The sequence below is a fragment of the Pan paniscus genome, chromosome 10 (genome assembly GCF_029289425.2).
Source record: "Pan paniscus chromosome 10, NHGRI_mPanPan1-v2.0_pri, whole genome shotgun sequence".
Lineage (NCBI taxonomy): Eukaryota > Metazoa > Chordata > Mammalia > Primates > Hominidae > Pan > Pan paniscus.
Window position 1 is genome coordinate 23,441,720 of NC_073259.2, and position 1,127,709 is coordinate 24,569,428.

Consider the following 1,127,709-nt stretch of genomic DNA (forward strand, 5'->3'; position numbering starts at 1 on the left):
ATGTATAACTACATACGTTATGACTATAGAATGGATGACTCAAATTACAGAACATTCTAGAAAAGGCAAAATTATGGCGGAAGTAAAAACATTTGTGAATCCCATGGATTGGAGGGGAGAGAGGGATGAAAAGGCAAAGTACAAAGGATGTTTAAGACAGTAAAACTACTATGTGATGCTACAATGTTGGATAAATGTCATTATGTATTTATCCAAACACAAAGAATGTATAATAATAAGAATGAACTGATTGTAAACTGTGGACTTTGGGATAATAAAGTGTAAAATCTAGGTTCATCAACTGTAAAATATATACCACTGTGCTGTGTGATGCCAATAGTGTGGGAGGTTTTGCATATGTGGTGACGGGGTATATAGGAACCCTAGGTACATTCCTCTCAATTTTGCTGTGAAACTAAAATTGCTCTAAAAAGTGAATGTATTACTTTTAAAATATCAATAAAATGTGTAAACTGCCCCAGTGTGTGTGTGGTGGGGGGATAGAGATAGGTTCCTTAATGAGCATGGAGTTTTCTTTTGGGGTGATTAAACTATTTTGAAACTAGACAGAGGTGGTGATTGTACAACATTCTGAATGCAGTAAATATCACTGAATTGCATCAATTTTACCTTGATAAATAAATAAATGCAAAAAGGTTACTATGAAGTATATACAAAGCAATAGCAAAGTTTATACAAAATAGTAGCAAATTTTACACAGATTTAGGGCTTGATCCAGCTAAAATTTAACTGCTTTACACATACTAAATCTATTAATCAGAACATGCCTATAAAGTAGGGACTATCTTTTTCTGTGTTTTGATGAAAAAGAAGATGAAATAATTTCCCAAGACCACAAAGCTAGTAAAGTCACTGAGCTGAGGACTGGTGCTGATCTACCTTCATCAGTATGGTGTAATACCACTTCTCGAGAAAGAAACAGACTGAAGTTGATTTCCAAAGATGTTTTATACTGAAAGAATTCCTATTTCAGGTTCAGTCTATGTGATTCCTAATTATAAGTCATGTTTATTAAGGCAGCTTAACTTAGTTTCTGTTGCTTGCAGCCAAATGACCCTACTTATAGTACAAATGGCCAGTATAGAGAGAAGACTCTGGAACTAAGTAGTAGCCTAATGCTCAGAACAGAAGCCTGAGCAGGGTCAGATTATCAGGAAAGAAAAGCTGATGCTGAGTATAAATATGAGAGGCTAGAGAGACATGGAATCTGGGCACAGCCAGTTGGTCAGAGTCAATTATTTCTGTTATGAAAAGGAAAAATTAGTAGTGGCTTGAAATCAAATTCAACCTGATAGTGGAATTAAAATCTCAAAATTCTAGATGGAATTCTTGCCAGCTAAATAGCCACTGAAAACTAGATTAAATGAACTTTGCCTTCAATTTAATGAGCAAAAGTAATCATATTGTTGACACTGGAATTTTACTGCTTTGGCTATGCTATTTTTTGTAGTATTATTAGTTACAGGTTCATGATCTGTCAACATTTTAAAAATGTAAAGTTTTGGAGTTAAAATAGTTTGAGTCCCAATTTGTCAGTAGCTGAACCATTTGGACATGTCACTGAGCAGCAGTTTCTTCATATATGGAGAGAAAAATACTTTCCTTGACACATGTAGAGAATAACAAAATGAATAATGTGTAAATTAACTACTCCAATACCTCATTGGTGATTCTAAGTGGTTTATTATCATGTTATTATAATATTTATGATTATCATTTCATATGTAAAGTATCCAAGCATACAGAAAAATTTCTGAAATATAACAGTAAAATCAAGTTCCAATTTTTTCATATATAATTATTTTATATAAGGTTGCTTCCTCATGGAAACCTTCACAATGGTAGAGTTTACAGGATCTCTGAATTTTAGCAATAAGGTGCTTCTCTACATTCTCAAATTTAATTTAAATATTCAAAGTTTATTGAGGCCTAGACTTATCTCTTTATTAATATCTAAAACATAATCCTGTTAATCATATACAAACTCAAAAGTTTGTATCATAATCATATACAAACTCAAAAGTTTGTATCATAATCACATACAAACTCAAAAGTTTGTATCATAATCATATACAAACTCAAAAGTTTGTATCATAATCATATACAAACTCAAAAGAAGTTTTCTGGCTCAAGAAGCAAAGCAAAAACATACAAAATATGGTTTTCAAACCTCTTTTGTCACTAGTTATAAAAGTCTGTCTCTGTATCTGTGTGTCTGGGTGTGCTATGTTGTGTGTATTATATGTGTATGAATGTGCTCTAAATGGTACTTCTGTGATATTAACATATAATCTAAACATCTTTTAATTAATGTAGATATTCTGTGTCATTTCCATCTGTTCACTTTTAAACCTATGTATGTTTTGTTGAATTATGTTTTACATGGCATATATCTGTTTTACTTTTTTATTTAATCTGACCATCATGACCTTTTAACTGTAGTGAGTGTTTAGATAATTTAAGATGTAATGTAATTATTCATATGGTTAAGTATATAGCACCTTATTCTTCACTGTCTATTTTTCTTATCTCTTATTTGTTCCCCTTTTCTTATTTTTCTGCCTTTGGATGAATTTGTACTTTTTATAATGCCAGTTTAGTTCCTTTGCTGTTTCGCTGTCTAACCAGTTAGTTTTGGAATTATAGGGCATACCTTTAACACAGTCTACCTTGAGGTGCTATAGTACTAAAAACATAGTTTAAGAACCTTACATCAGTGGACTGCCATTTATCTTCTCCTGACCTTTATGACACTGTTGTTATGTATTTTAGTTTTGCATGTGTTATTAACCCAACAATACATTTCTATTATTTTTATTTAGGCCATCACTTTCCTTTTAAAGAAACTTAAATGATTAAACAGTCACGTATTTAGCCATATAGGTATTTCCAAAGCTCTTTACTCTTTTGTAGACGTCCAGATTTCCAGCTGGTACCATTTTCTCTGATTGAGAGCTTTTCTTTAACATTTATCAGAGTACAGGTCTATTAGTGATGAAATCTCTCAGCTCTTTTATGTCTGAGAAAGGCTTTATTGTACCACTTTGTAAAATTTATATTTCCTGTATATAGAGTTCTAGGTTGGTAGAAGTTTTTTTTCTTTCAGTAATTTAATGATGTTAGTACACCCCCTCTTCTTGCTTATACTGTTTTCAACAAGAAATCTTCTGTCATCTTTATCTTTGTTTGCTATATATAACATGATTTTTTTCATCAGGCTGTTTTTCAGATTTTCTTTTTATCACTCATTTTGAGTAACTTGATTATATTCCTTGATGTAGTTTCCTTCATATTTCTTTTGCGTAGAGCTTATTGAAATTTCTGAAAAATCTGAATTTACATATTTTATAAAATGTGGAATTCTGCAACTATTATTTCTCAATTTTTTTTTTGCTTTTCCTGTTTTTGCCTCTCCTTTATGGATCTTCATTACACAGACATTAGGCTGCATGAAGTTGTATACAGTTCATTTATGGTTTTGTATTTTTTTCCATTATTTTTCTCTAAGTGTTTTATTTTTGGAAATTTTATTGCTATGTCTTCAATTTCAATAAATTTTTCCTTTTCAATGTCAAATCTGCTGTTAATTTCATTCAAGTTATTTGTCATCTTAAAATTTTTATTTGTTTCTCTTTTGTATGTCTTCTATATCTCTTCATAAACATTTTGACATAATTATTTTTATCCTTTTCTACTAAATCTAACATCTAGATCAGTCCTCAGTTTTGACTAATTGATTTTTTCCTCATTATGAGTTATTATTGTCCTGAATCTTTGCATGACTGATCATCTTTAATCAGATGTCAAACATTACAGATTTTCACCTTGCTAGGTACTGAATACTATTTTTTTCTATAAATATTATTGAGCATTATCCTGAGATGCACGTAAGTTACTTTGAAACAGTTTGATCATTTTGTGCCTTGCTTTTCTTTTTTGTCTGTGATTTTCTATTTATTAGAATCTCACTAAAAGGTACTGAAGTGAATTTTACAAAAATAAAAATTCAAATATATTTTATCTTCCCATTCCGGTAAAATGTTTTATCTCGAAGCTAGTTATCTCTAAAATGTTATGTATTTCTATTACATCTGGAATTAACATAAGTAGTTAAATGCAAAAGTAGAAAAAATGAAAAACATTAATTTTTTTCTTCTGCAAAAACGTAACATGAATGATGATTGCTCTAGCTACCTCAAGTTTTATAATAATCCAAATATTTCTATATTGCACATCACAAATACTACCATCATTTGAAATATTTTGTAATACATGTAATCTCTTTGCCAAAAGGTTAAGAAAATCACCTCACACATAATTATCAGGACCTATTTACGGCCAACTGAACATAATTATTGAAATCACAAGAACACAGATTTGAGAGGAACCCCAACAGGTTATCTAGTTCATAGTCTAATTTCTTCAAGGCCATACTTTATTTATTGATTGATTTATTTTTAGATTTACTTCTTTCCAATATGTATGCCTTTAATTTGTTGTTCTGATTTCATTGGCTAGAGCTTCCAGCATAATATGGACCAAAAGGGGAAAGTGCGGGCCATCCTTGCCTTCTTCTTTTAAATATATATTTTTTGTATTTCAATAGCTTTTGGGGAACTAGCGGTTTTTGGTTACCTGGATAAACTGTGTAGTGGTGATTCTGAGATTTGAGTTTACCCATCACCCAAGTGTCATGTGTTGTTCCAAATAGGTTTTTTTTTCTCTCTCTCTCACCTGCTTTCCACCCTCTCCAGTTCTGCATCTTCAATGTCTATTATAGCACTTTGAATGCCTCTGCATATCCATAGCTTAGCTCTCACATATAAGTGAGAACATATAATATTTTGTTTTCTATTCCTGAGTTATCTCACTTAGATAATGTGTGCCTTGCTTTTCTAAGGTTTGCTTGAACAAACCTTAAACACTGACAGAGCAGAGTTTAGCTTAAGGTGAACTATTTACCACGATGAAGGCAAGCCTTATCTCAGCACTCTGCTTAAAGCCCTGTGAATTATGAGATTTTCTAGTCTGGCTAGTGGGAACATGCACTATTCCTGGCCCCATAAAAGCATCGTGTATTCTCTCTCTAGTACTTTCATGTTTCTGTCCCTGCCTGTGCATAGTTTTCTCACATACATGCATTGATCTCTGTTGAATACCCCTGAAGATCTCTAAGAATATTTTGTGCAGCTCCAGCCTCTACTGTTCTTTGTCTTGTGAACTCTGGATGCTTTCATGTCCTGGGACTTTAACCCCATTGCCTCAATGCTGGGAGCCACATTAGGCTCTGTCTTCATTCACACTTTCCATGTACTGTGGCCTGGAATCTGTCTCTCTCAAGGCATTCAGTTGGGGAAATTGTGAGGTTCTTCTCACTTATTTCCCATTTCCCAGTAAGCATTGTCCTTCATTGTTATTTTGTGTTTCAGACAAGGTAGTAAATCTGGTCCCTGACACTCTATTTTGGGTAGAAGTGGAAGTCTTGTACATATATCAGTGAGTTTTTTTTTTCAATCTTTATTTTGAAATAATACATTCGCAGGAAGTTGCAAATAAATGTACAGGGACATTCAGTGTACCCTTCACCCAGCTTTCCACAGTGTTAACATCCTGCATAACTGTACAATACAAAACAAAAAAATTAGCAAGGATGCAATCCACAGAGTTTATTCACATTTCACCAGTTATATATGTATTCCTGTGTGTGTGTGTGTGTGTGTGTGTGTAGCTCTATGCAATTTTATCACATGTGTATCTTGAAATAAGCACCATATGGCCAGGCGCGGTGGCTCACGCCTATAATCCCAGCACTTTGGGCGGCAGAGACGGGTGCATCATCTGAGGTCAGGAGTTCAAGACCAACCTGGCCAACATAGTGAAATCCCGTCTCTAGTAAAAACACAAAAATTATCTGGGTGTGGTGGTGCACGTCTATAGTCCAGCTACTCAGGAGGCTGAGGCTGAAGAATCGTTTGAACCCAGGAGGTGGAGGTTGCAGTGAGCCAAGATCTCACCACTGCACTCCAGCCTGGGCAACGGAGTGAGACTCCGTGTCAAAAAATAAAAAATAAAAAATAAAGCACCATCACAGTCAAGATATTTTACTGTACTATCACCAGAAGACTCCACCATGCTTTTTTAGTTGAAACCACCCCTCCTCCATCCTTAACCCTTCAAATGCTCAATCTATACTCGATCTTTACAGGTATGTTATTTTGCAAATGTTACATAAATGTAATATGGGTATATGTCTATGTCCATTGAGATTGGCTTTTTCATACAGCATAATTTTCTTGAGATTCATCCAAGTTGTGACTATTAATCGTTTGTTCCTTTTTATTATTGAAAGGTATTTTACAGTATGGATGTACTACATTTTACTTAACCGTTCACCCAGCGAAGAATGTTTAGCAGTTATCTGGTTTGAGTTATCATACTAAAGCTATAATGAATATTCACATACAAGTTTCTGCATGAAAATAAGTCTTTATTTCTCTAGAATAAATGTGCAAATGGGAAACTGCTGGATCACATGGTAAATACATTTTTAGTTTCAAAAGGAACTGCCAAAGTATTTTCTAGAGTTCTTCTAAAATTTTTTATTCCCATAAGCAATGTGTGAGTGATTCCATTTCTCTGCATTCTTGTCAGCATTTGGTCTTATCACCATTTTTTATTTTAGTCATCTGGTACGTATGTAGTAATTTCTCATTGTGATTTTAATTTTGCTTTGACAAATGGCAAATGAAGAACATATCTTCAAATATTTATTTTCCACCTGAATAACCTCTTCAATGTAATATCTATGTATGTCTTTTGCCCATTGTCAAATTAAAATATTAGGATTTTTTAATGTTGACTTTTGAAAATTCTTTACATATTATAGATAAAAGTTGTTTGTCAGATATATGATTTGAAAATATTTTCTTCCCATGTGTAATTTGCTTTTATCCTTTTAACAGGATCTTTTGCAAAGTAAAAGTTTTTAATTTTGTTGAGGTCTAACATCAATATTTCCTTTTATGAATTGTGCTTTTGGTGTCATCTAGGAATTCTATGACCAGTCACAGGTCTCAAAGATTTTCTCTTTCTTCTGCTGCAAATTTTATATTTGTTCTTTTTACATTTAATTCCATGATTCATTTTGAATTAATTCTTATATGAGGTGTGAGGCTTACATTGAGATTCATTTGTGTTTGTTTCGTTTTTACTATACATGCCCACTTATTCCAGCACAATTTATTGAAAAGTCTCTTTTCTTTTATTGAATTGTTTATGCACCTTCGTAAAAAATCACTTGACTGTATATTTGTGGTTACCTTCTGTGTTTTCTGTTAGATTCTATTGATGTATGTGTCTCTCCCTCTGCCAATATCACATTATCTTGATTACCATACCTACGTAGTAAACCTTAACTTCAGAGAGTGATTCTTCCCACTTTATTCTTCTTTTAAAAATTGTTTTAGCCATTCTAGAGCCTCTCTTTTAATATAAATGTATAATAAACTTGTCTATTTCTCCGAGATAACTTGCTAAGATTTTGATAGAAACTGCATTGAGCCTATAGAACAATATAGGAAAATTAACATCTTTACTATGTTCAGTCTTCCAATCTCTAAATATATCAATTATCATTCCAAGCACCTTTTTCCAAAGGCAGAAATTTATTTTATACTATAAAAATAAAACAAATTTCAGAGATCTAGTTAATACTCATAAGAGCATTTATATTTGTTCTCTTAAAGAGATTAAAATTCTAAACATGCTAGGCTATTTCTGTATAAATAAATATATTCACTTTTAGCTCAATGGCTTTATAATTTTGTGTCTTTTTTTACCTTAGTAATAAATAGTGTTCAAACTGAAATTTTCTTTGAAGGTAATTTTTAGGGTTTTTTTTTTTAATAGCAATTTGCTATGAGCAAGGTACTGCGGGAAGTTATACAGAATATCTCTTCATAATATGTCATCATATTATTATACCTAGCTCTGTCTTGATTGCTCTACTAAAATTTAGATATATCTTCAGTATAATGTAATTACACAGTTAATATAAATAGAACTGCTAATCTTAACATACTATAGCAGACATGGTAATGTTTCACATTGTTCAAATACATTTTTAAAAGCTCTTTTATAAAACATGAACAAAGCACTTTAGAAAGGAAATGTGGCATATTTCTGAATATGTCTTAAATTGCCTAAGTGAAAATTAGCAGGTATTGTATATTTTCTTGAAATACATAGAGAAATTTAATGGAATGTGAAAAAAGGCAAGCAGAAATTGAATAAGATCAGTAAAATAGATGGATCATATGGTTAGCTCTTAATATTCTTAAGGAGAAGGTTTGGATAACAACTATGTCATTGTCACTAAACTTTTTCTTACACAGGCTTATAATATTAAGTATATTGAAATTTAATGTGATAAATGAACAACCTGTCCAAATGTTTTTGACTAAAAAATGTAATATTATTCATCATACTTTTTGAAAGCCCAATATTTTTAATATAATTCCAAGAAAATAATGTGAACCTTTCCCTGTGAGCTACATTTAACATCTATCACTTTTTATTTTAAAGTTAAATTATTTACAACTAAAATACAGACAAAAATATTGTTCCTTTCGTTATCCTAGGCTGTTATTTTTTTCTCTAAAAAATGGGAAAATAATCTATGGGGCTAGAAAATAGCTATATTTATAGAGATAGGTATAAATATATTTCTAATTCAAAGGAGCAGCTTCTATTTATGTAGAATAATTACACAAAATAAGTGTGTTGATTATCTCTCTTCTTGGGCTTTTATAATTAAAAATGAGCTTACAAATCTGATATACTTGATACATCAAAAATCTGATGTATTTGGTACTATAATAAGGGACTCTTTTTCTATTCCCTCAATGGTTACCCTAGGATCTCTATGTTATGTTATTTTTTGTAAATCTTATTTAAATAAACATTCATACTGAACGTATGCTGGACCCTGCCATCTCACCGTCACTGGTGTACAAGCATGTAAACCAATCCTGCTGCTTTGTTGACAGTGTGCATGTGTAAGTGTGGATCTCACAGCCACTGCACTGATGAAGCACTATTGCTGGAATCCATCATTAGAGTATTGTTGCTAGCAGACTAGGAACACTTTGCTACCTCATGGATAGCAGGTGTATACATTTGAGGAGTCAGAGAACAAAGTAATGGGCCTATGGGCCTAGTCCCAGTCCTGCAGAGTAAGAGGATGCAGCCCAGGAGTGCTGAGCTGAGCCTTGCCCCCTTGAAATTATCCAGAAACAAAACCAGTTAACTAAAGTCAACTTATACCACAGTTAAACTGTTGGAGGCATCAAAGAATTAAGAACAACAAATCCCATCCAAAGAACAGCACCTTCAAAAATTGAAGGAACATTAGCCCACACAGATGAGAAAGGGCGAGTGCAAGAACTCTGGCAACTCCGAAAGCCAGAGTTCTTATCTCCAAACAACCACAAAGCACTCCAGCAATGGTTCTTAACCCAGCTGAAATGGCAGACACAGAATTCAGAATTTGGATGGCAACAAAGATAATCAAGATTCAGAACAAAGTTGAAACCCAATCCTAAGACTCTAAGGGATCCAATAAAATGACACAAAAACTGAAAGGCAAAATCACCAATTTAAGAAAGAACCAAACTGATCTTCTAGAGCTGAACAATTCACTACATAAACTTCATAATAAAATCAGAAGTATTAACAGCAGAATACACCAACCTGAGGAAAGAATCTCAGAGCTCAAAGACTGGTTTCTTGAATCAACTTAGACAAAAATACAGAATAAAAAAGAATGAACAAAATCCCTGAGAAATGTGGGATTATATACAGAAACCATAACTATGACTCATTGGTATTTCTGAAAGAGAGAGAGAAAGATCAAACAAAGTGGAAAACATATTCAAGAATATTGTTCAAGAAAATTTTCCCAACCTTAATAGAGAGGTCAACATTCAAATTCAGGAAATTCAGACAACCCCTTTGAGATACAATATAAGATGACTATCTCCAAGACATAAAGTCATCAGTGTCTCAAAGGTCAACATGAAAGAAAAAATATTAAAGGCAGCTAGACAGAAGAGGCAGATGACTTGCAAAGGGAACCCTATCAAGCTTATGGAGGACCTTTCAGCTGAAACCCTACAACAAGAAGATAATGGAGGCCTATATTCAGCATTCTTACAGAAAACAAATTTCAACCAAGAAGTTCATATTCAGCAAAACTAAGCTATACAGGTGGAGAAGAAATAAAATATTTTTCAGAAAAGCAAATGTAAAGGGAATTTGTTACCACCAGACCTCCTTATAAGAGAACCTTAAGGGAATACTAGACATGGAAATGAAAGACTGTTACCAGCCACCACAAAAACGCAATTAGGTATGAAGACCATTGACACTATAAAACAACTATATGATCAAGTTTATATAACAACAAGCTAACAGTATGATGACAGGATCAAATCTAGATGTTTCAATATCAACCTTGAATTAAAATGGTCTAAATACCCTGCTTAAAATGCATGGAGTGGCAAGTTGAATAAAGAAGTATGGCAGGGCACAATGGCTCATGCCTGTAATCCCAGCACTTAGGGAGGCCAACATGGTTGGATCACCTGAGCTCAGGAGTTTGAGACCAGCCTGGCCATGATGGTGAAACCCTGTCTCTATGAAAAATACAAAAATTAACCAGGCATGGTGGTGCACACCTGTAGTCCCAGCTACTCAGGGGGCTGAGGCATGAGAATCGCTTGAACGTGGGAGGTGGAGGTTGCAGTGAACTAAGATAGTGACACTTCATCCAGGCTGGATGAAAGAGTGAAACTCTGTCTCCAAAAAAAATTTAAAAATTAAAAATAAAATAAATAAATAAAATAAAAAAGAAGGGAGACCCAACTGTGTGCTGTCTTTAAGAGACCCACCTCACATGAAATGGCATCCATAGGCTCAAAGTAAAGATATAGAGAAAAGTCTACCAAGACAAAGGAAAGCAAAATAGACCTGGTGTTGCTACTCTTATTGCAGACAATACAGACTTTACACCAGCTACGATAAAAAAAGAACATTACATAATGAAAAGGATTCGTTCAACAAGAAGAATTAACTGTCCTAAATATATATGCACCCAATGCTAGAGCACTCAAATTCATAAAACAAGCTCTTGCAGACCTATGAAGAGACTTATATAATCACCCAATAATAATGGGAGACTTCACACCCCACTGAGAGTATGAGACAGACTATTGAGGCAAAAAACTAACAAAGATATTCAGGACCTAAAACTTGATGCTTGACCAAATGAAACTAACAGACATCTACAGAACACTCCATACAACAGGATATACATTCTTCTCATCTGTGCAAGGCACATAATCTAACATTGACCACATGCTCAGCCATAAAATAATTCACAACAAATTTTAAAAACTAAAATCATACCAACTATTCTCTAGGACCACAGCACAATAAAAACAGAAATCAATAGTAAGAAGAGTTCTCAAAACCATATAATTACATGGAAATTAAACAACTGACTCCAGAATAACTTTTGGGTAAACAATAAAATTAAGGCAGAAATAAAGAAATTTTTTGAAACGAATGAAAACTAATGAATAGATAAAACATCAAAATCTCTGGGACACAGCTAATGCAATGTTAATAGGAAAGTTTATAGCACTAAACACCCACATCAAAAAGTTAGAAAGAACTCAAATTAATAACATAACATTATACCTAGAGGAACTAGACAATAAGATCCAACCAACCCAAAAGCTAGTAGAATAAAAGGAATAACCAAAATCAGAGCTGAACTGAACTGAAAACGAGAGAAAATCCAAATAAACAGAATCAGAAATGACAAAATGAAGATAAACAATGACCCCAGAGAAATACAAAAATCCCTTAGAGACTTTTACCTTGATGCACCCCTCTATGCATAGAAACTAGAAAATCTAGAAAAAAAATGGATAAATTCCTATAAACATCAACTTCCCTGGATTGAACCAGGAAGAAATTAAAACACTGAACAGACCAATAGTGAGTTCCAAAACTGAATAAGTAATAAAATTCTACTAACCAGAAAAAGTCCTGGACCAGATGGATTAACAGACAATTGCTATCAGACAAATGAAGAAGAGCTAGGACCAGTCCCATTGAGATTACTTCAAACAACTGAAAAAGAGAGATTCCTTCCTAATTCTATATATGAGATCAGCATCATCCTGAAACCCATACCTGGCATAAAAACAATGAAAAGAAAATAAAACCTCAGGCCAATATTCCTGCTGAACGCAGATGCAAAAATCTTCAACAAAATACTAACAAACCAAATCCAGAGGCACATCAAAGAGCTATTACATCAAGGTCAAGTAGACTTTATTCCTGGAATGCAAGATTGGCCCAACATACTTAAATCAATAATGTAATTCATTACATAAACAGAACTAAAACAAAATTACCTTATCATTTCAATAGATTCAGAAAAGGCTTTCAATGAAATTTAACATACTTTCATGGTAAAAATCCTCAAAAATATAGGCATCAGAGAAACATACCTCAAAATAATAAGAGCCATCTGTGACAAACTTACAGCCAACAGCATACTGAATGAGCAAAAGCTGGAAGCATTTCCCCTGAGAACCAGAATAAAACATGAATGCTCACTATCATTACTCCTATTTAACATAGTACTGGAAGTCCTAGCTAGAGTAATTAGATAAGATAAAGAAATAAAAGGCATTCAAATAGAAAGAGATGAAGTCAAACTGTCTCACTTGACAGATGATATAATACCATATCTAGAAAACCACAAAATCTCAGCCCAAAAGCTCCTAGAACAGATAAACAACTTCAATAAAGAGTCAGGACACAAAACCAAAGTACAAAATTAACATTTCTATACACCGATATTATCCAGGCTGAGAGCCAAATAAAAAAATGCAATCCCATTCAGAATAGCCACAAAAAGAATAAAATACCTAGGAATACAGCTAAGCAGGGATATGAAAGATATCTACAATGATAATTTAAAAACACCGCTGAAAGAAGTCAGAGATGATACAAAGAAATGGAAAAACATTTGATGTTCATGGATAGGAAAAATCAGTATTGTTAAAATTTCCATACAGCCCAAAGAAATTTACACATTCAATGTCATTCCTATCAACCACCAATAACATTTTTCACAGAATTAGAAAAAGAACTATTCTAAAATTCAAATGGAACCAAAAAAGAGCACACATAGCCAAAAAAATCCTAAGCCAAAAAATTAAAAAATAAAATAAAATAAAATAATAAAAAACAAAGCTGAAGGTATCACACTACCTGACTTCAAACTATACTATTAGGCTACAATATCCAAAACAGCATGGTACAGGTATAAAAACAGATCTGTAGACCAATGGAACAGACTAGATAACCCAGAAATAAATCCACACACCCACAACCATTTGATATTTGAGAAAGTCCACAAAAATAAGCGATGGAGAAAGAATCCACTATTCAATAAATAGCGCTGAGATAACTGGCTAACCACATGCAGAAGACTGAAACTGAACTCATTCCTTTCATCATATACAAAACTAACTCAAGATAAAGTCTTAAATATAAAATCTGGAAGTATAAAAACCACAGAAGAAAACCTAGGAAGTATGATTCTAAATATAGGCCCTGGAAAGATTTCATGATGAAGACACTGAAATCCACTACAACAAAAACAAAAATTGACAAGTGGGACCTAATTAAACTAAAGAGCTTCTACACAGCAAAATAAGCCATCAACAGACTAAACAGCCTACAGAATGGGAGAAAATATTTGCAAAGGATGTATCTGACAATGATCTAACTTCCAGAATCAATAAGGAACTTAAACAAATCAACGAGCAAAAAAAAAAAAACTTCATTAAAAAATGGTCAAAGACATTAACAGACAATTCTCAAAAGAAGACATACATGTGACCAACAAGCATATGACAACATGCTCAACATCACTAATCATTAGAGAAATGCAAACAAAAATCACAATGAGATACCATCTCACACCAGTCAGATTGCTATCATTAAAAAGTAAAAAAAAACAGATGATGGCAAGGTTGTGAATAAGGAAGAGAATGCTTATACACTGCTGGTGAAAGTGTAGAATAGTTTAGTAACTGTGGAAAGCAGTTTAGAGGTTTCTCCAAGATCTAAAACAGAAATACCACTCAACTGAATAATTCCATTACTGGATATATATCCAAAGGAATATAAATCGTTCTGCTATAAAGACACATGCACACATACATTCATTGCAGCACTATTAACAACAGCAAAAATATGAACAACATGGACACTCATCAATAGTGGACTGGATGCAGAAAATGTGAGACATACAGACCATGGAATACTACGCAGACATAAAAAATAATGACATCATGTTCTTTGCAGCAACATGATAGAGGCAGAGACCATTATCTTAAGTGAATTAATGTGGAAAAGAAAGCCAAATACCACATGTTCTCACTTATAAGTGGGAGCTAATCATTGATTACATGTGGACAAAAAGAAGGGAACAATAGATACTGGGGCCTACTTGAGGGTGCAGGGTGGGAGGAACATGATAATTAGAAAACTACCTATCAAGTACTATGCTCATTGCCTTGGTGATGAAATAATCTGCACAACAAATGCCCACAGTGCACAATTTACCCATGTAACTGACCTGCACATTCACCCACTGAACCTAAAATAAAAGTTGGAAAGAAGAAAATAAAGTAAAATAAAAATTTAAAACAATCACTAGAAATCAGTGATATCAGCAAAACATATAACAGGCAACTTACACATGGACCCATGGTAGAAGCAGTATTTGGACTTTTTTACATAATATTTTAAATCGAATTATTTAAAAAATAGAAAAAAGGTGTAGGTATGAGTGTTCCCCTAGATGAATTATCAGTAATGAAATTATAATGATCACCCAAACAAAAAACAAATATTATAAAACCTCAGAGACTTCTCTTTCTGCTTTCCATCTTGCAGCCCGAGTATAAGTACTCTCCTCACAATGGCCTATAATGCATGTAATACATGTGCCCTTTTTGTGTCAGGTTTCACTTAATATTATGTTTGTCAAATTCATTCAAGTCATTGTGCCTTAACATGGTTTATTTTTACTATGGTAACAATAATAATATTCATTTCATTAAATGAATAGATCTCAATTTATTTTCACATTCTAGTATATTTGAGCATTGAAATTATTTCCTGGTTTCTACTATTAAAATAACACTACTATGAGAAATCTTGTGAAAGATTTTTTTGCATATAGAGATTGTTCAAATCATATTAAATACAATAACAGGTATCCTTCCTTTCAATTAGGCATCATGAAGTATATCCATGGCACTCTATGGGGAAAAAAGTGTCAAAGCTAGGGAAAACAAAGCTAGTAGAGAGAATGTAATGAAAGTTAGAAGAGTACACAGTTGAAAATGTCATTGTTCTTGTAGAAAATACTGTGAAAGCCATAAAGCCTAAAGCAATACATTTCTGATGGAGAAAACTATGTCTAGATGTTGTGAATGATGACACAGGATACATGACAGAGCCAGTCAAGCAAATCATACAAATAATTGTGAATGTGGCAGAAAGTTAGGGGGTGAAGGATTTCAAAATATGGATCTAAGAGAAATTCAAGAACTAATAGATGCCACACCAGAGGAAGTAACAAAAGATGATTTGATGAAGATGTATGCTTCCAAACAGGTGCCAGACTATGAGGAAGAAGATGCAGAAAGAGCAGTGCCAGAAACCAAATAGACATTAACCAATCTGACAGAAGGCTTTCAATTTTTCAAGATTGCTTTTGACATTTTTATGACCAGCATTATTCTATATGAGCATTGAAACTAAAGCAAACAATGGGAAAAGGATTGGTACCATATAGAAACCCTTTTAGAGAGATGAAAAAGCAAAAAATTCAGACAGAAATTATGATGTGTTTCCCTAAAGTTATACCAAGTGTGCCTGCCTTTTCTGCCACTCCTGACACAGCAAGGTCAATCCCCTTTGACTTTCAACTCCCTCTGAATTTCCTTCTTCTCAGGTTATTTAATGTAAAGATGAAGATGAAGAACTTTATGATCACCCACTTCTACTTAATGAATAATAAATATATTTTATCTTCAATATGATTTCCTGAACAACATTCCCTTTTCTGTAACTTGCCTTATGGTAAAAATACAGCATACAGGCCGGGTACAGTAGCTCACACCTGTAATCCCAGCACTTCGGGAAGCCAAGACAAGCAGACAACCTGAGGTCAGGAGTTTGAGACCATCCTGGCCAACATGATGAAACCCCATCTCTACTAAAAATACAAAAAAAAAAAAAAAAATTAGCGAGGGTTGGAGCCAAGACAGCTGAATAGGAACAGATCCAGTCTACAGCTCCCAGCATGAGCGATGCAGAAGATGGGTGATTTCTGCATTTCCAACTGAGGTACCAGGTTCATCTCACTGGGGAGTGACAGACAGTGGGTGCAGGACAGTGGGTGCAGCGCACCAAGCATGAGCAGAAGCAGGGTGAGGCATCGCCTCACCTGGGAAGTGCAAGGGGTCAAGGAATTCTCTTTCTTAGTCAAAGAAAGGGGTGACAGACAGCACCTGGAAAATCAGGTCACTCCCACCCTAATACTGCATTTTTCCAATGGTCTTAGCCAACAGCGCACCAGGAGATTATATCCCGTGCATGGCTCAGAGGGTCCTATGTCCACAGAGCCTCACTCATTGCTAGCACAGCAGTCTGAGATCAATCTGAAAGGCAGCAGCGAGGCTGGGGGAGGGGCACCCACCATTGCCCCACGGCTTGAGTAGGTAAACAAAGCAGCCAGGAAGCTCGAACTGGGTGGAGCCCACCACAGCTCAAGGAGGCCTGCCTGCCTCTGTAGACTCCATCTCTGGGGGCAGGGCATAGACAAACAAAGGGCAGGAGAATCCTCTGCAGACTTAAATGTTCCTGTCTGACAGCTTTGAAGAGAGTAGTGGCTCTCCCAGCACGCAGCTGGAGATCTGACAACAGACAGACTGCCTCCTCAAGTGGGTTCCTGACCCCCGAGTAGCCTAACTGGGAGGCACCCTCCAGTAGGGGAAGACTGACACCTCACATATCTGGGTACTCCTCTGAGACAGAACTTCCAGAGGAACGATCAGGCAGCAACATCTGCTGTTCTGCAGCCACTGCTGCTGATACCCAGGCAAACAGGGTCTGGAGTGGACCTCCAGCAAACTCCAACAGACCTGCAGCTGAGGGTCCTGATTGTTAGAAGGAAAACTAACAAATAGAAAGGACATCCACACCAAAACCCCATCTGTACGTCACCATCATCAAAGACCAAAGGTAGATAAAACCACAAAGATGTGGGAAAAACAGAGCAGAAAAACTGGAAACTCTAAAATTCAGAGCACCTCTCCTCCTCCAAAGGAAAGCAGCTCCCCACCAGCAACGGAACAAAGCTGGATGGAGAATGACTTTGACGAGATGAGAGAAGAAGGTTTCAGATGATCAAACTTCTAAGAGCTAAAGGAGGAAGTTCGAACCCATGGCAAAGAAGTTAAAAACCATGAAAAAAAAATTAGATGAATGGCTAACTAGAATAACCAATGCAGAGAAGTCCTTAAAGGACCTGATGGAGCTGAAAACCAAGGCATGAGAACTGCGAGACAAATGCATAAGCCTCAGTAGCCGATTCAATCAACTGAAAGAAAGGGTATCAGTGATGGAAGATGAAATGAATGAAATGAAGTGAGAAGAGAAGTTTACAGAAAAAAGAATAAAAGGAAATGAATAAAGCCTCCAAGAAATATGGGACTATGTGAAAAGACCAAATCTACGTCTGATTGGTGTACCTGAAAGTGACAGGGAGAATGGAGCAAAGTTGGAAAACACTCTGCAGGATATTATCCAGGAGAACTTCCCCAATCTAGCAAGGCAGGCCAACATTCAAATTCAGGAAATACAGAGAATGTCACAAAGATACTCCTCGAGAAGAGAAACTCCAAGACACATAATTGTCAGATTCACCAAAGCTGAAATGAAGGAAAAAATGTTAAGGGCAGTCAGAGAGAAAGTTCAGGTTACCCACAAAGGGAAGCCCATCAGAATAACAGCTGATTTCTAGGCAGAAACTCTACAAGCCAGAAGGGAGTGAGGGCCAATATTCAACATTCTTAAAGAAATGAGTTTTCAACCCGGAATTTCATATCCAGCCAAACTAAGCTTCATAAGTGAAGGAGAAATAAAATCCTTTACAGACAAGCAAATGCTGAGAGATTTTGTCACCAGCAGGCCTGCCCTAAAAGAGCTCCTGAAGGAAGCGCTAAACATGGAAAGGAACAACCATTACCAGCCACTGCAAAAACATACCAAATTGCAAAGACCTCGAGGCTAGGAAGAAACTGCATCAACTAATGAGCAAAATAACCAGCTAACATCATAATGACAGGATCAAATTCACATATAACAATATTAACTTTAAATGTAAATGGGCTAAATGCTCCAATTAAAAGACACAGACTGGCAAATTGAATAAAGAGTCAAGACCCATCAGTGTGCTGTATTCAGGAAACCCATCTCATGTGCAGAGACACACATAGGCTCAAAATAAAGGGATGGAGGAAGATCTACCAAGCAAATGGAAAACAAAAAAAGGCAGGGGTTGCAATCCTAGTCTCTGATAAAACAGACTTTAAACCAACAAAGATCAAAAGAGACAAAGAAGGCCATTACAGAATGGTAAAGGGATCAATTCAACAAGAAGAGCTAACTATCCTAAATATATATGCACCCAAAACACGAGCACTCAGATTCATAAAGCAAGTCCTTAGATACCTACAAAGAGACTTATGCTCCCAAACAATAATAATGGGAGACTTTAACACCCCACTGTCAACATTAGACAGATCAACGAGACAGAAAGTTAACAAGGATATCCAGGAATTGAACTCAGCTCTGCACCAAGTGGACTTAATAGACATCTACAGAACTCTCCACCCCAAATCAACAGAATATACATTCTTTTCAGCACCACACCACACCTATTCCAAAACTGACCACATAGTTGGAAGTAAAGCACTCCTCAGCAAATGTAAAAGAACAGAAATTATAACAAACTATCTCTCAGACCACAGTGCAATCAAACTAGAACTCAGGATTAAGAAACTCATTCAAAACAGCTCAAATACATGGAAATTTAACAACCTGCTCCTGAATGACTACTGGGTACATAACGAAATGAAAGCAGAAATAAAGATGTTCTTTGAAACCAATGAGAACAAAGACACAACATACCAGAATCTCTGGGACACATTCAAAGCAGTATGTAGAGGGAAATTTATAGCACTAAATGCCCACAAGGGAAAGCAGGAGAGATCTAAAATTGACACCATAACATCACAATTAAAAGAACTAGAGAAGCAAGAGCAAACACATTCAAAACCTAGCAGAAGGCAAGAAAGAACTAAGATCAGAGCAGAACTGAAGGAAATAGAGACACAAAAAACCCTTCAAAAAATCAATGAATCCAGGACCTGGTTTTTTGAAAAGATCAACAAAATTGATAGACTGCTAGCAAGACTAATAAAGAATAAAAAAAGAGAGGAGAATCAAATAGATGCAATAAAAAATGATAAAGGGGATATCACCACCAATCCCACAGAAATACAAACTACCATCAGAGAATACTACAAACACCTCTACACAAATAAACTGGAAGAAATGGGTAAATTGCTCAACACATACACCCTCCCAAGACTAAACCAGGAAGAAGTTGCATCTCTGAATAGACCAGTAACAGGCTCTGAAATTGAGGCAATAATTAATAGCTTACCAACCCAAAAAAGCCCAGGACCAGATGGATTCACAGCCGAATTCCATCAGAGGTACAAGGAGGAGCTGGTACCATTCCTTCTGAAACTATTCCAATCAATAGAAAAAGAGGGATTCCTCTCTAACTCATTTTATGAGGCCAGCGTCATCCTGATACCAAAGCCTGGCAGAGACACACACACAAAAAAAGAATTTTAGACCAATATCCCTAATGAACATCGATGCAAAAATCTCCAATAAAATACTGGCAAACCGATTCCAGCAGCACATCAAAAAACTTATCCACCATGATCAAGTGGGCTTCATCCCTGGGATGCAAGGCTGGTTCAACATATGCAAATCAATAAATGTAATCCAGCATATAAACAGAACCAAAGACAAAAACCACATGATTATCTCAATAGATCCAGAAAAGTCCTTTGAAAAAATTCAACAATGCTTCATGCTAAAAATTCTCAATAAATTAGGTATTATGGGACGTATCTCAAAATAATAAGAGCTATCTATGACAAACCCACAGCCAATATCATACTGAATGGGCAAAAACTGGAAGCATTCCCTTTGAAAACTGGCACAACACAGGGATGCCCTCTCTCACCACTCCTATTCAACATAGTGTTGGAAGTTCTGGCCAGGCAATCAGGCAAGAGAAGGAAATAAAGGGTATTCAGTTAGGAAAAGAGGAAGTCAAATTGTCCCTGTTTGCAGATGACATGATTGTATATCTAGAAAACCCCATCATCTCAGCCCAAAATCTCCTTAAGCTGATAGGCAACTTCAGGAAAGTCTCACGATACAAAATCAATGTGCAAAAATCACAAGCATTCTTATACACCAATAACAGACAAACAGAGAGCCAAATCATGAGTGAACTCCCATTCACAATTGCTTCAAAGAGAATAAAACACCTAGGAATCCAACTTACAAGGGATGTGAAGGACCTCTTCAAGGAGAACTACAAACCACTGCTCAATGAAATAAAAGAAGATACAAACAAATGGAAGAACATTCCATGCTCATGGGTAGGAAGAATCAATATCATGAAAATGGCCATACTGCCCAAGGTAATTTATAGATTCAATGTCATCCCCATCAAGCTACCAATGATTTTCTTCCCAGAATTGGAAAAACTACTCTAAAGTTCATACGGAACCAAAAAAGAGCCCGCATTGCCAAGTCAATCCTAAGCCAAAAGAACAAAGCTGGAGGCATCACGCTACCTGACTTCAAACTATACTACAAGGCTACAGTAACCAAAACAGCATGGTACTGGTACCAAAAGAGAAATATACACCAATGGAACAGAACAGAGGCCTCAGAAATAATGTCACATATCTACAACCATCTGATCTTTGACAAACCTGACAAAAACAAGAAATGGGGAAAGGATTCCATATTTAATAAATGGTGCTGGGAAAACTGGCTAGCCATATGTAGAAAGCTGAAACTGGATCCCTTCCTTACACCTTATACAAAAATTAATTCAAGATGGATTAAAGACGTAAATGTTAGACCTAAAACCGTAAAAACCCTAGAAGAAAACCTAGGCAATACCATTCAGGACATAGGCATGGGCAAGGACTTCATGTCTAAAACACCAAAAGCAATGGCAACAAAAGCCAAAATTGACAAATGGGATCCAATTAAACTAAAGAGCTTCTGCACAGCAAAAGAAACTACCATCAGAGTGAACAGGCAACCTACAGAATGGGAAAAAGTTTTTGCAATCTACTCATCTGACAAAGGGCTAATATCCAGAATCTACAATGAACTCAAACAAATTTACAAGAAAAAAACAAACAACCCCATCAAAAAGTGGGCGAGGGACATGAACAGACACTTCTCAAGAGAAGACACTTATGCAGCCAAAAAACACATGAAAAAATGCTCATCATCACTGGCCATCAGAGAAATGCAAATCAAATCCACAATGGGATACCATCTCACACCAGTTAGAATGGCGATCATTAAAAAGTCAGGAAACAACAGGTGCTGGAGAGGATGTGGAGAAATAGGAACACTTTTACACTGTTGGTGGGACTGTAAACTAGTTCAACTATTGTGGAAGTCAGTGTGGCTATTCCTCAGGGATCTAGAACTAGAAATACCATTTGACCCAGCCATCCCATTACTGGGTATATACCCAAAGGATTATAAATCATGCTGCTATAAACACACATGCACACATATGTTCTTTGCTGCACTATTCACAATAGCAAAGACTTGGAACCAAGCCAAATGTCCAAAAATGATAGACTGGATTAAGAAAATGTGGCACATATACACCATGGAATCCTATGCAGCCATAAAAAAGGATGATTTCATGTCCTTTGTAGGACATGGATGAAGCTGGAAACCATCATTCTCAGCAAGCTATCGCAAGGACAAAAAACCAAACACTGCATGTTCTCACTCATAGTTGGGAATTGAACAGCGAGAGCACATGAACACAGAAAGGAGAACATCTCACACCAGGGCCTGTTGTGGGGTGGGGGGAGGGGGGAGGGATAGCATTAGGAGATATACCTAATGGTAAATGAGGAGTTGATGGGTGCAGCACACCAACATGGCACATGAATACATATGTAATTAACCTGCATGTTGTGCACATGTACCCTAAAACTTAAAATATAATTTTAAAATAATTAGCCAAGTGTGGTGGTGCATGTCTCTAATCCCAACTACTCAGGAGGCTGAGGCAGGAGAATTGCTTGAATCCAGGAGGCAGAGTTTGCAGTGAGGCAAGATCACACCACTGCACTCCAGCCTGGGCAGCAGAGCAAGCCTCTGTCTCAAAAAAAAAAAAAAAAAAAAAAAAAAATATATATATATATATATATATATATATACTATATATATATACACACACTATATATATATATACACACTATATATATATATACACACACTATATATATATACACACTATATATATACACTATATATATAGTGTATAATACATATAATATACAAAACATGTGTTAATGATACAGTGTATAACACATATATAGAACATGTTAATTGACTATGTTATTAGTAAGGCTTTCAGTTAACGGTATTCTATTAATACTTAAGTTTTTGTGGAGTCAAAAGTTATATGCAGATTTTCAACTGTGAGGGGGTCAGCAGTTCTAACCACCTCATTATGTTATTCAGACGTCAACTCTGTGTGTGTGTGTGTGTGTGTGTGTGTGTGTGTGTGTGTGTGTGTGTGTGTGTGTGTTCAATTGTCCTTTGGCTTTTATCACACCTGTGGAAATGTCATTTGTCAGTTTTCAGTTTTATTGTTGCTGCTTTGAAGTAAATGTTACCTTTTTTCTTTGTCTACTTTTACTTATTTTTTGTCTTTAATTTTTGGTGGCTTTAGCAAAATATACCGAGATGTAGTTTTTATTTGTATCGAGTCTTTCAATACTGTTTGAATATGTTTTAACTAATTTTTCCATGTGTCCCAATACTAACTGATTCGGTAACAATTTTGTCCCCACTTTTTATGTCCTCTACTTTGTGGCTCCATTAACATTAAGTCTCTTTCTGAGTCAGATTATTTTTTCTAACACTTTTCAATTTTTTTCTATGTTCCTAATTCTTTTTCCTAGGCATATGCTCAAATATTTTCCATTATCATATCATTTAGTTTGGTAAGTCTATCTTCTACTCTAATCTGATTTTAAAGTCTTTTAGTAAGATACATATATTTTTAAGACATAGATATATCTCCTATTATTTGGATTTGATTATTTGTGTAGGCTTCAGTTATCTGGTGAACTTATTTTTTCATTTATTGCTGCAACTCTCTTGAACCAATTTACCATCATTATTGTAATTTTTTTTTTACATAACACAAATATTTGTGCTATGTAGAGATATATTTATATTTTTTGTTTTCCTCTTGGTTTTTGTCCCAATTGTCCTCTTTTTGCCATGCATTTTAATTTCTTATTGAGTTATTGACATTGTGTTTCTAAAATATTGTAGAGAATCATATGATATTTTCACATATGATTTTCTGTCTGGAGAATAATCATTCTTAATTTCACTGTACATAAAGAGTGGTGGTTGATCATTTTAATCCAATCAGAGATTGTAATAAATCAAAGCTCTACTGTAATTCTATTAAGGTCAATATACCATATTTGTAGTGCTTTTAAGCTTTTCATTTTGTTTTTGTTATTTTTATTTAATATGGGAACATATAGTTTTCATATTTATGTGGCACATGTGAAATTTTGATACAAACATCAATGTGTACTAAACAATTCAGGGTAAAAGTGAAACAAGCCAGGCACATAAAGACAAATATCACATATTTTCACTCACGTAGGAATGAAATTTTTTTACAGTTCTTTGATTTTCTCTCTCTTTTCTCAGTAACCTTTTCTGGTCTTTGTAATAGAGTTTTAGCCTTCTCCATATGCCTATGTTTAGCAAATGCCCCCAAGTTATAAATGGTATGGAAACCATTTTTTGTCTATGATATTTTATGATTTTTTATATTATTTTACTCCAGTACCTCTCTACTTCCTTCAGTTTGTCCCTATATTTTTTCTATATTTTATGTATTTTATTGTATTGTATGCATTTTATGTTTTATACCAGATGGGAACGCTGGTTTGCTGCTAACTACCATATCCCAATCATGACTTAAAGTCTTCATTATAGAAATTATAAACACACATATAAGTTCAGAGTATACAAACTGAATTATTTTCTTTAATTGTCTTTAGAAAAAGGCATATTCTTTCCTAGCATTTTAGTTTGGTCCTGAATTTTTACCTCTTCATTTAAAACAATATTGTTATTGTTTTATACTGCCACTATTTGTCTAGATTCAACCATATTCACAGCACTTTTGATACATTACTATTGCATCTTGGACTTTTCTTCTGGGATCATGTTTATTTTCCTTATATGTATATTCTTTGGACAATAAACATTAATCAGAGTTAATCAAGTAAGTCTCTTGTAATTGCCTTAGTTTCCAGGTGCTACTCCGTTTCCATTTTGAAATCTAAATGAAAAATAATTCTTAAAAATAGTAATGAATGTAAGGTCCCAAAGATAGTTTTAGAACAAAGAAAAACTCATATTCAAAATTACATATAGCACTATTTGTTTACGCCCTTTGTCTGAAAGCTTTGGTATTATTTTGCAACACTGAGACTCAAATAAGTTAAAAGTCTGGTTTCTTTTCATCTTTTTGTAAAACAAAGGCTAATGATTCTGTTCATTAAAGTGCTGCCTAATCTATATTATTAAAGTGTAGATTACTATGGAACCTATAATAAACATAAAGAAATTGATAGTGACTTGAATCACTGGCTTGTTAATTGTAAAGCTTTTACCATGAAAAGCAATAATTTTACAAACACATTTCACTAGTTATGAAGTTTTATAAAAAGTAGTTGAATGGTTCCTATGCTATCTAGTGCCAGATGTAAAACATCATTGTTCTTACGGTGAAACTGTGATATTCAGATGTTGATAACTTGTAACCAGGTAATATTTGAAACTCACAATGTTTAACTTTTTCTTTCACGTTTTATATATTTCAATATTCTATTAACCAACAAGAATATATGAAAGAAGCTTTGTGATTAATAGAAACAAGTATTCAAATACTATCATCTCCTACAGAAAAAATTTACTTAAAAATTATAGATCAATTCTCCTGGCTTAAACATTTGAGAATCCCCTTTAATATAGAATAAATTTGATATTTTACTATTTTATATGAAGCTCCAATTTTAAATGCTCTCAGGATAAGAAATTCATTGACAAAACTTATTCCTTTAGTGTGAACTTTTTTAGGCATTTTCAGGAAAATACGTTCTAAAGAAAAGTAATTGAGCAGGTAAAGGACATTTATTGACTCGTTTTTGTTTTCTAGACAGTACACTTAGTGCTTTTTATATGCTATCTGATTTAATGTCTCTAATTCTATAAGATATACATTGTTCTTTTCATCTTCAGATGTAACAACTGCAAAAAAACAAAAGGTTAGTAACTAGCCACAAATCTCACAGCTAGTAGGTGCTGAAGCTTTAATTTGAAAAACAGGTGTCTCCAAATATTTTTCTCCTGAGTAGACATCATAAGTAAAGGTAACAGGGAAAAATGGGAGATAGAATATTTGGAAGTACAAAAGAATGAGTGCCTAAAAACACCCTCATTATCTTCATAAACTTCTGGGAGGCAGCCTTATAGATCCCAGAAATCCAATTAGCCTTTATTTTTTCACATGTTTTGCTTCTGCTTTATGTATGGTTCACTTTACTGCTGGGAAATACATATTAAGAGAAAGTGAGAGGTGACAGCATGTAGGGGTAGGGGAATTTGGCCCAACTTGGATACATGTCCCCTTCTCCCTCTCTGATTTAAAGCAAATCAAGGCAGACCTGGGGAAGTTTTCAGATGATCCTGATAGGTACATAGATGTCCTACAGGGTCTAGGGCAAACCTTTGACCTCGCTTGGAGAGATGTCATGCTACTGTTAGATCAAACCCTCGCCTTTAAAGAAAAGAATGTGGCTTTAGCTGCAGCCTGAGAGTTTGGCAATACCTGGTATCTTAGTCAAGTAAATGATAGAATGACAGCCAAAGAAAGGGACAAATTCCCTACTGGTCAGCAAGCCATCCCCAGTATGGATCCCCACTGGGACCTTGACTCAGATCATGGGGACTGGAGTCATAAACATCTGTTAACCTGTGCTCTAGAAGGACTAAGGAGAATTAGAAAAAAGCCCATGAATTATTCAATGATGTCCACCATAACTAAGGGAAAGGAAGAAAATCCTTCTGCCTTCCTCGACTGGCTATGGGAGGCCTTAAGAAAATATACTCCCTTGTCACCTGAATCACTCGAGGGTCAATTGATTCTAAAAGATAAGTTTATTACCCAATCAGCTGCAGATATCAGGAGAAAGCTCCAAAAGCAAGCCCTGGGCCCTGAACAAAATCTAGAGGCATTATTAAACCTGGCAACCTTGGTGTTCTATAACAGGGACCAAGAGGAACAGGACCAAAAGGAAAAGCAAGATCAGAGAAAGGCTGCAGCCTTAGTCATGGCCCTCAGACAATCAAACCTCAGTGGTTCAGAGAGGACAGAAAATGGAGCAGGCCAATCACCTGGTAGGGCTTGTTATCAGTGTGGTTTACTAGGACACTTTAAAAAAGATTGTCCAATGAGAAACAAGCTGCCCCCTCGTCCATGTCCACTATGCTGAGGCAATCACTGGAAGATGCACTGCCCCAGAAGATGAAGTTTCCCTGGGTCAGAAGCCCCGAACCAGATGATCCAACAACAAGACTGAGGGTGCCCAGGGCAAGTGCCAGCTCATGTAATCACCCTCACTGAGCCCCAGGTATGTTTATTGAGGGCCAGGAAATTGACTTCCTCCTGGATGCTGGTGTGGCCTTCTCAGTGTTAATCTCCTGTCCTGGACAACTGTCCTCAAGGTCCATTACCATCCGAGGAATCCTGGGACAGCCTGTAACCAGGTATTTCTCCTACCTCCTCAGTTGTAATTGGGAGACTTTGCTCTTTTCACGTGCCTTTCTTGTTATGCCTGAAAGTCCCACACCCTTATTAGGGAGGGATATATTAGCCAAGGCTGGAGCTACTATCTACATGAATATGGGGAACAAGTTACCCATTTGTTGTCCCCTACTTGAGGAGGGAACCAACCCTGAAGTCTAGGAATTGGAAGGACAATTTGGAAGGGCAAAAAATGCCCACCCATTCCAAATCAGGTTAAAAGATCCCACCACTTTTCCTTATCAAAGGCAATATCCCTTAAGCCCTGAAGCTCACAAAGGATTACAGAATATTGTTAAACATTTAACAGCTCAAGGCTTAGTAAGGAAATGCAGCAGTCCCTACAATACCCCAATTCTAGGAGTACAAAAACCAAACGGTCAGTGGAGACTAGTGCAATATCTTAGACTAATCAGCGAGGCAGTAATTCCTCTATATCCAGTTGTACCCAACCCCTATACCCTGCTCTCTCATATACCAGAGGAAGCAGAATGGTTCATGGTTCTGGACCTCAAGGATGCCTTCTTCTGTATTCCCCTGCACTCTGGCTCCCAGTTCCTCTTTGCCTTTGAGGATCCCACAGACCTCACATCCCAACTTACGTGGATGGTCTTGCCCCAAGGGTTTAGGTATAGCCCTCATCTATTTGGTCAGGCACTGGCCCAAGATCTAGGCCACTTCTCAAGTCCGGGCACTCTGGTCCTTCAATATGTGGATGATTTACTTTTGGCTACCAGTTCGGAAGCCTCATGCCAGCAGGCTACTCTAGATCTCTTGAACTTTCTAGCTAATCAAGGGTACAAGGTGTATAGGTTGAAGGCCCAGCTTTGCCTACAGCAGGTCAAATATCTAGGCCTAATCTTAGCCAGAGGGACCAGGGCCCTCAGCAAGGAATGAATACAGCCTATACTGGCTTATCTTCACCCTAAGACATTAAAACAGTTGAGGGGGTTCCTTGGAATTGCCGGCTTTTGCCAACTATGGATCCCCGGATACAGCAAGATACCCAGGCCCCTCTAAACTCTAATTAAGGAAATCCAGAAGGCAAATACTCATCTAGTAGAATGGGAACCAGAGGCAGAAACAGCCTTCAAAACCTTAAAGCAGGCCCTAGTACATCCTCCAGCTTTAAGTCTTCCCACAGGACAAAACTTCTGTTTATACATGAGAGAGAGAGCCGGGATAGCTCTTGGAGTCCTTACTTAGATTCGTGGGACAACCCCACAACCAGTGGCATACCTAAGTAAGGAAACTGATGTAATAGCAAAAGGCTGGCCTCACTGTTTAAGGGTAGTTGCAGCAGTGGCCATCTTAGTGTCAGAGGCTATCAAAATAATACAAGGAAAGGATGTCACTGACTGGACTACTCATGATGTAAATGGCATACTAGGTGCCAAAGGAAGTTTATGGCTGTCAGACAACTGCCTACTTAGATACCAGGCACTACTCCTTAAGGGACTGGTGCTTCAAATATGCACATGCATGTCCCTTAAACCTGTCAATTTTTTCCCAGAGGATGTGGAACCAATCGAGCATGACTGCCAACAAATTATAGTCCAGACTTATGCCACCCGAGATGATCCCTTAGAAGCCCCTTAACTAATCCTGACCTTAACCTATATACCAATGGAAGTTCATTTGTGGAGAATGGGATACGAAGGGCAGGTTATGCCATAGTTAGTGATATAACCATACTTCAAAGTAAGCCTCTTCCCCCAGGGACCAGTGCCCAGTTAGCAGAACTAGTGGCACTTACCTGAGCCTTAGAACTGGGAAAGTGAAAAAGAATAAATGGGTATACAGATAGCAAGTATGCTTATCTAATCCTACATGCCCATGCTGCAATATGGAAAGAGAGGGAGTTCCTAACCTCTAGAAGAACCCCTATTAAATACCACAAGGAAATTATAGAGTTATTGCACGCAGTGCAAAAACCCAAGGAAGTGGCAGTCTTACACAGCCAAAGCCATCAGAAAGCTGAAGAGAGAAGGCAGAAGGAAACCGTCAGGCAGATGCTGAGGCCAAGGTTGCTGCCAGGTGGAACACCCTGTTAGAAATACCTACAGAAGGACTCTTGGTATGGAACAACCCCCTCCAAGAGATTAAGACCCAGTATTCCCTGACTGAAACAGAATGGGGACTTTCACGGGGGCATAGTTTTCTCCCTTAGGGATGGTTGGTGACAGAAGAAGGAAAGGTACTTATACCCGAAGCCAGCCAGTGGAAAATACTTAAAACCCTCCACCAAACTTTTCATATGGGTATTGAAAACACTAATCAAATGGCCAAATCCCTATTTATGGGGCCAAATCTCCTCTGGACCATCCGACAGGTAGTCAAAGCCTGTGAGGTGTGCCAAAAGAATAATCCCTTGATTCATCATAAGGCCCCTTTGGGGGAACAAAGAATAGGTCACTATCCCGGAGAGGACTCGCAGTTAGACTACATCCATATGCCTAAGTCAAAGGGATTTCAATACTTGTTGTCTGTGTTGATACGTTTACAAATCGGATAGAAGCTTTTCCCTGCAAGACAGAGAAGGCTCAGGAAGTGATTAAAGTCCTAATTCATGAAATAATTCCTAGATTTGGGCTTCCCCAAAGCTTACAGAGTGATAGTGGTCCGGCTTTTAAAGCCACGATAACTCTGGGAATCTCCAGGGCCCTAGGGATACAATATCACCTTCACTGCTCCTGGAGGCCACAATCCTCAGGGAAGGTCGAGAAGGCAAATGAAACACTCAAGAGGCACTTAAGGAAACTAACACAAGAAACTCACCGCCCATGGCCTACTCTTTTGCCCATGGCCCTGTTGAGAATCCGAAATTCTCCCCACAAAATAGGGCTCAGTCCATATGAAATGCTGTATGGACGACCTTTTCTCACAAATGACCTCCTACTTGATCAGGAAATGGCCAACTTGGTCAAAGATATAACATCTTTGGCAAAATATCAACAAAACCTTAAAAACCTACCTGAAGGATATCACAGAGGAAAGGGAACAGAGTTGTTTCAACCAGGAGATCTAGTGTGGTCAAATGTCTCCCCTCTACCTCCCCATCTATGGACTCTTTGTGGGAAGGACCATACTCGGTAATCCTCTCTACTCCCACTGCAGTTAAGCTGGCAAGAGTGGAATCTTGGATTCACCACACCAGAGTTAAACTTTGGACATCCCCTGAGGAACCTGCGGGATCATCAGCCCAGGAGTCCCAAGATCAGCCAGACCAGCCTCAATACACCTGCAAACCATTGGAGGACTTGCACCTCCTATTTTGGAAGGAAACATTCCAGACTAAAAAGGCTCCTACCACTGATCCTGAGGAAAGACCCCTTCCTCCTTAAAAAAGATAAATGAACACAGCATACTAACCATACTCTTTGTGATAGGACTATATACTCTAGCTCCTGCCAGAACGATAATCCTAATCACATCAACCTTCTATCTTCCTTCCTTTTGACAGTAATTTACTCCTACCTCTAACTCAGACTAGATAAAATAATCTCGTTTTCCAGAGCACCCTCTTTACCTTCCTATTTGGTCTTTGCCTCTGTATCCCTCCTGCTTTCTTGGATACCTCATACCATCACCCCTCCCCTTTCACTAGCTCCTAATTACCTCTACAAGACTCTCAACTTAACTCACACTCTGTTAAACCAGTCCAATCCTTCCCTGGCAAATGACTGTTGGCTGTGTATCTCTCTATCAACCTCTGCCTAAGTTGCCACTCCCATTCCCGCAAAAAACTGGGTCTTTACCAACTTGACCTACCACCCTCATTATGAAGGAAAAGACCCTTTCCAACTTCTAAATATACAGTCATTAGCCGACTTCCCCATATCTGATAGGACCAAGAACATCCTAACAGGACGTGCAACCCAACTTTTACGTTCTTACATTTCCAACCTCACCTATTACACAAGCAATGAAAAGCCCATACACAGCCCTGTAACCACGAATACTATCTTAACTTTCCAAGCCCCTTTATGCATCCAATGCAACCTGTTATCAGGCCTGTCTCTGGGGCACCTACCACCGCATCAGTGTAATTACACCCTACAACTTCAAGCCCCAACTGATCATAGTAACTTTTGAGTCACCCGAACAGCTCCATTCAGATGGCTTGTCCGCTTCTCAGGGCCCCCCAGAATCATCACCTCCTCCCTGCTTAACAAACAGTCCAGGTTTTGTAATGGCAAACATACACCCTGCATGACCATTCGCCCCTGGACTCCCTGCAGTGGCGCCCCCACCACTAGTGAATGCCTTCTCATCCTCTCTTTTAATCACTCTCTCGAATGATTCCTAGTGGATACAAAACGTTTTTTTCTCCAATGGGAAAATAGAACACAGGAAGCCACTCAGTTTGCTCCCAACACTCCTTTCCAGCCGCTCACTGGAGCTACCTTGGCAAGTACTCTAGGAGTATGGGAAAATGAAAACAAAAACTCACACACTTTTTTAACATACTTAACCAGTTCTGTCTACCCAGCCAAGGCATATTCTTCTTATGTGGAATGTCGACCTATATCTGCCTCCCCACTAACTGGACAGACACCTGCACCTTAGTCTTTCTAAGTCCCAACATTAACATTGCCCCAGGAAATCAGACCTTATCAGTACCCCTCAAAGCTCAATTCCATCAGCGCAGAGCCATACAACTAATACCCCTACTTATAGGGTTAGGAATGGCTACTGCTACAGGAACCGGAATAGCCGGTTTATCTACTTCATTATCCTACTACCACACATTCTCAAAGGATTTCTTAGACAGTTTGCAAGAAATAATGAAATCTATTCTTACTTCATAATCCCAAATAGATTCTTTGGCAGCAGTGACTCTCCAAAACCGCCAAAGCCTAGACCTCCTCACTGCTGAGAAAGGAGGACTCTGCACCTTCTTAGGGGAGGAGTGTTGTTTTTACACTAACCAGTTGGGGATAGTACGAGATGCCACCCGGCATTTACAGGAAAAAGCTTCTGAAATCAGACAATGCCTTTCAAATTCTTATACCAACCTCTGGAGTTGGGCAACATGGCTTCTCCCCTTCCTAGGTCCCATGGCAGCCAGCTGCTACTCACTTTTGGGCCCCTTATTTTTATCCTTCTTGTCAAATTTGTTTCCTCTAGAATCGAGGCCATCAAGCTACAGATGGTCTTACAAATGGAACCCCAAATGAGTTCAACTAACAACTTCTACCGAGGACCCCTGGACGAACCCACTGGCACTTCCCCTGGCCTAAAGAGTTCCCCTCCGGAGAACACTACAACCACAGGGCCCCTTCTTTGCCCCTATCCAGCAGGAAGTAGCTAGAGCAGTCATCAGCCAAATTCCCAACAGCAGTTGGGGTGTCCTGTTTAGAGGGGGGATTGAGAGGTGACAGCATGCTGGCAGCCCTCACAGCCCTCACTCGCTCTTGGCACCTCCTCAGCCTTAGCGCCCACTCTGACCGCAATTGAGGAGCCCTTCAGCCTGCTGCTGCACTGTGGGAGCCCCTTTCTGGGCTGGCCAAGGCTGAAGCCGGCTCCCTCAGCTTGCGGGGAGGTGTGGAGGGAGAGGTGCGGGCGGGAACTGGGGCTGCACATGGCACTTGCAGGCCAGCATGAGTTCCGGGTGGGTGTGGGCTTGGCAGGCCTCGCACTCGGAGTGGCCAGTTGGCCCCGCCGGCCCCAGGCAGTGAGGGGCTTAGCACATGGGCCAGCAGCTGCTGTGCTCAATTTCTCACCGGGCCTTAGCTGCCTTCCCACAGGGCAGGGCTCGGGACCTGCAGCCCACCATGCCTGAGCCTCCCCCGCCCCTGTGGGCTCCTATGTGGCCTGAGCCTCCCCAACGAGCGCCGCCCCCTGCTCCATGGCGCCCAGTCCCATCGACCACCCAAGGGCTGAGGAGTGCAGGCACACAGCGTGGAACTGGCAGGCAGCTCCACCTGCGGCCCTGGTGCAGGATCCACCAGGTGAAGCCAGCTGGGCTCCTGAGTCTGGTGGGGACTTGGAGAACCTTTATGTCTAGCTAAGGGATTGTAAATACACCAATCGGCACTCTGTATCTAGCTCAAGGTTGGTAAACACACCAATCAGCACCCTGTGTCTAGCTCAGGGTTTGTGAATGCACCAATCGACACTCTGTATCTAGCTACTCTGGTGGGGACTTGGAGAACCGTTGTGTCGACACTCTGTATCTAGCTAATCTAGTTGGGACGTGGAGAACTTTTGTGTCTAGCTCAGGGATTGTAAACGCACCAATCAGCACCCTGTCAAAACAGACCAATCAGCTCTCTGTAAAATGGACCAATCGGCTCTCTGTAAAATGGAATCAGCAGGATGTGGCTCTGGCCAGATAAGAGAATAAAAGCAGGCTGCCCGAGCCAGCAGTGGCAACCCTCTTGGGTACCCTTCCATGCTGTGGAAGCTTTGTTCTTTTGCTCTTTGCAATAAATCTTGCTGCTGCTCACTCTTTTGGTCCACACTACCTTTATGAGCTGTAACACTCACTGCGAAGGTCTACAGCTTCACTCCTGAAGCCAGCAAGACCACGAACCCACCAGGAGGAAAAAACTCCAGACGCACCGCCTCAAGAGCTGTAACACTCACTGCCAAAGTCCGCAGCTTCACTCCTGAGCCAGCGAGACCACGAACCCACCAGAAGGAAGAAACTCCGAACACATCCAAACATCAGAAGGAACAAACTCCAGACACGCCGCCTTTAAGAACTGTAACACTCACCGTGAGGGTTCGCAGCTTCATTCTTGAAGTCAGTGAGACCAAGAACCCACCAATTCTGGACACAAAAGGGGTGGAGAGAGAGCTAGAGAGAGAAAGAATGAGAGTGAGGAAGACCACTTTGGGTATAACTGGTGAAGTTCCAGTGACTACAATATACACCACCACTCCAGTTAACAGCAAGAGTTAACTTCAGTCATTTTAGATGATTTGGAATTCTGTCACTAGCTAAGGTCCAATAGGCCATTTAATAAACATTTCAGGCCATGGTAAGGATTATTGACTTTAGGTGTAGAGAAACTGCTGGAGGAATGGCCAGTTTACATTTCACTTCTGTGAAATCTTCCCTGACCTACACAAGGAAAAAAAAAACATAGAGGACAGACCAAAGAAAAGAGAAAAAGGGGATCTAAGTATATAAAAAGGGAAACAAAAGATGAGAAAAGAAAAAAGAGAAGAAAAGCTTTCCCCTAGAGTCACAAGCCTGTATACTTTTATAACACTAATGTGACATGGACCAATACTTAGAAAACTTCTTTTTTTCCTCTCTGCTTTGTAAGGAGGTTTCCACCTAAAACTGCTGAGTTATTTGTGATAACGGTGACGAGCTTGCTTAGTTAGGGAGCAATTAAATTGGTCTACAAAATTATACAAACAGAGAGGAGATAACATTAGCAAGTTGTAATTAGTGTTTAAAAGGAAAAAAACATATTTTTAAATGGAATCAGATAGATCAGTAGACTGGGGGCTTCTGTAATATTTAGGACTTCAGGGGCTCTAGCAAAGGTAAGTGGATTTTAGGGTATTTGGTCCTGAGATGTGTGATGCAATTTATTTTGATACATATTTGAGAAATTTTAGTAAAGATATAAATTGCTTTTCAATGTTCTATAGACTTTAAACTGATGATGCTTGAATGTAACTTGGTGCTGACGCATGTCTCATGACAGCTCATCTGCTATAACAACAGTATAGATGCTGCGTCGGAATGAATTGAAGTGGGTCCACTGATGATGAATCTCTTGAGAACAGATGTCAGATGCAGTGTCACCTATTTTCTCAATTCTTCCTCCCCTATATTATAGGTGCCTCAGTTCCCTCTTGCAGGCTCTGGTATATTCATAGGTATAGCCCCAACTATGACTTCTTTCAACAGGAATTTAAGAGACTCCCAAGGAATTCTTTATACTACGTGAGAGAGCTGCATACCAGCATATAATCTGTTCTCTATCTAGAATTTGCAGTTGCTTATGTAACTCATTACATCTTCCTCCTTGTGCACCTAATGACCTTTATGTCAAAGTATTCTTCTAAGGAACTAGTGAAACTGTTAGTTCCTAGTATGTATGAAACCATAAACTAGAATGCATACAAACAATAGCTGCCACAAAAGTCCTTTTTGCAAGTAGTATATAAGATTTTAATTAAAATATAGTGAATGTATGCATTAAGTGAGTTCTGGGCTCTGTGTTCTATTCTTTAACTTCAAGTTCTCAATTCTTAAAGAAATATACATTGCATTAATAATGAAGCCACTCTCATTTCAAGACAGCAGTTAAATTATTGGCTGATATAGTTTATTTTTTTGGCAACCACACTAGTTGTTCATCTCTTTTATAGTTGTGTTCTGTGGGTAGTTTTATAAAAGCATTTCACTTCACCTGAGTCTTGTAACTTTAATTTTAGCATATAAGTATGAGGTCCAACTTTCAGTTTGAAAGTTGGAAGAAGATTATTCCATAACTAGGAGAAAGAAAAAAAGCTTCACTCTAAATACTTAAGAGAATTATTCTTCACAAGTTGAGACAGCCACACGTATCCAGAGTCTGTTATCTTCATTTGCGACAATGGTGACTACTCTCTCCCATGCACTTCCCAATCTTCTTTCAAGGCACATATATCTTAGAGGGATGGTTCTAGTAGCAGCAGCTAACACATCTGGCATGAGTTCCAGTGACCCAACAGCAGCAAAGAAGAAATCTAGAATGGTTCCTTCTGCCTCATGTATAAATATATCTAAAAGGAAACTATCTTTTTAAAGAGTGTCCCTGAAAATACTCTCATCTCTGTCTACCCACAGGGTGACCCTCTGCTTCACCAGCATAGCAGTTTTACTACCAGGATAAGGAAGAAAGTCTTTCATCAATGTTTAATAATGTACTGTTAAATAGCTTATTCTCGTGCACCAACAGAGCGCCGAGAATTTGACAACCAGAATACCAGCATCCCTCTCTCTTGTATAACTTGTTATGCCATTCAAAACGTACTTTCATTGATTCTCACCTTATGGCCCATAACTCTCTTGAGGTATAAGAAAAAAATTATAAAAATGAGTGGATTACCAAAGGTCAAAAAGTTCTAGAGATCTGCTGTACAAAATTGTGCTTCTAGTTAACAATATTGTATCATACACTTAAAATTTGTTAATATAGATTGCATGTTATGTAGTTTTTAAAATCACAATAAACAAAAATGAGTGGCTTGTACAAAATAATATAATTAGTGACAGTAAAAAAAAATAGAATGGACTACCCTGTTTCCTGGAAATACTTTACTTTTTAATTTATTACTAAAATTATTATATTTTGACTTTTTAGGTTTGGGGTACATGTGAAGGTTTATTACATAGGTAAACGTGTGTTACGGGTTTTGTTGTACATATTATTTCATCACCTAGGTATTAAGCCTAGTACCCAATAGTTATCTTTTCTGCTCCTCTTTTTTTCCTTCATTTATTTTTCCTTCCTTTCTCTTCTCTCACTCTAACTCTCCCTTCCTTCTTTCTTACTTTTTTTTCTGCCTTTCTTACTTCTGTATTTTATTCCTTCCTCTGACTTGAAGTATGGCAGGTATTACTGTACCTTTATTTTTTTCCTCTCTGCTTTGTAAGGAGGTTTCCAGCTAAAAATTAAAGGCATTACTGTACCTGCCATACTTCAAGTCATTAATATATTTTCTCTTTATTCCAAACATTATATTTTAGAAAAAGGAAAACAAGCTACCATTCTACTTTGTCTTTATTCTGCCCTATTTCTTTTTTTATTTTAACATTTTTCTTTCTAAATGTCAATGTTTATCAGTGGAAGAGTCATTACAAAGACCTATTTCTTTGAAGAAAATAACAACAATAAGATTATATAATATTGTATTTAATGCAATATTTAATATCAGATTTTTTAAATATTAATATCACTTTTTAGATATTTTTCTTTTCCTATCAGTTTTATGGAACTAGGAACTACTGTCATTTACATTCTACAGATAAGGGAGCTTAGGCACTAAGATGTTTAGTAACCAGCCCAACATCACAAATTGATACAATTAGGAGTAGCCTAACTTCAGAGTTTGAACTTATTATAACTACTACTTTATGTATAAAATCTATTATTATTATAATTACATTAATAATACATTCACTCCATAAGAAAAAAAAATAAAAATAAAATAAAATACTGATATTTTTTCCCCATTCCAGACCTCTATTTCATTTTCACAGGTAACTATTCTGAGCTTTCTTGTGTGTTCTTCCAAATATTTATCAGGTATACATGTACATTCAAATAAATACACTAACATATGACATTTTAGAAAAAGTTCTATGTTCGGTGTAGCTCTACCTTGTTTTTGTACACATACAAGCATGCTGACTCTGATATCTTTCATTTTTAATTCAATTTATTATTGAGAGCGCTCTATATTAGCATCCGTTTTAAAAGCTTCAAACTATTACTTTATTTCCTAATGTATATTTACATTGTATAAGAAATTTTGGTATAACTTGAAATGTATGTATTTGTGTATATTTTAAAGTTATTGCAGAATAATTACTAAAGGTTATATTATCGGATGAAAGAGTATGTGTGTAAATTTACATGCCCATTAGTACATTTATAATCATTTTTCTGTTTTCTGGCTAACACTGTGTGATATTAAGATTCTTCACACAAAACAAATGCTTAAAATATTTTATGCAATATTTTGGTGCTTAAATGCATCAAAATATTTAAAATGTACCGCTCCAAAAGTAAGAAAGTGTCATGTGGAAAATTACCTTGACACAAAAGTAGCCTCCAAGTAAACTAGCGTGCAAGCTATGCCAACAATTGGGGAGCAAAAAGGTTCACAGATCAAATTGAATGACTTGAATCAATTTAAAGCAGACAGTGTAAAGCAAAGTGAAACAGATAAAATGAATTCAGACTTAGGATATGACGTAATTAGTTGAAAAGACAACACTACACTACTTGATCCCTGGAGTATATAATGTTCATGTTCTCTCTCTGCTATGTAGGCCTCCCCCACTACAGTATGGATACAAGGACAAAAGCTTACATTTGAGTGTATTTTGGGCAGAGGACTCATGGGGCCACAACGGGTGTCACCAAATGTTGACTGAATTAAGACTACATGAATATTGAGTGTCTCATGTATATTTAGTATGTCATGCATATTTAATGCCCCAGGTGTCTCATGTATATTTAGTGCCTCATGAATACTGGGGAGGTATCACTGCATTCTTGCGTCCCTTTCTATATGCACAAATATCTACTTTATCTTTCTAACAAGCACCACAGTATACTCACTTACCTCTGCTTAGCACGTGAGTTATCCTATTCATTTTCCTTTTCCAGGACAGAACTGGATATTCTCAAATATAGAGAATGCACTTGACAGCAAAAAATCCCGTGGCGACTAAATGCAAAAGATGCTGAAAATTGAAGGAAATAATAAATAAGCAAAGGTCCAAGGTACTTTTATACACTGCTGGAGATCATATACACGGAAACACTTTCTTAGAAAGTAACTTGGAAATGGCCGGGAGCGGTGGCTCATGCCTGTAATCCCAGCACTTTGGGAGGCCGAGGCAGGTGGATCACGAGGTCAGGAGATCTAGACGCTAATGCGGTGAAACCCCGTCTCTACTAAAAATACAAAAAAATAGCCGGGCGTGGTGGCGGGGGCCTGTAGTCCCAGCTACTCCGGAAGCTGAGGCAGGAGAATGGCGTGAACCCGGGAGGTGGAGATTGCAGTGAGACAAGATCACGCCACTGCACTCCAGCCCGGGTGAAAGAGAGAGACTCCATCTCAAAAAAAAAAAAAAAGAAAAAAGAAAGTAACTTGGAAATATGTATCAAAGTATTGAAACAATGCATATCATTTGAGATAAAAATTTTTATTCTAGAATTTTAGCTTATATGTAATATTATAAGAAAAAGATGAATAATAACACAAATATATCATTTCTAATAAAACTGAAAAAACAATGTGTGAGTACAGAATGGTAATTCTGTATTAAATATTGAATGTGTTACATTCACTAAAATGAGGCAATTTAAAAGGATTATATTAAAAATATTGATATATTAGCATCAAATTATAATTCTAACTTTAAAATTACGTAAATATAATTTTATAATTTTATTTTGGAAAGAATTTTTCAAAGGATAAAAATGAAAGAGTAATTATATTCATGCTAAATACTAAACATTATAAAAATCAGCAATATATATTAAATAGATAATTAGATAAAAACCTTAAAATTTCTTACTGTCCTCATTCAATAAAAACAACAATTTGTAAACTTACATGAAGATATTAAATGCTTCATGGCAAAAGGATGCAACAATTTCACAAGACTGAGGGGTGGGGGGGTGGGGGGGTGTGTCTTGAAGGAATAATTCAAAAGAGGAATAATTGTCCTATGTATTATTTCTACCTTTTCTTTCAAATTCATTACAAATTGAAAACTTCTAAGTTGCACACTTAAGCTTCTTAAAATATTCCAATGAAATCATAAAAAAATACTCTAGGGAGTGTAAGATTTCTTACCAAAAGTCAACTTGGACTAGACATTAAAGCAAATGTGAACTTTATATTCTTAAAAATTAGAAACACAATGATTGAAACTTTGCTAATAATTCTGATTCAATTTAGTATGCTGTCAAAACAATAGGTCTCATAGGAAAAAAATCAAATAACTTTATGTGCTTAAACATATCTTCACTTAAAACCAATCCATTCAAGCTTCTAAAGCAAATTATTTGCATAAATTTACTTGTAATCAACTGGAATATATGCATAATAGTACAAAAATATCAGTGTTTCTCTTTTTGTACAAAAATGTAACTGAAATTATTTTAATATTACTTTAAAAACTGTAGGAATTTAAACTAACTTACATTTTGATATAATTTTGACTGCTGTAAATTTGAAACATTACAAAAAATCATATATTCTACATTTGTGGAGCTGAGCAAAGATGTGGAAAAAAGACATAATTTTCCTGTAGTTTCTCTAAATTTAGTAATAATTAAATAATTATGTCAGAAAAAATAAACGATGCAATAATCTAAAATGTTATTTTGTGTTATTTTATTTTATTTATTTATTTATTTGAGGCAGGCTCTAGCTCTGTCACTCAGGCTGGAGTACAGTGATGTAATCTTGGTTTTTTGCAGCCTCTGCCTCCCGAGCTCAAGGGATCCTCCCAACTCAGCCTCTTGAGTAGCTGGGACTACAAGCATGGGCCACTGTGCCCTGCTGAATTTTGTATTTTTTTGGGAGATAAAGTCTCACCATGTTGCCCAGGCTGGTCTCAGTCTCCCAGGCTCAAGGGATCCCCCCGTGTAGGCCTCTCAAAGTTCTGGGATTACAAGAGTGAACCACCACACCTGGTCATGTTTTTAATTATTTTAGTTTTTTTAATAAAACATACTAAGTCTATATAGTGTCATGTAAATGGATACAGAAAAACATATTTTTGTAACAGGACTTTGATAGATATTGACAAATTGTTTTAATGTAAAGTTATACGAATATGTACACTCCCAGCAGAATATGAGGATGTCAACCTCACTATCCTGGGGTTTGCACTGAACATTAGCCACCCCTAGAACCTTCTTGATGTTTTTAGAAAATCAATTTAGTTAGGAGAGGATCTGAACAATATTTCTATGTTCATTTTTTTTTGTATTTTCTCATTTTGTCATTTAGTCATTTTCATATAGAGTTGCTGTTTTCATTTTCCTTTATGATTTATGAGACAATTTAAATGTTAGGGATATCATATTTGAACACTTTATATAAAAGAAATATGCTCTGGAACTTCACACATTTTATTTATTTTATGTCAAAAATCAACTATTTAAATTTTTACATTTCTACTCATCTTTATATTACTTTTAATACTTTATACTTTTCCATTTTGTTATTAATACACACAATTACAAAAAAGTAATTTTTTATTATCTCCTGTGCAAAGGTAAACCTGTTATAGTGTATTTTTGAATATTTTGAAATATTTCTAAGGATATAATAAACTGTAAATTAGAAGAATTTCTTACAGGTACATTGTGAGGTGTTTCGATAATTAAAATATATTACACAGTAATTTTCAAATGCTTCTGTAAATACAGTGCCACATTATCCCTTTAGTAAGATACATTCAATTATTAAATATGTCACAGTCAATTTTTAAAAGTCCCCCCAAAATAACATTAACAAATGCTGAGAAAAGCATAGGGCATTTTAATATAAGGACTGTCTTACAAAATGGGCATTTTCTATCACAATGCTAGGGGCTTTCAGGGCCAAATTACAATTTCTGAATCTACTTTATACAAGGTACTATTCTCTACTTGAATTAATTTAAAAATGTATTCCTTTCAATAAATGTTTTTGAGTACTCACTGTGTCCTTACACTGTGCATGTTGATGCGTCCTGCACCATAATTGATTTTAAGATATCATGGAAAAAAACACGTGTCAAAGATTTACTTTTGCACATATTATTTATAGAATTATTGTAAAGCCTAAATCTACAATAGGACAAAACAATTATGAACTGGAGAAATATCTCATGAGTTAAGGGACAGTTATAAAATAGCCTAATGTCATTAACTACTAATAACACAGACAATCAGAAAGGAGAAAGGAGGCTGTATGGCTGGAGTCCACTACAAATGTTTAGGGAAGAATGGGAAAGTAAGTGGAGTTACTAAGCACTGGAGTTACTCTATGAATGAAAGGGATTATTGGTCATGAGAATATTAAAACACCTATATTTTTAAAAATTATATGAGCAGGTTCATTGCAGGGTGCCAAACTGAAATAACGTTTAACCCAAAATTTGAAATAAAGATAATTTAAAAAGTCACTGTCTGAAATATTCACAAAATAAATGACAGTTGGTTACATTAATCATCTGTATAAATCTTCTCAGGCATGTATACTTAAGAGATAATAACTGGCCGGGCACGGTGGCTCACGTCTGTAATCCCAGCACTTTGAGAAGCCTAGGCAGGTGGATCATGTGAGGTCAGGAGTTCGAGACCATCCTGGCCAGCACGGTGAAACCCCATCTCTACTAAAAATACCAAAAAAATTAGCCGGGTGTGGTGGCACCTGCCTGTAGTGCCAGCTACCTTGGAGGCTAAGGCAGGAGAATTTCTTGAACCCGGGATGCAGAGGTTACAGTGTGCCGAGATCATGCTGCTGTACTCCAGCCTGGGCAACAGAGCAAGACTCCATCTCAAAAAATAATAATAATAACTAAGTAGCAGAGGATAATGGGGCTACCTAATCTTCATCACAATTTCTTAGTGCTTCTCTTAAAATTAAGATATTATAATGTCTTCAAGAGTAAATACTTAAAGTTTTCATAACAAGAATATTAAAGAAATTTCTGCTAAAATAACCATTTAACTCCATTTAAAAGCTGTATCCTTGTCTTTGTCTACTTTCTATTGCTTATAATGGAATACCTGAAACTGTGTAATTTATAAAGAAAGGAAAATTGGGGTAATTCTGTGGGTTGATAGTAATGTCCTCTTTGACTTGATCGTGTAGTTGCTTTATAATATCACTGGTTTACGTACTTAAGTTGTTTTTGTAGTGGCTGGTAACAGTCTTTTGTTTCCATGATTAGCACTTCCTTAAAGACCTCTTGTAAGTCAGGTCTGGTACGGAAAACTCCTAGCATTTGCTTATCTGAAAAGGATTTGATTTCTCCTTTGCTTATGCAGCTTAGTTTGGCTGGATATGAAATTCTTAGTTGAAATTTTTTTTCCTTAATAATGCTGGATATAAGTCTCCATTCTCTTCTGGCTTGTAGAGTTTCTCCTGCAAGATCTGCTGTTAGCTTTATAGAGTTCCCTTCATACGTCACCTGCCTCTTCTTTCTAGCTGCTTTTAATATTTTTAAATTTTGTACTGATTTTTTAATTTTGTACATATCATGGGGATGGTAGTCCTGTATAGAATGTCATAGAGATTCTCTGAATTTCCTGAATTTGAATGTCATCCTCTTTAGTGAGGTTGGGGGAATTATTGCGGACAATATAATCAAATATAGTTTCCAAGTTGCTTGCCCTCTCTCCTTCTCAGGGAGGCCAATGAGTCATAGGTTTGGTCTCTTTACATAATCCCATATTTCTCAGAGGTTTTGTTCATTTTTTAAGTTTTTTCTTCCTTATTGTCTGACTGTGTTGATTTGAACAACCAGCCTTTGAGCTCTGGGATTCATTCCTCTGCTTTCTCTATTCTGCTGTTAACACTTCTGATGGTATTTTGTAGTTCTTGTAGTGAGTTGTTCAGTTCTATCAGATCAGTTTGATTCTTTCTTAAAATGGCTATTTTGTCTTTCATATATCATTTTACTGGATTGTTTAGATTGAGTTTCAATTTTCTCCTAAAACTTTATGAACATCATTGCTATTCAGATTCTGAATTTAATGTCATTTCAGCCATTTCTGACTGGTTAAGAACCATTGCTGGGTGGCTAGTGTGATCATTTGGAAGAAAGAAGACACTCAGGATTTTTGAATTGCAGGAATTCTTGCACTGGTTCTTTCTCATTTATGTAGGCTAATATTTCTTTAATCTTTTGAAGTTTCTGTATTTTTGATGGGGCTTTTTACTTTTACAGTCTTTGATGCCCTTGAGGGTATCAAAGTTACCCTCAATAGTATAAGATAGGTTCAGTCAACTGGCTTTGTTTCTGGCACTTTCAGGGGGCCAAGGCTCAGCTCCCCACTCCTAGGCTGTGTGCTATAACCCTGGGGGACTGGGACAAGGCCCATGGCTTTTTCTCTTGCCCCTCAAGATTAAGCACCTGCTGCACTGGAGGGGCCAAGGTATTCCCAGTCCACTGGCAACAACCCTTTGATGGGGAGTGCTAGTAAAAGCCTTTTGTTGGAGTCATGGCAGCAGGATCCATGCTTACCTGCATGTGCCAGCTACACCAGGATATGTGCACACTGGTGGTGGTGACATGGTATAGTGCACATGCTTGCATGTGCTGGCATCTGTAGGGCAGAGACTTTGCCTGGTCCACAGGCATGCATGTGCAAGCATATTCAAATGTTTTGAGGACAGTATGTCAAAGAGATATCTATACTCCCATTTTCATGAAGATTTATTCACCAATTTCTGGAATTAGCTTACCCAGCTCTGAATGGATAAAGAAAATGTGCTATATAAAAACAATGGAATACTACTATTCAGCCTTTAAAAAAAAAAAAAGAAATTTTGTCACTTGTGAATACAGGCATGAACCTGGAGGACATTATGTTAAGTGAAATAAGCCAGGCGTAGAAAAACAAATACTACATGATCTCACTCATATGTGAAATGTAAAAAAAGTCAACCTCATAAACATACAGAGCAGAATATTGTTTCCCAAAGGGTGGTAGGCGGGTGAGGGGAAGATATTGGTCAAAGGACACAGCGCTTTTAACAGAAGGAATAAGGTTGAGATCTAACACACAGCATGTTGAGTATAGTTAAAAACAGTATATTGTATATTTCAAAATTGCTAAGATAGTAAATTTCAAATGTTTGTTATCATCACAAAAATAAGTGTTCATAGTATTAGGTAAGTTAATTAGCTTGATTTAATAATTCCACTTTGTATTCATCTGTCATAACAGCATGTTGTATGCACAAAATATATACAATTATAATTTGACAGTTTACAGCTAATAAAAACGTATTGGGAATGGATAGTAATGTTTCATATTAATGTCTCAACCATAATGAGAAGAAAAAGAAGGAACAGCAGAGAAACCTGAAGAGCACTAAGAGGCAGAAAATGAAAATAATTAAGAGATATTGTCACTACAAATATGTATATGTGTGTGTGTATGTATATATATGTGTATATGTATATATGTATATATGTATATATATGTGTATATGTGTATATATGTATACATATATACATATATACACATATACACACACACACACACATATATATTTTCCAAACAGAGTCACTCTGAGAGTAAAAGGAAAAACTGAGTAACTACAGCAAGGTCATGGGCATAAATGGGTTTTATCCCAGTCTAGTCAGCAGTACATAAGGCTACTATTCTCTGAAGACACTAAGAAATTAAAATTAAAAAGGCAAAGAGAAAACCAACAGAAAATTTTAACATGCAATTTAGTAGCATCTGTAATATTATTGTAATATTGTAACAGGCGTGTGTATGTGTGCGTGCGTGTGTGTAACACGGAACAACCAGCAAGATCTGCGAGTTGCTTGCCATTAGTTCTACCTGTTTTCTTTGTTTCTACCTCACCCTGAATAGTCCAGCCATGCTATTAATTCCAGCGTTTCCCATGAGGTGAGACTAGAGTAGGCTTTCTGGGAAGCACCTTGGAATGCTAGAGAAGTCGGACATCTACCTCCAGTTCTCTTTTCCTACTCTAGAGTGGGCAGAGAATCTACTCTGTCTGTTGCTTTGCCAAATTGAGGGAGGAGCGACATGGTGTAAATGAGGCCGTTCCTCTTACCCTTCTAATGCAGTTTCTATTCGCCTCTGTGTTCCACATGTTGTCTCAGGCTCAGTCCTAATTTTGTGGGTTTTCAAAAAGACATTCTTGCCTGTAGATACTTCCTAGTTGAATTTTCTGTGGGGGAGGGAGGACAGCCTGGGACCTCCTATTTCACCATGTTGCAGATGTCATCCCCAATCCCGAGACTTTGACTTTCATCTATGAGCATCTGTCTCCCTAAATTATTATCTTGTTCAGAGGTGTACCCTGAACTCTGTAATGTTATATTCATCTGCCTACTGGATGTAGCTACATGAAGGTTCCACAGAGGCCTCTTGAACTCAATTTCTCCAACTGAATATAAGATTTTCTTTCCTTCCTAAGCCAATCCTCATATTATATTCATTTATGTCAGTGAAAAGCATGATAATGCACCTTGAATTTCAGGCATCATCTTGGTCCTCCCTATCTCTTTTGCCATGTAATCAATCATAAGTCCTGTCAATTCTACCTTCTATGTAGCTTCCTAGTTTGCTGCTTTATTTATTTATTCATATTGGTCAAAGTAACTCACCAGGCAACACTATAAGCAGCTGAGTCAGAGATGTGGAATTGAATCCCTGTTTTACTGTTTACTAATTATATGAAGCACCTAATTACTCTGAGGTTCAGGTTTTCTGTTTTGTTCATACAGGATAGCAATAGTTCATACCTCACTCATGGGTGAGGTATGATCTGTTACTATACAAAGTGCTTGTAAAGCACTCCTCTTGGCATATGCTTATTCAGCAAATGTTAACTATTCCTTTTACTATTGTTAAGTATTACTAATGCAAACCACTATCATCTTATGACTAAATCACTGCCACCATCTTTTAATAATGATTTTCCTAATTCCATTATTTTATTCACGTAGCCATTCTTTAGATTACAGAAAAAATAATATTTTAAAGACACAAATGTGAGCACATCAGTTCGCTGCCCAATGGCTACTCGAGCATAACTTTCAAATCTCTTCTCACTATGCCTAAGCACTTCTTAATACGTCTCCTGTTTATCATAGTAGCTTTTTCTCGATTCTTTCTTTACCAAAAAGTTGAACTTGAATATACCTAAGAATTGCTAAAAGTATATTAAAACTGATCCGAGAATGCACCCACATATCTTAATTTAATAAACCTAGGTTGGCGATCGGAACTTTATATTTTAAGTTAATTCCAATCTCTCCATAGCCAACACCCAGAAGATTCTGCATAGGGAACATAACTTCAAAACCTTGATTTATGTTGCATTAAATTCACATTTTTTGGCCTCATGTTAATAGTCACTGTTTTTCCAAACCAAAAAAAAGCAGTGGCCTGTTAACTTTCTTTTATCATTATCCAATGCAGAAAAGCAAACTTCAGATATTTATTTGGTCTTTTACATAGGTGTTACTACTGAGGAGATAATTCACTAAGAAGTTGAAAGTTACTTACATTCCTCACTCTGTATTAATACATCACCGCACTAGCATATCAGTTTCTTATTAATTTGATTAGCATGAGTAAAACTTCCCTGAAATATGACTACTACCAGATGTAGTAATAAAACTGAGATAATTAGTATTTACAAATGAAGAGTAGATTCTGAAATAGAATATATCTCATGAAGTATAGCCCAAAAAGAGAACAAAACAAGTCTCTGGCAAGCTGGGCTTATTTTCAGCAACATCTTACATAAAATATAACCATTTCCTCTCCACATCCAGTGGTTTTCTAACTTTTATAATAAAAATGACATTTCTTTTTACTACAATACTCAACCATTTAAGACATAAAGTTAAGAGAATTAATCTTGTTATTTTTATTCCTTTTACAAGAGTAATTCCTTGTGTGCTCTTGAGTTTATTTCTTTTTTTTTTTAATGTTTGTGTTCATTATCCCTCACGTCATAAGTAACTTGATAGCCAGGGGTGTGTATGTGTCTGTATTTATGTATGAGAGAGACAGAGAGAGAGAGAGGGAAAATGTGTGTGTGATTAAAAAAAAAAAACTCTTCTCAGTAAAATCAGTATGATTTTGCTTTTTCCCCCTATATTTGACAGGTATAAACAAGAAGATAAGAATCATGATAGGCTATTGAATAGTTTATCTGTTTGTAGTTTCGCTTCAAATATATGACTCTAAATTCAGAATAGATACATCACTTGGTGTAGTTCAGATAATTGATTCATAAGCCAGCTACATCAGGCAGGTTTTGATGGTATCTTTATAAATAGGCCAGAGCTTTCAAATGCCTGATGGTATCTCTCATGCTGACATGAAAGGCATTTAGAGGTTGGAATATGCTACCAGTACAACTTGTATTCTAGATACAGTGCATGAGACCTATTAACTTTCTATAGTACAAGTAACAAAATATCACTGAAATAAATTGAATGGTATATAAGAAATGATTTGGCCGGGCTTGGTGGCTCACACTTGTAATCTCAGCACTTTGGGAGACCGAGGTGGGCGGCTCACGAGGCCAGGAGATGGAGACCATCCTGGCCAACATGGTGAAACCTCGTCTCTACCAAAAATACAAAAATTAGCTGGGTGTGGTGGCGCGTGCCTGTAATCTCAGCTACTCGAGAGGCTGAGGCACAGGAATCACTTGAACCCAGTAGGCGGAAGCTGCAGTGAGCCGAGGTCTCACCACTGCACTCCAGCCTGGTGACAGAGTGAGGCTTTGTCTCAAAAAAAAAAAAAATGCTTTTATAATTGTATTTTAAAGAAAGAATATGGGGTACTGACTTTTATGTTAGGTGTTTAGAAATGAAGAGACAAGCAATTTTCAGATGCTTAAAACAAAAATGGAATAATAATAAAAAGGAGGATTAGAAAGTCCAGACACATATCCACTGGTATGTATTGCTGAAGATCATTTCTCATCCAAGATAAGATGCAGATCTTATACTGCTAAAGGTGGTTTTCAATTGAGCCTCCCTTTGCAAAGCACATTCACTCAGTCTATGTTCATAATTCCAGATGTGCATGCACACACATCTTTTATTTGTAAAATTAGGTAAAGGATTAGGAACTTACATAGAGAGATATTTATTAAGCAGCTGTGATATACAAGATTCTGGGACAGAAGTAGTATATTAAACAAATTCATTTGGTAATTCTTACTAGGTCCTCTGAATCATTTGACTGTGAATGTTTTTATATTGTTTACAACTACTGAGGCACAGGCACTTTCTAATACACACTATGCCACCATCTTCCCCATCACCTGTTGTCATATACATAAAGAACGTTTTAGCTCGCCTTGAAATATTTCTTTCTAGGTGTTTATCCCTAACTCCACTCTCTACAACAAAAGCATACGCATAATCTCTATATCCTAGAAGATACCTATATCTATTTATTTATTAACTTCTCAGCAAATATTTATTGAGCACCTACTCTATGCTGAGTACTGAGGACATAGTGATGAGCAAGACAGACAATCTCATCCCAAGGCCTTCTAGTTTCTAGTGAAAATGACTGACATACTGCTACAGTTAAGAAATATGATGCTAGGGTGATGTCAGCAAGATGGCAGAATAAAAGGTCCTTATTGTCCCCCGCCCCCAGCCCTCACGGAATGCCAATTTAACAACTATATACAGACCAGAATACTTCTGTGAGAACCACAGAATACAATTAAGAAGTTGCAGCAGCCCAAGAAATCATTGAACAGAGAATGCCTATGTTGAGATGAATAGGAGTAGTAGTTTGATTTTGTCTATGATGCCTCCTCCCCCGAGTCAGCATAGCTCAGTACCAAGAGAGATGCTGTTGTTTCTTCATTTCCTCTCTGAAGAAAGGAGAGCACAAGGAGTATAGCCAATGTCATCAGCCTTTTGGGACACTTCCAGAGAGACCTGTTCTTGTCTTGTCTACCCCAGAATACTGAGGAATTTGTCATAGTTGGAACACCCAAGGGCACCTAAGATGAAGAGGAGGAACAGGTGACTCTCAGCACGCTCTTTGTCTCCAGGAGTTGGCAAAGTCCCCGGCATCTACCCAGCTTCTAGCAGCTGCAGGATTTTCAGCAATCATTAAGATCACCAGCAATTCTCATGGCCTCCAACAGTCAAATGGCTCCCAAGAGCTGGCATGGATTGCAGCTGCTCTGTGCAGATTGCAGCTTTCCACACAGATCACAACTGATAAAAGGCCTGCAGCAAAAGGTGCAGCACCCAGAACCCAGAACAGATTATTGTTGTCTGTGTGGATCACAACAGCTGTGTGGCCCCAGAAACCAGGATGGCACCAGGCACTCTTTGCTGAATAAAGTAGAAGGCATAATTCCTAGGAGAAGGTACAAATCTTGGCAGATGGCACCAATCTTGGCAGATAGTGCAGGTCTGAAAAGCCAGGATGGCTCTGTGGGATTGGGACAAAGAAAACAATTCTGGTACTTTTATTTCACTGTGGAAAGAAAATAGTGGAGCTTGTGCCTAATGTCCCAGCATTCCAACGCACAGTCCTTGGGAAAATGCAAGAGTGGCCCTCAATAACTAGCATGGCTCTGTGGGATGGGTAGAAGGTGCAAAATTTTAAGATTTTTTTCCACAAGAGAAGGAAATGAGTGTAACATACACACATATAAAAAAAACTGAGGCATTCCCAGAATCTGTAGTAAGGCTAATTAGTGAAGGTCTTTCCCTGCCAAAGCCAGCCTGCAAAGACCAGAAGAGGTGGCTGCTTTTTCACATGAGGAGGCATGTAAAGCTACAAGAAACAAGAAAAAACAAGGAAATATAATGCTACCAAATGAACAAAATAAATCTGTAGTAACCCTAAAGAAATGGAAAAATCCAAATTACCTGGAAAAAAATATCAGAATAATTGTCATAATATGTCCAGTGAGCTAAAGAAGAAGACAGACAACTGAACAAAAATCAAGAAAAATATATAAAGGAAAAATTAGAATATCAGCAAAGAGATAGGAACCATAAAAGAGAACCAATAGAAATTCTGAAGCTGAAAATACAATACAAGAACTGCAAAGTCCAATAGAGGCCTTCAAGAGCAGACTCAATGAAGAAAAAAAAAATCAGCAAAATCAAAGACAGGTTATTCAAAATTATCCAGTCAGTGGAACAAATTGAGTGAAGAAAGCCTATGGGACTTATGGCACATCATCAAGTGAACCAATATATTCATTATGGAAGTCTAAGAAGGAGAATAGAAAGCAAAAAGGACAAAGAGCTTATTTCCAGATATATGACTGACATCTTCATAATTCTGGAAAAGGGACATTCAGATTCATAAGCCTCCAAAATTCAAATAAGATAAATTAATGAAGTCTATACTGGGTCATAAGATAACTAAATTGTCAAAAGTCAGAGTCTAAGAGAAAATTTTTAAAGAGCAAGATAAAAACACTTTGTCTGGTGCAAGAGAGTCCACCATAAGACTATCAGGGATTTCTCAAGGAAAAACCTTACAGGATGGAATGGAGCAGGAAAACATTTAGGAAACTGAAAGAAAAAAAAATTGCTAACCCAGAATTCTGTAACTAGAAAAATTGTATTTTAAAAATGAAAGAGAAGTAAAAATCGTTCCTGGTAAATAAAAACTAAAAGAGTTGGTCACGATCAGACCTGCGTTATAAGAAATGATAGTGAATTTTTCGACTTGAAATGAAAGGACCCACTATTAATTTTAGTGTAAAAGTAAAAAAGACATTAAGGATAACCATAACTACAAAAAGTGTTAATGTATGCATAATATAAATAGATTTAAATTGTGACATTGACAACAAGAAGTGTGGGGAGAGGAAATATAAAAATGAAAGGTTTTGTATGTGATTGAAATTATTATCAGTTTAAGATAGACTATTATAACCAAGGGATGTTTTTTGTAAGTCTCACAGTAATAAAACAACAACAACAAAATAGAAGATATAAAGGTCAAAAAGAGAAAAAAATCAAAGAAATGTCTCTACAAAAAAATAATGAAATACAAAGGAAAGAGAGGAAAAAAGGAATAAAAAAACTACACAACAAAATAAAACACCGCTCCAGAGCAACCAGTGAATTGATGAATAAATCAAAATAGAAATCAAATAATATATTGAGAGAAGTGAAAATAAAAACATGACATACTAAAACTTATATAATACAGCAAAACCAGTTATAAGAGGGAAGTTTATTATTATCTACATTAAAAAAGAAGAAATAAAATAAACAACCTAGCTCTAGACATCAAGGAACTAGAAAACAAAGAACAAATTATACTCAACATTAGTGGAAGGATGGAAATAATAAAGGTAAGAGTAGAAGTAAATGAAATAGAGACTATAAAAACAAAATAAAAAATCAACAAAAGTGAAGGCTAATTTTTGAAAAAGATTAAATTAACAAATCTTTAGCTAAGCTAAGAAAAAAAGAGAGAAGACTCAAATAAAATCAGAAATAAAAGAGGAGACATTACACCTGATGCCAAAGAAATAAAAAATCAATCAGAGATTGCTAAGAACAAATATATGCCAACAAATTTGGTAACCTAAATGAAATGGATAAACTCATAGCTACCTACAATTTACTTAAACAAAGCTATGAAGAAATAGAAAATCTGAACAGACCAATAAGAAGTAAGGAGATTGCATTAGTAATTAACAAAATTACAACAAAGAAAAGCCCAGGACCTGTGGCCTCACTGCTGAATTTCCCCAAATATTTGAAGAATAATTAAAAAGAATTATCTTCAAACTCATTCAAAAAATTAAAGTGGTGGGAGCACTTTAAAACTTCACTTTTATTAGGGCAATGTTATCCTGATACCAAAGCCAAACAAGTTCACTTATAAAAAAGTAAAATTACAGTTCAATATTTCTGATGAACATAGGTACCTAAGTCTTTAAAATACTTCTACATCAAATTCAACAGCACTTTAAAAAGATCATATCACAATCAAATGAGATTTATGCCTGGGATGCAAGGATGGTTCAGCTTATGCAAATCAATAAATGTGATACATCACATTAATAGAATGAAGGATAAACATATCATCATCTCAATAGAGGCAGAAAAAGCACTTGACATAATTTAACAATCTTTCATGTTAAATAAATTAGACTCTGAAAGGAATGTACCTGAACACTAAGAAGTCCACTTTTGAAAATCTCACAGCTAATATTATACTCAATGGTGAAAAGTCAAAAGCTTTTTCTGTAAGATAAGAAACAAGACAAGGATGCTCTCTCTCACCAATTATATTCATCATAGTAGTGGAAGTCCTAGTCAGAGCAATTTGGAACAAAGAAAAAAGAAATAAAAGGCATCTAAATTCAAATTAGAAAGAAATAAAATTATTAATGACATGATTGTATACATAAGAATGAGATGATTGTATACATAGGAAAGATGACATGATCGTATACATAGAAAGATATATGATTATAGATGACATGATAGCATACATAAGAAACCCTAAAGACTACACCCACACCAAGACACACAGACACACACACACAAACTGCAAGAACTACTAAATTCAGTAAAGTTGCAAGATACAAAATCAACAGACAAAAGTCAGTACTGTTTCTGTATACTAACAATGAACTACCTGAAACAGAATTTAAGAAACAATTCTATTTGCAATAGCATGAAAAATAACAAAATATTAATAAACTTAACCAAGGAGGTGAAAGTCTTATGCACTAAAAACTACAATACATTGATGGAAGAAATTACAAACACACACAAATAAGTGAAAAGTCTTCCAGTGTTTACTGACTGGAGAATTTAATCTTGTTTAAAAACATCCATACCACTGAAAGTGTTCTGCAGATTGAAGGTTGTTCCCAAAAAAATTCCAATGGCATTTCTTACAGATATAGGAAAAAAAAAATTCTAGGCTGGGTGTGGTGCCTCATGCCTGTAATCCCAGCACTTTAGGGGGCTGAGACAGGCAGATCACTTGAGGTCAGGAGTTCAAGACCAGTCTGGCCAACATGGTGAAACCTCTGTCTCTACTAAAAATACAAAACAGCTGGGTATGATGGAGGGTGCCTGTAATCCCAACTACTTAGGAAGCTGAGACAGGAAAATCGCTTGAGCCTGGGAGGCAGATGTTGCAGTGAGCTGAGATGGTGCCAATGCATTCCAGTCCAGGCCACAGATAGAGATGCTGAATAAAAAGGGGAAAGAGAGAGAGAGAAAAAAAAAAGAAAGAAAGAATTCTAAAATTCATATGGAACAACAAGAGACCCAGAATCACAAAGTGATCATGAGGGAAAAGAACAAAGCTACAGACATCACATTTCCTGATTTCACAATATATTACAAAGCTACACTAATTAAAACAGTGTGGTACTGAAATAAAAGCAGGGATATAGAATAAAAGCAGTGGAAGATAATAGACAGGAGAGAAATAAAACCAGGTATTATACGGTCAACTTCAACAAGGGCACCAAGAATAGACAATAGGGAAAATACAGTTTCTTCAATAAACGGTCATGGAAAAACTGGATATCCACATTAAAATTCACAAAACTGAAGCCCTGTCTTACATTATACACAAAAATTAACTTAAAGTGAATTAATGACAAATGTAAGAATTTATGTAAAATTCCTAGAAGAGGGCATAGGTGATATGATATGCTTTCATTATATTGGTCTTACTAATGGTTTCATGGATATGACATCAAAATCACCAGCAACAAAATAAAAATTGACAAGTAGGACTATATCAATCTAAGAAGTTTCTACACAGCAAAGAAAACATTCAACAGAATGAGAAGGCAACCCACAGAAAAGAAGAAAATATTTGCCAATTATTTATCTGATATGGAGTTAATTTACAAAATACATAAGGAACTCCTACAATTCAATAGCAAATCAAACAAGGAAATAACTTTCTTTAAAATGGACAAAAGACTTGAAAAGATGTGTTTTCAAAGAAGATATTCAAATGACCAACAACTACATGAAAAGGTACTCAACACCATCAATCATCAGGGACATGAAAACCAAACTACATTGAGATATCACCTCCTGCCTGTTAGGAGAGCTATTATTTTTTAAAAGACAACTCTTGGTGAGAATTTGGGCAAAATGAAATGCTTGTACACTCTTGGCTTGAATGTAAAATGGTTCAGTCCCTATGAAGTTTCCTCAAAAATTAAGAATAGAATCACCATATTGTCATGCCACACCACTTCTGGGTATATATCCAAAAAAATTGAAATGTGAATCTCAAAGAGATATCTGCACTCCCATATCAGGGGGACCCACCCCAAGTAATTCAACATGAGTCCTTTTCTATTTTCCCTAAGTGTCCCAGCCAGTCTGAGAAATAAAGGGAAACAGTAAAAAGAAATTTTTAAAGCTGGGTTTCCGGGGGAGACATCACAAGTCAGCAGGTTCCGTGATGCCCCGCAAGCCGCAAAACCAGCAAGTTTTTATTAGTGATTTTCAAAAGGGGAGGGAGTGTACAAATAGGGTGTGGGTCACAGAGATCACATGCTTCACATGGTAATAAAATATTACAAGGCAAATGGAGGCAAGGCGAGATCACAGGTCCGGGGCAAAATTAAAATTGCTAATGAAGTTTCAGGCATGCATTGTCATTGATAACATCTTATCAGGAGACAGGGTTTGAGAGCAGACAACCGGTCTGACCAAAATTTATTAGGCAGGAATTTCCTCGTCCTAATAGGCCTGGGAGCACTACAGAAGACCAGGGCTTATTTCATCCCTTATCTACAACCATAAAAGACAGACGTCCCCAGAGCAGCCATTTTAGGGGTCTCCCCCTAGGAACACATTCTCTTTCTCAGGGATGTTCCTTGCTGAGAAAAAGAATTCAGTGATATTTCTCCTATTTGCTTTTGAAAGAAGAGAAATATGGCTCTGTTCCACGTGGCTCTTAGGCAGTCAGACCTAATGGTTATCTCCCTTGTTCCCTGAACATCACTGTTATCCTGTTCTTTTTTCAAGGTGCACAGATTTCATATTGTTTAAACAATTTGTGCAGTTAACGTAATCATCACAGGGTCCTGAGGTGACATACACCCTCAGCTTATGAAGATGACAGGATTAAGAGATTAAAGACAGGCATAAGAAATCACAAGAATACTGACTGGGGAAGTGATAAGTGTCCGTGAAATCTTCTCAGTTTATGTTGGAGATTGCAGTAAAGACAGGCGTAAGAAATTATTAAAGTATTGATTTGGGGAACTAATAAATGTCCATGAAATCTTCACAATTTATGTTCTTCTGCCATGGCTTCAGCCAGTCCCTCCATTCGGGGTCCCTGACTTCCCACAACACTCCCATATTCATTGGAGCACTATTCAAAATAGCCAAGATACAGAAACAAACCAATCCATCAGCAGACAAATGAGTAAAGAAAATATGGTATGTATACACATTTTAAGACTGAATATCATTCAGTCTTAAAAAAAGAAAATGTTTTTTATTTGTGACAACATGGATGGATCTTGAAGACATTATGCTATGTAAGATAAGTCAGTCACAGAAGGAAAAATATGGCATAATTTCACTTATATGAGGTATCTAAACTAGCCAAACTTATAGAAGGAGAAAAAGGAATGGTGTGACCAGGGGATGGGAGGAGAGGGAAATGGGTTCAGTGGACATCAAGTTACAGTTTAATGAGATGAAAAATCTCTACCATAAAACAAAGTACCTAGAGTTAACAATAAAGTGTGATGTACTTAAAAACATATTAAGAGGGTAGTTCTCATGTTAAGTCTATTTGCATTTTCATTTAAGCTGTTATTTTATGTGCTGATAATTAATTGAAAAACTCTACTACTTTTCTTCTTTTCATGTCATTATCAGTGTGCCCCACTGGGCATGTTTCTATTTCTTCTTCAAAGTTTTCCTTTACAAAGTTTTAATCACTCAAGAAAATTATTTTTTCTGATCTCCTGCAATTTAATCCAACTTTAAGAACCCATCTTAAATTACATATGAAATAATTATATACATATTTCACTAAATTATTTAATGGTAAATTCAATTTCCTAAGATAATTGTAGAAGATAAAATATTGCAAACTGTTTTCAACTGTTTCAATTTTTCTACAATGGAAAGACCAGACCACACAGAAAATAGATACTTTGATAAATATTTATTTATTCACTCTTCTCGCAACAAATGGTTTAAGTACTTTTGTGTGCCAAAAACTATTCTAGAAAAAGAAATATATAGTTAGATAATAATTTTAAAAACCTCTTTCATCATAGATTTTATATCTTTGTGGGGAGAGACAAACAAGAGATCCATAAATATTTTAATAAATAAACTAGATGTCAGGTAGTGATAAGCAAGACATACAACAAATAATGATGAACAGTGATTCTTGAGAAAAGAACAAATGAGCTAAGCCATAAGCATAGCCCAGTTTACTGTCTATAGAAAATCTCCAGACTTTGGCACATGGAGGGGAAATCCAGACACAATTTGGAAGTCTCCCTGAATGAAGGAGATGGAGCTGAGACATGGCTGGTGTTTGTAGAGTAGCGGTGTAAAGAAGAGATAACTGTAATGAAAGAGAATTCTAGAGAACTTCACAGAGTAATCTCAGAGTCCAGTTGAGTACTAATCGGGGCATGGATATGAAGAAACTCTCAGAAGCCAGAAAAAGAGCAACCCGAAAGGATTAGGCAGACCAGTTCTACAGGTTTGGGAATAGTGCCTTTCCCAATAGGAAGAATAGAAAACCTCCTAATTCATTGGGCATCAACTAATGTCATCCCTCAGTAGTGCAGAAAATTAACTCTTAACTAAATGCTATTCTGGACTTGCCTGACAAAGTTAAAAGCAAGAACCAAAATGATCAAACTGATTCTATGTACATAGTTGCTTATTGTTCTGTGGATTTTTTTTTTCAAATATCTTGAACACTTCGCTCCTGACTTCCTTCACATCTTTGCTCACAAGTTATCATGTCAAAAGGCCCTACCTAACTTGTGTTTAAAGCAGCCATACCTCTCTCTCCCACTCCTGCCATGCCTATCCTTCTTGCATGATTAATTTTCCTCTATAATCCCTAGACACTCATCATTTTCTAACATCCTGTGTAATTCACATGTTTTGTTTATCATTGTGTCTTTCCACTAAAATATAAACTTTATGCCAGTATGGAGTTTTACATGTTGTTTACTTCTCTCTCCTCGAATTTTAGAATAAAGCCCTGATCTATAATAGACTGTCAATAAACATTATTGCTTGATTTGATTTTGAAGTATGTGTTCTATGTTTACAAGAGGAAAGATAAAAATGAAAAGAACACACCACACTAATAATATTGAATACCCTGGGAGAGATCATTTGAAGATGATATAAGTTCTGTATTTTTGTCCTTTATAACTTTTATATTATTTTCCAACACTTATTAACAGCATGTATCTCTGTGATAACATTATAATAAAACTATTTATTAAAGATAATAATACAGTGTCTGTGGTATAATATACACTTTCATGTTATTCAATAAGTATACTACTGGCTCCAACCATGTGCCAGACACTGTGCTAAGGTCCCTGAGAGATAGCATTGAACAAAAATCAAAGATACACAGGTTTTTTGGAGGCTGGAGTAATGTAATATGGATATACTCACCGAATAATAATTGCAATATTTTTTATTGTTTATACCCAATACTTTAAATGTTACATTTGTGTTTATTAAAGAAAATGTCAAACTGACTTTCAAATTACCTGGAAGGGGCACAAAGAAGTTTCTGGGATGTTAGAAATGTTCTATTTCATGATTTGTTGACTGTTTTATAGGTTTAGACATTTGTTAAAACTTACAAAAGAATACACTTAAAATATACATATTGTCGTATGTAAGTGATCTTAATGAAAAACACAAAGCTATATATTCTTTCCTCAATTATAACACATGCTATTCTAGAAAATTTAAATGAGGAAATCCATTTTTTAAATAAATAATTAACAAAGCCTGTTAATGAAATTTGGGATTTGATTTAGATTGGAAGATAAAGATTTAAAAGATCTTAATAAATATAAGTTTGGAAGTAATTTTTATAATTCATGTAAGATTCTTGAGCATACAATTCAGCATAATAAACACATTTATAAATAGGAAATAATTGTTAATTATCCTTTGATTACAAAAATATTTCATGATCATGTACAGAAAATTTTGGAAAGCACAGAAAGAAAATCATCTAAAGGCTAATAATCTTTTGGCATATTCCTTTGCAAAGATTTTTCTAGATACATTTATGCATAAATGAAATCACATGGCCTATATTTTTGTATCATGTTTTCATGTTTATAATTATAAATAAAACAGGCATATTCCCATGTTGGAAAAAGCTGAGTGTTGGGAGAGAAACTGAGGCAAGCCTTCCATAATGTCCTCTGGAATGTGTCTAGACTTGCTGGCTCCTTGCTTCTAGCCCTCCTAGGCTCCTATTTCCATTACCTCAAGTAGCAAAACATGTTCCATATAAATGCTAAACCGTCACAGCTGTAAATCATGTGCTTAATGCAACCTGCCCTTTTGACCTCCACATTCTCACCACCTGTTTCTTTGTTGGATTACCAATAGAGCATGGGCTCCCAGAGCTCAGGGCCTTCGCAGCCTCTGTACAATAGTGATGGCCCCCTAATGTCCCACCTTTTTTCTCTCTTTTTCTCAATCCTTTGACTCTGCCCGACTTTGTCACCCCCACGACGTGGTGTTGGGTCTCATCACCCCAACATTCCTGGCTGCCCAATGTGGGGCGACAAAGACCCCAGTGAAGGAACACTAGAGCATGTGAAAGCAGAGGACGCATCGTCAAATGAGATAAGTCAGTCACATAGAGGAAAAATATGACACAATTTCACTTATATGAGGTATCTAAAATAGACAAACTTGGAGAAAAAGGAACCATATTGTCGTGCCACACCACTCCTGGGTATATACCCAAAAAAACTGAAACATGAATCTTGGAAATATCTGCACTCCTAAAAGAAGCTCAGCAGGAAAGCTAAGCACTGGAAGAACCAGGGTAACAATGGGACAAAGTGAAAGCAAACATTCTACTTAACTTAAATTTAAGGCATTTATTATGAAGAGGGGGAGTGAAAGTACTCAAAATTTATCACTCTTTAGTGCAGTAAAGCAGTTTTGTCCATGGTTCCCAGAACAAGGGACTATGGAGTTGGATGAATGGGAGAGAATTGGCAGACATTTTTTTAAAAAGCATATAAAGATGGAGCAAAAATTCCAGTCTGGGTTTGGTCAATGTGGGTGCTAATAAAAGCAGCTCTTGAGCCATTTCCAACAGATGATGAGGCAGATTCAGATGAGGAAGAGGACCAGTGTAAAAAACTACAGATTCTGAATGTGACGAACAGGAAACTCAAAGAAAGGGAAACAAAGTATGTTTTAACTAGCCTGTCGGCTCCACCTGCTGAATTAAGTGAAACCCCACCTCCTCTCTCTCCCCTTAATGGGCAAGAAGATGAATTAGCTACAAAACATACTGCTCCCGTAGTTACGACATTAAAACCTGGAGCAATTGGTGGTGCTATACAAAATTCTATTCAAAAGGCTAGAGCGAAGGAAGACTTTGAAGCATGGCAATTTCCCCTAACTATAATCCAACAGGGAGGACAGCAAACGTCCTTCCGCTGTCTTTCCAAAATCCATCTATAAAGGAGAAAGCGATATACAAGTCGTTGAAGAAAAAAGTTTACCCTATTCCTTTAAAAGCCAGGGTAAATTTCAAGCCTATAATTGATAATTGAAGGTCTTCTCCATGACCCTATAAACACTCCAATACTACCTTGTTAGTGTAAACAATGGCGTAGCCTGAAAGCACTGAGAACACTGACAACCAGTAGCCTTCCTATCAAAAATCCTTAACCCCGTAACCTGCGGATGGCCCAAATGCATTCATCTGTAGCAGCAACTGCTTTGATAATAGAAGTAGAAAAATAACTTTTAGAAGAAACCTCACTGTGAGCACACCTCACTAGTTCAGAGCTATCCTAAGTAAAAAAGCAAAAAGTTAGCTTACTAACTCAAAGTATGAGGCTATTCTGTTAGGAAAAGGTGATTTAACATTAACCACTGAAAATTCCCTTAACCCAGCAGGTTTCCTAATGAGGGATTTAAATCGTAATTACCATGCAAATGTCCACCAGACCTAGGAGGAACTCCCTTCAGGACAGGACAGATGGTTCCTCCCAAGTGATTGAGGGGAAAAACAGAATGGGTATTCAGTAATTGATAGAGAGACTTGTAGAAGCAGAGTTAGAAAAATTGCTTAATAATTGGTCTGCTCAAAAGTGCGAGCTGTTTGCACTCAGCCTAAGCCTTAAAGTACTTACAGAATCAAAAAACTCTATCTCAATCCTGACTCAAATGTTACCTACACCCTCTCTGAAACGTATTTGCATAAGAACTGTTTACGGGAATGCATCTTGATAGGGCAGCTGGGTTGTTATGAAATACTTAGGAACCCAGCGCAGCTCTAGAACTCACCCCTGAGCGCAAAGGCAATGGTAAAGGACACGCTGGTAAAGGACCACTAGAATCCAGCAGCCCAGACCCCTTTCTTTGTGGTCCAGAAATGCAGGAAAACGGGTGCAGGACTGCTACAGCGGTGAGCATAACTAATCCGATAAGCAGAGGTCCATGGGTGGTTACGCACCCTGGAAAGGAATAAGCATTAGGACCCTCGAGGACGCTCTAGGACTAATGCTCATCGGAAAATGACTAGGGGTGCTGGCATCCCTATGTTATTTTCAGATTGGAAACATTCCCCCCAAGGCAAAAACGCCCCTAAGATGTATTCTGGAGAATTCAGCCCTGTCAGAGTGTATGTACCTTTCTCCCTCTCAGACTTGAAGCAAATTAAAATAGACCCAGGCAAATTCTCAGATAACCCTGATGGATATATTGATGTTTTATAAGGGTTAGGACAATCTTTTGATCTGACATGGAGACATATAATGTTACTGCTAGATCAGACACTCCAAATGAAAGAAGTGCCGCCATAACTGCAGCCCAAGAGTTTGGTGATCTCTGGTTTCTCAGTCAGGTCAACGATAGGATGACAACAGAGGAAAGAACAATTCCCCACAGGCCAGCAAGCAATTCCCAGTGTAGACACTCATTGGGATGCGGAATCAGAACCGGGAGATTGGTGCTGCAGACATTTGCTAACTTGCGTGCTAGAAGGACTAAGGAAAACTAGAAAGAAGCCTATAAATTATTCAGTGATGTCCACTATAACACAGGAAAGGAAGAAAATCCTACTGTCTTTCTGGAGAGACAAAGGGAGGCATTGAGGAAGCATACCTCTGTCACTTGCCTCTATTGAAGGCCAACTAATCTTAAAGCTTATCACTGGGTCAGTTGCAGACATTAGAAAAAGCTTCAAAAGTCCACCTTAGGCCCAGAGCAAAACTTAGAAACCCTATTGAACTTGGCAACCTCAGTTTTTTACAATAGAGATCAGGAGGAACAGGCAAAATGGGACAAACAGGGGAAAGAAAAGCCACCGCTTTAGTCATGAACCTCAGGCAAGTGGACTTGGGAGGCTCTGGAAAAGGGAAAGGCTGGGAAAATCGAATACCTAATAGGGCTTAGCTTCCAGTGCGGTCTGCAAGGACAATTTAAAAAAGATTTTCTTAATAGAAATAAGCCACCCCCTTGTCCATGCCCTTCATGTCAAGGGAATCACTGGAAGGCCCACTGCCGCAGGGGGGCAAAGGTCCTCTAAGTCAGAAACCACTAACCAGATGACCCAGCAGCAGGACTGAGGGTGCCCAGGGCAAGTGCCAGCCCATGCCGTCACCCTCCCAGAGCCCCGGGTATGCTTGACCATTGAGGCCAGGAGGTTAACTGTCTCCTGGACACTGGTGCGGGCTCTCAGTCTTACTCTCCTGTCCCGGATAACTGTCCTCCAGATCTGTCACTATCTGAGGGTTCCTGGGACAGGCAGTCACTAGATACTTCTCCCAGCCACTAAGTTGTGACTGGGGAACTTTAGTCTTTTCACATGCCTTTCTAATTATGCCTGAAAGCCCCACTCCTTGGTTAGGGAGAGACATCCTAGCAAAAGCAGGGGCCATTATACACTAGAATTAGGAGAAGGAAAAAGGGTAAATATATATACAGACTCTAAGTATGCTTACCTAGTCCTCCATGCCCACGCAGCAATATGGAGAGAAAGGGAATTCCTAACTTCCGAGGGAACACCTATCAAACATCAGGAAATTCTCCTTACCTCTGAGTCTACTTCCTCCAATTGCTGCCTAAAGCTAATTTTATCGGGAAGAGGATTTGCTTGTGTCTTTTCAGGTGACAATCAGGTGCCTGTGTGGGCGCCCACCACATCTGAAGATCATGAGCCACAGCATCTAGTGGACCCACCTGTACAGTGTGAATTGAAGGTTTGAAAAGCCTCAATTTGCTTTCTCTGTGCCTTCTGTTAATCAGAAAAGGCCGGTTTCTCATTATCAGTGACCTCTCAGCTACAACCACAAAAGTTTTTGCTTCTGTTTCAGTAGTAGATTTACAAACGTGGGGGTGTGAGGGTACGCTTTTGTTTTTGCAGGAGATGAACAAACTGTATGAATGCCCTCAAGATGTGTATCAACCATGGAACGGGAGACTGGAGGGACCCATGGATCCCAACCATGGACCGGGTTCCCCCAGTACGAGCCGTGAGCCAGCTGAATCTGAGTGCGAAGATGGAACGAGGACCGACTGGAGTCACGATGCTTAACAGACCAGTGCTTTCTGACTCAGCTCCTCTCTAACCTGAATAAAGAGACCCTAATAGTTAGGCAGGAATATCATTGCCCCTATTCAGCATGAAGAAGTTACAGAAGATGGACCTTCATCCTTCTGCAACCCCTAGGATTAAGGGTTCTCTTGTAAAGGGAAAGGGGAGGTATGTGGGAAGCATTCAAACCAGAGCGACTCCTGTTTGAATAAGGGCTAAGAAAAATGAAGCTGGGTCACCAACCGGCAATTAAGGGCTGCACAGCCTGCAATCGCCTTGCTAATGATAGCTAGTAATGATAGTAATAATGATAACTTCTCTTTTACAAAAAGAAGGCAGGGGCATGTTGGGAAAAAGCTGAGTGTTGGGAGGGAAACTGAGGCAGCACTTGCATAATGTCCTCGGGAAATGTGTCTAGACTTGCTCCTTGCTTCTAGCCCTCCTAGGCTCCTAGGCTCCTATTTCCATTATCTCAAGTAGCAGAACATGTTACACATAAATGCTAAACCATCACAGCTGTAAATCATGTGCTTAATGCAACCTCCCCTTTTGACCTCCACATTCTCACCACCTGTTTCTTTGTTGCATTACCAATAAATAGTGTGGGCTCCCAGAGCTCGGGGACTTCGCAGCCCTACGTACGCTAGTAATGGCCCCTGGTGTCCCACCTTTTTCTTTCTCTCAATCCAATCCTTTTACTCCACCGGACTTTGTCACCCCCATGACCTGGTGCTGGGTCTGATCACCTCAACACCATAAAATCTCCAAAAACACCTGTAGAAGTGATTTTAATTTTGTATATACTTTTCAGTAGCATTGAAGTATGATGTGGGGACAGCCATTTAGAGCCTGTTATATTTATGACTCTCAGCTAAGAGTCTGAGTCTGTATTCTGGAGAATTCGGCCCTGTCAATAACTGACCTTTGACCTAGATTAACCCTTTCATCTATATTGAGATATGTAAATGATTAAACTATGTAAAATAACACAGCAATATCACCTTTGCAGGGTACTTGTGTGTATTTATATAAAATATATTTAAGTCAGTGCTTTTCTGATTAGCCATAACCTAGATTTCTAGAAGTGTCAGGATCACTGCTGATAGTATCACACATATTATTCTATACATACAACTGAAACAGGAAAAGTGCCCTTGTCCCTCTCACAGGGCGTGAGATAAGGGGAGTGGCTTGCTTCTTCAGTGCCATGCTGCTCAAACCTCTAGGGGGACCCTACAGACAGGCAGGTTGTGGGGCTCCGACACCAGGGCAGCATCTAGGGGAGAATGTTTACGGCTCCTGAAGCCCCAGCAGGCGTGTGTTACCATGTGATCTTTTAGTTTTGCCATCTGTAGGTGGCTTGTGTTAACCAGCTCAACTAGACCCTCTGCCTTATCGCAAGGACAAAGGGCTTTCCATATCCCAGGGTTCTTGCCTTGGTGTGCCTGAAGAATTGGATGACACGTGGGCTTGGAGAATGAGTGCAAAGTTTTTTATTGAATGGTGGAAGTAGCAAATGGATGGGGAGCCAGAAGGGGAGTGGAAGGATATCCCCTGGAATTGGGCCACTCAGCAGCCAGACTCTCCTTGGACCACCCCCATCAAACTTCATGTGGTTTCTCTGGTGGATGGCTTGCTGGGGTCAGCTGGTGCCTGTCAGTGTGCTCTTATGCTAGTGCGTTCCTCTACACGTCCAGTCACTTGCATCTTCTTCCGCTGCTGTGTCCCTCTCAGCGTCCAGCCGCTTGTGTGGTTTTTATAGGTGCAGGATGGGGGTGTGGTAGGCCAGAGTGATCTTGGGAAATGCAACATTTGGGCATGAGGGCAAGTCCCTGTCCTCACCTAAGTCCGTGTGCACAGGCCCGGGGTAGAGCCCTCTCTAGGGACCCGCGCTTCTCCTCACAGCACTTCCCTGACCTGCTTCCGTACCTCAACCAAGCTTATCACTATTTCTTTTACATTATAGCCTTCTAGTTTCTAAACGATTAATTTATTTTGGGGTTTGGATCTTTAAAAACCTTAGCAAAAGTAATTGAGTATATTTTTTTCAGAGCTCTTGGACATCTACACGTATTTTCTTCATTTTTCAAACAGAATTTATCTGTCTTTATAACTAGAGTTTTACAAAAATTTCCCTTGAAACTCTTTAGACTTTTCTTAACTTCTTATATAGTTTGCCAAGAAAATAAAGCCATTTTTGAATTATTTCCATTGTTTTTTAACCTACTTCTTCCGAGAGAATATTATTTTTTGTGTGTGAAACACATTGAATTGTATTTAAGATGTAGAAGTTTGTCTTCCTTCCTCCCAGAATAGAAATTGTTTCTGCTGTGGATTTTTGAGTTCTATATTCCAGAAACATGAAGTATTATAGATTAGATTCTAATATTTACACCTATAATATTTATGTATATCCATGGTATGCTTTTTGTACATGTTTTTCATTAATTTGTCCTTTGTGTTCTTAAAAATCTTCTCAGGTTTTACATCTATATCTTTTACCAATTGGCAGTGTCAGTTCAATTCTTCACTGCCTAAAATGCAAATTTTAAAGTCTGATCTGGACTTTCTATTATATCTTCTATTTTAAAAATTAGGTATGTAATTTCTCATTTTATATTAATATTTATGTTCTTTTTCCTGAGGAATATTTTTGAACCCATTCCTATTTATGCATGTGTGTGTAAAGGATTTGTTTATGTTTCTTGATCTTCTTTAAAGGAAAGATATTCTATGGTCTGGTTTGCTGTCACATGGTACACCTATTTTATCTGTATCTTCATTATTCTTTGAATCATTATTTTTGGAAGGGGATAATGTAGCTCTGTCCAATCTCATACTACAAATCTGTTTGCTGTACCTGTTTCAGCATAATCTCTATGTGTAACCAGAATTGAATTACTTTGTTAGTGTTTTATTGAGGTGGAAGGTGGTTCCCAAATTGACCGTCCTCTCATTAGTGGAAAGAAAAGACACAGATTGTGGGTTTCTTTTTCTTTTTTTACTCAAGTGCTTTACATGCGTGATTATAACAAAAGCTGTTTGAGATCCTGCCCCAACATTTCCAACAACTGAATCTACATTTCCTGTGTTTGCCTTTAGTCATGAGCACTACACAGGCTAAGATAATTTGCCACTCCCACTTCTTGTATTCCTTTAGCCATGAATGTTTGAAGAAAGATAGAGTTGCTAGTGGTGGGTCCTGAGTGATAGAAGAGTTTTAAAAACTATACTCATGTAGGGGAAGGACATCTGGCCAGTTTTCTGGTTGTGCAAAGCTTGTGTGCAAGCTGGGACTTAAGAATAAGTTAAAATATTGTAGCTACCTGTTACCAGATGAATTATGCATTTTCAGTTTGAAGGTGGCACAAACATAGGCTATGATTTTATTTATCATTTTAATTCTCAACAGTAAAACATTGAATTTCTGTTAACATGATTTCTGTTACATGAACTTTCATTCCAATTGTAAATTGTCATTATTCAAATTAAAAACTAGAATTTTAACAGAAAATTATAAAATGGTGGATTCCATTCTCATAACTAGTCACTGTCTCAATTAAGCCCCTGTGATTAAAAAAATACTACTATGTATACAATATTGATTTTTAGTGGATATCAGTTACTAGTGGATGTGTAAATATAAAATAAATTTATTGAAGCCATTTTTATGCTTTCCTTACAGAAGAAATTCTATTTATTTGAAGATATTCAATGAGAGCATCATTGATCAAAGATCACTACTATTTTTTTAAATCATTTTTTGTCAACACAGTTTTGTGAAGGTTCTCTAGTAGGGGACTGACACAGAAGTGTTACTCAAAGAAAAATAATAATAAAGTAATATACACAATTACGGCTCTATACCTGACAGTTTACAATATTGAATAACACAAACTATTGTATTTATGTTTTAAAATGAAAAATGTAGAAGTTATTTTTTCAAAAATAATTTTCTCATTTTTAGTAGTTTCTTAGTTACATGCTATTCACTGTTATAAGATGCCCAAAGAGTTGAAAATACCCTTGAGTTATTTTCTTTCCCATCTCCACATCTCCACATGCATTCACACAGCTATCAGAAAAGGAAGCCCACAGTCATCTTAAATTCCACCTCACTGCACTATAGTCCTCACTTTCAGGAATATTTTTCTTAAAATAATCTGAATTTCACAAGTCACAATTTAAGCCCATTTTATGCAGTCTATAGTGAATATACATCTATTTTTGAAGATGGTTTTATCAAATTGTTTTTCCTTTTGACACAAAATCCTCCATTTATAAACCTTTATTCACGTTTACTTTTCTAACATTTCATACATGACTACTAATTCTTCTCGCAATTCTGATGTTTGCTGAGAACAATAGGAAAATTACCTCATGATATTTCAATTATATTCCTCTTTCTTCTAAACTATTCACTCACGTTTCCGTCATGCCCACTCAAGTAATTATCATGCTAAATTACTGAGCTCCTACTCATTTTTTTGTAATTTCAAATCAATTGCTATAATATTTGTATATATCCACTTATTCCTCATTTTATAATTGCACTTTTTTCTTTCTGTCCTAAAGGAACCCATCTGGGAATTTACCTTTTTCCAAGTTTATGATTTTGAATGTAACATTTCTCACATCTGATCATCCTTCTTTCTTCTATTTTCCTATCTCTGTTCTTTCTCTGCCTTTAATTCACTTCATATTTTGTATTCTTTCTGAGAGATTAAGTTCATATAAAGAACCACTATTTTACCTAAGAATATGTGTACACACGTTTCTGTCTTAGTCTGCAAACAAATGTGTTTAACTGTAGTAATGTTTATTTAAAAATTACTTCATTAATAATGATCTAATTCCATAATGCTATACTATTTTTAAGCAGGTTAATGAGCTATTTATTGTGGAAAACAAACTTTGCATGACATACAGACTTATTTCACTGAAGGCCTCAAAATCTTCTGATCAAATCAAACAACTGGTTTTTCATTACAGTTATAGTTACTGTTTGAGTTAATTAAACATACTACCCATGACTCAATCAAAAAAAGTTAACCTTCAAACATGTTTTTATATAGAAATACCTCTAAGTTTTATGAACTTAAATATTATATTACCTTGAAATTTACAGTTGAAAAAGCATGTATCAGCTTGATTTTACATATGTGTTTTTACAAGTTTTCATGTGTCTAGTTGTTAAATGCTCATGTTGAGTCCCATAAAACAGTCTAAAAATCATACAGGCAACTCATGGTTATACTTTCTTTCATGTAATGTCAAGTGATTCCATCACTCACATTTTTCTTAATTCATTATGCCTTAGCTGCTCCAGGACCACTAAAATGTTGGTCAAGTTTTACATTGACACTGATACTTTATAGTCTGCAAATTTCCTTCTTAATTTATATTTCCATTATTAAACATAAACTTGTGTTACATCTATATCCAAAAGGAAGAAAAATAATGTTTGGTGGTTTATATATTTGAAAATTATGATGAAGTTTTTTCTTTTCTTATGAAATAATATCTTGTCACTATAGACTATATTTCAAATTTATGGTGTGCCTTTATTTCTTTGGGAATTTAAAATACTTTAAATAATTTTTGGGCTTTGCCTGATTCCCCAGAATTGTAGAGTATGACTGATAACTGCCTTTAGAATCCTTAATAGCTAAATTACAATTATTATGCAAAGCCCTACAATAGACAGTTATATGGATTGTTAAATGACTTTGCCTTTTTTGCAAACTATAATCATTTTCCTTTATTAGCTGAAGGATTTTATAATTTAAGGAAGATGAGAAACCTATAAGTCACGCTTTCAAATAAGGAACATGGATATTGCAAACATTAAATTCCCCCATAAAAATGTTAAGGCATCATTAAACTAGGTTCAGATTAATACAATTCAGTCAACTCTAGACAGATATCTCCCATAATAAGCTGAAACAATACCTAGTGATCTAAGATGTAAAACATTTTACTACAGCCAATTTATAAACCTATAAAACATACAGGTATCATTCAACCTCTTTATTAATAGTGCATGCCTTGTATTAAATCAAAACCATTTTAAAGACCCCTCCCCTTTGGCATTCCCTTCCTCAGCTGTTGCCCCTCATTATATGTCATCTCACTGAAGCTTATCCAAAATGAATGACAGCATCTTTCTTACTAGAAGCAGCATAGGCAATTCCCAGCCTAGTGATACAGCTTGGCTAGCTCTGAGATTTACAGACACACTTGCTGTCCTCAAACTACAACATTCTATTGCTTAGTGTTGATGTATTTGTTTCTCTGTAGGTATATGTGGTTTTTGCTCACTTTAGAAAAATGCAACTTATTATTTTTAAGGTTTTTCAAGTTGTTTTACAAGTGAATTATATTCACAAGAAAACTGATATTGGGACAATATCATGTTCTAAACAATTTTGAATCTGGTTGGAGAATTCCTTTTAACACCTCGTTTTTCCCTAGTAAGAAAGCCAAATATTTCATATTGGCTGAGTTGCTGAGGGTTTTAATGAATTATTTTTTCTGGTTATCTATTGCCATGCGACAATTCCAAAATAAAAACAATATTTACTATGCTCACAAATCTGTAGTTGGGGTAGAGTTCTGTGGAAGTCACCTATCTCTGTTTCACTTGCCATCAGCTGGAGTAGCCCAAAGGTTGTAGGCTGGCATCACCCAAAGATTTGCTTGTATATCTATCTGGTGCTTGTGTGGTCATTAACTCTATGTGCTGTCTCCAGCCTGGCACCTTCCAGGTAGCTGGATTCATACATGTTGACTCATAGCTTCCAAAGCAGAGTCACATGGGAGAGAGAAACAGACGGGAGCTATCTCCTTTTCTAACCTGGCTTCATAAGTCATACACGTTACTTCTGCCTCAATCTGTTTGTTAAGACGAGTCCGTAAAACTGATCCACATCAAGAGCAAGGGAATTGGAACAATTTTTTGATGGGAGAAGTATCAAAAAATGTGTTTATGTGTTTTTAAATTGTCACATTATCAAAGGTGGAATTAATCTAATAATTTCAAATATCACTCTGAAAAAATAATTAGCTGTTCGTTTCTAAAATTACTGCATCAAAAAAATCTTAATATAAATTCTTGTTCTTGTTACTACATTCCATATATTCCTTATGACAAGGTGTGTCATCCAAGGTCAATTTTCTAAAACATCAGTGTCTAATTAAAAATTTTAAACATATGGAAATATAAGTGGTATCTTTGACAGAAAAATTTTGATCTCTGACTTATCACAGGTACATATGCCTGAATTAAACTATTAAAAATTACCATTTAACATTAGAGTTCTTACATTTAACATAGATAAATATGTTATTTTTAAGGCTAAATTGTCCCCAAATCTTTCTTTAACTGGAAAAATGATTCTAAGGAATGAAAACCAAATCTCTAAAAATGAGATGATCCAGAAGAAAAACAAAACAAACAAAAACCATATTCAAGTATAACTACTTATACTTATAAATAGATATGTATATATAGCCAATATTAAAACTATCAAAGATTAATACAATTTTTATAAACAGTTGACAGTAAGAGTGTATCATTAAATTTGCTAAGATAACTTTGTACAATAGAAGTTTATTTTTCACTCACATAGCTATCTAATATAAATGTTCCTAGTTGATGGGAAGCTGTCCTCACTTAAACATGATATATTAGTGCCAGCCAGAAGAAGACTGTGTGTCATTACAGTCTTACAGAGATGACCATGAAGTTTATTAACAGAAAGAAATTATCTCAGTTGGCAGAATTTCAGGAAGTACACTTTGTTGTCTACAAAAGACTAGGAAAGCAAAATATATCACTATTTCATTAAATTATATATGATATTTGTGGCTCACCATTGAAAACATTTGTATGTATCCTTCCTCATTTACCCTTTTCAATAATTTAATAAACTAGACTAAAAAAGACCTTAGTAACATTTTTAAAAGTTCACCACTTTAAAAATGTAGGGTAAGAAAAGTAGCATGTAATACACTATTTCTAGGCAGTGATTAATAGTTTTTCCAGTTGGTCAGAAGTATGTAAAAGGTTAAGCTGGAATACCCATGACAATAAGTTTTAAAGGAAAAGTATGTGAAAGGATAACTCTCAGAGGAATCATAAAATACACAGATCTTTGTGTATCATGTTAATGCCCAGCAGAGATATAACTTTACAACCAGCTAGACAGGATGACTTGGCCACCAGATATCCACCTGACTCTTTTTACTGGCCATCTCTCCTTATGTAACTGACCCACGATAACAGTGGCCATGGTGGCAGAGATGGTAGCAATGCATGGGTCTACAATATGGACTTTTCCTCAATGTGGCTGATTGAGGACATCACTTCTAAGTATCCAACCAGTCAGTTTCCGAAGTAAAACCTCCACCCTGGGCGTGGCACCATTTCTTAGGTTGCTGGGAGAGTAGATAACAAGCTGCAGGTTAAATGCTAGCATCCAGATTTTGCTGTTCCAGGATCCTATGATCTGCATTGATATGGGGCAGCACGGTTCAGTGGTAGCACCCACTGATGTAAAACAACGGAGTGGATCTACTGTTAACTCTGACCCATAGAGCAGAGTCACCACTAAGCTTCTCAGAGCTGTCTGTGCCTACTCATCAGTGCATCCCTACTTCCTGAGTAAAGGAAGTTCCCCTGAATTCTCCCAGGGATCATAGTCAAACACTGGGTTCTTGGGACTAGTTAAATATATTAACCCTAAACTCCTCCTTCACGTCCTTATAAACATTCTAAACCAATTTTGTACACTACCACATTAATTTCTGTTTTCCCACTACTTTTACGTTAGTTATATTCTCAAGGTCAGACTTCTAGGGAACAGCAAATCTATTTAGACCAGCTGTAGGTGTCACTCTTACAATGTTGCATTGTGACTCATGGTGAATGATCTCATGTCAGTAAATTTTCTCCTATCGAGCTTAATATTCTGTTTCACCCCTCTCCAAGGCCACTCTAACACTCTCTATTAAAGATCTTCATCACATTGGTCCCCAGGGTCTTGACAATACTTATTAACCAAGTGTGTACATGTGGCATTGCTTGTTGTTGTAATTTCCTGTGCCTGAGACCTAACTTTGTCAGCAATTTGGCCAAAATTAAGCCTTGGGTCTCAACTTGAAACACATCTTGCGTCAAAGGTCCACAGGGGCTGTGGGAGTGTACGAGGTCTACAAGGTGGATGCTTGTCTTTGGAAAGAAACAGTAATTAGAGTAACCTGAGAAGAACCAAAATGTTTGTACCTAATCCACAAATACTTATTTCAGGGCAACAAAGCCTTTAAGGTTATAAATTCCCCGATAAGTTTTTACTTCTTTCCATCCTATGATGTATGAGTTTCTAAATCTTTTGATCTAAAAAGGACCTTAGCTCTATAAAATATCTGTGATAATGATCCTTGCTAACATAGCGTGATACATGGAAATGGGGAAGAGTAGACTTTTTCATCATCAGATCAACTACAGAATATATATACTCTTGGGGAAGGAATTTGCTTAGGGGCCTAAGTTATATGCATAATATTATGTAAGCTACTGAATTATTGTAAAGACATGATTAAAATAAATGCATGCAATTCTATTAAATAAATCAAGAACTTTCATAGATTGATAAACTAAGCTCTGTGACCTATTAACTGTATGAATATAAATACCCATTTCATTCCAAATAACTATATAAAATAAAGGTAAACCACAAACTATGGCATGGTCATTTAATAAATTCACATAAACAGAGTTTATTTGGCAAGGCAAACTGGGATCGCTGTCCGCCAGCAGGTTAGGGTGAGTGCAATGTTGTACAATAAATGAAAGGTTCTGTGTGAAGGAGAGTGAGCAGGATACAACAACCAAAAAGGCAAACTACATATTTGAAAACACAGCTGTGGTTCATACTCAATCATTTCATATCTCCAAGAGAATTCTTTTAACCAAAAAAAAAATTGCATACAAAGGTTAGTTTAATTATAATGTGAATGTTTGAAACTCTCTGATATAACCAATCTCCCAGGATTACCTGTCTACTAAACGGATTTCCTTCTCTTTCCAAATACATTATTGATCAATTTGGCCATTGATTTAGATCCACTAGGACGTCTCTTTTCTTTGAGTTTGAAGTTTATCAGGATGTCCTTGATAATTCTGATAAACATCATTTCCACCTCCAGAGACTGCTCTGCTGCAGACAGTTCACAGAATTGGCATCGGTTTTCCAGTGCCAGCTTTTGCCCTTCTTCCCAGCCAACCTCTCGCACATGACAAAGATCTCGTTTGTTGCCAACCAAAAACACTGCTGATTCCACAGCTCTGAAATAGAGATACACAGTTTTTAGCAAGATTGTTTTAACAACTCTTTTTTTAAAAAAAAAAAAAACAGATTTATAACCAAAGGATTATAAATCAAAAAAGAAAAAATATTGTGTGTATGTTACTTATGGTCATGTGTGTATACAGTTACACATAGCCCCAATTACTTAAAATCATTTTAGATAAAATGTAGTAAATGGCACAGAAGCAACAAGGCTCTTAAAGCACAGGAACTGAAGTAACATGGACCTATTATTGAATTCTGGTGCTGTCTACTAACCAAGTATGATTGTTATCTTTTCCACTTTCAGTTTCTTTTAATGTAAAAATGAGGTACATATTCATCACGGAATACTATGTAGCCATAAAAAAAGAATGAGAGTGGCTGGGTGCGGTGGCTCACGCCTGTAATCTCAGCACTTTGAGAGGCCAAGGCGGGCAGATCATGAGGTCAGGAGATCGAGACCATCCTGGCTGACACGGTGAAACTTCATCTCTACTAAAAGTACAAAAAAATAGCCTGGCGTGGTTGCACGCACTTGTAGTCCCAGCTACTCAGGAGGCTGAGGCAGGAGAATCACTTGAATCCAGGAGTCAGAGGTTGCAGTGAGCCGAGATTGTGCCACTGCACTCCAGCCTGGGTAACAGAGCAAGACTTTGTCTCAACCAAAAAAAAAAAAAAAGAATGAGAGCATGCCCTTTGCGGGGACATGGATGGAGCTGGAGGCCATTATCTTTAGTAAACTGACGCAAGAACAGAAAACCAAATACTGCATGTTCTCACTCTTAAGTGAGACCTAAATGATGAGAACATATGGACACATAGAGGGGAACAACACACAATGGTGCCTATTGGAAGGTCGAGGGTGGGAGGAGGAAAAGGATCAGGAAAAATTAACTAACGGGTTCTAGGCTTCATACCTGGGTGATGAAATAATCTGTACAACAAACCTCCATGACACAAGTTTACTTGTGTAAAAAACCTGCACATCTACCCCGAACCTAAATTCAAAGTTTTAAAAATGGTAAAATAATCCTCCTCACACAGAATTCTCACAGAGGTTAAAGCTCATGGAGATTGTATACATTAAATGATGTATATAAAAATACCTAACACAGGCCCAGGCAATGAAAGATGCTTACTAAGTATTGTTTTTCATGTTCCTTATCAATTGCAAGGGAAGAGCTAGTAAATGTCTCTTTACTTATACAGTTACTATAATTGAACAGTCAATTTAGATAACATTTTCATAAGCAAAAATATTATTCAATATTTATTGCTGTTTTTGCTCTGCTAATATCCATTATAGCATGCTCTAGAGAAAACTGTATAATCTCATGGACTTGTCCAAGTCTCCTGTTTAAGAAATATGTCTTTGTTAAGATAAAATGTCTCTGAAAATATCAATATGTCTTCCTTGGTTATAAAGAAACAATACAAAAATAGAGTTTGAGTTGAAGAATATATTAAAATCACTAGGCTTTAAATGGCATAGAACACTGCAAAGATATCTACTATAAGGAAAAAAATGGGTGCACACAGTCAGTCTTCAACTCTTATTGGCCCTGATTCCACTAAAAGTTGGTTTCATTCAAATGACAATGTGTGGTGAACTTTTAAAAATGTTACTAAGGTCTTTTTTTAGTCTAGTTTATAAAATTATTGAAAAGGGTAAATGAGGAAGGATATATACATGTGTTTTCAAGGGTGGGACACAAATATCAGTATAATTTAATGAAATAGTGATATATTTTGCTTTCCTAGTCTTTTTACAGATTGAGAGCTGAGAATATTCAAAGAATTATCTAGTCAATAAACTAGAAATATTTCCTGAAAAATGTCCAATACAAATGTTTATACTTTCAATATGTTTTTAAGTGTTCTTGAGTGATTACTCTGATTTGAAGAAATGTCAGAATTTTTTAGTCCTGTCCCTTACCTACACCATGATGCTTAAATATAAGATATTTAATGATTGAAACAATGGAGTTCTAAAATATCAGTAATATTATAGGAAGTAAGAGCTATGAGGCACCTTAGTAAAATCACATCTGTTTCTCCTATCCTGCTTCCACCAGTTAAATAATTAGAAAAATGAGCTCTAGAGATTAAAGTGGCTTACTTAAGGCAAATCAAAGGAAAGCAAGAATGTACATCATCTAACTCCAGGGAAATACACTTTATCAATTATTATCCATGATTTCTTTATAGTGGGCATTGAAAATAGTTATTAAAAGTACACATACCAATTCTCAGTAATAATATTGTGCTTTTTTTACTTACCAGATTAGAATACTATTTAGATTCTAAGGGCAAAACTGGTTAAAAGCACAAAGACTCTTTTACAATCAGCACGTTGAGCAAAAATAAATACTTTCAATGGAAAAGGCCAAAATAACAGAAAAATAGGGAAAACTAAAATGGAAAACTCAGATGCTTAAACTTTGATCTACTAATGAAACAGTAGCTTAAGGTACAATCATGTCTTCCTTCATAGTTCCTTGTGTCAAGACAATTAAGAAAAAGGAATTGTTGATCAGCCCTTTAGGAGGTAAAATGGAGAAAAATGTATTCTCATATTTAGAATTTGTAAACAGTTTGATTACTCAGTCTATTTTACTTTGATAGATTGAACAACTCAGTGACTAGGAATTGGATTTCATGGGGTGCCAAACATAATAAATCTGAATTTATTTAGTATCCTTAACATTTTTGTGAGAATGGAAAGAAAAGGTTGGAAAGATAACTATCTTACATACAAAGGACCATTATTTTGCAAGTGAGTGTCATGTTAACAATAGAAGCTGTCTTGTAAAATAGCCATTTACTCAGGGCAAGTAACTGTTTATGTCAGCCAGGATATAAAGCACTCTCATCTTATTCTTTTTACTACGTGTGTAACTCCTGTGGAATAGGAAGGTGAATTGTTCAGGGCTGTTAAATTTTGTAATTGGAAGGCTGTATTAAACTCTTCCTAATGATGCTTACAGCTATATGATGATTTACTAAAAAGAAAGGAGAAAGGAATGAAAAATACCTTACCTTTTACAATGACTAGTTTGTGGCTCCCGGATTCTGTAGATCAGTGCTTTTGCAAAAGCAAATGAAGACCTATCACTGATGTCATACACAATAACAAACCCATCTGCCCAGTGAAGCTCACTTGTGAGGGAGAATTTTGCTTTCTGTGTCTGAAAATAAACCAAGTGCATTAAAAGTGGTGGGATCTAATACCTGTGTTTTTACACTTTAAACAGTTAACTAATGGAGACCCACTTCAGCTGGAAGATACATCAATATGTTAAATATTGATATTTTCTAAAATATAGTTCTGTTTCTCTCTTACTGCTTTGTCCTTAATTAAAAGTGATTAAATGTAAAACAGAACTATAATAAAGTTATATCTATCTAATTTTATAACTTTTCTGGAAGAAAACATCTCCACTTTTTCAGAAAATTTGATGAGCTACAATAATTGTCTTTTGAATAATATCTACATATTTGTTGTGAAAATATATCATTTATTTATCTGTTAGTAAATGGAACATCTATTGATTTTTGGTGCTAGATTTAAATCAATAAAAATCAAAAATATTATAAAGGTTTAGCTAAAATATTTAAGATACATTTTGATTTACCTAAAATGATCTGTCTCATACAGTTGTTTTGAAACCCTGAATAAATGGCCACTTTTCTCTTATGTGTATAATCCCATTTTAACTGTTTTCCCATATGAATAGACAAGGAGGTTTGTACTTAAAATCTATTTTATTTATTATGTTCTGTTGACAACTGGTTAGTTATAAGTGCAATTAGTGAAAATAAAAAGTGAATTGATAAGTCACTTATTAACTTCTGACAGTGACACTGTAACCTGATAGAAATATAGAAACAGCCTAATGTTGCAATTTTAAAGATATTTGTGATATGATAATTTTTGACATGAACTTACACACGTGCTAGATGATGGAACGGACAACACTAGAAAATAATCTCTTAAATTTTTGATAATTAAAATGAGAAGAAACCTCGGTTTTAACACCGCAACTTTTCACTTTTTTCACTTACCCCCATATAATCTTCAAATCATGATTGTTAAAAAATCAATCAATCAATAAATCAATAAAAAAGGTGTTTTGTTTTACTTACTTGAGAACAAGGGTCATATATTTCTAGATTTAGTTGTTTCCTTTCCAAACACAAGTGCTTCTTATAGATAGATTCTGCAAAAATATGCATATCCACTGTCAGTATGAAAATACTCCAAACGTGAACTGATAAATTCAACGACTCACATTTTAGTGGAATCGTATTGTGCTCTTTTTATATTGCTGGTGACTGAAAGCATGTATTTGTTGTATTTACTCAGATATGTTCCTTTTTTTTTTTTTTTTTTGAGACACAGTCTGTCTCTGTCACCTGGGCTGGAGTGCAGTGGCGCGATCTCGGCTCACTGCGAGCTCCGCCTCCTGGGTTCACGCCGTTCTCCTGCCTCAGCCTCCCGAGCAGCTGGGACTACAGGGGCTCGCCACCAGGCCTGGCCAATTTTTTTTGTTTTTTGTATTTTTAGTAGGGACGGGATTTCACCGTGTTAGCCAGGATGGTCTCAATCTCCTGACCTCGTAATCCACCTGCCTCGGCCTCCCAAAGTGCTGGGACTACAGGCGTGAGCCACAGCGCCCAGCCAATATGTTTCTTACAAATGAATCTCACCACTATCTATATTCACCTACATACCTTTTTGCTCATATACTTATATTCCATCCTATTACTGTGGATGGAACATCTGTGTTTCCATCTAAAGTAAATCCATTCACTCTCAGCTAGTGATGATTTCCCCTCACCCACTGAAAGACATGGCTTCAGCAATTCTACTTCCCTCTTATATATCATAATTTTTTCCTCTTTACCATACAATTAGCAACATCTTACAAACATGAAAAATTTCTTCTAACTTAAATGTATTATGACTTAATGGTTAATTCTGTATCTTGATTTTATTCGCCTTATTGGTAGCATTAATGTAGTTGATCATTCCTGCCTCCTTAAAGTATTTCCTTTACGTGACCTTCAAGGCAACACTGTCTCCAGTTTTTGTTTTTGTTTTTTAATTCCTTGTTGTTCCGTCTTAATCTTTTTTTGTTCACCTCTCCCCGCCCCCACTGACTTCTCACATTTCAAACATGGATCAAGTTCATAGGTTTCTTCCCTTCTTACATTCCTTTTCAGATCTCTTCTAGTCCCAAGCCTTTACATGCCAATTATTTCTGATGAACCCAACTTATGTCTGAAGCCCAGACCTCATCCCTGAACTCCGGACACAAATAACTTACTAATGAACATCTCCATTTAGATACTTGATAGCTATCTCAACCTTAACACACTTCAAGCTGAACCCCTGATATCCCTGCAAAGGCTGCACCTTCTACAATTTTCCATTTTGTTAAATGGCATATCCATAACTCCAGCTTCTCAGGCAAAAAACCCTAGGATTATCCTTGATTATTTATTTGTCTTATGTCACATATTTATTCTAAAATTCCTTTTTAGTCTACCTTCAAAATATATTTTGAATTTGTCTGTATCTCACCATCTCCATTGCTAACACTCTAGTCTCGACCACCATCATTACTTGCCTAATTTATCACAAAGCCTCCTAAGTCATCTTTCTGTTTCCATCCTTCCTCTAACACCCTTCCTGTTTCTGGTGTATTCTCAACACAGAAGTAAAAGTGAACCTGGTGGCCAGATCACATCACTTATCTGATCAAATTTCTTCAATGACTCCTCATCTCTCAGAGGATTAGGGTTGGCTTCTTAACTCCTACCAGGTTATATTTAATGAAATTTGTTACAGTTTCCTGAAACCTTAAATTATGTTTTCAGCCAGTTTCTTCTAAACTTTATAGGTTTATCCTTGACTCCAAACCACACTATTTCCTTCTAGCCAATTAAAACTATCCACTCTCAAATCTCAAAAACTGCCAGCAAGTGTCATCAATTCTCACATTTTTAGAATTGTATTATTTCCCCTTCTAGTTTTAATATACAAAGTGGAGTCATTTTTGCTAGTTTGCCCTCATAGAGTTAATGAGCTTTTGATCATTTGATTAGCTTTTCAAAAATGCCTCTAGGTCTTTTATTTTTCATCGAGAGGTAACAGCCAGAAATATGTAAACATTTCATTAATTTATACAACTATATTATATCAAAGTTTAAGTTGAGGGCTTTTGTTGTTATTTGGATGGCATATCGTTCTGTGTTTGTTTTATTTTTTAGTTCTGGGACATTTTCTCATGCCCGAGTCCTAACTTGTATGTTATGTTGACCTTTTTGACTGATGTCGTTGCCTTCACAAATGAAACAACAGGAATTTTTCTTTTTATGTTTTCAACTTTCTATAATCAGTTTTCAAGCTCTTGCCCTAAAATGTTCATAATGTCATAGGGACTGAAATACTATGTTGAATTCATGTAGGGAAAAACACAATGTAATATATTAAAGCTATTTTCTGAGATACTCCAATTATGCTACTTCATGATTGAATGCTAAAGATTTTTGTTTCTCATGGAAAAATACACTTGCAATCATAAATTCCTCTTAGTCTAAATAAGTAATAATCAACAAAAACATTCTCCTTTCTCTCAGTTTTTATATTTTCTGTAATCTGCCATTCTTATTTTTTTAAAAAGAAAAAAATTCATCTCCTCATTTCATTTCTTCAATCGGGTAAGATATTAGCACCATTATATTGTTTAATTGGTGAGCCAAAAATATGCTCAAAATTATGGCAAAATTTCTCACTTTTTGTGTTGTACTATTTCCCATATATTATGCTAATTCTAGTCAAAAAACAGAAATTTATAGAAGAGTTCGTGAAATAATCTTAAAATTATATCAAAATGCCCTGGCATGTGTTTTAGAATTTTTCTACATTTATATAAATGACTTAGATAATGATGGGATATTTAATCAAGGCATAATTTTCCTATTATTTTCTTATGGTTTTACAATAAAAATAAACTTTACTCCTTTGTTAGTTGTGGTTTTAGTATTAATTTTCTCTTATTTTTTAAAGAATGTTGAATTTCAAAGTTATTTTATACCTTACAAGAAATATTCAGTTACATCTTCTACAATATTTTGAAGAGAGGATCTTAGTTTTAATGTTTTTCCAGTTCCAGACTTTGAAACCAACTGTCTTACTTAACATCAAATTGGGTGAATTTTGCCATAAAAGAACATTTAATTCAAGTACCTATTTTGGCAGTTCTAATCAGAATATGTGAATAAATAAATTGTTTCATATGCAAAAAAATGGTATAGTCTATCAAAATGCATCTCTGCACTTAAGTGGGATTTAATTACGATGTTAAAAGTTTTAAGGTAAAAATGTCTAGAGTAGTGACTTACCAAAATTAGAAGCATATTCTCCAATGAATCGCTTAGTAAGAAACCTCACTGTAAGGGCTGCAAAGCAAACAATCTAGATTTAGGGCTGTTATATTTTAGGAAACAGCTAATTTGGTTATGTGCATAAGGCTTTAGTTCTTAAATCAAAAATATTCAAGAATTAATAAAGACTTTAAAATTTGACCAAATTCTGTTCTAAATAGTAGTTAACAATATTTCCATGGTACAAACAAATGATTAGAAAGTTAGAAAGGAAGTGATCTTAAAGTGCTTCACATCTAAATCACTATGCAGTTAATTCATTACCACAAAAACATAAGGCCACTTACCTTTTGTAACAGAAACAGATTTCTCATTATATTTGAGATGCAAGAAGTTTGACATCTGTTTATTTTCTCTGTCAAACTCAGTCTGGCTTCAAGGTACTATGTGTAATAGCCACAAAGACACTACCAAGTATTTGCAGTTATTTAAGGATGTAGGGACCTACAAATCCAGGAAATAGAAAAAGAACCTCTGGTATCCATTCATCATGTCACAGCTCCTGGGTTTGGCCAGTTAAGATGCTATGATTCTTTAGGCTCAAGTGGCCCTATTGGTAGCATGTCACCATTATAATGTGACCGAAACCAAAGTAAAACACAGCAAAACAAAAGCATGACTTCCAAAGTTAGAGCACATTATTGTTCAGTTCCAGAACATCCACCAAGCCATGCCCCCACAAAGTTCTTTCATCTTAGTAATGCTACATTTAAAATACAATCCACAAATCTCCACACATCTCCCTACCCCAGTTTCAGAGCAGATGAGTTCTATCAAGGCCATTGTTTGGGAACTAGTGGGTATAAGGCAAGTGTGTTGAAGTGAGAAGTAGGTGGGATAGTGATGTAGAAATTTCCTGTTATTCCTATGAATTGTAAACATCAGTAGAACAATATACAAATTAACATTTCAGATATTTATCTTGCTATGCCTGCCTATATATTCTATAAACATACAGTTACTTACCTATAAAAATGAAAACTCCTAATGAAAGATAATGTGCCTATCATCCCAGTGAGATAATGTTATTATAGATATATTTTCATATATATGATATATATATATCATATATATAAAATACGTGGTTAATGGTTAACATGTCAATGTTTCTCACTCTTTCTACACTCTATGATAACAGAGAAGATGTCACCACTCACCAGATTTGCCTGTTCCTTCACCACCCAAGACAGCAAGCTTCACATCATTCATCTTGCTTTTCTGCTTCTTGGTCAGTCCTATTTTCTGGAACTACACTGCCCTGTGACAAGCTTTTATTTAACTTCCTTTTTATTGCTGCTCTCATTTCTCAACTCCGCCCCATATTCCTGCCAGCCAACAATAACTTTAAAAATGTTTTCCTAGAGTAGTTTTCAACTCAGTTTTCATATAACATTTAAAAAAAAACTGGAGTTACTGTTTAGACACAAAGGCTTATGAAGAAAATATGTATATATTTATAACAGAACCTTAGCTTACAAGTCTCTATTTTTGTGTACCTGGAATCTACCTTCTCTTGGACCTAAAAAAAAGTATAATCTCTTTTCATTTAGAAAATTTTTAGAGGATGAGTAAATATCTCTGTAAATTTACTTTGATTGGATTGGTTTCTTTGTTTTATTAGTATCTGAGCCTATATCTGCTAGGGTTTCTTCTGTGAAAAAAAAGGGAAATCCATTCATTCAATCATAAAAAGAGCACAACTATCTAGGATTTAGAAGTTTAGGTTGGATACCAATGCAAATAAATATCTAGACCATGTTTGTGAATCATATGAGATTCTCAAGAAGCAAAAATGGGCACTACAGAGTTTTAACTTATCCAATGTCTTATTTAATAAGCAATTTCTCCTTTAAAAATGTTTTGTCAATAGAAAACAGCAATATTTCTGGAGAAAAATAAAGCAATCAATGTCATTTGTTAGAAAAATAAATATAAACCTGTCATATTTCCTTCTGTAGTACATTGAAATTAGAAAAGAGAAATGATAAAGGAAAGAAAATTTGGAAGGGGTATTCTGGCATGATTCATTCCTGCTTTATAATAAAGAGATAAATTTAATATGCAAAATGATGAGTTTTTCAAATTTCTTTTTGTCAAATTTCCCTACTACCCCATTACTGTCTTCCTCTTTTATCTCCCAATTTAGATATGTAAAAATTCTACAACAAATACAATAAGTCTACATGTGTGTACTAAATTTTGAGGCCCAAGTGAAAAAGTTTCATTTCCAGACTAAGTTGATCACAGGAGTAATCATTTACATTTTTTTTCTTTTTTATTTTACTTTAAGTTTTAGGGTACATGTGCACAACGTGCAGGTTAGTTACATATGTGTACATGTGCCATGTTGGTGTGCTGCACTCATTAACTCGTCATTTAACATTAGGTATATCTCCTAATGCTAGCCCTCCCCCTCCCCCCACCCCACAACAGGCCCTGGTGTGTGATGTTCCCCTTCCCATGTCCATGTGTTCTCATTGTTCAATTCCCACCTATGAGTGAGAACATGCAGTGTTTGGTTTTTTGTCCTTGCGATAGTTTGCTGAGAATGATGGTTTCCAGCTTCAACCATGTCCCTACAAAGGACATGAACTCATCATTTTTTATGGCTGCATAGTATTCCATGGTATATATGTGCCACATTTTCTTAATCCAGTCTATTGTTGTTGGACATTTGGGCTGGTTCCAAGTCTTTGCTATTGTGAATAGTGCCGCAATACACATACATGTGCATGTGTCTTTATAGCAGCATGATTTATAATCCTTTGGGTATATACCTAGTAATGGGATGGCTGGGTCAAATGGTATTTCTATTTCTAGATCCCTGAGGAATCGCCACACTGACTTCCACAATGGTTGAAGTAGCTTACAGTCCCACCAACAGTCTAAAAGTGTTCCTATTTCTCCACATCCTCTCCAGCACCTGTTGTTTCCTGACTTTTTAATGATCGCCATTCTAACTGGTTTGAGATGGTATCTCATTGTGGATTTGATTTGCATTTCTCTGATGGCCAGTGATGATGAGCATTTTTTCATGTGTGTTCCAGCTGCATAAATGCCTTCTTTTGAGAAGTGTCTGTTCATATCCCTCGCCCACTTTTTGATGGGGTTGTTTGTTTTTTTCTTGTAAATTTGTTTAAGTTCTTTGTAGATTCTGGATATTAGCCCTTTGTCAGATGAGTAGATTGCAAAAATTTTTTCCCACTCTGTAGGTTGCCTGTTCACTCTGATGGTAGTTTCTTTTGCTGTGCAGAAGCTCTTTAGTTTAATTAGATCCCATTTGTCAATTTTGGCTTTTGTTGCCATTGCTTTTGGTGTTTTAGACATGAAGCCCTTGCCCATGCTTATGTCCTGAATGGTATTGCTTAGGTTTCCTTCTAGGGTTTTTATGGTTTTAGGTCTAACATTTAAGTCTTTAATCCATCTTGAATTAATTTTTGTATAAGGTGTAAGGAAGGGATCCAGTTTCAGCTTTCTACATATGGCTAGCCAGTTTTCCCAGCACCATTTATTAAATAGGGAATCCTTTCTCCATTTCTTGTTTTTGTCACATATCCAGCCAAACTAAGCTTCATAAGTGAAGGAGAAATAAAATACTTTACGGATAAGCAAATGCTGAGAGATTTTGTCACCACTAGGCCTGCCCTAAAAGAGCTCCTGAAGGAAGCACTCAACATGGGAAAGAACAACTGGTACCAGCCATTGCAAAAACATACCAAATTGTAAAGACCATTGAGGCTAGGAAGAAACTGCATCAACTAATGAGCAAAATAACCAGCTAACATCATAATGACAGGATCAAATTCACATATAACCATATTAACCTTAAATGTAAATGGACTAAATGCTCCAATTAAAAAGACACAGACTGGCAAATTGGATAAAGAGTCAAGACCCATCAGTGTGCTGTATTCAGGAAACCCACCTCACATGCAGAGACACACATAGGCTCAAAATAAAGGGATGGAGGAAGATCTACCAAGCAAATGGAAAACAAAAAAAGGCAGGGGCTGCAATCCTAGTCTCTGATAAAACAGACTTTAAACCAACAAAGATCAAAAGAGATAAAGAAGGGCATTACATAATGGTAAATGGATCAATTCAACAAGAAGAACTAACTATCCTAAATATATATGCACCCAATACAGGAGCACCCAGATTCATAAAGCAAGTCCTTAGAGACCTACAGAGAGACTTAGACTCCCAAACAATAATAATGGGAGGCTTTAATATCCCACTGTCAACATTAGACAGATCAACGAGACAGAAAGTTAACAAGAATATCCAGGAGTTGAACTCAGCTCTGCACCAAGCAGAACTAATAGACATCTACAGAACCCTGCACCCCAAATCAACAGAATATACATTCTTCTCAGCACCACACCACACCTATTCCAAAATTGACCACATAGTTGGAAGTAAAGCACTCCTCAGCAAATGTAAAAGGACAGAAGTTATAACAAACTGTCTCTCTGACCACAGTGCAATCAAACTAGAACTCAGGATTAAGAAACTCACTCAAAACCGCTCAACTACATGGAACCTGAACAACCTGCTCCTGAATGACTACTGGGTACATAATGAAATGAAGGCAGAAATAAAGATGTTCTTTGAAACCAACGAGAACAAAGACACAACATACCAGAATCTCTGGGACACATTCAAAGCAGTGTGGAGAGGGAAATTTATAGCACTAAATGCTCACAAGAGAAAGCAGGAAAGATCTAAAATGGACACCCTAACATCACAATTAAAAGAACTAGAGAAGCAAGAGCAAACACATTCAAAACCTAGCAGAAGGCAAGAAATAACTAAGATCAGGGCAGAACTGAAGGAGATAGAGACACAAAAAACCCTTCAAAAAATCAATGAATCCAGGAACTGGCTTTTTGAAAAGATCAACAAAATTGATAGACTGCTAGCAAGACCAATAAAGAAGAAAAGAGAGAAGAATCAAATAGATGCAATAAAAAATGATAAAGGGGATATCACCACCGATCCCACAGAAATAGAAACAACCATCAGAGAATACTGTAAACACCTCTATGCAAATAAACTAGAAAATCTAGAAGAAATGGATAAATTCCTCGACACATACACCCTTCCAAGACTAAACCAGGAAGAAGTTGAATCTCTGTATAGACCAATAACAGGCTCTGAAATTGAGGCAATAATTAATAGCCTACCAACCAAAAAAAGTCCAGGACCAAATGGATTCACAGCTGAATTCTACCAGAGGTACAAGGAGGAGCTGGTACCATTCCTTCTGAAACTGTTCCAATCAATAGAAAAAGAGGGAATCCTCCCTAACTCATTTTATGAAGCCAGCATCATCCTGATACCAAAGCCTGGCAAAGACACAACAAAAAAAGAGAATTTTAGACCATTTACTTTTTTAAAAGTGCATTTATTTAACCAACATTTTATAGCAAGTATATTTTAAAACTATGTTAGGTTTAATGACTCACTATTGTTAAATCATGAATTTCCTGCCCTGATAAAGTCTACACTCTACTAAGAGAAAATGGAAACAATTGAAATTACAGTAAATAGAGTTGTTGCTAAAATAGGACCGGGGAAAGCAGAACATGTGGATATAAAGGTCTTCAAAAAGTAGATAAGTCTTTAAACATAGAGAGAAGGAGGAAAAAGTGACTAGTGATTAAGGAGATGTGTCTATTCCAAAAGAAGAAACTGACTCCATAAAGGAAAAGGGACAAGAGAGAGTATGACAGTTTGTGAGATCAGCAAGGTAACTGCTGAACCAAATTGCATTTTTTCTTTATTACAAATTTGAAAGAAATAGATATGATCTCTTTAATTTCTGCAACTGTATAAATAGTAACAAGAATGAATTTTTTAAAAGGAAATTTGCCAGCCGACTTATTATACCATGGAATTAGATGTTTTTTCTCTATTTGGAGAAATGCTATTTTTGTCTTCTTAAGAAACTTCTGCTGTTTTTAGAGGTTGAGTTCCTCACCCTTGCCTTAGGTTTAGAGCCAGTTAAAATTAGGTTGAGCTCCTCTCAACCTAAGGCAAGATTTAACTTCATAACATAGAGGATATTGAAAACAACATATAAATTTTTGTTATGTCCTCTTCCTCCGTACTTTCACTTGGATTCCAAAAGAGGCTCTAACAAGAAAGCAGCCTGGCATTGAAATAGAGTGAAGTTGTAAACCTGAACTGAAAGAAAAAAAGCATGTACAAATTTTCTTAAGAACCAGAAGCGCCATTTTTTTTTTGCTTCAGATGATGGGTGTTAAATATTAATATTCTATTAGCCACATTATTATACTACTTAAATTTTTCTTACAGCTCTCTAAGGAAATATTCATTCACATCCAAAATCAAATCATTTTATTTCTTTATTTATGAGGTAGGTCCCGTTACTAACTTATAATATGATAGAAATGTAGGCCTTTTCAGGAAAAGAGAAACAACGAAAAAGAAAGCAAGCAAGCAAGCAAGAGAGAGAGATAAAGAAAAGGAAGGAAGGAAGGAAAGAAGGAAGGAAGGAAGATGGGGGAGCGAGGGAGATAAGAATGCAAAGAATATAACTGAAATCGAATGTACGGTTAATTTTTAATATAAAGGATTCTCTAATGCCTACTGCTGATTATAAAATAAATATTGAAGTCTGAGTTTTTAGTGTATTACTGAATCGTAATACATTGTACCCAATAGGTAATTTTTCATCCCTCACCCCTCTCCTGCCCTCCATCATTTGGGGATCCTGATATCCTCTATTTCACTCTGTATTTCCATGTGTACACATTATTTAGCTCCCACTTATAAGTGAGAACATGCAGTATTTGACTTACTGTTTCTAAATTATTTCACTTAAGATAATGGCCTACAGCTACATGCATGTTACTGCAAAAGACATGATTTCATTCCTTTTTATGGCTTAGTATTCGATGGTGTGTGTGTGTGTGTGTATATATGTGTGTGTGTGTGTATAGTATAGTACTATATACACTATACTCTACATAGTATATATACATTATATATACCATATATGCATAGTATATGTATAGTATACTATATATGGTATACTATATATATACTATACTATACCATATATACTATATATACATATATTTTGTGTATATATATACTATATATACACACTATATACTACATAGTATACCATATACACTATATATACTATATATGATATATATATTATATATACTATATACTGTACATACTATATACTATATACACTATATACTACACATAGTATATATACCATATATGTAGTATATATACACTATATATAGTATATGTTATAAACAGTATATAATATGTGTAGCATATATGTATATATGTAGTAAATATGTACATATATGTAGTATATACGTATACACACATATACATATACGTATATACATGTATACATATACGTATATATACCTATATACATGCATACATATACGTATATATACGTATATACATGTATATACACATGTATACATGTATGCATACATGCGTGTATGCATGTGTGTATACATGTGTGTATGTATCAATGTGTGTTCATGTATGTATACGTGTGTGTATATGTGTGTATGCATACGTGTGTATGCATGTGTGTATGCATACGTGTGTATGCATGTGTGTATGTATACGTGTGTATGCATACGTGTGTATGCATGTGTGTATGCATACCTGTGTGTATGCATGTGTATGTACACGTGTGTATGCATGTGTATGTACACATGTGTGTATGCATGCGTATGTACATATGTGTGTATACATGTATATGTACACGTGTGTATCCATGCATGAGTGCCTGTGTGCATGCATGTATGCACGTATGTATGCACTTATGTACGTATCTATGCACATATGCGTGCATGTATGCACGTATGTATGCATGTATGTGGGCATGTATGTATACATGTATGTGTGTATACATGCATGTATGTATGCATGTGTGTATGTATGCGTGTATGTATACATGTACGTATGCGTGTATGTATGCCTCTATGTATGCATGTGTGTATACATGTATGTATGTATGCATGTGTATGCATGTGTGTATGCATGTGCATGCATGTATGTATGTAGGTGTGTATCCATGTGTTTATACTTGTATGTATGCCTGTATGAATGTATACGTGTATGTATGCATGTATGCATGTATACGTGTATGTATACATGTCTGTATGTATACATGTACGTATACGTGTGCATGCCTGTGTACATGTATGTATACATGTGTGCATGCATGCATGCGTGTGTGCATGCATGTGTGTATGCCTGCATGCATGTATACATGTATGTGTGTGCATGCATGTGTATAGGTGTGTGTATACATGTGTGTATACGTGTGTGTATACATGTGTGCATACGTGTCTGTGTACAGGTATGTATGTGTGCACGTGTGTATGTATACATGTGTGTATATGTGTGTATTTATACGTGTATAAACACATATATACATAGATATATACATATATGTATATGTGCACATATATACATATATGTATATACATAGTATATATACCATATACTATGTATACTATATACCATATACTACATACACTACATATACTATATACTACATATACTATATATCCTATATAGTATATACTATACTATATATCCTATATAGTATATACTATACTATATATCCTATATAGTATATACTATACTATATATCCTATATAGTATATACTATACTATATATCCTATATAGTATATACTATACTATATATCCTATATAGTATATACTATACTATATATCCTATATAGTATATACTATACTATATATCCTATATAGTATATACTATACTATACTACACTGTATACTATATACTATACTATGTATACTATATACTATAAACTATATATACTATATATAGTATACTATATATATACGATATATACTATATACTATATATACTATATACTATATATACTATAATACGTATGTACTACATATACTTTATATGTGTATACTTTATATATACTGTGTACAGTATGTGTATACTTTATATATACTGTGTACAGTATGTGTATACTTTATATATACTGTGTACAGTATGTGTATACTTTATATATACGGTGTACAGTATGTGTATACTATATACTATATATACGGTGTACAGTATGTGTATACTATATACTATATATACTGTGTACAGTATGTGTATACTATATACTATATATGCTGTGTACAGTATGTGTATACTATATACTATATATACTGTGTATAGTATATGTATAATTTATATATACTATGTATAGTATATGTATACTATATACTATATATACTATGTATAGTATATGTATACTGTATACTATATACACTATGTATAGTATATGTATACTGTATACTATATACACTATGTATAGTATATGTATACTGTATACTATATACACTGTGTATAGTATATGTATACTGTATACTATGTACACTGCATAGTATATGTATACTGTATACTATATACACTGTGTATAGTATATGTATACTGTATACTATATACACTGTGTATAGTATATGTATACTGTATACTATATATACTGTGTATAGTATATGTATGCTATATACTATATACACTGTGTATAGTATGTGTATACTATATACTATATATACTGTGTATAGTATATGTATACTACATACACTATGTATAGTATATGTATACGACATACACTATGTATAGTATATGTATACGACATACACTATGTATAGTATATGTATACGACATACACTATGTATAGTATATGTATACGACATACACTATGTATAGTATATGTCGACATACACTATGTATAGTATATGTATACGACATACACTATGTATAGTATATGTATACGACATACACTATGTATAGTATATGTATACGACATACACTATGTATAGTATATGTATACTACATACTATATATACTATGTATAGTATATGTATACATATACTATATACACTATGTATAGTATTTATACTATATACTATATATACTATACTATTTATATGTACACTATATAAAAAGTGTATATATACCATATATAGTGTATATATAGTATATAGAATATATACAGTATAGTATATATAGTATAGTATATATAGCATATATATGATATATAGCATATAGTATATATACTATGTATAGCACATAGTGTATATATATACCATATATAAGGTATATATAGCATATATACCATATATAATTACATATATATGTATATATGTGTACATATATATGTACACATATATGTGTACATATATGTAAATATATATACATATATGGTATATATATGTGGTATTATGGTATATATATGATATATATATGGCATATATATGGGGTATATATGGGGTATATATGGTATGTAGAGATATATGGTATATGTATACCATATATATGTGTGTGTATATATACACACACATATATATACCATAATACATATATATACCCACACATGCAATGTGTATATATAAAATATATGTATATATAAAAATATGTGTATATATAAAATTTTCTATATATAAAATATAGAAAATATGGTGTGTGTGTATATATATGGTGTGTATATAATAATATGTGTGTATATGTACATATACAGCATATTTTCTTTACCCAGTAATCATAATTAAACTGCATTGGTTATGTTAGTCTCATGGGAGTAGTTATCAAAGTATATTTATTTGCATGTTTATTCACAACAAAATGAAAACTTATACACAAATAGATTATTATAAATCTGAATTATTTGTTTCACCTCTAATTATAGTCCAAGTTACTAAAGGAATTCAGCTAGAGGTATCACAAATCCTCCAATATCTCTTCCAGATAAATTATTCACATCTGGACATTTACCTAACCAAATGATGAAGCTATTATAATAATGGCTACTAAAATACAAAAGGTTCTCTTAACCCACAACCCAATATTATTTTGGCGACAATATGTGTTTCATAAAACTAATAATTGCTTATTTCAACAATGTCCTAACAGTTCAACATCAGTTTAAACTATACATGCAACATCAGATTGCCCATGTAGAATACTTTTTTATGTGATTAGTTTTGATGGATTGTTTTTTCATCTGAACATGTGAAACTGATCATTTTGGAACAAGTGTACTTCCCACATTATTTGTTCTGGGAAGAATGTTTTTAGGGTCTATCCTATTCGTGGTATTAGATTTGGCTTACAGCTACTTGGAAGTCCTACTTCAAATGTGATCAATCATATCTGAATACTGAACACCACTCTACTATGAAAACTGCTACTGATCTTTCTTTTCTTTTCTCTCTCCTCCCCTCCCCATCACCCTCTTTTCCTTCCTTCCCCTTTCCTTCTTTCTGTGACTATTTCTATCTCTGTGTCTTTACTCCTCTCTCTCTGTCTCTTCTTTCTTTATCTCTCTCTGTCTTTTTTCTCCTTATCTTCTTTCCCTTTTCCTTTCGTCATTTTATTCTGGGTTCTTTTAGGAGTTTTTCTGTATCAGTGGTATTCTAAAATTTCACAATGTTATTCCGTGTCGCAAGTCGCTTTTTTCATTAATTGTGCCAGTGTTCACTTCGCCTCTTAAATGTGGAGATTCCTGTTTTTCAGTTCTGGGAAATTTTATTGTATTATCCCCTTAATTTATCCAAATCTATCTTCTGTGTTCTGCCTGTCCAAAACTCTTACATCAGTTGAACCTACAAGATTGATTCCCAATGACTCTGACTCTTTCTCTCCTACTGCCCTACTCTATATCTTTAACTTCACCTTTGTGGGATATATATATGTATGGGATATATATATATATATGTATGGGATATATATATATATGTATGGGATATATATATATATAAAATACATGCATATATTTTAATGTATTTTTTATATTTTAATATTTTATATTATACAATATACAAATACAAAATATAAAGTATTTCATACAAATATATAAAAATACATGTATATATCACATATATACATGTATATGTATCAAGTATATATCACATATATACATGTATATGTATCAAGTATATATCACTATATATGTGATATATACTTGTATTTTTACATGTTTTTATATATGTGTATAGCTGTATATACTATATAAGTATATGTGTGTGACATATAGAGATTATGACACATATAACGTATGTGTGATACATATGTATGTATATACTATATATACTATATATGTGATATGTGTATATACATATGTTATATATGTGATGTATGTGTTACGTTTATAATACATATCAATTTAAGAATGTTTTCTTGTGTGCTGCTATTGTATTGAAATACTGTATACGTTAATTTGTTTCGAGAGAAAGTTAATTAATAACATCTGCAGTAAAATTTTGAACTGTACATAATTCCCATCATATTTAAATTCACTTTCACAAACCAGAATTGTTCTGTGTTACACTTCAATATACCATGTATGATTTTTGTGATATAATACATATCTGTGTCTGTGTGTAAATTTCAAGTGAAGAGGATAGAGATGTTTCTATCATTCCCAAGCAACTTAAAAACTGTCATCATTAATAGAATTAACCTACAGAAGTATGTCTTCATAACTCTAAATACTTTTAGAACATGCTTTGAAAGATAATCTTTCATTTAGGTATCATATTCAAAGAAATATCATTTTTGATATGTAATGTTAGTAATTAACTAAAGTACACGGGCCTATTTTTTTGAAAAATAAAATGATGAATACCTCAGCAGGTAATGATTTGGTATTTACTTTACTCTTTTAAATTATTCTTGAGGTGTTTATTGTTCCTTAAGGTTTTCGTTTTCCAATATTTTATAATACCTTTAAAATTATCACTAACAGTAATTACGACTCAGCTATTCATCCTTTTTGCCTTCTGTAAAAATTATGTTAGTCTTTCTGTAGACACTAAGTGATTTTCTTCTAAGCTAATATAGTTTTTCTCAAAAATAGGCTACTATTCTAGTTAGCTCCTTCTTAATCACTTGTGGTTGGTCAATACTACAGAAGTTACTGTGATCTTTAAAAACGCTCTTCCTTCTGTAGTGCAGCTGCTGGAACAGGAAGTTTGAGGGAGCAACACTTCAGTGAGTGCAAGTTCTGCGGAAACATGATTTTTAAAAGGCTGAGCAATGCAAATGTGGTAAGGATATGTTACTCTTATTTTTCTGCTCATTTTATTACTCTAGAAATAAATATTTCAAGATAAACTCGGTATTCAAGCTTATTTCTACAATTACATAGGATAGAATGTATAAAGAAGTTTGATTTTTTGGAAGCCTTTTAAATAGACCTTAATGTATGCAATGGTTCATAAAGAAGATAGGCATATTTCTTGCTCACATAAAATTTTATATAGATGTTTCTGATAAGTGGACATCTCTCTCAAAGTCTTCAGTGTCTGGCTTCTGAACACTATTCATCACAGTGGTAGAAGGGGAAGAGCATGACAAACCATGTGCAGGAGGTTTGGTGGGCTAGCCTGGAAGAGGTTTATTTTGTTCACAAGCTGTTGGTTAGAACTTAACCTTATGGCAATACTAAATGGTAGGGAGGATGAAAAGCGAGGACTGGTTTTATTGGACACGTGGCATTCATTCTTTGTGACAAGAGATAAATGCTCGGTCTTTAAAGCGCATTTAAAGGTTAAAGGTTGCTTGTCTCAAAACCTGTCCACTTCAACTTGACTTGGCCACAGAGCACCCAGATACTTGATCAATCATTATTCTGGGTGGGCCTATGAGGGTGTTTTTGGATAATATAAATGTTTTCATTGTTAGACCTAGTAAAGCATATGGTCCTTCCTCATGTGAGTGGGCCTCATCAAATCAGTTGAAGGGACTGAACTGAACAAAAGGCTGACCACCTCCTGCAAGTAACAGAGAATTTCCTTCTGTGTGGCTTCATTAAGCTGGATCATCAGTCTTTTCATGCCTTCAGACTTGAACTGAAACATTGCCTCTTCTGGTGTCTCAAGCCTGCTGTATTAGTCCACTTTCACATCCTATAAAGAACTACCTAAGACTGGGTAATTTTTAAAAAAAAGACGTTTAATTGACTCAGAGTTCTGCATGGCTGGGGGGGCCTCAGGAAACTTACAATCATGGTGGAAGGAGAAGGGAAAACAAGCATGTCTTATATGGCATTGGAAGAGACAGAGAGAGCAAGGTGAGGGAACCACCACATACTTTTAAATCATTAGAGATTGTGAGAACTCACTCACCCTCACGAGAACAGCATAGGGAAAATCACTCCCATGATCCAATCACCTCTCACCAGGTCTCTCCCTCAATGTATAAGGATTACAATTACAGATGAGATTTGGGTGGGGACACAGAGTCCAACCATAACATTTTGCCACAGCCCCAACAAAATACCACATCCTCCACACATTTAAAAACCAAACATGCCTTAACAACAGTCCCTCAAAGTCTTAACTCAATCGAGCATTAACACAAAATTCCAAGTACAAAATCTCATCTGAGACATGGCAAATCCCTTCTGCCTCTGAGCCTGTAAAATCTAAAGCAAGTTAATTACTTCCACAATACAGTGGGGTACAGGCATTGGGTAAATGCTCTCATTCCACATGGGAGAAATTGGCCAACACAAAAGGGCTACAGGCCCCATGCAAGTCCAAAACCCAGCAGGGTAGTCATTAAATCTTAAAGCTGCAAAATAATGTCTTTTGACACAATGTCTCACATACAGAGCATGCTGATGCAAGAGGTGGGCTCCCAAAGCCTTCAGCAGCTCCATCCCTATGGCTCTGCAGGGTAGAGCCCCTGCAACTGCTTTCACAGGCTGACATTGAGTGCCTGCACCTTTTCCAAGCACGTGATACAAGCTGTTGGTGGATCTTCCATTCTGGGGTCTGGAGGACAGTGGCCCTCTTCTTACAGTGATACTAGGCAGTGCCCCAGTAGAGACTGTGTGGGGGCTCCAACCCCACATTTCTCCTCTGCTTGCTTTAGTACAGGTTTTCCATGAGGGATTTGCCCCTGCAGCAAACTTCTGCCTCGACATCCAGGCATTTCCATATATCCTTTGAAATCTAGGCAGAGGTTCCCAAACCTCAACTATTGTCTTCTGCATATCTGCAGGCCCAACACTATGTGGAATCTCCCAAGGGACTTGCATCCTCTGAAGCCATGGTCCTGAACTGTGCCTTGGCCCCTTTTAATTATGGTGGGAGCTGGGGCAACTGGGACACAGGGCACTATGTCCTGAGGCTGCACAGAGCAGCTGGGTGCTGGGCCTGGCCCAGGAAACTATTTTTTCCCCCTGAGCCTCCAGGCCCGTGATGGGAGGGGCTGCTGTGAAATCTCTAAATGCCCTGGAGACATGTACCTCATTGTCTTGGCCATTAACACTGGGCTCCTCATTACTTATGCAAATGTCTGCAATGGCTTGGGCTTCAATTTCTCCCCAGAAAATGAGTTTTTCTTTTCTACCACATGGACAGGCTGCAAATTTTCCAAATGTTTCTGCTCTGCTTCCCTTTTAAACATAAGTTGCAATTGCAGATCATCTCTTTGTGAACACATATGACTGTACGGTTTCAGAAAAAGCCAGGTCATATCTTGAATGCTTTGCTGCTTAGAAATTTCTTCTGCCAGGCACTCTAAATCAACTTCTCTCAAGTTTGGAATCTCTCTCAAGTCCAAAGTTCCACAGATTTCTAGGACAGGGGCAAAATGCTGCCAGTCTCTTTGCTAAAGCATAGCAAGAGTAACCTTTGCTCCAGTTCCCAATAAGCTCCTCATCTCCATTTGAGACCACCTTAGTCTGAACTTAATTGTCCATATCACTATTAGCATTTTGGTGATTCAACAGATATCTAGGAAGTTCCAAACTTCTCCACATCTTCCTGTCATCTGCTGAGCCCTCCAAACTGTTCCAACCTCTGTCCATTACCCAGTTCCAAAGTCGCTTCCACATTTTAAAGTATTTTTATAGCAGTGCCCTAAACTTCCAGCACCAATTTTCTGTATTAGTCCATTTCCACACTGCTGTAAAGAACTACCTGAGACTGCGTAATTTATAAATAAAAGAGGTTCAATAGACTTACAGTTCCACACGGCTGGGGAGGCCCCAGGAAACTCACAATTATGATGGAAGGAGAAGGGGAAGCAAGGTACGTCTAACATGGTGGTGAGAGAGAGAGAGAGGAGAGAACCACCACATGCTTTTAAACCATTAGAGCTCATAAGAATTCACTCACTCTCATGAGAAGAACATGGAAGAAACCACCCCCATGATCCAATCACCTCCCACCAGGTCCCTTTCTCAACATGTGGGGATTACAATTCCAGATGAGAATTAGGTGGGGACACAGAGCAAAACCACATCACCTGCCCACCTTCATATTGAAACTATACCATTAGCTTTGGTTCTCAGGCCTTCAGAATTGAACTGGAACTACACCATTGGCTTTTCTGGATCTCCAGCTTGCCAACTTCAAACCTTGGGAGTTCCCAGCCTCTATAACTGCATAATCCAACTTCCCATTACAAATCTCTGTAGATACATGGGTAAATAAATGGATATACATACATATATATGTCTCTAGAGTTTACTGGAGAACACTGAGAAATAAAATTTCTAAAGAGATTTCTTTATCACTAATCAAATATTTCAAAATGCAATTTCCTCAAGATTACTCAAATAGTAAATCTAGAAGCCAAATTAATACAAGCCCAGTCTTTCCACTATAACACACTGCCAGCCACCATTTTTGGCTTATCATTTTTATATAAAACATTGATTTTTCCTTCTTTGACATTTTTTATAAAATTATAATCACCTGTGCTTTAGCCGCAAAGACATTATTCTAAAAGGTTTGCAGTATATATTTATATTTGTTTTATTTCTTACCATCTTCTTGACTATTTTTCCAAAAATTGAGCCCTTTAGGGAGCTCTCTATTTATATTCATAAGCATAAAGCTGTGTTTTTTTAGGTTTCCTTCTATTTTTTCTTATTGGAAGTAAAAGCAATTGAATTGTTGGTTTTGCTTTATATGAAGCATTTTCTTCTATAATTTTTACTACTCTAATTTTCTGCAGTAACTCCCTTACATTTCTACCAAATCTACATCACAGACTGTTGTGTCCTGGATTAGTTTGTTATTGCTGCATAATCCCTTAACACAACTGAGTGACTTAAAGTAACACACATTATTATCTCACACTTTCTACAGGCCAAAAGTCCAGGGAGCATAGCTAAAGAGGGTTTTGTGATTCTGAGTTGCAGCCTGGAAGAGCCTTACCAGGCTGCAACCCAAGGGTGAGGTGGGCCTATGATCTTCTCTGAGGACCAACTGGTAAAACAGCCACTTCCCCTCCTTTTGTGATTGTAGGATTCTGACTACTGTTTTCTTGCTGGCTGTTGGCCCGCAGCCTGGTTCAGCTCCTGGAGGATTCCTACAGCTCCTTGCCGCTTGGCCTTGTTCATATGCCCTTGCACAGTGTGACAGCTTACTACTTCAAAGCCAGTAACGAAGGGGAATCTCTCTCATGCATGTTAGCAAGCACAAGAAAGATAGGATGGATAGATGGATGGATAGATAGATAGATAGAGAGATAATTTATATATATAATACATTGAATGTATACATAAATAAAATCTGCCATATACATATGTAAAACACTGTAAACATGCATGTATTGAATATAAATATGGTTGTGTTTGTGTGTATGTGTATTTCACAAAAGTCACATTCCATCACTTTTGCCATATGCCATACTCTAGTGGTTAGAAGCAAGTCATTGGTCCTGTCAGCAGTCCAGGGTTGGAGACTATACAACAGTGTGGCTCACTTGGTGCTATGGTTTGAATGTTTGTTCCCCCTTTAAAACTGATGTTGGAATTTAATTACCAATCTAATAGCATTGGGATGTTGGGACCTTAAGAGGTGATTGGCCGTAAGAGCTCTACCCTCATAAATGGATTATGTCATTATATAAAGGGCTTTTAGGAGTAGGCTCTTAGTCTTGGCCCTTCTGCCTTCCACCATGTGAAGATCTAGTGCTCCATCCCCAAAAGGATGCAGTGTGCAAGGGTTCATTTTGGAAGAAGATAATGGCTTCATCAAACACCAAACTTCGTGGCACCTTAACCTTCGACTTCCCAGCCTGTGAGTTAATAGACTTCTGTTCTTTATAAATTATCCTGGCTCAGGTGTTCTGCTGTTTATGGCAGCACAAAATAAACTAAGATTCTTGGGATCGCTTAAAGGTGTGTATGTTACATGCCTTAACTTTTTATTTGACACTTCTTCTGAACAAGATATATCTTTATTTTGTTCCATTCACAAAAAAAAGTATTATTGATGGTAAAATGATCACATTTTACATTAATAGATAATCATCTGTGGCCATAATTAGTGTTCAATGTGATAGTCTGAGTCAGAAATCTCCCTATAATCTCATTGGCCATTATGTCATAAAATTTTTGCCCTAAAAAAGTGAATTAACAAACCAGCATTTGAAAAAATGAAGTATTTCTATTTGTATTACAGGCATACTTCTGCGATATTGTGGGTTTGGTTCTGGACCATGGCAACAGAGCAAGGCATACCAATTTTTTGGTTTGTCAGTGCATATAAAAGTTACATTTTTACTTTAATTGATTAAGTGTGTCATACAATGACATACAAAAAATATCAATGTGCATACCTTAATTTACAAGTGTTTCATTGCCCAAAAATGCTGACACAAAGATACAAAGTGAGCACCTGCTGTTGGAAAAAAAATGGTGTCAATAGACTTGCTTGATGCCGAGTTCCCACAAACCTTCAATTTGTGAAGAATGCAGTATCTGTGAAGCACAATAAAATAAACACAGTGAAGTAAGGAAAACCTGTATTTCACTGGATAGGGTCAGGAAGCAAGCCACATTGCCCATGAGGTGCTCCAGAGAGTGAGACAACCATATCTTACCTTTCTTGTTCATTCCCACTGGCTAAGTCATTTATTTTGAAACATTAAAATCAGAGATGTCATCATTTCAAAAGTTCAATAAATACATGCTGAACACCTACTATGTGCCAGACACCATCCCAGGGTATTGACAGTAACAAAGGAAAAATGAATAAAATGTACATCCTCTGCCCTTGAGAAGTGTTCATTCTAGGTAGAAAGATTTAATATTTATGTAATAAGTGTAAATTCAGAGGTAAGCATAGGGTGCCAAGGGTTATCAATAAGAGAAACCTTGCTAAATTCTAAAAGAAAACAGCGGTAGGCTAAATAATGGCCTCCAAAGATACCTAACTTGGCACCTATAAATATTGCTTTATATAGATAAAGGCTATTTTTAAATGTCACTAAGTTAAAAGTCTTGAGATGGGAACATCATGGGCTGAATGTTCAAGTCCTCCAAAAATTCATGTGTCAAAGTCCAGACTCCCAATGTGATGATATTTAGAGGTGGAGCTTTTGATAGGTAATTAGGATTAGATTAGCTCACAAGGTGGGACCTTCACATTGGAATCAGTGCCCTGGTAAGTAGAGGAAGACAGATCTGTCTCTCTATGCCATCTTGAGCTCTCACTAAGGAAAGTCCATGTGTGCAGACAGCAAGAAGGTGGCTTTCTACAAGCCAGGAAGAGCACCCTAACAAATCACTGAGTCTGCTGGCACCTTGATGTTGGATTTCCCAGCCTCCAGACTGAGAGAAATAAGTGTCTGCTATTTAAGCCATCCAGTTTATGGTATTTTGTTGTAACAGCCTGAGCTGAGTAAAACAGGAAGATTATATTAGATTGCCAGTGTGAGCCCTAGGTGCAATGAAAAGTGTCCTTACAAAAAAGAGATAGAAGGAGATTTGACACAGAAGAAAAGGCAATATGACCACAGAGGCAGAGATTGAAATTATGTGGCCACATGCCAAGGGACACTGGAGCCACCAGAAGCTGAAAAAGGCAAGAAAAAAATTCTCCCCTGGTGTTGCTGAGGGTGAGACCCCACTGATGCCTTGATTTCAACATAGTAAAACTGAACTCTCATCTCCAGAACTCTAAAAGAATAGATGGGTGTGGTTTTAAGCTGCAAAGTTTGCAGCAACTTGTCACAGGACATAGAAAACTAATACTGAAGGTATTGCAGAGAGAGAGAACAGCTTGGGCAAAATCATGAAGGTAGAAAGCAGTATGGTAAATCCTGGGCACTAAAATGCCTCTGCATTGATTGAGAGCCAAGAATTAGGTAGGAAATCATGGGAATTGGGGCGCATTTACAAGACTAAGGGAAATCATGGTGACCTCATATGGCACGCTATGGACATTATCCTAAAGGACACAATGAGATATCAAGAAATTTTAAGTATGAGAGCAAAAGTTTTTGATTAGATGTTCTACTCTGAAAGTGACATGGAACATGGTTTGGAGGTAGAAAGAGAGGAGACAAAAAGAGGATGAAGAAGGAGAAGCAGGGATACCTCTTAGAAGACTAAGTACCCTCAGAAAGGGTCTTGACAAGCATAACAATGAGAAAAAGGAAAAATTTTGAAGAAATAGCCAATGAAAGTCTGAAAATCTGCAAGATTTGGTGATCGTTTTATGGTAGGCCAATGCTTGCTGACAGTCACACACACAGGCCTCCATAGCACTCCCGTTATACAGGCAAACTTCCATGGCATCTGCCTTAACACTAAGTTAATAATTAAACCTAGGGAAATCAATGCCCAGACACCAAAGACAACAATGAAACACATCTTCGGTAAGACCTTTCCCTGGGCTTCTGCTGAAGCCCAGGGCAAGTCAAGATAAAGGAAAACCTTCGTAAATTCCTTGTCTTGACGAGGTCCTGTCTTGGGTCCACAAAACCTGGGGTGAGTCAAGACAGCCCTTCATTCCTTGTACCAACACCCGTCTTGGATTCAATACATTTGTTGGGGGTCTGAAGCAACTCTCTAGACCCAAACCATAGGTAACATAAGGTAGAATTAATCAACCTGGTATCAGGGGCCTAATAGATTAAGTAGATTTAGGGGACATTTCTTTATCATCCCGATACCAGAGACCTCACGCATTAAGTAGATTTAGAGGACATTTCTGGCCTCTGACATTTCAGTTAAAACAAAATTCATCACCTATAGACATAGGCAAATATGACACCACACATAGGCATATAGTTCAAAACATATAAAAGGACTGGAAAAACTTTAGAATCCTGAGTTGGTCTGATGAATTCTCTCTGACCTTCTCCCTGTACCTGGTTACTGAAATAAACTCTCTTCTTTCCCAGTTGGTCTGTATCTCGTTATTGGGCTACGAGAACATGAAACAGGACCTGATTCAGTCTGGGAAGAGCTTAATTAAATTCTGACTTAAATAATTACGTTGATAGTGATGTCATTAACTGCATTAATTTTTGTTACTTATTTTTACTTCAAGAAATAGTTCAAAGGAAGAGATGTTTCCAGTTTTAGACATGTTAAATTTAAGTTACTGTTGGGGCTGTGAACTTAATCTGTCCAGTAGTGAGTTGGCTGTCCAAGTCTAAAGCTAGCAAGAGAAAAAGCAGAGGTGATGAGGCATACAGTTTGTCTTATCAAAACAAGTTTTGATAAGAGTTAAGTTTGCTTTTATAACAGGGTTATAAATTGATAGTGAAAGAGTTTCTGAAAAACATTTGTTTTGATCTCTGGAAAAAAGGAGAATGCTGTTTATATAGACTTTTCCACATTTGTTTTAAAAACAGTTTCTTAAGTCAAAGCACCTTACATATTTTGTAAACTTTAAAAAATATATCAAATAAAATACTTTTGCTTATTTTAACAACCCTGTAAATAAGAATTATAAATAATATTATTCCTAGTTTATTGGCATGCACACTGAGGCCCAGAGGGCATTTTAAGTAGATAGCCAAGAGAAATATTCTTAGGAAATAGAAGCTAGAATTCCAGCTACAATTTCTCCGACATGTAATCCTACCATGCTGTCCCTTGACATTGAGATATCTTTTCCCAAAGCTAAATGATTCTTGTTCGTAGCATTTGTTCATATTGATTTTTAAAAATCAGCTTATAGTGTTATATAACAAAACTGAAGATGTTACAGAAATCAAATTTTAAAACAAATTACATTCCTATAATACATAGCAGAGAATTTAACATATAGTAGATATTCCATTTGTCATTTATTGATTGTTGGCTATCTTTGAATGCATACAATCAACTTAAGATTAATTCCTGAATTTTAATTTAATAGATGTAAATAGTCACATTGTTATTATAACTTCTATTATAGAGAAATCATTTATCTCTGATAGAATTTAGTTATTTATCTAAGCAAAGACTAGTTCTCTTTCACTTTAATAATTAAATTCTTCCCAAAGGAACTCCTGCTGAGAACAGAAACCTTCCCATGTGAATCCGAAACAGAATTTCCTTTTGCAAATCTGTGCAATCTCATGGTCTTTATTCTTAGACTTGTTTTCATCAATTCGATGAAATCAGAATTTAGCTGTGTTCTTCCATACATGTTGCAAATGAAATTGTATTTTGTTATTGGAATCTTTAAAATAATATTCACCCAAAGTATATTTGATAAAAAAAACTGTTGGCAATTTTCTTCCCAAGGAACAAAGGCTTTTTCCACATTACCAATGCTTGATTGGTTTTCTTCCCTATATGGAAACATTTTTAAAGCCATTTTGCTACTAGGCCTGTTCCTAAGAACTTGGATTCATTCCCACTGTTCCCTGTACACCAGATTGAAAACTGTAATAACGACCATTTGGGGAATTAAATTTGAGCAGTATTTCTCCACTGGATCCTACGCCTGGAAAGTCCAGCTCCTCTGCAAAGACCCATCTTTATACTCAACTCCATCTCAAGCAAGCATATCCTTCAGCCTGGGGTGCCCTATTCCTCTGTAATCATTGATACCAAGTCAGCTTTTATAATACTATAAAATCTGAGTCAGAACAAAATTAATATAGAGAAACAAAATATGTTCAAAGATGTTCAGGAAAAGCATGGATAGAAATAACTCAGTGGGTGATTGGTGGTAATGAAGATGAACAAGCAATTCAGAGAAACATTCATGGAAACTTGTTTGTAGAAATGGAATGAGTTAAAGTATGATGGAAAGTTTTCAGGTCTGGAATAGTAGGACACTAACTGCCTTAGTAACAGGAGCAGGAAAACTGGGAAGGAAAGATAATTTGGGCTTCAATATTATTATATTTGAGAGTAAGATGAGGGCCAGACATCATTAACACAGAGAAGTCAAGCATACAATGAGAAATAATTAATTATTTAATTAATTGAAATGAAGCAAGCAACTCAGCATATTACATTTATCTATAGTTGGTGAATGGAAAGCATTATATGAGATAGCTATTACAGAAAAATGTTGACCTTTCGATTAAACAAACTGCTTTGTACATAAGCCTACATGAAACATTTTAGATTTCATGTCTTTGAAACAGGTTATTGACAGTTAGGTTGTATTACCATATCCAGAGAAACAGAGAATATCATATATTTCCTGTATCCATTCCTGTGGCCCATGTAGTGACCAAAACTCCTCACCTCCAAGGTTAATTAGTAAGGACAGCAATCGATACTAACTGAGGGGTTACAAAGGCACCACGCATTTGGGCTTTGGCTTTTAGGAAAAGAAAGAAACTACCTGAAAAGCACTTGAACCAGGATAGCCTCTATGGAAAGCTATTTTCAAGATCCTAGGTGAATTTGCTTTTGTTAGGGAAAAAAATATATTATGTTGAAACATTGTGTATATAATGAAATAGTCATTGGCTGGAATCTTACTGATATTATTCTTAGTTTCAGGAAAGAGAAAACAAGATCGCCTGTATGTGAATATGAACTAGTCTTTCCTAGATAGTCTCTATAGAGAGATGGACTGTCTTTCATTTTTAGGGGGAAAATGTTTATAACAGAGATCTATCTATAAAGTAAGCTGAAACGAGCAGGGCAAGGATAATTAAATTTATTTTGTAGATGGGAAGCAGAGACAGAGATTAAATAACTGTCTCATCAAAAAATTATACATCAAAAATTGGCAAATCTATGCTTTAAACAAGTCTTGATATTAAAATTACTTTGGGCTTTCCTAGAAAAGTGCAAGCATATTTGGGAAATTTCCAACATTTTAAAATCTGGCATACACCTATTTCAGGTAGTTGCCATATTGTAAATCACTAATCAACAACTCAGACGCATTCAAGTAACAAGCAAATAACATACATGGGTGAAATGGCCAACAATAAGACAAAAGGTGTTCCTGTACGTGGTGGTTAACTGAAGAAGGGATTCCCACCCCACTTAAAGGTAATCAAATACAAAGTTAGAACAGAAGAAATAAGCTAAAACTAACTGAACTTGTGCCCTGCAACAACAATTTTAAAAGCCCTTTATATAAGTGATTACATTTTAGATTTGTGGGAATTTCACAATTTTAACATGGCATAAAACATAACTTAGTTATGTTTTTTAAAAAATTTTAAATGTGCCCAGACATAAAAAATCAAGATTCATGTCATCAAACTACTTGTTGGTTCAAATCCAGGACTGAAAAATCTCACAGAGAAAAACCAAAACAAGAAACCGAATACATTACCAAAAATAAAGTTGAAAATAAATTTAAAAATAAACTAAAAATAAAACAAATGGGAACAAAACAAATATACTTATCCTGAAAGGAACCTGATTGTAGAGCCGTAGCCCTGTGTAATACTTTGTTAGGTAAAAATATGCATGAACTTCTGCAAATGCCATATAATTTAAAACTCAATAATGCTGACAGTAAATTGCTTTTCTAAATTTTCAAAATCAGACATTACCATTATTCATTTTCACAGTCCAACTGACTTGTTTTAAATTTGATCTTATAATACAAATGATTACCATTGCCTCTTACATTTCAGACCTTCCATACAGAATAATTTTCTTCTCCCAAAATCATATACTTTATAAATGCCTGGTGACAATCTGTTGGAAGTAAGCTCTATGCTTATTTTGTCTGGAAGTGTCCTTATTTCTCTCTTGTTCTTGAAAGATTATGTCTTTGGATATATATTGGTTGGCTCATATTTAATCTTTGTCCTCTGAAATGATTATCCCATTTTATTCTGCCTTTCATTATTGCTATTCAGAATCAACTATCAGTCTTTGAAGGTAATCCATGTCTTCTCTCTGGCTTTTCTCCCCTAACATCTATCTTTTAAAATAGATACATAATATTTGTACATATTTGTATGGTACATGTGATATTTTGTCATATGCACAGAATTGTAATGATCAAGTCATGCATTTAGGGGATCCATCACCTTGAGTATTTATCAATTCTATGTGTTGTGAACATTTCAACTCCTCTCTTCTAGCTATTTTGAAATATACCATACATTGTTGTTTATTGTAGTCACCTGACTCTGCTAATGAACATTAAAACTTATTCCTTATATCCAACTGTATGTCTGTATCCATTAACAAACCTCTCTTCATCCTTCCAACCCACCCACAAATCCCTAACAGCCCTTGATATCTATCATCCTACTCTCTATCTCCATGAAACCAATTTTCTAAGTTTCCATATAGGAGTGAAAATTTGCTATCTGTCTCTCTGTGCCTGGCTTATTTCACTTCACGTAATGTCCAGTTCCATCTATGTTGTTGCAAATGATACGATTTCATTCTTTTTACAGCTGAATAATATTCCATTGTGTGTATGTACCACTTTTTTTTTTAGTCATTAATCTGCTGGTGTGGACACAAGTTGATTCCAAATCTTGGCTATTGTTAGAAGTGCTGTAATAATGGTGGGGATGCAGATATCTCTTCGATGTACTGATTTCCCTTCTTTAGATATATAGCCATCAGTGGGATTGCTAGATCATATGGTAGTTCTATTATTATTTTGAGGAACCAGCATATTGTTCTCCATAGTGGCTCTATGAATTTACATTCCCACGGGGTGTTCCGCTTGCTCCATATCCTCACCAGCATTTGATATTGCCTGTCTTTTGGATAAAATTCTGATATAGTCTCATGTTTTCACTCACAACTTATGTCAAGGGGTTCATTAAAGAACTCAGCCTCAAGTAGAAATCATATTTATCCACAAAGGCATTCAGTTTTGGAGTCAATTTGGCAACGTTTCTTTTGCAAAGAAATAAAATTCTAATAGTCACTTGTGTCATTTTTAGTTTTATTTGCTCTTCATCAAAAATATTGCTCTAAAAATCTCTGTATGTGACTGAATTTAAAGTTAAGCAAAGCATTTCCACACTTTAGTGTAGAAAATAATATTGAATAATGTTAGATAAAAAATGTAGAATAATTAATTTTATTTTCTGACTTCTAGTTTGTGGCTATACATTAGTTTAGAAGTGTAATCTTTAAACAGCCTCATTGAAGCTTCATGAAGTCGAAAATCTGGACTCATGAAATTAATTGCTGTTTCCTCCTTCCCTTGTTCATTTTAGCTATGATCCAAATAAACAATTTAAAGCTATCTGTGAAAGGATAATTATGCCAATTAGATTCAGTTGATTGTGTTCTTAAAAAATTAGAGCCCAGAAAATTGTCTTTATATGTTACAATTCCAATCTTTATAATTCAAAACTATAGTAAAAATTTTACTCAAAATGACCTTCAGAATAATTCAGTTTATTTCAAAATATCCTTGTATATAGCAAAAGAAAATTGAGGCTGTAGCAGTGTGTCTTACATGTGTTCCATAATTTTCAGAGTTTGATTTCTGTTCAGTTATCTTGAGTATTTTAACCTCATCTTTATAGGAATAGTGGACTAAAAGTCTACACTTTTTATTAGGAGGCGATCCCTTTAATTCCCCAACCCAGCCTGTTGGGAGAGCCAACAAGCATGGATAAATTCCAGAATGCTTGTTTCAAAGACCCGTTAAAAACACTATTCTTATCCACAACTTACCCTTTCTCTGTCTATTTCAGACAACGACTTGTACTCGCTCCTTCCAGTATCCTGCTCACTTTTAAAAATATACTTTTGCTTCTGACCTTGGCTCTGGTATATATAACTTCTGACCCAATTTTCATCTCCTGGCTCATAGATTGTCTCCATTCAAAGTGTGTTTATATTTGAACTAAATTCCCAGGTCATTCACCTGTCAGCTTTGGCCTTTGGCAAGTAGTTTATGATCTCCCCGATGAGACTTTTGTCAATTCAGACCACCGTGATTAGAACTAAATTATCTCTCAGCTTTAATCTTTAACATTATTTTTAAGACCTCTATTTCATAGATCAATAAGACTTGCAAACCGAATCAAAAATGTTAATGTCATTTCAAGTCAGCAACTTGCCTGTTTTAGAGAAATTATCTGCTCTGTGGAAGGAAAATGTTCTGTCAAATGAGTTTACATAGAATATGATAATAAAGTTGACTTTGTAAATAACAGGTGCAGTCTCTATAGCGCCCTGCATTTGATAAAATGACCACTGAGGTAATAGAAAATTCTACAGTAAATTGTAGTGGTTAACAGATTGAGCTCTGAATTCTCAGTATCCATCAATCGTTACTATATAATTTTGGATAATTGGCTTCACCTTTTTGCATTTCAGTTTTTTATCTATAAAATGGGTATGATAATTGTGACTCTGTCAAGGATCTTATGGAAAAATTATTAACTTATTGTAAAAAGTAAGCACTTAAGTGTCATCTCATTATTATCTCACAATTGCTTTTGAAATTAGAGACTTGATGTTTCTTTAGGCCTCTAGTGTCTTAGGATAAGCTGAGGAGATTATTCCTGCTCTCTTATTCTAGCAAAGGGAAAAAAAAGTGTTGTGTCAAAATATACAGTTACAAACAAACAAATATTCACTTTAGTTTCTAAAACCTAGAATAGGAGAGCAGGAATAGTCTCTTTGCAATAGAGTTACAATCTTGAGCTAACAGTATACCCAGGATAGTTTCCTCTTAGGAGTTCTAATACTTTAGAGCATCTAAATTCCTAGAGAATTTGTCAAAATGAAGGTTTTGGGGCAACACACAAACCCACCAAATAAGAATTTTTGTGGAGGTCTACCCCAAGAAAATGCATTTCAATAAATAACCTAGATAATCTTGAACTAGATGGTGAATGGTTACAACATAACTGGAAAACAAGCTCAAGGTGCTAAAATCAAAGTTCCCAAGTAGAAGAGATGTCTAGGGAGGCCTAATGGGGCTATTCACCTAATCAGCCCAGCATCATCAGAGGTCACTCAACCATTCATACATACTTGCCAGTTTCCAAACAAATGCCTGCCAAAGTATATTTTATGGTCATTGTCCCAGATTTGATGCATTTGATTGATGGAATGGGGTGTTCCTATATTGTACTTTACATGGTGATCATGCCAGTGATAGAAGCATAAACCATGTCCTGCAAAATGGTGAACAATTTTGTATGTTTGGCATGTTTGAGGAACTGAAAATGTATACTATTTACTGTAGTAAATTAAGGAGGATAAGTTGTATGAAATGATGTAAAAATAGACAAGGGGCAGATTATAAAATAACTTATAGGGTAAAACAATCATTTTGAATTTTCTTTTTAGAGCTAAACAAAGCCTTTACAGGTGACTGCCTCTACCACTTAACCAGCAGCATCGACATTATCTGGAAGTATATTAGAATATAGAATTACAGGCCCTATTCCCGACTTAGGGAATCAGTAATTATCTTTAAACAAAATCCCTAGGTTATTCTTATGCACATTAAAGTACAAGATAGGCCCGACGCCAGGTGGCTCACACCTATAATCCCAGCACTTTGGGAGGCCGAGGTTGGCAGATCACCTGAAATCAGGAGTTCAAGACCAGCCTGGCTAACATGGCAAAACCCCATCTCTACTAAAAATACAAAAATTAGTTGGGCGTGGTGGTGCATGCCCGCAGTCCCAGCTACTCAGGAGGCTGAGGCAGGAGAATTGCTTGAACCTGGGAGGCAGAGGTTTCAGTGAGCAGATATCGCGCTGTTGCACTCCAGCCTAGATGACAAGAGCAAAACTCCGTCTCCAAAAAAAAAAAAAAAAAAAGTACAAGATAGTACTACTTTAGTTTATGGAATAGTAGGGAAGAGGCAGAAGAGTTAAGCAAAGACAGTACTAGTTTATACATGAGAAACTAGGGCCACTGACTTGGTCTTCAGTGTTTTAGAGAAACCCTTCTCAAAATTTAATAGGGATCTGTGTGCTACTGCTACTAGTATTGTCCAAAAGGATTCATCACCCTATGCAATAAAAGAGGTGGATAGTTTTCACTAAGACCAAGAATAATATCTCTTGCATCTATGTATTCTCAGTACCTATCCAGGATTTACATGTGAATGTCAATGACTAATATTTTGAGAGAGAAGTAAAGGAAGCGAAGGCAAGTCACTAATTTCAAAGCAACTTTTCATGATAGATCTACAGGATGTGTAACAAAGTGGGATCTCAGAGATTGTCTATTTCAGCCCTTTTAACTAAGAGGTATTTTAAAGGATTCCTCCTGGCAGAGCTTTCCCAATTTATTGTTTTGATCTTAGAAACTTGTCAAACTTTAATCTGGGATATTCTTCTTTTTCCTAAATTACCACTTTGAAATTTTATGTCTTATTAAGTCAATATGTTTTATGGCTGTTGTATTATTTTATCTGAACTACTTTGATTATTGCTCTTTAATATTATAGCACAATATGTACTTTAAGAAATTGTAGGCCAGGCGCAGTGGCTCACACCTGCAATCCCAGCACTTTGGGAGGCCAAGGTGGGTGGATCATGAGGTCAGAAGATTGAGACCATCCTGGCCAACATAGTGAAACCCCGTCTCTACTAAAATTACGAAATTAGCCAGGCATGGTGGCAGGTGCCTGTAATCCCAGCTACTTGGGAGGCTAAGGCAGGAAATCACTTGAACCCGGGAGGCAGAGGGTGCAGTGAGCCGAGATGGCGCCACTGCACTCCAGCCTGGAGACAGAGTGAGACTCCATCTCAAAAAAAAAAAAAAAAAAAAAAAAAAAAATTGGTGTGCCAGTTGGGCACAGTGTCTCACACCTCTAACCCAAGCACTTTGGAAGGCCAAGACAGGAAGATCACTTGAGCCCAGGAGCTCAAGGCTGCAGTGAGCTATGATCATGCCACTGTACTGCTGCTTGGGTGACAGAGAGAGACCCTGTCTATAAGAAATATATATAAAAATAAATAAATAATTTTTAAAATTGTGTTCTATTTTAATAAAAAACTATTCTCCTTTAAATAAAAGCTAATCTTTAACACTGAATAGCTATTATGTATGTGCATATATATGAATAATATATATACACAATTAGTATAAGGAATAGTTAAAAATATCAAAATTTATATATGTAATTAGTAAATAGTTATGTAATTAGTTACAGACTAAGTTAAATAATGATTATAGATTTCATGAAAGTTTTTATTCATAAATAAGTGTTGTAGTCACCCCCACAGGCACGGGATGTACCCTACTCAAATTTTGATTTGGATATTGAAAAGGGTAACCCACACCAATAGGTGATGGAAAGGTTTATTACTCAAATAATGAGGCTTTCTGGGAAGAACAGTGCAGCCTCCTAAGGAGGCCCAAATGCCTTAGATAAGTAGGGAATTGTCACTATCTTAGCTTTTAGTGGGATTAGGGATGGGGCTGGCATGAGGGGTCCAGTGCCCATGTGCCAGGGCCTGTGGGCTTTGAACTTCATGCAGGCACCAGGAAGCACTCTGGCTTTCTCATCAGCTTGCCCAGATGTGAGGTAGAAGGGAAAGAGAGAGGAGTGCAGTTTCAAAGTTATCAGCTGTGATTTTATCTTAAATATGTAGGTGCATTGGCGAAACCTAAGAAAAAAATAATTTGAAGAAATCTGAAAAATATGCATCACATAATTTCAAATAATTAAGCTAACTGCAATAAATGGATAATAAGGCATTTCAATAAATTTTCAATATAGAGGAAGGTATAATCATTTCTTTGTTAGTCCGGATTGTTCATCATTCTTTTTAAATATTGTACACAGTTCAAAATATTTCTTACAGTTACAAGGTTCATAATATAAAACTTTCCAAAAGGCATGTAAATGTTTTATATTAGTGTAAAAAGTGTAATTTATATTTGATTTTCTTAAATTACTTTATATATTTCCACCTTTTAAAAAGCTGCAGCCTTTTAACTAACCTTCTTATTTATAAATTTAACATTTTTACTAAAGCCAAATGATCATGAATCCACAAAAGACTGTATTCTAAATTTCATGAGATTTTATTATCATTAAGAAACAGGTGATTTGACTTTCTAATATTGACGCTGATCTTCTGACATAAAGAAGCTCTAACTGTATTTGCAGAAGTTTATTCTAAAACATCAGCATTTCCACCATAACAAGAGAACAGAGGTTGAAAAGTTCTGAACCTACTCATGACTTTAATGTTTCTACTTTTAGACCAGGACTGACCTTTCTCAGGCACAGGTTTTGAAGGGAACATTCACATGACTTTTGGGACTTTAAAATATTAGAAACTTTCACCCTCAAGTTTATATGATTGATGGCCATACATTTCTTATTTTATAGCCAGGGTGGGATGAAAAGCAATGTTATTTTGACAATTTGGTGGCAAAAACTCTAAAGAATGTTCTTTTCTTAAAATAGTACAGAAGATCTATTATGGGAATATGAGATTGGTTAGTCAAATCCTGGCAACTCGAAATTATTATTTCTATTATATAGTCATTGTGGTGTGTCCTTGCCTGCTAAGACTGTTGAAATTTAAAAATATATTGTTGAAAGAATATTGTGAAGCTGGAGTATGCACGTCCTCTTTAGGTAAAGAGCAAGAATATTTCTGCTGTTGAAATTCAAGTACTCATCAAGCCCAGTTCAAAATTTACTCTGTCCTTCAAATTTACCCAGGTATATCTGATATATTTGATCCCCCATGTATTTAATGATCTCATTGTGTACTATACCAGAATAGCATTTATCACATTATGCCTTGGTTACTGTTTTGAATTTATATAACTTTCTTGACGTTTTTCCTATAATGATTCAGTCTTGGATTGATATGCCCTTTAAAGTAATATACGGCTGGGCACAGTTGTTCCTGCCTGTAATCCCAGCACTTTGGGAGGCCGAGGTGGGTGCATTACTTGAGGTCAGGAGTTCAAGACCCGCCTGACCAACATGGTGAAACTCCGTCTCTACTAAAAATACAAAAATTAACCGGGCATGGTGGCAGGCGTCTGTAATCTCACCTACTCAGGAGGCTGAGGCAGGAGAATTGCTTGAGCCCGGGAGGTGGAAATTGCAGTGAGCCGAGGTTGCAGTGAGCTGAGATCACGCCATCACACTCCAGCCTGAGCAACAGAGCTAGACTCCGTCTCAAAAAACAAAAATAAAATATAAAAATTAAAGTAATATACATTAAAATGAAGTCAGTTTTTATAATATTAAAAGATAGCTGAGAAAGTAATCTCAGGCAGAAGTACATATCTCTGGAAATAAGCATATTTTTTATGAAATCTGTGTTCTATAACATGCTGACTAGAAAGGATCCATGAAGAGGGAACTCTTCATAATGAAGTGAGTAAGACAACCCATCCTGGGAGAGCCTGTCAGACATGATCATATGTGTTCACAGAGTTCATGGCAGCAAGAAGAAAGGCTGTGCATGGTCTCAAAATACTGAACATGTCTCACCAAGGCTGATCTTCCCACTACCATTAAGGTCCCAATTGCAATGACAAGTTATGAGCCCCTAATCTGGCACAATTTCCTGGCAGTACCAGCCATGGTGGCAGGTTGTTTCCATTACCTCCTTGCATTATTACAGAAGCAATCATTTATACTCAGAACAGATTCATATCTCAGTTACAGATTTGCTTTTCCTGTCTGAAACACTTCTGTCAGCACCACCATTCATGACTGACATTCCACACATCATCAGGGAACTCATTTCATGGCAAAGGGATGGTGGGGTCACCTACTGAAGGCTCAGTTATAACATCATCTGGGATGCAACAGCTGTACACTCAGAGCACTCTCTTATAATACGTGATATATGCCTCAAATCAGAGGCCACATGTGTTGTCATCTACTCTAGAGCCATCTAGCCTAGTAACAAACGAAAAGAAAACAGCCTCTCTCATTGATAACAAGTAAACCACTTACACATATCTGGGAACTCAGTCAGTGGATCAGAAGGTTTTAGTTCATAAAAGCTTAATGTTTCCGGTAGGGTACACATGATCCTATTAAATTGAAAGCTGAGACTACTCCTGGCTATTCCGGGCTCCCCGTGCTCCTGATTCTGCAGGCAAAGTGAGAGATCACTGTATTGGCTGGTATGACAGATTCTAATTTCTCAGGGGAAATGGAGTCAGAGTTACTCAATGAAGATAAGGAGAATATACCTGAAACTGAGAAGTCATCACTGACACACCCCGTAGTATACCTCTTCTGAGAGTGCTAGTACACCAGAAATTTGAAAGCGCCAACCTAATAAAGTCAAGACCAGCAAGGATTCAACCTATGTAAATACACAGGTTTCAGTTCACTCATCAGAAAAGGAATCTCATCTAGCTGAGATATTTATAGATGGTAGTTCTCAATCACAAGCACTAAGTACAATTATTTTATTTTTACTCAGTACAAACTTCATTGGCAAAAATGGTAATTTATTGTCAATGGTTTTTAATAGTTTTATTTTATGTATCTTAATGGATATAAGATATTTTACCATCAGATTAAACATAATTACTTATCTAGCCATCTGATTATTTTATTTTTATCTTTATCTCCTTAATTCATTTGAAATTTATTGATACATAGTTTGAGGTATTTCCTATGTATGTATGTATTTATTTATTTTTGAGATGAAGTCTCGCTCTGTTACCCAGGCTGGGGTGCAGTGGCACGATCTCGGCTCACTGCAACCTCCGCCTGCCAGGTTCAAGCAATTCTCCTGCCTCAGCCTCCCGAGTAGCTGGGAGTACAGGCACATGCCACCATATCCATCTAATTTTTGTATTTTTAGTAGAGACGGGGTTTTACCATGCTGGCCAGGCTGGTCTCGATCTCCTGACCTTGTGATCTGCCCTCCTCGGCCTACTAAAGTGCTGGGATTACAGGTGTGAGCCACCGCGCTGGGCCTAGTTGGAGGTATTTCTATAAATTTCTGTCAAAATAATTAATAATCCTACAACTACTGTTGAATGATTTGAATTTTATTTATTTTAATTATATACAATTAATGCTTTCTCAAAGGCTTGAAATATAATTGTTATTATTACCCAACTTTTTTGTGTTTTCAAATTTTCATTGTTTATTTTAGATACAGGGTGTCTTATTTGTTTTACATGTGATAAAAATTATATATATTATTTCAATTACTGGTGATAAAATTTAATATAGAACTCTCTTTTATGAAAAACATATTTTGTCAATTGTTAGGGATGAAAGATGATTTTTTGAGACCATGTGGCAGGAGGTTTATGCTCTGAAGAAATAAGAAAAAAAAAATTAAGGAGAGGGAATTCCTAAAGAAGAGAGTAGTAAAAGAAGGAGAGAGGAAAATGTCAAGTAATAGAGGAAGTCTCACATGAAGGAGAATAACTTGCTTGGTGGCTGAAGGACATTTACGTGGAGTTTTCTTCCTTTTTTAACTCCACAAACATTTACTAAATGTTTATGGCAAAGACATTATTCTGGCTATTGAGTCATAAATCCCTCAAAAGCTTATATTTTAGATGAGAGAAAAATAATAAATACAAAATCAAGTGAATCAATAAGAATTTCAGACACCAATATTTAAAACATAAGACAGAGAATGGATATGGTTGTTGCAAAAAGTGAGGTGAGGTGGGTAATTAAGAAAGACAGTCTAAAATGTTTCCATTGCTGCCCTGTTAAAGCACTCTCTCATTCCCCAACTTTTATATTCTGCTACAAATTCTAATATTTCAAGCAACAGGGATGAGTTACCTGGTTAGGCCCATATTCTTGGGCCTTTTGTCTTACAAAAGAAAAACAAGGACAGGAATTGAGGCTGAAGTAATTATGAGACACAAGTCCTGAAACTGAAAGAAACACAATAAACTGCCAACTAGATAGTAGTAAATAGAAGGATGACCTCAGTTGGCATGATACATACATACACACACATGCACACACTTTGCGTTATTTTAGCTATTCTTATATAAAGATCACACTCTTCATTTAACTAGAATTATGACAGTGATAATAGTTTCCAATTATCTGACATCTTTTGAAGCATTTTTTATTTTTTTCATATTTACCTAATTTGTCATATTTTTAAAAAAACTCTAGGTTTTATTGGAATTTTCTTATACTTTTAGTTACAAAATATTTTGACTGGTTTAGTCAGGACCTACATGTAACTCAAGTAGCCTTGAGTTACTCAGTTGTCTTTAGAGTGACATGTGAAGATTTAGATTTTTATCTTGAAAAGGTAAATAGAGGTTGAGGGGAGCAAGGTTTACACAAAGGAAAAATATGAAGAGCAGGGACTCTATCTACTCATTGATGACCAAGATCTGATGGAAACAGGTCATGAGATAATTAGAGAGACCCAAGCAATGGTCAGAGTTGCTCTGTCATCTCGAAGGGATCACTTGTAGACCATTGCTGTGAAAAAAGCCCACACCATGATCACTGTGAACATCTTACTCCTCTTTGATGATCTAAATAGCTGCAGTTTATAATCACGCAGGGACAGCAACCTTGTCACTACTGTTGGTATTCTCATACAGGAGCTGACAGCTGTAAAAGAAATGATACTCTTAAGTGTCTTTGTAGCATTCAAGAGGCAGAAGTGGATTTGGAAAGGAAAGATGGTTCCTGGAAGATACTGCAAAGTGGCTGTAAACAGAGCAATGTTCTGTGGGTATAGGTGAGGCACTCCTTTGGAAACTCCCAGAAATAATAGGAGGACTCTTAAATATGATCTCATTGTCTGGTAGGCAGTGCTCATTTTGGATGATAATGAGGGACTCTAAGAATGACCATGCCAGCTGGAACAATACAGGCAATCTTAATAATCAATAAGAAAATTGTGATTTTTCCCCCAAGACTATTAAGTTTTTCACAAAACATTAAAAACTTTCTTATTAACAGTTATAAGATTATAAGAAAATAAAAAAATGTTAAACAAATTTTTTTTAGTATACTCTAAAGTAAAACTTTAGAAACATTAGTGTTTGATTTCTTTGTAAAAAAAATACATGTCAAGAGTACTTTGAATAAAGATGGCTTCTTTTGTCACATAAATTACAATACAAGCAAGCATCCTTTCTATGCCTTAGTAAATAGAATTACTCCTTTTAAAATTTGAATCAGCTTCCAACATTTTATTCTGTAGCTTTTATTATCATGAAATATCTCTGAGAGTCCCTCTAATGTAAATTTTTTATCAACAGCAGTTCCTTTGAGACATCTTGCCTCATTCTGTTGGTAAATTTGCCTTTGCTACAAGCGTCTGCCTGCATATCTACACTAACAACAGTATTTTCAACATTCTTGAAAGCAGCCATTTTTTTCTATAACTTCATTTGCATCCTATTTTAGTTTTATTTCCTGCCTTGTCACTTTTCATTTATTTGCTGCACTTTTATCTTTTTGGCCAGTGGCCATTTTCTAGTTACCCACTTTTGTAAATGTCACATAGATTTTTCACTGGGAAATAAGGAGGCAACACAACTGCATACTTTGCTGTCTCAGGGTGAACTGAGTAACAGATACACAGAGACTCATCACTGATAGACTGTCAAAGAAGTGACAACTGGTCAGAGATTGTAATGTGCATCTGTTTTTTAGTAATGTGTGGACCATAAGACTAATAGCAAAGTTTGTGCTTTATGTAATTACCTACAGGTAAGAGAAAATAGTAAGTAAAATATGAATTGTGCTGGGGGATTGGTATTTAACTAAACTGCAGTAACTAAAATGAATGCATATTAGAACCAAGCAAAGCCAGAACTGCCTGCCTATGAGTGTGTTTCTGGGAACATATTTATTTATTTTTATTTTATAGTTTAAATAATTGACCTTTATTTCCCAAACAAAATATTGGTTTTTATGCTCCCTTATTTTCTTCTGCTTTTTGGGAATTTTCCTCAGTTTTCTCTATTTTATGATGAGAATTTTATTTAGAGAATTACATTTTTTGAAAATGTATAAGGTAGACTTTTTTATAATTTCAACTTTTAGATTCAGGGGATGCATGTGCAGATTTGTCCCATTGCTATATTGCATGGTGCTGATATAATTAAATATTGAATCATTCCTTATAGGAAACTTGCAAGTTACTTCATTTATTTAAAATTATAAAAAGCATTTCACTATTAAATTAAAAAGGTATTGTGTTTTTAAAATGAATTCCTAGATAGTTTATAACATGCCGTTACTTTGTGGTGACATATTTCTCTTTCAGCTTTTCTAACTAGTTATTTCTGATATCGGTAAGGATAATATTTTTGTCAATGTACTGAACACAGTACAGTAGAATTAATAGATTTTTTTAAACTTTGTTTTTTTTCTTTTTTTTTTTTTGAGACAGAGTTTTGCCCTTGTTACCCAGGCTGGAGTACAACAGCGTGATCTCGGATCACTGCAACCTCCGCCTCTGGGTTCAAGCAATTCTCCTGTCTCAGCCTCCTGAGTAGCTGGGATTACAGGCATGTGCCACCACGCCTGGCTAATTGTGTATTTTTAGTAGAGACAGGGTTTCTCCATGTTGGTCAGTCTGGTCTCGAACTCCCAACCTCAGGTGATCTGCCTGCCTCAGCCTCCCAAAGTGCTGGGATTACAGGTATGAGCCACCATGCCCAGCCTGTTTCTTATTTATCTCAAAATAAAAAAAATACAAAAATATGTTTTTTCTTTTATTTTTCTATAATTATAACTCATAAGTTATAAAATTATTCAAAATTTATAAATGCATATTTTTTCCTATTTTATTGCATTGGCTATGATCTCTAGAATGATATTTTCATGTTCCAAAATTAACTATAAAATTTAATATTTTATGATTAAGTTGTTAAGTCATGATTTCTAGTTGTGGTAAGAAAAGTTAGTTTTATTATTAATTTTTAAATAATACTATAAAATTAGATAATACAGTATATCAAATGTAGAAACTTTTATCCTTTGACTCATTAATATTATATAATTGTTCGTGTGGATTTTCTAATATGACTTTCTAAGGATACTGCCTTCCCACTCAGGAGAAAGAGTTGCAAGTTGGCTCAAGATGCTTCTATTTGATACGCTCCGTCCCATGTCTATTACAATGGTTTCAGCATGTAGTTGATAGAATTCCTTAATTTATATCACAGATTCAGGATTTCCTTTTTTTCTTTTTTTTGAGACAGAGCCTCTCTCTTGTCACTAGGCTGGAGTGCAGTGGTGCAATCTTGGCCCACTGCAACCTCTGACTCCCTGGTTCAAGCGATTTTCCTGCCTCAGCCTCCCAAGTAGCTGGGATTACAGGCACACATCACCATGCGCAGCTCATTTTTGTATTTTTAGTAGAGATGGGGTTTCACCATGTTGGCCAGGATGGTCTCGATCTCCTGACTTTGTGATCCACCCACCTCAGCCTCCCAAAGTGCTGGGATTACAGGTGTGAGCCACCACACCCAGCCGCTTGTGATTTCCTTTGTGCGTTCAGAATGTAGTCATCAGAATGGAGGAATAGAAGTAAGAAAACTTTTTTTTTCCGTAAGACGGTCACAACATCAGAGATTGGAAGAAAATAATACTAGAAAAAGATAAGAAATGGTCAATACAATTGTTATGGTTTGGCTCTGCGTCCCCACCCAAATCTTATCTTGTAGCTCCCATAATTCCACCTGCTATGAGGAACCCAGTGAGAGATTGTTGAATCATGGGAGCGGGTCTTTCCCATGCTGTTCTAGTGACAGTGAATGGGTCTCATGAGATCTGATGGTTTTAAAAATGGAAGTTTCTCTACACAAGTTCTCTCTCTTTGCTTGCTGCCATCCATGTAAAATGTGACTTGCTCCTCCTTTTCTTCTGCCATGATTGTGGGACTTCCCCAGCCATGTGGAACTGTAAGTCCATTAAACCTCCTTCTTTTGTAAATTGCCCAGTCTTGGGTACATCTTTATTAGCAGTGTGAAAACAGACTAATACAGTAAATTGGTACCAGTAGAGTGGGGTGCTGCTGAAAAGATATCCCAAAATCTGGAGGTGACTTTGGAACTGGGTAACAGGCAAAGATTGGAACAGTTTGGAGAGCTCAGAAAAAGACAGAAAAATGTGGTAAAGTTTGGAACTCCCTGGAGACTTGTTGAATGGCTGTGATCAAAATGCTTATAATGATATGGACAATGAAATCCAGGGTGAAGTGGTCTCGATGGAGATGAGGGACTTGTTGGGAACTGGAGCAAAGGTGACTCTTACTATGTTTTAGCAAAGACAATGGTGGCATTTTGCCCCACCCTAAAGATTTTTGGAACTTTGAACTTGAGAGAGATGATTTAGGGTATCTAGTGGAAGAAATCTGTAAGCAGCAATGCACTGAAGACTTGACTTGGGTGCTGTTAAAGGCATTCAGTTTCAAAAGGGAAACAGAGCATAAAAATTTGGAAAATTTGCAGCCTGACAATGCAATAGAAAAGAAAAACCCATTTTCTAAGGAGAAATTCAGGCCTGCTGCAGATATTTGCATAATTTACAATGAGCCGAAAGTTAATCACCAAGACAATGGGGAAAATGTCTCCAAGGCATGTCAGAGACCTTTGCAGCAGCCCCTCCCATCACAGGCCCTGAGGCCTAGGAGGAAAAAGTGGTTTCATGGGCCAGGCCCAGGGTCCTCCTGCTGTGTGCATCCCAGGGACTTGGTGCCCTGCATCCCAGACACTTCAGCTATGGCTGAAAGGGGCCAACATAGAACTTGGGTTGTGGCTTCAGAGGTGCAAGCCTCAAGCCTTGCCAGCTTCCATGTGGTGTTGAGCCTGTGAATGCATAGAAGTCAATAATTGAGGTTTGGAAACCTCCACCTAGATTTCAGAAAATGTGTAGAAATTCCTGGATGCCCAGGCAGAAGTTTGCTGTAGGGGCAGGGTCCTCATGGAGAACCTCTGCTAGGGCAGTGCAGAAGGGAAGTGTGGGGTCAGAGCCCCAACAAAGAGTCCCTACTGGGGCACTGCCCAGTGGAGCTATGAGAAGCAGTCCACCATCCTCCAGACCACAGTACGGTACATCCACTGACAGCTTGCGCCACGTGCTGCAGACACCTAGCACTAGCACATGAAGGCAGCCAAGAGGGAGGCTGCAACCTGCAAAGCCACAGCAGCAGACCTGCCCAAGACCATGGGAACCCACATCTTGCATCAGTGTGACCTGGATGTGAGACCTGGAGTCAAAGGAGATCATTTTGGAGCTTTAAGATTTGACTGCCCTGCTGCATTTCGGAATTGCCTGGAGCCTGTAGCCTCTTCATTTTGGCCAATTTCTCCCATTTGGAATGACTGCATTTGCCCAATACCTGTAGTCCCAATGTATCTAGGGAGTAACTAACTTGCATTTGATTTTACAAGTTTATAGTCAGAAGGGACTTGACTTGTCTCAGATCAGACTTTGGACTATGGACTTTTAAGTTAATGCTGAAATGAGTTCAGACTTTGGGGGACTGTTGGGATGGCATGATTGGTTTTGAAATGTGAAGATATGAGATTTGGGAGGGGCCAGTGGCAGAATTATATGATTTGGCTCTGTGTCCTCACCCAAATATCACCCTATAGCTCCCATAATTCCCACATCTTGTGAGAGGGACCTGGTGGGAGATGACTGAATCACGGGGGTGGGTCTTGCCTGTGTTGTTCTCGTGTTAGTGAATGGGTCTCATGAGAACTGATGATTTTAAAGATGGGAGTTTCTCTGCACATGTTCTCTCTTTGCCTGCTGCCATCCACATAAGATGGGACTTGCTCCTCCTTGCCTTCTCCCATGATTTTGAGGCCTCTCCAGCCATGTGGAACTATAAGTCCAATCCACCTCTTTTTCTATGTAATTTACCCAGTCCTGGGTATGTCTTAATCAGCAGTGTGAAATGGACTAATACAACAATTATTACCATATGTATTGAAAAAAGTGAACTATCTAGAAATAAGAAACATTGGAATCTAGAAATTTTTGTGATTTATCTTCCTTTCAGCACCTTAAAGTCACACTCATGGACATTTTCAAACTGTCTCTATCAGTAAGTTTCATAGTACATTTTACTTATATGACCAAAATACTTTTACAATCATCATAGAAAGTACATGGAGTATTCTTTTAGATTTCTTTTCTTACAATTTTGGTCACTTTTTCAACTGTTTTACGTGTATATAATTGTAGAATACAAATATTAAGGAAAAAATAAAAAGAGTGAATGCTTGTGTGGCTTTGTGTTTCAAGAGACCAATTACATTTTAAGAACAATAAACACTATTATACATTCTTGTTTTCTATACACTTCCTTCCTCCTTTCATTTGCAGGTTATATCTGAACCAGTTATATGAAAATTTGGTTCCTTTTAAGAAGTTCCATAACCGTAACTACACTATTCTACTAAGAATTTCATTTTAACTACTGACATCACTGAATTAACATGAATTTGGTTTTAAGGAAAACATTTATTTTTTTTTAAATTGGGTCTCTTTAATCACCCATAGCTTCCTCAGTTGGGCTAGTGACTATTATTCTTAATATATTTGCATATTTACATATATTTTGAGGAAATGTTGAAAACAAGTATGCTATGTAAAACAAGTATGCTATGTTGAAAACAAGTATGCATAGGGTCATATGACAGCTTTAAAATGTCATGTCTTAGATATTGCTATTAAAATTCAATTTAAGTCTTCAAGAGAGTTGACTAAATAAAATGAATTAAACCTAATATGGTTTACAGATGGCTTGGCATATAGTAAATGCTCAGTAAGTGGCAGCAATGATAAATAATTTAGAGTGGGAAATAATACTGTAATTCCCCCAGATATATGAGTTCCTGTAATCAGATGCAGTTTACAATTGTGTTCTTGTATTCTAAAAATGTTTGAGACTATTCAAAATGTAAAATCTCTTAGTAGACTTGATAGATGTTAAAAGTCACTATAGAAAGTTAAAAAGTAAAATAAATCATATTCTTAATAATACTGAGAAAACTTTGTGGTATTATCGATTATTCTTTTTCTCTTTCTTGGCTTTCAATGTACTTCTACTCAGGTAAATGTATCCCATCCATCCATTCATTCACCCAACTTTTATTAAGTGATGACAATATGATAGCACTTGGTCTAAATGATATGGGCAGACCTGCCTGAACTTGCCTTTTTTCGGTCAGGAGTGTCCTTCAAAATAATTCAATTCTCTCTTACTCTTCATCCATGCCTCTTCCTTCATTCCTTCTGTACTGCAAAAACTTCGCTAGTGAAGAATAAATATTGATAACCTTATGTATGCCTTCTTTCAGAATATGATCTATAAACTCTGAATTTGCCCAGAGTGGCTAAACTATAAATTGAGATTATATATTTCATAAGTTAATTAAATGATGTTGAAATCTTTCTGATTAAAAGTCAGTACAGGTGAACGTTTTATTTCAACCCAGTACAAACATTTCTCACTTTCTTTTTCCCTTCCTCCAGCTGTACATGTCCCCTGCAAATGTGCCGTTTCTCTTGTTCATTCTATTCATCTTTTATGCCGTTCATTAAAATGTTACATTTTATACCCCGTATTGTTCACACTCTACAAGGTTTTTATCACTTAGATAAAAGCAATCTACTTGATGCACAGCTGGTTTTCAGTATGATCTAATTGCTTTTGTGATATGACTAAGACACCTAATGCCACACAGAGCACTGCGGAGCTTTTTCACATATGTAAATTAAATTACTTTTAGATGAACTTGTTTTATAACATGTGTCTGAAAAGAGTTTCAGTTCATTTAGCCAGATACCTAACATCAAATCCTACTGAGAATGTGACTGCAATGACTACATATTTTTCATTTTATATCTCATATTCCTGATTTATTTGAATTTCTTATCACATATCTCTAATCCATAATATTTTAAAGAATACAAATGTTTTAAATGTTCATACCAAATTTCATACCTTTATCTTTGTGGTTTCTATTTTCCATTCCAATGTACTAATCAAAATTTGTAATCAAAGGAGTTTAAATGAGCTATACTTTTATTTGGCTTGCATAGCTATTTTATCATTATTAATGTACGACATATCATGTAAAGTCCATGAACGTATAATTCTGAAAACTAGCTGTTTGGTTTTAATTTTACATCCCTGCACCATTTTCAAGACATCACATGCTGTCATCTTGCTCTAGATCATGTCTATTTTCACTTTTAAATTTAAAATTTTCAAGTTATACATTTTTATTAAATGCCTGCATGGTTTTTTACATAAGTGAAAATTGTTCAGCTTAACCTAACGAGGTATTTTGGGGTTAAAAAGAGGCACATGGAGTAGCAATAAAATAAAATAATGGCTCTACTAAAATTTTCACATAATTTCCTTCATCTTTCATTTTAGAAATTGAGGTTTTAGTGAAAAAATAAGCATGTTTATTACATCCATGACTTTGTATTATATCTGTCTAATGAAATATCAAGCAGAAACACGGGTTGGATGGGAACTAGTGGGAAAGAGGCATTTTACAGACAAAACGAAATAAAACTACTGAAAAAGCACTTATTTCTAATATTCAAAATTAAGAACCTGGCATTGTTAGTGGAAAAAAAAAACACATTTATAGAAGTGTAAAAACCTTTCTATATAAAACTAGCTTATTTTACCCAAATTTAAATGGACATACAATTCCATCCTATCAGTGCAAGCATATGACATATTTGCTTGTAATTTACAAAAAAGGAGGTAACTATTTATAAGAACTGATTATTGAGGAGCCAAGATGGCCGAATAGGAACAGCTCTGGTATACAGCTCCCAGCGTGAGCGACGCAGAAGATGGGTGATTTCTGCATTTCCATCTGAGGTACCGGGTTCATCTCACTAGGGAGGGCCAGACAGTGGGCGCAGGTCAGTGGGTGCGTGCACCGTGCACGAGCCGAAGCAGGGCGAGGCATTGCCTCACTTGGGAAGCCCAAGGGTCAGGGAGTTCCCTTTCCCAGTCAAAGAAAGGGGTGACGGACACACCTGGAAAATCGGGTCACTCCCACCCGAATATTGCGCTTTTTGGACCAGCTTAAAAAACGGCGCACCATGAGATTATATCCTGCACCTGGCTCCGAGGGGCCTACACCCACGGAGTCTCACTGATTGCTAGCACAGCAGTCTGAGATCAAACTGCAAGGTGGCAGCGAGGCTGGGGGAGGGGCGCCCGCCATTGCCCAGGCTTGCTTAGGTAAACAAAGCAGCAGGGAAGCTCGAACTGGGTGGAGCCCACCACAGCTCAAGGAGGCCTGCCTGCCTCTGTAGGCTCCATCTCTGGGGGCAGGGCACAGACAAACAAAAAGACAGCAGTAACCTCTGCAGACTTAAATGTCCTTGTCTGACAGCTTTGAAGAGAGCAGTGATTCTCCCAGCACGCAGCTGGACATCTGAGAACGGGCAGACTGCCTCCTAAAGTGGGTCCCTGACCCCTGACCCCTGAGCAGCCTAACTGGGAGGCACCCCCCAGCAGGGGCACACTGACACCTCACACAGCAGGGTATTCCAACAGACCTGCAGCTGAGTGTCCTGTCTGTTAGAAGGAAAACTAACAAACAGAAAGGACATCCACACCAAAAACCCATCTGTACATCACCATCATCGAAGACCAAAAGTAGATAAAACCACAAAGATGGGGAAAAAACACAACAGAAAAACTGGAAACTCTAAAACGCAGAGCGCCGCTCCTCCTCCAAAGGAACACAGTTCCTCACCACCAACGGAACAAAGCTGGATGGAGAATGACTTTGATGAGCTGAGAGAAGAAGGCTTCAGACGATCAAATTACTCTGAGCTATGGGAGGACATTCAAACCAAAGGCAAAGAAGTTGAAAACTTTGAAAAAAATTTAGAAGAATGTATAACTAGAATAACTAATACAGAGAAGTGCTTAAAGGAGCTGATGGAGCTGAAAACCAAGGCTCGAGAACTACATGAAGAATGCAGGAGCCTCAGGAGCCGATGCGATCAACTGGAAGAAATGGTATCAGCAATGGAAGATGAAATGAATGAAATGAAGCGAGAAGGGAAGTTTAGAGAAAAAAGAATAAAAAGAAATGAGCAAAGCCTCCAAGAAATATGGGACTATGTGAAAAGACCAAATCTACGTCTGATTGGTGTACCTGAAAGTGATGGGGAGAATGGAACCAAGTTGGAAAACACTCTGCAGGATATTATCCAGGAGAACTTCCCCAATCTAGCAAGGCAGGCCAACGTTCAGATTCAGGAAATACAGAGAACGCCACAAAGATACTCCTCGAGAAGAGCAACTCCAAGACACATAATTGTCAGATTCACCAAAGTTGAAATGAAGGAAAAAATGTTAAGGGCAGCCAGAGAGAAAGGTCGGGTTACCCTCAAAGGGAAGCCCATCAGACTAACAGCGGATCTCTCGGCAGAAACCCTACAAGCCAGAAAAGCGTGGGGGCCAATATTCAACATTCTTAAAGAAAAGAATTTTCAACCCAGAATTTCATATCCAGCCAAACTAAGCTTCATAAGTGAAGGAGAAATAAAATACTTTACAAACAAGCAAATGCTGAGAGATTTTGTCACCAACAGGCCTGCCCTAAAAGAGCTCCTGAAGGAAGCGCTAAACATGGAAAGGAACAACCGGTACCAGCCGCTGCAAAATCATGCCAAAATGTAAAGACCATCGAGACTAGGAAGAAACTGCATCAACTAATGAGCAAAATAACCAGCTAACATCATAATGACAGGATCAAATTCACACATAACAATATTAACTTTAAATAGAAATGGACTAAATGCTCCAATTAAAAGACACAGACTGGCAAATTGGATAAAGAGTCAAGACCCATCAGTGTGCTGTATTCAGGAAACCCATCTCACGTGCAGAGACACACATAGGCTCAAAATAAAAGGATGGAGGAAGATCTACCAAGCAAATGGAAAACAAAAAAAGGCAGGGGTTGCAATCCTAGTCTCTGATAAAACAGACTTTAAACCAATAAAGATCAAAAGAGACAAAGAAGGCCATTACAGAATGGTAAAGGGATCAATTCAACAAGAAGAACTAACTATCCTAAATATATATGCACCCAATACAGGAGCACCCAGATTCATAAAGCAAGTCCTGAGTGACCTACAAAGAGACTTAGACTCCCACACATTAATAATGGGAGACTTTAACACGCACTGTCAACATTAGACAGATCAATGAGACAGAAAGTCAACAAGGATACCCAGGAATTGAACTCAGCTCTGCACCAAGCGGACCTAACAGACGTCTAAAGAACTCTCCACCCCAAATCAACAGAATATACATTTTTTTCAGCACCACACCACACCTATTCCAAAACTGACCACATACTTGGAAGTAAAGCACTCCTCAGCAAATGTAAAAGAACAGAGATTATAACAAACTATCTCTCAGACCACAGTGCAATCAAACTAGAACTCAGGATTAAGAATCTCACTCAAAACTGCTCAACTACATGGAAACTGAACAACCTGCTCCTGAATGACTACTGGATACATAACGAAATGAAGGCAGAAATAAAGATGTTCTTTGAAACCAACAAGAACAAAGACACAACATACCAGAATCTCTGGGACGCATTCAAAGCAGTGTGTAGAGGGAAATTTATAGCACTAAATGCCCACAAGAGAAAGCAGGAAAGATCCAAAATTGACACCCTAACATCACAATTAAAGGAACTAGAAAAGCAAGAACAAACACATTCAAAAGCTAGCAGAAGGCAAGTAATAACTAAAATCAGAGCAGAACTGAAGGAAATAGAGACACAAAAAACCCTTCAAAAAATTAATGAATCCAGGAGCTGGCTTTTTGAAAGGATCAACAAAATTGATAGACCGCTAGCAAGACTAATAAAGAAAAAAAGAGAGAAGAATCAAATAGACACAATAAAAAATGATAAAAGGGATATCACCACCGATCCCACAGAAATACAAACTACCATCAGAGAATACTACAAACACCTCTACGTAAATAAACTAGAAAATCTAGAAGAAATGGATAAATTCCTCGACACATACACTCTCCCAAGACTAAACCAGGAAGAAGTTGAATCTCTGAATAGACCAATAACAGGAGCTGAAACTGTGGCAATAATCAATAGTTTACCAACCAAAAAGAGTCCAGGACGAGATGGATTCACAGCTGAATTCTACCAGAGGTACAAGGAGGAACTGGTACCATTCCTTCTGAAACTATTCCAATCAATAGGAAAAGAGGGAATCCTCCCTAACTCATTTTATGAGGCCAGCATCATTCTGATACCAAAGCCGGGCAGAGACACGCCAAAAAAGCGAATTTTAGACCAATATCCTTGATGAACATTGATGCAAAAATCCTCAATAAAATATTGGCAAAACGAATCCAGCAGCACATCCAAAAGCTTATCCACCATGATCAAGTAGGCTTCATCCCTGGGATGTAAGGCTGGTTCAATATACACAAATCAATAAATGTAATCCAGCATATAAACAGAGCCAAAGACAAAAACCACATGATTATCTCAATAGATGCAGAAAAAGCCTTTGACAAAATTCAACAACCCTTCATGCTAAAAACTCTCAATAAATTAGGTATTGATGGGATGTATTTCAAAATAATAAGAGCTATCTATGACAAACCCACAGCCAATATCATACTGAATGGGCAAAAACTGGAAGCATTCCCTTTGAAAACGGGCACAAGACAGGGATGCCCTCTCTCACCACTCCTATTCAACATAGTGTTGGAAGTTCTGGCCAGGGCAATTAGGCAGGAGAACGAAATAAAGGGTATTCAATTAGAAAAAGAGGAAGTCAAATTGTCCCTGTTTGCAGATGACATGATTGTATATTTAGAAAACCCCATTGTCTCAGCCCAAAATCTCCTTAAGCTGATAAGCAACTTCAGCAAAGTCTCAGGATACAAAATCAATGTACAAAAATCACAAGCATTCTTATACACCAACAACAGACAAACAGAGAGCCAAATCATGAGTGAACTCCCATTCACAATTGCTTCAAAGAGAATAAAATACCTAGGAATCCAACTTACAAGGGATGTGAAGGACCTCTTCAAGGAGAACTACAAACCACTGCTCAAGGAAATAAAAGAGGATACAAACAAATGGAAGAACATTCCATGTTCACGGGCAGGAAGAATCAATATCGTGAAAATGGCCATACTGCCCAAGGTAATTTGCAGATTCAATGCCATCCCCATCAAGCTACCAATGACTTTCTTCACAGAATTGGAAAAAACTACTTTAAAGTTCATATGGAACGAAAAAAGAGCCCGCATCGCCAAGGCAATCCTAAGCCAAAAGAACAAAGCTGGAGGCATCACACTACCTGACTTCAAACTATACTACAAGGCTACAGTAACCAAAACAGCATGGTACTGGTACCAAAACAGAGATATAGATCAATGGAACAGAACAGAGCCCTCAGAAATAACGCCGCATATCTACAACTATCTGATCCTTGACAAACCTGAGAAAAACAAGCAAGGGGGAAAGGATTCCCTATTTAATAAATGGTGCTGGGAAAACTGGCTAGCCATATGTAGAAAGCTGAAACTGGATCCCTTCCTTACACCTTATACAAAAATCAATTCAAGATGGATTAAAGACTTAAACATTAGACCTAAAACCATAAAAACCCTAGAAGAAAACCTAGGCATTACCATTCAGGACATAGGCATGGGCAAGGACTTCATGTCCAAAACACCAAAAGCAATGGCAACAAAAGACAAAATTGACAAATGGGATCTAATTAAACTAAAAAGCTTCTGCACAGCAAAAGAAACTACCATCAGAGTGAACAGGTAACCTACAAAATGGGAAAAAATTTTCACAACCTACTCATCTGACAAAGGGCTAATATCCAGAATCTACAATGAACTCAAACAAATTTACAAGAAAAAAACAACCCCATCAAAAAGTGGGCAAAGGACATGAACAGACAGTTCTCAAAAGAAGACATTTATGCAGCCAAAAAACACATGAAAAAATGCTCATCATCACTGGCCATCAGAGAAATGCAAATCAAAACCACAATGAGATACCATCTCATACCACTTAGAATGGCAATCATTAAAAAGTCAGGAAACAACAGGTGCTGGAGAGGATGTGGAGAAATAGGAACACTTTTACACTGTTGGTGGGACTGTAAACTAGTTCAACCATTGTGGAAGTCAGTGTGGCGATTCCTCAGGGATCTAGAAGTAGAAATACCATTTGACCCAGCCATCCCATTACTGGGTATATACCCAAAGGACTATAAATCATGCTGCTATAAAGACACATGCACACGTATGTTTATTGCGGCATTATTCACAATAGCAAAGACTTGGAACCAACCCAAATGTCCAACAATGATAGACTGGATTAAGAAAATGTGGCACATATACACCATGGAATACTATGCAGCCATAAAAAATGATGAGTTCACGTCCTTTGTAGGGACATGGATGAAATTGGAAATCATCATTCTCAGTAAACTATCGCAAGAACAAAAAACCAAACACCGCATATTCTCACTCATAGGTGGGAATTGAACAATGAGATCACATGGACACAGGAAGGGGAATATCACACTCTGGGGACTGTGGTGGGGCGGGGGGATGGGGGAGGGATAGCATTGGGAGATATACCTAATGCTAGATGGCGAGTTAGTGGGTGCAGCGCACCAGCATGGCACATGTATACATATGTAACTAACCTGCACAATGTGCACATGTACCCTAAAACATAAAGTATAATAAAAAAATAAAATAAAATAAAATAAGAAGAACTGATTATTTTAGCATAAAATCACTTAATAGAAATTTTCAAGTTTTAAAAAGTGTAAAAATGTCTGAACTATGTGTAACAATAGAATTAATTAGATACTAATGAGTATTGGAAGCGATCAGATAGTCTAAGCAACTAAAATGGAACCATAATGACAAAGATGGATCAAGAATATTGGTGAGAAAGATGCACAATCAGAAATTAGATAAGAGCAAACTACCATAGGATTCATGAAGTAGAAGTACCAGATGAAAAAGTTAAATAGGGTATAATCACCATGAAAGAACATAGGATAAATATGTTACATTTATGCATTCTGAATGTAAAGCTATTGGGGCAAAGTTTGGAAATATTTAATAAATATGCAAAATGCAGTCATGATTGAAATAATTCAGTCAACCCATATTCCAAAATATTTGCTTTATTTTAAAAATTATTTGCTGGGCACGGTGGCTGATGCCTTTAATCCCAGCACCTTGGGAGGCCAAGGCGGGCGGATCACCTGAGGTCGGGAGTTCAAGACCAGCCTGACCAACATGGAGAAACCCCATCTCTACTAAAAATACAAAATTAGCGAGGTGTGGTGGTGCCTGCCTGTATTCCCAGCTATTTAGGAAGCTGAGGCAGGAGAATCGCTTGAACGTGGGAGGCAGAGCTTGCGGTAAGCCGAGATCACCCCATTGCACTCCAGCCTGGGCAACAAGAGCAAAACTCCACCTCAAATAAATAAAGAAAGAAAAAAAGAAAAATTATGCACAAGAGATACATGGGAACCAAAAATTATAGAGAACATACATGAGAATAACAATGTTTAAAATAATTCATATAGATATTGATATTAAACCATGTTCTAAAAGTAACCCTTTCTGTGTTGAATACAACATGAGATAACTAAAGTAGTTTAAATTTGCGAGAGTGGCATAAATTTCCCAATGTATATCTAGTGATAATCTATGAAAACAGAGAATATGGGTTAAACAAGATAAAGGTAAGTTCCGTGTAATCATAAAGCAATTAAATTATTCATCTATGTAGATACTCTCACCTCTTCTAAAGTCTCCTTTAGGACCATAAATATAAACATTAGACAGGTAATATTTCTTTTTAAATTATATTTGTACGTGGTAAATATTTTACAAAATATTTTAATCAGACAGCCGAATGTTTAATTGTCCTCTAGATTAGTCCAGCATTGAACATAAAAAGAATTGATGATGATTATGCTGTGCTATATTTCTCAGTTTAGTATTGATATGGTTTGGCTGTGTCCCCACCCAAATCTCACCTTGAATTGTAATAATCCCCATGTGTCAAGGGTGGGGCCGCATGGAAACAACTGAATCACGGGAGAGTTGGTGTTCTCCGATACTATTCTTCTAGTGAATGAGTCTCATGAGATCTGATGGTTTTATAAATGGGCCTTCCCCTGCACAAGCTCTCTTGCCTGCTACCATGTAAGATGTGCCTTTCTTCTCCTTTGCCTTCACCCATGATTGAGGCCTCTCCAGCCATGTGGAACTGTGAGTCCATTAAACTCTTTTTCTTTATAAATGACACAGTCTTGGGTATGTCTTCATTAGCAGTGTGAGAACTGACTAATACATCTATTCCATTAAAAAATAATAATTTTCATGTTTAATATACATAGATATGAGTGGTTTATTTGTCAGTATAAGCAAGAGAATTTTAAAAGATAAGACCAATGACTGAATTATTATCAGACAATATTGCTTCAATTCTGGTATTTAAAGGCAAATAGTATTTTGGTTTATGTATAATACAGTTGTAAGTAAATCCAAAAAGCACTGAATGATGCCCCACTATAAGCACAGAATCTTCTAATATGTAGCAGACTATAAAAGAAACATCTTAGAATTTTAAGGTGTATAAAATCTAGTTGAAGAAGGAACATATGCTATAAAAGAGACCAGAAACTCCATGGCACCATGGCACAGGATCTATAATTGTATTGAGTATGATGATAGAGATGTGTGTATGGGTGTGTGTGTGTGTGTGTGTGTGTGTGTTGGAAAGGTGTCAAGAAACGCTTCCTAGAATTAGTACTTGAAAGGAGTAGCTTTATCAACTGAAGCAGACAGTGAAAACTGTAAAGTTCTCCTGGAAAATGAGGCAACAAAAGTAAGGCATTGGGCTATGAAGTAGCTTGGGATGTCTAGGTTAAAAGCAATTTTGTGCTGTTGAAAAAGAAGAAAAGAGAGTCGGTCAAAATGAATTTGAGAAGGCCGGAAGGATCCAATTCTTTTCAAGTGTGGCAGTGTATGCCATTTGAGGAGTTTAGAATTTAGGAAATGGGAAGGTTATGATAAAGTTCAAACAGAGGATAACATGCTTGCATTTAATTTTTAGCATCACAATTCTGGAATGAGTATGGAAAAGTGGACTTAGCACTTCATTTCCAGTATCTGGCAGACTAAGAATTATCCAAACAACTCTCTCCATTGAAGAAACTATAGTGCCAAATAAAATATAATAAAAAGATAACATTGTTAACAAACAAAAGCAATAATTTTGAAAGAGAAAAATGAGGATATCCTAGAGATAAGCAAATGTTAGTGCCAACTTAAACACTAAGTATACTGTAGTTGCCAAAAAAAATAGAGTCTTGAGTTGTTACCTTGGTAATACCAAAGGACAGATAACAGGATATAAGTGTTTAGCTTTCACTTTTGTATATGATGGAGTAGTTTGAATCTAACTGATTTTCAATTTAATAACAATTACAGAAGCAGAGGGGGGCACATAACTACTTGATGACACTGGGGAGCAATTAGGAAATGGAGTCAGGAAAGAGAGTGACTGTAATGCTTGAAACAAAAGAAACATACAATAGGCTCCACATTGATCCACATTTGTCCTTGAGGCGACCTTCCAGTTTGTTCCATTCTAGTGGCACAAACAGAGATGAGTGGTCTTATTGGTCTGAGGAGACAACAGGTTGGAATTCACAGGTGCCAGAGGACTTGGAAATTAGGGAGAAAAATCCTGAGACAACGGGACCAGAAGCTTGACGTTTGGAGAATACATTAAATATTTGTATTTAACTCATGCCTGAGAATTAGAGGAAAGTTTTCTCTGGAGTCAACAGAGTGATTAAACGTAGTTACAATGGAATCCAGCTGTGCTGTCCAACATCTGCATGTCAGAGGTATTGTTTCCTGTAGTGGACTTTATGGGAGGTTGTCTGGAGGTCATTTAGGAGGTTTTTCTTCCAGAGGAAGTGTCCTCAGCCTACAGAAGAGAATCACTGGAAGTAAGATAGGAAAAGAGCATTCCAGAGGCTATGCATTGCCCTTTAAAACTATAAGAATGTTTCTGACACTAGAGAACCTCCAAAAATCTGAAAATATCTCCACACACAAAAAAGACAGCTTTAAATACCCGTTAAGCCTGGAGAACTCCAATATCCAGTCACAAGGCGATAGAGGCACTTTTTGTTCCGAACTTTTCCACTCTCGCTACAATTCCCTCTCACTCTGCTTGGACTCTGCCATGTAAGAAGTCTCACTATCCTGTGGCCTCTATGCTGGAAAGGAAGCTCCTCAGTTAACTGCCCAAATTTTTAGCCAACAGCCAAGATTAATGGCCAGTCATACAAATGAGTCATCTTGGATATGTATCCAGCATAGTGGGCTCTAAAATACTGCAGCCTCAGCTACCATCTGACTACAGCGACTCAGATACCAAAAACATGAACACTGCAGGCAAGGCTTTTCCAAATGTGTGACCTCTAAAATCATGCACAAAACAAAATAGTTTTTTAATCACTAATTTTTCGAGGAATTTTGTATATATCAATAGTAATTAGAACAAGAAATCTCTGATCATCCGGATTATTCAGGAAATATTTGCTGCCCATTGATGTTAAAGTTAGTCATAAGATTTGCTTTGGCCAAAGAAAAGACGTGAAATGAGCTTGTACGTTGGATTTTACTCTCTTGCATCTCTGACTTTGTAATGAGAAAATAGTTGTGCCCCTTTAGATTGGACCATAGAATTAACACATTAGTAGCAGTAAGGACCCAATTCCAAGCAGACATACAGCCTGAGAAACAGCTACCTACTAGTTGTAAGTCTGCAGACATTAATGATAATTCCTTACTGTTTTATTTCAATGAGATTCTGTGACTGTTAGGCAGGATTTTTGCAACAATAGTTGCCTGGTAACAGAACTTAATCTGAAAACAATATACATGTATTATTTGGAGTGGAGTTGAAAATCAGATGGGGGGAAACTACGGGTCAGTTAAAGTAATGAAGCAGTGATGACATAAAGCTTGTGATCGAGGAAGGTTCCTATAAGAATTGTAGCTACCTGTAAAAACTTACAATTTCTTCTTCGAAACAAAGGAAAGAAAGCAGTGATTCCAGAAAGTGAGACAGCTATGAAAGAGGGCTGGGTTTCTAGGATAAAGGTTATAGACTGTGCATGATCGCAGGAAACTATTGTCACACATTTTAAACTCACCCACAGAAGATTTTACAATTTATGGCAAGTAAAATATACCGGGGACTACAGCTAGTGACCTCATCTACATTCCTCTAGCTATTACATTTTTCTATTGGAAAGGTACATATTGTTGTAGCTCACAGACATGAAGCGTGATCTCATGTGGACTCTCCAACCTCCATTTTATCTTAATTAAGGCAAGAAACTCTATGCTTTCCCTACTTTTGTAAGGTCAGAATATAGGCTGCATAACCATATTCTGTAACAAGCAATTGAACACATTTGTGTTATAATTGTCCAGCACTAGTTTTTAACCTGACCATTAAACAGTCATAACTGTATTATGGGAGGTCTTTGCTACCATTAACAGATTATAATTTTGTTCTTTGAAAGGGTAGCTTGATTTTAAGAGTAGTTGTCCTAAGAGAACTAATTTTTTTTACTTCTTAAACAAGTCTTGGGATTTTCCTATGCTAAGAAATAACAGATCCTCTCTTAAATATGAAAGATGACTTGAACGACCCATTTGTAAATGTTAGTGTTCAACTATAAAATACTTTCATTTGCAAGAGCTCAGACAGCTGCCCCCTGACTAATCAAAACTTAGTTGTAGTACAACTGAATATGCTAATTTTTTATTTTTGCATGTTGATTTTCATAGTAACACTCCATAAATACCGTGTTTTTACTTTAGGGCCTTTTACACTAACAGGGACTACGAGAGGGTTAATTTGGTTTTGTTAAAATAAGTAGACCTTACCTAATAGGACTTACTCCAGTCTAAAATTTTCTATTACCTAATTTCCTTTTAACCTCATTTATAGGCCTAATTATCAGAAAAAATATACACATAAAAAAATTTAGTGCAGCCTAAATTTAGTGCAGCTGCCTTAAATTATATTTGGATCAATATGAAAAAGCCACAAGAGAAAAAAAAAGATGGCCCTATGATGACAATAAAGATGGTTTCAGTGTTTGTTCATATTTATTATTTTGAAAACTTGGGGTCATTTAATTAAGTCACCTTATCTTTTGCCTTAAATTCTTAAAAAGACAGCCATATTAATTCAGCCAAAGAATTACTTTGGAATTTTAAAAGTCTATTGATTTGTTTTCTTCTAAAATCTCTTCAATGAAATCTATCCTTGGAGAATTCTATAAAAAGAGCAAAAGATGTCTTTGCAGTCTTGGCTCTTTCAGACACTTGACAGTTTAATGACTCATTGTACTTATAAATGTCTCTGATTAAGCCCTTTTATTTTTATTCTGTAATTTAATTTATAACAGTACATTTCACACAAAATTTTCTCATCCCTGCTACCTGATTTACCACTAAGTGTCCACTTATGCAGCGGACAGTCTCAAAAACATCAGATATGTTTTCTCTACTTGACCTCTGATAATCTTGCATAATACATCTGTTCTTTCAAATGAACAGTGACGTGATTTTTTTGCATATGATATATTTAATATGGTGTATGAAATCATTTAAGTAAAAATCAAACTTCAGTTGCAGATACAGTGATATTGATAAATATTACTAAAGAATGAAAGTAAATATTAATGGTATCCCTTAAACACAATTTTATTTGGATCTTGTAGAGTGACGTAACATTGACATGGCTGGTTTGTTTACTGGGGCATTAAAGTTTCCCAAAGCTTAGTTTGTTATAGCAGATCAGAAAATGTTCAAATATGATTTTATATAGTATTCTTTTTTTTTTTTTTTTTTTTTTTTTTTTTGAGACGGAGTCTCGCTCTGTCGCCCAGGCTGGAGTGCAGTGGCGCGATCTCGGCTCACTGCAAGCTCCGCCTCCCGGGTTCACGCCATTCTCCTGCCTCAGCCTCCCGAGTAGCTGGGACTACAGGCGCCCGCTACCACGCCCGGCTAATTTTTTGTATTTTTAGTAGAGACGGGGTTTCACCGTGTTAGCCAGGATGGTCTCGATCTCCTGACCTCGTGATCCGCCCGCCTCGGCCTCCCAAAGTGCTGGGATTACAGGCGTGAGCCACCGCGCCCGGCCTATAGTATTCTTTTTACTGAGTGTTCAAATATGACTTTACACTAAAGCACAAGTTGCAATAGATATGAAATTATGACACAAATTGCCAGACCAAAATATAATTTTCCAAAGAATAGCTATGACACTTGGTTCGAAGACCAGTCTGTTCACCTATAGGTGAACCCCCTCACCTATTCTGAGAAAATAAAATAAGCAAAGCAATTTCACAAAGAAGTTTTCTTTGGTGAGGGCTTTTGCTTCACCTTTGAATTGGGTGTATGACTCCTACCTGGAAAATCTAGAGAACAAGGAATGTTTCAGTGGCAGATCCAAGGAATACCATTGCCATGGGATAGTTCTGCACTCTAGGAGTTTTCAGACGTGTCACATAAATGTTTCCCAGGGATGACAGTCTTGCATACTGGGGAGCAGAAGGAAGCTGGAGCTGTGACTCTTGATACCTGGGGGCTGAGGAATGGGTCACAAATCATCAGCCACATCAGGAAACTTCAGGGGAGAGGGACCCAGCAGATGTCCCTCCTGAAGGCCTGGAAGAGTTCTCTTTATATCTGCCAGACCCCAGAAGCTAGAAAGAATCTACAAATGAAGATTACCCCATTACTTTCCCTCTCCTCCCTCCCTCTATGCTGAATGTGATGGAAGACAGAATTGAAGCTAGCTGTGGAGAATCCACCTGAAACAACATATATTATAAGATTCCCACAATTATCATATTAGTACAAATTCATTTTAATCAATGTTAGGGCTCGGACTTAACTGGAGCTTCAAATCAAATGAATAGTAATTTGCTTTTCATAAGATTTTTGATTCAACAGCCATTGACTATTAGCTTTTGAAAAGGAACACTATGTCTCACATGTTTGTTCTTTCCCTGATTATGCCTAACATGAAATTGATTCATCTTTAAATGTTTGGTAACTGATCCACTTGTGGAGGCAAAATGTGGTTTAGAATAATTAAACATTCAAAATGGTAAAAAGTTAACATTTCTAGTTTATATACATGCTACGAGGGAGGTTATTATTTTCTCCAGTATCAGAAAAGGAAATCAATGCTGAGAAACTTTCATTTCCCCAAAACACATTTCTGGCAGAGCTAGAAGTGAACGTTAGCTTGACTGACTTCAAAGGCTACCCCTTTTCCACCACATTGCATCAGCCATAGTGAGCCAAATTAATTAAATTACAACCCTACATATGCACTAATGTAGCGAATTAGAACAAAATCAAGCTGATCATATAACATCCAGCTAGGTCCCCTTACAGTATCTTTGATAAAACACAAAACCAAACACCAGTATCTCTCGGAGCTTACCCATTTGATTGGTTTAAACGAAACTGCGTTTTAATTTGTATGGTTTGTTACAAAACCAAGAAAATTCTGGAACTAATTTGTCTTAAAATATTTATAACAGATAGAATCCATTCATTCACATCTGTATTCACTGATTCATTAAGTATTTGTTAGGTCAGCTATGTGCCTGGCACTGTTCTTTTCTCTAGAATTCAGCTGTGAACAAGATAAAAATTCCTCTTTTCATGTAACTTACATTTTTATGGGAGAGGCAGACAATAATCATAAATAAATGAACAAGCAAATAAGATTTGTAAGTGGAATTCAACTTACTAAATAAAAGCCTTCCATTTAATAGATATTTTCAAAAACAGAATATCATATTTAAATAAGTTTTAAAGCAGCTGTTCATTATATAAGTGTTAAAAGTGTTGATTCATTGGTTTTATATATATTTGATCTTACTGAGAGAAAAGTACTAAAAGATAGTGCCTTTATATTATTCATGGATACTAACTCAATATTCTTAGCAGCAATATCTTCAAAGACCACAAGATGGTGACATTACTCTATACATACAAATCTTTAACTCCAATGTTAAAAACCTTCAGTTTTTCCAAAGCAAAACCTAAAGTTTTTACTATTCTGAAAACAAACATAGGATTTCAAAAGCAACTGTTGCAATCATGTTAAATAGTGATTTTCCTATTTATATTTTTTAAAATCTATGAGCTATTTTAAAACAGCACTATGACTAAGTCAATCAACCAGAGATTTGGCAAGCATTAAGGTTTCACTCTTAAAATTTGCTACCCAAATCATGGTGGCTTGTCTGTTACATTCACACACAAAATTTTTTCTCATCGTGTATTTGCCTCTTTTTTGGACTTCCTTTGGTTGTCCTTGATAACAAATTGTAGAGTGGTTGAGTATATATGAAAATAACAAAATATTTTCACATCAAAAGAGATTATTACATTGATGGTTTCTGTTTATATTAAATAAATTACTTGTTTCAGGACGATATTTATAATTGTCAACAGCTAAGAATTCCAGCTAGCAAAACATTCCAAAATAATTAAATATGTCTCCTCATTACATCGGAAGTGTTCTTTTGTCTATTGACTTGTCTGCATCAACTCCGCGTCCGACTTCACTCCTTACCTTCACCTCTGAATCACAGAAGAATCCTTTTCCAAGATGGTCCTAGGTCAAAATCTGACAATGGGAGGCTCTCAGTTGAGATCTGAGAAGAAAAGACGGAAGGCTTTTTTTCTGATGACAGTTGCAAACAAGGGATATGGCTAAGTAGCAAATGGGAGGTTTGCAGCAATATCCAAAACAATTTCTGTAAATCATGCATCTCAGTGCTTACGGGCACCTGGGATCTGCAGGTTTTCCCAAGATTGTTCAAGGTAATAACATTTTGTATGGGGGTTCTGCAAATTTCACATTTGAGGGTTGTAGGCAGCTGAAAACATGGCCTGCAGTGTAATTTTTATAACCTCTAGCAGCAATTTTTCTGACCTTTACTCCCCAGTCCAGTTCAATGGATGCATAAACCTCTAATTTCCTGTGTTACAGCCAATACTTCTTGGAATACATAAAGTGCATCTGCTTTCTGCATTTAACTCAGACTAATATACCACCATAAATTCCAAAGAAGTAAAATGAGAACAGACCATGTGAAACTGTTCCCATGTTTAAATTACCAAACTTAAGTGCATACGATGACATAACAATTTCAGAAGTATAGTTCTAATAATAATCACAACCAACCCTTCTGTCAAAAACAAGCAAGGGACACAGATCCATAGTGACTGTGAATTCCTGCTGGCAATTCTGCAAGAGAGCTTTTCTTGATGATAAGGAGTGTTCCTTAGACTCTTATGCTTGTTTCCTGGGAGTCGCCTCCCAGTCCTTATTCTTTTGATTTTATTCTCTGGGTATTGTGGTTTTTTTGTTTTGTTTTGTTTTGTTTTTTTCTCCTCAGCTACATCTGAAGAGCAATGCCTCTTGTGAGCAGACATGTAGGAAACTTAGGACATTATACATCTTGAAGAGACACTCTTAATTCGGGCTGGTTGTGCTTGGCAGTATAATCCTCTCAAACATTATTGAACTTTTGTCCATTTTATTCGTCTAAGTGTTGGAAATGTGCCAAGAGAAACACCCACAATTATTTTCATGACAAGGCTCTGTCTAAAGTCATCAGGCTTTCTTGGGTGAGCCAAACTCTTAGTCATTTTGCTTTGAGCTATTTTCCTCAACTGACACATTTACTAGGATCACGTTGATCCATTTAGTGTTTTTAATAAAGGGCATTATGAACACACCTTGAATTGAATTTTGTTTGTAGATTGAAATTTAATCAGCCTTTGTTGCTCAGAGTATTTTTAAATGAATCTTTAACTGATTAGGTATGCAGAGTTGTATCTTTCAATATTGCAAGATTATCTCTAATAAATTGCATTTTCCAATTATTCAATGCTAAAGTATGAAAATACAGCAAACTTTTATATTGTCTGGTATCCATAAACTTTGATATACTGTCTTTCAATTATAATTATCACCTTTAGAGTCTACATACAAAGGTATATTGTTTTTATTATTAAATATATTATTTTGTTTAATACTTACAACTCTGTATTTTTTATTTACTTTTTTGTCTTATTTTACTGGCCAGGACACTCAGTACAATGATGAATGAAAATCATGTAGTCTTCATTTATTCAATATGTTACAGACAAAACTATCAATGTGTCAACATTAGATATGAGACTGGCAATAGGTTTTCACATAAACATTTTATAAAGAAAGTTTCTCTCCACTCATAGTTAAAACAAAAAAAAATTTGATTGCCCAATATAAACCCAACTTTCTCATTTATATATTATGCTTTTAAACATAGTATGATGAGAGTTTTTAAAAATATTTTGTGTAGAATATTTGCATTTCTGTTTTAAAGAAAATGAGCCTATGATGTTTACTTCTTGAAAAGTCATTGTCAGGATATTGTATTAAGGTTTTGCTGCTCTCATTAATGAGTTTAAAAGCTGTCCCTCTTTTTCTACTCTATGAAAGTCTTTAAGTTTGATACATTTTTTTCCTTAAATATTCAGTGCAATTCACTGGAAATGTCTTGAAATTTTTGAATTTGAAGATCTCACATTATGGTTTCATTCTGTAACAGTTTTTAAATCAAGATTTTCCCACCTCTTTTTATTTCTGTTTTGGTTAAGTTCTATATTTAAATAAATGTGCATATTTTATCTAAATTTCCAAATTTATTAACCTATACTTGTTCATACAATTCTCTTTATAAATGAATACTATTTGGTGATGTCTCCTTTTATGCTCTTGATGTTAATTTAAAAATGTTTTCTTTTCTCTCTTTTTCCAGATCTAGTGATCTAGAGGCTTATTAAGTTTTAGTGCTTTTTTCTGAACCAAACTTTGCCTTATTTAATGTTTACTAGTTTGTGTTGTCTATTTCATTAATTTAATTCATTAATAATTTTCTCAATTTATTCACTTACTTCCACTAATTTATTCTCTTACCTTTATTATTTTTCTTCTTTTGTTTTCTTTGATTATATTTTGCTGTTAATTTAGATTACTGATCTTCAGGTTTTCCTCTTTTCAAATATTTCTATTTTAGCTATATATTTCTAAAAGAAAGGAGTCAGAGAAAAAAGAGCTGTCAAAAATTAAGAGTGATGAACTACGTAATAATGCTAAAGAGGTCAAGTAAAATAGTAAGAACTATTCAATGCACTTGATATTAAAAATTAAATTGCTGTGTATTCAGAAATATTTTAATGAGATAACTGATAATTCTATTATTGCTTCATCCATGATTAAATTCATTCCTTTTCTAGCAATCAAACCTTGGCCCTAGATGGAAAATTCCATAAGGTTATCAGTGGCCTCATTCAAAGCAAACCCTTGTCTCGTTAATGTTTGTTATCACCATATTTCTACTTTGTTTGCACTAAATTGTTTCTTCATAGAATTTTGTGGTATAGAAAAGTAAATCAATATAATTTTCTGAGCATGTTGGGAATATTCTCAATAAAGTAACTCTAAATATATTCAGACTTTTTAAGTAAAAAATTTTATTTCTATGAATTAAAAATTCAAAATTATCTGTAATAGTTTATGCATGGGAATATTTATTCACTATGTTAAATCAAATTTCTAAACATATTAGAGCTTAAAAGGCAATAATGTCATATTAACAATTAAAATCTAGATGAATATTCAGGTGATATGTAAAAATTTTATAATGACCTATTGCTATGATCTGAATGTGTCCGCTAAAATTCATATGTTGAAATTTGATTGCCAACGTAATGGCAAATAAGTGAGGCCTTTAGGAGGTAGTTAAATCATGAGGAAAGTGTAATCATAGACGGAATTAAGGATCTTATTTAAAAATGTGAGGAAGTGGGTTTGCTCTCTTTTGCTCTTCTGCCATGCAGTGACAGAATGTTCATCCACTTTTGCCCTTTCCAGCCCTTTCAAACTGTATTTCTTACAGTTTGATATTAAGGGGGAAAAATCTTCATTTTCTTATGTCTTGCACATGTTCACAAGACATGTATAAACATATTTATCCCTTCCTTGTTGATAATAAATGTGAGAAAGCAAGAAAAAAACACCAAAATTCTCACAAATAGAACAAAAAAATGCTAAAACTTACATACTAAAATATTTTACAGCTGCAAAAGAATTTTATGCAAACATTTAACAAGTATTTATTGATGTGCTATTGTGTGCTAGGTATTCTAAGTGCTGAGGACAATTAACAAAACATACACAATTTCTGGATTCTTATAATCTGTGATAGTAAGGGAATATACACTATATGAATAAAATAATTGATCTGTTTATTTTTAAATGATACACAATGTAGAGAAACAAAAAAGAATGAAAAGAAGTACAGACTATTCTTACAATCTATGTTATAGTAAGGGAATATAGACTATATGAAAAAAAGAATAATCTATCTTTTTTTTCTTAATGACACACAAGGTAGAGAAACAGTAAAGAATGAAAGAGGTACAGAGTCGTGGGGCAGAGGTAGTGGAGGTGGCTAAATTAGAGTCCCGTATTAAACCTTCACTTCAATATTGGATCACAGAAACAAATTACATAAAGTTAAATAGTCTAATAATATTTATATAAAAATTTTAGCTTGCAATATTACACATATTTATAGAACATCTATGCAAAGGAAACAGAAATATATCGTAAAAATTTGAAAGCATTTATCAGGTTAGTAAGCACTGGATTCATGAGAGTGGTTACATCTCAGAATAGCAAACTATAGGACTGGGTTTAGTCAAGGAAGCCTTTGACTCTATCTGGGGGTGTTTAACCTCTCCTCAAACAATATTTAAAGAAATGACATAATTATTAGACACTGCTGAGTGAAAGATATTAATATATGAGTGCTTATTACATTGTCCTCTTTTGTTTCAATATTTTGGTTTTATTTTGTTATAAAATCTTTATTACCACCATGATCTAACTAACTGAACTAACCAATCAAGCTTATTTTGTAATATAAACTTTAAAAGAACTAAATTTATGTATTCAGGTTTCTGGATAGGAGTGTGATTAGAAGTTTCTACTTGTTATTATACATTTTAAAGTTTATACAAAAATGTGATTCATTATTTCATTTGCAATCTCAAATTGATTGAACTAATGAGCTTCGAGGGGAGGTAGAGGGAGAACAGATAGTCCCATATGAACAAATCAGAACATTATAAGCATAGTAGCACTAAACACTTGTATAATGCATACCCTGTATGGTGTACTCTTTTCATTTTACTTTTGTTAACCAGTTTAAGTGCCACTATAGCCTGTGAGGTAAATGCTACTCATGTCCCAATTTTACAGGTGAGGTCATCTAGGTAGTAAATGGCAGAGCTGTATATGTAAAGCACTTACTAAAATCCTTGGGAAACATTAATTGCTAAAGAAATGGTCATATTTATTATTGATATTGTCATTGCTGCTGGTACCCAGGTCATGTTTTCTTATCACTGATCTTTTGGTGTTGAGGCCCATTAAGGAAAACAAAGAATAGTCAGGCTTGACAGAATTGTAAAGGAAATATCTTTTTTCTTCACCATAAATTCCTGATAGCTCATAAAATATGTAATTTCATTTGTTTTGATACGTGAAAAGAAAAAAACGTGATCTTCTCTTGATTCTCACTAGTACCTTTCCATATGTCTCAGCTCCTGAACTACTACAGCCCAGCTCTTTTCCAATCCATTTTCCACATTGCCATCAAGTAGCTTTCTATCCCGCAAATTTCATTAAGAGTCCTCTTTTTAAAGCCTTGCAATCGCCTACTGGATAAATGTCAAGCACTTTTTCACAGCACACAAAGGTCTCCATGAATTTATCTCAGACTTTCTCTTCAACTTTATTGTTCATGGATACCCTTTGAAAACTTCTACATCTGACTTATCAAAGTCAGAAGTACATTGCTCAAATTTGAAATGCTATTTCATAACTTCCTGCCTTGGCAAATTTTGTTCTCTCTGCCTGTATGTTATAAACGCATCTTTCTAAACTTAGTTCAAGAGTCTCCCCTGGAAAAATCTCAAAAATAGTTAATTAACTTTCTCCATTGTCACATGCTATATTTTGCATAGAAAAATATTTAGCACTTACAATACTTTTTACTCAAAATTATCGTCTATCTAAAACAATAATTCATAGTCTCCATGTTATGAGAGACTATCACTATCTTTAGGAAAGAGAAAATTTATTCCCATAGGTTTAAAAAATGAAATATTTACTTTTCAAGTAAAAGAATGTCAACTTCTGCCTATATTAGGAGAAACAAAAGAGAACGTTGCAAATAAAAAAAAAATTATTGCTTCATTGGCTCAACACCAGCTATGCACTGGTGATACAAAGATAAATAAGGAAGTCCCTTCCAATATTACACAATACGTAGAATGGCATTGAATTGTAATTGCATGTAACTCATGAAAACGCATGCTGTTTTTTAGGACCTAACATCCATGTAAATTATGACTCCACTATATCTTCAAACAACAATGAAACATTAGGCAGCATGCACTTTCAGTCAAGTTAACTGTATATTATACTCCAAGACACTATCATACATGTAACAGTAATGGATAAATTATAAAAAGTTAAAAATTATAAAGATATCATGTAGTCAAAAAACAAAAGAAGTGCAAGACAAGGGTGGGAACTGAGCTCATTATTTCAAGCCATGCAATTCCTTAAATTATTTCTTATGAAATGAAGCCAGATAAAATTGCCATGTTCTGCTGCTACTGAAAATTATATGAAGATGCAAAGTTTTCTAGTATCACTGTTGGACAGGAAATCAGAATTGTTAATCTAAGATTTCATTCTGCACTAGAATTCCTAAACAACTGAGTGCAGTCAACCAAAAAGCTAAAAGATATGCAGAGTTTACAGAAAGTGAAAAGTCCTACTCCACTGAGCCTGAAATTAAAAATTCCAAAATAAATAATCAAATCTAACAATGAGAATAATGATCCAAAATACTAACACTTGAAAGTTGCTTTCACGCCAGATAAAATGAAAACAACCAAAATGTTTTAAAAGATAAAAACAGGAACAACTATGTTCAGTCTGTAGAAAGCTAAATAAAAGAATCATTAATGAATCAACTCCAAAAGTGAAAAAAGGACAATTAAAAATGATATAAAAAGTGAATAGAGAGAATATCTAAAAAATCAACACATTATCTCTAGAAGAAAAACATTCAATAGAAGAGATGTGAACAAAGTCAAATAATTAATAGAAGACAATGAGGAATTTTCTTGGTGTGCAGTAATGAGAGACAAGTAAATTTTTAAAATATAAAGGAGCAGCTAAGAGACATAAAGAATAAATTGAGAGTCTTCAACTCTAACAGGAATCCAAGAAGCGTGGCCGAATGGTAGGAAATCATTTAAGGAAACAAAAGCTCAGTGAAATACTTGAGTCTTGACAGAAAACTTACATTCATCAGAAATTAAAGATAATCAATTATAAATGTAGATAGAGAAGAAAGTCAGATCGCCGAAAAGAAATTAGAGACAATTAGACTTTCAATATACTTATCAGCAATAAAAAATACTGGAAGACAAAAGTATGATGTTCTTAATGTGCCAAAGAAAAATAACTTTCCACTGAAATTTCTATTTTTGGCCACACTAACATTCAAGAAGACTGATAAAGATATCTTCAGGTATTAAAAAATGAGAAAATTCATAGTCCCCAAATTCACACTGAAAGGCTTATTAAAATATATGCTTGGCCCGGCACGGTGCTTCATGCCTTTAATCCCTGCACTTTGGGAGGCCAAGGCGGGCAGATCACGAGGTCGGGAAATCGAGACCATCCTGGCTAACACAGTGAAGCCTCATCTCTACGAAAAATACAGAAAATCAGCCGGGCATGATGGCACGCACTTGTAGTCCCAGCTACTCAGGAGGCTGATGCAGGAGAATCGCTTGAACCCAGGAGGTGGAGGTTGCAGTGAGCCGAGATCACGCCACTGCACTCTAGCCTGGGTGACAGAGCAAGACTCCAACTCAAAAAAAAAAAAAAAAAAAAAAAAAATATATATATATATATATATATATATATATACTTATACAAGAAGAAAACAGCCAAGATAGATAGAAGGAGTAGTCATATGGATATTATGATGTAAAATGGCAAATTGAATTAGTTATTGATTTATGAAACATAGCATAGCTAATTGGAAACTAAAAAATATAAATGATAAAACTAAGATTGTAATTAGTACTACTGGGAGGGGAATAGTTCAGAGTTAAAGGACTGATGTTTCTTGTCTTTTAAAGATGGGAGAGAATAATGTTGCAAGATTTTAAGTTGTGTTAAAGAACTTAGTTATATATGTATGTTCCCTACTTAAAGCTAAGTATTGTAATAGATAAATACTCTGTCACTTCTAAAACAACAGAAGCATGAGAAAGAGAGTGAGAATACATATTCTGTCCAAACACATTTATAAAACAAAAGAAAGTGAGGAATTTAAACAATAGAACTGGGAAATAAAAAACACAACATAAGTATGTGTGTGTTTGTGTGCATACACACACAACAAATATAAACAAGTGGTATTTATCAATTTAAATAAGAAAATTAAAATAAAACTTCAGACCTAATCTGAATCAAGACAAATGATAAATCTACCTAATCAAGACATATGGTAAATCTACATCTCACTGAAAAAACTGAAAAATAAAATATTCAGCAAAAAATCCAGAAAAATAATTTTTAAAAGAGTCTATGTAATAACATATAACATAGATCAATTTAGAAAACTGACATATTAACTTTAAAATGAGGGCAAATTTAAATTTAATATAAAAATCAGAGAAGTGAATAGACACAGCACATAACAATAAAAAGCATAATTCAAACATTGTAGTGGGCTCACTGGTGCTCACAGGTAGCTGGTGATCCTGTCTTTCTGGACATTGAAATTTGTACTTCTCCCCTCTGCAGTGAGTCACTCCTCTGTGATTAATTCTAATCAATGAAATGTGAGCATGAGAGATATGTGTTCCTTCTGAGCAGAGGCAATGGAAAGCCCATGCATGGTTCTTTAGTCTGGCTCTTTGCCTGCTCTCATAGCTTTAAAAAAAATGAGTCTGGTGTGGTGGCTTATGACTGTAATGCCAGCAATTTAGGAGCCGAAGGCAGGAGGATTACTTGAACCCAGGGGTTCCAGACCAGCCTAGGTAATAGTGAGACTCTGTCTCAACAAAAAATACAAAAATGAGCCAGGAATGGTGGCATGCACCTGTTGTCCTAGCTACTCAGGAGGCTGAGTTGGGAGGATTGCTTTAGTCTGGGAGTTCCAGGCTGCAGTGAGCAGTAATCACACCACTGCACTCCAGCCCGGGTGAAAGAGCAAGATCCTGTCTCAAAAAAAAAAGATAATGTTTACCCAAAATCTTCAAAAGTGAAGACAATAGAAGCATTGCATAGCAATAGATGTGGAATGCAGCTAAATAATTTTTGGTGAAAATTGTAAAATTGCAAATGTGTTTATTAATAAAACAAGACACCCTGAAAAATTATTAAGTAGTCAACACAAGAAGCTTGGAAAAAGAACAAGAGTAAATCTAAACTTAAAAATGAAAGAAAAATATTTAAAGCAAATAGCATAAATTAATTTAAAAGAACAACAGGAAAATTAAAAAAAAATTAAAACCTGATTTTAAACCTTTGGTAAAATAAAGAAAAAAAGATTTATGATATGAATAAGTTACATTACAAACAGAAAAGAAAAAATGTACACATAGTACATATAGAAAGGGGAAAAATTAAGAAAATTTCAAGTAGCAGGGAATTTTAAGTGCTCTCTCCTTTCTTGCTGGACTTGCTTTAGCAGTAAACGGCAGAAATAAATAGAAGAGTGATAAAGAGATATTTTATTAGTTCCTTGTGTGAAATGTGTCTAGGAGTATGCAGTATGACTATTATTGCAATCAGTGTAGCCCTGATTGTTCAGTGTGGATAAGTTCATTCTCATATATGAGTGCATAAAACTATGATGTTTATATACTTATGCGTAAACATTTCTCTCTTATTTGTCTATATATTTGAGAGAATTTTTTATTTCACTTTTTTTATTTTTCTGTATTTTTTGGAGGATGCGTTTTAATTTTATAACACATAAAATAAAATCAAATGGTACATACAAAGAATTTTTATTGAAAATATTTGTATAGGGCCCGGCAGGGTGGCTCATGCCTGTAATCCCAGCACTTTGGAAGGCCAAGGCAGGTACATCACAAGGTCAAGAGATCGAGACCATCCTGGCCAACATGGTGAAACCCCGTCTCTACTAAAAATACAAAAATTAGCCCAGCGTGGTGGCACGTACCTGTAGTCCCAGCTACTCAGGAGGCTGAGGCAGGAGAATTGCTTGAGCCCGGGAGGCAGAGCTTGCAGTGAGCCAAGATTGAACCACTGCACTCCACTCTGGCGACAGAGTGAGACTCCGTCTTAAAACAAACAAACAAAAAAATTGAATACTGCCTCCTACATATCTCACAATATTTAAAGCATGGCCAGATACAAAATACATGGTTTACATAAGTGAAAGTTGATTTCGTTCTAAGATGTATCACAGTTACACTGAATTAAAGATTGAGGGGACATGTGGAGAATCCCTTTTGTCAAAAATTGTATGTTAATGTTAGCATGCTAAGAGATGAGTAGTAAAAGTAGAGTCTAAACTTTAAAACATTCATTTTTCAAAGCTAAATTGGCGCTAAATTCAAAACAGTTTAATATATCATATCTTTCTGCTAACATATGAAAAAACACGCTACTCTGTGGGCAAGCTAGCACTATATAAAGCTTTTCCTCTGTAGTGTTCTACAAGCCCTCTAGTAAACAATAAGCTTAAGAAAGTTCCAGCTTCATGGTAGATGAGTACTATGCAAGCCCCATAATATGCTATAAACTGAATTCGCATCAGAGTTTAAGTAGTTTAACAGCTAGGCTAGATATTTAAGGCACAACATGATGCAATGACAAGTTTCTAGCTTTAGTTATTTATCTGTAACAAGACTGATAACAAGATGATTCAGCCAAGCAAAAGACAATGCAGAAAAAAATGGAACAAAAGAAGGTCAGGATTTCAAACATCAGATATATATACTTATGAATGAACCAATATACTCACATTCAAGTACGTAATGTAGAGGAAAAAAAGGTAGCTATCTAAACATGGGGAGAGTAAACCATGATGACAAAGATGCATAATATCTTTTAATCAATATATAAAATGTTACAGTTGTAAATGTCTTAGTTATTTTCAACTAAATTTAACAAACATTTATTAATAAGGCATTATCTGCCAGGCATTGTGAAAGGTACTGGAGACACATAGATATGGAATTAGACTGAGGGGAGCAGAAAGCTCCTAGTCAAGTAAGGAACATAGGTAAGTGAACAAATAAAATCTGAGGGCATGATAATATCGCAGCTGAAATATGTGCACAGAATTATGCAGAATAAAAACAGATTTACTTTACCTAGGACTCAGGAAGACTTCCTAAATAGATGGTATCTGATCTGTGTTCTGAAGACAGAGGGAAAAGTTTTTGCAAAGACACAGGCAGGTCACAAAGCATGGTGGGGTTAGTGACCTCAGGCAGAGAGGCATTCCACCTGGTAGGTCACAATTGTTCAAGACTCTGTATTAATGTTTTGACCATAACCTTGGGTAAGATATCACCTTATCTGAGGTTTGACCATCTTATCTGTTAAGACAGGATTGCCATGCTTTTAGGATAGTTCTAAGGTTTAGAAATCATGCATGTAAAAGCACATCATAAAACAATAATTAATTTATTAATTATTATAACCATAATTCATTAAGTGATTAATATTTTAAAAACTAAAATTAACACTTTTTAAATTGAATCATATATAATTCCAGTTACAACCCTGTGATTCATATTATTATCCCCATTACAGAGGTGTAAACTGAGTGTGACTGTAGTGTGATTTGCATATAAAACTCTTGAAATTTCTTTGCTCTTAAAAGAAAATCCCAACCCATAATCCAGCCTGCAAAGCCCTCCATGAACTGCTCTGCCTATCTTCCCAGCCCCCTCATTTTTGACACTTCAGCCTTACCTGTGAGTGGCCTTTACACATGAGCTTCTCAGTGTACCAAGCTCTTTCATGTCAGATCATCTCACCTACTGTTTCCTCTGCTTGGAATGGTTGCCTCCTCCTCTTCACTTAGCTAGTCACTTTTACTCTTAATTCCAACTTCATACACACTTTCCTTCACCTTGCAGACCACAACAGATTTATCTATTAAAATAATCTGGGATAAGGTTGGGCGTGGTGGTTCACGCCTGTAATCCCAGCACTTTGGGAGGCCAAGGCAGGTGGATCACCTGAGGTTGGGAGTTCGAGACCAGCCTGACCAATATGGAGAAATCCCATCTCTACTAAAAATATAAAAATTAGCTGAGTATGGTGGCACACGCCTGTAATCACAGCTACTTCGGAGGCTAAGGCAGGAGAATCACTTGACTCTAGGAGATGGAGGTTGCAGTGAGCCAAGGTCAGGCCACTGCACTCCAGCCTGGACAACAAGAGCAAGACTCCATCTCAAAAAAAAAAAAAGAAAAGAAAACAATTTGGGTAATTAATTGTCAAACATTAGCACGATCAGAATCACCTCTGCCATAATTCGATTGGGGTGGAAAATTTTAATCCTATTTTTCACTGTATCTGCAGCATCTAGCACTGTCCTTTGTTCATAGTAGAAGCTCAACAAATATTTGTTAAATAAATGAATAAATGTTTGGAAAGAACACAGCCAGGTCTAACTCCAAAAGCTGCACTCTTAAACCACAAATAATTGATTGCCCAATGCTAGTACTTGGAAGTCATTATTACTGCAATGTTTAAAATTTGCTTATTGGAAATTTAAAATACTTTCTAGAATATCTGATAGATGAAGTTTTTATTGGCAAAAGCGGACAAGAGAAGGAAAAAATGAAGTGAAATAAGGAGAGATCAAGCAATAGAAAAGGTAACTTCATTTAAATCTGATGACAGCAGAAATGATCATTTAAAACAGTGCTACCTAGCAGCAGTTGAGGCTTTCAGAGGAAAAATATGGTTCAGCAATAAATAAGCAAAAGTTAGAAACATTGGCACGTAGAAGCAGGGCAAGTGGCCTCTAAGATAATCAGGGTTCCACAATAAAGACAAATCAATAACAAGAGATACCTGTAATATTTAGTATGTGGAGTGGGAGAAAAAGATGAAGAGGTGGCAGAAATAAGCAACTCAGAGTTTCTTGAGGGAGAGGATATATTATTAGAAAATGAAACTACATCAGGATCTTTTTCAATAAATTAAGTTACAGAGCCTTCTCTGTGCCCATTTATCTCTCTGTACCTAAAGCTATAAATATACAAAAAGTTTGATATTATATCTTAGCCATTCAGAAAATGAACATGGATGTGTGTGTGTGTAAATGTGTGTGTGTGTATACCTGAATTTTTGAAGCACATGTTAAATTATACTATTATATGTTGAACAGGTCAAGAAGCCTGAGGCACGTATTACATATTTTAGAAAAATTTATATTTAAAATTCAAATAAAAACACCCTCAGAAATTTCAATTGGTATTCAAAAGCTCTTGTCATGTATGTGTAAAACTCAGCTCAGCCTACTGTTAAGAGAGGTGATTGTTAATGTTAAGTATCAACTTGAGTGAGACATGGGCTGCCAAGATAATTGGTTAAATGTTCTTGTTGCTGTGTTTGTAAAGGTGTTTCTGGATGAGATTAACATTTGAATAAGCAGACTGAGAAAAGTAAATTACCCTCCCCAGTGTGGGTGGACCTCATTCAATCCATTGGAAGCCTAAATGGAACAAAAGCCATGGTACAGGGGAATTCCCTCTCTGCCTGATTGGTTTTGAAGTGGGGCATGTCTTCTACACTTGGACTGGAATTATACCGTCAACTCTCGTGGGTCTCTAGCTTGCAGACAGCAGATTGTGGGACTTCTCTGCCTTCATGACTGTGTGAGCCAAATCCTAAAATAAATAAAATAAATCTCTTTGTCTAGCTAGCTAGCTAATCCTATTAGCTCTGTTTCTCTGCAGAACCCTGGCAAATAGAGGAGACTCATACTTAATAGCTGTGACTCTCCTGAATTCCAGGTGATCTAGAGAGGGCAAAACCACTCTGTCCTAAGGATATCTAGGGATACTTGAACTTCCAATGCTTACCAACAACTTGGGCCAAGTGAATAAACTTATACTCAAGGTAATGCAAGATACACTCATCCCATTTTTGAAGTCCTCTCCAGTTCGGTCTCCAGATCCTTGTTTCCATTACAGCCAGCATCCTCTAATAAGTTGTGCTATTTTATCAGAAATGGTAGAAAAGCATTGTTTTGATTTTCCCCTCATTATCTATAGAGGCCTTGTCCAGTGATCTTTCAAATGTTACAAAATTTTTAATGTAATAATCTGTAGATTAAGCATTTGCAAATATTTGCGTTATTAGAGTACTCTCCTGCAAGACAAGGGAAGAGAAAGATAGGTCAACCTGGCTAACCATAGACATCTACCTGTCATTCTGGTGAGAAAATTCACCTTACATTCAAATCCAAACTCAAATCCAAATCCAAAGGTCTTTTGTGTAATCCTGGATTTGATATACTGATATTTCGTTATAGATTTCTGTCCCTATGTTTTTAAGGAATATCGGTCTTCAGTATTCTTTTCTCATAATGAAACTACCTTTGCAAAAAATATAACTGAGGAAATTATAACAGTGAAAGAGATCAGACCTAACCGACTCCATCTTTCTTCTAACCTTTAAGCTGTCATTGTTCTTTCCTAGCCATAGGCCAAATTAACCTAGGGAAGGAATTTAGTTTATAGTTTGAGTCTGAAATAAAATTGGTAATAGCGCTTTCCCGAAAAGACCCCCTTCTTGCCTTAGGACCAGTCTGCCTTCTTAAAACTAACAAATTAGCTACAAGATTAGAAATTATGGTTTAGGAATCATACAGCCTCTGGCTGCAAGAGTCTGAACCTCCCCAAATTGCTCCTGGGGATAACATCACTATTGTAAAACCTAAGATCAGTGCTTGAGATATTTTGCAGACCCTGCACTCAGTTGATCAGCTGACATCACTCAGACCAGTAAAACGACTCAACCGTTCTATGATCCCACCCAGAAAGAGAAGACAGCAAGAAAACCTCACTTCAACCCCACTATGATTCTGTCTCCAATCTGACCAATCAGAACTCCCCACTTCCCAAACCCCTACTCACCAAATTATCTTTAAAAATTCCAATCCCCAAATGTTCTGGGAGACTGATTTGTGTAGTAATAAAACTCCGGTCTCCTGCACAGCTGGCTCTATGTGAATTACTGTTTCTCTACTGCAATTCCCTGTCTCGATAAATTGGCTCTGTCTAGGCAGTGGGCAAGGTGAACCCATTGGGTGGTTACAACAATGTTCTTATCTAGTTTTGGTAATTAGGTAAACCTGGCCTTATACAATGAGTTAGAAAGATTCTAATTATCTTCAGTTTATTTAACTCTTTTAAAGAATTCATCAGTGAGACTATCCATGAACGGAGTTTCCTTTGTTCAGTTTTAAACTCAAATTCAATTTCTTTAATCAGTGTAGCATTATTCATTGTATGTTTCTTCTTAAGTGAATTTTAACAGTTTGTGTCTTTTCAAGGAATTGATTTAGTTTAAGCTTTTGAAATTATTGGTATAAAGTTGTTTATAATATTTTCTTATCAATTTGAATGACTGTAATGATTCTTTGTCTTCATTCCTAATAAAATATCTATTTATATGGCTATTTCTGTCAATCTGGCTACAGATTTACCAATTTTATTAATCTTTTTAAAGATGTGGTCAGGCACAGTGGTTCACGCCTGATATCCCAGCACTTTGGGAGGCTGAGGCAGGTGGATCACCTGAGGTCAGGAGTTCGAGACCAGCCTGGCCAACATGGTGAAACCCCGTCTCCACTAAAAATACAAAAATTAGCTGGGTGTGGTGGCACACACCTGTAATCCCAGCTACTCAAGAGGCTAAGGCAGGAGTATCACTTGAACCTAGGAGATGGAGGTTGCAGTGAGCCAAGATCATGCCACTGCACTCCAGCCTAGGTGACACAGCGAGACTCCATCTCAAAAAAAAAAAGGTTTTCTTGCTTCTGCTTACTTCAACTTCAACTTCATTTGCTTTTCTTATTCCAATATCTTAAGATAAAAGTTAGATCATCGATTTGAGTCCTTTCTTCTTTTCTACTAGAAGTATTTTTTGCTATAAATTTTCCCCAAATCACTGCTTTAACAGAATACTATACATTTGTATATTGTATTTTCACTTCAGTTAAAAAATGTGTAATTTCCCTTGTGATATTCTAACAAAGGAGAAAGTTTGTTGACTATTTCCTAAATATAGACAGTTTTCAAGATTTTTTTGTTACTGATTTCCAGTTTAATTTTATCATCGTTCAGGCTCACACTTTGTATAATTTTCATTATTTTAAAATTACTAAGGATTTTTGTAGCTCATTAAATGGTTTAGTTGGAAGTTGAATGTGTATCTGAAAGGAAAGTATATTCTGCTCTTGTTGGGTGGAGTGTCATTTAAATATCAGCTATGCCACCAGTCAGTCCCATGAACCAGACCTGTTCTCACTTCAAAGCTACAAGAGAATAAAGGGAAACAAAAGAAAATTCACTTCTATTTGGGTTACTGCTGAAGATGTTAATACTTCTCCATTTTCGGTCAACTTTTATTTCCCTTCAGAGTTCTTAGGCAGTTATTTTTCTTTTGCTGGTATCGCAACATTCTTTTAAACTGGAAAAAAAATTGAATGAAAGAAAACTAATAGCAGTTTAACAATATTTTGTGAATACTAGTTACAAATCAAGCCCTAATGCAGATTACCTCATTTACTCCACATAAAAAATGGGCAGTTATTCATTTTTATTTATCCCCATTTTACAGATAATGTGGGTTTTAAACAATTAAATAACTTGACCAAACTCCTTCAGTTAACAATAAAAAGAATTCAGGATTGAGCATAGGTTGCTGTCCAGCAATGTGTCTATATTCTTATTGTTAAAGCAAACTGAAATCTGGCCTGAGAAATCCTCTGTATTTCCATGCATGAGTTCCTATAAACAAGCCATAACACATCTTAGTAGACAGGCAGACTGAAACCCTAATGAAGGAGTATGCTTTGGTAACAGCAACTTAGTATCAGCCAACCCTAGCAGACATACTTCAACCATTCACAGGTAGCCGACTGTTTAAATCATTTTCAAATAAGGCAAATGCCAAACTGTAACAAATCCAGCAGTTTCTTTACCTCACGTCTGTTTTCTATGCATTATTATCCTTTTTCTGTCCATAAATTTGCTTCAACTATGCAACATCTATGGAGTCTCTCTCAATCTGCTGTGATTCTGGGGACTGCCCAATTCACAAATTATTTCCTTTTTCTCATTCAGTTAAACTCTGTTGCATTTGATTTCTCTAAACTTTTTCTTCGAACAGATCTGGTGTCACAAGTGGGATCTGAGGCAAAATTCCAGCAACCTCCAGGAATACTAGGTGACCAGAAGAGGTGCCCACAGCACTAGTTGTGCTCACTGCTCCCTCGATTGTAACTGGAGGTCATAGATGAGATTTCTCTAGGATTCTGAACTTCGTTAATTTGTGATCTGAGCGCTGAATTTATCTGAGCAATATTTAGACTGAACTGGGTACAGAATCAAATTACACTTGATAATTAACTGGATGGGATTTAGTTTGAAGCCTTAGGTAGATGCTCTTATTTTTGGTAGTGAATTTGTCTCAATCCAATGAGTCTGGGACCCCAACTTCTGGGACTCCAGCTAATTTTATATATAAAAATTATGGGCCCAGAATGTGTGCATCATTAGGAAAATGGGTTAATCTTATTAGAGAAAACTTAGAATCAAGATAGCCACAATGGAGAACTTTTAATTTGGATAAAATTATTTATTTTGAGGCATATTAAGAAAAGGAGATCAAAAACCCCCACAAAAACTTTGCAATGTGTTCTTTCATTGGTATGCAGAGGCTTCTAAGAGACTAAATGAATCAAAATGTTCTCCTTCAAAAATTCTTTGCAAAAAGCAAATGAACTAACCCCAACTGTTCCTTCTCTTTATCCATCTCTGCCTGCATACTCTGACACCACTAACCTTTTTGCTAAATTACCTTTTCACTCGGAAGATGATGAAAAAAGACAAATTAGAGACCTAACAAAGTAAGGCCTTCTGATCAGCCAGGCCTGTCTGCTGCAACCACTCTCACTCCATGGTCTAAAACTGAGCTTAGAGCCATTGGAAAGTACTTCCCTGATCCAAGAGGAACTTCTCAAAAAATTACTGAGAAATTTAGGATCCTCATAGAAGGTTATAATCCAGGACTCCCTGACCTTTATCAATTTAGTCACTTGATATTGAAGCCTGATAAAGCTTGCAAATGTATTACAGCAGCAAAATGGGACAAACCTGAGGAGGATGTTAAAGACCCATCCAAAACCTTTTTATGAGAAGGAACAAAAAGAGTTAGAAAAAATGCTGAAAACCTCTTAAATTCAATTTCTAAATTTTCCACAAAAAGTTGATCAGTACATCATGAAAACAAAAACAGGATGAGGGACCAGTTTCAGATTACAAATTCTGTAGAAACACTGTTAGAAACACTTGTTTGTGAAACATTCTGGGCTCAAAGCTCAGCAAGGAGTATTTCCTGCAGGAATGGAAATGGCATTAACTGGTCTATTTATAAGTAGATTCCATTTTGAACTTAATAATTTAATTAAAAACCATAAACTGGGATGGGAAGTTATAGATATGACTAAATTAGTGACCTTAACTGAACATTTTGAGAGGACTCTAGAGCCAGAAAAAAAAAAACCCAAAAGGTTAACAAACTTAAATCTCTTTAATTACAACAGTCACAGGGGCCGGGACCAAACAGACCTTCCCATTCTCCTTTTAAATCACAGCCAAGAGGTCCTAGAACAAGAAATTCTTTACTCTAAGATGTCTGCTTTATTTGCAAACAACTAGGACAGCGGAAAAGAGATTGTCCCCCTTTAGTAACCGTCCACCCATAAGCCTCTCTTTAGGCCAAACTGTTTTGCTACTGGAGGGAGCCAAAGAGACCTTTGTTCTGATAACATTGATGCGGCTCCAAGGGATTCTGTGATAAATTGCTCCCCATTACACCCTTAAATAAACATGGAGAAACAGAGGTTAAAATAAATGGGGAGTCATGTAAAGTCATGATGGATACTAGAGCTATTCTATCTACAATAAATCCCACTTTAATAAGCCAACAAATTCCTTGGGGTAGAAAGGTAGATTCCAATATCTGAACTTGGGTCTCTTTTCAGAAAAACACTTCTTTTCACTATGTGAAACCACTCCAGTAAATTTGCTAGGGCAAGACTTACTTTCAAAGCTAAAAGGGCACATAAAATTTTTCTCAGAGGGAGAAAAAATCTTAGAGTTTCCTGAGTCTCCTGAACCAGAATTGTTATGCTGTCTACAGGCAGAAATTGATAAGAACAAAACTTAGGCTTGCAATACCCCTGATCATTCAAAAATACCTGAATCTTCATGGGCCTTTTCTTCAATTGATGTAGGAAGAATTAAAGTGTGGAACCTATAAAAGTCCAAATAGACCATTCTACACTTTTGCTTAAATTTTCACAATATCCACTAAATCCTGAAGCAATTTCAGGGCTCTCACCAATTATAGAAGATTTAATTAAACAAGGACTTATAATTTCATGCACCAGCCCTGGTAACACTCGAATCCTACCAGTTAAAAAGCCAAATGGATGAGGTTGGAGATTTGCTCAGAATTTACGGACAAGCAATAAAATTGTAATACCAAGTTTTTCAGTAGTCCAAAATCCTAATACTCTATCATTTAATGTACCCACTGATTCCAAGTGGCTCACGGCAATAGATCTCTGCTTAGTCTTCTTTAGACTGCTCATTCATAAAGAGCATCACCACTTCTTTGCCTATTAGAAAACATCAGCTGTACCCGTGGACTATAGTGCCACTGGGGTTTACCAAAGCCCCTTCCTATTTTTCGTAGGCATTGCATCAGGACTTAATTATACTACAGTTTCCTCAAAATCCTACTCTCATTCAGGAGGTAGGTGATTTCTTGTTATACTCCCCCAGTAAAGAGCAGAGTGCTCTGAAATTGACTGTTTGCCTTTCATAGCAACTCTCGCATAAAAGTCACAAGGCTTTTATGGAAAAACTTCAGTTTTCAGAGAAAGATCCCACTATTTGGGACAAGACTTGACTGCTAAAGGGATTTCCCTCTCACCTAAGAGGGTAAAAACTATTCAGTTTTCGTCAACCTGCAACCAAAAGACAATTGAGAGGTTTTCTTGGACTTGCAGGATGTTACAGATTCTGAGTTCCAAATTTTTTCTTAATGGTCTCATCATTGTATGAGTCCACTAAAAATGCTGTACCAGAGACTTTATCTTGGGAAGATAGTCATGAGCAGTCTTTTAGCCAAGTGAAATTGACTTTACAACCGCCTTCAGCTTTAGAAATTCCAAATTACACTAAACCTGTTACCTTGCTCATTCATGAACATAACTGTCAGGCATTAGGAGTTCTTAGTGAAGAATATGGGGGAAAACATAGGCCAATTGCATATTATATCCCAGAATTAGATCCAGTGGCTAAGGCATATCCTAGTTGTTTAAAAGCAGTAGCAACAGCAGCCAAGCTGTAAAAGCTTCATCTGATCTGGTTTTAGGAAATGAACATAATTTGCAAAACCTACATGTTGTGGCAAGTCTACTAAATTCCAACAAAGCCCAGCATTTTTCAGTAAGTAGACTAACGTCTTATAAAATACTTCTCCAGTTTCCTAATCTTTGTCTAAAATGCTCAGTACACTTAACCCTCCTACTCTATTACCTCTGCCTAACAATGATGAAGACCACAATTGTGTAATGGTAGTGTCAGAAATAGTTACCTCTCATGTTGACTTATGAGATGCTCCATGGGGTAATATTGAATTAAAATTAAAATATTGGCATGTGTTCTATGCCAAAAACTCAGAAGGAAAATATCAGGCAGGGTGTGTTGTTGCCACTTATAATAAATGAATAGGGAATGGAATTCTTCCTCAATTTAAGTCAACTCAAACTGCAGAGCGTTTTGCCCTCACCCAAGCTTGTCATGTAAGTAAATACAAGTGAGTAAATCTTTATATGGATGGCAGATATGCTTTTGGAGTAATTCACAATTTAGACATAATATGAAAACTATGAGAGTTTCTCACTTTTAGCAGGACTCCCATCACAAATGGACTCCAAGAAGATAAACTCATTTTTGCTATCTTGTTACCATAATAGATCACTGTTACTAACATTGAAGCTGATACCTATAGATCTGAACCTATTTTGGTTCAGGGAATGATTTATCACATTTTTATGCTAAATCTGCTAGTGCTTAAACTGTTTGGATATGCAATCTAAATAAACTCCATAAGATTAATCCAAGCCAACTCCCTTGCGGTGACCTATTTAATAAGCAGTGCAATGTACCTGATTTGAAGAAACAAAATTTGTATCTTAAAAAATGTAAATTTAATGTTAAATGCAGGCTCACAGAGGGCCCAGACAGCCACCTGGTTCTTCCTGAGTTTTTGAAGCTTCTGTTCTTAAAAGTTCTGCATTCCACAACTTATCATTAAACAGACAAAATAATCTAAATTATGAAATAAGTACAGTTGAGGTGATTGTTCCAAAATTGCTAAAATGGTCTATAACAATGTTTGGCTTGTCAAACTCATAATCCTGGAAAAATAATTAAAATTTTAGGTGGTGTATTTCCACTACCTGATGGAACAAAGCACATTTACAGATGGACTTCATTCAGCTGCCACCCTTAGTGAGGTATCAGTAAGTTCTTGTAATCATTTGCATGTTTTCTGATTGAGTAGAGGTCTTCCTGGGTAGGAAAGCCGATGCTATGACAGTAGCTAAGAAATTATTAGAAAATATGTTTCCTTTATGGAGCATCCCTGGAAAAATCTCCAGTGATAGGGAAACTTATTTTACTGGGTAAGTTATAAATCAGTTAAATAAGGTGTTAGTCACTGTCAGTTTTCTGGAAAGGGTTGAAATTAAAAAAAAAATGGCATATTAAAACTGAAATTGGCAAAGTTAATGGAATCAATTGGGTCGCCTTGGTCAAAGTAATACCTTTGGCTTTAATGGCAATCATATCCACTCTCACTGGAAAACATAAATTACCCCTTATGAAATAGACACTGGAAGATGTATACCCCTAATAATAGAACTTCATGCATGTCCTGCTCCCCTAAACTCTGCTGTGACTAAATACTGTAAGGCTTTAACGCATTACGCCGAAGTGTACTTTCACCAGGTAAAGAAGGTATTTGAGATCCACGAACTGAGGGCAATCAAACCTTCCACAGTCTAGAACCTGGAGAATGGGTCTTCTGGAAATGCCATCACAGGAAGGCTGCTCTTGAACCTTGTTGGAAGGGGCCATACCAAGTTCTTCTCACAACCCACACTGCAGTGAAGCTTCAGGACCTTAAATGTTGGATCCACATCTCACACCTCAAAAGCGCCCCTTCAGACTCCTGGAACTGTACGCCTGTTGGAGATTTTAAGGTAAAGCTGACCAGGGAAATCTCTCCATACAAGCAGACAGAATCCAAATCATGAGCTTCTTTCTCAAGATCACAGATCAAAACTTCACTGCAAACATGAAAACTTTATGTGCTTTTTTTTTTTTCTTATTTCTTACTTTCCGTTGCTTTAATCCTTTCCTTTTCCTGCAGAAAAATCCATGGGACCATACGCAATGGATGGCTTTAGCTCAAGATTATGCTCTAATACAAAACCACTAATTGTTGGGTTAGTTAGTTAATGCCAAAAAATCAAGAAACAATTACACTGATGCCAATGCCTCTCAACATTTGCAATGACAATCACCTTGAAACTCCAAAGGAAGAATAAAAAGCTATCCTTGATATTCTAAACATTGCTGCTACTTGCTTTCCTGCATTCACTAAAAATAGCACTCTTATTTTTTAATAAATAATATAGAAAACAAATCCAAATGATGCCTGCAAAAGGTATGTTGTGCTTCCTGGCATTACACACTCAAGATTTGGGAATCATCTATGCGGTTACAATTATTTGCTGGGATTAAATCCAGTTGGGTCTCTTTTTACTAAATGTGGAGATATATACACACACACACACACACACACACACGCACACTAAATGTGGAGATATATATCTCCACATATACATATATATATACACACACACATATGTATATGGTCTCCACATTTATGTGTGTGTTTATATATATTACATATATAGATTCCTCTCTCTATATATACACACACATAAATGTGGAGACATACATGTATAGAGGAATATATATGTATATATAGAGGAATATATAAATGTGTGTGTGTGTGTATATATATATATATATATATATATATATATAATCTCTACATTTAGTGTGCATATACATATGCCCTTACACCCTAACACTTACAGGGTGCCATAGAAAAGCGAATTTCCTACTGGCCCTTGTTCAAGAACTATGCAGATTTATGGGCAAACAAATCTAACTGACTCCTGCTCAAATGCAACTAGGTGACCCTCTTTTCCAGTCTCTGAGGGCCTATATTGGATCTGCAGAAAATCTGCATATTTCATTTTTTACTTCCTCTTTGGTTTGGATCTTACTATTTGACTTGGCTCACTCCTGCTTTCGAATAGCTTTCCCTGAAAATTCTCATAACAGCAAGTCTTATGATCAGAGGCCAAAGCGGCCAATAACCAAAATTATCAGTAGCATGGAAATAGACAAAGATAAGCTAGTTTCCACTGAGGAAAGATTCTAGGGAGGTTTCTGGGGGCTCGCTCTTAGAGTAGTGGGGTACCAGTTGTATGAAATTTAAAGCTAATCCATAAATTGGGAAAAATTGGATTTTCAGTATATTAGTCTGTTCTCATGATGCTAATAAGGACACACCTGTGACTGGGTAATTTATAAAGGAAAGAGGTTTAAAGGGCTCTCAGTTTCACACAGCTGCGGAGGCCTCACAACTGTGGTGGAAGGCAAATGAGGAGCAAAGTCACATCTTAAATGGCAGCAGGCAAGAGTGCATGTGCAGGGAAACTTCTCTTTATAAACCCATCACATTTTATAGTGAGACTTATTCACTGTCACAAGAACGGTTAATAGTGAATGGTAAGGCTTATTCACTGTCACGAGAACAGCATGGGAAAAGTCCGTGATTCAATTACCTCTCACTGATCCCTTCCATGACACATGGGACTTATGGGAGCTACAATTCAAGATGACATTTGGGTGGGGACACAGCCAAACCATATCATTCAGCCACTCAAACCTCCCATAGCTTCAGGTGGGTAGAAGCCATTTTCTGAAAGATATAAAGTAACATATGTGTTCAACAGAAACACTTAAATATCATGCAGCTTTAGATCTTTTTACTCAAGGTAGCAGCCTATGTTTGGCATTTAACAAAACTCAATGTTATACTTCTCTCTCCCCTGATTTTGTTACGACAGAAAACTTAATTATTAATAAAAATGTGGCTGGTACTGCTGTTTCCTTAGACACTGCCAACAAATACATTAAAGAAACCTCCCAAGACAAAAGAACACATGATGTGTTTACAGGAGCAATTAGCATTTGGTTTGCAAACATCCTAAATAATGGATGGCAAGCTTGGGATTTCCAAAGGTTTCTAATCTTTTTATTTTTTCTAGTTAGGTCTCCAGGTTATTATGACTTGTGTTACCAGGGTAACAATGAAAATGGATACCTCTTTAAATCAGACCACGTTACAACCATGGTTCTTAATCTCTATCATACTCCAAATAATGACTGTGACCAATTAGACACTAATGCTGTTGAACTGCCTACATTGCCTGAGCTTTGGTTTGTTTAACATGGTTTGGCTCATTTCATAAGAACTCTTGTTAAGAAATACACCTTTGTATTTTGATGTTATCTTTTTGATAGTCATGATAATTGTCCCTCTTGTGTTCTACAGCCTCTCACGTCTTAAATGTTTTCTGTGCAGCCATCCGTTGAGAGTTAGTTTCACTTTGACTAGGTCAGCAAGAACAGAATGAATCATTCAGCTGATGTGAAGCTGTGACTTGTGAACTCCATGCTGACACCAAAGAAGACTTGTGAACTTCATATTAAGACTACAGAACACTTGTGAATTTCATATTGAGACAAAATAAGTCATTTACAGAGGTGATAGGGAGTAAAGTTATTGCCTAAAGTTTGGCCATTCTCTCTAAATTGAGAGGCTGAGCAAAAGGAGTGGATTGTTAAATGAAACTAAAATCTGGCCTGAGAAAGTATTCTTATTCTTGAGTCCTTATGGATGAACTCTAACCTAATTTAGTAGATAGGCATACTCCTAACTGAGGAGTATGCTTCTATCCCAGCAGCCATACTTTAACCATTCACAGACAGCCAACTGTTCAAACCGTGTTCAAATAAGGCAAATGGTGAGCTATACCCAATCTGGCTGTTTCTGTATATCACTTCCATTTTCAGTACAACACTATTATTTTTCTGTTCATAAATTTGCTCTGACCATGTGGCATCCTTGGAGTCTCTCTGAATCTGCTGTGATTCCGGGGGGCTACCTGATTCTCAAATCTTATTATTATTAGTAGTAGTATTTTGCTTAATTAAGCTGTATTAAATTTAAATTTTAAACTACATTTAACATTGCCAAATTCACAGCCTTTGGAAGGTTACCAGAAATCTTTCACATAACTACTCCTTAACCACTTTCACCTTCATCAGAATATAATTTTAAACAAGCAGATATTCTTGAGCAGATATATTTGAGAACAGCTAAAAAGTTTCCAAAATTATTTCTAAAAACCAGTTTCTTCTTGAAAATAAGTAGCATATTCCAAGTAAAATCTAATCTATCAATAGCAGTTTTAATATCATGTTCCTTCAAAGATACCTCATTAACTTTTTTAATAATTAAATGAGGAAACAGTATGGCAACAGTGAAATTTGTATAACTTTAATGACTCATTAATACAGGCATATACTATCTCTCTAATATGTACTATTTGAATGTAAATACCAATTATATGAATTTGATGTAAATACCAAATTCATATAAATAAAAATCACTGTCATCATTTAAATGTTCTATAAGCATAATTTTATAAAGGAGTTCTCTCTTTATGTAATAGACATGCAGTACCTCAATTCATGTCCCCTACTCTTTATATAGCGATTTTAGTGTTATATTTAAAATAATAGTTTGCACTTATATTGCATCCTAAGGTGCCATATTTTCTTACTGAATAATATATGTTTAAAAGCTTTAATATTTTTCCCAGTCGAGTATTTTCCTAGTTAGTATTATTTTCTAAAACACTGTTTCTCTATGATAAACGCATTATGCCATAATTGAAGAAATCCACTATCAACATACCTCAACTTCTAAAATATGACTCCCACTGTAAAGATGAAACTCCTTTTGTAAAGTAAGCAATAACCTTTTTATATACTTGCGTTGAAAGTTTGAATTTTCTAAGATTTTCCTTATTTCAAGAAAAATATTCTCTTTTTTGTACTCAAATTACTAAAAACATATATTTTAGGCTTTGATTCATATGGGTATCACACTAGATAGTTACTTCTAGCATCTGTTTGTTGTAAAGCTTGGTGTACCCTTAAGGCATACCCTTCATAAACATTGAACATAAAAAACACTGTTATTAAATTGTGCATGGCTGAGAGCAGTGGCTCATGCCTGTAATCCCAGCACTTTGGGAGACCGAGGTGGGTGGATCACCTGAGGTCAGGAGTTCCAGACCAGCCTGGCCAAAGTGGAGAAACCCCATCTCTACTAAAAATACAAAAATTAGCCAGGCATGGTGGCAAGCACCTGTAATCTCAGATACTCGGGAGGCTGAGGCAGGAGAAATGCGTGAACCTGGGAGGCAGAGGTTGCAGTAAGCTGAGATTGTTCCATCCCACTTCAGCCTGGGCAACAGAGTGAGACCCTATCTCAAAAAAAATAAAATAAAATAAAGGGCTGCATGAATAATACAGAAGTCATGAATTTTAATTATTACTGATATCCAGAAAAAACAGGAATATCTCAGCCTTTAAACAAGAACTCCACTTTATTTCTAGAAAATGAAATTGTTAAGTTGTAAATCAGAGCCGTGCCAGGGCACCAAGCAATTCTTGATCTTCAAACAATGCTACGATATTTCAGAAATACTGATTTACATTATATCTCCCCTCCAGAGAATCTTAAGTTTACTTCTGCAAGGCAATGAAAACCTTTTAAATGATATGTTTGGCATTTTCTTATTTTATAAACAGGCAGAATAAGATATGTAGCAGGTCCTGAAATATGCACCTGACCTAGAATATGTGAGTAGATGGATTCATGAACTACCATCAAGCACTATAATTTCACATAGCTTCAGGGCAAAGTATGCTTTTTTAATGATGTTTCCTAATTTAAACAATTTTTTTTTTCTCAAACTGCAAATGTTCCTACTATGCTATTTCAGAACTGGAATCGTACCAGATTCTGTAGGCTGCATGTCTAAAAACGTCACTGAGGTGTGGAAAATATGACTTGTTACAATCATTTTTTATATTGTTAACCTTGCCTGTAATGCTATCTTTCTTCCTATTTCTATCAAAATTGAACTAATTGTTCAATGGTTCAGTTCACTGTGAGAATATAAAGCATATGGGGGGTTCCTAGGGTCAGAATAACCTGAGTTTTGATTACCTTTTGTCTATATGCTTGCAATGGGGAGAGTACAAACTTTGGCATCTTATTTTGCCTCTCAGAGCCTCAGTTTTCTGAGTTGGAGAGTTAAGCCCCTACTCACCATCATGAATATGTGTCTGAAGTCTGCAAAACTCAAAATCTGATTTGCTCAAACTCACACAGCCCCAAATATCTGAATCTACTTTTCCTTTATATTTTCACCTCTTTATCATTGATTTGATACAGGAAAGAAGGGGTCCCTTATAACTTCTCAGAGCAGAGCCAATCAAGAAACAAACTTTTATTTGCTTAATCCATGAATATTTAGGGCCTCTATGTTGCAGTGACTGAAATTAGATTCTTACCAGTATGCTTATATATTACATAAAAATTATACAGCTGAAACAAACCATGAAATAAGCAAGAGGGAAGCTCACCAAATCAGGTTCCTGCATGTATTCTCCCATTTCTCTGTCTCTTCCCTTTACCTGTTCTTATTCTGGCTTGCTACAACCTGACTTATCCCATGTGGCTGGAAACAGTCATGGATGATGCCAGAGTTCCATCCTCAGAGTTTCTTACTCTCTAAACCTCAGGTGACTTTCTGTTAATTGGAGTTAATAAGAATAATAATATTTATTTCACGAAAAGAAGCAGTATGTAGAGTATCTTACTTCTTTGGCCTGGAGAAGCTTTTTTTCTAGCAAAACTGTCACATTAAGATAAATTGAAAAATTTACTATTGACGAAAAAATAATTTTTGTTCTTTGTCATATTCTTTCTCAAAAATAAAATCTGGACATTTTTCTTTGAGATTTTAATAACATTGAGTTAAATTAAATGCTGATCTTTTAAGATGTTACTCTTATAATTGTCATTACTATGTCCTACATTAATACATTAATATTCAATTCACCCTAAAAATTTTGTGTACTTAAGTAGAGGAAAACTAAAATATCTACTACCGGAGAACAGAAAAGGTATGGGTTACTGCTGCAGAAATCACAGTGAGATGTGAAAAGACCTCAACATCTTTGCATACGAAAGCACAGACAACAATATATGTTCATTTTGTCACCAAATTATTTGATGTAATACTAAATTATCAACTTTGGTATTGTCCTTTTGTTCAGGACTAGAATGTATTCATTAGCTTCACTCACATTATAGAAAGACTGAATTACATATTTTAGTGAAATAAAAAATTTCCTTCTATCTGAGTGCTTCAATTCACCATGGCTCTACATAGCTCTGAATACCTACTGAGAAAGTTGAGCTCAAAAGCACAGTCACTTGAAGAAAAGATTTATTCTAAGTGCTAGTAAATATTCAAGAGAGTCTCCTAAATGACTTAGGTGGAACGGAATAGAAAAATGAGAAACTGTAAAAGCCTCTTCAGGCAACCTTGAATACATTAATTTTATGGGTGGAGAATTAGGCTTACAACATATACATATAGATATGGATGTATTTAGATAAGCCATATTCAGAGTTTCTTAATTCAATTCTGTAAACCTCATTTGGCTTCCTATTCCTATAGGTTGGTGCAAGAGTATTTGCAGTTTTGGACCATGAATTTGAAATCATTATATAATAACTAGATTCGAACACATCTTTACTAATCAAAATAGGAACCATTACAGTCAACACATTTTTGCCAACAAGAAATAAGCTTGTTTACTCCTGTAGCATAAAAATCCATGCTTTGGGATTTGATGAACTCTTGAAAAGCATTTTCTGCATCTTGCTGGTTGTGGAAGCATTTTCCCTGCAAAAACCTGTCGAGATGCTTGAAGAAGTGGTAGTCAGTTGGCAAGAGTTCAGTTGAATATAATGGACGAGGCAAAATTTTGTAGCCCAATTCGTTCAACTTTTGAGGCATTGGTTGTGCAATGTGTAGTTGGGTATTGTGGAGAAGAATTGGGCCCTTTCTGTTGACCAATGCTGGCTGCAGTCATTGCAGTTTTTGGTGCATCTCATCAATTTACTGAGCATACGTCCCAGGTGTAATGGTTTCACCTGGATTCAGAAAGCTGTAGTGGATCAGACCAGCAGCAGACCACTGAACAGTGACCATGACCTTTTTTTGGTGCAATTTTGGCTTTGGGGAGTACTTTGTAACTTCTTCTCAGTTCAACCTGAGCTGGTTGTCACTGGTTGTCGTATAAAATTTACTTTTCATTGCACGTCACAATTCAATCGAGAAATAGTTCATTGTTGTTGCAGAGAATAAGAGATGACACTTCAAAACTGCAATTTTTTTATTTTTATTTTTGCTCAGCTCATGAGGCACCCACTTATCGAGATTTTTACATATCCAATTTGCTTCAAATGCTAAAAGACCATAGAATGGTCGATATTGATTTCTTCGGCAACTTCTTCTGTAGTTGTAAGAGGATCAGCTTTGATGAGGAGGAGTGTAGTGGCCAGCCATCAGAAGTTGACTATGACTAATTGAGAGCAATCATCAAAGCTGATCCTCTTACAACTACAGGAGAAGTTACCGAAGAACTCAATGTCTACCATTGTATGGTCTTTTAAATTAAAATCTTAAAGTTATTTTTTATGCTCATTTACTATCTGGGTCATTTCCAATTAAGAAAGGATTGTGGAATTTTTCTTATCCATAAATGCCCATATCTGACAGTTCAAGATTTCTTGCTTTTTAGGGTTTTACAAAAGTTTTAGGTTACTAAGGATGAGAATTTTAGTTGAAATGTAATTCTGTATATAAAATATGCCAGAAAGGGTAATGTTATTAGTGAAAAGAAAAATAATTTTGTCTAATTCAGAAATTATCCAAAAGATAGTTCAAATTACAGATAAAAGGTTATTTATGAAAGAATGTAGTAAGGAACCATTCAGGAGAGAAAGATGTGGAAAAAGTTTACATAATAAAATATTTTTTAAAACCTGATACAGAATTATAGACATTTGGCTAATTAACATTTTCATAGTTAAAGCTCTTAGTTTTAATTAAAGTAAAATAAGAAGTATTGTAAAAAAAATGCATTGGCAATTTGGCAATTTTTAAAAAAATATAGTTAAGGCTCTTATTTGGTTCTGTGAATATTTTTTTTGTTCCCTATGCATTTCTAGCAAGCCATCATTTGTTTCATTTATCTGGAATTCCTAAGCTACCTTTCTGAAGCCCACAGGAATTAATGGAGCACACTAGCCTTTAAACCTTAAACTAACTTTTTGGATTTTAAGCTTCTTGATACTTTAAGTGTGTCAAGTATGCTCTCACAACAGAATTTGAGTCATATTTCTCTCTCTCTCTCTCTCTGCCTACTTTCTCCAACATTTGTAAACTATGGTACATACATTGGTTAATAATCTGTCAGAAACAAAACATTGATTCATTCCTTTTAACCCACATCATGGGATAAAGAGAACATTGCCAGGAGGCCTTCAGTCTTCTAGAATGGCATCATTTGTTAGGTCATTTTTCGATGGTTTAGAGTAAAAGAAGCAATGAATACAAATGTATCCTCCATGATAGTCTCTATAGCAAATTCTACTGTAAAGGCTACAGTTACACAACAAACTTTGAATTCTCTTGTGAAAGTTATGATAGAATTGGCTGAACAGAAGAGTGTCTGTGCAGCTGCTGGCACTTATGGCCTATGGAGAAATACATCAAATGAAGATTATAGAAATTCAGTGGTAGGGGATTAACAAAAAGACTGCTTACTTAAGCGAGTAAACTCTATCTAGCTCATTCTTTGATCTATTTGATTTTAGAAGGTTTGGTTTATGGGGATCTTGGGTAAGGAGCCTACCCTGAACTCTTGCTATTATCCTCCCAACAGTCATAATAATAGTCTCCCTGGTGCTCTATATTCTCTCAAGGCTTTAAATGCTTGCATGCAGCCATCTCTAGAAAGTCAAATGGTCTCTCTTCAAATGGAATGGCAAGAGCTGAAAGAAATGTGTAACCATGAGGACACCATAACCTATAATAAAATGCCAAGACTGGAAACCCAAAATGATGGTAACTGAGAGTGGTGCTAAGGCCCTACGTTTTGGTCACACTCTCACCTACGGAAGAACCTGACCAAAAAGGGGGAATTTTTTTAAAGAAAATCCTGGGAGACCATGGTTTTGGACTAAGCTCATGCCATAGGCCCCAACAGACCAGACCAAACCAAAGCAAACCAAAAATGGAGTTGCTTCTGCTAAGACTTTAAGGAAACACATAAATTCTATAACAGACCAGGTTTTGTTTTTTTCTCCTGCAAATCTTTATAACAAACATTCCTGACAACACAGTGTTAGATATGAGCTCTAAATTTCCCTTCAAAGAATCAATGTGACTATGTTCAATTCTTTGCCTTCTACTTTTAAACTTAACTTCCTGGTAAAGCAACCTTTTTTGATCACCTGCTCCACCCTGACTGATTCTGATTACTGGCTCCACCCTGACTCATTCTGAGCACCTGCTCCACCCTTACCTGCTCCACTCTGACTCCCGCCAAGCCACTCACCCCGTCACTGTCTTTAAATTAGCCAATCAGAATTAGCCTGTGCAGTCTAATCCTAGCCACTAGGGGAATGACATAGCAGCAGGGGCCACATTCCTCAGGGATAAGACCCCTTTCCCCTCCCTTGTCCAAGTGTGCTCACCATTGCTCCACCCGTAAGGGTGTACCTTTCTATAGAAGTACACTGCCTCGCTGAGAATTAAAAAGAAAATTTTATATTTGAGTGCTATTTCTTTTGCAGCATCAAAACTTTCTTTGTAAGAAATTGGGGGCTTGTCCAGGATCACATTCCCTTCTGGGGGTGGTCTCTGGTTCTCTCTTGAGGAGGCATGCCCCACCTCCTTATGGTGGCCTCAGGGGTGAGAAATCAGGACCTACCCAGTGTGAGGAATAACCTGAGCTCTCAGCAACATGAAAAGAAACTGGCCAGCAACCTAGGGTAAAGGATCCTCACATACTGCAGCGATGACTCTGTGCACAGACCAAGGAAAGAGAAGCCACAGGAGCCGGTAAAGTACTTCCTTGGTGGTCAAATTCTGGAGGCCTGAATGTGTGTGTGTGTGAATGATCACAAACAACCCTGCTTGCGGTGTTGTTCGTGTGGACGGTGACAAGTCCTACTGCTGGATGGAGTGAAGGGGTTCTCCCTGTGAGTGGGAAGTGTGCAAAGGACCTTAAGAGACAGAAAGCGGGGAGACAGGGCAACCTTCCAGGACAGGCATGGCAAGACACCCCTGGTTTGAGGGGTTGAGGCTTCCAGGGCAGGTAAGGCAAGACACCCCTGGTTTGAGGGGTTGAGGTTTCCAGGGCAGGTAAGGCAAGACACCCCTGGTTTGAGGGATTGAGACTTCCAGGGAAGGCAAGGCAAGACATCCCTGGTTTGAGGGGTTGAGCCTTCCACTAACTTCAAGGGTTGAACCTCACACAACCCCCTGTTTTCTTTCTTCTCTGGGGAAGAAAGAGTATCTCCACTCCCGCTGGTCCCTCCTCTAGGGGAAGGGGGAGGGGAAGGGGAGGGCAGAACAGCAGCATAAGCAGCTGGCAGAGGCAGGTAAAGATAAGCAGAGAGGAAAGAGAGAGAGAGAAAGAGACAGAGGGACAAAAAGGGAGTCAAGGAGAGAGAGAGAAAGAGAGACGCAGAGAGAGAGGAAGAGACAGAGAGACAAAGAGGGAGTCAAAGAGAAAGAGAGAGACAGAAAGTCAAACAGAGAAAGAGATAGAAGTAGTAAAGAGAAAACAGTGTACCCTATTCCTCTAAAAGCCAGAGTAAATTTAAAACCTATAATTGATAATTGAAGGTCTTCTCCATGACCCTATAACACTCCAATACCACCTTGTTGTCGGTGTAAACAAGGGCATAGCCCCAGAGCACTGAGGCCACTGACAACCCGTAGCCTTCCTAATCAAAAATCCTTAACCCAGTAACCCGCAGATGGCCTGAATACATTCAATCTGTAGCAACGACTGCTTTGCTAACACAAGAAAGTATAAGGCTATTCTGTTAAAAAAAAAAAAAAAAAAAAAAAGATGATCAACATTAACTACTAAAAATTCCCTTAACCCAGCAAGTTTCCTAACAGGGGATCTAAATCTTAATTAACTACTATACAAAGGTCCGGCCAGACATAGGAGGAGCTCCCTTCAGGACAGGACGATAGATGATTCCTCCTGGGTGATTGAGGGAAAAAGACACAATGGGTATTCAGTAATTGATAGGGAAACTCTTCTAGAGGCAGAGTTAGGAAAATTGCCTAATAATTGTTCTGCTGAAACATGCGAGCTGCTTGCACTCAGCCAAGCCTTAAAGTACTTACAGAACCAAGAAGGAACCATCTATACTAATTCTGAGTTAATTTGGACTAAACAAGGTCTTATTAATAGCAAAAGATAATTGAAATCCCAAACTTACAAGGTTTTCAACAAAAGTAAAGTTTGCTAAAAGTTAACAGTGTAACATGTATTACCCTAACTTCTAATCTTGTGGCCTTAGGCAGTCTAGTCCACAGACATGAAGGAAGTTCACTTTGGAGAAGAATGGGGAAGAAGGGGGAGAGGGGAATAATTTATATAAAAGGAATGTTATATGGTAAATTCTTGTCCTAAAATAAATTAACTGGTTGTTTAAAGAAAGGGATGTTTGCAACAAGTCAGAAGGTTGAGGCATGTCGAAGATTGTGAAAGTTGTGAAAAAAAAAGAGTTATAAAAGGGAATTTATGCAAGAAATGTTGTATAATTTAAAAGTAATTTGGCCTCCTGATGGTAAAACTATTGAAGAAACAGTTTATGTGCAAGGTGTGCAAGGAAAGTAAAATATGCTTTTGGAAAAAGGATTATAAGGAGGCATAAGATTGTGGATTTTTACCCACATTAAAACGTTAAAAAATTTTGTTTTAAAGGTTTAAGCAAGCTTTAAAATGTTAATTGTAAAGGAAATTCTGTGTGTAAACATTGGCTAAAGTTAGAGGGGTGTCATCTAGTCTTTCTGTGAACTGGACATTAAAATAAAAGCACAACAGGTTTTTCTTAAAGCACTAACCTGCTCTTTAACAAAAATTATAAAAGATTAAAGAGTCTATAAAAATCTTACCTTATGGTCAGACGTTAAAATTGGATAAATATGTCTACAAGGTTTTATTAAAATTGAATTTAGCATTAGTAACACACTAATAGAAAGGTGAAATTTAGCTTATTTGGTATAAAAATCATACAGGAAGCATTGTCAAATATAAAATGGTGTTTGGCTTTCTTTGCTCTAAAAACTAACAAAAATAAGTGCTAAAGAAAATTTCTCAGTAAGAAGGCACCAAGGACATAAAGTCCACTGCTGATGTCCCCACGTTTAAAACAAAAGATCAATTTCTTAGAAATTACATACTTGGTTTATCTTACACTTTCCTTTCCCTCAAAACTGAAATCCTTTAGCATAGGTACCACCCCTAGAATTTCCGGTAAACCAGCACCAGTCTGAGGATCACGTTCTCATCAAAGGGTGGAAAGAAGGAAAATTCGAGCCAGCCTAGGAAGGACCCTACCTTGTGCTGCTAACCACAGAGACTGCTGTTCGTACAGCAGAAAGGGGATGGACTCATCACACCCGAGTCAAGAAAGTGCTGCCCCTTTCAGATTTGTGGGCCATATTCCCAGGGGAAAACCCTACCAAACTAAAGCTAAGAAAAATTTAACTCTCTTTCATCTATTCTATTACTCTTTCTTCTTTCCTCAGTCTATTGCTGACCATCTAGTTATTAACATAACCAAGTCAATTTTGCCTCAAACTATTGCATTTGATGCTTGCTTTGTTATACCCTGTCGGGACTTGCCAAGTCAAAGACAGCTCTCTACTTCAGAAAAGTACCTCTGTCCCCCTTGACTCTCCTAAGACTGGGCATTAGTGAATTGGGACCATTTAATCTGGGAAGATTTCAATAAAGACCCCAGCATCAACCAGGAGTCTTGCCCCCACCCCAATGTAGAGCTTTTATGCCATAGTTGTTCCAACATTCTATGGACCACTAAAGAGCAAGGATGGACTGCCCCAACCGGTTTTTGTAATTTCCTAAAACCATACATTCATTTTACTAGAGAGACAGCACCACTCCCTCCAACTGTCAGCTAAACCAGTGCAATCCTATACAAGTTATTATCTTGAACCCTCAAAGTTCTTCCCCTTTTCTAGGCCACTTCCCTTCTTTAAGCCGGTTTTATGGTATGGGGGCTGAGGTTTCAGGGACAGACCCTATTGGATTCTTTGAAATGTGTTTATTCGATCCCCCACTGTCTGCACCTTCCTCTAAGCATTCTTCCAAAACCTCTCACAATGGAACAATTGCTCCTCCTCCATCTAATGACAAGACCAAGATAGCTACAGTAGAAGTTAAAGACTTAAAACAAACTTTGACAATTAATACAGGTACCAAGATGCAAATGCCTGGTTGGAATGGATCAAATATTCCGCCTGCAGGTTAAACAAAAGCAATTGTTATGCTTGTGTGCACGGCAGGCCAGAGGCCCAGATTGTCTCCTTTCCACTAGGGTGGTCCTCCGGTCGACCGGGCATGGGCTTCATGGTAGCTCTTTTCCGGGATTCTACAGCCTGGAGTAACAAGTCGTACCAAGCTCTCTCTCTGCTATATCCCAAAGTCTGGCACCCTGCGGGTCAACCCCCAAGGGCCATCCAGCTTCCATCTCCCAACACTAAGTTCAGTTCGTGTCTCTCACAACAGGCAGGAAACTTAGTGTTCCTTGGAGACCTGAAGGGATGCAGTGAGCTTAAGAATTTTAAGAGCTTATCAATCAGTCAGCCCTTGTTCATCCCCGAGTGGATGTGTGGTGGTATTGTGGTGGACCTTTACTGCACACTCTGCCAAATAACTGGAGTGGCCCTTGTGCTTTAGTCCAGTTGGCTATCCCTTTCACCCTGGCATTTCATCAACCAGAGGAAGGAAAAATAAGACATCATAAAGTGAGAGGAGCCCCTTATGGGTCTTTCAACTCTCACGTCTATTTAAACGCAATTGGAGTCCCACAGAGAATACCAGATCAATTTAAAGCCTGAAATCAAATAGCTGCAGAATTTGAGTCAATATTTTGGTGGGTGACAATTAATAAAAATGTAAATTGGATAAACTACATCTACTACAACCAACAGTGATTTATTAACTAAACGAGAGATGCTGTTAAAGGAATAGCTGAGCAATTAGGGGCTACTAGCCAGGTGGTTCATGAAAATAGGATAGCCTTAGACATGTTATTAGCAGAAAGAGGGGCAGTTTGCATCACGATTAAAACTCAATGTTGTACCTTGATCCCAAACAACACCACCCCTGATGGAAGTATAACAAAGGCATTGCAAGGTCTGACTGCTCTGTCCGATGAGTTAGCCAACAACTCAGGGGTAAATGACCCCTTTACAGGATGGCTAGAAAAGTGGTTCGGTAAATGGAAAGGAATAATAGCCTCAATTCTTACTACTCTCACAGCCGTAATGAGTGTACTTATTATTGTCAGGTGCTGTGTCATACCATGCATCCATGGGTTGGTGCAGAGGCTCATAGAAATGGCGCTTATTAAAACCTCCCTCAACTATCCTCCACCTTATCCAGAAAAGCTTCTTCTTTTGGAAAATCAAGCAGAACAACTAAGCCAGGACATGTTAAAGAAGTTTGAAAAGAAAGAGCTGTAAGGAAAATGCAAGAGGAGGGAATTATTAGATATAAGTTCTAAATTCCTCTTCAAAGAATCAACAGGTCAGTATGTTCAATTCTTTGCCTCCCACTTTTAAACTTAACTTCCTTGTAAAGCAATCTTTTTTGATCACCTGCTCCACCCTGACTCATTCTGATTACCGGCTCCGCCCTGACTCATTCTGATCACCTGCTCCACCCTTACCTGCTCCACCCTTAGCTGCTCCACCCTGACTCCCGCCAAACCACTCACCCTGCCACTCTCTTTAAATTAGCCTATTGGAATTAGTTTAGCCTGTGCTGTCTAACCCTAGCCAATAGGGTAACACACAGCAGCAGGGGCCACGTTCATCAGCGATAAGAACCCCTTCCCCTTCCTTGTCCAAGTGTGCACCCACCATTGCTCCATCTGTAAGGGTGCACCCTTCTATAGAAGTACATTGCCTTGCTGAGAATTAAAAAGAAAATTTTATATTCGAGTGCTATTTCTTTTGTGGCACCGAAACTTTATTTATAACAATAGGTATGCATCCCCTGAAGTTTCCATTAAATCTTTTAACCAAATTCATTTCCTCTCTCCTAGAGACCATGAAGCTTCAGATGATCATGCAACAAAGGTTCCAGCTAGTTCCAAGTGAAAGCACCACCCCTGGCCTTCAAGAAGCTACCTTGCCTCCACTAAACAGAGCAGGGTGAGAGTTCTGTGATGCCCAATAGGTTAGCCAGCATGAAGCAGTTACAGAAGAAAGGCCATCAGTCCCACTACCTCCCGTAAAGATTTATAGGGATTACCTCTCTCAGGGGGGAAATTAGAAAGGAAAATAGGGTCTGGAGGCAGGGAATGTAAGGCAGATTCACTCTTTAGCTATGACAGGAAATATCCTCTCCATAGGGCGTACACTAACTAAATGACTTTGTAACTTTACTTAATCCTCTTCATTTACATAGAGTGTACACCAAGTAACCAATGGAATCCTCTAGAGGGTATTTCTGTAATGGAGCCCTTGAACCCCTATGGTTAGACCTGCTCACACACTGTGGAGTGTATTTTCATTTTCAATAACTTCCAGCTTTTGTTGTTTCATTCTTTCTCTGCTTTGTGCATTTTGTCCAATTCTTTGTTCAAGATGCCAAGAACCTAGACACCCTCCACCAGTAACAGTATAACATAACCACATTTATTTAAGAATGTATTTCAATATCAAATGGCAAATTTCATCAACGCAAAAACTGCAATAACTTGCACCAACTCTTAATTGGAGTTAATAGGAAGATATATATGTATCTCTATAGACCAAGGAAACACAAAAGCTACAAGCACTTGATTTTATGCCAGATGATCCAACCTACAATAAAGAAAGATAGTAAAATGAGAAGAAGTAAGATGCATTATAGGAAAAGATGTCTTCGATTTGCACAAGAAGATTTGACTTTTTAAGCCCACCAATGACATTTTATAACTGTAACTGTGGTGCAAGACTCTAAATTAATGTCTTTTATCTGAGTCTTTGATTGCACTTGGATTTTCAGTTTCATCTCCGATATAGAAGAATGGAAGTTGTAACTGATGTCCTTTAAAAAAAGAAGAAAGAAGAAGGAAGAAGGAGGAATGAGGAGGAGGAGGAGAAGAAAGAAGAAGAAGAAAAGAAGAAGAAAGAAGAAAGAAGAAGAAGAAGAAGAGAGAAGAAAGCAGGAAGCCAAGGAAGCTGAAAATCCATTACTTGGATAAAATAGTAAGTTGAGGTTGCAGGGAAAACTTTCACACTAAAATATGGAAGGACAGGTAAATCTAAAGAGACACAGACAAGATCTATGTACATGGAACAGAAGCTGGGATCATACATTGGTAAAATACTTTCATGGTAATTTTTACAAATTGCTAGACACTGAATGTAGAGTGGAAAAACTTCTGGGAGCTACAGTCTTGGGAGACCTACAAACTTGAGTTTCTCACTGTGAAGATCAAAAGAAGGTTTCTGAGCTGGTTCTGTTTGGTGGTGGAGGTGGGGAGGGAGAGGGGCAGGCAATGGGGCGCGGGGGAAGAGAAACCACTGTGAAACATGTCTAGAGCCGTCTCCATATCAAAGGCTTACTCTACAGGAAAAAGACTTGGCCAGAGCCTTACTGCAGAAGGCAGAAAAGCATTCCTCTCACCACTCCTTCCTCTAGCCCTCCTATTTCACCTAAGTTACAGGGAGGTTGGGGGTGGGGGTGTGGAGGGATTAACAGGGGTCAGGGCTTGAAGGGTATACATTGAAAATACTACACATAGGGAAGCAAGTAGGAACAAGGGAAAAGAAAATAGTACCATTGGAAGAATACTTAGAAGGTCACAGCCCAGATACACAGACTCACTAAAACACAGATATATAGCCTGAAGATTATAAAATGCAAAGGGAAAAAAGAATGAACAAAACAGAACATACAAGAAATGTGGGGTGGGACACAATTGCTCATGCCTGTAATCCCAGCACTTTGAGAGGCTGAGAGAGGAGGATCACTTGAGGCCAGGAGTTCAGTAATAGCCTAGACAACATAGCAAGACCACATCTCTACAAAAAATATAAATAAATAAAAAATAAATTAGCTTAGCATGGTGGTGCATGCCTGTAGTCTTAGCTACTCTTGAGGCTGAGGAGGGAGGATCTCTTGAGCTCAAGAGTCCAAGGCTGCAGTAAGCTATGATTGTGCCACTGCACTCCAGCCTGGGTGACAGGGCAAGATCCTGTCCCAAGAAAAACAAAACAAACAAACAAAAAAAACAAGGAAAGAAATGCGGAACTATATAAAAAGTTATAAAATACATCTAATTTAAATACCAGAGGAGAAGAGAAAAAGCCAAAGAAGCCTAGAAAATACTTGAATTCTTATAGTAACAACGGTCAAAAATTTTCAAAAATTTCTGACAGACATTAAACACAAATCCACAAAACTCAGAAAACACAAAACAGGATAAATACTGAACCTAGCCATATCATATTCAAATTGTGTAAAACCAGAGAAAAGGAAAAAATCTTGACAGAATCCAGTGTGCAGGGGGGAGATGAGACAAGTTTCAGATGAGAACTCTTCTGTAATTGTTATAGTTCCTATAAAAGAACCTTATATTGTGCCTCTATAGGCCTCTCATCTGAAACCAGGCAAGTAAGAAGATAATAACATGAAGTATTTAAAATATTGAAAAAAATCTAGAATTCAATAAGCAGTAAAATTACCTTTTAAAATGAAAGAAAAAATAAAGATTTTTTGAAAACAAAATTTGAGGTATTTATCACTAGCAGATGTGCCTTGCAAGAAATGTTCAAAGAAGTTCCTGAGGGAGAAGAAAATAATATAGGTCTGAAATTTGAATCCTCATAAAGAAAGGAAGAGTGTTGGACAAGGAATAAATGAAGACAATATAAAACCTCTTATTTTTCATATTCTTTATTGACCTAAAATATAACCATTTGCTTCAATAGTAGTAATGATGAATTGTATGATTATAAAAATATCACAAAGAGTGGAATGGTGGAATTGGTAATACTCTGGTATAAGGTAGACATGTGAGGCAATATAGTGTTATTTAAAGGTGGACTTATGATAATTTAAAAAGTGTATTGTAAACTCTAGGGAAACCAAGAAAAAATCTTAAGTATAACTGATAGAACTAAAAGGAGAAACAGACAAATTTATTATAGTTGGAGACTTCAAAGTCCCTTTTGTCAGTAATAAGCAGATCAAACAGACAGAAAATCAGTAGATAGATGGAGACAGAGAGAAGGGGGGAGAGAGACAGTGATAATATGCTATAGTGGCTGTACCACTTACTAGCTTTGCTGTAATAGTTATGTGATTTTCTATTGTCTAAAGTTCAGTCTTGCTTTCATAAAATAGGAATCATAGCAGTACCTAATGATGTGTAGGGTCATTTGAGGGTTAAATAAGATATTCTGGGTAAACTACTTACCAAAGTGCTTGACACATAGTAAATTCTCAATGAAATATAACATCAGTATTTATATAAAAGCATTTTATAAATTTAATCATACAAATAAATGTCATTAATAATTGCTAACCTAAAAGCAATTATAACATTTTTCTTCTCTCTTTTCAGCTTTATGACATTAGACTATTGAAGTTGCTCTGCTAGGGCCTTTCCCAAGAAGAATTAAAACACCTGAGAATAAAATAAATAAATCAGACAAAATAGAAATAACTAATACCTAAAATAGCTATTTGTCTTTAAGAACATGAAAGAAAAAATTATTTTGAAATAGATTGGTTTGCTTTAGAGTAATAATATTAGAACATTTCCAAACATAACCTTAAAATGTATATGAATTGCATCTTATCAGGATAATAAATATTATTTAGAATTTAAAGGAAGTATTTTTCACAATAATTTAAAGAGGAATTTCTGTAGGATTTATTCCTTAAACCCAAAATTTAACTGAAGTGTTTTTGAAAAATTTCTTAACACCATAAATTTTAGCCTAATTAAACCTCTCAAGGGGAGGTTTTTCCTCTCAAGGGGAAATACAAATAACACTTCAAGGAAAATGGTATCTCTTCTTAGCTTGGATAGTTATTTTCAGAAGTTTGCTTACCGTATGAAAAGGTAAAACAATGTTATGTGTCAAGCAAATGAACACATTACTCACAGTTAAAACACAATATGTATTATTTAAGCAATTGTAAACTTGTTTCTGTAAAATTTAATGAAGTTTTATTTTAAGATGCCAAAAATATTTAAACTGAATGTTTTTTAATTCTCTGCCTGAAAGTCAGACATACAATAGAAATAATGTAATAAGAGGAAATAAATATCACACTTGAATATTCACTTTGGATTAGTATCTTTCATAAATCTATTTTTAAACTCATAATTAATGAAACTTTCAAAATAAATTTATTCCTTATTTTTGTACTAAGTTGAATAATGTACTCTCACAACATAATATTAACTAAGTAAGTATATTTTGATAAAGACTATAATAATCAAAAAATATATTTTAGTAATGTCTGCAGTGCCTAAAGGTGGTATAAAAAACATTGGTTATTACTGCATCAATATAAGAATTGATAAGTTATATCTATGATCCAGCTGTTAGAAATATATTGATTTAGGTCTTTTTCTCATAAATTCCTAGTAAACGTTCTTAAAAATAGCAAATTCCTTTTAGTCTCTCTAAAATTTGACACTTCAAATTATACATTTGCCTTTCATTTGCTGGCATCATGGTGTATAATTTCTTTTCACTTTCATTTAAAATCCTGACAGCCTCACCAGGATTCTTGCTCAAGATCAGAAATAAAAGGCTTAGAAAATCATTATATTGTCAGAGCCCACACAAAAGGTAAAATGCAGTGAACTTGTTGTGAATGATGGAAATACCAGTGGGATATTTGTCTATGAACCAGAATTCTGAAAATGTATCAAATATGATTTGTCCTTCGAAACCATTTTCTCTTTTGAGAGAAAAACAAACCAAATAAAGAGTTAGATAAGTTTGATCTTCACTAGTAAGTTAAAAGAAACGATTTTTATTATCTTCTATTTGAAGAACTATAATAATACTATTGAATAGTTCTATTTCTGAATAGACTGAAGGCCATGCTTGAAATACATGTTACTTTCCAATGACCAATGCTTTGTTTGCTGGGTGAATGTCCTGATACAAAGTCAAAATAAAATAGAACTTTTAAAACAAATAGAATTTTTAGAGTTCTATATTGGACACACAAAACCATACATATTAACAAGAACATACATACATATTAACAAGAACATAACAAAATAGATAGTAATTTTTTTAGCTTCAAGTGGAATTTTTGAGTAAAAAAGTGCATTTTTAAAATTTACTAGATATTATCAAATTATTTACCAAATTGTACCAGTTATACTATTATCATGGTTTAGAAATACGTTTCTCCATTATTCTACCAAAGCTCAGTGTTAGCAAATATTTTCACGTTTGCCTTTCTAATGAGTGCAAAATAGTATCATTGTTTTATTTTGCATTTTTCAAACGTTCTAAGTAATGATTGAACATTTATTCATAAAAAGTCACTCAGATTTTCTGTTAAATATTTTGCTCGTTTTTCTATTCTGTTGTTGAGTTTCTCATATTAATTATGAAATATTGTGTACTCGTCCTTTGTCAAATATAGTGTTGTAATTATTTTCTCCTACTCTGCAGTTTTTCTATTAAGTTTTATTGTATTCGTCAGGAAAACATTTGTTAATATAGCCAAATTATTACAAATATTATTTTAGGGTTTGAGACTTTAGTCTTACTTAAGGAATGCTTCACTGCCATAGTTATATATTTTCTTTTAAAAATTTTAAACTTTGTTTTTCTCATATCTCTTTTATTCATCAGAAATTACTTTCAATATGTTCTGTATGAGGTAGAATTTTAATATGGTTTTTCCACATGTGAGAGCATTATTTCCTGCACCATTGAATAATACATTCTTTGTTCACTGATTTGCAATGATTCCTAATTCATGGGATTGAAGTTCCATTTGTCCATGAGTCTGTTTCTGTAATTTTCGTGAATTAAATTGTTCCAGTTAACCTTTCCCTGTGCCAGTACCAACCTATGTGAATTGATATAGCTTTGTAGTAGATCTTGATATCAAGAAGCAAATTCCTCCTCGAATTCTGGATATATTTTATTTGCCTCATTCAGTACCATGTTCCAGCTTTCTCCATCGTATTCTATGCTTTTTATACAAGCTAGTATTGGAATCTTACTTGGTAGACTTCATTTTAGAATAGTTTTGAATTTACAGAAAAATTGAGCAGATAGTATACAGTTCCCATGTACCTTTTTCCCTGCTCAGAGTTTCACACATAATTAACATCCTACATTAGTGTGATACGTGTGTTACAATGAATGAATCAATATCAATACATCATTAACTAAATTCATAGTTTACATTAATTTTTTGTTCAGTAAAGCTCTATGGGTCTTGACCAATGCGTAAAGGCATGAGTTCACATTACATTACCATACAGAATAGTTTCAATGTCCTAAAATCCTCTGCTTCATCTATTTATTCCTCCCTATACCTCTATACCACTAGCAACCATTGATCCTTTACTTCTGTATAGTCTTGCCTTTTTCAGAATATCATGTAGCTGGAATCATACAGTAGCCTTTACAGATAGGCTTCTATCATTTAGTAATGTACATTTAAGTTTCATACATTTTTGGTGGCTTGATAATTTCTTTATATAGCTAAAAAAAAATCCATTGTTTTGATGTACCACAGTCTGTTTATCTATTGAAAGTTATTTTGTTTGTTTTAAGTTTGGGACAATTATTAACAAAGGTATTATAAAGACTGTTATGCAAGCTTTGATGTGGATATGTTTTCAACTCAGGTAAATACCTAACAGAATGATTGATGGATCATATGTAAGACTATATTTAGCTTTGTAAGAAACTGCCAAACTCTTTTCTAAAGTGGCTGTATAATTTTGCATTTCCATTGGCAATGAATGAGAATTCTTTTTGCTCAACATTTTTTGCCAGCATTGTATATTTTCAGTCTTGCTTTTTAAATAGATTTTAGCCATTCTAAGGGGTGTTTAGTATTATGGTGTCTCATTGTTATTTTAAATTGCAATTCTCTAATGGCATATGATACTTATGTGCCGTCTCTGTCTGTTAGATATTTTGTCCATTTTCAATTAAGTGGGGTCTTTTATTGTTGAGTTTTAGGAGTTCTTTGTATATTTTGAATATCACTCACTTATCAGCTATGTGTTTGGCAAATATTTTCTTCCAGTCTCTGGTTTATATTTTTATTCTCCTAACAGTGTCTCATGGAGCAGAATTTTTAAATTTTAATAAAGTTCAACTTACCAAATTTTTCTTCTATAGATAATGCTTCTGGTGTTGTATCTAAAAAGTGATTACCAAATTCAAGGTCAATGAATACTGGTCACCAAATTCAACCTAAATTTTTCCCATATTATCCTCTAGAAGTTATATGATGTTGTATTTCACATTTAAGTCTATGATCCATTTTCAGGTAAATTTTGTGAAATGTGTAACATCTGGTCTATTTTCACCATTTTACATCTATTCTAGCACCATTTGGTGAAGAGACAGTCTTTCTTCCCTTGACTTGCCTGTACTCCATCAATGATGAGTTTGCTATATATGTGTACTTTTCTTCCTGGGCTCATAATTCTATTCCATTATCTACCTGTATAGTCTTTCATCAATATCACATTGTACTGATTCCTACTGATAGCTTTATCCTAAATCTTGGGGTAATATTAGTTTTACCACTTTTTTATTGTATTAGCTTTTCTGGATCTATAACATTTTCATATAAACTTTAGAGTCAGTTTGTCAATATCTACACAATAACTTTTTTATATTTTATTGAAAGTATAATGACTCTATAAAATAATGTTGGAAATAACAGGTACTTTAACAATATTGTCTACCTACCCAAAATATGGAATACAGTTCCATTTGTTTTGTTCTTTATAAATTTATTTTGTTAGATTTTTGTTGTTTTTCTCATATATGTCATGCATATCTGGTTAGAATTACACCTAAGTATTTTAATTTTTTGGTGCTAATATAAAGGATATTGTGTTTTTAGTGTCAAATTCTTTTGTTCCCTGCTGGTATATAGGAAAACAATTGACTTTTGTATATTAACCTTGTATCCTATAACCTTGCTATAGTCACTTACTAGTTCCATGAGGTTTGTTGTTGTTGATTCTTTGGCATTTTCTACATAGTATCTGAGAATATAGAAGTTTTATTTCTTCCTTTTCAATTGGTATACATTTTATTTTCTTGTTTTACTGGATTATCTACAATGTTGACTAAGACTGCAGAGAGGGGGTGTCTTGCCTTATTCTAAAGGTGGAAATATTCTTTCCTGCCATTAAGTATGATGTTAACTGTAGACTTTTGTAAATTCTTTTAAAAATCATGGTTATGAAGTTTCTCTCTATTCCTAGTTTACTCAGAATTTTTATCATAAATATGTGTTGGAGTTTATCAAATTCTTTTTCTGCATCTGTTGACATATACGATTTTTCTTCTTTAGCCTGTCGACACGATAAATTCCATTAGTTGATTTTTGAATGTTGAATCTTTTAATACTCATAATACATGCTGCCTTGTCATGTATAATTATTTTTGTACATGTTGGATTTGATCTGCTAATATTTTGTTGAAGATATTTGCACATATGTTCATAAGAGACTGGTCTGTTGTTTTACGTTCTTGTAAAGACACTCTTATTTGGTTTCAGAATTAGGATAATGCTTGCCTCAGAATAATTTAAAAATTATTCCATCTGCTTCTACTTTCTAGAAGAGTTGCCATGAATGGGTATAATTTCTTCTTTAAATGTTTGGTAGAATTCATCAGTGAAAACTTCTGGGCCTGATGCTTTTATATTTATTGAATTTTATTAAAAGTATTCTGCTATAATTTTTGAGATGGCTATATAACTTTTCACATATAGTTTCATATTGACAGATTATCAGGTATTTACCTATTCTTGCATGCCTAATTAAACTCTACATGATTATAACACGTCACACTATTTGCTAGTATTTTTTCATCTAAGTAAGTTAACCTTGTTCTATAGTTATTTTATTAGCTTGCTATCTAGTTCTGATGTTAGTATTACAGAGCTTCATAAAGTTTGCACTCTACCTTTTCAAATTTTTGAAAGTTTATATAGAATAGATCTTATCAGTGCTTTGAAATTTTAGACATTTCACAAGTAAGTAAGACTGTCTGGCTACAGTAACCAAAACAGCATGGTACTGGTAACAAAACAGATATATAGACCAAAGGAACAGAACAGAGACCTCAGAAATAACACCACACATCTACAACCATATGATCTTCGACAAGCCTGACAAAAACAAGCAATGGGGAAAGGATTCCCTATTTAATAAATGGTGCTGGGAAAACTGACTAACCATATGCAGAAAACTGAAACTGGGCTCCTTCCTTACACCTTATATAAAAATTAACTCAAGATGGATTAAAGACTTAAAGGTAAAACCTAGAACCATAAAATCCCTAGAAGAAAACCCAGGCGACACCATTCAGGACATAAGCATGGGCAAAGTCTTAATGATGAAAACACCAAAAGCAATTGCAACAAAAGCCAAAATTGACAAATGTGATCTAATTCAACTAAAGAACTTCCACACAGCAAAAGAAACTATCATCAGAGTGAACAGGCAACCTACAGAATGGGAGAAAGTTTTTGCAATCTATCCATCTGACAAAGGTCTAATATCCAGGATCCACAAGGAACTTAAACAAATTTACAAGAAAAAAACAAACCCATTGAAAAGTGGGCAAAGAATGTGAACAGACACATCTTAAAAGAAGACATTTATGTGGCCAACAAACATAAGAAAAAAGCTCATCATCACTGCTTATTAGAGAAATGCAACTCAAAACCACAATGAGATGCCATCTCATGCCAGTTAGAATGCTGATTATTAAACAGTCAAGAAACAACAGCTGGTGAGGCCGTGGAGAAATAGGAACACTTTTACACTGTTGGGAGTGTAAATTAGTTCAACCATTGTGGAAGACAGTGTGGTGATACCTCCAGGATCTAGAACTAGAAATAACATTTGGCCCAGCAATCCCATTACTGGGTATATACCCAAAGGATTATAAATCATTCTACTATAAACACACATGCACACGTATGTTTATTGCAGCACTATTTACAACAGCAAAGACTTGGAACCAACCCAAATGCCCATCAACAATAGACTGGATAAAGAAAATGTGGCACATATACATCATGAAATACTATGCAGCCATTAAAAAGGAGGAGTTCATGTCATTTGCAGGGACATGGATGAAGCTGGAAACCACCATTCTCTGCTAACTAACACAGCAACAGAAAACCAAATGCTACATGTTCTCACTCATAAGTGGGAGATGAACAATGAGAACACATAGACACAGAGAGGGGAGCCTCACACACCAGGGCCAGTCATGGGGTGGAGGGTAAGGAGAGGGAGAGCATCAGGACAAATACCTAATGCATGCGGGGCTTAAAACCTAGATGATGGGTTGAAAGGTGCAGCAAACCACCTTGGAACATGTATACCTATGTAACAAACCTGCTGGTTCTTCACATGTAACCCAGAACTTAAAGTAAAATAATTCTTTAAAAAGTTAAAAGTTTTAGTGCATTGTGAATTTTAAATCTATTTTTTGAAATAATATTTTATTTTTATATTACTATATGAAATTCTTTGCATAGAATTTCTCAAATTTATTGACATAAACTTTTTCATCATACATAGACACACACACACTCTCTCTCTCTATTGTGTCTTCAATTATTTCTCCTTTTTTGATGTTGATCCACATATTAATGGATCATCCTATAATTTATTGGCCTTTGGGCTAAGATCAAGTATAGCATCTGTTCTCATCAGTTTAATAAATTATTTTTTGTTATTACTTTATTTTCCTAGTCAGCCTTGCTAAAGACTGTTTTATTATACTATCCTTTCTAGAGAATTTATCCTTGGTTTGGATGACACTCAGGTATGGATCGTATATTTGTTTTATTATATTGCATTTTATTAATCTCTGCTCTTATACTTATTATGCCCATTCTTCTATTTTCTTTGGCTAATTTTTGTTCTTTTAAGTTGCCTACATTAGATTCTTAGTTCATGAAATTTTAATTTGTTCTTGTTGAAAACACAAATGTAATTATGGTTAGAAATGTTCCAAAGTTTTGTTATGTGAAATTAATGCACTCATTATCATTTAATTCTTTTGTGTGAGTGTGTGTGTGTGTGTGTGTGTGTGTGTGTGTGTGTGTGTGTGACAGAGTTTCACTCTTGTTGTCCAGGCTGGAGTGCAATGGCAGAATCTCGGCTCACTGCAACATACCCTCCTGGGTTCAAGTGATTCTCCTCCCTCAGCCTCCCGAGTATCTAGGACTACAGGCATCCACCACCACATCCGGCTAATTTTTTATATTTTTAGTACAGTTGGGGTTTCGCCATGTTGGCCAGGCTGGTCTTGAACTCCTGACCTCAAGTGATCTACCCGCAACAGCCTCCCAAACAGCTGGTATTACAGGAATGAACCACCACACCCGGCTCATTTAGTTCTATTTTTCAAAGTATATTTACCTTTTTCCCTCAAAAGCCTGGCCTTTCTTTTTTAGATAATTGTAAAGTTTACAACATATAGTGTTTTCTGGCTATATTTGTTATTGGTTCATGTCTCATTTAGCTGCATTATCTCAAGTAACACTGTCTGTAAAATATTTATTTTTGAAATGTCTAGAAACATCATTGTGAAGTACAAGTTCTTTATTTGTAAATGTGTTATTTGTATATAATATGATATGTTTTCTATATTAGGCTTCAGATATTTACACATTTCTATTATATGAGCATTGCTCAAATCTTTATTTGTATTCTTGTTTTCTTTATCTCTTGTTTTTGTTTTGTTTTGTTTGTTTTTTGAGATGGAGTTTCACTCTTGTTGCCCAAGCTGGAGTGCAATGGTGCCATCTCGTCTCACTGCAACCTCCGTCTCCTGGGTTCAAGCCATTCTTCTGCCTCAGCCTCCTGAGTGGCTGGAATTACAGGTGCCTGACACCATGCCCAACTAATTTTTTGTATTTTTAGTAGAGAAGGGGATTTACCATGTTGGCCAGGCTGGTCTCAAACTCCCAACCTCAGGTGATTCGCCCACCTCGCCCTCCCAAAGTGTTGGGATTACAGGCGTGAGCCACCGCGCCTGGCCTATCTCTTGATTTTTATTAAAAATTTATTAAAATCTCTCCCATGACTCTGAAATTAACAATTTATTAATTTTTTCAGATTTGACTTTTAAATATCAAAAGCATGTAATTAGATATAGTCAAGTTCACAAATGATATATCTTTTTTGTAGATTCTTCATTTGACTACTATGTTGTAATCTTTATCACCAATTTTGTCTTATATTAATATTGCAACATTGGAATTTTTGGCTAATGCTTCCCCATCCTCCCACTACACAGACTCTTTGGATTTTTCTTATCAATTATCTTCTTAAACAGTTTTTTTCTGTAAGAGTCTAAAAGTCAAAATTCACTTAGTGTTTTATTACTCAAAATACATCTTTGTTGTTTCCACTCATGGATGACAGCTTAACTATCATAAAATACTTGGCTGTCTGTTTCCCCAAATGTAGACAATATCGTGTTAAGAGTATTCTGCCATTCACTGTTAATGAGAAGAAAGTTTTCAATCTAATTATCAGTTTTTAATAGATAATGTCATTTCTCTCTGATACATTTTAACATTTTTATTTCACTTTTAGTTTACTATTATACTCTCATTTTTTAAGTATGGTTTCATATTTAATTGATTGGCTTGGTACACAAAGTTTACATTTGATTTGGGGACTTACAATTCCTTCAATTATACAAGATTCTAAATTATCATCCATTTATGTATTCCTTTTTCTTCTTTTGCTCCTTTTTCTTCTTCTGTAATTTCTTATGAAATTACATAATTTTCTTCACTTTACTTTAATTACTTATGTAATTACTTCTTATGTATGGTGTATTTTTACTCAATCCATGTGACTTGCTTTGTTCAATGAAATTTGAGTAAGATTGACAAGTGCCACATTCTAACCAGAAGTATTAAAAGTGATAACATGGTTTTATCGTACTTTTTATAGACATAAGATCAATAGTGTCTTACATATGAGTTAGTCTATCAACTTGGATTGTTGAGGAAGGAAAACACGGACAAACTGACTCTCAATGCACATGTTCTGTGAATGAGAACTCAATGTTTATTATTTTTATTGTGAATATTTCAGTCAGTTTTACTTAGGTGTAAATTAGTTAAATCTGAGTTGTAAACACCAATGAGACAAATATTAAAATTTCTCAATCCATCCTCTTTTAAATCTTCCTCTCTGTATATTTTTATCTTTTTTTCTTTAGAAGAGTTCCTCATTAACTACTAATCTAATTTTTCAGTGAAAGTCTATATAACAAAGTGATGACATACTTCAAAGTATTTAATTAAAGATATTTAATGGGTCAGGCATTTATAGAAACAAGGAAATGTCTAAGGAAATTATTAAGATATGGTGAAACACCCAGTGAAAAGTAATAGCAGGGAGGTCTTACTATCTTAGGCCTGAAGAGACAAGGGAAGGCAATGGTTTATTGGAATCAGCAAGTACTAAAGCTGTGAAAGAAAGAGAAGCCCATCAAAGCTATAAGCCTAGTCACAGAGGAATGCAAGCATTGCCAGACTGTTAGGAGAGAGTGGAAGTACAGACAAAAATGCCCACTCTTTCTGTCCTAATGGCTTTCAATCTACCCCCTAACTTTCCCTGTGTCTGAACCCAAATCCAAGTGAAACTAAAACTCCAGATTATATAATCCACAGAATTAAGCCCTAAAAGCATAGGATATGAAAAAAATGGCAGATAATTGATCTAGATTTGGGAGCATAGGGAAATAAATAGTCAGCACATTTTCCATTTTCTCTTATTGACCAAGTCCAATAAAGAAATTATTACATCTATTAACATTTTCATGTAATTTTCTTTTTTATTAGGTGACATTTTAGGTTATAAGGAACAGAAGCTGAATGTGTGGGATTAGATCATTGTTAAAAGGACAGTGGGTAGATGTCCAATTTTGCTATTACAAAATAATTCATGCTTAAATAACGTTTCTGCCAAAACAATTATAAAAGCAATGCAAAATACATAAAAAACCCGTTCAAATGCATTGTAGATCAGCCAACACAGGCATAATATGCTCCATAATCACTTTTGATTAGAAATTAAGAGTATTTGCCAATTTTAAGTCTAGGACAACAGAAAATGAACATAAAGCCCCGATCCACCTGTGTTGAGGAAACAGAGGTTTGCAATCTAGTATTTCCAAGGGGCTAGAAATGGAGGGAAGGAAACTGCTGAAAACTGAACCCAAAATTTTGCATGAAACTTTTCTTCAGAAAGTTTGAATGCTGAAGATGCCCATAGGAAAGACACACTTCAAAAAAAAAAAAAAAAAAAAAAACAACTATACAAACGAGAAACACCAGAAAGCAGCAGCTGGGATGCCAAAGAGCTGAGCAGAAGTTTTTCTTTACAGCTGTAGAGCTCTGAGAAGACAGAAGTTTGTGTTCATGACCTACCAAGAGACTCTGGTAAAAGCCTAGGCTTTCAGCTGAGGTCTTTGAAGGTTTATATCCTAGAAGCAAAGAAAAGCTGAAGTACACTAGCCGTAACGTAGGCTAAAACCTAATCTTCACAGTAATAATGTCATACTTCAATAACAACTGCATGCTCTTAAAATGTTTTCTTATAAACTGTTGCTTGCAAGGAAGAATAAAGTCAGTAATATCACTGTGGAAAAATCAGACAACACCTTAAGAGAATGATCTAAACTAATTCAGCAGTGAGAGACAGATGGAAAATATGTGCCTCCAGATGTGATATGCTGGGAAAGACATAACATCATCTATGCAGTTTTTCAAGCAAGAACGCATCAAGAAAAAAACAAATCAGGAACTTTTATTAATAAAGGTTGAAAGAGCTGTATTCTTCAACAATATTGTCACAAAAGGCAAAGTAAAATTGTAGAAATGTTCCATAATTTTAAAAGTTCAAATGGCATGAACACTAACTGGTTTCTCACCCTAGACTGCCACTTGTACTAGAGGGAAGACATGACATTATAGAGTGAGCTGACAAAATTAGAGTAGAAAGAGTAGATTAAATACAAGTATTATAAATAATGATAATGTACTGCATTTGGTACCTGAACTTTTAATAGGTAATATAATATCTCTATTCATAGGAAATAGACCCTGGCGTATTTAGGGACAAAGGGCTATAATATACCTCAACTACCTTAAATGGTTCAAAAAATATGTATATATTATAGAGACAGTGTACATGCTTTAAATAATAAAATGAAATAAAATATTAAGTTATACCAAATAGAATACGCAAGTGTTCTTTGAAGCATTTTAATTCTTAAACGTTCTTGTAAGTTTGAAATCACTTCCAAAAGTATTAAAAAAACAAATGATCTAATCTATGACAGCATTAAGAGGAGAGAATCCATAAGATTGATTAGGTGTCAAAAGGCTTTAGATAAAACTCAGCACCCATTCAAGATAAAAAGTGTCGGCATTCTGGGAGTAGAAGGGATATTGCTTGATCTGAAAAACTGTATTTACCAATCTCTGCAGCTTACGTCATATTCACAGGTGAACATACACTTCTCCTCTTAGATTAGGAAAACGACAAGGATGACCACTGCCTCTACTTCTATTGAACTTTTGTTTGTTTGTTTGTTTTTTTTTTGAGACAGAGTTTCGCTCTTGTTGCCCAGGCTGGAATGCAATGGCGCAATCTCAGCTCAACGCAACGTCCCTCCCCAAGGTTCAAGTGATTCTCCTGCCTCAGATTCCCGAGTAGCTGGGATTGCAGGCATGCACCACCATGCCTGGCTAATTTTGTATTTTTATTAGAGATGGGTTTTCTCCGTGTTGGTCAGGCTGGTCTCGGACTCCTGACCTCAGGTGATCTGCACACCTTGACCTCTCAAAGTGCTGGGATTACAGGCATGAGACACCACACCCAGCCTATTTAACATTTTACAACAAATACTAGTTAACAAAAATAAGAAGAATAGCAATTATACATAAAGGTTGGTTAAAAAACCAAACCAAACAACAACAACAACAACAAAAAACGGACCTAGTGCCCAGATCTTGCCTTCAAAGGCAGGGTTCTTTGAAGAAATAATTGATTCTAGATCTGTGGAAGAGAAAAGTGAGGCTGGAACATCTTTTTGCCCAAAAAGGAAGTGCTCAAAGACTAATAGTGTCATGATACACGGAAATAGAAACTGGCTTGAAGTAAATTCCACTCACCAAATTTGGGTAAATTTCAGAACCAAAATGGAAAATGAAATCAATGGATAATAACACAATGAATCAAAACAAATACACATGGATTGACAGTGATACTGAAAAGAAGTGTTGTAACCAAGTGAGTTGAGCGAGTTATAGAGAAATGCCACACTCTGAGATGAATTCAGGAGTCCTGTATTAGCTGGTGACCGAGAGATGGCTAGCGCTCAAAATTCTCTCGGCCCCGAAGAAGGGGCTAGATTTTCTTTTATATTTTGGTTTAGAAAGGGTTGGGGGGTGGGGTCTAGTTAAAACAATCTTACAGAAGCAAAGTAGGCAAAAAGTTAAAAGGATAAGTGGTTACAAGCAAGCAAACAGTTCCAGGTGCAGGGGCTTTGAATCTATCACAAGGTGACAGATGCGGGGCTTTGGGCGTTATCAGCCAGACACAAACGCGGGGGCTTTGGGTGCTATTAATGGGGCAAATTCCTGGGAACTGCGGATATAGCTTGCCACAGAATCTTATCAGTTCATTGCATTCTTGGATGTGCTGGGAGTCAGCTTCCACAAGTGAAGTCCTTGAGGAAGGGGGTGGGTAAGGGGCTGCAAGTGAAGGAGCCAAGATGGAGTCTGTCTGGCTCTCTTAGCTAAAGGAGAGTCAATTCTGTCAGGCCTCTGAGCCCAAGCCAAACCATTGCATCCCCTGTGACTTGCACGAATTCACCCAGATGGCCTGAAATAACTGAAGAATCACAAAAGAAGTGAAAATGCCCTGCCCCACCTTAACTGATCACATTCTACCACAAAAGAAGTGTAAATGGCGGTCCTTGCCTTAACTGATGACATTCCACCATAAAAGAAGTGAAAATGGCCAGTCCTTGCCTTAAGTGATGACATTACCTTGTGAAAGTCCTTTTCTTGCCTCATCCTGGCTCAAAAATCCCCCACACTGAGCACTTTGTGACCCCCACTTCTGCCAGCCACAGAACAAACCCCCTTTGACTGTAATTTTCCTTTACCTACCCAAATCTTATAAAATGGCCCCACCCCTATCTTCCTTGGCTGACTCTCTTTTCGGACCCAGCCTGCCTGCACCCAGATGATTAAAAGCTTTATTGCTCACACAAAGCCTGTTTGGTGGTCTCTTTATACGGACACGCATGAAATTTGATGCCGTGACTCAGATTGGGGGACCTCCCTTGGGAGATCAATCCCCTGTCCTCCTGCTCTTTGCTCCATGAGAAAGGTTCACCTACGACCTCAGGTCCTCAGACTGACCAGCCCAAAAAACATCTCACCAATTTCAAATATGGTAAGCGGCCTTTTTACTCTCTTCTCCAACCTCCCTCAGTATCCCTCAACCTCTTTCTCCATTCAATCTTGGCACCACACTTCAATCTCCCCCTTCACTTAATTTCAATTCCTTTCATTTTCTGGTAGAGAAAAAGGAGACACATTTTATCCATGGACCCAAAACTCCGGCGCCGGCCACGGGCTATGGAAGGCAGCCTTCCCTTGGTGTTTAATCATTGCAGGGACACCTCTCTGATTATTCACCCAGGTTTCAGAGGTATCTTTCTAATCTTCCTTTTCTACAGACCCATCTGACCTCTCCCCTCCTCGCAAGGCTGAGCTAGGTCCCATTTCTTCCTCAGCCTCCCCTCCTCCACCCTATAATCCTTTTATCACCTCCCCTCCTCACACCTGGTCTGACTTACAGTTTCATTCTGTGACTAGCCCTCCCCCACCTGCCTAGCAATTTACTCTTAAAAAGGTGGTTGGAGCTAAAGGCATAGTCAAGGTTAATGCTCCTTTTTCTTTATCCCAAATCAGATAGCATTTAGGCTCTTTTTCATCAAGTATAAAAATCCAGCCCAGTTCATGGCTCGTTTGGCAGCAACCCTGAGACGCTTTACAGCTCTAGACCCTATAAACTCAAAAGGCCATCTTATTCTCAATATACATTTTATTACCCAATCTGCTCCCTACATTAAATAAAACTCCAAAAATTAAATTCCGGCCCTCAAACCCCAAAACAGGACTTAATTAACCTCGCCTTCAAGGTGTACAATAATAGAGGCAGCCAAGTAGCAACATATTTCTGAGTTGCAATTCCTTGCCTCCACTGTGAGACAAACCCCAGCCACATCTCCAGCACACAAGAACTTCCAAACGCCCAAACCGCAGGGGCCACCTTCCCCAGGAGCTTGCTACAAGTGCCAGAAATCTGGCCACCAGGCCCAGGAATTCCCGCAGCCCGGGATTCCTCCTAAGCCATGTCCCATCTGTGTGGGACCCCACTGGAAATCGGACTGTTCAACTCACTTGGCAGCCACTCCCAGAGCCCCTGAAACTCTGGCCCAAGGCTCTCTGACTGACTCCTTCCCAGATCTTCTTGGCTTAGCAGCTGAACACTGATGCTGCCCAATTGCCTCAGAAGCTCGGTAGACCATCAAGGACGCCGAGCTTTACGTAACTCTCACAGTGGAGGGTAAGTCCGTCCTCTCCTTAATCAATACAGAGGCTACCCCCTCCACATTACCTTCTTTTCAAGGGCCTGTTTCCCTTGCCTCCATAACTGTTGTGGGTATTGACAGCTAGGCTTCTAAACCTCTTAAAACTCCCCAACTCTGGTGCCAACTTAGACAATACTCTTTTAAGCACTCCTTTTAGTTATCCCCACCTGCTCAGTTCCCTTATTAGGCCAAGACACTTTAACTAAATTATCTGCTTCCCTGACTATACCTGGATTACAGCTACATCTCATTGCCTCCCTTCATCCCAATCCAAAGCCTCCTTCGCGTCTTCCTCTCATATCCCCCCACCTTAACCCACAAGTATGGGACATCTCTACTCCTTCCCTGGCAACTGATCACATGCCCATTACCATCCCATTAAAACCTAATCACCCTTACCCCACTCAATGCCAATATCCCATTCCACAGCACGCTTTAAAAGGATTAAAGCCTGTTATTACTCGCCTGCTACAGCATGGGCTTCTAAAACCTATAAACTCTCCTTACAATTCCCCCATTTTACCTGTCCAAAAACCAGACAAGTCTTACAGATTAGTTCAGGATCTGCGCCTTATCAACAAAATTGTTTTGCCTATCCACCCTGTGGTGCCCAACCTGTAAACTCTTTTGTCCTCAATACCTTCCTCCATAACTCACTATTGCATTCTTGATCTTAAAGATGCTTTTTTCACTATTCCACTGCACTCTTAGTCCCAGCCTCTCTTTGCTTTCACCTGGACTGACCCTGACACCCATCAGTCCCAGCAGCTTACCTGGGCTGTACTGCCGCAAGGTTTCAGGGACAACCCTCATTACTTCAGCCAAGCTCTTTCTCATGATTTACTTTCTTTCCACTCCTCTGCTTCTCACCTTATTCAATATATTGATGACCTTCTTCTTTGTAGCCCCTCCTTTGAATCTTCTCAAGGAGACACACTTCTGCTCCTTCAGCATTAATTCTCCAAAGGATATCGGGTATCCCCCTCCAAAGCTCAAATTTCTTCTCCATCCGTTACCTACCTCAGCATAATTCTTCATAAAAACACACGTGCTCTCCCTGCCGATCGCGTCCGACTAATCTCTCAAACCTCAACCCCTTCTACAAAACAACAACTCCTTTCCTTCCTGGGCATGGTTGGATACTTTTGCCTTTGGATACCTGGTTTTGCCATCCTAACAAAACCACTATGTAAACTCACAAAAGGAAACCTAGCTGACCCCATAGATCCTAAATCCTTTCCCCACTCCTCCTTCCATTCCTTGAAGACAGCTTTAGAGACTGCCCCCACTCTAGCTCTCCCTGACTCATTCCAACCCTTTTCATTACACACAGCTGAAGTGCAGGGCTGTGCAGTCGGAATTCTTACACAAGGACCGGGATAGCGTCCTGTAGCCTTTTTGTCCAAACAACTTGACCTTAATGTTTTAGGCTGGCCATCATGTCTCTGTGCAGCAGCTGCTGCTGCCCTAATACTTTTAGAGGCCCTCAAAATCACCAACTATGCTCAACTCACTCTCTACAGCTCTCATAATTTCCAAAATCTATTTTCTTCCTCACACCTGACGCATATACTTTCTGCTCCCTGGCTCCTTCAGCTGTACTCACTCATTGTTGAGTCTCCCACAATTACCATTGTTCCTGGCCCAGACTTCAATCCGGCCTCCCACATTATTCCTGATACCACACCTGTCCCCCATGACTGCATCTCTCTGATCCACCTGACGTTCATCCCATTTCCCCACATTTCCTTCTTCCCTGTTTCTCACCCTGATCACACTTGGTTTATTGATGGCAGTTCCACCAGGCCTAATCGCCACTCACCAGCAAAGGCAGGCTATGCTATAATATCTTCCACATCTATCATTGAGGCTACCACTCTGCCCCCCTCCACTACCTCTCAACAAGCCAAACTAGTTGCCTTAACTCAAGCCCTCACTCTTGTAAAAGGACTACGCATCAATATCTATACTGATTCTAAATATGCCTTTCATATTCTGCACCACCATGTGGTCACATGGGCTGAAAGAGGTTTCCTCACTACACAAGCATCCTCCGTCATTAATGCCTCTTTAATAAAAACTCTACTCAAGGCCGCTTTACTTCCAAAGGAAGCTGGTGTCATTCACTGCAAGGGGCATCAAAAGGCATCAGATCCCATTGCTCTAGGCAACGTTTATGCTGATAAGGTGGCTAGACAAGCAGCTAGCTTTCCAATTTCTGTCTCTCACAGCAACACTTATGCTGATAAGGTGGCTAGACAAGCAGCTAGCTCTCCAACTTCTGTCCCTCATGGCCAGTTTTTCTCCTTCACATTGGTCACTCCCACCTACTCCCCCGCTGAAACTTACACCTATCAATCTCTTCCCACACAAGGCAAATGGTTCTTAGACCAAGGAAAATATCTCCTTCCAGCCTCACAGGCCCATTCTATTCTGTCGTCATTTCATAACCTCTTCCATGTAGGTTACAAGTCGCTAGCCCGTCTCTTAGAACCTCTCATTTCCTTTCCATCTTGGAAATCTATCCTCAAGGAGATCACTTCAGGAGATCACTTCTCAGTGTTCCATCTGCTATTCTACTACCCCTCAGGGATTGTTCAGGCCTCCTCCCTTTCCTACACATCAAGCTCGGGGATTTGCCCCTGCCCAGGACTGGCAAATTGACTTTACTCACATGCCTCGAGTCAGAAAACTAAAATATCTCTTAGTCTGGGTAGACACTTTCACTGGATGGGTAGAGGCCTTCCCCACAGGGTCTGAGAAGGCCACCCCAGTCATTTCTTCCCTTCTGTCAGACGTAATTCCTCATTTTGGCCTTCCCACCTCTATACAGTCTGATAACGGACAAGTCTTTACTAGTCAAATCACCGAAGCAGTTTCTCAGGCTCTTGGTATTCAGTGGAACCTTCATATCCCTTACCATTCTCAATCTTCAGGAAAGGTAGAACGGACTAATGGTCTTCTAAAGACACACCTCACCAAGCTCAGCCTCCAACTTAAAAAGGACTGGACAGTACTTTTACCTCTTGCCCTTCTCAGAATTAGAGCCTGTCCTCGAGATGCTACAGGGTACAGTCCATTTGAACATTTATATGGATGCATTTTCTTGCTTGGCCCCAACCTCATCCCAGACACCAGCCCTCTAGGTGACTATCTTCCAGTCCTCCAACAGGCTAGACAGGAAATCCGCCAGGCTGCTAATCTTCTCTTGCCTACTCCAGATCCCCAGCCATATGAAGACACCCTAGCTGGACGATCAGTTCTTGTTAAGAATCTGACCCCTCAAACTCTACAACCTCAATGGACCGGACCCTACTTAGTCATCTATAGTACCCCGACTGCTGTCCGCCTGCAGGATCCTCCCCACTGGGTTCACCGTTGAGAATAAAGCTGTGTCCATTGGACAGCCAGCCTCATCCCTCTTCTTCCTCCTGGAAGTCGCAAGTCCTCTCCCCTACTTCCCTTAAACTCACTCATATTTATGAAGAACAGTAATAACCCTTATGAGCCTAATATATCCCTTCATTCTATTAGGTCTATTCGTCCTTACCCTACTTTTTGCAACAGGGCTTTACGAAGTCACCCCCACCATTTAGGCCGAGCCCCAAAAACTTGTCATCCCTACTATTTTCTCTCTAGTCATACTCCTATTCTCCGTTCTCAACTACTTATAAATGCCCTACTCTTGTTTACACTGCTGGTTTACACTGTTTCTTCAAGCCATCGCAGCTGATATCTCTTGGTGCTATCCCCAAACCACCACTCTTAATTCCCTCTTAGAGTGGGTAGATGATCTTTGCTGGCAGGGCACCCTCCAATACTTCCACCCTGATGAAGTTCTATTCTTTACTTTTATACTCACTCTTATTCTCATTCCCATTCTTATGCCACCCTTTACCTCTCCCCAGCTATCTCCACCACACTATCAACCTTACCCATTCTCTCCTAGCTGCTTCTAATCTCTCCTTAGCAAACAACTTCTGGCTTTGCATTTCCCTTTCTTCCAGCGCCTACACAGCTGTTCCCATCTTACAGGCACTCTGGGCAACATTTCCTGTCTCCTTACACCTCCAAACTTCCTTTAACAGCCCTCACCTTTACCCTCCTGAAGAACTCATTTACTTTCTAGACAGGTCCAGCAAGACTTCCCCAGACATTTCACATCAGCAAGCTGCCGCCCTCCTCCACACTTATTTAAAAAACCTTTCTCCTTATGTTAACTCTACTCTCCCCATATTTGGACCTCTCACAACACAAACTACTATTCCTGTAGCCGCTCCTTTATGTATCTCTCGGAAAAGACCCACTGGAATTCCCCTAGGTAATCTTTCACCTTCTCGATGTTCCTTTACTCTTCATCTCCGAAGCCCAACTACACATATCACTGAAACAATGGGAGCCTTCCAGCTCCATATTACAGACAAGCCCTCTATCAATACTGACAAAATCAAAAACATTAGCAGTAATTATTGCTTAGGAAGACACTTACCCTGTATTTCACTCCATCCTTGGCTACTTTCCCCTTGCTCGTCAGACTCTCCTCCCAGGCCCTCTTCTTGTTTACTTATACCCAGCCCCGAAAATAACAGTGAAAGGTTGTTCGTAGATGCTCAACGTTTTCTCATACATCATGAAAATCAAACCTCCTCCTCTACGCAGTTACCCATCAGTCCCCATTACAACCTCTGATGGCTGCCGCCCTAGCTGGATCCCTAGGAGTCTGGCTACAAGACACCCCTTTTCAGCACTCCTTCTCACCTTTTTTACTTTGCATCTCCAGTTTTGCCTCGCACAAGTTCTCTTCTTCCTCTGTGGATCCTCTACTTACATGTGTCTACCTGGTAATTGGACAGGCACATGCACACTAGTTTTCCTTACCCCCATAATTCAATTTGCAAATGGGACTGAAGAGCTCGCTGTTCCCCTCATGACACCGACACAACAAAAAAGAGTTATTCCACTAATTCACTTGCTGGTCGGTTTAGGACTTTCTGCCTCCACTATTGCTCTCCGTACTGGAATAGCAGGCATTTCAACCTCTGTCACGACCTTCCATAGCCTGTCTAATGACTTCTCTGCTAGCATCACAGACATCCCACAAACTTTATCAGTCCTCCAGGCCCAAGTTGACTGTTTAGCTGCAGTTGTCCTCCAAAACCGCCAAGGCCTTGTCTTACTCACTGCTGAAAAAGGAGGACTCTGTATTTTCTTAAATGAAGAGCGTTGTTTTTACCTAAATCAATCTGGCCTGGTGTATGACAACATAAAAAAACTCAAGGATAGAGCCCCAAAACTTGCCAACCAAGCAAGTAATTACGCTGAACCCCCTTGGGCACTCTCTAATTGGATGTCGTGGGTCCTCCCACTTCTTAGTCTTTTAATACCTATTTTTCTCCTTCTTTTATTTGGATCTTGTATCTTTCGTTTAGTTTCTCATTCATCCAAAACCGTATCCAGGCCATCACCAATCATTCTATACGACAAATGTTTCTTCTAACATCCCCACAATATCACCCCTTACCACAAGATCTCCCTTCAGCTTAATCTCTCCCACTCTAGGTTCCCACGCTGCCCCTAATCCTGCTTGAAGCAGCGCTGAGAAACATCGCCCATTCTCTCTCTCCATACCACCCCCCCAAAAATTTTCACCACCCCAACACTTCAACACTATTTTGTTTCATTTTTCTTATTAATATAAGAAGACAGAAATGTCAGGCCTCTGAGCCCAAGCCAAGCCATCGCATCCCCTGTGACTTGCACCTATACGCCCAGATGGCCTGAAGTAACTGAAGAATCACAAAAGAAGTGAAAATGCCCTGCCCTGCCTTAACTGATGACATTCCACCACAAAAGAAGTGTAAATGGCCGGTCCTTGCCTTAAGTGATGCCATTACCTTGTGAAAGTCCTTTTCCTGGCTCATCCTGGCTCAAAAATCTCCCCCACTGAGCACTTTGCGACCCCCACTCCTGCCTACCAGAGAACAAACCCTCTTTGACTGTAATTTTCCTTTACCTACCCAATCTTATAAAATGACCCCATCCCTATCTCCCTTCGCTCTCTTTTCGGACTCAGCCCGCCTGCACCCAGGTGATTAAAAGCTTTATTGTTCACACAAAGCCTGTTTGGTGGTCTCTTCACACAGACGCGCATGAAAAATTCAGGTTACAACAAGGTAGGGTATCACAGAAGGAGGAAAGGAAAAAAAATTTATGAGGTTGGAGGAAGCATATCCTAAGGAATGATAAAATTAGAAAGTCATTATTTGGCTGGGTGCCGTGGCTCACACCTGTAATCCCAGCACTTTGGGAGGCCGAGGCAGGTGGATCACGAGGTCAGAAGATCGAGACAATCCTGGCTAACACGGTGATACCCGTCTCTACTAAAAATACAGAAAATTAGCCGGGCGTCTGCAGCCCCAGCTTCTCGGGAGGCTGAGGCAGGAGAATGCCGTGAACCTGGGAGGCGGAGCTTGCAGTGAGCCAAGATCGCGCCACTGCACTCCAGCCTGGGCAACAGAGCAAGACTCTGTCTCAAAACAAACAAACGAAAGTCATTATTTTATATCTGCTAATACAGTTTTAATGATTCACACAGGGTAATCAATAGAACTTAAAACCATTGCTGGCGTGTTGGATAAAAAGATATTTACAAGATCTCAGAGTATCACTCACATGTTACTTATTAACTACCAAGGAGACAATGTCCCTATACAATGAAGAGATCTGGGTGTGACTCCTTATCTTGAAAGATACATGCTGAAGTAATTAGAAGTAAAATGTGTTGATGTCTGCAGCATTTATTTGGAGAAAGTGGGAAATGTAGAGCCGGTTGATAGGACATTACTGATTAATAAATGTCTATGATGAGTATTCAGGTGCTCATTTTCCTGTTCATTCAACGTTTTGAGCACCCAAAATTTTTCAAAATAAAAGCCAAATGTTTACAAATTTAAAAAGCAGACCTCTAAAATGATGTATGTTTTTTCTTTGAAAGCTGATTTCTCACTTAAATAAATTTGGGGTGGTCCAAACTAATTATCAAAGCATGAATCTTTTTAAGGATATTATTAATTGAAATTAAAAGCTGTGACAGTAACTGTTGAAAATGAAGTGGCTAGATTATGAGCAAGTTTCTTTTTTCGCAGGGTCTGATCCATATTATTTCAAGTGTTCTGCTCTTTTGATTAGAAACACCAAGGTTTTATTTAATTGTATAAATTATGCCCCTGGCTTTAGAAACTAACAAAATAAATGGGAAAAAATTAATTACAAAATTGTTGGAATCAACCATTGAACAGCAGGATACAAGCATCATAAAATTAGCATTTTCATGTAATCATTTTAGAGACACCTGCTAAGTTCAAATAGATTCTATACACAGATAATACTTTCAAAGTATTTTTACACAAATTCTTAAATTTATATTGAGCCTTGTAACAACATATGGAATCAGTAAAGATTCTAAGAGAGACAATTCTTACCTCTCAACAAGAAATGAGGAGAGCTATGGCTTATTTACTCTGAATCCATATTCACAAAGAAGGTGGTGGATACTTTGAAAAACAGATGTTATTTGCCTTATTTCTCACGTCTGGGAATGCTTCCAAAGCCTAAGTTATCTTAATTTGCTAAAAAAGAACTCATTTAGTGAAGTCTTGTAAGAATATATTTTTTCCTTCTTATCATTCCATTCTCACAAGCATGAAATAAAAGTGCTTTTGTTATACTAAGAAATGTGTGCAGTTTTCTAAATGTATTGTGAGGGTAGGGGTTGAATATTCCTGACAATCTCTCAAATATTCCTCTCCCTATTATGTAACCTACAAAAAGAGATTTATCACTTTTTTGTATTCACAATATCTGGCATTGTATGAGGTTCTTAGTAAACGTGTTATTAAAAATGAATTCTATTCATGAAATACTTTTTCTAATAGACTGTATCTCCTTTCAAGGTCCTTATGAGCAACATTTCTCTCTGATTGAGTCATGATTACTTCAATTTCTCATTCAACAAATATATATTGAAAGTCTATTGCTTTCTTACATTAGCCTGTCAGATCCTACATTACCTTATGGATTTACAAAAATTATTAAGACATGGCCCCTGCCCTGTAGGGGATCTTAAATCTAAAAAGTGGAGAAACATGAAAACAGATCTTGGAAACACAATCTAGGGCAATGGAGGAAATATCAGCAAAGAACCATGGGGCCAAAATAATTGGTAAGAATATGTTTGTCCTCATTTCAAATGTCAAGTTTCTTTTCCTTTGTATAAGAATTTTTTAAGATAAGAGCAGGCAGTCACCTTAAACTTAAACACCTTAAAAGTCACCTTTAAAAAGTCTTAATATTTAGAGATAAACCTATATATATTATCAAAGATAAGAAGTAAAGACTGAGGAAAGTTAATGACAAAATAAGAATCTAGAAAAATGATTACTGCAATTCACCGTTTAATAATCTGTACTTATTTCAATATCCCAAATTTTTTTTGTTTCTGTCAAATATAATCTCTTCATAGGAATTTCTGGTAAAAAGTGTATTTGACACTTTTGAGTTCCTTGAATTCTTGTATTTGCTTGAAACTAAATGTTTATTTATTGCATTGTATCCAGTTATCAAATACTAGTGAGGTCAAGTGTATAGCAGAGGAAAGATGTCTTATCATAAATGCTGTTTAGGACCTCTGAAAATATCAAGTATTTTACTGATCATACAGACCTACCTCTGATATAAGAGGAAGTGTGAATTTCACTTTGACACTTTTTTTTTGAGATGGAGTCTCAGTCTGTTGCCAGGCTAGAGTGCAGTGACGCATCTCGGCTCACTGCAGTCTCTGCATTCCGGGTTCAAGCGATTCTCCTGCCTTAGCCTCCCGAATAGCTGGGACTACAGGCACGTGCCACTACACCTGGCTAATTTTTATATTTTTTTTAGCAGAGACGGGGTTTCACCTTGCTGGCCAGGATGGTCTCGATCTCCTGAACTCGTGATTAGCACACATCGGCCTCCCAAAGTGCTGGGATTACAGGCGTGAGCCACTGTGCCTGGCCTCACTTTGACATTAACAAGGTACTCAGAAAAGTACATTTAAATGCTTGGGTGATAAAGAAATTCTTTGTGGTGAAATCCTGGGTTGCAAGAGAAAGTCTTGTCATTACAAAACATCAAGACTTTAAGAAAAGAAAATCAATCTCTAGGTGTGCTTTTTTTTTTTTTTTGCCTTTCTTTTCTTGTCTTAAGGAATGAGGTATCCATAGCTTGCCTGAGGATAATCCTTCACCTGTGTTTGAGATTCACAACCTGCTATCTCAGGGGTTTTATTCTAATAGTTTCAACTAACAGCCAAATACCAATCATTGCCAAACCTACATCTCTAGCTCTGAATTTTTTTCTGGCACCAAGATCCATGCATTCATGTGTCCTATTTGATATTTCTAATTGTATATTCTAAAGTCACCTAAATTCAACATATTAGTCTGAGGAAGAATTTTTAGTTGCAAGCAACACCGCTGACTCTAGACAATTTAAATGTTCAATAAAATTTTTGAAATGGCTAGGACACCTAAATTGAACCAAAATAGTTAAGAATAGTTACCAAAACTGTGATGTAAAATTATTTCAGTGAAGGAACCTCTACCATCAAAACTGAACAACGCTATTGCAGTAGGAAAATGATTTTGCAGTTTCTACCACTATGACTATTATTATTGTTACTGTTACTATTAATACTACCACTTCTGCTGCTGCTATTCCTACTACTCTTAATAGTAATACTTCTACTACTTGAGAGAAGAAAGAAAAAGAAAGGGATCAATTTCACTGCTGGTTGCTTGAATTTCCAGCTGTAGAATCGAAGTTCCTTGCCAGAAATTATTGGAGCCAACATCACTTCTCTGTTTCCTGAACCATTTGAAAAAAATGGAAAATGTCAATTCCAACACCCACAGTTGAATTCATTATCTTTCCTGCTCTTTTCACTCCATTTCCTATTTTTCTAAATACCATCACCTCCCAGCCACTCAAGCTACAAACTTGAAAACCATCTTTGACTCCTCCCTTTTCCAATCAGTACTAGTTTTATATCTTAACCTTTTTAAGAAAAACATTGTCTAACTTCTTTTTTTAATAAGAAAACCCTGTTACTATTTGAATGTTTCATTTCTGTTATTGTCACAATTTATTAGCTTTCTTCCTGACTCTAGTTATTTTCCAGCAATCCATTCCTTACATGAATAGAATACTCTTTTAAAAATAAAAATATTTCCGGCTGGATGTGGTGGCTCACGCCTGTAATCCCAGCACTTTGGGAGGCCGAGGTGGGCAGATCACAAAGTCAGGAGTTCGAGACCAGCCTGGCCAATATGGTGAAACCTTGTCTCTACTAAAAAAAATACAAAAATTAGCCAGGCATGGTGGCGCACGCGTGTAGTCCCAGCTTCTCAGGAGGCTGAGGCAGGAGAATCACTTGAACTCGGGAGGCGGAGGTTGCAGTGAGCTAAGACCACACCATTGCACTCCAGCCTGGGTGACAAGAGCGAAACTCTGTCTCAAAAAACATAAATTAATTAAATAAGTAAATAAATAAATATATTTCCTAGTCTGTGACAGGCTATAATCCTTAATTATCTCTACTAGCCTTACAGAGAGTAAAATAACTAGGAAGTCTCCATTCAAAACCATTGTCATCTAGCTTCTACTTGTCTCTCAATCCTGTCACTAACCTAGCTCATGCAAATCACCACCAACAACATTATCACTGTCATTATGATCATCATTACCATTATGGCTTATATTAATTCAAAGCATATTGGAGTTCATACAGTTCTATAATCAACATGTTTTTGCACATGCTCTTCCACTGTTCCTTAATGAGTTTTATTCATCTTTCAAGTCTCATTTTAGATTTCTCTTTCTCCAGAAGCCATATGTTAAAGCCAGTTTCCAATCACAAAACTGACTGCATTAGATATCTTTTATTTCCAGAGCAGCAAGCACTTATTTTTATTTTCCTTTCCATCAGTTTCATGTATACAACCCTATGCCACGAGACTGTTAGCTTCTTGAAAGCTTAAACTGTGTCTTGATGACCAAGACTTGTGGCTTAAGTCTAACATTATTTCTTAATGTTAGACTTAATTATATATTTTACTTAATCTAATAAATATTCCCTTGAAATCAAAACATTAAAGATTTCTGTGATCCTCTGGAACATGACAGGAAATAAATCACTGTAAAAGTGATTTGTAAAAAGCTACAGATTTTAAGATAATCACTGAATAAGTTCATTTATGTCCTACAATTCTTATAGTTCTTCCACTTGCCCAGGAAGATTATCAGAGCAAACAATAATGGAGGCTACCCAAAGAACTCAGGTGTGCAACTTGACCTAGGTTTCAGACATGCATAATACTACAACCTTGTTAATTTAAGAAAAATCAACATGTTTCCAATATACTGCTGGGTTTACAGAGACAAGATTTTTACAAACTATTCGATGAGGCCAGGCATGGTGGCTCACGCCTGTAATCCCAGCACTTTGGGAGGCTGAGTCGGGCAGATCACGAGGTCAGGCGATCGAGACCATCCTGGCTAACACGGTGAAACCCTGTCTCTACTAAAAATGCAAAAAATTAGGTGGGCGTGGTGGCAGGCGCCTGTAGTCCCAGCTACTCGGGAGGCTGAGACAGGAGAATGGCGTGAACCCCAGAGGCGGAGCTTGCAGTGAGCCGAGATCGCGCCACAGCACTCCAGCCTGAGTGACAGAGCAAGACTCCATCTCAAAACAACAACAACAAACAACTATTATATGAGCTATAGAATATTAAGATTTTTTAAACATTAAATGAATTATAGAATATCAGTGTTAATCATATTCTGAAATGAGTAGAATTAAGTAAATTCTCTTCCATTATAGTTTAACCAAAATATTATAGAAGTTATGTCGTACAATTTTTGTCTATTTTGTTAAGTTAGTATATTACTAAAAAAACACTCTATTTCAAATCCCTTGGACCCTTTTCTTCTCATCAAATTACTGCAAATACACTCTGAGCTTTATTTCATTTACTAGAGACTTAATAACATTGCTTTACTTCATAATTTTTTAAAATTGTCACAGAAATATTTTACAAATAAATACATTCAACAGATATTTGAATTATCCCTCAAATGTATTTGAACTTTAAACAGTGCAATAAAATAATTCTGAATTAAGACGTAGATAGGTAGTCTGTATTTCATTTGCAACTAGGATAATAATATATTCCTTGTGAAACATAGATAAGATTACCTATGATTTCCTTTCTTGTACAAATTAATTTTGTAGAGTTAATAACTGATTCATTTTTCTCTTGCTCAATTTTCTATAAACCTATCCCTAAATTCTCTAGCTGCCCTATCATATTCAGCATAGACCTATCAAATTTATTTCCCCTGAATATTTAAACTCATTTTGAATAATTATTACTTTTCTTTTCTCCTATTTAAACCTGGAAAAATTACTCGCAACACCTGCTGCATGTTTATAATCCTGAGATTTCTCTTTATGGTTCTCTTGTGTTGAACTGCCTGTTCACTATTTCTTATTTTCTTCTTTCTTTGCTTACTTCTTTACTTATGTATAGTACCCTTGTAAGTATTTGCGTAGGTAGAAGAAAAGTACATATCAAAGTCCTTGAATGTCCACAACTTTATTTTACCACCACATTTGAGTAATCCCTTGTTTGGATCTAGTATTGTAGGTTGATATAAAGAATTTTGAAAACTTTGTCCATCATCTTTTAGTACGTAAATGTTACTTTTTAAAATATACTTACCATTTTAATACTTTCTTAATATAAATTCGTTATATTTTTTAAAGCTTTTATCATGTCCACCATAATCCCTAGTGTTCTAAATATTTATAATTTTTGGGATTAATGTAGGTTTTTCTCTAATTCAGATATTTGCTCACATAAAAAAACATTTAAAACCAGAATCTCAAAGAGCGATGTAAGCAAGATGGTGGAATTGGAGTTTTCTACCATCATCCTCCCACAGCACAGTGATTTTAACAGACACTCACAGATGAGAGTACTTTTGAGGGAGTCCAAGAGTCCAGCAGAGAAGTTCCACCACACCATGGGAGCAAAAATAACCAAGAAGAGACACACTGGGGAGGATAAGAAAAATAATTCACTTTACCCATGTCACCTCACCCCAAGGCATCACAGCTCACTACTGGAGAGAGCACCTCTGTCCAGGATTTTTCTTATAAGAGAAAATGAGAACATAGAGAGTGATTGTCCAGCTGTTCCAGCTGTGTGAAGTACTGCCCAAGAGGCCCACCTCTTTCTAATCACATCCAGAATAGTGAGGGGATCAGCATAGCTGAATGGCTAGGAGAAGCTGGAAGCAAAGAAAAGAGGCAGAGACTAACAATAATAATGGCTTAAAACTCAACAAAGAGCCATGTAGCCTGTTAAATTCTTTGTGGACTCTATCAGGAGTCCTTTCTATGAGTTGCTTGGAACACTTCTCCTGCAGACTCTCCCCACAAGCTGGCCCACAGGTGCCCTTTACACCTTGTGGGCTTCACCCACTCCTTTGAAGTTAAGTTAATATCAGCTTAAAATAGACTGTTATGACTGTAAGATTTCTTATGTAAGCCCCATGGCAATAACAAAACAAAAACTATATTAGATATGCAAAGATAAATGGTAGTGGATCAAAGCATACCATAATAGAAAATCATAAAATCACAAGACAGCATAAGAGGGAAAAAGTAACAAAAGAACAACAAAAGAGACAGAAAACAATTTTAAAATGCCAATGTTAAATGCTTACTTATCAATAATTATTTTAAATGTAAATGAACTAAATTCTCTGATTAAAAGACATAGAGTGGCTGAGTGAAGAAAAAACAAGATCCAAAATATGTTGTTTACAAGAGACTAACTTTAGATTTAAGGACACATATGGGGTTATGTGAGATATGAAAAAAATAACCCTTGTAAATCAAAACCAAAAGAGAGCAAGTTTGGCTACACTTACCTCAAACAAAATAGACTGTAAGTCAAAAACTATAAAAAAAGACAAATAAGGTCATTATATAGTGATAAGATCAATTCATCAAGAGGATATAATAATTGTGAAGATATATATGTGCACCCAACACCATAACACCTAGATATATAAAATAAATATTAACAAATCAGAGGGGGGAATAAATAGCAATATAATGATAGCAGGGGAACTTCAATACCCCCACGTTCAACAATGAAAAGATAACGCCAATAGAAAATCAACAAGGAAATACTGAATTTGAATACATTTTAGACCAAATGGACCTAACAGACATATACAGAACATTCCATCCAACAGAAGCAGAATACATATTCTTATCAAACTTATGCAACATTCTTCCGGATAGATATGTTAGGCCACAAAAAAGTCATAAAACTTAAGAAGTTTGAATATATATCAAATAGCTTTTCTGATCACAATGGTATGAAAATAGAAATCAATAACAGGGAAAATAATTTTTAAAATTCACAAATACGTGGAAATTAAACAACACACTCCTGAATAACCAATGTGTCAGAGAAGTCAAAAGAGGAATCAGAAAATATTTTGAGACAAATGAAAATGAAAATATAACATAGCAAAACTTATGGGATATAGCAAAAGCTATTCTAAAGGGAAAGTATGTAGTGACAAATGTCTATATGCAGAAAAATGAAAAAGCTCTAATAAACTACCTAACTCTATATCTCATAGAACTAGAAAAAGAAAAGCAAAATAGTCCAGGTTAGCAGAAGAAAGAAAATAACAAACATTAGAGCAGGAATAAATGAAAGAGAGGAGACAAGAAAAACAATAGAAAAGACCAAAAAAAAAAAAAAAGTGTTGGATTTTTGAAAAGATAAACAAAATTGATAAATCTTTAACTACACTAAGAAAAAAGTGAGATAACTCTAATAAAATCAAAAATAAGAGAAATTACAACTGATATCACAGAAATGCAAAGGATCATGAGACTACTATTAATAATTAGATACAAAAAATTAGATATGATAGAAAATATGGATAAATCCCTAGACACATACAACCTACCAAGATTTAATCCTGAAGAAGTAGAAAATCTGAATAGACTATTAACAAGTTAAGAGCTTAAATCACTAGTCAACAATCTCCTAAAAAAGAAAAGCCCAGGACAAGATGGTTTCACTCACAAATTCTACTAAATGTTTAAAAAAGAATTAAGACCTGTCCTTCTCAAAATGCTTTCAAAAAATTGGAAGAGGAGGGGACATTTTGAAAACAATTTTAGTAATCCAACGTTACCCTTGTAACAAAGCCAAGAAGGATACTGCAATATAAGAAAATTACAGTCCAATATCCCTAATGAACATAGATGCAAAAACCCTCAACAAAATATTAGCAAATTGAATTCAAAAGCACATCAAAAAGGTCATACATCATGAACAAGTGGGATTCATTCCCGGGATTTAAGGATAGTTCAACATTTGCAAATCGACAAATGTGATACACAGCATTAAGAAAATGAAAGATAAAAACTATAATTCTCTCAAAAGATGAATAAAAAGCATTTCACAAAATTCAACATGATTTCATGATCAAAACTTAACAAATTACAAATTAAAGATATGTATGCTTCAGTGTAATAAAGGCTATATATGACAAGCTCACAGCCAACATTCTACTCAGCAGTGAAAAGCTAAAATCTTTTCCTCTAAGATCCTGAATGTGAAAAGGATGCCTACTCTTTCCACTTCCATTCAACCTAATACTGGAAGTCCTAGATAGAGCAATTAGGCAAAAATAAGAAGTGAAATAAAAGACATCCAAATCAGAAAGAAATAATGTAAGTGGTCCCTGTTTGCAGACATCATTATCTTATATATAGAAAACCATACAGACTCTACCACAAAAACTATTGGAACTAATGAAGAAATTTAGTAAAGTTATATTATAGTATACTAAATCAATGTACAAAATTTAGTTGTGTTTCTATGTAGTAACAACTATACAAAAATAAAATTAAGAAAATGTTATTTACAATAGCACCAACAAGAATGAAGTGCTTATGAATAAGTTTAAACATGGAGGTGAAAGAGTTGTACATTAAAAATTAAAGACATTGATGAAGGAAATTGAAGAAAACACATATAAATAGAAAGATTTCCTATGTTCATGAATTGGAAGAATTAACACTGTTAAAATGCTCATACTGCCCAAAGTTCTTTACAGATTCAGTGTAATTGTATTAAAATTTCAATGGCATTTTTCAAAGAAATAGAAAAAAAATCTAACGTTTGTATGGAACCACCAAAGACCCTGAACAGCTAAGGCAATTCTGACAAATAAGAGCAAAGCTGGATCTTCACATTCCCCAATTTCAAATAATATTACAAAGCTATAGTAATCAACAAAGTATGGTACTGGCATAAAAACAGGCATATAGACCAATGGAACAGATTACAATGCTCAGAAATAAACTCACACATAAGTAGGTAACTATCTTCGATAAAGGCACCAAGAATACCAAATGAGGAATGGATAGTCTCTTTGATAAATAATGTTGGAAAACTATGTCCACAAACAGTTTTGGATCCTTATTTTACATTATACACAGAAAGCAACTCAAATGCAGTAGTTAAGTCTTCCAGAAGACCTAAACATGTGAATTAATACCATAAAACTCCTAGAAGAAAATGTAGTGGAAAATCCATGAAATCGGTCATGGCAATAAATTTTTTGAATATGCCATCAAAAACAAGTCAACAAAAGCAAAAATAAACAAGTGACCTATATCAAGTTACTATTTCATGAAAACAGCAAAGAAAACAAACAACGAAATGCAAAAGTAACTGATGGAATGCAAAAAAATTATAAGCCATATGTCTGATAAGGGATTACATTTCAAATATGTAAAGATTTCATACAACTCAATGACAAAAAAAGCACAATTTAAAAAATGGACAAAAAACCTGAATAGACATTTTTCTAAAGAAGACATATAAATGTCTAACAGGTATATGAAAATGTGCTCAGCATAACCAATCAGAGAAATGCAAATCAAAACCAAAAGTAAAAAAAGTAAAAGATAAATGTTAGCAAGGATGTAAAGAAAAGGGATCACTGTACACTATTGATGAAAAGTAAACTAATATAGTCATTATGGAAAACATTATGGAGGTCTCTTGAAAAAATTAAACATAAAACTACATTATGATACAGCAATCTCACTACTGAGTATATATCCAATGGAACTAAAATCAGGATTTTTCAGAGATATCTGAACTCCCCATGTTCACTGCATCATTATGCACAATAGTCAAGATACGGAAACAACCTAACTGCCCACTGATATGTAAAGCATAAAGAAAATGTGATATATGGACACAATGGAATGCCATTCAGCCCTAAAACAGAAGGAAATCATGCAATTTGCTACAAAATGAATGAACCTGGAGGATGTCGTGTCAGACATATAAAAACAAACATTGCATAATCTCACTTATACCTTAAGTAAAAAAAGAATGTAGAATGCTGATTACCAGGGGCTGGGGTTGGGGAAAATAGAAAGATCTTAGTCAAAGGGTACAAATTTTCAGTTATGTGATTAATAAGTTCGTCACATATGAACTTATATGTATATAAGCATAGTTCATCATGAAATATAATGTGTAACATGTTGACAATGGTTAATAATAATATATCGTATACTTAAAATCTGCTAAGAGAATAAATTTAAGTGTTCTCACCACAAAATGTGGGAGTTGACTATGTAATGTGATAGATATGTTAATTAGCTTGATTGTGGTAATCATTTCACAATTCATACAAAATCATCAAGTTGTACACATAAATAAATACAATTTGTATTTGTCAATTATACCTAAAGCTGGAAGAATTTTTTAAAAAAATATACATACATACCTACATACGTATGTAATTAAATGAATAATAATAAACCAGAAATTCATGTTCCTCTTTTTAGGAATTTGTTCATTATTTTAATTCCTGGATAACATTTTCTTTTCACTGTTTTTGTTATCTTTTTCTAAAGTTGTTAAAACAAGAAATTGATCCTCTATCTTATATTCTCCTCTCTCTGTCTCCCTCTCTCTCCCGTGTGTGTGTGCACGCGCACGCACACGTGCGCACATGTCTCTGTCTCTTTGTCTCTTTTGGTTTTTTTTGTTCTACTTTCTTGGAAGTTATCATTGACATTACCCTTTCAGCTTTCTATTAAATGTTGCATTTCTACTATCACATTTTTATTTTCAAAGCTTTTATTTGATCTTTTCTTTAATCATTTCTTGCCAATATTACTCTGCTTTTCTTTGGGTGATGCAATATGTTCTCTTATTCATCTGATAGTATCAATTGGAGACCTTTTGTCTTTGAAGTTCTTCTACTTTACGTATGTCTCTTCAAAATTTTTTCTTTTCTGAATGTTTGCATTCCAATCTTATGTTTTTGCTTCTTTTCGTGACATTAATGAATTTCCTTCTGAAACTTGTCTGTTTTCATCTTTAAGAGGGATGAAAAGATTGATTGGAGTGTATAAGGAAGTGACATTCCCATCATTGGCCTAATTTAGGATTGGCAGATGGTGAGAGGAATTTTATGGGCCACTCTTCCAAGGCAGGTTGAGGATAGATTGTTTTTCAGGACTAGTCCATTTTTTCAGAGAAGGACACCTCCATTTGCTGTCTAGGAGAGGACAGATAGAAAGGGGTTGACATGCATCCAACTGCCTCTTCTCTGGCAGCAGAAATGTGATTACGGTGTATCCGAGTGCTTGGTGTCTGAGGGTCCAGGAGTATATTCCATTCAATTTCTCCAAAGAAGAAATTTTGTGTCTCTGTGAATTGGGTGAAAGAGGAGCGAAGGGGAGCAAGAGAATGACTGTTGCACAGGACATAAGTGTCCTGGCCCATCTAGGAGAAGTATTCATCAGCTCTGCTCTCATCTTCTATATAGAATTATAATTCTCTGTCAATCTGCTATCACACAAATAACACCTGCTGTTGTAATTATCCCCTCTCTGCTTATACCACATACTTCTTCTCAAAACAATTTCAGAAAAAAAATATTATTCTGAATTCTTCTTTCAACATTTTATCTTTACTTCCTTCACTGATATGCCTTTTCAATAGTCTCCTCTTCTTTTCTATCTAGGTGCAAATAGGTTTCATGACAAATGCCACTCGCAATGGATTGTAATGGCTGTTTGAAGGGCTAGGTAGAGAGGGGTCGTAAGGCCAATTCCAATTTAGTAGAAAACAGTTCTGGGGTTGGTTAGTGATGTTCTCAGAGGTCGAGGGAATGACATGTCTCTCACAAATACCGTGTGTTTGCTGATATTGATCTAAACTGTTCACTCCAGACCACAAACTCTTCTCAATTTAAATTTTTCCTCATTTTTATAGCCCATTTCTGATGTCGATTTAACTAACAACTTTCTTTATTAAAACATGTAAAGACATGACATTGCCTTATCTATAAGATACAATTACATTATCTGTAAAATGTGGGAAAATACCTCCCCTACCTATTCCGTAAGTTATTTGTGAAAATCAAATGAGATAATATGTTAAAAAGAGGCATCTAAATTTCCACCATCATAAATTATTAATACTTTTTGAAGGCAAAGGAAGATAATCATCTTTACTTTTCACAAGGCAGTATCTAGGACAAAGATTTTCATAGAATGGATATACAATAAATGTTTATTGAATGGAATTGTTTTTTATAACTTGCTCTATAAAACCTTCTCTAATATTTTGACCTGGAGTGGGGGAGTGGAGGAAGAGAAAGAGAGAGTATGTTGGAGTGAATATGACTTCACTAGGCTCTAATCAATTAATTATTATTTTGAAAAGTCACACATAATTGATAATGGTTTTTGGAATTTATCTTCTGCATATAATCTCCTATTTCCTTGTTGGAAACGAATTGTGTCTGTCCCTATCTAACAAATTACAGAATAAAATGTGCTACACTGTGGACCTGTGATAAATAATAATTAATATTGATGAATTAACCTGATAAATTATTCCCTAAGTAGCATCCCATAGGACTATGAAATATGACTTGTTCTGAAGTCAAAAGTAAAGGCTGCTAGTCCATTAATCCCTCCTGCAACACATTCACATACAGACACGATTTTTACCCATGTTGGGGTAAAATGATTTTCAGAACCATTAACCTATTTGGCAGCGTTCCACTATGCCATTTGCCAGCATGTATACCTGATTTGTTTTCAAGGTAGGCTTATTCTACCAAGTTTGTAGCATTTCTACCAGCATGCTTACCTTAGGGACTTAACATATAATATTAAAAATGATAAAAACCATTTTCCAACTCAGTGTTTCATTGTAGAGCAGAAAGTCACATGTATATTCAAACTAAATACGACTATATTCCCTGATTCTCTCCAGGTCAATTCTGCTCCACTTTCTGCATTTTCAAGTCACTCATAATGAATCACACTTTATTCATCCATTCATGCAAGAAAGCTCCTAATCATTCTCACATTTTGCTTCTTCTTGACTACCATATTTAGTCAGGTACTGAGCATACTCATTTTTACCTCCCATATGTATTTGGCTCTATTCTCCTCAACCCCACTGTTGCTGACTTCCTTCAGGTCATTATGAATTTTTACAAGACAATAGCCATAAACTCTCAACTGCTCTTTTTCTCCATTTCTTCTCTTCAAATTATTGTTAATGCTGCACCAAATTCATCTTTGAAAAACATAGGTAAAATAGGGTGATGCTCCTACTTAAAAGCCCCTGACAAATGATCACTGCTCAGCATAAAAATGACACATACTTCATAATCTGGCCCTAATCTATTTTAACAACACCCGTATCTCTTTTCCCCTTTCATAAAAACCAATATTCCTGCCATATTAAATATTTCAGCACCTGGGTCTTTTACCCTGTCATTCCTTGGCATGGAGAACTGTCTTCTCTATGTTCACTGTGGAACACATTCTATTAATCCCTCAGAAGCTTCCAACTGGTAGCTGTTGAGCAGACACAGTCTGCAGATGTGACTTGTTTTTTCCAAAAGTACAATCAAAACTAAAATTTTAATGCCTTTAGACACGCTTTTATTCTTCAGTGTCCTTAAATCTTACTATTCCCGAGTACCTATTCTGTCCTGATTCTCACATTCATATTCCCTTTCAAGCTTCAACATGCCTCTGTTTCTTCAATTATATAAAGAGGATAGTGAACAACCACATAATTTGCCTTAGAACAATGTCTGGCACACAGTAAGGCCAGTGGACGTTAGAAATAATGATGGTATAATTGTTGTTACGATTAAACACTTGCCCCCAAATGTATCTTCTTATTGAATAATTTCACATTTTAGGTTGATCAACCTTCTCAGTTTTCTCAGCACTGTCCTAATTATAGCACTGAAAGTCCAGCATGCAGAGATATCCCTCAGTCCCTGGCAAACCAAGAAAGTTGTTCACCCTACTAATATCCTAAACAAGATCAATTATTTTCAGCCTTGGACTCCTTTTGTGCAGTATTCATCCTTCTTTTAATAGATCTTTATACATTTTTTGTATTGCTTATCATTTGCCTGTTTGTTCCAAGATCTAATTATTGACTCTGCGTGTGTGTGTGTGCATCCTCGATTCACAAAGTAACAACTTGTTTTTAGAAAAAAATATAACTAAATGAACTTCGGAAAAGAATTCAAATGTCAAATCATGAGTTGCTGGTCTGGAAAAATACAGATTTATTGAAGGCATATTTACTTTTAATGGGAGGGCTTTGGTCAATAATTTGTTGATAGAATGGAGGAAGCAGAAATTTATCTGGGTATATGTTCCTGCTGTTGATATGGATAAGTAAACCTGGATAGATCTAAGAGCAGCGTAGCTGTTGCTTGAAATTTAGATTCTAGTTCCTAATATCTTCAATTCTCCCTATATATATGAGCCCTACAGAAATTCTTGTTCCCTCTGTATTATATATTAATTTATTTTCTTTACTCTGAAGAAACTGTTTATTTTAACTTTTCAAATGATCTATTCAAATTGTCAGATAATTTTCCATTGCTAATTAAGAAGTGCATTAGTTGTGTGGTTAAAAAGATTACCTGGGAAAATATGTATCTGTATATATTTATAGCTTATAACTGTTAGGGATATGTATTAGTAAATAATAGACTAATCTATAAAACTCAATCTGCCAAAATTTGTAATATTAATGAAATAAAATTATTCTGAAGCTGAGAGACACAATAGTCATCTTTTTCTGCCACACTAGTCGAGGGAGGAAAAAACTTTTCTGTAAGACACAAGCCATAACTTTTTCTGAGGTCAAGAAAACACAGTCAGTAGAGTGAGTTCTAGAGATTGACAATTGGGATATAAATCTGAATTCCAACTTACTAGCTATATAAACTTAAAAAATTTACCTCTCATCTCGGTAGCTCAGTTTACACAGCTGTGAAATAGAAATAATAATATCTACCTATCTAGATTTCTGTGAATTAAATAAAATCTTTTTTTTTTTTTTTTTTTTTTTTGAGACCAAGTCTTGCTCTGTTACCCAGGCTAGAGTGCAGTGGCACAATCTTGGCTCATTGCAACTTCCACCTCTCAGGTTCAAGCAATTCTCCTGCCTCAGCCTCCCGAGTAGCTGGGACTATGCGCCACCACACCCGGCTAATTTTTGTATTTTTAATAGAGATGGGGATTCACCATGTTGGCCAGTCTGGTCTCTAACTCCTGACCTTGTGATCTGCCTGTCTCGGCCTCCCAAAGTGCTGGGATTACAGAAGTGAGCCACCGCACCCGGGCTAAATAAAATATTTCTCATTAAGCATTTAGTACCATAAATATCATGCAGCACCATCTTGATGAGTTACAGTAGTTATTACATTTATTTATTTTGAGTTTGTATTTCCAATGGCTGCAGAGGTGTTTACATCCAAAATGTCACAAAACGTGCAGTGTTTCTTTCCCTCTATCTGTTTCAAACATCTATCATTACATTTATGACTTACATATTTTCAGATCTAACATGAATAACCACTTTAAATTTTAATTAAACTGTTAGCTTTTTCAAATTTTATTAAGTAGAATGAATTAGATACTAAGGAATAGTGGGGATTGAGAACATTGAGGAATACAAGCATGTCTAAGGACATTCAAACTTAGTTTTGATTTTGGTTTTGAACTTGTTCCATCCAAAACAAGATAGACATTTCAAATTTTACTTATTGAAATGGATGGAAATAATAATGGTAATTTTAGTAACATCATTTTTCAGATTAAAATTTATATTTATATTTATAAATGTTGTGGCTTTAGGGTTTTAATAAATTCCGTCTTTAGTTTCTCCCCTACATTTACAACTGACCAGAAGATGTACGCATGACGGAGACAAATGAAGATCAAGATACAGCTTTCTAGACTGATGCATATAGTTTCCATGTATAGCTACAGTGTGCTTAATAATCTCTCATTCCAGAATTAACTTACTCTCCCAAACTGTAGTCCTCATCCTTATACAGACAAAGCCTATCCAAGTCTGGTTATCATATGACAAGAAAAGCAGATCACATTGTCTGTGCAATACCCACAGGACACTGAGTTAATAACTCACTTCTATTCCCTTGGCATGAGAGAGTGAGAAAGTGTAAAAATATGAAGGTGTCCCATCCAGGCTTTTCCCTTTAGAAAGCAGCATGGAAATTCTCTCACTTTTATGCATATATTAGTGGGGGAAAAGCGCCCGTCCCTCATAACCTCTGTGGTATTATTTGAACATCAGATGATTCAAAAAGGATTTGTGCTTTTTTAGTAATACCACTAATGTAAGATTAAAGGAAATTACTAACCCAATCAAATAGCAATATGATCAATTACTAACATTAATTGTTATACTATCCTAATTATGAAACAAAAGACAAGAGGAAGTTAACATAAATGATTTGAGGTTAATATAAATAGTATAAATACTCTGCGCTTTCTATAACCTTAAAGAAAGTTCACACATCTTTTAGATTGTTCAAAAAATAATAGCAGTTAATAGCCCATAATCATATCTTACTATCAGACAAAAATATATAAATTCAAAGCTTGCTCTTTGGGGGGATCTGAAAATGCAGTCTGAAAACTTCTATCATCCCGTCAAAGGGGAAATAGGAAATCAGGGGAAATGGGAGAGAAGAGGGGCTGGTTGTTCTTAAAGACGAATAATGAACACCTGCCTTGTGTGTAGTGTGGGTTTCTCATAAGTGCTGACATAGGAAAACACTCCAGGGATTTGGGGAAATTGGTGATCTAGTAAAATATGGTCTTTAGCTAAAGGTCAGATGAAATTGTACTGGAAACCTTGGGGATACTTTAAAATGGGAGCTAAAGACAGGGGGCTGCTCATTAGAGCTTGTGCTTAAGTACCGGTTTCACTTTATCAGGGAAATTGTTCATTTGTCTGAAAATGTGACCTCTGTCAGTTTGCCAAGCAGGCTAGGCCCGGGGGTGATCTTAGGCTCACGTGAGCTTGCAGAAGTTAACACTACCTAGGGACTACTTTCAAAGGACACTGCCAAGGTTAGCAGACTCAAAATCTGACCTTCCTCCTCTTCCTTTCCATTTATATCTGTTTGTAAAGTTCAAATCGTTCTTTTTATTTCCCCAAAAAAGAAAGCGCTTCAAATGCAATAAAATGATAAAAAGATTCCAAAGGGATGCAGCTATAAAAAGAGAAGGTGAAATAAAAATGTTTCATCTAGGAAAGCTGGTTATTTAGGGAAATATAATTCAGATAGCTAGGTAACAATTACCATATTTCTTAACCTAGATTACATTTAGCCTTAAAATTTTATGGCTACTACCTTTTAAACAGAAGCAAGTATTACTGCTAACGGATTAATGAAGGAGGAGAGAAGCTTTTCAATAGAATGCTTGTTATCCAGAGAAGCTAATAATTAGAAATTCTTCAAACTGCCCAAATATTTGGACCCTCTTATCACATATCACTAAGCTGCAACAGAAAAAAGAATTATGGGCTAGATTAAATGGCATGGATATATAATTATGAAAAAGGCTGAATTTTAAAAATCTGCGTTGAGCACCTATTGCATGCTAAGATTTCTGTTTTTTATTTGATGTCACTATATAAAATTATGCTTTTGAATCTATCTACTTGCTTATTATCAGTTCTTTCCTATTAGTGTGTATGCTTCCAGAGGGAATGGACTTTGTCTTATTAACTGCTGTCTTACTGACATCTAGAGCAGCACCTAGTATGGTACCTGTTTGTACTATTTCTACATAGTACCTATTTATACTAGTTTACTCTTTCTTTAATGAATAAACACACATGACACACATACTAACATATATTATCTCATTCAAGCATGTTAACAACCATGTGAACTAGCTGTTTGAAAAGTAAAAATGTTGATTTTTATACTCATAGTTAATGAATGATAAAAAATGTAACTGTGACTTCTAATTCTATGGCCTTCTCACTATAAATAGAAAACATTTTTATTTGTAATAGAAAAAGCATTTTTATTTATACTGCTAGCATAGAGCCCTCAACAATTTTCTTAGCATAATTAAAATTACTGTGTGTCAAGCACTTTACTGGGAATTTTGCACACATTCGTTTATACATATGTGGGAAAAGTAAGCTTGAACCATTAGAAATGTTTAGTATTCCACTACTTTAAACTTGCATACATAGCAATTTCACATGGTTCCATATAATATTAACTCCATTTTACAGGGGAGTTATTGAATGTTAGAGAAATTAAAGAAATTATACAAGGTCCAATATCAGTGAGCAATAAACTTAAGATCGAAACCAGCACTTAATTGCAAATACCATGTTCTTTCATTTGTTTCTCAAATATGATTTTGGCTGTGAAACCCTAGGGGTGCTACAGTCAGCGCTAAACATGGCATAGTATTTTGGATATTCTCTTTCTTTTAAAATGAGCATGGATTTATATAAAGTAACATGCGAAATGATATGACTACATGTCTATTTAAGACAACAGAAGGCTTCAGAGACATTTCACAACGTATGGGATCACTCTATCAGGAATGCTCTATCAGGAAACTGTAAGAAGCAGAGTACACTCACTCCTGGAGCTTCCTTCCCTACCACCATTTTAGAGCAAATGCCCATGATGAGTTAGCCATTAAGCAACACAATTGTATAACCTACTGGGAACAAGGAAAAAAAAGTTATTTTCTTTGGGAAAAGAAAAAACTACTTGTTATAAATGTCAATATGCAGTGATTTTCTTCAGATAGGGCAGCCAATGTGAAAGTAAACATTAAAATGTTTTCTAATTGTTGAGAAATGGATATAGATGGATGTGGTATATACTTAGGTAATATGTACTATTTTGGGAGATTAAGAAAGATATTTTTTCTGTTTTTAATTGCATTCTATGTGCATTTTTTTCTTTCCCTTTCAAATTGTTTTTAAATGCTAAAAAATATATTTGCTGCATTTCTACTATGTTACACATCATTAAAATGAAAGAGTACTTCTGGAGAACTTTTAGTAATCTAAGAGGTAGTTTTTAATATCTGGTTGTCATTTAGGAATTTATGAAATCTCCAAATACCTTTTGATTTTTCATTTAAACAGTAAATGAAAAAGATTCAGAGATACAAAGTATACAGAAGATACCGAAGAAGACACTGCTACAGAGAAATAGTGCACTGACGCAGGTGTTATTTGTATATGTAATTATCTCAATCGATTTTCAATGAAAAGCGTTTCTTTTCAATTAGAATTCTGAATGACATTGACTCTTTGACCTCTGGGGTTTTTTGTGTTGTTTTGGGTTTTGTTTGTTGTCTTAAATTCTCATTTAATAAGCAAAAGATTATGCTGAAGAAAATTAATTTAGATATAATTATATGTTTAACTGATTCCTCTACTGCTACTCAAATTTCTATTTGCCTCTTTTTTAAGCAGTAAGAAAATGTCTATGCAGAAGTAACTATTCATGCTAGCACTTCATTGGAGTTGTATTAAGAAGTAATAAGGAGGGCAGCAATAGTGTTTGTTTTTAAGTGGATTATAATGTTATATAATGTGAGTGAGGATAACTTCTATAATTCTTAATAGGGATAGGCTGATGAGTTTATTTTTTCTCTTAAGAAGAAAAAAAATTAAAGTCATGATTAGACTAAGATTTGAAAGGAGATAAACAGTACTAAGACCCAGTGCCTTTCACTACCTTGCCATCTGGAGCTAATTGTATTAATTATGGTAATAGTGCCCTCCAGAGGAATTTTGCAGGAATTTGAAAGGCTAAGAAGAAACAGGGAACTAGAAGGCTCTGGATGTGATGAATTTAAATATTAGCTTTAAAAGTAAATTAACATTTTAATCTTATGTAGATATTAATGTATCCTTTTCTTTAAATGTGATGCTAAAAGCTGACACTATATCCATGACTACAAATATCAACAAACACACTTTTTAATATTTTAGGCCACCTGTTAATATTTACATATTATATTCTTAATATAATCTGCAATATCTTATCCATTTAAAAGGATATTTAGCTCGAGAAAACAGTAAAGGACTGAGATTCAAGAATTCAAAACCATGATCTTCTTAATTTTCCTTCTTGGTATTCATTTGGCAAGTTCTTCAGAGTTTAGTGTAAGTAAATTGTAATTTTATATTAGTATCCCAGAAATAAGGTAAAATTGTAAATTGCCATCATCAATTATTAGAAGTAAATTGAAATGGGAAAACCCAAAGCACTAATTATGGATGGCAAGGCAAAATTATTATAGCACCACAAAGCATCAACACGTTAAAAATAGATAATTAGTACAGAAAAAGGAAAATATGAGGCCTCCTTATCTTTGTCATTTTAAATATTTAAACTTTTTTAATTTTAGAGAATGCATAATGACTGTTTCACATGATAATTTATTATTATTATCATCAAAATTGCTTTTGCTATTTTATCATTCTAGGCACTGAGGCAAATTCCGGGAAAAGGGAATTCATATTTAATGATTTGATGGCTTTTTACCACACATGCCAGCATGATTTTCTGCATTTGAAGTCTTGGAGGATAAAGCAGATTAGCAGAAAGCATTTGCCCTCAAGAATTTACTAAAACAACTGTAAAGAGCTGAAATTTTTATCTTCAAATATGATACCAAAGTTTTTCTTAAAGAAGAACCATGTTGGCATGGAAAAATATTTCATTCAGCTGCTTGGTGTAGAGGTGATGGCAAACATGAAAACTGATCATATTTAAGAAGCTCTACATGAAAAAAGGGAGAATTTTTCTATTTCTTGCTCCTTAGAAAGGGAAGAGAGGCTGGGCGCGGTGGCTCACGCCTGTAATCCCAGCACTTTGGGAGGCCGAGGCGGGTGGATTGCTTGAGCTTGGGAGTTCAAAACCAGTCTGGGCAGCATGGTGAAACCCCGTCTCTACTAAAAATACAAAGAAATTAGCCGAGCGTAGTGCCGCGCGCCTGTATTCCCAGCTACTCGGGAGACTGAGGCAGGAGAATCGCTTGAACCTGGGAAGCGGAGGTTGCAGTGGGCCGAGATGGCGCCACTGAACTCCAGCCTGGGGGACAGAGCGAGACTCTGTCTCAAAAAAGGGAAGGGAAAAAAGATATTGGAAACAAAAGGAACAGAAAAGTGGATTATCACTGGTACTACATCAGATGGGGGAGCAGCAGAAATTATCAATGCTGAGGAAGTGCCAAAGAGCCCCCAGAGGTTGCAGCAATGTGAATCCTTCTCCTTCTGATACGAAAATATTATTAAGTAAAGAAATTATTTCTTTAATATTTCAGCGTGCAGATAATATGTAATTTATATAGCAGACACCAGTGGGCACGCTACCCAAGAATAACAAACATTACCATATTTGCCATATTTATTTCATATGTCTCTTTTATGTAAAAAAATATATTTTATATGTCTCTTTTATGTAAAAAAACAAAGAAATATAGTTAGGCTGGCACTTTAGGAGGTCTAGGTGGGAGAACTACTTGAGCCCAGGAGTTCAAGACCAGCCTGGGCAACAAAGCAAGACCCCATCTCTACAAAACACTTGTAAAACTTAGCCGGATGTGGTGGTGCACACATGTAGTCCCAGCAACTCAGGAGGCTGAATGAGGAGGATCACTTAAGCCCGGAAAATTGAGGCTGCAATGAGCTATGATTGTGCCACCACACTCGTTTGGGTGGCAGAGCAAGACCCTATTTCTATTATTATTATTATTATTATTATTATTATTATTATTAGACGGAGTCTTGCTCTGTCACCCAGGCTGGAGTGCAGTGGCGCAATCTCGGCTCACTGCAAGCTCCACCTCCCGGGTTCAAGTCATTCTCCTGCCTCAGTCTCCCTAGTAGCTGGGACTACAGGCGCCCGCCACCAAGCCCGGCCAATTTTTTGTATTTTTAGTGGAGATAGGGTTTCACCGTGTTAGGCAGGATGGTCTCGATCTCCTGACCTCGTGATCCGCCCGCCTCGGCCTCCCAAAGTGCTAGGATTACAGGCGTGAGCCACCGTGCCCAGCCTTGCAAGACCCTATTTCTAAATAAATAATTAAATAAAGTTAAAGCATATTCTCATATTCTTCCCTCATCCTGCTTCCTGAACTCAGTGTGTATATCCCTGTAAATATTTTTTACACTTTGAACATGATTATATCCGTACGTACATATGTGTATGTATATGTAACTCAAATTATTGTGCTTAATGATCAGAATTCATATACTTGTTATACTATGAAGATATTTTACTTTTCACTCAATATTATTTTCTTATTTTTGTATTTTTATATGTAAAGGTCTAGTTCATTAATTTGCAGTTGCTCTTTAGTGCCCAATCTTATGAGTAAGCCGTGATATATTTATCCCTGATATTGGTATACTGTTAGCCATTTATTGCTTTTTAATGTTACAAACAAATTTCAATGAATCCCTCAATATAACCTCAAACATCTTTGAGAAAGTTGCCAAGGCAGTTATCTAAAACATAATTATTTTACTTTTAGATAACTACCTTGGCAATTTTCTTTTCCATATTAATTATCACATCATCAAAGTATAATGACAACTATTCTTTCCAATTATTATCATTTACTTTTTCTCTCGTCATGTTTTATTGGCTGGTACCTTCAGTGCAATGTTGAATAGACATAGTGTTAGTAGTTCTCCTCTTTAATTCATTATGACTGTAATTGTTTTAAATATCTTTGACCAAGAATCATATTTGTTAGGTATTTCTGTTTATATTTTATTGATATTTCTTTCTTTCTAGTTATGTTGGATAATTTTTATTAGGATGGGAATGTTCTCATCCATTCCAAGTTTACTAAGACTTTTTATCTTGAATTAGTGTAAAATTTTAACTTTATAAATATTTACGTATACTGAGATGGTCATACGCTTTTTTTCTTCGAGTGTTAAAATGTAAATAAATCTTAATATGTTTCCAATGGTAAAACATTCTTAGGTTAAAATCAACCTGCTTATGAGACACTACCTGTTTTCTCTTTAAAATACTATATTTAGGATTTTTGTTTTTATGTTCAAAAATAAACTTAAACTATAATTTTCCTTTGTCTTTGTTTGTTTGTTTTGGCAAATCAAGTTATAATAACCTCACAAAATAGTTGGTCAGTTTCCACCATTTTCCACTCTGCATAAGTTTATACGCGATAAAGTATTTGTTCCTTCAATGTTTTGTATAGCTCATAAATGAATTTTTTTAAAAAAACTTCTACTCCATGTTGGAAGTCTTTGATCATGATTTTGTTGATTAAATATTCTATATCCTAATCTTTGTTTTCTTTAGCAGTTTTTAAAGGATTGGGTTAAAAACTTCAAAATTTCAAAATATTATTGAGTATTTTTAAGTGTCTCATTTTAATTACTTTAACTTTTATTCAGTAAATTTTAAGGTTATATTACCAGGTTCATTCAGATTTAGGATAGATATTCCCCTTCTGTCGAAAATTTGCTGTATCTCTAGAATATCTCTATTTGCTAATAATGTTCTTTTTGCTTTCAGTTTATTTTTCTGTCATGTTAATATTAATATCTCAATTTTCTTTTGATAAGTATCACCTGACATACATTTTTATATAAATTCTAAAACATCTGTTTTAGATATGTTCAATATTTAATATTGTTTACATAGCATATAGTATATTTCATTACTGTTTATTTTGTCTCCCATTCTGGAAATTGAGTTTCCTGGGGAAAGAAATTTTTATTTGATTCATTGTTTTACTAAAAGTATCTAGAACAATGCTTGGCATATACTAGGTTCTCAAAAGATACCATGAATAAATTTTTCATAATGTATTTCACAAATTGCATTTAACCAGACACCTTTATATTTTAATTCAAACTCAGGGTCATTTTCTTTTAATTTGGAAGATATTTTATTTGTTATTTATTATCATTACCAAAAATGTGGACTTATTTCTACATGTTATATGTGCAATATTTGCCATAATTTTAACACACTTGGTTATCCATTCTTTGTCTTTCCTCTCCCATTTTACCTGATTTTTCTTTATTTCCTTTCTTCTTTTTTTATTAATATGTAATAATTTACATATTTATGGGGTACATGTGAACATTTGTTACTTGCAAAGAATATATAATGACCAAGTCGGGGCATAGGTATATCCATCACCTTGGGTGTTTATCAGTTTTATGCATTGGTATTTTTTCAACACCTCCCTTCTAGTTACTTTGAAATATGCATAATATTATTGCTAAGGATAGTCACCCTAGTCTGCTATCAAACATTTGAACTCATTTCTTCTATCTAACCATATGTTTGTAACCATAGCCAACCCCACTTCATCCCGCACACACCCCCCAAACTTGACACTTCTGTAATCTATTGTTCTATTCTCTGTCTCCATGAGATCAAGTTCTTTAGCTCCCACGTCAGTGAGAATATGCAGTATATGTCTTTCTGTGCCTGGTTTATTTCTTTTAACATAATGACCTCCACTTCCATACATACTGCTTCAAGTGACATGATTTATTTTTTCTGGCTGTGTAGTATTCCATGGTGTATATCTACCACATTTTCTTTATGGATTCACTGTGGAATCCATGAAGTGATGGAATCAACATACTCATTGATGGACACTTAGAATGACGTCCAAATATTTGCTATCATGAATAGTGATGTAATAAACATGCAAGTGTAGGTATCTCTTTGATATACTTATTTCTTTTCCTTTAGATAGATACCTGGTAGTGGAATTCTTGGGTCATATGGTAGTTCTATTTTAAGTTTTTTGAGAAATTGTCAACTGTTCTCCACAGTGGTTATACTGATTTACATTCCCACCATCAATATATAAGGGTTCCCTTTTTTCTACACCCTTGCCACTATCTGTTGTTTTTGTCTTTTTAATAGTAACCATTCTAACTGAGATGATACCTCGTTGTGGTTTTGATTCACACTATTTTGATGTTAGTGATGTTAAGAATTTTTTTATATACCTGTTGGCCATTGTATGTCTCCTTCTGAGAAACACCTATTCATGTGCTTTGCCACCTTGTTAATGTGATTATTTGTGTTTTTACTGTTGAGATGTTTGAGTTCCTTATATATTCTGGATATTAGTCCCCTGGTGGATGAGTAATTTGAAATTATTTTCTCTCATTTTGTAGGTTGTCTCCTCACTCTGTTGATTGTTCATTTGTTGTGCAGAAAATGTTTCATTTGAGATAGTCTCATTTGTCTATTTTTGTTATTATTGCCTGTACTTTTGAGGTATTAGCCGACCTTATTGGTTGTCTAGACTCATCTCCTAAAGCAATTCACCTATGTTTTATCCTAGTAGTTTTATAGTTTCTGGTCTTACATTTAAGTTTTTTATTCCATCTTGAGTTGACTGTTTATATAATGAGAGATAGGGGTCAATTTTTATTCTTCTCTGTATATGATTATCCAGTTTTTCCAACACCATTTATTGAAGAGACTGACCTTTCCCCAATGTATCTTCTCAGTGGCTTTGTGTAGATAAATTGTTTGTAAAAACATGGAATTATTTCTGGTTTCTCTATTCTGTTCCACTGGTCTATATGTCTGTTTTTACATCAAGACCATGCTGTTTCCCATTACTACAGCTTTATAGCATATTTTGAAGTCAGGTAGCATGATGTCACAACCTTTCTTCTTTTTGCTCAGGATTGCTTTGGCTATTCAGGATCATTTTTAGTTTCATACAAATTTTAAGATAGTCTTTCTGTTTCAGTGAACAGTGACATTGGAATTTTGATAGACATTGCATTGAATCTGCAAATCGCTTTGAGCAGTCATTTTAACAATATTAATTCTGATCCATGAACATGAGGTGAATTTCCATTTGTTTGCGTCCTCTTCAATTTCTTTTATCAGTGTTTTGTAGTTTTCCTTGCACAGATCTTATACCACCGTGGTTAAATTTATTCCTAGGTTTTCTTTTTTCTTTTTTGTAGCTATTGTAAATGGGATTGGCTTCTTGATTTCTTCTGCTGCTAGTTTGTCACTGGTGTATAGAAATGCTACTAATTTTTATATGTTGATTTTGTATCCTGAAACTTTACTGAATCTGTTTATCAGTTCTAACAATTTTCAAGTGAGAATTTCTGTTTTTTTCTAGATATAAGATTATATCATCTGTAAAGAGGGACTGTTTGACTTCCAATTTGGATGCCTTTTCTTTTCTTGCCTAATTGCTCTGGCTTGGACTGATAGTATTATGTTGAATAAGAGCAGTGAGAGCAGGTACTCTTGCCTTGTTCCAATTCTTAGAGAAAAGACTTTCAACTTTCCCTCATTCAGTATGATCTTGCCTGTGGGTTTGTCATCTATGGCCATTATTATTTTAAAGTATGGTTCTTTTATGCCTAGTTTGTTGAGAATTTTTGCTACAACGAGGTATTGAATTTTGTCAGATGCCTTTTTGCGTGTCCATTGAGATAATCATATGCTAATATTATGTATCACATTGATTTATTTTTGTGTGTTGAATGAACCTTTTATCCCTGGGATAAATCTCACTTGATTATGATGTATTATCTTTTGATGTATTATCTTTTGATGTACTGTTGGAATGGTTCTCTAGTATTTTCTTGAGAACGTTTACATCTACGTTTATCGGAAATATTGGCCTATATTTTTCTTTTTTTGCTGTGTTCCTGCCTGGTTTTGTTATCAGGGTAATGCTGGCCTCATGAAATGGGTTGTTTTATAAACTGAATCTGTTTATCAGTTATAAGAATTTTCAAGTGAAAATTTCTGGTTTTTCTAGATATAAGATTTTATTACCTGTAAACAGGGACTATTTGACTTCCAATTTGGATGCCTTTTCTTTTCTTGCCTAAATGCTCTGGCTTGGACTTACAGTACTATGTTGAATAAGAGTGGTCAGAGTGGATACTCTTGTCTTGTTCCATTTCTTAGAGAAAAGGCTTTCAACTTTCCCTCATTCAGTATGAGTATGAGGGTAATGCTGGCCTCATGGAATGAGTTATGGAGAGTTTCTTCCTCTTAAATTTTTTGAAGTAATTAGAGGTAGGTTGGTTTTAGTTCTTCTTTATACATTTGGTGGAATTCCACAGTGAATCCATTCAGTACTTGGCTTTTCTTTCTTGGGAGTCTTTTCATTACTGATTCAATCTAGCCACTTATTATGGGTCTGTTCAGGTGTTCTACTTCTTCCTGATTCAATCTTGTTAAGTTGTACGTGTTCAGAAAATTATTCATTTCCTCTATGCTATCTAGTTTGTTAGCATATAGTTACTCATATAGCTTCTGATGATCTTTTGTATTTCTGTGGTATCAATTATAATGTCTCCTTTTACATTTCTGGTTTTGTTTATTTGGGTCTTCCCTTTTCTTGGTTAATCTAGTTAGTAGTTTATCAATTTTATTTGTTTTTTCAAAGAAACAACTTATTATTTTATTAATCTTTGTATTTTTTAAAGTTTTAATTTTATTTATTTATGCTTATTTATTATTTCTTTCCTTCTGCTAATTTGGGGTTTGGTTTGTTCTTGCTTTTCTAGTTCCTTGAGGTGCCTTGTTAGATTGTTTATTTAAAATCTTTTTTAAATATAGGTATTTATTGCTATAGACTTCCCTCTTAGCCTGCTTTTGCTGGGTCCCACAAGTTATGGTATGTTGTTTTTTCCAGTTTCATTTGCTTCAAAAAAAAAAAATGTTCTCAATGGTCACTTAGGAACATGTCATTTAATTTCTACATATTTGTACAGTTTCCAAAGTACTTCTTGGGACGAATTTCTAGTTTTATACCATTGTAGTCTGAGAAATTACTTGATATAATTTTGATTTTTTAAAACTATGTTGAGGCTTCTTTGTGGCTAAAAAGATGGTCAATCCTGGAGAATGTCCCATGTGTGGATGAGAAGAATGTGTATTTTGCAGCTGTTAGATAAAATGTTCTGTAAATTTCTGTTAGGTCTATTTGGTAAAAGTCCAGTTTAAGTCTAAATGACTCTTTGTTGATTTTCTATCTCTGTCTAATGCTAATAGTGGGTTACAAAGTTCCCCATTTCTATTGTATTGTAGTCTCTTTCTTTACATCTACTATTTACTTTATGATATGGTTTTGCTGTGTCCCCACCCAAATTTCATCTTGAATTGTAGTTCTCATAATCCCCATGTGTCATGAGAGGGACCTGGTGGGAGATAATAGAATCATGGGGGTGGTTTCTTCCATCCTGTTCTTGTGATAGTGAGTTAGTTCTCACAAAAATCTGACAGTTTTATAAGGTGCTTTTCCCCCTTTTGCTCAGCACTTCTCCTTACTGCCGCCATATGAAGAAGGATGTGTTTCTTCCCCATCTGCCGTGATTGTAAGCTTCCTGAGTTCTCCCCAGCCATGCTGAACTGTGAGTCAACCTCTTACCTTTATAAATCACCCAGTCTTGAGTATGTCTTTATTAGAAGTATGAGAATGGACTAATATACTTTATGAGTCTGGATGCTCCAGTATTGGGTGCATATATATTTAGAATTGTTATATTATCTTCCTGGATTGATGTCTTTATCATTATATAATGATATCCTTTGTCTTTTTAGTGATTTTTGCTTTAAAGTCTGTTTTAGCTGATACAAGTTTTATCGCTTTTGGTTTCTGTGTGCATGGGTTATCTTTTTCTACCCCTTAAATTTTGTCTATATGTATCTACAGGTAAAGTACATTCAGGTAGGTAGCATTTAGTTGTTTCAGGTTTTTTAATCCATTCAGCCAGTGTATATCTCTTAAGTTAATAATTTTATTTATTTATGTTGGGGGTTATTATTGATATGTGAGGTTTTATTTCTGTGATGTTATTAATTGTTTTCTGGTTGCTTTGTATCTTATCTATTCATTTCTTTTTATCTTATTGATTGTCCTTATGGTTTGTTGATTTTCTATGGTGGTACCATTTAAGCCTTTTCTCTTCCTCATTTATGTGCTTGCTTTACCAGTAGTTTCATATTTTCATGTGTTTTCATGATGGTAATGGTTGTTCTTTCACTTCCAGATTTAGAACTCCCTTGTAATTCATATCTAGTGGTGGTAAATTTCCTTATCATTTGTTTATTTGGGAAACACTTTATTTCCCCTCATTTATGAAGGATAATTTTGCTGGATACAAAATCCTTGGGTGGCAATTAGCAGGGTTTTCTTCTTCTTCTTATACTTTGAATATATCCTCCCATTCTCTTCTGTCCTATAAGGTTTCTGCTAAGAAGCCTATCGTTAGTCTAATGAGATCTTCTTTATAGATAACTAGATGCTTTTCTTTTGCTGCTTTTAGAATTTTCTATTTGTTGTTAACTTTAGATAGTTTGACTATAATGTGCCATGGAGAAGACTTTCCACACTGTATCTGATTTGGGATGACTGGACCTCCTGTATCTGGATGTCTAAATTTTTTGCTAGACTTGAGAAGTTTTCTTCTATTTTTTAAAAAAGGTTTTCAAACTCGTTTATTCTGTTATCACCTTTGGAAATAGCAATAATTTGTATATTTGGTCACGTTATGGTATCCCATATATCAGAAAGACTGTTCATTCTTCTTATTTTTTCTTTATTTTTGCCTTACTGGGCTATTTCTTTTTCTTTCTTTTTTTTTTTAATTATACTTTAAGTTCTGGGATACATGTGCAGAAGGTGCAGGTTTGTTACATAGGTAAACATGTGCCATGGTGGTTTGCTGCACCCATCAACCCATCATCCACATTAGGTATTTCTCCTAAGGCTATCCCTCCCCTTGCCCCCAAACTCCTAACAGGCCCAGGTGTGTGATGTTCCCCTCCCTGTGTCCATGTGTTCTCATTGTTCAACTCCCACTTATGAGTGAGAACATGAGGTGTTTGGTTTTCTGTTCTGGTGTTAGTTTGCTGAGAATGATGGTTTACAGCTTCATCCATGTCCCTGCAAAGAACATGAACTCATTCTTTTTTATGGCTGCATAGTATTCCACAGTGTATATGTGCTACATTTTCTTTATCTAGTCTATCATTGATGGGCATTTACGTTGGTTCCAAGTCTTTGCTATTGTAAATAGTGCTGAAATAAACATATGTGTGCATGTGTCTTTATAGTAGAATAATTTATAATCTATAATTTGGTTATATACCCAGTAATGGGATTCCTGGGTCAAATGGTATTTCTGTTTCTAGATCCTTGAGGTATCACCACACTGTCTTCCACAATGGTTGAACTAATTTACACTCCCACCAACAGTGTAAAAGCATTCCTATTGCTTCACATTCCCTCCAGCATCTGTTGTTTCCTGACTTTTTAATGATCGCCATTCTAACTGGCGTGAGATGGTATCTCATCATGGTTTTGATTTGAATTTTTCTAATGACCAATGATGATAAGGCTGTTTTTCATATGTTTGTTGGCCACATAAATGTATTCATTTGAGAAGTGTCTGTTCATATCCTTCACCCACTTTTTGATGGGGTCGTTTGTTTTTTTCTTGTAAATTTGTTTAAGATTCCTGTAGATTCTGGATATTAGCCCTTTGTCAGATGGATAGATTGCAAAAATTTACTTCCATTCTGTAGGCTGCCTGTTCATTCTGATGATAGTTTCTTTTGCTGTGCAGAAGCTCTTCAGTTTAATTAGATCTCATTTGTCAATTTTAGTTTTTGTTGCAATTGCTTTTTTTTTTTTTTTGTAATGAAATCTTTGCCCATGCCGTTGTCCTGAATGGTAATGTCTAGGTTTTCTTCTAGGGTTTCTATGGTTTTACGTCATATGTTTAAGTCTTTAATCCATCTTGAGTTAATTTTTGTATATATAGTGTAAGGAAAGGGTCCAGTTTCAGTTGTCTGCCTGTGGCTATCCAGTTTTCTGAACACCATTTATTAAATAGGGAATCCTTTCCCCATTGCTTGTTTTTGTCAGGCTTGTCAAAGATCAGATGGTTGTAGATTTGTGATGTTATTTTGAAGGCCTCTGTTCTGTTCTGTTGGTCTATATATCTGTTTTAGTACCAGTACCATGCTGTTTTGGTTATTGTAGTTTTGTAGTATAGTTTGAAGTCAGGTAGCATGATGGCTCCAGCTTTTTTCTTTTTGCTTAGGATTGTCTTGGCTATATAGGCTCTTTTTTTGTTCCATATGAAATTTAAAGTAGTTTTTTCTAATTCTGTGAAGAAAGTCAATGGTAACTTGATGGGAATAGCATTGAATCTCTAAATTACTTTGGGCAGTATGGCCATTTTCATGATATTGATTGATTCTTCCTATCCATGAGCATGAAATGTTTTTCCTTTTGTTGTGTCCTCTCTTATTTCCTTGAGCAGTAATTTGTAGTTCTCCATGAAGAAGTCCTTCACATCCCTTGTAAGTTGTAGTCCTAGGTATTTTATTCTCTTTGTAGCCATTGTGAATGGGAGTTCACTCATGATTTGACTCTGTGTTTGTCTATTACTGATGTATAGGAATGCTTGTGATTTTTGCACATTGATTTTGTATCCTGAGACTTTGCTGAAGTTGCTTATCAGCTTAAGGAGATTTTGGACTGAGACAATGGGGTTTTCTAAATATACAATCATGTCATCTGCAAGCAGAGACAATATGTCTTCCTCTCTTCCTATTTGAATACCCTTTATTTCTTTCTCTCACCTGATTGCCCTGGCCAGGACTTCCAATACTATGTTAAATAGGAATGGTGAGAGAGGGCATTTTTGTCTTGTGCTGGTTTTCAAAGGGAATGCTTCCAGCTTTTGCACATTCGGTATGATATTGGCTGTGGGTTTGTCATAAATAGCTTTTATTATTTTGAGATACGTTCCATCGATACCTAGTTTATTGAGTGTTTTTAGCATGACGGGGTGTTGAATTTTATCAAAGGCCTTTTCTGCACCTATTGAGATAATCATATGGTTTTTGTCATTGGTTCTGTTTATGTGATGGATTATGTTGATTGATGTGTGTATGTTGAACCAGCCTTGCATTCCAGGGATGAAGCTAACTTGATCATGGTGGATAAGCTTTTTGATGTGCTGCTGGATTTGGTTTGCCAGTATTGTATTGAGGGTTTTTGCATCAATGTTCATCAGGGATATTGGCCTGAAATTTTCTTTTTTTGTTTTGTCTCTGCCAGGTTTTGGTATCAAAATGATGCTGGCCTCATAAAATGAGTCCCTCCTTTTCTATTGATGGGAATAGTTTCAGAAGGAATGGTACCAGCTCCTCTTTGTACCACTGGAAGAATTCGGCAGTGAATCCATCTGGTCCTGGTCTTTTATTTCTTGGTAGGCTATTAATTACTGCCTCAATTTCAGAACTTGTTATTGGTCTATTCAGGGATTCAACTTCTTCTTGGTTTAGTATTGGGAGGGTGTATGTGTCCCGGAATTTATCCATTTCTTTTAGATTTTCTAGTTTATTTGCATAAATGTGCAGTGGTGTAGTTTCTTTATGATTTCTTTAGCTGTAGACAACATCAGTGGGACCTGTGATTTCCTTGGTGGCTTAGGGGAAGCTATGGTGAAGTTTTTCTAGAGACAGAGATGCAAGCTGGGCCAGTCTTCAGACTCTGGTGGAGGTAGTGATGGGCTAGAGCATGCCTCATCTTAGGCCTCAAGGCAGCATATGGCTCACACTGGTGTTAGTGGGACCAGCAGGCTGATTCTTGAGCCTCCAGGTGGTTTGCTCTGATGCCAGTGGTGAGCCAGGTTGGCGAGCAGACTATTGGATGTCTAGGTTGCCAGCATGGTGTGATGGCAGTAGCAGTGGTGAGATAACTCTCTGTGTCCTGGGTGATGCATACTGTTGCTGGCAATGACTGTGGTGCGGGGTCTCCATCCATAGCCCCAGACACTCTCCCACATTCTGCAGCAGTGCTACAGTGCTACCCAGATGTGGGGAGAGACCTCATGCTTCACACATAACTCCGGACATGGAGATCATTCCACCCGTGGGGATGCAGTCACCACTCACAGCCCCAGACAGTCAGTCCTTGGTTTGCCTGCCCCAGTGTCTGATGGCAGCAGAAGCAGCTATGTCTGCAGTGGTGTGTGGAGGGATAAAAGAGGTCCTAATTTCCATGCATGAGCCTGAATGCACAAGTCATTCTGTCTGTGAGAGGGGATCTCATTATTTGCTTGCAAGGCTAAGCACAGAATTTTTGCCACTGGTAGGGTGGAGTAACTTCTTACAACCTCAAATAGGGTGCCCTCAAGCTCTGGAAACATACACTTTGGTTTCCTTTGTCCCAGGGTCTGCCTTTTTGTGTGCACTGCACTGTCCTTTCACCTGGGAGTAGTACTCCCTGTGGGCTAGAGTAATGGGAACCACATAGCATCTTAGGGTCCTGCCAATGCTCTGCTGCTGCAGCCTTCTGGGTGGACACTGGGGTGTGTCAGTGGGAGCTCTCAGGATGCAGAGATATAGGGGCTATGGTTCCCAGGGTAGGAAGCAGTCCTGTGACGACTGTGCTCTCACAATGGAGCCATTTTTTTTAAGTTAAATTATGTTTTTGAAAATTTTCCGAGAACTTCTCTGTTCTCTCCTTGGAAAGTCTTATGAGAAAGATTCTATTTTTAGGTCTCTTAACTGTCCCAGATTTTTTATTCTATTTTTTTTTTTTTTAATAATTCTGTGCTGCCACTCTGGGCAATTCCCTTACAACTACCTTCCAGACTACTAATTCTAGCCTTAGCTGAGTCTAATCTGCTATTTAATCCATTCATTGAGTGCTTATATTTTGTTTCAATTATATTTTTAAATATCAAATATAGCTAATTTTGTTCTTTTTTCAATCTGCTTTTTTCAAATATTTGTATTTCTGCCTCATTTCTGTTTTAAAGCATTTTGTTCTATCTTACATTTTGTCCTTTTGTGGTAATTTTTATGCCTTCCTTTACAGTTTTACAGGTTTTATACACACTAGATTTGTTTTATAGTCTTGACCTAGCTCTATTATGCCAAGTTTTGCTTCTCTTTGTTATAACTGATGATTCATACATGGTACATTTTTCATTGATTTCTGTTATGATCTATTTGTAATTGCAAGTTCCTTTTTAGCAAAATAAAGCTTGTATTTTTTTTCCTATACCAAATATAATACAGCCTGGATTTTAAGAAGGTGGTTCTAGAGTAGTATTACTTATTTCCAAGAGTATCTCTGGATGAGGACAACTTTTTTTTTTTTTTTTTTTTTTAACCTCTGGGACTGGGTGTTTTTGCAGGACAGAGAGAGGTATAGTTACATATAATATCACCTGAGGCACAGGCTTAAGGTCTTGATTTCTCAAAGGGAGACATTTTTTCCTCACCTAAATTTACATCAGGATAAAATTTTTATTTTATTTTCTGCTGCAGCTGGAGGTCACGGTATGTCCAATATTCCTTTATATTTTGAGAAGCCCTTTGTAGCTTCAAGATTTATTGTAGCAGTCTGTTTTAACTCACACCCCTAAAGTGAACACAGAATCAGCTTTTGCTCCTAACCCCAGCTTTTGTCCCCTTTCTGTTTGTGCCACAGGAGGTTTTCTTATCTTTCATAAGAACACAGATGATTCATCCATATTATTCAGTGCTTCCACTTGTTTGTAGGGATAAAAGAAAGGTTTTTGCATCACTTTAAATGGCAATTTTATAGAAAGAGGTTTTGTTTTTAGTTTACTATACTAACAATGCTAGATATAAGTGAATTTTAATGGAAAATGGGGAATGTGCTCAAACACATATGTGGGTGGACATGGTGCAAAATAGTGAAAGCATGGCCAACATCAGGATTTTGAAAGTGGAAATGAACAAGAATATCACCAATATTTACAGACATATTGTAGAATTTTGTATATCCCCATAAGGCATATGATTGAGAGCTCAAGTCAATCTTCATTGCCAAGACTAAGTATAACTCTCTAAAGTAATTAAAAAATGACTCCAAATGATGGTGCTGAATTACTGTGTTATAATAACCTACAAAAGGGAAAATAATGATTCTTATATTGATCTGTGAATGAGAAAAACAAAAGTGCAGAAGTTTAGGAATTCTTTTAAATTATAATCCATAGTTAGCAACAGAATACAGTTAACTTGCAAGTGCTAGTACTACTTTGTAAAGCAATATTTCAATATATTTTAAAAATAGTTAAATTGAATTTTCAGTTAAAGATTGAAAAGCATAGCACTCTAATATAATGTAATCCAATTTCTAATTACTATATTGATATAATATGAGTTACCATATAAATGTGACAAACTCACACTGCACTAACTTTCATGCAACTTCATGCATTTTAAAAAATTATCAGTAATACCCACCATCACATTTTAACAAAAAATATGAGATTCATTAATTAAGCTTAGGTAATGTTACCAGACTGTATTCCTGTGTGGGCTATAGGGTAAATCAATCATTTCATTAGTTCTAATGAGGTGCATGTTTATGCAAACACACACATTAATCTTATAATTTTTGTGGACTTTGTAGATGAGTAAACTGAGATTAAGAGGTTAAAATTTTAAAACACTTACCAAATTACAAAATAATTCTAGCAAAGCCGAGCTACCTAAGTAGGCCTCCTAACTCTAGATAGAAGTTATTTTTACTAGACCAGTAATTCTCAGTGTCCCTATAACTCTAGGGGTCTCAGACATCCTTTGAGAAGGTCCCTGAGGTCAAAACCACTTTCATAAAAATACAAAATGTTATTTGCCTTTTTCAATTTGTTGATATTTGTGCTCATAGTACAAGTGCCATTGTGGGTAAAGCAGCTAGCACCAATCAAGGAAGTGGCTCCAGATTTTTCTAGTAGTTACTGTTTTCCTCAGTGGCGTACAGGAATTTTTTTCTTAAGTCAGTTTCATTAAGAATGAAAGCAGTAAAAATACTTTTTATATGAAACAGTATAATCGTTATCTTTAATAAAATCTCAACCTTTGAATGCATCTTGTTTTAACACACTGTGTAATTACATGGGACTTATACATAAAGTACTTTTGTTACATATCAAAGGATAATGATTGTGTCTAGAAAAAGCTAAGGTTCATTTATTTTAATTGAAAACTGAACTAACTCCCTTTCTCGGTAATGCTGTCCTCTTGAAGAAATGACTAGCAGATACCATGGCTATTGAGACTTGGGTATGAGGTATTTGGTATTCTCAAAAATGAAAGAAAGTAACTTTGTAACTCAAGGAAAACAATTTACTATAATTATTGCCAATAGCAAAATCAAATCCTTGAAGTAAAAATTTGAATTTTGTGAAGCCTGTACCCACCACTCTGAGCTTTATATGTTCCTAATACTTAAAGATTTAGGTCAGCAGTTACATTAACAAATGCGATTTGCTTTTTGATATTGTATAATAAAATGTGTCAACATTTGGAACATTGCATAACTTAGTAAATCAGTATTTTCCAAATAAAATATGCTTGATGTTACAAAATTACAAAATGCATGAGTAAAACATCCATTGCAAGATGAATTTTAATGTAATAGTTTAGGAAAACTTTATCAGTACAGTTAGAGCTTCCATATTGCAACTATCATTTGAAAAACTATCACCTAATGAATTTTGGTGAAATACCAAATAACAATATCCACAATTATCTAAAAATACTTTCTCTTTTCAACTACATGTCTGAGTGATCCTGGATTCAAAACAGTATGTTGCAGCAGACTGAATTCAGAAGCAGATGTCAGAATCCATTTGTCTATTAAGCCAAACACAAACAAGTTTTGCAAAAATGTGAAAAAACTCTTCTCATTATTATTTTTTTAATAACTATTTGTAAAATTAAATATATGATTTATTTTGCCAAGCAATAGTTTATTATTGTTGTTTTAAAATAAAATGTTAAATACGTATTTTAAATATTTCTGAATTTTAATTCCTAATGTGGCAAATCTTAAGTCTTTTCAGAGGTTTTTATCTTTTAGATTATAAAAGATGCCCAAGGCCAAAAAGTTTTGGGAAGGGCTGTATAGACTGAACTCCATGCCTTAAGAGGAAAATGAAGCCAATATATTCTTACAAGAGAAGAGATACACGACAAAGCAACAACATACACCTTTCATTCCAACTCTGCTGAGTCATCGATGGTACTTTTAGATCTTAGGCGGGTAACAGCAACATAAGGTGAGAATTTCAAATAATCAACTTTCTAAGATAAATTTATAAAAGCCCTTTTATAGCATTGATCCCCTATCTTAGTTCTTGGAAGTTAATGAAAGAGGGAAGTTTAAACAACTAAATTAATACTAGTAACAGTTAAGTTGTATGAATTAAGTGTGTCAATAGTAAGTGTTAACGGAAGAGATTGGAAAAACTGATTTTCCCAGTCACTCAAGGTGCTCAAACCGATCATGGGAACATGTAGTTTTATTTGTGTAGCAACTGATAAGATAAAATCAACAGAGACCAAAACTCCTTTCACAGTGTTATAGTGAATCATTAAACACGAAACGAGCCTCTGACCTTGCCCTGTTGGCATTTCTACTGGCCAGAGAAATACAACTTAAAGAAGAACATATAAGGTAAGTAATGTAAATGTTCACTGTACTATGAAATGTATCCTGAAATGAAGTTTCCAACATCAAGATTATTTGATTTATGTAATCAGAAATGCCTGAATAATTATAAAATTATTAATTCATAAAGTTTAAATCCTATAAAGTCTTTCTGTGTGTGTGTGTGTGTGTGTGTGTGTGTATTTTAATTTCAATGATAGTTTTCCTAGATAACAAATTGTTGACAGAATAGAGTAAAGCAAGAATAATTACTACATTTGCAGGTGTTGGGTAAAAATTTTTTCAGATAAAAAAATTTTTAAAGAATAATTACTACAGTAATTAAATTGTTGGTGATCTTGGTTGAAAACTCTTCTGTTAGAGATGGCACCATCCCAGAAAGGTTAAATCATATGTTAAAGGTCAGTATGTGACTTCTACCTGGCCCAAAGTACAATTCAAATTCAAAGAAAACAAGGGGGTAAATTAAAATTAAAAACCCAGATAATTAAAAACATTTTAATCACAATTATCAAGTGCAGTTGAAAAATTATAATTAGTGAGAGTAGACACTAAGCCCTGAAGAAACAAGTGGTAAGAAACTAAAGTGCTTGTTATGGAGCCATCAATTTAGATTTCTTTTTGTCTATTAGTTTATGAAACTGGCTTTCATTTTTAATGCGTACTCCCATTTCCTATAATTCCTCCATTTTCAAATAGAATTTCAAATTCAGAAACTCTAAATGTGACACCCGGCTTCACACTGGATTTGCTACTTTAATAATGTAAATTAGGTTTCTAGAAAATACAACAGAAAAAAAACAGAAAACTTTTTAAAATATTTCAAAGGCACTTATAAACTCTAATGTATTGAACATCCTGAGGATGTTTATGTGCTAGGTATTATAACAGACAAAAGAATACCAAGAAAATTAAGACTGAGTCCCTGCCTTCCAGAGCTTATATTCAGTAAGAGAAGAAGGGAGAATTAAGCACAAGGTACAGTGTGGTAATAACTATGAGAACAGAGGGTATATTACATGAGTATAGCATAAAATAGTGATTAAAAATACATTAGTTGTCAAAATGATCTTGGTAAATTCAAAATGCCGAATCAAGCAAAATAGTTTTATTCACTAAAGAAAATGTCTAGAAGAAAAATATATTTTACCCCAAATTCTATAATCTGTAACAGGATAGAAATCTAACTGCCAGTCAGTAAAGGTAATCAAACAACCATCAGCTAATAGCAGAGCCTAAAATAAAAATAAAAGAATACTAAGATAATTCCAGTATAGTGAGCTCTATTCAAACCATTAGTAGAAAATAAATTATAGAATCTAGTATGTTAGATGGTTTAATAAAGTGGAATACTGGGGGTTCTTGATAAGTTGCTTAAAAGGTATAATAAAACAGCAAATTTAGTAAACAAGAACTTTTTCCGTACTTCTGGTAGAATTCTGAGCTTGTCTCATACCTGCTTTCTGGGTCTCAAAACTACATTTATCCAGGAGATCCAGAAATCCAATCGTTTTCTCTGCATTTTACACTATCTCTAAAAGTGATTTACAAGTAAATTAAAGTGTTAATCAAATCAGGAAAATACTACAATTTCCAGCCATTATTTAATCACGTATGTCTTAGGCACTGCCGCAGTGCTATCAAGCTGCTTCCAAATGTGAAGAGTAACTAAAGGGAAGATCCAGTCTTGTCCTGGGGACACTTATAATATTTTTCTAACAATGAACATTAATTTCAGAAGTAATTCAGAAGCAATGTATGGCAATATGGAGTTAGCATAGATTATACATAATATTGGTGGCATCTTAAAAAGACGAAGGCACAATTTTTGAAAACAAGCTTATTATAAAATATTATTTGTGAAGTCAAAGATCGAGGTTATATTTTCAGCTTTATAATTCTTTTGGGTGGCTCCAAGCAAGTTCTCTGTTCCCTCTTAGTCTCAATGTTTCAACTGTAAAGATGTATTTTTATTCACCCAATCTGTTTCACAGAATTTTTGTGAAGATCAAATGATAAAGCATGTGAACTGAAAAATACTTCAAGAGATTACGTGGGCATCTGTATCTTAGAAGCCTCAATTGGGGAATTATTGTGAGTCAGAAAAAATAGGAAAACTCGTAATAAAAAAATAAACAAGGCATAGTCTATTTTATATAATTCATGTTTGGGAGCATCTCTTACTCAGAAACAACGTTCGATCCTTCATGTTTTAGAACCTCTCATTTCCAGTGAATTCCAATTTTAACTCAGTCAGTGCTGCATTTTACACATTTTGATGTCAGTGTGATATAATTAAACACTGGGAAAAAACCTACTCCGTAGTGAAAGATTTACTTACATCTCAATATTTTATCATAAAATTGTTAGATTTCCTTTGAATATTTTTACAGCATTCTGTTACTTCATTTAAAAAATCTGTATTAAAAATTACCCAAGAGTGATTTGGGAGGGAAAAAAAATCTACTGTATCCTCACAAGCAGAAATAATGTCTTCCATTTTTCAAAGTTCCCATCTAAATTTTTTTAAATTACACATTTTATTAATTATCATTATAATGTACAATTGGATGCACTGCATATTTAACTTACAATTTTTAAGGTTGCTAGTCGTTATACATTCAAATTTAGTGATAACAGAATTTTCCCTTTATCTAATACAGCATTATTTGCTTAACCATCTCTTTGTGGTTTGGTAATAAGATTGCTCAAAAATTTTCACTGTTACAAATCACTCTCATGCTAAAATATTTATTGTAAGTTTTTCCATTTCATTACCATATTTTTTTATTTATAAATTCGCAACTTGAGTTTCTAGAATTAGAGCACCTAAATATTTTATGGACTACCTAGAGCAATGTTACCATTGCCACTAGTCTAATATTGCACAATTTTTTGCAAAACCTCATTAGTATTGGCTTTCATGATTTTAAAATTTTTGGTAGCTTATCAAGAATAAAATATATTGCCCTTTAAAAGAAGTTAAGGTTTTAGCTGAGAAATAAATTTTAATTGCAAAGCTTTAGAAGTATCTTTATCTCAATTTGAGCCCTCCATAAGATTCATTGAGCTTCTCAGAACAGTACCTTGATCATCTTTTGCAAAATCAAACCACAATGGGCAAAACTGAAGGCCAGAGAAAATCCTTAAAAGGACAGTTGGGTGCTTCCAAAACATGATAGCTGGCTGGCCTCTAGGTGGCTTCCCAATGAAGCATAGCTGGTTAAATATACCAAATTTCGGGATCAAAACTTAACTACATTGCAGACTTAGAAAGCTGATATTTTCAGCCCATCACAAGTGAATCCATTTCTCATAAGAAAACACACAGTACTTCTGGCTGCGAATCTGATGTATTATACTGAGTCCAATTTATATATTATAGATTATAATATTGGTGGTGTTTTAAAAGGTAGAAAGCACAATTTTCAAAAACAAGCTTATTATAAAATATTATTTTGCAGTCAAAGATCTGGGTTAGATTCCCGGATTTATAATTCTTTATTGGTGGCTCCAAGCAAGTTCCATTTTCCCCTCTGACTCTCAATTTTTCAGCTGTAAAGAAGATGTATTTTCATTCACCCAATCTGTTCACAGAATTTTTGTGAGGATGAAATGATAAAGCATGTGAACTGAAAAGTACTTTAAGAGATTATGGGGGCATCTGTGTTTCAGAAGCCTCAAATGAGGAAGTATTGTAATTTACCATCAGCAATACGGCAGTCATTCAGACTGGAATTGTCTTGTGGACAGTTCTAGGACAACCTCTCCTCACCAGTAGACTTAGCTGGAGACTCATACTATAACCAAATGTTTGCTTGGCAGATTCTGGTGTATAAGAAGACGAATACTATCATTTAAATATTTAATGGCAAGAGGCTATTATAACAAGAAAAATTTTTGTTTACATTTGAGATAGTCTTATAATTTCCCAAACTATATCTCAATGGTCTCATGAAGGAAAATCATATGTTATATAAAACATAATACGTACTCAAATTCTATAAATTTTTCTCACTGCAAGACTTCTCCCAGATTTTAATATGCCAGTGTTCATTATTGATGTCTAAGAGGAAAGTCTCCTAAGTCCCATTTCCTAAATAGAATTTTTGGAGAAATAGGCAGAACATCTATTAATATCTCTCAGAAATAGAGAACCAGGTTTGGATTATGGAATTATAATACTTAAAATACTCCAGTTTTTTCTCCCAAGATAGATGTGTGGACATCTCTACTTTGACACACCCAACATCTATAGGAAGAGAAAAACAGGACAATTAGAGTCACTGATGAAACAGCTAACGTTATCTGGGGTATGTGCCCTGGTGTTTGTTGTCGCGTGCCAGAGACATTTAGGACACAGACACACACCAAGAGTTTAGGAGTGGAGGTTTAATCTGCAGAAGAGAAAAGAAAGAGAAAGAGAAACAGCTGTCTCTATAGAGAGAGGTGTTTCCTAGCGAAGTGACCCACTGGTGGCCAATGCATAGGATTTTATGGTCTGAGGTTTGAGGAGGTGGTGTCTGATTTACATAGATAGGGCTCACAGATTTGTTCCATCAGGTATGACGTTTACATAGGGCAGGCAAGGGGAAGGCTGGTCACTCCACCCTAATCTTATAATGCAAATGGACTTTCCAGTTGATCAGCACCATCTTGTCTGCTTCTTATTGTACATATGCCTGACAAAAGGAAGGGAAGATGGAGCCGCCATCTTGAACATGTCTAGTCCTTAGTTCCTGCCACATTCACACGTGCAAGCTCCCAGCTTGCTTCTCTGTGTCTGCCCCTCAACTTTACAGGCTGCTCTTTGTTAGAAAATGATTTGAGATTGCTTTTCATTAAAAAGGAAAGCCTTACCGAGGACTCCCATACCCTTACTCTATGCCTAAGTAATTTATTCTTAACTCCTGTACCAGTGAGACTCAAATTATTGAGAATTGTTGAGAAGCAGAAACTAACTACCTGGATTGTAAACCAAGGAAATGGTACCTGAAAACTGCCAACGGTACCTGAGAATGGAGCTGACACAGAGAAAAGCACAGGTGAGACAGGGAGAAAGAAAAACCAATTTCTGGTGATGGTATTAAATTCTGAGCTCAAGCAGTGTCTCAAGTCAACTATACCCTTGAATTTTAAATTTCTATAAACCTAGAAATATGTAAATTCTCTCCCTCTCTTCTCCTTAAACCAATTTGCAACTAAAATATGTTTTACCTATTAACGTGGGCAGTATTTGGATAGAATTCTTCCGGGCGGGCGCGGTGGCTCACGCCTGTAATCCCAGCACTTTGGGAGGCCGAGGCGGGCAGATCACGAGGTCAGGAGATCGAGACCATCCTGGCTAACACGGTGAAACCCCGTCTCTACTAAAAAAAATACAAAAAATTAGCCGAGCGAGGTGGCGGGCGCTGTAGTCCCAGCTACTCGGGAGGCTGAGGCAGGAGAATGGTGTGAACCCGGGGCGGAGCCTGCAGTGAGCCGAGATCGCGCCACTGCACTCCAGCCTGGGTGACACAGCGAGACTCCATCTCAAACAAAACAAAACAAAACAACAACAACAACAATTCTTCAACTTCGTGGCTGATTTTTATACGTTTCTATTACTAACCAATGCTCCTTAAGATCATCATATTTCTTATGTATGTAAAGTCATTTATATATGAACAACACTTTTGGGTATGCCATGCTCTTGTCTTATATGTCTTTGGGGCGATTTATTTTCTCTCTGTTTTTAAATGTATTACTCAACATAAATGTGTTTTATTGGCAATACATAAAACACATAAATGTGTTTTATTTGTAGGTTGTTTTACCCTCTGTACTACTTCCAGGCATGATAACGAATTAAATGAAAAGTTTCCAAACATCTCCATTTATGCATATTTCTCTGACCCAGTAAGGTGCTTTTTTTTGTTATTAGGACTCTAGCGCATATTCTCTTTATCCTAAACACATAAAACAGTATCTGGCACCTAATTGGCTTGAAAGTTGTTGGATTTCTTCTTAGACAATATCATCAATCTGTTATTTTTCTCTTCCTATGGCATTTGCTCTTTTTGGACTGTACGCTGTGCTAGAATATCTGTTATACTTCATTCCCTGCCACCACCCTTACTCAAGAAAAGATGTTTCTAAGGTGACTGATATTTTAAGAAATAAAGTTAATAGAACTGTTAGTGACTAGGATAGCATTATGTTTTTGACCTTTCAAAGGTATTTACCGTTGAATAAAAATGATTACTTTCAGAAGAATGAATATCTAATGGTGGAATTTAATTGAAGATAGTTTGAGACTATAAACTCTATTTCCAACATAAATTATATTGATAAAGTAACTACGTTTTCACTTTTTCTTTAAAATTGGTATTACTTGCTTCTCTTTCTCCCTGACTTCCACTACAAGTATTTTCCTTTTCATCCTACTCATGGTCCTCCTAGGCCCTGGTTAATCCATAAACCATGTTTCATAAATTAAATTGAATAGCACTTTAAAGCAAAATAAACAGCTTCCTGGCTAAGTAAGAAATAGAGCCAAGATCAATTAGTAATATCTATCATGGGCAGGAGCGACTGTTCACTACTAAATAAATTTGCTTCTCCAGATTTAGCCAAACAGTTGTATGATACCATTAATATTATTTGAACAGTATATATCTACATAGTCATTTAGCAACCAGGATTATAAATTAAACAGAAATTAGAAATTGAAAATCTTCTGCTAACTTTTTTCATTAAAAAAGTGAAAACTCAGAAATATATTTCACAAAGCTAAAATTTCAGAAATAAAACTGTCCTTTTTAAACTTTTCTTTACAAACCCATCTTAACTCGAATAAGCTTCCAACTAATAAATACTAATAGTTCCTTTAAAAAAAAAAGCCTTTTAATAATATCACAGTGAAAATAATATTTCCTTGAAGGAGGTAAATGGGGGATGCCCTGTACACAGATCTTAACTCTAACTAATTGTAAGTTTAGCTCACTCAATGTAACCAGAATTAGTCAGAAAAATCTGATTTTCTCCTGTCTCAAGCAAACAAAATGTTAAGTTCACTAGTTTAGAAAATATCGACTGGAACTGCTAACAATTAGCTTGTTCTTATTATGGTGAAAATAGATTTATACATTTTATGTACTATATCTAGGTAATATAAAATGGCACATATTATGGAAGCAGGACAATTTTATTATTTAATTGTACCAACAGAAAAAAAAGTGAAATTGACAGAATTTTATTCCCAGTATAGCGGTCGAAAAACATTTTGTTATTATGAATTTGCCATACATTATTGTCCTTTTTCATACTCCCAAAGGGAAAAAACATATTTGATTGAAAAATAATATATAGTTCTCATAAGGCATGATTTTTCTCATGTCCTAGTTTTTAGCCACAATCACGAGGAGCTTCCTGACATTTAGAGAAGCATTTCATTGCCAGAAGGTGGCGCTGTAGAATAGTTAAAAACGCAGGTTTGCTTTCCCTCAGAAACAAAGCAGATATTCCCTTCATTAACATCCAAGTTAACTGCAATTCTAAGAGTATTCAAATTAAATAAATGCCCTACTGCCCTTTCCTTGCTAACATTTTAAAATCACCATTTTCCTATGTCTGTGACCTAATTGTCTAGGCAAACTAGCAGTACAACAATTTAGAAAGTGCAATATTAAAAACAAAATAAGCAAAAATATTAAGGGATATGTTAGAAAAGTAGGCCAGGGTTACATCAGAAATACCAACTTCTGCTTTAACATTTAATAAAATTTATCTATAAATGCATTTGAATAGCATTTCATGCCATATAATTGTATTATACTCAAAATATACATAAAATCAGAGAATTCATGTGCAAAATCAGATAATTAACTATAGAAATTCATGGATCTTCTAGTGATTATTTAAAATATTTCTGGCATTATTAAAACCTTAGGATTTAATAAGTGTATGGGGAAATTGAAGAAAGAGCAAAGAAATCAGAAAAGAGAGTAGAATTCCTTAATTCTTGAATTTTCTAGAGTTTTTAGAAATCTTTGCCTAGTAAAACATATGTAGCATTATATGTAATAAATTTCGACTACAGTAAATTGATCTGTTTTCTATGCAAAGACAGATGGAGAACATCTGTGATGTTGCCTGAGATTGTGAGTATTTATAGCACATTATTTATGTAAGCAACAAGAACCTATTCAGTGGTCAAATGAAAACTGTTATATTTAGAATGGAAAAGTCCACTTAAAACTGTCAACTTATAGTTTTTGGAAGAATTGGAAATTTTAGTCATAGTCATTTATATACTGGGAGCTTTTTTTTGTCTATTTGAGTCTTGTTGTTTACCAGTTGTTATATCACACAAACTACAAATGCATCTCTAGTAAAACTCTAAGCATGTGATAACAGTAGACAATGACTAGAAATATACTTGAAATTCATCATGTGCAATGTATTTAGTGTAGCCTATAGTATCACAAATACATCAATGTGTCCCACTCTTACTTTTATGAAATTATCTTCACGATGCACCATGGTTTAAAATATCTGTTGAAATGGAAGGCATAGATCCATCACTTAAAATTTGAAGAGTCATACTATTATACTTAATCTGTTTTTCTTGAAATACGTAGCACAAATATTTGGATTCTTAAAAATTAATAATAACCATAGCTTGAGTTTTGTTAAATTAAGGCTTTTCTATCATCTCAATTTACAATGCATTATAGAAATATGCATACCACTGTCATTTTCAGGATTTGGGAGGATGTCTGCAAATTAAGCTAGTAATTTATCTTAAGAAGAAAGGAATGAAGATACCAAAATTACACGTGACACTTTGTAATATTCATGTTTCTACTAACACACCATCTCTGAATGCAATAGACTCTACTCAAGTATTTTTAAATGTGTAAATGACATTTATTCTGTAAATACTTAAATTAGTTTTTTCCAGAAAAGACATATTCAGAAAAGGAACATTCAGTTAAAAAACTACAGGACATAAATTTTTCAAATATTAATGTTAGAAATTAAGCAGATCAAATATTCCGAGTCATATCAATATTTTTACTTCTCAGGCAAATATAGAAAAAGGTTATTACAATTCTCTGAGTATAACAACTTATGTACAGGATATAACCGAAACTATAGAACTAATACGGTGCAAATCCTTGACACAATTTTGCTCAGTAAGCAAGGTTAGTCTCTCACCCTACTGTAATCAAGCCCAATATTATCAAATTGACGCAACAGTATATTCTCTGTCAGACAAATTACTCTTCACCCAAGACCGCATAATCCAACAAATCTATAAAGATGGAAATAATATATGACAATAATGTGGAGGAGAAAAACTAATATCTTTTCCTCACCTATCACAAGGCTCATAGCTAAGTCACCTGTAATAAAAGATTAACAAAATGCATATAAATGTATTGAATAAAAGTTTTGTGTGGTGTTGGAGCCTTCAGAAATGAAAACCCAAAGAAATAGACACTTGTATATTTTTATGCTAAATTCAATGAAGAAGTGGCTAGTCGTGCAGGAATGTAGTTGAAGGACAAAAGGATATGTATAATCTAATGGTAATAAACTTGGGGGAACCAGCAAGGCCTGTTTGTTCAAATTCGACTCTGTGTCCCTGTGTCTTCAGAAACATACACATTTCTTTTCTCTATGTATGAGGAGGGTACCTCTCCAAAGAAAAGTCTTATGACCTAGTTTGAAAGAAAGGCAGAGAATTCTTTTACAACCTGCTTCAGGGGAGAAGGGAAGGAGAAGGTCAGAGAGTAAGTTTCCTGTTTCTGCTCTTTCCTTAAATGCCAAAATGCCATATTTTGGGGTAGCATGCCCTGAAGTCCATTAATATAAATTTGGACAGTGACTGTCTCTGGGAGGAAAGGTAGCACTTGTTTTGGAGACGTATGGGGAAACTTTCCCTGAGATGATGGAAATGTTCCATATCCTGACAAGATTAGACAGGTCTATGCACTTTTCAAAACTCATCAAGCTGTGCTCTTAGATCTATGCGTCTCACTGTGTATAAATTATATCTCAAGAAAAATGATCATATTCAAAGAATAGATTTTTTAAAGAGAACATTTTTAAAAGCTGTGCTACAAAATGTTATGGGAAAGAAGGAAAATTTATCTCCTTGTTGCATCAGCTTTGTCTCCAGTTGGCAAGAAAATGAATAAAGAAATAAATAAGTCGATAAATTAAAAAAACTTATTTGTAACACATATAGTCATGGTAGAAGTAATACAAAACAGATGTGGAAACACAAAAGGCACAGAAGCAGGATCAAGACCTATAGACAGTTGTTAAAAAAAATTGGTGCTTATTATAATCAAGAAGCAAAGGTATGTGAATAAAACACCGATTCCATATTATAGTAGGAGAGTAAAACGTGTGTGTGTATATGTATATATATGCACAGATATTATCATACGAGTCAGAAAGATATAAATACCTCAAGATTTGTTTAAAGACCAATGCAATTGTTAAAGACCAATGCAATTTCAGAAGTACAGGAGAAGCTATTAAAAAGGTCTTATCTAAATAACTGAAACCTTAAAAGGTAAAAATAGGCATAAAGGAAACCAGCACAGTGACCGCCACACTCTGGAGTTGTAGCGCAATGAAATTCTTGAAGGACTATAACTATTTATGTGTTTCCCAAATGTCCACAAAGTAATTCCAGCTTGATCATCACTATCTCTTATGTTCTATATTCTAATTATCTGGCCATTATGGTAACACAAAATGATTAGTGATAAAACTAGCCAATAACCCATCTGGTGGCTTCAACTATTTTTTTTTTTTCATTTTAAGACAGCAATTAGCCAAACCTTATCTTCTGCATCTCATTCCTCAGATTGCATGTTTCAGTTTTTCTCTCACTCCAGCAACCCTAGAAGCCATAAAGCAGTGAGCATTTTCTGAGGCTGCTCCAAAGAGACAAACCTGAGTAAGAAAAAAAAAATGCATCCTAAGAGCCTAGTGCTTAAAGTGGAGAAACATGAGCAGTTTACTTTAATCAACAGATTTGAGAATAGAAGAATATATGTTTTTCTTATTTTATTTTTAAAGAGTTAGAGGAATTTAAAAACCAACCCTCTATTTTTGTGTACTTTGTATTAGTTGTTGAATATTAACTTTACACTCACTTAATGATCTAAGGTAGACTGCTTTCCATTCTTACTGTTTTGTTTTTCTTTTCAGAATGGAACCCTAGACTTTATGAAATCACATTTCCAGTAGTCCATCTATGAGCACTGTTTCTTGGCTCTTTACCAAACCATGTGGAGAGCTGTAGGAATCTCGAAGATGTGAATCTGTTTATTTAAATTAATCTAATGATTAGTAGCATTAATATTCAATAGATGACTTGTTTATTTTCATATTCTCTGCGGACAGTTATTTATAAACATATATTTTATTATAATTTTTTAATATCAAGTTTTTGTAATATTTGTAATATTCTCATTTTGGACCTGCACCTAAAAATAGTCAGTTTGGGCTGGGCGCGGTAGCTCACACCTGTAATCCCAGCACTTTGGGAGGCCAAGGCAGGTGGATCATGAGGTCAAGAGATTGAGACTATCTTGGCAAACATGGTGAAACCCAGTCTGTACTAAAAGTGCAAAAATTAGCTGGGCATGGTGGCATGCGCCTGTAGTTCCAGCTACTCCAGCTACTCGGGAGGCCGAGGCAAGAGAATTGCTTGAACCCGGGAGGCAGAGGTTGGAGTGAGCCAAGATTGCACCATTGAACTCCAGCCTAGGTGACAGGGTGAGACTCTGTCTCAAAATAATAATAATAATAATAATTTCTTAATTTAAAAAATTTAAATTTTCACTTAAAAATTTAAAAAAAGAAAGAGGGCTGGGCTCAGTGGCTCAGGCCGGGTGCAGTGGCTCACCCCTGTAATCCCAGCACTTTGGGAGGCTGAGACGGGCAGATCACCTGAGGCTGGGAGTTTGAGACCAGCCTGACCAACATGGTGAAACCCCGTCTGTACTAAAAGTACAAAATTAGTCGGGCACATGCCTGACCAGCTACTTGGGAGGCTGAAGCAGGAGAATCACTTGAACTCAGGAAGTGCAGATTGCGGTGAGCTGAGATCGCACCGTTGCACTCCAGCCTGGGCAATGAGTGAAACTCCGTCTCAAAAATAAATAAATAAATAAATAAACAAATAAATGGAAGGAAAAAAAAAAGAAATAGTCAGTTTGAGTCTATTCTGATTCTATTTTCTATAAGTAAATTTTTGAGAACAATAATTACTTGAATTGATGGCTACTGTAGGAGTTAATACAGTTTTGATCTAATTCTATAACAAAAGTACCCAAAATGCAGCCATGTAAACAAGACAAAATTTCTCTCACTTGTGTTTTTACTTTCTTTCTTTTATATCTAAGATGACAGTGAGAACCTATAATACAGCTTTGCCATGTTCAGCGCAAGGTTTCCTCACTATCTCCCAACTGGTTGATGGTGTGTGTGTTGAGGGCGAGGGAGCAGACAGGAGAGCGCAAAGATAATTCTTTTAAGAACACAACTAGAATAATCAGGCATCGTTCCTCTCCATATTTCATTGACTGCAACCAGTAAGGTGCCCACATCTAGTTGAAAGAAAGGCTTGAAAAGATGGCCTTTGGCTAGTTAGCCATCATCAGGAAAGAAGACGGTAAAGAATAGTGGGGAACAACTTGCAGTCAATTACCCAAATATCCAGGTATACAAGAAGAGGAAAGCATAGCTGTCATTTTTCAAGGCAATGATCAAATACCACTGGACAAGATTTTTGACCTCTTCTGCTATGGCAGTGAAATAATTTCCATGATTATCGAGGAAGAATTATGTTATCTTGGAGGAATTTATTGTCCCTTATTATGGTTCCTATTTTCACTTCTCTATGAGATTATTTGTCCATTACTGCTATAGTAACCAAAACATTGTTTTGGTGTAATGTAAGTATTCAATAAATGAATTATCTATTCTAAATATGTATCCATTTTATTCTCAGAAGTATTTAATTACCCTGTAATTATTTTGTAAGAAAGAATTAGAAAATATTCTCTCTTTGGAGCTGCGCATATTTTGTGATGTATATGCTGCAAAACCAGTAGTGGGGCATGGGAGATACTTTAAGTCAAACACAGACTGGCTTCTGCAGGTCAATGCAATTCTCTGAAAACCTTAGTCTGCTTTTGATCTAGTTGCTTCCAGTCAGATCCATGGGTAAATTATCATACCCAAAGACCTAACCCAGGCAGTGTTGCTATGCATGCAGACTATCTTCTTTTATTTACTGTTTTCTTTGCTTAGCACATTCTGCTCTCCTTCAGTTTATGGGTGTCTACTTTGAAGCTACCTGAAAATATTAGTTTAGGCAGGAAAGCATCACTCTCAGCCTAACCTTCAAAACTATAAAGAACTTCAATTAACTGAGAGGTTTTAATGTGGGCACTTGAAAAAGTCACAGGCCTATTTACTGCCGGCCCTCCTTTTTTAGAGTCACCTCTAGCCCGAGTACGTATTGTCACAGAACTTTGCACAAGAATCTTCCTCGGCAGTTCACAGAGGTTACGTGTTCTTCTGGCAAGTAATCTCCCTTTTTAAGGACTGCAAATGACAGTTTTATGAAATGCTTTATCATAAAGTAATGAGAATTACTAACTTTCTAGCCTGCAATATCTGTGTTCTCCCCTACTCTCAATCCTTAGACCAAAGCTTCATTTTTTTTATTATGCTAGAGTACACTTCTAGTAACCAAGTCATGTTTCATTTAAGATTAGATGTCATTAAAACATAGAAAGAGACCCTAAAACACAGCATTTTATACTAGATAAAAATTTATGTCTCACTAAATATCAAGTGGTAGGTTGCTTGTTGTTGGCAGGACAACTCCTCCGTTCTCAATATGTCACTTCTGTCTCTGGATTCAGGGAAACAGCTTTTGCCATGCATGACACAACTATCAGAAAGAGGGAAAGGTTCCAGAATATTGCATGCTTTAATCTTTAAGGACAAAGCCTTAAGTACCAAATATGTTCTGTTTAAATTCCATGGTCTAGAGCTTAGACACATGGTCCTACCTCTCAAAAGGGAGGTTGAAAAAGGAAGTCTTAAGTTGGATGGGCATGTGACCAGTTGAAACTCTATTGTGGAAACAGGTTAAGAAAAGATACGGGGTGACAATTCTCGGTTTGATGCAATACTGTTATTCAGAAACAAATCTAAATATTTAAAGCAGGAAAGATTCATTTAACACAGAGAATAAACTACTTTTTGCAATAATGATAGGAAGAGCCACAGTTGTGGGCTCTAGGCTGGAACACAGCACAGGAGAACTGAAACACCCAGGGGCTGAGATCACCACTGGAACTACTGCAGATGAACAATCCACTATAAAAGCAATCTCAAAATTAGAAAGCTGGGAATCAGCTGTCACCACTACTTTTGCCACAGCTGCCTCTCAACACCAAGGGAAGTGAAGAATAGATACTGCAGTATTGCTTTGAAAAACAAGATCTTCCTTGTCAGTACATGAGAGGGAAAGAAAAAAAGAAAAGAAAAGAAAGAAGGAAAGAAAGAGAGAAAGAAAGAAGAAAAAAAGAAAGAAGAGAAAGGAGAGAGGAAGGTGGAAGGAAGGAAGGAGGGAGGGAAGGAAGGAAGAAGGAGGGAGGAAAAAAAGAAGAAAAAGAAAGAAAGAGAAAGAAAGAAAAGAAAGAAGGAGAAAGAAAGAGAAAGGAAAAGAAAGAGAAAGAAAGAAGATAGAAAAAGAAAGAAAGAAAAGAAACAGAAAGAGATAAAGAAATATACTCCTTGCTTGTACCTTTTACCTTGTACAAATACAACTTCTTGGTAGAACCAACTCTCATCCTGACTCTCGGCTGCAAAGGCGTATGGGAAGTGTCATTTTTAGATTTTCAGAATCTAGAGTAAGGCATGTCCACTTGGCAGAGGGTCAAAACATCCACCTCTGCTCCTGCTGAACAATGGGCACCAGAGAAGAGCATATATTATTAAAGCATTATTTTTTCCAAATTAATAATGAAAACGGCAGATGATTGTTCAATCTACTCTTTTATATTGTATATATTTATGGTGTACAACATGATATTTTGACATATACATTGTGGAGTGGCTAAATAAAGCTAATTACTATATACGTTACTTCCCATACCATTTTTTTTGTAGTGAAAACACTTAAAATCTGTCTTACAAATTTTCAAGTATACAATACATTGCTTTAACCATAATAACTATGTTGCACAATGGACCTCTTGAACTTAGTTCTCCTGTCTACCTGAAATTTTGGTATCCTTTCACCAACATCTCCCCAGTCTCCCTCCCACAGCTTCTGGTGACCACCATTTTACTCTCTGCTCCTATTAATTTAACTTTTTTAGATTTCACACATAAGTAAGATTACGTAGTATTTCTTTTTCTATATCTAGCTTATTTTACTCAAGATAATGCCCTCCGGATCATCCATGTTGTTGCAAATGTCAGGATTTCCTTTTTTTTTTTAAGGGCGGGAGAGGATTCTATTATATATATGTACTCATTCTACTTATATAGCAGTAGATGAATCTTTCGTCTATGTTGATTCTTTGATAATGAATATCTCTTAAAATTATTGGTTCAAGTTTAGTACAAAATGTTGAGGCTCAGGTTGTATAAGGCTTAGAAAAATCAATATAAATATTTTGTTTATGCTAGATATTAAATAGTATTTTGGAATGTCTAAAAGCTCTATCTTTATAAAGAATTTCATATTCTATTGATTCATTTTTTTCCCTCTTAAAGTGAATGAATAAGCAATTTACTTTTTAATGGAGCAGCAATGCAGCTAGCACTTAATTTCTAGATAACTTGATCAAAACATTTTCCTTTCTCTGGCAGTTTCCTATATTTGAAATAGAAATATTCAAGTAGCTGCATTATTACCTGTATCTGCCTTCATTTGTTTTTCACCCAGGTAGTAACTAGGTTCGGGTCACTCTATTAAGCAACAGGGTGGGAAGTTGCTCTTGTAATCTTCATGATAGCAGAAACCTTGTCGGTCTTTTTCACCACATTATAACCAGTACTAGGTAGCTGCTAAGTACCCAGTAGATACTCTATCAGAACTTTTGACTTAAAAAGTGAGATCCTGCTTTAAAATGGGTATATACAAATAACATTAAAAAGAGAATGAGATGGAAAATGTGGAGCACGTATGAAATATGCAGGTAGCCAGCTTCGGGGTCTGGGTCACAACTCTTTATATTAAACTTTAAAGACAACTCTGCTAAGTTCTACCTACTGGTAGAGCGAGTGTTGAAAAATCTTTCCCAGGTTTCGAGGAAGACTACAGGCAGATGAGTAAGGACACTTGTGGAACTCATCTTGTAGTGTGTGTTCTGAAAATTGAGGAATTTTGAACAAAGAAATTACATTTGCTTTAGAGTGGGGGGAAATAAGCCTATTTAGAAAAAAATAGAAGGTTATATATAATTTGACATTGATTTCTTAATGTAACAAGCAGGAAAGTTTTAGAAGGCTGTTCACCATGACACTTAAAATTTTGAATCTTACAATAAAATGCATAAACAGAATAACCTAATTAATATTAACACAATAGATAGGAAATCAAATAAACTTGCACTGTAAACATTGATTTTTAAATAAAATTTGCATTTCATTGTTGAAGCTTGATCATTATGTCTTAAATACTTTGCCTAAAAAATGGAGTAGACTACTACCAGGTAAGACAGAAGGCTTTGTGTGTTTAAATTTTAGACATAGGACATAGCCATGAAAAAAGTAAATTTTAGAAGAAGCTTAATTGTTCTCTGGATTTTACTTTTAATTAAAAGTGCTACTAAAATAGGTAAGCGTACATGTTAAGCAAGGAAAGATAAAATATTGAAGAACATATTTTCAAAGGAAACAAAGTACAAGGTACATTTTTGTACCCTTTCTTGTTAATGAATAATGACTATCAAACTGTTCTAACCTTAATCTTTCAGTTTTATCAAGATTAGATTGTTCCTTTTCAACCCTGTCCAGCTCTCATAAGTCCTCCTGAAAAATGTATGAGCCTACTTTAATGTGTGGTAAGAGATTTGTAGATCCAAAATGTTTCAATTTTTGAAGGGACTACTTTTCTTAAATAGTGGCTCATTTTAGGAATTAATTTAAAGAGATTTTTAAGGGTTTAGCATAAATGTATTTGGAAAAAATCACTACATGTAAAGTTATTTTTAAAGTCATCTATCTCCCCAGAGTTCCAAAGCTAAGAATTGCAGCTCAGGTTATTATTAAAATATAAAGGTATGATTGTTTTCCTGTGTGACATCACCCTTCACTTCTAGGTCAAGCTCCCATTTTTCTGTGACCTCTCACACCTTTGTAGCTTTAGAACAGAAGGGGTACAAGGGTCAGGGGATGGTGTTGTACAATTGTGAACCTTCAATACTATAAATATCTTTCCATGAGTAGCCCTGAAAGTGATATAATTCTCAACTTTCTCTTCTCTACCCTTCCATGTAAGAAATCATTCTTACAGAAAACTAATATAAATCTAAAAAGAAGAAAAAAGAAGAGAAAAAAACAGCAACAACAAAAGGATCCTATGACATATTTTGGAAACAAGAATAATCCAATTTATTTTTATTTCCTAAAACTTTCTCCCAGTAAAGCAGGCCTACTTCTGGCAGATCCTATTTTACCTGGATTTAATTATATAATTTCTTGTGTTGTCTCAGAGTCTCCACACATTGTTCAATTTCAAGAGCAGTATACCAAAACAATAAACTACCCACATCTACTTGCTAATCTTATAAATATTGTTTTATTTTGCTGTTTCTTTTCAGATGTTATTAAAAATATTTAAATTGAAATTTACTATGCATCCTAAGGTTAAACTAAAAATTAATATCTTTCTAAATTAGAAAAAAAGAACTTATTAAATTCTAATTAAATAAAGAAAATACCTCGATAGGTGAAACTCACAGAATGGCTAGAATACCTTTTTCAAGGGCTCACCTCTGCTCCTGCAAATTGAGACCACTGGTTTCACCACATCCAACCACCTCCATGTTTAAATGCATAATAACCTTAGCTGTAATTTGAGGGGAAATATGCTCACCTGACACATTTTTTAAAAATATATTTTCGTTTGTATATTGCTGATCAGTATCTTTGGCCCGAATTCTGTTTAGCACAGAGAAGCTAATTTATGGTTGGGTTTTTGGCTTAAATCCTCTATTCATTATGTCAATGCAAACCTTTTTTCTTTTTTTTTTTTCCATATAACCCTTCAGGGTCTGATGAAAAATAGATTTCCAAACATGCCCAACCTGCCAAACAGGAATAAAAGCTTCCAGTGGAAGCATCACGTTCCCTTGAAATAGAAGTGTTTTAGCTTGTGTGAGCGTATTTGACTCTTGAAAAGAAATGAGATCGTGCTTCATTTCAGGAAGATATATGCGTCAGGTAAGAAACTAAAACAAATAAACTTCCTATACTTAACTACATAGCATGATATTTCGATTCAAATATATTATTGAGGCAAAATAGCTCTTTAATTATACTGTGATACAAAAATGGTAGATGAATTTAAAATCAGAGTGAGTTTGTGCCATATTTTGAAACAGAGATATCCAGCGTGTAAATATTCCCCAAAATCTACAACCAGAAGATAGATCTTTCCTGAATAAACTTATTCTTTCTCTCTTTCCCCCCTCCCTCTGCCTCTTTCTTTCTCTCTCTCTCCAGCTAGCTGACACCACAGATTGCATTTGATAACATACCATTTCATCAGAGCCTTGAGCTAATTATTTCATTCATGTCTACTGGTAGATTTTTCTTAGTGTACACTTTTAGTGTCTTGAATCTCGTGCCACTAGCCTGTAGACGGCATCCCCATGTTGGCTCCCAGAGGAAATTCTTGTTAAATGGAAGGTGGAATTTCTTAACATATGGGATCCAAACTAGAAGCAACTCCTGCTAGGGAGAAGCTCTGTTCTATTTCCATTTCCTCCCTCTGTGCTGCGGTCCGTCTCTGCTGTTTGCCTGCCTCTTTATTCGTAGCTCACTGAGGCCAATGTGAACCTATTGTGTGTCCCAGTTGCCCCCTTATGTTCTTGTCTGATGAACAATTCTATTTCTGAAGCTTAGGATTAAAGTTAGAGATAAGATATACCCCATTCTTTCAAACTAATCATAATATATAACTTGTACATAGTGATCACCTTTTTAAATGCATTAGCTAATGTAATTATTGCATCTTAGGAAACAGACTCAGAGAGCGAGGTTAAAGAACACATACCCCTCATGTCATTAATAATGTTATTAAGAGCTTGGATTTTAATCAAGGTTTTCTTATTCCAACTCAAGGGCTCTTTCCATGACATGTTATTTATTCTCCACGCATGTCTATCTGCCATCTGAACCAGATAAAAAGCAAGTTTGTGAATTGAGCATAAGAAAATAGTGAGCATAAGAAAATAGCTAACCATGAGTGAGCTGGCAAAAAAAAAAAAAAAAAAAAAAAAGGACAACTTCTACCTCCTATAGAAAAGGTTCATAGTAGGTGAGTCTTCACTGATTCATTAAATAAGCAAGATCCTGTGATGCCATTGTGAACCCCAAGGCTATGATTTCACTTTTTCTTCTGCCTGAGCTGGAATCACTTTGGTCGTGAGGAAGCCCTCTTCAAGTAAGCAAAACATGGTACAATTCTCTCAGAGCTTAGGAAGAAAACGTGATGAAGTAATCATTTCCAATCTAGAAAAGCATTGTATTGTATTTCTAACTAAATTCTTGCTATTTTCCAAATGTATGATCTGATGAAATGGTATACAGATAATCATAGCAAAATATGATTAAATCGTTTAGGCATAAATCCATTTTAACTGTTATCAGTTCTTAGCAATAGACCTTTTATGACAAAACTCTTGCATTTTAAATTATTATGATTTATTTTTCTGTTGGCTGAAATATTTTCAAGAGTTTTTCAGCTATAAAATAAGAGTGATGTGTATCTTTGAATTTCTTATGCAAAAATATGTATTTTGCTTGGCAACCTTATTTTTTATCTCAAAGTTTTTCTAATTTTATTGTGGTTTTTCACTGTGCAAGTTATTTAAAAATATTTTTTAAGTTTAAAAACATGAGTTCTGTAAGTTATCTTATTTTTACTGATTTTGACTACGTTGGGGACAGAGAAAACAGTCTGTACAATACTGACTTTGAATTATATTAAAATTAGCCAAATATATGATCAATTCTCATAAGCCATCTTGTCCTTATAAAGGTATAAATTCCAATACTGGATACAGTATCTTATATATGTTCATTGAATTAAGCTTGTTAATTGTATATTTTTGACTGATCACTCTACAAATGATGTGAGATTACTATTACTTCCATTATAAATGTGGCTATATCAGTTTCTCCTTGTAGCAGTATAAACTGTTGCCATTTAAATTTCAAATGAATTATTTTTAAGTATAAATCTGTGATACGTGCCTGGTGAATTGGCTCTTTACCTTATAAAGTGTTATTCTTTACCTCCTGAATTACTTTTTCCAATAGGCCTGTTTTGTCTTTTTAATGTAATGACATCAGTTTTTTGTTGTTGTCGATATTATTACAAATTGCCTGTGATACCTTTTTCGTCTTTTAAATTTTAAGCAATACTTATCCTTTAAATTCTGGTATATCTGTAACAAATCTCATTTAGCTTTTTTTCTTAATAAAATGTAACAATCTAGAGATTTTATATGACATAACCAGACAATTCACATTTATGTGTTTCTGATATATACCTTTTCATTTCTTCATCTTAGAGAACATTTATATTTGTGCTTCAGCTGAAGATAGGACAAGGCAATTGTTTGTCTCCAGCTGATTGAAATCAGTGCCACCCTTTTCTCATCTTCTCACTTACGGAACTTCTCCCAACTTGATTGATGTTTGTTGTTTTTGTTGTTGTTTTCATTCTTTGCTTTCTACCGGTAGAAAATACACCCTCTATTATCTGAATATACATTTATTATCTAAAAATTTAACATGCATTCTTCAAAAATCAAAATTTATATCTGTACTTTCTCAATAGAAAATGTTTTTTAAGTTGGATTGCTCAACCCCAACTTATATAGTATTATAGTCTAGTATTTAATTATATCTTACTTATTCTGCTTTCCAGATTAGAAATTGTTATTATTGTTTATATAGTCAACGTTAGTTCAGAATTATCCACATATTTACTATCATGTTCACTCACCTCCCCTTCTGGTATTTTTCAGACCTTCCCTGGGATAATTTTCCTTCTACTCTTAAGCACATTTTTTAAAAATTTCCATTAATGGTAATGTTCTAGAGATAAACAGGTTCTGAGAACACATTTTTATTTTGTTCTGCTTTTCAAAATGCTGTTTTGTTGAGTATTGGCTTATATTCTTCATATTTCCACCCCCCGCCGAGATCACGTTGGCTTCCTCCTTTGTTGTGATATTTTTTGCTTAGGTTCCATTATGATTACTTTCTTGGTATTGTGCATCTTTGAATAGGAGTAATTTTTTTTTTCTGGAGACAGCTACTTTTTGGAATATTGTATGTGAGAACAAAAGAAGAAAATCAGCTGTGTGAGCAGACAGGCTGAATTCTGATCTATTGTTTCTGAATACTTTCTCATCAACACTCAACCTTTTGAGAAAACTCTCTCTGGGCGTGGGGAGAAAAACCATCTACCTGGCTCACAGTGCATAGTGTCTTCTGTAGATTGAGATCAGCATCACCACTCTTTTCTCCTCTGTCTTACCAGACTAATAACCCGCTGTAAAAGCCTGCATGGGGCATCTGAACACTTGCTCACTCAGCAAGCCTTTTCCTCAATGATTTTGAGAATTCTCTTTCTTAGAGTCTTCATGATAACATTCTCCTCTCATAGTACTGAAATAATTTTATAAGCATCAGCTTGATTATTTCATGGTTGTGTGTGTTTCTGTATTTTTGTGTATACATGTGCGTGGCTATTTATTCAAACTCCAAGGAGAAAAACCTTCTCCAGAATAATTAGTGGCAAATTTTTCTTTAATCTGTACTTCTGCCACTTGGGCTCTGGTTAAATCCCCTTCTCAGATATGTCTTTGATACTTGGTTTCTGATGTGAGAAAATTATTTTTCACATTTTAGGTATGTTCATTTATGCTTCATCATTTAAGGAATCATGAATAAATACAAAATTAAATGCAAAACAAATGTTTTTGTATGATTTATTGATAAACAAAAGGATTTAATCTTTAGCAGATGGAAAAGCTAAATATATATGGTATAAATGTAAAGTTAATATTAGTTAATAAATTGAGCTGGTTATAAAATTCCAGAAGTCTCCATTAATTCATCTTAAAACACACACTTTTACCTGATTCATAAATGCCTATATCTATTATAACTTATGTAAAAATTTCAATAAAATGGTCTTGATGCTTTTAGCCTACAGTTTCCTGTTACTAATATTGCCTCTCTTGCTTCATTTTGCATGTCTCTGTGTGTGTGTCTGTGTAGGTGTGTATGTTTGAGTAATATATTTGGTAATACTTTTAACTTTGCTTTAATTTTTTTATGTGTTTCTGTTACAAAAACTATGCAATAGGCTGGGTGTGGTGGCTCAAGCCTGTAATCCCAGCACTTTGGGAGGCTGAGGTGGGCAGATCACCTGAGGTCAGGAGTTTGAGACCAGCCTGGCCAACATGATGAAACCTCATCTCTACTAAAAATATAAAAATTAGGCAGGCATGGTGGCAGGCGCCTGTAATCCCAGCTACTCAGGAGGCTGAGGCAGAAGAATCGCTTGAACCCGGGAGGCAGAGGTTGCAGTGAGCCGAGATCGTGCCATTGCACTCCAGCCTGGGGAACAAGAGCGAGACTTCATCTAAAAAAAAAAAAAAAACAACAACACTACGCAATAGAAAATTTATATTTGCATAATGTTCTTAATCCTATTAACTGCTTATATTTATCATCATTAGATGTCAGTGATCCTACAGGGCCCATTCTGTTTGCTATTCTTAAAACATACTTTTAATTTCCTATATTCCTGCTGAATATAATGTAAATGTTATCACATTTTGATTCCTCTAGTGTTTTGGAAAATACGGATGGTATTTTTCTCCAACTAATAGTTCTATAATACTTAATAACTCTATATATACAAACAAATACATATGAATTTTTAAAAAAGCATTGATAGAAACAAAACAGCATATTTTATCCCCTTTCCTCTTGTAAGACAGAACATTTAACATGCCTTTCAGTTTTAGTTGAAATATAATCTAAGACTCTTCACCTTGCTCATTAATACAGAGTAAATTTTGAAATTATTAAATTATATTTGCAATCATTATTTAGACCTAGTCAATGTTAACTGGTTTTTAAAGAGTTACTATTAGTTCCCTATTACTGAGTTCTTATTTTGATTAAAATTTTGTGGCCTGATGCATGTTACTCATTAGAAGTGCACAAAGGTTTGTGAGCACTTACATATGTTCAAATATGTTTTAGCTGCTCTCACATACAAAAGACAAACTGAATGTTTGGTATAGAACATGTTTACCTTAGAACTATGTAGACATAGTTCCATTATCTTAAGGCAGTTTGTCTTTACAAGTAAACTGTATGTCCAGATAGATTTTTCTTTCTTCTCCTCCTTTTTCTTCCTCCTCTCGCCCTCTCTCCCTCCCTCCCTTCTTCCTCCTCCTCCTCATTCTCTTCTTTTTCTTCATTTTTTTCATGTTGGGTAAATGCTTCATTTTTAAAATATCACAATACACATATATTTTCTGGTTATGTATATATGTACCATATACATATGCAGATGTAATATGCATATTCAGGGTTTTCTTTTTTTGCCATCTTCAATGTTGGTTGTTTCTACTTTTTCTGATTTATTTTTAGGATTTCCATAATACAGTGATAGTTCTCCTTTCTATGAATGTTACAATTGTAGTATCACATCTTATACTTTCTCTCACTTGTTCCTCTTATTCTGTATTCATAGTATTTCTCAATTTTTAATTCAAAATTTAGTTTTCTGATGTATCAATTCTGCTTTAAGGAATATTTTAAATATGTGACTGAATTTTCAGTTTCTTCACATCTCAGTATCTCATTAAGCTCCATTTTATTGGCATCTCTCTCACCCAATTTTTTCTTTTTTTCATTTTGTTTTGCTACTTTTTAATTGTATAGATTATTTAATAGAACACATGATTTCTTAATTTTATAGATCACATATAACTACTGTTTTTATAATAATTACTTCGTTATACATAGCATATATTTTTCAGAAGTAAGATCTTCTTTTATGTCTTGATAAGCATTCACTTTATTTCTTGCAGAATATTTGCACATCTGTATTAACACATTTTTCCCAATTACTCGTCCTTTGAATTCTCTCTGTTGATGACTCATAAATAATGTCTGCAGCTTATCTTGCCTGGTTCCTCTCATTATTGACCTGTTAGAGCATGTTTCTCATATTTTCAACTAAAGGGATGGTAAATATGAACAGACTTCATCTGATTTCTGGTCACTAGCAGTCACTTAATTTCCCTAAATTCTGGACTTCATCTATATTGCTTTCATGTCCAATTGACTATTTTGAGAAGGTATACGTATCTAGGTAATTCTAGCCAATATACAGTTTTTCTTTTGCCAGAAGTGGACTGTTTTTGTACTTTCTCATGGTATTCTTTGTACCCCAAACATTCATCCCCCGTTCCTACATGAGGCAAAACAAATGCACAGTCACCATAGATGCAACATTTTGCATTAACGCAAATTTTAGTCTTAGAAAGCATGTAGAAAGCTAAGTGGCCATGTGGCCCTCGTTGCTACTGAAAGGTGTTGCTGTGCAACAGATCAACCTTTTTAGGGCGGTGGAGGGAAATGATCCGACCCTATATCTCCCAATTCAGCAGTAGCAGGAAAATGAACCATTTCTTTACCATTTTTTCAGGCTGGGATATTTATTCTCCTCCAGATACAAATCAAGTGCCAGCCAGTACGTGTGGATTTTTTCCTTCCATTTCTGTTTAATCTGTTTTGACTTACATATGATAAAAATTTAGTTGACTGAATGGATGTGAGTCTTTGTGGCTGGTAATGCTATACTAAATGAATTTTTTTGTTTGCTTATTCAATTCATAAAATATTTGCTTAATTTTTTGAGTTATGTTACCAGCCAGATATCATTCTACAGCAAGTCAACTGTATTGATGCTAAGAACCTTGATTTTTATTGTTATTATTATTATTATTCTAAGATTAGAGATATCATTAAGGATATTATTTCCCGAAACCACAGTCTATTTGACCAGCTTTTAATTTCATAATTTGTAACCTTTTTCAAGTTTTTACAAAGTTTTCTGAATTTTTCTACCTATCTGTTCTTCCATTCAGCCTTCCCATACTAATTCATTTAACTCTTAGACTACATTGATTTTTAGATGAATTCCCACTGTTGTGCTTCCTATGCAGTGAATCATATGACATAATTCAGATACTTGTTTTAAATAGTGAAAATAAAATGTGACTATTCAAACAGTGCATATTAGCCATATTTTAAAAAATAATTTTATGTGGTATTTATCATTGTGTGTGCTGTTTTCTCAGAAGCATTAAAATTACCAGTGTATTCAACTTACCATTGGTTTTACCTACATTTGCCTTTCAAAAAATTTCTAGATCTTTCTTTAAATAATATTCTTATCAAATATCTCATTCACCATAACAATAACTTTGTCAAAGATTCAGTCAAAACTTAGATTGCTTTCTTTTTTTTTTTAAACGAGTCTCACTCTGTCACTCAGGCTGGAGTGCAGTGGTGCATATCAGTGCTCCAACCTCCACCTCCCGGGTCAAACAATTCTCATGCCTCAGCCTCCCAAGTAGCTGGGATTACAGCCGTGCACCAACACACCTGGCAAATTTTTTTATTTTTAGTAGAGATGGGATTTTGTCGTGTTGGCCAGGCTGATCTTGAACTCCTGGCCTCAAGTCTATCCTCCTGCCTCGGCCTCCCAAAGTGCTGGTATTATAGGCATGAGCCACTGTGCCAGCTGAAACTTAGATTTCTTAAGAAGCTATATCCTCATGCTAACGATTACGTTAATATTAAACATCATTAAGTAGGTATCTGTTCATATTTTTTATATTTTGCATAATTAATTCACCTATATATATATATATATTTTTTTTTTTTGGTGAAGAACATCCACATGTTTCTAGCCACTAGAACAGCAATAGATACATTGGGGTATATGTAGTTTTTCTCCCCTCTCCTGCATCTGGGCAGAGGGCAGTAATGAAACATTATCTCCCCTAGGTTTTCCTCACCCATACAAGTCTTCTCAAACCATGTCCTGTAAAGTGACTACCATGTAAGGAGATTTCATTTAAGAGCTAAAACTATTTACCACTTTGGTTTCAGAACAATATTAGAGTTTTCCAAAGAAGAAACTGTTATGGAATTATTTTTTTCTGCTACTTACTTCCATTCACAGTCAAATACTCATAAAAACAAGGGTAATCTTTTGCATGAGTGGAAAATTTTGCCGCATTACATTGGTAACTAACAATAATGCTTACACAAAATGGAAATAAAGATGACAATACACATTATTTTATTATTATCAGTTAAAATACATAGAATCAGTTAAATAAAATAGACAAAAATTAATGGATTACGGGATACATCCAAATAGTAATTATAAAATGATGTGGCTACTATTTGTCAGACACTGACAATTTACCCTTTTTCTTTTTTTTTTTTCTTTCTTTTTTTTTTTTTTTTTGAGATGGCATCTCTCTCCGTTACCCAGGCTGGAGTGCAGTGGTGAGATCTTAGCTCACTGCAACCTCCATCTCCCGGGTTCAAGCAATTCTCCTGCCTCAGCCTCCCATGTAGCTGGGATTATAGGCGTGAGCCACCACGCCCGGCTAATTTTTGTATTTTTAGTAAAGACAGGGTTTCACCACGTTTGTCAGGCTAGTCTTGAACTCCCGACCTCAGGTGATCCACCCACCTCAGCCTCCCAAAGTGCTGGGATTACAGGTGTGAGCCACTGCGCACAGCCCGACAAGTTTTTCTTATATAATACTTATTAACACTATGGAAGGCAGTTATTAATATCTTTATTTTTATTAATAACAAATTTGAGATGTTAGAAATGTTTACTAATTTACTCAGAGTCATGCAGCTATTAATGAAGAGTGAAGATAAAACTCTCTTGAGCCCATCTTTTTTTTTTTCTCTCATTAACCCCTGTTACCTTTGACTAAATGGTGCTGAAATTCTCCTTTAGTTTTGTAGAGTTATGCTGAACTTAGGGAATAACATTAAATGTGGCCCAAGGACTACTACTGTTTTCCAGGAAAATATGCAGTGTCTTAGTTCCCAAGTGAGGTAAAACTTATCACTTAAACCAGTCCCAATGTTTATTGGACCAGTATTCTATAAAATGTAGGCTAGCTATACAATGATCTATAGTTTTACTCTAATTCTAGACAACTTAAAATAACAGAAAACAGTCTATTGTGGGTACTTTATGGTTAAAAGATATAATGCTTTATAAATATAAATCCTCTTAAGGAATAGTTTCATATTCTAAAAATGTAACTTTGACATGCCTGAAGTTGTTTACTAACATACCAACTCCTTCTATTATTAAAATATATAAATTTTAAAAGGTATTTAAATTAAAACTATAATTTTACGAACTACATCTGAATTGATTAATATTTTTTCTCATAAAAGCAAGAAGAGTGACAGTATCTCAATTTGTAAAATATACAGTGGGACACATTCTTTCACTTGAGATTTAATCTATGCAAGATGTTTTGCTGATTTTTTTAGGCTTCCTTTACCCTCTTTTTGTAAGGAAGACTTGGCTCTCCCTTAGGACTCTGTTCTTTTGTGACATCTAGTGGAAGCTGTTCATAGTCCCATGCCCCACATACCAAGGAACAGGAGACAGGCCCACATTCTTCTATATGGCTGTTGACTACCAGGTCACTCCTTTTCAACACAGTATAAAATTCCACTCCTTAGAGTCCCCAGACATCCTTCGCTACTGCCCCATGTCTCTTCTACTTGCTGACCTCCTCTGACCTTGTTCCTCCACATCTGTTAGAGACTTGCCTGCTAGTTACACTTGGCTCAGCATTTTCATTTCACACTCTAACTCCAGGCTTCCCAGAGAACTTCAAAGCCATTCAATCATGATTTTTCTAAATAAGGTCATTTATTCCTTTTAGTAATAAAATACTCATGTTTTTCCCTAGGCCCATGGCAAACAAAATAAGAGACTACATTTCCAGCCTTCCTGTTGTTATACATTCAGGGCAATGAGATGTGAGCAGAAGTGATATATGCAGTTCTCATCAGGTCCTTAAAAGGAAGCAGCTTGCTTTTCACTTATTTTCCTCTTACCAGGACCGCAAGTGGACAAAGTGAGATGGCAGTGGCTTATTATTTTTCTCCTACCTCTCAGACTATTCTGTACTTTTCTTTTTGGGGTCAATCCATTATATACTGATTGTCTCTTATACTGAGATTTTATTCTCATATTGATATCTCTTCTTAATCTCTTAACCATCTTTAAACAAGACTTATGGAATAAACCATAAGATATGTCACCTCAATTCAAGACCCACATGTAATAACTGCTTATTCGGCATCTTCACGTAGATTTTGTACAAGTCCTTCAGTTTCATACATCCAATGAATCATGCTACCTAATACTCTTTAAATTGATGATATTAGCAACTACACAAAATAAAGGTACAGCTTAATGTGCTATTAGAAATTGAACAAACTTGTAATCACCTCCCATGTCTAGAAATTTCCTAACATCCAGAAAGCCCTGCTTACTCTCCCAAACACAATGCCCTTTGTCTCCCCATGAGTAAACACTCTTCTGATATCACTTCTGTACTTTTCTATATAATTTCTTCAAGCAAGTGTTTATTCCTAAATTGCATGGCTTTATTTTCCCTTATTTTGGGGAGTAGTATTTTTAAGTATTTTTTAATTAATGTATTTCTGCTCCGTTTATTTTTTTCTGGAAATTTACTTGTTAAAGAAACCATATTATTTTTTCTGTACAGATTTCCACCTGATTTAGTTTAACATGTACCTCTGTCCTCTATATTTCCTGGGCCTTGGTAATTAAATCAAGAGGCTTAATCAAATATATTCAAGTCAGAATTTTTGGCAAGACTTCTTCATGGTAGTTTTGAATTCTTTATCAGGAAGCACAAAACACCTGGCTGCCTCTCTTCTTGTGATATTAGCAGTCACCAATGCTTGATGCCTAGTTTTTATAATTCATTAGTTTCTGTAAAATATTGATAATGCAATTTCATCACTTTCTTCATTTATTTATTTCTCTTCTACAAAGAGAAACTTTGCCTCATCTATTACTTAGTTATCCAGTGACAGCTTTATTTTAACAATGACAAAATAAATGCTTGATTGTACACTTTATTAGCCCTGCATTGTACAAAGACAATTAATTCATTGTGCATGAATGTGTGTCATGTGAATTCATGGATATAAACATATTTCATATTAGCTAGTAAGAGCCTCTTTGAGTTAGCTCACAGGTTCTATTGATGTACCCTCATATTCTTTGATATCTTTCTTGTGAACTAGAGTCACAGGACATCCCAGCTCATCGTATACATTATCTGCCCAAACCTGAAATCAACTGGTCCACCAAGCAACCCTGCTTTCTTTTACTAGGTAATGATGTTCCAGTACCACAATCTGAATGTGAGGAATGCTCATTGTACTGAAATGAACATTACTTCTAGGCCTTCCAAGGAATGAAGTTATAAGAAATGACACTCACACACACACACACACACCCATCCATAGACACACACAAACACACACACAGAGATAGAGAGAGAGTGAGAAAGAGAGAGATGCTGGGGATGCTAGAATTACTCATTTTTTAAAATCCAGCATTACACACAAAATATTATGAGGATGAAAATTCTAATACAGTCACTTATATGATTAACAAAAAGAGTTTTCTTAAAAATGCATACATTATTTTCCAGCACCATGTATTAAATAGGGAATCCTTTCCCCATTGCTTGATTTTGTCAGGTTTGTCAACGATCACATAGTTGTAGATATACGGCATTATTTCTGAGGGCTCTGTTCTGTTCCATTGGTCTATATCTCTGTTTTGGTACCAGTACCATGCTGTTTTGGTTACTGTAGTCTTGTAGTATAGTTTGAAGTCAGGTAGCGTGATGCCCCCAGCTTTGTTCTTTTGGCTTAGGATTGACTTGGCAATGCAGGCTCTTTTTTGGTTCCATATGAACTTTAAAGTAGTTTTTTCCAATTCTGTGAAGAAAGTCATTGGTAGCTTGATGGGGATGGCATTGAATCTATAAATTACCTAGGGCAGTTTAATAAATGGTGCTGGGAAAACTGGCTAGCCATATGTAGAAAGCTGAAACTGGATCCCTTCTTTACATCTTATACAAAAATTAATTCAAGATGGATTAAAGACTTACATGTTAGACCTAAAACCATAAAAACCCTAGAAGGAAACCTAGGCAATACCATTCAGGACATAGCTATGGGCAAGGACTCCATGTCTAAAACACCAAAAGCAATGGCAACAAAAGCCAAAATTGAAAAATGGGATCTAATTAAACTAAAGAGCTTCTGCACAGCAAAAGAAACTACCATCAGAGTGAACAGGCAACCTACAGAATGGGAGAAAATTTTTGCAACCTACTCATCTGACAAAGGGCTAATATCCAGAATCTACAATGAACTCAAACAAATTTACAAGAAAAAAAAAACCCCATCAAAAAGTGGGTGAAGGATATGAACAGACACTTCTTGAAAGAAGACACTTACGCAGCCAAAAAACACATGAAAAAAATGCTCATCATCACTGGCCATCAGAGAAATGCAAATCAAAACCACAATGAGATACCACCTCACACCAGTTAGAATGGTGATCATTAAAAAGTCAGGAAACAACAGGAGCTGGAGAGGATGTGGAGAAATAGGAACACTTTTACACTGTTGGTGGGACTGTAAACTAGTTCAACCATTGTGGAAGTCAGTGTGGCGATTCCTCAGGGATCTAGAACTAGAAATACCATTTGACCCAGCCATCCCATTACTGGGTATATACCCAAAGGATTATAAATCATGCTGCTATAAAGACACATGCACATGTATGTTTATTGCGGCACTATTCCCAATAGCAAAGACTTGGAACCAACCCAAATGTCCAACAATGATAGACTGGATTAAGAAAATGTGGCACATATACACCATGGAATACTATGCAACCATAAAAATTGATGAGTTCAGATCCTTTGTAGGGACATGGATGAAGCTGGAAACCATAAATCTCAGCAAACTATTGCAAGGACAAAAAACCAAACACCGCATGTTCTCACTCATAGGTGGGAATTGAACAATGAGAACACATGGACACAGGAAGGGGAACATCACACCCCGGGGACTGTTGTGGGGTGGGGGCAGGGGGGAGGGATAGCATTAGGAGACGCACCTAATGCTAAATGACGAGTTAATGGGTGCAGCACACCAACATGGCACATGTATCCATATGTAACAAACCTGCACTTTGTGCACATGTACCCTAAAACTTAAAGTATAATAATAATAATAAAAAGCCTACGTTATTTTCATGTCCTCCACCTTTTATTAAAGTTGAACTACGTATATGTTGTCAGATCAGATAGCCATATTAAACTGTCTTCAATATGTCCCTCATCTGTCTGAGGTCTCTAAGAAAACATGTTATATATTTAATTCTCACCAACAGGCTTTGTGTTGATATATCTCTGTCATTTTGATTGTCTGAAGCTTATTCTCCAGTATTTATTTTTAAAAGTCCATAAGAACAATATTTTCTGAGTTCCTGAATATTTCCTGAGTTCCGGGGTCATGACAGTTTGAGAAGCTTTAATTTTGAAGTCAGTTTATGTCCTTGGTTTAATTCTCTTTTCTTGAATATCTAAAATATATCACATTATTTGCTTCTGTCACAAGGTGTTGCTGCCAAAAAGTCTGTTGACAATTTTCCTTCCCATAAGGTTGTAAGACTATGTTGGTCTTTTTCACTGCTGTGACTCATGACCTAGTACTTTGTAACAAAGTGCCTTCTCATGTCTTCACCTTTCTTCATTCACTTCATCTTTCTCCTTTTATATTCCACATCTTTTTTATCCTCTTAATTTATTTATTTTTTTTGAGATGGAGTTTCGCTCTTGTTGCCCAGGCCGGAGTGCGGTGACATGATCTCGACTCAGTGCAACCTCTGCCTTCTGGTTTCAAGCAATTCTCCTGTCTCAGCTTCCCACATAGCTGGGATTACAGGCGTCCGCCACCACGCCTGCCTAATTTTTTGTAGTTTTAGTAGAGACAGGGTTTCACCATGTTGGCCAGGCTGGCCTCAAACTCCTGAGCTCGTGATCCACCCGCCTCGGCCTCCCAAAGTGCTGGGATTACAGTCGTGGGCCACCATGCCTGGCCTATCTTCTATTTTTCTTACTCCTGTTTTTCTTCCTTCTTATTTTTGGCCTTGACTTTGCCAAATTGATATCCTCTGTATGGAAATCAATTTAAAGATCTCCTCTTCCTCTTCTCAAATCTGTCAGAAAAACTGTTAACTTCCTTCAAGTTAGCTTAGGAATCTTCTATTCTTGCAATCTTACCCACTCACTTTGACACACTGAAATCTTCTTTTCCTAATGACATTGCTCACAGTTGTAATGTAAAAAAATTTATCTGAGCAGCAAATAAATTATTGAAAATAATTTTCCAGTCCTCTAATTCATTACTAAGAGAACACTCAGTAAAACAATATTTAAACAGAGGAAGGGGATCTGCATATTTGTTGCAGTAGACAAAGAAAACAGCAGCTACATCTTCTGATCAGTAAGTGTTCTCGTTGTCCTGGAATTCTCTTCAGGTTAGATTTGTCTGATAATAATTGAATCATTATTGTTTCTTCCTCAAATGCCACTAGGTTGTACTCATGCAGCCCCCAGCAAGTGTCATATTTCAAAGACTATCAGGATTCAGTCTGTGGGTTTCCTTCACTCTCCACGTCTTTCCCTGAAGCAAGCTTTATTCCCACAAATCATTTACCCCAAAGTTGTTATGTGAAAATAGGAGGCTAACTTTTTATTGTCTTATTTACTCCTGAGACACACTCAGAGGCATTGAATGAATTACTGATTCAACTGCTTTATTATATTTAAGGTTGAAAATTTAACAATGCTTAGGAATCAAAACATTCTTGAAACCAGGTCTCAAGGTCCTGCACAAAATTATCTTTGACATATTGCACATTCTAAACAAAAACATACCCAATATATAAACCTCAAATATGTTCTTCATGAATTTTACTTTTGCTTTTTCCAAGGCAAAATAAGCTTAATAATATTCTATATAAAATCCTATAAATAAAATGGAGCCTGTGTGTATTAAAGTTATTCCTACATTGTACTGTAATATAAATTTTTGTCTATGACCTACTTGAAGGCCAGAGCTGTATTTTATAGTTTTTGTATTCATTTTTGTATTACAAGTGTTTTGTACAGTGCTTGACATATATACTTAAAAACAGCTACTGAATAAACAAATGCGCAAATGAGTAATAGGTGTGTGAATAAATAAATGTATTTATTAAAGTCAATATCTCTCAAAAATGAGAATAAATGATGGCTTTGAATTTTCCATATGCAAGAATCTTTAGGCAGTTTAATGGGAAGTGAAACTTCTATAAGATTAGACGTGAATAAGAAAACATCAATTGTTCGCATAAAAGGGCAGCTAATCAAGACTGTGTAAAGATTAATGTTTTCCCCAAGCACCTCTTGTCTTCACTTAAATAAAAATAGTATCAGAGCTTATGTAAATAGTAAAATGTTTACCTTATCACTCGATTCCAAATTAGAAATGAAAAAAGTGAGATAATGTAAATAATAAAAGATAAATCTATCTATCTATCTATCTATCTAGTTATTATCTTCTCTGAATTTATACACCAAATTGAACTGAGGAAGGTCAGATTTGTGTCTTGCTAAAATATGATTTTCTGTGTGTCTGTCTATGTAATACATACACTTGGCTCAGCAAGTGAGGAGATACTTGGGAATTGGTTGAGCAGATGAAGAGAGACTTGGGAATTTCAGAATATCCTTCCAACTCAGAGCCCTCTCAGTAACCAGGTCAGCCGCCATAGTTACAGACTTCCTTTCCACCTCACTAAAAATACAGATGGTTTAGCTCATTAGACATTGACACATCCTGTCTTGGCACAGTCTCTATCTCCCATGACATTTATATAAATTAAAACACTGGTAAATTGTATATTCCTAAAATTTGTTATCTGAAATAAAGATCATTTTTATTGAGTCCCATAATTTATTTCTTCCACACTCCTCTCATCTTCCTCCTGTAGATATTCTTAGTAATGTGGCCAGGACTTTTTGGATCAAGAACAAACATTCTCAGAAAGGTTCCTTTTTTGTTGTTCTTTTGTAAAATAAACATTTTTGTTCCTATTCTGAACATTGGAGTTGTTTGAATGATATTTACACCTTTATAGATTTAAAAAATAGAAGCAGCTGGCAGGGGCTGTCCTTTTTCTGATAGGTGTCGAAATTTTGTCTGTACTTTCTCTTTGAAGCCAGATAAGTAATTAATCCTCAACAGAAACTGACCTCTTGCAAGTTTAACTGAATACCAGGTTATGAGCAACTGTGGTACACTAAGGAGTTGTCATTAATAATACCAGCTTTCAAATATCACTGTTTGAATTGAGCTGAACTTTCCAACCAATAATAGAGAGCTTTTTTGTGTGCGTGGTCTTCTATACTTATTCTAGTCTCTGATTTTCCAGTTAATTTAGGAAATACCTTTCAGTTCATATATTGTATTTATTTTCTATTGCTGCTGTAACAAATTATCACAAACTTTGTTGCTTAAAGCAATACATTTATTACGTTTCAGTTCTGTAAGTCAGAAGTCCAACATGGGTCCCACTGTACTAAGATCAAGATTTCATCAGGGCTTTATTCCTTTCTGGAGGCTCCAAGGTAGAGATCCCTTGACCATTCCAGCTTCTAGAGACGTCTTATGTTCCTAGCCATGTGGCCCCTTTCTTCATCTTAAAAGCCAGCAAAGTGGATTTAATCCACATATCACAGCAGTCTGATCTCTTCTGCCTCCTTCTCCCATTTTAAGGATCCTTGTGATTACCCTGGGTCCAATCAGATAATCTTTCTATTTTAAGGTCAGCTAATTAGGAAACTTAATTTCATCTGCAGCCTTAAATCCTCTTTGCCAGGTAACTTACTGTGGTCACAGGTTCCAGGGATCAAAACATGGGAATATTTGAGGGGACACAGTTTTGTCTACAAAATACATTTTCTATAGTTCTGCAGTCTTACTTAAATCAGGGACTTTTAGACATGCCTTCTCAAATATGTCACAATTGCTCTTAAACTACATGTGTAGTTCTGTTTCAAAGTCGAAGTGTATGACTTTTAATTATTTTATACACTACTTCATAATGCAAAATGCAAACGTTTATTGGCTGGAACTAAATAATATTTTTATTTGTTTATAAACTAAGAAATATTGTAGCTTCTAGAATATGATGGTAAAAAGAAGATTGAAAATTACTAGAAATTTCTTAAAACAACCAAATTTAATATTAAGAAATGGATCTGGAAGAGGTTGTGTTTTTATTACATTTTCAATATGAAAAGATATTTCTCATTCTCCTTTATCTCATGATAATGAAATTTTTTCAGACAGGCTTCTAACCCATTTCAAGCTTGCTGTGAGAAGTACTTGAAAAATATTGTTATTAATAAAAATTAAAAAGCTTTTAACCCTTTTTAGTGGAGATAGTTCATTTGAGCGAATACTCTGTTCAGGGCCAAAATCCAGGCATGCTGTACATGTTACACTAGTATGTCATGTTCACCCATGGGCCTCCTTTAATCCCTGCTTATAATAAATCTGTGAACGTAAACTCAAACCTTAGATAAGTGAATATATTTTTTTGTTCCTCAGGTCTTTATTTGCTCAGTGGTAGTAATAATATTATATATCTGACAGGTTGAAGTGAGAAATAAACATGTTAAAACATGTAAATATCTACATATCTAAAGCATTAGCACAGAGTAGGTGCTCAAAAAAATGTTAGGTATCATTAACAATAACAAGATCGTCCAGCCTAAAGAAATCTTTAATTGCATTATCAGACCACTGGATACCTTATTTAAAGACCTTCCTGTGGCTCCATAAAATTAAAAAAACTCAAGGTTTTGAAAACATCAAAAATTGTAAAAATCACTTTAATGTAGCTACATTTGCCATAATAAACCACAAGGAGCAAGTCAAGCTAAGAAAGAGTGGAACAGAATATTAAGTTTTGTTGTCAAAATTAAAGTCACACCTGCTGACAAATTCGGAGTTCCATGATAGACAGTTGAAGGAGTACAATTTGCTCCAATGAAACATAGCTTATTCTACAAACATAAAGAGAAAAATTACCATTCCTGAAAAGGGCATTTCAGGTAGATAATGATATAGCTATATGACTCATGAATTCTTATAATATCTTTAAATAATATTTTGAGATTCATTTTCTGGTTAACACTTTATAAACCATTTACATACATCTCTTGAAAATCTTTCCCAAATTTATCAGTTAGTTCAGTTACTTTACTGAATATATAAAGTATAATAAATCTAATTCATTTATTCCTTAGGTGATTATGATTTTCAAAAAAATTTAAATGCCAACATAATAAAAATCAAATTGCATTGCAAAAAAAGATTGATAGAGAAATGTTTGATAGTCATTACCAGAATTATCCTTTAAAAATTGTTTTTGTCTTTACCACATGCACACATAATTGTTAAGAGAATTAATAAATCCATCAAAGTGAAGCAAATACTTCACAATTTCATTTTTCTCCTAACTTAAGTGTGGTTTTAAAAAGTTTATTAAATAATACGGTCAACAAATGAGCATCTACTATGAGTGAAGCAATGGACTAGGCACTGAATTTTAAGTAAGAAAAACCAATAACAAATATGGTCTGATGATCTAATGGAAAAGGGAAATAGTACATATGTAATTACAGGTGTAATTATTAGTCCCAATAAGAAGTGTAAACAGTAGAAAATATACAGTAGTTTTACCTTTCCCGGGCATTCAGAAGGTTTCTTTGAAGAAATAATATTTCAATTAAATCCTGAATGATGAAAAAGAATTAGCAAGGCAAGAAGTAGGATGAGTGTCCAGGATAACACCCTGGGAAAATGTCAGTTATCAAAAATCAAGTCCTTTTGAGGAGCCAGAAGGCCAAGATGATGAAAAGGGAGAGAATGAAACTGAGTAGCATAAGTTGAACCTAGAGAGTGTGCAGTGTCATGGGTCGTTAAGGAACTTCCAAGGCAACTGAGGAATTATAAACGTTATCCTGAGATAATGGGGAACCACTGAAAAACTATAACCAGTGGAGATATTTGGTTAGTGTCTTAAATAAAACATACATAATTGGATTACTGTATAAGGCACAAAAATGAATTGCAGAAAATGGAAAAGGAGTCCCAGAGTCAATACAATATTTCAAGTGAAAATATGAAAGTTTTAAATGAGAATTATGGTAGTGATAGACAGAGAGGGGAAGACAGATTTAAGATATATTTATGTAGTACATCCTACAAGGACTGGTGGATTATTGGATATAGAAGAAGAAAAATGAGGAAGGATTCAAAGGTGAAACTCTGGTTTCTGGTTTGAGCACCTGCGTGAATAATTGGGTCATTTTTTTGCCCCATAGAACACTGGAATAAGAGCAGATTCTTGGGTGAATTATGATTAGTTTTGGACTTTCACTTGGAGACTTAAAAAATATCCAAATGGAGCTATTGAATAAGTAATAAGAAGAGTGGCCAAGGTTAAAATCATTGACAAATGGATGGGTTGGTAATTTAAACCACAGGAGGTATGAAATAATTTACAATAAAAGAATAACAGGGAAGAAAAAAAGCCCTGACAAGGATAAGATGGAAAATGCATAATAGGCAGAAAAAAAAAAAGCCAGTGTTTGAGAAAGAGCAAACACAGAAAGACTCAGAAATTCCAGTGTCATGGAAAGCCAAAGTGAGAAAGCAAGAAATTTTAAGTATGGTGAACGGTATCAAATCCTGTGAAGAGATAAATTCAAAAAGGATGGAAAACTGTCTTTTGAATTTACTAACATAAAGGCAATTGATGAATTTAATGTTAGTAGTTTTAGGGAAGTATAAAAGGCTTTGCAATTATTTCGAGTTTTTTGGGAAAAAAGAAAAAGTTTAGCTAACCATATTAAGGTGATTAGTTGTGGTGGGTAGAAAAGAGTTAAAACTATGTCTATGGATGGGGTAATTGCTGGTCAAGAAGAGACTGTTTAGCTAATAAGAAAGAGACTTTAGCATGCCAACGTGCTTATAGATTTCCCTCTGTACTCAAATGATAAGTGGATATTCAATAGAAAAAGAGAATATTGACTTTGAATAGATTCATGAAACTTTCATTATAATTGACGTGACCTTATTTTTCTATCACAGGAGTTTTGTCAGTCTATCCAAAGTCAATACTCTCCTTTCAGACTTATAATGTTGTAAGCCCTGATAGAGTTTTATAGTACTTAAGGAATTATTTCACTTGCTAAGAAAGCCCACAAAACAGTTAGTTATAGTTATTTATCCTATATCTGTCTTACAAGCTCTTTTCTTTCAAATTAAATATTTTTTCTTTCATTTTATGCTTTTTCTAGGAAAATTTCTATCTTCTTTTGTATTATCAAGGAGATATTTGGAGCAGAGTCAACCCTCTCAGTTACATAAAATAAAAAATGGCATATTCTTGGCAAACGGATCCAAATCCTAATGAATCACATGAAAAGCAGTATGAACACCAAGAATTTCTCGTTGTAAATCAACCCCATTCTTCTAGCCAAGTCAGTCTGGGTTTTGATCAGATAGTAGATGAGATCAGTGGCAAAATTCCACACTACGAGAGTGAAATTGATGAAAACAACTTTTTTGTGCCCACTGCACCAAAATGGGACTCAACAGGGCATTCATTAAATGAAGCACACCAAATATCCTTGAATGAATTCACTTCTAAAAGCCGTGAACTCTCCTGGCATCAAGTTAGGAAAGCACCAGCAATTGGTTTTAGTCCTTCTGTGTTACCAAAACCTCAAAATATGAATAAAGAATGCTCCTGGGGAAGCCCCATAGGAAAACATCATGGTGCTGATGATTCCAGATTCAGTATTTTAGCTCCATCATTCACAAGTTTGGATAAAATTAATCTAGAGAAAGAATTAGAAAATGAAAATTATAACTACCATATAGGATTTGAAAGTAGCATTCCTCCAACAAATTCATCCTTCTCAAGTGACTTCATGCCGAAAGAAGAGAATAAAAGGAGTGGACATGTGAACATTGTGGAACCATCTTTGATGCTTTTGAAAGGCTCTCTTCAACCCGGAATGTGGGAAAGTACATGGCAGAAGAATATAGAGGTAAGTATAATACATGTCAATGTAAAAATATGAATCTGAAAGAATCATTCAATAATGTATTGGGTTAATTTGGTAATGAAGATAACTAACCTTAAATAGGGAAATCTATTCAACTTACTTTTGAAAAAAAATTTTCACAAATGATGTGTTCTTGTATTAATGATTTTTTTTCTGAGAAAAAGGGAAATTTAAAAAAAATATCATCTATAAAGTTCCAGTTCCAGTTTCATCAAAACTATTATAAAATTTTACTTGGTTTTAGTTACGGTACCTTCATTTCATTGATAAAAATAGCAGAGTTGAAGGTTTAACAGATAATATTTTCTGTTTTTTGTTTAATGCACATACACAAACACAAATACGTTTCATTACATTATATTTTGAGTCACATTGTAATGATTTGAAACTTTATATCATTATTGGTAGGAAAAAATGCCCCTTTACCCAAAGTCTCCTAATTTATACGATTGGCAGGCAACTTCTATTGAGATCATTCCAAAGGAAGGAAATTAAGTATTCATTGTGTGACTCATCTTAATGCTTTTATTACTAGCTTTAAAATCATTTTAGTAACCAGAGTTTTTTTCTGTATTTGAAGATTTCTCTACTTATTTCTCTGCTTGAGTCTAGACACAAGTAAAATCAGAAGTAAATAATATTTATTTCTGATTTAAAAAAGAAGAAACATTATTGCAGCTGCAGTTTCCTGGGTGAGGCAGAAGGGTTCTTTATTTATTCAACAACTATTTATCAAATCCTTAAAACATATTGTGATATGCTATCCAGAATGAATGCAAAGAAGAAAAGATATGATACTCGAATTCAGGAATAGCATATTGCTCATGTTTACTTGCAAACAAATAATGGCAACATAGTAAAATAACAGGTGGAGTAAGTGCATAGGAAAAGAAACATCTAATTCTACTTCATTTGAATTCACTTGCAAAAGAGGTAGCACCTCAAAAGATCTAAATTAAAATTCAGTAAATCTTAGGGCTGTCTAGTTCTGATCACAATAGTGTAATAACTACTAAACTTTCCCTACTCCTCAAAACAACTATACAGTTAGATGAAATAAGTGAATCAGGAGATTGAAGGTGTTGAATAGGCAGTATAGAACATAAATCCTTGAGAAAAGCAAGCCCTGTGATCATCTCAGTCTGTGCCTGAGGGTAATTTCATGCTGCTATGCAGGCTGGTGGAGCCCAATTTGAGCAGCAGTATCACTGACTGCGAAGGCAGTGCCTGCAGTTCCAAGTTGCAGAAGCAGCTGTGATTTGACAAGCAGAGTGCTAAAGAAGAGGTAGCTATGAAATGGGTATGGGTCAGAAGTAGAGAGAGGACTTACTGCTTGGCCAAGTATTGGGATGTGCTTGCAAGCCTTAGTAGATAATGTCAGCGTTTGGCTGAGAATTGGAAAGGATTGTGTTAATTACACAGAATTGAAGTTACAACGCAGAAATTTGGGCCAAATTAGAGAAGAGACTGAGCTGAGCGCTTCAGGCATTCAAATGAAGCTACAAAGCCATGTCTTAAGAGTAAAACTCATGCTCTAAAATCAATGCTACATCAACCAAAATAGATGTGGCCTAACAACAACAAAAATTCAGAATAATAAGGCAAATAAGACAAGGATTTTAACTGCCTGCCAATGAAAAAAAAACTTAACGATTCATAGTGTGCCATCTACAAAATTCAACATAAAATAAAAATGCATAGATATGTAAAGAAGCAGGGAATTTTGGCTCTTGCTCAGGAAAATAACTCTACCAGTCAAAAGAGCCTCTGAGATAATCCAGATGTTGGAATTAACAGATGGGGACTTTAAATTGGTTATTAAAAGTATGTTCAAGTAGATAAAGTTAAAGAAGTTCATAATAGCTAGCCCAATGATGATCTCAGCAGGAAATTAGAAACATCAAGAAACAAAGAAACAAAAACAAAGGCCAAGTCCAGTGCTGGAAACAAAATATAGGCAATAAAAAAGTTACTGGATGTGCTTAACAACAGATAGGAAAGAACAGGGGAAAAAATGATAATTTGAAAGCAAAACTGTTGAAATTAGCCAAACTGAAGTACAGAAAACACACGGATCACATAAACATGAGCAGGGATTCAGAGACTTATGAGACAAGAAACATAATATGTGGACAACTGAAATGCTAACAGGAGGAAAGAAAAATAGGGAGCAAAATTAATTTGAAGAAATAATGGTCAGGAAATTATTCAAATTTGATAGAAAATGTCAAATTACAGATCTAACAAGCTCACCACAACCCAAATAGAATAAATGCAAAGACAGCCACATATAGACATTTTATACTCAAACATCTGAAAATTAAAAGAGAAAATTATGGAAGGGGGCAAAAATGTAAGAAAAGATTTCACACAGTGGAACAACAATCTGAATGAAAGAAAACTTGTCACTCAAAACAATGGAAGCCAGAGACAATAGAATGACATTTTTAAATTCTTTAAAAGAAAATAAAACATGCTTCTATATCCACTGAGTATAAGTTTCAAAACCAAAAACAAAATAAAGACATTACCATAAACAAATGCTGAAAGAAATTAGCCAGCTAGCAGGCCATGAGAAATGCCAAATTAAATACTTCCGGTACAAGGAAAATGACACCGGATGGAATCTAGGAAAGAGTAAAGAGTGATAGAAATAGTAAATATGTTGAATAATACAAATGACTACTTTAAATTTTTTGAAAGACAATGTACCAAACAATATAATAGCATGTTATTGTAGGATTTATTGTGTATGTGGATAAAAACTATTTGACAATAATAACATAATGGGTGGAAGGGGATAAATGTTATTTTGCTATTGTAAATTCTTACATGTTAAATGCAATGGTACAGTAGTAGTTCTAAGTAAACTGAGATATATTAAGGGTGTATATTGCAATTCCTAGAGCTAGTACCATGAATTATAAAAAAAAAAATAGAAGAAAATCTAAAAATGCAGCAAAGGCATAAAATAAAATAAACATGTCAGGAGAAACAGAAGAACAGAATAAAATAGAAAAGACAAATAGAAACAAATATAAATAAGACAGTCTTAAATCTAACAATTTCCATAAATATACTAAATGTAAATAGAATAAACATTCCAAACAAAAGGCAGGAATTGACAAATGAGATAAAAAAGGAAGGACTCAATTGCTGTCTACAAGGGACACAAGAAACAAAGGCAGAGATAGATTGAAAGTAAAATAAACAAAAAGACAACATTCAATCAGAAAAAAATGCTTGTATGATGATTAATATCAGAAAAAGTATATTTCAGGGCTGAGTACTATTAGAGAAAAAAGGGATCATTTCGTAATGCTAAAATGGTCAATCAGGAAGAGATAACAAATTTAAATGTGTATGTACCTAATAACAGTTTTAAAAAGCATAAGGCAAAAATGGTTTCTTTAATCCTACATGCACTCACTGACCAAGCTATTCATTCATATATTCCCAAGCTATTCATGCATATATTCCCAATAAATGAAGCATGCATTCACATAATTACTTGTATATGAGCATTAATAGTTTTCTTTACAATACCAAAAAGCTAAAAACAACTCAGAGGTTCATTAATAGGAAGATGACTAAACGAACTGTGGAACAGTTACACAATGGAATACTACTAATCAGCAATAACAATGATAAACCTTTGATATGTGTGATAGCAGAAATAATTTTAAAACATGTGTATCATTACATAGAAGCCACAAACAAAAGAATGCATATACATTATTTATGGTGATATAAATCTAAATAACAGTAGTTACCAAATAGATATGCAGATGGATATAAAAAAGAAATGGGGACATTTTCTAAAATGAAAGAAATGTTCTATCTTGTCATTGGGGTACTGATAGTAGAGTTTTATGCCTTCCACAGAACTCAAATTATATACTTAAGATCTGTGCATTTTTCTATGTGTAAATATTACTTCAATTTTTAAAAATCTAAAAAAAATTAAAAATGAAATCTGAATGAAACTTCAAAACAGGATAAAATTGTAGAATTATTTAATAGTTTCTCTTCTCCAAATTATATTAATTTAGTAGATTTTATTTTAAGTCAATAGGTTGTTCCATTCAGCTAGTGGAAGTACCTCAAAGCAGCAATACGAGTCTGGCCTCTTTTTGCAACAAAGTAAAAAAGTGAGTATTGGTATTTCATTAAACTTTGAAATTTTTGTGCCTGAATACATTTGTGTATTTTGACATCACTGAACTGATTAATTTTGCATATAAAAGTCAAAGTCCTGTAATTTCTGAACACACTAAAAAATAAAATTTTTTGACAAATTAGTTCAACAATCAACTTCTGTTAATGTTTTTGTTGTTTATAGTCAAATAGATGTTTTTCTCTTAAAAATTTGGTTAAAGTTAAATGTTTTATAAATTTGGACATGCACTTGTTTGTTGGCGGTTTGGTTTGCAGTGAATTTTTTTGTTTGTTTAATGACGTAAGTGACTACCTCCTCTGGCTAACCCCCAAATTAACACAAACTTATCCTCCCTACCTGGGACAGTCTCTTTAGAATCATCATAGTTCAATCTTATCTTGAGTGGATTGGCAGAATATTGAATAAATACATGTGTATTAATGCATTGAGAAATGAATTTGATCACTAGCAGATATTCCAAAAAAATCACTGACATTTTGTTAATCTAAAAATGAATTTATGATATAAACATAGATGCCTTCTTTAAGGCAAATTTCTTATTAGCAATTAAAATTTATATAGTTCTACCTCTTCTGTTGCTAGGGTTTCTGAAAGTTTTGAAAAACTAATGCATTCGGTTGGGCGCGGTAGCTCACGCCTGTAATCCCAGCACTTTGGGAGGCCAAGACAGGTAGATCACTGGAGGCCAGGAGTTTGAGACCAGCCTGGCCAAAGTGGTGAGACCCTGTCTCTACTAAAAATATAAAAGAAAAAAAAATTGCTGGGTGTGGTGGCGTGCACCTGTAACACCAGATACTTGGGAGGCTGAGGCAGGACAACTGCTTGAACCCGGGATGCAGAGCTTGCAGTGAGCTGTCACATCATTGTACTCCAGCCTGGGTGACAGAATGAGACTCTGTCTCAAAAAAGAAAAAAAAATAGGCTGGGCATGGTGGCTCACGCCTGTAATCCCAGCACTTTGGGAGGCCGAGGTGGGTGGATCACTTGAGGCCAGGAGTTCGAGACCAGCCTGGCCAACGTGGTGAAACCTCGTCTCTACTAAACATACAAAAATTAGCCAGGCATGTTGGCAGGCGCCTGTAATCCCAGCTACTCGGGAGGCTGAGGCAGGAGTATCACTTGGACCTGGGAGGTGGAGATTGCAGTGAGCTGAGGTCGCGCCACTGCACTCTAGCCTGGGTGACAAGAGGGAAACTCCATCTCAAAAAAAAGAGAAGAAGAAAAACTAATGCATTCATATTTTAATTCTTTAGTTTTAACTCAGTTTTGGCTATTGTTTGAAATATAATAACTATACATTTTTATAAGCTTTCACTTTCTACCAAATGATTATTTGAAATAAAATGTTTGAATCATTTATTTAATCATTCATTTAAAGTCTGTTTCATTGTCTAATAACTAGCTCATGCATGAGAGATACTCAAATTTAAAATAAACAAGTAAACAAAGAAGCAAGGTCCCTGCCTCATAAAACCTATAACCATAAGAAGGATCGAAAGGCTTACACACAAAGATACAAAACAAATCACCTCAAGTTCACGAAAATGTTCAATCTTTAATTAATTTCTGGCTCTAGTTTATGGGGAAAATATTCTAAATAGTACTTAGGATTCCTAAATTAGGGTCTTTAATGTCATCAACATTTATTCTTTCAGGAATAAGCTACTCACTGTGACAATATGATAAGCATAGCTAGAAACTTGCTACTTTAAGTCTAAAATATGGTTAATTTTTATTTTACCTTCTAAGCATGGCAAAGAACTCTCTTCATACTTTAAGATATCACTCTTCTGAATAACTCTACTCACAGACCACATTATTAGCTCCTCCAGCAATTCTCTTTTTTAAAACACAATTTCTTATTCTTAGATGAAATATTTTTGTGGATGCAGTAGTGACATCGAAATACTTTATGTGATGATTTTCCAGTGACTTATAGTGCATTTTCCAAGCTCTTTAATATAATTTTTCTAAATAGTTTATTTCATAATAGTCATGAAAACTAAAACATACACCAAACAATAACTTTAGAGTAGTAAAAAGAAGCCATAAGTTATATTCACACACTCTTTGTTTTCAATAATTTGTTTGTTGGCAAATATTTATAAAGTGATTAAATGTATACATGCATAATTATTTTGTACACAACAGGATATTTACTCAAAAATAAGTATGTTTGAGGACCTACTATGTGGCAAGCACCCTTAATTCAAAAGAAGATCAAATGGAATTTGAGAGCTATTTCAAAAGAGGTTCTCCAAAACTTTGATTTCTCATTGTAACATACTTTAAAGCCACATCTTTCAAAAAAATATGCCATATTCTTGTAACAAATATGGTAACATGCCATAACATATGAAAGAAGTTTCTGGCCCATGGTAGATGCTCAGCAAAGGTTTAGGAGAGAATGAATCATGAATTTGTATTTTAAATTTAATTTCTTAAAATGGTAGAAGCTGAAATCATGGACGCATTGAGGAGTGTCTTATTATATGATAAATGCTAATTAATAAGGCTCCTCAATCCCTAACTGGACTCTAGACCTTTATGGTAGAGTATAACAATGAAGAGTGGCCCATGTCCTTATTCTGAGCAGTGGCTCTCAAACTGCAGTTCCAGAGCAGCAACAGCAGCAGCTTACTTGGGAAATTGTTAGTAGGACAAGTTTGGGGAACCCTCCACAGATCTACTGAATCAGAAACTAAGGGGATGGGATCCAGAACACGAGTGGATACAGATGCATGCCATGCCATTGGGTGAATGTGTATTTACTTACCCATTTGCCAGGCCCCTGATGGAGGAGATGTTTCCATGGAATAAAGCTTTGGTGCTACAAAAATAGCTATTAGGTTTGTTTAACATTAACTGCAGTTTCTGCAAGTTAGGTACAGAACCATGAGGTTTAGATGTCAGCATAGTTAACATTAAAAAAAAAGATTTCATATTCACCCTCAGAAACATTTTAAATATCTACTTGAAAATATCTTCATGTTATATTCTACATGTGGGCATAAAACATTGATCACAGGGAATCAAGCTATGGTAACATATAATGACAATTATACTTTACATGTGTATATTGCTTTATAATCTGTAAATCTTTTACATGTCTTTTCTATTGTAATAGAAAACCTTTGAGGTAGATATTAATATCCACCTCAGTAAACCTTTGAGGTAGCTATTAATATCTTTACTTGTTCAAAAAAACTGGTCAAATAACTTGCCTCTGGCCATAACATTACTAAATGAAAGTGCCAGAATTCAAAGTCAAGGCTTCTGGCTCCAAGGATAAACTGTTTTTGCAATTCTTTGACTCATTTATGTGTAAGTAATTGTTCAGAATATAAGAATTACTTTTAGGCTCCAATATTTGTGTAAAATTCAAGTAGTTGTGTAGTATCCAAAAATTTTAAAGAAAATGGAGAGACAAAAATAGTGTTTACAAACTTGACAAGAACAAGAGAATTTATTTGCCAAAATTTCTAAATCAAAATGAATGACTTGCAGCTTGACAAAATTAAGCATGAAAGAAATCCAAGAGGAAGAACTCTGACATCAAAAGCAATGTAAATGAAGCAAGTAATAATATTCAGCGTGAATCCTCACGTTTCATGTTATGACAATGAATTCTTAATTATTTCAAATGAGATGCTCCTGGGAAAGCCTAAGGAACAGTCCTTTACACTTGTGTTTGGTATAATTGCAATCTCTACCAATCTGGACTAGCTAAATGCACTGCATCACAAATCAATTACTGATTGCTTTCATCTTTTAAGTCTTTTATAGCAAAACACTACATGAAGTTTCTTAAAATTACATTGTGGGCAATATGTTTTAAACTGTGTCTTGCAGGTCTTGTCCTAAGTATTTTTCTTAACATATGTTTTTCAGAATCAGAGAAAGATATCATGCAGCTGATGTTAATTTCAATTCTGGGAAGATCTGGAGCACTACTACAGCATTTCCGTATCAGCTCTTTTCTAAGACCAAGTTTAATATACATATTTTTATTGATAACTCAACACAACCTCTTCATTTTATGCCATGTGGTAAGCAACCTTGCAAATAAGTCTACAAATCCATACAAAGCTGGTATTGGCGACGTAGCCTTGAATTCAAAGTCTGAAGTTATTAAAATATAATATTAGCTACTGTTTTTCTCTGAAGTGAAATAAGAAGAAAACATCAGGGATCCATTTGTTAATACTTAAGGGAGGAAAGCAAAACTATTTTCTTCAAGAAGTATCTTCACATAGCTCACCCGACAATATTTTATCTTCCTGCTATAAAATGCTTAATAGCAAGTATAGCAAGTTTTTAATATATTAAAAAATGAATTTCAAAAGATTCTAGATAAAGATGGTATTAAAGTAAAAATGGCTGCTTCTATCTATTAGGAACAAGTATTTCCTTGAAATATAAATAAATTGTGAGGTAGAATAGGCATTGTTACACAGAATCTCTATTTCCTTAATGAGGAATCTAGTAGCATGGTATAACGTACCTCCATCAGAATTAGCAAACCTACTGATTCAGTCTCTGGGGATGACACCCAGGAATTTATATTTTATCAAATTCGCCTGAGGATTTTTACTTTTCTGAAGTTTTAGAATATCTGTAAAGTTATTTAGTATCTTACTTCATTGTTATAGTCCACTATTTTGCAAAACGGTATTAGCTCTTTAAACATTTAGATTGCTATTAAGTGAGTTTCTACATATAAATAGGAAACTATTTCCTGGCACATAATGATCCATTAAATATTTTCTTTTATTTATTAATTATTGTTATTATTGTGCTTCTTTCTTACTCTATTCAAGGTTCTCAGCTAATGCAGATGACTCCAATCATAGCAGTGTTATATTGGTATATTAGTTAAGACCCTCTTGGTTGGAAATGAAAAGAAACCAATTCCTGCTAGCTTAAGCAAAAAAAAAAATTGTTTTAAAGAATATAGGGGCTGGGCACAGTGGTTCATGCCTGTAATCCCAGCACTTTGGGAGGGCGAGGCAGGCAGATCACCTGAGGTGGGGAGTTCGAGATCAGCCTGACCAACATGGAGAAACCCCGTCTCTACTAAAAATACAAAAAATTAGCCTGGCATGATGGCGCATGCCTGTAATCCCAGCTACTCAGGAGGCTGAGGCAGGAGAATCGCTTGAACCAGGGAGGTGGAGGTTGCAGTGAGCCAAGATCGCACCATTGCACTCCAGCCTGGGCAACAAGAGCAAAACTCCACCTCAAAAAAAAAAAAAAAATATATATATATATATATGGATTTATTATAGAATTCAAGTATATGAATTTCAGCAAACAATTAGGAATATATGAAAAACACAAATAATCAAGCAGCCCAGAATTCCTGTATGCATCTCATTTCATTTCATATAATTGCTTCTCATATTCCTCTCACTCTCTGGTCACTCATTTCCTTTGCTTATCTAAAACAAGTGGGAAGCCAAGCTACTAGTCTAGCTATCTACAGACAGTTCACTATCTCTATGGGATCCAACTCCCAGTTCCTAAAAGCCAGATTCTGATTATTCGGCCAAGATCAATGATGCTGCACCTTGATCCAATCAGAAAGACCACAGGTTGGGTCATGTTGTCTTCAGTTGCTGGCCACTATTAAATAGCATGTTCATGTAAGAGCTTAAAAGGGAGGATTATGATATGTGAATATGAGAAGACAAATGACTTTACCCTATAGCATGTCTACATTTTGAGTTCCAAAGGAAAAGGTGGAGAGAGAGAGTAGATATTCATTAAAGTTTCTATAATATAGCTGTTCAAGCTAGAACCTTGAGTAATTACTACATGGGAAAGGAAGAAGAACCAACGGTGGATTTGGAGTCTGACAGATCTTGTTTAGAGTCTAGAGAACAACCAACTGTGGAGACTTACAGTCATTAAGGGCACAGGCCTTGGAGTAAACAGATATTGTTTAAGTGTGACACTTAACACTAACTGTGTAATCTCTACAAAATTGCATAGCTTCCCTGAAAATCAGTCCATTCATCTTTGAAACTTGGGATATAATACCTATATAATAGGTACAATAATCAAGAAATGACATGTAAAGCACTTAATAGAGTAACTGCTCCGTAAAATACAGCTATTATTAATATTAATACTAACATTATATCCCAGAGTGAATATAACCTGTATAACACTTTTAAATTTACTGGCCACGTTTGTCTATTTTTTTATGATAGCTTCGCACCAGATTCTTGAAGAAAATAAACTGTGCTATTATAAATCCTATTTAACAGATGAAGAAACTAGGTCAAAAAGGTGAAATAACTTGTTTACATAATCAACTAAAAAATGAAAAATCTATATTATTTCCATGTCTCAGTGACAGAACATTGATAAGAACATCTTAATGATCACAGAATTGTCTTAATGTCATGGCATGAATATGAATATTAACTAGTGTAAATGCCCTGAAAATATTTATTGCAGTTAATTCAGAACCTTTTATCTTGCTGATACCCTTAGAAGGAGCAATATGTCTCACTTTGGTTGAAAATGGAAAGAATCAAACACCCCCTGGAACTTTTGCCTGGCTATACCCAAGTTCCTGAGTGTATTTCCCAAGTCCCTAAGAGAAACTGCAGTAGATTTTTATGCAGAACTGCAGTGTACCAAGGGCTTTAACATGAGAAACACAATACCTAGCTTTGTTATATCACATGAAAGCAGAACTGATCAAAGGAATTGCAAACAACATTTTCCCCAAATATCTTTAAATCTAACCAGCCTGATAAGTCAGATGAATCTCAATTTAATTCCCCTTGATGAAGCTAGACAGTTACAATCCTTCATAATGTGTTGGTCATATTTTGTGCTCAAAAACTTTTCCTAGTCAGTATATGATACACTTTTATTGACTTTTATTATTCCTCTTTTTCTTTAGCTAATGATCTTGTCAAAGATCTAATTGCAGAAATTCTGCATTTTTGCACAAATGACCAGCTACTCCCCAAAGATCATATTCTAAGTGTATGTGGCTCTGAAGAATTTTTACAAAAGTAAGTATTTTATGAAATTTTGGTTGTATTATAATCTGTAAATATTAAGTTACCACTTGTTTACGGTTTTGTTTTAAACAGACTTTACACAAACATTATAGTCTTATATAATTAAATCAATTTTACCCCCTTTGCAGTGAATTTGAAATTTTCTAAATCATATTAACAATCTTATTCTTGATTTTATATTATGACTACTTATGAAAACAAATATTTAAATGACCTGTGACTAGGGTGACCAACCATCTCAGTTTGCTTGGAGGTAGCCCTCAGGATGTAGGAATTTCAGTTTTAAAACCAGTAAAGTCTCAAACTAGGACAAGTTGCTCATCCTACCTGTGATAAAGCTTATTAGAACTGATCACAGCTAAGTAAATAAATTCTTTGGTGATAAGTAATTTTTTGGTTAGAATAATACTTGCATGTTGATTAAATACTGATTTTTTTTTAAATCACAGGGGCCTTAAGTATAAGCATTATAACTTACTTTTTATGGAAGAGTAAGTTCTAAACCACCATTTCTTTATTGAGGCAGCTCATTAAAAACAATTGGAAAAGCCTGTCCTCAGTATATCAACTTCAAATACTTATTTGATTAAAAAAAATCATCTTTTAGTTTACCAAAATAACCATTTGCCTGAAATTCCTACAGACCAGTCTTGAACAAATAATACAGCTTTAAGAAAATAAATATTTCTCTGCTGGTATTGCATAGTTATTCTAAACAGTAAAGTATTAAAGACTAAAACATTTAATACAGTAGATTCCTATTTATATATCCCCTTTGCATCTCTACAAGTATCTAAAGATTGAAAACATCTCATGGAAGCAAAAATGTATTTCCTTTGAAATTCTCATTGTCACTGTCATTATTATTCCATCATGAATGTGCTTGAAATTATCTTTTGGGAAGTTTGATAAATTTGATGATATTCTTATTAGTAAATCCAGTTCTTTACTGTGCAGTGTTAACAGTGAATGGCCTTTAAGACTAATTATTTTCCTTTTTGTGGGAAAAATAATATTTCATTATTATTTATTATTTTAATAACAAAATATATTGTATTAAAATAATATTTCAATAACATTTTTATAATTACTATTTTGTAATAAATATACATAATAAACACAATAATAAATATTTATATGAAATTACATATGTTTTGTTGCACTAAGCTCACAGATATTCCCTTTTCCCTTTTTATTTGGACTTATTAACACACTCATTTACTAGTCTGCTACCTTTTCCCAACATACAATTTTGACAGTAAGTCCAATGAGCACAGGAAAGTATTTTAGTAAATTTAACCTTATATTGAATACTCATTAAAACTCATCTTTTGAATGTGTAGTTTTCCAAATGTACATCTGGACTTTTCTTGATGCCAAAACATTAGATCCAAAGAGCAAAACATTGTCAAATATTTGCATTAAGTTTTAGCAGTAGAAAATATCATCCAGAAAGCAATTGTATTAAAGAGACAGAAATTTGGAAAAGTATAATGTGGAGAAAATTTACACACCTTGATTTAATCACTGTTTTAAATAGGTAAATTATTCATAAGTAGATGGCTCAATATTTAACTAATAAATGTACATGTTAATGTTTTCATAGTCATTTAATCATATTAAAATTTATTTAATTGGGTTTTATTAAGATAGGAAAGTTGCCAAATATTAATATATGTTAAATATAGTCATTTATTCCCTAATGGACATTGAAACATTTGTGTATGTCAAGGATTTGCATATTATTTAAGAGTAATAGCCTACTTGTATTGACAGAACTTATTTTAATGTGCAGAATATTTATTACTGTTCTAGCATCTAAAGGAATATATATTAGTCATTCAAATATTACTTTTAGTGTATTCCTGTGTAATTTGTCTAAAAAATATGTCCTTAAAGACTTGGAAATCTGTTCATAAAGTTCTTCTTTATACAGAGAACACAGGTAGCATGTAATAAGTTAACAGTGCAATAAGTAAAAATTTAGACTCTAAAACTTATAGAAGTACACTTCATTTGTAGTATTCGGCTGGGGAAAATGCTAATTTTCTGATAATACTTCAAAATAATGGTCAAATAGATCATGAAACATATGACTACAAACATAGCAGTGTTATAGTGCTATATTAGTTAAGACCCTATATTTCTCGGGGTTAGTGAAGTATTACATAAAATCCTGAAAAAGGGGAAATGTAAATAAATATGACTATGAACCCATATAATGCATATAGAAATTTCAAAATTATTCTGATATTAACACCGTGTTCTCAAACTTTAAAGTGTCACCTGAGGATGTTGTTAGAAAAAGAATTCTGATTTCAGTTCGTATGGGTGAGGCCTGAGGCTGTCCATTTCTAACAAGCATCTGGTGATGCCTATGCTGCCGGTCTACAGTCCACATTTCAAGTAGTGAGATATTAGAAGCCAAGAATGGTAATGACTTAAGAACTTAGACTCTCCAAAAATTATCCTCTTTTCCAGAACAGTTCATGGTATAAAAACTAGATCTAATCAACAAAGTAATAAAGACATTTATACCTTGTACTATTGCAAAATTAAAAAGATGATTTTCCTAGCAAATCAAAATTTCCCTTTTCATATATCAACTATACTATTTTTGCAAGTTATTTAACATTCATTTTAATTTAGTATCAGAAAAGCTTTTCTCTCAATTAAAATATCCCGACTCACTCATTCTTATTCTCACTTTCATTTTCTCTCTCTCTCACTTTCTTACTCTCACTCTCCCTGTCTGATTTTAAATAATACAATATATAATGAACCCAGAGCAAATTAAAGAATCAGAACATGAACTATCAATTTTGTCATACGTTCATGGAAGCTTGATGCAAAATTGTCAGCAATATGAGAAATAATAGAAGAAAAGAAATCATCTGCTTCATTCAAAAAATATTAAAATCTTTCATCATGTTCCTGTTCTTCAACTCCCGGTTTAATTACCATGGAGCAAGGAGTCCTTGATAATCCCATTTTCCATGCTCTTGTCCAATAGCTTGATCCCAGTCAGCTTTTCCAGTGAGCTCAAGGACAAGAATTATATATTTTCTTTCCTATTGAATGTAGCACAGATATGAGATCCTGGAAAATGAAACTATTTCCTAGACCGTCCCTGCATCTCTCTTTTTGACAGGGAGTAACAATTGTACCTTCACCTATACTTGTAACCGTCTCACATGAGTATTTTTCTTCATAAATATATTGATAATATATGAAGTATAATGCTTCTTCATAATTTTTTCTCTTATTACTCTCTAGCCAAATATTTACTAGGAGCGCAGGTTTTTCTGTTTCTCAATCCTAACCAAAAAACCACTCCAGTGATTTTTTTTCTCTACAGCTGTGGTTTCTTTGTGTGATATATTTTCTTATTGATACATTGTAAATATTCATGAGGTACATGTGATATTTGGATATCTACATTGAATGTATAATTATCAAGTCAGGATATTTAGAATATCCACCACCTAGAACATTTGTCATTTCTTTGTAGTAGGGACATTTCAAATCTTCTCTTATAGCTTTTTTGAATATACAATAAATTGTTGTTAACTGTAGTCAAACTACTGTGCTCCCAAACACTGGAACTGATTCATTCTATCTAACTATATGTTTATATGTATTAACCCACCTCTCTTCATCCTCTCCCCATCCCATACCCTTCCCAGGCTCTTATAACTATCATTCTACACTCTAACTCCGTGAGATAACCATTTTTAGTTCCCACATATGAGTAAGAATATAGAATATTTTGGCTTGTTTTACTTAACATAATGGCCTCTAGTTCCATCCATGTTGCTGCAAATGACAGCATTTCATTCTTTTTTAAATAATTGAACAGTATTCCATTGTGTATGTGTACCACATTTTCTTTCTTTCTTCATTCATTGATGAATACTTAGGTTGATTCCGTATCTTGGCTAATGTGAACAGTATTTCAATAAACATGGAGGTGCAGGTATCCCTTTGTTATACTAATTTCCTTTCTTTTCGATAAACACCCATAAGTAGGATTCCTGAATTGCATGGTAGTTCTATTTTTAGTCTTTTGCAAAATCTCCATACTGTTTTCCATAATGGTTATAGTAATTTACCTTCTCACCAACAGTGTATAAGAGCTCCCTTTTCTCTGCATCCTTGCCAGCATTTGTTATTTATTTACTTATTTTTATAACAGCCATTCTAACAAGGGGAAAACAATATCTCATTGTTGTTTTGATTTGCATTGCTCTGATGACTAGTGATTTGAACATTTTTTATATACTTCTTGGCCATTTCTATGTCTTCTTTTGAGAAAGGTCTATTCAGATTGCTTGCCCACTTTTTAATGGGATTATTTGTTTATTTTTAGTTTGTGTGTTTTTTCTTTTTATTTTTTTTGCTGTTGAGTTTCTTTTATATTCTGCATAATAGTCCTTGTTAGATTAACAGTTTGCAAATATTTTCTTCCATTCAACAGATTGTCTCTGTTGATTGTTTTGTTTGCTATGCAGGAGCTTTTTAGTTTAATATAGTCCTATTTGTGTATTTTTGTTTTTGTTGCCTGTGCTTTTGAGGTATTAGCCATAAAAAACTTGCCTACACCAATGTTCTGGAACTTTTATCTTATGCTTTCTTCTAGAAGTTCTATAATTTCCGGATTTAGGTTTAAGTCCTTAATGTACTTTGAGTTGATTTTTATATACAGTGAGAGATAGGAGTCTAGTTTCATTCTTCTGCATATGAATACTTGGATTTATCAGCACCATTTATTGGAGAGGGTGTCTTTCCCCCAAGGTTTGCCCTCAACATCTTTGTCAAAAATCAGTAGGCTATAAATAAATGAATTTATTTTAGGGTTTTTTTTATTCTGTTCCATTAGCCTATGTGTTTGTTTTCATATCAATATCATTTTTCTTTGGTTACGATAACTTTGTAATGTATTTTGAAGGCAAGTACTGTGATGCCTGCAGCTCTGTTCTTTTTGCTCAAGATTGCATTCACTATTTGGGCTTTTTTTTACTTCCATACAAATTTTTGGATTTTTTTTCTATTTCTGTGAAGAATATTATTGGTAATTTGATAAGAATTGCTTTGAATCTGTAGATTGGGTAGTATGGTCAAAACAATGTTAATTCTTCTGATACACGAGCATGGGATGTCTTCCCATTTATTTGTGTCCTATTCAATTTCTTTCACCAGAGATTTGTAGTTTTCCTTGCAGAGGTCTTTTACCCCTTTGGTTAAGTTTACTCCTAGGGTTTTTCAGTGTGTGTGGCAGCTGTTGTAAATGGGATTTCCTTCTTAATTTTTTTCCAGTTAGTTTGTTATGGGTTCATAAAAATGTTATTAATTTTTGTGTGTTGATTTGATATCTTGCAACTTTATTTAATTTGTTTATCAGTTTACAGAGTTTTTTGGTGGAATCTTCAGGTTTTTCTGAATATGAGATCCTGTCATCTGCAAAGAGGGACAACTTGACTTTCTCTTTTCCAATCTGGCTGCTTTTTATTTATATATTTTGCCCAATTGTTGTGTGTAGGACTTCCATTATTATGCTGAATAAGAGTGCTAAAGGTAGGCAACCTTGTCTTGTTCTAGTTCTTAAAGAAAAGACTTTCAGCTTTTCTTCATTCCATTTGATGTTAATGGTGGGTTTGTCATATTATTATGTTGAGGTATGTTATATTTATACCTAGTTTGTTGAGCGTTTTTATTATCAAGAATGTTTAGTTTTATCAGATACATTTTCTGTACCTATTGAGATGAGCATTTGGTTTTTATTCTTCATTCTGTGGTCATGATGTATCATGCATATTGATGTGCATATGTTGGACCATCTTTGCATCCCTACGCTCTTACTTGATCATGGTGTATTACCTTTTTAATGTATAATTGGATTCAGTTTGCCAATATTTTCTTCAGGATGTTTGTGTTGATGTTCATTATCAGGACATTAATCTGTAGTGTTATTTTTTGTGGTGGTTTTGTCTGGTTTTAGTATCAGGGTAATGCTGGTTTTGTAGAATGAATTAGGAAAATAATCCTCCCTCTTCAAATTTTGTGACTAGTTTGAAAATCATTTGTGTTAGTTCTTCTTTATAAGTTTGGTAGAATTCAGCAATAAAGCCATCTCATCCTGAGTTTTTCCTTGCTGACAGACTTTTTATTACTGATTCAGTCTTATTTATTACTCATTATTGGTCTGTTCGGGTTTTCTGTTACAGCCTGAATCAATCTTGATAAGTTGTATGTGTTTATTGGATACATATAAATATGTATGTACTATTTCACATATAAAGAGAATAGTTATATGCTCTTGCTGAATTGATCCCACTGTTATTGGAGACAAACCTTAGTTGTCTCTTTTGTATTGTTTTTCACTTAAGTCTATTTTATCTGATTTAGGTATAGCTACTTCTGCTTACTTTTGGTTTCTGTTTATGCAGAATATCTTTACATCCCTTCACTTTCAGTCTATATATGTCTTTATAGGTGACGTTTCTTGTAGACAGCATATAATTGGGTCATTTTTAAAAATCCATTCAACCAATCTGTATCTTTTAAGTGGGTAATTTAATTTCTTTATATTCAAGGTTATAATTGATAGGTGAGGACTTATTCCTGTCATTTTCTTAATTGTTTTCTAGTTATGTATATTTTTTGTTCCTTTCTTTCTCTCTCATTATTTAGCACTGCCACTTGGTGGTTTTCTGCAGGCGTAATATTTTAGTTCTTTTTCTTTCTCATTTTTGTGACTGCTCTAACAGTAAGTTTTATACTTTCATGTGCTTTCATGATGATAGATATTGTTTTTTCACTTCCAGATGTAGGCTTTCCTTAAGCATTTCTTGTAAGTCTGGTTTAGTGGTGATGAATTCTCTCAGTTTTTGATTTCCAAGGAACAACTTTATATCTCCTTCATTTGGCAAGTATAACTTAGCTGTGTAGAGTATTCTTGGTTGAGAGTGGTTTCTTTTTTTCTTTCTTTGAGCATTTTGAATATATCATCTCATTCTTACATGGCCTGTAAAGTTTCTGCTGATAAATTTGCTGTTAGGCTGATGGTGATTTCCTTCCATGTGACTCAATGCTTTTCCCTTGCTCTTTTTATAATACTCTTTGTCTTTGGCTTTTGACAGTTTGGCTACAATGTGCAATGGAAAAGACCTTTTTGGGTTGAATCTATTTGGGGATTTTTGAACTTCCTATATATAGATTTCTAAATCCCTAGCAAAACTTGGGAAGTTTTTAGCTATTGTTTTATTATATAGGTCTGCTATGCCTTTGCCCATCTCCACTCTTTATGGAACACCCAAAATGTGAATATTTGGTTGCTTTATGGTGTCCCATATGTCACATAGGCTTTCTTTATTTTAAAAATATTGTTTTACTTTTTTTTTTGTCTGACTGGGTTATTTCAAAAGACCTATTATGAAGTTCTGAAATTCTCTCTGCTTGATCTAGTCTATTGTTAAAGCTCTTTGTTATATTTCTTATTTCATTCATTGAATTCTTTTGTTCCAGAATTTTTGTTTGTTCCTTTTTTATTATTTGTGTCTCTTTTTTTACTCTCTTATTTAGATCCTGAATTGTTTTTATGATTTTTTGTGCTGTTTGCTTGTGTTCTCTTGTATCTCACTGAGTTTTTTTCATATCATTATTTTAAAAAGTTATCTCATATATTTTCTTTTCTTTGGAATGAAATTGGTGGCTGGAGAGTTTTGTGTTCTCTTGAAGATGTCATATTTCTTTGCTTTTTATATTTCTTTTGTCTTTACACAAAATATATATGCTATTAGTGTAATAGTCACTTCTTCCAATTTTTTTGGATAGGCTTTCATAGAGGAAGACTTTTTCCTACAGATACATCTATAGTGTGGGTGGGTACAGAACTTCAGCATTCTTTCTAGGCGAATACAGCAGTGATTTCTTGTGATTCCTTTAGCTGTAATCAGCATCAATGATTTCTGTAATTTCCTCAGTGGCTTAAACTACAGTTGTTAGTTCAGGCTGTGGTGAGGCTTTGCTAGGGACAAGGATACTGGGTGAATTAAACCTCAGCTTCCAGTGTGGTAGTGGTGGACAAACCATGGCTGTCTTTGGGCTCCTGGGTAGCCTATGTGGGCACTGGATTTAGCAGGTTCAGGTGAACTGATGCTTGGGCTCCCAGGTGACTTCCTTGGGTGCCAGCAGTGGCAGCAGAGGGCCGAGTGGATAGGCAGGTTTTGGAGCCCCTGGCAGTGCGCCTACAATCAACGATGAAAGTGGCAGAGAAGAAGCAACACTCAGGCTCCCAGGAGGCTCACACTGGTGCTAGCAGTGGCAGTGACAAGGTGGGCAAGCCAATCCCTAAGTCCCCCAGTGGCTTGTGTGAATGGGTTCCAGCAGTGGTGGTGGTGCCATGCAATTCAGGCTTGTCCTCAGGCTCTATGATGGTGTTCACAGGAGTAGAATGTTATGGGTGGGCAGGGCGATCCTCAGGACTCTGGATAAGGTGCTTGGGCACTGATGACAGGCATTTTGGGCCTCTTTTGCAGCTCCCTGATGGTGTTCATGTGCACCAGTAGCAGTAGGCAGAGCAGCTCAGTCCCCAGGTCCCCACCTGGCATGCTTGGGTCCTGGTGGGTCTTTTTTCAGGCCATCTGATGTTTTGCTGGTGTGGTTCAGGCATAGACAGGGTGGCATGATTCCCAGGGACCTGGGCAGTGTAGTTGGGCACTAGAGGTGTAGCACTAGATAGAGCAGAACTGTCCTCAGGGTCCCCAGTGGTACTTAGGAGTACAAGCTGTGATGGGCAGGATGCAGTGATTCCCAGCCCCACGGATATGTTTGAGTGCTATGTGGCAGGCAGGCTAAGTCTTTTGTCAGGCTTCCTGTTGGTGCACATGCATGGCTGGGTGGCAGACGAGGCAGGGTGATTCCCAGCGTCACAGACATTAGGCTTGGGCACGGGGTGGAGGGGTAGTGCAAACCAAAGCAGGGCTGTCCTCAGACCCCCCAGTGGTACACACAGATGCAGTAGGCTGTGGTAGATGGGCCTAACCTATGTGATTTAAGTAATTTCTTTCTTTCTTTCTTTCTTTTTCTTTCCTTCTTTCTTTTCTTTCCTTCTTTCTCTCTCTTTCTTCTTTTTCTTTCTCTTTTCTTTCCTTCTTTCTCTCTTTCTCTCTCCTTCCTTCCTCCTGCCTTCCTTCCCTCCCTCCCTCCTTTCTTTCTTTCTCTTTCCTTTCTTTCCTTTCTCTCTTTCTCTCTCTCTCTCTCTTTCTTTCTTTCTTTCTTTCTGATACAGTCTCACTCTGTCACCTAGGCTGAAGTGCAGTGGCATGATCTGCACCGCAACCTCAGCCTCCCAAGTTATAACCAATTCTCCTGTCTCAGCCTCCAGAGTAGCTGGGATTACAGGCACGCACCACCACGCCTATCTAATTTCGAATTTTTAGTGGAGACAGGTCTTCACCATGTTGGTCAGGTTCACTCCTCATCTCCAGTGATCAACCCACCTTGGCCTCTCAAAGTGCTGGGATTACAGGCATGAGCTGCCACGCCCAGCCTAAGTAATTTCTTATCTCAAAAATCTTACTCTAAGTCTTTCTGTCTAATTTAACTTAAAAATAATTCTTATTAGCTTCTATGTAAAACAATAAAATTTACTGTACTTAAAAGCTTTTGCTGAATAATCATTGCATTGTCAGTAGTAAACCAGAAATGCCTCCTGAGTAAATACTAGTCTTTTTTAAAAATTCTGTTTGGGCCAATTGCTTACAGGATGGTCAAATTTTATATGTTTGATTTAAATGAAACAATTTTTTTATTATTTAATTGACGGTTGTCAAGGAATGTTAGAATTGAGTGCTGAAAACATATTCTTAAAAAAAAGAAATTCTACAGTAATTAAAAATTTTACTTGGAAGTAGTTATATATTTTAAAATCAAATTAAGAAGGTGGTATTTACCTCTTTTTTCATCACCCACATTGATTAGAATGATCTTCCTATCTACTTGAGAGTCTTGTTTTTCTCTCTGGGACTCTCCTAGTAGAGACGATGCATTCCTTTTATTAGAGTACAAAAATAGTTTTACAAAATTAAATCCTTTTAATTAAAATTCTAAAATAATCCTTTTCAAAAAACTTCTATTTTTTAAAAAAGTTCTAACTAATCTCATGACAATTTATATTAATTTGTTCTTTTTTTTTGAGATGGAGTCTTCACTCTGTCACCCAGGCTGGAGTGCAGTGGCACAATCTCGTCTCACTGCAACCTCTGCCTCCTGGATTCAAGCAATTCTCCTGCCTCAGCCTCCTGATTAGCTGGGACAACATGTGTATGCCGCCATGCCCAGCTAATTTTTGTATTTTTAGTAGAGATGAGGTTTCACCATGTTGGCCAGGCTGGTCTCAAATGCCTGACCTCTAGTGATCCACCCGCCCCAGCCTCCCAAAATGCTGGGATTACAGGTGTGAGCTACCTCGCCCGGCCCAATTTATATTAATTTGTTCATTAAACATTTGATTGTAAATTGAAATAGTCTTGTACTCAGAGTAAAAATAAAACTATTAATTACCAGTGAGAAAAAGGCTAAGTCATAATATATACAGTTTTAAGTAATAGATTACATTCATTAGCAGTAAAACTGCATTGTATATATTGCTGGGGAAGAAGAGTCTTTTTTCTTCTCAGTGAAGTTAAGGATTTCACTTAGCAAACCTGAACGAATTGATTACTTCCAGCAAATTTGTTACAGCCTAAGACTTCAAATATTAAAATTCCTTCCAACTTTTAAGACTTACTTTGAGCAAAGAAATAGATAAAGTGCATTTCTCTTTTACATAACTCTACTCCTCCACTTATAAAACCACAGAACTATGTGGGAGGATAGAAAGGAACATATCATAACTTTGAGCTATCTCACACACAGTAAAAAAGTGTGTTCTGTTAATAAATCATTCAATTAGAGTTTCTTGAATGACTTTAATTTCCTTTTTAATCTCCTTCATAGTGCTTCACCTAATATTCTATAATTAACTTTGGTTTACATCTTCAGTAAATAGCTAATGACCACAAAAATAGCACACCATACAACCCTGCATTTGGTCTTAATTCAATAATTCTGTGCTAGAACAAATGTCCTCATATGTAGATCCTCTGTATATACCTTCACTTGAGAGTGAAATCCCAAAGAAAGACCTTGTGCTAAATAAAGTTTGTTTATTATGATTAAAAGCTACTTGTAAAAATGACAGCATATTCCAGCCCCAAGTTTTTTAAAAAGCTGAATTGCACAAGCATCATTAACTAATAAACTTGGTCAAAGGAATCTCGAAGCTGTTGCATGAGTGTTCCAAGAAGACATGGCAAATTACATGTGAAAGTAGGTACATAATTTAATATTATTGTAGATGTATAATACCAAAATGCAGCTGTCACATTATTTTTGTTACCCAAAAGCAGTATTTTTTGAAGCTAAGAATTATTAAATCTTCCCAATTTTGAATTAATAAAAGTTTAAATGACCCAATGCTCTGTTTTTCTTAAAGTGATTAATTAGAGAATTTTTGAATTACATATTACTTCAAATTAGCTGAAATCACCTTAATAAGACAAAACATTACTCATTTATTTTTTATTTGTAAAGTCTGTAGTAGGATGTTTCTCCTCTGGAGATTTTGTGGGAAAAAAACAATAATAAAACCTTAGGATAGAATGAAGTCTGCATATTTGATCTCCTGGTATAATTACTAAATTTTATAAATTTCGCATACCATACCCCCCACAAAAAGAGCTCCTTGGGGCTCAGTATATATTTTTTGTGAAAGAAAGAAAATTACAGTTTCACCATTGTTATCTTTTTTTTTTTTACTGACTTTCTTAGTTACTTCATTTATATAGTTATGTTATTACTTGTCTTTTGTGACTGTGTAACTTAGTAGGGAGAGCATTGCAAACTTGAGAGTTGTTATAAAACTTTTTTCCAGATTAAAAAAAAACTTCTTTGCAGAATGTTCCATTTTTTGAATTTTAGGAAATGCATATGTACTATATGTATGAAGAAAAATAACCATATTTGAGTGAGGAGGCATTAGGGATAGTTGCCTTTTTATAGGCTTGTGGGAAGTCTTAAGAAAAATAGGGCGTTTGAATAGAAAGTTTCAGATCTCCTTGGTCCAAATCCCTCTTGAGTATTAGCTGTTGGTATCAATTTATGTCCCATACAGGATTTTTGTTCAAAAGCTTGACCCTCCTCTACTAACCACCTCATGCCTAAAAGCCCTAGTTTTAGGATTGAACCTATTCTTGTCTCTTCAAGAGTCATAAAGTTTGACTTTTCCTATTCATAGCTCACTTGAAGACAAAATAACAATAACTCAAGAAGCACTGGTTTAGTGAAACAACGTATCACTGATCTTTATCTATGCTGAGTTAGCTCCAAATACCACTTTGAGCACAAAATCCAAGGCTATTTTATTAGTTGAAAGACCAGTTTACTCAAATTAAGGATATGGCAGATTTAACATTGTAGAAATTTTGAAGGGGCACATACCAAATGTGTGTACATGTGCCAAGTGTGCACATACACATAACTATCTGAAAAATACTCTGAACAGTACTATAGTACTAATATTATTTTAATATTTTGTTATATTCACCTTACATTTCTGACTTAGTTATCCCAAAGATTTTAAGTCCAGCTTAGTTACTGAATTTTCTTAAAGAAATACCTTCAGAAGCTGTCAGCAATCCTGGTTTTCAATATTTACAAAATCAAATAGAAATCGTTTATTTTCTATACATGAGTTTAATATTTCACAATACACCTCTGTGACTACGTCTTACATGTAAGAATAAAGAACATTTTAGCTTAATTCAAATTATATAAAACAAGCGTAAGTATTTTTCCAATGAAAGAGCATCGCTTTTAAATGTGGGTTTACAAGGAGCGGCTAGGGCAATGAGAATCAATATTCATAGTTTGAATGTTATTTAGGATGCTTACTTGCTCATAAGACAAATTTGAGTACTTATCACTTTTTGGTGTTAAGGTCATTAATCTCTCTTTATATAAACATATTGCCTCAGAAATACTTTAAAATAACATGAGCTATTTAGGAATAGGAAATAAGGGTAATTATGTGCTAGAATTCAGCCTCTTAGTGTTCATCTTAAATGACAAGTATACTCATAATAGTTCCTAAGATAGTAACTAGCAGATAGATAGAATCAAATATGTGTAGAGAGAATAAATAATTAATATACAGAAAGTTTGATTTCCTAGGATATGGGAAGAAAAAGCCTAAACTTTTTACTGTATCACAGACATTCAGTTCATTTAACAGCTGAAGTTTTATAGATGATTATTAAATAAAACATAGGTAGTGCTCATATCTGGAATGTTACCAGACTGAGAAAAACACCTGGTGTGTACAACTTTAAATGGATCATTCCTGTGCTCATGTTATAAGCATTGTAATTCCCAGTGTGGCCTTTTCTTAGAGCATAACCCTTCTCTCCACACTACCCACCTTATGGTCCGTGCCTTTCATTTCTCTTTCTCTTGGTATGGTAACCTTTCTTCTTACCCTTTTTGATATCTAGAACTCTCAAATAAAAATTCATTTTTTATTGCACTTCCTTATTAAATTCCCACCCTTCTTTCTATTATTTAATGCTTTTTCTCTCTTTTCTTTTTCATTTTCTCTAGATAGCACCATTTAACAAATTTATCATGTAGGCCACATAAGAGTTTTAAATTTTCTACTAGCCACACTAAGAAAATATGCGAAGAAACAGATGGAAATAAATTTTAATACTACAGTTTCTTTAACTCAATATACCTCAAATATTATCATTTTAACGTGTAATCAAAATAAAGAAAATCATTGAGATGTTTCACATTATTTAATATGACAAGTCTTGAAAATCTAGTGTGTATTTTACATTTATAGCATATCTTAATTAAAAGTAGCCTCATTGCAAGTGATTAGTAGCTGCTTGTATTCACTAACCACTATACTAGACAGCATAGCTCTATATCATTAAACACAAACTGATCAAAATTGTGGTCTTGCCACCTATAGTGGTAAAAGGAGTATTTCACAGCTCTTAGAAAGTGTGATGGTTATTAGAAACTCTAATGTCCTTTAAAAACCAGCAGAGATTTAATCTTAACTGACAATTCTAGTACAATATTATATTATGAAAATAATTTGACCTAGAATTCTGGAACTAACAATAAGCCAGCATTCAAGGACAATGTAAAAATAGACATTCTCAGAAACAAAAACATTTTATGTCCATAAATTATCTCTCTAAAAAATTATTTGAAGATGTACTTCAACAAAATAAACAATGAAGCCCTATGGAACATAGATCAATGGTTAACATAATTACTTAAAAAGCTCTAAAATATAGTAAAAAAAAAAAAAAGAAAATAAATTAGTAGAGGCTCCTTTATCTATCTCTGCTTGCTTGACTTGCTGTATTAACACTCTTTATTTCCTTTACAAAACAGAATGATTAAGGCCCAGAATTCATTGTTTGTTCTAGAAGAGTAGTTATCAAACATTTTGGTCTCAGAACCCTTTAAACTCACAAATTGTTGAGTACCCCAAAAAGAATTTGTGTGGACTTTGTCTATCAATATTTACCATGTTGGAAATTATAATTGAGAAATTTTTTTAATATGCATTTATTATTTGAATTAAAAATGATAAACTTATTACATGTAAATACACATAAAATATTTTTATTATAAATACTATATATTGCAAAACAAAAATAATTTGTGAGGAATGTAGCATTGTTATGTGTTTAGAAATCTTTTAAATGTCTGGTTTAATTAAGACCATTGACTGCTCTTCCATTCAGTCTGTTGCACTATGATGATTGAGTGGAAGTATATAAAGAAAATTTGGCCTCACACAAATATGGTTTGCGGAAAAGATGAATATCTTAGTAGTCTTTTCAGATAATTGTGAACATCTTTCTTTGATACTACACCAAAATCAACAAGTAATAGTCTTTTAAAATTTAGATACAATGTGGAATATAAAAATAATCAATAATTTTCACACTAGGCTACTTAGAGTCCATTGGTCTGTCTTGCCCTATTGATAAACCTTTTTTTACCCATGCAAGATTTGAAGCATCATGGATTGTCATTTAGACAAATATGTTCATTGGATTCTGCAGATCTTCCAAATGTTGCCATACTTTACCATAAAATATCAAAAAGTTCATTTTTTAATATTAACATTTTTCTCACCAGAAAAGTCTGTAAGTATTGGTTAGCCAGCAAGCTCATAGTGGAAAATATAAATTTTACAAAATTCTTATTTCTGAAGTTGTTTTCCTTAAAGTGACAAGCTTAGCTTGTTCATTTTTGACTGCCAAACACCTGTCTGAATAACCAGTTTGCCTGTAATTCTCTCATGTAATAAAATTGTTTCATGAAAAAAGTTACTTCTTTATCTTGCCACTCAAGCAATTACAAGAGGGCTTTTCCTGAAGACAACTTCTATATTATAGTATGCAGAAGTGCTTTAACTGTTTTTCCTATATGTTCATATAGAAAATTAAAGACACATGTATTTAAGGATTTAGATTTAACAAAATTAATAATTTTTACCATTTTATCAAGGATGTTTTTAAGTGACACTGATTTTTATTTCCTACAAGTGCGTGTACACCCTGGAAGTGTCTCTTGTAGCTCCAGGGTTTTGTAGAAAACATTTTGATAACACTTCTCTAGCATAATAGTTTACTATAAAGTATATTATGCCCGTGCACTTTTGCTTCTGTAAGTTGAGTTGTAAATGTACCTCGAGTCAGTTGTGTTTATTCCTGAACCTTTTTATGCCAGTTCTATTGTTATTTTATTTAGGTAAGTAAATGAAGTATTTACAGAGTGATGAAGTATGAGTGAAGAAAGAAAGTCAGTGTTTCTATGAAAATGAAGTTAAAATTTTTAGAAGATAATTAATAAAGGAGAGCCGCTAAAATCTATTGTTGCTGAATTCAATGTAGAGGAAACAAGTTAGACTAGAAAAATAATTATAAAAATCTAAAATGATTTTCCATTCAAGTTGTTCTTTGACTCTAAGAATTTGCTCCACATTTAAGAAAGTACAATAGGCAATTAAAGATAATTACTTATAGATTTGTTTTATATCAGAAAGATGACACAAAATTGTTATCAACTGACCCTTCATCCAATAGCAAAGACTTGATGCTAATATCAGAACTTTGGCTAGTGAGAGGCTACGTAGTTACGTTTAGTTTAAAAATAAACTATTTTTAAGATATCTGTCTTCTTTATAATTCCCAACTTTAACTTTTTTAATCAACTAATCTACTACTTTTTATATTTCATCAAGTAAGTGATAAAAGAATCTGGAGCTAATATTTGAAGTGATCTCTACTTGAGCAGTTGTAAGGTTCTAAGAGAGAACTGAATTGAAGTCATATAAAGCTCTAAATTTTATTTCAGAGTGTCTGTCACATAGTAATTAAATTGAGATTGCAATAGAAAAGCTTTATGTTTCCTTTTCTTTAAAAAAGGTGACCACCAGAAAGTAAAAATATGTTTATGAATGTCAAGCCTCTAAAGATAAATAGAGAAAGAAGAGACTCAAAAATGGCTCAAATAAACTCAACAAATGAAAGGAAATAATTCTAAAAGAAACAATATAGTTAATATAAACCAAAAATAATATAGCAGAAGGCATTACTATAACTTGGATAGCTGAGACTTCTCTGATTAAAAGTCAAAGACTCAAAAATGAATTAAAAGGAATTTATAGGCTAGAGACATGACTAAAATAAGATTGTCTCATTCATAACAGAAATACGTGTGTTACCTATTTATTTCAGCCCTCAAAGAAAGTATAATAAGCTCTTGGTAATTGTTTTTCCAGAAAAAGGGAAAGGGAAGAATTTTTCTTATCTCTTTTATTTTGTAGAGTTGAGTAAAATTTGGGTGTATCCCATGAGAATATATTCCTATAATGTAATTTGAAAAAAATCATAGAGGAAAAAGACTCTTTCAACATCTGTTATTACCCCAAATCTGATAATTATGGTGCCAGATTCCACCATATACACACACATACAGACACACACACACACACGAGGACATACACAATGAAGCAAAGGTAAGGAAAGAACTAAGACCTAGTTTTTGAAAGCAGTAAAATTGGCAGATGTAGCAAATAAAAATATAGAATATCCAGTTTTATTTCAAAGTCATAAATATTTTTAGTATATGTTTCATGTAGTATTTTATATGTAGTTATATGAAAGGTGTATATATATATATATATATATATATACACACACACACTCATATACACACACACCTAAACAGTATTAAGGTATTACATCTATGTATCTAACTATATCTATATATCTCTATCTATATAGATAGAGAGACACACACATATATACACCTATATTGTATAAAGGGGTGTGTGTGTGTGTGTGTGTGTGTGCATGAAAATACACAAAGAAACAGGTGAAAATAAATTTTAATACTACAGTATATGTGTACATACATGTATACACACACCTTCAGTGTAAATATGTATCAAATACTACATGAAATATATACTAAAAATATTCACTCGTTGTTTCTCTGTAATTTATAGATACTAGATGTATTAGTCAGGGTTCTCTAGAGAGACAGAACTAATAGGACAGATGTGTATATATAAAGGGGAGTTTATTAAAGAGTATTGACTTACACTGTCACAAGGTGAGATCTCACAATAGGCCATCTGCAAGCTAAAGAGCAAGAAAGCCAGTCCGAGTCCCAAAAACCTCAAAAGTAGGGAAGCCGACAATGTAGCCTTCAGTCTGTGGATGAAAGTCCAAGAGTCCCAAAGCTGAAGAACTTGGAATCTGATGTTTGAGAGCAGGAAGCATCCAGCATGGGAGAAAGATGTAGGCTGCGAGGCTAAGCCAGTCTAGTCCTTCCACGTTTCTCTGCCTGCTTTTATCCTAGCCATGCTGGCAGCTGTTTAGACTGTGCCCATCCAGATTAAGGATGAGTCTGCCTTGCCCAATCCACAGACTCAAATGTTAATCTCATTTGGCAACACACTCACAAACACACCCAGGAACAATGCTTTGCATCCTCCGATCCAATCAAGTTGACACTCAATATTAACCAACACACTAGACATCAAGTATATTAGCTGGCAATTCTAGGAAGAAGTATACACACAGGTGGATAAAATAAAGAAAGTCAGTTTAAGTAAGCACGCAGTAGCCATGCGTGAGGCTGAAGTCATTGCACTGGTGTCCAGAGTGCAGTATCAAGACTTCAACATACAGAGAAAAGGAATCTTTGAAAGCAAGATGGGTCACTATTCTTAAGTCACCTCCCATAGCAGGAACAGGAAAACAGAGCTCTTAGCATGGAAAAAAGAGTTGAGTAGAGGGAGATGAAAGGACAGGAACTTGATTACATGTGATAGATTGTGAGGCTGGCCCTTGAAGCAAACCTTTGGGAAGGAGGAAGGAGAAATCAGTAGTTCCAAGAACAAGTGAAGAAAAGCAGTGGCCATGACTTTTGTCTAGATTGGCTGTGAAAACAACTCAGCGAACAGTGTAAGAGCCCTATGGGTACCCCAGGGACAAGAATCTAGATTAGACTAACAGTTGGGATAGGAATAGGCATTGAACATATGTCATGAACATACTAACATTCACCATTTTGGCTAGCAGATAGGTACTAAGTTTTTTAAGTATTAAAAACAACGTTAAAATAGAAACATTTAAAAAGAATTTACTATATAGTATAGTAAGTTCTATATAATTATTCTACATAATTCTATACATTTTTGTTAATTCATTTTACAGATTAATGGTCTATTTGTCTGGCATTGTTGGCAACAAGCTATGCCAACTATTTACTGAATTTTCCATATAAATAAAATTATCATCTTAAGGATTACAAGTATCTAATATACTTTTTTCCTCCTGAAATCCTTCATGTTTAAGGTCCTTTAAACAATGTGCATTAACATAACTCATCCTTTTCTCAATGACTAAAAGTCACCAGAGATACCAAAATTTAAAGCTGTAAAGGGACTTATATAGTAGAAGCCCTTCATTTCACAGAAGAATCAAATTGTATTTATAAGAAAAATGTTGCAAAATAGTAATTCATTGTGCTCTTCAGTTAATTTGTGCTTGATAAATATTTATAGGCAAAAAAAGAAAGAGAAAGGAAGGAAGACAAAGAAATATAACAGTGCCAGTAGAAATTTCTGAAATAGGTATAAATTTTTTGTTTATTCTGCTTGCTAACCCTTTGATGTAGACATTACTATTCCAACTCTAAAAGAGAAAATATTGGGTTTCAGATAGTTTTAGTTTAATTGGCCTTCCTAAGGTCATCGAGCTAGTAAATCTGTCTCTAAAGCTCATGACATTTTCACCACATCCCAATGCTTTCTTGAGACAAGGTCTCCACACAGACATAATGGCATCAGTTAGACCACCCAGAAGCATGCTGTCATCAGCTTTGAACCCTGAGATGGCTGGGTAAAACTAACTTAGAATATGCAAAGTCTTATTTGTTAAAATTTATTGTGATAATTCTAAAGGTGTCTAATCATTTAATCATTTTCTAACTTATTAATGCACATAAAAATAATTTCATGTTTCATCATTTATATCTATATATCTATATTTCCTGTCATATTATTCATTTATACACAAAAATATATAATGCATATATATTCACACACACACGCGCGTGCACACACGCACACACTCAGCTTTTACCAAACTAAGTTCCAAAAATAAAATGAAGTCAGAGAGGAAAACATGTATTTGGGAATATTTTGGGAGGATATGATTGTGTTCATTTTTTCCTCCTTCAGCGACCACTGTTTGGGGAGCCACAAAATGTTTCAAAAAGATAAATCCGTTATTCAGCTCCACCTGCAGAAAAGTAGGGAAGCTCCAGGAAAGCTATCTCGAAAGGTAAGACTTTCTTAGCATTGGTTTCAATTAGCAAACTGACAGTTTTAAGGACAATATTTCTAATTTTTGAACTATTGCCAACTTGGAATTATATAGCTTAATTAATACATGTTTATTTAAATCTATTCATTGAAACATGATGAAATATCTTATCTAAATATAAATACCTGTTAATGATTTGAACTGATGCAATAACATGAACACATTACTGCAATCTTAGTGTTATGGACTGAATGTTTGTGTCCCTCCCAAAATTCATAAGTTGAGGCCCTGGGTGATAGTATTAGGAAGTGAGGTCTTTGGGAGGTATTTAGGTTTAGATTAAGTCATAAAAGCAGAGCCCTTATGATAAGGTGGTAAGTGCCCTTATAAAAAGGGTTTAGAGCGTTCTCTCTGTCTTTCTCTTTCTCCTTCCCTCTCCCTCTCTTTCTATCACTCTCTCTTTCACTTTCCTCTCACTAGGACACAGCAAGAAGGAAGCTGTCTGCACACAGGAAAAGGGCTCTGACCCTGATTATAAACTTTGCAGCCTATAGAACGAAGAGAAATAAATGTATGTTGTTTAAGCCACCCAGTCTCTGGTATTTTGTTATAGCAGCCCAGGCTGACTAATACACTGAGTATAACAAATCTGTTGGTTTCTTTCAAAAATCATCTGTGAGACACTTATTAAGGTTATCGTATTTATACTTTTCACATATCTTCTTAGAAGTAAATGAAATAGAAAATGTAAAGGAGAATCACTGAAGGCAGAAAAATAACTTGTTTTCTGTGAAGACTGTTTATGTCAACAGAGCTTAAATTAGGACAGATAAACTTTCATAATATATATAATAAAGCTACCTAGAAAAGGATGACTGTGCTTTGACGATACAGTTTCATGCTGTTAGATGCGAATTTTATTCCCTGTGTCATGTTGTGAGTTACTTCCAATTCAAACTGCACAGTATGCAGTGAACTTTGATATTATGGCAGTTTTTATCTGTAGAATCTTCAAATTACTTGCTTTAAGCAAAAGTCCTCTCACCCTGTCATTTATATTAAGTAACAGATTTCCAGTGGATGATTTCTTTTTTTTCTAGTATGAAGTGTTTCATCATAAGAAAATTTCAGGTAGTACATTAGGTTGCAACATATCAATGTGGAACATAACATAATGAGGCCAAAAGACAGTTGTTTAGAAATATCTTTTGGATCTTGTGCTCAACTTAGCTGCTGTTGACAGCTCCAAGGCTATACATCTGAAATCTCCAGGAAAAAAAATGTTATAAAGTGCAACTGACCCTGTCAATATTAAACTTAAGATTCTTCAAATTGCCCTCAATGTTGAGAAAAAAAAGCTGAAATCATCATATTTCATTGGAGCATGGGGGAAGAAGATAAAATGTATGATTCTAATTTGGATGCTGCTAAAATAATAACTTATTGGTAGTAATTAACAAATCACTAACATTTCAGACTCATGTAAATTAAGGTCTGTTTAAAAACTCTTGTAACTCTATTATTCTGATATAGGGCATACATACATATCTGAGACTTTAACATTTCTATCACATTTAATCTTTTCAATAATTCTATAAGGTAAACACTATTAAAAATAAGGAAACTGAATCACAGGGAGGTATCAAGACTTTCCCAAGATTAAAATCATGAAACTGACGAGCAGAGAAGTACAGATTTGAGCACCGTCAGTGGGTCTTCAGAGCCCATGCATTCCTACCAACTTATATGGGAAATATACTCAGAATTTGCAGTATATTCTCAAAGGTTTTGGATGTGTGTTTCAAGGTAATTGGTCAAAAATTCTAGCTTCATGCATCCACGTGTGTGTGTGTGTGTGTGTGTGTGTGTGTGTGTTTGTGTGTAATTTTTTTCCCCAGCAGTATCCATGTAGCTCAAAGTCTGGGGCATGATAGGTGATTAATAACTAACCATATTATATATGGTTATATATTATATTATGATGGTATATATTAGGTGCCAAGTGATGTTCTTAGTGCTTTAAATGAATTAATTGACAGTAGCCCAAGAGCAAAGAAGTAATAAATACAACTATTTTTCTATCTTATAAAAATAAAAGAACTGAAAAGTTAAGAGATTATTTAAATCATCCAAAGTTGCACAGCTAGTAAATAAGGGTGATGAGATCAGAGCAAAACTATGTGGCTACAGATCACACTATATGGTAATGTCAGCAAGCACAGTCACATAGTGCAGCTGACTCCGTCAATATTAAACTTAAGATTCTTCAAATTACCCTCAGTGTTGAGAAAAAAAGGTGAGATAATCATATTGCTGTCATCACCGTTGTTGTCATGTCCAGGGACAAGCATATTGTTATCTCTGGGTGTATAATGTGTAGTTCTCGTCAGAAATGCCTGTTTTTCAATATGTCATTTGAATCACAGTGGGAATTAAGTTACATAGTTCTTTTTGATGCTTCATGGTTCAACTTACAAGCTTATCCATCCTACAGTAAATATCACCAATTCTTGGATAATTCAGCAACTCATAGGCAAAGAGTATAAATGCCTTTTCTCATCCACAACTTTTGCTAATATTGATGCTGTTGTTTAAAATGGATAATACTTGACCCCGAGAGGTGGCGGTTGCAGTGAGCCGAGATCGCGCCACTGCACTCCAGCCTGGGTGACAGAGCGAGACTCTGTCTCAAAATAATAATAATAATAATAAAATAATGGATAATACGCCTGATGGCAAATGTATTTGTATATTTGTATATCCTCCATTTATGCAATAAGTATTTGCTATGTAGCTGCTGTGTATTAGGCCCTACGCTAATGCGTAGAGTAGTGAGCAATAGCAATAAGATCTCAGCCCTCAGGGGTTCAGGGGATGCAACTGACACTGATTTCCAATTAAAAAGCAGGGGTAACTTCCATGCAGAATATGAAAAAGGCATTCCGTATCCCCATCTCTCTAAGTCTTGATTCTTTTTTTTTTTTTTTTTTTTTTTGAGACGGCGTCTCGCTCTGTTGCCCAGGCTGGAGTGCAGTGGCGTGATCTTGGCTCACTGCAACCTCCGCCTCCCGGGTTCAAGTGATTCTCCTGCCTCAGCCTCCTGAGTAGCTGGGATTGCAGGCACGTGACACCATGCCTGGCTAATTTTTGTATTTTTAGTAGAGACGGGTTTCACCATGTTGGTTAGGCTGGTCTCAAACTCCTGACCTCGTGATCCACCTGCCTCAGCCCCACAAAGTGCTGGGATTACAGGCATGAGCCACCGTGCCTCGTCCAAGTCTTGATAGTTTCAGGATTTTTTTTTTCGCATTACATTTCAAAGGGGAAGATATTACATTTTATTAAAACTTTAAGGATTTACTTCCAGGAACTGGGATAAGTACTTTATACAGTATATACAATCTAGTAACAATTGATTAATTTAACAAATAAAACTTGTTACATGCCATTCATAGTACTTGCCTTTTCTAAAATGTAGAGTTCACATCCTAGTTGAGAGACAGGCAATAAACAAATATATATAATTAAGTCTTATGGAGATATGTACTCTGAAAGAAAATATGGCCAGCTCTAAAAGTTGAGAGAACCACCTAATGCAGATGGGTAAGAGGGGCTAGTGATAGTGCTTGTTTTTCTGTCTAAATCCTGGAGCACATAGACCTAGCTCTGATCGTTAGAAACGAGGAATATTAAATTTGTTCATTTGGCCTTCTATAAAAAAGCAAAAATTCTGGTTTCATATTGCTGTATTTCAAATGTTCACTTTTAGGCAAATTGTTAAATTCTCTGTTTAATTTCTTCATCAAAAAATGTGAATAATAACAGTTCTTACTTAATGTGGTTATTATGAGAACTCAACTGAGAAATATAAATGAAGAGCTTAAGTCAGTGCCTGCACTTAGTATGACTACCTAAGCATTAGCTATTGACGTCATAAAATCGGATGTTTCACTGTGTGCTATTTTGGTCCTTTACAATTAAAAATTCTAAAACATTATTAACATTAATTTGCATTAAAACATTTAGAAATTTACTCACTGTGTTGGAAATATTGAGAGAGATGGACATTTGTGTGTTATGTCAAAACAGTATATACACTGCAGTATCATGACTTTTGTTGATATATCAACAATTTTAATATATCACAATTTTTCTTGTAAGCTTTCATACTCATAGAGCAGGATAAATTTTAGTCTTAATTGAAATTTCTATATGTAACAAGAAAGTAAAAATAAACTGGTTTGGTTTTGAGGTAAGCTTTATAAAATTTCCTTTCTAAGATGTATATGATTTATTGATTAACTTAATATAACTGAAACAGTTTATCAACTTGTGTCTCATCTTCATTATCTGAATTGCCCTATTTTACATAAGTAACCCTTGATTTGTATATTTAATTTTATATATACATCATAAGAAGATAGCAAATGTTCTCTCAGTTTTATTTTTTATAATGGTGTCAAAATTCTCTGTGATTTTCAGGATTTCAGCTGTAAGTAAAACATTTATGAACAATTATAATCTTTCTAATAAAACTGTAAAATTGTCTTGATAGTATTCTTTTTTCACATAATACTAGGAATATGACTATCATCATTATATTAAATTTATTGATACCATTGCCTCGCAGTAGATACTTTAGAGCTTTCTAATTGTGCAAAGCTCAATTCATCTTAGATAATATTTTTATTTTAAACGATAATATTACACTGAAATAGTATAATTTAATCCTCATTTCAAGAGAACAAGAAAGTTGTTCTAAAAAAAAAAAAAAAAGCAGGCCAGGAGCAGTGGCTTAGGCCTCTAATCCCAGCACTTTGGGAGGCCGAGGTGGGCAGATCACCTGAGGTCAGAAGTTTGAGACCAGCCTGGACAACATAGTGAAACCCCATCTATACAAAAATAGCCAAACCAGGTGTTGTGTACCTATAATCCCAGCTACTCAGGATGCTGAGGCACAAGAATCGCTTGAACCCGGGAGGTGGAGGTTGTAGTGAGCCGAGATCACACCATGGCACTCCAGCCTGAGCGACAGAGCAAGACTCTGTCTCAAAAATAAATAAATAAATAATAAAAAGCAGGTTGATGATCTTTAGAAATCATCCAAGGTTTCAAAATTTTAAAGCTGCTACCTTGATTAGCTATGAATAACTTAATATTTTTAAATTTGTTTCCCATTTTGTCTATCTCAAATTTGGTCAAAAGTATGCCAACGTTGTAGAATCATAAAATCAAGATTTTCTTATAGCTCAGGGGAACATTCACGAACATTTACAGCAATAGATTTTTGTATGAGAAAAAAAATTTTTAACTTTTTCCTTTTTCCTTAAGGCCAAGGTATGGCCTCAGCTTTAAGGAAAAGTTAAGTGCACACTATCTTTCATGGGCAATTACAGGAATTTTCCTCCAGCTTTTGTTTTTTTCAAGATCTGTTAATAATTGTGACAAAAAAATGTTTCCAATACATGTATCTTACAAAGTTATTTTTCCTCCAGCCTATGAAGGTATTTAAATTAAAAAATTTTTCTAGCAAAAGGTACTATGACTAATACCGAAAATATTTCTGGAAACCAAATAAATTGGTTTTTAAATGAATATGATTGTGCTTCATAGAAAGATGTAACTAAGTATATTCTTTATATTCTTGCTTTGGTTTTAACTTCTGAAAGAAGACAAGTGCCAAATATTACAGTTCAAATCTTACTTTTTTATTTTTACTGTTTTTCACTTTCCTATTTTCCCTCTTCTTTTACTGTACTTTTCATGACTACAGTTTAGCTTTCTCTGTCGCAGAAAAAAATTGTCTTGTCACCATCACACTTTTTATTTTAGCTGTCCCAGTGACTCTATATGTAAATTTCTAGAAAGTAAGACTCACATCTTCGTTTCTCAGTCATTCTACATAGTGTTTCTTTTTCACAGCATGTAGTCAAAATATTGTTTTATAACAGTGACCTTATTCTTTCCACCTAACTTAGCTTCCTTCTTCCTCTTCACAAAACAAACCAATATAAAAATTAATTTACCTTTGACATTGGGCCATATAAAGGTTTTCCTTCTGATGTTTTCTGTCCGAATTTCTAACAGTCAGTTTTAAAAATAGATTGTGTGTGTATTGACACACAAGATTACATACACCCTAGGCATTAAGGGACCCACTCAGATCTCAACCTTAATGCCACCGTGTGGTGAAATAGTGCAATTATGTTGAGACATACTGAATTCTCTGCATACTTGCAAAGGGTTTTCATGAATGCCCTGTTGCAGGAGAGCTGGTCAAGAAGTTAAGGTATGCGTGTGTGTGTGCGTGTGTGTGTCAGCACACACATATGGGCCATAGGCATGATATTTTAAGATAAGTAGTTCATGCTTATGTAGGAAGAAAACAAAATGCCAACTCCTAACATTTATACCTACCAGTAATTGTCATTAATTAGCATAATTTAGTGCTCATGAAATGGAAAACTCTCTTACACTGACATTTTGGCGGCAAGATGTGGTGAAGCTGAAAAATGAAGGAGTTGATTATGTGTCTGCCCGCCCATCTGGCAAAATTTCAGGCCTTACACTGCCATGGCACTCATGGCCTAAACGTGAAAACAAAATGTGCATGTATGTGGGAGAACTGGTGGCAAAAAATTGCCTTCATACTTAGTAGCAGAATTTAATGTTTGACCTTGCTGATGCCACGATGTTTTTCAACTATCTTTCAGGTTTATTCTCAACCAAAGCCAATCTTTCTGTTTTACTTTTGAAAAGGCTTATATAGTTAAGGAGAGCCTTGTAAGGTCTTTCAGACAGAATATAAAAGTGATGAATGAGGGTTATCAAAATAGGTGAATAAAATGGCAGCAGGAAGTTACGGACCTATTTTTATCTGGTACTCATTCCTATTCACTCAATAAATATTAATATATTCTGCTGTCTACAGCATGAAGAGGACCACAGTCAGTTTTATCTGAACCAACTTCTAGAATTTATGCATATTTGGAAAGTATCCAGGTAAGACATTTTATTTTTGTTCCAAGACTACTTTCTGATTGAGTTCTCAAATGTCAAATCTCAGTATTTTTCAGTTGATTGTAAAAACTGTCCATTCACTGGGACTGTGGAAGCTATTGTACTTTTAATAGGCAAATTCTGTTAATAATTATCCATTCTTCAAAGTTATTCAGACATATTTGAAGAGCTGCTAACACTTTCCAGAACATTCTAACATTCATTTAAAAAAATCTCTGCTGCTGTTTATTACATTTTCAAGGACTTGTTTTCCCGATTCATTTTGTGAATTTGGGTTTGCAAATGTCACTTAAGCTCTTTGTAAAACAATTTTAATACTTCGAAGGTAACCATCTCCTACTTGTTTCTGAAACTCCCTGAAAATAAATGGTATATCATAAAGACAGGAGTGTAAATTCAAATTGGAAAACTTGATTGACAACAAATGAACATATCCTACTTCATTCTTATATCTAAATTTATGCATGTATTATTTGGAAGAATAGACTTATTGGGTAGCTAAACTGGGAGTTTGGGTATATCTGCAGTTAAGGTTGTTGTGAGCTGAACCAGCAGAAAATGTAGTGTGGGAGGTACGGGTCATAAATCTCTAAAGTAAAGGCTGATATAACATACCAGCTAAATTTACGATAGCAAAGACATGGGATCAACCCATATGCCCATCAGTGATTGACTGGATAAATAAATGGCACATATACACCATGCAGCCATATAAAGGAATGAGATCATGTCTCTTGCGGGACAGAGATGGAGCTAGAAGCCATTATCCTCAACAAACTAACATAGAAACAGAAAACAAAATACCACACATTCTCACTTATAAGTGGGAGCTGAACAATGAGAACACATGGACACAGGGAGGGGAACAACACACACTGGGGCCCATCAGAGTTGGGGAGGGAGAGCATCAGGATAAATAGCTAATGCATACAGGGCTTAATACCTAGGTGATGGGTTGATAGGTGCAGCAAACCACCATTGTGCACGTTTACCTATGTAACAAACCTGCACATCCTGCACACGTTTCCCAGAACTTAAAATAAAATAAAATTGGCCAGGTGCGGTGGCTCACGCTTGTAATCCCAGCACTTTAGGAGGCCTAGGCGGGCGGATCACAAGGTCAGGAGTTCAAGACCAGCCTGGCCAACACAGTGAAACCCATCTCTATTAAAAATACAAAAATTAGCCGGGCATGGTGGCATGTGCCTGTAGTCTCAGCTACTTGGGAGGCTGAGGCAGGAGAATCACTTGAACCCAGGAGGTGGAGGTTGCAGTAAGCTGAGATCATGCCACTGTACTCCAGCTTGGGTAACAGAGTGAGACCTCATCTCAAAAAATATATATATAATTAATTAATTTAAAAATAATAATAAAATAAAATTAAGTTTAAAAAATAAATAAAAATACGAGCTAAAATTGTTTTTAGTGACTATGTTGGGTAATGATTTTGTGAAGTTATTATATATTTACAACATATATTATCTCATCTAATTCTTTCTAAAACTCTGTGATAGTGTATATTATCCTGTTTCAAAACTAAAGAAACTGAAGTTCTGAGAGGCTAAATAATCCACCTAAGGCCATTCTGGTCATCAGCGGCAGGACTAAAATCAGGTCTGCCTGAAATTTACAAAGGACATTTTCTTTCATTAACTATTGTGTTTCTCCATTGCCCTTCTCTGCCACCCTTCCCCCTAAAAATATCCATCTTCACTCCATAAAATCATAGAATGGCTAGGACTAGAAAGGATTTTAGACATAATCTAATACAAATTTTCGTTTTATAGGTAATTACATGATTCCACTATAGATTTATGTTGTATAACATACAAACAAGGTCTGTAGTTTCCTTTCTCCAAAATAAATCTACCCAGGGGTGGGGGGAACAGAGAGAAAGGGAGAGAAACGCACATACACCTCAAATATGGGAAGTTTTTCAAAAAGCAGGATATCCTTGGGACACAAAGAACTTTGCTGGGTTGGTGGGGGGTTGTTCCACCTTTTAAGTCACTACTACCTGGGGCACAGAGAGGCAAGCCAAGGCTGTGAGAAGAGAGTGAGAGAAGGAGGCTTTCATTCTGTTCTTCTCTTACCCCTGCCATTGCCTGCCCCCTAGCAGACATTTGATGGCCAGTGTGCAGTTGCAGGGGTCCAGAGGGTTAATTCAGGGCAAAGCAAAAGTTCTGCTGTAGCAAGGAGTAGAGGAAACATGTCTGGGACAGCCTAGCTTCAGACTTTACTCCTCCACCCCTCCCTCCAATCCCAGGGCAGTGGATTACAGTCTGGGGTGATGCCATCTCCCAGTGCTATTTTGTCTGTGGTAAGGAAACTAAAAACAGAAGTTCAAACACTTGGCAACCATCACACAAATATTTAATCCCATAGCCATGACTAAAACCAAGTATCTAACTCTGAATCAGTGCTTATTACACTTCCATTATGTTCTGACCCTTCACCCCTTATTTTTCTCAAAGGGTATCTAACACAGAGACATTCTCAGCCTCATAAAGGCCACTGTAGAACTTTACTTTTGGGGATACAATGCTTCCCTGCTTGCCCTCCTCAGAACACCGTATTGGATCACAGAGACATTCTCAGCCTCATAAAGGCCACTGTAGAACTTTACTTTTGGGGATACAATGCTTCCCTGCCTGCCCTCCTCAGAACACCGTATTGGATCATCAAAAAAATCAAGCACTGGATGGCAAGGGCTCTGATTTCAGCCCTTCTCTTTTATGACTCAACTTCCTCTTAGAAGTTGAGCAAATCACTCACCTTCACTACTTCCCAGTGTTTTTTTCTATAAAATAGATACAATATCCAAAAACAAAGTGCTGAAGTGGGTGCATTCTTGGTGGTACTAATAGTTTCAGGTTTTATATAAAACAATGCCACTGGCCGGGCGCGGTGGCTCACGCCTGTAATCCCAGCACTTTGGGAGGCCGAGGTGGGCGGATCACGAGGTCAGGAGATCCAGACCATCCTGGCTAACACGGTGAAACCCCGTCTCTACTAAAAATACAAAACATTAGCCGGGCGTGGTGGCGGGCGCCTGTAGTCCCAGCTACTCGGGAGGCTGAGGCAGGAGAATGACGTGAACCCCGGGGGGCGGAGCCTGCAGTGAGCGGAGATCGCGCCACTGCACTCCAGCCTGGGCGACAGCGACACTCCGTCTCAAAAAAAAAAACAAAAAACAAAAAAAAAAAACACTGCCATTGCCCAAATCTTCAAATCTTTAGTTATTATTTTCCTCCCCTATCACTGACTTTTACATATTCTATGCATTTTGTCTTTGAACTGACAGAGGGACTCCAACTAAAGTGATAATGTAGAAAAATGAGAATGCAGCTACTGTAAAAATAATGGTGTGTTTTTTAATGTTGCGTTTCCGAGTTGTGTGACTTATGTTCAATTTAAGTCAGGAGTTTTCAAGACAAATAAGAAGGTAAAGTCAATAATGTTTGGGAAAATAATTTTTGAACAGCGAAGCTCAGAAGAATTTCTGCTCAAATTGCATGTCTTCTCCCTAAGCATAGATAAAGCTGGAGCAGTAAGAGAAGCTTAGGAAAGAAAAATGCAGAGGTTTGGTGTCAGAGACAACCCCATCTATTATAAATATAAGCCATTAATTCCAAATGCAATTCTCTACAAGATATGCCATACTTAATATTTCTTGATGTTAATATATGCCATTATCTGCTTATGAATCCCTTTGCAACTTACGGTTTGAATTAAGAGTAGTTTTATATAATGATCAGCCTTTGAGAGGTTTGGTTAATTTATCATAAATTCTTTGGAGTTCTAAGACTTTCAAATATGTTTGTAGTCTATCAAGTTATACAAACTTTATAAGGCACCCTTCTGAGATGTTTTTAAAATTATGTCAACAATAATCCTTTTTATACCATGCCTACGATAGTATCATGGGCAAAACAGAATTTGTGATAAATGTTTGTGCTAAAGGTAATATAAGTTTTCCCACCCAATTTTAAACAAAGCTTCTATTTTTTATTTTCCAGACAATGTCTCTTAACACTCATCAGAAAATATGACTTCCACCTGAAATACCTATTGAAAACCCAGGTATTGACTTTTGTTACTTTATCCATCAATTCAGTAAGCGTTTTTAAAGCATCTACTATTTTTCTAAAACTGCAAATTTTGAAGATGACAAAAATGAATAAAACAGAGGATCTACACTTGAAAGGCTTTCATTTCAACCTGGAAAAATAGACAACTAGAAAGGCATATGCAGTAAAGTGCTACAGCTGCTGAGGAAAGACTGTATGTACACAAGATGCATAAGAAAGAATGGTCAGTTTTATCCATTTGAGCTGAATGTTGACAAATGTTCACTGTATGTGTCTCCCAGCCAGAGATGGGCATTGTGAAGTAAGGTGGGGAGTAGAGATAACTTTCGGCAAAGAACCACATGAACAGAGGCACTTTGGGAGGCCGAGGCGTGCAGATCACGAGGTCAAGAGATCGAGACCATCCTGGCCAACATGGTGAAACCCCGTCTCTACTAAAAATACAAAAATTAGCCGGGCGTGGTAGTGGGTGCCTGTAATCCCAGCTACTTGGGAGGCTGAGGCAGGAGAATCGCTTGAACCCGGGAGGTGGAGGTTGCAGTGAGCCAAGATCGGGCCACTGTACTCCAGCCTGGCGACAGAGCAAGACTCAGTCTCAAAAAAAAAAAAAAAAAAAAATAGAGAGAGAGAGAAAAGAGTCAGGAACCAGACTGCTGTGATTAGGAAACTGACATTTGAAATGGCCGCAGTTAGTGTTCAAAGTTAGAGGCTGGAAAAAAAATCCGATGAAAGAAGCAGACAGGGGCCAAATTATGTAGGATCTTATGGACCTTTTATGGCCAATTTTATGATGTTCTACTTTGTCAGCTGATGACATGGAGCCATTAGGCAGAGTAGTAGAATGACTGATGGATGATTAGAAGGACATTTCATTAGCCCAAAGAGATGATGAGGGCATGGACAAACACTCTACTATAGGGATGATATGAGGGGACAGATTCATAAGAAGTGAAAATGTGCAATTTACATGATTTGGTGAAATTCTATGTGCCTAGAATAACTCAAAATTCTGGACTGCTGACTGACTCTGTGGAGACATCAATTCACTATAATAGTGAAGAGAGAAGGTAGCATGGCAGAGGGAATGATGGGTTCATTATAAGGCCACTGAAATTTGGTCACCTATTGGGCACTGAAGTTGCGATCTCCATTAGGCAGATTATTTCTTACAGTTTCTTCTTCCAGGGAAGGTTTAGCCTTCCACAGATAACACATCATATTATTACAGAATATTGTGAGTCAGGGAACATTTTTTAAACAAGTGACTTCTTTCTTTCTGTTAAATAATTGATTCCTGATATAAATAAAAGGGTACATAACTCAGATAATAACTATTTGTAATGTCAATAAACACTAAATATATCTGAAAATAATAAATTCTACTTATTGATGTAGATACTGAAATCATACGTGACTTCCACATAAATATGTAAAGACATGGAGACTACAAATACAAGACTTACGTTTCTCCCTAAAGTGTAATCCTCTCACCCTAATTCTATTTTTTCTGCTCCAGCCTGGTCTGAGTCTGGAAGTTTAAAATGTGGAATGTGAAAAGAATCCACAATTAGCTTGTTTTAAGTCTCATTAAAGTGTTTTGGTTAGTACCTCTAATCAGCCTTGTGAGAGTCATTCCTTCTCATGTAGAATGTGAAACTTACCAGGTTACCAGGATATATTAAGACTTAATTCCTAGAGTATTTTTGTCTCTTTACTATGTGTAGAAATACTTTTGAGGTTATGGTAACCTACTTATGAATGAATTTTAGTTATCTAAATGTCTCAGCGCTGCTCACATATCACAGACATCTTTTTTCACACACAAATTATTAATAATTTATAACAGTTCTTAATTTCCAAATTCAGAAGTTTGATCTTATTACTTATGTATGAAGCCTCCTATATTTCTAGTTTGAAAGAAATGATTGACTATTGTAAATTTTTCTAATATGACTTAAAAGTTGGCAAAATACCAAAGAAATACTGTCTTTCCATTATCACTGGCAAACAGCAATCATCACTCGCAGCTAAATTATTTTATAAATAGGTCACAGTGTATGTGATTTTCCAGATGAACTCAATCCAAAACAATGAGTTCTTTAATGAGATTGTTGCCTATGAAACATCAATAGTAAATATCTTAGAAATGAGGACAGACTATGATATTATCAGTTCACAATTTTGTGCTTTCTATTCATTTGACAAGTACATTAAGTAGCATTTCATCATGTCCAAAACAGTGTCAATTGGAAAAATAATGTTTTTTTCATATTTCCCAAACTTGGATTATTACACATGATTTGAAAAAAAAACAAGCATGCAGCTGAATAAGTCAGACATGAATATTATTGAATAATATGAATATTTTAAAGTACCAAATATTTTCTTTCTTGACAATTATTATTTCAATATATTTTAGATGATAACCATTTTAGGCCAGGCATTCTGGCTATTATGTCAAATGGCTAGTTTTGTATGTAATTTACAAAGAGCTTTTTCACTGGACATTTTTTCCTCTCTTCTATTCCATTAAAACCCTGAACTATAGAGAATATTTTTGAATTCATTCTGTATTCTTAATTTCATAGAAATTGAATAATATGAATTCAATAGGAATTTCAGAAATATTAAGAATGGAAAAAAGAGAATCCTCCCCCCCCCAAGGTATTACTGAATGCTTACTTCATGCAAATTATGAAACTGTTTACTCACTGAAACCAAGAGAAATGGGAGTTCAAACCATACTCTGAAGTTGTCGATGATCTAGTTGGAGAGACAGCATATCCATATAAATAATATACACAATGGTGTCTATACAGAGCAAAGCAGTATAAAACTAAATCGTAGCCTTGGAGAAAGAATCAACTTCTGATTTAAAATCACTTCTTCCTAGTAGTCTCTAATATGTTGTCTCCAAAATTCTTTATCAAAATGCCAGTCAGTATCATGGTAGGAAATCCCTACCATGAATGACAAATTTACACTAGAATCTAGTAATTGTTGAATTTATTGTAAATTAGATGAACCAGGGTTGAGGAAAAATCAATTCATACTTCAAAATGTGGTTTAGCTTCATGAAACATCGATCTGGTCAGAAAATAACTGAGAACCCCTAAGTCCTTCTACCATCTAGCCCATGACTCAGAGGCTATAACAAGTAGATAACCAGGAGAATATGACATCTCTAGTGTTCGGGTTTAAGTAATTCAGTGAGGAGGGCAAAAGAATCTTATTTAACACTTGCTCAAGACCAAAATCTAACTGTATTCATCTAGAGAGAGAAAGAAAATTCCATATATGAGTAGAAAGAAAGAGGACACATAGGGATTTTATATTTAGCTTCTTTTAAACTGAAGCTTTCTTGGTTACAAGCAAATCTATTGTTAGATTTTCAGAAGTTCCAATTTCAAACATAATTTAAGCCTAATGGTAGTCTAAGACAAAATTTAGGAGCAGAGATTCCAAAGTCAGATAAATGTATAAGTCAACCCTCCACCACTATGGAAGTTTTGTATTTGACCTTCCTCAGATTTATATGATTCATCACTAGAGTGAGGATAATAAATATAATATAATGATATTTTAAATAATTAATGAAACAATGGATATAATGGGCTTAGTATAATATAGTGATGGAAGATAAAACATTTTTAAGAAAAGGCGAGTACCCGTGTTACTTTATTGCTATTACTGCTACCGTTTCTATCACTATTATTCAAGTTGAGGATTGTATAGGATCCAGAAGAAAATTTTCACAAAATTGATTTGCATTCAGAATAGAACATAAGAAAAGGTGGGAAATTAGCAAAAAAAGTGTAAGAAAATTGGATAAAATTAAGAGGTAACAAGGAGCAGTTGCAAGGTTGCAAAAGAAGTCAAGGAAATAAAGGCAATAATTATTTATTATTATACAGCACAGGAAAATGAAGCACAATTGCAGAATTGAAACCGACCTTAAAAGAAATAAAGGGCTGATTGTACTAAAAGTCAAAGCTATCATGTATAGAACACTCTCAGACTTGAAGAAGTATAAAAAAATTAAAAGTAGATTATCAAAATAGAAGATAATCACTAGCCAACATAATCTGTGTTGCTAATGAGATGGAGAAAACTAAAGGGTTTTGTGCGAAGGAATAACATGATCTGACATTCTACTAGTGATTTATGTACTAAATTATATAATACATGAAGAACACACAATTAAAGAATAATAATAGAAAAGCCACTCTTATTAATAAATTAAGGAACAAAATATTTTTGGTATCACACACCTGTTTGCCACTTCATGTCTCCTCTCCTCTATGTAAAGGTCCTATTTGATGAAAAGGATTTTGTAGCTTTTCTTTATCATTTCATCATCAAAGTTTGCATCTACTAGCAATATAAGGTGTTGATTTTCTTTCTAAGGTCTCCATGAATGGAATCAAACTATATGCACTTTTTGAGCCCTGTATCTTTCACTCAGTATTATTTGTGAGATTTATCCACCTTTTTCCACGTGGTTGTTATTAGTTCATTTTCATTGTTGTGTAATAATTCCATTAAAAGACTGGACTTCAATTTATCTATCCCACTTGTTGGTGTATATTTGAAATAATATCACGAGGTTTTCTAGAGCACATAGCTAGGGACATAGATTTACAAGGCAACACCAAACACTTTTCTAATGATGTTTTACCCTTTCACAATATATGAGAGCTCCTATTGCTGCATTTTCCCACCAACTTATAGTACAGTCCAAATTATAAGCGTTTGCCAACATTAGGTATATGTAATGCTATCTTTGTATCAACTTTAATTTTTCTGACTCACAAATTCATACTAAACTCATAAATTCGTCTTTACCTTTTTTAAAAATGTAGTATTCAACTGCCCTCTTTTATAACTTACCTGTTCAAACTTTTGCGGATATTTCCACATTTCTGTAGATTTTTCAAATAGATTTATGGGAGTTCTTTATATATTTACCCTTCCTTCAGTTATGTGTATTGTAAATGTCTTCTGCCATTTAGGGGCTTTTCGCTTTAATTATAATGTCTTATTTATTAAGTCACTTTTCCTAAAGTTTAATTTATATAAAATAAAATGCACCCATGTTAAGTGGGTAGTTTGACTAGTTTTCAAAATGTATATAATTAGGTAACAACAACTGGAATGAAGATACAAGATATTTGCATTTCAAGAGAAAATGCCCAACTGCCTCTTTACAGTAAATCTCTCTCATCCCAGATTTCATACACCAAAAATTTATTTGCTCTCAATTTGGTTTTATTTTGCCTTTACTTGACTTTTATATAAATGGAATCTCATATACAATATAAGAGTTCTTGTGGTTCTACATCCTCACCAACACCTGTTATTGTCAGTGTTTTAATTTTAGCCATTCTAGTGACTATGTGGCAATATTTCCTTCAGTTTTTAATTTGTATTTCCTCAATGGCTGATGATGCCGAATTACTTTTCATGGAATTACTGCTCATTTATATATTTTCTGCTGTCAGGTGCCTGTTCAAATCTTTTGTCTATTTTTAAAGTTGAACTATATATCCTCTTGTTATCAAATTGTGAGGGTCCAGAACCTTACCTGGGTATCAATGAAAGGCCAGGGATGAGGAGCAGTAAACTCCCTCCTGCACACGACTAACTGCAATTGTAATCATTCTAATATGTTCCAGAAGAAAGTTCACTGTGAGGTGTAGGACATATGTATTGAAAACTTTGTCTCCCTGTCTGTGACTGGTTGTTGGTTCGTTCGCTTGCTTTTTTATTTCACTTACGTGCCATTCAAAAAGCAGAAGCTTTTAATCTTTGTGAAGTCCAGGTTTATTTTTACTTTACTGTTTATGCTTTCTTATCATATTTAATAAAGATTTGCCTACAGAAGTTTGCATACTATATTTTTCAATACTATTTTTAGTTTTAGCTGTTCTTTAGTTCTATGATCCATTTCAAGTTATAGTTGTAGTTCTAGACTCCCTGTTCTGTTTCATAAATCTATGTCTATCCTAATATCAGTCAACATTACCTTAATTACCATACGTTCATGGAAAGTCTTGGTATCAGGCAACATAAGTTATCCAAAATCATTCTTGTTTAAAAAAATATTTGGCTATTCTAAGTACTTTGCTACAATTGCATTGAATATATAGATTGATGTAAGGAAACTTGGTATTTTAAAAAATTGTATTTTCTAATCCATGAGAGATCAATTTAATCTGATCTATTTCTTCATCTACACAGGTTTCTTAAATCACTCAGCAATGCTTTATAATTTAGCATAGAGATTATGCATAGTTTATTAAAGTTATTAGTTTGTGTTTTTGTCTAATATTTTAAATAATATTTTTATATTATTTTCCAGTTGTTTATTACTAATATGTGGGAGTGGAACTCACTTTCATAGATTGACCTTCTATACTATGTCTTCTTGAAATCACTTTTTATATCTAAGAGTTATTTTTTGGATTCCTTAGGATTTCTACACATACAATCATGTCATCTCTGAAATAATTTTATGTTTTCCTCTTTAGTCTATAGCCCTCTTATTTTTTTACTTGCCTTATAATTTAACACTTACTGAGTCTCTAATAGGATTTTACAAGTAGTCATAAGAACAGAAACCCCACCTTGCTATTTTGAGGGAGAACTTTACAGTCTTTTATCATTAAGTGTAAAGTTATTTGGAGGTTGTGTTATAATATAAAAAGTTAGTTATATTTTACTGGGTTGAAAAAGCTTCCTTCTATAGTTTACTAAGAGCTTATTTCTTGAATGGATTATGAGTTTTGTCAAATGCTTTTTGTGCATATGTACAAATGCACGTATGGTTTTTCTCTTTTATTCTTTTCAAATTTTAAAAATCTTTTTATTACTGGTATAATTACACTTACTAAGAATTTATAATCTGTTTCATGTATTTCTAACTTCAATTAACTAATATTTTGTTAAGGATATTTGCATCTATATTTATGAGGGACATCAGTTTGTGTTTTTATTTTCTTATAATATTGTTAGATTTTGGTATAAGAGTAATGCTGGCCTCATAAAATATTAGATAAGCTATTATTGTCTGAGCTTACAGTGGAGCCTGTGGTACCATGACATTTCCCTCCCTGTGGGATCCTGCTTCATCCTCAGCTTTGACAGCTCCTGCTTGTCTGTGCCAAAGAGACAGTCTCTCTAAACACTGTTGTCACTCTCCCAGTGGTACTCCACCCTTGCTTATTTATTACTCAATGCTAGACCTATTTTGGCAGTGGGGACAAGGAGAGTTCTGTGTTGTAATGAACCAGTCACAGCCTTAGGCAGACTCTGTGTACTTGAGTCTCAGGACTAGGACTCTTGGAGCATTCCTGCCCCTCCTCCACATGGCGGCCAAACTCTGCCTTATATCTGCGTCGTTCACAGTAAACGAGAGTTTATTGCTCCTTGTCCCTGACCTCTAATTGGTATCCAGGTAAGATCTTGGACCCAAGACAACTTTCCTGGCCTTTCCCCAGAAGCAAAGGCCTTTTGCTTCTACCCTTTCTTCAACAGCAAAGGAGCTTCTCATCTATGTCCTACTTCTCCCCCAGAGACAAGACTATTGTGCTTTTTACTTCTCCAGAAGCAAGGGGTTTTTGCCTGGGCTCAGGGAAATGCAGGGTTTGCTGCTCCTCCTCCTGCAGCTTAGTTTTGCTTCTTATGCAAAAAGGATCCACAAAAGTGGACAGAGCGCCGTAACTGTCTCCCAGAAACAGCTGATTACCTACACACCTGAGCCATCGAATATGACTTCAGTTTCCTGCACAGCCTTCAGTATTTTCCCCGAAAAACTGGTAGGCATCCATGGAAAACAGCTTGCAGGAGATTGTAAACTCCCCATGTGTCTTGGGCTTCCTGATATTCCAAACTGACATGCTAGCTCACACCTGGCCTTTAAAAAATCTGTTAAATTTTAGCTAATTTCTTAATATCTTCTTACTCATGGATATGGTGACCACCTCTTTCTCCTGTGCTCTGCCAAAGTTTGAACATTTTGTGTGCCCCATCTCTCTTTGGAGCAGTTTTCACTGTGTAGTTTGGTTTACTTGGTCACTTTGTGACCCTAGATCTCAGCGGGGTTCAGAAAAAGTTATAATTTTGTATATTATCTGGATTTTTCATTCTTGCAGAGAGATCGATGTTCTATATTTTCATTTGTTTGTTTGTTTGTTTGTTTATTATACTTTAAGTTCTGGGATACATGTGCAGAACGTGCAGGTTTGTTACATAGGTATACACGTGCCATGGTGGTTTGCTGCACCCATCAACCCGTCATCTACATTAAGTATTTCTCCTATTTCTCTCCCTCCTCTAACCCCCCACCCACCGACAGGCCCGGTGTGTGATGTTCCCCTGCCTGTGCCCCTGTGTTCCCATTGTTCAACTCCCACTTATGAGTGAGAACATGCGGTGTTAGGTTTTCTGTTCCTGTGTTAGTTTGCTAACTAAGAATGATGGTTTCCAGCTTCATCCATGTCCCTGCAAAGGACATGAACTCATCCTTTTTTATATTTTAAGCCAAGCTGCATTTCAAAGCTGTTTTTAATCTTTAAGGAAAAAATACTTCATATTGGCACTAACTACTGAACCTGGAATGAAAGGCATTCTAAATTCTCCATTTGTCTCCAAACTCATTAATTGAATTTGATAATTTTCACTGTATCTAATATAAATAGAAACTCATGAAAGTTTATATAAAATCTGGAAGATGGTAAGCTGTTACGTGGCTGTTTAAATGCATACTGCTTTGGTCTCCATCACAGCTAAATAGAAGAGGAGAATAATCAACCACTTATGCCGTTTTGTTTGGTTTTCCAGAAAGATGCAGGGGAGACAAGGCTGTTACCCATCTTTTCAAATGTTCAAAACATTTTTCAAGTATGGTTAATTAATTCTAAAGTATTAGCATATGGCTCCTTCAAAGTCCGGGACACATCCAATATTTCCAACGATAAGCTTAGAATATACTACATAAAATAACATCATAGTGCTGTTTTCAGTTTTCATTAATCCAAAGAAATTAGAAAGAATTTAGAAGCAGTTTAGTCTAAACTCCTATGCAATGCAAAAATCTTCTCTAAATATCCCTGATTGATCATATACCTGAATCTGGAGCACCTTTCTACTCAAAAGGCAGCCTACGCAGTTTTTGGACAAATAATTTTAAGAAAAATTTTTCTTATATTGAGTCAAAAGAACCTTTCTAGGTGTGCAACCATTTGTTCTCATTTATCATCTTAGAGCTACTTACAATAAATCTAATCCTCTTTTTACCTGAAAGACCATCAAATACTTGAAATGGTTATAATGTTTTATTTTTCTTCTTTTTTGCCAAGCTAAAATTTTGTAATACCATCAACTACCTTCACGTTGATGTCTATTAAGCTGTAGTCTTCTGGCTTATGTCTCCACACTATGTGCTCCGTCTGTGACCCAAACTTTCTCCTCCGTCATTAAAATATTAAGTGTTCTGAAATATTATGCACCCAGTGTTCAACTTTTTTTCTCTATCTACATTCTCTCTCGGGACAATCATATTCAAATTTTAGTCTATGTATCACCTCTATGAAAATGTTGCCCAAGTCTACCTTTGTTATTTCTTGAAATAGGGTGCTCACCCTACTGCATTTTGTGTCTGCAGGGGATCTCACCTTGCGAATCAGCCATCATAGGGTTTGTAAATTTTAAACTGATATTCCCCTTGTACTCTGGTGTGTGAGTGCATGTGTGTTTGCATGCATTTGTATATGTATGTGTATTTGGGGAGAAACTCTGTAGGTCAGTATAGAAAAGTGTTTCTATACAACGATTGTGCATTTACTTCTGCCTGGGTCCAAAAAAGTCACAATAGCCTAGTGCAATTTTTAACATAAATTCCTACTATGAGTAGTATAAATTAATACCCCAGAGACACACAGAGCACAGACTAGGGTTCAGTTCCTCAGATAATCATTTTTCTTACTCAAGGGCTGAGTAGAGAGAGGCTTCATCAAAAGTGTTTCTGATCAGTAGGCATAGTTTTTCTTCTCCCACTTTTTACAGGTGGCTGCTATCCAATGTCTGAGGACTATTCGAGGATCTTAGCTCCAGTTCTGCCCCTTCCCCCTACCTTCACCAAGTGATTTAGTCCTAAGTTCAGCACTTGTCCCACTGTTAGCAATAAACACCAATCCTACAGCTGAGGATCTACATCTAGTCTGATATTTCCTCCAGGCCATTACAGCATCACTGTTGGAGCTACTGTTCAAGCTTGAAATTCCCTCTAAATGTCTGCAACCCTGAGATTTATCTTGCCTTTCTTAAAATTTGTTTAATGTTTATATGAACACGTGGGGAGTGTGTGTGTGTGTGTATGTGTGTGTGGTGTAGTGTGTCTATATTTTCTCAGTCCAACAGTTGCTAGAGATAGAACTCCCTTGCATTTCCTCTGGGAAGCTCAAAGGCTATGTATCAAAAAATACTCAACGTCACGATTCTACCAGAAATATTTGTCTGTGTTTCTGCCATAATGAATAGCACCCCATATTCTTAGTTTCCAAAATTTGGAAATGAAACTTTGGAATCATCTTAAATCCAAACTTTCTGTTGGTTCTCATATCCAGTTAATCACCAACTCAATTTTACAATTGCAATCTTTTACTTCACATATTCTAGCAATCTCAGTTATGCATGAATATAATGATTATCTTCAGAATGTCAGAATGTGAAGATTAAATGAGATAAGTAGATCACATAAGAAGTACTGCAAGACTGGAGTAATAGATTGAATAAATCAGCTACTAGCTACCTAGTGACCCAAGTCAACCCAGTATTAGTATTTCAATTAGTGATGTTTATGAATTTTCACAAACCCATGTATCACACATATTTACTTAGAACAGATGAATGAAAAAAAAACATAGAACCTAATATGACTTTTCAGTTTTTTATGATTTTCTAATTTTTATTCTATTAGTTATCTCTGCATATACAGTGTTTCATTTCTCTTATAAACTGAAAGATTGGTGTAAATGAATAAAATTAATTAGTTAAACATTAAAATTTAGCCCTCATTATCTGCCAGGCACCATATTTCATATTTTATCTAATTTAATCTTTACAGAAACTTATTTATTGTTCTCACTTCACAGAAGAGGGAGTCTAGGGACATGAAAGTTAAATACTCTGATGATGGCCACAGGTAGAAAGGGGCAGAACCAGGGTGTAAACAAACAGATCTTGACTTCAGAGCTGACAATATTGTCTATGATGTTCTTCTGAATGAATACTGTATTAACAGTATATTAATAGCGAGATTGTTGTCTTTTGGTAATTTCCAATTTGTTTAGTGCTTTCTCAAATCTAGTACCCAAACTAAACTCCAGTTTGGATAATATACATCGAAAATGTGGTGGAACTAACTTTCTAGTTATGGAGAGCATGTGTCTTTTGATTCTATTTAATAGTGAACTGGATCTGGTAGCCACATCACAATATTGACTTACATTGAGTTCACACATAAGTGAAATAAATGATTTTTTTTCCATTTGGATGACTCATAAATTTTTCTTCTCCATGTTATTATTGAGCGGATGTATTTTTTAATCCATGAAAGACTTAAAATAGATCTCAACTAAATTGCATCTTTTTACTTTTAGCTCATTAATAAAATCTGTGGACAATTTTTGGAATCCTCACTTTGTCTTTTATAGTATTAATTAGTTATTCTTCAGGTTTTTGTCACTGGTTTCGGATTTGTAAAATTACATATCAGAGATACTGGCTATTTTTCCACAAAAGAAGCAAAGTATTATCCCATTATATAAAACTTGCATTGTGTCTTTGTACTGACACTTTGTTAAGAAAATACCCTAGAATAAGGAGAATTAAAAATTTTTTATGCTGTGAACACATATCTTTGTGTGAAAATAAAAGGAAAAACTCTGTTCCATCTCTTCTTGAAATAAACTATTGTAATTCTCCATTGGAAGGACGGTGGTGCTGGTGACAAAACTGATGTTTTCTGAAAAACCACAATTGTTAACGATAAAGACAAAGAATATAAAAACATTGTAGAGTGAAACATGCTTCACACAGAATCAATGAAAAGAGAGATTTCTCACTATAGTTAATGGAAAAACATGGAAAAGAATAAGGTCAAAACAGAGAAGATTTTTTAAAATAAATGCTTATTTAAGAACGTGTAAATCTGAGATACAGAACGGCTAATGAAAAGTTCTTAGAATGGTGACCATAAAATCGCTATCTAGCTTAAGGCCAGCCTGCATTGTTGATTTTAAGAATTTGTCATTGCTGTAGGTGTATTGGGCCATTTTTGTGTTGCTATAAAGAAATACCTGAGTCTGAGTAATTTATAAAGAAAAGAGGTTGAATTGGCTCATGGTTCTGCAGACAATACAAGAAGTGTGGTGCCAGCATCTGCTTCTGGTGAGGGCCTCAAGAAGCTTGCAATCATAGCAGAAGGTGAAGGGAAATCAGGTGTCTCACACGGCGAGAGCTGGAGCAGAGGGAGGCGGGATGTGCTGCACAATTTTAAACAACCACATTTTGTGAGAACTCACTGACTACTGCAAGGACAGCACCAAGCCATTCAAGAGGGATCCGCCCCTGTGACCCAACGCCTCCCACCAGGCTTCACTTCCAACATTGGGGCTTATATTTCAACATGAGATTTGGAGAGGACAAACATCCAAACTATATCAGTAGATTACATTTGTCATCAGCGATTTTTTTGAAAAATCAGTCACTTCAAGGATAGTGCAATCAGATGATTATCAAACACCTTAACACCACAACTGGCTGTCCAGAGTTTGTTCCGATTTTCTAGTAAGTTTGCCCAACTATACACTGATTCCAAACAATAGGTGTATTTTGAAACTCTCCTGGGGTCGGCCATCATAACTTTTTTTTCATAGTGTTTTGTGGAAACCACAGACTTTGTCTAAGGCTGAGTTTCCCTGCTTTCCCCACACTTCTTCCTCCCTCTCTTTCTCTCCTTTCCTCTCCCTCTTCCTTACCACTTCCTCTCCTTATACCTCTCGCTCCCATTTCGTTTCAAGTAATGTGAAATTAGAGCTAAGTTAGTAAGTTAGTGTTAAGTCAGTTCTAATTTTGAACACTTGCTCAATGAAAATTAAAGCCCCAGTCACAGGATAACCAGAATCTTGAGAACTTTCTTTTTGTGTGAAAGCAAACAAGCGTATTTTATTCCACTTGCTCCTCATGGTAAAAGAAGAAGTTTGAGGATAAACTAACGTCCCCTCATTTATTTCAACAGATTGTAAGATGTGAATCTTGTTATCTACAGGAAAACGTGGATAATATTATTGAAGAAGTTAAAAAAATATGCAGTGTTCTAGGGTGTGTGGAAACCAAACAAATTACAGATGCAGTAAATGAACTAAGTCTAATTCTTCAGAGAAAAGCAGAGGTAAGTATATTCATTTATTACACAGTAGTTTTAAACCTGAGTTCAATACTTAATTAAGGAGAGTGGAAGACTTTTTACTAACAACTATATTTCTGTGTGTATGTTTGTGTGTATCTGTGTGTGTGTGTGTGTGTGCGCGCGCGTGCGCGCGCATGCAGCCAAACAGTCTATTTCAATTGTTTGGGAGTATTGGCAGCTTGAGTCTATTATGCCAAATAGATCTGATTAAACTATAAGGACATTGATTACACCTTTGAAGTTTGTAACCACCTTATAACTTCAGGTGATACTGAAATCAATCCTACAATCCTATCTAAATGAACGTAATTATATAATATTCACATGTAAGTGTTTGTATAGATTGTTAATGGTTCTCACGTATACGAGTGTATACAGGCATAAGTGTCATGTTTGTATGGATAAGCATATTTATAAAAAAGAAAAAATCAATTTTTGTGGTATTTTTTGCGAATTTTGCAGTGCACACTGCCTCCATGATTTCTGTGTGACTTTCTATGGATCCCACATCATGATTTGGTGGGCTTAAAAAATAGGCATTATGTGATTTTCTTTTGAATTCTCAGAAATCTGATGTACACCTGTAAGTGATTATTTTCCAAGAAAAATATTACGACATCTGGTTACAATAAATTCATTTATCTTATTATTAGTTTAGCAGATGATAAAGCAGAAAGATATGATGATAATAACTAGTATTTGCTAGTCCATTGTAATGTATAAAATAGTTTGACATATGCATCACCTCACTGAATTTAATTTTTATTTTATCTCAATAGATGCTCACAGCAATGTCATAAAGTTGGTATTTTAATGTTCATTTCACTATGAAAACTCAACACTTACAGTGTGTGTGTGTAGAGAGAATTAATAAGTGGCAAAATACAGATTTGAACCTAGGACTCTACACACATTACAGTGTATGTGAAACTTTCTAAGATAGAGTGAATACATAAATTTTCTATCTGCATGGTAAAGAAGAGAGATTCTACTACTTTTGAATATGCCAATCTTGAAATTTTCAAAAGATTGATTTACAATGTAGATAATCATATTACCAAACAGAAATAGTCATGCTTACTGCTTATTGTTTCAAATAGATAAGTGGGTATGAAAATTCAGTAGTTTCTTAATGTTGGGCTTTCTAGGTCATATTTAATCCAAAGTTTTGTGTGATTAGACAGTAAAAAAATGAATATAGAAATTTAAATACGTTCTTTACATGAACAATGACAATGAAGATTTTGATGAGTCACGGAGGTATGCCACAAAAATATTTTAAAGATAAACATTGCTGAAAAGCTAAAATGCAAAGCACTAAAGAAATCAAAATTTAAATAATGTAAACAATAAATCCAGAAATTAAATATCGAAGATAGATTTGTGTTTATTTCCCTAAATTTTTCTTAATAAGGAAACACCTTCTCTTTTACTTTCCAATTATAGAAGGAAATGGAATAACTATGTAGTCTCCAAAACTGTTTTTGTATGTAGCTATTAAGACCTAGTGCCTTTACAAATAACAACAAGGTAAAACAATCTGATTTGATCACATATAATATAATCATATTTTTCTATTCTGCTTCAGAGTGAAAAAAATATACTACAGCAGGGTGTTCAATCTTTTGGCTTCCCTGGGCCATGTTGGAAGAATTGTCTTGGGCCACACATAAAATACACTAACGCTAACAATAGCTGATAGGCTAAAAAAAAAAAAATCTCATAATGTTTTAAGGAAGTTTACATATTTGTGATATTTGTGTTGGGCCACATTCAATGTCATCCTGGGCCACATGTGGTCCACAGGCCGCAGGTGGGACAAGCTTGTATCAGAGTCTTAAAAAGCATTTCATCAGTATGTTTTGAAAACAACTATTTTGATGAGCTTATAAACTTGGCAATTATATGATGCTGAAAAAGGGCTTTCTAATTGGTGATGTTAAGTCAGTATAACAAGGTAGTGAGAATTAACTTTGAACAAGCAGTTATTACTCTTAAATTGTCACATTTTAGAAACATTACAAGCTCCAAGAGCTGATAAAATACATGAGATAAGATAATGCAGATACTAAGATCTACCAGTTTCTATCTAAACATCCTGTGGAAAACTAATTCACTTTTTGGAGTTTTAATTTTCCTCATGTTTAAAACAGAAAAATAAAATAATTTCCTGAGTTCTTGTATGGGAAACAATGTTAATAAAGGGCCCTGATGACAGTGTAGCTTAAATGAGATCATTGCTGTTAATGGAGGTATTAAGGATGGTGCTGGTGCTAGTTCTGGAGAATCTTTCCCACAAGGCCAATATGAAGGCTTTAATTCACACAAGCACCAGGAAGGTTGGCCCTTGTCATCTCATGGCCATCGATTACAGCCAGCCTCCTGACAAATATGAACCATTGCCAGAGGAGGAAACCAGATGTGTGGATGTCGACATGTCTTCCCATCTGTTAAGACTATTTGATTATTCTTCGACTTTTATGTCCAGCTCTTAACGAATTGGCAAACAACTGACCAAACAACGAGGAAAATATAATTTTAGGATGAAGCATTTCAAAGGATGTTAAAGTATTGCTGGTTATAAAAAGTTTTATCTTCAAAACACTCATTTTCTGAAACTCCTTAAGAGAATAAAAATGACAATTTTCAGAAATATCAAACTTACAATATATGAAGCTAAAAGAATTCTTCACAAAGGAATTGGGTATTTCATAGGAAAGCCATAAACAATTATAATACTCAAGAAAAACTCATCTTCACATTTCACTTTCCTTATGTACTAGTATAAACACAAAATTTTGTGTGATATTTCTTTGAAACTTTTAAACTCGTAATGTCTAAATATTTATCCTATATTTTGATAAGACTAAAATGATTTTCATGCATAGAAATTAAAAAAGGAGTTGAAAATAAGGAGTTTTATTTAATATATGTCAATAGACAAAATAGTTCAATATTCCGTAAAAACTGGGTCCTACTTATTTTGAGCAGACTGCTGAAAGCTCATTTATTCTACATCAGTTGCATTTATACTTTTGTTCATCTCTTTTTCCATCCCATTTTAAATGTGAGCCCACCTATGTAAGAATACTGGCACACATAGTAAGTACATTTTACGGAATTTGTGCAGTAACCAGCTACAGTTAACAATGCCAAAGCAGTCTATCCACCCACCATGAACTTAAGATTGAAGAAATGACAAATTCAGGTCTTCTGCCAACAAACTGTGAAATTTAAGAAGCTTTTCTTTTTCTTGGCTGCATTTTTGGTCAACATGCAAAGAACTATTTCCTGCCATACAGGGAAGTCATTAGGTGTTTATTAAATGTAAGTTTTGGCAAGATGAAGAATTATATGACAAACATACTTGTACTCTATTTTATTCTCTGACCCAGCACTGGAAACAATTTGCATCCTTCAAATTATATTCCAGAACTCACATAATTTAATTTCCATTAAATGCTTACATAATAGGCGAACCACGAAGTGAAAATATGGTCTTGCACATCATGGTGTAGGTGGATGTCATGGTGATTTTCTAATACAAGTCTATATTTCTAAATAAATTGAATTTTAGTTAAATCAGGCTAACATTTTTAATCGTCTCACCCACATGGATAGAGTGGGGATCTTATATGTAGTTGTTAAGAGTAGCGACTGATACTATACTCTAATGAAATATTTTGCCTAATAGAAATGCTTCTGAAAAGGTTCATGCAAATGATGCTTTTAATTAAAAAGTTGCATATAAATGTAATGACATTTTAAACATGATCAAAATGTTCTCTCTCTAAAGGAATACTGTAACAATTTTTTTGTTATGGAAAAACAATTATTCTCTAATTTGTTTGTTTGAGAAACCTGGCTTTTAACTAATTGTATTTCCTTAAATGCAAGACTTGAAATTTTATGTTTTTATTTTTACTTTTTTAAATTTTGAGTTTATAAATTTAAAAAATTTTAATGTTAATTAAAATGGATCTTATTAAAAATTGTATTTCCTTTTGGGCTGAAACCATTTTTTAGGATGTCTATAAATCACCTTATACAGTTTTCATGATAGTTTAGTTACAACCAGCAAATCCTAAGCCACCAAAGTAATTCTAGGCTTCTAACAAGGATAAAAATAAATAAATAAGGAAGGCCACCACACTAATGGGCATGAATTTAAAGAATAATGAAAATGAAAACCAAAAAAATAGAATTTCAGATTGTATTTTTTATTTAAGATATGACTCAAGATATTTTATTTTTTCAAGTGTTAGACTATCAGATTTTTAAAAATTCCCTAAGAAGAAAAAAAGAAAGAAAACTATTTAGTGAATCTGTACTGATTTTGTCCACTTCAATTCAGTCTTGTTTTTGGTGCTGTCCAAAGCTTGCTGAATAACTGCTAGGAATAAGAGCTGGACACGGCATACAGAGAGAATTAGAAATGCACTTTTATCAAAAAATCAGTCACTGTTATGTAAGGAGGATTGAGCTTAGACAATCTATTGTGGTAATTTCTTTTTAAAAAAATACATAACCTACGTTGCTTATTACAATATTTAGAAAGTTTTTATTTCATCATACAATTTAAATTCATCCTGTTTAATAAGCAAATTGATATATGATGCCAAGAAATATTTTGTTGTTTTACCATGACAAAGAAATTATAATGTTTAGATTTTGGACATTACTATTTGATTATTTTGTGAATTTGTTGTGCGAATAACAAGTATAATTTTACATTTTTTTCCAGAATTTTTATCAAAGTTCAGAGACTTCAGCAAAAGGTAAAACATACATGTACTCAAGTATTTTGGAATAAAGAAAAAAATAAGTTACAGAATCCAAAATACTTTTTTCAACTTTTTTATGCAAATACTGTGGTAACACACAACACACACACACACACACACGAGCTTTTTGAGGAGAAAGATGCTTTTCTAAAATTCCTTTTATTAATGGAAGTGATTATTCTGCAAGGGAATAAAAATCTGCACTCTCTAAACTTTTAGCCTGATATTTTAAAAATAATGAGAAAAATAAAAAGATCTATAAAAATTATAATACTGAAAATATCTTATAACCACTCCAAGACATTGAAAATTTTACCATTTACTTAATTATATTTTGATGTAAGAAAAATTAGAAAAGTAGTAGATGTCTGTCTGCAAGGTCATCCACTTCAAATTTGAATTCCAGCTCTATTTGAAAGACCAAGCTAATATAACAGGTAGGAGGATTTGGTTCTGGAATAATTAGTGTTTACAGAGGCTTCGAGTCTATAAAATTGCAAGCCACGGGAGGACTTTGCCTCTATAGAAAACAGTAGGTGTGAGATTGCGTGGGACGGAGTAGAGTCTGACTTTTGGAATCAGGCAGAACTGGTTTTGAATTTCAACTCTCCCAACTCAAATCTCAACTGGTTTTGAATCAAAGACTCTGCTTTCAGAGTCTGTGATTCTAGATTAAACTCTTTGATCCTGTTATCCTAATATGCATAAATAATATAATAGGATTTAATGTGCAGGATCTGGTCAGGATCGTTCTTGGTTGTAGATGGTACTTGGCACAGGAATACTCTGAGTATCTGCAAGAAAACTGTCTGCCCCTCGGATGTTCAAATAACCCCTGGATTCAGAAAAATCCACTGGAAAGCAAATGAAAACCTAACCTGCCCTCCACACCCTTAACTGTTTCAGTAAAGAGTCACGTACAAAGGTATATCCTCTCAACTCTAATTCCCACCACTCAAAAGAAGACACTCAATTAAGTTTGAGGAACACCCCCGTCTCACATCAAAAAGGAAAATAGGGTGGCGGAGGGTATAAAGAAACTTGTGCAAGTACAAAAACCCTATTCTAGGTGTTCATAAAACTCCAGAACACCATAGAGGGAGGGAAGGAATGGACACTTCCTGACAGTATTGCTAACAGAATCTAAGTGTGCTAACAGAATCTAAGAATCGTATGTGGAGTGAGCGAGCTGCAGGCGTGTCTGTATGAAAATGATTCTCCCTTTCTATCAGGAATGTTGTAATGAGGTCTCCTCCCCCATATTCCTCAGGGGACTGGAATATGAGATCCCACAAAACTGTACAGAAATGTTCCTGGAGACTTATATTCTATAATAAATCGTGATAGATTTTAATTGAGTCTAAATTGCACATAGATTGTCCTTGCCTCTTTATTTCATGGCACTATAACTCTTTTCCAGAGTAAAATTAGGTGCAATAAACACTTTTCCCACCATATTTCACCACCAAGCCCTGTGTCTTGGGTTCTTAATATGTTTTGATGATGTTATTTGAAATGTAGTCTGCATCCAGAGTTCAGGAAGTAAAACATAATGCATAAGCATACATCTCTATGCAAACTCAAAGTAGCAAATTTTATCCGAGAACCATGTTTCTGCATGAAAAGCAAAAAGTAGAGTTTAAGTAATTAACCAAATGACTAAGTTTCCCCCAAAATATACGCTAAAGCTTAAATTAATAAATCAAATTTATGATTTATTTTAGATGTGTGTTCACTTGCACAATGTTGGGAATTCTTGAAAAGGAGTTTGTGCTTCCTGCTTCAGTATACCAAAAGTACAATTTGGAGATAAAGAAACAAGATGTTTCCATAAATTTATAATGCTCTGCCTCCTGCTGTTCAGCAGAATCTCTGTTGGTTGGCCTCCAGAGTTTGATGAGGCCTCTTTTAAGACTATTTTTACACTGCTTTACTCTTCTGCTTCATTAATTGCTACTGCTGACTTCTCAGAGAATTTTAATTACAGGTTTTTTTTTTTCCTCTGCTTGTCCCCCCCAGACTGTTTCAACAGAGGGCACAATTTAAGAAATATAACAAATAATGAAAATTAATCTACCTTATGTATTTTGTATAAATTTATGAATAACTAAGTGAAAAATAGCATGTGTTAAACAACAAAAATGTTTAATTATAGACAGACGTACTGAGGCACAGACAGGATGTGGGAGGAAGCTCCATGTCAAGCTGGCCCCTTTCCTGAAGCATCCAACTGCCTGTGTGCTGAAATACTGTAGATTATCAAAGGAAATATCTAGCTCTTTGCACTATTTTCATTTCCAAACAACTAGAAACAAAAGGCAATTCATGCTTTTTCAACTTATAAGTTGTTTATTTCTAGAATTTTCTTTTAATTTTTTTTTACTTAAGTTTACTTAAGGTAACTGAAACTGTGGAAAGCGAAAGTACTGTTAAGACTGAACTACTATATAGGGAATTGCATGTTTTAAAAACAACTTATAAAGAATTGCATGTGTTTGAATAAACAACTGTATCGACTAACTTAGCACATGGAATCATCACAGCAGATCTTAAGAACACAATTTCTGATGATGTGCTTACTTGCTCTCGATTTCTACTTAGCTGCCAGAGGAAAACTATTAGCCCCTATACCTAGTAATTTTTCATTTTTCTTCTTTCATGACAAGTCACTTTTAGGAATAACCAGTAGACTCCTTCTAAATAACTAATGGCAAAACTCAAGAAAGTCTTTAATCTTGAAGAGATACAGTAAACATCATAAATCTTTCATTTCAAGCTGGTTTTAAATCCTAGCCTTGTACTATTTTCATTCTCTTTTTAATATCAACACATTGTATATGATTAGTGTTCAGTTAATAGTAAACATGATAGCATCATCAAATTTATTATGATTAATTCTTTAGATGGAATTTGTTTGATGTACTTATAAGCCATCTATATTCCTTGTCTGAAAATTAATTTTAAACAATCACAAATCAGAACAAAAATTATTGCAAATTACAGTTGATCAGAATGTCAAATTAATAATTTTTTAAATTCCAAATTGTGATGAAAAGGCCATGCTTCCAAGATTTCTGCAGCTGAAGATCAGAAAGCTTATTGATATCTAATCTAGCAGCAACTAAACCAGGTTGCATTCAGAGGTACAGATAGTTAATTATCTTCAATTGGTAAAGGGTCACTTTAATTAAAATTATTTAAATTTTATTATATGATATTTCAAAGCTGTAATTGATGGCCTATGATAAATATGGCCCTTCTTAGTGACTTGATCTCTATCTCTTCCTTTCTAGGCTTGATAGAGAAGGTAACAACTGAACTATCCACATCCATCTACCAGCTAATCAATGTCTATTGTAACAGCTTTTATGCAGATTTTCAGCCTGTAAATGTACCTAGATGCATTTCCTATCTAAATCCCGGGCTTCCTTCCCACCTCAGCTTCACAGTGTATGCAGCACACAACATTCCAGAAACCTGGGTGCACAGGTGAGTGGTGGTGAGTTTTTCACAAAAGCGTTCATTTTTACATAGCTTCTAAGTAGAATGCAATTTGTCATGTTCTTATATGCAGGAGCAAAGATTTCATAAAATTTTGGAATTAATCAGCATAGTTTTATCCATATGCTTAAAATCACATTTTAAATGTTTAGATTCAAAATGGATATTTAATTTTCTTTCTTCTTCCATTTCCCATATTTAAATAATTGTCATTGCCAATATATCGTTATGGAAATAGAAAATACTAATTCCATTTAGTGGCTCCTCTAAAATTTTCTTTTTCATGTTTGGGTTTAAATGGCTAATGCTAGTTAAGAAAACATAGTAAGACAAAAACATATGCACATGCAGAGAGATAGAGAGTCTTTAAAAATAGAAAAAAAAAATCACTCTGATCCCCACCAGGTTTCAGTGGTATTTTGCAAGAATTGTACCTTGATAAAATGAGAATTAGCCAAGAATTATTTGCGTTTCAATAGAAATGAATGACAATTATGCATGGAATATCATCAGATTTTAAGCTGACTCTACTATGTAGTATTTTCTTCAATAACATAATTACAGTAATATAGAGATAATTAAAGTTGATAAGATAGTAATTTGGTAATGGATTTATTATACTTACTGCATTTAGCATCTCAAGGAAAAACTGAAACAAATAATTTCAGTAAACATTCAACTTTTGGCCGGGCACAGTGGCTCATGCCTGTAATCCTAGCACTTTGGGAGGCCTAGGCGGGCAAATCACTTCAGGTCAGAGGTTCAAAACCAGCCTGGACAAAATGGTGAAACCCCGTCTCTACTAAAATACAAAAAATTAGCAGGGCATGGTGGTGTGCGCCTGTAATCCCAGCTACTCTGGAGGCTGAGGCAGTAGAATCGCTTGAAACCAGGAAGCAGAGGTTGCAGTGTGCAGTGAACTGAGATCGTGCCACTGCACTCCAGCCTGGGGGACAGAGTGAGACTCTGTCTCAAAAAAAAAGAAAAAAAATCAATTTTTATCTTGATCTGTATTTTTTTAAAAATAAACTGTATAAATATTCAGAGTAAATTAAAGAGGAAATTTTACCTATGTATATAAAAAACACTATCTACACACATATTTGTTTAGAATCCATAAAATAATATTTTTATTTTTTCCTTTTATAATTTTATGAAAAATTTTAAAGGCCTGATGTATAGTAAAATAAATTATTACTCTAATTAATGTTTTCTTTTAATTTTCTAACCATCACTAAATACTCCTTAGTTTGAATTCCCATGGAAAATCCCTATAGCCAGATAAATACAGATAAAGCTATATGTATAGGGCATGCATTTATATATGTGTGTCTATATGTAGAGAGACAAGGATAAATATATATATAAATATATACATATGTTTGTAAATGCAAAATGCAAAATATATACATATGTGTGTAAATATACATATGCATACAAATGTAAAATGCATATGAATATAAAAAAGTGTGCATTTACACGTGTGTGTGTGCGCGTATGAATGATCTAACCAACTCTCCTTTTTCTGTCTCTACATTGTACCTACATGCAGAGTAAAAATAGAGCACTTTCTAATATTGTTATATACAGGTAGATGTGTACATATGTACATATAATTATAAATATAAAATAATGCTTTTCTGCAAACGTTCCTATAATCAATAAATAAATTAGGGCTTTGATGAAGGAAACAAAATCATCCCAGCCATTCATTACTGGAACAAACTATAAAGGGCTGGACACAGGGGAAAACATGAAGCTATTCCTGTCTTAAGGAATCCATGGACCAGTCAAAATTCTTTGGGAAGAGGCTCCAGCAAGATGTCTTACCTCACGACAAATTACATCTTTATTGTAGATTTTCCTAGGGACCAAGTATATAAGTTATCTATTAATACATAACCAATTACCCCAAAACTTAGCAGTTTAGCACAACAAACTTTGATGAGTTCACATTCTGAGGCTCAAGAATCTGGGAAGCAGTTTTGCTGGGTGGATCTGGCTTAAGGCTTCCCATGAGTTGCAGTCAAACTGTTGACTGAGACCACGGTCATCTCAAGCTCACTGGGGCTGAAGAATCCACTTCTAAGGTGGTATTGATGTGGTTATTGAAAGACCTCAGTTCCCCATGGTGTATAGGTGTGGGAGCCTCAATTCCTTGCCACAAAGTTTTCAACAAATGTCCTCAGGCCATAGAGTTGGCTTTTCCCAGAGCAGATGATCCAAGGAATGAGAGAGAGTCCATGAGCAAGGGAACACCAGAGACAGAAGAGACAATCTTTGTAATCTACTCTTGGAAGTGGTATACCACTACTTCTGCCATATTGTACCCTGTGGGAAAGCATGATACAAGGGTTCACATACCAGGAGACAGAATCATTGGGGGCTATCTTGGAGGCAAGACACCTGGGAAGAAACCAGGCCAGAGGTATCTCCAGAAGCATAGGTACTGACAAATTGAGGGGGTAAAATAACAAAGTGACAACTTTCTAGATGGCTTTAGTCAAAAGGACCATAATTAATGTCAGCAAGTGAAACTAATTTGTTAAGGTACAGGACTCTACAATAAAAAATAGTGAAACATTCACTATCAAATCTGAGGATCTGAAACTGAATTATCATCTACTCCACAGATGCCTTCAGGGAATACCCCACTCAAGCTATCAAAGACAAATGAGAATGTATCTTACTTAGAATAATTTGATTAAACAAATTCTTTCCTTGATTCATTACACTGATTAAGAACTCATTCATATTTATCCTAAATTTCTCATTATATAGAATAAAAATTTAATTACTTAACTTTATCCTCTCTATAGATTGCAAGTGCCTTTATGTCACTCAAAGATGAGATAAATTTATCGTTTTGTGTATGTATTTCATGATGCTCATTATCTTAATAATAGCATATTATTAGTTCTCCCCCAAGTCCTCTTACAATGTCCATGTGACCATGCACATTTGTATGTAGGACTATAGTTTTTAAAAACCTCTAGTACCCAAAACATGTCCTGGCATGCAATAGGCACTCGATAAAGATTTGTTAAAAATGTTTGAACAAAATCCCTTGAATAGAGAAATGTGTCATACTTGGTTTGTGAAATTGTTACATGGGTCTCAACAGCAGGAATATGTAGTCCATGTCATGGTTATTACTGAGGGCAAAAATGTAAGCTGAGCTAAAAACTATAAAGAAGCATGACCGTACAGGAAGGTAGACCAGGAGATATTCCAAGGAAGCCAAGAAAATATTACAATAGAGGTGCAAAGCTAAGTGCCTGAGGTCAAGAGGGCCAGCATCAGTGAAAGTGAGTCCAGAGCAATTAGTGGCAGTATAAGAGTGGTTGACTAGACAATTGTTAAAATGATTGTTAGTAATAATTAGTAAGAGTTCAGCAGAATCATACTGTTATATGAGATTATAAAAAAGTCAGTAAACATTATTTTTAAAAAATCCCTTAAGTCACTCATAAAGTATGGTATCATTGTTTGATAAATAGAATGCAAAAATAATTACGCAAAAATGCATAATATGTACAGTAATCCATATTATGTAATAAAGCATATCTATGCAAAAAATGATTTGACAGTACTTTCAATTATGGGATACTGTGTGCACAGGGGCAAGTTGAAATTCTTTCTCATCAAGACGATGCCCTTTTTATGGGGAAGATTCAAATGGCATATAGAGGTTTCTTGTCCCATAACCTTTGCCATTAAAAGGTACATGTGTGCAGTTTATGTCTTCCATTCATGTCACTAAAGTCTAATTTATAAACTTGGCTCATCGTATTAGCACATTAAGGAATGTGTGGGAAACAGGCACAATCTCTCAGTATAAATACTGATGCATATACCAACCAAATATTGGCATAAAGACCAACATAATGGACTCTGAATCAAGAGCATCATTAAATATAAAGTCCTGACATGGTATTGAAATATTCAATTCACCAGAAAGATGCAACAAAGTAATAACATTGACAGAAATCCAAAGAGTTTGATGGGGCCAATATGATAGTGGGGGATACCAGCATTCCTCTCTCAGGAATTAATACATTAATGAGAAATTAGGAAGAATATAGGAGTGAGCATATAATTAATGAGCTTGATCCAATAAATATATATTGTACTTACAGAAGATAATTTGGAAATACAAATTCTTCTCAAGCACATATAGAATATTTATTTTAAGTGACCAAATATTAAATAGTAGGTAAATTTCCAATAACCTATATAATAAAGATCTCATCCACTTTCTGAGATGCAACTTAGAAAACAGTAATAAAAAATAAATGTATTCATAAATTTAAGTATATACTTTTAATTGTATTAATCAAGGAGTTAGAAAACATTATAACTTAAAGGTAATAAAAATATATAATAAACATATGGAATATGGTCAAAGCTATTCTTAAAGTGAAAAATATAGCCTCACATTATAAATAAGACATAAAAGACTAAAAATTAATATAGCAATCATGTCACCATTTCCTCTATGCCATTTTGCTTTGTTTTGTCCAGCTTATAAAAATCAAGGATAATAAAGAGGAAGAAAAATCTTCTACCAGCATTCTGGCAGAAGAACAACAAACAAGTCCTATATCCTCTGATTTATCCTCATCATAGTACTATTAACTGAGCATATTCTATGAGTTTTGCACTGGGAAAAATACTTTACCTGCATTACAGTTGTCCCTTGTTATCTGCAAGGGATTGGTGCCAGGACCCCTGGAGATAACAAATGTCACAGATGCTGAAGCTCCTTACATAAAACGGCATAGTATTTGTACATAGCATATGCACGTCATCCTGTATACTGTAAATCTTCTATAGATTACTTATAATACTTAGTGCAATGTAAACTATGTAAATACACTCATGCATAGCTTATGACTTGGGGAATTATGTTCTGAGAAATGTGTTGTGAGGCATTATTGACAACCACCTACAGTCTTCAAGACAGTAACATACTGTACAGGTTTGTAGCCTTTGAGCAATAGGCTATCCCGTATACCCTAGATGTGTAGTGGGCTTTGCCATCTAGGTTTGTGCAAGTACACTCTGGGATGTTCGCATAACAATAAAATCACCTAATGATGCAATTCTCACAATATATCCCTTTGTTTTATTTTTATTGTCATTTCAAAAATATTTCTGATATGTGGTTGGTTGAATCTGTGGATGCATAACCTAGGGATACAGAGGACCAACTCTGTTTTATTTAATCCTCACACCAGTGACACAAGAGCACTATCATACCCATTTTGCAGATGAAGAAATTACAGTTCTAGAACTAATCTATGACAACTCCAGATGTTGTCTTTCTAAAGTCCCTTCTGTTTACCACAGCAGAAGTGAGTATACTTCAGTGTACTTCATCCTTAACTGGTTACTAGAGTTGATTCTGAAACAGGACAGTTCCCGTGACCCTTCTGCAGGACTCATGAAGGGGTTGGCTTGTTTAGTCAGCCTACAGCTCTCAACCCCTCATGGGAGGGGAGGATATGCAGGTGAGTGGGTGCAGGGGCCAGGACAAGTGCTTCTGGGTGCTGGCAGGAGTAGAACTCTGTGTAGCCCCATGGCAGTGTCTTGGAGGGGTACTCAAAATCCCTGGATCCCCAGAAGGCATCTGTTACAGTGCTCTCTTTGCCATCCGCAGATGACTTAAGTGTTTAACAGCTCAGTGTGACAGTCCTCTGCATCGCGAGCTGTTGTTCGGCATCCAGGAAGAATCAGGTCACATGAACAAATTGAAGATGGTAAATGCGGGAGATTTTATTGCTGATGAAGGTGGCTCTCAGCAGGATGGAGAGCTAGAAAGGGGATGGAGTGGGGAGGTAGTCTTCTTCTGGAGTTCAGCCATTCCTGGCCAAACTCTTCTTTGAGATCCCGCTGTCAAGCCACCCCTCTGAAGTCAAGCTGCATCTTGCCGATGTCAGACTGCTGCTTCTCTTCTTTCCTTCTCTGCCACTCTGCTGCTCTGCCAGTCTGCCACTCCACCACTCAGCTGCTCTGCCACCCCTCTGCCAGTGGACCCTGGGGTTTTTATGGGTATAGGATGGTGGGTGGGACAGGCTAAAAAGCAACATTCAAGTAGGAAAACAGGAATGCATGTTCTCACTTTGGGCCACAGGTCCAAGCTTGAGGGTGGGGCTTCACCAGGCACCCTACCCTTTTCAGCCTGGTATTTTCCTGCCTCCTGTCCATATCACTTCCCCGCTCTGAAGAGGCACATCTTACTGCCATTAAAATATGGAAGATGACCAATCTTAGCTACTTCCTGCTGACAGGGGGCATTGTTTCGGGGAAAACGGCAGTCAGATTCCTCCCTAAAGTCTACCTAAGCGTCCCTAGCAAAAGGGAGCCATTGTCCAAGGCTCCAATTGCCTAACTGTTCAGAGTTTGATGGCCTCTAGGCACATGAGTAAAAAAAAGAGCCCAAGTTTTACAAGGTTAAGTATGCATGGGTCAAACATGTGTATTATACAAGGAAAGAATCTAGTGCCAAAGATTACAGAAATAAGAAATGAAATATGCTAACAACATTGTACCCCAAGCCGTTTCACTTTGGTGAAAGAAATTAAACCTTGTGTAGGAGCCGTTAAACTTCATAAGAGAGATAGCTATTCTTGCCATATCTGTAGCAGTCAACAGGTGCACCTTGAGAATTCTGGGATTTGTAGGCTTGCATGGTGGCCATTAAAGCTTCTGCCTCTTTCTTGTGTCCCCCCATCTCTATTGTAAAAACCGAGTTGGCCACTTTCAGGAGGTCCTGTAAAGTAGTATCTGTTCCCAGGGCCTGTTTCTGCAGCTTCCTCCTTATATCAGGGGCTGCCTGAGTAATAAATTTATCCTTTATGTTTAGTTATCCCTCACCAGAATCAGAAGATAGAGATGTGTGCTTTGCCAAGGCCTCTCAGCCTTTCCGGAAAGGCAGTGGGATTCTCATCAAATCCCTGGTCTTTCATGAATAGCTCAGTATAGTTGAGAGGCTTGGTCCAAGTCCTATATAAATCCTCCATTATGCACACCCGTAAGTGTCTCTTCTTCCGTTCTCCCATCTCATCATTGAGATCCATTCCAGGGTCATCCATTGATACTGCATCTTTCATTTGGATAAAGTTCAGCACCTTCCCTGATGCTATATGTGATACAAAGCTCATAACCAAATCACTCTATCACTTGCAGAGCAGTCTGCTTCTCAGTGTTAGTCAGGGTTTGCTTTAAAAGTAACATAACGTCTTTCTAGGAGAGTTCAAATACTTGGGTTAAATTCTGGAAAGCCTCTCTATATCTGTCAGGGTCATCTGAAAACTTGCCAAGATCTCCCTTAATTTGCCTCAAGTCCTGTAGGTAGAAGGGGACCTGGACCTTACTGGGGCCAAATTCAACAGGCATCTGTTGGAGGGGCAAGAGTGATACTGGGGCTTGTCTAGGGTATTTCTAGGAGGCGGCAAGCTGGAGAGAGGATGGGGAGAACCCGGAGGAGCAGGGCTGAAGGGAGCTGGCTCCCCTGTGGGAGGTGTCTCTGGGGTTTGTTTCTTTAATTCCCTGAGACTGCCCCTTGCAGCCTCTCCTGAGATGGCCAATAGGAGGGATGGATCAATCCTACACTGTTGGCAAAGGTCTGGATTGCCCTGCAAGGTAAAGAAAGCCTGCACATATGGGGTCTCAGACAATTTGTCCTTGCATTTACAGAAAAGTTCCAACTGCCAGATGATATCAAAATGAATGGTTCCCTCCTGAGGCCAAGCCAGTCCTCATAATTTGGCCAAACCTTTGTGCAAAGGGCTAATAGGCATTTTTCCTCCAGATTTGGAGGGTCAAAGCAGTCGCAGTCATTCAGGATGCACTCCAGAAGAGTATAAACTGGTGATGGTGGAGACAGTTGGTTGCCCATTCTGAAAGACAAGGAAATAGGCATCCCTCATTTCCCTTCCTTCTTTCAGCAAAAACTCAGATGTGAGGGAGGGGAAGCAGGCATCGCCCCTTTCTCTTCTGTCTTCTTATTCTCAAGTCCTGGTGACCTTACACAGATGCCACCCACAGGTGCCATTGCAGCCTGCACCCATGAAGCAGGGAGGTCTTAGAGAATAGGAATTGTCCACATTCACTTATGCCATGCCTTCATTCCCCCTACTGTCAGCAACCTTTGAGTTTCCCAGGCCTTATCTGTGCCATGGAGCATGGCCTCCTTCCATGACGTGGAGGCTTAATTAGCAGAAATTGGTCCTGCCCATTTACATTGTGCCTGTTTCCTTGCTTGGATCCCTCAGATCTGGTTTTCCTTCCTAAGGCCTTAACCTGAAGCTTGGAATCAGGTTGGGAACAAAAGGTATTTCAGGGTCCTTTTAAATTAAATCCCAAATGGGCCCTGCCAAATTTGCAGTTATCAGCCAGCAGGGCTCACTCTTCTGTTGCCTCCCTATCGTAAGCAGAGTGCTGAGGTAAGAAAAGAAACCTCTCACTTAGAAAAGAAAAAAGAACAAAAACAGTTTAAAGGGCAAATGGGGGTGGTCCAGGGAAAGAACCTCTTGCTTTCTACGAATAGGTTACTTTAATCATTGTATCTCTCCCCTAGTTCCAACCAGGCTGAACTCCTTGCCAGGGAAGGAGAGTCTATGGGCTTGTGGCAGGAGGGGACGGCATGCAGAGAGCACCGGCCAGCCGGCTGCACGGGGTCCCTGGCCCCAAAGACTACCCTGGGGCCTGGGCAGCATGCACCGCTAACTCCCACCACCCCACTTAGCTGTTGGGCACAGCACATGCATGCTACGGACATGCCCAGGCACCCAAGCCTGGAGGGGAGGGGATGAGAAGGGAACCACCATTCACCTGCCCATCCCATTCACACACCTGTGGCCATTGGGGTTTGGGGTCATACCTCTAAGAACATATGGAAATTGTATTATTCTGAGTTGCATATCTGATGGCTGGACCAAACATACATTCTGCCTAGTATCATTGCTGCTGTTTGTAGTAGAACCCTTAACATTATAAAAGAAGAGCCAGGAGCCATTTCAAACCATGAAAGAAGGAAGGAAAGATATCAAAGGAAAAGTCTGGGGATCTTGGCTGACACCTTGATAGACACTTGGGGAACAGGTCCAGCCTTCCGGCAATACTGAGGAGTGGCCTTGGCAAGAGGCCTTCAGTTTCCCCAGGACTTTATTCCAGTCCCACATGACAACTAAACCTCCAGGAAGGGAAACAGAGCCAACATTCCTTTTACCCAAAAGAAAGAGAGAGATGGCAGGTTGCATCCTATCCCCTGCAAATGGCATAGCTCAGAGGAAAGTCTGAGGACAAGGAGAGATAAATCCACATTTTGCTTACCCTTCTGAAGTATCCTGGGCAAGCCCCCTGATGAAACGGGATAGTTCCCTTGACCCCTTCACAGGATTCATGAAGGGGTTGGCTCATTTACTCAATCCATAGCTCTCAGCCCCTCACAGGAGGGGGAGCACGCTGGTGACTGGGTGTATGGGCCAGGACAAGTGCTTCTGGGTGCTGATAGGAGTAGAACTCCATGTGGCCCCGTGGCAGCATCTGGGGGGTACCTACAATCCCTGGCACCCCAGAGGACATGTGTTACAGTACACTTTTAGCTTTGCCATCCACAGACAGCTTAAGTGTCTAACAGCTCAGTGTGACAGCCCTCTGTATCCTGAGCTCTTGTTTGATGTCCAGGAAGAATTAGGTCACATGAACAAATTGAAGATGGTAAATGTGGGGGATTTCACTGCCAATGAAAGTTGCTCTCAGTGGGATGGAGAGCTGGAAAGGAGACGGAGTGGGAAGGTGGTCTTTTCCTGGAGTTTGGCCGTCCCTGGCCAAAATCTTCTGAAAGGTCCCGCTGTCAAGCCGCCCCTCTGAAGTCAAGCTGCTTCTTGCTGACCTCAAGCTGCTTTTTCTCTTCTTTCTTTCTCTGCTGCCCATCTGTCACTGGAGCCTGGGGTTTTTATGGTTATAGGATGGGGCGGGGGGTGGGCCAAAAAGCAACATTCAAGCGGGAAAACAGGAAGACACGTCCTCACTTTGGGCTTCAGATCCAGGCTTGAGGGTGAGGCTTTGCCAGGCACCCCACCCTTTTCTGTCTAGTATTTCCCTGCCTCCTGTCTGTATCAATACCAAACTCTTTCATTCTAATTATCACATTAAATTGTTAGGCAACAGTACATATAAAAGATCAAGAGATGACAGCTATAAAAACTAAAAAAAGATATCTCACAATGTTAAGAACATTTTATTTTAAAAGACCTGTTTCCTGTTTAGATATGTGGGAAAATTTGCTACTTGCAGAGAATTTCTATTATATACATATATCATAGTTTAAATTAATATTGCTTTTACTTATTAAGATTTTTTACAAGATTTTATAGTTTTGTCAGGAGGTGTGTGTGTGTGTGTGTGTGTGTGTTTAATGTTGGAAAGCTCATCAGATATTGTGTACAAACATGTTTTACATTTAAGTTAAAAATATTCAAACACAGTATGTACTTTCCAGAACTGCTGCGAAATATTAGCACTATTGTTAGTTATCCTATGAGTTCATTAAATGTTTAAAAATCTAATGCACACAAATTCTCATTCAATTTTAAATTGCAAAGTGAATAAGTATTGTTAGAAACTTTGGCTCCAATGCTGAATTTCACATTAGAGGTTTATACAAAAATCTAGTGCTAAATAATTTATGTTTACCAGAACATTAGCATATTGTTTCTTCTTTTTCAATCTTTTAAAAATTGTGGTAAAAATACAGAAAATGAAATCTACCCTACTAAAAAAGTTTAATTGTAAAGTACAGTAATGTTAACTACATGTGCATTGTTGTATGGGAGATCTGTAGACCTTTTTCATCTGGCATGGCTAAAATTCTTCCTCTTCCTTTTCTATCTCCAAGTGCCCGGTAACCAACATTCTAATTTTTGCTTTCAAGAAGTGGTATATTTAGTATTTGTGTTTCTGTGATTGGCTTATTTAATTTAGCATAATGTCCTTAATATTTATCCATGTTGTAGTATGACAGGATTTTCTTCCTTGTCAAGGTTGAATAATATATCATTGTATGTATATACCATGTTTTCTTCATCTATTCACCCACTGGTGAACATTTAGATTCTTTCTACATCATGGCTACTGTGAACAATGTTGAAATAAACATGGGAGTTCAGATAGCGCTTCAAGATCTTAATTCAATTCTTTTGGATAAATACCCAGAAGTAGGATTGCTGGATTATATGGTAGTTCTATTTTTAATATTCTGTATTCCACTTTTTTCTGCTCTCATATTTATTATTTCTTTTCTTCTGCTAACTTTAGGCTGAGTTTATTTACCAAACTAACATTTGCCAGTTCTGCTTACCGGAAGTAGTCCACTAGGCACTTGCATCCCACACTTGGCTTTATGCCAGCAAGCTGGGATGCTTACCCATTTAAAATGTAAGGATAGTTTGAGATCATTTCAACCCCAAGATGTCTAATACTTTATGATCATCACATTGGATCGGGCACCTTAACTCAGCATTTGGTTCATCTCACAGCAGCAGTGCTGACCATCAAAGTATCAAGGAAAACAGGTTAGAAATTTGACTCTCAGGACCCACTTAATTAGAAAGAGACCAAATTCTGAAATGGTGTCATACCTTTCTGTCACTGAAGCAGTGAGGCAAAAAGACAGGAAAAGAACTTAACCCAGTTAAGAAGAATGCCAGGACAAAAGTTAACCAAAAAAAATTCCTATCCTCAGCTGGTCAGCGTCATCAAAATCATCCTGTCCCACAAAATCCTCATCTCTTCCAGGAACCAAAGAAAGAGCTTCAGCCTTGATTCTCATGACTTTATTATAAATTGGTAATGTTTGCAACCACATTGTAAAATGGGGGCTTTGGAAAATTAGACTCATCTGTGTAGTCAAATATACCATACTCTCTGCAGAGTTGATGCTATAAGGTGGAGGAACCTCACCTGAAGCCTTCTCAGGTTCCTCAGGCTCTTCCTCATTCTATAAATGTTGGTACTTGCTGCTGCAGACCAGCTTAACTGCCACTGGTGCCACTAATGCCAACTCCATGGTGCAGCAGGCTACAGGGAAGGGAGGGCGAGTGAGCAAGCTGAACAGGTGAGGAGCTGCAGCCTGGGAGTGCTGAAGGGCTGAAGGCAAAAGGCTGAAGGCAAAGGGCCTCAGGGGGATCTCAATGGCAGCCACTGCACCTGGGCAAGATGCTCTCCTCAAGCTGTACGCACTGCCAATTCTGAGATGTTTTGTAATTGCCCTTTTGATTTCTTCTTTGAACTGTTGGTTTTGCCAGAGTGTGTTGTTTAATTTCCACCTATTTGTGAATTTTCCAGATTTCTTTCTGCTATTGACTTTGAATTTCATTCTCCTGTGGTCAGAAAAGCTACTTGATATTATTTGAGTTTTCTTAAATTTCTTGAGATTTGTTTTGTGACCTAACATGTCATCTAGCCTGGAGGGTGTTTCCTGTTTGCTTCAGAAGAATATGTATTCTGCTCCTGCTGAGTGGAATGTTCTGTATATATCTGTTAGGTCCATTTGGTCTATAGTGTTGTTCTAATCCTCTGTTTACTTACCTTCTGTCTGGTTGTTCTACTTATTAAAAGTGGGTTATTGATGTCTAGTATTATTGTATTGCTGTCTATTTATTCCTTCAGCTCTGTCAATGTTTGCATTATATGTTGGGTGTTCTGATATTGCTTTATATATTGGGTGTTCTGATGTTGGGTAAGGATATATTTAAAATTCTTATATCTTCCTGGTCAATTTACCTTTTTGTCATTATATAATCTCCTTCTCTTTTTCTTGTTATAGTTTTTTACTTAAACTTGATTTTCATGGTGTAAGAATGGCCACCCCTGCTCCCCTTGGTTACTATTTGCATAGAATAGCCATTTTATCCTTTCATTTTTGGCCTATTTGTGTCCTTAAATCTACATTGAGTCTTTTGTAAGTAGCATCTAGTTGGATCTTATATACTTTTTGTCCATTTAGCCATGCTGTTGGTTAAATGGATAATGTCTTTTGATTGGGGAATTTAATCTGTTTACTTTTAAAGTAAATGATAGTAAAGGACTTACTATTGCCATTTTGTCCATTGTTTTCTGTCTTCTATCTTCTTTGTCTTTTCCTCTCTGGCTGTGTATTTTTAGTGTTCGCTGTTATTTTTGTGGGGGAGGTAGTGACTTGCTTTGATTTTTTTCGTAATGATATGTTTTGATTTTTTTTCTTGTTTTTTGTGTTTTTTGTGTATCTTCCATAAGTTTCATTTTGTGTTTACCATGAGTCTTATACAAAATATCTTATATTTATAACAACCTTCTTTAACCTGTTAACTAAAATTCAATCACATACGAAAACTCTGTACTTCTATTTCTCCTCCCACCACACTTTATGTTATTGATGTTACAAATTACATCTTTTTATATTACATATCAATTTATTGTTGTAGCTATTTTTGTACTTTTATCTTTTAAATGCTACACCAGAGTTAAAAGTAATTTATTTAGCACCATTATGGTATTCTGTATTTGTCTATATATTTACCTTTACCGGTGAGTTTTATAGTTTTACATGCTTTTGTGTTTCTCTATAACATTGTTTCATTTCAATTTGAAGGATAGTGTTTAGCATTTCTTACAAAGCAGGTCTTGTAGTGAGGAACTCCCTCAGTTTTTATTCACCTCATAAAGTATTTCTCTTTCATCATTTTTGAAGGATGATTTTATCAAATATGGTATTCTTTAGTGACAGTTTTGTTTTTCTTTCAGCGTATTGAATATATTATTTCTCTCCCTTCTGGCTTACAAAGTTTCTGCTGAAAAATACACTAATAATCTTACGAATTTTCTCTTGTACATGATTAGTCACTTTTTGTAGCTGCTTGTGAAATGGTCTTTTCATCTTTGACCTTTTGTGACTTGATTCTAATATGTCCCTGTGGGGTCTTCTTGGGCTTCTTCATAGTTGGCATCCAGTGGGTTTCCTGAATCTGGATGTTCATTTTCTTCCCCAAATTTAGGAAGTTTTTCACCATTACTTTTTCAAATGAGCTTTCCTCTTTTTTTCTTTTTCTTTTTTTCTCTTTCTGAAAATCCCATAACGATACATTGATATATTGGCCTGCTTGATGGTGCCCATTATTCTCTTTGGCTTTCTTCAGTTCATTGTGGGGTTTTTGTTATTGTTGTTGTTGTTGTTGTTGTTTTCATTTTTGGCTTCTCTGGCTGGATAATTTCAAATAACCTGTCTTCAAGTTCACTGATTATCTCCTCTGCTTTATCAATTCTGCTTCAGAATCTCTGTAGTAAATTTCTCAACTCAGTTATTGTATCCTTTAGCTCTAAAATTTCTATTTGGTTATTTTTATAATATTTTGTATATCTTTGTTGATATTCTCATTTTATTCATCCATAATATTTCATTGAGTATCTTTATGATGGGTATTTTGAATTATTTGTCATGTAATTTATACATCTTTATTTTCTTAGACTTGATTTGTTTTGTTCCTTTGTTTCTTTGGCTAGGTCATGATCCCCTCTTTCTTTGTGTGCCTTATTACCTTGTGTTGAGATATGTGCATTTGCAAAAACAGCTAACTCTCTCAGTCCTTATGATCTGTCTGGCTTCCCACTGAAAAAAAAAAAAAGCTTCAAAAATAAGCCTGGCTAGAGATTCTGGGTGCCTTCCAAACCTTTCATATGAGCACATCTTCACTCTGCTTGTACTTGTAAATTCCCAGTTAGAGGGATTTTGCTGGTTTCTGTCTTGTGGAGCTCATGTTTTCTTGCTTTTTCTGGTGTCTGTCTGTGGTACTGCAGGTTCTCTGGAATTTCTGTGAGGTGATCAGATCTTTTTGTTTTCAGTAGTGTGGATCTAAAGTATGCTGCCTGCCATCAGTGCTTCTAGTTGGATAACACATAAACCAGTCCCTCAGGCAATCTCTTTAAAAGCTGAAGTGTTGGACATATGCTCCTTTCTTCCCCATCACTTTCCCTGACCAGGGAGTGGCTGACAAGGTATATAGGCTTTGTCCACTGTACCATAGGACCTCTGGAACAATAAGAAGCCACCCAACTTTTTTTTTGTTCTCAACAGTCTCCAGGCATCTAGGGTATGCAGGGTCCTGTCAGTGCTCCAAGACAGACAAGACAGAAACTAGTCCTTCTGATAGTAGCCCCAAAACTGGAATGTTGGACACACGAATCAACTCTTTTCCTACCCAAGGAGAAGCCATAAATTGGGTTTTTTTAAAAAAAATCATTCTTTGCTGAGTTGTGGAGAGAAGCAATAGCAAGTACGTGCTAGTAAAAACCATCATCTTTGTTTTCAGTGGCCCCTAAACTGGTGACATTTCCTCTCAGCATTTATATCCAGGAAAGACAAAAGCTAGTTCCTTGGGTAGCCTCAAAGGTGCTAAGTCTAAGTGTTAGATGTACGTCCCCGTGTTCTCTTTCCCTCCTTGGTGGGAAGCCAGAAGTTGAGAGTTTCTTTCTGATCATGCCACACTGTGCCAGGGAAGAGGCTCTGGTAAGTGAGTGCCACAAATTTTTCTACCAACTTTGACATGGCTGGTTTTGAATTCACCTGGGATACAGGAGCCTCTTAACTGGTTTCTGGTTTTCTTTCAAAAGGAATCGGTCAGCATATTTTTCTCTCCATGAATAAAGGAAGGTCTTAGGGCCTCCTATTCCACTGTCTTTTTGACATACTCAGCCTAAATTCTTAAAGCAATTTTTAAAGCATGCTTTATGCAAGCAGTCATCACTTTATCATTTGACTTTTGACTACAAAAATAATTGACCCATATAGAAAGCTAGTTTCTTTAAAGCGCTAAGCATATTGAATTGATGTTGTTTCATTTTAGCTACAAAGCATTTTCTTTTACCTGTTGGCTTACATATGCTGGAAAGAAGCTGTGCCAAGTGAGAAACTACAGAAATATTCCAGTCAAGAAATTATTTTTTTTCTTGGTCAACTGGAATGAAACGTAAGTTTAATCTTTACTGTATCTGGATCATTTATCTAATAAATGTCAGCTTTTTCCCCCTTTTTTAAAAAAGCAAAGGATGTAATTTAAAAAAAATATGCTGCCAGTTGATTTGATTCAGTGGTATGATAAATACGCTAGGGCTAATAGATAACTGACTGTTCAATTCAACAGATTAAAAGTCCATTTAGAAACCTAGACAAGTGTCCAATTCACATTATTGAACTGAGAAAAAGGGAAATTGAAAAAAGAAGAAGACTTATTAATCATTCACACACTGTGCATATCAGGAATATGCTCTCTTTGAGGCAGGAGTGGAGGGAGTCCGGGTATAACAAAGAAAAGACAACCCTCCTGATAACGTGGGTAATCTCCATTTTCTCAATTTTCTCACATAAGCTGAAGTACAAATTTATTTAAACAATCAAGTTTTTTAGACAATAAACATCTATAGATGTGTAAGCTTAATTTGGGGTGACTGGCTCCCACTTCCTTCTTCTGTAAAGATTTGTTAAGTCAAGAAGATAAAGTAACTTCCTAACATTATCACTGTCTTTCTCCACTTTTTTGCTCCCCGCACCCAACTTAAGCCCTCTCTTTACTCAGAACCCCAGGGGGCTCATCAGCCTCATTCACAGCTTTTCCATGGTTACTGCTGCATTTCCTAACTGCTCTGCCAGCTTGCTCTCAGTCATTTCCCTGCAGTCTCTATTGCTTCACTCAGATCAATATTCTTCCCACCTCAAGCAGAAGAAAATTCCCCAGCCTACTTCCCCTCAGCTCTTTCAGATGATCTGGCTTTCTTAGAAGACAGTTTGACTCCAGGTATGATGCTTTTCCATTAATAAATACGTGTCAGAATTTGTAGAAGAGGATGATGTTAGAGAGCACCATCTATTCTACTCTTACCACAATCAATGGAGACTGTGTCCTGAAACATGGCATGTGACCTTCAATTCTTGCATACCTCATGGCCCCTCCCATTCCAAACTAAATCTGCCTTCTTATAGGAGCATGACAATCTCTATCTCCCCTTCTTTGGGTAAGGTTCTTTATTCCTTTGACCAAAGACTTGACATTCAATAATAATATCCCTTTTTCTTTCATAGAATCAACTCTGCTTGTAAAATTTTTCAGTAGCTCTCCAATTCTTATAAGGCAAAGTACAAATCATTTAGCAAAGCACACAAGGCCTTTTGTGGTGTGGCCCCTACCTATCTCTGCATCTTTACCTCTAGAATTAACCCCATTCCCCGTTCTTGCTATCCACCAGTCATTTGCATCTTATCTACTTACCCTAACTATCCCTTGACTGTCCACCAGTCATTCTTTGCATCTGATCTATTTACCCTAACTATGAACTGAGAAGTCAGGCCTCTGCCAGGGATCCTCCATGTGTCAGGAACACAGTATTCCACTCGCCCATCTGGGAAACACATAATTATCTTTCACGATGCATCTTTTACCTCCTGTATAAACCCTTCCTGAATCATTGGGCAAAATTGTCCATCTTTTCTTCCCTTGCTTGGTCTAACCTGTAAATTTCTCTTATAGTACCTACTGTTTGTTTAGATTTCTGTATGCTCCTACCGAATAATACAAAGATTTTTTTTTTAAAAAAAATTTTATTTAGTCGACAGCAGGTAAAGCAGCACCAGACAAAGAGTCCGGTAAGTGTTATTGGGAAAATTAATAAATTTTGTGTAACAAATGACTCCTTTAAAAAGTTATTAACCAAACCAGGTGGCTCACACCTATAATCCCAACACTTCAGGAGGCTAAGGCAGATGGATCACTTGAGGTCAGAAGTTTGAGACCAGCCTGGCCAACATGGTGAAACTTCGTCTCTACTAAAAATATAAAAATTAGCTGGGCATGGTGGCTCACACTTGTAATCCCAGCCACACGGGAGGCTAAGGTAGGAGATTTGCTCGAACCCAGGAGACAGAGGTTGCAGTGAGCCAACATCACTCTACCTTGGGCTACAGAGCAAGTCTAAAACAAACAAACAAACAAACAAACAAACAAAAACATTAATCAGTTCAATCCCTAAAATTTTTCTTCTGATTTAATTAAAAGTAATTTCTGGTTGTTTTAAAACATCAGATTTATTTTCAACTCACACACTTATGCCATCATATAGATAATTCAAGATAAAAATCTAATTCTAAACTCAATTTTAAAGAAAAAATTCTGAATGCTAGTTCTGATACTTACTGATTAACTTGGCCCAGTTCCCACAACCAGAAGGTGTCAAAGCTAGCATTTAGACCCACTGTGACTCCTAAGCTGATGGTTTTACTGTGACTTACATACTTTTCCATACAACATATAAAATCTTGACAAGAGTATTTACATCCCATGAATAGTATTCAAGTTTTAAGTTAAGAAATAAAATAACAACCTCTATTCTACTCCATCCTCCTGCCAGCAGCTACCCCATTTCTTTTCTCTGCTTTGTAGTGAAACCTTCCAAATAACTGTCTATATTCACTTTATTCAGTTTTTTTTTTCTCTGCTCTGTAACATACTCCAATCAGGCTTTCATCACCTCTGCTCCACTGAAATTGTCACCAGTAACCTTCATGGCTGAATCCAATGTTTGTTTCTCAATACTCATCTTACATGACCTATCAGAAGCTTTTGGCACTGTTGATCTCACCCTCCATCTTGAAATTTGCTTTCCATATGGCTGACTCTTACCTCACTGGCCATTTGTTCTCCATGTCCTTCTCTTCTCCCAGACTGATTATGATCTTAGCCCTTAACCCTCTTCTCTGTTGTATATGTCATTATTCCCTCACTTTTATAGTTATATACCTTTAAATACAATTTAAATGCCAACAGCTCCCAAATTTATATCACTAACACAGGCATCAGTCACAAACTCCACACTTAGAGAATCAATATACCCTAAACTAAATTTCTGATCTTACATTTCAAACCACTCCGCCTATGGATGGCCATTCTGGATAATCAATTCTAATTCTGGTTGTTCAGATCAAAATCCTCAGCCTGAATCTCATTTCAGACCCTATGTTCAGAAAATCTTAATGGCTCTCTTTTCAAAACATATCCAGAATATGTTCTCATCACCTTCAATGGTCTAAAAAACCATCATCTCTCCTCTCTATACCACAATAGCTTTATAATGGTCTCCCTACTTCTCTTACACCTTTGTAGTTCTTCTTGCACAACAGCTAAAGTTGTCTCTTTAAAATATCAGTCAAGGCATGTCATTCTTCTGTCTAAAAATCCTGAACTAGCTCCCCATTTCACTCAGTGAAAAGATAAAATACTTGCAATGGTCTATTGTTTAGTGTCTTCATTTTGTTTCAGTATTAATAGGAGAGTTCTAAACAATGTACTTTCAGCCAGGTGCAGTGGCTCACTCCTGTGATCCCAGCACTTTGGGAGGTGGATCATTTGAGGTCAGGAGTTCAAGACCAGCCTGGCCAACATGGCAAAACCCCATCTCTACTAAAAATACAAAAATTTGCCAGGCGTGGTGGCCTGTACCTGTAATCCCAGCTACTCGGGAGGTCAGGGCAGGAGAATTGCTTGAACACTGGAGGAGGTTGCAATGAGCCGAGATTGCACCACTGCACTCCAGCCTGGGCAACAGAGTGAGATTCTGTCTCAAAAAAAATAAATAAATAAAAAATTAAAAGTGTAGCTTTCAAAATCTCTCATTTTTCACTCTCAGAAGCTTACTCTGGTTTTAGCAAAACTATTTCATATACAATAAAACAATTTTAAGAAAAATTGTAGTGATTATTCATTCTTAAATAGTATAGTGAGGCAAACATGTGGTTAAAACTTGAGATCTATACTATACCTGTTCCTTGGTTTAAAAAAAAAAAAAGCAATCTGTTTCCGCTTACTGATGTGTCTCTTATTTTTTTTTCCTTTTTTGTCTGAAAGTTCATTCCTTTGACTTTTAAGTAGCTATACAAAAGTTAAAAAAATTTTCAGTGAAGTTGAGATTATTCTGGCTTTAAAAATTCATAGGTATTAAAGAATGGATAAATAACTCCTTGGGAAGCACTTATTCTTATCCTAAAGGAATTTATTTTTCTTAATAAAAATGACAGAATGGAGATTGGCAGTAACTATCCACTGTAACTTATATAATTTCTTTCATTCTTGTTATAAAAAAAGCTCACTAACAAGTGAAGTTATACATGAAGAAGCCAGACTTAATGGGAAAAAAAAGAACATTCTAGATCATGTGAGAAATAAAGTGAAATTACAGTTTTCATCCTAGCAAAGAAATATGAAAGCTGAATAGAAAGTCAATTATAAGTAAAAGAAAGAACATTAAAGAAATTGCTGTGCATTCCACAGGATCATCAGCATTTTATGTCAAGTTTCAGAGCTTCTTTTAAGCTGAGAAATATGTCCATACTACCTTAAATGAATACGACAAGTGTGAAAGAATTTGAAAGAAAACAAAGAGAGGACGTTTAGTTTTGGATACCAAAATATTTAGGTATCCAATTTAATATTTTAATCTAAAATTTGACAGTCTTTAACAATAGAAGATTCTTCTCACTCTAGTATTTTCTTTATTTTTCTCCATTAAGTCTAGCTAGACTTATGTATTTGTCAGTTCTCACAGTGTCATAAAGATACTATAAGAGACTGGGTAATTTTTTATTTTTATTTTTATTTATTTATTTTTTCTGAGATGGAGTTTCACTCTTGTTGCCCAGGCTAGAGTGCAATGGTGTGATCTCGGCACACTGCAACCTCCACCTCCCGGGTTCAAGCAGTTCTCCTGCCTCAGCCTCCCAAGTAGCTGGGATTACAGGCATGCATGTGCCACCACACCTGGCTAATTTTGTATTTTTAGTAGAGACAGGGTTTCTCCATGTTGGTCAGGCTGGCCTCGAACTCCTGACCTCAGGTGATCTGCCCATCTTGGTGGAAGTGCTGGGATTACAGGCATGAGCCACCACCCCTGGCTGAGACTGGATAATTTATAAAGGAAAGATGTTTACTTGACTCACAGTTACACATGGCTGGGGAGGCCTCAGGAAACTTAAAATCATGGCAGAAGGGATAGGAGAAGCAAGTACCTTCTTCACCAGGTGGCAGGAAAAGAGAGAGAGCAGGAGAAGCTGCCACTTAGAAAACCATCAGATCTCTAAGAACTCACTCACTATCATGAGAACAACATGGGGGAAACCGCTCCTGTGATCCAGTCACCTCCTCCCAGGTGCCTCTCTCAACACCTGGGGATTACAATTCGAGATGAGATTTGGGTGGGGACACCAAGCCAAATCATATCAACTTACATTTCATCTGTCTACAAGGAATGTGTTTTTTACAAACCTGTGTATTAAATGCACAATGGCTGATACAAATTATTGTAATAATAATTGAATAAATGAATATAATGCTGGTATACAACCTACAATTTGCCATATATTGTGTTGTAGAATAGCAGTTCCATTTTGTGAAAAAGGAAAAGTAAGACTTAGAAAGGTTAAATGCATTACTTAGAAAGGTTAAATGCGTCTTAGTCAATAAGGTCATTTTTTGAGCATAGATAGATCCAAATCCAAACTTGGACCCATCCTCTCCGCAGACAGTTTATATATTGGCATCTCACAATTATCATTAACTCAATAACATCATACCCTAAACTATACTAATTATTCCCATCCCAATTTCCTCTTTCTTCTTTATTCCCTATCAGTTAAAAATATCTGTTGTAATCTAGAAACTAGAATTCATCTTTAATTCTTTATTGTCTTATTCCACTGGTATGCCATCAGTCAGGTATTAGTTATGCCTTTTACTTCTAAAATAGCTCTTCTATCTTTCATCCTGTTAGCTGCTCTATAACCACGCTGGATCTGGATTTGATTATCTCAGTGGACACCATGAGTAGGAGAGACAGATGTACTTCCTCAAATTCAATTATGGTCATTGAATTAAATTAACTTCTCCTTATCCCCAAGGCTGGATGCTGTACAGGCACTGAAAAAAAGAAGTCACCAATGTTTGATTTGAAACCCTGGGTAAAAACTGCTCCCTAGGCTCCAGATTAGAAAGCCAACTCCTAGTGTGAGAAGATGCTTCATATTACCTGAGGCCTCAGCTGGGTGAACCTCAGTCCGCACCTTTCAGTTGGACAATAGGCTTTTGTCATCTTCAGTACTCTAATAATCAAACAATTTAACATCAAAGTTCAACTGGGAATGACAAGGCCAGTAGATTCTATGTATTTCCCTCACATCTCATGGCCATCAGGTATCATCCCATAAAGATGCTCAGTCACTCTTCAAGTCTCTTTGCTCTTTATCCTTCCCATTCATCGGTGATTTATCTCCCATGACTCTGGCCCTGTCTGCCAAACTTTGTTCCAGTTTTCTCATTCCTCTTTAGCATTCTTACCTGCTGTAAACATATCTCCCCATCTCAACTCCTAGAAAAAAAATTTCTTTCATCTCCTTGTCTCATAAATAGTTCTTTCCTAAACACCAGGCTTCTCTGAGGCATTATCATACAATGATCATATAATTGACATATGATCATACAATGATCATATAATTGACATATGATCATACAATGATCATATATGAGAACCTGATCATATAATTCTATACAATTGAGATGACTCCAGAAAAGAATGAAAGGTAGATGTCTCCCTGCCCCTATTAGGGATGCCAGATCACAATCTCAACTTTCTGTCAAAAGCCCCTTCTCAAACAATCATGCCACCTACGTATACCCCATCCAGTCTTACAGTAGTATTTATGACCTTCTGGACACTTCCTCACATATATTGATGATTTCAACCCAAACTCGAGTTTTTCTCATCATTAAAAATCCTGTGTCTATCCTTAGCCAATTTTATTTGCTAGTATCTATAATCCATCCAGGATCTGAGCTCGGAGAGTCTTGACCTTATCATATCCAGAGATTGTATATGTGTTACATTTCAGTGACCATCCTCCAAATTCCTAGGACCTCATCATGATCCAGAATGGTCCACATTTAAAATGGCAAAAAACTCTCTACACTTTGGCTGTATCTTTCAAATATTTCTTTTTGACTTTAGGGAAAAGTTCAAATTCTTTTGACTGGCGTGTAGAGCTCTTAAGCATTCTGGCAACCACCTATCTTTCTAATTACATCCTCCACAATTTCCCCTATCAACTTGACTTCATCTTCTGTTCTAGCCACAATGAACCGTTCACCATTTATCAGACACACCTAGTCGTTCATCCATATATGCCCTTGTCTGTGCTTTTTCCTCTTTCTGGAATATTCTTTTCCAAATCTCCATCTCATTATAGCTAACTTAATCTTTCAGAATCATTTTGAGTTATTTCCTGCCTCCTCCAACTCCCTAACACAGTGTCTTTCTAAGTCTGTTTTTCATCTGTGCTTGCAACAGCTTAAGAATAAATGTTCAAGTTATTGTAACTTTTAAAAATATACCTACATGTCAACATTATCAGGAATAATTTTCATCGATTAACAAAATCTCACTATTCTACATATTTCTGTTAAATTTTCATTTTTACAAGATTAAACAAAAAATTTCAAGAGGCAGCCTCAATTCAAATAGTTAAATATCTTTGTCCCAGACCAGTACATTATAAGAACATTTTCATTAAAATATCAGTAAAATTGGGTAGGTAATGCTTCTTCTTTCTTTTATTCTTAGGATCAATTTTCCCCTTGAAATAAAGTCACTTCCAAGGGAATCCATGCTCACTGTAAAACTGTTTGGGATTGCCTGTGCAACCAACAATGCAAATTTACTGGCGTGGACTTGTCTTCCACTGTTTCCAAAAGAGTAAGTGTATCAATTGTGAGTAATAAGCCTATCATTTCAATAAAACATTCCTAGAAGTAAATATTTTGGAGTATATGGCATAATGAGGAAATCAAGACATTTTATTCTAAAATTGACATAGTTCAATACAAATCGTGACTGCTGAAATCAGAACTGAAAAGTGAAATTGTAGTAATGGCTTTCAAAACGGGACTCATGCTGAACTTGTCAGCTGGATCATTTATAATGAAAAGGTATTGGCATGACCAATGTCAATTACTTTTTCTTTTCTGACCAGCTGATTTCTTTGGAATTAGTAATTCAAAATGATTTGGATTAATATTGTCATTTAGAAAGAATGTAAGTCATGGAATTCTGGCTAAAGTAAAATTATACAAGGTAACTGGCTTACTGACCTTTTCTTGTGAAGAAGAAATATTTAGTAATTTTAAGGTGATATTTTCCAGAAAACTAGGTCAATTATAAGTTCAGATATTCTCTCAGAACTAATGACCGTTGCAAAATGAAGTGTTGATTCAACCATAAATCTCGGAAAATATTAATATTCAGAATACTTGATAAAATCAATTACATGATGTTCTATGGTATTCAGGAAAAATATTTTTTAAAAATCAACCATTTTTCACATGGCTAGTCTTGCTTCAGAATCAAATGATAAAATTCAGGACTTTCAAAAAATCAGAACATATATTGTAATGTTAATATTTTTATAAAGCATATTTTTCCCTCTGCTGTTTTAGAAAGATATGGTGATACAAAAATATTTTTTTAATTTATTAATTTTTATTTCCCAGACCTAATCAATATAAAAAATTATTATCAACAACCATAATAGATATTTCAAATCTTCTCTGTTGGATTAATTCTGATGTAAGCTGTGTGTATGTGTGTGTGTGTGTGGGCACGTGTGTGTGTGTGTTGTTCTGTTATTTGTTTTCATGCTTTAGCCCATTTCTATACCATTGTTTCTTGAGGACAGGGAATGTATTTATCTTTATCATATCTATCATCTAATGTAGCACCTCATATAAATAGGCAATCAATACAAGTTTGTTTACTAAATTGAATTGAGGAAAAAAAACAGTCCCTATATAGGAGATAAAGAATGAAATAGGATTTCAAGGTCTATAAGAAACAGTTTATCCCTAAAAGCAATACCTACTGCTGTTAGCAGACATTTCAAAGATATGATTTGTATGCTAAGAACTTTATTTTCTTTCTCACTAGGAGCAGCTATACAAGTGTCTTTCCTTCTCATGAGTGAGTTTCCTTAAAGTTTTACCTGCAGTATTTGTAAGATCTACCATTTTTTGTAGAATATTTCTAGCTAGTCACTGAAAATAAAAAAAGGTTAAGTCCATTTTACTCTCCCATCATGTAACACACTACTTGCACATAACAATCAATAAACACTAAACATATAAGAATTCAGGCATATTTTTGTCTTTAAAACTAATCTTCAAGGCATTTTTCCAGATGGTTACGATAGTAAAAATACCACCTCCATGTTGTTTTGTCATATGTCACTTACCACTGGTAAGCATGTTACAGGCGAGTGGTCACAGAAGATGAGCATTTGTGAGAGATGGCATCTGGGACTGATCCTAGGTGTTATTTTTTAAGGGGATGCGTCAAAATTGTAGACAATGAGACATCAAAAAACACAACTCACTTCAACAATTACACAATAAGGATTTCTAAACATTTTTCAAAAAAACCTGTTTCTCTTGAAAATCAGAAAATCTGCTTTTCTCCTGTGCTAGACAATTTAAGGAAATAAAGATATTTTTAAGAAACCAGAAATATGTCAAATGGGGCAATTGGGAGGCTGCAAAGACTCCACTTTGTTCATTGCTTCAAGTTAGAAAGATTCTAACCCAGTTTATTTGATGCAGATATTTCCAGATCACAGCAAATTGGTGACTGAATTTCATTTCCTTTCAGGGGGTAATCCCTGCTCATAAACATTTGGTATTGAATCTGTCTTTTATTACAGTTCAAATTGCCCATAGCTAGCCACGTGGAACTATAATGAGCGCTTATGTCATTATTTTTTCCAACACATATATCAACTGAAAATATGCAGAATTAAAGGTTTCCTATCGCTTTGTGGTTTCCAGAAGTGGATTTCAGAAGAACCAATGGTGATTAAACTCAGATAAATCAGATAGGGCTGCATCAACAAAGTCTGAAAATAAAAATAAACTTCTACATTTTCAAGCATGCAAACTTGTCTTCAGTTCTATTTTTAAAAGTCTTGGCCGGGCACGGTGGCTCACGCCTGTAATCCCAGCACTTTGGGAGGCCGAGGCGGGCGGATCACAAAGTCAGGAGATTGAGGCCATCCTGGCTAACATGGTGAAACCCCGTCTCTACTAAAAAAAATACAAAAAAATTAGCCGGCCGTGGTGGCAGGTACCTGTAGTCCCAGCTACTCGGGAGGCTGAGGCAGGAGAATGGCGTGAACCCGGGAGGCGGAGCTTGCAGTGAGCCGAAGTGGTGCCACTGCACTCCAGCCTGGGCGACAGAGCGAGACTCCGTCTCAAAAAAAAAAAAAAAAAAAAAAAAAAAAAAAAAAAAAAAAAACCTTGCAAAATCAGGATGTTTTTCATAATTTCAAAAAAGGCCTAAAATAAACCTTAATCTCAAAACAATTAGATTCCTTAGACAATTGCCTGAGTAGCCAATCCTGACTCCACTGTGTCAAGTCATTTCAGATGTACCTTCAAAATCATAACCAAAAAAAAACTGGATGAGAATTTCTTATTGTTTTTCTCTCCTATCCAAAAGACCCTCAGTTAGTCCAAATATGTCATTTACAGATGAAGAACTCTATGATGAAGGAAGATTGAAAAACCGGCAGTTGGTTACCAGGCTACTTAGAATAGAACAAGAACTAGAATGCAGGTCTGAGCTTTAACTACCTTACGCCACCTCCCTTCCTGCTCTTAGGTGCCATGCCTTACTCCATGCACACTCTGTAAACACTTCACTACCCTACAAGAGGGATACAATTTAGATATTGTCTGCTGTAAATCTCATATTGAATTATGGTCCTCAGTGTTGGAGGTGGGACCTGGTGGTAGGTGTTTGGGGTCATGGGAGCAGATCTCATGACTTGGTCCTGTCCTCGAGATAGTGACTAGGTAATCACAAGGTCTGGTTGTTTGGAAGTGTGTGGCACCTCCTCCCACCTGTTATCACCATGTGAGACACCTGCTCCTCCTTTGCCTTCTGCCATGATTGTAAGCTTCTTGAGGCCTCCCCAGAAGCCCGGCAGATGCCAGCACCATGCTTCCTGTAAAGCCTGGAAAACTGTGAGCCAATTAAACTCTTCTCTTTTAAATTGCCCAGTCTCAGGTATTTCCTTACAGCAATGCAAGAATGGCCTAACCCAGAAAGTCGGTACCAGGAGTAGGGTATTGCTATGAAGATATCTGTGGATGTGGCATTAGAACTGGGTAACAGGCAGAGGTTGAAAGTTTGGAGCACTCAGAAGAAGACATGAAAATGAGAGAAAGTTTGGGATTTCTGAGAGACTAGTTAAATAGTTGTGGCCAAAATGCTGATAGTGATATAGACTCTGTAAAGGCTGACAAGGTCTCAGTTGGCAATAAGGAATTTATTGGGAGCCAAAGCAAAGGTCACTCTTGTTATGCCTTAGCAAAGAATTTGGTTGCATTGTGTTCATGCCTTAAGAATCTGTGGAAGTTTGAACTTAAGAATGATGACTTAAGGTATCTGACAAGAGAAATTTCTAAGCAGCAAAGCATCCCAAGAGGTGGCCTGGCTGCTGCTAACAGCCTCATCTCAGATTCAGGAGTGAAGAAATGACTTAAAATTGGAATTTGTACTTAAAAGGGAAGCAGAGTGTAAAAGTTTGGAAAATTTGCTGCCTGGCCATGTGGCAGAGAAAGAAAAAGCATTATCAGGAGAGAAGTTGAAATGGACTTGGAGCAACCACTTCTTAGACATATCTGCATGACTGAAAAAAAGCCAGGTGCTAATAGCCGAGAAAATGTGAAAAAGGTCTCAAAGGCATTTCAGAGAGATTCCAGGCAGCACCTCCCATCACAGGACCTGAGGCCTAGGAGGAAAGAATGGTTTCTGGGGCCAGGCCCAGGGGCTTGCTGTCCTGTGCAGCATCAGGACACTGCTCCCCACATCCAGGTGGCTCTGGCTCCAGCTTCAGACCAAAGGGGCCCAGGTACCACTTGGGCCACCACTTTGTAAGGTGCAAGCTACAATCCTTGGCAGCTTCCACAAGGTGTTAAGCCTGCAAGCACACAGAGTCCAAGAGTGAAGGAAGCTTGTTAACCTCCACCTAGATTTCAGAGAATATTTTGGAAAGCCCGGGTGCCCAGCCATAAGCCTGCTACAGGGGCAGATCCCTCACAGAGAACCTCTAATAGAAAAGTGCAGAGGATAAATATGGGGTTGGATTCCTCACAGAGTCCTTACTGGGGCACTGCATAGTGGAGATGTGGGAAGTGGGCCACCACCCTCTAGATTCTGGAATGGTAGAGCCACCAGCAGCTTACAATCTCAGCATAGAAAAGCCACAAGGGCATAGCTGAGCAAGGTCTTGGGAGCCCACCATTGTATCAGTGTGCTTGGAATGTGGGATTTGGAGTCAAGGGTTATTTTGGAGCATTAAGATTTGATGACTGCCCCGCTGGGTTTCAGACTTCCATGGGACCTGTAACTCCTTTCTTTTGGCCAAATTCTCCCTTTTGGAATAAGAATGTTTACCCAATTTCTGTACCCTCATTTTATCTTGGAAGTAAGTAACTTGTTTTGATTTTATGGGCTCATAGGTGGAAAGAACTGATCCCCAGATGAGACTTTGGACTTGGACTTCAGACATTTTAGTTAATGCTAAAATGAGTTAAGACTTTGGCTGACTATTGAGAAGGCATGATTGTATTTTGCAGTGTGAGAAGGACATGAGATTTGAGGAGCCAGGGGCAGAGTAATATAGTTTGGATGTTGTTTCCTCCAAATCTTGTGCTGAATTGTAGTTTCCAGTGTTGGAGGTAGGACATGGTGGGAGATGTTTGGATCATGGACATGGGTCCTTCTTGGCTTGTGGCTGTCCTTGAGATAGTGAGTGGGTACTTGCAAGATCTGGTTGGTTGGCAGTGTGTGGCACATCTTCAAAGCTTGCTCCTGCTCTCACCATGTGAGACACCTGCTCACCCTTTGCCTTCCACCATGATTGGAAGCTTCCTAAGGCCTCCCAAAAAGCTGAGCAGATGCCAGCACCATGCTTTCTATAAAGCCTGCAGAATAATGAGCCAAGTAAACTTCTTTTCTTAATAAATTATTCAATCTCAGGAATTTCTTTTTAGTGACACAAGAATAGCCTACACAACAGGGTTCCAGCTCAGCCTTGCCCGGGCTCTACTCTTGCACATGAAACCTATTAGACATAATAAAGTCAGCAGCCCAAAGAATTTTATAACATCAGATCCTTTGGTCCTGCCAGCTACAGATTCTTTGGCTCCAGGATGCCAGCAATGGGCACATAGAATATTATGGCTAAAATTGATAATTGCTTTATTTAAACACCTTATCTTGTTGTTTGAGGAAATGGGGCCCAAAGAGGGTAAACCAGCCCATCTGTTCTCCTGGTGTCACAAATTTTGTGTTGGCTTTTCTAGTCAATGAATTTATATGATATATTCAAATTAAAAATATTCTTAAGGATACTCCAGAACAAGTATTTTGAAATACTATGTTTAGCAGCATAGTCCTTCTTCTAATGGCATCATATTAAAAAGTCTCAAAGTGTAAGAATGATTCCATGGATGTGTTGTGTTACGAGAATTTACAAACCCATAGCTCAGCCTAATTGACATCTTCCCATCTTTCTGAAGTTCACCCTCAACTACCAGCAGAACCTCAAAGCTATATGTAAACTCTGAAGACCATTGATTTTGTCCAAAAAGCTCAAAAAAGTTAAGTTAATAAAGGGAAGGTAATAAAGGCAGGCTCCAGATGTCCTGACACAAACTCTGGTGTTCTTTCCATTATATGAAACTCTTTTTTTGTGTCTCCTGCCTTCAAAATGTTTAATTTTAACTAACATAATAAATGTTTTCACAGGAGTAATACTTTAAAAAATGACCAGTGGTCCCCATTTGCCTGGTCTTATATATGGCTTTAAGTTATAAATATTATATATATATATGGCTTTAAGTTAAATATTATATTAGCCATTTTGAGATGGAGTTTCACTCTCGTTGCCCAGGCTGGAGTGCAATGGTGTGATCTCGGCTTACCGCAACCTCCACCTCCCGGGTTTAAGTGATTCTCCTGCCTCAGCCTCCCGAGTAGCTGGGATAACAGGCATGCATCACCATTTGTTGATACATTGCCCCATACACACATCTATGTCAGATGACTTCACTCTGCCACATGTGCCTCAGGGTTAAAGCCATGGTGACTGTTAATACATCCAAGACTCCATCCAAGGACAGTAATTACCATCAAATTCTTGAGTCCCCTCATCCTCTGTCAAGACCAGCTTAGACCACTCAGATTTCTGGAGTAAAGCATAGCCAAGACATAAAAATATGGTAAGGACACAAATATAACACATTCCACAACTTAGGTGTGAATAAATAATGCAACTCATATATCACACTCTTCCTCATGAGTTCCCCCCTGTAACTAATGAGAAGAAATAAAGTTTCATCTATGATAAAGTATTAGTTCAGTAACTTTAAATAGTCCTTTTAGAAATATGCAGTCTCTTTTGGATAAAAAACCTAAGCAATACCATTCAGGACATAGGCATGGGCAAGGACTTCATGTCTAAAACACCAAAAGCAATGGCAACAAAAGCCAAAATTGACAAATGGGATCTAATTAAACTAAAGAGCTTCTGCACAGCAAAAGAAACTACCATCAGAGTGAACAGGCAACCTACAGAATGGGAGAAAATTTTTGCAATCTACTCATCTGACAAAGGGCTAATATCCAGAATCTACAAAGAACTCAAATTTACAAGAAAAAAACAAACAACCCCATCAAAAAGTGGGCAAAGGATATGAACAGACACTTCTCAAAAGGAGGCATTTATGCAGCCAAAACACACATGAAAAAATGCTCATCATTGCTGGCCATCACAGAAATGCAAATCAAAACCACAATGAGACACCATCTCACACCAGTTAGAGTGGCGATCATTAAAAAGGCAGGAAACAACAGGTGCTGGAGAGGATGTGGAGAAATAGGAACACTTTTACACTGTTGGTGGGACTGTAAACTGGTTCAACCATTGTGGAAGACAGTATGGCGATTCCTCAACGATCTAGAACTAGAAATACCATTTGACCCAGCCATCCCATTACTGGGTATATACCCAAAGGATTATAAATCATGATGCTATAAAGACACATGCACACGTATGATTATTGCGGCACTATTCAGAATAGCAAAGACTTGGAACCAACCCAAATGTCCATCAATGATAGACTGGATTAAGAAAATGTGGCACATATACACCATGGAATACTATGCAGCCATAAAAAAGGATGAGTTCATGTCCTTTGTAGGGACATGGATGAAGCTGGAAACCATCATTCTCAGCAAACTATCACAGGCACAAAAAACCAAACACCACATGTTCTCACTCATAGGTGGGAATTGAACAATGAGAACACTTGGACACAGGAAGGGGAACATCACACACTGGGGCCTGTCATGGGGTGGGGGGAGGGGGGAGGGATAGCATTAGCAGATATACCTAATGTAAATGACAAGTTAATGGGTGCAGCACACCAACATGGCACATGTATACATAAGTAACAAGCCTGCACGTTGTGCACAGGTACCTTAGAACTTAAAGTATAATTTTAAAAAATGCTGGGTCACTCAGATAAATTTCTTACACCCTGGCTCTCTTCCTAAGAGGGGGAAAGGATATATAAGAAAAGGAGAAAACAAAATCATAAAAGCAGATCCTTTGCCCTGGTGACTTCTGATATCCAGATGAAAGCCCCTTTTTAAGCTGACGGATGCTTGTTACAGCTGAAGTCTGTAGCTCATGACTGGGGCTCCCCCAGCTTGGCCAGGGTTTCCTGGCAAGCCCTGGGTGACTCAGGCTCTCACAGGCACCATAGACCCTCTTGAGGTTTGCCAACGACTCCCAGTTGGCCCCAGGTTGGATGGTCCTATCACATGCCCTTGTTACAGAAGCCCTTATCCCCACCAGGGAAACTCTGGAAACTCTCCCTCTAGAAAATCTTTAGATATTTCCAGATCCCATCTCACCTACAGAGAAACCAAAGAAGGCCCACAAAAGCTAAACTCACGAGTTCCTCCTGCCTGTTAATCACATGACACCAAGTTTAATGGCCATGCCACAAGCAGTGCAGAACCTCTCAAGAGGTGATTTCCTTCCAGGATCTGAAACAGGGAGTGAGAAGAGGAGCGCCTCTGCCTTCAGCATTATGTTTTGCTCACTGAGCTCACACTTCTCCCCATCTGCTTGCCAAAGCAGAGGAGAGGCAAACTGGGACGCCTATGTCCGCCGTGCTTACTCAGGTCCTTCTTTCTCTGCCTTCTACTTCTCACCCTCCCAAATTCCCAGGAAGTGATGGGCTTTTCTGTCGTCATGTTCTCCTATCCAATATGGCACATCCTCCTCCCTCCTCACCTCTGTTGACTCTGTCCCATGCACAGAAACATTTTCTCTAAATGCTGTGGAGAACAATATGACCTCCAAGTTTGGCGTTGGACATGTTTCTTCCTCCTCTTGCATTCTGCCTAACACTAATCCAAAACTTTTCTCAGGCAGATGGGGATTTGGCCATTTGGGGTGAAGCTCCTATGCTCTGAAAGGCAAAGGGGAAAATTACAATAATAATTTTCTAATCTTTACCTCTATTAAACTAATTCATACCTTATTAATACTGGACCCCTGATATTGTTATACCAAGACAGATTTTCTCTAGGTAAGGGAGGGATGGAACAAAGAAACAAAGAAGACCCAAAATTCATCCTGCTACAAGAATATTCTTGAGTCATATAAAACATCTGCCTATATTTTAATAAAGCACACTATACTCCTCTAGGCAGATATGTGCTGACAATATCTTTAAATAGAGAAAATGATAAAAGAGGCAGTCTTCAGAAAGCTAAAGGTCTAAAGAAAGCTTTATTTGTTGAATTTTTTCCTCATGCTTTGCATAAGATCTGTTAAATGGCAAGATGGAACTGTATATCGCTTTTAGAAAAGCTCACTGGATGCATTAAAGTTCTTTATAAACTTAACTTTAATTTTGTTGACTTTCAGTTTTGCACTTTCAAGTTGGCATATTAAAATCCAACACTGTTTTCTATGATTACTGGAACATTTTACTGATATTCTGACTCATATACCTAGCCAGGTACAACTTCTTTTTTAATTCACATAAGGATCTATGGATTTGGATGTTACTGAAGCTGTTAAAACCATCCACAAACTCTTCCCTGTTTAAAGCCTTTCCTGTATGCACTCTCATTTACTATGGTAATTTACCACCGATTTTTAAACATTTAGAATATGAATAATCTTTCTATTTATGCATAAGGAAGCGTTTCCTCCGTGAAGCCCCACAACTATTTTTATTCTGCAGATCATATGCTATGCTAATTTAAATCTTTTTTTTTTAAATAAATTTAGAACTTGTATCTTTAAAGTTTCCCAGGGGATTTAGTCACTCCATGGAGCAAAATATGTTCTGAATAGTTGACATCTTTATTGATTTAAGGCAGTTGTAACTCCAATAATACAAATCTGAAATTCTTAGTCCCACTTTATAATCACCATTGATGGCAATTAAAAATAAATGCTACCCATTAGAAACCACTGTGGGCAAATAATTTTCTCATGTGCAAAATAAATGTAGGCATTTATGAAAATAGCCAAGCATGTGGTATATTAGAAACGAACTGTTAATCAGTGTCTAGGCTGGTGGACTATCTCATTTCTTTTCTAGCAACTGAATAAAGCCCCTACAAGAGCGGATTATGTTTATATTCCAAAAGAAAACATTTACAGATAATTATAACTTCCCTCATGAAGTGACTCCTGTCTGTGTGTGTGTGTGTTGTCTTTTGCAGGAAATCCATTCTCGGGTCTATGCTGTTCAGCATGACATTACAGAGTGAGCCTCCCATAGAAATGATAGCTCCAGGAGTGTGGGATGTAAGTCAGCCATCCCCGGTGACCCTGCAGGTAAGTGCCAGGCTACAAGATTAAAGTACACATGGCAAGTATTGGTTGATAACTAGTTTGTTGTCAATTATAGAAACAATTTCTTCCAGGATCACACATTTTAATAGTCTTCTCTGCCTCCAGCCTTCTGGGATTTGTGAAACCTCTACTGCTTTTATGTACAGTACTCTCAAAGAACTTTTCTCCCAGCTTATATAATGGCAATTTCAAACCATTCTCCATCCTACAAGGTCATGTTGGAGAACTATGGAGTGTTGCCATTAGTATACTCATTATGGGCATTCATTTTCTTTCTATTGTCTAAAAACAGTCATTGGTATGTATTATTAACTTGGTATCCTACTCACACCTGCCTCTGCTTTGTGTCATATTTCTTTAAAATCTCTTCTGTTATACGTTTCTTAAAATGACTAGCAATTAACTGAGTAGTAGAAAAAAAAACTGCAAAGTAATTATCCTTTTTTTCTTAAAGTCTCTCTACTCTGTGTGATTAGTGATCATAAAAGAAAGGTGGTAAATGACTTCAGCCTTTGGTCCTTACTGCTGACAGCTCCTTATGGGTTCCTGATTGTAGTCTGTCAGGTTGGTTGGAAACGTGAGGCATGCACAGTCTCATACACGGAAATGCATGGAATATGAACTTTTCATCTCTATAGGAAAAATTAGAAAATGCTCTCTGGGCAGCACCCTCTAGAACTGAGTTTTTCAGCTTTACCAGTATTGACATTTTGGACAAGAAAATTCTTTGTTGTGGGGGCTGTTCTGTGTATTTCAGGATGTTTAGCATCATCCCCGGCTTCTTTCCACTAGATGCCTGAGGCACTTTCTCATTCTGAAAATCAAAGAATGTCTCCAGATATTGTCAAATGTGATTTGAGAAAAGGATTTCCTCAGCTGACATCACTGCTCTAGAAGAAGTTAGTAGAGTCTCCAGGCTCTTAAGTTTCCAGGCTTGTGGTGAGGGGTTTGGGACATAGAGTTGAGAAAGATGCGCAGAAAAATATTTAACATGGAAAGGAAAAATTAATGCTACTAAAATATGGCATCACACTCTTGCAGAGGAAGATTCGACCAGATGACACCTAAGGATCCACTTCTAATCTGTGGGCATGTTAAAAAAGAATGCTTATTCAAATTAGATCTTGGCACAATATCATAGACACTCCACACACGATATCTTATCAATTAGCACTTGTTCTGTTTTAAAAGAACAAAAAGATAAATATATCCATGAATAAAGAGGAGAGACTCATCACAAACCCGGTAAACATATTCTACTAATGAAGAAAAACAGCAAAATGCTAGAGGTTCAATTCAATCACATTTGATTCATGTTTTACATATGACTACTATGCTCCAAACATTATGGTAAACACTCTTACAGAAATGAGCGAATATGTAATACTAAGCCAGGAATTCAAGGAATGCAAAATCCAGCTGGAGAGACAGACTTTCGCAACTCACTCTGATGTAATGTGACAGATACTATAGCCATTGTAGGGACACTAACACAGCGAGAATAGCAATGAATATTTCTGAGGGAAAGTAAAGAAATGTAAAAAGTCTGGGGACAGACACCCAGAGGACATGACATTTGAATGCCCTTTCTAGAATGAGTAAATTCTCACTAACGAGTTTAAGTGGGAAGGATTATCCAGTCATAAAGGAATGCACAATGCAAACACACAGATTCAGAAAAGAGTTGGCAGTTTCAAAATATGGCAAGTTAGTTAAGATTAAAGAATAAATTATGTGAGGAACAGTGGTAAAAAGTGGAAAATCATTAGGGCACTAGATTGTGTACCAGGTTTGGACATGATTATCTGGGCAGTAAGTCATAAAAAGTAGTTCCAGCAATGTTGTAGAAAATGCCTTAAAAAAAACAGGAAGATCGGATATGTGAACACTTGTTTTGGTTTGGGTTTGGGTGTTTTTTTTTGAGACAGAGGCTCACTCTGTCACCGAGGCTGGAGTGTAGTGGAATAAACATAGCTCACTGCAGCCTCCACCTTCTGGGATCCAATGATCCTGTCATCTTAGCCTCCCAAGTAGCTGGAACCACAAGTGCATGCCACCTTGCCGTTATTTTTATTATTATTATTTTTTTTTTGTAGAGATGGGAGTCTCACTATGTTGCTCATGCTGGTCTTGAACTCCTGACCTCAAGCAATCCTCCTGCCCCAGCATCCCAACGTGCTGGGATTACAGGCGTGAGCCACTGCACCCAGCCTGGACATTTATTAGAAGAATATTTTAGTGATCTAAGTTAAGGATCATAGGGCCAAAAACTAAGAAAAAACAATTAAGTGGTAGATTTTAGAAACTTTTTTTAAACAGAAAGGGGTGCAACTATATGAAGGAAATATATAGGGAAACAGAGACAGAAACTTGAGTTCCTGAGTTTATAGCAATATCTTCAGTTTTAAAAATGAACACAGAGAAAGGATAGACAGTCTTCAACAGAGTAATATGAAGAACTCAGTTTGAGATACCTTGCATTTTATATAGGCCTGTGGGGTGTGTAAGTGTAGATATAAGTGATCTTTCTTTAAGAAGACAAATGTATTTTCTATCAAACTATTTCCTGACAGGTCCAAACCACCTTAGCTTAATGAAAATTTTCAAGTATGACCATTGTCAGAGTTTTGTGGATATAAATTCATGATTTTAAGGTTCTATGGGGCAGAGAAGAGTGATGGTGGTAGAAGAAGGAGAAGAAAGTCTATCAGATGAGACTATCCTTGATTCTTCTCAGATGAGGTGAATAGTTCCTTTATCAACATAGATTTTAGCAAGTGGAATCTGAAGGAAAACTTCAAATATTCAATAGTGGCACCGATTTCCACGTAAAGATCTGGATCCATAATAGAATTCATCTTAAAAATAAGTGGAAGAGGGGCATATAAATCATTCCACAGTATGCAAAAGTTAAACCATCCCATTTTTACAAAATAATTTCAAATTGTATAGACACATGAAAAGCCTCTCAGCATGATTTTAATTGGTGATGCAATATATAAAATAAGAGTTATTAAGGTAGTAAAGACAAAACCTTTAATAGTATCAGTTTAATTAAATAGTCAGCTAAATTTAGAGCAGAATCTTTCAACCTAAAGATTATGAGATGGTGAAATTACAACCAAGTTCTGCATCCAGTGTTTCGTTAGGGAGTTAGTATGAGTCTCGGGGAAAGACATCTGGCTGAGTTAGAAAATCTGGATTCTAGTCTTCCTTTTACAGAAAACTTTATGACCTTGAACAAGTCACCTAACCTATGTTATCCTCTGCATAATGAAAAGATTATACTAAGCCTACCTGACTTCACTTTTCCGATTGTCCTCATTAGATGGTGGTTACTGCCACACTGCAGCCACTCCAGTATGACAAGGGATGTAATATGACACAGATGTGATCACTTCCAGGCAATACTTTTTTCAGGTCCTATGGTTGATTGATGTGCCGACGGAAGCAGTGGACAGAGTGAAATAGATTTTAGTTCAGAAGTGGAGGCAGATAATACATAAGTTACTGCTTGACTCACTTAGCCTGGGTCTCCCTCAACTTCCTGCCTCTCCCCGAATGCAATCTAGTGGAACAGCTCTGTCACATATTTAAGCACGAAATGCAGAGCTGTTTCATAGAATTAATGCGGTTCTTGTTCTAGTCTATGTTTCTTTATTATTATTATTATTTGGAGATGAATTCTCACTCTGTCGCCCAGGCTGGAGTGCAGTGGCGCGATCTTGGCTCACTGCAACCTCCTCCTCCCAGGCTCAAGCAATTCTCCTGCCTCAGCCTCCCAAGTAGCTGGGATTACAGGTGTGCGCCACCATGCCTAGCTAATTTTTGTATCTTAGTAGATACGGTTTCACCATGATGGCCAGGTTGGTTTCGAACTCCTGATCTCAGGTAATCCACCTATCTCGGACCCCCAAAGTGCTGGGATCTATGTTTCTCTACTTCCTCACCTCCCCGTTTGTATCTACAATCACTGTATTCTGGCTTGCCACCACTCTTAACTGTGGTTAGGTACCTGCTAGTTCCTAGGTGCCAAACCCAGTGATGGTTTTCAGTCCTCATCAGGCTAGCCCTCCCTCTGCTCTTCTTGGCACTGTCTGTCTCTTCCCCATAACTGAACTCCCTCCTCTTCTTCAAAGAGACTGAACTTTCTCCCTCCTCCTTCCACAGAACCAAACCCCCTCCTCCTCTGGCTTTGGTGTTACTGCCCTCGGTTATCTCCTTCCACTGCTCTCTGATCATCCTTTGTCTCCTTCCCAGGCTCTCACCAAAGACAATTCTCAAAGGTTCCAGTCTGCAGCCCGCTGCCGTGCACAGTGGACATATTCTCCCTGGATGCTCTCATTCATTTATTTTCTTTTAAAAAAACAGCTTTCTTGAGATGTAATTCACATACCATACTATCCTCCCATTTAAAGTGTGCGATTCAGTAGTTTTTAGTATTTTCACAGATATGTGCGACTATCACCGCAGTCAATTTCAGATCATTTCCATCACATCAAAAAAGAAATCCCATACCCCTTAGCTCTCACCTCCTATTCCCCCAATCCTAAGCAACCACTAATCTTCTTTCTATCTCTATCAATTTGACTGTTTGGGGCATTTCATTTAAATGGAATCATATAATGTGTGATCTTATTTGTGGCCAGCTTGTGTCACTTAGCATAATATTTTCAAAGTGCATCCAGGTGGTAGCCCCGATTGGGATTCATTCCTTTTTCTATATTACAGATACATTTTTATACAATAATATTACATTATTGTAATATGTACATATGAATATACCATATTTTATTTATTAATTTATCAGTCAATGTACATTTGAATTCTTTCCACTATTTAGCTATTAAGAATATTGCTGTTATGAACATGTATGGACATGTTTTTCTGTGAACATATGTTTTCATCTTTCTTGAATATATACTTAGCCATGGAATTACTGGGTCTCATACATTTCTAAGGTTCTTGTCTCAGTATCTATGTAAGTGCACTTCGGAGTCTGTATCTCTAGTTCAGACTTCTTCACACATCAAGCTTCAGACAAATATAGCCACATACTTGCTGAAACCCCCACCTGGATATTCTATTGGCAGCTTCAAACGAAACATGCCCCAAACGGAGCCTACTTCCTCTCCAAAATTACTTTCACCCTCTGAATTCTTTATGTCTGTTCATGCCCCACATACACCTACCTGATTTTCTTGTCTCCTTCCTTCTTTCTCTCTACTCATATCCGGTCCATACTATATCCTGCCAATTTTTCTTCTATATTTTTATTGTCTATCCTCTCAATTCCTCACCTCATCTGCTGGTTTCCTTGGCTTTAGTTTTGTCATTCTCTAATCCAAAATGTATGCAGTCACAAGCGTGATTCTTCTAAAACTTAAATCTGAACCTGCCAGTTCCCTGCTTAGACTCTTCAATAACTCAGCGCTACCCAGAGGATTAAGGCCAACCTCTGTAGCATGACCCCTGTCCCATCGCTTCTCTTGCCAGTCCCTGTTTGACACTTCAAGCTTCAACAGCTTTGAAAATATTGTCGTTTCTGACATGCACTGTCTTGCTTTCACCTTATGTGAATTTATAAATACTGTTCCCTGTCTATAATGTGCCCTCGCCCCTTCACCCTCCACTGTCCACCCCTCCTCTGACTCTGTGTAAATGAGATTCATCTTTTTCCACCCACGGACCCTCTAGAAATCTCTCCCTTACCCCCTGCACTCTTCTCACGCCAAGCAAAGTTAAGTGCCATTCTTCTATGTTCACGTAATACCCAACAGCATTTTTATCAACACATTTATCACTTCATATTCCTTCCCACTGACTGAGTGATCTCTGATGGCATTGAAGGTATTATATCACAAACATCTAGCACAGTAGTTGGAATAATGTATTTGTTAAATTAATGATATGTATCCATATTTCTGATGACTACAAAAACACTGCCCACACGTATGTCTCAATTAAGCCCTTTGGTCCACTTATCTGAACCTGAATACCAAAATGTTTGGCTCTTCCTTTTATCTAAGCAAGACATCTCCTTAAACCACAGACCTTACTCACTCATTCGAAGTATTTTACTTTTTCTAACATTTTAGTACATGCTTATATTCCATTATCCTCAGCGTTAGGAAGAAGCACCAGTCTTATCATTGATACAAAGTTTTTAGAACACATTGTATTTTTATTTCTAATGTAACGGAGATCCTTTTTTTTTCTCACTCCAAAACCACCATATGGATCCCTCTTTTACAACTCCTTTTTTCCGACTCACCGCAATTGCCACCCAGTTACCAGTTATCTTTCCTTCCTCTGAACTGCAATAGAACTCCTGGTCTAACATACGTATGTCTTTTCTTTTCTTTTCTTTTTTATGAGACAGTGTCTCACTCCATCACCCCAGCTGGAGGGCAGTGGCGTGACCTCAGCTCACTGCAACCTCCACCTCCATGGTTCAAGCGATTCTCTCTTGTGCCTCAGCCTCCCAAGTAGCTGGAATTACAGGTGCATGCCACCATGCCCAGCTTATTTTTGTATTTTTAGTAGACACACGGTTTCACCATGTTGGCCAGGCTGGTCTTGAACTCCTAACCTCAAGTGATCTGTCTGCTTCAGTCTCCCAAAGTCCTGAGATTACAGGCATGAGACACCATGCCCAGCACGTGTGTCTTATAATACCAACCTACACACAGTCCAAGTGGAAGTTCTTTGAATAATCTGACAGAATCATGGGAACCCAAAATTGGCCCAGGGGCACCTTATGGGTATGGTTGTGGGGCATGGACGCTAGGGACATTCACAACAGCTCCCATGAGCAGTGCCAAGTAATGAAGCCATAGTAGAAATCATGGTGGCCAACTGTGAATGACAAAGGATGAGCAGAAGAAGTGAAGCAAGATGGATAAATGGAACACAAGAAGTTGATATCCAAATGTGTAAGGAGCTGTGAATTAGAAGGGAGGATAACCAGGTTTGAATATGTTCCTCTATCCCCCCAAAAAAAACATATTTTTGTTGCTGTTGTTGTTGTTTTTGCTGTTATTAAAATAAGGAGTGTATCCTCAAGGCTTAGCCAGGAATGTGAGAAATAGATGTCATGGCGCATGCAATGTTGACATTTGAATAGATCTCCTGAAGCGTTCCTTTCAAAAGAAATTTGAAGCCGGGTGCGGTGGCTCACGCCTGTAATCCAAGCACTTTGGGAGGCCGAGGCGGGTGGATCACAAGGTCAGGAGATCGAGTCCATCCTGGCTAACATGGTGAAACCCCGTCTCTACTAAAAATACAAAAAAATTAGCTGGGTGTGGTGGTAGGCACCTGTAGTCCCAGCTACTGGGGAGGCTGAGGCAGGAGAATGGCGTGAACCCGGCAGGTGGAGCTTGCAGTGAGCCGAAATGGTGCCACTGCACTCCAGCCTGGGCAACAGAGTGAGACTCCATCTCAAAAAAAAAAAAAAAAAAAAAAGAAATTTGAGACCAAAGCCAGGCTTGGTCAGCCACAGCCATAGAAGGAGAAAGAACAGAGCTGAGTGTTTGTCAGTACTGAAAGCACAACAATGAAGCGCAGCTTTGGGGTGCTATGTATTTATTATTCCCTATTTTAATTGTTAATGTGTGCACCTTTTCTCCTCAATTAAACTTTAAGTTATCAGAAATAATAGATATTACTTATATCTTTCATTATGTATGGTGCTTAAAAGTGTTCTAAAGCAAATGCATTAAAGCATAGTTTTGGGGAAGTTTTCTCTTATAAAAAGTAGAAAAGGCAACTAGGAAAAATTCCAATATTTTCTATAGTAACTCAAGAATCAGTAGCTATTTAGCCTCATAATTCATGAAAAAATGCAATTTGATAAAAGATCTCACGTATCAGAAATAAAAATTGTTTCCTAAGTGAAATATACACAAATAATTTATTATAGGTTTGTACACAGTTCTTTTGTATGCTCATCTACCTTTCTCAGTTTTCTCATCCACCATGCCATTTACTTAGTATCAACATAAAATTATACTAACTCATTAAGAGCTATTTAAAAATATTTGTCCATATAAAGAGTAGCATGTAACTTGCTCGTACTGGATGCCCTTCCCCTCTAAGGTACCAAAGTTCATCTTTCAAGATTAATCTTTGTCAAGAGGCAAACTTTGTTGTAATGTTTCAGTTAAGCTGATCTCGTACTTGTTTATTTTATCATGTTGGAGTAGTAATTGATACATTGTAACACAGACTATATCAAAAACAAAACTTATAACAAACGTTAGAGGTTATAGAATGAAATTACTAAAACTTTTTCAAATAAATAAGCGCTCAAATATATTAAACTGTATTTCAAACTGAAACTCACACCATCTACTTTGTAAGGTTCCTCAATTTTTTCTGAGATTCCAACCTAACATAACTCAGCAGAGAAAAATAATGTCTGTGGGATTTCTAATATTAAAATGAAAAAAACCCAGTATGTGTGATAACCTTAAGCAAACCTATGGAGCCCTAGAATATCCAGCTTATTTACATAGCCTGGAACTGTCTTTTTGTTAACTGTAATTTTATTTACTAATCAGATTCTGAATCACTGAAACATGGTTTAACAGAAAGTAGACTGAGCCAGAAAAAAAAGGAGGCTGGATTCTAGAACTGTCTATAAATCTGAACTACAGAACCAAAGCAGAAATATTCTATTTGATTTTTTACTAACACAACAGTTCTTTACCAAAGAAGAGCTCACTCATGTGTACATAATGATTCTCAGACTTGCAAATTTCATGAACTAGAGATCAATATAGATTAACTCTATTTTTTCAGGCGGGTTACATGAAAAAAGCATAATTACCAATGTTAAATTTCATCATTTCATAAGGAGACATTTTAACACCGAAATGTAAAAAGGATATAATGTCAGCACTAACCAAAAATGTAACATATTAATCTTTATGGAGAGACCATATATTATTATTTCTCTCATTTTCCCTCAGACAACATTACCGGTGACCCATCTATACCATTTGTATACATAATTGGCTAAATAACTTGTATATTTAAGTCCTAAGTCCAACCTCTAATAATTATTTTAGAAATTATTTTAAAATTATAAATAGCACAGAAAAAATAGAATTTATTCTGTTCTTTAGTTTCTATAAATCTAAGATAGGAATATTAAATCAATAATGTATTTTGAGACACCTTCAACACATGGCAAATCATTTTTTTTCTTTCAGATTGATTTTCCAGCTACTGGGTGGGAGTATATGAAACCTGATTCTGAAGAGAATAGAAGTAATCTTGAAGAGCCACTAAAGGAGTGTATAAAACATATTGCCAGACTTTCACAGAAACAGACGCCCCTACTGTAAGTGACCTAGGTCTTGTGAATGAATTTGCCTGCTGTTTATGATTTCCTCAATCATTCTTGAAGCATGATAGCTTCAAAGAGTGAGTGTTCCTTCCTACATAACTCGTTTCATTTCCTGATGTCATGCTTCTTGGATGGTTAATTAATGTTTAGGATGTAAATAAGTAATTTTGTCTGCTTTTAACGATTTATTTCCTGTGGTCTTAAGGAAAAGTAAAAAGTTTGGAAGTTATTCAGTTCAAAATAACAAAGCAGAGAGTGATCATATATACATCAGCACATAGCAGTGATAAACCATCTCTCAACCTTCCTTCCAGGAGGTAGAAAGTTGTTTTAGTCAACAGGGAAAAGCAACATTTAATTAAGGCAGATTTTTAAAAAGAGCAGAAAAGAAATAAGTCTTGTTTTAACAGCACAAATTAGTGACTAAGGAGTACTTTGTAAAATAATAATTCTTTGAATAGAACCAAAATCCCAGGAAGAACTATTAGGGAATTAGTGGCATTTGTAGTTGATACTTGGCAAAATGCATTTCGCAGCTGATCATGCTCATTAATAACAAGCCAAAGGCATCAAACTGAGAAAGTGTCTCTCTCTCTATCTCTATCTCTTTGTGCGTGTATGTGTGTGTGTGTGTGTGAGAGAGAGAGAGAGAGATTAAGATATGTAACATGATAACAGACTTTACTCCAAGAGTGAAAATTAATGTAAAGGTTTTAAACAAGGGAATCATGTGACCAGAAAAATCTTGAGTGATACCTTTGACGACAAGTTGAAGAATGGATTGGAGTGGACGTGACAGTAGAAGCAAGCAGTGCAGCAAGGAGGTGAATGTAACAGTTTAGGCAAGAGGCCATGATGGCTAGAACTAAGACGATAGCAGTGGATATTCATAGAAGTGGCTAGATTTGGGAGACATATTTTGGCAGTTGAGAAGACATAACTTGATGATTAATTAGAATTTTGGAGTAAGTCCCTTAAGAAATTAAAGAATCAAGGTTAAGTCAATAGAGAGTCCAAATCAACTGGGCAGATGGTAGTCATTTTCTGGAGGAGGAATTAGTTTGGGCCCTCCCATACTAGGGCACTGAGTGCGATCAGGAGTTTTCTTTTGAGTAATCTTGCTACTTTCCTACTCTCTAATTTCAATATGTATTACTGTTTTTCTCATTCACTTCAAGCCAGTAACATCAAACTCCTTTTTAAACTTCAAATGTGCTAGTCCTGCTCCCATCTCAAGGCCTTTTTATTTGATATTCCCTCTGACTGAAAAACTGTTTCCTAAGTTCTTCACATTACTAAATTATCTCATCCTTTAGGCTTTCACTTAAATGTCACCTCAAAAAGTCCTTCTTTGGCCACTCTATGTGATGAAGCCTTTTTTCCCTCACTCTCTATCATATTACCTTTTATGTTATCCCACTTAACACAAGCTATTATCCTGCCCACTCATGTGTTTAGCTCTTGTCCCCCTCATTAATTTGCAAGAACTGGAAAAAGCAAGGAACCTATCTTTCTTGTTTATCACTATATTTCTAATGCTATACACTGATAACAATGTGTGTGAATAAATAGATTATAAGGACTGAATTGACCTTGCATAGTTTCTGGTATAAAAAGTTGCCTTAAGAACTGAAGATGACAGAAGATTCTCATAGTCTTCATGACACATATATTGACAATCCATTGTCATACTAGACTATTGTCATCTTAACTAGATGAAGCATCTTTTTCTGTCTTACTTGAAAATGTAAAACCGTGTGTTCAACAAGTGTGCCACAAATAAGAGGCTAGCATATTTACACTTAGAGGTTTTAATATGAAAAAGATGCCTTGAAATTTTAAATATATTCAAGCAAAAAGAGGTCAAAACCAACAAATAATAATCATGGTAACTCCCTTTACATATCAGAAGTTTGTGTTTTTAAATTAACCCTGGTGATTTCTAATTGTTTTATATTTCAGTTTCTATTTAAGCTAATAACACTCATAAAATAAGCAACATTTTCCTCTGTTTCACCCACTCAAATACAATTATTAATGATCAGTATGGTGCAGTTTTATTCTGGACTGTGAAAATAGATGGAGAACAGCCTTCAATGTGGTGAAACTTGTGTTAGAATCAGATTAACCTCAGTTTCCCAGTACCACATTTATCATTTAGTTGGTGACTTAATTATTCCTTCTTTCAAACTGACCAAAAGTAATCAGAGTGAGGAAGTTCAGACTCAATGAAACTCAGTGAAAATATGCCTGTGATATTTGTAAAAAATAAAAATTGATAAAACAATCTTCTTGATGTCAACCAAAAAAATGCTTCCAAATCTAAAGACCCCAGAATGAAATATATAACAATATATGTTCTAAAATAGATTAGTACTTCTACTTCTACCATGAAGAATACCTAGTGCAAGACTAACCCCCATGACTCACAGAATTATGACAAGAGAAAAATAGATATGAAGCAACTGTTTTCATAAATTAAACAGACAGGACTTGAGGTAGCATTGGGATTAAAGTGGCTTTCAGCCTGGAGTCACTTTCTATACCTGGGTCCTCCCACATGACTTGCGAAGGTAGAATACAAGAAGAGAATGCAGCTCCTGCTGAGATATTTTTAAAAAGGCAGAATTTAGAGTTCAGTGATGCTAAGGCAGCTGGCATCTTCAGAGCATCATACTGGAGAGCAGGATGAGAGCTACAGAAATCTGTATTGGAGTCTTCTTAAATATTTGGTTGAGTGCTAAACTACTCAACTTTCCAGGTGGAAACTTTCCAGGGCCTACAAGAGAACTGCTTCAGGGAGATGTAAAATAAATGTGATTTGAGAAGCCACACAATGCTGGGAGACATAGAAATTCTGACCAATAAGAATGGAGAAAGCTCACAGGCTGTCCCTTACATTTAATAAAGAAACCAAAAAGATGCACATTAGGATTAAGTCCACTCTAGCCCTAGATTAAAGACTGTAGTAGACTCAACCTAACAAATCATAAAAACCAGTCTCAAAAAAATTAGGCTGATCTTACAGTAATTGAACTGTCTACTAAAAAAAATGAGATCCGACACCTGAAAAATAGCAGAATGCTGACTCTCAATAATGTACTTTTCTAAATGTCTAGCATATGATCAATAATTGAGAAAACTATTGGAAAATGTCTAGCATACAATCAGTAACTGGGAAAATAATTGGAAAGAATCAGGAAAATATAAACATAGCCTGGGGAGAGGAAGTGGTTAATAGAAACAGATCCAAAGAGTTTTAAATTAGCAAATAATTATTCCAATACAGCTATTATAAAGATATTTATTGATTTTTTAAAAAGATGTATATAAATGAACAAATGAAGAATCTTATTAAAAATGGAAATTTAAGAACTGAAAACACAATACCTAAAATATTTCTTTAAAAAATCAGCAAATGGGCTTAATAGATTGTGAAATGCAAGAAAAAAAGAACGGTGAGCTTGAAGACAGGGCAATAGGAATTATCCCCCATGTTGAGGTACAAAAAGAAAATAAACCTTGAAAATAATGAGAGCGCCTTGTAACCTGAGGGACAATATCAAACAATATGTGTGTATTGGACACACCAAAAAGGAGAAAGATAGTGAGGCAAAAAATAATTAAGGAGATGGCCAAATTTTACAAATTTGATTTAAAAAAATTAACCTACAAATATAAGAAGTAAAAGGCTTAGTAATCCCTAAGCAAATACATACTTTCTCTTTCTTTCTTTTCTTTCTCTTTCTTTCTTCTTTTTCTTTCTTTCTTTCATTTTCTCTTTCCTTCCTTCTTTCCCTCCCTCTTTCATTCCTTCTTTCTTTCTTTCTTTCATTCTTTCTCTCTTTCCCTTCTTTCTTTCTCTCTCTCTCTCACACACACGCACACACAACAAACACCCCCAGGTACCTTATAGAGAAATTGCTGAAAAATAAGATAAATTTAAAAATTTTGAAACATCAGATAAAATAAACAAATTCCATATAGAGAAACAACTATAATATTAATATTATGATGTTCTATATAAAACACTAAATACAGGCCTCTCATCAAAAAAAAAATCAAGACAAAAGGAGGTTGAATACTATGTTTGTGTTAAAGATGAAAACAACTTTTTCAAATTAGAACTCTATACACAGTAAAATTATGTTGCAAAAATTAAGGCCAAATGAAGATATTTTCAACCAAATCCAGCTGAGTTAGTTTAGTATCAGTTCATCCGTACTATACAAAATAGTAAAAGAAGTACATCAAGCTGGAAGAAAATTATACTAGATGGAAACTCAAATTGGTAAGAAGAAATGAAAAATACCCCAAAATATGTAAATAAATAAAAACAGTTTCATTTACACATTTATTAATTTATTTAAAATGTGATTAAAGAAAAATGAATCACAATGTACTCTGGTTTATAATATATAAAAAATAAAATTTATAATAACTTCAATAAGAATGAAAATGGAAAATGGAAGTAAACTGTTCCAAGTTTTTCATATTATATGTAAGGATGCATAATGTTAATTCATGGTTGGCTGTAATATGCTTAAACAAAGGATATTTTTAATCTCTAGGAAAACCACACCCCTTAAATTTTAAGAGTATATTTAAAAACCAAGGAGAAGATAAAAATGAAATGTAACAGGAAAAAAAATCTGAAAGGAAACATAAAAAAGAAAAAAGGGGACCAAGAAATGGTTTGGACAAACAAAGAAAAAAACACCCCATAGAAACTAATAGCAGTACAGTGAGCCTTTGGTATGGTTAGGTAATTATATCAAGAAGACATTAAATGTAAATGCACTAAGAACTCAAATTAAAAAGCAGAAATTGTCAGCCTACATCAAAAAAAGCAATATATAATTTTATTCTGTTTACAGGAACATGTATATAAGCAATTAGATTTTATATATAAGCATTTATATATAAGCAATTAGATTAAACATTTTATATATAAGCAATTAGATTAAAAGTAAAAGAATAATATTTTCCAGGAAAATCATATCACCTTGCTAGATCTAGGAAAAAAAGTGGTAAAGTTCAGCACCCATTCATGATAAAAACTCACAAAACTAGACATAGAATGAAACTTTCTCAACCTTGAAAAGTGATCTATGAAAAGTTTATAGTTAGTATCATGTTAAATCATGCAAGAATGAATGCTTTCTCCTAAGGTTAGAAACAAAGCCACGATGTCTGCTTCAAACATTTCTTTAATGTTGTATTGGAAATCCTAGCCAGCACACAATGTGAAAAAAAATTAAGGTAAAAATTAAAAAGAAAGAAATAAAACTGACTATTTTCACATAGCATGATTATGTAAAGGTCACAGCATTTGAGATCAATGTACAAGATCTAATTGTGTTCCAGTAAAAATATATATAAAATAAATTCTGTTTTGAAATGTTACTTACTGTATCAAAATTTTATTTACTAAAATTTAGTAAATTATTTACTAAAATTTTATTTACAGAAAAGTGCAAAACTTTCCTAAGGAAAATTAAAGAAAATCTAAATAAATGAAAAAATATACTGCATTTATTGATTGAAAGATTCCTATGGTTAAGATGATAATTCTCCCCAAACTCATCTATAAATAAAATATAATCCCCATGAAAATCCCAGCAGGTTTTTGTAGAAATTAAAAAGCTGACTCCAATATTTACGTGGAATGCAAAAGAACCTAGAATAGTCAAAGCAATCATGAAAAAAGAACAAAGTCTCACTTCATAACTTGTATGGATTCACGTACTATAAATTTACAGCAATTAAGATAATGTGATATTGCTTAAGGACAGGCAAATAGATCAATGGAATACAATTCAATGTAGATAGAATAGAGAGCCAGAGACCTATTTGTATGTTCAATTTATTTTTGACAAGGCCACCCATGCAATAAATGAAAAAAGTACTTTCAGCAAGTAAAATACTGCTTTCAGAATACTTCAGAAAAAATCACAAGGATCAACGTTAAGATAGGCAATGTTTTCTTAAACAAATAAAGAAAGTAATAACTATTTAAAAGTTTCTGAATTGGACATTATGAAAATTTAAAACTATTCATGAAAAGACCCCATTAAAGAAATCTATAGGCAAGCCACATTCTGAGAAAAATATGTGCAAAACATTTATATGGCAAAATTTTTGTATCCAGAGTATATAAAGAAATCATGCAAATGAATCTAAACAAACAAAAAAATTGGGAAAATACATGAGCAGAGAGTTCAAACAAAAGATATAAGAAGATAGTATATGAAGAATTGCCTAGACCCCAAGTAAATATAAATTAGAAGCACAATGAGATACCACTATACACCCATTGGAATGGATAACATTGTAAAGACAGACAAAATCAAGAGTTGGCAAGAATGTGGTACAAATGGAACTATCATACTCTGCAGGCAATAGTGTAAAATTTTACAATTACTTCAGAAAACAGTTTCACAATTTCTTGTAAAGATAAATACCTAACATATAACCACGTCCTTCCTCTCATAGATATTTCCTAGGAGAAATGAAAATACATTCATATAAAAACTTGTGCACAAATGATCACAGCACCTTTATTCATAATACCCCCCCAAAAGGAAGCAACCCAAATGTCCATCAAATAGGAGAGTGAATAAGTAAATTATGGCATCGTTATACAAAGGAATAATATTCATTAATTAAAAGGAATTAACTATTGACAAACTCAACCAATATGGATAATTTCAAAAACATTATATGATGGAGTGAAAGAAGCCATAAATAAAAACATATTTACTCTATGATTCCATTTATATGAGGTTCTGAAAGGTTAATATTTATCAAGAGAGAAAAAAATGATACCAGTGCTTGCCTCTGATGACATCAACAAAACTATTTTATATCTTGATAGGAGTGTGGTTGTTATCTGGTATATGCATTTGTAAAAATTTATTGAACTGAAGCTGTGGAATGTCCTTGAATGTGAATTTGCTTTAACAAAAAGAGCTAAAAAAAAGAAAGAAAGCATTGTTCAGTATTGGGGAAAAAAATTTAATCTGAGCAAATATGTTTTAGTAATTTTACTATGGATTTTTTTTCTTCTGTGGGCTTTTCAGAGGAAAAGGTGGTAGCAAAATATAAAAAAAGGAACCTAACCACACCTTCAAAATCACCTATAATCCAGTCTTTTCTTTTTACAGATGAGGAAAACTTTAAAATGAATTATAGAGAAAGATAGACCTTTAAAAGATTTTTTTATGTTTCATTAGCTTTCTTGGGAGTTTCAGCAGATTCAAGCTCAGTGTCACTTTGGAGGAGAGAGTGCGCAAAAGCCATTGTCGTGTGAGGGAAGCTGTCCTCCAATTGAACTGTGGTTCTGAATACTTCTACTGGAGTGTGAGCAAAACATGATAAATTGTCAGCAAGTCAAGGCCCTAGTCCTAGATTTAGATCTTTTATTTCAGACTACTCTCCAGGGGCAAATACTTGAGCATCTAAGAAACTAGCATCACTGACATTTTCAAGCCAAACTTCCCATGAACTCCGAAAATTTAAAGACATAATCCAGGGATGAATTGAGATCTTTGTTTTTGAAGTTAACAACAGCAAAGATTTCTTAACTCTGATAAAACTTGCTTTGAGATGAAGAAATATCATTACTAAAATATGCCATTTTTTCACAGGCCCACTTGGATCTCAGTTAATTTATAAAAAATAAAAAAAATAAGAAAGTAAATGGTTGATTACCTCTGTTCTAAATAGGATGTGTCGCAGGATTCAGAAAAACTTGGTTTTCCCTAGAGGAGAGAGATTTTGCCAACCAAAATGACATATTAAAAAAAAAAACACGAATAAGAGTGAACAAAAATAAATGTGAGTTATCTGAATTGATGTTATTTTTTTCAAAATAATAATACAAAAGAATAAAGTTAGTGGAAAATAAACTGATGAAATAACCTATGAAACTATCCGAAGAAGGTAAAAGACGTTTTTGAAAGTAAACTAAAATAAAATTCAAAGAACTACAGTAAGGTTTTCTACTGCATATTTATAGCAACATTTGTTAGTGCAGCAAACTCCAGTAAATTACAGTTTCCAATCTGGTTTTTCAGACTCTCTGAAGAAAAGAAAAGATATTTATGGTTTTATCGCTTCTACTGCAATAATGAAAACTGCTCCCTTCCTTTAGTCCTGGGTAGTGCCCCTGGATGGGATGAAAGGACTGTTTCAGAAATGCATACCATTTTGAGAAGATGGACATTTTCTCAACCTTTAGAGGCTCTTGGGCTTTTGACTTCCAGGTAAGAATTGCATAACAAGCATGATATTACTGACTGAGAAGAACTTGCTTGAAGAGAACTATAGAACCATATAATTAATTCAATAGCTATTCTGTTTGTTCTCAATTTTGATAGTTATGGATATTAATTTTAGATAAATGTAAGCTATGAATATAAATTTTAAACAAATCTAAGCTATAATCATGTCTGCTGCCCTAAGCTTGTAGTATAATAAATTGTAGAAGTTTCTTAAATGAGGATTCTAGTTCTTACAGAAATAATTTAATTAAGCAGGGAAAAATAAAAATCCCTACTTCTTCTCTCAAACTAAAAATGTCTTTAAAAATTAGGATCACTTTTGTACTATTAAAATATGCAAAGTTTAGCAAAATGCCCTGTGTAAAGTAGTTGTACAATTAATATGATAATGATGATGATAGGAATAAAAGAAAAAAATCTATTCCTTGCATGTCCTTGAGATCTTCACTCAGAATCACATACATGGAGCACCAGGAAAGGGCTAATGATGTCTTCTTGCTAAGGAGAAGCTTGTAGGAACAACTGTGGTAGCTGGCTCTGGTCCAGGAGAAACAAGTCTTCCTTGGCTTTCCTTTTATATTCAAAGCCAAGAAAAGATATTTTAAGTTTGTCCTGATAGCATCAGCTCACTGATGCCATGAAGAAAGTCTGCAATCTCTTGAGCCAGGCAAAAAATTGTGAAACCCCGCTCTATTCTGAATCCATTCTCAAGAACCCAAGAGGAGAAGAAAGGTGGGAAAGGGAGTTACATGAAGAACTTTCTTCATGTAACCTAAACTTACTTTTAAAGATTTATTTACCAATGAGTGTCCTTCAGAAAACTTCTGGGGTGGGTAAAGGGGAGAGTGGGTTTTTCCTATTATTTGTAAGAGTTACTAGCTTCTCAGTCACCCAAGCTCGAAATTTACATACTATTTTTGTACTCCTCACTTTGAAGATTTTATTAGTTTTATGGCTTCTTCCATTAACTGATGTGTGCTCGGATGCCTACCTCTTTCTTTGTATATATAATGGAATATATATATTTATATTTGTTTCTATTTGAGCTTGCAACTTTTTTCTTTTGTAAGCCTTCTTGTGTGGGGTCTTCTCTGACCTTGCCATGTAGAATTGATCACTCCTGGACTAGTACAGTGCTCTGTCACTTTACAGATTGCATTTTATGGTAATGTGTTTATATGCAACAGGTAAAATGTGTATATTTTCACTCACATCTGACTTAGAGCTACTCAAGGCAAAACAGATCATCTCAATGTTTCTGTTTCCTGAAGGCTTAGTATTACCTAGGACGTAGTAATTCCTCAGTATTGAACCAATCACTTTCTAAGATGCATTATTATTATTTTTACAGTAGTTTAACTTTAAATTATAAGCAATTTGAGGATATTATTATTATTATTTATATCCTACTTGACTTTGTACAGTTGCATTAGTTAATAAAATAGTTATGTGGTAATTAACAATTGATTGGTTTCATTGGGATATTCACAATTCATCATGCTAGTGTTTAAAGACCCTTTTGGAAAAAAGGTCTCATTTCCAACATGATCCTACCCCTTTTTCTGGTTTAGATGTAAGAACAGCTAAAATCTGTAAAACTGTTATGCTAAATTCTAGCTGGTTTTTGCTGAAGTTAGACTTGGGCTATTAGCACAATTATTATTTTGTCATTCTTGAGTTGATTAACTAATAGAGAGTTCATTCAAAATGTGACAGTCACAACTGACAGAATAAGAGAAAATAAATATCTGACAAGGAAATTTTATTCAAAACATGTAAAGACTCTTAAAACTCAACAACAGAAAGATAAATAACCCAAGTGTAAAATGGACAAAGGCTCTGCATGGGCATTTCTCCAAAGAAAATACACAAATGCCAAACATTTACATGAAAATATGCTCAATATCATTAGCCATTAAGGAAATAAAAATGAAAATCACCTAACACCTAAGATACCATACTCACTAGGTCTGGCTATAATCAAAAAATACAAAAAGGACAAAAAATAAAAAGTGTTGATGAGGACATGGAGAAATTGGAAACCTCATTTATCTCTGGTGGGAATGCAAAATTGTGTAGCCAATTGGAAAAGAGTGTGACAGTTTCTTAAGTGTCAAACCCAGAGTTACTATATGACCCAACAATCTTACTATGAAGTATATACCCAAGATAAATTTAAAAATATGCCCACTCAAAAACTCATGCACGCATGTTTGTAACAACATTATTCACAATAGCCAAAAAGTAGAAACAATCCAAATATCCACCAACTAATCAATAGATATGTAAAATGTGATCTATCCATACAACATAATATTATTTGATAATAAAAAGGAATGAATACTGATACATGCTACAACATGGACGGACCTTGACAGCATTATGCTAAGTGAAAGAAGCCAGTTACAGAAGACCACATATGGTATGATTCCACTTGTATGAAATGTGCAGAATAGGCAAAGCTCTACAGACAGAAAGTAAATTAGCAGTAACCCAGAGCGAGGGCAAGTTGGGAGAAAATGGAGATTGACTGGTAATGGGTATGAGGTTTCCTTTTGTGGTTATAATTGATATAATTGTTGCACAAATCTGGAAACATGCTAAAAACATTGAATTGTGCACTTTAAATGGGGTGGATTGTATGGTATTTTAGTATCTTGGTAAAGGTGTTTAAAATTTTTGAGAAAATAATTGTGAAGGTAATATCTATGAATCTCTCTAATATCTTTAAACAATAATTTTCTAACAAGATAACTTTCCAAAGTTTAAAGTTCATGGAATATTTTTTAGAAAAATCTTTAATAGAATGAGATTGTAATACTGCTCTGTTTACTCACTTATTAAATAAGAGGATTAGCTGGATGAACTTCAATATCCTCTGATCCCTGATAACTAAGCAGAATTATGCTTCGTGAGTCTTCTTTATCTAAACAGATCTTCAAAATCTGTTTGGCTCATTCAATGTTTTATGTGTCCAGATAAAATTTTTACTTAGTGCCCCTTAGTACTATCTCATATTAACATCCATAACAACCTTATGATGGAAATACTATTATTATTCCTATTTTACATATGAGGAAACTGAGGCCCATAGAGGTTATGTTGCCCCAAGTGCCCTGTAAGTTGAAAACCTGGGAGTCAAATCCAGGCATTCATGAGAGCTTATAATCTGAACCATTCTGTTTAAAGCCTTCCTGCATAAACATGCTAGGCTATTTACATATGAAATATCTTGGCTATCCTAAACAGTTTTTTAAAATTGTAAATAGCAGCACTTAGCTATCTCAGTCATGCTCAGATGTTTCTACTTCACTGTGTAATTTCTTTTTTTCTGAATAATCAGATTTTTAGAGGTTATGGGGACTGATTTTAAAGTAGAAGGTGTTTATTAAACTTCATTCAGGGAACTTAGTAGAATCCTGATTTATTTACACACTGGAAAGTTTCTTATCATGCACCAAATAAGGTCACTGCAAATGTTGGAGTATTTCCATTGTACTCATCCTCTGACTCCCACTCTCAGTTTTACTGAACTATTAAAAAACTTGAGGACAAGCTGTTTCCAGAAATGAACCTTTCAACTCCTCTAAATTAAAAAGCTGACTTTTCTGAGAACAAACAGTATGTGCTTATTAAGTGAGTTGTCAGAGTGAGTACTTGAGAGATCTATATTTTTCCTCCTTTGAACAATCTATTTTTTAAATGGTTTAACCTCTTGACAACTGGTGTGCTCCATTTCCAGCTTGGAGAGTTTTTAATATTGCTATTTACTTAATCTGTCCAAAGGTTCACCATCTCCTTTTAGTTTAATTTTAGCAAGAGACATGATGAAATTTAATTTACCTAGGATGGGCCATATGGTGTTAATATTTCTACTACTGAGTGCCAGCAGAGAGCTCCCTGGGTACTGATAACTTCCATTAGAGAAGGCAGTGCTGTCAGGAAAACAGAGACCAAGGGCTAAGGTCTGTGGTTCCTGGCAGATGGTTGCTATTTTCCTGAACCCTCATTCCCAGGCACAACTATTCAACTGCTAATAACAAGCAAAAATTACCCAAGGAATTAAAAGTCAGTTCAAGGAAAGTATTCATTTAAAAATAGCAACTTTGAATTGGCATCAGAGGATTACATCAGAAGCTTAAATAAAAATTTGACAAGGTATGAGAACTTGCCATCCCACATGATGTAAAATGATTGTTTTGCAAGAAGAAAAGCAATATTTAACAGACAGTGCCTTAGCTTCCAAAATTAGGTTCCTTGGAAAAATATTTCCAAAATATTTTTTTTCTCCAAACCATTGTATTCTTTATTGTATATTTAATTTATACTGATGCCATTGTTTACTAACATTGAAAATAGAAAGAATGGAATATGGCATAGGGAGGCAGTTAAAACTCTCACATTTGACTGAATAATTAAATTATGAATGATGGTGTATCTTTTCCATTTATTTATTGAACAAAAATATGTGTACAGACAAATTGGTAGGCACTGAATCAAAGAGGTAGACGAATAAGCCATAGTGACTGTCTCTAAACAAGGTACAATTTATAGGGAGAGACTCAAGCTAGAGGTTACCAGTCAATGTGCTCTGTACCATCACCAAAATAAGTATTAAGTACTCTACGAGCCCAAAGGAGAGAGAGGAAAATTCTTTCAAGGAAAGTAAGGAAAAGTTCACAAAGAAATTGGATTCTGACTTGAAATATTCATAGGAATTTTCTGAGTGGAGAAGCGGGGAAATGACATTCCAAGAAGGAAGACTAGTGTGTGCATGGTTATACAGGTTCAGAAAATAGTGAGTCATTTTATATAACATTAGAAGAGAATTGTATCAGGAAACAAACTTGAAAATGGTGGTTCAATTTAGATTGTTTTGGGCCTGCTGAGCCAGGTAGGTACTATGAAGTTGTTATGACATACCATGGAATTTTGTTAAGAACAGGAGTCATAAAATCAGATTTGTGTTATATGTGCATAAATCTGGCATCAGTATAAAGAACAGATTGAAAAAAGAAGAAAATGAGAGAAAGAATATTAGATAGATAATAGATACTGAAATAATCCATTTGAAAAATGATCTGGGACTAAACTAAGAAGTCTAAGCAGTAGGAATGCACAAAGCAGATTTGAGAGAAGTTTCAGAGGAAAGTAAAAAAGAGAGAAGAAATAAGGAAGACTTTAAGCTTTCAGACCTGGGAAACTTGATAGATAATTGCATCATTCACCAAGATAAGAGTTTTAGATGAAAGAGCAAATTTACGTAGTGAACGTTGAGAAGTTCTATTCTGGATATGTCACATTTTTAAAAACCCATGAGACACATAGAAGAAGATGCCTGGTATGCAGTTGTGTATACAGGTCTGAATTTTAGCAGAGAAATCAAAACTTGAAAAACAATGTGGGAGTTGTTGGCTTTCAGGCAGTAGTTGAAGCCACGGAAGTAGAGGATGTGTGACAAGTACTGTGTGTAGCTATAGAGAGGAAGTATAGAAAGAGGGCAGAGATGGAACTCTGGAGAACAGCAACATTTTTGTTGTTGTTGTTGTTGTTGTTGTTGTTGTTGAGATGGAGTCTTGCTCTGTCTCCCAGGTTAGAGTGCAGTGGTGCGATCTCGGCTCACAGCAACCTCCGCCTCCCCGGGAGAACAGCAACATTTTAAGGACAGTGCAAAGCAAGAAAAACCAGGAAAATAAACTGAAAAAAAAGTGACCAAAAGGTTGCAGGAGATCCAGAAAAGGGTGGTATCTTAGAACTCTTGAAAAAGATTTTCAAAGGCTTTAAAGAAGTATTAAATAGAATTAGGTCTAAAAACAGATCAATGAATTTGGAAATCAGGTAGTCACTGATGATATCAATGACAGCAGTTTTTTAAACTTAGTTTTAATTGACATAATAATTGTATATATTTATGTGGTACAATATAATCTTTTGATCTATATATACATTGTAGAAAGATTAAATAAAGCTAATTAACAAAGTCATCATCTCACAAACTTATTTTTGTGTTTAGAATGTTAAAAATTTATTTTTAGCAATTTCAAAATATATGATACATTGTTATTAACTCTGGTCTCCATGCAGTGCAATAGATCACAGAAACTTACTCCTCCAAGCTACTGAAACGTTGTACCCTTTGACAACAATCTCCTCTTTTTCCATTTCTCCTCTCCCCAAAGCCTCTGGTAACCACCTTTCCATTCCGTTTTTATGACACTGACTTTTTCAGATTCCACATTTAAGTGAGATTATTAAAATATTTGTGTTTCTGTGCCTGGCTTATTATACTTAGCATAATGTCCTCCAGGTTCATTCGTGCTATCATAAATAACAGAACTTCCTTCTTTTTAAGGATGAACAGTATTACATTGTGTGTACATACCACAGAGTCGTTATCCATTCATCCTTTAATGGACACTAAGGTTGCTTCTATATCTTGGCTATTGTAAATAATGCTTTAATGAACATGGGGGTACAGATATCTCTTTGACATACTAATTTTAATTCATTTGGATATATATCCAGAAATGAGATTACTGGGTCGTATTTTAATAGTGAAGTTAGATTCCATACTTCAAGTTCCTAAAAAGGAATAGGGAGATATAAATGGTGCCTCTTGGAAAAGAATTGATGACAAAGGCAAAAAGATAGCTAAAGTTGGAAGTGGTCAGAAAAAGATGTTTGATGTTTGGGGTTTGTATCCCTTTTTAAATAAAAGAGCTTCCAGCGTGCTTACAAGGTGAAAGGAAGGATATTTGAAGGGAAGATCAGAAAAGAGATGGATAGGTGAAGTAGCAAAGTGGGATGGTACTAACAGCCAACAGCCTGGAACAGAAGTGCAAGCAAGCATTTTATCCAGGGAAAAGAGTGTAACTTCTTCCTCTCAGGTGAGAGGAAGGAAAAATATGAATACAATTATAGATAAGTGTGGATACAGAAGAGAAAAATGTGGAAATTTCAGTATTCCCTATCAAGGAAGAGTGAAGGTGAGAATGAAGAAGGTGGAGTTATATAAACACAAAGATACATATTTTGTCCTTGTACGCTTTTGGAGTTTCTTGAGTTATTTCCAGATTTCACAGTTGATAACATAAGCTTTGAAATCAGACTTATCTGGTTCTACCAGTTATTCCTTGAATGACCTTGGACAAGTTTCTTTAACTTTAAAACAAAGAGTAATATTATATACCTCCTAGGGTTCTTGTCTGGAACAAATAAGGTAAGGTACATATGAGAGCATTCAATAAATGCTACCAAACATTCTTATCATCAATCCTTCAATATAATTACATTTTAAAGAGAATTTTCAGCTTCCAGATTCTTTCATTGCCAAATGTTAAATATAAATAAATTCATGAGAAATATTTAATTTCTATTAAACATAAATGACTTAAACACACTTGTCAAAACTTACATGATAAAGAGTTAGCATCTTAATAATATTTTATAATTGAGGGACATAATTTACAAAGCATTTCACAATATATGACTTGAAATACAGAAAAACCTCCTTAATATTAGTCCCAACATCTATTTCCTCCATTTTACTGATCTCCATTTTACAGATGAAGACATTGAAACCCATTTGTTTATTCATTTATTCAATACGTGTATATTGATGGCCTACTCACCTTAGACACTTTGCTAGGCCCTGAAACTAGCAAAAAGAAACCTGATCTTTATTCATGGTCTTGCAATTTTCTGGAGGTAGATAACAGGCCATTACCAAATTATGAGTGTAAAACAACAGTTGTTATCACAACTCTGAATAAAAGCTACATAATCCTATGATAACACACAACAAAAGAACCAAACCTTTCTTCAAAGGAGAAAAGTCTTCCCTAAGGAAGTTATATTCGAGCTCAAATCTAAAGGATAATTGGGAATGAATTGACAAAAGGGAAAGATTAAGAGAAGGATTTTCCGGGAAGAAAGAACTTAAATATGACTAAGTCTTGAGACAGGAACTGCACATAGGAAACTGGAAGAGAGACAGTGTAGCTGAAGTCCAGGGGAGGAGTATATGATTTAAGATGAACTGACATTTGAAGGTCAAACTAGAAGACCATGTTGAGGACTTCCAAAGCAGGACCAAGTTAGGCAAATTGGCCTTTATGCTAGTAGCAACAGTAAGGCATAAATGATTCTAAGTAACAGAATATTTTGAACAGATTTGCATCTCTTAAGGATCACTCTGGTTTCTGAGTGAAGCATAGATTTGGTGAGGAAAGCAAAAATAAATGAGCTTCCATGAAGTCTTTGCCCATGACTATGTTCTGAATGGTACTGCCTAGGTTTTCTTCTAGGGTTTTTATGGTTTTAGGTCTTATGTTTAAGTCTTTAATCTATGTTGAGTTAATTTTTGTATAAGGTGTAAAGAAGGGATCCAGTTTTAGCTTTCTGGATATGGCTAACCAGTTTTCCCAACACCATTTGTTAAATAGGGAATCCTTTCCCATTGCTTGTTTGTGTCAGGTTTGTCAAAGATCAGATGGTTGTAGATGTCTGGCATTATTTCTGAGGCCTCTGTTCTGTTCCATTGGTCTTTATATCTGTTTTGGTACCAGTACCATGCTGTTTTTATTATGGTAGCCTTGTAGTATAGTTTGAAGTCAGGTAGCATGATGCTTCCAGCTTTGTTCTTTTTGCTTAGGATTGTCTTTAACAAAAGCCAAAACAGACAAATGGGATCTAATTAAACTAAAGAGCTTCTGCACAGCAAAAGAAACTATCATCAGAGTGAACAAGCAACCTACAGAATGGGAGAAAATTTTTGTAATCTATCCATCTGACAAAGGGCTAATATTCAGAATCTACAAAGAACTTAAACAAATTTAAAGAAAAAAGCAAACAACCCCATCAAAAAGTAGGTGAAGGACTTCTCAAAAGAAGACATTTATTCAGCCAACAAACATATGAAAAAAAGCTTATCATCACTTGTCGTTAGAGAAATGCAAATAAAAACCATAATGAGATACCATCTCAGGACTGTTAGAATGGCAATCATTAAAAAGTCAGGAAACAACAGATGCTGGAGAGGATGTGGGGAAATAGGAATGCTTTTATACTGTTGGTGGGAGTGTAAATTAGTTCAACCTTTGTGGAAGACAATGTGGCAATTCCTCAAGGATCTAGAACTAGAAATACCATTTGACCCAGCAGTCATTTACTGGGTATATACCCAAAGGATTATAAAATCATTCTACTATAAAGACACATGCACATGTCTGTTTATTGCAGCACTGTTCACAATAGTAAAGACTTGGAACCAACCCAAAGGCCCATCAATGATAGATTAGATAAAGAAAATGAGGCACATATACACCATGGAATACTATGCAGCCATAAAAAAGGATGAGTTCATGTCCTTTGCAGGGACATGGATGAAGCTGGAAACCATCATTCTCAGCAAACTAACATGAGAACAGAAAACCAAACCCCAACTGTTCTCGCTTGTAAGTGGGGGTTGAATAATGAGAACACATGGACACAGGGAGGGGAACATCACACACCAGGACCTGTTGGGGAGTGTGGGGCTAGGGGAGGGATAGCATTAGGAGAAATACCTAATGTAGATGATGGGTTGATGGACGCAGCAAACCACCATGGCATGTGTATACCTATGTAACAAACCTGCCTGTTCTGAACATGTACCCCAGAACTTAAAGTATAATTTAAAAAATAAAAAATAAAAATAAGCTTCCTGTTAGGAAGCAATGGAAGTAGTTTAGGTGTCAGAGAATGGCAGTCATCCTAGGAAGATGGCAGCAATGATGTAATTAAATGAACAGAATGAGAAAATGGGAGTGAAAATGGCAGAAGTGAATGGAGAGGGTCTGTGAAAAAGAGATGTGTCAAGGATGTATTAGTCTGTTCTCACATTGCTATAAAGAAATGCCTGAGACTGAGTAATCTATAAAGAAAAGGGGTTTGTCTCATGGTTTTGTAGGCTATACAGGAAGCATGGTTGGGGAGGCCTCAGGAAACTTACAACCATGGTGGAAGACAAAGGGGAAGCAGGCACACCTTCACATGGCTGGGCAGGAGGAAGAGATGGGGAGAGGTACCACACACTTTAAACAACTGGATATCATTAGAACTCTATCACTAGAACAGCACTAAAGGGGGAAATCTGCCCCCATGAGTGAATCGCCTCCCACAAGGCCCTACCTCCAGCACACTGGGGATTACAATTCAACATGAGATTTGGGTGGGGACACAAATCCAAACCATATCAAGGCTCAGTTCTATGTTTCTGTCTTATGTAAGTAGGTCATAATAGAAACATTCACTAACATGGGGCACACTAGCTGACTAGCAAATTTTAGAAGAGCCTTATTGTTCAGGCCAGGCATAGTGGCTCACGCCTGTAATCCCAACACTTTGGGAGGCCAAGGTGAGGTTGGCAGATCATCTGAGGTCAGGAGTTTGAGACCAGCCTGGCCAACATGGTGAAACCCTGTTTCTACTGAAAATACAAAAATTAGCCAGGCATGGTGGCACAGGCCTGTAGTCCCAGCTACTCAAGAGGCTGAGGCAGGAGAATCACTTGGACCCAGGAGGTGGAGGTTGCAGTGAGCCAAGATTGCGCTACTGCACTCCAGCATGGGCAACAGAGTGAGACTCCATCTCAGAAAAAAAAAAAAAAAAGATTATTTTTCAGATTAGGATCCGTTGGCTTTGAGGTGTTATGAAATAGTTGCATTTACAGATTTGGTTGTTCAAAAAGTCTAAGCTAGAGACTCCAATTTGTTTTGTAATCATCCACAGAAGGATGTGAATTAAGTGAAAGATATAGATGAATTTGCTCAGAGAGAGGGAACATAAGGTAATAAAAGAACAGTCTCGATGTTTAAACTCAAAATTTCTATCCTTTTCAGTGCATCACGTTACTTTTACATATAATGTGTATGTTTAGTGCATCCAAACATAATATCTACATGGTGCTTTCAGTACACTACTGGCTTTATGACAGTGACTTTTTAAGATTAGCTACATGTAAAATCAACTTGTAATTATATAAGAGGAGCGAAATCAAGAACTGCTTTTTAATTGTAAATAGCAATTTTAATTCACTAATACAATGACCATCTAGTTAATTCCCAATTTCTATATGCAAGTCCATATACTATCCATCAGGAAATATCTCTGTATGGCTTCCATGTCTCCTTGGGTCTGAGATTCATTATTATTCCTGTTATATCATGACTGGGCCAATGTCCCAGTCCAATTAGACAGATTACATTGCTTACTATTAAATATCTTTATTGATCCATTTAGAATGCAATAAAATAAATAATATACCCAAGATAATCTTGTGATTTTTATATAAGCATATATAAAAATATCCAGTCAAAAAAATGAAAAGTCGTTGCTAGGGGTGCTGTAGAAAGCTTAATGGCCTAGTGTTTTGGATATTTGGATGATAGTTTCAGTGACACAAACAAATGGTGTTGGGAAAACTGCTTATACACCGAGTTTGAGTTTTTTCATCTGTATAAGGAGATTAAACTAGGTCTCAAGTTTCTTTGGGTTCTAATATTCTGTAACCATATAAAACTCCTTGAAAGAACATGAATTATTCAGTAGATAGACATTTACAATCATCTTTAAAAATCCTATTCACCACTTTGCTAGAAAAAAAAATTCTTGTCACATCTGATCATTTTTAGTACTAGAAAAATAGCAAAGATATTCATATTGACATTTTTCTTCCAAGCTGATGCTGAGTGTGTCATCAGACTCAAAATCTGTTGGAGAAACAGTTCTGCACTTCTGATGATTTTCTAATTCTAACCTGACATTGGGGCTTTTAGCTGTGAATAGCCTCATGGCATATTCTGCATGAATTCTTGCTGTGTATTCTGAAGTCTGACATTTCCATTACACTTAAATTTGATCTCAGATTTCTTTGCTTTTCAGTTTACTCAAAGTTGCTTTTTTAAAAGGTTGACATTTGTTACATCGCATTTGGCTTTCACCCATCACTTCAAAAGTTCTTTGAGTAAGATATTTTCCCTATATCCTTTTCAAACTAGAAAAGAGGAACAAGTGAAAAAAACAATAAGGGGAGAAAATCTAAAAAAGGAATAGAAGTGGTTTTTTTACTGTCAAATGGAAGAACTTGAAAAATATATTTTTCTGTTGAAATTTTATTTCATGACTCCACCGGCCCTACTGACATTTGCCTAAATCCTCTGGATATTCCTACAGTGCTCTGAGATGAGAGGGACTGTAAATGTTTGAGAAAAGAGAAGAGTAATGACGATTCCCAAGTCTGAATGTTGGTCAGATGACTTCACAGATAATTTCAGCCCAGAGAAAACACAGGCTGAGAAACAGACCACAAGTGCTAATTCCTTAACTTATGGCCACATAACAATGATCCATGCCAAACTGTGCTGTGTACATCAGAGGTTCTAAAAGTGAGGTCTGAAATCCCCCAAATGCTTATAGGGGTGTTACAAGGCTAAAATTATTTCCATAATAATTCTAAGATGCCATTTGCCTTTGTCACACTCATTTGCTCATGACTGTAGAGTGGAGTTTTCCAGGGGCCACATGATTTAAAATAAGGCAACAGATTTAACGTGGAAGCAGTAAGAGAATCCAGCTCTCTTTCATTAAGCCACATGTTAAAGAGACTCGCAAAAATGTAAAACAATATTACTAATCTCACCAAATAGTCTTTGTTTTGGAAATATTCTTTTCAGAAATATATTATTTATGTTAACATAAAATGGGTTTATTAATGTGATTGCAAATGAATTGATAAATATTTCTTAAATGTCCTGAATTTATTTCTAATATAATTATTGATAGATATCATTCACATAAACCAAAACTCTTTGAAGTCTTCAATAATTTTTAAGAATATAAAAATGTCCTGATACCCAGCATTAGAAAAGGCCACTGTTGTACAACAAATCCTAACCATTGGTCACTTATTACCTCCACCTTGAGCTGGAGAGTTACCTAAACACTTGGTGCTCTTTCTTCCCTGCAGGTGTAAGCATTACCATTTCAACTTAATCCTTTGCTTGGCCCTCCATTTTGTGTTTTGCCCTACATTGTTGGCAAGATATAGAGTTGCTATTTCACTGAAGTTCCTTTGAAAATAATCATGAAGTTGCTTTAATTATACCTTTTCCACCTTCTGAGTTTTTAGCCACGTGTCTTTGATTCTTCTTATTAACCCTTACAATCTTAGCCTTCATAGAGTATTTTTTTCTTTGTCTCTCAGTGTCTTCATTGGACAATGGCCCATGTTCAAGTGTAGATAATTTCTTAATGGTTAATGTACAGAGTTATATTTATCTTAGCGATGAGATCTTGTCCTTTAACAGATTCCAGAGACTCAATTGTTAGCTCAACTTGGAGGCCAATTAAATCCTGAAACAGAGAGACAGAGTGATTTGTGTTTCCTCCCTGTTAAGACACACTTGGGAAAATAAATTAAGTAACATAAAGTGCTTAGGTGAACACTTAGAGAATAATGAACTACCTTAAAGAATTGATTATTGTACATGAATTCTTGTCAAGCCTAATTTTAAGAAATATTTTTTTCATAATAAATGGAAATTTCTTTTGCTTTACATGATCTGCTTCCCAAGAAATAATGAAATTTTACTGACCTTTATCTTTTTTATATCTCAAGCCAGATGTCCATTTGTTACATTGTAATAATCCATTTTATGATTGATTATAAGGAAGTTTCTTATAAATGTAATTAAGGTCCTAGTTGACATCAGCCTCATGAATCTCCTAGCAGTACTTTGTTTCTGTCCCATACTCAAAGTGTAATATTCACTTCAATAGTAATTAGTAGTTCCAAGGTTAGCAGAATTGCTAAAGAGTGTCTCCTGGTATGATATGCAGGAATTATCTGTGCATTTTTCAAGCAAATCAAATAAAGCAGGATAACCTGGCTTGTGGAAAATTCAAAATAGGTTGTAGTTTTTCTGTTACATATGACATTTCAGTCTGTAAATATCACACCAAAGTCAGAGAAATAATGGGTAGCCCTCACCTCATTGAGGATCAAGTTACTGAGCATGAAATGCCAACAACTATATCCCAAAAGAGTGTTTAAATAATTTCAGATAATATCACTGAAAAGAAATGCCAGGATTTGTGGAACATATTTGTCCATCGATCTATACCTGAGTTCAGGAGCCCTTTTTGAAAAGGTATCAAGTTAAGCATAAATTCTCCAGAGGTATTCTATGTTAGAAGAAAATTCTAAGTCAACTAAAAAGTAGAATGCTTGCTCTTTCACGCAACAATGTATACTCTTAAAAGGGCATATGATTTGAAGCTTTTTTCTAGTGTTAGTCATGAGTTCGTAATTATTCACATATATTCATTAACTAGTTGGACAAGCTTTACTTTTAAAAAGTATTATTCGTTTTCTTAGCAATTAATAAAACTTTCGTATAGAAAATTTGAAAAACTTTTTAAAACTTAGCTTAAAAAAGAAAATTAAAGTAATCTATGACACCTCCATTCAGATATTTGGTATTAATGTTTTCATCCTTCTCATCTTTTGTTAATCATATTGAGAAACATATACATATTTTAAAAATGGTATTATACTACAAAAAATGGCTCTTAGTATTTTTATTTCATTAAACTTTTTTACTATTTTTAAGGAATGCATATATTCCATCACATAGTTATATCATATTTAATTTAACTATTAATTTTTAGACATTTATATTATTCCCAATTTTGTTTGCATACACATACATATCTTCACACACGTCACTCATCATATTCTTAAAATAAATTCCCAAAAGGTAAATAGATAGATCAAAAAAATAAGCACACTTAAATTTTGTTTTTGTTTTTGTTTTAATACATGTTGACCTATATTGCCAACAAGTATGAAAGAGCCCATGTTGCAGGAACTTCAGCAGTACTGCTGGCATCATTTTTAATGCGGCCAACACTTCCTAAAATAGTCAAATGCAAGCTATGTTCGGACATGCTTTAATGTCAAGTTAGGCCTTAGTCACATCTCAGAATGTCATGTGGTTAGTTTTATAGCTATTTCTCTTTCAGCTTCTTCTTGAACTTCAAGCAATAGTAATAAATAAACAGAGACATCCCTTTCCATTAAAGTGCAAAAAATTATTCCCAGCATTTGCATATATTGATACAAATACACAATTTTCCTTTTTGACTATATAGGTACTGTATTACTAATTTTTTGTTCTCCTGTTTTTGAAAGAAAAATGCAGGCATACCTTACTTTATTGTGCTCTACTTTACTGTAATTCACAGATAGTGTGTTTTTACAACTGAAGATTTGTGGCTTCCCTGAGTCAAGAAAATCTATCGGTGAGGTTTTTCCAGCAGCATGTGCTTACTTTGTGTAACTATGTCCCATTTGGAAATTCTCATAATATTTCAAGTATCATTGTTATTATTATATCTGTTATGGTGATCTGTGATCAGCGATTGCTGATGTTACTATTGCAATTGTTTTGAGGCACCACAAGGTGCACCCACAGTACAGAGTGAACTTAATCCATTAATGTTGTGTGTGTTCTGACTCTTCCACCTGCTGGCTGCTCCCTGTCTCTCTCCCTTTCCTTAGGCCTCCCTGTTCCCCGAGACCCTACAATATTGAAACTAGGCCAGTTAATAACCCTACAATGGCCTCTAAGTAGTCAAGTGAAAGGAAGAGTTATATGTCTTCCACTTTAAATCAAAAGCCTAAAACGATTAAGCATAGTGTGAAAGGCATGTTGAAAGCTGAGATAGGCTAAAAGCTAGGCTTCTTGTGCCAAACAGTTAACCAAATTGTGAATGCAAAGGAAAAGTTCTTGGAGGAAATTAGAAGTGCTATTCCAGTGAAGACAGACTGATAAGAAAGTGAAACAGTCTTATTGCTTCAAGGGACAAAGTCGGAGTGATTTGGATATAAGATCAAATCTCACAACATTCTCTGAAGCCAAAGCCTAATCCAGAGCAAGGCCCTAACTCTCTTCAATTTCATGAAAGTTAAGAGAGATGAGGAAACTGCAGAAGAAAAGTTTGAAGCTAGCAGAGTTGGTTCATAAGGTTTAAGAAAAAAGCTGGGTGGGCGCAGTGGCTCATGCCTGTAATCCTAGCACTTTAGGAGGCCGAGGTGGGTGGATCATGACGTCAGGAGTTCAAGACCAGATGGCCAAGATGGTGAAACCCCGTCTCTACTGAAAATACAAAAATTAGCTGGGTGTGGTGGCGGGCGCCTAAAATCCCAGCTACTCAGGAGGCTGAGGCAGGAGAATCACTTGAATCTGGGTAGCAGAGGTTGCAGTGGGTTGAGATTGCGCCACTGCACTCTAGCCCAGGCAATGGAGCAAGACTCCATCTCAAAAAGAAAAAAGAAAAGAAAAGAAAGAAAGGAAGGAAGGAAAGGAAGGAAGGAAGGAAGGAAGGAAGGAAAGAAAGAAAGAAAGAAAGAAAGAAAGAAAGAAAGAAAGAAAGAAAGAAAGAAAGAAAGCTGTATTTGTAACCTTAAGGTGAACCAGAAAGTGCTGATGTAGAAGCTGCAGCAAGTTATCCATAAGATCCAGCTAAGGTCATTGAAGACTGTGGCTACACTAAGCAACAGATTTTCAATATAGATGAAACAACCTTCTATTGGAAAAAGATGCTATCTAGGATTTTCATAGCTAGGGAAGATAAGTCAATGCTGGGCTTCAAGGCTTCAGAAGACAAGCTGACTCTCTTGTTAGGACTATGCAGCTGGCGATTTTAAATTGAAGCCAATGCTCATTTACTATTTCGAAAATCCTGGGGTGCTTCAGAATTCTGCTAAAACGACTCTGCCTATACTCTATAAATAGAATAACAAAGCCTGGATGACAGCACATCTGTTTACAGCATGGTTTACTGAATATGTTAAGCCCACTGTTGAAACTTACTGCTCAGAAAAAAAGATTCTTTTCAAAATATTACTACTCACTGACAATGCACCCAGTCACTCAAGAGCTCTGATGGCGATGTATAGGGAGGTTAATGTTGTTTTCATGCCTGCTAACAAAACATCCATTCTGAAGCCTTGGATCAAGGAGTCATTTTGACTTTTAAGTCTTATTATTTAAGAAATATGTTTCATAAGGCTACAGCTGCCATAGACAGTGATTCCTTGGATGGATCTGGGTAAATTGGAAACCTTCTGGAAAGGATTCACCACTCTAGATATAATTAAGAACATTGGTGATTCATGGGAAGAGGTCAAAACATCAACATTAACAGGAGTTTCAAGAAGTAGATCCTAATCCTCATAGATGACAGTAAGGGGTTCAGGTCTTCAGTGGAGGAAGGAACTGTAGATGTGGTAGAACTTATAAGTGAACTAGAATTAGAAGTGGTGCCTGAAGATGTGACAGAATTGCTGCAATCTCATGACAAATTTGAAGGGATGAGGAGTTGCTTCTTACGGATGAGCAAAAAAGAGTGGTTTCTTGGGATAGAATTTACTCCTGGTGAAGATGCTGCGAACATTGTTGACATGATAACAAAGGATTTAGAATCCTATATAAACATGATTGAGAAAGCAGTGGCAGGGCTTGAAAGAACTGACTTCAATTTTGAAAGAAGTTCTACTGTTAATAAAATGCTATCAAACAGCATCACATACTACAGAAAAATCTTTCATGAAAAAGAGTCAATCGATTCAAGCTTCATTGTTGCCTTTATTTTAAGAAATTACCACAACCACCCCAACCTTCAGCAACCACCATCCTGATCAGTCCACAGGCATCAACATGGACCGAACACCCTCCACCAGCAAAAAGATTAGAACTTGCTGAAGGCTTAGTTTATTGTTAGCATTTCTTAGCAACAAAGTATTTTTAATAAAAGTTTTTAATTTAATGATTTGTTTGACATAATGCTATTACACATTTAGTAGACTACAGTATGGTATAAGCAGAACTTTTACATACATTAAAAAAAAACAAAAAAAATGTGCGACTGGCTTTATTGTGATATTTACTTTATTGTGGTGGTCTGGAACCAAACCTGCAATATCTCTGAGGTATGCCTGTACATCCCTCTCTTTCACTGCCTTCAGACTTGTTTTTCTCCTATGCTTTTGACGGAGAGAAAAAAAGATCTGGAATTTATATGAGTGGTATTTATAAAATTAAACCTATTGCAACCAGTGGAAACTATCTCAAAACACAGAAGGAAATAAAATTGACTTTATAGTAGTATTTTTGTAATTATTATCGTCATGATCAATGCATTTTTATTCATTGCAACCATATATGAAGTTGCTAAATCCTAGCAATAAAAAAGAAAACATTGAACAATCCTCATCTTCAGTTGAATTAGTCAGTAGTTGAGGAATAAGGACACATATGTAAAAAGATAAATTCTAATACACACTGTCATATCTTAAGTGGGAGTCAACCAGTCAATATCCTTGGCATTCAGAGAAGTGATTACTAAGGACTAACAGAGGCACCTTCAAGGGAATTTGATCTACATTTTGAAGGAGGACTAGAACTTAAAGAACTAAGGGAGGGTTTTCCAGCAGATGTTACAGTGTGCACAAAGGTGAAAATGCACATGCATTTTCAGAGTAGAATATATCAATGAGCCAGACTGGTTCAGTGAATATTAATGGTAGAAGAACAATCTAGAGTGTTTTGCTAGCCTTGAATATTTAGATCGCAGTGTGTACTAAAGGGAGGTTTATTAGATATAGAAAACCATTTAATGTTTTATGACAAATAAAATAGTTTAAGGGATTTGATAAGGTATTACTATTAAAAATGTTAGTACTAGCATGAGGTAATTATGGCCTAGACTAGACAGCAGCAGAAGAAATTAAAAGCAAGCATTAAAGGCTAGAGCCATTAGGATAGAAAAATCAACAGAACTCGGCAACTGATTAGATGTAAAGATAAGAGAATACTAGGAATTCCACAAACTTATTCAACTGCGCTTGGGCTAGGGAATCATAAATAAATGAGCCTGCCCTCAATGATGTATATAATATAGAATTTTATAGAGAAGGGAGTTATCAACTCCACAGGGTGTTAAAATATTGCTGGAACAGCTTCACAGGTAAATTGATGCTTGAGCTTGGAGTTCATGGGTGAATAGAATTCCATCAGATGGGAAAGGTGAAAAAAGTAATAAAGAGGGGCAAAATATTACCTTTAACATTTTAAGTCTATGTAATTGGAGAAAGGTGATAACACAGACTACAGTGAGGAAGGCTGGTAGTAAAGATGTTTAGGTGTAACGACAATGAGTTCAGGTTCAACAGTCTTCTAAGAAATATGTAGAGAGTGCCTACAAATCTGAAGGCATTGGGGACACATCTATGAACAAAACAGACAAAAATTTACTGCTTTTCTGGAGTTTGCATTCTAGTGGAAATAAACACATAGTTAAAGATATAGCATTCACCAAAGAGCATTGTTTTGTTGTGATGTTCCTTTTATACTCCTTTTTTGTCATTTCTATCAATAAGGTAAAATAGTCACACAGGGAAGCATGGGCGACTGATAGCTAACTTAACAAGTCATCACTTAGGCAACAAAACTTACCTAGTAACTATTCCCTCCAAGACTTCAAACTGTCCTCACACTGACCTTGATGTCTACAAGTTTCAGACAAATGGTTTAGTAATTGAGAGCAATAAATTAGAGTCAATCACATTTAGTTAGGAGAATCTAAAGTCTTAATGTACTAAAACAAGCTGAACTGCTTCTAGCTTTGCATTTTAATTGCACTCTTTCTGCCCTCCACCTGTGCATGACGTTATGCTGAGATCTTCCGACCTTTGCAATACTTCACCAAATGTGTCTGGACCGCAGTTCTCAGTAGGTCTCGTTGCTAGAATGTTCAACAGGAGAAAAATACTGGAAATGTACTTGCAGGTCAGAAATAAGAGTTTTGACTGACTAACCTTATAGGTAAAATTCTTGTTGCAATTAAAATGCTCAGTTTAATGAAGAAAAAATATGTAACTTGCTTAGCATTCCATTTGAAGCTGCCATCAAGGACAGTTGAGTTATCTGATACCATTGTTTACTTGACTCATGGCGGCATAGTTCCCATTTAACCCTTCAGTAACCTGATATGCTGAGAAAACACTGACCATTAAAGACTTTACAGTTTTCTAACCTCCTACTGGAAGCCAATCTTTAGAGCCCTCACCTGACTGGTTGAAAAGCATTCAGTTAGTTGTCTACAAAAGTAATTTCTGGTTTGTTTTTATTTGTAAATAAATTACTATAAGCAGTTCCTTCATGTTTTAAATTATGCTTGTTAATTTTTTTCTAAAAAATTGTTTCTTTAAAATTAATTCTTCTTACCAAAGCCCTAGTAATATCTAATCAATATCAAAGCAATATGGAGCCAAAATTATCTCCAAGCACTTCCCAGGAACTTTGAGATAATTGAATCTATTTCTTCGATGGAGCAAGATGACAATTTGAGGAATCCGTTTCAGGATAAATTGTCTTTGGAACAGGACTTCAAATGCTAAATACCTTCACAAATTTATTTAAATAAAAAACATTTATGAAGTGCCTAATGGGTGCTAAATCTTATAACAGGCAAATGCCATCCAAAAATGAATAAGGCACAGTTTCTTTCAATAACTTCACGGTCTAGTAAGATTTAGCTGTATTAAATTATTTTTGTTTATTTATTCTAAAGAACTTTAGATTTCTGGTTTGTGGTAAGATCTGGCTAAGACTGGTTAAAAATATTAGATCCCATTTTTAATCATATAATCAGATTTCCAGTTGGTAATAACTTATTTATCAAATGCTTGGCTAAACAAGAAGCAAAGATTTTCATACTACTTTAGAAAAGATTTTAGATTATCCAAAATCCACATTTTATAGATAAGAAAGCTGGCAGGAATCAGACTTAAAACTACATTTCCAAAGTCTAGTTGAAAGGATTTTCTACTGCAGTCCACACGAGAGTATAGAATATGGAAAAATAAGAATTATTTGGTGCTATTATTACCTTAATCGATTGTGGGATAATTGTTTTACCTTATGCACTGGGGGTAGAATTCATTCTCTGTTCTCCCTGACATGTCTTATGCATTATTCCTTACCATTAACAGCTTAATGGATATATTTACTGTGTATTAGTTTTCCAGATCAAGAAATTCGTAAAGTGGCAGTTCAACAATTAGACAACCTCTTGAATGATGAACTACTGGAATATCTCCCACAGCTAGTTCAGGTAAGAACAGTAGAGTTGCTAAGGAAACCCAGGGTTTTAACTAATTATCTCTAAAAGGTTCCTAATGAATCAACAATAGTCTATCTAGAAGTGACATTGCAATTTGGCCACCCAAGGGACTAAATGATGTCAACATGGGTAATGAAGACATTCTCTAGCTGAAATTGTTACAATTTCAAAATACATTAGTTCCAAAAAGGAAAATTTTTTTAAAATGATTTCATTTATTAATTAGAATATGAAAAAATAGACATGCTCATGATACAAATTTATAAATATGTATATATAAAATGATAAAAATTATGAAATAAATGTTATGTAGAAAATAATCATTTGCTAGGCAGGTTTTCATAATTTATGAGTTTCTTGCACTTCTTTAGAGGCTTATAATATTGATAATAAATTTTATCACAGTAATTTCTAATAGCCAAATTTTGCCACCAAATAGTATATTTTAGTATCATCAAATATCACAATGTTGGAGTAATTTTAGAAAATAATATAAAGTTATCTAGAAATGTAAGCAAAAACTGATTTAGTCTGAATACGATGAAATATAAATAAGTAAATTAAACATGCCACACATGACCATGTAAATAACAGAGTATCTAATAGATATAGAATAGAAGGTAAGTTGTTTTTGATTTTTCCAGGATGACTGTATGCTGACAGCTAAATTGATCTAAACTTGTGGTTTTTATGATTTGTTTTGTTTTTAATCCAGCTTTTTTTTTTTTATCTGAAAGGTCAGGTTGTTACAGCTAGTTTGAATGTCAGTTGCCTCAGGTTTTGAAAAGTGACTGGAAACTGGTAGAAGGAGCCTATATTAATAAACTTTAGTAGAGTATGACTGCACAGAGATTATGAATTTCTCTGAAGTTCTCCTTAAAAAAGAGAGCTGGTTTAGAAATAGCTGTACCAGAGAGTACAATCCAGTCTTTCTTGAAAATAAGGGTTAATCTAACTTACAAGTTTACCGTTCATCTCATGACTCATGGGTAATGGCAACATGCTATTTCGAGCCCAATTCAGGAGAATACGTTTTCACAAAAGTCTGTAGACATTAAACTCATTTGAAAGTCTCTATCTGAGTAAGTACACTTGGCATCAGAAACGTCATTGAGATCCATATTGCCGCAAATCCAAATGTATAAGACGGTGTGCACACAATCTAGAACACAGCAAATACACAGAAGGCAAAATTAAAGTTTCAACTATGTTATGATTAAAAAGGAAAGTTATAAAATGTCCTGAGATGGAAAGAAATAGACAATGTGACTAGAAAATTTAAAAAAAAAACACTGGAAGAATTTCAAAACACTCATTGTCCTTAGACTTCTATACTCTACCTTGAATTTCAAACTTTCCAACACATAAAAAAATCCTAACCTGTTGGTTGTTCTCTGGAATCATGCTATTTTGTTACGTATTATCATGTTAGAATTATGCAGTCTATATTAAAGCTGTAAGAAAGGACCCTAAGGCTGTAACAAAACAGAAGATACAGTTCATAGCTAAGAGTCAAATAAGACCCACACCCAGGGGTTACTGCAAACCACTTCAGATAATATGGTATTCACCAGAAAAATTGTCTACATTCTAGATGGTCAGGCGGGATTTAGGGGGAAATTGTATCAGTGGACAGAGTAAAGCAGGAAGCTTGGAAGCGAGGGGTAACAAACAGATACTGGGTTCAAGAAGAAATAATGGGCAGACATCCAAAAAGGCAAGCATGTAGGTAATTCTGAAACATACCTCCTGCTCATATAATATGCTCACTATTAGGGCATAAATAAAACCCATGACCTAGTCAGTCCAGCAGTAGCAAGTAAATGAGAGGGTGCCATGGCTACAGTTTAAGACAGCACACATTATTGTCCTTCTACAGTCAGACAGCATCAGGAGTTTATGCAAATTTGCTGAACTCATCTTCAACACCCTCACATCTTAGGAATTTATAAACTTTCCCATTCTTGAGGATGGCTAGCATATTGAGGTGTTTCTTCAAGTGTATGTATGACTGGATATTGTACTCATTTTTTCCTGCTGTCTGTACTGTGGTATAAAGCCTGGCTTAGACTCTGAAGCTTTTAGAGAGAGAGAGAGAGAGAGAGAGAGAGAGAGAGTGTGTGTGTGTGTAAGAGAGAGAGACTTAAATGGTTTATCAAACAACTAAAGATATAAGCTTTGTCTCTCAAGCAGGAATGAGCATTTTTATGAGAACCTGGTTTTCATTTTCATATATTCAGATTCCTGGGATGATGATAGCAGCTCAGCTACAGAGTGCTGTCAGTGAAGTCCCTGCAGAGAACAGATGAAGCCCTAAATTAGGTCCCTAAGGATAGTGGGGGCTGCCACTGTTATCTCTGTTTTCTACCCAGTTGAGTATCCTAAAAAACTTAAGAGTTGTTCACAGTGGAGATGAAAGAAAGGATTTGGGACTGAGTTATGGTAGTAACAGTCAGTTTTGAAATTTTAAGCAAAACCTCAAGGCCTGGAGGTTAATAATGATACACCAGTTGATGATTTCTGTTAAGGCTTTGAATGTGCATTAATTTCATCTCCAAATAGGAAAAAATATCTGTGGCTTAATAATATTGTATTTAATAATCCAGAATTTTTTGTGTCAGTATTCTCCCCTGGTACATGGTTGAACTCCACCAACCACCTGCCCTTATTTCTTATCCATATACAAGGAAAGGAAGCAAGACTATACAAATCCAAATGGTGTAATGTATATGTGTTTTGTTATTAGTCATATACCGACTCATAAAATCATCGAATGTGTTATTAGCATTTTGTTAAAATATGCATGCTGTTTTCTCTAGTCTTTTCTCAAGCCTCTGAAGTCCCTCTGTATTCTGCTATAATTTTGTTACTGAGAAGTAAAGTAATTGTGTCTCTTACTTCAGGCTGTCAAGTTTGAATGGAACCTTGAGAGTCCTTTAGTGCAACTTCTACTCCACCGCTCCTTGCAGAGCATCCAGGTTGCCCATCGTCTTTACTGGTAAGATTAACTAAAACAGGCAAGGATGCCTTTTTAATTGCCAACTTCTCTACGGGGCAGCTTTAGAGGAAGCAGAAGATTTCTTTACCTTATAATTGATACAGACCATAAAATTCAGGCAGTTTTGAGTCTTTGTCAATGTCATTTTTATTTAAGAGGATAATTTGTCATCATTTTCAAAATCTACCAGTTGGACAGTTGCTACTGTTAATCAGGAAGTTAAATCCAAACAGAATTTCAAATATGAATGATGCCTTTCTTGTAGCTTTAAATGACAAGTGCAATTTGTATATCTACTCCCTGAAGATTTTAATGTAAAATCTAGTTATGAGACTGAATGTTTTTGGAAGAACATGTGGTATAAAAATACTTTCTGTGCAATATTAGTTATAAACCATAAGATCCAAAGGCTAATGTATACCCATTCTGTTGAAAATTTCTAGAGCACTAAACTTTTCCCAAAGCATAAATTTGAAATATTATTAGAAGAAATAAGACTGACTGATAAGATGCCAGAATTTCTATAGCAACACCTGAGGATATTAGCATTTCAGTTTCCCCATCGTTTCTGCCAGAACTTAGCTTCTGTACATCCACCCCACTATTTCTTCACATACCGAATTAAGATTGTCAAAAGATGCTATTCCTGAGAAGGCTTGTCAGTTGGACGGTTGCTAGTGGAGACTAACGAATGCTAAAGGTGAAGTAGAAGAAGTTCAAGGACCTGGATTAGCTTGTGAATTTCCAGTCATCAGCCCAGGTTGGGTATATGACTAGAGCAGCTGTACCACATTCTCTACAACACCACGATGTATGGAAGGGTATTATACCTACCATTTCCTTTACTTTAAATATCTTTAATGTTGCCATTCTCCAATTCCATATGGCATGTCCAACGTTCAGGGTGTCTATAGTGTGATTGGAAATGGGTCCTGATGAATATGAAGAGATGGAAGAGAAAGATGAGGGGGAGGAGAAAAAATGATAATGATGATGCTGATGATGATTCAGCAGATATGGATGAATCAGAAGAAGATGAGGAGAAAGAGAGAGTAGAGTCTTTGATGTTCCCATTCGTAGATGCCACTGCTCGTGCCTTTTTTAGCAAGCCTTCTGCTGATGGAAGCATTGGGATGATTCTAGTCTGCTAAATAGATTTCTCAATAATGTAAATAACTAAATTATTCTCAGCATATAGCAGGAAAACCAGAATGAAATATTGTTCCAGGCCCTGTGTTCTGTATGACATTACATTAGGAATTGGATTGTTTTGGTTTGTTTTGTGTTTTTGAAGTAAAGAAGGAAATGGGTTGCTTTTTTCCTCTAGCTAAAGGACAGACATTTCTTTTTTTTTTTTTTTTTGAGTCAGAGTCTCACTTTGTCACCAGGCTGGAGTGCAGTGGTGCAATCTCGGCTCACTGCAACCTCCAACTCCCTGGTTCAAGCAATTCTTCTGCCTCAGCCTCCCGAGTAGCTGGGACTACAGGCACACACCACCACGCCTGGCTAATTTTTGTATTTTTGGTAGAGACAGGGTTTCACCATGTTGGCCAGGATTGTCTTCATCTCTTGACCTCATGATCTGCCTGCCTTGGCCTCCCAAAGTGCTGGGATTACAGGTGTGAGACACCAAGCCCAGCTGACATTTCTTCCTTTTAAAATATTTTATACTTAAAAACATAGAGAAATGGAGAGAGAATTGTTTTGAATAAGGATTTAAAGTGTAGCAGAAATACCTACACAAGGGTAGATAGATACCATGTGACTGAATGATTCTGTGAAAAGATTTCCTGAAGTTAAGAGTTATTTATAAATGAAACAAAATTTGTAATTAGGCCAATCTATTTAGTGATTTCTTATATTTTGTACTCACAGAGAACTAATTGGATAAATAACTTGAATGCTAGTGGTTTGTCCTTTCTTACACAATATATCCTTGGATTTAAAGTCTTTATCATCAAGACCTTGACTTTGAATTTTTCATCACTACAACCTTGAATTTAATTTCAAGTCTTCAACATGATGACCTTGAATTTAAAGTCTTCAACACTATGACCTTTATCATATTATTCATAGATGCATCATATTTGAAATGTAGTATGTAAAAGTATTTATGGGTTGTTTATTAACAAAAAAATTCTTTGCAATGTCTCATGTGGTTTAAAATTACTATTTCTGTTTTGTTTCTCCTTTATACACTTGACTATCTAACTTTGTGATAAGTGACATGAATTTTATGTTAGGATTAAGTGTGTTTTCCTGAAACATTGATTTTTTTGTGTGATTATATAATTGAGAGTTAAGAATAAAATCCTTCTAATGTTAAAAACTCACTTATTAAAAACAAATTTTGGTTCCAATCCTGTTTTCAAAAAACGATTTATCCTATTATCACCTACACTTGATTCTATTGAACATAATATTCTTTGCATACTGTTCTTCCTACTTTTCTTTGTATTATTAACCTTGTTGATTCAATTTTAATTTCATAGGACAAAGTTTTAACAATTATAAGTTTCAATGACCTAAGGATAAAATTAGATCTATGTTTTACTCTCCTGAATGTATGACAGGCATCATTTAGTTGCTTTGATTGATAGTTAAGACCACTAAATAACAGGAAAACAGCAAGTCAATATCATTTTGGAGTGTCATATTTTTCTGCTTCAAGAAATGTTACTCATAATGAGATCACTCTTCTCATGAAAATCACTCAAGAAGATGTAGCAAAGAAGATACACAGGAACTTGGTCGGAGACTGTTTGATTTGATGCTTATTTTCATTTTAAATGCCTAATTTAAAAAGCAGAACAATTCCTTTAGCATGTTACTATAATAAAACATAAGATACATTGACTGGCATGAGGCCCTTCCATGAATAGACTCTTATTAAAGCTCTGAATGAAGTCTTATTTTCTTCAGTTTTTCAGAAAGCTACTTTGGGGCAAAGGAAAGTTAAGGGGATACACTTTGTGGTGTTCTGCTCTCATATTAAATGTAGGACTCCATTAAACTCAATGTTTAATTCCCTTAAAACTTTACTGTTTTTTGCATGCATTATTAAAATGCACGCATATTTAAAAAGTAACATAGCCAGATAACAATTTTTATTTTAATATTTGAACAAAAATATAAAAATATATAAAGTATAAAATATATAAAAGACAATGTTTTAGGTGGGCGTGGTGGCTCACGTCTGTAATCCCAGCACTTTGGGAGGCCAAGGCGGGTGGATCACCTGAGGTCAGGAGTCCGAGATCAGCCAGGCCAACACGGTGAAACCCCCATTTCTACTAAAAATACAAAAACTAGCCGGGCCTGGTGGCGGGCGCCTGTAATCTCAGCTACTCAGGAGGCTGAGGCAGGAGAATTGCTGGAACCCGGGACGTTGCAGTGAGCCGAGATCGCGCCATTGCACTCCAGCCTGGGCTGACAACAGCGAGACTCCGTTAAAAAAAAAAAAAGTTTTAAAAATATATTAAAAATATAATAAAATATTAAAGACTTGTTCTAATTGACTAACGATTGTTAAAATACTTGGACCACCTCAGTAAGTTCTTCATTTGCTAAAGTTGTATGAAAAGTGGAGTCATTTGAAAGGCAACAATGGGTGCACACAAAGTGGTAAATCAATGTCATACTTGCAAATTCATGTAAACACAATTACGTCACTGTTTCCAAAAAGGTTGGAAGGGAAGCTTTTTTGTGTATAATTCTCATCCTTTCGGAAAAAAAAATCAAGCCCATTTTTCCTTTCAGTGATTCAAGGAGAAACTAAGAAGGAATAGAAAAGAATATAAATTATAAATGGACTGTTTGTTTTGAGAGCTTTGTTTGTAAGAATATGAAAAAAGAGAAATAAAAACAGGAAGGAGTTTTCTTTAACTTTTAAGTCCAGGGGCACATGTGTAGGTTTGTTACATAGGTAAACGTGTGTCATGGGGATTTATTGTGCAGATTATTTCATCACCCAGGTATTAAGCCTATGACCTATTAGTTATTGTTCCTGATCCTCTAATGGGGGAGATTCAAAAATGCCTACATCCCCTTAAAACAAATAAAAATTAAGAATCAGGCAACATGCACTAAGCATAAAATAATATTAATTATATTTAAAATATATCAGAGTTAAAAAAATAGCTCAAGCCTAGCATCATATTTAGGGAGTGACTGCTTCTGTGCAAAATGTTTGTGTTAAAACTTTAAAGATGCAGCTCGCATCTCACGATTCATGAAAAAAAAATACTCAAAATATCTTTCCTTAAAAAAAAAGTCTTATTTAAAAAAAAAAAACTAGAAACCCATCAGTCATGAGTTTATGAGATTTTTTTTCACGTGGATGAATTACTGCTTCCTCAGATTCACCATATTCAACACTGAACTAAATATCCTGTCTTGCTCACACAGGTCTTGAGGTCTTCCTTGTTTCTCACTAATATGACCAATGATTCACCAAGCCCTATAACTCTATATATCCTCAACAGCGGTCCCTGCTCCACAACTTCCACCTGTCACTATCAGTGATCAGAAAGTTGCCTCACCAGATACTGAGCTATGAATAAGTAAGATTGGAATGAAAACCATCTTGACTACTTGGCATCACTGTGGGTAGCCTTTCTGAGAGGTGAAATTGACTTAGGCTCACGAGAGTCTCTTCCACTGGAAGAGTGAATGTAGGATGAATAGCCCCTATTTTCCAAGGCAAGTGAGTTAACTAGAAGCTTTGTGTTTGAATTTAAAAGCTTTACCTCACAGTTTGCATCCTAAAAGGTGGCTATAAATGGGAACCATAACATTTGGAGCTTATGCCCAGGAGGCCCCTCCCCCATTATGTAACAATTAACTACAAAAGCTTAAATGTAGTGCCCCTTTCCATTTGGAATAGGAAACACTTTAACCACTAGTCAAGTATTGAGTTGAATGGTGGCCCCAAAGAAGATATGTCCACAGCCTAACCTCAGAAACCTGTGATTTGTGAATGTAACCTTATGGAGAAAAAGGATCTTTGACGATAGAATTTAATTAAAGATCTTGAGATTAGTTCCCCCTGGATTATCAGGGTGAGCCCTGAATCCAATGCCAAGTGACCTAAAGAGAGGCAGAAGAGGAGAAGACACACACAGAGAGAAGGTCATGAAAAGTGAGGCATTGATTGCAGCCCCAAGCCAAGGAATGCCTAGAGCTACCATAAGCTGGAAGAGGCAAGGAAGGTTCTCCCCGGAGCCTTGGGAGAGAGCACAGCCCTGCTTACACCCTGATTTTGGACTTCTGGCCTCCAGAACTGTGAGAATACATTTCTGTTATCACTAGTTTGTGTTAACTTGTTACGGCAGCCACAGGAAAATAATATAACAGACTTTATGAAGGCTCTGAGTCGATTGCCTAGGATGTCACATCATCAGGAAGCTTTCCCTGACCCTCTCCCAGCCACCATCTGGGATTAAGTATTGCTTCCACATCATGTCAAACAGCATACTGTTCATGACTCTGCCAGACATCATATCACACTCCCTTGACACCACTGCTGCCCTGTCCCTTCCCCCTCTTAGTCCACAGAGTAGCTCAAGACAGCAATCATGTCACACTCTTCCATGTACCAATCGAGCACAGTATCTGAAACTCAGTAGATACTCAAAAAATGTTTTAAAAATTATGAATCCACAGAAATGTCTGTAAGGCCATCAATATTTTCACACACAGTACTGGAAATTCCATGGTACTCAGGGAATATGAAGTTGGGCACTGTCAAAGGCACTGCTGTGCGCCTCTACCTGGCTGCTGCACCCACTCCCATCTGCTGCAGTGACTGCTAACAAAATACGGCCCCTTCTCTGGAGAATTAGCCTCTGATTCCATAGCCCCCTGGCCTACGAAGTGGGAAAATCTCTAAGATATAATTTACATTCCAGAGCCTCCCCATAAATCAGATCAAGGTTAGACTTGACCCGAGATCTCATCCTTGTTAATTCCTTTCCCTTCCCTATAATTCTGCTCTTACTCCCTCACAAGATTTTTCCTGAAGAGCACTTCTTCAGTAAATCACAAACAGTGAAATTCTGCCTCACGCCCTGTTCTAGAGAACCTGACCTACAATAAGTATTTCTTATGGAAGATAAAAATTTAAATATGTGTTTTTAGAAACTGGAGCATCAGTATGCTATGGGATACATCGTAGGTAGAACAACAGTATTGCAGTCTTTCCCACTCCTCCTACCAAGTCTGATTGAACAAACTCCAAGAGAGAACCAATTGGAATGAAAAACTGTCTGGTAGGAAACCATATTATAACACAGCTCCTTTTATAAGGTGTCACTTAAGGCACCTAATGCAAAAATCTCTTCAAAGTGTTCCTTTCAAAGTATGGGGATAACCTGAGGTGAGGCTCCCATTTGCAAGCTCTATCAATGTAAGGATCTTTTTTCTGCTTTATTCACTGATATATCACAAGTACCTAGAACAGTACTTGGCACTTTATAGACATTCAATAATTTACTATTCAATGTATGAATAGGATTGTTTCCTGGACTCAGCTGTGCATGTGCAGACTTATGTCGATAGGGGGTGGAGGAGAGCTGCTTCAGAGGTCAACTAAGAGCTGGCCTGGCTAAAGCAATTCCAGGAGATTGACCTGATCAGAAACGAGGCAATGGATATCACTAGTGAAACCAAAACTGGAGAAGAGGGAGAATGTGAGCAGAAGTCCAGGACAAACCAAGACAGGAGTTAGGGCCTAAGAACAAGTCGATGGAGCAGCATCTTCTGTACCAGTTGAGAAAACCACGAAATGAATTAAGCCAATGTTGTCTCTGGTACAGGGTATTAAATGACCATATCCTGTGACTTTAATATGCTATCCATAAAACTGAGATCATCCAAAAATATGTCCATTTTTTAAAAAATAATCCTCCCTAAACTCTTTTATCTAAAATTTTGGGGGCAAGTTCTCAAGTCACAGATGACTTTAAATAAAGCAAAAAGATGTGGAAATTTGGCATCATGCGATTCAAAGTCACAGTTTTCTCTCTCACCCGCCTCTCCACAATACGTATCCCCTAATGCCTGAAATTCTCTCATTTGCAAGTCACTCCTTGAGGTTAAGTATTGCTCTCTTCCAGCAGTTCTCTTCTAATATGAAAATATGTATATTCTGAACCTAATGATTATGGGAATTAGTTTATCATTTTTTCATTAATGTGACAAACATAGAGATGATGGACACTGTTGAACGATTAACGATAAAACAAAGGATGATCCTTGCCTTAAAGAAGCTCAAGGGCTAACATTAGCATCCAGGCAGGAGGAAAGAGCCCACTGGCCACGTGGCAGGGACAGAGTAGAGAGAGGGAACTCAACAAATTTTGTCCACTTTACAGTTTTGCCTATGACCTTTTCCAAATAAAAGCAGAGAGGCAAGGCCAGACATCCAGTGAATAAAAAAGTCTGTGTGCTCCCATTCTGTCAGTTTTAAATACTGATAAAGGCTTACAAATGAATACACAAAGGAGGTAAATGCTCTCTCTTTCTGCTTTGATGTCTGGAACACTCCCTGAAGCAAGGGGAAAGAGCTGTACTTCAGGGAGGTCTTGCAGAGCAATAGAGCACACATGATACAGAATCCATAGGGGGCTTTAAAGCCTCAGCCCTTTACCTTTGAGAATCATTATTTTGCAACTAATTTATTTTTTTACCTTTACAATGTAATAAATGATGAATTATTGCTTCATCTTTTGTTAGGGAAAGATATGTCTCACTGACTTTTAATATTGATCTGCTGTAATCATCTTTCCACTTTGTTGTCCTCAGAAATGTATACACAGGATAGAATCCCTACCTTCAACAACTTGCTTAAACCAAAAGTAACTGTTCTCTATCCCAACCAACCTGAAGAAAAAGAGGCAGATAGCGGTAACAAGGTTTCCTTTGTACACAATAATCTGTAAAATCCATTAGCATAGTTTTCCAGTGAAGGCATAATACAGGAACAGTTGTTTTTGTCTGTTTTGTTTCTATTTTATGCAATAGAGATTTTATGTAGTTCCTTTAATAAAAAGATTTTTAAAATACCATACAATCTTTAAATTAATTTGGTGTCATTTAAGCCTTATTACTGCTAATAAATACCTATGAAAATAGAATCTTATACAAACTTCTACCACAAATCAAGTCAAAAGCCAAGAAAAGAGCTCCAGCATCAATGTTTCACTGGTTTAAATCATTTTTCCCTCAAAATCTCCTATTTTGTTAAGAAAAAGTGAAGAGTTATGGAAATGAACATTATGTATATACATAATGAACTCAAATGTTGAAACTTGGACCCACCCAGGCCTTTGGGAACTGAGCTTCCTAATCCACTGTCCAGCAATTTTTCATTATAATGACCACATCCAATTACATCACTGCTTCCTTAGATAGTAATCTGGTTTCCCTATAATAATGTTAGTTCCCCACTGTCATAGTTTATACTAGGGATTTGGGTTAAGTCCCTGAAAAGCAGTATTATAGTGTTTAATTATTTATTGTTTCTCAATCAGACTGACTTTGCTCTAGCCAACAAAAAATATGGTTGGCAAAAAGGCATTCTGTTTAGAAATTATTCTCATCTTCTAATAATATTTGAATTTGGCATCCAAAAGGAATACACTAACAGATATTCATAGAGTTACAGTATTTTGAAGTCAAATGGGACTTGAAGGATCATCTGCTATCCCAGAAGGGATCTCAACATGTTAAGTGATTTTTCCAATGACAATTACCTAAGCTGATTGAAGAATTGAAATTAAAATACGTTTATGATATCTCATGCCCAATTCAGATTTCTTTCTAATTCAACATCTACTTTCAAAAGAGGGTAATTTGAAGAATTCAGGAAATGTTTGTTTTTTCTATCAACAATTAGGAACTCATTCAAGTACTGAAGATGTGACTTTTTTTTTTTAACTTAAGAGCAAAACTGAAATGAAAACCATATTGCAAATTGAGATATTTAAAAGCTCAAAATTGTTGCCCCTAGTTGTTGGCATGACTCACAAGTGCTGTCAGTTGTAAATGTTAATGAGTAGGTATATACAATAAGCCCATTAAAATTGTATCCTTGAAGGAGCTTTGAAGTAGATAGCAGATTGTTTCCAGAATCTTTCTTTATAGTGTCTAATTGATATTTAAAACATTAAATGTGCCCTGGAGTGGTGGCTCATGCCTATGATCCCAGTACTTTGGGAGGCCGAGGAGGGTAGGTCATGAGGTCAGGAGTTTCAGATCAGCCTGCCCAACATGGTGAAACCCCGTTTCTACTAAAAATACAAAAATTAGCTGGGCGTGGTGTCAGGTGCCTGTAATCCTAGCTACTTGGGAGGCTGAGGCAGGAGGCTGAGGCAGGAGAATCACTTGAACCCAGGAGGCGGAGGTTACAGTGAGCCGAGATCACACCATTGCACTCCAGCCTGGGTGAAAGAGCTAGACTCCATCTCAAAATAAATAAATAAATAAAAATAAAACATTAAGTGTGCTCTTTTAGTTTTACTATTAAACCATGAGTGATGATAACAATAACTGAGTAATCTACTTAGTAGACTCACTTTGTACTTATTTTTCAGCACCTATTTCATAAAACCAAGACTTTCTCAGTTTTCTCAAAAACACTGTTCAATTAAGCAACTACCAATTATGCTAATACAATTAAGTCACCCATTTCATCAAGTTAAATGAGTTAGAAAATAAATCCCTCTAGGATGGGAAAGAACATGACAATAATAAAATGTAGGCAAATAAGTGTTTGGTTTCCTTCCAACTAAAAATACACAGTAAGCAGTAGGGTACAGGCCTGAAGGACAGGGAAAAGATCTGGGATGGTGACAGAAAATTGAATGTCATCAGCTCATTGATGGGACTTACCCAGAATCCTTTCATCTTATGGCTCAGTCATTCCCTATCCTCATCCATTGGTGCTGCAGTAACAGAATGTCTGAGAAATAAACAACAGAAATTATTTCTCTAAGTTCTGGAAGCTGAAAAATCCAAGATCAAGATGCTAGCAGGTTTGGTGTCTGGTAAGGGCCCAGTCTCTGCTTCCGAGATTGCACCTTGAACACTGCATCTTCCAGAGGAAAGGACTGTTGTTCCTCATGTTGTAGAAGAGTGAAGAAAAGCAAACTGACTTTTGGGAGACGTTTTTATAAGGGCATGAACCCATTCATGAGTGAATAGATCCTGAACATCTTCCATTAGACCCCCACCTGTCAATACTGTTGCATTGGGGATTAAGTTTCCAGCTTATGAATTTTTAAAGGGAACACATTGAAACCATTACATCCCCTAAATTTGGAACTCTCAAATGTATTCCCTGAACCTGGACCCAAATAAGATAGAATCATAGCATATAATCATAGAATCATAGAAAGAGAATCAAAGCATATAATCATAGAATCATAGCAAGAGAATCATAGCATGATGTTGGAGATGCTTTTAGATGCTAATAGCAGACATCACTTTTGTCTATATTCCGTAGGCCAGAAGTCAGTAATAATGCCCCCACCTAAGTGCAAGGTGGCAAAGGAAAGTGGTCCATGTATGTATATATACAGAAGCAAAATGCAGTTTAATTTGGTAAACCTGTAGCAGTTTCTGCCATACAAGTACAACAGCATAGATTATTCAAGAAACCTCTCCATAAAGTGGTAGAGGAAGAGGGCATGAAAGAAAAGCCAATATCCACCTTTCCACATATTAATTGGCTTTCTTTTCAAAAACCAAAATTAGTCTTAACAGACAAAAAAAGATTACTAGCTAACTACTCCAGTAAGAATCATCATTTTAATAGACATCCTCTAAAAATGTCTTTGACTTTTGTCCAAAAATTTTACAAATGATTCCAAGAGATTTAACCTATGGGTACATTTTGTAACCAGGTTTTTTTTTTCTGGAGGGCTCATTATTAAGATATTTATGTAGCCATGGTATATGACTGGCATCTCAGCTCAAGAAATTCAAAACTGAATTCAATATTCCTACCCTCTACCATTTCAATTCTTTCACCCACCATTCCCAAACTTTTAAAAATACACAATGCCCTAGTTTACAGCCATTACTAAGATATCCAACACAGAAAATCTAGAAGACATTATTCTTACCCAATAATCTTTATTTACTTATTTCTTAAGTCTTGATTCCCTTTTCTCATAAATTTGTCTTTAAGTTGTCCTTTCCTTTCTACTTTATAGCTAGCACCTTTGGTATCATCTACTTGGACTATCACTACCGCTTCCAGGCTGTTTTCCTTCACTTTCATTCTTACCTATCCCCAGTCCATCCATCCTCCACACTGCTCTCAGAATAATCTACACATGTAACAACTTGATCCCAAACTCATAAAGTCAGCTCCAGGTCATGGGTAACCTCCAGCTGGTTAGCATAATTTCTTAATTCCAGTTTCCTCTTTTCTTATGACAGAGTTTAGAATTAGGGTATGAGATCCATGTTAAGAGAGAAAATCCATTCTCTCTTAACATGACTTGGCAATGGAGCTTCACAGTTTCCACTCTGCCTATCTCCCACCTCATCTTGTAAGCCTTTCTACATCCAAATATAATCTTTTTATTATTCTCAAGTAGTTACTCAAATTCTCAAATCTTTCATGCCCTGATGACTTTGCACACAGTTTTCCAACTTCTTGAAATGCAGTTGTTCCCTTGTCTGTCTATATAGAATCCTTTAGGACTCAGCTCAAGATTGTATCCTCTTTGAAGATGTCTCTGACCTTGGCTCCCTTGTACACATCTACAATACAGTTCTTAACATATTTCATACTTTACTTCACCATTTCCCTTCCTTCACTTGAAGATACTTCTTCACTTCAAGATACTTAGAGCTACAAGTAACAAAAAAAATCCCTGATTCAACTGGTTTACAATTATATGAAGAATTAATTATTTTATCTCACATAACAAGAAGCTCTTCAGTAGTGTGGTTCCAAAGTTTATTATTGCAGCAGCTCACTGATGATGTCATAACCTAATTTCTTTCCACCTTTCTGCTGTGCCATCCTCACCATGTTGACTTGTCCTTAGTCTACTTCCACATCATTGTTACAAGAAGATTGACACAATGGGTCTCACATCCATACATGATTCCATGCAGCAAGAGTAAAGGGAATGTCTCTTCCTCAGTTAGAAAATTTTTCCATAAACCCCAAAGCTGAGTTAACTTCTCATATTATTTGCCAGAATTGGGTCCCTTATCATAAACCCATCATATGACCAGATGGCAATCTGATGACTCAGCTTACATGATTGGTTTAGCATATTCAGAATTTATCTCTAAACTGGTCATCTTCCTTTAAGGTTTTTGATATCTGAATAAAAGCAGATTCTTTTTGCAGACATGAAGGGGAGAGTAGATTTGGTATAGACAAACCCTATGTTTCTCTTCTGCACTGTGAGGACAAAACTTAACCATCCATCCTTAACATAGAACATTGCACACAGTACACAATTCATTCAATACCTATTGAATGAATAAAAATAATCACACCACATACATGTGTATTGCCTACAGGTTAATTTACCTTGACTACTATCCTTAGAACAGCAGGTAATCAGAACAAGTCATATTACAAAAGATGTATTTTTCTCTTTTAAAAAAAATGGACTCTCTAGCTCTCTGGAATTGGGTGAAGTTGAGTTAAATGACTTACAGAATAATCTGACGTTCTGAATAAGGGTTTTTGAAACAGTATCAAGTGTTACATTGATCCCGTTCACAGTGTGAGTTGTTTTGTACTGATTTAAAAACGATGTTTATTTTAACCCTGATTGAAAATGTAAGGCTGCATCTAGTAATCTGGCAAAAAAGTGTTTTCTGGGGAAGCCTTGTTAAGCAACCACTTACCATCTTTTAAAATACAATTTTCTGCATTGAGATTCTCTATGAGCATTGGGGAATTACTAAACAGTTTCTGATTTTTTCTGGCTTCTCTATTCTCCACTTCTATTTTGTTTCCCAGGGCTGTGAAGACTCAGAGTTCTCTGTATTTTGTATTAGTTAATGGATAAGGCTTTTATTTTCAGGCTCCATCTTAATTTTTTGTATCTCTGTTCATGAAAAGATTGCTCCTTGAAAATGTTGAATGGGGATTTTTCTTGCTTTTCTTCTAATTCAATTTTATACTTCATTTGTATACAATTAATATTTATAAGAAAACAACAGTTACTTTCTTGTTTCTTGTCTAAAGAACTTCATATGTGTTGCTTTTATTGTAACAAAACCAAGACTTGGATATTTCAATCAAACACTTGTTACATTTAATAACTTAGAATTCTTGTACTTGCTTTGGTATGTATGATTTATTTTGACCAATGAAAAATGAACAGCTTCCACAAATAGTGACTCTTCAGACTTGACAGTCTACCTGATACACTAACCACTCTTGACAGAATGTCAGATAATTGGGTTATCTTGCTTGGGTTTAGTTATCTGAAGTTGTTAAAGGGAAGAACCCTAATGTTTGTGTCACTTTCCTTTTTAAATTGGGCACTAGGCCCATATGTTCCTGAGAGTTCTGTAAATGTCATTAATTTACCAAAATGGTGGAACTTCTGTTTTCTTCCAACTAAAATTTATGATTATTTTTAAAGAGGCTGCTGCTCAATAAAATGTTGACATAAATTGATTGATGATGCTGAAAATTACACAAGACAGTCTAGATAATCAATTACTAGATATTATAGGGACAGCTGCATAAGTAGACTGGTAGACTTCAGTGAACAGAAGCAAGAAACTGCCTAGGAAGCGTATTGAGGAAAGAGAGTTTTATGTTAGTCATTCATTCTTTAATTCAAATATCTATTCTCCCAGTTTTTGTTGACTGCCTGCTATGCACATAATAGATAACGCTTGCGGAGGAAATAGAAAATATAAACAAGTTATAATAAACATGGATTAAGCAATATGTGTTTTTTTAAAGTATTCTAGCTATTTCAGGCAGCTACCAGAAACACTAGAGTCATTTTTCCAACCCTTTTGTCTCAATAAATTAATTTTAAACATTTTATTTAGTGATTTTCAAGTCTTCCTTGACTGGATTGTAAACCTGAATTCAATGTATTTATTAACAATTATTTATTCTTAGACATAATTGTGTCAAGTGTCTACAGACCCCTTTCCAGGATCAAGAAATTTCAAGAACTGAATTGGTGATCAGACGGTGACTTGGATAATCTTCTGGAAAATTTTGCTGTTCTTTCTCTGCTATAAAGAAAGGAATACTAAGGTTTAAGGTTAAACAGTAGACTCCAGTGTGGCTCTGACTGAGAGAGTGTTGCTAAGAATTCGAATCATCTAACTTTTCTGCTTTGACTACTCCTTCTTGTCTTGACAAGATTGTCTTATGGTACACATAGTATAGTTAATGCTAGACACTATGGTAGTCATTTCAAATATTACTTCATTAACTGACAACAATTCTTTAGTCTCCATTTCTCTGAAAAATATTAATACTCAGAGATGCTAGGTATACAGAGCTATAAAGAAGAAGAGCCAACATTTGATCCTGTGCCTCATACATTAGTACCCATCAATCTACTTACATATTATGAAAGCTATAAAAATAACAATAAAAGATAGAATAATGTAATAGAGGGAGAAAAAGATTTGGAGAAAAACATACTTGAAGAAAAATTTCAACTCAGGCCTCTCCTAAGCTGGGTAGCCCTTGAAAAATTATTCGACCTCCCTGATCATCAATTTTATTACCTATACAAGAAATACAGTTGGGCTTAACACAGTTTTTATTAAACATATATATTGCATAATATATATAATACGTATTTATACCTTCAAGAATATGTTTTTGGAGTCATTTAGAAAGGATAAGAAGTATCGCCAAAGTTTCAATTCCCAAGGTTATATCACAGATTACTAATGACATGGAATTTGGATCTCAGATTCCTGACATTTGACTCCTGACTCCTACCATTGCATTGCTCTTCTTGTCTTATCCTAATTGCAAATTTAAAATTTAAGTTTAATAACAGAGTTTGAAATGAGTAAAAGGAGTAGTAGAAAAATCACTGTATAAACAAACCAGTTTATGGACCTGTTGAGAAAAGTTTCTGAAACATGCTAAGTGTCAGAACAAGTTGGAAATATGTGTGTCATTTAGTGTCAGAGAAATTTAACATACAGAGAAATCTAGCAAAAGTCACAGATCGCCAGTTGATACATGTTATTGCATTTCAATAGCCAACACATATTTCACTCACATCCCTCATCTGCCTGCTAGTATAATACAGATCAAGAAAGTACAAGTAAAATTCTTCATCAATTTCTTAGTTCTTTTAAAGCGTTATTTAATGTATTAACCTTATTACATTGACTTTACTATTCACACTGAAATAGAGTTGAGTGTTAGAAACTCCACCTCTGACTTCTTCAAGTTCATCAGACCACTCCATAATTCGACTTGCTTTCCCACCAACTTTCTGAGCCACTCATGTATGTATCTGGGGTAATTTCTTTTAGCACTCTGTGTATATAACAAGTCAGTTGCGAAATGTCTCATGAATCAATACCCTTTCTTTATCTCCACTAAACCTTTAACTCAGTATGACATCATTTCCTTACTGCTAGTGCTATGTTTTTTTACTCTGTCTGCCTCATTCAAGTCTCTATCCATACCACATCATTCTCCATATTGCTTTAAAACTAAACAATGATTTTGCAATGTCTATAGTATAAAGATCAAATTTATTAATCACACACCATGTATAATGAATCACGGGATACGTTTGTAAAATACGTTTATTTTATTATCAACTGGTTCCAAAGCAACCAGTTTGTGTTTCACATATGAAAATATTGTTATCCTCTTTAATTCATAAAGTAGTAGTTAATAGTTTAGGATCTACCTCACTGTACCTGGATGCAAACCTGTTTCTACTATTTATTAGGGGTCTCACTTTAAGCAAGATACTTAATTTTTACAGGACTCATTTTTCTCAGGCACTAAAAATTAGAATAATAATATTTACTTTCAGAAGGTTGTAGTAAGAATTAATGCAGTATGGGGCCACGGTGTTGGATAGCCGTGTGAATTCAACCAGGAGTCATGCAGGCTTATATCTGTAAGAGTTATAAGAGTTATCATCCTGTCCCATAGGAAGAGCTTGTTCACCAAAAAAAAATATTTATTGAGCACCTTCCATGAGTTAAGCCACAATGTAGTCTTCAGGGATATAGCAATGAATAAAAGAGACAAAAAACCCAGTCCTTCCTTATGTAGCTTTTAAGAGAAATAAAATCCATACTTGTAAGGCATTGATAAGTACTAGGCAGAAAAATAAAATAAGTAGGAAACATAAAAAGTACAAGGGTCAGGTAGTTGCAATTTTAAGCTGGGGAAGCAAGAAAAGGCCTTAAAAAGGTGACATTTGAAAAAGACCTCAGTGAAGTAAGAGAGTGAACCGCCTATGTATCTGAAGGAAGAGGATGCCAGGAAGAAGTAATAGCGTGTGCAAAGGCATTAAGGTGTCTATTTGGGGTGTTGGGAGGACAACGATGGGGCTAAGGTGGCTGGGTTAACTTGAATGAGGGGAAGACTAGTAGTAGATGAGGTTACAGGGGGAAAGAGTAGGGGTAAGGGCAGGTTATATAAAAATTCCTAGGCATTATTAGAATATTAGCTTTAATCCAAATGATTAGAGGGCTCTGAGAAGATGAAAGGCACAATTTGGCTTATATTATCAAGAGATCAATTTTGATCTATTAAAGTGTGAAGTAACTATTGAACATTTTCATCTGGGCTAGAACTAAAAATGAGAAAATTATCAACATATACGTAAGGTTTAAAGCCACATTAACAGAGAAGGTCATAGGAGAATGAGTACAAATAGAAAGGAAAAGAAGTCCAAATATTTAGTGGTAACGCCAACATTTTAAAAATCAAAGAGATAAAGTAGAACCAAAAAAGAAAACTGAAGAGAAGCAGTCAGAGATATAAAAGATAAACCAAGTGAGCATGGGATTCTGTAACACTATATAAAGCATCAAAAGAGAGATGTGATCACCTGTGTCAAATGCCACTGGTAGGTCAAGTAAAATTGAGATCTGATTAGCACCATAGAGGTCATTGGAGGTCATCAAAAAAGCCTTTCAATCGAGTAGAGGTAAAACCTGATGGGAATATATTCAAGAGTGAAAAGGAGAGCTATTAAAAACAATTATTTTAGGAGTTTTGCTAGGAAAGGGAAGAGAGAAATGTGGTAATGGTTGAAGAGGGACATGGTCTATGAAAAGAGTTTTGCTTCTTTCCTTTTACAATAGGAAAAATTGCTTTTTAAATATACTGTGGGAAAAATCAAATAGAGAGGGCAACATTGATGAGACGGAAGAAATAATTTCTGGTGCAAAATCCTTGAGTAATGATAGGGTGTGATATCTGTAGCACAGGAAGATTGGTACACGAAGTCCATACATAGTAAGAGGAGAAAATGAAGAGTGGACTGGAACAGGCAGGTGGGTGCATGTGGTGGTAGTTGCCTGTACAGTGAAGGAAGCAAAGTCATCTTCTCATGACTGTGTCTGGGCCTCTTTGTTTTCTGTATGCAACAAACTCAAAATCACTTACAGTAATAGAGAAGTCTAAGATTTCCCAATGAGACAACAAAGGACAAACCAGCAAAGCAGATGATAAAAACAAGATAAAAGTAGGGGTACGATGTGCTATAGACAGAAGTGCATCCTGGAGACTCAAGTGTCAAATGCAGCATTGTGAATCATTCTATTTAAACTTCTGATTTAACTGTTCTTGAAGCTTTGTTTTAATTTCCTACGTCTATCTGTGTATTTTCCTTATTCAAATGAAGATATAAAAATATGAAACTTTAAAAATAAAAGTTTAATTCAGTAGTGAGGCTGAATACTAATTTCTATTAAGGGGATGAAAACATTGACCAATATTAGCAGCATTTATGATCTGTACCATAGTAATATAGGAATATGCAATTAGAATTTAATATACAATATGTTTTTGCATCAATGATATTTAAATGAAAGATATATTGATATGAATAATCACTATAGCTTTTCTCTAACTGACAGTATTAACCCCAAAACTATGAGAAATAACTCTATTAACCTCACCCAGACAATGAATGTACTCACTGAGTGTGGAATACTGTAAAATATGCACTGGACCAATTTCACAAACATGAATATTATTGTCTGTCCTCAAAAAGTTTACATCTTTCTTAGAAGAATAAGAAAAATATAAATAAGCAATCAAATCTGAAAAGAACATTTATAAAGTAATATTGCAATAATGGCATGATAATTACAATAGCCCTCAAGGAAAGAAAAATAAAAATATCTTTCGATTTGGATGAGATTAGTTGAGGTGAATTCTTAGAAGAGGGGTTTTGAAACAGTATTTTGAGGAGATGATAGATAAGAGTAAACTGAAAAGATTCCAAGAACAATCTCATACAAATATAGAGAGGCTAAAAGGAGAGAGGAGTAGCCATATTATGTTTCTAAAACAGGACTCATTGTAAGGATGAATGTGAAAAAGTTCCAAGTTATAACATTATAATTCTTCAGATATTAACAACATTTATAATTGATTAAAATATTTAAGAGTATACTTTTTAAAATGATTAGAAAATCATGCATCTTTTTGTGCATACATTTTTATATAGACTTGAGTTAGATCTGAATCATTCGGTCTACAAGTTCCTCTGTATGGTCAATATCCTACTTTTTTTTTTTTTTTTGAGACAGATTCTCACTCTTGTGGTCCAGGCTGGAGCGCAATGGCGCAATCTCGGCTCACTGCAAACTCCACCTCCCGGGTTCAAGAGATTCTCCTGCCTCAGCCTCCCACGTAGCTGGGATTACAGGCACCCGCCACCATGCCCAGCTAATTTTTTGTATTTTTTAGTAGAGACAGTTTCCCCATTTTGGCCAGTTTGGTCTCGAACTCCTGACCTCAGGTGATCCACCTGCCTTGGCCTCCCAAAGAGCTGGGATTACAGGCATGAGCCAACATGCCCAGCCTAATATCCTACTTTTTACTCCAGAATGATTACCTGGAACCTAAACTGATCTTATAAATTAAGAAATAGAATTAGCATTCAGAAAGCATAAGAGTACCTAATCTGTACATGGTGCTGTCTGTCTGTGTGTGTTTGTGAGTGTATGTATGTGTGTATGTTTATGTATATATAATTTTTCATAAGTAATAAAAAATCAGTATATTTATGTAATTTGAGACTTTCACTCAATGTGATGTGAATGTATTGTACTTTTATTTCATAGGCTATTATGGCTTTAAAGTTTTTTTTCATTTTACAGCACATAGGAAATGAAAAACCACTTCTTTTGTTACATCTTTGTTTACAGGAATTTCTGAAAAGTAAAATGTGTACCCTTTTATTTCTGTAATCACTGAAAAAATCCTTCTATATGTATCAGAAGAAATGTTATTAAAAAGTTAAAATTTTGGTTAAAAAAACAAAGAGAACAACTGAATGGGACCGAATGAACAGAAAATTCTTTCACAGAAAAGTGATACCATGATAATAAGAAAATGGACAATTGCTAAATCAAAATGAGTAACTACTAAAGTCTATCTCTGATCTGTTACCATTCACTAACTTTAATAGTTGTTGTATATGCCATCTCTAATCATTTAGATATTAGAAAGATTCTCTAAAAATTGGATTGCCAAAATATTTATAGAAAGTATCTTAGAGTGTAACGACCCTTCTCCTTGACGCCCAAGAATTATTCACACAGTTGCCACTTCAACATTCCCAATTCATAAAGCATTATATAACTATGCAAATACTCCAGGCCTGACTCATGCTCTCATGTGTATTGAGTGTATTTCATCTGGCAAGAAACAAATATTGGCTTTCTTCTTGTCAATCAGAGAGTGCCAAGGCACTATTCTATTACAAAATAAATATGTAAACAAATCAATGAATATTAAAGTTTCCATTCCAGTAAAATCTATACACCTATTCTCCTCCAAACACACTATAAGCCATCTTCCCTCTATAATGTTATGTTTGGCATTCAGTGCCCTTTCCTGGAATGGCCACCCCTGTCTTTACCTCCTGGGCCTTTAGTAGTCTTATCAGTAGTATGAAGTCTCACTTGAACAACTCCAATCTTGAGAATTTCCAACTCTGCTGAAATCCTGTATCATATTTTGTCTTTATCGATTGTTTGGTATTTATGTTTTTAGTCTCACATGTATGTCTGCATCTTACAAATTCTCACACTTAGCCTAATATATTTAGTAAATACTTACCAGTATTTTTATTGAATTGGAGCTGCAAAATCAGGCAGACCACAAACTTAATGGTGGTTTTGACCTTTCCTTGCTGAATAATCTTAAATTCCCTGAAGTTCAGTTTCCATACTGTAGAATGCGGATAATAGTAATTATATCCTGAATATAACAATTAGTCAATAAATAGTGGTGGTGCTGTTGCTGCTGCTGATGATGACAAATAACAACAATATCAACAATGACTATTTTTTTCTTTCATTCTTTTCCTTCAGTGTGTTTGAACTGATTTGACGTTTTATCTAACATAAACTGGATACTTTTAATTATTCTTTGTATTAAAAATATTTCTGAGTCCCTTTGTTTCAGCCAAACCCAAAGAATCCATTCAGGTTATGTCCTAAGTTTGATATGTTCGTACACATTCTCTATCACAGTGGATGCTTTTGTATAATTTTAGTACAATTATGTTCAATTTTTGTCCTTACCCATAATTAAAACTATATGATACTTGCCAAAAGAGAACACTGCCAAATAATATCAATGAAGCAGAAAAGACCAGAAATATACTTGATTATCTTCAAGAATTTATGGTTTTTCAAAAAATTTTAAATCAGTGGAGGAAAGATCGATTATTTAATGAATGGTGTTTGGATGGCCAGCTGAGGGGAAAAAAATGGATCCAAAGCTAGTACAAGCCAGATATTTAAAAAATTAGAAGAGAGAAACAATGAAAATACCAAAAGAAAAATTCAGAGACTTTTTTATATTAGGAAAATACTTTTTAATAAATAGGTGTTGTATATCATCTTTTCAGTGGTGAAGAATTAATTTCTTTAATTAACACAGAACCCCTACAAACCCATAAAAATGGTTGAAGAATATAAGCAAGTAATTCCATTAAAAATATATACTGTGTATGGTTCTTAAACACAAGAATTGGTATTCAACTTGAATTATAAAATATAATCATATACTGCTTTCACCTATCAGATTGGCAAAAATTAAAAAAAAAAAATTGGTGGCAGCCTACTAGTGAAAATGTGGGGAAACAGAATCGCAAATTGAAGATGGAAGTTCAATTGTTAAAATGTTGTGGAGGTTTGTTTATCAGTTATCTTTTACGTTTTAAAATACATGTATTTTCACAAAGCAATTTTTAAAACTTTAAAAAAATTTTTTTAAACAATTTAAAATTGCTTAAAATTTTAAACAATTTTTTTAAAACAATTTTTAAAACAATTGTTTTTTAAAACAATTTTTAAAACAATTGTTTTTTAAAACAATTTTTAAAACAATTGTTTTTTAAAACAATTTTTAAAACAATTGTTTCTTTAAAACAATTTTTAAAACAATTGTTTTTTAAAACAATTAAAAAAAATTTTTAAATTAGCTTTTAAAAACTAATTACAGATCTACTAAGATATGTGCAAAATGATGCATGTATGATAATATTCATGGTAGTTTGGGTTGTAAAAAAAATGAAAACAAATACTCATCAATGTAGAATTGGTAAAAGGATTTTGTTATACTCATCCAAATAAAATCTTATTTACTTTAGAAAGCACTCTACATGCTAACTGTAAACCATCCCAAGATGTATTATTACATTTCAAAAGCAATATGCAGTCTGTGTGTATAATATTCTACTATTCACGTAAAAGAAATATTTATTTACTTACCTTGAGTGCAATTGCATAGAACATCTCTGAATGGATACAAAAGAAACTAGGTGCAATCTTTTTAACGAGGGGAAAATGGGCACAGAGAGAGGAGGACGGGAGACTTAATTTTCATTGTAGTCTCATTTGCATCTTTCGGATTTTGTAACCTAGATACATTGCCTATTTAAAAGAGTAAGAAAAGTAGATAATTTTTGAAAACCCTATAATTAGCCATGTTTTGAGAGCAACAGCAACAGACTGTATAATCTCCCCATATCTTTTTATATAAACACAGAATTTAGACCCTGCCAATCTGCCACTTAATTATTTTAATCATATGGAAGGGAATGACCTTGAAGATGATCTTGCCAGATGTCTTCTGTTTGCCTCTTAAGACCCACTCCACCATTTCCCTGCCCCTGCCCTGGAGGTTCACCTCCATGGACAACATTCAGAGTCTCTCTTGCCCCTGGCTTTTGGTTGGATAAGCCAATTGGCAGTCTCAGCAGGAGATTACAGGGAAAAAAAGAGAGTTCATGGTATGTATTCTCTGCCTCCCTAACTGTGGGACTCTCCTTCATTTGGCTGTGTCTTCACTGTTCCCTTCATGGCCGCTGACTCATTGCTGAAGTCCCACACCTCAGGCCTCAGTGCTAACAGTATCACTGTCACTGGCCCCAATGTACCACCCATACCGTGTGATTTTTCTCCCTGCAACCTTTTTTAACAGTCCCATTAAACCTTCCTCAAGTTGTTTGAATGGTGCATTTTCTGTTCAGATCCTGTTACAGTGGAGGAAGTAGCTATTGTTGTTGTTGTTTTGCTATAATTAATATAGGAATGATTAAAAGTGAATATTTAATCATTGGCATGAACCATACACAAAAGCATAGTTAGGAGTTTTATATTAACTTCAAGAGAATATGTATGTCAAAATAGAGTCTTTATTCAAAATGAAGGGCACTCTGTTTTGTCTACTTCTGTATATATACAGTCTACTGGTTTCAAAGGCCTTTTTCCTTCACTTTTTTCTTCTTTTAAATTTGATTGCCAGGCATCTCACTATTTAATGCCACACATGCTATAAAATAGAGAGTAGAAAGAGTCCGAAGAAATTCTTTTATTTAGAAGAGATGAAATATATTGATATTTTCTTATAGGTGGTGATCTTATACTTCTGTTTCTTCCCACTGTTCCATGCTACTTCACCTTTGTTCAAAGGTTGAATACAGATATTGAACTAAATATTGTAGTAACTTCCTCATTATTAATATAAGAATAGTCATGTTACCCCTATTTGGTTCGTGTGTTAGATGATCACTTTTTACTCAGGGCCACGTGATATTATGAACCACGAGTGGCAGTTCCACAATATGCAGCAATTGACAGTGGCCCTTTTTGCTTGTGCCCAGTTAGGTAGATTTGTGTTATTCTGAATGGCAGAAACACTACAAGACTTTTTAATAAATAGAAAGTAACCATGACAGATTTTTGTCCAGACAGATGTTCAGTGGTTATCTTGTGACAGAACACTCAAACAAGTTGTCAAACTTAAGAATGATTTTTGCATTTTCTTTTTAAAATAAAAGTTTCAAATTTGCAGCCTTTCTTGTGATGTCTAGTGGGTTGCCACTTGGCATATATCCTATTAACACACAGATACACGCACTTCATGTCAGGTGCCCCTTCAAGATAAAGGTAATTTTTCACGGTAAGGGAAAAGCAAATATTATTTGTTTCGAATATGTTACGAGGGAGTATTCTGAAAATGTTACGTTTGTTTGGATATGTTTTCATAACTACCTGGATTTGTTAATAAAAAATATGTAAAAACATTACCTGAAAAAAATCTTTTATCGTGTACTTTTAAAACTTGGAGACAAAATTTTCTATTCTGTCGTAGAATCTTTCAAATAATGAATTTAAAAGTATAAAGGTGCAACAGCTTCCACTAGTATGAAAGAACAACTGATAGCTATCGAGTAATATTGAAAATGTTAAGCAAAATTGTTAAAAATGTTTGCTTAACTGTTGGATGGTATTATTTACAAGTATTATCATTGAGAATACATCAATAACATTAATGCAGATTATGGGGGATTTCCTCCACTTGGGTCTCTGCATCTTTGTCATGGATTCTTCCCGGCAATGAAGCTAAGGAAATCAAATATTGGAATGAGACCTCAGTAGTGTAAAATGTAAACTAAGGTCCTAAAATGTAACGAAGAATATTCAATAACATAACTCTCACTAAGTAGTATTAATTAATAATAATTGTTAGAGCAAAAAGTGCTTTTTTGATTAAAACATACGATAAAATTATTTTTGAATAGTATTTCCTCTGTCTTATTCTTTTTAATTTGATTTCAGTTTGTGTATGTTTTGTAATGGAATATATTAGTATGAAAGAATATACCTATAATTCATTTCTGTTTGTTTTTATTTTATATGTTTAATATACACACAATGATGTTTTGATGTACATAGTTTAATGGTTACTACTGCCAAGCAAATTAACATATTAATCATCTCACATAGTTACGGTCCATTTTGGGATAAGAACACTTAAAATCTACGTGTTTAAAATGATCAATATACAATACAGTGTTATTAACTATAGTCCTCATGTTGTATGTTAGATCTCTAGACTTATGCATCATATACAACTGCATCTCTGTTCCCTTTACCTACATTGCCCATTTCCTCTCCCTGTCCACATCCCGCAACCACCATGCTATGTATTGGACTTTCTTTTAGATCCCACATAAAAGTAAAATTGTGCAGTATTTTTCTTTCTGTGTCTGGCTTATTTCATGTAATGTCCTTTAAGTTTATCCATGTTGTAGAAAATGGCAAGATTTCCTTTTTTAAGGCTGAATAATATTTTGTATCATTATATATATATAATGAAATATTGTTACAAATTGAAAACATCTTATATTGAAACAAATCATATGTATATATTATACACACACATATATATATAATTGTGGTGGAGATATATCTCCACCACAATTAATTTATCCATCCTCCCCAACCACTGATGGACACTTAAGTTGTTTTTATTTCTTGGCTATTATGAATAAGGCTACAATGAATGTGAGACTGCAGATATCTCTACGAGGGGTTGACTTTATTTATTTCTGGGTTCATACCTAGAAGAGGGATTGCTGGATCATATGGTAGTTCTATTTTTAATTTTTTGAGAAACTTCCATACTGTTTTCCATAATAGTTGTACCAATTTACATTTGCACCAACAGTGTATTGAGTCCTCTTGGTGCCATTGTTTAAAGTTGGTTTGACCATATATGCTTGCATTTATCTCTAGGCTCACTATTCTGTTCCATTGGTCTATGTCTCTGCTTTCATGCCAGTACCATACTGCTTTGATCATTATAGCTTTGTTTGCATATAACTCTTTTTTATTTTTATTATTTATTATTTTTTTTATTTTACTTTAAGTTCTGGGATACATGTGCTGAACATGCAGGTTTGTTACGTAGGTATACATGTGCCATGGTAGTTTGCTGCACCTATCAACACGTCATCTAGGTTTTAAGCTCCACATGCATTAGGTATTTGTCCTAATGCTCTCCCTCCCCTTGCCTTGCACCCCACAACAGGCCCCAATGTGTGATGTTCCCCTCCCTGTGTCCATGTGTTCTCATTGTTCAACTCCCACTTATGAGTGAAGACGTGGTATTTGGTCTTCTGTTCCTGTGTTAGTTTGCTGAGAATGATGGTTTCCAGCTTCGTCCATGTCCCTGCAAAGGACATGAACTCATTCTTTTTTATGGCTGCATAGTATTCTATCGTGTGTATGTATGCCACATTGTCTTTATCCAGTCTATCATTGATGGGCATTTGGGTTGGTTCCAAGTTTTTGCTATTATAAATAGTGCTGCAATAAACATACATGTGCATGTGTCTTTATAGCAGAATGATTTGTATTCCTTTGGGTATATACCCACTAATGGTATTTCTGGTCCTATATCCTTGAGGAATTGCCACACTGTCTTCCATAATGGTTGAACTAATTTACACTCCACCAACAGTGTAAAAGCATTCCTATTTCTCCACATCCTCGACAGCATCTGCTGTTTTCTGACTTTTTAATGATCGCCATTCTGACTGGCATGAGATGGTTTCTCATATGGTTTTGATTTGCATTTCTCTAATAACCAGTGATGAGCTTTTTTTCACGTTTGTTGGCCGCATAAGTGTCTTCTGTTGAGAAGTGTCTGTTCATATCCTTTGCTCACTTTTTGATAGGGTTGTTTTTTATTTTTATTTTTGAGATGGAGTTTTGCTATTATTGCCCGGACTGCAGTGCAATGGCACAATCTCAGCTCACTGCAACCTCCACCTCCTGGGTTCAGGTGATTCTCCTGCCTCAGCATCCCAAGTAGCTGGGATTACAGGCATGTGCCACCACGCCTGGCTAATTTTGTATTTTTAGTAGAGATGAGGTTTCACAATGTTGGCCAGGCTGGTCTCGAACTCCCAACCTCAGGTGATCCACCCGCCTCAGCCTCCCAAAGGGCTGGGATCACAGGTGTGAGCCACCAGTCCTGCCTGTTGTTTGCTTTTTTCTTGTAAATTTGTTTAAGTTCCTTGTAGATTCTGGAATATTAGACCTTCATCAGATGGGTAGATTGCAAAAATGTTCTCTCCTTCTGTACATTTCCTGTTCACTCTGATGATAGTTTCTTTTGCTGTGCAGAATCTTTAGTTTAATTGGATCCAATTTGTCAATGTTGGCTTTTGTTGCAATTGCTTTTGGTGTTTTAGTCATGAAGTCTTTGCTCGTGCCTATGTTCCTGAGTGGTATTGCTTAGGTTTTCTTCTAGGGTTTTTATGGTTTTAGATTTTAAGTCTTTAATCCATCTTGAGTTAATTTTTGTATAAGGTGTAAGGAAGGGGTCCCAGTTTCAGTTTTCTGCATATGGTTAGCCAGTTTTCCCAACACCATTTATTAAATAGGGAATCCTTTCACCATTGCTTGTTTTTGTCAGGTTTGTCAAAGATCAGATGGTTGTAGACGTGTGGTGTTATTTCTGAGGCCACTGTTCTGTTCCATTGGTCTATATATCTGTTTTGATACCAGTACCATGCTCTTTTGGTTACCGTAGCCTTGTAGTATAGTTTGAAGTCAGGTAGCACGATGCCTCCAGCTTTGTTCTTTTTGCTTAGGATTGTCTTGGTTATGCAGGCTCTTTTTTGGTTCCATATGAAATTTAAAATAGTTTTTCTAATTCTGTTAAGAAAGTCAATGGTAGCTTGATGGGAATAACATTGAATCTACAAATTACTTTGTGCAGTATGGCCATTTTCACGATATTGATTTTTCCTATCCATGAGCATGGAATTTCATTCCATTTGTTTGTGTCCTCTCTTATTTCCCTGAGCGGTGGTTTGTAGTTCTCCTTGAAGAGGTCCTTCACATCCCTTGTAAGTTATATTCCTAGGTATTTTATTTTCTTTGTAGCAATTGCGAGTGGGAGTTCACTCATGATTTGGCTCTATGCTTGTCTATTATTGCTGTGTAGGAGTGCTTGCGATTTTTGCAAATTCATTTTGAATCCTGAGACTTTGCTGAAGTTGCTTATCAGCTTAAGAAGTTTTTGGGCTCACACAATGGGGTTTTCTAAATATAATCATGTCATCTGCAAACAGAGACAATTTGACTCCCTCTCTTCCTATTTGAATATTGTTTATTTCTTTCTCTTGCCTGATTGCCCTAGCCAGAACTTCCAATACTATGTTGAATAGGAGTGGTGAGAGAGGGCATCCTTATCTTGTGCTGGTTTTCAAAGGAAATACTTCCAGCTTTTGCCCATTCAGTATGATATTGGCTATGGGTTTGTCATAAATAGCTCTTATTAGTTTATGTTTCATCAATACCTAGTTTATTGAGAGTTTTTAGCATGAAGGGGTGTTGAATTTTATCGAAGGCCTTTTCTGCACCTATTGAGATAATCATGTGGTTTTTTGTCACTGGCTCTGTTTATGTGATGGATTATGTTGATTGATTTGCGAATGTTGAACCAGCCTTGCATCCCAGGGATGAAGCCCACTTGATCGTAGTGGATAAGCTTTTTGATGTGCTGGTTTGCCAGTATTCTACTGAGGATTTTCACATTGACGTTCATCAGGGATATTGGCCTGAAATTTTCTTTTTTTGTTGTGTCTCTGCCAGGTTTTGGTATCAGCATGATGCTGGCCTCATAAAATGAGTTAGGGAGGAGTCCCTCTTTTTCTATTGTTTGGAATAGTTTCAGAAGGAATGGTACCAGCTCCTCTTTGTACCTCTGGTAGAATTCGGCTGTGAATCTGTCTGGTCCTGGGCTTTTTCTGGTTGGTAGGCTATTAATTACTGCCTCAGTTTTAAATTTGTTATTGGTCTATTCAGAAATTCTGCTTCTTCCTGGTTTAGTCTTGGGAGGGTGTATATGTCCAGGAATTTATCCATTTCTTCTAGATTTTCTAGTTTATTTGCATAGAGGTGTTTACAATATTCTCTGGTGGTAGTTTATACTTCTGTGGGATCAGTGGTGATATCCCCTTTATCATTTTTTATTGTGCCTATTTGATTCTTCTATCTTCTTTATTAATCTGGCTAGCTGTCTATTTTATTAATCTTTTTTAAAAAAAAAAAACAGCTTCTAGATTCATTGATTTTTTTGGAGGGTTTCTTGTGTCTCTATCTCCTTCAGTTCTGATCTAATCTTAGTTAATTCTTGTCTTCTGCTAGCTTTTGAATTTGTTTGCTCTTGCTTCTCTAGTTCCTTTGATTTGATATTAAGGTGTCGATTTTAGATCTTTCCCACTTTCTGATGTGGGCATTCAGTGCTACAAATTTCCCTCTAAACACTGCTTTAGCTGTGTCTCAGAGATTCTGGTACATTGTGCCTTTTTCTCATTGGTTTCAAAGAACTTTGTTATTTCTACTTTAATTTCGTTATTTACCCAGGAGTCATTCAGGAGCAGGTTGTTCAGTTTCCATGTAGTTGTCCAGTTTTGATTGAATTTCTTAATCCTGAATTCTATTTTGGTTGCACTGTGGTCCGAGAGACTGTTTGTTATGATTTCCATTATTTTGCATTTGCTGAGGAGTGTTTTACTTCCAATTATGTGGTCTATTTTACAATAAGTCCTATGTGGTGCTCAGAAGAATGTACATTCTGTTCATTTGAGTTGGAGAGTTCTGTAGATGTCTATTAGGTTTGCTTGGTCCAGAGCTGAGCTCAAATCCTGAATATTCTTATTAATTTTCTGTCTCATTTATCTAATATTGACAGTGGGGTGTTAAAGTCTCCCACTATTAGAGTCTAAGAAGTCTCTTTGTAGATCTCTAACAACTTGTTTTATTATTCTGGGTGCTCCTGTATTTGCATATATATTTAGGATAGTTAGCTCTTCTTATTGCATTATTTCCTTTACCATTATGTAATGCTCTTCTTTGTCGTTTTTGACCTTTGTTGGTTTAAAGTCTGTTTATCAGAGACTAGGATTGCAACTCCTGCTTTTTTTTGCTTTTCATTTCCTTGGTAAATATTCCTCCCTCCCTTTATTTTGTATGCATACAACTCTTGAATGAATATAAATATCTGAGAGGTGTTCAACAATTTTTCCTCTTAGGAGTATGTGATGAAAAGTTTTGGTGACCTGTGCTTTTAATAATTGACTTGTAGATCTTGAGGGGAGGGGTTAGGCTTCAGGTTCAACATACAAGTTAAATGGAACACTCATATCTTGAGGTTACTGCCAATACTAAACACATTGTAAAGCACCTCAGGAATTCTTTCACAGGTGTTCTGAATAGTAATTTTTAAACAACAAAAAGAGACCCTCTGTCAGTTTTGTTTTATTCTTTTCAATTAAAAGAGAGAGAGAAAGTAATTTGCTATCAAAAAAAAATGTATGCAAGTGAACACAGCTCAATTAGCTTTTAAACGTGAATTTTAATTAGTGTTCTGACTCACTGCCTAATTTGAATGTTGTCAGTTATCTATGGTTTAGACTATTCCATGCCAAAATTTACTCATTTGTTAGGAAGAGCCAAAAGTTGGCTTAATTCCACCCCTCTGCTTAGCATTTTATTAATGTAAAGCTTCTTGTACTTTTAAGTGCCACATAAATGCCTTTGTACACCTATCTGATACACGTCTTCTTTTCAAAACAGAGTTTTTCTACTAGTTTTTTTTACCAAGTAGAAACTACTCATATTCATTCATCTGCTTCTTTAGTTAATTCAGCAGTTATTTAACGAATGCCTACTATATGTTAAGCTTTGTCCCATGCATTGGAGATACAACAGTAAACAAAATAAAAATCTCAACACCCTGATGGAGTTTACATCCTAGTGGAGGAAACAAATAATAAGCAAGATAAATAAATAAGGGGCATAAAATATTCTCTCATGAGAAATCAAAACAAGGACCTATGTTGGGAGGAGGCAGTGCAATTTTAGATAAAGCACCTGGGGAGGAACTATTTGAAAAGCACTGGAGTAAAGATGTTTGAGGGAATCAGCCATGAAGATATTGGGTGAGGTGCTTTCTCTGCTCAGAAAACAGTGAGTTCAAAGGTATTAGAGTGTGCTTAGCAATGTAGGGAAGTGTGAAAAGCCAGTGTAGTCATGTGAGGTATACACAAGGAAAGGAAACAGATCATGCAGGGTCTTGTGGTCTTTGTAAGGTGGCTGAGTATCTGAATGAGAATGGAATCCATTAGCAGGATCACTTTGCCTGCTGTTTTGAGAATAGAATTAAGGAGACAAGGGCAAAAGCAGAAAAGTCACACATTCCTAAGAGTTATTGCAATAATCAGCTGAGAAATTTTATTGCATTAGCTGAAGGTGGTACCAGATGTAGTCGGATTCTATTCTACTTCTGAATTTTAGAATTCAGAAAATTTTAGAAATTTCTCTTCTTAATTTGAAGATAGAACTGACAGAATTTACTGATGAATTGGATGTGAGATATATTCATCATCTAGTGCTGCATAACTAAGTTTTATTCACTTAAGAAACACATATTTGTTACCTCACTATTTCTGTAGGTCAGGAATTCAGGTACCCCTTAGCTGGGTTCTCTCCTTCAGGGTTTTTCTCTCAAGAGGCTGTTAATCAAGGTGTCAACCTGGGATCTACCCTCATCTCAAGATTCAACTGGAGAAAGATTTGCTTCCAAGCTCACTCAAGTGATTGCTGGCAGCATTTAATTCCTTGCCAGGAGGCCCACTTCATCAAAGCAAACATACAAGAATAGCTAAAGAATATACCAGCAAGACCAAAGTCAGAGCCTTTTACAACCTAATCACAGAAGATCACTATATCAGCTTTGTCATAATCTACTGGCTAGGAAGAAATCGCTAGGTCCAGCCTACGCTTAGGCAAGAGTTTTACACAAAGACATGAACACCAGTAGGTGGGATCATTGGGAGCTACATCAGAAGATGCCTCCCACCTAAGGTATGCCAGGGGGTTGGGAAGGGGAGGGGGGTGGCGGTTGGTGGAGAAGAGTCAAGAATGACTCTCATGTAAATAACATACATAGGATTATTTTACTTGGTAAAGCCTCTTTTGGTGTTTAAAATTTTATTTTCTCCCTTGAATTGCAGAATTTTAATGCTATAAATTTTAAGTTCAAAATCTTTGTCTTAGATCATTTGAGCTGCTATAACAAAAATACCATAAACCAAGTGGCTTATAAATGATTGGAATTTATTTCTATCAGTTCTGAAGGCTACAGAGTCCAAGATCAAGGTACCAGCAGATTCAGTGTCTGGTGAGGACTTGCTTCCTGCTTCACGGACAGCTGTCTTCTCACTGTTTTCTCACATGGCCAAAGGGATACAGGAGCTCTCTGGGATCTCTTTTATAAGGGCACAAATCCCATTCATGAGATCTCCACCTTCATGACCTAATCACATCCCAAAGGCTTCACCGCTTAATATCATCACATTAGTGGTTAGGATTTCAGCATACGAATTTTGGAGGAACACAAACATTCAGTTGATAGCATTCACGCATTCATTATATCCTTTAAAGAAACAAATAGACTGTCTGCCTCCACTCATAATCTGTCAATGACATTTGCCTTATGCCAGTTCTACTTGTTTTCTTTACCATTCTGGAGTTCCCAGAAGTTATTCAGTCCCAGCAATGTTTATTAAGCATTCAAATGTGCCCCTTGTTGCCTTACAGAACAAAGACACAAGTCCTTGTTCTCAAGAAGAGCTCAGCAAAGGCAATTGTTTATCTGTTAGTTTACTGACCTATTTAAAGTTTAGGAATAAATAAAGTTTTTAAAATGTTAAATATTTTGGACAAATGTCCAAGGTCATGAAGCAACATCATTTGTCTGGGGTAAATACCTGAGGTTTGCTGTCTCATGACAAGGAAACTAAGGATGCGGACACACAAGGGAGTTTAAGAGGGGAGGTTTAATAGGTGAGAGAAAAGAGAAAAGCTGTCTTTCCTGGAGTTTAAGAGTGGAGGCTTATTAGTCAAGAGAAAGAGAAAAGCTCTCTCTCCTGCAGAAAGAGAGGGGCTCCCATGTGGGTCTTCCAGTTTCGTGGTGAAATGCAACAGGGGGTTTTATAGATGAGCTTGAGGAGGCGGTGTCTAATTTACATAGGGCACAAGAGATTGGTTGGACCAGGTGTGTCGTTTACATAGTTCAAAAAAGCTAGCTGCCCCAACCTAATCTTTTATTATGCAGATGGGTCCCCTACCTGGCCAGCACTGTGTTACCTGTTCCTTTACTGTACACTTGGTTGACAAAGAAAAGGGAAGATGGAGCCTCTAGGTTGAACATACCTGGCCCCCAGGTAACCTTTTCCTATTGGCACAGTTGTCGGCATTCACCTGTGCAAGCTTCCAGCTTGCTTATCTATGTCTGCAGCTTGATTTTACAAGCTGCTCTTTGTTAGAAAAGAAATAATTTGGGGGCTGCTTTTTGTTAAAAGAGAAGCCTTACCAAGGACTCTCTTACTCTCACCAATGGCTGAAATAATTTCTTTTTAGCTCCTGTATCATTTATACTACTAGTAAATGGCAGAGCTGGATTGACAGTCCATTCTTTTTATATAAAAGTTTTCCATTTTTGAGAACTTTGTAATCTTGAGGGACAAAACCAATGATCTTGAAACCATCAGAAAAAATGGTGACTTTCAAAGCATTGTAATGTGAAATACAAGTACAATGGAAACATAGAAAAAGGAACAATAAGGGTAGACTGGGATAGAGAAACTGGCTGGGAGGAGACAAAACCAAACTGGAGCCATGGATAATGGATAGAAGGAAGATACACAGATTATACTGTATTGTGTAGTTTGTGCATAGGAAATTACTGAATACATATAAATATAAAATTGATGTTCGCAGAGAATAGTTAAGTGCTTTACTTTGATTCTGCAAAGTCATATATTACCCCTCTCTTTCTTTCTGAATTTCCTTTTGGATGGCAATTGAGGAAGTAAGAAATAAATACACATCCAGTGTACTAATAATTTAACAATCACTCTTTAGTATCTTTTGGCCATCAGAAAATTATATTGTCTTGTAAACAACCAAAAATATAGCCCATTCTTAGTGCCACCTGCACTGGCCTCAGTTCCGTGTGAGCCCTTTTCTGCCTGTCCTAACCACATCATTGATTTTGGAATATGTGTGTATGTTCATACCACTCCAAAAATTTCCCTTGGGCTTTGTGTTGCAATTTTCCAGCAAGTACACACTCCCCACTCTCTCTGTCTGTAATCATCTGTGCTGATTCTGAAACTCTTCAATCTCTATAAAATAAGAATGAGGTGCACTGATTTTTTTTTAATGAAAGGCCACATCTTTTATTCTAGACTCTCTTTCAATCAGAATGAATCCAGTGATAGCCATAGTAGAGTAAGCTGCCTATTCTTAGACTTTTTAAAGTCAATGTGAACAAAGATAATATGGACTGTGCATGAATCTAGAGTGGGGGTAATCATTTATAATAACCAAAACCTAATCAGACACTTGGTATTATTTAATTAGAATCTAAATACGTAAATAGGTGACAATAGTTTTTTTTAAGTCAAGATATAGAAAATTCTACATTATCTACTTCTTTTATAACCTTCTTTCTTTAATTAACATTAAAGAAACTAATTAACATTAAAGAAACTAATTAACATTAATTTATTAATGTTAACAATTTATTTTACATCAATGTTCAAAAATGAAATTTAAACTTCTTAAGTTTTATGGACTAATCCTTCCTTTCTTATTTACTACCTTCATCTTATCCACCATAAGCTAGGTTAGTTTTATAGACAGAAAGGAATGAAGAAATGATAGGGATAGGCCAGTTAGGTCTTCCAATTGCTTTTCATTTCCAAAAGTGGATTAAACATTTTAATATATTATGCATTCTAAGGGAAGAAAGAAATGTTAGTGTGAAGCAAGAATTTTCTGGGCATACTGTGTTATTTAGAGCAAAAGATATTCCCATATCCCAAAGAACTTGCTTATATGACAAGTCATGGATTAAAACATGAAGAAAAAGTAGATGGCATGGTTAGTCTTGCTTAGCACCATGCCTAGTAACTTGTAGATGCTCGTTGTATATATCATATGAATGTTGGATGAAGTTTTCAAATAATTCAGTGGCCTAAATGCTAAGTAGAGGTAGTGGGAAGAATTCTAAGATGGCCTCTAGTGACTCTCCTCCTAGCCAGATCCCCTGCCCTACAATGTGGCAAGAAGCTGAATATGATGAGTATCACTCTTGTGATTGTGTTACATCATATGGCAAAGGACAGATATACAGAGTGGGCCCAACTAATCACTAGAGCCCTTGAGCCCTTATAAGCAAAGACTTGCCTCCAGCTGGCAGAAAACAAAGTGAGAGATTCAAAGTGCAAGCAGAATTTAATGCAAGGGGATGCTCTGTGGCTGACTTTGAAGATGGTAAGGGTCATGCAGCAAGCATGACGATAGCTTCTAGTTGCTGAAAGTGGCCCCTGGCTGATAGCCAGTTTAAAAAAAAAAAAAAAAAGGAAGTGGGGAGGGGCTGGACTCTCCTTACAACCACCAGGAACTGAATTCTCCCAACCATCTCAACAAGCGTAGAAGTTGAGTATTTTCCCAGAGCCTTCAGATAAATATAAGTCTGGACAATACTTGGATTTTAGCCTTATGATACCCTGAGCAGAGCACCAGCCACACCATTCCTGGACTTGTGACTTACAGAACTGTGAGCCAATAAGTAGCCATGGTTTTAAGCCACTAATGAAGACTGTCAGCACTCACTCTTATTAAAATCTAAAAGAAGCCCGAGGAAAGAGAGATTTAAGAAGTTTATCACTGGAAATCATAAGTGAAAATTTTTTAAGTGTGTAACTGTTCCTCAGACAACCCCCAAATATTATAATTTACAAATTCATAAATAATTGCATATAGAAGAGCAAGCATTTGGCACAAGTCAGTCCACTCCAAGTTGTTTTAGCCATTTAACCTAAGTCTAAGGCATTTAGAAAAAGTAAAAGAGACTAACCTACATGAAAAACCAGTTAATAAACTAGCCTATGTTAGGAAGCAATTAATTATTTTGGTTGTAAACTTCCCTCACTACAACAGATTTCTCAAATAAATGTTCATGGGAAAGGGTGAAAGATTCTTTCTACTGCTTATACATCAATCCCTGGGAATGTGTAGACAACTTTATATTATGTAGTTGGCATCTTTCCTGTTAGGAACAATTAAATTCAAATTCCACTATTTGGATTATATATTGGAAATACACTAGTTACAGTGAAATTTATATTGAATCTGTTGCATGCTTAACCTATGCCTAAATTGAATGGACACTTTAATGAAACAGACTCAAGATTAACCAAGTCTGTGATGTACAGAGAATCACTGTTATTATACTACATCAAATGCTATACTAAAGCTCTCTGAAACTAAGACTAGAGTCTAGCTCTGTCGTCCAAACTGGAGTGCAGTGGCCCAATCTCGGCTCACTGCAACCTCTGCCTCACGGGGTTCAAGTGATTCTCCTGCCTCAGCCTCCCAAGTAGCTGAGACTACAGGCACCTGCCACCATGTCTGTCTAATTTTTGTATTTTTAGTAGAGACGGGGTTTCACTATGTTGACCAGGCTGGTCTCAAACTCCTGACCTCAAGTAAGATGCCCGCCTCGGCCTCCCAAAGTGCTGGGATTACAGGCGTGAGCCATCGCACCCAGCCCTTCTTTTTTCTTAATTACTTTTTTCTACATGTTATACTTATTAAGGCAGAGTGACATCGTGTTTAAGAATAATGACCCCGGACTGAGGTAAATACAAATTTGAATCTGACACTTAATAACTGTATGATTATGAAAATGTTTCTAAACCTCTCTGAGACTCAGTTACTTAATATGCAAAAAAGTATGTTTAAAAACATTGTTTTGTAGGTTTTAATTAAGACTAATTGTCCAGGTGCGGTGGCTCACTCCTGTAATCTCAGTACTTTGGAAGGCCAAGGAGGACAGATCACGAGGTCAGGAGTTTGAGAACAGCCTGGCCAATATGGTGAAACACAAGCTCTACTAAAAATACAAAAAAATTAGCCAGGTGTGGTGGCACGCGCCTGTAATCCCAGCTACTCAGGAGGCTGAGACAGGAGAGTCGCTTAAACCCGGGAGGCAGAGGTTGCAGTGAGCTGAGATGGCGCCACTGCACTCCAGCCTGGGTGACAGAGCAAGACTCCATCTCAAAGAATAAATAAATAAATAAATAAATATAAATAAAAAGATTAATTGAGATCATATACATATATATATATATATAGCGCTTAGCACACTGCCTAGAATAATTAAATCACTCAGTACATCTTAGCTATTTTTTATTGTTGCTATATGAAAATTAGAAAACGCAGATTAGCATACATATCAAATAAAATATTTGATAGGCCCTGTTGAGAGAGGCAGTAGTATTGCCTAGGGATTAGGCATGCAGATCCTGGACACTGTATTAGGGTAAAATCCCAGATCTCTCACTCATTATTTACATCACCTTACACTTTCTGGGGTCTGCTTTCCTCAGCTGTAAAATGAATGCTAATATTAATACTTACTTTTCTAGTTTACTGTAAGGATCAAATGAGTTAATACATGTAAAATGCTCAAAACAAATTCCGGAACCTAGTTGTGATACAGAAGTGTTAGCCTTTAGTGTACCTCAGTGGTAAATATTCTTCAAAACTGTATGTTTATGTGTATCTATGTATATAATCTGCGTGGTATTTTATATATATAGTGAAAAAGGTGCATTATAGATATTGTGCTATACCTCACTTTATTTAAAAAATACAACCTACCTTCAGCATCTTTCTAAAAAGTAAGTAGCATATTTTCATAATGTCATTTTCGCAACTTACCAGTATTATACAGTTAGTTAACATCATTTATTGACTTATTACATTATAATTTATTATGTTATAGTTAACCAAACCCCTGTTGTTGGATATTCAAACAAAAGTTGGACAAAAATATTGTTTCCAGTATTTTCCTGTGACTGTATATTCCCATTGAGATGAACTTCTTTGTAGTTAAACACTTGCATATGTCCTTAGTTATTTCTTTGGACTATTTACATGGGGTGGAATTGATAGAACAGAGAATACACATGAGAATATTCTACTTACTTTGATCTACATTGCCAAATTGCCTTTTATTAAGGTTGTAAGGATTTACACTTCCGTTAGCAATAAATAAGACCAGCTGTTTCCTGTATCTCCAACAATATCTGTATTCTAACTTGGTTTGTTAATAGTGTCTAATTGTTGAGATAATTGAAATTGGTTGCTCTTTAAAAGAAGCTCCAGAAAGCTAAATAGCCCTTTCCACTATGTGAGGCCACAGCTAAAAGATGCCATCTGTGAACCAGAAGCAGGCCAGACACAGAATCTGCTGGCACCTTGTCCTTGGACTCCACAGACTCCAGAACTGTGAAAAACAAATTTCTGTTGTTTATAAGCTACCCAGTGCATGGTATTTTGTTATAGCAGACTGAGTGAACTAAGGCACTTGCCTCTTCCAGCTTCAAGAGACTGCCCACATTCCTTGGCTCATGTCCTTCCAGCAATGGCATCACTCTGACCTCTGCTTCTGTTGTCACATCTCCTTCTCTTCCCTCTGACCCATCTGCCTCCCTCTTATAAGGATGCTTGTGATGACATTGGGCCCACCCAGGAAAATCTCCCCATCTCAAAATCCTTACTTAGTCACATCTACAAGTCTCCTTTATCGTGTAAGTAACATCGGACAGGTCCAAGAATTAGAATGCAGACATTGTGAGTGGAGGAGTGGGTGCATTATTCAGTTTACCATAGCAAGTTACTTTCATTTCTTCCTTGTGTAGCCTTTACTTTAATCCACAGTATGTTAGCTAATCCTTACAAACAGCTGAAGAAATTTAATTCCAATATTAAAGTACAAAGGGTCTACAAAATATTGGCTATTCACAGATACTACGCAGAATAAAAAACAACCCTTTTATAAAAGATATAGCTAATGCACTTCAGAGCACCATACAAAAAAAAATGTGGTTTTCCCTTAAGGGTATTACATGCACATTATATCTGACATTATGATAAACCAGAGTGAAATCAAGTAAGCAGTCCATTTCTCTCTTATTCCCTTCTGTTTGCATTATCTCGACTATCTTAGTTCAGGCCCTTTTTTGTAGACTATTGACAGAAGGTAACTCAAAAAGCATGGATGACTCCGAAATCTGGGCCAGTGCCCATGGGAAAGCTAAATGAAACAACTGCATTTTTGTTGTTGTTGTTAGGCTGCAAGAGAATCTAAAAGTTAGGGCCAAGTTTAAAAGAGAGGAAGTTTTAAATGTGGACTCGCTGGTTTTATTCCAAGTAATGTCAGTTTTTTGGCAAGTTGAGTTTCTGACTCAGGAATTTCTGCTCGCTGATTAAATTGGCCTCATTTCAACACATAATATTGGCTGCTTCTTAAAGATTAACTTGCTTACCAACAATATAATCTACTCTCTTTATTACTAGTAAAATTACATTATCCAGCATTGCATTCTTTTCAATGGTTTGCAAACAAACATTTTTAAAAAAATAAGTGCTATAATTTATAAAATGCTCTTTTCACATAGCATCATTCTTTGAAAAGAATACTATAGCCTTTATTGGATATACTTAAAAATAGAGTTTTTCTATAAATCATGGGATAATTCAGTAATTAATAAGGATATATTTGATTTTATCTCCATTGTTAATAGTCACTAACATCAGCATTAATTACTGTGATCTGATTCTGACTTCTGTTATTGTTTCAGAGTCATCAGATTTGCTTTAGTTATTCATTGTCATGGTATATCCTACATACCAAAATTTTATAACATATAGAATGGGCTATTTCACTATTTGATTTTCATGCATACTTATAGTAGAGCTTACCAATTTTAGTAACATATCTAATGGAAATTATATAAGGCAGCCAGAAACTAAAGCATTACCTCCCTTTGACAATGAGTAGCTCAGCAGCTGAATAAAATTCTGAAAATATAAATTGTTAGACTCCTCTCTGCCATAAAGAAATCTTTCACCTTTAATGCCTCAATCCAGGTTTTCCCTCCCATAGATAAACACAGCATAAGCAACATGAGGATTCCTGTTAAACATTTACACAAGAGGAATAATACTTCCTAATTAATCACCAGTGGACTGCATCAGCGATTATATGATGGTCATGTTTCTAATGCAGGTGTTCATAATTTGAATGGAATTTAATGAGCACGGGTAGTTTATCTGCATTTATTCTCTGGTGCAAACCAAGGCAATTAAGACAGCTTTGTGTTCATGTAATCACACAGCATAGAATGTAAGAAATGGGAGAGACATCATATGTCTTCATGACCTAGACTCACATTTTACAAATGAGGAAACTGGAGGCCAGAGAGGCTTGAAGAGTCCCTCCTCCAAATCCCTTTGTATTATCCATAAATGAGTTTGTTGATGGCCTTAGAGCTGGTAATAGCCAGATCTATGAAGATCAAACAGGCCCTTCACTCCTCCACTCTGCTCTTTACTTGGTCTCACTTCCTCCCAGATATTCAGTGTCCTTTCCTCTTCTTCACATCCCAGCCTATCAAAGCCCTGATCTCAGATCATTACACTTTGCTGTGTACTAAATTCTATTATTACCTTCCCCAGAATGATTTGTACTAACAAATCATAAATTGTGGATTTGTGGAGTGAAAAATTGTCTGACTTTAGTGAATGAAAGAGATTTGAAAAGGGGCTGCCTCAAGTGTAAAGCTGGCCTCATATGCCTTAAAGTACTGTTATTTTAAAAGTCCAAGATCAACGCTAGCAGATTTAGTGTCTGGTGAGCACCTTTTCCTCATAGATGGTACCTTGTATGTGTCCTCATGTGGTGGAAAGAGAAAACAGGCTCCCTCAAATCTCTTTTATAAGGGCATGAATCCCATTCATGAGTTAGGAGGCCTCATGACCTAATCACTTTCCAAAGTCCCTACTCTTAACACAATTGCATTAAACATTAGGTTTCAGCATATGCATTTGGGGGAAATACAATATTCAGACTGTAGCAATAGGTCTAAATTGTAAATGACAATACAACAAACTGCCATGAATTCACTACCAAGTTTAAGAGACATCAAAATATGAACTTTGACAACTCCTATATGACCTATGTCAATCATATTCATTTAATCTTTCTTGTCAGAAGCAGAAATGACTTTTAATTATTCCAATTCACTTTTTTTGTATGACCTTATCACTAATGCTTACACCCTTACAAAAATATATTATTTAGTTTTATGTGTTTTTAACCCTGCATAAATAGAATTGTATGTGTCTTCTGCAAATTTTGTGTGGGAAAATTATCTTGACATTCACGCATGTTTTTATTTGTAAATTCTAGTTTGTTAGTTTTCACTAGTTTATTGTACTCTGTAGTATAAATGCATCACAATTTATCTCTTCTACTTTGGATGCCATGAATATTTATTGTGAGTACTGATATTTTTGGATTTATTTCTATCATTGTATTTTGTCTTTTCTAATTGCCTTCATTTTCTGTTTCTTTACCCTTTCCTTTGTTATCTTATTTTAAAGGATTTTTTGTTCCATTTCCCCCTTGACTAGTTTGACATTTGTAAACTCTCTAATCTACTAAAGCTGTATTAGAAATTGTAACATCTACACTTAATTTATCAGAATCTAATACTGAAAAATAAGAAACTTTCTTCACCTAGTCATTCATTCAAAGAATTGTTACAGCCCTTTGAATACCTCTGTCAAGAAACATACAAAAACCTTTTGGAAGTTCTTATTGGAACTACACTCTGTGAAAACTTCCTTCTTAATGAATTTAGCGTACTTTATGTGTGTTTCCATCTTAGTGACATTTAGTACAATCCAAACAACTTGTCTCCTACTTTATATGTTATTGGTGTTAGGTATTAGAGTTCTATTTTATTGTATATTTAGCTTTACAATATGTCATTAGTAGCTGTTTATTTAGTAAATATTTATAGGTTTTTGCTTTCTTTGTCCATCATTTCTTCTTGCATTTTAGTCTTTTCATCTAGAATCACTTTCTTTCTACCTGAAAAGGCTTCTTAGTGGAAGGGTGTTGTTGCAAACTCTGGCCCTTTTTATTTTCTAAAACAACTTTAGTTCATATCCATTTTTGAAAGATATGTTTAGTGAATATACAACTCTAGTTGGCTGTTGTTTCCTTTCAGTAATTTGGAGATATTCTATGATCTTTTGACTTCAACTGTTGCTGTTGAGAAATCATTCATCATTCTACTTGTTTCTTTTTAGATATTCTTTTCTTCTGGCCATTTTTAAGACCTCTTTGTGTCTAGATGTGTTTGAATGTCAACTTGTTTTTATTTATTCTGCATGGAAGTTGGGCTTTTGGACTTTGAAGATAAGTGTTTTTCATTAACATTCTAAAGTTCTGAAAATTTCTCAACTTTTATTGCTTGGGATACTGTCTCTTTCATTATTTCCCTTTTCTGCTTCTGGAATCCCATATATTAGATCTACTCGCTCTATTTTACCTGTCTTTTTTATTGTTATTCTACATACTTCTTTTTTTATCTTCCTACACTAGATTCTAGATAATTTTTTAAAAATTTTATTCCTGTTCTCTCCTCAGCTATTTTTAATATTCTACTGTGTGTATATGTGTATTTATGTGCGTGTGTATATTTGCATGTGTGTATATATTATACATAGAACAAGAGATAGTTTTAAATTTATTTTAATTATGTATTTTTATTACTGAAAGTTATTTTTATTATTTGTTATTATAGTGTCTTGCTCTTATTCATCTTTTTTATTCCCCCTTAGTTCTTTAAAAAGTTATTTAAATGTATTAGGTATCACTATTTTCTGTGTATGTCTGATAATTCCAACTGCTCAAGTTTTTATGGATCTAATTCTTTCTTATTTTGTTGCTACCGACTCTGATTTATAGAGCAAACTGGAATAATGTTCTCAACATTATCACATTCTATATTGAAATACTCAAATTTCTGCTTTCAACTCAGAACATCTTCAGACTTTGTATTAAAGTATTGATTTTCAAACTTCCTTATTTGTAGAACCCTTTTTAAAAGGAAGTTTTACACCACACAATAATATATACATTTTAAAGTTAATTTTATTCATATAATTGCTTTACATAAGTTTAAAACATTTGTTACACATTTAATCAGATAAGTCTATTCTAAAGAATATTTTTAGTGAGTGCCTTCAAAAAGCTTAAACATTTGTCAGATGGCATGATGACTAGTTGGATGGATGATTTATTTAGAGAAGCTTGAAAGGTTCAATAAATAGCACATAGGGAAAAAGTCAATAGCAAACCACTTTACTTTAGCACAAACAGGAGAAAGTCCTCTTAAGATGACTCTAAGGTCAGATAATCACCATTACCCTTCTCTAACCTTCATCTGTTGCTAATAACTAATTCAATCACACACAAACAAAGTAATAACATTTGACACAAACAGAATTAATAACTTCTTTTTTCACTTGGAATGTTTCTAATTTAGTAGAACTAATATGAAAATGCAATAGTGCATTTCTTAAAAACAAAACATAATCAACAGGACTCTTAATTTTCAGCTTTAATTGTTATTTTTATTGAGCTCACTTTTGGAATTTACCATTTTTTAGAAGAATAAATTCTAAATAACTTTACTATTGTCATTCATAGTGTATTAGGCTTGAAACGCTCAATGATAGGAAGCCATGCACAAATAATTTGATACTGTTAATGGAACAGCCTCATTAATTCAATCAAACAAGTTAGAACTATCTCAGTTTGCTCAAAGCTGACAAATCAATATTAAATATACAGACACAGCTTCAGAGAATTGATTCTACTCCTCCTACTCTTAGAATCATTCCAGGTATAGGTGTATTATTCTGGAAAGAAACCCAACACACAAAATGTTAACCTCCAAAACCACAAAGCAAGCATGCAAAGGGTAATATTTCTCTTTTCAAATTTTTATCTACAATTGGTTTCCTTGTTGGTACTTGGAATGCTCTCCTCAGCCAGAACATTTAAAAGAGTTTGTTTTACAAAATTTTATTTACAGGTTTTTTTTTTCAGACACTTTTCAACTATGTAAAGCAAAGTAGACCTGAATCAAGAACCAATGTAAGACAAGATTTACCTGACAAGGATCTTGATTAACATTTCACTTTTGATAAATTTGGTCCTTCCCTGGGAATCCACAGAAATATGCTCCTCATGTTAGGTCGTGAGATAGACATTAGCAGCTGGGAAGGGGTAAGAGAAGAGAGCAGAAAAGCCATCTCTAAAACTGCATCTGGCCCACCTAAGTTCAGCTCTGGAACCACCCTAACTCCACCCTAACAGATGGAGTTTTTCGTGGAGTCTGTATCCAGCACATCTTATAGAAAGAGAAACTAGAGCACAAGTGGAAATCCCCCAAAGTAGCACATGCCCAATAACCTAAAGCTCTATCTTGGAATTGACCCTAGGCTCATGATACCATTATTATAATAAAATTTACATGTGGTTTTTGCTCCCCTGAGTGGGCATTTTTTAAAAACAAATTAAAGGTAAAAATATGCACAGTTTAATTTTAGCTACATAACCATAAACTGCCAATCAAATGACATCATCCTGTCACTCAAACACAGCCCAAACCTCAACTGCTCCCCAGAAACCCATAAAAGCACCTCGAGTTTTGTAAAGAGGTGCTGATCTCACTTCACAAAAATAAGTCCGCTCTCCCTCTGAGAGTATATCTCTATGCTTCAATTAACTTTGCTTTAAGCTTGCATTCTGGAGTCAGTCTGCAATTTTTTTGTTTACTCTGGCAAGAACTGAGATTGCTGGTCCAGAGCTCCAACTCTGTTCATCTCCTTGGTTAAAGAATCCATTCCAATGCAGAATTCCCACTGACACAGCACAGGATCAAATGTTCTGGTGGCCACCCTCTTGCAAGGACTTTTCTTTTAACTACTCCTGACATACTCTACTCACCACCTCACAACTGCTAAGTATTCTTCCTTCTTGCCTTCAGCATTCTTGCCTTCGGAATCATCTTCAAATTCATGGACAGATACTTTAAATGCTTAAGAGGATATTCTTGAATATCCTTATATTCTATTATTCAGTTGATCTGACTGACACAGTTTCTTAAACTCAGTTTAAGATCATTATTTATAAAGCTACAGGGAATAACTAGTTACTGTGACTTCTCCCTTTATTGACTCTAAATACCACATTGTGATTCATTGTTGTAGCTCATGATTTTTAAGCAGTAATATTCTGTGATTAAAAAATAATTTCCAGCCATTTATGATTCAAAATTGGTTGCTCAAGGAATGAATTTCATAAAAAATAATGACTGTAAGTGCTTCTGTGAATTACTTTTTTAAAAAAATATTTTAATCCTATCCTTATTGCTGTGAAGAAGAGACTACAGGAAGAAGCATGTGCTTAATGACCAGAAAATGAGTCAAACCATTGATGTGAAACTGAGCAGCTTAATTTTGTTGGTTAATGGTGAGTAACGCACAAAACAAGCCAATGACTAAAATATATCTTAGGGAGAAGAAAAAGACCAACATGATTTTATTCCTCTGAAATTATAACATCATAATCCATCTTCGCAGCAAAATGGTCTCTAGAAATTATTACACACATTCCTTGATCATATACCCAGATTGCTTCAATCAGCTAATTAGACAAAGCCATTGTATAGTATTTTCAATCTTTATTTCCAAATCAGAGTTAAATTTGCTTCCTACGTCAGTGTGACTGGCAGCTCCTCTGTCACCCTCAATCTCTAAACTATTGCTTCTAATTTGGAGTTGCCCGAGAGACCCATTTCTGAAAAGGAGGCTTTTACCTACAAAGCAGTTTATAGCTTCTTTGATTTCAGTGCAACAAAGCTTTCGACTCTGCTTAAAATGGAAATGATTATTTCTTACAGGAAAGAAAGGAGTGAACCCCTGCTGGGGGGAAAATGTTTTCTTGGAAATACTTTTATAAACTTGGTAATTAATGGCAGTAAAATTGCTTATTTAAAACTATGACCTTTTCAAAGACATACTGAATATGCTCAAATTATCCTATACTTGTAATCATTTTTCAAATTGTAGTTGAGGTTTATTTAAACTATTAAATATATTACTCTGACTTTTGTCCTATGGATGCTTATCTTAGCCCCTCTGAATATTTTCTTATAACTAATTTCCCCAAATTTCTTCCACTCCTCAAATTATTCTTTCTCTCTCCCCTCCACTTCTCTTCCCTCCACATTTGGTTTCTCATATTATCTTTTGATATTACATTTTATTTTTCTCCACAAAAGATGAATGTATGCTTAATTCACCTGTGAAGTCTCTCTTTAAAAAAAAAAAAGGCTTATTACACACACTGGTTACTATAATACCAGATATCAGCACCCTCTTATTACCTAGCTATCTTCACTAGTTGTTTAAAGCTTGTCAAGTGTGGTAAAACAAAATGCAGCCACCTGCTACTCTTTTTTTTTTTTTTTTCATTTGGGTTTTATGGCTTTCTGAGACATGGTATTACCAACTTTGTCATAGGCTTTAGAGTCATATCTAAAGTTTACCTGAGAGTTAAAGTTCAGTATACTTTATTTCTTTATCACATTTTGCTATTATATCTCCTCTTTTACTCCACACATCCTTCTGCTTCTGACCACAGTGGGTGGTAGACTGCCAATTTAAGGCATAATATAGTAAACAATTTGGGAGATATTATTTATAATAATAGTATCATGAGTGAAGGTATGTGGCTGGCAAAGAAGCAGTTAAGATTATAACTGATCTAGATCTAGACTAGCATTTGGGTTGAGTTAGTCAAGGCCAACCAGAATATTTTTCAAGGCTGCCCGTTAGCAGAAAAAGTGTTCAAGCCAGGATACCAGTTCAAGGTAGGAAGACGCAGGGTCCAGGGTCTCTAATACTTGGTCAGAGAGCTTTCAAGTAGAGACTTGCTAATAACTTAGAGATGCATATCCCCAACATTTCTTCCATGAAACCACAGCCCCATGCAGTTAGGGCTTAGTGGTCAAATAAATCTGCAAAGGGCTGAATGCTTTGTTCCAACCATAGAAAGTTATGTACTTTAAAATGTGAAGATGCTGAAAACTCCTGTGCTTTAGAACAATTCAATTTTTGTAGCTTTTCTCAAACCTATTTGACCTATTGACTGTCTTTGAAGGAATACTCTTTGGAAACTAGAGCCTAGGATGTATCCTTGCCACCTCGTCTCTCAGCTTCATAACTGGTCCCCAAGTTCTGTAAGCCATACGGTTCATTCCTCAAAAAATCCCTTGCAACTGTTCCTTCCTTCCAGCCATCACCCATGTTCATGTCGGTGGTTCTCAATGTCAACAGAAGGGAGGAAAGATGGAGATAGTTCACATCAACAGGAGAATGTGTAGTTTCAAAAATCAAAATTAAATATTATAATGTTTTATTATAATGTTTTATTTATCATCAAACTAATTTACTTTATTTCAAAGTTACCAAAAGAATTAAAGGGAATGAGATTAATTTTATATATCCAAAGACAGATTCGATTTTAAAAAGTTAAGAAACGTTAACTTAGACCTTTATGATGCCCTAAGCATTGAATCAGACTTACTCTAAACTATTTTTCTTCCCTCCAATGTACCAGAGTCACCCTCAGCAATGCAATTATCTGAAAAGAAACAAATGAAAAAACTTGTACTCATTTTGACAGACTTTCTGGTATGCCATAAAGATGCCAGGGGAAGCAAAGCGATGCTCCAGAAGGACCAATTGCCTTACCTCAGACAAGACAATTACTGCTATGGACCTTAGTCTTCTCATGTACAAAATGGGCACTCGGGATTAGAGGAATCTCAACCTACATGAATTCAACATCTCCTCTCTACTCAAAAAATCTTGAATGTATATATACTGCTCTCCCCGGTGCTACCTATAGAACAAATCTGCCTTTTGGCTTAGGTATTTAAGACCTTCCAAATCTATTACAAATCTATCTTTGTAACCTTTTCACTAATCCTCACCATTAACTTTCTGCTCTTGTCCAATTTTTCAGGCAACTGTTGCCTGAATAATTCTTGCTTGTTCTCATCACAAAGCCTTGGCTTATGACAGTCTTATCTCTGGAAACTTCCTTACTACTTATTTCTTTTCCAACACCTACCCATCCATATCTTATTTTTTTAGGATTCAATTCACAGAGCACATTCCCCTGTGAACTTTCTACAATTATTCTGAACAATGGTAATTTCTTCCTAATTGATTTTCTGTACCAAAAAAATTTATACTATTATTTGATCCTTATAATGTAAGATCTTGTGTATTTAAGTATATTTTATTTCTTCCAATTAAGTTGTGTGAGTGCCTCTGGGGCTAGAAATTTTTATGCTTCAATGGCTTTCTCATAATGCTTAGTAACATGTTACCCATAGTCAATAATCAATATTTATTAAACTTTGGATATTAATTAATAATGAAAGATCTGTAGATTCATAATAGATTCCATTTATATCAAATTAGATACTTAGTAGGCTGTGAGAAATTTGGTTCTATTATTTTAAACTACTACACTGAACTTTCTCAGTCACCTAACTTATCCAAAATGGAAACTAAATTCAATTTCTTTGTATCTTCAAATTTGAAAGGACTTTCTACTTTTCTTGATTCAAAAATATGTTCAAATGTATAAAAACAGGAAAAGAAGAAACAGATTAAGCAGAAATTCAATTAATTCAAGAAGTGATCATAATGATACATTTATAATTCTTTCACTTTTGCTTAACATATCTTTATGTTAAAATCATCACATCTTACAAAGAAAACATCTATAAATATTTTATTAGTATTTTTTGGACTCTGGATTTGTGTCCAAAGACGTTCTTTAACTAGCTGTACTTATCAGCTACCTAAAAGTCCTGTCCCAATCATGTTATATCACATTTTTAACTTGTCTGCTTATTCATTTTTGTATGTTTACTGTCTCCCACTCCCTACTCCCAACTATAATGTAAGCTCTGTGACCACATGAACTCTGGTCATCACGATCACCCTCATGATCAGTAAAGTCTTAGTCACTTCGCTGTATTGTCAGGGTTTGTGTAGGCATTTAGTATTATATACATTCATTGAATAAATAAAATACTTGCCTGAACTAGAGCAAATAATTTTTTCTCTCTTGGCTTCAATTGTTGCCCCTCTAAAAATCGAAAAGTTTATCTATTCCAATATTTTTATTATTATTATTATTATTATTTGGAGACAAAGTCTCACTCTGTCACCCAGGCTGGAGTACAGTGGTGTGATCTTGGCTCACCGCAACTTCCACCTCCTGGGTTCAAGCAATTCTCCCACCTAAGCTTCCCGAGTAGCTGGGATGACAGGCACCCGCCACCACGCCCAGCTAATTTTTGTATTTTTAGTAGAGAGGCGGTTTCACCATGTTGGCCAGGCTGGTCACAAACTCCTGACCTCTGGTAATCCACCCACCTCACCTTCCAAAAGTACTAGGATTACAGGCGTGAGCCGTCGCGCACGGCCTATTTTGATGTTTTTTAAAAATGTGTTTCTCCAAATCACAAGGTTCATTAGAGCTCTCTCAGAGTGTGAAAGGGGAAACCAAAACAAGCAGTGGTCTAGGCTGCCTACTGCCCTTTCAGTAGGGCAAATCGTTTTTTATCCTGGGGGTGCATGTTGAGGAAGGAAGATGGTTCTAAGTAAGATTTTGCTTTTACAATGTTTTAAAGAAACTTCTAAACTAGATTTTTTCCATAGACCTTTCCAGAGTCCAGGTCTGATTTACAGATTATGTTTGTAGGTTTGTTTTTGTTATTGTTGTTGTTTAATTTCACATGCTTGGAAAAACACTGAAAAATAATTATCCTCTCTGATACTGTGCAAACTTTAACCTAGAAGTGATAGCACATGTGTCTTATCAAAAGACAAAATGCCCTGTGTATCTGGACCAGTCTGTAGACCTTTTTATATGGTACTGAAGTCCCCAGTATTGATTTCCAGCTGGTGCTCATGTCTGCTACTTCTTTGCCTGCTTGCTCAGTTCAGATCAAATATTGAAACAACCATCCCAGTGATAAGGATCAAGTAGAAATAATGTATCTAGAGCAGCCATTCAGTACTTGTTGAGAAACTAAGAAAAATGCTCAGCTATCTTTGATGTTAGTAAGAGTAACATTGCAGTAGAGTGCCTGCTGAATTGATTCTATTACTGTTCTTACAGCGGTGACTTGACTTCAATTACTGCTATTGTTGTTATGATTATTATATATTTATTCTAATTTTTATTACAGTAGTTGTTTCACTGATGCTTTTGACAATGACATGAAACTAACTGAAGGTACAGAACTTGAATATCCTTGAAACCAGTTTTGTCTTAAACAGTTGAGAAAGCACTCTGCCATTTTTCTTAATTGTTTTTGGCAAACAGAGCATGTGGGCTAAACAGTATAAAATAAGTAATACTTTTAATTTAGCAGCTATTTTGATGGAGGAAAGTTTAAGTTTTTCATTGGGTCATATTTGGCAAAACATTTTTGGTAAAATGAGCCACACAGCAAAAATATTTATGAAATCTGGAACAATCTGAGCTAGTATTCAAACTGCCTATTTTTGTGAATACCAAGAACAACAACTACTATTATTATTGAGCAGATATTAATATCACATATTCACTAGGTACTGTTCTAAATTATATCATTTAATTATCACAGCAACCTTGTCAATTGAGTATCATTAGGTACTATTGAGATTCAGAGAAGTTAAGTCAGGGGCCAAAAGTCACACAGCCTTTAAATGGTCCAACCATGTTTCCAACTCAGATATAGCCAACTCCTTAGCCTGTTCTTTGCCTATATTTCAAGGCCTTAAAACTGATACTAGAATTTTTTAATTGACACAGGCATTACCAGTACAGAAACAGAACTGGTAATGAGACGTCCTGAAGCAGAATTTACCATGTAAAAACAGGAGACTTTCTCTTGCTGAATTCCCTATTTATACCTTTCCAGAATTCTTGGGAAAGAAAACAAGTGAAATTCATCAAAAATTTACCATCTCATTACTCTATTTTCCCAATTTGTGAAAATAAAAAATCATTACAAAGTAATTAGAAAAGCACTACAATAAGCCAGTTAATTTCTTCTGTTGCTAATTGAAATCAAGAAAACAAGAAAAAAAGTTAAAGCATAAAAATAAGAAGAGTTAAGCATTATTGAGTTTGTCTAACATAAAATACTAACATAGAGGAAAATACTATTTTAGGAACAGTATTATAGAATCCTTCTAAAGATAGAGCATGTAAATATTTGATTCATAATTCAAATAAATGATTTTCAAATTCTGGTTGAGTTAATGCCATTTTCTAAGAAATGTGAACAGTAAATATTTGTCCTTTTTTCCGATCAGAAAAAAAGAAAATTGCTAACCAATTAATTCCAAAGCAATTTCAGTTATCTGCCTTTTAAGCACTATCATCCAACCTCTACTGATGATTTCAGAGACAGAGAAGAGTCTCATTAAGGCAAGGCTCTTAAAACTTTTCTTAAAGTATAATTATGATGGGAGAATCTCATAAGAACACAAGAACCTAATGGTCCGGTGTGAAAAGACTTTTCTAAAGAGGAACAAAAATGAAAATAACAATAAGAATAAAAGCCACCGATAGATTATTACAGGCGAATTTAACTTTGGTAGATATTGCCACCTTTTTTCGTTATTGCTATAATTGCTTATATCTTAAATAAGACTGGGTTTTAGAGTCTGACTTTTTTTGCACCAACATTGTTAGTAGCAGCCAATCTAAACTTCTTACAACAGGCTTTTGAAAATTCTTTAGAGATAAATGCTTGGATTACTTAACTAAATAGAATCTCTCTCTCAATCTCACCCACCACCCCAACACACACACACACACACACACACACACCATTTTTTCTTACATTTGTAATTTTTCCCCCGAGATGAAAAATGTCCAATTCTAAAATGACATGGCTTATCTGATAGAAAAGTACTTTGTGGGATGATTCTTAGCTAAAGTAACTTTACCAACGATGGGGGTTCAACAACTAAGTTCATTTAGTTATGTAATTATTTTTAAACAGTAATAATTCCACCAAATTTTTCCCCATGATCTGAATCCTCAAATCACAATATGATAGAGAAACTCTGGTATTCTCTTGGAGTCTTTCAAAATTCTCAAATATAAATTAAGTTTAATCAGTTTGTAATTAATGTCTACATTAATAAACATATTTTAAGTATATGCATGTATATGTATAATATGCAAACTCTTAGGCAATTAAAGGAAATACCATGTGAAAATGTAATTACTTAGGATTCTATAATTCCCAAGCTATTACTAGGTTAGTTTGGGCTCATATTCCAAAATTTTAATCAATAAGTAAAAGAAATTTTAGGAAGATGGGATTTATTTATTTAGTAGTATTTAATTCATTTATTCAGGAAATATTAACTGCCTACTCTGTCACAAGGAGAAACTGTTGAGCCACAGGGTGTAAAGTTACAGTTCTGTCCCGAAAGAATTTAAAATCTAGTAGGAGAAAGACGTTTGAAAAAAACTAAAACACGATTTTTAAAAAGCAAAAAATAACTGTCAATAAGAACAACGAATAGAGGAAAGTACTTCATCCTTACACGGGTGGATAATGCATACCTGCCCAAGCCTGAAATCCAAGGAAGCTTTTTTTAGAAAATGTGCTAAGTTAAACATTAAAAGATACACAGATGTTGTATAGAAGCATCATTTCAGATACAGAGGACAGGGCAAGGCAAAAGCATTACAGCTTGAGAAAGCTGAAAAGATTCAAGTTACCAAGGGTAGTACTTTATGTTTGGGGTGGAAGAACATGATTGGAAATATGAGATAAGACTTAAAGACCCGAGAGAAACAAATCATGAAGTGCTCTGTTTGTTATACTAAGGATTTTCTATTTTATCCCGGGGAAGGCTAGGTGATTTTAATCCCTAGAATTAGATTTCATTAGACTAAGTAAAAAAGGAAGAGAGGGCGGGAAAAAATTCACAGGTAATGGGAAAACTGAGTACCAGAAATGAAGGCCCCAGTTAAACTCTGTCAGCAATGACAGAAAGAAGAAACTAGATTTGAGAGCTATTTTGAAGGTAAACCTAATAGGACATGGTAGAAAACTTCATGTTGGGGATGAAGGTGAGAGAAGGGCCAAGGATAACAGCCTCATTTTTAGTTAGGGTGATGGAAGTCTAGCCATCCTATTCATGGAGATAAATAATTCAGGTGAAGAAGCAGGTATTGGGGAGAACGATGATGCAATCAGACATGTTAAGGTTAAAATGCCTTAGGAAAATTTAAGTGTGCTATCTTATAAATAGATGAACATGGTCTGGATTGAAAAAAAAAAAGAGTTCTAAGTTGGAAACTGTATCAGTCTGCTAGGGCTTCCTAGAATACCACAGATTGGGTGACTTAAACAACAGAAATTTATTTTCTCACAGTTCTGGAAGCTGGAATTTCAAGATCGAGGTGCCAGCAAGCTTGCTTTCTGGTGAGGCCTCTCTTCCTGGCTTGCAGACAGACACCTTCTCCCTGCGTCCTCACATGGCCTTTCTCTGTGTGCGTGTGCTCTCCTGCTCTCTGCCACTGCTCATAAGGACACCAGCCCTATGGGATTAAGTCCCCAGTCTTATGACTTCATTTAACCTTAATTACCTTCTTAAAGGCCCTGTCTCTACATTCAGTCACCTTGGGAGTTAGGGCTTTGGCATATGAGTTTTGGGAGAGGACATAATTCAAAACAAAAACATAGATGAAATGACAGGACAGACATGATTATCATCATTTTACAAATGGGAAGGCTGAGGTTGGAACTGTTAAATTGCTTGTACAGTTACACAGAGAGCATTTGAAACGAACTGATAGAGTGAACAGGACAATTATACCTGCCTATAAGGTACAACCTGAACAACAATAGCAACAACAGCATAACATAAGTCAACAGAAAATTAGCACAAGGATAGGTAATTACATAACATAAGTCAACAGGAAATTAGCCAGGTAGGTTGTGGAGGCCTCATAGAACAACACCAGTTTCTTACTGAGTTTCCAAAATGAATGGGATTAAATGGTCCCAGCCAACTTTAGGGGACAAGTTCTTTCATGACAATGAACGAGAATGTTGCAGAAATTTTCTCAGGACATCAAACACAACTCCAAATCTTATGGATAATGTCCCAGAGAACCTTTAATACCTTTACAGAATGAACCTCACTGTTTGTGACTCCGAAGAATGAAGGGAGAAGCACCTGCCCCAGCTGTGATTTGAAGCTGAGGTTCCAGGGAAACTAGGTATTTCAAAGCCAGCTTTGCCTTGCACCTATAAACTTGCCTCTCCAGCTGTGTTCAAACACATGAATTGTTCACTGCGCAATATGATGATTATCCAGCTTTCACCAGAGGGCTGTGCAAGAACAAAAGGCTGAGGGGTAAAGGGGAATTTTATTATTAGTTTGCTATTCTTATGAAACATTCATATAGCAAAGGAATTGCCTTGCTGTTAAAAGAAATTTTGTTAAGGAAACTTTATGAAAAAGATGCTTACATTGCCTTTAAAGTAGCTATATGGGTATTTAGAAGAAAAAAGAGAATTTTTTTAAAAAAAGGACTGAGCTGGGCACTCAGTTCAGAACCACATTTTCAAAGAGTAAGGGAAACTGTAGACACCTATTGAACTAACTTAAAATTCCATGAGCATGGATTCCAGCATTAATTATATGTCAAGCAAAATTTATTTTATTACAGCACATGTGCTGATGTTAGAGACTTCCCATTTCTTTTCTGCTACATTTTGAGTTATTTTGAACCCCAGGCCCAGTTAAAATGGGTAGTTCAAGCACATCTGTTGCATGTGCACAGTTCATCAAGATTCTTAGGTTCGCAAATGCAATCAGTGTGTTGCTTTCAATGAGGCCTCTTCTCCCATCTACTCCCCCAATGCCACCCACTGCCATTTGTCTAAATAAACCAAGGAGGCCAGACCCTTTGAAACTGTGATGTTGGTCCCACTTTCTCAAGTGAAGAAGGGGTGGAGGAGAAGTGAGGCAGGTGTATGATTTGCATCATCAGAAGAGATTCCACAATTCTATTATTTTAGTGGGCTGTGTAAGGGAGAGAAAAATATCCCTGTTTATCAATATTTCACACAAAGTTATATTTAAGGCTGGGCATGGTGGCTCATGCCTGTAATCCCAACACTTTGGGAGGCCAAAGCCAGATCGCTTGAGCCCAAGAGTTCCAGACCAGCCTGGGCAACACAAGGAGACCCCACCTCTACAAAAAATTTAAAAATTAGCCAGACGTGGTGGTGCAAGCCTGTGGTCCCAGTTAACTCAGGAGGGTGAGGTGGGAGGTTCAGTGGAGCCTGTGAAGTAAAGGCTACAGTTAGCCATGATCACACCACTGCACTCCAGTCTGGGTAACAGAGTGAGATCCTGTCTCAAAAAAAAAAAAAATATATATATATATATATGTATATATATATATTTTATATATACACACATACATATATACATATACATATATAAAATATATCTATGTGTGTATAAAATACACACACATATATGTATACACACATACATACATATAAAGTACATATACATACATACATATACACACACATACATACATATAAAGTTGGAAGCCTTTGGAAAGAAAGAAGGCAACCTGGAGAACATGAGACTTCAGACTGTTAGGAACCAGGAAGCAAGAGAAAACAATTAAAGGAAAACAGGGCAGGAAGGTGGCAGAAGATAATTCCTAGATTGCATAAGAGTCTCGGGCTAACCCCTCTCGGGCTAAGGGGTTAAGGGCTAACTAACCCCTTAACATGATGTCCATGTTAAGACATCAGGAGGTGGCACAGCATAAGGCTAAAGAGCAAGGGCTGGGGAGTCAGACACACTTGGATCTAAATCCCCAGTCCACTGGGTGGATGACTTTGGGCAATTTACTCCACCTCCATGAATCACAATATCCTCATCTGTGAGAAGGAAGAAATCATATGACCTGGAGCTGAGGTAAGGATTGCCTAACACAGCTATGCAAAATGCTCAGAAACACCTGGCACAGAGTAAATGCTTGATAATTTCATAAAAGAATAAAATTATAGAGCCCCAGAACTGGAAGGCAGCTTACTAAACCTCACCAATGCCAACATTTGACAGAGAAGGAAAGTGAAGAACCAAAGCATGCAGGTTCTTGCCAGAGTTGGTGAAAGTAGAAAACAGTCTTTCAAATCACGTTTCAGTGGATTTTAGAACACAGAACATGGTGCTTTGCAAGGAGCCCTGAGTTGTTGTCCAGAAAGCTGGGCTCTTGTCACAGGTCTTTGGCCAAATTTCTCGATCACTCAGTGTCCTCACCTAACAAATGTAAGGGTGGGAGAAATTTCCTCAAAGTATTGTTCAGCTCCATGCTCTTGTAATATTATCCCACTGAGAATATGAGTATAATTATACTCAGGGAATGTGTTCAGCTGGAGTGGGAAGGACAAGGACTATTTGGAAGCCCAGGACACCACAGAAGAGAGCAGAACAAGGTGGAGTTTTTGACAAAGTAGAAGTGGCTGGAGCCAAGGCTTTCTTGGGGATCAGGAAAGGAGAAAACCAGAATGAGCGAAAAGGGAGGTGGGATACAGGAGGGCCTCATAGATACCTGTGTCTTCCAAAGTGTGCACAGGGCTAAAATTCCACCTGTTTCTTTTGTTTATATAATTAACAAGCATATACGGAGTGTAGTGAGGGAGGGAGAGAGGGGTCACTATAAGCTATTCACAGCAGAGTGCTTAATTTAGAAAAATGATAAATAAAATAACTTACACTAAAGCAGTAAGTGTGTTTTGTAATGTAAACAGGACAGTCCCTTCTCTTAAACCCCATTATTTGATAAATTTAACATGTGAACACGTTACATGTTAACGTGTGAGTAGGCTGGAACATGTGAACATATGTTACATGTTAACATATGAGTAGGCTGGAAGGAGTTTTATGTATTTACATGTAGCCTTGAGGTAGGAGGCAAGACTTAACTCCAGATGTGGGGCTCAGACATTGGACCAAATTGAGGACTAGTTAAAACAAGAATGGGGCAGAAGAAGCTTTCTGTAAGTGTGTGTGCCAAGTCAGTTTGCCATTGCCATGACAACACCCAAATGCTACTGCTCCTTTCCATGGCAGCAACCGAATGACCTGAAAGTGACCATACCATTTCTAAAAATGTCTGCATAATTCACCCCTGAATTTGCGTATAATTAAAAGTGGATATAAATATGACTGCAAAACTGCCTCTGAGCTGCTAGTCTGGGCACACTGCCTATGGGTAGCCCTGCTCTGCAAGGAGAAATACCTCTGCTGCTGCTCTACATTGCTGCTTCAATAAAAGTTGCTAACACCTCTGGTTCACCCTTGAGTTTTTTATTTTTTTATTTTTTTATTTTTTTATTTTTTGAGACAGAGTCTCACTCTGTCTCCAGGCTGGAGTGCAGTGGCGCAATCTCGGCTCACTGCAACCTCTGCTTCCCAGGCTCAAGCAATTCTCCTGCCTCAGCCTCCTGAGTAGCTTGGACTACAGGCACATGCCACCACATCCAGCTAATTTTTTTGTATTTTTAGTAGAGACAGGGTTTCACCATGTTGGCCAGGATGGTCTCGATGTCTTGACCTCGTGATCAGCCCACCTCGGCCTCCCAAAGTGCTAGGATTACAGGCATGAGCCACTGCACCTGGCCTGAATTCTTCCCTGGGTGAAGATCCCTCCCAGATTAATCACCAATTTGGGGGCTCACCTATCCTGCATCAGGCTCCCGGGTTGACCATGTTTTTCTGTGAGATGAATGCAAGGAGCTCTGATTTCTTATTACAGATGCAGGAAACTTCAGGGAAACTTATCTGCTCAACATAGTTTTTTCCCTCCATAGCTACCAGCTGACCCTGAGTGCAACACTGTTGTGTAATAGAACTCTTCATTGTAGGTTGTTTACGCAAACAGATACCATCTATAGCTAATTTTAAGCTTATCATTAAATATGTGACTGACCATAATTGTTAAGGATTTTACTTAAATATCATGACAACTAATTGTGATAGTAAATATATACCTATATACTCATATATATGCAGTGTTAATAACCTATTGCAAAAGAAACAAGTTTTTTTTTTTAATACAATTCATTGCTTAGCCATGCTCATCCACAAATGAAATCAAACAAAATAAGCCCAGATCTGGAAGATTAAGTGGTGGAGAGGGAATAAAGAGAGGCAAAGAGAATGATTTCAGCCTAACTCTCAAGAGTTTTGGGTCAAGGTTCCCCAAAATTCTACTGCCCCAGAATAAGATCCCCCTTATTCTGCATCTTAGGGCTTTTCTCGCCTGCAATGCAATCAGGACATTTCCTGAAGCTGCACATTTCTTTCTGACTCTTAGATTTTTAACTGTCTTGGCTAGTTTTTGTTAAACTGATTGAGCATAGTAGGTCTCAAAACTTTTAACGATTTAAAAAATACTACCTTTTCCCTTTCACATTCCCTAATTAAAACCAGGCTAGATTCTATAGTTTCCTCATATATACTTTTAGACAAGAAAAAACTTCAACCCATCTTGTCCAATTTAAAACTTCATTTTCTTCTCTAATTTGACAGATACCTCACCCACCCCATCCACCCGCCCCCCGCCACCCTCGCACCCCTAGACTCCAATACTAGCCAAGATCTAGCTTAGGAATAGAAGATATGATCTGTTATTTCACTCTTCTTCTCTTTCTCTTTTGGCTGTAACTTTTCTTAGCTAAGAGTGGGAGGAAAAGAGAAAGAGAAAAGTGACCCTCACACTTGATAGGGCAGGAATTGCAATCCCCTCTCTGTGAGCGCAGATTCTCCACCAAGGCCCACTGTGGGTTCACGGTCAAAGCTGGCTACCTTGGGGTTACCATGGGTGAGTTCTTTGGGAAGCCTTGGAGAACCTCCCCATCAGGAGATTTGGCTCTGGCTCAACCTCTACCTATAAAAAGAGTGGAGCACATATAATTACCTTTTATGAGTTTATTTAAACCTTGAGTAACATCCACCCTACAAACCCTTGTTTTGTCAAACTGCAGGGGTGCAAGAATGCAGGTTGCTTCTTTGCCCCCCCTTTTCTCCATCCTGGCCTTGCTTTTTCTTCATGTTCACAGAAGCCTAGGGAAAATCAACATACTCTCTTTCAGAGCAGAAGTCTAAACTGGGGTAACAGTCTCTTATTGCATACACTCAAATCACTATAAATGACTCAGATTGAGTTTCCTTCCCCACTGGACTTTGAAAGGATAAGTGGACATCGTGGACTCACTCTGTTCCTCATTGGGCTAATGACTCATGACTCTCAAACACCCCCACCTGCAAATATGTAGAGGAGATAATGCACATAGCCATTTTATCCATTTCCTAATAACCCTTGAAGAGTTATCTGACCCCCAGTTGGTTTTTCGTTTACTTGTTGTTGTCTTCTTGTTGTCAATTTTTGCAACACTCTTGAAATATAGGATAACTATTATCTCTTTTCTTCAGTCTTAGGTCTTGGTAGCCAACTCCAGAGCAACAAGGGAAAATAACACTCAATATGCTAATACAGATGCTTCCTCATCCAAAGCCATTGGCCCCTTTTCAGCCACTTCAGTCCTCAAATATTACCATTAGGGTAGAGCTGAAGTTTTTAGTTCCTAAGAACAGCCACATGTACCATCTCCTTCACTGCCCTCAGCCATCAGACCCTTTGTTTAGCCCTGTGTTATGTAAACCCTAAAAAAGTTTGCCTTTGCCCTGTTGCACTTAGTACTGTAACATTTTTACTCAGAGAGCGTCTCCTATCAGATACTCAGACACTTGGCTAGACAAAGCAACAGATAGTACATAGGCCTATTCACACTTTTAAGTGAGTCAAGAAGTATGTTAGTAGTAATAAAATAACAATAGAATTTTAGCAGTGGCACAGAATATACATGTCCAAATAAGCTGGATCAAATCATTTTTGGAATACCTTTTGGGACTTTTTATGATCCACGAAAAAAGACATGTTAATTACTTTTATAGTTTTTTTTTATCTGAAATATTATACTCAAATTGACTATTCATCTAATTCACCAGACTTGGCTCCAGATGACTTTGGTTTATTTTCAGTAATTAGATTTGCCCCAAAATATCCTCAGGGATACCCCCCGAGAATGTTTAAAAAAATGTGCTTTCCATTCTAAAGGCAACTCAAACAAACAAGTGGAAAAAGAAAAGAAAAACAAAGAAAGTTGGCATATTCATTAGTTTTTACCATAGCAACAAATAGCCCCACAGTTTCAGTAGCTTATGGCAACAAAGATTTATTTCTCATTCATGTAGGACTCAGGCTGCAGACTTGCTGTCGTCCTGCTTGGTTCCACCTGACTGTGCATCAATGCTCAGCTTGGCTCCACATTGTCTTCTCATTCCAGGACTAAAGGAACAGCCTCCTACTGGGACATGCTGTTCTCCAGGAAGAAAGGAGAGGCAAAATTAAACCAAACCGGAGGCCAAACCAAATCACAATAGCCCATTTAAAGCGTCTCCATGGACATGAGTATAGGTTTCATCCAGTCACATTCTGTTGACCAAAGCAAATCACATGACCAATCTGACAAGGGATAAAGAAGTAAATTCTACCTACAGGAAGGTACTGGAAGTCACATGACAAAGAGTCTAGAGGTATAATCTTCTACAAAGGAGAAAACATGGAGCTGGGAACAATAATGAAATCTACCACACAGTGTGGGAACAGTGGGAATATCATGAATATATAACATTCCAAAGAGATTACTTTGGAAATTATCAGAATGATTAGCCTCATAAATTATGGTAGGGGTATAAACCAAGTCAGTTTCATGCCTTATGGGCTCCTCTCATATATTTAAGTGTTCTAAAAATATATACAACATCTAGGGTATGGATTTAATCATTTTCTGAACTTGTTTCCTTTGTGAATAGTTTTATACTTGAGTTGTTATGAAGTAATTTATTGATAAACACATATTGCAGAATACTGATTGGAATTTGCATTATCTGCAGACTTGCCCCATATAATGCTCTTTATATGCAAAATTCAACAGTTAGTGCTGCTATTTCTGAAAGAGCAAATCAATATTCTAAAAACGGGCTAGTCAGAAAAAACAATTATCTTTGCAAGGATTGTATAACGTATCAAGTTCCTCAGTTGAGGAAAATACTAAATAAATCTCCTAGCCACTTAGAGGTAAAATAAAGTTGCTAACGCTAAATAGGCATGCTTTTGATTTCCTAGCCACACTACTAAAATCTTAAAATTAACAATTATATTTTAGTTATTGAATTGTATTCTTTATTTGTCCCAGAGTTCTAAATACACTTGAAAAAGTCATATTCTGGAATCCACCTGTGCTCACTAAAAATTGGTCTCCTGATCCACGTACCTCAGCCCAAACAAAGTAGCAAAATATACAAGATGAAATGGGAAGGGGAAGCCCTGGAGTGATCTGAAATCACTCATCTCTATTGTGTAGCTCAATTCTTTTCTGTTACTGGATGTTGTTTCCTCTCTTGACCCACAGAAAATACACATGTGAGTAAAATTCTAGGACAGTCCCTGAGATGTGCAATATCCTGCTGTTGAAAACTAAAATTAAGGCCTGGATTGAATGAGTTTATGAGGCAAAGAGGGCTGGGATGATGTGATTACTCTGTTCTGTCCTGCTGGTAGACTGATGGAATATGAACTATCTGTACTTTTCCTGTGGCTCTAGCAAGTCCCTCATCATGTGACCAGAAGCAGCGACATGCATGAAGAAATGTAGAAAAGTTCTAATTTTCAAGAAAAATCTCCATTCTATGCTAGCTGAGGTTGGTGACTATCTCTGTATCTCTGAGTCCACTGTAATTCACTTAACTTAAATACCTCCATGACATCCTATAAAAAATTTGCTCAGTCACCTGGATTATGTTTCTTTCCCTCTTCCTTACCGCCTACCAAACTTAATACTGTCAAAATCTTCTTTAATCATCTAGATTTTATGCATTCATCCTCATTTTAATGTTGTCATAACTTACACTTTATAAAGCATTAAGGCATGTGTACAAAATAATACCAAATTGAATCACAGCTGGATATTGCAGACATTAGGGTAAACAGGTCTCTGGCATTTTAAGATTTACCTCACAGTTTGTGCAAAATCACATTGCCTGCATCTTAAAAGCCCAGTCTTTTAATAGCAAGTCTTACTTGATACTTCTCAGTCCCTTGACCTTAAACTTTTTATTTTTAAACATTTTTGCCATAAGCAATATTGCCTCTCCCAGGTTACGGCATCTTTTGAAAAGGATTTCTGTAAACCTTAAAAGAGAGTGGCCAGCTATCTTCTACAATCTTATAGACAGAGGCAATGGATAAAAACTACAATATTTAGGATTTACTGCTTCCTTATAGAGAAGGTCACTGACACACAACTGAGTAACCTTCCACCCAAAACTTTGTAGTTCAGCCTTTTCCGTAGTTGTTTAAAGTTAAGGGGCATGTTAATTTCTCTTGTCATTTAAAGTGTCTGTGCCTGAAAATACAGGAATAGAATAATTGACCTCTCGTGTTCATCTCCAGCACTCTATGATTTCAATTCTGCAGTGTACAAAAACAAACTCTCTACACATCGAGTAAAAAGCCATGGATCTTGAACCACATCTCACCAGGAGAACATGTAATCTTGGCAGGGATGCAGGGTTTGAATGAGGTATATTCTCCAAGGAAAATAATCACAACAGAATACACTGAGTTTTCTTAGCTTTTATGTTTTTTAGGATATAGTCACATGTTATCTCTGTGACTCTCCCCTGCTCAGTTTTATTTTGAGCAAGGAATCAAACTGAGGTTTTCCTCCTTGAACCAGAGAGAAGCAAATACATTGCTCATGAGTGAACAAGTTCATTTCAATAGAATAAGGAATAAGAGTATTATACGTACAAATTAACTGAACAATTCTGACAGTCCCTATAACCCCAACCCTAAAATATATTATTTCTTTAATTATTTTGGTAAAAAATTGTTGATTTTGTCTGTGTAAATTAACTTTTCTTTCTATCACGTATGTAGCAGTTGGGTAGTCATAGAGTTATATTTATGTACTAGATCAGGTTAAAAATACTTAAAAAAAAACAAGTAGCCCAATATTCAAAGTGTATGAAAGTGCTGACAAACATTGATATTCAATATAGAAATACTCCATCGATCCACTCCCTATTCCGATGAATCCCATGTAGACTATAAAATGGTACATTACCACTGTGCTCAAAGCACTGTGAGAATCTGAGCAGTACACAATTCTGCAAAAAACATCTTCAAGTTTTACAAGTGCATGCCTGCATCTGCAGCTTTGCATTCACATGCATGCAACATGCATTTGCTTAGAGCTTCCAGTTAATTAATTATGTGGTCCATTTATTACTTGTTTGACATTTCAAAATCTCATCATAGGGATGAGTAGGAAAATTTTTCACTGCTACTCTTCTTAAAATGAAAAGAACCAAGTATCAATAGAGGATATTTTACCAGTGATACATCTTTAGTCCCTTGAGGTATTGTGTGTGTGTGTGTGTGTGTGTGTGTGTGTGTGTGTGTGTGTGTGTGTGTTTAAATGCTTTCCAGAAGTAAATAAGAGCTATTATTTCACACAAAATTTGTATTTCCTTTGAGAAAATAAAAGAGGTACTAGAAGACAAGTTGGCTTCTAATAATGACAAAGGAACAGGCCCTTACCTTAAAAAACTGCAAACTCATTCAACTAATTTTTAACTTTAATGTGTAGCAACAGAAAACATTGAATAAAAATAATTTGTTTGTTAGAGTATCTCTAACATAATACACATTGGACAGAGATGCAAAATTAGGCATGCAGAATAAAACACATCTATATATTTAAAAATCCTTTTTTTTAAGTATTTAGTTCTCAGAATTATCTTTTAGTTCCTTGAATGCTAATCATTTTTCAGAGAAGGCAAAAACTAAAGACCAGTTAAGATTAAAAGAATCAATTAGAGAGAAGTTAAGGTGCAAATAAATTAGTCTTTTTAAATTCCATTTCAGTGTTTTAAGGGTATAATAGAAAGTAAAATTGTCAAACATTAGTTGTTGCTCCATTATCTTGCAATGTTTTCTCACTTCGTCGTGATTTATGCTTCCCATGTTCATGATAGGAGCAGACTTCCAGGCAGAGACAGAAGCTGACTTGGGAAGGCTATGAGATGTGGATGAACTAATATTTTTGTGCTAAGCACTTACAAATGCATTGCCTCATTCTGTGTTCTATACAGCTCTATAGCTTTATAGAATTACCTTATTTTAAGATAAATAAATAAAAACTCAGCCTAATTAAGTAATTTGTAAGTTTGAGAGCTGGGATTTGAGTCCAGATATGCCTGAAAACAAAAAACCATGCTCTTGCCTTGACAATACCTTCCTCCAGGTAGTCCAGGGGAGGTGCTCGGAAAAAGACAGCACCTTTTGTGGTTTGTGACAGTGCGGGGATATTATCATTTGAAGGAAACAAGAAAAAGTTAGGCTTGATGTTTGAGTCTCCATATAGTACAGTCACTTATAAAAACTATTTCTAAAGGTATTTCAAAAGCATGTTCTTGAGAAAAGTGTGTGTTACAGAATTAAGAGGACTGAAAGGAGAAAAGATGTGTTATGAATTGAAATGAAGAAAGGCAGATCTCTTATTGATTCTTCACTCTTGGAATCTCATTAACTATCAGATGGAACTTGATGACTGTCAACGAATAAACAACATTTTTCCCATTCTAGGCTGTTAAACTGCCCAAAGCCACCAAATACAGATTAGTTTGAAATGCACTTATTGTTCCGGCTGGACGTGGTTTAAAAAATTAGCTTTACATACAAGAATTTTTTTCTCTCTCTTTCCTTCAGGCTGCTAAAAAATGCAGAAAATGAAGCTTATTTTAAAAGCTGGTATCAGAAGCTACTAGCTGCTCTCCAATTCTGTGCAGGTAAAGCCTTGAATGATGAGTTTTCCAAGGAGCAGAAACTTATCAAAATTCTGGGAGATATTGGGGAAAAAGTCAAGTCTGCCAGTGACCATCAAAGACAGGTTTGTTGAAATATTAATATTCAGGTAGTAATGTTTTTAACTTTGGCTTAAATTAAGTTTTAATTTCATTGTTTGCAAAGCAAATTCCTTGATTACACTTAAACAGAAGATACTTAAATCAATTACTTTAGTCAAGTTTTTTTCCCCACCTACTGTTCTTAAGTTAATGATAATGTCTATCAACCAGGACATGGTTTTTTGACCTAAATAGCCATGTGACACACAGAGAGAACCTGAAAAGAAAAGACCAACCTATAGGCAGTTGGACTAAACAAGCCTGATAAACTAATCGCGTCAATATGGCGGCACAATTCAGACTCATGGAGACGTTTTAGGACACGTTTTTGTTGTTGCTCAGCAAAGGACATTTTTCACGCAACAAATAAGATGAATTAAACGAAATAAATCAATGGCCTTAAGAACAGTAATACTTTTTATACTAAGATCTATGGATACTAGTCAAAATATGTGCCTCTTTCTCAGTGTTTATAATAATGGACCTGGCTATTATTTTTCTTGGAAGAATATTTGCTCTTTTTAATTATCTGCATCACTAGTTCCCTATACTGATATACACCATTAAGTAGTTTCTCTCAAGTTCAACACTCTAGATGCAGGGAGAGAGGGGACATTCTTTCATTGTATTAAGAATATTATTCAATAATAATTAACTACCTACTATAGACTAGGGGTTAAGGATAGAAAGATGACCAAAACATGAGTTTTGTCCTCAAGGGAACTCAGTTTCTCTCCACTTATAATCTAAAATCAACAAGAATTTTCAACAAAATGATATAAAAATAGTAGTAGGCAAAGTGTCCCAGAATTCTTTCTCAGCCCAGGATTTTTCTTGCTGGAACTCACTTCATTTAGTAGAAGTGCCAGAAACTATGCTACTTCACCTTCCTGGGAGAAAATGGAAAATAAAAAAGCAAAAGTTTGGAATTAATTTTTAAATGGGAGATATATAGACTCCAGTACACAGAGGATCCTTAAGGCATATAATAGGATAAGCAATGCCAAAAAAAGTTCTATGATTTTTTAAATGTTACTACAAGTCCATTAATTATTTTGTAATGGTAGACAAAAAGTTGATGGCAAGTTAAATAAATTGATTTAAAATTTACAGAAGTTTGTGTGACAGTTTGGTCTTTATCTCCTATGTTTTAAAATCCCTCACATGTTTAAGATGTACATTATACTTAAATAATTCTGGTGATTTTTTTGATCATTCACTTCAAGTACCAGAGTGATATTGACATTATTCACTCAGGTAAATATATTTATCTTGCCTTGACTGGCTGCTTTTGTGATAACATCTCTTCACATAGGAAAATAGGAAGAGGAAAAGGAAGAGGTGGAAGAGGCATTTATAATTTCTCACAATTTAAGAAATAATAATTTCTCACAATTTAAGTTCCTAATGGCTACTTTTCTACTTAAAAAAAGCACTAATTAAGCATAACTATATAAACTGGGAAGAGACTTTACTTAAATGAAGGGAGCAGAGATTCCTCTCCATGATATCTGCCAGGCAAACCCAAGTATAGATGAGGCAAAGGAGAACAACACACACAGAGGGCTGTAATGCAACTTTTCTCTCTACACCTTGCTCTTCTGGATTCTGGGAGCTGTGGATTCTATTATTTGCCAATAAGCCAGGAGTAAAAGCTAAGAAACTCTTGAGAGCTGAGTGAACATTATTAATATGATATCCTTGTCTTCTGCATTGGGCTCAAAAAGTTTTTTAATTTTCAATTTTAAAATGCACACAAAAAAAATTTCTACCATAGTTACCTCGTGCTAGCAAATAGTAAGTCTTTCTAATTTACTCTAACACTTTTTTGTATCCATTAACTATTCCCCCTGCCCGCTGCTGCACTGACGACCCTTCTCAGCCTCTAGTAACCATCCTCCTACTCTCGGTCTCCATTAGTTCAATTGTTTTAAATTTTAACTGTCACAGATAAGTGAGAACATGTGATATTTGTCTTCCTGTGTCTGGCTTATTTCACGTAACATAATGACCTCCAGTTCCATCCATGTTGTTGCAAATGACAGGATCTCATTCCTTTTTATGGTTGGATAGTACTCCATCGTGCATACGTGAAAGTGGACTAAAAGAAGCTTTGTTTGTTTTGTGATTAATTGTAATTATTTCCTATCTCTTTTGTCATAGGATGCACAATTTAAAGGTGTGGTTTGTGATATCTGAGCTACTATGAGTATAGTGGAGTGTAGGAAAGAGTAAATATCAGAAATATACTCATTGAATGTCCAGTAAACTATTTGTTCCTACATATTATCATTTCTGACAGCATTATGCAATTGGATTTTTGTCGTTGTTGTTACTACTGTACGTAATTTTTTTTTGTAACATGCACTATACTATTGAGTGTAATTTTGAGAGTCACAAACTCAGATTTCAGAAAATTATCAGAAAAGGATCATGTTAATAATTACATAAAGCAGGGTTTGCAAATTGGCGGCCACGCATGTCAAGTCCAACCCTTTTATGTTTTGTTTGAACAGTACAGTGCTTTGTTTGGTTTTTATTTTTAGTTGAATTTGAGGTCCTTTAGAAAGGGCATGCATGCTTTAGTTTCCCATTTCTCCAACATGCCCTATTGTCTTTAGCCCACTGTCTTCTCACGCCTGAATACCTCACCTGCCTGACCCCAAAGTCATCCAAGTGTGTAACCCTGAATTCAAGAATTCATTTAATCAATAGAAGAAAATTATAACCTGAAGGAAAAGTCAAGTTCTTTACATTTTCTTAAATCCTTTTTCTAATGATTTTTCACAGGAGGCACTGAAGAAAGAAATTAGCAGACTAGAAGAGTTCTTTCAAGATGTAAATACTTGTCATCTTCCTCTGAACCCTGCCCTATGTATAAAAGGGATTGATCACGATGTAAGTCAACTTATTCCTCAGATTAATGGAATATTTCTGTTTTGTATAGTTTAGTTCATTGTATATGTTTGAAATGGCAAAAAGAATTCTTAAGTTGACATTGCAATTATTTTAATGAAAAAGTAACTGAATCCATTTACATTGTGTTTTCCCTTTGATACACTAAGACCAGTTGGGATCACATTGGCCTTATCATATGATTTGTTTATTTGGAAACAAACTATCCATCAGTTCAGTGAAAAAAAAAAATAGAGGAACATATTGCTGGGTTAATTTCTTGACTCATTAAAAATGATTGATTTGGTGACCCCATGCCAGGCTGGGTATAATTTCATGGTTTATTTAGACTATGTGCATAACCATACCTAGTACATGAACATTAGTCATTAGCTACAACATTTCTATTTTGATTCGATTTAAAATTTATTGATTCTAATATGTCAGTGTGTCATATAGTTTGTGATTTTACTCACGCCTGGAAAGCCCATCTTGGCATTGTCAGACTCACAACTTCCTAAGCCTTCTCTTCCTAATCCTCTGTTATATGGTACCTCTTCAGTCACACTTCTCTGACTTAGAATCATTCTTTCTCCCTTGTTCCTGATAAGCTTTATTATCTTCCTTCTCAAAAGCCCAAGAGTACAAAGACACTAACAGAGAAAATTATAGATATGTTAGATTTAAAAGTGAAGAGGTTAAGCTATCATGCATGGACTATAAATGTTACCTAACTGAAGTCATAAGACAGTCAAGAAAACAAACCCAATAATTAGGTGAAAAATTAGACCATTATTACTGTGAATGTAAAATGTTTTGCTAAAAACTTGATACCATCATCTTTATCACTTTGCCACAAGTAAGACTCCCTGCAAATTTTTTGATATGCTTCATAAATATATTTTGAAACATAACAAAATAAGGCTTCAAATTCCTTAAACTGAGATATGTCTGTCTGGGCTGAAATCCAAATCATTACTAATTTTCAAAAAATTGCCCAACTTTTTCACCATCAGCAGTATTCTTGTCTAATGCTGCGCATATGTAGGAACTCAGCATTTCAAAGACACTGTACCTTAATGTAGAAAGAACAACAGGGATCACTGAGTCCATGTATTTTTTGTTTGTTTGTTTTTGCTTTTGCTTTATTGGCTGCTTGTTTTAAAGGAGAAGAGTGTTTTTTTTTTTTTTTTTTTCACTTAAAATTACATATAAGTTTGGCATGTGCAGGTGCACCGGCTGGGCCAGGGGTCAGCTGCCCAGGAGTCACCACCCCTAGTGCTGCAGGTGGGACCACACTCCTTCCCTATATAGCACCCTACGGTTAGCAGTACTTTTCCTGCAGAAGCTGTCCCAAGTAGAACCACTGTCTGGTTCCATTTGCTCTGACTAGCTATGCCTGGCACAGGGTTGGGCACCTATGGGTACAACAATGAACAGGACAGACATGGCCAGGTGACACCATCTTGGGAAACATTTGAATCTATCCTCCAGTCCCATTGAACAAAGAAGTGAGAAAGCTTACAGTTGAAATGAGTATGGAAAAGCTCTCTGTTTCAACAGAAACCTTATCAACTACTGGAGAATCCACACTGGGGAGAATCCTTATAAGCATGATGAATGTGGCAAGGCCTTCATTCAAACTAAATGTCTTATTTGACATCAGAGCCTACACACTGAGGGTCATATAAAAAACTTATTTAAATGGAAGCAGTTTGGAGAAACCATCTATGAGAGCTCTTAACTTGTTGACTATGAGAAAATTCATACCTTTTGAATGCAGTGTGACAAGGCATTTGGTCTGAGTAAATGTCTTATTCTGTGTCAGAGAGTTCATACCTGCCAAAAGCCTTATAAATATGATAAGCATGGAAATGTGTAGTCAAAACTCATGCCTCATTATACACCAGAGAATTCACACTGTTAAGAAACCCTACAAATATAATGGGTATGGGAAGATATTCAGTTATAGTGCCAGTCTTGTGGTACATCAGACAACCCATTGTGGGGAGAAATCTTATAAATGCAATGATAGTGTGAAAGCTGTTATATGATTGTATGAGCCATTATAGTTCACAAGTGATTGTGCACCAGAGAGTTCACACTGGAAAGGAGCCCTGTGAATGCAGTGAGCATGGGAAAGCCTTTAATCAGCATTCTATCACTATCGTCAACTATACGGGGGAGAAGCACTCAGGTATGGCTCAATTCATTTCTTAAAGCGTGGCTCTCAAAGGCAAAGAGCAAGGGGCTCAGGTCTGAGCTAAACTGTCTTTATAAGACAAATTCTCAACCTTTGCCTCCCACCCCTACCCGCAAACCATTAATCACAATGAACCATTCCCTATTTCCTTTTAAATCACTAAAGGATGGACCAAGTGGGAGAGTGGGAGGAACTGAATGCAATTCTTCCCCACTACTTAGGGAAAACAAGGACCAGGTATTTCATTTACTTACTGGTTTCTTTTTCAACTAATTTTTAGATCTCTGTCATTAATGTGTGCTTCTCAAGGAGAGAGAGCCTATCTTCCTTTCTTCCAGCTTTTCTATCTTATTATACCATCTCCATAAAATCCTCCTCTAAGACTCTGATTAATTCTTCCATCCATGGGCATTCCAATCTACTTTATAACTATCACTCTAATCTAATATCTTATCATTTGCCTCTTTCTATCTAGAAAACCCTTGCTTCTGTCTATTTGCTAATCTATGTCCCTCAAAATCTTCAAGATCTAGTTAAACTCTGAAAATTTTTTTCTTAAAATGTGGCTTCATTCAATGATGATAAACTATCTTGTGAATTATTTTCAACTTAATATGTGTGTGTGTGGGGGTGTGGGTGTGTGTGTACAACCAAATTTAATAGGCTTTGTGAGGGTAGATGTAGTGTTTCTTTTTTTAGCATATAATGTGCATACTAGTTGTTGAATACATATTTTTGACAATCACTCAAATATATACCTCACATGAAAACCAAGATGTGAAACAATAAAAGCAGAATGTCTCTGGGTGGTAGTTAAAAAGATAGGCTAAGCCTTGCCTTCAGCCTCCCTGAACTTGGGATAACTCAAAGAGATTCCCCACATATTCAATGAGCAGAATTTAAAAACCACTGATCTACACTCATTTCTTGCCTCATACAGAATTTGCTAATTCAATACCATGATATATGGTCATCTGATCCCTAATTAGCTGATTTTGCAACAGAATTTCATTGCTTAACAAGCATCCTCACCCGTAAAACTATAAAATATCTATTTTTGTTTCTAGATAAAACATCTACATTTATCTATAAAATATCTATTTCTTAACTGACCTATCAACACAAATCTAACCCAATTTCTAACTAAACAATCCCTTGCTTACTGAATCAATTCGATTTTTCAAATTGAAAATAGAAAATATCTATTTTCCATCTCTTAAACTTTTGCTTATGATTCAGTAAGCAAGGGTTTGTGTTTAGTTAAGATATTGGGTTAGATTTGTGTTGATAGGTCAGTTAAGAAATAGATATTTTCTCTCAACTTCTAATTTCAGACTTCTTGTAGATAACGTTGTTCAAGCTGATCTTTCAACATGCATTGATGTCATATTTTACTAAGTTGATAAATTGAAAGCATAGAGTCTTTTTCCTTTCTTTATATTGAGTGAAGTCTTCAATGCCATCATGAACTCTCTAATAGCCTAAAGACATACAGCTTTTCAATGCTTAATTGTAAGAAAATAAGAGGAAAACAGGCAACTAGGAAAGTAGAGTGAAAAGTAGTCAACATCACAAAGCTGAAAATGCAAATGGAAGGTGTAATTACTGGAAATGAGAAGACAAAATACGTTGTACTGCTATTTATAAAAACAAGAAAATGTTCATTAACTAAAAGATAATGAAAAATGTAAGGATTTTTCAAGGTACCTGATTAGTGTCAGGCACTGTAAAAGGTATTTTATATCCATTAGTTCCTGAATCTATCACAGAGATGTATGAGGGAGAGGTTACTTTCTCCATTTTACAGCAAATTAGTTATAAAGCTTAGATTTGAACTCAAGTCTTTCTTAACTTTCTATCTATTTTTCCTTAAAGTATTCTGCAAGGTAGAAATAATGGAAAGGAAATAAAGTTTTTAAAATAAAATTTTAACTTTTATCTACTAACCAGCTAGCATAAGACAATATTCATACACTGCTTAGTTCATTTAAACCTTAAACATATCACTACTGTTCACTGAGGAAAAAACATGGTTGAAGATCTGTAATCTGTCAAAAAGCTGGCTTCTTGGTTTCAAAGTAAAGGCTCCAGTTGATAGACTAAATTTTTTAAAATTTGTATGTTTCTGTGTTCCAAAGTATAAAAATTATTCATATGTGTTACATTTGTTCATACAACAAAGTCTGCAAGGGGCTATGATTTTGGGGAAAAGTTTTGCTTTTTGGGGGTTGGGGGTTGATTTATTTTGCTCACTAGTTTTCCCTTTTTCTTTTCCTATAGGCATGTTCATATTTTACATCTAATGCTTTGCCATTGAAGATTACTTTCATCAATGCTAATCCGATGGGCAAAAACATCAGCATTATTTTTAAGGTATGGTAGCGCTCTTAAAACATAAATTGATTCCATACACAGAACTATCGATTTATTACTCACAAAAAGAAATTGTTGTGGCTATTTTCCTCCAGCAACAACACATAGGTTTTTCAGTTATTTTAGAGTCTGCCTTTTTACAGGATTATATATAGTATGTGCCAAACTCCAATTGGCAATAAATCAAACATTACTGGCTCAAAGCCAGGGAGCCTTCAGTGCAAAACCTAAGAGAATATAATTCAGTAAATGAAGTGATATGATTGCTTTTAAGTGGCAGATAAAGTTGAATGTGAGGAAAGTTTTATTTTGGTCTAGATACTAAATTGGGATCAAAATTAACTGGAACTGAAATGACATAAGTTAATTTAACATTAAATTCTTGCCTGCTAGCACTTGTTCATTTTAGTAATTTGAGTTTTTTTTTAAATAAAAAAGTAAATATGGGTCATTTCAGTCTTCATCATTAATCCCATTGGAAAAACAGAGAAAAGGTAGTAACAGGTTTATAAGCACGTAGGAAACAGGGAACAGAGAGGGAGATAAGGGTAAAAAGTAAAAATATGCCCGTCTTCCAGTTTATTTGGCCAATTATTCAGCCAAGCCCATGCAAGAAGATCTCAGAGTGAATCTTTGGTGAATTCTCGCTGTCTATTTTGGAGGATAATGAGTAGTGTGCCCACACTTTTGCTTTGTCATGTCACCTCAAGAGTTAGTGGTCCCACAATGCTGTACTTTTCATGAAGGGGAAAAAAGAAAACACAAAATCTTATCTTGGCAGGATTTTCCATGTATAATTTAGAAAGTGTTTTCAAAACGAAAATTCTTATTTGTTTAAAAGGATAGAACTATCCTTCCCCTTTGGACATATGCAATCTCCTTAACCAATACATGACTATCACCACTTTATCATTTCTTATTATTATCAAAAATCATTTTCTCTGAAAACCTTTTAACTATCTTCAAAATAATTTGAGAAATCACTGATTTAAAGTCTAATCAATCATATGGATGCTATTTATACTCCTAGTCAAGAAGCTCTTGGTATTCTAACTGCATATCGGTGCATAAATTTATGACATACCAAATAATGTTTCACTTAGAAAGAGATCTCTCTTGGCTAAGTTTGAAATTTGAATAAACATTCATCCAGCCTGTCTTTGCCAGACTTTGAATCTGAGAAATCACACGTGGATAATAAATTGAAAATTATTATCAAGGAACAACATTCCAAGCAGCACCTCTAATTTGATGGTTGAAGCTTCTGTAATTATTTAAAGGGAAGTTCTCATTTAAAAATTTTTTTTATCAGAAACACAAGGTAATTTTAGTGCTAACAAAACCATTAAAACCACTCTAAGTCAGGCTAGAAATGTATCCAAGGAGAAAAGTGACATGTACTGTATTTGACTGCTTTTAATGAAATTCAAGGAAAAACCCAGGGTCTATAATTTTGTTTTTAACAGGCTGGAGATGATCTTCGTCAGGATATGCTTGTTCTGCAGATTATTCAAGTGATGGACAATATTTGGCTGCAGGAAGGCTTGGATATGCAAATGATCATTTATAGATGTCTATCCACAGGAAAAGACCAAGGTCAGTATAGATTAGAAAGTGCGCTGGCTCTCATTATTTATTTCACACATTCACTAGTAATAGGCTACGAAACTTTCTCCAGCTTTCGTTTTAAACTACAAGTTTGAAAATCCAAAGAACTATACACATTCTTCTTTTTTTAAAAGAATTATTTTCAAAAATGATAAGCCAACAGAATTTATATAAAGCATAATATGCTTTTAGGTATTAATTAGGACCTTCACATTACAAATGTTAACTGTGATTTTATTTTATGTGTCTTTAAGAGTGAGTTTCATTAATAACTTACTGTTATTTTTCTCATTTTCTAATATAAAGCCTACTCATTTTTAAAAGAATACAATTGTTACTTATTAACACAAAATCTACACATTTTCAAGTGCTGAAAGGAGTTCTGGAAATTCTAAACACATTATAAACCTTAATTTAATTTCTAAAAGACTTTTGAGTAGATAAAATATCAACAGTCAATGTTGGCCACACATGTAAATATTGAACATATGTCAGCATTTCTTTTCCTTTATAAAAGCCAAGAAATCAATATGAAAACATAATTACACTTATGCACATTTTCAGTGAAAGTAATGTCAATAGACCACCCAAATTATTACTAAAACATCAGAGGTAGAATTGCAGTTAATTACAATAATGCCAAATTAAAGAGACAACAGTATCTAAGATATCTTATAAATTTTTTTTACATATAACCATTGCCACTTAGAATTTTATTAAATTAATTGGTATGAATTATAGCAGATACATATGCATAAACAAAGGGATGAAATCATAGAACTGGAGAGGGGATCTAGACCACGTAGTCATTTTTTTTTTTTTTTTAATTTAAGCAGAGCTACAATTTAAACCTGTCATCACAAAAGAACTGTCATGCCATGGATCCTCACTGCCTGAGGTCCCACCAGCAGGCTCAATACCCCAGTCAACACTTGAGATTTTAGATGCTAAGTATGAAAACACCTCCAAATTTACTCGCCACTTAATACCTTACAATGACTGCATTACAGTCATACTAGCCAATTGATTTGATTCTGATAACAGGGCTCCTACTTCCATGCCAAGTGTCCCACTCTAAATACTTTCTAAATCTCTAGTTCCTACAACAGTCATTTATCCTTGCTACCATGAGATTGTTATTCCTTGCATCTTACCCTACTTTTCCTCACGTAAGTGACCTAATGCTTTCCTATCCTAAAATGCTGAAATAGAATAATGCTACATAATCCAAGCTGAGATCTTTGATGTTACATGAATCACCTTTTCTCCAGATATTGAATAAATTACTGATCCCAGTGGAATTTTTAAATTTTATCTCATTTCTATTTATAATCATAGAATGTAACCAAGGCTGAATCTTTTAGTTAATAAAATAATTCAGCAGAAATAACTATAGACTTATCCAAAGTTGCAGATGTCGCAAGACAAAAGTTATTTTTCTTCTCTACCAACAACAACCTTCAATAGCTGTAAGATTTCAGAGGGCATTATACTGACAAAATAATTCTTCAAGAAAAATAGAGATCATTAAAACAAATATCATTTTTAGAAGATTAGGTTGCATTTTTAATCAGGTTCCAAGGCTTACTGAATACCTACTTTTCTCAAGAAATGTCACAACGTGAGATGGGAAATGCATGCTAAAATGAGCTAAACAGAGTTGTGCCCTTGAGGAGAGTAAACTCCAGTTTCCATGAAGTTTCCATGACTTTATCAACATTATTGCTGAGTATCATTCTCATGGTCACTTTGTATGTAATGTCCTAGGAGTTCTGAGAGAAATTTTCAGGGCAAATAAAAATTCTTCAGGATTTATTTTATCATTGGTCCTCCAACTTTGATGAACATAAAAATTACATAGGGGGATGGAAAGAATAGATACAACCTACCCCCAACCCAAGCGCACTAAATCAGACTTCCCCGGAGGTGGAGGAGAGGCTCAAAGGTTGATTGCAAAAAGCTGCTCAGGTGTTTCTTATGCACCCTTGTCTGAAAGACACCGCCTCATACAACACCACCTTGGGTAATTTTATCCCTAAGAGCCTTGCTACTTAAAGTGTGAACCGCAGACCCACAGCACTGACATCACCTGGGAACTTGTTAGAAATGCAGAATCTCAGGCCGCACCCCTGCCATACTCAATTAGAACATTTTAACAAAATCTCCAAACATATTAGTGCGTTTTCACACTGCTATAAATACCTGTGAGAGGTGACAGCGTGCTGGCAGTCCTCACAGCCCTCGCTCGCTCTCGGCGCCTCCTCTGCCTGGGCTCCCACTTTGGCGGCACTTGAGGAGCCCTTCAGCCTGCCGCTGCTGTGTGGGAGCCCCTTTCTGGGCTGGCCAAGGCCGGAGCCGGCTCCCTCAGCTTGGGGGGAGTTATGGAGGGAGAGGCGCGGGCGGGAACCGGGCTGCGCCCAGTGCTTGCCGGCCGGCTGGAGTTCCAGGTGGGCGTGGGCTTGGCGGGCCCCGCACTCGGAGCGGCCGGCCGGCCCTGCCGGCCCGGGCAATGAGGAGCTTAGCACCTTGGCCAGCGGCGGCGGAGGGTGTGCTGGGTCCCCCAGCAGTGCCGGCCCACCAGCGCTGCGCTGGATTTCTCGCCGGGCCTTAGCTGCCTTCCCGCGGGGCAAGGCTCGGGACCTGCAGCCCGCCATGCCAGAGCCTCCCCCCCGCCTCCGTGTGCTCCTGTGCAGCCGGAGCCTCCCCTACGAGCGCGGCCCCCTGCTCCACGGCGCCCAGTCCCATAGACCACCCAACGGCTGAGGAGTGTGGGCGCACGGCGCAGGACTGGCAGGCAGCTCCACCTGCAGCCCCAGTGCGAGATCCACTGGGTGACGCCAGCTGGGCTCCTGAGTCTGGTAGGGACGCGGAGAACCTTTACCTCTACCTCAGGGATTGTAAATGCACCAATCAGCTCCCTGTCAAAACAGACCACTGGGCTCTACCAATCAGCAGGATGTGGGTGGAGCCAGATAAGAGAATAAAAGCAGACTGCTCAAGCCAGCAGTGGCAACCCACTCAGGTCCCCTTCCACACTGTGGAAGCTTTGTTCTCTCACTCTTTGCAATAAATCCTGCTGCTGCTCACTCTTTGGGTCCACACTGCCTTTATGAGCTGTAACACTCACCGCGAAGATCTGTAGCTTCACTCCTGAAACCAGCGGGACCACGAACCCACCGGGAGGAACGAACAACTCCAGACACACCGCCTTAAGAGCTGTAACACTCACCGCGTAGGTCCGCAGCTTCACTCCTGAGCCAGCGAGACCATGAACCCACCAGAAGGAAGAAACTCCGAACACATCCGAACATCAGAAAGAACAAACTCCAGACGCGCCACCTTACGAGCTGTAACACTCACCGCGAGGGTCCGCGGCTTCATTCTTGAAGTCAGTGAGACCAGGAACCCAGCAATTCCGGACACACCTGGACTGGGTAATTAATAAAGGAAAGAGGTTAAATGGCTCACAGTTCCACATGGCTGGGGAGGCCTCAGGAAACTTATATTCATGGCGGAAGGTGAAGCGGAAGCAAGGGCCTTTTTCACAAGGTGGCAGGAAAAAAAGGGGGAGAATGGGGACCTGCTAAACATTAATAAAACCATCAAATCTTGTGAGAACTCACTCACTATCTTGAGAACAGCATTGGGGAAAACTGTCCACATGATCTGATCACCTCCCACCAGGTCCCTCCTTCCACACGTAGGGATTATGGGGATTATAATTTGAGATGAGATTTGACTGGGGACACAGCTAAACCATACAACAGAGTTATTTGTTGCATTAACATTTGAGAAATATTACATTAAAGGACTATAAGAGTGAAACCACACATATTACTCTATGTATACAGAATTATGTTCGAAGAATTTAAATAGTGTATGATATATACTAGCTTAAAATGTATAAAATGTAATTTATGATTTCAATTAATGAGCAGAATTTAGCCACCATGATTACTATAAATTAGGTACAAGGTTTTCTGGATAGTCAGCAATTCAAGGCTTGTGATCAGTGTCTTGGGATTTAGAAAACATTAACTCCCTAGATCAACGTAGTTGGAAAAGCAATTGACATTGCTGCAGCAAAGTATCCAAAAAGGTGGAATCATCTAAGTCCTAATTTTTGGCATGGTCAAAGGTAAGATGGCATTGAAACACTCAGCAACCATGTAGAAAGTGACTTTCTTCAGGAAGTATTAAATAGAGGAACTGGAAAAATGAGGAGGGAAATTTTCAGGATTAAAAAGCATCACCTACTGACATTAAATGTTTTAAATCTGCTATCTCCCTTAACACACATGAGAAAACCTGGGCAACAGCCAAATACTATTAGGAGAGAAGGGAGAAGTGTCATGATACTATGGATATTCCCAGGACCTGTCTCTGGGATGTGAAATTTCCTTCTGATCCACAAATGTAGATGCCCAATGATCACAACAGGACTATCAGATGTTAAGAGAAATTAAGGCTGCAAACTAGCTGTAACTGACCAAATTCAGCACAGATAAGTCTTTTGTTTATCACCACCATAATCTACTTTAATGTTGTTTAATTTGAATGCTTTTTAGGTAGATCATTAAATGGTCAATTTAAAAAACTCAACCATCTCTCTGTTCATATAGTTATATTTGTGTCCCTGGTCTCTCTGGGAATTTGAGTTTGCAGCTCCTGCAATTGTCGAGACTATGGAAATCAGAAACTCTAGACTTTAATTTATTTTAATGACTTTATTTATAATACTGTACTTTGCAGGTTGTTTTGTAGACATTATCCCTGAGAGAGCTTTAGGTACTGGATCTAAATTGCTGTTCTGTACAGTATAAAAATCAGAAGGTTTGCAAATATTTACATTCCAATAACCTTACGAGCACAATAAAAAAAAGCCTTGATGGATATATGGCCAGCAGAGCAAAGTTCCTATTTAAGTTCAATCAATATATGCTCCCTTTAAAAAAATTACTATTGTAGTTTCTCTTTAATGTTGACTGAGAAGGAAGGAGCAGGTGGCTCTCTAGATGTTCACTGCTGAGTTATTCTGTTCACTCCCGGAAATGTAACATTTAACTGTGAAGCTTTTTTTAACCCGAACATTGATTTTTATAATATATGTGCAATGTTTGTTATGGAGAGTGTATTTGGCTCCCTTAAATTGTAAATATATTTGTTATCCAAGCTTAAATGTCCTCCCTTAAACTGTAAATGAGTGCACCAGCCATGTGATAATTAATTCACTACTCAGTGGGGTCTCTGTTCATCATCAAGATTGGCTTGCTACTATAGCTCTAGAAAAAATATTAAAGCTGCTTCTGATTAATCCGATCCAAACACAAGTAGCCTCATTGTTCTCCAGGATTTGGGGAAGAATTAGAAAGAGATGCATCTAGATAAGCCTCCTCCAGAAAAGAAGATTTGAAAAGGAAAGGGGTAATCCAGTAGCGCTGGAAGCTATTGTTGTTATATTTCCTAAGGCTCTCTCATCCTGTGATGAAGGAATTGTCTCTGTAATCTTTTTTTTCTCTACCAGGATTGGTGCAGATGGTACCTGATGCTGTGACCCTAGCAAAGATTCATCGCCATTCTGGACTGATAGGACCATTGAAAGAAAATACAATTAAAAAGTGGTTCAGTCAGCACAACCACTTAAAGGCAAATTATGAAAAGGTTTGTCCTGCTGCAGATCATTTTAAATAATGTACTTAAATAAGAATATGCTCTGGTTCATTAGATGTTCTGAATTGTAGAAAAGTAAATTAAGTGCACTTTGAGTTCTAATTCAATCAGCCCAGTAATAATGACCCAGTTTAAATGATATATTAACTACATAAAAGTTTCTGTATTTTATTTAGTTTCTGGGTGAAATTCCTGGTTATCAATAAAGATTTTTTTTTTTTGCTCAGCTGCCATCCTGACATCAATCTTACACCAGAAACAATAACCCTTGAAATTACCTCATTTAAGTAATCTCCAACTTCTATAAATATCCCTTCTTTTCTTTGCAATACATTTCTTCTGCCATTCCCCACTTTTTCGTCTCCCATTTTCTTAATGGTTTGCAAAATGTAAAATAGAGTTTATGTATGTCATAATTTTACCAAATGTACTGTTTTATTTGACTGCAAACACTTTTTCTCAACGTTTACTTCATTCTGGTATCTGGCTTGCAGTGTACAGTTGTGCAGGTTCTGCCCTGTATTAGGGATCTTGGCTAAGGAGATGAGTGTGGCTAGAACCAGTCCTTGGTCCACTTGCCAAGCTATGATCTAGTACAGCTGGGTCCACCCAGAGGAAGGAGCACCTAAATGCTAATTCATGCAAAAATGCACCATTAGATTTGCTTGGTACTATCCTGTGCACTGAAATCCCCTTATTTTGAGAAATTCCTCAAACCTGGGTAAACTGGGATGATTGGTCACCCTACCTATGATAAAAAGGCCATGATAAAAAAGACCCCAGAGTTCATCTATTCCACACTTCCATAACATTGTGTTGGAGCAAAATACAAGCTTTACAGGCCAAATAATAAATAATTAGATAAAATTACCTTCAAGTCTACTTTTTAGCTGTTCCCAAAATTGTAACTTCAGTTTTGCATTAATCCTGTGGTTACGTTGTTTCCAAATACATCACTATTCACAACCACCATATGAAGGACATATTTTATTATTTTCACTTTCTAAGTGAAGAACATTTGGATTGACAAATTAAGTGACTTGCTTAGGCATGTGGGAAACCTAGAACTAAGGCACCCTAGCATGTAGCCTGGTGACCTAGCCTTCACTACATCAAGGCAGCCCCTCCATGCTAGGAGACCCATAACCTTGTCCCAACCAGTCATTCCTGGTTACACCACCAAGTTGATGAAATGATGTATACCCAGGAGATCATTTTGGACGCAAAGTGTATTTTTGGAAAGAAACATCTGCTCATTAGAGAAACATAAACACAAATTGACTTAATGATAATCTGCTTCCACCCACACAGGCATTCACTGATATATATGTACTATACCAAACAGCTTCACACATCAACTACATTGATGACCTATTTGTAAAAATACACATAAAATGTTACAGATTTCTCAGTATAGCTTTCTCTGTATTCCAAAATTTCAAATATTCAACCATTGATATTTTCAAATTCCTCTGGGGATAGGCAATATTGGGCCGTATTGTTCCTTTTACTTTGAAAAAAAATCATTCAATATTGTATATTTGAGGTATCAAAAAATGACACTAGGAAACCTCTCTAGTGAACCAATGAAAATTAGCTCCATCTGAATGAAGGAGATATTTTCTGCAGTTTCAGTGAAAACATTCATCTATTAGGCTAAAGAACAATTGTTTCATATTCTTCTGTAGCAGATCAAGAATCAGCTGCTTAACTGTACCCTCCTGTCCACTGAGATGTAGAAATTTTTCCTGATTATGTAATTTTGCTTCTTATCATTTACTTTTTATGATTACTTCTGATGCTAATGCATTTGCTCATTTTTTGTTGTTATTTTTGCATGATTGTTTTTCAATGAATTAGGCCTTGAGGAACTTTTTCTACTCCTGTGCTGGCTGGTGTGTGGTAACATTCATCCTGGGAGTATGTGACCGTCACAATGATAATATCATGCTGACAAAGTCGGGCCACATGTTTCATATTGACTTTGGAAAATTCTTAGGTCATGCACAAACATTTGGAGGGATAAAAAGGTCAGTGCACAAATGTTTATTACAGTAATTAAGCAGTGTCCTAAGCAATATGTATAACATGTAATTGCACAGAAACCCTGCTGATGACTTGCTCCCATCTTTCAAATCCCCCAAGGTAATATAAACATGATAATATATCTAATAAGATTGAAGAAAAGTTTTAAAGTAGATTTTTAATGCAACAAATTTGATTTCCTCAAATTGGTAGTAGACTAAACTGGTCTTCCCCCATGAGAAGCAGCTAATCCTGTTTTAGTCTGTCATTTGAAGTAATATTGTTTGTTTCCTTATGAACCTTGAATGGACAATGAGGTATGAATTGACGATCTCGAAACATCTGCTATATTGCTCATAGCAAATCATCACTGGTCTACACATATTAATACTAGCTTACTTCCCACACTGAACTAGCCTTACATCATTCCACAGATATTTAGGGAATACCTACTTTTCAAGGATATAACAGTAAACAAGACAGACACAAACCCTGATCTCTTTCTAGTAGGGGTGGCAGACATTAAACAAGTTTACAAGCTAAGAAATGACTTGAGAAAATGAGAAGTTATTTTAGAAAACTAAGGCAGAGAAATGGAATAGAAAGTAACTGGAGTGGGGATACTATTTTAAAGAGGCATCTCGGAAGACATGACAAAGAGCTGTGTCCGTATGACCACCTCATGGAGATCCATGAGAAGAGAATTCCAGGAAGAAAGAACAGCACATACAATAGCAGTGAGCACAGAAATGAGCATGGCATGTTCCAGTGACAAGAAGACCTGGAGTCTGGAGATGGGATGGAGAGGGGCGGGCAGTAGGAGGTAAGGGTGAAGAGTTTGGTGGAGGCCCAATCAGGTAGGGCACAGAGGGCATAGAGAGTGTGGCTTTTATTTTTTAAGTTCAGAAGAAACTTTTCGATTTTAGTGGTTTTCAAAAGCTTTCTTTGATACCTTGTGTAATGGAGACCAGTGAGGAGACTACTGCAATAAAGTGAGACCAGTAAAGGTAGAAGTAGTAAAAACCGACAGATTCAGAATATATTTTGAAGACAGAGCCACAGGATCTGCTAATTGATTGGACGTTGGCTGTGATTAATGAACTGGAGGAGGGGCACAGAAGGTCAGAGAAGAAAAGAAAACATTCAAGGATGATGCCTAGATTGTTTTATCTTAGCAAATGGCTGAATAATTATATTATTTACTGAAATAAGGAATACCGATAGATGAATAGGTTTTGTTTCATTTTCTTTAAGCCGCAAGTAAGGAAATCAGAAGTTGAACACTAAAAATCTTTAAAAATATATTTTATATGAAGGTAGAAATAGGATCAAACCATTCCAAAGACTAATTAGTCACTTTCGCCTGAGAACAGCCTCTCAATATAAGAAATAATAATATTTCTTACAAGATAATGTGATCGAATTTATACCAGATGGCCATAACCTGGCATTAAAATGCCAACATAAACTACATGATATATACAAATGGATTATTTTACTTTTTGTTACTTTCAATACATTGCTTTCTTTAATAAACAGCCTCGAAAAATTTACCACATATTCATTCACTTCTTTTTCTTTTACTTTTTTTTTTTTTTGAGATGGAGTCTCATTCTGTCGCCCAGGCTAGAGTGCAGTGGCATGATCTTGGCTGACTGCAACCTCTACCTCCTGGGTTCAAGCGATTCTCCTGCCTCAGCCTCCCGAGTAGCTGGGACTACAGCAGTGTGCCACCATGCCTGGCTAATATTTGTATTTTTAGTAGAGATGGGGTTTCGCCATGTTGGCCAGGCTGGTCTCGAACTCCTGGCCTCAGGTGATCTCCTGCCTCGGCCTCCCAAAGTGCGGGGATTAGAGGTGTGAGCCACCGTGCCTGGCCTTCATTCGCTTCTTAAATGTTCACTGGGAATGGTCTGTGTGCCAAGGACTGTGATAAACATTGGAGATACAAAGATAATTAATATGCATTTATCATGAAAGTTAGGGATACTCTTTCAAGTACTGTGAATACAGACACATAAATGATTATTATAAAATGTTATAAGGGCAGAGATAGAGAAATGTACAGACCATGAGAATGTCATAGAGGAGGGATACCTAGCTTATGAGGGACAAATGTCAATTAACATACTTGAGTGTATATAAAATTTATTCATGTAACACTTTTTTCCTGAGCTCTACCTTTTTCTAAAAATTCAAAGATTCAGTTTGGACATCTTTTTTTAAAATTTTGATGTTTTGTACACTGGCAATTTGGAGTACCCTTATTCATTTATTCCACTGGCTTCTGTATTGTTCATGTGAGTGGTTTAAAATGAAAAAAGATATTTCAGCTCTACAGAAAAAGTTCCAGTTGGCAGACATAAAAAAGTAAAGAAAAGATTATTAAAACAGTATGGTAAGTTCATATACCACGGTCTGTAGAGAAGATCAAGCTCCAGTTTAGTTGCTTGTTGATGCTACAGCAGCTACTGCTACTTCTAGAGTTTGGCAGTTTTAAACCTTTCTTAAGCAGCATCATAGGTCAATTAAAAATGTGCCCAGCATACAGCCACACTCATAATCGGTTCTTAATATTTTCTGCTGAATTAAGCAGCCAATAAACCAATCATCAACCATTCAATAATTATTGATAGGATGAATGAAAATGAAGTTGCCACTGTCTTCCTTTGAGAATATTAGTTATTAACCACCAGCTAAGGAGGCCAACTGCAGCTCCATGAGCCATATGGATTATTGTTTCTAAGATTTTACGTCCGCTGGTGGCTCCCATAAGGCTCATCGGCAGTGTCTCCTTGGATTACTTCCTCAATGCTGACACATTTGCCCTAAGTTTGTTTAATGGTAAAACTGAACTATACCTATTACACTATCTTTTGAATTGTAGGAAGCATCTAATATTTCTCCTCCTAAGCTCTTTCAGTTTCTGGAATTCACAGAACGTTGTTTTGTAGGACAGCTAACTTCTTCCATACTAGGTTCATTGTTTGTTCTTATTGTTTTTTAGGTACACAAAAGTCCTTTTACAAGTCTTATAGGTCCTGTAAGTAGGACCTTTGTATTCCCCTAGGATAAATGAACATGCTTATTTGTCCCACATTTATTATGTTATGGACCCCATTTTTAGAGAGAAACCTAGCCCACACCTAGTTTCTGTACACATACTCAGATGTATTAACCCACTTATGCCGGAGGTTGCAAATTTTTTTTGTGAAAAATCAGACCTTAGCGATGACCTTGAGCAGTAGGATATAAATAACTCACACAAGCTTAGCGTTCCAGTAATGGAACACTAGGCATAAATGAGTTTAATAACACCCCCCATAATATACAAAACCAGATTTATAAATCATGCCCTAGGACTGTCATAACATCCCATAGTCTGACAAGATCATAAAATGCTCCAATACCAAAAAACAATAACCCTAGGTCATAGTCTTTAATTAAAATGCTGCACCCACTGGAAGCATAGAGTTTATATGTACAGATACACGTGTTTCTTCTATTGTCTATTTCTTAAAAACATGGAAGGGAAAAGCATTTGTATAACTTTTTATGGTTTACACAATATTATTATTATTATTATTGCTTTTTTATTTTTATTTATTTATTTTTTGAGATGGAGTCTCGCTCTGTCACCGAGGCTGGAGTGCAGTGGCACAATCTCAGCTCACTGAAATCTCCACCTCCCTGGTTCAAGCAATTCCCCTGCCTCAGCCTCCTGAGTAGCTGTAATTACATGCCACCATGCCTGGCTAATTTTTTTGTATTTTAGTAGAGACAGGGTTTCACTCTGTTGGCCAGACTGGTCTCGAACTCCCGACCTCAGGCAATTTGCCTGCCTCGGCCTCTCAAAGTGCTGAGATTACAGGCGTGAGCCACCGCACCCAGTTACAAAATATTGTTAACATATATTAACTAATTCATTGTGTATTAACTAACACAGCAAAGAGGTGATATAAGAAGGATGTTGAGAAAAAACATTTCTCACTGGGCTGCTGCCCTTTATACTCATGCTTACATCACCATTCCAGAGCATCTCACACTAAGCATCTGTGTTACTCTCTTTAGGATATGTTACAGACATTGAGCTCTCCTGGCTCTTAAATTAAATTGAGTCAGCGAAGCCACTCTCTCATTTGGAATCTATGCTCAGGTGTCCCTGAACAATTCCTCTGAATTCAGTTCTCCAGGAATCTGGAAATTCTATTTCGACACTCAGACCAACTCTGAGGCTCCCATAAACTTTCAAACTTCTAAGAGAGAAAAAATAAATCTTAGTTATGATTATGAAGGATTTCACATCCTGCATGTAAACAAATGATCCCTTCTTATTGGCTTTAGCTGTGAGACTAGATAAAGAGAATTTATACCATCAGATTAAATCAAAGAACAACTGAGGTATTACTTAATGATTCTGGGGAAAATTTGGCTTATCTTTATAATGGAAACAATAAGGAATTTCTCCAGCTCTCTGAAACCAGTTGGTTTTTCTTTTGAACTATTGCCTAATTATTATCTTCTTTTTTGGGGGACAGGGTCTCACTCTGTCGCCAAGGCTGGAGTGCAGTGGCACAATCATGGCTCACTGCAGCCTTTACCTCCCTGGACTCAGGCGATCCTCCCACCTCAGCCTCCCAAGTAGCTGGGACCAGAGGCATGCACCACCATACCGAGCTAACTTTTTTATTGTTTTGTAGAGATAGGGTCTCACCATGTTGCCCAGGCTGGTCTTCAACTCCTAGGCTCAAACAATTTGGACCTCGGCCCAAAATGCTGGAATTATAGGCATGTGCCACAGTGCCCGACCTATCTTCATTTTTTAATTTTCTTTCACCGAGATACAAATTAAAGTGGCCAAAAATTGTGCATCCACAATTTTGCACTCAATTCCACTGTAACAATGATTTCTACAGAGTGATTTTTCATTACATAAAAGATTTCACTGTAGTAATAAACTCAAAATTTCAACTGAATAATTTCTTGATAATTACATGCTCTCATAAAGCAGGAGAAATTGAGAAAAACGTTTATTACTGATGTTTGTTGCTCTCCTAGCTTTTTATTTCATACTTTTATTTTTTAGACTAGACTGTGTTTTCATATTCTATATGGCCTTTCGCTTTGCTGATGCTAGCCTTGCATTAAGTGTTTTTTGTAGCTTTCTTTCTAGATAATTTTAAAGGGCAATATGACCAGTGTTTAAGGTCAGGTACACTGGAGACAGACTATGTGTTTTTGTTTTGTTTTTATTTATTTTTATTTTGAAAAAGTTATTATTTATGTTATTTATTATTGACAGATCATAGTTGTTTGCATTTATGGGATACAATGTGATGAAATCAAACTCATTAACACAGCCACCACCTTGTTTACCTATCACTTTTTTATGGTGAGACATTTGAAATTTACTCTATTATTTTTACATTTATAATACATTACTATTGACTGTAGTCAACTGATGGACAATAGATCTAAAAGTCTATTCCTACTGTCTATCTGAAACTTTATACTCTTTGATCAACAGCTCCCATTCCCCCCAACTCCTCACTCCCTAAGACTCTGATAATCACCATTCTACTCCTACAAATTAAACTTTATTAGATTTCACATGTATGTGAGATCATGTGATTTTTTCTGTGGTTGGCTTATTTCACTTAGCATAATGCTCCCTGGATTCATTCATGTTGTCGTAAATGACAGAATTTCCCCTCTTTTAAAACTAAATAGTATTTCATTGTGTGTACATACTACATTTTCTTTATCTCTTCATCCATTGATGGACATTTATTTGTTTCCATATCTTGGCTATTGTGAACAATACTGCAAAGAATATGAGAGTGAAGACATTCTTGCAACATATTGATTTCCATTCTTTTGAAGAAATACCCAGAAGCGAGATTATTCGGTCATACGGTAGTTCTATTTTTAGTTTCTAGAGGAAACTAGATGCTGTTTTCCATAATTGCTGTACTAATTTATGTTCCCACAAACATTGCATAATTTCCCTTTTTTTAAACCCTTAACTTAATCCCCAACACTTAATCTTTCATGTTTTTGATAAATCCATTCTAACAGATGTGAGGTGGTTTCTCAGTGTGGCTTTAATAGCATTTCCTTGATAATTAGTAATGCCTAACAGTTTATGTACTTATTGGCCATTTATATGTCTTCTTTTGAGAAATGTCTATTTAGGTTCTTTGCTTATTTTTTAATCAGTTTATTTGTTTTCTTGCTGTTAAGTTATTTGAGTTTCTTATATATTTTGGATACTAACCCATTATCAGACAAATGGTTTGCAAACATTTTCTCAGATTCTATGGGCCATCTCTTCAGTTTGCTAATTGTTTCCTTTACTGAGTAGAAGTGTTTTAGTTTGATGCCTTCCATTTGTCTATTTTTGCTTTTGTTGCATGTGCTTTTGGGGTCTTATCCAAAAAAAAATTGCTGAGACCAATGTCATGGAGATTTCCCCTTATGTCTTCTTCTAGCAGTTTTATAGTTTCAAGTCTTATATTTAAGTATTTTCTCCATTTTGAGCTATTTTTTGTGGGTGATGTAAGCTAAGTTCTTAATTTTATTCTTCATGTGAATATCCAGTTTATCAAACACAATTTATTGAAAGACTGTCTTCTTTCCATCATGTGTTCTTGGCACCTTTGTCAAAAACAAGTTGACCATAAATGCATGGGTTTATTTCTGGGTTTTCTATCTTGTTCCCGTTTGTTCAATGTATCTATTTTTATGCCAGGACCATGCTGTTTTGATTACAATCACTTTATAATATGTCTTGAAGTTGGGTAGTGTGATTCCTCTGGCTTTGTTCTTTTTGCTCAAGATTGTTTTGGCTGCTTGGGATCTTTTGTGGTTCCGTGATAAGGATTGTTTGACCATTTGTGTGAAAAAAAAATGACATCTGGTTTTTATAGGAATTGCACTGAATCTGTAGATTGCTTTGGGTAATATGGACATTTTAAGAATATTAATTCTTCCAATCCATGAACACAGAAAATCTTTTAAGTTTTTTCAGTTTCTTTCATCCGTGTTTTACAGTGTTCACTATACAAGTCCTTTACTTCCTTGGTTAAATTTGCACCTAAGTATTTGATTTTTTGTTGCCCCCATAAATGGGATTTTCTTAATTTTTTTTCCAGATAGTTCATTATTAGTATATAGAAATGCTACTGATTTTTGTATGTTTGTTTTGTGTCTTGCAACTTTAGTGAATTCCTTTATCAGTTCTAACAGTTCTTTAGTGGAGTCTTCAGGATTTTCTGTATATATCATGTCATCAGCAAATAGAAACAATTTCACTTCTTCCTTTCCTATTAGGATGCCTTCAATTTTCTTTTTGTCTTGCCTAACTGCTCTGGCAACTTCCAGTACTATGCTGAAAAGAAGTGGTAAGAATGGGCATCCTTGTCCTGTCTCTGATCTTAGAGGAAAAGCTTTCAACTTTTCACCATTGAGAATAAAGTTAGCTATGAGTTTGTCATATATGGCCTTTATTGTCCTGAGGTACATATCCTTTATACTTAATCTGTGGAGAGTTTTTATCATGAAGGTATGTTACATTTTGTCACATGATTTTTCTGCATCCAGTGAGATGATGATGTTATTTTTATCCTTCAGTTTGTAAATTTAGTGTATCACATTTATTAATCTGGGTATGTTGAACTATCCTTGGATCCCAGGGTAAATCCCTCTGGACCATGGTGAATGATTCTTTTAATGTGTTCTGGAACTCAGCTTTCTAATAATATTTTCTTGAGTATTTTTCCATCTACGTTAATTAGAAATATTGGCCTGTAATTTTCTTTTCTTGTAGTGTGCTTTTGTGGGTTTGATATCAAGATAATGCTAGTCTTGTAAAATGAGTTTGAAAGAATTTCTTCTATTTCAATTTTGTGGAAGAGTTTGAAAAGAATTGGTATTCTTTTTTTTTTTTTATGTTTGATAGAATTCAGGAGTAAAGCTGTCCAGTTGTGGGCTTTTCTTTGATGAGAGAGTTTTTATTACTGATCCAATCTCCTTACTCATTATTGGGCTATTCAGATTTTCTGCTGCTTTCTGATTCAGTCTTGGTAGATTGTATGTGTCTAGGAATTTATCCAATTCTTCAAGGTTATCCAATTTTTTGGCATATAATTGCTCATCCCATTTTTTAATGATCCTTTCTATTACAGTGGCATCAGTTATAATGTCTCCTCTTTCACTTTTGATTCGTTTATTTGAATAGTCTTTCTTTTTTTCCTAGTTAGTCTAGTAAGCAGTTTGTATCACCATCTTGTAAACAGTTTCTTACAAAATGCAAACCATCTAGTAAACGGTTTGTATTTTGTATTTTGTTTATCTTTTCAAAAAACAACTGTGTGATTTTTTTTCTGTTGTTTTTTAGTACTTATTTCATTAATTTCTGCTCTGGTCTTTGTTATTTCCTTTCATTTGCCAGCTTTGAACTAAGGTAGTTCTTCTGTCTCTAGACTTTTGAGGCGTTATGTTACATTGCTTATTTGTGATTTTTCTTCTGCTTTGACATAGACATTTATTGCTATGAATTTCCCACTTGGAACTGCTTTTGCTGCATGCAATATGCTTTAGTCTGTTTTGTTTTTATTTTTGTCTCCATGTACTTTTTATATTTTCTGTGACCCATTGGTTGTTGATGAGCATGTTGTTTAATTTCCACATATTTGAGTATTTTCCAAATTTCTCCTGTAGTTGATTTCTAGTTTTACAGCATTGTGATCCAAAAATATACTTAATATAATTTCAATCACCTTGAATTTGTTGTTTTCTTTTGTGACCTTACACGATCTATCCTGGAGAATGTTTCATGTGCACCTGAGAAGAATGGGTATCCTACTGCTATTGGATGGAATGTTTTGTATTTGGTCTAAAGTATAATCTATGTCCAATATTTCTTTATTGATTTTATTTCAATCCCTGAACACAGGGTCTTTCTATTGTTTTCTTTGAATTCTTTCTTTAATGCATAATAGCTTTTATCGCAGAGATCTTTTACCTCCTTGGTTAAATTTATTTCTATTTTACTTTTTTGTGACCATTGTAAAAGGAAGTGCCTTTTTGATGTCTTTTTCAGGTAGTTCTCTACTGGCATATAGAATTGCTACTGATCTTGTGTATTGATTTTGTATCCTGCAACTTTATTGAATTTGTTTATTTGTTATGGCAAATTTTTTGTGAAGTCTTTAGTATTTCTATGTAAATGATCATGTCATCTGCAAACACAGATAAATTTGACTTCCTGCTTTCCTATTTGAATGTTCTTTTTTTCTTTCTCTTGCCAAATTGCTCTGAGTAGGACTTCCAACACTATGTTGAATAAAAGTGGTTAAAGTGGGCATCCTTGTCTTCTTGTTCTGGATCTTAGAGGAACAATTTTAACTTTTCCTCATTTTGTATGATGTTAGCTGTGGGTTTGTCATATATTGACTTTATAATGAGTATTTTCCTTTTATACCTAATTTGTTGAGAGTTTTTATCATGAAGGATGTTAAATTTTATAAAATACTTTTTCTATAACTCTTGAAGCAATTATATGATTTGTGTCCTTGATTCTATTATTGTGATGTATCACACCTGTTTATTTGTAGCTGAATCATCCTTGCACCTCTGATATAAATCCCACTTGATCATGGTGACTGGTCTTTTTAATGTGTTGTTGAATTGGTTTGCTAGTAATTTGTTGGGGATTTTTGCATCTATGCTCATCAGACCTGTGGTTTTCTTTTTTTGTTGTGTGCTTCTCTGGTATTGGAACTAGTGTAATGCTGGCCTCATAAGATGAGTTTGGAATGATTCTCCGCTTTTTTCTATTTTTGGAAGAGTTTGGTAAGAATTTGTATTAGTTCTTTTTCAAATAGAATTCAGCAGTAAAACCATCAGACTCTGGGCTTTTCTTTGATGAGAGAGTCTTTATTACTACTTCTGTCTTGTTACGCATGATTAGTTTGTTCAGGTTTTCTATTTCTTCATGATTTAATCTTGGTATATTGTATGTATCCAGTAATTTACCTATTTCTGCTAGATTTTCCAGTTTGTTGGCATATAATTGCCCATAATAGTCTCTTCTGAGCCTTTGTATTTCTATCATATCAGTCGTAATGTCCCTTTTAAAAATCTTTGATTTTACTTGTCTTTGCTCTTTTTTTCTTAGTCTAGCTAAATGTTTGTGAATTTTATTTATTTATTTTTAAAGAACCAACTATCTTCGTCATTGATCTTGTGTATTTGTTTTAATCTCCCATTTATTTCTGTTCTGATCTTTGTTGTTTCTTTCCTTCCACTAATTTGGGGCTTAGTTTGTTCCTGTTTTTCTAGTTCCACGAGGTATAACATTAGGTTGTTTTTTAAACATCTTTCTATTTTGTTGATGTATGCATTTATTGATATAAATTTCCCTCATAGAACTGCTTTTGCTGTATCCCACAGATTCTAGTATGTTGCGTTTCCATTTGAACTTGCCTCAAGGAATTTTTTTAAATTTTCTATTTAAATTTTTCCTTAAAAATTATTTAGTCTTTATACTAAATATATAAATGGCTTGCACATCATAATTATAGTATTACGTTATTCTGACTTTGTCTGTGTACTCACTTTTACCAGTGATTTTAATACATTCAGGTGTTTTCTTATTACATGTTAGCATTCTTTTCATTGAGAATAAAAAAACTCCTTTTAGCATTTCATGTAAGACAGATCCGGTGTAAATGAATTCCCTCAGTTTTTATTTTTCTAGAAAAGTCTTTGTCTCTCCATGATGTTTTAAGAATAGCTTTGCTGAGTACTGTATTATTGACTGATGGTTTGTTTTTTTTTTTCATTCAGCATTTTGAATATGTTATCCTGCTTTCTCCTGCCCTGCAGGGTTTCTGCCGTGAAACCCACTGAAAGCTGGATTGAGTCTCGGCTAAAAATACGTTTCTGTTCTCTCGCTGCTTTCAGCATTCTTTCTTTGTCTTTAATTTTTGATAATTTGATCATAATGTGTCTTGGGGAATTTCTCCTTAGTTTAAAATTTGATTGGTGACCTCTGGGCTTCCTCTACCTGAACAATGTCATAGATTTGGAAAATTTTCAGACATTATATCCTTAAATATGCTTCCAAGGCCTTTTTCTCTCTCCTCCTTTTTGGGAATTATTATTATGTGGCACTTAGTTTGCTTGATGGTGGCCCATAATTCCCATAGGTCTTTTTCACTCTATTTTCTTTTTTCCTTCTCTGATTGGGTAATTTCATATATCTGGTCTTGAAGCTCACTGACTTTTGTGTGAACAAGTCTGTTGTTTATGTTTTCTGATGAGTTTTTCAGTACGGTTATTGTGGTTTTTTTCTTTCTAGGATTCCTATTTGGTTTTTTATTAAATTGTTCCTCTGTCTTTGTCAAATTTTTAATTTTATTTCTGGATGGTTTTCCAAATTTTATTTATATTTTTTAAACATTTTCTTTGTTATTCACTGAATTCCTTTAAGAAGATTATTCTGAACTCTTTATCTGACATTTTATAGAACTGCAATTTTTCTGTGTCCATTACTGGAACTTTGTTGATGTTGTTTTTCTTTTTTCTTTGCTTTGCTTTTCCTTTTTTTTTTTTTTTTTTGACAGTGTCAACTATCCCTAAGTTTTCACAATCCTTGCATATTTTCATTGATGCTCACACATTTGAGAAGTTGGCCATGTCTTCCAGCTTTTGCAGGTGATCTTTGGTGGTTTGGTACTTAACTTTAGAACATAATCATTTGTCTGCTGTTACTTTCCATTCTGGGGAAGACTTATCGTGAGTACCAGAACTAAAATACTGCACAAGACCTAACTTGCTGCCCCGCCATTGTTTCTCAGTCTGGGGAACACTTACAAAGAGCACAAAAACTTAAGCCACAGCAGAAATGAATACAATATTGATTCTTCCTATCCATGAGGATGGGATGTTTTTCCATTTGTTTGTGTCTTCTTTTATTTCCTTGAGCAGTAGTTTGTAGTTTTCCTTGAAGAGGTCCTTCACATCCCTTGTTAACTGTATTCCTAGGTATTTTATTCTCTTTGTAGCAATTGTGAATGGGAGTTCATTCATGATTTGAGTCTTTGTTTGTCTATTGTTGAAGTATAGGAGTGCTTGTGATTTTTGCACATTGATTTTGTATCCTGAGACTTTGCTTAAGTTGCTTATCAGCTTAAGGAGTTTTGGGGCTGAGATGATGGGGTTTTCTAAATATAGAATCATGTTGCCTGCAAACAGAGACAATTTGACTTCCTCTCTTCCTTTTTGAACACCCTCTATTTCTTTTCTTGCCTGATTGCCTGGCCAGAACTTCCAATACTATGTTGAATAGGAGTGGTGAAAGAGGGCTTCCTTATCTTGTGCTGGTTTTCAAAGGGAATGCTTCCAGCTTTTGCCCATTCAGTATGATATTGGGTGTGGGTCTGTCATAAATAGCTCTTATTATTTTGAGATATGTTCCATCAGTACCAAGTTTACTGAGAGTTTTTAACATGAAGGGATGTTGAATTTTATCAAAGGCCTTTTGTGCATCTATTGAGATAACCATGTGGTTTTTGTCATTGATTCTGTTTATGTGACGATGGATTACATTTATTGATTTGCATATATTGAACCAGCCTTGCACCCCGGGGATGAAGCTGACTTGATTGTGGTGGATAAGCTTTTTGATATGCTGCTGGATTCGGTTTGCCAATATTTTATTGAGGATTTTCGCATTGATGTTCATCAGGGATGTTGGCCTGAAGTTTTCTTTTTTTTGTTGTACCTCTGCCAGGTTTTGGCATCAGGATGATGCTGACCTCAGAAAATGAGTTAGGGAGAAGTCCCACCTTCTAAATTGTTTGGAATAGTTTCAGAAGGAATGGTATCAGCTCCTCTTTGTACCACTGTAGAATTCGGCTATGAATCTGTCTGGTCCTGGACTATTTTTGGTTAGTAGGCTATTAATTACTGCCTCAATTTCTGAGCTTGTTCTTGGTATATTCAGGGATTTGACTTCCTCTTGGTTTAATATTGGGAGGGCGTATGTGTCCAGGAATTTATGTGTTTCTTCTAGATTTTCTAGTTTATTTGCGTAGAGGTGTTTATAGTATTCTCTGATGGTAGTTTGTATTTCTGTGGGGTCAGTGTTGATACCCCCTTTATCACTTTTTATTATGTCTATTTGATCCTTCTCTCTTTTCTTCTTTATTATTCTAGATAGATATCTATTTTGTTAATTTTTTCAAAAAACAAGCTTCTGGATTCATTGATGTTTTTGGAGGTTTTTTGTATCTCTATCACCTTCAATTCTGCTTTAATCTTAGTTAATTCTTGTCTTCTAGTTTTTGATTAGTTTGCTCTTGCTTCTCTAGCACTTTTAATTTAATTGTGATGTTAGAGTGCTGATGTGAGATATTTCCAGCTTTCTGATGTGGATATTTAGTGCTATAAATTTCCCTGTTAACACTGCTTTAGCTGTATCCCAGAGATTCTGACACGTTGTCTCTTTGTTCTCATTGGTTTCAAAGAACTTCTTGATTTCTGCCTTAATTTCACTATTTACCCAGGAGTCATTCAGGAGCTGGTTGTTCAATTTCTATGTAATTGTGTGGTTTTGAGTGAGTTTCTTAATACTGAGTTCTAATTTGATTGCACTGTGGTCTGAGAGATTGTGTTATGATTTCAATTCTTTTGCATTTGCTGAGGAGCGTTTTACTTCCAATTATATGGTCAATTTTAGAAGTAAGTGCCATGTGGCACTGAAAATGTATATCCTGTTGATCTGGGGTGGAGAGTTCTGTAGATGTCTGTTAGGTCCACTTGATCCAGAGCTGAGTTCAAGTCCTTAATATCCTTGTTAATTTTCTGTCTCGTTGTATTGACAGTGGGATGTTAAAGTATCCCACTATTATTGTGTGGGAGTCTCAGTCTCTTTGTTGGTCTCTAAGAACTTGTTTTATGAATCTGGGTGCTCCTGTACTGGGTGCATATATAAGAATAGTTAGCTCTTCTTGTTGAATTGATCCGTTTACCATTATGTAATGCCCTTCTTTGTCTTTTTTGATCTTTGTTGGTTTAAAGTCCGTTTTGCCAGAGACTAGGATTGCAACCCCTGCTTTCTTTTGCTTTCCATTTACTTGGGAAGTTTACCTCCAGGCCTTTATTTTGAGCCCATATGTGTCTTTGTATGTGAGATGAGTCTCCTGAATTCAGCACACCGATTGGTCTTGACTCTTTATCCAGTTTGTCAGTGTGTGTCTTTTAGTTGGGACATTTAGCCCATTTACATTTAAGATTAATATTGTTATGTATGAATTTAATCCTGTCATCATGATGCTATCTGGTTATTTTGCACACTAGTTGCTGCAGTTTCTTCACAGTGTCATTAGTCTTTATATTTTGGTGTGTTTTTGCAGTGTCTGGTACCGGTTTTTCCTTTCCATATTTAATGCTTCCTTCAGGAGCTCCTCCAAGGCAGGCCTGGTGGTGATGAAATCCCTCACCTTCTCTCCACTATTATCCTATGACCCTGCCACATCCCCCCCTCCAAGAAACACCCAAGAATGATCAATAAATACTAAAAAAAAAAAAAAAAAAAAAAAAAGAATGTTGAATATTGGCCACCCCTCTCTTGTCTGGAAAGGATATTATTTCTCCTTCACTTATGAAGCTTAGTTTGGCTGCATATGAAATTCTGGGTTGAACATTCTTTTCTTTAAGAATGTTGAATGAAAAAGGGGGAAATGTGGGGAAAAGAAAGAGAGATAAGATTGTTACTGTGTCTGTGTAGAAAGAAGTAAACATAGGAGACTCCATTTTGTTCTGTACTAAGAAAAATTCTTCTGCCTTGGGATGCTGTTAATCTATAACCTTACCCCCAACCCCGTGCTCTCTGTAACATGTGCTGTGTCAACTCAGGGTTAAATGGATTAAGGGTGGTGCAAGATGTGCTTTGTTAAACAGATGCTTGAAGGCAGCGTGCTCCTTAAGAGTCATCACCACTCCCTAATCTCAAGTACCCAAGGACACAAACACTGCGGAAGGCCGCAGGGACCTCTGCCTAGGAAAACCAGGGACCTTTATTCACGTGTTTATCTGCTGACCTTCTCTCCACTATTATCCTGTGACCCTGCCACATCCCCCTCTCCAAGAAACACCCCAGAATGATCAATAAATACTTAAAAAAAAAAAAAAAAAAAGAATGTTGAATATCGGCCACCCCTCTCTTCTGTCTTGTAGGGTTTCTGCTGAGAGGTCTGCTGGTAGTCTGATGGGCTTACCTTTGTAGGTGGCCTGGCATTTCTTTCTGGTTGCCCTTAATATTTTTTCCTTCATTTCAACCGTGGAGAATCTGATGATTATGTGTCTTGGGATTGATCTTCTCAGAGATTGTCTTAGTGGTGTCCTCTGAATTTCCTGAATTTGAATATTGGCCTGTCTTACTAGGTTGGGAAAGTTCTCCAGGATAATATCCTGAAGTGTGTTTTCCAACTTAGTTCCATTCTCTGATTCTCTTTCAGGTACTCCAATCAGTCATAGCTTTGGTCTTTTTACATAGTCCCATATTTCTTGGAGGTTTTGTTCATCCCTTTTCATTCTTTTTCTCTAATCTTGTCTGCCTTCCTTTCAGCAAGATAGTCTTCAAACTCTGATATCCTTTCTTCCATTTGGTCAGCTGAGCTATTGATACTTGTTTATGCTTCACGAAGTTCTTGTGCTGTATTTTTCAGCTCCATTAGGTCATTTATGTTCCTCTCTAAACTGGTTATTCTAGTTAGCACCTCCTGTAACCTTTTATCAAGGTTCTTAGCTTCTTTGCATTGGGTTAGAATATGCTCCTCTAGTTCAGCGTAGCTTGCTATTACCCCCCTTCTGAAGCCTACTTCTGTCAATTTTTCCATCTCATCCTCTGTCCAGTTCTGCACCCTTGCTGGACAGGTGTTGCAGTCAGTTGTAGGAGATGAGGCACTCTGGCCTTTTGGATTTTCAGCGTTTGTTTGCTGATTCTTTCTCATCTTCATGAGACAAACTCACAAATTCTTCGTGAGTTTGTCTAGTTTTGATCTTTGAGTCTGCTGACCCTTGGATGGGGTTTTTGTGGGGACCTTTTTTGTTGATGCTGTTGTTGTTGCATTCTGTTTGTTTGTTTGTTTTTCTTTTAATGGTCAGGTCCCTCTTCTGTAGGGCTGCTGCAGTTTGCTGGGGGTTCACCTCAGGCTCTATTCATCTGGTAACCCCCATGTGTGGAGATGTCACTCGAGAAGGCTGGAGAACAGCAAAGGTGGGTGCCTGTGCCTTCTCCTGGGATTTCTGACCTTGAGGGGCACTGACCTGATGCCATTAGGAATGCTCCTGTATTGGGTGTCTGACAACCTCTGTTGGAGGGTCTCACCCAGTTGGGTGGCGTGGGGAGCAGGACCCGTTTAACGAAGCACTTTGACTGTCCTGTGGTAGAAGGGTTGTGCTTCACTGTGGGGAAAACCCACTCATCTGGGCTGCCCAATTCTTCAGAACTAGCAGGATGAAAGACAAAGTCTGCTGGCCTGCCGAATCTGTGGCTACCCCTCCTCTTAGGGGCTCAGGCCCAGGGAGATCAGAGTTCTGTCCCCGAGCCCCTGGCTGGAGTTGTTGGAGTTCCTGCAGGGAAGCCCTGCCCAGTGAGTAGGAGTGGGTCAGGGTCAGGCATGAAGAGGCACTCTGGCAACAGTCTGCCATAGCTTGTGTGTTGGGCTGTGGGGGATACCTCTTGAGACCAAGCTTTCCAGCCTCCTTGGCTCCAGCCAGGAGGGGTAGGGGGTTAGGAAGGGGAAGTGCAGCCTGCCGCTATAGAGATGGCTGCCACCCATCCCCCGCCCTGGGATCTTAGTTTGTTAGGTAGCTCTGTCCCAGTGTCGACTGCCGCCTCTCCCACAAGGACCTCACGGGGCTTAGACAGCAGGCAACTGCAGCTGTGGTGCTGGCCACCTGTCCTCCCAGGAGCTCAGCAGGCTTAAGCAGATTTTAGCTGAGTGGCTGTTGAGAATCTGTGTGGCTCCATGGTTGGGACCCTAGGCCCCGGTGGTGTGGGATCTTCCAATTCATGGGTTGCACATTTCCATGGAAAAAGCATGGTTTCCCATGCAGGGTAGCATGCTCACTTACTGCCTCCCTTGGCTGTAGGATGGGGGCTGCCCTGCCCTATGTGGCTCTCAGGTGGCCCACTGCACCATACTGCTCTTCCTTCCTCTCTGTGGGTAACGCCAGCTGCCTAGTCAGTTCTAATGACAGAACCTGGATACCTTAATTGCCAGTGCAGGATTCGCACACTGTTATGGTTCTTTTCAATGGAAGCCTCTGATAGCCGCTGCTTCTAGTTGGCCATCTTGGCCCTGACCCTAATTTGTATCTCTTAACAATTTACTTCAGCAGTTGTTTTTAATAGCTTTTTCTTCTAACTCTCTAAAACTGCTTTACACACCACCCTTAGAGTGTTAGAGAATTCTGAGTATGGATATGCATCACTTATACCATTGAGCCTTTTTTTCTCTCTTTCATTTGTTTTTTGTTATTAATTAGCAGACTTTTATTTTAGCTTAAGTAACTCCCATTAGCAATTCCTGTAAAACAGGGCTAGTGGTGATGAACTCCATTAGTTTTTATTTTTTCCCTCATTTCTGAAGGACAACTTTGCCAGGTAAAGTATTCTTGTTGGCAGGTTTTTTTTTTCTTCAGCAATTTGAATATATCATCCTATTATCTCCTGGCTTGCAGGGTCTCTGCTGCAAAACCTGTTTAAAGTCATATTTGTAGTCCATTGAATGTGATGTCTTCTTTATATGTTGTTGCTTTTAGTATTCTTTCCTTACCTTTGATTTTTGATAATTGGAGTGTGATGTTTTGGGGATTTCCTCTTTGAGTTGAATTTAATTGATGACTTCTGAATTTTCTATATCTGAATGTTGTCATCTTTCCTCAGATTTGAGAAATTTTTCATCATTATTTTATTAAATATGCTTTCTAGGCCCTTTTCTCTCTCCTCTCCTTTAGGAACTCCTACTATTTGAAGGTTAGTTCACTTGACAGTGTCTCTTATTTCTCATAAACTTTCTTCATTCTTTTTCATTATGTTTTTCTTTTTGTTTCTCTGATTGATTGGATAATTTCAGATGTCCTGTCTTTGTGCTCACTGTTTTTTTCTTCTGCTTGATCATGTCTACTGTTGAAGGTTTCTAATAACTTTTTCAGTTCAGTTTTTGTATTCTTTATCTCTAGAATTTTTACTTGGGTTTTTGATATTTTTTATATTTCTTTGTAAGATGTATTCTTTTGTTTTCCATATTTCATTTAATTTTCTATCTGAATTTTCTTTTAGTACCTTGAACTGCTTTAAGAGGAGTATTCTGAATATTTTATCAGACATTTCATAGTACTCCATTTCTTCGTGGTCTGTTACTGGCATTTTATTAGTTTCCTTTGGCAGTGTCATATTTCCATGATTTTTTATAATCCTTGTGTCCTTATATTGGTGCCTGCATATGTGAGGACATCATCACTTCTTCCAGTCGTTGTTTGTGTTTTTTGATGGTGATAGAGCTGTACTATTTAGTATAACCTAGAATTCTGGTTGGGCCAGCTGGTAGCAACATTGGTAGGATCACTGCTCTGCAGCTAAAGTTGTGCAGGGCCAAATACTTCATTTATAGGTAATTACTGATCTGTAGGTGCCTCCTAGCATGGGGAAGACAACAAGAGCATTGGGCTCAGTTGGATTACCTGTTCATTTCTAGGATTGGGTAGGGCCAAATGCTCCCTTCATGGGTAACTGCTAATCTGCAGTTGCCTTCAAGTCTGGGAAAGACTTAATGCAAGCAATGAAATTAGTTGAATCACCTCTTCATGGCCAGAGTTGGGCAGGGCCAGATACTCTGTGGATAATCACTGATCTGCAGTTCCTCCCCAGTATGGGGAAAACTTAAATTTGAGTACCAAAACTTAGGGGATTACCTCTCCACTGGTAGGACTGAGCAAGTTCGGATACTCTCTCCATGGGCAATCACTGATCTACAGTTGCCTGTCAACCCTGGGAAGACTTATGAGAGCATCTGGGCTGTGTGGGGAAGCTGCCTAAGGATTGGACCATGAAATATCCATGAACTATGTTTTCTCCATTATAATGTTGTTGCTAGTCTCTCTGGTATGGCACCTCCACTGGTCAGATGAAGAGCAACCCCCACAATCTGTGTGCTGGTGGCTGAGAGCCCCACTCCTATTCTTTTTTTCTAAATGAGCCCAGGTGGTTTAACCCTGTTGGTACTCCCAGCATTTCCTTTGAGACAAGACAGGAGTGAGCCTCCTGCAAAGGGTCCCAGAAAAGTGGGAAGACTGAATGTGTGCCTCCAACTCACATTTGTCTCTGTAGAAACTGCGGGTCCAGGGAAATTATCTGTGGATGATGCTGTGCTAGCTTGAAGGAGGGGTGACACAATCAAAGAGAACCATTTCTTTTACTGTGTAATCATAGCCCTTCTAGATTCTGCAGTCCAAAGGGTGTCTCAGCTTCACTCTCAAGTTTTAAGATATTCAGGGTGGTATTCTTGCCTGTGGATAGTAGCTAATTGAATTTCCGGGTATGGGGTTAGTGAGGCCACAGAAATCTTTGTCACTTTGATGTCACTCTTCCAATGTGTTATTTTAATCCTGTATTAGTATATGTTAATGGTGTGACCTTAAACTAGTGGCTTCTTTGTGCCTGAGTTTTCTTTTTTTTTTTTTCCTTTTGAGCCGGAGTTCCAACCTTGTTGCCCAGGCTGAAGTGCAACATCGCAATCTTGGCTCACTGCAACCTCCGCCTCCTAGGTTCAAATGATTCTCCTGCCTCAGCCTCCCGAGTAGCTGAGATTACAGGTGCCCACCACCACGCCTGGCTAATTTTTTTGTATTTTTAGTAGAGATAGGATTTTGCCATGTTGGCCAGGCTGGTCTCAAACTCCTGATCTCAGGTGATCCACCTGCCTTGGCCTCCCAAAGTGCTAGGATTATAGGCATGAGCCACCCACCCGGCCTGTGCCTCAGTTTTCTTGTTTAAAAAACAGATTTTTTTTGAAGATTAAATGAATGGATATCAGTAAACTTCTTAGAAGAGTGTCCAGCACTAAGTGAGGGCTTTGTAAAAGTTTGTTGCAATTAATGTAAGTGTTCCAAATGAAGTGATGAGAAATTAGTTACATCTCTGGGTAATTGTTTTTTCTTTTATTTAAAATTATCTAAGTTTATTTTTGCTATTTTTAAAAAATCTGTATATTGGGCCAGACCTGATGGCTCATGCCTATAATCCCAGCACTTTGGGAGGCCAAGGCAGGTGGATCACCTGAGGTCAGAAGTTTGAGACCAGCTGGGCCAACATGATAAAACCCCGTCCCTACTAAAAATACAAAAAATTAGCTGGGCATAGTGGCTGGCAACTGTAATCACAGCTACTCGAGAGGCTGAGGCAGGAGAATCGCTTGAACCCGGGAGGCAGAGTTTGCAGTGAACCAAGATTGCACCACTGTTACTCCAACCTGGGCAACAAGAGCGAAACCGCATCTCAAAAAAAAAAAAAAAATCTGTATATTGAAGTTCATAAATTGAACTATTAGTCCTTTTAGTTCTCTGAGTTTGAGGCTTGTTGACTGACAGACTGGATCACACTTTTTGTCAGGTTTAGATTGGGAGGTATTTCATCAAGTCATCCCTAACTTCTAATACAATTTCAGATACAAGCAGAGGTATGCTGAACCTGGCCCATACTGTCTTGCAAGAGCCAATTGTGTGTACTTCTTCTCAATTCTGTATTTAATGACATCACATTGATACCCTAAAATCAGCCATAATGGGACTATTTACACCACATAAAATTGGCAAATGCCACAAATCAGAGCTTTTTTCCTAAGGAAACAAAGTAAGCCAGCTATTAAATATTCATCACTGCATAACAGGACATAAATCCACTTTAAAGACATAGAAAATGATTCCAGAACTCAGCAAAATAAAAATCAACCTCTGTTCTTTTCCTATTGAAATATTTACACCCAGATGATCAAAATATCATATATCAGTCTTATCACAACGTTATTTAAACACTCTATAAGTTTCATCCCAATAGACAACAAATTACCTACTATAATTAATCTCAGCATTTTCATCCCAATACTATTCACAAAAATTCCCTGTGTTTATAATAATTTTGATATTATTTTCAATAGTTAATTACCACTGATTTTTTAAAAGTTAATTTAATTTCTAATTTGAGTATTACAGTATTTATATTCTAAATCTTCCCAATTTAAAACTATCTTTTAACAAAAAAACTCCCTTAACAGATTAAAGGAGTAATTGTGTCTTACTCCAATCATTCTCCTTCAGTACAATATTCACAGTGATCCAAATGATAGGTAATAATAATCTCCTGCATGCTTTAATTACTACCTTAGTTTTCTTTGAAATTAGGTGATTCTCATTGGTCTGTTATTCACAATTGCTTCCTCAGAAACATGGTGGTTTCTTTTTACTCACAGCAGGCCTTTGTATCATCTGAGTTTTCTAGAAAGGAAACATACTTTCCAATATCTCTCCAACTGTGAGTGTTTTAAGGATATCTTTGTAGCCTAAGCACCAAGCGTAGAGCAGAGGTTCAATTTCAGTTGATTGTAGGATCATTCCAAAATGTCATCACATTTACTTTCCTTGACCCGAGAACCTGAGAGGGTACGATTTTTCTAAATATAAATTTATTAAGAACGTGCTATATTCTGTAACCCTAGCTGGAAATTTACCAAGGGTTTTTGTTTGTTGTTTGTTTGTTTTGGTTTTGTTTTGTTTTTTAACCTGATGGTTACTCTTCATGTGAGGATGAAGTCTTCTGCCAGTCACAAAGCCATTCCTAGGCAAACTACACCTCACATTTAAATAGTGCTTTGGATGTTACAAAGCGCTCTCACTTACTCACACGGACCATTTTAAGAAACAAAGTTTGTTTTATCGATCTCATCTTCTCACTATTACTTCTCCCTCTTTGACTTTACCTCATCGTTCTACTGTTTTATTGCATGATTTCTTTTGAATAGCTCCCTTATATCAACCCCTGATTATAAGTAAAAACAGTTTCTCTGATAAGACAAATAAATTTTCTCCAAAGAGAGACTTTGTGGGTTTTCAGATGAAAAGAGTAAAGGATGACTGAGAAGGGAAAAATGTTTGTGAGAGAGATGAAATAAAAGAACAAAGGAAGGATCCACTTACATGGTGTAAGGATTCTGCCCTCTCACACTCAGTAAGCCAATGCCCCATTGTGAACAAAGCAAGCACAAGATGGAAGGCATGAACGCTGATTCCTCAGCTGGTCTAAGGTACAATGTGCTTGCCAATATAAGGATCTCATAGCGTTGACTCTAAATTCAGTTTTAGACTAAATTTGTAAAATAATACAATTGTCTCCTAAACATAAGCTTAGTATAAGAACTTTATGTAGTATCCAACTAAAGAAATAGTGCCCCGCTTCTGTTGCTGGGGGAAACAACTATGGGGTTCAATTTATTAAGAGATAATATGCACATTCAATTCCTCATACATACATTTTGATTATGCACATGGTAACTTTATGGGTTGTTTAAATGTTTTTACAGCTAACTTAGGCTGTTCTTGATTTTCACCTTCAACCTGATTTTAGAAACTAATGTGTATTTAAAATTCAATTTCACCCAAGAGTTATAGCATTGTTAATGTTTTCCTCATATCCAGACTAGACTACTTCTGTTTCAAATAGAAACTGGAATTCCATGCGAAACATAGCTGTGCTCTTTCCTCAGAGCTCTTTCCTCAAAGTGCTCTTTCCTCTAAACTCAACTTCAAAGAAAAAAAAAAGTGGGCAGTTGAAGGATCTAATCAGCCTCTTTTTGTCTCATGAAATTCTGATCTACTATGAATTCAGACACAATATATTATACTTAGGAAAGGAGACTTGATAATTTTGAAGAAATAGTTGTTTTAATCACCCTTAGCAAATAAGAGAGATGCTGTATTTGAGCCTGAGAGGAAGCAGAGTTAGTAACTAAAGTTATTAATCTATTGATGATCAGGGACTTCCAGGGGTCTAATTTAGGACATACATTACATTTACAAGAGACTGAACCAGGACAAAAAATTGTTTTACACTTAAAAGACTAACTAAGGCTGTCCTTAGTTAATAATTGCAGAGAGCTTGGAGATCTCACAGGGTGTTAAATGTTCTTTCTATAATAGTACATGCACTCTCATGTTCTCATCATATTGTACATGTGAGGTTTTCTGTGTTGCTTAATTATCTAATGTTCTATCCTATCCAATGGAGATTCCAAATTTGCCTTCTCAATTAACTCATGGATATTAGACAAGAGACTTGTATTCTTTCTGCTGAACAGCAAAATGTGCTCTCTGAAATGTAGGTCATTTGTGATATCAAGAACAGTATAAGCTTAAACATTCCCCAATGTGCTTTGTAGTCATTATTTCTATTCCCATTCACTATTATGGGAGTCTACAACTTTTAGAAATCTTTAAACAATATACATTAATGTTATTATTATATTTCCTAGGAATAAAAATAGTTGAAATTCAAAGAATTAATACAAATAATGTTAATAATAAAAACAAAATGTGCCTTATTACTAAGTCCCACTAAGTTTTAGTTTGGGGTACAAATGTATTATTCAAACACTCAAGTCTTTCAGTATGGGATTTAAGCTTGCATACTTTTATTTACTGACTTTATCAGTTGCTCAAATAAAATACTGGATAAACTAAACTATAAGAGGAAGAAATATCTATGTTCACAGAGTCCAGCAGACTAATTCTACTATCACGAATTATTGATAAGAGTTCTATCTTTTCATTCCACTTTCCATATCTCCATATCCCCTGCCTCTATCATGAATATCAAACATGTAGCTCTTCTCAAGTTGCTCTGGATTTGGTGCAGCTTGTCACTGGCCTGGCACAATCAAGTGCCCTGTAGCATGGTGCTGCATCATCAAGTGAAGAAGATCAGATTATAAAGGAAATGGTCAAAAATACCCTTTAAAGTCTCATATGTACTTGCTATGCACTAGCTGCATTAATTCTTACAGAAACTCTTTGAGGTAGATACTGTTATTTTCTCTATTTCACAAATGAAGAACTGAGACAGAGAGAAGTCTTAGTTGTTAAAATTTGTTCAAAGTTGTAGGTAGTAAGTAGATGGTAGAATCTTTGGAAGATGCCGTGATATTCCCATTTCTCGATAATCCCAACACAGCCTGTGCTTTTTCCAGCATTGGGATAGATGACTGTTTCTTTAGTTAGCATCTTGCATTTATGACCCTGATGTATATTAAATTCATACCTTTAAAAACTACAATTAAATGTCATGAAAGGTGGTTGCACTGCAAGAGGCATGCAAAAACTAAGTCCAAGTGTGAAAGTATCAGGATCACTTTCTCATCATTGGGCATTTTCTCTTTGAGTGAAAAGGCAGGCAGAATTGCTTACTCTGTTTTAAGTTTTTCTTACTTTTTTAAAAAAAATCTAATACGTACAGTTAAGCTCATGTAAGTTAAACATTTATGATATTTTATTCTAATTTCAGAGCCTACCAGAGTCTATCCTATTGAGATTAGTATGTCCAAAGACCACCCTGAACTGTTGGGAAGCAACCCAGTGGTATTATCTAGATGCATAATTCACATTTGAGGAAACTGCCTCTGTGAATTATTTTGTTTTTAAATAGCTTATGTAGGTAACACTTGAAAATCAAACATCATTCATTTTTTGAGTATGTATGTATTTGTTTAAAGAATAATTCAATAAATAAGAGGCTGATAATTTTAAGGATACAGCTCCTCAGCTATTTCGGAGTTCATTTATTACAATTAGCATCCTTGTCCATTTCTTTAATATTGTGCTTTAAAATATGGCCATTTCCACTGTGAGGGCTGGTGCTATTGGAAAGATTTCAAGAGGAAGTGCAATATGAACAGGATTTTAAAGAAAGGATTGGACTTGAATTTGTGGGAAAGGTGGGGGAAAGACAGCCTAGAGCAGAACATATTATGAACAGAAATGTGGAAGCAGAAGATAACCAAGTGCCACAACCCACCCATCTGTTGTCTCTGTTCTATGCACAGCAGCCAAGGGCTCTAAGACCACATGCCAGAGCAAACATGTCACTAGTTTAAAATGAGGCACCCTCATGTCCCAGCAATGGTACATGTCTGTGGCCATCCCACTATTTCACTCTCTACAACAATTGGCACCCTAACCTCTCAAGCATAAACCTCAGATCACTCCTACCAACTCCCTGCTTTAAGCAGATGACCATACTTACTTTCTTGAGAAAAATAAAATCATCAGAACAGAGTCTACGTTTCTACCCAATAAAAATCTCACACACTCTTCTTCCTTTCTCTTATAATAGAAGACCTGTTTTTCCCTTCTAAAGTCAGTCCTTCCATCTGTGCTTTGAAGCCATTCTCCTCCTACCTTCTGATGAACATTATACTATCAATAATTCATTTTCCTTGAATATTTATCCTTTCCCTCTCAAATAATATTTTTAAATAAGCTTGTCTCTCCAAAGTTTAAATAACCTTGCCTCAAAATCTCCAGGCTTCATGCCATTTTGCTCGCCTTCACAAATTTCCTGGAGGAGTTGTCTATAAACTCTTGATCTCCATTCCTTACCTCTTGTTCAATCCATAACCACATGATCTGGTTTTATTCTTCATTACTTGATAAGATCAACAATGACCTGATATGGCTTGGCTCTGCGTGCCCACCCAAATCTCACGTTGAATTGTAATCCCCACTGTTACGGGAGGGACCTGGAGAGAGGTGATTAGGTCATGGGGGTGGATTTAACCCTTGCTGTTCTTGTGATAGGCAGTGAATTCTCATGAGAACTGGTTGTTTAAAAATGTGTAGCACTTCCCCCTCACCTGCTCCACCACGTGAAGATGGTGCCTGCTTCCCCTCACCTTATGCCATGATTGTAGTTTCTTGAGGCCTCCCCATCCATGCCTCCTGTACAGCTTGTGGAACTGTGAGTCAATTAAACCTCTTTTCTCCATAAATTTCCCAGTCTCAGGTATTTCTTTATAGCAGTGTGAGAATGGAATAATACACCTTTGGGATACTAGACCTAAAAATACTTATTCATCATTTTATTTGATTTACCTGCAAATTTCAACAATGTTAACTATTCCTTCCTCAAAGTATCTTCTTCACATGCCTTATGTAATGTATCATCACCCTCTAGTTTTTCTCCCTTTCTTGATATCTAATTCAAAATTATTTCCTTCTACCAAGTTACCAAAAGATTGATTTCCCAAGATTTGTCTTAGTGCTTTTCTCATCTCACTCTACAGTTTCCATCAAACTGTTATCATCTATATATATTATCTATGTCAAGGTTTCTATCAATATCTATATCCAGATAACTCACAATAAAAAAATATTTTAAATAATACTTTTTATTTTGAGATAATTGAAGATTCACGTGCAGTTGTAATAAATAATACAAAGAGGTTCCATAAATCCTTTACTAGTTTCCTCCAATGGTAACATCTTACAGAATTACAGTACAGTTCCTGCAACCAGGATACTGATATCAATACATTCAAAATACAGAACAATTTCATCCTCCAGGATTCTTCAGGTTGCCCTTTTGTAGCCACATTCACTTCCCTCTCACCTTCTTCCCCACTTCATTCTTTTCCCCTGACAACCACTAATCTGTTCTCAATTCTTATGTTTTTGTCATTTCAAGTATGTTATATAAATAGAACCATGCAGTATGCAATTTTTATTGATTGGCTCTTTTCACACAAAATAATTCTCTGAAGATTAATTCAAGCTGTTGTGTTTTCAAAATTATGTTATTTTATTGACAAATAACATTTCTTAATATGTATGTACCATGTATTGTTTAACCATTCACCCATTGAAGGACATCTTAGTTGTTTGCATTTTCTGGCTATTAAGAATAAAGCTATTGCAAACAATTCATTTGTAAGTCTCTGTGAACATGTATTTCTCTGAGGTAAATGTCCAAAAGTATAATTGCTGGGTTGTATGGTAGTTGTATGTTGTTGTTGTTTTTAAGAAAATGCCAAGTGATTTTCCAGAGTGACTATATCACTTTACATTTTCACCAGCAATGTGTGAGTAATCCAGTTTCTCCACATCTTTGCCAGCGTTTGGTATTGTTTTATTATTTTTTATCTAGCCATTTTGATAGGTGGGTAGTGACATCTCATTGTGGGTTTAAGTTGCATTTTCCTAGTGGTTAATAATGTTGAACATCTTTTTATATGTTTATTTACAATCTGCAAGTCATCTTCTATGAAACATCTCTTTATCTCTTTTGCTCATTTTCTAATTATATTGTTTGATTTTTATGGTTAAATTTTGAGAATTTTTAAAATAGACACTCCAGATACTGGCACTTTGCTGGCTATGTGGTTGGCAAATATTACCTTCTAGTCTATAGTTTGTCTTTTCATCTCCTTATTATTTTTCACAAGACAGACATGTTGAAATTTTAAAATTCTTTGCATAGCCCTAAATATCAAAGATTTTCTCCTTTTTTTCCCCAAAAGTTGTATAACTTTACATTTTATATTTAAGTCTGTGAACCATTGTAAGTTAATTTTTGTATTAGGTATGAGGTTTGGGTCAAGGTTTATATTTTTACATATGGGTGTCTAATTGTTCCAGTATCATCGGTTCAAAAGGCTAACCTGTCTTCACTGAATTACTTTTACAACTTTGTACAAAATCAGTTGGGCATGTATTTGTGTGGGTCTGTTTCTATATTATTTATTCTGGTCCATTAGCCTATGTGTATTCTGCCACCAATACCAATTTTCTTACTGAACTGTCTCTGACAGTACCCTGTGGGGGATTGAAGTGCCACATCACAGTCTGGTAGGAGTGGGAGTCTTGGCTGCCTACCTTGCCCTTGGCTGGTGTAGGGGAGAAGTGGTGTCACAGTGTCTTCCCTGATATTTAACTGGAGTAGAGTGGTTACAATCTAAAAGTTTGCTGGTTTTTTTTTTTTTTTTCAGCTGCCCCTTTAAAGCAGGCTTTTCTTTGGGGCTTTTTGGATTGCCTGCTTTAGCAGCATGTATTTCATGCCTAGAATATATGAGGCAAAAAAGAAAACCCAGAAAACTCACCTCCATGTTGTTACTTGAGTCCTGACATCCCTAGGTAGTCTGTCTTCTTTATGCCTGTCAGAGTCACCTTATGTTTGCTTTGTATATAATTTCCAGAGTTCTTAATATACTCAGTGGGAGGAACACGGAAAAATATGCCTACTTCATCTTCCCAGAATCAGAAGTTTCACTCATAAAATTTTACCTCCAACCTAAATCTTTTCTCCATGGTCCAGAAATGAGTACCCTCATTTTAATCTGCATTTGTATGTCTCAAAGCCACCTCAAATATAACTTAAGCTCACAGCTGAGCTACCTCCAAATGTTGCACTGCAGTCTTCCTGCTACACAAGGGAAAAAGTTAAAGTTCTTCTTGGCACCTCTTCTCCCTCTCATTCTAATTATCATGAAATCCTATTGATTTTTTTTTTCTCTGAAATATGCTTTAAGTCTTCCCACTTCTCTGTTATCTGTATGCCACAACTCTAATCTAAGCTACTATCATATCTGGTCAAAATGTTTTGCAAAAGTCTCTTGTCTGATCTGCTCATGTATACCCTTCCTGCTCCAAACCCTTCTCTGTATTGTTAGTGGAGTAATCTTTTCAAAACACTATTGTTCTTATTTAATAAATTTATATTGCTTTTAGAACATTGATTTTTAAAAATCTTTCACCTCACAAGCCTTGCACAAATCTATTATAGAAGCCCAGTATTTGTCGATAAATAACTACAGTGTATATCTCCCTGATTAGATTCAATTCACCTAACAGAAAGAAATATACCCTAAAACTCTACATATCTTCAGTTCAGTGGTGATCTGCAAATGCTTAATGATAATGATCTTGGTATTCTAATGACTATACAAGGAGATTATATATACAGTATGGCTAGAAGGAAAACATGTGAAAGTAATAAACAGCAAACTATTAATTGTCCTGCTATTTCTTTTTTTTTTTTTTTTCTGAGACAGAGCCTTGCTCTGTCTCCCAGGCTGGAGTGCAGTGGCACAATCTTGGCTCACTGCAACCTCCCCCTCCAGGTTCAAACAATTTTTATGCCTCAGCCTCCCGAGTAGCTGGGATTACAGGTGTGTGCCACTGTGCCTGGATAACTTTTGTATTTTTTGTAGAGATAGGGTTTCACCATGTTGCTCAGACTGGCCTCAAGCTCCTGGCCTCCGATAATCCACCCCGCTCAGCCTCCCAAAGTGCTGGGATTACAGGTGTGAGCCACCATGCCCAGCCTCTTGCTATTTCTTACATCAAGTGAATTTATTTGTTTGCTTAATAATTATTATCCATAATATAAGTGTTCTTACATTTCTAAGTATATATACATTTTTAAACCACCAACTCACTTCTCACCCCTATTGGAAATCTGTAAAATAATCACTCTCTGCATTTAAAACTAATAATAACTTCAGGGAAAAATGGTCATAAGTTAATGAAAATATTAATTTTGATAACAAAAATGACAGAATTGTTACAAATATGTTTGTACTTATGGCCTTCCCAAATAAATGTCAAATTGTTACAAGCTCTTCACTATATGGGCTATGTTTATTTATTGTTGCATTCATCGCATGTAAGAGAATAACATCAAAATATTGTTTCTGATGTTAAGACTATATAAAAGGAAGGTGGACTACTTCCTCTGCTCTTGAAAATCATACGGGTCATTTGGATTAAAAAAAAAAAAGGCTTCTGATTCTGACAAGGTTTGGGTTAATTGGAGAAGACTAATAAGACAAGATTTTTGGTCCTGATATCTAAATCAGTTTTAGAACATCAGGTGAGAAAGAGAGAGATGAAAAAAAAAAACCAGTAGTTACAATATGAGTACAAGGTACAGAAGCAAGAACAGGTGGGACTTTGGTAAGCAAAGGTAAAACCACTAATCTAGAAAAAAAAAGCTAGGATTGTCACAGCAAGAAATATCTATAGTTTATTTATATAGCTATAAATAAGATTTTCAATATATAATTCAAAATATAATCACAGTATAGACCATGAGAGATCAAATTTAGAATATTCCCTTTTGTCACAACCAATTTATACCTCAGATTTATAAGTAATGCTTAAATTTCAGAGATAAACTCCAACACATTAATTCTATAACGTAGGAATAGGTTTACATTTCAGTGGACTGATAAATTTTATCCTAACTGAAATTTCTACATCTTACAAGAATAGATGGGATTTTGTTTCACATGTGAAGTTTCTTTTCATTTATAGACAAGTTTAGGGTAATTCTGAGATTTAAAAAAATTGCTCAGAAGTGAGCCATGAAAATCATATAGAAAAGATACAGAATTTTATTTTGTTGGATCTACTGAAAATTTAGACCATGATAATGTTTAAGCACAACTAAAATTTGTTTCTTTAATATTACTTTATATTTTATTTAATTTTTATATGTTTCTTTTGTGTATTTAACTTTCTGTTATGGTGTTTCTGCATCTGATTTCTAATAGTGGTGACTATGGACAAAAGAAATGTGTTATCTCATGAACTTGAGCATAACTACAGAAACCTTCCAAGAGAAATTAATTTGATCCATCATAATTCTCCTTATTGAAAAGAGAAAAGTATATTCATCATATTAGGAGAAAAAGTTTCAGGAAGTTGTAAAAATTAATACTCTTCTAAAATTATTTCCGAAGTTCTACTTGATATAGTAAACACAGCATAGAGAGTAGGGTGGAAAAACTATTAGAAAACTGTTACATATAAAATTAAGATATTTTTCTGATTATGAAAATCTATGATATTGCTAAAACTCTACAAAATGTTGGCAATAGTGATGAGTGAGTGAGCAATATATAAAAAATGCTATCAACTATCGCAAGGACAAAAAACCAAACACCGCATGTTCTCACTCACAGGTGGGAATTGAACAGTGAGATCACATGGACACAGGAAGGGGAACATCACACACCAGGGCCTGCTGTGGGGTGGGGGAAGGGGGTAGGGATAGCATTAGGAGATATACCTAATGTTAAATGACAAGTTAATGGGTGCAGCACACCAACATGGCACATGTATATATATGTAACAAACCTGCATGTTGTGCACATGTACCCTAAAACTTAAAGTATAATAAAAAAAATGCTATCAAATTCAAAGATCCACTTACGGGTTTATGCAGCAAGAGAGGTTACATGGAGTAACAGAGTAAATTAAATCTTGGAATAAGGATGAGATTTTACTGATAGATTTTTGAAGAGACAAGGAAATTTGGTGATAACAAGGTTCAGCTATGAGAACACTTGGCTGTTTGCAGACAATACTATTTAAAATTTGGTGAGTGCTTACTGCATGCTAGGCTATATTGTAAGCACTTGCACATGCTATGACCCATTTGATTCTCTCAACCATAACAAGAGTCAAGTCCTCTCATCTCCATTTTACAAAGAAGGAGATTAGAGAACGGAGAGAATAAGTCACCCAGAGTCATAGAACTACTATAGTTAAGTGGTGAAGCCATGATTTTAAACCTGGTTAACAGGCCCACACTTTGTGCCTCTGCAAAAGCCTCTCTCTAATGTGAGCAGTTCACAAATGTGCCACCCTCCCTATGTGTCAGGCATTTATGTACATGTACATTTCCTAAGTTAATCCTCACAGCAATTCTAAGAGTTAGGTGGTTTAGAGATGAAGGATTGAGACATAGCAGGTCCAGAATTAGAACCTATGCTATATCTCATGTTTTCAACATCTCTTCTCCCAGCTTGGCTAAAGTCAAGAACTTGTAAAATAATTCATAGAATATAGGTTGGATAAGTCAATGAAGGCCAAATAAAAAAAGATTTTGAACCAAAATTTTAAAATTTAGACCTGATACTTTAGACATAGTCCTCAGTGTATGTATGTGCTCAATAAATTTTGTTGAAGAAATGAATGAATATAAACAGAAGTGAAGGTACTGGTATTCCAGCCTTTCCTCCAGGCATTGTGGTAGCATGGATTACAAAATAAAATTTCTAAATAAAATAATCATAGCCAAAAAACTCGAGTGTTTGTTTTATTTTAAACATTTTGCCTGCAATTAGACCCCCCTGTCCCAAACCTGCCACAAATTGATGAAGTTGTAGCTTTCTGATATAAATATCCACACTACTGAAAGGTCTCATTAACTGTCAGATCAGTGAAATTTTTCACTCCATTGTATTTTTACTAAAATAGCTAAGCATAGCAACAAAAAGAAAACAATTATGTTTTATTATTTAAAACAAAAATAAGAGTTTCCCTCAATAATCCATGACTTTTTAAATTGCTACTTGGTCTAACCTTTCACCAAATTGGTGTCAAATTGGCCTAAGGTATCAAAACTCTGTTCTTATTCAATGAGTGGTAATTCCTCCAACAGGGATGTTTCCAATCCTCTCTCTGCTATTCTCTGTTAGAATTGCTAATACTTCATCTCAGTCCTATCCATATCTTAAATGACATGATAAAAAAACTGAGAAAGGTGGGGGACGTGGGACCATCTTCTCTCTGGTCTTTTGTTTTCTTATTTTTCCATCCTTAGACTACAGTGGTCAGTATTACTTACATAATGATATGGTCTACTCATATCTTCCTTTCTGATCAGCGTTTTTACTGGATCCAGTGTGAAATAAAATATAGCTACCTTTTTTCTCCTTCACTAAGCATATGCCAGTGAATTGGTAACATCTGCTTGCTTCTTAGCTTTTACCAGAAACTTTTTTCCTAAAGGGTCATCATACAAGGAAATTTTTTTTAATGCTATAAGGTCAAACACATCTGTTCAATCATATCAAAATTTAGCAGAAAATGTACTTTTTATAAAGACTCTATAAATATCACCTTCACTATGAATTGGCCTTTATGTTACTTTTAATGAATAATATTCCCCTCCAAATGTAATTTAGAATTAAACATTTCAGACAATATAGTTGACATTGTAAAATATCTTATCCTTTTCTCTCTATTGCAGCATGGTTATTCAAAGCCTACAATTATGCAGTTTCTCAAGCTGCCTCACAATGAAGGAAATTTATCTATTACAGTAGAGTAAAAAAAACAAGAAAATTCAAATGAAAATAAGTCGTTATAAGTGCTGATTTAACCTGACAAACCATTTCTCTTCCTTCGAATGATTGCTACTGTTTTTGGTTTACAGGGACCGAGCTCCTTTCATTTTTACTTCAGAGATGGACTACTTTATTACAGAGGGTGGGAAAAACCCACAGCATTTTCAAGATTTTGTGGAACTTTGCTGTCGTGCTTATAATATTATCAGAAAGCACAGCCAACTGCTCTTGAACCTGCTAGAAATGGTAAGTCCCTTGGGAAAAAAAACAAAAATAATAAGCTTCATTTATGCCTCTGCTTCAGTAGTCTATTTTTACTAATGGCTTGGAGTTCCCCAAGGAGCTATTCAGAAGAGAAAGGAATGAGCAAACTAAGAGTACCATTGTACAGCTTATAAACATATTTCTTAATAATTTAATATGTTCGTTCATAGTTATTGTCTCAAACATTCCTATTCGTATCAATATTGATGCATGTAAGGGTTATCCCACTATATTTTGACTAATGTTCAAGGACAGTAATTTTAAACATAATGCCTTCAGTCATACTAGGCATTAGGATCTTTCAAAAATGCCTTATATATACTATCTCATTTATATATCATGACAACCTAATAATGTAGACCAGACAAGAATTTTCCCTGGCTCTCCATTCCAAACTCCACCTTTGATCACTTGCCAATTTCCCACATTAAGAAACTGAGAGTCAAAAGTGGAAAGTGAGTTGCTAGCAACTCAGCTTTTCGTGGTATGCATTAGGTGTACTGAGTCATGGTCCTGCACACTCTCTTGTGACCAACAGGGGAAAATTTAAGGTTTTATTCCACTGTTCACTTTAAAGAGATGGAGACCAGATATGTACCATGAGGGAAGAAAAATCTGATAGAAATATCTTCTAGGAGAGGGATATAGTGATTCCTCTAGGCACATACGTACACACTAGTGATTGCAGCAAACTATACATGGGAAACATACATTTGGTCTACCAGCATGGGATTTGGAGTCCATGAAAAATAACTGATTTAGAGCTTCCAGATGACAATAATTCTACCAGATGTTGTTAAGGGTACAAACATGGCAGGCAGACCTTTCTGGGTTTCAATCCTAGTTTGGCATTTCACTGGCTACATTCTTCAGGACACGTTAACCCCCAAAAGACTATTTCCTTATCTGTTAAATGAAGATAACAACATCTACCTTGTAGAGTTAATGAATAAATGACCTAATAGTGAATTCTTTGCATGGCCCAGGCATTGTGCTAAGTGCTTTGTGTGTATTAATTGATTTAAAATTCATAACAACCCTAACAGATCATTAACATAAAGCACTTAGCACAGCACTTGCCATTTAGTAGACTTCAATTCATTTATGTTATTATACTAGATCCTTGTTAATTTATAAGGCCACTGTCCAATGTAATATCCTCTAGTCACATGTTTGTTTATATTTAAATTTTTATTAAACAAAATTTAAAATTCCAGTCTTCAATTTCACTGATCACATTTCAAGTACTCAGTAGCCACGATTGGCTAGTGGCATCATATTGGTCAGCACAGATAGGAAACTTCCATCACCACAGAAAAGTTCCATTGGTTAATACAGAACAAATGTTGACTTTGTTGCAAGGAAGATTTGATTTGGATTCTTGTTTTAACTTTCAAACAACATATTCACCTTACTTCTCTCCACTTTGCCTTGAAAGATAAGTATCTCTAAAAATATTATAAACATGTCTTTCATATGCAAAGATATTGGTTTCTTCTTGTGTAAAGTGGCTATATAAAGTTCTACCCATCTCCGAAATCTTCAAGATTACTTTTCAGTAATAGCCAAGGATTCTTATTGGTAAATTTGCATTCTATCTCCCAATTCTATTAGGCCATTTTGCAAGTATGAGATGACTACGGTTTATAATGTGTCTGTACCACAAACACACAAACAAAAAAACCCTACAAGGATTAAGTCTGTGATTCTGACCCCATTTAAATAATAAATATCCAGGTAGTATCAAGTCTATGTCTCCTTGGACTCTAGCAAGCTCTAGCTCATGAATTCATGAGCTCTTTAGTGTTTACCACAGGCTAGAAATTGTAAGGATACATTAACATAAGAGACCCAGAGTCTTAAAATTTTCAAGTTAATGAGGAAGATAAAATTTATTTACATAAAAGACCGAGGTATCCAGCATTTCTAAATGCCTATAATGATATAAATAACTACACATGAGGAATAGTACCCAATTTTAACAATTGCTTTAACCTGCTCCAGATATTTCAAAAATAAACCCAAAACAGAAAAGCACAAATATAAGTTACGCTGTTTCTCAGGTGACACTAAAATTATGCTGATGAAAACTGAGCATGTTAAAATAATGTGAAAGAACAGTTCTTTCAGAAAGTTATCAGTGGGCTTTTTTTCTCTTGTTTAATAAACTTTTCTACATACCTTAACAAAGCATTCAGCATAAGAGTCATGATATGTTAAACAATCACCAAAGAGAATGTATAGTGGTATTTTATTTAAAAGAAGTAACTGTGGTATTTTATTCATAAGTATTAAAATAATTTATCATTAATCACTTGTTGAAAATTTCTGGAATATAGTATATCCAAAAAAACTTCTATGCTCTAATTATTCAGCTCTTTTAGGCTAAGGAAGAAAATTTGGCAGTGGAAGGCACTAATCGAGAGTAAACATATAATCTTAGATTTAGGCTCTCACAGAAATTGAAATAGAGATCAGAAGCAATGTGGACCAATTAAACTAATGAATAAATACATGTAAAACAGCACTGTGTTATTACCTCAGTTTCTGTTCATTTACCTCTCAACTCTCTTCTTCTCAATTGTGTTATCTTATGGGACTGTAGATCATCAAAGCATTTAGTGAAAGTTTCAGGACCACACTTTCTTTGGTATAGCTTCTTATAAAATAAAACCAAGTTTAAATTTGTGAAAGACTATTTTCTACTTATGTACGTAATCTATTCATTAATTCTGTCTCAACCCGACTCTTTTATGTTAAATTCTTTAAAAAGAATTCAGTCTACTTACCATGACCCAGTTACAACTTGAGAAATACTTGACATGGGTCATAAATTCTATCTTGTGCAAATGATCAGTCCCCAGGATTATGGGCCACAAACATTTGGTGGGTCCACTACAGAGTTAATGGCTCATCCTTAGTAAAGAGCAGCATGTCTCCAGATATCCATATTGCTTTTTATTTACTCCTGAGAAAAGCGGGGAAAAAAGTAATCCATGAAATTCCCATCTTGCTTAAAAGTAACATCTGTAGGAGACCCAAGAGTGTTGCCAGCTGAGTTCACGAAAATAAAAGCCTGTGTTTCATCAGCTTTTCTCTCATTAAAAAATCAATATCAGCTATTATGGAAGGCTCCCAGAGAACACAGAGACCATTTGCCCAGTTTAAAATGTTTATCACACACATTATTATATTAGATATTTCCCATCAGAAATCTTCCTAACTTCTCTATGTGATGGGGAAGAGTGTTTGCTTTTCTGAGCATAACTGTTAAAATAGATTTGGACTTAAGAGAACAGAAATAAAGACTTCAAAAATGTTCCTGACTTTTAAAAAGGGATGTGTCTATTCATTACCTGTATCTGTTCACTTCCTGTTCTAGCTTCCCTTTCCCTTGGTATTGCCCCAATTAAAGTTATTACCCATGCAGTCTAGAGTGGGGGGCACCAGAACCGTGTGGCTAGGGGTCAGAGAAGAGACATAGCTAAGTGCACCCGGCTAAGAGGCCATCCTTACTCTGTGATTTGCAGAGTCAACACTCAAAGTCTCCTCTCCAAGGAATAGAACACATTAATAAGGGCAAACTTGGCACATGTTACCTTTAGTCAGATACATGGTGGGGAGAGAACTATTATAGGTTCATCTGCTATGAAGCAGTCTGTACTTGGCAGCTAGTGTGTGACATGTGTGGGTTATGCGTGTGGGTGTTGGCAAGGGAACGAGTAAGTATAGGGTCCACTTTCCAGAGAAATGTTTGATAGAGTTCTAACCAAGCAGGTGTGAATTCAGGGTATCCAGAGAAACTGGAACGCAATTCAGACCTTACGGAAGAAGCCTGTCCTTAGAAAATGGATAGTTATGGTGTGATAAAGAAGAAATCTGCCTCAATGAGCACACAGAAGTCTCCAAACCTCTTAGTACAGAACTAGTAAGATAAAACCTAATCTAGATTCTAGTGGCTATTGGGAATGTGTCTTCCTATGGTTGATTTTGTTAAGTTTACTAGTCAGCATTAAATTTGCTAATTGTAGGTTTTCATTGCCTAATAGCATCAAGTATTTTTTTCTCTCTTATTTTAAACTTTTAATTTAGATTCAGGGGTACATGTGAAGGTTGGTTACATAGGTAAACTTCTGTCACAGGGATTTGATGAACAGATTATTTCATCACCCAGGTATTAAGCCCAGTACCCAATAGTTATCTTTTCTGCTCCTCACCCTCCTCCTACCCTCGCCCCTCAAGTAGATCCCAGTGCCTGTTGTTTCTGTCTTTGTGTTCATGAGTTCTCACCATTTAGCTCCCTCTTATAAGTGAGAATATGCAGTGTATGGTTTTCTGTTCCTGCATTAGTTTGCTAAGGATAATAGCCTCCAGCTCCACCCATGTTCCAGTAAAAGACATGATCTCATTTTTTTGTAAGGCTTCATAGTATTCTATGGTGTATATGTGCCACATTTTCTTAATCCAATCTGTCATTGATGGGCATTTAGGTTGATTCCATGTCTTTGCTATTGTAAATAGTGCTGCAGTGAACATTTGTGTTCATGTGTCTTTACGGTAGAATGATATACCCACAATGAGATTGCTGTGTCCAATGGTAGTTCTGCTTTTAGCTCTTTGAGGAATCACCACACTGCTTTTCACAATGGTTGAACTAATTTATACTCCAACCAACAGTGTGTAAGTGTTCCCTTTTCTCTGCAACCTTGCCAGCATCTGTTATTTTCCGACTTTTTAGTAATAGCCATTCTGACTGGTGTGAGATGGTATCTCATTGTGGTTTTGATTTGCATTTCTCTAGTAATCAGTGACATTGAGCTTTTTTTCATATGCTTGTTGGACACATGTATGCCTTCTTTTGAGAAGTATCTGTTCATGTCCTTTGCCCACTTTTTAATGGGTTTTTTTGTTTTTCCTTGTAAATTTGTTTAAGTTTCTTATAGACGCTGGGTATTAGACCTTTGTCAGATACATAGTTTGCAAATATTTTATCTCGTTCTGTAGGTTGCCCATTTACTCCGTTGATAGTTTCTTTTGCTGTGCAGAAGCTCTTAAGTTTAATTAGATCCCACCTGCCAATTTTTGCTCTCATTGCGATTGCTTTTGGTGTCTTCATCATGAAATCTTTGCCCATTCCTATGTCAAGGATGGTGTTGCCTAGGTTGTCTTCCAGATTTTTATAGCTTTGGGTTTTATATTTAAATCTTTAATCCATCTTGAGTTGATTTTTATATATGGTGTAAGGAAGGAGTCCAGCTTCAATCTTCTGCATATGGCTAGCCAGTTATCCCAACAGCATTTGTTGAATAGGGAGTCCTTTCCACACTGCTTGTTTTTGTCAGCTTAGTAAAAGATCAGATGATCGTAATTGTGCGGCCTTATTTCTGGCCTCTCTATTTTGTTCCATTGGCCTGTGTGCCTATTTTTGTACCACTACCATGCTGTTTTGGTTACCTTAGCCTGAATCATGTATTTTTTTACTCATGCATTCATTATCCCAGACATTTATTAAAATCTAGCTATTTACAAAGCGCCGTGCTGAGCAATGTACACAATTCAACATTAAATACAAATCCAGTTCCTGTTCTCAAAGAACTTAAGATCTAATATGACAAACATACATATGAACAAAACACAGTAAAAGCTAGGAAGCAATAAGTACTATGAAAGAAGTAGAACCAAAATATGATTGTACAAAGAAAGCAGTCATTAAATCTCATGAAGAGGATCAGTGATGCTTCAAGGAGGAAGCTGAGCCTTGAAAAAGAATTTCAGTAGACAAGGAAAGAGAGAAAAGGCAATTCCAGCTGAGAGAAAAATGTATGTGTGGAGGTTTAATGAGCATGGGCATGATGTGTAGTAAATGAAGGTAACCAAGTGTGCCCAGTCTGTGCTATAGATGGAAATCTCTGTAGAAGATGAGGCTGGAGTGATAGGTTACAGTGTGATTATAAAAGACATTTGTGACCAGAATGAGGATTTTAGACTTTAGTACCTAGACACTTGACAAACTAGAAGTTTATATGCTTATAATGAAGAAGTACCATTATCTAGCTGGGATCTTAGGCAGATAACAGAGTTTATGTAATTAAAGAGATAAGGATTGGAGAACAAGATAAAAGTTATTCAAGATATCTAGGCAAATGAAGATGAGGGGCTGAATTAGGACAATGATAATTACAATGAAAAGGGGGATGAATACAAGAGACTGCTGAGGAGTGTTTTTAATAGAATGAAGTAATTGATTATAGGAACCAGGAAAAAGAGAGAATCAAAGAAGATATGAATTTCTTGTTAGTTGGGCAGTGGTGGCAGTGTAAATGAAACAGAAAAAAAAGAAGGAAAAGTTTATGTGAGAAGAGAATTTGCTGTAATTTAGATGTCATGAGTTTAAGATGCTAATAGATCATCCAGGAGGAGAGAGAGTTGACAACTCTCCAGGACTCCCTCATCCATCTCCTTGGTTTCAATTATCATTTATATGCTAATGACAGTCAAATCTGTATTATAGCATGTGCTTTGGACCCTCTCAATATGTCCAATCTATCTCCCAGTTTTCTCAATTCTACTTCCTACATTTATTTAAAATCCAATGACTGATCTTCATTCCTAACCAGTCTCCTAATCTAGCCTCTAAACGGGCCTCATTTTAGTCCATTTTCCATACGTAACCACAATGATCTTTGAAGACACAATTAAATCTCTTACTCTCATGTTAAAACACTTAAAGAGCTTTCTTGGTTTTTTTGTACTTTAGGATAGAGTACAAAATCCTTAATGTTGCCAGAATGTCTTATCCTACTTGCCTTTCATCCCCATCTCTTGCTGCTCACCCATGTAATACTCGGTTCCAGAAAGCCGGCCTGGGTTTCTTTCTGCAGACACATTAAAGACATCTTGCTTTCCTTTGTATGTATTGCTTTCCTATACATGCTGCTTCCTCAGCCTGGGTGGGGATGGTGGGAAAAAAGAATAGTTTTTATACCATTCTTTTTCTCATTTGAACTTCAGCAAGTTAATCACAATTTCACCCATCTTCCAAAACCATATTCTCACTTTACCCTTTGTTTTAAGGATCGATAGTATCATTCTTAACTTCTTATTGTAAGAGGGCCTTTATTCCAGAGCAGCAAATAATTTATCATCTTAGTCATAGAAGTGCTGATAACAGTCTTCATTTTTTTTTTGCAAAGTTCAAATTTAGTTTAGAAAGTTCTATTATTTTCTTAAAAATAAAGTAGTCTAAAGAGATTATAATTCCTTCAGTCTACACTGTAATATAAACAAAATATCTTCCTGATAATTGGCAGGAAAATACCTTATACAATTTATCCTTAATTATTTATTGCCTTAGTAAATACAGTCACCATTTAAGTAGGGAAAATTGTATTCTTATAGTGAGAATCATGGAGTCATAAAAGAACATAGGATTAAGAACCAGAGCAGTGAGTTTTATACTCTATGTTTGCACATCATTTGACCTGGACATATCACTTACAGTTTTGTGGAGATTAAGCTTTTCTTCTCTAAAATGCATATTATTATATAATTTTTGTGTAATATTTTATAATGTATAAACCTCTTTCTTATTTTGTATCTAAAATGAGAAAATGAAGACTCAGAGGTTAAGGAACTTTCTGAAAATCACATAGATTTTAAATGATGGGTCCACAAATTCTCACATGGGGATAATATCATGCTTATTTCACTGGTTTATGATGAGAATAAAACTGAATTATTAATCTACAAGAATTTTCCAATTATAGTGGTTCTTTTGTTATAGTTGTTATTGCTGTTGTCTCTACTACTTAATAGAAGAGATTAAAAACGCATGAACTTATATGCATTCATGTATATAAACTGAAAGACATTGCCATGCATACTTGGGTCTAGATGTCACTGGGTAGAATTAATCAAGTAAGCTTGATTGTATCTGCATTTATTCTGTCTTCTTTTTGCTTTGCTTGTTCTTGTTGTGGTTAAGATGCTATATGCAGGACTGCCTGAGCTAAGTGGAATTCAAGACCTGAAATATGTGTATAATAATCTTCGTCCACAAGACACAGACCTGGAAGCAACAAGTCATTTTACCAAGTAAGATCACCTATGAATGTGTGAGCATGCATGCATGAATGTACGCAGACACATGTTCCACAGTGGAGATGATTTCAGGTTGACCAGTCATTGGTATGAAGCTCTTGTTTCTAGAACAAGCTTGTGTTCCCTTTCCCAAAGAGCAGAAAGGAAGCAATGTGAATGTCTAGCAGAAGGCCTTAGTCAGTGTTTCTGCAGCATGTCATTGTTTGCTAACCAGCCTCTTCATCTAACAGATTGCTCAATAAGAGGTCATTGAAAAGAGCAAGAGCTGACATAAATAAATTGGTTGTTCTACTTGAACTATGTCCAGAAAAACAATTTGGAAAAAGAGATTTATGATGAGATATGTACTCACTACTTTCATATGTAAGACAATACAAATATTGGGATATTTGGTCAAAGACCTGTGACTCTCTTCTACTTTTAATCTATTTTTTATTAAACAAGTCCAGCAAAACACTGATGTATATCAAGGTAAGAATCTGGGCAGAATATGATGAATATCAGACCCCAAATCTGGTCAAAAGGACAGTACATTTTATAAGATCTTTTTGAATTTTTCTTTTTAAATGGATATATAATTCCTGGCAAATTTTAGGTGCTCAATAAATGTTAGCAGTAATTATTTTCCTACAAACAGGAGAGAAAAACTGCATTCTTTCTTTCCTGTAACCCTTAATTGTGGTCTTGAGTCTAATTTTTAATTGTTCTAATATTTTCCACTGAAAATTTATAAACAGAGATTATATTCTTTTAAGTGGAATGTATGCTTTAAAGAAAATCATGATTATAATAAAACCTCTTCCAGGTTTTACTTTTTCTTTCACCCTTCCAGAATATACAGCAAGAAATTGCTTCCCACTCCAATGGTGGCAGTGCGGCTTCATGGGGATGTCGTACACTTGGGGAATTTCACTTGGCTCAGGGATTTCTGTTTCATGAACTTGAATGGGTGTGCTGCCCTTGTTGTTGAAAAGAGGCAATGTGACAGAATCACAAAATATTACAGCTGGAAGAGCCTTTATAGTTTATTTATTCTGACAATAGACATTCAAGTGAGAAAACTGAGATACAGAGAATTGTCTTGCCCACAATTAGTAGAAGTAGCAAGAAACAGTGTCTGGTCCCTCTAGTCCTGGGTTTTTCCAGTACTCAATATTGGAAATTATATGATATGATTATGGAACTCCAGGAAGAGTTGTTGCAAAACAAAACAAAACAAAACAAAACAAACAAACAAAAACCCTGCCTTCTTGCTATCTAGTTCATTAGAGATCCCTTAAGGGAGTCCAGCAGGTTGTCTTAGTCTTGAAAAATGCCCTTTAATAGTACAATGACCTCTGAAAGAAGCATTTGTTTACATCTACTAACAAAATCCCAAGTAATTGATGTTCGACTGTGGCCAAAGACATTAGCTTGAAGACTTGGGGAGGTATTTTAGACCCTTTATTTCAAGGATCAGGAACTCTACAGTTATCTCAACTAATGGGGATGGGTGCCTTGCATGAGAAAACCCAGGGAAAGCCTCAGGAAGAACAGAAGGGCAGCGTCACAGAGTCTGGAAGGTCCTTCAGAACTGAAGGCAGCTCCAGGGACCACATCAGCGGGAACTTACTCCTTCCCCTCTGACTGGTTAACCCGAGTACAAAACTCCATCCCATGCAGGTGGGTTTACATGGTACCAAAAATAGCCTCTTCAGGGTATCCCTTTAGGAGAGGATCTGAGTAGGATTCTTTTCTTTAAAATGGCTGCAGCATGGCAGACACAATGATTGACATGTCAGTGGGGCTGGGTGGGAAGACAAAGGAGGAGCGTGGAGAAAGCTAGGGAAGGTAGAGAAAAGGAATGCAAAGTTGGACTGCAAGGCCTGTGTTCAAGATGTGTCATTGTGTGGGCAGAACAATTATAGTGCTGTAGCTTACTATTAGTCCCTCCTGAAAAAGGAAATGCCATATATGTATTTGGATGAAAAAAGTTCTTTCAGGCCCTGGCCAAAAGAGAAATGTAAATAGGCTTTATTCATCTGCCAGAATTCCATCTCTCCCTATCCCTCTACTTCATGGAACACACTGAGATCTGTAAAGAGCATAATCTTGGATATCAGTGATCTTGCCTACGGTGACCTATCTCCCCTTCCCATTCAAGAGGACATGAACTAATGTGGAAGTAGATCTGAAGCTAGAACCTCATGGCAGTGAGGCGGACCTTGTGATCCTGCCTACATACCTCTGCCAGGCCAATCTTCCCACTTACCAATGTTATGTGGTATGTTCTGTTAATTAAACTTCTTTCTATGACTTTGGAATAAAGAACTTGTTCTCCATTGAAGCCTTAAAAGGCATCAAATTATGGAAACTAGGACACATCATTTCTCAGTTCAATAATTTTCCTTGGTGTGCCATCTCCTGTCTCTCACTTCCTAGGACCTTATAATCTGATTGTCTTTGTCAAGATTTATCCAACTACCTGCCCCCTGTCTCCATTATTCCACATGAATCCTTTTCTGGATAGGCCATTCTCTCCATGTACATTCATTCCTGCATTGTCTGTTTAACTCGCATTGCTAGCCTCACTAGAAACGCTCCAATGGAATCATAAAATTTCTGGAATACAGGAAGATTCTGATCTAACTTTTAATCCCACCCATCCCTTGATATTCTGGACAGCTAGTACCTCATCCATGAAACCTTATCTGATCATTCCAGTACTTCCCAATCTTTTCTTCTATAATTCTCTCGAACATGCCATCTTTTGTGCTGTCCTTAATTTATTATTGAATTACATACTGTCTTGTATATCAGTTTAATTAATATATTGATGAGTTACATCAATTTCTCCCAAGTAAAGCAGGCAATGTATTCCCAATTCTAAGAATATCTGAATATGAAACAAGCCCTATTTAACAGAAAATGCAATTTAAACATCAAATATCAAGTATATAAAAAGCATATAATAATAACTACAACTTAATGCAGTGCTTCTTGTGTGTCAAGCCCTGTTCTAAGTGCTTTTCTTACAGTAATGTATTTAATTGTCATAACAATCCTATGAGGTATTAATATCTTTATCTACATTTTTATACTAGTGAATTGAGACCCCAAGGAAGTTAAATAATTTACCAGAGAACGTTCTCTATGCTCAAAATCACCTCTTCCATATGTGGGCTCTCAGGAATGTGCTGCTTTGTAATTCAGACCACAGTCTTCTCAAGGTTTTTCAGAGCCTGCGTTGGCTGAAGTTGAACAAAGATATATTCTCCAGCCTTTCTCAGGCACTAATCCTTTTATCCGGAATACCTCAAGCATCAGCAGAGAACAGAAGTTCCTTCCTGGAACTGCTATCTCTATGCTACCACCAGGAGTCCCCTGGATATTTGGTTCCAGATCTGCTTTGCTGCCCTGAGAGACCCCTAAAGGGTAACTTGGCAGCTGACTTCCTGGAAGTCACCTTCCTTCCTTTTCCTTTTGTGGCCCATTCCACAATGCCATGAGCCTCTCTCTACTTTTTTTTCTTCTCAGAGAAATATCCCATGAGGCTCACTATCCCCTAACTTCCAAGAGCCCATCTCAGTCATATTTTTTAATCTTAAAGTCTCAATTACATACCTTTATTTTTAGACATGATTTAATGTGCAAGTAGCATATCTGTTCAATTTCTCTGTGTTTCTTGCTCAGCATATATACATCAAGCACTGAGGATCTTTTCTATCACACATCCCATCTAGCACTATGAACAGTCTCTTACAGAGGGGCCAGCAGCCTCCATTAATTGTAACTGTAACTACCATTTAGAAATATTTCCTGAGATCTATCATTTGTATATTATAAATTTCTGAAACAAATTATGTATTATGTTGTTTGGAAATCCTTAAACAATGAATAGAGTGAATTTATGAAAGCAGCCTGGGATAATTAAAAACAACTTTAATGGAACTCTAAATAACAGGATACCCATGACTCAAATAACTGTTAAAAATAATGTAGACTTGTTTACTTTGTGTAAATAATATTGCTATTTTGTGCTGTGTTCTCTGATATCACATGGATTTTAAAACTTAGGGAGACTAAATGCAGACCTCGTTGCACATAATTCACCAAAAAAAAAATGGTTTGTCATAGATCCATCATTGGTGTCTTCGTGCTTCAATGAGTGGCATTAATTCATAGATAGATAATTGATAAAAGTATATTATATACATATAATATGAGCCCCTCTATATTTAAACTCCTTGTTCTTTTTATTTCTTTGTTCTGATAGGCTAGAAGTATTTTATGCCACTGTTTATTGTGATACAACTACTAAGTTACAGACAAAAGTAAGACAAGAAAACCCCTTCTCCCTTCTCCACCAGGCTCACAGATTGGGATCCTGAGCCAAGACCAGGCCATCTGAGACATAACATACGTGGCTACTTTAAGTGCCCTGGTCCTAACTACAATATTAGCACTAAGAGGCTGCCCCTCTTGACCCTATTTGAGACTTGAAGGAAATAAACAGCTTTTTCCTGCCTCTTGGAGAATGTACTCTATTTATGAACAACCCAAGATTTTTCCTCACTCTTGGACATATCCATTCTAGGTCAAGAGCTGATCCTAAGAGTTTCAGGCGATGCTGCATACTGTGTGGAATTAAAAATCCTGTACAATTAATGGTATTTAGAGGGAAAATGGGGAGTAAAATTGGTTTGCTGGCCACAAATGCTTTTCACATCATCATCAACTACTCTCTGTTTCCCTCACTCTCTTCCACTCCCCTTACAGCTGAGTGCTGTTGAATAGAATCAAGAAAGTATCATGACACAGTCCACTGCAAATTGATACTCTCATGTAATATCTCTGCAGAGACCACTGCTAGGCAATAAAGGCAGCCATCCATTAAAATGTTGTCCAAAAGGGTTATTTCAGAAATTTCAATCACTCTCAAACCTCGGGTTAGCTGTCCTCATCAAGAGCTAACCTATTTCACAGACCCGACTGGGATCATTAAGCATAAACTTCCCTGCCTACCTCCCCTCCCACATACAGATAGTGCTTTTCATTCTATCCATTTTCTCCTCCAAGAGAGTGAGAGGACATTTTTCATGTATGCTCAGATATTCCACTTGGCCTGCCATATAGGTTCTCATTTAGTAAGTATATGATCTGCTCGTCAGCTAAAACTGAAGCCAGCTTCAAGCAAAACACAACCCCACACTTCAAAAAACAAAGCCCAAAACAAAACAACAAGACAAATTGTTTGCAATCATGAGCTATTTTGACAGCAAAAGAACCCCGTCTGGTAGCCTTAGATTAAAGGCTCTACATGGAGTCAAACTGTAAGCTAACAAATCCCAGAAACCAATAGGGCTTGGCTAGTTTCTAGTGGAAACACACAGGCCTTCTACGCTGTTTACCTCTGCTTAGCATATTCTATTGTTCCCTGCTCATTGCCCAATATTCCCCAGTGTAAATTCCAGAGAGAGGCAAACTCTTTGACTTAACTAGTTGCCTTTGTCCTTATTGGACAAGTTCCTTCATGTGAAGCCACAGTGGATTTCATTGCCCAGCCGTATTCTTATCATAGGCCACCCTTTCACAGAAAAATAGCCTAGAGCTTCTTCTGTGAACTTTGAGCTGTAAGGGAAGTCTTAGGAGGGGCCATTAGGCAGAATAGGCACAGTGACCATCCAACAGGTACAACTTTGAAGCCGTTGGAAATGTGGATGGCATCCAGAGAGTGCACCTGGCCTCCACATCATAGACACAGGAGCCAGAGTCCCTGCACCACTGAGCATTTGCAGACTCAATTTCAGAAAATCTTTGTTCCCCTCATTCCTCATTTATTTCTCACGGCTAGGGTGTGAGACAAGACTCTTTATGCTCAAATGTCTTAAAACATAGTTCAATGATTTTATATCTTATTTCTCTTCAAAACTGAGAAATAGCACATGAGATGGAAATGCAAATCCTTGTATACTTTTATCATTAAATTTTCTTATTTTTTTTACTGTGATGCAAACTGTGGTTATAATTCCACAAATAAGAGCCAATGTTTTCCTTTCTCTTAGCTTAACAATTGATACCTACAGAAATACACACTACCAAGGGGAGATGGGGACACAGAACCAAGAGAAAATAACAGTCGAGAAGTCCAGCTTTTCCTAAATAAGAAAGCAGATTCAAAGGAAAATGTGAATTAAAACAAGTAGAAATTTCTCCTCTCATTGTGAAAGTCTCCCATTATTTTTAGTTATAATAACAAACCTGCACTAAATTAGCTTTATAAACTATTTTTAACCGCAGATATAACCACTTATAATATCTGTACTTCCTAAGTTGCACGGCCCAGTCACATTCATTATGATGTTTGATAGTGTGCTTGCTGTTCTAAATTTCTGCAGTAGGGGAAATACTGTTTTTGAATTATATGAATTAAACTGAGAATTTGCCTAAATTGCCTAAATTCCAAGTCAGGATACACCTTAGCTATTAAGCTTTGAAAAAAGATATTGTAAACTCTTCAGGAGACTATCAGTCTAAAGGTTAAAAGCATTTGAAAAGTTTAATGTACCCACCAAGAGTACCAAAAATCATTACTGAAAAAAGATGAATAGTCCAGATGGCGCTGTTTCCCAACAGCTGTTTTATGCACAACAGCACTGTGTACCTGTTAATCCCCATTGGTATTTCTGACCCTACGCATTGCATACAATTACTATATACCAGTGATTTAACAAGCAATTAGGCTACAATCGTTTACTATTTTAAAACGTATTTTTCACATTTTAAAGATTTTTATTAGCACCATTTATCACTATTGATTTTTCTTTACTGTTGCATGTTAAGATTTATTTTTTTTGCTTTGCATACAACTTCCTTTTAATATCATTAATAAAATAAAATGGCTTTGGGAGTGGGAAATGAAAACCGGGATATCATTTCACTGGCATATCACTTTATTCATAGTAAGACTAGCCCATCAACCCTTCCCTGGTTCCTTGATTCAGTTTGTTCTGATTTGGTCAATTTCATAAGGCATCTATCTAAAAAGGTAAAATAATGATCCACTCCCAGCCAAGTCCACAGAGCCTAAAACTCTTGTTTGAATGCAGTTTGGTGCCTGTGATGACATTTACGTAAGACTAGCTGAACTTGTAGCATGAATTCTGAAGGCTTGAAACCTCAACTTGGAAAACAACAAAGACCTTTAAGTTTGTTAGTCTTTAAGCCATATCTAAACTGTAAAGCAGGAAAAGGGGATGGGGAGAAGAAAGAAAATAAACACTAAAGATGCTGCTTGGTCTTATCCTTACCTAATATCTCTCTTGTAGGAGTTCAAGAGAGCACCACAAGTCAGTTTCCTTTGAACAATAAATTTATACATTCATTTTCTCTTGTATCCCTCTTTGTATAGTTTGCTACCTTTTAGACTCATATGCATTTATTTCTTTACTCATTGGTAGTACATTTTCTGAAATAATATTTGCTTAATACTATTTAATTTCCAAAGACTTTTCCTACTTTATCTAATTTCATCCTATCAATGATCCTGGGAAATGACATGGCTTAGCAATCAGTTATGTTTTATAAATACAGCAATTGAGTCTCCTGAAGTCATTCAACAATAACTTTCTTGAGATCACTGGCATGAGTCACCAACTACATTTTATAGATGCAACAGTTGAATATCCTAAAATTGTTCAACAATGACTTTCTTGAGATCATGGGTAGACCTAGTGAGTACAGATTAGAACAAGGTTTATTCCTTGCATAATGAGTGCTCTTTCCAGGACACAACTATGCCAAATCATATGGAAAAAAGTTCTGCATATGGAACTCTTAATGTCCTGACTGTCAGATAAATATAAATGTTCTTTAACTTTAGTGTCTTCAGATTAGTTGAAAGACCATCATAAGAAAAACATCTACATGCTTATAGCTATGTTTCTCAAATTGGCATACCATGCTATCAAAGCCCCAAGGATTAATATGACATATCCTTTTTAGTATCTTATGTTGTTTAAAGGATTAGAATATAAACTTTAAAGTTTGGAGTCAAATGTGTACCTACACATTACATACATGTGCAACCAAAATCATCATGTGCTTTTTCCATGTGTGCAATTTTGAATTTTTAAGAATAAAAGTGCATAGAAATGAATTGTTTTATCATGTACCCAGAATACATTAGCAATGATTGTCACTGAGCTCATTTAGGAATAGTAAATTTTTTTGCTTAAACAATATGTGTTTGAATACTTAAGTGCAGTATGAATTTGTAGTAAAATAGGAATTATCCGAAAGCACACTCATAAGCTTAAGTAAAAGAAAGCACTAGTCATATATTTCAGAGATTACAAATTCAATGCCGAACTACTGATTTTCTTTATGCAATAAAAGAAACTATGACAAAGTTTTATTAATTCATTGTTCCCCTTGAGTGATTCAGAGTGACTTGTAAAGCTGGACACTCAGTCAGTAACTTCAATACAAAAAGCAAAGTAATGTGTTTCTTGCACATGCCAGAATACTGCAATGAAATGAAGTTTGAGATTTAGATGAAGAAATTTGTTCATGGGGAGTCAGTCACTTGCAACTCTTCCTGTATTTATATATTATGAACTTACAGTATCAGTGGTAAAATAAAGAATGTTCTCATGCAAATTCCTTCACAGAAGCCTTATGAGAAATATTTTCCTGTGACTATTAAAGAGACGGACCATTGAAACAGTTATTCTATCCAACTGCCAAATATATGAACAATTTAAACTGTAAATTGAAATACGCTGTCATAGAAATCTCCATCAGGTGTTGCCTAAGAACCTTTGTTCAACTGCCAATGGCATCGTAGTCATCTCTCCTCAATGCTTAGTCTGATGTAGCTCATAAAGCAGCGAAAAATGTTTGCCATTTGTAGTCACATATCAACATAAATGTGAATTTATATTTAATTTGAGAAAAAATAATCTGCCTAGATGCTGAACCTGACACAGAAGATCAGAGCTCTGGATTCAACTCAGTTTTCTGAGACTGATAGACTCAATTGCCCATTCACACACACAGTGCTAAGAAACCTGTTAGAAGCAATTGTTTCTGATGATAAGCAATTAAAATATTTATTTTGTATAAAAATTGCATATATTATGAAGTAGAATACAATGTATACACATTTTTTAAGATAGGACCTAAGGCTTAAGAAATTTTATGCTTATTATAAGTCCCTTTAGACTATATTCCTTGGCAGCTAGAGATATGTTACATTTTTTTTACCTAAGGGTTATTTCTATGTAAAAATCAAAGGTTCATTGTCTTAGTACCTTTGATCCACCTGAGAATTCCACAAGTTATTGGCTTATTTTTCTCTGAAAGACAAAATTGAATTATTGTTTGCTTTTTAAAATCCACAGTGAGAGCAAAGACTAAGGAATCATATAAACATGAGTAGAATTCTTCAGCTACTACTTCTTAGTTGATGTCACCTTTGGTATGCATTTAACTTCTCCTGGTCATTTTCTTATCTATTGCTGAAATAATTGGACTGCTCTTCTCTAAGATGAAAAGATTAACATGAAGCATTTAGTGTACTACCTGCCAAGGGATATATACTTCCTCAGGGCAGAAATTTGGTTTCTCTTCTTTACCTCCCAGCACATAGAATAGTGCCTAGCAAGGGAGAGTTAAAAGTGTTTATCAAGACTGCTTGGAGACGTCCCTTAGGAAACTTAAGAGCTAAAATCCTCCCAGCTGCTGCTTTATTCCTGTAATATAAGGATAATCCAAAGCATAATCCTGCTAATGCTGCCATTAAACAAAATAAATCAGGGAGCTATTACTTGGATAAATCAGATCCTCACAAAGGCCTGAAACCGACTACACTCAGAGCCCCAGTCCCAAGTCCAATTACAGTTAACAGCACTGTTTTGTCTGACCCGTTAAGTCTGACACCTGAGAGATAGGAGATGGATTTGAGTGAAAGTCTGCCCCCAAACCATGGGCTGACCATAAAGTCTCACCCTTCATCTTCAGACTTCTTACATCCTAACTGTTGGGCAATGTAAGAATAAGGTATGGGCATAGTTGAGATTTTTGTGAGGGTGAGTTCATCAAAACTTAAAATTTATGATTCACAAAACTTAAAACTGATATCTTCATGAGAAGTGAGTACATGCTGTCACCCTAAAGCTTTTCACTCCAGCAAATAAAATGTGTTCAGTAAATGTTTGTTGGATCAATGTTCAATGAATGAATGGTAGAGTCTCCATAAATCATGATTAATATTATACTCCTACTATTATCCTCATGTCTTTAAAGTGCTGATGAAGAAATAATGTTTTGTACTGCACTGTGCACCTATAAATTCATAAGTGCAAACAACATCTTTAGAAATGGTGAACACTGGGATGAATAATGGGATCAGAGTCATATTTTAACTTTCTTAGCAAGTTTTGGCCTAAATTGATGTATAATAGTGGAAAAATTTGGAATTTATTCAAAAAAGTTTAAGACCAGAACAAGATAAATGGCCTTGAATCTTTATGAAATTGAAGGGAAAATTATTAAACATAATTGAAGTACATTTTTAACATTGAGGACATGGCAGATTAGTTGTAAAGAAGGCATTGCATGATCACTTTGATAGATGCCAACCCAGAAAAGTCATACTGGATTACATTCAACATCCATTCCTCCTGGAAAGTTTTAGTACACTCAGAACAGATCCAAGCTTAGATAAGCATCATACTTTCAAAAGTTAAAAATGATAAGCATTCTTATTAATGGTGGGGAAAAGATAGTATCTTCTATATTGATAATAAAACTCTCTAATTAAACTTTGTTATGAAGGTTTTTTTCAAGTGAATAATACAATAATTAATACAATCCCAGAGAATTAACACACACACACACAAACAAATCAAAATAACAAGAATTTAGTAAAATAAGTGGTTACAAAGTAAACATTTAAGACTCAGTACTTTAAAAACTAAAAAGAAAATATATGATCACCTAAATAGATACAGAAAATGTAGTTAATAAAATGTAGAACCATTCATTTAGGAAAAAAATAGAAATAGAAAAGAATGTCATTAACGTATAGCTAAAAACCTACAGAAAACATTACGCTTAACAGTAAACAATGAAAGTTTTTCCTTTGTAATCAGGAACACACCAAAAATGGTTGCTATCACCACTTCCATTTAATATTGAAGTGGAAATTTCTTAGCAGTGCAGAGTGACAAAAACAGCCACTACCATTATTTGCAGGTTACATGACTGTGTACATACAAATTTTAAAAGAATATGCATATGTTGTTAGAATTAATAAGAGTTAAAGATCTACTCATATATTATCAAATATGAATTAAAAGTTAGTACAAGATAGCATTTATGCCATACAAAATATGCCAAACCAAAGAATAACTCCAACAAAAAATATGCAAGACCAAACTAAATAGAACAATATACCACATTCGTGAACTGAATGTCTTAATACTACAGAGATGTTAATATTCTCCAAATTGATTTCTAATTTACATACAGTACATTCAAAATCCTTACCTATTGGTTTTGTGTGTGGGTGAACTTGATAAGCTAATTCTAAAATATATTTAGGAGGCCAAAGGGCCTAGAATAGTGAAGAGCCCCCTAAAGAAAATGAGGTAAAATAATCGTTCTTCTGGATTTCAAGATGTACTATAAAGTTCCAGCTATTTAGGATAGTGTAATACTGACACACAGATAGACAAAGAGATAAATGCAACAAAATGAGGAGGCCAGAAACAGGCTTGTGTATATACAGACCCTTGGTTTTGGACAAAGTTAAACAGTAAAGAAAAAAATGTCTTTGCAATTTAAAAAATTGTTACATTAAACATTGTTTATCCCTATTTGGAGAAACCATATAGCCATTTAAAAATATGATTTAATGCTATGTTCTGAATTAGAAAGATTGTTCAGTCATTCAACAAATATTTTTGGATCACTTACTATGTACCAGTTACTATTAATTTTTCCCTGTAAAATATATTATTAAGTTAACAAAAACAGATTGCAACATTACATACGATTGTGATTCTTCTCTAACTCTCATCTCAAACAAAGTCAAAGTTCTTATGTAATTGTGCCCTTTAGGTCTTTGATTCCCTTCTTTCTCTACTGACTTTGTGTCAGCCACACTGCTGTCCTCTTGCTGCTCATTAAACACTCTAGTCATTCATCTACCTCTGAGCTTGTGGACTAGCTGTTGCTTCTGCCTATAATGCATTTCATCAGAATTCCCATGGCCTACTTTCATGGCAAGTTAAGGTCTTTGTCAAATCATTCAGCTCATCTTTCAGTGAGATGAGCACTTTTCAGTGGGCATCCTATTTAAAATTGTAAAACTATTATCTACCCCCATACTTCCTCTCCTTATTTCCTATTTTCTTTTATAGTACATATTACTTTATCAAATTCTATATTTTTACTTGATTAATTACCATCAGAATTTTAGATTATACAAACTCTAAAAGGGCGAAAAACTTCCATCTCTTCTGTTCATTGCTAAATCCCATCACCAGAATAGTACCTGGCATACAATAGGAATAAGGACAATGTGTGTGTCTATGTGTCTGCATGTCTGTATGTTTGCATGTCTCTGTGTTTGCACAAATATATAGAGAAAGTTCAAAAAAGAATGATGTCAAACTGCTTACAGTGGTTATTTCTGGGGAGGAGCACTGGCCTCCTGTGGAGAAAAGAAAAAGGGAACCTTTCACATTTTACTTTATATTTTCCTGTGTTGCTTGAATTATATATGCTAAAATGCCAAGTTTTTAAATGTCCCTAAATCTCTTACATCCAACAGGCAAATCAACCAGGATAGCAAAATCCAAAAGCTTGGACAACATTTATGACAAAACTAGGCAACAAGGTATACCCTAAGAACCATACAATAAAAGCAGGTGGAGGCAAACCATTAAATTACAAGATTTGTGTCATACAAGCATTTGGATAGAAGGAAGCTAAGGGAAACCACAGGTACTCTGGCTGACCTGAGAGCAGTACTCCAAAAGAGTCAACAGTTATTTGTTGGAAGCTGAGCAGGCTAATTTGAGAAAAGCAGTTGAAACTGGAAGTACTTTTTGCATACTCTTATTTCACAGGCAAGGGTGAGGGTTCTGTGGCAAATATAAAAAGATTAGGCAATCTATGAATTCTCAACTTTAACTGGGGCTTTCTTCCAAAAAAAAGGTCTCTCTCACACTGAAGAGAAACTGTTGGACATATAATCCAAATTGCGTGGACAAGAGATAATATTAGCAAAGGGAAAATCAAAGTCCAGAAAAAGTTGGAGGGAGGAGATCAAAGGAGAAATATCTCAGAATGTATTGTATGAAATTATATATATATATATATAGAGAGAGAGAGAGAGAGAGAGAGAGGGAGAGAGAGAGACAAAGTTTTGCTCTTGTTGCCTAGGCTGGAATGCAGTGGCCTAGTCTCGGCTCACTGCAACCTCCACCTCCCAGATCCAAGCAATTCTCCTGCCTCAGCCTCACAAGTAGCTGGGATTACAGGCATCTGCCACCATGCCCGGCTAATTTTTTGTATTTTTAGTAGAGATGGGGTTTCACTGGTCTCAAACTCCTGACCTCAGGTGATCCACCAGCCTCGGCCTCCCAAAGTGCTGGGATTACAGGCATGAGCCACCGCACCTGGCCAAAATAATTTTTTTTTAATCACTATGTGACAGCAACAGATAGGAAAGCCCCAGACCGTAAAAAATCCTCTACTCCTTCCTGAAAGTTCAGGAATACTCATTTTATATAAAAATGAACAAGAAAAGTGACCATGGTTGAAAGTCATATAGAATTATAACAAGAAAAAGAGAAATAGGAAGCAAAATAATATCCTTTTAAAAAGTGGGCCAGAAAGACATGCCCACCAAAAAGATAAACTGTATCCTTATATTTAATTGAGATGAAAGAAATTAAGAAAATGATAAATATATGAAGGAACAACATAGACCACAATTAGGAAACCTCAGAAAGGAAGTGATTGAACCCAAGAAAGAATTAGAAATAAAAGAAAACATGATTTTACAAACAATAAGCTAGAAGAGACATGGGAATAAACAAACACAACAAAACACACAATGCCTCAAGAGAGAAGGTAAAAACAGAGAGGACTTTTAAAATAAAAAAGAAATAAAGGCACTGAAGATCCAATGTACATATAATAGTAGTCCCTGAGAAAACGAAAATGAAATAATATATAAAACTATATCAAAACTAAATAGCATATTTAGTATTTTAACAAATACTAAGACTATAAGAAAAAAATTTCAAAAGTGAAAGGATTTGAAATTACATATTGAAAGGGCACTATTCAAAAAAATGACCCAGAAAAATCAATACAGAAGCATGTTTTAGAAAAACTACTGAACTTTGCAGAAAGAGAAACTTCCTTTAAGCATGTAGGCAGGAAGACTAACTCACTTATATGGTAAACAATTTACTATGTCATCAGAGTTTTGAACAGTAATCCTTTATTCCAGAAGAAAATAGCTTTATGGCACTCAAAAAGAAAATGTGAGCTAATTATATTATATCAAGGCAAACTAACTTTCAAGTATAAAGGCCACAGACCAACTGTTGTCAGCTTACAAGAATTCAGAAACTTATTTCCTTGAGCACTTCTTAAAGAATTTACTGGAACATGAGTTTCAGATAATCAAAGTGACTGTAGAGATGTGGGCACAAAGACTGGTAGAGAGTTTAAAATTAAGTGAAGGTTATAAGAGAAACTGAAAAGTGTGTTTAGTATACATACTACATGATAGAGTTCAATTGTACTATACGGTACAGTTCAATTGTACTATACAATTGTAGGTCAATAAAAAATGGAGGTGGGTTTAGACAGGCATACTGGCACATGCCTCTAACCCTAGCTACTCAGGAAGCTGAGGAGGGAGGATCCTTTGAGCCTAGGATTCAGAGGCTGTAGTGAGCTACTATCTCACCACTGTATTCCAGCCTGGGTGACAGAGTAAGACCCTATCTCTGAAAATAAAAAAAGGAAGTAGGGGCTAGGAAGCACAAATTAAAAGTAGAATAAGCATACTGTTTGCTTTATGGTATTAACTGAGATTAAAAGGGTAATATCACAAGTCAGATACTGGAGAAAAGGGAACGAACAGTATTAAAAAAGAAGCTATTAGCTGATTTCAGTATTGCTCTCAATAGAGAATGAATTAAAAATAAAAAAAGAAGAGGTAAAGGAAAATATAGAAATAAATTATTACACCATTAGAATGCAAACTTTCTTAAATACAAAAAAAAAACCTTTAAAAAGGAGAGACAACAAAAATAAAAACACCAAAAACAAAGGAAAACAAATCAAAGAATGAAAAATATTTTATATAAAATACGTGTCTGTTAAATATAGTAAAGTATGCTACCTTTTTTAAAGATAGAAAAACATAAAAATATACAAAAATAAAATTTAAATTAAAAATTAAACAATGAAAGTTGAGCCATAAGTGTTAAAACTGTTTACATATAAGGAAAGGGAAAGAATAGGGTAGAAAGTATGGGAATAGCTACTAGGCTTCTTGGAATTTGTGTTACTTCTGGAATTTTGTAAATATTTTTAATAATTATAAGCTGGAATTAATTTTTTTAAAAATTTCCCCAAATAAACAACAAAATCTTTTTTTGTTGTTGTTGTTTTTGAGACGGAGTCTCGCTCTGTCACCAGGCTGGAGTGCAGCCGCAGGATCTCGGCTCATTGCAAGCTCCGCCTCCTGGGTTCAAGCCATTCTCCTGCCTCAGGCTCCCGAGTAGCTGGGGCTACAGGCACCCGCCACCACGCCCGGCTAATTTTTTTGTATTTTTAGTAGAGACAGGGTTTCACCGTGTTAGCCAGGCTGGTCTCGATCTCCTGACCTCGTGATCCGCCCGCCTCGGCCTTCCAAAGTGCTGGGATTACAGGCGTGAGCCACCGCGGCGGGCCACAACAAAATCTTTTTAAAATGTAGTCATACAATATAGCAACTACAGTTTTATATTTCATCACAAAAGTTTCTTGTATGTTTATTTGCTAACAACTCCAGATGCGAACTTGAAGTTTATACAAATAACGTTTAATTGTTGGGCTCCAAATAAACATACATGTTTCTTGGCTTTTTCCCCTCATACTGACAAACACAAGGAAACAGATCATAAATGAAATGAGTAGATGCAGAGGAGTGTTACTCACTATCTTTTCTTTTACATTTCTCTAGGAAAATAAAGGAAAGTCTGGAGTGTTTCCCTGTTAAATTGAATAACTTGATCCACACACTTGCACAAATGTCAGCCATAAGCCCTGCCAAATCTACTTCACAGACTTTTCCTCAGGAATCCTGTTTGCTGAGTACAACTAGGTCGATTGAAAGAGCAACAATTTTAGGGTTCAGCAAGAAATCCAGTAATGTAAGTTTAAAGTCCGTCATCGTGACTTACGTATCACTTGACTTTATCTCAGACTTCTCTTCACTATGCTACACAGCCTTTCTTATAGCATAATTTTTTACTAAGCAAATGAAAAATAATTTACAATTTAAGCAGAAGTGTCATTAAGAGGATGTTCCAAGGAAAAATCATAACAACAAGAGCTATGAGTAGAGAACCATCAAAGAGAACAATTCCTGCCCTGTGGTAGAGTATAAATCAAGAACTAATTAAAATGTCCACAAGAACAACAAAAATTAGGCAATCTGTTCCTAGCACATACAATTATGATACTCTTAGATATTATTTATAGGTAATTTTGCCTTTACAAAATGCATCTCCTAGCTTTTATGATAATGTTTTGCAGAAAGGTACTTCCTTTGTTTGGTTTACATAAAATCGGGTTTTAGAATGTATCACAGGCTGATATTGCCATCTTTTGATTTCTATCTATTTACTTTCTGCAGCTGTATCTGATCCAGGTGACACACAGCAACAACGAAACAAGCCTGACAGAAAAATCATTTGAGCAGTTTTCAAAACTTCACAGCCAACTTCAGAAGCAGTTTGCATCACTGACTCTCCCAGAGTAAGGCACTGTCCTTTTACATTGTTTTGCCTTCAGTACTTGTCCTTGAGCAAAAAGAAAAATTATGGTTATGGGATTTTCTATTTGTGAGAAACACAGTATTCTGACTCCAATGCCATTGAATCTATCCCAGCAGAGAGTCTGAATTGCTCTCAGAGTGAAGAATCTTTTGTCTCATAAAACAGAACAAGATTTGCAATTTTCTTTTTACTTCCAGTCATTGATTTTGTAGACAGACAATTTCAAAAGCTACTTCGTTTTTCTTCGATTATTGGGAAAATAGTCTCATTTGCCTGTTTTTAATTTAATCCTCTTAGTTATTTTTTATAAAAATACAATTGAAATTGAAATTGCAGAAGAAAATTGGATATGTTTACTTTTTCAACAAATAACTGTAATATAAAGCCTATATATACACATAGGCTTATTAATATACATATTTAATTATATATAATTATATATGCTTATTATATATTTAATTTCAGTACCAGAAAAAATGTAAATGTATTTATATCAATTCATATATTACTAACTCATTTTGTTGCCGTTAATTTTTAACTTTTAAATTAGTAACTTGCATTATCTAAATTGAATTTGTTATTTTGTTCATTTTGAAGCCATCTTGAAAATCATTATTTTCATTTATGTCATAATGGAAAAATGTTAAACATAAGCAAACTAAAAATATCATTAAAATAACTGCTGTTCAAATAACCCTTCAAAAATTCATCACTTAGAAGCAGTCAAATTTTGATCATAGACTTCAGTCTATAAAAAAGGTGTATCTTGATTTTAAAAATGTGAGCTTTCCAGAAATCATGATATTGCATTTAGGTTAATCAGATGTTTTATCTACAGTGAGATTTTTGTTAGGTAAAGTAAATGGTCCTTTTATGATGTAATTGTTTATACTTTACCTGGCATACTTGATACATGTGGATTTTTACTTGGCTTTCAGGATTTAGTTACCTTCCAAAATATAAATATAAGCAAAGTTAGTGCGTAGGGAGATATTGCACAATATTAAAAATTGAGTAGTTCACATTCATGAAAAAAAAACTGTACTGGCATATGTAACAGGGATTTTTGAAATTCAGATGCTTTGAGCATCAGGAAGTCCAGAAATCAAGAGCATACTCAAGAGACTGAGAGGGAGGCAAAGTCATTCTGGAAACTTTTAGAAGTAACATCAAGTTTTAGAATTATCAAAAAATCTGATAGAATAACTGAAAAAAAGAGACACAGGCAAAAAAAAAGCTCAACGTTTGGCTGCAAATACCACATTCAACATCAATGTTTGCCATGATACCCTACTAATTAATAATTGAGAAGAATATGTTAATCTTTGTTTAATGGCTATCCTTTTTCGGTTTCAAAAATGTCTCTGTTCTACGCTGTACCTCACCAATACATATCAGTATAACTTGTAAAACTTTAAAAATTCTAATAATCTATCTCAATTGGCCTCTTTTCAGTTTTCAGCTTTTGTTAGGATTCTGCTTTGCTCATTACTGCTGCCTGGAGGTTCTTACATTGATTTTCAAACTGTGTAAGCAACCTGTGGAGGCAAGGAACATTTTGTCCTATGTTCCCTGAACACTGTTTGCATGCTGACACTCACAAAGGGGCCCAGGCTTACAGTGATGCACATAAATGAAAGATGAAGATTCCCTATGACTTCTAAATTTACTGAGAGAAGCCCTATGAGAGTTATGTAAATGTCATCTGGAAGGCATGATCAGAAAGTCAGAGTCATGAAGAACGAAATTCTAATCAGTTCATACCATCTAACAGTGGACTTCAAATCAGCTATTTGTGTTTCTGGGTAACTTCCAGGGGTACACGACATGAAAATATTCCTTAAAATTAATAATCTTTTTTAGAAAAGTAATATGCTTGGCGAGAGTTGACTTTCTTCTCCCAACCATCCAAAATTTTATTTTGGTACACTGATCAGGCTATAGAAACTTCTGAGGACAAGACAAAAGGGCAAATCAAAATATTGGTGTTGGTATTAAGAAAATGAATTACTCTAATAAGGAAATATCAAATCAAATCTTTGTCAGATGTTTTCTAATCTTTGTTGTGAATGAAATTGAGGGAGGATATGATGATACTGTCAGACAAAAGATCATAAAAAGTAATTTTCAATAACTGCTGTATTTGACATACAACTCAAAGAAGTTTCAATTAAATGACAGTATTATAGAACCATTCCTCAACTTTCATGTACTTATTTATACATAAGATGTTTTAGTGCATATATCTATAAAAATATTAACAAAGTAGCAGAATTGATGTAGACTTCTGTTTTGTTCTATCAACAAGGAAAATTCACACAGACATGTGAATTAATACTTAAAACCAGCCTAATCTCTCATTTATCAAATTCATTTCTCCCAAAAAAACTATGCATATATAGATATATAGAATATAGATCTATCTCTCTACTTACCTATCTATCTATCTTCTATGCTATATGCTCAATCGATTGTATACTGGTACTAATTTTCATGATTAAATTTAGATAAAAATTTTAAAGACTTTTAAGTCTTAGAGTCTGCAAGAGACTTTAAAAAACAAAATGTTCATTGTTAAAATATACAAGCATAGAGTTTTGGACTTTCCTGACATTTCCAACAGTAATCAGTGGGGTGGCATGAAATTATCACATACATCTTTATCTTTGCTGACTGTCCTTTACTATCCTCCATGTTCATTTCCCCTCCAAGCATGGTAGCCAAGCCGTGGTTCATACCAAAGAAGCAGAAGTGTGGATGAGGCAGCAGGATGATTGGAGTCAGAGGAGGCTGCTAGGTAGTTCCTAAAAGGGTATACGTAGACAGCAAGATATGTTACCAAATGCTACCCATTACCAGTCATCCCACCTAATAACTGGTCTTAATGAAGTTCAACCCATCAAGATGAATCATCAGATTGTGCAAAGGAAATTCTGCAAATAGTCAGACTCTTGGGGAAAGTGTTACTATTTTCTAGAAGGCTAAGAGCAGATGGACGCATATGTCACTTGCTAAAATGCTTAATTTAGTTAGTGTAATGGTGTCTCTAGTGAACCCAGAAGACACAATAGAATCTGAACCTTTTGAAAAATTTTGAACCATTAACTTCAGACAGTCTTTTTTTAAGACCCCACATATATTTAAAAGACAAAATGTGTGTTCTGCCATAGATATAGTAAGAAGGGACATATAAATGAATTTAATATGTCAAATTAAATTAAGTTAGTATTAATATTAATGACCATTAATATGGCATGAATGACCACAGCCATATTAATAAAATTCTGAGGATTAATCACGTAGACTATGACTTTTTCAAATGTTTTCATTGGCCCTTCCATCTGATACAGCTGTAACTACATGAACAATCTTAAGATGAAAAGGCCAGTTTTCAAACTAATGAAGATAACCTTTTTTCTCTTAAAACAGGTTTCCTCATTGGTGGCACCTACCTTTTACAAATTCAGATCACAGAAGATTCAGAGATCTAAATCATTACATGGAACAGATATTAAATGGATCACATGAAGTTACAAACGTATGTTATAATTAATTTTTCTATTTTTACATAAAACATCAACTATTTTATATTTTATTCGTGAGTGTGGTGGTTTATGTCTGTAATGCCAGTACTTTGGGAGGTCAAGGTGGGAAGATTGCTTAAAGCCAGGAGTTTAAGTCAATCCTGGGCCACAAAACGAGACCTCATCTCTACAAAAAATTTTTCAAATTATCAAGGCATAGTGACACATGCCTGTAGTCCCAGCTATTCAGGAGGCTGAGGCAGAAGAATCATTTGAGCCCAGGAGTTGGAAGCTGCAGTGAGCTATGATAGTGCCACTGCACTCTAGCCTGGGTGACAGACCCAGATTCTGTCTCTAATAATAATAATATTTTATGATAACATTCTTTGGGTTCATTCATTCAATGAATATGTATGCCTAATTTGTATAAAATACATGAACTGAGAACTGTGGAGCAGCAAAACAAGTATAGAACCTTGACTTCAAATAACTTCAATGAAATAATATGTGATAAATGGACTATCAGTGCCGTGAAGTGCTCTAGAGTTTTAGAGGAGTAAGAATCATTCCCGATGCAATAATAAAGTTTCAAGGAGAAGAGGGCATCTGAGCCGAGCCTTTAACACTGAGTAGGATTAAACAGAGGTGGTCTGGGGAAGTGTCTCAACAATATAAGAAAAATTATGAGTGAGAAAAACCAAAAAGAAATAGTATTCTTAAAATTTAAATATGTTGCTGCTGTGACAAGTTACCACACACCTGGTGGCTTTAAACAGTACATATCAATTTTCTTTCAGTTCTGGAATTTAGAAGTCTGAAAAACAGGTTTTATGGAATTAAAATGAAAATGTTAGTGGGCTGGTTCTGGAATCTTTTCAATTTCTAGAGGCTGCTTGTGTTCCTTGGCTTGTGGCTCTCTTCCAGCGACACAGTGGCACACTTTGACCTCTGAGTGTGTCATCACATCTTCTTTGGCTCAAATTCTGACCCTCCTGCCTCCCTCTCAGAAGGGCTCTTGTGATTACATTGTGTCCATCTGGGCAATTTAGGATAATCTCACCGTCTCAGGATTCCTAATGTAATTTTATCTGCAAAGTCTCTTTTGCCATGTAAGGTAACATATTCAGTTTCCAGGGATTAGGACATGAACATCTTTTGGTAGGGGGTATTATTCTGCCTATCACGGGGATCTAAGAAAATGTGCAAGGACACAGCTCTGATGGATCTCAGCATTCTTGTGAGGTAAGAGTTTGGACGCCAAGCCCAAGTTGTTAGAAGCTAAAACTAAGCCTTAGAGAGCTTGTTAGTCAGGGTTCTCTAGAGAAACTGAACCAACAAAATTGTGTGTGTGTGTGTGTGTCTGTGTGTGTGTGTGTCTGTGTGTGTGTGAGAGAGAAAGAGAGAGAGAAAAGAAGAAATTTGTTTAATTGGCTCACATGATTGTGGAGGTGCAAATCCAAAATCTGTAGGGTGGGCTGGCAGGCCGGAGACCAGAGGATATTATTTACCATCTGAGTCCCAAGACATTCTGCCCAGAGGTCAGTCTTTGTTCTGTTCAGGTATTCAATTGATTGGATGAGGCCTACCCATATTATGAAGAGTAATATGCTTTACTCAAACTCTGCCAATTTCAATATGAATCTCATCCAAAAAAACACTTTCACAGAAACATCCACAATAATGTTTGACCAAATATAGGGGCACTGTGACCCAGCCAAGTTGACAGACAAAATTAACCATCACAAGAGTCGTGAGGAACTAAAAACACTGTGAAGTACAATGCCCCTCACCACTTTGGTAGATCTTGGCCCTCCTTACTAGACTAGCACATTGTTCTTCTTACTATTTTTTTTCACTTTGAAATTGTAAAATGTAAACACACTCAGAAATATCCACAAAAGAAAACTGAACAGTTCAAGGGTAAATTATAAGAACACCCATGTAACCACACAGTAGTTTCAAAACATGTCTGAAAATGCTTTGCCACCCTCCCATCAAGAGGAGGCAGCTTGTGTCCCAACGTCTTGATCCCAAGAGGGCTTCTGTCATTTGCTCATCAAATAGAATATGGTGGAAGTGACCCTTTATGACTTCCAAGATAGGTTAGAAAATGCCACGCACCTTCTAACAATTTCTTTTGGAATGGTCACTGCGGGAGCCTTCAGTTGCCATCTTTCAAGCTGACCTACCCTGAGTCTGCCCGGCAGAGAAACCAAAAAGATCAAATCCGTAGAGAGATATCTAAGGAACAGCAACTGTTCCAGTCCCCAGCTGGGACTCCATCCCCAACCACCAAATGATCACAGTTTCATCAGAGATCCCAAGCAGAACACCCAGCTGAGCCCTCTCAAACACCTGAACTAAGAGATAATAATAGAATGACTGGTTTTAGGCCAACAATGCAGTGATAGCCCATTTCTAAGGTTCATGGATTTTTATTGTTGTATAATATTTTATTATACAAATATATTAGAATTTATCTGTAGATACTTCTCTACATAGACTTTTGGAATGTTTCCAGTTTGGGGCTATTACAAACCATACTGTTATGAACATTCTTTCACATGCATGACTCAGTATCCCCATGTTGTTCCTACACCCAGGAATAGAATTTCCAGATTGTAGGATATACTTATTTCAACCTTATAATGACCAGTTTATTCTCTCATTTGCAATAAATACATTTTCCAATTTTCTATACTTGGTCTTTCTAATCTTTTAAATTTGGGCCATTCTGGTTGGTGTGCGTCTCACTGAACGCTTAGCTTGCATTTTCCTGTTGCTAATGAGCTTGAACACTTTTTGATATGTTTTTTGGTCATTCGGATATCTTCTTTCATGAAGTGCCAGTTCATGTCTCTTTACCATTTTTCTATTGAATTATTTAATATTCATTTATTGATTCATTTCTTGGTTGAAATTGTTAGAAGGTGTATTTCTTCATATATTCTACTCTGTACCTTGTACCTTTGCTCTATCATGTCTTCTGATGAATAGAAATGCTTAATTTTAATGAAGTGAAATGTATCAATATTTTCTTAGTAAAAACATACCCTACCTCAATGTCATAAATGTGTGAATCTTTTGGGGTGATCCATGATCAACGGCTCTTCTCCTTTATTCAGGTTTACAATGTGCCTTTCATGTAATACTTCTTTATCCATAAATAAAATGCACACTTTTCTTTTTTTTTTTGAGACGGAGTTTTGCTCGTCACCCACGCTGGAGTGCAATGGTCTGATCTCGGCTCACCGCAACCTCTGCCTCCCAGGTTCAAGTAATTCTCCCGCCTCAGCCTCCCGAGTAGCTGGGATTACAGGTGCCCACCACCACACCCAGCCTATTTTTGTATTTTTAGTAGAGACGGGGTTTTGCCATGTTAGCCAGGCTGGTCTTGAACTCCTGACCTCAGGTGATCCGCCTGCCTCGGCCTCCCAAAGTGCTGGGATTACAGGCGTGATCCCACTGTGCCCAGCCTGAGATGCACACTTTATTAATACACACACTCAAGCAGCAAGTAGAGAACAAGAGAGAGAGGGCAAGGGACCTGTGGACCAAAGCCTTTATTGCAGTATAGGGCATTATCCAAGCAGGTTTCCCACAGGGAGTTCTAATTAGAGGATTTAGAGTAAGCAGGCGCAGGTTCTATAGAGTTGAATGGTGACTGAAGTTAGTCATTGTAGCATATCTATGCAATGCAAGCAGTGTGTGGGTATGAGTAGAGTGAGTCAAGAAGGTTATATCTATCTGACCCATAGAGAGATGGTCACCAGGAGGTAGTTGTATAAGAAATATCTGGATTGACCACATCAAGGATCTCGAAGGCAGAGAACCGAAAACTGTCAAAGATGACTAAGAGTTTCTTCTAGTATTTGAAAGTGCAACTTATATTCAAAATAAATGCCACGGCAAAGGAAAATTATAGAGATTCACTACAGATGGCCGCTTAACTTTACTTTCAACCTATCTAACTTACACATTTAAAATTCGAATCCCTTCTAGTAAAGGTTTGATTGCACCCCACAAATCTCTCTATACAATATTGTATATACAAAATTGATATACAATACCATATTTTCTTTCTTATTCTTTCAAAATATTTATAAACTTTTCATTGTGATTTCTCTTGTGGCCATGGATTTTTAGGAAATACTTTTTAATTTTTTCAAATATATTTAGCCTCTTTTTCGTTATCTCTAGCTTAAGTATGTCAGAGAACACACCTATAGTTTCAATTTTTTCTAAATTTTGCAATGTTTTATGGTCCTAAATATGGTCAATTTCAGTAAAAATTCCATGCATGCTTTAGAAGAATGCACCCTGTAGTTGTGAGATGCAGTGTTCTACACATGTATATTAGTGCAAATTGTCATCTTGACTGGTTTTTGTTTGTTTGTACCAGTAGACGTTTATAGAAATATTCCACTATATTTATACATCTAACTACTTCTCATTATCTTCCTGTTAATTTTTGCTTTATATATTTTGTGGCTGTTATTAGGATCACTTACATGGAGAATTGTTATATTTTTCCCATTATATTGAAATTTTCACTAAGGGTCACGTGTCTCTCCTATCTCTAACGATGCCTTTTGTCTGAAAAATCTTTCTTCTGTATTACTAATATAGCCAAGCCAGCTTTATTTTGGCTAGTGTCTGCATGATACAACTTTTTCCATTGCTTTACTTTCATCATTTCATATTTTTCCATTTCAATGATCACTCTTATAAGCAACACACAGATGGGTTTTTTTCTAAATCCAGTAACATAATTTTCATCTTTTACTTGTACTGCTTAATTATTTACATTTGCTACTGTCATTGATAAATACATGTGTGCATGTGTCTATGTGTATATGTTATACTCAAGTCTATCACCTAATGCTTTTTCTCTTTTCTTCCATTCTTTTTTTAAATTTAGTATTTATTTTTCCATTTTGTCCTATGTAACCTCAGGAGTTATAAACTCTTTTCCTGTTGGGAATTACCATAGACATTAAACTATGTGTCTTTGACTTATTTAAGTCTAATATAAATTAGAATTTTTATGAATTTCCCAATGATACAAGGTCTTTAGAGCCCTATGCCTATTTAACCCACTTGTGTCTTATATTATTTACAAATAATGTACATCTATATCTGTATCTATAAACTGAAGAAGTAGTTATTATTTTTAATTCATATAATCAACATTTGTTTAGTCTTATTCTTGAGGGATATTTTTGCTGACAATACTATTTTAATAGCAATTATATAAAAAATGTATATTTATATATAAAGTTATATATCATATGGCTTATTGTAATTATATAAAATATATATAAAGTGATATATATAAAGCTATATATAATATATAATAAAGCTTTATATTATTAAATATAAAATTTATATAATAAAGCTTTATATAGGTAGCTATATCCATATATCTGCTGATATATATAAATATAATCTGCTGATATAATAAATATAATCTGCCTATACATATCTGGTTTTTTCTTTTTTGCACTTTTATTATAATCTGCTCAGATGTAATGTTGTTACTTTTATCATGCTTGAGCTTCAGAGGTTCTTGAATTTGTGCTATGATGCCTTTCATCAGTTTTGGAAAGTTTTCAGACATTGTGACTTCAAATATTGCTTGTACCATTTCTTCTCTTTTTCTAGGACTGTAATAACATATATGTTAAACCTTTTCACTATATCCTTTATGCCTCCTACTCCTTACTCTTACTCCTGTATTTTTTAATTATTTTGTTTCTTCATGCCTCATTCTGAGTAGCTTCTTCTGACATAACTTCTGGGTTATTAATTCTCTTTTATCTGTGTTTAATATGTTATTAAACTCATTCTTTGAGTTCTTAATTTCAAACATTATGTTTTTCAGTTTTATGATTTCCATTTTTATGTGAGTTCCCCATTTTTACTGAAAATCTCAGCCTTTTTTATTATATCTGCAAATAGTAAGCGTAGTTATTTTTAAATCTTTCTTAAAACTCCACTATTGAGAATCACTGCATGTATGATTCTAATGTGTAATGTTTCTACTGATTTTCAATCGTGTAGTCTTGTTCACTTGTGAGTTTAGTTCTTTTCTTTTTTATTGTGGCCAGATATTATACTGCAATATCCTTTGTAGAAATAATTTACCACCTAGGTTACTATTATCTTAGTGTGGAAAAGAATTAAATATAGGGACATTAGCAATCTGAGATTGCCAAAATTCAATTGCAGCAATTCAGATTATTCGAAACTGAACTATAGCCTTTGTGAGGGCCTCTTTCTGGTTCATCCTTATTCCTCAGATACAGCCATCTGGGGTCCAGACCCAAGGAGAGGCAGATTCACCAGGAGCCTACCTGGCAGTCCTGGCTTCAATTTCCTTTTCTCCTGTGTCTGCAAAGTGGTCAAAAGTGCTGCTTAACTTCTCAGCCTCTCAACTGCTCCCACTTGTGTGAGTAAACACCCACAACAGAGAAGCAGTGCCAAATCCTGGACCCACATTCCTGAATTTGTGTCTTCCTTCCAGATCCTACCCTGGTAATTATTCACTATCTTGTTGGCTGTCTAACACTTCCCAGCAAAGTTTAAAAAGCAAATGTCTAGCTGTTTCAATTATTCTCATTAGGATATTTGGACAAAATGGCCTAACCTACTATCACCAGAAAATGGAGTCTAAAACTGCAGCCATCACCCAAGCTACCCCTGGTTTTAAGAGATAGCTGCCATTTTGCTTCTCCGTCTCTTTCTTGTGCTCTACTACAGCCATTCTCTCATAGGTTGCTATTGTAGGGTCTCAATCTGTGGTCACTTTCCAGCCCAAAAAGTATTAAAGGATTTCTTATTGGGCTGTTTGCTGCTACCCACCAGTGGCTCTGAGAATAGCCTAGAAAATTGAAGGGAAATGCCAAACCCTAATTCTGTCCCATCTCACATGTGGATCAAAAAAGGCTTTTAAGATCACACAAACACACACACATACTCTATATATGCACAGAACATACAACTTCTGAATGCTAAAAGGAGTTCTAATTTTCTTTACTGTTAGGTTCTCATATCATCATCCTGATATTTCATAGGGAGGCACCAAACTAACAGAATATTCTAGAGTTCTTGGATAGACACAGGATCTTTTAGTGATTTATATGAAACATTATCCTTAAAAGTAAAGAGTACAAGGTCTCTTGGATTTTTTGCGTTTTGATGTAAGAGTGAAGAACAGTTAGAGAATATTTTTAGCTAGTCCTCAGATCTTGATAACTTTAATGTCACCCATGAGAACTCATTTCTAATATTAACGTGACTAGTCAATAAGCCACCATTTTTATAAAGAAAAACTTATCTGTAACATTCAGTTTGCTAGTTACTAAAATGCCTATTATCAAGTTCTGAGTGAATAACAGAAGCACATGTACTGACTGCATCTAGAATGGGCTTCTTGATTAGAATACTAAAAACCCCCTCCTTTTTCCCTCCCCATACCACTGCCCCAATTGTGCATCTTTGATTAGGGCATTAACAGGTCATTCCTAGACTCGACTCTGCAGTCTTGATTAAATGCCAGCAGCACTTGGGTTACACCTTAAGAGACATATATATAATATCATGTTGCACATGCAGACATATTTCAAAGTAAATTACAGGCATTGTAACAGTAGGAAAACAGCTAACCCCGTAACTAGAACTTACTAAAGGGCAAAAGAGCTTTATTTTTTTCTCAGCTGTCAGTTCAACAACATTTCTTTTCCACTGGATCTTGGGAAAGCCTTTAGATGAAATTACATCTCAAGTCATGGTTTAAATTTCTTTTGTTACATGCTATATAATAGATTGAATCAGTACATATAAAAAAAACTTACTGAAATTTAAAAATATATCAATGCATATATACAAAATAGCCTCCTAATTGTAAAATAGACTCACTGATTCAGTATGTTGGCTTATTGCTGTGCCTCCTAGTTCAGTAATATTGTGGTTTAATGATAAATAGATGTACTTAAAGAAGAAAATCCTAGGTCATAGGGGTCCTAAGCACTGTTAGAGAAAACCTGAGCTGTCAATCAGGACTGCAATAGATTGCATATAGTCAGGAGCAAGAAGAGGTGAAACTTTTAGATCCGTTTCAGCAGTTACTAAGAAAACAAGTGGTTCTCAAATTATAGTTCCTATATGGTGCTGGGAACCTCACCTTGAAACTGATATAAGAATGTTAAATATTGGCCCTATCTAGATCTACTAAATCAGAAACTTAAGGGGTGGGACCCAGCAATCTTTGTTTTTAACAAGTCCTCCAGAAGATCTCAATACATGGTAGTATTTGAGAACCATTGTCTCAGACAATAAATATCTTCCCATTTATTTTTCAGTTTAAATATGGTCAGTCATTTGGCCTCCAATATAGCAGGTACTCAAGTATTCTATTATATTATTGAATCTTAGCAAATTTTGATACAAGAACATTGTGCTGCAATATTATTTCAAGGCCGGTAGACTCTCAGCTGGAGATGCTATGTTGTGTCAAGGGCAACTGCCTGAGCACCTAAGGAGGTGTACTCAACTAATTCCAAGTGAGGGAGAGAAGCCATCCCAGATGGTATGGCATTTAAGATGATATTAAAGGGCAAGTAGCAGTTGGTAACTGGAAATCGGGAAAAGTCATGCTAGGCAAAGAGAACTGCAAAAACAAAACATTATGGTTACACGCTTTCTCCTGTTTAGAAACTTAAAGAACAAAATGACTATATTTATCTCTATTTTTACCCCATGTCTAGCACTAATACTCTTACCAATGTTTATTAGTGTTTTTGAATGAGTAAATGAATAACAAAATCATTAGCACATACTAGCCTATAAAACTTCTGCTGCTATTGAAAACCTAAGGGACTGAAAGATTGCATCTGAGAAGTGATTAGCCATGGTCTCTAAACTTGTTTATTCTTATATCTTATCAAGTTTTTATTTAAATAATTGCTCATGGTTCCAAAACATATAACTCATTTAAATATATTTTATACACAAACTACTATACAAATAGTGACACACATTTTAAAACTTGTAGAAAATGAAAAATTTAGAAAAAGAAGCTTGAATGTTATTACAAAATAAACATTCATAGTACTTTTAATATTTTCCTTCACTTCAGCGCATAATCCCACATGAAGGTCATGACAGAGACCTCTGGCGTTGTAGAGAATGATCTTGGGAATCCTCTTCACTGCCAGCTCTGGGGTAGGCTGCACTGGTTGCCTAGTGCCATGCCCAGAAACATTGCCTGGCCATAGGCAGAAAGGATGAATGGTAATAGCACACCAAATCATGACTGTGCCCTCCAGAAAGATCACTCAGATTATGCAAATCACATTTGTAATGTATCTGTTATGAGCAAAGGGAAAGAAATGAACAGTATGTGCTCACTCACTATGAAGATAGAATAGTGTAATAGGGAAACAGAGTATAATAATATTAGTAGTAGGAGGAAACAAAGAAGTAAAATAATTGTTGAAAACATTGTTAACAAAACAATAGGAAAGCAAGATATTGTATACGCATTCTCAATATAAAATTATATAACATGTCTTAATCTATTTGCCTTTCTGTCTCAGTCAATGGAGAATGAATTATGACTAAGGCTTCTGCCCTAGAGAATCAAGGAAACTTAATTCATCACATTGGGTTCCAAGTGATTTTTGCATGTTAAAGAAGCACATAGAATGTTGACATCTTAATGTCCCTCACTGATGCTGACATTCTCTGAAGGTCACGTCTGTTCATTTATACTGTAGTCAAGGGCTGTGGATATGGCAGTAGCTGTAAAGGAAAGTGCTAAGGGAATGGTGGATGGATTATTATCTTTGCATGCTGAGGGCTGTCTTACTGATTATAATAAAGCAGTTTGGAGACAATACCTGTCCAACAACTGCTGAAATTGTCAGGTTTGGGCTATGTAAGCTGAGGCCAATAAGTGCAAAGTAAAAAGGCATCTGATTTCTGGGACTGGTGTGAAGAAGGTGAATATTGGAAGCAGCAGACTCTCAATAGGAAACTCCTAAATGTATCTGCTATGAAATCTCACAGGATGGGTTAAGATAGAAGTATTAGCAGAGGGCTGTCATGAGAGCAGAAGGCAAAGAAGCCAGGCATGCACAGGCAGAGAAGGTTTTTTGTAAAGGTGTACACAGCACAGCACGGCAAGGCTTAATGAATATTGTTGCCCATCATACTCATTGCTGCATGGGGACATAAGACCAAAACCACCAAACATAGCTTTTGCAGTTTTCGTCACATCCACATTTACAAATGTGCTAATTAAAGTACTACCCTAGAGGCCCTGAGGAGAGATGTTTTCGTCTTGTTTTGTGTCTCTTTTAATCTCCATTGGTCAGTATTTACGGAAAGCAAGGCTAAAGAAATTCCAGGCACTACATTGTTTTTATATTGAATTGAATTAAAATCTAATGGGAGAAGGCATTTATATCATCAAACATGAAGTACTGTTGTGAAATCACATAGCCTAAAAATACTCCAAGTGAGAATATTTCAGCCATCTTCTAACACTGGAGTTTCAAGGAGGGGAATCCTGTCTTGTTCCATAACAGTCTCATACTAAAAGAAGCTAAAATTATAGCTATAACAGCTTCTCCCAAGGTATCATCCTGGTAATTAATGTAGTTTATTTTGCATAATGAATATTTAGGGTACCATACCTTCCTGAGATGTACAATCTACATCTCAGTTATTATTTGCCCTTTCTGGACTACAAAATAAACAAAGTAGTGCTATGTTGATAGATGCCAAATCATCAAAAATTAAATGTGGACAGTGAGGAGCCTCGGCATATTAGCTGCCACATTGAAAATCACTGTCTTAGTCATTCAACAAATGTTTATTGATTGCCTACATTTTATACTCTCTGGCCAGGGGTGCCAAAATAGTACCTGGTAACCAATTGTTTTAGAATAAACTGGGAAGGTTTTAAAGGGATTGTTCAGAGCCCCATCCTTAAACATGCTGGTTCTAAAGGTAGAAGGTGATATATTAGGTATCTGTCTTGTATTTCAATAATTCTAGTGATTCAGATGCACGACCAGGTCTGGGAAACTCTACCCCAGAAAGTAGGAAGCTGAATCAGACACAATGCTGCCATAAGAAGCTTACAGTCTGTATCTATATTCTGTCTATGTTGATATGCACCAGTGGCTTCATAAAGTCTTTTATAACTTCATACATTGGGTTTTTTTTTCTCCTATATTCCAAAGGAATTTTATGGGACTTGGGATAATATTCATTATATGAGTTATATTGTGATAGAACAGTAATGATGTCATCAGATGTTGCTCAGCATTAATAAGCAGTGTGATCTGACTAATCACTCATGCTCTCTGTGATGCATAATGTAGTCAGATTTTAATTATCTGCAAGTAAGTTAGTCCTCATGAAAGCATTATGCATCTCCATATGTTTATGGACACTTGCCTAAGTCAGTTTGTTTATATTCAAGAAATAAAAACATAATTTTAAGATTAAATGAAACATTATTGGCCTAAAGATCACATAAATAATTCCAAACCAAATCATGTTATTTTCAGATTTTTAAAATCTTGTATTACCGATACAGCTCCCTTTCTTCATATATATTAACATAGTTATATCTACATAAACATTAGAATTTATGTAGTCTATGTGCCATAAATATTTTTACTATTTTAAGTGATATGAACTTCTTAGATGTTTTCATGCATTCACAAATTCTCTTTTCTCTTGTTAATAAAACAAGAGATTTAACTTGAATCTATACTATTTATGCTGAATACTTCTGTAATAGAATAATCTGCATCTCTGATTCTAGAAAAATTCTCCTAAAATGTTTTTCACATTTTATAGTTGCTAGTCTTATGACAACATAGGAAAAGTAAAGATAATCCTATACGCTTCTACACTAAAACACACCCCAATTTTAGTTATATGATATATTTATTTATAACAATTATAAAATTATTTTATATCATTACATAACTTGTAAAGACTTTAAATTTTTACTGACACTATGTGTAACACTCTTGATTAAGAGCTTTAAGTTGGTTGCACACAAGAAATTAGAGAGATTAAAAATAATGCAACATATATTTTACTCTCATTGAGTTTACAATACTGTAATAAATACAGACATGAATATAAATAATATATGACAGTGAGTGGAAAAATGGAAGAAAAGTAGAAAATGTAGCTTTAACATGAAATCGTACAACCTTAACTTGCTAATATGAAATATTATTATGTGCCCTTCTAGTATAATTCTTAATTATAAGCAGTCTTACTTTTGCCAAGGGAATGAGATAAAGAGACTGCTTTAAAGGCCAGAATTGGTTAAGTTAGATGGGCAAGAGGTCTCTGGGGATTTGTTCTAAAGATACAAGAGCAGCCCAGGTGGAGGGATGCCTATAAATCTCTGAGATCTCTCTGTCTGTTTCTCTGTCTCTCTCTCTCTCTCTCTCTCTCTCCCTCACACATGCACACAACTGACAAAAGAAAATGGACTATCCTAATACCTCTTCTGATGGAGTTGATCAGTTTAGACATCCTCGTTCCATATCCACCTGGCTTGTCTTTTAGCTTCACTCTTTTCCTCAAAATGGATTTAAGCTTTTTTTCTTTCAGTGTTTGTAGTTCATTTAAGTTCATTCTTGTAGTGCTAACAAGAATTCCTTTCCTTCTTAAAATTTTGCTCTGTTTTGGTGGAATTGTGTTGTGGACTAAATAAGATCTTTATAAAGAATAATAGAAACTGCTGGGCGTGGTGGCTTACGCCTGTAATCCCAGCACTTTGGGAGGCCGAGGTGGGTGGATCACGAGGTCAAGAGATCAAGAACATCCTGGCCAACATGGTGAAACCCTGTGTCTACTAAAAATACAAAAATTAGCCAGGCTTGGTGGCACGCGCACCTGTAGTCCCAGCTACTTGGGAGGCTGAGGCAGGAGAATTGCTTGAACCCATGAGGTGGAGGTTGCAGTGAGCCGAGTTCGCGCCACTACACTCCAGCCTGGCAATAGAGCGAGACTCTGTCTCAAAAAAAAAAAAAAAAAAGAGAGAGAGAGAGTAATAGAAACATGTAATAAAAGTAATAGCAAATGATAGCAGTACCTAAATAAATGTGTACCCATATTTGAGGTTAGCTGAGATATTCAAACAGCTGTTGTTTTTAAAAATTTTAAAGCCATATTCACTGTGAGCTTTAGCTCTTCTCAGTACTGTTGTTCATTACCAGAAGTTCCCTAAAATAAGAAATTGATATTACTTAAGGTTTAAGCAGTGTTATTTTTTTAAAGCAGAAATCAAATGTCAAAATAAATCCAAATGGATAAATCCTATCTTAATCGTGAGCATATGTTTCTTGTTCCCTGCTTGCTAAACCCAGATGTTAATTACTACATTTGTGACGACATTGCTCTTTTCTTATTTGGAGCTAGCTGAGATTATGTTGCACGCAGGATAAATGTCATATGTGTACCATCAGTAAAGCCAAGATTACTTTACACAGTCTACTAAAATGTTGATGACATTTTAAACTAGAATTGTAAAGGATTCTTTAAAAGTTCACTATTCTTCATAGTGTCATTCTTCCATGTAACTCTAATATGAATATAGTGGGTTGAACTACATTAAAGACTGGACATTCTGACACACTGCTTTATAAAAAAGGCAATAAAATAAAATTACTGTTCAACTTTGATTTAAAACTCTTATGGAAATTCATTTTTAAATTCACATTTTTAGAGCACTTCATCGTGTTTGAGAGAGATAGATTTAGCTTATTGCTTTAACTCACTAAAGCTAAATCTTGCAGCCAATTCTAGATGTTGGCTGGCCAGTTAATAAATGGGAATGCTTAATGTGCTATTTTTAGAGAATGAAAAAATTGATCTTGCTGTTATATTACATTACCTCTGGCCTTTGCAAGTACTTTAACTCTGTAGTCTTTGATAACAAGAATATGTTCAGATGACATAGGAAAAGCACTTAGGTTTTAAGTAACTTTGAATTGATTAACTCTCTGAAAAAATCAATCATATTAAATTGTAAATGACTTAACATAATTGGCAAACAAAGTATCTGAACTTAAACTATAAACTGATGAAGATTTTAATTTAAAATTATTCAATTGGGTTTCAAATTTGTTCTTTATTGATTGCACTGTTAAATTTAAAAGCACATTATTAGACATTGAAAATCCTATATTAGATAAACATATCTACTCTGACAGTGAAAAAAATACATATATATATATATATACATAAAACCTCATAGAGCATTTCATTTAGCTTAACACATTTAGCTGAGTCACTGATATCAAAGGACAGTAACTTTAGATCCCCTAAGAAAAATCCCAAACGTTTATTTATTTATTCACCAAATATGTAACGCTCTACATAGGAGAAGTGTTCCAAATATCTAACAACTCTTAGTGCACAAGCACTGACCTAGTCAGGATGATTGCCAACCACTAATGTGCCTTTATGGCCTGACAAGCTTGCACTGGCTGAACATTTACTGTGAGGGCAAAAACTTGGGAATGGAGAGTGGGGCAAGAAGGAGTTTGAATCTAAACCCACTACATTTGAGTTGCCCATAAGGCTTCCAGAGATGTCAAGTAGGAAGGTGGATTCATGTATCTCGAGTTTAGGGGGGAAGTTAGGCTGGAAATACTGATAATGCAGTTGTCAGCAAATAATTGATTATCAAAGGCATGAGACAGGATAAGATTACTTAGGGTGAGAGTGTAAATATGAAAAAGAAGCAGTCTGAGGACTAGACTGTGCAGAACCCCAATTTTAAAGCTTGAAGAGATACAGGAGAATCAACAAAGGAGGCTGAGCAGGAGCAACCAGTTGGACACCAGAAGACTGTGGTGCCTGGAATTTCAGAGAAAAGCATATTTCAAAGAAGAAGGGATAATAAGCTGTGTCAAATGCTACTGATGGTCAAAAATTGAGAATTGACCACTGGATTAAGCAAAAATGGATATGATTAGTGAAATGAAGAAAAACAGTTTCAAAGCAGGCTGGACAGGATGGCCAGCTAGAAGCAGCTAGTGTGCACAGCTCTCATGGAGAGAAATAGAAGGGGCAAGGAAATACAGCACCTGCAACTGAAGCATCCGGGCTCACACATTGGGATTCATCAAGAAAACAAGTCAACCCACAGAGAATGGAGAAAAGCAACAACTGCCCACTCAGAAGTGACACAGAAACAGGGGAATCTCCCCAGCCCAGGGAAATGGTAAGTGAGTGAGCAAACCCCAGGAACCACAGTTTTCCCATGGATCTTTGCAACCCTTGGGTCAGGAGATCACCTTGTGAACCCACTCCACCAGGGCCTTCAGTCTGACAGACTGAGCTACGCAGAATCTCGGCAGAGCGGCCACTAAGACACACGTGAAGCACCAGGAGCTTTAGATACCGGGCTTCCCAGCAAAAGTGGCTGCAACTCTGCCAAAGCGAAAGGTTAGACTCCTATACATACACCTAAGAAAGGGGCTGAATCCAGGGGGCTGAGCAGCAATGGTGTGCAGGCTCTGCTTCCACAGAACCTGGCAGGATGAGACCCACTGGCTGAGAATTTCAGTCAGGCAGCATTACACCTCCCTGAGACAGAGCTCCCAAAGGGAGGGGTGGGCTGCCATCTTTGCTGTTTTGCAGCCTTAGCAGTTACTGCCTTCAGTGCAGCCACCCTAAGAAAAAGCAGTCAGACTGCTTTTCTTTTTTATGTGGGACCCTGACCCCTCTTCTCCTCACTGGGCAAGGACCTCCCAGCTGGTATCACCAGCCACTCTCACCAGTGTTTTCTAATTGGCAGTGGTTCCAAGCCTCTCTGGGATGAAGCTCCCACAGAGAGGGACAGGCTGCCATCTTTGCTCTTTCACAGCTTTAGCTGTTGTTGTTTTCAGGCACTAGAGAGTCTGGGGTGACTTTAGGCTGGAGCAGTCCCATGGCACAGCACAGCAGCTCTGTGGAGAAGCAGCCAGACTGCTTTTTTATATGGATTCTGAATCCTATTTCTCTTCACTGGGCAGAATCTCCTGACTGAGGTCTACAACCACCCCTGTCAGTGTGTTCAGGCCAGCAACAAGTCCATACCTCCCTTGGATAGAGACAGAGCTCCCAGAGAGAGGGGCAAGCCACTATATTTGCTGTTTCAAAGCCTTTGCTGTTGCTACCTTCACTGTAGGTGCTGAAAAATCCAAGGTGACTGGGGACTAGAGCAGACCCCCAGCATACTGCAGCCCTACAGAAAAGTGGCCAGACTGTTTGTTACATGGGTCCCCAGCACTGTATCTCCTCAATGAGTGGGTCCTCCTGGCCTGAGTCTCCAGCATCCCTGGTTAGGAATATCGAGACAGTAACAGCTCTGCAAATCCCTGAGACAGAGCTCCCAGTGGGAGGGGTGGGTTGCCACCTCTGCTGTTTTACAGCCCTTTTCCTGCTGTCTCCAGGCTCTAGAGAGTCTGTGGAGATCAGGGGCTGGTCCAGACCCCCAGCACAGAGCACCCACCACACAGAAAAGTGGACATACTGTTTGCCACACAGGTCCTGGTCATCACTTCTTACTAGGCAGGGCTTCCCAACCTGGGACTGCAGCACAACTACCCTTCCCCTGCCTAACCACTTTAATCAGAGGCAGCCCACCAGTTAAAGGAACACCCACATTCAAAGATAAGAAAAAACAAATGCAGGCACTCCAGCAACTCAAATGGCCAGTTATGTCCTCCAAATGACTGCACTAGTTCTCCAACAAGGGTTCTTAACTAGGCTGAGTTGGCTGGAATGACAGAAATAGAATTAAGGATATGGATAGGAACAAAGATCATTGATGCTCAGGAGAACAGCAAAACCAAACCCATAAGAATCACAATAAAATAATACAGGAGCTGACAGATAAAATAGACAGTTTTTTAAATAGACAGTTTTTTTGTTTTTTTGGTTTTTTTTTGAGACAGAGTCTCGCTCTGTCGCCCAGGCTGGAGTTCAGTGGCGTGATCTCGGCTCACCGCAAGGTCCACCTCCCAGGTTCACGCCATTCTCCTGCCCCAGCCTCCTGAATAGCTGGGACTACAGGCACCCGCCGCTGTGCCCAGCTAATTTTTTTTTTGTATTTTTGGTAGAGACAGGGTTTCATTGTGGTCTCGATCTCCTGACCTCATGATCCGCCTGCCTTGGCCTTCCAAAGTGCTGGGATTACAGGCATGAGGCACCATGCCTGGCTAAATAGACAGTATTTTTAAAAACCCTAATAGATCTGATAAAGCAGAAAAACATGCTAAAAGTATTTTACGATACAATTACAAATATTAACAGCAGATTAGACCAAGCTGGGGAAAGAATTTTGGAACTTGAAGACTGGCTCTCTGAAATAAGACAGTCAGACAAAAGTAAAGAGAAAAAGAATGAAAAGAAATGAACAAAACCTCTGAGACATATGGAATCAAGTAAAGAAGCCAAATCTATGAATTATTGACATCTCTGAAGGAATGGGGAGAAAGCAAACAACTTGGAAATATATTTCTGAATATAATCAATTGAAAACTTCCCCAACATTGCTAGAGAGGAAAACAGTAAAACTCAGTAAATATAGAGGACCCCTGCAAGATTCTACAGAAGATAATCATCCCAAGACACATAACTATCAGATTTTCCAAGATTGAAATGAAAGAAAAAATATTAAAAGGAGCTAGAGAGAAAGGGAAGGTCACCTACAAAGGGAACACCATCAGGCTAACAGTGGACCTCTCAGCAGGAAATCTATAAGCCAGAAGAGGCTGGGGGCCTGTATTCAACATACTTAAAGAAAAAAAATCTTCAACCAAGAATTTTATATGAACCAAATTAAGTTTTCTCAGCGAAGGAGAAATAAGATCCTTTTCAAATAAGCAAATGCTGATGGAGTCCGCTACCACCAGACCTGCCTTACAAGAGATCTTGAAAGGAGCACTAAATATAGAAAGGAAGCATTATTATCAGATGATACAGAAACACACTTAAGTACACAGACCAGTGACACTCTAAAGCAAACACACAAACAAGCTGGCATGATAACCAGCTAACAATACAATGACAGGATCAAATCCACATGTAACAAAACTAAACTTGAATGTAAATGGGCTAAATACCATATTTAAAAAGAGTGGTCAACTGGATAGAAAAGCAAGACCCAATGGTATGCTATCTTTAAGAGTCCCATCTCACACACAGTGACACAAATAGACTCAAAATAAAGGGATGGAAGAAAATCTACCAAGCAAATGGAAATCAGAAAAAAAAAAGCAAGAGTTGTAATTCTAATTTCCAACAAAACAGAGTTTAAACCAACAAAGATAAGAAAAGAAAAAAAAAGAGAAGGGCATTACATAATGGTAAAGCATTGACTTCAACAAGAAGACCTAACTATCCTAGACTGTGGTGGGGTGGGGGGAGGAGGGAGGGATAGCATTGGGAGATATACCTAATGCTAGATGACGAGTTAGTGGGTGCAGCGCACCAGCATGGCACATGTATACATATGTAACTAACCTGCACAATGTGCACATGTACCCTAAAACTTAAAGTATAATTAAAAAAAAAAAAAAGAAAAAAAAAAAAAAAAAAAAAGAAGACCTAACTATCCTAAACATATATGCAGCCAACACAGGAACACCCAGATTCATAAAGCAAGTTCTTAGAGACCTACACAGAGATTAGACTCCCGCACAATAATAGTGTGCGACTTCAACACTCCACTGACAGTACTAGACAGATCATTGAGGCAGAAAATTAACAAAGATGTTGAGGACCTGAACTCAACATTGGACCAAATGGATCTAACAGACGTCTTTGGAATTCTCCACCCAAAAACAACAGAACATACATTTTTCTTATTGCCACATGGCACATACTCTAAAATCAATCACACAATTGGACAAATAACAATGCTCAGCAAATTCAAAATAACCAGAATTATACCAAACACTTTCTCAGACCACAGCAAAATAAAAATAGAAATCAAGACTAAAAATATTGCTCAAAACTATGCAATTACATGGAAGTTAAACAACTTACTCCTGAGTGGCTTTGGGGTATACAATGAAATTAAGGCAGAAATCAAGAAGTTCTTTGAAACTAATAAGAACAAAGTTACAACACACCAAAATTTCTGGGACACAGCTAAAGCAGTGTTAAGAGGGACATTTATAGCTCTAAACACCCACATCAAAAAGTTAGAAACATCTCAAATTAACAACCTAACATCACAACTAAAAGAACTAGGGCATCAAGAGCAAACCAACCCCAAAGCTAGCAGAAGAGTAACCAGATAAGAAATGACCAAATAATATGAAATAACCAAAATCAGAGCTTAACTGAAGGAGATCAAGACACAAAAAACCTCAAACAATCAATCAATCTAGGAGTTAATTTTTTGAAAAAATTAGTAAGATAGGCCATTAGCTAGACTAACAAAGAAGAAAAGAGAGAAGATCCAAATAAACACAATTAGAAATGACAAAGGGGACATTACTATTGACCTCACAAAAATACAGACAACCATCAGAGACTTACTTATGAGCACCTCTATGCACACAAACTAGAAAACCTGAAAGGGATGGATAAATTCCTGGACACCATCCCAAGACTGAACCAGGAAGAAATTAATTCCCTAAACAGGCCAATAATGAGCTCTGAAATTGAATCAGTAATAAATAGCCTAGTAACCAAAAAAAGCCCAGGATCAGAAAGATTCATAGCTGAATTCTACCAGATGTTTAAAGAAGAGCTGTAAAATTATTACTGAAACTGTTCCAAAAAATTGAGAAGAGACTTTTCCCCAGTTCATTCCATGAGGCCAGCATCATCCTGATACCAAAGCCTGGCAGAGACACAACAAATAAAGAAAACTTCAGGCCAATATAACATTGATTCAAAGATTCTCAACTAAATATTTGCAAACCAAATCAGAAGCACATAAAAAAGCTAATTCACCACAATGAAGTAGGCTTCATCCCTGGGATGAAAGGTTGGGTCAACATATGCAAATTAATAAATGTAATTCATCACATAAATAGAACTAAACACAAAAACCACATGACTATCCCAATAGATGCAGAAAAGGCATTTGATAAAATTCAACATCCCTTCATTTAAAAAAATCTCAATAAACTAGATACCAAAGGAACCTATCTCAAAATAATAGATGCCATCTATAACAAACCCACAGCCAACATCATACTGAATGGGCAAAAGCTGGAAGCATTCCCCTTGAAAATCCACACAAGATAAGGATGTCTTCCCTCATCACTCCTATTCAACATGGTATTGGAAGTCCTGGCCAGAGCAATCAGGCAAGAGAAATAAATAAAGGGCATCCAAATAGGAAGATAGGAAGTCAAGCCATCTCTGTTTGCAAATGACATGATACTATATCTCAAAAACCCCATTGTCTCAGCCCAAAAGCTCCTTAAGCTAACAGACAACTTCAGCAAAGTTTTGGGATGCAAATCAGCATACAGAAAGGAGTAGCATTCCTATATACCAACAAAGTCAAGCCAACAGCCAAATAAAGAATGAAATCCCTTTCATAATTGCCATAAAAAGAATAAAATACCTAGGAACACAACTAACCAGAGAGGTGAATGATCTCTACGATGAGAATTACGAAACACTGCTCAAAGAAATCAAAGATGACACACAAATGGAAAAACATTCCATGCTCATGGAAAGATTAATATCATTAAAATGGCCATATTGCTCAAAACAATTTACAGAGTCGATGCTATTCCTGTCAAGCTACCAATGACATTCTTCACAGAACTGGAAAATACTATTTTAAAATTCATATGAAACCAAAAACCAACAACAACCACCACCACCAAACAAAAAACAAAACAAAACAAAACAAACACCTGAACAGCCAACCCAATCCTAAGCAAAAAACAAAACTGGAGGCATCATGTTACCCAACTTCAGAACTATACTACAGGGAGACAGTAACTAAAACAGCATGGTACTGATTAAAAAAAAAAAAAGACATATATATCAATAGAACAGAATAACGAGCCCAGAAATAAGGCTGCACACTTATAGCCAACCGTTTTTTGACAAACCTGACAAAAGCAATGGGGAAAGCACTCCCTATTCAATACATGCTGCTGAGATAACTGGCTCACCATATGCAGAAGATTGAAACTGGACCCCTCCTTTATGCCATATACAAAATCCACTCAAGATGGTATAAAGACTTACATATAAAACCCAAAACTATAAAAGCCCTAGAAGACAACCTAAACAATACCACTATGAACACAGGAACAGGCAAAGATTTCATGATGAAGACACCAAAATCAATCACACCAAAAGGAAAAATTGAGAAATGGGACCTGATTAAACTTAAGAGCTTCTGCACAGCAAAAGAAATAATTAACAGAGTAAGCAGAAAACCTACTGAATGAGAGAAAATACTTGCAAACTATGCATCTTACAAAGGTCTAATATGCACATCTATAAGAAACTTAAATTTACAGGAAAAAAAACAACCCCATTAAAATGTGGACAAAGGACATGAACAGACACTTTTCAAAAGAAGACATACATGTAGCCAAGAAGCATAGGAAAAATTACTCATATCACTGATCATTACAGAAATGCAAATCAAAACCAATGAGGTACCATCTTACACCAGTCAGAATAGCTATTATTAAAAAGTCAAAAAATAACAGGTGCTGGAGAGGTTATGGAGAAAAAGGAATGCTTATACACTGTTGGTGGGAGTGTAAATTAGTCCAGCCATTGTGGAAAGCAGTATGGTGATTCCTCAAGAAGCTAGAAAGAGAACTACCACTTGACCTAGCAACCCCATTACTGGATATCTACCCAAAGAAATATAAGTCATTCTATCATAGAGACACATACACGTGTAGGCTTATTGCAACACTATTTACAATAGCAAAGAAATGGAATCAACCTAAATGCCCTCAATGGCAGATTGGATAAAGAAAATATGGTACATATACACCTTGAAATGCTATGCAGTCATAAAAAAGAGCAAGATCATGTCCTCTGCAGGAACATGGATGGAGCTGGAGGCCACTATTCTTAGCAAACTAATGCAGGAACAGAAAACCAAATACCAAATGTTCTCATTTATAAGTGGGAGCTAAATTATGAGAACACATGAACACAAAGACAGGAACAACAGATACTGGAGTCTGCTTGAGGGTGGAGGTTAGGAGGAGAGAGAGGATCAGAAAAAATAACTACAGGGAACCCATATAACAAACCTGCACATGTACCTCTGAGCTTAAAAGTTTTTTTAAAAAAGAAAGAAGATTAAAGTTTTAATCAGGAGATCTATTTATGGATCTATTAATAAATTAGATATGATTTTAAAATTAAAAAAAGGAAAAGAAAAACAGTGTGATGGGAATGTTAGAAACAAAAACTTGATTGGAATTGCTTAAGGGAGAATGTAAAGAAAGGAATTTCCGATAGAAAGCAGAAAGCAATCCTTGCAGGAGCTTTGCTCTAAAGATGAAAGAGTGTGCAGAGAAATGTAGGTCAAGATTTTTCTTTATTAAAATAAATTATAGCATCTTTATGAATTCCAGTGACCTAAGACCAGTAGGCAAGTGTGTTAACAAGAGGTAGAGGGCAGTATAGTCAGTAGACATGCTATTCAAATCAGGGCATTTTTATGAAGGAAGAAAAAATAGAGGTTAGAGGAGCAAGTTAATACAAAGAGGATGCCTACCCCACCTTCTTCTGGGACAACGATTATTAAGAAAATGAGAGGGAACACAGATACCATTTCAGAGACTTAAAGGGGAAGAAGAATGGAGCACTCAGAGAATACAATTTGTTTAGCACATAAGGAATTTTGCCCATGGCATTCTCCAAGGCTAATTGCTGTCTTTTCTTTTTTCCACAATGCTCCATTTTCATCTTTCTTAAAACAAACAGGATTGTAATGCTTTTCTTCTTTACATTGATAAATAGGTCAAACTAGCCTTAAGCTAGAAGAGGAATGTGCTCTAGGTTCCCTATGAAGTTCTCTCTTGTTCTCTCTTGCTCTCTCCTGCCTGTACCCCATCAGCACTCTTCACTTCTATAGTCCGTTTTCAGTGGTTACATAAGTGAGCCTGGACTTGGTAACCACACAGTCCCAGTTTTGTTTGTACTGATTCCAAACAATCATTTATTCTCTCTGGTATACAACTTTCTCATTTATAGTATACAGTAGTTAAATTCAGAGGTTTTTTTTTTTCACCTGGGAAACTACAACCACTTGAGGAATTAAGCAGAAAAGAAACATTCTTCATAATGTGAGAATCTTCTAGATATTTCAGGACACTTAGGATAAGTGACGTTGCCCATTAATTTCTAGTTGTATCCTCCAGTCCTTGACACAACCAAAAGTATGGCCACATACTTTCCAAACACCTCATATTCCAGGGTTGATAGATATAATATGGGTTACCCAGGTAAATTTGAATTTTCCATAAACCATAAAGTTTTTAGTAAAAGTATGTCCAAAATATTGTATGAGTACCCTCTGTTTTTATTACTGTAGCTGGTAACCCTACATATGGGGAACCCTCCTGCATACATCATAGACTATGTGAAAATGGCCCCTTAGAGTTGTGCAGTATCCAACCTACACTACTAAATGTGGCAACACTGCTTAGAGGTCAATACCAGTGGAGAACACCGGCATAGGTTATTAATGAGAGCAAATGTAGCACTGATAATTCTATAAATATTCAGACTATCTATTGGTGCAATGTGCTAAAAAGCTGTGGGATGCATACATATAAGCAAAGTCAAGTCTGAGAAAATTTAAAAGTTGATCATTTTGAGATCCAATAATATTACTTTTTGTACCTTCTTCATCTCTTTTATTGATTTATCCCTCTCTTGACTCTGGATCTTGTTTGTTTATTCCCAGGAGAGAAAATAACCTTGTTACAATAAGAAGTTAGTATTTAGTCATCCACACCCAGAATTATAAATGAGGACTTGAAGGATATGACAGTGTAAACACAAGGGAATAATTAGCTAGTAGTGACATTTCAGACACCAATTGGAAAGATTTCTTTCCTACTATTGAAGTTTAATAACCATTGGATGGTGAGGTCAAAATGTCACCAAAGAAAAGTAATTGACTAGTTGTCAAAAGGCCAAAGAAGGTCAAATTTCCTTAAACAGATTCTGCAGTCTGAGGTTTGATTTTACGCTTTCAAAATAAAAAATCTTGACTCTGTCATCTCCTTGAATATGAGTCCATTTCTTAAAAGTAGACTTCTATTAAACAAGTTCACAAGAGATCAATTCACAGATGAAAATTGGCAACTGACTAATTTACAATGATACATAGAAGAAAACTGGTGACTAATTTACAATGATGCATAAACTGCTATGCAGATAAGAATATCTGCATTTGAAACTGATGTATTCTACATTTGAAGACAGACATCAGTTTGTTTCTGTTAACTAGTATTTATTGAAAGAAACACTGTTTTATTGAAGAGGAGCATAAGGGAATAAGTCACAATCTATGTACTTGTATTTTACTAATATTAACAAGAGTGAAGAAAAGAGAACATGACAAACCCTGGACAAATGGGTGGATAAGGGCAGAAAAGAAAGAGAAAGGAAAATATAGGAAGACAAGGAAGTGGGAGACCATGACACATTTGAGAAAGTAAATATAATTCAGCAAAGGTAAGCATTAAGCACCAGATGAGAAAGGGTGAGAGAAGAACATAGGGAAATGAGCAAGATCCCAGTCAAGACCAGTCTTACAAGCTTTGTTCAGCAGTTGGTCTGTTTCTTAAGAGTAATGCAGAATCACTACAGGTTTTAAGCAGTTAATTATTAGATTTTCATTTTGAAAGATCTGTTGAGCAATTGTATAGAGAATGGATTGGATTAAAGGGTAGCAAGATAAGTATAAAGGGCCCAAGATAAGCATTAAGGCTATAACATAGATGAGAATTGTTGATGTTGGAACTAGATGATATTAGTATACCTGGAAGGAGAAGATGAATAGGTGAGCTATTTAGCAGGTACAATTGACAGGATTTAGCAATTAATTTTATGTATGGGGTGAGGAGAACAGAGAGTCCAAGTAGGTACACTCTATTGTGAGCATGGACATAGGAGAAGCAGCAAATTGAGGTGAAGGAAAGGAAAAACTATTTAGTGGTACACTTTTGTGGTTTGATTTGTGCTTAGAAGAGTCAAGTGAACCAGTAAAAAGATATTTTGAGATAGAAGGCTTAGGTTTAGGAGACAAATCTGGAATAAATGTTTAGATTTATGCATCATTATAGATGTCACCAAAGATCATAATATCACCCAGAAAGGATACATTAGAGTAATAAGAGAGATGGGCCTAGAAGTGAGAAACACTTAAACTTAAATCATAAGCAAAAGGAAAAGGAGTCCACAAAAAAGTCTCAGAAGTGATGGCAAGAGAAAGGGAAGACAGTCACTTGGGACAACATGTAATATAAAAGCAAAGACAAGACAGAATTCACTAAAAATGGAATAGCTATATCATGACAAAGGAAATTCCCATTGGTTTTGAAATATATATGTATGTAGTTTTTAAGAGAGGGCTTGTTAGAGAAGATAATTAGAGCATTTTTCAGAGGACATTTAGTGGCAGAAACCTGAATGTAGTTGATCATAAAGTGAGTAGAAATTGAAGAAGTGGAATCAGTGTGAGTGCAGACAATTCTTCCCATAGGTTTGTTTGCATCAGGGAAGAGAAAAATAACACACAATTTGCAAGGGGCATTAATGACAAAATTCGATTTATGTGTGAGTATATTTTGGGTGGTTTGACTCACCTGTTTGTTAGTTTTTAAAATTGACAGAATTGACCATATTTTATGTTGATGAGGAAAAAAGGAAGAAGAGTGAAGTGGCTAAAATATAGATGGGAATCTTCTACAAGGCTCCTGAGGAGGAACTAATAGAATCCAGGACACAGATAAAGGGTTCAGCATTAGATGGTTTGCCAGGGCTGCCATAACAAACTACTATAAATTGGGTGACTTAAACAACAGAATGTTATTGTTTCACAGTTCTGGAAGCTACAAGTCTGAAATAAAGATGTCTGTAGGGTTGGTTCCTTCTGATGGCTATGAGGAAAGAATCTATTCCAGGTCTTTCTCCTTGGCTTGTAGATGGTCATCTTTTTCCTATGTCTCTTCACCTTGTCTTCCTTCTATGAGTGTGTCCACATTTCCTCTTTATATAAAGACACCAGTCAGTTGGATTAGGGGCCCACTCTACTCAAGTATTACCCCATCCGAACTTAGCTAATTACATCAGCAATGACCTTATTTCCAAATAATATCATGTCCTGGAGTACTGGTTATTAGAACTTTAAGATACGAATTTGGGAGGGGGAAATAATTCAACTATAACAGATGGAAAGACACATTTTTTTTTTCCATTGTAAGAGGATGGAAAGCTGTGTGTCTGTAGATTTTATGGCAGGAAGTTTAGGAATTTCCATCTGCCTTTTATTTTCTTGGAAGTAGAGATAGTCATTAGCAGAGAAGGAGTCAGAGTTGGAAGTTAAAGTCTCCTGGGGAAGAGTAGAAACAGCCATTGGACAGAGTGAGAGAAAAGAACAGGGAGGCTGTCAGGCACCTTTGACAGCTACTATGGCATCAGCCTGTGAAAGGCAGTCCAGGGAAATAACCAATTATTCTTTGGTGCCATTTAGATAATAATGTAAGATCTCATGGAAAAGGCTACTTTGGTCATATAGTAGCTTCCAACAAAATGTATGCCAGTTTTACCAAGGAAAAGCTATTCTCAGACTTCCCAGTTAGCTATTCATTTGGAGATCAGGTTAAATGTCAATTTGTGATTATCACTATTTAAAAGAGAAGCATGCATCTCTGTACATAGTAAAATTATTTATAACTGGAATTTTTATTAAAGTAATATAATCTGTTTTCTCCACTTAACTGTGTTCTAAAGAGAGAGAATACCTTATGCATCTTTCTGTCTTGAAATATCTGCTGATTCTCTCTTTAGAACACAATTAAGTGGAGAAAACAGATTATATTACTTTAATAAAAATTCTAGTTATAAATAATTTTACTATGTACAGAGAAGCATGCTTCTCTTTTAAATTCCTCAGTGCTCTGAGTATAATCAGTACTCAGCGAGTATTCCTAGAATTGAATCTTGAGTAGTAGTGGTTACTCACTAACTGAGCCTCTGTGTCCCAGTCACAGTAATTTTTCTCAGAAAGGCCATCCAAGGATACACCTTGTTTTTGAAAACTGAGATGTGAAATGCATGCATATTTGTAAAATTCAAGAATGTGGACATTTATGATGAGGTCCAAGAGCAGAGCACACTTGAACCTCTTGAAGAAATGGAAAGTAATCTGACCTCCAGTCACACAAAAGTTTAGTTTAACTTAATGGTAAGATGATAGCACTGACTTAATTAACTTTTCTAATATACTTTCTCTCTATTTGTAGAATCTATAACAGGTATCTATTTTAAAACGATATATATGGCAATTTTATGTAATAATGAATAGGAGTAACAAATATAAGAAATAAAGAAATATTATGTTTCATTTTGTTTTTCAGAGTGATTGTGTACTTAGCTTTTTCCTCTCTGAGGCTGTGCAACAAACAGTTGAAGAATCATCACTTGTGTACCTAGGTAAGTAAATGTGTCATTATATTATGTACAGTGATTTTCAAAATAATTGGACAAAAAGATATCACAACTAACTTTTTTCAATTTTTCAATTAAAATCTCTTTTTAAGAGTAAGACTTTAATACTCTTTTCTAACCATTTCCATAGCATAAACTTGAATAATCCAGATTTTGAAAAAATAAAACATGAGGTTGTAGAATTCTAGAGATGTGGGGCTTTGATGAAAGGTTGACTCTATTTTGTCACTAGTCTCTCAAGAAAATTGTTTCTCTGTGTTTCAAGAAATTAAATTGCAGACCACTGTCAAATCTTTTTTATTTTGATTATAATATTATTTCTTTGAAAGGTGTTTTGAAATACATTTGCACACATTAAAAATTTAGGATTATTATTGCAAAAACTAAAATGCTTGAGAACTTTTTTTGTATTTCTTACATCATAGAATATTCAAGATTTGTTTCAGCAGTGATGAGTGACAAAAGATTTGATTCTCAATACATTTAGATTATCGGCTACATATTAAATATAATCTATTATCTTAAAACAACAGAACACATATTTCCTAGCACAATATGCAAATTATTACGACAAGCAAGGATTAGCAGGAAGTTATTTCTTCTTGTGCTAATCAAATTATTTTCTTTTTCATGTTTTTGAATTCTTAATTCTTTTGTCACAGAACATTAGCTGGTTGTAAGCAAGAAGCACAATATTTATTTTAAGCACTATTCCTGGCTGTTAGTTGAAAATAGGTGTATGTTGTTAAATGATTACAGGGTGAAATCATTCGAGTGTATTAAAATGTTGGTTAACCTAGGAAAACATTAAGCAAAAAACTCAGATTTCACCATTTTACTACCTCTGCAAGTTAATTAAGAGGGCAGATTCCAGATGCCTGTGTATCTAGGCACATGACTTAGAAAAATAATAGCAATATTTAACTCTAAATCTGGGAGATACTAATACTCTTTGCCTTTACTCACTAACTAAACATGCCTTGGGAGAACAATTGAGGAATTTAAGGAATTTATCTTTTTCAAATGCCAATTCAATCATCTCTCTTCTCTACTTAAACTTTCTCTTTGGCTTCTGATTGCCCTTAGGCAGGGCCAGCTGTATCCACTTGTGACCTGCACAGTCACACAGGGCAGGGTGCTTAAAAAGTTCTTGCACTTGATTTAATACTCTGCTGCCACTGTCTTGAAATTCTTAATAAATTTTGAAAAAGCATCCCCACATTTTTATTTTGCACTGAGCCCCACCAATTACGTAGCTGGTCTTGCCCTTTGGATAAACATCAAAACTCTCATCATGGGATTCCAGCAGAATTTGGTCTTTGCTATACACTCCTAGAATGTTATTTCTTCAAAACACTCATTGCCATGATAATTCTTGCTTGTGTGTTTATCTGTAGACTAGAAATCCATTGGGGATAATCCATGTCCATATGGCTCACCATTGTATCCCTGGGGTCATGCACAGTGTCTGGCCTACTATAGTTGTTCAATAAATAATTACTGAATAAATGATTGATGACAGAACAACTATGAAGGACACCTTGATATTCTCTATCAAGGTAGCATGGCATTTGTAAAATAATTTTTGATTTTGGTTTTTTCTCTCTTGTCCTTATTAAAATCGTGCTATTCCTCCCAAACTGATTACTTCATGTGTAAATGTCCTGGCACAAGAAATTCAAGGTCTCCCAACCGCTAAAATTATCTTAAAGTTATCACTTGGAATAAAAAAACTACAAATTATTACACTAAATATTATGGATACCAGACTCAACAAAGCAGTAACCAAAAAAGTTGCTGGATTTTATTTTAAGTGTATATTCTTTAACTCTCTAATGACATGATCCTATATATTCTCCCAAAATTAATATAGCCCACATACCAAATAATACCTCCACAAAAAAATAAAATAAAATTATCTACTCACAACTACTACATATCTTTGACACCCAGAAGATAGTTATTTGTCAAGGTACAGAAATAATAATATAGGTAATGGAGTAGAACAGGATCAAACACAGCAATTGTCAGGGTTAAGAGGATGAGTTAATGAGCATGATTAAGCACCATTAATAATTACAAATGATTGCAAACACAAGCTTTCAATCACTGCCTCGTATCACTACCTCCCATTTGAGATGTTAATTTGAAAGAGAACTTGAGGCCATGCCATCTACATGTCAGGGTCTCACTAGTTAATGGTCTAGCTACTTGCTCTGGCAGAGCCCAGATCAATTATCCATGGGTTGAAGTATGGTACTTAGGTTTTCCATTAAAATGTTAATGATGTGAAAGGCCAAGCAGTGTAAGAATAGAACTATTTAAAAATAAATACTTGTGTTAAGTTGTTTCTGAAACATTCAGTTGAAAGCTTTAACATAGTAGCCATTTTGCTATGTTGTATGACCTCATGTTTTTAATTAGAAAAATATTTTAGACTTTTACTTTGATCTGGGAAGAAAAAGATTAAAAAATGATGAGTTAGAGGGCTTTCTCTAATTACCTCATCTCTAACATCTGAGTGTGAAGGATATAACTAAAATCTAAGAAATCAAGCAATAAAAAAATCTATATCTGTGTTAGGGAAACACCAAAACACCGAGAAAAATCGCAACATAGAATATAATTGGGTGGTAGATGAAATACAGTTAGAAAGATTGTGCACACTAATTTCACCTTTATCTTTATTCACTTACGAAACAAGTATTGTCAAAAGAAATAAAAAGTCTAAGGCCATTAAATAAAGGCAGCTGCTAAAACAAAAGTAACAACTTTCTTAGGTATCACAAATACATGAAACTAAAAGCAAATTACTTAGCAAAAGACTTTCTTTAAAAATCATAAAAATAATAATATAAAGCATTAAAACAGACCTAAGAGAAAACTAATCTATTATATTAATAAGTATAAATGGGCTTAACTCATCTATTAAGGAAGTTCTTTTTCAAATTGGAACAAAAATGCAAATCATAACTCTATGTGAAAACACACCTATATTTTATTGAGGATTTTTGCATCAATCACCACTCCTATTCAACATAGTGTTGGAAGTTCTGGCCAGGGCAATTAGGCAGGAGAAGGAAATAAAGGGTATTCATTTAGGAAAAGAGGAAGTCAAATTGTCCCTGTTTGCAGACGACATGATTGTATATCTAGAAAACCCCATTGTCTCAGCCCAAAATCTCCTTAAGCTGATAAGCAACTTCAGCAAAGTCTCAGGATACAAAATCAATGTACAAAAATCACAAGCATTCTTATACACCAACAACAGACAAACAGAGAGCCAAATCATGAGTGAATTCCCATTCACAATTGCTTCAAAGAGAATAAAATACCTAGGAATCCAACTTACAAGGGATGTGAAGGACCTCTTCAAGGAGAACTACAAACCACTGCTCAAGGAAATAAAAGAGGATACAAACAAATGGAAGAACATTCCATGCTCATGGGTAGGAAGAATCAATATCGTGAAAATGGCCATACTGCCCAAGGTAATTTACAGATTCAATGCCATCCCCATCAAGCTACCAATGACTTTCTTCACAGAGTTGGAAAAAAACTACTTTAAAGTTCATATGGAACCAAAAAAGAGCCCGCATTGCCAAGTCAATCCTAAGCCAAAAGAACAAAGCTGGAGGCATCACACTACCTGACTTCAAACTATACTACAAGGCTACAGTAACCAAAACAGCATGGTACTGGTACCAAAACAGAGATATAGATCAATGGAACAGAACAGAGCCCTCAGAAATAACGCCACATATCTACAACTATCTGATCTTTGGCAAACCTGAGAAAAACAAGCAATGGGGAAAGGATTCCCTATTTAATAAATGGTGCTGGGAAAACTGGCTAGCCATATGTAGACAGCTGAAACTGGATCCCTTCCTTACACCTTATACAAAAATCAATTCAAGATGGATTAAAGGCTTAAACATTAGAACTAAAACCATAAAACCCTAGAAGAAAACCTCGGCATTACCATTCAGGACATAGGCATGGGCAAGGACTTCATGTCTAAAACACCAAAAGCAATGGCAACAAAAGCCAAAATTGACAAATGGGATCTAATTAAACTAAAGAGCTTCTGCACAGCAAAAGAAACTACCATCAGAGTGAGCAGGCAACCTACAAAATGGGAGAAAATTTTCGCAACCTACTCATCTGACAAAGGGCTAATATCCAGAATCTACAAAGAACTCAAACAAATTTACAAGAAAAAAACAAACAACCCCATCAAAAAGTGGCAAAGGACATGAACAGACACTCCTCAAAAGAAGACATTTATGCAGCCAAAAAACACATGAGAAAATGCTCACCATCACTGGCCATCAGAGAAATGCAAATCAAAACCACAGTGAGATACCATCTCACACCAGTTAGAATGGCAATCATTAAAAAGTCAGGAAACAACAGGTGCTGGAGAGGATGTGGAGAAATAGGAACACTTTTACACTGTTGGTGGGACTGTAAACTAGTTCAACCACTGTGGAAGTCAGTGTGGCGATTCCTCAGGGATCTAGAACTAGAAATACCATTTGACCCAGCCATCCCATTACTGGGTATATACCCAAAGGACTACAAATCATGCTGCTGTAAAGACACATGCACACGTATGTTTATTGTGGCATTATTCACAATAGCAAAGACTTGGAACCAACCCAAATGTCCAACAATGATAGACTGGATTAAGAAAATGTGGCACATATACACCATGGAATACTATGCAGCCATAAAAAATGAAGAATTCATGTCCTTTGTAGGGACATGGATGAAATTGGAAATCATCATTCTCAGTAAACTATCGCAAGAACAAAAAACCAAACACCACATATTCTCACTCATAGGTGGGAATTGAACAATGAGAACACATGGACACAGGAAGGGGAACATCACACTCTGGGGACTGTTGTGGGGTAGGGGGAGGGAGGAGGGATAGCATTGGGAGATATACCTAATGCTAGATGACGAGTTAGTGGGTGCAGCACACCAGCATGGCACATGTATACATATGCAACTAACCTGCACATTGTGTACATGTACCCTAAAACTTAAAGTATAATAATAATAAATAAATAAATAAATAAATAATAAAAATAAATAAAAATAAAAGAAAACACACCTAAAACAAAGTGATTGTGAAAGGTTGAAAATTAAAATATAGCCATAGGTATATTAGGCAAAGCAAGAAAATTCAATCAGAGGTCACAATCTTGATGAAGAAAAAGAGGAATTTAGACTAAAAAGCATTGAATTAAATAAGAGAATTTTAAAATGAGTACAGTTCTCAATAAAGATAGGCGCAGTTATGACTTCATATCAAATAACATGACAGCAACATATATAAAGAAGAAATTATTGAACACACAAGAAGAAACACATGAAAACACGCTAGTAGTAGGATACTCTAATTCACATCTTGATTTATGAAAGACCAAATGGAAAAACCTAAGTAGATTTATAGGAAAATAAAGTAGTCAATAAGTCAAAACTTTATCCTGAAAAAAAATATATCTTCTCTTCAAATGCCTATGAAAGTTTATAAAATAGATGATATATTTGACTACAGAAAAGTTCAATAAAGTCCAAAAAGTAAAAATAATGTAGTTGAAATTCTTTAATCATTTAATCACTTTAACAAAGTGAAAATTTAATGGAAATTTTCAGAAAACTAGAAGACACTTATGTTTAGGAATTTTAAAAAAATCTTTTGAACAACTGTTGGATCAAATGGATTACAGAAAAATTTGCAAAATTTCTAAAGACTAGCAATAGTGAAATACTACATCTCACAAACCGTGAAAGACAAAACTATGCTCAGAGGAATATTGGAATAAAAGTTACAAACCAAACCAAACAAACAAAAAAAGGATAAAGATAAAAGTAGATTTCAAATAGTTAGAACAAAGAAAACACTGGAACAAATCAGAAGTAAAAAGTAAACAATAAAATAAATGAGTCACTATCTAACCTAATAAAAAATGGGGAGTAATGCAAGTACGCAAATATTAATACAAAAGGAAATGCAAGAATTAACCATAGAAAGATGAAATTAAAGAATAGTAACAGACTACCTGTTCAACTCCATGAAAATAAATTTGTAAATCTGTCTGAAATTGATAATTTTCTAGGAAAAAAAAATTTACTTGGCCCAGAGAAGATGATTCTAAGAAGATTAAGTTTGATCAAATAAATACAATATAATGCTTCAAAATGCAAGCAAAACTTTTACATTTTTCAAAAATACCAAGTTCAGATGATTTCCAGAGGAATTCTACCAAACTCCTTAAAAGCAGACAATTTCATGTTACTTAAACACTTCCAGAGCAGAGAAAAAGAAAGAAAATTTTCCATATGACTTTTATGATGCACATAAAGTATTTACACCAATAGTTTCAAGGATTACAAGGGTGGCAAATAAGAAATCACAGACCAATCTCACTTAAGAATATCAAGGAAAAATTCTAAATAAAATATTAGCCAAAATGATCCATCAGCACACTAAAGGAATATAATTCACCATGACAGAAATGCAAGAACAGTTCAATATTAGTACTATACATAATATATAATACATATTATCATATTGATAGATTTAAGGATAAAAATCACATGGTCACCTCTATACACCCTGAAAAGGCATTTGATAAAATTGAATGACCTTTCTTAACAAAACAACCAATAAAATAAAAATTTTAAAAAAATCCTGTCATTTGTGGTAACTTGGATGGAACTGGAGGACATTATGTTAAGTGAAATAAGCCAGGAACAGCAAGTTCAACACTATATATTTTCACTCATATGTGGAAACTTAAAAACGCTGATCGCAAATAAGTAAAAAGTAGAACAGAGGATACTAGAGGATGAGAAAGGTGGGGGTAAAGGAGAGATGGAGAGAGATTTTTTTAAAGAATACAAAATTACAGCTAGATAGGTGGAATAAGATCTAGGGTTCTATACTACGTAGGATGTAGGATGACTATAGTTAATCATAATATGTTAATGATGACTCTGTAAATTACTTTGGGCAGTATGGCCATTTTAATGATATTGATACTTCTAGTCTGTGGGCATGGAATTTTTTTTCATTCAAATTACCAATGTCATTTTTCACAGAATTTGAAAAAACTATTCTAAAATTCATGTGGTACAATAACAAAAAAAGTCCAAATAGCAAAGCAAAAAGAACAAAGCCAGAAGCATCACATGACCTGACTTTCAACTATACTGGACATTAGAGAGCCGGGCTTAGGGAAATACAGGGGTAGAGGAAGCAGCAGAAAGGCCCTTTGAGCTCGCTGGGTCCCCAAGCAGCCCATTCCTTCCTGGCACCACAGGGATCCATCAGTGGGGTGGCCAGAGGAGGGGGTAAAACTGCACAGGGAGAAAGAATTCTCTAGCTGAACTTTGTAACTATTTGAATGGGGCTAGAAGCCTCCTGGCCAGAACTCAGGGGAGGGCACGAATCCAGCTTGGAGACTTCACAGGTAGGGGAAGAACTAAAGCCCTTTTCTTTTGCAGCTGGGAGGTGGAAAGCTTTGGGCAACTTTTCAAGCCTGACTCGCCCTCCACCTGGAAACAGACTGTTGCAGGGGGGCACGGTGGGAGTGAGACTGGCCATTCAGTTTGTCTGGGAGCTGGGTGAGGCCTGTTACTGCCAGCTTTCCCCCATTTCCCTGACAACATGCATGACTTAGTTAAGGCAGCCATAATCCTCCTAGGCACATAACTCCAGTGACCTGGGACCTCATGCCCACCCCCCACAGCAGTCGCAACAAGACCAGCCCAAGAAGAGTCTGAGGTCAGACACACCTAGCCCCACCCCCACCTGATGGTCCCTCCCTACCCACCCTGGTAGTGGGCGACAAAGGACATATAATTGTGGGAGTTCTAGGACCCCGCCCACTGCTGGTCCCCCTCCACATTACTACAGCTGATGCTTTCCAGAAAGCTCCACCTCCTGACAGGAGGCCATCAGCACAAGAGCATTAAACCACCAAAGCTAAGGACCCCCACAGAGTCTATTGCACCCTCTGCCACCTCACCAAAACAGATGCTGGTATCCATGGCTGAGAGACCCACAGACGGTTCACATCACAGGACTCTGTGCAGACAGCCCCCAGTACCAGCCCAAAGCCAGGTAGGCTCACTGGGTGAATGAACCCAGAAGAGAGACAACAATCACTGCACTTCAGCTCACTGGAAGCCACATCCACAGGAAAAGGGGGAGAGTACTACATCAAGGAACACCCCATGGGACAAAAAAATCTGAACAACATCCTTCAGCCCTTGACTTTCCCTGTGACAGAAACTGCCCAAATGAGAAGGAACCAGAAAACCAACCCTGGTAATATGAAAAAACAAGGCTCATCAACACCCACCAAAAATCACACTAGTTCACCAGCAATGGATCCAAACCAAGAAGAAATCCCTGATTTACCTGAAAAAGAATTCAAGAGGTTAGTTATTAAGCTAATCAGGGAAAGACCAGAGAAAGGCAAAGGCCAATGCAAGAAAATCCAAAATATGTTACAAGAAGTGAAAGGAAAAATATTCAAGGAAACAGATACCTTAAAAAACAATCAAATATTCAGGAAACTTCAGACACACTTTTAGTAATGCAAAATGCTCTGGAAATTCTCAGCAATATAATTGAACAAGTAGAAGAAAGAAACTCAGAGCTTGAAGACAAGGTCTTTGAATTAACCTTGTCTAACAAAGACAAAGAAAAAAGAAAAAGAAAATATGAACAAAGCCTCCAAGAAGTCTGGGATTATGTTAAATGACCAAACCTAAGAATAATCGGTGTTTCTTAGGAAGAAGACATTTCTAAAAGCTTGGAAAACATATCTGGGGGAATAACCAAGCAAAACTTCCCCAGCCTTGCCGGAGTCCTAGACATGCAAATACAAGAAGCATTAAGAACACCTGGGAATTCCTGGCAAAAAGTTCTTCTCCTGAGCACATTGTCATCAGGTTATCCAAATTAAGACAAAGGAAAGAATCTTAAGACCTGTGAGACAGAAGCACCAGTTAACCTATAAAGGAAAAGCTATCAGATTAACAGCAGATTTCTCAGCAAAAACCCTACAAGCTAGAAAGCATTTGGGCCCTATATTCAGCCTCCTAAAACAAAACGATTATCAGCCAAGAGTTTTGCATCCAGCGAAACTAAGCATCATTTATGAAGGAAAGATACAGTCTTTTTCAGACAAACAAATGCTGAGAGAATTCACCATTACCAAATCACTACTACAAGAACTGCTAAAAAGAGCTCCAAATCTTGAAACAAATCCTGGAAACACATCAAAAAGAATCTCTTTAAAGCATAAATCACACAGGACCTATAAAACAAAAATGCAAGTTAAAAAGCTAAAACAAACAAACAAACAAAAAAAAAGGAAAGTACACAGGCAAGAAAGAGCATGATGAATGTAATGGTACCTCACATTTCAATACTAACATTGAAGGTAAATGGCCTAAATGCTCCACTTAAAAGATACAGAACCACAGAATGCATAAGAACTCACCAACCAACTATCTGCTGCCTTCAGGAGACTCACCTAACACATAAGCATTCATATAAACTTAGAGTAAATAGGAAGAAAAAGGCATTTCATGCAAATGTACACCAAAAGCGAGCAGGGTTAGCTATTCTTATATCAGACAAAACAAACTTTAAAGCAACCACAGTTAAAAGAGACAAAGAGGGACAGTATATAATGGTAAAAGGCCTTGTCCAACAGGAAACTATCACAAACCTAAACATATATGCACCTAACACTGGGGCTCCCAAAGTTATAAAACAATTACTAAAAGACCTAAAAAATGAGATAGACAGCAACACAATAACAGTAGGGGACTTCAGTACTCCGCTGACAGCACTAGACAGGTCATCAAGACAGAAAGTCAACTGAGAAACAATGAATTTAAACTATACCTTGGAGCAAATGGACTTAACAGATATATCTAGAACATTTCATCCAGCAACCACAGAATACACATTCCATTCAACAGTGCATGGAACTTTCTCCAAGATAGACCATATGACAGGCCATAAAATGAGCCTCAATAAAGTTAAGAAAATTGAAATTATATCAAACACTCTCTCAGACTACAATGGATTAAAACTGAAAATCAACTCCAAAAGGAACCTTCAAAACCACACAAATACATGGAAATTAAATAACCTGCTCCTGAATGAGTATTGGGTCAAAAATGAAACCAAGATGGAAATTTAAAAAATTCTTTGAACTGAATGACAATAATGACACAACCTATCAAAACCTCTGGGATACAGCTAAGGCTGTGCTAAGAGGAAAGTTCCCAGCCTGCCTACATCAAAAAGTCTGAAAGAACACACACACAATCTAAGGTCACACGTCAAGGAACTAGAGAAACAAGAACAAGCCAAACCCACACCCAGCAGAAGAGAGGAAATAACCAAGATCAGAGCAGAACGAAATGAAATTGAAACAAAAAAAATACAAAAGATGAATGAAACAAAAAGCTGGTTCTTTGGAAATACAGATAAAATTGATAGACCATTAGCAAGATTAACCAAGAAAAGAAAGAAAATCCAAATAACTTCACGGAGAAATGAAACGGGAGATATTACAACAGACACCACTGAAACACAAAAGATCATTCAAGCATACTATGAACACCTTTACACACGTAATGTAGAAAACCTAGAAGACATGGATGAATTCCTGGAAAAATACAACCCTTGTAGCTTAAATCAGGAATAATTAGATACCCTGAACAGACCAATAATAAGCAGTGAGATTAAAATGGTAGTTAATAAATTACTGACCAAAAATCCAGGATCAGATGGATTCACAGCAGAATTCTATGAGACATTCAAAGAAGAATCGGTACCAATCCTTTTGACACTATTCCACAAGATAGAGAAAGAAGGACCTCTCCCTAATTCAATATATGAAGCCAGCATTATGCTAATACCAAAACTAGGACAGGACACAACCAAAAAAGAAAACTACAGACCGATATCCTTGATGAACACAGCCATCCTTAAAATTAAAAATATTTTAACAGCTCTTGGGGTGACTATAAATGGTTAATCTAAGCATAGTTGAATCCCTCAGACTAACTTGAAGCAGGAGACCAAAATATCCTAGCGTCTTCTTGAACATATTAAGCTATTCACAAATGTCCCTCTTGAGTTCATTTAACCTGTTTTTCTTATGTTGTAGCCGCCTTTCTTGACTCTCTACGGCATGGTGCTTATAAACCAGGCATTTATAAACACAGGCTTTGGAGGTCACTTAAACCTGCACCATTTATTGTCTCTATGACCTTGGACCAAGTGCCTGAGTTTCCTCATGTGTAAAATGGAGATAATACAAATTTCATGTATTTGCTATGATGATTGAATGCGTTACTGTACATAAAGCGCTTAGCGTGGCATACAGTCAAAGCTACAGAAATAATAATAAGCCTCTCTACTCCTACTGCTACATTGACTACTGAGTGTCAATTCCTAGTGGTGTGAGTTTTCACTGGGTTCTGAACTCTGGCATGTTTTGATGGATACTTTAGTTACTAATCTCGCACAAGAGGTGGAGGGAGAACTATCATCTTCAGTCAGTTCAAGTGGCAATTGTACTTTTACTATTTAGGCAGTCAATCACAAATTTATGCTTATTTTCTACCTTTGAATTAAAACTTCTCTGATTAAATACATTGGCTGTCTACTTAACAATTCTTCCACTCTTTAATTCAAATATAATGTTCGTTGTGCCTCAAAACGTCATCAGCATTTTTAGCACCTTTATACCAAACATCTTTTTATTATGAAACGCAATTTACTTCAGTCTTACTAAGAACTAACTCTTAGTATCTCTGTGTTAGTCTATATAGTCTCTCCCAGTTATTGTAATCAAGGTATTATAAGTGATTTTTTCTTATATTACCATTGCAATTGTAAAAAACATCCTTTTCAATGTCAGAAATCCATATTGTTAACAATAAAATTAATATCACCTCATACAATGTATAAATACTCAAATAAACATGTAGAAGGCTTTGAAAAGTTATATATTTGAAAATTATACTGATCAGGTATAACTACACTGCTCAGGTATAATTTTCAAATCTTAGAGAAGATTAGAAAGTTAAGATTGACTTTCTGATGACCATTGACAAATTCTTTGTTATTAATAAATTGATCTCTAAATTCCCACAGATAACATACAACCAGAGATTATAAGGGAAATATTAGTAAAACTATAAATTATGTTTAATCCTTGGGCAGTAAACAATAAATTTTTAATTAAAAAAACTGAATTTCTCATTTTAACAATGTTGTGATACAAATCAAAAGACAAATTAAGGTTACTCTTGTTATTAAATAAATGTTTAATGTGCACAGTATGGAGTAAGCATTGGCTTTGCCCCTTGGGGATATAGGGGTAAAAAGTAAGCCCTGAGATAGATTGTAATCCCCTAAACAAATTGAGACATATAAAATAATTACAATGTAACATTTCATGATAAGGGCTGTGCTAGGAGAGTTCAGGGAAAGATGACCACACAAACTATTTTGCGTTTTAATTAAGCTTTGAAGAAAGGTAGAAGTTCAATAGACAAAAATGGTTAACAAAATCATTTTAATTGAAAGGAATAATATGAGAAACTACTAGAAAGAAATAGTAGAGCCTGTTTGTAGAACTAAACATATGAATGAAAGTATAGAATAGCTACAGTAACCAAAATAGCATGGTACTTGTACCAAAACAGAGATATAGACCAATGGAACAGAACAGAGCCCTCAGAAATAATGCCGCTTATCTACAACTATCTGATATTAGACAAACCTGACAAAAACAAGAAATGGGGAAAGGATTCTCTATTTAATAAATGGTGCTGGGAAAACTGGCTAGCCATATGTAGAAAGCTGAAACTGGATCCCTTCCTTATACCTTATACAAAAATTAATTCAAGATGGATTAAAGACTTAAATGTTAGACCTAAAACCATAAAAACCCTAGAAGAAAACCTAGGCAATACCATTCAGGACATAGGCATGGGCAAGGACTTCATGTCTAAAACACCAAAAGCAATGGCAACAAAAGCCAAAATTGGTAAATGGAATCTAATTAAACTAAAGAGCTTCTGCACAGAAAAAGAAACTACCACCAGAGTGAACAGGCAACCTACAGAATGGGAGAAAATTTTTGCAATCTACTCATCTGACAAAGGGCTATTATCCAGAATCTACAATGAACTCAAACAAATTTACAAGAAAAAAACAAACAACCCCATCAACAAGTGGGCGAAGGATATAAATAAGACACTTCTCAAAAGAAGACATTTATGCAGCCAAAAGACACATGAAAAAATGCTCATCATCACTGGCCATCAAAGAAATGCAAATCAAAACCACACTGAGATACCATCTCACACCAGTTAGAATGGCGATCATTAAAAAGTCAGGAAACAACAGGATGTGGAGGATGTGGAGGATGTGGAGAAATAGGAACACTTTTACACTGTTGGTGGGCTATAAACTGGCTCAACCATTGTGGAAGTCAGTGTGGCGATTCCTCAAGGATCTAGAACTAGAAATACCATTAGACCCAGCCATCCCATTACTGGGTATATACCCAAAGGATTATAAATCATGCTGCTATAAAGACACATGCACACGTATGTTTATTGAGGCACTATTCACAATAGCAAAGACTTGGAACCAACCCAAATATCCAACAATGATAGACTGGATTAAGAAAATGTGGCACATATACACCGTGGAATACTATGCAGCCATAAAAAATGATGAGTTCATATCCTTTGTAGGGACATGGATGAAGCTGGAAACCATCATTCTCAGCAAACTATGGCAAGGACAAAAGACCAAACACCGCATGTTCTCACTCATAGGTGGGAATTGAACAATGAGAACACATGGACATGGGAAGGGGAACATCACACACTGGGGCCTGTTGTGGGGTGGGGGGAGGGGGGAGGAATAGCATTAGGAGATATACCTAATGTTAAATGACAAGTTATTGGGTGCAGCACACCAACATGGCACATGTATATATATGTAACAAACCTGCACGTTGTGCACATGTACCCTAAAACTTAAAGTATAATAATAAAAAAAGTATAGAATAAAAGTGGGAAATAAAACAGTAATAAGAAGTTACAATACAAGGCTGAGAAATTTAGACCTTTTTTCATAAGCAATGGAAATCTCTGAAAGGCATTTTCATCAAAAAATAATCTTATGAAAGTTGTCGTCTGAAACTTACATTGGTAATGGTATACAAATAGATTTGGATTCTGTGCAGGGGGTGGGAGGAGTGAATGAATGTCCTAGTAGTTTAGGCAAAACGTTTATATGAGTTTGAATTAGCTGCTATGGGATGAGAAAAAAGAGATTAGTGCAAATTGACCACTTACTATGTGACAACTTTTGAATTTTATCAGTTAATCATCTCAACCACCTATCTCAAAAAGTAACTATTATTTCCATTTTATATAAAGTTGATTAATTTAGTCATGATGACACAGTCATGAATAGTAGTGCTGGGCCTTGAACCCCAGGTTCACTGATTTCTAAAGGCCACACTTTTAATCTCTATGACCTCTAATACTTTAAGCTCATTATAATGAATGCTAAGGAGAAAATCGGAGCCAAAAATGGCACTGAGGTTGTAAGCTTAAGTTGTTGAGAAAATAATGGTATCAATCAAAACAAAATATGAAATATTAGGGGACGAGTTAGTTAAAGATTAGACACAAATCCCATCTCTATCTAATCAACTGCCTCCTGAAGAGCATTAAGATTCTTCAACATTATCTGAAGAATGTTTCTTCTACTTGTTATTTATTGGTCCTGTTTTAGTTTTTAAATATTTGATTGTTCCTGTGCTGAGCTTTTTCCAACTGAACTCACTGAAATTCTATTCTTTTATCAGGTGAGAAGTTTCCAGACAAGAAGCCTAAGGTGCAGTTAGTCATATCCTACAAGGATGTGAAGCTGACCATACTAGTGAAACACATGAAAAACATTGTAAGTTTATTATGTATAATAAGAAACATGTAAGCCTACATCCAGAAATCACTTACCTCCTTTGGGCAATTAGTGTCAACATTAGCTAGAAGAATGGGTATCTCCGCCAAGTTTAAGTAAGAAACAATGAGCCAATTACAATATTTTTGCCTCGGGATGATTGTGATCCTTGGGGTAAAGACTCTAAAATACTTCACAAGGAAAGTCCTAGAATGAACATTAAACTTTATTCAAAATGTCAGGAAAAAGACTAGGGAAAAGGCTCTGAAAAAGCAGGATTAGCTGGAGGATTGAAGGGTAAAAGAAAAAAGGCTGGGTCCCAATGATTTCCAGCTATGTCATCATGCTGAACTTGGGGGAGAATTCACTCCGTCTCTTTGCATCACGCCAGTACCTTCCGTGAAACCAAGAACTCTTAGGGTTCTCCCCCAAACTCCCATTGTACATTGAGCTTATAGCATCATACAGTATCATATTGTGATGTAATTCCTTATGCATATTTCCTTCTCCTCAAAAAATAATAGTGTTTTGAGAATGGAAACCCCATCTTTGTTTCCATTTCCCCATCCCAGAACCTAGAACAAAATCTGTAGTTAGCGTCCAAAGAAAACTAAAAGTTCCACTCTCTATTACATGCCACTTAAGGTTGGGGCAAGTCAGAGGCAATGATGGTAACTGGGCCATATCATTAAGAAAGAGAGGAAGCATTCTGTGTCACAGGATAAGTGACTAATGACCCGAGTTGGGGTGCAGCAAACATAGAAGGAAAACACGAAACCTCACCAACTATTTTAATCTTCCTTGAGCCTAGACAAAATGGGTTATCCACGTGGTATAACTTCCCAGGAGACTATATCAGGTGTGGAGAAAGTCAGTAACACAATTTTTGCTCTCTTCTTTGTGCACATAAATCTCTGAGGATGCATTTGGAAGGATCTAAAAGAGCAAACTCTTCTCCATATGACATGCATCCATAACATATTGAAACAATAAATATTTGTTTGGTGAACAAATAATTCGCATAATTTGAAGAGAATATGTTCATTACAAATTCATTATTAGTCAGACATCCAAGAAGGCGTGTTTGTAAACCTCTGGTGTTCACTATCAGCAATTTTTGTAGTATCTGGGCAAATATTTTAACATTTTCTTGCAAATCTTTTACTAATTAAAACAATTATTTTCCATTGTTTTTCATTAGATAATCATCTTAAATGAGAATAGCAGTTTTTAAAGAAACCCTTACATTGCAAAATGAAGATTCAGTTAGACATTATTTATGGCTATATGCATGTTGATGGACTTTAAGCAACTATATAAACATATATGATAAAACAATACAATATTAAGAAATATTATTAATCAAGTTAACAAAACTTACGTATGTACTTCATATATGAAAATTAGTCTTGAACATAGTCCTCTTAGAAATGATATATTTATTCCACTAATGTTATCATTGCTCAAAACATTTTAGAGCACACCTGATGAAATTGCTTTTAGACTGGGCATGTAAACCACACAGTAAACTTGGTGATATTACTCAATGGTCACTCCTAGTTTTTGATCAGAAGTGATATTAACCAACCTAGTCATCCATTTCATTCACCAGATGAATCACCAAATTACTTTTGACAGTTTTCAAAAATGCATTTTACACTCAGATGAAATTACAGTACCAATGAAGATCTTCAAAATGAATGTCATGCAAGCATGAAGCAGGGATAGGAGGAGTGAATGGGAAAGAGCAAGAGTTTCAGATTGAGATCAAGTTATAGGTAAATAGAAAATGACCAAATGACCCTAAAAAATGTGAAAAAACACTTAGGGCCATGAGAACCTCTACATTACTAACGCTCTCAAAAAGAGTTACTAATGATGTAGTAATACTTGTTTCAGTCTGCCTTCTCAGTTTACTTGCTAGTTCCTCTCTTCTCCCTAATCTCTTAACATTGAAAGATTTTAGTGCCTTAAAATTCAATCCTAGACCTCTCCTTTTTCTACCTCAACCCTCATGGCTTTAAACATTACTTACTTGTTTTTCTTTTCCAAATCTACAATTCCAGCTTGGAAATCTCATCTGAAATCCAGAGTTATATGTACAGCTGACTATCAACAACTCTAGTATAAGTATAATAAGTGTCTCAGACTCAATATGCACCAAAATTCTCATGACTGCCCCTCTAAACCTACATCGTTTGCCACATTTTTTATCTCAGTAAATAGCACCTTCATTCTCTAGTTACTCAGGTTAAAAACCTAGAGTCATTTTGACTCCTCTCCTTCCCCACAAGCTACATCCATATTACCAGTAAATTCTGTCATTCTGCTTTCAAAATAAATCTAGAACACACCAACTTTCTCCTCCACTGCTTCCACTTTTGGTTGAAGTCACCAGCATCTCTTACTTGAATTACTGCTATAGTTTCTTAACAGTTGTCCCTGCTTCTGTCCTTCTTTATAATCACTTTTTAATCTAGCAGCCTGAATGTTCCTTTGAGAATAAAAGTCAGATCCTGTCATTCCTCTCTTCATATCCCTTTGGGGAAGGAGTCTTATATCAGTTGCAATGAAAGCCAAGGTACCTGTTAATGACCTGTGAGACCCTGTCAATCTTCACTTCTTGACCTCTTAACCTCATCTCCAGCCACAGACTCCCTCAGTCACTCCATGCCAGCCTCAGTGCCTTCTTTGCTGTTCCTTGAATATGGCAGGCATGTTGCTGCCCCAGGAACTTTGTATCTGCTACTCCATTTACCTAGAATGTTCTTCCCAAGCTCATGGATCAATATTCTCTGTGGCTCAATCTCACATGTCCCGAATGCTTGTATTTTACTCTCACCTTTTCAGTAAAGTCCTATCTGACTCCCAAATTTAAAACTACAACACTGCTCCTCTTTGTTGTCACTTTTAACCTTTCTTTTCTACTTTCTTTCCTCCCCTGTGCCACTGCTATAACCCAAGGGTATAGAATAGGGCCAAGTATATAGTAGGTACTCAGTAAAGCCTTCGTTAAATAAAAGAATGTCGACTTACTTCTCATGTGAACAACTAAGGACTAGGATGTTTTCATCTTCCAAAAATCATCACAGCAAAGTTATGCATTGCATTTTCCACAGCTTCCTTTAAATGATTATTTTGTTTCTTCTGCTTAAAACAACTTTCTACTATAAATGACATAAAAATCCATCTATAAATTCTCAACATATTTTATTTGCTAATTTCAAGTTTTAGCTAATTGTTATTTGTCGATCCTTTAGTATGTTCACATACCAAAATAATTAGACTAACATTGTGCTGGATTTTATATTAATATTAAAATGAATTATTATGCCTAGAGTTCTGTTATGTTTAATGTTAAGTTTGATGAAAAGTATTGTTTATCTTTCATTAAATCTATGAAGCTTTGCTCCGAGAGTTACTTTCCTCCTGTGAGATCACAAACTAAAATAAAATTGCTAAAATTCTTTCCCTTTCAAAGCATCACAATATGATTCACTCTAGCACACAGAGACTGATGAAGTAGTGCAAGTATTTAAAAGCTTGGCCATGATTTTTTAAAGCACCATTTCAGTTTATATGACAAAGAAACATATAAAAAACAGTTAGATTTGAAATATTTTTAAAAACTCTCTCTAGCACTTTTCCATGTATCCTTCCTTAAAATGCTCTCTTTCATTGATTTCTACAATGTCTCTCCATGCATTTTCTGCTGACTTCATAGATTTTTCTAGTCTATGTAGTTTCTAGGCTGTTCTTTTCTCCCTACTCCAGAATATTTGCATTCCAGAAGGTGCTAAACATAACCAATAGGATGAAACTCTCTTCTGATATTGAACCTACCCACACTTTCTCAGGCTCTTAAAACAAGGAGCAAAAAATGTCAGGAAAGATAGAAGACAACTCAAAGGTGGTACCTTCAATCCTTTCATAAGACAAAAGATGGGAAAAGTAGTTTCTATATGAAAATTAACATGAGAGAGAGAAGTAGAGTCAAACACAAGAACCCCCCCACGCACTAAAACTGTATTACCTTTAATTTTTTTATTTAAACTCTTCTTTTACATTTTTAATGTGTCTGAGTGTAGCCTGGGGGTCCTTGTTTTTAAAATACATATTTCTGGGTACCACTCCTAGTAATTTTGATTCTGTAAGTATAGATTGGGCTATCTGCATGTGCACAATACAGGCATCTCTTGGTCCCATGGATTCCTCTACCATCTCTCTCATTTCTAGACTTTTTCCCTCTCTCCTGCTGCAGAATATGAGCATTCCAGAAGCCTCTCTGGTGCAAATGGTTCATGGACCACTTTGAAAAAATAACCCAAGTGGGTAGTACCCTAATGTCCCAAATGGCACTCTACACACAATGTGGTGAGTTTGGTACTTGGCGCCAAGTAAATTGTGGTGCCTTTGATGTAGAACAAAGACAACACTTGGACTTGGTGAAGATAACAACTGAGGGTTGTGAAAATAAAGCACAGACAATGGCAATGTTTGACATATAAAAACAACATGTTCTGCATATCTTTTTAAAATTAACTTGGCTGAGTCCTCTGATAGTCTTAATTTTTTGTTGTTTTTTAAAATCTAGATTCTTAAAGGAAATTTGTCTTTGTTTCATCCTAGATGCACTTCAATCTAAATAAATGTCAATTTTTAAAATAAAGGATGATTTCCTAATAACAATCGTCTTATCAAATGTGTTTTTCCTTCATTCCGTGAATGAAAATTGTTCTTCCAGAGTTGGCCCATTTTGACATTGATCTACCATTTCAAAGAATAAGATACAAAGCAAAGGATAGTGAAGAGTACCTGTCCAGATCTGGATATTCTACTGTGTTTCATGACTTTTTTTGCCAAAGAAACATTGACCCTCAAAGATGACCTAATATTTTTTAATGAAATAAACCATTAATTGTTCTAAAACCTGTTATCAGTGACCTCTTTCTAACAGCTAACAAACACCTTTAACTAGCCCTTCCTTTTTGAACATTTTGTTACCAGCTTTTTCATGAAACTTCACTGGACATTGGCACCAAGCTAATTGTGTCTGCACATTCTCTAAACCACTTGGACAGCACTATTTCTGAGGCTTCCTTGGCTCTTGTAAATTTAAGATAGATGTATGTGTAGTGGCTTAATAAATGTTGGCTTTACCCTTAGCTCTTAAATGTGAAGATTTTCCAGTATTCAGGGCTTTAACTTTTGAAACTAATTTCCTAAGAAATTTTATCCAGTCTTGAAACTTCAAAGATAATATGAATTACTATTAAATTTATATCTCTACATTCAATCTTTCTCTGACCTTCATTTACATGTTTCCAACTGCCTGATGGGCATTTACAGTCCAATATCTTGCCATCTCTTTAAACTGAACAGTTATACAATATGGCCCTCTGCTTACCACTGAAACCATCTTTCATTCTGAATTACTTATTTCTATAAATTGTTGCACCATCATCAAGTAATTCCTGATCAAAACTTCTCTATAATTACTTTTCTTTTCTTTTCTTTTCTTTTATTATTTCAATGCTTTTTAGGGAACAGGTGCTTTTTGGCTGCATGGAAAAGTTCCCTAGTGGTGATTTCTGAGATTTTGGTGCAATTCGTCACCCAAGCAGTGTACACTGTACCCAATGTGTAGTCTTTTATTTCTCACCCACTTCCCACCCTTCCCCCCAAGTCCCTAAATTTCATTATATCATTATTATTCCTTTGTGTCCTCACAGTATTATTCCTTTGTGTCCTCATAGCTTAGCTCTCACCTATACATGAGAACATAAAATGTTTAGTTTCCCATTCCTGAGTTGCTTCACTTAAAATAATGATCTCCAGCTCCATGCAGGTTTCTGCCAATGCCATTATTTCATTCATTTTTATGGCTGAGTAGTATTCCACGGGGTGTGTGTGTGTGTGTGTGTGTGTGTGTGTGTGTGTGTGTGTATGTATATATATATCACGGTAGTATTACTCAATGGTCACACCTAAATGTGGTATATATATATACCTAAAATATATATATCATTTTTTTTCACTTGTTGGTTGATGGGCATCTAGACTGTTTCCATATTTTTGCAATTGCAAATTGTGCTGCAATAAACATACATGTGCAAGTGTCTTTCATATAATGACTTCTTTTCCTCTGGGTAGGTGCCCAGTAGTGAGATTGCTGGATCAAATGGTAGCTCTACTTTTTTTCTATATTTCAATTCATTCTTTTACTCATATATATAATCATCAACAAATCCTTTTAGTTTCTTTTAGATTACTTTTATTATTCTCAAAATCCTATTCAACAGTCTCCATTGATTCATCTATGGGTTACTTTGATTGGCTGCTATAATATTCCTTTCCTTGTTTTCTTCTCTAATTCTCTCCCGCACAAAACATTCTAAGACTGCATTTTACTATATCAATAAAAAATTTTAACAGAGTCTCTGTAAATTTGAAATTTCTTAGCTTAATACCTTATAGTACTATACAATCTAGCTATAACCTACCTCTAATATTCACCTCTCAACACAAAGTTTGTATTATATCTAGAAGGATCATTCATTGTTCACTAAACACACACCACTCATTCTATCTGACTAGGTCATACATCTATTTACCTTCTATTTACTGTTTTTATCCAATGTAATCTTCTAGGCTTAGGTCAAATTGCTCATCCTCCCTGAAGCTCCTGGGTCACTCCTGCTCCTAGTGACCTTTCTTTTCTTTGGAAACTTTACTATATACACCATCTATTTGATATTCACTGACTTAGCTCTTAAAACTTGGATTATCTTAATTTATCCTGCAGTTTCAATTGTACTGAGAATTCGCTGAGTATAAAAAACTGTGGAAAATATGTTTTGAATACAGTGGTTAGCAAAATATTATGCCCTTAACACACAGTTATTAAATAAGCAAATGTTTGCTTAAGTGTACATCATGTGAAAAATATCCACAATCCAGAAAAGCTTAAGCTATATTTATAAATCAATAGCTTTTATCTGTGAATTCAGCTACCTTTAATACTTGACACTAAACTAAGGATGGTCAAATGTCAAATATTTGATCTTAACATCCGTCTCACTTAAAAATAAAGTGAATTCTTGTTGAAGGCTTTTATTTTTAATGTTCAAAAACCCTGAACACTTTCCTTCTCTCCAGATGACATAGCCATCAATGGATATGTCGCCACATGACTAAAATTTCATTTATTCTCTCTCTGTTCTTTTCTGACAGTCTTGTACCCTAATCTCTGCCCTTTCTCTAAATCTCCCTCAATTTTACATTCTGACCTAAAAAAGTTCTAACCTACAAAAGAAGCAATAAAGAACTTTAAAGATTGATGAACAAGTACATACCTAAAGAGAATAGCAAAAAGCTGAAAATTTTTGTTTTATAAAATTGTTTTAAAAGAGTCATTTCATTAGAACTATATTTTGAATATGCAAAAAATACAAAATGGATTAAATAATTTCCAGAGATTTAAAATTTTTATTTTTATCCAGTAGTTAAAATACTTTTTATTAACAGCAAATATTAAAATGTAAATGCTGGCAGTCACGCAATTCCTGAATTAAAACTCTAATCTAATGCAGATAGGCCTTCATTTTGCCAAAAACATTCAAGTCTTTAATCTCATCCCTTTAGCTTACTGAGTGGCAGAATCTTCTTTCTCCTGCTTTATGCTTCTGTATTCCTTCAGGGGAGATTTTTGCCATCTGAGGAAGCAGTCTACCTGTACTGACCACCTATCTCAGTTATTTGTCCTTATAAAAAATTTGTAAGTGTGCATACAGAGAGATTACCTCAAAAAAAGTGTCACCTATCATTCAACTCATTGGAATCCTGCAAATAAACACGTGATACATTCCTTCCTTGCTGCGTGACTTACATACGAACTATAGACCCTCTGACTTTTCCAGGTTTTTTGTCTTCAGTTTCACTCGCTTTCTATGAATATCATGAAAAGCTTTTTTGCCTATACCATGTATGCCAAGAACTGTCACTTTTATACATGTTTCACCAAAAGAGAGAAAATTTTGTATGCATATTCACAAAATAGTAAACTGAAATTCAGCAAGTTTAAATATTTTTCCAAGATCTCATAACTAAGGGCTGAAATCTAAAGCCTTCACAATTATGAGCCCTTATTTTTGATTCTAGATTGTATTATAGCATTAGCAGTCTATTTTTCTGCTATGTACCTCTAGGCTATACCTGTTCTTGCCAGATACTGCCCAGAAAGACTCTTCAAATGTTTGCCTGGCTCATTAAAAACAGTTTCCAGCCAGAGACCTGAGCATCTTCTTATGTACCCAGGAAATATCCCCAAGGATAGTGGCTACGTTGTACTTGGCAAACCCTCTATAGCGGAGACATTACCTAGCTAAATGAAAGAGGATAAAGAGCAAAAGATATTAGGTGTAATGTGAAACCTCTGACAGGCTGATTATAGTAGGCTATTATGTATGTGCTGAGAATTAAAATTAGCTCTTCCAGTTGTGGCATGTGGCATAAGACCACCACAGCCCATCCCGCCTACTGATTACAACTATAATTTATGAAAATATATAGTTTTAAACTATATAAGACACCTTAAAAATAAACAAAAGGAGGCAAATTGTGAAAGGAAATCAGAACCTGGAGATTTTACCCACATAAGGACGTTTTCTCTACCTTTTTTTTTTCTTTTTAAACTTATGTACCTGTAGAGCTGTGCCCTGAGGGTGGACTCTAGTTGCAGAGAAGCAAGATGGTAGTGGCAGCTTTGACAGCAAAATCTCCAACAGAAACTTTGTGTTTCTGACTGAAAGAACCAAGAAACGTGGCCTGTGTTTGCCAGAGACTATAGGAAAGTCCCCGATAAAAGACAGAAGGGTATGCACTAACTCTGTATATAAATCTACACAATTCTCAGCCTAATCCCTGAGCTGCTATTGAGAAGGACAGAATTATATCAGAACAAAAAAGCCTTTGCAAATTTAACTGAGATTTGAACACCTAAAAACAGAAGTTAGAACAGAATTTATATTCCTAATATAACTAGATTGATTGCCTACTTTAAAATGTCAAGTTTCTCCAGAAGATTAAACAGCACAGAGTTTCCACAACATAACATTAAAAATATCCACAATACAACTCAAATTGCTTATGTAATACCCAGGAAAATATGAACAATCCTCAGTAGAAAAGACAATAGATACACTCTGAAATGATCCAGATTTTGGAGCTGTTGGGCAATATTTTAAAGCAGCTATAATAACTATCCTCCATGAGATAAGAAAAAAACACACTTGAAATTAATGAAATGTTAGAAATTATTGGCAAGAAATAAAAATCACAAAACAAATGTACATTTAAAGACTGAAAAATAAAATACCTAAAATGATAAATCTTGCTGGATGGACTCAAGAGAAGAATGAAGATGACAGTGAACTTGAAGATAGACTCATACAAATTATCCAAGCTACAGAACGTAGAGGAAAAAAGATTGAAATAAAAGAGAACAGAAGATTGGGAGTCTGTTGGAAAATATCTAAAGATCTTACATTTGTGCCTTTGGAATCCAAGAAAGACAGAAGAAAGAGGTTGGGGCAGAAAAATATTTGAAGAATTGATAGCCAGAAACTTAGTGAAAGACATAAATTTAATTATATTATATATTATTTAATTATATATTACACATTGTAATAAAACTGCTGAAAACTAAAAACAATCTAAAAATATCTTGAAACAGAGAAAAACAACATATGGTATATGGAGGAACAGTGAAATAATGTAGTCTAGAGACTATGGAGAAACAGCAGAAGGTAGAAGACAATGAAACGTCTTTAAAATGTTGGGAAAAATGGAAAGAACTGTCGGTTTGGAATTCTATCACCAGAGAAAATATCCTCTGCAGCAAAGGAGAAAGAAATACATATTCTAATAAAAAAACACAAAGAATTTGCCCCAAGCAGACAAACTCTACAAACAAACAAAAAAAGCTAAAGATTTTAATCTCATTCTAATTTCTTAAGACGGAAGCTAAGGCCAATTCGAGATGTTTCATCTTTTATCACATAGGTAATTACCGTTATAATTTTTTTCTGAGTAATGCTTTAGCTGTATCCCCAAAATTTTGGTATGGTATATTTTCATTTTCTTTCAGTTTATAATTCTTCTAATTTCCCTTCTGATTTTTTCTTTGTCTTTGGATTATTCAGACACATGCTGTTTCACTTTCAAGTATTTGGAAAATTTCCAGAGATGTATCTGTTATTAATATCTAATAATTACATTATGGTCAAAGAACATACTTTGTATGATTTTAATTTTTTTTTTTTTTTTTTTTTTTGAGACGGAGTCTCGCTCCATCGCCCAGGCTGGAGTGCAGTGGCGCGATCTCGGCTCACTGCAAGCTCCGCCTCCCGGGTTCACGCCATTCTTCTGCCTCAGCCTCCCGAGTAGCTGGGACTACAGGCGCCCGCCACCACACCCGGTTAATTTATTGTATTTTTAGTAGAGACAGGGTTTCACCATGTTAGCCAGGATAGTCTCGATCTCCTGACCTCGTGATCCGCCCACCACGGCCTCCCAAAGTGCTGGAACTACAGGCATGAGCCACCGCGCCCGGCCCCTTAATTTTTAAAAATATATTGAAACTTGTTTTATGTCCCAGGCATGACACATTTGGCAAATATCCCATGTCCAATTGAGAAGGATATGAGTTCTCTTTTTAAACGGAGGGGTCTATGAAAGTCAATTAAGTCACATTGATTATGTTGTTCAGGTCTTTTATAGCCTTACTAATTATCTGTATACTAGTTCTACGAATAATTAAGAGAAAGGTATTAAAATCTCTCTAATTTTTAATTTGTATAATGTTGCATACATATTTAAGATTGTGTCCTCTTGATTAATTAACCCTGTCATCATTATAAAATGAACATCTTTATTTCTAGTAGTATTTTTTGCCCTCAAAAATACTTTTCCAGGTAGTTATATAGATAATTCAGCTTTCTTTTGATTAATATTAGCATGGTATAGCGTTTCTATTCTTTTATTCTTAACCTATTTGTGTCTTTACATTTAAAGTGGGCTTCTTGTGCATATGACAGATAAATAAATGATTAGATAGATAGATAGATAGGTAACCATACTGTAGGGTGCAGCTAGTAATCCCTGGCATACAAATGTATTGAACCTATACTCATCCATAACTCTTTAAATTTTCCCAAGTGCTATTGCTAAGCCAACTTTTTTTTTATATTCTGAATTTGCAAAGTGAGTTTTCTACACCCAAAAGAAGAAACTGACATTCAATCTATCTTCAATCTATCCTTTTTAACCTTGTTGGATACAATTCAGCATTCCAGTCCCTCTTAATCCTGGTTATTTAATCCAGCATATTCACATTATTGACACATTCATTCTCAGGTTACTGACACGTTCACATCGCATACCTATATATTTCTTTAAACCATGATAAAACTGTTTAGTGGTACAGGATAAAGATAAGTATCTAAGGTATATGGGTAGAAAATGCTTATATTTTACCTCTAAATTAATAGGTTCTTCTTTTTCAATCTGTCTTCTCCCTGTAGTAAGAAAAATATATGAATTTAATCTTCCAATATTTTATCTGTTTTGTATAGTTTCTTAATAATCACTAACAATGGATAGTTCATCTTCTCTTATTTGTACAATTTTTTTCAGCATCTGGGAATAGAGGCTGAGTGTCAGGAAATTTGGAATCATTTAAGGCAGTTCAAAGCAATTTGAAAAAAAAACAAAAAACAAAAAAGAAAAACAAAGAGTTCAATTGCCTGTTAGCTCATAAACAACTCATCAGCATTTGGTATTTAGTACATTCTAAAAAATAAGTGAAGTTTAAAACCTTACTTCTACATGTTATTAAAATAGAGAAATAGAAAAACTTGCCCAACTTCACAAGACACTTCAGTGACAAAATCTGGGATCTAATTAGAATTCTGAATTTTTAGAAGAAATTTAGTTTGCATGTATTGAGTTAGAAAAAGAATTATATCTACTAGACTGTGACTTCTGTCCAGTTGATAACTTTGTCAAGTCAAAGATTAAATATGTATAACATGTTTTATATATATATGTTATTAACATACATGTGTATAACATGTTTTATATATATGTTATTAACATATATGTATATAACAAGATTATTATACCAGTGAATTTGTTATTTCTTTGAAGGCAGAAGCTATTTTGATCTCCTTTTTGTGCTCTCTTGCAATCATGCAAAGTGCTAGACACATGGTGGTTAGATTTTTAAACTTATTTTTAGAAAATAATTATTGAAAATCACCTATTTATCATAAGATTCTTGTTACTGGCTTAAACTGATGTGAAATGAAGTATGAGACCATGCTAATTTAATTCATAAAGACCTGAAATTATTCCACCTTTATATTAACAATCAAAACACACACACGTTGGAAAGATTATTCTACCATTTATTTTATATTGGATATTGACAAATTATAATTGTATATATGTATGGGGGACATAAATACAAAAGTGATATTATGATTTTTTAATACAATGTGGAATGATTAAATTAAGCTAATTAACATATATCACCTCAAATATTTAACTATTTGTGATTAAAACATTAGAAATTTGCTCTTAGTGATACTGAAACGTACAATACTCAATTATTAGTGATATTCAGCATGCTGTGCTATTGATCTCAAAAAAACTCATATTTCTCTGTCTAACTAGGCTTTGTGACCTTTGACTACCATTTCCCCATTTCCCACACCTCTAGCCTTTGTTAACTGCCATTCTACTCTCTGTTTCTATGAGTTCAATTGTTTTAGATTCCACATATAAGTGAGAACATGCAGTATCTGTCTTCCTGTGTTTGGCTTATTTTACTTAGCATAATATTCTCCAGTTCTATTCATGTTATTGTAAATGACAGAATTTCTTTTCTTTTGAGGTTTAATAATATTCCATTGTACACAGACACCACATTTTCTTTATCCATTCATTACTTGATGGACACTTGGGTTGATTTCATAATATAGCTATTGTGAATAGTGCTGCAATAAATATGAGAGTGCAGACATCTTTTCAACATACCGGTTTCAAATCTTTCATGTAAATGCCCAGAAATGGGGTTGCTGGCTTATATGGCAATCTTGTTTTTAGTTTCTGAGGAACTTCCATACTGTTTTTAAAAATGGTTGTACTAATTTACATTCCCACTAACAGTGACAAGGGTTCCCTTTTCTCCACATTCTTGTCGATAATTGTCTTTTGTCTTTTTGATAATAGCTATTCTAACAGGTGTAAGGTGATATCTCATTGTGATTTTAATGCATCTGCCTAATAATTAGTGATGTTGAGCATTTTTTTCATGTATCTGTTAGCCATTCATAGGTCTTCTTTAGAATTATGTCTATCTAGGTTTCTTGACCCACTTCTTAATTGAATTGTTTTCTTTCTATAGAGTTGAGTTCCTTATATAATTTGGATATTAATTCCTTATCAGATATATGACTTGCAAATATTTTTTCCATTCTATAGGTTGTCTCTTTGCGTTGTTTATTGTTTCTTTTGCTGTGCAGAAGCTTTTCATTTTGATGTAATCCCATTTGTCTATCTTTGCATTTGTTGTCTGTGCTTTGGGATCAAATCTAAAAAATCATTGCTCAGACCAATGTCATGTAGATTTTTCTCTGACTTTTCTTCTCATAGTTTTACAGTTTAAGATCTTATATTTAAGTCTTTAACTCATTTTGAGTTGATTTTTATGTATGGTGTGAGATAAGGGTTCAATTTTATTCTTTTGCATATGAATACCCAGTTTTTCCAACACCATTAATTATAGAGGCTGTCCTTTTCTCATCGTATGTTATTGTCACTCTTGTTGATCAATTGACTGTACATGTGGGGGTTCTTGGGCTCTCTAATCTGTTCCATTGGGTTGATATATTTATTTGTACGCCAGTACTAGCTGTTTAATTACTATCATTTTGTTGTATAGTTTGAAATCAGGTAGTATGATGCCTCAGGGTTTGTTCTTTTTGCTCATGATGGCCTTGGCAATTTGGAGTTTTTTGTGGTTCCACGTGAATTTTAGGATTCCTTTTTTTCTATATCTATGAGAAATGAATTTGGAATTCTGATAGGGTTTGCACTGAATCTGTAGATCACTTTTAGGAAATATGGACATTTTAAGAATATTAATTATTCCAATCCATGAATACAGGCTATTTTTCCATGTATTTGTGTTTTCTTCAGATTTTTTCCATTAATGTTTTATATTTTTCAGTGTACAGGTCTTTTGCCTCCTTTGTTAAATTTGTTTCTAAATATTTTTTGTAGCTATTGCAAATGGAATTATTCTCTTGATATCCTTTTTGGAAAGTTCATTGTTAGTCTAGAGAATTGCTACTGATTTTTACATGTTGATTTTGTATCCTGCAACTTCGCTGAATTCATTTATCAGTTCTAACAGTTTTTTGGTGGAATCTTTTGAGTTTTCTATATATAAAATCATGCCATCTGCAAACAAAGATGATTTAACTTCTTCTTTTCCAGTTTTGATGACTTTTCTTTCTTTCTCCTTTCTAATTGCTCAGGATAGATACTCTAGTGCTATATTGAATAGATGTGGTTAGAGTAGGCATCCTTTTCCTGTTCTAGATTTTAGAGGGAAAGCTTTTATTTTCCCCATTGAGTATGATGTTAGCTATGGGTTTGTCATATATGGCCTTAATTGTGCTGAGATACATTCTTTCCATACCAAATTTCTTGAAAGTTTTTATCATAAAAGAATGTTGAATTTAATTAAATGCTGCTTTTTTTCTAGTGAGATGATTACATGATTTTGGTCCTTCATTCAGTTAATGCAATGTATCACATTAATTGATTTGCATATGTAGAATCATCCTTGCATCTCAGGGATAAATCCCACTTGTTCATGGTCAATAATCCTTTTAATGTGTTGTTGAATCTGATTTGCTAGTATTTTGTTGAGGATTTTCATGTCTATTAATATGTTTGTGAAGACTATTGGCCTGTAGTTTTCTTTTCTTGTGATTTTCTTGTCTCCCTATATTGTAAGGGTAATGCTGGTCTTGTAAAAAGGGTTTGGAAGTATTTCTTCCTCATTGATTTTTTTGGCAAAGTTTGTGGCAAATTGGTATTATTTCTTCATTAAATATTTGATAGAATACAGCAGTGAAGGCATCAGGTCCTGGGCTTTTTTTTGAGGAGAGACTTTTTATTACTGCTTCAATCTCTTCTCTCATTAATGATCTATTCAGATTTTCTATTTCTTCATGATTCAGTCTTCATAGATATATGTGTCTAAGAATTAACCCATTTCTTCTAGGTTATCCAATGTTTTGGCATACAAGTCTCTGTAATAGTCTCTTATGATCTTTTGTATTCTTTTGGTGCCAGTTGTAATAGCACTTCTTTAATTTCTGATTTTAATTTGAGTCCTCTCTTTTTCTCCTGCTTAGTTTAACTACAGGTTTGTTGATTTTGTTTATCTTTTTAAAAGCCAAACTCTGAGTTTTGTTGATCTTTGTATTGTTTTTGTAGTCTCATTTATTTCTGCTCTGTTCTTTATTATTTCTTCTGCTAACATTGGGCTTAATTTGTTTGCTTTTTCTATTTCCTTGAAGCATAATATTAAGTTGTTTATTTGCAAGTTTTGTTCTTATTTGATATTGGCATTTATTGTTACAGACTTTCTTTTTAGACCTGTTTTTGCTGTATCTCATGTTTTGTTATGTTATGTTTTCATTTTTCCTTGTCTTAAGGTATTTTTTAATTTCCCTTTTAATTTCTTCATTGACCTATTGGCTGTTCAGGGGCGTGTGGTTTAATTTCTATTTATTTGTTAATTTTCTAAAATTCCTCCTGTTACTGATTTCTACTCACATACCATTGTGGTTAGAAAAGGTACTTGCTGTGATTTTAATCTTCCTAATTTTTCTAAGACTTTTATTATGGCCTAACATATGATCTGTCCTGAAGAATATTCTGTGTGTGCTTAAGAGAAAACTTTATTATGTTGCTGTTGGATGGAATGTTCCAGATACATCCATTGTGTCCTTTTGGTCTAAAGTGTTGTTCAAATTCAGTGTTTCCTTATTAATTTTCTGTATGGATGATCTGTCCACTAGTGAAAGTGATGTATCGAAGTTCCCTACCATTATTGTATTGAAAAGAATCTATCCCTTCAGAAACTTTAATATTTGCTTTATACATATAGCTCTTCCACTGTTAGAAGCATATATATTTAAAAGTGCTATGCCCTCTAGATGAATTGACCCCTTTACCATTATACAATGTCTTTGTCTCTTTTTGCAGTTTTTTATTTAAAGTCTATTTTGTCTGATATAAGTATTGCTACCCCTGCTCTTTTTTGGTTTCAGTTTTCACAGACTATTGTTTTTCATCCCCTCACTTTTAGTCTGTGTGTCCTTAAAAGTGAAGTGAACTTCTTGCAGACAGCATATAGTTAGATCCTGTATTTTTTTTATCCATTACCTCACTTTGTATCTTTTATTAAAGAATTTAATCCATTTACATTCAAAGTAACTATTGACAGGTAAAGACTTACTAGTGTCATTTTGTTACTAACTGTATTGTTTTATTTATGTGTAGATACTTGGTTTTTTTCTTCCTCTGTTGCTGTCTTTCTTTGTGGATTGATGGTTTTCTGTAGTAGTATGTTTTCAATATTTTTATTTGTGTTTTGTGCATTTTCTATAGATTTTTTCTGCTTGGTTACCCTGATGCTTACAAATAATATCTTTCACTTACAACAGCCTATTTCAAGCCAATAACAATGTAACTTTCATTGCATACAACAACTCTATACTTTTCTCCTCACACACCATTTTATGTTTTTTATGTCTGAATAGATATTATTTTGTAATATGTATTCCTTGACAGTTTATTTTAGCTATAGTTCTTATTAATAATTTTGTCTTTGTGCCTGGGATAATATTACTTTACACACCACCATTATAGTCTTAAGAGTGTTCTGAATGTTGTTCGGTATTATTTATACCATTAGATTTCATGATTTCATAAGTTTCATGTTATTAGCTAACAAATTTTTCTTTCAGTTTAAAGAACTCCCTTTAATAATTTCTGTAATGCAAGCCTAATGATGATTAACTCCCATAGCATGGTTTGTCTGGGAAAGTTTTTATTTCTTCCTTATTTTTGAAAGACAGATTTTTCTGGGTAAAATAGTCTTGGTTGGTAGGCTTTTTCTTCTTTCAGCACTTCTACTATATCATCCCACTCTCTCCTGGACTGAAGGGTTTCTGCTAAGAAGTTTGCTCGTAGTTGTATTGGGACTCCTTTTGCTGCTCTCAGAATTTTTTGTTTGATTTTTTTAATAGTTTGATTCTTATATGTTGTGTTGAATTCTGAATTTGATTGGAGATTTCTGTGGTTCCTATATTTGGATGTTAGCTTTTTTTGTCATATTAGGGAACTTATCATCCATTATTTCTTTAAATATGCTTTGTGACCCTTGTATTCCTCCTCTCTGTATTTAATTCCTTTTACTCATGGCTTGGGTCTCTTGATGGTGTACCAACATTCCCATAAATTTTCCTTCTTCCTTTTTTTTTCTTTTTGCTCCTCTGCTTGGATAATTTCAAATGCTCTGTCTTCACACTCACTGATTCTTCAGTGTGATTTCACTGGCTGTTGAAACTTTCTACTACATTTTTTCAGTTCAGTCATTATATTCTTCTTCTCTATGATTTATTTTTGGGGTTTTAAAATCATTTCTATTTCTTTCTCAAACTTCTCATTTTGTTCAAGTATTGTTTTCCAAATTTTACTTTTTGCCCATATATTCTTGGAGTTCATTGAATTATTTTACGGAGTTATTCTGAATTATTTTTCTGTCATTTCTTAGATATCCCTTTCTTTGGGCGTCATTGTTGGAGCATTTTTGGTTTCTTTTTGAGATGCCATAATTCCTTGAGTTTTTGTAAACCTGTGTCCTTGCATTGGTGTTTGTGCATCTGTGGAGGCAGCCACCTTTTCTGGCCTTTACAAGTGTTCTTTGACAGTGATAGACCTGTGGATGGGTGCAGAATTCTTGTTGGAGAATTCTTGTAAGGAGATATAAGTAGGTGACCTCCTATTCTGCCCCATCTTGCTGACATCACTCCTCAGCCATTATTCATTCTACCATTTAACTGAGGCACAAAACAAATCATATCGCAAGTGCTTTTATTATACACTATTGTTTTATAAACAGACCCTTTTCATGATGGCTAACCTGAATTTAAAAATTGCAATGTGACAGGCACATAGATGAGAAAATGCTTTTATATTATGTTGTTTTGTTTCTGGTATAGACCTCAGGTTTTGATAGTTCCATCATATTTTAATCATCAGTTGATTTCCACTAAAGCTTATATTATCCTATGATTGGAAACATTTAAGCTAAAGAAAAGATGAAAAATTCTCATAAATTATTCATTGAAAAGATAATAACCTATTAAATACAATTAAGCCTTAGATTAATCTACAGAAGTTTCCAATGCGTCTGATATTTTTAAACCACGTCTGTATCTTCATCACATTCCTGGTAAAACTTGATCTAGAAGTGCTCTTTCTTTCTTGATCTTTCTTTGTAGTGAATCAATATAGGATCGTGATTAGGAACATAGGTTATATAGAAAAACCTCCTCAATAAACTGAAGCCGATAATCCTGGCCTGAGGATTATTTTAATAGAGTTCTTTAAATATAGTAAATAGTCATTATGTAATAGCTATTATTATTGTTATTATTACTATGAGTGCAAAATAAATATTTTCCTCATATACACATATGAAAATACTGAAGAGTTGCTGGCATACCCCATAATATTAGATGTTTCACTTACTTTATAAACAGTTTAAAATGTGGTTTGTTTTTGTACTAACATGCTACTGCTTTTTTTCTGTTTTGATATATTAACCATGTTTTTAAGATAATTTTAATTTGTTGGTGATAAGAACAATAGTAGCATTGAAAGCCATTTGAAATGCTATATGCAATCTGGGGCAAGAAACAAAGGCAGAAGATTGGTATATTTAATTATTCATGTACTTAAAACAATACCATTTAGGGGTCAACATTGTGAACAAAGAATTACTAATATGCATCATAGATTTTAAGTTTTGCAACCTGAAATAATAACTAAGCTAAGAATCTCCTGTATTCCTCTCTTCAGTTGAGAAAGAAGTATCCTCACTAGTGAATTCTAAGAAGATCCTAAGGTCTTCATTTCCAATCTTTCCAAGTAGTGGGACACCTTTTTAAACTTAGAGAAAATTATCTATCAAGTGTCACTGAAATCTTTTTAATATCTTATAATTTATCTGGGAACAGTGGCGTCGTAGTTCCAGCTACTTGGGAGGCTGAGGCAGGAGGATTTTTTGAGCCAGAGAGATGGAGGCCAGCTGAGGCAATGTAGTGAGACCCCATCTCTGAAAAAAAATCTGATAATTTAAGAAATATAAAATAATTTTTAAAACCACTATAAATGTAGCAGTGCTTTTAAAAATATTAAAATTGTGGTAACGAGCATTTACATATACTTGACAAAATAATAGCAAACTTGAATGAAATGTATTAATTCCCTCTGTGGAGAATGTTTGGTGTTAACATGGATCCAGCCCCCCCGCCTAACCATGGGTCACCATACGATGCCTCTCCAATAAATTTTGAATAACTTAATATCACCAGAGCAAAGGAATGTGCTGATTTTCTTTTGTTTCTTCCTTGTACTGCACAACAGAGAGGCAAGGTGGGGAGAACTCGCACAGATACGAGAGAGGGCACAGGAATACAGCACAAAAATGTAACTTTAGCTCACAGTCTCTGTCTACAAGGTCCCTAAGAAATGGACAGGTCATCACCAGCTCCTAGGAGATTTTAAGAACTTCTTGCACTCATTGCCTAGATTTTCAAGGAGTTAAGGTGGAGAAACCCAGAGAGGTGATGAGGAATATCACAGAGGAGTAAACAAGGCCCCAAGGAAGGAACACAATTAGAGATGAAGTCTCTAAAAGAAAGTGAGGAGGATGGTGACTAAGGATTAATTCTGGGACTAAGTTTGAATAATGATGTTACAAATAAAGTCTGGCTCCAGTTGGGAGTAGAGGGGATAAAGAAGGGTAGTTGGCGTGTAATTGCCTAATATTGACTCAGAGATAGGATAAGGCCGAAAGTTTAGAAGTGGAGCATTGAGACAAGCAGACTTTGACACGATTACTCCTGATTAGCCACAAAATCCAAATGATGTGCAGGAGAAAGTCACTTCTATCAGAGACATGCCTTCAGATGGCTAGCTGTTCAGGGTAAACACCTAGGATAAACCCAAGATATTTTCACTTTACCCTATGATAGACATTTTATTCCTTGGTATTACAATAAGAAATATTAAAATAGATAAGAGGAACTATTTCAATTAAATATCTTTTTTATATTACATTACAAATGATGATTCAAGAAATAACTCTGAAGTACTTTCAAAGAGCTAAATATTATTAATACACACCTCATTCACTCAGTCATTTAATAGCTATTTAGTATCCATCCTCTACCAAGCACTGTGTTAAGGAAAGGATTTGCTATAAAAGAAAGGAACATTATGAAGGGAAGGCATGACTATGAAAGTAAAGAATAAGATGAAGGGGGCCAGGTGCGGTGGCTCATGCCTGTAATCCCAGGCAGATTCCTTGAGGTCAGGAATTTGACCCAGCCTGGCCAACATGGTGAAACCCTGTCTCTACTAAAAATATAATAAATTAGCCAGACATAGTGACTCATGCCTATAGTTTCAGCTACTTGGGAGGCTGAGGCAGGAGAATCACTCAAACCTGGGAGAGGGAGGTTGCAGTGAGCCGAGATCATGCCACTGCACCCCAGCCTGGGTAACAGAGCGGGATTTTTTCTCAAAAACAAAATAAACAAAAACAAAAACAACAAAAGAATAAGATGAAAGGAAGCCTGATTTCAAGCAAAAACTTTTAAATTTTAATTGAAGATTCAGAAATATATTGACAGCTTAGAAAGAAGGGTCTAGGATGGGGTTAGGGTAGTAGGGTAGTGAATAACCAATGGAGCAAAGCCCCAAGGGAATGTGGAGTTGGGGAAGTAGTGGAACAAAACATAGACCTTCCCTTTAAATAATTTTGTACCTCATGAGGAAGATGACATACATATAAAACTATTTTTAAAACACTGAAAAATTATGTTTTAACAGCAAATCTAGACTATATAAAATTCACAGTTGGTATGAGCAAAAAGAATTAAAGTTAGATGACTTCATATTACCTTCTGAGCACAGTAATATTATTACCTGGAATTCTAAAAGAAAAGAGTACCGTTACTTTATTTCAACCTACCGTGAGTAAGGAAGTCCTCTAGATGACATAAGGAAACTTCTCATTGCTTATATTGAGGATCAGACTGAGAATTCTGTATCTCTAACCCTAATCATTCTTCAGGGGAGTGTTAAGTCTTTGTGAAGGTCTAAAATGCAGCCAGAGTTTAAAAAAAAAAATTGCAGTGTAAGACATTTAGACAAGTAGTGGTTATTTAATCATTTTAAAGTAAAATTTAATTTGCATAATCATAAGGGCAAAGGATGAAATGAGAAGTATTGATGAGGAGACAGCTAGTGATTTCTTTAATAAATTATTTGAGACTTTGAAGGAAGAGGATATGATGCTAGTAAGAAGAAAAACAAATTACTGTTGATAAGACAACAACATTGGGGGGAAGAGAAGTTTCTCTTAAAGATTTGAAAAATCAATGTCTGTGTTTTAAGCTGTTAAAGGACAAACTAAGCCTGCTGCTTACATCTAATGCACTCCCGACTTCAACTAAAACCTGTGCTGTTCTATCATTCTAAAAACTTCACAATATTCAAGTACCTCGTCAAAGACACTAATAACTTAGAAATAGAAGCCCAAACCTTGAGTGTTACTTAATGCTGGGAAAAGGCTCTATACAAATGGATTTTCTTCTTCTGTAATGTGGAGTTTATTCTTCATACAATGGGGAATCCTTGAATGTTCAGAGAAGGAAAGTGACATAATCAAAGCAGTCTTATGGGAAGATTCAGTACACCAGTGGTATATAGAATGAATGAAGGAAAAGGGTGGGAAAATTAGAAGACTAAAAAGTATTAAAATCCAGTTATAATAAGTCAGGGAATAAAGATATGTGGTGGCAGATGAACCAAAGCGAAAAAGAAGGTGTTCGATCTTGGTACATAGTGGATTTGAAAATCAAGGATGAGGGGGGCACCAGGAAAACTGAGTAGCAGGTACTAACAAAGTCTAATTTGTTGGGAAAATCTGTTTTGGAACAGTGAGGAGGAATAGAAGATAGACTCAGATTGAAATTTATTGAGTGTAAGAATGCTAAGAAGACATCCAGATGGAAATATTCACAGATCTCTAGGCTGGGATCCTAGGGATCAACTAGAGATTCTTATTTGGGAGTCATCTACATCAGTGTTCCCCACTGGGGTCAGTTTTGTATCCTAGGTGACATTTAACGATGTTTGAATACATTTTCAGTTGTCACAACTGGGAGGATGATGGTACTGGCATCTAGTAGGTAGAGACCAGGGACACTGTGAAAACATCCTATGGTGCACAGAACAGCCCCCTGCAACAAAGAATTAAAAGAATTATCTGTACCAAAGAGTCAATAGTGCCAAGACTAAGAAACCCTGCTCTACATAAATGTCATAATACATCGGAGATACCTTATCCAATCAGTACATACAGTATATTCATGTTTAATTCCTAGGAAATAAAAATAATATCAATGTTTATTCAGCCTTACTGCTTAAGTACTGTCCTCACATTACATGGTATATTATTTAATCTTTAAAATCCTATGATAGGCATTATTTTTATCCTCATTTAGCAGATGAGGAAACATCCAATGAAAAGTTAAGATACCTGCTGTATTAGGGTTCACCAGAAAAACAGAACCAATAATAAGTATAGATATGGACACAGATAGAGATATAGAAAACAGATATGGATACAGACATAGTCATAAGCATCAATATGGACATAAAGAGATTGATCATGAGGAATTGGCTTATGGACATATGGAGTTGCAGCAGTCTCACAATCAGCTGTCCGCAAACTGAAGATTCACAAAAACTAAACTGGTGGTGTAGATCCAGTCAAAGTCTGAAGGCCTAAGAACCAGGAGTACAAATGGTGTGAGTCCCAGAGGACCAGAAGAGACTGCTGTCCCAGCTGAACCAGGAAGGAAGAATAAATTATCTTTTTCTCTCTTTTTTATTCTATTCAGGATTTGATGCATTAGATAATGCCCACCCACCCTGGGGATGACAATCTACTTTACTGGGTCTCTGGATTCAAATGCTGATCTCTTTTGGAAACCCCCTGACAGACACACCATGTATTTAACCTGATATCTGAAATAATATTTAACCTGATATCTGGGCATCCTGTGAATGAGTCAAGTTGACACATTAAATTAACCATCACGAGTTCACTCCCTGTCAACTTGCCACTCATATATATCTCCTTAACAGTCCTTACTCTCCAAGTAAAGACAGTAATGTCATAATTCTGCCAAACATGATACAACTGTGCTCCATACAACCAAAAACATGCTAACGCCATCCTCAGAAAAAGAGGTAAAGTCCTTGAGTGATGTTTACTCTTCTCCTTGATATTCCATAGTTTAAATTCTATGATGTAAAATTAATAATGCTTAAATACTATGATATTAATATAAAGTATGATGTAATAACAAATAACATAACAGATATATACATAAACACATGTTACATAAGAGAATAAAAGAGGAAAGAAAACAAAGATATTTGCTATACGTACTAAGTGTTCATTACAAAATAAAGAGTAAATACTCATGATACTTAAAATATTCATTTCTGTAACTGGTCACATTGTCGTAGGTGGTATTTATAACTACCTACTTCCATCCTTTATTCTATTTGCCTTCAGCATATACCTCTGCTGGTCATGTTTCTTTACCTGGTGGGGTAACCCAAACCTTCATGACGGGTCTGGGCCATTAGTGATCCTGCCTGGAGTGGTCGTTGTAGTATTCCGTTGACCTTAATTGCAGGGCATGGTAATACTAAGAGTTGCCCTAAATGATCGCCTGTACTCCAAAAGTACTCTTCCTTAGTTCCATTGTGCAGTAGTCATCCAATTTGCCCTTGTTAGTCAGGATCAATCACTCTAGCCAGAACTGTAACTCCCTTTTTGCCTGGTGGTTCAGAGGCTTGAAGAGCTCAGAGTGGCTGAGTCGAAGTCTTAACATTCAATTCAATGCAATCATTGTTGTGCCTCCCAATGGAAACGTTCCTCTCAGTTTTTATGATTTGGTTTAGAGGAACTAAGATCTCTAGGCTGGTAGTGTGTAAGGGTGTAGGAACAGGAAACAAAAATTTGCTTGTTACTCACTGGGCATAATAGTGTGTGGTGCCATTCCCATTTCCACCCCTTTATTCCTGTATCTGTGAATCTTGGCTATCAGAGAAATAGCGCCATATATTGGATGCTGGTTCAGAGCATATACAGCCTTTTGTAGAATCTTGCTGCAGCCTGGCAAGGTATCACCACCTAACTTGAACTGTAACTAAGTCTTCAAAGGCCATTTCATCGTTCTGTAGAGACCAGATGCTTCAGGAGGGTGGGGAACATAGTAAGACCAGTGAAGTCCATGAACATGGGCCCATTGCCATGCTCTTTTTGCTGTGAGTCCCATAATCATAAACAATGAGGTCCAATAGTGTGAAGCATGATGACAGATCCCTTCTAAGATAAAGGATAAGTTGTTGCAGCTGGCTTCTCCTACAACCAAGAAAGAGGCACAATGACTATTGGGCCTATGGGATTTTGGAGGCAACGTACTCCTCACATGGAATACTGTGATGGATAAGGCATTCTACAAGTCCATGGACAGTAGTTCTGACAGAAACTGCACAAGGAACGCAAATCCGTATTCACAGTATTTATTCCAGTAAGAAGAAACACCACTTTTTCATGATGGAAGCAGTCCAATGTAATCAACCGGCCATCAGATAGCTTACCGGCATGGGGAATGATGCCATCTCGGGAACTGAGTGTCAGTCTCTGCTGTTGACATTTTGGGCACTCAGCAGTGGCTGTAGCTGGGTCAGCCTTGATGAATAAAAGTCCGTGTTGCTGAGCTCAGGCAAAACCTCCACCCCTACTACCATGACCACTTTGTTCATGAACCCACTGGGCAATGACAGGGTGACAGGGGAAAGAGGCTAATGAGTATCCACAGAATGGCTCATCTTATCCACTTCATTATTAAAATCTTCTGATGAGGTCACCCTTCAGTGAGCATTCACATGGGATGTGAATATCTTCACTTTTTTTTGCCCATTTAGAGAGACCTATCCACATGCTACCTCCCCAATCTTCTTGTCACCAGTTTTCCAATCACATTCTTTCTAAGCCCCTGATCACCCAGCCAAACCACTGGCTGCAACCCATGGATCACTATATAATTACACACCTGGCCATTTCTCCTTCCAAGCAAAGTGAACAAGCAGGTGAACTGCTTGAAATTTTGCCCACTGGGAGGATTTTCCTTCACTGTCCTTTAGGAATGTCCCAGAAAGGAGCTATAGTGCTAAAGCTGTCCACTTTCAGCTGATGCCTGTATATCATGCAGAACTATCTGTAAACCAGGCCTCATCTTTCTTTCTCTTCCTCTGTCAACTGACCGCAGGGAACTCTTCATGAGGCCATGGGCACAGTCTGGAAGAAAGAAGTCAGTGCAGCAGCAATGGAAACCATGCGAACTTGGGCCACTTCTTCATGTAACTTATCGTGCCACGCCATCAAGGCCAGTTCAGGCCTGATTATGCGTATACCGATTTCATTTGATGATGGAGTATTGTGATGCACACCCAGCTTTATGGCTTCATGAGTGAGATGCCCATCCAATTCGTGATGGGCAACTCGGGGCACACGGCGACATGGTGGCCCACGGTTGAGCATTCAGTCACCACTAAGGCCTAGTAGCAGGTCAAGAGCTATTTCTCAAAAGGAGACAGGTGATCTGCATAAGATGGCAGGCCTTTGCTCCAAAATCCTAAGGTCCTGTGGTGAAATTCACCATAGGGACTTGCAAAGGCTTCAAACGTCATCTTTTCTGCCACTGACACTTTAAGCACCATTGGATCTACTGGATCATGTAACCCATGTGGCAAAGCAGCTTGCACAGCAGCTTGGACCTGTTGCAGAACCTTCTCTTCTTCTGAGCCCCACTCAAAACAAGCAGCTTTTCGGGTCACTCAGCAAACGGGCCAGGCTAGCACACCCAAATGAGGAGTATGTTGCATCCAAAATCCCATAGGCCCACTAGGCATTGTGCCTCTTTCTTGGTTGTAGGAGAAGCCAGCTGCAACAACGTATCCTTTATCTTAGAAGGGATATATCAACATGCTCCACACCACTGGACCTCTAAAAATTTCACTGAGATAGAAGTCCTTTGAAGTTTAGTCAGCTTTATTTTCCACCCTCTGACATGCAAAAGTCTCACAAATAAGTCTATAGTTAGCATAATGTCATCAGTGTAATGGACCAGTGTGTCACCATATGAACTAAATTATGACATAGAGCTGGAGAGTTGATGTACCCCAGAGGTAGGACAGTGAAGGTGAAGGTGATTTGCTGGTCTTGTCAGCTGAAAGCAAACTGCTTCTGGTGGTCTTTGTTTTTGTTTTGTTTTGTGTTGTTTTGAGATGGAATTTCGCTCTTGTTGCCCAGGCTGGAGTGCAATGGCACAATCTCGGCTCACCGCAACCTCTGCCTCGTGGGTTCAAAGGAATCTCCTGCCTCAGCCCCCAAGCAGCTGGGATTACAAGGCATGTGCCACCATGTCCAGTAATTTTGTATTTTTAGTAGAGATGGGGTTTCTCCATGTTGGTCAGGCTGGTCTCGAACTCCCGACCTCATGTGATCCACCCACCTCGGCCTCCCAAAGTGCTGGGATTACAGGTGTGAGCCACTGCACCCCTGGTGGTCTTTGTTAACAGGTATTGATAAAAATAGCATTTGCCAGGTCAATAGCTGCATACCAGGTATCAGGAGATGTGTTAATTTGTGTAAGCAGTGAAACCACATCTAGTATAGCAGCTGCAATTGGAGTTATCACTTGGTTAAGCTGATGATAATCCATTCTCATTCTCCAAGATTCATCCATATGGCCAAATAGGCAAATTGAGTGGGGATGTGGTGGGATTCACCCCCCACCCCTGTGTCTTTCAAGTCCTTGATAGTTGTGCCAGTCTCTGAAATCCCCCCAGTGACATGGCTTTGGTTTATTATTTTCCTAGATAGAGGCAATACTTCACCTTTTTCACCGTAATAGCCCTCACTTCACAGGTCAGGAAACCAACGTGAGGGCTCTGTGAGCTGCTATGTCTATTCCAGTTATTCCTTCCAGAATTGAAGCAGTAACCATAGGATGGTTTGAGAACCCACAGGGCCCACTGTGAGACAGACATGAGCTCAAATTCTATTGATCACCTGACCTCTATAAGCCCCCTACTCTGACTGGTGGTCCACAGTGACATTTTGAGTCTCTTGAATTCAGTGTCAGTTGAGAGCCAGTGTCCAGTGGTTCCCAAAAGATCTGATTATATCCTTTCCCCGAGTGCACAGTTTTCCTGGTAAAAACCCATAGGTCCCTTTGAATAAAGATTAACAGTATAAATTTTGGATAGTATCCAAGAGTCTTTCCTCAAGGGGACCCAGTCTCTCCTTCATTCAAGGGTTTCTGGATCTGTAAGCTGACTCAAGTCTAGGAATTAATTGAGGGGCCGTAACTCTCTGTTTTTATGATTTGGGTAAGATTTTGTTCACTTGACCTAGATTTTTTTTTTTTTTTTTTACAAAAAAATGAAATAAGAATTTGTAGTCTTCCTATTGATTTCACTTCAAGGAACACATAAAAGCCAGCCTACATCATGCGTCTGCAGGAATCAGACTGTTCTGATAGCTGCTTTGGCCCCGCTGTCCGCTATGGTAACCACACCCACCCTGACCTTGGCAGTTTAGCAAGGCAACTTGGCCCCTGCCACACTGGGGTCTAATTACCCCCATTGCATTTAGGTTTCCCAATTCAGTGACTGCAGGTCCTACTGTGAGGCTTGGCCTACAGAGAAGTGTGATCACAGAGCTTTTCAAGGATGCTGGGCCTCCCCTCACAAATTTATTTCTCACAGTGTTGTTGAAAATTGTGTCTTTTGATTACTCTCAGTGTGGGTCTTATATGACAAATCCACTCTCCGTATGCTTTTAATCCTTTCTGCTACATTAAATCAAGGCAGGTCCAGCCTGTCCACCTTTTGGTCCATGTGTCAGCCAACCCAGCACACTGTTAGAACCCTTTCTGATTCCCCAAGCTTCAACATTAAATGAAGAATCTCTGCTTGGTGAGCCCGGAACAACAAAAAAATTTAACTTAATATAACTTTGTGTTCTTTCTACCATTATTTCACACCCTTAGTGTCCATTCCTATACCTGTTACCCAGATTTCTGTCTGTAAGAATTAGAAAACTCAAGTAATTATTTTGGAGTGTAGCACACATCTCCATGGGTCACACTTTGAACCTCAACTTTAGAAGCCAGCTGGGATTTGAGTTTGGTTATAGGGCTAGGAGCAGAGAGAGAGATGAGAGATGGGGTAGAGGTAAAGGGGTTCTCAGGAGAATTAAAATTGTCTTGCATAGCAGCTGCCTCAGAGGAGGCTATCACTATTTGCTCAGACAGTGCAGAGCTGATCCTCTCAGAGGTTGGAGGTGAAGTAGAGGAGACACCACTGGGGATAAGGAGGCCACTTCCACTAGAAAAGAAGACTCATCAGAATTTAGGAGCTGATGTTCCAAACTTGATCAGCGACTTTCTACACAACCCTTCCCAAATTACAGAATCTCATCAATGCTTCACTTTAACAGTAGACACTTTGCGAAGCTTGGAGTTCAACTCGCATTGTAATTCAACCAGTGTCAAGCTGAGATTCTGCATTTGGTGTTAAGCAATCTCAGCCCCACAGTACAGGAGATAAGGGTCTCCTTCAGGGCACACATAGAAGTTTTAGGTCATTTATGCAGTGTTTCAGCCACATAACACCCTTACAGACAAACCTAGAAATAATGTTTAACCAGATATCTGGGCATCCCACGACCCAGCCATAATGACACACAAAACTAACCATCATACCTGTCTAAAGCCACATAGCTGGCAAATTTGGGGGCCCAGATTTGCAATCAGAAAATCCATTTCCAGAAACGTGTTTTACCCACTAAGTTGCAGTATCTAGGGATTATAGGCAGGATATCCTCAAGTTCCAAAACAGATAAGACAGAGAGTTAAACAGAGCAGAAACACTTTTACTACTTCATTCTTCTCACCAAAAAAAAAAAAAAAAAAAAATCTACTCCCAAATATTAATAGCAACTTCTTTCTGTGTCACTGAAGATTTCATTATACCATTGATAGATTTCAGTGCTCCCCCTCCTGGGGGAGGATATCAAATGGCAGAGGTATACCTTGAGCTCCAATAAAGTACCAGTCCTCATTCTTAACATATTGACAAATGAGGGTGTCCAGATATATTTTATCTTATTTGTTAATAATTATAATAAAAACCCAAACTGTCTAATGATATAATTTTTAATATGTAATTTAGAACTGAATAAAATTTAGTCCTATAATAATATATATCATATTTTCTTGCTTTACTACAGGTTTTTTTGAGTTCTGAAGAAAGATGTGAAATTAAAGCTAATGGAGCTGGGTGTGGGGGTGCACTGGTTTTCACATGTGAATATCACTGTATTTCAGAGCATTAAAATATATTTCTTGAAAATTACTGATTCAATAGAATTAGTAAACAAAACAAGCACTTAATTCCTCAAGTTTTACTTTTAAATCATCTGCTTTAAACATAAATTATACAAATATTTCTCATTTTATAAAACTAGACTTTCAGAGTTTTAGTACCATTTACAGTTGGTCAAGATCACAAAGGTAAAATCCATTTCTTTCAAGTATGATGGTTTCCAAATTTTTGAAACAGGGGAGTCATTCTTCAAATGATCTATTTAGAAATTAACATATCCAGAACAGATTTGAAGGCAAGATGGAAAAGGTGGAAACAAGTTCTGAAGCCAGAATGGGGAGCTGAGGAGGAGAGAGTCTAAGGAAGAACTGGGGAGTGGAGGTCCAGAGATCCACCCATTTAGCCATGCTATTCAGCAACTCCTTAGGCAACTTTTGGAGCACCATAGAACATAATTTAAAAGGGATTATCCAACATAATTTAGAGTACTTTAGATGACAAAATTATTATAATCATTTTTAAATCTTGTAGGTATATTAAAGTTATAGCTCTAATTAATATTTTAATTATATTTTATTTTAAAATGTGATATTATATAATATACATATACATATTACTAAAGGCTACATCTCATTTTATATATTGAACTTGAATTTTTTAATTTTCAAAAGTGGTGTACCGCATCCTGAGACACTTACATTTTTGTCTCTGCTTGTGGCTAATATTTATCTCTTGACCATATCTGTCAAAATGCAAATTTAGATTTTACAGCAAAAAATTAAATTATATGTAATGGACTTTAAATATAGTTCTCTGACACAACACTTAATTTAAGATGGCCAGCTTTACTCTTTTAAACTGTAGTTTGGAATTATCTTGGAGCATTGATGAATTTCTTCTGATTTTCTCTTATTTTCAGATCAACAAAGTGACTGTAATAAATCCTGATCCTGCCTTTGGTCTGGATATTTAGTAGCTCTGTATTTGTTTTCTTTGATAGCAACATGCATTAATATTTATAACCATTTTCCTTTGCAGCATCTCCCAGATGGCTCTGCGCCCAGTGCACATGTTGAATTTTATCTTTTACCATATCCCAGTGAAGTTCGTAGGAGGAAAACAAAATCTGTTCCAAAATGTACAGACCCCACTTACAATGAAATTGTAAGTATAAGTCATCTTTTGTCCAGTCATTTTGTATTTTTCTTACCATTTTTCAGCTTAACAACCAAATATGGAAAATTTGCAGTAATTGGCAGCATTATTTCATAAAGGAAAGATATTTTCCAAAGTAGTCGCAGTATGCTGATCACTCTTCTAGATGCTATGGGCACTGGAAAATACAGATACTGCTTTCAAAGCTCTTATAAACCAATTTGCAAGTATGGCTAACCTCCAGCAAGAGCCCAAGACTTGTTTTGCATACTAACTTTATTCCTGACTTCATCTTATTTTCTCTAACCTTATTCTCCTTTACCTGATTTTCCTTACCTAATAATTTTATCACATACTACCTTGGGTATAACAGTAAATCTCATAAAATCTCTTTTGAAAAACTAAAAAAATAAATACAAAATACAAATGGAAGTTAATGTATATTATAAATAGCTCTCTAATTTATTTGTAATGTGCAATTCCCTAACTTCTTTCTAAGGCAAGCCCCTACATTTATTCTCTTGATTCCATCCTTTCCCATCTCCTCTGCACCTTGCTCAGCTGCTTATTTGTGTTCCTTTTCTTATGGCTGTCTCATCCACAGGATCCTCCACTCAGAAATATTAAAAAACAAAAATAAAAACTCCCCAGCTCAGGCTTGCTAAGCAAATTTTCTTTCCCTCACTATCACCTCCAAACTTGTCCAAAATTAACCCACGTGATCTGCTTTCCCTTCATCTCTCCCTTTCACCCTTGAATGCTTTGCAATGTGGATTCTGACCTTTATTGATAGTACTTTATTCAAGGGGCATCAATAGACTCCTAACTGCTAAATCCAAAGAGCCCTCAGGCTCTCATGCCTGGATCAGTTATACAGCAGCACTACTGACCACACCCCCACTCCTGAAACCTCCGTTTTTCTTTTTGAGTTGTACCTTTTCTTAATTCTCTTCCATTTTATCTACCACTTATTTCTCTACCACTTATTTCCATTTCTCTACCACCTCTCTCATTTTCCTTCATTGTTATTCTTTCTCTTAAAATATTATTGTTTACTAAAGTCACATGATCCATCCTCACCTCCTCTTCCTGTACATACTCTCACATTTATCTTATGGATCAACAAAGTTTTATTTATCACCTATAGGTAGGTTGCATCTGAATTTACTCCTAAAACCCTGGCTTCTCTCTCTCAAGCTTTTTTTTTTTTTTTTGAGATGGAGCCCTTCACTCTGTGTCTAGCAGGCTGGAGTGCAGTGGTGCAATCTCAGCTCACCACAACCTCCACCTCCCAGATTCAAGCAATTCTCCTGTTTCAGCCACCCGAGTAACTGGGATTACAAGCTCCCACCACCACATCCAGCTAATTTTTGTATTTTTAGCAGAGACGGGGTTTTGCCATGTTGGTCAGGCTGGTCTCAAACTCCTGACCTCAGGTGATCCACCGCCTCAGCCTCCCAAAATGTTGGGATTACAGGCGTGAGCCACCATGCCCGGCCTCTCTCACACTTCTACCTGATTACTGGGGAGCTCCATCTGAATGTCTCATAGGCACTTTTAGACCAGGCTTTCCTCCATTCATTCTTTCTTTTATAGATGGTATCTTTGGGGTCGAAACTAAGAAACTCTTTGTCTAGCACTGAGTCTCAAAGATTTTCTCTTATAGTTTTTTCTAAAAGTTGTATAGCTTTACATTTTACATTTAAGTACATTATCCATTTTGAGTTAAATTTTTAATAAAATGTGATGTTTAAGTCAAGGCTCTTTATTTCCCCACGGTGGATACCAATTATTCCAGCACTATTTGTTGAAAAGGCAATTCTTCCTCCACTGAATTTCTTTTGCACGTTTGTCAAAAATCACTTGGGAATATTTGTGTTCTTATACTCTTTTTGTTACCCCATACTTAGCCATATTTTCAGATCACATCAGACAGCTTGTCATTCCCTGAATGGACTGTAGGATTTTGTGATAGAACTCATGCCACCATTCACCTCTCTCTGCCCTTCTCTGCCTGCTTTGAGACTGACCTCAGATGTGAACTCTGCAAACACTGTCACCTCGTGGACTCACACCACACTTATAATCCTTTCTTTAGTCCTACACGGTTTTTCTTCTAGTATATCATAAACTTCTCCAGGGCGGGTTAAATGTCTTATCCTTGTTAATACTTTTAACACTTAGTTACCTCTAAAAAGATGTGTAATAAATATTTGGGGCAGTTTTATAAGTGACACTGTGTGTGTGTGTGTGTGTGTGTGTGTATAAAATGTAAATACATGTATATACTGCATATATATATATAGAGAGAGAGAGAGATTCTCTAAACTAGTAAGGAAAAATATTTTGACACTATTATTTGTCATGATGTCAACAGTGAGAAGCATACACTTCCCAACAATATATCACTGTTTCTTTTCATACTTTTTGAGTACAAGTCTCCATGCCTCACTATCAGAAACTTCTCAGACCCTGTTTTAGGCATAAGCATTTTCAGTATAAGAAAACATATAATAACAAGAAACCACTAACAATTCAGAATAATTTAAATAAACTTGTGTTTTATTTCAAGCTTTATGTATTATAAGAAAACAGTAGTAAATTATATTCATGGAAAATTATTTTATAATTCTTGCTGTGCACATAACTTTTCTGATGCCTTGCAATACCTAGGTCCTCACACATCCATAACCCACTGATTAAAACTCACTACAAATCTTTCTCAGTTGATCTATACTTGTCGCATGAATAGACACTTTATACTTTGGACACATTTTAAATTGCTTCAAAAGCCACGGTCCATGCATAGCCAATTCCAATCAGAACATAGTCCAATCAAGCAGAAATTTGAAGTAGTGTGTGTATAAGTGATGATTTTAGTAGTAGTCATTAGGACAGTAAGAGGTTTCTAATCATATAAACAATTCTGGCAAAGAAGCTGGGTGAATTCCAAGAGCCAAAAGGAAAAAAAGGCAACAACGGTTAATTTAATTTTTTTCATTCTATGCCTGTATCAACACAACAAGAATATTTATAAGAAATGCAAAGAAGCACACTAGATGTTAACTCTGATTTTACTGTCTCTTGCCCTCAGTTGTGATGTAGGATCCCATCTTTGTGTCAAACTCCTCGATCACTTGTGTGCAACCTCAAGAGCACCTTACTAGATGTCTTTACCAATAAGCCCAGTGCTTACTAGAGAGCCCAGTGAGTTATCACAGGGCATCTACCTTGTTTTAAACTTTTCCTCCGCTTCCGCCGCCTCACTGAGTACTGCTGCATCAACCACTCACCACAGCTGGGATTTCTCAAACTGTAAAAGCCGTGTACTGTTCTTGAAGTGGGAGAGGATGACCTCACTCTTCTCTTTATATAAATCTCTCAGAGGAGTACAAAGAAGATATTACATTGCATACCAATGTCTTACAAAGCCTTTTGTGAAAATAGTTCTTTTTATTTTTATTCCTATCCTCCTTTCTCCTTAATATCCAGAGATGAGAGGGGCTGGGTCGGGGACACAGACAAGTGACAGAGTCTCCACCCTTCCCATACTAAGGCTTTGATGCAGGGCCAAGCTTGTCTATTTGACACTTCGCAGAGTGAGCCCCAATAGGCTTCATCAGCAGTCTCCCTGAAAACCCCTGTCATGTACAAATCCCAGTGATAGGCATGGCTGGTCTCAAGATGGGGCTGGGGCTGGGGGTGTGAGTGCTCAGGGAACTGCCATACAGCTTGAAGAAGCAGAGGTGGGATTCCGGGCTCCAAAGCCTCTTTCCACGCCACTACTTTTGCCATCTTCTTAAAAACCATCATTTTTCACACGATTCATTAGAAATACAGAATTTCTACCCTATGACAGAATTACATGCTTATAATCAATATATTTTGTATATTGTAACCTTTTCTTATATATTATTCTGTTGTAAGGTATAAAGGGAAAATTAGAAAGAACAGAACAGGAACGTTCTATGCATTTTACATCCCTTAAAATCTCCTGCAGAATATACAGTGATTACTTAGCACAATGCCAAGTATATGGCACACTCAGTAAGCTATAGTTATTGTTATCTGTGTTATAATCTTATTGCAATTTCAACATGATGAAAATTGTATTTGTAAGTGAAGACAATGTGACCCAGAAGTCACACTAGATGTCAAGCCCAGAACTGCCTGATTCCAAAGCTCATGGTTACCGCACTACACTATGCTGTGTTATTCCTACCTGTCTCCTCCCACGCAGTACTCCTGTTCTCGCTTTTGAACTCTTTCTTTCATTATCCTGCCTCCTCTACCACTTCCCACAAGCACTAGAGACACTTCAGTTCCTATCTTATTGTCCTCTCATTTCAATCATGAAAATACACTTTAGAATTATTTACTAGACCCTTGTGTCAACTAATGTTCAGTAAATTCTTGGAATGTTCAGTATATGTTAATAGATATTAATTACCTTAAGTGTTTTCTATTAGACGTAATAATTCCAAACCCACACATTTAGTTATTTGTCAGAAGGTAGTAAAGACTTAACTCATGCCTGTAGGTAAAAATTATTAGAAAAAGAAATTAAAAGAGCTATTTATTTTTGGTTCTGAGTATGTACCAGAACCATTTTTTTTTTGTTCTGAGTATGCAGAATATATATTAAATCCTTTGACGAAAAGGTCTCAAAGAATATAATCATCTCTGTACTTCGCTAACATTAGCCACTAATTATTCTTTGCTCAGTTGAAAAGAGTACTTACTATTTAACAACATCATGGATGCACCAAAGCAATTAGAATAGATATTTATCATCTATAATGTGCAATGATTACAGGTTTATAAAACTTCAGTCACTTTTAAGAAAATAACTTTTCTTAATGAAGCAGAGGGAAAAAATATATGAAGTAATAAAAACTTTGGAAGTTCAAATGTTTGTATTTTAACCAGGAAAGCAATTAACTCCTAAAGTCATTTCTTGAAGCTTTCAGCTTGCTAAATACCTGGAAGACTCAATTCTGTCTGGAAGGGTTTTCTCCAGTCAATTGATGCAAAATACTAAGAAACAACTGTTCCTTTTTGTGTATTTGATGGATCTTTTTCAGCTATAATTTACTGGTGTCTAATATGTTCCAGGCTTTGTAGCAAGGCTTATATTCATTATCTCATTTCTTCCTCCCTATAATGCTAAAAGGTAAGGATTATTATCATCATTATACAAATGAGAAAACACACAGTTGACAACAGATTCATGAAAATATAAGTTATTGATATGTTTTTAAAAACTTACAATTTATGACTTATTCATGCAATTCACAGAGTCCTTAGCCAGACTTCCCCATTTTTCTGCATAATATACAGTCACACTTTGAGGGTTCCTTTCTGTTTTCTCTGTAAAATAAGAGAGGAGTTCATCAGCTGAACATGATGCAGGAAGAAAAATGGAGAATAGTTCAGACAGCTCAAAATACCCACTTAGAGAAAAGGAAAAGGAGTTTACTCTGAAGTCCTAGAAAGATTTCCAGGCAGCATTGGGCGTCCGCTTGTTAAAAAGCTTGAATTACAGTGGTAGGGTTCTGAGATTCTTTAAGGCAACTCTTAAAATCCTTTATTATCCCAGGAAAACTCAATAGATGAAAGGAAATTGTTTCATGCAGATTTTATTTAATGAGCATGTATTTTCATAATTAAAAAATTAGCAATTTTGAATAAATAAAATAACCACAGTATTACTTCTGCACATGTACAAGAAAATATCATTGTGAATGAGCAACACTAGAAAACTAAACCATAATCTCCTGTATGGAATGAGAGTAAAATTCTGGAAGAAGAGGTAGCCAAGAGCACTCACATGGATCAGGGTAGACCACATTCGCATCTCATATTGTATCTCATGCCCTTTGATTGAACTTATTTACTTGGTAAGAGAATCATTGTTCAGAGCCACTAGCAGATTGACCTGGAACTGAATTTCATTGATAACATAACGAAAGGTAAGCCTATGCTGTACAAAGTACTGGAAGCTAAATCCATGCTCACAGGGGAGGCCACCCAGTGAACTCAGAGGGCTGCCCTCTCAAGTTGTCTCCTCTGCTTCTTTTTGGCATATATTGAGAAAGTTTCTATCTTGTGACTTGGCTGTAAAAAGCAGGCAAGTTTGTAGCAGCATATGAATTTCCTTTTCTAAATGTGTTCTAAGACATTTCCCTGGTAACCATGCCAGATTTCCACTCAGCTCTCTCCTCCTTTCATGATAAATAACTAATTTCTTAGCGGTACTATGCCTTTACGTTGCTTTACCACTGCAAGTTGCCGATGGACCTGTAACTTACTTCCTGAACATTATAAAAGGACAGCTGACCAGATTCCTTTTGAAAAAAAAAAGTCACAAAGAAAAGAACAAGACATGAAACTGTATATACAGCATAATTACAAGTCAGATTCTGAATAAGTGATTATATATAGAAAACAAAAAGAACATCAAAATGTTAACTGTAATTGTCTCCCAATGGTGAAAATTCCAATTATTTTCTTCCTTTTTGGTATTTTTTTTGTTTCATGCAGATTTTATTTAATGAACATGTATTTTCATAATTAAAAATAAGTAATTTTGAATAAATAAAAGTAACCACAGTATTACTTCTGCATATGCACAAGAAAATGTCATTGTGCTGCATTTAAGTAGCACAGGAAAATGACAGAAATCGGTCTGTTTCATGGTCACAAAGATGGGAACCATAAAGACTGGAGATTCCAAAAGAGAGAAGAAAGAAGAAGGAGACCAAGGGTAGAAAAACTACCTATTGGGTGCTACGTTCACTACTTAGGCAACATGATCATTAGAAGCCCAAACCACAGCATCATGCAATATATCCCTGGTACAAACCTGCACATCTATTCCCCTGAATCTAAAATTGAAAAAAAAATGGTGTGCTTTTCCTCATTAACCTTCAACACAGAAGAATGATGTTCTCTTTTTATTTTTATGAATACATAATAGCTGTACATATTTATGGGGTATAAAAGGTGAAGTATATTTAAATTTCTTCCTAGAGAATAATTTACCATCTTTCTAAATATAGAGTGGGCACTTCTTAGTGGAATCAGTAAATTCTAGGATTCTTACAAAAATAGCCTGTCATTAAACTCTATTATGTTAGCAGAACCTTTAGCTTTTCAGAATAAAAGTTAGAAATAAAAGAGTCTGACATTAACCTATCTATTCCAGGGTATAAGATATTAGCAGCTAATTTTTTTTATTAAAAGCAATACTCAAAAAAGAGACGTATTTAAGCATTTCTGATTTATATTTTCACTATTTTCTCCGTTTTTAGGTAGTATATGATGAAGTCACAGAGCTCCAAGGACATGTCTTAATGCTTATTGTGAAGAGTAAAACTGTATTTGTGGGAGCAATTAACATCCGACTCTGTAGTGTCCCACTCGATGAAGAAAAATGGTATCCATTAGGAAACAGTATAATTTGACCATTGCTATGAACATATGCATTATTCATTAACTACTTGTATTTTTTTCACTTCCGGGCCTCTGAATCACATAAGTAAGGCATCTTTGTTGTCAAAGACAGCACAGGGTATTAAGGACACAGAAAAAAAATCAGAATTAGTCTTTTGTGTTGTTTATTTTCTACCTGTGCTTTCATTGTTTTTTCATAATCTTTTCTTCTTCACTGGAGTAGTGATTGCATGAAATTTGATGTGTAAAATAATAAAAGACCTTTATTAAATCATTTTAATATATTTTAAATTAAACATAGGTTTACATTTGTTTTAATTGTGTGCCTACAGTTAAAAGCAGTATTTTTAATGTATTTTATAAGAAAGACAATCAAATAAACCTCATCAATTAATTCAAGATCTAGGTATATCTGTAATCAGTTTTTAAAATTTAAATTATATATACTTATACCTACTCATAATCTTACTTCTTGAGGGAATTGGTATATTTCAGCAGAATGCTATATTATTTTCTATCAGAAAACCAAAACATAAATCCTGAAATTCTTAAATTCAATTGTTGGAAGAAACTTCTTTGTAGTTTTTCACCCTCTTCACCAGCAATCAATTCATTGTCACTGGATTTCTGCCACCCACAGGCATGATTTAAACTTGGTTATGCCTGGACTCCAAGATCTCAAACTCTGAAACTCTCCCTTCTGATCAAATTTCTTATCTGTGCGCATTATTTTCCTACTTCTGAACCTACTTTCATAGTCACCATTACCAGGGCAAACAATCCCACAGATTTCCACCCTCACAGTGGGTAAAATTTAATGCACTATGCCACATTCTTTAAAACAATCAAAAAAATTTTTTAATCTTGCCATTCAAATTACTGAAAAAATTTAAATCCCTGCTTATTCAATGTTTCTCTGTGTATGAATGAAAAAAAATCTAAGCTTTTTCCCATCACCTCCTCTATATCATATGAGCATGTAAATGTATTCATTGAAAATTATTTGAGTGTGTGATATGAGCTGATATGGGCTCATTTGAAATACGTGATCATGCAAGTCAAGTGAGCCCTTAATTCTGTATGTTCTTAGTCTATTACTCTCCCTTTCTGCTGGACGATTATATACCCTTCTGTCTGCTGAAACCTCAGCAACTTCTCCCCTAATCCTCACTCTTGGCTGATGGCATTGTTTCCTACATCACTTACAAATTAGAATCAGTAAAAAGAAACTGCCACGGATTTCCACAACTGCATCTATCCAGGTAAGCAAATTCCATGTTCCACCTCTCTGCTTATCACCAGAGAAGAACTACCCATGCTCCTATCCCAAACCAGTCTCCCAATTTGTACATTTGATCCCATCTCCTCTGACCTACTCCAAAACATTGCTATTGAAATCCTCTTCTACTCAAATCATCATTTCTTTACTGTCTACTGGAAAATTCTGGACACCATGCAACCATGATGTTATGTCTCCCATCAAAAAATTAAAACTTTCTCTTTACCCCACTTCCCTGCCAAATGATGACCCACTACACTGCTCCTCTTTGCAGCAAAACTCTTCAAAATGGTTGTCTTTACTGCCTCTGGTTTCTCACCTCCAATTTTCTCTTAGAGCCATTACAAGCAGGTATTTGCTCCCACCATTTCAATGAAACTACTTTAGTCAAAATCACTGTTGACCTCCAATTAGCTAAATCCAAAGGTTATTTTTCAGAACTATTCTGATTTACTTGTCAACAGTATTGGATACAATGAGTAACTCTATCTTCCTGGATATATTTTCTTCATTTGGCTTCCAATACCCTACATCCTCTTGTGCTTCCTTTTAGTTATAGTTTAGTTTAGCTTCGTTTCCTTTTTGTTTCTCCTTCTTTGTCTTCTGTGTGGGAGCATGCTCCTCTCCACCACCTCCAGTGCTGGAGTGTCCCAGGGCTCACCCCTTGCTCCCCTTTCCCATCAAGCTTAACTCCTTTAATGATCTCATCTCTCAAGGCTTTATATATCATCTGAATACTGATGATTCCCAGTTTTATAACTCCAGCCCAGAATACCTCCCAGATTCCAGAGATGAGTAACAAATTGCCAACTCAATATCCCCTTGAATTGCTGATAAATATCCCAAACTCAGTATCCCCAAAAGTACACAGGGATCAGGGAAAATATTAGGGTTCTTTTCCCCCAGACCTGTTTTATCCATATCCTTTCCCCTCCTAGTTGATGTCAAACCCATCATTCAGTTGTTAAGAGCAAAAAACTTGAAGCTAACCCAAATTTCTCTCTCCCTCTCTCTCTCTCTATATATATATGTGTGTGTGTGTGTGTGTGTGTGTGTGTGTCTGTGTGTCTGTGTATACACACACATTTTTAAAGAGAATTACATAGGAATTTTTTTTAATCTTTGCCATTCAAATTACTGAAAAAATGTAAACCCTTGCTAATTAAATGTTTTCCTGTGTATGAAAAAAAATTAAGCTATTTTGTATGCTCATTTACATTACCATATAAACACATGAAAGTCTATACATTTATTTACTGAAAATTTTGAGTGCTTGATATGAGAGCTGATATGGGCTCACTTGAAATACATGAAATACCTAATATTTACATAACTGGAATATAAATGTGTGTGTGTGTGTGTGTGTGTGTGTGTGTGTGTGTGTGTGTATTCCAGTCCATCAGGAAGTCCTGTTGGCTCCACCTTCAGAATATTTCCCAAATCCAATCACCAACCACTTATCACTCTCCACCTGAAAATACTCTGGTCCAACTTACTGCTCTCATCCTTGGCCTGGATTATATAATTGCCTTCTGAACAGTCTCCTCCTTTCTATGCTTACTCTGCTCCTTATAGTCTATTCTCAACACAGCAATGGGAATGGTTAGATCATTCTTCTGTTCAAAACTCTGCAGGGGCTTCTAATCTCAGAGTAAAAGCCCAAGCCTTTAAAATAACCTAAAAGGCCCTATGTGATCTGACCTCCCATCCTCATCTCTCTGATTTTAACTCTTATTATATCCTCCTATGCTTATAACATTCAATCAACACTGGCCTCCTTTCTATCTCCTGGACACTCCAGGCACGCTTCATCCCTGGGATCTTTGATCAGCCAACTCCTTCTTCCCAAAATGTGCCTTTGTGCCTTGTATCCATTTCCCTAGCTCCCTTACCTCTCTCAAATCCTGCTCAGATGTCTCCGTCTCTGCCGGGCCCACCTTGAACACCCTATGTGAGATGTTGCAAGCTGCCCTGTCCCTGGAAACACACCAGATCTTTCCTACTCTACACCACTTTTATCTTATGCACTTATCATCTTTGAGCATTTTATATAACTTACTTATGTATTTTGCTTATTATTTATGCTTTGTCTCCCTTCACTAGGCAATTAGCCATAAGACTATCAGGAAGTTTAGTTCACTGACAGTATAGACTTAGATCCAGGCAAGAGAAGTTCTTGCCCTGGTGTCCTCACCATAAAGAACCCTGCCTTCTCTAGTTGTGACTCAGAAACACCCAAAGCCCTCATTCTAGACCACAGTCTAGGTACCTAAGGACCCTGGAACTTCCTGCCTGAGCAGCCTTTGAAGGCCTTTTCTCTAGATCCATTCATCTGAAGTCAGACTCACCACCAATGGGAGCAATGCCTGGGCTCCAAGGATAACCAAGGGAAGGCTCCTTGCAGGGTATATGAATGTCACTGGAATGTGCCAGTTGATTGTTCGCAGACATATGCATGAGGCAACCACAGGGCAGGATGGAGCCGGGGGCAGGAATAAATAGAAGGGCATGAAGGAGGTTGAGGATAAGGACCAGCTCTTTCCATTCCATCATAACTCAGCAGGGATCTCTAAGGATTCCAAAAAGCTCATCTCTCCAGGTGTTTAAAAAAGTATATTTGTTATTGGAGGAGAATAAAACATATTTTCTTTGTTAGTTTGTTAGTTTTATGTATAACTTTTAAAGTTAGGCAGATGATAATCTGAGTATTATGGACTAAATCATGTACTCCCCAAAATTGATAGGTTGAAGTCCTAACCCCAGATACCTCAGAATGTGAACTTATTTGAGAAAAAGAAAAAAGGTTACTAAAGATGTAATTATTTAAGATGAGGTCATATGGAGTGAGGTGGTCCCCTAATTCGCCAGTCCCATATACCAGTCACATATAAGTATATGACTGATATACTTATGAAAGGGAGAAATGTGGTCACAGATCTGCACAGAAGGAAAATGTCATATAAACATGAAGGTGAAGATTAGAGTGATGCATCTACAAGTCAAGGAATGCTAAAGATTGCCAGAAAACCACTGCGAACTGCAAAAGAGGCATGGCAGAGATTCTCCCCCATAGCTCTCAAAAGGAACCAACCATTGATCTTGGACTTACAGCCTCCAAAGCTGTGGGGGAAAAATACTGTTGCTTAAGCCACTTGGTGTGTGATGCTTTGTGACAGCGGTCCTAGCTAACTAATACATTGGGTCATCATCTGTTGTGTTGTCCCAGCCCCACAAATACTTGGCACAATGTTTTTTAAAATGTGTAAATTATTACCTAAACGAATGATAGAATGGCACACCAGTACAAGAAAAGCAAGGTCCCAGTCTTCACTCACATTCATACAATGTTGCAAAGTTCCTTTAGGCTTTTTACATGTATATTTTATTTGTTGCCTACTAGAAACCTAATGAGGTGGGAAAGAAAGAATTATTATGTCTCTAGAGAGTAGTAACATTCAGTTGTCTCATAGCAACATATATTTCTATTCAAATGAAATCTTACATTGAACATATACATATATATGTGTATGTTCAGAATATACATATTCTGTCTCACACAGAGAGAGAGAAAGAAAGAGACTGATTTTAGGCTAAGTGAGGATGAGGGAGCTGGAAGCTTTGGACACACAGTCACCCCCTCAAACCCCCCCTACCTATCACTCTCATCCTTAAAGTCTCCTCGAAACTTCTGCAAAAACTAAGACATCTCAAAAAGCACAGGCTAGAAAAAAATAAATGAGATTATAGATCATTGCCTGGCTACTAATATCATAAAACAAAGTGGTTGCAGTAGCAGAGACCCACTCCCAGCATTGGCAGCATGGTTTGGGTCAGGAGTTGATTCCCAGAGGAAATGGATTATTGAGAAGCCATCATTAGTCACATATTACCCATGCCAAAAGTGAAGATTTGATATTACATAGGAAAAACTCCAGTGATAAAAGTAATTTTTCAGCAACTTGAACTCTCATGATATAACACAAATATTACAAATTTATGTATATATTATTTCCTAGCACAAAATCTTGAATACTCTCAATGCAATGGGCTTCTTGGCCAAGTCTCACCTGCTAGGCCTGGTATTTGAACAGTGACTGAATTCAAAATGTGTTACAAGCTCTAGTAAATTTGTAGCTTAAAATTCTTAACTCCAGACACAGGTATACCTGACTATTACCTAAACTTCACCAAATTATGTTCCTTTGTATGTGTGCATGCTATTTTGAAGTGGTTTTAGGGTGACAGAGCACTGGAGGAGACAAAACCAAAAGAATTCAAGTGGTATGTTTATATACTTAAGTCACCTCAACCACATGGTGTTAAGTAGACTCTGGGTTTAATAATTAAAGGAAAGACACTCATTATTAGAGTTTGGAGATTCAAACTACAGCTGCAATTATAGGAGGGAAGTGGATTTTATTAACATTTAAAACAAAATATAGGAACTCTTTGTATAAAGAGAAAATGCCCTCTTCCTAGGCTGAGGTTCAGAAATAAGTGACTGAGATTATTGCATGCCCCAAAATTGAGAAAGCAATTTAAAGGACTATACCTGTCAGCCTTCTGGCTCCATGATTCCGATTTATCCCAAGAATCAAGAAATAACTTGAGTAGCTTAAAAAACAGCCTCATTTTCTGATAGTTTCTTACTACCAGAGCAACGGTAGTGGAAGAAGGAAAATAAAATAGAATGTGTCAAACTGAGTAGTAATGAGAAAGATACTGCCTTAAAAGAAATATTGGGATCTCAAAACACAGACTGGGCAGATATGAAGGGGAAATGAAATGCTAGTAGCTGGAAGAGATAACTATAAAGTTAAAAAGTCAATATACTCAGGTCCAACTTCTCTTGAAGAAGGTAATAGAAAAGAGCAATACATTTTAGTTATTGCCATTTCCAAAAGAAACACTAGTACCTAAAAAAAAAAAAAAAAAAATCTATCAGATAAGAAAAGGAAAACCTTGGAGAGCAGATATAATGATTTCCTGGAAAGACTAAGAATCACACTTGCTTTTTAAAATTCCTCTTAAAGTATCAGCATTTTTGTAAGAACAATCAAATCACCTTTTCCTTCAAAACTGGGATAGATCTTTCAAGTGGTTAAGAAAATGTGGTCCGATTTCAGACCGAAATCCCAGGAAAATCAGTATAAAGGATGAAAACGCATCTGTGTCAACTGCAAATGTGCAAAATTATTGCCACGGGTGTTCCCTGAGGAAAAATATTTGGAAAATTTGTGGAACTGTTATTCCAGGTAAAAGTAAAGCAAAGAGAGGACTTATTAAAGGGAAATCAGACAAGATGATTCCAGTTGAGTACTTGGTATGGATCAGCTCTTGGTCTGATAAGATTATCTTTTACATGGGACTTTCCTACTCATAAGGATCAAGATAATCAAGACTTGTTTGAACAAGGGATACGTGACAAACATCGAACTCACCGACTTCATCTCTCTTAATGTGGGACATTCTCAAGATAAAATTTTGAGAGTGGAAAGTTGGAAAAACAAATGTTTTGGTCAGAGAGTGAAGGGAAAGGAAAAAGAAAAAAGACACTTAGTTCTGGGAAACAATGTTATCCCTATGTGAAATAAAGAAGTAAACAGACCCATATAAGAAGCTGAATAAAAAGTTATAAACCCAGCTGAACCAGTCTTAAAAGTATACAGAAACAATAATAAAAAAAAATACCAGAGGCTTTTGATGTTTCTTGTTGAGAAAAAGACCATAACAGGAAAATACTGTTAAAGACTTGTGAAATTTAAAAGCTAAGAAGAGAAAGGGTTTTGGAGATCATAGGGTGAAAATATTAATCATCACTAGACTCTAATGTATCAGAAACATCAACTGCAGCTTCAGGTAAAGAACCTGCTTCCAGTGGTCCTCCAGCTGAAGGAAAAAAATATTCCCAAAGACACAGGAGCCAACTGAAAGAGTTCCCAATGGCCAAAGCTGGGACAAGTTGGGTAAGTAACATTAAATTATAGCCTAAAGTATGAAATACGTATCCACGAATCCACACTGCTATAAATGAATAAATAAATAAGTAGAGAGAAAGAAACAAAATCCACGCAGAATTCCTAATTATTTATGGAGATGTTGCACCTGATAAAATGTAGAACATAGCTACCCATTCCTTACATATGAGCTATGCATAGTGATGTCATCCTGAAGAATATAGTATGGAAAAGAGGATTGGGGGATTAACTTTATAGTAGAGAAACCTGACAAATACTGCCTCAGGCAGGTAGTGAAAGTCAATATCAACAGTGGAAGTCATGTTGACAGTATGTACCCTTGACAAGATGTGATGAAAGTGGCACTTTACCTCTGAGGTTTCCTCCCAAAAACTCACAGCCCCAACCTTATCATGAAAAAAAAAAAAAATCAGAACTGACAAATCCCAATTGACAACATTCTACCAAATACTTGACTAGTACTCCTGAAAACTGTCAACATCATCAAAAGCAAAGAATTCCTGAGAAACCGTCACAGCCAAGGGGAGCTTCAGGAGACATGATTACTCTATGTAATGTGGTACCCTGGATGGGATCCTGAAACAGAAAAACTAAGTAAATTTGAATTAGGCAAAAAGTAAGTAAATTTTAATTAAAGTGAACTTTAGCTAATAACAATATATCAATATTGGTTCGTCAATTGTGACAAATTCTAATATAAGTTGTTAATACTAGTAAAGGACAGTGACACCAGCAAAAATGGTGAAGTAGGGAAGTCTAAATTTCCATTCTTCCACAAAAACAGCAAATATGCTGGGCACCTTGGCTCACACCTGTAATCCCAGCACTTTGTGAAGTTGAGAAGGAAGCATCATTTGAGCTCAGGAGTTTGAGACCAGCCTGGGCAACATAGCAAGACCCCGTCTATACCAAAACAGCATTAAAAAATATTAGCCAGGTGGCTGGGCGCGGTGGGTCACTCCTGTAATCCCAGCAGTTTAGGAGGCTGAGGTGGGTGGATCATGAGCTCAGGAGTTCAAGACCAGCCTGGCCAAGATGGTCTCTACTAAAAATACAAAAATTAGCTGGGCATGGTGGCAGGCGCCTGTAACCCGAGCTACTTGGAAGGCTGAGGCAGAGAACTGCTTGAACCCAGGAGAAGGAGGTTGCAGTGAGACAAGATCACACCACTGGACTCCAGCCTGGGTGACAGAGCGAGACTCTGTCCTGAAAAAAATAAAATAAAACAAAACAGCCAGGTATGGTTACATGTACCTGGTGTCCCAGCTACTTGGGAAGCTCAGGTGGAAGGATTGCTTGAGGCAGGAGTTCAAGTTAGCAGTGAGCTATGATCATGCCACTGCACTCCAGCCTGGGTGACAGAGCAAGACCCTGTCTCAAACAACAGCAACAACAACAACAAAAATACAATTATACAGGCAAAAACGGTCAGAATCAACTTTATTAGAACAATTGAAACCAATCAAATTTTGCAACAACAAAATGAATGCTTAATCAGGAAAAGAGAGTTAAATTTCAGTAAGAGAGGTGTGGTGTTAAAGTTACTTTGGCCCCATCTCCTGCTCCCAGCTCAACTTTTTAAGGCAGCCCTAATGACAACAGCTCACATTTTTTGTATAGGGTCCTAATATGACAGAGAGTAAAACAGATCTCATTCTGCCCACAAAGAACTGTGGTTGTTTTGACTCAGCTAGTGATCCCAAAAAAACAAGCCCAAAGGGTTTGTCTTTATTTTAACTAACTCAAATCTCTACCAGTGTTGAGTTGACTACCCAGGGAGAATTTATTTGAAATATTTATAGGCAGATGTATTTGCCACTGCTGCTGGGGACAAGGAATAATATAGTTGGAACAAACAATTTACTAACTGAAAAACCTGGGGCAAAAGACTGGGAAATGAGATGTTTTGGGGAATAAGGGCTCTGAAAAGTTTCCACAAATACCTGGGATTTAGATGACCATATATGTGCCCAGGGATGGGATCATACTCAGAAAATACCTGAGAAGATCCAGAGCTCTTGTCACTGGCTGACCCTCAGGCTCTATGAAAGCACAAATGAAGACTATAGCAGAGTAGTAAGCTTACAAGCTGAGTGTTGAAGGCATGCCTCAACATTCACACAGAGCCCCTATGCAAAGGTTGAAAGATTTCTAATTTGTTGTTGTTGTTATTGGCTCCAGTAGTTTAAAGAAATCTCTGTAAAATCATCAGCTGAACACCACTAAGCTAACAGAAAAGAGAATCTAGATACAACAATGAATACATACTTTAAAAAATTAGTTCAGAGAAGGCACTAAACAAAAAACTACTATAATAAGCAGCAACAACAAACCCCCAAGGAAGAAAGTGAATCTGATTTCTAGAGTTGCCACACTATAATATTCAAAATGTTCAGTCTTCAACAAAAAATTGTGAAGTGTGCAAATAATAAGAAAGTATGGCCCATACACAGAAAAAAAATGAAAGTAATAGAAATTATCCCTAAGGAAGCTCATCTATTGGACTTACTAGACAGACTTTAAATTAACTATTTAAATATGCTTAAAGCTCTTAAGGAAACCACATACAAAGAACTAAAGAGAACCACTAGAATAATATCACTTCAAATAGAAAACTTCAATAAACAGACATATTATGAAGTAACCAAAAAAAAATTCTGGATTAAAAAATTATAACAACTGAAATGAAAAATTCACAAAAGAAGTTCAGCAGTACACTTGAGCAGACAGAGGGAAGAATCAGCAAACTTGAAAGTAAGTTCATTGAGATTTCCTAATCTGAGGAAGAAAAGGAATAAAGAAAAATCAACAGATCCTAAGAGACCTATGAAATACCATCAAGTATATTAACATTTGCATATTAGGCATCCCAGAAGATAAGAGAGATAAAAAGATAAAAGGACAGAAAGAATATTTAAAGAAATAATGGTCCAAAACATCAATTCATTTGATGAATTACATCCAAGAGGCTCAACAAACTCTAAGTAGGATAAACATAGCAAGATTCACAATGAGACACGCTATAATCAAACTGTCAAAAGCAAAAGACAAAGAATCATAAAAGCAGCAGGAGAGAAGCAAGTCATTATACACAAGAAATCCTCAATAAGATTCATGGCTGATTCTTACCACAGACCATGGAGGCCAGACATATGACATATTCAAAGAGCTAAAAGAAAAGACCATCAACCAAGAAATCTATATTTGATAAAAACTATTTTTGAAAAATAAAGGAGAATTTTTTTATAGAAAATCAATATTTTAATAAATAATAGGATTAAAGTACCAGTTTTACATATATACATAACCGACATGTAACTTTAAGTATTTGGAATAGATGGCTTGAGTTATGCATATAAATTCTTTTAGAAGGTTTTACATATTCTATTTCACAGAGAGTAAAAAGGGAGAGAATGCTATACTTTAGCTTAGGTATTTACTACAATAGAATCTAATTCACCTTCAGAAATGTTCTAAAGTGAATTATTCTATTTGAATGGAAAAAATTTGCATTATGAAACCTATAAAAATGAGATTTTTGTATTTTTTTGTACATTTACCTTTCACACAAATTATCTCTTTCTATTGGTGAAGATATTATAATCATGCAAGGAATAACTCATGCTGTCTGACTCAGTGCTTTTTGGAGCATGAAGCTTTGTGTTGGAGAGGCAAGAGTTGCTATGGAAAGGAAACCAACATGGATAGGAAACAGTAGGGCAGAAGGGAAGACACACTAAAAGTGGGCCAAGATAGGAGAAAGGTAAAAAATAAACAGTAACCATAATTCTCATATTATAGTTGGAGCTAATATATAAAGGTACTCAAAAACTAGCCAACTTTAACTAGGCACTAAATAACCACTTTACCTTTACCATCTTATTTAATCTCATAACAATGCAAAGAGATGGATACTATCACTAGTCCCGTACAATAGATGAGAAAACAAAAGTAGTAAGACAAAGTAAGCTGCCCACAGCCATATGCTTGTAACTGGAGGATAAAGAACTCTTTGTTCCCTAAATCACTTGGGATTAAGTGGCTGACCTGATACTCTATCATCACTGCATACTTAGAGATGATGTTTCATAAACAAGAATATTCTCTCTCTTCTCCAAAATACCATGATCAAAATCAGGAAATTACATAACTATCATTTAATGCATAGACTTCCTTCGAGTTTTATCAATTGTCTCAATAATGTATTTTATAGTGAAAGGATATCCACATTAGAATCACACATTTCATTTACGTGTCAGGCCTCTTAAGTCTCCTTTACTATGGAATAGTTCTTCATTTTTTTTTTTTTTTTTTTTTTTTACTATTATTATACTTTAGGTTTTAGGGTACATGTACACAACGTGCAGGTTTGTTACATATGTATACACGTGCCATATTGGTGTGCTGCACCCATTAACTCGTTATTTAGCATTATGTATATCACCTAATGCTAAAATAAAGGAGAAATTAAGACTCTCCCAGATAAAAACTGAGACAGTTAACTGCTAGTTGACTTACTCTATAAGAAATGCTAAAGGGAGTCCTTTGGACTGAAATAAAAGAACTCTAGGCTAACTCAAATTTACATAGAGAAATAAAGAACACTGCTAAAGATAAGTAAATGTAAAAAACAAATGTTGGAGAGAATTCTGGGAAGATGGCACAGTATGAAGCACCAAAAATTTATCTCCCCTCCAAGAGAACAATTACACTGACATAATCTGTCTGAGGTAAATATTTTGGAATCTTGGAGTCTACTGAAGGCTTGCTTGCACCTTCCAGGAGAGGACCTGGATAGTAAATTTCAGTACATTTAGGTCAATTTCAGCTCTTAACTCAGCAGTGGCTATCCATCCCCATTCTTCTGCCCCATTCTCCTGCATATTTCTGGATCAGCTTGCACACAGCTTGCCGAAACCAGCAGGAGCCATAAGGATACTGTCCATTAAATATCAGGGATCTGTGTTCTGATATCTGATTGATGCTCTGATCAAAAAGGCAGAGACACAGACAAAGGTGGGAAGTTTTGTTGCAACTCCTCCTTTGTTGCAAGCCCTTCCCTCTCCAGCTGAAGTGAGATCCAGGGGGGTTTAAAGGGCCAGCGCCTCGGCACCTTTAGTTTTTCTCCTTTTCCCCTTTTGAGAGCCAGACATTAAAGACTAGGACATTAAATTAAAAGCAACCACATATATAGAGGAAATTAGAAAGTAACTGTGCATGCCCAGAGAAAGGTATAGACTCAGAAATGACCAGAAAAGACCTTAGATTTATACCTCAGGCTGGTCCTTGGCACAGAGAAGCCTATATCAATTAAAACAGAACAGATACAGCAAATTCTGGGAAAGGAGAAGAATCTGATTTCCAGAGACATGATATTATTAGATTCATATATACAGCTTTCATCAAAAAAACCACAAGGCATCCAACAAACAGGAAAGTATGTCTCATTCAAAGGAAAAAATAAACCAACAGAAACTGTCCTTCAGAAAAACCTGATGAAATATTTACTAGGCAAAGAGTTTAAAACAATTGATAGTCAAAGAAGTAAAGGAAGATGTAAAGAAAATCAAGAAAACAAAGCATAAACAAAATAAAAAGATCAATAAAAATATAGAAAACCCAAATGAAGCCAAAATGAAATTCTGGAACTGAAAAGTACAACTTAAGACAAAAATTCACTAGAAGAATTGAAGGGTATATATACGAGCAGTTAGAAGAATTGATGAACTTGAGGAGAGAACAATGGAAATTACTGAGTTTGGGGAATAGCAATAAAGATTTAAGAAAAGTGAACAGAGCCTAACCAACCTGTAGGATATTATGAAGCAGACCAACATATCCATTGTAAGAGTTCTACAAGAAGAGAAAGAGGCAAAGGGATTATTTGAAGAAATAGTACCCCAAATATTTCCAAGTGTGATGAGATACAAGAATTATAAACATCCAAGAAGTTTAATGAACTCCAAATGAGATAACTCAGAAAGACCCGTACCAAGACAAATTATAATCCTACTGCCAAAAATAAAAAAAAGAGAGAGAGAGAATCTTGAAAGCAGCAACAGAGAAGTGACACATCACATAAAAAGGCCTTTTCGTAGGATTATATATTTAAAGTGCTAAAAGAAAAACAACTGTCAACCATGAATCCTATATCTAGCAAAACTGTCCTTCATAAATAAGGGATAAACAAGAATATAAAACAATGTTCAACATTATTAATCAGAAAAATGCAAACCAAAACCACGATGAGAGACCATGTCACACCAGTCAGAATGGCTATTATTAAAAAGTCAAAAAATAACATGCTAGTGAGGCTGTGGAGAAAAGGGGATGCTTATACACTGCTGGTGGGAAAGAAATTAGGTCAGCCATTGTGGAAAGCAGTTTGGTGATTTCTCAGAAAACTTAGAACTACCATTGACCCAGCAATCCCATTATTGGATACACACCCAAAGGAATATAAATTGTTCTACCATTGTAGAAATATTCACAATAGCAAAGACAATAGGAATCAACCTATGTGCCCATCAACAGTAGTACTGGATTTTTTTAAATGAAGTACACATACACCATGAAATACTACACATCCATAAAAAAAGAACAAGATCATATCATTTGCAGAAACATGAATGGAGCTGGGGGCCATTATCCCATTATTCTAAGTGAACTAACGCAGGAACAGAAAACCAATACTGCGTGTTCTCCCGTATTAAGTAGGAACTAAATCTTGAGTACACATGGACACAAAAATGAGAATAGACACTGGGACTACTTGAAGATGGAAAGTGCAAGGAGGGTGAAGATTGAAAAACCACCCACTGGAGTTAAGTAGTTGTGCTATGCTACCTAGATAGCATAGGCACTATGCTCATCACCTGGCTGATGAAATAATCTGTACATCAAACCCCTGCAACATGCAACTTACCTATATAGCAAACCTGAACATGTACCTCTAAACCTAAAGTAAAGGTTTTTAAGTACAATTTTTAAAAAACACAAAATTGAAGGAGAAATTAAGAAATTAATAAATGAGGGAGAAATAAATTTTGTTTATCCCAGATAAACAAAAGCTGAGGAAATTTATGACCCTAGATCTACCCTGCAGGGAATACTAAAGGTGGCCTCACACTTTGAAATAAAAGAGCATTACACAGCTTAAAACAAAGGCTTTGTGAAGAAGTAAAGATCCACAGTAAAGGTAAATACATGAACAATTATAAAAATTTGTATTATTGTAACTTTGGTCTGCAGCTACACATTTTGTTTTCTACATTATTTAAGATATTAATGCATTAAAAGTAATTATTAGTTTATATATCTGGACCCACAATGTGGAAAGATGTAATTTTGAAGCATCAATAACTGAAACATGAGATCTAGGCTGTAAAGGAGCAGAATCTCATATGTTATTGAAGTTAAGCTGTTATAAAATCAAATTAGAGAGTTATAACTTTAGCATGTTAAATGTAATCCCCATGGTAACCAAACAGAAAATGCATATAGAATAAAAACCAAAGGAAATGAGAAAATACTTAAAACACTTAACTACAAAAAACATCAACTAAACACAAAAAGACAGTAATGCAAAGATAAAAATTAGGACTACAAAAGCTATAAGGCATGTAGAAAACAAATAGAAAACTGACAGAAGTGTCTCCATATCAGAAATTACTTTAAATATAAGTGGATTAAACTCTCTCCAGTCAAAAGACATAGATTGAAAACTACCTCAGCATAATAAAAGCCACATATGAAAAACCCACAATGAATATTATACTCAATGTTGAAAGACTGAAAGCTTTTCTTCTAAGATCAGGAACAAGGCAAGGGTGAACAGGTTCATCCCTTTTATTCAACATAGTACTGGATATTCTATCCAGAGCAGTTAGGCAAGAAAAGGAAATAAAAGACATCTAAATTTGAAAAGAAGAGGCAAAATTATCTTTGTTCACAGATAATACGATCTTGTTTTTAGAAAACCATGAGTCCAGAAAAACTGTTAGAATTAATTAATTTAGCACTTTTTCCTAAACAATACAGTATAATAACTATTTACATAACATTTACATTGTGTCAAGCACAGGTAATGTAGAGATTATTTAAACTACATAGGAGGATATGCATAGGTTATATGCAAATACGATGCTATTTTATATCAGAGATTTGAACTTCTGTGGATTTTGATACCTATAGGAGGTCCTGGAAATAATCCCACATTGATACCAAAGGATGACTATGTAAAAATTAACTTAAAATATATCCAGTACCTAAACATAACAGCAAAAACTGTAAAACTCTTAGAGAAAAAAACACAGGACAAAGGCTTTATGATGTTGGATTTGGCAATGATTTGTGAGACATGACACCAAAGACACAAACAACAGAAGAAAAAAGAAAGAAATTGAACTTCATGAAAATTGAAAAATGTTGTGCATCTGAAAACACTATCAACAGAGAAAAAGGCAATATACAAAATGGAAGAAAATATTAGCAAATCATACATCTTATAAGGAATTAATATCCAGAATACATAGAGAATTCCTAAAACACAATAACCAATAGCCAAACAACCTGGTTTAAGTAATAGGCTATGGACTTGAATAGACATTTCTCCAAAGAAGATACACAAATGGCTAGTAAGCACATAAAAACATGCTCAACATCACTAATCATTGAAAATGCAAATCAAAACTACAATGATATAACACTCACACTCATTAGGATGGCTACTATCAAAAACCAAACCAGACAAACAAACAAAGACACACCAGAAAATAACAAGCGAGGGTCAGGATGTGGAAGAATTGGAATGCTTGTGTACTGTTGGTAGGAACGTAAAATGGTATAGCCACTGTGGGACACAGTTTGGTGGTTCCTCAAAAACTTAAACATAGAATTACCATATAATCCTACAATTCCAGCTCTGAATATATACCAAAAAAAACTGAAAGCAGGCTTCTGAAAATATATTTGTACATCCATGTTTATAGCAGCATTATTCTCAATAGCTTGGGGAGTAACCCAAATATCCATTGATACATAAATGGATAAGGAAACTGTAGTTTATACATACTGTGGAATATTGTTCAGCATTGAAAGGGAAGGAAATTCTGGCATACACTACAACATGGATGAACTTAGAGGGCATTATGCTAAGTGAAATAAGAAAATCACAAAAAGATAAAGTATGATTCTATTTATATGAGATACTTAAAGTGTTCAAAATCATGGAGACAATGAGTAGAACAGTGGTTGCCAGGGACTGGTGGAAGGGGTAAATGAGGAGTTATTGTTTAAAGGGTATATAGACTTTCAGTTTTGCAAGATGGAAAGAGTTCTGGAGATGGATATTAGTGATAGTTGTAGAATGTGAATGTATTTAATACTACTGAACTGCACCTCTAAAAATGGCTAAAATAGTATATTTTATATTATTTGTATTTCACCACAAGAAAAAAAAATTGAGAAAAGGTCATTGGTAATGTATTTTAGGTTTGTAATTTCTCTATTTTGTCTGTATTATTTAAAAGATAATTATATAAAACAATAATTATGGCCAGGTGTGGTGGCTCCTGCCCGTAATCCTAGCGCTTTGGGAGGCCAAGACAGGCGGATCACCTGAGGTCGGGAGTTCAAGACTAGGCTGACCAACATAGTGAAACCCTGTCTCTACTGAAAATACAAAAATTAGCCTGGCGGGCTGGATGCAGTGGCTCATGCCTATAATCCCAGCACTTTGGGAGGCCAAGGCAGGTGGATCACGAGGTCAGGAGATCGAGACCATCCTGGACCACATGGTGAAACTCCTTCTCTAGTAAAATACAAAAAATTAGCCAGGCATAGTGGTGTGCGCCTGTAGTCCCAGGTACTTGGGAGGCTGAGGCAGGGGAATCACTTGAACCCAGTAGGCAGAGGTTGCAGTGAGCCAAGATCGCGCCATTGTACTCCAGCCTGGGCGACAGAGCTAGACTCCATCTCAAAAAAAAAAAAAAAAACAAAAAAACTAGTTGGGCGTGGTGGTGCATGCCTGAGGTATGGAGCTATATGTGACCAAAGTCTTTGTATACTATTAAATGTTAATTTAAACTAGATTATTATAAATTAAGATGTTAATGGTAATCTCCAGGTAAACCATTAAGAAAATAACTTAAAAGTGTATACTAAAACAAATGAAAAAGAAATCAAAAGTTACACTAGAAAATATCTAACACAAAAGAAAAAAATTATAGAGAAATTGATAATTAAAAGATATTGCCTATAGAAAACAAAGAGAAAATTGGCAAAAGGAAGTCTTTTTATATCTTTAATTTCATTAAATATAAGTGGATTACACTCTTCAATTAAAGGACGCATTTGGCAAAATGCATTAAGAAGCATGATCCAATTATATACTGTCTACAAGACACTCCTTAGATTTACAGACACAAATATGTTGAAAATGGAAAAACACATTTATGCAAACAGTCTCAAAAAGAGCTGGGGTGGCTATACTAATTTTTAAAATGGACTTCAAGGTGATTGTTACAAGAGACAAAGAAGGACATTATATAATATAAAAGTATCCATCTATTAAGAAGATAAAACAATTATAAATATATAAATGGGAAACCCCCAAAATATATGAAGCAAAAACTGACAGAATTGAAGAAGGAAACAGATAGTTCAACAACATTTGGAGATTTTAGTACCCAACATTCAATAGGAAAAAGTACTAGACAAAAGACAGAGAAATAGAATACTTGAACAACACTATAAACCAACTGAAACTACAGTCATATACAGAACACATCACTCAACAATAGCAGAATACAAGTTCTTCACAAGTAGACATGAAACATTCTCCAGGATAGACCACATATTAGGTTACTGATGATAGTCTAAACTGGTTATGTGGTATATGGAAACTCCATTTCTTATTTTTGCAATTTTCCTGTAAACCTAAAACTGTTAAGTAAAAGGTTATTTTTAAACAAATTCTCTAGGAGGCAGGTTTCAGGGTTTTAACCACAATTCCTTAGCAAAAAGTAGAGAAAGTAGCAATCAAGGCCTAGAACTAAAAAATACCCTCTCTCAATAATGGTGTAGGCTATATCACCAGACAGAGTGCATCCTCAATGCACACAGTGGGGGGAAGTTGCCAGAAACACTAGGCTTAAGTGGAGAATGAAAATAAAGGCATTTCAGTATATGGAAAGGGGTCTCAAATAAGGTCTCATGATGAGGGTTGCCACCATTATAAACTTGTAAGCTTTGAATGAAGGTAGGAATAGTTCAAATACGTAAGTGAATATACTACTTCTTAGAGCTATGACAGCATAGGACTACAACTTAGAGATATGTGTAATATCTTAATTAAACCCTTGGTGGGAGAAACCTCCTACCAAGAAGTTAACAGTCATCAACTTTTAACTGTTATAAACGGATGGGCACCTGGTGGGGTAAAATCAAGATTACCTGTATCTATCTGCTCTCATTCAGGTCTCCAGAGTCAATATTATAGTCTTTGACAACACTAAGTACTATGTTTTGAGAATATAATTTTAGTAAAATAACTGCTCTATAAGCTAGAGTTTGGCTTGTTTTTAAAACATATTTAAGACTTTTTTTCTTCTATTTTTACTTGAGATCCTTTCTTCATGATCCTTCTTGTCACCAATTTTCCGTAGTAGGAAAGGGGAAAGGAGTTAGCGTTTATTGAAGACCCAATTTGTACAAGGCATTGTGCTACTGCTTTACCCACAGCATTTGATTTCATTATCATAAAAGTCTAGGAAATAAGCAATAGTATTTCTATGTTTAAAAGAAAATGAAACCCTATAAAGTTAAGAAATGTCCTTGAGCCCAGCAGTCAAACCCAGCTCTGGCTTGACTTCAAACTCCATGCCATTTCCACCACATTGCTCTGCCTTCTTAAGAGGAGAGATTCTGCCCATGGTTCTAGAAGATTCTCTTCCCAGTAAACAGAACAAGGTGGAGAGTGAGACGAGGAGCAGGGGAAAACTTTGAGTCCTGAGGAGAAGCAACAACAACAACAAAAAAAGGCAAAAGATTTTTACCTAAGGTCTACCTTTAGGACACTACCTAATATAATCAGATTTCTGATATAGTCAAAGTTCGTCTCCACTTAGCGTAATTATACTAAAAGAGTCACTGTCTTTTTCTTAGCCCCAACTTGTATTATCTTAATCTCTCTGTCTCATAGGGACTAGCAGGTAGTGAAATTTAAAAAGAAAAAAAGTCCAGTCATACTTTCAATAACATCCCCTACAGAATATCACAGTAAGCCCATTATTTCTTAAGAAGAAACACACATCACATTTTCATTAAGTATTTACATGAACCTTTCCTACGGATAATAATTCTTTGGAAAGTTAGAGAAACTAAGAACATATCTTTGCCACTTTACCAGTTTACTAATTCCCTTTTGAGGTGATTAAGGGAAAATTTGTAAAAGGAAAACCTGCCTGCCGTCTACTACAACTGAAGCTCCAGGACTGCAACCCTAGTGCCCTTTGCCTTCTTCAAGGAGATCATGCATGCTGGACCATCATCTTCTGGCACATTGAAGATAGGACCAATACCCTGGGGAAGCCCACAGATCATAGCACAACTCATCTCCCTAGAGCAAAGTGCTGCTCACTTCAGGCCAACTCACCTCCAGCCCATAAAGGAAAAGACCATTTATCATTCTCTGGGTAGAAGTGCTCACACCCCAAAGCTATATTTATTGCTTGGGAATGCTGCCTGCTGATATTCATTCACCTCAGGCCTGCCCAGCTCTGATACATATCTACTCATACATCAGAATACACGAGTGCAGAAGGAGCTTACACCAGACAAAAATTCTGATGGATCTTTTTGGACTTTCAATTGTAAATGTCAGCAAAGACGAAATAAATTACTAGATGTGTAAGAAAAAATCGTGAATAAGAGATTAAGAGAGAAGCTCCAGGTGTGTAATTAATTTCGCCCGCTGAGCAAAAGCTAGTGCAGAAAATAGTAATAATAATAATAGCTAATATTTATGTGACACTCTTGTTTCTGTTCTGCATTTTCATGGTACTATTCCAAATTCTTGATAAACAACAGTTAATTTAATCCTTGTAACAATGATTATTTTCTTGATTCCTCTGATGGGAAACTAAAGCACACACACAAAAGAAGTTGAGTAATTTTTTTCCAAGGTTCCACAGCTAGTAGGTAGCAAAGGACATGAAGTCAGGCAATCAAGCATCAGAATCCATCCTCTTAACCACTGCACTATATTCTCTTTCCATTATATGTGTGGTCTCTTGTATTCTTACTATGTAGCAGGCACCGCAGTAAACATTATTTCATTTAACCTTTATAATAAATTGATGTGTGGTAAGGATAATTATCCTCACTTTAAATAATCTAATTCATATTATCAGTGAGAGTCTAAAAGGTACTGTCTCAACGTGAACTGCTATAATAAAAATACCATAGACTCGGTGGCTTAAACAACAGAAATTTATTTCTCACAGTTCTGGAGTCTGGAAAGTCCAAACCAGCAGATTCAGTTGTTGGTGAGGGCCCCTATTCCTGGCTTCCAGACAGTTGCCTTTGCAGCTGAATCCTCACATGGCAGAGAGAGGAAGCTCTGGTGTCTCTTCCTCTCTTTTTTTTTTTTTTTTTGAGACAGATTCTCGCTCTGTCACCCAGGCTAGAGTCCAGAGATGTAATTTCAGCTCACTGCAACCTCCGCCTCCTGGGTTCAAGTGATTCTCCTGCCTCAGCCTCCTGAGTAGCTGGGATTACAGGCGTGTGCCACCATGCCTGGCTAATTTTTGTATTTTTTGTTTGCTTGTTTAGCAGAGATGGGGTTTCACCACGTTGCTCAGGTTGGTCTCAAACTCCTGACCTTGTGATCTGCCCACCTGGCCTCCCAAAGTGCTGGGACTACAGGTGTGAGCCACCGTGGCCGGCCCTCTTCCTCTTCTTATAAGGGCATTAATCCTATCATAGTGACTTAGCCCTTATGTCTTAATTTAAACCTAATTACCTCCCAAAGATCCCACCTCCTAATACCACCCCATTGGGAGTTAGGGCTTCAAAATATGAATTTGGGAATGTTTGGAGAGGACATAAACATTCCATTCACCACAGATATCAGATCGTTAGATAGAAGAAGTATGCTGCCTTGAAACAAGATCAATATAAAAATGAAATGCTTTAGGAAATCACTTTTTTCAGAAGAGTTGTTTTATCAGATTGCTACGTTTCTCCACAATTGCAGAAATTACACACATAGGCACACACACACACACACACACACAACATCAGAAAGGACACTGCCAAAAATCACATTATTGATTTAGACATTTCAATTGTCTGTGCCACAGAGAGCTAGAACATAGATATTGTCTAGTTCAGCAACCTCCTTTTTAAAGGGGAGCAAACAAACCATGAGAGTTCAAGGGTCTACCCAAGACAGCTTCAACTACCCAAGGTGCATTACCTTCAACACAGTTCTTAACCTCTTTAATCTTATTGTCTTCATCTGCAAAATCTCCAGGGATTGATATGAGGGTTAACTTCCTTTCCGCAGGGTTAACTTCGTTTCTGCATATAAAGCACTTAGGATAATGCTTGGAATATGGTAAGTGGGTAATACATGTCTCTATTACTATTATCACTATTATTATTGCTATTATCAATCTCATGATAAGTGGCAGGCACAGCTCTTCAGTGTTCTTTTTACTTTATCATCCTGAACTATTTTAGGTGCACTTTTCTCACCAATTCCAGAATAACCAATGTTTACATTGTCATGAAACATTCTTTCAAATGAGCTCCTTTACTTGATCAAATCAGTTAGGAAGCTTTCAATTGGAAAAATTATTTAAGAAAACACAGTTTCGGCCGGGCACAGTGGCTCATGCCTGTAATCCCAACACTTTGGGAGGCTGAGGCAGGCAGATCACGAGGTCAGGAGTTAGAGCACCTGGACAACATGGTGAAACCCTGTCTCTACTAAAATACAAAAATTAACCCAGCTTGGTGGCGTGCGCCTGTAATCCCAGCTACTCAGGAGGCTGAGGCAGGAGAATTACTTGAGCCTGGGAAGTGGAGGTGACAGTGATTTCAGCAGTGAGCCGAAATCAGGCCATTGCCCTCCAGCCCGGGTGACAGGGTGAGACTCCATCTAAAAAAAAAAAAAAAAGAAAGAAAGAAAAAGAAAAAGTGCTATCTAGTTCCATTTATTATGAGGATCAAACTAAATAGTGTATGTAAAAACATTTCATAAATTGCTATGCACCATACAGAGAAGATATTGGGATTTTTTTTATTGGACTGAATCCACAATCGAGTAAGTACAGCTGGGAAGAAACAGACACATGTAGGAGAAAGAACACGAGAGCCTGTTCCCTTTGTGTAATAAGGGACTGCGTGTGACTGCGTCAGCATAATGCAGAAAACCTGAACCTAAGAAGATCACACATGAGATCAGCACTCCAGAGCTACAGCATTCACTATGGAGGCACCACCCATGTGTGGCTACTCAATTAAAAATGAAACAAAACTACAAATTTGATTTCTCAGGTGCACTAGGCACATCACAAGTGGTGAGGAGGCACATATGGCTAGTGGCTACCCTATTGGATATAAAAAAATTTCATTATTGCAGACAATTTATGGAAAGGAAAGGCTCCAGAAAAATGCTGAGGAAAAGGGAAATTTGAATTTTTTTCCAAAATGCAAAAAGACTGTCTTAGTTCATCCAAGCTGCTATAACAAAAATATCATCCATGGAGGGGCTACAAACAATAGAAATTGATTTCTCACAGTTCTGGAGCTTGAGAAGTTTAAGATCAAGGCGCCCAATGTCTGGTGAAGGCTCATCTCCCACATATAGCACCTTTTCATGACATCTTGACTTGGTAGAGTGGGCATATAAGTGCCCTAGGGCTCTTTTATAAGGACACAAATCCCATACATGAGGGCTACATCATGACCTAGTCACCCACCAAAGGCCCCACCTACTAATACCATTACTTTGAGGATTCGATTTCAGCATATGAATTTTGTGGGGACACAAACATTCAGATCATAGCAAAGACAAGTGAATTTAAAGAGATTATTTTATTTTGCAAGGGATCATGATTTATGGCTTTATAGTTTCTGACATTTCTCAGTCTTGCAGAATTAGCTTATATTACTTCAGAGAACTGTTCTGTTGTTACTGTTTTTAATGAGAAAATACAACTGTCTTATTCTAACTTAATTCTCAGCACCTCTATTACTCAGTCATCATTGCTCATCTAGAACAAACCTTTCCCGAATTAAGAAAAGGGAAAGGTTTTTAATTGTTTACTTTTACTCATTATGTTATGTGCTCATTTAATGTGTGATCTCTGATTATGTAAGTTTCAAGATAGAATCTGGAATTAAAGTCAAATGACTTGAAAAAAACTGGTATAAATCTAGGTTAAAACAACTATATAAAAATAAATTTGTTATTTAATATACTCAACATTCCATATGCTGGAGGCTGATTTCTACTCCCACTACTCATCACATTTGAATGAATATGAGAAAATCAGAACATGTAGTTTCATTCTTTGACCTTTTCTTTACTGACACTGAGTTTCTTATTGACCAGAACCCAGAAGGGTAGCAAGTCACACTGAGGAACATGACCATCCCAAGGTGACCTCACTGGGAGGAAAATTGAGGAATAGATGCCTTGAACTCTTCCCTCCCTTCAACCTCCTGGTGGGCTTCTCCTCATGGCCTAACCTAACAGGAGCAAGAGGGCACAGAAATGCTTCGATGTAGTCCATTCAGGGCTACTACCTAGGCAGAGGGCAAGGTGAGCAGGATGGAGGGTAGGTCTGCTGAAGGAGCTAAGAGAAAATGTCTGGCTCAGGTGAGGACAACCAAGAACAGCTTTCAGGAAGAAGTGAGATGTGAAGGCTAAATTGTGCACAGATTGGTACATGACACAAAAGATGGCACAAATTAAAATACAGAAATGTTTGCCAAAGTTGTACATAGAAGAGAATTAAAAAGCAGACTAATTTAGCTGAAGCAGAAAAGTTCTAAAAATTAGTTCCAAAAGGTATGAAGAAGACAGGCTTAAGGAATAGGGGAATTTATTCATGTTTTTAATGGTTAAATTGATTCATATACTGCCCCTCATAAAGGGTACAGGAAAGGATCCTTTTAAAAACAAAATTTTAAAAAACTGTTCTTCAGCTATCCCTACTGTAATCCCTACAATATAATTTCAAATTTCACATTTGAAATAGTATATAAGTTATTGAAATGAAAATGTGATATACATGTCCCCACTGAGAAAATACTAGAATAGAAAAATTTGTTGTTATATGAAAATATCATAAACAGAGCCATTTCACCAAGATATACTTTTTACATCCATTATGGAGTTCTAAAACTATTAGGGTTTCATGGCAAGGAAAAAGCCAAAAATGAACAAACGAACAAGGCTAGAGAAGCCTTGGATATCTACAATCCTTTCTCTCCCCACAAAGAAAAGACCTATTCTACTAGTTATCTATTGTTATGTAACAAATTACTCCAAAACTTTGCAGCTTAAAAGAATACGCATTAATTATCTCATAGTTTCTGTATGTCAGAAATCCAGGCACAGCTACTGGGCCCTCTGATTCACTGTCTCTCACAAGGCTGCAAAGGGTCTGCAGTCTCATCTGACTTCTCATCAGGGGAAGGATCCACTGCCACCCTCTTTCAGTAGCTGTTGGAAGCATTCGGCTCCTCACAAACTGTTGGACTCAGGGCCTCAGTTGCTCTCTGGCTGTTCCACAGAAGCTGCCCTAAGCTCTTTGTCACATGGACCTCTTTAACATGGCAGCTTGCTTCATCATAGTGTGCAAGCCAAGAAAACAACAGTCTACTAGCAAGATGGAAGTCACAATCAGAAGTGACATCACCTCCATGTTGCTGTATTCTATGGGATAAAAGCAAGTTGTTTAAAGGCAGTGGATTACACAAAGCTGTGAGTATCAGGAAGTGAAGATCACTGGTAGATATCTTACAGTCTGTCTACCACAACTATGAAGAATAAAATCAAAAGACAAAGAATATTAGAGGGAAAAGCATATAGAAACACATGTATTCAAATACTTTTGGAACTACATTTTAAATGCTTTTCCATTCATTGCACCTTTTAAATATAAGCCACATATATTAAATTCAAACAATAGCTTAATATAATAATGACATTTAGAGAAGCTAAAGGATTTCTCTCATTTCCTGAATTTACTCTCTAAAGTAACACCTCCATACTACCCTCTGGTAACTATCTAAAATTTTGTAAGTTTGCTTTACATGTCTGCAATAGAATGTGAGATTTATGAGAGTGGGAAGCGTGTTGGTTTTGTTTACCACTTTATCCTCAGCTACTATGCCTGGCACGTGATATTTTCTCACTCTATGAATTTTTTGGACAAATAAATTGAGCAAATACATGAATTTCCTCCTAAACTCAGAATTTTAATTCTCTCCAATCAATATTTAATCTAACATTTTCAGTCTGCCAACCATTATTCTTGAGAGAGTAAACCTTCTACATTTTCTTGCTGTCATGCATTATAGTAGATGAAACATGGTCACAAATTTTTTGCAACTACTCCCATGAAGAGGCAAAGCATAATGTTCTACTGCTTGAAGCTAGGCTGGTCTTTTGTTTGCTCTAACTAACACGATAGAGTGAAAGTGATGTTGTATGACTTCTGTAATGAGTTGAAAGTGGTATGGTATGACTTCCATGCTCAGGCCTCAACACAGATTGCACCCTCTGCTCTTGTCCGCTTAGAACACTTCCACCAGCCTGTGAAGAACCCTGGGATGAAAGGTAACCTGGGGAGAGAGAGAAGACTAGCTGACTCAGCTATGTTAGCATTCAACTGAGGCTCCAGTCACGTGAGTGAAGCCATCTTGGAATATCTAGCCCCAGCCAACTCTCTAGATCAGCACTTCCAAAGACGGCAATAGTCTGTAACTACCTTATTCAATATGGTAGCTACTAGCCACTGATAGCTATTGAGCACTGGAAATGTGATTAATAATGTGGCTACAGAACAAAATTTTAAATTGTATTTGATTTTAATTTATTTAAATATAAGTAGTCAAACTGGACAGAGCTGGTCTAGATGGCTACAGTCACATGAGTAAACTCTCCTCCTCCCTCTCCCACCTGGTAAAACCAGCAAATCAGCTTAGTCCAGCCAAATTGTAGTCTCATAAACAAATCGATGGCTGTTTCAAGCCACTCTGTTTTGGGGAAAGTTTTATAACCATTACAGAAGTCTAGGTACATTGAGACTATACCAACAGATCTTCACATGGATGCAGATAAAAGAGAATATTGATACACTGCTGGTGGGAATATAAATTAGTACAACCTCTATGGAAAAAAGTATGGGTATTTCTCACAGAACTAAAAGCAGAACAACCATTCAACTCAGCAATTCCACCACTAGGTATCCACATAAAGGAAAAGAAATCATTATATCAAAAACATACCTACACCTGTATGTTTTTCACTGCACTATTCACAATAGCAAAGTCATAGAACCAAGTAAGTGCTCATCAATGGTTAATTGGGTAAAGAAAATGTGATATATATACACCATGGAATACTACATAGCCAGGAAAAAGAATAAAATTATATCTTTTGCAGCAACATGGATGGAGCTGGAGTCCATTATTTTAAGTGAAATAACTCAGAAGAATCAAATACCACATGTTCTCACTTATAAGAGGGAGCTAACAATAAGTACAAATGAACAGATGGGTAAATAATAGACACTAGGGACTCAAAAAGGGAAGGGTGGGAGGGGGGTGAGGTTTGAGATTTTACTTTTTGGGTACAATGTTAACTATTAAAATGACAGGCACATTAGAAACTCAAACATCACAATTATATATCCAGGTAACAAACCTGAACATATACCTTCTGAATCTATAAAAAAAAAAAACTTTTTGAAAGAAAGGAAAAAAAATTATACCATCAACACGAGTCAATAGACCTGTGTCTTTCTCATTCTTCCTGCTTTGCATGGGTATCCTTAGACATTGCCATCTTGGGACTGTGAGGCAAGAGACAGCTAGAAAATGGACCCAAAACTGAATACATGGAACTGAAAAAACAAGAGAAAGAAACCAGGTCCTAATCATGTTGTTTGACCTTTAGGTCAAGCCTCTTTTGAGGCCAGATTTACCTGTTCTCTTTAGCAATATGAGCTAATAAATGTCTATATTTGCTTAAGCCACCAAGCCAGGTTCAGTGTACTTTGTAACTGAAAGAATCTAATATAATCCATGTCCCATAGTCAGCTTTTTTGCAGATGTCCCTTTAGCAAACTGAGCATCAGTCTCAGTATATTTACCCCTTGCTTCTTCAGTGAAAATGCCTGCATTTGCCTTGCTAGTATCCCATTGAGTACTCTCAACCACCTGAGGACTCTGTTCTCTCCTGTTATCACTTACATACATGGTAGTTATGTTCATTTTATAGTTAGGTGTCTAAGAAGGGAGTGTATTTCTTACTGTCTGACTCTGATGTAGACTACAAAGAATAATCAGTCTAGCAAGATTAAAGTAGAACAATAAGCAGGACTATAGTATAAGCATTACTATAAATGTAATGAATTATTACTAACTTGCCTGCCCACTTAACTATTCCTGATGTCTTACCTTTCTTTCTTCAGCAAAGTCCTAAAAGGTAATAGGTGTTAGAAAAACTAGAAGGTCAGAAGGGAAAGATTATGCTAGGAAGAGGTCTGAAATGGAAACACACATATAAGATTGATTACAGCCATGTAAAATAATAATAACAGGAAGATCTATGCATTCCTCATTTTTTAAAACTTCAGATTCCCAGAGATTGTAAAAGCAAAACTGTTTTTCTTATTCCCCAGAACATCTGGTTCAAAACACTTTGTTGCTTACTGAACAGATATTTGTCATAAATCACCATGAACAATATAAAGATGAATGAGAGTGATTCTTTCCCAAAAGGAAAATAAAAGGTACCAGGGAAGAAAGCTCTGTCTCTCCAGAAAGTTTGATGTAGAAAAGGGGAGTCTGTATCAGGGCTTTGGCTGAACACAAGATACTGTCATATTCCAACAGCAGATCCTGGTCAGGCTGCTTGCCACACTATGATGCACAAATATGTGAGCACTTTAAATCCAGAGAGCAAAATCTAAACCAGCATATGAATTGAGGAAAGATGGTGAGCAAGACAGTTTCTAGAAAGCTAAGCCAGGCACAAAACATAGGCTGAATCAGCACCGTGCAATCAAACCGGTAATGAATAGAGGCAAGGCTAGTTGTTTTCAGTCCTGACCACTGATTAGAACAGTGGTTCTCAAATTTGAGCATGCATCTGAATCACATAGAGGGCTGGTTAGAAGGCAGACTGCTTGGCCAGACCTTCTGAGTTTCCAGTTCAGGAGGTCTAGGGTGAAGCCTGTGAATTTTCATCTCTTAAAATGTCCCCTGTGCTGTTTTCACTGGCTGAGGACCTAATGCAGTGCTTTAAGAGCACTGTTTTAGAATAACCTAAAGAATTTTTAAAAATCACAAAGCTGAAGCAGAATGCCACACCAATTTCATCAGAATCTCTTAAAAAGGAGAAAAGACATCAGTATTTTTTAAATGTTCTATATGATTCCAGTGTTCAGATAAGGTTAAGAACAACTGGTCTACATTTAAAACAAAAATAATTATTTGTGTTTTCTAAACATGTACATAGATCTAAAAAATATAAGCACAAATCTATCCTTCCATTTTGGTTTTAAAATTGTACTTTAATAATTTGTCATAAAACACCTGATATTTATGTGTGAGCATGTGTATCCATATGCATGTGTGCTTGTGTATGTGGTGTGTTTGTGTGTGTGGGTGCACATAAATGTATTTCAATCAAGAGAGTATGTCAATTAGCATAAAGAATATGAGAAATATAACTCTCATTGGTTAAATGAATGACATTGTGGATATGTGGATTTGCTATAAATATTATGCAAACAACTCTATACAAGTTTCTAGCAAGCCCAGCTGTCCACAGAGTCTAGAACAGTGCTTTACACCTCCTATTCATTCAATTCTGTGTCCCCACTTAGGAAGGCTTCTATCACCTGATCCAATTAGAGGTCTGGCTAATACTGCTGTTAGAACACATATTGTCACATCTGAGCCAAATAAACCTTTCATGCATCATTTACACAAGTTACCGGTCAGCGTGCTCAAAAGAAAGCCAGAATTATGCTATTTTTCTTTTCAGGATTTGAATTTTTTCAATTTTTTTGAGATATAGTTGAAGTTAATAAAGCTTCACGTTTGAAGTATACAATTTGACTCGTTTTGACATAAGCATACCCCTATTCAACCATCATGATAATTGAGATAAACATTTCCATCAATGCCAAAAATTTCTTGTGGCTCCTTTTAATCCATCCCTCTTTCCATCCCTAACGCCATTCACTGATTTTCTTTCTGTTACTACAGAAATTTAATTTGCATTTTTTGTTCTTTTGAATAAATGGAACCACACAGTACATAACTACCTTTTGCCTACATTCTTTCATTCATTTTAATCATTTTGATTCATTGTTATTAATGCATGTATGAATAGTCTATTTCTTTATTACATTAAATAGTATTGGATATAACATCATTTGTTGTCTATTCACCTGTTCATGAACATTTGGGCTGTTTCCAGTTTGGGGTTATTATAAAAAATCCTTCTATAGACAATCAATGGAAAGCCTTTGTGTGGACATGTGTTTTCATTTCCCTTGAGTAAATATCTAGGACCAAAAAGCTTGAGTTATATGGTAGGGATGTGCTTGACTTTGTAAGAAATGGTCAAACTGTTTTCACAGTGATTGTCCCACTTTACATTCCCACTAGCAGTGATTGAGTTCAGTTCTCCACATCCACCCCAACATTTGGTGTGGTCATTTGTGTTTTATTTTAGTAATACTAATGATAACTCATTATAGTGTTAAGTTGCCTTTCTCTGATAATGAATGGCATTGAGCCTCTTTTCATGTGCTTATTAATCATTCACATATTTCCTTTTGGCAAGTGCCTGTTCAAATATTTTGCCCATTTTTCTTACTGGGTTGTCATTATTAAGGTGTAAGTATTCTTCATATAGTCTGGATATAAGTCCTTTGATACATATATAGCTTACTGTATCATTTTCATTATGATGTATTCAAAAGGCAGAAGTTCTTTTTAAAAAAATTTTGATGAAATCAACTTTATCATTTATTTTATGCCTCATGCATTTAATGTTTCAAGAAACCTTTGCTTATCCCAAGACTACAAAGATATTCTATCTGCTTTCTTCTAGAAGTTTCATAACTTTAGCTTTTTCATTTAGGTTTATGACCCATTTTGAGTTAATTTTTGTGTATTGTGCATTAAGTGACAACATTCATTTTTTCCAGATGGCCCTAGATTAATAACCCTGGTTCTGTCATTTACTGTAAACCATAGGCAATGTTTATAATGCCTGTAAACACTGCCTCAATGTTTCTGAGCCTGCGTCATTAACAATACAATGTAAGATTGCTGAAAGGATTAAGATTAATTTTTATTAATATTAGGCACACATTAGGCCCTGGCTAACGTTGCAGATATTGTGATTAATACATTAGAAAAAAGACTGCCCTGTGAGAGGAATGGAAAAGATGACTGAAAGTGTGAAAGTTAAATTGTGTACACATGGAAAGTAGAAAAAGGGCACTTATCCCTGAAAACAGGTACATTATAAAGGCATTTAACACCAGCTCCCAGGTGTGCTGAGCTGTTGTGTAAGCGTAGAAGATACATAAAAGAAAATCTATCTCTTCATCAGTTCAAATCCACTTCAATTCAACCCTTCAGTGTTTGGAATGAGGGTTTCCAGTGGCTGGTAGAAGTAGCTTAACTATGAATCCTATAGAATGCTCAAATTTTATGGCCTAAGAATTTAGAATGCATCATAAGAACCCTTTGTTGGTACACATATTTCCAGTGTGTTATTACTTGGAAAGTAATGTAATTAAACAGATGTTTTTGCGGTACTGAGAAGAAAGGGATATTAAGAACTCTTGAAAAATGAAATCCAGTCCATATAGTCCCCCAGTAAAATGTCCATTGTTCAATCCCATAAGCATTTCACTCAAAAGGGATTCCATTCTCTCTGCACTAACCAACAGCACAAGCTTCTTCCTAGTGTGACTCCCAAATCTCCTGAGATTTGCACAAAGATTTTGACTAGAACTCCTAGAGGCTCTGTATAAGGGACATGTTTTACATCCCTCAAGACACTCCCTTATATCCAACATTTAAAATGGAGACCTTCTTTTTACAGCTACAGGGAAGCTTCCTCACACCTCTTTCAGAGACAGGGCAACTTTACTCTTTAGCAACCAGCCTGTCATTTACCTCCAGTGACCATCATTTCCCAGACAAAAGTCCAGATAAGTCTGGGTAGAGAGACTGTACTCATCTTCTATTTGAGACCCTAACCAACCACAACCAGAAAAAGAATAAACCCTCAAAATTAACAACATAATTAAACCTTTCTGTAACACATATAAGTACAAGATAATGGAAGAAGTCAGAATTTGTCCACCTAAAGACAACCAGGAACACACAGTTGCATCTATTGCTCACTACAAAAGGAGACACAACATGGGAAGCCATAGGGCATCTCAGTAAGAGGGTATTAGAAAGGACTCACTATTGGATTTGGGCTTGGATTAAATGATTTGGGGGAGATTTCAAAAAAGTAGAGTTCTTCTCTGTATTTGGATGCCGTCAAGAACAGGGGTCAATTCTATGATTGGAGTAAATCTTATCTATAAGATGAGAGGAGTAAATCAAGGCTAAAGCGATACTTGGTAATAAATTAATAGTCATTTAGGTCAGCCAGGATAGGGGAGTGTGTAGCATTGTTGCGTTTGGACGATATTCATGTTTTTGCCGTGCATTCAGTCATGATTCCGGAATGTTCTTGTCTTTGTCGTGTTCCGTCATGGTACAGAGTGGGTGTGTCCGGGTTGATGCTCTGTGAAACTGTTTATGTTCAACAAGGAAACACCACAGTTTAGCTGTGAGCTCCACGGCAGCTCCTAGCAACACTAAAGTCTGGCTGATAGTACAAAGTTGGTTCCTGACTGTCATTATCAGTTGTAAGGAAGCATAAGTCAGGGAATATAACCTAATCTAGCAGAACACGGATGGCTTCCCTGAGGAACTGACTTTTAAACTAAGACTTTAAAGTTTAAAAAATCTTCTGTTGCCACAGTCTCAAGGGTTCATTTAGCCTTTTCCGATGTTTTCTTACATTTACCAACACAATTTTTTCTTGTAAATGAATTGTACCTAAAAAGCATTAATCAAATCTGTCTTCTCACAACATTCCCAACCTATTCTAAATGTGAGAACATTCCCTGACTCTGCAGTTTTACATGAATAAAATCTGTTAATAGTTCTTGTGAGAAAATTCTAATCAAAATTCTAGTTCAATACATAGGGACATTAAATGATAAATAATGCAAATTTTAAAATGGAACCAAAAATGTTTCAAGACATCATAAGATTCTTGAACAAGAAATAAAATAATTTAATATTTCTTGCAAAGTCCGTATTCCTAATATAGAGTGGAATATTTCAAAATGAACAATTTGGTCTTCAAAATTAGTGAGATAAGTTTGGTACCTAAAGAAAAGGAGAGAAAATAAAATATATCCTTTTTCTCTCTCATTTCAAAGCTTGATGGTATAAATGAGAAGTTTATTCCACTGCAGAATTAATGAACTCTCTTGTAAAACTCGCTTGATTAAAGCCTTTAAATTTCATGGAATTCCAGATCTTCAAAAGGCCTTAGGAGATTAGGGAAGGGTAAAGCCTTGGGTCAATGGGCTGAAACTCCCTCCTGCTGTCATGCTGAACAGTAGATGATTTAAATAAGATCCATTCATTATCTGGCAAAACAGAGGCATCTTTCTAAGAATTGGCTGTGCATCCCTACTGGGAAGGGTGTGCACTGATCTTAAATCCAACAGCCCTTGAGGTGGAAACTGGAAGATTGTGCACTTAGTAACCACATCCATTTCTTACTACCTATGGCTTGGGAATTTGAATTCTCAGTGATATGTTTATTTTAAACATTTAGTACTGAGAGTAAACCATGATAATAGTAAAACATGCTAGTTGGGTTATATTTTCTGGTCATAAAGATATCACATGTTAGTACACATCCCAAACATTTTGTTATTTTAGTTATTAGTTAGGATTCCATTGCAAAAGTCCCTATTAAAAGTCCCTGACTTTGTCAAACTTTGTGCTGGGTGCTTTCACATCACTACTATGCAACAATGTGGTAGAATTAGTATTAATATCAGTGGTTCCATATTCTTCTACATGACATTTAATAAAGCAAAGTTTTGCTGTTGGTAAGAAGTCCAGCAGGTGAGATAGCACAGGAACTTCATCTTTGACCAAGAAACCATCTTGAAAGTATATTTAGTATAGATTCAGAAACATTGCAAATTAATTTAAGATCCAAGCATGTAAGTCCACACAGTAGATCTCTTTTATAGATACGGAGTCTGAATACAGTTTGCAGGCAAATCAATTTTATACACACTCGTAAAAATGGCTGTCTAATTACAGGGTACCAACTCCAGTGCACAGCATCTAAGAACTAGCTTAAGAATGCAGGGGCTAATTACTCTCCAGGATATGAAAAGGCTCAGAGGGCCTGGCAATCTAATTCCTTCCCACAAAAATACGCAGTAGTGGGTGTCTAGAAGTTAAAACACTCTTAGATTTCACATTTCTTTTATACTGCTAAATATTTGCCAATGTATATTTTATAATTAGATGTATTTCAAAAGCTTATAAATTCTAGTAATTAAAAATGATACAAGCCAGTTGAAAACAACTCAGCAGCAGAAGGGCAGGAGAAATCAGCAAACAAGAACGCCATGCTGGGTTAGGACCCTCTGAAGTTTCTATTTTCTTTTCTTCCACTGATTTATTTTTGTATATTTTTAAGTGAATGGGCTCAATATTTCTAGTTTTATGAGTAATTATTTTTCTTTATGTTTAAAAAAGAAAACATAAAGACATTCATTTTGGCTGTTTTATTGCGATGCATAGCTAATGATATGTCATTTATCATTAGCTGTTATCTGACGTACCAAACATAAACAAACAGTGAAGCAGGCTCAAGGCTCTCACCCATTCTGGAAAACAGAGGAATACGACGATAACCTGCAAAAGGAATTATATCTAATTAGACCAATAACCAATTAATCAGTGGTGTCTCCAATAGCCTTGCTGAGAAACAAGAGCTCTTTACTAAGCCTACATTAAAAACCATGACTATAGAGTTATATTCCCATCTGGTATATTAATCTTCCACAAAAATTAAATATTTGCATTTTCTATTCTGACTTCCTAACTGCCCAAAACTGAATACACAGCTCATACTTCTCCTTCCGCAAAGCGCTGCATGATCCAAAATTAGCCACCACCCTTCTGCTTCAGGAAGACCTGTTTCCTAGGCACATCTCAGATGCTGTCAGAAAAGTAAGCATATTGAGACAAGGTAATTGGGAGCACAGTGTAAATCACCCTGGAAAGGTGACTCTGCAACATAAAGGTAGTCAGCCCTGAAAAGGGGTCAGAAAAGGATAGTCTCAGGCTCCCAATCTCTTCTCCTCAGGCAGGAAGAATGAGTCACTGCTTCTCCCTTCTGGTTGCCACCCATCATCATTTCTTTATGGTAGTCATGACTACTCTTTACTGAAACAGAAGAGCTACGATGCATGTAAAGAAATGCTTATACATGCCAAGTTTGTCTAATTAGCCTTCCTGTCAGTCCCACACCCCCACCCCACCTTCCACATGAGAACACATTTTTATAATTCCATAGAGAAAAAATATGTGTCAATACATAAAATTTCCTTTACATCCTAATTTATGATAGAGCTATTTGGTATGTCAAAATGTGTCTTTGATATACACACGTTATATTTAAATGCTGGTACAATCATCTAACTTTTAGGGACATTACCTTTGTTCATGCATAGAAGTGGCAAAGTATATTGCCCAAGAAATTCATTTCCTGCTATTAAACCTTGACTTTCAACAACAAAACGTATCAATGCCAATTCTGGGACATGAATAATAAATGTGAATGTTTCATTCCATCTTGGACTAAAAGCTGAAATATAAAAAAAGAAGATACAAAGAATAATAGATACCATATCTAGGAAAAAATAGATTACATTTGTTCTCCAAACTTTTTCTTTTCAACCCTTTAACAATAATAATATCTTCTGTTTAGAGCACATAGGTTTTTAATATACTCAGTGTGAGAGGAATAATAACCACACAATAATGAGTGTTTACTATTGCTGGGCAATGTTCTAAGAATGGATCAACTCAATTAATTCTGATAACCACCCCATCAGGGTGGGATGGGAAAACTGAGCCACAAAGATGTTACATAATTTCCTAAGGTTTCACATATGTGGTCATTAAGTGGCAGATCAGGAATTCAAAAACGGGGAGTCTGACTTCAGAGCAAAAGCTTTTAATCATTATGCAATATGACTGATGTACTTAGGCAATTCTTTAGCAAATAAATTGAGAAATGAAGAAAATTAAGTAACATCATCATTTTTCTATACTAAGTCCTTGATATGGTTAAGCTTTGTGCCCCCACCCAAATCTCATCTTGAATTGTAATCCCCAGGTGTTTAGGAAGACACCTGGTGGAAAGTGACTGGATTATAGGGGGCTGTTCTCATGATAGTGAGTGAGTACTCATGAGATCTGATGGTTTTATAAGGCAGTTTTCCCCACTCTTACTAGCAATCTCCTGCTGCCACATGAAAAGGTCCAAATTTGTTTCTCCTTCACCTTCCACCATGATTGTAAGTTTCCTGAGGCCTCCCCAGCCATGGGGAACTGTGAGTCAATTAAACCTCTTTCCTTTGTAAGTTATCCAGTCTCAGGTAGTATCTTTAGAGCAATATGAAAATGGACTAATACAGTCAGTCTTATTATGGGAAGAGTTCCATACTTAGTTGTTAGACTGAAAGCTAGATAACAAACTAAAGCCAACTCTTGATCCTTCTTTAGACTAAGTGCTCCTTTCAAAGTCCAAAGTTGATGAATTTCAATCTCTAAGAAAATAAATCCTCCCAAGCAACCAATTTCTGCCAAGCAAGAAATCCACATTGTGTCACAGTATGACCCAAATCATCCAAAAAGTAAAGCGTAATTTAACAGAATCAAGAAATTCCCATCCAGATTAAATATAAATTCTGCTTAATAAAGACTCAAAGGTTTGGAGAAGAATCATGTGTATTATTTTTCATTTACAAAGGCAATGCTACACTTGCTATGTCAATAGTTTTTGTTCTTTGACTTACATTTCCAGAAGCATTGATGAGTTTCTAATTATACTATATCTATGTTTTCTATGGTGCACCTGTGGTCACAAGAGCACATTTACCACATAGCAATCTAGGGTGCAGTCTATGCCCACAGAAATAGTAAACTAATTGGTTCATGCTGGAATAATGACCATATTACCTTGACCTAAGAAGAGAAATAATTTCATGGGGTACAGAGGCAGGTTTAGAGTCAATTCTTTATAGATACTGCAAAACATCTGCAGAAATGTTTATACTGATTTCTTCTTCCTCCAATCCTACTTCATTACACATATGCCTCTGCCTCCCTTCCATCCTCCTCCTGTATCTCTCTCTGTCACACACACACACGCACACACACACACACACACACACACAATAATATGGATTAATTATAAGAGAAAGCCCTCACTTTCAGTTGTCAACATAAAAAAAAGTAAACCAGGATACCAAATTTGATAGTGATGAAAATAGTTATCCTAGACATGACCAAAACTGAAGAATTACTTCCACATTTTATCCAAATGTTATCCTTTTCCTCCCAGACTCTCATGTCTAGCTAAATCATCTTAAAATTCTTCTTGTCCAGCCATCTGGACGTTGACTTCTGCGCAGTGTTTCTCACTTACATCCCCCATTCCTTTCCTACTGCCACAACCTCCTTTATACCACGACTTTTATATCCTCTAACCACTGAAATTTTATCCTGACTCTACTTTATATTTCTCATTTCCCTCTCGTATACTTCTTCTCAAATCTGCAGAAAAAAACCTAACACTCAACTCTGTTAAAGTTATAGCCCTATTTAAAAGTCTGAATTTTATCCATTTTCTAGAAAAAAGAAAGTTCCTGACACCTTAGCATGGCTTTTGAGATTTTCCATGACCCTCCCTAAATAATTTTCTCATTTTATCTCTCACTAATCTTTCTTAAGCACCCTATATTCCACCCATCTTGAGTTTCTTGGCTTTTCTCTAGCATGTTTAAATTGTGTTTTCTTCCTATTTTAGGACTTGTGTTCTGTCTCTGGTATGTTTAAATTGTATTTTCTTCATATTTTAAGACTTATATTATGGCTTCTGCCTTAAATGTCCTTGTCCCCAATCTCTAAAAAATTCTACTCATTCTCCAAGAACCACCTCCAAAAGTGCCACCTTGGAGTACAAATCTTTGTACTCTCCTTGAAGCACGTATTACTCTAAATCATAATTATTTTACTTATAGCATCATCTTTCACACTGAACTATAAACTATCTATAGAAGAGTTCATTGGTCCATATATAAGAATTCATTTAATAAACAGATTTTAAGTCTTTTACTACTCAGCACAAGGCTTTTAGCATAGCAGAGGCTCAGTAATGTTTGATGAACCAAATTGAATTTCTGCAAGGATATTCCCATAAAATCCAAGGAGGTAATACAAATTCTAGAATCACAGTATTATAAGGGGTGCATTGAATAAATTAAGTTTCTAAGCATTTTGTGATGAAGATTCAAGTAGAGGATGGAGGGAACAAGAGATAGATTATTATAAGCTTCATGACATCAGCAGTTACTATCTCTGGACACAGCCGTAGCAATGTGCCTTCAACTCTAAAGGGTGTCAAATGAGGCAGGAAGTCATCATCAATATCCCTTCCCATTGATAACATAGGATAAGGCAATAAAATCTTTCCAAATCTTTTTCCATGACTTTCGCTCTAGAAGCCACACTGGAAGTATTCAGGGGAGTGCAAAGGAGGCAGACTATGGACATTGTTAGAAATTATTATCCAAGAAGAAAAAGAAAACTGTGCCTGCTACTCTGTCAGTGCCATTTGATCTGGAGCATATTTCTAGACTCTGGAATGAAGTCCACTTTGCTTTGAGAATATCCCTTGAAGAAGACTCCAGACTCAAGAATCAGTTCCAATGTCTCCTTCAAGGTGATCCTGACCAGGGATCAATCCCAGGAACCCATCCTTTTCTAATTTCCTTAGTCATTTCAACCTCAGAGAAGAAATGGCAATGCCAGTACTATACTGTGTAAGATGTCATAGCATGCCAGAATGATGAAAATCTTACCAAAGTTATTTCCCTTAATTCTTCACTTCCCTTATGGCAAAAATGACTGAATTATCCAAAAATTCTATCAGTAGGCTTCTATGGCATCCTTAGCCTGATTCAGAAGCCATAGACTTTTAATCTAAAATAATTCAAATAATTCATTATAAAAATATATAATATGCTGTGTCAAAAATCACAAATTTTTGATTTAATACAAAGGCTAGAAGCTAAGTAGATTCGAGGCTGTTAAAATGCCTTCTTAATTCAGTGACATGAGAGAAAACATAAAAAAGAGGTAAATTTTTTTTAAGCAATAATTTTGAAGGTCAGATACATTTCTGTATTCATAATCTGAAAATACAGCTAAACAACCTAATCATTATAAAAATGTTTTTGTTGCATATAACATTTTGCTAATTTTGGACATAATGGAAAACCCTTGTCTTATGAATAATAAATATGTACAAAAACTCTATCAACATATAATTTGTAAGCTTTCCAACAAGAAGTCTAATGGAAATTCAATAAGGTATATCAGGAGCTCACCATTTTTTTTAATTACACGAGTCTGCTGCTTCATTTGATCATTTGGAACACCAAAAACTTCTATAATTACTAATGAATCACCTTTGTTAGATGATGAATGAGTAAGAGGCAACTGGATACCACTGATGAGCTGCACAAATATATATGAATATAAGAATTTAGCAAGATATTAAGTTACATCACCATTTATTTCAAAATTAAATTATGTATTACAAAAAGTTGATGGACTCTAAATCAGCTCCCACAAACATTGAAAGTGGAATACAATACAAATTTTAAAATGTAAGTCTTTTATCCTCAGTTATCAGTAGATAAACACCAAGAATATGTACAAAATTATAGTGAAATCCACAATGTCCACAATTTTTGATTTATTAACATATTTTTGTTTTAAAATCATTTGTTATGATCACGTTTCAGGGAATTCAGGTCGAGTTACTCTGATAACATGTACTGTTTTTGAATTCATATATATATATGTTGGAAAAATTTAAAGCAATATAAATATTACTTTTTAAAAAATGTACCATTTAACTTCCTGTGATAGCATTTTCTGAGTTTCACAAAATCAGTTATTTCATATGTATATTAGGGACTGGGTATCAAAAAAATCTTAACAAAGTAATTAATAATAATTGTATTTAAACTTTTATTTGCCAAGCTAATTGTTGAAGCAAAAGTGTGTTATAATTTAAGGAACAAAATGAGCACACAACAAAACTATATTTGAAATGTACTAACTTAGGCTAAGAGATAGAAGATATAAGCCTAAAAATGCAGTTATACAAATTGAGGCATAATTCCAATTTCTGAAGGTTACATAAGGAGAAACAAATATATAATTAAGTTTGATTATAAAGGAATAAAGGAAGGAAAAGAGGGAAGGAAGGAGGGAGAGAAGGAGTAGAAGAGAAAAGAAAGGAAAAGAAAAAACACTAATGTGTGATTTTTCCTAATTCCACAGATTACGGCATTAGCTAGAAGCCAGTATGACTATGCAACTGTTTAGCAATCAGCATGGAATGGGCATCAGCATAATTAGACATCAAAGTAACTAGAAAGAACAATGGCCATAAACATATAGTACACTGGTCCCAATACCACTATAGACCCGCTAAATATCACTTTACAGGTAATAGACCCTTCCCAAAATGGAGTAGGTTCAGCTTGGTGTACCTCATTCCAGAAAGAAAAAAAAATTATCTAATTTTGAAAAACATAATTGAATATGAAAACTGAATGAGAATTTAGGGCAACCTTGTCCAACCTGCGGGCCACATGTGGCCCATGGTGGCTTTGAATGCGGCCCAACGCAAATTCATAAACTTTCTTAAAACATTATGAGATTCTTTTTGCATTTTTTAAAGCTCATCAGCTATTGTTAGTGTTAGTGTATTTTATGTGTGGCCCAAGATAATTCCTCTGCTTCCAACGTGGCCCAGGGAAGCCAAAATATTGGACACCCCTGGTTTAGGGAGCATTGATCAAATAATTTGTAAATAAATTAACAAATTTGTTTGTACAGCAGCCAATGCAGAGGAAGGGATATCAAACAATAAGCCCTCAGTGGTCAACTCTGTTGTTACCCATTGGCCTTACCCATAAGATTTTGGATTTAGAAAGCAGTCCTGTAGCTTTTATAAATTTGAAAATAACTGGCCTAGACCAAAACTCTCAGATTGCAGGTGACGAAGAGTAAAGCAGCAATGTCAAATGCCTTCATCAAGAACTTAAGAAAGCTTATAGTAAAACTTGGCTCTCTGATTCCCAAATCGTGCCTTCTACTATCTGAGCAAGTCGTAAAGCAATCACAAAGCTCCCTAGAGTGATAGAGGCAACAGAGAAAGACCCACATGGCCATGGCAGCAGCTTCCTGGAGAATCATTAACTCTCCATGCCAGTTACACCTCAACAAGAGACTCCTCAGAATACAAACGTGGCACTTGTGAGCATTTGTGCACACTAGCTGCCTTCCACCTTCACTTTCTCAATAAAAGAGCACATATGTTCTCTTTACTATTCATAACAGGAAAAATAATGTATTTGTTCAATGAACCTAGATATATTGGGCATATACTTTGTGTAAGGCACAAATAAGGTGGAACAAAACACATCTGTTTTTTGTTTGTTTGTTTGTTTGTTTCTTTGAGACGAACTTTGGCTCTTGCTACCCAAGCTGGAGTGCAATGGCGTGACCTCGGCTCACTGCAACCTCTGCCTCCTGGATTCAAGCGATTCTTCTGCCTCAGCCTCCCAAGTAGCTGGGATTACAGTTGCATGCCACCATGCCCAGCTAAGTTTTTGTATGTTTAGTAGAAACAGGGTTTCACCATGTTAGCCAGGCTGGTCTTGAACTCTTGACCTCAGGTAATCTGCCCACCTCAGCCTCCCAAAGTGATGGGATTACAGATGTGAGCCTCCATACCCAGCCCACATCTCTTATCCTTAAGGAATCCTCAGACAAATGGAGAAGACAAGTTACAAGTAAATAAACAATTATAAAACCTTGTGATAAATGCCATAATATATGCATGCAGAGGGTGTTACGGAAAACAGCAAAGCTAAGAAAAGAAGCACAGCTAACCTAGCCTAGGAAAATGCTTTCAAAAAGACATGATTCCTAAGTCTTGAAAACTGAGTCAAAATGAAACAGGCAGGTAAGGCTGAAAGAATGCTCTAGTCACAGGAAGAGCCTACACAATTCGTGGAGGTGAGTCATGGTTAGAGAAGGATCCTAGTTCCATATGGTTGTAGAACAGGATGAAAGGCTAGAAGTGGTGAGAGATAGGGCTAGGCAAGTAGGGCAAGGCCTGACTAAGATAGTAGTCAAGAGACACAAATAAATATTACGGATGCATGATAATATTAGCACTGTAGGAAAATCTCTCCGGTCAACTTGTGGAGAATAGATATGGAGGACTGAGACAGGCTACCTGAAACCATCAGGAAGCCAAAGAAATAGACCTGATGACAGGTAGTAAATTCCTGATACAGGAGAGCAGCAAAATAGGTCAGATCAAGAGAATGGAGAAGGAAAATATTTAGGAATAGAATCGGCAGAATTTAAAGTTGGTCTGGATGTGGGATGTGAAGGAGATGTGAAAGATTAGAATGTTCCTAATTTTCTAGTCCGAGCAGAGTGGAAGAATGGGGCAATTTGTTGACATTTAAATAAGAGCAGAAGTAGATTTGATTAGGAAGGGATGTTCAAGTTTTACTATTTTAAGTTTGACAGAATGGTGATTAAGGAGGTAAGGATGCTCAGTGAGCTAAAATATGCCTTTAGATTCCCAAAATCATGTCCAATTAAAGACTTGAGCATTGTTGGTGGTGAAACTATGAATGTTTATGTAACAGAATCCAAGGAGAATAGTTTGAGACAAGGTTTACGGAAAGACTTTAGTTAACATAAATATCTTAAGGGAAGGCAGAGAAAGAGGAAGGCACGAGTAAAAATGACAATCACTTGGAAGGTAGGGGGTAAAAGGAGAGTCCAGTCCCAGAGCACAGAAGAGCAATGTCTGTAGAAATGGAAGGGCTCTTCAAAGTGGCTGATTTGCCACTTCTTTTTACCAGATCAACTACAAAAAGATGTCAACATTATAATAGCATTGTAAAGTGAAGTCAGTAGTTAATTCTTTGCCAGACCTTGAAGGAGTACCAACAATCCAGTGTTGTAGGCAATTGCTGCCTATCCACTAAATGCTTCTACATCAGAGTCACAAACTCCTTAACAGACAATACAAAAGCCAGCTACATACTTCACAGGCACTGTTTCCTGCAATGGTCAGGATCATTCTAGTCCTGGTCATCTTTGCTATACTTTCCACATTAATTTCTGGAAAACAGCTCTCAATCCTCCCATTCTCAGCTGAGATAAAGTGGCTAGGTCCTGAAGTAGACGTGGAGTGTAGCTTCCCAAATCCTGTGGTATTACGATGGTGGAAAAAGGAGCTGAGCCAGGAAAAGTCGCAGGAGAAGCACATTCTGGAGGCCCCAGCATTTCTTGCACTCTAACAGCCAGGTAATGGGGAGCAGAGGAGCGCTCAGCAGCTGGCAGAGCTTCACTAAGTAATGACATTGCTGGCCAGGGACAGAAACATAAACACTACAAAATTCCAGGTAGGATCTGAGATGGTTTACACAGTTCTAGGAGTAACTAGTTAAATAGAAAGAGGGACGAATGAAACCATAGCCACTCTATTGATTTGCAAACAACAGGTACAGTTATAGCCTAAAATAGAACTGCTCATAAGTAAGTGGAGAGAAAAAGCAACTAAAGGTTTTTCAAAAGATTTAATGACATTTTAAAAAGAAAATAAGCATAGCACTTAGGTTATAGAGGAAAAAGAAAAACGTTTTGAAAAGTCTTTACTAATGGAAACAAATCTTAGACAACTGCTTTTATGCTCCATAAGGTTTTACAGGATGTGATAAAAATAAAAGCTAAAATAATAAGACAAGAGTCTGGAGGAAAGGTGCTAGGTGGGATACAGACAGAAATAAAAAGGAAGCAATATGAGGTCAACCACAATGGGGCAGGAGGACTAATTATGCAGGAGAAAAAAATCATTTCTACATTGAAATCAGTAAAGAACAAAATCAAATACAGACTTTGAATCATCAACATAAAGAAAAAATGTTAAAAGCTCTCCCAGGCCAAGGCAAGATGGGTCAAAGTCAGAGTGGTGGTCATGGTCCTGGAGGTGGCAAGAAGGATGACAAGTTCTAACAACTCAAGGACAAGAAAAAGAAATATGAACCTCCTGTACCAACTAGAGTGGGGAAAAAGAAGAAGAAAACAAAGGGACCAGATGCTGCCAGCAAACTGCCACTGGTGACACCTCACACTCAGTGCCAGTTAAAATTACTGAAGTTAGAGAGAATTAAAGACTATCTCTCATGGAGGAAGAATTTATTAGAAATCAGGAACAAATGAAACCATTAGAAGAAAAGCAAGAGGAGAAAAGATCAAAAGTGGATGATCTGAGGGGGACCCCAATGTCAGTAGGAATCTTGGAAGAGATCATTGATGACAATCATGCCATCGTGTCTACATCTGTGGGCTCAGAACACTACGTCAGCATTCTTTCATTTGTAGACAAGGATCTTCTGGAACCTGGCTGCTCGGTCAGGCTCAACCACAAGGTGCATACCATGATAGGGGTGCTGATGGATGACATGGATCCCCTGGTCACAGTGATGAAGGTGGAAAAGGCCCCCCAAGAGACCTATGCAGATACTGGGGGGTTGGACAACCAAATTCGGGAAATTAAGGAATCTGTGGAGCTTCCTCTCACCCATCCTGAATATTATGAAGAGATGGGTATAAAGCCTCCAAGGGGGTCATTATCTGTGGTCCACCTGGCACAGGTAAAACCTTGTTAGCCAAAGCAGTAGCAAACCAAACCTCAGCCACTTTCTTGAGGGTGGTTGGCTCTGAACTTATTCAGAAGTACCTAGGTGATGGGCCCAAACTCGGACGGGAATTGTTTCGAGTTGCTGAAGAACGTGCACCGTCCATTGTGTTTATTGATGAAATTGACGCCATTGGGACAAAAAGATATGACTCCAATTCTGGTGGTGAGAGAGAAATTCAGCGAACAACGTTGGAACTGCTGAACCAGTTGGATGGATTTGATTCTAGGGGAGATGTGAAAGCTATCATGGCCACAAACCAAATAGAAACTTTGGATCCAGCACTTATCAGACCAGGCCGCATTGGCAGGAAGATTGAGTTCCCCCTGCCTGATGAAAAGACGAAGAAGCACATCTTTCAGATTCACACAAGCAGGATGACGCTGGCTGATGATGTAACCCTGCACGACTTGATCATGGCTAAAGATGACCTCTCTGGTGCTGACATCAAGGCAGTCTGTACAGAAGCTGGTCTGATGGCCTTAAGAGAACGTAGAATGAAAGTAACAAATGAAGACTTCAAAAAATCTAAAGAAAATGTTCTTTATAAGAAACAGGAAGACACCCCTGAGGGGCTGTATCTCTAGTGAACTACCGCTGCCATCAGGAAAATGGTTGGGTGATTTCTCAGTCCCTGAAAGGGATGAGGCTGGGGGAGTTGCCCAGAGGAATCTCTGTTCCCATTGATTTTTATTAGCAAAACATCCTGTGTCTTTTGGAGTACGATGTGTAAGTGCCCACTGGGTAGCCTGTCTGTTGGTCACTGTGCAGCAGTCTGCTTCCCAATAAAGTGTGCTCTTTCACAAACAAACAAACAAAAAAGCTCTCCCAACATGCAGAGGAAAAGGGAATATGTTAAAGTTGACACAAATTAACAGACACTGAAGACAGATACTGGAGAAAGACATATGGATAATTTTTCTTTTTAAGTAATCAAATGATATTCACAGACATATGGGGGGAAGAATCCTGACCTACAAAAGCCTAATTGTGGAGACTGAGGAAAAGAAAAGGGCTCCTAAAATTTCCAGGTAAAATTCATCAAAGGCGAGAAAAAGTAACATGCCCACAAAGTAATTAGTGGGCTGAACTGAGACCTGTATCTCACAATATTAAATGCCTAAACACAATGAAATCATATAGTAGAACTTTGAGGGTTTAGCCTCAATATGTCAATTCACAGGCAGATAATCATTCATGTAAAATTACAACAGGAAGACATTTTTCAGATATAGAAGGATGCTGAAATACTACCCACATATAGTACCTGAAAAGATTAACAGAAATTTAAAAGAAATTGAAGCAAATCAGTGGAATTTAAAATACTAATGTACACTATCTAGTTTATATAATAACCAAAAAATGTAAAAGAAAATGTATGAATCTTACCCTTATTGTAAGTGTAATTGGCATATCCTCTTTTATGTTACTTGGGTTAAAGTATGATTTACTCTCTCTTAAGAAATGTGGTTTCAAAATATATCCAGAACCACCATTATCCAAAAATTTCCCATTTTGCAGATCCATAGGCAGACCAGGGGTCTGGAAATTTAAAGCCACTGTAAGAAAGAAGTATTTTGACATTGTCAGGTAATAGAGAATACAAATAAAGGAACACAAACCACTTACTGAAATCTAATAATGGATTCTATATCCCCAAATGTTCTATGAGCAAGCATCATTAGCCTAATAATTCATGATTTTTAAAACTCTTTCTCCTGCCATGTCTATATTAATGTATATTGATGGGTTGCAAAGTTTAATCTGTAAGTAAATTACTACACAGCTTTGAGTAAAGAAATCAAAATGGTATCCAGTGCAGATTACAGAATAACGATGTTCATGTCAGGTAACACTTAAGAAATATCAGAATAAAGAGTATCAGTGCATTGAATGCAAGAGGTAAAGACATCAACTATGTCATAAATTTTCAAGTCCATGAGATGCTGTTGTCACTTGAGGAGAAAGTGAGAAACAGGCAAAGCAATAATTGTCGTTAAAATATGGAAGTACCTCAGTATAGGCTGGTAAATAGCCACTGTAGAGAGTACCACACTCCACCCTCCACCCAGCCCCAATATCCCCCCTCCTCACACCTACAGGCCTTGCCACAATCCAGTAGAAGGGTAACACCTGGTACTTTCTGATGGGTTAGTGCAGTGCTGTACTAGCTGTTCAATTTGGAATAAGAGTCTGGTGAGGGCAAATAACCAAGTTATGCAATCTTATTCACTTTTCAAAACTATGAATGTAGAAGCTCATGTAAAGTATAAATGATAGAGATCACTTGATTTGAAGAGGCCTTGAGCATATCTCAAGCAAAGGAATTTGATCTTCAATGTCCATTTGGGTTTCCTTGTTCCCTTCCTCCACTACACATATCTCATATTAACTCCTCGTGAATTTAACCACCATTCCCCAAACCATCACTGAGATTTACCCCGCTTCAACCCAGATAGGAATGACTTCAACTCTTAAAACACATGACCCACCATTAGTGCCTGACCCCAAAGCCCCCGAGCTAAAAAATCTTTTACAGAAAGCCCTTTTCATGAGTTTTTCATACATTCATAAAATGAATTCATTTTATGTTACTTCTGCAAACAACTCAATATCCTATATAACATACCCATTTGACAACCTATATTCCAAAATTCTTGGGGATTAAAATTAGAAGAGTCTGCTCTTGTTGCTTTGGGATATATTCTGGTAATGAACTTCCTGGTGTGAAAAATAAACTCATGGACTGAAAAAGAATAATTAAAACATTGTGAAAGAATTCAAATAAATTTCAAAAGCCACTATTTATATATATATATATATATATATCATATAATTCTATAATAGTTTCAACAATTTTGGTATGTATTGTGTTGGCAAAAATTTGCAATTCATGAATATAAAAATAAATCCATGCCTTTATGTTTACAGTATAATTCACTATTATTTAGATGTTAGTGACAATTTTATCATAAAATTTATGTACACTGATCATTCAAGGAAAAAATTGTTTAGATAATTTATATATTTTTTACATCCAAATTATTTCACTTTGTTGTAAGAATACATAAAACTTCAAAATATAATCCATTCATTTTTCAAAACAAAAGCAGCATTTTCCCTTATTATTTTTCCACTTTGATTTTCACAGTAGGGCAGAATCATATGGAAGTCACACAAAGCTATATGATTCCAGCTAAATTAATCCTACTGAACATTTCACAGGTTCTCAGGGTTGACAGGCACCCCAAAGTTGTCCAGTTCGACTTCCAATCCCTTCACTCCAGCATCTTCCCCCAAAGTTTATTCAATCTGTGTTTACATCTCTCCATTGAAAAACTTTCAATGCTTTTAATTATTTCAAATGTCGTTCTTACTGGGATAATCTCTACGTATTTGTAGTATACACACAAACAGGAACAAACATACACACACAGTCTATTTTAGTTTCTGTACATATTCTTTGTGTTTCTTCTTGTCTATATAATATTTAAGTCACTTGAGATTCCAACTAACTTAAACCCTTTACCATTTGGCACCTTCTTCAAATTTTTGAACACAAATTTCATGCTTCTCCAAGGATTTTCTTTTTTCATTAAACAGATCCTGTTTCTGCAACCATTCCTGCTGATATAGTGACTCATCATGGGAGAATGGTTACTGCTTATGGCTCACTTCATTTGCTAAACCAACTAGAATAGAATCACCTCTCCCCTCACCCTAAATATATTATTTAGGAAGCACTGTCAAATTAAAAATTACAGTTAATTTTCTCAATATTTATTTTCAAAAGTTACACATTCCTTGAGGGAAAGTTTATTTTGAAACCCTGTATGTATAAATACAGCATAGGTGTCCAAGTATCATGCCCCCTTATCTAGTCCTAACAGATGTCTGTCCTTAGGCAAAACACATACTCTTCTGAGTCTTAATGTTTCTCATTTTTTACAAAGTAATAAATGTGAATGATGACTAAGGTCTCATAACATAATATGATTTTGTTATTTCTGAGATTAACCTTTAGAAAATAAACATGTTTGTTATTACAAATACAGTTCATGTTTACTGTAAAATAGGACATCAAAGAACAAATCAAACCATATGTCATCATTCAACTGATAACCACTGATAACTCCTTCACATATATCTTCCCATTCTTTTGTATGTGTATAATTTTTAGTTGAATGATAATGTTTGTTCCCTTTCACAAACCATTATCTTTATTTACAATAATAATGTGAACATCATTTCATTTCAATAATATTCATCTACAACATTATTTTTAATGATTTTCATTATGTTTATAATAATAATTGGCATCCTTGAAGTTAAACCTTTGCAGACATCATTGATTATTTACTATTAACTTTTGGTGCAAGAAAAATGCTCTATGCCCCTTCAAAGAAATGGTAATGTTATACTTTGACTCTACTCAGAACTATCTAATTCCTTTCCAAAATTTTTGCAAGTATTTAATATGATGAGAGTAATATAATTATAATTAATTTATGCTGTGCCTACAGGACCTGTCCTTATGAACGACATGAAGGAACAGAGACCAGTAAAGCGTGTCATTCAAACTCTCTTAACCATACCTTATAGTAAGAAATACATTTTACAATCCAACACACATGCACGATGCACAATTGCTTCATAAAACCATATTTATTATTACTGCTTGCAATACACTTTTATTCTATTCTATTCTATTCTATTCTACTCCATTCCATTCCATTCCATCCCATTCCATTCTACTCTATACTACTCTATTCTATTCTATTATTTAACTGTAGTCCAGACCTACTGAATTGATTTTTGGTTACAACACACAGGTTAAAAAAGGAAAAGAGCCTTTAAAAAATCCAGGATCTCTCTAATAGATAGTTAGAGAATATGAACTAAAGTATACTTCAAAATCTTTGGGTATCTATGACCAGCCCAATAAGGTTAATCATTAAAGCTATCAGAATCCGCATTCCCAAACAGCCAGCAGCTTTTCTCAAGTCAATTGCGGGTGCTGATTTTCCTTCTGTGGTGTTTCTACACAAGGTGGTAGATTGCATTTTTTTAACTTTTAATTTTTGTGGGTACATAGATAAATATATTTATGGAGTACACAAGATATTTTGACAAAGATATACAATGTCTAGTAACACATCAGGATAAGTGGTGTATCCATCACCCCAAGCATTTATCCTTTGTGTAACAAACAATCCAATTATACTCTTTTAGTTATTTTTAAATATACAATAAACTATTGTTGACTGTATCACTATCAAATACTATGTCTTATTCATTCTATGTAACTATAGTTTTGTATCCATTATTGTCCCTACTTCCCCCATACCCCTACTACTAAAAAAAACTGCCATTTTTTGAGGATTAGCAGAGTCACCTGGCTGTTAAGTTAGTTGCTCATTCCCTTTTAAGTTTGGGACATTCCCCACATAATGAGTCTTCTTTCTATTCTCTTTCTCAGGCCCCGTTTTACCTTGGGCACTGCCAAACAGAATAACCACCTCCGTTTTAGAATTAGACGCAGTGAAAGGAAGATGCAGAGACAGATGGCACCTCTACAGGTGTGCAGTGGGGCATGCACACTCTGCACAGCCATCTGGTAGTCCAGCCTGGGCACCATTTCTTCCGCTTCCTTCACCATAGACATAGAGCCTCCAAGTCTGATTAACCCTACCCTCTTCAATGCCTATTAAATCCACAGAGTTCATCCTGTCTCCGCTCTCACTGCCAGAAATCTTTATTACCACCTTCCTGCCTGCAATCTCACCCTTTGGCTGCTATCAGAGGTATTGTTTAGAAATACAGTGGATCATGCCACTCCTGAGAGTTCAATCTTCTCCTGCGCACCTTCGCTTCCAGGACAAAGTTCAAGCCTTCTAATTCGGCTCTGCCTCCCTCTGCAGCCCTGCCACTGCTCTCCTATACAAACTGCTCACCACAGCCCCCCAGCCCTCAACAAATGTGGCCACATCGGACATTCTCAATCAAAATGTCATGGCTTAGGAAAGTTAATTAATGGCTAAGATCCATGAAATAAAACTTAATGAGACCTGAGGTATGTAACCCCATTCTAAATTATGTTAAATGTGTTGAAATTTTATGAGAATATACATTTTGTAAATATCATTGAGCAATCTTAACACCCTAGCAGTGAATCTAACTCATTTAAACATTTCATCTATTTGAGTCACAAAAAATTTACCTCGCAATTTTGAAAGTTTTCGGGCTTGTGTCTCCCCAATAGAATTATTTTCATTAAATTGCTGATATAATCTTGAATGTTGAAAGCTTTTGAACTTCTCAGCTTTCGTATAAATGACAAGATCAGATAAAGCCAGAGCAATTTTTAGCTTCCTGGTCTAAAAATAAAATGCAGTAATTTTACATTTTTATGCTAATCATTGGGAAAAAAAATCTTTTTCTAGTAAAGAAAATACACTTTCAAATAAATGATTTTTATCTTTTCATAAGATTATCTCCTCAAACACCATTTGATTAACTCAATGTGATTATTTTTGGGAACAAAAAAAATTTAATGTTAATATAAGCTAGCTTAAATTTAAAAATCATGATTAATGTAATAAGTATGGAGGACCACAATTATTACTATTTATTTTTTCCTAAAGATCTCAGTGTATTCCCATGAATTTTATAATTTTAGGAATTTTTGTCATGAATAAATTTATATTGAAATGACTTCTATTACACAGCGAACATTTGCCATTTCACAACCTGGCATCTATTTCTTTTACACTTCTTTTTAGCCATTTCCCAAGTTTTGTTTTGGGAAAACATTTCTTGCTCATGCTCAATCCAAGTATGAGTCAGGCAGATTGGGCCAGCTAAACAGAGCTTTGCATTCCCCTAGCAACAGTAATTGATTCTGGGATGTGCGCATAACCAGATCAGAGCCAACGTACAAAAAAAAAAAAATTGCTTGCTCTGCCAAGAGATAGGCATTCCACTGGATTTGAAGCTGAAATGATATAAAGCTGACTCCTTGCAATAGCCATGCACCAACACAGAGGAAGTGGGAGCAAAGCTGGAGAAAGAATTGAAGTTCTGCTGACTTTATGTGAGACACTATATCAAGTCATTTTTTAAACTAAAATCCCTTTCACTGAACTTTTCATCTATGTAGGCCAATTAATTAATTATCATTTTATTTAAACCAGCTGGATTGGTTTTGTGTCACATGCAACCTAATATACTTTCTTTCATCATGCTAATGTATATACATATAACACTATGTATTATAAATATTGAATCTTGTCTTTGTCTTTACTTGGGACCAGGGAAATTACGTTGTGTATCTCTGCATCTTTTGCACTTCGCACAAAGCCTGCTTCATAAGAATGCATAATATTTATCAATTATAGAGAATTTTTTTTTTTTTTTGAAACAGGATCTCTCATTCTGTTGCCCAGGCTGGAGTGCAATGGCTCGATCTCGGCTCACTGCAACATCCGCGTCCCAGGTTCAAGCAATTCTCCTGCTTCAGCGTCACAAGTAGTTGGAACTACAGGCATGCGTCACCATGCCCGGCTAATTTTTGTATTTTTAGTAGAGACGGGGTTTCACCATGTTGGCCAGGCTGATCTCAAACTCCTGACTTCATGTGATCCACCCACCTCAGCCTCCCAAAGTGCTGGGATTACAGGCATGAGCCACTGTGCTCAGCCTAGAGAAAAAAAATGTTTAAGCAGCTAACATAAGAAAAGAGGCAATTTAAAAAATTCATCTTCCACCATCGATGTTTTCAAAGTAAATTGTAAATGATAGACTAGAGTTTTTATAAGAAGGAAAATGATTTTTCTCCAGAATTTTAAAAAAAATCTCCAAGAATAAAATTAGAAAACTTTCCAATCACTTGTAAGATTTTCACAAAGCACCACCTCACCTTCTTTTTCTTGAAAAGCATTACTCCAGGTAACTTTTTTACCCCTGTTTCCTTGTCTTGATTGTCTCCTAAAACAGATTCCAATACTTCTGATTCTTTGAATTTCTCCTCCTCCTCCTCCTCCTCCTCCTCCTCTCCATCTGCCACTTCTTCTTCCCATTCCTCCACCTTACCACGCTTATCAGAACCTTTTCTTTCACGCGTTTCCTTTAAGGTTCCTATTTTCTTATTTTTAACTAATATTTTGAATTTTAGTGCCTAAGGAAACAATTTGAGAGATACAATTACACATTTACAAGTAAATTTGCATTGTAACAGTCACTGAAAAGTGTTTCACTATATTTCCAATTAGCCTACAGTAATAAGATGTAAGAACTCCATTTTTTCCCATACCCCTATTCACATCTCAGTAGAGGAATGAATACAGTGATATAATGCTATTGATTGTAATTCACCAAAAAATAAGCCTGTTGTGATTGAGATTTACCATATGCCATTGCTTTTTATATCTCACAAGTTGGTACTATTCCAACAATTTGAAATATGTGAAAAGTATATATATATAAATACTTACCATGATATTGCAATGAAAATGTTACAACTTCTGGTAGTAAAAGCTTCAGCTCATCATTTTCTTATCCAACATTAAAAAGTATTAAATGAAATCAGGTATATTAAAATGTCTATCATAAGTGTCTGGCATCTAGTATAGACTAAATTAAAGATTCGTAATAAAGGCTCTTCAAATTTCTTCTGTATTACACATAAACATCATTAACTTAATATTTTCTGTCCTTCAAACTTAGAAGCATAGCAAAATTTACCATCAGTGTCACTTGTTCTAAATCTGAAGGCTTCTGGTTCCATTCTTTCACTTGGTTATTCCTGCCCTTAGGATAATTTCTTTAATTTAACAAGTACATTTAAGTACCGGCTGTGTTATATACAATGCTGAAATCTGGGTTATAAAGTAAAGTTCTTTTCTCCAAGGAGCTTTGATTGTCCTTTCTCTTTTGTCATCCTCAGGTATCCATTCAAATTATTCCATCATCTTGGGTCTTCCCTCTTTCACAATGACCCTTATGATACTCTCCACTGCAGAGTTTACCAAATGCACTCTGCAATCCCATGTATCAAGAATATTATCAGCTTGGGAAAGCGACAAATTCCTAGGATCTACTTCAAAATAAGGGAATCAGAATCTTGAATTGTGGGGCTGGAATTGGGCCTCCCTAAATAAGTCTCTAGGCAATTCTTTTACACACAAGGACTGAATATTGTAGGATAAGGTAACTTTTTTTTTTTTTTTTAGAGACGGAGTCTCACTCTGTCACCCAGGATGGAGTGCAGTGACATGATCTCAGCTCACTGCAACCTCCGCCTCCTGGGTTCAAGAGATTCTCCTGCCTCAGCCTCCCAAGTAGCTGGGATTACAGGGTAACTTTAATTCTTCATTTACTCATTGAAAAGCACCTCCCTGCTTTAATATGGAGCTAAAATTTGAATGAAAGCTATGTACGGGAATGCTAGAAAAATAGATTCATATATAATAGGAAGTGGGATTCTCTTCCAAGAAAGCTGAAAATTATAAGTTCTAGAATTGGACTATGATTCGGGTTTAATCTTTGATGATATGTTTCGAAATTCTTTACTATTTCTTTCCACCACAATTGAACACATTGAGTCTGTGGGCATTCTTATGCCACAAAAGAACCATGGTCTTTCCGTTTATCACACAGTTCATTCTTTTCTGTCTCAGTTCTATCATCAGCCCTATATGTCTTGTCACTAGTGTCACAACACTTTCACTTGAAAATTTTTCACTGATTTAAATAAAATGTTAAAAGAAGTAAAATTTGAAGATCTTCCAAATTTATTATGTCAAGGAGAAAAGTTCAGCCCTGGAAACTTAGTCATGTAATACAGCTGTTTTTCTTCGATGGTGCATGACCATTGCTTTCTGACCTTTGTGTTGAGATGTTATACATTGACCAGACTCCTTATTCTTTATTCAAACCCTGACTAAATGACCTTAGAGATAGAGAACCTTGTGATTACCTCTTTACAATAGAATGTTAAGCAAACCCCTTAGAGTGTAATCAACCGTAGCCAATCAAATCTTAAATCTGTACGTTAGCCCTTGTGTGGAGAATACTGTAATTCTGTTCTGTACCTCTGTTTTTGCCTGTATAAAACAATTTTCACTTTTTCCCACACCAGGAGCAATGACTACTATTCTTTGCTGTCTTGTGTGTCCCAGAAAGCTACCCTTACACTTTGCACTTGAATAAATTCTTCTAACTGAATCCCAAGCCTTTTGATTATTTTAAGTTGGCAAAAAAAAAATAAGGAAAATATAGAGGGAAATACCCAAATATTACAAAAATATTGTTATGTCTAGCAAAAATGAAGACATGTCAAAACCAAACTATTTGTTGTTAGACAATACTATTCATCAAAAATAAAGTTTATTTGTAATCTGATAAAATTTGGGATAGGGAGAAAGGCCCAGCAAAGGAAACTAAGCAGGAGTGGTCAAAGAGGAGTGAGGGAAGGCTAAAGAATGTGGTGTTACAGCAGAAAGTAATTCAGGGAAAGGAAGTGGAGGTCCACAGTATTGAATGTTAATGAGAGGACAACCAGATGAAGACTAAAAGAGGTTCATTAGAATTTATCAGTAAGAAAATCCTTGATGAATGTGATGGGAACTTTCCTGTGAAGCAATTAGAAGAGAAAGAGGGACTGAACAGGTTGCAAGGAGACAAGAAAATGAAAATTTGGGCCGTGAGAGGGAGTAATTCCTTTCTTTCTTTTTTTTTCAATAAGAAGGAGTTTCGTTCTTTTTGCCCAGGCTGGAGTGCAGTAGCTCAATCTTGGCTCACTGTAACCCCCGCCTCCCGGGTTCAAGCGATTCTCCTGCCTCAGTCTCCCTAGTAGCTGGGATTACAGGTGGATGCCACGACACCCAGCTAATTTTTGTATTTTTAGTAGAGACGGGGTTTCACCATGTTGCTCAAGGCTGGTTGTGAACTCCTAACCTCAGGGGATCCGCCCTCCTCAGCCTCCCAAGGTGCTGGGATTACAGGCATGAGTCACTGCACCGGGCCATAGAGAGGGAGTAATAAAGAGACAGCCAGAGAGAGAAGTGAAGTCCTGATGGTAGATGTGGACGTGATTTTTCAAAGCAAATACTTCAGTATGCTCAAATTAAGACGGAAAGGGTCATAGAGACAGGGAAATTGAAAAGAGTAGATTTTTTAAAGGGGAACTTGCTACCCAGCTGTTGAGATATTGGGTACTGACTCTATTTATAATCTAGAACTTTTGCCACTTTCTAGGACTTTTGCCTGTAAAACATACTAAATTTCTGGTCCTTAATACTAATTGCTTTGATATTGTGGACCCATGGGGTAGGAGACACAATCAAAATGTGGGTTGTATGTATATATATATACATTTTATCGAAATATATTCACCTAAGCATTCATGAGAACATTCCCTAAGCAACATTGCAAAGATAAACCTCTATACGTGATCAAAACTAAGCATTTTCATTGGTCTCTAGCCCAGTTTCACGGGCCAATATAACAGTGACATGTTTTCATGGACTTTTTTCTTAACCTGAGTTTCTCAGAAAAAAATGTTACCTCTGGTGATGGTAGAGTATCAGGAAAATCATCAAGCATATCAGAAAGCAAGGACTCTCCAAAAGTAGCCTGCAAATTGTCTGCCATTACTTCTTGTTGGGCAGTGGAGCAGTGATTTTCTAAAGAGAGCACCACTGGGTAGTCAGATGTCTAAAAAAGTAACCATTACTATGGTTATTCATCAAAACTTCTAAATAATTGTAAGGCAATTAATATAAGTGCTTAATGTATTTTAAAACTTACTTCTAACGTTTAGTACCTTTGCAAAATAAGTATTCTTTAAACTGAAAGTACTTTTGAGTTTGGCAAAACAGAGACCATTAAATCTGCATAAAAAGAAATGTATTACTATTTGCACCAAAAGAATAGGAACAACTGAAGCATCCATCAGTGAGTACTTATTTAAATAAATTATACTGGCCAGGCTCAGTGGCTCACACCTGTAATCCCAGCACTTTGGGAGGCTGAGGTGGGCAGATCACCTGAGGTCAGGAGTTCGAGGCCAGCTTGTCCAAAATAGTGAAACCCCATCTCTACTAAAATCACAAAAATTAGCCAGGTGTGGTAGCGTGTGCCTGTAATCCCAGCTACTCAGGACACTAAGGCAGGAGAATCACTTGAACCCGGGAGGCAGAGATTACAATGAGCCGAGGTTGCGCCATTGCATTCCAGCCTGGGTGACAGAGCAAGACTCCATCTCAAAAATAATAATAATAATAATAAACAAATTATACCATATCCATATAAAGGAATGATATAGACCAATTAAGAAGAAGGCAGGATGAGCATGGTGGCTCACACCTGTAATCCCAGCACTTTGGGAGGCCGAGGCGGGTGGATCACCTGGGGTCAGGAGTTCGAGACCAGGCTGGCCAACATGGCGAAACCCCATCTCTACTAAAAATGCAAAAAAGCAAATTAGCTAGGCGTGGTGGCAGGTGCCTGTAATCCCAGTTACCTGGGAGGCTGAGGCAGGAGAAGTGCTTGAACCGGGAGGTGGAGGTTGCAGTGAGCCGAGATTGCACCATTGCACTCCAGCCTGGGTGACGGAACGAGACTCTGTCTCAAAAATAAAAATAAAAAAAAAGAAGAAGAAGACAGAGCTATCTATACTGCTATAGAAAGTTATCTACGGGTTTATGAAGAAAAGCAAGTTACCAAAAAGTAGCATGCTATATTTTTATTGTTAATATACAAATATTTAGAGATTTTAAAAAGTGAAACAAAAACATTATTAACACTGATGAGTTGGGGGAAATGTCAATATTCTGCTTTTTCAGTTTTAAGTTCTGAAATCAAAACTCATTGTTTTAGAATTAGAAACAAAGATAAAGATATTTCCAGTTTCTAATAGCAAAGGAGTTTTATTAAGTGAAGGTGGCTCTACAAAGGTATTTTCTGCCCTTTCTCATTGCTGTAACTTCAAAACTTGCCATTAAATAGGGAACAAAACATCATTGGATCTTATTTATGATTTTTTTCTTTGTTTTGATTTCACATATACTTATCAGGGCACAAATTTACCAATTTGTAAACAAGCCAGGGAATCACAAGTCTTACTGCATTTTCACAGCACTCAGAACAGGGTCGATTATTACTATGTCTTTTTAATGTATGAGTGTATTGCTCTGTGGCTGCTGTGACAAAAATTACTACAAACGTTGGTGGCTTAAAACAACAACATTTATTCTCTCACTGTCTAGTCACCAGAAGTTTGAAATCAGTTTCACTGGTCTCAAATCAAGGTGTTGGTAAGGCTGCACTCCCTTGGAAGGCACTGGAGAAGAATCCTCCTTGCCTCTTCCAGGTTTGGGTGGCTGCCCACATTCCTTGGCTTGTGGCCACATCTCTCTAATCTCTGTCCCTGTCTTCCCATTGCCTCCTCCTTTGGTGTATCAAATCTCTCTCTACTTCCTTCTTATAAAAGTCCTTATGATGGTGTTTAGCGCCTACTCAAATAATCCAGAATAATCTCCCCATCTAGAGGTCTTTAACTTAATTACATCTACAAAGACACTTTTTCCAAATAAAACAACATTTACAAGTTCCAGGAATTAAAACTTAATATTTTTGGAAGCCCTTATTTGACCTACACAATGATCTTCTCAACTAGAGTGAGTCCACTGACTCACTCTGATCCCAAAAGAATAGGTAAAGTTTTTTCCAAATATAATAAGTAATTCTGAGACTGGGCAAAGTGATGGCCTAAAAGGTGGATTCTTCCATGAGGCCCTGATGTCACTGACATCATTTCTCTTTCTTCTTGGCTCCATCTTGTGGGAAGATCCTCTTTCTTTTATCTTCCCTGGCCACATTGAAAGTGGATGTTGAGGAGTTTGCTCTCTTGAAAGCCAAGCAAAGTTTGCCCCCCATTTCCTTACCAAAGGCTGTTTTAAGGCTCACCTAAGAGTCATACTTATGAGGTTTTTTTGGCAGTATAAGTCCCTCAAAACTTAGATTTCTTATGTATTTATTCTAGTAAACTCATGCAACTAGACCAAATTATGACTTCCCTAGTCATAATTATTGTCTATTTAATTTCATGTCCTCTTTTTCCAAATTAATAGTGACTACCTTGAGTAGGAAGTCTAAACTTTAATCTTATCTATGCTGCAAAACTGAGTCACCTTGTTCAGCTGGGAAGTCTCATTGAGTCTCCACTGCTCAAAGCCTTGTTTAAAATCTCACTTCTTGCTCTTTCAGGTGTTTTTACACGCATTTTATTGTGTATACTTAAGGTATACAACATGATGTTATGGAACACACGTAGATAGTAAGAAGGTTATTACAGTGAATCAAATTAACATATCCATCTATCCATCATTTCACAGTTACCCTTTTTAAAATTTTTGTAGCAAGAGCAGCTAAAATCTATTCATTCAGCATGAATACCATATACAGTACAATTTTATTACCTATAATCCTCATATGATACATTAGATGTCTAGACTTTTTCATCCTACATATGTGCTACTTTGTAGCCTCTGACCTACCTTTCTCCATTTTCTTCTCCCTCCTCACACCTCGTTCCTGTCAACCACTGTTTTGTTATCTATCTCTGTACATTTGAGAGTTTTTTTTCTAAATTCCACATAAAAGTGAGATCAGGCATTATTTCTTTCCGTGTCTGGCTTATTTCACTTAACATCATGTCCTGACTCATGTTGTGGTAAATGGAAAGATCTCATTCTTTGTAAAGACTGAATCATATTCCATTGCATATATCCATTTACTTTATTCATTTGTCTGTCAATGAACACTAGGTTGTTTCCATATCATGTCTATTGTGAACAATTCTACAGTGAACACTGCAGCACAAAAACTTTATGAGATGGTTATTTAATTCCCTTTGGGTATGTACCCAGAAGAGGGATTACTGGGTCATATGGTGGCTCTATTTTTTATTTCTTTAGAAACCTCCATGCTGTATTCCCATTGGTGGTACCAATCTACATTTCCATCATCAGTGTACAGAGTTCCCTTTTTGCCACGCCCTCGCCAACGTTTGTTATCATTTGACTTTTTGATGAGACCTTCTAACATGGTAAGACTGTGAGGTGGTATCTCATAGTGGTTTTGATTTGCATTTCCCTGGTGACTAATAATGTTGAGTACCTTTTCATATACTTGTTGGCCATTTTCATGTCTTCTTTGGAGAAATGCCTATTCAGGTTTTTTGTTCATTTTTTAATCAAGTTTTTTTTCCACTAATGAGTTGTATGAATTCTTTATAAAATTTGGATATTACTCCCTTATCAGATACATGGTTTGCAAATATTTTTTCCCCAATTCATAGGCTGCCCTTTGATTTTGTTGGTTGATTGTTTCCTTTGCTGTGCAAAAGCTTATTAGTTTGATGTAGTCCCAGTTATTTATTTTTGCTTTTGTGATCTGAGCTTTTGATGTAATATCAAAATAATAATTGCCAAAGTCAGTGTCTAGGAGCTTTTCCCCTATGTTCCCTTTTAGGGTTTTCATAGTTTCTAATATTATATGTAAGTTCTTTATCCATTTTAACATGATTCGTTGTGTATGGCATAAGATAAGGGTCTAATTTCGTTCTTTAGCATGTCGAAATTCAGTTTTTTCAGTACCATTTATTGAAGACACTATCCTTTACCATTTTGCCTTCTTGGTCTCCTTGACAAAAATTAGGTTGACCATATATGCTTAGGTTGATCTCTAGGCTCTCTATTCTGTTCCACTGGTCTATATGTCTGTTTTTCTGCACAGGACCATGCTGTATTGATTACTATAGCTTTGTAATATAATTTTAAATCAGAAAGTGTGATGCCTCCAACTTTGTTTTCATTTCTCAGCATTATTTTGGCTATTTGAAGTCTTTTATACTTCTTTACAAATTTTAGGACTTTTTTTTCTATTTCTATGAATAATGCCTTTGGAATTTTGATAAGAATTGCATTAAATCTGTATACTGTAGCCTAGTATAGTTGTTCACACCTGTAATCCCAGCACTTTGGAAGGCCAAGATGAGAGGATCTTCTGAGGCTGGGACTTTGACACCAGCCTTGACAACATAACAATACCACACCCCAAGGGAAAAAAAACCCTGTGTATTGCTTTAGACAGCATGAACATTTTAACAATATTATTTTATATCTTCTGATTCAGGAGTATAGGATATCTTTTCACGTATTTGTGTCTCCAATTTCTTTCATCCATGTTTTATAGTTTTCAGTATACAGATCTTTCACTTCCTTGGTTAAATTTATTCCTAGATATGTCATTTTTATACTATTGTAAATGAGATTTTTTCTTAATTTCTTTCAATTAGGTCACTATTTGCGTATAAAAATACTACTGATTTAAATATGTCGATTTTGTGTTCTGCAACTTTACTGAATTCATTTATGAGTTCTAACAGGGTTTTTTGTGGGGAATTGTTGGGCTTTTTTACATACAGGATTATGTCATCTGCAAATAAACATAATGTTGCTTCTTTTCTTCCTATTGGAAATAATAGAAAGCATTGCATTTTGTCTCTTTTTCTTATCTAGTTGCCCATTTCTTGCTTTTTGGAATCTTAGAAGCTGTAGGCTTTTCATCCTTGCAAGGCCTTTGAATTTTAAGACTGTCACTATTTTTTTAAATTCATTTTTCCACTCTGAATTAGGTGAGGGAGTTAGCCATGCAAATATTTGGGAAGAGTATTTCATATAAAGGGGGAATAGCAAGTACAAAGGCCTTGAGATATGTCTGAAAAAGACGAAGGAGGCCAGAATGGCCAAGTGAACAGGGATGGAGTAGCAGGAGAGTTAAAATAGGTAATGAAAAACTGAGCACTTATGGCCTTGTGAGTCATTGTACAAATTTCAGCTTTTATTTTGAGTGAGGCCGAAGGCTTTGAGAAGGGGAATGACATAGTCTGAGTTACCAAAAATCACTCTGGTTGATATGTTGAGATGAGATTGCAGGGGAATAAGAAAAGAAGCAAGAATATCAGAGAAGAGGGCGGTGGGATCATTTAAATGAGAGGTGATGTTGGTTGACTACGACAGTGACAGTAAAAATGGGCAGAGATAGTTAAATTCAGGATACATTTTAAAAGTAAAGCCACTGCTCAAAAGAAGACATTTATGCAGCCAAAAAACACATGAAAAAATGCTCATCATCACTGGCCATCAGAGAAATGCAAATCAAAACCACAATGAGATGCGATCTCACACCAGTTAGAATGGCGATCATTAAAAAGTCAGGAAACAACAGGTGCTAGAGAGGATGTGGAGAAATAGGAACACTTTTACACTGTTGGTGGGACTGTAAACTAGTTCAACCATTGTGGAAGTCAGTGTGGCGATTCCTCAGGGATCTAGAACTAGAAATACCATTTGACCCAGCCATCCCATTACTAGGTATATACCCAAAGGATTACAAATCATGCTGCTATAAAGACACATGCACACGTATGTTTACTGCGGCACTATTCACAATAGCAAAGACTTGGAACCAACCTAAATGTCCAACAACGATAGACTGGATTAAGAAAATGTGGCACATATACACCATGGAATACTATGCAACCATAAAAAATGAAGAGTTCATGTCCTTTGTAGGGACATGGATGAAACTGGAAACCATCATTCTCAGCAAACTATCGCAAGGACAAAAAACCAAACACCGCATGTTCTCACTCATAGGTGGGAATTGAACAATGAAAACACATGGACACAGGAAGGGGAACATCACACTCTGGGGACTGTTGTGGGGTAGGGGGAGGGGGGAGGGATAGCATTAGGAGATATACCTAATGCTAAATGACGAGTTAGTGGGTGCAGCACACCAACATGGCACATGTATCCATATGTAACTAACCTGCACATTGTGCACATGTACCCTAAAACTTAAAGTATAATAATAATAATAATAAAAGTAAAGCCAAGATGATTTACTGAAGAATTGATTGAGGGGATTGAGAGAAGGAGAAGAAGGCTACAGTTGGCAAAAAAGGTCTTGGTTAGAGCACATGAAAGTTGTCATTGATGAGATGGGGAAGATCGTGGCGAGAGCAGGACTAGAGAAATATCAGGGAGCTCAATTTTAAACATGTTAAGTTAAATATGCCTATTCATATCCAAGTGGTAATGTCAAACAGGCAGTTGTGTACATTGGTGTGAATTCAAGAAAGAGACTGGAGTAGAAATAAATAAATTTAGAAATAATAGAAACTACATGTTTAGGAGAATCAGTGCCATACTCTCAATGTTTTTCTATTAAGATAGAAATTGTTCATATATGATATTTGTATCTTTGAAATATTTATTTTGTACTCCATTTTAATGTATAGTAGATAAATTTATATAAATTTGTGATTTTAAGTTTATGTTGACAGATTATGTAATGTATTGACATAAGAGAACTTTAAGTTTATTACATTTGTAAATTTAATGTATTAGGTACACATTACACAGTTTTAGTACATAGTAAGAATTCTTTTAGTCATTTTGATTGTACTGAAATTGTACTATAATTGAAGTACTTAAGAAATCAAGTGTGTTAAGTTTACAAAAACAACAAAATGTCTGAAGGTACAAAATTAGCCATGTTTATAAATGAAACCAGTGTTATTTAGAACTCCTTAACATTGAGGGATTGCAAAAACCTGCTCAATTTATAGAGTAGGATTCATAAACTGAGCCCAAATTCTAGGAATAACTATATCGTTGAATCTGTAATAAATTAAACATTGTTGAATCCAAAGTAAACTTCTGAACATTTCTTACTATATCAATAGCTGTCATTATAGTCATTAAAATGTCAGCAATTGAAATGATGCATTGTTGACACATTTTATTTTGTCTTGAAAGTAAAAGAGTTGAATATTGGTAAACTATCTACTATTACCTAGACCAGTATTTCTCAAACTTTCCTGGCCATCATCCACAATAATAAATATATTTTACATTGTGAAACAATACACACACACACGAGTAAACAAAAAGTTCCATGAAACACTATGTACCTTACCACCTGAAACTAACTTTGATAAATCTACCTTTAACTATATACAACATGGATTCCACTGCCTACTAATGGATCATAACCCACAATTTGAAATATCATCTAAAGTAAGGCTAAGCATTATAGGATTTTGAAGCAAGTAAATTAGAATTGCTTCTGTTTAAATAGCTACAGTTGAACAAAGATATGTACATACCATGAATGCATACTTGTGTATAGCTTGGATAACAGTTTTAAACAGAAGTTTGCTTGTGAGTGTGTAGCCATGATATACAACAGGTTCATTTTGTGCTCCATCCCAGCAGTCAATCTCCAAACAACGGCATCCTTTCACAAGGGCACTAGCAAAATTTCAGCAAAATAAAATGTTACTCCTGGACCATTAAAAATATATACCAAAGTATTAAAATATTCCAAAGACCATTTGATTTTATAATAAATGCATAAATGAGTCCATAAAACTCTACGAAAACTTGTCTTTGGGACAAGTTTTGAGTCTCTAGAAATTTGCATTAAAAAGGAAGACACATACTATCTGTGTAGTACAATACTGTGTCTTTCTCGCTAGTCAAATGTTTTACTCTTCTGTGCTCTCCATACAAGGCTTGGTTTTCAGTAAGCAATGAAGATACCTGCTCTGTAGTTGTAGCTCTGAAACATCCCTACTCCCAACCCATATAATTTTACTTATGGTGGCATTTACTGTTCAATGCCATACCACTGAAAAGTGATAATGTTCAAAGCCCTCTCAGAATAGTAAAATATATTAATAAAATCTTATCTAATTCTTTCCTCATGTCAGGCTTTGGGGAATGGGGTATATGGCAGAAAGGGAAGGATAAAGAAAAGATAAAGCATGACCATACTTGCTCTCTGGAAACAGTGTTGGCTAGACAGTATGGAAGCTAGAGGGCCTGGTGAATCAGCAAATAATCCTTATCTCTCTAACCATTTAACATAAGGCCATCTCTAATTTTAATCCAAGTAAGCACTAGAGAAAATCAAGGTTTATGCAAAGGAAGCCTGGACACCTGCCCATCTATGTCTATTCGACTTATAATTTCACTAGGAGAAAAGTATGACCTGCTTGCCTCAGAATACAAGTTCACAGCTTTATCAAAACTGAGGAAACTATATTTCTACTTCTGCTGATATCTAAAACTGGGCCTGATTTTTCTACCTAAAAAATAAATATCAGTTTCTTGATTTAAACATAAATTCTATCTTAGGTTCATTAAATCAGTTGTACCCACTGTGTTTAAATTAATTTTCGGTGTTTATACTACAAGAGAACAGTGACAGGATGCTTTATTAGCACATATGCTTTTATTTACTTTGTGTCAGTGGAAGCTGATTGCATTCAGATTTTTCACTGACTTTATAATAATGAATATAAGCAAATAGGGGTGTCTCAAAATCTTCATACCCAGCCCAGAGTAGGCCATTGTATGCCATCATGAAATAGGTCATTTGCCCCAAACTACCAAGAGTTCACTCAAATTTATTGATTTATGTATAGATATTGTTTTATTGATTCATGCAAATATAGTTATAGCATTAAGATAATTCTTTAAATTATTTCACAGACACATACAAAGAGTTGTATAGTTGTTCCTATTACCTATGAACCTGGCCTGACATGGAGCTAATATGTGCCAACCACAGACACGGTCAGCAACACTAACATGAGGCAATGGTTAGTGCTGTTTCTACAACAGCAGGGATTGAAATTTCAGTCCATAAAACATGTTTGACATAAACTGACTGTTAGTAAATATTTACTGTGTTTATATTAAAAAAATGGGAACTGTAGAGATGTAAGAAGAAAAGTGGAAGGCAGAAAAATGTGATCTTCTAAAACGCGATCTTGGAAGAGACAAAACTGAATCTGAGAGCTGACTTGAAACACCGGGATCTTAGAATCGATAACTAATAGGAAAGAGGTTAAAAAAGCTCCCTTGTCATACATAGAGATATTTTTCCATAGAAAACCAGTAAGTACATTAAATTACCCCATGTCTACAGGCTACTGGTTTTCCACTGGGACGACGTTGCCTCACAGGAGGGATTTGGCAGTGTCTGGAGACATTTTCGGCTGCCACAACTGGAGATAGGGAGAGGTTTGTAACTGGCATCTAGCAGGTAACGGTCACAATGCTGCCAAACATTCTGCAATGCACAGGACAGCCACCAACAACAAAGAATTATCTGACTTAAAAAATGAAAAGTTTGAAAAACCCTGCCGTAAGTCATGACAACCTGAAGAAGAGAGTGTCGTCCCAGCACCAAGTACTTATATAAAATCAGTAGTTTTTCCAAACAGAAGCACAGAGCACCAAATGGGCCATATGAGAAAATGAATCTTTTAGATTTAGTTCTGAGAGAGAGAGAGAGAGAGAGAGAGACCTTATATACCCTTGGGAATAATAGAGATAAAAGATGGAAGAACCCTGATGAGGAACTAAGGCTTTAGAGAGAAAGAGAATTGGTGAATCTCATTTATCTTGGAGGCTTCACCAACCAAGCCAAATCTTTATTAAGAACAATTAAATTCTTAATAAATTCTTTTGGGGTGTTTTGGGTTTTTTTTTTTTTTTTTTTTTTAGAGACAGAGTCTCGCTCTGTCGCCCAGACTGGGGTGCAGTGGCGCGATCTCGGCTCTCTGCAAGCTCCGCCTCCGGGGTTCACGCCATTCTCCTGCCTCAGCCTCCTGAGTAGCTGGAACTACAGGCGCCCACCACCACGCCCGGCTAATTTGCGTATTTTTAGTAGAAACGGGGTTTCACTGTGTTAGCCAGGATGGGGTTTTTTAATTTTGCTTTATTTTTTGTTTTTGTGTCTTTTTTTTGTTTTTGCTTTTTGTTGTTTTTAAGATGGGGTCTCTGTCACCCACACTAAAGTGCAGCCTCGAAGTCCTAGACGCAAGTCATCATCCCACTTCAGCCTCAAAACTAGCTGGGACTACAGTCACATGCTACCACATTTGGGTAATCTGCTTTGGTTTTTGTTTGTTTGTTTGTTTAAGTGCACAGTGCTTTATTTAGGCATGTGGCAATGCACTATAATGTAAAACTTCAGAGTTTTCTTAACTAATTGTCTTTGTATTGGAGAAATGGACCTAGAATATTCATAGAGAAATCTTGTCTGGCCCGTGGATACTCTCTGGGCAAATAAGGCAGAAGTTCTAAATTCGGCTACATTTGTAGAATTGCAAATGAATATATTTCTTGGCTTATGGATTTATTTATGTATTTAGATTTTAAGTTGGAGAAGAAACAATGTTTATTTGTAAAGTTTCTTAATTTCTATGGAAGAATGTTTGCTTTCCTGACTCGTATTTGATTATGACAGTAAATTGTCTTGCCTATTTCATCAACAGAGTATGAGTTCTCTGGAGTGCTGCCAGAGAACAATCTTGAGCTTTTTACTTGGGGTGGGGGGAAAAAACCACCAAGAACTATATTGTGAAAGAAAACTTTTCATAAATAATATTGGCTCTCGCTACTTCTCTAGATAGTTTTAATTTTATCCATGGATCAAGTCAACCTTTACAAAACTGCATATTCAGACTACATGGTTTGGTCGCCAGCAAAATGTTTTCAGTGATTGTGCAATGTCATGCCAACCACTTACATGTGGAGGCACCTAAGAGAAAGTTTTACCTTCTCTAATGGTGATGTCGAGGACACTCCACTATTTCACTTTGAGCCTTTTTGGAAACAAATAGAGAAAATTTCTCTCTCATTCACTACTGTTTTTTATGATCATTGTAAACCTTGTAACTAATCCTGTTTCTCTCTTGACTTTGGGCTAGGAAACTTACAGGTGATAGTCTCCATGCATTCTAGAATTTGTACAGAACTTTGTGGTATGAAATTTCCACTCTTAACTTTATTTCATCTATTTATCTTTAAATTTCCTTCAAATACTTCCTATAAACTATCAAGGTATAAAATATTGTAATTTTTGTTGTAACTTATTTAGATTGTGTAATGTTACTATTTTCTATTTGAAGTTGAATTTTAACTGATAATAAAAATAAATTTAAGAATCTTTTGGTACATTAAGATATTGAATGCTTTACAGCAGTAATATTCTTTTTCCTTTTGTAAATATGAGGAAATCGAGATACACAATGGTTATATCTGTCACAAAATTAACAGATGAGGGAAAGGGAAGAAATATGAGCACTAGAAACTTAAACATTGATATTTAAACACTATATTATGCCACTAGTCACAAGGAAAAATATTTTGAAAGACTTTCATACTAAGCATGTATCTTCCAAAGGTGGATAAAGAAACAGAGAAAAGTACAATTAAATTTAAATGTAAATTTGCAGTTGGGTGAAACTTTTTCTTGTAATGTAAAAGTAATTATATATATTTCTAAATATAACTGCTTTAATATTTATATTTTCTCTCTTAAAAAATTAAAATAACAAAAAATGAATGGAAATTCCTATAATGAAATTATAGCTATAAATTGGGCTGTCTTTACAGAATTCTAAAAGAATACATTTCAAAATTTGTGAATTTATGTCTTTACTTAGATTTGAAATTAGAGAAGCAGCAATATTTACTTGTATGTTTGATATTATCTTGGAATTAGAAGATATCTTTTCTATTGATGGTTTTACCTTAAGTAATACTATCTAATCATTTGGTTTTAAATATCCCATATATGCTGATAACTTCCAATTCTGTTTTTCCAGTCTGATAACTTCTGAATTCCACACACACATAGATCAGACTATCTGATCTAGCCATTTGGAAACTAATTGATATCTCATACTTAACATGGAAACCACAGAACCCTTGCATGTTGCCTCAAACCCTACAATGGGCTTCTCTCTTGGGCTTCAACATCTCAGCCAACAGTATCACTGTAATTTGGTTATTGGAATGAAAATCTTGATTCCTCTCTTTCCCTCATATCTCTCTTCAAATCACCTGGTAAGTCATGTTGGCTATACTTCCTAAAATTACATGGTCCCCAACATATGATGGTTCAACTTATAATTTTTCAACATTATGATAATGCAAAGAAAATATGCATTCAGTGGAAATCGCATTTCGAATTTTGAATGTTGGTCATTTCCCAAGCTAGCAATATGCTGTATGAGATACTCCGTCGCAAGATGTTGAGCAGCGGCAGTGAGCTACAGGTCCCACTCAGCCACATGATCACAAGGGTAAACAACCAAAACTCTATGGTGTCCTGGGTTGCCAGTTTTTGGGGGTGCTTTGGGAGTGAGGATATGATTTAGCCTCACTGTAAGCTAGTGTAAGTGTGTTAAAGTAAGCTAGGTTAAGCTATAATGTTTGGTAGATTAGATGTACTAAATGCATTTTCAACTTAAGATATTTTCAAGTATTGGGATGTAACCACATTGTAAGTTGAGAAGCATCTGTATCTCAAATTCAACCACTTATCATCTCAGCTGCTGCCTCATGAGTTCACCACCAGCTATGTCACCTGCAATGCTACACCATCTTCCCAAATCATCTTCTACCTCCACTCTGGCCCCATCAGTCATTCCTCCACATTATTGAATAAATCAAATTACGGCACTATCTTAAGGAAAATCCTTCTCCGTGCAGCTGGGATAAAATCTATTCTCCTCTCCATGCTCTACAAGATCCTCATTAACTGACTCTGCCTACCTCCTCAAACTCACCTCCCTTCATTCACCATTGACTTGTCTCTAGCCACATTTGCCATTTTTCTCTCATTTAAACATGCCAAGCACTTACTCTGTTTAACATGACCTTCCTACTAGATCTTTCTAAGGCTTCCTGTATCATCACTCATGCCACAACTATTTCTTTTTACCTCTTGAGAAGACTTTTCTGGCAACTTTACCCTAAGTAACGCCCTCCACCCCACAGTCACTTTCTATCACATTACCTTAGTTCATCTTCCCTGTATGATTCATTCATCCTTGAAAACATTTTTTTACCTGGTTATTATCTGTCTATCTGCTTGTACACAGATAAATGTAGCAGCTTGGAAAATCTTATTCTGCACTGTATCTGAGCTGACTGACTAAACTGAAGTCTGGTATTAGCAGTATGATAGGTACATTGTTAGGTATAAAATCAGCAATGCAATGTGGATTATTTTTAATCTATGTAAACTATTTAACATACAAGTCTATAAAAATCACTATCCATAAATGTGAAGTTGTACAATGTACTGTATTTATGTGTTGGCTTTAGTTATAGTATGTGTCCTGATGTCTGAGAATTAATTTTAAACATATTTATTAAAATAGAGGATCTTCTGACTAGCTAAATAAGAGTCTTCTTCATATGCTTTCCTTTGAGAAGTGTCTAGGTTATTCAGCAAACTTCGGAGGGGCCATAAACATGGAGAAGAGGTTAACAGGTGGGATTAGAAGGAAAGCATATGATACTAATGCATACAATAAATTACGTTGCCACTTCATCCAAATGTTGGATCTTCAAGATATGTACAAGTAAAAATTTCTATTCCCTATGAGTTTGGATAACATGGAGAGTCTTCTTTTTATTGTGCACTCTTGCCTACTGAGGTAGACACTGCCAGGAACTTCCAAGTATTTTTAAATGTAATAGATTTAAAAATAAAATAAATACCTTACATATCCCCAAAGGTCACTTGGTCCCAATAATTGATCAGATACCAAATATGTGTTATGTGAAGATGAAATAAAATAATCATTTAATGGATGAGTCATATCTTGATAAACTTTTCCACATTCATTTTTAAACAGTAGGCATTCACGTGAATCCATGTATCTTGTAAAACCTTCTAATGACATTTGGTGTGCTTTCCTAACTAAAAAAATAAAATAAAATAAGTTAAAAGGATGCAAAAATACCATTAGCAAGACAAAAAACTACATCTCACTTGTAAACTTACTCAGTAGTAGAGCATATTTCTAAAATATTCCTTTAGAATTAATATTAATACTATATTTATGTTGTTTGGAAACAAATTTTTGTAGTAAAACCTTCAGTTCTTCCATATTAACATTCAAGTAAATAATATATTATTTAATTATCTCTTCTTTTATGTTTTGAAAATACACACAAGAAAAGTACATATATTATGGACCAATGAACTTCGACAAGCTACACATCTGGATAACTGGCACACAGGTTGAGGAACAAAGCATTGCAGTGTTCCAGAAGCCTGCCTCCGACTAACTTCCCAGTCACTCACCACACCCAAGTATATCAACTGATCTGACTTCGAAAAGCATAGATTAGTTTTCTTTGGTTGTTGCACTTTATATGAATTGACTCAGACAGTATGTATTTTTTGTACCTGGTTTCTTTTACTCAACATTCTATTTCAAAGATTTACTCTTGTAGTTGCATGTAGTTATAGTTACACATTGCTCATTCCCATTACTTTACAGTATTCCATTGTATGACTATGCCACAATTTATTTATTCATTCTATCACTGATAGGCATTTAGATAATTTCCTGTTTGGGGCTGCTACAAATTGTGCTGCCCAAAATAACCAGTAAATGTCTTTTAGTGCAAATATATACACATTTCTGTATGGTGCATGCCTAGGAATGGAATTGCTGGGTCATTTGCATCTGATCATCTTTAGTAATTAATCTCTGAACTTTTTTACTCACTGTAATATGTACCAAAATATCAATCAAGCAGAAGACTGGCTCTGGAAACAGCCTGGACTCATATCCATTTAACTTGCTATATGATCTTGAGCATATTAGCTAACCTCTCCCTATCTGTGGAATGGGGGTAATAATAGGATCTACCCTTATATATTCACTCTAAAATTTTTAGTTGCTATTATTACTGTTGATAGTTCATTTCAACCAAAAAGAAAAGGTGACATGAGCATTCACTTGATTGGAGTGTGATCTTTGGCAGAGAATTTTATTTCCAGGAATTTATCCTATGGAAGTAGAGACTCAGACAGTGATGTACAAGAATGCTCACATTAGCATTATTTATAAAAGCAAGATAAGTGCAGGGGAATAAACAAATTAAAGCTCAAAATATGATACAATACTAAGCAGCCATTAAGAATAATGTATCATAAAAATATAGTGACATAAGTAAATGTTATGACATCATAGAAATGAAGAAGACAGCATTCAAAATGCTATTACTATTTTGGTTTAAAAAATAAAAGCTAGAAGAAAATAAATGAAATTTTTATAGGTATACAAACCCTCTATTTCAAGCCATATAAATTTAGGAAGATAGAAGTGTATGGAGCAAATGAATCATGCATTGTAACAGTAATGACTTGCATACATTTATTATTTTTCCCTGTTTAATTAGCAGTAATTGGCTTAGCCCTTTTGAACTATTGAATAATTAAATAAATATCTTTGGTAACGGAATAGAAAATAAACTCATTTTGTTCCCTTAAAAACTACCAGTTTGAAATGAGGATTAATCACATGGATTTTTAAAAACCTCATTTGGTGCATGTCACATACCAATGACGGATGAGGCTGAGGAACTTGGCAGCATTTGAAACTATAAGATCATAATTCAAATTGGCCTTAATAAGACACCAAAGTGATCAATAATCATGTAAATGAAATGCAAGGTCCTGGCTGTGTTGGAGAGTATTTGAGGCAGGTGAAGGCTCAAAAGAGGAAATGGATGAACAGTATAATATTGTAGTTAAAATGCAAACACAATTCCAAAGTGTCACTGCCGCCATCCCAACATCTCATTGGTATCTTTTAATTTACCACCTGAAGTTTACAGTGCCAAACTAATTTTTTTGGTAATATTCTCCAGATCAGTGCTACTTAAAGTGCTCATCTGTAAACTGGTTGTTTCCAGTTGGCAACGACATAAAGAGCTTGAGCCAGAACATAAATCAATTCACTACTTCCTTAGAGAAAGTCTTGCTATTAAAGAAAAAAAAAAAGTCATCTGAACTCATCAGTTCTGCTTAGTGATATAGTCGCTTAGTATTCTTGTGCAAGCTCTTTACCTTGCTGCTAACCTGCAACAATTTAATGGTGCTGAGACCAAATTGTCACTAACACTCAACTCAATGACACCACTGCAATGTCGAGAACCCTTCAAAATCTTTGCATGGCACTGAGTCATGAAGCCAAAATCTTTATTGTGGCCTATAAGAACCTATATGGTTTGATCTCTGTCAGTCTCTCCAAACTCATGTCTCTCTCATTCTCAAAGTTCTAACCACACAGTCCTCCTGTTCCTTCAGTTATTCAACTCAGATTTAATGCTTCCCTTTCTTGGACCTTAGACACTTCTCCCATTTTGTCATATAACTTGTCCCTTCTTGCCATTTAAGTCTCAGCTCAAATCTCACACTCTCAGAGAGGGTTCTTCTGAACACCCAACCTGAACTAGGCCTCCCAGGTCATTTACTCTCCATCACCTTCCCTGCTCTATGTTTCCGTATCACATAGCACTCTCTTAAGATATCCTTTTACATGCTTCATTATTTACTGTCAACTTTCCTCCAACCCATCAGGAATTCAAGACCTAATTGCCTTATTCTTCACTATATCTTCAGCCCCCAAAACCATACTTGGTTAGTACAGATAAATATTTGAATAAATTATGAATGTATGATTCAATGCAGAAATCAGTTTGGTTTTTTAGAACCTACATTATCATGTGTTAAACATTGGTAGCCTAAACCAACTTAAAGAGGCAAAACTAGAACTTTCATACGCCCCTCCTAGGTGAATATTTTGAGCTATTCTATCAGTCAGTTTCTGTAAGGTCAAACATTGTGCTTTAACAATGTTTTGGTACCATATATGATTATTTTATTGTATTATGTGTTTATAATTTTATTTCAAAATGAACATAAATGAAAAACTGTGAAGTGTTTTTACCCATTGAAAGATGGAACAAAGATCACAAATTCTATGACAGATCGTTAGCCTAAATGGTCATTTAATTTAAACCAAATCACTATGTGTTCAAAAATGAAGAACAAGCGAAAAGTATATATATTTATGAAATGTTGTAGATAATTATATTTATAAACAAAGTAAAATTCATCAGTTTATAATATTTTCTTCTTAGAATTTTTTTTCATTTAGCACATTTAATTTTCATAGATATTTTCAATAATATAATGCATTAAAATGGAAGACCACCTATAACTGGGGTTTTATCTTATTCATGAGATCAAGATACTTTCTTCTAATAGGGTACATGTAATAGAATCATTGTCTTACTTTCACCTCCAAGCTCATTTCTGAACACTTGAGAGATACATGGAAGCAGTTAAAAGAAAGGAGCTGAACAATGTATAGGAAAGGATGTCATGGTTGCATACTATAGCATTCTAAAAGGTATCAATTCTATAAAATATATTTTCTCAAAGATATTTGACCCATCCAAAAATGGTAATTTGATAACCACAATTCATAAAAATACTTTGCTTTGAAATAATTTTTGAAAAAAGAAAAAATACTTCACATATAAATGTTCCGATAAAAGTTTGAAATGCAAACATACCTTCTTCGATAGGCTCGTATTTCTGAATGATCTCAAAAGCAATAGCTTTACTCATCTCAGCTGCATATTGTTCTTGTGTCAGAAATTGAGCCAGATTACTTGCTAAAAGAATTTTCCGGTTTTCAGAATATGTGTTGAAAATCTCAATAATTTCTTCTCTGTGCGTGATAATTCGATAAATTGCTCTAAATTCTTCTATGGTGATTCTTCCTTGTTTCAGCCTGTCATTGTCCTACTAAAAAAATGACTGGTGGGCTCACATTGTGAGTATAAAAAATACATAAAATGAATATTAGAGTATTTATGTAACATGTAGTAATTTATACTTGAAAGAAGATGAAAATTACATTGGATTCCTATTGAAGATAAAATATACAAAGCTGCATGAAGTGACATCAAAATTGGAAAAGGGTTAGTTAACTCTTGAAACCCAGTGGTTATAGGGATAAAGAAAGGAATGTGGGAGAAAATGAGGATTCCAGATTGTCTTTCAATTTCACATTTCATTTTTGTATTCCACTTTACTTCAATATCTTCTTAAAACCATACCAGGCAGTGTGTAATCTCATGCCACTGGTGTGCAGCCTGGACCATATATGTCAGAGTGAGTCAGACACATTCAAGATCAATGTAAACTGCAGAAGCTGTAGTAGTTATGCAATACCTTGAGGAAGTGGAGTCTGAGTAATCATTGAAGGATTTGGGGCAGGTACAAACAAGATGAGTTCCAATAAGAAAGAGTGGATTCGAAAGGTCATATTTGAACTTTACGAGAAAAGGCAAGTTGTTAAAAGTACCAGGATGACTGGGAGTTTCTGAATAGGAAAATCAATACCAAAAATAGAAGATTGGTTTGATTAGTTGTGCATTTCCAATTGGAAGAGTTAGAGAACTGCAGGTAAGAGCAGATAAGATGAAATTCAAGTGGGAGGTGGTGAATAGACACTAAAGAACAGACCTCGGTGAAATGACGAAGGAAGAATTCAGAAGAATTTGACACAATGAAATTTTAGACAAATGAGAGAGATAACTCAAGAATGACTGGGGTCAGGGAGAGTTAGAAAAACTGGTAGAACTATAGTATCACTAACAAATAAAAAAACTGGGAAATAGGAATTTCAGCTAAGAGGGAGATTTAATTTTTTAAAAAATGCTTTTTTATAACATCTTAACTCTCTTGTTACATTGTAAACAGCTTGAATGCAAGAAGCATGTGTTGAAGGGGCATTGTGTCATGGTGGGATCTGTGGTTGTCAAATCAGATGCGGGGTCTCCAGAGCTGATTAAACAATGATAGCACCTTAAAATTACATAATCTTAAAGTAATTCATGCATATTGTTCATTACCTTACTTAAATAACATGCTTCAACTTACTGTTTTTAAATTCTGGATTTTGAGGTCTGTGGAAGCGGATGTTATAGAATTAATTTCATTTTAGCCTTATCTCACTTCTTATTTGTCATAAAATCTTAAGCAAGTCAATAAAAATTTAAAATGTGCCTGTAATCCCTGAAAATTTTGGTTATAGAAAATTATGTAAATAAAAAATTATGGTTCTACTGAATAGCAGCATAAAATAAAATATACATTATTCACTGAATAATGAAAGTTTTATTACTTTCAAACAGAGTATAAGCTTGGTCATCTGAAATGTTCTCTGATAATTTGTTTTGTCTCGTGTTCTTCTAAAAAGTCAAAGTTGCCATCTTGTACTAAAAAGAATTGGAGATATAAGTCCAAACAAAATTCCACAAATCCAAAGAATCACTATAGTTGATCAAAATCAAAGAAGAATTGAAAGTCAAATGTTAGTCAAATTATAGAAAAATGAAAACCACACAGAATAGTGAGAGTTGTATCACTGAAGAGGGGAAGATCTAATTTTAGTAGAAAGAGAATGGAAAAGGAAAGCAACAAGGAGCAAGTAACAATGGGGAAGAAAAACAGGACATGGTAGCATCACGATCAAGGGAAGCAGGGAGAAGAAAAGCAATAAGAAAGAAGGTGCAATTTGAGTGCTGAGGTGACAGCAGCTCAGACTGCCAACATGCTAGACTCCCCTATAAGAGAAAACTGAAGCGCAAAAATCTTAGGTAAATTGTCCCCAGCCACACAGGTAGACCAGGATTTTTAACTAACTCTAAGACCACCCAGAGGAGCAGCTGGAAGAAAAAAAGCCAGTATACCGTTACACAGATTAACAGTATATATGCAGAAATAAATTCTGTAAATTACAAATCTGACCATCTCAACTCCCTCTTAAAGTTCTCACTGTACCTCCTTTGTCTTCAAGACAAAACCCCAACTGTATTGTGTAGCATCCAAGGCCATCTAAAATGTCATGGATGATTTCTGCTCTTATCTTTTTCCTCCTTCCACCTCACACTTCAGGTGCTCTGAATTAGTTGCAGTACAGGTACCAAACCATCTCTTGCTATGGTACCGATGTTTTTTTTTGTTTGTTTTTTGTTTGTTTGTTTTTCTTTCTGGAATATCCTTCTTTCTGTTTAAATTACCAATTTCTACTAATCCTTGAAAAAGCGTCACCCACTCTAGAAATCTTCCTCTGTGTCTCCTCCCCAGGTTGCATTAAAATATCCCTTCTCTGGGTTCTTAGAAGACTCCACTTTCTTCTCTTACAGGCCTTATTAGATTGGAATGACAGCCTTTTTCTATATTCATTCTAGAATTGCCTCAGACAGCGAGTTTGTCATTTGTTTCTTGTATCCTCAGGACTCAAAAAAGTGCCTGACTGAAGATATTCAGAATGTGGCCTACCACCCAGTTTTATGAATCTGATGAAATAAGCGCATTTAGACAATAATTAGATAAAGGAATTAAGTATCTCCCTAGACTTAAGGAGGATAGGAAAAGAGATTTAAAAATGCATATGCCAGAAGATATGCAAAATCTCAGGCCCCACCTCAGGGTTCACTACCACCTTTAAAATGTTTCATATTAATCATTAAACATACAACATAAAATAAGAGTAATAAAATCATTTGTCTCCTGTTTAAAAAACGTCCCTTAAGTGGTTATTCTTTGCAAAGCATTACAAAAAGCACTTTCCCAAACAATTCATTCAATGTCTTGTATATTTAGAAATACACCATATACTTCAAGACCGTGAACATCATGAAGGTAGACATTTTATTCTTTTTATTCCCAATGCCTACTACTGGACGTACCTAGAGGAGGAGCTTAATTACTATACGTTTAAATGAGTGATTGAATAAACAAGGGAAAATAAAATTCAAAATAATTCTATTGATTGTCATTCTGAGTGTACACTTTCAGAAACAGAATGAAGGCTTTCCATATTGTCACCATTTTCCATTTCCAATGCTCAGTTTGCTAGTAAAAATATGAAATGTTATTTAAAATAATGTGACGAGAAAGCTGATTTATCACAACAGAATTTACTTTTAATGTAAAATACAGCATTTTAGAGTTGGTTGTATCTAAAATTACACTAAAAATAAAGCCTAAGTAAATTCAAATTACATTACAGGAAATGATATGACTTGCCACTTTCTTTTTTCCCAAACTCTCACGCTAGTTTAAATTGTTTGGCAGTTTTGCCTTTTTCCTTTTCTTCTTCCCTTTCCTCCTTACCAAATATATGAGTCAGATACTATACTGGGTAACAAGGATGCAAAAGTAACATATTGTCAGTGCCCTCTGGAAGCAGATACTCTAGAAAAAGAAAGTAGGCACGGAAGTATACAGGTGCCGAAATATAATCTTTGTAGCTGAGCACAATGGCTCACACCTGCAATCCCCAAGCTTTGGGAAGTCAAGGTGGGAGGAGCACTTGAGGCTGAGTTCGAGATCACCCTGGGCAACATAGTGAGACCCTGTCTCTAAATGTAAAAAAAAAACAATTTGCCAAGTGCATTGGTGCCTGCCTGTAGTCCCAGCTACTCTGGAGGCTGAGGCAGGAGGATCCCTTGAGCCCAGGAGTCCAGGGCTAGAGTGAGCTATAATCATACCACTGTACTCTGGCCTGGGTGACAGAGCAAGACCTTTTCTCTAATTTGTTTAAAATTTTAAAAATAAAATAAATTCTATAGATAATAGACACAATAAGGAAAGTTGGACAATTCTTCCTGGAGGGTCAAAGGAGAATCTTTATAGAAAAAGTGATCCTGGAACTGAGTCTTCAGAGGTGAGAAGGAAGATATTTGCCTGAAATTAGGGAGGAAAGGGGCTAATTCTATTTGTTAAGATCAGAGCAAATGAAGGTACAAAGTACAAAACAGAAGAGTGTAATTAGAGAGAATGTTAGTGAAGCTGCGGGAGCAGATAAGGCAGGAAGCACAGCTGAATCCCAGGGGTCCTCGGAAGCCACAGTGAGAAATTTAGACTTCTTTGGAAAGAATAAAGAGTTATTGATCAGTTTTAAGAGAGAAATCCCATAGATTTTTGTTCTAGAAAGATTACTCTGGCAGCAGTGTAGAAGGTAGATGTTGGGATTTAAAACAAACCAATCTGTAGGGTTTTTCCAACTTTGATATGCATATGAGTCAACTTGGGACTTGTTGAAATGCAATCAGCTTCATTTCTGGTCTGAGGACCACAATAAGTAGTAAGTAGTTCAAGAGCAATTGACATGGTGTAGCAAGTATATGGACCTAAAAAGATAGGGTCAGAAGAAGAGTCTGAAAACCTCTTCAATTTCTGCTTAGATAACTGAGAGAATGGTGCCGAGATCACCAAGCAAAGAAATAAAGGAGAAAAGACAGTTTAAGAGGGAAAGACGAGTTTCACTTTAAACATATTAAATTTGAAGTACATCTGAGATGACATCTAAGCAGAGACAGCCAGCAGGCAAATGGTTGTGCGTTAGGGATAGAGGAAAACAATATGCTATAGAAGAAAGTACAACAATAACTGGAGTCAGACAGACCCAGACATGAGTTTCTACTGTTATGTGAGATATGAAGAAATTATATCAACATTCTTACACTCAATATCCTTATGTATAAAAAGAAGCTAACAATAACTTCCTTATATGTTTTTAATAAAATGAGTGCAACACCTAATCAGTGTCTACATTATGGCAGATGATGAACAAATGGTGCCATTTACATGTCTTCAGCGTTCAGGATAGAAAACTTGGAACTTGTTCCTATTTAAGAAGTAGCCGTTAACAGTCAATAAGATAGCTCAGGAAAAGTTTGTAATGTAAAAATAAAGGATATAAAGAGCTCAACTTTAAGAGGAGAGCAGAAGGAATGGTCACAGGACAGAAGGAGAAGGACTGATCACAGATTTTAAGAGAAAATTGGGAGAGAATGATGTCATAGAAGTCAGAACAAGGAAATTTTTTATAAAGAGGGATAAGTGAAATGCACAGAGAGGCTAACCAGTGGATTTAGCATTTATGACCTAAAAAGATTTTCGAGATAGGTATGAAAGCAAAACAGATTGCAATGGATCATTGAACAAGTGGAGAAAGAAATGTAAAGGATTCTTTTGGTTTATCTGCTAAAACAGGGAATGTAACATTAGAAGAGGATATAGTGCTATTTATTTTTTAGATGAGACTTTTTAAAAGTTTACATTGGGGAGGACCAACTAAAGTAAGGAACCATAAACCTGAGGTGGAACCAAACAGAATATAAGTGGCTGAGTTGATTCCAGGTAGCGGATTTGTAGGGCAGAATCAGTAGAGAAATAATTTCTCTCTCTCTCTGAATACTAGCTTCCAATCCATTCTAACTAGTGCCATGTTATTTATCCTAAAATATGTAATATTTCTTTACTCAAGAAATTTCAGTGAGTACCCCTTGCCTGCAAAAGGAAATATAATTTCCATGGTCTACCATTCAAAGTTTCCATCATCTGGCTATAACTGTCATTTGCAACTCTTTCTTACCACTTCCTTTCATGCATCCTGTACTCCAGTCATATTTGATTACTTTTTATTCTCCATGCACTCTTTCCACATACTCCATACATATTCCTTCTTATTTAAGGTCCAGCAAGAATGCCACTTCCATCATGGCATCTTCTATAAAAGCCCAAATTAAATAGAGTCTCTTCTCAGATTCCCTGTTAGTATTACCCACGAGATATATTATAAGCTACTTATAAAACAGTAATTTCTGCATTCCTTTTTCTGCCCTTAAAAGAGAGATAACACTTTATTCATTTTTTACAGTTCACAGTTTCCTACAGAGTGTCAGCACATACTATAGATTTAATAGTGGCTATTAATTCCTTAAAGAATTTGAAGACTCAGGGCAAATCCAATTTTAAAAATCCTGAAATTACAAAGGATACTATTTCTTACTCAAACAACAATCAAAAGTGTAATCCAACACTCATACTGTGTATTGAAATAACATATATTTCCTATAAAATATTTTAAATGCTATAAAGACTATTGCATGATAAAAGCAATAGACTTTTTTTAGTAAAGGGATTTAAAAAATCTTAGAGAATTGCTGCTCAAGCCATGAATCAATAATTAATCTTGTAGAAAGAAGTTCAGAATATATTGCCAAGATCATAAAGTTATATTTTCTTTACTCAAATTTATAATAAAATGTCACCTTGTAAGAAAATAAACTCACATCAGAATTTACGTCAGCTACTTAGATAATGAATAAATGTAATTCAATTGTGTATACTTAACTGATGCAGCGTCTACATATATTTATTGAGCACCTATTTTGTGTCATGCCTAGTACTAGGTATATTCATACATAATATCTTATTTAATACCCACAACAATCATGTGAGATAGCTATGTTAGTAGTCCCATTCTACGGATTAAGAAATTTGCTCAGAGAGATTTTTAACTTGCTAAGTAGTAAACAGCTAGGATGTCTTACAGCCAAGAATCTCTAGTGCTCTGAGAGACTAGAAGATTTTGGTCACGTAGGACTCATTTTATTTACTCTGGGAAAAGGTGCATCCATAAAATGAGAAAAAATTAGCAACAAGAGTTGAAGCAAGTGAGTTGAATGTGTAAGAAGCTTAATCTTCAGCTATCCATAAAATACAGTTAACCAATATACCTTCCCTAAGGATTCTACTTAATCAACATTTTAATGCATACATGGCAATTTAGCCTAAGGTGACAAAGTTTTAAATGAGTGGTTCTAGAATTATGTTACTAGATAAGAATAGTTTATCATGATTATCAGTCTTGTTTGTATGTAATTTATGCTTCTAAAGTACTTACAGTTATTTTAGGGAGGTTTTTGAAGTATTCTTAGCAAACTCTGTGTCTCTAATTTTTATAATTAATATTATATTCATAGCCACTCCAAAAACACTTTGCTAAACAATAGATCTTCAGGCCTGCTCATGTCCGTAATCATACATTTCAATTAGTGAGCCATTTCCGTACTTTTATAATGGTTGAGCATTCTATGTAATGCTTTTAAATATGACATGTATTTTACTAAATTTCACTTCAGATATCTCTGCCCTGAAGATAACATAAAGAAACTTGATAATCACTGAATAATATTTACATTTCACATTTGATACAGATTTCAATATATTCCTATTTTTATTTTGCCTTTAATGTAAATTTTATTAAATCGAGAAGCAATAGCTTTTCTCCCTTTGGAAGATACTACCGGAGGAAAAATCCTACATGTAAAGATGTTCATAAAAACTTGTGTTCTTTGAATGTGGTATTAGCCATGCATTGATTAAAATTCTGATACCTTATGGCCACATGCACTGCTTGGATTCAGAGACACAGTTCTGCAACTTTGGTTTTCACTGGGGTCTCCTGAGAAGCACAACTTTTCTTTTTTAACCTCCTCTTTGTGGTTTGTAAACTTGAGGGCTAAATGTTATTGAGAGAAGTGGTTGTTGGAAGACAATTCTCCGTAGGTCTCTTGTGTTTCTATGTGTTTTCTGAGCAGAGGTATTGATTGCTTTTCTTCCATACTAGATTTTCAAGGACATTTGTATAGCGAACAGCTTTCGTAAAGATACTGTCTCCTTCCAGAGGAAAAAAAGCAGTTTTGTTTACTGTTTCCTATAATAATGATGACAGCCTACAGGGCAAAGATCAGGTAGGCTTACTGCCCACCATAAAAGGCCCAGGTTCCTTAAGCTTAAGGTACCTACTCTATAACGCAACTCACTGTGTGTCACTTGTTCCTCTTCGTACCACACTTTAAAAACTGGGGCTTGGGGAAATAACATCAAAATGCTAATACTCTGACAACTGTCATTTCTGTGAGTAATAAGCTGTCTTTTTTTTTTTTTTTTGACCCACAAGCCTGCTTCCACCAGCTTCCATGGAGCTACATCAGGCCAATTTGGTAGCTTGCAGGGAGGGTAAAATATCAGACCTTTCCCAGTTTGTGTAACCAATAACAACTTCAACACAGATTGTGTTATCTGAGTACTCACTTTCAAAAAACAAAACCATACGCAGGATTTTAAGGTTCCTATTGATCTGGATTGGCCAGTGTAGCTTTCTTGCCTCATTCTCCAAGAAATTTGTCATCTTCCTAGTACAAAACTCAGCTAAAATGGCTTTTCCTAATTTTGTTAATGATCTTTCCTTCTGTCATCTAGTGACAGCATTGAGCCAGGTTTCCCTCCTACTAGTTATTCTTCAAACAAAGATAATTTTTGGATGATTTTCTTTTGCGGAATAAGTGAAATAACATATGTTTTCAGATTACTTATTCCTTCTTGGTTTTTAAAATCCATTTATTGAGGTATAATTGACATACAGAAAGCTATACATATTTAATGTATACAACTTGATGAGTTTGGAGATAAGTATACAGCCATGAATTTATCAACACAATCTATGCCATAAACATATTCATTCCTTCCAAAAGTTTCCTTCTGCCCTCTTAATTATTTTTTCCCCACAGGGTCTCTCTTTGTCACCCAGGCTAGAGAGCAGCGGTGCCATCACAGCTCACTACAGCCTCTATCTCCTGAGCTCAAAGGATCCTCCCACCTCAGCCTCTCAAGTAGCTGGGCCCACAGGCACACACCACCAGGCCCAGCTAATTTTTTGTACTTTTTGTAGACACGAGTTTCACCATGTTGTACAGACTGGTCTCGAACTCGTGAGCTCAGGCGATCTGCCCACCTCAGCTTCACAAAGTGCTGGAATTACAGGCGTGAGCCACTGCACCTGGACCCTCTTTATTACTTTTGTGTGTGATAAGAATACTCAATCTAAGATCTACCCTCTTACACTTTTAAATATGCAACACAGTGTTATTTATCACGGGTACTATGCTGTTCAGTAGCTCGCTGGGACTTATTTGTGCTGTATAACAGAAACTATACCCTTTGACTAACACTTCCTTGTTTTCCCCTCCCCCAGCCCTGGTAACTATCATTCAACTCTCTCCTTCTATAAGTTTGACTGTTTTAGATTCCTCACATAAGTGGTGTCATGCACTATTTGTCCTTCTGTGTCTGGCTTATTTCCCTTAATATAATGTCCTCTAGTTTTACCCATGTTGTCACAAATAACAAGATATTCTTTATTTTTTCAGGAAGAGTAATATTTCATTGTATGTACATACTATATTTTCTTTATTCATTCATAATGGACAGTTAGATTGCTTGCATATCTTGGCTATTGTAAAATAATGCTGCAATATATACGGGAGTACAAATATCTCTTGATTTCAATTCCTTTAGGTATATACCCAGAAATGGGATTGCTGGATTATATGGCAGTTCTATTTTTAATTTTTGTGGAACCTCCATATTGTTTTCCACAAGGTTGTACCAGTTTGCATTCACACCAATAGTATACAAGAGTTCCCTTTTCTCCACATTCCTGCCAACACTTTTCTGTTGTACTTTTTTATAATAATCATTCTTACAGGCATGAGGTGATAGCCCATGTGATTTGATTTGCATTTCCCTGATGATTAGTGATGTTGAGCACTTATTTATATACCTGTTGGCCATTTGTATAGCTTCTTTAGGGAAATGTCTATACAATCCCTTTGCATATTTTCTAATCAAGTTACTTGGGGTTTCCATTCTATGGAGTTGTGGGATTCAGTTTTGGATACTATCCCTTATCAGATATGTGGCTTGCAAATATTTTCTTTTATTCTGTAAATTGGCTTTACATTTTTGTTGATTGTTTCCTTTGCTGTGCAATAGCCACTTTGTTTCATGTAATCCCACTTTTCTATTTTTGGACAAGTTTTTGTTACCTGTCTTTGTTTCAATCCCTTTGGAATCATATCTAAGAAATTCTTGCCAAGCCCAATGTCAAAAAGCTTTTTTCCTATTTTCTTCTATGAGTTTCATAGTTTCAGGTCTCAAGTTTAAATCTTTAATGGATTTTGAGTTGATTTTTGCATATGGGGTAAGGTTAGAGTCCAATTTCATTTTTTACATGCGAATATCCAGTTTTCCCAATGCCATTTATTGGAGAGACTATCCTTTCCCCATTATGTATTTTAGTACCTTTGTAGAAGATCAGTTGACTATATATGAAGGGGTTTATTTCTGGGCTCTCTATTCTGTTCCATTAGTCTACATATTTGTTTTTATGCCCCTACCATACTGCCTCAATTACTGAAGTATTTTAAATATATTTGGAAACCAAAAATTGTGATGCCTCCACCTTTATATTTCTTTTTTAAGATTGGTTTTGGTTATTCAGGGTCTTTTTTGATTCCAATATGAATTTTAGGATTGTTTCTTCTGTTTCTGTAGAGACAAAACAAAAATGCCATTGGGATTTTAGTAGGGATTACATTGAATCTATAGATCACCTTGGGTAGTATGGATATATTAACATGGGATGTGTTTCTGTTTATTTGTAACTTTTAAAGTTTATTTCATCAGTGGTTTACAGTTTTGGTGTGCCAGTTTTTCACTTCCTTGGTTAAATTTATTCCTAAGCATTATATATTTTTTAATGCTAGTGTAAATGAAAATGTTTTCTTGATTTCTTTCTGGATAGTACATAGTTAATGAATAGAAATGCAACAAATTTTTACATAGTAATTTTGTATCTTGCAACTTTACTGAATTTAATAGTTCTAGTAGTTGTTTTTGTTGTTGTTGTTGTTGTTGTTGTTTTGAGGACTCTCGCTCTGTTGCCCAGGCTGAAGTGCAGTGGCTCAATCTCAGCTCACTGCAACCTCTGCCTCCCAGGTTCAAGCAATTCTCGTGCCTCGGCCTCCTGAGTAGCTGGAATTACAGGCGTGCACTACCACGTCTGGCTAATTTTTGTGTTTTTAGTAGAGACGAGGTTTCAACACATTGGCCAGGCTGGCCTCGAACTCCTGACCTCAGGTGATGCACCTGCCTCAGCCTCCCAAAGTGCTGTGATTACAGGCATGAGCCACCACACCCAGCCTTGTGGTAGTTTGTTGACAAAATCTTCAGGAGTTTCTACATGTAAGATTGTGCCATCAGTGAATAGAGATAATTTTGCTTCTGCCTTTTTAATTTAATTGCCTTTTATTTTCATTTCTTGACTAATTGCTTTGGCTAGGATTTCCAGTACTATCTTGAACAGAAGTGGTGAGAGTGGGCATCCTTGCCTTTTCCCAGATCTTAGAAAAAAATCTTTTCAGTTTATTTTATATGATATTAGCTGTAAGCTTTTCATATATGGACTTTACTGTGTTAAGTTCCTTTTATACTTAATTTACTGAGAGTTATCATGAAAGGGAGTTAAATTTTGTCAAATGCTTTTTCTATATTTTTGAGATAATCATGTGATTTTTATCTCCATTCTGTTAATGTGGTGTATCACATTGATTGATTTCTGTATGTTCAGCCATCCTTGCATGCCAGGGACACATATTATTTGGTCATGGAATATGATCCTTTAAAGTGCTATAAATTTGATTTGCTATTATTTTGTTGGAGAATTTTGCATCTATGTTCATCAGGAATATTGGCCTAAAGTTTTGTTTTCTTGTGGTGCCTTTGTCCAGCTTTGGTATCCAGATGATGTTGACCTTATAAAATAAAACTGGAAGTGTTCCCTCTTCTATTTTTTAGAAGCATTTCAGAAGGATTGGTATTAATTCTTCTTTAAATCTTTGGTAGAATTCACCTGTGAAGTCATTTGGTCCTGGGCTTTTCTTCGTTGGGCAGTTTTTGATTACTGATTAAGTCTCCAAACAGGGTCTCACTATGTTACCCAGGCTGGTCTCAAACTCCTAGCCCCAAGTGATCCTCCCACTTTGGCCTCTCAAAGCATTGGGATTACAGGTACGAATCACTGCACACAGCCTCTCAGTCTCCTTTTTGTTATTGGTCTGTTTAACCTTTCTAGTTCTTCTTGGTTCAGTCTTGATGGGTTATATGGTTCTTGAAATTTCCCTTTTTTTTCTAGATTGTCCAATTTTATGGTGTATGATGGCTCTATGTGTTTTTCATTTTTGTGAGATCTGTTGTAATGTCTCCACTTTCATTTCTGATTTTATTTGACTCCTCTCTCTTTTTTCTTACTCTAAGTATTTGTCAATTTTATTTAACTTTTCAAAAAAACAAGTCTTAGTTTCCTCAATTTCTTCTAATTTTTTTCTTTTCTATTTTAGTTATTTCTGTGCTAATCAGTATTATTTCCTCCCTTCTGCTAACTTTGGGCTTATTCTCCACTCTTTTTATAAATCACTAACATCTAATACAGTTACCATTATCAGTCTGATGTAATTAGACATCCAATCCTAGGTTTAATGTTAGCATTTCTGTATGCTCAGGAAATTATTCTAAACTGATATCCTGGTATTATTTCAGATTTTCTCAACAACTAATTTTACCTTCTACTGAAATGCTCTCCATCTTGACTGTAAATATAGTTAGTATAATTAATTGCTTTTCTTCTTAAGAGACTAACCTTTATATGACAATTACTGACATTGGATTAAGTTCCACCTAGGATAGGATAGGCAGGGGGTGGATGTCATCTTACCTTAAAAATCTGTTTCACATGAATATAACTGCACCGAATATCTAATTTTTCAAGTAACCTCTGAGTTTTTTCTAGGTTAATTTTTCCACCTCTGAAGTCATCCTGAATCTTTGACAAAAACCATGTAGAAGCACAAAAAAGTTAAGGAAATTCTCACAGAAAGTCATTGAATATTTAAAATTCCTAAAGAAACATTTGATTTACTGTATTATTTTTATTTTTAAAGAATATGTTTAAAGTAAATTATAGTATAATTGTATGATAAATATTTTTTAAAAAACAAAATTAAGTAGTTACTATGCTATAGTAAACGTATGAAAGGGCATAGCACAGTAAAAATACAAAAAAAAGAATTAAAGTTAAAATTTGAGAATTGAAGTCATTACTTAGAAAATACATTAAAACATTATTACAATCTATTGCCTGAAGGCATGAAGTTGGAAGGCAGCTAGACTTCAAGATCGCCTCTCACCTGACCTCTCTGTTTTAGTTCTCTCTTCCAGAAAGGTGAGCAAATTAACCCTGAATCTTAAGGAAAGTGGAAGCATTAGATGAATTCCTAATATGCCACCGAACACAGTTTCTGCTACTTAGTGTTCAATAAATAGTAACCATGACTGATAAAGTTATTATTACTACATTAGTCCAATGCCCAGCTACACACACACTCAAGACAGTACCATCAAAAAGCATCAGAAATACCATGGTGAGTGTACATTCGGTATGAAAGAGAAAACAAAAAAAATTTTAAAAAGCTTACTTATCATAGATAAACTACAAAAACTAGGACACTTCCATTTGAAAAACTAAGATCGAAATGAGATAATGACAATTATCACTAAAATTATAAAAGGTATAGGTAAAAATTGTGCAAAACTACTAAGTTTCAGATTGTTAGAACGAATTAATGAGATCTCCTTAAATTTAATAGTTATGACTTAATCCAGCAAAGCTCATGTTCTTGTAAGAAAAAGATAACAGAATGCAGGGAAAGTTAGAAAAGCTCAGAACAAACAGGGAAAAGCAGTTCAACTTAAATGAAGAGGACTTAAATTCAGAACTCCTCGAAAAGAATAACAGCATCAAGTAGAGAGGATAAGTAGGAGAAAGAAGAAGAGGAGCAGAAAGAAGCTCTCAATGGATATCTCATTTCCATAGTTTCATGACCTGTAGAGCCGTTTCTCCTCACTTAAAGTCTTTCCCCAGTAGGTGCTGTCATGGGTTCCAAATACAATTAACTCTGCCCCTTTGCAGAAAATAATTTCTTGATACTCATCAGCTGTTACCACTTTTCTAGGGAGAAAGCAGAGAACACACAGTGGTTTGTTGCCTTCGTTCTTTGAAGCTAGCTCACACTTAACCATAGAAACAGTATGCAAGATGTGGTACCTGCACTACCCTGCCCTTGAAACTGTTTGGCTTCTTACGTTCTGACCACCTCCAAACCCACAATATTTGAAAATGCAGCTTTCCCTGATGTCTGGCATTTTTCCATGAACTGCCATTGTATCTCCTTTTATTTTTTACTATTTTGTTTAAACCCCTCAAACTTTTCATCATAATATGCTTCCAGTGGGTTTGGGCAGCTACTCTGAGAGCCTGAGTATAAATCAACACCATTGTGATTCCTGAAGTTGCAAAGTGCTGTCACTCTTGAAACTTGGGCTGCTTCTCTAGATCCCTGACAACATATAATGCACACAGAGACACACCACTTTCGAAGAAGACTGTTCAGGAGGCTAAGTTCTTAAAATCTTCAAAAGAGGTATAGCTGGTTGGCTGGGCACCACACTGTCAGGTGACTGTCATTTTTTCCTTTTGGTCTGAATTCCCATTGTGATATCATCAGAGGTTCCACACTTCACAAGGAAAGCTTCTTATGACCTCATCAGGAGGCTCAGACCTTGCCAGACTGCCTGCTTTCATGGATAGACATAATAACCTTCAGCTTGAATGTTAACACCTTGATGGGAAAGGTGGCTCATGGAATGTTTTCTTATCCTTTGAACACTCCTCATTTCAGAAGCTTTGCTTCTGTTGCAACCAAACATGACACTTAGCGTGCTGAGCAGGAAGGACAAGGAAAGAGTAATTCGCAGACTGTTATTACAGGCCCCTCCAGGGGAATTTGTAAATGCCTTTGATGATCTCTGTCTGCTTATCCGTGATGAAAAACTTATGCACCACCAAGGTGAGTGTGCAGGCCACCAACACTGCCAAAAATATTCTGTACCACTCTGCATCGATGGAAATCCAGTACTCTTGTCTCACCACAATGTAATGGGCGACTACCGATTTTTTGACCATCAAAGCAAACTTTCTTTCAAATATGACCTGCTTCAAAATCAGCTGAAAGACATCCAAAGTCATGGTATCATTCAGAATGAGGCAGAATACCTGAGAGTTGTTCTTCTGTGCGCCTTAAAACTGTATGTGAATGACCACTATCCAAAAGGAAATTGCAACGTGCTGAGAAAAACTGTCAAAAGTAAGGAGTACTTGATAGCTTGCATTGAAGATCACAACTACGAAACAGGAGAGTGCTGGAACGGACTTTGGAAATCTAAATGGATTTTCCAAGTTAACCCATTTCTAACCCAAGTAACGGGAAGAATATTTGTGCAAGCTCACTTCTTCAGGTGTGTCAACCTTCATATTGAAATATCCAAGGACCTGAAAGAAAGCTTGGAAATAGTTAACCAAGCTCAACTGGCTCTAAGTTTTGCAAGGCTTGTGGAAGAGCAAGAGAACAAATTTCAAGCTGCAGTCTTGGAAGAATTACAGGAGTTATCCAATGAAGCCCTGAGAAAAATTCTACGAAGGGATCTTCCAGTGACCCGCACTCTTATTGACTGGCACAGGATACTCTCTGACTTGAATCTGGTGATGTATCCTAAATTAGGATATGTCATTTATTCAAGAAGTGTGTTGTGCAACTGGATAATATAAAGAATTGCTCCTGGTAACTATCTTGATTTGACTTGTTTGTGTTTCTTGGGAATGGTTATTTTCCTAAAATTGAGCAATCTGTAGAGATGTCTCTCACTTAGCCAATGCAAATTTAAATGGGAAAAGTGTAGCAAGTAATTTTACTTGGGGAATATTTATGAACAAGGCAAGAAAGTGTAAAGTAACTGTGTTTCATGGTGGTGACCATCATAAAGACCAAGACATTTGTTAGAAACTAAAATAGTTTTATAGAATCTGGGATTACAGAAATAGTATAGAGGTGGCCAGGGTTAAGGCTGTGTGTGGGTGTGTACGTGTGTGTGTGTGTGTGTGAGAGAGAGAGAGAGAGAGACTTTTGACTCTGTTTCGAACTGTAAAGGTATACAAATGAATATCACTCCACAAATGATACTTTACATAACTCAATTCAGTCCTAGACCATCCACGAGATGGGGAATTTCAATAAAAGACATTAGGTTTGGATTTTCCACAAAACCAACAGATATCAAAAATCTAGCTCAGATGAAGGACTATTAGTAATTTTGGCTCCTCTTCCACTCTACTTTCTTCCCCTCAAGAATTGGGGTTACTCAAAATCCCTGGCTTGTCTGATAACTAACATGGTCTTCCAAGCCAACCAGAGAAGCCTGACTTCCCAAACTTTTACAGCTAAGCTTTTGTGAAGTCATCACTGTAAACACTTAGAAGTACTTATTACATAACATGGCTTGTGCTAAATATTTTGCATAACATTTTTCATCACTAATCTGGTACTAGTATTATCTCCTAAGAAAAACCTAAGTTCTCAAGTTGTTCACATCTTCCAGACACATAGTGTCACAGTTCGCTTGTGCTGCTATAACAAAATACCATATATTGAGTAACTCATAAATAACAGGAATTTATTGGTCGCAGTTATGGAGGCTGTGAAGTCCAAGACCAAGTTGCTAGCAGATTTAGTGCCTAGTAAAGGTGTGTTTCCTCATAGATAGGACTTTCTGACTGTGACCTTACATGGTAAAAGAGGCAAAGCAGCTCTGTAGAACTTCTATTAATGGCACTAATATCGTTTATGAGGGCTCCACTCTCATGGCCAATCACCTCCCAAAGTCCTCACCTCCTAATACCATCACCTCGGGGACTCAGTTTCAACATATAAATTTTGAGGGACACAAACAATCAGACCATACCACATAGTGACAAGTGTATCTGACTTAGTGCTCATACTTCAGGGTACAACAGTTCCCCATGGAAGCCTATTTCATTATGAGTTATGGACTCTGATGTACATGGATTTTGCCAAGCATTCCACCTTAAAGGATATCCCAGAAGAAATGGAACTTGTGACAGCTGTTTTCTAGCCAGAGTAAATCACCTATACACTCACCGTACCACTATTCCTAGCAATGTTACTGACCACTGGTATCTGCTCTTTCAATAAATTCCCAAATGTAAAACTCTTTAACAAGATTACAGTACAGCAGTAGGTAGGCCCCATCCTCCAATTCTGATTTATCTAAGAAGCAAAGTGTTTTGTATTTTGTGTTTATGCAATTGAAAAACAGTTCTAATTCTACTTATTAACATTGGAGCATTCAGATCCCGTGCAAGAATTTCTAAACCTCAAACCTCCCCAGCTGATGATTCTTAGAGAATCTCAGGAGAATAACCTGGGATTTATCTTTAAAAATATACATTACTGGGGCCCATCCTAGGATTCTGATTTAGTAGGCTGGGAAATCTGCATTTTAGCAAGTATCAGAGGTTACACTGATGCAAAAGATTTCGGGGCCACATTTTAAGAAATGTTCCCTAATCTTAAAATAGCATGTCCCGTGCTTTCTCTTTACTTAATTAAAATAATTTCCCACAAAACCATAGCCCAGTGAAGGCCATTGCTACCACTTTACTGCATTTACTATGCACAGACCAAGGACGGGCCTTGCCATGTAAAAAAGGTAAAAACAAACTTTCTAAAGAAAAGCAGAAAAGAAAGTTGCTCTCATAGCACTAAAATACAGCCATCCGGTGAAGCCTTAAGCAAAAATTTGAATTGATATTATGGTTATATGTGTAAGGGTTGATTTTCCAGATCATTGCAGATTAGGACCCAGTGGTTTGTGGGATAATTACAGAGGCATTTAGCTCCTGCTTTAACATAGGGTTTTTTTAAGTAATATTTGTTGATAATTCTGAATATAAAAGTCACATGTACAAATCGTGGAAAATGCTTAAAGCATAAAGCATTGTGGCCCATTTTCTTCTGTCTAATTTTATAGAACTGCTTTAAATATGAAGAATAGACAAAATATAAAAATTTGTATCTTGTTCTTTTTTATAACACATATATCATAAACATTGCCCCATGTCATTAAAAACTCCTTGAGCACATAATTTTAATTATTTACATAATATTCATACTGTAGATGTCCATAACAAGACAAATCATTTCTCTATTCATATATAATTTAAATTTTTAGCATTTTATCTCTGTTATTAATGATGCTATGATGAACATTTGTTTGTCCACATCATAGGTTATTTTCCTTGAGATAAATTCCTTAAAACTGCATATTAAAAAGACATGAACATATTAATAGTTAATATATATTGCCAAAATGCTTTCCATAAAGATTTTGACAAATTTATCATCCCATTAGTAGCATTAAGAGAGTATCTAGCTCAGCACAGTAATCTTGACCATATAATATCAAATTTTTTTGATAAGCAACAAGGAAATCTTAGACAATACAAAACAGGAAAAAAAAGTTATTTCATGAACTTATACTTCATTACGTCAAGAGTAGTCCCACAAAGATATTTAATTTGGTAGTTATTTTCCTTATATGGAAATTGGCAGGGCCAGGGAAATGCAGTTACTACCTGTTCCCTGTACCTCTTTCTCTCTCTCTCTCTCATTCTGTCCTCTCTTCCTCTCTTTTTCTCTGACCTCACTCTCTCTCTTTTCTCTCTCTCTCACACATACACACACACACACTTAGACCTGCACTCAAGACACATACATACACACATGCCTACGCACATGCACACATAAAAAATATTTCAGATTGAGGAGTCACTGCATTCTCTCCCTCAAATCCCACTCCCAACAGAAATATAAACTCCATGAGAATGATGATCTTGTCAATCTCAAGTACCTAATCCGTTATTGTCTGTCATATGGTAAGTACTCAGATGAATGAGTGAATGAACAAATCAATAAGGATCACAAAGATAGGAAGCCCAGTGGCTTTAACTGGCCTTAAGGTTTTGTAACCCACCAACACCCGCTGTCCCTTAGGAGGCATGCATCCCACCGCAGATTCCCAGTGCTGACGTTGTTACCCCTTACTCCAAGGCAGTTCATTCCATTCAGAAACTGCCAATGGTCTTCTGCTGTGATGAAAACCTTTGCTTTTTTCTGACTCCAAATGGTAGGAGATTTTTCCTCTATCAAATGTAAGAAAATCAAGTTCTTCAAAAGTCATACATTTCTTTTCATTTTACATTGATTACATTTTAGATGATTCTCTGTCAAAGATTTTCTATCCTTGGAGGCTGGTTCAGAGAGCTGAAGGAATGACCATATCATGTTCTACTCAAGCAGAGGTCCATGAGGAGACTTAGATCTTTCAACATGCCTGCATGTTAGGGTGTGTCCCTGCTGCTCTGGAACACGCCCTGGCTTCATGAGTGCCTTGAGATTAAAGCATGCTTCATCGTTTCCGCTTTCTTTGCATTTTTATCACTTTATACAACACCTAACTACTCCCTTCTATGTATCATGCATTTCTGGGAATAATCAACTGGAGCTCCTATTCAACTCTTTGGATGTTCAAAAGCTTATAAAGGCCCTCTCCATAGTAGATTAAATTTTAGTGAGTCAATATGAAAAGTGATTTCCGTTCACTGCCACTCAGCCAATTTTTGGCCATGTTACTGATTTGTCTCACCTTCTTCTCAATCTTCTCATCATGACGTACCTTAGATTCTGGCCCCTTTACTTGGATAACTGAAGCAGCTCCCTAGGGTTTGCTACTATTCTTAGAAAATGGGTTACCAGTCTACCTTTTCCTAAATTCTCATGAAATCTATCTTGACTCTACTTCAGTCACTTGTCTTTCACTCCTGATGAGCAATCTATTTATTCTTTTCTACTACCGTCTGTAGTCTTTTTTATGATATGCTTTCAAATTTCTCTACTTTACTAAGCTCCACTTCTTCATCACCGCTTCACATAGCAAACGACTTTGTTCCTTCACCGAGAAGACACATTCTTTCGAAAGAGCCACTGCTGCCTTTCTCTGCATTTAAAAATATGTTTATGCTCTTCTCCTTCCAAATAGTCACCAAAGAAGTATATGTTCCTTTCTAAGACTAACTTTTCCTCCTGTGCATTGAATCCTAAATTCTTGATCTTTTCCCATCTAGGCTCTTTATCCATCAGGGTGTTTGTTTTGTTTGTTTTGTTTTGTTTTGTTTTGTTTTGTTTGTTTTTGAGACAGTATCTCACTCTGTTACCCAGGCTGGAGTACAGTGGCACAATCACAGCTCACTGCAACCTCCATCTCCCAGGCTCAAGAGATCCTCCTACCTCGGCCTCCCAAGCAGCTAGGACTACAGGCATGCACCATCACACCTAGCTTTTATAATAGTTTGTAGAGATGGGGTTTTACCATGTTGTCCACGCTGGTCTCAAACTCCTGTGGGGTCAGTGGTGATACCCCCTTTATCATTTCTTAGGTAACGTGGCCTAACTGACACAGCTGGTAAGTGGCAAAACTGGAATTCCAACTCAGGCCTTTCACACTTCAAAATTCATGCCCTCTACAGCTTGCCATGCTGCCTTAACTCTACCCCCTGGCTTCTATTCCATCAGCATAACTAACACCCATTCTCAAAAGTTTCAATATCAATTATTCATTCCAATTACCTTTCCTCAGTTATCACAGGGACTTGGTTTTATCTTGAAAACCTTACTTCCTCAGTTGTGCCTGCATCTTAGTTTATCTCTTCTCTACTTTCTTTCATATCTCCTCATCCACTATTTCTTCCATATCTCCTCATCCACCCTGCAGCCAAACACAGGCTTCTTCCAACTTTAGTTCTTTGTCCTCTCGTTTTTTCAGCTTTACTTAGGTATAATTCAGATACAAAAATTGCACACATTTATGCATATATCTTGATGAATTTGGACATATGCATACACCCATGATACCATCACAGCCAAGGTACTAAGCATATCCAACACCTCAAAAAATTTCCTTATGTTCATTTGTGAGGTTTTTTTGTAAAAATATTTGACATGAGATCTATCTTAACATATTTTTAAAGCACACAATGAGGTATTGTTAACCATGTGTACTATGTTGTACAGCAGACATCTAGAACTTATTCATCTTGCATAACAGAAACTTTATATCCACTGAAGAACAATGTTCCATTTCCCCTATCCCCAGTTCCTGACAATGATTACACATTTCCAATATTGCCTACCAGTCCAAGCCATACTATGTCAAAAATCAACATTCCCAGATCCAAATCGCTTATTTCTTTCCTGTCCCCTACCCCCACTTCAAACAAATTACTCTCTCTTATTTTCTGCTCTTGGAAGCACTATCTTACCATTAACTCAAGGTCAAGACTTTAAGCATTCTTAACTTGTTTTCCAAAGGGAACACACAAAGGGAATGTAAATTAGTCCATCCGTTGTGGAAAGTAGTTTGGTGATTTCTCAAAGAACTTAAAACAGAAGTACCATTCAACCCCTCAATCCCATTATTGGGTATATACTCAAACGAATATAAATTGTTCTACCTTAAAGACACATGCACGCATATGTTCATTGCAGCACTATTCACAATAGCAAAGTCATAGAATCAACCTAAATGCCCATCAGCAGTAGACTGGATAAAGAAAATGTGGTACATATACACCATACACAGCCATAAAAAAGAACAAGATTATGTCCTTTGCAGCAACATGGATGGAGCTGGAGGCCATAATCCTAAACACACTAACCCAGGAATAGAAAACCAAACACTACATTTTCTCCCATATAAGTGGGATCTAAGCATGGAGACAAAGAAAGGAACAACAGACACTGGGGCCTACTTCAGGGTGGAGGGTCAGAGGGGCAGGATTTAAAAATTACCTATCGAGTATTATGCTTATTACCAGAGTGATGAAATAATCTGTACACCAAACACCTGTCACACACAATGCACTTGTGTAAAAAACCTGCATGTGTACCCCTGAACCTACAATCAAAGATTTTAAAAAGTAAAATCATAAAATAAAACAACACAAAATAAAATCCAATAAGTCATTGGATTCCTTTGTTTCTATACTTGAAAGCATTTTCCATATTTATTCCCTTTGTCATTTATTAATTATCCATTTATTAAAATTCAATTCATCATTGGGTCTATTTCTATTTTGCAATTTTTTAAATTTATTCTCTTATCCCCTTAATAATCCTTGTTATTTTTCACTTATCAAGTTGTCTAACTGGTCTGTTTTCATTTCTTTTTCTCTTAGTCTCCAACCTATTCTATGAAGTTTTTCCAAATTCATCTTTATAAGCCTCAATTGCTTATTAACTGATATTCCTCACAATCCTGATCAAACACTTTTTACAAATATCTACTAAGTAGGGGGTACATTTCAAATTCCCTAGCTTAGCAGTCTAATGTCCTCCATGACCTGAGTGTCCCTATCTTCCAGCATCTTTTCTTTTTCTTTTCTTTTTTCTTTTTTTTTTGTTCGAGATGGAGTCTTGCTCTATCGCCCAGGCTGGAGTGCTGTGGTGGGATCTCGGCTCACTGCAACATCCGCCTCCCAAGTTCAAGCGATTCTCATGCCTTAGTCTCCCAAGTAGCTGAGATTACAGGCATGCGCCACCAGGCCTGGTTATTTTTTCTACGTTTAGTAGAGATGGGGTTTCACCATGTCGGCCAGGCTGGTCTCAAACTCCTGACCTCAGGTGATCCACCCGCCTCGGCCTTGCAAAGTGCTGGGATTGCAGGCGTGAGCCACCGTGCCTGGCCTCCAGCATCTTTTTTAAAAAGCCTGTTCTACTGGCCTCACCAGAGGTGCTCTAAATTCCCTAAAAGTGAACACATTTTATCTCTAATTCTGCCTTGGTACTTGTTCACCTTATTTTTGTTTGTTTGTTTGTTTTTCAGAGATGGGAACTTGCTATGTTGCCCAGGCTGGTCTTGAACTCCTGGCCTCAAGGGATCCTCTTGCTCTGGCCTCCCAAGTTGCTAGGATTACAGGTGTGAGCCACCGCGCTCAGCCTGTTCACCCTAATTTGAATATTAAATGTGTCTGCGTGTGTTCTGCTTCTGTTAATAAACTAAAGGAGGAATTTTTTTTTTCATTCTTAGGTAATATAGTGGAAATCTATGAAACACTGTGTCAGACTACATAAGTTCAAGTCTTTATTCTACCAATTACTATCTTTGTAATTTTAGGCATAGTTAAAACATATGATTTGTTTGATACTCAATTGTTCCATCTGTTAAATGGGGAAGATTTTTGCAACGTTAAAATTAGATAGTGAGTTAATTGTACAGCACTTTGCAGCTGCAAATCTGCAGCACCTCGTATGGTGTTTACATATATTTCATGAGCAGTAAATGATTGGTGAATGAGTAAATGTCCAAAAGAAGAGAACTTCCATCAGTCTCACAGGTTGGCCAGAGCTGGACAGGCAATATTTCCCAGTGATAAGAGAAAGCTTCTGAGAGCATCATTCCCCAGTCCAGCCAAGCTCTCTACCTTTCAGAAATTCCAATTTACAGATACTTCTGGGTTGGATGTACAGATTTGCAATTAAAAAGTGTTTCATGGTACCTGGCACATAATGAGAATATTTAATTTCCTCACTCTGTTATTTCCCTGACAATTCACTCTTGATGTCTTATTACATGCCAAGTGGACATAGATTCTTTAAAAAGATGCCGGGGGCAAGATTTGTCTTCCAAATTCAGTGAATCTGGATCCCAACAGGAAACAGATGGACAAATACAAATCTAATAATTCAAAGAAGGTATAATGAAAGAATTATCAACAAAGATGTGGCAACACATGGAGTGGTAAAGTAACATGAAAGCAGTTCATATCTTTAGGCCCAGGTTAGGGAGTGGCCGCTGGAGCCTGGAAGGAGGAGTCTATTTATTGGGCCACCATAAGAAGGGGTGTAAACTTCTGTGGAACGACACTGACAGTCTAAAGACATTGCTCAGGGGAAAAGCTAACAGCATAAATGTTCTCCTCCTTTCTCCAGTCTCCGTCAGGGCTCTCTAGCTAACTCAATCTACAAACGGAGGACAGACAAGAGAGCCCATGAATATAGTCCATACACATCAGCCTCCACAGGTTAACAATAGGGTGCTGAAGGGAAGAAAGTAAGACTGGAAGAGCAAATAGGAGATACCAAACATCCATTCATCTGAATGCTATTTCTGACACCTTACAGAGCTTCATTTTGATAAGATGAGCATCTGGCATTCGCTAAAGATATTTTATCCTTTTGTTCATTTGGAAATGCCATTTGTTTAAGTAAATAAATATATTTTGTATCACTACATAAAAGATGTGTCTGGAAGGTTTTCAAGTAACTGTTCTGTATATTTTAGTCCATTTTAATTCCCCTGAAAAGGACAACCTCTTCTAGGTTATAAATGCAACAGCTTTCCTGAATTAATTTTGTTACACAAATATAATTCTTACCATACTGTTCTTATCTCCCTAGTCACTTTTCATTCTTATTTTAGAATATGTAAAGTGCCCTTGCTTTGCAAACACCATGTTCAGACTCCAAACTCATGCAAATAAAGAAGAATTTATGGTGCGAATAGGATTTGCTAATTGGACAGATTTATTTTTTTCATTCCCTGGGAATGTGATCTGTGACCCTAATGGCATGCAAATGTAGCCTCAATTCAGAGGCAGTTGTGGCATGAGAGAGTGAGTTAACTTATTGGTATGTAAGACTGCTTTCTTATCAAACCTGGGAAAACCACTTAGCTAGGCAGCCAACAGGCTGATCTCAACACTGTGATTTGCAAACACAGTGACAGTGAAGTATCATATAAGGCTTATTACTGAAGATACTGGAAAATTCTATATACATTATATGTTTTTTAGCAGGGATATTGGAATAATTTCTCAATGCTTCCTAATAAATATTTTGCACATTCACCTCAGTATTTCATTTTATACCTCATTTTTGGATAAAGTCTCCTTCTACAATGAATTTTCCTTTTCTTTGGGAATTTCCTTATGACTAATTCCATTCTTGCCTTGAAAAATTCATGTTGAAGACTTCTGCTGATGAGCCATGTATAAGCTTGAAAACAGTTTGAAGACTTTAACAGTTTTGTGTTTTGTTTTTTTCTTTCTTAACTAAAAGACAATAGCCACCATACAGTTTTGTTTCTTCATTTACAGTTCGGGAAACTGAAACAAGGCCCAGATAATTTGAGTGCTTTTTTAAAACAATCATTGCAACTTTAATCAATACTATAGTCCCGGTCCAGCATTATATTCACACTTTGTTCCATTTCCTCTATTATTACTAAGCCCATCAGGCAGATCTTAGGAGAAATACATGTGAGGGTTTAGACACAAAAGATATGGTTGAGCCAACACCTAATTTCAGAGAAGATGCTTGGAAAGACCTTCTCACATTTCCATCATTATGGGGCAGCCCAGCTGTGCATTATGGCAGAGGTAGAATTGGATGTCAATTTTTTTCCCCTGTACCTTCTGATAATTGGAGGAACTTGCCCTAAGAAAGAAAGTCTCAACAGCTCCATTCTCATTTCTATTTCCAAGTTGCCGACAAGTGGGTGGTACTTTAAAAGAAAATAATCTACAATTTCTTAGTAAATCAAGGTAACTGTAATGCTCTCATAAGTTGTAACAAATCTTTGAAAAATATCTTCATATGGCTGATGAAGGGTAAAATTACTGAGACCTTGAGTGGGACGCTATAAAGAAGAGAAGTAAATCTTACCCTTCTTTCTTCTAGCAGTATACACACACTTTGACACAAGAAACTGTTCAAATCAACCAGAAAATAGCAATCTTAATACAAAAAATGGGTGAAGTATATAAAAACTTATAGAACAGAAAACCCAGAAGAACTAAGAAAAAAAGCGTATGAAATCATCAAAGAAATGCAAATTAAAACTGCAATTAGTTTTATATCACACTTTTAAAAAGGCAAAAATTAGAAGCCAGTTTAGGTAAATTCTGGTTAGAGGGTGTGTGTGTGTGTGTGTGTGTGTGTGTGTTTAGAACTCTCATACATTGCTAGTGGGAAGGTAGACAAGGGCAGCTCTCAGCAATGTGGCACTATTTAGTCAAATTAATCGCAGGCATGCCCTATGACTTAGCAATTCCATTCCTGGGTCTATTTTTTTCCAAAATGCTCACACTGCTCTGGAAGAAAACATGTGCAAGGATGTTCACTGCAGTGGCAGGAAGTTAGTTGCAATTTGGATGAATGAAAAGGTAAAGGTGGCAGATACACACCAAGGAGTACCATGGACAGCTGCAAGTAATGGAGTAGACATACCCAGAGCAACATGAGTGGATCTTAAAAGCACACTGCTGGGTAACAAAGAGTAAGACACAGTGCGATTTATATCACAATAACAAATGCAAAAATTGAAAGGAGATGCTTACAAATAGCAGTATACATTTTTCAAGAACACATGCTCTTTTTTAAAAAAAAAAAAATACACATTAAATGTATTAGAATGGTTGCCTGTGCAGACAGGAGAAAAGAAATGAGCTATGGGGAATAAAAGAAAACAGGTGAATAAAAAAAGCTAAAACAAGGGAAATAAGAAAGCAAACCAAAAATAAACAACCAGAACCACAAAAGGAGGAAACTAAAGGGAAAACAAACAGAAGTAAAAAATTGTTTTATTTATTCAGAAGCAGCATGAGGTTAAAGCTGCCAAAGCTAAACTGAAATACGTCCCCACATTTTCCCTCTCCTCCGCTTGTGTCAGGGAGAGAGCACCACACTTCAACCTTGCCTTATGTAACTGTGAGTGGTCTGTTGTAATCAGATGAGGCTGAGTGCTGGGCAAGGGTGTGCTCTGAGCAAAGCAAGAAATGCCACTCATCTGGCTGGGGTTGAATTTCTCAAGACAAACACAAACTGGGATTGGAAAAAACAGATTATCTCTGTTTTCACCTAGGAGGTGATTGGAAAAAGTGAGTTTGGCTTCATAGGCTGTCACTGTTATCAAAGGATTGTTTAGGAGACATCAAAAGAGGCCAGGACCTGTAAGCAGTGTCAAATTCTAACTGGGAAACTGAAAAAGTTGTGTATTTCTTCTTACCAGATCGGTAGATTATGAAAACCTGACCATAAAGATATAGTATAACTTTACTGTGATTCACTCAAAATTCTAATAATTTTCTCTTCTATAAATCTGCTTCACAAAGGAGTGCAGAAATTTCCTGCCTCTCCAGTTGCCCCCTCTAATCCTCAACTTTGTTCATGTCTATCTTGTTGCCTGGTCTAGTCTCCTGGTGGTGAAGAAAATTAACAAAAAGAAGTTGCTGAACTACTCATTTTTAAAATTTTTACTTATTACAGTTCAATGAATATGTCAGAAAAAGCAAAACCACAAAGATAAAAATCAATTTCTCTTTAAACAGAGTGTTAAATTAGAAGGAATTTAGCTGTAAAATTATTAGTGATATTTTTCTGGGAAATGACAGTATAACAGAAAATGAGTTGACACTTCTCAAATAGGTACTGTAGATGGTTTGGTGCCCTTGAAACACAATCACATGTATTCCCAGGATGCCCTGGAGTTTCTGGCACAAAGGACAGACAGCCGAAGACTTAATATTGGACAGCCAATTTACATCTACCCCAAGATATGTGATTCTGTGAAATAGAGTGCATTAGAAATGCACAGTTCATACTGCAGCACTAGAAAATACTATAGGCATTATGATAACCAAACTCAAAATATATACAATTACATTTTAAGCATATAATTAAAATACAACTTGTATGCACTGAAGCCAAAAGGTATTTGGAATGGCTATGTGGAGAGAATATGGAGTCAGTAGAATAGAACAGAGTCCCTCTTGATCCCTCTGTCAATGCTGTCCATCTACATCCAGAGTTAGAAACCTAGGTGTGCTGTCCGTCAAATTAAACTATTCTCTTTTTCTGCACGCCCACTCTATTAGCTTTCTTCTGGGAAAGTGACCATGTAGAAACTTCAAATGATGCCAACAGTAAACTCTTCCCAAAAGTCTACAGAATGTGAAAATATCTGAATCAAGTACAGTTCATCTACTGTTGGTGGAGCAAAGCATAAACTTTAACCCATACTGTGTTATAGTACTAGACGTATCACAAAGAATTTACTTCCAATCAATTCATTCTACAAGTTATTGTCCTGAAAACACCCCTGTAACAGGAACTATAGACTGAAAAACAATATGAGTAATGATCTCTGCTCTCCAGGAGCTGAAGATCTTTTTTTTTTTTTTTTTGAGACAGAGTCTTGCTATGGACCTTTTAAAGAGCGATAGTTATTGTAACTTCAGGTGTTATCTCTATGTTTCCTGCAATTCAGAGATAATAATTTTAACAGAGAATAATATTGAGAAATTAGTACCTTTGCTTTTTGTTCCTATAGATTCAATCAATACAAAGAATAAAAAAAGCAATATTCCCCTTCATGGTAAGCAGGGTCTAGAATCCCTTGTCCTAGAATTAACAGCTTTTTCTGATTCAGGTCCAGAGGAAGCGAATTAAGTTGGCTCATCTGAAGAGTGGCAGGAGATAGTGAGTTTTGTGTTTGGAAGTTAGAGATAAATGAAGCTAATCGAAGTCCAGCAGAGAAATCCATATTGTTCCTACCACATGCCAGGAAGTGTCAGGAACATTAATAGGGCAGCTTATGAAGCCAGGGGGAGAATTTCTCCCAAATCCAAGTGTGTGATTGAAATTGGACATTCTACTTTTCTTGTATTCAAATGTCATGCATCCGTTCATATCCATTTCATGAAAATAAACAAAGGTCTGGTTTACAAGATATCTGACTCTTAAAAAACCCTTCCACTTATTCTATGAATGCCTAGACAGATTATTTTCCATATTTCAGTCTTATAAAAAGCGAGAATATTTCCTCATTCGGTTAATAGCTACTGAGCCCAATCTTTATGCCAGACTCTACATTACGCACTAGGAGCACAAAAGGAAATTGCACACTCTTCTTGTTCCTGGTAGGTCCCGGCTGAGTGGAGGATACTGGCATGTAAAGGACTAATTAGGCAAAAACTTCACACTGTGGGAGACGAAAGGAGAGCAAAAAACTCTCCCTCAGGAAGTTAGAGAAGGCTCATATAGTGAATGCTTCCACCACCCCCCACCCTCCCTGGAGGACTGAAGCACTGTCCTCCAGCTGCCTCATCAAGATAAGGTTCCTTCCCAGCAGCAGACCACATGGGAAATCCTACGCCTTTGCCCCAGTTCAAGACAACTTTGCAGCATCATCCCAGCTTCCAAGTTCCCAGGAGGATTGACTAAGGCCTTTGTTATGACTGAATCAGCAGTTCCCCGTCCCCCTTCCAACCTAGGAGTAGGCAAATTTTTTCTGAAAGGGCTACAGAGTAAAATGTTTTAGGCTTTGCAGGCCACATAAGGTCAATTTCTGTCGGATAGTCTATTTTTTTTTTTTAACCCATTGAAAATGTAAAAACCATTCTTACTTATCTCAGGGCCAAATACAATCAGGCCATGAACCAGATTTGGTTTGTGGAATTTTGTTCCACCCTAAACAGCTTTTCTCACCTGCTCTCCACAGCTGTTAATCCCAAAAGGACCTCCCAGTAAACATCCGGCAAGCTAATCCCTGTCTCAAGTCTATTTCCTGGGGAACCTGAGGATTCAGTTTGACAAAGGAAGTACTTAGGACCCAAAGGTTTAACCAGGGTGGTGACACTGAAATTTACCTATGCCCTGTGGTTCTGAAAAGTAGCTTTCCAGAATTCCTCACCCTTTTTGTGTTCTGGGAAAGGGTTTACTGCAAAGAATCCCCTTCCCAGGTGACACATGAGACTCAAAATTCACTCTTTCTCCTAACTCACATAAGACTCACAAATGTTTCTGTATAACAAAGCCAGACCCTGAAAAACTGTCTTTGTTTCATAAATAATTAGCTGAACTGTTTATCGTCCCAAAACTAGCTTGACACAGAGATAAACATTTCTTGTTCATCTTGTCAAAGGCATTCGAACCAGAGCAACTTGAATACTGGCTGGATAAAATAAGGCTGAGACCTACTGAAGCAGGACATTTCACTGACCCCTTTGTGGAACTCGCAACAGGGGTGCCCCGTTTACTCAGCCCACAGCTCTCACCTCCTCGTAGGAGGGAGTGAGCAAGCCAACAAGGCGGGAACTGGAATACATGAGTGCTAGAATCAGCTGGCTACTTCATCGCCGGCAAGAGCGAACTCCACTCACTCAGACCCGCTGCTTTCCACCCCTCGTCGGACAGGGCACACAGGTAAGCGGGTGCAGGAGCCAGGGTGAGTGCTACTGGGTGCTGGCAAGAGCAAACTCTGTGCATGCTCAGCGGCAGCACTGCGGGGGTGCCCATGACCCTTGAAGCCCCAGAGGGAGTGTTACAGAGCTCGTTAACAGCTCAGTGTACCCTCTGCCTTTTCTCATGTGAGGCAGCTGCCTTCTGCCAACAAAGGCAAAGGGTCAGTGTGACAGCCTTTTTGCATCCGCACTCACAGCTCCCGAGCTCTTGTCCAGCGTCCAGGAGAAATGAGATCACGTGAACAAATTGAAGGATGGTAAACGTGGGGGATATTATTGCGGATGAAAGTGGCTCTCAATGGGAAGGAGAGCTGAAAAGGGGATAAAGTGGGAAGGTATTCTTCCCCCAAAGTCCAGCTATCTCCTGCCGGATTCCTCTCTGAAGTTACCAGAGAAGCTGTCAATCTGTCCCTCTGAAGTCAAGCCACTTTTCTCCAACACCCAGCAGTAGCAGCCAACGTCCAGCTGCTTCTCCTCTCTCTGCCGGCTGGGTTTGGGGTTTTTACAGGCACAGAATGGGGCAGGGTGGGTCTATGGGTTGTGTTGGAAAAGGCAACATTCAAGCAGGAAAACAGCGATGTAAACTCTCGCTTTGGGCTGCAGTCTCCGGCTTTTTGGCTTGAGGGTGGGGCCCTTACCAGGGACCTGCCCTCTTCGGCCCAGAATTTCTTTGCCGCCTGTCCCTATCACTACTGGGCTGCATTCCCAGAAGATTAGACATTCTAAGTCACAGGATGAGACAGGAGGTTGGCATAAAATACAGGTCATGAAGACCTTGCTGATAAAACAGGTTGCAGAAAAGAAGCCAGCCAAAACCCACCAAAACCAAGATGGTAACACAAGTGACCTCTAGTTGTCCTTACTGCTCATTATAATGCATTAGCATGCAGAAAGACACTCCCACCAGCACCATGACAGTTTACAAATGCCATGGCAATGTCAGGAAATTATCCTATATGGTCTAAAAAGGGGAGGAACCCTCAGTTTCGGGTATTGCCCACCCCTTTCCCGGAAAGCTCATGAATAATCCACCCCTTGTTTAGCATATAATCAACAAATAACTATAAGTATCCTTATTTGAGCAGCCCGTGCTGCTGCTTTGCCTATGGAATAGTCATTCTTTTATTCCTATACTTTCTTAATAAACCTGCTTTCACTTTACTGTATGGACTGGCTCTGAATTCTTTCTTGCACGAGATCGAAGAACCCTGTCTTGGAGTCTGGATTGGAACCCCTTTCCAGTAACAATCTGACAGACTGAGTCTCCCCCTGATTACAAAAAAAAAAAAAAAAATCCTAACTGTGAAGTCATCCCACATATAGCTTAGACAAGCTCTTTGTTATAAAATCCAAGGCAAAACCACCCTGATGACACACTCTGATCCTCAGATCTGGGGTGCTCTTGGTATTGCAAAATTCCAAATAAAATCAATCTCCCTACATGTTCTGGGTTTTAGTTTTTGTCTTTGTTTTTGCCTTTGCCTTTGACAGTGAGATGATGGCTGCAGGCAGAAGAAACATAAGGTTCAAAGCACCAAAGTACAAAAGGATCTGATATTGTCACAGACTGAGAGATTTGATGTGGAGAGAGTATGGAGCTCTGGTGGGGGCCACAGTGCAAGGCTGGGGTAGTAAGTTAGAACAGGCTGAAGGGCCTTGATTCAACCACTAATGTGGTCATGTTCCTGAGGACCTTGGTGCAGTCCCCTCTTGAAGATAAAGAGGCTTGGCCACCATCCAGGCAAAAATAACTCCTTCAATAAAGAAAAAGACAGACTTTAAAAGTTATCACCAAGAAAACATGGTCCCCTAAGATAGAGGACTTCAACTGACAAATCCCTAAAATTTTGGAAGAATTTTAGAAAAATAGGTATCTTCTTGTACATTTTTAAGTTGATGTTTAAGATTTATCTTTTAAAAAGTGAAAAGTAACATGTAATTTGAGACATATTGTAAATATCAACATTTTCAAATAAAATCTTTTTATCAGATTTTTTAAGTATGCAGCAGAATCTAAATACACTAGATTTATTCATTTTTTTAAAAAAAGACGAACACTTCCCTAATTTTATGTAGTTTCTTTCTCTGTTTGAACTTTCTATGTCATTTCACCAATACATTTTATACTAATTTAATACATTTTTATGCTGAAAAGTCTTTCACTGATTATTCTGTCATACATGTTTGCTACAAAAACATGTATATGATTTTTTCCTGTGCCCATGAGTTTAAAAGATTTAGAAATTTTCTCTTCTATAAACAACTATTCCAAACAACATAAAGATATTAACAAATTTAATGTAATTTTAAAGATAAAAATTTAAACTTATTGAAAACACAATTCATACTGACATGGATCAAGCTCATTTATTTTGGATTAGTTTATATATCTATCAATGAATATTAGTTATTACTAGAAAGACAGAGTGTTCAGCATCCAGTCTATTTTTATTTTTACTTCATAGATATGAGCAATGAGCAACCTTGATCAGAAAAAAAGTGAACGGGAAAGAGTTTTCTTATGACAACATCACTCAGTTCTTTAAATTCTTCTGAATTTTATACCAAAAAAATCACAGTAGTCTATCATCAAACATTATTTTTAATAATATGTCAATGGACACTTTGTTAGCCAGCCCTTCTGTTATATCAAAAGCAAACAATAAGAAACCAATATATTTGAAAATGGACTTGTTATTCTATTATTAGAGCCACTGACATCCTCAATTTCTGAAAGGAAGAGCGCTAAGAGCACAAAGTCTTTACCATGACTCACTCAATGGCAAGCCTATACCAGTGGCTCTTTCACTGAAAGGGGTTGTGTTTAATTCAGTATATTCAGGCAGGGACGGAGAAATTAAAATATTCAACTCAATGCATCTTTGAAACCTGTCAACATCGAGGAACAAAATGCAGTGTTATGCTCATTTAATTAGTGGGAAATATCCACCATATAACCTAATTAAGCAGCCAACCCACATTTAATAATGTCAGCCATCAGCCACTCTTAAAAAAAAAATCAGACCTCAAGTTTTAACTTCCAATAAAAGGATAATACACATATTTTCAGAAATATAAAATTCACTGTGAAATAAATTAGAAGTCATATCTTGTAATGTAAGTTACTAAAAGCAACCAAGACTACAATTTTTCATATCTACATAATGTAATTTATCATTTTCTAATAAATTGACATGATCAAATGCCATTTTTCTTAATTTGCAAGACTAAATTATGAGTTATTTATAGTGAGGAGTCTGATATATATATATACATGAACTATGTATAAAGTATAGTTAACAAATCTCTAATCAAAATTGTCTATTTTATTTTAAAAATTATATGTACTACTAAAAATTACTTAATCCAGCAGTTAGTTTCAATTATATTTTCCTAGTAGGAAGTAGAAAATATTAATATTTTAGAGATGAAACAAGATTAGACTGACAGAAATCAGAATAATTATTTTATGAAATGATTTCAGAAAATAAGTTTAACTACTTTAGCATATGAGAAACTCCAATCTGAAAAAAAAAAATCATGTAACAGTTTTTATCTACTATCTTAAGGAATTTGACAGTTCCAGAACACTTTTCAGTTGCATATAAAATAATCAACAGCCTAATTTGTAGTCATTTGCCTCCTCACTTCAAGCTAGCAACAGCTTGAAGCTGACCGTGTCAAGCAAGCGTATCAATGCCATTTTTCCAATAGCCTGTGCTCGCTTTACATCTCTGTGACACATTTTGGTAATTCAGGCAATATTTCAAATTTTGCATTATTATCACATCTTTTATGATGATATGTGATTTTTTTTTTTTTTTGACAGACTCTCACTCTGTCTCTCAGGCTGGAGTGCAGTGGTGCGATCTCAGCTCACTGCAACCTCCATCTCCTGGGTTCAAGAGACTTTTCCGCCTCTGCCTCCTGAGTAGCTGGGATTACAGCCATCCATCACCACACACGGCTAATTTTTTTTTTTTTTTTTTTTTTGTATTTGCAGTAGAGATGGGGTTTCACCATGTTGGCCAGGTTGGTCTCAAAATCCTGGTCTCAGGTGATGCACCCACCTCGGCCTCCCAAACTGCTGGGATTACAGGCGTGAGCCACCACGCCTGGCAGTGATTTTTGATATTGCTATTGACACTGTAATCGCACATGCAAGACAGCAAATTTAATTGATAAATATTCTGTGTTCTGACTGCTTCACAGACCAGCAATTGTCCCATCTTTCTCCCTCTCCTTGGGCTTTCCTATTCCCTGAGACAAAACAATATTGAAATTGGGCCAATTAATAACCTACAAATAGCCTCTAAGTGTTCAAGTGAAAAGAAGAGTCACATATCTCTTATTTTAAATCAAGAGCTAGAAACAAGCTTATGAGGAAGACATGTTAAACGTCAAGATGGGCCGAAAGTTTGGTCTCTTGTGTCAAACAGCCAGATTGTGAATGCAAAGGAGAAGTTCTTGAAGGAAATTAAAAGTGCTACTCCAGTCAATATATGAATAATGAGAAAGCAAAAAGCCTTATTGCTGATAGGGGGAAAGTTGCAGTGGTCTGGAGAGAAGATCAAGCCAGCCACAACACTCCCTTAAGCCAAAGCCTAATCCAGAGCAAGATTCTAAGTCTCCTCAATTCTGTGAAGACGGAGAGAGGTGAGGAAGCTGCAGGCAAAAGGTTGAAAGCTAGCAGAAGTTGGTTCTTGAGGCTTAAGGAAAGAAACTATGTTCATAACATAAAAGTACAAAGTGAAACAGCAAGTGCTGATGGAAAAGCTACAGCAAGTTACCCAGAGGATCTAGCTAAGATCATTGATGCAGGTAGCTACACTCAACAACAGATTTTCATTGTAGACAAAACTGGCTTCTATTGGAAGAAGATGCACCCTGCAACATTCATACCTAGAAAGAAGTCAGTGTCTGACTTCAGAGTTTCAAATGCAGAGTTTCAATGCAGCTGGTGACTTTAAGTGGAAGCCAGTGCTCGTTGACCATTCCAAATATCAAAGGACCTTTAAGAATTATGTTAAATCAACTCTGCCTGGCTCTATAAGTGCATCAACAAAGCCTGGATGACAGTATATTTATTTACAACATAGTTTACTGAATATTTAAAGCTCTCTGTTGAGACTTAGTGCTCAGAAAAAAGATTCCTTTCAAAGTACTACTACTGATTGACAATGCACCTAGTCACCCAAGAACTCTGGGAAAGATGTACAAAGAGTTTTTATACCTGCTAACACAACATCCATTCTGCAGTCCATGAATCAAGGGGTAATTTTGACTTTCAAGTCTTATTATTTAAGAATTATGTTTCTTAAGGCTAATGTCTGGCAAATGTTTATATTTTTTGTAGAGATGGGTTTTCACAATGTTGCCCCGGTTGGTCTCGAACTCCTGGGCTCAAGCAATCTGCCTGCCTTGGCCTCCCAAAGTGCTCAGATTACAGGCGTGAGCCATGGTGCCTGGCCAATAGTTGTTTATTACTTAATATTTTTGGCAGGAAAATAAAAGGGACTTGAAAAACTCTTTAGGCTTATGTCTGTATCTTAGACTTCTGAGTATTTCACTCACTTCTATGTAAAGGGACCCATAACTCCTTTAGGGCCTATAAAGCAGAAGGGAGTCTCTCTTTTGGCTAACACTTTACATAAATTAGGTGATATATAATTTTATATTTTAAAATTTTTATATATGATACACAAAATATATATAGATGCTCTTCTGCTTGTAATGGTGTTATGTCCTAATAAGCCCATCATAAGTTGAAAGTATCATAAGTTGAAAATGCATTTAATACACCTAACCTACTGAACATCATAGTTTAGCCTAGCATTCCTTAAACATGCTCAGAATGCTTAATGTTAGCCTAAAGTTGGGCAAAATTATCTAACACAAAGCCTATTTCATAATAAAGTGTTAAATATCTCATGGAAATTATTGAAGTTTCTACTGAAAGTGAAAAGCAGAATGGTTGTATGGGCACTTGAAGTTTCAGTTGAATACATTGTTTTCACACTACTGTAGAGCTGAAAAATAGTAAGTCAACCTATCGCTGGGGACTGTCCATATATGAAACATATAACAGACAAAAGAAAGGGATTTGGTTTTCAAAACTGGAATTCTTATATATTTTTTACATTTATTATGACAAAAAATTGAAAAAAAGAAAGAAGGAAAATCTTTCTAGACAAAACCTAGCAGAATCTCTACTTGAACAGCTTAATTGCCATTGAAAAAATTAATTTTGCAATATTTTATACAAAATCTTATAATTGGTTCTATAGTTAATTAAAATTTCATTACTGAGCAGATATGAAAAGCACAGCTTATTTGAAGTATTTATTATTCCTTCTTGAATTGCTAATAAATTAAAGCCTCAAATGCATCTGTATTAAAGTCACCTTCCTGCTCATCTATCTACATGCTCAGAAAGTAATATGTTAAAACCAAGAGTCTTCATATATTTGGTGCTGTTATTTTTCTTAACTAGTGAATGCAAATTTATTCCATGGTACTTTCTGAAAAATTAACTACTGTTTCTGTTAACATCATCTTTTCCAGTCCAGTTGCTTTAGTAATTAAGATTCTATTTGAAGTTCATTTTCATTTAAGCATATTATAACTTTTGACAACTTTTTTCTCATCATCAAAAGGTCAATGCAAAGTCATGTCAACAGCATTAACTGTTCTGATCTGTAGACTTCATGGAAGAAGATGCTACTTCACCCTCTGGATTTTAGTTTATATTTCTTAATCCATTTAAAACAGATGTAAAAAAATCTAATCATTTATAAAAAAAAAAATCAGTAGTGGCTGGCAAGATGGCTGAATAGGAATAGCTACAATCTGCAGCTCCCAGCGAGATCAATGCAGAAGGCAGGTGATTTCTACATTTCCAACTGAGGTACCCAGTTCATCTCATTGGGACTGGTTAGATGGTGGATGCAGCCCACAGAGGGCAAGCCAAAGCAGGGTGGGGCATCGCCTTACCCGGGAAGTGCAAGGGGTAGGGGAACTCCCTCCCCTAGCCAAGGGAAACCAGGAAGAACTGTGCCATGAGGAACGGCCGGTTCCAGCCCAGATACTATGCTTTTCCCATGGTCTTCACAACCCACAGACCAAGAGATTCCCTTGGGTGACTACACCACCAAGGCCCTGGGTTTCAAGCACAAAACTGGGCAGCTGTTTGGGCAGACACCAAGCTAGCTGCAGCAGATTTTTTTCATACCCCAGTGGCTCCTGGAATGCCAGTGAGACAGAACCATACACTCCCCTGGAAACGGAGCTGAAGCCAGGGAGCCAAGTGGTCTAGCTCAGTGGATCCCACGCCTACAGATCTCAGCAAGCTAAGATCCATTGGCTTGAAATCGCTACAAGCCCAGCAGTCTGAAGTTGATCAGGGATGCTTGAGCTTGGTGTGGGGAGGGGCATCTGCCATTACTGAGGCTTGAGTAGGCAGTTTTCCCTGTACAGTGTAAATAAAGCTGCCAGGAAGTTTGAACTGGGCAGAGCCCACTGCAGCTCGACATTCCTCCTCTCTGGGCAGGGCATCTCTGAAAGAAAGGCAGCAGCCCCAGTTAGGGGCTTACAGATAAAACCCCTATCTCCCTGGGACAGAGCACCTGAGGGAAAGGGCGGCTGTGAACCCAGCTTCAGCAGACTTAAATGTTCCTGCATGCCAGCTCTGAGGAGAGCAGTGGATCTCCCAGCACAGTGCTCGAGCTCTGCTGAGGGCCAGACTGCCTCCTCAAATGGGTCCCTGACCCCTGTGCCTCTTGACTGGGAGACACCTCCCAGCAGGGGTAGACAACTCATATAGGAGCACTCCAGCTGGTATCTGGCAGGTGCCCTCTGGGACAAAGCTTCCAGAGGAACGAATAGGCAGCAATCTTTGCTATTCTGCAGACTCTGCTGGTGATACCCAGGCAAACAGGATCTGTAGTGGATCTCCAGTAAACTGCAGCAGACCTGCAGCAGAGGGGCCTGAGTGTTAGAAGGAAAACTAACAAACAGAAAGGAATAGCATCAACATCAACAAAAAGGACGTCCACACGGAAACCCCATCCGAGGGTCACCAACAACAAAGACCAAAGGTAGATAAATCCACGAAGATGAGGAAAAACCAGTGCAAAAAGGCTAAAAATTCCAAAAACCAGAACACCTCTTCTCCTCCAAAGGATCACTACTCCTCGCCAGCAAGGGAACAAAACTGGACAGAGAATGAGCCTGATGAATTGACAGAAGTAGGCTTCAGAAGGTAGGTAATAACAAATTCCTCCAAGCTAAAGGAGCATGTTCTAACCCAATGCAAGGAAGCTAAGAACCTTGAAAAAGGTTACAGGAATTGCTAACTAGAATAACCAGTTTAGAGAAGAACATAAATGACCTGATGGAGCTGAAAAACACACCATGAGAACTTCGTGAAGCATATACAAGTATCAATAGATGAATTGATCAAGCAGAAGAAAGGATATCAGAGATTGAAGATCAACTTAATGAAGTAAAGCATGAAGACAAGATTTGAGAAAAAAAGAATGAAAAGGAATGAACAAAGCCTCCAAGAAATACAGGACTATGTGAAAAGACCAAACCTACATTTGACTGGTGTACCTGAAAGTGACAGGGAGAATGGAACCAAGTTGGAAAACACTCTTCAGGATCTTATCCAGGAGATCTTCCCCAGCCTAGCAAGACAGGCCAACATTCAAATTCAGGAAATACAGAGAACACCACAAAGACACTCCTCAAGAAGAGCAACCCCAAGACACATAATCGTCAGATTCACCAAAGTTGAAATGAAGGAAAAAATGCTAAGGGCAGCCAGAGAGAAAGGTCAGGTTATCCACAAATGGAAGCACATCAGACTAACAGCATATCTCTCTGCAGAAATGCTAGAAGCCAGAAGAGAGTGGGAGTCAATATTCAACATTCTTAAAGAAAAGAATTTTCAACCCAGAATTTCATATCCAGCCAAACTAAGCTTTGTAAGCGATATGGAAAGGAAAAACTGATAGCGGCCACTGCAAAAACTACCAAATTGTAAAGACCATCAACACTATAAAGAAACTAACTTTATAGTTGCTTTATAACATAAGCAACAACTAACGGGCAAAATAACCAGCTAGCATCATAAAGACAGGATCAAATTCATGCATAACAATATCAACCTTAAATGTAAATGGACTAAATGCCCCAATTAAAAGACAAAGACTGCCAAATTGGATAAAGAGTCAGGACCCATCAGTGTGCTGTATTCAGGAGACCCATCTCACATGAAAAGACACACAAAGGCACAAAATTAAGGGATAGAGGAATATTTGCCAAGCAAATAGAAAGCAAAAATAAGCAGGGGTTGTAATCCTCATCTCTGATAAAACAGACTTTAAACCAGCAAAGATCAAAAAAGACAAACAAGGGCATTACATAATGGTAAAGGGATCAATGCAACAAGAAGAGCTAACTATCCTAAATATATATGCACCCAATACAGCAGCACCCAGATTCATAAAGCAAGTTCTTAGAGACATACGAAGAGACTTAGACTCCCACACAATAATAGTGGGAGACTTTAACACTCCACTGTCAATATTAGACAGATCAATGAGACATAAAAATAACAAGAATATTCAGGACTTGAACTCAGCTCTGGACCAAGCGGACCTAATAGACATCTACAGAACTCTTCACCCCAGATCAACAGAATATACATTTTTCTCAGCACCACATCACACTTATTCTAAAATTGACCATATAATTGGAAGAAAACACTCCTCAGCAAATGCAAAAGAACCAAAATTATAACAAACAGTCTCTCAGACCACAGTGCAATCAAATTAGAACTCAGGATTAAGAAACTCACTCAAAACCACACAAATACATGGAAACTGAACAACCTGCTCCTGAATGACTACTGAGTAAATAATGACATAAGGCAGAAATAACGAAATTCTTTGAAACCAATGAGAACAAAGACACAATGTACCAGAATCTCTGGGACACAGCTAAAGCAGTGTTTAGAGGGAAATTTATAGCACTAAATGCCCACAGGAGAAAGCAAGAAAGATCTAAAATCAACACTTTAACATCATGTTTAAAAGAGCTAGAAAAGCAAGAGCAAACAAATTCAAAAGCTAGCAGAAGACAAGAAATAACTAAGATCAGAGCAGAACTGAAAGAGATAAAGACATGAAAAATCCTTCAAAAAAATCAATGATTCCAGGAGCTAGTTTTTCGAAAAGATTAACAAAATACATAGACCACTAGCCAGACTAATACAGAAAAGAGAGAAGAATCAAATAGACACAATAAAAAATGATAAAAGGGATATCACCACTGATCCCACAGAAATACAAACTACCATCAGAGAATACTATAAACACCTCTATGCAAATAAACTAGAAAATCTAGAAGAAATGAATAATTCCTGGACACATATACCATCCCAAGACTAAACCAGGAGGAAGTCAAATCCCTGAATAGACCAATAACAATTTCTGAAATTGAGGCAGTAATTAATAGCCTATCAACCAAAAAAAGCCCAGGATCAGACGGATTCACAGCTGAATTCTACCAGAGGTACAAAGAGAAGAAGGTACCATTCCCTCTGAAACTATTCCAAACAACAGAATAAGGACTCCTCCCTAACTCATTTGATGAGGCCAGCATCATCCTGATACCAAAACCTGGCAGAGACACAACAAAAAATCTCCATGATGAACATTGATGTGAAAATCCTCAATAAAATACTGGTAAACCAAATCTAGCAGCACATCAAAAAGCTTATCCATCACAATCAAGTCGGCTTCAACCCTGGGATGCAAGGCTGGTTCAACACACACAAACCAATAAACTTAATGAATCACATAAACAGAACCAAGGACAAAAACCACATGATTATCTCAATAGATGCAGAAAAGGCCTTCGATAAAATTCAACACCTCTTCATGCTAAAAACTCTCAGTAAACTAGGTATTGATGGAACGTATCTCAAAATAATAAAAGCTATTTATGACAAACCCACAGCCTATATCGTACTGAATGGACAAAAGCTGGAAGCATTCCCTTTGAAAACTGGCACAAGACAAGGATGCCCTCTCTCACCACTCCTATTCAACATAGTATTGGAAGTTCTGGCCAGAGCAATCAGGCAAGAGAAAGAAATAAAGCGTATTCAAATAGGAAGAGAGGAAGTCATATTGTCTCTATTTGCAGATAACATGATTCTATATTTAGAAAACCCCATCATCTTAATCCAAAATCTCCTTAAGCTGATAAGCAACTTCAGCAACTTCAGCAAAGTCTCAGGATACAAAATCAATGGGCAAAAATCACAAGCATTCCTATACACCAATAACAAACAAACAGAGAGCCAAACCATGAGTGAACTCCCATTCACAATTGCTACAAAGAGAATAAAATACCTAGGAATACAACTTACAAAGGATGTGAAGGAACTCTTCAAGGAGAACCACAAACAACTACTCAAGGAAATAAGAAAGGACACAAACAAATGGAAAACCATTCCATGCTCATGGATGGGAAGAATTAATATCATGAAAATGGCCATACTGCACAAAGTAATGTATAGATTCAGTGCTATCCCCATCAAGCTACCAATGACTTTCTTCACAGAATTAGAAAAAAACATTACTTTAAATTTCATATGGAACAAAAAAGAGCCTGTATAGCCAAGACAATCTTAAGTGAAAAGAACAAAGCTGGAGGCATCACGCTACCTGACTTCAAACTATACTACAAGGCTACAGTAACCAAAACAGCATGGTACTGGTACCAAACAGAGATACAGACCAATGGAACAGAACAGAGGCCTCAGAAATAACACCACACATCTACAGCCATCTGATCTTTGACAAATCTGACAAAAACAAGCAATGGGGAAAGGATTCCCTATTTAATAAATGGTGTTGGGAAAACTGGTTAGCCATTTGCAGAAAACTAAAACTGGATGCCTTCCTTACACCTTACACAAAAATTAACTCAGATTAAATTAAAGACTCCAATGTAAGACCTAAAACCATAAAAACCCTAGAAGAAAACCTAGACAATACCATTCAGGACATAGGTGTGGTCAAAGACTTCATGACTAAAACACCAAAAGCAACGGCAACAAAAGCCAAAATTGACAAATGGGATCTAGTTTAACTAAAGAGCTTCTACACAGCAAAAGAAACTATCATCAGAGTGAACAGGCAATATACAGAATGGGAGAAAATTTTTGCAATCTATCCATCTGACAAAGGGCTAATATCCAGAATCTACAAAGAACTTAAACAAATTTACAAGGAAAAAAACAACCCCATCAAAAAGTGGGCAAAGGATATGAATGGACACTTCTCAAAAGAAGACATTTATGCAACCAACAAACATACAAATAAAAGCTCATCATCACTGGTTATTAGATAAATGCAAATCAAAACCACAATGAGATACCATCTCACGCCAGTTAGAATGGTGATCATTAAAAAGTCAGAAAACAACAGATGCTGGAGAGGATGTAGAGAAACAAGAACGCTTTTACACTGTTAGTGGGAATGCAAATTAGTCCAACCATTGTAGAAGACAGTGTGGTGATTCCTCAAGGATCTAGAACCAGAAATACCATTTGACCCAGCAGTCGCATTACTGGGTATATACCCAAAGGAATATAAATCATTCTACTATAAACAGACATGAACATGTATGTTTACTGCAGCACTATTCACAATAGCAAAGACTTGGAACCAACCCAGATGCCCATCAATGATAGACTGGACAAAGAAAATGTGGCACAAATATAACGTGGAATACTATGCAGCCATAAAAAAGGGTAAGTTCATGTCCTTTGTAGGGACATAGATAAAGCTGGAAATCATCATTCTCAGCAAACTAATACAGGAACAGAAAAACAAACACTGCATGTTCTCACTCATAAATGGAAGTTGAACAATGAGAACACATGGACACAGGGAGGTGAACATCACACACTGTGGCCTGGTGGGGGGTGGGGGCTAGAGGAGGGATAGCATTTAGCATTAGGAGAAATACCTAACGTAGATCATGGGTTGATGGGTGCGGCAAACCACCATGGCACGTGTATACCTATGTAATAAACCTGCACATTCTGCACATGTACCCCAGAACTTAAAGTATAATAAAAATAAAATAAAATAAAAATCAGTGTTTTTGAAGTTTCTTGAGATATGCTTTAATTGCAAATATCTTACTTTGAAACTGTATACATTATGTACAAAGCAAAATGTATATAACAGATATTTTATTAGTAGTAAATTTTATGAAGATCATTTTCTGTATTCATGAAACCATGAAAAATATTCCTTAAGGGTTTAAGATACTTTTTATAGTGCAAACATTTTACTGCTAATTTATTAAAAGCCAACTAAAGAAAACTATTATAGTTATGAACATTATAGCAGACTAACAATTATAAATACAGCAAGGTGAATTTTTCCCACTTGAAGTGGGAGTAGGACATTATGATAAGGAATATGAAGTTTCTGGAAATCTGTATTCCCACACACACAAAAAAAACACTGTGTAGGTCTCAAATTCTAAATTCATCTAAGGGAAAGATATGAGGGACAGGAAGAGGGAGGCTCTAACCCCACTCAGCGCATTATTAGGATGAAGTGCACTACACTGTTGAGCTTCAGAATCCACCATTTCATAAAGTTCAGCCTATAAAGTCCATATTCCTTTCCAGTCCACTTTCTCAGTGTTTTCAGACTATGTTTCCCACAGAGTTCTGCAGAAGCGTCTACACTGCTACTCAAGAGGGGAGACAGGAGCTGATGCCATGTGGAAAGTAAACCCTGTGAGTAGGGCTCTAGTTCTTTGTCATTGTTTCAACCAGAGAAACTCTGTTTTTATCTTTTTTATACAATGGAGCTCCCAGTAAAGCATTGTTTAAAAAGAAAGAGAATTACACTTCTAAAAGTGATTTTGAAAAATCATAGCTATATTCCAGTATCACAAAAAGATACTGAAATCATGGTATTATAAAAATGCAGAGGTGATCTCATCTAATTTCCCTAATTTACAGAAGATGCTGAGGCTCTGAAAGGTTAATGCTTTTCCCAGGGCCACAGTGTAACTCCTTGGCAAAGCCCTATGGAAACCAAGTCATTTCAAGTTCAGCGTTGTCTTCAGTATACCGTTTGATAATATCACTGCCTTATAGTTCTACCACCCAAGCCCTCCATTTTCTAGGCTGTACTTCTATAGTTCCTTCATGTACACTTAACTGCTATGCTCTCTAGAAACCTCAACATCCTCATCTCTTCTACTTACATTCCAATTTTACAAGTTTCCTAAAGTACCCAGGATTCTACCTAACACAACCTGCTGTACTTGGACCCTTTCTAAGTACCGTGAGACCATGCCTCATTTGTTCTAGGTACATAGTTATCTTTTCAGTCATTTCATGGTAGAAGTGCAAGTGTCAGATGCTACTCTCACGGCTGTCTCCAAACTTCTGCTACTTTAGGAATTAAAAGGACAAATGCTATGAAATGCCACCTCAGAGTCGGGAAAATAAAACCATAATGAGAGTGAAGTACAGCATTCTGGTTAAAGAAGTGAACTATATCATCATAACAAAGTTCTGTAGGGAGTCCCAGTTATCCTACTATAAAGCACAGTTGATCCAAGCAGCTTGCAGGATAGAAATAGCAGGTTATTTTCTTAAAGGAAGAAAACCCCTCCTGTTTACTACTTGTGAAATAACTTCTTTGTGGGAAAAAAAATATTATCTTTAACTATCAAAATGGAACACAACCAGTTATAAAGTCAAATTACGAAATCTGTGTGACAGGGAAGTGGTGGAGAAATCATCTGAATACAGAAACTCACCTCTTGGTAAGAACAAACTTTGTAAGCCCTGATGTCAATATTCTAATGTAAGTCAAGGCCAGGGTATTACTAACTACCAGGAAGAATGAAGAAAATTATTCTAAAACATAAAATAATAATGACTTTACATATAACCATGCAGCCGTTGTAGCAAATTTGAAGATAAATACATCCAAATCTTTAAAAAAAAAAAAAAAAAGAAAGAAAGAAATGCAATAACAAGAAGGGCCCAGGCAAGCAAATTTGCTCAGAAAAGATAGAAAAAGATTATGTAAAGCTTTAGAGAACCCAAAAAATCTTTTAATAAGATCAAAGAACACTTAACAACATACAGCAAGATATATTTCGGTAAGGAATTTAATCAAATTATACACATTTTCCCCTGCAATTTGATAGTGTGATGACATATCCTTAAACTTTTAACTATCTTGATGTTATTTTGCCAATTTGTGTAAAACTGAAATCAAACTGATTTTTTCTCCTCCACTAAGAATGCCAATGTCATCTGGGTGAATATCCTTGCCTATATCATTATTGTACAGATTTTCCTTATGATGTATATATGAGAAATATACTTGTTTCTGTTTCATTACATACACTTGTGTTTCATTCCATTTTTTAATTTTCTTTCCTTAAATCCTTATCACATATTTTCAAAGGTGTGCTGTTAGGACACTGTAATAACTGCTTTTTTGTCAAAAAGTTCTTTACTATTTCTGTGTGGTTATTTTCCACTAGATTTACTTGAGAATTTTTGTCAAGTTCCCCCTAAAAAAAATTTTTCAATTTGATCAGAATTGTGTTAAATCTATCAATTAATTTGAGGAAAATTGTTCATTCCAACATTTTTGAACCCTTATAATTTTCAAGACATTGTGCTAAGAACTTTACCAAAACAAGTGACAATGTATTCACAAGACCTGTGGGAAATACCATTGTATCCCTAACATACGGATAGTAAAATTGAGTCTTAGGAACTTTAAGCAGCTACTGAGTAGAGGGGCAAGAATCCTAGCCTGGGTCAGTTTGATTCCAAGCCCATGATCTTAATTATCATGATATACTACCTTCTCATCAATTACTACGATACACCTCTCCATCCATTCAAGAACCCCTTCATATGCATAAGTAAAATGTTACAGGTTTTCTTATATTTCTTTACATTTCATGAGTTGATTCCTAAATATTTTATGATTTTTTTTCTGTAGCAACTGTGAATGAGATTCCCCTTTTGTTTTATCTAATTGGGCACTATACTGATAATAACGGTCAATTTTGTATCATTTTCTTGAATTCAGCCAGTTTAATGAGGTTGCTTAATTCTAGGCTACCTACATTTGAAATATTACATTATCTGCAATAATAATGGTTTGTCTCATTGTTTTCAAAACACTGTAGCTTTTATTGTTCCATGTTTAATTACATTGACCTTCTAGAATACTATAACAGTAGTTAACATAGTATAATATATACACTGTATAATATGGTGTAAATAATAATTTAATGACAATGAAAGGTCTTTTGCTCAATCATTAAGGATAAGGCACCTCTTAGTTTCAAACAATTTTTATTTATTATTTTTTAAGTAATTGATTTTTTAAACCAGAAATATATTACATTTTATTAAATATGTTTCAGTACCTATTAAAAGTATTTTTTATTTAATCTGTTGATATAAAGTAAGTGCATTCATTTCGAACCATCCTTGCATTTTTTAATGCAAATTACTTGTCGATGGTGGAGTATATTTATTTGTTAATATTTTATTTAGAATTTCATTTTTAATAAAACATGAAATTTGTAATTCTTTTATGCACCATCTTTTCAGGTTTTGGTATCATATGTGATACTTCATTCAATGATTTGCTTATTGTATAAATCAGTGTACCAGAAAGAAACAAATATTATAGTCAAATTAAGATAATTTCAGGAAAGATTAATAAATTTACCCTGTACAAAGAGGTATGCAGGGAGTGTAGATTAACCACCAGCTACACTATAGTATCTTAGGGTGGTTAACACACCTAGGTCTGAAGGGGTAAAGGGAGAAATAGTTACCAAACTCTGAATGAGAGGATAACATTAAAATGGCCAACTTGCGAAAACCTATAATCTTTAGTAGGGGTCTCAAACAGCCTAAGGTAACTCCTCAGAAAACGAGCTAAAGATATAAATACTGCAAGTTTACCTTCTTTCCTGCCTTAAACCTGCTGCTGGGTTTCCCATTTGGCTGAAACCAGTCCAAAACAGAGTGCAGGGAGTCCTTCAAAGTAGTACATCTGGGTATGAGGGCAGTGAGGGGAAAGGTGGAGTGCATCTAGAGGGGAACATGAATGACACAAGCACATACAGGTTTTTAATGTTCTGAGCAAAGTATATACTGTTGAAATGAACTATACCTGAAATATTTAAATGCATAATTTTCAAGCACTTTGTGACTTGAAATTAATCGGCATGTTTTTAAATTTTTTTCCCAACGATTACATTAGAAAGGTTTTCTACCTCTTGAGTCAATTTTAATACTTCTTTCATCAGACAAGTTATTCGTGTCATTGAAATGTTCAAGTTGTAGGCTTTAATGTGCATCAAATCTCTTATGAGTTTAATTTATTCTTTGCTCATTGTTAAATCCTCTTTCTCATTTCAAATGGTGTGTATATTCTTTTTTAGATTTTCCATTAGTTTGGCTTTTTTAAAAAAAATCTAATTCTTGTCTCTATCAATCTGTGACTTTTTAAATTTTATCTCATTTTAAGTCTAATTTATATATGTGTGTGCATGTGTTGGTGTGTATGTGTTATTTCTTTTCACTCAGATTCCTTAAATTTAACATTTTTGTTTTATTTCTATCTTTTTACATTGAATGCTTGATTAATTAATTTTCTCTTTTATTAATGTATAAAGAATATAAAAATGTTTACTTATATTTAAATCTTTGATTCATTTTAAGTTAATTTTTATATATGTTGAAAGGTAGGGGTCCAGCTTCAATCATCTGCATATGGCTAGCCAGTTATCCCAGCACTATTTATTAAATAAGAAGTCTTCTCCCCATTGCTTGTTTGTGTTGGTCCTGTCAAAGATCAGATGGTTGTTATGTGTGTGGAGATATTTCTGAGTTTTCTTTTCTGTTCCTTTGGTCTATGTGTCTGATTTTGTACCAGTACCATGCTGTTTTGATTACTATATTTTTACAGTATAGTTTGAAGTTGGGTAGTGTTATGCCTCTAGCTTTTTTTTTTTTTTGGTTTTGTTTTCTTTTGTTTTCTTTGTTCTGTTTTTTTGCATAAGATTGCTTTAGCTATTTGCATTCTTTTCATATTCCATATGAATTTTAGAATAGCTTTTTCTAATACCGTGAAGAATGATGTTGGTAGTTTGACAGGAATAGTAACAACACTGAAGATAACCTAGAAAATATTCTTCTTGATATTGACCTTGGCAAAGAATTTTTAGCTAAGTCCCCAAAAGCAATCGCAACAAAAACAAAACTAGACAAGTAGGACCCAATTAAACTAAAGAGCTTCTGCACAGCAAAAGAAACTATCAACAGAGTAAACAGATGACCTACAGAATGAGAAAAGACATCACAAGCTACATATCGGACAAAGTCCTACTATCCAGAATCTATAGGGAACTTAAATCAATGAGTGAAAAACAACCCCATTAAAAGAAGAGCAAAGGACATGAACAGACACTTCTCAAAAGAAAGCATACAAGCAGCCAACAAACATGAAAAAACACTCACCATCACTAATCATCAAAGAAATGCAAATTGAAACCACAGTGAGATACCATTTCACGCTAATCAGAATGGCTATTATCAAAAAGTCAAAAAAAAAAAAAAACAGATGCTGGCAAAGCTGCAGAGAAAAGTGAATGTTTATACACTGTTGGTAGGAATGTAAGTTAGTCCACCCACTGTGGAAAGCAGTCTGGAGTTTTCTCACATGTATTTGTATGTTCATCCCTGTGCTATTCACAGTAGCAAAGACATGTAGTCAACTCAGGTGCCCATCAATGGCAGATTGGCTAAAGAAAATGTGGTACATATAAACAACATGGAATTTTACACAGCCATAAAAAAGAGAGCAAAATGATGTCCTTTGTAGCAACATGGATGGAGCTGGAGGCTATAATCCTAAGCAAACTAATGCAGGAAGAGAAAACCAAATTTTACATTTTCTCCCTTATAAGTAGGAGCTAAGCATTGAGTACACGTGGACACAAGGAAGAGACCAACAAACACCAGGGCCTGCTTGAGGGTAGAGGGTGGAAAGAGGAAAAGGATCAAAAAACTACCTATCAGATACTATGCATCACTGGGTGATGGGATCCATACCCCAAACCTCATCAGACAATATTTCCATGTAAAACATACGTGCACATGTATCCCCTGTATCTAAAATAAAAGTAAAAACTTAAAAAATACATATTTACTTGTGAATAAGTTTATCTTTGGCCAAATCATGTAAGTTTTGATATTCATATTTATTTTTTTCTTTGGTAAGCTGTTGACTGTTTTTTGTTGTTTGATCCTATGGTAATCTGTGGGGATGTTTTAAGTATACAAATGATTGAAAAAATGTTATTAAAATTTTAAAATTAATTCTTGTTATGTTTTAGGTAACCAAAGAATCTGACCTATAGGGTTTCTAACTCACAAAAGGTAAGTTCTATATTGCACTTAGTAGTTATTATTTTCATTACTTAATGTGGTATTTTTCCCATATATATCCATTAGCAAAATGTATTGTTGTATGTTTTTAGATTTATATAAATAGAATCATACTGTATAATTTTAAAACTTGCTCTTTTTGGCCAAATTTTATATTTTTTACATCCATCCACTGTTGTGTGTACTCATAGTTTATTCATTTGAACTGCTATAGAGTTTTTAATTGCATATATACTCCAAAATTCATGCTTCTATTCTTCTTTAGATAGACAGTTAAGGCCTCTCCAGTTTTTTGCAATTATGAATGGTGGTGCAACAAACATTCCTGCATGATCTTCTAATGCACATGAGGAAAAATTTCTATAGGGTACCTAGGACTGCAACCACCAGTGATGGGTTATCCACATCTTTAACTCGGCAAGATATTGCCAAAGTGCATTTCACATTGACTGTAACAATCTCTGTATACTTGTGAAGTATGTTGAAATTCTACTTGTGAAGTATGTTGAAATTTTTTGGCCTAGTCAAAGTTTTATTTGAATAAATGTTCCTTTAACATTTAAAAATAAAAAATATTTTCTCTGCATGGATTACAATGTCAGATACCAAACTATTAGTTCAATTATTAATCATATTATTCAAATATTATATATGTTTTGTCTTCTTGCTCCAACATGAATATATAAAGGAGTGTTAAAATATCCCACTATATTATTTGTGGATTTCAATTTTTAATTCTAACAGGTCTTGGTTTATAAATTATAATATTTTATTATTTCAAGATTTTTTTCATCTTAGTTGTGTATGGTAGTTATTAACATTATGAAATAACTGTCCTATTCTGAAGGTTTTGTCTTACCTGTTTGATATGAATAATGTCATTCTTGCTTTTTTAAATTTCTGAAATCTTTCCTAATATATCTCTTTTTTCCTGTTTCATTTTACAATGGTGTACTTTTGTGTGAAGAATATTCCTTTGTTTAAAAAAAAAACTGGTTAGATGGTGATTTATTTGTTCATATGGAGATTTGGCCTGTTTACATTAAATATCATTAATTGTTGAGTTTGCTTTGGTTTCAGTCAACTTTATTCTATGCATTCTATTCTTGATTTTCTTTATTATTCTGCTATTATTCACTGCAAAAATTATAAAGAGAAAGAAACACATTTGTTCCTACTAGTGAATCTGATAGTTTGGCAATGACCCATATGAAATTAATTCAATCACTGAACAGTATTATTTTACCTACCTTTTTGAAAAGTAGGGGTTCCTATTGGGTCCATGATTCTCCTTCTGATCCTTGTAGATTTAATATTATAATAACAAGAATAGCCACAGTAATACCTAATATTTATTGAGTACTTACTATGTGCCAGTCAGTTTTAAGCACTTTATATGTTAACTCATTTTACCCTAACTACAACTCTACGAAACAGCTGTTATTCTTGTTTCCAGTTACAAGTAGGGAAATTGAGTTGCTGAGAGTTTAACTCAACCATGGTCATAAAACTTAGTATATGGTAGAGCTGAACTTTAAACCCAGAAACTTTGGAGCCAGAGCTCATATATTTAACTTCTACACTAAAGTCTTCCCTGAAATTTAACAATGTATAATTTCTATTTTATTATAAACTTAAAATATAACTTTAAAAGAAAAACACTGTATATAATTTAGTGTATTTAAAAAATTATTAAAACATTCCTTAGTTTAGCACCTACTTCATACATTTACTCAGGTATCATCTTCTCAGCCCTGATTATCATATTTTAAATACAATACTCCATAAACTCCCATCATATCCCCCTCTTGGATTTAGTTATTTTAATCATATGTATCATCATCCAGCACAGTATATATTACATTTATTCATTTTGCTTTTTCATCTTCTCCTCCACTAGAATTTAAACTTTATGGAGAAGATCTGCTTACAATTATATCCCTAGCACCTAGAACACTGATCAAGGCATAAGAGTCATTAAATAAATATTTTTTGAGTAAATGAAGAAATGAATTGAGTTTAGTAATCACCACTAGTTTTCTCCAATTGCTATTTCATCATTACTGCATTCTTATCTTTGACTCATTTTTCCAGTTTTCTTTTATATCTAAGAAGGACTTTCTGTGTCCTCACAGAAAATTTGTATGGTTACAGTCCTATTCTTTTCAAATAATTTCCCCTAGAACTCTGTCATTTCTGAATTCTTATAATATTCACTGGAAAAGAAAACAATTCTGAGGACACTTTAATTTTTATCTCCTTGTACGTAATCTGAGCTTTTCTCTTAATTATTTATTTCAATGGGAAATTTGGAAAGAGCGATGCATATTCTAAGAAAAACATCTAACTTTGAAATCCCTCATCATGATGTAAACTGAATGCACTGTTTGGAAAGTTTAGCATCCGTGGAGATACGATGTAAATGAAAAGGGAAAAGAATGAATGGCATTATTAAATTTTAACATATGAACAGAACCAATAATGAAAATGCAGTTGGAGCAAGGAAATAAAAAAAACTATAAGTAAGGAGGCAAAATTTTCCTGTAAAAAGAAATTGTCCTTAATTAAATTTTAAAATAATTTTAACAAGCTGTTGCTTGTAAGAGTTACACTTAATATCCAGAAATATTAGCAACCTAAAAGTTAAGGCCTACTCTCCGTTCATTCCTTTGAGATCACAGAGCAGAGTTTGTTATCACTTTACCTACAATGGGTGTTACAATGGAACAGTAAAGGACAGAAAGACCTCAAAAGGCACAGTTAACTGTATATCAATCAAGTGCCTACAGTGGCAAATGTATTGACTGCCCAGAGAAGGCTGTCAAAGTAGGAATAAGGCAGCACTCTCTCCCAGTTGGGAGTGCAGTTTCCTTAGCGTACTAGTTTCCTATTGCTGCTATAACAAAGTACCATAAACTCACTGCTTAAAACAATGTATAGGAGAGGTGGAGCAAGAGGGCTGAATAGAAGTTTCCACCAGTTGTTTCCCTGGAAGGAACACCAATTTAACAACATACCTACATTTTTTTAAAAAACACCTTCATAACAACCAAAAATCAGGTGAGCACTCATAATACCTGGTTTTAACTTCATGTCGCTGAAAGATGCACTGAAGAGGGGAGAAAAGACAGTCTCGAATCTTCCACACCACCCCTGCCCCATCCCTGGCAGCAGCTGCCTGACAAAGAAAGAGAATCTGTGCTTTTGGGAAAGGAAAAGTTTAGCAATTGTGAGACACTGCATTGAACTTAGTGCTACTCTGTCATAGCATTGAGCAAAACCGGGCTGAACTCAGCTGATGCCCATTGATGGAGGAAGTATTTAAGCCAGCCCTATCCAGAGGGGAATTGCCCATCCCAGCAATCAGAACTTGACTTTCAGCAAGCCTTGCTGCCATGGGCTAAAGTGTTCTGGGGTTCTAAATAAACTTGAAAGGCAAAGGCTGCCTAGGCCACAAAGACTGCAATTCCTAGGCAAGACCTAATGCTGTGCTGGGCTTGGTACCAGTGGACTTGGGGAGCACATGACCTAGTGAGACACCAGCCAGGGCAGCTAAGAGAGTGCTTGTGCCACCTCTCTCCAACCCCAGGCTGCACAGCTCGTGAATTAAAAAGACACCCTCTTTCGCTTGAGAGGAGGAAAGAGAAGAGTAAAGAGGACTCTGTCTTGAATACTAGCCCAGCCACAGTAGGATAAGGGCACCAGTCAGAGTAGTGAAGCCACCTCTCCAGGCCCTTGCTCCCAGATGACATCACCATGCCTGCCCTGGGACAAAAGAGAACGTACTTCCTTGAAGGGAAGGAGCCAGTCCTGTAGGACCCATCATCTGCTGACTAAAGAGCCCTTTGGTTCTGAAAAACCAGCAGCAATACCAAGGTAGCATGCCATGGAGCTTGGGTGAGACTCTGAAACTTGCTGGTTTCAGGTAAGACTCAGCACATTCCCAGCTATGGTGTCTATGGGGAGAGACTCCTGCTTCTTGAGAAAAGTGGACAAGAAGGCCAAGGGGACTTTGTCTTGCACCTTAGGTAGCAGCTTGGCCAAAGAGGGATGGAGAACCTAGTGGGATCTTGGGGTCTCTAATTCCAGGATTTGGCTCATGGAGGGCATTTCAGAACCTGCCCTGGGCCACAGACGAGGACACTTCCCTGAAGGGTTAGACCCAGGCCAGGCAACATTTACCACAAGCTGACTGAAGAGCCCTTGGGCCTCGAGGGAACACTGACAACAGTCAGACAGTACTCCCCATGGGCCTGTAGTGGTGGTAGCCATGGGGTGAGGCTCCTTTACCTGTGGAAAGGGGAGGGAAGAGTGCAAAGGACCATGTCTCATGGTTTGAGTGCCAGTTCAGGTGCAGTAAAATAGAACATCAGGTGGACTTCTAAGGTTTTTTACTCCAGTCCATGGCTCCCAGCTGGCACCTCTTGAACGGCCCAGGACATAGGGGAACTTACCTTCCTGAAGGGGAGGATACAAGCTTGGATGGTTTTGCAATCTGCTGATTGTAGAGCCCCAAAGACCTTAAGGGAACACAGGCAGTAGCCATGTAGTGGTTACAGCAGACCTTGGGTGAGACCCAGTGCTATACTGTGCTGGCTTCAGTTCTAGCCTAGCACAGTCCCACTGGTGGTGGCCACAGAGGTGCTTATGTCACCCCACCTCCAGCTCCAGACAATGCAGAACTGAGAAACTCCATTTCTTTGGGAGAAAGTAAGAGAAGAGAACAAGAGTCTGTGCTTTGTAATCAAGAGAATTCTTCCAGATCTTATCGAAGACCATCAAGGTGAAACTTCCATGAGTCTACAAGGACCATGGTGTTACTGAGCTTAGAGTAGCCCCTAATGCAGATACAGCTAAGATTACAACAATCAACTCCTTTTAAAAAAGACTGGAAAGACTTCCCAAGGAGGATGGGTAAAAACAAGCCCAAATCGTGCAGGCTACTATAAATACCTAACTCCTCAATGCCCAGACAAAGACAAACATCTACAAGGCATCAAGACCACCGAGGAAAACATGACCTCACCAAATGAACTAAATAAGGCACCAGAACAGTCCTGGAGAAACAGAGATATGTGACCTTTTAAATAGAGAATTGAAAATAGGTGTTTTGAAGAAACTCAAAGAAATTAAAAATAACACAGAGAAGGAATTCAGAATTCTACCAGATAATTCAATGAAGAGATTGAAATAATTAAAAAGTATCAAGCAGAAGTTCTGGAGTTGGAAAATGCAATAAACATATTGAATAATGCATCAAAGACTTTTAATAGCAGAATTAATTAAGCAGAAGAAAGAATTAGTGAGCTTTAAGACAAGCTATTTAAAAATACACAGTCAAGATTGGAGCCAAGATAGCCAAATAGAAGGAGTGCTGTTTGGAGGCTCCCATCAGAGAAAACCATAATAAGTGTGTGAATCCTTCACTGTCAACTAAGGTATCCAGGTTCTCTCATCAAAATTGACTTGAAAGCTAGGCATAGTGGCTTACACCTGTAATCCCAGCACTTTGGGAAGCCAAGGCAGGTGGATCACCTGAGGTCAGGAGTTTGAGACCAGCCTGGCCAACATGGTGAAACTCCCTCTCCACTAAAAATATAAAAATTAGCTGGGCACCATAGTGCGTGCCTGTAATCCCAGGCAGGAGACTCACTTGAACCCGGAAGGCAGAGGTTGCAGTGAGCTGAGATCATACCACTGCACTCCAGCCTGAGCAACAGAGTAAGACTCTGTCTCAAAAAAAAAAAAAAAAAACAGAAAACAAAATTGACTAGAAGGCTAGTGTGACCCATGGAGAGAAGGAAGAACAGTGTGGTGTGGCAGCCCACCTGAGACCCACACGGGGAAGGGGAACCCCCCTCCCACCAACCAAGGGAGGTGGTGATTGAGCACACTATTCAGCCAGAGAAACTGCTTTTTCCACGGAACTGTGCAACCCATAGAGCGGAAGATCCCACTCATGAACCCGTACCACCGGGGCCTAGCGTGTCAGCCCCAGAACACACAGATTCTTAACAGCCTCTCAGTTCAAATCTGCTTAAGCCTACCCAACTCAGGAGGATAGACGACCAGCAACAGCTGCCGCAGCCTGCTGTCTAAGCCATTTGAGCTCTTTGAAGGAGAGGCAGCAACCAGCACTGGGACTCACAACTGCCTAACATGCTAAGCTCCATGGGTGGGGGCAGGGTGGCATCCATTTCTACAGCTCCAGGTTGCGCTTTCTCCCTGCTGGAGCCAGGTAGGCAGGAAGGCTTGGTCCCAAGACTTGTCCCCACAGCCCAACACACCAGCTGTGGCAGTCTGTGGCCAGAATGCCTCTTTAGGTCCAACCCAGACCCATCCTTCATCAGTAGGCAGGGCGTCCCCACAAGATCTCCAATAAGTCCAGCCAGAGGCTCAGGGACAGAATTTGGATCTCCCAGGGCCTGAGCCCCTAGGGGGAGGGGTGACCACAGTCTTTACGAACCAGGAGACTTAGCCTTTCCTCCTGGTAGTTCTGAGGAATCCAGGCAGCCCAGATGAGTGGGTTTTCCCCCAGCAAAACACACCCTTTCCATCAAGGGACAAAGTTCTTCATTAAATGGGTCCTGCTCCCCATGCCACCCAACTGGGTGAGATCCTCAAACAAGGGTTGAAAGACACCCTATACAGGAGCAATCCTCCTGGCATCAGGTTGGTGTCCCTCAAGGTCAGAGGTCCCAGAAGAAGAAACAGGTACACATCTTTGCTGTGTTCCAGCCTCTTTGAGTGACATGTCCAGGCAAAGGAGTGAATCAGATGAATACAGCCTGAAGTGGACCCCCAGCAAATGGCAACAGCCCTACAGAAGAGAGACCTGACTACTGAAATAAAAACAAACAAGCAGAAAGTGACAACAACAGCATTAACAACAACAACCAAAAAAAGGTCCCCACAAAACCCCTTCTGACAGTTAGCAGCCTCAAAGACCGAAACTAGACAAACTCACAAAGATGAGAAAAAATCAATGAAAAAAAATCCTGAAAACCCAAAAGGCCAGAGTGCCTCTTCTCCAAATGATCACAACATCTCCCCATCAAGGGTGCAGAGTTGGACAGAGGGTCAGATAGATGAATTGACAGAAGTAGGCTTCAGAAGATGGGTAATGAAAAACTACCATGAGCTAAAGGAGATTGTTCTAATCCAATGCAAAGCTAAGAACCTTGATAAAAAGGTTAGAGGAAATGCTAACTAGAATAACCAGATTAGCGCTCTTTCCTTTCGCTGCTGCAGCCGCAGCCATGAGTATGCTCAGGCTTCAGAAGATGCTCACCTCTAGTGTCTTCGGCTGTGCCAAGAAGGTCTGGTTAGACCCCAATGAGACCAATGAAATCGCCAATGCCAACTCCCGTCAGCGGATCCAGAAGCTCATCAAAGATGGGCTGATCATCTGCAAGCCTGTGACGGACCATTCCCAGGCTTGATGCCAGAAAAACACCTTGGCCCGCCAGAAGGGCAGGCACATGGGCATAGGTAAGCGGAAGGGTACAGCCAATGCCCGAATGCCAGAGAAGGTCACATGGATGAGGAGAATGAGGATTTTGTGCTGGCTGCTCAGAAGGTACCATGAATCTAAGAAGATTGATCGCCACATGTATCACAGCCTGTACCTGAAGGTGAAGGGAAATGTGTTCAAAAACAAGCAGATTCTCATGGAACACATCCACAAGCTGAAGGCTTACAAGGCCCGCAAGAAGCTCCTGGCTGACCAGGCTGAGGCCCGCAGGTCTAAGACCAAGGAAGCATGCAAGCGCCATGAAGAGCACCTCCAGGCCAAGAAGGAGATCATCAAGACTTTGTCCAAAGAGGAAGAGACCAAGAAATAAAACCTCCCCCTTTGTCTGTAAAAAAAAAAAAAAAAAAAAAAAAAAAACAGATTAGAGAGAAACATAAACAACCAGATAGGGATGAAAAACACAGCACAAGAACCTTGTAAAGCATACATAAGCATCAACAGCTGAATTGACTGAGCAGTAGAAAGGATATCAGACTGGGAAAACCACCTTACTGAAATAAGACATGTAGACAAGAATAGAGAAAAAAGAATGAAAAGGAATGAACAAAGCCTCCAAGAATATGGGACTTCATAAAAAGACCGAACCTTGACTGGAGTACCAGAAGGAGATGGGGAGAATGGAAACAAGCTGGAAAACACACTTCAGGATATTATCCAGGAGAACTTCCCCAACCTAGCAAAACAGGCCAACATTCAAATTCGGGAAATACAGAGAACACCATTAAGATACTCCACAAGAAGATCAACCCCAAGACACATAATCATCAGATTCTCCAAGGTTGAAATGAAGGAAAAAGTGTTAAGGGCTGCCAGAGAGAAAGACCAGGTCACCTACAAAGGGAAGCCCATCAGACTAACAGTGGATCTCTCAACAGAAACTCTACAAGCCAGAAGAGATTGGGGGCCAATATTCAACATTCTTAAAGAAAAGAATTTTCAACCCAGAATATCATATCCAGCCAAACTAAGCTTCATAAGTGAAGGAGAAATAAAATCTTTTCCAGAAAAGCAAATCCCGAGTCACCACCAGACCTGCCCCACAAGGGCTCCTGAAACAAGCAGTAAATATGGAAAGGAAAAACCAGTACCAGCCACTGCAAAAACACACCAAAATATAAAGACTAACAACACTACAAAGAAACTACATCAACTAGTGTGCAAAATAACCAAATAGTATCATGAAGACAGGACCAAATTCACACATAACAATACTAACCTGAAATGTAAATGGGCTAAATGCCCCAGTTAAAAGACACAGACTGGCAAATTGCGTAAGGAGTCAAGACCCATAAGTGTGCTGTATTCAGGAGACCCATATTATGTGCAAAGACACACACAGGCTCAAAATAAAGGGATGGAGGAAAATTTACCAAGCAAATGGAAAGCAAAAAAAAAAAAAAAAAAAAAAAAAAAAAGCAGGGGTTGCAATCCTAGTCTCTAACAAAACAGATTTTAAAAATAACAAAGATCCAAAAAGACAAAAAAGGGCATTACATAATGGAAAAGGGAACAGTTCAAAAAGAAGAGCTAACTATTCTGAATATATATGCGCCCAATACAGGAGCACCCAGATCCATAAAATTTCTCTTTCATTAAAGATCTCCTTTCGTAGAGATCTGTGAAAAGATGTAGACTCCCACGTAATAATAGTAGGATACTGTAACACCCCATTGTCAGTGTTAGACAGATCAACAAGACAGAAAATTAACAAGGATATTCAGGACTTGAACTCAGCTCTGGATCAAGTGGACCTAGTAGACATCTACAGAAGTCTCTATCCCAAATCAACAGAATGTACATTCTTCTCAGTGCCACTTGGCCCTTATTCTAAAATCAACCACATAATTGGAAGTAAAACACTCCTCAGCAAATGAAAAAGAACTGAAATTATAACAGTCTCTCAGACCACAGTGCAATCAAATTAGAACTCAGGATTAAGAAACTCACTCAAAACCACACAATTACATGGAAACTGAACAACCTGCTGCTGAATGACTCCTGGGTAAATAATGAAATTAAGGCAGAAATAAGGAAGTTCTTTGAAACCAATGGGAACAAAAAGACAATGTACCAGAATCTCTGGGACACAGCTAAAGCAGTGTTAAGAGGGAAATTTATAGCACTAAATGCCCATATCAGAAAGCTAGAAGGATCTCAAACTGACACCCTAACAACACAATTAAAAGCATTAGAGAAGCAAGAGCAATGTATTCCAAAATCCAGCAGAAGATAAGAAATAACTAAGATCAGAGCAGTATTGAAGAAAATAGAGACACGAAAACCCTCCAAAGAAAAAAAAAAAAGATCAATGAATCCAGGAGCTGGTTTTTTGAAAAAATTAACAAAATAGAGCACTAGCTAGACTAATAAAGAAGAAAAGAGATAAAAATTTAATAGACACAATAAAAAAGGTGATATCACCCCTGACCCCACAGAAATACAAACTACCATCAGAGAATACTATAAAGACCACTATGCAAATAAACTGGAAAATCTAGAAGAAAATGATAAATTCCTGGACACATACACCCTTCCAAGACTAAAGCAAGAATAAGTCAAATCCCTAAATAGACCAATAACAAGGTCTGAAATTGATGCAGAAATTAATAAATTTCTGGACACATACACCCTACCAAGACCAATCCAGGAATAAGGTGAATCCCAGAATAGACCAATAACAAGCTCTGAAAATCAGGCAGTAATTAAGAGCTTCACAAAAAAAAGTCCAGGACCAGATGGATTCACAGCTGAATTCTACCAGAAATACAAAGAGGAGCTGATACCATTCCTTCTGAAACTATTCCAAACAATTGAAAAGGAAGGACTCCTGCCTGACTCATTTTATGAAGCCAGCATCAACCTGATACCAAAACCAGGAGGAGACAAAATAAAAAGAGAAAACTTCAGGCCAATATCCCTAATGAACATCAGTGCAAAAATCTTCAATAAAATACTGGCAAAACAAATCCAGCAGCACATCAAAAAATTTATCCACCACGATCAAGTCACCTTCATCCCTGGGATGAAAAGCTGGTTCAACATATGTAAATCAATAAACATAGTCCATTACATAAACAGAACCAAAGACAAAAACTACATGATTATCTCAATAGATGCAGAAAACCCCTTTAATAAAATTCAACATCCCTTCAAGTTAAAAACTCTCAATAAACTAGGTATTGATGGAACATATCTCATAATAGTAAGAGCCATTTATGAAAAATCCACCACCAACATCATATGGAATGGGCAAAAGCTGGAAGTATTCCCTTTGAAAACTGGTACAAGACAAGGATGCCCTCTCTCACCACTCCTATTCAACATAGTATTGGAAGTTCTGACCAGGGCAATCTCTTGATGCCTTTCAGATCCTTTATTTATCTTTGACTTTTGGGAGTTTGATCATTAAGTGCCTTGAGATAGTCTTCTTCAGGTTAAATCTGCTTGGTGTTCTATACCCTTCTTATATTTGGATATTGATATCTTTCTCTAGTCTTGAGAAGTTCCCTGTTATTATCCCTTTGAATAAACTTTCTAACTCTTTCTCTCTCTCTCTACCTCCTCTTTAAAGCCAATAACTCTTAGATTTGCCCTTTTGAGGCTATTTTCTAGGTCCTGTAGGCATGCTTCCTTGTTTTTTTTTTTCTTTTGTCTCCTCTGACTGTGTATTCAATAAGAAGAGAGAAAGTCAAGATGTCTCTGTTGGCAGATGACATGGTTTTATATTTAGAAAAGCCCATCATCTCAGCCCAAACACTTCTTGAACTGATAAGCAACTTCAGCAAAGTCTCAGGATACAAAATCAGTATGTGCAAAAATCACAAGCATTCCTTTACCCCAATAGGTAAGCAGAGAGCCAAATCATGAATGAACTCCCATTCACAATCACTGCAAAGAGAATAAAATACCTAGGAATACAGCTAACAAGGGATGTGAAGGACCTCTTCAAGGAGAATTACAAACCACTGCTCAGGGAAATAAGAGAGGACATAAACAAATGGAAAAACATTCTGTGCTCATGGATAGGAAGAATCAACATTGCAAAAATGGCCACACTGCCCAAAGTAATTTATAGGTTCAGTGCTAGTCCCTCAAACTACCATTGACATTCTTCACAGAATTAGAAAAAACTATTTTAAATTTCATGTGGAATCAGAGAAGATCCCATATAGTCAAGACAATCCTAAGTAAAAACAGCAAAGCTGGAGACATCACGCTACCTGACTTCAAACTATATTACAAGGCTACAGCAAATAAAACAACATGGTACTGGTACCAAAACAGACATACAGACCAGTGGAGCAAAACAGAGACTTTGGAAATAACACCAAACATCTACAACCATCTGTTCTCCAACAAACCTGAGAAAAACAAGCAATGGGGAAATGATCTCCTATTTAGTAAATGGTGCTGGGAAAACTGGATAGCCATATGCAGAAAATTGAAACTGGACCCCTTCTTTATACCTTATACAAAAATTAACTCAATATGGATTAAAGACTTAAATGTAAAACCCAAAGCCATAAAATCCCTAGAAGAAAACCTAGGCAATACCATAATTCAGGACATAGGCATGGGCAAAGACTTCATGAGGAAAACGCCAAAAGCAATTGCAACAAAAGTCATAATTGACAAATGAGATCTAATTAAACTAAAGAGCTTCTGAACAGCAAAAGAAACCATCATCAGAGTGAACAGGCAACCTACAGAATGGGAGAAAATTTTTGAAATCTACCCATCTTACAAATGTCTAATGTCCAGAATTTACAAGGAACTTAAACATATTTACAAGAAAAAGACAACCCCATCAAAAAGTGGCCAAAGGATATGAACAGACACTTCTCAAAAGAAGACATTAACACAGCCAACAAACATATAACAAAAAGCCCAATGTCACTGATCACCAGAGAAATGCAAATCAAAATCACAATGAGATACCATCTCACACCAGTAAGAATGGCGATTGTCAAAAAGTCAGGAAACAATAGATATGGGCAAGGCTGTGGAGAAATAGCAACACTTTTACACTGTTTTTGGGAATGTAAATTAGTACAATCATTGTGGAAGACAGTATGGTGATTCCTCAAGGATCTAGAACCAGAAATACCATTTGACCAAGCAATCTCATTACTGGGTATATATCCAGAGGATTATAAATCATTCTACTATATAGACACACACACGTATATGTTTATTACAGCACTATTTACAATAGCAAAGACATGGAACCAACCCAAATGCCCATCAATGACAGACTGGATAAAGAAAATGTGGTACATATACACCATGGACTACTACACAGCCATAGAAAAGAATGCTATCATGTACTTCATAGGGACATGGATGAAGCTGGAACCCATCATCCTCAGCAAACTAACACAGAAACAGAAAACCAAACACCACATGTTCTCATGTGGGAGCTGAACGTTCAGAACACATGGACACAGAGAGGGGAGCAACACACACTAGGGCCTTTTGAGGTGTGGGGGGTGAGGGGAGGGAAATTAGAGGATGGGTCAATAGGTGCAGCAAACCAGCATGGCACATGTACACCTATGTAACAAACCTGCACGTTCTGCACATGTATCCTGGTTTTATTTTAGAAGAAATAAAGAAAAAATACATATAAACAAAATTACACAGTCAGAGGAGACAAAAAAAAAGAATAAAAAACAAGGAAGCATGCCTACAGGACCTAGAAAATAGCCTCAAAAGGGCAAATCTAAGAGTTACTGGCTTTAAAGAGGAGGTAGAGAGAGAGAAAGAGTTAGAAAGTTTATTCAAAGGGATAATAACAGAGAACTTCTCAAGACTAGAGAAAGATATCAATATCCAAACATAAGAAGGGTATAGAACACCAAGCAGATTTAACCTGAAGAAGACTATCTCAAGGCATTTAATGATCAAACTCCCAAAAGTCAAAGATAAATAAAGGATCTGAAAGGCATCAAGAGAAAAGAAACAAATAACATACAATAGAGCCCAATATATCTGGCAGCAGACTTTTCAGTGGAAACCATAAGGGCCAAGAGAGGGTGGCATTTAAAGTGCTGCAGGAAAAAAAATTTTACCCTAGAATACTATGTTTGGTGGAAATATCCTTCACATATGAAGGGAAAATAAAGACTTTCACAGACGAACGAAAGTTGAGGGATTTTATCAACACCAGACCTGTCCTACAAGAAATGTTCAAGAGAGTACTTCAATCAGAAAGAAAAGGATGTTAATGAGCACTAATAAATTACCTCAAGGTACAAAACTCACTGTTAATAGTATATACACATGTAAGCACAGAATATTATAAAACTGTAACTGTGGTGTGTAAACTAGCCTTATATTAAGTAGAAACACAAAATGATGAACCCATCAAAAATAATAACTACAAAAACTTTTCAAGATATAGCCAGTACAATAAGGTATAAATAGAAACAACAAAAAGTTAAAAAGCAGGGAGACCAAGTTAAGGTGTAGAGTTTTTATTAATTTTCTTTTTGCTTGCTTGTTTATTTATGCAAACAATGTTAAGTGGTTATCAGCTTAAAATAATGGGTTGTGAGACAAGATTTGTAAGCCTCATGTTAACCTCAAATCAAAAAAATACACTGGATACATGAAAAATAAAAAGCAAGAAAACGAATCATGCCACCAGAGAAAATCACCTTCACTAAAAGGAAGACAGGAAGAAAAAAAAAAGAAGGAAAAAAAGACCACAAAACAACCAGAAAACAAATAAAAAATGGCAGGATTAAGTCCTGTAAAAGGAAAATAAATCTTGGGACCCCAAAATCATTAAGCCAAAGGGAAAACTTCAGCTGGGAACTATGTCAGGCAAACATGCCTCCCACTTTATTCCTAAATAAGAAAGCTACAAATGTAAAAGATATACATACCTTCTCACGATTTGCCGACAAGAAAATTCCTTGTGGACCTTAAGATCTTCACTCTAAAACAGTTCTGCTGAATTTTATCTTGGCAATATAAATTGATAGCTTATCTTAACAGGTTCAGGACAAAGGACAGCACTGATAGTCATCCTTCTGCTCACCTGAGACAACTGCATATCTGATTTCTTCCTCTTGTCCAATTGTTTATGTAAAAATAGAGATTCTCTGAGGCAGATTAAGGCAGAAGTGACTATCTCCTACCCCAATCCCTCACATATAAATTGTGTATTCAGTGAAAAGTTGATCAAAGACTCAAAAGAATGCAACCATCTGTCTTTTATCTACCTATGACCTGTCAGCCCCCATTTCAAGTTGTCCCGCCTACCAGATTGAACCAATGTACATATTACACATATTAATTGATTAACATGTAATATTACATATTACACATATTAATTGATTAACATGTAATATTACATATTACACATATTAATTCATGACACATATTAATTGATTACACATATTAATTAATCAATGTACCTATTACACATATCACATCACCCAAAATATATAAAATCAAGCTGTACCACAACCACCTTGGGCATATGTCATCAGGACCTCCTGAGGCTGTGTCACGGTCATGTCTTTAACCTTGACAAAACAAACTTTATAAATTGATTGAAACCTGTCTCAGATACTTTTGGGTTCACAGTCCTTACTTATCAATAATAACACTGAATGTAAATGGACTAAACTCTTCAATCAAAAGACACAGAGTGGCTGAATTTTTTTTAAAAAAGACCCAATGATCTATTGCCTACAAGAAACACACTTTACCTGTAAAGACACACATAAACTGAACATGAAGGGATGGAAAAAACTATTCCATGCAAGGAAAACCAAAGAACAGGGATAGCTATACTCCTATCAGACCAAATAAATTTCAAGACAAAAACAATAAGAAGAGATAAAGGCCACTATATAATGATAAAAGAGTCAATTCAGCAAAAGGAAAAACAATTGTAAATATATATGCACCCAACACTGGAGCATTCAGTTGTATAAAGCAAATATTATTAGAGCTAAAGAGAAAAATAGGCCCCAATACAATAATAGCTGGAGACTTCAGCACATCATTTTCAGTACTAAGCAGATCTTCCAGAGAGAAAATCAAAAAAGAAGCATCAGACTTCATCTGCACTATAGACCAAGTGGGCCTAATAGATCCTTACAGAACATTTCATTCAGTGGCTGCTGACTACACATTTTTTCCTCAGCACATGGATTATTATCTAGGATAAACCTTATATTAGAACACAAAATAAGTCTCAAAACATTTTTTAAAAATTGAAATAATATCAAGCATCTTTTTAAAGGGATGTGTGTGTGTGTGTGTGTGTGCGCGTGCGTGTGTGTGTGCGTGTGAGTGTGTGTGTATGTGTGCGTTTTGTAGAGACAAGGTTTCTCCATGTTGCCCAGGCCGGACTCAAACTCCTGGGTTCAAGTGATCCATCCTCCTCACCCTCCCAAAGTGCTTGGATTACAGGTGTGAGCCACTATGCCCAGCCTAATATTGAGTATCTTCACTGACCACAATGGAATATAACTAGAAATCATTAAGAAGAGAAATTTTGGAAACTGTACAAACTCATGGAAATTAATCAATATGCTCCTAAATGACCAGTGGGTCCATACATAAATTAAAAAGAAAATTTAAAAATTTCTTGAAACAAATAATAGTGGAAACACAACATAACAAAACCTATGGGACAAAGCAAAAGCAGTTCTATGAAGGAAGTTTATAGCTATAAGCACCCACATCAAAAAAGGAGGAAAAACTTCAAATAAACAGCAAAATAATGCATCATATAGAGCTAGGAAAGCAAGAGCAAACCAAACCCAAAATTAGTAGAAGAAAAGAAATAATAAAGATCAGAGCAAAAATAAATAAAATTGAAATGAAGAAAACAATACAAAAGATCAATGAAACAAAAAGTTGTTTTTTTGAAAAGATAAACAAAATTGACAAACCTTTTTAGCCAAACTCTGCAAGAAAAAAGAGAGAAGTCTCAAATAAATAAAATCAGAGTTGAAAAGGAGGACATCCACAACTGCTACTGCAGAAATTCAAAGGTTAATTAGGTGCTACTATGACCAACTATATGCCAATCACCTGGAAAATCTAAAAGAAACAGATAAATCCTTAGAAACAGACAACCTACCAAGACTGATCCATGAAGAAAGTCCAAAACCTGAGCAGATCTATAACAAGTAATGAGATCGAAGCTGCAACAAAATTTCTTCCAATAAAGAAAAGCAAGAGGAAGCAGCCAAGATGGCCGAATAGGAACAGCGCTGGTCTACGGCTCCCAACATGAGCGACGCAGAAGATGGGTGATTTCTGCATTTCCGTCCAAGGTACCGGGATCATCTCACTAGGAAGTGCCAGACAGTGGGCACAGGACAGTGGGTGCAGCACACCCTGTGTGAGCCGAAGCAGGGCGAGGCATTGCCTCACTTGGGAAGCGCAAGGGGTCAGGGAGTTCCCTTTCCTAGTCAAAGAAAGGGGTGATGGACGGCACCTGGAAAATCGGGTCACTCCTGCCCTAATACTGCGCTTTTCCAACAGGCTTAAAAAACGGCACACCAGGAGATTATATCCCACACCTGGCTCAGAGGGTCCTATGACCACGGAGTCTCGCTGATTGCTAGCACAGCAGTCTGAGATCAAACTGCAAGGCAGCAGTGAGGCTGGGGGAGGGGTGCCCGCCATTGCCCAAGCTTGCTTAGGTAAACAAAGCAGCCTGGAAGCGTGAACTGGGTGGAGCCCACCACAGCTCAAGGAGGCCTGCCTGCCTCTGTAGGCTCCACCTCTGGGGGCAGGGCACAGACAAACAAAAAGACAGCAGTAACCTCTGCAGACTTAAATGTCCCTGTCTGACAGCTTTGAAGAGAGCAGTGGTTCTCCCAGCATGCAGCTGGAGATCTCAGAACGGGCAGACTGCCTCCTCAAGTGGGTCCCTGACCCCTGACCCCTGAGCAGCCTAACTGGGAGACACCCCCCAGTAGGGGCAGACTGACACCTCACACGGCTGGGTGCTCCTCTGAGACAAAACTTCCAGAGGAACAATCAGACAGCAGCATTCGCAGTTCACAAAAATCCACTGTTCTGCAGCCACGGCTGCTGTTACCCAGGCAAACAGGGTCTGGAGTGGACCTCTAGCAAGCTCCAACAGACCTGCAGCTGAGGGTCCTGTCTGTTAGAAGGAAAACTAACAAACAGAAAGGACGTTCACACCAAAAACCCATCTGTACGTCACCATCATCAAAGACCAAAAGTAGATAAAACCACAAAGATGGGGAAAAAACAGAGCAGAAAAACTGGAAACTCTAAAAAGCAGAGCACCTCTCCTCCTCCAAAGGAACGCAGTTCCTCACCAGCAACGGAACAAAGCTGGACGGAGAATGACTTTGACGAGTTGAGAGAAGAAGGCTTCAGATGATCAAACTACTATGAGCTACAGGAGGAAATTCAAAGCAAAGGCAAAGAAGTTGAAAACTTTGAAAAAAATTTAGAAGAATGTATAACTAGAATAACCAATACAGAGAAGTGCTTAAAGGAGCTGATGGAGCTGAAAGCCAAGGCTCAAGAACTACGTGAAGAATGCAGAAGCCTCAGGAGCTGATGCGATCAACTGGAAGAAAGGGTATCAGTGATGGAAGATGAAATGAATGAAATGAAGCAAGAAGGGAAGTTTAGAGAAAAAAGAATAAAAAGAAATGAACAAAGCCTCCAAGAAATATGGGACTATGTGAAAAGACCAAATCTATGTCTGATTGGTGTACCTGAAAGTGATGGGGAGAATGGAACCAAGTTGGAAAACACTCTGCAGGATATTATCCAGGAGAACTTCCCCAATCTAGCCAGGCAGGCCAACATTCAGATTCAGGGAATACAGAGAACGTCATAAAGATACTCCTCGAGAAGAGCAACTCCAAGACACATAATTGTCAGATTCACCAAAGTTGAAATGAAGGAAAAAATGTTAAAGGCAGCCAGAGAGAAAGGTCGGGTTACCCACAAAGGGAAGCCCATCAGACTAACAGCGGATCTCTTGGCAGAAACTCTACAAGCCAGAAGAGAGTGGGGGCCAATATTCAACATTCTTAAAGAAAAGAATTTTCAACCCAGAATTTCATATCCAGCCAAACTAAGCTTCATAATTGAAGGAGAAATAAGATACTTTACAGACAAGCAAATGCTGAGAGATTTTATCACCACCAGGCCTGCCCTAAAAGAGCTCCTGAAGGAAGCACTAAACATGGAAAGGAACAACTGGTACCAGCCACTGAAAAATCACGCCAAATTGTAAAGACCATCAAGGCTAGGAAGAAACTACATCAACTAACGAGCAAAATAACCAGCTAACATCAAAATGACAGGATCAAATTCACACATAACAATATTAACCTTAAATGTAAATGGACTAAATGCTCCAATTAAAAGACACAAGACTGGCAAATTGGATAGAGTCAAGACCCATCAGTGTGCTGTATTCAGGAAACCCATGTCATGTGCAGAGACACACATAGCCTCAAAATAAAAGGATGGAGGAAGATCTACCAAGCAAATGGAAAACAAAAAAAAGCAGGGGTTGCAATCCTAGTCTCTGATAAAACAGACTTTAAACCAACAAAGATCAAAAGAGACAAAGAAGGCCATTACATAATGGTAAAGGGATCAATTCAACAAGAAGAGCTAACTATCCTAAATATATATGCACCCAATACAGGAGCACCCAGTTTCATAAAGCAAGTCCTGAGTGACCTACAAAGAGACTTAGACTCCCACACATTAATAATGGGAGACTTTAACACCCCACTGTCAACATTAGACAGATCAACGAGACAGAAAGTTAATAAGGATACCCAGGAATTGAACTCAGCTCTGCACCAAGCAGACCTAATAGACATCTACAGAACTCTCCACCCCAAATCAACAGAATATACATTTTTTTCAGCACCATACCACACCTATTCCAAAATTGACCACATAGTTGGAAGTAAAGCTCTCCTCAGCAAATGTAAAAGAATAGAAATTATAACAAACTGTCTCTCAGACCACAGTGCAATCAAAATAGAACTCAGGATTAAGAAACTCACTCAAAACCTCTCAACTACATGGAAACTGAACAACCTGCTCCTGAATGACTACTGGGTACATAACGAAATGAAGGCAGAAATAAAGATGTTCTTTGAAACCAACGAGAACAAAGACACAACATACCAGAATCTCTGGGACACATTCAAAGCAGTGTGGAGAGAGAAATTTATAGCACTAAATGCCCACAAGAGAAAGCAGGAAAGATCCAAAATTGACACCCTAACGTCACAATTAAAAGAACTAGAGAAGCAAGAGCAAACACATTCAAAAGCTAGCAGAAGGCAAGAAATAACTAAAATCAGAGCGGAACTGAAGGAAATAGAGACATAAAAAACCCTTCAAAAAATTGATGAATCCAGGAGCTGGTTTTTTGAAAAGATCAATAAAATTGATAGACCACTAGCAAGACTAATAAAGAAGAAAAGAGAGAAGAATCAAATAGACACAATAAAAAATGGTAAAGGGGATGTCACCACCGATCCCACAGAAATACAAACTACCATCAGAGAATACTACAAACACCTCTATGCAAATAAACTAGAAAATCTAGAAGAAATGTATAAATTCCTCAACACATACACCCTCCCAAGACTAAACCAGGAAGAAGTTGAATCTCTGAACAGACCAATAACAGGCTCTGAAATTGAGGCAATAATCAATAGCTTAGCAACCAAAAAGAGTCCAGGACCAGATGGATTCACAGCCGAATTCTACCAGAGGTACAAGGAGGAATTGGTACCATTCCTTCTGAAACTATTCCAATCGATAGAAAAAGAGGGAATCCTCCCTAACTCATTTTATGAGGCCAGCATCATCCTGATACCAAAGGCTGGCAGAGACACAACAAAAAAAGAGAATTTTAGACCAATATCCTTCATGAACATTGATGCAAAAATCCTCAATAAAATACTGGCAAAACGAATCCAGCAGCACATCAAAAAGCTTATCCACCATGATCAAGTGGGCTTCATCCCTGGGATGCAAGGCTGGTTCAATATACGCAAATCAATAAATGTAATGCAGCATATAAACAGAACCAAAGACAAAAACCTCATGATTATCTCAATAGACGCAGAAAAGGCCTTTGACAAAATTCAACAACCCTTCATGCTAAAAACCCTCAATAAATTAGGTATTGATGGGATGTATCTCAAAATAATAAGAGCTATCTATGACAAACCCACAGCCAATATCATACTGAATGGGCAAAAACTGGAAGCATTCCCTTTGAAAACTGGCACAAGACAGGGATGCCTTCTCTCACCACTCCTATTCAACATAGTGTTGGAAGTTCTGGCCAGGGCAATCAGGCAGGAGAAGGAAATACAGAGTATTCAATTAGGAAAAGATGAAATCAAATTGTCCCTGTTTGCAGATGACATGATTGTATATTTAGAAAACCCCATTGTCTCAGCCCAAAATCTCCTTAAGCTGATAAGCAACTTCAGCAAAGTCTCAGGATACAAAATCAATGTACAAAAATCACAAGCATTCTTATACACCAATAACAGACAAACAGAGAGCCAAATCATGAGTGAACTCCCATTCACAATTGCTTCAAAGAGAATAAAATACCTAGGAATCCAACTTACAAGGGATGTGAAGGACCTCTTCAAGGAGAACTACAAACCACTGCTCAATGAAATAAAAGAGGATACAAACAAATGGAAGAACATTCCATGCTCATGGGTAGGAAGAATCAATATCGTGAAAATGGCCATACTGCCCAAGGTAATTTAGAGATTCAATGCCATCCCCATCAAGCTAACAATGACTTTCTTCAGAGAATTGGGAAAAACTACTTTAAAGTTCATATGGAACCAAAAAAGAGCCTGCATCGCCAAGTCAATCCTAAGCCAAAAGAACAAAGCTGGAGGCATCACCCTACCTGAGCTACCTGACTTCAAACTATACTACAAGGCTACAGTAACCAAAACAGCATGGTACTGGTACCAAAACAGAGATATAGACCAATGGAACAGAACAGAGCCCTCAGATATAACGCCACATATCTACAACTATCTGATCTTTGACAAACCTGAGAAAAATAAGCAATGGGGAAAGGATTCCCTATTTAATAATTGGTGCTGGGGAAACTGGCTGGCCATATGTAGAAAGCTGAAACTGGATCCCTTCCTTACACCTTATACAAAAATTAATTCAAGATGGATTAAAGACTTAAACATTAGAACTAAAACCATCAAAACCCTAGAAGAAAACCTAGGCATTACCATTCAGGACATAGGCATGGGCAAGGACTTCATGTCTAAAACACCAAAAGCAATGGCAACAAAAGCTAAAATTGACAAATGGGATCTAATTAAACTAAAGAGCTTCTGCACAGCAAAAGAAACTACCATCAGAGTGAACAGGCGACCCACAAAATGGGAGAAAATTTTCATAACCTACTCATCTGATAAAGGGCTAATATCCAGAACCTACAATGAACTCAAACAAATTTACAAGAAAAAAACAAACAACCCCATCAAAAGGTGGGCGAAGGACATGAGTAGACACTTCTCAAAAGAAGACATTTATGCAGCCAAAAAACACATGAAAAAATGCTCATCATCACTGGCCATCAGAGAAATGCAAATCAAAACCACAATGAGATACCATCTCACACCAGTTAGAATGGCAATCATTGAAAAGTCAGGAAACAACAGGTGCTGGAGAGGATGTGGAGAAATAGGAACACTTTTACACTGTTGGTGGGACTGTAAACTAGTTCAACCATTGTGGAAGTCAGTGTGGCGATTCCTCAGGGATCTAGAACTAGAAATACCATTTGACCCAGCCATCCCATTACTGGGTATATACCCAAAGGACTATAAATCATGCTGCTATAAAGACATATGCACATGTATGTTTATTGCGGCACTATTCACAATAGCAAAGAATTGGAACCAACCCAAATGTCCAACAACGATAGACTGGATTAAGAAAATGTGGAACATATACACCATGGAATACTATGCAGCCATAAAAAATGATGAGTTCATGTCCTTTGTAGGGACATGGATGAAATTGGAAATCATCATTCTCAGTAAACTATTGCAAGAACAAAAAACCAAACACTGCATATTCTCACTCATAGGTGGGAATTGAACAATGAGAACACATGGACACAGGAAGGGGAACATCACACTCTGGGGACTGTTGTGGGGTGGGGGAATGGGGGAGCGATAGCATTAGGAGATATACTTAATGCTAAATGATGAGTTAATGGGTGCAGCACACCAGAATGGCACATGTATACATATGTAACTAACCTGCACATTGTGCACATGTACCCTAAAACTTAAAGTATAAGAATAATAAAATAAAATAATAAAAAAAAAAGAAAAGCAAGAAACCCAATGGCTTCACTGCTGAATTCTACCAAACATTTTAAGAAGAACTTATACCAATGCTACTCACACTGTTCCAAAAAATGAGGAGGAGTGAGTACTTTCAAACTCATTCTGTGAGGCCAGTATTACCCTGATATCAAAACCAGACAATGACATATCAAAAAAAGAAAACCACAGGCCAATATCACTGATAAGTATTGATGCAAAAATCCTTGACAAAATACTAGCAAACCGAATTCAAGAAAACACTTAAAAGACCATTCATCATGATCAAGTGGAATTTACTGCAGGGATTCAAGGATGGTTCAACATGTGCAAATCAATTAATGCAATACATCATATCAATAGAATAAAAGACAAAATCCATATGATCATTTTAGTTGATGCTGAAAAAGCATTTGATAAAATTCAACATCCCTTTATGATGAAAACCCTCAAAACACTGGGTATAGAAGAAACATACCTCAACATAATAAAAGGCATATACACAGTCTCATAGCTAGTATCATATTAAATGGGAAAAACTGAAATCCTTTCCTCTAATATTGGGAACATGACAAGGATGCCCACTTTCACCACTGTTATTTAACATAGTACTGGAATTCCTAGCTAGAGCAATAAGACAAGAGAAATAAATAAAGGGCATCCAGTTTGAAAAAGGAGAAGTCAAATTATCCCTGTTTTCAGATGATATGATCTTATACTTGGAAAAAGCTAAACATTCCATAAAAAAACTATTGGAACTGATCAAATTCAGTAAAGTTGGAGGATGCAAAATCAACATATGAAGCCACCTGCATCCCTTGGTTCGTGGCCTCTCTTCACTCCAAAGCTTCTGCTTCCTTAATCACAGTTTCTTCTCTGACTCTGAACCTCCTGCCTTCCTCTTAGAAGGACCCTTGTGATTGTGTTGGGCTCACCAGAATAATCCAGGATAATCTCTTCATCTTAAGATCTTCAACTAAGTCACATCTTTAAAGACCCTTTTGCCATGTAAGGTAACAGATCCACAGGTTTGGGGGATTAGGAAACATACTGAGTGTCCCCAAATTTTCCCATCCCATTTAATATATGAGAGATACTGGGGTATGCCAGTTAGAATACTTCAGTAGAGAGGATAATATAGTGATGTGAGCACAAGAAAATATGATCACAAAATCTTTAAGAAATGAGAGGAAAGAGGATTCAGAGATACTTCTTCCATTCCAGTGATACTTCATTTTAGGTACTTGATAAATGTTTACAGATACCATAAATTCATGATACTTTGAAACTCAAGCATTTGCTTAGAAGATATCAAAAAGCAGAACTTGATATGCTACATTCACAGCATTCATTGCAATATTAGACAAAATAAAAGTTATCTAATAATTTAAAAATTAAAAATAGCACTTCAAAATCTTATTTAAGGAAGAAATAAGATATCAAAATATTTGAACGGTAAAAATATAAGTAAAACATATGAAAATTCATAAGGTATTGCCAAAGTAATATCTAAAAACAAATGTACTTTTCTGAATATATGTACTAACTGACACCACCCTAAGATTTGGGAAAGAAACAATTAGGCCAAATAAAGTTGGAAAAAAGAAATGATACAACAAAGAGCAAAAACAAGCTTGCTTGGGAAAGGGGAGACAAAAATAAGTAAAAATTGATCACCAGAAACACTAATTAACTGGTAGGAAAAGGTCAAAGCAGATGGCCTTCAATTCATTCACTCTCTTCATGGGGTGGGGGTACTACGTTCTCATAAGCCACTCCCTGGCAGAAGGCAGGTGACCTCCTCCTTGTCAACTGTACCACTGGGTAAATATACTACAGAAATTTATTAGGAAGAGGATAGCTTATTTCTGAATTGCCTTTAACAGGAAGTCTCTGGCTACAGATTACCTATAGTAAGTAGAATCCAGGATCTATGAGGCGTGATCCCTTGGAGAATGCCTCGTGGGCTATTCAATTCCCTTGGACTATCTCCCACTGTGGGAGATACTCCCATAACCTCAAATGCAAACCAGCCTATCCTGAGCCAGAGGAACATAGCCAACATGGAAAGTACTTCTCACTGCATCTGAACCGACTGAGTGCCTGTTCCTTAACTTCATTTGGGTACCTTATATTAATAAGGTAAGATCTCTGATTCATGTGGGGCTGACTTTCCAATCCAATCCTGTGCATTGGTATTCTCACTATACCATTGATTCAAACTGAAGAACCAAGTAGCATTGATAACTTGTTACTATATATAGATATAGATATAGATAGATAGATAGATAACTTGTTACTATACATATATAAATATATATAACTATATATACTATATTTTTATTATATAGTATATTTCATATATATAACTATATATACTTTTATTATATAGTATATTTCATATATATAACTATATATACTTCATATATATACTTCATATATAGTTATATATATGGTTATATATAGTTTTATATATAACTATATATATTCCATTGTCATAAATTCATTGCAAAGCTTTGTAAAAAATTTACAAAGCTTTGTAAAAAAGCTTTGTAAAAAATTTTTTAAATAATACGTATATATACATATATAAAACTATCTAAAATTATTTATATATATAAAACTATCTAAAATTATTTAAAATGAAAAAGTACCTCAAATTTCTCCATGAGGCAAAAACTGTTTTGATTGCAAAACCTAAAAGAGAAATACCAACAGTTTTACTAGGCCAACCTCAATTATAAATGATAATCATAATCATTTATAAGTTATATATATTTTATAATACTTGAATATTCAAGTATTCTAAAATGTATTCAAGTATTATAAAAACTGCCAATGATTTACCCTGGGATTTCAAATTGATGTAGCACAAAGAAAGTAATCAACATGACTCATCATATTAACAAGGGGAGAAAAAGCTAAGATCTTCTAAGCTTCTCAGTAAACACCAAGAGCACATTTGACAAAAATCCAGTATCTGTTCCAAGTTTTAAATCTAAAACTAGAGTCATTGAGAATTCCTTAACTCACCTTCAAAGAGCATATCTATTTCAATTTGCATGTTAATATATTTAATACAGATTCATTGAAGTTACTCTCAAAAAAAAAAAGACAACAAATTCTCCCTTTTAGTACTTCTACTTAATATGTTAATAATCCTGGCAATTTGTATATTAATATCATTGGAAATATTATTCAAGCAAAAAGAAAAATAGGCACACAGGCATAAAAATGAAAATATATAAATGAGTCATATTTGCAGATGGCATGAATATGTATCTGGAAAGCCAGAAGCAAAAAAATAATAATAATAAAATTATCACTAAAGACAATAATCCACTGAGGTCCAAACTGTAAGATGAATCCACCAAACTTAACTGCATCTCTTTATAAAATGATACCTGACTAGATTAGTTGAGAAGAATTAATTTCACTGATAATATAGGTCAACATATTTAAATGCTAGAATACTCATTTAATTTAGGTCATTAGGGTTTGAATTTTTTTAATAGCATAACAGACAAGACATGAATATTTGTAGCAATATATTATACTTCTGATTGGGTATATTAAACAGTAGATGTCAGTATCTATGGTTGTTATAAATAACACATTAATGTTAAAAAACAGATAGCATTTATTACTTAGTATGAGGCAGTTATGGAACGCACTCTAGTTGCCTTTTCTGCTTAATCACCAATCTTATGAGATAAATTCTATTCTAATCCTCACTCTACAGACAAGGAAATTGAGGATAAAAGAGGTTAAGTTGTTTGCGTATGATCAATAAGTAGTAAGTGACAGAGGCTGGACTTAAATGACTATGTCCTGGCTACTTAATAAAAATCGAAAACTTGGTAGGTGGAGCTTAATAAAAAGACTAGGCAAAAAGTTGTAGCACATCTTTTTCCCTAAAAAGGTAACAATGGTGAACACATTGTACCAGATTTATAAATGCTTTAAGGTGATACATATTTGTATTTTTTGAGCCTGGCTACAAATGGTATGTTTGATTAAAAATGAAAATACAGATGCAATTTGTTAAAATATAATCAAACTGTGGGTTTCTGCCAAGTATCTAAACTATTCTGGGCACTGAGCTCAATTCAGGTCCATATTGCCCAAGTTTTGCAACTGGCAGATCCCCTGGCCTCATAGATGTGCCCACAGTGGAGGGCACAAATGGGGAGAGAGGGCACAACCACTCCCAGGTGTTGGCTGCTCTCTGTATGAGGACTCTGGACCCTCATCATGTGCTGGGATGGCACTGGTAGGAAGCCACAATAATCCATTTCCAAGCTGGAGCGCTCTACCAAATATTCACCACCCGCCTGAAACAGTATGTTTCACTAAAATTATACTGTTCTTATTTTCTTCTGTTTTTTAGGCTTTATTTGATGGGTCTAAAAAGCTGCAGACAAAAAATAATGATACAAAAAAAAAACAAAAGATAGTAATAAAATTAAATAAATAAATAAAAAGTAGCGTATTCTCAGGTGCTGTATTATCCTGACTTGTGCTGATTTGCCCTCATTTTATAATGAAATTTTCTATGCTTACAGGACTCATTTCTACTTTCTTTAAATCTCTTGACTTTTAAAAATTATATTTGTTCCATAATTCTTAATAAAATATTTTTTATATGGTAATTTTTTCTTATCCAAATTTTTCTTCACAATTGTTCATCCCTCTGTTGTAGTGCTTTTACATCTTAACTTTCTAATATTAGCTTGCTTTTTATTTTTAACTTTTCTAAAAATTCAAGTTATTTATAATTATTTTATTGTGAAGGTTTCTTTTTTTTTTTTTTTTTTTTTTTTTTACAACTTTTGGTTTTAACGTGTACTCACAACCATTTTCAATATTATGGGTTTCTAACAATGCTTGACTTTTTTCTTTTATTATTTTAATATAAATACTTTTCCACTTATTCATGAATTATTTTTTCCCCTCATGAGGTGTTTTTGTAATGCTGATGAAAGTAATAGCTGAGACAGTAAAAACAGAAAGAGTGCACTGCAAGCAGGAAAAGCCACAGCCTCTTTCCCCATTACCCCTCTCCTTCCTTGCCTCAACAAGCTGCTTCCAGCTTTTACCCTCTGTTTGCTTCTCTAGGAGGGTCCAACTATGTGGAAGCTGTCACCTTTGATGGAATTTATCTGATACCATATAACATAGGTAAGACACTTAATGTTCTGGTTAGCTACTACAAAGTAACAAATTATTCTTACATCTTAGATGCTTCAAAAAAATAACCAACTTACAATATTTCATGATCCTCTACATGAGGACTTTGACCGGGGCCCAGTGGGTCATTCTTACAATTCTGAGGCCTTCTTAGTGAGGACTGGCAGCCAAAACACCTCCACATAGCTTCTCTAGCATGGAAGTCTCAGGGTCATCATAAGTCTTCCACCATGACTCAGAAATCTCAGAGAGTGATCTCAGAGACAGGAAATGAAAGCTGCTGTTTTCCTAAGGCCTTGGCTAGGAAACTGTGACCTGGTTATTTCTGCCATATTCTATTGATCAATTCAGTCACAGACCCCTCTCAGATTCAAGTGGAGGGAAAAAAGGGTTTGCAGACCTCCTATTGCTGGGTATGTATTTAACTAAGGGGCCCAGCTACTATACTTCAAAGTCCACATCTCCCTACCAGTGATTGAGAATTGTGCAGATTATAAGGCAGACCTATTTCTGGAAGACACAGGACTCCTTTGCCAGTCACCTTTGGCCCAAGGACTCCCCAACAGCTTTGCTGAACCTTCCTTAGATACACAACAGTCTGCGGTACCCCCACGCTTCCTTCCATCTCTCCTGCACTGAGTTGGACTCGCCCTGCTGTCTGCTGACTCCCCAGACTTCCCTGACTTCTTTTCTATTTCCATTCACATAGGTATGGCCTCTAATAAAATCCTTGCTTATTTAATGCTATTTTGCTGTCTAATTCTTAAGTTAGAATATTATACTCTACTAATATAAATTAGTATATTATACTCGTACTAACATAAAATTTCACCTTTCAGTGGAAGGAGAGTCAAAGAATTTGTGGCTATTTTAAATCACACATCATTTCTTTTTCCATGCCCCACCACTGGAACCTTCTCAAGATGTTTGACTTCAACCAGAGTTGAAGATCCCCCATCTGCAACACTGCTGCACCCCCACCTCAAGCCCCAGCTGATTGAACCCCAGGTGGATTCCTGATTCAGGCAATCCACAGGCTGGGCTGAAGCAATCATGATGTCTCTCTAAGAAACATTAATTAAAAGCCACAGAGACCCCACTCAGTTTTAAGGAGGTGTGCTGCCAGAAACCAGGGTCAGCACCATACCAAACCAAAATTATGGAGGAGTAAAAACCAAAAGTCTTGCAGAAGAAGCAGATTTGGAGACAAAAAAAGCAGAACTCACACGCAGAAAGAAGAGAAGAGAGGTACCACGTGACCCTTGAGACAAAGTAATAGACATCCCAGTACTGCCAGACAGATTTCCAGTATCTGTGAGGTCCTGCTGTGCACCAGAGAAGACAGTTCTGGGAAAACCCCTGCTATGGGTTGAATTGTATCCCCCAAAAATTCATATGTTGAAGCCTTAACCTCCAGGACCTTAGAATGGGACATTACTTGGAAATAGAGTCATTGCAGATGTAATTAGTTAAGCTGAGTTCCTACTGGAGTAGGGTGGGCCCCTAATCCAATATATTGTTGTCCTTATAAAAAGGGGAAGTCTGGAGAATAGTTATCCTTCCAAGATAAACTATTTGCCAAATATGTAACAGAGTAACCAGCCATTTCCATATGGGATTTCTAGTCATTTCCCAGTTAAAAATTAAGGAATAGGTACACGCAGTAAGAGCACTCAGTGAAGATGAGGGCAGAGATCAAGATGCCACATCTACAAACCAAGGAACACCAAAGATTGCCAGAAACTATCAGAAGCTAGGGGAAAGGCATGGAACAGTTACTTCTTCACAGCCCTCAGAAGGAACCAACCCTGTTGACACCCGGACCTCAGACGTGAAGCCTCCAGAACCGTGAGATACAAAATTCCTGTTGTTTAAGCCACTCAGTTTGTGGTACTTTGTTATGGCAGCTCTGGAAAATGAATATGACCCCTATAGCTGCATTTCCATGTGAGCTCATTTAAGTGGTGTCTGTTCCTTGAAGAAGAAAAATGATATGAATCAAAACATCCCACCTAAACTGCCTTTGCTCTGAGCAGAGGGAACACCCTCTGGCAGAGCCAGGGTTCTTCTCAGAAAATTATTCCCAATCTCCTCCAGGACTAAGATAAATGAATGAGCAAAGTTTAAAAGTTCTCTTCTAAAGAACATGGTCAAAATAGTTTTAGCCTGTAAAACTTTGAAGGCAGATAAAACCAGAATTTGGCCTTGGCAGAATAAACTCTCAGTAAAGTAACCTCAGATCCTTAGCTCTGAACACCACTTTTTTTTTTTTTTTTCCTGTATTCCTTCCAGGATAAACTATTAGCCAGATATGTAACAGAGTAACCAGTCATTTTTATATGGGATTGTTATTCATTGCCCAGTTGAAAATTAAAGAATCAGTACAAAAAAAAAAAACACTTTTGTTCTAGGAAAGAGAATCAGATGTCCTTTTTTAGCAATAATTAATTAGCAAGGTCGTGCTGTCAGCACGGTTTTTAAAATACCCTTTTGTCTTTCATGGCAAGTGTATGCATCTAGACCATCTGAAAGTGGCTCTAGAACATGAAAATATAAATGTAAAACAAGAAAGGGGCAGGAAAAGAATGAGGAGCAGGCAAAACATAACCACGTGTTGGCTATTTCTAACTCCCTGGTCCAGGAGTACTCATTAATCACTCTAATCCCACAGAAGTATAATGATTCTGAATATCTACATATGCCACAAATTATCTAATACTGTTCCTGATTTACTAGGTATGGAGTGGCCATATATAAAACCTGACTGTTACTCACATAAAATATTGGCCTGAAACTCTCAGACTTCGAAGCAAGTAGCAGATTTGGATGGAATACACCACAAATTAATAAAGCCATAATCTAGAGAAGGTAATAAATTGACTTTTTAAATATGAGATACTCTAAACTCTGGCTTCAGTGGGGAAGAGTTTTTTTTTTTTTTACTTCAAGTTATGCTGATTTAATTTCACAATAAGCTTTTCCAAGGCACTGGCCTTTGTAATGAAGGTGAATATTACATGTTTGCTAAAAAACAGGGTTTTATAAAACTCCTCACCTCATATAAACAATTTTAAGTCTTTTGTTTTTTCCAGAAAAAAAAAAAAAAACTTTCACTAAGTACTAGTCACTCATATATCTGTAAATCTCAGAGGAATTTCCCCAAGCACTCTGGCTTCCCAAGTAGGAGATTGTTTCTCCTAGTTCAAGTCTCATTTCACTGTTAGGCTGGCTGTTATTTCATGGTGACTTGCCATGTTAATAGTATGTCTTCTAATCCATGAATGTGATATAGCTCTCCAACTTATTTGAGTCCTCTTCAGTTTTACTCAACAGTGTTTTGTAGTTTTCTGTGTATAGGTTTTGGAAATCCATAATTAAATTTATCCTTGGGTATTCTATGGTTCTTTGTTATTATGAATTGTATTTTTTATCTCATTTCCCAATTGTTTTGCTGGTATGTAGAAATATAATTTATTTACCTATATGGACCTGGAAAATTACAGCTTTGTTAATTAAATTCAACTAGTCACATTAGTTGTTTTGCAGATTCCTTAGGATTTCTACATTTTAAAAATAAAGTCATCTAAGAATAAATAATTTTGATTCTTTCCAACTTTGAATGCTTAATTTCCTTTGTGTATTGTATTACCCTGGTTAAGCCTTTCAGTACAATGTGGAATAGAAGTAGTTAGCACCGAGATCCTTTCCTTGTTCTTCATCTTAGATGAACAGCATTCAGTCTTTTGCAATTCAATAGGATGCTGGCGCGTAGGATTTCTACAAGTAGCCCACTGATCTTTTTAGAATAATTAGATCCGGTCACTCCTTTGCCCAGTTCTCCAGTGGTTTCCCAAATCATTTAAAATAATTTCATAAATCCTTAAAGTGACCTACATAATCTGGTTTTCTATAATCTCTCTGAATTCAGATTCTCCCCTCCTCCCCATCGTCAGTCACCACATTGGGTGTTTTGCATGGGGCACTACACACAGGCTCCATCTCAGTACTTTGGCCCTTCTTATTCCCGCTCCCTGAAGTGCTTCTTTTACCCTAGACAGCCACAGAGGTCACTCTTTCTTGTCTCTGCTATTTTTTCTTTTTTTTTTTTTTTTGAGGCGGAGTCTCACTCTGTCGTCCAGGCTGGAGTGCAGTAGTGCAATCTTGGCTCACTGCAAGCTCCGCCTCCCAGGTTCACGCCATTCTCCTGCCTCAGCCTCCGGAGTTGCTGGGACTGCAGGCGCCCGCCACTAAGCCCGGCTAATTTTTTTTTTTTTGTATTTTTAGTAGGGACGGCGGTTTCACCATGTTAGCCAGGATGGTCTCGATCTCCTGACCTCGTGAGCCGCCTGCCTCGGCCTCCCAAAGTGCTGGGATTATAGGCGTGAGCCACCACGCCCAGCCTCTCTGCTGTTTCTAAGATACAGAAATTTCACCATATTAGCTTTCTTGACCACTTTATATAAAATAGGAACCCCTTCCCTAGCTTGCCTAAGTATTTCTATCTCCCTTATACTGTTTATTTTTCTTCAAAGAACTTATTGCCATCTGACATATTATATACTTCTTTCTATATTTATTTACAGGTCCTTTCCCACTATCATGTAAGATCATTGAGTGTGGGGAATTTTTCTATGAGAAAATGGGGCATATAGTTAGTGTTTTAGAAGTATTGAATGAAAAAAAAAAATATATATATATATCTAATTTATGTTTGGGTATAAATGACACTCTCCCTGCTAGTTGCTATACTGATAGGGACAATGGGAAGCAAAATCATTACTGTCATCATCCACATAATCCAGAAATACTACAATCTTAAGTAATTTAAATCATACTAAAATCTTCTTAGTATTATAGTATGAGGATTGGGTTTTGGCAATTAAAGTAGGGAATGAGACCAGATTCTGGGATATAACTACCAATGGCATGATTGTCATAACTGAGTACATGGAAGACATCTCATTTAACATCATTTTAAAATTTCCTTTCAGTAGGGACAGGGTCTCACTATGTTGCCCAGGCTGGTCTTGAACTCCTGAGCTCAAGCAATCCTCCTGCCTCAGCCTTCCAAAGTTCTGGAATTACAGGTATAAGCCACCACACCAAGCCCCTATTGCCATCTTGGAGATCCATTTTTCTCAATAATTCAAGAAATACTGCTGTGAACTTCATCAACCCCACATCTCTTTCTAATTGACCATTGACTGTGATTTTTTAATTTTAATTGGACACAAGGTCTTCCTCTGTTGCCCAGGCTGCAGTGCAGTGGTGAGATCATAGCTCACTGCAGCCTTAAATTTCTGGGCTCAAGTGATCCTTCTGCCTCTGCCTCCTGAATGGCTGGGACTACAGGTGCGCAACATGACACCTGGCTATATTTTTTAAATTTTTTGTAGAGATGGGGTCTCACTATGTTGCCCAGGCTGGTCTCGAACACTAGGCCTCAAGGTATACTCCTGCCTTGGCCTCTCAAACTGCTGAGATTATAGGCATAAGCCATCTTGCCTGGCCGACAATGGTTTCTTAAAGCACTGTTGATTGTAAAACTTACATTAAATAAAGACTCTCGCTCCGCAGAACTGTGTATGGCCCACTCTGGCAAATACTTGACAATTGTTTACCCTTATGAATTCTTGAATTCAGGTCCCAACTAGACCCATCTGGAGTATCTGTTATCTTATTTTTTATAAGGTGATCTGTTTTCCAATATTATAATGTTCCTAGTTCATCAGTTCATTGGAGGTGACTTCTAAGTTCTGTTACTGATCTGTAGGGAATGTTATGAAGACTCTCAAAATCTTAAAAATAGATGAACTAATGTTACTCCTGAAGGAATACCTGCAAAAGGGATCTGTCAGCAATGGAAGCAGAGAAAAAGGAAGGTTACAAGAGTTAATATTACACCCCTACAAAAGAAATCCCCAGTTTAGTGACTGGATCGGCTTTGTTCCATAGTTGTGTATAACCCATTTATTGTGGAAATTAATGCATGAAACAATCTTAGACTGATATAACAAAATATTGAATGCACGTTATTAAAACTTTCTGATTATAATGGTGTGCAAGACAGAATAAACTACCCAGAGAATGAAAGTGGTCTTGTCAACTGTTTCTCTCTTCCTTTCATATTTTTATTATACATTTACAGGATTTTACTGTCATGCCATATCAGGGGAGTCAAGTCTAGACAAAGATAACCTATATTCCCAAATGAACATTCTGAACAAGATTTATATAAGATATAGAAAAGCTCTTATTTTATTGCAATACGGCCAGCTTTATAGTAGGTCTTAGGAGCTGATAAAAAATGTGACTTTGGGTCATGAGCAGCGGCTCACTCCTGTAATTCCAGCACTTTGGGAGGCTGAGGCAGGTGGATCACGTGAGCCCAGGAGTTCAAGATCAGCCTGGGCAACATAGTGAGACTCCGTCTCTACAAAAAATACAAAAATTAGCTGGGCATGGTGATGCACATCTGTAATCCCAGCTACTCAGGAAGTTAAGGCAGGAGAATTGCTTGAACCCGGGAGGTGGAGGCTGTGGTGAGCCAATATTTCACCACTGTCCTCCAGCCTGGGTGCCAGAGCGAGACTCTGTCTCAAAGAAAAAAAAAAAAAAGTGACTTCATGTCATGTGTAGTTCATATAAATAAGTTCAATTTATAAGGTCTTTTCCCTGGAAAGCGGTGATCCACTTAAGAATCCATGGTCACAATTTTGGTACTGGCTACTGAGTGGCTAAAGTCTCAGAGAAGAAGGCCCTTTTTAAAGCAAGACTTAGCAATCAGTGCACATGCACATGTTGAAAGTACTTGACGTAGTCTTTATTTAAAACGTTTTATTTAAAACAACCATTTTACTAATTGCTCTTGATTGTCAGCCTCTGCAGCTGGATTACTTTTCCCAATCTGCATAGTATATCATCTCACAAGAAAGGACTGTGATTTTGTTTCATCTGCTGATGACATCAATAAAATGCATAGTAAATCACCACTACTATGTTGTTTCAAGAAAGTATAGTGTGTTCACTAGAAACCATATCATGCCCTGTATTATTTTTTATTTTCTTGACTAATTAAATTAGGAAATATCCATGTTTTATTGACTGTGGAATTTAATATATAATATAATAATCATGATGAGTAGCCCCAAACTGAAAACAACACTGAGACATGCCACCCTCATTCCACAATGATTTTTAAAAATATTTTCTACTTAGATGTATGTAAATAATAGGTACCAGCATGACACTGAGACCATCCTGAGAGAACAGACCCACACATTCCTTCAGGAGAAAATGTATCTGAGAAAACTGAAACATCTCCTAATCATAAAACAGTTCTTAACTAGCTCTAGGCTCTAATTTTAATGCAAACTATAAACTTTAGTCACTTACTCATGTATGATTGAAGATTTATCTTTTGCTGATTTTATTTTAACAGAAATAATCCTCATAAAGAATGAAGAGGCAGCCAAAAAGAGCCTTAAAGGAGAATTTCAAAATAGATATCTTGGTAGCAGGAAGGAAAATATAATTTATGGGTAAACATCTTTTGAACATTTCTATATAATCAAACGTTAGTAGGAAAAGCAATGTCCAATAATAACTGAATTGACTATTGAACATTATTTCTCTAAATGCAAAATAAATATAGAAGTATTCTTTCTCCATCATAGAAACTGACTTAGCTTTTCTATTTTTATTCATATATTTATATTCACCTCCCATTATTTTGTTCTACAAAGAAGTTGAGGCACATGATGAAGCTGCTGTATATGATATGATTACAAAAACTAAGGTATTTTAGGAACTATCATTGATAATATTTATGCTTATTAAACAAAATAAATCTAGCAATGTTGAGCATATCAAAGTTAAATTAAGTTCAAGTTATACTCTTATGCCTGAGAATACAATGGATAAAGACCAGTATCTCAGGTTCTAGTTCTTAAGTTAGAGAACATAAGATACTGGTCTTTATCCAGCCAAAAGATATTTAACTCTTAGCATATATACTTTTCAGTCATTAAGTTCATGAAAAAGACTTCATTTGATTTTAAAATGTCATAATTAGATTAACTCTATCATCAGATATGTCTTTGATTATTCTCATTTACATGAATTTGCTCTCACCTATCATGGTATAGATTTATCCTATGTGCTACTTTATCCTTTGTGCTCTGTTGAGGTTTCACAAATCAGTTCATATCACCTAAATTGATCAATCTGAATTTGATTATAGACCTAAGGGAAGGCAACACACCTATAGAATACTGTTTTAATCCATACGGCCATACATTTATTGTAGCAGCTATTTAGTTTATACTAATGAAAAATCTCTAAGCCTAATAAATTATAAATATCTCAAATTTGGGCACTTGAAACAGAATGAGAGTCTTAATTTAACCTCATTTTGTGTTCATACAAAGACTAAAGAGCTAAAAATTGGTCTAAAAATTTGGCATCCATTATTCATATCCAGTTAGTGTTCTGCTATTATTGTGCCCAGAAGAAAGTGATTAATGCATGGGAAGCACCAAGGTCAAATTTATTTTGGGTACAACATAATGTACCTCTATATTTCAGACTGCTGTCATGGCATGAATTCTTAATATCCTCATAACATTAACTTCATGTTCAATCACAATTTAGAAAGTATTAATGTTTCTACCATGTTAAGATATAGACACAATTGGAGATATAGAACAAAAAAAAGCTATCAACTAGTTATATTTCAAATAGTGTATTTTTTTGAAAGTGATTATACCATACATCAGTTTTTAAAATATTTCAGGTACATAATAGCTTTTTCCTGTCCCAGAAGCCCAGCCTATGGAAAAGAAAAAACACTGTCACTTCCGCTTCTAATCTCACTCTATTTTCAAATAACCTTAGCATAACACAGCTTTAGCTCATTAACTATAGATATCCATCACTTTTCAAATTAGATATGCTTCTTTGAATTTAGCTGCAATGCGAATTTATACAGATTTAAGTCCGATATTTTTCAGTGACCTCCCAAATATAATAGAAAATGTGATATCATTGAAAATTTCCTTCTGTAAACTCTGGTCACAAAGCACGTTAAAGGCGCAGTGAGAACATGGCCGCCAGAGGCTCCCTTGCCATGGAGCACTGCGTGTTTCCAAAGACCCTCAGCTCTCGCTGCTCAGGGAAAAGCCCCTGGGCCTTATGCCCCTCAGGGTGAGAGCTGCAGGTCCTGACACTCACCAGTCCAGATAGGGCTGCAGGGAGGCCTGGGATAGAGACAGTTTCCCCAGTCAGAAAACTTAGCTTTGGTCCAGAGCCCACTCAAAACTCCCTCAATAGACTCAGGCAGGCTAATGATCAAGGGCATGATTCTTAAATCTAAAATCCTGAAATTCAAAAAGTTCTAAAGCTCCAAACTCTTTTGGCAGCAAAGCTGAAATGACCTGAGTCATTTGGCTGCAAAACCTGACCTGCACTCGCGTAAGGCTATTTATAGATATTTTTTATCTCACGTTAGGTGAACGTTATTGTTTTTCTGCCAAAATATGAATCTGTTTGATTACAGGGAGCCCCAGACCTTGCTGGGACTGTTTATATAGTATGTGATATTTGCCCTGTATTGTCTTCTAAATTCTGGTACCTAAAATATATGTGGCACCAAGGCATTTGAATAAGAAATAGGAAAATAATGTCTTATGAAATTATATGGAAATGAATTTAAATATTGCAATCTACTGCTACGTACTAATTATATGACTTTGGACAAATTATCTAATGTCCTTAACCTTGTTCTTATCTTTAAAAAGTGAAGAAATCAAATCACGCTCAAATGCTTTGATGGTATTTGCCTAACTCGGGAATCGCTTTTCCAACACTATCTTTTCCTAAAAAATCACTTCCCCCTCCCTCCCTCTGCCCTCACTAAATATCAGAACTCAGTGGCTTATGGCTAGATCCCCACATGCACGTGTTCCAAATGTTGCTCAAGTCCTTTTGTCTAGATATTTACAATGTCTAATAGAGCTAAATCACAACAGCATATTTATCTATGTATTACCACAATCTAGGTGTGTGTTTCTCAAGACAAGAATCATGGTGTTTCGCACCTGCACATGTTGTTGGGGGGAAAAGACTATAGTCTCAGAATCTGAAATATGACTATCCCAAATAAAAAACAGATGGCAGAGAATAAGAAGGGAAGTTCATATCCACCAGAGGCTGGAGACCACCTCAGCCCAATTTCTAAATCCACTAGATTTACAAACTTTTCTCTACAGTGAGCTCAGTCTAAAACCACCCCACTCCCGCTGTCCTGATGTTAACCGGCAAGGGGCTCTGTGAAACTTACGTAGGGGAAAGAACCCTATGCTACTGGGCAGAAGAGAAAAGGTAGTTCCCAGTTAGGAAATATCAAGAAGAGGTTGCCATAATTGTCCAAGAAAATGGTGAACACCCATAGAAGTTTAGTTTTCACCCAGGATAGCCAAACACTATGGACCTTTTCTGGTTTTTGATATTTTAACCAGCTCTATGAGCGATGAAGACTCAGTTCATAGAAAGATGGACTCACAGAAAAATGTCCAATAAATTTTTCTCTGATACTAAATGTAACATGTTCAGTAGTGAAAGGCGTAGCATATAATATCTGAGTGTCTGGAGAGACCTGAGAAATTATCTAATATCATTTAACAAATAAAAAACTGAAGCCCAAAGAAGACTAGTAACTTGATTAAACTGACAGAGCTGGTAAAAAGAAGAGCCAGAAGGATTCAAATTCTTCTGTTCATTAAAAGAAAATAATAAATAAATGACAGGCTATGTCTCCACTGAAAAATATTTGTATTAAAAATAAGTATCCTTGGACACAGAGTAGTGGTAGTGTGTGGGCAATGGAGTTGGAGACCTAGCGTTAGAAGTGGTTCTTCCAGGAACTTAGGCAAAGCAAAAATCTAAGGCCATTCCAGTTGTGAGGTGTTCGGATGCCATGGTTCTTTCCCAGTAACATCAAAGTAATATAATCTCCAAAGACAAGAACCAAAGAAGACATCTGACATAAGAATCTGATCCAATGGCTTTAAACATTAAATTGAATATTAAATAGAAGAGATTTTAGCCTGATGCTAATATTTGAATGTATGGTGTATTTAAACCCATGGCCAAATATATTTTTAAATTATAAAAAAAATGATATTTTCTCTGCTGGGAAATTATTAGGAATTCTAATTTTATGCATACTGCAAGTCTTCAACTATTTATGACTGTTCAAAAGAAACCATGCTGAGCTTCTCTGTCAATGACTTCTAATCAGAGAAGCCTTCTACAAGCTTAGCATAAATAGGTGATGAGAGCAATGAAAGGGCATCACCGTTTGTCGCAACACTTGACATTTAATATTACTGTCACAGATGCAGGCCTCCTGGGAGAGGAAAGGAGAAGTTATTAAGACAAGGGACTTAAGAATACTTTATAAAATCCTACCCTCTTGATTTTATTTGATTTTTTTTTTTTAATATTGAACTCACCCTGTTTGGAGAACCCCTCCTCCTTTTTTCTTGCTTATGTCAATTTCATTCTTTCAACTTTTCCCATTGGCTTGTGCTTCCTTCTGTTAAATTGACATGCCATGAATCTTTTAGATATCAATTCTCAGTAGAAATCGTCCAGTGTTATTGAAGACTGTGTGCTTGCTTATTTGAACTTTATTATTTTTCCCTCTACATACCATTTACTTCAAACCATGTAATAGACTTTAAAACATGTGTTCACATTATCTTTGGGGGAAGTGCTCTTACCCCATGGGACAGTATAACAGCAAGCTTTGCTCAAAGATTCTTATAAAACATTAGGGGGTGATTATGTGAATTACCAAGGACTTTGTAAAAGCTACACCCCTGGTGCATTTAAGTGTTTATTTACTGAACTCTCTTATGAGGAAAGTGGCTTAAGTAGCCACTGCCAAATGGCAGCCAATCATAAGAGAAAAGACATCTAGGACAATACAGAGTGATCAGCAGGAAAATGGTATTGCATTGCAGTTAGTATGCATCTCATCATTTAGGCAAAGCAGAATATTTCTAGAGATACTGTAGTCCAGTTCACCTTAAATAGGAAAAGTACTAACTGTAGGTGTAAAATGATCCTGCTACTTCTGGTTAATTCAATACCACATGAAGTATAGTTTAATTGTTGCCAAGAATCAGAAAAAGAGCCTTTAAAAAACCAATTGGGCACTACAGTATGTCTTATACATTAAACTTATAGTTCCTTTCCATACTGTTAATGATCCAACCCATCTTAAGCCCTATTGAGGCAACTGAAATAGACATTACTCTGTAAAGTGAGCAATGATTATGACTGCTTTTAATAATGTATTATTCATATCTTACAGAAACAAAGACTTCTTATATGCAGTGGATTTTTTAATCTCAAGGATGACAATATTGATCATAAAAAGTATGTTAAATAACACATGTATGACATGAATATGTTATATTCTGAATTTGAGGAAAAACTATCCCTATAAACAGGAATTTGCCCTTTCATGTTAACAATCATTTAGCTGGGTGAGCAGCTTAGACTAGCATGGGTGATTCAGAGGGGCATTGAGGAGATCATGCTGAGCTTGGAATTGCAGTTTATGAGAGAAAGCATGGTTCAAGAATGGATGATCCAGGCAGAGACCAATATCACATAACATTTCATGAATTTACTAAATGAGAACATATAAACAGCTCACTCACAAAGTTGAATATTAGTTTTGAACCCAGACACAATGCATACTTACTACTTTTTTTTTTTTTTTTTTTTTGAGACAGAGTCTCGCTCTGTCACCCAGGATGGAGTGCAGTGGCGCCGTCTCGGCTCACTGCAAGCCTCCTGGGTTCACACCATTCTCCTGCCTCAGCCTCCTGAGTAGCTGGGACTACAGGTGCCCGCCACCACGCCCGGCTAATTTTTTGTGGTTTTTTTAGTAGAGACAGGGTTTCACTGTGTTGGCCAGGATGGTCTCAATCTCCTGACCTCGTGATCCACCTGCCTCGGCCTCCCAAAGTGCTGGGATTACAGGCGTGAGCCACTGCGCCCGGCCATACTTACTACATTTTAGAAAGTAGAATTATTGGCCGTTGTGTGGAGGCTCACGCCTGTAATCCCAGCACTTTGGGAAGCTGAGGCGGGCGGATCACCTGAGGCTGGGAGTTCGAGACCAGCCTGACCAACATGGAGAAACCCCATCTCTATTAAAAATACAAAATTAGCCGGGTGTGGTGGTGCATGCCTGTAATCCCAGCTACTTGGGTGGCTGAGGCAGGAGACTTGCTTGAACCTGGGGGGCAGAGGTTGCAGTGAGCTGAGATTGTGCCATCGCTCTGCAGCCTGGGAAACAAGAGTGAAACTCCGTCTCAAAAAAAAAAAGAAATTAGAATTATTTTTGGCACAAAAAAGAGAGAAAGATCAGACACGCTTGGACTGGTTCAAATTTGTATTTCTGCTTTACTGACTGGCTCTGTGGAGACGCGGTGGCTGCTGTCGGTCTCTCAACTGGTCCAAGTAGCCTTTACATGGATACAGACTACTGATTCCATAAATAGAGAAATTTCCAGATGGTCCCACCTCAGGGGGAGTCATTTGACTCATGACTGGCACACAACACTGAAAATGCTGGAAAGATGGCAAATATTAGTAACTGATAATACTAGAGGAGTGAGTGGGAACATACAGGACCCAGCATTTACATTTATTTCAGGAATCAAAAACACCAGACTCTTTATGTCCCTGGTAGACTGTTTCCCTCCCCTAGAAAGCTAGTATAGCAGGGTATGAAGTAGCAAGAATTTGCATATGGAATTCATGATTAACATTAAAATGAGAAGAAATGTTCCATTTTGTGTTTCTGTTGGAGGGACTGCTGCAGTGGGCCAGCTATCAAGCAGCATTAGAATTGATTGGATCAGTCCCAGTGAATGTGATTTTTATCCATCAATTATTCAAAAATTCTGAGTTTCATCATCAAACTGAGAGGCCGCATAAATCTCAGACTTACGAAGCTCATCAGGTAGCAGGTGATGCTAGAGGCCTTTTGGGAACAGGACTAAATAATCAAGTTCAGACCTGAGTCACTAAGATGGGCTTGAGAAAAGACGATGAACTGAGAAAATTAGAGCAGTGAGAGGACCATATGGGGACATTTGGATAGATAAGACAGTGTTTTTGCAGCTGCTGTGAGTGCATAACATTTAGGCAACAGAGATGCATTAGTTATCCATTGTCATAGTAATGCTGCATAACAATTTACCCCAAAACTCATGGCTCAAAACAATAGGCATTTATTGAGCTTACACGTCTGTGGGTTATCAATTTAGACTGAGGTTGGCATGACAGTTCCAGCCTTAGCTGGGCGCACTCACGTGTCTGGCCATCAGCTGCGAGTCAGCTGATCTTGGATAGCCTCTGTGGGAGCTGGAGCAATTCAGAACTGGGTCTCTTCTCCAGCAAGTTAGGCTTTTTCATAACAAAGAGGAGCAAGAGATATAGCAAAAACACAAATGTACTCTTTAAAGCCTCTATTGCCTCATATCTGCTAACATCTCGTTGTTCAAAGCAAGTCCCAGGGACAAACCAGAATTAAGAGAGGTAAAAATAGACTCGTTCTTGTTAGCAAGAGAAAATATAAAGTCAAAGGCAGAGGGTACTGTGTTAAATATCTACTGCTCCATTAAAAATTTACCCCAAAACTTAGTAACATAACACAACTGCCATTTAATTTGCTTACTATTCAGAGTTAGTCTTCTGGAGGCTCAACCAACAACGTAGCTGAGATTAGATAATGTAAGATGTCCTGACACATGTGTCTGACAGTTGGTGCTTGCTATCAGCTGGATCGTGTATCATCGACAGAGTAACCCAGGATTTCTCATGATGGCTGGTTTACAAAAGTGACAAGAGAGGGCATATTCTATTGCACAAGTGCTTTGTGGTCATGATTGCTAAAGTCCCATCAGCCAAAGCAAGTTGTGTGGTCAAAGAAAAATCACAGAACCAAGCCCAGGATCAGTTTAGGAGGGTGTGCATACAGAGAAATATGATTATTAGGGACTATTAATGTAACAAGCTACTACAGGTGTGGATACAGGGAGCGGATCAATGTAATCACATCATCAATGTAATCAATCTACCATAAGAGAGATATTGAAGGAGAAATGTAAGGGGACTTTCAGAGCATCGGCACTAAATTTCCCTTGGAATTTTCAAGAATCGTAATAGAAAAGCTTTTTTTTGAAGGAGCTTTGGTGAATTCTGCAGTATAACATGCTTTACTTTCCCCTCAGTGTATATATTTTCCATTAACAATAGTAAAGATTTGAAATGCTTCAAATTAATCCAATTAGAAATAAATCCCTAGCTACAGAAAATATTTCTTGAACTGCAATTCACGCAGGACTGAGCTGTGAGCACCTTGGCTTTATATAGGATACATAATGGTAACTTAGGCAATATATGCCAAAATTATCAGAATGTGCAATAAATTTTGGTTTTGAAAAAATACGGTTGCAAAAATGTAAAAACTTCATATCTTCATGAGAAATAAAAGGGAAAATATAACTAAATACCTTTTAGGCAGGCTGCTAGATTCACAGTGAATCCCCCTCATCTGGGTAAACCCTCCCTAGGTAGAATGGGTTCTTTGAGGCCATATCTCTGAAACATGATTCTACCTCAATGACTATATTGACTGATTGAGGGAAGATGCCTGGCCTAAACTGAGTCAAACACCTTTTCTATCGTAAGAATTCAAAATTGGAGAGTGAGAAATTCAAAACAAGATTAGCAGTTATTGAAGAGGAATCAAATTAACAGCAACACTTATTCATCTGAAATCTCTAGAGTCAGTCTGCTTCCTGCCTTTCTAGATGTTCAACACATGTTTAGATTCCATGCCTTATGCCAGAATTCTTCCAATAAGCTTCCCTTTACAGTTTTTTTTTTTTTAACTTAAGCCAATTCGTTTTGTTTTCTATATGTAGTGGATGCTGTAGTGTGCCACTCAGAATACCTTCAGGACTGAGATACTCATTCCTCTAGTAGCCAGGAGCAAAACTACATGCCCTCCAAAAGTTACCCTTGGATGAATGGAGCTGCCCCGACCCTTCCCTAGGGGAAGCCCCTGAATGTCAGCATTTCTAGAAAAGACTCAATCAACTACTTGGCAGCAATTTGACTTCATTGGACCCCTTCAACTTTCAAAGAGGTGGTAGCCCTTCTTGACTAAGACCAAAACACATTCCAAATATGGACTGTCTTTCCTGCCCACCAGGTCTTGGCCGGTACCCATCTACAAGAACTTAAATAGTATTTGATCCACTGACATAAGAATCCACCTTAACACTGCATTGGATGAAGAGACTCATTTTAGAGCAGAGTGGGTATAGCAGTGAGCATATGACCATGGGAATAATTGTCCCCCATTACAAAGCACACCACCAGAAATGTTCAGGCTGAAAGTGCAATGGAACAGTCTTTGAAGGCACTGGTAAGACATCACCTTGAAGATGCCTGTGAGGATGAGGCACTATCACTGAGGACACAGCATGTGCCCTAAAGCAATGATTATTTCATGGTCATGAGTCCCCAGCTACTTAAAACACATGAACCCTAGAAGTAAAGTGTGGCAGTAGGAGTGGCCCTACTTACATCACTCCCATGACCCACTTAGAGAATTTGTGTGTCTCATCCCTTCAGATTTGGACTGTGCCAGTGTAGAAGTTCTGGTTCCAAGAGGATGAATGTTTTCACAGGGGAATACAGTAAATTATGCCTCTTACCGGTCACTTCAGGATCCATGTGCCAAGCAATCAGAACCAAGGAAAGGGTCACAGTGACAGGTGTAACTGATCCTGAACATCACAAAGAAGTAACTGCTCATGTCAGCAGGAGGAAGACATTTGGTTCTGGACTTTGACTTGGGACTCCCCTTGCCAAATGTTGATGGTAAATGGACAAAAGCAACAGCCACATCCTAAGAAAAGCGTGATGACCAGGAACTCAAATCTCTAAGAAAGAAGAGTCTAGGTTGTCCACAAGTAAGCCACCAGACCAGCAGAAGTGCTAGCTGAGAGTTAAAACATCTAGAATGGATAATAGAGGAGGGAGAAGGTGAGTATTGATTGCAGCCCTGAGGCTAGCAGCAGCAGCAGTGGGGTTGTAGTTTCTTCCAACTAAGTTTATCCTGTAAGTTTTCCCTGGAAATAACTTTAAAACACACACACACACACACAATCCTGGAGAATCTATTTCTAAACAGGAGAAATATACTTTGAGAGGCAAGTGGATCCAAGCAGCATAAGGGGTGGAGAGTAGAGGATGTAGTGGCGCACTGCTCAGATATCCCCTTTGGGACTGAGGCACTCGTTTCCACCGCTGCCAAGAATGTTGACTACTGACACTTCAAAGCTTTATCTCTCTCTGGGAACTATCCTCAGTCAAGGGGAGACACCTAATGCAAGTTCATTCCCCCTTCCCTGGAGCAGGCCACATCCAATGGCTGCCCAATGCAGGGGTATAAAAGTCCAGACCCTTGCCTCATTTTGGAACAACTTTGAATGGCCATCCCAGACCACAGCTCCCTGAGGAATTGATTGCCTGTGGCCTTGTGGCAACTACATCACAGATCATCTTTTCCTTCTGCCTGTTCCTGCCTCCCTTCGTCCTTTCAGTGCTGTTCTGAGCCTTTTTCCAGGAACTCAACCTAAGGCACCCTAACCGCTGTCAAAATGAATATAGCAGCTTCTTTTGGAGGAATATGTTATAAAACATGAGGGGGGACAGAGAGAGATAGATGCTCACTAAGAATCCTGTGAGCTAGACACTGTAATTATCTATAGTTTACAGATGATACAGATGGAGACATGGAAGCTTAGAACTTAAGAGATTTCTCTAAAGTCACTGATCATGACCAGGTCTGTCTGACAGAAGAACTTGTACTGTTTACTACTACATTATTCATAAATAGTCCATTTTCCTTTGTATAGCTCTTTACTGGCCTGGAGATGAAAAAATAAAAGTAAACATTTTTGCTCTTTCCTCCCAGAAGCTCTCCATGAGCTGGGCCCATGCTAAAGCCAAGATAAGATACTGTCTCATAAGAGCAGCAACTTAATCCAGTCTCTAATGCCAAAGTTATGAGTTATGTATCAGGCCCTATGTGAAAACTCTATATAGGAAGTAGCAAAAAAATAAAATAATAAAATACATTTAAAAAATAAAAATAAAAGAAGAAGAAGTATCTAAGTAACTCATTAGCTACATCCTAAATACTGGGCAAATGTCTATATATGTGTACTTCCAACACACACCTAAGAAACGGATGGACCATAGTGGCCAGGTAGAATGATGAGTCCTCTGATGCATTATATATGATTGTCCTCTTTATTTACAATTTCATTTAATCTGACAGAAAGGAAATGTAGGAAGGAGGGGGAAAGGATGGGGAGGAGAGTAAGAGGAAGGAAGAAAGAGACTGAAATGTTAATACCATTTATGTATGGAGGTAGAATTTTAGGATTTTTGTGTACCTTTTCTAAATTTTCTACAATTAACAGTTATATAATCACAATTATAAATTAGGTATAAAAGCATATGATTTATGATACTGTTCAAAAGGATAGAGGAAATGCTATTTGGAATGTGTATAAAGAAATAAGGCTAGATGGTATTTTGATGTCCAGGGTACCCTACAATGGACTATTCAGACACCATTTTGATATTGCCTCTTCCTAAGCAGAGAAAGAACACATTATGGAAGACTAGTTATCATTTCCCATCCAATTCAGTCTGCTTTGCTTTCGTGAACTGTAGGTCAAATTGTGTATGGATGAATTGGCAGAACTTTATATATTCATGAACACAGATTGAAAGTCAGAAGAATGGTGAACTCTTCCTCTTATCAGAAATAGTAAATGTGCTCAAAATTTTCAACGAAGATAAAAATTAATAACCAAGTTAATCCTGTTATTCTCTAAGAAGACAAGATTGGAAAGTCACTTTGTATGAAAGTCTTTATAAAGACTTTACAAAGAAAAAATAATCATTAGTTGCAATTCCCTTACCATTTTTACTATAATGCCTCTACCAAGTATATTTTACTAAATTCCGTGCTCAAAAGGCACATCTATTTGTGGTATTTTATTTTTCCAGCCTGATATTAGAGTAACCTTTTTAAATGAACTGACTGCTTAATTGCATTATCATGGGATCTGGTAAGTCACAGCCACAGGAAGATAATCTCTGTAAGGAAACAGAGAAACAAAATTTTTTTTTATTTTTATATCATCTACAATTTATGCCTCCACAATGTACCCTATAATAAAGTTTTTCATGTAATTCAGAAAAAGAATATTGAAAACAAGCTCCAGCCTGTCAAATAAAATTCTAAGTAACAAGCTTGTCTGCCGCTATTCTATTAAAATGTTCTACACTTTGAGATGTCCTTATTTCTGAAGGGCAAATGAACCCAGCAGGTGACTGAGTGATTATGACTTCTGATTCAGAGCTCATTTTTTAAAACATGAGCTGTTTAATGCTTGCTGATTGCCATCACTAACATTCCCTTGTTTTCAATACAGTCTTCTCATTCACCGACTGAAGCCTGCCCTGCATCCAGAGAGCCCACTTAAAGAGACTCTGCAGCTAAGTTTCAATTCCCGGGATGGCAAAAAGACTTACTATAAAATTAATTTCCAAAGACATATTTAGAATCCTCTATTTTCCTATTCCAGATGTAAATTTTCAGAGATGGTTTGAAGAAAAGGATCCTTAATAACATAGTGAAATGAAAGGAAGTTACTGCCAACAAGAGACTGTACTTCATGTAAAATATGTCCCACATGGGTGTCCAGGGGAAAAGCTATAGCAGTACAAGCAGTTATTCTCCTCCTCTGAAAAGTTATAAAAACAAAGCCGAACAAAATAACAACAGCAAAACAGTCCACAAACAAATCAATGTCTCAGCACTGTCTTCTTTATTAAAACTTCTGGGATATTCCTGAAATTCTGAATATACTGTCTTGTGGTTATAAAACGGCATCCTGGATTTTATGGGTTTATAGCCTAAATGCAAAAGATAGAAACAATAATGTATTATGGTACAGAGTCTCCTACAGTTTTCAAATATCATGTACATCCTCTGACCTTTATCTGACTAAAGCAACAGCTCTTTGACAAGAGAAGAAGTGACTATCCCACATTCTAATGTCTTGGAGGATGTGAGGGCTAGCCCATCTTTGAAAAGTTATTTTTATAGTAACTAGAAGATGCAGAAACCTCCAATAAGGCTACAAGGTTGTCTCTCATCCACTGCATCCTCAAGTGCTTTATCACTTGTCATTTTGAAGATGATCATTAATCACAGCACTTTGCACACAAGCCAACTTGTAACCTATGGGCTTTTTACAAACATAACAAGCTACATCCATAAAATGCAGCTGTTGTGAAGAGAAATGAGACTGTTCATCATAATATGAGTTAGCAGTCTAAAACAGGGAGATAAAGATGACTATTACACCCAGTTGAAAATGCTGGCGTTGTTTTCTTCTTCCTAAACTCTATTTGATATCTCAAGTGTAAGTATCAGGTATACAGCAAATAAACATACAGGGGCCAATATTAAAAATCATGAAGAGATGGATATCAAAAATAGAACTGGTATATATAAATTAGCATGTATATTATACCAAAAGGCTAAGTTTGTACCTATGCCTGTACAAACCAACCTAATTGGTGCTTTTAAATTTTAGTTGTCAGTTACAGAAAACAACTCATTGCAACAAATATTGGTTGGATCCTTCTGGACAAACACTCATCTCACCTCACACCAACCTGCAAGTTGGACTTAGTACTTCGAAACATCACAGACATCCAAACATAGATCACATAGATCCAGCTCTTCAATGTATGATCCACACACAAAAAGATGTGTTATTGAAGTTTTTGTGAGAAGACTGCAAAGAGGATTTATATTTCTTACAGTGTAGCTAAACTTCCATTGTCTTTCAAAATATTCTCTCTCGATACAGTCTCTCTTTCTCTCTCCAAGTCCAGCTCTTCCAGTCCCTCCAGTTAAGCTCTGGGACTTAGACCCGAGCTTCCTTTCTTACACGAAAGGAATTGAGATGTGTAGCTCCCCAGCCTGCGTGCTTCACCCACGGGACTAGGTAGCCACCTCCTTGGAAGGCAGAGAAAACTGAAGGATCAAGTATTTTATTGCTGGACAAAGTGGCTCACCCCTGTAATTCTAGCACTTTGGGAGCTTGAGGCGGGTGGATTGCTTAAGTCCAGGAGTTTGAGACCAGCCTGGGCAACATGGCAAAACCCCATCTCTACAAAAATTAACTGGGTGTGAGGGCACATGCCAGTAGTCCCAGCTACCCTGGAGGTTGAGGCAGGAGGATCACTTGAGCCCGGGAGGCAGAGGTTGCAGTGAGCCAATAGTGTGCCACTGCACTCCAGCCTGGACAACAGAGCAAGACCACTTCTCAAAAAATATTTTTTTTCATAGTTTTAAGGACATACAAGTATCTCAAGAGCAGGAATGCTAAGTTAGCCTTAAAAATGAACTGGATCCAAAAATAGGAATGTCACCAGAAATACTAGGAAACTTCTTCAGTCTTGTCTCAGCTTCTCTCTTTTCATTTACTCTTTTCTTCTGTCTAGGTTTTCCTCTTCTCCTAATCTTTCTTATTCTATAAAGAGTGAAGGCTTCCAAAGAGAGAAGTCTTTGTTATAGAGACCAGGGGTTTTCAAGTCTATTATACATCAGTATGTTTTACTAACATAGATTCCTGAGCCTCACTCACAAAGATTATTGTGATTTTGTAAGTCTGTTAAGGCTTGAAAATCTGTACTTTTGAAAGCTCCTCAATTGGCTTAGGGTAAAGATTAATCTCCTGCAACAAAGAGCTCCTCTCAAAAAAAAAAAAAAGTACACACACACACACACACACACACACACACACAATAAGAAATGTATTTCTTTTCTCACTTAACTGTCCTAACACCAGGATCCAGATTGGCAGGATAGCTGGGCTCTGCCTAATCATTAAAGATCCCAATTTCCTTCCATCTTATTCATCCAAGGGGCCCACTTACAATCAAAAAGCGCTTGTAAACGTAATGTCCCTTGTTTGGTCAAAGTGCAGCCACTGTCACATTCACTTTACAACTCTCGGAAGAGAAAGATTAAAGGTTCAAGCTCAGCAGTTTTATATATCAGCAAGTAGGGCAGAAGTTGCCAACACCACTTCCACCCTGATTCTCAAGAAAACAACTTAATCATTTGTTTGGGAAACATAGTCTGTATCTGGACTGCAATGTGCCCAGGAAGAAGTGAAAAACAGATTTGAGGAGACTCGCACACCCCCACCATAAGAGCGTCTAACACATAGGCAGGCTTGGGAACTACTGTATAGAAATAAATGATGATGACCTTTCCACCTCTATCCTTCACTTCGCACAATATCAGCTGTCATGTAGGGGAGCAAGCCCTCTACCTGGTGTCAGAGCACCCACATACAAGCCCTAGTTCTGCCACCTAACTAATTGTGTGATCTCAAACAGATCATTTAATAAAAATACTTTGTGCTAGGCTAAATACTGAGTGCATATATCATTTCTTTTAACCTTTATAACGTAAGGCAAATATTTTTCACTCTATTTTAAAAAACGAAGCGTCTTTTCCCACCTCACACTGTTATATATGATCAAAACTAGATTTCAAACACTAAAGTGCCCAAAGTACATCATTTTTCCCTTCTGCCATATTTAACCTGAGTCTCCTTTTCTCCTAAGTGGCAGAAAATATCTACCTCAATGAGTTATTGTGAGGTTTAAATGAGCTAACTTAAAAGTACTAAATAGACCTTAAATCCCAACATAAATAAAGACATTATTTTCTTTTGTAGACACAAAAGTTCAAACTAATTTGCCATGCTGGGCCTGTGTTTTGAGTTCCATTCTGGCAATGATGATGAATTTGTGCTTATTCACTCACAATCTCTGGTTCTGTCTTCCGTGATCAATGGCATCCATAGCAAGATGACAGTTCAGAGTTAACCTGTGGTCACAGAACTAAACAAAGCCAACTGGCCCATATGGGAATTGAATTAATGATCCGGAACTGATAAGCACTGTACTCAGATGAGCTGAAACAACTAGACGTCGACTGTCATCATGAAGACATGGACTAAAGATGATAAGATTCGGGGAAGAGCAATCTCTCTTTGTTCCTCTTGTAAGTCCATTCATTAAAGGCTTGCAAATAAAACTGGCTGTCTTGCCAGCAAATGGCCTGTTATCATAAACCAAATTAAGGTGAATTTCAGCTCATTTCTCTATTTCATATTCCAATCATATTATGAACGAACTTACCTTTTCTTCTATGAAGGTTGAAAATTCCAGCCTATACATCATAAGTTGCAGAAAAGCAAAGAATAAAATGAGACACCAAACAAGGTAAACATATAATTCCCTCCCATCTCATTCCTACCTGACCCTCCTCCCAAATAGGCAGAAACATTTGAGGAAAGAGTAAAATAAATATAAACTGAAATGCACATTATTACCACCCATGGTTTCTAGAAGGCTTTTAAGTATGAATATATATGGTGGTGGGTATTACATTTTTTATTAAACAGAATTATTATCTTTTAAAATTAAGACAAAAAGTCTCATCAAAAGGGTCCTAAAATCTCTGGCAATTTCCATAATAACCAGCACCACTCCAATCTAGATCCTCCAAAACTCTTCCTCCACAAGCATCCAGGGATTGGGCTCAAGATTTTCCTGATTTTCAGCTCTATATTATTTACCTGCTCATAAAAAAATACCATACCCCCTTCTGTGAAGGAAAACATCCTATCTTGTTCAGGATGGAGTAATTTCACTTACCAAACTGAAAAATCTCACTCTCCATCTCCTACCCTCGCCCCTGAACAGTGTGTTTTGCCAACAAGCCACTCTTACGTATCTACCATAGGAAGGGAAATGGAGAGAAAACTAATTTCCCCTTACTATAAAGAATCTCAATTGTCTAAGAAAGTGAACCTTTCTTCCCAAAATGAGTCTAACACACACACACACACACACGTACATATATATATACACACACACATATACATATATATATATAAAGTATCATTATTTCTCCTGAAAGATCTATTTCAGATGACCTCAAATTGAGAAAACTAAAAAAAAATTGATTTTAAAAAACGTTTTGGCATTTGGAGAATCTAAAATTTCAAATTTAACAAAAAAGTAAATTGCCTTCTCACTTCATCTGGATGAGAATCCTCTGCAGCAGACTGAGTATGAGAAATAAAAAGCTTTCCCTTTTTTACTGGGTTATAAACAGAGGAGATCCAGGAGTTGGACTATATCTCCATTTTGATAGATTTTATTATAGTGCTTTAAACAATAGGATTTTTTGCTCAGCCACATGTAGGGCTATATGCCATATAGTATCTATTGCACTAGCTACTTGCCAACTCATTTCTAAATTCTATTCTAAATATAGAGACTAAACTGTGAAGCTAGGTGGGTCCAAAAAAATTTCAGCTTATGAAATAAAGCATGGGGCAACAATTATGTTCCCTGAAGCAGCAGCTACTAAATATCCTTCTAAGTCTATTCAGTGGCTAAGCTGAGAAACTGATGATTAAGGGCACCAACGTTATGCTGTCTTGCTAGAAAGGGATAATCGGTGACTCTGTGTTGCAATGAGTTCAGTAGATCTAAGGAACCTAGAAATGCAGATTTTTTAATGATAATTACTAAAACATTAGAAAAATATTTAGAAATGTACTAATGCCTTCAACTAATGTAAGAACTTTTTTCTAAGCTAAGAAAAAATCTAAATAACCGAAGTAATTTAACAAAGATTGGGTTCTTTTACAAGTAATCATAAAACAGAAAGATTAAAACGAGCTCTTTGGTCATTCCTGGAAGGTTTAGCAACAAGAAATGTGGGTAAAACACACAATTTGAAACTGTACAGAGCTGGTTTCCACTACTTACTAGCTGTGTGACCTTGACTAGTCCTAAATTCTAAATTTTAGTTTGCTCTCCTGTAAAATGCAGATAATGATACACAGTAAATATCCCTTATCAGAAATGCTTGGGATCAAAAGTGCTTCCGATTTCAGATTTTTTTCAGATTTGGAAATATTTGTGCTTCAGATTTCAGAATTTTCCGTATTTTGAAATATTTGCATATACATAATGAGATATTTTGGGGATGGGACGTAAGTCCAAACACAAAATTCATTTATATTTTATTCACTCCACATACACATAAACATGAAGGTAATTTTACACACTATTTTTAATAATTTTGAGCACAAAACAAAGTTTGTGACATTGAACCATCAGAAAGCAAAGGCGTCATCATCTCAGCCACCCATGGGGACAGTCTGTGGTTGTTTAGCACCACCATCATTCCTCACTCTGAATTTACACACTACCAATAGGCAATCATTTTCTTACACTTATTCACAGATAATGGTAAATACACCATTGGTATGATGAAAAAGCAATGTCTTCAGGGTAAGTGAGCATCCCAGCAGCATCACCAGAATACCTATATCAGTTGTCAAACAACAGCAACAGCAAACAACAGGCCTTCAGTCTCCACCTCCAATGCTATGTTTTGATTAAAAGGTAACTGTACACCACATTTTATTTTTTTAGATGAGAAGACACATCAGAAGCAGATGAGCAACCAGGAACTGAGTTTTCTAGGGTTGAGGAGACATTCTGCCGAATGGCTTTTAGAAAATCTTTCCCCCAGAGTCATCTGCCTTATTAACAAAATTTTTTCATCTCAGGAGCCTCCCTTGGATTTTACAAACTGACACAATTTCCTGTTCTGTTACAAATGCACACTGTGCTGGTCCTTCAATAAGCCCATCACATATTTTCATCATGCTGCCTATAGACAATTTTTCTGCAATATTAACAATGTCCTCCTCATATCATGGTCACCTTGATTCAGAACTATTTCAGCTATTTCACCATCAGTCAATACATAAACAACTGGAGCCTCACTACTGATGTTAAAACTTCTTCAGTGTACACTTCTGCCACTTACTGACAAAAACTCTGAAGGTATATTTTTTGCATACGTAAAGAAGTCAGACATCTGTTTTTCCTCACTTGACATACAAAATCCTCCAAAGTCACCATCTTTTTCATTGTCATGACTGAACGTAGTTGCAGGACAGAGGTTGTGCCAGGCATGCACAGCTGGGTCTTTTATCATGTGTTCCAAGCGTTGGTAGCAGTATATATGACATCCTTCGTGCTAAAGTGCTTTTGAAAACCTTCCAAACCCACATCTCTGTTCATTCCTGCTAACATGCTGTTCAAGTAAGTGTTTTATATTTACTCTTCATTGATCTAAGGATAGCCTGATCACATGGATGAATTAATGAAGCCTCATTTGGTGGAAAATACATGGCATAAATATTATTTTATTATTACTATTACTGTTGAGGTCTCACTACATTGCCCAAACAGGTCTCGAACTCTTGGCCTCAAGTGATCCTCCTGCCTCAGCCTCCCAAATTGCTGGAATTACAGGAGTAAGCCACCATACTTTGCCATTTTTTGTCATAAACATTATTTTTGATGAGAATTTCAGCTGGAAATAAGCAGAACACTTGTCAAATAATAACAAAATCTTACAGTTGTCATCCAGTCCAGCTTCCCTGCAGTGACCATGAGCTACTGGTACAAAATGTTTGTAAAAACAATCAGAAGAGATACCCTGGTTATCCATGCCTGTTTGTTAGCATAATCATGGACTGGTGAGCAATTCAATCCTGAAAATCAGTGAGGATGCACATTTTTGCCTATCATGACAAGTTTACATTTATGCATGCCTTCTACAATGGCACATCCCAGCACAGTTATTCTGTCCTTGGCATTCTTAATTGCTGTAGGCGCTGTCTCATCAGTTGGAGTCTGTGTCTTTCTGGGGCAATAACACCAAAATAGTGACATTTCATCTGCATTACAAACTCATTCTGATGTAAGATTTTCATCAGTGATGACCTTGGTAAATCTGTCAATGAACTTCCCCACTGCTTCATGATCAGCAGATGCAATGTCATCATAAATCTTCAAAAATTTAATGCCATGTCTTCTCAAATTTTTGCAACCAGCCTATTGAATAGTCACAGTTCCCTTCAATTTTCAGCTTATTGTGATAGATCTTTGCTTGTTTCATGAGCATGCCATTAAGTGGCATGTGCTCACTGTGATGCTGATGGATCCACTCCTTCAATACATAATCAAGATCTTCATTTTAGCTTTATGCAGTGTTTTTTAAAATTTTTTCATTAAATTCTGTTTATCACTTTCAGCATAGAATTTCAACAGTTTTCCTTCTTTTTCTTCAGGTCATATAGAGTGGTCATTCCCACATCATAATCTTCTATAACACATTTCCTGGCTGGATGCAGTGGCTCACGCCTGTAATCCCAGCACTTTGGAAGGCCTAGGCAGGTGGATCACCTGTGGTCAGGAGTTCGAGACTAGCCTGGCCAACAGGGTGAAACCCCATCTCTACTAAAAAAAAGTACAAAATTTAGCCAGGCATGGTGCCGCATGCCTGTAATCCCAGCTACTCAGGAAGCTGAGGCAGGAGAATGTTTGATCCCAGGAGCAGAGGATGCAGTGAGCCGAGCTCGCGCCATTGCACTCCAGCCTGTCCGACAGAGCGAGGCTCCATCTCAAAAAAAAAAAAAAAAAAAAAGCATTTCCCACTTATACCACTGTTCATTTTCTCCAACAGCTCAACTTTCTGTGCTATAGATAAACATAAATGCTTCCTCTTTTTCTTATCGCCGTTACACATAGGGGTATCTGCAGGCTTTTTTGACATTTTCAACAATGTCTTCACACCACAGAGCAGAAAATAATCAAAAGAACACAGCGGGTAATATGCATAGGTCTTAACTCTGTGTGGGGCATTGTGAAGAAATTGCCATTGGCACATTTGGCCTGCACACGAGCCATTTTATTATTCTTCAAGAGCATGCTTGCGGAGGCAAATCTGGGTGTGTGTGGAAATGATGTATTACAGCTGAAGGAAACTGGGAGGCTCTTTTCCCCTTGGGGACAACAAATAAACTGTGTGTTGTGCACCTGAGTTTTGACTACAACCCATTACATGAGGGCAGGTATGAAATTTTCTATTTATGGTATCATGTTGATGCTCAAAAACTTCTGGATTTTAGAGCATTTTGGATTTCAAATTTTTGGATGAAGGATGCTCAACCTATACCTAAATTTCCGAAGATTTGCAATGTTAAATAAAAAGTGAAATGTGAGCCTGTAGATTCAGCTACTCAGGAGGCTGAGGTGGAAGGATTGCTTGAGCCCCACGAGGTCAAGCCTGTCATGGGCAACACAACAAGACTCTGCCTTTAAAAAAAAAAGTACCTTGCCCAAAATGGATATTAATTTAGTAATAGCTATCATTTTTACTAGAGCTAAGATGGCAATGGTGTTGATAAAAATTTTAAGTCCTAAATAAAACTCTCAGAAAATAATACCTTCACTATTTACTGTAAAATATAAGCACTCCGACAATCCTGGGGCTAGTGGATGGTGTTTGTCAGCAGAAAAAGTAAAAAAGACTTTGGCACCTTCCAAATGTAATCTTACCATCTGAGTAACTAATTGTGAAGAAGCCAGGTAACATAAAGCCATCCTGTAGGCCAGGGTTTCACAGCCTTGGCACCACTGACAGTTGGACCAAATGATTCCTTGATGTGGGGGTGCTGCCCTATGCAATGTAGGGTCATCAGCAGCATCCCTGGCCTCTACTCCCTAAATGACCTTCTCATTTATGTCAACCAAAAATGTCTGCAGGCATTGCCAAACATCCCTTGGAGGGCAAAATCACCCTGGCTGAGAACCGGTCTTGTTAAAGGGCAATGGCATGTGTATGCTCTGTTTGATGCTGTTCTGAGCCCTCTGACAGTAACTTACAGCTGGAGTTAACATTTTATGTGGCCTAACATTCAACCAGGTAAATAAGATGATTAAAGATAAGTCAACTAATCAGTTTAGATGTTTACTTGAGAATTAAATGACTTGTATTTAAAGACATTGGTTTTAGCATTATAAAGAAATGGTTCTGAATCCAAGCTCTCATACTGTTCTATCTATATAACCAGGGACAAGTTACTTATGTGGGTCTCAGTAAAATGAAAATAATAGTGCCTACATGATACCAACAATAGTAGTAATAGTACTGACCATATTTATGTTGCTGGGACCCAGTTCTCTTGTAGATAATATTCACAAAGCTTAACTGCTGACTAAAATGAACACCTTATAGCTTGAGATGATAGTGAGGATAAATTTTTTAACCAGTTTATGATTAACATATGACGTGCCATAGATATTTAACATATACAATTGGATGTACATGGCAATAAGTTCACACCTGTGAAACCATCAAACTCTCATAACTATCAGTGTAGTAAATTTATCTATCACCTCCAAAAGAATCTTCTCACCCCTATAATGTTTCTTTTCCTTTTGTGGTAACAGCACTTAACATAAGATCTATCCTCTCAGGAAGTATTAAGGATACAATACAATACTGGTAATAATAGGCCTTACATTGCACAGTAGATTTTCAGAACTTATTCATTTTGCGTAACTGAAACTTTCTACCCTTTGACCAACATCTCCCCATTTTTCCCTTCCCCCTGCCCCTGCTACTCTCTGCTTCTATGTGTTTGACTATTTTACAATCCACATGTAAGTGAGATTACACAGTATTTGTCTTTCTGTGTCATGTTTATCTCATTTTGCATCATTTCCTCCAGGTCTATTTTTGTTGTTGCAAATGGCAGGATTTCTTTCCTTTTAAAAAAATGAATGATATTCCATTGAGTGTATATACCACATTTTCTTTATCCATTCTTCTGTTTATGGATATTTATGTTGTTTACATATCTTGGCTAATGTAAATAGTGCTGCAATAAGCATGGGGTTGTTTCAAAATTATTTTCAAGATCCAGATGTCTATTCCTTTGGCTGTATATCCAGAAGTGAGATGGCTAGCTCCAGTGGTAATTTTTTTTAATTTTTTGAGAAACAGCCTTCTTGTTTTCCATAGAGGCTGTACCAATTTACATTCCCACCAACAGTGTACAAGGGTTTTTTTCTTTTCCACCACATCCACTCCAACACTTGTCCTTTCTAACAGGTGTGACATGATATCAGCCATTCTAACAGGTGTGACATGATATCTCATCTCTGATGATTAGTGATGTTGAGCACATTTTCATATAAATCTTGGCCATTTCTATGTCTTCTTTAAAAGAATGCCTATTCATATCCTTAGCCCATTTTAGAAACTGGATTATTTATTTGTTTTGTTGTTGAGTTGTAGAAGTTCTTTATAATTTGGGGTATTAACACCTTATCAGGTATATGGTCTGCAAATATTTTCTCTTACTTCATTAGTTGCCTTTTCAGTACAGAGGTTTTCAGTTTGATGTAATTCCACTTGTCTGTTTTTTATTTTGTTGTCTATGTTTTTGGTATAATAATCAAGAAATCATTCCCCAGTTCAATGTTTAGAAACATTTTCCCTGTTTCTTCTAAGAGTTTTTATTGCTTCCAGTTTTACATTTAAGTCTTGAATCCACTTTGAGTTGGTTTTTGTATGTTATTTACAAAATTTATTTTAACTTCCTAAGTCTTTTCTAATAATACTTAGCTTAAAACAGAAATATATTGTATAGTTGTACAAAAATATTGTATTTCTTTATATCCTTATTCTATAAGCTTTCTTCTATTTCTAAAAGCTTTTTTTAATTTTTAAACTTTTTTGCTAAAAACTAAGAGATAAACATAAATCAACCTAGGCCTACACAGGGTCAGGATCATCAATATCAGTCTCCCACCTCCATATCTTGTCCCACTGGCAGGTCTTCAGGGGCAATAACACGTGGAGCTGTCATCTCCTATGATAACAATGCCTTCTTCTGAAACACCTCCTGAAGGATCTGCCTGAGGCTGTTTTACAGATAACTTTTCTAATAAGTAAAAGGATTATGCTCTAAAATAACAATTAAAAGCATACTATAGTAAATATATAAATCAGTAACAGTTATTTATTATCATTATCAAGCATTATGTACTCTACAAAATTGTATGTGCTCTATTTTTATACAACTGACAGCACAGTAGGTTTCATTACATCAGCATCACCACAAACACATGAGTAGTGTATTGCACTATGACACTGTGATGGCTACAACATCACTAGGCAGTAGCAACTTTTCAGCTCCATTACATTATAATCTTATGGGACCACTGTCATATAAACAATTCATCACTGACTAAAACATCAATATGCAACATGTGCTTGCATATTACATGGTAATTAAATGTATACATTTCAGTTGAGTAATAGCTACAACCGGAATTATTGTGTCATGAGATGTAATTGTGTTCAACTTAGACACTCCTAGTTTTGCAAAGTGGTTGTACCAGTCTACATTCCCACTAGCAACGTTTGAGAAATCTGGTTGCTTCATATTCTCACTGAGACTTGGTATTGTAAATCTTTTTTAGCCATTTCTTGGTGTGATGTGACATCATAATGTGGTTTTAAGTGCATATTCCTAATAACTAATGAGGTTGAGCATCTTATCTGTTTGTGGGCATTTTTGATACCTACTTTTTGAAGTCTTATTCAAATATTTTGCCCATTTTTCTACTAAGTGTTTTGTCTTTTTCTTACTACTCTATTGTTTTCATATATTGTAGATAGCAGTCCTTTAATAGGACTGCAAATACCTTCTCTACTCTGTAACTTGCCTTTTCATTCACTAAATGGCATCTTTTAAGGAACAGAATGTTTTGATGTTAGTATAGTTCAATTTATCAGTTTTTCCCTTTTGGATTAATGCTTTACTCCAGGTGCACTGGACTCCTTGCTGCTCCTCATCATACCAGGCATTTCCTACTTCTTTACTGCCTACTTGCATACATATACTTACATGACTCATTCCCTTCAAGGCTCTCTGTTCAAATGTGCCCTTTTCAAAGGGCTTTTTCCTGGCATATCTATATAAAACAAGAACCCCTACCTACCCTGCCCCACCCCTCGTATTTCCTACTCCCTATCTCTGCTTTACTTTCTTCTTATCACCCATAACTACCTGATGTACCATTTATTTATTATCTCTCTTTTCCACCCACATATTACAATGTAAGCTCTATGAGAACTGGACATTCGTCTGCTTTGACCAATCCCAAGTGTCCAGAACAGTACCTGACACATAATAAGTCTCCAAAACTTTTTTTTGCTTAATGAATAAATAAAAAATGCCCAAGTATAGATTTACTATTATTTATCTTTCTCATGGCTCTGTATGCTTTTTTTTAATATGAGTGTTCAAATCTTTGTTAAATTCTGCCTCCTAATTCACTATCTAGTCTACACTGCATATTAGACATGTCAGAATTTTTAGGCCTGTTTCACATCTTCTCACATCTCTTAAATATTTTCTGCCCCTTTCCTTACTATGCTACTTTCAGAATTATTTCCTCAGAGCTGTCATTCAATTAAACAATTCTCTCTTCAACCTTGTCTACTCTACTGTTAATTCATCCTTGACATTTTTATTTCAATAACTACCCCTTGTATTTATATAATGTTTATTTGGTGATTTACAATCTGTCTGCTGTTTCCTTCTGATGCTATGCTCTTGTTTTGTGGATTATCTTATTTCTCAAGAGATAACTTTTGAACATTTTAGGCACACTTATCTTAGAGCTTTTCTTAGATAATTCTGGTTCTTCTTAGGTATGAATACTTTCATTTATTTCATCTGCTTATCTTGTTGCATGATTTGTCATATTTCCCATATTCAGTGGGATTTATCATTTACAAAAGTTACATGTGTCCTGGACTGTAGAGGTTTACCACTGTGGATTAAATTTATATTTTCTTCTGCTAAAGTTTTTTAATGCTCACTGGTTTCAGAACAGTTTTTATTACATTCTTAGCTGCAAATTTCTGCACTATTTGGGAGATAAATTTTGGCTGCGATTAAAGCACAGCTTGGGCCAAGATGGGAGGATTAGGCCATCTCTACTATTTTAAAAGTACAAGGCATCCTCCACCTCCATCAGGAACCTACACTGGAGTTTCATATAAAAGTCCAACCATTAATAGACGTATAGCATCTTCCAGGCATTTTCTGTTGTGCATGTATAGCTTGGTTATCCAATGTAAATATTCCATAGGTAGTTGCAAATAAGGCAAGAGTGCTCAGAGGGCAAGTCAGGAAAAGTGAATTGAATTTAACATAATATATGTTATATGACAGTCTATTTTTAATGAAATATTTGGAATTATTTATTCTATTGACACCAAATAGCATAATTACTATTTGCTTAGAAAATTGGAAGACAATGCAAAGTCCCTCTGGTTTGTTATTCTTTCTTGCACTCAAAATTCCAAAGTCATTTAATAAACATTTATTGGCAGTCTGCTGCATATAAAACACTATTCTACATTTGTAAGTGTAACAATCATTCCTGGATAAAATCTGAACATGTCTATATAAAAGAAGAAATCAGAGAGTGGGAGAGCTTAATACCCAAATAATCAATGAGAAGAACCACAACTTCTTGGGAAAATAATTTACCATAGTAATGATATGTTGACCTCCATTTACAAAATTGATATTATTTAATTTTCCTATTTATTTTGGCTGTTCATTTATCAGAAGTGACAGATTTGTCATGATCTATTTCCTTTCTTGCCCAGTTCCTATTGTTAATAACAGCATGCATTTTGTAAGACAGTTGGACAGGGATTAGGAATAGTACATGGCTAAAAAGTGGTAAAAAGCTGATAGAGTGTATTAAAGTTCTGCACCATGAACTTGGCCTCATTAGAAACCTAGCAAACTGAGCTAACTAGCCATAAGCAGAAGCTTTTTTAAGGACAAGACTTATTACATTGCAGCAGTTAAGCAGGCTATCAGCAGCACCATAGCAGTTTCTGATGACTCTCTAGAGGGAGGTAATTCTGTCCACATTATCCATAGTTGTAAAAACACCAGGGAGTTGGTATCTGAGCCTGATGCATGATGAAACGACTTAAAGGATGAAGACCGGGGAGCCAGTAAGACAAACAGCACAAGCCACCAACAGTATTTTTGTAGGGATACTTCTGTATTTCAGAGCACAGATTTTTACATTAGAATTACTGGTGGCATTGTCATTCATCATTACAAATGTTTTCTTAATATCTTCTGGGGGAAAAAGAAAGGAATTTCTTGTCCCTAAAACATGCTTTATATTAAAGCATAAAGCAAGGTTGAATTAGGAACATGTCTTCCTGTAACATACATCAGCATTTTTATTAATCTTGACCATATCGTAGTCCTCTAAAAAAAAAAAAGCCAAAATAAACATTGAGCATATGCAGTAGAGTTAAAATATCAAATTTAATTTTTTTTATTTTCCAATCTCATCCCAATATTAGAGGTAGGATTTTTAAAATTATTTGGTTAACTCATTGGAGCGATAATCCACTGCTTCCTAAATTATCTGAGAATGGATTGTGAAATTATATAATAACCAACTTCCTTCACAAGTTCCTTCCTTCATCTTCTACATACTTTTTGGGTGAAGAAATAATAGATTAAAGGAGTTTAACAGCGGGCAAAACTTAGTAATGATTGTCATTCCAATAGCTTTCTTTAATGGGGGGCTGTGAAACCATAACAAAGTACATTATGCACTGTGATTAGGTCCTCAATGGCTATAAAAACCTTGGCTAGAATGTCGTTGTTACATCCATTACATTTCTTATTTAGGTAACTTCAAATTAAGCAATGCAGTGAGCTATGCTAGGACACAATGAGTTATGTGCACCAACCTTACATTTGAGGATAATATTTTACTACTCATCCCACCATCTCCAAATGCATTTTTATTTCCTTCATTTTCTTTCTCTTCTTCCCTCAGGTTATCTCCAATTAATGTATTGAGTACAAACTAACATACTCATTCATTCATTCAATTGTGGTGTATTTAATGCCTACAATAAGCCAACCACTATACTCAGTGAAAAAAAAAATGAATAGCAAAAGCAGAAACAGTTCTTAATCTCAAAGACTGCAGTTGAGTGGAAAACAGGGAGGAGAATCAAATAATCATACAAAAGTATGAAATTAATAATTTCTATAAAATGAGAAGGCTATGGTAATATGAAAGCTTATAATAAAGAGATTTGAGGTCATTAAAAAGGGCTTCCCCAAGGAAGGGACATTTGTGTTGATATTTGAAGGATGACTAAAATTTGCTCAGGTACAAAAAGGAGACAAGACAGAGATTAGCATATGCAAGTGTCCTGTATAGAATTTCAAACTGACTGATACTAGAACGCAAGAATTTAGATACATGAGTTCTATTCCTGAGACTAAGGCAAATATGCCCTTAGTTTGAACTATTCAAGGTCAAATGTTTTCAAAATTGGATCCAGGAGAATTCATTTGTTTAGTCATTAAATTCTTATATTTCAGAGTAATCTTTGCAACAAGAAAGAAAGAAAAATATTCTAAGTCTATTAAAGACCTCACCATTAGAGAATATTATAAATACCTCTATGCAGATAAACTAGAAAACCTAGAAAATAGATAAATTCCTAGACACTTACACCCTCCCAGTAGTGCACCAGGAAGAAATTCTATCCCTGAAAAGACCAATAACAAGTTCTGAAATTGAGGCAGTAATAAACAGACTACCAACCAAAAAAAAAAAAAAAAAAAAAAGCCCAGGTCTAGATGGATTTACAGCTGAATTCTACCAGAGGTACAAAGAAGAGCTGGTACCATTCCTATTGAAACTATTTCAAAAATGTGAAAAGGAGGTACTCCTCACTAATTTATTTTGAGGCCAACATCATCCTTATACCAAAACCAGGTAGAGATTCAACAAAAAAAGAAAACTTCAGGCTAATATCCTTGATGAATATTGACGCAAAAATCCTCAACAAAATACTGGCAAACCAAACCCAGTAAGTAACACATCAGAAAGCTTATCCAACATGATCAAGGTAGATTTTATCCCTGGGATGTAAAGTTGGTTCAACATATGCAAATCAATAACTGTGATTCATCACATAAACAGAGCTAAAGACAAAAACCACATGATTATCTCAATAGATGCAGAAAAGGCCTTCAATAAAATTCAAAATTCCTTCATGTTAAAAACTCAATAAACTAGGTGTTGAAGGAACATATCTCAAAATAATAAGAGCCAGGCATATATGACAAACCCAGAGCCAATATCATACTGAATAGGCAAAAGCTGGCCACATTCCCCTTGAAAACCAGCAAAAGACAAAGTTGCCCTCTCTCACCACTTTTCTTCAACATAGTATTGGAAGTTCCAGCCAGGGTGATCAGGGAAGAGAAAGAAAGAAAGTGTATTCGAATAGGAAGAGAGGAAGTCAAACTATCTTTGTTTGTAGATGTCATAATCCTATATCTAGAGAACCCCATTGTCTCAGCCCAAAAGCTTCTTAAGCTGATAAGCAAATTCAGCAAAGTCTCAGGATACAAAATCGATGTGCAAAAATCGCTAGCATTCCTATACACCAATAATGGGCAAGCCAAGAGCCAAACCATTAATGAACTCCCATTTACAATTGCCACAAAAAGAATAAAATACCTAGGAATACAGCTAACAAGGGAAGTAAAGGACTTCTTCAAGGAGAACTACAAACCACTGCTCAAAGAAATCAGAGAGGACACAAACAAATGGAAAAACATTTTATGCTCATGGATAGGAAGAATCAATATTGTGAAAATGGCCAAACTGCTCAACGCAATTTATAGATTCAGTGCTTTCCCCATCAAACTACCATTGACATTCTTTACAGAATTAGAAGAAACTATTTTAAAATTCATATGGAACCAAAAAAGAGCCCGAATAGTCAAGACAATCCTAAGCAAAAAGAACAAAGTTGGAGGCATCAAGCTACTCAACTTCAAACTATTTGACAGGGCTACAGTAACCAAAACAGCATGGTACTGGTACAAGAACAGACACATAGACCAAAAGAACAGAGTAGAGAACCCAGAAATAAGTCTGCACACCTGCAACCATCTGATCTTCAACAAATCTGACAAAAACAAGCAATGGGGAAAGGATTCCCTATTTAATAAATGGTGATGGGAGAACTGGCTAGCCATATGCAGAAAATTAAAACTGGACCTCTACCTTACAGCATATACAAAAATCAACTCAAGGTGGATTAAAGACTTAAATGTAAAGCCCAAATGTAGCCCTGTCAAATAGGTTGAAGTTGAGTAGCTTGATGCCTCCAACTTTGTTCTTTTCGCTTAGGATTGTCTTGGCTATTCTGGCTCTTTTTGGGTTCCATATGAATTTTAAAATAGTTTCTTCTAATTCTGCGAAGAATGTCAACGGTTGTTTGATGGGGAAACCCTAGAAGAAAACCTAGGCAATACCATCCAGGACATAGGCATGGGCAAAGATTTCATGATGAAGGCACCAAAAGCAATTGCAACAAAAGCAAAAATCGACAAATGGGATCAAACTAAACTAAAGAGCTTCTACACAGCAAAAGGAACTATCAACAGAGTAAACAGACAACCTCAATATGGGAGGAAATTTTTGCAAACTATGCATCTGACAAAGGTCTAATACCCAACATCTCTAAGGAACTTAAACAAAATTACAAAAATAAACATTAAAAAGTGAGCAAAGGACATGAATAGACACTTCTCAGAAGAAGACTTATATGAGGCCAACAAACATATGAAAAAAAGCTCAACATCACTGATCATTAGAGAAATGCACATCAAAACTACAATGAGATACCATCTCATGCCAGTCAGAATGGCTATTATTAAAAAGTCAAAAATCAGATGCTGGTGAGGTTGTAGAGAAAAGGAAAGTTTTTACACTGTTGGTGGGAGTGTAAATTAGTACAACCATTGTGGAAGACAGTGTGGTGATTCCTCAGTGACCTAGAGGCAGAAATTCCATTCAACCCAGCAATCCCATTACTGGGTATATACCCATAAGAATATAAATTGTTCTATTATAAAGACACATGCATGTGTGTGTTAACTGCAGCACTATTCACAATAGCAAAGACATGGAATCAACCTAAATGCCCATCAATGATAGACTGGATAAAGAAAATGTGGTACATATACACCTGAGAATACTATGTAGCCATAAAAGGGAATGAGATCATGTCCTTCACAAGAACATGGATGGAGCTTGAAGCCATTATTTTCAGAAAACTAAAGCAGAAACAGAAAATCAAATACCTCATGTTCTCACTTATAAGTGGCAGCCGAATGATGAGAACAAATAGACACATGGAGGAGAACAACACACACTGTGGCCTGTTGGAGGGTGAGGGATGGGTGGAGGGAGAGCATCAGCAAGAACAGGTAATGGATGCTGGGCTTAATACCTGGGTGATAGGATGATCTGTGCTGCAAACCATCATGACACATGTTTATCTATGTAACAAACCTGCGCACCCTGCACATGTAACCCTGAACTTAAAATAAAAGTTGAAATTTTTTTTAAATACAAATAAAATTTAAAAATAAAGACCTCGTGATCACCCAAGGAATAGATCCAGGAGTTTTGCACCCTTAGCTGTACAGCTTGGTACATATGGGTTTTTCCTATTTTTATTCTCTGCATTATGATTGGTACCTAGTTATAAATAAAATATGATGGGCTATTTTGGTTTGATATGTGATTGTACTGTAGTTGGCATTTTACTTCTATAATTTGTGAACATTTATTTTAGGAAAGCATTTTAAAATGAAATGTAAGAGAAAGTGATTGTTAAACTTCACTATAAAAGTAAATGGATTTCTTTCAAGAAACAAATGATAGTACTATTGTAAAAAATTATCAATATGAGCAATTTCAAACTGCTTTTAAAATTATTGGCTTTTATTTTACATTGGTGTGACATCTAAATGATCATTTTACTCTAACATCATCAATCAATCCTTTAAATATGTATAATATCATAGCAAAAAACCCTATACATATATAGTCTACCTTGAGAAATATTCACAGCTAATTTCTTAAAAAAATACACTGAGACAGTATTCCTTTGAAGAATAAATATTAGGTAATGCAATTTTTTAAGGGTTGTTTTTGTAGATAAAAGGATGAATAGAAAAGACCTGAACACTATAAAGCAACAAAAAATTCTATCACTTCTATGTATACATATGTATATGTATGTGTGTATATATACACACACATACTTCTCTGTGTATAGACAGACAGAAAAAGAAAAAGAAGCTTACAATGCCACAGAGATGAATTACAATTTAGGGTATATTAAATCACTCAGTGTCTTCCTTCAATTAGTCAACAGTTAACTTCTCATGCATCTATGTTTATTGACCACTTTTTCAAATGGGTTATATCAGAAAATACAACTTAGCAAATGTTAAAGCTCTAAATAGCCAAGTTAGACAGAATATACATAGTCCTAAAAATAATTTTATCTATCATATAGCCACATTTGCACTCATTCATTAACAAATTTTATTAAGCTCCTACTGCACTAAGTCCTGGGAGATCCCAGCAAAAATCACAAATCTCTTAAACTATCACAATGGTACTTAACAATTTTTAGAATTGTAAAATAAGTGATGAGCTTTTTCTTTAGATCTTAAATGGAACCAAGAACATACAAAAGCTGTACTGATATTAATTCTTCCCCCTTTCTAACTACCATCATCACAAGTGCTTGATCTTATATAATGAGATAACAAGGAATTTCATAAATATAGCCTAACCACTACACTATGGAATTTTACAATTCAGTAGAAATAGGTTAACAATCATTATTTATATTTGTCTGCTATTTTATAATTCAAAAAACACTTCACATGCAGTATCTCATTTGGTGTATGTGTGCTGCTATGGTTATCCATATAGAGATACCATTATAAATTGATAAAATTCCTATGAAAATCAACAGAATAACTTCTAAGTAAGACACACATATACAGCAAGGTATATATCCAATGCAATTCAAAACTGAAGAAAGATGAGGTAAAGCCTCATGAGTGTGTGGCTCTACAATATGATCAGCACTGAAACATTTTGAAAAAGAGATGAGATTTAAGGATACATTTAACTAACAAAAAGAGTCTACTTAATAGGTTCAAGTAAGGGAAGTTCAGGAAGACATTCCACGGACAGTGCTATTTTGGAAAAGGCACCGAATTTTATAATAAAAATTTATGCTAAAGTTTACAACCATGCCACTTGTCTCATTCTGCAGTGCCTCCAAAAGTGTTATTGAGATTAATACCAGATTCTATAAATGAACAATAAATAAGTCATCCAAATATTTCCATCTCACTTCTTTTATTTCAGGGTTTTAAATATTTTAAGACTATTTAAAGGAAGCTGACAAGCAAAGTCATCCAAACATTTCCATAACTAATCTTGTTTTCCAACATATGATGTAAAACCAATGAATCACAGTAACTAACTCAAATAAGTGACCCTGCGTCATTCCTATTATGAGAACAGGCCATCTGCTCATTGTCCTCGAAAGCTAAACACTGCTCCAGCTTAACTTTGTCAGAGCAGTGATTATTCACTTTGGCAAGCATTGCGCGAATTGTTTGTTTCATCACCATAAAGATTCTATTTGGGCATCCAAATGCTGTATATTTTCTTCTCTGGCATTACATGAGCATTCATTCCTCTTCATAATATGGGAAATTTATTCAGTGCCAATTAGAAAAATAAACTCCAGGATGAAAATGGCCCTGTTGCATCAGAAATCATACACAAACTAGACTCTTCCTGCTATTACCCAATTACAGAGAAATTTTAATAACGTCTCTGTCTCAATTGCAAATAATTAATAGGTTAAGTCATATGAAATGTTCAATATTCAATTATTTGACTTATTAAAATTTCAATTTCATATCATCCTACCTAATATAATGAACCAGAGATGGTTCATGCTTCTACTTACTAATTAAAACTATCTATCTTAAAAGACACATCAATATATTAGACTCTAAGGAAATGACTCATACCTGGCTCCTACTTTCTAGCTATTTCAGATCACAGAAAGCTAAACTGTAAATTACTCTATTTGCCTTTTGTCTACAGAGTCAAAATACAATTTTCAAAAAAACAAAAAAACATGTTTTCCTTACAATTACAGATGAATACATGTCAAAATGTTTTAGCTCATTAATGAGGGATCCACTAAGATCTTAAAGCTGGTTCTGAGGGTATTTTGAGGAACTGGCATTTATAGGCATTTTGGGAAAACAAAGTAAGAATAAAAATAAGTTTGCTAGGTAAGATACAAATTTGATTAGTGTCTTACAGTGTTATAAAATCATAACATTTGAGCTTATCTTCTCTTTCTTTCTTATCTTCCCTTCCTGAACAGAAAAATTCAAATTAACATGTGTCTGGACTCCAATCAAATAGAAAATAGCAAAATGAAACACAGATACATTTCCCTAGATAATTAAAATATCCTTAGGTAAGCTCATTAAATGAAGCCCCAGTGTGGCAATGAATAAACCTATTGACCCTCATCCCTTTGCCTTATTTTTAAGTTTTAAATAATATTTCTTAACAATAGTATGAAAAGGAGAACTTTATTGTAGAATAGAAGTTGGAATTACTGTCTTAAATTCAACTTTTTTTGGCTGGGTGCAGTGGCTCACGCCTGTAATTCCAGAACTTTGGGAGACCGAGGTGGGTGGATCATCTGAAGTCAGGAGTTCGAGCCCTGCCTGGTCAGCATGGTGAAACCCCATCTCTACTAAAAATACAAAAAATTAGCCAGGCATGATGGCAGGTGCCTGTAATCCCAGCTACTTGGGAGACTGAGGTGGGAGAATGGCTTGAACCTGGGAGGCAGAGGTTGCAGTGAGCCAAGATCGCCCCACTGTACTCCAGCCTGGGCACAGCAGATCGAGACTCCCTCTCAAAAACAAAGACAAAACAAAACAAAATTCAACTTTTATTTGTGGAATTTATTTATCTCCACTATCCTCTTTGCCTAGTTTTTGATCTCAGGATCTTTGTGCTAGCATATTATTCTAAAATAGTAATCACCACAAATTAAAAAAATTCAGTAAACCCATGATCACCTACATCCAGATAACCTTCACTGGTCATTTCCTATGCTGGATTATTAGAATTTGAACTCATACTTAGGTATAGATTACTGTTTTTTTAGTACCAAGTCAAAGGCTATAAACATTATGTTAACTATTTGATAAACCTCTTTTCATGCATATCCCCCGCCTTCCCAATACCACCACGTCTATACATTGAAAGTTCCTAAAGCAGAAGGGGTTTTACAAATATGTAAGTCTCCTTAAATAGCAATTACAAAGACCTAAATAAAAATTTTGCAATTGCCACCTTTATGCCAAGAAATATGCTTACTATTGATATTCCAAAAAAATACAATCAAATATACTTTCGATTTTAAACATGATTGCCTTAAATTCTGTTTTAAGTCAGTCACTTTTCTAAAAAATTTTTCCATAGGTTATTGGGGTACAGGTGGTATTTGGTTACATGAGTAAGTTCTTTAGCGGTGATTTGTGAGATTTTGGTGCACCCATAACCCAAGCAGTATACACGGTACCCTATTTGTAGTATTTTATCCCTCACCCCCTTCCACCTTCCCCCCAAGTTCCCAAAGTCCATTGTATAATTCTTATGCCTTTGTGTCCTCATAGCTTAGCTCCCACATATCAGTGAGAACATACAATGTTTGGTTTTCTACCCCTGAGTTACTTCACTTAGAATAATAGTCTCCTTTTTATGACTGAGTAGTATTCCATTATGTGTGCATATATATATATGGTACAGTTTCTTTATCCACTCATTGATTGATGGGCATTTGGGTTGGTTCCACAAATTTGCAATTGTGAATTGTGCTGCCATAAATATGCGTGTGCAAGTATCTTTTTCATATAATGACTTATTTTTCTCTGGATAGATACCCAGTAATGGAATTGCTGGATCAAATGGTAGTTCTACTTTTAGTTCTTTAAGGAACCTCCACACTGTTTTCCATAATAGTTGTACTAGTTTACACTCCCACCAGCAGTTTAGAAGTGTTCCCTGATCACTGCATCCATGCCAGCATCTACTGTTTTTTGATTTTTTTATTATGGCCATTCTTGCAGGAGTAAGGTGGCATTACATTGTGGTTTTGATTTGCATTTCTCTGATCATTAGTGATGTTGAGCATTTTTTCATATGTTTGTTGTCCATTGGCATATCTTCTTTTGAGAATTGTCTATTCATGTCCTCAGCCCACTTTTTGATGGGGTTGTTTGCTTTTTTCTTACTGATTTGTTTGAATTCATTGTAGATTCTGCATGTTAGTTCTTTGTCAAATGTATAGATTGTGAAGATTTTTCTCCCACTCTGTGGGCTGTTTACTCTGCTGACTGTTCGTTTTGCTGTGCAAAAGCTATTTAGTTTAATTAAGTCCCAGCTATTTATCTTTGTTTTTATTACATTTGCTTTTGGGTTCTTGGTCATGGAATCCTTGCCTAAGCCAGTGTCTAGAAGGGTTTTTCCAATGTTATCTTCTAGAATTTTTAGTTTCAGGTCTTAGATTTAAGTCCTTAATCCATCTTGAGTTGATTTTTGTACAAAGTGAGAGATGAGGATCCAGTTTCATTCTCCTACAGGTGGCTAGCCAATTATCCCAGCACCATTTGTTGAAAGGGTGTCCTTTCCCCACTTTATATTTTTGTTTGCTTTGTCAAAGATCAGTTGGCTGTATCTGGGTTTATTTCTGGGTTCTCTATTCTGTTCCATTGGTCTATGTGCCTATATTTATACCAATACCATGCTGTTTTGGTGACTATGGCCTTACAGTATAGTTTGAAATCAGGTAGTGGGATGCCTCCAGATTTGTTCTTTTTTTGCTTAGTATTTCTTTGGCTGTGCAGGCTCTTTTTTGGTTCCATATGAATTTTACAATTGTTATTTCTAATTCTGTGAAGAATGATCATGGTATTTTGATGGGGATTGCGTTGAATTTGTAAACTGCTTTTGGCAGTATGGTCATTTTCACAATATTGATTCTACTCATCCATGAGCATGGGATGTATTTCCATTTGTTTGTGTCATCTATGACTTTTTTTCAGCAGTGTATTGTAGTTTTCCTTGTAGAGGTCTTTCGCCTCCTTGGTTAGATATATTCCTAAGTTATTTATTTATTTATTTATTGCAGCTATTGTAAAAGAGATTGAGTTCTTGATTTGATTCTCCACTTGGTTGCTCTTGTTGTATAGAAGAGCTACTGATATGTGTACATTAATCTTGTATCCAGAAACTTTGCTGAATTCTTTTATCAGTTCTAGGAGCTTTCTGAAGGAATCTTTAGGGTTTTCAAGGTAAATGATTACATCATCAGCAAAGAGTGACAGTTTTACTTCCTCTTTACTGATTTCTCTCTCTTGTCTGATTGCTCTGGCTATGACTTCCAGTACTGTGTTGAAGAGGAGTGGTGAGAGTGGGCATCGTTGTCTTGTTCCTAGTTCTCAGAGGGAATGCTTTCAAATTTTCCCCATTCGGTATTATGTTGGCTGTGGGTTTGTCATAGATGGTTTTTATTACATTGAGGTGCGTCCTTGTATGCTGATTTTGCTGAGAGTTTTAATAATAAAGGAATGCTGGATTTTGTCAAATGCTTTTTCTGCATCTATTGAGATGATCATGTGATTTTTGTTTTTAATTCTGTTTATGTGGTTTATCACATTTATTGACTTGCGTATATTAAACCATCCCTGCATCCCTCGTATGAAACCCACTTGATTATGGTGGATTCTCTTTTTAATGTGTTGTTGGATTCAGCTAGCTAATATTTTGTTAAGGATTTTAGTGTCTGTGTCCATCGGGGATATTGGTCTGTAGTTTTCTTTTTGTGCTATGTCCTTTCCTGGTTTTGGTATTAGGGTGATGCAGGCTTCATAGAATGAATTAGGGAGGGTTCCCTCTTTCTCTATGCTGTGGAATAGTGTCAAAAGGATTAGTACCAATTCTTCTTTGAAGGTCTGGTAGAATTCAGCTGTGAATCCATCTGGTCCTGGACTTCTTTTTGTTCATAATTTTTAAATTACCATTTCAATCTTGCTGCTTGTTATTGGTCTGCTCAGGGTATCTAACTCTTTCTGATTTAAGCTAGGAGGGTTGTATTTCTCCAGGAATGTGTCCATCTCTTCTAGGTTTTCTAGTTTATGTGCATAAAAGTGTTCATATTACCTTTGAATGATCTTTTGTATTTCAGTGGTGTCAGCTGTAGTATCTCCCGATTCGTTTCTTAATGAGGTTATTTGAATTTTCTCTCTTCTTTTCTTGTTTAATCTTGCTAATGGTCTAACAACTTTATTTATCTTTTCAAAGAACCAGGTTTTTGTTTCGTTTATCTTTTGTATTTTTGTTTGTTTCAATTTCATTTAGTTCTGCTCTGATCTTGGTTATTTCCTTTCTTCTGCTGGGTTTGGGTTTGGTTTGTTCTTGTTTCTCTAGTTCCTTGAGGTGTGACCTTAGAATGTCATTTTCTGCTCCTTCAGTCTTTTTGATGTCATTTTTGGGGGCTATAACCCTTCCTCTTAGTACTGCCTTTGCTGTTTTCCAGAGGTTTTCATAGGTTGTGTCATTATTGTCATGCAATTAGAAGAATTTCTTAATTTCCATCTTGATTTTGTTTTTCACCCAATGACCATTCAGGAGTGGGTTATTTAATTTCCATGTATTTGCATGGTTTTGAAGGTCCCTTTTGGAGTTGATTTCCAATTGTATTCCACTGTGGTCTGAGAGAGTGCTTGGTATAATTTCCATTTTATTAAATTTATTGAGGCTCACTTTGTAGCCTATCATATGGTCTATCTTGGAGAAAGTTCCATACACTGTTGAATAGAATATATATACTGTGGTTGTTGGATGAAATGTTCTGTATATATCTGTTAAGTCCATTTGTTCCAAGGCATAGTTTAAATCCATTGTTTCTTTGTTGGCTTTCTGTCTTGATGACCTGTCTAGTGCTGTCAGTGGAGTATTCAAGTTCCCCACTACTATTGTATTGCTGTCTATCTCATTTCTTAGGCCTATTAGTAATTGTTTTATAAATCTGGGAGCTCCAGTGTTACTTGCATATATGTTTAGGATGACATTTTCCTGTTGGACAAGGCCTTTTACCATTATACAATGTCCCTATTTGTCTCTTTTAACTGCTGTCACTTTAAAATTTGTTTTGTCTGATACAAGAATAGCTACCCCTGCTCACTTTTGGTGTCCATTTGCATGAAATGCCTTTTTCTACCCCTTTACTTTAAATTTATGTGAGTCCTTATTTGTTAGGTGAGTCTCCTGAATGCAACAGATAGTTGGTTAGTGAGTTCTATCCATACTGCAGTTCTGATCTTTTAAGTGGAGCATTTAGGCTGTTTACATTCAATGTTAGTATTGAGATGTGAGGTACCATTCCATTCATCATGCTATTTGTTGCCTGTGTACCTTGGTTTTTTGGGGTTTTGTTTTGGCTTTTCAAATTGTATTTTTGTTTATAGGTTCTGTGTGATTTATGCTTCAAACAGGTTCTGTTTTGATGTGTTTCCAGGATTTGTTTCACAATTTAAAGCTCTTCTTAGCAGTTCTTGTAGTGGTTTCTTGATAGTGGTGAATTCTCTCAGCATTTATTTGTCTGAAAAAGACTGTTATCTTTCCTATATGTATGATGCTTAGTTTCACTGGATACAAAATTCCTGGCTGACAATTGTTCTGTTTGAGGAGGCTGAAGATAGGGCCCCAATCTCTTCTAGCTTGTAGGGTTTCTGCTGAGAAGTCTGCTGTTAATATGATAGGTTTTCCTTTATAGGTCACCTGGGGCTTTCATCTCATAGCTCTTAAGATTCTTTCCTTTGTCTTAACTTTAGATAACTTGATAATAATATGCCTAGACAATGATCTTTTTGCAATAAATTTCCCAGGTGTTCTTCATGCTTCTTATATTTGGATATCTAGGTCTCTAGCAAGGCCAGGGAAGTTTTCCTTGATTATTCCCCCAAATATGTTTTCCAAACTTTTAGATTTCTCTTCTTCCTCAGGAACACCAATTACTCTTAGGTTTGGTCATTTAACATAATCCCAGACTTCTTGGAGGCTTTGTTCATATTTTCTTATTCTTTTTTCTTTGTCTTTGTTGGATTGAGTTAATTTGAAGACCTTGTCTTTGAGCTCTGAATTTCTCTATTCTACTTGCTTAATTCTATTGCTGAGACTTTCCAGAGCATTTTGCATTTATATAAGTGTGTCCAGTGTTTCCTGAAGTTTTGATTATTCTTTTTCATGCTATTTCCTTGAATATTTCTCCCTTCACTTCTTGTATCATTTTCTGGATTTCCTTGCACTGGGCTTAACCTTTCTCTGGTGCTTCCCTCATTAGCTTAATAACTAGCCTCCTGGGCCAGCCACGGTGGCTCACACCAGTAATACCAGCACTTTGGGAGGCCAAGGCAGGTGAATCACCTGAGATCAGGAGTTCAAGACCAGCCTGACCAACATGGTGAAACCCCCTCTCTACTAAAAACACAAAAATTAGCCAGGCATGGTGGTGGGTGCCTGTAATCCCAGCTACTCAGGAGGCTGAGGCAGGAAAATCACTTGAACCCATGCAGCAGAGGTTGCGGTGAGCCGAGATTGCGCCACTGCACTCCAGCCTGGGCAACAAGAGCGAGATTCCATGTCAAAAAAAAGAAAGAGAAAACAACTAACCTCCTGAATTATTTTTCAGGTAAATCATGGATTTCTTCTTGGTTTGGATCCATTGCTGGTGAGCTAGTGTGATTTTTTTTGGTGGTGTTAAAGAGCCTTGTTTTGTCATATCACCAGAGTTGGTTTTCTGGTTCCTTCTCATTTGGGTAGCCTCTGTCAGAGGGAAGGTCTAGAGCTGAAGACTGTTGTTCAGATTCTTTTGTCCCACGGAGTGTTCCCTTAATGTAGTTCTCTCCTCCTCTTTCTATGGATGTGGCTTCCTGAGAGCTGAGCTGCAGTGACTGTTATCTGTCTTCTGGGTCTAGCCACCCAGCAAGTCTACCAGGCTCCAGGCTGGTACTGAGGGCTGTCTGCACAGAGTCCTGTGATGTAGACCGTCTATGGGTCTCTCAGCCATGGATACCAGCATCTCTTCTGGTGGAGGTGGTAGGGGGTGAAACGGACTCTGTGAGGGTTCTTAGCTTTGGTCGTTTAATGTTCTATGTTCCTGCTGGTTGGCCCCTGTTGGGAGGTGGCACTTTCCAGAGAGCATCAGCTGTGGTATTATGGAGAGGAACCAGTGGTGTCAGGGCCTTAGAACTCCCAAGATTATATGCCCTTTCCCTTCAGCTACCAGGGTGGGTAGGGAAGGCCCATCAGGTGGGGCAGGGCTATGCGTGTCTGAGCTCAGATTCTGCTTGGGCAGGTCTTGCTGCAGCTGCTGTGGAGAATGGGGGTGAGGTCCCAGGTCAATGGAGTTGTGCACCTAGGAGGATTATGGCTGCTTCTGCTGAGTCAGGCAGGTTGTCAGGGAAGTGGGGGAAAGCCGGCAGTCACAGGCCTCACCCAGCTCCCACACAATCCAAAGGGCCAATCTCATTCCTGCAGTGCCCCCTCTAACAGCACCAAGTCTGTTTCCAGGCCAGTGGGCTAGCAGGGCTTGAGAACTTGCCCCAGGCTCCCCATCTCCCAGCTGTGAAAGAAAAGGGCTTTGGTTCTTCCCCTGCCTGTGGAGTCTGCATGCTGGATTCGCATCCTCCCCCGAGTTCTGGCCAGGAAGCTTCTCGCCCAGTTCAGATTCTTACAAAGTTCAGCTCTACCTTCTCCCTGTGGCATTTTCCCCTGAGCCTCTGGCCGCCCTCCCAAAGGATCCCTGTGATACCAGGCAGGAATGGCCTGCTTGGGGACCCAGCCAGCTCCAAGGACCTTTCCTGCTGCTTCCTCTACCCCATGTATTTCACTCAGCTCTCTAAATTGACTCGGCTCCAGGTAAGGTTGGAAACTTCTCCTGCAAACTAGATCTTCAGTTTCCCCAGTGGGGATGTGTTTTCAGGGGTGGAGGATCTCCCTTTCCCACTTCCACGGTTTGGGCACTCACAGTATTTGGGGTGTTTCCCGGGTCCTACAAGAGCAATCTGCTTCCTTCAGGGGGTCTGTGGGTCCTCTTGGGATTCCTGCTTTGCTCTTGCACTCATTCTGAAGCTAATATTTATGATGCGAGCCACTGCACGCTGCTCTGTCCATCCAAGTCAGAGCTGCAATCTAGTCCTGCCTCTATTTGAAAAATAAAGTCAGTCACTTTTAATATAATTTTTTTTATTTTGTCAGCTTCTTGGAATTAATCTTTAAATTCCTGATATGGGGAAAATTAGAAGCTTTAAGCACACTCTCTTGAGACTATGTGAATTATAAAAATTGACAGAAGATTATTGTTTTAATTTCATGTGTAAGTGAATGAAGGATGAGACTATAGTACAGTTGCCCCACAATATCCACTGGGGAATGTGTTCCAGGACCTCCTGAAACAGCAAAATCAATGAATGCTCAAATTCCTGATATAAAATAGGGGTACTATTTACAGGTAAACTATACACATCCTGCCATAACTTTAGATCATCACTAGATTACTTATAATATCTAAGACAATGTAAATGTTATAAAATAGTTGTTATACTATATCATTTAGAGAATGATGACAAGGAAAAATGTATGTACATATTCAATACAGACACAATTTTTTTGGAATATATTCAATCTACTGTTGGTTGAATCCACAAATATGGAACACACAAATATGAAGGGCCAACTCTATTTAGAAAAGGCATAAGTGAGAAGCTCTGTACAAAGATAGCTATAGTGGGGAGCTCTATGATCTGGATTTACGTTTCACTTGAAGTAGGCAGCTGTAAATAAAAATATTAAATGGGACTCCTTCAAAAGGAAACATTTTAGCAAACAACATGTAATGCATAAAGTTAGGTTGAAAACTAGAGTCCTTTTTGACAGGGTTACTAAACCTGCACATCAGTGAAATACAGTGGATATCAGAAACCTAGACTTCATCAAGGCTAAAAGGCTTGACAAAGTCTTTTTTAATACCCTTGCAAAAGAAAGAGTAAATGTTAATAAAACTGGATGGATTTGAAATGAATTGAAAAGCCATTTCTTGAGGATACTGATTAATGATGAAATAATGTCACTCTCTGTGGGCTTTGCCTTCTGCCTCATCTTGTTCAACAATTTTATCAATGACTTGAATGAAGACAGGAAACATATGTGTATTATATTTGCACCTGATAAAAAGCTTAGAAGGGTAGGGAATATGTTGGATGACAATATGCCAGTATCATGAATCAAAAAGATCTTGACAGGCTAGAAAGATAGGCCAAATCTAACAAGATGGAATTTAATCAGGATAAATATAAGGCCATTACAACAACAAAAAACAAAGAAACAAAAGAAGCATGCTATTTAGGTACAGGCTGAGGGAGCTGTGGCTTAAAGGCAGCAGGTGAAATGATGACTGAGGAATTTAGTTGAGTTCACAGTAATCTTCACAGTATTGTGAATTGTCATTAAGAGCTTGTTCTTTAGCATCAAAAGGGTGGGGAGTTAAAGTCCTGAATCTGACACTTATTCAAGATTAATCTTGGTAAATTACTTAATCCCTCCACACCTCAGTTTCCTTATATATAAAATGATATTGATAATAGTAAAATCTTCAACATGAAGTCTATGTTACTTTTTTATGTAAGCGCTGAGCCTTAATTCTTGAATAGTTCATTACCGAACGTTTCCTTGAATATAACTTCCTTTTCCCATCTTTCAGTGGGAGAAGAGATAGAAAGGAAGACATGAGGAGGTAAAGGGGAAGTAGAAAAGAAACCAAGAGATGAAAGAAATTAACCAATGTTTATTGAGCAACTACTTTGGTCCAGGTACACTGTGAGACACTCTATATACGTGAAGTCATTTAATTCTCATAGCAAAATGTAACAAAGATATAATCTCCATGTTAGACATGAGAAAACTGAGGGTTAGAAAGAATAGTTTCCCCAAAGTCAAAAGACAGAAAACAGCAAAATTGGACTTTGAACCCAGGTATGCACTCTGAGACCAAGATTCTCACCTCCACCTTCCATTCACCTCAGGAAAGAGTCCTTTGTGGTCTCTTAAATGACAGGTATCCTCCACATTCCCTCACTCTATCTGTATGGTCTAAAATTCAACTTGAAATATTATTCTATTACCACATTTATATTAATGTTATTTGGTTTGGTCAATCTGTGAGAATGTATTTTAACACATTAAATTATGTCTATGACTCAACATGCCTAAATAAATTCAGTAGACACAGTAACATTCCTGATAGTCATCCCATTTCTTTAATAGTAACCCTTCCCATTACTGGTTCCTGAAAAGTTTTCTTCCATGGGCCTCTTTATGTAATTTTGCTTTTTTTGTATTTTTATTTAAGTCATTCCTTCTTCTTATTTTCCACCAACGGCACATAAGCAAACCATGAAGCAAGCCAGCAGCAGTGGCAGCAGAACTACTTATTATATAAACTGAAAGAAATAAATTTATTCCACCTAATAAAAAATGCAATGCTATGCACTTGTAGGTTATCACCTATACCAAAGTAATTTGGAAAGAGGCCAGCAGGGACACATAGCTACAGGGAGAACATTATATGCCTCCCACTGTCAAAGTCCCATGCTACTCACACGCTTCCATCCTTCAAAACTAAAGTCAAACATCACATTTCCTGTGAAGTTCTGCCTGACCACATCTCCACCCCAGGTGAGAGTTGATCACACTTTCCTCTGTTCCATATCTTTAGTATTTCTTATAGAGCACTCGGTATACTGAATTGCAAAAATTTGCTGATAAAACAAGATGTTAAATTATAAATTTAAATGAAGGCATCAACACAATAGATATTACATTCCAAAGGAGGTGCTAGACCATTTGCAGAATTTTAAAAATAGATAATTAGAATAGTTAAACAATACCTGAATCCCTCATCCACCTTGAAATTATAGAAAAAAAGAAAATTGAGATAAAGGATAAATTTCTAATTAGGTTTCTTTCTTCTAAGACTGTACTTAGAGTCCCATCCTCCTTGGAGATACAGGAGCTCTCAAGCCTAATAAGGGAGCACCAAACAGTCTGCTCTTGGAGCTTAGCATGTGAACCTCGAAGCTAGGAGGAACACAGGGGAATAGTATCTGACTCCCACCCAAGAAATCTGGAGGCAGTAGAAATGGGCTAATGAGCTGCAATTATCTCAGAGCATTGGAGTGTTGCTGCCACGTATAAGAAACAGTTTGCAATAGCAAAGTATGCTGAGGCAAGGCATTTTCCAGCCTATTACATTCTGCCTTCGAAGTCTACTCTATGGAAAATGTTCTTTTTAAGCTTGTCAATGACTACCTCCTTCTGAGAAAGTCAATAAACTCTTCTAAATCCTTGTGATGACTCAACAGCTCTGAATGAGTTAGTGTATGCTTTCGTATTCAGACTTTCACCTTCCTTGGTTTCTGTGATCATTCAATAAGGTATTACGCAAAGACCATAGGCTTTGAAGTCAAACAGACGTAAGTTTGATTTAATATAATCAATGGGTGCTTATTGAATGCACAGTGTGTACCAGGAACCAAACTAGGTTCTGAGGATCAATGTTAAACAAAGCAGACATGGAACAATGTTACACACAGAACAACATGCCCTCACTATGCTTAATATTTTACCCAGCTATGCCACTTTCCAGCTATATTACCTTGGGGAAATTTGTTAAATTATCTGTGCATAAGCTTTCTCATCTATCAAAGGAGAATAATATTACCTATTTCATGGGCTATGTTATGAGGATTAAATGAGGCAAATTAAGTAAATTGCCTATCAATCTCTAACAGACACATAATAGTCATTCAATAAATGTCCAAGCATTTCACCTTCCCACACTCTCCTTACCACCTCATCTATTCCCTGCATATTCTTATATCTCCTACTGCTTTTGCTCCACTTATTCTTTAATTATCTCAGTCCTGCCCTAGTCAGCAGCTATGAAATGCCTGCATTCCCCAAAGGTTTCCCAGCTCTGTCTTTCCTCATTCTTTACTTTCTCCCTAAGGAAACTTATTCACTCCCTTGGCATCAGCTACCACTTCTACGCAATTCCTGCTTCAAGCTTTGTCTTCAAATGTGATCCCTACTTCCTATCTCACATTCCCATGATGTCTCTATCTCAGCGTGTGAAAAAATAAATTCACCATACTCACCTGAAATCTACTTCATCGTTTATGCCATTGATATTAATTAAACTCATTTAAACAAACATTTATTAGGCACCCACTATACACAAGCAACTTTTCTGGGGCTAGGGACTCTTCTGTCACTATCTGAGATCAAATAGACTCAAATAAATTAAGAAAGGGTTACTATTCTATATTAGCTGAACTCCCACTATTTGCTGTCAAGAATTCACTAACAGGCCAGGTGCTGTGGCTCACTCCTGTAATCCCAGCACTTTGGGAGGCCGAGGGGGGTGGATCACATGAGGTTAGGAGTTCCAGGCCAGCCTGGCCAAAATGGTGAAACCCAGTCTCTACTAAAAATACAAAAATTAGCTGTGCATGGTGGCACACAGCTATAGTCCCAGCTACTCAGGAGGCTGAGGCAGGAGACTCGCTTGAACCTGGGAGATGGAGGTTGCAGTGAGCCAAGATTGTGCCACTGTACTCCAGCCTGGGTGACAGGAAGAGATTCTGTCTCAAAAAAAAAAAAAAGAAAGAAAAGAAAAAGAAAAAACTCAAGAACAAATAAGACTTGATTAGCAGGGGATACTTGAATCTACAAAGCATTGTAGCTTACACATAGTAGGTGGTCAGTGAATGCTTATTTAGCTAAATTCAATTTAAATTAATGGTATAAATGGAAGAAGAAAGTCTTAAAGATGTCATGCCAGGAGTGGTTAATAATCCAGGAGCATAGTTTGAGCATAAAGTGAGTAATTGGCAGTAAATTCGAAAAAGTATTTTGAGATCAACTTTGGAAGTCTTTAATAGAAAGACAAGTGGTTTGATGTTTATCTAATAAGATTAAGTAATGAACAATAAGATTAACTAATGAACAAAGTCATCTAAGCAATGACATTTGTCTAATAAATCTCCTGTGATAAAAAACCACTAAAAGCTTTAGAGTAAGTGAAAAACACTATAACAACTATTAAGATTTTTCTGTGGGCAACGTGAACTTGAGAAACAAGAGTAGAGAAATGACTTCAAGTGCTATTGCAAGGAAAATATATATGGAAAGAAAGAGTTGTATGCAGATGTTTTCAGCAGGCTTTTTCATTGTAGACAAAGAATGGAAACAACCAAATATCCATCAATTGGTCAATAGATAGACAAATTGTGATACAAATCTTATGACAGAATGCTATTCAGCCATAAAAAGGAATGAACTACATGCAACAATACAAATGAACCTCAAAAGAATTCCACTAAGTGAAAGTCACCTCGTACAAAAGTGTGTATACAGAACAATTCCACTTATGTGACATTCTGTAAAAGACAAAATCATAGGGACAGGAAACAGATTGGCAGTTGCCAGCGGCTAAAGGTTTAGGACAGGAAGTAACTGCAAATTGCCACAAGGAAACATTTTGGGGCGATGGAAATATTTTGTATCTTGATCATGGTGGTAGTAACATGACTGTATATGCATTTGTCAAAACTCATTAAATTTCACACTTAAAAGAGTGAATTTTATTGTATGTAAATTACACCCAGGTGAACCTAACTTTTAAAAAATGCTTTTGCATTAATTCTTGCAGATCATTAAAAAAGATCCAAATTACATCTGGTACCAGTGTCAATGGAAATTGAGAGAATGATTCCAAAGTACATCAAAAAGGAAAAAATGATAGATGTCAGCAATTACTTACATGCAAAATTAAGGGAGAAACTTTATTCTGAAAGCATGGTAGAATCACTAAAAGAAATAAAGACTCCAAGTTGAAAAGTCTAACAGGCAGTGAGAAACATAAGATAGCAGCTTTAAAAAAAAGGCAGAGTTAGAAATCAGAGATTTCTAAATAGTCTGCATAGTTTACATTTCTATCTATCTGACTAGGTGACACTGCTATGTAAATGTTGAATAAAAGACGCATTGTGGCCATCCACAATTAGACTGCAGGATGGAAAATAGGAAACATCCAAAGAATAGAAAACTTTAGAAAAGGGGCATTGACAATCTTTAATGTTTCAGAGTAGTCAAAAATTTTAAACCAAACAGATGTTCAGTGTGGATTTTGGAGCCATTGGGTGACTTTTCTCAGGCTCAGAGCACAATACCTCAAAGTATAGTACCTTGACATGCGAGTATTTTTGAGCTGAAGAAAACAGGAGGGTCTCAGAAGCAAGAAGGTCTCTCTGACTTTCTGCCCTCTTGTCTCCCTCTTTGCTCTCTCTTCCCCAAAACAATAAAACTTAGAAAGGTCACTCTCTGACCTACCTCCCCTAAAAGTAGCTCATAAGACACTCACATGTCAGGTGTTCTGCCCTAAGCTCATAGAGAAAAAATGCTACACAGAGAAGCCAAGAAGAACTTGAGTGAACAGGTCTTGCTAAGTTCCCCCAAGTTTATTATCATGAGATTATACCCTTTTTGTCCAGTTATTTTTCTCCACAATGACCTATTTCTTTCATCAGACTTAGCATAAAACCACATAGTTTTAAGCCACGTGCAGTGTCACATGCCTGTAATCTGCTGGTGGTCAGGAGGCTGAAGTGGGAGGATCACTTGAGGCCAGGAGTTTGAATCCAGTCTGGGCAACATAGCCAGACTCTCAAAAGACTAAATAAGAAAAAATAAAAATAAATGCTAAAAAAAACCACAGTTTTCCCTGGATCTTCAGGTATTTATTTCTGAAGGCACCCATGTCATGTAAAACTTCCTTCAAGTTTTTATAATAAATTTGTTACACTTTTCTCTTGTTAATCTGTGTTTTGTTATAAGGTATTCAGCCACGACCCTTGTGATAGGTGACAAAAAAGATACTGCCTTTTCACCCCTACACCTTAAATAGCACTATTTCAGTAGAATAGGAGGGTTACAATTCAGATAGGTTAAAGAGGTTTAAGAAGAGAGGGCTCTCAAGGACTTAAAAATAGCAAAAGGCTTTTTTGCAAAGATCGAAAACAGTAAAATGCTTTTCCTTTTTTTCAAAGGTTGCCTAGAGGTTATCAACTAGGAATCTTTTTTCTTAGTGAAAACAAAAAACGAAAAACAGGAGACCTAAAGATGAGGGATGTTTACTAAGGGCTAAAATATCAACATTCAGTTTTTCCAACGGTCATGAGGCCCTAGGATATGTTAGGTCATGGTACCCAAACTCAAGACTGATTTATACCAAAAGCCAATTAAACAATTTATAATGAAAAGCGCAACTGCTAAGCAGGCTGCTCCTTATATTCACTGATCAACACATTATTGCCCCAGGGGAGAAGCTTTCTCTAGAAGCAAGTTTAGAATTACAAAGTGTTTGTCACCCCCACTAGCACTTAGGCCTCCCTTTGGCATCTTCCTTTTTTTTTTTTTTTTTTGGCCAACTTTTTTGAAAATAAAGTTCAGACTTTATTAATAGGATGTTTTATAAAATGCAAATTTCTGGCTCTTGGTAAGACTAAATTAGGACTTCTGAGAGTGAGACCCAGAAATCTCTATTTTTTAACACTTTCACCACGTTACCCAAATGGTTTTGATGCACTTTAGACAATGTTTAGTATGGTTTATACCCACTTCCACCTCCCCATCTCATACTCCTTATTCCATTTCAGTCTGGCTTCTACTACTTCACTCTGTTTTCTGGCAGAAATCACCAGTGACGTCTTAATTTTCAGCTCCAATGACATACTTCTAATGAAATATCCTAAAATAATGAACACTTCTGCCACTTTCCTTTTCTTGGAACTTTCTAATTATTGGCTTCCAAGCTAGTATTCTATCCATGTTCTCTTCCTACTCATTTGACCTCTTCTTTCTGTTTTCCTTGCTATAGCTTCTTCCATGCCTTTGGGACTTACGTATTGAGTTGTTCCCAAGTTCAGCCCTTGTTTTCTCCTTTTTTTCTTTCTGAGCTTTCTTCTGTGATAATTCCATTCGTTCCCATTGCTTTTTCCATGGACTGTATTTTTGTAACTCCCAAATCTTTATTTTCATGTCTACCCTCTTATCTTCTTGTGCTCACTAACTTCTAGTGCTCACCAGACAGCTGCCTTGAGGGACTAAGTAAATTTGAGATGAGAGCAGCAGAAAAGGCTGTGGGGGGAACTGCTCACAAAAAGTCTGGGAAAGGATGACAAAGTGCTCTGACAGAATTGCCAAAGGCTAAGAATATAAGAGACACATTGAGAATCAGGTGATATCAGCCCAGACCCTACTAAGTCATTTGAACATAAAAGCCAGAAAAGGATACAGCATTAGTAATCGTTTGCTACAAAACTTCAGTGGCATTCAACAGTCATTGCTTATTGCTCACGTTTGGGGGGTCAGCTGGCAGTTGGCTGATCTAGGCTAGTCTTGACCAGAACAGTGGGGGTGACATGGTGACACAGTTCTGCTCCATGTGTCTCTCACCTTTTAGCAAGAGAGCTCAGGCATGTTCCCATGGTGATGGCAGAGGCACAAGAGAGTAAACCACGGCACACAGGCCCATCTCAAGTCTCTTCTTGCATTTATGTCAGATAATATCCCATCTGCCAAAGCAAGTCACATGGCTGAAACCACTGTCAGGGGTGGGATAGGTCACCCCGCCCATGATAGAAAGGCACTATTTTTGAATATAGGGATAGGTGAAAAATTGGTCACTGTCACTGAACTTTTGCCTAGTAAATAAACAAAGTGATGAATGCAGGCTGTTTTGTCACAGTCAACCCACATCTTGGGATGAAATATTTCATCACTTGTGTCTTTAGAAATAATGTGCTCTCATATTGAGAGTAAGCTTCCAGCCAAGGTGCTTGGTGTGATTAATGCAAAGTATTTTTAAAAATTAATATATCATCATATTTTTGGAAAATTATGAGAAAGTATTAAACAATTAGCCCTAAATTGCCATAGTTTCTGCTGTGAAGAAAAATAAATGCAAATGAGAAAATAATTAACTGAATAATGCAGTTTAATTACAAACAATATCATTTTGACATGGTCTGGGTATTGTGTATTCTTGGTTGCATTGCAAAGCAAGAAAAGTGGTAAGAAGAAGATATAAGTTGGACAAATTAATGTAAGTTTATATTATAAAGTCCACTGTAAATAACAGGGTTTTAATAATGTTTTAGTGGAATTTTGAAAAAAATTTTGTAAAATATAAGCAATGTTAAAAATCTGCTCCAATATGATCTTACGTATAGAAAACCCTGAAGACTACACCAAAAAGCTGTTAGAACTAAGAAATAAATTCAGTAAAGTTGTAGGATATAAAGTCAACTTACAAAAACAGGTTGTGTTTCTATACACTAACAATGAAGTATTTGAAAAAGAAATTAAGAAAATATTTTCATTAACAAATAGCATCAAAAAGAATAAAACACTTAGGAATTTCACCAAGGAGGTGAAAGATCTGTTTGCTGAAAACTATAAAGCATTGGTGAAAGAAATTGAAGGAGCACAAGTAATGGAAAAACATTATGTGTTCATGAATTAGACAACTAATATTGTTAAAATGTCTGTACCACCCAAGGCAATCTATAGATTCAATGACATCCCTATCAAAATTCAAAGGACGTTTTTCACAGAATAGAAAAAGCCATGCTAAAACTCACATGGAATCACAAAAGACCCCAATAGCTGAAGCAATCTTGAGAAAGAAGGACAAAGATGGAGGCATTATAATTCCTGATTTCAAAATGTATTACAAAGCTATCAAAACAGTATGGCACTGACATTGAAACAGACACATCAACCAATGGAACAGAATAGAGAACCCAGAAATAAACCCACACACATAAGGTCAACTAATAATTAACAAGGGTGCCAAAAATACACAATGCAAGGAGGATAGTCTCTTTAGTAAATGGTATTGGAAAAACTGGATATTCACATGCAAAAGAGCGAAATTGGACCATTATCATATATCATACACAAAAATTAACTAGAAATGGATTAAATAATCAAATATAAGCCTGAAACCATGAAACTCCTAGAAGAAAACAGGGAGAAATCACCTTGGCATTGGCCTTGGCAATGATTTTTTGAATATGACACCAAAAGCACAGGCAACAAAATCAAAAATAAACAAGTTGGTGGGGGGGGGCACTATATCAAACTAAAAGCATTCTGCACACCAAAGAAAACAATCCACAAATGAAAAAGCAACCTACAGAATGCAAGACAATATTTGTAAACTATATGTCTAATAAGGGGCTAATATGCAAAATGTATACAAAATTCATACAACTCAACAGAAAAAAGAAAATCTGGTTAAAACATGGAAAAAAGACCCGGTGTGGTGGCTCATGTCTGTAATCCCAGCACTTTGGGAGGCCAAGGAAGGAGGATTGCTTAAGCTTAGGAGTTCAAGACCAGTCTGGGCAACATAGTAAGACCCCATCTCTAAAATAAATAAAGAAAAGAAATAATAAAAAAAAATGAAAAAATACCCGAATAGACATTTTTCCTAAGAAGACATACAAATGGCCAAAATGTATATGAAAAGCTGTTCAACATGACTAATTATCAGGGAAATGCAAATCAAAATCACAATGAGACATCACCATATTCCTGTGAGGATGGCAAAAAGATCACAACTGTTGGAAAGCATGTGAACAAAAGGGAACCTTTGTGTACTGCTGATGGGAACATAAGTTGGTGCAGCCACTATAGAAAACAATATGGAGATTCCTCCAAAATTTAAAGAAAAAAAGAACTACATTTGATCCAGCAGTCCCACTTCTGGGTATATATTCCAAAGGAATTGAAATCAAGACCTCAAAGGGATATCTATACCCCCATGTTCATTGCAGTATTATTCGCAATCTAGAGGATGGGGGAGATGGTGAGACGTTGGTCAAAGTGTACAAATTCCCCATTATAAGATGAGTACGTTCTAGGAATCTAATGTACAGTATGGTGACTACAGTTAATAATACCATATAATTTACTGGAAATCTAAGAGACTAAATCTTGTGTTCTTACTACACATACACACACACATACACACAAAGTAACTATGTGAGGGATGGATGTGTTAATTACTTGGTTGTGGGAGTCATTTCACAACGTATACATATATCAAATCATCATGTTGCACACCTTAAGTACACATGATGCAAATATACAAAATTTTTATTTGCTGATTATAAGTCAATGAAGCTGGAAAAAAATAATTTAAAAGAAATCTACTCCAATAAGGCTTTGCTCTCACCATTAAGTCTTTTTGTTGTCACCAGTGACCTCACTATTAATTCATCATCAGCATTTGACATATTAGATCATTCACTCCTCTTTGATACATTTTCTTCACTTGTCTTGGGATCGCACACTTCATTGGCTTTCCTGCTTCCTCACTAAGGTTTTCTTCTCAGTCTCCACTGTTGGCATCTCCTCTTCTCCCAACCTCTAAAGGTTGAAGGACCCTGGGGCTTAGTCCTTAGACATCTTCTCTTACTCAACATTTATTTTCCAGATAACCTTATCCAATTCCATGGCTGTCAGACATAAGATAATTTCTGTATCTCCATCTCACACTTTTCTGAACTCCACGTTCTTTTACTACCTTCACAACATTTCTCTTTGTGTATCTAATAGTCATTTCAAATTTAGCAGATCCAAAAATCAAACTCTTAATATTTCCTTACAGACCTGTAAAATTCCTGCCTGAGTTGACAACAATTCCAGCTTTGCAGATGTTCTTGTCAAAATGTCAGAGTCATCACTGATTTCTGCCTCTTTCATTCCATGCCCTTTCTATACATTTTATTAGAGAAACTTGTTGGCCTGACCTATAAAATATATCCAGAGTCCAGTCACTTCTCACTACTTCCACTGCTACCATCTGCTCCAACCATCATCTTTCACCTGACTGTTGCAGTAGCATCCTTACCAGTCTCCCCACTTCCACACCCACCATTCCACAGCCTGTTCTTGGCAGAGTGATCCCTTTCAAATCTAAGTCAGATCATTTCACTTTGCTCAAAATGCCCCCATGGCTCCTGAAGGCAAACCCTGACAGTACCCTGTAGGTTTTGTGTGCTCTTGCCCCTGTGACCTCCCTGATTTCATCTCGTACACTCTCAATCTTGCTCACTACACTCTTATGTTGGTCTCCAAGCTTCCTTACATACACCAGGCATGCTCCCACCTGAGGGCTTTGCACTGGCTATTCTCGCTGCCTGAAACGGTCTTTCCCCTCCTTCAAGTCTTTGCTCAAATATCCTCTCCTCAGAAGGCGATCTGTATGACAAAATGCTACCCTCTTAGCCCACCCCTCACGCCCAACAAACACACACATGCACACAGGTGTCTTCTTGATTTTTACAGCACTTATTACTTTCTAAAGTATTATAGAATTAACTTATTATGTTTATTTCTTCTCTTCCTAGAATGTAAGACACACAAGCAGGGATTTTTGCGCCTTTGATATACAAATATGTCCCAAACACTAGAACAATGCCTGCTGAAGAGTGGCAGAAGGATTTTTTTCTAGCTAAAGGCACTTGGAAAACAACAGATACAAAAGGGACACTCTGACCTCCCTGTGCCAGGAGAGAATAAATATTCTTGTCACCAGAAATGGAGAGTGGAAACAGAAAAATCTGGACAAGGAAACCTTGTTAAAATCACTCATCTTCCTTTAGGCTTCCCATACATTTTAGTTACTTTTGCACAATTGTCACATTTTGTTCAACCTACTCTATAAGCACTTAGCTCTTGCCAATTCTTTGGACCTTCATTTTCCTGTGGGGGCTCCCATGCACGTGTAGAAATTTGTGTGCGTTTCTCCTGTTAATCTGTCTGACATCAATTTAATTCTCAAACCCAGCTGGAGACCGGAAGTAGGTAAAGTCTTACCTCTCCTAAACAGAAACACAATTTGGCGCTCAATAAATATGAGTTTAGGATACGAATTTGTAAATGAAAAACTAATTGAATTACTCAATACATCTCTCATAGAGAAGGATGGGTACTTTGCTAAGTAAATGGGATCAGAGATTTCTCCATGAATATTTATTTTTATTATTCCCTTACTCTTCTTAAAGTTTACATCTTATAGCATAGTATTTAAAAATCTATTTGTATTTAAAACTTACTCATATATAAACGTTTATGAAAAATATCTCCACTAAGCTCATTTCCTAGTTTTCATACATAAATTCCATCTAGAACCTACTTAAAATGTCTCTATGTCTGATATTTTAAAATGGAATTTATATAGAAAGTTTTCATATCACATATTTTAATTATATTTATCTCAATGTCTGATTTGATACTTTTTTAAAATTGGAGGAATAGTGTTGCAAAGACTTGTCATTTCTAACAGTGACAACTGCACTGTCATTGCCATCTTTCTGTTTGTGAGCTATTTGTGAGCTGAAAGCGATAGACTCTTGCCACTTAATGAACTCCACTTGGCAGACAGAAGATCTACATGTCACACACTTCAGTAACTCTCTCCTCCTGCAGCTCCCACATGTCCACATTTTCCTCTTTCCTCTTCTAATATGCTGTCTGGTTCCACTTTTAATAGTGCCAGTTGCCAGTTTTACATACAGTCATTGCCTAGACTGCAACAGATTGGATTACTAACCTCATTCCTAAAAGTCAGGCTCCCTCCTTGAAAACCCTGCATGACCAGAAAGGATGGATTATGGCAAATGCAGGTGAGCCTTAGTGCCCCTGAGTAGCCCGTGAGGCAGTTGTCAGGAGTACTTTATCATCCCAGAATCATATTCAGCTCTTTTTTCTCTTTTTTTCCACTCTAATATCCTGCTTTCCTCCTCCTCCCTGAAGTGAAGTGAATGAGTTCTGCTCTTGACCTTTTTCAACCAAATATGTAGTCACCTACAAAAAACCCTTCCACCATCCCATTCCCTTTTTCATTTCACCCCCACCTTTCTCATGACTTCCTTTCTTTTGTAGATAATTGTTGCCTAAAGGATGTCTTATTCCCAATAGAATATATAAAGCTTGCTAAAGTATTTCTTTAAAAATTTTTAGACTGCTTTTTTGTAGTAAGGTTTAAAATCATTAGCATTTCCATCCATTAGAGGCAAATTTGCACTCTAGAAAGAAAGGAGATAATTAAGGCCATGGCTAAATAGCTGTCTTTCTAGATCACCTTCTCCCTAATATGAACCCCATTGTGCACCAAAACAAAACAAAACAAAAACAATTCGAGGCAGAAAAGCATGAAGCAAGCCATTGATTTAGGGACTGAAATCTTACATACAAATTTAATAGCCTTGTTACTTTTTGGCCGATGACTTTGGGCAATCTGGAGTCTTACTTTCTTCCTAGAACATTGTAATGTCTACTTCTAGGATATTGTGTGACAGTAAAGCTGACATCTCTGAAATAAGCCTGCAGACTTTAAAAAGTTTTCAGAACAAGTTGGCCTCGGTGGTGTACACTGGCAGTCCCAGCTACTGAGGAGGATCACTTGAGCCCAGGAGTTTGACATTACCCTGGGCAACATAGCAAGATAGTAAGACCTCCTATCTCTCTCTAAAAAAAATAAATAAATAAATAAATACAAATAAATAAAATGTTTTTAAAACCATACATGACTATTGCTGAAGATCCTAAAATAAGGCTACCTGCTTAAAAGCATAAATTAAAAGAAAATGTCAATCTCATTTATGAAAAATTAAAAAACAAACTTTAAGGCCTAGCTATAAGATCTGAGACTAACCATACTGCAGTATATACATGAAAAGGTACCATCTAGGGATTTTTTAGACTTAAATTTTAATCATAAAATACTTCAAACATTAAAAGTACAGAAAATGCTACAACAGTTACCTACTACATACCACTAACATTAAACAGATGTTAACATTTTCCATAATGTGTTTTAGCTTTCTCTCTTTTGAGGATACAAAATGTTACAGTTAAAATTAAAGCCCTTCCTCCCTTCTTTCCTTTTGTCTTCCTCTCTAAACAACCACTTTCCTGAAGTTTTTCTATATCTTTCCATATAAGTTTTGAGACATTTACCTCCAAAAAGAAAATGTACTACTGTTTCATATATTTTTAAATTTTACATACATAATATGCATATAAATATTTGTATCTTTTTAACCTCCTTTCTTCCTGTTAAAAATGTGTTTTTGTGCTTTACCTGTGTTGATATCTGAAGGTCTACTTTCTTTACACAGCTCTGCAACATGATGTTGAAGAACTACTATGTATGCGTTTTCTTATAAACGTACAGGTTTCTCCCTAAAAGTGTAATTGCTGTGTTTATGGCAGATGACCATCTTCACATTTACAGCCCCACTGAAAATTCACAATCTCTCCAGTAGGTGTCATCAGAATTATTAAGTTTTACATATTAGATAAGTATCATATGGTATGTCTGAATGTTTTAATTTATATTTCCCAGAATACTAGCAATATTGAGAATCTTTTCAAATTTTTATTGGCATTCAGTTTTCTTCTTCTACTAATTACCTATCATTACCTTTACCTATTTTTCCATTGCATTGTTTTTATCATCAATTTGTAGAAGCTCTTTATATATTCTCAATACTAATCCTTTGATGGCTATAGTATTACAAGTTTCTTGTAGTTTTTATCTTCTTTTTTCATATTTTTCATGGTATCTTATAGAAGCTAGTATGTAGTCAAATTTGTTAATATTCTCCTTAATAGTTTGTACCTTTGCATCATACATAAAAAACCCTTACCTGATGTAATTCACCTATTATTTTACCTGTTTTCTTCTAAATTTGTATTATTTTACTTTTTAAGCCCTTAGTTTATCCAGAATTCAATTTGTATAAATGTACAGATATAGAATTTTTCAATATCAATAACAAATTGTCACAATGTCATTTACTTAATAATCCATCCTGCTCCCACCAAAATTTTATTGCCACCCTCACTATATAAATAGATTGGACTCTAAATTCCCTTTTCTTTTCCATTGGTTTGTCTATTTCTGCGTCAACCCTCAGTTTTTACTCATAGGATTTACAAAAGTCATAATACCTAGTCAGACAAATCTACCATTATTTTTATTCTTCAAGATTGTGTTGACTTTTCTTGGTCATTTATATTTCCATATATATGTGAGAATTTGTCTGTCAAATTCTATTCAAAAGAAATTGATGATATCTTTATTGAAAGTACACTAAATTTATAAATTAATTTGGATATGTTTCCATCATTATGAATTTGAGTTTTTCCCATCCACAAATTATGATATCACAGTCATAGTATATCTTTTCAATCAGTTAAGCCTTCTTTTAATGAAGTTTTAAAATTTTCTATGTAAAAGTCTCAGTAATGTTTTCTAAGTTTTTTTCTACATATCATATAGTTTTGTCTCCTATTACAAATGATATGTAAAAATTTTATAGTACATTTTCTGAGGAAGACAGCATACCAAGTGATTAACAGAACAAGTTCAGGTATTGAAACCAAAAGACTCGAGTTCAAATCTTGTCTTTGCCATTTACAAGGTGTGTCACCTAAAGCAAGTTATTTTAATCTCTCAGTATCTCTAGGGGATAATTCACTCATCTGTCAAATCGAGGGTCATAATAATACCTACTTCATAAAATTCTGGTGGTGATTACATTAAAGAAGGAGAAAGAGAGAGACAGAGAAAGAGAGAGAGGACTCAGAACAGCTTGGCACATGGTAAATGATTAATAGATGTTCATTGGTCATATCAGTTAGGATAGGCTAGGGGATGCTACATTAACAAATAACCCTAAAATTTCAATGACTGAAAATGAAGTTTACTTCTTGTTTATGCTGTATGTCTATCATGTATTAGGTAGGGCACTATTCTCTTTTGACCTCACCCCAGGACCCAAATTGTCTATAGAGCAACCAATATCTGGAAGATATGGCAGTCTTCTGGATAATGGTGCTCTATCAATTTGCCACATGGAAGATGACTGCCATTCCTTGTTCCAAGAAACAAAGGAAAAGAGCAGCAAATCTTGTGCTGGCTCTTACAGCTTCTACCTGGAAGAGACAGGCATCACTTCTGTTTACACTTCATTGTTCACAGCAAGTCACATGATCAAACCTAACTTCAAGGAGACAAGAAAGTGAAATCCTACCCTGTACTAATACAAAATCAAAAATATTTAGTGAACAGTTTCTTCTAACATAGCTGTTGGTATGGTTTATTAAAATTAAATTTTTTATCTTAATTTTAAATTTAATTAACTTGCTAAATTATTGTGTTAGTTCTAACAGTCTTATTTTGTTTCATAGTTTTATTTTGTTCATTTAAAGAAACTAAACTAACATAGTTAACCCTATTGTACAGGTTCCTAAGATCATATGGCTAATGAGCTGTGAAAATCAAATTTGAGGCCAGATTTCTCTGCCTTCAAAATCTATTTTCTTCCATTTTCTTCCCACTACAAAATCATTTAATATCTCGTAACATTTAGTATTTAGTTCCTTAATCCATTGGAAGAGTCTGACTTATTTTCTCTTGAAATTGTATGGTAAATATGCCACCACTGTGTACAAATGATGACAGTTTTGTGTCTTGCTGCCCAATCCTTATGCTCTTCACTTCATTCCTTTGTGTGTTTAGGTGTGTTACCGTGCTGATTAAAAATTACAGTATAATGTTGAAGAAATTATAACTAGCAATTAAAATGTGAATTTTGCTCCCTCTCCCTCTCCCCTTTCCACGGTCTCCCCTCTCCCTCTTTCCACGGTCTCCCTCTGATGCCGAGCCGAAGCTGGACTGTACTGCTGCCATCTCGGCTCACTGCAACCTCCCTGCCTGGTTCTCCTGCCTCAGCCTGCCGAGTGCCTGCGATTGCAGGCGCGCGCCGCCACGCCTGACTGGTTTTCGTATTTTTTTGGTGGAGACAGGGTTTCGCTGTGTTGGCCGGGCTGGTCTCCAGCTCCTAACCGCGAGTGGTCCGCCGGCCTCGGCCTCCCAAGGTGCCGGGATTGCAGACGGAGTCTCGTTCACTCAGTGCTCAATGGTGCCCAGGCTGGAGTGCAGTGGCATGATCTCGGCTCACTACAACCTCCACCTCCCAGCCGCCTGCCTTGGCCTCCCAAAGTGCCGAGATTGCAGCCTCTGCCCGGCCGCCACCCCATCTGGGAAGTGAGGAGCATCTCTGCCTGGCCGCCCATCCTCTGGGATGTGAGGAGCCCCTCTGCCTGGCTGCCCAGTCTGGAAGGTGAGGAGCGTCTCCGACCGGCTGCCATCCCATCTAGGAAGTGAGGAGCGTCTCTTCCCGGCCGCCATCACAGCTAGGAAGTGAGGAGTGTCTCTGCCCGGCCGCCCATCGTCTGAGATGTGGGGAGCGCTCTGCCCCGCCACCCCGTCTGGGATGTGAGGAGCGCCTCTGCCCGGCCGCGACCCCGTCTGGGAGGGGAAGAGCGTCTCTGCCCAGCAGCCCCATCTGAGAAGTGAGGAGCCTCTCCGCAAGGCAGCCACCCCGTCTGGGAAGTGAGGAGCGTCTCCGCCTGGCAGCCACCCCGTCCGGGAGGGAGGTGGGGGGGTCAGCCCCCCGCCCGGCCAGCCGCCCCGTCCGGGAGGGAGGTGGGGGGGTCAGCTCCCCGCCCGGCCAGCTGCCCCGTCCGGGAGGTGAGGGGCGCCTCTGCCCGGCCGCCCCTACTGGGAAGCGAGGAGCCCCTCTGCCTGGCCAGCCACCCCCTCCAGGAGGGAGGAGGGGGGGTCAGCCCCCGCTCCGGCCAGCCACCCTGTCCAGGAGGTGAGGGGCGCCTCTGCCCGGCCACCCCTACTGGGAAGTGAGGAGCCCCTCTGCCCAGCCACCACCCCGTCTGGGAGGTGTACCGAACAGCTCATTGAGAACGGGCCAGGATGACAATGGCGGTTTTGTGGAATAGAAAGGGGGGAAAGGTGGGGAAAAGATTGAGAAATTGGATGGTTGCCGTGTCTGTGTAGAAAGAAGTAGACATGGGAGACTTTTCATTTTGTTCTGTACTAAGAAAAATTCTTCTGCCTTGGGATCCTGTTGATCTGTGACCTTACCCCCAACCCTGTGCTCTCTGAAACATGTGCTGTGTCCACTCAGGGTTAAATGGATTAAGGGCGGTGCAAGATGTGCTTTGTTAAACAGATCCTGAAGGCAGCATGCTCCTTAAGAGTCATCACCACTTCCTAATCTCAAGTACCCAGGGACACAAACACTGCGGAAGGCCGCAGGGTCCTCTGCCTAGGAAAATCAGAGACCTTTGTTCACTTGTTAATCTGCTGACCTTCCCTCCACTATTGTCCTATGACCCTGCCAAATCCCCCTCTGCGAGAAACACCCAAGAATGATCAATTAAAAAAAAAAAAAAAAATGACACTGACAAAGCAAACTGACAAATCCAGAGAGTGGGACATTCTACAGGACAAATAACCCTGTTTCTGCATAGATGGCATTTAAAAAAAAGAACAAAAAAGGGAAGAGGAGGTGGACTACTGTAGATTAAGCGATTTAAGAGACATCAAAATGCAATGTGAGCCAAGTGTGGTGGCACAAGCCTGTAATCCTAGCTACTTGGCTAAGGCAGGAGGGAATGTGTGAGCCCAGGAGTTAGAGACCAGCCTGGACAACAGTAAGACCCTGTCTCTACAAAAAGAAAAAGTAAACCCAATGTGTAGATTCTTTTTGGATCCTGATTCAAACAAATCATCTATAAATACTTTTGAGATATTTGATGTAATTTGGATAATGACGGTATTAGATGATGACACAGAGTTATTAATTTTTTGGGTCTGTATTGGCATTGTGGTTATATAACCAAACATTCATTTTATTATTTTTATTTATTTATTTATTTATTTTGAAATGGGGTCTCGCTCTGTGTCCAGGCTGGAGTGCAGTGGCACCATCTCGGCTCACTGCAACCTCTGCCTCCCGGACTGATGCAATTCTCCTGCCTCATCCTCCTGAGTGGCTGGGAATACAGGTGCCCGCCACCATGCCCAGCGAATTTTTGTATTTTTAGTAGAGACGGGGTTTCTGCCACCAGGCCCAGCAATTTTGTTTTATTTATTTATTTATTTATTTTTTAGGTAGAGACGGGGTTTTGCCATTTTGGCCAGGCTGGTCTTGAACTCCTGACCTCAGGTGATCCACCTACCTCGGCCTCCCAAAGTGCTGGGATTATAGGCAAGAGCCAGTGCGCCCAGCCAAAAGTTCATTTTAAAGAATGAGATGCGGCCGGGCGCAGTGGCTCACACCTGTAGTCCCAGCACTTTGGGAGGCCGAGGTAGGCGGATCACGAGGTCAGGAGATTGAGACCATCCTGGCTAACAAGGTGAAACCCCATCTCTACTAAAAAAAAAAAAAAAAAATACAAAAAAATTAGCCGGGTGTGGTGGCGGGCGCCTGTAGTCCCAGCTGCTCGGGAGGCTGAGGCAGGAGAGTGGCATGGGCCCGGGAGGCAGAGGTTGCAGTGAGCTGAGATCACGCCACTGCACTCCAGCCTGGGCAACAGAGCGAGACTCCATCTCCAAAAAAAAAAAAAAAAAAAAAGAATGAGACGCACACTTAATAATGTAGGGGAGAATGTCATGAGGTCTGGGATTTGCTTTAAAATACTTCAGCAAAAGAAAGGAAAAGAAAAAAGGAACAGAAGCAAATGTGGCAACATCTTGATAACTGTTGGAACTAGATGTTGGGTACATGGGGTTCATTAAACTCTTTTCTCTACTTTTATGTGTTTTTACAATGTCTCTAAATAAAAAAATTAAATATTAAAATAAAATAAAATAAAATGTGAATTTTTGTGAATTTAATCAGTGTAACATATCTCATTTTTATATTAGTTTGCATTTCCTCAATTACTAGTGAAATTGAGCTTTTTTTTCTAGATGTTCTTGGCCACGCAACTTTCCCTTTTGGTAATTGTCAGTTCACACCCTTTGCTTTTTTTCTATTGCATTGTTTGCCTTTTTCTGCTGGTTTGTGAGAATGCTTATATATTCAGATACTAATCCTTTGTTAGTTAAATACATTGAAACACCTTTTTACATTGTGTCTTTGTCTTAGAAAAGTTTTACATTTTAACATAGTCAAAATTTCTTCCTTTATGTTTTGAGTTTTTGTCTTTTTTAAAGAGATACTCACTATGAAAAAATTACATATAACATTTTTCCATATTTCTTCTAAATGGTTTCCATTTTTATGTTCACATTTAGTTCCTTAATGCATTTGGAATTGACCTATGAGCTCTGTATGGTTGGGATCCTCTGGGGGAAGGGAGAGTGGGTAAAAGCAAGAGTTAGAAGCATTTCTTAAGAGAAGCATTTCTTTAGAAGCATTCACTCCACACCAACATACCGACCATGACAAACGTTTTTATGAAGAATGTTAATTACCTCTCTCGGAACACCTAATTTTCTGCAGAGCATAGTTTAGGAAATTCTGAAGCCAGTGAATTCTATCTAAATTTTGAAAGACAGGAAGGAAACCAACAATTCATTGCCCCCTAAGTGAAAAGCATTATGTTAGTTTAGGTATGTTCCCATAACTCATTTCATCCTCAAAAAAAAAAAAAAAAAAAAACTAAACTAATATTATTAATCCCGTTGTACAGGTTCCTAAGATCATATGGCTAATGAACTGTGAAAATCAAATTTGAGGCCAGATTTCTCTGCCTTCAAAATCCATTTCCTTCCATTTTCTTCCCACTACAAAATCATTTAGTATTTTGTAAGGCTGAAGCATGAATTAATACATTAGGATTTTAAGACAAAGTGAGAACCAGAAAAGAGAGATGGAGACTCTGGTAGAAGGTAATGGCTACTTGCTTTTAAATACATAAGCAAACTACGTCTCTTTAAGTGTCACCTAGACTGTATGATTATTTTGAAGTTAAAAACATGTGCTAGGATTCAAGTTATATAGACCTGAGTTTAAACCTGCTTATACCAAGCAAGCTATTTTCCTGACCTCAGTAAAAGGGGGATAATAACAGCTACTACACAAGACTGCTGGGTGGATTACATGAGTTACATGGAAAAGGTATCCAGCACTCTGTTTGATATGTAATAGACCCTGAAATGTTAGTTCCTTTAAACCTCAATTGTATACATATGTATCCAGAAACCTTCACAGGGTCTCTACAGCCTGAAGAATACTGGAAGCCATCGTCTGCTCTTGCTTTCCTTTTGTTTTCTTCTCTGCCTCTGCCTCAGGTAACACTTTGTTGGTAATACCAGACCCACTGTATAACCAGGTATCCTGTTATTAATTATGACTAGGTTCAGCCCAGTGGAGCTAAATTACTTTCATAAGGCCAAATCAGCACCAGAATGAGTCACCAACACACTGAGACAATTTTCCTCCTCCCCCAGGGTTTGCTCCACAGTGGACACAGCTGCCTTTGGGTTCTTAGAGGTTAGAGGGTTACTGAAGAGTGACTGAGAGTGACCTCAGATATCTTGTTGCTTGCCCTCCTCCAGCATCCCATAAATGAACAAGTTGGCATCCATCGGGAATTAGCTGGGTCATACCAGGACAAGGAAAAATGTTATATTGATTCTGTCTCTGGTTCTACTCAAACCTGCTTCTTTCCTGTAAATTTCTCTCTCATTCTTTCTTTCTCTCAGTTCTCTTTTTTAAATGTTTCTCCCCTCCATCTGGTATTTTCCGTCTCTTTGTTCTCCCCCTGTGACATATGCCATCTCCACCCTATTCCCATTCTCCTCCTCATCTCCTCCTTCTTTCTTGTTCTGTTCAATAATAATAATAAGAAGAAGAAGAAGAAGAAGAAGAAGAAGTAGTAGTTGCCTGCTGATTGTACTGCAGGAACATAGACTACTTCCATTCGTGATCACAGGTGGCTTCCCAAGTCCCGCCAGCCTGGTGGCTGAATTTTTGGGTCATAGTGAGGCAGGTAGGTAGGAGGGTGTGAGTGATAAAATGTCCAGTACAGTCAAATGCATTGTAGCTCCTTACATTTATGTTGCTAATGCACTCCAAGCCAATCACAATAAAGTTTCCAATGGAAAATCATCAAATTCAGTCTATAGAGATTAATTAAGACTGTGACATCATCTCCTGATTTTATATCTACCCAGCTTTTGTTCTATGAATAAACAGGCTTCTGCTTTTCATATCTGTGAAAAACAGATATGCTAAAAATTATACAGGGATGCCCAGAGAAGCCTGCATCTACCCAGACAAATTATCTAGTGGAGCTACCCAAAGTAGTTAATGCAGGAGTGGAAGTTCTTACTTTTTCATACATAGCAATTTAAGAACTGACTCACACATAATTATCTCAAACTCTACTTAATTCTTCCTATGATTTTTGCGTTACTCTTCTAAATTGTATTTACTCAATATTTTTATTGAAATTCTATTTTTCTTAACATATTTGTATATGCGTTTTTGTTGTAAGTCATTTCAAATCTTTTATGGAACAACATGAGTTTTAAAAAAGAAAAACAAATAAATGAAGCAATAACCTCTGCCTTTATCCAATCATCTATACCATATGTCTTGATCTGTAATCTGACTTTTAGCTCAGATTTTTTTCATGTTAGCACTTCATTTGACCTCATAAGAGTATCTTATTTAAGAATATTAATAGAAGATGTACAAGCTTCATTTTACCAGGGTTATACAAGCAGTCTTAATTTAAATTCATATATGTGAAGAATACATTTAGAAAAACATCAACACAAAGTGGATATTTATAAGACACTATTCTAAGCTAAGTATTCTGGCTTTAAAATTCTTGTTTTGACATAAACTATCCAGGTGTAGTATTTCAAACCAAGATTAAAGGCATGAATAAAGCAAGCATTAATTATCAGCCTAACCTCTATTAGCTATGACCAGTCCTCAAGGACTCTGTTATTAATAATGAAATTCTTAACAAGGAAAAAAGTTTCCTCACAACCTGGTTTCTCCTGGTTTCTATTGTTCATGGAAGCTCTGATCTAGAAAATTCATCAGTATTTGTGAACTAAAGCAGAGAACTGTTTACTTATATCTCTCTCTTCTATGTTCATAAGGGTTAGAGAATCCTTTTCACCATAGTGTCCCCCAGCATCTAGCAATGTCTCTGTCACGAAGAAGGCCATGGACTCTGCACTCAGGGTATCTGATTATAATCCTAGCACCGCCATTTGTCATCTGTACACTGGAGAGCAACCTGCTTAAACTCTCTGTGCATTAGCTTTTTCATCACACAGAAAATGTAACCATTCTTAGAAATTAAAACAATGCATGGCTTATAGAAAATATTCAAATATTCAAAAATATTCAAAATGTAAACATATGGGTGGAAAAATTAAACATTTATGTAACTACATAATGACATTTCTTAATTGCATTTGCGAATCTCTGAAATTCTCAGATATAGATGCTTGGGGAAAGGTCCTCATTAGCGACTACTAGTTACTCCAGCTGACATGATGAACTGGTTGATGACACCCTTCCCAGGCATGAGAGTGCTGCCAGAAACTAATCAGTGGCAAGAGCTGTGTCTCTTAGATTCAAGCCTACTCCAGCCATGGCAAGAGTCCCAAAAATAACAGCTTCTAATTGCATTTCATAATCAACTGGGTTCTTTATATGGACAATACACACACAGAGAGACAGAGACAGAGAGAGAGAGAACAGCAACATAACCAAAAGGATAGGTTTACCATCAGTCCTATATTGGGATTCCTCATTCTTCTATTCATTAATTAAGTGTCCTTGGGAAAGTTAAACTCATTAAGCCTCCACTTTCCCTTGTAAAATGGGAATAATATCTACTTTGAGGACTGGTAATTAGAAAAATAAATGAAACAATGTATGTAAATAACCTATAGTTTGTTTGTTTGTTTTTTGAGACAGTCTTGCTCTGTCACCCAGGCTGGAGTGCAATGGCACCCTAGTGTTTGACACATATGAAGTATTTACTAAGTAGGAGCTACTGTTATTATTATTATCATTGACATCGTCATTACCCCAAATTCTGAGAAAGTTTTCATTAAGAGGGAGACATAACATTGCTTACAAAATAATCATGTTTTACTTATGAAGAAAAAAAGTTTAGCAATTTTAATCCTTAATGGAATTTCTGATGTTACAGTTGCCACCTAGCATTCCCTAAAATTTAAAAAGTTGAGAAGTTCACATTCGTTTGTATTGTGGATAAAAGTTCAAAGTACTAATTAGATAAGAGGGTGCCCTGATTCTTCCAGATGACTGGGTCAGAGTGACTGGTTGTTTGGGTGGTGTTATTATTAATAATGGTAATAATTATTTAGCCCTTTAATGCCCCGTAATTGCAAGTGAAGCTTCCACTAAAATGCCACATCAAAAACATTTTTTTTTTTGGCTTATGAATTCAGTTTCTTTGTTCACCCCAAGCACAGTCTATAGGTATCAGTATACATAATGATCCTTCTCTTCATGCACTTTTGCTTTGAAATATTCCTTCCAGTACATTTGGTTGGAAGGTAATAGGCCTGTATAATATTTCTAAGGAAGGGGAGAGAAGGGATTTACAGGGAGGAGTTGAAGGATGTCAGTACAGCCAACCCAAAGGAAAGTGGGGTAAAGGAGATTTTATTTGCAGCCTAAGATCTTATAAAAGATTTCTTTGTCTGAGTGTGTTGAAGAAGGGCACCTTGGCCCTTTAAGGGAATCTAACAGGCAATGTGAGGACAAGTCAAAAAAAAAAAAGCACAAGTGAATCTCATCCAGAAGTAAATATCTGAATATAAAAGAGGCCAAGCTAGGCTATAGAGAAGTATATAAAGGATATGTACTGTAATCAAGTCTTCCTGGATATTTTCCAGGCTCAATTCTGTGTTATTGTGGTAGTAATTTCATTAGTCATTTCTGTAACTACGACTTTGATACTCACTCAGTCTACAACTATTTTTTTAAGCCAACCTACACTAGTTCCTTATTTCAGTTTGCAAATTTTTTTTAGTAAGTTTTCAACTTCTGGTTTGAAGATTTAGTCTCTGAGTAAAATTCTTAAAGACTGTTCAGATGCTTTGACAGCCAAAAATGCTTTACTTTTATCTGTCATCAAAGCAGCAAGATATACTAGCATCCTGTTTTCAATGTGTATTAACTTCATTCAATAAGTCTTTCACTTAATGTGTTCTTCCTGGATGTCTACGAGTGTCTATGACTGTCACTGTGCATGAAACCAAGCCTAATATGACCTTTGCCCTACTATCCCAAGGCTGAAGCTTTCCTGCGAGTCTTGATATTTTCAGAAATGCATAATGTCTTCTTGCCAACTACTTTGAACATTGTTCACCTGGCGCGAGTTGGAGACACTTTCAACCATTCTTCATCACCCTGACCCAGACTGTCAGAGTGAATAAAGCACAAGGGAAGAAATGACAGAGACAGTTTTAGAAGCCGGGGCTCCAAAATGAGGATGAGAGAACTGAAGTACTGCCGTAGATAATTCAGTCACTGACTCCCTTTCCTGTTAAATACCCATGGGATTTGGAAGTCCTACAGAGTCTCGAAAACTCTCGTTTTTAAAGTGGTCCAATAAAGTCATTCACACTTGATGAACTGCAGGGAACAGTCAGTTGCTGCTAAAGAAGTGGAATTTCTTATGGCTTTATACTTAGAGAAGAAAGGAGTAGAAACACTAAGTCTTTTGTGATCATCCTTGGGTCATAAACATTTTTTTATAAAACTACTTCAGTTACAAGTAAATGTTGTTGGTTTTGATAAAAGATTAGAAGTCTATGAGTGATACTTTGATGGTAAGCCATATCATTCATTAATAATGTACACAGTGGCACTCAGTTTCTAAAGCCATTTCCCTGGTGACATAAAAATCTTTCTTAAGTTGTTCCACAGTCCTCATTCTTATTATCTTCAAATATAACCTTGATGAACATCAATGCCTACATAGAGTGTGGACATTATTAGAAAATGCCCTATGTCCTAGCAACTAATAGAGAGCAGTGTTTTATTTTTGAGGCTCTAGTTGCTACTCTGCTATAATTATCTGATAAAAATCTAAAGAATATTGAACCTGGCTGGGGATGGTGGCTCACCTCTGTAATCCCAGCACTTTGGGAGGCCAAGGCAGGCGGATCACTTCAAGTCAGGGGTTCAAGACTAGCATGGCCAACATAGTGAAACTCCATCTCTACTAAAAATACAAAAATTAGCCAGGCATGGTGGCGGGCGCCTGTAATCCCAGCTACTCAGGAGGCTGAGGCACTAGGATCACTTGGACCTGTGGGGTGGAGGTTGCAATGAGTCAAGATCATACCACTGCACTCCAGCCTGGATGACACAGTGAGACTGTCCAAAAAAAAAAAAAAAAAAAAGAGCCTGCAAAGCTCAGACTTAGAGAAATAGAAATAATTTGCAATAGTTTGTTCTAAGTTAGACATGAGCCTAGTAAGACTGTTGTTTTGAAATACAAACTCTTTTATTCTAGAAGTAAAATACAAAAATTCTTAGGTAAATTTCAGTTTTGTAAACATATTATGAATTGGGTTATATTTTCTCTATGTTTCAGAGGTATTACACTTAATCATAAAGTATATGTTTTATTTTTTCAAGAATGTAAAGTTTATTTTCATATTTTAAATAATACCATGTTCAATAAAGTTAAGTTTGCGCATTTAGCCCATTTTTACTAAGGATTGTAACGACATATTGTGAGTTAGTTAGAAAGAACTCTCCAAAAGACACATCAAATTAGTTTCAGGATTAAGTAAAGAATCTTACTCTAAGTAGAGAATCTTACCCTAACTAAGTAAAGAATCTCTAACTATACTTACTCTTTTAACCAGGATGGCAAACGTGTGTTTAGCTTACAGTTTTAAACTCTTATTGATCCAAAATCAATAGCTTGTGTTTAAAAGTACTATCTCAAAGACATAAATTATAAAAATGTAAGGGAGTGTGATCTGACAATATTTGGTATATATTTTTCCCTTCTCTGGAAGCTGAGTGATATATATATATATATATAGCATTATATATATTGCATTATATATATACATATATATATTTAGAGCAATGCTTATTAAATTAGGATCAGTGGAAGCTCTGAAATTGTATGACAAAATATGAGCATACATATGTTGGTCAGGGGGAGAAAGAGGATGACAGAGCATATATATATTGAGTCATTTCTATATGACAGGCCCTGTCCAAGGCACTGGAAATACAGTCTTAACAAGACAAGAGTTCCTGACTTCAAGTAGCTTATATTCTTGTCAGGAAATATAGGCAATAAAAATATAAGCAAATAAATAAATTTCAGAAATATATCCTGGAATGAAAGCTCTGGGATTCCAAAAATTTAAGTTTAAACTAATAAGAACTCGAAATCAGAAATGGACAAAAACAAGAGATACAGACGAACACAAGCATGAGCAGAAAAGGACACCAAAGACTGCTCTTAGAATTATTAAATACAACATATAAAAGAACATGAATAAAATGTTTCCATTTTACTAAAATAAACGATCAAAAACTGATCAAGGAAGAAGTGACACTTAGAAATTGCCGTAAAGAATTAAGAGAGACTCAACATTTGAGAAGAAGAAATAAATGATTGGCCAGGCACGGTGGCTCATGCCTGTAATCCCAGCACTTTCAGAGGCCGAGGCAGGTGGATCACGAGGTCAGGAGTTCAAGACCAGCCTGGCCAAGATGGTGAAACCCTGTCTGTACTAAAAATACAAAAATTAGCCAGGCATGGTGGCAGGTGCCTGTAAGACCAGCTACTCAGGAGGCTGAGGCAGAGAATTGCTTGAACCCAGGAGGTGGAGGTTACAGTGAGCCAAGATGGCTCCATTGTACTCCAGCCTGGGTGACAGGGAAAGACACTGTCTCAAAAAAAAAAAAAGAAAAGAAAAGAAAAGAAAAAGAAAGAAATGATTGAAGATGGAGTTTCAACAAATGAGTGGCACATGAGAACAGAGAGAATGAACTAGAAGCTAGATCTGAAGATATTACCTAGACTGCAGCACAGAGAGAAAACAACTAAGACTACAGGAAAGAACAGAGAAAATGAGACATTCTTGCATGCCTATCATTGAATCTCAGAAGGAAAGAACATTTTAAAATACAGAAGGGATCAGTTCAAGAAGAAAATCCTGAAAATGTTTCAGAATTGATAAAAGACATATATATATTAAAAGACATATGTATATTTTATATATAGTATATTGCATATTATATTATATAATGTATTGTATATTATATAATACATGTAATATATAATATACAATACACTATTATATATTATATATTATACATTACACAATATATAATACATTACATAATATATATTCTATAATATATTACATTATATATTCTATAATATATTACATATTATATATTCTATAATATATTACATATTATATATTCTATATTACATATTATATATTCTATAATATATTACATATTATATATTCTATTATATATTACATATTATATATTCTATTATATATTACATATTACATATAATATATTACATATTATATATTAGATATTATATATATTACATATTATATATTATATAATACATATTATATATTATATAATATATAATACGTATTATATAATATATAATATATAATACGTATCATATATTATATAATATATAATATGTATTATATATTATATATAATACATATTATATATCACATAATATATTACATATTATATATCACATAATATATTACATATTATATATTACATAATATATTACATATTATGTATTATATAATATATTACATATTATATATTATATAATATATTACATATTATGTAATATATTATATTTTATATTTTATATATATAGGAATTCCATATATATCAAGCAGGATAAACAAGTGAGGTTCACTTGGGGCATACACATTAAGTGGGATAAACAAGTGAGGTTCATTTGGGTTCATTTGGGCATATTTTACAAGGCTACAGAATGCCAAGGACAAGAAAAGAAACTTTGCAGGAGATAGAAAAGACAGATCATTTACCAGAAATGATGGCTACAGTGGAAGCTGAAAAACTGAGCATCTTCCACAGCCTCATTGTGGCTTCCATGGCAGCCACAGTAAGGTCCTGAGGTACACAGGATCTAGAGGAAGAAGCAATGTATTGGGATAATCATTTTTCAGTGGGCATATTTTACAAGGCTACAGAATGCCAAGGACAAGAAAGGAAACTTTGATTTCAGGAATCAAGTTAAGTAAGAAGTGGAAGTAAACCTGCAAAACAGAGAACAAAGATGATAAACCAGAAGTTTCAAAAGATGTAGTTTAAGGTTTTGAGATGACAGGGAAAAATTGCATATGAGAAGTTATGATTTTTAATGAGATTTGTACTTCTGATGATTATGATGTTGAATGTAGGGTGAGAGGCACGATGGAAAGGGCTTTCAACTAACCCTTCAAGTGGCAAATAATTTGAAATTAAAAACATCAAGAATCAGTATTTTGAGTATGGTAGTAAGAGTGTCTCATAAAGTTATGAACAAACTTTGGAGATGGGTGAGTAGAGGAATAAAAGTTGTTTACAGTTCTTGAGCACTTCCTTCAATATACTCTCTAGAGTGATGCTACAGTTTTTCTGTGAAATCCATGCCCTTGATTCCAGTTCATACTCACTTAAAGGACATGTAGACTTCATGAGTACCACATTTCATGTGCTCTCTCATGACAGACCCAAATATTTGTGGTATGGACTGCTAAAGTAGCAGGGTGGGGCCCAAGGCTAAGAAATGGAGAAAAGGAGAGAATGTTCAGAACCAGCTTGAAAAGAGTGGCAAAGTAGGAAAAGTTTGCCTTTAGTGTCATTCAGTCTCCTAAGACTTGCCCCTAACCTTTTATTCAAGCCATCAGCTACCAAACCTCTTGCTCATCTTCTTCCTGCCATCACTGAAACTTATCTCTACCTTTTACCCATTCCTTTCAAGGAGTCATCTAGCTAACCCAGTAGCTCTCAAATTATGCTTGGATGAAACTATAAAATTCAGATGATCCTTTGCTAAATTAGCAGTTATTTTCCTCAATTTGCAATAATAGTAATAAAAGTAATAATACTGACTAGAGTGTTTTCAATTTAAAGTTATTTGCCACACATTTTCCTCAATTTGCAATAATAAAATAAAAGTAATAATATTGTCTAGAATATTTTCAATTCAGAAACCACAATTACTTTTGCACCAAACTAATATTTACCATACATTTTCCTTAAAACCTGTGATCTCCCCCTCAGCCCATCTATATAAAATTATAGTAGCATGACATGGCATCTGATGTGGCTTGAAATCACGTAATTATGAAATCACATAATTACTGGAAGGTTAGTATGTTCATGCTTCATTGTATTACACAAAAAAGCACTGTGACTTTTGGACGTTTGCATTCAGCATAATTTTGAGACCCTTGAAAACGGAAGCTCTGACAAAAATCTAACCTCTGGCATAGACAAGAATATCCTCAAGCATTCAGAAACCTCCTAAAGACAAAGTATCTCCTCCAATTACATGAGAATTAGCACATCAAGAGAGATAAGTTGGGGGACCACTGGTACTTCTAACTCCGTGTATGAGATTGCCAGCTACTTCCTCCAACAGTTGTAGCAGTGTGGAAGGAGTACAGGCTTCAGAAGCAGGTTATTTCCAAGCTCTGATACTTTGAGCAAGTTGCTTAACATCCGTGAGCTTCAGTTTCCTTATTAACACAAAGATAGTAATCCTGTTTCAGATTGTTCTAAGGACTGTATCAAATGATGTAATGATTCAGAACACACAGAACTGGCAGTGTGCTGCCACATTGTAAGACAGAGGCTGGAATTCTGACACAGGAACTGTGGAGACAATCAACTTCACTTTGGTGGTGACCAGCAGGCCAAGGGATGGCGGGAGAGCTTCTATTCCCTTGTGAGCAAGGCTCGTGTTGAACACAAAATTAAAAACTCAACTGCTATATTTCTCTGAAAGCATGTGTTATCCCAGAACATCAGGCTGTAAAATCACTTTCAGAAACTGATGCAGAGTATCTAGTCCATTCACAGAGCAGCACAGACAAACCTAAAGGCAAACACTTTTCAGCTGATTTAAATCTTTTCAGGATTACTCTTAAAAAAAAAAAAAAAAACCCGCAAGATTATTCTTATTCTTTCTATTCTGCCATTAAAACGTGCTTCCTCTAAAAGCAAAGTCTAGGGTTGCTTGGCTCACAGAAAATGTCACCATTCTTTACTTAATCTTATTATACAAAGTCTTTGGCTTTTCTAAACAGCTAACTTTCAATGTGTATTGTAGCTGGCAAGGCAGTGATGGACTATTTCTATAAAATCACCTGGAAAATGTATCAGTGGGTTTTCCCGCACAACAGTAAAACCTGCTGCCACATATTCAAAGGGAGCATTGGCCAATTACCGTCCTAAAAAATGAACTGCCCACTGCTTCCCATCCATTTCTTAAGCAAACTTCTTTTCCAGTTTATTTTCCGTAATGTAACCGTTCTAGGGCACCACAAGCTGGGCTCGTTCAGACCATATATGTTGAAAAAGGTGCCACTGAACTTTGCCAGTGGGAAAAAGAGACAGACCAGCTATTAATCCATATCCACACAGGAAAGAAACAGGCTATTTTTGCTTCTAAAAGCTTTTAAAAAGAAGGAAAAAAAAAATCACTCCTTGAAGCTGCTTTGTAGCTTTGTAGGCAAGCTGGCTGGCACCAGTAAAGACAACTGAAGATGAGGCTCATATCAGAGGTAGTATGAGGGATGGAAAGGAGGTTTCAGACAGATTCACTGACGTATGTCTCCAAGACACCCCTCATCCTCTAGGTCTCTCCAGCCAAAGCTGAGGAAGGGTTTTGTGATTGCTGTAGCGATTCAGGCAAAAACAAACATGACCATTTATGCATGAGCTCTGCAAAGCAGACCTAAAGTAATACAGTCAAAAGTATGTCAAAACTTCATAAAAATATAGAAAATATAAAATTGGTTGCCTGGCAGCCTTGTTACCTGGAAACATCAATTTGTTTTTTCTGCCAGGTAACATGACAAATTTAGGTTTTTCACTTAGAGTCAGAAAATGACAAATTAAGGATGATTTCCTTGGGCAAGTTCTGCTGTGGCAGAACCCCTCAATTACAGGAATAAACCAGGGGTGGCTATGAGAAGCAGGAGCACAGGAATCAGCATTCCATGAACAAGGACTGTAACCTCCAGGAAGGGCTTCTACTGGTGGAAAGCCAACAAGGACTTGCCTCCCAAGACAACCAATTTACCCCAACATCATCACACCGGTACCCATGTTTCCTGTTTATACGTGCTGCACTATCTCAGCCTGTTTAGTGTTGCTGTAAGGAATACCTGAGACTGAATAATTTACAAAAGAGGTTTATTTGGTTCACAGCTCTGTAGGCTATACAGGAAGCATGACACAAGCATGTGATTCTTGTGAGAGCCTCAGGCTGCTTCCACTCATGGTAGAAGGGGAGGGGGAGCTGGCTGTGTCACATGGAGAGACAGAGACAGCAGGTGCCAGGCTCCTTTTACCAGCCAGCTCTCACAGGAATTAATAGCGAACTCACTCACCCTCCACCCCACTATAATCTTTTCATGGGGAATCCACCACCATATCCCAAACACCTCCATTAAGTCCCACCTACAACACTGGGGACCAATTTCAACATGAGATTTGGAGGGGACAAACATCCAAACTATAGCATCCACCACGCTCTGCAAAGGAATTAAGGCAGTTTAGAAAAACCATTTATTAAATGTATAAACAAATCAAATTTTTAAATAAATATGATAGTGTTACCTAAACGAGTACATGAGAAGATTTTAAGTAATATGCAAATTACCTGCTTTCGATGTTTTACCTATATTTTTATCCACATTTTTAAAAATACAACTTGCACATAGAACTTACGCTTTCACACACTAGATATCTGTCCTAAGCAAGGTTAGAGTTATTTAGAATTTCTGAACGAGTGTATTCCCAGAAATAGTTAAGTAAAGAGCACTACAGATGTTAAAGGTAAATGGCAAAAATGTAAAGTTGGTTTATCCACATGTGATAGATTTAGGGACTACTTAATGAGGAAGCTGACACCATGAGGAGACTCACATGTTCCTGCTGAAGTCCTGGGGTGCTGATCCATGAATGAGGCTCTTTAGTTTTCCTGTTCCAAGAAAAACTTACCATGAACTATTTCTCTGGATAGATAGAGTCCTGCTTCCTGAACTGCATGCAGGTTGTGGGATGATGCTCTTTATTGCCTAGTACTCCAGCAGAGGAAGGGGATCCATTCATTGCTGACTGGGGACAATATCCCTTCTCCACCCTTAATGAATGCCACCACATTTGTCTGTCCCTGAAGGAAATACAGTCTGGCCTTCATGATTTAAAGTTTTTTACTGAAGGGACTCCAGTGAAGTTTCCAAAGCTTGACAAAATGTGTTTGGGGCAGGGCATAGGGATGGAGGAAGGAGCTGAGTAAGAAATTATGCCTTTGGCCCAACCACCTGAATCTCTCATTCCACATGAGGAACTAGGCCCCGCAAGGTGCAGACTTTACCTCATCCATTATCAACCCTCCCCCTGCCCAGGCCTCCCTGCTTATACTCTCCCACCCTCCCCACACACACCTTGCCTTCTTACGGAATTCTGACAATGAAGAAAGCCTAACCCAAAGTACTGCTTCCTATTCTCTGTGTGTGTTTAGGGGATGTTGCAAAGGGAGGGATTCTCAGATACCAACACACATTACCCATTTACTAAAATCATGTTATGTTACAAATTTTCTCGTAAGAATTCTATCAATCGTATCAAAAATGGGATGCGGAATAATCATGGTTCCTCAGAGAAATGTTCTCCTACGTCTTCATATGGAGCGGCAGTCCCCAACCTTTTTGGCACCAGGGAATGGTTTTGTGGAAGACAATTTTTCCACAGATGGGGTAAGGGGTGGTGGATGTTTTGGGGATGAAATTGTTCCACCTCAGATCATCAGGCATTAGATTCTCATAAGGAGCTCACAACCTAGATCCCTTGCATGCGCAGTTCACAATAGGGTTTGAGCTCCTATAAGAATCTAATGCTGCCACTGATCTGACAGGAGGTGGAGCTCAGGCAGTGATGCATGCTGGCCTGTCACTCACCTCCTGCTGTGCAGCCAGGTTCCTAACAAGCCACGGACCAGTACAAACTCCTGATGTGTAGGACATCAGCAACATCCCCTACAAAGAATGGCCAGTGGCTGGCTGGACATGGTAGCTCAAGCCTGTAATCCCAAAGCTTTGGGAGGCCGAGGCAGGCAGATCATGAGGTCAGGAGTTCGAGGCCAGCCTGACCAACACAGTGAAACCCCATCTTTACTAAAAATACAAAAAATTAGCCGGGCATGGTGACAGGCATAATCCCAGCTACTTGGGAGACTGAGGCAGCAGAATTGCTTGAACCCAGGAGGTGGAGGTTGCAGTGAGCTGAGATCACGCCATTGCACTCCAGCCTGGGCAACAGAGCGAGACTCCATCTCAAAAAAAAAAAAAAAAACAAAGAATGTCCAGTGGCTTCCCTTTGGCTATGTGACATAATTCATCTGTGTAAGCTGGGGAGTGCTTAAACACCTTGTAATTATTTGTTTATATGTCTGTCCCCTCCTTCTAAACTAATTAATTTCTTGAGGGCAGGTTGTATATAGACACATGTTTCTATCTTCAATGCCAAGCACAATACCAGGCTTTAAAAGTGTTTACTAAGTGAATGAATAATCACAAGAGAAATGTTTGAAGATAAAGGAACTGAAATACTATGTTGAAATAGGAAATAGAGATTAAAAAAAAAATCAACAACTATGTTATTTACACCAAGAAATCTGCTAAGGAGCAGTAAACAGCAGACAGGAGTGTTTTACCCAAGATGTCCCCACGGCTTTCCTGTCTATCAAAGTTATTATATGTGTGCTCAGCTTTCCCTTATGTTTCCCCCATATAGGCTCAGATTCCACAGTTTCCGTGTAGCTATATTTATCCCTACACTTCATTTTGGACACAATATGGGCCCACGAGCCTATAGGGGAAAAAAAATGAAACCATAAGGCAGAGTGACCTAGATTCTCTTTTGGGGTCCCTTGAGCCCACGCTATATGTAGGCCATTTGGTTTGAGTGACAAGCAGACCAGTGAATGATACTAGATTGTCTTTAATTTGTAGCTGCATATCATAATCAATCAGTCTTTTAAAGAGAAAGGAGGCTCTGGGGAAGTAGAGCTTGGAATATGGTCTGCTTAGTGATGTGTGCTAAAAAAGGAAGACAGAATGTTTAGCATAAATGGACATATTGTTACATAAGGCTTTTTTTGGACAAAAATATCGAAGATGGTAGAATCTCCTTCTCCCCCACTCCCATCCCAGTATACATACTCAGAAGCAAGTTCCCATGTAAATGGTTTATTTTAGTTTGCTAGGGCTGCCGCAACAAAATACCAGACTGGGTGGCTTAAACAACACAAATTTATCTTCTCACAGTTCTGAACACTGGAAGTCCAAGATCAAGGCAGGGGCAGGGCGGGTTTCCCCTGAGGCCCTTCTCCTTGGCTTGCAGATGGTCGCCTTCTCGAGGTATACTCACATGGTCTTTCCCCTGTGTGCAGGCACCTCTGGATCTCTCTGTATGTCCAAATTTATTCTCTTTTTACAAGGAATCAGTCAGACTGGATCAGGGCCCAACCAAACATTGTCATTTTAACTTAATTGCCTCTTGAAAGGTCCTATCTCCAATCGGCTTTTAGGCCTTTGGGCTAAGGCCTAGTGTAGTATCTGTTCTTATCAGTTTAAAGTTCCTATCTCCGAACACAGTCACACTCTGGAGTACTGGGGGTAGGGCTTCAACACACAAATGGGAACAGGGTGGGGGGATACAATTAGCCCATAACATGGTTGCATACCGTATTCTTTAATGTAAAAGTCCCAGTGCCAACCTAATCAGTAAATGGCTTGACTTGTCACTGCAGAGGTACTTTTGAATGATATTGAGGTGAAGGAAGGAACTAAGCATAATAACAAGAAAATTAGAGATTATTTTCCAAGGAAAACAGATGAGGCTGCAGACTGAGGACCAAGACTTTGGATTATTTTGTTTTTAAAACAAAACAAACAGGATGTCACGTTCAAACTAAACCTGGTGCGAAAAACTCAATACTTTCTGGTCCAAGCAGATAACATCAATGTGGGCTTCAGCCTACTGTTCAAAAAAAAAAAAAAAAAAGGCAAATGGAAGAGAATGACAATAGCAAACTGGAGAGGCTATGTCCTAAAGGCAATCAAACTCCATTTTTTTTCAAACACATTAGCCAGTTTGTGAGCCCTGAAGTAGATGCCGAAGAACATCTTTGCTATACTCTCAAAAGAAGTCTTTCCCATATGTCCCATGACGGTTCTTCTTTTCTCTCCTCGTTTTTCTCTAACACTGTTCAGAAAAGTTCTTTGATTTGGTGGCAGCCCAGGGCTTCAAGCTGCTGACCTACAGTTGGAGTGTCACAGGAGCCAACTACCCTGTTCCCAATCAGTGCTGGCCATGAAGGCAGTCACTCTCTTGCAAGCACGTTCTTGGCTCATTACCCTTCTCCTTTAACTTCGGTTGTCACATGGATGGCAGCATGCTTGAGGCCTGGATGAAACTCCAGGATCAGGAAACTAGGACATATGCAAACCTGCAGGGCCTATCAAGCATTGAGTCAGAGCCAGAGGAGCAACAGAAATCAAGGATTTGTGAATGCTATGAGGGAACATCAGTTGGCACATCCAGAATCTAAGCCAGTGGTTCCTAACAGAGAGTAATAAGTAGATGAGGGGATATTTCAGATTTATTTAGGAACCCTTTTCAAAATACAGATGCCTACTCCCTGCTAACCTCTACTGAATCTGTATGACAGGAATAGACTTAGTGGCCAATGGTGTCTCAAGAACAAAGGGAATCAGAAAAGGTATAAACTGAAGCAATTTGTTTAGTCATAGCTACCTGAATAATCTCTTCATCTGGTAGTGTTAGGAGATAAAACTTACTCCTCTTTCCTCACGTCTCCTCTTTAAGAGAAGAACTTTTAGTGTCACTTCTGGCCTACCCACTCCTATAATTGCTCTACCTCAAGAGATTTGGAAAAATGTATCTTATGGGTGAATTTGGGAATAATAAACTGGATGTCTTAATTTAGGTGGCTTAAACAAAAAAAAAATTTATTTCTCACAGTTCTCAAGGCTGGGAAGTCTAAGATTAATGTATAGGAAGATTCACACATTATGATGAGGACTCCCTTCGTGGTTCATAGAGTATTATTTTCTTACTGTGTCCTCAGATTGCAGAAAGAAGGCAAGAGAACTTTCTCTGAGATCCCTTTCATAAGGCACCAATCCCATCCATGTGGGCTCCACCCGCAAGACCTAATCATCTCCCAAAGGCTGCACCTCCTGATACCATCACATTAGGGTTAGGATTTCAACATATAAATTTTGGGGGGATACAAATATTTAGTCCATTCTACTGGGCATGCTTAACTCAGCCCTGCCCTTCTTCCTGTTTAGGAAGCAGGTTGCCCAGAAACAGTGTAGGTTACCCTTAGGACCAGCTCTGCCCAACAGCAGGGGTGGAGATGATATATATGTCTTGGTCCAATATTGGATGTGTCTGTTTGATAAGCCTGCCAAATTCTGGGGTTCAGTATGAGTAAGGTCATTTTGATAACAGACCTAAAGCTCAATCTTCTAAACCGCTGTTTGTCCTCCATCTGTCATTCTTTTTTGTACAGAGCCTGAGCATACAAAAGTACCAACAGTAAAATCGTATTAAACTCTTTTGTGGTAATAATGATGAAATATGAGATTGCTCTGTGATTAACAAGAGTGTGAGGAGAAGTGGTGCTAGTCCTTAACAGGTAATTTCTCTGATACTGGCACGAGTAAACATGAAGGTAAATACACACACACACACACACACACACACACACACACACACACAGGCTTACATATGTAGTATCTCCTATATCAAAATAGAGCCTATAACACTTCAGGGCACAAACTAGTAGTTCTTCCTATTAAAGTCTCCACAATACAATCACTTAATTCTGTAGCATCTACCTGCATAACAAATATCTTTGAAATATGTAATTTTAAATTACAAAACATAACCCCATTTGAAAAATTCATCATCTATAACCAAACAATACATCAAATCTAGAGGTTTCTCCTGTAATCTTTAAGAGTATACCACATGTTATCAAAACCCCTGACATTTTTCTCAGGTTAGTATAGAACATACTAACTCAATATGAAAAATATTATTTTTCAATATGGCTAACATTTCAACTATCTAGGAAACAGTTGAAATAGTAACCTACTTGGTTTAGTCAAAAGATATTTATTAACATTTGCTAAAGGCCAGAGTAAATGAGAAATACACGTAAGTCTTGTTTCAAAAAAAATGAAAGGTAAGAAAAAGAACTTACTAATTTGGGGTAAATAAAGGAGCTGTAGCAAGTAGGGGTGGGATGACTCAAAAGACAATTCCAGACAGACTTTGTTTTGTATGGCCAAGTCCTTCAAAACAATGAGGCTGAATTTCCCCAAAAGATGACATTTCGGAGGCGGCAGGATTCTAGAATTAAAGAGAGCTTCTTGACGTGAATGAGTTTTGGGAGGAAGACAAATGTTATATGTTTTCTGAAACAGAGCAGAGACCTTGCAAAGCACTACTCCAAACTTAAGTAGCAACTCATGTAGGAAAGGGTGTGTAGGTGCCTTAAGATGGCCACTATGAAGTCTGACTGTCCCCATCTATAGTCAAGCTTTGCACTGAGAGATGCCTGTCTCTGCAAAACACTGGACCCTGGACTGAGCGCTTCCACAGAACTGACCACAATGGATGTCTTCTTTTCTGGAACTGAATAAGTCTTCAGGTTCTTGTACCACATAAGGGAGTGAGGAGAGTGTACACTGTTATCCATATCACCCTTCTTGACAACCAAATAAAGAAATATTACGCTGGATCTGTTCTATTAAATTGCTTGTTAATTCATGAAACTATTTCACACACTGCATCATCCTGCCATCTGCACGCTAGATTGTGTTTTGTCAACATGGCATTGCCACTCCTGTCTGAGGTTGGAAACATCTTCCAAATACCCTTCCCATAATGTCCTGGGTTAAATCTGGCCACGAGAGGTCCCTGTGTGACATTTGGGAAGCAGAAGAGCGACAGAAGCCATTACTCTGGGAAGATGATGGCAATCAGACAAGGTGACAGTGTAAATGTGCCTAAAGGGCTCTGGCTTTCAGCTTGTTTTCTCAGCTTCTGGCTGTGCCAACCAAAAGTAACTCACATCGATCACCAAATACTTGGCCGTATTTCCCTTAGAGGTAGCAGCTTCCACAGACCTCACTATGAGCTCTCCCTTTACATTGCACTTCAGTGGAATACTTTTTGGCAAATTCTGCTTAAAACCAACATTTTGGGGGTTTCTGTGTTGAGAATTTTCCCACAAGTTTTGCCCTGCACATCAGCACCAATGCTTCAGGCTGTGGTGTTAGTGACTTTTTCTGATCTTCTGATTCCTCTCTTCTTGATCTTCACTTTCCTAGCTCCTCCCACATATGCATAGGTCCTAATTTCTATAGTAAGTCCCATAATATTTTAGTGATTGTTTTCTTGAGTGAATCCTGATGGTTTAAGCTTGGTACTGAATGTGTTTTCAGATGAAAAGACTCTCAGGGGAAGGAATCTGAAATGTATTCTCTGTTCTGATTAAATATAATAATTTATATTTATTATATCAATATATATATTACATAGAAGCATTAATAACTCTGCTGCTAATAGTTAATGGTCTAATAGTAGTCCATAATATCCAGTGGCAAAAAACTGAAATTATGACTTGAAAACACCTGCAAGTGAGTGCCAACAAAAGCGAAGGGTTTTTGGGTGACCAAGTTGCTGCATCCATCTGATATTATATTAGAAATTAAGAAAATAAAAACTGAGGGGTTCTTTGTCTACTCGTGGAGCTTGCAGGAAGAAAACTGTCATTTCAGAGGTTTAAATTTTCCAATCATGACACAGTAAGGATCTAGAAAAACATTCGTAATTTCCCTGAAAAAAAAAAAAAAATTCCTACCTCCTGTACACATGGGATCAATATTTCTGAAAACTAAACCCAAAGTCAGAATTTATAGGTCACTAAATTACAGTGCAAATTGAATTCATAGCTGAGGATCTTGAATACCCCAATTCTGCTGAATCCTTCCCTTCTAAAAAATAAATAAATAAATAAATAAAAATAAAAAAGCAGCTCCTCATTTCTTCTCTGAAGAACTTGCAATGACCTTTCCTAAGATAGTGGCTTTGCAGGAAATAATGATCCTCCTCAAGACTCATCCCTACCACTTCTCATTGTTTCTAGACCTATAACCAGCCTCAGGTCCCAGTAGGACCCGGGAGCTGGGTACAAACAGTGGCCCAGGAAGAGGTCCCATGTAGCCCAAAATAATTACCAGATTTTACCAATTTATACTGATGAAAACCTGGGGAATATATATGCGAATGGATTTCAGGGATATTGGATCAGGCTGGGAAGAAATTCATGTTGGATTGGGCTACATTTATTTATGAGGTGCACTAATCAGATATTCTGAATTCGGTGTATTATCTTGAGCACATTGGCATGGTTCTAACAGTTTGCTTAAACCTGGACCCAAAGGTGACCTAAGCTGAATAAAGTTGAGATGCCAATTCTCTATCGTATCCAAATGCTTATGGAGATTGGAAGGCTGGAGTGTATTTAGGTGCCCGCCTATTGCCTACGTGTGTCTCCTGGAAGATTTCAGGGGACAGTCTCCTTCTCCAAGGTTTTATGAAATTGCTGAAGGTGCAGAGCATCCCAGAAACACTGTGTGGTGGCTGTCCTCTAAAGGATGGAAATGACAGGAGCAGATGCTCCATTTAACTGGGCTCCTGAATTGAGTGGAGATGATGGGACCCCAGATGATGGGAAACAAGTAGTAGCACTTGATCTCCAGCCAGGGGCTTGTAGTTACTGTAGTGGGCAGAAAAGCTAAGTAATCAGGGCATTTTCAACTACAAAGTTATTTGGTGTTGGCTGATTGATTGTTCTGTCACCAGGACTGAAATAGACGGGCAGACTCCTGAAGTTTAATTTGATTTGTCTTGCTCTGGTAAGGAGAAGTCTGTCTTGAATCACTTTCATACAGAGTTGGGGCTCTTCAACCAATTTCCAGATGTTAGCTTGTTACCAGTCCCTGAGCCCCTTACATGGAGAAAAGACCAGGTCTTCTTTAAGACAATCCTTCTACTCTTTTAAAACATACAGTGTAAATCTTCCTCTAATACTTTTCTAAAGAGACTGGCAACCATTTACCTATTAACCCGATTAATTGTGCATTAGAGAAAGAAATTAGCCAATTTTTTAAAGCAATTTCTGTTCAATAGCTCTGAACCAACATGAATTCCTAGGAATCCAAAGCTCTATTATTGCTATAGCTTGAATGTCCCCTCCAAAACTCCTGTTGAAATTTAATTGCCATTGTGATAGTGTTGAGATGGAACCTTGATCAAAAAATGAGTTATTAGCTAATGAAAGGGGTCATGAGTTATAGTTAATTTCTGTTTATTCAGTTTATTCTAACTACAGTATAATGTTTAGGAATAAAGGGAATGACATTAGTAAAATAGATAAGCCAAATTTTATAGTACCTTGAATTCTCATAGCCAAGTCTCAACACTATCATTTGATGAGCCTGTTTTCTGTAAATTGCTCCTAAAAGAGGGAATTTTTATTGAACTATCATGTTGAGTGTAGCAAAATGATTGGTGTGAATTTACTTTGGAGATTTGCAAACTCAAGGCAGTTTTTCAACTGGAGTGGGTGAGATTGGTGGAGGCTCCAGGTTAAACTATTGTAAATTCCAGACTACTCTACATGATGAGGGCACTTAGCAAAAATAAAAGCAATGTGGAAAAAAAAAAACACCTTTTTGTAAAATTCAGTTTTTATAGCATTAATCTCCCTGTGAGATAATAATCTCCAGACATAATAAATGAGAGAGAGTGAGCAGAATCCATCTTAGAACAGATTCACCTCTCCACACACTAATTCTTCTTAAACATTTCAAAATTCAAAAGGTGAAGTGATATAGAAACTGATCAAACATCAACCCCAAAGCGTATGAGAAATACTATGTTCATGTTGTTAAATTGTGGATTATTGTTTCTCTGCATATTTATCAGTGAACTAAAGGTTAATTCTCTGTCTGTAAATTAAATGGATTTGTAATTAGAGCCTTTTGCTTAATTTGCTTTAAAGATCATTCCTGTTTATGTGTTGACCGCAATTTCACTTTTAAATGTAATTGCTTTTAAATCCCAGAGGATGCTAATGTAGATTCAGATCAATACATTTTAATACTGAAAACTATGATCAAGGATTAACAATGTAAATTTTTATAAAGAAAGTTAAGTGTAGCTATCTCTGTGTCCCTCTTGTTGGTGGCTTCCAATTAGATGTTGCTGAGAGCTTAACCTCCAGAAGCTCTAGAACATTGTACACCTGCAGCAGCCTCCCCAGCCACATTCATTGTGGAGCATGGGCGAGAACACAAACTCTTTAGTAAGTCAGTCTTCCCAGACAGAGCTCAGGAAACAGGAAAAATAATAACTACAATCCAAGCAGTTCCTATTTTTCATGTCTATGTTGAACCTCTCTGAAAAGTCATCTCCAAAGGTTAGGGGAGACTTTAGATTGAGTCCAGGATATTTCACTTGTACTGTAGCCCATGGGTCAGACATGTCCCAAAGCTAAATGATTTATCCCAACTTTTTACATCACAAACTCTTCCCTGAGCCAGATTGCGTGGTGGCTGGGCAACTGTACTTAGTGATTATTTTTAAAACGTCACTGTGTGCCACTGGACAAGAATGAGACAAAGAAAGTTATCTTTACTTGAACTCTTCTCAGAGAAAACTGCTTATAGATGGAAGGAATAAACTCCTCTAAAGGTGGGGGCACAGGTTAGGGGAGATTGGACACTGACATGGTTAGGCTGTGTCCCCACCCAAATCTCATCTTGAATAGGAGTTCCCATAATCCTCTAGTGGGAGGGACCTGGTGGGAGGTAATTGAATCATGGGGATGATTACTTCCATGCTGTTCTCGGTCATAGTGGGTGAGTTCTCACAAGATCTGATGGTTTTATAAAGGGCTTGTCCCTTCGCTCATTCTCTTTCTTTTCTCTCCTGCCACTACATGAAGAAAGATGTGTTGCTTCCCCTTCCATCATGATTGTAAGGTTCCTGAGGCCTCCCCAGCTGTGCGGAACTGGGAGTCAATTAAACCTCTTTTCTTTATAAATTACCCAGTCTTGGATATTTCTTCATAGCAGTGTGAGAACAGACTGATACAGGCACCCTCAGGACCTTGCTGACACTGCCTTCCTTCTAAGGAAGCTACATCTGACTGACCACAGGGGATGTGTGTGTGTGTGTGTGTGTGTGTTTTGCTAACAGGAAACTTCAAGTTTCAGGCCAAAAGAGACTTTCTGGTGATTATTATAGAAAACCTGAGAACTACCACAACTGGTTCTCTTTCTTTATCCTTCTTTCATACTTTATTCAGTAGTTTCTTAAAATAAATATTGAAGGAATATTCCAAGAATGGCAGTTTGAAGAATTACTGAATTCTTATAGCCATCCACAGAGCTCCCATGTCTTAGCTGGGCTCTGCCTCCGCTGTCCTCACCACAGCATGAACAGATTAAGATATGCCAGGTAGCCCCTATAAACCATGTCACCTCACCTCTAGTATGAGGCTATAGAAAAAGAAAAAAGAAAAAAAAAAGCATGCCTCCATCCCTACGTCAGTGTCACACATGCCAGGAACTTGGCAACACTCTGCTTAGAAGATTTAACACCACATTAAATAAACACTACACTGAGATTTCAATTTCAAAAGTACTTTCTTGAAAAACAGCTATGTGACTAGCACCATTTTAAGTATTACGGAGGCTGCTATTAGAAATAAATGGCATGGTCCTTCCCATCAAAGAGCATAGAATCTGCTTAGAAAAACAAGCTTAGAGTAAGCCTTTAAAGTAAGCCTCCAGCAAATCTTGGTCCACGCTGTTACAAGCCTTTGCTCTTGAATTGGCACTTGGGAAATATAGAGAATTATTATAAGAATGGATCTCCATTTTGTGAGTGTGTGTGTGTGTGTGTGTGTGTGTGTGTGTGTGTGTCTTAGACGTGGAACTTCTCAGATCCATATAGTCACCTCATGGCCAAATTATAAAGACACAGGATTCAAAATATTTAACAGAAGGCAAACTTCCTCTGCAGAGATGGGAGAAAGAGCCTGTGTACACAGTTGCAAAATGAAAGGGAGGAAAAGATTCCCTCAGAAGCGTAATCATGCTGGACCCCCTGCCTGGATAATTCAGAGAGAGCTGAGAAAACTATTTCTTCAATTTTGCCATTTTTAGATAAATTAGCAGGATAATTGCCTTGACTCCACTCTTTCCCCAGTGGGTGGAGACACAGCTGGGCTAAGAGTAGAGGCCAAGCCAATCTGAATCCAAATGAAGGGTGAATCACAGTAGGGTTGAATAATAATCCCCTGCTCTCTGCCTCTGCTCTTCTTGTAACCTGCTTCTAGATAAGACCTTTGTCTTTGGGCTGGGATATAATTAAAGCTTGTCAAAACATCCTTCCCATTTCCCTATACACAATTGCCCTCTGTATTATGTTTTACATTAATTTATCCAGATGCTTTAAAAAATTCCCATGTACAATTTTTGAATAATTTTTGAAAAGATCTGTATTCTTCATAACCAAAGCTTTATTTCTAGCTATACACAGCATTTGCCTTCATCTGCATGGCTCTGCTGCAATCTATAGTCTACTGTCTTCATTCATTCATTCATGTTTGTTGACTAAACTAATTCATAAATGTGTGTTGAATGAGAGAGTGAGTGAATCTCTGAGAGAACATGAATTTGGGGGTGAGGGGTCAGGCAGAATGAGGTGATTTGAATGTATCCCCCTTTAAATTTCAGGTGTTGCCAATGTGGTAATGTTGGGAGGCAGGATTTTTGACAGGCGACTGGGCTATGTGGGCTCATCGCTTGTGGGCGAGATTGAACGCCCTTGTAAGAGGACTTGGCAAAAAGAGTTCTTCCTTTCTCACCCTCCCAGCTTTTTCCATGTGAAAATGCAGCATTCTTCCCTGCTGGAGGATGCAACCCTGACCAGACACCAAATGCTTGTGCCTTGTTCTAGAGCTTCCAGCCTCCAGGACTGTCAGAAATAATTTTCTGTTCTTTGTAAATTACCCAGTCTCAGGTAATGTGTTATAGCAGCACAAACAAAGACAGGGGTATTCAACAAATACGATTGTGTAGACACATTTTATAGTATCAGCATGGTCTGGATTTTGAGTCACCTTGTCTTATACTCTGAGGTTGAACTCCATGACATTCACTTAAATGGCAAAATGCTGTAAACATGTATATACGAACCGAAGTGAATTTGTACTTACATCTTGATGCCTAACTTTCCTGGCAGTATTAATATTTGTTATTTTTTTCTAAACCACCTTCAGTGTATATGTCTCCAAACATAAGTGTTAAATATTCAATATTACACATGTAGTCATTCATCATTTCATAAAATTATGAAATCGAGAAGAATCTCTGTTGCCCATTGCCAATGTATTATACAGTCTGTGTACTCTTCATAACCAAGGCTTTATTTCTAGCTGTACACAGCATTTCCCTTCATTTGCATGATGCTGCTGTAATCTACAGTCTACACTATTACCAATGTATATGCAATTATGCTACACTATAGCACAATTTTTATATAATGTACTATTTTCAATCTCTGTTGTTTGCTGAGTATATTTTCCTGATATGCTTTCCTTCTATGGGTTTAGAGTTTTATAGTTGTTGCCTATTATTTCTGAGTGTGGTCGAAGTAGACAGGTTTTCTGTGTACTTATCAGTGTTTATGATGTCTTCTAAGATAACATCATCAGTCAATCTGGAATGTTTCTCTAACACTTAAACTTCACTAAAAATTTGAGGGAATTATTACTGTGCCCCTAATTCTAACTAGAGCATATGTTCTAGCCTGAGCTAAACAACTGATTCAGAAGGCTTTAAAATATTTCAAATGATATCAATCACCCTCAAGGATCATAATTGGCAACTTTGCTTCTAGATATAATGGCAAATAATAAAAAGTAAAACCTCTACAAATCAAGCTAGAAGCTAGACTTCTTACTATAACTCAGGAGAGCAAAAATGTATATTTAAAGGTAATAAAATGAACTGATATTTTCACAACTTTAAAAAATTTTATAAGTATTTTTTAATTTTATAAATATCAACATATATTTGTTTCTGGGTAGCTAAGAACAAAAATATCAAAGATGTTTTATGTTTATAATCAAATGCTGAGTTTTTTAAAACTAGCAAAATGTTAATAGTTGTTGTCTCAGGCATTAGGTCATTGGTGATTTTTATTTTCCACTTTTACTTTTTTTGTATTTTTTTTTTTTTAAGTTCCGGGATACATGTGCAGAACGTGTAGGTTTGTTACATAGGTATACATGTGCCATGGTGGTTTGCTGCACCTATTGACTCGTCCTCTAAGTTCCCTCCCCTCACCTCCCAAACCCCAACAAGCCCTGGTGTGTGTTGTTCCCCTCCCTGTGTCCATGTGTTCTCATTGTTCAACTCCCACCTAATGAGAACGTGCGGTGTTTGCTTTTCTGTTCCTGTGTTAGTTTGCTGAGAATGATGGCTTCCAGCCTCATCCAAGTCCCTACAAAGGACATGATCTCATTCCTTTTTCTGGCTGCTTAGTATTTCCATGGTGTATATGTACCATATTTTCTTTATCCAGTCTATCATTGATGGGCATTTGGGTTGGTTCCATGTCTTTACTATTGTAAATAGTGTAATAAACATACGTGTGTATGTGTCTTTATAGTAGAATGATTTATATTCTTTTGGTTATATGCCCAGCAATGGAATTGCTGGGTCAAATGGTATTTCTGGTTCTAGATCCTTGAGGAATCGCCACACTGTCTTTTCCACAATGGTTGAACTAATTTACATTCCCACTAGCTGTGTAAAAGCGTTCCTATTTCTCCACAGCCTCGCCAGTATCTATTGTTTCCTGACTTTTTATTAATCACCATTCTGACTGGTATGAGATGGTATCTCATTGTGGTTTTGATTTGCATTTCTCTAATGATCAGTGATGTTTAACTTCCTTTCATATGTTTGTTGACCACATAAATGTCTTTTTTGAGAAGTGTCTGTTCATATTCTTTGCCCACTTTTTGATGGGGTTGTTTTTTTCTTGTAAGTCTGTTTAAGTTCCTTGTAAATTCTGGACCTTTGTAGGTTGGGTAGATTGCAAAAATTTTCTCCCATTCTGTAGGTTGCCTGATCACCCTGAAGATAGTTTCTTTTGCTGTGCAGAAGCTCTTTAGTTCAATTACATACCATTTGTCAATTGTGGCTTTTGCTGCAATTGCTTTTTGGCATTTTTATCATGAAGTCTTTGCCCATGACTATGTCCTGAATTGTGGTATTGCCTAGGTTTTCTTCTAGGGTTTTTATGGTTTTGTCTTTAATACAGCTTTAATACATTAAGTCTTTAATACATCTTAATTTTTGTATAAGGTGTAAGGGAGGGGTCCAGTTTCAGTTTTCTGCCTATGGCTAGCCAGTTTTCCCAGCACAATTTATTAAACAGGAGATCCTTTCTCCATTGCTTGTTTTTGTCAGGTTTGTTGAAGATCAGATGGTTGTAGAAGTGTGGTGTTATTTCTGAAGTCTCTGTTGTGTCCCATTGGTCTACGTGTCTGTTTGGATACCAGTACCATGCTGTTTTGAATACTGTAGCCTTGTAGTATAGTTTGAAGTCAGGCAGTGTGATGCCTCCAGCTTTGTTCTTTTTGCTTAGGATTGTCTTGACTATATGGGGTCTTCTTTGATTCCCTGGAATTTAAAGTACTTTTTTCTAATTCTGTGAAGAACGTCAATGGTAGTTTGATGAGAATAGCATTGAATCTATAAATTACTTTGGGCAGTATGGCAATTTTCATGATTCCTCCTATCCATGAGGATAGAATGGTTTTTCCATTTGTTTTTGTCCTCTCTTATTTCCTTGAGCAGTGGTTTGTGGTTCTCCTTGAAGAGGTCCTTCACTTCTCTTGTTAGCTGTATTCCTAAGTATTTGATTCTCTCTGTGACATTTGTGAGTGGAAGTTCATTCTTGATTTGGGTTTCTACTCGTCTGTTGTTGGTGTATAGGAATGCTTGTGAATTTCTGCACATTTATTTTGTATCCTGAGACTGCTGAAGTTGCTTATCAGCTTAAGGAGTTTTGGGGCTGAGAGATGGGGTTCTTTAAACATACAATACTGTTGTCTGCAAACAGAGACAATTTGACTTCCTCTTTTCTTGTTTGAATACTCTTTATTTCTTTTTCTTGCCTGATTGCCCTGGCCAGAACTTCCAATACTATGTTGAATAGGAGTGGTGAGGGAGGGCATCCTTGTCTTGTTCTGGTTTTTAAAGGAAATGCTTCCAGCTTTTGCCCATTCAATATGATATTGGTTGTGGTTTTGTCACAAATAGCTCTTATTATTGTGAGATATGTTCCATCAATACCTGGTTTATTGAGAGTTTTTAACATGAAGGGATGTTGAATTTTATCAAAGGCCTTTTCTGCATCTATTGAAATAATCATGTGGTTTTTGTCATTGGTTCTGTTTATGTGATGGATTATGTTTATTGATTTGCATATGTTCAACCCAGCCTTGCATCCCCAGGATAAAGCCGACTTGATCACGGTGGATAAGTTTTTTGATGTGCTGCTGGATTCGGTTTGCCAGTATTTTACTGAGGATTTTCACATTGATGTTCATTGGGGATATTGGCCTGAAGTTTTCTTTTTTTGTGTGTCTCTGCCAGGTTTTGTTATCAGGATAATGCTGGCTTCATAAAATGAGTTAGGGAGGGGTTCCCTCCTTTTCCATTGTTTGGAATAGTGTCAGAAGGGATGCTATCAGTTCCTCTTTGTACATCTGGCAGAATTTGGCTGTGAATCCATCTGGTCCTGGGCTTTTTTGTTGTTGGTGGTGGTGGTGGTAGGCTATTAATTACTGCCCCAATTTCAAAACTTGTTATTGGTCTATTCAGGGATTCAACTTCTTCCTGGTTTAGTCTTGGGAGGGTGCAAGTGTCCAAGAATTTATTCATCTCTTCTAGATTTTCTAGTTTATTTGCATAGATGTATTTACACTATTCTCTGATGGTAGTCTGTATTTCTGTGGGGTCAGTGGTGTTATCACCTTTATCATATTTTATTGTGTCTATTTGATTCTTCTCTCTCATCAGTCCAGCTAGCAGTCTATCTATTATGTTAATTTCTTCCAAACACCAGCTGCTAGATTCATTGATTTTTTTGGAGGGTTTTTATGTCTCTATCTCCTTCATTTCTGCTCTGATCTTAGTTATTTCTTGTCCTCTGCTAGCTTTTGGATTAGTTTGCTCTTGGTTCTCCAGCGCTTTTAATTGTGAGTTTAGTGTGTCAGTTTCAGATCTTTCTAGCTTTCTGTTGTGGCCATTTAGTGCAATAAATTTCCCTCTTAACACTGCTTTAGCTGTGTCCCAGAGATTCTGGTACGTTGTCTCTTTGTTCTCCTTGGTTTCAAAGAATTTCTTGATCTCTGCCTCAATTTCATTATTTACCCAGGAGTCATTCAGGAGCAGGTTGTTCAATTTCTATGTAATTGTGCGGTTTTGAGTGAGTTTCTTAATCCTGAGTTCTAATTCAATTGCACTGTGGTCTGAGAGGATGTTATAATTTCAGTTATTTTTCATTTGCTGAGGAGTGTTGTACTTCCAATTACATGGTCGAGTTTAGAATAAGTGCCATGTGGCACCAAGAAGAATGTCTAGTCTGTTGATTTGGGATGGAGAATGCTGTAGATGTCTATTAGGTCCACTTGATCCAGAGCAGAGTTCAAGCCCTGAATAACCTTGTTAATTTTCTGTCTCATTGATCTGTCTAATATTGACAGTGGGGTGCTAAAGTCTCCCACTATTATTTTGTGGGAGACTTTGTAAGTCTCTTTGTAAGTCTCTAAGAACTTGTTTTATGAATCTGGGTGCTCCTGTATTGGGTGCATATATATTTAGGAGAGTTAGCTCTTCTTGTTGAATTGATCCCTTTATTATTATGTAATGCCCTTCTTTGTCTTTTTTTTTTATCCTTGTTGGTTTAAAGTCTGTTTTGTCAGAGACTGGAATTGCAACCCCTGCACTTTTTTTTTTCTTTCCATTTACTTGGTGAATTTTCTTCCGTCCCTTTATTTTGAGCCTAAGTGTATCTTTGCATATGAGATGGGTCTTTTGAATACAGCACACCGATGGGCCTTGACTCTTTATCCAATTTGCCAGTCTGTGTTTTTTAATTGGAGCATTTAGCCCATTTACATTTAAGGTTAGTATTGTTATGTGTGAATTTGATCCTGTCATTATGATGCCATTTGGTTATTTTGCACGCACACTAGTTGCAGTTTCTTCATAGAGTCATTGGTCTTCATATTTTGGTGTGTTTTTGCAGTGGCTGCTACCAGTTTTCCTTTCCATATTTAGTGCTTTCTTCAGAAGCTCTTGCAAGGTAGGCCTGGTGATGACAAAATCCCTCAGCATTTGCTTGTCTGGAAAGGATTTTATTTCTCCTTCACTTATGAAGCTTAGTTTGGCTGGATATGAAATTCTGTGCTTAAAATCCTTTTCTTTAAGAATGTTGAATTGGCCCCCACTCTCTTCTGGCTTGTAGGCTTTCTGCTGAGAGGTCTGCCATTACTCTTATGGGCTCCCCTTTGTAGGTGACCTGGCCTTTCTCTGGCTGCCCTTAACATTTTTTCCTTCACTTCAACCTTGGAGAATCTGATGATTATGTGTCTTGGGGTTGATCCTCTCAAGGAGTATCTTGGTGGTGTTCTCTGTATTTCCTGAATTTGCATCTTGGTCTATCTTTCTAGGTTGGGGAAGTTCTGGATAATATCCTGAAGTGTGTTTTCTGGCTTGTTACTGTTCTCCCAGTCTCCTTCAGGTACTCCAATCAATCATAGGTTCGGTCTTTTTACATAGTCCCATATTTCTTGGAGGCTTTGTTGGTTCCTTTTCATACTTTTTTCTCTGATCTTATCTGAATGCCTTATTTCAGCAAGGTGGTCTTCAAACTCTGATATCCTTTCTCCCACTTGGTCAATTCGGCTATTGATACTTGTGTATGCTTCACAAAGTTCACATGTTGTATTTTTCAGCTCCATCAGGTCATTTATATTCCTCTCTAAACTGGTTATTCTAGTTAGCAGCTTCTCTAACCTTTTATCAAAGTTCTTACCTTCGTTGCATTGGGTTAGAACATGCTTCTTCAGCTCAGTGGAGTTTTTTATTACCCATCTTCTGAATCCTAATACTGTCAATTTGTCCGTCTCATCCTCCATCTAGTTCTGCGCCCTTGCTGGACAGGCATTTCGATCATTTGGAGGAGAAGAGGCACTCTGGCCTTTAAGGTTTTCAACATTTTTTTGCTGATTCTTTCTCATCTTCATGAGTTTGTCTAGTTTCGATCTTTGAGGCTGCTGACCCTTGGATGGGGTTTTTGTGGCGACTTTTTGTTGTTGCTGATGCTGTTGTTGTTGCTTTCTGTTTGTTTTTCTTTCAGTGGTCAGGTCCCTCTTCCATAGGGCTACTGCAGCTTGCTGGGTGTTCACTTCAGGCTGTATTCATCTGGTTTGCTCCTGTGCCTGGAGATGTCAGTCAAGGAGGATGGAGAACAGCAAAGACAGGTGCCTGCTCATTCTCTGGGATCTCTGACCTCGAGAGGCACCAACCTGACGCCAGTAGGGTCACTCCTGTATAGGGTGTCCGAAAACCCCTGTTGGAGGGTCTCACCCAGTTGGGTGGCACGGGGACCGTGACCCGTTTAATGAAGCACTTTGACTGTCCCTTGGTGGAGCGGGTGTCCTTCACTGGGGTCATCCGACTCGTCTGGGCTGCCCGGATTCCTCAGAACTACCCAGAGGAAAGGCTACGTCTGCTGATCTACAGAGACTGCAGCCAACCCTCCCATTAGGGGCTCAGGCCCACGGAGATCAGGGTTCTGTCCCTGAGCCCCTGGCTGGAGTTGTTGGAGTTCCTGAAGGTAGGCTCCACCCAGTGAGGAAGGATGGGTCAGGGTCAGGCCTGAAGAGATGCTGTGGCCTGAATCTGCCACAGCCAGTGTGTTGGGCTATGGGGGATGCCTCTTGGGACCAAGCTGTCCAGCCTCCCTGGCTCCAGCCGGAAAAAAGCATGGCCTGGAGCTATAGAGATGGCTGCCGCCCTTCCCCTGCCCAGGGAACTCAGCGTGTTAGGCAGTTATCAGTCCCAGTGTTGGCTGCTGCCCCTCCCCCAAGGAGCTCCAAGGGCTTAGACAGCAGGCAGCCACAGCTGTGGTGCTCGTCGCCCCTCCCCCTGGGAACTCGGCAGCCTTAAGCAGATTCTAGCTGAGAGACCATTGAGAATCTGCACGGCTCCAGGGTCAGAATCCTAGGCCCCAGTGGCGTGGGTTTGCGAGTGGGATCTTCCGTCCGTGGGTTGCACAGTTCTGTGGAAAAAGCACGGTTTCCCACGGCTGGGTAACACTCTCACTCACCAGCTCCCTTGGCTGGGGGATGGAGGGCTCCCCTGCCCTGTGTGGCTCTCAGGTGGGCCACGACACCACATTGCTCTTCTTTCCTCTCCATGGATCACACTAGGCACCTAGTCAGTTCTGATGAAAGAACCTATACCTTGGTTGCCAGTGCAGGATTCACAGGCTATTATGGCTCTTCAATGGGAGGCTCTGATCGCTGCTGCTTCTAGTTGGCCATCTTGGCCCTGCCCTGATATTTTTTATTTTCTACAATGAACACATATTGTTTGGAACATGTATTTTAGAGCATTCTAAGTAATCAAACAACTATCATCCTATTTAAAAAGGACTAAATTAATTTCATATTTTTTACATCCTCAAATCCAAACCATGAAGAATTTTATGAAACTCCACTTTGTTCTGATCATGGTCAATAGACTAATATTTTACTTAACATAAGTCAGTAATTTTATGGAATTTGTCAATATAATCTGGAAATAAAGTAAATGTTGAAACAGACAATAATAATTTATTAATTTAGTAGTTATTATGGATGTATCATAATACATCAAAACCTAAACATCTTATATAACTAAGAATTTATCTTGTTTAGATTTGCTTTTAAAGCAACTTTTTTTGTAAATGTAGGATAATTCTTCAGTTATAGTACATTATAGAAGTATTCTCAACCTGCACTGTTAAAATAAACATGAAATTTACATATACCCTATATACACACACACGTGTGTGTATATATACATTTTATATAAATATATACATATATATTTTATCTATAATATATACATATATCTATAATATATACATATTATAGATAAAAATAGTAACTGGTGTGATTTCACATAAGTGCATTGAATACTTAAGAAACTGATGATCTATAAAATTTAGAATTCAGCTGCCATATTTCTAAGAACTTATATTTGCACAGTATTATATTTTAATGTTCTTGGCAAGAGCCATGCCATTACAGTGAAATTATTCCAAAAGCAGCTAAACTAAAAACCTCAAAGAATACAGCACAACTTGACAGAAGAGGATGGAAAGCAATATAATGAGTCAACAGAATTTTAGTACCTGCTCTGTGCCCAAATGAAGCCTGTTCAAGTGGTTAAAAAAGTGCCAGACATGGCCCCTGTCATAAAGAAGCATTGAGGAGATGCAACAAACCTCACTAAAAGTTTTGAAAACAGGCATGAAATTGCATTGTGTTGATTATAAGAATAATAGATATCCAGATAAAAGGAAAAAGGGGGGGGGGAAAGACTAAATAACACACATTAAAGGCTTCCTGAAGGAGGAAGAATTCAAGAAGGTCCAAGAAGGATGAGTGTGGTCTAGTCAGGAGGTATGGAGACATGTTATTTCAGAAGATGAAAAGTGACTGAATAAAGACAATAAGGCCATTAATTTAAATGAAAATTGACTGAATAAAGACAATAAGGCCATTAATTTAAGGGAGAAATGATAAGCACAAGGAGGAGAAGAATGAGACGATTTGATGAGCAGAAACAATGAAGTGCAATAAAGTGAAGGTCAGAAAATGGGAACTATAAACATGTCTTCACTCTGTCAGGCACAACCAAATGCCACTGAGTCATCCAATCTCCAGGGAAGCCGCCTTGGAGTCTTTTAGAGGAATTTATCAGCAATTCAGAATATCAAATATCAGTCTTAGTATGGGGTAATGCTGATGGCTTGGAATCTTGTGCTTAACACAAGTTTTTATGTCAAGATACTGCTCCAAATGTTCGTTTCATCTTAAATTTAGCTGTTCTGGGATTCTACTTTGTTCTTCAACTCTCCTAATCTTTTTTTGGACTCCAGTTTATGGACCTTGGGCTCATTAAGCAACACATCCCTTTGGTTGCATCTTTGCTATGGGGACTGAATCTGACCTTTCTCATAGTCATATTCTACAAAAGCTAGATAATTTATCATTTGAAAATCTATGACTAGGTGTGATCCTTAAGTGCTATATTTATTTCAACTATTTGTAGGAAGTTTGGTGTTTGGAGCTTATGCAAATTTACTGAATTAAAAGTGTGTAATTTATGAGAGGAGTCTTGAATCTAATCTTTTCTATTTGGGAGTTTGAAAAGAATAAAGGGGAAATCATTGGGATGAATATGGTTTTGTTTCGTACAATGGAAACTCATGTGTGGAAATGATCTATAGGGCATTCAGTTCAGCTTCCTGCCAATGCAGAATTGCTCCCTACCATAAAACCTCAGAGGCTGACTTCAGACTATCTTAAAATATGACTCAGCTGCTACCAAACATCAAGGAGAGCTTGTAGGAGTCCTGGACAATATGCTTCGATATGAACTGGTGACCTCCTTCGGTAAACTGTACTACCTTCCACATCCAAACATATTTTCTACTTGTGATTGGTCTTATGAAAGTAAAATCTTGGTAATAAGACAAGGTAAAAACTTGCTTTGTTATGGCTTATTGAATCTGTCTTTTAGGATGCAGCCTGTCTCTGGAACAATATATTAAAAGGACTAGGCCCACTCTTATCCATCCTAGCCGTTGTACAAAATTCATCACATGCCCTACACTCTGGCTGCCACATCAAAGCAAGCTACAGACAATTAAGCTTGTTTTAGGCAATTTCCCTAACCTTTTCTCTGACTTCCATAAAGGTGACCTCAGCTAATGCAACACCCTATTATGTAACCCCCATGTGAAGCTGAATGAATGAATGGACTTAAATCTGGTCTTGAATCCAAATCTTATAGTGTCAATAGCCAGCCTAAAATATCCATCTTTCAATAGATTCCCGTAACTTTCAAAACAACCAAATCAATATGGCCTACAAGAACTGGTTAAAATCTGGCTCTGACTGTGGCTACTTGCTCAGCCTCATCACATGCCATTTATGAACACTTGTACTCCAGCCTATACAAGTTTTTGTTTGTTTGTTTGTTTGCCTTCTCCATTGTATCATGATTCTTCAGCCTCAGATTCCTTGCAAATGCTGTTTACTTTGCTGTTTACTCTTCCCTCCCCACCCCATTCCCAATCTTACTCCCTTCTCATCATTTTGCTGGACAACTGCAACTCATCTTTCACCTCTCAACTCAAATGTTGCTTCCTCAAGAACAGCTTCCTGATACCTTCAAATATTTCAGTTCTACCTAATACATGCATTTATATTTTCTTGCAATTTGTATTCAGAGCAAGTATTGCTAATAATAATTATGAATGTCCTTAGTACCTAGTGGGCCATCAATAATCATTTTATAAGTCTGAATAAGGCTAAGCGCTGTGGCTAATGCCTGTAATCCAGCACTTTGGGAGGCCAAGGTGGGGGGATTGCTTCAGTCCCAGAGTTTGAGACCCGCCTGGGCAACATGGTGAGACCTTGTCTCTACAAAAAATATTAAAATTAACTGGGCATGGTGGCACATGCCTGTAGTCCCAGCTACTGAGGAAGCTGAGGTCACTTATACCCAGTGGGAAGTTGAGGCTGCAGTGAGCCATGATTGTGACACTGATTATGCACCCCAGCCTGGGCAACAGAGCTGAGATCTTGTCTCAAAAAATAAAAATAAAAATAAATAAATTTTAGAAAGATTTAAAGACTGAATGAAAAGCATACTGAGCATGTGTCTGTGCAAGATCTGCAGTTTCTGTGTTTAACACAAGTAGGGCTCTCACATCAGCATGGAAAAATGCTATCTTGCTTTTTGCTTTTGCGTCATTGGAATTCCCAGGGGTTCTATCTTGGAACAATCAAATGACTTAGCAAAAAACAGATAGAAGTAGAGTATAGGTGTTTATTATGTACAGATCATTTGAGAAATATGAAGCTTTGGAAAAAATGAAAACTACCAGTACCCAGATCTATTGTGGCACAAGGGAGTAGTCTACACCAATCAATCTCTTCTTTCGAATCCATTGCACTCACTCAGATACAAAGGGATCGTTAGAAGAACAGAAAAGAGGCAGAGACATCATAACTTTTTTAAAAATGTCAATGTGGTAGTAAATATTACTAAGACAAAGATACTTATTTTGTGTCTCTTAGCTACTTGACTTAAGAATATCTAGAATAGCTAGTCTGCTCCAAAAAAAGACTGTATATTCAGTATGGGATTAGTTATCCTACAGTAAAAATCAATCCCAAAATCCCAGTGGCTAAACACAGCACATCCATTTCTCACTTCCTCTACATGCCCAAGGCAAGTTGACATTGGATTCTGTTCACTGTGGTCATTCAAGGACTGAGGCTAAACGGGGGGTTCAGAAGACAGGGGTTTCTTCTTAATACAGGCTTCCTTGATGAACCACAACATGGAATGAAACAGCAAAAAATTACCCATTAGCTCAGGATGTTACCCTTAGAAGTGAAACACATCACTTCAGCTCATGTTTCATTGATCAAAGCAAGTCTCACGGTCACGTCTAACTACAAAGTTGTTGACAAAGTGTAATCCTACTATGTGCCAGTATCAAGACAAAACAGTACTAATGGCTATCGCAAGAACCATGTGAATTGATAGAGCCCAGAACAAAGGTTATCATGACCTTGACCTCTCTGTGCACTAGCAGAGCTGGGATTGGTATAAAATAGAGACACCAGGGAGGAAAAGAACTTGCATAAACCCAAAAAAGCCTAACCCCAGGAGTACAAAGTGGCAGCTCAACAGGAAAAGGAAAGAACTTAAGGAAATGTTTGCTCACCTTCATTCTCTGGACTCCGTATGTGTTTATTACCAACTAAATGTAAAACTGTTTTCTTTCTAGTAATACATTGCACATACACACACATAACCAAGGGGTTATACTATTATAGTGCAATTGTGATTATTTTAAAAGATTAAAGACATTTAGGGGGAGAAAGGACAAAAGTATTTTTAGCAGAGGTCTGAAGTAGCTTTAAAATGTTAAAAACAGTTGGGGCAAGGTGGCTTATGCTTATAATCCCATCACTTTGGGAGGCCAAGGCAGGAGGATCACTTAAGCCCAGGAGTTTAAGACCAGCCTGGGCAACATAGTGAGACCACAGCCCTATAAAAAAAAATTAAAAGAATTAGCTGAGAATGGGGGTACACACCTGTAGTCCCAGCTATTCAAGAGGTTGAGGTGGGAAGATTCATTGAGCCTGCAAGATCAAGGCTGCAGTGAACCAAGATCACAGCACTGCACTCCAGCCTGAGTGACAGAGAGTGACCCTATCTCAAAAAAAAAAAAAAAAAAAAAAAAAGGTTAAAAACAGCTGGAATGTGTAAAAAATATTGAAGATAAGGGAATCTAGTAGGAAAAAAGTTTAGAAGAGAAAGTGGGTGTCACTAAGAATCCTACTTCGGGAATGAGGCAGGATCATTTACTGATATTTAATTCATATCAATCCTCTCTTCCATTTTCTTTCCACCTTACCAAACAGGTAGCCAGATCCTTTGAATTTCCTGATTCAAGTATTGTGCTATGCAAACAGCAAAAGACCAACTTCATAGAGGACACCATGCCAGTGTTTACAGGGTAGGGAGAAAAAGAAAAAGACCCATAACTTAAGAACAAAGTAAAGGGAAGTATACAAATAACAGAGGCACACCTGTGCGAAGAATGGCCCTGCTCTGTAGCACTAACCTGAGAAGTTAGCTAAACTCAGGGCATTGCTATGTGGTCACTCAGGAACACTGGACCCTAATCAAAAGTAATAATTTCTATGTCCCAAGCCTAAAAGAAAAGCAGCACAGTTGCCAGACTTGGAAGGAACATTGACAATAGGCATCGCAGAGTTTATCAGTAAGGTAAGAGGAGTCTCCTTCTTATTTTGGTGCAGCCTAAAATGTCTCAGAATTTTGACAATCTGGTGGAGTAGAGGGAAGATGACATTAAAGATTAAAATTGCTGCTGGGCATGGTGGCTCGTGCCTGTCTTCACAGCTACTCAAGAGGCTGGGGAGGATGGCTGAAACCCAGGAGTTCAAGACAGCGGTGAGCTATGATTGCACCACTACACTTCAGCCTCAGTGACAAAACAAGACCTCATCTCTAATTAAATTTGCTACCAGCCCTACAGGATGGGAACTCAAAGGCAGATTTAAGTTGATTTATGGGGAAAAAAAAGTCTCAATCCTTATATACCAGAATTTACAGTTAAAAAGCTATACTCATTAGAAAAAGGAAAGAATATGGACTAGGACCAGACTTATGAAGACATTAGAAGAGGAGGGCCTATTTTACTTGTCATCATCTATTTTTGTCTGCCTTGAGAGAAAAGGAAAATAAGTATGCCACTGGGGAGATCCTGCAGATATGATGGTGCTAGACCTGATCTTAGGGTAAGTGCCTGTCTTAGTCCAGTTATTGCTGCTATAACAAAATGCCTGAGGCTGGATACTTTATAAACAATAGAAATGTGTTTCTTACAGTTCTGGAGGCAGGGAAGTCCAAGATCAAAGCACCAGTAGGTTCATCATCTGGTGAGAGTCAGGTCTCTGCTTCCAAGATGGTGCCTTGAACACTGCATCTTTCAGAGGAGAGGAATGCTATGTCTTCACATGGCATAAGATGGAAGGGCAAAGAAAGATGAACTCTCTCCATCAAGCTGTTTACCTAACCCCACTCAGGAGGAAGGACCCCTCATGGGCTAATTTCCTCTTAAAGGCCCCTACATCTTAATACTATCACATTGGCAACTCCCCATTTTAGAGATAACACATTCAAACCACAGCAGTGCCTAATGCAATACCTGATGCATGAAAGCGACCTACCCTAAAAGCTGCCAGGGGCTATATTCAAAGTACCAGACAACCTACAGAACCAGTGATTGCCATCTCTAGGAGAAGGAATTTTGGAAAGGCAAATAAATGTTGAATCATAAAGGGTGCCCTAGGTTGGACCTTGGAATAATATTTATGCTGCCTTTCTAATAAAGAATTTATTTTGCCTAGTGGGTTATCTATCTCTCAAATTCTTAGTAACTACAAAATACTGAATATTATTCCAAAAACATCAGGGTTCAGTGTTGCCTTTATGTAATTTCAGTGATCACACCACTCCTTCTAGGTCCCCTCCAACTGAAAGAATGTGACATAGAGCAACTACTTTGAGTTTGCTGAAAATTTGCTGATGTGCATCAAATAATACGGGGGGAGTGGTAGGGGACTCTTAAAATTTAGAAATGAAGGAATGCCTGACTTCTGATTTGTCAATCTGTGAAGGTTTTCCTTAGAAGTTTTAGAGTACTTTCATCACTAATTAATAAATAATGATGTGTCAGACAAGCAAATTTAATACTGAGAAAACTAACAGATACGCTTTTCAAAAGCTATTAACACTGACTTCAACTCATTTAAGTGCCATTATTTCAGTGTTTTGTTCAATGAAAACTGACACTTGGTATATTAGACCAATTATGAGATAGAAAATCGTGTGCGAAATAATTATAGTCAAGCCCTCACTGTCAGGTTCCTATCTTCCTTTCCAACTTCTTTCTTCCCAAAACAAGTCATTTCCTCTAGCCACTAGTCTCTGAGCATCTCCCAAATCCTCACTTCCTCCCCCATGTCTTTACTTATAAAATTCCTCCCGCAATTGTGCCCCTTCTAATTGTTTTGTGGACCAAAACCAAGATTTAGTCATCCTTGTATCCCCTACAGGCCCTAGCATGGCGCCTGCACATAAAAAGCTATACAACAAATGCTTGCTGAAGTGAATCGAATTTTTATTGTTGACTTCAGTCATTATTATAGCAATTCTCACATCACAGGTTGCATAAGGACTTACCAACCTGTACTGCTACCCCTTCTTAATCTGACAAGAGAAACCACCTTGTTGAGAGAAGAAAATAAAAGGAGGAAAAGCAAGTGGGCAGGATGAAAAAATAAAAACTGTACAATTGAAGTCAATTCCATGGAAGAACAATTTCTTTACTACCTTAAATAGGTGTGTTGGTCAAATGTACAATGTTAAAGAAACATTCCTATTTAGTTAATAGTGCATGATAGACCTCATCAGAGTTAGTCTCCATTCTTTGGAGGATTCTGTAGGGTTTTTGTAGGCTAAAAAGCTTCAGTTTTAGGAAAGTTTGGACTACTTTCTATTGAAATTGCTTATCTTTTGGATTTCATCCCTCTCCAGGGCATATTAGAAGAGTGAATCAATTCTACTTAAAGTGAAAGGACTTGGGTAATTAGGTGAACCACTCAATTTATTTAGAGACAATCCTTAGATGTGTGAAATAATTTCAATAAAGCTCATTTTCATGCCAAGATTGATATGGGCATTAAGCTCTTCTGTTAGCAGACATAAGTGCAGTTCAAGTATTTCACATATAGTCACCTTAGTCTTTGTGATTTTAAAATATGTAAATGTTTTGTGCTTAAATAATAATGAAGATGGTAATGTTTATGAAATACCTACTATGTGCCAGCCCCCATGATAAGCACTTACCACAGAATGATTCAGCTTAATACTCATTAGTAATAACAGAATTGATATTTTCTTTTAACAGATGAGAAAACTAAACCACAAAGAGATTAAATAACTTGGCTAGGGCCACACAGTCTTGTGGCAAAGACAAAATCAGACCAAAGACAAATTCCACGGTCCTCACTCTTAATTACTGTATCACGTTGTGGCCCAAGTTCACAGTGTGTCCCATTAATTAGGTGGCACCTGTGATGGCAGCAGTTTGAAAAAAGTTGATCAATTTACTATATAAGATTCTCATCAATAGGATTTTAAAAAGAGATAAGAAAGTAAAGAGGCAGTTGTAGTTTTCCTTCCAATGGAAAATTTGAGAATAGATACATGTCACTCTGCCAGGCCCCACTGAAGCAGCTAGGTGGGGAGGAGGCTTCTACCAGATTGCTGTAACCAGACACGCCTAGCTGAGACTGGGTGAATGGTTGTGTGAGGAGGAATCTGTAACTCACAGAAACCTTACTGTCAACTACCCAGTACCCACGTGGTTATGTGAGCAAATATCTACTTGCCTGTCATCATATTGAAAAGGCTTTGTTCTGCTTACCAGCTTTGTGATAATTTGTTCCAAGGCCACAAAGAAAGAAAATAAAACAGACGGTTGATGATTACTCAGCTATGCTGTGCTAGGTAAACTTTTCAACATGCTTAGCAGTGATTTGAAAACATAAATAATTCTCTTACCATATTTTCAAATGGTCCAAAATGGAATGAGAGCTAATATTATTAAGACAATAAGTAGAGATATGAAATTATCTCAATAAACCAGAACATTAGAGGAAACCCAAGTAAAATTTAATAAAGTCATGGATTTTAGTTCAAAATTCGTAGAAATTGAGTGCAGAGTGAGAGGGAGTTGGATGAACTTTCTGCATCAAAAGGCATTGCACAGGACGTAGATTGCAATCCATAAGAAGCCAGAATTTTCCAACAGTCTTAATCAACATTACTACCAGGCTAGGGTCTTTATCAAGAAAGGTGATGGTGATGGAAGATTATGTTCAGTTTAGATGCCACTATTTAAGAACAAGTCTATCCAGAGAAGGAGAGTGACCAGAATGAGAGCTTTGGGAACCTGTGCATGTAATGAGTGGATAGAGGAACAGAGGAAATTTAGCCTGAAGAGGAAGGCACTACAGGTGAATTTGATAGAGCTCTTCATGATGTAATGGAAAGTGTGCTGAGCCTGGAGACCAGTCTCAACCGTAGTACTCTGAAAACTAGGGCAACCACTTAACCAGCCAAACTCTCAGAACCTTAAGCCTACATGATTTGTTTATCCCTAAGTTATCTAGACTCAATAAGCTGGGTACTGAGAACACAGAAATAAAGAGAAAAGCTGTGGACCTTGAAGAGCTTATAGGCTTGTGCCTAATACAGACGAGTTTCAGACTGTTAACATACAGAGTAGTGATGTCCTGGGAATGATGTTCTGGGAGCTCAGAGGATGGGCAACTCACCTTGAAACAGGGCATTTTGACCAGCCTTTTTGATACAATCCTTTTATATGGTGTATTAATTTGCTAGGGCTGCTGTAACAAAGTACCACAAACTAGATGGCTTAAACAACAGACATTTACTGTCTTACAGTTCTGGAGGCTAGAAGTCTGAGATCGAAGAGTCAGCAGGCCTGGTTCCTCCTAAGGCCTGTAAGGGAGAATCTGTTCCATGCTGCTCTCCTGGCTTCTGGTTGTTTGCTGGCAATCTTTTGCTTTCCTTGGCTTGGTGATACATCACCATGATCTCTGTCTTCATCTGCACATGGTTTTCTCCCTGCATCTCTTCACAAAGTCTTTCCTCTGTGTATGTCTGTCTCTGTGGCCAAATTTCCTTTCGTATTATATGTAAGAACAAAGTCACATTGGATTAGGGCCCACCCTAATGGGCTCACTTTAACCGGATCATCTGCAAAGACCCCATTTCCAAATAAAGTCACATTCACAGGTACAGGGGGTTAGGATTTTAACACCTTTTGGGGGGACAAAATTCAATCCACAATATATGGCTTATTTGAAATAATCATGTCCAGATGTCTTTTTTTTTTCTTTTTGTTACTATCTAAGCAGCAACTGCAACAAAATTTCTACTCCCATGCCAGCAGGAGCCCCTGACCCTCCACCCTGAGCCTAATACTCACCTCACCGTGGATCCTTCTTTGATCTCTGACTCCACTGCAGAACTCATTCTCCCCTCACCTCATTCCTGAACCACATCCCCTCTCTCTCCCCACCCACAGAGGAGTAAGTCAGCAATGCTGTAAAGGTCAGCAACAGAATAAGAATAAATGTTTTAATAATTCCTTAGGATTTTTTCCTGGGTTGAAAATGTAATGGTTCATTATTTTATCCATCAAAGTGAACTCAAATGATGATGCATAAAAATGTTTCTGGAATCAAAATGTCCTCAGGGTAAAAGTTACCAAAATAGCCAAATCAAAATATCATATAACAAATTATGTGATCCAGAAGAGTCTTGGATAGCACGCTTGTGAAGGCCACGCCAGAGCTGAGTGTAGAAGGACAAATGGAAAAATTAATCAGGCAAGTAAAGGAACATTCTTGGCTGAAGGAAAAGCAAATGTAAAGCCACGATACCGAGAAAGTAGGAGGCATCAGAGACCCTGAAGCGGTATGGCATGACCAGGGCACAGAAGAAGGGGTGGCAGGCACAGACCTAACCCTCAAAGGCCTAGTATACACCACTGGTTGTCTACTCACTTTATTATTATCTCATTTATCACTGCAATAGAGAGTGAGCCGAGAATTGGAAGTAAAAAGTGGCATGCCCAGACATTTATGTGCAGTTTCAAAAGATCACTTTGACAACCATAAGGAGGGTGGATTAAAAGGCCAAAGACTGGACATGGGAAGACCAGTGAGAAGTCTTTGTAATAATGAAGGTAAACAACGATGAAAGCTACGCTAACATGGCAAGCATGGGAAGTGGGGCAACCCTTCCCAGCTGTTTGTGGAAATATTTAGCGGGTAGAATCCACAGGGTTTTAATGAGAATCTTGAGGAAGCTAAATGAATGGTTTCCAACTCCAGCTGCACATCAGAGGCACCTTGGGAGCTTTTTTAAACGTGGATTTTTCTGGCCCTGTCTGAGACTTAGTGAATCATAATGTTTGTGTTCAAGCCTTGTGATTTTGAAGATCTTCTCCAGCCAGTCTCTGTGACTAAACGTTTAAGGGCTGATACCCAGGAGAAAGAGGAAACACTCTGTTGATTCAGGATCAGGTTTTAGTCCCATATAAGAAAAAACATATTTATAATTAAACTGTTTAAAGATAAACCATTCCCTCAGAACGTTCTTGCTGAATATATTCGAGAAGGGGCCAGCAAACTCGGTAAAGGGAGGTCGTAGAAGGGCTCTTTACTTGTCAGAAGAATGAGAGAGCCTTGAAGGCACTCCAGAGGCAGAGCTCCCCATGCGCAGTGAGCGGGCCACTGCAAAGCCAGCCAGAGCAACAGCCAGGCACTCAAAGGAAATCTGCCTGCCCAGGCCCTGTGTGTGCACCCCTTTTGCTCCAGCTGTGGCTTCAGACACTGTCTCACTCTGACCTGGTTTAGATTCCAGGTTCTGGCCTTTGGATCTGTGTGTGTTTCCATGACAACCTCATTCTACTGGAGCCATGCTTGCTGTCTGGCTGCTGCATTTAGATTCACCCGGGTACCCCACCCTATGGTTTCAATTTGTCATGACTCCTGAGATGACTTTGAGTCTAGCCCACCTCACACCTACCTTCCAGCCCCATTCAACCTTTCCAAGCTTCCTCCCTGCTCGTGCCCACATTCAGACTCTGTCTCTGGCTCAGAATGTAAACTACCAATTCTAACATTGGTCTGCTGGACAAAGTTTCTGTGAGATTATGAAGATCTAGTAGCTTCCCAGTACTAGTGGGCAGGAAACTACAATTATTGAAAGCACAGGCTTTGAACCCAGACTTGAATTTCAATCTAGACTGTGTTACAGTAAGCAAGTTACCTAACCTCTACCAGCCTCAGTTTCTAAACCTACGTAAAGATGATAAATGCACCTAACCTAAGTTATAAGGATACAAGCAGCATAGCCAGCTACACCAAGTGAGCATGAACAGATGACACAGTCTCTTCTGATTTTTGGTTAACAACCCAAGCATCCAGGTATCTTTATTAACAGGATGTTCCATATCTCCCTCTTGAAGCCTAATGCCAATTAGTCCAAGAATTCTGAAGATTCATTCCATCTGAAAAGGTCAAATCTGCGTAAGTCAAAGAGAGAGCTGGAGCTGCTGGTCAGTCCACGGACCCAGTTTCTGCACACAGCGTCATGAAGACTCTTCCTCTGCTCTCTGACGGATGCTTGCTCACTATACCAGTAATGCCTTTGCTGGCTCCAATGTGTGCCCAGGGTGTCTGAGAGACACAGGGTGCCTCACTCTTGGGTTCCCAGGTAACAGCCATTGCTCTGCTGCAGCCGGCCCCTCCTCAGACTCTTACGTTGGAGTCCTGTGCACTAACTCCCAATGAGGTTCTGCCCAGAGCTCCCTTTCAAGGCCTTGAGGTTTACGTTAGTTTCCTAGAGTTGTCATAACAAATTACCACAGACTGATTGGCTTAAAACACAGAAATATCTTCTCTCACAGTCCAAGAAAGCAGAAGTCTAAAATCGAGGTGTCAGCAGAGCCGGTTTCTTTTGGAGGCTGCAAGGGAAAAACTCTCATGCCTCCCAGCGTCTGATGGCTCCCAGCAATCTTTGGCATGCCTTGGCTTGTAGCTGCATCACTCCAATCTGTATCTTCTTTTTCACCTGTTTTCTTCATTCTGTGTAATGCTAGGAGTCCTCCCTTCTTATAAGGATACCAGTCATTGGATTTAAGGCCCATCCATTAAATGACTATAACTTTGTCTTAACTAATTACACCTGCCCACCTTATTTTCTAACAAGGTTACATTCTGAAGTTTCAAATAAACATGAATTTGGGGGCCTTTTGTTGATAACAAGAATTAACAACCCATTTTCATAATTTCAGATCTCTGAAAGAAGAGTTTTCACACCCCTTTCCTCAAGAAAATCTACTGAGCTCTGTATGCAAATTTTCCTTTTACAGTCTCCTTCAGAGCAAGAGAAAACAGATATTCATATATTTTCAAGTGTCTTAATTAATAAGAAAAATATACTCATGGAGTCTTGCTAGCCCTACTCCCAGAATCTAGAGGGAACTGGAATAATTTTATCTTATTTTGTATGTGAAGTATATACAAAGTCTAGCACATAGAAAGCCCTCAATTATTGGTAATTACAGTCGTGAGTCGCTTAACAACAGGGATATGTTCTAAGAAATGCATTGCTAGGTGATTTCATGGCTGTGAGAACATCATAGGGTGTACTTACACAAAGCTAGATGGTATAGCCTACTGCTCCTAGGCTACAAGCCTATACAGCATATTACCACACTGGATACTGTAGGCAATTGTAACACAATGGTAAGTGTTTGTGCATCTAAACATAAAAAGGTACAGCAAAAATACAGTGTAAAAGATGAAAATGGCACTCCTGTATAGGTCACTTACCATGAATGGTGCTCAAAGGACTGGAAGTAGCTCTGGGTAAGTCAATGAGTGAGTGATGAGTGACTGTGAAAGCCTAGGACGTTACTGTACATTATTGCAGACTTTTAAAAGACTATACACTTAGGCTATACTAAATTTATTTTAAAATTAAGTAATTGAGCTATAATATTATGATGGCTATGATGTCACTAGGTGATAGAAATTTTTCACCTCCATTATTATCTTATGGGACCACCATCCTATATGCAATACATTGTTGACTGAAATACCATTATGCAGCACATGGCTGTATTTATTATTCCAGAAGGTAATCAAAAGTACCCTGAGGATACAAAGCATCAGGATAAAATTTAATTTGCTGGAGGCAAAATATCTGCCTTATTTAGTTTCCAGCACAATTTGAGTGGAACCCTCAATGCAGTCTGGCAGGCTCTGTATCCCTCATATAAGACCTAAGTAAATTTTATACATCTTTGGCTCATGGATCGCATGAACAATTATGTGTATCAGAGCTCTCTAACAATCTGAACATTTCAGGGCTCCTGACTAGTGCTAACCTAGAGTAGATAAACAGTATTCCATTATGTATATATACCACATTTTCTTTATCCATTCATCTGTTATTGCACAGTTAGGTTGATTCAGTAACTTGGCTATTGTGACTAGTGTTGCAAAGAATACAGGACAATTCATGTTCAAAGTGGAGAAAAGTGAGATATGGACACTCACTAAGGGCTTCTGCCTTGTGACGAGCATATCTTCAGATCTACAGGTTCCATGAAACCATGGGACAGTTGTAGAGGCAGCATCTTGGGACTCTTCTGCAGTTACAAAGCAGGATCTCATTCAAGACTCCAGTCTAAATCTAGACCTTTTAGGCTGAGTGGAGCCACTGTTTGACTCCCTGGGCAAAGCTGGTCTAGCTCCTCTGCTTCTCTAAAATCTATAGAAGCAGGAGTCTCCCTGCCTGAATGGGGTTGTTGGGAGTGCTTTTGGCTGAGTGGAACCATTGTTTGATTTCCTGGGTCAAGCCAGTCTCAACACAACAAAGACCATGTATGAGAAGCCCACAGCTAACAATATACTCAAAGATAAAAAAAAATTGAAAGCCTTTCCTCTAAAATCCGGAACAAGATACAATGCCCACCCTTACCACTTCTATTCAACATAGAATTGGAAGTTCTTGCCAGAGCAATTAGGCAAGAGAAAGAAATGAAAAGCATTCAAATAGAAAAGGAAGAAGTAAACTTTTCACTGTTTGCTGACAACATGATCCTACATATAGAAAAACCTACAAATTCCACCAAAAGACTGTCAGGACCAATAAATGAATAAAGTTGCACAATACAAAATCAACACATAAAAGTCAATGGTGGTTCTATATACTACTGAAGAACTATCTGAAAATGAAATCAAGAGAACAATCCCATTCAAAACAGTAACAGAAACAATAAAATACTTAGGAAAAAATTTAACCTAGAGGTAAAAGATCTATACACTAAAACCTATGAAATGTTAATGAAAAAAATTGAAGAAGACACAAATAAATGGAAAGAAATTCATGTTCATGAGTGGAAAGAGTTAATATTCTTAAAATGTCTATACCATCCAAAGTAATGTACAGATTCAATGCAACACCTATCAAAAGTCCAACATCATTTTTCATAGAAATAGAAAAAACAATCTTAAAATTCATATAGAACCACAAAAAATCCTGAATAGTCATGGCAAGCATAAGCAAAAAGAATAAAGCTGGAGGTAACAAGCTACCTGATTTCAAACTATACTATAAAACAATAGTAATTAAAACAGCATGGTATTGGCAAAAAAAAAAAAAAGAACATGTTGACCAACGAAACAGAATAGAGCACCCAGAAATGAATATATGCAAGTCAATTAATTTTTGACAAAGGTGCCAAGAATATGCAATGGGAAAATGGCAGTTTGAATTTCCACATACAGAAGAATGAAACTGGACTGTTATCTCACATCATATGCAAAAACTAACCCAAATGGATTAAAGACTTAAAACAAGAAACTCTAAAACTACTAGAAACAAACATGGGGGAAAACACTACATGACATTAGTCTGGTCAATGATTTTTTTTTTATTTGACTCCAAAAGTTCAAGCAATGAAAGCAAAAATAGACAAATGAGATTACATCAAACCAAAAAGCTTCTGCACAGCAAAGGAAACAATTTGCACTGTACAGAGTCAACCTTTGGATTAGGAAAAAACATTTGCAAGCCATACATCTGTTAAGGGACTAATATTCAAAACATACAAGGAGCTCAAACAATTCAATACCAAAAAACCAAAAATCTCAATTTGAAAAATGTGCAAGAGACCTAAATAGGCATTTCTCAAAAGAAAACATACAAATGGCCAACAGATGTGTGAAAAATGCTCAGTATCACTAATTATTAGGAAATGTGAAGTAAAACCACAATGAGATATCATCTCACACCTGTCAGAATGGCTTTTATCAAAAGCATGAAAGATAACAAATGTTGGCAAGGATGTGGAGAAAAGGAAACCCTCATACACTGTTGGTTAAATGTAAATTAGTGCAGACACTATGGAAAGCACTATGGAAGTTCCTCATAGAACTAAAAATAGAATTATCATACGATCCAGCAATCCCATTTCTGGGTACTTACCCAAAAGATTTGAAGTCAGTTTCTCTAAGAAATGTCCTGTATTCATTACAGCCTATTCACAATAGCCAAGTTATGGAATCAACCTAAGTGTCCCTCAATGGATGAATGGATAAAGAAAATGTGGCATAGACACACAATGAAATATTCAGCCTTTAAAAAGAAAATCTGTCATTTGCAACATGGGTAGAATTGGAGAACACTATGCTAATGAAATAAGTCAGATACAGAAAGACAAATACCACATGTTCTCACTCGTATGTGGTAGGGGGAATGGCCAGATGGTTGAAGGGTACAAAATATCAGACAGAAGGAGTATGTTTTATTTTTTTGAGTTTCATTTGCACACTCTGGTGAATATAATTAATAATATTGTATATTTCAAAATTGCTAAGAGTAAATTTCAGACATTCTCATCACAAAAAAATGGTAAGTTTTTTGGGTGATGGACATGTTAACTAGCTTGATTTAATTTTTCCACATTGTATTTATAAATTATTAATATACTTTGTACCCTATAAGTTTATACACTTATAAATTTTTAATTTAAAATAAAAATAAAGAAATCTAGGCCCCTGATATATGTCTTCTATTCCCGGCCATATCTGCTCTCCATTCTACTACCCTTCTTCCTGTTTCAGGACCTAACAGGTAGAGGCTACATAATTAGGCCCTTTGGTCTTGAGGCTTCCAGTTGGATGTAGAACAACAGTGGAAAGACCCAGCAGAAATTCAAAAAGAAAAGGTATAAGATGAGGTGATTCATTTCCCTGGCTCCTTCCTTGTAAACTATCCTATAACTGGTATGTCCATAACCCATGGTCATGGCTCCTCTCAGAGGCCACCACAAGCCTCTTTCTTTTCCCTCCCCACCTTCAGGCCTAGTGGTAGTAACTACTTCACTGTTTTTACAGTATTAACACTGCACCCTTCTAAATAGTGCCTTTGTAAAAATTTCCTCAAACCCATTTCCATTTGTTACAAGTTAACAACTTAAATTTATATGAAATACATGAGGTGATTCTCAGTTATTTTCATCTTAAATACTTCATCAAGAATTTTAGGACATGAAGAGATCATCTAAATTAAATCTAAATGTTACTTGGTAGGAGAGCTAATCCTAAAACACAAGCCTCCTAAATCCTAATCCAATAGTCTTTCTACTTATGTGCCTGGAAAAAGGCTTATTATTTTCCTAGACAATACCAGTTTTCTGTGGTCAATAGATACTCAAAATCAGAGTCACCTTCAGCCATACTATAGACTTCATCCTCCATTCTTTTCTTTCCTTCCTTTTCCTTTCCTTGTCCTCCCTTTTTCTTTCCAGTGCTCTCTCTCTCTCTCTCTGCCCTGAGAGACGAATTAACATTTACTGAATACTCATTATGCAGCAAACACCATGAAACACATAAATAACCTGTGCTAAATGATATCTCACTTAACACTCCCAACACTCTCACTTAACACTCCCAACAACCATGAGTTATTAAACCGATTTTACACATTAGGAAACTGAGGCTTAAAGAACTTAAATTTCCAAGGCAGCACAATTAATTATGCAAGAGCATGAGCTTCAAGTCCAATAAGTCTGACTGTAGAGTCTATGGTCTCCCCACGGAGCCCTGACACATCCCGCATCCTGTGGCCCTGTGCTGACCCCTCTTCTCCCTCTCCTGGATGTTTTTGTTTTGTTTGTTGGTTGTTTGGTTTGGGTTTTTTGTTTGTTTGCTTGCTTTTTGAAACAGTCTTGCTCTTTCACCCAGGCTGGAGTGCAGTGACATGATCTCAGCTCACTGCAACCTCAACCTGCCGGGTTCAAGCAATTCTCCTGACTCAGCCTCCCAAGTAGCTGGAACTACAGGCACACACCACCACACCTGGCTAATTTGTATATTTTTAGTAGAGACAGGGTTTTGCCATGTTGGCAGGTCTGGTCTTAAACTCCTTATCTCAAGTGATCCTCCTGCCTCGGCCTCCCAAAGTGCTGGAATTACAGGCGTGAGCCACTGCTCTGGGCCTCCCCTGGTGTTTAGACCAAAACTTAGCCAACTTATGTTTGATGCCATTAACTGGTAACAATACTAGTTGAATAATCTCTAATAAACTAATTTAGAGAAATTAATTACCCATGACTTCTTCAGCTTTTATGTTTTTTAAACGCCTCCTAGAGTCAAAACCTAATGTGGTTTCTGCAGCCGTGGGAACAGTGAAATTGTAATGGATGCAATATATTGGCATCCATTCTTATTAGAGAAGAAAACAGTACCACTAACTTTTGTTGAAAATAATTGCTCAAGAGGGAAGATAAAGAGAGCTCTTCTAACACATTCATGTAACTAGAAGTCTATTCATTTGTTCTCAAAGCACTGCTGGAAACTGGTAGAAATAAGCTAGTATATGACAGAATCCAGATTCTGCAAATGCAGGGCCCCAGAACAATGAGCATTGCATTCACAGTGTGGGAGGCTACAGTGGGGAGACAAGGTTTGTGGCCGGCTTTCAAGCCTTTAAGAGGAAGGAGCTGAATTCATAAGGAAGGATTACATCTCACTGCAATCATTTGTATGACTGACTTTCAGTATATTTTGTAATTGTTCTACAGTTTTCTCTCTTGTCTTCTGTAAGCTTTGCAACGATGGGAACTATGCCTTATGCATCTTTGCGTTTTCCACAGCTCAGAGTCAATGCCTTATACATAGAAGATGCTCAATAAATGTTTTAACTAAATAAGCACTCTGCCTTTTCAAGTGACTGACTGAATTTAAAGAGCCTACTCCTAAATTTATATACTGTGTTGTGCATATTTCAGAAGTATATTTTTGAAGATAGGGTGAAAATAAGATTTTACAATAGAATCGGAGGCATAATGGTAGGATTTTGTAAAATAATAATGAAAATAAGTGTCAAAGTTCAACAATTCCTAGGCTTTCATTTAAATGACTTTGACCTCTTTTATAAAGAAGAAACTGAACCTGTAGCTATTATTTTCTTTTTTTCCAAATACTTTTAAAATAAAATGTATTTTGGGGGCACAATACTGTTCTTTATGCATTCAGATGACTTGCATGTTAGACACAAAAGGGTTCCTTGGGCTACTGTCGGTCTATTGTATATACATGCACATTTCAAGTAGATTTTCAGCACAATAGGTGTTAACAGCAGTCCTCAAAACCACTCACTGTTTGGGGTGCACTTTTTCCTGATTTTTATAGGATTTTGTTTTCTTCTTTTGACATTGTATCTACAATAATACCTCCAATGGTTGATAAATTAGAAAGGAATTCAGAACTAAAATTGTTTATGGTTTGTTTTTCAGGAAAAAATCAATAAAGAGGCAAATTTCAAAGCACAGAGTTAATAATGTCATCTATTAAACAATGTAAGTACCTTCTAAGTCTAATATTTTTACTATCAGTTTGAATAAAAGCAGATGATAGTTTTTAAGCTTAGATTTCTATGACTCAGGCATTTAAAAAGGCAGACTGCACTGTTTTTTACTTTGTTGAGCCCACTGTGTCAAAAATGAGATTTTTTTTTGTGGACTCCATAAAATATAGTAAAGTAGGTACAGCAAGATTAGTGAGTTATGCTGAACAAAGCATGGTTCTGATACACCCTTTTGGCCTCTTTGAAGTTAGGAATCAGAACCACTTTCCTACCAACAGTTGGCTACACTCAATGAGATGATGTTCAAACATTGGCTATATGTAAGAGCTCCAATTCATAAAAAGCAATTGAAAATTTGGCCCTAGCAAATGGAAGGGCCAGCCACCCACTCCTTTGCAGCTTGTAGGTCACTGTAACCCACTATGATGACTCAGTTGGGTTCCAGATGTCATTTTCTTCTCTCACTGTCTAGAATCACAGCACCCAACTTTTCTTTTTCTGTAACTCTAAATTGGACAGCAGGGAGGCTTTGTCACCCTTATGTCCTAAAGTTAAACTAAATTAGGAGCTAGTACACTTCAAAAACCATTGAATAAAATTTATATATTCCTGTGGTTATCATGATATGAAAGGAATCTTTTAATATTTAGGCTCAGCATGTGAAATATATCAGGTTGGCCTCTCCCTGCACTCTCTCAGTATCAAAGAGGAAGAAGCAGGAAAAGCCAGTATGCCAGTGATCAGCTAGAATTATCCCCTGCATGACACACCAACAATGCCACAGACTCCTGTTGTAATCCTGCCTGCTTGGGGTTGGGAGATGGAGGGAGGACAGGAAGAAGTCATGAAAACTGACTCTCCTCTCAACCTCTACTCTCCATTCAAAAAGCCCACCACATCCAGCGTTTGCCTGGAAGATTAGAAATGTGTCTTTTATTGGGATTCTCTGGTGACACTTCTATGGACTCTAGACATGGCTAATGTTCAGCTCTTGAGCCAGACTGTGGGGCAGACAATTCAAAAACATGTGTCACATGTAATATGTTCATATTTTCTGAATCAAAATTTGAACATACAAGTCTGACACATTGGTCTAGCTGTACATGGTCTAGTAAGAGCACAAAATAGAGTATTTTAGTCAATTCTAAGATACACATACTGTGATGATTAATTTTATGTGTCAATCTGATGGGGCAAAGAAATGCCCAGCTAGCTAGAAAAACATCATTTCTAGGTGTGTCTGTGAGGTGTTTCCAGAAGACATTAGCATTTGCATTATTCAAGAACACTGCCTTCACCAGTGTGGGTGGGTGTCATCCAGTCCACTGAGAAAGCAAATAGAACCAAAAGGTGGAAGAAAGGTGAATTTGCTCTTGCTGTTTAAGCTGGGACATCCATCTTTTCCTGCCCTCAGACATCAGTGGTCCTGGTTCTTGGGCCTTCAGATTCAGACCACAACTTACATCTTTGGCTGTTCTGTTTCTCAGGCCTTCAAGTATGAACTGGAACTATATCACCAGCTTTCCTGAGCCTCCAGCTTGCAAAAGGCAGATCGTGGGATTTCTCAGCCTCCACAATCATGTGAGCCAATTCCTTAAAAAAAAAAAATCTCTCCCACTGGCTAGCCATATACAGAAATGGAAACTGGACCCCTTCCTTACACCATATACAAAAATCAACTCACAATGGATTAAAGACATAAATGTAAAACCCAAAGCTATAAAAACCCTAGAAGAAAACCTTGACAATACCGTTCAGGACATAGGCATGGGCAAAGATTTCATGATGAAGACGGCAGAAACAATTGCAACAAAGGCAAAAATTGACAAATGGGATCTAATTAAACTTGAAGAGCTTCTGCACAGCAAAAGAAACTATCAACAGAGTAAACAGACAACCTGCAGAATAGGAGGAAATTTTTGCAAACTATGCATCTGACAAAGGTCTAATGCCCAGCATCTCTAAGGAACTTAAACAAATTTACAAGAATAAACAACCCCATTAAAAACTAGGCAAAGGATATGAACAGACACTTATCAGAAGAAGACATGCATGTGGCCAAGAAACATATGAAAAAAAGCTCAACATCACTTATCGTTAGAGAAATGCACATCAAAACTACAATGAGATACCATCTCATGCCAGTCAGCATGGCTGTTATTAAAAAGCCAAAAAACAACAGGTGCTGGAGAGGTTGTGCAGAAAAGGAATGTTTCTACACTGTTGGTGGAAGTATAAATTAGTACACCCATTGTGGAAGACAGTGTGGTGATTCCTCAGTGACCTAGAGGCAGAAACACCATTCAACCCAGCAATCCCATTACTGGGTATATACCCAAATATAAATTGTTCTATTATAAAGACACATGCACATGTGTGTTAATTGCAGAACTATTCACAATAGCAAAGACATGGAATCAACCTAAATGCCCATCAATGATAGACTAGATAAAGAAAATGTGGTACATATACACCATAGAATACTATGCAGTCATAAAAAAGAATGAGATCACGTTCTTTGCAGGGCATGGCTGGTACTGGAAGCCATTATCTTTAGCAAACTAACACAGGAACAGAAAACCAAATACCACATGTTCTCACTTATAGGTGGGAGCTAAATGATGGAACGCATGGACACATGGAGGGGAACAACACACACTGGGGTCTGTCAGAGGGTAGAGGGGTGGGAGGAGGGAGAGGATCAGGAAGAATGGGTGATGGATGCTAGGCTTAATACCTGGGTGATGGGATGATCTGTGCCGCAAGCCACCATGGCACACATTTACCTATGTAACAAACCTGCACATCATGCACATGTACCCTTGAATGTAAAAATTCGAAATTTAAAAATTAATTAACTTAAATAAAATTGTAATTGCACAATATTAAAAAAAAAAAAACTCTCCCTATGTATCTAATAGGAAGAAGTGGGAAGAGCCAGTATGCCAGTGTTCAGCATATTGGTTGTGTTTCTCTGGAGAGCCTTGGCTAATACACATAATCATTGTAATATAACAGAAATAAGTATATGTCTTATGATCAATAGCATGTCTGTTTAACTGGTGGTATTTTTTTCTGTATTAGTAGCACAAAAAATAATGGTGTATCTTACAATCGATGTCATCTTAGATTCAATAAAATATTTTTGACCCCAGAAATATCTCAGAAAATCCAGGAAAAGTGATTTGTTTTTCTGTCACATTCAATATATGTTGCCTTTATTGCCAAACCTTGCCATTTCTCTAATAACAAACTGGATTTCAGAGGAAAGGTGAGATGGTCAGTTTTGTGTGTCAAATTGGCTATGCTTCAGTCCCCACTTATTCGATCGAACACTAATCTAGATATCACTGTGAAGTTATTTTGTAGATATGGTTCAATCTATAATCAGTTGATTTTAAGTAAAGGAGATTATCCTCCACCATCTGGATGGGCCTGATCTAATCAGTTGAAAGGCTTTAAGAGCAGAAGTGAGGTTTCCCTGAGGAAGAAAAAATTCTGCAGCATAAGCTCTTGCTACAGATTTTCCAGCCAGCCCTTCCTGACAGTCTGCCCTATGGACTTTGGACTTGCCTAGCCAGGCCCCCAAGTCACATTAACCAATGTTGTGGCAATAAAACTCTTCATATACATCTTACAGTTCTATTTCTCTGTTAGAACTCTGAGTGATACACAGAGTCAATGGTATTCATTTCTCATTCTAATATTTTCTCTTTATTGTATTTATTTGAAAAAGTGATATATTCCCATGTTCTTTATATTTATATAGGAATACAATGAAAAGATTTATTTCTACTCTCTTCCCCATTCTCCCAGCTCCTAATCCACCACCACCTGTCATAGGTAACCACTAGAATTATTTCCTTGTAATTCCAAAGTTTCTTTGTGCATAAGCAAATCAACACAGATATATATTCTTTCTCCCAATTTACAAAACAGAAAAAAAGGTAGCCTACTATGTACAATGATCTGCACTCAGCTTTTTCCTGACTCTTTCTTAAGAGTTTTTCATTTCATTATACAAAGAGCTTCTTCTTGCTTTTTTCTCAGCTCTATTTCCTATCCATACCATGATTTATTTAACCAGTCACCTGTTGGCAGACATTTGGCTTATTTCAACACTTTTGCTATTACCCACAAGTGAAATCCTTTAAAATCATTTAAATAGATAGATAGATAGATAGATAGAAAACATGTTATATATGATGAGTCATATATAAAAATCATTATGTACTTTGAGCAAGAATATGCATAGAAGAAAACACAGGTAGAATGACTCAAAGGGGCACAAGGCATATGCATTTGTGATTGTGAGAGATCTTCCTAAACTTCCCAGTATCAACTGAATAAAGTATTTGTTTGGAGAATGCTTGCCTCAATGCAAATGTGCTAATGAACTTTGGAATATGTATCAATTCAGTAAATTACAAAACTTTCAGTGGATGTATAATTTGCATCTCACTGAATATGAATGGCATAGACCATCTTTTTAATATATTTATGTCATTTTTATTTCATTTTATAATCCCCATTCACATCTTTTGACTATTTTTCTATTGAATTGGTCTTTTTATATCATACAGGAGTTCTTACATATTCGAGAAATCAGTCTTTTATCTGTGAAATGGAATACTAATATTTTCCCCAATTTTTTTTTTGTCTTTTAACTCTCCCAGTAGACATCCCCCTAGAAAATGTCTTTATTTTTATGTATTTAGATTTATCAATCTTTTCTTTTACACCTCCAGATTTTGCATCATAGTTACAATGCCCTTCTCCACACCAAGGTTCTAAAGGCATTCATCATCCTTCATTACTTTTCAGATGGCTGACCAATTGTTCCAACATCGTTTACAATAAGGCTACTTTTCCCTACTTATTTGAGATCCCTTTATCATATACTAAATGTCTCACTCTAGTGTGTTCCATTGCTTTATATGTCTGTGAACCAGTACCACATATTTTACTTATTAAAGGTTTATAATATATTTTCACATCTCCAGGGATTAATTCTTCTTTGTCTTTCTTTAACACCACCATTGCCCTTCTTTTTCAAGATTTTCTTAGCTATTTTATTTAGTTCTGCACAAGTACTTCAAAACCAATGTGCCCCTCTTCAACCCACCCTGTCCCCTGTCCCACAAAATATTTTTATGCTGGCTTGGCTTATCACAGTCCTAAAATTCTATCATCAGATAAAATGAATCAGAAAGCCATAGGCATCAGATAGTGCTACCACTTTGTGCTATGAACTGAGACAGCCACTACATCTCTGGGTCTCAGTTGTGACAGAATGGGAACAAAGATAAGAAGTTTTACATAGATGTTCTCTAAGATTCTTTCCAGTTCTAAGGTTTCCTGGTTCAGTGTTAAACCTCATATTTGGGGTTTTCTTTAGTACTGTGTCCATTTCTCCTAAAAATACTTCCTGTGTCATTATGTTACAAACAACTGGAATTTTTTTTCATCATATACCATAATTTGTAGTAACAGAGAAGAGTAAAAAGACATGCTTCTCCTACAGATCAAATTTGAAACAATAGAACTTTTGCTAAGTCACATTTTCAAACCATTTACCTGTCTAAGCGCAACATAGTATAAGCAAAGAATCTGGCATATGGAAAATGCCAACAAAAAATGAAAATTTGGGTTTGTTGTTTTTTGAAAAGGTCTACTTCTTTTTTTTTTTGGTTTTTTTTCCTTTTTCCCATGTCTGGAAATTGTTGACTGACCAAATTTTGTGAGATCAAAGCCTCTGGATGCAGTTTTCTCACACATGACTGAGAGGCTGCTGGGCACATTGATTACACATCACCGCTGAGTAACTGGGACAACACTCCACTCTAAATTGCATGTCGTGGACGAGGATGAAATAAATGAACCAATAAAAACTTTAGTTGGTTTCATTGCTCAGGAAAGCACATTATTAAAAACATCTTGCCAACAGGTTGGCATAATACAATTTGTACCACCAAAATACACTGTGATTAAATGTTTGGTGGCTTCTGATCAGCCATCTAAATATCTATGAACTAAAAAGCTGGGAAAAAAAGGCTCCTCTGGCAACCTCCATTCTGTTCATCACTGCTTCGTTGACACATTTTCCTTCTCCATTTTCCTCAATGGTTATGTGTTAGCTGGACTCTGTGAGAAAATGGAGTATAAAGCACAAAACCGAAAAGAATAGTTTATTTTCAGTGTAGTATTTTTATGCTTTCTGCAGACTAGTGCCTTACATAGGCAGTATGCCTCCCGCACAGAAAATGAAGCATTCTTACAGTGATTGACCTACATGGAAATCTCATCTCAGCTTTAAAAATTTCTGTACAAAAATGTGAAGCTAAGATAGAAGGATCTGCATTTATTTCAGGAAGTCAGAAGTTACTTGGGCACTAATCCTAATGGGAGCTGCATACAAATCCCTGGACATCAAAATACCCTTGACTGGGTTGACTTTTAATTTAGGAATTTACTAGAGCCTGCAACTATACTGCTGGAGTGTGTGATAGTGTCAGATCCTATAAATGAAGCATGGAGGACTTGGTTAGCCGCCTGGGTTGAATGCCAAAGAATGCCCTGGGGATGTGGTAATTCAGTACTCGAGGTAGCCTTGGTTGCTGCAAGCCAATACTAAATCAGTGCCCCATAATGGTGTTAGAAGCACTGCGGTGCAGCCTCAGATTTTTGCTATCAGCTCCCTCACACTTACTTACAAAGCTCTTTTCTCTGGCATATGCAGGGTAACTGCAAGGACAATAAGTTATAGCTGTCACATCCAATTTCCCTGCAAGCAGGGACCGCCTGGCACCTCGCCATCAGCCAAGTTTTCCTTGTTGGAAACCTTTCCTTGTTTCCCCCTTCCTGGTTGGTAAATAAGGCTGGAAAGAAAATGGATGACCTGGGAGAGGAGAGAAGTAGAGGTAACTCTTCCAACACTTCAGTTCCAATGGACATATGGGAGGAATAACTAGAGGAATGAATAATAGACTATGGCCAACTCTTATTACTCTTCACCTCTCCCCAGGATTCTTCTGAGTGATGAGAATGCCTAGGAGTGCCACCTTGCCAATATCTGGCATCCCACTGCTCTGCCGCTAGAAGTGGGGGGCCAGCGAATTATTTCAGGCAGAAAATTTCATCAATTGTTGTCAATAGGTGGAAGTGATAAGATGCTCAGGAACTAAAAGAACATCACCACCACCACGATCATTAACATTTTCAGCACGTTCATATGCTGCACACCACAAAGGGAGCATTTCCACTATTCTATGCACTAAGCAGCCTCACAACAAATCCATACCTGAGAGGTGTTTTTTCCACTTTGACAGAAGAACTGAGGCTGCAAGAGTTGAAGTTACTTGCCTGAGGTTGCTTAGTCACAAGCAGGACAGCCTGCACCCTTCTGACACCACAGCACAGGAAATGGGGTGGTAAAATTAGACACTTCTCAGTTGTGGCCAAGTTCCCCAAAGATCAAGAACCACGTAAGGGCCAAGTACCACCCAAAACCTGAAGTGGGGTTCCTGAGCACCAAGGCAGAGCATATCAAGATAGCAACAAACCAGTTCTGTCCGAGTTAGCCTCTCATACCTGAAGAGTTTAGAGCAAATGCTTTTTTTAGAGAGAGCTGTTAGGCTATCATGGCGTTGTTCCTCTCCCTTCCTTAGGAGTGAGGAGCAGGGTGAATCCCTGCTACCTTAAATGTCATGGGGACACTAGAAAAGTGTGGCATGTATCCCCTCCTTTTTTTTTAAGAAAGCATGCTTACATTTGCCTTAATCTTTTTTTTATTTGTATAAATTTAAGGGGCACAAGTGCAGTTCTGTTGCATAGATATATTGCATAGTAGTGAAGTCTGGGCTTTTAGTGGAACTATCACCCAAATAATGAATATTGTGCCCAGTCTGTAATTTCTCTTCCCTTACCCTCCTCCTATGCTCTCCCCTTTTGGGGTCTCTGTTGTCTATTATTCCACAAGGTGTGTCCTTGTGTACACATTATTTAGCACCCACTTATAAGTGAGAAATGCGGTATTTGTCTTTCTGTTATTTCACTTAAGATAATGGCCTCCACTTCCATCTACATTGCTGCAAAAAAAAATATTTCCATTCCTTCTAATGGCTGAGTTTTATATATACATATATATATATATGTATATTACACTTATACCACATTTCCTTTACCTAACCCAATCATCTGTTGATGGACACTTATGTTGATTCCATATCTTTGCTATTGTGAATTGTGCTGCTGTAAACACGTGAGTGCAGGTATCTTTTTGATATAATTTTTTTCTTTTCCTTTGGGTAGATATCTAATAGTTCAACTTTGAAAAATAAAAACTGGCAATTTATTCCTATCAGGAAAAACTAAAAGAAAAAAATAGCAGTTTGGAGAGAAGGCACTGCATCGGGAGTGAACAGCTCCACTATTGATGCAGAAAGGGGGTCGTTTTTTCAGGATACTCTATGTGGACTCTGCTGTTGCAGGGAGCAGACCTGTGGTCATTTTTAAAGGATTTGCCTCTGGATTCCTGGAAGGACAAAGGTTTCAACAGTAGAAAGGGTCTGTGCATTGCAGCATACCAGAATCCAGTGGTGGAGGGAGCCCACTATTTCCAGGCATACTCACATCCTGGGAGCTGCAGGAAGAGAGCCACAGCAGGAAGAGAGAAAGAGCCAGCAATAGCACAGAAACAAAATCCAAAGGGAAACAACCCCAGGTTGCAGCTGCACGAGCCACACAGAATTGACACTTTCCTCCTGATCTGTTCTCTGGCTGGGCCAGCCCTGGAGAGGTCAAGGACAATCGCTTTCCATGGGAAGGACGTTCATCACCAGGAGCAAGAAGCTGGCCACCGCCACTCCTCCCACTGCAGGCTTCCAAGCCTAAAGCAGAATTGAGCTCTGAAGGATCAAGTTGAAATACACTGGCAGATTTCACCCAGCACTGGACAGCAATTATGTGATTAGACCAAACTGAGATTTTTTTCTATGGGTACGTAGAAGGTGTACATATTTATGGGGTATGTAAGATATTTTCATACAGACATATAATGTGTAATGATCACATCAGGGTAAATAAGGCACCCATCACTTCATGCATTTATCCATTTCCTGTGTTACAAACATTCCAATTATACTCTTTTAGTTATTTTTAAATGTACAGTAAGTTATTGTTGACTGTTGTCACCCTGTCACCCTATAAAATACTAGATCTTATTCATTCTATCTAACCACATTTTTGTACCTGTGAACCATCCCCATGTCTACCTCCCCCACGACCCTTAAACGGAATTTTAATGCTAAAACAAGGAGATTATTGATTTATTTAAAAGTAGCTAAAAACTCTGAAACCTGCTGGAAACATCATGCAGGAACCAGGAACAGGGAATAGTCCCTGAGCCTGTATAACACATATTTCTAAAATAAATAGTTACTTTATGCTTGCCCTTTCTGAGGCAAGTTCATTTAGTATATAGCATACGTTAAGAGTTCCACAATGTCACGTATGCTGTGAACTATTTTTCCTACAATCCCCTCCCCTAACCTTGCCCATAGCTACCTGGCAATCCCACCCCACCCTACCTCCACAGGCCAGGAATGAGAAACTCTCAGTTATGCACACCCAATGAATATGTCATCTGGTATATTGTGTTCAGGATCACAAAACTCGTGGATTTCTTGATCCTGCCCTAGTCATGCCTTTTTACTTCCTACATTTTAAACCAGTTTTTTGGTGCCTCACAGTAGCAAGTCCTGTGACTACTTCAGAAGATGCCAGAAGAATTCATTAGGGCTGAGTGCTTTGAGATCCCCCAAGCAATTACTTCCTAAGTACTACTCATACAGGCAATCGGGGACTGCAATGGGAAGCAATTTGTCCATCAGAAGCACTCACGCAGATGGCGTCTCCGTTAGCAGCAGGAGAGCAAGCTGAGAATGTAGCGGGATGGTAAAGTAGACGCACCTCGAAGTTACATATGTATTTCATGGAGACTTCAGTTTTTATTTTATATTTTTTACACACTATAAGTTTATAGGTTCAACATTTTTAATGCTTTTTAATTTCTAAAAATTGTCACTATAGGAGTATAACTTGCCTTCTAATTTGAAGATAAAACTTATGAAGCTTCATTTTTTGTTTGTTTTTGTAAAGACAGGATGTCCCTATGTTGCCCAGGCTGTTCTCAAACTCCTGACCTCAAGTGAGTCTTCCACCTCAGCTCCCAAAGTGCTAAGATTACAGGTGTGTCCCACTGGGCACAGCCTGAAGATAAAACTTCTAATGATCTAAAAAAAATTAATAATATTTAATATACAGTTGTACTTACTATATAGTGTTAAGTGAGAAGAAAAGGTACAAAACCGTACATGGGACATGTATATGTAATACAATCTAGCCATACCCCAGCTGGGGGTTCTCAAACATGTTGAATTCAGGTATCTCCAGAGTGCATGTGACCCACAAGCCCAGGAAACACCCAGGGTCCTCTGCTGAGTTTCTACATCCTGGAGCAGACACTGTCAATGCCCTACCGTGTCTCATCAAGTCTTACAACTGCAGGCTACATTGCTTGACTACCAAGTACCTTAGGACTTTCTCTGGCATCCAGAGTCTTCTCTGCCTGCACCTACAGCAGGCTAGGACTGCACAGCAGGTAAAACCTGCCATGCCTACCAGTCTTCAAACAATGACTTACCAGCATTGTTGTATAAATATTCCAACTTTCTTGCTCCTTCAGTAAGGTAACTCTGAGATACTTATTCTGTACCTACTCCTTGTATCCCCCCAAGAATTAAATTTCAGTTACCCACAAAGCTGTCTTGATAACTCAACCTTTATTGGAGTTGCCTAAAATCCCATCAACTAGTCACACCAAGTCTTTGTTTTGGGGGGCTTCTGTGGAAACCCCTACTGAGACAGTTGGCAGCTGAAATGGTTCTAGGAAGTAGATCTTGTAATGGATTCTGGAATTAGAAATTGTGGAAAGTGATAGCTTGCGGTTAGCTGTGGCATCATAATTACAAAGACCCTCAACTATTATATATTAGGGTCAGACTAAGGTGAAAAGGGACACACTAGTTTATGCAGTACCAGTAGAGTTTGGGAGATATTATAAGAACTGTGAAATCTTTGATTAGTTGGTGTCATTAAATGCCATTGATGCACTAAAGGAAAAACACTGAGGCTCAGGTCATCCAATCAGAAGACAATGTGAAAACTGAAAGGAAAGCCTCTATAATAACATTTAGAGACTCAAATCCTGCAGCTAAAAGGTCAACTGCTGAATATTAAGCCCAGATCCTGAAAGTGAGATTAGCAATTATAATCAAATTCTGAATTCGGAATCCCTGTAAGTCAAGGAAAGTCCTCTGATAGAAAAGGAATGGGATTCAGAAAACTGGGAAGTGGACACATGGTTAGATGCACTTGAAACATGAGTCCCCAGGATCCCCTAAACCCTCTAGGCCAGCAGAAGTCATCCAACTCCCCTGCCTTCTCTTGTCTATAGATCACGCAAAATCCTCACCTGTAACAGATGTTTCTTCCAGAGCAGATAATTCTTGCCCCAAGAATTGCCCCCACTTCTCCTGATTGCTTCCAGGCCAATAACTAGGGCAAAGTCTTAGCATAGCCTGCTATGTAGGACCTGCCTACTAAATAATGGGAAAAACTAGGAGAACATGCCTGGGAACAAACCTTGAGGGTACTGAACAAAAGGAGGTACAATATAATGTTGTACCTGACTCAATTTGACTCAGAATTGAGCATCCTGGAAAAGACACCTGGAATTGGTCCTAACTCTTGCTAGAATAACTCCTTGAAGCTAGGAAAAAAAGACAGTCCTACAGTAAAAGAGATGTGATACCAGAACTACCTTGGCAGAAGATTGAGGAAAGAGTCAAGGCTCAGAAGGTGAACATGCTAGAATGTATGCATTATATAACATCAGAGAACCAACCAGCTGTGGTTCACCTTTATGTCCCTCAGGAGGTCAGAGGACACTCCCTTCACTAAACAAATAATGAGTGAGCCAGTGACAGGTACATGGGTATTACTGAAAAGTTCAGTGCTGGCTGTTCTCTGTATGCTAGAATTGATGGTAATAATGATGCTACACACCTGGGCTCCCTGGTATTAATGGGCATGATAGGATCTGGAATTGCAACAGCCAGATGGCAATATTTAATCATCAGAGGCAAGGTAGATGTAATAACTGCAACAGCAACAAGGCTAAAATGGCATCAGAGAACCCCAACTCACAAAGGTCTGTGGCAATGGCTAAAAGATCATTGTGTTCCTTTGAGTGAGATAGTTTCTAGACCTGAGCTGATTCTCAGACCCAAAGTCCACTGATGGAAGAAGATTCTCAACCCCCCTGAGGAAGGACACTGTGACACTATCGCAAGTGTAAAGACTAACAATTTTCCCAGTTCATCTCCAAGGAGACCCATGGATATTTGATAGAATAAAGACAATGCCCAGACTATGTAAGTACTGTTGACTGCATGGTCTTTGCTGATACTATTAGGAGATTCAAAGCACCATCATAGCCCCATTATTAGGAGGAAAGTCTACAGAGGCAAGGTAGCAAATGGAGGTCGAGACCAAGACCTTACTACAGGCCATGAACCCTCTTGTGGTCATTTTCTGAATCTTTGAGTGCATAGTTAGCATAAATGCACTTAGCATTTATCCTCACCTTTGTTCTCTAACCCATGAAATAAGAGCCATAATGGTAAGAAAGGCAACTTGTATCCTTCTAATCTACCCCTTCCCCATACAACACTGTAAGTCAAAGTAATACTACTTCCTGGGAGGAATGGGAGTTTGGTGTCACCCTCAATGTCTTAAGGAATGCAAGATGGTTGGCTGGTCCCCAATAAATTCCTCTTTACTCTACCAGTCTAGTCCCTACAAAACCCATATGGGTCATAGGAAATGATAGCGGATTTCAGTAAACTTAACTAAATGGTAGCCTTAGTCATTGCAGCTGTGCAGGATGTGGTATCTTTAATTAAGATACCCTATTAAGAAATTAACAGTCTCTGGAATATAGTATGTAGCTATTCATTTGCAAAAGTTCTTCTCAATCTCCCACCAGAAGCAGCTTATGTTCACTTGGGTTAGACAGCAGCACACATTCACGGCCTTGCCCCAGGACTTTGTTAATGTCCCTGCTTCCTGTACTAATAAAGACCAAAAGGATGTTGATCATCTGAGCATTTTATAGAACATCATGTTAATCCACTGTATTGCTGATATTATGTTAAATGAACCTGGGGAGAAGGAAGTGGTGAGTCCTCTGGATAGGACAGGGGCATTGGAAGGCAGATTCAGTGGCCTGGCACACTGGCAAATATTTCAGGGGTTTAGAAGTCTGGGGCATTGTATGAGTTTGTTTTCATGCTGCTGATAAAGACATACCTGAGACTGGGAAGAAAAAGACGTTTAATTGGACTTATAGTTCCACATGACTGAGGAGGCCTCAGAATCATGGCAGGAGGTGAAAGGCACTTCTCACATGGTGGCAGCAAGAGAAAAACGAGGAAGATGCAAAAGCGGAAACCCCTGATAAACCCATTAGATCTCGTGAGACTTCTTCACTACCGTGAGAACAGTATGGGGGCCACTGCCAGCATGATTCCAATGATCTCCCACCAGGCCCCTCCCACAACACAGGGGAATTATGGGAGTATAATTCAAGATGAGATTTGGGTGGGGACACAACCAAACCATATCAAGCATGCTGAGACATTTCTCTACATACACACCCAAGATGAAAGATAATTGCTGTGCTTTCACTACCATTATTAGGGAAGAGCCACAACATTTGGTAAGTTCCTTTGGATTTTGGAGACAATACAAACCATACTTGGGAATATGACTCCAATATGTTTATCAGATGACTTGGAAAACTGCCATTCTCAATTGAAGCCCAGGACAAAAGACAACTCTGCAAAAGGTTCAGACTGGTACTAGCAGCCTTGCCACGTGGAACGTATTACCTGGCAGATCCCATAGAGCTGTATTTTATGGTAGGTTCTCTGGAAAGCTCTTGAAAGATTCACAAGGCTAACATCTTGGATTCTGGAGCTAGGCAGAAGAACTTCACAGCACAGAACTATTCACTCTTCAAAAAGTAGTGTCTAGCATGTTTCTGGGCTTTTGTAGAGACTGAGTACCTAACTATTGGTATCAAATAGCTAAAAGATGCCTATCATGAGCTATGTATTGTCTAACTCTCCAAATCACAAGTTCTGCTGGGCATATTAGCAACCTATCATACAAAGGAAATGGTACACTCCAGATTGGGTGATGCTAATCCGGAAGTCATAATCAAGTTATATGAAGAGGTAGGTCAGACCTCTGCCATGAATCTTTGTTTCCCCCAGTAATCTCTTTGTCCAGTCCACTCATCTGGTACTTCCCAGGAATCAAGCCCTCTCCTTTCTTGGACAAACTTTTCTGTCACCTCTCATCTTACCAGACACTCTTCTGTGACTCTTCCTCACTTCTCCCCCATTACTCCACACCACACACTCCCCAACCCATCCTACTTTTGCCTGGCTTCCTCCCGTGGCACTCCATGCCTTCCTAAAAATTACCCTTCTCTTACTCTTTTACTCTTACTGTTTTATAATAAACTGTGAAGTCCCATAAGTCCATAACCCATAACTTTGGCAATTTCTTTAAATAACTTTCCTTTTCTTGAGTGCAAGGAAAGTTTCATCCTCAACCCCTTCCAGAAGATAAGAAGAAATATTTGTGTACTATCTTTCACTAGTAGCAAAGCAAAGGAAAAATAGAGACACTCTAGGCCGGGCGCAGTGGCTCACGCCTGTAATCCCAGCAATTTGGGAGGCTGAGGCGGGCGGATCACGAGGTCAGGAGATCGAGAACAGCCTGGCCAACATGGTGAAACCCCCATCTCTACTAACATACAAAAAATTAGCTGGGCGTGGTGGTGCGTGCCTGTAGTCCCAGCTACTATGGCGGCTGAGGCAGGAGAATGGCATGAACCCGGGAGGTGGAGGTTGCAGTGAGCCAAGATCACGCCACTGCACTCCAGCCTGGTGACAGAGCAAGACTCCATGTCAAAAAAAAAGAAAAAGAAAAAGAAAATACAAAGAAAAAAAATAGAGCCACTCTAAATGGTCACATTTTGTTTCATATGTGAAAACAAAACACACAAAAACATTAATAGGTTTTATTTCTTCTTGGTAAAATTATGGGGGTGTTGATTGTCTTTATTCTATATTCTATGTTTTCCCAAACTTCTAAAAGATAACACACATACAAACTTAAGAAAATACAACTGTGTACCTCATTTTAGAATCCATAAATTATAAAGCAGTCCTAGGACTCTAAATCTGTTTTTTCTAATGTTTTGCCTATATATAAGAGCAAAGAACTAATAGGCCTTACTCACTTGATTTTTCATTTATTTTCCAATGATAGTCTTTCAGATTTAAAATACGTCACACAAGTAAAAATGAGTCAAACTCTGTGAATTAGAATACCACTTACTTATTTACACCAATAATAAAACTCCGAATCATTTCTTTCATGTGTATATACCTACAAACAGAAAGATCTGTCTAATTTAATGAATATCGAATCTATTCATAATAAAAAAAACTTTACTAACCTGGCAGCTATAAAAACAATTCCAGCATCAGTTAAGTTTAAAAATAAACTGTATGACAGCTGATTCTGTCCAAGAATGAAAGACCCTATAGTAGGCCACCATTAAGCCCTGGAAATTTGTTCTTTTATGAAATTTCTTATAAAATAGCTAAAGATCATCTGGTCTGAGACGGGTAATAAAAGGATAGCTACTATGCTTCAAGACAGCCAAGGGAATCTTTCCAAGCTGCTTCTTCCACTCCTTAAAAGCATAGTGGAAAATAACTCTGAGGCACAAGATGAGCTTGTTAAATCCCATCCACTTAAACCCTGGGTATAAGAAAAGAACTAGAAGAGGGCAAGTAAAATTTGAAAACTTTTCACTATATTCTGGATTAAGTTCTTTTCTTAGAGCTGTCTGGAGCCATTTAACAAAGTACGTAGGGAGATGAAAATTCACAATAATATGTTCAGTACTACAAAATTAAATTTAGCACAATTTAATTTGTCACAGCTCACAGTCCCTAAGAAAGACTATTTGAGCAACACCAACAATCAGCCATTTCTGGAATAAACCAATCATCACATATCAAGTATTAGGTTAACTCATATGAAATTGCCTATGTTTGATCATTTTTTACAAAACAAATTTTTGTGGTTCAACCTAACATTTTCTCTCATAGTCGCACAACTTCAAAACACTTAGAAATGTGATCTTTGGTCATAATGTTGATCTGAAAAAACTGTGCAGAAAAATGATCACAATACTTTATGATCTCATCTCCCTAAGCATGTTAAGCTGGCAGGGGAAGAAGGACTCAGCAGAAGTTAACACTCCATTTTCAATTAAAGTTCAGTTCCACATGGTCAAAGACCTAAGTCCTTATCTGAGTAATTCACATAATATAGATAATTACTCAGAAAAATTGAGTTTAAAATGCTTTATTTTCCCCAAAAACTACTTGCATTAACTATTCCTATCGTTCTCAAGCTGATGTCCTTGGTCCAGAGCATCATACCTGGACAGGAATAGGAGGAGAAATTATTCTCTTTAGGAAATTTTCCAATGGTGTTGCCTTCAAAACAATTTTTCAAGTAATAAGTTAACATAATCGTTGTTGAAATGATGATGCAAAGATATTTAAGAGAGAAAAGGTACTGGATAAGTCAGAGCATTGGAACACATACCTTTTACTTGCCCTATCAACCAGTGACAAACAATCCCAAGACCAACTACCATCTGCCCAGCTACTCCCAGAATTTCTCCTTCTGGTATCAGAATGCAATATCCCCCCCGCCTTACCCTTTTAAAGGAAAACTGTAATGTGGATCCTTAAACTCAGAAGACCCCTTTGGAGTATTTTAAGGAGGTTATCATTTATTTCTCCTTTTTTTTAATACTCTCTTCTCTTGCAAAACTTGACTCCTACCTCTCTGGATCTTTCCAAATTCTCAGACGAGCTTCTCTTTATCTGTTCAGCCTCTTAGTTTGGGGATTCCTCAGAGCTTGGTCTTGGGCCTGCCTCTCTTTCTCATCTTTCTCCAGGTATGTAATGCCACCATACATAACATCTATGTGGTGACAATTTACAAATTTACATCTCTAGCCAAGATCTCTTTTCTCAGATCCAAATCCACACATCCAACTGACTACTTGACATTTCCACTTGGATCTGTCTTCCTCACAAGTAAAAATTAGAAGCTGAACTCCTAATTTTTCTCCCCAAAACTCATTCTTATTCTATATTCTTCATCTCAGTAAATGGCACCTCAATCTCACCAGCTGCCAAAATCAGAAATCTAAAAGTCATCTGCGACAATTCCCCTTCCTAAACCTACCACAACCATTACTTTCTTGGCATTTCAGCATACAATACACATCTCAAATTCATTCACCTCTTTCAGTATCCACTGCCATTTCTAGCCATCATCTCTCACCTGTACTACTGCAATAGTAACACCTACCAATCTGTTCTTCACAAAGCTGAAAACAGAAAATATCTCAAAGTACAAACCAGATAAGGTAAATGCCAAAAGTAAAACCTTTTGAAAGCTCTTAGGATATAATCTAAGACCCTGCATGATTTGAATCTGGTCTCCACCTACCTCTCCAGCCACTCCTCTGCTGTTCTTGGTCCAATTCTACCACACTGGGCATCTGAGCTGCTATTGCATTACCTCCAATACCTCCGCTGCGATTCTGCCTAGCTAGACCCATAGGTTTCCGCTTAAAAGTCACTTCCAGTCCGGGCGCGGTGGCTCACGCCTCTAATCCCAGCACTTTGGGAGGCCAAGGTGGGCGGATCACGAGGTCAGGAAATCGAGACCATCCTGGCTAACACAGTGAAACCCTATATTTACTAAAAATACAAAAAATTAGCAGGGCGTGGTGGCAGGCGCCTGTACTCCCAGCTGCTCGGGAGGCTGAGGCAGGAGAATGGCGTGAACCCGGGAGGCGGAGCTTGCAGTGAGCCGAGATCAGGCCACTGTACTCCAGCCTGGGAGACAAAAAAAAAAAAAAAGTCACTTCCATAAATAACGATTTTTCCTGATCCTCCAAACTCAATTGGGCTCCCCCCTATTATCCTTCCTTGTAGTAACCTACACTTGTCCTTTAAAGGGCTTATCACAATTTAATTTATACTTGGATGTCTTTAGTGCCTTTCTCTCCACTAATCTATAAACACCATGAGGGTAGACATCTATTTTGGCCATGAATATAGCCAGAGTCTAGCAGCATGCATAAAACATAACTACTGTTTGATAAATACGTAGGGAATCTGAATCAGCTCTTGACATCAATAATATATTTTCAGGTACAATACCCACGTTAGAAAATGAAAACATCAAATTTCTTGTCTTTTGCTGAAATTGTGTCAATTCAGCTTGATGTCATAGTTTACCTCATGCTGATCAGAAGCTTTGCTTGGCCTTTCGTAATGAGCTTTTAAAGGGAAAATATATGTTTATCATCATAATTTATCATAAATGCAATTTGAGAAATAAATATATTTCAAAAGTCTACTAGGAACAGTGACAAGTGGGGATCCTGGCAACTGAAGTTGAGAATTGACTTGCAGTTTAAGATGGTAGATTGAACTCGTAAACATTTACAGCCCCTCCCTCCAAAGATCTCATTGAAATGACAATAGTATAAAACAAAGAAGAAAATAAATTCATAGCAGCCCCAAGAGGAAGGAGTGATCATTTAGCAGACTGAGAGTTTGAATGATTTCTAGAAAATAGAAAGCAAGTGGAATTGTGCAGATGGAAAGTGGGGAGTGGGGCAGGCTGCAGTCAAGAACAAGCAGAGGAGAAGGCTGCATGGGAGGAAGAAACCATTCTTTCCAGCACAGCTCAAGCAAAACTCCAAACTCAGAATCAGAGTGGGAAACGGGCAGAAATCAGGTGATCAATCAGAGGACTGTGTGCAGAGCAGATGCACAGTCAGCCCACCCCCACCCACCCACCTACATGCCCACATGGGCAAAGTGACTGGCAGCAGGAGCATTTTCCCCCAGCCTAAAATCAAAGAAATGCTCTCTAAACAAACTGAACAATATGCCCGGGAATGTCAGAGCTCCTAGCATGAATGTGCACACCACAGAATTAAGTGCTTCTTCTTTAGTAAGGAGGGAGAGGGGCCAGCTTGACCATACCCTCCCTGCTCACACACTCCCAGCTGTGTATGTGCACCCACATTCTGTGCACTCACAGTCAGCCTTACAATTTAGGGAAAATCTTTGGGGATACAACCCTACACAACATAGCAGCTACCAAGATTCCTCAATCAAGTCCTTTATATTGCTTATCATATGTAAAGCACAAGTTACATGGTATTATAATGAGTGTCATATAAATATTTCTGGAATCAGAAAATTATTGAAAGATAAATGCTTCAAAGAACCTGTTCCCTAGTAAAAGACTTATAGTCATCATTCTCCTGAATCTTTGTCTTGCAGTTTTCAAAACGTGGCATTTGCATTTTACTACCTGAATCTTCCCACAGTTTCAGGGACATTACTTTCTCTTCTTTCTCTCCCCCTCTTGTCTGATTCTTTTTCATTTTATTTTCTGGTTTCACTGGTTTCTTTACATCAACTATGGAAATTCCTCTGAAGCTACATATGGTTACATATGGTTATTCTCTCTCTCTCTGTCTTTCTCTCTCTCTCTTCATTCTTTAGCACTTTCATTTTTTCATTTTCCTGAGCTCCTCTCTTGAGCCCCACCACCTGCCATCTGTCTTACCATCTCATTGTAATACCTTGTTCTTATAGTCACTTACATGAGACTTTCAATCACTTCTAATAAACTTCTCTCCTTCATTTTCTATATCCAGCTGCCAATCTCTCAGGCCTGTCAATACATCATGGAAGTACCATATTATTTAAATTTGGCCTCATTCCACAAAAATATTTGAGTGGCATATAGAAAGCACATATAATAAAAAGGTTCACTGTGGACTTAAAAATCAGAACTACAGAAAATACATTAGAATGCAAATACAATATCAGGAAGGAATAAAACACAGATATGTAGACTATAAAATCATATACAGTGGTTCTACTTTAGTAAAAATTTGGTTTTGAACAATCAGAGAGAGCAAATAAAATGTAAGACATAGATTCCATTGTTGTTAATGTTCAAAATATGAACATTGCTTTTGTAAGATGATGGGGCGTTGAGGAGGCTCAATAAGTAGTAATCCTCTTTCCCACCCAGGGTTTATTGCAACTGAAAAATAAGAAGAAAGGAGTAAAGGAATAAGCCAATGAAACTAAAACAAGATAATCCCTGAAAAAGCTGATGTTAGAATGTGACTTATGTATGCACACAGGTGGGCGTAAACACTGAACGCAGAATTAGACAAACTTTCTCAGTCTTCCCTGCCCAGGGGCTTCCAATGGAAGCAGGGCCTGATCCTTTATCACTAAGCTCCCAGAATGGCAGAGGGCAGTTGGGTGCATACTCTGTTTGTGGGAAGAATCACTTCCAAAAAGAAGAGGAGAGGCAGGAAATGAGCTATCCTTGCCCAGTCCTTCTTCCAGAATCACCAATCTGATTAACTCACTCAGTGAGAAGCAAAGAGATATGAGGAATGATGTACTGCAAGACTTTCTCCATATCCAATCAAAAACATGGGAGAGAAGCTCCTTGTCCCCAACATAGAGGCCCCAAGAGATGTAGCAGATGAGGCATTTGACAGCATCCCCATAGTGAATGCAGTAACAAGTTGTCAAAGACTGATTCGTGCAGATTTCTTATAAGCTGTGATTGTAACACAACAACCCAACCTGATGAAAGTGATTCTGACAGAGCCTCAACAATAAAAGTAGAAAATGGGCATTTCCAAACAGAAAGCTTCATCATGCCACACTCTGATAAGTATAACGTTCACTTGCTTGTTTGTTCTTCCTGTAATAACAAGAATAGACCCCTCAGCTTAGAATGAATGTGTTTCAACCAATTCATCCCACTATCAGAGACCCTCTTTGTAAGGCTGTATCACGGCTCCATGAACACAACATACTCGTGTGCCATTGATTATATTTTTTCTAATTGGAATGCCCTTTTCTAAGCTTTCCAATCTTAACCAGCTTTCAAAGCAATTCTAAGATTGCCTTCTTCATGAAGCCTTCCTTAGTTACTAAAGACCATGTTGACTTGTCTTTTTACTTTTTTGAGAACTTAGTCTATATCAAAAATTTGGCTTATATAATTGTGTTGGTGTTGCTCATTCTTATTTTACATGTATTATGTCTACTTAGCCAGGCTTTAGAAGGTAAAATATTTTGAACTTGAACTCTTCTATATTAGCTACATCTACCCCAGGACTGAGTACATGGTAGGTGATTAATAAATACTTCTCAAATGACAAATCAATCAGTCAAATTGCACACACTTCAGAAAAGAGATACAAAATAGGTACTTCAGAAAAGAGATACAAAATAGGTTTTAGAAGTCAAATGCTCCAAGGTCCAAATGAGGTATACTATCTTTCAAAATACTCAACTGAGGTTACAAGAAAATTGAGCCTTTTAAAGTAGGTTTACATACTTAATATTTCACCATATATTAATATGTTGTTCCTATTCCCTCATATAAAATGATACATATGCCTGAAGAACTGAGAGATTACTTGTAACAAAATGACTGCAGCAAAGTTTTTAAGTATGTGAGTTTCCGTGTTAGATTTGTATTTGAATCCCAACTCTTCCTAGTTGGGTAATCTTTCTTTTAATTTTGAAATATTTAACTTCCCAGTAAATCTGAAATAAATACACAATTAGCCCAGTAGCTTGCCACTGATATTATGTAGAGACATAGATACAGATATGCACACACACACTGCCCTTTAGGCAAACCATCTGAAAATAGGCTTTAGAGTTCATGACACTTAACATAACCATATCATCTTGATTAAGTTAATTCAGCCTCTCTAAGTCTTCATTTTCTCATATGTAAAAAAATGCATTCTTAATAGACTTACTGTGAAGGTTACATTTTTTAAAAATACTTCACATGAAGGTGTTATTCTTATTATTATTCTCATAAAATCTGTACTTTTCCTATTATAGTGCAGTACTTATCACACTTGTAATTGTTCATTACATTGCCTTAAGCTACACTAAGGTTGTTGACTGGTGGCAATTTACTCACCATTTTACCCACAGCAAAAAAGCATGCAGTCTGTCTGAGAGCCACAATTTAAAAGACAACACTTTAATTCCTACCTATAAGGGTCATTGCGATTTTCTTGTCGAATGCTTGAACACTAAGCATTTTAAGGATTAACAGGTAATTTGTGATTATTACAGAAAATGTTTCCAACAGCCAAAAATGAAGAAAGTAAAGCTCATACATCATCCTACCACCCACAAATTACCACTCATGGTTAATATTTTTGCATATCCTTTCAAACTTTATTAATACACAGGCTTTATAAGCATATCTACATGTATGCTTATTAACTGGGTCTTATCTTGTCCAAAGCACAAATACAAGTCACATAGCCCTTTCTTTGCCCCTCATGTGTCATAAAACCTGCAGCTTAATTGCTTCTCTATGATTTGCAGACTATAAGCAAACTACAGGCAGAGGATGCATGTCCTATTTGCCTGGGAGTCCCTTGGGACATAGCACATGGTACTTACACAACTGACATTGTCTAGTGAAAATCAGATCCATTAAAAAAAATTTTTAAAGAACAGTTACAGAGTGATGATTAGCATTTTGGAAAGACAACTTCTTGCAAATTGTACCATAATCCTTCCCATGAATTAAGACCTTGATACATTTTGAGAACTGTGTTTTGGGAGAAAGAAAAAGTGCAAACTTTGGACCCCTAGATTATGAGCTCTCCCTTTTTATACCAAAGCACCATTTTGTTGGGATTTTTATGTACTTAAAAATAAAAGACCTCTCAGAACATGATCTTGTGCCACCCTGAAGCATAGCACAGAATTAACGAGTATAACAGAAAAGTTATTTCAGCCAAAAGAAGATTTTTTAAATACAGATGGGGTCTCACTGTGTTACCCAGACTGGTCTCGAACTTCTGGCCTCAAGCGACCCTCCCACCTCAGCCTCCGAAAGTGCTATGAGGCACCACGCCCAGTCCAAAGTATGATTTTTTGTATTTACACCTTGTGGAGATGAGTATTTTATAGGGAATGGTGATATTGTAAACTTTCAAATGTAAAATATTTTAGTAGTTTTACTGAAGTTTTCAATCTGCCATTTAATATGAACTGATTTGATTCCTGGGAAAAAGTTCACTACCTGTTTATGCAGCCCCATAAACCCTGGATCCCTCTGAGGATGCTGCCCCTACCCCAGGTGGGCCTCATAGCTGATCCACATTGTTGAACTTTCCCAGTTAGTTGGGTAGCCTGATGCCTTGGAAAGATACCTGTTTTTATTTCTCCATTTTATAGAAATAGCCCAAGCCTTCTTATGATCCTGTTTCATCCAGTAATCTTCCTATTTCCACATGTTCTTTTTTTCTTCTTACTGTTATCTACATCATTTTATCTAATATGTACTCATCCTCGTGTTAGGTAGTTTGTGAGGTACCTGGCAACCAATTCTTTCTATGTCTTCTTTTTGATCCTGTGTACCTATCTCTTTTCAGATAAATGAAAAACTTAGTATATACAAAAGAATATATATACATGTTATGAAGTAAAATAATAAACAAATATTAAGTATCTTTTTATTTGGAAAAATCTGATTTTGTTCCAGATTTAGCAGGTAGTATTATAATTAACAGTTAGTAAAATGGTGAGTTCAAGAGAGAGAGATGTCATTTATCTAAAATGTACTCACTCAAAAAACTACTCACAGTAAGGTATAGCATGCTCAGCTTGCTTGTAAAGTGTGTGTGTGTGAGTGTGTGTGTGTGTGTGTGTGTTTGTGGCATATAACAGATTTCTGCTTCCAACAATATGCCTGGTTAGGAGGTTCAAGGGGACATCCCTCCACAGAACAACTAAAGTTTGGAAGCAACACACTATTTGAAATATTGCTAGTCACGTAGAAGTAGGAGCATTTTCCAAAAACATACTCTCTTTAAAGAAAGTCACTTGGACCAGAAGAGACAGCAGACATTCAGGACGAGCAGAATTCATGGAGGGAAGCAGTGCTGTCTGGAAACTGAGCCATTAGCCAGTCTTGGACCAATATGAGTCGCAGAACAACAGCCTGGTTCTGACATGTAGAGTTTAGGTAGTCCCACGTTGATGATGCTAACCACAGGAAAAAAAAAAGGAAATCTACACAACAACTGCTCAAGTGTTCAGTTTAGGCACAAAGAACAGCCATCAATGAAGAGTAAGCAGGAAACTCACAATATATGTCAGCCAAACATACTTGAAAACAAGCCCCTATTGACTGAGGAAGGGAGAGGAAACAACAGATCCAGGGACTGCAGATATTGTAATTGCAGCTGTAGAATACAGAATGACTACCTACAAAACAATTAAAATAGATGATAAAATCAGAGATCACCCATCAAAAAGAAATTATTTAAAATGAAAGTTATATTTGAAATAAAACTCATACAAAGGAAACATCAAATGTTGAAATTAAAATCTCAATCAATGGGCTAAACTGAAAATAAAGCACAGCTGAAGAGAAGATTGATGAGCCAGTACACATAGGCACACACACAAACGACCTAGAATGGAGCAGAGAGGACAGAGAGATGCAAAATATGGAGCTGTTAAGATGTATGGGAACTCGAATAATGAGGACCAAGATGATTCTAATTAAAATTCCAGGAGAAAGAGATAGAAAACAAATAAAAATACTGTGCCTGATCTAGAAAATAATCTAGTGAAATTAATTATAGGAATAAAATCCTTTGAGGCCGGGCACGGTGGCTCACGCCTATAATCCCAGCACTTGGGAGGCCAAGGCAGACGGATCACCTGAGGTCAGGAGTTTGAGACCAGTCTGGCCAAAATGGTGATACCCCATCTCTACTAAAAACACAAAAATTAGCCAGACATGGTGGCGCACAGCTGTAATCTCAGCTACTTGAGAGGCTAAGGCAGGAGAATCGCATGAATCCAGGAGGCAGAGGTTGCAGTGAGCTTAGATCATGCCACTGCACTCCAGCCTGGGCGACAGAGCGAGGTTCCATCTCAAAATAAAATAAAATAAAATAATTTAAAAATTAAATTAAAAAAATAAAAGCCTTTGAAATTTTGTCAATTAAGATACATAGTCACATGCTTTAAAACTTTAAACATGCAATACTTCAGCTGAGGAGGATTTTACATTTTTTCAGAGATCATTCTCTATGACTTGCAAAGTCCTAAAAATTACCTAATGGAGGCCGGGCACGGTGGCTCACGCCTGTAATCCCAGCACTTTGGGAGGCCAAGGCGGGCGGATCACATGGTGAAACTCAATGTCTACTAAAAATACAAAAATTAGCCAGGCGTGGTAGCATATGCCTGTAATCCCAGCTAGCTGGGAGGTTGAGGTAGGAAACACTTGAACCTGGTAAACGGAGGTTGCAGTGAGCCGGGATTGCGCCACTGCACTCCAGCCTAGGGGACAGAGGGAGACTCCGTCTAAAAAAAGAAAGAAAGAAAATTACTTAATAGAATTCTAATATTTTTAGATTAAATAGGATTGGCAATCCCAAGAGTTGTTTTGGGTTTCCCTCCAAAATTTATTGTACAGATAGGTGATGGATTTAAAGGTCTCATAGTCAAAACCTTCAATGGGCACCTATCAATAGGTGGAGAAGAAGGAAAGGTGGTTATAGATAGAAAAGACAAAGAGAAGTGTAAATGCCATCAAAGCCGCTTTAGCATTTTATGCAGCAGTTCCAGAAAGAAATCTGGTGAAACTTTGTCTTCTACTAAAATTTTAAATGGCCTTGGAGCATTTAACAAATCTTTAAATTAAAATCTGACAACAGAAAAATTCCGCATATTTTTGTAGATTTAAAACAGCCCACATTTTTGTTACTCTTCACTAATCCTGTGAATGTACAGATCATATATTAGATTTATATTTAATATGCACAGGTATCATGTTTCATAACTCATCTCAATTAATCTTCCCCACCACCCAGTGATGTAGATGCTATTACTTCCCAGTTATTTTTATAAATGAGGCTAAAGCTGAATGAGGTTAAGTATCTTTCCCAAAATTGCAAAGTCAGCAAAAAGAACATTTGTTAACATTTTAGGTTGTGTGATTTTTTTTTTAATGGTTACTGTGAAAATACTGTTCTTACGTGAACATTCAAAGCCAATCATTAGATGAAGTCACTTGGTGAAATCAGATGAAGATTTCTAGTTTCTAGATAACTTCCTCCCCATAAAGCTTTTCCTGAAGCTCCTGAAGTATTCAAATTAGCTTCCCTGCATTTTGCCACCTACGTGTTCCTCAAATCTCACTCTAATGAGGCTCTAATGAAATGAAAGAATGGAAAAGTGAGGCGGAAGCCAGGAGGAGGGGCAGCTCTGGGATTCTCTCAAAATAACAGTCATCAATAACCGAACTGCCTCTCATTAGCAGATAGGATATCAATCCTTATTGACTTTGCCTTTGTAGAAAATTCTGACGTGAGATTAGGGCTCTATTGATGTGGAAGCAAATAAAATATGACTCTAAGACTCTCGGGCCAGTGACAGATACCTTGCATGTGGTCCGGCGTGCATCAGGCAATAGATTGCTATCTGAAATTGGGCAATAAATTGTTTCAAAAGAGATGAGTTTACTTTGAATTGTCAGGCACATCACTAGCCAAAATAGCTGGTTTCAATAAGTGGAATTTGATGCAGGATCATCTCCATTCATTTTCATCTATGTTTCAAAGGTTACAGTCCCACTAAATAATACATCTCACAGCAAACACCAATGTTAATGTGATCGTTTCCTTCTAGGGTGACCTGATCCAAGTACCAGACAAAAAAACACCCATTGGGCACTAAAAATAAATCCAGCATGAGGCAGAGTTCTTCCCTTTCATCTTCCACATTGGGATATTATTACAATTTTAATGATCTGCCTAGAATTTTTCATACACTCAGCTTCTTTTGAAGGAAGGACAGGAAACCTATTGAAACACACCAATCTCCTTGAAATGTCTATAGCTACAGAGCAGTGGGAATATATGCTTTGCTGTAAAGAAAGGAGAAAGAGTAAAGCAATCATAAATGTATCACTTTGATCTGTTATAGTATACTGCTTTTCCTTCAGAGAGAACAGGTATTTGTGTTCTAATATTGTATTTTCAGTCACTACATTATTCTTTTAAGGTATTGAGAGTATCAAGAATTCCCCCCAAAAAATTTCTGAGTATTATTTAATCTTTAGAACTTCGTGTGCAATCCAAAGCAATCATCTGATTTCCTTATAACTGGCCAAGCTGCTGTCACTTCTTCCTAAAGGGAAATTAAACGAATTTTTTTAATGATTGAAACATCATTTACAAAGTTTGGAAGTCTTACTTATTTAAAATACAGGTTTTGGCAAAAAGCAGTTGGAAGTGCTAGGAGTTAAGGCAGGGATAATAGAGAAGGAACTAACCTTTGAGCAGTTACTATATACAAGGTGTCGTGTTGGGTGCCTTCAAATGTTATCACATTGGAACTTCCCAGTAAGCCCTAACTCTCAGCTGTGTGGAAAGAAAATGTCCCAAACATCAACATCAAATAAGATTACTTGTCTGACGATCCATCAATTACCAAATTCATGTCACATTTTACTTTGCTCAACACTGGGATTATGATTTTTTTTAAGAGTCACTTTTCCCAGAGCTTCTTATTGTCCTCTTTCCAGTGATTAGTAAAACAAATCATTATCTTATCAATAAGATCACACAATTTGTTTTTTTTACTTTTTTATTTTATTTTACTTTAAATTCTGGGATACATGAGCTGAACATGAAGGTTTGTTACATAGGTATACATGTGCCATGGTGATTTGCCACACCCATCAACCCGTCATCTAGGTTTTAAGCCCCACATGCATTAGATATTTATCCTAATTCTCTCCCTTATCCCCCATGCCCTAATAGGCCCCAGTGTGTGATATTCCCCTCCCTGTGTCCATGTGTTCTCATTGTTCAACTCCCACTTATGAGTGAGAACATGTAGTGTTTGGTTTTCTGTTCCTGTGTTAGTTTGCTGAAAATGATGGTTTCCAGCTTTATCCATGTCCCTGCAAAGGACATGAACTCATTCTTTTTTATGGCTACATAGTATTCCATGGTGTATATGTGCCACATTTTCTTTATCCAATCTATCACTGGTAGGCATTTGGCTTGGTTCCAAGTCTTTATTATTGTAAATAGTGCTGCAATAAACATACGTGTGCATGTCTCTTTATAGTAGAATGATTTATAATCCTATGGGTATATACCCAGTAATGGGATTGCTAGGTCAAATGGTATTTCTGGTTCTAGCTCCTTGAGGAATCACTACACTGTCTTCCACAATGGTTGAACTAATTTACACTCTAACCAACAGTGTAAAAGCATTCCTGTTTCTCCACATCCTCTCCAGCATCTGTTGTTTCCTGACTTTTTAATGATCGCCATTCTAACTGGCGTGAGATGGTATCTCATTGAAGATCACACAATTTCTTCACAACAATTTTTTTTTTTTTGAGATGGAGCCTCACTGTGTCACCCAGGTTGGAGTACCGTAGTGTGATCTGGGGTCACTGTGGCCTCCACCTTCTGAGCTCAAACTATTCTCATGCCTCAGCCTCCTGAGTAGTGGGGATTACAGGATCCTGCCACCACACCTGGCTAATTTTTTTTTTTCTGTATTTTCAGTAGAGACTGGGCTTCACCATTTTGGCCAGGCTGGTCTCAAACTCCTAACCTCAAATGATCCACCCACCTCGGCCTCCCAAAGTGCTGGGATTACAGGCACGAGCCACTTCACCTGGCCCTGACAATGAAATTTTGTAATACAACTTACTTTTTTTTTTAAAGACATTCTTTCTGGAATGTTGGGCTTCATGCTATAATTTGGATCATCCTAGGACTTTATCATATTACTAGCCAAGTTTTAATATTTCTTGGATTCCATACCCTTCTTTTCTCATAGATTTATTTTTATTTCTTTAGATATATTCTCAAATAAAATTTTCATAAAGGATAAATGGGAGACAATTTTTTGTTTCTAGAAATGTTTTCTTGGACTGGAATAGAATTTTAGGATCAAATATTTCCCTTTATAACTTAAAGTAATTAAACCATTATTTTTTGTGTCAAGTGATGTTGATGGGAAGTCTAAAACCAATATTATCTACTTTCCTTTATAGGTAAGAAGTTTTTCCTTTGAATAACTTTTTATTCTTTGTATTCATCATCTTCTGAAATTCATCAGTGATATAGTTGGTGTAAGATGTTAAAAAATGTTATTCAACCTGGCACTTCATAGTCCCTTTCAATCTTATCATTTATATATTTTGTCCATTCTGAGAAAAAATATTATTTTATCTTTTAGTCTCCTTTTTTCTCAATTTGCCCTTTTCGGTACTCCTTTTAAGATGTGTGCAGAAGCTCGTGGCTGGAGTCTCCATTTGTCTTAATTCATCTTTATTTCATCAATCTTATCTGTACTTACCAGGAACTTCTGCTTGTTCTCCAACAGCTCCCTTTCCATGGTGTCCTATTCTTAGTTTCGGTGCTTTCTTTACTTTTTTGGGAAAGTAAGCAGATTAAAGTGGATTGAGAAGGATGCCGATAGAAAGAAGATTGAGGCTATCAATTTGGATCTTTTATTTTTGCAGTTTTTCTGTGAACAATGGTAGAAAAATAAAATGGTAGCTAGAATTTGTAACCGAGTCAAGTTCATGTGTTTTGTTTTGATTTTTTCACCCATAACAGGAAAGATTTGTGCATTTTTGAAAGCCAGTAGAAGGAATTAAGAGTCCTTAGAGTACGTGGATTCTGTCCCTCACCACAGACACGTATACCCAGGGCTAGTATTTGGCCACTGCACAGGAGTACAGTCGAAACAATGATAAAATATCAAGTTACTTCCTTAATCATTGGAAAAGGCCATTGTCATAACTCCGCTGAGGGCTACACAACATGCCGGCTTCCCCGAAGCTGCCCCAGCATCTTCCCTGAGAACATCATAACGTTTCCTCAATTTAGAAGCTAAACGGTTATTCCTGGAACACCAGAGGGACTCCAGGGCTCTGTTCTCATGCTAAAGGAGGACTCCTTTTTGACGATTGAGTACCTATGCACATCAACTTCCCAAATTTCCACCTCTTGCACATAGATTCCCTTCAAGAACCATAGAAGTCTGGCTCAAGGAGTTTGGGATTGGCCCCACCAGGAGGCCACGCTCACACTGACCAGCATGCTGACCTGCCACCCACACCCATCATGGCTTTTACATGCTGCTTCCATCCTACATATGCCCAGCCAGAGCAGGCCTGTCCCCACTATGTGGGGAAGGGAGGCATCCCAAGTAGCAATCCTGGCAGCCTTCAAGGAAATGCCAAGTGCTTACTTGGTCCCCCCAAAGATATGACCAACTCCCACCAGCCAGGTATCACCCTTGGAAGATTGCAGTGGGACCCATATCTCTGTAGGACTTTCACTCTGAGAGCTCAGAGGAAATGAGGGAAGAGCAAATATACGGGTAATGCAGCTGCTGTACAAAGTGGCTGGGTGCTTGAGCTCTGGTGGCCTGGCTTCCAGAAGAAAAAATGGAAGGGGCCTGAGGGCAATCTGGGGTTTTAAAAAAAATAGCTGAGATGTATGTGGGCCCCTCTGTCCACCATCTCCATTGAATTTCACCTCCAGTTAGTGGTATGAGTTCATTGAAATTGATCAAATGCCCACTAGTCACAAGGTTTGAAGGATTTTTTTTTTCAGTACAAATGACAGCATGTCTGAAGCACATAACAAAAATTTGAAAAGAAAAAGGCCAGATATACACATACTATATTTCAGTATCATAAAATTCTAAAACAGAAATAAATTATGGTGAGAAATTATATGGAAATGAGTGGCAAAACTATAAAGAAATACAAGTAAGAGATTATTACAAAGTCCAGAGAGTGGTTGCCTCTATGTGGGGAGAGGTATCAAGTGGTTTCTAATCATGTTCTATTTTTTGACCTAGGTAGTGGTTTCATGGATATTTACTACATAATAGTTATTAAATTATACCCATATGTTTATGCATTTTTATATGTACAATACATTAAACAATTTTTAAAAAGAAAAAATCAAAGGTATTGGTTAGAAAAGCATTTTTGGTATAGAATAATATATAAAACATCTTGAGGTTTCCACCTTCTATCTATTGAAGAACAGCCATTGAAAGAAACAACCATGGCAGTGAGCTGCCCTGTGGCTGTGTGCTATCCATGGCACACATACAATAGACATAACCTCAAGCATATAGATAACACTAGAATATAGTAAAACCATTAAGAAGTGATACGCCTTGAGTATTTATTACCTGTTTTTTTAAAATAAGTTGTTTAATTACAAGTTCATATAATTTAATTTTTAATTATGTCAATGTTTTACAACCAGTTCACAAAGCTCCTGAAAAGTGAACAAGTGACTGGTAAGCCAGTGCAAGCCAGCTTCAGCACCCTCTAGCTATGGCCCTCAACGAGGGCCTTAATTAGGGTGAGACGAATATAAGCAAACCACAATCTGGTCTGGAACACCAAGTACATATGGGGCACAAGTGACTTATGCATTTAGCAATTGCATAGCACTTAAAAAGATACCAGATGCTGGTCTAAGCACTATACAAATGTTCACTCCAATGTACATGGCTTTGCCTGAACCAGATGCATGCAATGGAACTAACTACTCAAGGTCATTAAAGGTGGAGGGTGTCTCAAGTTTAACAAGAAATGGGTCAGCCAGGCACAGTAGCTCATGTCTGTAATTCAATGCTCTGGGAGGCTGAGATGGGAGGATCACCTGAGGCCAGCCTGGGGAACAGAGTAAAACCTTGTCTTTATATAAAAAAAAAAAGAAAAAAGAAAAAAAGTGGATGAAGACTTACATCCCAACACTTATACTGTGCTGGTAGGAATGCAAATTAGTACAACTTCTATGAGAGTCCTTAATGAACTAAAAGTAGAACTACCATTTGATCCAGCAATCCCACTACTGGGTCTAACCAAAGGAAAAAAAAATTATGTGAAAAAGACACATGCACACTTATGTTTAGAGCAGCACAATTTCCAATTGCAAAGAAATGGAACCAACCTAAATGCCCATCAATCAATGAGTGAATAAAGAAATTGTGGTGTATACACAACATGGAATACTACTCGGCCATAAAAAAGAATGAAATAGTGTCTTTTCCAGCAACTTGGATGGAGCTGGAGGCCATTATTCTAAGTGAAGTAACTCAGGAATGGAAAACCAAATACCATACGTTCTCACTTATAAGTGGGAGCTAAGCTATGAGAACACAAAGATATATAGAGTGGTATAATGGACATTGGAGACTCAGAAGGGAGACGTTGAGAGAGGGGTAAGGGATAAAAAACTGCAAATTAGGTACAATGTACACTACTTGGGTGACAGGTGCACCAAAATCTCAGAATTCACTACTATAGCATTCATCCAGATAACCAAAACCCACTTGTGCCCCAAAAGCTATTGAAATAAAAAAATAAAAGTCTTACATCCTGGCCAAGGGCAGAGAAAATTTAGCACTGTTGTCAGAAATGGCTATGACTGGGATTCACTCCCAAGCATGGCCCCTAGTTAAGCCCACACAAGAGTTAATTAAAGGATCCAGTTGGGCATGGGGGGGGAAAGGGTCACCTAAAAGGAATTTTTAAAAGTAAACCAAGGAGAATGGAGAAGGAGTAGTTAATTGTCTTTATGAAAGACTAAGAACACTGAGACAATTAAATTTGAGGAGTAAAGGGTAATTAAGGACAAGTAGGGCTATCTGGATTGCTTTGCTTTGAAGACCAATTAATAGCCTTAAAGCCACATGAAACTCTGAAGAGTTTCATACACAACCTAAAAAACAAGCATCAAGGCAAAAGAACTGCCATTTATTTTATGAATAAAATAAAAACTAATGAATAAAATTTCCTTCAACTGTTGTTAAAAATATGTCTTTTGAAAGACCTGATACTATAGTATGATGTAGACACCATACGAGTTTCATGCAGACATGAATAAATGGTATAAAAAGTTGGGAGCTCTATTCAATATAATGAATATAATATAAAAACATTTTTAATTATTGTAAAATTTTAAATGATACTTATGGCTTCCTGCACCTGCCAGGCCCTAGAATTCTAGACCTAGGTGATGATGATTGATTTCTTTTTAAACAGAAAGGAATAAATACCAGGAATACAATGCAAGAAGCTACAGATTTTGAGAACTAATTGGACACAGGTGTCAAATGATAGGTTTTGGTCAAATTCTAGAAGCTATTGCCACATTTTATACTGAGCTAAGCTATGCCTGGGATTCACTCCCAAGCATGGCCCCTAGTAAATCCCACACAAGAGTTAATTAAAAGATCCAGTTGGAGTCTGTTCAGTATTTTACTGAAATGTCACACTAATTTAAAATGAGAAATCCATGGGAGATATTTTATTTTTCTGTTCCAATCATAAATTCACTTACAGATTTAACTAAGACTTTCCTTAAATTTTCCATTATTGTTATCTATGTATAGTAGCCGAATGACTTTTATATTAAATTATATTCATTTTATTTGTATTTGTGATTTCTCAAGGGCCCATTTTGAGTTTAATATTATATAAGACAGAAGAGAAGACCTAGTCCATGCCCTGGAGCTTTTGTAATCTCAGCATGATAGACAGAACTGTAATGGTCTGACCAATAAAATTCAGGGATGAATGAGTTACTACCCTGGCCCTAGTTTGCTCTAGGAATTCTCCCAATTATATACAGAACCATGGGACTAAAAGAAAACTGGCAGTTTGAGAAGATGGATGCTTAATGCCTTTACCACCACCTCCCTCTAAATCTCTCCTGGGGAACTAGGGGAGGAGAATGGAGAAAGGCAAAGTTATCCTACTGTTTGGGCACTGTGAGGTGGCATTTTTGCTTTCCACAGTAAGCCTGCCACATGTATTTAAAGTAATGCACTAATGCAAACAGGAATTGAAGCTCAGGGTGCTTTCTTTTAGCCTGTCCCAAAATTAAAGCTCTAAGTAGTAGAAAGGTTATTGTTTGGGTAAGATCTAGAAGTCAAGATATTAACCTGGTTGGATGCCCAAGAAGGATCTATCAAAACTCCCACAATGCCTCATGGTGATGGAGAGAGCAGACACACCCAACACTCTCACCTGTTAGCATTCCTTTCTAAGTCCAAACAAAATATGAAAGGGCTGGCACCTGTTCTCATAACATCAAAACCTATCCATAAATATTCAATCTTACTTTCCTGAAACATCAAGAAAGTCATAGCCTCCAAGAAAATCCCTTAGCCATTAACAAATTTTTCATCAGCAAAACAGTTCACAGAAGATGCCTCCCTTACATCTTTCCAAGCTTATCATTTTATAATCCTGTGAGCTGACCTCACCTGGCACTTCTCACCCCTTACAATCTCGCATGATCTCCGAGTCCTACCACGCTGTTGTCCTCTTTAAAATAATAATGAACTGAGAGATGACCCCGTGACTGACTGCTCTTCAGAGCCCCTCCCACTCCTTTTGGAATTTCAGTCTCCATGGAATGACCCCAAGTTGCATCATTATCCCTCTCCTTTCTCCTAGCATGCTGAGAAAGCAAAGAACCAGGATAAAGACAGGGGTCTGAGTTTGGGGAAGGAAAGTATCAGCACGGCTGCTCTCTTGCCCCCTTTTTCTGCCCTGGTACAGCTAAGAGAGGCAGAGAAGGGGACAACAGAGGTGGGTTTTCAAAGACTGCCCCAGCCACATCCCCTAGGGAGTGGCCAGAGCCTTCGAGCTCTGCTTTTGTTGCCCATAATGTGTTAAACAGTCATCAACTGTCCAACCTCCCCTTTACCCCGACCCCCAGCGAAGGAAGGAAATAATACGTTCTACTTTAAACAAAATCGGAATTTAGAGTTGAAATAATTTTGCATGTAGCCTCTCAGTTAAGTGTTATTTCCTGCTGGAGTGAACCCTCTAACCTCTGTGCTATCTTTATCATGTTCAGCTTCCCAGCATTTAACTTTTTTTTTCCCTTGGGAGGGGTGGAAAACTAATGAATAAAATTACAGGTTGCTATCTATCTCAGAAGACTGCAAATAAACCATGGTAGAAAGAAGTCCATAATTTTTGGAGCTAAAAATAATTATACCAATTGTATTGGCCGTATCACAGTTTTGTGTTGCATCTCTCAGATCTGGAGGACTATTACGATATTTCCAACAGTTCTTTTCAATTGACTGATGGACTCATGAGCGTGGCAGGCCTAAGGGGCCTCATGAATAAAGGATTATTATTTAAAAAAAAAAACTCATTTCTGCACCAGGGCTTAAGAACACATGCAGTGACATGAATCAGTGCTGAAATTTTAAACCTTTAATTGACTTTTTATGGGTCTGTACACTGAATATTAAACACAAGGATTTATTTCCATTATATTTCCAAACTAATTTTGCATTCCGTTCTGTTCAGTAACTTTATCTTTTTGTTTTTGAATTTGTTTTCAGCTATCTGACTTTATTGCGTTGTTTTAGACCAATCTACCACATCACCCAGACCTGCTGTTTCACTCTGTGTCATCTTGCTGCATGCTGACATGGTTATGCATACACTGTACATTTTCAATTATCTGGGGTAGTGCGTGATCGGGAGGGCACAGATAAGCAAAGCCCACGGATAATGGTAAAATCTCTTTGTAACCAGTACCTTATTTTCAAGATTTTTCCCCACCATTTCACAAAATTTGCTAAGAAAATCAGTTGGATTTCCAATTTCTCCTCCAGACCATGCTAACCCATTGGCAAAATTGGTAAGAATAATAAGCAATAAATGATTAGATGACGATAACGGGAGAATTATAATTGATATACAAACCTGCTCTCCAATGCAGTAATAAGAGTTGGCTCAATCTCAATATGCCCTTTTTCTTATTTCTTTACAGTCTCTGGAGGAGGAGGGAAATCCAATTTGACCCTAAATTGTGCTTTTTGTAAGGCACATGTTGGCCTGATTGGGGCCCAGGAAGAGGGTAGCAAGGTGACTTTGGTACTGCGAAGCAGTGTTACTTCCCTAGATGTCAGGCACTGGCAGTCACAGCCAGTCCACCTTGTTCAGCTTGGTGGGCAGCCAATACCTCGGCGTACTATTTACAATGTTATATCAGATGTCAATGAGAGCAGCCAGTGTAGAAAAAAAGGAAAGGAATTGAACATCACAAGAAAGCTGAAAGAACCTGAGTCTGTGTATGCATGAGATCAGAGGTGAATCGGAGTGGATAAAAACCAGGAAAATATAATCATGCTTAATGTAGCCTACGGGCTACTTTCTGACTAGGCTTGAAAATCCTGGAGAAAGAAGAACTAGAGATATGTTTGGGATTCCATATTTTTATTTTAAAGATGTAGTTATTGTGTATGTGTGTGCTTGATTTTTTTTTTTTTAACTCTTGTGGCTCAATATGCTTCCTCTTTCCCCACTTCTAGGATCTCTCATTTTTCCCATGTTCTCAGATAATTTGTCTTGGTCTATATAACAGAAGTCGGCTGGAGTGTTATACTTTGTCTGATAAAACACCGGGATGATCTGTCCATATCAAATCAGCACAAAGTTGTAAAATACTCAAACAATAGTCTCAGAAACACCAAAACTTGCTCAGAAAATAGACTCTAATAAGTCTCTTTTCTAAACCACAAGAGAATGAATTCATATAAGATGATACAATTAAAAGGAAATGCATTCCCTTTCTCACCTTGCCAACTATTCCCCCTCTCCCTGTGGAGCAGCATATACATTTTATATTTAGTGAAAGAAGGAGCTGGTATAGTAATGGCTGCATGCCACCCTGAAATGCTGCCTAGCAGCCTGGCAGAGTGGGAATTTCCTTGTTCTGCTTTGTAGACACAGTTCGTTCCTGTCAGAAGTAGTTGAAACCACATTCAGTGATCTTTAAGAATCTAGGGGAAAAGGAAAAGGGCTTTGAAACTGGAGAAAGGAAACAAAAAAACATTTTTTCCAAATGCAAGAGGAACCTGGATGCTGCAAAATGCAAACTGGCAAGTGTATTTGTTAGGACCGATTTAGCCATCGATAACAGAAAGCAGCCCGGGCTTCTCAAACAGATAGTGGGAAATTCATTGTCAAGTAGACCTGAAACTAAATTCCAATCTAAATATGTTCAAATCTCAGTTTTGCAGCTTCCTAACTCTATGACTTTTGGGCAATTACTTAATTTCTCTAAGACTACAACATGAAGATCATGGTGGTACCTAGCGTGTGGGTTTATTGTGCAGGTTAAATGAAATGATGCCTGTGAAGTACTTAGCGCGGGACCTGATGTATTATAAATGGCAACTATCATAATTGTTATGAAAAGACCCATGCGGGGTCATGAATGTTGTATGTAAATGTATAAAGAACGGTCTTATGGAAGAAAGATTTGTTCCATATGGTCTTTATGGGTAGAACTTAGAAGAACGATTTCAGCATAGTCTGTAGAAAATCAATTGAACAATCTAGGCTACATAAGATGAGAATGATTTGTCTCAAGAGATGGGAAGCTTCTGCCAATCCCTAGGGCAAGATAAATATCAGCCAGGCAACTTGGTGGGATGTAAAATTTCTCCAGCATTTGGACTCCAGTAGTCCAAAGATGTTTGGACTACTAGACAGCTATTAGGATTCTTTCAAACCTATGAGCTCCTATGATTCTATTATTTCTTTCTCGGCAATTTGCAGTCGAAATGAAAAGAAAGTTAAGCTTTAGGAATGGCGGAAAGGAGAATTAAAGCAGACTATTGCTCTATACTTATTGAAAGGCCACTGTTTCTCTAGAAAAGATGTGGCCATCATTACTATAGATGACAATAGTTTTCAGTCCTCCAGAAAGTGGGCCAAGACAGATTATAAGGGAATTTCAATACAAGATCCTTGGTTCCTTTCTAAGGACAATATTTGCATATAAGCCTCTAATATAACAAGAATGCATATTCATTCATTTCCTGATTTATGCAAGAAAAAGTTATTAGGCACCAATTATGTACCAGGAGCTAGGGATACAACAATTAACACAATGGGTACAACTCCTGCATCCGTGGAACTCATGGTTATTCATTTTGCAGTCTGTAAAATTGTACTTGTTATTTCCAGTAATTTACTGTATATAAGTGACTACTTTATAACAGGTTTCAAAACAACCCTTTCTGTCCCTCCTGATACTTAGTTTGCTATTATATCATGCAAAATTGGTACTCAGGCCACACTGAACAGAAAATGTGTCCATTGAGTGGCCTCAAGCATATATTCCAAGAATATTGGTGTGTTTTTAGAGCCACTTATTATTCCATGTAACTACAGACTATTGCTAAATTCTGCTGTTTTTAGAAAAAATTCTCACTATTGAGTCTAGGCTCTTTATTCATGGCACAGTTGCACAGTTCCATTTAGAATTAACTAGAAAGCTTATGGCTAATCCACTCTGTGGAACTATACCCAAAACTATGTGAAACATATATATGCTGGAACTGGGAGAGCAAAACTGTAAATATTTATGTAATAACCCCTGCTTAGAATCAGATTGTAAATAGTGCCTCATCTTGGTGATCAAGGATACAGAATCTTAGAACAGCAAGAGTTTTTCAGTTCAGATTACAACAACAACAACAACAAAAAGATCTTCACACATCTGCTTATCCAAGGTCCCAGCTATTTTTATCCTAGTATGGGCTCTAGCTTTATCTTGAACTATTCAAAGCCCAGAGAAAAGCTAGAAAGTTTCAATGGGTAAACCATTATTTTTCCTGCTTCTATTAGTAAAAAAGAAAAGGAAAATATTCCGGTTACCAAGAAATCTAGAGAGTAAAGGATTCTTTTTGAAAACTACAGTAGTCATCACCGATAGAGTGAATCATCTGTGAACCTCCCATTACTGCTAATGACTGTCACTCTATTTCAGGATTGTAGTGGAAGTAAGGCAGCTAGGACTGCATCCATAGTCACGAAACTATTTCCTCTCAGATAGTGGATCTTGGAACAGAGAAAAAACATTTATATGCCATCTTATGACTCAGTTCTAAGACCAAAGGTGTGCCTCTTGTAGTGCATACAGTGGACAGTGGCTCTCCTATGCCAGAGGAACAGCCTCAGAAGGCACGGGGTAGTGACACTCAGCTTGCCACCCCATCACTTGGAGCAGAGGAGTCCCTTTATCCCTTCAGCACAGTGGATAAAGTCTATCACTGCACAGTGTTTTAAACTTCCCTGGGGTACTTGTTAAACACACAAATTCTCAAGCTCCACCTAAAACCACTGCATCAGAATCTCCAAGTGAGGGGTCTGGAAAGTTAAATATTTAATAAGTGCCCCTGGTAATTCCTATCTGCAAGGAGGCTAGGGAAACAGCACGGAAGATGTCAAAGCTCTGTTTGTTATTCTCCATTGAATCTCCTGGGCTCTAATCAATTTGGTGGCATGAGCAGTACCTTGTCATCCAGCTTGCAGAGGTACCAAAAACCCTTCATCTTAGCCACCACATTCAACAGGGCAACTTGCATGTCACCAAATGTCTATGATACAAGCCAAATTATATAATTTAGGAGTATAAAGAAGTAGTGGTTCATAAGAGTTGTTTCCATTACGTCAGTGTTTTTGGAGTAAAACGTCAAACCAAATGCTTTAGTTGACATAGTATTTGAAAACCACTTTCAATATACCGCTCCTCTGGAAAAAAAAAAAAAAATCTGCATCAAATTGTAAATCCAATAGAAACATAAGCATGTAAAACCCCCATCTAAGATTAAACCTTGATATTAACTTATTTTCCATGTAGGGTGACAATTTTACTTTTCTAACCATATCCTACTTGGAGTTCATGATTATTTCAAAAATTTCCTGATGAACAAATACTATTTATAATGTTATATAAGGTTAATTAATTTTATTTTTATCTTAAAGGAAAGTTAATCAAAATAAAATTTTATCAGAAAGCAAAGGTTATTAAAAGTTAGTTTTGGCTGGGCATGATGGCTCATGCCTATAATCCCAGCACTTTGGGAGTCCAAGCCGGGTGGATCACTTGAGGCCAGGAGTTTGAGACCAGCCTGGGAAACATGGTGAAACCCTGTCTCTACAAAAAAATACAAAAAGTAGCCAGGTGTGGTGGTGCACTCAAGAGGCTTAGGATGGGAGAATCACTTGAGCCCGGGGAGTGGAGGTTGCAGTGAGCTGAGATCATGCCACTGCTCTCCAGTATGGGCAACAGTGAGACAGAGATTGTTTAAGCAGAACCTAACCTTTTTGTTAGTTACAGTCCCCCCGAAACTAGGGGAATAGTACTTTGAAATGGCCCCAGATAAATCCCAGTGTTCCATGTGTCTAGTTGTGACCATTTGATTAAGTTCTATTCAGTGGGATATAAGCAAAAATAATGAGCCTTGCCCTCAAAACATTTGAGCAGGAGTCCCTTGACACCTTTGCACAGCCCACTGGCTAAGACAGGCAGCCAGCTTGGACTCACATATGGAGGCTATAGGTTAAGAAAAGTAAAGTGACCTCCTGGTCCAAGACATTTAAGTTTATATGTGAGAAGGAAAAACCAACAGAAATCACTATTTTGTTTAAGGCATTATAATTTTTTAAGCCACTTTGAGTATTTTTGCTAGAGCAGCCTGGCCTGTACCCTCACTAATACATTACTATAAACACACACAAAAATTCCGTGAAAAAAGGGAAGTATTATGCCAAAATAAGAAGAAATTTGGAAAAGGTATTAACTAAAACTAACGACTCTTCAATACATATTAACCCTAATTAGATTTCAGGTTTTTACTTCCATTTTTTTTTAATCAATGGACTATTTTTGAAGTAGTTGTCAATTCTTATTTTTTATTTTTAATTTCTGCAGGTACACAGTAGGTATATATATTTATGGGGTATATGAGATATTTTGTTACTGGCATACAATGTGTAATAATCTCATCAGGATAAATGAGGTATCCATATCTTCAAGCATTATCCTTTGTGTCACAAATTATATTTTTAGTTATTTTTAAATGTACAATTAAATTATTATTGACTATAGTCACTCTGTTGTGCTATCAAATACTAGCTCTTATGAATTCTTTCTAACAATTTTTCTCACTCAACTCCCCCACTACCCTTCCCAGCCTCTGCAAATTATCATTCTACTTTCTATCTCCATGAGTTCAATTGTTTTAATTTTTAGTTCCCACCAAAAAAAAGAAAAGTAAAAAAGAAAACGTGAAGTTTCTCTTTCTGTGCCTGGCTTATTCCAGTTAACAAAATGACCGTCAGTTCCATCCATGTTGTTGCAAATGACAGGATCTCATCCTTTTTTATGGCTGAATAGCACTCCATTGTGTATGTGTACATTTTCTTCATTCCTTCATCAGTTAACAGACACTTAGGTTGCTTACAAATCTTGGCTATTGTGAATTATACTGCAATATACATGGGAGTACAGATATCTCCTTGATACAGTGATTTCCTTTCTTTTGGGTATATACCTGGCAGTGAGATTGCTAGATCATATGGTAGCTGTATTTTTAGTTTTTTGAAGAACCTCTAAACTGTTCTTCATAGTGGTTTGACTAATTTACATTCTCATCAACAGTGTAAAAGGGGCCTGGGTGAGGTGGCTCACACCTGTAATCCCAGCATTTTGGGAAGCCAAGGCAGGAAGGTCACCAGAGGTCAGGAGTTCAAGACCAGTCTGGCCAACATGGTGAAATCCCATCTGTACTAAAAATACAAAATTAGCCAGGTGTGGTGGTGCATGCCTGTAATCCCAGCTACTCGGGAGGCTGAGGCAGGAGAATCACCTGAACCCAGGAGACGGAGGTTGCCATGAGTCAAGATTCAAGATCGTGCCACTGCACTCCAGCCTGGGCAACAGACTAAGACTCCATTTAAAAAAAAAAAAAAAAAAAAAACGACAGTGAGCAAGGGTTCCCTTTTTTCCACATTCTTGCCAGCATTTGTTATTGCCTGTCTTTTGGATAAGAGCCATTTATTTTAACTGGAGTGAGATGATATCTCACTGTAGTTTTGATTTGCATTTTTCTGATGATCACTGATGTTGAGCACATTTTTATATATCTGTTTGCCATTTGTATGTCTTCTTTTCAGAAATGTCTATTCAGATTTTTTTGCCCATCTTTTGATCAAATGATTTGATATTTTTCCCTATGGAGGTTTTTGAGCTCCTCTTATATTCTGGTTATTAATCCCTTGTCAGATGGGTAGTTTGCAAATATTTTCTCCCATTCTGTGGCTTGTCTCTTCACATTGTTGGTTGCTTCCTTTGCTGTGCAGAAGTTCTTTAACTTGATGTGACCCCATTTGTCCATTTTTGCTTTGGTTGTCTGTGCTTGTGGGTTGTTACTCAGGAATCTTTCCCCACTCCAATGTCCTGGAGAGTTTCCCCAATGTTTTCTTTTAGTAGTTTCATAGTTTGAGGTCTTAAAGTCTTTAATCCATTTTGATTTGATTTTTGTGTTCGGTGAGGGATAAGGATCTAGGTTCCTTCTTCTGCATATGGATATACAGTTTTCCCAGCACCATTTATTGAAGAGACTGTCCATTTCCCAATGTGTGTTCTTGGCACCTTCGTCAAAAATAAGTGCACTGTAGATGCACAGATTTCTTTCTGGGTTCTGCATTCTGTTCTATTGTTCTGTATGTCTGTTTTTATGCCGTATCATGATGTTTACTATAGCTCTATAGAATAATTTGAAGTCAGGTAATGCAATTCCTCTAGTTTCGTTCTTTTTGCTTAAGATAGCTTTGGATATTCTGGGTCTTTCGTGGTTCCATATAAATTTTAGAATTTTTTCTCTATTTCTGGGAAGAATGTCACTGGTATTTTGATAGGAATTGCATTGAATCTTCCAATCCAGTATGGATTCTTCCAATCTATCAACATGAAATATCTTCCCATTTTCTACGCCCTCTTCAATTTTAGTTTTCAATGTGGAGATCCTTCACTTATTTGGTTAATTTCTAGGTGTTTAATTTTATTTGCGGCTATTGTAAATGGGATTACTCCCTTTATTTCTTTTTCAGACTGTTCACTATTGGCATGTAGAAATGCTACTAATATTTGTATGTTGATTTTGTATCCTGCAACTTTACTAAATTTATCAGTTCTAATAGTTTTTTAAGGAGTCCTTAGGTTTCTCCAAATATAAGATCATATCATCTGCGAACAATGATAATTTGACCTCTTCCTTTCCAGTTTGGATTTCCTATATTTCTTTTTCTTTCCTGTCTGATTACTCTAGCTAGGACTTCTGGTACTATGCTGAATAACTGTGGTGAAAGTGGACATCCTTGTGCTGTTCCAGATCTTAGAGGAAAGCCTTCCAGTTTCTCCCCATTTGGTATGATACTAGCTGTGGGCCTGTCATATATGGCTTTTATTACATTGAGGTAATTCCTTCTATACCCAGTTTTTTGAGGGTTTTATCATGAAGGAATGTTGAATTTTACAAAGTGCTTTCTCAGCATCAATTGAAATTATCATATGGTTTTTATCCTTCATGTTGTTAATACAATGTATCACATTGATTGATTTGCATATGTTGAACCATCCTTGCATTTCTGGGATAAATGCCACTTGGTCATGATGAATGAACTTACATATTGTTAAATGATCTAATGTAATGATCTAATGTATTGTAATGAAAGGATCTAATGTAGTGTAAATGATCTAATGTAATTTAATGATCTAATGTATTTTTAAATTTGGTTTGCTAGTATTTTGGTGGAGATTTTTGCATCAATGTTCATCAGAGATATTAGCCTATAACTTCCTTTTTTTTTGGTATGTCTTTGTCTGGTTTTGGTATACCCCAATACCGGCCTCACAGGATGATTTTGGAGTATTTCTTCTCTATTTTTTGGAATAGTTTGAGTAGGATAAGTATTAGGTCTTCTTTAAGTGTGTGATAGTATTCAGCAGTGAAGCCATTGAGTCCCAGGCTTTTCTTTGCTGAGAGACTTTTCTTTACGGCTTTGATTTTACTTGTTATGGTCTGTTCAGGTTTTAGATTTCTTCATAGTTCAACCTTGGTGGGTTATTTGTGTCTAGGAAATTATCCATCTCTTCTAGGTTTTCCAATTTATTGGCATATAGTTACTCATAGTAGCCACTAACGATCCTTTGAATTTCTGTGGTATCAGCAATAATGTCCCTTTTTTCATTGCTGATTTCATTTATTTGGGTCTTCTCTCTTTCTTAGTCAGACTAGGCTCTTGTCAATTTTGTTTATCTTATCAAATCCAATTTTTTGTTTCATTGATCATTAGGTATTGCTTTCTTCATTTCAATTTTATTTATTTCTGCTCTGATCTTTATTTTTTTCTACTAACTTTGGGTTTGATTTGCTCCTGCTTTTCTAGTTCTTTAAGATGCATCATTAGGTTGCTTATTTGAAGTTTTTCTACTTTTTTATGTGGGTACTTACAGCTCTAAAATTCCCTCTTAGTACTGCTTTCACTGTACCCCATAGGTTTTGGCATGTTGTGGTTCCACCATCATTTGGTCCAATAAATTTTTCAATTTTCATCTTAATTTTTTCATTGACCCATTGGTCATTCAGGAGCATATTGTTTAATTTCCGTATGCCTGCATAGTTTCTGAAATTTCTCGTTATTGATTTCTAGTTTTCTTCCATTGTTGTTAGAGAAGATACTTGATATTACTTCAATTTTTTTAGTATTTTAAGACTTGTTTTGTGGTCCAACATATGGTCTATCCTTGCAAGTGATTCATGTGCTAAGGAGAAGAATATGTATTCTGCAGCCACTAAATGAAATGTTCTGTAAATATCTCTTAGGTCCATTTGGTCTATAGTACAGATTAAGTCCAAAGTCTCTGCTGATTTTTGCCTGGATAATCTGTCCAATGTTGAAAGTGGGGTGTTGAAGTCTCCCACTATTACTGCATTGGGGTCTACCTCTCTCTCTAGCACTAATAATACTTGCTTTCTATATCTGGTTGCTCCAGTGTTGAATGCATATATATTTATAATTGTTATATCCTTTTGCTAAATTGACTGCTTTATCATTATATAATGACATTCTTTGTCTTTTTTATAGTTTTTGTCTTGAAATCTATCTCATCTGATATAAGTATAAATCCTTCTGCCCCTTTTTGGTTTCCATTTGCACGGGATATCTTTTTCTATCCCTTTACTGTCAGCCTCTGTGTGTCTTTATTGGTGAAGGGTGTTTTTTGTAGGCAACAGATCATTGGGTCTTGTGTATCCATTCAGCCACTCTATGTCTTTTGGTTGGAGAGTTTGCTCCATTTACATTCAATGTTACTATTGATAAGTAAGGACTTACTCCTGCCATTTTGTCATTTGTTTTCTGGTTGTTTTGTGATCTTATATTCCTTTTTTCCTTCTTTCGTGTCTACTATTTAGTGAAGGTGATTTTTCTCTGATGCTATGTTTTAATTTTTTGCTTTTTATTTTTTGTGTACCCATTGTATGTTTTAGATTTGAAGTTACCATGAAGCTTGCAAATACTATCTTTAACTCATTACTTTAAACTGATAACTTAATACTGATTATATAAACAAGCAAAATAAAACTATTAGAAACTCTACATTTTAACTTTGTCTCCCTTTTTAACTCTTTGTTGTTTCTATTTATATCTCATTTTACTATGTGTTGAGAAGTTGTTATAGCTATTCTTTTTGATCAGGTCACCTTTTCATTTTTCTACTGAAGACATGAGTCATTTACACACCACAGTTATAGTGTCATAATATTCTGTGCTTGTCTATGTACTATTACTAGTGAGTTTTGTACCTTCAGATGATTTATTGTTCATTAACATGTTTTTCTTTCAGATTAAAGAATTCCCTTTAGTATTTCCTGTCAGACAGGTCTGGTGTTGATGATATCCCCCAGCTTTTATTTGTCTGGGAAGGTTTTAATTTCTCCTTCATATTTGAAGGATATTTTCACTGGATATCCAATTTTTGGGTAAAAGGTTTTCATTTTTTTTTCCTTCAGCACTTTATATATATATCCTGCCACTCTCTCCTGGCCTATATGATATACACTGAAAAGTCTGCTGCCAGACACATTGGAGCTCCATTGCATATTATTTATTTTCTCTTGCTGCTTTTAGGGTTCTTTATCCTTGCCCTTTGGGAGTTTGATTATTAAATGCCTCGAGTTAGTCTTCTTTGGATTAAATCTGCTTAGTGTTCTATAGCGTTCTTGTACTTGAATAATTGTATCTTCCTCTGGGTTTGGGAAATTCCCTGTTGTTATCCCTTTGAATAAACTTTCTAACTCACTCACTCACTCTCTCTCTCTCTCTCTCTCTCTCTCTCTCTCTGCCTCCTATTTAACACCAATAACTCTTAGATTTGGCCTTTTGGAGCTATTAGACCTAGATCTTGCAGGCATGCTTCACTCTTTTTTATTCTTTTTCCTTCTCTCTCCTCTGACTGTGAATTTTCAAATAGCCTGTCTTCAAGCTAACTCTTTCTGCTGTTTGATCAATTCTGCTGGTGAAAGACTCTGATTGATTCTTTAGTATGTCTATTGCAATTTTCAGCTCTGGGGTTTCTGCCTGATTCTTGTTAATTATTTCAATATCTTTGTTAAATTTATCCAATAGAATTCTGAATTCCTTCTCCATGTTATCTTGATTTTCTTTGAATTTCCTCAAAACCTATTTTTGTATTCTCTGTCTGAAAGGTCTTATATATCTGTCTCTCCGGGATTGGTCTCTGGTGCCTTATTTGGTTAGTTTGGTGATGTCATGTTTTCCTAGATAGTCTTAATGTTTATGGATGTTCATCAGTGTCTAGCATTGAAGAGTTAGGTATTTACTGTAGTCATCACAATCTGGGCTTGTTTGTACCCATCCTTCTTGGAAAGCCTTTCTAGGTATTCAAACGGACTTGGGTGTTATGATCTAAGTTTTTGGTTACTGCAGTCATATGGGCATTAGAGGGTACCCCAAGCCTAGTAATGCTATGGTTCTTTCAGACTTGCAGAGATACCACGTTGGTGGTCTTGGAGAAGATACAGAAGAATTCTCTGGATTACCAAGGACAGACTTTTGTTCTCTTCCCTTACTTTCTCCCAAACAAGTAGAGTCTCTCCCTGTCTGTGCTGAGCTGCCTGGAGCTGGGGAAGGAGTGACACAAGCATCCCTGAGCCGCTACCACTGGGTCTCTGCTGTGTCAGACTGACCTGAAGCCAGCACAGAACTGGGTCTCACCCAAAACCCACTATAACCACTACCTGGCTATCACCTATGTTTGTTCAAGGCCCTAGAGTTCTACAGTAAGTAGGTGGCAAAGTAAGCCAGGCTTGTGTTCTTCCCTTCAGGATGGCAAGCTTCCCCAGGCCCTAGACAGGTCCAGAGATGCCATGCAGGAGCCAGGGCCAGGAGTCAGACACCTTAGAAATGTACCTGGTGCTGTATTCTACTGCAGCTGAGATGGCACCCAAACCAGAAGACAAAGTTTTTCCCACTCTTCCTTCCCCTTTCTCCAGGCAGAAGATTCTTTCCCCGTGAAAACTACTGCCACATGCCCACAGGGAGTAGTGCCAGGCTACTGCCAATGTTCATTTAAGGCCCAAGGGCACTTCAGTCAGCTTGGGGCAAATGCTGCTAAACCTGGGACTCAGTCTTCATGGCAGTGGGCTCACCTCTGGCCCAGGGTAGGCCCAGAAGCTGGCCAAGAGCCAAGGCCTACAATTAGAGACATCAAGAGCCTACTTAATGCTCTTCTCCACCGTGGCCAAGCTGGTAACTAAGCTGAAAGACAGAGTCCCCTTTACTCTTTCCTATGTTTCCTCAAGAAGTCTCTCTTTGTAACCATCACAGCTTTGAATATGCTGGGTCACACCTGAAGCCAGAAAGTCTTAGAGTGTCACCCAAGACCCACAGTGTATACTACCTGATTACTGCTACTGATTATTCAGTGCCCAGGAGCTCTTTAGTCAGCAGGTGATTACTCCTTCCAGGGCTGGGTCCTTCCCTTTAAGGCAACAGGTTCCCTTCTGGCCTGGGGTATATCTAGAAATGAGGTTCCCATTCCATGCCCTAGCTCCCAGACCACATTGCCCTATTCTACTATGGCTGAGCTGGTATCCTAGTTGCAAGACAAAGTCCTCTTTCTTCTCTTCTCTCCTCAAGCAGAAGGAAGGGGTCTCTTTCAGAGTTGCAAGCTGTGCTGCCTGGGAGGGGTAGCACAAGCACTCTCCTACCCACCCCAGCTGCTGTCTCCCTAGGTTATATGCCCACCAAGTTTGAGGCAGGTACAGCACTAGGACTTGCCTAAGGGCTGCAGTCCTTGTGGTTTAGACTGCCTTTCAAGTTTATTTAGAATCCAGAGCCCTTTAGCCCACTTTGGCAAGGTTTCCTGAAACTCAGGTTCTGACCGCTGAGACAGGCAGTTGCTCTCCAGCTAGAGCTGGTCTGAATGCTCCCTCCATGGGCATCAGCTGAGTTCTGCCCAGTGTTGGCAGTACTAAGTTCCAATGCAAAGTCTCACAATAGATGTGCTCTCCCTCCCTCAAACACACAGATTCTCTCTCTGTACCATGTGGCTGCTGTCAGGAGATGGGGGAGGGGTGGTGTCAGCAATTCAAGACTGTCTTTCCACCCTCTTCAGGGCCCCTTTCAGTGATATGAAGTTAAAAACCATGTACTGTGATCTCTTACCTGATTTTTGGTTCTTATGAAGGTGCTTTTTTTGTGTAGACAGTTGTTAAACTTGATGTTCCTGCAGGAAGGATGATTGATAGAGGCTTCTATTCAGCCATCTTGCTCTGCCTCCTCTATCTAGCTTCTAATACTTACTCTCAATATCTTCTCTCTTTGAATGTTATTGTAAAATACTGAATGACCTTTTAGGTTATTTATGATGTAAAATGAACTATCCTTAAAATTGTTATCCTTTAACTGACAGAAAATCCTTGCAAAGTTCAACAGATTCATAAATAATGAAAGCTAATATTCTGCTACAATATTTATGAAAAATTTTAAGGCAGAGACAGAGATTTTAAAATAAAAACACAATATTTTTGCATTAGCAATTCAGATCAATAAAGACTGTATTTCTTAGGTTAAGGTTTTCAAGGCACAATTTCTATTTTCATCTCTAAGGGAAAAGTATTTTCTGTCATTTTATATATATCCACAGAGTCTTTGTTCAGAATTTTTCAACACAGAATATTAAAACTTGGGAGATGTAGCTGTTATCAGAATTGCCAGTATGCTCTTCTCACTGATGTCATGTGTATATTGTTCTCTAACTTTGGGCAACTCTTTCTGGTCAGGTCACACCTGCTTTGAGCAATAACCGAGGCCATGAGTGATGACCCCAAAGGTCTCTGAATTCCAAAGCTCTGTTGGAAAATACCCAAGACCTCCAACCTCAAATCACCCTCCTCATCCTATTGGAACCCAGGCCTCATAGCCTCCACATGCTTGATTAAATGTCTCCCTCCCTCTCTAATTTTATGATCACTGCTTTCCAAGGCAAGGTTCTCAACTCTGTGAAAAAATTTGATTATGACAGCCAACTTTCCAACCTTTGGGCTTAGATTTCTAAAAGCCCTCTGGTAGAGGAATTTATGGCTGAAGAAAAGCTTATAGAAAAAAAGAATGGATTCTAAAACTTACATCCAAATGATCATAAAAAGCTTTTTAAATATGTTTAAATCACTAAAACAGAGTGATAAAAACTAGAGTTGTTAGATTTAGCAGAGAAAAATACAGAACACCTAGTATGATATGAATTTCAGATAAGTAACACATAATTTTTTTAGTATAAGTATGTTCCATGCAACACTTGGTACTCATTTATTCAAAAAGTGATTATTTATCTGAAATCAAATTTCACTGGGAATCCTGCACTTTACCTGGCAACCCTAAATAAAGAGAGCTTACATAAATGAGTATAGCAATAAACACAATAAATTAGCAAAGCAGGGGTCCCAAATTTCAGGATTTTACTCCTCAAGGCATATATATGAGAAAATGGGGCAGTTGGCCAACAAGCATCTATTTGAAAAAGAAAAAATGGCTTACATGGGGGGTAAAAAACAAAGACATATACAGAGGAAGAGGAAGGGGGAGAGGAGAAGAGGGCAACATCTGTCATCTCTCCAATTCCCAGGTCTTGCCCTAAGGCCTCATACTAAGCCATTTTATAGAGACAGACTGCAGGCCCAGGCTAAATGAGAGATTCTAAAACTCACAGGGTAGAGCCAGCATACTGCATTTGGTATCCAGGTAACAGGTAACAATGGCTAACAATGTGATCCTGAGAAAGGGACAAAAGCCTCCTCCCCATTTCTAACCTTGCTGCTTGGAGACCTCAGGGTGGGTACTTTGGGAGCATCAAGCAACTCTCACTGAGTACCCTTGGAGTAGTCTCGCTGATTCAAGCCACAGTAGCCGGGCAGCAATGGCCCCTAGGGTGGTCACAGGGACCAAGAGGACCAGAGAGGGAAAGCAGAATGTGGCAGATTTGGCATTGTCTTTAGCCAATAGAATTTATCTTAAGCACAAGTGAGACACACTGGATATGGCCAGAAATAACTGAATAAGAAGAGAAGAACCAGGGACACCTAGACATGAACAGATGACAGCAAGAGTCAGAGAAATGTGGCTATTGCCATCAGTATGAACCTGTGTGTGCATAGACAGTTGAGGCCCGGGGAGCATGGGTTGCAGTGCATTGGTAATGATGGCGCTGTCTTTCTCAGCTCTATTACCAATGCCTTGCTTATTAGAAACTAAACAAGATCTCTCTGTGCAAGTTTCAAAGGCATGTTTATACACCGGGGTTTTTCCAAATGAATATTCTTAGAAATATTTTTTCTTCTACAATTTTTCTTTCTCCAAACAGTCAATGAGTTTATGAGCAGGAGTCGCTAACTCTCTAAGACCCCACTAATTCTCAAGGTGATCAAGAAGGTATTCCAAAACAGATTTATATAGACAGAATTTTATGTCAGACGAACTTTCAGTCAGGGAAGAATTTCCTCCACTGAGCTTCATTTTGTTTGCCTTTTACTTCCTGAGAAACCCTTCATTGTTCCCAGAAACACTGTTCCTGCCAAACCACATCTGCAGGCAGATACGAGTACCTTGGCCCTCTTAAAGCTACTTGCCACCTGAGACACTGCTTTCAGGAACTGGGACCACAGTCAGTTTCTTCTGGTTACAGTGTCTCCATCCTGCTGTCCCAAGGGCATGTGCTTCATGTCTAAGAGCTCTTTGCATCTGTTCTCCCAGGAAGCCTGGAGAGTGTGACATAAGCGAGCCTCTTGGGGAGATCTGTTCTGAAGTTTGAGAGACAGGTGAAGCCTCTGCCTTTATTTTCAATCCCTTTTAAGTAAATAGATTTAAAAAAAAAAAAAAAAAAAAAAGTCCTCACACTTTGGGATCCTGAAAAGCCTGCCTAAGAGGTTTAGGGTTTGTAGATGTTAGGTACATTAAGAGTTTATCTTGCCTTCAGAAGGATATTTCAGTAATAGTGTTCTTAGATTAAATCAGATAACTGAGGTTCAGAGAATCTAAGTGAATTGCCTATAGTCAAGGGGCAGTGTGGAGCAGAGGGGAGCTAGATACATTTTCTGCCTTCCAGCTTCATCCCTCCGTACTGCACCACAGTTAGAGTAGAGCTGAAGAGTGTCATATAAATGCCTACAACTAGCTCTTCAGAAGTGAAGTCTAATCTACTAATACCGGTTTGTGCAGTGTGAAGAAAAAGCTAGTACAGAACAATTCACGGTTATTAGGAGAGGCTCCATGTTCAAAACCATTTCTAAAACGTGTTCTTGGAGAGGAGGCAAATCTTAGAGGCACATTTAAGGATTTGTTATCCCACAAGACAGCCAGGGAGGCCCTCACGGGAGACCAGAAATCCATCTGTCTCTCCCTGGCTGCATCTTCTCGGACGTAGTGGAAGTGTGCTAAATGGGCCTCATGATGATTAATTTTATGCATGAACTTGACTGGGCTGAGGGATGCCCAGATGGCTGGTAAAACATTTCTGGGGGTGTCTGTGAGGGTGTTTCCAGAAGACATCCGCGTTTGAATCAGTATACTGAGTAAAGAAGATCCACCCTTACCAGTGGGGTGGGCATCTTCCAATCCTTTGAAGGCCTGAATAAAACACAAAGGCTAAGAAAGGGCAAATTTGCTTTCTCTTCTGGAGATGGAATATTTGTCTTCTCCTGCCTTCAAACATTGGTGCTTCTGGTTCTTGGTGCTTTGGACTCAAACCAAAACTAACATCTTGGCCCCTCTGATTCTCTACCCTCCGAGCTTGGACTAGAACTACAACACGGGCTTTCCTGGGCCTCCAGCTTGCAGATAGCAAATGTGAGACTTCTCAGCCACCATCATACAAAGAATTTTTCTGAAGAATCCTAACAGAGGTCTTTTATTATATGGCAGCAATACTCAAGGTTCTAGTTTAGGCTGGAGAAGAAGGAAGCTCCTTGGTCCTCCAGCCTGAGCCAGCAAGTCCTGCTGAGCTCACCAGAGCTTCCTCCTAGCACAGTGAGCAAAGTATTTTTTTGATTTTCTTTTTTTTTTTTTTTTTTTTTGCGATGTTTGCAAACTCTTTAGGAATGCAGAGAAAAAAAAAACCTGAAAACCTGATAGGATTCATGTATTTTTATGTTGCTAACCATAATGCCATTTTACAACACCAACCAAAATTTATCACAACTGGTAACAAGGAGTAACTCTGGAAGATAGGACAATGTAGGAGAGTAGGACTATACAGTGCTAGTGGTCGGGTCCTTCGAAGCACCAAAGGGACAGCACTCAGGGCACAAAGTTTGCAAGGACTAGATCAGAGGGAAATGGAACAGAAGGCAAGGAAAAAGTGCCAAAAAATTGCTGAGCTGGTGCAAAAGATCAACTTTGCCTAGCTATGTTTCTGATAAGGCAACAATCCCAGGAGTCTCCAAAATTTATTGAGCAAAAAGTTGTTATGCAACCAATTTCTGAGAGACGTAGAGAATCGATATTGCAGACACACTTATCTTACCCCTGATAATGAGAAACATGCACCAAGACTCCCAAAATGAAACTGCTTATTATAATGTGCCACATAGTGGGCTTTTTATTTAAGATTTGTTAAGTGGATGAATGAATGGTTTTTCCTTCATTGCCTCGTTCATCTTTGGTTTCAAAGGAGGGTATTTTCCTTTAAAAAGCTGCCAACATAACTGATATTTTTTAGTATGCTAAAATATTTTTTAAATCTCAACTTTTCCGTAAAAGGTGTTCAGACATTATTTTATTGCTTGATTATTGCAACTACTGAGAACGAACCCCTTTTTGGGAGGAAGACTTAATGCATAGGCAAGGAAGTAAAGTCACAGAATTTTTTTTTGAAACATCGCTGGAAATCTCTAACAAAATTGATGCTTTTAATTTTGGAAAGAAATCAATTTTCAGAGATAATTTATCATTTCAAACAGGTCATTTAAGGAAGTTTGGATGTAAAAAGGAATGAAATAATGATGTATTCATTATTTGGGAGTTGGGCAAGTCCTGAAGAGGCTCATTAGTTGCCCTATAGGCCATATTCTTTCTCTATTCCATGGTAATGGAAAAATGAGTGGCAAAGTCAATTCAAGCTGGGCTATGGGAAATGTACAGCAAAATGCCACCTTGGGAGTTATATATACATCTTTAATTACAATATTTAATTTTATTTACAATACTTTAAGCAGCTAATATCACAATTTATAAAAATACTTAAATATTTCACAAAATAAAGGGAAAGGAATAATGAAGTGTGAAGAGTAGCAGCTGTTTGGTTTGGTTGTTTTTTTAATCCTGCAGCCCTAGATCTCGTCCCCCGTTCCTTCTCTTACAGTATCATGCTCTTTGAAGAACTCTGCTTTTTTCTTCATGTGGTGCACGTAACTGTCAATCACAGTCCATACGGACGATAGGGGTGGGCAGATGATTCATGCTGACCAATCACAACCTTCCCTGAAGATGGCACAGCAGTCAGGAAGCTAAACCCACACATTATTTAAGCCTTTAGATCTTTCCCGCATTTGTGAACCAATATATCCCACCCTACACCCACACCATTCTTTTTGCTTAAACTGGTTTGCAGTGAGCCACTCTTTGGCCACACGCATCTGAGAGAGCACTGAATAATATGTATACTATCTTTTATTTTACTGGAATCCCATTTACTCTGACTTTTTCACAGAGCTGGCTATTAACAGCTACCTTTAAACACAATCTTGATGAATCTTTGTTATACTTGTACTCTTTTTCTAACTTCTATTTAAAAGACATATCTCTGTTAGATTCTGGGCATTCAGAATATGGAGCTATCCTTTCTAAGCAGTGTTTTCCAAACTTACCTAATCATAGAACAACCTTGGGGGTGGGGAAGAAGGGTCGTTGTTAAAATACAGATTTCTGGGCCCTACTGCATAAAGCCTACTGAACCAGATTCTCTCAGCGAGAAGTCTAACACTCTGTATTCTTTAACAAGCACCCCGAGAGAGCCTTATAATAAGGTAAATTTAGGAAACACTGCCCTACAGCAACGTTTGTCCCAAACATAAATCCTTCCTTTGGAAGGAAAGCCTCCTTCCTGTGGATCTTCGAACTTTTGAACCCTTTGAACTTTCCTTTGGAGTAAATCTGATTTCTTTCTAAACACTTCTGATGAAACCAGTCTCTTTGACTACTTTTCTTTTTATAAGTGCTCTGTGATGCAGTCATTCTGCCTGATTCCAAGATAATCAATCAAGCTAAAGCTGGATGAGATCATTATTTAGGAAATTCATGGAAAGAATTCCAGCCTTGGGATTTGGGTTTAAATACCCCATTTAGACACAAACCTGGGTGGGGATCTCCACACTATAGTTAATAGCCATGTGAACTTGAGCAAGCCTCTTAAATCCACTTACCCTCAATTTTATCAATCTGAGTAGTTGGGGCAGGGGATAGGATAGGATGCCCATCCAACAGTGATAATAGGATACAAGGTAGAATGCACACTTTGGCTTAATACTTTATTTGTACACATTGTTTTTTATATTTTTCTCCATTTCTATGAATGGTGGAAAGCATATCAAGATAACATAGAAAATTGCTCAAATACAATTGTAAGATAATTTGCGATGCGGTCTTCTTTAAAAAATATATAGCAGTGCTCAACAAATGGCAACTTTATGTATTTTTAAGCATAATTTGCCTTTAAAGAGTCCCTATTACTTTCATACAAAGCCCATAGGGAAAAACAAAGACAACACTGAGCTGCCAGAGAAAGGAAAATCAAGTTGAGTCATTACTTTTCCCAACTGTTTTGAGTCTCCTATTCAAATGCCAATGGCTTTTGTTTTTTAACCTTCACCCTTTCCTTTTTCAATTCATGAACCACAACTAACGACAGGATCAATATATCCCAAAAACTGAAAAGCAGCTTGCTTTTCTACCAGTTATACTGGGTTTTATTCATCATTCAATCATAGTCACCTATAAAACCATTATGTTTATTAATTACTTTGATTCTCTACTTTTCTCTGGCCTATTGGGGTTCTTTTCCAATTGGCCTGGCTTCCAAGAATTAGCAAAGACTCATGTAGAAGGATGTGTTTAGCTGCTGGAAGCTATGTTCACCACCACTGTTAAGTCCCCACTTTGCCCACTCATGACAACCCCAAAATGTTCTTTAATGCCCAGTCAAGCATCCTAGAAAACATCCAACCTGTTCACTTAGAGGGTAAGAATTTTTGATGAGAATGTTTAACCATTTGATTCAGATGACCATACTGGGGGCATATAAAATTTTCTTGAGAAGTGGCAAATACCTTGTTTCTGTTGCAATAATATTTTCATATTCAAGGCAACAATTGAGAGATCTGGAACACAGACTGTTTTCAACCTTGCCATCAATTTTAAAATCCCCTCTTGCCTTCAGATTCCTATATGTTCCAGAACACATCTGTATAAGAGCTTTGCAATCTCTGAGAGGTAGTCTGAAAATATAGCTTATATATTATGTTATTATATAATTACACAGATTTAGATAGAATATTTTTACATAGAGTGTTTATATAATTATCTCGGTTGCTATGCTGCTTGCTGGTGAATGGTAAAAAGCATATTAAGATAACATAGAAAATCTCACTCAAGTAGAAATATGAAATAATTTGGGCTCATCCTCCAGTTAAAAACACAAATATTATTCTACCTATTAAAAAAAAAACACCTCCATACCCTAAAAAGAAGTTGGTTGGTGACTTTTAAAAGAACTTTTAAAAGAAATTATTTTTAAAATACATTTAACAACAATAATAACAACAACAACAAAAATTTACTATGGATAGAAGAGTTCATTTCTACCTACAGCAGTAAAAGCCTGAAACTAGCAAAAAATTTTATTTTTATACAACACATCATAAAGTTCTATGTAACCAATTGTCTATTTCCAAAGTACACAAGATACTTAAAAATAAAGACACATGCCTACCTTTTTTCCACTTACTACCAATTTATATAAGCTGATTCTTCTCTTTCTAAAATTGTTCTGTTTTGACCAATATTGGCAGTCAGTATTTCTTTAACATTGTGTTTAGAGGCACGTTGGATTTTTTGCTGTTCCCACAATTTCCATATTTAGGTGGGTGTTTCAAACCATGCTGACAGCTAGTATCTAAACACCTTTTTAGTCACAGTTGGCTAACATATTGTCTTATAGTCAAAGTGGTAATTTTATGCAGTGCCTCAAAGGACTGTGTGATGAATGATATGTTCAAAACATATAGCACAAGCACAAATGATAATAGTGCAAGAGTACACTAAAGTTTTAAGACTTGGGTTTAAAGTAAGCAGGTTTTAATCAATTTGGTGAGCAGAACAACAGTCTACAAAGCAAAATCCCCAACCAGCTAGGATTCACATAAAGTATTTGCAGATTCCCGTAAGAAGGGTAACGTAATGTAGCATGTACGAACTAACCCAATGGGTCAAAGCAGTAGGCACATTATGTATCATAGTTTAATTGTCTCGTTGAGAAATATTACATCAGTCATTCATCCCAGGAGAGAAATGTGAACTTTTTCTCTGCAAGCATTTTTTTCTCCAAAATTAAACAGTTATACCTCGCTTTATTAAATTATGAAAATGATATATACTGGGACCACAGGAGTTCAGCCCCTCACAGCATTGCTTTGACTGAGCTATGTTTTAATGATACCTTAAGCTTCCACGAAATATTGCTATAAGAAACAGTCAAAAGACGTTTGCCTATGCGTTTGCTGCTTAAAAAAATAGTTGGGTAGATTATCGAACCTATCACTCAATGCCTTCTACAAAGAAAAGCCCCTTCCCGAAGGTCACAACAGATAAGTAAAACTAAAAAAATTAAAAAAAAAATAAATTTTAAGAAAAAGAAAAGCCCCTCAGATAAATGTATTCTAGGATATGCTGCCAGGAAAAAAAAAAAAAAATCCTGTATTTTCTAAGACCTGTGCTTCTTCCTTTTAAAGAAGAAGCATGCAACTAATTGTATTCCCCCTTTTGCACTGACTGCCAGGAATCTCACAAGCAAGTATCACGTTCAGTATGGCAGTGACTTAATCCACATGACATCATTTTGCATTCTCCATTTTTCCATAGATCTGATTTTCTATATCTATTTTATTACTTTTTATCAACATTATTGCCAGGCACGATGGCTCATGCCTGTAATCCCAGCACTTTGGGAGGCCGAGGCGGGCAGATCACGAGGTCAGGAGTTCAAGACCAGCCTGACCAACATGGTGAAACCCCATCTCTACTAAAAATACAAAAATTAGCCAGGCATGGTAGCACACGTGCCTGTAACTCCAGCTACTCATGGGGCTGAGGCAGGAAAATCACTGGAAAACAGGAGGCGTAGGTTGCAGAGAGCCGAGATCGAGCCATTGCACTCCAGCCTGGGTGACAGAACGAGACTCCGTCTCAAAAAAAAAAAAATACATATATATATACACATATACATATATATGTATATATATATACACATATACACATATACATATATATGTATATATATATACACATATACATATATATGTATATATATACACACATACATATATATGTATATATACACACATATACGTATATATGTATATATACACACATATACATATATATGTGTATATATACACATATACACATATATGTATATATATATACACATATACACATATGTGTATATATACACATATACACATATGTGTATATATACACATATACACATATATGTATATATATACACATATACACATATATGTATATATATACACATATACATATATATGTATATATACATATATGTGTATATATACACATATACATATATATGTATATATACACATATACATATATATGTACATATATACATACATATGTGTATATATATATGATACTTTAAATTATTTTGGGGAAAGGATTAGTTATCAGTAAATTCTACTGGTTATCAGTAAATATTGTAAAAGCTATTTTAAATTCTCTTGAGGAAAGGATTGGAATCAATTCAATCAATTGTCCAGATAGCAGTTATATGGCAGCATATAGCTCTGAAATACAGTTAATCAAAAAAGTAAAATAAAATTACTCTAAAAAGCTCAAATCTAGTTACAAGAGCTTTGCACCAAAGGTCACACATGTTGCACCAATGGAATGTCTCTATCTTCATTTAAGACTATTTTATTTAGACACTATTCTAACAGGCTTGGCTATTGTGTTTCTTAGGGCACAGAAATATGAAACAGGATAAACTGCTAGAAATTATTTAGCAAAAATAATTTACAAATGACAGTAAGAAGAGAGGGTAGACAACTATAAAATACAACCAAAAGAGGTCAGGCCCTTGCTAATCCAGAGTCATTTTATAAAAAGCAGAATTTCTCATGGTGTGGGCCTAAAGCACTTACATTAGAATCACCTGAGGATTTGTTTAAAAGGTAAGGTTCTGAGCTGCATATTAGAATCTTGGAGGGTGTGGCCCAGAAAAGCACATTTTTCATAAGCATATTAGGTGATTCTTACATAAAGGACAGTTTGAGAATCACAAAGACACTGACAACTCTGTAACTCAGTGGGCCTTTGGGGCCCAACCACACATCAAACCCAGAAACATCAAAAATTATTTCAGAACTTTTGTCTTTTAGAAAACGGGAAGGTATGTGGTAAATTCTAGAAAGGCTATCCTTGAAAATTGTTAAGACACCATTTATTTAGTGTTTTTATATTGCTGTGCAACAGGGCAATTTTCAACACATCCAGATGATCGAAGAACTATGACTCTCAAGAACTGTGAAAGGATTTTACTCTACTTGCAAGCTAATAAGTTAGCCTGCCACAGTTTCATAGATGCTGGCAGAAGACATGAGACTACTGGGTCAGAGACAAAGGACTTTATTACTCACAGCACAGCAAGAAGCATGAGATTCATATTTATCAGTTCCCTTTCCACCCTCAAGTCCTTCAAGGGCCATGCAGAGGGGCCCAGGTGGGTTTATGCCACATCTGATGAAACACAAGCATTGGAATCCCCAATCTTTTATCATAAGATTTAGCAAACCAGCCTGAACTTTGCAGTGGAGGGAGGCATTATCTTTATTATACTGGGCAATAAATCTGCTCCTGCTACAGAGGGAAACACTATATCTTTCAAGCCTGTTCACTACACAAATATTCTTAAAGAGATAATCTGGAATAAAGGTTCTCTGTGCTCTGCCCACAGATGTGCAAAAACAAGAGACCCACGGAGAGGTGGCTCCCAACAGTGACCTTCCTCTTTGGGCTCTAGAGTGTTGTGTGTTTCCTTTCAGAATGCAAGTGTTTGTCGTCACTTGGATAAGAAAGTGGTTGTTTTTCCTTCTACACCACTGGTTGCTCCTTCTTTGTTTTCTTTATCAATCATTCCTGTACCCCTAACCTCTGAATGATGGAATATTCCAGGGCTTAGGCCTTCTTGTTCTTTTCTCTGCCTACAATTACCCTTTCAGTGATCTCATCTAATCTCATACCTAAATAGCATCTATATTGTCGACAACTGCCATATTTGTATCTCCACTCCAGAACCTCCTCTGAACTCCCAACCTGTAGGACTGCCTAATTGGATTTCCACTTGGATATGTAACATATGTCTTAAACTTTAGATCTACGTTCCACCTGTGGTCTTCCTCAGTTTAGTTGACTGACAACTGTAGCCTTTCAATTGCTCAGGCCAAATATGTAAGAGCCATTCTTGACACTTCTCTTTCTCTCAGATCCCATGTCTGATTCATCAGGACATACTGTTGGCCTTATCTTAAAGTATATCTCACCACCTCCACTGGTACCTGCCTGATCTGGTTTACCATCATCTCTATACGTGATTACTGAAATAGGTTTCTAAACTACCTCTGTTCTACCACCTATGGCTCCTCCCAAATCCTCCCCCAAAACACACACACATACACATAGTGAATTGTAAAAGTCAGCTCATTTCACTCCTCTGCACAACAATCTTAACTGAATTCAGGAGGGCCTCTCCATTCCTTTTATTTCTCTGACCTCTGCTGGTACCACTCTCTCCCCCGAGTCTCACTAGACTTTCTGTTGCTCGAACAATTTTGGTCAAAGTCAGAGTGTACTAATTTCTTATTACCATTGTAACAACTTACCACAACGTCTGTGGCTTAAAACGACACAAATGTATTCTCTTACAGTCTGGAGTTTAGAAGTCTGCAATCAGTTTCACCGGACTAAAGCCAAGGCTCCAGCAAGGATGGTTCCTTCTGGAGGCTCGGAGGGGAAGGTCCATTCCTCTGCCTTTTTCAGCTTCTGGTGGCCTCCTGTATTTCTTGGCTCAGGGCCCCTTCCTCCATCTTCAGAGTGCATCACTCCAACCCTTGCTTCTATCACCGCATTTACTTCTCCTGATTCTGGCTTTTCCTGTACACTCCTTCTTATAAGGAGTTAGATTACCTTGCACCCACTTCAATAATCCAGATAATCTTCCATATCAAAATCTTTAATTTGATCATATCTGTAAAGTCCCTTTTGTCATATTAAGTAACATTCACAGGTTCTGGGCATTAACAAATGAACATATTTTGGGAGGTCATTATTCAGTCTATCATATCTACCTCAGGCCCTTTGCATTGGTATTCCCTCTGCATGGGATACTTCCCCTAGGTATCCATGTGGCTGATTCCCTCAATTCCTTCAAGTTTGCACTCATGTGTCACCTTCTCAATGAGGCCAACCCTGACTACCCTATTTTAAATGTCAATGTATTAGTCCATTTTCATGCGGCTAACAAAGACATACCCAACGCTGGGTAATTTATAAATAAAAAGAGGTTTAGGCCGGGCACGGTGGCTCATGCTTGTAATCCCAGCACTTTGGGAGGCCGAGGCGGGCAGATCACGAGGTCAGGAGATCGAGACCACGGTGAAACCTCGTCTCTACTAAAAATACAAAAAATTGGGCGGGCGTGGTGGCGGGCGCCTTTAGTCCCAACTACTCGGAGAGGCTGAGGCAGGAGAATGGCGTGAACCCAGGAGGCAGAGCTTGTAGTGAGCCAAGATCAGGCCACTGCACTCCAGCCTGGGCGACACAGTGAGACTCCATCTCAAAAATAAATAAATATAGAGGTTTAATGGACTCAGTGTTCCACATGGCAGGGGAGGCCTCATAATCATGGTGGAAGGCAAAAGCCACATCTTACATGGTGGCAAACAAGAGAGAAATGAGAGCCAAGAGAAAGGGGAAAGCTCTTATAAAACCATCAAATCTCATGACACTTATTTACTACCATGAGAACAGGATGGGGGAAACCACCCCCATGATTCAGTTATCTCCCACCAGGTTCTTCCCACAACACATGGGAATTATGGGAGCTACAATTCAAGATGAGATTTGGGTGGGGACACAGCCAAACCATATTAGGCCATAATCAACAACTCCTCACCCCATTTTCATCATCCTATTTACTCCCCTATCTTACCTGCTCTAGCTTTTTCCCATAGTACCAATCATCTTCCAACATACTGAATAATTTATTTTTTATTGTCCATCTTCCTGCATTAGAATGTATGCTCCTTGAGGTTCTGCAGTGCTCATTGATATATCTTAAACACATAACAGTACCTGGCACATATTAAGACTTCAATAAGTATTTGTTAAATAAATATGTCATAGATCTCACAAACCCAGACACCAAAATAAGGAAACTTTTTAAAATGTCAAATAATAATAGCTCAGACTCCTGCTGCTCTTCGTTTCAGAAATTAAATCCCCACATATCTTGTCAATTATTAATGCCAGTTCCTTTATGAGAAAACTCCTCTGCTGCTATGTACACCTATCTCCTTTTGTGCTTGCATGACAACTGCATTCCTACTTCCTCAGCACGGGGGAGTTCTGTCCCCAGTTCTTCACAGCTCAAAGGCAGACCAGCATTTTTAACAGATATGTGAGGATAACTAAGGGACAAACAAAACAGAGTGGCTTGAACTGTGAATGGGGTCTACTACGGCATAAAAAAATTACTTTGAGCTGATGGCATTTGAGTTACTGAGATTCCTTATCTGCCTAAAAGCAGGGCCCCCCAACAACTCAATTTTCATAAATACCCTTTCTGAGAGCAACTCTAATCTTTCCTTAAGAGAAAATTGAGAAGTTGGCACCACACCCAAATAGACGTTGTTACAAAACTATCCTATCTCCCATCTATTCTAAGAACCATTCATCTTTCCAAAACGTCATTTTTCTTTTCATAAATGCCCTTTCTCCACACCCCCTCACCTAAAAAGTCATCTTTTCTGCCAGAAGTGTCCCTTTTCCCTTCCCCATCTCTGTTTAAGATGGTATATAAGCCCCAAATTCTAACCACCACCTTAAGTCATGTTTTTCTGTGAACTTCTGCATAAAAATCTGTCTTTTCTCTTGCTGATCTGTCTTTTGTCAGTTTAATGTACAGGCCTCCAAGCACAGAATCTAAAAAGGCAGAGAAAGTTTTTTTTCTCCAACAACTGCTATTTGAAGTGGTCACTCTTAGAATCTAAAACAAAAATTCAATTTCAGAATTCTTGCCTGGTTTTGTTACCGGAAGACGGTCTAGATCCAGACCCCAAGAGAGGGTTCTTGGATCTCGCACAAGAAAAAATTTGAGGCAAATCCATAAAGTGAAAGCAAGTTTATTAAGAAAGTAAAGGAATAAAGAATGGTTAGTCCATAGGCAGAGCAGCAGCTTGGGCTGCTCAGTGATTATACTTGTATTAATAGTTATTTCTTGAATATATGCTAAACAAGGGGTGGATTATTCATGAATTTTCTGGGAAATGGGTGAGCAATTCCCAGAACTGAGGGTTCCTCCCACTTCTAGACTATATAGGGTAACTTCCTGAGGTTGCCATGGCATATATAAACTGTCATGGTGCTAGTGGGAGTGTCTTTTAGCATGTTAAGGTATAATAATTAGTGTATAATGAGCAGTGGGGACAACCAGAGGTCACTTTTGTTGCCATCTTGGTTTTGATAGATTTTGGCCAGCTTCTTTACTGCAACCTGCGTTATCAGCAAGGTCTTTGTGACCTGTATCTTGTGCTGACCTCCTATCTCATCCTGTGACTAAGAATGCCTAACCTCCTGGGAATACAGCCCAGTAGGTCTCAGCCTTATTTTACCCAGCCCCTATTCAAGATGGAGTTGTTCTACTTCTAACACTTCTGACAATTTCCATAATTTCTCCAGGTGCAGAGGCCTGCTCATCTTTTCTACTACAGAGGAGGTTCAGGTACCTGTCTACAAGCAAAACTGTTGTCTCACTCAAAGAGAATAACTAAATATTTGCCTCCAAAAATTTTTATCTCTCTGCCCCAGAACTGATCTCTTGCAACAGTAATTTATAAGAGATATTCCATCTCCAACCCACTGGAAGTTAGTCTTGCCCTAAGAGTTGTAAAAGGACAATCCATTGTAATTCAATACTTGCACATTTTCCTAAAGTCTATGTTATTCGATTTTAATAAAATTATTTGCAGTCCTTCAACAGAACAGTTTATAAAAGTAAAATTTAACAATCTCAGTCAAATCCCTTTTTGAGTCCCCTCCCTAAATTTGAGGTATCCATTTGCCTATGCATTCTTCCTACTGAAGTGGTATCTCTCCTAATCTTTGACAAATACTTGGACCATGGCATGAGTGAGAGTGAAGCGGCTTCATTGTCTAGGGTAAATACTCAGGGTTCATCGTCTCACGCCAAGAAAATTTAGGACACTGACACACCCAAGAAGTTTATGAGTGGAGGTTTAATACGCAGAAGAAAAGAGAAAGGGGAACAGCTCTCTCTCTAGTGAGAAAGAGGGGCTTTTGAGGAAAAGGCCGGGTGGAGTTCGCTGGATTTTATAGGCAGACTTGAGGAGATGGTGTCTGATTTACCTAGGGCACACAGATTGGTTCAGTCAGGTATGATATTTACATAGCGCTGGGAAGGCAGGCCACCCCACCCTAATCTTATTATGCAAATGGAGTTTCCACTTGACCAGCGTCATCTTGTCTGCTCCGCTGTACACGTGGATGGCAAAGAGAAAAGGGAAGATGGAGCTGCCATTTTTAACATGACTGGCACAACCCCCAGCATCTATGTCTGCAGCTCGATTTTACAGGCTGCTCTTTGTTAGAAAATGATTTGGCACTACTTTTCATTAAAAAGGAAAACCTTACCAAGAACTCCAGTATCCTCACTATCTGCCTAAGTAATTTATTCTTAACTCCTGTATCAAGAGTACACATGCAATCTCCACAAGAACAATCATTTTCAGAGACTATGGGATCTACATTTAGAGGGGAAAACAAATTCTCTAAAGAAAACATGAAGGATCTACTCAATTTCATGACTATACAGAATATGATCTCCATCTGAAACATCTGCTTCCGTTTATCCCACACCACCTTTAGGCCTTCCCCAACTGTAAAGGTGGGAAAAAAAGGACAACATTTGAAAGAAGTCTTCAAATGCATATCTAAAGGCCTTAGTCAAGAGATTTTCCCAAAACAAAAGAGCAGTTTACCTTTAAAACTGAATTCAAATTGTCCCCAGAAAGCTATGAGGTTTCTAGATTGGCAGGTTTTTTAAAGCTTAAAGAAAAACAACAAAAAAAAGTTGAGGCTGAGGTCCAAGTAATAGTCACCCAGTTTTACTAAAAGTTGAATAATAATTTTTCTAAGGTGTCAAAACAATGTTTCAAAATGTAAAAAGAATTCTAAAATAGCAACTTCTTTCTAAAATATTTTAAAATCATGTTTGCAGAACTCTGAGCACCTTATTTGGTGAAATGAGTGTCCACAGAACACCTGTCTCCAAAAGAACAGAAATGACAAGCAGAAGAGGGAGGGCCAGAAGAGGTCTAGACCTCAAGACTGACTGGACAGTTAATGTCACCTGCTAGGTGAGGCCTTCTCCAGCCACCTCATCAAAATATTTCACCAACCACACTCCACCTGAACACACATTCACATACTCACACATACACACTTCCTAATGTAAGGAAGGAAAAAGATACCTTTTTCTCATACCTTCCTAGGTTGTCTGGCTGGGAATCTGTAAATTAGACTAACAAAAGACAGGTTAACAGAGAAAAGCATACAAATTTATTTAATATAATTTTTACAGGACACTGGAGCCTTCACAAGGAAATGAAGACCCAACTATGTGGTTAAGCCTAAGCATTTTTATACTAGGTTTGATGAAGAGTGGAACATTGTGGAAAAACATGATAGTGAGAGAAGAGAGACAGACCCTCTCATATTGTTTTATATTGTTTTATACTCAAAAGAAAAGAAAAGCGAAACAAAAGGCAGGTAGCCCGGGGTCTAGGAACCAGATTCGATACTGAGGAACCAGACCCGAAACCAGGCCTGGGCCTGCCTGACCTAAGCCTGGTAGTTAAAGATTGACCCCTAACCTAACTGGTTATGTTATCTATAGATTCCAGACATCGTATAGAAAAGACATTGTGAAACTTTCCGATCTGTTGTTTCACTCTGACCACTGGTGCATGCAGACCCTGTCACATACCCCCTTGCTTGCTCAATCGATCACGACCCTCTCATGAAGACCCCCTTAGAGTTGTGAGCCCTTAAAAGGGACAGGAATTGCTCACTCGGGGAGCTCGGCTCTTGAGACAGGAGTCTTGCCTGATGCTCCTGGACGAATAAACCACTTCCTTCTTTAACTCTGTGTCTGAGGAGTTTTGTCTGCAGCTGGTCCTGCTACAATAGGACAGAAGGGTATGACTTGCAGGATAGCAAGCTGTAGGAAATTTAACAAGATCTGTTTATTCATATTCCTTTCAGCATTCTTCCTTCTTCAGAGATAAGGATTCTCCTTTCCTTCAGGTCCAGGGAAGGCACTCACAGGAGGGTCTTAAGACATGCTTCAGAAGAGAAGGCAAAGTAAGAGCCTTTCCCACACTTCTTCAGCTTAAGATATTCAATGTGCCAAAGCGCCATATTGTGGGGTAGTGTGTTCGGAACCCTGTCACTAACCTTATTCCTTGTGGGTTTTTTCTTAACACCCATTATTATGTAATGTTCTATATATTTCACATATTTGTTTCACTTTGTTTTTTAAGGCCTTATCCACCAGAATGTGAGCTCCATAGGAACAGGGCTTTTTATCAGTTTTACTCACTGTTTGTGTCATTAGGACTCAGAGCAGTGCTTAGCACATGGAAAGTGCTCAATTTGGATGGAGGTATGGATGAATGGATGAATGGATAGATAGATGGATGCATGGATGGATGGATGGATACATGCACGCATGCGTGGATGAAAGCATGGTTGCATGAATGGATGGACAGACGGATGGATGGACGGATAAAAAAAATCCCAAAGTTCTACAAAACAAAATGTCAAATTCTAAATAAATCAAGTATGCCAATGAGAACACTTTTTTTAGCAAGTGAACACAAAATTTTGTCCATTTTAAAGTCTTTCAAATTTTTCCTTATAATATAAAACATATACTAGTAGCAGAACATTTAAAAATAAACCATTCCAATGCGTATCAATCTCTCCATGCTAATCATTAAGACCACAAAGGCAAAAACTGGGCCTCGGTAATCAGTGCTTGGTAAGTACTAAGTCCTTAATATGTAGCTAAAGAATAAATGAAGTAAAACAGGATTCTAATTCCCACCAGGGAAGTTAGCAGTGGCGAATTTGCATGGGCCTGCAATAACTTGATTCTTGCCTCCACAGAGGAAAGAATTCAGCCAAGGGGCATAAGGCAGTATAAGAGACCAAGGCAAGTTTTAGAGCAGGAGTGAGTTTATTAAAAAGTTTTAGTGCAGGATTGAAAGGAGATAAAGTACACTTGGAAGAGGGCCAGGCAGGTGACTTGATGTGTCCCATCTGACCCTTGATTTGGGGTTTTTTACATTGGCATGATTCTCAGGTTTGTGTATCTTCTCCCCTGATTCTTCCCTTGGGTGTGCTGTTCACAATGTGGTGGCCTGTCAGCACTTAGGAGTGGCTGCATGCACAGTGTATTTACTAAAGTCATGCACATGCTCATTTGAGACGTTTTCCCTTAGTAGTCAAGTGTTCCTAGAGGAAGGTCATATACCAGTTAAACTCCACCATTTTGCCTCTTAGTGTGCATGCTTGAGCTCACTCACCCAAATCCTGAGATCCTACTGGGAAGTTACTGATTACCAGTTTCAGGTGTTTTCTATCTATAGGGAGCCTGCCTTTCCCTGGTGCTGGCTGTGACCAATTATTATTTTAGAGAGAGAGTTTAACAACTGCCTGACTGTCACCTGATGGTTGCCTGACATTCCTGGGATGAGCGGGACATCAGGGGGTGGCCTCTGCTGCCCTGCTCACATCTGCCTAACTACCTACTCTAACAATAGTAATCTACAGGTTTCCCTACAAAATATCTGCTTCAGCTTCTTGAGTATGAAATAGTCTTTGAATGTAAATCATTACTTTTTAGAATTTTAAATTCTTTGAATACTGACAAAACCAATCTAAAAATATATTTATTGTTTCCAAGGAATACATACTTTTAGACAAGTGACCTATATGTTTTTATCTGCTGCAAATAATACCAGTTTTAAAAACTCTTATGAGAAAAAATAATACTTTGACATGTTTACTTTAGACTTGATGCTCCTTCCCTAAGGACATTCCCTTATATTTTAAACATGTTGGAGCAATTGGGGTATGAAAATAACCACAAATTATTGTATTAAAAAATTTTTCTTTCATAATCCATTTACTTAGAATAGCATTTTCAGAAATCTGTCTCATAGAAGGAAACAAAATTGTTAGACTCCAAACTGAATATGAAACAAATATGCTAACAAATCTTTAAGATGGCAAATTATAAATGGTCTACTGTCATAAGGATAGCCACACAGACAAACAGAATTCAGAGTCCAGAAACACACCGTGACATTATTGTCAGTTGATTTCAATAAGCTGCCAAGACAATTCAGTAGGAAAATAATAGTCTTTTTAACAAATGGTGCTGGGACAACTAGATAGCCGTATGAAAAAGAATGAAGTTGGAGTCCTACGTCACACCAGACACAAAAATTAACTCACAAACCATACATCTGGTAAAGAGTTAATTCTAAAATATGTAAGGAACTCAAACAGCTCAATAACAGACAAATAAGATTTTAAGACGAGCAAAGGACCTGAATAAACATTTCTCAAAAGATGATGTACAAATAGCCAACAGGTATATGAAGAATGCTCTCAACATCACTCATCAAAAGAGAAACACAAATTAAAACAACAATGAGATATCACCTGACATCTATTAGAATGGCCATTATCAAAAATACAAAAGATAGCAAGTGTTGGAGAGGATGTGGAGAAAAGGGAACCCTTGTATGCTGTTAATGGATATGTAAATTAGTACATACCTTGTGGAAAACAGTATTGAGCTTCCTCGAAAAATTAAAAATAAAACTGCCATATGATCCAGCTATCCTACTGGGTATATTTCCAAAGGAAATGAAATCAATATGTCAAAGCAACATCTGCACTCCCATGTTCATTGCAGTATTATTCACAATAGCCAAGATATGGATTCAATCTAAGTATCCATCAACAGATAAATGGATAAAGATATTTGGTATACATACACAAGGGAATAATATTCAGACTTTTTAAAAAAGCAATCTTGTCATTTGCAACATCGATAAACCTGGAGGACATTATGTTAAGTGAAATAAGCCAGGCACAGAAAGACAAATACCACATGACCTCAGTTATATGTGTAATCTAAAAAGTGTAACTCATAGCAGCAGAGAATGGGGGTTATCAGAGGCTGTGGGAAGGAGGTGTGTCCAAAGATGCAAAATTTCGGTTAGACTGGAGGAATAAATTCAAGAGATCTATTGCACATGGTGACTACGGCTTAACACCACACATTGTGTACTTGAAAACTGCTGACAGAGTATTTTGAGTGTTCTCACCACAAAAAAGTGCTAAGTATGTGAAGTAATTTATATATTAATGAACTTGATTTAGCCATTCCACAATGCATACATATGCTATGAATTGAATGTTTGTCCTCTCTAAAAGTCATGTTGAAACTTAATCTCCATTGTAACAGCATTAAAAGAGTGGGAAATCTGACCATGGTATTTAAGAGGTGGGACCTTTGCAAGGTAATTAAGATAGATGAAGTCATGAGGGTGGAGCATTAGTGGCTTTATATTAGTGGCATTAGTGGCTTTCTCTTTAGAAGGAGAGACTGATCTAGCATACTCAGCCCTCTTGCCCTATGATGTCTTCTGCCATGTTGTGACACAGCATGAGGCCCTCACCAGAAACCAACCATATATCTGATATCACCTCACATCTACTAGAATGGCTATTATCAAAAATATAAAAGATAGCAAGTGTTGGAGAGGATGTGGACAAAATGCAACCCTTGTACACTGTTAGTGGATATGTAAATTAGTACATACAATGTATGTATGAATATGTACGTACAATGTATGTACTACCTACATTGTATGTATGAATATGTACGTACAATGTATGTACTATATACACTGGAGTCCTACCTCACACCAGACAAAAAATATTTCGGCTGCTATAACAAAATACCACATACTGGGTAATTTATTAGTAACAGAAATTTATTTCTTATAGCTCTGGCAGCTGTGAAGTCCAAGATCAAGATTTCAGTAGATTTGGTGTCTGGGGAGAGCCCACTCCCTGTTGCCAGGCACAATGGCATACACCTGTAATCCCAGCTACCTGGGAGGCTGGGACAGGAGGATCACTTAAGCCCAGGAGCCTAAGTCCAGCCTGGACAACATAGAGAGACCTCATATCCACAAAATAAATAAAAATAAATTTTAAAGTAATCAAATAAATATTTTAAAAATGAACTTGCCTTGGAGAACAACTCAATATGAACCTCACCTCAATTCTAATTTTGTACATTTCTACATCTTTCAACTGGAAAGAACCCTAGCAATCTTATTTTCATTTCTGTTTGAGAAAAGACAACCAGAAAACTCTCTTAGACTAAGAAAATATATATGAATTTTCCTTTCTTCTGAAGATCAGATAAGTCAAAGTGCTTTGCAAAGAACTGGCCCTGTAAATATAGTGTATTATAATTGTCACTTTTTTCACATTAAAGTTCATAAATGAAAGAATAGGAGTGTAAGTTTTTCTCTTTGGCCCCCTCGTCTAGCTTTCCACACAGCTTTAACAGAATTTCAAACCATGTATTCCTCTCCCTCTAAGAGGGATTTGAATATTACATGAGAAGGCTTAAAAGCATATAGGAAAAACCTGCTTCCTGAAAGTCTTCATTGATTGAACTTGCTTCAGAAGGCCACTTGCTCCCTCTCCTCCTTCAGCCTCCAACTCCCTCCCAAAAACAGAGGGGGAAAATCAATGTTTTGTTTCTCAGTGCTGTCAAAGGCTATGGCTAAATAGCAAAAACAAGTAAGAGTGATATGGATATATACTTCCCTCCTGAACTACTGAATAAATATTGAAGCAGTAATCCAGATATCTTTTTGTGCATGAGCCTTTAATTGTAAAATAGTAAGAGTGTAAACAACAGACTTTTCTACTGAGGATTTAAAAAGAATTTTACAATATTGGAAAAATTGTTTAACATTAAAATTGAGAGGAAAATTTATGGAAATACGCCTATGTGTTCCAAAAGCAATGGAAGGGAAAAAATGAGATCACAAAGTTACTGAGTTCTTAGTGAAAAAAAAACATAACCTTGCAGTTCTTCACCATTCTAGTCAAGTTTCCATCAAATTCTGGTGAGAGTACTCAAGAAAAAAGTTGAATCAATCAGGTTTCTAATACACCACTCTAAAAGAAATGTTAAGATGCTGGTCTACATATCTAGCAAAAGTTGTTCAGAAGTGTTTATTGTCATTTTGTCTAAATCTGTTCCTGCTCCTGTAACAAAATACTATAGACTGGGTAATTTATAAATAATGGAAACGTATTTCTCACAGTTTTGGAGGCTGGGAAGTCTAAGATCAAACTGCCGGCAGATTTGATTCAGTGTCTGAAGGCTTGGTCTCTGCTTCTGAGATGGTATCTTGTTGCTGCCTCCTCCAGTGGTGGCAAACACTGTGCTCTCACATGGTGAAAGTGATGGAAGGGCAAAAGGATCTACTTGGTTGCCTCCAGCCTTTTATAAGTGCATTAATTCTATCCACGAGAGCAGAGCCCTCAAGCCTAATCACCATCTAAAGACCCCACCTTTTTTTAATTATTGTTATTCTTTCTTTTAGATACAAGGTCTTACTCTGTCTCCCAGGCTGGGATGCATTGACGCAATCATAGCTCACTATAACCTGGAACTCCTGGGCTCAAGCGAACCTCCCCCATCAGCCTCCTAAGTAGCTAAGACCACAGGTGCAAGCTACCACGCCCCACTGATTTTTAACTTTTTTTGTAACTCTCCTGCCTCACCTCAGCCTCCTAAATTGTTGGGATTACCGGGGTGAGCCACTGTGCCCGGCCCTAGAAAATTTAGTAATCAACGCAATGGCTGAATTTTATGATTTACAGTTGCAAAAATACAAGGGGACAATTCTCAGAGGAGTAGATTTGTGAAATGTCTTAAGGAAAGTGTAGGATTTTCTCTGGACAAAAAAAAAAAAAAAAAAAAAAAAAGCGAGTTTAAGGGAAGTCCTTTAGAAGCAAAAAGACCAAGACCAAAATGGTAAGGCTGAGGCCAAATCAGGCAGAACTCTTTCGGTTAGGAAAAGCAGTTTGGACTTCATCCTGTAGAGTACACTTTGCTGGGCTACTGAAGAGTTTACCACCAGGGTAGACTATGCTAATTGCATAGTGTCACCTTTTCTGAAATTCCTATACATTTCAGCCAAATGTTATGAACTATTTTAAAGTGAGATATTTCTCACTGGAAACCTTTAAAATGTGACTGTCTGATAATTATGCTGTAAACCATTGCTCTGTGTCTTATTACACTCAGACCTGCTTGCTATCTGCTTTACAGACGCTTATTTGCTTTTGCCTTCGATGTTTTGTGTACCTGTTTATGTTTATCAGTCTAAAGTTGCTCTCTATTACTGCATTTGTAAAAATCAATTGGGGAGCTAATCATCAGACTCCAGTGATCTTGTTTGCACCATTTCAGAGTATTCATCATGTACACACATTGGTTTTCATCCAAATAAATTCTAGCCAGATACAAGCTATGATTTTTAAAATTGGCCTACTATAAACAGGAAGCCAGCTACTTAGGTAAACAAAAACAGCAAAGTCTCTTCCTTAATACAAAGAGTCGGAAATCGATTACAATCAGGCTATATGCTGGGAATCTGACCAATCTTTGTTCCCAAGTGAAGTCAATATTTGCTCGACATTTATTTAAAAGAAGTGTAAATCATCAACCACGCCTCACTTAGCCCCTTAAGCTATACAGTCATCTGTCAAGATATGTGAGGAATTAGTTCAGGACCCCGCAGGATTCCAAAATCTATGGATGTTCAAGTCCCTTATATAAAATGGTGTAGTATTTGCAGATAACCTATGCATATAGCCCTATATACTTTACATTATTTCTAGATTGTTTGTAATTTCTAATGCAATGTAAATGCTTTGTAAATAGTTGTTATACTGCATTGTTTAGGGGATAATGACAAGAAAAAAATCTATACATGTTCAGCAGAGACATAACCATCTTTTTTTTCCCAAATATTTTCAATCCAAGGTTGGTTGAATCCACAGATACAAACATACAAATACAAAGGGCCAACTCTAGAATAGTTTGAATGACACTTAGACTACAGCTGGACATGAGCTGTAGTTTAAGAGTTTCTAATTGTGTAGAAGTCTTGCTAAAAGGATTACTCTATAACAAATATTTTCATCACATAAATCATTCCTACTTTGTCATGACAGTATTTTATTCTGAACTTCTAAATACTTACCAAAGCTACCTCAAGGTAGAGAGAAAACATTCAATAGCTCCTTTAATTAACGAGATAAAGCAAATACGTACTACATGGAATCTGCCTATTTTTGTTTTATTTTTATCTCAAAACGAAGGAGTCATAGTTTCACTACTTGAAAGTGTCTCAAAGATGAATTACCATCAAAGTCACAGGGACAATCCACTCTTGACATTCTCTTAAGCAACACTGATTAGCTAATAAACTGGTTCATTTGCACTTGTTCCCCACAGAACAATATTATTCTTATTTTATCTTACTCTTCTGACCCTGAGCTATAACATCCCATTGAAAATACAGGTATATTAGCAGTGTCTCACTGCAATTTAGAAGTGAGTGCTAAGAAAACTAAAGACAAAGACATGCCTATTTTCAGTAAAAAATACTGTTCGGGCAAAGCCTTTTAATCTAAACCCCTTTTAAGACTGAAAGTCGTTTTAGTCTCAATTAACTCATGATTAGATTAAGTGTTAGAGAGAAAGCTTTCAACAAAATATCTACCAGTTCTAAAAACATAGCATTTTAAAAAATCCTTAGCCTGACCTCTGGTCCTTTACAAGACTTCCTACTATTTATAGTTCGGTGAAAATAGATTTTGTTCATTCTATCCTAATTCTACGTAGACTATTGGTTTATAGATGTGTTTAATAAATCGCTGCAAGATTCTTTCAGATAGAAAATGCTTTTCTTCTTCTTTCCAGCATCTAATTCACTGGGTAGATTTAAAAATAAAATTGGTCCATCAAATAGCACAGCTCAGAAGAAACTGCTTTGTGGTTATAGAGCATCAGGCCCACTTTAAAAGCAATGACTGTCTGGTTCTTTTGAAGGAGACCATTCAAGCGCACACGAAGTGGATGACTCTGCAGTCTCTTAACAGGGGACACGGCTGTGAATGCAGAGCTCTGCCTGTCTTCTGCCCAGAAAGAACAGTCTGGAGCAGTTGAAATAGAAAGAAATTCTTGTGAGAATCACATGAAGACAGAAAGCCAATGTCCACAAATTAGTTCTCAGGCCCAACTACCTGTGATATTCTCCACTTCTAAACTGAATCAATACCAGCCAATAGAGATTTCTGGAGGTAAGGTCTGGTGTGGTCACATTTTGATTCTTTCCCTTTGAAGCATAAGCTTTCTTCGTAAGAATCTTTTGATCCATTTAGTATAAAGGATACAGTAAAATCCATTAACTTTGGTCTTACTCCATTTTCGTTTTAAATGTATCTGCATTTTATTTGAAATTATATTAGGAACGTCTGATTTTCCTACAATGTACATTGGTTACTTTTATAATCAGGAAAAATAAACTAATTAAAAGAAATTACATTTGAGGCAGTGAGGTTATCAAACTGTTCCTTAGTTATGTAATCTACTCATTGTAAGAAACAAGGAAAGACATTCATCTTCCTTGCTATATTTCAACATTTTCACCGAAACTTTATCCTTCTGTTTAAAAATACTTTCTGACAATTCCTTTTATTTCATTAAGATTGCATGATCCCTTTTAAATGTTTTTCTCTGAATAATCTGGACGGGCATTTTCCCCCAGGGCCTGGGCTTAATGAACATTTTTCCATCACAAACCTCTTCGACTTCTTAAAAGGGCCCTCAAATACATAAGCTGATACTTCAGAGACAGCAGTGCTGCCCTCAGAGCTCCAGATTCAGAATAAAACTACTTAAAATACATCAATTTTCAATATTTCAAGTACATGAGGGGAAAATTGGCAATTATTGGCCTAAAGCAAAATTAATGCTGCATCAAATTTAGATGTGTTTAATTCCACCCTAAATCTGTAACGAGGTGGCACCCAGATAAACTACTGTGTCCACGATAAATATTGAAAATTCCAATTAAGAATATTAATTAATAAACTGTTTTCAGGAAGCTACAATATAAACACAGTTTTAAACATGTAGCAGACAAGTAAATAATAGTATGGCTTTTAAAAATCCATTTCATCGGACCCCAGATGCCTGATTCCTTATGTGGGCTCCTACCCCTAATTTTGGAGTTAAATTGAGATCTGGCCCTTAACTGCCAGGGGCTGTCTGCCGTGAGTAGACGAAGCATAGCTTATAGACAAGTCAGCCCTAGCACTCCCCATCGGGTACCATTCCTACCTCAGAGCATGAGCAGTCAACTTTGTTATTTAATGTTTTATTTCCCTGAGGTACTTTTGATATAGCATGCACTCAACTTTAAAGCACTGCCACCAAATGAGTATCACAAAGAACCCCATCAAAGCTGCTCTTCATGGTTGTGTCTCAAGATTGGCCCTAACCCAATATTACCAACCTGCACCTGCTTTCAAGTTTGATCCAACAAACAGCTGGCAAGCTAGGGCTTTTGAGAAGCTTCTTGCTGTGCCGGACATTTAGGCATGTTTCTTCAAAAGTTTGGAAGCCCCACTGGGTAGTTGTCTGGCATTTTTTCAGAAGTCAGCAAGGTGCAAAACATCACATGAAATTGTCTTTCTTAGTATTTCAAAGGCTCAATCTGCTCCATTGCTTTTAATTAGCCTATTCTGACCCAATTAAATTCATTCATTCATTCAAAATTATATTTCTTAATTCCACTATTCAACCTAAACCAGTTGTCCAAGCTCAATAGGCAACTAATTTTCACATTCGCCATAGTACACAGGGAAAAGCATGAGGCTGGTAAAATCATATCTCTATTTATGTCTTTTGTGGATATTTCATAGCATCAGACCAGAAAGCTCAACTGATTAGAGTAAGGCGCTAATGAGGCCAAGGTTGTGGATTCGATCTCTGCATGAGCCAATTAACTTCATTTAGACAAAACCACCATTCCACAGATGCATACTAAACTCTTAAATCCAGCCCGCCATGTGAAAAACCACACCAGTGAGCTCAAGGGAATATTAAGAGAACAAGTGTGGGAAGTTCAGGGCAAGTCCCCACCACTGCTTAGAGAAAAGAGAAAAATTTGTAAGTCATTCATTCATCAATAAACATCCCACATCTACCAGTGTGCAAAGTAATGTCCTAGGCAACTGACAGGTAAAAAGAAAATTAAGATGGGTAGAGCAGCTTACAACCTGACATCCAATTTCAGGAGATGTCCTTCCCAACAAAGAAATAAAGCCTAATGTTAAGGTTGAGATGTGTAAAAAGGAAACTACAATATAAGCAAGAAGTAATTAGTAGACATAATATGATGTATGGTAAGCGCCATGAACTTTAAAAAGCATCAGAGTCTTACAAAAGACAGAAAGTTCATGTTTAGCTAATATAATCAAGATGATTTTACAAAAAAAGTGAAATCTGGTCTGAAATTTATGGGAAAAATTGAGAGAAAATTCTAAAAAGATAGGTTATAACCAGATACTAAAAGACTTTGAATACAAAATAATAAGTTTTGTCTTGTAAGAAACAAAAAAACTTTTAATACAGCAAATGACCTGGTCAGAACACTGAGGGGCTAAGGTGGCAGGGGGATGTAGGACACAGTGAAGACAGGCAGGTCTGGATAAAAGCAGCCAAAATGACACTTGCTTGGTATCCTGTATTCCAGGGTCAAGGAGAATAGAAACAGATTCAGGAAATACTAGGAAAATGGAAATAGATAGGACTTGGAAACTGACCAGATGGAAGAAATTATTGAAGGAAGGGAAATCAAAAATATATGAAGTTTCAAAATGTAGTGACAGGGAAAATGGTAGTACCATAAACAGAAATAGGGAATAGAATGAAAGGCTTAGAATTAACCAGGAAGAGGCAGGAAGGCAGATGATGCTGCTGAATATATGCTTGTATGTGCTGAGTTTGAGGTATTGGGAAAACACTCAGCTGGATTCATACAGCGTGCTATTAGTTGTAAAAAGAAATAAGTCAATAATATCAAACATTGAAAAAGAATAATGGAGAATGAAAAGAGACAAAAATCTATCTGATTTGATAATAAGGACACTTGGTAGGTTCAACAAGTGTATTTTTGTTATTTTTCCTCTGGGCACGTGGTAGGTTTATACTACCTCAACTGGCCCCATTGGTCAGATGGCGCTGTGTGACTGGTCCTGGCCAATGAGTTTGAGCACAAATTACCTGTCACATTTCCAGGCCAGAAAATATAGTTTTCTGGTGCAAAACTTGGCAGAATTCCCATTTCCTTTGCCAAGGCAACCTGCCATGTTCCAAACGTGGGCTGCTTCATCAGCCTGGGTCTCAGAGCGAAGATGAGCCCCCAGCCCACCTGCAATGTTGTGGTGGTCATATATACAACTCATATATACAACATGCATGAGAAGCACACCTTTGAGATTTTCGGCAGTTGAGATTCTGGCTAAAATCAAGCCCATATTGACTGATAGAGGAGAATTTTTCATAACTATCAAGACAGCAGCTTCACTAAAGAGATGAGGAAAAAGTCTGTCTGCAAGGTTTGAAGTGATAGGATGGGGGAAAAGGTGAAGTATTCAGCATAGTATTAATCTAGTCTTAAACAGATGAAAAGAATTCAGCAACTTCGAAGCTGACAGAAGACAGAAATAGGCCAGGTATGGTGGCTCACACCCGTAATCCCAGCACATTGGGAGGATGAGGCAGGAGGATCACTTGAGACCAGGAGTTTGACACCAGCCTGGGCAACATAGTGAGACCCTATCTCTCCAAAAGAAAATGTTTTAAAAGAGAAGAGAGAAACAGATTGTGAGAGTTGTTGTTATTACCTTAATACAAGGAAGAAGTAACAAGAGAGAAAGATTATGGAAGATAAAAATATTAATAGAGGAAGATTTCAAAATATTTGAAAGAGGGTCAAAGGTTACCTTTGGAAAGGAATAATAAAGAGAAGGATTAATTAGCCTTAAGGAAATCTTAAGATGCGGAGAGAAAGAAGGCGAAGAACTCATGTCAGACAGTTTCAATTAATAGTGCCATCTTCCTTTCCAAAGGCTAACATGCTTTAACATTATCAGGTTTTGCCTCTACTCATGAAATACTAAATAAAAGCAAAGTCTTTCATAAAAATTTATCCTCTTTTAGTATACATGAATAATTACAATGTTCTGAACACAACGCTAAGCATGGTGAGGGACACAAGCATCTAGGGCCTGCCCAGCAATCACTTCAGTCAACTTACATTCAAGATAGAGGGAAATTAGTGAATGCAGAAGACTGTATTACCCAGTGTTTCAGAGTTTTTCTTTTCTTTTCTTTCCTTTTTTTTTTTTTCTTTTTTAGAGAGGGGGGTCTCACTCTGTCACCCAGGCTGGAGTGCAATGGCGCAATCATAGCTCACAGCAGCCTTGAACTCCTGGGCTCAAAAAATCCTCCCACCTCATCCTCCTGAGTAGCTGGGACTATAGGTATACATCACCATGCCTGGCTTTCTTCTTCTTCTTCTTTATAGAGATGTGATCTCTCTATGTTGCCCAGGCTGGTCTCAAATTCCTGGGCTCAAGTGATCCTCCTGCCTCAGCCTCCTCAGTAGCTGAGACTATAGACACATGCCACCATGCCTGGCTTATATATTACCTAATGTTAAGGTTTAAAGTACAGATGACAGAATGACAGTTAAGGTCCAGAAAAGTCACAAAAGTCTCTTTGAAGCAACAGAGCTTGAACGTATGCAAGACTTGAATAGAGACACGGGAAAAAGGAAGAATTTTGAAGGATTAACATGACTGTGGCCAAGCAGATATTCCAGGATGAGCCTGGCATGCTCTTGGGATAAGAGGATTGATTGGTCTGTCTAGGGTAGGGAGTGTATGTATGTGTTCAGTCAGGATCCTTAGCTGTGTACAACAGAAAGCTCTGGCTAATTTAAGGATTTGGATAGTTTATAAAATCTTCAGGAGAAACGTAGGGCCAGGTTTAGAGGTTAAGCAGCCAGAGTCAATGACCAAAATCATAATGCAAAACTGGTCTGGTGAAGGTCTACGGTAGCTATTGATGCACAGACACATGAGTTTGCATTGTTGACCCGAAAGTACTGTCACTGATGCCTCTGGAAAGTGGGTGGGTATGGCCACTATCACCTCAAGTTCGCTTTGCATTTTGTGGCATCCTTTCATTTTATATGTCTGTCTTAGGAGAGTCTAGATCATGTGCTATGACACATGATGGTACTGCAAGGGAGGCCGGAAAAGTGATTATCTGGTATCTGCAGCCTCTGCAGCACGAGGGTAGCTCTGCTTCAGAAGGTTGGAGATTCCCCATAGATAAGAAAAGAGTTCTGTTGTTGGATGGCCAAAAGTCTACTGCAGTGTCTATGACAAATAAAAATACGACTGGAATCATTATTGGAGAGTCAAGGAAATTAATGTAGATATCCAAACAGAAGAATTTAGCTTCGTATTAAAGGAAAAATGGAGCTATTAAAGATTTCAGAACAGAATAGAGACATTAATCATAAACAGAGTGGTTGATTTATAAACATTTGTTGAATGAATAAATAATTACAGCACTGACCAAGATTAGATAAATCCAAAAATGAATTGAAAGGATTTGAGATTGAAACACTAGTCTGCAGCAGTCATCTAAGCACAAAAGGGAAACACCTTGAACTAGAGAAGTAGAAATGGAAATGGAGACAAAAAAAATATTGAAAAATATTTTGAAGAGAAGATCAATAGGTCCTACTGACTGAAGGAGTATAAACAATAAAAGAGCAAATAATCTCCTAAATGATTCCAAATCTTTCAGCATAGGTCACTGAGGAAATTTAGACCCAAAAGTTGATTTGGCTGAATTTTCATTCTGAAGTCTTTAAACATTCTACTGCCACCCCCAATCTGCTGTTAACAACATCCAGTGAATTTTACATTGCATTAATTTAGCTTCCAGTTCTAGAATTTCTGTTTGGTTCTTTATGATAGTTTAAAATTCTTTGCTAATATATCTTTTCTGTTTTTCTTTTCATTCTTTGAACATATATATAATAGTCCATTTAAAACCATCGCCTGCTAAATTCAAAATATGGGACATTTTCGAATTGGCTCTTGATTTTGGACTACATGGTCCTGTCTTTAAAACTGTATTAGTAACTTTTTTTAGACTGGATAGTGTAGATAAACTATTGTACAGACTCTGGATTCTGTTATCTTCCTTTGAAAAATTGATGCATTTTCTAAGGCAGCTTAATTACTTGATGATCTGATATATGATGAGCTTGATGAGCTGATGTATACTCAGTTTTATGCTTTGTTACAAAGGATCTGTGGGAAGTGAAAGATATTTTTTCCAAGTCCTTCTAACTTGGAAGAATTCAAGTTCCAACGCTATCTTCCTGATCTTATCAGGGCTTGGTCATAGACCGACTCTATTATGCCAGGTGTACTCTAGGCTGTACCCTAGGCTGGGTTCTTAGAGGCCTTTCTGAGGTCTTAGCTGGATTGTAATAAATATTAGTGAAATGGCCGGGTGTGGTAGCTCACACCTGTAATCCCAGCACTTTGGGAGGCCGAAGTAGGCAGATCACTTTAGACCAGGAGTTCAAGACCAGCCTGGGCAACATGATGAAATCCCATCTCTACTAAAAATACAAAAAAATTAGCCAGGCATGGTGGCACACACCTGTATTCCCAGCTACTTGAGAGGATGAGGCACAAGAATCACTTAAACCCAGGAGGCAGAGGCTTCAGTGAGAAAAGATCACGCCACTGCACTCCAGCCTGGGCAACAGAGTGAGTGAGACTCTGTCTCAAAAATAAAAAATAAATAAATAAATAAATAAACAAATAAATAAATATCAGTGAAATGTTAACTGGATTTCTCTCCTGTGGCTGGGCTGGAACTCCAAGTCCCCAGCATTAGTATCTCTAGTCCCTCAATCCTATAACCTCAAGCCTCAGCTCTCTGATAAACCTTGAGTAGTCTCACCCAGCCCACATCCAGCTTAGTCCTCAATCAGGACTGGTGCAGAACCACCATACCAACTTCTGTACCTGTACACAGCTTCTTCCTCTTCAGTACCCACCTGTCCCAACTGCTTCTGCTGTCCTGAGCTCTAACCTCGATCTCTTCAAGCAGAACATCACCACTGTGAATTCTAGCCCCCTGTGCTGTGGTTGGGAAATGTTTCCCAAGTACATTCAGGTCAGTTATGGGTCTTACCTTGTGAGTTTTCTTTCTTTCAGGGATCAATCTTGCATTGCCTGTTTTCCACAGTCTGGAAAGCATTGCCACATGTATTTTGTTCAGTTTCATGGTTGTTGACGGCATGAGGCTAGCCTTGTATCAGTAACTTCATCATAGCCAGAAGCAGAAGACTGAAGACATTAAGCATAAGAGGATACTGAAACAACAAAGTGAAAATTCAATAGACTTCTGGCATCTGCTTTGTCTCAGTCCTTTATTCTGAGGCCAGCCAGTCCACACTCATTCCTCAGGAAGCCCTTAAGTGCTGGCTTCAGCCAAGCACTTCTCTCTGGTATTTGTCCAGACTGTTTGCCAGTTTTACATTCAGCCTTCTTCCTCAAACCTTCAAGTTCGTTTTTACTAGGTTTGGAGGAGAGGGCAGGGGACTTCTCTCCCTAGCCCTGAATTTTTCCCAGGCTTGAAACTAGAAGTTGTGACATTGGCTGAGTTTTAAGGAGAAACATCTTCCCTTCTCTATACTTCTCACTATGCTCTCCACATAGAAAGAGAAGTGGCATCATTCATGGCCCAGCCTCGGAGAAGAGCTGTTCGAAGCAGGCAGCCTATCCTCTGTGGCTTTTGTTCTCTCATCTGCAGGCCTTCTCCCCTCCATGAAGTGCGTGGGTTGCCCTGGAGATGCCCAGCTCTCTGCCTATCACAGGCTAAATCAGTCTGATTCCCTGGGAGAAAAAGCAGGAATCTACTTGGGCTCTGGGCACAAGGCACACTTCAAATTCATATCTATTAATAAAATAAACCCAGAGTCAAAAGATGTGTGATTAATTGGCCACCTCAAGCTTCAACAATGCCCTGGGTTGAGTCTTCCTCCTTATTTTGGTGTCTCACTTAGGCAGTTTCCTTTGACTTTGAAGCTCTTTTGAGGCTCTTGATTTGAACATGTGTCCTTAGTTTTACCAAATGTAACCCTATGTAACATAGTCCTTCTGCCAGCTCCAGCCCTTTGCAACATACACTAACCCTGATTCCTCCTCGCTTATTTCTGACTGAAGATATGTGATTAGAATTCCAAAGGAAAATATCATTTTTTCCTAAATAAGCTGTGTTTGGTGTTTGTGTTTGGCTGTTGGGGTTGATTCAATACACAATATACATCATACCAACAACAAAGGATCTGTCCCCACATGGACTAGTTAATTTAACTTTGTTCTACTCACCTTGGCTAACCACCTAACTCTTCTAGTTCTTTCTTTTTCTTTTTCTTTTTTGAGATTGAGTCTCGCTCTGTTGCCCAGGCTGGAGTGCAATGGCACAATCTTGGCTCACTGCAGCCTCCGCCTCCTGAGTTCAAGCGATTCTCCTGCCTCAGCCTCCCAAGTAGCTGGTATTACAGGCACAAGCCACCACGCCCAGCTAATTTTTGTATTTTTACTAGAGATGGGGTTTCACCATGTTGGACAGGCTGATCTTGAACTCCTGACCTAGTGATCTGCCCACCTCAACCTCCCAAAGTGCTGGGATTACAGGCATGAGCCACCATGCCTGGCCCAACTCTTCTAGTTCTTTATCCAAGTGGAATCTAAGGAGAGAGCATAATGATTACTGGAATTCCAGGACCTTTAGTGGAACAATAACCTGAGTCATGCTGAATTACTAATCAGTAGCAACCTTTATGTAGACCAAGAACAGCATTATCATTGCATACATTAGCAACAGAAGATTCCTCAAAATGAAAGAACTTTCCTTCTTTGATGTTAGACACATGGACGGTTAAATGTTAAAAGAAAACACAATATAAATTTTTAATTCTCAGAGCAGTCAGGTCAATAGTTATGAATTAATTAAATATTATTAGCATCATTTAAAAAATTTACCCAGCAAATATTATATGCAACACTGTGCCTGGCACCACAATGGAGAACAGACAATGGGCTGCCCCAAGGAATGTACAAAGTAGTTGAGAAGGCAAGACACATTCATATGAAAATACTGCCAACAGTACAAAATAGTATGCAAGAAATGTCAGAATAAATAGGACAGGAAATGTGACAGAAAAAGAAGAGCGATTATTGGGTCCTGGAAACTGTTCATCTTCAGTCTCACATTGGATGTTAGGATCTGAGTTGGACTTTATGGTTTAAATAGAATTTATTAGGTTGAATTATACGAAAACATATGTCATTCTTATAGGTCAAAAATGTTGAATATCAGGAATTTTATATGGTCCAACCCAAGAGCTAGGTGAGTCTCTTTTGTACATGAAAAAGCAAGGATGGACTCTGCAGCAATGGGGCACATTAGAAGTAGAAACCCGTGGCCACGCACAGCGGCTCATGCCTATAATCCCAACACTTTGGGAGGCCAAGGTGAGCAGAGTGCTTGAGCCCAAGAGTTCAAGACCAGCCTGGCCAACATAGTGAGACCCCCGTCTCTACAAAAAAGACAAAAATTAGCTGAGCATGGTGTTGTGCACCTGTAGTCCCTGATATTCTGGAGGCTGCAGTGGGAGGATCACTTGAGCTCAGGAGGTCAAGAATGCAGTGAGCCAAGATTGTGCCACTGCATGCCAGTCTGGGTGGCAGAGAGAGAGAGAGAGAAAAACTCTGTCTAAAAATAAAAATAAAATGAAAAAAATTTTAAGTAGAAAACCATACACTAAGTTTCAGTGCCTGACACAAAGTTGTATAGCACTCTCTGTTTTCAGTTATTTACTTAAAACAGAAATAAATGCCAGCTGGGCGCAGTGGCTCACGCCTGTAATCCCAGCACTTTGGGAGGGCAAGGTGGGCAGGTCACCTGATGTCAGGAGTTCAAGACCTGCCTGGCCAACATGGTGAAACCCCGTCTCTACTAAAATACAAAAATTAGCCAGGCATGATGGCAGGTGCCTGTAATCCCAGCTACTCGGGAGGCTGAGACGGGAGAATCACTTGAACCCGGCAGGTGGAGCTTGCAGTGAACCGAGATCACGCCACTGCACTCCAGCCTGGGCGACTGAGTGAGATTCTGTCAAAAAAAAAAAAAAAAAAAAAGGAAGAAATGTATGAAATATCAAAGAGAATTACTTTGAGTCAGGAGCTCCACATCTGTCACTGAATCCTCTCAATAATCCTGTAAGGTACATATTTCCTCATTTTCTACATGTAGAAACTGATGGTCAAAAAAAAAACCTTGCCAGGTCACACAGTAGTAAAGAGGGGAGTTGGGATACAAACAAATCTGACGCCTTCACTTTGCGCCGTATTGAAGGAGAAAGCTAATACTTGCCTCCCTGTAAAAATAGACCCCAGCTTGGAAAGCACAGGATTCAGTTGATCAAGTTACTGTGTTTCCCCCAAATATTCTAAAACTCTGTGTTCTGTATTAGTGGGAGGTTCAGTCAACAATTGTAAAAAAAGTGCCAATATTATTAATAAAATTAGTAATTATTCAAAAAATAACTAAGTAATCGGTGTTTGCAGATATCTTTCAGGCAAAGACAATTTTTCCTAACTTAGTACACTCAAAATTCTATAGATCCTATTCAATATATGCATGGGAAATGACATTTTCCATATCTATTCAGTATTTTGAATTGTGCCTTAGGTTAAAAAAAAGATTAAGATGAGCCCTGTAGCTTTCTTACATGCTAAAAAGATCAATAGTGAGACTATTTTTGCTTTAAATTCTTTTAAAAGAATTCTCATATTGTTTCCAGCTAGGTTCTCTATCCATGTGATGTCTGGCTGGAAAAATAATCCTGCCCTCTGCAATTCTTAGTGTGCTCTTGATTGCGTAACACATTAGATAGTGTGATACTCAAGAGAAGGATTTCAAACACATCAAAGTGATTTCACTAAAATCAAGAATCCCTATGCATAAGGTTGATATGTTCTTATGCTTTAAAATAGTTTCTATTTTTCCTAGAGCTATGTTAAATGTCTTCTAACTAATTATGCGAAATTAGATTCTTCTCATCATGGTATATTTGCAATTCAACTCAAAGACACAGAAGAGCAGCTAAATGTTTAGAACTTTTTTCTTTTTTAATTAAGTTTCTTTTACATTAATCTTCTGATTGTTTTCAGAAATCTAAGATGTTTCCAAATCCTCATTTATAGTAAGGTCTATTACTTAATAAGTATTAAGACCTTGGAAACCTACTCTCTAAAAGATGATACTGAAAAATAAGTGATTTAGTTAGCTAATTTTGTATTAAGGAACTAGAAATAAAAACTACCTTTTTTAACCCTGTTATAAAATAATATAAAATTACTTTCCTCTAAAGATATAAACTATATCTTAGGGATTTCAGAGAAATCTAAATAGTGCACACACAGGATAGAGACCATTGCCTCATTAAAAAAAATATTCTTCATATATTGATTATTCCTTAACATATAGATGATTTAACTTTTCTCTCTCCACCAAAAGAATTCTGACACCAACTATCCTCTCATAGACAAATTATCTCACTACATCTGAAAACCTTTGAATAATTATTGTTTCACTGCCTCTGAAAACCTTTTAAATGTCTCATCTTGCTCACCATTGGTGAGCTTTGAAATATAAATCACACAAACTTTTAAATGCACTGATTATGCAAGGCATTTGTTCAGTCATTTAGAAATTAGCAGTCACTGCCTCTACTTCCTCTTTACTCATTCTCTCCTTATTCCAACACAAGCTGCCTCCTTTCCCCATCCAACAACCTCCTTATCGTCACTTATGACCACTTTTGGACTTTACTCAGAGCTCAACCTTTTTAATTTCTCAGCCACATTTTATACAACTGATCCCTTCATTCTTCTTTCTCTCTCTTCTCCTTTGGCTTTGATAAAGCTTTGCTCTCCTTGTTCTTCTGTGTTTCATTTGTATCTGTTCTTTCTCCCTTAACCAGCTAAACAAATTATCCTATTAGAGCTTCAGGTTTCACCTGCATCCAGAATGGCACCAAATCTGTCTCTAGCTGAGAACACTCTTAATATCCAGAACCAAATATTTGCGTGCCCACCTTATTTCTCCCCCAATCTGTCCTTTCTCCTCCTTTGACTCGACATTTCCCTAGTGAGAATCCTGTTATTCTCCCCTCAGACACCCAACCCACATGATCTATTTCTGTTACTAACTTTCCAGTCAATCTATACTAACTTTCCAGTCAATCTGACACACAACTGCAGAGTGGTCTTCATTCTTCCTCCTTTGACCCCTACTTCAGATCAGTCAAATTCACAATATCTTTCAAATCTCTGTCTTCTTTTCTAACACTATTCCTGAAAAGGGTTTTTTCTGATTTTATTTTAGTGATTTGTGTAGTGCCTTTTCTTTTTTTCAAAAGTGTATGCTCTAAAAAGAAAGGGATGGTGTTTTATGCATACAGGATAATCCTTTGGCTGTGCCATTAAATGCTGGAAGGGCAGTACGCTCCAGAATTCCTACAAAGAAGGGGTTTAGAGCTGGAAATCTGGGAGGAAAGGGAGGGAAGGCATTGGAAATTTCATTTAAAAGACAATTGCATGGTTAGCATACCATTTTCACTTGGGCTACGTGGGTGGCTTTGGGATTCTGACAAAGATTTTGGGGGCTACAAACACCCTAGATCTCTTAGCACTGCCTCAACTGGGCAGCCCATTGCCCAAAAGTAAATTTTACCAAGAGAAGATCAGAGGTAAATCCAGCTTCCGAAGATGGTAAAAGGAGCCCTTTTTGTTTTCCTAGAGGCACTGCCAGTCCCTATTTAGCCCAGCTCAAAGGGCTGTCAGGCTCTCCTCTTTGTCTCCTTCTCCCTTTCTTTCTTTCTCTCACAGTTCTCTTACTCACTTGCCCTCTTCGCCCTAGTTCCACTTCTCACTCATCTCAACCAGTGTCTCCTTTGCAGAGAGAAGGGACAAAGGGAAACTGCTTCTCTCTGCCCAGAGCCAGATGAAGCTCCTTCATCTGACTGCATAGTGCTGATGCATTATTCTAAGGAACCTCAGTCTCTTATCTCAAATTTACCATTTTTCTGCTCTCCAAATTTGGAATAAATCAGAACTGCAGGAGGGGAGAGTAAGCACTTCACCCAAGAGGATTAAGGATTTTAAAAACCCATCCTACAATTCACATACTCTCACAAAATTTAACATAGTGACTAACACAAATAAATATTTGATAAGCAAACTAACAAATATGTTCTCTGTAAAGGTCCATAGAAGAAATGGAAAGAGTCTAAAAACCAAATATACTAAATTCTAATTAATGTGTAATGCTTTGTAAAATACAATAAAACAATTTAATCATTTTTCCTTGAATTAATGGTGTCTTCCTAATGAGTCTAAGTTGTTAATGAATTTGGCTTAGCTCTAGTAAAATCAATGAAGCATTTCTATCAAATCAGTATTCAGAGTGTGTGCCCATTGATTTCAGCATAATGCTTTATATGTGAACTACGAAAACACAGTTATTTACAACCCAGTGCTCAAAGGTTCCTCACTTGAGAAGATTAAGAAAAATGCCGATGTTTTAGAGATAGTCCAAAATATAGACTTCTAAATGCATTCAAATAGGATATAAAGCCTTATACCAGGCATTTTGGTAAACCATGTTCTATGTTTCCACTAGATAAACCAACTAGGGTAAATGTTACACAGTTGAGATTGGATTTGTTTGGTTGGCAACAGCCATCCCTCCTTCAGCAACCATTTATAGGGGCCAAATAGGGACAGAAGAGAACAGTTTTGTGTGTGGATGCTTGGTCCAAAAAAAAAAAACCGCAAAGCACAGTATCTAGTTCATTTAATACCCTGCCCCAGGGACTCACTCTGAACCATAATACAGAAAAAAGGCTGCAGAGAAAGGTTGAAGTGGCTGTTTACACAAAGAACTTTGTGAGATTAGCACCAGATTAACAATCTTCAAGGCAGAGCTGGGGAAAGGGTATTTTATCATTTCTGCAAACAACATAGCATGGCTCCAGCGTTGCAGTAAAAATGGAGAGGAATCCAGTAGTCTTCGGCAAGGTGGAGATTTTGCAGCTTGGGGAGCGCTGTAAGAAAGTATGCTGGATAGAGAAGTGCCATTTGCACAGAGGTCACTGTAAGGCAGCTTGCGCCCAGCAGCTCTCAAAAACACTTAAATGCAATAGCGCTAGAGTGATTTTGTGAACACATGTGAATCCCAGGAATGGTTAGGGAGTTTTACAGGTTGTACCAGTGGTAATCAGCCAGCTAACACAATAAAGATATATGCTAACATGGCCTCATTTGTAACTAAAGCCGCCGAAATTTGGGGATATTTAGAATATAGTCATAAATACGTAAATGAAAGCACTTCTGATTCAAAGTTAACCATTCTAATTGGTATGTGTACAATTTCACTTAACAGTCTGAAGTTTTCAGGTATTTGGACGCCAGAACATCACCTTTAATTTGATACATATCTCTCCTTTCTTGATTATTCATCCTACCCAAACTGAAAACAGCAAAACACATTTGTTGAGAGTTCTCTTTTTGAGAAACTACATTGAGCAGTGTAGAAGAATAAAAAATGGAATAAACAATGTTCCCTCAATGAACACAAAATGTATTTGGGGATACGAGATGACACATAAAAGACAATTAAAATAGGTTAAAAACATATGTTTATATGCACATAAAATACTTCTGGAAGAATTTGTAAATACAGTGGTTTTGTCTACAAAGGAGGACTTTAAGACAGGGGTAGATGTGAAACTTTCTTTTCACTCTTAGCCATTTGCACAATTGGAGCTTTTTTGCCATCCTCTTTCAAGAAAAAAAAATAATTGAGTTGTATTTTTCTAAAGTACAAAATGGAGGATTATTAAAACCTAGTTGTAACCTGAACAAAAGCACAGATGTTTTGAGTCAGACAAACATGACATTGTTAACTGAGCTAAAGCCAGTTAAGCCTTTCAGAATTATCTGGTTCTTTTTGGTAAATGTCTGTGATCTCTGGCACTTAACAGTAGATGAGAACTCTACCCACAGTCTTACCAACAGATAGGATGTTATAATAAAGGCAAATCTCAGACCAAATATTGTGGCAAATGCAAATTTTTATTAGGAAGCAGGCACTAAAAATGCCATACAACCTCTAAGGTTGGTGAAGTCCCATCTCAGATGTTAGGCCCTCAAACATCTGTCTTGCAAGAATGTGGGAATATTTTAGCATTAGAATCAGCTAATCTTCTACTTGAATTAGACAACGGCATTTTCCATTAAGTGGTAGATGGATTAAATGGAATCCTTGGCCTGAGGGCTTCTTCAAAGAGCTTTAGGCCAATGGGCTCCTTAGTTCTTATTAATATGTAATATTATGATGCAATATTGTTATGCAACATTTATAGAGGTGTCTATATATGATTTTGGGTCAACAAACATATTTTAAATACCACTTATTTCACCGACAAACAATGATTTCCAACAGAGGCAGCACAGTATGATGATAAAGAATGTAGGCTCTGCAGTCAGGCTGTCTGGGTTCAAATCTCTCTGTACCACTTACTAGCCACATAACCTTGAACAAGTTATTTAAACTCTCTGTGCCTCTTTTCTCTCATCAGTAAAATAGGAATCATAACTATGCCTACCTTGTAGAGTTATTATGAGAATTAAATGAGATGATATTTGCAAATTGCTTAGATCAGGGTCTGGCATATAATAAATGTTCTATGAGTATTTATAAATATATTAAATAAGTAACCTTTATGCTAATTAGTGAACTCTCTAGCAATGATTCTGATAGTAATATCAGGTGTTCTTGCAGCCTCGTAAGATACATGCAGATAGTGACACCATGTAGAACAAAGGGAAGGTATGATTACTGATCATTATGAAATTCTAGGTTTCCCTAAGAATTAATGTTCCCTTCTGTAATACAACCTCCTGCATATGCGAGCTGTTATTGGCCCTCTTAATGTCACCCTGTGGTAACTAGAGTTTGGGGAACTGCTGAAAAAATGCTGATACTTTAAATACTGCTATTGCTGTGAGTAATGAACTCTCCATCTCTGACTGAGAGTCTTGTGTCTTCTGCAGCATCCATGAAACTATAGCAGATAAACTTCAGTTGCAAGTAGGGTAAAATCTCAGCCCTTCACATTCTTGACAATTTTAAGGGTATATTATTAGCCAATGTATGCCAATACATTAGAAAAATTAGATGAAATCAACAAACTTCTTGAAAGATACAGCCTACCAAATTTCTTCATGACATTGGGAAAGGCAGATCTTTCTTGAACAGGTCACAAAAAACACTGCCCTGCAGAGGAAAAATAAATAAATTAGACTTTAAAAAATTATGATTTTTGCTATTTGAAAGACATCATCAAGAAAATGAAAGGGCAAGGCACAGACTGGGAGAAAATCTTCATAACTGATATGTCTCACAAAGTACTTGAACCCAGAATACATAAAGAACACTTCCAGCTCAGCACGAAGTCAAACAACTTAATTTTTTTAATGGGCTGAATATTTAAATAAAAATTTACAAAAAGACATATGAATGCCTAAGAAGCACATGAAAATATTCCCTACATCATTAACCATCAAGGAAATGAAAAATAAAACCATAGTGAGCTATAACTACATTTCCCTACAATGACTAAAATTGAAAAGACTGGCAATACCGTCTGTTGGCAAGAATGTGAAGCAACAGGAACTTTGATAAATTTTTGATGGAACTGTGAAATGGTATACTCACTTAGAAAACTAATTTGTTGGTTTCTTATGGGGGTTAAATGTATACTTACCATATGACTCAGAATTTCTACTCCTAGGCATTTTCCCAAGAGAAATAAAAACATTTGTAAATATGTAAACATCTACAAGATTTTTTATAGCAGCCTTATTCAAAATAGCCAAAAAATGGAAACCAAAGAACATCAAAAGGTGAATAGGTAGACAAATTGCGCTATATCCATATAATGGAATACTATTTAGCATTAAAAGGAAAGAACTGCTAATGTACATGCTGCATGAATAAATCTCAAAACCATGATGCTGAGCAAAAAAAGCCAGAAACCAAAGTGAACATACTGTATGGTTCCATTTACACAAAATTTTATTTTATTGTATTTGTTTGAGATGGAATTTCACTCTTGTTGCACAGGCTGGAGTGCAATGGTACAATCTTGGCTCACTGCCCCCTCTGCTTCCCAGGTTCAAGTGATTCTCCTGCCTCAGCCTCCCAAATAGCTGGGATTACAGGCATGCACCACCATGCCTAGCTAATTTTTTGTATTTTTAGTAGAGATGGGCTTTCACCATGTTGGCCAGGCTGGTCTCAAACTCCTGACCTCAGATGATCCACCTGCCTCGGCCTCCCAAAGTGCTGGGGTTACAGGCATGAGCCATCACACCTGACCTTACACAAAATTTTAAAACAAGCAAAACTAATCTGTAGTGACAGAAATTGGGTCATGGAGCCTGTGAGTGGAGGATTCACTGTAAAGAGGCATGGAAAAGCTTTTGGTGTTATAGAAATATCCCATATCTTGTTGGGATGATGATTATAGGGAGATTATATATACACACGTGTGCACAGACACACACACATATGTATATATGTCAAAGTTCCTGAAGGACTCTTAAAATTAGTGCACTTTTTAAAAATATATTATACCCAAAGTAATCTTTCTGTAAAATCATCATCACTCTCACTAGCTATAAAAGATTCAATGGGTTTTAACCTCACTGAACTTTGATCTTTAAAATATGAGTAATACTATCTAATTTACTGTACTGGCAAAAGAAGTATATTAAATAATTCATATAGACCATTTAGCACAATGCCTGGCTCATATTAAGAATAATAATAATGTAAACTAAATAACTGCTGAGAGGATTAAGAGTAGTATGGATGGTGTTATCCATTAAGGTTCCCTGGGAAAAGGATTTCTAAGATGACCATTAAAGAAATTATTAGAGAGAACATTCTGTATAAGAAAATCATGCAAAAGCACCAAGGAAAAATTACTAAGATGAGCATAGCAATCGGCAACCCATCAGGTATTTTTGGCTAGGTCAGACAAGCCATGCCCAATCATAGCGAAAATTCAGAAAGAGGCAGAAAGAGGTATGGAAGGAGAGAGGAAGAGAGGTAATAAACCCAGAGATAGGAAAAATGGGCTAGAAAATAATAAGACATAGTAGAACCAAGTAGAGAAATGATGTATAGAGACTGGTGTTTGAAGTAGGCTGTTTTGAAAAGAATATGTAAAATGAATAGCAGCAAGGCATGAATTGAGACCAAGAAACGAAGTAGAAACCTATCACTCTGCCATGTAAGAGGAGACAGGCTTAAATTACAAAAGAGAGAAAAGTAAGAGAATTCAAGAGATGTTATAAGGAAATATTTGCAGAAATTGGATCTAATCAGAATTAAAAAAAAAAGGAGTTGTAAATAACTTCAGTCTTAAATTGGAAAAAAAAATAGGTTGTCTCTAACTAATGCTTAAGTATACAATATGTGCAGGATGAAAACAAAAAGGAAAACTTAGAAGAAAAAAAGAAGCACTTTTAAAGGAAAACAGAAGAGATGCTAGAGATTGTGACAGTCGTTAGTGCTTGCATTAGTTTACTCAGGCTGCTGTAACAAAGTACCAGAAACTGGGTGGCTCAGATAAGAGAACGTTATTGTCTCACAGCTCTGAAGATCAAAGAGTCAGCAGGGTTGGTTTCTTCAGAGGATTGTGAGGGGAACTTTGCTCCATGCTGCTCTCCTAGTTTCTGGTGGCATGCTGGCAACCTGGCATTCTGTGGCTTCTGCTGCATCACCATGATCCCTGTCTTCTTCTTCACATGGTGTTCTTCCTGTATGCATATCTGTGTTCAAATTTCTCCTTTTCACAAAGAAACCAGTCATATTAGATTAGGGGCCCATTCCTATTCAGTATGACCAGAGGAGCAGAGGAACAGAGCGGCAGAGAGCGGTGGAGAGTGGCAGGGAGGCCCAGCAGCGAAGGAGGGAGGAGGCGTCTCAATGTCCGCCAGAACAGCGGGACTCCAGGGGAAGATCACTTTCCCACTCCATACCCCCACTTCCGGCTCCCGTTCCGTCTTGCTAAGAGCCACCTCTACCATTCAATAAAATCTTGCTCTCATCCTTTAAGCCCACATGTGTTCCAATTCTTCGGGTACACTGGGCAAGCACTCAGAATACAGAAAGCTGTCACACTGGCCCTCTGCGCTTGCCATAAGGCAGAGGGTCTACAGAGGTGATTAACCCAAGCCGTCTGCAGCCGACAAAGCTGAAAAAGCACAGGCCCTCTTGAGCTTCAGGAGTCTCAAACACCCACCCCTAGATGCTGCCGTGGGGCTGGAGCCCAAAAGCTCACGGCCTCTGCACCTGCCTGTCTGCATGCTACCCCTAGGGGTTTGCGCAGTAGGCGATGGAAGAAGCAAGCCACACCCCTGTCGCATGTCCTGCAAGCAGGATAAAGAAACTCTCCAGTTTCAGTTGTGTTTTTTCTCAAAAGAATATTAATTGGGGAAGTGACCACCTGTGAGTCAGCTATCACTTCATATTTTAATAAACAAAGACTAAAAATACTAAAAACAAGTGAGACCAAAAGAGCTTTGTTTCTACCATTCTGTTTTGACGAGCAATGTGGCAGATTGTTCCTTTGGTACTTCTTGCTCCAAGTGAACCATACCTTCCTGGGTAGTCCCTTCCGACCTTGACTTTGGGATTGACCATTTGGTTGGCTTTGGCCAACGGTATTTTCGTTGGCATAATGAAAATAGAGACTTGCACATCCGGGCTTGTCCTTTTAGAATGCTTGTTCTTGAAACATTCCCTCTTGAAAACCAGAGACCATGTTGTGAAAAGCCCACCCTAGCTACGTGGAGAGGCCACCTTGAGGGCCATCAAGACCCTGCCTGACAGCCCAGCTTAGTCCTGGCAAGCACCAACTTTAGCCATATGAGTGAGCCTTCTAGGAACTAGATCCTTAGACACAATCAAGCTTCCAGGACGGATACCATGTGAGGCGGAAATGAACTATCCCATCAAGCCCCCTTCAAATTGCAGATTAAAAAAAAAAAAAAAATACATTACTCTTGCTATTTTAAGACACTAATTGGTTATTTTTTAATATAGCAATGGAGAACCAAAACAATCAATAGATGCTTTTTATAATAATTAGCTAGAAAATAAGAAATTATCTTTGTGTATTAATAATTCCTTGTTCTTCAGTAAAAAAATACCTCAGCATGATAGAGCCAAGATCATCAACTCTGAAACAAGACATAGTTAGGTTAAAACTCTAGCTCTCATACAATATATACACATGGACATAGAGTTTGGAATAATAGACATTGAAGACTCCATTTGGGAGGGAGGGAGGGGAGTGACGGATAGGAAATTACTTAATGGGTACAATGTACTTTATTCAGGTGATGATTACACTAAAAGCCCAGATTTTACCACTACACAATATATCGGTGCAACAAAACTACACTTGTACTGTACCCCTTAAATTTACACAAATAATACTTTTGTTTTGTTTTGTTTTGTTTTGAAGACAAGATCTCAGTTTGTAGCCCAAGCTGGAGCACAGTGGCACCATCAACACTCACTGCACCCTTGACCTCCTAGGCTCAGGTGACCCTCCTGCCTCAGCCTCCTGAGTAATTGGGACTACAGGCATGCACCACCACGCCCGGGTAATTTTTGTATTTTTGTAGAGATGGGGTTTTGCCATGTTGCCCAGACTGGTCTCAAACTCCTGAGCTCAAAAGCAATTCACCCACCTCAGCCTCCCAAAGTGCTGGGATTACAGGTGTGAGCCACCATGCCCAGCCAAATACTCCTTGGAAAAAAAACAAACAAAACCTCTAGCACTGTCACTTACTGTCCGGGCAACCATGGACAAAAATCCCAACCTGTGAACTACAGTTTCTTCATTCATACAATAAACATAGAAAGAACTCCCTATGAGACTTATTGTGAAGATTAAAAACAATGATTCCATATAAAGTACCTGAAATAAAGTCTGCATTCAATAAATGGTAATAGCAATTGTTATTATCAATTTGTTATAATTAATTATTCATCATTCATCAAATGTTTATGGAGCATCAGCTACGTGACAAGCATATGGTAGGTGGTGGGAATACGAAGACAAGCCTATCCAGCACTATGCTTTCGGGGCTCTTAAAGTCTACTAATTGTAAGTTTAACAGAGCGAAGCTACAGGTTTTGTTAGAAGGCCTAACTGGGAAACCTATTTGAAATGGGTTGTCTGGGATGGTCACTATGAAAACATTTAAACTGAGTCCTAAAGAATAAGGAGGTATTCACCAGGAGAAGAATGCTGGAAAGAATGGTATGGACAGAAGGAACAGTATCTGAGACTCTGAAGCATGGAGGTCTTACACATTCAAGGAGCTGAAAGAAGGCCACTGTGGCTTGGGTCTGGTTAGCAAGTAGAGAGTCATATAAAGGAGACCTTGAGACAGGTCTCATGTTTTTAATAGCTAACCTAGAGCCTTTGTCCTAAGAGACTGGGCATAAAAGTGATATGACCCTGGTGTTACCAATTGCCAATGATATGTAAATATTACCTAGGAAGTAAAGGCTAATGACCCGTGAAGCAATCATTTCCAAAGTTTGGCCCACAGGTTGGTGTCATGCTATGAATAATAAGTTTTAGAGTTTGGAGGTGAGATAAGAAAAATAAGCACAATGTAGAGAGTTCTTGATAAAGGGAAATATATTCCATTTTGAATTTTATAGTTATGTCCTTACATGAAATAACAGTAATAACAGTTGGTTTTATTTTCCACATTCGTATCTAGAAAAATAAAAAGGTAGCTACTCTATTGCACTCCAAAAGTGGCTATTTTCACCTGACTTTGGCTGTCTCTTTATATTCTGTGAAATCCACAACTCCAGGAGCAATTGCCTGTAAAGGTAACAGTGTATAGATTCATTCCTATGTTAAATAGTTGGCTATTCTGAAAGGGTGAATAGTGTAGAGCATCCAGTAGAGAGAAGTGGAACCTCCTGCATCATTAAGCTGAAACTATTGAATCTTTGCTTGAAATTTTTGATTATTAAAAAAAAGTACATCAGGGATTGTAGATTCATATTCATATTCACACACATATAATATTCTTTATGTAGACAATGCATTAAGGAAACAGCACTGTAATTTTTCCATGAAATATAAATGCCAAACTCATGCATAATTTATACAACATAAAACCATCAGACCATGTACTTTGGGTGTTTAATTATGATCCCTTGGTTCTTCCTGATGAGCGCCATTAATCAGTCCAATCAGTGTCTGAAATGTCCTATTTCTATTTACAAATAAACACCTAAATGGAGGTGTTAAAATAAACTTCATTGAAATGTGCTTTTGTATGAAGCATTTCTCAACCTAAATATAATAAAAGGAATTTAAGAGCAAATAAATGATTGACACAAACAATAATTATTTTATCCGAGATTTTTAGAGATACATGGAAAAGTATATATTTAAGCATCTTAACCTTTTGTTCAAGCAAAACTTTCTGCTGTTTAATTAGTATGTGGCTCTTTCTTAGAGAAACTCTGAAGCTGCCTCTTTAATACTGATAAATTTAGAAGGGAACTTCATGATTTAATTTGATGGTGTATTAGTATAGTCTGCCCCGTGGCTTTCTAAAGGCTAGAGCAACTTCTCAATGTTTTCACATTTTCTAATTCCCCAAGAACCTCCCCATGTTTTCAAAGAGAAATAAATTAGGCTAGGACAGACTGTAAGCCTTAAGAGTTGGATTTTGTTTTCTCTTTACAAATCTTATTCTACATCTGCTCCATTGCATCACCATAACAACACAGATCTGTGGAACATTTCCAAATGGCTTGAAAGGACATTTTATCCACAAAGGCTGCAAGCATTTATAAGGTATACATTACCATTTGTTTCCTTAAAAGTAGATTGAAAACCTGATTTGAGTCTGCTGCTATCACACCAGAAGCAGCATTGTCATTTGTTAAGATGCACCATTGTCTTCTCTCTAGCAGCAGATCAGGCTCAGCCAGAGACGTCTCCAAACCACATCCACAACTCTTCGTGGCAGGACCTTCTAACAGTCACTGGGCGCTCTCAATTATGTCTTGACTCTGCAATCCCTCTGTATAGTACACTGTAGTGCTGTGCTTGATGCTTTGCAAATATCATCTGGTAATTTCATCTATAAGTGTATTTCAAATGTCAGTTAGCATATAACTATTACTACTGCTGCTCCTTATTTCCCAGTACTTTTATTCACTTTATATCCTCAATAAATATTTGCAAAATAAATGATAGACAGTAGTAGTTAATACAGTAGCATGAATCTTAAGCTTGAACTAAGTTTGAGTTCTATCTCTGTCACCTATTAGCTGTGAAACTTTGGACAAGTTATTTAAATTCTCTAATCCTCCAGTTCTTCATCGGTAAACCAGAGATGTCAGTATCTCTTTCATAGGCTTCTCATAAAGGTAAAACATTATTATTATGGTAGGCCAAGTGCCCAACACATAATAAAGGTCCAATAGCTATTTGTTTGTGTAATTATTGTTCATTCCATTCATTCAACAACTACTTATTGAGCACCTACTATGTTCTTGGCATGTTCTAAGGGTTGAATAATGAGTGGTGAATAAGTTACATATGGCCGTTGCATTTTAGGGAGCTTACACATTTGTAGGGGAGACATATGATAAACAAATAAATCAGTATGTAATTACAAATAATGATAAAAGCTACGAAGGAGACAGGGTGCTATGATTGAGAACACCAGAGTAAGGAGAGCCTACTTAAATGGGGTAATCAGAAAAGGCCTCCTTGAGGAGCTCATGTTTAAACTGCAATGAGGAAAATGCCCTGTGAAGACTGGGAGAGAGCAGAGAGCAGAGGCGGAGCAGGAAAGCACTCAGCAAACTGACAACGACGAAGGACCCAAGGGTCTGGAGCAATGCTCGGTAAGAAGAGCTGCCAAGGCTGAAAGACCTTCAGAAGCCAGAATATTCAGTCTTGTAGGATATGGGACGAAGTTTGGATTTTCCTCTAACTTCAGTGAGAAACCATTGAGAGGTTTTAATGAGAAGAGTGTCATGATTTGATTTCTGTTTTTAGGAAATGACTCTGGCTACCTTGTGATAATTTGAAAAAATACAAAAGTGGATAGACAAGTTAAGAACCCATTGCAATAATCCAAGCCAGAGATGATGGTGACTTGGACTTAGTGGCAAGGGTGATGGAGAGAAGGAATAATTTCAAGCATATTATAAAGATTTTAAAAATCGAATCTCAGCCAGGCACCATGACTCCCACATGTAATCTCAGCACTTTGGGAGACTAAGGTAGGCAGATCACTTGAGCTCAGAAGTTCGAGACCAGCCTGGCCATCATAGCGAAACCCCACCTCTACAAAAAATACACAGAATTAGCTGGGCATAGTGGCGTGAGCCTGTAGTCCCAGCTACTTTGGGGGCTGAGGCAAAAGGAGCATTGGAGCACAGGAGGTTGAGGCTGCAGTGAGCCAAGATCACACCACTGCATTCCAGCCTGGGTGACAAAGTGAGACCCTGTCTCAAAAAAAAAAAAAAAATTAATTTCTTCAAGATATTAAGATATTGACTGGAGGAAAGGAGTATTTTTTGTGTTTGAAATAGACTTACTCCTGAATGTATTCACTCCTGGAACTATCACCAGTTAGCCTGTAGGCTCTCCAAAAGGGAATGTGGCAGAGGAATAATTTTTAGACATTGACATCAAATATTGTCTGATAACCATTCAGTTATTCTCTTGCAACCTTCTCCTCCATCTCAGAAACTTACTCAACACATTGTCTTATTTATATCCCTATTCCTCAAATCCTGCACTAAGACTTGGGGAAAGGCAAAAATGCTTCATCATCAGGGAAACTTTAGTCTTAGCACCAAGTTGAGCTGCTAGTAATATGTGAAGTCTTGTTTTATTCTCATCAAATGCAACAAAAATTACTGAACCTCCTTATATGAAACTTGTCTTTTGGCTTACTCAGAAGCTTCCAGAATTCCCCATAACTTAGAGTGATTTTTTTTTTAAGATTAATTTTTTGGTCGTAAATATATATGTGCTTATGCTCATTCCTTTGTAAACACACCAACAGATGACATAGAATATTTTGTTGCATAATGATTAAGACTGAATTTGGCAAGAACTCAAATATTAAGGGTTATTCTTAGAAAAACAAGTTCAGTGACGGGACTTTAAAACTTCTAATAATCTATACCAAATGAACACATAAGGAAGTCCACAATATGACTTGTAGATATAAATTTAAAGCCATATATACCTGAAATAAGAATCTTGTGCATTCACTCACAGATACTATCTCAGCACTGTGAAAGAATATGAGTGATTCCATTTTTCTCCCTTTTGGGGAGTGGATTCTGCAACTAGTATCAATCACTACTTTGTGCATATTCCATCAAAATGCATGCTACCAAGATATGCAATGAATTTTGACCACTTAAACATCTTTGTGGGAATTTTCTCAATAAGTGGGAGCAATGAAATTCTACTGCTCCTAATATGTGCAGAAAATAGATAATAAATGGATTCTTTAGAAAATATCACTGGGTAATTCTGATGGCCAGAAGCCCAGCATGATGCAATTCAAAAACAACCAGAGATCTAACTCATCCTTCCTATTTGTTGTAGTTCCAGAATACCAGAATTGAATTTTTTGTTTGTTTGTTTGTTTTAGAGACAGGGTCTCACTCTGTTGCCCAAGCTAGAATGCAGTGGTGTGAATATGATTCACTGCAGCCTCAACATCCTGAATTCAAAGGATCCTTCTGCCTCAGCCTTCCAAGTAGCTGGGATTACAGGTGCATGCCACAACACAAAGCTAATTTATTTAGTTTTGTAGAGATGAGATTTTGCCATGTTGCCCAGCCTGGCCGAATTACTTTTTTAGAAGAAATTGTATATCTAAAATGAGAAATTAGAACCTTGAAAGAATTAAACCCAAATTAGGTAATTTTGATAGCAGAGAAGAGGACAAGCAAAAATGTTGAGGACTGCAAAGTATGACATCTAGAAATATGAAATGTGGGTGTAGAATCAGACGAGGGAGAGCAATGCAAAATGATGAGGCACCTGGAAGATATGTAATGGAAGCATTCCAAAGAAAAGTTGTATCAAATAGTTAAAGTAGCATCTGCCATTTTTTTAGCATATGCCAAGGCCAGGCATTATACCGGACATTTTTTAAATTTTATCTCTAATTCTTGCAATAAGTCTACAATATAGATTTTAGTACTCTTATAGAGAAGAAAACAAACCTTCATGAGGTTATATACCACACTTAAGGCTCTTCAGCTAGTAACTGGCAGAGCCAGGATTTGATACCAGAGCCATCCATCTCTAAAAACCAGGGTTGCCTGGTAGGATTGCTCAGCCTCCATAATTATATACAGTAAGGACAAAGCCCAGCTGTTTCCACACCAAAAAAACCCCACATTTTCCAAAGTTTGATTAGGTTTTAAACAGAACTTTAGAAGCTCTAAGTCCTAAGCTGAATTTGAGAAGCCCTAAGCGTTTTACTTGGAAGAAAGACCATTTTGACACATTTTCAGAAACATGGCAGAGTAGTCAAGTGCCAGGAAACTGACAGGAAGACAAAAGTGACAAGGGACAACCAGATTCTGAGTTACCTATTTTGTCCAAAAGTACCAGTCTGAGAGAAGAAATGTAGAACTACAAACAGTATCTTACTGTGAGAAGAGAGTGGCAGATACTGGCAATTGTCTTCTAATATATATTACCTGATTCTTTTGTTTAATAATAGAACTCTTGAGTTTTAGCTGGATTTAGCTGTCCAGCTAGACAGTGTTCTTCCCAGGTCCCTTTGTAGCTAGGCTCCAACCAATGGAACTTCTGGTTTATATCTGTCAAGTTAAAAACAAATCTGGACTTTATTCAAAAGGACTTTTGCAAAGAGTAAGAGAGGGACTATTGCACAAAGGAGAACATTTGACTATAAGATCTGCAAGCTTTAGGCAAAAAGGATTTTTCTTGTCTAAAGAGAAGTAAACAAGACCAGAAAGATGTAGATGTAGAGAAGTGGGATGAAAGTATGGAAGGATCAGATAGTACATCCAGGAATGTTTTACCCTGAGACCAGTCTATTTTTTTGGCAGAGATCCTTAAGGAAGGGTTGTATGGCTGACTCAGGCTTAAAGCAGGCAAGAGTTCAGGGGACTAGAGGAAGGAGAAAATCTTAACAAAGGTTTGGTTAGTAAGCATTTTGTTTCCACCGATCGGTGGTGAGAAAACAGTCCAGCTGATAATTTCAAAGGCAAAGAATAGGAATTTGGAAAGTCTGTGTCTGGCCTTGTCATAGGAAAACAAGAGGGGCATTGTATTAGTCTGTTCTCATACTGCTATAAAGAAATAACCTGAAACTGGGTACTTTATAAAGAAAAGAGGCATAATTGGCTCGCATTTTTGCAGGCTTTACAAGAAGCATGGCTGGGAGGCCTCAGGAAACTTACAATCATGGCAGAAGGTGAAGGGGAAGCAGGCACATCTTACATGGCTGAAGCAGGAGGAAGAGAGAGAAGGGGGAGGTGCTACGCATTTTTAAACAACCAGATCTTGTGAGAATTCACTATCCCAATAACAACAAGAGGGAAATCCACCCCCAGGATCTAATCACCTCCCACCAGGCCCCTACTTCAACACTGAGGATTACAATTCAACATGAGACTTGGGCAGGGACACAAATCCAAACCATATCGGGCATCCTTGATTCTTAACAAAGTCATGGTTAAGTAAGCTGCTGTTTCCCAGAACACAGTGGGTGGCAGGATTTCTTTAATCATAGCTGTTTTTCAGGGTCACAGGGCTCAGGTAAAGTTCAACACTGTCATAACCTTAAAAGGAATCTGCTTGCCCTGTCCTTCTTTCCCCTTCTAGTGGTTTGAACTTAAACACAGTGGCCATGAGACATCCTAAAGGATGATACAACCTAAAGATGGGAGAAGCCTGGGTCCCTGGGTCCCTGGATGACAGGAAAAGAGCTGTCTACTTGCCCTGGACAGCTCACCTACCTCTGGACTATTAAGTAAGAGAAAAATAAACATTTTTCTAGTTTATACCTCTTTATTTGAGGTCTTCAAGTTATAGCCACTTAGCTAGTACCCTAATGAACACAAATAGTCTCTGCAAACAGGAAACTTTCTTTTTTATTTGGCATCATGGTCAAGCTGTCAAGCATCATCTTCAAATATGAGAGATAATATTAAATGCAGAGCTCCTTCCTATTGCCAAGAACTCACATTCTCATTAATCTGTGATTGCCTGAAGCATCAAAAGCTCAATTTTGCTCTTATTTTTCTGTATCACACAGGAAACAGAATTCTGTTTCGGCTCCTAAAATGCATTAAAAACTTTTCATTTTAGGTAGCATTGGAACTCAAAGTAAATAGTAGGATGGATGGTATGTATGTATTATTGATTAAGTAATATATGTTAATGTGTGTATTTGCTTGTGGTATTACTGGGGCTCTTAAAAAGTTACTAAATGGCAGAATGTCCTACAATTTGATTCAAATGGTCTTTAAATCAGTAATAGCCTTCCTTATCCATGAGAGGGTTAGAGACATGCTACCAAAAAATGTGACACCTTGGCATTTGAAGACAAAGCAGAAGCGGGAAGGTCATTCTCACCTTCCTCTCGCTCCTTCTTCACTGAAGCAGAAATTCTCTGGTCTTTCCCTAAAGTAGGTTATAAGACCTTCATTCTAGAGGGGTCCTCCCTATACCCCAAAGAGAGAAACATCCTTGTCCTCAAAGGCACAGAAATATCAAGAAGAAACTGAAAAACAGGCCTTGCTTGTTCCTGCAGTTTATCACCTTTAGATCATATCCTTTTATCTTCCAATCATACTTCTGCATGATTGTCCATAAAAATACACAGTTTTTTTCTGTTTCTTCGAGTTATCATTCATTTCTGAAAGTGCCCATATCACATAAATTTTACATTTGCATGCCTTCCACTTGTTAGTCTGTCTTTTGTTATAGGGGTCTCAGCAATGAACCTAGCAGTGGGTGAGGAAAATAATCTTTTCTCCTCTGCATCGGACATGTGGTCATAGGAAGATATGGATGGTCCATCAGGAGTGATTAAAAGAACTAACATCACCACCAAACATGTATTGCTTTTAGTCAGACTTTGTAATGCACCCATCAAAATTCCTCCCAAATGTTGCCTCCACGTGGTGTACTTTGCTAAATGAACAACTATATGTATGTCTGTTGTTAGTGGCATAGCTCTTCAAATTCCAAAGGTCTTTCCTTCAATATTCAAATTTCTCAAGCAGTTCTTATAACTTAAATATGAGATATCAATTACTCTGCATTCCTACAGTGAAAAAAAAATCCAATATCAAAACTGCATAGGAAGGCTGTTTGTTCAATTTGATCTAAACAAAGAATTAGTTAAAACTAATCACTGTGGCCTCTTTGATTCACTGGATCATTGAAGTCACTGTCTCGGTTGAGTTCTTAATGATTTTCAAATACATTTTGGAGAAATTCCCTATTCTAGCAAAAAAAAAAAAAAAATGAACCTTTATGGTAAGTTTTAATTCCGTGTATCTTGCCTGTTTCTTATCTGACTTTAATATGTTGTAAAATTATTCCAAATTTGTATTGTACATTGTCTCATTTTAAAAACATTTAAAAAACAGGTCCAAGAAGACATATGAGACATACTGGAACCGTAATAGGTCCATTGTCCAATATGCATGGCAAGTCAATGCCCTGAGACACCGGGTTACAGCAGATCATAGAGCTGCAGATCGAGAAGATGGGAGGAAACCTCTATTCCGTCTCCCCTAGGAGTCTGGGGCTAAGGTTGTTAAGGATTTTGGAGTGGGCTGAAGTGTAGAGATTGCTGATTGGTCAAAGATAGCAGATGGAAGTCCTAGACAGGGAGGACTGCATACAAACTGTATTCTCATGTTATTTCCCTTCCTCTGTGGGGGTCTTCAAATTGGTCGGTGTGAGCTTTTTCCCTGGAATTTGGGATCTAAAAAACATTGTATGCAATTCTTAAACAAAATCCTTATGATTCTAACATCACAAATTCTATCTATGTTAAGTAAAAGCCTTCTGATTCTAATGTCAGAAATCCTGTCTATAGGAACCACAGGAATGCAAACCGTCAGTGTCTAGTGCAACACAACTTTTGGTTACAAGGAAGTGGGTCAAGTGCAACCTGGTTAATGTTTAATATAACTATATTTCTGTCCAGAATTCTTGTTAACCCTGTGAGAACGGCTTCAATACAACCAAATATATGACATCATTTTTCAACTAAGTACTCAAAGATTAAAAAGCATTCTTTCCTCTCCCAAACTCCCACCCCTGCCCCCTGCCAATAGCTTCTGAAGTGTTATACTTGAAAGGATATGCTCCCCACTGGGTATATTATCAATTAAGAACTTCTCTCTGCTTCAGTCCTTGCATTCTCTGCAATAATCCAAAATCTTTTACATGTTAAAAACAATCTCACTCCCAAAAGATTTGATGTTTCTTGCTGATGCAAAACATCGCTAGAAAATGTCATCTTTTTTGTACTGTGGTACCAACAAAGGAAAAGGGCACTAGCGAAGCTGTAATAAATTCATTAAAAAGTTTTCTTTCCCATGCGGACTTAAAATCTGACCTATCATTACAAAATAAATAAAAATTTACCTATCATTAGACTGAATTCGCTAATAAATAAGTACTTAGACACTTTTGTAGATCCTTTACTAAGAGCAGTGTTTATTAAGGTGACTAATATATATGCTGAAGGGGTCCAGAATATACTACAGTGACATAAGGATTATTTTAAGCTAAAGACATTTAAGAATCAACAGCTGCAGGAAGAGGCTTTTTCTGAATTCCCTTTAACTTCCTAAAAGCAAAGCCTCCCCAACTGTCATAAATGCTCCCCACCCCCCGACTAGAAGTTTCACAGCCAGGGAAGACTCATCACCAAAGACTACACAAAGATGAGAAGACAGCACCTGAATATGAAATCACCCAAACAGACGTTGTCCTAAAACTACCATATCCCCAATCTAGTCTCCTAAGGACCCATTTATAACTCCTAAAAGTCATTTGTTCTTCCAGAAGTGCCCCTCTTCCCCTCCTCATTCCTTGTTAAGATAGTATATAAGCCCCAAATTCTAACCATCTCACAGAGTCATATTTCTTTCTTTTTTTTTTTTTTTTTTTTTTTGAGTTGGAGTCTCTCTGCTGCCCAGACTGGAGTGCAGCGGCACAATCTCCACTCACTGCAACCTCCGCCTCCCAGGTTCAAGCAATTCTCCTGCCTCAGCCTCCCAAGTAGCTGGGACTACAGGTGTGCACCACCATGCCCGGCTAATTTTTGTAGTTTTTAGTAGAGAGGGGGTTTCACTATGTTGTCCAGGCTGGTCTCAAACTCATGACCTCAGGTGATCCACCCACCTCAGCCTCTCAAAGTGCTGGGATTACAGGCATGAGCCACCACCCCTGGCCACAGAGCCACATTTCTTTGTGAACTATCTTACAGAATTAAATATTTTTTCTCTTGTTAATCTGGCTTTTGCCACTGTTATTTGTAGGCCCCCAAGAACCAAATGTAAAAGGTGAAAGGAAAATGTTTTCTCCTTAATAATGCTTTTTATTTTTTTACATAAACTTTCCATATTTTTACTTTGATGGTCTACTACTAAATGCCAAAAGAAGAAATCTTATGGAAATGTACACACAATCTGAGTTAAGTATATACCAATGTCATTCTTAGATGTTATGATTCTTATGCATTCTGGATTTGGAATGTAATGTGAAATGCAACTGGGTAGATAACAATTTGAAGACCCTTTGTTTATTTTGTTCAGAAAGTAAGTTCATAAAGTCAAATGTCATTGCATTGTGCATAATACAATAATTTTTCAGGACTATGTGACAAAACTGCACTGTTTATTAGTTATTATTAACTGCTATATCCTCAGCACCTGTTTTCACAGAGCAGAACATAGTAGACACTCGATAAATAATGATTAAATTGAGAGAATGTTGGGCCTGAGTAGTATAATATAACATATATTTTGGTCTTTGTCCCTTGTTCCTGTCACGGAGCACTTAAAAACTGTGGAATTTCCTAAATGATAGAAGATGTGTTACAATAATGAGCCCTTTTTGATCAGATTTGAGTTTATGCTAATGAGATCACTTAAGGTGGTTCCCCTAAATAGCCTCAGGAAGGGAGGGGCTGGTCACCAGAAAGACCAAGTGACTAGAGGACTGGAACTTCCAGCCCCATCTCCCAACCTCTGGGAAATGGAGGTGGAAGCCGGGGAGCTCAAGTTCTATAAAAACTCTTGAACAAGATTTGATGAGCTTCCAGGTTGCTGAACATGTGGAGGTGCCGGGAGGGTGGCAAGCCCAGACTGGGCACCCTCTGGAAGTCCTTGCTTCCCCATGCCTTGCCCTATCCATATCTTCATCTGGCTATCCATCTGTATCTTCTGTAATATCATAATAAACCAGTCAACATAGTGAAGTGTTTCTCTGAGCTCTGTGAGCCATCCTACAAATCACTGAATCCAAAAAGAGGAGTCTTGAGAACCCAGATTTATGGCAGGTCAGTCAGAAGCACGGGTCACATCCTGAGACTTGTGATTGGCATCTGAAGTGGGGACACGTGATCTTGTGAGATTATGCCCTTATCCTACAGGCTCTGATGCTATGTCCAGGTAGATAGTGTCAGAATTGAACTGGATGATAGGACATTCAACTGGTTTCCTCAGAAGAATTGCTTGTGGGCAGTGGGGGGAACTGCAACACATCTGGTCACAGAAGTATTCTATATGTTGAGTGTAAAGAAGAGAGAAAAAACAATTTGTTTTTCCTTTGGAGTCTACAAGGATTACATGTATCCCTTAGTTTAAAATGCTTATTCTCTTCAACAACTGGCTCTCAAGTGAAGGAAATACAAGATTTATTGCTACATTAAGTTCATATAAAAGAGCGTTTCAATCTACAGTGTATGTTGAGGGGATGTGAACACTTTTAAATAGCTGCACCACATTAGGCAAGTTTTATAATTTCACTGAGATCATTTTCTTTTTTATAAAATGAAATTAATATAAATTGTGGAGTTTAAATCAGGTAATATATACATTGTACCTATCTGTGTACCAAGCACATGCTAGATACCCATTAGATGGTAAGAATTATTTCATTTCTCATGAGTAAAAGGGAAAGTTTATTCTATCTGATGACACTGGTCTGATTCTAAGGAAAAGTAGCAAATATTTTATAATATGCATGAAATTTTCATTGTATATATAAATAAACGTTCCTTCTCTCTCCTTTTTTGGAAGACTAGATTAGAAAAGAGCCTAATACCTGGCCAGAAAACAGCTGAATCCTTACCTTGACCTTACAGATGTTAAAGTAAATTAAAATGGACAGACTGAAAAAATCCCTGAGCAGACAAAGCCAGATAGGCCTCATAAGTGAGCTAAGCCTTGCTTGATTTGCAAACATAAGCAAAACTTAACTTGAGCTATTTCTTTTAAATGCCTATATTAAAGAAAAAGAGAATGTAAGCTCAACCAATCAGAAACAGCCAACAAACTTAAAATTATATAACTAGAAATTTCCCAAAAGGATAAATCAAATATAGTATTCCCCTTTATCCTCAGCTTTGCTTTCAATGATTTCAGTTTCACAGTCCAAAAATAGATGAGTAGAGCACAATAAGATATTTTGAGAGACAAACCACACTCACATAATTTTTATTACAGTATATTGTTATAATTGTTGTATCTTATTGTTGTTGCTAATCTCTTATTGTGCCTAATTTATAAATTGAACTTTATTGTAGGTATGTATATATAGGAAAAAACAGAGTATATATTGGTTTTAGTACTATCCATGGTTTCAGACATCTACTGGGAGTCTTGGAACGTATCCTCCAAGGATAAGGGGGGATTACTGTAAGGCAACTGGATATTTTATTTGCTTTACTTCGACGTCTCAGATAAAAGCCTCTCCTTTGCATTCCCTCAGTGGAGTTTCTGAACCACTTCTGGTTTGGAGCTGCCCAATTCATGAATCACTGCTTGCTCAAATAAACTCTATAAAACGTTATTGTTTCCCAGTCTACTTTTTAACACGGACTATCCCGTCCCTCATCACTACCACCTTCATTCTTTTGTTGTGTTATTTCTGCAACGGTGATCTTGATTCTGCTTGGCCTCCACATGAGGCCATCTGCGTGGCTTTTGTTACTCCACCTATTGAATCTCCCTTTGAGCAGGAGAAAGAAAAGATTTACAGAGTTCTGACCAAAGCAATTTTTTTCTCTCAGCACTAAATTACATAACAATAAAAGGAACATGAAACTATTTACCAACTTTACTTATATCCAATAAAAGTACCATTTACAGGGTGTTGCATTAAGTTAATTGCTTTGCTTTCTCTAAATAAGGACTTAAATTTCAGTTCAAAGAAAAAACTAATACCAAAAGAAACAGTTTGTGAAATACCAGCAGAGCCTGACTGAAAATGTTTTTTTTAGAAACCAAACCTACTCTTCCTGCAGACTGGAGTGCAGTAGTGTGACCACAGCTCACGGTAACCCCAAACTCCTGGGCTCAAGCGATCCTCTGACTTCAGCCTCTCAAGTAGCTGAGACTACAGGTGTGCATCACTACACCCGGCTAATTTTTTTTTAATTATTTTTTGTAGAGATAGGGTATCACTATTGTTGCCCAGGCTGAAGAAATAAATTTGAACCAAAACTTTAACTTCACGTTTCATCTTAGAGCAATAATTAACCAAAAGCATACTAAATGTCAAGTTCCCTTTGATTATTATTCACCCAGCCATGAGGCTGCTTTTTCTTGTTTCTCAGGATGATCCTGAATAGAGATATTGTACAACTTGAATTGGGGAGAAACTGGTTGCTATCAACTTTGACCACAACAGATGCAAAATAATAGACTCCAATATTCTCTCAGAAGCTTTGGCAATTTTTTTTTCTGGAAACTATAAAAAGAAGTCTTTTTTGTTGCTGCTATTTTGCTTTGTTAGGTAGTTTGTACTGCTTCCATTCAGTCTTGTTTTAAGAGAAAAGCTTTATCCAGCATACCTACCAGCAAAGCTACATAAAAGAATTCTACGGTGGTGCCCTGCCATAGTTTGCATTTGTTCCTGGTTTCTCAGGTGACCTATCTCATAACAAACCTTTTGAAAAGATTAGGAGGTACATGTTGGGATTAACAAAGAATTTTAAAGCTCACTGAATCCAATAACCTGAGAACTTTAAAAGAAAAAAAAAATCAAACATACAAAGAGATTGAATGGCTCCCTAAAATAAACGGACTACTTTATTAAGAACCTGCCTTAATAAAGTAGTTGACAGCTTCTCCCTCTCTATTGCAAACACTGGCCCTAACAAAGAAAAGGCTTCGTTTGCACAGCTGTTGCCTTAAGAACCGACTACCAAAGGACTGAAACTTTAAATTGAATTTGAAGAAAAGACAACTGACACCAAAAATCACTAATATCTGGGAAGTAAAAGAAGCAGCAAGAGACTTTGTGAAGTGTAAACTTCTCATGAGACTGAAGAAAACTCAGCCTGACTGTTGGAAATCGGAGTCTGAGAAAAAACATGAAGCAGAGCTCCGGAAGTCCCTATCCCACACAGCTGCTGCAGTGATGATCTGGACAGCAGGGAGAGATCCATTGCCCAGGGCTGTGGGGTGGAAAGGCATCAATTTCTTCAGAGCTCAGAAGCCGGAGATCAATTTGGTTCTCACTATGAAAGCCTGGTGTCGAGTGAGGAATAAATTCAAGAAAGAGCCTGCCTGATGTGACTTCGTCTAACTTCTGGAGTCCACCCTACAATGAATCTCCATCATGGGGAGAAAGGTGGGATCTGAGAAAATCAGAAGAAGGTGGTAGTTTGTAGTCATTCTCCCCTTAAGCATATTTTTCTGACCTTTTATTTTATTTTATTTTATTATTTATTTATTTATTTGAGATGGAGTCTCGCTTTATCACCCAGGCTGGAGTGCAGTGGCGTGATCTCGGCTCACTACAACCTCTGCCTCCCGGGTTCAAGTGATTCTCCTGCCTCAGCCTCCCGAGTAGCTGGGATTAAAGACACCCGCCACCAAGCCCAGCTAATTTTTGTATTTTTAGTAGAGACGGCTTTTCACCATGTTGGCCAGAGTGATCTTGAACTCCTGACCGCAGGTGATCCGCCGCCTCAGCCTTCCAAAGTGCTGGGACTACAGGTGTGAGCCACTGCGCCCGGCCTGGCCTTTTATTTTTTAAACAATATTTAAAGTCTCAAAAAAGAGAAGGTAACTAATGTTTTACAAGTAAAGCCTCTTGGGAAAAGAAGCAATAAGCTGGCTTAGGCTATTTATTATTTATAAAGTATCAATTTCCAAAAGAGATTGAGGCATCCATACAATAGAAACTCTTAAAACATTAAAACAGTTAGAACATTAAATCAGGAGCAAGAGAACAAGTTGGCAGGACCTAATGGGGGCACTCCTCCCTTGGGAGTGGCAAGGGGGAATAATTGTACTAGAAAACATAAAAGCAGTCTTCCTTTTTTGCTCTGCCAACTGTCATGTGCAGAACTAAAATTTAAATTCAACTGCAATGAATTCTGTTCGTATTTTGTCATTCATCTTCCAACTACAATAAAAAAGTGCTGAAGAAATTGCAGCTATAGCTCTCGTAGTCTGTTTCATAAATGTTTGTGGAATACCTCCTATGTACTAGGTTCCCTTGAAGGATCTCAGAGTTTAATGAGAAAGAGGGACATGAATAAATAATCCCAATGCAATATGATCAATTTTGTTTGCATTTCTTTCTGTAAGTACTACGGTGTAGGCTTTGAGCGGCTGGGGGGGATAAAGGCCCTTAACTCAGGAGACAGAGGAAAAGGCATTAGCAACACTTCATGTAAGAGTGACATTTGGGCTGGGACTTAAAGGATGAAGATCAATTTTCCAGATGGAAAAGAAGGAGAAGAATATTCCCAAAAGAAACCATGCATGCAAAAGAACTGAAGGAGAAAGACCACAGCATTTCAGAAAACAGTTGGGTTGATGATAAAGTTTTAAAGATAGCTTAGAACCTTGCAAGACTTTAGGGCAGGTGCTGTAGATCTTTTGAACAGGGAAGTGAAATTACCCTATTTGAGTTTTAGAAGACAACTGGGTGTTGCAATTTGAAGAATGAATGAGAATAAGGGTGAAATTAAGGTAAGGAAGGAAGCTGTACTAATTAGAGCTCTCAAGAGAAACAAAATTAATAGGGGTATGTGTGTATATATAAATGCTGTATATATGTATATATATGGGGGGAGAGAGATTTATTACAAAGAAATGGCTTACAATTATGGAGTCTGGCAAGTCTAAAATCTGTAGAATGAGCTATCAGGCTGGAGACCAGGACAGCCAAAGTTCCAGTTCCAATCTGAAGGCAATATATATATATGTGTGTGTGTGTGTGTGTGTGTGTGTGTGTGTGTATTCTGATAAATATATATGCCTGATATATATTTTATATATATTATATATATATAATATATATATATCTCAGATTGCCTTCAGATTGGAACTGGAACATTAGCTCTCCTGGTCTCCAGCCTGATGTCATATATTTTATATCTATCTATCTATATCTATATCTATATCTATATAGATAGATAGATAGAGATATATATGTATATATGACAGTATATATATATGTATATATATACATATATATGTATATATATATATATACATATATATATATATATATATATGACAGCTAAGGATCACTGGGTGTAACGAAAGCCTTGATATAAAAGTAGTGGCCAAAAAAGAAAAAGGAAAAGTGGATTACCTCTGCTTTCATAACACAAGAAGCAGAAGAAAGTGTCAAAACAAACAAAAAAACCCTCTAGTATCTTCATAGAGAGAAGTTATCACATCAATGAAATAAAAACAGGATGCTTTAAAAAAAAAAGAGAGAGGAAACTTTCTGTTGTTATAAGCATTCTAATATTATTTGACCATTTAAATTATTCCTAGAATAGTTTCATAAGTATAAAATCAAATTAAAGAATAAATTTACTCCAACATAAAAGTTAAAATTCAGTAAATATTTCCAAATTTCTTCTGGCAAAGAACTTCTGCCTTTCTATTTACCGAGTCTCAGGACAAAAGCCTTCTAATGGCTTTCTCCCCATCTCCACTGTCAGAATAGCAGTTCTCTGTCCCCATCAGGATACCTCAGAGATTCTGGACTTCATATTCAAAAGAACAGATGGGAAGCAGTCACTGTAGACCCTTCATCTTAATTGTCTCAACAGATTTTGGCAGTGTGTTGTTTTCTCTATGACCATTTCTACAGAAACAAATTCTGTCAATCACCTAGATGTTTTTAGTACACATAAGGTTGCCATGCCTTTGCCTGTGTCTTATTATCCACAAACATGAGGTCTTTTGATATCACACTTTCATTTATTCAATCATTCGTTCATCCAAACAATAATCCTAAATGAACTCCTACTATGTACCAGATGCTTACTATTGCATTTTGTAAAATTATTTTTCTGCTATGCATGATTTCCCTACTTAGAGATCAGAGCAAAGAAATCCTGTGCAAATGTTCTGCCCAAAACTCTGGGAGATGAAACCTTGCAGAGGCTCTCTGCACTTCTGACAGGAGGTCAGCAAGACAAAGGACTGTTTGGGATGCCAAGAACAGAGAGGACCTGAGGCAAAACCACTGGGCAGAATTGTGTGGAAGGCTTTCAAGTTTTCCTGTGCCTTTGCATGTCTACAACATATTTTGAAATCTTTCAGCATAACCAATGTAATATTAGATAGATTTTGGTTTCAGTTGTAACCCAAGGTTTGGTTAGGTACCCAGATCACAAAACTAAAATCCCAGGAGTAGTCAGCTGGCATTCCAATCAGAAAGCTCACACTCCAGAGACAGTCAATATGAACATACACTTTCTGCTATTCATGTCTCCATCAATATTAGAAGCTTTTCTACTTGGCATAATAAATGTTAAAAATGGGGTGTCATTGTGGAAATTAGTGAACTTCAAGATAACTTGTTCAATGAACAGAATGAGAAAATCCACCCAGATTTATAATCTGTCTCCTTAAGGATAACACCTGAAAACTTCACCCTTAAATGAACCTGTGTCCAATCATTGAGTCAGAAAATTCCTGCTTTCCTGATGCCAACTTATGGGCACAGGATTCTGCTGCCTCTGGCTATTGTTGCATTCAAGTAAACACTTCATGTAAACTTTTCATACAAAGAAGTAGTTGGAGCACCCAAAAGAACAGAGAGCTAGGACTTCATTAATCTTACAGAACAGTTAGTATAAATATTTTGGGGTCTGCTCACTATTAAGTATTTTTTTCAGTAAGGTCTGTATTTGTGGCATAATTTTTGGAAAGTAACACAATTTCATGGTTGTTACTACTATATACTAAAATAATCTAAGGCTGTGCAAAACCAAACTGGTTTAGGGTTACAACAGCCCCCATGGAAGGCACAGAATTAGTTGACAGAATGAAGACCTCTGAAGGAATTCTGTGGTCATGACAAGGGCATGGTGCTCCATAAGGACCTTGAGTCATACAGCTGGGGATTAGTAAGAACATAAGTATTTCAATGGAAACTACTGGAAAGCAGGGACTAAGTCTGGAAACCACACAGGACAATCTCACAGATGACAGCGTGTACAACTACTGACCATGGCCCGGGTACCTCCTACTTCCCTGGGGCCATGAGGGTGGTTAAATTCAGTGAGGGAAAATGAAGTGAAGGACTGCCAGAAATTGACTAAAATTATGATTACTTCCATTAGGAAGAATAGAGTCTCTAGAGAGATATCAAATTGGAATTTAAAAAACATTTTAATAATTTTCCTTCCTTACATATCTAAGTCTTGGGTTTTGAGGAATTCATACTCACTATATTCCATGCAAGGAAGAAAAATTCTGTATCTCTTCATCTTTATCTAAAATACCTTTTATTTTAAGGCTTAACACTAACTGTTACATTTTCTCCTCCAGTATGTCTTCAGAAGTGACTTCATGAGAATCTTTTTAGTGACCCAAAGTCTGGTCCAACAATCAAGAGAATATTAATGTCTTTTATATTAGTCCATTTTTACACTGCTTTAAAGAACTACCTGAGACTGGGTAATTTATAAAGAAAGGAGGTTTCATTGAATCACAGTTCTGCATGGCTGGGGAGGCCTCAGGAGACTTACAATCTTGGGGGAAGGCAAAGGGGAAGCAAGCACATCTTACATGGCTGCAGGAGGCAGTGGGGGGAACTGCCAAACACTTTTAAACCATCAGATCTCATGAGAACTCACTCACTATCATGAGAACAGCATGGGAGAAACTGCCCCTATGATCCAATGACCTCCCACCAGGTCCCTTCCTCTATACCTGGGGATTACAGTTCAAGATGAGATTTGGGTGGGGACACAGAACCAAACCACATCATCCCACCCCTAGTGCCTCCAAAATCTCATGTCCTTCTCACATTTCAAAACACAATGGTGCCTTCCCAACAGTCCCCCAGAGTCTTAACTCATTTCAGCCTTAATCCAAAAGTGCAAGTCCAACGTCTCATCGAGGCAAGGGAAATCCCTTCCACCTATGAGCCTGTAAAATCAAAAGCAAGTTAGTCACTACAAAGATAAAATGGAGATATAGGCATTGGGTAAATGCTCCTATTCCAAATGGGAGAAATTGGCTAAAACCAAGGGGCTAGAGGCCCAATGCAAGTCAGGAACCCAATAGGGCAATCATTATATCTTAAAGCTCCAAAATAATCTCCTTTTAACTCCATGTCTCACACTCAGGGCATATTGATGCAAGAGATGGGTTCCCAAGGCCTTGGGTGGCTCTGCCCCTGTGGTTCTGCAGGGTACAGCCTCTGAGACTGTTTTCATGGGCTGGTGTTGAGTGCTTGTGGCTTTTCCAGGTGCACAGTGCTAGCTGTTAGTAGATCTCCCATTCTGGGGTCTGGAGGATGATGGCCCCTTTCTCACAGATCCACTAGGCAGTGCCCCAGTGGGGACTCTGTGTTGGGTCTCCAACCCCACATTTCCCCTCTGCGTTGCCCTAGTAGAGCTTCTCCATGAGGGCTCCACTCCTGTAACAGACTTCTGCCTGAACTTCCAGGCATTTCCGTACATCCTCTGAAATCTAGGTGGAGGCTCCAAAAGCTCAACTCTTGTTTTCTGCATACCCACATACCCAACACCACCTGGAAGCCACCAAGGCTTGGGGTTTGCACCCTCTGAAGCAATGACCCAACTGTACCTTGGCCCATTTTAACCACAGCTGGAACTGGAGCAACTGGGACACAGGCCACCATGTCTCAAGGCTGTACAGAGCAGCACGGCCCTGGGCCTGGCCCACAAAACCATTTTTTCCTCCTAGACCACTGGGCTTGTGATGGGAGGGGCTGCCATGAAGATCTCTGAAATGCCCTGGAGACATTTTTCCCATTGTCTTGGCTGTTATCGTTCATCTTCTCTTTACTTATGCAAATTTCTGCAGCTCGTTGCTTGAATTTCTCCCTAGAAAATGAGTTTTTCTTTTCTACCATATGATCAGGCTGCAAATTTTCCAAATTTTATGCTCTGCTTCCCTTTTAAACATAAGTTCTAATTCCAGACCATCTCCTTGTGAACACACATGATTTAATGCTTTTAGGAACAGCCAGGTCACATCTTGAATCTCTGCTGTTTAGAAATTTATTCTACCAGATACCCTAAATCATCTCTCTCAAGTTCAAAGTTCCACAGATCTCTAACGCAGGGGCAAAATGCCACTAGTCTCTTTGCTAAAGCATAGCAAAAGTAACCTTTGCTACAGTTCCAATAAATTCCTCATCTCCATCTGATATGATTTGGCTCTTGGCCCTCACCCAAATCTCATCTTGAATTGTAATCCACATGTGTCAAGGGAGAAACCTGATGGAATGTTATTGGATTGTGGGGGCAGTTTCCCTCATGCTGTTCTTGTGATAGTGAGTGAGTCTCACAAGATCTGATGGTTTTAAAAGTGGCAGTTTTTCTTGTGCTTACACTTCACTTCTCTCACCTGCCACCATGTGAGACATGTCTGCTTTTGCTTCTCCCGTGATTGTAAGTTTCCTAAGGCCTCCCCAACCATGTGGAACTGTGAGTCAATTAAACCTCTTTTCTTTATAAATCACCCAGTCTTGGGTATTTCTTTATAGCAGTGCAAAAAAATGGACTAATACAACATCTGAGACCACCTCAGCCTGGACTTCATTGTCCATATCACTATCAGACTTTTGGTCAAAACCATTCAACAAGTCTCTAGGAAGTTCCAAACTATCCTACATCTTCCTGTCATCTTCTGAGCCCTCCAAACTGTTCCAACCCCTGCTCATTACCCAGTTCCGAAGTCACTTCCACATTTTCAGATATCTTTATAGCAGTGTCCCACTTCTCTCAGTACCAATTTTCTGTATGAGTCCATTTTTACACCGCTATAAAGACCTACTTGAGACTGGGTAAATTATAAAGAAAAGAGGTTTAATTGACTCACACTTCCACATGGCTGAGGAGGCCTCCGGAAACTTACAATCATGGTGGAAGGCAAAGGGGAAGCAAGCACATCTTACATGGCAGCAGGGGGAAGGGGAAGCTGCCAAACACTTTAAACCATCAGATCTCATGAAAACTCACTTGCTATCATGAGAACAGCATGGGGAAAACCACCCCATGATCCAATCACCTCCGACCAGATTCCTCCCTCAACACGTGGCGATTACACTTCGAGATGAGATTTGGGTGGGGACACAAAGCCAAACTACATCATCTTCTAAAACATCTATTTCTTTTCAGAAAGGGTGTCTTTTTAAAATTGATACATAATAATTGTATTCAAATGTCTTCACTTCTGACAACAGATGAGTGGGATTTTCCAAGCAATTCTCCAACTCTCTGCAGACCCAACTGGTGTCCTACAATTTAGCTTCTGTCACAATCTACCTGGAGATCCACAGTTTTAAGGGCTCACTCCCACAAGACTGCCCCACACCACCACTTGATAGTCCAGGTTATCACCTGTAATTTGACCAACTGGCTGTAAATCAGAGGTTCCCACGACCCCTTCCTCAGATTTGATTATTTGCTATGGTGGCTCACAGAACTCAGGAAAGCACTTTACTTACTGTTACCCATTTATTATAAAAAGGATCCAACTCAGGAAGCCAAATAGAAGAGATGCATAGGCTCAGGTATGTGGGAAGGGATGTGGAACTTCCATGCCCCCAATAGATGTGCCACCCTTTCAGCACTTTTATGTTGGAAGCTCCCCAGACCTTCTCCTTTTGAAGTTTAGGGGAGGATTCACTGGGCATCGTTAATTAAATCATTGGCCATTGCTTATTGAATCAATCTCCAGTTCTTCTCACCTCCCTTAGGTCAGGAGGTGGGGCTAAAAGTTTCAACCTTGTAATCACGTGGTTGGTTCACCCTGGCAACAAGCCCCCACTGGACACTTTCCAGGAGCCCCAGCCACCAATCATCTCATTAGCACACAAAAGACACCAACCACTTCACAAATTCCAAGACTCATAGGAGCTGTGTGCCAGGAAACTACAAAGACCTAGTATATACTTCTTATTGTAAATCATAATATCACACTTAAAATCAGGGAGAAAAGAAAAACAGTATCTTAAGTGTGTAGGTATGTTTTGTGATAGGGAAGGACATGGTGGTGAGGAAAAAGTTATATTGAATCCATCCCTAGGAATTTTATTTCCTGAGAAAGCCTGATAAAATCAACTTGCATTCAGCAAATGCATAACTATAAGTCAGGCATTGTGTTAGGAAGACACTACTTTTATCAAGATGAATTAAAATATTTTCTGACATCAAGTAGGAAGACAGACAATACAATGTGCTAAGTGCTGTGATGGGGTTAAGTACAGAGCCAATGTTGAGTGGTGGAGAGAGACCAGTTCTGATTGGGGAAGTCTGAAAAGACTTCCAGAAGGGATTTTAATCAAACTACGTCCGAAATTGTCCAACAGAGTATGACCTTTCCAAGCAGCACTAACAGAATATGCCAAGTAGAAATGAATGAAAACACATGGAGTATGGGAGTACTGGAGAATTATGAGTGGGTGGATTATGTAACCCCTAGTGAGAGGTTATGTTGGAAGAATGAAGTGTGGTCAGATTATGAAGACTCATGGATGTTTGTCCAAAGAGACTGGCTTTTATGAGGCCAGCTATTTTTCATTCAATAGACTTTTAGGTTCCCAGAAGTGCCCTAATGGAAGCACAGGGTGGGTCAAAAGGTCAAGTTTCTGCACTCCCCCCCCCCCCACTCCACCTCACTGCACTTCTTCTCTCTTATGTATCTCTTTTAGATTTTCAACTTGGAAGAAGAGCTTAGTTGTTATTTTTAAGTTTTAAAATCACTCATGTAAAGAAGAGTCATAGAAATTTTTTAAGAAAATTAAATGACTGTACTTATATTTTAGAAAGCTAATTCTGGCTGCAAGGTGGGGAAAAGATTAGAGAAAGAAAACGTAAAAGGTAGAAAAAACATACAACTGTTAAAAATAGCCCAGACAGGCAGGGCATGGTGGCTCATGCCTATAATCCCAGCGCTTTGGGAGGCAGAGGAGAGTGGATCACAAGGTCAGGAGTTCGAGACCAGCCTGGCCAATATGGTGAAACCCTATCTCTACTAAAAATACAAAAATGAGCTGGGCATGGTGGCACGCACCTGTAATCCTAGCTGCTTGGGAGGCTGAGGCAGGAGAATCACTTGAACCCGGGAGGTGGAGATTGCAGTGAGCCAAGATTGTGCCCCTGCACTCTAGCCTGGGCAACAATGCGAAACTCTGTCTTAAAAAAAAAAAATAGCCCAGACAAGGAATGACAAAGCGTCCAAATCAAGGTAGTGAAAGTAGGGATATGAACAGAAGTAGGAAGAGAGAACAGATTCAAGAGATATTTTAGAGTTTGAATTGATAGCTATTTACAACTCCTACAACACATGCAGTAGTTTTTGACAGTGTTTGAGCAGAGTTGTCAGGAAACCCTGCACGCACTTTCCTTTTCCATTTGTGGACTGGTATAATGTCAGCTGCTGCACTTCAACTCCAATATTACCACAGGGAGGTGAGATAAGGGCCTCTTATAACATTCCAAAGCTTCTAGGTTGATGAGAGTAACAGTTTGTTGACTGATGCGATTTTGTGGAAAGCTGCTTTAAACTTAGCAGCTCATGATTGAACATGGAAAAAGCCACCAACACAGTGTTCATTTTGTTACCCAAACACCAGGGGTGAGGTCGTTGCTATGCCACACAGAAAGCCAATCAGTGAGAGGAGGATTGCCAGGAAAGAAGGCTTTTTATTCATGCGATGTCAGCCCAGGAAAATGGGAGATCAGTCTCAAATCTGTCTCCCCTACCAACTGAAATTGAGGGCTTTATGTATCAGGAGGAGGAATGTAAGTACGTGCTGGAAAACAGGAATTAGGAAGGGGAAAGGAGGCAATCCTGACTAATGGGGGGTCGGGCATCTCATTGTCTGGGTGCAGTGTTCTGGTGCGTTTCAGTCCCTTGCCTGAGGGTTGGTTTCCTGAGGTTGGAACTCAGATAAGACAAATATAAGTTTCATGTTTTAAGACCTGGAGGACCAATTTCTATGTTTATTCAAAAAATCCAAAAATATCAGCTCTGTGGGAATTGGGCTGGTTTCAATTTGATTTATCCATTCCTGAAGACTGATGAGGTATTTTGTTGCCTCTTTTGTTCTCTCTCCTTCATTCTCTAAAAAAAAATTTTAGTCCAACTCTAAGAAAAGAATTTGGGAAAAATAAATTTAGTAAATGAAGCAAGCCATCGATATGGTTTATTTTGTTGTTAAGCTACACTCTTTGTTGTAATGTCATGTGATAGAATGCTTGACCAAGACTGATCCTTACAGTGGGCCAGCCTTGCAAATGTGCAGAGAGGATCCCATTGTGATTTAAGATGTGATAGTGAGATGCTCATCCCTTATTTCATGCACTCAATTATTCAGTAACTATTTTCTAAGTGCCTACTTTGCAAAAGGTCTTTAATCGGTAGGCACTGAGTGTACAGTGGAATGCAACATCAAAGTGGTCTTAGTCTAGCAGAGCTTTCAGTCTTAGCAGGGGAGACAAACATTGAGCAACTAATTATACACTTAATTATTTGATCACTGTTGTGATAACTGCTTTGAAAATGAAAGAAATCCTGCTTCACCCAGTCTCCACTTCCATAAGGAAGTGACTTTTGGCTTGAGAGCTGCAGGACAAGTTTCTTCTTCAGCAAATGAGTGGGGAAAAGAAATTCAGGCAGAGTAGACACTGTAAAGCTGGAGCATGGGCACTAAACAGCTAGGAAAAGGCCACTATGGCTGAAGGGCAGAAATTAATAGGGAGAGTGGCCAGATGAATTAGGAAAGCTCAATCATACTGAGATTGGTAGGCCACGTTAAGGTTTGGTGTTAGCCTAATGTCCTAAGGAATACATTGACAGAATTTGAACAGGTTTGGGGTCAAATGATGAGGCACGTTTTGAAGGACTTCTCTGACTTCTTCGTGAAAAATAGCTCAGAATAATACAGAAGTGGCTTGGGAGAGACGAAACAAGTGGATTTATCAGGAACTTCCTCCAGTTTCCCAGTTGCAGGTCCTGACACCAACAGCTGAAGCTCCAGAGATGAATCTAGCCTGAGCAGATTCTATATAGAACTAGGCTTGGCTCAGATGTACCAGGCAGCAGAGTGTGAAACGAATCTTCCTGCTCTAAGTTTGATGTCCTCTGCCTGGCATGTCCCAGGCTGCTAGACCACAGATTTGCCCACTGCAGCACTATCGTCCAGGGCCAAGTTCTGGCTACAGTTTCAGGGTTCCCTTTTGCCCTCCATTTACGACACAGGACTGGAGCCTTTTTCTGAAACCTGCCTTGATGCCTGCCCACATTCACAAGCCTCTAAATTCCACAGCCGTTCACTATAAGCCTGATTGGCCTCCCAGGAGAACAGTGCCTTCCCAAATAAAGCTCCTTTCCACTAGCTGCTGCACCTTCAGCTGTTGATTCCCTCACCGGTCTCCCCTCTGCCTCAGGTCCGAGTCCTTAACTGGACCCTCTTCTAGCCTCTCCAAAAATGCCTCTGAGCTGAGGCTGCTGGATTCATAAAAATGAGCTACAATAAATACCTCACTATGGTGAAGTATCTGTCTAGAAGAACTTCCCTTTAGCAAAAGAGAGCTTTCTTACTCTTTTGAGATCACAAGGTAAGATTTCTTTTTTAAAAATTCCACTGAAAGTACCATTCCAGTGCTCTTTAAGCAGTGATGCACGCAGTTATCAAAGAATCAGGGCTGTGTTTTATGACAAGTGTCGTAAGCTTTGCAAGCTCAAAGTTTTTTCTCAAAAAATGTTTAATTGTTTAGGTTTGTTTGCTTTTAACCAACCTGTGTGTCAAACTCCCATGTTTTTCTGATTGACTGCAATAAAAGTGATATACTTCGGTGCAGAGAGATATTGGGATGTCAAAAGTGTTATGAGTCAAGGAGCTACTGGCATTTAATCTGTAGCAGGTGTGCTGTTAGATTTAATAAGCATTTCTGGGTAGTCAGGGTCTTTTTTTTCTTTCTCTATAAACAGCCCTTGTAAAATTTAAATCAAAATATGAAATATAATCCTACAAATAATTCTCCACCCTTACTTTTTCTCTACTCCTGAAAGAAAAGAGTTAGAAGAGAAAAGATTTCCCTGAGTTTACTGGTCTATATTGCTTTTTCTTTTGTTTCCCTTTTTGCTTTTCCAGTTCAGGCAAGATAGGACCCTCCGTAAAAATTAACTAGCATCTTATAGGACAGAAATCTGAAAAACATGAATAGGTTTCAAGATAATATCTTTTAAAACTCTGTGTTTGTGCTTCCTTTTTAAAGACCTTTTTCTAAAAATAGAATTCTCAGGGTGACCAGAACAAATGCAGATTGGATGAAAAATGTTTCTGCCAAATTGTGAGACTGATGTGAATTGAAGTAGCTGAAATGTAACCCCATGTTATTATAAACTGAAGTGTTAAAGCGTGCCCTTCATCTAAGAAATGCAAAATATTTTCAAAACAAGCATCACGTGACACGCAGCAGAACAGGTCATATTATTACAGCTCTCCAGAGGAGGTAACTTGTACAGCAGAGACTTTGGGATGTTTTGCTAAAATACTTTCTTTCTTAATGCAGCTCAGAATTATCAATTTTTCGAAATACTAGCTTTACATTTTATTCTGTTCACTTGCTGGCTGTCAAAAATGCTAAACAATCGTATTTTTTTTAAGTTCCAAAGGATGGTAAAAATATGTGTAAGAGAGAATGATGAAGTTTCAGGGGTTTGTATTTGGTAGACTTTCATGCTGTTTTGGAGTTCTCAACAACACTTGAGTACTTTAGCACTTTGTACTCTGTTCTCAATTTGGGGATTTTTCTTTATCTTTTCTCTCAAGTGCTCTTCTAGCATGTATTTCATAATCTGTGGATTAGTTTAATTTTTCTGCAATGATGAAAACATCAAAGAGCTTTAGACACTTGAGCTGCCGGTTGGAAATTGCAACTCCCAGCTGTACCTAAGCAGAAATAAATAAGCCCCAAAAGGAGAGGTAGGTAGTAGCCTCAAAGAGATCCAGTCGCAAAGCCTCTGTGGGAATTATGGAAGAACAATGTTTCTGCTCACTAGATATATGAGCGTCGTGGCAGGGAGACCAAAATCTGAGGCTAGAGAAAAACAGGAGCAGTAGCAGAGGCCTTGGCTTCCCATGGCACATTTGTCAGGAGAGAATTAATTGTTCTTTTCAAATAATTTCAAGAGAGCTTCCCACCTAATGATATGCCCTCCATTCAGTTGATCTTTTGTCTTCTATTCTTTTTATTTCCTTTGTTTATTTTACATAGATGTTTAAGCCTCTGGCTCTTATAATTTCTCAAACTAAAGTCAGTGATTTTTTTTTTTTTTTGCTTTTGTGTGTTCAATGGGTTATTCCTAGGCATCTGATAAGCTCTAGCTATGTATTTGCCTTTTGTATCCTACAGGCATGGTGTTATCTAGCCATATTTTTAAAACCAATACTGAGAGTTATCTATTTCTATAATGTAGGATTCTCCCAACGTTCACTTATTCTGTTTGAGTCCTCGATCCTGCTCCATCTCCCTGTTTTTCTGAGCTGGCTTAAAGCTCCGACTTCTCTTCTGGAGGATGCTGCCTACCTTTGGCAAAGGAAATTTCAGAAGGCCCATCATGGAAGGATGGGGTGGTTAAAAGTTCTTCCTTTTTGTTATAGTTCAATTTCTGTTCATTTATAATTCAAACATACACAACATAAATGGAAGCTGAATTCACACACAAAACAGATAGAATTATCTGGTAAATATTGGAGAACAAAGCTGAGGAAGGGCAGTGTGTGTGTGTATGTGTGTGTGTGTGCGTGTGTGTGTGTTTAATTATCTTGATAATTAACAGAAAAACCATTTCTTTGTCTGAGTACTTTGGAAAAGGTGGCTCACTATACCCAGCTTTCACAGGACACAAACATTTTTAATTTATCTAACCACAGGGAGTCAAGTTTTATGGGGCCTGAAGTGGTCCATCTTGAAGAGGTAACCTTTAAGAAAAACAACAAAAATTTACATATCAAAAATTAGAAACAAAAATGAATATATGTTTGGAAAGAGAAAATAAATTGCAACAAAATACAATTTAAAAAAAATACATACATTAAGCATCACTTAAGACAGAAAAATAGCGTAATATTTTATTAATTGCCCAATAAACCTCTCTAATAGATGCGTTTTCCCTATTTTTTGGCTTCATACACTGGAAAAACATACAAAATTAAGTGTAACACAAGAGGAATTCAAATACAGTTTTAAATTATTGCCATATTATATTGAGCTACCTAAATGTATAATCAAACTACTCCAATACTACATATATTGACTAAGTTGATGGGTGTTTGTAAGAATTATGTCACTTGAGCACTTATTTTCAGTGTATTGCTGCGTTGTTAGCAGTTTTGTGTGCTGTTTCATCTAGAGCCACTCATCTTTATTTTATATTATTTTTTATTTTATTGTTGAGACAGGGTCTCTCGATGTTGCCCAGGCTAGCAACTACTGGGCTGAAGTGATCCTCCAGCCTCAGCCTCCTGAGTAACTGGAATGAGAGGCTTAAGCCACTGCACCTGGCTAATAACTGCTCAACTTTATAAGGACACAATATGTCAGACACTGTAAGTGATCTGACATATTGGGAAGTACTCTGCAGTATGCCAAGAGACATGATCGCTATTTGTAAAACTCCTAAAGTTTGTAAAGTATGAACACAGGAATTAGATAAATTTTATCTTGCATGATTCTCATCCAACAACAGAAAAAATATAGTGTATTTACCTCTGTACAATCTGCATTATTAAGTATATTCCTGAGAGGAAAGAATAGCCATTTTGCTTAAGTAATGATAAGGGAATTCTCTGCTTCTAATTCCACATTTCTGAAGATTAGAAGAATTTTCCACAGACTAGTTCTCGCTTCATCTTTTTAAATCATTTCTTCTTTTCTACTGTGCGCATACCTCAGGGCTGGGTGCTTTGGGACACACTCATATCACAACATGATTTTTGGTCTTGCCCCTATGTGTCACAATGCCAGGTGAACAGCAGAAGTTTTCTAGAAGTGATTCTTTCGAAGAAATGCCTCATTACACACAGAAGTGACTGCCAACTCCATCCCCCAAATGCCAGACACCAGGGTAAGCATGAGGAGGGAAAGTCTGAGCGAAGCAGCAATCTTAACCAATTGCAGCTCAAAGTTTGCAAATTTTACAAAATTAGATGGTTGTGTGAACATCTTGCTAGGGTGCTTCCCAGGACTTTGGAATGAGCCATGGAAAGAAGGGCCATGAATCTTTAAGCTCCCATAGCTTCTCAGTCAAATTCTTCTGCACTTAACCTAACTTGATCTTTTAAAATGGAACGGTTGCTTTGATTTATCATGGATTAAATCATACATATTAATCATATAAATTAAAGGCATTTATTCTGTCTTAACATCTATAAAGGCCTGGCACGGTGGCTCACACCTGTAATCGCAGCATTTTGGGCAGCCAAGGCGGGCAGATCACCTGAGGTCAGGAGTTCAAGACTAGCCTGGCCAACAGAGTGAAACCCCATCTCTACTAAAAATACAAAAAATTAGCCTGGAGTGGTGGTGGGTGCCTGTAATCCCAGCTACTCAGGAGGCTGAGGCAGGAGAATCGCTTGGACCCAGGAGGCGGAGATTGCAGTGAGCCGAGATCGTGCCATTGCACTCTAGTCCGGGTAACAAGGGAGAAACTCCACCTGAAAAAAAAGCAAAAACAAAAATAAAATCTATAAGCATATTTGCAAACATATTGGAAAACATGGAAAAAACAATGAAAAGGCATTTCAGTCATATAGCAAAATAGCTGATGTGTGTTATGTCAGTAGCTTTCTTCTCACTTTGTTCTGTCTGCTTCCTATACTTAGCAATAAGAAAATACCGTAATTATTTCACTTACCTGCCCCTCTGTTCTTAAGTATCTCTTTTTCCTATAATTTTGTTATGTAAAAGGTATGGTTTAGAATGTGCCAATCAGACCTCAACTTTCCATTGTGGAGTATGCAAGGCCACAAAGATTTCGTACAACTACGATGGGACACATAAATACAAATTTGTGAACAAAACTAAAGTATCTGTGAATCAGTTCAAATATCTACAAATAAGAAGTCATCTATTTTCTGAAACTACATACTAACTTAAACTTCACAGTTTTTTCTTTTTTTATTATTATTATTATTATACTTTAAGTTTTAAGGTACATGTGCACAATGTGCAGGTTTGTTACATATGGATACATGTGCCATGCTGGTGTGCTGCACCCATTAACTCATCATTTAGCATTAGGTATATCTCCTAATGCTATCCCTCCCCCCTCCCCCCACCCCACAACAGTCCCCAGTGTGTGATGTTCCCCTTCCTGTGTCCATGTGTTCTCATTGTTCAATTCCCACCTATGAGTGAGAACATGCGGTGTTTGGTTTTTTGTCCTTGCGACAGTTTACTGAGAATGATGATTTCCAATTTCATCCATGTCCCTACAAAGGACGTGAACTCATCATTTTTTGTGGCTGCATAGTATTCCATGGTGTATATGTGCCACATTTTCTTAATCCAGTCTATCATTGTTGGACATTTGGATTGGTTCCAAGTCTTTGCTATGGTGAATAGTGCCACAATAAACATATGAAACTTCACAGTTTTTTCTACTCCTCATTTATTAATTCAACAAATATTTGCTGTACATGGACCCTACAGCATGGTGGACCAGATGGCCATGATTCAAGTAATTAAACAGGCCAGGCACAGTGGCTCATGCCTGTAATCCCAGCACTTTGGGAGGCTGAGGCAGGAGGATCGCTTGAGGTCAGGAGTTCGAGACCAGCCATGGCCAACATGATGAAACCCCATCTACCCCATCTCTACAAAAAATACAAAAATTAGCCGGCATGGTGGCGCATGCCTGTAATCCCAGCTACTCAGGAGGCTGAGGCAGGAGAGTTGCTTGAACCTGGGAGGCAGAGGTTGCAGTGAGCCAAGATCTCACCACTGCACTCCAGCCTGGGTAACAGAGCAAGACTCTGTCTCAAAAAAAAAAAAAAAAAAAGTAATCAAACAAATAAGCATTATAATGGCAAACTGTGATCTGTGCTATGCAGGAAACATTGTGAGGATAAAATAACAGGGAGATCTAATCTACTGTATTTTTCACTGGGCAAGAAGAGACAAGGACAGAGAAGGTTTCCTTGAGAAAATGGCATTTAATTTGGGCCTAAAGTGTGAATTGCTGTTAACACAGTTAATAAGAGGAGGAAACAGGTATTGCAGGTAGAGGGTATAGTATGTGAGAAGGTCATAAGAAAGCAAGGAGTAGCATCATTCAAAGAACTAAAAGAACGTTTGTATGCACAATGAGCAAGGAGGGGCACAGCACAGGACAAAGCTAGAAATCAGGCAGGTCACATCATACAGACACTTCCAGGATTTGGGACAAGTGATAACAGCATTTTAAACAAAGGGGAGCACAGTCAGATTTAAACCTTAAAAAAACATACTCCTGAGATAGAAAGAAGATGGAAAACTTGGAAGAAGTGATACTTCCCTATCATTTTTATCACTTGGACAATTACCATGTTCATGTTTTAATATTTATAAAATAACAACGAATACATTTTATTCCTAAGAGGGAGTGCAAACTAAAACAAATGAACCTTGTTATATTTCAAAAGAATAACATAAACACGCAGGAGGGCGTAGGGGCAGAAAAGGGCAATTCAAGTACAGGCATACTTCACTTTATTGTGCTTCCCTTTATTGCACTTCCAGATACTGTGTTCTTTACAAACAGAAGGTTTGTGGCAACCCTGACTCAAGCAAGTCTATCCAGCACCATTTTCCCAACAACATGTACTCACTTTATGTTCCTGTAGCACGCTTCAGTAACTCCTGCAATATTTCAGAATTCTTCAGTGTTATTATATCTGTGGTGATCTGTGATCAGTAACCTTTGATGTAACTACTGTAGTGGTTTGGGGGCACCACGAGCTATGCCCATATAATACAGTGAACTTAATCAATAAATGTCATGTGTGTTTTCACTGCTCCACTGATCAGCCGTTCCCTGTCTTTCTCCATCTCCTCAGGCCTCCCTACTCCCTGAGACAGGACAATATTGAAGCTAGGGCAAGTAATAACCTTGCTATGGCCTCCAAGTGCTCAAATGAAAGGAAGAGTCCCATGTCTCTCTCTTTAAATCAAAAGCTAGAAATGGTTAAGCTTAGTGAGGAAGGCCTGTCAAAAGCTGAGACAGGTCGAATGCTTGGCCTCTTATGCAAACAGCTAGCCAAGCTGGGAATGCAAAGGAAAAATTCTTGAAGAAAATTAAAAGTACTACTCCAGTGAACACATGAATGATAAGAAAACAAAGCAGCCTTATTGAGATAGAGAAAGTTTTAGTGGTTTGGAGAGAAGATCAAATCAGCCAAAACATTCCCTTAAGCCAAAGCCTAATCCAGGGCCAGTCCCCGACTCTCTTCAATCCCAGGAAGGCTGAGAGAAGTGAGGCAGCTGCAGAAGGAGAGTTTGAAGCTAGCAGATGTTGGCTTAAGAGTTTAAAAAAAAAGAAGCCATCTTCATAACATAGTAGTACAATGTAAACCAGAAAGTGCTGATGGAGAAACTACAGCAAGTTATCCAGAAGATCTGGCTAAGATCATTGATGAAGGGGGCTACACTCAACAACAGATTTTTCAGTGTAGATGAAACAGCCTTCTGTTGGAAGAAGATGCCATCTAGGACTTTCATAGATAGAGGGATGTCAATGCCTGGCTTCAAAGCTTCAAAAGACAGGCTGACTCTTGTTAGGAGATAAAGCAGCTGATGACTTTAAGTTGCAGCCAATGTTCATTTATCATTCTGGAAATCCTTAAGAATTACTCTTATAAATGGAACAACAAAGTCTGGATGACAGCACATCTGTCTACAGCATGGTTTACTGAATATTTAAGTCCACTGTTGAGACCTACTGCTCAGGAAGAGTCTTCTTTCAAAATATTACTGCTCATTGACAATACACCTGGTTACCCAAGAGCTCTCATGGAGACATACATGAAGATTAATGTTTTCATGCTGGCTCACCCAACATCCATTCTGCAGTTCATGGATCAAGAATTCATTGTGACTTTCAAGTTTTTTAATTCAAGAAATATATGTCGTGAGAAAAAGCTCAACATCACTGATCATTAGAGGAATGAAAATCAAAACCACAATGAGATACCATCTCACACCAGTCAGAATGGCTATTACTAACAAACCAAAAAAAAAAAAAAAACAGATGCTGGCGAGGTTGTGGAGAAATAGGAATGCATTTACACTGTTCACTATTGATGGGAGTGTAAATTAGTTCAACCATTGTGGAAGACAGTATGGCAATTTCTCAGAAACCTGGAGGCAGAAATACCATTTGACCCAGCAATCCTGTTACTGAATATATACCCAAAATAATATAAATTATTCTATTATAAAGGCACGTGCATGTCTTTATTCATTGCAGCACTATTCACAATAGCAAAGACATGAATCAACCTAAACACCCATCAATGATAGAGTGGATAAAGGAAATGTGGTACATATACACCATGGAGTCCCTATGCAGCCATACAAAGGAACGAGGTCATGTCCTTTGAAGGAACATGGATGGAGCTGGAAGCCATTATCCTTAACAAACTAACGCAGGAACAGAAAATCAAATACCTTAGGTTCTCACTTGTAAGTAGGAGCTGAATGATGAGAACACATGGACACATGGGGGAAACAACACATACTGGGACCTGTCCGAGGGTAGCAAGAGAAGGGAGAGAATCAGGAAGAATAGCTACTGGATGCTGGGCTTAATACCTAGGTAATGGGATAATTTGTGCAGCAAACCACCATGGCACAGGTTTACCTATGTAACAAACCTGCACATCCTGCACATGTACCCCTGAACTTAAAATAAAAGTTGGAAATTTTTTTTAAAAAGAAAGAAATATATGTCATAAGCCCATAGCTGCCATAGTTAGTGATTCCTCTAATGGATGTGAACAAAGTAAATTGAAAGCATTTTGGAAATGATTCATCATTCTAGGATGCCATTAACAACATTCGTGATGCAAGGAAGAAAGTCAAAAAAATCAACATTAAAAGGAGTTTAGAAGAAGTTTATTACAGTCCTCATAGATGAGTTCGAGGTATTCAAGACAAGTGGAGGAAGTAACTACAGATGTGGTGGAAATAGCAAGAGAACTAGAATTAGAAGTGGAGCCTGAGATGTAACTGAATTATTGCAATTTCATGATAAAACTTGAATGGATGAGGAGTTGCTTCTTATGGATGAGCAAAGAAAGTGATTTCTAGAGATGAATCTACTCCTGGTGAAGATATGTGAACATTATTGAAATGACAATAAAAGGTTTAGAAGATTGCATGAACTTAGCTGATAAAGCAGCAGCAGAGTGTTTTCCTTTCATGAAAAAAAACAGTCAATCAGTGTGGCAAACTTCATTGTTGTCCTGTTTTAAGATATTGCCAAAGCCATTCCAATCTTCAGCAACCACCACCCTGATCAGTCAGCAGCTATCAACGTTGAGGCAAGACCCTCATCCAACAAAAAGACTATGACTTGCTGAAGGTTCGGATGACTGCCAGCATTTTTTAGCAATAAAGCGTTTTTGTTTTTTTGTTTGTTTGGTTTTTGTTTTCTGAGACGGAGTCTTGCTGTGTCACCAAGGCTGGAGTGCAGTAGCACAATCGGCTCACTGCAAGCTCTGCCTCCCAGCTCCAGCGATTCTCCTGCCTCGGCCTCCCAAGTAGCTGGGATTACAAGTTCATGCCACCACAGCTAGTTAATTTTTGTATTTTTAATAGAAACGGGGTTTCACCATATTGGCCAGGCTGGTCTCAAACTCCTGACCTCAAGTGATCCACCCACCTCGGCCTCCCAAAGTATTGGGATTACAGGTATGAGCCACCGTGCTTGACCAATAAAGTGTTTTTTAATGAAAATACGTACATTGGGTTTTTTTGGACACAATGTTATTACACACTTAATAGACTACAGTATAGTGTACACATAACTTTTATATGCACTGGGAAAACAAAAACTTTATAAGACTCACTGTATTGCGGTATTCATTTTATTGTGGTGGTTCTGGAACCAAACATGCAATATCTCCAAGATCTACTTACAACTTTTTAACACGGCATTTTGACACTATACTTTCATTCTAAAGAAAATGAGCTGTAGTTAGATATTTAACATATGACATTTAGTGTATATATTTTAAAAGAGGGAGAGAGGTAAAGAAATAGATTAAGGGTATAGGTGTGCATATGTGTGCATACATACATATTTCTCAGCACTGTATTCTGAGAAATCCTAGAAGTAATCACCTCCCAAAAGCAATGAAAACGTGCCAAGATTTTGACTTCTAACTACAATTTTCATTGAAAAGAACCAGTGCTCTTTGGAGAAATGACTAATTCCAGCCTGGGACCCAGAAAGTATAAGATGAACCGTATCTTATTATGGCAAAAAGTAAGGAATTGGTTCAAAAATGGCAAGAATGTCAAAAAAAAACCACAGGAGCCAATTTGAAAATGTCTTATGTGTCCAAATCTGGAAAAATTTCAGCAGGAAAATAATTATATTAAATGAAAGCCCATTAAAAGAAATACAAATGCATGAATTCAACTAATATAGAAAATACAGGAAGAGCCTGGGCAACACAGTGAGACTCTGTCTCTACAAAATAAAAAAATTTTTTTTTAAATTACTCAGGTGTAGTAGTGCATGCCTGTGGTCCCAGCTACTTGGGAGGCTGAGGTGAGAGTGTTGCTTGAACTCAGGAAGTCAAGGCTGCAGTGAGTCATGTTTGTGCCACTGCACTCCAGCCCAGGTGACAGAGTAAGATTCTGTCTCAAAAAAGAAAGAAAGAAAAGAAAAGAAAAAAAGCTTTTATGTGACAAATCTGATAATCAACTTCGGCAAAAGTCATCAACAATACTTAAACTAGTGGGTGAATCAGAGATCTACATAGTCCTACAGTATACTATCTCCCCAGAAAATACTTGCTAATTAAAAGGAGAAAAATAGAAACTTTGCAATGCAGAACACTTTCACTGAGTAATCAAAGTTAACATCACCAGTATTAAGACAAATCAAATTCGTGTGTCTCATGATACAATGCACTGAGAAGTAAACAATATCACCTTTGTATTACAGTATTCCAGCCAAAAATGCATAACCCAAATCTAATCGTAAGGAAACATCATGAAACCCAAACTGAGAAGCATTCTACAAAATAACTGGCCTGTATTCTTTTAAAATGTCAAGGACATGAGCAACTACTGCAGATTGAAGAATTAGTCCAGATAAAATGAGACTAAAGAAATATGACAACTAAGTACAGCATGTGATTCTAGACTGGGTACTGAACCCAGATTTTTTTCTTCATTTTATTTTTAAGTTTTTTCTTTTTTAAAATTTCTATTTTAGGTATGAGGGTACATGTGAAGGTTTGTTACATAGATAAACAAACACATGTCACGGAGGTTTGTTGTACATATGATTACATCACTCAGGTATTAAGCTCAGTACCCAATTTTTTCTTTTTTAATTTTTATTTCAAAATTTAAAACGACAGCTCCTCAAAAGTCACTGTTTAAATATTTTTTTAGGCCGGGCTTGGTGACTCACGCCTGTAATCCCAACACTCTGGGGGGCTGAGGCAGGCAGATCGCCTGAGGTCAGGAGTTCGTGACCAGCCTGACCAACATGGTGAAACCCCGTCTCTACTAAAATTACAAAAATTAGCTAGGCGTGGTGGCACACACCTGTAATCCCAGCTACTCAGGAGGCTGAGGCAGGACAATCACTTGAACCCGGGAGGTGGAGATTGCAGTGAGCCAAGACTGTGCCATTGCACTCCAGCCTGGGCGACAAGAGTGAGACTTCGTCTCAAGAAATAATACCAATAATAAATAAAATAAAAATAAATAATTTTTTAAAAAGCAAAAGACTGAAAGAAAATGTTTGTAAATTACACATCTAATAAGGATGTGTATCCAGATTATATAAAGAACTCTTAAAAAGTAACAATAAGAAAACAAACAACCCAATTTTTCTTAATGGGCAAAAGATTTGATCAGCATTTCACCAAAGATGTATGATGACAAATAAGCACATGGAATAACACTCCACATCATTAGTCATTAGAGAAATGAAAATTAAAGCCACAATGAGATACCACTACATACCTATTAGAACTGGCAAAATAAAAAAGGCTATAAGAAGTGATAGTAAGGATGTGGCACTGCTAGAACTCTCACACACTAGTAGTGAGAATGCAAACTGGATCAATCACTTTGGAAACCATTTGGCAATTTCTTAAAATCTTAAATAGACACTTATCATGTGGTCCAGCCATTCTACTCCAGAGTGTTTACCCAAGAGAAGCATAAGCCTCAGTTCTTACAAAGACTTGTCTATAAATGTTCACAGTTATTTCATTTGTAACAGCCAACCACTTTCCACTACCTCAATTGATGTGACATCTAGTTCAAGTCACATCATCTCTAGCTTTAAGTATTATACTATCTTCCTACTTCTGTCCTGTCCCCAGCCCCAACAGTGTAATCTCAAAATAGCAGCCAGAAGATTTATTTTCTTTTTTTTCTTTTTTTTTATTATTATACTTTAAGTTCTGAGGTACATGTGCAGAACGTGCAGGTTTGTTACATAGGTATACACGTGCCATGGTGGTTTGCTGCACCCATCAACCTATCATCTACATTAGATATTTCTTCTAATGCTATCCCTCCCCTAGCCCCCCACCCCCCCAACAGGCCCCCACGTGTGATGTTCCCCTCCCTGTGTCCATGTGATCTCATTGTTCAACTCCCACTTATGAGTGAGAACATGCGCTGTTTGTTTTTCTGTTCTTGTGTTAGTTTGCTGAGAATGATGGTTTCCAGCTTCATCCATGTCCCTGGAAAGGACATGAACTCATCGTTCTTATAGCTGCATAGTATTCCATGGTGTATATGTGCCAGAAGATTTTCTAAAGCATCGAGTTCTACATGAGTACTTACATGATCTGATCTGCCTTGCTTCACCCACCCACCTATCTACCGACATCATCCCCTATCACTCTCCTTTACATTCCTCATGCTCAGCCAGAGCATCTCACTGCTTTTCCTCAAATACACCGAACACAATCTTTCCCTACGGATTTTGCACTTGCCGTTTCCTCTGCCTGCACTCTCTTTGCCCACATATCCACATAGATGGCTCCGTCACTTCCTTCAGATCTCTGCTCAGATGCCATCTTCTCATTAGGGGTTCTTTTGAAGAATTCTATGTAAAATAGCTAGCTTTTCACCACTACCATTGCTCCTTTTGCCCCTTCTTGATTTATTTCTCTGTAGTATTCCTCACCAACTAACATGCTATCTATTTACTTTTTTTTTTTTTTTTTTTTTTTTTTGAGACAGGGTTTCACTCTGGTTGCCCAGGCTGGAGTGCAATGGCACAATCTCAGCTCACTGCAAACTCCGCCTCCCGCCTCCCAGGTTCAAGCAATTCTCCTGCCTCAGCCTCCCAAGTAGCTGGGATTACAGGCATGCAGCACCACACCCGGCTAATTTTGTATTTTTAGTAGAGACAGGGTTTCTCCATGTTGGTCAGGCTGGTCTTGAACTCCCAACCTTAGGTGATCCGCCCACCTGGGCTTCCCAAAGTGCTGGGATTACAGGCATGAGCCACCGCGTCCGGCTCTTACTTGTTTCTTTATTGTTTTCTCTTACTATTACTGCAATATAGGCACCATAAGAGTAAAAGCTTTGCTTTGTCCACTGCTGTATCTCCCAGCAACTAAAGCAGTACCTGGCATATGAACGTTTGATAAATTCTTTTTGATTAAATGCATTAATAAGTGCATTACCTTTCATCTTTTGTTTGACAAATTGATAAATGTTTTCTGACATATTACAAGTAATTTTAAGCGAAAACCCTTTACATTTATTTTGTCTCATATTTGTATGTTCTGTGTTTTAACATGAGTGGTCATAGTCCATTACTTCCTTCCCTCCCTCATCCCTCCTCCTATCAGTCCATTCATTTTTAAATGCGACAATGCTCCCTGATCCATATCCTTGTGCTATTCCAAAGTGTTATGCCATTTTCTCTACTTCATTTCTCAAGATTCGTGCTACCTGGGGAGGGGAAGAAGTGTCAGACGCACAGTGCTCAGAATGTACAGTAGGCATTTTTCTAGTAGTTTGGGAAGGAACCAACACTTAAAACATAGAAGAAAGGAGGAAAGAAAAGAACAATGGCTCTTCCTGGCAGCACTATTTTCTTAACCCTGATTCTCTGGTTACTCAGATAGCACATTGGCATTTTATACCCGCTGCTTTTATAATGTCTTAGATTATCATGATGATTGAGAGGCATAATTTGATCACCTGCTGTCAATGGTCATGGATGCATATTAGTTATCACAATGTATAACTGAATTAATAGAGCAGAAATTTGTCCCAAATAGCTGCACTGTTGTTTCATCCCCAGTCTCTGATTGCATGCTACTGGTCATTGCTGGTACTTAACTAGCACAATATAAGCTTCTTGCTGTGATGCCATTTTCTCACCCAGTCTGGCTGAGGTAACCTAGTTGCTTACAGAAAGAAAACTGACTCAGGAGTTGCTAACATGCTTTGCTTCTTAAAGAATCGTTATAATATGATCTATGTGAGGGATGTGAGATGAGTTGAAAACAACCAAAGAACCAAAAATAGGAATAAATCCTGAGAAGGGGGATTTGAAAGCTTTTAGGAACATAAAAGAAGCAAATGTAAGAAATGACAGAGGGAAGATTTTGCTGCGCTTCCAACTGACAGTAGAGATAGAGGAAAGGAAAAGAGGAATACTAAATGGCAAAAGAGCTCACCGTCAGATAGTTATCTCCTCTGCATGGAATGAACAAGGTTGAAATTAAACAGATAGTATTTACAGAAATGACTTAACTGGTAGATCTCTTTTAGATCAAACCTCACTACTGGTGAAGATGTAACACCAACTCATTTTCAGGTTTCCCCAACCTTGAGTAACCTCACCATATACCCCTCTGCTATGCTTCCTGACCTAAATACTGCAATTGTTACTGCTTCCTGAAGTGGGTCATAACACTGCATATTCCAAGACTACAAAATGAGGTGTTAGGACCCAATAGATGATTGCCACAGGTCTTTTTAATCCTAAAAAAAATTTTACACAAAACACTTTACACCAGCCTTGTACTCACAGATCACCCTGCAAGATATCAGACCCCTATCCAGAGTACCAGAAGGAAAGCTCACTACTTCTTCCCTTTGATTCTCTTCCCTCTTCCTACACAGACTTAATGAAGACATCTGCCTGACAATATTCAGCTTGTCAAATTAGACAAGAAACAGCCAAATCTGCCTTGTCATCTGTGTCCAAAAAAAAAAGGAATCTAAAGATGTCAGAAATATATATGCTTTATCTTGCCCTCAGCCCATTCTTGCTAATTATAAAAAAGAATGATGGATGCTAAATGGTTTTACACTTCTCTTAATTTTGATGTTCCCTTATGAAAAATGAATCTTTCTTACCACTGGAGCCCATGAACAGCGTGCACAAACTGGCTCTGATGGGGAGAAAAATTGCCTAAGAGTGGAGAGTAAAAATATGTGGCTTTTTCACTAGCTTGAATGCTTGAACCAATATGCAGAAAACCCTAGCTGCCAGAGAGAAAGATGGAAGTTGGACAGAGAAAAGGTAAAGCAGATGCTCTCAAAGGTTTGAAAAGCAATTCTAAGTTTCCACAAAACTAGAATTAGACCTGCAGATGACACATGTAAAATGCTGACACACCCATATCTGTTCCCCATGTTGCCTCTCTTGTCTTTTTCTCCCATTCAAATTTATTCCCTCTCCTCTCTCCTGCTTTTCTACATCTCAGCACCACCCTATATGTAATATAAAAGACAATGAAAAAAACAAGGAGACTATCTCTTATGCTCTCTTCGGAATTACTTGTTTGTGTATACTATTGTAAATTCTTGTTGGGCAGACATACTGTTATTTAAAATTATTTCCTTGATTATTTCCTCAAAGCCGGAGGCAGTGGCTGACACCTGTAATCCCAGGATCTGAGGAACTGCTTGAGGCCAGGAGTTTAAACCCAGCCCGGGCAACATAGCAAAACCATCTGTACAAAAATCTTAAAGAAAAGAAAAATTAGCTGGGCTTGGTTGGTAGGCTGAAGGGGGAGGATGGTTTGAGCCCAGGAGTTTGAGGCCGCAGCAAGCCATGAAGGCACCACTGAACTCTAGCCTAAACGACAAAGCAAGACATTGTCTCAAAAAAAAAAAAAAAAAAACACCAAATTATTCTTTCCTGTGATTTATAAATTTCTCTTTAGACTCTCCTTCCCTACAATATTTCAACTGGTGAAAAACTCAACCAAAAAATATTAGTTCTTTCATGGACGTTGGTCTTTACTGGTTGCCCAATCCATTCACCTTCCGCCGATTTCCTTCTGGGAAAATGCCCCTTCCCCATTGCATGTGGTCGTGGCAAGGAAGGCAATTGCCCGTCTTTGGAAACCAAGTGTTCCAGATCCTTTTTCTGGTAGTCCCAAGGGTCAGTTGTGTGACTTAACTCCAGCCAATCAGTTCTCTCTCTTCTGGGACTATGAATATTGAGTGAATAATACAAGAATGAAGAAAACATTGTAGAGATGATTTCATTTCAGTGGCAATAAAAGAGAAGAGGTGTGCTAACCAGACAAGTTTTGCCATGAGATGGTTCTGTTCTTCCTGCTTCCTGGTTTTCTAAATCCCCTTTTGCTCCTCTCTGTTCCCAAGCCTTGCCTTGCTGCCTGCTAGCCTGTTATCCCCACGTAAGCAAACACCATATCCATCCCTTCCCCTACCACCAAGGTCCTAAATAAATGTACTTTGGTTTAAGCTAACGGTAGTCAGTTTCTGTTGATCACAATTAGGGTAACTGATAGAATACTCTAGAGATGAAAGTGGAACTACGAAAGATCATTTGCAAACTATTTTTTATTGCAACAAAAATGCTTGTGAAGGGAAAATTGATAAGATTTTTCTATGTGGAGAAATAGACTACACAATTTGTAATGAAACATATTTTAAACAATTTTCCCTTTTAAATAATTTCAGTATGTCCTGGGAAAATGGAAGCCATCAAATTTTAAAAGAAAAATAGGCAGTTAATAATGTAAGGACTGTCCCTCTACTTTAGGACAGAGTTAGGGAGAAGGATATTAATAGATAATACCAGAGATTTTAAATTTGACAGCGTGAAGCCTGAAAAATTCTAAAATTTATCTAGATTAGGGAGAGTGCTGGATCAAAGATCGAATGACCAGAGTAATGGCAGTGGAGTGAGCAGATGTGACAAGAGGACATGTCATGAATGGCCCCAATTAATACTCTTGTTGACAGGCAGCTGAGTCATTAAATGACAGTGAACGAAAAACTGTAAATGAGTAGAGAGAACCCATGGGTAGGAGAAGACAACATAAGAAAACCAAATGATACACTTATAGCTTGATAATGGCTCCACTTAGTTAATGCTAGTTATTAATTTTTACTGATAAACTTCAGTATGTATCACTAATTTTATCAGGAAATTACTTTTCATATATATCTCTGCCATTTTAATTTTTTTATATGATAGGGAGAAAATGCAAAGATGAGGAATTCTGTGTTATAATAATGTACCATATCATGGGCAACACAGAGCTTGGACTGAATGGGTGACTCGTGTGTGTGTGTGTGTGTGTGTGTGTGTGTGTGTGTGTGTTGAGCATAAGTATACAGAAAAGCAAGAAGAATGAATGGAAATCTAAGCTTGAATTGCCTGAATCAAGATTCATGCTGGAGAGAAATGAAAACCAACATAAAGATTGTCGTTGAGGCTCTAAGAAATGATGCATGCTTAAGGAGTACTGGGAATAGAAAAAAAATAGCAGAATTCTGATACAAGAGTTCTGAGAGACAAACACATTAAAGAGAAAGAAGAAGCAGCAAAAAACATATGAGGGAAACTGGCTGAAGAAGTATCAAGGGAACTAAGAAAATACACTATTCAAGAGAGAGAGATTCAAGAGAAATGCTGCACACATCAAAGAAATTGCTGATAAAGAAAGGGCCTCCAGATTGGGTTCTGCATAAATGCATTATTATAGCATTAGCAACGTTTTTCTGATTTTTAATTAAAACACATGTATTACTAAACTTAGTAATATACTAAAAAGCATTTGGAATATACCAAAGATCTATTTTGACATTTTACCGCAATATAATTATTTCCAGAGAACAGGGATGTCTATTTTTGTGGCATAAATTACAGTCAAGGACCAGGCGCGGTGGCTCACTCCTGTAATCCCAGCACTTTGGAAGGTCGAGGCGGGTGGATCATTTGAGGTCAGGAGTTCGAGACCAGCCTGACCAACATGATGAAACCCCGTCTCTACTAAAAATACAAAATTATCTGAGCGTGGTGGTGCATGCCTGTAATCCCAGCTACCTGGAAGGCTGAGGCAGGAGAATTGCTTGAATCTGGAAGGCGGAGGTTGCAGTGAGCCAAGATCATACCATTGCACTCCAACCTGGCCAAACAAGAGTGAAACTCCGTCCAAAAAAAAAAAAAAAAAAAAATTACATTCAGAGACATGGAGACTGCTAGCACCAAAAAAAAAGTGTGCTTGACTAGTATCAAAGGAACAAAAGAAGTTGAGTCCAGAGTTAATCCCAGCCATAGTTCTACATATTTATGATTTGTTTTGTTACTCTACATGGCAAGAAAGCTACTTTGGAATCAAGCAAGCTTGTTTGAGCTCAGATCAGCTGCTTTCTAGGTGTGTGATCTCACAGTTATTTAATTTCTTCAAGCCTCCGTACCCTCATCTATAAAATGGAGCAAATAATATCTACTTCAGTGAGGGTTGCCTTCCTTAGTGTTCTTAATTATGGCTGATTATATATAAAGTGTTTGATATTGGAGTTATTTTTTAATGCCTGTACCTATCTGGTAAGATTTCAGAAGCTCCAACTTATGGTCAGGCACAGTGGCTCACACCTGTAATCCCAGCACTTTGGGAGGCCGAGGTGGGCAGATCATCTGAGAGGTCAGGAGTTCGAGACCAGCCTGGCCAACATGATGAAACCCTGTCTCTACTAAAAATACAAAAATTAGCCGGGTGTGGTGGCACGTGCCTGTAATCCCAGCTACCCAGGAGGCTGAGGCAGGAGAATCACTGGAACCCGGGAGGCGGAGGCTGCAGTGAGCTGAGATGGCACCACTGCACTCCAACCTGTGCAATAGGGCAATAGAGCGAGACTCCGTCTCAAAAAAAAAAAAAAGGAAAAAAAAAAGCTCCAACTTACTTGCCTTCTTTCCTTGTCACCATCAGCATCAACGCCTCCATTCCATACTTAGATTGAAATCCAAACTTCCCACTTTAGATTAAATCCTTTGGCTAAAGAATGTCCTGGTTTAAAAGATTAAAAATACTGAAAGATAACACATTAGGCTTGTCAGTCTGCCCCAATGGATAAGTTTATTTAATTTTTGATTGAGAGTGTATTTTAATGGGGGTAAAAAGTCATTGAAAGTCCTGAACCCGTTTGGAATAGTAGTGTAAGTGTATCATCCTGAGAAGGAAAACAGGGCAAAATGGGGAATCTGGAAGCACCGAAACAAACTTTATCTTCTTTATGGATATCTCCCAGGATCTAACTTAGTTTAGAAAGTGTTATTTCAGGCAGGGTGGAGAGAGAAAAAAAAAAGATCTGTTCAATATTCAACAGTTATGACTTTCTAAAGTGCCATGAGGGTAAAATATAAAAGCTTTTATTAAAATTCAAGCATTCATAATACATTTTTATTTATAGATAGCCTTTATTCCCAAAGCTCTTGGGACTTTGCAGACATGTTACAGTTCAACCTCAATTTATCTTCACAAGTATGTCACTAAAGTGTGTAAGGAGTAGGTATAACTCTATTATCTTCAGATTACAGATATAGAAATGAAAGCAGAGACAGATAAAGTAATTTATCTATGGCCTCACTACACGTAAGTGGTTCAGCAGGGAACAAAGCCAGTCATGTAATAGATACCTCTCCTGTCAGATAAGGACATCAGCATCCCATCCCAGCTAGGACCTGCCTTTTTCTGAATCCTTAGTACCAACTAATAGAAGGCTGGGAAGATGGAAGGTCCTATTCAGAGAAATAGAAATTAACAGTTCAGTCTCTGACAAATCATTGCTGATATGGTTGCTGTGGATTTGATGGCTGTGAGGTGAGCCAGAAGTTGAGGCTAGTCTAAAGGGCAGAGCAGTTTCTGGCCATTAGATGAACATCTGTGTGCCCTAAAGCCTGCTCTCCTGCACCTCCCACCATTCCTGCCTTTACCCAGCTTCAAGCCCAGCGTGGCCGAGCAAGTCACACTGCAACTTCGGCTCAGCTAAATGGGTCCTGAACCCTAACCTAGCCCACCCACCAAATCAGCATTGCACTGCAGCCACTGTCTGTCTCTGAGGTAAAACTGGAGCATACATCACTCTGACACTGAGCCAAATTCTGAGGCAAGACTTTCACTTTGTTTTTCCACCAGTTATTTTCTTTCAAAGGCCATTGTTCAGAAGAAAATAAAGGAAAGCTAGCATGAATATTTTCAGGGAAGGATAATAAACGAGCACTCATTCATTATTTTTGTTTATAAAAATCTACTTTCCTTTCTTGAGATAAATGAAATAAGATGGTAGAATAATTACTAAAATTGGATGTTTAACAATAAATGGTTAAGATTACTTATCTTAGGTAAAGATATGTAAAGACGTATAAAGCCTTAAGCCAAAGTCTTATTGCTTACGATTGTGACAAACTTGAATTTAGGTGAAAAAAAACTCGATTCAAAAATGTATGGTTGGCTTAGATACAAACTTCTCACTGTGATGCTTGAAGCAAACCAAAATAAAGCCCTCCCTCTACTTACATAGTCTCCTTTTTTCTATTCCCCAAAGTAGACCTCTCAATATAATTAAATCGTATTATTTCCTCTTCCAAAATATGTTTTACATTTTCTTTTATCTTTGTTAGAATGTTGCTACTGCTTAAAATGTACTTCCCTTCCATCCCAATTAATAATGATAAAAGATTTTATTCATCAGGAAGTTGTAACAACTCTAAATTTATATGTGTCTAATGCTATGACCTCAAAAAGAGTAGTTCATTTCAGGACTACAAAAAGAAATTTGTGAATCCACAATAAAAGAGGCAGATTTTAACACAACTCTTACTAACCAATAGAATAAAAAGACAAAAAATCAGTAAGGATGTAGAAGATTTGAATAACAGCATAGCAAACTTGTTCTTTTCTGCTACACACAGAATATAGTATTTATTAAAACTGGGTTCTCAAGAAGCTAAAAAAAGAAAAGGAAATTAAACCACAAATGTAAACTAAGGAAATATTGAAGCTAAGAGCAGAAACTGGGTTCTGTCACATATCCTTGTGTTTTGGTTGTTGTTGTTCTGTTTTTAATAACTCTTTCAAAATATAAAAACCGTTCTTAGCTCACTGGCCCAAACAAAAACAGGCCATGGGCCAGGTTGACCTGAGAACTATAGTTTGCCCACTCCTGCTTTAGATCATACAGACATTAAAATGATCATAAAAGATATTACAGGCCAGACACAGTGGCTCATGCCTGTAATCCCAGCACTTTGGGAGGCCAAGGCAGGAGGATTACTTGAACACAAGAGTTCAAGACCAGCCTGGGCAGCATAGTGAGACTCATCTCTACAAAAGAAAAAAGAATATATTATTTTTAAAATTTCATGTCAATACATTTTAAAATTTAGATGACATGGCTGGGCACAGTGGTTAAAGCCCGAAACCCAGCACTTTGGAAGGCCGAAGCGGGCAGATCACTTGAGGCCAGGAGTTTGAAACCAGCCTGGGCAACCTGGCAAAACCCCGTCTCTACTAAAAATACAAAAATTAGCTGGGCATGGTGGTGCACACCTGTAATCCCAGTTAGTTGGGAGGCTGAGGCACAAGAATCGCTTGAACCCAGGGGACAGAGGTTTCCATGAGCTGAGATCATGCCACTGCACTCCAGCCTGGGCAACAGAGTGAGACTCTGTCTCAAAAATAAATAAATAAAATAAAATTTAGATGACATGGACAAAGCACAAGCTACCAAAACTAAGACGAGAATAAAAAGTCTAAATGGCCTGTTAAAGATACTGGATTCTCAATTTAATTCCTTCCCACAGAGAAAATGACAGGCCCAGATGGTTTGCTGGTAAATTCTACCAAACGTTTAAACAGACTTTTCTAGAGAACAGCAAATGAGGCACTATTTCTCTTTATTTTTGAAGTTATTATGTTAATGTTGATATCAAACCATGACAAAAATGCTTCAAGAAAGAAAAAGTCTGAGTCAGTATCACTCAGAGCACAAATTGAAAAAATCCTAAACAAAATTCTAACATCAAATTTAGCAAAATACAAAAATCTGAGTTCATTCCAAGAGTGCAAGATTGGTCAAAGATTTAAAAATCAGTCAGTTCAATTTATCACATTAGTGGAAAAGAGAAAATTCATATGATCATTTAAATAAAGAAAGAAAATACTGTGATAAAATTCAAAATCTATTCATTATAAAAATTCTCATCAAACTAGGAATACAAGGTAATTTTCTTATTTTGTTAAAGAGTACGAAAAGGAAAGATACAGCAAGCATTATTCTTAGCGGTGAAACGGTGTAAGCTTTCTACTGAGATCTGGAAAAAGATGGGTATGTCTGTCGTTACCACTTCCTTTCAACATTGGAAGAAGGTAGCCACCAGTACAGAAAGGGAGCCCAGCTAATACAGAAAAACAAAAGGGAAAGAAAATGAGGAATGGGAAATGGGGGGAAAGACTGGAAAGAAAGAAATAAGAAATAAAACCCAGATGATATGTGCATGTGTTCATAGAAGTGTCAAAAGAATGACAGAAAATTAGCATTAACAAGACAGTTCATCAAAATTGCTACACAAGTAAATAAATGCATTCCCTTTCCTACTTCAGGTCAGGAAGAATATTCTCCTGTTATGTTCTAGAAGCTCCAGAGGCTCCTAAATATATTACTTTATGGCAACAATAAACAGAAAATAAAATTTTTAAATGATACTATTTATTATAAACCAAAAATGTTAAATTATTAAATATTAAATCTAACAAAAGACATATAAGACCTCTATACAGAAAACTATGAAACATTGAAAGACATTAAAGACTAAAACAAAAGGAGAGACACACCATGTTCATGAGTTTGAAGACTCAATAATGTAATGTCAATTTTCTTCAAACTGCTGTATAGAGTCAGTACAATCCCAGCTAAAATCTTAACCCATTTTTAAATTTGTTTTATATATGTGTGTTTATATATATTATGTGTGTGTTTATATTTATGTGTTTGTGTATTTGTCTTGTTGTTGTTTTCATGGAATTGGAAAAGCTGGTCCTAAAATGAAAATGCATCAAAATGCAATTGGACCAGTCCGGTTCCAAAATGGAAATATATGGAAATGCAATAGACTCAGAATAGTGAGGATACTCTCGAAGAAGAACATGATGCGAAGACTTACTCTGCAGGACATTGATACACCCTACATGTAAAAATAATTAACACAATATGGTATTGATTAAAGGACAGACAATAAAACAATGAAATGAAAACAAAATTCCAGAAATAGACCTGTTCATATCTAGATCCTGAATTACAATTAACATGGCACTTCAGAATAGCAGGGAAAGCATAACTTTATAATAAATGTTGCTGACAACATTGGAAATCCCCAAAGGTGAAAAAAAAAAATGGACTCTAAACTTAATCACATGCCATTCAGAGAAAACAATGCCAGAGAGATTGCAAATTTAAGTGTGAAAAAACAAAATTCTGAAGCTTCTAGAAGATGTTAGTAGAATTTCTTCATGACCTAGATAGAATTGGAAAAGACTTCATAAACAGGGCTCCAAAAGCAAAATCATAAAAAGAAAGACTAATTAAAGTTACTATATCAAGTTTATTGAGACATCAATAAGAGAGTAAAAAGTAAGCCATGAGTAGGAGACAATATTTTTAATATACATAAACAATTCTACAAACCAATAATAATAATAAAGGTGAACAACCAAATGGAAAAATGTGCAAGAGATTTGAACAGCCAACTCACAAAAGATGATATCCAAATAGTCAATGAATGTATGAACATGTGGAAGGTACTGAACTCATTGGTTAATGTAAACTCAGGGAAAATGTAAACTAAAAGTAGATAAAGTACCACTACAAACCCATCAGTGTGGCCAAAACTTAAGACTGAAAATACCAATCATTGAGGCATTCACTATTGTTTAGCATATAAAATTAGTGCAATCTGCTTAGCAGAGTTTGGCAGTATCTAAGGATTGAATACAAGCACACTGTAGATCTAGCACTTCCCCTCCTAGGAACAGATATAACAGAAATGTGCACATATGTGCACCAAGCGCCGTGTAGAAGCACGTTCTTAGCGGTATTATTTGTTTTTGCCTCAAACTAAAAATACCCAAATGCCCATTAACAGTAAAATTGATAAATGAATTGTAGCTGTAATTCTATAATGGAAGATTAAAAAATACTGAAAAATAAAAATTACAGTTAAAATAAAATCCTGGGTAAATTTCACAAATATGTTGAGCAAAAGAAACCAGCCATGAAAGCATTTATATTGTGTAATTTCTCACTATATAATTCAAAACGGACAAAACTAAACTATAGAGTTTAGCAACACATGCCTAGAGATAAATTTATAAAGCAAGCCAGAAGGTGATTACAATAATAGCCAAGGGAAGATGAAGGGAACGGAAGTTGGATTTCTGGGGTGCTGGCAGGATTTTGTTTTACTTTTATTTTAGATTTGAGGGGTACATGTGAAGGTTTGTTACATAGGTAAACACCTGTTGTGAGGGTTTGTTGTACATATTATTTCATCACCCAGGTATTAAGCTTAGTACCCAAGAGTGATCTTTTCTGCTCCTCTCCCTCCTCTCACCCTCCTCCCTCAAGTAGACCTCAGTGTCTATTGTTTTCTTCTTTGTGTTCATGAGTTCTTATCATTTAGCTCCCACTTATAAGTGAGAACATGTGGTATTTGGTTCTCTGTTTCTGTGTTAGTTTGCTAAGGGTAATAGCCTCCAGCTCCACCCATCTTCTCACAAAACACATGATCTTGTTCTTTTTTGGTTTCCTTTTTGAGACGGAGTCTTGCTCTGTCACCCAGGCTAGAGTGCAGTGGTGCGATCTCGGCCCACTGCACCCTCCGCTTCCAGGTTCAGGCAATTCTCCTGCCTCAGCCTCCCAAGTAGCTGGGACTACAGGCATGCACCACCATGCCCAGCTAATTTTTGTATTTCTAGTAGAGACGGGGTTTCACTATGTTGGCCAGGATGGTCTCGATCTCTTGACCTCGTGATTTGCCTGCCTCAGCCTCCCAAAGTGGATCTTGTTCTTTTATATGGCTGCATAGTATTCCATGGTGTATATGTACCACATTTTTCTTTATCCAATCTGTCGTTGATGGGCATTTAGATTGAGTCCATGTCTTTCCTATTGTGAATAGCGCTGCAATGAAGATTTTATTTCTTGATCTGGGTGGTGGTTACATGCCTTATGATAAATTATTAGGCCATACATTTTTGGTTTTCTGGTTTTGTTTTGTTTTTTTTCAGACAGAGTCTCACTCTGTCGCCCATGCTGGAGTGCAGTGGCGTGATCTCAGTTCACTGCAACCTCTGCCTCCTGGATTCAAGTGATTCTCCTGCCTCAGCCTTCCAAGTAGCTAGGATTACAGGCACCTGCCACCACGCCCGTCTAATTTTTGTATTTTTAGTAGAGGCGGGGTTTCACCATGTTGGCCAAGCTGGTCTCAAACTCCTGACCTCAAATGATCCACCCACCTTGGCCTCCCAAAAAGTGCTGGGATTATAGGCATGAGCCACTGCACTTGGCCTGTATATGTTTTAATTGCAAAATTTAAAAGCTTTTTTAAAAACCTTCAACATGAACCTGTTGGTGGTATCCAGTGACACTGCTACTTGCAGCAAACGGCCTGTTAAATTCAGCCCTGGCCTTTGCATTGTGCTTTCAGTAATCATATATGAAAGCCCAACACAGCAATTCTTACTGAAGCTATCATCTCACTATTTAAATGAAAGACTTTAGAATTTTTCTTTTTATGCAAAATGAATTGTAAGGATTTTCAGAAGAGAAAGAACAGCAAACATTTCAAACCACATGTAGTTTTAATTAAAACTCTCCTAGTAGAAAAATAAAAACGTTATCATCAGCTGCTGTATGTACCCTCTAGGACCTCCATAGGAGTGCTCTGCTTTCCTTAGGAGAACTGTCAATATGCACACACACTTGAAACAGATGAGAGACTTAGCAGCAAAGATCCTCACCCTGTGTGGTAGCCCATCACAGGAAGGGGCAATGGAGCCCAGTGAGTTCTCTCTTCACCATGGAGCTGCCTGCCACCCAAGACAGGCATTTAACGTGTTGGCTCTGGCAACCCTCACTTCCCTTGTCATTCCAATTAAGCTATTAAAATCAATGCAGAAGTCTTAGCTACTTGGGAGGCTGAGGAGGAAGAAGCATTTAGCCCATGAGTTCAAGACCATCCTGGGCAACTTAGAGAGGCCCTGTCTCTACAAAAAGAAAAAAAAAAGAAGGGTTTTTTTAATTAGCCAGGAGTGATGATAAATTATTAGGCCACTACAGGCCTGTAGTCTGAGCTACTGGAGAGGCTGAGGCAGGAGGATCACTTGAGCCCAGGAGTTTGCTGCAGTAAGCTATGATAGTGCCACTGCACTCCAGTCTGGGTGACAGGGTAAGACGCAGTCATTAAATAAATAAATAAGTAGAAGTACTTAAAGCTAAAGTGTTATGGTAGATGTTCTTAAAGGGGTCAGAAATTTGTACCCTGACTTCTTAGCAAGATGCTTTTCCCCTTTGTTAACCTCAAAAAGAAAAAAGTCTAAAGGTCACACCTATATTCCGTGGCTTCATTGATTTCTTCAGTTTCTATTCCACTAGGTGAATGTTTACCCTCTCAATACTTTTTTAAAATTTCTATTTGATATGAGAGAGTAAAAGTTTACACTTTAAAATCCTCACCACTCACCTTCACCGTCCCCCAACAAAACCTCAGCTCTTCCTGGACCAAAATCTCAACTAGTGTCCAGAGACATGGATACATACCTAGAGCAAAATAAATCAAATGGGAATTTTAATGCACTCAATACAGTTGAGCTAAAAGTCACTTATTTTATGAAGAAAAGATTACAACCTTTCTTATGCTAGAGCACACTCGCTTCTTGAACAAAGTTCAGTGGTTAAAGCTGGTGGGGAAACGACCTATTTCTGATGACAGATAAATAAATTCCAGGTTAAATACTAGAGAAATATCTTAATGAAGATATTTTTCAGACTAGAGCAACCCCCCGAGGGAAACAGTTTGAAGTGACATCATTTGAGACATTTAAATTATAGTGGATAAAGTACTCAAACCCACCACGAAGAAACACTCTTTGTAGAACTCATGGGAAAATTACTGGGATTTATAATAGGCCTTTTCTATGAGGAGGTAAGCCTACGAGGCAGACCTGCTATTGAATAAATGTTATTTTAAATGGAGTGTGGCTGTATTGTAACTCAGTTCCTCCTTCTATGGAGAAGAGCATGAATGGGTAGGTTAGCCAAAAAATTAATAGGTTTTTTCTTTTTAAAGCAGTAGATTTCTTCACAAAGCCTACCTAATTATGTGAGTTTTTCCTCAAGAATGACATGCTTCAATGCTCATTTTCTTTCAACTATTTTTTTAAATGTTATCTACCCCAGGACTTCCAACCCCCTTTCTCTAACAAATCAGCATGTATCCGAGAAGTTCTGAACTAACACAGCTTTGAATGTCAAATGTTTAAATTTGAATGTTCTGCCTTTTCGATAAAATGAATTTAACAGTGACCCTCCAAGGAATTTTCCACTTCCAGTTTGACCCAGCACAGCCCTCATTAAGCATGTAGCACTCCACAAAGAGTAAATCATTTATTTGGAATCAGCCCTTATGAGCTAGAAAAACTACCTTTCAGAAAGCCTTCATTTCAAAGGACAATTGCCATATTCTGTAAGCCTATTGATTTTTCTTCACTGTTGGAATGAAGAATGTAAACAGAATTGCATATTTACTCATTGCCTTTTCTGATACCTTTGCTCTGAGAGCTCAACACTTCTGTCCCACGTGTATGAAAGGCTGCTCTTTCCAGAGCTGGTCCGTGTGAGATGATTAATGAATGGCCAGACAAAATTCTGATTAATGCTCCACTATTAAGATTTGCCTTTACTTCAAGAGCTTTTTATAAGTTCATAGTTTTGACCCCACAAGCCTTTCTCCCCTCCCCGCCCCCTTGGTAATTGCTAAAGTTTGACAGCCACTGTGTTTGCTGCCTGTAACATATGGCTAATTGAATCAGAGTTGGGGAAAGAACCAGTAGATTCCTAATTATGATCCACTCCACAGATCTGAAGCCTGAATAAGCAGGAAACAAGGAAAAGGCTGCAGAGCCTAGAAAACCTATTATAGCAGTGATTGTAGCAGGATGCAAACATTTCTAAAACTGACTGAATATCATTTATTTAGAAAGCGTAGTTTGCTTTCTGTCTTTTAATTACACAAAGCAAAGAAAGATTAGAGAGAGATTTGCTTTTATCTGTGTGATTTTTGCACGTCTGGACACTGGACACCTCATATTCTCATAATCATATTTTAGTAGACATTTGCATTTCTAATAAGGCAAACACGCTGGATTTTCATCTTATAGGTTCTTCTCCATCCTCAACACTCCAGTTATGAAGACACATGTATATATTTTTAAATGCGTGTTTCAATTTCAAATGAATTTTTCTACAGCAGTTAATGGTAACATACGTCCTCTGAATTGCTTCCCCCGGGGTGAAGAGTAAGGCAATAAATGAAATATTCATCGAATATTGCTGCTGAACATTTAACTAACAATGCAAGGCACATTACTAGGTGTCAGAAGGGTAGTCACACGATAAAACACAGCTTTTCCATTTGTTTTCAGTGCTTGGGGAAGTAAGCAAGATGAACAATAGCAGTATAATGTGAGATAGGTCATGGTCTATACATAAGGAATATATTATTTGATTAATGCCTTCCACTAGACTATAAATGCTATAAATGAAACCTAGCGCAGTGACACATCATAGGTTTCAATAAATATTAATTATGAATGAATAAAGGAAGGAGGGAATATAATATACAGTTGTATTGGACTTTTGAGAGAAATCACTTCTGATTATGGGATTCTAGAGAGACTTTCTTAAGAAAGATTTTGGTTTAAGTCTTAAACTAATGGATAAGCTTATAGTAGGTATGACGTGGGTCACTCTACTGAGATGACTCAAGCATAGGCAAAAAAGTAAGATACAGGATATATTTGGGTGGCATAATTAATCTAGTTTGTTTAAGAAAGTCATCTATAATACTTGACATTTTTTCAGCATGTTATAAATTTTATAAAGATACGTGAAAAAGAGTAGTGGGAGACAGACCTAGAAAGGTATATTGGGAACAGATCTTGGATAACCTTGATTACAGGTTAATGATCATGACAAAAAGCAGTGATCCGTCAATGTCTGTGGGTTAATTCAACTTGTAACCATTTATTCATAACAGGAAATGTTCTCTTCTCTGAAGTCTTTCAAGAACTCATGTACTGAAATTAACATATTATAGTAGTAAAGATAAAGTAATGGCTGTCCCTGGAATCCGTTCTCAGGATCAACTTGGAAGGTAGTAGAGCTGGATAATTCCACTGAGAATTGACATCCATATTAGAAACTTCAGTCCCTCTCCCTTTTTCCTTTTGGCAGCTTGCCAGCTGTAACTAAAAATAACTCAGAACTTTAATTTAAGGGATAATATCTATGGTGTCTTTGTTAACAGTCATATTTTTATTGTAAGAACTTAGAAGAAGGAATAAAATATCTCATTGAAAGGCTAGGTAGTGATAAGAATGTAGTTTCTTTGGAATTTGTGGCAAAGACTATCAATTGTTTACACCAACAGCTGTTCTTCTCTAATAGTATATTAACATTATAAAACCCATTATTTTTGACAGCAAATATAGATACCTGGAGAATTCCAAGAATACAGTCTAAGTTTCTAACTTTCCTTGCTAGTGTAATTACGTGAATAATTTCTGGCCAATAAGACATAAGCAAAAGAATTGTGTGCAACTTCTGGGAAGAGAAGAGTTGTGACTTCCTTCATCTTGTTCTTCACCTTGCTGTCTGGAATATGAACTTGATGGCTGGAACTTGATCAGCCTTCTTGGATCAGGAGGCGGCCTGGGAATAGGAATAGAGCTGAAGAGAAGCCACTGCGTTCTTGAAAATTATAAAGATGCCATGCCATTTCAGCTTGCTTTCCTGTGGACTTCATTTATATGTATGAAATAAAAGTTTATATTGTTTAAGCTCCTGTGGGTTTTCTGTCACTTGCAACTAAATACAAACTTATATAATTTGAAATGTTAAGAAATTAAAGAATTTTTAGGAATAATAGCAATATATAAAGCATCTTACAGTAAATTAGATTGTTGCTAAGGAAATGTTCATTCTTCCCCTTTCCATAGAAGGAACACACTTCCCTACTGATGGATTTAGCCATGTGACTTCCTTTAACCAATAAGATGTTAGCATACATGATGAGAGCCAAGGCTAGAATGTGTCTGTGTGATTGAGTTTGCCTCCTGCACTCCTTCTTATTGCTATGAAAAGAACTTCTGCTGGATAGCTATTGCTTTGTAGACCAAGTCCCAAAAAGAATATTCATGAAGGAGACTCAAGCCCAACCCTCAGCCAGAGCTTGAAGAAGCTGAACTAGAACTGACACACAAATGAATGAACAAGAAATAAATACTTATGGTTTTATGTCACTAGATTTTGTGATTGTTTGTCATCCGACATTAACTGACTAATGTACATCCTCTACAGCCTCTGTTTAAATTTGTCAGGATTTTAGGCATTGAGAACTACAGGCTATGGTTTTCAACCCAAAAATCATCACTACAATTCACTATAGCATTAAACCAGCAGATTACCAACATTTTAGTACCACTAAAGTGACTTAAAGATACGAATACTTGGTTGGGCACGGTGGCTCATGCCTGTAACCCTAGCACTTTGGGAGGCCAAGGCAGGTGGATCACCTGATGTCAGGAGTTTGAGACCAGCCTGGCCAACGTGGTGAAATCCTGTCTGTACTAAAAATACAAAGATTAGCCGGGCATGGTGGCATGTGCCTGTAGCATCAGAAGGCTGAGGCAGGAGAATGACTTGAACCTGGGAGGCAGAGGTTGCAGTGAGCTGAGATCACGCCACTGTACTCCAGCCTGGGCAACAGAGCAAGACTCTGTCTTAAAAAAAAAAAAATTACAAGTGCTTAATTCATATTTACACTACGATATGACTCTATGTAATTAAGATCAAAAGCCAAGTTATTTCTATGCTCAGTGGCTTTTACAGTTTTAATAGAACTCATAGACTCAATTTGTCTGGAAATGTGACAGTATCACAACCAACTGCCTTTGCCACGAGTACCAGAGCATTTGAAGATTTCCTTTTATGTTTATAAACTGAAGGAATTTCCTTACACCATTTATTCTTGATCTCTCTCATTCATTGCAACTGACATGCCAATCATTCCTGTTGAGGACATTAATAAATGACAATAAAAGAGGTACAAATAATTGCAAGATAGGCAATCCTCAAGAGGTTTTTTCTTTCTTTTTTTTTTGTTTTTTGTTTAATTATTTAGCCCAAAAAACTCTCCAGCCTTAGAATCTAATATTTTAAATTATCTTTTGGGGCTATTTGCTTAGATACCTGAGAAAGCTGTCATCTCCTAATCTTCCTAAATAAACTCTTCTTTATTTGTTCAATTCTCCTCCTACTTCTCCCCCAGCCCCATCACTGCATGCATGTAGACATATTTTTCCTCTAGTTTGGTTTTGCTTGCTAACCGTGGCCCCAGACACTTGGCTATGGACCCACAGGGCTAACAGGTGTCCATAGACCTCTCCATGAGCTCACCCTTTGTTAGCTGCATGCTTGGGCTTCTTGGGCTTTTCTGCAGTCTTTGACTTGTCACCCATGTAACAGATGCACTAGACTCTCCATCACTCTCATTACCCCTTCCAAAAACTTCCAAACTTCCAAAAACTTCCAAAACCCCTTCCAAAAACTTCCAAAACTTCACTTCACCACATTCTTTCTTTTTACTTTTCTTTCTTTCTTTCTTTCTTTTTTGAGATAGAATCTGGCTCTGTCGCCCAGGCTGGAGCACAGTGGCACGATCTCGGCTCACTGCAACCTCCGCCTCCCAGGTTCCAGCAATTCTCCTGCCTCAGCCTCCTGAGTAGCTGGGATTACAGGTGCCCACCACCGCATTCGGATAATTTTTTGTATTTTAGTAGAGATGGGGTTTCACCATGTTGCCCAGGCTGGTCTTGAACTCCTGAGCTCAGGCAATCCACTCACCTCAGCCTCCCAAAGTGCTAGGATTACAGGTGTGAGCCACCATGCCCGGCTGTTCTTTCTTTTTTCTCTAATAAATCCAAGCTCCTTCCCTTTTCTATAATATATCTCTTGTTTCAGTAATACTTATAATGGCTCTTGATTCCCTAACCAAACCATTTGTTTTTATGCCATTTACTTTCCACGATATCCTGTTCTCCTCCCACAACCACACTATTCACTACTGCCAAATGGTACTCAAAAGCAGACCCTTCTGAGCTTTTGTGCATAAAAAGGCATATAACATGCCAGGCTCAGTGGCTCATGCCTGTAATTCCAGCACTTTGGGAGGCAAAGGCAAGAGGATCTCTTGAGCCCAGGAGTTAAAGACCAGCCTGGGCAATCTAGTGAGACCCCATCACTACAAAAAGCTTAAAAATTAGCCAAGTATAGTGGTATAAGCCTATAGTCCCAGCTACTTAAAAGGCTGAGGCTGAGGCTTGAACCCAGGGGGTTGAGGCTGCAGTGGGCTATGATCACATCACTGCACTCCAGCCTGGCCAATAAAGCAAGACCCTGCCTAAAAAAAAAAAAAAAAAAAAAAAAAAGGAAGGCATATAACAGCAGAGAAAGAAGTCGTCTTGGGTTTTTTGTCTCAGTAGCCTAAACCCACAGTTTGCTAGGGGCTTTCATGAACAGGCATGTTGTGAGATATTTAAAATTTTGAATTATTGGACACCACACAAACTACCACTATTAAGTTTTTGAAACTATTTAATAAACGAAATGTTAGGATTTTAGCATTTTGTTTGTTTACTTGCTGTTTCTTTCTTTCTTTGCCTTAGTTTAAGGATTCTATGAAAAAATTGACATAGTAAGGACACTATGAGACTGGAAAGGCAGGGAACCTCTGTAGAATAGTAAGGACTCATGGCACAGAAAAAATTTAGGGGAAAACATAGAGTAAGAGCAAGGCTTACCCTTCACCTAGGCCCCTGACTACCACAAGATTCCTTGGCATGGAGAGATGGAGAAAACAAAGGGAGGAATGAGTGGACCCAGAAGAGAGGAACCCAGTACTCTTTTCCTATGGCCCAGCTCCTTCGACATTAAAAAAAACAAAAAAGTATACCTACGAAACGAACCTGCATGTTCTGCACATGTAACCCAGAACTTAAAGTATAATGATAATTTAAAAAAAAAAAACCCAGATAAATATGTGGGATCTTAGAGCAAAGGAGACTTGAGCCTTATTTTCTGAGTAGCTTCTTAGAAATTGGCAAGAGAGGGTCTTAACAGCCTCCTCAGAGCTTTACAAATATCAGCAAGACATGGGAGTAGAATGTGACTCCCAAGAACCCTAGAAAGGCATGATAGTAGCTGAGAGCCCAGAGGATTTCATTCAGACAGGAATGAAGAATGCACCCATGACAATGTACACTGTGTTGGTCAGCTTTGGCTGCCATAACAAAATACCATAGACTGGGTGGCTTAAACAATAAGAATTCATTTCTCACAGTTCTGGAGCCTTGAAGTCCAAGATCAAGATCCCAGCAGGGTCAGTATCTGGTGAGGGCTCTCTCCTTGGGTTGCAAATGGCCACCTTCTCACTACATCTTCACATGGTGGAGAGAGAAAGAGAGTGAGCTTCAGTTTCTCTTATTCTTCTCGTAAGGACATTAACCCATCATGGGGCCCACTCTCATAACATCATCTAAATCTAATTACCTCCCAAAGGCTCCACCTCTAAATACCATCACATTGGGTTAGGGCTTCAGCATGAGAATTTGAGGATAACACAAACATTCAATTCATAACATACATGGACAAGACGGGACAATGGGTGTCTAGAGATGCATGTGTGATCAAATGTCCTCTTCAGCTGTGAAGGCTTAGAATTAAGTAAGCACGCCAGGTCTTAAATGCAATACAAGGAAAGAGAGGTAAAAGAAATGGGGAAACTGACTGCAATTAAGTCTCCACCATGCTAGAGGAGTGGGTGTTCAAATAGAAATTAAATTGGGTTATTGAAAAATAAACATACATTTCTTACATAATTTCTTCTGTGGACTGAGATATAAATGAGCCATAAATGCTCATAAAATGGAAGTGATTTTACCACTACTGGGGCAGGTGCCATTTTCAAATGATTCTGCTTTCCTTTCTAAGACAAGTGCCCTGTCTAAGCACAAAGAAGAATGTTTTCGATACCCTTGATAGAGATTGTGACTCAAAATTCACCATGCCCACTGCAATACATTTTGTAAATATTAGAGCTAGAAGGAAACACTAAGAATATTTGTTTGGTGGTTTTCAAGATTTTTAAGCTCAAATACTATCTCCCAAATAGACTATTCCAAATAGAATATTATTAGAGGCCCCAAGGTATAAAATGGATTAAAAGTGGTATAATGTTAGCAAAATTTTATCCTTAATTCAAATGTGTAATATGTATTAATTATACAAGTGATCAATGATAATAGAGCTGTTTTATAAATGCAAAGAAATTGAAAATTAGAAGTTATTAGTGTGAACTATAGTCTTAAATTAGACATGTAGTCTTAAACCAGACAGGATGCCCAGTTTATTTCTGTATTTTGTATTCTCCATTTCCGTTGCCTGCTTCACAAGATAAATAGTTGGAAGTGGTAATAATTTTCTAATAGCTTACCTTGTTGTCTCAGATTACTCTTCAGTGTTCTATTATCTATTACAATGTAGCAAACCACCTTAAAACTTAGTGGCTTAAAATGACAATTTCTGAAATTCAGGAATTGAGGCAAAATCTGGCTGGTTGATTCTTTTGGTCAATGTGGCTGTTAACCGGAGTCACTCTTCAGTGGTACTCAACTGACAGATGACCTGGTCTGGGGTGGTCAACGTGACCATACTTACATGCCTGATGCTTTAGTGGGCACAGGGAGTAGGTAGGCTCAGCTAGGCCTGTCTCCCTCTCCATACAGACTCAGAGCCTCTCCATGAACTCATTCCAGCAGGGACTAAACTTTCTTGCATGGTGGCTCAGGGGTCCAAGAGTAGGTGTTTCAGGAGGCGTAGGCAGAAGCTCCAAGTCTTTTTATAACCTAGCTTCAGAAACTCCAAAGATACTTTTCAACATATTCTATTACTTAAACAAGTCACTAAGGCCTGCCTAGGTTCAACTATCCCGGAGTTGAGCAAATTGATGGTGGCCCGCTTAAAGACAAGTTAACACATCTGAGGAAAGCAAAAAAGGCATTTGAAAGAAAAATGACATTTCAATATTTAATAAGTAATATTATCCACAAACATTAACTTATGTGTTCAGTGTGGAGATAATCAGTAAACAGATTTTTCAGGCTGCCATTGTTTGGTGGAAAAATAACTTTCAAACATATATTATTAAATTATGGCATGTTAAGTGATTTCTTTTCTAAAATCCCACATGCCTGAGGAATCATTTTGTCAGATATTTTCCGAAATTTTCAAAAAAAATGAGATTTATGTTAGTTTGTATATTGAGTCTAAAGTTTGCTTTCATTTCTTTACTGGCACTTTAATTTATAGCTGTAACTCATTTTGGACCTTGAATTCCAAACAAACATAAGCTTGTTCAGGTTCTAGAACTTAGTGCGCATATCAGTACAAATTATCCTGAAAAGCCTACAATTGAAAGTTTAAGCTCTAATAAAATTGAAATTTGTATGGCATTATCTAATACTGTGTGCAAAGATGTTAGAATCTTTATAATCGCTAGTGCTTGTCTTATACCTCACATGATGACGAATTAAATACATCTTGGCCACAACTTTTCCATAAGCCACCAATCCTTTGGTGCTTTTCCCCTCTATCACTGCTCTTACACAATCACTGAAGACATTCCTACATTAGTAGTATTTGCAAACTGATTTTAACTGTTATCATTGCTTTCTGGTTACTATGAGTCATCTGTTTAACAGATCTTCTTCATATCTGCTTACCGGAATATACCATAAACTAAGCAAAAATAAAAAGCATTTGCAGTATCATCAGTTGCAGTATCATCGGTTGTGCTTAAGAAGGCATGTAACATGCCAGGCTCAGTGGCTCATGCCTGATGTAAAGGTTTCAGGCATGAAATCTTTGTAAAGATTTCATATCATCTCAGCTTTCTGACCAGGACATCAAGTTCTTTAGATGCATTCTTAAATCCTCTTTAGAGTATGTTATCAGACAATGTTACTGACCTGCACCCGTGTTTGTTACTATGTCGTATCAGTTATCTATTGCTGTATAACAATCCACCCCCAAAGATCAGTGACTTAAGAAGGCAACTTATTATTTTTAATAATTTTGTGGGTTAGCTGAGCTGTTCTTCTGCTAGTCTTGCCTGAGATTACTCCTGTGTTTGCATTGATCAGGTGGCTTGCCTGGGGCCAGAGGATCTAAAATGGATTCACACATATGTCTTGGGCCTTGGTGCTGGCTGTTAGCTAAGCCATTGTTTCTGCATGGTTTCTCATCATTCAGTAGCTAGGTGGCTTTACATGGTGCTCAAAGCATTCCAAGAAGGAAAGGCAGGCGCTCCACTGAAGGTCTAGTGTCTACGAAATGTAACTTCAGCAACGTACTATTAGTCGCAGCAAATTACCAGGCAAGACCAGATTCAAGGAGTGGGAAAATAGACTCCACCTCTTGAAGGGAGGAGCTGCAAGATATTGATGAAAGAATCTGGAATCCTTATTTTTAGATTCACAAAATTTTATTTCAAAACGGTGTTATAACTTGCCACAGAAGTATCCTGCAAAGCAATCACATTGGAGATTCGGTCATTCTTCCTATCACAAAAGCAAATCCCAAAAGTAAATAATGCTTTCTTAAAAATTACTATGCCTTTACATTTTCATTTTTTTCCTGATACTTTAATCTGTAGCTGTAATCCACTGGGACCCTGAATTGCCAAACAAAAGTAAATTTGCATCACAGTGACTTTGAAGAGAATTTTCTGCATATGGCTTTCATTTTGCATACCCCTGTCAGTTTGGTCGATAAAATTTAAAGACACATTTAGTACTTTATAGTATGACTTGTTTTATCCTGGGCTTGATCAATACAGCATGTCTCTCTTAAAGTGCAAGCCTGATCGATATTACAATTTCCATCTTCACATTTGCTTTTTAAATGTCCTGCTTTTAACCAGCAATCCATTTGTAGTTGCAGAGGTAATTGTTCTACTTCATCTAAATATATATATATATATATAAACATAAAAGTTAAACACAAAGCATCAAAACATGTTAACAACTTTATTACAAAGGTAAGGTAACAATCATACAAAACAAAAAATAACCATTTAAATATACTGCCATATGCATTCTCAAGAGGAGACACAGAAATTGGTTACTTAGGGCAATATCACTGATGATTATGTAGTGAACGAAAGCAGGCCAGTTAGATGTGTGCTTGTCTTGCTTGTCATTGCTTTGGTGACAGACCGTACATTCATTTGTATAGTTTCCTGTGAATGGGCAGAGGCAGGAGGATCACTTGAGCCTGGGAGGCAGAGGTTGCATTGAGCCGAGATTGCACCACTGCACTCCATCCTGGGTGACAGAGTGAGACCCTGTCTCAAAAAATAAATAAACAAAAAATCAAACAGTAATCTTGTTCTTATAATATACACCTCCTAGAACTAAAAATAACTGAATTTTCCTACCAAGTTTGTGCACGCATACACACACACGTATAATCTCACGGAATAACATGAAATACTACAAAGAGAATGCATTGCCATTAACATTCCCTTCAACCAACACGGAGCAAATCCTCCTCTTGGTGCCTTTAGCAGCTTTAAGTTCTTAAGTTAAATAAATCACGGTGAAGAACTCTTGCTGACATAAATTTTCAAAGTCTATTTTGATTTTAGGGCTCTGACTCTCACCAAACTACTTACTGATTTAATTTCTCAGGTACAACATCATGTAGATAAAATCAAGATCTAGTCTTCCCAATTTTCAAAAAGGACAATCTTCTACTCCTTCAAAACTATAAAATTATTACTTCCCTGGGCATACTTTGAAAACTTTATGCCAAAGACTGAAGAAGAGACAATATCTAGTGTTGAGGAGGTTTCAGGAAACTAGGTATTGTAAGTTGTTACAATAGTTCTGGAGGGCAACTTGGCAATAAGTATAAAATAGGTTTTTTATTTTTATTTTTTCTTTATTTTATTTTATTTTTATTTGTTTATTTATTTATTTATTTTTGAGACGGAGTCTTGCTCTGTCGCCCAGGCTGGAGTGCTGTGGCGCAATCTCGGCTCACTGCAAGCTCTGCCTCCCGGGTTCACGCCATTCTCCTGCCTCAGCCTCCAGAGTAGCTGGGACTGCAGGCGCCCACCACCACGCCTGGCTAATTTTTTGTATTTTTAGTAGAGACGGGGTTTCACCATGTTGGCCAGGATGGTCTCGATCTCCTGACCTTGTGATCCGCCCGCCTCAGCCTCCCAAAGTGCTGGGATTGCAGGCGTGAGCCACCGCACCCGGCTAAAATATGTTTTTTAAATTGTCCAGTTCCTTCGATTGAGCAATTTTACTTCTAGCAATTTAGCTTAAAGAAACAATCTTCTTGTGTATATAAATTTTACTAGAAATCACAGTATTTTTTAATATCACCAAATTGGCAACCATCTAAATGTCCAAGAGTGTAAAACTGGTTAAATAAACTGTATTATGTCCATATACGAACCAGTAGAAGAACATAGTGACTAAAATCTCAGTATTCGTGGTGACCTAAATTTGAGTTCAAGTCACATACTACCTGTGAGACAGTGAGAAAGTTATTTAAATTTTCTAAGCTTCAGCTTCCTCATGTTAAAATAACCTTGCAGAACTATTGTGAAGTTTAAACAAGTATTTTAAGTATTTATAGCTCTACTACACAGCAAGTGCTCGGTAGATCTTAACAATTAATATTCTTGTTGATTTAATTGAGTTGTTTGGGAGCCATTAAAAATCATTTTATAAAAAAATCCTTAATCATATGGAGACTAAGGGTGACAAAATAGTGTATTCATGATGATGCCAAATTTGTGCATGCATTTATTCTTACAAAAAAACCCACTGAAAGATAATCATCAAAATGTTTAAAATGACAACCCCTAAATGCTCAAGTTCTGGATGATATTAATTTTTTAAATTTTCTTCTTTTATATATAGTCATAATTTTCCAGAATAACCAGTTTTTGTTTTATATGCAGAAAAGAAGACACGGTTTTTTAAACCACCTTTACACTAGTTTGCTACTTAAACTGTACACCAGGTTTTCTCAGTTGAGTTTTTCCATGAAGAGAAAGCAGACTTCAGGCTAAGCCAGTGTCTTTTTTTATTTTTTATTTTTTTGAAACGGAGTCTCGCTCTGTCACCCAGGCTGGAGTGCAGTGGTGCGATCTCTGCTCACTGCAAGCTCCGCCTCCCGGGTTCCCGCCATTCTCCCGCCTCAGCCTACCGAGTAGCTGGGACTACAGGTGCCCGCCACCACGCCCGGCTAATTTTTTGTATTTTTAGTAGAGACGGGGTTTCACCGTGTTAGCCAGGATGGTCTCGATCTCCTGACCTCGTGATGCACCCGCCTCGGCCTCCCAAAGTGCTGGGATTACAGGCGTGAGCCACCGCGCCCTTGTCTTACTGAATGGAACTATTTTCCACCACCCAGGAGAGATCTTCCAGCCTCCACATAAAACAAGTTGCAGCGCCTTTGTGCTTTTCATTACCTTTTGGCTCTTTAGACAGAGCTAGCTTTGATACTCAGAAAACTAAAAGTTTAATAATTTAGTAAATGTCAGTAGTCAAATAATCTCCAGGGGCATAAGACAAGGATCTGTTCTGCCTTTCTCTATCATTTTTCCTGCTTTCTTAATAAGCACATGTTGCTTGCCTACTCCTGTGGTGAGGAGATGGGATATTGGAGTTCAGAGATAAATAAGATATAGTTCTTACCGTCAAATGGTTCATCGTTTTAAAGAAATAGCATTTGTATAGCAATTTACCAAGCACTTTCTGTTTAATTCTTATAGCAACTCTGTAAAGGGTGGAATAGTATGACTATAATGATGATCAATTTATAATTAAGACACAAGAGACGTCAGTAATTTATTCCATTATTGGTAAGCCTGGAACAGTGCTATTCCTTGCACTAAACTACCAGTAAATGTATTAGTTAGGTATATATAACTGTTATACAAGTATCAGTCTCTGGTCTGTTAGAACCAGCCCAAAGAGCCACCTCTACCTAGTACATGTATGAGAACTAATCTACATTTACTGCTATAAGTTGTTGAGGGCATTGTCTTCTGACTCATTATCAATGACACCAAATGCCATGTATTTTTTTTTCAAAATTTAGTAATAGAGAAAGTTTTATTTTCTTCAGGGAAACTATGTGTTTCTTCCTGTCTAATAATAAAAATTATGCAATTGATCATATTTGCCTTGTTAATTTGGCTTCCCAAGAAGCTCAAAGCCAATAGAATCCATTGTATGGCTAGTAATAGTAGATACATACTAAATATTTGGTGGACGAATGAAAGAATGGAAGATTGAATGAATCAGTAAAACAACTTTGTTGGGCCTTATTATTTTCATAGATGTATTCTTTTCTTTAATCCTTCCATTTCTGTTTATATTTTATTATGATTTTATGTATTCTTATTGTAATCAGCCTCAAATCTTCTGCAGAATAAGCCAGGAAATAAATAAATAAACAGATAACTAGGTGGGAGGAGGGTGAGGGATAAAAGACTACACATTGGGTACAGTGTACACTGTTTGGATGATGGGTGCACCAAAATCTCAGAAATCACCACTGAAGAACTTATTCATGTAAACAAACAATACCTATTCCCAAAAAACCTATTAAAATAAAAAATAAATTTTAAAAATAAAAAATTTAATTTTAATTTTAAAAAGAAATCTAATGCATATCTTGAATATTAAGATCTTTATCCAAGAATTCCAACACAAGATCCAACACTTCTTAGAGGCAGGGCAATCTCTGAGGGAATCTAGACATTCATACATACTGTTCCCATGAGGCAGTAAATCATCTATATAATTTAGGGGGATATAACTTAATGGGAAGAAAGAGGTGATCCTGTAGAAGCTTCTACACATTTCAAAGGCCCATTTAGCCCGGGCGTGCTGGCCCACAGCTGTAATTCCAGCACTTTGGGAGGTCGAGGTGGGCAGATCACTTAGGGTCAGGAGTTCAACACCATCCCGGCCAACATGGTGAAACCTCATCTCTAGTAAAAATACAAACATTAGCCAGCCAGGTGTGGTGGAGCACACCCCTAAGCCTAGCTACTTGGGAGGCTGAGGCAGGAGAATTGCTTGAACCCAGAAGGCGGAGGTTGCAGTGAGCCAAGATCACGCCACTGCACTCCAGCCTGAGCGACAGAGTGAGACCCTGTCCCAAAAAAAAAAAAAAAGAGATGTACACGTGATTGCAAGATAGGCAATCCTCAAGAGTTTTCTTTCTTTCTTTCTTATTTTTCAGTGATTTAATTATTTTGCCCAAAAAAACTCTCTAGCCCTTAGAATCTAATGTTTTAAATTCTCTTTGGGGGCTATTTGCTTAGATACCTAAGAAGGCTGTCATCTCTTGATCTTCCTAAATGAAACTCTTATTTGTTCACTTCTCCTCCTACTTCTCCCCCGGCACCATCACTGCATGCCCATAGACATATTTTTCCTCTAGTTCGGTCTTGCTTGCCAACAATGGCCCTAGACACTTGACTGTGGACCCACAGGACCGACAACTGTTCATAGGCTTCTCCATGAGCTCACCTTTGTTAGCTGCATGTTTGGCTTCTAAAGGCTCATTTACTTTAGCTTGAGAGGGCTCACAAAGCAGAAGAATGGATTTTCCCTTTAACGCTTCACAATCATGTGCCTCAGACAGCTCTTTGTGACTTTCTTCCTTTCTTTTGCTTTCATATACATATGAAAAAATTGCAGTTGAACATGAGGCAGTGAAAATAAAGAATTACTTATCTAGGTTCCAGATCCTTCCAAGCACTCAACCAACGACCCCCTTCACAATAACCTTCACCATGCATGTATCAAGGCTTTATTATATCAGAGCCTTGATTCTGTACAACTTGGCTTTGTGCCATAGTCCCTGTCCACAAGGGGTGGAACTAACGTGGAAAATGCAAAGACAGATAGATACTTTCATTCAGTATTTAGAAGATATAGAGACAAGGTATTTGGGGGAAGTGACAGGAGGATTTTCTGGAGGAAGAGACCCCGAGTTTATTTTATAGGATGCCTAGAAGTTAGCCAGGTTGCAGTTAGAGCAGAGCATAAGTAAAGGTGCAGGTGAGAAACATTATACTGTGCATAGCAGGTATCTACCAGTATAACTGCACAGGTTGCTAGAATAGTGAGATTGCTAGTAGTCATTTCTTGAGCCCTCGAGTCTTCCTTGGATGCTCTGGCTGCTCAACCCTCAAGGACTCCCATGTAGGAATTCAAGCCCCTTGTGGGCATCAAGCAGGACACAACATGTTTGGACTTGTGTTTTAGTTAGATAACTGGCCTCTCTGTGAAGGACCAATTTAAAAAGATAAAACTAGAAACAAGAGGAGGGGTTGGAATTATTTTCAGAATTTCAGATCACAGAGGATGAAGGCCTGAATTAAGTCAGTGATGATAGACAAGAGGAGGGGACAAATTCAAGAAAAGTTTAGAAATTACAATCAGTAGCACTGGTGAGTGATGAGATTGAGAGACTGAGAAAGAGGTAGTCCAAGGTGATTCCCAAGCCCTTGGCATGGGTGACTGGAAGACTGTTAATGTCACCAACCATTTAAATCATAGATGGAGGGTATGGAGTTTATTTTAGACAGGTTGAGTTTCAGGTGCCTGTGAAACCTTCAGGTAAAGACTATCAGTAGGATATAAACTCTGAAATTTGGAGAAGTCATGAGCAGGTATAATGGCAGAAATCGGTGCTGATATAACTACCCAGGAAGGGATGGGATAACGAGAGTGAGAAGACCAGTGGATTTGGTGGGGCCACCAACATTTACAGCATCAGTAGAAAGACAGAAACCCATGATGGAAAAGGAGAATGGTAAAGGACTATGAGGACACTGAGAAAGAAAGAGTTTTTGTTGTTGTTGTTGTTGTTGTTGTTGTTGTTGTTTTTGAGACAGAGTCTCACTCTGTCACCCAGGCTGGAGTGTGCTGTGGCACAATCTCAGCTCACTGCAACCTGTGCCTCCTGAGTTCAAGTGATTCTCCTGCCTCAGCCTCCTGAGTACCTGAGATTACAGGCGCCCACCACCATGCCCGGCCAATTTTTATATTTTTAGTAGAGACAGAGTTTCACCATTTGGCCAGGGTGGTCTTGAACTCCTGACCTTAGGTGATTTGCCCGCCTTGGCCTCCCAAAGTGCTGGGATCACAGGCGTGAGCCACTAGGCCTGGCAGAGGGTTTCAAGTCTTCATCATCGATGTGGACCGCAACAGAAGACTGAGTTAAAGACAGAAAAGCATCGTGAGTTCTGGCAGGTAAGAGGCCAGCAGCGACCTAGAAAAACACTTTCATTTTCATTGTTGTGATAGAAGCCAGACTGAAGTGGAATGAACGAAAGTAAAAGGGAATTGAAAATGTGAACCTCAAATGGAGATGATGTTTTGGAGAAGCGTGTATGAAAAGCAATGGCATAAGACTGGGTAGCAGCTAGAAGGTGGAAGACTTGGCTGCCCCTGGACTTTGCTGTCAGTATTTCTCATAGGTGAGATAATCCACTTTTTCACCATCCAAACCTCAAGATCTGCAATTTGACTCTGCTGGCAACAATAGTTTCCTACTTGTCCCTAATGACTCTGCTATAGGGAGTTTTTCAAATTGCTTTCAGCACGTCCTTGAATTGCTCTACTCACTGTCTTAGTCCACTCTGTCAATTTGATTGTCATCCACCTCCTTTCATGTGCCTAACCCAAAGAGTTGACGCCTGATCATCATGGCCTAGATTGTTAAGGAGTGGTTACATTCCAGGGCCTTTCTGTGGAGATGAAGTTTTCTGATTTGTCAAGTGATGCTAATAGCATTTCTGGGTAGATATATTGATAATGGTAGTAGAAGACCTATCATTATTTTAAAGAAGATTCAAGGACCCTATAGTTTTTTTTTTTTCTTAGCCTGATAAAAAGTTGTACATTTTATATTGATGCAGTGTTGTTTATGAATTACAGTTTTAAAAATGTATGGGTACTTCTTCAGAGTTACAAGTGATACAAACATGAGAAGACTATTCTAAAGCATGATCCATTTAATTTAGCAGTACAAACAGAAAGAGGAAAATATTCCCTAAAATTACTTTATAGGATTTGCCTTATAAATTATTCCTTTCATTAATTCAGGTACTCATTCCAACATTTATTGAGTGCCTACTGGTTGCCACAGGGTATGCACAGTATTACATGGAAGCAAAGAGGAATCAGTTACATGATTTTGCCTGGGAATATCATTGAAGGCATTGGAGATAGTAGTGCTTGATCTGAGAGTAGAAGGGTGAATGGGAGCTTTCCAGGTGGACCACTTGGTGAAGGACATTTTTTAAAGAGGGAAAAATTTTGTTCAGGATGAATCACAATGGGTAAACCAAAAAGGGAGGAAGCAGAGAGAGAAGTCAGAAAGCTATTGCAGTCACCAGTTCAGGTGAGATATGATGACCTTACTTTTTAATAATTCCTGTCAGGAGATGGACAGAGTTTTCCTTTTCTTTTTTTCTTTTTTTCTTTTTTTTTTTTTGAGATGGGATTTCACTCTTGTTGCCAGGCTGGAGTGCAATGGCACAATCTTGGCTCACCGCAACCTCTGCCTCCCAGGTTCAAGCGATTCTCCTGCCTCAGCCTCCCCAGTAGCTGGGAAGCTGGGATTACAGGTGTGCGCCACCATGCCTAGCTAATTTTGTATTTTTAGTATAGATGGGGTTTCTCCATGTTGGTCAGGCTGGTCTCGAACTCCCGACCTCAGGTGATCCACCCACCTTGGCCTCCCAAAGTGCTGGGATTACAGGCATGAGCCACCGCACCCGGCTAAGAGCTGGACAGATTTTAAAAGTGTAGTATCGGACCTCAAAAAAGCTTGCAGCCCAGGAAAGTCTGTAAATACTTCTGTAAGAGGCCAGGTAAAAGAAAAAAAAATGGGAACAGATAGGTATGGTGAGAGAAACAACTTCTCCTTTAATGCATGATGCTATTGGTTATATTGTGTTCCCCTAAAATTCATACACTGAAGTCCTAACTCTCAGTACTCTAGCATGTGACCTTATTTAGTAATAGGGTATTTGAACGTGTAATTAATTAATATGAGATCATACTGGAATAGAATGTGCCCCTAATCCAATATGATGAGTGTTCTTATAAAAAGCGGAAACTTGGGGTCACATAAACACAGTGAGAAGGCCACGTGAAGAAAAAGGCAGAGATCAGGGTGATGCTTCTACAAGACAAAGAACACTAAAAATTACCAGAAGAAAAACAGAAGATAGAGGAAAGGCATGAAACAGATTCTTTCTCACGGTCCTCAGCTAGTCCTCAACACCCTATTGACAACTTGATCTTGGCTGTGAGGTTCCAGAACTGGGAGACAATAAAATTCTTTTGTCTAAGCCACCTCATTTGTAGTACTTCATTATGGCAGCCCTAGAAAACGAATACATATGCCTTCACAACTGCTCCATAAATGGCCTTGTTTTGTCAAGTCAGCCCAATTCCATCAAGTGTGTAGGAGTGCAACTAGAGTTCATGAAGAGACCTCTAGCCAGAACATATGACCAAGTACCCTACAGTTTAAGAAAGAAGCACAACCATGTCAAAGCCAAATCATTTCTGTCTTAGAGTTAACAGGTGTAAAACTAATAGAAACTCGGTGTTCTAACATTTATTTCAAAATCTATTCTTCTGTTCCCTAGAACCATTCACAAAATCTTCCATTTGTAATGACTCACATGGCTCCCTTCCACTAGTCTTCTTATTTTGAGCCATTTATTTTTCATCTGTAGATTCAGCCCCACCCCTAATCCAAAATTAAAGATATCCCTAGTCAGAGATTATTTAATAAGCTCTGTGCCAGTGGGTTTATCATCTAATCTGCTTGGACAATGAGCAAGCATAAGCATTGTTCTTTATGACCACATCCCCAGGTTTGGGGCCTGTCTTCAAAGACTAGGTCACATCGGGCCTCCTTACCATTAAGTCTCAATTACTGAGGCTGTTCCATGACTTTCCTGGTGACTCATTCTGTAGCTCACACCTCCCTGACCATCTGTGCCAACTTGGTGTATCTGCCCGGCCTCTGGGTCCTTGCCTTCTCTGCTCTGACATGGCTAGCCACTAACTAGGCTCTGGTTCTGACCTACTTCTCTTTCTTCTAAGCAGTGAAGACTTTATTTTCCAGTTTTAAAAATACATTTGGCATAGCTGTCAGTATAAGTTTGGTTATGCTATGATAACAAACGGCCCCAAAACTCAGCACTTAAAACAATCAAGATTTCCCCCTTGCTTCTACTGTATGCCAGTTAAGAGTCAGCTGTGGTGATCTGGTCTCCTCACTCTGGGACCCAGGCTGACAAGTAGCCACCACCTGGAATATCACCACCAAAAGTGGTGGTCAAGGGAAAAAGAGCTCTAAGGAGTGTGCCTTGGCATGTAAATGCTACAGCCTAGAAGTGACTCACATGACTTCCACTCAAAACTCATCAGCTAGGAAATTCAGTATTTGATATCTTGGGAGAGAGAGGAGAACTGGATATTTATAAGTGGCACTAAGGACTACCACACTTGACAATGATTATGTATTTAACAGTTTGTATGTCATCTAGGTCCCTTTTTTCTTGTTCACAGATTTCTAAATTAAAAAAAAATAGCTATATAATATGCACATGGTGCTAGACCTGACAGATACTCTGAGAATAAATATTCTATAATCAAATAACACCCGTTGGGAAATATGTTTTGTTTATCTCTTAGATATTCATTTACTGTCTATTAGCATTTTAAAACCTCTGCAATATTTTAAAAAGAAAATCCTGTTTAATTTTACTTAATCCAGAATTTCCCTAATTTATTTAACTGCAACTTTTTTTTTCAGTACAATTTATTATCAACTTGAGTAAAACACTTGGGTTGATATTGCATTATCTCTTTTAATTTTATGACAACCGTACAGGGTTAGATAAGAAAGTAAGTTTAATATTAAATTTTTTCAATTTATTTTTCTAAAGATTTCAGATGAAAGAAAATTAAAATTATTGGTTTTGATAATCTATGAATTTCAAATACATATCATTTATTTCCCACAGATAATTCAAACTTTGTAGTGAAAAACGTTTTTTGAAAAGTCAATAATATTTAATTGCATAATGAATGGATTTCCACAAATTCAAACATTAAATTGCCAATGTTTTTCTAAAAGCGGCTCTTGCAAAGTGTTATCAATGGAGACAAAAGATTTCATTGAGTTTCCATTTTTTATATTTTATTTTATTTTATTCTTTGAGAGAGGATCTTGCTCTGTCACCCAGGCTGGAGTGCAATGACACAATCATGGCTTACTGCAGCCTCAGCCTCCCAGGTTCAAGCAAGCCTCCCACCTCAGAGTCTCCCGAGCAGCTGGGACCACAGGCATGCACTCCCATGCCTAGCTAATTTTTTTATTCTTTGCAGCAACAGGGTCTCACTATGTTGTTGCCTGGGCTTGTCTCAAGCTCCTGGGCTCAAACCATCCCCCCACCTTGGCCTCCCAAAGTGCTGGGATTATAGGCATGAGCCACAGTGCCAGGCCTGAGTTTCAACTTTGAATATTTCTTTTTTGCCTTTCCTTTGTAATCCTATTTTAATCTCAAACAAACTTCAAAGGATGGCTTTTTAAAGGAATATGTTATAAATTAATGGCATTTAGTTTTACCATATGTTTTTCTATTATTAGGTATAATTATTGATTATGAATTAATGTGACTTCACTTAAGATAAAGACATCTGGATGGAAAGGTATTTACTAAAAATAAAAATAATAATAAACTTTATAACCTCTATCATAATGTGTTTTTGCAAGTTAAAAAAGCTGTCTTTTTAAATTACACAGTTGCACAAAATTCCTTAGTTCATTCACTGTGAAAAAAAAAATTCTAATTCAGCCTTTATGTAAGTTGAATATTGATTTTATTGCTCAATTATTTGCAGGTTTTTTTTATGACCACAAGATATGATACCATATTTCTAAACCATATTTCTAAATCTTAACTGTTTCTCAGTTTCTTTTCTCTGTATTTAGAAAAGGTTAGGTCACATTTTCTTAGCAAATTACAAATTTTCAGTGTTAGACATTTGTTTTTCCATATGTATTCTTCTATTTCAGAGTATTCTTTTTCTCCAATATTCTTATACTTTCCTAGTTTCCCTAGTGAACTTCAGCCCATGCCTTTAATTATCTCACATTTGCTAGCCAAACGCACATTTCCGTGACCAAAGATATGCTCTCACTACTTTAAAAAAGGTATTTCTGGCCGGGCACAGTGGCTCACCCCTGTAATCCCAGCACTTTGGGAAGCTGAGGCGAGCAGATTCCCTGAAGTCAGGAGCTCGAGACCAGCCTGCCTAATGTGGTGAAACTCCATCTCTATTACAAATACAAAAATTAGCCAGGCATGGTGGTGGGCACCTGTAATCCCAGCTACTCGGGAGGTTGAGGCAGAAGAACTGCTTGAACCCAGAAGGCAGAGGTTGCAGTGAGCTGAGATAGTGCCACTGCACTCCAGCCTAGGCGAGAGAGGGAGACTCTGTCTCAAAAAAGAAAAAGTGATATTTCTTATAAAATTCTTCTATAAAATTTATATTTCTTATAAAATTTATTTAAAAATTCTCACTGCCATACCTACACATACACAAACACACACCACAAACACCAATACAACTACAATGACAAAAACAACAATAAAAACCAGTTCTTCCAAGCTGAGCTGCCACTAGCAGAACGACATTGTTTACCAGTTGTAGCTAAGCTGATTGGCAGCTGATTTAAAACAGATCTAACCAGTGTTTCTGGAAAAATGAAACAAAGCTGTAACGAACAGAAAGCAGTTGTTACACCCTAAACTTCATAAGAGAGGGTAAAGGAGAGATTCCTTTGACTTATATTCTTATTCTAGACAACAGGTACTGTTGAATTCCTGCTGAATCCCAAGTTACTCAACACAATGAGATTTCTTTGAATTATGAAACAGTACAACATGATAAGGCTAATCTGAACTAGTACTGCTGCCTTCTTCACCTCCAATAAGTGTGGCAAAGTAAAATATTCATGTGGTCTCCAGGTCCAGCGTTGTTGTGACTTTCATTGTGGATTTGGATTAAGTATGAAGAAGTCCATTTGGTTTTTATATTAAGGCTTTATGGGTAATAGCAAAGTTTGGACATCTTATCTCTCTTATTCTTTTACCTTATTTCTCAATTCGTTCAGAAGCCAGAAGGAAAAGAAGGACACTGTGGACCTCTACAGAGACCCCAAAATTTGATGTACTGGCTATTAACATTGACAAATCAAAGAGAATACATGGTGGAATTAGGAGAAGGAAAAACGCATGCAGGAGTGGCCTTCAGTAGGGTAAGAACAGGTGGCCGAGGGACTTAGACTTCAGCTTATGGCAGGGCATTTTCAGCTCAGTGGTTTGTAGAGGCTTATATTAGCCACACAGATTTAACAGATGGGCAGATGGCTTTTGCCTACAGCATGGGAGTGAAGCCTTGAGTTTTCAGTCATGTAGAAGGGTGACTATAATTCCTGGCAGCTTTGTACTGAGATGAGCACGTTTCTATAGAAGCAGAGACTCTACTTGTATGTACTGGTATGTAGCTTCCAGGAGGCATCTCTTGACCACTTGGACCACTCAGCAAAAGTGCAGGGACCAACTGAGCCTGGCATAACCATGCAAAACTCACCACTGTCAATGTGTAAACAAATGTGCTGGCCGGGTGGATCTCTACAAGGGTAAAAGCAGCCACAAGATGCAGACTGCGCTCTTTTTCCAGCTGGAACCATGGAGTGTGTAGAAAAGAAGAAGGTTCTTGCTATGCCAGAAACCCTTAAGAAAAAGCAAAGGAATTTTGCAGAGCTGAAGATCAAGCGCCTGAGAAAGAAGTTTGCCCAAAAGACGCTTCGAAAGGCAAGGAGGAAGCTTATCTATGAAAAAGCAAAGCACTATCACAAGGAATACAGGCAGATGTACAGAACTGAAATTCGAAAGGCGAGGATGGCAAGAAAAGCTGGCAATTTCTATGTACCTGCAGAACCCAAATTGGCGTTTGTCATCAGAATCAGAGGTGTCAATGGCGTGAGCCCAAAGGTCCGAAAGGTGTTGCAGCTTCTTCGCCTTCGTCAAATCTTCAATGGCACCTGTGTAAAGCTCAACAAGGCTTCGATTAACATGCTGAGGATTGTAGAGCCATATATTGCATGGGGGTACCCCAATCTGAAGTCAGTAAATGAACTAATCTACAAGCGTGGTTATGGCAAAATCAATAAGAAGCGAATTGCTTTGACAGATAACACTTTGATTGCTTGATCTCTTGGTAAATACGGCATCATCTGCATGGAGGATCTGATTCATGAGATCTATACTGTTGGAAAAGGCTTCAAAGAGGCAAATAACTTCCTGTGGCCCTTCAAATTGTCTTCTCCATGAGGTGGAATGAAGAAAAAGACCACCCATTTTGTAGAAGGTGGAGATGCTGGCAACAGGGAGGACCAGATCAACAGGCTTATTAGAAGAATGAACTAAGGTGTCTACCATGATTGTTTTTCTAAGCTGGTCGGTTAATAAACAGTACCTGCTCTCAAAAAAAAAAAAAAAAAAAGATGCAGACTGCGACAATTTACTACTTAGTTACAGTTTTCCTTATTCAGGCCAAGGAAATATTCAACTGAGGAGAAAGAACCTTAGGGTACAGACCTTTGAGATCTTCTTTTGTTTTGTTTTTTTTTTTCTTTTAGATGGAGTCTCGCTCTGTTGCCCAGGCTGGAAGGCAGTGGCACCATCTTGGCTCATTGCAACCTCTGCCTCCCGGGTTCAAGAGATTCCCATGCCTCAGCCTCCCTGGTAACTGGGATTACAGGCATGCAACACCATGCCCTGCTAATTTTTGTATTTTTAGTAAACAGGGTTTTGCCATGTTGGTCAGGCTGGTCTCAAACCCCTGGCCTCAAGTGATCCACCTTCCTCGGTCTCCCAAAGTGCTGGGATTACAGGCATGAGCCACTGTGCCCAGCCAGACCTTTGAGATCTTAAGGGATAAAACAAATTTTGCTGTTTTTACTGCATATCTCAGCCAGGCCTAAGACTTTAAATTAGCCAAAGGAGTACCTTGTGTCCACTGAGCACTAAAGTGACTCTAACTTCAAGTAATCTGCTACTAATTAAAGAAATCTGCTGCTCCATACTCCATTCAGTATTTGGGCTGAGAAGGAAGGGAACTCTGAAGGACCTAATCTTGACATCATGTGGTTTGTCCATGGGCTCAGGTCATCCCCAACCACTTGATCTCAAGTTCGCTCAGGACGTTGTAATTACATATGAGGGAGAAACTTCCTAGCAGACTAGTTTCTTAGCTCTAAGGGGCTCAAAGAAATGAGAAATTAGAAGTTTTGAGTACAGTACAGACTGTATATGGGAAAGAAAGACACTTCAGATGAGACCAGGTAACTGAACTGCCACTATTGGCAAATTTCAGAATTTTGCAATGTCTCACATGTCCATCTCAAATAAAAGTGGCAGAATGCAAAAGCAGATTTTTATCCTAGCCATGATAAATGCACAATACTAAGGGTAATTTCTTTCTGGGAAACGTCTAGACAAAAGATTCTAGATCAAAGTTTCCAGACTGTTGGAACTTATTCAGAGGAGAGAGTGGCTGAAGCAGGAACCAAGAGTCAGGAGCCCTGGCTTTGTTACCTGCAGTGATTTTCTTTTTTAACATGTAGTTCAGATTGTCCATCTATAAAACTAAGGATAGTGCTATCTTCAAGAAAAGTTGAACAATGATTCATTGAATCTTTGTGTAGTTCCTAGAACTCTTATCTGAAATATTGCAAGTATAAAAACTACACTTTGGCTGGGCACGGTGGCTCACACCTGTAATCCCAGCATTTTGGGAGGCTGAAATGGGTGGATCACTTGAGGTCACGAGTTTGAGACCAGCCTGGCCAACATGGTGAAACCCTGTCTCTACTAAAAAAAAATACAAAATTAGCCGGGTGTGGTGGCAGGGGCCTGTAATCCCAATTACTCGGGAGGCTGAGGCATGAGAATTGCTTGAACCCAGAAGGCAGAGGTTGCAGTAAGCCAAGGTCACACCACTGCACTCTAGCCAGGGTGACAGAGTGAGACCCTGTCTCAAAAAAAAGAAACAAAACAACAACATAAACTACACTTTGTTAAAAGTATTTGGAGCATATTTTTATATCCAGCCCTTTCCTGTGTAGTATTGTTTGTTTTTTATTATCCACCTTTCTCCTACCTTTCTTTTCCTAGTCTTTAGTTCACACTTTAATGTCAGCTTAGAAAAGTACTATACTACAGAAAAAACTGACTATTGTTAAACAAAGTTTATGTAGTACAGAACAATTTCACTGCCATACTTTTTCTTTTTAAAGGGCAGAAATTAAGCCAAGTGTGGGGGCTTGCACCTATAATCCCAGCTACTCGGGAGGCTAAAGCAGGAGATTTGAGTTTGAGTCTTCAGTAAGCTATAATTACACCACTGCACTCCAGCCTGGATAACAGATCAAGACCCTGTCTTTTAAAATTTTTTTAAAAAGAAGGAAATTAAATGTAATGTATTTGCTACAATTTTTAATAGCACAGCACTTTTTTTTTAAAGGCAGTTTAGGATTTCAAGAGAATGCATTTAGTGTTGGAGAATACTGCTGTTAGTACTTTCAAACCAACATGGCCCTATAAAACTTCTCAATAAACCAGACTACACAATTTCTGTCTTATACCAATCATAGAAATACCTGTTGGCTCTTCTTCTGCCATTGCTCCCTTCACTCTGTAAGACTGCCATGTCTGCCCCATCCGGGAGGTGGGGGGCAGCCCCCGCCTGGCCGCCGCCCCATCTGGGAGGTGGGGGGCGCCTCTGCCCAGCTGCCGCCCCGTCTGGGAGGTGTACCCAACAGCTCATTGAGAACAGGCCATGATGACGATGGCGGTTTTGTCAAATAGAAAAGGGGGAAATGTGGGGAAAAGAAAGAGAGATCAGATTGTTGCTGTGTCTGTGTAGAAGGAAGTAGACATAGGAGACTCCATTTTGTTCTGTACTAAGAAAAATTATTCTGCCTTGGGATGCTGTTAATCTATCACCTTACCCCCAACCCCATGCTCTCTGAGACATGTGCTGTGTCAACTCAGGGTTAAATGGATTAAGGGCGGTGCAAGATGTGCTTTGTTAAACAGATGCTTGAAGGCAGCATACTCGTTAAGAGTCATCACCACTCCCTAATCTCAAGTACCCAGGGACACAAACACTGCGGAAGGCGGCAGGGCGCTCTGCCTAGGAAAACCAGAGACCTTTGTTCACATGTTTATCTGCGGACCTTCCCTCCACTATTGTCCTATGACCCTGCCAAATCCCCCTCTCCAAGAAACACCCAAGAATGATCAATAAATACTAAAAAAAAAAAAAGACTGCCATGTCACTGGGAGGTAGGCTACAGCAGAAACACCATAGAGGCAACAGAAATCATTCTAATGGCACTACTAGTCTATAGCCAACATATTTGCTCCTAATCAACCTGGAAATGGCCCGTGAGTCCATCTGTATCCTAGGTCTAGAAAGACACAGGCCTAAACTCAATTATAGGAAAAGAAGCCACCTTAGTATAATTCCATTGCTCCCAAAAAAGATTAATTTTAATTTCAAAATGAATCCAGAGTAGGCAGAAACCAATTGCATCCAGAATCATCACATAAGACTTCATCTACACCTGGTTGGAAATATTTAAAGCAAGTCATAAAACATCACCACTTTAGTGATTCATCTAGATTGATTATTGTCCTTGAAAATAAGGGGATCTCTTGAGAAAAATAGGTGGATTAATGAAGTCACTTGCCTAAGTTGGAAATCAGGTAGTATGGCTTTAGAGTTTCTGCTCTGGACTTCTGTACTAAATAGTCCCTCCCTTAGTGGACTGCTCCATTCTCCTCCCTGCTGAGGAGAAACAAACATGTCTGACAAAGTAGAGGGCCCACTTGCATCCCACTGATAATCTCAACCATTCTTCTGAAGAACTGCCACTGCCGGCTCCTCTTACTTGTTCCAAATCTGGTTTGAGAGTAGTCACCTCATTCTATGCCTTCCTCGTCATTGTGGTCAAGATTGGTATGTCCTGTTTGGAAAACAGATACTGATTTCTGCACATGCTTTCTTTGGTCTGTCATATGTGTCTCTCAATTTGTAATTCAAATTGGACTTTATAATGGTAAACTTCTAAAGGGCAGGAACGTGTTTCCTAGCTTTGTGTGTGTGTGTGCATTTCCCGCCATAATGAGCAAACCATAGTCGTTTTATGATGTTTTATTAATATGCACTTAAAGTTATTCTTTTGGTATGCCTGTGTATTTTTTGCATATGCTCTTACACAATAGTAAAGTATCGCATTTAGCAGAGAGGTAATAGACTTTTTTTTTTTTTTTTTTTTGAGACGGAGTCTCGCCCTGTCGCCCAGGCTGGAATGCAGTGGTGCGATCTCAGCTCACTGCAACCTCCGCCTCCTGGGTTCAAGCTATTCTCCTGCCCCAGCCTCCCAAGTAGCTGGGATCACAGGCGCGCGCCACTACGCCCAGCTAATTTTTGTATTTTTAGTGGAGACGGGGTTTCACTATGTTGGTCAGGCTGGTCTCGAACTCTTGACCTCATGATCCGCCCGCCTCGGCCTCCCAAAGTGCTGGGTTTACAGGCGTGAGCCATCGCGCCCAGCCAGACTTTTATATTTAAAGCTTCCTTTTTTCATCCTCCAAGTTGTTCTGAAATTATCTAACATGATCCTCTTACTTTACTACCAGATACTAGTTCATCAGGGTGACATAGGATTTTATTTCTTACATCCTTTTTTGTTGTTGTTTTTAAGGATGGGGACTTCCTCTGTCACCCAGGCTGGAGCACAGTGGCACAATCATAGCTCACTATAACCTTGAGCTCCTGGGCTCAGGTGATCCTCCCATCACAGCCTCCTGAGTAGCTGGGACTACAGGTGTGCACCACCATGCCTGACTAACTTTCATACATTTTTACAAAATGAATTATGTAACACAACTTCACTAGCCTATGTGGGTCACCTTTCTCTATAATTGCTAAATAAAAAGGATAAGAGCCTTCATCCAAGGGAATGCAGGGAGTCTAGTCCCTCCCCTAGATTTTATGAAGATAGTAAATTCTCATGTTTCACAAATCCATCATGGGTGTTTTGGGTCAACTCCCTCTGGGCTGCTACATCAGATTTCTCCACTGATCACGCTGGCTGGAGGCTATTTAGTCTCCCCAGAATATAGACACAGATTCCGCCAAAAACATAGAAATGGATGCCCTCAGACCAGCCTGGCCAATATGGCAAAACCCCATCTCTACTGAAAATACAAAAATTAGCCGGGTTTGGTGGCGCGCCCCTGTGGTCCCAGCTACTCAGGAGGCTGAGGCAGGAGAACTGCTTGAACCCAGAAGGTGGAGACTGCAGTGAGCTGAGATCATGCCACTGCACTCCAGCCTGAGCGACAGAGTGAGACTCCTTCTCAAAAAAAAAAAAAAAGAAAGAAAGAAAGAAAGAAATGGATCCCCCCACACCTTGAATTCAGAAAATACTACTAACCAACATTTTAGCATATTTTACTAAGGCTTGAAGAAGTTGCAAGGGATTACAATAAAGAAAAGGAAAATATGAATGTTTATGTGAGATGTTCATCCTAGAACCTCGAGTCTATTGGCATGCCATTTCAAAGGGACTCTTCAGGCAGACTCTTTCTTTGGGCCCCAGGCTTCTGGGATGTTCACAGAAACCATTTAACATTCTCAAGATAAAAGCTCTTCTTTTCTATCTCTCGTCTCACAAATAACATATCCCCAAGCCCTGTCTCAGGCTCAGCTAAAAGAGGCAGAGCCAGGTCATGTAACCAAAGTGTCTTCCAAGAGACAGTTACCCCCAAAAGAATTCAGCAGACTTAGTATCTATTTGGGGATGACTTTATCAATGGGCTTCCCCAAAGGTAATTGTGGGCACTTAATTTACAAATACCCACCTTTAAAAATTGCTATTTACTTAATTAATTTACAGATACTTTGCTCATGATATATGAGTCCTCTCTAAACAAAGGAAGGTGGTAAACCCCAAGACAAATACATGTTCCCACCATTTGTGGAGGAGTTGCAGGGAGGAATGCTTGGTGGTTTAGAATATTTTATCCCCTTTTCCAACCATCAGGAATTTCTATCAGGACCCATAGTCCTAGATTACCGCCACAATAGCATCATTAACATTTTTAAAGCATAACTATTTCTATATGAGTTTTCCCTTCTTAGACAGAAAGGCATTAAAGCCTTGTATTTCCCTATTTTCCTACATTCAAGCACTATCCTATCACAATTAAACTTATTGGCTTATTCCTAAGAGCCTTCATGTTTGTATTCTTGGAGCATTAAACTGCTGTTAAATTTGGGAGATATTAAGTTAGTAAGGGATTGGCTTATGAACCACTTCAGAAGTAGCCTTCAGAAAGGTATTTATTGCCAGGCATGGTGGCTCAGACCTGTAATTCCAACACTTTGGGAGGCTGGAGGATCACTTGAGCCTAGGGTTTCAAGATCAGCCTCTGCAACATAGCGAGACCTCGTCTCTACTAAAAATAAAAATTAAAAAACTACCTGGATGTGATGTCATGCACCTGCAGTCCCAGCTATTCAGGAGAGTGAGGCGGGAGGATCATGCAAGCCTGGGAGTCTGAGATTGCAGTGAGCCGTGATGGCACCACTGCACTCCAACCTGGGTGACAGAGTGAGAGCCTCTCTCAAAAAAAAAAAAAAGAAAGAAAGAAAGAAAGAAAAGAAAAGAAAAGCACTTATTACCAGGAAAAAGGGTAGGGGATATGCGACATTTTGTTAGTAAAAGAGTCACTGAAAAAAAATCTGCGAACCACTGTTTCAAGGAAAGCTTGTACTTATTCACCCATTGAACTTTGTCATCTTCTGATGGGTGTGGTAGGCTTACTCATAAAGAAAAGAAAGACTCCTAGAAGTTTCTATTCTTATCTTGAATTCTGGTTGTTCCTGCAATACAGAGCTAGTATTTAATTATTTGGTCTACTTTCTTTGTATACTACAAATTCTGTAATATTGGGAACATTAACCAATTCAGTAAGAGTTGAAGGAAGAGAGGGGACTTTATATATATATACATATATATATATATAGCCTTTGAAAGATTGCCAAAGGAGGGCAAAACAGTTTGGATACTGTCTCAATAAGCTTATCATATTTTAAATCTGCCTAAGGCTTACGTGTAACCCTCAAGTTAAACAACAGTTGACATGCATGCATTCTGATAAAACTCGATTACCTAATACACTAAATTTCAGAACTGGTGGGAAAAAATAGATTTTTACTGGCAAAGTTATGTCTTTTTTCAGCTGAAAATTAACACATGGAAGCATAATCTTAGGAAATGTCATTTGTTTTATATGCACGTATCTAACTCTCAAACAAACTTTATTGCTCCGTGTAATTATACAAATGCTGTATATGTATGTTGCTAAGTACTTAAAATCTTCATTGTAATTATAGTTGAACTTCTAATGAATACCCAGGGACAGCAAAGACATGTCTGAACAGGTAAATCAGTGCATAATTAAATGACATGCATGTCCTGTGTATTAAAGCTCTAACTATGAGTACTTTCTATTACGCAATTTTTTAGAGCAGCTTTTTTTTTTTTTTTTTACACAAACATGATAAGGACACAAAAGACTTATTTTCTTTTCCTCTGGCCACTGTGTTATGAGAACCTCATGTCTTACCACACCAACCCCCGCCCTTGACTGGATTGCCAGTAAAGACCAGATTTTTCCAAATATTATGTTCTAGCTGGATTTGCAACAATCATAAGTCAATCATTAGGAATCCTGTGCATATGGCAAACTTTTTTTTTTTTTTGAGACAGAGTTTTGCTCTGTCGCCCAGGCTGTAGTGCAGTGGTGCAATCTCAGCTCACTGCAACCTCCATCTCCCGAGTTCAAGCAATTCCCCTGCCTCAGCCTCCTATGTAGCTGGGACTATAGGTGCGTGCCACCATGCCCAGCTAATTTTTTCTATTTTAGTAGAGACGGAGTTTCACCATGTTGGCCAGGATGGTCTCGATCTCCTGACCCCATGATCCACCCACCTCAGCCTCCCAAAGTGCTGGGATTACAGGCGTGAGCCACCTTGCCTAGCCGCGAAGTTTATTTTAATAGTATTTTGAACTGAAAATGAGCAAGCTTTTTTTTTTCCCCAGACAGGGTCTTGCTCTGTCACCCAGGCTGGAGCACAATGGCACAATCATAGCTCACTATAACCTCGGACTCCTGGGCTCAAGGATCCTCCTATCTCTGCCTCCCAAGAGCTGGGACAACAGGTGAGTGCCACCACACCTGGCTAATTTTTTTTTTTTTTTTTTTGAGACAGAGTCTTGCTCTGTCATCAAGTTGGAGTGCAGTAGTACCATCTGGGCTCACTGTAACCTCCACCTCCCAGGTTTAAGTGATTCTCCTGCCTCAGCCTCCCGAGTCGCTGGGACTACAGGTGCGCACCACCACGCCCAGCTAATTTTTGTATTTTTAGTAGAGATGGGGTTTCACCGTGTTCGCCAGGATGGTCTCGATCTCTTGACCTCATGATCAGCCCACCTCGGCCTCCCAAAGTGCTGGGATTACAGGCGTGAGCCACTGCACCCAGCCTACCTGGTTAATTTTTTTGTAGAGATGGAGATCTCACTATGTTGCCCAGGCTACTTGCCAACTCCTGGACTCAAACCATCTTCTCCCTTCATCCTCCCAAAATGCTGGGATTACAGATGTGAACCACTGTGCCCAACAGGAGCATATTTAAAATTGTAATATCCAAAGAATATTACCATAGCTCAAGTTTGTTTTTATTCGCATGTTCCACAGCATTCACTTTAAGTAAATATCCATTATTGTTTCCCAAATACTTTTGGGGTCAGCAAATAATACTTTAAGAAAAAGTTTGTGGGGGAAAAAAGGAAACTTTAATTACTTTCCATGGGAAAGTTCCAAATGGAACAAAAGTGGTTCTCAGATATAATTTTACAAAACCCTTATAGCACGTTGAGGCTAAAGGCATTTATGCAATTACTAAGTCTACTGTATATGTGAGCAAACATGAGGGTAGAATAAGAATAGAGCTATTATGTTACTGTACCATTATTCTAGTGGTCTGCCTTTAATACCCAGAGACATCTTTGGAGAATGTCAAAATGTTCCCTTTATTATAACATTTTTTTTCTTTCTTTTTCTTCTGATTAATAAGGTGGGTTGATAATATAAATTTTTAAATTTTTATTTTTATTTTTTGGAGACAGAATCTCACTTTGTCACCCCGGCTGAAGTGCAGTGGCACAATCTCAGCTCACTGCAGCCTTGACCTCCCAGGCTTAAGCCATCCTCCTGCCTTAGCCCCGCAAGTAGCTGGGACTATAGGCGTGTGCCACCATGTCTAGATAATTTTTGTATTTTTTGTAGAGACAGGTTTTTGCCATGTTGCCCAGGCTGGTCTCGAACTCCTGAGCTCAAGTAATTCGCCCACCTTGGCGTCCCAGAGGGCTGGGATTACAGGCATGAGCCCCACGCCTGGCCTATAACTTTTTTAAATTGTTATGTCTAGTTCTTTGCTAGAGAAATTTTATTTTGATAAATGAGTTAATAATTATAATTTAATTATAATACAGAAAAGGTTTCAGTGGTATCCAAAAGGAAAGATTTGACGGATATATGAATGTGCTTGCTTCTGAAATAGAAGCAACAAGAAAATATAATCATTTTAACTAAGGCCAGACAATTGAGGCAAAGTATACGACCAATGGCAATTGCCATTCAAGCATGGCAGGTATTTTGTTCCAGCATCCCCCATTTTCAGGTTAATCTTCAAATTTTTTTCCCCAAATGATTTCTCGGGGCTACGTGTCCCCTGCTTTGAAACGGGATGCTGTTGTTTCCATAACATGAAGTCTATTCTCTAGGGTGGCCAGACCTCAGCTGAGGGCAAATCATTCTCAGAATCATTGCTCTGTTCCCATGACCTGGACCTGATTAAACAAATTACAGTGGCAAGCCCAGAAGTATTCCTCCAACCAGTTAGGCAGAAACTTGGGACCTAAGCAAGAGACAAGGCACAGAGGAGAGCAACAAGGTGCAGCTAACTTTTTTTCTGGCAAGAATAAGGAAAGAAGATGGACACTGTAAACAAGGGCAGAATTCTATAAACCTTGATAGTGATGGTGAACCACAGCATGAAACAAATAAAGCATCATAAAATGACAAGCAATTACAGACTCTGCAGTAAGTAGATGAGCAAACCTGATATATTAACTAGTTCCAATGCTCCAAGTACAAAATTCATGTATGAATCTAACAAAATTAATAGAATAATAACAGTGCTTAAATTTTTTATTAAAAGCTGCCCATCAATGCAACTCTATCTTTCCTATATGTTGTTTTTATAATTCATTTTCTGTATCTCTGGGTCTAATTGGCCATAGTCCATCTGTTTTAAAAGTTCATCACTCCAAGATCAATTCCACTGGTTAAAATAGGCAATCTTTCCACAACTTGTAAACATAAAACTTGCCTGGAAATAGCCTGCTTTCTTTCCCTTTGTAGATGTTAATCAAACTTAACAGCATAGACTTGAAATTCAATTCAGTTTGGCTAGACATGAATTCAACTGACTTTAACATTTTAAATGATAAAAAATAACAAAACCAGTAATACAAAAGAGGATCTAGACTTTGCCTTATCAATACTCAAAATGGATATTTACAAGTGTTTCCCAAGTAAGGCAAGTCGTAAGTATTTGATTTAATAATAGTATGCTGTTCCACAACTAGTGTATATTGAGGAATTGCATCCATAGACAACTCCAAGGTCAAAGTCCTTATAATATCATCTTTATACAGTTAAATGGATTAATTAGCAAAAAGATATTGATATCCCATCTTGAGGATATAATAATTCAGGCAAGCTACAGTCAATCAATTTGTGTATTTGATAATTATGTATTGGGCACCAATGTGTATCAGGCCCCATTTAGGGCCTAAAAATCACCACAGATAAAACCAATATGTTCCACACTCATTATAAGAAGAAAGGAGCTTTCAGCGGTAGAGAAATCTTTGCTTTTCCACAGGTCTCCCATCGTTTGTGAGGAAGAGCTAGCTCTCATTTTCTCTAAATAGGGAGGCTTAAGACTGTGGAGAAAAATGAAATGAGAAGAGAGTAGATACTGATATTTCTATGTGGGGCAGAGGATGTACAAACACCTATGCCCTGCCTTTTGTCTGGAGATTCCAACAAAAATGAGGATATGGGATGAGACAGTGGCACAGGCATAGAAATTAAACAGGGGAGGTTTCAAAGACTCCCATGCTTATCAAGGCAGACCGTTGTTAAAGACCAAAATCATTAAGGCTTTGTTAACCACATTTTTTGTTGTTTTAGGGGCTCATGTTTCTCTCAAGCCTGGTGTGTTCTCTGTTCATCTTATACATTAAAAAATAATAAGCAATAGGAAAATTTTGTCCTTAAAGATAGTACAGACCGGGCACAGTGGCTCACGCCTGTAATCCCAGCTTTTTGGGAGGCTGAGGCTGGCGGATCACCTGAGGTCAGGAGTTCAAGACCAGCCTGGCCAACATAGTGAAACCCTGTCTCTACTAAAAGTACAAAAATTAGCCGGGCATGGTGGCACGCACCTGTAATCCCACCTACTCGGGAGGCTGAGGCAAGAGAATTGCTTCAACTCGGGAGACGGAGGCTGCAGTGAGCCGAGATCATGCCACTGCACTCCAGCCTGGGCAAGAGAGCGAGACTCTCTCTCAAAAAAAAAAAAAACGAAAAGATAGTACATATTTATTTTTCTTTGAATAATTCTATCTTTATAGCTTATACCTCTAGCTCATAGTAGCCATCAACGTAGTAATGCTATTTTTTCTTAGACATTAATATGACTTATAAGCATCTTTTATTGGATAATAACAATAAAAAAACTTGTTTGTGAAGTGTCTTATAGTTTACAAAACACTTTCACCTACATTATCTCATTTGATTAATGACTCTGGCAGGTGGCCTGGACAGCCATATTTATCTTTGCTTTGTAGAAACCAAGACTTAAAGACGTTATGAAACACCTAAGGCCTCACAGTGAGTTACAAGTAGAGCTGAGATTTAAACCTAAATCATGTGTCTTCAAGCCTAGATCATGTGATCCTACTTTAATTTCTTCTTTCCGTGGTCTGTCTCCCATAACAAGTAAATTATGGTACCATGGCATTTAGCCATCACTGCTTTAGATGTTGCTAAGGCAAATGGTTTTTATCCCATCTTTAGTTAGCATCATATAAGCAATAGGTAATAAGTAAAAAGTCGCTAGCTACTGCTATGCATTAAGGAACCTGAAAGAAAGGGTTAATCATTATGTAAAGAATATTATGAACGGCCTAAAGAGAAGAAAGAAAATAAAAGAGCAATGGCCCATTATAAAAGGTTTATTAAGAGAAGAGCATTTAATCTGAAATTTTAATAAAATAATTATTAGTGATTGGCTAATATATTAATCTTGCTGGAGTAATGTTTTTATCTTCTAAAAGATATCTGTTTGATAAAATGGGCTGAGGATAAAAAAATTAAGCTATTTTTAAGTCACTGAGCTTTTCAGTGACTCTTGACGCCAGGTCCCCATTTGATGCCTTATTGTACTACTCACTAAAAGCAACATGGTCAGCCACTTAGAACACCACTTCTGGAAAGTTGCCTTGGTTTCCCTCCACATTTTCAGATATTCAAATTAATAGAATAATTTTTGAAATTTTTCCTGTTTAACACAATTCACCAATAGGTATAGAGCACCAGATGCCAGGCACCAGGACATGCAAAGACCAATAAAACTTAGTCTATGACCTCAAGAAGCTTGCAAGAGCAACTTCTATATGTATAGCAATGTTTACTTAGGGCCTACATTTATATCTAGTCAATAACATTTTGAGCTGAATTATCAGCACTTTTCCCCTTTCTAACAATGCTTCCCACCTAGGAGATGGGCCCTGTGACTCTCATTGTCACTAATTCCAGCAACACAAGATGTGATCAGGTCTGGACAGTGGCCCAAGCTGGACTAATTAGATTCATCCTCCTGCCTTTTGAATAAGGACACAGAGAGTCTTGTAAATGAGCTCTGGGTTATGGATCAGCTAGACTCAGGAAATGAGGGCTCTGGATTGGCTAGGCATGATTTTAGAGTTGCCAGATAAAATACGGGCATGCTATATTTTTGCTTGCCAAATCTGGCAACCGTACATGATGTGCCATATAAAAGTGGAGGAGTTAAGAAAGCTATTCTGCAAAAAGGAGTAGAAACGTAGAAATAACAAAAATTAACAACTATGGTGAAAGTGTAGTGGGGAAGAGGATAAGTTTGAGGAAAAGAAAAAATATCCCAAGAGTTGCCTCAGTCACTGATAACTTTCCAGTCCTCAGCTCCAGTCCCTTGATGAATGTGGCTGCATTTCTTGCCCTTGAGTTCTGTAAGATACCTTGATTGTTTATAAGAGATTTTTTTTCTTTAGATAGCTTAGAGGAAATATGTTTCTCGTATCAAACATGTCCAAAGGCATACATAATGTTGTCACACTTTGAGAAAAAGTTTTTATTATTTCACAAATGTTAAAGAATTCACAGAGTCCATGAAATAGATGAATAGGAAACTTGTTTCTTATTTACCGAGTAGGAAAGTTTGCCTCAAATACAATGAGATGTCTGGATCAGTACGTCTAAAATTGTGCATTTGGAAACCTGCATAGGTCTCCTTGGTTTCCTTAGAAGTATAGTTAATGAGTAATGTACGTTCCCTAGGTGTTATTCTAAAATGTTGTCCCCAAAGTAAAAAGTATCCACAGGATAAAGTTAGACTTCAGGCATAATTCAATTTCAATTATGTTTATTCCTCCTCTTCCTTTTTCTTGTCTCTTTCTTTCTCCTTCTCTTTTTTCTCCCTTGTCCCATTCTCTAATCTCCCTGGCTAAATTCCTCCAGAGGAAAAAAAAAAAAGGCCATCGAAAAAGTCACTAACACCTCAGTGTAAATGAGTTGAAAGTGCTATTCGCACTTGTAGTATTTGCATTTTAAAAGAAGACCTTAAGAGAGGGGAAGCCAACAGAATATTTCTGGGCTTCCCAGAACAACAACCTTACTATAGTGCTATGGACAACAACCTATACACAACCCTATTTAATGTGGTGTTTATTAAATAATATTATTAATTATTATAATTAATAATTATTAATTATTAATATCTAATATTAAATTAATATTAGATCATGGGGTGAGACAGGTCATCATGGTGAATATTCAAAAAATCTTCTTGGTCTGGGTCCATCTACCCAAATTTGGACATGGCTAGGACTGGAGATGACTTTTACTGGTGTGGATCTAGGAAAAGGATCCATGGATCTGTAAGCTAGGGACAGTCATCAATGTCAATGGAGCAATGGCCCAACTCCCAGAAGAACAAAGAAACAGAACTGACAGGGGACCTGAAGGAGGGGCAAGAGAGACAATCTAAAACATACACTCGGTAGTATATTTCCAAGGTTAGTTTTAAGGAGAGGCCAAGTAAGAGAACTACATTGCAAGGTTCTTGAACCTAAACAGAACACAGGTGGCTAGGCATTTGAATTTTACCCACAAGCTAATTGTTCCCTCTATCCAAAAACTTCTTCCCCTGCCTAAAACTTTACTACCTGGATGTTCTTTTTATTCATTAAACAATCTTTTTTTGGCATTTAAAGGAAGATTGTAAGTCATTCATACCTTAACATAAACGATGAAGAAACCAGTCAGTTCCAAGCTATATTGTAAAACATGGGACTGTTGGGTAGTAGCACAGCTACTTGGGAGGCTGAGGCAGAAGGTGTCCAGGAGTTCGAGGCTATAGTGAGCTATGATTGCACCACTGCATTCAAGCCTGAGTGACAGAGACCCTGGTCTCTTAAAGATAAATAAATAGGCTGGAAGCAGTGGCTCATGTCTGTAATCCCAGCACTTTGGGAGGTAGAAGTAGGAGAATGGCTTGACTCCAGGAGTTCAAGTCCAGCCTAGGCAACATAATGAAAGGAACCCTGTATCTACAAAAAAAAAAAAAAAAAAAAAAAATTAGCCAGGTGTGTGTGCCTATAGTCCCAGCTACTCAGGAAGCTGAGGTGGGAGAATCGCATGAGCCCAGGACTTTGAGACTACAGTGAGCTATGATTGTGCCACAGCACTCTAGCCTAAGCCACAAATGAGACCCAGTCTCTGAAAAAAAATTTTTTTTAATAGAAATAAATAAATAAAATGTGGAAATGTTCTTTTTTTTTTTTTGGACAGAGTCTCGCTCTGTCGCCCAGGCTGGAGTGCAGTGGCTCGATTTCAGCTCACTGCAAGCTCGGCCTCCCGGGTTCACGCCATTCTCCTGCCTCAGCCTCCCGAGTAGCTGGGACTACAGGTGGCCGCCACCACGCCCGGCTAATTTTTTGTATTTTTAGTAGAGACGGGGTTTCACCGTGTTAGTCAGGATGGTCTCTATCTCCTGACCTCGTGATCTGCCCGCCTTGGCCTCCCAAAGTGCTGGGATTACAGGAGTGAGCCACTGCGCCCGGCCGGAAATGTTCTTATGGCTAGGGAGAAGGAAGAATTAATTTTGAAATAGGGGGGTATTTTGAGGGGCAGGCAGGCCCAGTTATGACAGGAAGGCAGCATTGATGACACTTAGTACTAAAGTGCTAGAATTATGGACAAGAATTGGAAGACAAACAGAAGAAAGCCTTTAAATTCAATTTTTCTAGTTTACATTTTCTACAGTTTATCCATCCCACAAGATGACTCCCAGAACCCAGATGGAAAGAACAATATGTAGTACCTTTATGCAAAGTACATCCTTTCCCCCAGGTGGTGAAGAGCCATCCCAGGATCCACAGCTCAGCGAGCAGAGGGGCTATAGATTCCAGCCCCCTGTCTGCATTTTCTTAGCTGGCCATCATTGTGCACAACTTACACAACCATATGTGCAGCATTCCCTTCCTCCTTTCCTCCTCTGCCCCCCTCATACATATGTCTACCTGGTACTTAACGAAATGTGACTCAACCATCAAGACCCAGCTCAAGTAGCACTTAGGTTGTGATTTTCACAGGAGAGGCCTCTCCTCTACTGCCTTATGCTAACACTAGAGACACATCATAGAATAGTGACTAACAGTGCCAACTCTGGAGCCAAACTGCTTGGGTGCAAATCCCAGGTCTGCCATTTCTTAGTGGTATAACTGTGGACCCACTGCCTGTTCCTTTATCTATAAAATGGAAGAATGTAAGTAACAATCTCATAAGTTTGTTATGGATATCTAACAAGATAATACATGTAATATACTTAGAATAATACTTGGCATAATGAGCACTCAGTAGGTATTTGGAATTGCTGTAACTCAGTTGATGCTGATAGGGTATCATTATCCCAGTGAATTTTTGTTAGGCTGATATGTGCCTAGTTTTTCTAGTCAAGGAAAAAATTTTATTCATGTTTATATTCCTAGGACCTGGTTAAAAAAAAAATTACAGGTTCTAGGCTGGGCATGGTGGCTCACACCTGTAATCCCAGCACTTTCGGAGGGCGAGGCAGGTGGATCACAAGGTCAGGAGTTCAAGACCAGCCTGGCCAAGATGGTGAAACCCTGTCTCTACTAAAAATACAAAAATTAGCTGGGTGTGGTGGCCCACGCCTGTTATCTCAGCTACTCAAGAGGCTGAGGCAGGAGAATCACTTGAACCTGGGAGACAGAGGTTGCAGTGAGCTGAGATCATGCCCCGGCACTCAAGCCTGGGCAACAGACCAAGACTCTATCTCCAAAAAAAAAAAAGAAAGAAAGAAAGAAAAAGGAAAAAAAAAAAGAAAAATTACAGGTTCTAGAAGATACTCTGTATATTTTTGATAAATAAATGAGTAAGCCTCTGGGACTCAATAGCCAAGGAGATTCCTCTCTTGGGAAAACAGGATTCCAGAGAGAAGTCCCAAAGAACAGTATATCCCACGTTTCTGGCCCAGATGCCCCAGATCCACTTAAATGGAAAGTAGAGATAGTTTTGTGGTATGAACCTGTGGCACTGCAGAAAAAGCGAACTCCCCATTGCTTGAGGGCCCAGGAGAGAAGGTCTGTGAACAGTGGGTAAAGAGAGGATCTTCCTTCCAACACTAGACTCTGCCAATCCCAACTAAGAAACCCCTCCTCCCATTTGTTTTATACAAAAGGTGACATGGATCCCTGCGAAATGAGGCAAGGCTTTGATTGGACAGACTCAAGGATAATAGTAAACAGAAGGTACTTTAGATTACACACGTCTAGGCATTGGAAGCTCATCAGGACATTGAATGGCACCTAGAATAGTGATTGGCACAATGTTGGTAATAAATAAGTGTTAGATTGATCCATAAATCATAGAAAGAATAAAATAATTAACAAACAACAAGGAAAAAGATTATCCATCAATCAGTCGTGGTGGCAAATCCTCAGATTATATTGTGAAGGTGGCTGGTTAGCAATAGTCTACAGTGTCCCGAGGAACACTGGGTCAAGGAATTACTAAAAGGTCTGGAGTCATTTGCATTTGAAAAAGGCTGCATGCTATACAGTGGAGATTTTTTAAAGTTAGCTTAATAAGAACTCTGCTTAGCTTTGTTTGGTTAACAGCATGAAACATTTTTCCCCTGCAGAGTGTTCAATAGTCTATCTCAAGGTTTAAAAAACACATAAAACTAAAATTAAATTTATGCTTAGAAATATAAACTATAATGCACATTTGAAAAAAGAGCAATTTCTGCTATGAAGCTATGGCATTTTTTTAAATTTCTGTCGTGGTTAAATACTGTCGGCGTTTTTGTTTTTATTTTTTATTTATTTATTTTTTTGAGATGGAGTCTTGCTCTGTCGCCCAGGCTGGAGTGCAGTGGCATGATCCTGGCTCACTGCAACCTCCGCCTCGCAGGTTCAAGCGATTCTCCTGCCTCAACCTCCCGAGTAGCTGGGATTACAGGCACCTGCCACCAAGCCCGGCTGATTTTTGTATTTTAGTAGAGACAGGATTTCACCATGTTGGCCAGACTGGTCTCGAACTCCTGACCTCAAGCGATCCACTGGCCTCGGCCTCCCAAAGTACTGGGATTACAGGAATGAGCCACCGCGCCCGGCCTATCTTTATTTTATTTTATTTTATTTTTTAATTTATTTTTTTGACAAGAGGAAGGCGTTTTCTAATAAGCGAGAAGCAGCGGGTTCCCAGCGCAGCTGAGAGACAGTCCTTGCGGCTGAGAGTGGCAGCAGGGGCGGGCGGTCCCAGGAGTTACCTGTGGCCCTGGGCACTGGCATTCCTATGGTCTCGGATGCTGATGGCCCGTTTGAGCAGACCTTCCACGCTGCGAAAGTAGACGCTGCTGTCCACCAGGTTCTTCACGGCGCGGCGGGCGTACTCCACGGTGTAGATGGCTCACCGGCTCTACTCCTCCCGACGCCGCATGTCTGCGTTGCGCTGGGCCGGCTCCGGGGAGGGAGTGGCGCATGTGCTCCTGCAGCCGGTACGGGGCCACAGACGGCCACAGTTCACCAGGACGTAGACACTCTCAGTGAACTTGTCCGTGACTTTCTTCCCCTTGAGCTGCATCTCTGGTTCCTCCATAGCGACCGCGACCCCTTTATTTTTTAATATGTGTTTTTAACATCGTAAAGTAAACATAGCACAAAATTTCTATTTCAACCGTTTTTAAGTGTTCAATTCAACGGCGTTAAATACATTCGCCACGCTGTGCAACCATCACCACCAACCGTCTCCATAAGTTTTTTTTGTCATCCCAAACAGAAATTTTACCCATCAAACAATAACTCCACATTCCACTCTTCCCCAGCCCCAGGTAACCTCTATTATATTTTCTGTCTCTATGAATTTCACTATTCCATTTACCTCTTATAAGTGGAATCATACAATCTGGCATATTTCACTTAGCATCATGGTTGGTTTGTTTGTTTGTTTGTTTGTTTGTTTTTTGGAGACGGAGTCTCGCTCTGCCGCCCAGGCTGGAGTGCAGTGGCGCGATCTCGGCTCACTGCTAGCTCCGCCTCGCGGGTTCACGCCATTCTACTGCCTCAGCCTCCCCAGTAGGTGGGACTACAGGCGCCCTCCACCACGCCCGGCTATTTTTGTGTATTTTTAGTACAGACGGGGTTTCACCGCGTTAGCCAGGATGGTCTCGATCTCCTGACCTCGTGATCTGCCCGACTCGGACTCCCAAAGTGCTGGGATTACAGGCGTGAGCCACCGCGCCAGGCCAGCATCATGTTTTTAAGGTTCATCCATGTGGTAGCATGTATCAGAATTTCACTCCTTTTTAAGGCTGAATTATATTCCACTCTATGGAATATAATTTTATTCTATGCATAGACCACATTTTGTCTATCCATTCGTCTGTCAGTGGACATTTGAGTTGTTTTCCTTTTGGTTACTGTGAATAATGCTGCTCTGAACATTGATGTACAGGTAGGTTTGAGTCCCTGTTTTCAGTCCTTCTGGGTACATACCTAGAAGTAAAGCAAAATTGCCGGATCATGTGGTAATTCTATATTTAACTTTTTGAAGAACCAGTGTTTTTATTATGTATTTTATTTTTAGAGACAGAGGTCTCACTCTGTCGCCTAGGCTGAAGTGTAGTAGCACCATGATAGCTCACTACAGCCTCAAATTCCTGGGCTCAAGTGATCCTCCTGCCTCAACTTCCTAAGTAGCTGGGACTACACGCTCATGCCATCATGCCTGGCATGTGTTCTTATTTTTTATGTGACAAAATCTTTCTCTTGATTGCTAAGTTAAGAGAGTCTGAATTCTGCTATGCTACGCAGGAATGTATACTATCGATATGTAAAATGTAGCATAAGTTTTAGTTAATCATAATCATTTTACAGGAAAAAGCAGGTTATTCATAATATTTAGGGCTAAAGATTGGGATGTGGTAAGAGGAGATTGCTATAATCAAGTAACATTCCATCCAGAAGATAACAAAAATAGTAAGAATACATCTGTTCCTCATGCTCTCCTTCCTCCCAACTTCAAACATGCATCAGTGTAAAATCTTTCCCTAATGTCACTTTCTGAAGTTGGTATGCTGGCATAGAATCCAAGGTCCTGATGTCTCTTCCATTTTCTCTTTTGATGACTATTCCTTTATTCTTACCTATCAAAGGGTAAGGCTAAATTAATTATTTCTTTGAGTTTTTGTATCTTCAGTATTTCATTTTCTCAATTTTTGTTATAGTCTTTATTTATATAATTAGCTATCATTGCTTCATAGGCCTGCTGTTTGTTAAAAATCTTACCAATACCTCTCAATTTTTTCAATTTGTTCTATTAATAATGAGATCTGGGCCAGGTGCAGTGGCCCATGCCTGTAAATCCTAGCACTTTGGAAGGCCAAGGTGGGTGGATCGCTTGAGCTCAGGAGTTTGAGACCAGCCTGGGCAACATGATGAAACCATGTCTCTACAAAAAATACAAAATTAGCGGGGCATGGTGGTACATGCCTGTAGTTCCAGCTACTTGAGGGACTGAGGCCGAAGGATCACTTGAGTCCAAGAGGTCGAGGCTGCAGTAAGCTGAGATCGCACCACTGCACTCCAGAAAAAAAAAAAAGAGATTTGAAATAAACACAAGGTTCTGAAGTTTTTTGTATGATTGGATAGATTTCATTGTTCTATAGGCCCCTTTCCTGCTTATCATCTTCCACTTAGTGAGCATCATTTATCCCTGAAAAAGTTCTCCTTGAGTTAATTTTAAGTGGAAAAATAACATTAATTTATTGAGTCTACTTTGAGCTGCCACTTCCAAAACAAAACAGCAACAAGTTTTAAAGCAAATTTCTTTTCTTCTATATTCTTTAGATCCATGGTTTAAAAAGAGGGATTTGGCAAAATTCACCAGCAGTCCTTAGGATTACACTGGTACTGAAGTAAAGCGAGGGAAAAAAAAAAGTAAAATTGGAGATGAGATAAAGCTATAGTAAGTCCAAAAGCATCATGAGCTCTGATAGCTAGGGAGAGAGGAGAAGAAAGATACAATGATGCTAAAAAGGGACTTTTTATTGTTGTTTGTTCTGTTTTTGCTTTTTGACAGGCAGGCAGGGAAAACTGAGGGACAGTAATCTAACATAGATACAATTCCTAAGGCATAAGCTCATTCTAACTGTATTGTAACAAAGTCAAGTAGCTTGTTAAAACAAATACTATAGGAATTGTGTGGGTTTCAAAGAATTCCCAGGAGACCAGTAGTGAACAAAAATTTTCAGAATATTTTCTAGAATTAGACAGTATGGGACCAGGTGTGGTGGCTCATGCCTGTAATCTCAGCAGTTTGGGAGGCCGAGGTGAGTTTGAGACCAGCCTGGGCAACAGGTGAGTTGAGCCCTGGAGTTAGATATCAGCCTGGGTAACATGGTGAAACTCTGTCTCTACAAAAAGTACAAAAATTAGCCAGGTGGCCGGGCGCAGTGGCTCACACCTGTAATCCCAGCACTTTGGGAGGCTGAGATGGGCGGATCAAGAGGTCAGGAGATTGAGACCATCCTGGCTAACACGGTGAAACCTTGTCTCTACTAAAAATACAAAAAAATTAGCCGGGCGTGATGGTGGGTGCCTGTAGTCCCAGCTACTTGGGAGGCTGAGGCAGGAGAATGGCGTGAACCCGGGAGGCAGAGCTTGCAGTGAGTTGAGATCGAGCCACTGCACTCCAGCCTGGGTGACAGAGCAAGACTCCGTCTCAAAAAAAAAAAAAAAAAAAATCCCAGCTACTCAGGAGGCTAAGGTGGGAGGATCGTTTGGGCACAGGAGTAGGAGGCTGCCGTGAGCTATGATTGTGCCGCTGCACTCCAGCGTAGGTGACAGAATGAGACTCTGTCTCAAAAAATAAAAAATAAAGAAAGAAAAAGAAAAAAGAAAGAAAGAAAGAAAAAGAAAATATGGGTCAGATGCAGTGGCTCATGTCTATATGTAATCCCAGCACTTTGGGGGGCTGAAGTGGGAGGATCACTTGAGCCCAGGAGTTTGAAACCAGCCTGGGCAACACAGCAAGTCTCCATCTTTACAAAAAATTTAAAAATAAGAAGTATGTTCTAAGCTATAGAAGATAAGTTCCGTTATTGTATATTTTAGTAGTCACTGTTCTAAGAAAAAGTAATTTTACCACCATCATTGCACAATGTACTAAGTCAACTTTATGTATCAAACACTAAAAGATACAGAACAGTAGTTCCCAAACCACTCTTGGAAATATGGGGCATGGAGCAGGTATAGTGCCCAGGGGTCAGAGATCAAATCATCCATGTATGTATAAATATATATATATATATAAAACGTTGTTGAAAAAAATATTTTTAAGTTGAGATCCACTACTGTATTTGGTGGTATTTTCAGGCAAAAAACAGCAACATAGATAGCAGAATAGAAAATTGTATTTTAGGCCAGGCACAGTGACTCACGCCTGTAATCCCAGCACTTAGGGAGTCCGAGGCAGGTGAAGCACCTGAGGTCAGGAGTTCAAGACAAACCTGGCCAACATGGCAAAAGCCCATCTCTACTAAAAATACAAAAATTAGCTGGGCGTGCTGGTGGGCACCTATAATCCCAGCTGCTCAGGAGGCAGTAGCTGAGGCAGGAGAATCGCTTGAATCCGGGAGGCAGAGGTTGCAGTGAGCCGAGATCACACCACTACACTCCAGTCTGGGCGACAGAGCAAGACTCTGTCTCAAAAAAAAAAAAGAAAAAGAAGAAAGAAAGAAAGTAGGAAAGAAAGAAAGAAGGAAGGAAGGGAGGGAGGGAGGGAGGGAGGGAGGGAGGGAGGGAGGGAGGGAGGGAGGGAAGGGAAGGGAAGGGAAGGGAAGGGAAGGAAAGAAAGAAAGAAAGAAAAGAAAAGAATATGGGATTTTAGAGTAAAGGAATGACCCTGTTTAATGCAAAAGGTCCTCTTTTAGGCAGCACACTCCTGTGGTTTGTCCAATTTCTTTCTGATACTGTGTTGTATTCAATATTGCTCAAAAGGAACTGTCCTCTGTAGATCTTAGAAATCTTTTATTATTATTCTGAAATTTCATTATGTTTCCCCCTAAAGATAATTAATATTAACATTTTCTTATAATCCTTCTAGAAATTTTTCTCTGCATATTATTTTACTAATAAAATTGAGATTAAAATAGCACCAGACTGCCAGTGTGTGTGTGTGTGTATGTGTGTGTGTGTGTGTGTGTGTGTGTGTATCTGGCTTCTTTAACTTCATATTAATTTTTGAAAGTTGTCTTTTTACTTCACAAAACGTAATGATTATAAAAATATTTTTTATCTATACAATTACAAATGTAAAGATAAGTTACTGAGTGAGGTTCTGAATGGATCTATTGTCCTAGGTATTTTTATGGATAGGATTTGTTAAATAAGAACCTATAAAAAGTGCTCTGCAAGAAGTCTTACTAATGTTCCTATCCATGTTTGTGAGTTCATTTTCTGTTGCTGTAATGGAACAATGGAGCCTGGGTAATAAAGAAGAGAGGTTTATTTGGCTTAACAGTTCTTCGGGCTGCACAAAAATGGCACCAGCATCCACTTGGCCTCTGGTGAGGCCTCAGGAAGCTTTGACTTACAGTGGAAAGTGGAGGAGGAGCAGGTGTGTCACATGGCAAGAAACGGAGTAGAAAGAGAGATGCCAGCCTCTTTAAAACAACCAGGTCTCACATAAACAAATAGAGTAAGAATTCACTCATTACAAAGGGGATGACACCAAGTCATTCATGAGGAATCAGCCCAAGCATCTGTCACTAGGGGATCACATTTCAACATGAGATTTGGAGGGGACACACATCCAAACTATGTCACCATGCATTTCAAAATAGATTCTTGGCTAGGCATGGTGGCTCACGCCTGTAATCCCAGCACTTTGGGAGGCTGAGGAGAGGGGGATCGCTTGGGCCCAGGAGTTTGAGAACAGCCTGGGCAAAAAAATGAGACCCCATCTTTACAAATAAAATTAACCAGATGTGGAGGGATGCACCTATAGTCCCCGCTACTCAGGAGGCGAAGGCAGATCACCTGAGCCCAGGACGTTTGAGGCCATAGTGAGCTGTGATTGCATCACCATACTCTAGCCTGGGTGACAGAGTGAGACGCTGTCTGAAGTAAAATAAATTCATTAACTTAATTAAATAATAAAAAAAAGTCTCTGGTGAATGATGACACTAGACATAGTAAAGAGCAAATACAGTGGCCAAAAGTCAATTTTTCAATTGCAGAATGATTTTTCAAAGAGCATCTATTCACTAAAACCCACTCTTGCCTTTACCATGCACAATTACACCTAAATGACCAGTGTAGTTACCAAATATTGGTGCTGTGATTCCAGATTGGCTTCTATTAGTTATAATTTAGCTAAGATCCAGCTTTTTCATGAATAAAAAAATCTGTCTCTAAATCCAGTAAGCTTAGATCACTTATCAAGTATATTATAGATCCAAATTATACTTTAGTTGGAAGATTAGATTATATGACTGGTAAGGATTCTTTCCAGTATATGGGGAATATTTTAATTCATTTGTTCATGATAGATATTTAGTTAAGTCTACCATGAGCTTTTACATGTGAAACTTAAGCATTAATTTTTTCCAATGGTGAAATGTAGAATTGCTGGCCTTCCTCTCTAGACATTTGAGACAACACAGATTTTCATAGTTTGATACAGATAGAGCTTAAAATTTTTTATTATAAAAAGAAAATATGCTCAGTAAGGAAATATTGGAAAATACAAGTAAGTACAAAGAGAAAGACTATTACAAGAAGCTAATCACTGGCCAGATGTGGTGGCTCATGCCTGTAATCCCAGCACTTTAGGAGGCCAAGGCGGCTGGATCACTTGAGGACAGGAGTTCGAGACCAGCCTGGCCAACATGGCAAAACCTCGTCTCTACTAAAAATACAAAAATTAGCCGGGTGTGGTGGCATGCACCTGTAGTCCCAGCTACTCGGGAGGCTGAGGCAGAGGAATCGCTTGAACCCGGGAGGCAGAGGTTGCAGTGAGCCAAGATCATACCGCTGCACTCCAGCCTGGGTGACAAAGCACGACTCCATCTCAAAAATAATAATAATAATTATCACTGCTTACAGTTGGATGTATGTCCTCCTCTGCTTTCCTCATTACAAACATATTTTCTAACCTGCCCCCCAAAATAGGTATCGTGTTATCCGTATTACTTTAAGCCTTTCTTTTTCACCACTTATACATTATGAACATTTTCCCAGGTTTACGGTCTTCTAAAACCACACTTTTAATGGCATGCATTGTTTAATAGCCTAGTTATACCAAAATATGCCCAATAAAACCCAAATTCCTGGGCATTTATAAGGGAAAAAAAGCACTATGGTGAATAACTCTTCACATATCACTTTGCCCACATCTCTTATTATTTCCTTAGGATGAACTCCAGGAAGCATTATTTCTGGGCCAATGGGTATACACATTTTTAGACATTTGTCTCATATGGTCAAGTTGCCTTCCAGAAGATTAATATCTATTTTAACTCCCATTAGTAGTATATGAGAGTTCCACCTTCCCTACAACCTCTATAGAAATGGGTATATTTCCCCCTCAAGTTCTTTTTCTACACCCAGTACTTAAGGAATTGTGTCTTATAACTGTTTCCCTAATTCCTAATAGTGTCTGCCACATAGTCCGTGTTCAAGAAATATTTATTAAAGAGAATGAATGAATAATAAGCATTCTTCTAAGCTAAACATGAAGTGGATATGGGGAAATAATAGAACGCAGAGGGAAAAAAAAGGAAAACTAAACAAGGAATCGGGAGGCTGGCTCTGCTGCTGAGCTGCTGTATCATTAAGGGCAAATAATTTAACCCTGTCTGGCCTCTTCTCAGAAATGGTTTCACGGGCATTCAACCTGAACAGCCACACAGGGCCCTGTACTCAGAGGGACCTGGGATTTACTTACTGCTCTGCTGTTGCCTTCTTGAAACCCTTAACAATTTTTGAGCAGGAAGCCCAACATTTTCATATTGCAGTGTGCACTGCAAATGATGTAGCTGATGCTGCCTCTACCTTAACTGTAAAGCAAGATAGTAGAGAAAATGAGGCCAATTCACGCCAAAGCAATTTGATTCTATGAGTTTTTCCTAAATGCAACCCAAGAGGCTACGATTTAGATACATAAACATCTCGGAACAAGTTTGAGAGCCATTCTAATTGCTTGATGACGATTCTTCATTCTGTGAAATACTTGGCCCTTTTCTTCAACCCATCTCTATCAAGTGGTCTCCTTCAGCCATTCCTTCTAATTCTGCTTCATAATTGCATTGGATTATAGTTACTCCTGCAGCACTGCAACCATTAACCTTTAAGTATGAAGGGACTGGAAAAGAGAAAGTTCCTTTTGATGACAAATTCTTCTGGTGTGAAAAGAAAGGCTTATCCAATACAGTTTCCTATAATGAAGGTATTTTTTGAGCAGAAAAAAAGAAAGACTTTGAAAGATCACTTCGAGCTTCTAAGCAAGTCATAGATAATCAGAATCTTAGTACAATGTGGTTCCTTTCTATTTTGTTTAACTGTTTGTAAAAGCAACTCATTTCCATCCCCAAATTAAGTATAATTTCATAGGGGACAGTTCTCATATACAACATTTAAGAAGGAAACAAACCCTGCTCCAAGTTTATTCTTGAGTAATCATTTCGAAAATAAGTAATGAACTATAGAGAAAAAAAACACAGCAAGCTGCCCAGAGATGGGAACTGCATGTAAATTACTACTAATCTCAAGATTACCTATCCTTCTTCTCTACTCTAGAAAAATGCCATCTTTATTTTAAAACGTTGCTTTTTCTTTTTATTTATTTATTTATTATTATTATTATTTTTTTTTTTTGAGACGGAGTCTTGCTCTTGTCACCCAGGCTGGAGTGCAATGGCGCGATCTCGGCTCACTGTAACCTCTACCTCCCGGGTTCAAGCAATTCTCCCTGCCTACGCCTACCGAGTAGCTGGGATTACAGGCGCTCTCCACCACACCCAGCTCATTTTTGTATTTTTAGTAGCAACAAGGTTTTACCACGGTGGCCAAGCTGGTCTTGAACTCCTGACCTCAGGTGATCCGCCTGCCTCAGCCTCCCAAAGTGCTGGGATTACAGGTGTGAACCACCGTGCCCAGCCTATTTTAAAACATTTCTATCTGAGCAGGTCAAGCTATTTTAAGATGTTATCTGTTTCAATACACGCAATGAAATGTGGAGGGCAAACATGCTGCCATTTTACAGAGATAGAAAGTGAAAATAATCTGCACAAAAGTTGCATGAAGCTTAGATCTTTCTGTCTAATGATCTTGGCTCCATCTTGAAATGTTTAATAAAAACTCATGGCCAACTAATGGACTGAAACAATTTGGGAAGTTTTTAATGGTTTTTTTTTTTAGTGTTTACTCTTTAGACTTCATTATATATAGAACAAACCATATGATTTAACCTTCTTGACAATTTTGTCTTATTCCTAATCATTATTATTATTATTGTTATTTGAGACAGAGTCTCACTTGATCAGCCAGGCTGGAGTGCAGTGGTGTGATCTCGGCTCACTTGCAACCTCTGCCGCACAGGTTCAAGCAATTCTCTTTCCTCCGCCTCCTGAATAGCTGGGATTACAGGCGCCTGCCACCATGCCCAGCTAATTTTTGTATTTTTAGTAGAGACAGGGTTTCACCATCTTGGCCAGGCTGGTCTTGAACTCCTGACCTCATGATCCACCCGCTTCGGCCTCCCAAAGTGCTGGGATTACAGGCATGAGCCACCACACCCAGCCAATCATTATTATTATTAATAGTACTTTTCTACAGAGTATGTGTTTGGGAGAATTTTGTTAATATTGGCGTTGTTGATATTCTGAGCCTCTCACTGAGAGCTGAGTAGACAGAATTTAATCACAATATATGTCTGTCAGTGCATAGTTGGCAAAGGTCCCTATTTGGTTCAAGTTTTCTGTCAAGTCTGCTTTCTGGTTGCAATAATATATTTGTAATGGGTAGTCTATAAATAGAGTAAAGTAGTAGGAACATTTGGAAGGTCAACTAACTTTTGACTATTCAAGTTAAATTATCAAAGAAGTTGAGAGTCTAATTACCAGAATGATTTAAAGCAGCTTCTGTGTTTGCCTCTCTCTCAGGAAACAAGGTAAGCAATGAGAAAATCTGGTTTATCTAAGACTTACTGAGGCATATGGCCACTTTTATGTATGTGATTTTGAATGTGTGTGTGGGGATTCATACGTTCGTTCACTCATGCAAAAAAGATTATTGAACACCTGACATGTACCAGTAATTGTGCTAAGTCCTGGTGAACAAGATAGATATATCAGATAAGACTAAGTTTCACTGAGTGGCGACTGCCCTCCAAATAGCATTAGCTTAATCAAGATAGAATTTGATTTGTCTTTAATTTGTAAGTCTGAAGGAAGCAGTCCAGAGCAGTTATGTTGGCTCTGCTGCCTGAAGTCCTTAGGGACCCAGGCTGTATCCAGGTGTCTGCTCTGCCATTCCTAGGGTGTGGCCCTTGTCTTCATCATCCAAGACGGAGCTACACCCTTCCTATACACATTCCAAGCAGCAGGTAAGGAAGAAGGAAAGAAGCAGGACCAAGTTATTTGCCAAACATCATTTAAGGAAATTTTCCATAACGTGCCATACATTTCTGTTCTCATTTACCAGAACACAATCCTAGGGCTCACATGTAGGTACAGGGAGCCTGGGAAATATGTATTTTGTTCAGGCATCAATGGGTTCGTTTAAAAATAAGTGGAGGTCTAATAAGGAAGAACTGATGTTAGCAATGTCTGCCATTCATTGCCCCAGACCTCTTGTATCTCATATCCTACCAGAACTGGAGGAGGAAGGAAGGAGGGCAGAGTTAGCTTAAAATGTAATTTATGAATTTCAAGAAATACCTGTAAAGGTGATGATAGTTAACAACACAACTCAGGTATCACTTTTTTTAGGAAGATTTCCCTAACCACCTCTCCGCACAGTCAAGGATGGATGCCCTTTTTACAAGCTTTTATCTTCCATCTCGTGCAGTACCTATCATGCCATTTATTGATGATACAATAATTGTCTATTTCTCTCTTCCCAACTGTTTCTCACATCAGCTTGACTATAATGGCTTCAGTTAAAACCTGAATTTATATTTCTTTGTATCTCCAGTATCTCTCGCCTAATGTATAACATACATTAGATTCACAAAAAGTGTTTATTACTTAAATTGGTTGAAAAAATTGCAAACAAAAAATCTCTACGTAAATGTCATAAAGGTTTTGTAAAGTAATAGTATAGAGAGAACTTCTCCAGCTATCAAAATATTTAGCACCAAATTTTTTGCTTATGAACATAAAAGAATCTTTTATTTCCATCAATATTAACACTATCATCTGATCTTCTGAACATGTTCAATATTGCTGGCCAACAGAATTACCTGCATTTTGTCAATGATGAATGTTAAGACAATTATAAATATTTTAAAATCATTCTTTTATCAAGGTTGTGAAAAAAAACTCTCGTAAAATACTCTTAAAAAACACAAATAGTGAATCCTATCCACTTTATGTAAATGGTAAAGTTGGGCTCAGGGTGACAAAATTTGAAATAGAATAACACATTGACTCTCCAACCAATGTTGTCTCCTCCACATAATCCTAGTGGGGCAGGCCTGAAGTGGACAGCAAGACTTTCACCAAAACAGTTCCCACACAGCTCAATCTCTCCTCTTCCCTCTGTTACCCCACATGGCATTGTAAAAAAAAGAGAAATTTAAGCTGATATGATTCATTTTCTCAGCCCTTTTCAGTGTAAATCTGTTCACATTTCTTATTGTAGTTATTCATAACTTTTTCTTGATTTTCTTAGGTCGGACACATATGTTCTTCAGATCAGAAATTCAACTGATAAAGATACTTCTGAATTTACAACTGCTTGGTTTTAAGAAAAATGTATCCAAGACAGAGGAGTTTGTTCAAAAGTCTCCATTTTTTCCCCTAGCACTGTACACTGTTATTTTATGATTCATTCAGTTACCAAACATTTGTTGAATACAAACTATGCACAAGGCAAATGCTATGATAATGCGCAAATTTGCATTCGCATTAAATTTTCCTTAATTTGAGCTATAAAATACAATTAACTAAAGATATTGCATTATATATTATTATTTATATAATCCCACATGTAACTGGATCAAACATTGAATTGGAAATTGAGGGAAATTGGTTAAAATCAAATAAGTGTGCGTGTGTATAATTTTCTGTTAAAAGATACGAATTGTCAGATGGGAAAAAATTTCTTGCTTTAAGCAAGTACTGACCCAAAATATTAAATAAAAATAGTCCATTTAGAATCTACTTACAGAGTACTCATGCACTGTGTAAAATGCTAATGATGAGGGAGAAAATGAGTCTCCTTCACTCTTTCGCTTATCTCTTGGGCTTAGGGCATGAGATCTGATAGCCATTGTCACTTACAGCTACACACATCTTCAGCAATTATAAATTTACACGTTTTTCCTTCCAGTTAATGTAGCTAAATTTTATTTTATCTTCTAAGTACTACACATTACTTTTATCAATACTACTTTCTCTAGGAAGAATTTGTACATAAATGAAGGACCATAGGTCCCTTAAATATATATCTATATTATATATATATAATATATAAATATATTTATATAATGCTGAATTCCTTCTGTCCTTCAGCGTCTTACTCAAAATATCTATAAATCCTTAGTAATGTTTAAGCCAGGTAGACAGCTCTATGGAAAGCAGCTATTTTCATATACTGCTATGCTGCTCTTGGGCCCATGCCATTTTTTCTCTTCTATATGGGACAGTCTATAAAAAGCTGAACGGAGTGTTAAATCTAAGAAAGGATAGAACCATAACTCACTGGCAGGTCACAGTAATACAAGCAGAAATAAGTATCAAATATGGAGTGCTTTGTAAAATATAGAGCATTATGTAAATGTTAAGTATTATTCTTCATTCACTTAAATAATGTTTATTGAATGCTAGATGATGAAGATAAATAAAATGTTTCATTTAGGAAGTTTAAGGAGGAGAAAAAGATATAAGCTATAATATTTCAGTCGTGAAGATATGTGAGTATGGTAGAAGAAGTTATCAGATTGGTCCAAAGGAATCAGGGATGGTTTCATACCAGAAGTAACTTTTGGGCTAAGAATTTAAACATTGGTAGGCGTTTGTTACATAAACAGGTAAGAGGGCATTTTAGAGAGAGAGAGGGTAGCATGTGCAGAGGCTTGAAAGAAACTGGCTGGTTCAGAGATCAGTGGGCCATTCCATATGACTAACATGTAGGCTGGCAGGGCTTAGATCATCAGGAAGCGCCTCAAATGACAAACAACAGGCTTGGGATTTTATCCTGTAAGTGTTTTGAGTCATGAGAGGATTTTAAGCAAGAAAGAACCATAATTAGATTTGCATTTTTGAAAAGATCATTTGGGTGGCAGTGATGAGTGCTCATATTAGGATGTGGAAATAAGGAAGAGAGAATCATGTGATATATTTAATGGATAGATAATACAATTTATTAACTGACTAGTTGTGGGGAAATGATTTTGAAGTTTCTGATGTGGGTATTTTGGTTGGATGCTGGTACCACATTCACTAAGAGGGTAAATGGAGTGTTGCAAGTATTTGGAGGAAAAGTGATTTGTTTTGGCATGTTGAGTTTGAAGTACTTAAGGAACATCCAGAAGGAATGTTCCAGAAGAAACATGTCTAGAAGAAAATTTGACATATGGTCTTCAACTTAGGAGACAGGTCTAGGGCGGAAACATAGATTTAGGAATTATAATCCTATTGGGCAGTAGTTCTCATACATTAGTATATATAAGAATCACCAAAGTGCTTGTTAAATGCCAATTTCTCTGTCTAACCCTCAGAAGCTCTGGTTGAATGGGTCTGGGGAAGGGCTCAGGAATGAATTTAAATAAGCATCTCCAGTGACTCGGCTGCAGATGATTTATAGAACACACTTTGATAAATATTGCTACAAGAGCAAGAGAACTACCGGAAGTGATGCCATAAAACCAAAAAGTAGAGAGTTTCAAGGAGTAGGAGTGGTGACTATGTCAATACAGTATGAAGGTTGGAAAAGCTCAGAACTGAAATACCCCTGGACTTGGTAGCTTACAGCAGGGCAACTGGTGACCCAGAAGAGCAGGCACAGTGAAGTGGTGAGAGCAGATAACAACTGCAGTGGGTAGAAGAGTGACTGGGGCTGGGGAAATAGACACAATGAATGAAGCTTCACTCAGAAGGGAATGTCTTGTGGACAAAAGTTAAAACCTGAAGTCTGAAGAAGGTGGTTCAAGCCCTAAGTCTACCACTTAACGGCTATGGCATATAATATCTATGAGGAGCCCATTTTCTTGCTTAGAATGTGCTATAATGTCTATGTTATAGAGCCCTTTGTGCAAGGGAAATACAAGTGTCTGTGGAAAAAAATGTGTAAATTGCTCTTCCAAACTTTTTTATTAACAAGCCATCTAAGTGGCAGAAAATCCTAAACAATTGTATAGATCAGGCATCTTACTCATGTCTGTTCACTGTGACAAAACATCCCCAACTTCAGTCATTGGTGTGCACAGGACTTTAGAGGGAAAAAGTATCATATTTAATGTCTTAAATAGACCTATGGCCTCACTTTCTACATGAGGATCCAGAGGTCTGAGTGGGAAGTGGAGGTTAAAAGATTTGTCTAAAGTCACACAACTAACTAATGGCAAGGCCAAGTATAAAATTCAGCCAGACTCCTGACTCAATGTTCCCCCTCCCTACCCTGCCCCC

The 1,127,709-nt window shown here is 36.8% G+C and overlaps 4 protein-coding genes, 1 long non-coding RNA gene and 5 pseudogenes across 10 annotated transcripts; 6 read left to right on the top strand and 4 right to left on the bottom strand.

Annotated features, from left to right (window-relative positions):
* Positions 1-73,435: 73,435 nt before the first annotated feature.
* Positions 73,436-82,759, bottom strand: RERGL (RERG like). 2 transcript variants are annotated; one of them, XM_003816541.4, is made up of 6 exons: positions 82,655-82,756; positions 81,785-81,941; positions 81,456-81,512; positions 78,192-78,265; positions 77,085-77,233; positions 73,436-74,041 (listed from the first exon to the last, which is right to left on the bottom strand). In XM_003816541.4, the coding sequence occupies exons 2-6, from the start codon at positions 81,837-81,839 to the stop codon at positions 73,759-73,761; spliced, it is 618 nt and encodes a 205-aa protein (XP_003816589.1). In that variant the 5' UTR covers positions 81,840-81,941; positions 82,655-82,756; the 3' UTR covers positions 73,436-73,758. The 2 variants fall into 2 exon arrangements, with proteins under 2 accessions (XP_003816589.1, XP_003816590.1); XM_003816542.5 differs by lacking the exon at positions 81,785-81,941 and having other exon boundaries at positions 82,655-82,759.
* Positions 82,760-140,359: 57,600 nt separating this feature from the next.
* Positions 140,360-326,582, bottom strand: LOC117975389 (uncharacterized). The gene is made up of 3 exons (XR_004665631.2): positions 326,564-326,582; positions 142,782-142,891; positions 140,360-140,466 (listed from the first exon to the last, which is right to left on the bottom strand). It is a non-coding gene; the product is annotated as an uncharacterized LOC117975389 (long non-coding RNA).
* LOC112436851 (U2 spliceosomal RNA) lies at positions 188,774-188,953 on the top strand (annotated as a pseudogene).
* PIK3C2G (phosphatidylinositol-4-phosphate 3-kinase catalytic subunit type 2 gamma) lies at positions 260,957-646,952 on the top strand. The gene is made up of 33 exons (XM_003816540.5): positions 260,957-261,572; positions 280,774-281,529; positions 285,616-285,698; positions 289,619-289,776; positions 292,647-292,761; positions 312,656-312,758; positions 319,672-319,742; positions 323,780-323,843; positions 337,182-337,304; positions 342,067-342,100; positions 345,400-345,595; positions 361,495-361,617; positions 369,302-369,433; positions 379,547-379,661; positions 388,895-389,025; positions 397,110-397,298; positions 418,442-418,535; positions 421,448-421,542; positions 486,086-486,266; positions 489,073-489,180; positions 493,661-493,753; positions 495,220-495,349; positions 500,886-501,022; positions 502,892-503,061; positions 536,397-536,553; positions 544,556-544,665; positions 560,912-561,101; positions 561,587-561,708; positions 565,158-565,266; positions 592,894-592,969; positions 607,933-608,027; positions 638,982-639,107; positions 646,412-646,952. Exons 2-33 carry the CDS (start codon positions 280,852-280,854, stop codon positions 646,562-646,564), a joined length of 4,461 nt encoding a protein of 1,486 aa, XP_003816588.3. The 5' UTR covers positions 260,957-261,572; positions 280,774-280,851; the 3' UTR covers positions 646,565-646,952.
* PLCZ1 (phospholipase C zeta 1) lies at positions 643,875-733,854 on the bottom strand. Of its 5 annotated transcripts, XR_008620384.1 has the most exons (15): positions 726,711-726,789; positions 720,829-721,063; positions 716,950-717,151; positions 710,526-710,670; positions 702,851-703,000; positions 699,377-699,461; positions 699,204-699,271; positions 697,506-697,662; positions 693,915-694,031; positions 692,675-692,844; positions 685,868-685,997; positions 681,907-682,056; positions 681,029-681,101; positions 644,368-644,468; positions 643,999-644,264 (listed from the first exon to the last, which is right to left on the bottom strand). XR_008620384.1 is itself a non-coding variant. In XM_055095442.1 (13 exons), exons 2-13 carry the CDS (start codon positions 720,881-720,883, stop codon positions 672,587-672,589), a joined length of 1,695 nt encoding a protein of 564 aa, XP_054951417.1. In that variant the 5' UTR covers positions 720,884-721,060; positions 733,737-733,853; the 3' UTR covers positions 672,291-672,586. The 5 variants fall into 5 exon arrangements, 3 of the variants coding, with proteins under 3 accessions (XP_054951417.1, XP_057155375.1, XP_057155376.1); XR_008620383.1 differs by lacking the exon at positions 726,711-726,789 and having other exon boundaries at positions 643,875-644,264; positions 699,204-699,461; positions 720,829-721,057; XM_055095442.1 differs by lacking the exons at positions 643,999-644,264; positions 644,368-644,468; positions 726,711-726,789 and adding exons at positions 672,291-672,674; positions 733,737-733,853 and having other exon boundaries at positions 699,204-699,461; positions 720,829-721,060.
* On the top strand, positions 690,175-692,018 carry LOC100987668 (26S proteasome regulatory subunit 4-like; annotated as a pseudogene).
* A 1,751-nt stretch (positions 733,855-735,605) lies between the features above and the next one.
* Positions 735,606-736,705, top strand: CAPZA3 (capping actin protein of muscle Z-line subunit alpha 3). The gene has a single exon (XM_003816544.3). It carries the CDS (start codon positions 735,786-735,788, stop codon positions 736,683-736,685), a length of 900 nt encoding a protein of 299 aa, XP_003816592.1. The 5' UTR covers positions 735,606-735,785; the 3' UTR covers positions 736,686-736,705.
* A 39,650-nt stretch (positions 736,706-776,355) lies between these two features.
* Positions 776,356-779,818, top strand: LOC129393494 (large ribosomal subunit protein eL19-like; annotated as a pseudogene).
* A 314,668-nt stretch (positions 779,819-1,094,486) lies between these two features.
* LOC100988689 (large ribosomal subunit protein uL30-like) lies at positions 1,094,487-1,095,663 on the top strand (annotated as a pseudogene).
* A 15,699-nt stretch (positions 1,095,664-1,111,362) lies between these two features.
* LOC100989017 (BLOC-1-related complex subunit 8-like) lies at positions 1,111,363-1,114,416 on the bottom strand (annotated as a pseudogene).
* Between the last annotated feature and the right edge of the window lie 13,293 nt (positions 1,114,417-1,127,709).

Excerpts from the sequence above, each read along its gene's own strand:
- RERGL (XM_003816541.4), bottom strand. The coding sequence starts at position 81,839 with ATGTCAAACTTCTTGCATCTCAAATATAATGAGAAATCTGTTTCTGTT. Across the intron at positions 78,266-81,455 it reads AGAATATGCTTCTAATTTTG|AATCTATCTATAAGAAGCAC; the intron begins GTAAGTCACTAC and ends ATATTTTTGCAG. Across the intron at positions 77,234-78,191 it reads TATATGACCCTTGTTCTCAA|ACACAGAAAGCAAAATTCTC; the intron begins GTAAGTAAAACA and ends GTTTATTTTCAG.
- PIK3C2G (XM_003816540.5), top strand. The coding sequence starts at position 280,852 with ATGGCATATTCTTGGCAAACGGATCCAAATCCTAATGAATCACATGAA. Across the intron at positions 281,530-285,615 it reads CATGGCAGAAGAATATAGAG|TCAATAGGTTGTTCCATTCA; the intron begins GTAAGTATAATA and ends TTTTATTTTAAG. Across the intron at positions 285,699-289,618 it reads TTTTGCAACAAAGTAAAAAA|AATCAGAGAAAGATATCATG; the intron begins GTGAGTATTGGT and ends TATGTTTTTCAG.
- PLCZ1 (XM_055095442.1), bottom strand. The coding sequence starts at position 720,883 with ATGAGTAAAGCTATTGCTTTTGAGATCATTCAGAAATACGAGCCTATC. Across the intron at positions 699,462-702,850 it reads ATACTCTACCATCACCAGAG|GCACTAAAATTCAAAATATT; the intron begins GTAACATTTTTT and ends TTGTTTCCTTAG. Across the intron at positions 692,845-693,914 it reads GAATATAGGTTGTCAAATGG|TGGCTTTAAATTTCCAGACC; the intron begins GTATGTTATATA and ends TCTTTCTTACAG.
- CAPZA3 (XM_003816544.3), top strand. The coding sequence starts at position 735,786 with ATGACACTTAGCGTGCTGAGCAGGAAGGACAAGGAAAGAGTAATTCGC.